The sequence below is a fragment of the Ambystoma mexicanum genome, chromosome 1q (assembly GCF_040938575.1).
Source record: "Ambystoma mexicanum isolate Mex_15411 chromosome 1q, UKY_AmexF1_1, whole genome shotgun sequence".
Classification (NCBI taxonomy): Eukaryota; Metazoa; Chordata; class Amphibia; order Caudata; family Ambystomatidae; genus Ambystoma; species Ambystoma mexicanum.
The window spans coordinates 310,461,874-311,282,889 of NC_090922.1; the positions used below are offsets into that span (position 1 = coordinate 310,461,874).

An 821,016-nucleotide genomic window follows, 5' to 3' on the forward strand; every position below is an offset into this window, starting at 1 on the left:
CGTACGACTCAGTAGCAGGCACGTCTAGGGCAAATATTGAAGATGACTTTGACACCAGAAGCATCGGGGAAACGATTGATAAAATATATGATGAAATGGGGCTAGAACACATATTCCAAGGAGAGGGGGAAGATGAGCGCTTGGAAAGCACTCAGCTGTATGACACTGAGGAGGTCACCCGAAGTAGTGGGAGTAGAAAGCTGTCCCTGGACAGATTACAAACCAGTAGAAATGAGAGGATGACACAAGGAGTTGTGTGAATTGGGAACAATCAATGTCCGACTCCGGAGCAGAGACGGAGCGTGAGGCAAATGAAGGAGGTAGACGGCGTGAAAAGCGGCTCCCATGGGAAAAAGGGGTACAATGGTCAGATGGTAGCAAGTCCACACCGAACACATTAGAGTCTGCCGCACAGTCTGACCGGCATGTAGGAACACCCCATGGTCAGAGGGGGGTGCCGTCACCAGCCTATGTAGACAGATTGAGGACATTGCCAGGCAGATGGCGATGCGGGAATATTACACCTGCGATAGATAGGAGAGCCGTGAGAGAAGAGAAAGAAGGCTGCGCATTCCAATTTCCGCTGCTAGAAAAGGGGGGAGCAAGACCACAATATATTCCATGGCCACACATGGATCGAGAAAACCTGAAAAACAAGCATCCAATGTTAACATTGGGAGCCGGAAAATGGATACATGAGTTAGAAAAAATGACAGGGGGAGTCACGCTTGCTATAGGGGACATTAAAGGTCTCCTGATCGCCATACTTGGTGAGAGGGCAGACGATGTGTGGACACGGGCAGGTTACCGTGGTGTAACCACAATGAATACAGCGCACAACGGAGCGCCATTAACAATTGCAGGGCAGCGGTATGGAAAGTGCTACTAATGCTGTACCGAGACACTTCCGATGTGGGAGCTATAATGACTCGAAAAATGAAGGAGTCAGAATATCCGTTAATTTATATCCAGAATTTCCAAGACACGTCGGTGCTCGAAACGCATGAATCTTGGACGAAATCTATACCTGTATTTTATCACATACTGTGCCAAGGGTTACTAGAGCTGGTACAAAAACAGCTTAAGAAATTGGTAGGAGTTGAGGCTAAACCTTGGGCTGAAATACAATGAACTATCGCACATTACTGTAGACTGTTGCAAGAAAAGAATCGAAAAAAGGAGGCAACTCAAAAGGGTGAGGAGCTGTCATGATTCCTGCCCCTCATGTCCCCAGCCCTCCAGGATGTCAGGCTCGAGCCAGGCCACAATCACCAACATGGCCCTCAAGGGCCTCTCCATCCCTCCAAAGACCCACTTGGAGTCAGACTTGGCGCTTGTGGCACCAGATTCACTCACTCCCATAGGATAACATTGGGGATTGGACTTGTAGTGCATTGATGGGGACAAGATGGATGCCCCCACATATTTCGGTTCCCAGAACTGCATGTGCAGTCTAGTCTTTTGGGTGTGGTTCAGCCCAGAGGCACCTGGGATACCCAGAGACTATTTAAGCCACACCCAGGCTGAGAAACATGCTTTGCGTTTTCTGCACCTGCAGCGTGACACTCACCGTGTTCGGATCAGTCTCCAGTAGGCCTGCATCTTTCTTCTGCGCTCAGCTCCTGCAAGAACAAGAACACTGTTAGGAACAGCCTTATATTGCGGCGCTTCTGCCCATCAGTCATCGCCCCTTCTGTTCTGCGGGCATCTTCGGCGGTGTCATTCCCATCCCGGCACGCCGCTTCCTAATGAAAAGAGAAAAGAACAGAAAAAAGGCATTAGTAAGCATTCTGCAAATCTTTGCTTATTTTTAAATACTGTACGAGCTTCAAACACTTACCTAAATCCCAGCCGCTCTGGGGGAACTCTGTCTTCTGAACTTCTGATCCATCTGCAAGAGGGAAAAGACACTCCAGGTTAGCGTGGAAACATCTAGAGGCGCCGCATACCGCACTTACCCACCGCATTTGTTCTTCATAACCGGCATCCATGCTGAAAACGTCACGGCACCTAAAAGACACAGAAAAAGAACTCAGTTCAATGCAAATACGAAAGGGGTGCATCGCGCATCGCGCTCTCACCCACCTTCAGCGCTACTCATCTCAGCAGCACGTCGCCATCCCCGGACGCCGGCCATCATCTAAGGAAGGAAAGGAACGAAGTTAGAGAACTGTTCAAAAGACTCATTATACTTACCTGTCGGACTCTTGCCAGTGAAGTAACTAGGCAGCAACAAGCCTGCATCAATCAACGCACCCCTGCGCTGAAGGCAGGACGGAGAGCAGACTATCCAAGAAAACAAGGCCCAGTCTCCAGTCGAATAGCCTCCAGGGAAGGGTTTGAGGTCGTAATAGGTCAGAACAGGCTGAGTGACATCCCCGTGGATACCAGGTGAGCGTTACAGGAAGCGAAGTTAGTGCATAAGATATTATCGAAGTACGCTCTCGAAGGAGCCATGCTAACTAACCCAGCTGAACAAAATGTGCAACAGATAACTAATCCACAATCGAGCAACCAGGGTAACGTGGGGTCTTACCCAAGGGGAGGAGGAGTAAGGGGAAGAGGATGGCAGAGCAATCAGGGAGGTTTCCAAAGTAATCAAGAAGGCTTTCAAAATGTGCAAAATGGTAATTCAGATATGTCAAATGGACAAATGATCCAACCACCGCCAGTATGTTGGCTGTGTAGAATGACAGGGCATTTGGCGTGCTTGTTCAGAAACCAAGGTACGTGGCAGAATAGCCAAGGAATGGGAGCAGGCATGGCAAATCCACCTGCAATCTCGCAACAGGGCGTTGCACAGAATCACACAGTGCAACAGCAAGCACAAGGAGCGCAGCATGGGGAGCAAACACAGAATATGGGGAATTTGCCACAAGGAAAATCCCAACAGACGCCATCACAACCATTACAGGTCCTAAACTCCGGAATGGGAAGTAACAATGGGAATGGGGGAAATCCACCGGCACACGGTGGGACGAATTTATACATAAACTAGGACAGCTCACTGGGAACCCTGATGTGTTCTATCCAATCAGTGACATCAGACCCTCATAGGGAACCTAGGGTGAATGTCGTCATAGGGGGTAAAGAATATTCCTTCCTAGTTGACACGGGTGCGACATGCTCGTGCATACGTGAAGGTAGGTTTTCCTTGTCCGGCGAGGCCATAGATACTCAGAGTTTTACAGGAGCTCACAGTCGAGTTCCCTTTACAGACGCACTCCTAGTCTCCATAGGAAAGCGCAAAATGAATGTACCCTTATTATATTCGTCAATCTCATTCACGGAGGGAGGCATAGTATGGTCCACTCCAGGAATGCATTACTGAAACATACGCGAAATGATTAGAGCATACTCAGAACACATAGCCATGAGAGCTATGCCACTGGAACCAGAAGTCTTCGCATATGGCATACGTGTACTTATGGCGGGATTGCCAGGCCCTACAGACAAGGGGCCTCATTCTGAGTTGGTTGTAAAGGGATTACCGGCACCGGTAAGGACACCGGTGCCGGTAAACCCTTTGCACCCTATTCCGAGGACCCTTAGCGGGTCCCTCCTTTAACGCCTGGTCTGACAAGGGACTTCAGAGCTAATAACGGTACCTCAAATTGCGGTACCGTTATTAGCTACTTCCCCATTCCCATTTAGCCCTATGTGGGCTCAAATGGGAATGGGGAATGGATTTTTCAATGGGGACTTACCGGTCCCACAAAGGTCGGACTACACCGGTAAATCCTCATTCTACCAAGTCGGAGTCGGTACCGGTATGGGAGGTAGTCATGGCGCAAATAGCGCCATGACTACCTCCATACTCGGAATGAGGGCCAAGGTCTGGAGAACCCTCAATGAATTTTTATTCAGACCAAGGTTACCTATGCATGAGGAAGAGGGACAAGTATTTCCCTTAACAATACACGCAGCCGCAGTACAAGGGAAAGTAGTATTGGTCGAAGGGTGCGATGATGAAGGCAGACAATGGTGCGCGATCATCGCCATCGAAGAGGGATATCGAGTGACTGACGTCACCGATAACGATCTGTTTGAAGATCAATCAGACACAGAACAGACACAAGTGGAAGTGAGTCTCGTATTTTGGGTAAAAATTATCAGAAGAGAAGTGTCTCAGAGGATGATGTTGGCACTAAAGCGCCCAGAATATTTTGATGAGGATATAGCCAAAGTGCCTGTCTCATTATGGACTACAGCACCCTATGACATAGGCCTCTTGAAGGGGGTGGAAGAAGTGAAAATTAAACTGAAACCAGGAGCAATTTTACTGAGAGCCCGGCAATATGTTCAGAGAGGCGGATGAAGGGATCGCGAAGACGATCTCCGCCATGAGGGACCAGGGCATCTTAGTGACGTCAGATTCACCATGTAATACGGGGGTTGTCAAAAAATCAAAGGGGGGTCATGGCGTTTAATCCAGGATTTAAGAGCAATAAACAATATTGTGGAGGCCGAGTTCCCTTTAGTCCCTTACCTGGCTACAATTCTATGTAACATACCCGTCGAGGCACAATATTTCACAGTGATTGATTTGAAAAATGCCTTTCTCTCAATCCTGTTGCACCATGACTCACAAGACCTGAAGTCATTCACGTTCAGACAAATGTGTCTGAAAAGCACGAGGATGCCACAGGGGTACTGTGAGTGCCCGTCCATTTTTAACAGAGTCCTTCAGATGGACCTAGGCAACATTGCATTAGAAAGTGTCATCTTACAGTATGTGGATGACATCTTAATCTGCAGCACGACAGGAGCAATGCAGGCATGATTCTGTCCAGCTATTGACTATACTGGCTGAGAAAGGATATAAGGTTGACAAGGAAAAGCTACAGTATTGTCAACAGGAAGTGCTGTACATAGGCCAACTAATCTCACATGAGGGCAAGAAAGTGACCCCAGAAAGGGCTAAAGCAATACTGAACACGGCTAAGCCACACACGATGAAGCAAATGCAGAGCTTTCTAGGCCTGTGCAACTATGCTAGAGCATGGGTTTTCGATTACAGCTCGTATACCAAGCCCTTGCTTCAGGCCCTAAAGAAGGCCCAGGTGACAAAGGAAAAGATTGAATGGTCTGAGGTGATGGAAAAATGGGTTTGCAGAAATCAAGAGAGCGATTTGTAGAGCTCCAGTTCTCAGGATTCCTAATTATGCAGTGGAATTCTACCTGTTCTCGCACACAGATGGCAGCATTATGACGGCAGTACTCGCTCAACCAACCTCGTTGGGGTACAATCCCCTGGCATATTACAGTGTGAACCTGTATCCTGTAATGAAAGGTCAAATCCCGTGCAAACAAAGTTTTGCTGCTGCAGCGTTCGCCATAGAGAAGGCAACAACCATTGTGATGGGATGTTCCATGACGCTATACGTCGAGCACTCATTATTTGCCATTTTAGAGAAACCAAAAGGCATGAAGTGATCATATCAAATCCATCGATCAAAATAGTTCGATGTAAAACAGTGAACCAGCCACGTTCATAGCAGAGCCAGTCACTGAAGGAGAGCCAATACATGACTGTGCAAATTATGAGGAATTCTATGACGAAATCCCCTGGGTGAAAGAAAATGCTCTGGCAGGAGGAGAGATTGTCTTTATTGATGGTTCTTCAAGAATTGATCAAGAAGACGGACAAAGATATACAGGCGTTGCTGTGATGAAACACATAGCGAATGGAGAATTTGAGAATTTTGAATATTCGTCAGTGCACAAATACCATCACATTATTCAGCACAGGCTGCAGAATTATTGGCGTTGATACTCGCCATTGAGAATCATGCAGACCAGGAAGTAACGTGTACAGTGACTCCGCCTATATGACGCCCACAGTACACGCAGGCATTGCACGCTGGAAAAGAAGGGGTTACCTCCGAGCAGACGGCACGCCAGTGCAGCACGCAGCCTTATTGGACAGGCTGATTAAGTCACTACAACTCCCAGTGGACATAGCGGTGGTGAAATGTGCCGCCCACACGAAAGGGACAGATTTTGTCTCACACGGAAATCACGCAGCAGACACAGAAGACAATCCTATGGCATCCAAAAGTGAGACGATTATGGAAGTAGAAGTGGCGTGCACCCATGAGAGAATGATGGTGGCACGAACCACACCTGAAGCCTATAGTGATCTGGGGCAAACACAATTGATGGTGCTTCAAGGGGAAGCACTACAGGATGAGAAAAACCTGTGAAAACGTCGAGGGTGTTCCTTAAACCCCGCTGATGGTTTGTGGCGACAAAACAGCTCTGGTAAACCAGTAATGCCTGTAGCCCTACTAAAAATAGCGTTGGAGCAATTGCATTACCCGATGCACCTAACAAAAGAGAATCTAGCAGCAACGCTCACGGAAGACTGGTTTATACCGAATTTAGCTGAGCATGTTGCATTCTTTATGGTGAACTGCATAATCTGCCAGCAATTCACTGCTGGACACACATTAAAAGTAATGAGAGGAGTCATTCCCCGGCCAAATGGGCCTTTTCAGCACTTGCATATCGATTACATTGACATGATTCAAGTGTGTAACGGATACAGATACGTAATTGTATTGGTGTGTCCATTCTCTAGATGGATAGAAGCAGGTCCATGTACACACCCAAACTCTACCTGTGCGGCCAAATTCCTAGTGAGGGAAGTGTTCCCTAGGTGGGGGCTGCGTGAGGTAATGAGATCAGATAATGGGGCTCATTTTGTATCATCCAGAATGTAATGGGATTTGTGAGAGACTCAACGGCTTGTTAAAGGAAAGGATAGCCAAGTTGAAACTCACTCTAAAGCGGGGATGGTTGCACTGCCTTCCACTGGCATTGTATGCTCTTCGGACCCACCCGGCTCCGACCATCATCTTACGCCACACGAGATAGTCACTGGAAGGAGAATGAGAACCCCTCGAGACAGAGCTAGGTGTGATGCCCAGTCAACCCAAGAGGTCTTAGGATCCAAAATGCAAAGATACCTGAACTGCATAACATCCAGCCTTACTGTAATTTCAGACCAACTGCAGCGGCCACGAAAAGGGTGCAGCGCAGCACAGAACACGGCAGGAGACACTGCAACAGACTCAGTTCAAGGTCTACATGTTCCACTCGTTTTCCCTGGAGATGCTGTGCTGGTGAAGAACCACATGAGGAAAAGGTGGGATGAGCCAAGATTCAATTGTCCTTTCATCGTGGAGGACTGCACTCAGTCAGCTGTGAAACTGCAGGGCAGGAGAGCATGGATTTTTCTCAATGACATTAAGCCCTATATCGGAGAAAGCCCTCTAGCTGCACCCCACCCAAAGAAACTACAGACAACAGGGAAGAACCACAGCACGTGCAGACGAGATCCATGACGAGGAAGAAGGGCGCATGAGCAGCGAAACAAGACAAAGAACCTTTTTTTTGCAAGTTCTGGCTTGAATTGGACATTTTTCCCTAAGCAAAAAGGAGGGGGATAAGGACATAAAACGAACACTCTGTGCATCCTACTTGCAGGGTGAAGAAGAAAATTGTAAGTGCAAGCCACAACACTGTCAGTTGATTTTGAACTTTTGTACCAAGTCACACTTGAGCCTTGCTGAGGAAAAGACTATAACAAACGTGATCAAGGACATTTACATTGAGAGCAAATACAGTATCCTGAGTCATCCAGCACCGAGACTTTATTTGGCAGCACTTATGGTGTCCCACGTTAGAGACATCAAAAAGGACGTGCTCAATTACTTCCACCTAGTATTGGTTTCATATCCGTCACTAGTAGGGAGAGTCACCAGTGTCATACACTTTATTCAAGATCCTGCCAACAAGAAAATAATTTGGCAACTGCTTACTGTCATCGCGGAAGCCTTCATTGTACTACCAGAGTACAGTGATAAGGACACAAATGCTTCCACCGCAGGCGATTCTAGATGAACTCATCAATACACCTTTCTTTCGCATAATCGAAGAGTGCCCATCTATTGTCGGAAGAACCACGGACACTCTGACATTCATTCGAGATCCAGCAAACACTGAACATTTGAGCCAGCTGTGGAACAAACTCTGCTATCTAGTCGCACTTGACACGTCCAGACAGTGCAATCATTGTTCACGCCAAGGGAAGAGCTCATAATCCTGAACCCAGCAAGGCAGGGCAAATGTCCCTGTCACCCAAAGACAGCAGACTGGCACATAATGTCCTTTTCCGCCTAGTCACTGACTTTCCAGAAATGGTGGAGAGACCTATCGAGGTTGACGTCCTCACTTTCATCAGAGATCCAGCTAACGTCGCACAGATGGGAATGCTCCTCCACGGTATCATGTTGCAGGTGGAACTTTCTAACTTTCAGAGAGAGTATCTGAGGAGATTCGAGTGAAACTTTCCGCCGAGGGACAGATCGAGGAGACAGAGTCAAGCACTTCATCTTTCCACCGAGGGCCAGATCGAGGGAGCAGAGACAAGAACTTCACCTTTTATTTTTGATTTTTAATTGTTTTCAATTTTTTTCTCATGTCTTCACATTGACCAGATTCCAGCATGTCCTCAGAACTGAAGCAGATTCGGGGGGTGGACTGGGAACTCATCTACTTTGAGCATGCTCAGTAAAAGTGACTTATTGAAAGGAGTATTCTAATCTATTTTTCCCATAGTCTAGCTAAGGAACTGTATCCTGTAACAAGAGACCATCGTCACCCACAAGAGGGGGGGCACTTGTGAAGCACTTGATACTTTATGACACAGAACTGTTTTAAGAACAATATTGAGTGAGGGAGAACTATAACATTGGCTCTCATTACGACCCTGGCGGAGGACCATGGTGCAATTTGCACCATGGTCCATGGCGCAGAGCTGCCAACTCCGCCATGGGGGTTGGCGGACTTACCGCCCCATTCCGACCTTGCCGGGGCGGTAAGTCCCCAATCCCCATTTACCCTTCCCCATTCCCATTTTTGCCCCATAGGGTATAATGGGAGTGGGGAAGGCGTTAATTACGCCACCGTAAATTACGGTGGCGTAATTAACAACAGGTCCCGTAGCGCCATGGATTTTTCCGCCCGGAAAAACCAGGCGAAAAAACCGCCATGGCGCTACGGGAACTCGTAGTAAGGCGGAAAGGTACGCCATGCATTACGCTGGCGTAAAACCCTTTCCGCCAGGGTCGTAATGAGGGCCATTGACAGTTGGTAAATGATCGAGAAGAGGGCCCAGAACAGTAACCTGGTCCTCCCTCAAGCAGACGGGCACCCTTGCTTCTCTGGAAGGAAATGCTGCCGCCTCACATACCGAACTGCGATGTATCTATGTATTATAATTGTCATTATTTTCCTGTCATTAACGATCAGAACTGCATTCTTTATTGCTGCACGAAGCAGTCCAAGTTCAGTGCACCCACCTGATGATGTATGCAGGAAACCCACAAAGGCGCCCAGACCGTATATAGTATTCCAGTCCCTAGAAAATCTGATGATACAGTAAATGAACTTAAAATGAATGTGATTGATAATGATATGCACACACTTGTGGTAATGAATCAACAGGTAAGCCGGAGACAGGGTCGGCACGGAATGAATGAAGACAAAGCACTGACACCTACACGCACACACACATTGGAGGCCCACAAAATAAGCCCAGTACCAATAACCGCAGAACCGCAAACAAAAGCAGCAATGGAGGTGAGACTGCCTACTGAAAATCTAGTTCCAGGAAACATTAAGAAGAACCCGAGAAGAATCAAGAGAAAGGCCAACAAAAGCAATCGTATCAGAGGCCCTAAAAAGAACAGAAGCGGCCTCAGAAGAACTCTCCGCAAAAACACAAATCTTAGTAGACTTATTATTCCCTTACATAGCTACGGCAAGGAAACTGCACGAGGAACTGAAAAATAAAAACACAGAGACTGTATTAACAAGCACACAAGTTCCAACACGAGGGACCAGTACCAGGCCTACGGTACAGCCATACACTGGGCCAGTGACAGGCTGGTGGTTGATAAAGGCACTCATAGATGGCAGGAAAAGGATGCAAGAAGAGAAGGAGAGAATTGCAAAACCTCCATCTACCCCGTTGATGCAGATAAAGAGAACTGCACCGTGGACTGAGATGCCTGAGAGTCCTCCAGCAATAAAAAGCCAAACAGAAGCCTTCAGGGATGTAGTTATAGCAAACTACAGGAAGACGTTAAGAATCAAGGGAAGCATGCGTGAAGATGACAATGAACTAAACGACTACCTGGACAGCACAGCACATCTAGGGAACAACATCTGGTACCAACACATGAAGGAAGTTGGAGTACAGCATGGGGAAATCCAAGATCTTCGTGGCTGTCGAAATAGATGTCCTGACAGCACATTGGGCCTCATTACGACTCAGGCGGTAAGGGTTTTACGGCGGCGTAAACAGCGCCGACCCTTACCGCCTGATTCCGAGGTCCCTTAGCGCCATGGAGGTTTTAACACCTGCTTTTAGCAGGTGTTAAAATCCATGGCGCTAAGGGACCTTGATGTTAATTATGCCACCGTAATTTACGGTGGCGTAATTAACGCCTTCCCCACTCCCATTATGCCCTATGGGGCAAAATGGGAATGGGGAAGGGAAAATGTGAAAATGGGGATTTACCGCCCCGCCAAGGTTGGAATGGGGCGGTAAATCCGCCAACCACCATGGCGTAAACATAGTTTACGCCATGGTGGTAAAGTCACGGCCCAGGCGGTAACTTACCGCCTGGGTCGTAATGAGGCCTATTGTCTGTCACACGTAGCAATGTGCAACACCAGAGGCCAGTTCATGGGAAGGGATGCCTCATTGATATGGGCGACTGAAACAGCTTACCCCGATGAAGATGATTATGTCCAGGACATCAGGACAAGAAACAGAGCTCATACTAGGAATCACGTGATCAGGTATGAGAGACCTGAAGTTAAAGGAGCAGGAATAAGATGGGAAATAAACCCAAGGCTGAATGTCCAAGGAAAAACTCCAGAAGAGGCTCAAATTTGGAAGAACAGAGGCCAAATGCAGATTTGGGGAACGGTGCTTTCACCCAACGGATGGGAAGAAGGAGTAGTGATCTGCCCAGCATGGATGGTCCTTGGAGCCTGCAAAGAAGCAATAGAAAACTCTCAGAGGTTGTGCAAACCTCTATGGCCAAAACGGACAAAGTTTCTGACATGGGTCGAAGACAGAGGAGGACCCCTGCAGATAGTGCCACAGGAAAGTCCAAAATTGTGCTTCAGGAACAATGGCACAAGGAAGATGGGAGAAAACAAGAACTGTGGACGAATTTCCAAAGCTCCAGGAATGACTCACGGAACTGCAGTAATTATGGATCATTATTGGGCATGTGGATCTAAAGCATACATCAGGCTGCCAAAGAATTGGGGAGGCATATGCACGATAGTGAATGTCCACGTTCCAGCGTTAGTAATCCCAAAGAGTGACCTGAACATTGACAGTTTCCCGAAAGCAGATGCTCACCTGAGGAAGAAGAGATCTGTGGAACTGGTATCCCGAGTGAAGAGAGAGAATTACTTCTCTGCCAAATCAGAGGAAGCATTCCATGCAATCCCATATGAACACAGGCTGTTCAGCCTCACCTCATCAGTGTTCACAACAATCCTCATGCCAAAATTCCAGGTTGGAGCAAACACTAAATGGTTGCAGATAACCAGATGGGAGTTACTGCAGACCATCAACACGACCATAAAGGATTCAACAAAATTAAAGAAGAATTAAGAGCAATCCCATTAATAACTCTCCAGAACAGATATGTACTTGACATGATCACAGCTATGGATGGAGGAGTTTGTGCAAAAATCGGAGAATCATGTTGCACATTTATACCTTTGCATGATGAGGAAAATGGAACTTTAACAGAAGCCATTGGTATGCTTACAAATCTACAGAACCAGATGATCAATGAAGCTGACAAAGTCGATGATGACAGCTGGTTTGGATCACTATTTTCATGGGTCCCACAATGGATGGCAGACATATTTAAATTTCTGGGAGCCCTGCTATTGATGATACTACTAGGATTTTGTGGCATCAAGATGATAATCTCACAATGCCAGAAAACCGTGAAGAAAGCCATAGGGATGAAAATCATGATCGATGTCAAGCCAGGATGCAAGCCCAGAGACCTAACTGACAAAGAAATAAGAGACTTTGTAAAGGCCAGCGAATATGTACCAGAAGGAACAAAGTTTCTGTATCCCGGGAAACACAGAAATTATGAAGGAAAGTGGATCTATTGTAGTCCAAATGGACAATGCCAACTAATGACATGGAATAAAGAGGAACATGTGAAAACAGCAGGAAACCTGAAAGGAGTGATAAAAATATGGATGCCAAAAAGACATTCCTTCACACCATCATTTACAAACCCAGAATATGAAGAAGAAATGAATACGGAAGAACCAAATAAGAAGAACCCAAAAGAGGAAGCGGAAATGGTTGATAAACCAACCAGAGGGGGGAGTGTAGAGGAGGGCCCAGATATGGCCTGCACTCCAGTCGCCCATTTTGAAGTACCAGGAACATACACACCGAGATATGTGACGTATGACGAGCAAATAAACCAGTAGAGAGCCGCATTGGGGCTCTGCTCAGTGCCAATCACAAGAACAATACCTATTGAAGTGCCAATAATCAGACAACCATGGGCAGTAAGCTACCCATTGAGACAGCCTTACCAGCAAATGACACGAAACGAAGAATGTTTAAACACAGTCCCAGAAGAAACTCAAAAGGCCTTAATGGAGGACGAATGGTGACGACACAAAGGCCCGGACAGACGCACAGATGAACGAAACGACAACCAAAAGAGGACACACAAAGACGACAACGTTTTGAATAAGGTCATCATGAAAATAGAAGAAGAGACAATGTTGAAACGTACAGAAACTTAAATTGCAAAGCAAGATAGAGATATTCAACCAGTTGATGCCTGTACATATGGTTGTAACACAAGAAGCGAAGAAAACAGTGCGGCTTGCAATGCTTAGTAGAAGAATAGAGCGGCATGCGCAATTATACATTATCTACCTCAACGAAGCACAAAATATATAGTGCGAGGCCACTTTATACAAAAGCAGAATTAACCCAAGTTACTAAGGGTCAAGCAAGCCAGGATTCGTGTTCTAAGCAAAACCAAGAAGGAAGGCCGGAATCGAAACTTAGCAAGAGGCAGCTTGCGCTGGAGAAGTCGAGGTCAAACCAAGAGAGGGAGACGGATGGCAACTTCAGAGAATCAAAACTTAAGGGCAGAAAAGCCTGCCCCGTGAAGGTCGAGATAAGGGGGGCCCATGCAGGTGGCGAGCCCAACAAAGAATTCAATGCACAAATGGAAGGAAAATGAAGCAGATTCACGGTGTACTAACACGTGACCAGCCAAACGCGAAGAGGTACCAACGTCTGATGTCACCCAAAAGCAGAGGATACTATAACCTTTCCTGATAAGAAGCTACAGTTTCAAGGTCGAACACAGCCAACTAATTGACACATAGCCCTAAAGTACTGATTGTTGGAACGGAGGCAGGGTGAATCTTGGGGCATACCGCATCTGGGTGACCATTCTGCATGCTGCTAATTAAAGCAGAGATTTATGCCTAGGGGTGTAACTGACCCAATCACAATGGACCAAATAATTTAGGGTCCTACAGCTAGTAGAACCAATGAGACGTACTTTTAGTGACGTCTAGCACGAGTGATGTAGAGGGATGGGCGTAGACGCCCACCCGATATGAGTTATCTTCACACTCTGTTACCATATACAGATATAGCACCTATACTTAAATTACCTTTTCTAACCAATGGAATTATATGGCAAACCTTTGAGTGTTACACGTCAGTGATGTCGAATTTTTACTATAACTATTGCTGTTTGAATGAAGTTCTTGGGAGTTGCTGCGAGACGGACGATCGCATCACTGTTGATTTCCATGTTTCCATGTTTTTTGTACTTGTCATTAAACGGACCCTTTGCCAAACCATTGAGTTGTCTTTATTGATTGGTGTTGGAGTAAGAGAATCCCGCAACCCATCTACCTCAAGGTGCAACTATCTTGTTTTAAAGTACTCGAGGGCGAGCTCTGATCCTATCGGCCCGTCAGAGGTCACTCGCCCTCTTGGACAGAAGAACAGTAGACACAAAAAAACTAAAATGAAATTCAGCAATCAAAAAATTATAAACAAAAAAGAAAATCTCCAAAATTGCCATCACCTAAAATACGAGTACGTAATGAGACGTTGACAACTGTCATGCCAGACAGACAAGTAGAGCTAGCCCAAACAGAAACAAACAATGAAGACTGGTCATGGATGTCAAGAGCACTATCCAACATCCATCACCACTAGAGCCACACAAAGCCCCATCAATGGGCTCTAAGAATCGGCTCCTGGAACTCCTGTGGCTTCATACACCTATTCAACAACAAAGACTTGGGATTAGAAAAATATGACATCTTGTGTCTACAAGAAACATGGATTAGAAATAACCCACTCTGTGAAGGATACAATTGCGTGCAAAAAGGAACAACTTGCAGACTGTACTCCGGACTGCTCACACTTGTGAAGAGGGGTGTGGGACTATCCATCATAGATACCAATAACCTGAACCTCTTCATCCAAATAGTGATCACTGAACATTACGCCCATGGTGGGCAGGAGAAAATTACAGTGATACTATTTAATTTATACTTCAACCCAGACAAGTGCACTCTTGTCAGTTTCATGACAAGCATAACAGACAAACTGGATGAGAGTCTATTACTCTATAAAGATCCACACATAATACTATGTGGACACCTAAACATGAAGAAGTAAACACTAAGATCAACCTACCAACAGGATCCGACAAATGGATAGAAGAAATGTCAGAACACAATATCCATATGTTAAATGCCCAAACTAAGAGAGACATCCCTGCTAACTGGACCTGGGCGAGAGGCACCACAACAGCAATCCTAGACTACATGTTTGTTTCGATCAACTGTCTACAACTAGTAGACCAATTCAAAGTGGTGCAAATGCCAACAAGTGATCACAACCTGTTGGAAGTAACATGCAACAGAACAATGATGAAACCTAGAAACCACTTGAACCTACCGCTAAAGGTCTCACAGGGACGACACAGACTGAGAATATGTCCCCCTGAAATTACCATAATGACTAATGCACTCGAACAAGCATCAAAGGAATCCGAGAACACTGTAGAGTATGCATGGCTATTGCTCCAATTTCAACAATCTAAGAACACTGGGGTAAAAATGGAAAACAAGCGAAAACATACGTACGACAGGCAAGTAGTTGTCATGCGCCTGCCATCCTGGCGCCTATGGAACTCTTGGAGGCTTTGCCACCATTAGAATGCTACATCACGTTGTTCACGCTGCCCACTTGCATGACTAGTCTTTTTGTCCTCCCTTTCCCTCTCCAGTACTTAGCCCCACCTCTTACTTTCGCTTTTGTGTTGCAACCCGCAAGTTACCTTTGCTTTGGGTCTTAGACGCTAGTTTTCCGATTTCAGCCTTTGGCTGCTTTCCTCCTTCTGTATTTTTCCCTGTGGCTTGCTTTTGTTCTGTTCCTTTCTATTTTTTTCGTTCCCGTTACGGATCACGTTCCGCTCCGGAACAGGATGCGCTGTTGCTGTCTGTGTTCGTCCTGCCTGCTCGTTTCTTTCTCTGTAGCTATCTGCCGTCTTCCCAGGCACATGCTTGCTTTTCCTCACCTTACCCTTTCCTTTTTTTTCAGTTTTTTCTAGCAGGAGTCTGCCGCTCTTTGCTATTACCGGCGCTCTCAGCGCCTACCTTCCACCTTCGTTCAAGGATCTCATTATTACCCTTCTGTGACTTTCCCTTTCCCTTGGACCAGCTTACACTCACCTGGAGCAGTTGCCCTTTGTCCTCGCAGTCGTTACTACCACACGCTTACCTGAATTGCGGTCTCCTCATCTCGCTGCCTTCCTGTTCCCCGAGGGTTACCGGATCCATCGCTTGCTCTTCCTACGGATATCTACACTCACCTGCTCCACCGCTCACCCTTCCTACGGACATCCACGCACGACCAGTGTTACAAGAGGTTTTTTCCGCTGTTGGCTTTTTCCTTTTGCACAGGCATTCTTGGGCGGGGGTAAATTGTCTGCCATATCTAATACGGCGACATTGTGGCTTCCATCCGGGGAAGGCTGTATCTCTTCACAAAGAAGAAGTCGGATCGGAGAAAGAAGGGCAAGAAGCTACAATACTCTTCAGAAGAATCAGGTGAGGAGGAAGGGGATCTAACGGTGTTAGGTGATTCAGAAGCAGATATAACCGACAGTCCTGATAGTAGCAGAAGCAAAAAAAAGCCTGAAAATTGACTTGATAAAGATAAAACGCCTGAAAAACAAAAATACAAAAACGGGCTAATTTCCACCAAAGCCAGTAGATATCAATACAACGCCAAACAAATGCTAAGAGGATACGGTACCCAGAACACGAGAAACCTTTGAGAACTCATCAACAACGGTGGTGCGAACCAACTAGCCTCACAAGTCTCCAAAGTTTTAGAGTAGACAGGGGTGACGCATTTCACCTCGCTATTTGCAAGGAAACCAGAAACAACCACACTGGAGTTGCCACACTAAGCAAAAGAATGGGAAATTCAGTGAGATAGAGAAGACATCAACATGTGCCTTGACAAACTCAGCTCATCGAGGGCCCCTAGCCCAGATGGCCTAACCAATAATATGCTAAAAGAAGGCAATAGAAGTCTCCACAGCTTGACAGACTTGGGTGCCTGAGTGGATGGCGCCCGATATGCTTGTTATTTGGTTAAAGTGGTCTTTGGAATTTGGGTTGGCAAAACCCTCATTGAAGTTAGTTCGCTCAGCTTCTTCTGATTCTTTTTGTTTTGCTTGCTATTTTTGGTTTAATTTGAAGTCACTGGGCTTGTGTTATTTTCCCACTCACCAAAGAATGCCTATAATTGCCACCGCATTGATATGCCTGATGGGGCATTCTTCCCTCGACCTCTCTTGTTGGGCCTATGTAATGCTGAAGCTTGAGCGACTCTGATATGGCAACCCCGAGTATTAAGTGCTTCTCTCTTAATGTACAAGGCCTAAATTCCCCCCTGAAACGTAAAGCTTTGTTCCATAGACTGGGGACCTTAGATGCAGCTTTCTTATTCCTTCAAGAAACCCACTTACTCCCGGCTGATGAATTCCGTCTCAACGACAGGCTATATCCCACAAAGTTTTTGCTTATAGTGGCCTAAAGAAACGAGGGGTTGCCATTCTGGTTTGCAAGGGCATTTCCCTCAGGACCCTGGGGGTGGTTCGGGATGGGGAGGGAAAGTTTTTGCTAGTAACTGCCATGTTAGATGGACGCAAAATTACGCTGGTCTCTATATATGCTCCAAACACTAAGCAAAATTCATTTTTTATAAAACTGTCCAAGGCCTTACTTGACCATGCAGAGGGGGGAAGTGATTCTGGGCGGAGATTTTAATGCTGTAATTAACCCGCTAATGGACAAGACTCTCCCGCCAACAGCGAATGACAGGAATAACTTCAGGGCTCTTACCACGCTGCTGAGAGAGCACTCCCTAATTGAGGTCTGGGAGTACTATCATCAAGATGAGAGGAATTATACTTACTTCTCAGCGGTTCATGGGGGATTTTCAAGGTTGGATATGTTCTTTATCTCAGATTCACTAATCCCACTGGTGCTAGATGTGGATATACTCCCTGAGGTGCTTTCGGACCATGCCCCTGTCCGATTGACAATGGCTCCCCTTCGACCTACCCCGTCCCGGAAACTCCCCTGGAGACTAAACGATTTCCTATTAGATGACCCATTAATCCGTGCTCATATAAAAGAGGCCATGGATCTATACTACAGGGATAATGATACTGCCAATGTAAACTGGGGCACGATTTGGGATGCAAGTAAGGCTGTAATTAGAGGGCACCTGATAGAACAAGCCGCACAGAGGGGGAAAGCCAGGAAATTGCTACAGGAACAACTAGAAAGTGAAGCCCATAGACTAGAGAAAATACACAAGAGGAAAGCCTTGCAGCGCTCATTAAGAGATCTACGGATGGCCAAGAAAGCGCTTGAGGCACACCACATGGGGAAGGCGGCCTATTGCATGATGCTTACCAAGCAATATTTCTATACGAGGGGAAACAAGGCCAATAAACTACTAGCAGCTAAACTGGAAAAACATACAAAACAAAACAGGATAGACTCCCTGCGAAATAGTGAAGGCAAATGCATATCCTCTGAAGAGGGTATGCTCCACATTATGGAGCAGTTCTTTAGGGAGCATGCGGCCCCGCATCGGGGGGACCCACGCCAATGATTTCATAACCAAGGCAAACATCCCACAGCTCCCACAATCCCTGCGGGAACCCTTAGAAGACCCAATATCCAGAGAAGAAGTTGAGATAGCAATCAAATTCCTTCCTCTTGGTAAGGCCCCGGGCCCAGATGGGTTTACAAACAAATTCTATAAAACCTTCTGCACTGAGCTCACACCTCACCTCACTAAGCTGTTTAATTTCCTATGGGAAACAGGCTCTGTCACACAGTCCATGGCAGAATCATCTACAACCCTAATTTTAAAACCGGGGAAGGATCCGACAGAATGTTCATCCTATCGGCCAATAGCTCTGCTTAATACTGATGCGAAACTGTTTAGCAGGGTTATAGCACGTCGGCTGGGGGAGGTCTTGCTAACAATAATAGACAGAGACCAGACTGGTTTTATCCAGGGCCGTTCTGCTCATGACAACATCCGTAGGGCAATAGATCTGATAGCTCTCGCCCCCTCTCACTGCTATCTTTAGACGCCCATAGGGCATTTGACAGCATGTCTTGGAACTATATGCAGCTGGTCTTAAAGGGCTTTGGTTGTGGCCCGAAATTCTCTAGGCTGATCCTGTCAAACTTCCAGATCCCCTCCACCCGAATACGAGTTAACTCTCAATGTACACCCCTGATACCCCTGCCTAAGGGAACTAGACAAGGTTGCCCCCTATCCCCATTAGTTTTTGCGTTGGCGATGGAACCTATAGCCCAACAAGTTTGCCTCCACCCGAAGATTCAGGGGTTTGAAGTGGGAGGCCAGTGCCACAAAGCTGCCCTGTACGCAGACGATGTGCTCTGTTTCCTAAAAGAGGCCCGAACCTCCGTTCCCCCGCTTATGGGCCTGCTTGCCCAGTTCGCGGTGGTCTCGGGATTCACCATGAATATGGCCAAATCGACAGGCTTGAACTTGTCTGAAGCCCCAGACACTCTGAATGCCTTGCAGAATGCTTATTCCCTTAACTGGAAGAATACAAAGATTGTGTACCTCAGAGTGTGCCTGACTCCTACTTTTTCCGGCTTGTTGAAGGCCAACATACCTACTTTACTAAAAGACTCCAAGGAATCCCTACAGATTTGGGCTCTACAAGAAATATCCTGGCTTGGACGCATCAGCGCAATTAAAATGACCCTGCTCCCTAGGCTCTTATACACATTTCAGGCCCTCCCTATATTTTTTTTTTTTTATTTTTTTTTTAAACATTTATTTTATTGAGAGAGCAGGTCAACAACAAGACATCTGTATAAGCATTATGACACAGTATAGGTGTAATTGCATTATTGGTACAAACACATTGTGCATGAGACATCACATATCAGGGCGAGGAGATGGGTGTTACATCCACATCTGGCGTCAAATTAAACAAGTAAAGGCGCAGCAGTGTCCAAATGTCTTTAGGCCGACAGGGTGTCGGGACCGATAGAACAAAGAGTTCCTCATCATCGTTTACCATACATAGGTCTTTTAGGAAATTGGCTCTGGTTGGTGCATTTGCAGATTTCCATGATTTAAGGATACAGCGCTTGGCGACAATGCATGAAATGTTAAATAGATGCCTCGTGGTTTCCCTCACCTTACCGATGTCGCCAAGCAAGTACTTCAGGGGGGGCAGGGTCGCCGGTATCGACGTTATGTCCCCAAGGAGTTCCGCCACCTCCCGCCAAAATTCAACGATCAGAGGACATGACCAGTACATGTGATATGGCCCAGCATTTGGAGCATTGCACTTGGGGCAGGCTCCTGTGCAGTTTTCCACGAATGTGGCTAACTTGGCGGGGGCATAGTGCAGTTGGTTCAAGACTTTGAATTGAATCAATCGGAGCCCTGCGTTCATAGAAACAGATCTGGTGAGCCGACAGTAGTGGGTCCACCTAACATCAACGATCTGTGTGCCCGTATCCCTTTCCCAGGTCTCTTTGATCATATTACGTGACGGGGAGTGGGTCTGTACTTACGAATATACCATCGAGACCCCTTTATTATGGCTGTTCGTGGATACTATCGCTCTAATGCATTCGTGTACCTGGGGCTCTATCGGAAAAGTTGGCCATCTAGCAGCAAAAGCGGTCCTCATGCGATGATACTGAAACCGCTAAGCTGCCCTCCTCCCACCACCTCAATGAAATCTGTGAGTTCACAATATATGCCGTCTGGGAACATGTCCCGCAATGTGAAGAGCTTATTAGGATCCCAGGATTGTTGTAGGGCTTTATCGAAAGTTTGGGAGATACTCGAGAAGTTCCATAAGGGGACCTCCAGGTCATAGGGGGTCTCTAGGCCGATTCTTTTGTATATTTTGGCCGAGGCCTGTGTGGTTGTATACACTGGGTCAAACGGGCAAATATCTCCATAGACAGGGTTGAGGAGGACTGATCGTATGTCATTGGGACGAACAGTGTGTTTTTCAATGGGGATGTGGGGAGCTGTGTCCTCGGGGTCGAACCAATGTTTAGCAAATTGAGCCTGTGCAGCCAGGTAATACAATTCGAAATCTGGTACAGCAATACCACCCTGTGAGAATGGTTCCGCCATCTTTTCCCACCCCAGCCTGGCCGTCTTCCCGTTCCAGATGAAAGAGGAGGCGAGTGACTTGAGTTTCACAAAGAAGGGCTTGCCGGGCCAGATCGGGATGTTGTTGAAATAATATAGGAGTTTGGGGAGGACTACCATTTAGAGTATTGCCACTCGGCCATACAGCGACAGTGGAAGACTCGCCCACATCTGGAACTTGGTTATCAAATTTAGTAACAGCTCCCCATGGTTATGTGTGTACAGCAGTTGTTTATCTCTAGCAACCATGATCCCCAGGTAGCGTACACAGGTGGGAGCGGGCCTGAACCACGCAATCTCAGAGAGGTCCCCCACACCATCTGTCAATGGAAATATTTCGGACTTGGGGACATTGACTCTATATCCCGAATGCTCTGAGAACTCGTGTATGTCTGACATAATGTGTTGCACATTCTCCACTGGGTCCCGTACATACAACAGAGTGTCATCTGCGTACAATGATATAATCTGCGGGGGACCAGTCATTCTAAGACCTCTGTGTGAGTGGTTCTGGCGTATATATTCCGCCATTGGCTCGATGGTAAGGGCAAAAAGTATAGGTGAGAAGGGGCAGCCCTGCCTGGTCCCTCTGTGTAATTGAAACATAGGGGATAAAGTGGTGTAAGTTAAGACTTTAGCAGTTGGGCAAGTGTACAGTAATCGTACGCATCTGATAAAGTATTGGCCGAGGCCGAACCATTCGAGCGCCAGGAAGAGATTTGTCCAGGACACAGAGTCAAAAGACTTTTCGGCATCTAGGGCCACCACGGCCGCCTTCGCTTCTGGATCTATCTGTGCCATTACATTGAATAGGCGCCTCAGGTTGAGCGCCATAGATCTGGTTGGTATAAAGCCAGCCTGATCTGGGTGGACCAGGAACGACATATAAGGCAGGAGTCTTGTGGCCAGTACCTTAGCGAATATCTTCGCATCAGTATTTATCAATGAAAGGGGTCTGTAAGACGCCATATCTTGTGCCGGTCTGCAGGGTTTCAGGAGGACAGTAATGATGGCTTCAATCATTGATTTCGGAAGGACACCACGGTCCATCGCTTCTTCCCAAACCTCCAACAGCACTGGGGCTAGCTCGCTATGGAATTTTTTGTATAATTCTGCACTAAGGCCGTCCGAGCCAGGGGCGCGACTGCCTGACAGGGATTTAATGGCTTCTGTAATTTCCTCAACTGTGACAGGCTGATCCAGTATGTTGCGGTTCGCAGTGGTTAATGTAGGGAGTTCTAGGCTGTCTAGGTATCGGAACGTGTCCTCTTTAGTCTTTATATCATGGTTAGAGTAAAGGGAGGAGTAGAACTAAGCAAAGGTGGAATTGATGTCCTGCTCCCTGTTAACCATTACCCCCGCTGGTGTCAGGATGCTGGGAATCGGGTTATGGTGCCTGTCAGTTCTAAGCATATTGGCAAGGAATTTCCCAGCCTTGTTGCTTTCCCCGTATCTGCGGGCTTTGGCTTGCGAAACCATGTATAGGACTTCCCTGTTGGCCAGCTCATTAAATTCCTTTAGCGTGACATGAATTTTGGATAACGTACCCTTGTCCTGTGTGACACCATATTCAGTTTGCAACAAGTCTAGTTTGGCTTCGGCTATACCCAGCTCCCTACTCACGGCCTTCAACATACCCGTAGATTTGCCCAGGATAGTTCCACGAATCCAGACCTTGAATGCCTCCCACAGGGTAGCGTGGGTGGTCACCGACCCCTCATTTACTTCCATAAATTCTGCGATCTCCGTATGTAAAGCTTTGCAGATATTGGGGTCCCTCAGGATGGCGGGGGGCATTCTCCATCTTCTAGCTGGAGGTGGAGTGTCGCCTAGTGTAATATCTAGTGTTACTGTTGAGTGATCTGAAAGGGTGCAGGGGTGTATTTCGCAGCCGGAGACTGTGCCAGCTAGGGACGAACTAATAAGCCAGTAGTCTATGCGCGAGTGGGAGTCGTGTACCGACGAATAAAAGGTGAATTTCTTCTCATGCGGGTGTAATGTGCGCCATACATCTATCAAGCCCACCTGTTCCATCATCTGCGTCACCACCAATGCAGCTTTGGTCGGGGCCCTAGGGATGGCTGAGGATCGGTCCAGGGACTGATCTAATATTGTATTGAGATCCCCGCCCCAGATTATTTGTGCCTCCCCTGATGTGGTCAACATGTCAAGTATTGTACAGTAGAATTGTGGGTCGTCCAGATTTGGACCATATGTCTTAACGAGAATTGTTTGGTGCCCGCCAGCTCACCCCATACTAGTGCGTATCTGCCTTGCATGTCTATTTTACTGGAGTGGTATTTAAAGAACAGCTTGGGGTGTACGAGAGTCAACACTCCCCTGGATTGCGTTGAGTATTCCGTGTAGTATCTATGGGGGCCCCATTGTGGTAGGAATTTGGCATTAACATTTCCTAGTGCGTGTGTCTCCTATATAAAGAGGATATGAGGGTTGTGGCGTGCGACATATGCTGCGATCTCCCTGGCTTTGACCGGGTTATTAAGCCCGTGGGTGTTCCAGGAAAGCAACTTAATTTTTAAACCCCTATTAGCCTGTGTCACAACTGTATCTTGGAGAAATCGTCTGTCCGTAGCCTTATATAACCGCTCTCTGATTTTAACATTATAACTTCTCCAACCAACAACTCTTCAAACCGACCTGGCATACCGCCAGGTATAGCCCTCATTCGATTTCCCCTCGTCCCTACCCGCATCATCAACCCCAACTCGATGATGTATCCCTTGAAACATAACTTGGGAACACTCCTGGGGGTGTAAGCCCTACTCACATGGCCTCAATCCCAGGGGGCCCTCACGGCCCTACTTTAAACAAGTAGTAATGATCAGGGCTACCTAGCCACCTTTGGTTTTAGGAAGTATAACAGTGTGGCAATAGCTGGAGTGCATCAGTCCCTGGTTTCATCCAGCTCTTCACCGGGCCGGGGTGGAACATTCTGATGTAGTGCCCGATCTCGGGCAGGTAGCGGGATGGAGGCTTCAACAGATAACATGGCTTCCGTAGGATTTTCAAAGAAATGCGCCCGTCCTCTGTGTTGAATCCTCATTTTCGCTGGGAAGACAAGAGAGTAGGGAACTTGACGCAGTCTCAACTGTTTCTTAACCGGTTCATAGGATCTTCTCAGTGTTTGTATATTTGTGCAAAAGTCTGTGTATATGTGTATCCTGTTGTTTTCGAAGAATAGAGTACCTTTTTCTCTGGACTTCCGTAGGATAGCGTCTCTGTCTCTGTAATTGAGGAGACGGGTGATTATCGTACGAGGCGGTGCTCCAGGTTTAGGAGGAGGTGCCGATGTACGATGGCCACGTTCCACAAGGAAATGGTCTGAGAAAGAGTCTGGGCCCAGAAGGTCTTTCAGGAGAGATTCCACCTGGCGTTCCATGGACCCCCTGCCGAAGGTCTCAGCAACCCCAACAAGACGGATGTTGTTCCTCCTGGACCGGGACTCAAGGTCTTCGCATTTATTTAGCGTTTTTTGGAGGTCTCCCTTCAGTTGAGCAATGTCACGGGTGTGCTGGAGTATAGAGTCCTCATTGGTGCCGATCCTATTTTCAGCCTCAGTGATACGTGTGCTCTCCTTATCAACCCTTGCCTTCAAGGAGCTGATTGTTGCCCCGATGTCGTCCAGTTTGCTGTTAACTGCCAGGAAGCCATTTTGGACCATTAGCATTAATCGGTCTACCCTCTCATCCGTCGGGGGTTCCACTTGGCTATCCATTTGTTTTGGCGGTGGTGTGGTGGACCCACCGGGCTGGGAGCTGGCAAAGGAGTCCATAGGGCCTGTCTTCCTGGAGCGCGCCCCTTTCTGCTTGTGGCGGCCCATATGGTGAGCCGAATGGCTTGTGTTCTCCCGCGTCCCTCTGTTCGCTGCAATGGTTTTACCCGTAGTTTTATATAGGGCCTGCACCGACCATGCACCAAGCTGGCAGTCACTCCTGTCGTCCAGAACAAGCTTGCAGGATTCGACTGGGGGGTAGTTAAGGACCCGGGGCCACATCAAAGTACAGGATCGAGGGGGGATCTACTGGTCAAGAGCTAGATGGTCATTAGGGCCTTGCCGCAATTACAGAGGTTTCACGAGACCACTCTTTCCTGTAGCTGCCCCTCTACGGTCTCTCGTCAAGGGTGGAGGTTATGGCGCTGCCCAATCTTGGGGTCAAGGAATAGTACCAGCGCCTGAGCGGCGCGGGCCCCCCAGCACCGCAGATCTCCCGCAGCCTGATATGTGTGTCTCCTGATGTGCAGCAGCCTCAGCAAGGGGTGATCTCAAATCCAAGACCTATGACCACAGGACCTGGATAGTGCTGCTTCGTGCAGATCTCGTATGTGCACCCCAAATTTCAGCCCGGTTACTTCGGGGGGGTGCTGCTGCAGCTCCGGGCTGTGTTCAGGATTCCCCGCTAGCAATGAGGATGTGCCTCCGTTGTAGCGTTCCACCGGCACGTGACCGTGAGTAGTTACCAGCCTGGCCCCCCAACGACCGGGGCCCGCTGGGCCAGAGATCACGTAGGTTCGTTGGATTTATAACTGGAGCTGGGATTCAGCCAACATCACGGGCATTGCCACCACAGTGCAGTCCTGGGGTACTCAGTCACATCAAGGAGTATCAGTGTTCTGTCCCCTCACCCGCGTGTGTATGGTCGGGCGGGGACACACTGCATCGCCCCCGAGCACTTACTTGTTGTTGTTGTGGCTGAAGGATGATATGGATCGGAACGTTGGGTGGAGTGGGGGTCCACTGCCCTCCCTCGGCCGATGCCACCAGGGGTGGGGGCGTCCTCCAGCCTGTCGCGCCTCCGCGGGCAGGCACACAACAGGATCCGCAGCGTTCGGGCGTGTGGGCCGCCGTCACCTCCACGACCCCGACGGGCCGTCTCCTCTCGGTGCCCTCGCTGCGCGGGGAACCACCGTCCACGGCGTGCTAGCGACTCACAGCCGCAGATAGACACCAGACCAGCAGGGCCCCCCTCTGTTCGAGCTGGCTGATCAGGGGATCGCTTCGCAAGTCATCTGCGGCACACAGATGCCAGTATTCGCCTCCGCTGTGCAGCGGGGCGAGAGAGCAGTCCTCAGAGTGCATCACCGCCCCTCCCCCCGCGGTCTCATGGGAGGAGTCCCCTGGTGCCCACGGGTGCTACCAGGGTGCGGAGGATTTCTCGGGACGATGTAACTCCCGAACGGCGAGTCGCAGTGGCTCCAAATTTTCACCGCTTGTACCTCAGGATATGCGCAACTTGCCGGTGTGTTTCTTTCGTCCTGTAGGCAGCCCTGATGCAGGATGATTATGGGTCAGGATTAATACGGGCCGGAGCTCCGGGACTAGACGGCCATCTTGAATGTGCGCAACAGCGCCCCCTGGCCCTCCCTATTTTAATTCCAGAGCGAAACTTATTAGACCTGCAGAAAGAAATGGACAGCTTTGTTTAGCAGGGGAAAACAGCAAGAATTCAGCGTAAGCTTCTCACTCGGGGTAGACAGCTGGGAGGCCTTGGGCTCCCCTCCATCCCAAGATAGTATCGAGCAACCCTGATTGCCGCTATCTTAAGCTGGACTAACCCAATGGAACCCCCCAAATGGCAGGACATTCAGCAGCACTTCTCTCGGGCCCCTCGCTCTCATCTCCCCTTTCTCTCGCGAGAGGTGCGTATCTCCCCGGGACCTCTTCTTCCAGCCACGGGGACCACTCTTTGCTGCTGGGCCTAGAAATAACGGTCGCAGAGGGTCAGCACACCCATAGGATAGCCACTTGCTATCGCCTATTGGAAAATGTCCCAGAAGATGAAAAACTCCCCTACATGTTTTAGGGAATGCGTGCTTAAGATCTGTTTCCGATGGTAGTTCTCCCGCAAAAATTACACGCGATGAACCCAGATTACCCTGATTACCCTGACACATGCTGGCGTGGTTGTGGGGGGATGGGGAACCTGGCCCATTTATGGTGGCACTGTCCTATCATCCAATCCTATTGGCTGGAAATCAGGTCAAAGATCAAAGACATATGCAGAACCTCACTGCCCATGGACCCGCTGATACTGGTACTGGGAGATGCCCCAGACGACGGGTCATATCCGCGGTCGGGGCCCAGAGCTAGCCTGATTACTCAACTACTCATGGCAGCATGCCTCACACGGGCCAATTTTGGAAAGAGGTGGAGGGCCCTCATATAGCTTACTGGTGGGTGAAGCTCTGGGAATTCCTCGGAATGGGTAAACTAACGGCTATGCTGGAAGGCCAGACATCCAAATTTTCCAGCATCTGGGGTCCATTCTTGCGATACGTAGCAGAGAAAGAACATATGTTTTTCCAGCCTAGATTGGTCAGGCATCTCCTTCAACCATGACAAGATATGTGCGCGGATGATGCACCCTATTTACAGAATTCTAGACGTGGGGGAATATGCCCCTCAGAGGGCAATGTTGTATAATGCCGATAGTCTTGGTGAGTGCTTTCTCTTTTCTTTTTTTTTTGTTCTGCTTCTCTTCTTTCTCTCCCCCTTTCCCTTTTTCGATAGCGTTATATAATACAAAGTTGAGCTACTTCTTTCCCAGAACATGTTGAAGAAGTTATGTACAATAGATGAATTATAATGCTGTTAAAATGAAATCTCGATGCGTTGCTCAAAATGATAAGTAATGTTGCAATTTGTAGTGTTATGCGATGGATTTTGTGTCTGATCAACATTTCAATAAAAGATACTGACAAAAAAAAGAAGCCCAGAGTGCATGGACTGAGTTAATCTATATTGTATTCCAACAAATTCTAAAAAACAAACTAAAACCAAACTTGTGGAAATGAGCCATAATAATACCAATATTTAAAAAGGGCAACAGAGAAGACCCACGTAACTACCGACCTATCACCCTCCTGGACATCATGAGTAAAATCTTTGGCTCTATATTGCTTCGGGACCTCAATAAATGGGCCGCGGCGAGCGGATGTATGGACCCTAGACAAACAGGATTCGTCAAAGGTGTCACGCTTACCGGGAGACCGGGGTTCTTTGCTCGCGCTCCTCCTTCCTGGCGCCTCTATTCGCGCTTTCGCGCTTGGGGAGGCGCCGGGGGGAGAGCTCCGGGGACATGGGTTGCGGCTCCTCGGCGCGTGCGTCAGGGACCACGGTCCCGCGCATGCGTCGTGGGGCAGTCACCCAGGATTGGAGCAGCTTGCTGCTCAAGCCTCATTCTGGGTCCGCCGGCGCCTGGCAACCATCAGGCTTGCGCTCCGGGCCTCGCAGGCGCCGGCGGCCCATAAAGGGAGAGACGTGGTCGGGAGCAGATCGCGTCTCAACGCGTTCTGTTCCGGATCGTGTCCTCGCTCTCCCTTGCTCAGCTCAGCTTAGCCTATTCCCCAGTGTCCTGACCTGCTCCCCTTCTCCTTGCCTGTTGCCTTTTGGTCTCCCCTTGGGCAAGTTGTCCCCTGATCTCTCTCCCCTGGTTCCAGTCTGCTTCCCTTCCTTCCTGGTTCCTCTCCCTTGCCAACCCTGGTTTTCCTGCCTGCCTACTCCCTCCTAAACCTCCTGGCCAGGCCATTTCTCTGTGGTTCCCTCCAGTGCTTCTCTTGGGACCTTACCCATTTATTGGACTCTCATCATCTCAGTCCCCAGTACCAGCTACAGAAGTACGGAATCCACACCTTTGGTCTCTCATCTTCACAGCCTCCAGTACCAGCTACGGGAGTACAGTTTCCACACCTTTGGACTCTCATTACCTCAGCCTCCAGTGACTGTTATGGGAGTAGGCTCCCACACCTTTGGACTCTCGTCACCACAACACCCATTGCCAGCTACGGGAGTACGCTCCCACTACTTGGGACTCTCAACTTCTCAAGACAGCCCGTGCTAGTTTCTGGAGAACTACTCTCTCACCGTTGTACTCCGGAGCTTCGCCTCTTCAATGATTATCTCCTTCTACTTCACCTGCCTGTGCTTGCACAGTTCCGTCGCCACTGAATCCAGCTTGTGGCGTTGGAAATCGGTCCATCTTCTACCCAGTATCCATTCAGGGTGGAGGAGGGGCTGGTTGCTTGCGTCACCCAATCTTCTTGTCAGCCTGGCTGCCCCGTCGAGATCGACCAGGAATTCAGGTACGCAACATTCCCGTGATTCTCACTTTAACAGATTGAGACGCCTACCTTCCGATCTGGAAATGGAAGACACACAGGACCTGCGAAACGAGTTGCAAGCCCTCAGAGCAGAAATGACTGCCTTACACCAAGAAAATCAAGTCTTATGTCAGATGATAACTCAGGGGACAGGAGGTGCTCCGCAGGCTGAAAGTTCTTTGGCCCATACTGCCCCAATCAGGTTCGATGGAGACCCACGTCGAGTGGCGGAATTCTGCAACCACTGTCGTATCCACTTCCTTTTCAGGTCTACCTATTTCAATAATGATAAGGCCAAGATCGGATATATCTTGGGAAATTTAACTGGGAATGCCCTAGCCTGGGCTACACCTTTTGTGGCTACTAATAGCCCCATTTTGAATGATTTTGCTGCTTTTGAGAAGGCATTCTTGGAGGTTTTTCAGACACCCAATCTGGCTGCCGCTGCACAGAATCAGCTAATGGACATCAAGCAGGGCGGTTCCGACATAATAACATACATCAGTCGCTTCCGCCTGCTGGCTACAGATTCACAATGGCCAGAAGTCACGCAAAAGACCCTGTTTCGCCGGGGGTTAAGGGAAGAATACAAGGACGAACTACTTCACATCCCCGAACCTGAGAGTCTCCAACTCTTAATTAATCAGGTGCTTCGCATTGACCAGAGACTGGCCGAACGAAAGGCTGAGAGACGTCGGCTGGAGAAATTCGATCCCAGAACAGCCAGTCTTCCCGCTGGGGCTTTTGGTTCAACAGAATCTGGACCAGAACCTATGCAGTTGGGAGCAGTGAGAGGGCCGTTATCGGACGAGGAGATAAGACGAAGAAGAACTTTACGCCTATGTCTGTACTGTGGTGCTGCTGGACACTACTTGGGAATGTGTCCTTTACGGCCACAGAAGAAGAAGTCAGGAAACTAGAGGACCTGTCGTGTGGAGGAAAGGCAACGACAGGTCTCACCCCTTTTTCAGACCTTTCCACCTTTTGCTCGATTCTTCTTCCCATGCAACCTGCTGTTCTACAAACATTGAGGGTTCAGATTCAACTGCCCGGTCGGACGCTTGAAGTTTTTGGGCTGTTGGATAGTGGAGCGTCTGGCAATTACATCGATGAGGATTTTGCTAGCAGCCACAAGATTCCTCTTTTGCCCAGACACACAGCCCTTCCTGTGGAGGTTATTGACGGCACTCCTTTGTCTTCTGGACCGGTTCGTCTGCACACTGTGGGATTAAGTCTTCGGATCGCCGATCACGTGGAGTGGCTTGCTTTGGACGTTATAAGGTCACCTACCTATAAGTTGGTCTTAGGGTTACCTTGGCTCCAGCATCACAATCCGGTTATTGATTGGAGGACGCACACCTTGACCTTCTCCTCCACCTCTTGTACCTCGAAATGCAGCTTGCCAGTCCAGACTCTGGTTTCGTCAACTAATTTGGAACTTCGCGACAAGGGGACCAGCCTTTGTTCCGCATTACTGATTCCTCCTGAGTATGCCGACTTCGAACGAGTCTTTGCTGAACCAAGTAACATACCCCTGCCACCTCATCGGTCGTTCGATTGTGCCATAGAACTGTCTCCTGGGGTTGAGATTCCCCATGGCAAACTGTACGCTTTGTCTCGGGAGGAGAGACGAGTGTTGCAGGATTACTTATCGGACTGTTTGAGTAAGGGGTACATCGTACCATCCAAATCTCCCGCTGGAATTCCTTTGTTTTTTGTAAAGAAAAAGGAAGGCACTTTAAGACCCTGTGTAGATTACCGGCAATTAAACGATATTACCATCAAAGACCGGTACCCACTACCGTTGATCCGTAGTATCCTTGAGACCCTACATCAGGCTCGGATTTTTACTAAGCTTGATCTTCGAGGGGCCTATCATCTGGTCCGCATCAAGAGTGGAGATGAATGCAAGACCACATTTAAGACACCATTTGGGCATTTCGAATACAGGGTGATGCCTTTTGGTCTGTGCAATGCCCCTGCGGTTTTCCAACGGCTCATGGATCACATCTTTGGAGACATAATCGGAATCTCAGTCTGGATTTATCTGGATGACATTTTAATCTTTTCCAGATCAAAGGAGGAACACATAAGTCATGTACGAGAGGTCCTTAATCGGCTTTTCCACAATCATCTGTTTGTCAAGGCGGAGAAGTGTTCCTTTCATCAATCCAGGATAGAATTCCTAGGTTTCGTAATAAGTCAATCTGGTATTGAGATGGATTTCAAGAAAGTCCAAGCAATTCAAGAGTGGCAACAGCCTCATGATGTAAGGTCCTTGCAACGCTTTTTGGGATTCGCCAACTTTTACAGGCAATTCATTCCACGCTTCTCTGAGATCTCTGCACCCCTCACTAGGCTGACGAGCAGCAAGATTGCTTTCCTGTGGGACTCTTCTGCCACACAAGCTTTTGATGCCTTGAAGTCAGCCTTTATGGCCGCTCCGATCCTACGCCACCCACAGGATGACTTGCCCTTCATTGTTGAAGCAGACGCTTCGGACTTTGCTGTTGGGGCAGTACTTCTTCAGAAGGATCCCGCTACATCGGTTGAACATCCCGTGGCTTACTTCTCTCGCAAGTTGAATCCTAGCGAAAGGAATTATGCAGTTATTGAGAAGGAACTGTTGGCTATCAAGATAGCGTTTGAGGAATGGAGACACCACCTATTGGGAGCCCGCTTCTCGGTTGAGGTCCGTACTGATCACCGAAACCTGCAGTATTTGCGCTCCTTGCAATGTCGGACACCCAGGCAAGCTCGGTGGGCTTTCTTCTTTTCTCCGTTTGTGTTCCATATTACTTACATCCCTGGGTCCTCGAATTTAAGAGCAGATGCCTTGTCTCGGTCCTTGGAGATAGAGAAGAAAGAAGACAACTCCAGTCAGATTCAACCACTGATCTCTCCTCATCATTTTCTATCAACCTTATCACCACTCTTGCAGTCAATAACGGACGCCACCCGGTCTGATTCTTGGAGGTCAGTTTTGCTTCGACGGCCCTCAATATCTGAAAATCATGGCCTCTTATTCTTTCGGAAAAGACTGTACGTCCCTGAAGGAGAGATACGTGATGGCATTTTGCACGGTGTTCATGATTCCCCCATTGGAGGTCATCGAGGGATTCGTGCAACACAAGACTTACTATCACGACAATTTTGGTGGCCTGGCTGGGCTGGAGAGGTTCGGAGATATGTACAGGCCTGTCCGATCTGTGCTCAATCCAAAGTTCCCAGACAACGTCCTTTGGGGTTGCTTTCTCCTACTGAATTACCACCATACCCTTGGCACTCAATTGCTACCGACTTTATTGTCGACCTTCCTCCCTCTGCAGGGCACACTTGTATTATGGTCGTTGTGGACTGTTTTACGAAATATGCCCATTTCATCCCTTTCGTGAAGATACCTACCGCGGTCCAAATGGCCACAGCTTTTCTACACGAAATCTATCGTTTACATGGTCTTCCTGAGAAAATCATCTCTGACCGAGGGGCTCAGTTTCTCTCTTCCTTTTGGAGTAAAGTTTGTGGTCATCTTGGTATCCATAGAGCCTTAAGCTCGGGTTATCATCCGCAGTCCAATGGTCTCACGGAGAGAACAAACCAGACACTGGAAACCTACCTCCGTAGTTTTGCAAATGCCACACAATCCAATTGGAGTTCCTATCTAGATTTAGCTGAGGTGTCCTACAATAATTCTTTTCATTCCTCCATTGGGACCAGCCCCTTTCATTGCTCTATGGGACAACATCCCAAGTTGTTTCCTTTCCGCCCTGCACCTACCAGTACGGTTCCTTCCGCTGATGCCTTGGTTTCAACTATCCAACGGCAGCATGAATTGGCACGTAACTCTTTGAAGGCTGCTCGTGACCATATGAAGGTTCAGGCTGACCGTAGGAGGCGGGTGGAACCTGACTTCCAGGTTGGGGATAGGGTTTGGCTGTCCTCTAAGAATCTGCCTCTTCGCAACCTACCTGTTAAATTGGCTCCTCGGTACTTTGGCCCATTTAGGATTGTTAAACGCCTGTCCTCTGTAGCTTTTCGTCTCCAGCTGCCCCGTTCGTGGCATGTACATCCTGTTTTCCATGTTTCCCTCCTGAAGCCCTATGTGGTAGATCCTTATGGTCGTACCAGTGCTTGTCCGGCCCCTGTTCTGGTACAGGGGGTTCCAGAATTCGAGGTTCAGGAGATCTGTGATGCCCGCTATCGCAGGGGGGTGCTCCATTTCCTGGTGGATTGGAAGGGGTACCCGGCCTGTGATCGCACTTGGGAACCCTCTCGGCATGTGCACGCTCCGTGTCTTGTACGAGAGTTCTATCACCGGTTTCCCTGGAAACCTGGGGCTCCGGGCCTTTCTGGGAGGGGGTATAGTGTCACGCTTACCGGGAGACCGGGGTTCTTTGCTCGCGCTCCTCCTTCCTGGCGCCTCTATTCGCGCTTTCGCGCTTGGGGAGGCGCCGAGGGGAGAGCTCCGGGGACATGGGTTGCGGCTCCTCGGCGCGTGCGTCAGGGACCACGGTCACGGTCCCGCGCATGCGTCGTGGGGCAGTCACCCAGGATTGGAGCAGCTTGCTGCTCAAGCCTCATTCTGGGTCCGCCGGCGCCTGGCAACCATCAGGCTTGCGCTCCGGGCCTCGCAGGCGCCGGCGGCCCATAAAGGGAGAGACGCGGTCGGGAGCAGATCGCATCTCAACGCGTTCTGTTCCGGATCGTGTCCTCGCTCTCCCTTGCTCAGCTCAGCTTAGCCTATTCCCCAGTGTCCTGACCTGCTCCCCTTCTCCTTGCCTGTTGCATTTTGGTCTCCCCTTGGGCAAGTTGTCCCCTGATCTCTCTCCCCTGGTTCCAGTCTGCTTCCCTTCCTTCCTGGTTCCTCTCCCTTGCCAACCCTGGTTTTCCTGCCTGCCTACTCCCTCCTAAACCTCCTGGCCAGGCCATTTCTCTGTGGTCCCCTCCAGTGCTTCTCTTGGGACCTTACCCATTTATTGGACTCTCATCATCTCAGTCCCCAGTACCAGCTACAGAAGTACGGAATCCACACCTTTGGTCTCTCATCTTCACAGCCTCCAGTACCAGCTACGGGAGTACAGTTTCCACACCTTTGGACTCTCATTACCTCAGCCTCCAGTGACTGTTATGGGAGTAGGCTCCCACACCTTTGGACTCTCGTCACCACAACACCCATTGCCAGCTACGGGAGTACGCTCCCACTACTTGGGACTCTCAACTTCTCAAGACAGCCCGTGCTAGTTTCTGGAGAACTACTCTCTCACCTTTGTACTCCGGAGGTTCGCCTCTTCAAGGATTATCTCCTTCTACTTCACCTGCCTGTGCGTGCACAGTTCCGTCACCACTGAATCCAGCTTGTGGCGTTGGAAATCGGTCCATCTTCTACCCAGTATCCATTCAGGGTGGAGGAGGGGCTGGTTGCTTGCGTCACCCAATCTTCTTGTCAGCCTGGCTGCCCCGTCGAGATCGACCAGGAATTCAGGTACGCAACATTCCCGTGATTCTCACCTTAACAAAAGGTGTGGGAACCTCTATGAATCTATTCCTCCTAAATCTGCTAAAACTTAGAGCGATTCAATCTAAGGTAACCTACTACGTTGCGTTTATCGATCGTGAACAGGCATTCAATAGCGTCAACAGAGAAAAACTATGGTGGAAGTTACACACTTGGGAATGTCCAACCCCCCTTCTAGAGGCAATTATGGCTCTATACTCAGAAACATCAATAGAAGTCAGGTTGAACAGACAGGGAGATGTTACCCAACAAATCAACACGCACCGGGGCTTAAAACAAGGGTGCCCCCTAGCGTCATCACTATTCAACCTATATCTGTCGGATTTACAAGAATCTCAGAGCCAAATACAAGGTTTACCGCCCAAGATTCAGAATCAACAAGGTGCATGGATCAACTACGCAGATGACTTGGTCATCATTGACCAAACCCAGATCGGTCTCCAACGTAGATTGAACAACTGTTTACACACAACTGACCCAAAAATAAACATCTAAAAGACGTGTATCTTGGAACTTGCATCCTTGAGCGATAGAAAACACAAAACCAAAAGAAAATTTGAATGGAAATTGGGCGGAGAAGCACTTCTACAAGTAGAGTAAATCCTATATTTCGGAGTCCTAGTTAGTTAATTGTAGATGAAAGCAAGTGGTATAAAGTGCTAAGAGAAAAAAACAAGCGATTGGCGAGTAAAGGGCAAGCAATCCTAAATAAATATGGGAAATTCACGATTCTACCACTTATACTTTTCTACAAACAGAAAGCACAACCAATCCCAACCTACGGATCAGACACACTTCTCAAACTCCGCTGACAAACATGGGCAATATTAGAAAGCCTATTTTGGAGACGTGCCCTAAGATTACCATAGGGACTTTCCATCTCATCCATCAGATACGAGCTGGGCCTACAATCCCTAGAATCCATAACATTTTGGAAAACAGGAAATGTATAATGACAGACCAGCTCCCACCGTTTAACATCATAAGATCTTCACACTGTGAAAGCAGAGAGCCCCTAATAAAAAACTGGAACAAGAAATGTGCAACCTGGCTAGCGCAATTAGGAGCCACACCTGAAACTGTGATACGAAACCCAGATATGGTAAAAAAAAAAGGAACGAGATTGGATAAATACACAACAAACAAGATTAAAATATGCCTTAACCATACCACTCACACATGAAAGACGAGCAATCAACTGTATACCAAAGTATCTCATTAAATTCCCCTCCAAACACTACTGCTACTTATTCTTACATTCTACCAACTGGTGAAGTCCTCTACAAGCAAAGACAGCGAGGAAACCTGGACCCATGGTGCAACTTGTGTGGTGGAAAGGAAGTGACTCAATCACTATATCATATGTTATGTTAATTTATTTGTATAGCGCCAAAGCCCTAGGGTGTCCAGGCGCTGGTGGAGTTTACACATCTTAGAGATCTTAGACACAGCCACCTCAAACATCTCACCATCCAGACTCAATCGTTAATAGGACAGCAGGAATGGTGGAACTTGCTTGTAATAGGTGAAAACACAAACTTGACGCTTGCAGCAATGAAATTTGTCGAAATAGTGCTACCCAAACTGCGGAACATGGTGAACAAAATCTAGAAATAGAATAGAAACAAGTGTGTTTGCATGACTTGCAACATGAACATAACAGCAATAATCTAATTTATGTGGATCAATGAATGATGGATTCAAAATGTTTATCCTGTGACATGGACCTTTGCATTTTATAAAGTTTTTAATAAACCGTAAATAAAAAAATGTTTAAATGAAAAAGTATGCTCAATACCAACTGCGGCTTTATATTAAGTAGAGGCCCTTGTCAGCTGAGGCTTTCCATGTAAGAGGAGTTTATTGCAGATTATGGGACTCATTACAAATTTGGTGGTAATTCGGCAGTAAATCTGCAGAATTACCGCCAAACTCACTTAGCGTTACTGTACCTTGTTCCTATGAGTTTACCACAGGATTATGGGCCTGATCACAAGTTGGACGGTAGCCCTTAATGCAGCAGTAACAGTGTTACCGCCGCATTTAAGGGTCCGCCAAAACTCAAGTCCGACGTGTTTACCCCTAAGCTCAGAGCTGAGGGTAAACATGCTGAAAAACTGCCCATTTCGGCATAATTACCACCAGAGGTTTTACTGCACGGTAATTGTGCCAAAAATTCCCCAAAGGGTTCAATGGACGAAATGGGGAGTAACAGTTAGCGGCCAACTTGTGATCCGGAAGTAATACTGCCGGACGGTGGCCGCTAACGCAAATAAAGTTGGGCAGTATCCCAGCCAGGATATCGCCCAACTTGTGACCAGGCCCTATACGTGGTGGCAGGGAGGTGTTAATCACTAATCAAATCTTAGTGAGGACGCAGCTGACATATTTCATTATGCAAGTAGACTTAAAATGCCAATGCATTTCGGAGTGTAAACTCCTTCATCAGGGCAAGTCTGTGTTATTGGGAAACAGTAACATCAACAAAAACATAAGAAAATGTATATAAAACAAGAGATACAAAATGAAATGTAATGGTGACATAATGATCATAAAGCACATAAAAGAATAATGGTTACATACCCCAATAGAAGAATTCAAGTCAAGGTGTAATATGTAAAAAACACTAGAAAAAATGGAAATCAGTACAAAATCATGGTGGCAACCATTCAATTATTGTCATGTGCTCGTGAGGAAAAGAAATTTACCTCGCTTAAAGAATGGAGTCAGGCGCGGTGAAAAAGAAAGAAACAATATCAGACGTATGTTCTCACAAAGAACACGATCGGGTGCTGGAAGGGATCCAGTATACGATCTGTAAAAGCGAAACCAACTTTAGTGGGTGCGGTTAAAGGAGGTAAGTAAACGGAGTAGAATGAGCCACAAGAAGCTTGATTACCTGAGTTCACAGAATGGTGTCGGCGGTGAACGCAGCGAGCTGTTGTGCATCGCTGACTGAAACCGTTGTTAGGGAAACGGTGAATGAAATAGACACGTGACCGCAACACGCTGGGCGAACCCGCGCGATGCGGCATGTAATTCAAGAGGCAGCAAACTGCTGTTAGGGACATCAATGATGAATTCGAATCCAAATTCAGCAGTGGCCAGACATTGGAATGAGAAACGGCATAGTTTGACACAAATCAGGTTCTTGATTTTGGAAGTACTGACCAAGGTTAATCCACATGAGGATTTGAGTCTTCGCCTTAACCAAAGAGAAACATTTTGGATTGATAAACTTGGGAGTTTGTATCCCAATGGTCTTAACGATGAGATTAACTATCATTGCTATATTTAATGTTTCAACTTGCAGTGCATTTGTTACCATTGGTATGCATAGGTTTTTATGTTGATGTGTCTCCTCACTCTCTTAATAAGGTATAACACTGTCTATCATATCAAGTCTGCTTTTCCTGGTCACATGACTGGGTCCCAGGGTGGTACTTCTCCGCACCACCGTTTTCAGTCTTGTTGCATGTTTGCCCACGCTGCCCTGAGTGCTTGTTATATATGTCAATAAGCGTAGACATACATGGTTATGATTAGTGTTCCACCTGCTTGTTTTATTTTGCAAATGAAATATAATATGGTTTACCACAACCAGTCTGCTACTCCTGGTCATCCGACTGGGACCCAAGGTGGGGCCACCCGGCACCACCACTCGCAGATCGGTTCTATACATTTCCTATGCTTTCCTTAATGTTCATCATGTTATTGTATACATCTATCAGTTTAGACATCTTAGGCATTTTCTAGCGTTCGCAAGAACACTTTTTATGAATGCTTTGATATTCCTTTTATCTCAAGGAGTTACAGTTCTGTGCAACACTTTGTTGATATGATGGATTTTGATTACATTTCTCATATATAGGTTATGTTTGTCTTATAATGTGGCCTTTTCTTGTATATGATAATAGTATTTTTTCTATGTCTATGTCATGCACAATTTTTACATTTTTTCTTCTTAGTATTTATGGTTCAGCCCCCACAGCCTCCTTAATTTCTTTTTTTGCATCATTGATGTCCCCAACGGCAGTTTGCTGCCTCTTGAATTACATGCCGCATCGCGCGGGTTCGCCCAGCGTGTTGCGGTCACGTGTCTATTTCATTCACCGTTTCCCTAACAACGGTTTCAGTCAGCGATGCACAACAGCTCGCTGCGTTCACCGCTGACACCATTCTGTGAACTCAGGTAATCAAGCTTCTTGTGGCTCATTCTACTCCGTTTACTTACCTCCTTTAACCGCACCCACTAAAGTTGGTTTCGCTTTTACAGATCGTATACTGGATCCCTTCCAGCACCCGATCGTGTTCTTTGTGAGAACATACGTCTGATATTGTTTCTTTCTTTTTCACCGCGCCTGACTCCATTCTTTAAGCAAGGTAAATTTCTTTTCCTCACGAGCACATGACAATAATTGAATGGTTGCCACCATGATTTTGTACTGATTTCCATTTTTTCTATTGTTTTTTACATATTACAACTTGACTTGAATTCTTCTATTGGGGTATGTAACCATTATTCTTTTATGTGCTTTATGATCATTATGTCACCATTACATTTCATTTTGTATCTCTTGTTTTATATACATTTTCATATGTTTTTGTTGATGTTACTGTTTCCCAATAACACAGACTTGCCCTGATGAAGGAGTTTACACTCCGAAATGCATTGGCATTTTAAGTCTACTTGCATAATGAAATATGTCAGCTGCGTCCTCACTACGATTTGATTAGTGATCATTCTTTTGATTTTTTTTCATAAAGAAATATATACATCACACAAATAAAGTCTTGGAACTTACTTCAATTCCTTGATTAGGATGAATAAAACCAACACTATTTAGAACTGTTTTTTCAAACAAAATTACCCAGACCGGGTACAAACGGAGAGCGGTTGTGTGACTAGGTTTTATATCTAGTCTATTGCCTCACTTGTTTTCGGGTCAGGGTGACTCCAGACCCATCACAGCCTGCTCCTGCAAGTGTTTTGATTCTTTGGACAAAAGACGTCAAATAGCATTTACCTTGTGGTGCCCACTTATTTCTCTTTTTCTTTTTTTTTTTTTTTTTTTTTTTTTAGGGAGGTGTTAATCCCCATTTTCGGAGTCCATAGGCCTCTATGGGGATTTTGGCAGAATTACTGCAAGCAGTAATTCTGCCGAGATTTAACCTTAAAGTTGAGGATTTACCTCCAGCATGATGCTGGAGGAAAATCCTCTGCTTTAAGAGCACACTTGTGCTTGGTCGGAGCGGTAAAAACAGTGGTAATTCCATTGCCGCCATAAAAAGCAGCGGTAACAGAATTATCACCCATTATTTCCTTCACCGCCGAACTTGTAATGAGGCCCTACGTATCCAGTTGTGGCAGTGGCTTAATCAGGTTTTTAATGGACTTTAATGATCATGCTATCATTTGATAATGTCCTTCACTGTACACATGTAATGCAAATACCACATCTCAGCAGACTTTGTAACCCTCAATCATACTTTATAATGAATTACTTAACAACATACATCCTCAAATCCAGTTTCTATTGCATACCTGTGGTGGCCTCAATGAAGACAGGAAACCATGTGTGGTAACTGTGGTATTTATTTGATACCGGAGATGAGGGGATCAACTTGGGTGTATATTGTCCAGGGGCAAGGGGGTACAACTGGTACTCACAGTTTGGCAGTCTTATTAAGGCAGCTGCTTCTGGGCTGCTCATGTGTTCCTGGGAGGTGCACACAGTTCACACCAGAGCCCCCTGGGGGCTGTCCTCAGCCATGGCGTTGCACTCTGGTGTGTGTGTGTGTTGAATTCCCAGGCCTGGAAGCCTGGCAGCTCCCTGATTCAGGAGGAGCGCGGGGGCAGTCCTATTGCTGGGCTGTCCCGCCCACTTCTGGCGAAAAGCGCGTTCCCTTGCGCTTCTCGCACGGCTGTTCTCGCTAGATCACGTCCGCGCGATCTCGCTTCAGGAAGTCCCCACACACCTCCTCTGGTGGAAAAAAGGACATGTGGTCAGTGCATAATATAGTGTGAGAACTTGCTGGGTTTCCTTCTCTCATGCTGGGGTCTGCCTTGTTTGGAGGGTGGATCTGACTGGCGACCTGGGACGTGGGGAGATTCGGGTGGATCAGGTTCTCCTCGTGTCATTTCTCTCTGTGCTCCCTCAGGCGGGGACGACGGGATCATGCTTGCGGGTTCTTCGTGGTGCTATGTTCCCGATGAGTTTTCCCTGGTATGATGCTGGTTGCTGGATGGACTTTGCTGGGCCAGGCCTTCTCCTGCTTCCCCAGATGGGTGGCTGGTAGATTCTCTTCTGCGGTACATGGCCACTATTTCCAAGTTCCATCGCCTACCATCACTGGTGCATATGTGGTTGGGTCCCTTTGCAATGACCTCTATGGGTCTACTGTATTTGGAGCCGGACATTGTGTCTTTATGGGGAAGGCGTATTTTTACCAGGTCACCTTCACTAACTGCTGTGCGTTGGGCGGCCCTGCGTTTGTCCCCTTGGGCCTTCATTGCTTCCTTGTTTCTCTGCATGCGGAATACTATGTCTTGCATGTCCACATCTTCGTCTACCCTTACTTGGTGTAGCCAAGGCGGTACCAGCGTGGACAGCGCCCTTCTCCCTCTCAACAGTTGGAAGGGTAAAACGCCTCTGATGGTGTTTGGTGTGATGCGGTGGGCCGCGAATGCCTCTTTTACTGTCTTTATGGGGTCTAAGCCCGATGCATGCGCCAACTGTAGCACGCCTTTGATGAAGTGGTTTACTCTCTCGACGAGCCCGTTGGCTTGGGGATGTTACAGACTCGCTCTCAACTGTCGAATGTTGTGCTTTTTGAGGAATCTCTTCATTTTTCGGGACACTAGTTGCACCCCATTATCGGTCACTATCTCTTCGGGAAGGCCTTTGCGCTGGAAGACGGTGGTGAGCGCCTCAGTGTGCCGGTGGTGAGCGCCTCAGTGTGCTGGTGGTGATGTCTGGGGCGAATTCAACCTCCACCCACTTGGAGAAGTAGTCCACCATGATGATTCCATACTTGTGCTCTGAGGACATGCCATCCAGTGGGCCGATGAAGTCCAGACATATTTTGTGCCACACTCCTTTGGGGCCCTTAGTGGGCATCATGGGGGCCTGTATCATGGACAGGCATTTGTCGCTGTTGATGCATTCATGGCACCTCTCTATCATCGCCCGTATGTCCTGGTCCATGCCTGGCCACCAGTAGGCATCGCATACTCTACGCCTCGTCATGTTGCTGCCTAGGTGGCCCGAATGAGCTCTGCACAGGATGACTTTCCGGATACCTCTGGGGGGAATCACCCGGTCGCCTCGCAGAATGAGGCCATTCATGGCCGTAGTTTCGTCGCTCACTTTCCAGTAGGGGCGCAGGCCTTCTGGGACTGCTCTTTCATTGGGCCATCCTTCGCAGACCCACTCTGCCACGCGGCAGAGGGCTTCGTCCTGCTCATATTCATCTTGCCAGTGGCACTCACTTAGTTCCATAAACTCGCCGTTCCTGGGATCGCCTATGGAGGCCACTACGCATTCGTCTTCGAGGAATGTGGTTCCTGGGGCATTTTGGTTCGGGAGCCTGCAATGTGGGCTATTTCGTAGGTGTATTCTTGGAGTTTGACGGCGATTCTGACCAGTCTCGGTGTGGCGGTCTTAGTGCCTCCTGGACTTAGCATGTGTATGAGGGGTTTGTGGTCGGTGACCAATCGGAATTTTGTACCCCAGACAAACGACCGAAAGTATTCTACGGCCCATGCACATGCTAGCATTTCCTTCTCCACTGTGGAGTAGTTCTTCTCCGATGTTGACAGGGCCTTTGAGGCGAACGCTACAATGTTCTCAATGTCACCCCTTTTTTGAGTTAGGGTGGCGCCTAGCCCGTAGCCACTGGCATCTGTCATGATGCATGTTTCCCATTCTGGGTTGAAGGGTTTTAAACAGGGTGCATGGAGGATCCTTCTCTTGATTTTCTTAAATGTTTCGTCCTGCTGGTGCCCCCATGCGTAGCTCGCACCTTTCTTCAGGAGTTTCCTCATGGGGGACATGGTTTCCGAGAATCTTGGGATGAATTTTGCGTAGTATTCCGCGAGGCACAGAAAGGAACAGAGTTCGTCTTTGGACATTGGGGCTGCAGCGTCGGTTATGGCTTCCAGGAGGTTCTTCTTGGGGCTCACTCCCTCCTTCGAGATGCGATAGCTGACGTATTCAACTTTCCCTATGTCGAAAACACATTTTTCATTGCGCAGAATACCCCTGCTTCTTGCAGTCTGCTCAGTACTGCAGCGAGTGCCTTGTTGTGGGTCTCTGAGTTCTTTGTGTAGTGTACACGAGTATGTCGTCCTGAAAGTAGGAGACGTTCGCAATTCCTTTCAGCAAGGAGCTCATCATCCTTTGGATGGCGGATGCCGCTGATGACAAGCCCTCGCGCCTACCAACGTACAATCACGAAAACACCTTCCATTAAAAGACATAAAAACAGACATAAAAACATACTCCAAAAAAGACAAAAAACACAAAATAACCAAAAAATATACTCTAAAATATTGCAACATCATCAAACAAACATCCACATCTCTACCATACATTTTGTGAACCTCAAAACTTGCATCCATATATACACCTTTCACCAACAGGGTCATTTTCTAAGTCCCCGGGTGTAAAATGCAGTTGTAAAACCAAGGGTAAACGCAGTTTGTGCTTTGCTTCTATACTGTAAGAGATTTTGAAGACATTTGGAGGCCGATTCCTTAGCAATTGTAAATGCTGCCTCCCAAGGGCACGTGGCATTTACACTTTTTACAAAACAGATTGGAGCTCACTTTCCTGAGGGGCGTAACGTTATTGGAAGGCATAAAAGGCAAGGCTTTTATGCTTTGCATTAATGTTACACTCCATTTTCGTCCATTTGTATGAAGGAGAGGAGAAACGGAATGCAGCTAGCATTTCAACAGCCTCCTTTCCTCTCTGCCCTACAAATGCCCAACATTTGCGCCGGCATGCATGTAAATGCTGTTGCAAATGGTGAGGATCCCTATGGAGCACCAACCTAAAGCACGCAGACTCCACAGGGATCCATTATAAACGCTTATACACCATTATAAACGCTTCCTGCCATGCGCACACGGAAGGGAGCGTTTACAATAGCGTTTATAATATAACGCAGCTTGACGTGCACATATGTGAGGCAGCATTTACTTATTTGCACGGCGCAGTGCAAAAGTGCAGGGCAAAAGGCGGCGAACACGTTTGTATGCCACCTTTTGCCATGCACCTTTGCACTCTGCTGTGCAAATGAGGAACATTCGGCTGCAGGGACCTGTGCACATCAAAGTGCATGCCTATAGGGCCCCGCCGCAAAATTACGTGGAAACTCGAAAATGAGCTCGATTGGAGCTAATTTTGAGCTTGTCGTAAAGGAAATAAAATGCGTAAAAGCGTAAGGTTTTTACACATTTCATTTCCGTTATGGCTAATTTTCTTGATTTGTATGACAGTGGTGGGGCGGATTGAAACGTACTTTTCTGCCAGTCATGCTGGATTTTCATGCTGGTTCAAATGCTGGAAATTCCTATGGAGTCCACAGGCTTTTTAAACCAGCAAAAAGCAGGCAGCCGCCATAGGAATCCATTGTAAACAGCATTTATGCAATTTGCACATCGGAGGGCAAAAGGTTGGCGTACCAGCGTGTACTCCACCATTTTGCCCTCCCCTTTTGCACTCCGCTATGCAAATGAGGAGAATTTGGCGTCAGGGACCGGTGTATGTGAAAGTGTACACGTAACGGGTCCCCGCTGCCGAATTACGGGGAACTCCAAAATGAGCCACACTGCTAAATCAAAGCGTAAAGGCAATTTCACCTGTTTTTACACGTTGGTTTTGCACCATGTGCTGCAAGTGAAGTCAATTGCTTGAAGGAGCCCAGAAGCAAGTAATTGATAACGTTGTTGGTCCTCCATGCAATTAGCACTTCATATAAAATGACCACCTATAGAACCTCAAACATATACCTCCTACAAATGCTTACAGTAAAAGGATGCACTGCACCTGACACCTTCAAAGAATAACCTCAGAGGCCACCAGGGGTGCGCAGGCAATGACAGCCTGAGCGTTGTGCTCCTGCTTCACCGGTCCGTTAGGGGCTCTGAGCTCCCCCTAATAGACCGCCCCGTGAAAGGAGGAGAGAACGGTCGAGTTGGGAAAATCTTTAGAGCGCTTTGGCCAAATACCGAAGTGGGAGGCCCCCGCTAGAGGAGAACGAGGCTCCCGAGAAACGCGGGTGTTGCAGTGTAAACCCCTGGGAGCATGGTAGCTCCCAGGATGTTGTCACGGGCAGTAGCCACGTGACCAACATAATAAATGGAACGGCCGTTTCCGGCTCGTCAGTCAGACCAACTGGACTCCGTGTGTGTGTGTTTGTCAGCACCATGCTGGTGCCTCACCACGTGTGCTGGGCCCAAGGACGGGGCCCAGCTCCAGGACGGTGCCCCTGCTGGGCAACGCCGTCCGGACGGTGCCCCTGCCAGGCAACGCCGTCCATGTATGTCGCCCTGGCCATGTGAGTCGGGCCAAGGTGGCGACCCCGGCCTGCGTGCCCCCAGAGCCGGGGCCGCGGTAAGCCGGTTGCCACCCGGCCCTATGCAGAGCTCCGGTGAGCCGGAGTGGGTGAGGTGACCCCCACCCTTGTGTCTGCAGCGTGAGCGCTGCACCGGTGTGCGTCGTCGGGTGTCCCCCGACCTGAGTATGGGGCTGCCCGGTGCCCCGGAGCAGCCCCCAACAATGGCGACGAGGAACGGGCCTTGCGTGCCCTGAAGACGTTGTGTGGCGGGCCCATCTACTTCTGGGCCCGCGTTGAAGTAATATCGTGGCGGGCCCAACATCAACTGGGCCAGAGTGAGGAAGTCTGCGGTGTCGGCCGCTGTGCCCGTCCCCCATCCTGGGCGCGGACTCTGCCGCATCAGGGGAGGGGAGAGACGGAGGAAGTCCGCGGCGTTGGCCGCGAGAGGAAGAAAGTTTTTTTCCCCACACCGTCACCAGCAGGAGCGGGGATGCAGTGTTTCCCCCATGGGGGAGAGAATGTCTGCGCCGTCGGCCACTCAGAGGGCTGTACAGGGCCGGTGCTGCTGAGGGGCACGGCCCGCCTGGTGCCCGTGGTGTGGACGCGGCGTCGGCCGCTAGAGGGGTGGTCCAGGGTCACCTGGTGCCCCTAAATGATGGAGGCCTCGGCCGCACTCCATGCGGGTGTAGCCGCAGCCCGCTCTGAGGAGCGAGCGGTGGTGAAAACTGTGAATGGGGGCCCCGAACATCGAGCGGCGTTGGCCGCAGCACTGGGGATGTGCTTGGGCTGCCAAATAGCTGAGGCGGCCCCCAGGGAGTGTGGAGATCCGTGCTGGCGGCTGCCCTGCAACGAGGAGCAGCGCCCTCGCCACCGGAGCGGCTGCCAGGCGGCGTTTGCCACGGATGGGGGAGGTGGAAGCCTTTTCCCCCATCCCCAACACAAGGCTGGCCCACCCCCAACTGGGCCCGCAAGAACAGAGGGAGCTCCGGAGGGGAGCGAATGAAAGAATAGGGCGCTGCCTCCCCTGCGAGCGGCAACAATGAGGGAGCGGCCTTCCCCACGGCCAAATATGCGGCATCCGCTGCGTGGAGAGGCGGCGCTGCCCCTCCCCCACCCAGAGGATGGGGTGAGGGGTGCCGTGACGAAAACGAGAAGGAGGTGGCGGGCCCAAATCCAACTGGGCTCGCAAGGAGGAAAGATGAGGCAGGCCCACAGCAAGCTGGGCGCAGAAGCGGAGGACAGCAGAGCCATGCGGCCGGCTCCAATGAGAACAAAGGAAGGGGTTTGGCCTCAGACATTCGGGCCTGGGGTGAGGAGGAAAAAAAAAAGGGTCAGTGAGGCCTGCGACGGGCCACGGGAAGCAACAACACTGGCTGCTTCTTTCCAGCCACATGGGCCACTTCCCCCAGCCCACCAGCATTCATCAGGTGAGCCTGGAGTGTCCCAGCCCCAGGACAAAGAAAGTTGGGTGAGGAACCCCGGAAGACCAGCCAACGGGGCCACACCGAGGAAGGCCTTGGGCTGCCCCCGATCTGCCTGTGCCGGGCAGGCCCACACAGGGTACCAACACCCAGAGCCAGGCGTCAGCGTCTCTCAATGGAGCAACCCACCATCCCGCCACCAGTGTTGTCCTGACACCTGGCCCATCAGGGAGAGGAAGTGGAAGGAGGGGCCGGCCACCAACGCGCCAGCAGCGCATCACCGGCGCTCCCAGACTATGGACATGGCCGATGTGGCCCCTGGGCCTACCCAGGTGCAGCTTTGCCGGTCTCTCTCAGCGTGACGGTGGTGTGGCCGCCGAAGGGAACACTCGGGAGGGATCAACCTGGCATCATGCATCTTCAAGGTGGTGGAAGAAGGACACTGTCACCAATGCCACCAGGAAGACTCTGTGCTCGAGTTGACCCAGCCGGGGGAAATATAAAGTGATGCCAGGAGTGTGTATTAGTGTCTTGTGATAATAGAACCACTCACCCAGGTTAATAAAGGGTGTATTAGTAGAGTGGTCATAGGAGTAATAGTGCGTAGTTAGTGGCATATGTTTTGTTTTGTTGTTTATTAAAAAATGGAGTGGTGTTGCAGTGTAAACCTCTGGGAGCATGATAGCTCCCAGGATGTTGTCACGGGTCACGTGGCAGTAGCCACGTGACCAACATAATAAAGGGAACGGGCCATTTCCGGCTCGTCAGTCAGACCAACTGGACCCCGTGTGTGTGTGTGTTTGTCAGCACCATGCTGGTGCCTCACCACGTGTGCTGGGCCCAAGGACGGGGCCCAGCTCCAGGACGGTGCCCCTGCCGGGCAACGCCGTCCATGTGTGTCGCCCTGGCCATGTGAGTCGGGCCAGGGTGGCGACCCCGGCCTGGGTGCCCCCAGAGCCGGGGCCACGGTAAGCCAGTTGCCACCCAGCCCTGTGCGGAGCTCCGGTGATCCGGAGTGGGTGAGGTGACTCCCACCCTTGTGTCTGCAGCGTGAGCGCTGCACCGGTGTGCGTCGTCGGGTGTCCTCGACCTAAGTATGAGGCTGCCCGGTGCCCCGGAGCAGCCCCCAACGGCGGGGAGGAGAGGAGGGAGGGGTGCTTAGCCGTGCCCCACCGAGGGATCTACTGGAGCCGGGCACCCCCGCACTGGCAACTTGAAGCACTGGGGATGATAAAGGCTCGAAGGGGCTAAGCCTAGTCACCGTATCACGAAAAAGAAAGGCTGCGAGACGTAACATGAAGGCGTACCTCTGAGCATGTAAAAGAGCGGGGCCATCCCTCACTACGCTCACTGCGGTTTCCTCCCTGCCGCGGAATGAAGAGCAGCGGAGCCATTTGGAGAAGCTGACTGGGGCCGGTGTAGTGGTGAGTGCCGGGAACACGCATCTGCAGGAGGCTGCCCAAACCGGCCCCCTGTGGACAGACAGTAGCCCAGAGCGGGAAAGGAGCTGGAGGCTGGAGGACTGTGCCGGAGACATCGCGGGAAGGGATACCTTGCCCGGGGCACCTCCGTTGAGAATAACGCAACGGGGACACAGTGAGGGATACCCTCTCAAGAGGAGCAAGGCCAATGTAAAGCATCTACAACACGCTCAAATGGACCTGGATTACATAGCAACTGCCTCAGACAAATGCCCAGGGCGCATTGGAAGCAAAAGCATGCATGGCTCAGAACGTTGGACTGTCAGGCTAAAGGCATAACCTGATCTCACGTAAGAAAACAAGGAGGAGGTAAGCAGCTCTCTCCCAACGGAAGAGGCCCCCAACGGAAGGGGCCACGGGAAGCAACAACACTGGCTGCTTCTTTCCAGCCACATGGGCCACTTCCCCCAGCCCACCAGCATTCATCAGGTGAGCCTGGAGTGTCCCAGCCCCAGGACAAAGAAAGTTGGGTGAGAAACCCCGGAAGACCAGCCAACGGGGCCACACCGAGGAAGGCCTTGGGCTGCCCCAGATCTGCCTGTGCCGGGCAGGCCCACACAGGGTACCAACACCCAGAGCCAGGCGTCAGCGTCTCTCAACGTAGCAACCCACCATCCCCCCACCGGTGTTGTCCTGACACCTGGCCCATCAGGGAGAGGAAGTGGAAGGAGGGGCCGGCCGCCAGCGCGCCAGCAGCGCATCACTGGCGTTCCCAGACTATGGACATGGCCGATGTGGCCCCTGGGCCTACCCAAGAGCGGCTTTGCCGGTCTCTCTCAGCGTGACGGTGGTGTGGCCGCCGAAGGGAACACTCGGGAGGGATCAACCTGGCATCACGCATCTTCAAGGCGGTGGAAGAAGGACACTGTCACCGATGCCACCAGGAAGACTCTGTGCTCGAATTGACCCCGCCGGGGGAAATATAATGTGATGCCAGGAGTGTGTATTAGTGTCTTGTGATAATAGACCCACTCACCCAGGTTAATAAAGGGTGTATTAGTAGAGTGGTCATAGGAGTAATAGTGCGTAGTTAGTGGCATATGTTTTGTTTTGTTATTAAAAAATGGAGTGGTGTTGCAACGGAGGAGGGCCCAATTGCACAGGGTGAGGGGTCACTTGTGACGGTGAGCGCCCCTGGCCCTCCTCCCAACCATAGGGACGGGGCGGCCCTACTTGGAGTAAGCAAGAGTGCTTCTCCCCCCTCACACCCACGAGGGGGAGAGAGGGAGGCAGGAATGGTCCTCCTGGGGCCAGACAGCACAAGCCAGAGGTAGGCGAGGGCCCCTCTGGAGGACTGAAAGGTTGGGGTCTCCGCTGAAGGTGCCCCACTAGATAGAGTCTACTGAATTGGACTTGGCCTTTCGGGCTACAGGAGGAGGGTGCCCTAAGTCATGGGATCACTTTGCTGCGACCCCCGTTGAGCGTGCCGCGTGGGAGGAAGTGGAGCGCCTAGGTATCAGGGTCAGTATACGCCAAGGAGTTGATGAAAGGGGCTATAGCAAAGGAGGAGTACAGGCTGAAGACTCACAGGATATACTCTCGGCCTGCAACCACATCCGGTGTGAGGTGGGAAAAGCATTGGATATTGAGGCATGTGCCCGCCTCCCAGACCTAAGACCCGGGGGACCTTCTACGGAATTAAGACAGACTGAGGCGTAAGTCAAGAGGGGAACACTGACCATTAACACCCGCAGACCACAAAGGGAGGATACCCCCAGAGGACTCGCCGGGTGGGCAACAGGACGAGGCGCATGGAAGCAAGGCAGAAGTTGGCAGCCTACAAGTACATATCGAGTGATCAGGGTGTTCAAGATATATTGCAATCCAATATGGGCACTGCACCAGAAGAATCCGCAGCCACCAAGAAAGATGTTGCTGCACTCATGAAGGAAATAAGGAATATGAGAGCTGACATTGGGAGCAGGGTGCACAGGATCACCCACCGAATCGACAAAATAGATGAGAGACTTGAGGAAGTAGAGAACAATCAGTCTTCCCTCGATACCCTTGAAACGCACATGGATATGCGGTTTGCCGAAATTGAGAAACGCGAGGAGAAGGGCAGGATAAAGATGGATGACCTGGAAAATCGAGAGAGGTGAAATAACCTCAGACTTTTTGGTATTCTGAACCGAGAGGGGGAGACGGAACTCGACCTGAAGAGGGCGTTACATGAGGTTACAAAGCTGGTCTTTGAGGATGACAGCATCCACGAAGCGAAGGCTGAGAGAATCCACCGAGAGGGGGTGCTCCAGGGGGCACGAGGTCGGTCCTGGTTGAGTTTCATAACTACACTGATAAAGTGAAAATTCTGGAAAAAGCGAGACTGAGGGGCACAGTCACGTAAGGGGCATCCAGAGTTACGATCTTTCAAGACCTGTCCTCCCTGACGCTATCCAAAAAGAAAATGTGCTCTGCCCTGACCAAATAGTTAAATGAGAAGGGGGTGTGATATGGATGGGGGTTCCCGTTCTCCATCGTCTTTGAGCTGGAGGGCCAAAAATACAAAATGACTATGGAGGCAGACATTTGGAGAGTCACTGCAGAATTGCTAGGGGAGGCCGATGCATCAGAGAACCAGACGACAGACAATGGCTTATTAGGGGTCCGAGAAGGAGACGGATCCTGGGATTCAGGAAGTACAGAAAGCTGGAAACATCTCCAAATGCGTACAATTGACCTAGGACGGAATTAATGTGGAGTTGCAAAGGGAACCAGCCTGGCTCTCAACAGAGTCTAATAGAGGGTTGTGGGGCATGCAGGTCAGGGATCCCGCAGTGAATGCTGTAATAGGGAGTGCTGCGGGGGCTGGCTGGTGGGAGACCATGACCTAGAACAGGGGTTTGAGGCGGGGCAGAATGAGGCTTATGCAACCAGGGGGTTGTCACTGGGCTCTAATTGCGGAGGCTAGATCATGCAAGGGGTCAAAGGGACTGGAAAGAGATTGATAGTAGAACAGGTGTGATGTGCACAGGTCTGGAAGGGAGCAGGTTCCAACTGGTGGTCCGATTATCTCAGGTGATGTTAACAAGGGGGATTTGGGCGATGAAGGGAGTTAAGGGGGGAGGGGTCAAAGGTCAAAGTAGGGGGATAAGACAAGGATCTTCTCAAAAAGATGTTTATCAGTTGGCTGGATTGGGAACTATGTTCATGTGCCGAATATAGTGCCGGCCGATAAGTGGAAAAGAAGGTGGAGAGGATGGCAATGGTTCATGGAGATAAGAGAGTGGGTCTCCTGAGGGTGGGGACTTTTAATGTTAACGGGATGAACTCGTCCACAAAACGTTCGCTGGTGGCCAGGGAATTCCAAAAGGGGGGTTTTGATGTACTGTTTCTTCAAGAGACTAAATATGCCAAAGGGGAAGAAAGGAGGATCCGGGGGAGGGCGCTGGGACAGGAATATTGGGGATCAGGCCCTCTTAGAAAAGCGGTAGTGTGTATCGTTATGGTGAAAGCTCTTAAAATGAAGGTCACGAAGATGTGGGCAGATGGGGAAGGTAGGGCTCTCCTAATTTCTGGGTTTATTAACAAGATAGGGTTCAGTTTGCAAAGGTAGCGGGCGCCCCTCTCTCGACAGAACAAGGCCTGATAACCTGTTCAGTGGTTATTAACCACTTGAGAGTTCGCAGCCACTGCTTTTACTCACTGTGCCTTTCACAGATGGGAAATATCCATTTGCATATCAGTCTTTGTCCTGCCCAGGGGCAGTCCAGCACCGAAATGCAATGGCAATTCCAACCTGAACGAGAGTACCACCAGCAACCCCATACACGTGTTTCACCCTTGTTGGGGATCATCAGTGAGGTGAAGCTGATGCCTCTCTAAGCACAGTGAGAGGGAGACCACGTCTGGTTGCCCCCAGGAGACCTAGGGTTACCAATCCCAGGTTCCTTGAAATTTAGTTTGCAAAGGTAGCGGGCGCCCCTCTCTCGACAGAACAAGGCCTGATAACCTGTTCAGTGGTTATTAACCACTTGAGAGTTCGCAGCCACTGCTTTTACTCGCTGTGCCTTTCACAGATGGGAAATATCCATTTGCATATCAGTCTTTGTCCTGCCCAGGGGCAGTCCAGCACCGAAATGCAATGGCAATTCCAACCTGAACGAGAGTACCACCAGCAACCCCATACACGTGTTTCACCCTTGTTGGGGATCATCAGTGAGGTGAAGCTGATGCCTCTCTAAGCACAGTGAGAGGGAGACCACGTCTGGTTGCCCCCAGGAGACCTAGGGTTACCAATCCCAGGTTCCTTGAAATTTAGTTTGCAAAGGTAGCGGGCGCCCCTCTCTCGACAGAACAAGGCCTGATAACCTGTTCAGTGGTTATTAACCACTTGAGAGTTCGCAGCCACTGCTTTTACTCACTGTGCCTTTCACAGATGGGAAATATCCATTTGCATATCAGTCTTTGTCCTGCCCAGGGGCAGTCCAGCACCGAAATGCAATGGCAATTCCAACCTGAACGAGAGTACCACCAGCAACCCCATACACGTGTTTCACCCTTGTTGGGGATCATCAGTGAGGTGAAGCTGATGCCTCTCTAAGCACAGTGAGAGGGAGACCACGTCTGGTTGCCCCCAGGAGACCTAGGGTTACCAATCCCAGGTTCCTTGAAATTTAGTTTGCAAAGGTAGCGGGCGCCCCTCTCTCGACAGAACAAGGCCTGATAACCTGTTCAGTGGTTATTAACCACTTGAGAGTTCGCAGCCACTGCTTTCACTCACTGTGCCTTTCACAGATGGGAAATATCCATTTGCATATCAGTCTTTGTCCTGCCCAGGGGCAGTCCAGCACCGAAATGCAATGGCAATTCCAACCTGAACGAGAGTACCACCAGCAACCCCATACACGTGTTTCACCCTTGTTGGGGATCATCAGTGAGGTGAAGCTGATGCCTCTCTAAGCACAGTGAGAGGGAGACCATGTCTGGTTGCCCCCAGGAGACCTAGGGTTACCAATCCCAGGTTCCTTGAAATTTAGTTTGCAAAGGTAGCGGGCGCCCCTCTCTCGACAGAACAAGGCCTGATAACCTGTTCAGTGGTTATTAACCACTTGAGAGTTCGCAGCCACTGCTTTTACTCACTGTGCCTTTCACAGATGGGAAATATCCATTTGCATATCAGTCTTTGTCCTGCCCAGGGGCAGTCCAGCACCGAAATGCAATGGCAATTCCAACCTGAACGAGAGTACCACCAGCAACCCCATACACGTGTTTCACCCTTGTTGGGGATCATCAGTGAGGTGAAGCTGATGCCTCTCTAAGCACAGTGAGAGGGAGACCACGTCTGGTTGCCCCCAGGAGACCTAGGGTTACCAATCTCAGGTTCCTTGAAATTTAGTTTGCAAAGGTAGCGGGCGCCCCTCTCTCGACAGAACAAGGCCTGATAACCTGTTCAGTGGTTATTAACCACTTGAGAGTTCGCAGCCACTGCTTTTACTCACTGTGCCTTTCACAGATGGGAAATATCCATTTGCATATCAGTCTTTGTCCTGCCCAGGGGCAGTCCAGCACCGAAATGCAATGGCAATTCCAACCTGAACGAGAGTACCACCAGCAACCCCATACACGTGTTTCACCCTTGTTGGGGATTATCAGTGAGGTGAAGCTGATGCCTCTCTAAGCACAGTGAGAGGGAGACCACGATAGGGTTCACGTTCGCTACAATCTACTGCCCCAATCAGGAGCAACAGAGGCATCTGCTGAAAACACTCCCGAAAGTGATGCTCGAAGCAACGGGCAATATAATTTTAGGGGGAGACCTAAACATGTGGGCAGACTATCGGAAGGGTAGACAAACCAGGGAGGGAGATTCAGAGGAAGGGCACCGAAAAGCACAGGTGGAGGTCCTGGGGGTGTTGGAAGTATATGGGCTACGGAACATTTGCCGTCACTTGCACCCACAGGAAAGAGGGTATACTTTCTACTTGGCCCCTCATGGCACATTTACCAGAATCAACTACATCTATATATCCAGGGGGCTATGGGAGGAGGCGAGGTATTCAGTGATTTCCCCGATTTCATGGTTCGACCATGACTTGGTGTTGGTGGACCTAAACTTGCAGGGGCTGGTACCCAGGAGCCCTAAATGGAGATGTAACGATTCCCTTTGGAAAGACCCGATATTCCATGACGAAATGACTAAAGAGATTGAAGAGTATTTCAAGGTAAACGATACGGGGAAGGTTTCTAAGAGAACGGTATGGGAAGCAGGGAAGGCGACATGGAGAGGCATCCTGATCAGGGAGGGGGCCTGGAATTAACGGGAGCGGACCCTAATTGAAAACAAGCTATGGACCAAAATTACCCAGTTGGACAGGAGGGCTGGGGACACGGCAGAGGGGAGAGAAGAAAGGGTTCTGGAGGCGAGAGGGAAGAGGGAGGAAATGTGGGTCCTCGAGGAAGAAGAGGTGATTCGGAAACTGAAATTCCTGAAACAGACGTTTTATGAGAAGGGGACAAGGCGGATGCATTGTTGGCGGCAAGACTTAGGGGGCAGCGGGCTGACAGGTGGGTTGAGGCCATAGAGGGTTTGGGAAAAACAGAGAACCAAGGAGGGGGAGGAATTTGAGAAGCGTTTGCATCATTTAATGAGGACCTGTATAAAACATGGGTCAACCTAGACCCTACGAGGACAACCCGGCATTTAGAGGGAATCCCTGATGCCCAGGTTCTCCCGGGAGGATGCTGAGGCACTAGATGTTCCATAATGGCTGACAAAAAAGAGGGCAGCGTCTCGGTTTCCCATGGGGAAGGCCCCAGGGGAAGATGGTTTTTCTGCAAGCTTTTATAAGTCCTTTCATACCCCCCTCTCCCATTCATGGTAGAACTGTTTATTGACATCCTTGAGAGGGGTGAAGCCCCTGAAACATCCACCCGTGTGATGATCACGGTCATCCCTAAGGAAGGTAGGGACCCCCAAAAATTCAGATCATATCGCCCTCATCTCACTCCTTAATATCAATGCCAAAATCTATACTCGGGTCCTGGCCGCAAGACTAGAAATACACATGCCCTATCTGATATACTCGGATCAATTGGGCTTTATTAAGGGATGCCAGGGGGCGGACACAGTCCGGAAAACTCTGCACTTGATCCATGAGGTGAGGGGCATGGTGGGGGACACATACTCTTATCGGTGGATGCAGAAAAGGCATTTGACAGGGTAGAGTGGGGTTTTCTCAAAGAGGTACTGAGCAAAGTGGGCTTGGGTCCCAAGTTCATGTGAGTCATTATGTCAGTTTATGGATCCCCTCAGGCTTGTGTGGCGGTCAATGGAGGCTTCTCCCGATGGTTCGCCCTGAGTAGAGGTACGAGGCAGGATTGCCCTCTATCGCCAATCATATTTGCGCTCTCATTGGAACCACTAGCACAGAGAATCAGGGGAGACCCGGGGTAAGGTGGATTCGCAGTGGGGGGACAGGAATACAAGGTGGCATTATATGCAGATGATATGTTTCTGCACACACAGAACCCCCTGACCTCCATACCTAGGGCATTTGCGCTGATGAAAGAATACAGAGATTTCTCTGGGTTTAAGATTAATAATCAAAATCTTTACTCTTCCCATTGGGAGGGACAGGGGACATGGACGAAGGGAAGTTCGCGCCTTAGGGACTAATGATCAGCCATTGCACACTACGATTTTTGGGAATAAACCTTACAAGGGTCTCGGAGGATCTGTATAGGGCAAATTTCCCCAGGATTCTGGCGGGATTCAGAAGAGATCTGGAAAGATGGGGTAAATTAACCATCTCGTGGCTCGGACGCCTTAACGCCCTTAAGATGGTGTGCTTACCGAGATTTCTCTATGCGTTTCAAATGCTCCAGATCAATATCCCTGAAACATTCTTCTGTGAGTTAAAGGCCACTATGCTGAAATTTCTCTGGCAGGGAAAAAAGCCCAGTATATCATTTCATGTGCTTACCCTACCAAAGGACAAGAGCGGGGTAGGGCTCCCCAATCTGAAATTGTATTATAAAGCCTCACAGTTGCGGGTGCTGGTCCTGCACCTTATAATGCAGAGAGAATATCAATGGGTGGGCCTGGACAATTTACATTTGTCCCCTGCCTCAGTTGGGTTATGGATTTGGGTTCCAAGAAACAGGCTCCACCGCAGGATCCATGATCACTCACAATATGGGAAGTGTGGAGACGGGGCATGGACATGGAGAGGGTGACAACCTGGCCATCCCCATTGGGCCACTTGTGCTCGCTGGAGATAAGGGATGCTATCCCGGATCCAGGGAGGTTTCAGGCCTGGTACGAGGCAGGTCTAGAGTGAGTGGGTCAACTATGGAGGAACGGTACTTTCATCACTATTAGTGAGCTAGAGGAGACACTGGGCCTGGGCACACTGTCGGTCATTTCATATCTCCAATTGAAGGGAGTGCTCAAGAGTGTAAAATGAAAGGATAAGATACAGAGGGACCTTATTCCCTTCGAGCAGCTCCTAGACCACAGAACAGATATGAAGGGCTTGATTTCGGCTATGTATAAGGAACTGGTTATGGACGGAAATGGGAAGGTGACCTGGGGAGGGAACTGGACCCAGAGGAGTGGTTAAACTTTGTGTAGAGGGGCTTCGCAGATGTCAATCCCCTGCCAGCATGCCATTAAACTCCTACATAGGTGGCAATACAACCCTGTCAGGCTCTCTAAGATGTTTCAGAATGTGAGCCCGGAGTATTGGCATCGGTGCATGGCAAGGGCTGATACTGGAATATGTGGTGGAGATGCCCCCAGGCACAGATGTTTTGGGATGAGGTGTTGGGCTTGATAAAGGAAATTGACAGTGTTCAGTGCAAGAAAACAATGTTTCTGACCCTGTTCGGAATGGAGGAATTGGATGGGGAACTGAACACGATTGGGGGCTGCTGCTCGCGGCGCATGCCTGCCTTGGCACAAAATGGAAATGTACTTGGAGAAGCTGAGAAACAGGCCGTGAAGCAGTGACCTGCAGTGCAAGTGTGTCGGACTTCCCTGTCAGCTGTTCTGGGCAAAATGCGACGCACACACCGCCTGCTGGGGAAACATCTTCTCTCACAACACAAACCGAATTTATTAAAGGAGACAACACCGAATTTACACACATAAGTGTTTTAAGGTACTTTATACTATACAAAAGGGTCTTATAAGACCAATTATTATCTTTTGGTTTTAAACTGTGGGTTTTTCTGCTGCTCAAGTGCTGCAACACTGCTACTTAAACTAATTGCCAAGCCCCTATAAGTAGAAAAAGAAATTAAGCTACCCACTTTTTACCTGCTAAATTCCAAAAAATGCCAACTTCAAAAATAAATATATACTACTTCAACTGACACTATGTCAAAAACAAAAGAAAAGTGACACACCCACTCCAAATGAAGAAAGTATGGATCCAGCCATGCTAGCCATTTTGATGGAAATTACAGCCCTAAAACCAGTTATGGAGGCTACCAATAATAAACTGCAATTTTTAGATGACAAGTGGCCAGCCTTTGATTTGAAGATCACGGAAGTGGAACGCAGGGTAAGCAATTCGGAAGACATCACAAACAAAGTAACTAACCTGGAAAACACGGTTAAAATTCTTCAAAAGCAGTCAGAAAACCTGGAACATAGAAGCAGAAGAAACAACCTTCACATTGTGGGCCTACCTGAAGGGGATGAAGGAGAAGACACCATTATTTTCCTAAATACTATGTTACCCAAGTTACTTGATCTTCCCCCTTCACTGCAACTCATTATACAAAGGGCCCACAGAATTGGTCAGATGCGACCTCAAGTCAGCGCTACAAAAATCTCAAGAACTCTTATATTTGCTCTCCTGGACTTCAAACATGTACAGCTTATAATGAAAAAGGTGAAGATGATAAAACATCTTATTTGGAATGGGAATAATATCTTCTTCTCTCAAGATGTTGCAAACTCCACCGCTATAAGAATAAAAGAACTACCAGCGCTGAGACCATCCTTGAAACAACTTAACGCTAGATATAAATTGGTTCATCCGGCTACCTTAAAAGTAACCTTTAGAGGTCACACAACCTCTTTTGATAACCCTGGAGAATTGAGACAATTCATTCAATCCCAAAGGTCGGATGATATGGACATAGCTGGTGTTACGCTCACCTGGTATCCACAGGGACGCCAACCACCTGGGTTACTCGCTGGTATGCTTCTCAGCTTTGCCCTGATGTGGTCTGCGGGGAAGGTTCTGCCTGAAAATACAGGAGAACTGTGTTCAAGACTGACCGACTGGGGTAAGTATCCTCCTCCACCCCCGTATGATTTCAGTCCCTCTGGCACCCTCTCCTCACCTTGTGGTAGAATTAGGCGTGCTCTCCGTCCTGCCTTCTTTGCAGGGGCGCGTTGTCTTTCTTGGGCGAGTGTGGTCCAGTTACTTCACTGACGCCGGCCCGATGATATTGTTCAGGTATGTCTTATTGCTGTTCTTTAGTTTTGTTGCTATCCTGCATGCCTTTCTTTGTTTAAAAATGTCTCTTTTTTCTCCCTTAGGTATGCAGAGCTTCAGCGCGGCGAACTGGCTTGGTTGACCCCCGCTGGTAAATGATGGTGCATTAAGAGCGCTATGATGCGGTAAGTAAGCGCTATGCACAGCGCTGCGAAGTCTTGCCTTTGCTAACCTGTGTTTTCCTTCCTTGTAGGTCGCGGTGTTCTTCAGCGCGAGTGGAATGTCCGGAGTGGTGCCAGCCGAGAGGCGACCACCCAGGTAAGCCTTTTGAGCAGTTCGTAATTTGTACATTTTTCTACTGCTTTCTTTAATGTTGCCTCTATCTTCCTCTTTCAGGTCGTTCTGTCCGGGAGGCGTGCAGATTCGAGGAAGCTGTTCTCAGTAGCTGCGAGTGGTTAAAGATGAAGACTGCAGGTAAGATGCTGCTGCTAATGATGCTCCATTTGTCTCCTTGCAGGTTCTGCTTCTCCGAGGTTCGAGGGACTAGCTGGACACGGTGAGCGTCAAGTTGCAAGCTGCAAAGTAACGCAAAGCGTGTTGTCTTGCTCGGGTGTGGTTTAAATAGCCCCAACAAAATAGTCCAGGTAAAGTTGTCCCTAGGCTACCACACCCAAAACACTAGACCGCATAGCTTGGTTCATAGGAACCAAGCTATGTGGATGCCTCCATGTTGGCTGACAATACAATAAAGTAGTTCCCAAGCACATCGTCTTTCATGGTGTATGAGCCTGGCGCCGTAGGCGCCAGGACTGGCCCCATGAGGGCTTTTGAAGAGGATGCAGAGGCCCGAGTCCTAACTCCACCTGGCCAATGGGTTTGCCAGAGGGGTTTTGGGCGAGGGTCGTGACAGCACTCACTCTTAAGGCCCCTCCCATGGTGTTCCTTCTGTCTGGCCCAGGTTTGGTTCAAAAGTTCCGATGGAATTTCCTGATTAGACGTGGTGCATGGATATTCTCACTGGGCTCCCAGGATCTATCTTGTGATCCAAATCTTTTCCAATCGATGAGATAATATAGCTTGGTCCTAGAGTATTTTGAGTCCAAGATATCTTTGACTTCGAATTCTGGTTCTCCGTCAACAAGTATGGGCTTAGGTGGTGTCCCAATCCGTGTGCCGGGTTGCATTGGTTTCAGGAGGGACACATGAAATACCGGGTGGATTTGTAGATTAGGTGGTAAATCCAGTTTCACGGCTGCTGGGTTGATAATTGCCTTAATGGTATAGGGTCGTAAGAATCTGGGATGAAAGGTCCGGGTTCCCTTGGTGGGTACGAATTTAGCGGCTAACCAAACTTTGTCTCCTACTTGATAATCAGTGGCCTTTTTCCGGTGTTGGTCGGCAAATCTCTTTTGTTTTTCTTTGGCATGAATAAGGTGTTCCTTTGCCCTTTTGAAAGCCTGAGTAATGGTTGTGTGTAGAGTCTTTACTGCTGGCATTTCCAAGCTGGCTGGAAGGTCTAGTTCTGAGGTACGTGGATGTCTGCCATAAAGGGTATAGAAGGGCGTTTGTCCCGTGCTTGAATGCAAAGAATTGTTATATGCATATTCGGCTATAGGTCTTTCCAATTCCTTTGTTCGTGGTGCAGCATGCACCATAAATATTGCTCGAGTGTCTGATTGGTTCTCTCGGTTTGGCCGTCCGTTTGGGGATGGTGACCGGTAGATAGCCGAACGTCGATCTGTGCCATTGCACAACATTTTTTTCAGAGGTTTGAAACAAACTGGCTGCCTCGATCAGAGACCAGAACCGAAGGGAAGCCATGTAGCTTAACCACACCCTCCAGGAACACTTTTGCTAAAGTGGCTGCATCTGGGAGGCCTTTGAGAGGAATAAAATGGGCCATCTTCGAGAATAAGTCCACAACTACAAGGATGGTGTTGAACCCATAGCTTGGAGGTAGATCAGTGATGAAGTCAAGGGAAAGAGTGTGCCATGGAACTGGAGGAATGTCCAATGGTTGTAGGAGACCAGATGGTATTTGTTTCTGCGATTTATTTTGTGCGCAGACACCGCAGGACTGAATATACTGAATGATGTCCTTACGCCAGGTAGGCCACCAAAAGTTCTCTTTCACCTTAGCTAGGGTTTTGGCGATCCCAGGATGCCCTTCAATCAATGAATTGTGATAGTTTGAAATAATATGCTGTTGTAATTCCTTCTTGGGTACATATGGGCGAACCCTAAAAAAGGGTAGATGGTCCTTGATGGTATATTGTTCTCCTTGAGTTTGCCACGCGAGGTAGGTATCAGGATTCATTGTCCGTTGGCTTTCTTTTCGTCATTCTGCTTGTGTTAAGGCTGTCGTGATACCCAAGAGTTTGTCTTCAGGTATAATAGGTACTGGGTCTGGAGTTGTATATACTATTTCATCTATGCCCATGCGAGATAAGGCATCTGCCTTTCTGTTTCTGACTCCTGGTCGAAATGTGATTACATAATCATATTCGGCGAAGAAAAGGGCCCACCGTAATTGGCGCGAGGACTGGACCTTGGCTGTTTTGAGATATTGCAGGTTTCGGTAGTCTGTGATGACTGTAATGGTGTGTCTGGCCATCAGAAGGTAGTGCCTCCAGGCTTTAAAGGCGGATTTGATAGCCAGGAGTTCCTTGTCCGTGATGGCATAATTAATCTGTGGAGGTGAGAACTTTTTCGACCAGAAGGCCACAGGATGTAGCTGGCCGGTTTCCGGGTCTCTCTGTGAAAGGACAGCCCCCATTGCGAGACTGGACGCATCAGTTTCAACGACATAAGGGAGGTCTGGACGAGGATGTCGCAGGATTGGAGCGGAGGTAAACCTTCGTTTAAGTGCCTGAAAGGCTTCTTCTGCTTCTTCGGTCCAAGCAAACTTTTTATTGTTTTTTCGTAATAGTACTGTGATTGGGTGCACAACCTGAGAGAAGTCTGGGATGAACCAGCGGTAGAAGTTCGCAAAGCCCAGCATGCTTTGTACCCCTTTCAGAGACGTCGGTGAAGGCCATTTCAGAATGGAATCTACCTTGTGCACGTCCATTATGATGCCTCCTGGAGTAAGGATAAAACCAAGAAATTCTACTTCGGTGACATGAAAAAAGCATTTTTCAAGCTTTGCAAACAAGCGATGTTGACGGATCTTGGTGAGGACTGAACGAACGTGCCTGACATGATGTTGTTCCGAGGCTGAGTATACTAAGATGTCGTCTATGTACACTAAGGCGCACACATCAATTAACTCCCTTAAGACGTCATTCATGAAATACTGGAATGCCGCAGGAGCGTTGCATAACCCGAAAGGGTATGACTTGATATTCAAACAAGCCGTACTTAGTACGGAAGGTGGTTTTCCATTAATCTCCTTTTCTGACTCGGACCAGGTGGTACGCTCCTCGAAGGTCCAATTTGGTATAATTCTGGGCATCTTTAACCTGGTCTAGCATCTCAGGGATAAGTGGCAAGGAGTAGCGGTTCTTCACAGTGATCTGGTTCAATGCGCGGTAGTCAATACAGGTTCTCAAGTCTCCTTCCTTTTTCGGTACGAAGAACAAAGGACTGGCTGCGGGGGACTTCGAAGGACGGATAAATCCGTTTGAAAGGTACTGGCCTAAATAGGATTTCAAATGAAGGTTTTCTGGTTCTGTGAGAGCGTAGATCCTGCCGCAAGGGATTTGTGCACCAGGAACAAGGTCGATCTGATAGTCATAGGGCCTGTGCGGCGGCAATGTATTGGTTTTGTCCTTTCAGAAAACATCCTGGAAATCATGGTATTCACTTGGCAAGGTATTAGTTGCTCCCAGGGTTGATACTGTCACTCCGGGAGTCATGGGGATACAGACGTCAGGTTTCTCCTCTTGGTAATAGCAGGCAGGGGAGCAGTCACCGGGGAAGGTTAATTTTCGTGCCGCCAGTCTATCAAAGGGTTGTGAGCAACCAACCATGGCATCCCTAGTATTAGCCTGAACTGAGGTGCCTTGATGAGATCGAATGAAATAGACTCCCGATGTCCATCCTGGCGCAGCAAGGTTACCCTGGCTGTGCACTGGGTTACTGGTCCGGAAGCGATTTCTGTCCCATCCACGGTGGTTACCTTGTCCATAGTTGGCTTAGAACACAAAGGAAGCCCCATCTCTGCTGCCAGTTCTTGATCAATATAATTTCCAACTGCTGCGCTATTGATGTAAGCTTCAACGGCATGCATTCTTGACGACTGTTAGTGGTTAATTAAGATCACTGGTATTGCAAAGTGCGAGGTCAGCAACTCTTTCTTCTCACTCGGCAAACTGACCTCTACATTTGTCGAGCTTGGTATGTTTTCCAATTCCTTAGCTTCATCCTTCTCTGTGGCCCGACTGTTCTTCTTGGGGGTTTTACTGGACAGTCCTTCAAGAAATGTCCTGGTTTCCCACAATACAAACAAAGCTGTTGTTGTCTTCTTTTGTCCCGCTCTTGTTTTGTTAATGGAGGCCGTACCCCTCCAATCTGCATGGGTTCTACAGCATTTTCAGGTACACAGTGTGTGTTTTTCCTTGGTCGAACATACACGGTCCGAGGGTCCATCTTAGACCGGTCTGCCTTTCGGTCCTGCAACCGGTGGTCTAGCTGCACAACCAGATTTATGAATTCTGCACAGTCTCTCGGTGGATCAACCACCTGGGCTAAGACGTCCTTTAATTCGCCTCGTAAGCCTCAATGGAATAACGTGGTTCTTTTGTTTTCTGGCCACCTAGCTTTGGCAACCAGTCTGTTGAAGGTAGCAATGTACGTTAACAAGTCCTGATTCCCCTGTCGGAGGGACAAGAGTTCATTGTCTACTGCTTGTTCCTGGGTATGGCGAGCAAAAAGTTTTTCCATTTCTCTCTGGAACCCCCCAAAGTCAAGTAATAGAGGATCGTCATGGGTTACCAACGGCACCGACCAATCTGCTGCACTACCACTCAGGTATGATAAGACAAAAGATACCGGAGCTTGGTCGTTTGGAAATGCTCCAGGCCTACAAAGAAAATGAAGGTGGCACTGTTTGATGAATGCTGCATACTTCCATTGGTCGCCTGAGAACCTTTCTGGTGGTGCCAGGGGCACTGTTCCAGGTAAAGTGATCTGTACCGGAGTGGGTGGTATGGCGGGGTTTTGTATTGTTGGATTGCGTCCAGGTAGAGGCGTCGGTCCTGCCTATGATTGCAAGTATTGCCTGCTAATCTCTTCAGTGCGTTCTTTGGTCACTATTAGGTCTCTCTGGAGGGCATTAGTCTCTTGTCGGGCCGAATGAACCGCAGCACGAAGCTCTCCTAGTAATTGCGCCAATTGGTCCATTTCTGATGTCTCCATGGCGCCCAGCTGGATTTGTTGTGGTAGGCTTCGCGTTCTGTTACGCTCACCTGGTATCCACAGGGACACCACCCAGCCGGGTTACTCGCTGGTATGCTTCTCAGTTTTGCCCTGATGTGGTGTGCGGGGAAGGTTCTGCCTGAAAATACAGGAGGACTGTGTTCAAGACTGATCGACTGGGGCAAGTATCCTCCCCCCACCCCTGTATTTCAGTCTTTGTGGTGCCCTCTCCTCACCTTGTGGTAGAATTAGGTGTGCTCTCCGTCCTGCCTTCTTTGCAGGGGCGCGTTGTCTTTCTTGGGCGAGTGCGGTCCAGTCACTTCACTGACGCTGGCCCGTTTGATTTGTTCAGGTAGGCCTTATTGCTGTTCTTTAGTTTTGTTGCTATCCTGCATGCCTTTCTTTGTTTAGAAATGTCTCTTTTTTCTCCCTTAGGTATGCAGAGCTTCAGCGCGGCGAACTGGATTGGTTGAGCCCCGCTGGTAAATGATGGCGCATTAAGAGCGCTATGATGTGGTAAGTAAGCGCTATGCGCAGCGCTGCAAAGTCTTGCCTTTGCTAACCTGTGTTTTCCTTCCTTGTAGGTCGCGGTGTTCTTCAGCGCGAGTGGAATGTCCGGAGTGGTGCCAGCCGAGAGGCGACCAGAAGCCTTTTGAGCAGTTCGTAATTTGTAAATTTTTCTACTGCTTTCTTTAATGTTGGCTCTATCTTCCTCTTTCAGGTCCTTCTGTCCGGGAGGCGTGCAGATTCGAGGAAGCTGTTCTCAGTAGCTGCGAGTGGGTAAAGATGAAGACTGCAGGTAAGATGCTGCTGCTAATGATGTTCCTTTTGTCTCCTTGCAGGTTCTGCTTCTCCGAGGTTCGAGGGAATAGCTGGACACGGTGAGCGTCACATTGCAAGCTGCAAAGTAACGCGAAGCGTGTTGTCTTGCTTGGGTGTGGTTTAAATAGCCCCAACAAAATAGTCCAGGTAAAGTAGTCCCTAGGCTACCACACCTAAAACCCTAGAGCGCATAGCTTGGTTCATAGGAACCAAGCTATGTGGATGCCTCCATGTTGAGGGCTTTTGAAGGGGATGCCAGGCTCTAGAGGCCCGAGTTCTGACTCCACCTGGTCAATGGGTTTGCTAGAGGGGATTTTGGGCGAGGGTCGTGACAGCTGGGCCTTCTACTGGTATTTCAAGTAAATTCTCCTAAGAGAAATCCCTTTATGGCTTTCAAATCTCAATAATTGTGGGAGCGGGCCCTCGAGTGGCCTGGTCTCGCTAGGCGCCCTGCCCTACTCACTGCACGCCTGTTAGAACATGGACTGTTTTGGCTGTTTGCAGTTAGCCATTTGGTTCTTTCATATCAAAACTCAAGATTCACGTTTACTCTTTTTCATGTTCCTGTTTGTCATCCCTCTCTCCTTGTGTATCTCTTTTTCCTTATGTTCTCTCCCGATGGGTATCACACTATTTATAACCGCAAGATGTTTCATCAAAATTATTTGGAAACTGTTATACTCATGTTCTCCCATGAATCAATTAACTTTACAGGTTCATAATGTTTCTCTGTAAACTCCAATGTCAATAAGTATATCATCCTGGAATGTGAAAGGTATCTATAATCCCATTAAAAGACAATAAGTATTATCACAGCTCAATAGAAACAAGCCTTCCATTGCTTGTATACAAGAAACGCACCTCTCTGCAGCAGATGCTGCTAAACTTAAGGAGCTCTGGGTAGAAAAAGTCTATGTAAGTGAAGCTCAAGGGAAAGAAAATGGAGTGATTACTCTGGTGAACAAACATTTTGATTGCAAGATTTTTTACTCAGAGTCTGATGACTCAGGTAGATGGGTTCTTTTGAATATTCTTGCTCACTCAACTCACTATATCATCCTAAATGTATATGACCCTAATATATCTGATCCTGGTTTTTGGAAACAACTCAAAGAATGCTTGCTATGCTCAAATGTACAAAATCGTATTGTTTGTGGAGATTGCGATGAAATAGTTGATCCTTTCCATGAAAGAAAATCGAAATCTCTTTTTCAAAATTCCAAATCACACAACCAGTTCTTAAAGGTAATCTCTGAGTTAGGCCTTGTTGATGTCTGGCGTCTACAACACCCATCGGATTTGGAGTATACTTTTCACTCATGCCCGCATGACTCATTTTCTAGAATTGACTGTGGGCCTCATTACGAGCTATTAGCTCCATGGCTGCCTCCCATACCGTGCCCGTGTCCGGTCTCGTTCAGTGGGGACTTACCGGTGTAGTTCGACCCTGGCGGGACCGGTAAGTCCCCATTGAACAGACCATTCCCATTTGAGCCCCAATAGGGCTCAAATGGGAATGGGGAGGGTGCTAATAACGGGCTTGTGACTAGCAAGCCCGTTATTAGCGCCCTGGTCCCTTAGCGGGACCCGTAAGGGACATGTGGTCAGACCCCATGTTCCTTACGGTCCCCGCCAAGGGACCTTGGAATAGGGCAGTAAGGGATTACCGGCACCGGTCTCCTTACCGGTGCCTGGTATCCCTTACCGTCCACCTTGTAATGACCCCCTATATCTTCCTGACCAACTCATTGGCTGCCATCGTAATCGACTCCATGATAGATTGTATTTCCCTCTCTGATCATGCCACTGTTCATATCAAAAATGGCCATTCCGCTCTTAACTCCAAATCAAATAGATGGAGATTTAGTGCAGCCCTACTCAGAGATAAAAAATGTGTCTCTTTTCTGACAAAAGCTCACAACAATTTATTTTTGGTTAATAAAGCTGCAGACATGTCTATACCAAGTAATTGGGACTGTAAGAAAACAGTACTCTGAGGAGAAATAATCTCTTTTGTGGGAAGAAAAAAGAAGGAAACGAAACATGAATCTGAAGAAATGTTAAGAAAATTTTAAAATCTAGAAAAACAATATATATCTAATCCCTCCCAAGTATCCCACTCTAACATATTACAACTAAGAATTAAATACAATAAACTCACTACTGAATATTCATGTGCTCGTATGTTAAATATAAATAGAAAATGTATCAATTTTCCAACAAAATGGGCAAATCCTTAGCCTCCTACTTAAAAATTAAAAAAGGAAAGAAGTAGAATTACAGTGATAAAGGATTGCAATGGCATTATTAAATTTGAAGATAAAGAGATTGTGAATGTATTCAGCAAATTCTATCAACAACTATACTCCCCTGAATCCACACCAAATAATTCAAACATTTCTACTTTCCTTCAGAATATCACTCGCACAAATTATCCAAATACTAATATGGATTCACTTAACTCACCAAAAATTGAAAATTAAATAATCAAAGCAGTACACAAACTTAAATCAGGTTGGCTACGTCAAGGGAGGGCTTTCATCATCCAACATCAGGATCTTGCTAGATGCTTCGAACGTTACTGCCCTCTCAAGTGATCCCTACGCAGCTGTTGCCTTAGATGCTGAAAAAGTATTTGATAGAGTTGAATGGGATTTTTGGTTTGATGCGCTAAGATGGCATGGGTTTCATGAACCCTTTATAACCATGACTCATATACTCTATTCTGAACCCAAAAAACACTATTTTCATAAATGGACACATTTCCGCCTTCTTTCCGCTAGGGAGAGGCACTCAGTAAGGATGCCCTCTCTCAGCTTTGTTATTTGTGTTAGCCCTTGAACCTTTCCTAGAATCCACCAGAATGCACCCACACATTCAGGGAGTAACCTTTAGTGATTTACAAGTTAAATTGGCAGTTTATGCAGATGTCATCCTCCTATTCCTTAAAAATCCCGAAACAAGCTTAGACAACTTACTCCAAACTGTATCACACTTTTCATTAGCATCAGGATACAAACTAAACATGGATAAATCAGAAACCCTTCCCATGAACATTCACTGCACTAAATTCCTCGTCCAGCAGTTTGGCATGAAATGGTGCCATAAGAAAACCAAATATCTAGGGCTGCAAATGTTCCCCTCGATTAAAGATATCATCAAAGAGAAAACCAATAATGCATTAACCAAAATATCTCTCAGATTCTTGGTCTCCCCTATATCTATATTGGTGGGGTCGCCTCCAATCCATCAAGATGATTTCGCTGATTGTATTATACACTTTATTCATGCTTCCCATTCCAATCCTGTGTACATTTTATAAAGATATCGACTCAACCCTTGCCAAATTTCTAGAAAAAACACAGGCTATCCCTTAGTAAACTAAAAAGGAATGTTTGGTGTGGAGGGGTGGGATTTCCGTCTTTTCCTAAATATCACTCAGCCTTAATTCTAAAGCAAGCACACAATTGGTTTTGTCCAGTTAACCATTTTGATACCCCGACATAGGTCTGTGTTGCAAACAGTATGGTAAGGCCCTTCTCTCTATCTGAATTTCATTTATTTACCACTAAAAATAAATGTATTAAATGTAGCAATGTCCAATTCACTGCTAAACGGATTAGAACATATCGCATCTTTACAAGCCCCTCCAAATTCATATCACAATTCATTTGGTTAAACAATCATATCCTAATCAAAGTTAAAGTTATTTGCTGGAAAAACTGGATTAAAGGAAATTAAATATGTACACCAACTTTTCAATCGGGGCATTCCACTAACTTTTAATGAATTTAGAGTGAAATGTACTACTCCGGGGTCTTTCTTCCTTCAATATTCTCTATGAATTAATGCAATTGTTGATACCTTGCAGCTTGTAACGGAATCCTCTGGACAAATGAATACTGCAAGACAAAACCATATGTGCAACAATCAGTTTTCAGCTTCCCTGTTCTACAAAGATCTTACTAATCGCTTCATGGAAGATTCACAATGGAAAACACAGAAAGAATGGCAACAGGACTGTTCGCTAATCCTGGAAGATTATACTTGGCCGTCCTTTTGGAGAAAGAAAACTCTGAGATAACCGTTTCAGCTAACGATCTTCTTTTTCAGGCACAGGATTTATACTCCCCCAGCTATGCTTTTTAAGTCTAAGATTGCTATGGATAATAAATGTTGGAACTGTGATGATGGAGAAGGATCGTTCAAGCATATGTTTATGAAATGTAAATACATAGGTACATTATGGAGTAATGTGTGATGTATCATTAAATATATTTTTAAGCTAAAAGAACTTTTCAATTTTAAAATCCTATGTATGGGAAGTGCCCTCTTTCAATATCACTTTCAAGACCCCCATACCTCTTATTTATTTGATTCGTTCATTTTAACTGCAGTTCAGGTGATTACAACTAATTGGAAAAGATCTGATTCCATTAACCATACAATCTGGTGGAATTCCATATGCAACATACATAGATTGGAGGGATGTATAGCCTTAACTCCAATATTATTTCATAAGTATGAATTGAAATGGAGAATGTTTTCAGATTTCCTCTCCTAAAATGAGTACTCTGTTTCAATATGATATTATTGTTTTAGTTCTGAAGAGTACCCTAGTCCTATCTTTATCCTTCCCCTCTTATCCTCACCATTTCCTTATACTCTTGTCTGTATTATTTGTTATATGTCCCCCCATTCTATATTTTGGAAATATCTTTTAGCACCTAATTACTGCTATGTTTAATCCAATGCATTAATTATTGATACAATATCCTAAGTTACTTACGTTTTGCCAATGTTAAGCACAAGTCTCATCTTCTGATATTTATATTAACTAAGATGTATACGCTTTGGTTTTTTATGCTTTCAATAAAATAAGTTAACACAGAAAAAAATACATGTGACACCAATCAAAACAAGCCAGTGAGTTAGGGTACCACCAGTATTGTTTTAATAATTCTGTTTATGTTTTATATTAGGTTAACTGTGAATGTTCATTTTCATTGTATGGCAAACCTTAAGACTGGCATTTCCAACATATATAAAGTTAACATTTTTGGTCATAGTAAATTTAAATTTTTAAAAAAATAAATGTTCCCTGATATAAATCCCTTTTATGCATAGAATTACAATTACCACTGAGTGGCATTTCTTAATTTGATTGTACCAGAAGAATTGCCTTTTAATCTCAACAGCAGAGGAAAAGGACTCGGCTGCTGTTACAGGCTACGAAAGATTACGTCCGTGAAGGCTTGCGAGCTTCCCGGACGACAGATAAGTGCTGCACTTACATATTATGCAAACGCTGCTGTTTTGTTCATTTCATGTTTGCTCTGAGCGCGTAAAGCAGAACTTTGACTGGCATTTCAGGCAGTCTGTGGTACAGAGGTTATGCGCACATTGAGCAGCACAGGACAATTATCTCCCGCGCTTAGTTTTGGTTTTCAGTAATACAGGCATTTTGATCACAGTAGACGCTCTCGAAGCGCAGTATCTCCAGTGCATTGAACTGGATATGCAGGGGTAGACAAACCATGACAGTCCCAGGGCTGTGTCTGATACATGTCTACCAATGTTTCTGTTCTATGTTTTGTAAATGTGCAAAAGCTTGCCCAATGGGTCATGTGTGATGGTTTTTTCATGTTGGGAAATATTCCCATTTATATGTTTCATCCTGCTTGCTTACATGTAGTCCATGCCATGTGTGTGCCTGTATCAAGGGGTACCATATGAATGTTTGTGCCTGTATCAAGGCGTACTATATGAATGAGTGGTCAAGAACCAATACAGCTAGAGCTGTATAAAGAGGTTTAGGTTGTTATTGGAGTAGTGTTTGGTTATATGGTATGTTATCTAGGTACTAGACAGAGTAGGGTTTTTTCCTGTGACTTCCCTGGTCCTATCCACATTAAGCGTTCCCCTAAACCTCTTTCCGGTAATCCTATATTCCCCTTCCCCATCCACAACCTCTCCCTAACCCTCTTCCCCCCACTGGCTGCCATGTGGTATTCTGTGGTTATAATCAGGTACCTGTGCCAAACACGGGCGGAGGGTCGACTTCATTCGGCTTCTGTGGTTCGAGGGAGAGTGTCGACATCCCTCAACCCCCATTAGTTTCGACACACTGCAAGCTAACTTGCAGACAAAAAGAGACATTCACCCACTCCATGCTGCCCAGTCCCTCAGCGCCTTTTGCAAAATCCTCAACACCGGCCTATTCCCCAACCTAATTGAACCAAACTGCCTCCTCCATTGTCCTTTGTCTATCCTGATCTTACTATCCTACTCTGAAAAATTGTGACTTCCTTCATCTCCTCCCCACAAAATTTATAAAGCGCTCTGAAAGACATTGGATGGGGCCAGTGCTGTATGAAAATGTGTCAGCTATCATTCACACCAGGTAAAATTGCTTTTTATGCCACATAGCCATTTTATATTAAATAAAACATATATGACCAATGTTTAAGTGCCTCTATACGAGAAAACATATGATGTATGCCTTGCAGTTCTACAATAATGGTTCAAGCCGGTGTCCGCTCATTTGGTTGAAAAAAAAAAGATCGAATGACCATTTGGTCGAAACCAAATGGTTGAAAAAAAATGGTCGAATTTTTTAAAAATGTATTTATATATTGTTTTTTGTTTTGTTTGGTTAAAAAAAAATTAATATATAAAAAGGGGGGTTGGGGGTGAACCCCCCCCCCCAAAGAAAATGTAAAAAAACCAAAAAAAATTCGACCATTTGGATTTCGACCATTTGGTGTCGACCAAATGGTCATTCGACCATTTGGTTGTCGACCAAATGACTGGTAGCCGTTCAAGCCCTGAATCTTATTAATGACTAGTAGGTGTACCCGTGCTTCGCATAGTAATTCCTACTTCAGTCCTAGTTTGAGGTTTATTTAATTAACTAAACCAATGCTTTTTTGTAGACAATATTGCTAGTCTTTCCTGTAGGAGCTAGTGTGAACAAAGTGTCTTTCTGTCTAACTCTGGAGCAAGCCACATAAAGGTGACCATGAGAAAAGCATGAATCCTGTAAATTGATTCCAGCTACTTTGAGTTGGAGCGTTGAGATTGCGCAGCAACATCATTGGTGTCCCAATCTACATTTGAGGCAGCAGCGACTTCAACATAAGTGCCGTACATGTAGGGCTGAAGCGTGTAAGCTTGAAGTGCCGTATCCCTATGTGTACAGCTGAAGCATGTAAGCTTCGTACTGTTGAGATGGCATACATTCATCAACTTCCATGGGAAATGAAGTTTCTGTAATTATCATGAGAGATTTGCAACGATGCGACTGACAACATCATTGCGGACACTATTGAAGATATATGCACCATTTTGTGTCACCCGCATGACTTCCAAAGTGAGTGCCGCTAATGTCAGCTAGAATGCTGATAGTATGGAAAGTTTAGGAACAATGTACTGCTGAGGTTTTCATGAACTGTTGAACTTTAGGAACAATGAACATAAAACTACAACAGAACTATGGCGCAAAGACAGGCAGGGGTAAGCATTGCAGACTGCTTGAAAAAAATCTGAAAAAGTTATATCTTATACTTGTTACAATGTCTACACCATGGAACCTACCCACATGCCAAACTTCAGGTTTAGAGCATGTTGGGAAGTATGCTGAACATTTCCAAACAACACACACACATATCCACAAATGTCCCTTTTATATATAGAGAGATAATATAATATAGCTACATTTGACCTTCTGAAGGAGATTGAAGTTTCTTGTTCAGGCTAGGCAGGTCCAGAACCGTATCCCATTCATTCCTCTAAGATTGTTTTTGTTGGATATAAGGTGAAGCTGAATGTAGAAGTTCTTCTCAGCCCGTAGTTCTGCTTTTAAACCTCTTATGTGCCGGCCTGGTACTATTTGGCTTTGCTTGATTTGACAAAATTCATGTAATCTAGTAAATGTGTGAAATCACAAGCTAGCTGCCACTACAGCGTCCAACATTGAGAATGCATTGCCCTGGCCATCGAAGGAGGAAGCACATGCCCTAGTCAAATCCAGCTCATGGTATTTGCATCTAGCCCAGAGGAGGATAAAGGTAGAAGACAAACATCCACCCGAAGACTCAGAACTTTATAGAAATTGCAGCTATGTGCTACACCCTTTTGCCATGCGCCCTGCACAATGTTACAAACAGACTCACAAAAGGATGCACAGGGACCAATGATAATGCGGTGCAAGCCCCAAAGCAGCACCATGCCTCGCCAAACTGGAGGCATGGCCTCATTACAAGTGTGGCGGTCCAGAAGCAAGGGTGCCGGTAAGCTTACCAGCACCCTTGTTTCCAGATCGCCACACTAGTAGACTGCCTGCTGGGGCCGCTGCGCCCGACAGGTCTGACCCTGCGGGGCACAGCGGCCCGGTAGGCAGATGCTTCACGGAAGCACCAACACTGTTAGCATGCATGGGTCCCTAGGGGCCCCTAGGTATAGGGCATTAGCATAGTCTAGGCATGAACGGATGATAGCAACAATCGCAGAGACTCTGTGTGGGCAGGTCAGGTAAGGAAAGAGGCGGCTGAGGGTGCAAATGTTTAGATAACAGCATTTTATCACTGAATTGATTTAATGTGATAAGGTCAGATCCACGTCCATAATGCATCCGAGATGTTTTACTGTGTTGGTGGTGGTGGGAGGTGGACCTATGGAAGGTGCCCAAGGGGTGGGTTAAGGGAAGAAGGCAATCTTCCCACAGAGTATGATCTCGGGTTTTGCCAGGATAGAGTAGGAGGAGGTTGGCCGTCATCCAGTGTTCGATTCCTGAGAGACATGTTGCGAGATTTGGAGAGGTAGAGAAGGTAGAGAAGGGGCTCTTTGGGATTTTGAACATGATTTGGGTGTTATATGCATAATTATACCACCATAGTCCATGGGGTCGAAGGAGTACGGAAGGGGCTTAGGTAGAGGTTGAAGAGGAGTGGGAGAGTGAGGCGATCCTGCGGTACACTATCAGCGACTAGGTGGGGAGCTGAGGAAAATGGATGCATGTATACTAGTTGGAATCTGTTGGAGAGGAAGGAGGATATCCAATTGAGGGCTGAGTCCCTAATGCCGGGTGTGTGAAGGCTGTCAGTAAGGATGGAGTGATCGATGGTGTTGAAAGCTGCTGAGGGATTGAGTAAGATTAGGTAGGAACAGCCTTCTGAGTCTGTGTGTCTTTTAAGATCATCCCAGATGGAGACTAGACAGGATTCAGTTCCTTGTGAGGGTCTGAAGCCAGAATGGGCGGACTGGAGGATATGATTGGATTCTGAGAAGAGGCATAGTTGTGTGAATGCTACTCCGTTGGTTAAGTTAGCTATATATCAGTTGTTTGAGATGGGTCTGTAATTGGTCGGGACAAGAGTGTAGAGGGGAGGTCTTTTTGAGCAGATGCTTGATGTAGAAGCTTTTACATTCTTCTAAGACGGTGCCGGAAATGGGTGATTTGTTGACTATAGATTTTGCCAAGTCACTGGCGCAGGTGGTTGTCAACCTTTCCTTTAGTAAAGCAGGGTGACCAGGGGATCCTAGGCGTAGCTGAGTGATACTAAGTTGAGGAATTCTATGTGGGAGAGTGGAGAGACAGTAGAGAAGAGTGGGAGGATAGATGGTGGTTCTGATGTCATGGGGTAATGGGAAGAGAGAGGTGAGCGAAGCGATTTTAGAGAGGATGGAATTGTATCTCTCTAGGGCTATGTTGTGGAAGTGGTCTGAGAGGGAGTCACAGATGGATTGGATGTGGTTGGGGTGTGGGTGGTGCAGGCATGGGTGTTGAATTTGGCTATAAGCTTGAAGAGCCCCCTGGCAAGGCATTGGTGATTCTGTTGCATTAGTAAGATTTTTTTGGCTTTGCAAATCTCTGCCCAGTAGGCTTTGAGTTGGGCGCTGTAGGCCAGACTGTTGAATGAATTTGGGTTTGCCCGCCATATGCGCTCTGGCATGTGGTTCTGGGATTTCAGTTTTTGAGAGCTAAGGTGAACCATCTGGGGGAGAGGCCTTGTCTGTAGAGAAGGATCTGATGGGGGTGAAGGGACTGAGTGGTTTCGAAAGCCAGTGATCAAAGTTGGGGATGGTGATCTGACCCGAATGGAGGGGAGAGGAGGTCAGGAAGGCAAATTTGCTGTCTGCCAGGCCTGGAGTTACTATGACTTTAATTCAGTGGTGGGAGTGGGGTTGTAGCCGTGGAGCTGCCGGAGGGGTGGGTGGGACAACAGAGGAGTGGTGAAATGGATAGCAGAGTGGTCAGGCAAGACAAGTGGGCATGGTGGCAGTGTGGTGATGAGGTCTGGTGAGCTGAAGACTGCTTATAGGGTGTATCCAGCAGAGTGGGTAGGACCTGAGACTAGCTGTGAAAGGTGAAAGGTTTCCTGGTTATCCAGGCAAGATCTGGACAAAGGGTTATGAGGGATGTCAAACCAGATGTTGAAATCCCCTAAAACTGTGAGTTGGGGGTGGGAAAACCTAATGGCTGCTAAGGAGTCACTTAGGGATACATCAAAGCTTCTATTGTATCCCAGGGGTCGATATATGAGCAGGGAGTTGTAACTGTGCGAAGCGGTGAGCATGAAGTTTACCCAGAGGCATTGCAGTATGTGTTGCAGGCATGTTCATCCGAGTGCGAGACGGATAGGGATGATTTGGCAAGGACTGCAATGCCACCTGCCCTGCTAGCGCTAATTTTACATATGTATCCCAAGGGGAAGGCTTCATGTGCAATTGGGCAGACATCTTGGGAAAACCAGGTTTCGGTGATGAAGTGGATATCAGGGCATTCAGATGATATTAGGTTGTAGATTGTGTGGCAATTGTTTGCGACGGATATGGCATTGATGAAAATGCACTTCAGATGATCATTTAGATGTTTGTTTGAGGTCGGGGGGTTTAGGTTCTGGGTGGCTGCTGGGGGAGAGATGGGAAGATTCATGAAGGATGACGGTGCGTTGATGCAGTGGTGGGAGAGGGTGATGGCGGATGAGGAGGTTGCTGTAGTGGGGAGGGAAGGGCTGGAAGGGAAGGTCAGGCGGGTGGTTTGTTGTGTGGAAGAGGGGGAACGTGGGATTCAGTGCCATGTCTGAGATGTGTCTGTAGGGGAGGTGTCTCTCGCAGGAGGGGGGATGGTTTACAGAGAAGTGTCAGGAGAGTGAGACCTTGTATGGTGTTGGTGGATGTGTGTAGAGGGCTTGGATGGTGGGAGAGGTCTGGCTATCGGATGGTAATGTGGCTGCAAGGGGTGAGAGTGAATGTGGGGGGATGAGGATTAATGTCCCTTGTGAGGCAGTGAGGTAGGATAGTGGAGGGTGATTCTGTGGTGTATGGGGGAGGCAGGGATCTGAAACGTTCCCAGTTGGGTAACCAGTCAGGAGGGTGATGTCTGGTGACAGTCTTCTAACAGTGCGTGGCATGGTGAGTGTGTCTTGAGGGCTATTTAGCAGGTTATGGGGGGTTTTACTGGGTTTGGAGGTGTGGGGGAGGAGGCAAGGGCGTAAGTATGAGAGTTAGTCTTGGATCTGGACTGTAGGTAGAGGAGTTATGCTTGATAGAAATGTCGCTGGAGGTGCAGTGTCTGTTCTTTAGGTATTTTGGGGGAGCTGGGGCCATGTGGGTAAGTGTTGAAGGGACGGCTGAGTTACGGGAGGAGGCCAGGATTGCCCATAAAGTGCTTAGAGATGTGATGCGTGCATCAGTGGTGTGATTGCGGTGTTTGTAGGAGAGGGGTGGTCAAAAGAGGTGTAGGGCTGGAAGGAAGGGGGGAGCTGGGACAGCAACCCGGAAGGAGGTTAGGTCATGGCCCATGATTGCTAGGTTTGGGGTGATGTGGCAGCATGTAAGGGTGGTGTTCAACCGTTTGAGTGGAGGCCCTTCTGGAGCACCATTTGGCGCCACTAATTTTGGAGCTGTTAGCCATGGTGGGAGGGCATATTATAGCAGTGGTGAGATTCAAAGGTGGACAATCCCCACCTGGAACACTGTTCGAAGGTCGAAAAGAAATGCAAGTGTGGCACAATACCATATACAGGATATTTTCACATTGCACCCACCCTATTCCTAAGAAGAGTAGACCTTCTGGGGGGACCATCTGCCTGGCAACACCACTACTGGAGGCAGTTCTTGGTTAGCAACTGGATCTTGCTGGCTCTGAGAAGAATGCAGATCAACCCTGTGTCAAAGCTGGCACTTCCCAGGCATCCGGAAGTGCCTGGGAAGTGTATGGCTGTTGGGCTGGAAAACGCTGCCCGATTATTTATTTAGTCCTTGTATGCTGCGAACAACGAGCCGTCTGCAAGAGGAAGACTACATCACAGCTCTGATGATCAACAGACTTCCTTGGGGGGTATTGGATCCCTCCTGCATGGTAACAAAAGGATGAAACCATCTGCACGCCCGTGTAATCACGGGGCAGCTATAAACCCTGCGGGTATATCATCTGCTGCACAAAATAATTCAGCTGCCAAAGTACCCACTACCCTGCAAACTCACTTATCCGCTTTTTATAAACCAATAGACAATAAAGTTGCACAAGTGGGGAAAGCTACTGGCGAGGAACTCCAAGTTGGGGGTTCTAATCAGTCTGCTATGCCAGCAAATCTGTCTCCCCAATAGGGGCGGGGAACGTAGGTATGCCTCCATTGGCTGTGCATCCTGAATCCACCTATAATCTCATCACAGAGGGAATGATGAAAATGGCCGGGTCTCCAAATGAGCCAGGCCATCTTCTACCTTGCCCTCCAAGTTCTTCAATGGATGGCTCTATAGCAATCGACAAGCCTCCAGAGAACTCTTCGACTATCATCGAATGGGTGGATGATCCAGCTATAAATGGTTCTAAACGACTCAACCGCTCTGCCCTCTTACAGGCATTTAATACAATTCCTGTGCTGAGAACCTTGAACACTGCTGACATAGAATGGATTACCCTTCCAGCCATAAACAATCATCGAATGGTGTGCAAAGTTCAATCGGTTATTATTACCGATCTGGTGTGCGAGTACAAAAGAGAACTGCAATTGATTGGTTTGTCTCCCCACCTCTTTGACTCCATCGATGATGCAATCTGCTTTAATGAAACACCTCTTCCAATCACTGATCCTCCCTCCCCAAAGATGAATTGCCTGGATGCTCGGGGAGAGATGAAATCTGCAGTAATTGCACAGCTTGTTGCCTTGTCGAATATCAGCAAAGACTGGTCTTGGCTGTCATCGCTAGCCATCACTTTTAATCCCGCCATGGACAACATCCCAAAGTAGAAAGGCTTATTCCTTGACGATCTTGTCCTGGAATTCTTGCGGGTTCACAAATTTGTATACGTGGACACAAAATTACTCTTCTACATTAAATGTTGACATTTTATTGTGTCAAGAGACTATGGGCCTCATTACACGGACGGCGGTGGACCAAAGTGCTATTAGCCCCTTGGTCCATGCCGGTAAAATACCAGCACCGCCTTGGTGGAAAGGGGAATTACCGCCCTATTCCAAGGTTGGTGGGGCGGTAATTCCCCCTTCCCCCATTGCCCTTTCCCATTCCCATTTTTGCCCCATAGGGCATAATGGGAATGGGGAAGGTGCTAATTACGGCACCGCAAATTGCGGTACCGTAATTAGCTCCTTGGTCCCTTTGCGGGTTGGTTTTTAACGCCTGCAAAAAGCAGACGTTAAATTCTCCAACCCGCAAAGGGACCTCGTATTAAGGCAGTAAAGGTTAACGGTCACCGGTACCATTAACGGTGACCGTTAACCCTTACCGCCGTTTATGTGTGAGCAAAAGCTCCTGCTGCCGGGATTTATTGTCCACCAAGTGATAGCCAAGCGTGGGCCGAGGGGGAGGCCGTATGGTGGATTGGCTATATGTGTGAATACCAATCTAAACTCAGTATACAAGCAGTTTATAAATCCACAGCATTACTGGCTTTGTTGGTCTTCTTCAATGAAGCATTTTCTGATCCTTACCTCATCATTGCCCTTTACCATAACCCGGCACTATTGAAGATAGCAATTGTGTTTCATGAGCTTGATGATTTGTTCGATGAAGTCATGTCCCAGCATCGGCATGTCGAATAGTGATAGGAGGTGACTTTAATGCCCTTTGCTCTAACTCGCATGATTCATTTCTAGCTGAAGCAAGATCCTCACCGGTCATACACAGAGGCCAACTATGGAGAGAGCATCTAGCATTTTGGTATATCTCATTCATTCCCTTCGACTCTATGGCTCCTCTCCATACATGGAGGAGGGGCTCTAAATCCTCGTGTATTGATCACTATGCTATTTCAGCAAACCTGCAGGACAAGTGCAGTAGAATTTCGCTACTTGAGCCCGGCCTGGGCGATCACTTGATAATTCAATTGCATTTAGATGTGACTGTTGGGAGACTAAAAAATGATCCAAATCAGACATTCTTGGAAGGGGATCGCTCGGGCATTTCTATACATTGGAGCACTGAGCTTTGTGATAAGATTAATGCCATGGTTGATGCTCATCTTCCCTTTGATGAAGGCAATTCCAATCCTTATTTATCCACCCAAATGGAAGCTAGTTGGTACTCGACTGTTATAGAAAGAGCGATTGCCAAACTGCGCAGTGTGAATAAGGATTCTAGGAATTGTAAATTCAACTCAGGTTGTAAGACAATACAAGTGGCTAAATGTCTTAAAATATGCTGCCATCCGAAAACCTAAGAGTGCTTTTCTCTCTATTGAGGAGTTTCATAAGGGAAAAAGGCCTTTTGTAACACCTATGGCAATAAGTGCTTGAATCATAAACGTTATATACATAAGATGCTTGCAACTTTATGTCGTAACGACAGACGCTCCACGTGGGCTCTGCTTAGGGCGGACTCTAATACCCTTAGCACTGACCAGGCCTCTATGATATCTGCCGTCGGGTTCAGAGACTAGCCGCACTAACCGTCTCTGAACTAGTCTCCAAACCCAACGGCAGGAGATTCTCAGCAATCCTAAGGGGGATTCATCCCGTGATTTTTTGATTCAACGTATTGGAACCCTAGATTTGGAACATAGCTTTGATATTAGCCCTGATTTGAAAAGGACACTGGTGTGTCGAAACACGTGTTATCCTAGAAGGGAAAGTCAATAAACACAAACCAGTTCATTAATACCAAGTGTGGCGCAGTTCCTCAAGTGTGTGGCAATACTCTCAACTGTGTCTTCAAGGGGACGGGGTCTGGTTCCCCTTTCTTTGCCCTACACAAACTGCGACGTAATTCCATTTTGGAATAATAACCAGGTTCATGGGATTGTTTTAAGTTGGTACAAAAAAAAAACTATCCCTATTGGGGTTGGGGTGAATCAGGGATGCAATTTGGGGGCAACGTTATTTAACTTATACCTTTGTGGAATCAATGAAATCTGGGCAACTCAAATTAGTTACCCTGCAATGTTAGCTCATTTGAAGATACATTGGCTCGCCTTCGCTGACGACATCGTGATTTTCGATCATACTCCGTCCGGCCTGCAATCCAAATTGTCCCTGTTCGCTTTTTACTGCAGCGCCCATAACTTACACTTCAATGCGGAAAAGTCCCATATTTTTATATTCAGGAACCTAAAGAGGAACCCTTTCACTTGGAAATGGACCATTGATAACATTCCAATCGCACAAGCTACCAACATTAGGTATCTAGGGTACTCAATCACTGACATCAATTCACTTAAAATGTGGAAGGAAGAACTGAACAAAAAGACAACATTTCTTGCAAAGCAAATGAGTATGGTTAACATCAAATATTGAAAATTCTCTTTAGTTCCACTAATGGAATTCTACACACTAAAAGTTGAATCAATAATATTGTATGCTCTGGATATGTGTCTTGCAGACATTGATACATTTCTTGATCAGCTTCAAGGGGGGGTCTATGGAAGGGTGTTTTCCATCTAGCTAAGTCCATTCCTAATGCTGTATTGAGACAGGAGCCGGGCCTTACTTCCTTGTCAGCACGTTATAGTTGGCGGCTGCTGTCAAATCTAGCAAAAATGCTATTCCCCCCATAAAACTCACTTTATGAGGATTTGGGGCAGATGATAGTTGCTTCCAATCCGCCATCAATTTCCAAATACTACGCCAAAATGGTGCCCTTACTAGCTGAGATGGCTCGTACTCCTTCGGACTTGGAATTTCGACTAGCACACGTAAAGCACCATCTCTTTGACCACGATTGGTGTAAAACCTTGAATACAATTGAGGCCTTGAAATCCTACAAAGAAGCTCCAAAATGTTGTACCGCGAGATTGCCACATAAGCTTTATCTGGTACAATTTCCATGCACCAAAGCACGGGACATTTACTTAAGGTTTAAATTAAATCAAATGTTAACGTTGTAAAGAACTAAGAGATGGTTGCCGCATATGCCCTTAAACATCATCAATGATTGTAGATTTTACAATGATGTCATTCAGATAGAGTCCACCAAACATCTGGTGGTATATTGTGCATACTTTGAAAAAGATTCTATGTCAAGACTCGGAGGCTCAGATTATGCTCAAACTTCTCTTTACTCACTCGAGCAGCAATAAAGAAAAAACAACAATCATGAAAAACAATAATAAAACTACAAATCCCAATAAAACCCAACATATTTGTAGTTCATTTTTCATATGTAGTTCGTTTTATGTTTGCTTCCCCCTTTCTTCCTGTGTGCCTTGCCTTGCGACAAGGCAACCAGGCCCTGTAAAATGCCCCTCTCTCCACAGGGCCTCTCGGCACTGTCCATTCTCTGGAGCGCCTCACTCATACGCAGGCTGCTGACGTGAGGCCCGTCAGATTCTTCTGAGTAATCACTCATATTAGTAGTGCCTTAAAAGATTTATTAGCAGTTTACTTGGGCTGCCCCCGTCATAATATATATTTTTATAGCGTAGCTTGGCGAGTCTCAGAATCAGTTGGCAGTTTTTACTGGGACTGAGCCCGTCAATGAGATCTATCACAATCTCTTAATGCCTCCTCCCCAGCAGGCAGAATAATGAGAGGTCTACACAAAATCAACTAGCTGAGCCAGTCTATAGGCATGCAATTAATTGTTGCCTGCGGTACCTGTCTTCGCCATTAGATGGCGCCAGCGGCTCACTGACCAGAGCTGCTCCTCTTGTCACAGACTACAGCAAAAAATGCTGTCCAACGCTGGATTCTTTTGAAGAAAGAGGCTGAACTTCAATCAATCAACCTGCGCGCAAACAGAGAAGCTGCTTTCACAAAATACTCTGAACGCAATGGCGCCGGAACCCTGAGGGTCCCATCGTGACGTTGCGCACTTCCGTGACTACAGTGCCTCCTAACGAGGTACATCTGACACCGGAACGAAAAGTCCCGTCGCGTCCTCCCCTGCGGATATGCTCCGCCAGCTACGAATACGCTGCGTGTTTCTTACACGCTTCCCTACGCTTGTGTCCAGCTAATAATCATATATATGTGATACAGTACATTCTCATTAGTCAATGTCAATACATAAAATACATATGCATCACTTATCTGGGCTGCTCGAGCAGCAAAGAAAGAGGAAGGACTTTGGAATTACGGCATGTTATAGAGGAGAAGTGGTCGTGATTGGAGAATGAAATCACGTGTTCATAACAACCTATGAAAAATGAACTACAAATATGTTGGGTTTTATTGGGATTTGTAGTTTTATTATTGTTTTTCATGATTGTTGTTTTTTCTTTATTACTGCTCGAGTGGGTAAAGAGAAGTTTGAGCATAATCTTTCGCCTCCAAGTCTTTAATAGAATCATGACTTTCTGTAACGAATGTATGGAAAATCTGTATTGTATTGATGCAACTGGAATTGATAGAGTGGGCGGCATGGTACCTGCAAGGAAATGCTTTTGGCTATCCTGCATGTGGGGTAATTGTACAAAAACTATTTTGTTGCTGACCAGGCTTCTCACAATTATAAATCTGGAATTGGAGAACAAGATCTCTGCAGAGAGTTGAATGTTTAACATCCTGATATGGCCAATGTATATTGGTTTCTATGCTAGTGACTTGGAGAGAAATAGTGCATTCTGTAGCCTTTATCCTGTTAAGCAACACTCATTAAATGTACTGTGTTTTTTGCTTAAATATGATGCAGCACAACAGGTTCGACCTAACATTTAGGTAAACTGTGGTCTGGTTTATTTCCCCTGCCCTACCTTGTTTTATATGATGTAACTTTTCTAATAACTGGAATGCTGTTCTGTATATGTTGTTTATTGATGGAATTGTGATATTTATAATGTTGATTCTTCTTTTCTTACTTTTTGCAAATGTATTTTTAATTTAAGAATGATGGATGTAAATGTTGTAAAGGTTTGTTGATCAAACTAAAAACAACGGTTTGAAATAAAAATAAAAGAAATTTTAAAGCTGTGAAAACAGGAAACTGGGGGAAAGCAGAGAACTGTCAAGCTTGGTGTCTCGGCTATGTTGCGTACCTGATCTCAGTACCGGGCTGCTGTTCTTCCAGTGGTGTTCATCTTCTTGTGTCCAGGTTGCGAATGTGGGTATTGTACTACACAGAAAGTAGCCTCAAAGGATCACGCAGGAACACCCAGAGACTGACAACCTGCACCAGATGGTAGCTACCCCAGATTTTCATAATGCAAGAAAAGTGTAGTGTGCTGGGCTTGAGAGTCCGGATGAAAAAAAAGTAGAGCTTGTCCAAGAACTTGAGTGAAAGGAGGCAGGGCCTAGTGAGAGGTTTTCAGCTGGCAGATATGAGCGCACCAGGAGAGACTGGGCAGGCAAGGTGGCAGGCAGGCACCAGGAGAAGACTCCAGGAAGACAAGAAAGAGGGAAGGCAAGCACAGGGGAACAAGGAAAGGACTTAATAGGAGGTAAGCACGCCCTGGAGGTAGGAGGGCGAGAGAGCTGGCCAGGAGGAAAGGGTAACAGGAGAGTGCCTATGGTATAAGGCTGGGAGAAGGGAGTCAAGGATTCAGTCAGGGTATGAAGCAAGGAACACAAACCAACAGAACGTGTTAAGACACATTGGGTTAATTTTGCAGAGGGTTTAAATCTCCTGATGCCGTCAATGGAGAGAGTGAACCACTCATTCGCATGGGCAGGACGATGGAAGGCTCTGTCCACAGGGTGCATGCTCGAAAGCATGACACTGGTCCTCTGCGCCTGTGTACTGGTTGTTCAATGGCGGTTCCCACTGAACGGGAACGTACCATATCCCCCCTGTCCTGCTGTGCCCCCCGCACTCTATGTGGTCTGAAAGGTGTTTCCACCTGGATGTAGCAGTGTGTACAGAGAGAAACGCCATCTCAGATGCTGCTTGCAGGTGAGTCGTGGTCCCAGACGGTGAATAGACCCTCAGGGGGCTGCATGTGGGGACGTGTCACCTGTCAGAGCCAAGCTCCTTGTCAGAGCCAAGCGCCTTGTAATCACGAAGGAGCTTTTGAACTCGTAGTGCAATAAACAAGTTCTTCCCACCAATGTAATACTCAGGTGTGCTTAAGAACAGACTGAGCGTTCAATTGGTTGAAAGATGGTTGGACGATGAATAGGACACACTGGAACCCCGATGGCTGCAAAGAAAACACTGGGTTAACATCTATTGTAATTGACGGTACAAGTATCATAAATGACAAATGGTAACCCACCTGTCTGTGAACAAAGGTGCGCATAACGCATCAGGCATGGAGTAGACAGCAATGGGAACAGAAACAAGTCTAAGGAAACAATATGAGACCAAGGTAAGACAAGGACTATTAGGGGATTAAGTAGAAATGATAATTCTAGCAGTCTTTTCTTAGCCGTGTGTCTTTGAGCAGAGTCTCTTGTTGTAAAGAGCAGAACAGGAAGGACGTAGCCTTGATGACATAAACAAGTCCAAGAAAATCCAAGAAATACAAGAACACCACCTACACCGCCGAAACGAGGACGCCTAATGTCCCACACGTGCTGCAGGCAGTCTCAAGTCCAGCACAGAATATCACTATTCCCACTGACACGAGTACGCCTAGGATTGATCTTCTCCTGTAAGGCCTTGTAAAAAGAAATCCAAAACAATGTCCGTGAAGCAAGCAAGTCCATAGGCAATCCGGGTCATAAATCTGAAGTAAACCAATGCGGTGAAAATAGAAGACGTAAGCAGAGCCAATTAGACAATCCGGGTTGTAGCAATACAGCAAAGGCAAGGGTTGAATGGGCAAAGCAAAGGCAAATCCGTATAGCAGGCAAGGGTCAATAAAACGTAGAACCAGAATTCCAAGAAACGCTACTGTTCCACGGCAACCCCCAATGCCTCCGAAACAGTCTTTTGTTCAAAAGGATGCCCGCAGGTTTGTTCATACGTTTAATTCCTAATGTGTTTCTTGAGAAGCTGCCAGGCAAGCAAGGGCGCATAGTCGGTGGTCGTAAGCTAACAGTATCCTCCCCGGAAGGCACCCCTAGTCCCCGGGAGGCAAGGAAACGGGACAACAAGGCGGGAGCATGGATGTTGGACTCAGGCTCCCAAGTGCGGTCTTCAGGACCGTAACCCTTCGAATCCACCAAAAACAAACACCTCGAGAGAGTTTGGTGTCCAAGATCGCGTTGACCTCGTATTCCTCCACTCCTTGGACCAGTAAGGGGGGGGGAGGACGGGCACACAGTCTGGTCTGCTCAGAACATGGCTTGATCAATGAAATATGAAAAACAGGATCTATCTTCCATGAATGAGGCAAATCCAATTTGACCACAAGAGGACTAAGAACCTCTTTAATGAAATAGGGGCCCACAAAGCGAGGCAACAAGCTTTTGCGTCCTGGGATATGGAGATGCTTGGCAGAAAGCCAGACCCGCATACCAGAAGTGTAAAGCGGGGCTGGTCGGCGATGGGGATCAGCCTATTTCTTAGCCTGCCCCTGCGCATGTGTCAAATGTTCCATGACACAATTGCGTAACAAGGATAGATCCCTGAGACAGGCCTGAACAGCAGGACAATCCGAGGATGAGTTAATGTCCAACAGTAAGGAGCAAGGATGCTGTCCATACATTGCATAGAAAGGAGAGACCCAGGTGGAGGAGTGAGCAGAGTTGTTGTAGACGAACTCTGCCATGGACAACACTGAGAGCCAGGTCTCCTGATGTTGTAAAATAAGACACCTCAAGTACTGTTCCATGGTGGCATTGAGCCGCTCTGTTTGACCATCTGTCTGGGGATGGTATGCAGTAGAATACCTCTCATCGATGCCCATAGATTGTGTGAGATGCCACCAAAAACGAGAGGTAAACTGTGCACCCCTATCTGATACTATGATATCAGGAAGACCAAAAAAACGGAAAACATTCAGCAGAAACAAGTCAGCCAGAACAGGAGCGGACTGAAGACCCCGCCATGGCACAAAGAGCACCAATTTTGTGAAACTGTCCACCACTACCCAAATGGTGTCAAAACCGCCAACCATAGGGAGTTCCACTACAAAGTCCATGGAGATCATAACCCAGGGTTGTGCGGGTATGGGTAGGGGTTGCAATAGGCCCATTGGTTTGGCTGGGGTGGTCTTACATTGGGCACACCAAGCGCAAGTCGCGATGTACTGAATGATATCTTTAGACATGGAGGGCCACCAGCACCAGCGTTTAAGTAATTCCAGGGTTTTTCTAGGGCCAGGGTGAGCCGCCAACATGTCACGAGGATATGGAAGTTCTACGAGTATGAGAATCCAGCATGTATATTTTACCCTGAACGTATGGCAAAGACAACCACATCCATGTTAAGGTCGTCCAGTTCTGGAGGACCCCCTAGGACCCACTGCTGGATGGCAGTTTTCAATGAGGGTTGCAATGTACAGCCACATACAACCTGGTTGGGCAAGAGGAGGTGACCTTCCTGTAACCGGGGTTCCGGTTCTCCATGTAGCCGAGATAGGGCATCTGCTTTGGAGTGCAACACCCCTGGACGGTAAAACAAGACAAAGTACTACATAGAGAAAAACTCATGCCAACGCGCATGACGCGCTGTGGTGCATTTCAATGATTGAAGAGCTAGAAGGTTCCTATGGTCGGTGTATACTTGAATCGGTGTCTCAGCTCTCAAAAGATGATGCCTCCAGACTGTAAATGCTTCTCGAACAGCCAATAGTTCACGCTCTGTAAAAGTGTAATTTATCTCGTATGGAGTGAGCTTATGTGAGTGGAAGGCAACTGGGTGGAGGACCCCGGGATCTGGACAAGGTTGAGACAGAACCGCCTCCACTGCTACATCCGAGGCATCTGCCTCCACAACAAACAGCTGTTTGATAGTTGGGTGCTGTAGCACCGGAGCTGAAGTAAAAGCTACCTTAAGGATATCAAAGGATCTTTGTGCTTCTGGATTCCATAGGAACGGATGCTTATTGCTTGTTAATGCAGTGAGCGGGGCTACAATGTTAGAGAAGTGCCTGATAAAGCGACGAGAAAAGTTTGCAAATCCTAGGAAGGACTGCAAGGCTTTCAATGTGTCCGGTACCGGCCAGTCCAGTAATGCCTTGATCTTTGCTCGACTCATCTGAACACCCTGATTAGTGATGTCATAGCCCAAGTCCACTGCGGAAGCATGGAATATGCACTTCTCCAATTTTGCGAATAACTTATTATCACGCAAACATTGTAGTACTTCAGTAACATGTTGTACGTGCAGTTTGCGAGAAGGGGAATAGATCAATATATCGTCTAGATAGATGATCAGAAATGATCGATCATGTCCTGGAAGATGTCATTGATAAAATGCTGGAACGTGGCAGGCGCATTACACAGCCCGAATGCCATGACCAAATATTCAAATAGGCCATACCTGGTTTTGAAAGCCGTCTTCCATTCATCCCCCTCTCGTATGCTCATAAGGTTGTAAGCACCCCTAAGGTCCAGTTTAGTGTAGATCACTGAGGACCCCAACTGATCCAAAAGAACAGAAATCAGAGGTATGGGATACTGATTCATATCATCACTGCGTTAAGGTCCCAATAATCTATACATGGTCTTAGGTCCCCCTCCTTTTTTGGGACGAAGAACAAGGGAGAGGCAGCAGGAGAACGGGAGAGGCGAATGAAGCCAGAAGCCAAGGCCTTGTCTAGGTATTCCTTCAATACCGCATCCTCCTTCATGGTAAGGGAGTAAATCCTCCCTGAGGGAATCTTAGCTCCCTCCTTCCTTAAGGTCTATTGGGCAATCATATGGGCGCTGGGGCGGAAGCTTCTCTGCTTCGCCCTTGTCGAAAACATCTGTAAATGCCACATATTCTGGAGATATGGTGGTATTGAGGATGCCACCAACCACCGAAGCTGATTCCAATAGAGCTTAACATGGGTTGACCTGCATATAGCTTGACGGACCACAATGATCTAGGCAATGCAGTGAGGTAAAGGAGACAGACCCGGTAACCCAATTAACAAGGGGGTTTTGGACTCTAAGCCAAGGTAATCCTAAAATGAGTCGAAATTGGGGTGCAGAAATAACATCAAACGAAATAACTTTGCTATGGGAACTGTCTATAAGGGAGGTCAGAGGCACAGTGGATTCAGTTACCAGACCTCAAAGAAGCATCGTACCATCAACCGCATTGACCGCTTCAGGTTGTTCCTTAGATGCAAGTGGTATGTCCCAGTCCCTGACATACTGGATATCTATATCATTTCCAGTTGCTCCGGAATCTAAAACAGCTTCGGAGGACCAGAGCTGTCCTTCACGACATGCAAGGGTGACACTAATCACGAAGGGGACAGAAAAGCTGGAGCCCTGAAAAAAAGTGCTCGGCATAGGGGCTCCCTCTATTGCCGGGTCTTGGTGTTTCCCGATTTCACTGGTTTCTTGGGACATGAGCGTAAAAAGTGACCAGATGAACCGCAGTAAAAACATAAACTGTTCTTCTTTCGGTTTTCTCTTTCTTCCCTAGACAATGGTCCTCTTACCGCCCCTATTTGCATGGGTTCCCCATTGCCCGAGACAGAATTTGTAAGGTTGAGTGGGACAGGAGGAAGAGTCCTCTTCTCCCCTTCCTTTCTGCCTTTTGAGCATCGATCTGGAGAACTAGATCCAAAAAATTGGGAAAAGAGGCAGGTACCACAGGTACCGTAGCGATGGTTTCTTTGAGTGAGTCTGATAGACCCTTGAAGAAAAAAGTCGCCTTCTTCTCATCCGGCCAATTGGTTTCAGCTACTAGCTGGTTGAATCTAGCGAGGTATGTCAAAAGGGAGGTATCACCTTGCTGTAGGTTAAGTAGCTCGAGATCGGTGGCTTGAGATTTGTATCGGGTGTCAAAGACTTTTTTGAGGGACTCTATAAGGGCGTCGCAATCAAATAACAAATGGCTTCCCTGTTCCAAAAGAGGATTGGCCCAGACTGCAGCCGTACCACCCAAATTAGACAAGACAAACGCAGCTTTGGTAGTCCAGTCGGGGAATGATGTCAGTCTACATAAAATTTGCAGTCTGCATTGATTTATAAACGTTCTGAAGGCTTTGGGATCGCCTAAGAAGCGTTCAGGAGAGGCCAATGGAAACTGTGCTGCCTTATTACAGGCACCGTCTCTGGCTTGGCCTGGGCACCGGCTGTGCCAGAGCCGGATGCCGCGGCTATCGATGGAGGCTGAGTAACACCGACCCTCAATCCCGCCTGAATGTCATCAATGCGTCGATGAGTGGCGTCATGCGCTGTATGCATGTCAGCACGTAAATCAGCCACTATTGAACCAGAGTAGCCAGGGGATCACCAGCTGTGTCCATTTTAAGGCTTCTGATTCTGTCAGAGCCAAGCACCTTGTCAGAGCCAAGCGCCTTGTAAGCACGAAGGAGCTTTTGAACTAGTAGTGCAGTAAACAAGTTCTTCCCACCAATGTAATACTCAGGTGTGCTTAAGAACAGACTAAGCGTTCAATTGGTTGAAAGATGGTTGGACGATGAATAGGACACACTGGAACCCAGATGGCTGCAAAGAAAACACTGGGTTAACATCTATTGTAATTGACGGTACAAGTATCATAAATGACAAATGGTAACCCACCTGTCTGTGAACAAAGGTGCGCATAACACATCATGCATGGAGTAGACAGCAATGGGAATGGAAACAAGTCTAAGGAAACAATATGAGACCAAGGTAAGACAAGGACTATTAGGGGATTAAGTAGAAATGATCATTCTAGCAGTCTTTTCTTAACCGTGTGTCCTTGAGCAGCGTCTCTTGTTGTAAACAGGAAGGACCTAGCCTTAATGACATAAACAAGTCCAATAAAATCCAAGATATACAAGAACACCACCTACACCGCCGAAACAAGGACGCCTAATGTCACACACGTGCTGCAGGTAGTCTCTCAAGTCCAGCACAGAATATCCCTATTCTCGCTGGCACGAGTACGCCTTGGATTGATCTTCTTCTCCTGTAAGGCCTTGTAAAAAGAAATCCAAAACAATGTCCGTGAAGCAAGCAAGTCCGTAGGCAATCCGGGTCATAAATCCGAAGTAAACCAATGCGGTGAAAACAGAAGACGTATGCAGAGCCAATTAGACAATCCGGGTCGTAGCAATACAGCAAAGGCAAGGGTTGAATGAGCAAAGCAAAGGCAAATCTGTATACCAGGCAAGGGTAAATAAAACGTAGAACGAGAATTCCAAGAAACGCTACTTTTGCAGTCCGAAGAAACAATCAGAAGCGCCGGAAAGCGAAAAGGGGCGGCCCTAAATTGGTGTGGTAGCAACGCGGGAGTCACGTGGGCGGAAGGCAAAACGGACATGTGACTGAAGCCGCGTCAGGTGCCAACTTCTCCACGGCAACCCCCAATGCCTCCGAAACAGTCTTTTGTTCAAACGGATGCCCGCAGGTTTGTTCATACGTTTACTTCCTAATGTGTTTCTTGAGAAGCTGCCAGGCAAGCAAGGGCGCAAGGTCGTTGGTCATAATCTAACATCACCCTGCCCAATTCCTGAGGGGCTCGAAGCACCAGGTTTCCAAGGGAACTGTGAGAAAAAGCAACAAATCAAACGAGGAGCGTGGAAATGCTCCAAGGATCGGTTGCAAGCACCATAGCCTGTCTAGTCAATCAGAAAGTACAGTCTCCCTCTCCTGATGCGGGAATCAAAGACAGCTTGCACTTCATATTCAGGTAATCCGGCCACAAGCACAGGGGGAGGTGCAGATGGTCTACGGCCATAGGGCTCTTCCTAAAAGGGGTTCAGCAGGGAAATATGAAACACCAGATGGATACACCCCCGGCAGCTGAAGTTGAAATGCTACTCGGGATATAAGGTGAGTTATGCAGAGGGGGGCCAGGAATCGAGGAGCCAATTTTGAAGGGAGATTGCATAGAAGCAGGTTCTTAGCAGAAAGCCAGAATGCATCCTCCACCTGATACAAAGGTTCCTGGTCGTGTTTGAGGTCAGCAGAGGCTTTGTGGTGAAGGGCATCCTGCTGCAGTAAGAGCAGTACTTTGAGGTAAATGTTCTGTATCTGTTGCCCCATTGCATTGGCAGATGGTATTGCACGCCGTGGAGTGGAGGTCAAAGGCATTTTCTTGGGATGAGGTCTATACGTGCAATGGAACAGGCTTATATTGATGAAGACATGGAGCGAGGTATTGAAGGCCACTTCAGAGGAATCAGATACTCGCACCAGTTGGTTTAGAGAGCATTTGACAAACAACCTAAGTACTGCTCCCAGGTCTGGTTGGTTCTTTCCATTTGCACGTTTCTCTGAGGGTGAAATCCCGAACTCAGTGCACAGTGTACCAATGTGCTGGCATAAAACAGTCCAGAAACATGGGAGGTACTTAGGTCCTCTGTCAGATACTATCCGTTCGGGAAGACCATGCAATCTATAAACTTCATGAAAAAAGGCGCAAACCATTTGAGCTGCAGTGAGTATACCAGGGAGTGGAATGAAATGTGCCAACTTGGAAAAACAGTCCACAACCACCATAACACAAGTATTGCCTTGAGAAAAGGGAAGGTCCATTATGAAGTTGGTGGCAATCGAGTGCCATGGGTATGGAGCCCTTTCCAGAGGTTGAAGTAGTCCTATCGGGTGACTAATGCTGGTCTTGCTTTGAGCACACACTTTACACAACTTTATGTATTGTTGCACGTGGTGCAGCAATTCAGGCCACCAGAATTGACGCAAGATGAGTTCACCCAGGGCTCTGACACCCTGATAGTCTGCCATTCAAGAGTCGTAAAAACTGGACAAAACAGCTTGATGGATAGAAGGGTCTAGCAGGTATAAGCAGCCACGATGGAACAGAAGATCGTTCTGGGTCTGTACTTCTGCAAGAGTACAAAGAGCGGGTATTGCAGGGTCTTGTGAAGTATAGTCTTTGACCCATTGGAGGTAGGGCTTTATGGCATACAAGAAAGGTGCTGCCCAGGCCAGGGTCTTCCCTGTCAAGTTGCTAAGGATAAAGCCTATCTTAGCTTTATGCTGGAATCGTACCTTGCAATGGTTCCAAAACTCCATGAGCTTTTGGGGATCCCCGGCATACTTCAGGACGATGAGTGGGCAACAGTAGTTTCAGTGGTGGTAATGGCAATCTCCCTGCTCATGGTCCCCACAATGCAGTATTTTCTTGCTAGAGTATACTACTTCAAAGTGGAGAGCTTGTAGTCCCTGAGTTCTTGCAAGGCCTCCATGTCCGTATCAGAAGGTAGGCATCTTAACTTGTCAACCCTGGCATCTCGCCTGTGTTGTGTACCTGATCTCAGTAGAGTACTGGGCGGCTGTTCTTTCAGTGGTGTTCATTGTCTTGTGTTCAGGTTGCAAATGTGTGTATTGTAGTACACAGAAAACAGCCTCCTCAAAGGGTTTCCCATGAGGGAACATGTGTAAACCCCCAGAGACTGACTTTTGCACACACTGTAGCTATCCCAGATATTCGTGATGCAAGAACAGCCCAGCGTGCTGGACTAGGAAGCCTGGAGGGGAAACAGTAGAGCTTGTCCAAGAACTTCAGCGAGAGGAGACAGAGCCTGGTAAGATGTTTTCAGTTGGCAGGTATGAGCACACCTGCAGGCACCAGGAGAGACCCGAGTAAGGCAAGCATGAGTGCAGGCAGGCACCACGAGAAGACTCCAGGAAGACCAGCAAAAGGGCAGGGAGGTTCAGGAGAATAAGGCGAGGATAGAACAGGAGGCCAAAGCGCCCCAGAGGTAGGAGGGTGCGAAAGCTGGCTAGGAGAGGAGGAAAGGGTTGCAGGAGAACACATAAAAAGCAAGGCTTGGAGAAGGAAGTCAAGGATTCAGGTAGGGCACAGAGCGAGGAACACAAACCAACGGAACACATTAAGATACGTCATACATACAATTTGTCATGAAGCTCCTTCTAATGAGGTTGCTTTTCCTGAGCAACTCCCTTCTACAAATGATACTGTGAAAGCGGGCTCCATTGCCTCACAGTCTGTTACTGCTTCAACTCCATTCAACTGAAAATGTGTCTGACAAAATTACAGACAACCACAGTTCTACTGCTCCTGTTGCAAAGTGCTTTCAAAATGTATTACACAACTTTATCCAAGACTCTTCGACCTCAACAGGTTGGCAAGGCACTCTTCTTTCTATATTATAAGACACGGCAGCCTCTTTGCCTTTCCTTTCAGTCTTGCAGCTACCACAAAAATCTGTCTGAGCTGCTGGACTGCTTCTCTTTCTCTGCTTCACCAGTCTCAGCTTTACTGATTCATGATCAACAAGCACCCATCTCCCTTCCCCAGCTTTTGGTACACATTTCTGTTTCCAGTAGTTACCACAAAGCGGTATTGCCGCTCTTTCAGTCTTGGATGATCTTGCCATCCTTATATCAGGGGACTCTGGGTTTACAACAGTTTCAACCACTTCCAAACAACAGTGTTTAGTTCTTAATTGGGCTGGTTTAACCTTAAGGAGGCTCTGTCTACTGGCTTGGGTAATGCTTGTTCTTTCAGTGACTTCAACAACTTCTGAAATTATTAAAAAGTTTGTTCTGAGTGTTACAAGAGTCAGGTTTCCATTCCAAAACAGATTTAGGTACACGCAATCTCCCTTTGATGATGAACTTCAACTTATAAACTTGCATTCCCTTTTAATCAGACAGCGTTCTGCTTTAATGTGTACGGAAACACAGTGGGCCTAATTCACAGAAGTGTTTTGTAATGGCAAAGCCCCATTGGAAAACGCTCTGTGAATTAGGCCCAGTGTCTTATACGTGACCGTTCTTTGTTGTGAAATGTTCCTGTAACACTTTGGGAAAGTCGACTACTGCTTCTTAAAGCATTACTGATAATGTTCTCCAACTTAATAGGAGACACGCGACATCTCCGGTAATGATGGTTATGCAATAATGGGAAAAGGAAAGATTATTTCTTGCACAAGCACTTTGCTTAATGCTGAATTTTGCTGGTTACAGTTACTGGCAAGGTATTTCAAGTGATTTTGAGTACAGAGCTTCACTCAGCGGCTCAGATCTCACAACGGTTGTGGGCTGCTTCCACTTCTTGACTTTCTGACTTCTGCTACTGCTGCTACAGGCTCTCTCGGGACCCACACCCCTCCACAGTACGGGTGTCTCCAATCCGGCCTCGATGATGGAGAGTCTTCTCTCCTCCAGCTTCCCTTAGCTTGCTTCATCGCGCAGGCCTCAAGTAAACGCACAGCATCAGCTCTGCATTCACAGCAATTAGGCACACCTGGAAAGACTGCCAGTTTCTCCCAGTCTCTTCCAATGCAGCCACAGCCAAACAGGGTTTGTGAGCAGAGGACCAACTAAGAGCCTGCAGATTAAATCTGCTCTTCCTTCACTCCGGCGTCCCTTCTGTGGTCTCACTTCCTAGTGAACTGCCAGCCTCGTGCTCTGCTTCTTCTTCTGCTGCCGACCTTCCAGCTCCTGCTCCAGTTTCTTTCTTCTGCTCCCTCCTGCTGCAGCCTTTTATGCCCCTCAGGTGGGTTAATTGGCCTCAGGTGTAGGCATTTAATATTAATTTCCTGACCCTGGTAAAGGCTATTAGGCCTGCTTGCCTGTCCTTTACCTTTGCATGACTCTTTAACCCTCTTCTTTGTCACAGTCCCTGAAGGATTCTGGGACATGTAGACTTTTTGCAAGGAAATTGAATGTTCTCCTTACTACTTTTGATAGTACTTTCACTTCCCCTGATATAGTTGGAAGAGGAATTATAGAGTGTGAGACAGGCATGGTACTGAGAGAGACACAGGGCTTCATTGCGAGTGTGCCGGTCCGGTAACAACAGTGCCGGTAAGCCTACTGGCCACGTTGTTACCGGACTGCCACACTACGGGTCTGCTTGCTGGAGTTGCTGTGCCCGGCAGGTCGGACCCTGCTGGGCACAGCGGCCACAGTAAGCAGACCTTCACGGAAGCACCGCACCGTTATAAACGGTGCCGGTGCTTCCGTGTTCCCCATTCCCATTGAGTCCTATGGGACTTAAATGGGACTGGAGATTAACATTTACCGGCGCCTGACTTCCCGGAACACCAGGGTCGTAATCCCCCGGTTATTCCGGCAAGCCAGGTGCCGGTAAATATTGCAAGTCCGGCGTCAACCCGCCGGTAGCACTGGCAGGGTTATCGCCGGACTTGTAATTAGGCCCACAGACTCAAAAGTAACAGTTTAAAAACCTTTATTTAATACAATTCTGGGGTTGGTGTAATACCTAACTGGCCCTAACCCTAAAAGGATTGTTTCCTCAACTGATGTTTCTAAGGGCCGTCGATGACTGCAAGTCCAAAACAAACATCTGTCTGTGTCTAAACCTATGACTGCCCCCTCTCTTTGACAAAATGTGGTAGGAAGTCTTCTTAAAAGAAAAATAGTGGTTTCAAAAGAAATATAAACCAAGGCTGGTTTCAGGTGGTTTTCCCACCAGGTGTAGTTCTGCCAATGTCATAAGAATTCATAGATTCAAAAAGGGTTGTTCGTGAAACCTTCTCCACAGGGTTCTTGCAGTATTTTCAAACAACTTTCAAGGTAGCTGGTTCCTTGGGATTTCCTTCCCCAAGCTTCAATTCTTCCAAGTTTCAAACAGAATACAACACAGTTCCACATAGGCTTCTCAGAGTTCCCTTCCACAAGATTATGCCTCTCTGTTTCAAAATAAGTATTCAGCTTTATTGACACTACCTTCAGTAGAGGGGGGATGGCGGTGCGTATTTCTATGAGGCTCACTATGTCGTAATGTATCAGGTCCACTATGGTGGTGATGGTGTCACGGTCAAGCCGGTACAGGGTGTGGATCTGCTCTGGTGTTAGGTTGAAGGGGGTGGCTCTGATGCGAGGGATTGGGGGCTGCCGGCGTGGTAACGGTGGCTGCACTGGTGAGGCATGCTGGGCCGGTCTCACACTCCTTCTCCTCCTGTGTGTCCTCTGTGGTGGGGGCTGTGGTTGTTGTTGTTGTTGCTGCCTTGCAAGCAGGGCCTCCAGCTCCAGTAATGCTACTACTGTTGGTATCATCTTGGTGTGGGAGGGGGTGTGGTGTGTGGGTGTGCTCCTTTTGTGCAGTGCCAGACTCCATTGCCTCCACCTGTGCTGATTGTGTGCACCTGTGGCTCTTGGAAACACTGCTCAGGGTTCTTAACACCTTCTTGGAGATCCCGGTATTTACTCCATGCCGGTAAGGTACTTTTCAGGCTTCAGGAGGCCGTTATTTGCATGTCCGCATTACTTGGGATCAGCTCCGGTTTACGTCATGCTGCTAATATCGGCATGGTGTGTCGCGCGTTCGCCCCTTGACCGCTATTTACGACATCGTACTTTACGGTGCCGTAAATAGCGGTCTGGTTGGTCAGAATAGCCCGTAGCGGTAAGCAATGCTGGTAATCCTTTACCAGCATCGTTTTTCCCTTACCTCCAACCTCGGAATGACCCCCACTATGTACCAAAGTTGAGATGGGGAGGGTCACATTTAGAAGACCCAAATTGCAAAGCGCTGTTAGATTCTATGTTAAGACTGGAGACTTGTGTTGTGCTCTATTACTTCTTTACCTCTGGAGCAGCAAAGTACAAAATTCAACAACACAACTAAACAACTAAAACGTGAATAGGAGATACAGTATTCCAACTGAAATGCACCACAAGGCTGTAGCAATCTTGCACCAATCATACCCCTCTGCTCCTCATACCCCACTCTCCTCACCTCTGCACTTCCACTTCCTCTGTCTTTCGCTACTCAACTAGAACATTGGCAACATCATAACCCAATTCCCCATGGTCATATATGTGTTGTCAGTATTGGGGTGCCTACATTAATTTGTTAATCTCCCGAGGGCACGTATTCATTCATAGGAAACCTAGGGATGCAAAATATACATTCATTGGTACTCTGGGTGGTATATGTTAATCCACACATATAGCTGAGGCCCATATGCATTGGCACCCTGGAGCGCCAAAGTGCTTACTTTAATCTTTAATACTCCTTGTGCACATATTCATTCTGTGTCAATCCATTAATACCTCTGAGCAAATAATCATATGTTAATTTGTTATTTATTTGTATTGATTTTTTTGCATTTGTAGAGTGCACACAAACCCGTGGGCATCTTGGCGCTTTTACCAGTTACATGGGCCCAAGTTGGGCATAGGTGCAGAAACAGCATTAAAGGCATTTTGGTCATGGGGAACAGGTATGTGGCCACAGGATTATGGCATTGGCATAAGTATAGAGATAAAGTTACAGGCATGGTAACACAGCTACAGATCGCTAAAGAGCCCATGGACATATGTCCCTTTGTACACTGGTGGGTTATTAATAACCTAGATGAACACATGCATTAATGGGCATCCTGGGGGTACCTTTGATAATCCGTTTGTAACCCTTGGGACCATATTTCTTTGTACCCTGTGGGTTCATATGTTACATTTTTAATATAGCTGGGGCACATCTGACAGGCAACCGGGGGTTAAGATTAATTCTAAACTTTCAGGTCATCACCTCTTTTGTTTTGTCGTGCATACATTAATACCTGTAGTGCACATATTCAATTATGGGCACCATCAGGGTGACAGCGTTGATATACAAATATACCATTGATAGCATCCTGGGGGCACCATATGTAAATTCATTAATTCCCCTATGTCAGAGTTTCTGGCAGGTCCTCGTGATCTGGATGGTTTAACTTCCTAGCCTGGAGCAAGGAGACAAAAGAAATAGAACCCTCCCTCAGACTTGACTCCCTCGATAAGTCTGCACACTAGGGAGCACTACTCAATTGGTGACCCTCCTTTGTGTTCATGGCACACTGAGGGCTGACCTAAAAGTGTTTATAGTCCTGTACGCTCTCCCTGACCTTTCAAAGCTGTGAGCAAATTCACATTGAGAATCACATCTTCCATTTGGTCCAAGCTGAACTGCAAGGTTTTGAGATTCTGGAGGCCCAAGATTCCTCAGTGAAGTACACAGCCTCTCCCAAAAGGCCTGGCCTTCACCGGGAAGACCTGAAATCGATCAGGCTCAACAACCCCTCCAAAACAAGCGGACGTGGAAGCCCCAGCGCTTACTACGCCAACCTTGCTTTTTGCCTCCTAACCTGAGCTACATACTAGTGAATATTGCGAATGTGGGAAAAGCTAACTCTGTCTGCAGCACTTAGGTCTGCATAAAGGTGTCTGTCACCGGTGCTTCTGGATATGGGCTCCAGCTGTACAACTAGTCGACCTGCCTGTTCACCCTGGAGGCAAAGAAGTCCATCTAGCATAGGCCAATCATGTGCATGAGCCTCCAGAAAATCGCTTTATCCAGCTGCCAATTGCTGGAATCTTTCAGATGGATGGCGTTCTAGTCGTTACCTGATTGGATAAGCCATGCAAATATTCTCCCATAACTGCTATTTGCCTTTCCAGGCAGAATGCCAAAACTCTTTGCCCAATTCTGCCAGCATCCTGGACTTCATAGTGCCCAGCAGGTTGATATATTTCACCCTGATACGTTGTCCATATTACAAAAATCCTTTACCTTCTACTGGGTCAAGCACTTAACAGCAAAGGACCCAACAAGCAGCTCCAGCAAAAATTAATGAGAGCTTCAGCTCCCCTCTGGGCCATCTCCCCTCAGTAGTCGTGAGCTTCCACAATGGGCTGCTCAGCCCTTCTAACTGATGATGGATCCAATCACCAGGTCAGGTGATGACCTAAGGATCACTCTCCTGTACCATATTTCCATGTGCTGGAGCCACAAGGACGATTCATTTTTGCCTCCTTTGACAGAGACACTCTGATCGTAGGACAGTCCCTTCTGGAGATGCTGGATTTTCAACCTTTGCAAGGCACGGTAGTGCAGGAGACCGAGAAAGATCATCTGGATCCGAAGAGGCTAGCCATCCCACAATCCTTGCTAGTTCTCTGCAGGATATTTATGCTTTCTACAAGATTGATCTGATCTCCCTTTTGGTGGCATTCACCTGGCAGCATGAATAGAGAACACATCTTATACACACATATAGGATTTTGAAAGCACTTTGCTTCTGCGACACTAACTTGGCTCAACAACATTGGTAAAGCATCTTCTTTAAACAATGCGGCGAGCCATATACGGAGCGTTCTAACGTTGTCATGGCCAGCAGAGTGGGCCTACTACTGGTATGAAAAAGTACAGACTGTGCTGACAAACTCCAACTTGCATATCATGCACGACAAGTGAAAAAAGACAAATGTTACATCCTGCTATTGAACCACCATCTACTGGTAAGCAGGAATCAAGCAAGTACATGTTATGGTCGAGATAATGATGGATGGTGGGCAGGCCTTGGCTGGCAATACTACTTGAGGGGAAACAACTTTGGAGTGGACAGTATCCAAAGAGCCTGAAATGAGATAGCTGAAAAAGATGGCGGCTGCACCTGGAACGAGTAGGAAATGGGCAATGTCGGTGCTCACAAAACTATCTTTGTAGTGAAGGTCTATGGGTGAATGCATTAGTGAGCTTCTTAGTGAATGCTTCCAGGGTGGACCATATAATACTTTGGTTGTCTTGTGAGGCAGGACCCATGTTGGTAAAGATCTTTTGGCCCCTCATTCCGTAACAAATGTCCGTCCACTATCCAGCACAGTTGCGTTGATCTGCATTTTTCCAATGAGTGGAGACCATTTTGATTGTAGTGTGCCGCAAGAAATCAAATAGTTTCTCAGAGTTCTTATCCGTAATGTTAGATATGCAAGTAGAGATGAAAATTATAAAGGAACTAATTAGTTGGCATGAGATACCCAAGAACCGTTGAATACTGGTGCATACTTTTTCGGGGTGGTAGAGCAGCATTCATAGATTACAGATTAGGCGTGAAAGAGTACCTTTCTGAGTGGGGCAGTGCCAACATACCTCTGCGACAAAAGGGAATATTTTGTGCAGCTTTCAAGGTATGAGATGCCAATGGAAAGAAAGAATCTAGTTTGTGTATGCGATGCCAGCGATTTAATTTCCTTTTCCCACTTGTACATTATTTAAACAAGGCGGGAGGAGCGAGAGATGTTGTCCAAGAAGTATATTATGCTTGGGAAGAAAAACCACTAAATGTAGGTGGATTAAACCCATCAAAGATTTGAGATTGACTAACTCAGACATGTTTACGCCATATAGTGTTATGGGGTTTGCGAGATTTAGGGGACTGCCGCCCTCAAAATGCTCAGATACTGGAAGAATATATTTATGTATCCAATCTGCACAGTAGATTGCTTTCCCTTTTAGCACCATTTTGGGGTTATGCCATATGGAGCTGTGGTGGGAGTCAGAAAGTCTTAAATGAAAATTACGATCGAGTTTGCAGCAGAATTTGGTTGGTTATAGTAAAGTATAGTAAAGGGGCCTTTCTTTCTTTTGGACATTGTTGGCAGGGCATCTAAGTGAAAAGGAAAACTGGTTGTTCTTTCCACATGAAGCCATTTTGGTATGTAGTTTTGAGTGCTGCAAGTAAACCAGTGCATACAGTTCCTACATTTAAATGCAAAGTCATAATCCTCAAAGTAGATTAAGAGCCCACAAGTGCTTTGGAGGTTTGAGTTTATTGAGTCTAATTCTTGGCCTTTTTTCCTTCAATGTGGAATGGTTCAATGCATTATCTGAATTTCGGAAAAAAGGTTGAGGGACGCAACGTTTCTGAGCATGTGCGAGCCTCGTTCCGGCTCGCGCATGCGTTCATGAATAAACAAGGTCCCGAGATGGCAGTTGCCGCTGGGACCCCATACCAGCAAGACGTGTCCTGCGTACACTTACCTGGCATGTGTGCTTGTGAGTGTTGGGCGGCCTGGGGCATATCCACCCGGTAACACTGGCGACTAGGCGGTACCGTGTGTGTGTGTGTGAGTGCAACATCTTTTCAGCGACGATCGGAAGTCAGAGAAAGTGTTTCATCATGCTACCCGGCTACAGACCCGACCCAGAGAGCCGGCGGAAATCTTACTTTCAACGATCACTACGGTTGCGGCCCGAAAGGGTGCTCGTGCGCCATCTGTAATTTATTTGAAACAAATTTTTGGACACTCCGTGGCCATTAGAGGTCTAATGGACGTGGCTACAGTTCTTTAAAGGTGCAAGAAGCACCCCAAGCATGCTAGCTGGCACACAAGCTACCTAATCTGGCTAAATCAACACACTGAGCTGCTGGATCCCAGTCATCCCACCCAGAAGAAAGAAGGTCATTGGGGACACATTGTGCTGGAAGAACCCTACTAACTGAAAGGCTGATAACACAACAGAGTCTTCACACAGATCGCTGTGATGGGTGAGCAGGAAGAGGGGGATGGTGCACCTGTGCCAATACCACGCAGGCAACAAGGTACTCTGGCACCTATGCCAGAATTCGATACCTCAGGCCCCCCTCTAAACTTGGACCTAGATGAATGTTGTGGGTGAAAAAACTTGAATTGTTTTTCAGAGCCACTGGAGAGACAGATGACGATGCAAAAGGGGCCACACTGGTGTACTCAGCAGGCATAGAAGTACACCGGATTTTTGACTCTCTAAACCTTCAGGTGACCACTTACGATGCTGTCAAACAGTCCCTCCAAAACCATTTCCTCCCCATGGTGAATGTGGACTTCGACAGATTTGTTATGTGTGCGGACAAGCAACAGGGCGAAGAGTCCCTAGACCAGTTCTGTGCAAGGCTGAGACACCTGGCGAGCACCTGCAGGTGGGCGAATGAAGAAGAGATGGTGCCTAACCAGTTAATACAAGGGTGCAGCTCAGGGAAGCTGCAGAGACAAGTCCTTCGAGAGCCAGGCCTGACGCTCACACAGATCCTGGACACAGGGCGCGCATATGAACTGGCGGAGAACAGGGGCGCTAAGATGGACGCAGCGGTGCGCCCAGGGAGGAGTGAGGATGCTTTTGCTGTTGGCCGGTCTGCACCAGGGAAGTCACATTGGGGCCAGAAACGTGCTGAAGGCCCTCCAACACCCCCAAGCCCACAGTCCTGCCAGTACTGTGGGTATGATCTACTTCACACGGGAGAATGTCCAGCGAGAACGAGGGTTTGTGGCAGGTGCAACACGCCCAGACATTATGCAAGGGTGTGTAGAGCAGCTGTTCTGGTGACCACGTCAAGGGGGCCAGCAAGAGTGAGTGGGGGCAACCCCAGAAGATTTAGGAATGTGTCAGCTGTCAAACAGGGAGTGCAGGAACTGGACATTACTGAGGAAGAAGAAGTCTTTTTCATCTCAAACCTTGCCACAGGCGCCAAAAAGAGAAGGCAACCAACTTGCATGGTGAACATAGGAGATGTGCCGACACCTGTTTTGATCGACACAGGGGCGTCGCTCTGTGTCCTGGCAGCAGAACCCTATGAGGCTCTTCCAGGCCCTCCCAAATTGGAACCATCCAAGGCCAGAATATATACCTTTGGAGGGGATACACCGCTGCCAATCCATGGAGTCTTCGTGGCACCCGTCTCACATGGGCAGAATACAATCAAGGCAAGATTCTTTGTAACCGACGTAAGCCTGCACTCCCTATTAAGCTGCGCTGCCTCCGAGGCCTTAGACATTGTCCATTTCACCATGTCGGTGTACCAAACAGACATTGACCGCCTTCTGAACTGGTTCGAGAGCATATTCCAGGGTGTGGGCAAGCTAAAAGGGGACCTAATTAGACTATACATTGATGGGTCCGTGAGGCCGACGGCCCTAAAGCACAGAAGGATACCGTTCCACCTAAGGGCGCAAGTGGAGAAGGAACTACAGTCACAATCAAGAGGGAAAGACACCTCACGCCCACGCTAGACAACATCGTGGGTGAGCTGCAAGGGGCCAAAGTGTTTTCCAAGTTCGATTTAAGATCAGGATATCACCAGCTGGAACTTCACCCAGAGTCACGTTACATAACAACATTCACCACCCACGAAGGGCTATACCAATTCAAAACACTACGTTTTGGAGTCTCGTCAGCAGCAGAGGTGTTCCAAAACATCATCCGTGGAGCCCTGGCAGGACTAAAAGGAGTCATCAACATGTCCGACGACATATTGGTCTTCGCGCAGTCAGAATCTGAACATTTGAAAAGGCTGGAACGCGCACTGGACAGACTCAAAAGCCTAGGCCTGACGCTACACATGGAAGAAGTGCGAGTTCTTCAAGGACCGCATTGAGTACTTCGGATTCGTCTTCCACGCTGGAGGCCTCTCTCCCGACCCGGAGAAGGTGTGAGACATTCACGAAGCGGCCCCCCCAGAATCACCACATGAGATAAGAAGTTTTCTAGGCATGGTGAATTACTGCGGGAGGTTCATTCGTGATCTGGCATCGCTATCAGAGCCCCTGCGGGCGTTGACGAGAAACGACGTGGCGTGGACATGGACAACCAAAGAACAAAAGGCATTCACAGACATCAAAAACGCACTGTCTGGCCAGGAGACAATGGCATATTTTAGCCCAGACAGAGAATCAGAAATCGTTGTGGATGCCAGCCCAGTGGGACTGGGCGCAGCACTGATGCAAGCGGACACACATGGTCATATGCGCCCCATAGCGTACGCAAGCAAAGCTCTCACGGAGACCGAGAGAAGATACTCTCAAATTGAGCGGGAAGCTCTAGCCATCTTGTGGGGGTGCAAGCATTTCCGATTGTACATTTTCGGCAAGTCCGTGGTAGTTATCACCGATCACAAGCCACTCATACCAATCATGGCGGGGGCATTCTCTAAACCACCACCACGTATCGAACGGTGGATGCTGTCCTTGATTGAGTATGGAGTACGACTGCAATATCGGCTGGGCACACACAAACCAGCAGACTACCTGTCCAGGCACCCGGGGACCGGTCGTGATCAAGACAACGTCGAGGTGATGGACTGCGTAGAAATGGTCCGCAACATTGTGGAGGCTGCTCTACCGGTAGCACTGTCACTGCAGGAAATAGCTGAGGCATCCGACAACAATGAAATATTCCAGGTCATCAGAGCGGTGATGGGCAACGGTGAGTGGAAGGATGTGCTCACCAACAATGCCAGACGGGAGGCCGGTGCACAGAAGGACCTACAAGCGATGTGGACGGGACGCAATGAACTCTCGGTGACTGAGGATGGACTCCTGTTACGAGGTCGACAGATTGTCATCCCGCGAGTTCTGGTGACCAAGGTGTTGGAGCTAGCACACAATGGGCACCAAAGGGCTGTCAAAACAAAGGCACGCCTGAGACTGAAAGTGTGGTTCCCCGACTTGGAGCGGCGGGTGGACGATTTTGTGGGAGCCTGTGTTCCTTGCCAGGCTGCTAGTCCAGTGGAAAGACTGACTATACCTGCCAGCATTGCCCTATCCGCATGCCCTGAGCCAACATACCGACACTAACCGACGGGATTTGCCATATATATCTGCCCCCTGATGTTTGCATCTTAGTCGCTGATGGGAATTCTCAAATCCAGGCATTCGCCGCTGTATGTATTTTAGTCACTGATGGGTATTGTCAAATCTAGGTGTTCATTGTTGTATGCATTTTAGTCACTGATGGGAAATGTCAAAACTAGGTGCTCGCTGCGGTATGCATCTTAGTCATTGATGGGAATTGTCAAAATTAGGTGCTCGCTGTTGTATGCATTTCAATCACTGATGGGAATTGTCAAATCCAGGTACCCACTGATGTATGCATTTTAGTCGCTGATGGAAATTTTCTAACCTAGGTGCTCGCTGTTGTATGCATTTTATGCACTGATGGGAAATGTCTAAACTAGGTGCTCGCTGTTGTATGCATTTTAGTCACTGATGGGAATTGTCAAATCCAGGTGCCCACTACTGTATGCATTTTAGTCGCTGATGGGAATTGTCAAATATAGATGCCCCCTTGCTACCTGTCCCCCATCATGTGCACTACTAAAACCTACCACATATACATACTCTGTACCTTACTCTGGACCTGTCTAACCATTACCATAACAATGGCCCACACCAACTCCACACCTTGCAACCTGCAAGAGAGGAATACCCGACTTAGAGCGAGACTCCCCCGCCTTTATGACCTTAAAAACAAAAGAACTAGACCTTTAGGCTCCATGCTAACCCTTATTGCTCCCAATCCTATCCCGCCTGCCGCAGTGGCAGAAAGGCGCCCTAAAACACAAACGGACCTCCACTATAATCAGAAGAGATCCAACACTTCTAAGTCCAGACTTCCTCAAGAAAAAACTACAACTCCAACCTTATCAGGAGCCCTCATCAATGCGAGGTCCCTCATAGCACACAATATGGAAATTACTGACATACTAGCCATGGATAACCTAGATTTCCTTGCTACCACTGAGACCTGGCTCCATGATGCCGCAGGTCCCGCACTCATGATTGCCATACCAAACAATTATAATTTACTAAGAGTCGATCAGCCCAATTCTAGGGGAGGCGGTCTGGCTATTATCGCTAAAACTAATCTAGCTGTAAGACTTACCCCTCACTTGGAAATAACATCCTGCGAACTGCTCTCTGCCAAAATACCTATCTCCAATAATAGTACACTAGCCGTTTTACTAGTGGATAGACCACCAGGCCCTTTAGGTAACTTCGAGGACGACCTATCCAGCATCCTTACCAATAACATTAAAGATTCCACACAGCTCCTCCTTTTAGGTGACTTTAACTTGGGATTTAATGATTCTGAGGACAAACAAGCCTACTCCATTCAATCCATTTTAGTCAATCATGGCCTTACCCAGAAAGTTCTTGCCCCGACACACATAAAAGGACAGACATTAGATTGGATAGCCAACCGAAACTTTGCTACTACTATTTCTAATATCCTACCACAAACCTGGACTGACCACCACCTCATCTGCTTCTCTGCTACGATAGAGCCTCCTAAACCAAATAATCCAGAAATAGTACCACCCATGCCAACTAGAAGTAAAAAAGAAATCACGCCTGAAAAACTCCTCCCACTTCTCCTACCAGCTCTCACTACTAGCGATAACAACCTTGACCCTAATACGCTAGTTGAGACGTTCAACATCGCCATGACCAAAGCCTTGGATATAATTGCCCCCATCAAACTATGTAAAAGTAAACGAGAATCTCATCTCAACTCATGGTTCACCCCGCACCTTAAAGAATTACAAACTCAAAAACGTAAACTCCAAGCCATCTGGAGGCATACACCTTCCATGGAGAACAAAACCCTACTTGACAACCTTGCTAAAAAATACAAGAAGGCTATAATCCAAACCAAAAAAGACACATTCAATGAGAGAATTAGCAAAGCCAACTCTAATTCTAAAGAACTCTTCTCCATCCTCCGGGAAATGGAAAACCCTATTGCTCCCACAGACAACATCCCCAAGGACAAACAATGGTGTACTAGGATCCAAAATGCCTTAGCTAATAAAATTACAACCCTACAAACTAAAATTGCAAAGAAGAAAGCATCCTTGAGCCCCACAAGAACCCACACAACCCACATGACTGATTCACCTAGAACAGTCACCCAAAGTAATGGTAAACCTTTCAGTTTTACTAACATATCCATTTTGGAAACTGAAAAGGTGATCCTATCATTGAAACCCTCTAACTGTCAAGGTGACAATTGCCCTGCATAAGTCATTAAGGACGCAGCAAGGGATTTAGCACCCTTCATTTCAAAACTAATTAATGCCTCCTTTAGATCTAGTACTGTACCCACTAACCTTAAAGAATCATGGGTACTGCCCCTCCTTAAAAAACAGACCCTTGACCCAGCTATCCCCACAAATTACCGGCCTATCACCACGGTCCCCTTTCTCCTCAAAGTCATTGACATAGTAGCCTACCTCCAGATCCAAAACTATCTGGAGACGAACCAACTACTAGGATCACGCCAATCCGGTTTCAGACCACTTCATGGTACTGAAAAGGCCCTTATTGACCTTAAGATACAAATCGACGAGTTGAAGGATGAAGGTAAAACAGCTATGCTCCTCCTCCTTGATTTATCGGCTGCCTTTGACCTGGTGGACCATGCAGTGTTATGCAACCATCTAGCGTCTGCCGCCTATTTCTCAAGTGAAGCTATAGCCTGGGTACAATCCTTCCTTGCCAACCGTACGATGAGAGTGTTCTCCCCTTTAGCTTCAGCGGACCCAATACAAATCACTTGTGGCGTCCCACAAGGCTCATGTGTCTCCCCTACAATGTACAACATCTTCACTAAGCCACTCTTCGACAAACTTGACAGACTGGGGTAACTTACACCAATTATGTGGATGATACGCAGATCCTCATACCACTATCTGGCAATTTTGTCGAAGACACAGCTCTAGTAAACAAGATTTACCTCCTCATTCAGGCATGGATGGCCACCTACGGCCTCTGCCTGAATGACGACAAAACAGAGATACTGATCCTGGGCTCCGACGCTAACCTTAAAAAACGTAGCCATAATTATCTTGCCTTAAACATAGATGGCAATATAATCAAAGTGGCAACCGAGGCAAAAACATTAGGCTTCTACCTCGACTCTACATTATCTCTCAAAAAACAAGTTAATTCCCTAGCCTCCTCCACAGCTTACACCTGCAAATTAATCAGGGCTTGGAGACCTTACCTTTCCAAAACTAATTGTATTACTCTAGCCAATGCCTTAGTAATGTCCAAATTGGACTATTGTAACTCCCTTTATGCAGGCGCTAGCAAAACTGTCATAAATAAATTGCAAATACTGCAGAACAATGCTCTTAGAGCAGGCCTGGACATACCCTGTAGAGCTCACATCTCAAACATTAGGAAAGACCAGCACTGGTTAAAAATCAGTGATAGAATTCTCCTCAAGACGTTATCCCTCACCCATAAAGGTCTGAACAACACTGCACCCCCTTATATCTCGGCCAGACTGACAAGAAAATCATCTGCTCACCACACCAGAGCTTCTAACCACTTCCTACTTGAAATACCCAGATTTAGACTAACTAAATCGGGTGGAGCAAGTTTCCCTGTCAGAGCTGCCCGTGTCTGGAATACACTCCCCATCACACTGAGAGCCAACCTACACTACACGAGATTTAGAAGCAACGTGAAAAGTTGGCTCTGGACTAACGATGACCCACATTCCGTGCCGTTGTGATAGGCTCAGATCTATTATCTCGTCTAATAACCTTGATACCTCCGAAACTTGACGTGTGACCACATATTCTATATTGTATACTGTATACTGTTTATAGTTTACGTGGACCTGTATATTCTATACTGTATTTACAGCTAGTATATTTTGTATACCTGCACTGCTAATACTTTAATGACACATGTAATGTATCTACTATATCCTTGTATGTATCCTGTAACTGTAACCTAAGCTTAAGTATTCTTGTAACTGCTGCGCCCGGCTACCCCTGGGTTTGGAGCGCATTATCAAATAATAAACTAAACTAAACTAAACTAAACTAAAGAGGCCCAGCGATAAGGTCCATGGAGAGAAGCGAATAACCATGGGGGACTGTGCACGCCGATTTTGGTTCAACAGGAAGAGGAATGTACTTCCTGGCCGTAGTAGACCAATGGTCACAATACCCAGAAGTTGAACTGGTAGAATCAACGTCGAGTGACCACACCATTTTAGCACTAGAAAAGATATTTGCCACCCATGGGTTCCTGATTGAACTGAGCTCCGATAATGGCCCGCCGTTCCAGGGACAGCAATTCGCCAGATATCTGAAAGAAAGGGGCATCAGACACATGAGAGTCACTCCGCTCTGGCCAAGGGAAAACGGAGAAGCCGAACGGTTCATGAGAACTCTAAATAAAGTCTTCAGAATCTCGTTGAATGGGGGAGGTGGGTATCGAACAACCCCACATCAGTCCACCGGGGTCACACCGGCAGAAGCACTGTTCAGCCGCTGCCCCAGAGGACTCCTACCTGAGATGGGAGGGCGAACACCAGGGGTAATCGATGACGAACGTGTCCATCAAGAGCGACGGATCAAGAATGAGAAGGAAAGTGAACAGAGGAATCTCCAGGAAAAGACAATCGGAGTAGGGGACACTGTGTTGGTGAGAAACAGACGTCCTGGGGGCAAACTGTCCCTCACATACGAACCACAACCGCTAGGGGTGACCCATGTAAAAGGGTCCATGGTTACTGCGTCCAATGGGCAAGGGACTATCACGAGGAATGTGTCCTACTTCAAAAAGATAGACACTAACCGCCGGAAGAAAATCAGATGGCTCATGAGGAGGGGCCCCCAGATGCTACCCATCTGACAATGGCACCAGAGGATGAAGGGGCCCCCGCCCCACCAGAAGCACCTGGACCATCCCCAGAAGGCAGCAAAAGGTATCCGAGCAGAGAGGGGCGCCAACGCCCGTCGAGGTTCCAAGACTATCTCATGGACCCTGTGTCCTAGCATACCGAGAACTGCTGGTGCTAACTCACGTTGGGTTACTGTTATGGTTAATGTTTCATTGCTTTTCTTGTTTGGAAAAAAGGAGGGATGTTGCGTAGTACGCAACGTTTCTGAGCCTGCACGAGCCTCGTTCCGGCTCGCACATGTGTGCATGAATAAACGAGGTCCTGAGATGGCAGTTGCTGCTGGGACCCCATACCAGCAAGACATGTCCTGCGTACACTTACCTGGCATGTGTGCGTGTGAGTGTGGGGCAGCCTAGGGCACATCTACCCAGTAACAACTGCTAGGGTGTAGTTAACTCTCTGGTTAATCATCATTTTACCACTTGCCACTCCACTCCACCAAGTTAGGTGCTTGGAGACCAGGTGTATAGTTTGTTTGCAATAAGCTGGAGTAATTTTTCATAGTTGGGGTCTCTTGACTGAGGTGCATCATGAACAACCTATATGCTAAGTACTTTGTACACTTTTTCCATTTTAAATCTCACGGCTCAGTTTCACTCTTGAAGACATAGCTGTTAAGTGCATATTTCCACATTTGTTGATGTTGAGAGAATAGCCTGACAACGAGGCGTATGATGCAATGGCATTTACAAGCTCTGTCAGAGAAGAAGTTGGTTGTGTTAAGAAAATGCGGATGTTGTGAGCTTAAACAGAAATTCTGTTTGATGCTGCTCCATTCTGGATACCTGTGATGTTGTCATATTGGATACATGTGATGTTGTTGTTTAGCTTGATATTATCTGAAGGTCCATGTAGAGAAGGAAACGCATAGGTGAGAGAGAGCAACCCTGGTGGGCACCTCTCTTAAGGCTAAAAGGGATAGTCGTGGCATTGTTTATTCGGATGGGTGCAGTGGGATGATTATATAGACTGGCTACCGTTTTAGAAAACTGTAAGATAAAATCCAATCCAATTAAGTGTTTGGAATAGGAAGAGCCAGGACAAAGGCGAAGTGAGGAAGCAAAGTGTTTGTGCCGTGGATACTTTGCTGGAGAGTTGGAGAATTGGAGCATATTGTCTACTTTGTTTGCTGGCTGGCCCTTTAACATTGCGACTCTACCTATATAACTGCAAGCCTGCACGAAGCACGGGCACAAAGTGAGTAAGCAAAGTGCTTGTGCCGTGGATACTTTGCTGTAGAGTTGGAGAATTGGAGCATTTTGTCTACCTTGTGTTTGCTGGATGGACCGTTAACATTGCAACTCAGTCTATACAACAGCAAGCCTGCGCGAAGCGCAGGCACGAATTGAGGAAGCAAAGTGTTTGTGGGTTGTCGGTTGAAGAGCGGAGAATGAGGGATGTGAAGTTAGGGCTGTGGATTGTTTCAAACCAAGATCCAATCCACTACTGAACCAAGTGCTGGATGCCCTCCTCAAGCACACAAGGGACTACAATCCCTACCACGGACTGCCCAGGAGATATTGGATACAAAGGTTGCCTTCCATGCACTGGCAGGCATGCCAAATTGTGTAGGTGCCCTCGACTGCACCCACGTGGAGTTGGTGGTCCTGCATGCCATGGCGGTGGTGTATCGCAACCGCAAGCAATACCACTCCATCAATGTGCAGATGGTATGCAACGCCAGCAAGATCATCACACATTGCTGTGCCCGATATCCCGGATCAACTCATGACTCTATGGTCCTGCGGAACTCCACGCTACCACGCTTCATGGAGCGACATGCTGGATGACGTGCCTGGCTGCTTGGTGAGTTGCCTGACTGGGCCATGGCAGTGCATCGGGGTTGTGAGGTGGGTGGATGCATACTCCACCTGGGTGGGAATTGGGGGGGGGATGCATACTCCACCTGGGTGGGAATGGGGTGGGGGATGCATACTCCACCTGGGTGGGAATGGGGGGGGGGGTGCATACTCCATCTGGGTGGGAATGGGGGGGTGCATACTCCACCTGGGTGGGAATGGGGGGGATGCATACTCCACCTGGGTGGGAATGGGGGGGGAGCGTACTCCACCTGGGTGGGAATGGGGGGGTGCATACTCCACCTGGGAGGGAATGTTGATGTGACTGCACAATGTGCACATCACAGAGCACTGTGCCCCAAAGCATCTGAAACGGTACATGACACCCAAAGGCCATAGTGATGAAGTAAGGTTGACACCTATCACTACATGACTAACAGGCAACTAGCCCACATCCCACAACACATGCACCACTCATCATCAGCCCTCATCCACCGTAAGGCCATCCTGCACCATGAAGTGCATATGCACTATGTTGCTGTCTCCAGCATATCACCACACAGGACAATCATCCCTGGGAGTGCATTGAACTGAGCAAACTAGGGATTCCACAGTGTGTCACCGGGTCAGCACACCCATAGGAGTGCTGCATGTCACCATGGGAATGATCAGCGCAGAATGCCCAATATTGTACAGACTACTGCCAAGGCTCCCTACTAGTAAATCTCACAGAACACAACACATCACTAATTTGACTCCAACACTGCTCTTTGCATATACGATGCACGTGCAACAAGATGTTAGTGCACACCATGAATCATCTTGAAGATGCAACCCACACCATTAGTCCATGGCACAGGACAGAGGGACATGAAATGGGGTCAATGCATCCAGGGACATGTGCATGTGGGCACCGATTACCTGCAGCCATGGGAGACTAGTACAGTTGTCCAACATGATCTTGCAATCAATTACCTTCATTCCCCCCTCATGCAGGTGACGGTGGCTATCCCTTGAAGTCGTGGCTCCTGACCCATGTCCGAAACCCACAGAACAGGCACGAGGAGGACTACAATCGTTCCCATACCCGTATACGTGTGGTAATTGGGCAGACCTTTGGCCTGTTGAAGGCATGATTTCGCTGCCTCAGCTGGTCGGATGGGGCACTCCTCTACAGACATGAGAAGGTGGCCAAGATCACCATTGAATGTGTAATGCTGCCCAATATGTGCATCCGCCGGAACGTGCCCCTGCCCCTGACATGGAACTGCTACCACCTGATGATGATGAAGGGGATGATGAAGATGTGGCAGGACCTCATCACTTTGGCGATGCACAGGAGGGACTTGCTGTGCGCCAGTCAGTGATCGCACAATATTTCTGACATACATGTCAGCAGAGGGTGACATAATGGTTGGACATAGGGCACTGGGTTTGAGGGTACATGTACACTATGCACTGTGCAAAATTAAATGACACATTCGCAATGATGAATGTCCACTCTGGTTATTTTTGTACACAACCGGTGTATTGAAAGTAACATTAGTAACGTGAATAACTAAACCCTCCACCACTCTTACCCCCTTCCCCCTCCCCCCACAACTCCCCCACCCACCCTCACCCCCCTCCACTTCCCCCCACAACTCCCCCACACACCCTCATCCCCTGCCCCCACAACTCCCCCACACAAGTCCCATAAGGCCCATAGAGCTTACATGAGGCTGCCAGAACAGTCACTCTGCACTCCCAGATCCAGGGGGTGGCATGTCTCGTCGGCGCAGCGCACATTGCGACCGGCGGAGCGGGCTGGTCTGTGTCAAACTACTGGTGGATGGTGTGGCCTCATGCTGAGGCTGTTGGGCAGGAAGACCTGCCTCCAAAGCATCAGTAATGCGCCCTAGCACCTCACAGAGGCCGTTCGAGTTATCCGTGATGGACTGGCCCAGTGCTCTCAACTCCGTGCGCCACTCCTCCCTGGCCTGACGGTTGTCCTGCAAGAATTCTTGGATTAGTGTAGTGAGGTGGTCAGCCCGCTGTGCTCCTGCGGCTGGACCTGTGGCCGTGCTGGAGATCTGGCTGGCATGCCCAGCCTGCTCATCCTCCCCGGGACTGAATACCGGGATGATATGTCCATGGGTGTGGTCTTGCACAGGCTGCTCCGGGATGTTGTTATCAATGATGTCCCTCATGGATACCTGGGGGGAAGCCAATTGTGTTGGGGTGTGGACAACATCCACTGAGGCATCCTCAATGGTGACCCAGATGTCAATGAGGATGTCTTCGACTGTGAGGGGTGGCGTGGCTGTCACCTCCCCAGCCACACTAGACTCCTCTGAACATGGTGTCGAACAGGTGTCCGCAGGCAGTACAGTGGGGGCTGGGGGTGGGGTGGTGTGCCCTCCATGGGCCTTGGTGTTGCAGGTGGTATGTGTCCCTGTGGTGGCTTCCTTGCTGGGACACGGCACCCCCTGGCTTGGCCCCTGGATGTCGACGGACGGTTGCTGTCCTGTGCATGGGTGGTGTCCTGCTCCTCACTGTCATGCTCACTGCCTGTGGGGGTGAAAGAGAGGGACGGCATGAGTGATGTTTGGATAGGCATCATACATACATTGGTACGATTGCACATCCACACAATTGTGGGTAATAGGCATTTGTTTTGGGAATGGCACGTCATTTCATACATGGGTGGTAAATGCAGCCATATGTCGGTGTCACTCATGTTGGCCAGGTACTGTGCTGTCTGACATGCTCACAATTTAGGTAATGCATGCTGTGTGCCTCATGGAATTTCCTACTTTGTGTCGTATGTGTCATGTACGTTACGGCCTTGCACAGGCATCGGCATGTGTCTCACTTGCTTCGGCATACTTTACAGGGAGTGTGTGTGTGGCCGACAATGGTGTCAATCTTTGGGCAGACATTGGCATTGACTTTCATCACATGTGCCTTAGCAGTTTTTACTTTGGACACTCACCTCCATCCGCAGATGTCGTGCCGCCACGCTCCATCTCTCCTACGCCTTTGATTGATTTGGGGCCAATCATGCTCGCACATGTTTCCTCCCATGGGGTGAGCATAATGGGAGAACTTGGTCCTCCTCCGGTTTCCAAGGCCTGGGATCGATTTACAGATAGGATGTTCTGCACCCTCAGCCTCAAATCATCCCACCGTTTCCGGCAATCCTTCACCATGTGGGGTGTGTTGCCCACTGCACTGACCTTCTGGCATACTAGTGCCCAAATCTCCTTTTTGCACAACACGGCCTCCCTCCTCATGTTGCTGCTGAACACAGTCCCTGCATGCTCATGCAAGGTGTCGACGAGCATCTGCAGCTCATCCTGGCTGAATCTCTCCTTTTGGAGGCGGGCAGATCCCTTCTTAAATGCTTTTGGCATTCTTGGGTGGTTGGATGAACTTTTTGGTCGATTTGCAGTGTCCCAGGGGTCCTGTGTGCTGAGGATGGCAATGGATTGTGTTTTTAAAGATGGCCGCTGTGCTCCTTCCCATTCCTGTGCGATGACGCTATTTCCGCTTCCGCTATTTAGCAGTGACTGTAAATAGTGGTGATCGCTAATTACGGTCACCGCTACTTACGGTCACTGGTAATGCCGCTTTGGACTATGGCGGTAGTGTTATCTATGCTGCGCTTGATGCCGGTAAGGGCTTTTTGGGGTCCTTTTGCGGCATGGCGCTAGGTACCTTACCGGCATGGCGCAAAGCTCGTGTCCGTGAAGTCGTAATAGTCCTCTATTAGCAGGCTGCTGCCAGCTCGGACACGCTATTTGCGCCATGCCGGTAAGGGATGATACTTACCTCCAAACTCAGAATGAGGGCCAGAGTCTCTTACTGACATGTCTCTGCCTCGCTTCTCCTGCAGTAGATCCCCTGCAGGACATAACCGTGGAGACGGGAGGATGCTTTTGGCCTCTACCTCAGCTGGTATTGAGGATTGGGCCTCTCAGTCTCTTCTGCTCTGGGGGAGCTTGGGGTTGCTGTGTCCAGTTGGGGAACCCGTTCACTTGCTGTCTGGGGTGAGGAGTCCTCCGCCATTTGTTCCACTGCTGAGCGTTGTGCGGGCTGGCTATCACTTGTCAACTAGTGTTCTGGTTGTTCCTTCCACATTGTTCCCGGCACCTTTCGGAAATGAGACACATTCCTGGTCACCACCTCGGTCCCTCGGGTAGCAGTGATCATGCTGTGTTTAGTGTCTCGAACTGTCCATGGACGGGACTCGAAGTTCAGCGTCATTTTCTTTTGGGGCACCCTGTTCTTTACCAGCACAGTGTCTCCCGGTTGTAGCTCTCTTTGTCGAGCATGGCGTGCTTGCCTCTCTTTCTCGTTCCTCCTGACTCGCCTTTCTTCAATGAGGGGTATGTCGGGGTCTGTGGTTGTCCCGCTCTGGTGCATGGGGAGCTCTGCCTAGATTGGTACCCCAAACATGAGAGCTGCAGGGCTCACGCCTGTTGAAATGTGCGCAGTATGGCGGTGGGTTCGCAGGAAACTGTATACGGCTGCTAACCATGGGTGGTTGTGTTCTTTTGCAATGCGTATGACTTTGATCAGAGACCCCATAAAGCATTCCGCGTCGCCATTGGCCTGTGACCAGCAGGGAGTGATTTTCTTGTGCTTCATGCTCAGGTCTTTGAGGAATTGTTTTAGCCCTTGGTTGGTAAATGGAGGGCCGTTATTGCTCTTCGGTTTGGCGGGTATCCCATGTACTGGGAATATTTTCTCGAGCGCTGTGATTACGGATTCTGCGTTCGTGGACTTTACATGCTCGATTTCCAGGTATTGGCTAAACTCATCTACCAAGACCAGGAGATACCCCTCCCCGGCAATGGTACAGAAGTCCATATTTACCAATTCCCATCCTGTGTTGCTTCGTGGGGCGCTGATTATTGGTTCTGGTGCTGCTAGCCTTCTTGACGATTGACATGCTGCACACGACTCAAGCAGGCTTATCACGCGTTGGTGCATTCGGGGCATCTACATTCTGGATTTTAGGTATGATTGCGTTTTTACTATGCCTTGGTGGCCTGAGCGCCCTTTCTTCTTGCGTACTTGGTTGAATGATCCTGTGTCCCTTTAGCAGGACGCCTTCACTGAACACTGTGAGTTTGTGGTGGTTCCCAAAAAATGCCTGCAGTTTTTCCTGGGCTGTTGGTGTACACTGCGCCACTGCCATCAGGTAGTTCTTCCAGTCTCCTGAGTAGACTGCTTGAATGGTTCGTGTTAGGCAGGCATCCGTTTTTGTTTCGTCCGCTATTTCTTGTAGCGTAAGTCATTGTGGTTGTGCGCATGCGACAACGTGGCACACTTGTTCTTCCATTTCTGTTGCATGTTGCTCTTCCAGCTTCGTGGCCGGCTGCGGATGGTTGGAAAGGTAGTCTGCTGGATTGTCCGCTCCGGCTCTGTATTCCACTTCAATGTTGAAGGGTTGTAGTTGTAACATCCATTTTTCCAGTCTTGCCAGGGGATGTGGTGCAGACCCTATGAAAATGGGGATTAGTGGCTTGTGGTCGGTGAACACTTTCGCCAGTTGTCCCAGCAAGTATACCTTGAAATGGCGGAAGCCCCAGAGAATTGCCAGTGCCTCCTTTTCGATGTGTGCATAATTCTGCTCCATTTTTGTCAGTGCGCGGCTGCCGAATGCTATGGGGTGGATGATGCTGTCTTTGTCCACCTGTGTGAGGACAGCCCCTAGTCCCACGGGGCTGGCGTCTACCAAGAGTTCACTTGCTCACTCTATGTTGAAGAACGCCATTGTTGTGGTGCTGGACAGCAAGTCTTTTATTTGCTGAAATGCTCGTTGATGTTGTGTTGTCCATTCCAACTTTTTGTCCTTCTTTGTTAGTTCTTGCAGGGGGCCTGCGAGGGTGGCACGGTCAGGGATACATCTTGCACAGTAGGTTGCCATGCCCATGAAGCTTCTCACTTCGGTTGCTGAAGTTGGGGCTTAGGCGCTCTTAATGTCACTTACTTTGTCCGGGTCTGGTGACACTCTATTAGAGTTAAAGACGACCCAAAGAAACTGAGCTCTTCTTTGCAGAACTCGCATTTTTTGGCATTTAACGTGAGCCTGGCTTCCTCTAGCCGCTTTAGGACTGCTGCAAGCCGCGTGTGGTGTTCGCTGGAGGTAGCTCCGTATACAATGATATCGTCGCTTATGTTAGTTGTTCCTTCTAGGCCGTTCAGAACTCTCGAGATCTAGTTTTGGAACACTTCAGCTGCTGAGGAAATGCCGAAGTTCAACCGTTTGTACCTCCCTAGGCCTAAATGTGAAGAGAATGTTGTTATGTATCTCGATTCTTTAGCCAAACGTAGCTGATGATAACCTGACCTGAGGTCCAGCTTGCTAAACACCTTGGCTCCCGTCAGGTCGACGATTAGCTCATCAATGGTGGGTGTCACGTGTTGCTCTCTCCCAATAACTATGTTGGGAAGCCTCATGTCTATGCAGCTCCTTACAGCGTTGGGCTGCTTTGGCTTTTGTGCGACCACCATTGGTGACACCCATGGGGTTGGTCCTGATGTTTTTTCAATGATCCCTGACTTTTCAAATTTTTCTAGCTCCTTTTCAACCGCTTCCCTAATATGGAAAGGGACTCGGCGGTGCCATGCTGCTTTTGGCTCTATTGTCGGGTCAATATGCAGCGTGATGGTTCTGCCATGGAGGCATCCAATACTTTGGAACACTTGGTGATGCTTTTTGAGGAGGTATTCAATTTCTGTTGGCTGGACGCTGAACGCTGAATGCAAACTGGATCAGACGTAGCTTTTCCGCTGTACGGCAGCTCACTACCATCTCCAGGCCTGCATCGACCACGTATATTCTCGTTTGACACGAGCTGTTATTATATGACAGGTTGGACCGGAACAACCCCCTCACCGGTAGTGTCTTCTAGCAGCCATATGCAAACAGTTGTACTCTCTTGTCTTGAAGTGTTGGTTTCAGGTTGAGTTTGTTGAAAGTGAGGACTGGCATTACATTGACTGTTTCCCCCGTGTCAATGACTGCCTTTGTGGGGTTTCCATCTGACGTGATGGTACAGGAAGGTTGTTTCTTCTGTTTCTGCGCCTTCCTGTGTTTTGTTGTCCGTGGTTTCACAGCGGATATAATGTGTACACGATGTTCTTTCTTGCTCGACCTTTTCCGTCTGACGTTTCTGCATCTGTCTGGGGATGTCTTTCATCTGATGACTCTTCACTTTCACTGGTGCTGGGCGATTTTTGCGCGCTCTCTACTGCTCTTGCTCTACCCTTTACTCTTGGTTGGCGGGAAAATTTGCATTGCCTAGAGTCTCTCCACTGTTCTTGTTGTTGTTGTCGATGTTGGCGCTCTTCCCTCGGCCAGAGGGGTTAAGGCACACCGCCGAAAGTGGTTAAGGCGTTTACACTTGTGGCATGCCACACCCCATGAAGGGCATGGTTCGCCATGGTGCCATGGGCCACCGCACCATTTGCACGTGTCACTGCGCCGTTGTATGTGCTTGGGTGTTGAGTAGTTGGGGCATTTCTCCTCTTGTGACTGATTGGCTTGCTGCCTCTTGATGGTAGAGATTTCTTCACAATGTTGGGGGCTGTCTAGCGGTAGTCGCTGGATCGCAGCTTCCATTACTGCCTCTTGGTCGTCCGTACGCTCTCGGAACTGGCCCATCTCTAGTATGCGAGTAAGTGAGAAGTTTCTCTCCGATAGAATAGCTCTTCTTAGTTTCTCTGAGGACAACCCATCAGAGAAACTAAGAAGAGATCGGAAATTCTTTGTCTGGGAATTCGCACCCCACGGCTCGTTCAGTCTTGCATGGAAGTTGTCCATGGTTTCTTTTTCACGTTGTCGAGCCATGCAGAAACGGAACCTTTCATAGTCAGGGTTGAGGTCTGGTTTGAATTTTCTGGTTAGTGCTAATTTGGCTGCATTGTAATCATCGGCAGTCCCGCTGTTGGGGAGCGTATTAAATAGACGCAGCGCTGCTGCGCCAATGTTGAGTCGAAGGAGCTTATGCTTTTTCCAGTCCTCTGTGACATCTCTTGCCTCTAAATGCAGCTCAAACTGCTGCAGCCATATGCTCATACTGCTGCAGCCATATGCCCCAGTGAAGCGCAGCTCCTGAGGAGAAGGGGTCACATGGCCCTATGAGCATGGTTTGAGCAGCCTAATGCGCGTCGGGCCTGAACACATTGCTCCTCCTATCAGTGGAACTGCCTTCTGCCCTGGACGGGCTGGAATTGTTGCTCGACATGCTTGGCCTCAGGCTGGTGCTTGTGGCAGGTGCACCATGTGTTATTTCTGCTGTTGTACGTTTATGGAGGCACGTGTGAGCATGCACTTCTCTAGGTACTCCCTTATGCTGTGTGACATAGTCTTTGAAATCCCTGTTCACCCCGTGGGTTTAGGTTTTTTGTGCGCTCCTTTTTTTTCAGTTGTAGCTGGCCTGGTGGTCAAGATTACATTCAGAAAGTCTTTAATTGGGACTGGCTGGCTGTTGTTCCTCTTTGTAACTGGCCTGGGTATCAGGATTTCATGCAGAGAGGTCTTTAATTGAGCCTGGCTTGCTGTTGCATAGCTGCGCGTAATGTTAGATAGGTAGCGGTGGCCTTGGTACGTCACAGTATATGAAATGCTTACCGGAGCATCGAAACAGTCTGATGGAGCGTTTCTGTGCTTCTTTCAACACGCAATGTTCGACCGTTGATTTTCGGATCCTTCTGACAGCGTTTGGAGTGCCCGTCTGGAACGCTGTGTTTTCTAGCACTGCAACAACGTTCCTGATCTCGCGGGGCAAACACGTGTGGACACGTCCACCTCATCGCCAGTGTTCTGTCGTGATTTGCCCGGTATCTGGTAGCCAAGGAGGACGGTGTTGGGGGTTCGTCCCGACCCCCGTGCGATGCTCGTAAGCCCCGCCACTCATCAGGACCACACAACACACGTCCTTATGGTTCGAGCTTCCCGGTCGCTCTGACGCGGCTGGGAATGCCCTGTTTATTTATGCTGCACGCGGCGGCGTGCAACGTCACGCCACCGCGTGTGCATCCCGTCACGGGACAGCGCCACACTTTTTCGGGAGGACAACAACAAATGTTTCAATAATCCACACTGCAAACCAAAACACTAACACAAACATTTAATAACAGTTTCCTCACACGCCCCTTTATTAGCATCCACCGGGGTCCCCTTACTTAACAGTCTCCAGCCCCAGGATGATCATATAAGTGTCCCAGCATGTAATCGCTGAGGTGAGCAGGTTTCCCCTCGCCCAGCCCTCTGGGGGTACCTCCCGCTCAACTCCGGCACGGGTAGTCTGTCCACAGGCATTCCCCGGGCAGAGGACTCAGGTAGGCAAAGGTCTCTCCCCTGTCTTCAGGGGTCTCCATCAGGTCCGGATCAGGGGGAGGGTCAGTTCTCGGATCCCCTAGTTTCTTGAAGAAACTTACATTGCGGGTGACAGCCGATCTTCCATCCGAGGCCGTCACCATGGAACCCTTAACCGCTACAACATCCAATGGCTCCGGCTCGTAGGGAATGGAGAGCTTTACATGGCGGTGTCTGTTTCGGATGAGGACTTCATCACCCAGCTCCAGCCGCTGCGGGCGAAGCCCCCGCCATATGTTTTCCTGCTCGATCGTCATTCGCCTGTCCGCCTCCACCTGTTGGTCGTCGATTACCCCAGGTTCCTTCTCCCCCACCTCGGGCAGCAAACCCCAAGGGCACCACTTGAAGAGAGCCTCGGCCGGGGCCACACCTGTGGATGCATGCAGGGTGGTGCGGTACACCCGCAGGAACTGATAGAGGGCTGTCTGGAGTGACTGGCCCTGCCTTGTGCAATCCTGAAGGTCTTATTCAGTGTTCGCATCAGCCGCTTGGCTTCGCCATTTGCCCTTGGCCACCGAGTGGTGATCTTCCTGTGTTGCACCCGCAGCTCTCCATCAGTTCCGAGAACCGCTCACTCTGGAACGGCGCCCTGTTGTCGGAGCACAAAGTGTGGTGGAAACCATGGGCTGCAAACACCTTCTCCACGGCCACCACCACATGCTCGAAGGCCACCGACTCCACAAACTCCACCTCAGGGTACCTGGAGTACTCATCGACGATCACCAAGAAATGCATGCCCATCGTGGTAGACCCAAAGTCCTCATGGACCACCTCCCAGGGTCGCATTCCTCGAGGCATTGCATCTATGACGGGCTCGCGTTGCAAGGGAGACGCCGCCTGACACCAGACGCAGGCCGCTACGAAGTCGTCCACCTTCCGCTCCAGTTCCGGGAACCATACTTTGTCTTAGTCTGGCCTTAGTCTTTGCAGCGCCCTGGTGTCCATGGTGAGCAAGGGTGATGACGTCCCTTACCTTGGACTGAGGCACGACAATGCGGTCGCCTCTGAGCAGCAGGCCGGACGATGATAATGACAGTTCCTCCCTGACTTTCCATAGCTGTTCCAGCGCAGTTCTGGCTTCCTGAGTGCGCCCTGCCAGGGACTCCAGCACCGATTTCCAGGAGCCCTGCTGCATGGCCTGTCTCAGGATTTGAAAGCATTCATCTCCCGCTGCTGCTGCCTCGAGCTCCCCCAGGGGCATCGCATTCGGCGTGGCCGCCTCCACCACCATGCGGACGTGGTCATTGGCCTCCTCAGCACATGTGTCCTGCTCTACTCCCCCTTGTGCACCCAGGTGTCGAGAGAGATAATCGGCTGCATTGTTTGCCCCGGGTCGGTACACCAGGGTGACCCCGTACTCCAGGAGAGCGAGCATCCACCGCTCTATCCTTGCCGGTGGCTTGGACGATGACCCAGCCAGGATGGGAATCAGAGGCTTGTGGTCCGTCACAACCGTCACCGGGCGACCCAGGACATATAACCTGAAATGTCTACAGCCCCAGGGCACCGCCAGTCCCTCGCGCTCGATCTTCGAATACCTCTGCTCCGTCTCCGACAGCGCCTTGCTGGCGTAGGCCACCGGACGGACACTCCCATCACGACCAGTCTGAGTGAGCACGGCACTCAGGCCGAAGGGGCTGGCATCCACAATAACTTCCGACTGTAACGCAGGGTCATAGAACACCATTGTGTCCTCAGCCGCCAACGCACCCTTGATGTCCTCAAACGCCGCCTGTTCAAGAGGGCCCCAGTGCCAGGGAGAGTCTTTCTTTGTCAGGGCCCTGAGGGGTTCCGATCTGGAGGCAAGGTTTTGAATAAAACGTCCACAGTATGTGACCATGCCAAGGAAACTCCTCACATCAGATACTGACTCAGGTGGCTGTGCCTTTTTAATGTCCTGGACCTTCTTGGGGTGTGGTGACACCGCCCCCTCCTTAAACACAAATCCAAAGAACTCGATGGACGGCCGCAGGAACTCACACTTTTCTTTGTGAAGGGTGAGGCCCAACGAGTGCAGCCTCTCAAAAGTCCTAGCCAGCCTCTGCAGGTGGTCCACCTCTGTCCTGGCAAACACCAGGAAATCATCACTGATGTTCAGGACGCCCTCTAGGTCTGTGAGGGTCTCCCGGATGATATTTTGAAAGACTTCCACCACCGAGGACACGCCAAAGCTCAGTCTTTTATAGCAGTACAGTCCCCGATGGGTTGTGAACGTGGTGATATACCTTGATTCAGGGTGGAGGACCACCGGGGGTAGCCTGCTCAGAGATCCAGCTTGGAGAAGAAACGAGCACCCTGTACTTCGGCAATAATGTCATCAATTGTTGGAGTGAGGTGCCTCTCCCACTTGATTGCCTTGTTTTACAGCCTCATGTCGACACAAATTCGGAAGGCCTCTGGTTGTTTGGGTTTCCTTGCTACGACGATCGGGGACACCCAGGGAGTCGGACCCTCCACCTTCTCAATTATGTCGAGGTTCACAAGATTGTCCAGCTCCTTGTCCACGTGTTCACGAAGGTGAAAAGATACCCTGCGATGTTTTAGGGTGATGGGTTGCATTGACTCATCTATATGCAATCTCACTGGGTCACCAGCCATCCGTCAGATCCCGGTGAATAGGGCTGCATACTTATCAAGCAGGTCATTAATGTCCTCCAGATATACTGAATATGCAAAACTGACGATGCCGAGGGCCTCAGCCGCCGCACAGCTCAGCAGGGTGTTAGTGCTTACTGGCGTCACATAGAAGCGTGCCGTGATCTGCGCGCCATCGTGTTCCACCTTCGCCACGAAGACCCTGTCTAGTGGAATGGGTTCCAGACCCCCGAAAGCAAAAATACGAGCCTTCGGTGTGACCAGCCTGGGAGGTGCGTCCATGGCGTTGTAATGCCTATGGGCCATCACGTTGACTGAGGCTCCCGTGTCGACAAAGACCGGGACTCACAACCTGTTGACCTCCACCACACACCTTGGCTGCCTTCTGTTCTTCCCTTTCAAGGCTCCTACACTGGAGACAAAGAGGATGTTTTCTTCCTCCTCTTCGGCTGCCTCCTCCTCCTGGGCATCCCCTTCTCTCTGGTCCACCTGGGCAACATTCGGAGGGCGACTCTGGCGAAACCCGGACCAGGCCGGGCCCCTCGGGACCATCACGGGTAGGGCTACCTTGCACACCCGGGAGAATTGATCGGGCAACCCACACCTTCCACATGTCCTTCCGGCCGCTGGGCATTACGTTGGGTGGGGAAGGTCGTATCCGCACTTTTGGCAGGACTCACCCGCTCTTCCAGCTCTGTCACGGGGCCCCACACCAGGTCTCCGAATCCTCTGCCACCCCGCCATGCGGCACACACCTCTTCCGTCTTGATGGAGCACGATCCAGCCTCCATCCTCGCTGCCCGAGCCTCGGACACCTCATGGCACTGCCCCAGCTCCAGGATGCGTGGTAACATGAGGCCGGGTTCTCTTAGGACCTGTCTTCTGAGCTTGCCTGAGGAGCACGCCTGGATGAGCATAGTTCTTATCATGTCATCTGCATCACCACATGCACAGGCGAGCGACAGGCGCTTTAGGCGTCCATAGAAGGCGTCCAAAGTCTCATCTTCTTTTTGTTTTGCGGACAGCATGATGAAACGTTCGTAGTCCGAGTTGGCAAGTGGCAAAAAGTGAGCCTGGAGTGCTGCCTTTGCCACCGCATAGGATCCATCCCCTGGTGGAAGCGACTCAAATGTCTCCTGAACCAAAGGTCCCGCCGAGTACAACATGGTTGCCAGCATGCTGTCATCATTAGTCACCTGTGCGGCCCTAAAGTACATATCGAGGCAGTCAACCCACCTCCTCCACCTGGGCCCCAAGCTGGATGGCGGGCCCGAGACGTCAAATTCTGGGATGGGTTGCAGGGCCGCATGAGCACGCGCCTGTGCCATGATGAGATGTCCTGGCTGAGCAACAGGTTGTACCACTGGTGGCGCCTGTGGCACTGGCGCCTGACCTCCTACTTGCACCTGAGGAAGTTGTTGTACGGCTGCTGGTTGTCCACTGGCCTGGAGAGGTTGTTGTTGGGCAGCTGCTAGCCCACCGTCCTGAGGTGGCTGCTGGCGCACTGATGGCAATTCACCATCCTCGTCACTAGTCGCACTCATGGGCATGAGCGCACAGGCACCCCCAGCGTGAGGTTTGGGGGCCGCAACTCAACACCCACCACCACAGCACAGTCCAAACACACACTCCCAGGCAAATGAAAAGTCCAACCTGAAAGCGAGGAAGACGCCAACAGAGTGTCCCCCTCCACAAGCAGCTTCATGCACAGCCACAGGAGCTGGATGCGATGATGAACAGAATGAAGAAGAAGAAACATCCATAGCTGCAGCAGTCCCTCCTGATGATGAAAAGGATGAAGAAGAATGAAGTCCTCACTTTAATGATGAAGAGGATGAAGAAGAAGTTATTCCTCTGCTGCTGCAGCACCTTATAGGCACAGGACTTCCAAAAATTGAGTGAAAAGAGAATTAGGGCTGCACAGGCCCAGCCAATGTACACCTTCTCGTCGCTTACACTCGACATAGTAGGCCCAAGATTCAATAAAAATTCAAAAATTGGGCATGGGCATGCAGGTATAACTGCCTGCTGTTAATGTGTCCAAAAATTAGGCCTGGATGCCACTCACCGCCCAAACCGGAGCTCGGTGAAGTCCACGTCCCAATATGCAAAATGGCCGCCAGCCGCGTGTGTGATGCATGGCCTCCGGCACGAAACGAAATGCTGTCACGATTCCGTTTCAGGGAACAAAAATTGTAGGATTTCGTCACCCAGGCATCATCCCCCACTCGTCGCCACTGTTGGGGGTTCGTCCTGACCCCTGTGCGATGCTCGTAAGCCCCGCCACTCATAAGGACCACACAACACGCGTCCTTATGGTTTGGGCTTCCCGGTCGCTCTGACGCGGCCGGGAACGCCCCGTTTATTTATGCTGCACGCGGTGGCATGCAACGTCACACAGCCGCGTGCGCATCCCGTCACGGGGCAGCGCCACAGACGGGGCTGCTAATGTAAATCTGCTCAGGCCTCAAACATACAGCTCGCTGAAAGCAAGACACAACACGCTTGTCGACTGCATAAACTAGGACTGACGTAGTTCCAGTGATTCCTTAATTTCACTCCCAGCCTTCCTCACGTGACCCCGGTCTCGCGTTGTACATGTGACACCACATTATGGATATCTGAAAATCGCCTGGCAACCCCCTGCTGCTCTCTGTTACTCCTAACTACCCGAGAACTGTGTGTTTTCGACCCTATTTCGACCTCAAGTTTCGACATTTCAATGAAATTAAGTAATTTAAGACTATAATCGATTTTGAAAAGGAATTAAACAGAGCTAATTTTATAACACAGCGAGTTGGGAGCAGTGATCCTATTTAAAAGTCTCTCAGCTGAGTTGAGTCAACTGTAATAGCAATTGGATCGATATCCGCTGACGAGCCGCCAAATTATAGTCATCCTTGCACACATAGGGGCCAAAAGACAGAGGTGTCGGTTGAGCGGTGCCTGTGGGCTTTAATTTTTAATCTGCATACTTTAAGCCTTTGACCCGCTCTGTGTTTCTTGCGACCCTCCAGTACAGCCTGTGTGTGCATATAATTGGTAACGGCTGTTGCCAACCACTGCCACTTCAATTTGTCTTCAATTCTTCACCATGAGCAATTTAAATGTGACCCTCGAGCGAAAGCCAGTGACTGTGGCAGGTTTCCCTTTGAACCGGCTTGTTTCCTCCCTATTTGTCCGTTTGAAGTTTTAGCAGGAGTGCAATAAGGACAATAACAATGCTAAGACAAAGGTAATTGACACTGAAACGTGTAATTACAAGCTAAGTATAGTGCCCTGTCCTGTCTATTCTTGTCATTTTGCTTTGGAAGTGCAGGACTGAGACCGAAAACTATGAGTGAAACGCAACTCTTGATGTTTTAGTGGCGTGTTCATTACATCGTTAATTAATCATAACCGTATATGTACGACCTGAGAAGTAACAACGCCACACACAAAAGAAGTGAACTGTAATCCAAAAAAAGAATTAAACCAAATAAATTAAAGAAGACAACAGCCATGATATACATTTACATCGCAGACCCATGTGGAAGTAGGTGTGAGCACTGATTGTCTTCTAGCGAAAACAGCTCGACGGCCCAAAACAAAGGGCCTCATTACAAATCGCCCGGTATGGAAACAACGGTGGCGGTAAACCCGCTGCCACCATTGTTTCCATGCCGGGCGATCACAACTCTTGCAGGCGGGAGGTGATGTTCCCGCCAGGTCTGACCTGGCGGGTTTAACACCGCCCGCCTGCAGGCGGACGAGGAAACACCGGCAGCATTACGAGATGCTGCCGGTGTTTCCATGATCCCCATTCCCATCGAGTCCCATAGGACTCGATGGGAATGGGGATTAACACCATTCCGCCTCCGTGGTTCCTGGAAAACCGGGGTTGTAATGCCCCGGTAATTCCGGGAATCACAGAGGCGGAATGGTAATACGAGTCTGGTAGTAACCAGGCGGTTTTACCACCTCGGTTACCGCCGGACTCGTAATGAGGCCCAAAATCGGAGTCAAAACAATACAGAGCCAATTATGGGTAACCGGGGAAGCTGCTGCAGTGCCCAATGTGATCGCAATTAGTGACTCGCTAACCTCTAAATCCACTGTAAATTCAAACCTTGACCCACCCATCACAACCTTTATATCTTTGATACGCAAGTCTGCAGGAGCTGTGACCAAGAGGCACAAAGTGAGATACATACACCCAGACAAAGTGTCAACCCCCAAACTGCAGTCACGATGACTCGAGCTAAAGGCGAGGGGAGGAAAATACAGAGCCACATCTTGATTACAGACCAGCTGAAAGAGACATCTGTCTTTGCATCAAATGGGGAGGTGATGGAGAATGCTGGGCCCCCAGGTTCAGCTAGGATTAATCACCAAGAAGCATGACTGACTTTTTTCAAATGGCTGGACAAAGTCTAGATTCCAGACCGTACAAGACGCAAAGGGGAAATCTGGAAGCCCACTTCTTGAGTGACAGCAGTATTCTTGTTCCGGTCACTCACTTAGAGTGTGAGGACGAGGGCGATTTTGTAATAATGGGCCTCATTACGAGTCCGTCGTGCTGGAATGCAGTGATTCCGTGACGACGGTGATTCTGCTTCCGCAAGAACAAGGTTGCGGAAAGAAGGGCCGATTACGGCACGCGGGTCGTGCGCAACACACCGAGGCGGAAACGGAGTCACCGTGTCATGTAAACACCTACGCACACGGATTTAGCGCCACAGAAAACGGCGCTAGACCCGTGTCCGCCCCTGCCGACACGGAAACATCGGAAGCGGAAATACCATGACCGTGGGAAAAAGACCGGAAACAGAGAGGCGGCCATTATATAAAGCACAATCCACTGCCATCCTCAAACACCACAGGTCAGATCACCTCCCTGAGACCGACAACTCATCTAACAGCATCATGGCATCCAGGATACCAGCACGGAGACAGAGAAAGCAGCGCTTCAGTGAAGCTATGCTCACAGTACTGGTGGAGCACATTGTTGAGCATGCTGAAATGCTCTTTAGCGCAGATCAGCGGCGCGCTACCCAGCAACGCCACAAGGAGGTGTGGGCCGAGGCAGCACGCAAGTGCACAGCGGTTGGCGTGACCACACGCTCTGTGAAGGAGTGCCACAAGACGTGGGATGACCTCAGGCTCCGGGTGCGCAACCTCATCACTGCAGACCGCCAACACAGCACTGGCACTGGTGGAGGCCCTGCATCACCTCTCAAGTTGCAATCGTGGGAGGAGCGCTGCAGCAGTGTCATGCACCTCAAAGGCATCCACGGCATAGGAGAGGCAGAGGAAGGAGTGAGCCCACCTGCAGATGCTGGTAAGTGCACAGCCATAAGTGTGAATGGGAGTGACCCAATGGACCCACTCACAATGCCCCCCCCAAACAGGGCAGGAGTGACCCAATGGACCCACTCACATTGTCCCCCCCCCCAAACAGGGCAGGAGTGACCCAATGGACCCACTCACAATGCCCTACCCCAAACAGGGCAGGAGTGACCCAATGGACCCACTGACTGGCCAGATGACGAGTACCACATCCCCAAAGCATGACCCCTCGAAATTCACACAGTGCGTGCATGAATGGAAGCGGAGACACACACCTGTGTGCATCAATAGTCAAAAGTGTGTAATTGCAAGTGGACATGGATTGTGTTTGATGCATGTGTTGGACACATTTCTTAATATCACACAACTAACCGCATGCCCTCTGTATCCCCACAGTCGTGACAAGTGACAGCGACGATGCACAAGAGGCAACGCAGCGGCCACCTGCAGGCCCACAACGCAGCACTCCTGTCCAGGAGGATGATGCAAGCTGCTTCGGCACACAGGCACCGGCAGCATCAGGCACACCGGCAGCATCAGGCACACCGGCAACATCAGGCACAACGGCTGCAGCAGGCACACCAGCAGACGCCACCATCCCCATGCAGGCACCCACCCTGGCCCCGGATGATGATTCACAGCCCATCTGCACAGCTGAGGAGACTGCATCAAGTGATGGGAGTGCCCCGGCCATGCAGGCCGAAGCGGTACAACAGGGTTAGGGGGACAACATCCATCCATGGTCTACAGTTCAGCCCCCAAGAACTGCACAGCCGCATGCGCTCCCCGACTCCATCCATGGCCGAGCTCTGTACACGATTACAGCACATCGAGCAACAACAGGCCACCCTGATGCAGCCAGTGGAAAGACAGCTGCTGGAGGCCAGGCTGCAGCGTGAGGAGGCCATACATCAGCGGGAGGAGGCCAGGCTGCAGCGGGAGAGCAATGCTACGTCGGTGCGTCGGCTCACCAGGTCGATTGGACGATTTGCGGCCACAAATCGCACCCTGGCACGCCATGTCAGGGAAGGGAACAGTGTGCAATCCAGCATTAGCCCGGCAGGCGTTTCAAGGACGCTTGTCCATAGTTACACCGACAGTCACCTCAGCCAGCACTACCCCATCCAGCTCTCCCACTGGCAGCCCACAGAGGCATTCAAGTCGGTTGACTGGACCCGCCAGCAAGGACACGCCCGCGCATAAGCGCCCCCGCAAATAGTGGTATGTGGGGATGCCAGTCAACATGACATTTGGGGACACCGTGGGTGTAGGGGGGTGGGAACATTTGGGTGGTGGGGGTGGTCCATTAGGGGGTTAGTTGTTAGCGGCCTGGTTGGGGGTGGGAACATTTGGGTGGTTTTGGTGGGCACGGGTGTACAGCTTCCCTACCCAATGCACTTTCTTTCCTGGTTAATTGATAATACAACACCTTTGAAAACTACCATAATGAGTGGACATCTGTCATTTCATTAGCAGACAAAAATCATTTATTCACCGGCATCGTCATATCCATGCTTTGCTGTCAATGTACAGTCTCTCAAAGGTAGATGCGAATGAGTGTATCCCGTGCTTGTTGGCCATCTTGCGCACCCCTGGGAGGTTGTGGAGCCTCCCCATCTCCATCCTCATCTTCATCTTCTGCGTCTGGGGGCAGCGGAATGTTCCTGCGCAAGCACAGATTGTGCAGCATGGCACACACAAGCACAATTTTACCTGTCTTCACTGGGTTGTAGAGCAGTGATCCTCCAGATCTGCTCAAGGAGCGGAACCTGGCCTTCAGTAGGCCAAATGTCCTCTCAATCATGCCACGTGTGCGGACGTGTGCCCTGTTGTACGCCTCCTCATGCCTGTTCCTTGGCCGCCGTACAGATGTCATCAGCCATGGCGTGAGTGCGTATCCAGCATCACCTCAATGTGTGGGACATGTCAGTGTTTGTGGTTCATCTCTTGATCTGATGCAGTGCAATATTGTGTCATCATTCATTCATCCATATGGGCCTAGCATTGGTCGGAAGGGCGGGTGGTTGCCATCCATGGGTAATTGTTGTAGATGGTGGCATTTGGACATTGCACTATTACTTGCTGTGCATATGAAGTGGACCTTATACACGATAGTGGTTGGTAAGTATGGCACTGTGCAATGACAAGCACACATGGGGGAGTCAATCCATGGCCTGTGATGATTTGGCTGTTGCAGGATGTCTCATGTGCAACCGTCATGTGCATTGGGGGGGAAGCGGTCCTAAGTGTGGGTGGCTGGATTGAGTGGATCAACTTGTATGGCCTGTTGGTAGCATTGGTTGTATGTCTCCTTAGGCAGGGTGTGTACTGTGGCAACCTGTCATGTGTAGATATGTGATGTGTGGGTTATGCTGACCGTCCATTACATGGGATAGGGGGTGATGCATGTGCAGTTGTAGCAGCCCACTTACACAGGTCATTGGCCTGGGCACTCAACACACTTCCACAGGGCCTATGCATTGGCAGCTGTACTCACCCAATAGCCATGTATTTTGTCCAGCATAGCGTTCCATGTAGCGTGGCAATGTGGAATTCTGTAGGACCATTGAGTCATGTGTTGACCCCAGAAAACGTGCGCAGCAATGTGTAATCACCAGTCCGGCATCACATACCATCTGTACATTCAGTTAGTGGTACTGTTTCCTATTGCGGTACACCATCTCCATTAGACGTGGTACTGTCAGCTCTATGTGGGTGCAGTCTAATGCACCTATGCAATTTGGCATGGCTGCAATGGCATGGAAGGCCAACTTGGTTGCAATGACCTCTGCAAGTGTACGGGGTAGGGTAATGTGTTCCGACACATGGCGCAGCAGAGCGTCCAGTACCTGTCCCAATATTTTTAAAAAACAGGGTTGTGAGAGCCGTGCAGCTCACCAACTGTGTGCTGATAAAATCCGGTGCCTAGGAAATGCAGTACTGACACCACCTTCAGGAGGGGGGGGATTGCGGTCTAGATGGCAATGTGGCTGCTGATGATGTCCTCAATCATGGCGGTGATGTACATAATTGTTGGAGGGTCCAGCCAGTATAATGTGTGGATCTGTCCTGGGGTCAGGTTCCAGGGTGAGGCCTTGATGTGGGGGATTGCAGGCTGCCTGCGGGGTCGTGCCGGCTGCACAATTGGGTTTGGCATGGGTGCAGGGTTTGCTAACTGACGCCTGCGCCTCCTCCGCCTCCACCTCATCCTCCTCTGCACCATTGCTGCCACCATGTGCACTGCTGCCTGTAGGTTCAATAGTCCCAGTCCCAATGCTGCTGCAGCTACTGCCTGCATTGTTGTGTTTGGAGATGGCCTGGGTGTGGCCCTTTTGTAGCCTCCCAGTGACCTGCTGGGTCCGGCTGGGCTCATTTGGGGCACCTGTGGCCTGATTCACCTCACCTGGTACTGTTTAACATCATGTTTGCGGTGGCGCCAATCCCACCTCCGTGGCCATGGTATTTCCACCATTTTTGTGGCGGTGTTTACATCTCTGTGGTACTCGTGATGCCCATGGTGTTTCGTGTTGCCGGTAACTGGGTGGTTTTGCCGCCGTCGCATTCTACGGATCCCTTAACTCCGCGGGGGCGGTTTGTGGTGGTGGTTTTTCCGGGTCCGTGGGTCGTGATTGCACGGTCACGGAAACAACGCCGGTATGGTTTTACCGGTGGCGTTAAGTCTGGGTCGGTGGACTCATAATGAGGCCCATAATCTAAGAATGAAAGATGCAACACAACAAACGGACTGTTTGGAGAACTGCAGGTCACTCTGGCTGCAAAACAATGTGAAGTGATCCAATCCCACTTGCCTATAAAACCAACCTGAATCCCTAATTTAATGCAAAGTAGTTTAGGGGTTTCTCAATCGGACATGATCGATTCCCAAAGAAGATGGGTGCCAATTTTCTACTGTGGGAAACTTTCCCAGGGTGAACCTAGAGGAAACAAATCCACAATGACGGCCCAAATACATACAGATGTTTTCAATGCAGATGGGCATGAGAATTCCATGGTAGGGAAATAGGTTAAACAGAATCAGAAATCCTTGGCTCCTGTGACTGTTCAAACTTTGGGTTCTGCTCTCCAGGATATAACGCCCATATCAGGTAAAGGCTGTGTGAGAAACCAGAAGGTGTCTCACCCGCTAGTGCCCGGGGAGCTGCCACCCAGGGGGCCAGGACACAGCCATCACTTTTGGATCTAGTTCCTGGGGGTGGACCAGCGTGGGAGGATCACCTGGATGAGGGATCTTTGGGGAGTGGGAGACTGGATGGTAAGAAGCGGTATCCCCTTCCCTGTAACACCTTTTCCCCATCCTAACAGGTAGGATACTTAGCAACTCAACCCCCCCCCCTTTCCCGACACAAACACTTTCTCACAGACAGCTCACCGTGAGCGAAAACGGACTAACACCAGAGCCGTATACCTGACATGTGCCAATACAATGCTCAGGCAAGGTCAGGCAGTTACTGATCATGACACACACCTTACTTCTATCACACTTCCCCACACGGATAAAAGGCGGAGCATGAAAGCACATTCTGAGCAAGACAAAGTACACAAGGAAGCAGCAGTTTCAAGATGGTAGTTTAATATGAGGAGAAAGACGGCGAAACCAGAAAGGGTTGCAAGGAGGGAAGTGCCCTTGACCTTTTCAGACTGTTTCTTTCATGAACCTTGGAAAATAAGAAACTTAAGACCTGGGACTAAAGCTGAAAAAACCTGCATTGTGTGTCGGAGGTACCTGGGGCACTCCTGCGTCGATAACCAAGGCGAGGATGAGCATTTGCTGCCATGGCACTGTCCTTGGCTCCTACAACAAAGCAGTGCCAGTAAAGACAGCACAGCCGGTGAGTCGGAGAGACTGATACCATACCAGCCTGTGTTAGAACAAAGGTGTCACAGGTTTCCCCCTTCTCACCTGTTTGTGTTCTTTCTTCGATGGAGTCTTCCTGCGTACGGTACGGGTCTTATATAAGCCTGCGCGAATGTCCTCGGCTTCCAGCATGCGTTCCGCTATCCAAGTCCCGGATCGTTCAGAATGTCCGGGGATTCCTGGAAACGGGGGGAAGACATAGGGCCTCATTACAAGTACTCTGGTCCGGAATTAACACTGCCGGTAAAACCATACCGGCACCGTTTCCATGTCCGCCCAATCATGACCGCGGCCCCGGTAATAGCACCACCCTCAACCGCCACCGCGGAAATAGGGGTCCCGTTAAGTCCGTCTGCACGGAAACACCTCCGTTACCGTCAACACGAAACACCGCGAGCATCACAACTAGTGCGGACACGGAAATACGGGGAAAAAAATGGCGTAAACACCGTGATCACGGTGGCGGAACCGCCGCCACCGCGAACATTGCGTTATACACTTCCTGCTGAACTGAATCAGGGCACAGGTGCACCAAATCAGCCCAGCTGGACCTAGCAGGCCACTGGGAGCCCACAGAAGGGCCACACCCAGCCCAACACAACATAGAACCATGCAGGCAGCAGGTCTAGTAGCACTGGGACTGGGCCTACTCAACCAACAGGCAGCACTGCACATGGTGGCAGTAATGGCGCAGAGGAGGAGGCGTAGGTGGAGGAGGCGCAAGCGGCAACCAGCCAACCCTGCAGCTATGGCAAACCCCATTGCCCAGCCAGCCCGACCCCGCCGCCAGCCACCAATACCACGCATCAGGGCCTCACCCTGGAACCTCACCCCAGGACAGATCCACACACTATACCGGCTGGACCGTGCAACAATCCTGCACATCACTGCCATGATTGAGGACAACATCAGCAGCCAAATTGACACCTCCACCGCCACCCCCCCCTCCTGAAGGTTGTCTCAGAACTGCATTTCCTTGGCACTGGCACCTATCAACACACGGTTGGTGAGCTGCACAGCATATCACAACCCTGTTTCTCAAAAATCCTGGTACAGGTACTGGATGCCCTGTTGCACCATGTGTCGGAACACATAGCCCTACCCCGCAACCTCCCCGAGGTCATTGCCACCAAGTTGGCCTTCCATGCCATAGCAGGCATGCCAAATTGCATAGGCGCAGTTGACTGCACCCACGTTGAGCTGACAGTACCACGTGCAATTGAGGCGGTGTTCCGCAATAAGAAACAGTATCACTCTTTGAATGTCCAGATGGTTTGTGATGCCATGCAACTGATTACACACTGCTGTGCACGTTTCCCCGGATCATCACATGACTCAATGGTACTGTGGAATTCCACGCTGCCACGGTACATGGAACGCTATGCCGGACAAAGCACATGGCTATTGGGTGAGTACAGCTGACGATGCTACAACCCTGTCGAAGTGGTGTGTGTGTGTCCAGGCCAATGAGCATTGTGAGTGTGCCGCTGTGACCGCACATGCATCACCCCCCTTCCTTCTACCAAATACACAGCGGATGCCAAACATCATGAAGGAAGACATGACAGGGCACCACAATGTGCCCGTGCACACGCTGGCACAGCCAATCCCGTCACTGTCCCATGAACCTTGTGCCACTGCAGACACCCACCCTCAATTGAAACACTGCCTCAAAAGGCACGAGAGGCATGTAAATGAGACGACGTGTATTTACTACTTCTGTACAGTGAAGTCACTCTGCCATGTGTGGACAGCACTGCACCGTGACATGCACACAAACAAATGTTACCCGCAGGGCACAGTAAACATGCAAGTTAATGTGTAGGCCCATATCCAGTTAGCGACATACATTGTGATGCCCAAAACATACCTCCATACACTGCATGGTACATATGCATGAATGAATGATGACACAAGAATGCACAGCAGCAGATGAGGACATGATGCCACAAACACCGACATGTTCCCCCATCTACATCCCATGTAGATGATGCGGGATATGCACTCACGCCATGGATGATGACACCTGTACGGAGACCAAGGAACAGGCATGAAGAGGCATACAATAGGGCACATATCCGTACACGTGGAATGACTGAGAGGACATTTGGACTGCTGAAGGCCCGTTTCCGCTGTCTGAGCAGATCTGGCGGATCACTGCTGTACAGCCCAGTGAAGACGGGTAAAATCACGCTCGTCTGTGCCATGCTGCACAATATATGCCTCCGCAGGAACATCCCAATGCCACCAGACGCAGATGAGGAAGATGGGGATGGGGATGGAGATGAGGATGGGGATGGGGATGGGGATGGAGATGGGGATGGGATGGCACCGCCTCCCCCTGGGGGTCCACATGATGGCCAGAGAGCACGGGATGCCCTGATTCGCATTTACTTTTGAGTCACAGCACATTCACAGAAATGCACGAACACGGTGACGACAATGAATTAATAGTTGCACTGCAAAATAAATGATCAATGTCCACACATGTATGTCTTGATTGGAAATGGTGATGTATTGATGTAATAACAACAGGGAAGGAGGTGCATTGGTTAGGGAAGCTGTACACCCGGGGCCACCCACCACCCAAACGTGCCCACCCCCACCCAGGACCCATTGTTCAAGCCCCCAAAACTACCTACCAGACCACCCAAACGTGCCCACCCCTCTCACACCCTTGTAGTCCACATGTGTCCTGCACTGCCCCACACACATGCCATCACTTCCGTGTGCGCTTCTGTGCCTGTGCAACCTTGCCCGAGGGACACGTTAGCCTACTCGAGCGCCTCCTTGGACTGGCAGTAGTGGAGCTGGATGGGGTGGTTGTGTTTGATTGCGCAGAATCTGGGATTGAGGGTATCCGTGCCAGATTTGCCTGTTGGCCAACCAACATGGCCTCTACAAGCCTGGAGGTGTGGTCGTTGCCCTCCCGCACATGGCGTGCAAGGGTTACTATAGTGCTCGCAAAGCGTCCGATGGACCTCGACAGGTGACGCACTGAGGCGCTGTAGCTCTCCCTCTGCAGCCTGGATTCCTCTAGCTGCCTCTCCACCAGCTGGGTGAGGGTAGCCTGCTGGTCCTCCATCCGCTGCATGCGGGCATTCAGTTCGGCCATGGATGGGGTGGGCGACCTCATGGGACTCCCCAGTGATGTGGGGCTGAACCCCAGCTCATGGAAGGAGCCCAGGTCTTCAAATGTGGGCATCTCCCCCTGTGGGCCCGTTTCCGAGTGCTCTTGCGGGGCACTGTTATCACTGCAGGCCGCCCCCTCTGCAGTGCTGCTGCCTTCGGTGTTGTGTTGGGTGGCCATGATAGGTCCCCGTGGCACCTGTCTAGACTCAGGCAGTGTGGAGACGGTGGGGACGTCGGTGGTGGTGGTGGGTGGCACATCTGTAGTGGCTGGTAATGTGGCCAGAGGTGCAGAACTGCCGGCAGCATCCTCCTGTGTGGTGGCGGTGGCTTGTGTACTTGCCAGTGCAGATTGGCTGGCCTGTTGTGCAGTATCACTGTCACTTGAAACTGCTGTGGGGACACAAAGGGCATGCAATTAGTGTTGTTGTGGTGGCAGATGGGTGCATCACATGCGTCATTAAGATTGTACATTCAATAGTGTTAGTCACATGCATCTGATTGCTGGTGTATGCATTCTGTGATATTGGTTGCCATGCGGATCATGATGGGTCCTTTGGCCCACACATGCACTGCCTGGGGGGGGGGGGTTGTCAATGGGTCCTTTGGCCCACACATGCACTGCTTGGGGGAGGGGGGGCTGTCAATGGGTCCTTTGGCCCACACATGCACTGCCTGGGGGGGCGTTGTTAATGGGTCCTTTGGCCCAGTACTCACAACTGCATATTTACATGTGGCATTCATGTTTGGGCACTTACCGGCATCTGCAGGTGGGCTCACTCCTGCCTCAGCCTCCCCGATCCCATGGATTCCCTCTAGGTGGGGGACGCTGCTGCAACGCTCCTCCCATGCTTGCAGCCTCAGTGGGGAAGGGGGTCCTCCGCCTGTCCCACTGCTGCGTTGGCGGTGCGTGGAAATGAGGTTGCGTACCCTCAGCCTCAGGTCGTCCCACCGCTTGTGGCAGTCCTTCACGCTCCTCGCTGCCACGCCCACAGCGGTGCACTTGCGTGCAGCTTCGGCCCACAACTCCTTCCTCCGCTGCTGTGTGGCACGCCGTTGGTCGGCGCTGAACAGCATCTCCGCATTGTCCACAATGTGCTCCACCAAGACGGTTAGCTCCGCCTCGCTGAAGCGCTGTTTGTGCTGCCTCTGAGCAGGAATCCTGGCAGACATGCTGGTGGTCCCTTTTGGCTTCTCAGAGTTAGGATTGTGCTGACTCTGGAAGGCAATGGATTGTGCTTTTATATGATGGCCGCCTCTCTGTTTCCTGTTTTGGCGATCATGGTATTTCCGGTTCCGTGTCCGTGGCGGCGGAGGCGGAAACGGGTTTTGTGCCACTTGTGGCTGCGTTATTTCCATTTCCGTGGGGTTTTCCGTGACGGCGGTAACAACGTTTCCGAGTCCGTGTGGTGCGCGCGACCGACAGCGTGTAATCGGACGGTTTTTCCGCAACCTTGCGGACACGGAAACGTTTTTACCGCCGTCGCGGATTTTGCACGGTCCCGGACTGGCAGGTTGTAATGAGGCCCATAATCACCTTGATAAAGAAGTCATCCACATTGAAAGCAGCTGGGCCGAATGGCCTGATGAACACAATTTTTTTATCTGATATTTACTTATGGGCTACTGTGCTTTTGGCACAGTTTAATAATGTGATTCTCTCCCAATGTTGTCCACCGAGTTGGCAAACAGCTATAATAATTCCAATCTATAAAAAATGGGCGATTGGGTTGATCCAGCCAACTATCATCCGATCGCCCTCCTTGATGCAGACAGTAAGTTGGAGTTTTGCTCACAGAATTGAAAAATTGGGCAGAGAACAAAGGCATCTTGGATAAAGCCCAAATCGGCTTCACAAAGGGAATGTCCACCTCCCTGAACGGCTTGATCATTAATATTCTTTAAAGGAAGGCTTGGACCGACGATAGTCCTCCCGTCTTCAGGGCTTTAATACATTTATCGGAAGCCTTTGACACCGTTAATAGAAGGCGAATCTGGAACAAACTTAGACAATGGGGGCTGTCCTCACAGTTGTCAATAATAATCCATATCCATGACAACTCAAAAATACAAGTCAGATTAGACGGCCAAGGATATTTAACAAACTCAATAGGGACTGAGCGAGGCATGAGTGCATTCTTGCCCTCTGCATCTTTAACCTTTACTTAGTGGATTTAAAGGAGCCTCTGAACGGTCAGGCTCTGATGAGTCCGAAGGTGGGAACTAAAAAAAAAGTACGCTGGATTGCCTACGCGGACCACATTATGCTTTCGCATAATAGACGCAGGGCATCCAATGTTTGCTTTCGGCCTTCGGAAACTACGCCGAAGCAAATAACTTATTTATTAACATGTCAAAATCTAACATAGTTCGATTTAGCAATTCTACAAAAAGGTATTCGATATAAATGGATGCTTCTGTGTCAGGAAGTTGTTTATCTGAGTTTCAAAATCACATTTCAACTCAACATTGCACTTGTAGAAAGTAGACTGGAGGCTAAAATAGATCAGCTTAGTTGTGAGATGAAGAAACTGTTGAGTAATTACTGCAGATTTTCCAGCCTCCTGTTAATTAACTTTTACAGGGGCAAGGTTATTCCAACTATATTGTATGGGATGGAAGTGGAGTTCCAATCATGGAATCTGAATTGGGCAAGACTAGAAGGTAGGCTGTGGAAAAAAGCATTACATCTCCCACAATCTATTCCGATAGCTAGCCTGCGATACGAACTTGGTTTGAGTTCGCTCAAGTCCAGTTGGATTGGAAGCTGGTTTCATTGCATATGGCCATCTATGTTCCCCAGCAAAGAACCAAAACCATGTGTGCCAGTATCAATGTGCTTGTGCAGGCAGTCCAGTGTGTCAACCAATTAAGGTATATGTATAAACTCCTAAATTCACCATTAGTTAAATAGACAAATTAAGTTTTTATTTTTCGCCTCCATAGCAATTTGCCCTTTTGCCAACACGTGTTTCGACCTCTGTGGTCTTCTTCAAGGCAATATTCAAAAATGAGAACAGACTGTCGCTCAATAGACACTGTCAAATGTAACGTACATAAGCCACAATAATTAAGACATTGTGTTATTATCAAACAAAATAATTCCATAGGAATAAATCATATTTTAGAAACAAAACCCAAAAAAACAAATATAGGGGAAAATAAAGGAAGAGAAATGAAGAGAAAAGAGACAATATTGCGTTAGGTGAATTCTTGCGGTAATAAACACGAATTCCAATCAATGTTCATCATCTATAAATCAGCGTGAGGTGATTAGTAGCTTATTGGATTATCTTATCTTAATTCATCAATGAATTGCATGCATCATTAATCAATACATCATTGGAATGATAAACCTTATACTATGGCCTAATAGATGTCCCTAGATATACTAGGCTCAGTATGTACAAGCTGCAGACCTCAAATATTATCTTGACATAGTTCATCAACGTATTAAATGCGTCATTTATCAACACATCATTGGAATGATAAACCCTATGCTGTGCATTGATAAATGTGCATGAGATGGTGTGTTCTTAAATAATACTGGACTCATTATGCAGAGTCTAATGACCTCAGATATCTGAGTGCGGGACACGTGGGTGTAGCTAAATCCAATTTAGAAGTGTGTGCACTATCGTCTAAAGTCAACTAAGTGACCTATATTGAACATATTATTCAATAGCTAATTGCCGGTCACGGACTACGTCAGTGGTGGGGCTATTTCATTCATGCTGGTCATCAAGTTCTCAATATGTAAAGAGGTGGCAAGGTGCAAAGTGCAGTCAAATGTCTGTGCGATCACCAATTTAGAGGGATGGGCTGCAGGTATAAAAAGGTCCGAAATGTGTAACCACATCAGTGAGGGTGGCAGGGGATTTTTTCCCAACCATTTGGTGTCACAAAATAAATTGAGTGACCCAAAAACACTTATTTAGGGCATCAAAGTAACTCACCACTCTTGTTATATCTAGAGTGTTTGTATAATAGATTGTCCTCAAAATTGAAGCTTACCACTAAGTTAAGTCCCCACAGTCCAAATTTCTACAATAGATTAATAGTCCAATTGCTGTTAGCGAAATGGCCCTTGGCGTTATCATTAATAGTAATTGAGAACCACCATGTCTGTGATTGTTCAAAGTGTCCCCAGTGATGTAAATAACTTACTGTTAGAAGTGAATCCCTCGGTCCTGTTGGGTTCTTGACAATGCAGTTCCCGACCTCTGTCTGGCGTCCACGTGCAAATGCTCGAGGGCGCCATCGAGGCTTGTGTTTATGTTGAAGAAGTGACGTCAGGCGCATAATACGTGCGCCGTGATGTGTAGATAATTGTAACACCACTATTGCAAGCGTGGTCCTAGTGTTGAGAAGACCATCTGGGTACATTGTAATTGAAGGTAATAAGGGATGTTGAATGCCATATTGAAAAGAATCATATCTGGCCCCTGTTGAGTGTTTAACGACTCGAGATGGCACTTGTTAAGTATTACAAGTCGAATTGCCTGTAATCTAAGAAAGTGCCTCCCGTGCATGTTGCATGTGCCGTGATGACCACTTCTTTAAAAGGTGGTCCTTGTTGAGAGAGAGGGCATTAGATGCTAAATGTTATTACTTGACATTAGACCGCTGAATTGCGGTTACCAACAAGCCTGTTCCATACTAAACATTCTTCTTAAGTATCATGATCCATGATACCGGTTAGTTGGCGAACCAGTTGTGCACATTGGCATCCACACATTGAGCCAGTCTCCTGTGTTTATTATGATGACTGCCGTAACATGGAGCGCAGGGTACTATGTACTTGTTCAGACTATGCCATCACTGGGCTAATGGTCTGATTATGAAGCTATCCTTAAGAGTATGCATGAATGTATATCCCAAATGTGGGTGTTGACGCTGGTAGTCAATGTGTCCCGCAGTCAGATCAAAGAGCTAGTCTGGTTCAGTGGTCATACCCAGCAGGGTGCTACTGCAAAACGACCCTGTTGTAGCGCCATATTTTTACAATATTGATACATGATATTGATATCATAGATACATGATAGTGAGTGGTTAATAAAACAAAGAGGACCTGCATTCCGCCCACTCACGGACAATTTGCCACAGGAATTGTTAACCTTTGTTGTGAAATCAATTCCAGACCATTGTTAGACTAATGGATTAGTATAGAAGTGTGTAGGGGAGAATCAAGATCAACAGATGTTAAAGCATATCGATGTCAGTGCTCAATATTCAGGATCACTAAAATACATGCATTTCATGCTCTTTGTTCAGACCTTTAGAAGTACATCTAAATCTGCAGATCATCTGTCATACGAGTTGTCTGAGGCGATGCCGTCGTTCACCACCTCTTCTATTAAAGTGCGCTTTTTGGATGCCAATACATTTGATGTCCACCTTGTTTGCCATCTGATGTTCCTTTTGCCTATGCAATGCTGATGGTAGTTTGGGATCTTGGCTTCTCAGACTGGACACATGCGTAGTTCACAAATGGTGCTCCCAATATATGCTTTCTGGCAAATGCAGATAATCTCATACACAATAAACTCAGATATACAATGGATGAAGTCTGTATAATTTGAGTGGTCGTTCCTCCACAACATGTACATTCAGTAGTGTCTGCATGGGCATGTCCGCACGTGAATTTATAAGATTACACAGATACCTTAATTGGTTGACACACTGGACTGCCTGCACAAGTGCATTGATACTGGCACACATGGTTTTGGTTCTTTGTTACTCATCTAGGAAGGGGTTAGCCTGCTTCACTCACTCTCAAGTTACTTAGTACATATTTCCAAACACAAGGGCCCGTATATACCTGACCATACCCCAGGATACCCTATGTTCCCCAGCAGCAGTCTTTATACCAAGACACCACAGAATTACTTCAGGACGGTAATAGCCAATTTTTACCTAATCTAGAAGGAACGATGGTGGAAATCTTAGGTTATTGTTCAAGATCAATGGATGATCTCGTAGGACAAGGCCACGGTTGTCTGCGACACAGGTGTGCAGGAGACGCTGCCCGATGACACATAGCATGCAACTCAACATCCACTCTCCCGAGCCTTTAAGAACCGAGGATCGGACCCTTTGCTTCAAAGCCCTCACAGAACAAGGCTGCGGTGTTGTGCGACGCATGTGCGTAGGAGACGCTGCCCCACAACACGTAGCACGCAACGTAACTTTTATGCTCCCGAGCCTTTAAGAACCGAGGATCAGACTCTCTGCGGCTAAGTCCTCGCAGGACAAGGCTGCATTGTTGTGCGATGCAGGGGTAGCGGCATAGATTACCAGCGCAGACGATATCATCGTCCATCGGCCTCCATGAGGTAAGAAGGTACAGGGAGGGAGAGTAACACTGCTGCACTCCATGCAACTCCCCGACCATGTGCATCCGGCCCCATTCGACCATCTCCATGTGCGCTTTTCCCCCACACTCAGACTCTGCTTCTCCCGGCCTTGCACATCCTTCCCGTCTCTGCCCATCCCCACAAGCATTTTCCCCCTCTCTGCCCATCCCCAAGTGCGCTTTCCCACCCAACGTACGCTCAGCTTCTCCCAGCCTTACGCATCCTTCCCCTCTCTGCCCGTCTCCAGGTGCACTTCCCCCCTCCCGCAATTTAGGCTCTGCTTCTCCCGGCTTTGCGCGTCCTTCCCCTCTCTGCCCGTCTCCATGTGCGCTTCCCCCCACAACTTAGGCTATGCTTCTCCCGACCTTACGCGTCCTTCCCCCTTCTGCCCATCTCCTCGTGCGTTTTTCTGCCTCCAACTTAGGCTCTGCTTCTTCCAGCCTTGCGCATCCTTCCCCTTTCTGCCCGTCTCCTTGTTGACTTTCCCCACACTCCTGGGTTCCTTTCTCCCTTCTCTTCCTTCCCTCTCCAGGTCCCCCCAGCTGTGACTATTTATTGTATATTTGTTTTATTGTTTGCATTTCTCTTCTTACTCCTCTAGGTCCCACAGGGTTACTAGTGTTTTGCGTGTGTTGTACTGTATTTGTATTCCCCTCTCACGCTCTATTGTATTGTGACTATTGTATTGTATATTTGTTGCATTGTTTGCATTTCTCTTCTTACTCCTCTAGGTCCCCCAGGATTACTAATGTTCTGCATGTTTTGTACTGTACTTGCATTCCCCTCTCACTCTCTTGCCCCCCCAGCGTTCTCTATTGTATTATCACACATTATTGCAATGTCTCCTTCTCTTTAGCCCCCCCTAACTGTGATTATTGTTGTTACGGTGCTCTCTGTATCATTTCTCCTCTTGTGCCTTCCCCCTTTGCGTGCCCCTAGTGTGTGACGCCCTTCACCACCACTCCTGCTTGGGCTGCACTCTCCTCTTTTGCTCTTCACCTTGCACCCCTCCATGGTGCTCTCAGTCTCCCCTATCTTTTGTAACTGATATTATATCTCCTTTCATATCCCTCTCACTAGGTCTGGTAGGAAGAAGTTCAAAAGGAACATCCTGGTCTCCAACCCAGGCCAACCTATCGCTGATACATACACCACTGCTTCCTCCAGACAGACCCTCACTGAGATCCTCTTTGTCGTTCCCTCTCCAGGCCTATGGGCCCCCTATATTGTCTCTGTTCGCTCTGCTTTTTCCTCCTCTCCCACTAATGGTGGCATTCGGTGGGTGGTCCTCCTGGCCACCTTTCACTCCTCCAACACCAACATTAATGTCTATCTGAGTGGCATTGTCTTGGTCCAGGGCCGTCAGCCCAATCTCCTCCTTTTCGATAAACGTTTCCCGCATCTTATCAACTTTCTTCCTTCTCCTGCTACTCCTACCTACACATCCCTGGCTCCTCTGCCACCTTCTTTTTCCTCCACCTCTCTGGCATCCTCCTCAGCTTCTCTGGCTGCTCAGCTTCCTCCTTCCTCCGCCACCTCTCTGGCACCCTCTTCTTCCTCTCTAACTACTCTGCCATCTCCTTCTTCCTCCTCTGCCCACTCTCAGGCACATCTAACACCTCTGCAGGGCGTATCTCATGCCTGCACCCCTCCACAGAAGTCTTTCAAATGTGTAAATCTGCTCCATGACGCTACTCTTAACTCCCGCTCTGCTGTCAAACACACATCTGACATCTGCCAACTCCTCAAAGAACTTGATCTGGATGTCCTCTGTCTCACAGAGACATGGTTCACTGCCAGCTCTGTCACGAGTTTTGACACTCTTCTACCTGATGGCTACAAGATCCACTCCAAACCCAGAACCAACTGTGCAGGAGCGGGAGTAGCCCCGATCTTCCCGAAATGTATCCCTGTTTCTGTCATTCCTACGCAGGCCTACTCCTCCTTTGAATGCATGGCCTCTCTCTTACTCTGGCCACCATCTACAGGCCATCTGGTAAGGTTGCCCTCTTGCTCTCAATGTGGGCTGACCTCTCGTCCTCCCTCCTTGCCTATACCTCTCAACCTCTCCTCCTCAGAGACCTCAACATCCACTTGGATGCTTCTAGCCCCTCCTCTGGGCCCTTTTGCAATCTCTGCAACTCGCTCTCTCTATTCTTCCCTCTGGCCCAACACACTATTCCGGGCACACCCTGGATGTTCTTATCTAGTCAGACATCCCCTTCTCCCACCCCAGCACTGCTACCCACCTTCTCGGTCATCCGGCTCATGAAGCATGTGTCATTGGACGCTTTCGCCGCTACTTTCTCTCTTCCTCCTACTGCTAAGGCTGACTCACACTCTTACACAGCCCTCTCCAACCTGCATCTCTCAATCTCCAACACTCTTGATGTCCTTGCCCCTGTCACGAGGATCCGTCTGAAGCACACATCCAAGTGTAGCTCTTGGTATGATTCTGATCTCGCCACCCTTAAACACAAGTGTAGGGTGGCTGAGAGGAAGTGGCGGGTATCAAGCTCATCCTCCGACAAACTGGCCTGCCGCCTGCTGCAAAGGCAATATAGACTCTCTCTCCTGTCCAAGAAGAGAGCTTACATCCAAGCCTGCATCTCTGCCGCTTCTAACAACTGAGCTGAACTTTTCAAAATCTGCAAGGAGTTGGCCAATCCTGCTGCAGTCTCCACCTCTCCTGTTCCCTCCCAGGCCCTGTGCATGGCACTGGCTTCTCCCTTCACCACTAAAACTCAGGACATCCTGTCCACTCTCTCCTCTTCCTCTCCCTCTACCACCCCAGACCCCTCTCCGGCAGGCTCTCCTCCTTTCTTCTCCTTCCCTGTGTTCACTCCCAACGATGTTTTTAGACAAGCGCGATCTGTGAAAGTCTCATCAGAGCAGGTGCTCCCCTGCTCCTCCAAAACCATCAAGGACCACATTGATACCCTCGCTCCAGCCTTGGCCAATTTCTGCAATCACTCTTTCCCACTGGAGCCTTCCCTTCCCCCCTAAAGCACTCCCTTGCGCATTCCCTCCTCAAGAAGCCCTCTGCCGATCCTCCCTCTCCGGCAATCTACCGCCCGGTCTCTATCACTTATTTCCTGGGAAAACTCCTGGAAAAGCTAGCCATCTCCCAGCTTACTCTCCATACTGAATCTGTTGGTTGTCTCCATGACCACCTGTGTGGCTTTGGAGCAGCCAGAAGTACGGAAACTGCTCTCCTGAACACCTGTGAAGACTTGCTTTCTAATCTTGACGCTAACCTTCCTTCTGTCCTAATTCTCCTTGATCTATCCTCTGCTTTCAATACGGTCAACCACACCATCCTGATCAATCGTCTCTGTGACAACATGGGCATCATGTGTCAGGCCATAGCCTATTTGACCTCCTTTCTCTCAGATCGATCCTCCCAGGTCCAACTTAGGTCCTTTCAGTCTACCACCTCTCTCTCTACATGTGGTGTTCCCCATGGTTCTAACCTCTCACCCTGGCTCTTCAACCATTACTTGGCACCTCTGGCCCACCTCATCTCTACCTTCTGTTCTAACTTTCAGTGTTATGCGCATGACACTCAGCTCTCCTTCAGGCTCCACCCAGCCTCCTCTGCTCTCTCACTCACACCTGACTGCCTATCCACGATTCAGGAATGGTACGCCTCCTACGATCTCTGCCTTAATGACAGTAAGACTGAGATCCTTCTCTTTGGGACCCCTGCTCTCTTTGGGACCCCCTGCACCTTCCTGTGAGGCGAAGAACCTTGGGGTCATCTTCGACTCTACCTTCTCCTTCTCTCCTCACATCTGACATCTCTAAGAAGTCACACTACCAGTTGCACCTCCTCAGAAGTATTCTTCCTTTTCTCACTTCCCCCAAAAGCTCACTGTCTCCAGAGCCCTGGTTCTCTCTAGGCTGGACTACTGCAACATCCTCTTTCTAAATCTGCCTGCCTCCATTTTTCGCCCATTGCAACTAATCCAGAACAGGACTCCAAGACTTGTCCTTGGCTTAAGCCCAGGGATCGTATCTCTCCAGACCTGAAATCTCTCCACTGGCTCCCAGTGGCTGCAAGGATCAAGTTCAAGGCCCTATGCATAGTCCACAAGGCTTTCTGGGGCCGCGGACCACACTACATCCAACTCTGTCTTCCTAAGCATCTTCCTTCTTGAGACCTCTGCTCATCCACCTCCAACTCTCTAAGGGTCAGACACTTCACCAGGCAGAGAGTGGCGGGTAGATTTATGTCCTCGGCTGGGGCATCCCTCTGGAAGAGCCTCCCTGCCTCTCTCAAACTTGAGCAGGACCACCTAAGGTTCCGGGAGCAACTACGGAGAAGGCCAGGACAAGGCCCTGTTTGCCCCTGCCGCATATTCAGAAGGACCATCGCCCCCCAAGGGTGAGGAGGGCAGGAGCCCCCACCCACTGCAACCCGAGTTCACCCTGATGATCCCACAGTGCCCGTGTGCACCGCTCCACTCCGGCCAGCCCTGCTGCCCATAATAATACTTATCTACATCCAGATGGTGAGCCTGAGCATTTATTTGCCCTCTCTGTCGAAGTTGATGCCCAAATCCTACTTTTGTGCCTTGTCTGACACCCGCCGTTTCACCTCGCCTGCCCCTAAAATGGCAAGTGCAATGCAGCGCCACAGCGAGGCTGTCTCCTGTTGCTAAGCAACAGTGACGCTTTATCAGCCTACCATCTTCCACCGGCAGGCGGAAACGCCGGCAGCCTACGGAGAAAGCCAGGACAAGGCCCTGTTTGCCCCTGTTTGCCACAGGGGGAAGGCGATTGCCCTATTTCACTTCGTGAGCGACCCTATCTTGCTCCACATCTCGTCGGAACGCAGGTAAAGCGCCTTACCCAAACTGGCCTATCCTTACGGAAATTACATGTTGGAGAAAGCAACTAGTTCAGCCGCTACAAATGGCTTAACCTGCACCTACTGTATCTCGTTGGTGCCCTTTCAACCCACTACCAGCACCCTTTAGACTAGGTTTCCATGCCACTATTGAAGTTTACCTTCTGCGCAGTCACCACTGAACTGACTCCATGCGATTCGAAATTACTCTGCTGCATGTCAACCTCGTGCAACTATTGACATCTTGCACCTGTTGGAATCTGAACAAGTTGCCTCTTCAGTATTCGCCCAGCTGCCAGCTATTGACATTGTATGTAGCTTGTCCGCTTCGCTTGTATATTACACCTTGTGCTAACAGATTTTATTGCAAAGCTGCTCAAGCTGTGTTATGTGCACCACCGGAAAGTGCTCCACATTCTAATGCTTACATTGCATTTTGTTCACAGCAGTTAAATATCGTACTGTTCCTCATATAGCCTCATTATAGCATTATGCTTGCCTGTCCTAGCTTCACAAATTAGTACCTACTGCATACCTTATTTGCTGCAACTCGATCTTTGCCTGCCATAACCATAGTACTGCGAACACATTGAAAGCCTTTCAAGATGTTCCACTGCCTATTTATGACTCTAAATGGTAACTGCATTGTATTTTAATGTTTTCAAAGTTTTTTAGCACCCTACGGTTCCCTCTGCTAATAAGCATGAATATTGCCTAATCCTAGTCGAACAATACTTATGCCACAGTACAGATCCTAGTAACCTACTTATTGTAGGGTCCACAACTTATTGTTAACATACTGTCAAGTATACTGCAACTTTCCATTGCCTTAGTGCTATACCGCACTAATTGCTCAGTGTAGCAATATGTTTCCCACTGACTTCAACAATGTTGCCTTAAGCATTCTACTAGCCCTAGTCACTTTAGCTAGATCCTCGAAAATCTCCACCTTCTGTATACCTGATCTTAGGTCTGTCACCAACCTGACTATGACTATAGACGTTATACCTTCATCATCCCATCCTATCAACCCAACTCATGTACAACTGCTAAGCAACTCGATCCTTGCCCAGAGTCCATTTTATCCCATTAGACCATGCAATATAACTTCCAGGAATGCAAGGCCCCGCTCCAGATTGGCCAAATTATTTGAACCTCGAGCCAGACTTACTACCAACCCAGATCTTGAAAGAAAAAACCCAAACAGCCAAGCTACAATCAGAGACAAGCCTACCCCTAACCACTCACTCCATTTGACTATGTATGACCAACCTAACAAAACATTTAATCAGGCCAAGCTCCTCTGCAACATAGAGCCTATTGGTGTGACCACTAGCCCCCCACCCCGTCTTTACCAGACAACCCTACCTCAGATCTCAAGGGGGCACTAGTAAACGCCAGATCTCTAGTCGCGCATGCTACTGAGATCTCTGACCCGATTCTGGCGGGAAACTATGATTTTCTTGCTATCACTGCATCTTGGTTGCACACTGCAGCAGGACCGGCCCTCATGCTAGCAGTTCCCGACGACTATACCATCCTGAGAGCAGAAAGATGCGAGGCACGAGGAGGAGGCATTTCTCTCATCGCCAAATCTAGCTTGCCCATGAGATTAGCCCCCTCTCCAGACATTCAATCCTGTGAAACCCTCACAGCTAAACTACCCTTTGCCAATTCCCAGACCCTTACCATTCACCTTATATATAGACCGCCAGGCCCTAGTGGGTCTTTCGAGGAAGAAATCAATACTATTCTCTCAGATAATTTAAAAAGCTCCTCACAAGTACTACTGCTAGGGGACCTTAACCTGGGTTTTAAAGATCCACAAGACAAACATGCAAATATCACCGACAACATCTTGTCAGAACTTGGTTTTACCCAGAGAGTTAATACACCTACACACAACAAAGGTAGAATACTTGACTGGGTGGCGGACTATAACTTTAATGCCGTCATTACTTCCGTCATCCCGGCTCCCTTCATACCAAAGCTTATCAATGCCTCCTTCACCTCAGGCACCATCCCAAGCAACCTTAAAGAGTCCTGGGTACTCCCACTCCTTAAAAAGCAGAGTCTACATCCTACCATACCAACTAATTACCGGCCCATTACTACAGTGCAATTTCTTCTCAAAATAATTGATACGGTTGCATACCTACAAATTCAGAAATATTTGGAACTCAACCACCTTCTAGGAGCTCGCCAATCTGGTTTCCACCCACAACATGGAACAGAAACTGCACTAATCGACCTCAAGGCCCAAATCGACGAGCTCAGGGACAAGGGAAAATCAGCCTTACTCCTCCTCCTTGACCTCTTGGCTGCATTTGACCTTGTGGACCACAAGGTCTTATGCACCCACTTGGACTCAGCCGTGCACTTCTCTAAGGACGCCATAATCTGGATTTAATCATTCCTAAACAACAGGACTATGAGAGTCTTCTCACCTTCTGCAGCGGCAGACCTTATCCCCATTACCTGCAGAGTGCCACAGGGATCTTGTGTCTCAGCTACCCTATACAACATATTCACCAAGCCCCTTTTCAATGATCTGGACCACCTTGGTATCACCTACACTAACTATGCAGATACACAGATTTTCCTACCACTTTCTGGGGATTATTGTAAGGATTTGGCCTTGGTGAACAGAGTCTACCTCATCATTCAGGCATGGATGGCAGCACACGGTCTATGCCTGAATGATGACAAAACTGAGCTTATTATTCTGGGCACAACCTCCATCCTCAAAAAAACTAGGCCATGAATACACCTCTTTTACGATCGAAAGCAACTCCATCAAAGTTGCCAAAGAGGTAAAAACATTAGGTTTCTACCTTGACTCCACTCTCACATTTTCCAAAGAAGTAAATTCCATGGCATCTGCCACTGCATATACATGCAAACTCATTAGAGCTGGCAAACCATTTCTATCTAAGAACAGCTGTATTATCCTAGCTAGAGCCCTTATCCTGTCCAAATTGGCCGATTGTGACTCTCTTTACATTGGTTCCAATAAACATATCACTAGAAGAATTCAAAAACTCCAAAATAATGCCCTTAGAGCTGCCCTTGGCATAGCGAAGAGAGAGCACATCTCTGAGATTAGGAGAGAAAACAACTGACTATCTACCGATAACAAAATCCGTCTGAAAAAAGACTTGCTTACCTACAAATGTCTGAACAATGTTGCGCCTTGTTACCCTACTGAGAGATTCCACATAAAAATGTCGACTAGGCCCACTAGGGCAGCTAACACTAATTGCCTCACTGTCCCAAGATTTAAGTTATCTAAGGTTGGGGGTTGCAGTTTTCCTGTTAAAGCTGCTCAACTTTGGAACTCCCTGGCTCCATCCCTACGAGCTGATCAATCATATAGGAGCTTCAGACAGAACTGCATTCATTGGCTTAAAGCCAATGACCAGTAAGACCTGATTACCCACTATATCTCATTGTAAATAGATTTAAGAACTTTTTCTGACATCAAATTGCCATTTAGTGCCCCTTTTTATTTCCCTTTCCTTATGAGTTATCATGTATCTGTATTTCTGTGATCTCTTGATTTGTATATATACTTTGTATAACCTGTTTTGTATATCTGCCATGTGTAACCTAAACTGAGAACCTTCCTGTAACCTCTGCGCCCTGATACCTTTGGGTCTGTCGCGCAATACAAATAAACAAACAAACAAACTCAAGACCTTCCTCTTCGCTTCCGCGTTCTCTCTCTCTCTCTCTCTCTCCCCTGCTGATGCTCCTGTCTGCTGTGCTAACTGGTTACCTGGCCACCCACTGAATGTCACAGGCTCCAAGCTCCTGCATAACCGGTAGCCCCTTGCACTGCTTCCGGGCCTCCCACCCACTTAGGGACTGTGTCTGCAAGCCTACAGTCCTCTGCCTCTCTGCACTTACTTGTGCCACCACCTTGGCAGCACTTACTGCGCTTTTTTTCCACTGCACTCTCCCCCCACCTGGCACTTCTCCTCTTCCCTCCCCCTCACATGATCTGAATGACACAATGGCTAGTAAGATCATTTGTTTTGTCCTCAGTCTGTCTACCCTTCCTTGTCTTGTTGCGCCTAGGAACACTTGTGTACAGGTGCATTATAAATGACTTCATTTCATATCATATCTGGTAGGAAACCCAGTAGGTGTAAAAAGGGCTAGAATGCAAAGAGACGGGGTAACAACAATAGACAGAAACCACAGTTATAAGCTGCACAACTGTTTTTCCATCCTAGATAAACCTAGGGGTGTCCTTCCAACCTATCTAAAGTACTTTCCTAATTCTAAATGGCGAAATTAATGTATGAGATTTCGCCCAAACCTTATACCAACGGGACAAATCATTGCAGCACGGGACAAGGAGCTCAAAACGAAGGGAGACTGCTCGCTATGTGGTGGAAGCGTGGAACAGACTTTGCGAAAAATCTTAGGGGTCGATTCATGGAGCAAACGTGCGCCGAAAATTCCAGCGCAAGCAGGCACAAGGTAGCGCAAGCGTGAGAAACGCAGCGCACGTGTGCGATTCAAGGAAGACGCTGCGCGTGTTTCCCGCTGTCCGTGCGCCCAATCCTGCCATGGCACACGCAGGCACACACGGCGTGCGCTACACGCACAGCAAAAGCGCACATAGCGCGGTGCACACAACCAAAGTGGGCGGAACAGTGGGCGGAACACGCGGAATGGGGAATAACGCGTGAAAAAGAAGGCGTAACTGGGGAAGTACTGCAGGGAACTACACGGAACGCCCACACGCACGCCAACAACCCGTATTCATGGATTCGAATACGGGAAACCCGCGCACGGCAAAAGACGCACACAGGCGTCAACGCGTCCGCCACACGAAGGCAGGCGGAAGCGTCCCCGCGCACAGTATAAAAGTGCGCGCAAACAACAAACACGTATATACAGCTACGATGAATGCCCCATTTGTCGCAGCACTGATCGTGGGACACCGCAGGAGGAGAATAGCCAGGGCATGCATTTTCGCACCACGGACAAGCCTTTTTGGGATGCCTGACGACCAGGTCTACGGCAGGTATAGGTTTCCACCCCATATCATCCTAGACCTGGTCAGGGAGAGGGAAAATGACTTTACATCCCCCACCCTTTGCTCCCAAGCATTGAGCCCCTTGGAGAAGGTGCTCAATGTCCTGCATTTTTTGCCCACTGCGTCATTTCAGCGGACTACTGCCATAGTGGGGGGGGGTCTCACAGGCCACGCAGTCACGCTGCCTACACCAGGTACTGGCAATCATGACAGCGCGCCCCTCAGTCCGCAGGCACATATACATGCCCAGAACACCCGCAGAAAGGCAGGCCGTTGTCCTGGATTTTTTCAGGGTGGCACACTTCCCCAAAGTGCTCGGTGCCATAGATTGCACCCATGTGGCCCTACGTCCACCCAGGGCCACTGAGCACATCTACCGAAACCGCACGCACTGGCATTCCATCAATGTACAGGTGGTATGCGATGCAAAGGGAATCATCACCTCTGTCTATGCAAACTACCCTGGCTCCACCCATGACAGTTTCATATACAGAATGTCCGCCCTGAGCCGGGCCCTGGAAGCTGGGCAGCATGGCGACACCTGGCTCCTAGGTGAGTACAAATGCCCTTGCACATGCATGCATGTCACACACACACACACAAATACACAAACCCCAATAATCACAACCATTTACACCTCCCCAGGGGACAGTGCCTACCCTCTGAGCAACCACATGATGACGCCAATCCGGAACCCCACCACACCACACCAGCTAAGATACAACGCCGCCCATATTGCAACCAGGGCCATAGTGGAGCGCACATTCGGAGTGCTCAAGTCACGTTTCCGCTCCCTTGACCGCTCTGGCGGGCAGCTACTCTATGCACCCCCAGTAGTGTGCAGGATCATTGTGGCAGCATGTGTCCTGCACAATGTTGCAACACGGCAGGGCGTACCCGGTGGACATGGTGGTGCCCCCACATCCCCAACCACAGGCACAGGCGCTGCCCATGGGAGGGGACAGGGCACGTGGCGAGGAAGCCCGGACCCAGCTTGTGGCCACATTTTTCACCTAAACTCCCACCCCTGCGGAGTGCACACAGGCCTGGCACATACCAGGTGACAATCGATGATGACAAAGAGACAGTCAACTGTCACAACCCTACCACCCTGAGATGGTTGCCATGGAAGTGCCATATTGTCTGCATCCCTAGCTACTTAAACACAAGCTATCCTGTGTGACCAAAAGGCACACATATGACATGACATGATATGGCCTATACACAAGTATTTCAAGGTGCGATGAGGCAGGGAGAGGGGAACAAGGGAAGACAGACAAAGATACTACTAGGCCAGGTGTCATTTAGATTGTGCAAGTGCAGGGGTAGGGGGAAGGGAAAAGTGCAAGGGGAAGGGGAGGGGGGGAGTGCAGTACGGGGTAAGTAGACTAAAAAACGAATACATAGGCCAGCTGGTGGCAACTGCAAAGGTAAGTGCAGACAAGTGCTGGGAAGGGGGGGCTGTAGGGATAGAGAGACAGTCCCGCAGTGCAGGGGTTGCCATGGAGGCAGTGCAAGTGGATAGTGGCTGGGCCAGGGACCGAGGTCGGTGAGAGTGGCCCACTTGCAGATCCAGTGCAGTTCCAGTGAAGAACTTTGCAAGGCAGAGGCAGAGAGAAAGCAGAAGCAAAGAGGAAGGTCTTGAGGTGCTTCCCGAACCGGAGATGGTTCTCCTCAAGTTCCAATGAGGCAGGAAGGCTGTTCCAGAGGGAGGCCCCTGCCGCGGAGAGAGATCTGCCCCCAGCTAGTTGCTTTGAGAAGTGGATGACCCTGACATGCAAGGTGTGAATCACACACACCTGCAAAACAGGCCATGGCCATCACTGTTATGTCACTCAAACCCTCCAAAACCACAAAATGACATGGCAAGCAATACCCATACACCATGGGTGCACAACATACGGCCCGCGGGCCAGTTGCGGCCCGCCATGCCCTTTTGACCGGCCCGCGAGGCACAAAGACTTTCCTAATGGAGGGCGGCCCGCGGCCGCCCTCCATTAGGAAAGTCTTTGTTGTCTTCCGGGCCGGTGAAAACACTGGCCCTCATTGGCTAGCACACACACGCATCACGTCGCTCCTACGAGCCACGTAATGCGTGTGTGCTGCACCAATGGAGGGCCAGCAGCACTACGGCTGGCGTGGCCCATAAGGCTTGATGCCGGAAGGCATTTCAGCCTTGGACCACGCCAGCCGTAGTACGATTCCAGCTTACCTGCCTGCCTTCCAGCACGTCTCCGGTAAGTGGTCTGTTTGTGTTTTTTGTGTCGGGTTTGTTTTGCTTTATGTTTGTGTGTATGAATGTTTGTGTTTTAATGTATTTTGAGTGTATGTTGAGATGCGGGGGTGGGGGGGGTGTGTCGGATGTGTTTGAATGTTTGTGTTTTAATGTATTTTGAGTGTATGTTGAGATGCGGGGGTGGGGGGGTGTGTCGGATGTGTTTGAATGTTTGTGTTTTAATGTATTTTGAGTGCATGTTGAGATGCGGGGGTGGGGGGGTGTGTCGGATGTGTTTTAATGTTTGTGTTTTAATGTATTTTGAGTGTATGTTGAGATGCGGGGGTGGGGGGGTGTGTCGGATGTGTTTGAATGTTTGTGTTTTAATGTATTTTGAGTGCATGTTGAGATGCGGGGGTGGGGGGGTGTGTCGGATGTGTTTGAATGTTTGTGTTTTAATGTATTTTGAGTGCATGTTGAGATGCGGGGGTGGGGGGGTGTGTCGGATGTGTTTGAATGTTTGTGTTTTAATGTATTTTGAGTGTATGTTGAGATGCGGGGGTGGGGGGGTGTGTCGGATGTGTTTGAATGTTTGTGTTTTAATGTATTTTGAGTGTATGTTGAGATGCGGGGGTGGGGGGGTGTGTCGGATGTGTTTGAATGTTTGTGTTTTAATGTATTTTGAGTGTATGTTGAGATGCGGGGGTGGGGGGGTGTGTCGGATGTGTTTGAATGTTTGTGTTTTAATGTATTTTGAGTGCATGTTGAGATGCGGGGGTGGGGGGGGTGTCGGATGTTTATGAATGTTTGTGGGGGTTCGGGTCTGTATGGGTGCATGTTTGTGTGTGTGCTGAGTTGGGGGGTGGGGGATTTGGGTCTGTATGGGTGCATGTTTGTGTGTGTGCTGATTTGGGGGGTGGGGGGTTTGGGTCTGTATGGGTGCATGTTTGTGTGTGTGCTGATTTGGGGTGGTGGGGGGTTCGGGTCTGTATGGGTGCATGTTTGTGTGTGTGCTGATTTGGGGGGTGGGGGGTTCAGGTCTGTATGGGTGCATGCTTGAGTGTGTTTGGGGCATAGTGTTTGGTTGGGGGTGAGCGGGCCATGGGGCATAGTGTTTGGTTGGGGTGGGAGCCATGGGGCATAGTGTTTGGTTGGGGGTGAGGGGCCCATGGGGCATAGTGTTTGGTGGGGGCCATGGGGCATAGTGTTTGGTTGGGGTGGGAGCCATGGGGCATAGTGTTTGGTTGGGGGTGAGGGGCCCATGGGGCATAGTGTTTGGTTGGGGGTGAGGGGCCCATGGGGCATAGTGTTTGGTGGGGGCCACGGGGCATAGTGTTTGGTTGGGGTGGGAGCCATGGGGCATAGTGTTTGGTTGGGGGTGAGGGGCCCATGGGGCATAGTGTTTGGTTGGGGGTGAGGGGCCCATGGGGCATAGTGTTTGGTTGGGGGTAGGGGGCCATGGGGCATAGTGTTTGGTTGAGGGTGAGGGGGCCATGGGGCATAGTGTTTGGTTGGGGGTGAGGGGGCCATGGGGCATAGTGTTTGGTTGGGGATGGGAGCCATGGGGCATAGTGTTGCACTCCAAGAGTGAACTCAATAATAAAGCTAAAACAGGCACAGTTAGGAGATGTACATCCTTTGCTTTTTTGAGGAAACCTGACTCAACGAAGGCCATACTCCTCTTGGGTAACCCAAACAGCAAACTATAGCAGTCCAAAATAACGGAATGTCCAATCAAGGGTCAATAAAATATATATAATTTAATTAAACAGACGATATACAATAACAATCGAAATAAATGATAGCAATGGAAAATGTGTAGTACAAAATGTAAGTTTGAAATGCAATAAAAATCGTTACCCCTCAAAAACATATCTTTTTCAATGTGTTTAATACAAATTGGGGGTTAAAAAAGCCTCCTGACATGTCCCGCCTACCGCCCCGCCCACTTTTACTTTTCGGCCCACTATAGCCCTCATGTAAGGTACTTTCGGCCCTCTGTCAAAATCAGTTGTGCACCCCTGCCATACACCAACACAGTAACAATAAGGTACACATTGCCATGTCCAAAATGTACAGTGGCATCAGACAATGATGCCTGACATGGAATCAGATGAAATGACTGACCAACAACCTCCCACCCAAAATAAGTCATTTCCAAATGCATTACAAGAGTTGTAGACGTAACATAACAATGAATACCTGTCTACATGCATATTGTGCATTGCAAAATCAACACTGCAGCTTCTGTGTGCTGTGTCCAACTCCTGCAACACACTGCTCAGCGCACAGCACAGTGAACAGCCATTGTGTGTGATGCACACCCTGAGCATCACATCTAAGCGACAGACCACATCAAAAAGCAAATTAGGCATGTACAGGATCCATAATTGGTCACAGAACATGTGCTGTGGGGACACAGTGGGCACCAGAAGGCAAACAGTGTACACGTGGATATGCAAGGGTGGTTGTACATGTAGTGCATCAGAGTGCAAGTGTGTGGGTCAGTAAGGACATGCACTCAACATATGCATGTGCAATCAAGTGACCATCAGTGTCCTCATGTGAACATTCACCATGTGTACACCCCAGCATGTCAAACCACAACTATCCCCTCGCACCTGAAAGGTAAACACAACACATGAACAGGCATTGATCAGCAGGACACAACATGTACATAGGATACCACCATTACAATGTCAGGGTTCCCATCACACTGTAGGGAAAGGCAACTATCAACAACAACTCCCCCCCCCCTCACAAATGACCATGACCCACTGAACAACTGCACCTGGGTCATGGAGCCTTCATCCCTCAATTCCACCTGGCCACAGGATCACTGGCCCTTCGTCACCATCTCCCACCTTGTGTGTAAAAAGGTGCCTGCACCCTCAGAGTCCACACTCATTTGCAAAATCACAAAATCCAAGCCAGAAAAACGAACCAAAACACCCTCCAGTAGATGACTTGACGTAGCAGTACCTCACAAAGGCCAAGTACTACCACAATGATGTAACAACCAAGGTAGCACGGAAAAACAATATCACTACAGGATGTGAACCATGTGTGGTACATAACATAGAATGATGCACCATGAACGGATGTGTACTGTCACAGGTCCCGTGTACAGGCGCGGGAGTGTCACGAAACAACCACCCCCACCGTGTCCCGGGTGCCTGCAAGGTCAAACTCACACAGGCTTCTGAGACCCTGGTGGGGAAGGAGGGTCAGGGATATGCAGTCGGGACAGGTGTTGGCACACTGGATAACTGGAATGAGTGGCAGGAGAGGGGAGGAGGAATGACACATGAAAGTAGTGAATGCACGAAAATGTACTACCTGCATGAACACATACACAATCCAAACAAACTTGGACATTATTGCCATGGCCTTCTGTAGTCCAGGCTTAGGAGTGGCACGAACCAACCACCCCCTCTAGGGTTTTGGCGCCTGCAAGTTTGGGGCTTACACAGGCATCCACAACCCCAGCGGGGAAAGAGGGTTAGGGAACGTTGCTTGGATAGGTACGGGAAGCAGGAACACCGGGTAGAGGGTACAGGGTTCAAAATTGGATAGGATTCCGGGTGATTAGGGGGAAACAAAACATACCAAATTGAATTACACATTCATCCATGCATTAGTGAACCCCCCAGCAAGCCTATGCAGAGCAGTTTGAAAGAAAAACAAGACACTTAGCTCTGGTTTTGAGTGCTGGCCTCCTGCCTGCGCACTCTCAGGTCCGGTTACAGGAGCACTGCAATGCTGCAAAGAGAGCCACAGTCAACAACCTGTACGTGCCCATTACACAAAAACACACCACCAAACATGCCCCATAGCAACAAACTACTGTACAAACAGACAATCTGGTGTAGATGCTTCGTACCCATATATAACATTACCCCTGTGATGGGTCGTACACAGTCAATGCAGTAAGTCAGCCGCCGGTGGGTGCGTGGCAAATGGAACACCAATGTGTCACAATTCACACAACATGCAATGTTCCCTGGGTAAGCAGACAGATCCATATAGCAAGGCATGACTTCAGAGCAAGTTGTGTACCACCATAACCGAAACAAAGTTGGCAGTGCATTTATCAAAATGTACATGGAAATGAAATGCACTGCACCCGAGTATGTCCCTTGCTGTATGTCCCTGTGAGCTGCCCCTTTCCATGTCTCGGAAGGCTACATGGTTGATACAAGTGCCTCAATGGACCTTGGTGTACCAGAGGGTATGTGCCACTGCCCCTGCAGGTGTCCCAGACAACCTTACAATCAACAGCCACAAGTCCACCAACACATCTGAGCTGCATTGTGTGCTTCAACACCAATATTCGTCCAAGCTCACCCTCAGTGCTGTGACTAAGCCTGCATGTGCAACTCGCCTGGTGCAAGCTTTGCTGTGTGGTGGCCCCCCTGTACTGCTCACCTTGCCTGGAGTTCCTTGGAACACGTCAGCAGTTCTAGGATGTAGGTCTGCAATCCCTGTGCCTCTGCTTGTGCACACATGTGCATGTGGGCACCAACAAACGTGTCCAGAATTCCGACGTCCAATGGGCCATGTCTGCTGGCAAAGGTGCTCTGGAGGCTCATCCCCCTGCAGAAAGGGCATGAAACACATGATTAATGCTTTAAAGTCATCTGTGTGTGTCTCTTCAGGCATCTTATTACTTGACCATGTCAGAGACTTATATCAGAAATAACACCATCAGTCCGTCTTTCACATCCAAAGTGTGGAACACAATATCTACGGCATGAATTGCAACAAGCACGTGTACAGTAAAGATAAGAAACATACTACACAATGCATAGCAATGAATGTACACATTAATCATAAAACACCCCATCTAGCAAAAGCTGAACAGTGGACAATAACACCGAAATCATCCCCACTAGGGGTGTCAACACAAGTCACACAGCACCATACTGGGGGATTTCAACATCTGGTTCGAAGACAGTCATGCCAACTCCCAAAACTCACTGATTGAACAACTCGCCACAATGAAACTACGACAACTAGTAAAAGGGGCAACTCACTCGGCAGGACACACCTTGGACGCAATATTTGCAGAGGAAAAACTTATCACCATGGCACCGCCGATACAAATACTGTGGAGTGACCATCTCATCATCCCATTCGTAATCACTCTGCCTACTCAAGTCTACATCCAACCTCCCAAACTCACAGCTACCACAAAAAGAAACTGGAAAGACGTCAAAAAAGGCAACCTATTCGAACAACTGGAGTTAACCAAGACCTCAACAACAGAACTAGACCTAGCTGACCTAGACGGGAAAGCGGAGATACTACACAAATGGATTGCAGATACAATCGACAAGATGGCCCCAGAAAAACCATTCACACCATCAAAAAAAAGAGCAATGGCAAAATGGTTTACCCCACTACTAAGCACCATGAAAAAAGAAAACAAAAAGATGGAAACGGAATGGAGGAAAGATTACAATCCAGACAAAAAAACAATGTTCCAGAAGCACATTCGCGCATACAAGAAGGAAATTCAAAAGGCAAAGAGAAAGCATTATGATGACAGAATCACAAATGCCACCAACACACAAAAAGAAATGTTCCGTATCATTAAAGAAATGAGAAACCCACCAGGCTGTGACAACACCCCAACCCCCTCGGAGAAACTATGCAACAACCTTGCAGACCACTTCAAAAAGAAAATCAATGACATCCGACAAACCATCCAACAGAGACCAACCAGCAGCGATTTACAACCAAACGAACCTAAATCAGAACAAACTCAATAACTACTCTCAAATATCAGCAGAGGCATTCGCAACGCTGATAAAACACAGCAAGAAAGCAGGCTCACCGATGGATCCCTGCCCCCCGGACATCTACAAATCAATCCTCAGACAAGGAACACCAGCAGAATACTTCAGAAACCTTCTAAATCTATCACTGGCAACAGGAACAGTACCAAGGATCTTCAAATCGGCTTACATCAAACCACTTCTGAAAAACACAAGCTGGGACGTAGATGACCTCTCCAACTACAGACCAATCTCCAACATCCCCTACCCAGCCAAACTCCTTGAAACCTACGTATACAAACTAACCCAAGAATACGTTGAATAACACCACCTGCTAGACCAAGCTCAAGTCGGCTTCAGACCCACAAGAGGTACAGAAACAGCACTACTATCCATCTGGGATGACCTAAAAACAAACGCAGACTCCAACACAACATCTGCCCTTATCCTGCTCGACCTCTCTGCAGCCTTCGACAGAGTTAGCCATGACACCCTAACCAAAAGACTAGAAGACATAGGCATAACAGACACAGCGCTACGCTGGACTAAATCATTCCTAGCAGACAGAACTGAAACCGTCTGGATCAAACCCTTCAAATCCACCCCACGAGTCAACGACTGTGGAGTACCACAAGGATCCTCACTATCTCCACTGTACTTCAACATCTACCAAACCCCAGTAATCAGAATCTTCAAGAAACACAACATCAAATGCTACAACTATGCAGACGACACTCAAATCATCTACAAGATCGAAGACACCCAAGCCGATCATTCAAACTTAACCGACTGTCTAAAAGAAGTCTTTAACTGGATGAATGCCAACAACCTGAAAATCAATCCAGGAAAAACCGAAATCATGATCATATCCAAAGACCAAGAGAAGGAAACCGCCATCCCATGGCCAACGGAAATGGGATCTACACCATCACCATCTAAGGTAGTACAAAATCTGGGAGTCCTGATGGACAACACCCTAACCTTAGAACCGCAAATAAACGCAACAGTCAAGAAATGCTTCTTCCTCCTCCACACGGCAAGAAAAATACTACCTTTCCTCTCCTTCACACACAAAACACTCACCATCGTCGGCCTCATCATGTCAAATATCGACTATGCAAACAGCCTCTACCTCGGTATACCGGAATACCTACTGAAGAAGCTACAACGGATCCAAAACACTGCAGCCAGACTACTCCTCAAACTATCCAGAAGAGACCACATCACCCCGGCCCTAAAAACACTACACTGGCTCCCAGTAAAACAGCGTATCATCTTCAAAACATTGTGCATAACGCACAGGGCAATCAGCGGACAAGGAGCAGAATTCCAACAAAAAAAAATAACAATCTACAAGCCAACGAGACCGCTCAGGTCAACCAACGAAATCCGACTGGAACAAAAACCTTACATCAAGAAGAAACTCGGAGGCACCGCTTTCTACCACTTAGCAGCGAAAACCTGGAACAACATCCCAAAAGTAATAAGGAACACCAAAGACCACCTTAAATTCAGAAAATTACTAAAAACCTGCCTCTTCAACACCGGAGACTAAAACCGAAACAACAATAAGACAAACAACTCATCAAAAAAGGACATTGACAAACCCCTAGAACCGACAGAAGTACCCTGGGCACCAGTAGGGCTGACGCTGGACACAGGGGTCCACCCGCGAGACCCAGAGAAATGGATACAACTACTCCAGCCAACCCTTACCATCCCCCACCGCCCGTACAGCCACAACTAGGTTCCACGAGGCTGTGGAACGAACAAGATACCACCAATCACCACACAACCGGGTGTATGGACACTAGCAGCGGCGCTAGTCATGTGGAGGGGGTGAGGAGCATGCAAGGTTATTAAGGGAGCGGGCGGAGGGGACAGCTAAATCCTCAAACGGCCTCGAATGGAAAAACGGGCACGTACCTCCTGAGGCTCAGGGTGTACAAGCATCCCGTCGGGTAAGATTACACGAGCCCAACCGGTTCAGTCCAGGATAGAGATGACTAACGAATACCATTAACAATTTCCTTCTCTGCATACACCTCTCAAACTCCAAACCAAACACAACCACAAACCTCTAGAGCAGCAAACCGCACAAACTTCACTACACTGCAACAACAAAACAAAAAAACACATAGACTCGCACATCAGCACACGACGACTACTGGCCGCATACACCCCAGGCCCAGCCGACGGAACCACCGGGCTGAGGCTGCCAACAGCACATCACTGCAATCTTGCACTTTTCCAGCCTCCACCCACTAACCCACCCTCCCCCCCTCTTTCAGAGCCGCCAGAGCGCCAGGGGACCACTCCGGTGGTGATAGTGCGCGGTACAAATGACCTTTAACATTAACATTAACATTAACAGATATGACAGTCCAAAGCCCTTGTGTAATAGGTTGTCACACCGAACCATCCTTGCGAGCCCATGGATAAGGGAGGCAGGAGTGGCATATGTGAGTCAAGGACCCCAAGCAGCAAACACATACACAAGACAAGCCTGAAGGGCCCAGCTGGAACAGACAGTGGATGCCTTCAAAAGCCACAAAGCACTGCACCGTCACATGAAAGCACAATAGACTAGCAATTTTAAACTATATTAACAATTACACTAACTATGGAAAACCTACATTACCTAATTAAACTAACTATCAAACAGAAACTTAACTAAACTAAAAGAAAAATCAAAAATGGCCACATAGGACCCAGGGGGGAGGGGAGGCACCCAGGAGGGGGGAGGTACAGGGTGCTGCTCAACATCCACATGCGATGATGCTGAGCCAAAAAAAAACCTCCATGGGCTCAACGCCTGCACAGCCCGACCTATGTGGGAGATAGATGGTCGTCCGAGTCTGGCTCATCCTGGAAAGGAGGACGTGGCACAGTAGCCTGGCCACGCCTAGCCGCAGCTTGCCCCTCGTCGGCAGCAAGTCTGCCGGACGGGTGAGCTTGGTTCTGTGTGGCAATGTGACGTAGGTCTGCATGCAGAACCTCACGTGATACACGTGCTTCCTCTTGCAAGGTAGCACGTGTAACACGGAGTTCTTCCTGCAAGGCCTGGCTGGACAACCGCTGCACCTCCCGGCAAACCTGTAGCTCAGCCGAGATGGTACGCTCAAGCTGTGCAAACCTCTACTCTGCCCGCTGCCTCTGGGACATCATAAGGACACCCAGAGTGGATTTGAGGGAAGCATACTCCTCCCTCAGAGCATCCATGTGCGCCTCTGCGTGAGCAGCAATTGCTTGACGCAGAGACGACATTTCAGCCTGGCGTGCCCTGTCTGAGGCCGCCATGCCCAGCCTAAACGAGCGGGCCGTGGACCGTGCCGCCTGCTGCTGGAGAAGCACCTGCCTAGCAGGGGGGAGCACAGATTGGGCCACACGATCCATGCTCTCAGCGATGTTCTCCATTGCTGCCCCCTGCCGTTCTGAATTGGCAGTCATGTCTTGCTCCCACTCAGTATACTGCGGTTGCACGCGGAGACCGCGTTGCCGGGCTTGACCCCTGCGGGACCCAAGGACCGGGGGTCCTCGCTGTGTTGGCACCGCCCGCGGCTGCACGACTACATGCCCCCGTCGACGTGATGTCCCAGGCACATCAGTGACTGGTGTGGAGGGTGACCATGCGTCCCGATCCACCACGGGCGGAGGAACCAAGACTGTCTGATCCCTCAGTGCAGGTGTCGCAGACAAAGGAGTGTCCACATCAGAATCACTCACCCCTGACACATGGACTTGATGCTCATCCAACTCAACATGGTCGTCAGAGTCGTCATCAAGGCTGGACTCATAGGCAGCCAGAGACAAGATGGACTGTAGCACTTGGGGGTTTTCGTGGCCTACCACCCCACAACCCCCACTAGTGCCGGGTTGATGTAGTGGTAACAACCCTGTGTCTGGCATGACAACACCATCCTCCGCCTCCATTGCGTCATCACCTGAAAAATAGAGAGAACAAAGGTCACTACACATGTTAGAAGCACACAACACACACACACACACCGACAGCAAACGCATCAGGCAGACATGTGACACACAACATATAACCTGGCATGCATTCTGGGTCAACTTTGAATTGCTTCTGTGATCAGACCTGTTGAAAGGTGGCAGTTTCCATGGAAGTGGGTCTATGCAGTGCAGAAAATGTGTACGCCACTCACTACCTACATGTACAAGGACTCCATGGTGTGTGCCAGGAAATGCGAAGGCTGTGCAAGGTCAAATTCAGGCATCACGTGCATTGTGCATTCAATGTGTACCATATCTAGAAGCCAAGCACCCCTCCACCCCAGTACCAAAGCAGGGATGCCTAGCATGGTATCAAAAGGCTGACCATACACCTGTGTATTGACAGGCAGTGTTGACTGGCATCAACAGCTTAATGTGATTCAAGTGACAACACTGCAAATGATGATGGGACAGTAAGCAGGACACATGATGAAAACTCTGGATGCCGCCCATGTGTGAAGAAGACACAACTACAGTTGGACAGAGTCATTGGCCATTGGACAGGCTGAGGCCTGTGAGCCACACAGATTGTCAGACCCTAAACATGTGTGCAACGCAGTACTGAGCCACAGTTGACATGGGAAGGCTGATGAGATGCCATGCAATGTATGTAACCAAGGACTTGTATTACAGTGATCATCCAGTCAAGGACACATAGGGGCATGCGTGCAATGCACATGGAGCATGAATGGGCACTCATGTCCCTGCGGGACATCTGACCTATGCACAGTACAAGTGAGATACCCTGCATCAAGTACTAAGGCTGTACCACACGGCATATTTCTGGCAGATTCTACGCTGGAAGTTAGCATCTACATAGGACGCATGAACAAGAAAGTACACATTGGCAAGATTGAAGCAGACCAGTGCAAAGGTGGAACTGGGGTGCAGAGTGGCGGAGGAGGGGCAAGAGAGCATGCCTACATGGAGTCCCCGCATGCAGGCAGAGGAGACATGCATCACGGAAGCATTGCATTACTTACACATCAGAACCATGTACACGTCACATGTAGTGGCAATCATGCACAACACATCCCACAAGTGAACCACACACGTCCTCAACAAACACGCATCAACACTCACTGGACTGGGCATCAAAGTCCAGCATCTCTCCCACTCCTTCGACCAATTCAGGTGGTATGAACTCCGCAACGAGTGCCTCATGCGGAGTGAGCTCTTCCTCCTCTGGTGCAGGCCCACCGCCAGTCACCAGAGTCAAGTTGTAATTAGAGGCACGCTTAGCCTTAGTGCTGCGATTGATGTCATTCCAACGCTTTTTGCACTCTTGCGCCGTGCACACCTCATGGCCGAATGAACTGACATGTTCCGCAACATGCTTCCAGTGGGTGTCACGTTGGGCAGCCGTAGTCTGACTATTGGCACCCACTAGCATGTCACGGCTGTGGCCCCGCACGTAGTCCACGAGGAATTCCAGTTCCTGCTTGCAGAAAGGCTTCTTCCTCGACGTGCAGGAGGTCATGGCTGTGTGTGGGGTCCCAACCTGTGCTGCAGGTGCAACCTTCCTCCTCTTGGACTGTGGCGCAGACCCTGGATGGCTAATGCCACCCTGACCAGTATGGCCAGTGGGTTCGGTGGATTGAGCCGAGGGAGTGGCAGGTGGAGGGACGACCAAAGGCCTGACTTGTGTCAGTGGCAGCTGGGTGCCCTCTAATGTACCCTGCGCAGCAACATCAGCTGTGGCAGGGTCATTGACCGCAACGGTCCTGGTTGGCAGACTCACAACCGGGGTGTTGTTGGGTGCATCTGCCCCTGCACTTGACAACACCCGGCTGTTCGGGGCAGCAGATGACATAACTGCCCCAGGGACACGTGTCTTGGTCTGAGCAGCCCGGCCTGCCCTATGGTTTCCCTCCTGGCCTGTTGGAGATCTACCAAGGGCTCCTCAAGTGCCAACGCAGCCTGCGCTGGCAGACCCTGAACCTGGGTGGCGGTGTCCACAGCTGCACCTGCAGCTACCACTACCCTTGGGCCCGTGGCAGTCGATGGAACGGACTGCAGGGTCACACGGGCGCCAGTGCCAGATGCAGAAGCTGCATCCCCCGGAACCACAGGGGGTGGTGGCATGACTGCACCGACACATGGCACAACATTGTGCTCAAGTGGCGCACCCCTGCCTCTTCCCCCTCTGTGGCCGCCCTGGACACCCTGGAGTCCCCCTACTCCCTGGTCACCACGGCCACGTCCCCGACCACGCCCGCCATGAGGAGTACGCCCAGCTGAGGCGCCCCTCACCTTTGGTGGCCTCCCAACCATGTCACAGATGTAGTAGTGCCGGCACAGATGGAGTGGTGCCAATGGGAGGTGTACACCACAATTGACCTGGGCAATTGGGGTAAAGGGGGTGGGAAGCAAGATGTTAACAGCCCCCCCTGCACCTGCAAGGCTGTATGTGACCCCGGTGATGAAGTGACGGGTCACGCAATGCTCAGGCACCCCAAAACTGCAGTAAACCCGTGCACGCAACCCTGCACCCTACGTGCGTGGATTCAACCTCCCGCAGTACGTGGTGGCACCCAGTAACACGAATAACGCGTACGCGTGGGACACGCAGGCTACTATGACATCGAAAATGGGTGCGATACACAGGGGCACCCGCAGTGGGAAAAAGAGCGTGTGCGACTCACCGTCTGACTAGCGCGATGCAGAAAAACACACGTAGCCAATACCCCTGCCAAAAGAAGAGATACGTCCTTGATAGCTGTGAAGTTGTGATGGCGCGTGAAACAACTGGAAGCAGCAACACACGTCGGTCTCCACGAAAGGCATGTACAGCGAACTGCTGGCCTCGCTCACCTTTAACCCGTGCTGAGGGAAACGCCCGCTCGCGTCACGTCACTTATGCGCATGGGCCCTTTCCTCGGAATACACGCGGACGTGCAGATTTTCACACGCGCTGAAATGCCCATGCACGCCTGCGCGCGTCACGTCACAGGGGCGCTTGCGCTTGAGGGGCCTTCTTTCCAATGAAATTGCGTATGCGGGCAGACGCGCTTATGCGCTAAGGGCCTTTCCCCGAATTACACGCTGACGTGCAGAATTTTCACGTGCCAAATCACTCCGTATCAAGCTGGCCACGCGTAAGCACACGGAAGACCACTCTCCTGCCCAGAAGGCCGAATTACTGCCCCCCAGAGCCCCGAGCATGCTCCCACCTGCCATCTGCTGCTGCCTGACTGCCTGCTGCCCACGTGCCCTGCCATTTGCTGCCTGCACATCAGCCAGGGGTGCTGTTGCTGTGACCACCCCTGCTGGAACCGAAGACTCCCGACTGGGATTCCATCGCTCCACAGCCCAGCCCCAGGACCCAGTTGCCCACCCACTCCTGCCTCTGGGGTTGTCATGTCTGGCACTGCAACATCTGGCACCACTGACAACCCCCGGCCAGAGAGGCAGAGGGGCACCAGCTTCAGTGCCAGGGAAGTTGGTGTCCTGGTGGAGCAAGTCCTGGGGAAGTATGATGCCCTCTTCGGAAGTTCCCGCGCCGACAAGGAAGGACGGACTCGGATCTGGACGGACATTGTGACTGCCATCAACGCGTAGGGGGTGGCAGTCCGCGACTTCCAACATGTCAAGAAGCGCTGGGAGGACTTCAGGTCCAGGACCCTGAACAAGGCCCGGCACCTCTTGAAGGCAGTGGATGCTAAGGGGCGCCGGGGGCCACTTGTCAGATGAGGGTCCTGGAACGCATATCCCCAGCGCTCCACGTCCAGGTCCTTGAGAGGCAGACCCGTCTGGAGTCGAGCGGTAAGTGTACATGCATCCTGATTGTGAGCTGTGCGTGTGGTGATGTTTCAGTAGTGTGCAGGTTGCACATCTGTTTGTATGGGGTCGAGTATGGGTGGGGGTGTACAGGGCCATGAGGCTAACACATGCGCGGGCTGTAATGTGTGAGACATGGATGGTGCTTGTGTGTGTAGGCTTGCATGCCAAATGCAGTTGTGTGGGCACACATGTTTGGATGAATGTGTATGTAAGTAGACATGTTTGTGATGTCACGCATGTATGTTGTTTTCAGCTGCATGTATCAGCACTGTGTACATGTGCATGTGTGTGTGTATTTGACAAGGGTGCAACAGTGATGCAACATGGATGCATGTGACAGCGGGATGTGGAAGCCTGATTGGCAGATGTGACATGGATGCCCATCTGAACACTGCGACACTTGGCAGAGGTGTACACATGCATGCAAGTGTGCTGGTGCGTGTACATGTGTAGTGCACTCCCTGTGTTGCATGTGATGTCTGGCTCACCATTGCCTGCTCATGCTGTTGTATGTGTATGGATGGTGCTGGCAGTTGCGATATGGCTGTGGTATGGCTCATGTGTGCAAGTTGAAATGACATGTGTGTTGGGGATTGTGATGGCATGTCTGAGGTTTGCCAATGCCACTCATGTACAACTGTCATGTGTGTATGTGTCCATTGTACAGTGCCCTGATGCCTGTGTTTTATTTCTCCCTGTCTGCAGCGTCAACTGATGAAGAGGGCGGAGAAGGTGCTGTGGAGCACAGCGGCGGGGATCCCACCGCCAGCCGGAGACGCAAGGCCCGGCTCCCCTCCCAGGTTGTGATCTCATCGGGGAGGTCCAAGAGGCGGAGGTTGGAGTTGGACTCCTCAGCAGCAGAAGGGGCAGCTGGGACCCCACAGGGCCGATTGGGGGAAGATGGCACGGAGTCATCCAGGTTGGTGGGGGGTTTGGTGGAGGAGGAGGCCGTGCAAGCAACAGAGACGGGGTCTGGAGGTGGGGATTCCACTGGTGCTAGTGGTGCAGTGCAGGACCAGGGACAGGAGGCAGCACAGGCCGCCGCGGAGGTGCCTGTGTGCAATCCTGTCCCTGATCCTGTCCCTGCATCATCTTGCACCAGCAGGGATGCCTACGTCCAGACCCGTTTTCAGGTAGGGGATGAGCTCACGACAACTGGCCTTCCTCTGCCTGCGGACGTGGCTATCCGGTTCCGGGTTGAGCCTGTCCTGACTAGTGTGGCGTTGCGTCAACGGGCCATGCGAGGTGACCTGCAGTCTTTTCATGAGGAGACTGCACGTCATCTCGAATGGCTCGTTGACCGCGTCGGCCTACTGGGACAGGTCACCCAGGCCGGATTCCTCCGTTTGATGGGGCTTGCTACGACCCCCCTCCTCAACTGATCCCCTATGCGCCAGTCGTCCTCCGTGCCATCTTCCCACCCATCAGTCACCTGGGTGCCTGTGGAGCTGCCTCTGACGGTGTGGCCAGGCTGGTGGAGGAGGCATCCCTGCCACAGTCGGGAGTCGGACGTCCAGCAGGGGTGGCCACATCAACGACTGCACCCCAGCCAGCGGAGGATGTGCAGGCAGCAGGAGGCAGTGCACGGGCAGAGGCACAGCAGCAGCAGCAATGTGGTGGGAGCCATGATGGCTCGGGGCCTTCGACATCGGAGGGGCAGGCATCGGCCGGAGGGCAGGAGGACCCAGGACAGAAAGTGTCTTCCGTGTGGCAGCGGTTGGGCCACGCCATAGATGCGGACCAGCAGCGGGCGGAAGAGGCACGGCTCACGATGGTCAGGGCGGAGAACTCCATGCGGAGGGCCCTGAGGCAGGCCTAGTGCCTCGAGGCAATCCGCAGGGGGTTGGAAGTGGACACGTCGACGGCCCTGCGGACCCTCGGGGCCATGGAGGAGGACCGCCTCCGGGACTTGAGCAGGAGTTCGATGATGCCCTGGCCCGGGACATCCAAAAGTGAGCCGTCGGACTAGCCCGCTGCACTTGTAAATAGTTCTGTAGTTAGTGTTAGGTTTCCTTTGGTTTTGCATTTTTTTTGGACCTTTTGGACAATGGGCCACATTTTTGTATATAGTTTTTTTTTTATTAGGTAGTGTTATTAGATAGGTTTCATTTCTTCTGTTGGGATCATGGACCCTGGCTTGTTCATCTGTATATAGTTGACTGTTGGATTTTCTTTTTTTTTTTACAATTTACCCATGGAGCAATGGCTTTCAATTATAATTTTCCATTGGATTTTCTTTTGTGGACTGTGACTTTGGACACCATTCCTTTGGATTATGATTTTTGGTTTTGCATTATTTCACGGACATGCTGCTTTTTATTTTTTTTAAATTCCCATTTCTGTTTGTTTATTTTTGATTCAATTTATGTTTCCTTTAATACATATTTTTTGTTCAAACTTCAATGTGTAGTATCATCTCATTTGTTTCATGCATATCATGATATGGGTTTTGAGATTCACTGACACCCATTGGGAGTATGCGAGGGACATGTGTTCATTTCCAAACTTGCAATTGGGGTTCTATCATGTTATTGCCATTTCTAAGTGGGTGGATGCAATACTTGGGTGGGTGTTTGGCATTTGGAGGCTGACCATAGGGACCAGGGATCTAGATTGTGATGACATGTTGGCTGGGGGACATGAATGGGGGCATGCTGGCAGGTGCCCCACAGTGCTGGGGGGTGGGGGTGCAGAGGGACATGAGTTGGGGGCCTGGTGGGGGGTGCCCCACAGTGCTGGGGGGTGGGGGTGCAGGGGGACATGAGTTGGACATGAGTGGGGGCCTGCTGGCAGGTGCCCCACAGTGCTGGGGGTGGGGGTGCAGGGGAACATGAGTTGGACATGAGTGGGGGCCTGCTGGCAGGTGCCCCACAGTGCTGGGGGGTGGGGGTGCAGGGGAACATGAGTTGGGGGCCTGGTGGAGGGTGCCCCACAGTGCTGGGGGGTGGGGTGCAGGGGGACGTGAGTTGGGGGCCTGCTGGCAGGTGCCCCACAGTGCTGGGGGGTGGGGGTGCAGGGGAACATGAGTTGGGGCCTGGTGGAGGGTGCCCCACAGTGCTGGGGGGTGGGGGTGCAGGGGAACATGAGTTGGACATGAGTGGGGGCCTGCTGGCAGGTGCCCCACAGTGCTGTGGGGTGGGGTGCAGGGGGACATGAGTTGGGGGCCTGGTGGAGGGTGCCCCACAGTGCTGGGGGGTGGGGGTGCAGGGGAACATGAGTTGGACATGAGTGGGGGCCTGCTGGCAGGTGACGCACAGTGCTGGGTGGTGGGGGTGCAGGGGAACATGAGTTGGGGCCTGGTGGAGGGTGCCCCACAGTGCTGGGGGTGGGGGTGCAGGGGAACATGAGTTGGGGGCCTGGTGGAGGGTGCCCCACAGTGCTGGGGGGTGGGGGTGCAGGGGAACATGAGTTGGACATGAGTGGGGGCCTGCTGGCAGGTGCCCCACAGTGCTGGGGGGTGGGGGTGCAGGGGGACATGAGTTGGGGGCCTGGTGGAGGGTGCCCCACAGTGCTGGGGGGTGGGGGTGCAGGGGAACATGAGTTGGACATGAGTGGGGGCCTGCTGGCAGGTGCCCCACAGTGCTGGGGGGTGGGGGTGCAGGGGAACATGCGTTGGGGCCTGGTGGAGGGTGCCCCACAGTGCTGGGGGGTGGGGGTGCAGGGGAAAATGTGTTGGGGGCCTGGTGGAGGGTGCCCCACAGTGCTGGGGGGTGGGGGTGCAGGGTGACATGAGCTGGGGGCCTGCTGGCAGGTGCCCCACAGTGCTGGGGGGTGGGGGTGCAGGGGAACATGAGTTGGGGCCTGGTGGAGGGTGCCGCACAGTGCTGGGGGCTGGGGGTGCAGGGGGACATGAGTTGGGGGCCTGGTGGAGGGTGCCCCACAGTGCTGGGGGGTGGGGGTGCTGGAGGAAATGAGTGGGGTGCAGGCTAGTCCCCCGTGGTGTGGGCTGCCTGCAGGGGCCGTGGAGGTTGTGGAGCGAACACCTGGGAGGACCCACACGGCCAATTCACGTGTAGTACTCCACGGAACCCCTGAAATACATGTACCCTGCTGATATTGCGTGTGAAACTTCCAGCGCACAACAAGATACACGTACCCAGGACATTCGCGTGTGGAACTTCCAGCGCACCCCAGTAATACAGGTACCCTGCTGAATTCACGTGTGTAAGTTTCCGCGCACCCCGAAATACACGTACCCAGGACATTCGCGTGTGGAACTTCCAGCGCACCCCTGAAATACACGTACCCTGCTGATATCGCGTGCGAAATTTCCCGCGCACCCCAAGATACACGTACCCAGGACATTCGCGTGTGGAACTTCCAGCGCACCCCTGAAATACATGTACCCTGCTGATATCGCGTGTGAAACTTCCCGCGCACCCCGAAATACACGTACCCAGGACATTCGCGTATGGAACTTCCAGCGCACCCCTGAAATACACGTACCCTGCTGATATCGTGTGTGAAACTTCCCGCGCTCCCCAAGATACACGTACCCAGGACATTCGCGTGTGGAACTTCCAGCGCACCCCTGAAATACACGTACCCTGCTGATATCGCGTGTGAAACTTCCCGCGCACCCCAAGATACACGTACCCAGGACATTCGCGTGTGGAACTTCCAGCGCACCCCTGAAATACACTGTGAGGAGGTGAGGGTGGACGGGGCGGACGGAGAGCAGGACGCACGGCCGGAGGAGCCCGCTATGCCGCGGGCGTGTGCGACGCTGGGGGCGGCCGCCGGAGAGGCTTCCCTGTTGAAGGGAGAGCCTTGTCGGCGGCCCGCGACAGTGCCGGCGTGGCGGCCGCGGCGCCGCGGGTCCCCACAGCCGCAGCGCCGCGGGTGCCCACGAGGACCTGGTACACTGGCGCTGCGGCTGGGAGACCCACGAACACGGCATGCCTCAGCGGCCTCCGGCGGCGAGCGGCGGCGAGGCGCGGGAATAGGAGAGCCCGGCTTGTGCCGACCGCTCGGCGTCGGAGGTGCGCCAGACAGCTGGGCAGGAGCACGACAAGGGGAACAGAGTAGAGCCCCCCTCCTTACCTCAAGCAGGGCAGACCCCTAACAGCAACCTGGGGCCTCGAGCAGGACGGGCCTCCGGGAGGCATCCCTCAGGGGAGACGCCATGGCGGGGGGCGGGGCCAAAGGAGAGGGCGGGGCTGACAAAGGGGAGGGGGAGCCGGAACCAGGCAGCCAGAGTAAGGGAGGAGGAGGAGAGGAGGAGGCAGCTCTATTCATAGAGGGTGGGTGCCTAGAGTCCCCACCAATCGGAAAGGGGGGGAGGGCAGTTGTCCCTGATTGGCCCTTTTTCCCTCCAAGCACCAGGTATAAAAGGGACTGGCCTAATGGCATTTTGGTTGCTTTTTGCAGGGAGAAGGAGAGGAGAGTGAGAGCAACTGGTGGGCCTATCCGGGTCTGGGAAAGTAGGAGACACTACAAGAGAAGAGGAACTCCTGGTGCCTTTTACTCACAGTGAAGTAACTGTGGGCTCAACCTGGAGTTCAACTACCGTGGTTAAGACATTACATTTAACCAGTGAGTAATAAAGGTCTACAAAACTCCACATCGACTACTGTCCTGATTTCTACAAGTGGCGTAGTCGGCAGGGTCAAGAGAACGCAATGGAGAAAATAATACAGACACTATCCGAGGGGCAACAACAGTTACAGCAGCTCTTCCAACTTCAGGCCCAGCAGGCGGCCGCTGATCGCCAAGCCTTTCAGCAGGCAATACAATTGCAGGGTAACCTGCAGTCCACCTCTCAGGACCAACATCAAGAGACGATAAAACACCTAACGGATGCTGTCACCGGCGCCCGAAACCAGCCCATGGTCCCTTCCGCCGTGTTGCAGAAGTTCAAGGAAGGCGAAGACCCGGCTTTCTTTTTTACCACCTTCGAGAGGATCGCCCGAAACGCTCAGTGGCCGGTGGACCTCTGGGGCCAGTATGTTGCTCCCCTTTTGTCTGGCATCATGCAAGGTGCCTACCAGGCCGTTAACCCAAACGGAACCACGCCTTACGCTGAAATCAAAAAGGCTGTATTGGACCGGTTGGGACTTGATGAAGAGGCCTACAGAATGAGGCTGCGCGACACTAAACTCAGACCAGGGGAGAACCCACGACAACTCTTCTACCGGGTTAAGGACCTCACCGAGAAGTGGTTGCAAGTACCGGGAACAGGCCTCCCAGAAGTATTAGAAAAGGTCACCCTCGAGCAATTCATTGAGGCCCTACCGCCTCCGATGCAAAGATGGGTCCGACAACATCACAGGCCCACCTTATCTGAGGCTGTGGACATCGCGTCGGCCTACCAAAAGGCAGGGGGAGCGGGTAAACCTTTTGGAGTCAGATCTCCCATTCGCAACCCGATACCACCATTGGAACCCCTCACAACCAAGAGCCTGCGAGTAGGGCCTCCCAAATGGAGAGCAATGGAAGGACGCCCTTCTGGATCCGAGGAGAAGAGAAGCGGACCCGACTCACGGTCCACCCCGTTGTCCACGGGGTACCGGCAACCGCAATGTTATGACTGTGGCGAGTGGGGCCATATAGCCCGGTTCTGTCCCCGGAAGAGAGGCACCGAGCCGATGGAGATCGGATTCATGCGGACCGAGCAAGGACCAAGATGCCAAGGTCTCTACGAGATGGACGTCCGGGTAGACGGGAACCAAGCCAGGGCCCTACTCGACAGTGGAAGCAGGCAGACGGCGGTGCTACCAACCGTAAGTGATTCTCCTTACCTCACCAATGTTAGTATCCCAATTCGATGTATACATGGGGATGTGAGAACCTACCCCATGAAATCCATAACAGTAGAGGTGGGCCCTAACATTGCAGAGATGAGAGCTGCCGTCCTCCCCTCCTTACCCGCCCCAGTGGTGATTGGGACCGATCTGCCCCACTTCCACCAGACTATCAAAGCCCTAGACCAGGGATGGTGGGAAGAAGCACCCTTTGCCAGGGAGCCCATCCCCCGAACACCCAGGGACGAGAGAAACCCGCCAGAAAAAGAAGGGAAGCTCGCCTTGCTCAATGCGCATCCATGTATGCCACCCAACCGATAGCCTGGAACCCGGAGGACCATGAGGATTCCATCAGGGGAGAAACCTTGACGGACCCTACCTTAACATTGGCCCGCGAAAGGGCCATCACAGATGGGGACCCCGACCTGACCAAGGGAGCTGGTTTTACATCTAGACAGGGCCTGCTCTATCGGGTCTACCAAGAGGAGGGAGGAGCACGGAGGGAACAACTACTCCTACCCAAAACACATAGGGGCATTGTTCTCCAGTTGGCACATAACCACCCGTGTGGCGGCCACATGGCCTCCCTAAAGACACAGCAAAACATTCTAAAAAGTTTCTACTGGCCAGGGGTCTATGGGGAGGTGGCGAAATTCTGTAAGGAATGCAAGATCTGTCAGTTGACGAGTGGGGAAAAGCCAGCCAAAGCGCCTCTTCAGCAGATGCCCTTGATCACCATACCCTTTCAAAGGATAGGTATAGATCTGGTAGGCCCGCTCGAGCCAGTCAGCCGTGGATATCGATAACTGCTAGTCATTGTGGATTATGCCACCCGGTACCCCGAGGCCTTTCCCCTAAAAGGGACGTCGGCTAACCAAATATGTGACCAACTCATCCCCTACTTCGCACGGGTAGGCCTACCCACCGAAATCCTCACCAATCAGGGTACTAACTTCATGTCGGCGGTTATGCGACAAGTCTGTGAAAGACTACAAATCAGAAGGCTGCGTACCTCAGTCTACCACCCCCAAACGGATGGGTTGGTGGAACGGTACAACCAAACGATAAAGAAAATGATGAAGAGGGTAACAGGCCCGGAGGGGAAGGACTGGGACAGAGTCATACCCCTAATCCTGATGGTATTAAGGGACACCCCCCAGTCCTCGACAGGATTCTCCCCATTCGAGCTGCTGTTTGGAAGACAGCCTAGAACAATCCTAGATCTGGTTAAGGAGGACTGGGAAAACACTAAGGAAACGTCTCTCACCGAGTACGCTGAGGACCTTAAGAGCCATCTGTCTACTTTAAGGAGACTAGCAGAAACCCATCTAAGTATAGCCCAAGACCGGCAGGAGAAGACATACAACAAGGGCTGTCGCCTAAGAAAACTAGAAACCGGGGATAAAGTACTGGTATTACTACCCACCAGTACGAACAAAATGTTGGCTCGGTGGAGAGGACCTTATGTAGTGAAGGATGTGGTGGGGCCAGTGAATTACCGGATACACCAACCTGACAGGAGCCCATCACATAAGGTCTACCACATAAACCTGCTGAAGAAATGGACCGAGCCTGCCCCGGTCGATATTCTAGCCACCCAGGATACGGGGTTGATCCACGCAACCGGCCAATTGGATGCGGTACAATGGGGTGAAACACTCACTGAACACATGAAGAACGAGATCCTGGAGACCCTCAAACCATACCGCAACACCTTTTCCCAATTACCTGGAAGGACCGGCCTAATGGAGCATCGGATCGATACCCTAAACTGACAGATAGTCCGGCTGAGACCCTACAGGATCCCAGAGGCCCGAAGGTTGATCATTAAGAAGGAGATCGAAGAAATGATTAGGTTGGATATTATTGAACCATCAACCAGTGCGTGGTGTTCTCCGATCGTACTCGTACCCAAGCCAGACGGGGCTGTACGATTCTGTATGGACTTTAGGCAACTCAACATGATCTCCCACTACGAAGCCTATCCCATGGCCAGGATGGATGAACTACTGGAAAGGCTGGGTGCTGCCTGGTACCTCAGTACCTTGGACCTCACCAAGGGATACTGGCAGATCCCCCTACGGGAAGCTGACAAAGAAAAAAACGCATTTGCTACACCCCAGGGGCTCTTTCAGTATAAAGTACTACCATTCGGGTTGCATGGGGCTCCGGCCACCTTTCAGAGGCTGATGGACGTCCTCCTACAGCCCCATGACCAGTACGCTGCAGCCTACCTGGACGACATTGTGATATACAGCGCATCATGGAATGACCACCTAACCCATCTACGCGAGGTGGTCGGCACCCTGACCCGGGCCGGACTCCACATCAACCCGGCGAAATCGGTACTAGGGACCCAGGAAACCAAGTACCTCGGACATATAGTCGGTGGCGGCGTGATTCGGCCACAGGTGTCCAAAATCGAGGCTATTCAGGGGATCCCAGTACCAACTAACAGAAAACAAATCAGGGCCTTCTTGGGGTTTATAGGGTACTATAGGCGCTTTATTCCTGGTTTTTCTTCCCTGGCTGCGCCACTGACCGAGGCGTTGAAAATCGGGGGTTCCCCGGACCTGTCAACCAATCACGCAGCCATACTGGCCGTCGAAGGGTTGAAGCGCAGTATATCATCCCACCCGGTGTTGGTATGCCCGGACTTCCGGAAGCACTTCTTCCTGCAGACGGATGCCTCTGGCATGGGGTTGGGGGCAGTCCTGACGCAGGAGGTAGACGGGTTCCTAAGACCGATCTGTTTTGTGAGTCGGAAGCTCCTTCCACATGAGTTAGCATATTCCACTATTGAAAAGGAATGTCTCGCCATTAAATGGGCGGTGGACTCTTTGCGTTACTACCTACTGGGGAGGAAGTTTACATTGTATACCGACCATGCACCACTACAGTGGCTGGCGAGACACAAGGACTCCAACCAACGGGTTCTGCGATGGTTCCTGTCCCTCCAGCCCTTCGACTTCGTTACCTTACATAGACCTGCCAGCTTCCAGCTGGTGGCGGATTACTTATCCAGGAGTTCGATCTGGCCCGACCGGCCTGGATCCGTGGTGGGGGTATGTGAGGAGGTGAGGGTGGACGGGGCGGACGGAGAGCAGGACGCACGGCCGGAGGAGCCCGCTATGCCGCGGGCGTGTGCGCCGCTGGGGGCGGCCGCCGGAGAGGCTTCCCTGTTGAAGGGAGAGCCTTGTCGGCGGCCCGCGACAGTGCCGACGTGGTGGCCGCGGCGCCGCGGGTCCCCACAGCCGCAGCGCCGCGGGTGCCCACGAGGACCTGGTACACTGGCGCTGCGGCTGGGAGACCCGCGAACACGGCATGCCTCAGCGGCCTCCGGCGGCGAGCGGCGGCGAGGCGCGGGAATAGGAGAGCCCGGCTTGTGCCGACCGCTCAGCGTCGGAGGTGCGCCAGACAGCTGGGCAGGAGCACGACAAGGGGAACAGAGTAGAGCCCCCTCCTTACCTCAAGCAGGGCAGACCCCTAACAGCAACCTGGGGCCTCGAGCAGGACGGGCCTCCGGGAGGCATGCCTCAGGGGAGACGCCATGGCGGGGGGGCGGGGCCAAAGGAGAGGGCGGGGCTGACAAAGGGGAGGGGGAGCCGGAACCAGGCAGCCAGAGTAAGGGAGGAGGAGGAGAGGAGGAGGCAGCTCTATTCATAGAGGGTGGGTGCCTAGAGTCCCCACCAATCGGAAAGGGGGGGAGGGCAGTTGTCCCTGATTGGCCCTTTTTCCCTCCAAGCACCAGGTATAAAAGGGACTGGCCTAATGGCATTTTGGTTGCTTTTTGCAGGGAGAAGGAGAGGAGAGTGAGAGCAACTGGTGGGCCTATCCGGGTCCGGGAAAGTAGGAGACACTACAAGAGAAGAGGAACTCCTGGTGCCTTTTACTCACAGTGAAGTAACTGTGGGCTCAACCTGGAGTTCAACTACCGTGGTTAAGACATTACATTTAACCAGTGAGTAATAAAGGTCTACAAAACTCCACATCGACTACTGTCCTGATTTCTACATACACATACCCTGCTCATATCGCGTGTGAAACTTCCTGCGTACCCCAAGATACACGTACCCAGGACATTCGCGTGTGAAACTTCCAGCGCACCCCAGTAATACAGGTACCCTGCTGAATTCACGTGTGTAAGTTTCCGCGCACCCCGAAATACACGTACCCAGGACATTCGCGTGTGGAACTTCCAGCGCACCCCTGATATACACGTACCCTGATGGAATCGCGTGTGAAACTTCCCGCGCACCCCTGAAATACACGTACCACGCCCGCACAGGGCCAATCGCGTGTGAAACTTCCTGCGCACCCCAGTAATACAGGTACCCTGCTGAATTCACGTGTGTAAGTTTCCGCGCACCCCGAAATACACGTACCCAGGACATTCGCGTGTGGAACTTCCAGCACACCCCTGATATACACGTACCCTGCTGAATTCACGTGTGAAACTTCCCGCGCACCCCTGATGTACACGTACCCTGATGGAATTGCGTGTGGAACTTCCCGCGCACCCCTGAAATACACGTACCCAGCTGAAATAACGTGAGGAACTTCCCGCGCACCCCAGTGATACACGTACCCCACTTGCCGTGCTGGTACAGGGTTAGCACAGCCCTTTGCGCTGGATTGGGGATTTTGATGCCTTTTCCCTGCGCAAGGGGCGTTCTTGGGGGCGTAACTGGCGCTGCTGCAGGGTCGCTGCGCCACTGTGCGCCACGGCTGGTTTTGGTGGCTGGAATCCATGAATACGCTGTGCGTGGAAATGTATTTTGGCGCACGCGGCTGGCACAGGGATTCGCACGCGCACACTGTGCGCCAGCCGCGTGCGCCACTTGTGTGCTGAATTCTATGAATTACCCCCTTAATTTCTTGTCCTGCAGTCCAAAGGCTAAGGTTGTTCTACTTAGAACGTTTTGTGGATTGGGCTAGCTGGTTGAACACAGAGGATTTCTGGGGAAGATTATCCTCAGGTCATGAAATATTTTTAACTATTGAATATTGAAGTATTGAAACAGTTTTTTTTTTGTACAATTGTAAAACCGTATTTGTGACCTGATTGGTTAGGAACATGCATATATTTATATTTAAGAAATGTTTTTGTTTATTCTCTTTCTTTTTCTGAATATATACGCTGTTGTATTGAATTTTGTACTTTGCTGTAAAGAAGTAACAGGAAAGAGAGAATACTTTGCCTCCTTGTCGTTAATAAAATCATGGCTTAATACTGTCCATTGTACAGGCTTATTAATTTTGGAACCTGTTTTTCTTTTTGTCTCTCCCTATTCCCTCTCTTTTTCCCCTTTGTTCTTCATGGTAACGTAATGCACTTTGTGGTAATATTTTTTTTATAAGGATGAAATGTCTTATGATACTGTAGTGTCCCTTAGGTGGACCTCTTCACACTCCCAGCCGTTCTCTCACACAAGGAATGGGCTGACACAGGCGCTGGGGTGCAACACCTCTTATCTTTATTGAATCTTGACACTAACTGCCGCTCTGCGCGGTAACCCCTCCCCTTCCTGACACGTGGGACGCAGCCCACTCAGTAAGTGATAACAGAGAGAGAGGACTGTTCCTCTCTTCAGTAATACGGTGACGACACCACACCCTCCCGTCACTAAACATTCAGTTGCGTTCTCAACCCATTTCTTCGATGAGACGGTTAGGTTTTCTTCTTGTTCTCTGTGGTCGGTGGTCCACTCTTGCAGATGGCTCCACCCACTCTTCTGGTGTCATGTCATCTCCAGAGTCTTCCCTGTCTCCCTCATAGGGGGCGTCCCACTGGGAGAAGGTGTCACACATACTTGAATTTCTTGTATGCTGAATGCCAGGCATCTTTCTAAAGTGAGAAGAGTTTTGCGTTATGGACCGGCCGTCTCCTTCTGCGGTGATGAGCGATCCTTCCTTCCTAGTGATGATGAGTGGTTCTTCATTGAACGGAGTTGCGTTTTTGCGCTGTTGATGTTGTCGGACCACGACCATGTCCCCTGGCGCCAAGTCGCTCTCTTTGGCTCTGCGCTTGCGGTCGGCCGCTTCTTTCATGTGTTCCTTCATGAGGGAGTCTCTTGTTCTCATCTCCGCGTCCTCTTCGTACTGTTCCTCATTGTCGGGTGCGTGCGGTAGCTGCGTTCTGATCATTCGTCCGAACATTACCTCTGATGGTGACTTCCCCGTGGTACTGTGTGGGGTGTTCCTATAATCTCGCATAAGTTGGTACAGCATTTTCTCGACAGGTTCTCCCATGAGGCGTGCGATCTGAGTCGTGCGCTTGATGTTGCTCATGAATCTTTCCACAGTGCCATTTGCCTGAGGCCACAACGGTGTTACTTTACGGTGACGAAAACCCATGTATTCTGCGAATCTTTGAAAGTCTTGTCCCGTGAAGGGTGGTCTGTTGTCAGACTTTACTACCTTTGGTATGCCATAGATTGCGAACATCCAATCCAGTGCCGAGATGGTGTGATGTGCAGCGGTGGATGGGATGATCTGTAGGTCTGGATATCTAGAGTATTCGTCTACAGCTACCAAGATGTATTCACCCCCTTCCACCAAAGTGGTCGATGGCTATCTCTTCCCATGTTCCTTCTGGTAGTGCGGTCATTCTTAGTGGTTCAGGGACCGTGTGCGTCTTTACGATGGCACAGGTGGGACAGTTCTGCAATAGTTCTTCCACAGATGCGTCTAGTTGGGGAAACCAAGTTTTTGCCTTAATATCCTCTTGGTGGATACAATTCCCCTGTGTCCTTCATGAGCTAGCTCTAGCACCTTCTGGCGTAGGCTTCGCGGTATTACTAATTTTGTCCCTTTTAGTAGTAGTCCTTCCTCTGACTTCGCAAGTTCTTCCTTTACGGCCAAAAGGCACGTGATGTCTTGTTTGTTATCTTCGTTCATTGTTTCACGGATATGCTTTGCGTGTTTCCACCGCCCTGTTCCTAGGCACCTCAGGATGGTTTGCATTCCTTGGTCTGCGTTGAACTCTCTCGTTATCTGTTCCATGTCAAGTCCTTGTGGTGTGCTGCTGTGAATGACATATCTGATGTATTGATCAGCGATGGATTGTTCTGGTCCGCTCTTTTCCCTGGGGTGCCGGGAGAGGAAATCCGCGGGATTTTGTTCCTTCCCTGGCCAGTGTATGATGGTGAATCGATAGTCCTGTAGCCTAAGTGCCCATCTGGCTATTCTTGGTGGCATTTTAGCTTGTGGGTTGCCGTAGATGAAAGTGAGTGCCTGCTGATCCGTCACGACTATAAAAGGTTTTCCATACAAGAAGAGGTGAAAGTGCTCGCAGGCCCAGACAACCGCCAGTCCTTCCTTTTCTGCTTGAGAATAGGCTTGTTCGGTTTTTGATAGGCTTCGACTGGCGTACGATACTATGTGTTTCCCGCCCCCTTCTTTGTCGTCTAGTTGCGTGAGAATGGCGCCTAACCCAACGGGACTGGCGTCTACGACGAGTTCTGTTGTCTTCTTGGGGTCAAAGTACGCCAGGTTTCGGGCGTCTGAAATGCATTCTTTGATGATCTGGAATGCTTCTTGGCATTTGGGTGACCACACAAATTCGGTGTTGAGTTTGGTGAGAGCTCTCAGGGGTTCACTGATGGATGCAAAGTCATGTATGTACCTCGTGCATTAGCTTGCGAGCCCCAGGAATGATCTGAGGTCTGATGTTGTTGCGGGTGGTTCAGCTTCACGGAGCGCGCTAACCTTTTCGGGGTCAGGCGTCATGCCCTTCTCTGAAAATATGTGTCCGAAGAATCTAGTGTCTTCTTGCAAAATTCACACTTTTCTTTGTTGAGTGTTAGCTGGGCTTCTTCCAAGGCCATGCAGACTCTCATTAGAGTGTCATCATGTTGTTCCTGAGTCTGGCCGAACACCAGAATGTCGTCGCTGTAATTCAAGCAGTTGGGCACATTCTTGATGACATTGTGGATTTCTGCTTGAAAGATTTCGGCCTCTGAGGATACTCCAAAACTAAGTCGCTTGTAGCGGAATAACCCTAGATGGATGGCAAACGTTGTTATGTATCGAGAGTTCTTGCTGAGCTCCAGCTGATGGTAGCCTTTGTTTAGGTCTAACTTCGAGAATATTGTCGCTCCATTTAAGAGGTGCACCATGTCCGTTATTCGGGGGGCTTGATGTCATTCTCTTAGGATGGCTTCATTTGGTCTTCTCATGTCTACACATATTCTAATGTCCGGAGAGTCTCTTTTGGGTACCGGCCCTATAGGGGAGACCCATGGTGTGGGGCCTTCCGCGGGCTCAATGATGTCTGCCTCTAGTAGCTTAATTAGCTCGTTTTCAACTTGCTGTTGAATGTTGATGGGGATGCCCCTGTAGTGCTGGGCTACTGGAGTGATGTGGGGGTCGATGTGAAGTTCAATTTGTTTTCCCTTCAGTTTTCCGAGGCCTTTGAACAGTGCCGGGAATATTTGATCGATGCTTGCCGTTGGATCTAGGAACTTGTGCACCATGAGGCGGTACAATATGTGAATGAGTCCCATCTCTATGGCTGACCGATAGCTTAAAATGCATCCGCTCTCAGTGGCGGCTTCTAACACATGCATGGGGATGCTTTTCTTGTGTTCCTTGTATTGGCATGATGCCATGAAGAACCCTTTGCATGCTAGGGGTGTTTTTGAGCCATAGGGATAGATGAGGGCTCGTGCTGGCTGTAGGCGAGGAGCGTTTGGTATGCTTTGGTATACTTTTTCACTTATTACGTTCACAGTTGCTCCAGTATCTATTAGGAATTCTGCAGCTGTTTGATTTATTCGCATTCTTAGCATTGAGCTGTGTTCTTTGGCCGTGTTGTTTCCAAGGGCGTATAGATATCCCTTTCTCCGCGGTGCTTCTTGTTGCTTTTCCGGTCTGCGGGATCTCTCTTCTGAGGATGCGCTTGACACGCTGTCTGACTGTGACTGTTCTATGAGGCATCTCACATATCTTCTGGGTCGCCTTCTTGCTTTTGACTGGGTGGTTTTGTTCTCCCTCCATTCTCTCCTCTCTTGTCTTCTTTCCGGTTGTTCGTCGTGGTGACGGTGCCGTCTTTGTTCCTGGAAATGGTGTGCCGCCCTGTTGTGGTGGGAGGGTTGGTTCTGTTCTAGTTCCATCGAGGGTTTCCCACTTCTACTGGCTCCCTTCATTTTGCTGCGAAATATCAGGCATACGGACTTGTAGTGGTTGTCGCCACCACATGCGGAGCATGTCTGTCCCATGGCAGGACACGTTCCTTCGTGTGGGTATTCATGGCCACACCTATAGCAGAAAGGATCCGTGTTGGTTCTCGTTGTACCCTCCAGCTTGTTGATGCTTTCCTGCTTTCCGTGTGTGATCTTTATGTCGTCCAGGCCTTCCACTTGTGCTGCGAGGGCAGCGTTGGATCTCGCTAGACTCAGGATTTCCTCTAGACTTCTCGGCTGTTGTAGTAGTCGCTTCCGGAAATCCGCGCTTTCGCACCCCACTATGATTTGCGATCTGAGGGCCTCCTCGTTCGAGTAATTGTTGAAGTCACAGTGCTTCATTTTTGATCTTAGTCTCATGACGAAAGCGTCTATGGATTCTCCTTTGTTTTGCTTGGTAGTGTGGAATATGTGCCGTTCGTAGTCCACGTTTGTGTGAGGTGTGAAATATTCTGTGAGCGATGTCTTTAGCTTGATGTAGTTGTCTATGTTGTCTTCCGGCATTTCCTCAAGGATATCTCGCACGTTGGAACCTACCGCATGGTTTAGAAGGTTTAGTTTTTGTTCATCCTCTAGTGGTCCAGCTGCCTTTAGGCATACTTCAAAGTCTCTCAGCCATCTTCTCCACCTTGACCCCAGGGTGCTTGTCTCTGTGAGGTCAAAATTTGCTGGTAACTGGGCTAGAAGGCTGTCCGTCATTTTTCTGTGCTCTTGTCTGCCCGGGGACACTGGGGCAGAGGGTGCCTCTTCGTGTGCTGATGTCACTGGGACTGTAAGTGACACCCTTCGGGCTGGAGTCGCTATAGCTGTGAATGACTCCTCTCCTGAGCCACTCATGAGCTTGACCTTGGCTTGCTTATTGCTCGAGAGTGCGGTGGCGTCTGGCCGCCACTAGGGGGGCGCTGCGTTGGGAAGTTCGCGCTCCCTATGCTGAGACGGGTGGGGATGGCTGCGTGGGGATCTATGAGGCTTTCGAGATGTGTGTCTCTTGACTCGCTGCTTGCGTTGGGGCGCGTGTGCTTACCCTTTTCATGCAGGCGCGGAGTGGACAAAACGCGTCTTTGTAGCCGTTGCCGTCGGCGGGAGGCCAGTGCTCCTCGACCGCCCGGAGTTCTGCTGGAGTTATTTGCTCCAGCCGTTGCCGTTGGCGGGAGGCCAGTGCTCCTCGACCGCCCATTGGTGTGATGCGGGGAGCCACTGCTCCACCCGCAGTGTTGGAGATCACGCCTTCCGGCGTTGTTGCCGTTGACGGGAAAGAGGTCTTCTCTTTCTCCCGCCCGGAGAGTTGTTGCACGGGGAGCTGCTGCTCCTGCTCCACCCGTGGAGTGAGCGCTTCGGCGCCTCTTCGCGCTTGCGTGGCTCTTCCAGTAGCGGGGAGCCTTCACGCTCTGACCCGCTATCCTCGGGGCATCTGAGGGACGGAAGACTCACGGGCGTCACGGGCATCCCATCCTCGTCGCCAGATGTAGTGTCCCTTAGGTGGACCTCCTCACACTCCCAGCCGTTCTCTCACACAAGGAATGGGCCGACACAGGAGCTGGGGTGCAACACCTCTTATCTTTATTGAATCTTGACACTAACTGCCGCTCTGCGCGGTAACCCCTCCCCTTCCTGACACGTGGGACGCAGCCCACTCGGCAAGTGATAACAGAGAGAGAGGACTGTTCCTCTCTTCAGTAATACGGTGACGACACCACAGATACCAATATAGGTGTTCATTTTTGCTTGGGATAGCAGTTTACTTTATACCCATGTTTGATAAAGAGCTAAAACAGCTGAAACATGTGTCACAAAGCGGCATACTTCCAATAAAGACACTGTTAATGTTAAAGGATATTTATGCCCACACTATCCCCAATGGAGTGGTGCCCTGGTGCTCTGACGGGTCTGAAAGGAAAGAGGGTAGGATGGGTTAGTGGGACTCAGAGGGAAAAGCACAAGAGAGCTGTGATGTGCAGCTGTTCGGTTTACACTGTTTGATGTGCTTGGAGGCGTTTATCGGTTGTTAGTCTCATGTGCTGCTGTGTGAGGATATGTGTGGTTTGTTTTGCTGTACTGTACATTAAATTGCAAGACTTTATTGCTAGCCTGATGGTTCTGACACAACTACTGGGGCTACCAGTCACATGTATCCAGTTTAATGTTTGGGTAAATCATTATTGTACCTAAAGTAGGGACTGTCTCACTATCGGCCTCCTAGCCTTTAGGGGGGCGTAATTGTCCCAAGTACTCACTTTCATAAAATCATGATTTAATACTATCCATTGTACAGCCATTCTATATGATTGATGCACTAGCATTGTAGAGTACATCTTGATTAATACTTCGATTATTGTATGAAACGGGACGTTATTACAAGTCGTTCTTTGTTAATATTTAAAACGCTAAAAAACGTAATGAGATTGAAATATTACCATTTCATACTGTGAAGATGCTTTTTGGAATAAAAATAGAGATAAGCTATTCTAGCTACATAATTCGAAGCACAATTTACACAGAAGCTAAGCATTAGCCTTTCCCCCAAACTGGTACTTACGTGAATTAACCCCTTTCCAAGATGGGCGGTTGTTTTGCTACTAACGAAGAGCAGCGGGTGTGCTTGACTTACTAACCTTTTTTCTATTTCTATTACGTTCGCAAATGTAGTTCTTCTATGCTGCGGCTTTGTCATAGCAGTCTTGTTTCTATTGTGATGATACTAACGTACCCGAAATCCCGAGAAGTGACGTAACTGAGTTTTCATCTTCCAAAAGAATCGAGTTTGACCGGGGTTTCCCGGGTGATCTTCGAATTTGTCCAGTGAGAGTTTCCGGACTTGTCCGAGCACTATTCGGTCATTTTCCCGACTACCTCCGGAGCTGCCCGAGTCCCCCCTAAGTGCTGTTAGGGCCTCCCCCAAACCAACCGTGGGCTACAGAGCGCCGGCCGCGCACGCAAGCTGAGCTGCCAACGCTCGCAGAAGCTTCTTGGTACCGAGAACAGCGAGCTCCGCTTTCTTTATCCCTCGACAGCACCCCGGACAAGGCCTCGCACAAGCCTGCGGCTTCAGAAAGGGTGCCGGCGGGAGGGAGGCCAAGCCCGCGGGACACGCATAGACCCTCAGGGCCCCAGGTCCCCCTCCTAGCCGTCCTTCGGGCCCTCGCCGGCAGGAGGATGATCAAACTATTCTCCCTCAAACAACAGAAGAAGGAAGAGGAATCGGCTGGAGGCACCAAGGGCAGCAGCAAAAAGGCGTCTGCTGCACAGCTTCGTATACAGAAAGGTGAGCCCCCGACCAGAGTCTACACTCCCCAGCAAAGAAGTGCCATACCCTTGCACACCAAGTAACCCTGCCTGCTTGTCAGTACTCCTCCAGAAGTTGGCTCCGTCCCTCCCCAAACTACCACAATTCATTTTGAGCCCTTCACTGTACGAGTCAGCATGACTCCCTCTCAACATGCTTATACTGAACCCTACCTCCCCCGCTACAGATCCTGCCCCCCACCATCGATTCCCACTAGAGCCTTACTCGTCTAGACAGATCATGAACTCAACCGAAAATCCCCCAGTCCTTGGACCCTAGCCCCCTCCCCTCCACACCCAGATGACAGGCATGCCCATTTCACTTAATGCGTCTGCCGTTTACTAATCAGTAACCGGACTACTAAATCATGTTAAAGAGTACGAGTAATATAACAAGCCTGTGGTATGTTAGACTCCCAACACTCTTCTCGATAGGATGTACTCGCACCAATCTAATAGTACTGCATTTATTGATTGGTTATTTAAGACAATCGTGATAACAAACTGCACTGTCGGAAATCGATTGTGTGGTACGTTAAGGATTCGTTTAAGGGGTGGGGTGACTGCGTTGCCTATGTGTTGGGTCTCTTACTATGTTAACGAACTGTTAAAAGGTGGCTTGCCACGGTAAGGCTAGTGTTTGAGTAGTAGTACACCAGATACCATAGTTTCTTGTCAAAAAAAGGTAAACGGTCTATGAAAGCATGGCTCACACCCTGCCGTTTAAACTTTATTGTGCGCAGCCATATCTGATAAAGGGTATGTACTTGAGCTTTTATACAGCTGCAACATTTACATGTTTCTGGCATGTATAGTATGTTCTTCGGGGCTAGGGACCTCAACAGTCTGAATCCCATTGCGTAACAGTAGCTGTTGTAAAACAGTTCACACGCCCGGGGACCGTTATATTGGATTTGCTCGCACGCAGATGGTAGTTTGATGTCTGTTTCTTGTAGGCCTTCTTGCTCGCTGTCTGCAACACCTGTTTCAGTCCAGTGTGCTCTGTCCAATCATGGATGTATAGCTAGGATCAGTATGCGTAGGGAGGAACGTTTCCCATCCATTACCTTTTTTTTTCTTTTTTCTTCTAAATGTAGTGCGTTCCTTTCCCCAACAGTGCACCATTATTTTTCCAGCCTTCTTATGTTTCCTTACGACGTGCAGTAAGAAAGTTCACAGCATAAACAGATGAATAACAAACGTGCAAAGACTGGTCCTTAAACATAACCAAGGCAAACATGATCAAAAACCACCCTTTTATACCCCATATAGTGCAGCCATCCATTGAGTACCTTAAGACCGGGTCAAGCAAATAAAGTGACATATACAAAAAACACGCAGCGTTGTTTACTACCAGTGCTCCAGATAAGATTTTGAAGTGAGTAATTTACTCCCTATTTTTCAAAGCTGGGAGTAAAATGATTTTGGGGGCGTACAAATGCAAGTTCATTTTCCGATGGGAGTATCTTATAAGTGAGTAAACATGTTTTAAATAGAAAACTGGAAATGTTTTAAAATGATTTCTTTGCACTTAGTTATTCATGTCCATTAAAATACATGTTACGGAGAATTTTCAGTTTAGTGCTAAATTCCTCCCACCTTAGAGACCCCCAGCTCTTTTGCTGGACTTTGGGACTTTGTACTTTTAATTCTGTGTTTCTTTTGGTTATGGAGTCTGACAAACTCCATAGGCATCCTCTTTTACTTTGTGACACTTCAGTGCAGTGACACAGGGAAGTCTATCAGATTTCCTGAAGGTTTGAATTCCTTCTCTTGGATAAAGTACTGTTTCCAAGAGCAGTGACGCGAAATTGACTTTACTTACATTTGTAACTTCTAGACCCAGCACACACTATTTTACAATAGGGTGCTGGAGGGGTTACTTAGTATCCCCTTTGTCTAGCTTCTCATGTAACATTTTTATGTTACCCTTTCTATGATTAATGGCTGGCGGCAGTGGTTTACTTTTAACTACCATTGGGAGTTTTTACTGCGAGCTGCGTTCGCAACTGCAGTAAAGCACCCATGGGTGCCCATTCTGTAAAAATGGCCCTGGTCTTCTTTTTTTTGCCATTTCTTGTTCGAAAGGTCCTTCTTGAGATTTATTCTGCGTGCCAAACCGGGTTTGGTCCCTTTGTTTGTTTTGTCTTTGGCGGGAATTGCGAGTGAAGCCCGCCTCTGGCTCCAGTATGTCTGGCAGGGGCAGGAAGTGAGGGAGGTGCCCGAAACTCCCTGTGCTTAATCCCCTTGGCTACAGGAATGCACCCAAAGGTGATTGGCCGGCCGGCTGGCTGTCTGGCAAGGAGAGCCACCCTTCTGTGATTGACAGCTAGGTTGGAATGAATGGGAGAAACCTGCATGAAAGGCGAGGCTTTTTGGCTTGGAAGGCAGTCGGTAATGACAGTGGGAGTCAATGGGCTTCCGCTATGTCTTTGCCCAAACAGTTATAGCACAAAATAGACAGTTGTTTTGTTAAATATTTAAATATTTATTCCTAGGTCTAAGTCCCTAATGTTAGCTTTCTTGCCCTGCGTGTGAATAACTCATGCCCCCATAGTATAGCACACCCGTGCCTGTTTGGCGATGGTGTGCCGCCTACAAAGGGTATGGGAATCCTTGCCCTCAACTCTCTCACTACTTTCCTCAGTCTAGGTGACAGGTGCACATTTCGTGGGGGTCGGTATCTTTATTTATTATTACCGCCTCCAGTCTGTGTCTTATAGTTAAGAAAAACATTTTGACCAAATGGTCAAATGAACAGCTAAAAAGAAACCTATCTATCAATCAATAAGGTGACTTTGTATTGTTTTGATAGGGTTAAAATGATGTATTGTAGTTATTCGAGCCCTCTCCTCAAACTTATGTAGGGTCTCTGAGTTGTGGTCATCAGCCTAGCAACTCTTAAAAATAGTCAACCGGTTTCAGCAGTCCTTGTAACTAGCCGTCTTCTTCAGGACGGAGAACCTTGCATTGTCATTGACAACATGATTTCTTCACATGTCTCCACATCTTGGAGGGTTTTGAGAGGTGCTTCAGGTTACCCACGGGCGTTTTTGCTTGTGTCCCGATCCCTGTTGGGTTACAAAAATGGACAAAAGTGGGGAATGTTCTTGATTGATGTTCAATTGTAGGAACTACCATACAGGTGAGAAGGTATTACCTGTGGTTACACTTTCTGTTCTCTGGTCGTGGCTGATGCACCTATGCTCTTGGTGACTTCCTGCGTGAACAACCTGAGAACAGATAACTTGGTATGTCTTATACTGTACCAACTATTATACAAACTTGTTGTCAGTGCTTGGATATACAGATTTTGGATGCTGGGTCTCGGTGCTGGATATTCAATTTTGTCCAGTCTTCTTCATAAATTGTTTATGGGTACCTCTGTAGAGTGAAGACCAAAATAAGAGCATTTATACTCTTAAATCTTGGATACTGAGAGGTCACAACACGTGCAATAGCGGGCACGAGTAAACATCTTGTGCGTGTTGCACTCCCATAATTTAGTTAACTATACTGGCGCCTGGCTGTTGTGCAAACAGGATCACACTAAATTATGACTAAAAATTCTGCATTTCGTGCGTGTAACGCTCGTTGCAGGATGGATTTTCATGAATGGATACAGCCTAATGCTACTTGACTGTGGCCCAATGATAGTCATTGTAGCTGACATTGTACATTTTTGTGTACCTGTCGCTTGTTATAGGATGGATATTCATAATGGAACTGAGCCTGGTAACGCTTGACTGAAGCCTATTACTGTTCATGTGCTGCACGAGCAGTTCGGGTGGCTTAGCAATAGTTGTGTGCTCTGGCCAAAATGCCCCGATTACTACAAGTGTATCCTGTAGCGGATTGTAGTGTCTTACCTCCAGAATGCGGGATGTTCTCTCTCACGAACGGGCTGCTTGTAAAGGGGCTGCGCTAACGCCCGCCATCTTGGTTCTTGTATGTATGAGCAGTGGCCATTTGTGGTCACATGCGAGCACAGGACTACAAGTTTCCACGAGAACGATGGGAAATGTAGTTGCCTCGCTGGCGTCAGCCAACTTAGTGTTCGTGTGTGTCTTAACCGTATCACTACATGATCATGTGTGGGTTGGGGACTACAAGTTATGCTCAATCATGATGGGGGTTGTAGTTCATAGGAGCAGGCTGTGTGGATAAGCTGCACATAAACCAAAACTGTGATAAAGGTTGTTGCACAATGGCAGACAAAACCCTGTGTCTTTGAATGGGGCTAACTGTGATTGTTCTATGTCTTAGAGTATTTTAGGCCGTCTAAATGCACACATTAGTGCCGCTGTTAAGTGTGGTTACAAAGACTGTGCTTGAATTCGAAGTCTAGCGGGTTGTGTGGGTGTGGCACTTATATACCCAAGATGTAGTAGGAGTTGTGGTGAAACTCCGGTAATGCACTGTGGCGAGCAAAAACCTTGTACATCTAAATAGAGCTAGTGGTGATTATGTTATTGTCTGTGTGGGTGCACCCATAAGTGGTACTGCTGAATGTAGTGCAGCCCAGGATGTGTGGTTGAATTCTCGGTCTGAAATAATTTCAGTGGAAATCACTGGGATTGGTGGCCTACGGGTGTCTCGAAGGTGCGCCAAACTGGTGCTCTCTTTGAATTAGATCGAGAGGGTGACTCTCAGTCTGCGGATAATCTTGGTGCTGGATAGTAGTGATCATTGCATGGCCAAGGTTTGCCAGCAGATTTCTTAATTCAGGCTGATCTTGTGGCTTTGAAGTCTGAAAATCCACATTTGTTCTCTTCGTAATAGCAATGCTGCTATATTGCCTCCTCTTTTTGGTAACATCACTTTCTCTAAAATGGTCCATGCTATTTCGTTTTCTGAATGTCCTTTTGTCATATGCTCCAATAATGGGGCAGTACATCTTTTTGTTCCGATGTTAGATCTGTGTTCACAGATGGGGGTTTTTATAGTTCTTGTTGTCATTCCAATGTACCTCCTATTGCATGGACAGAGAATTTGGTACACCACATTGATTGTATTGCAATTTGTGAACTTCCTCTGTTTCCACGGGTATTTCCACCCTATGTCTACTGTGGTTGTGCGTTTCATGAGTTGGCACACTGAGCAGTTACTACAGGGGGCATGTCCCACCATTCTTGGTGTGTTCCAGAGGGTGTTGGTCTCTGGAGGTTTTATTTCTTGGTATGTATGTATAAGACTGTCCCTAAGGTTTTTCCTTCTTTTAATGGCAAAGAGTGGTGCTGGTAGATTGTTATCATCCACATTTAGTAGGTGCCAGGATTTTTGGATTTCATTTTTGAGAAGATTGACCACAGGTGAGTGGCTAAAAACTGCTGTAATTACATCCGGTCCCCTTTCTTTTTTTCTGTGTTGTGTAAGGGTAACTTCTCTAGGTATATTCCTTGGCCTTTTGCACGCTTGTCTTATATTCTTGGGATAGTTCCTTTCCCTCAGATTGGATGAGTGTTTTTGCTTGTACATCATATTCCTCTTGGGTGGTACAATTCCTCCTAAAACGGAGGAATTGCCCAAAAGGCAGGTTTTCCTCAAGAGTCCTTTAATGAAAACTAGAATACTCTAAAAGGGAATTCCTGTCTGTGGCTTTACGGAACACAGTGGTTTCAAAAGTATGTCCTGTTCTTTTAATACTTAGATCTAGGAACGTGGCTTCGGTTTTGCTTGCCTCATGGGTAAACCTGAGAAATGGATTTAGTCCATTCACCCATGTGATGAAATTAGTGAGCGTTCTGATCTCCTCCAAAGAACATAAGAATGTTGTCAATATAACAACGCCAACTAAGGATGTGTTTAGAGAAAGGGTTGTTTTGAGGATAGATGTATTTTTCCTCGAAAGAGGCGACGTACAGGTTGTTCAAAGTGGGGGCAAATGTCGCTCCCATGGCTGTCTCGGCTATTTGTTCATAATACGTGTACTCCTCGAGGAAGAAATTCTTAGTGAGTGCAATTTCTGATAGTTGTAAGATAAGGCTGATGGGCATGTCTAAATTGCCTGTTTTGTCTGTTAGAACCTTTTCAACCACTCTTAAAGTTTCTTGTTGAGGGATCCTGGAATACAATGATTCTATATCCATGGTTACGATGAAAAGATCAACACCCTCTGGAACACATCAAGAATGGTGGGACATGCACCCTGTGCCAACTCACGAAACGCACAACCACAGTAGACATAGGGTGGAAATACCTGTGGGAACAGAGGAACTTCACAAATTGCAATACAACCAATGTGGTGTACCAAATTCTCTGTCCATGCAATATGAGGTACATCGGAATGACAACAAGAACTATAAACACAGATCTAATATCAGAACAAAAAGATGTGCTGCCCCATTATTGGAGCATTATATGACAAAAGGACATTCAGAAAACGAAATAGCATGGACCATTTTAGAGAAAGTGATGTTACCAAAAAGAGGAGGCAATATAGCAGCATTGCTATTACGAAGAGAACAAATGTGGATTTTCAGACTTCAAAGCCACAAGATCGGCCTGAATGAAGAAATCTGCTGGCAAACCCTGGCCGTGCATTGATCACCACTTCCAGCACCGAGATTATCAGCACACTGAGAGTCACCCTCTCGATATAATTCGAAGAGCACACCACTTTGGCGCACCTTCGAGACACCCGTAGGCCGCCAATCCCAGTCATTTCCACTGAAATTATTTCAGACCGAGAATTCAACCACACATCCTGGGCTGCAGTACATTCAGCAGTACCACTTATGGGTGCACCCACACAGACAATAACATAATCACCACTAGCTCTATTTTAGATATACAAGGTTTTTGCTCGCCACAGTGCATTACCGGAGTTTTACCCCAACACCTACTACATCTTGGGTATATAAGTGCCACACCCACACAGCCCGCTAGACTTAGAATTCAAGCACAGTCTTTGTAACCACACTTAACAGTGCCACTAATGTGTGCATTTAGACAGCCTAAAATACTCTAAGACAGAGAACAATCACAGTTAGCCCCATTCAAAGACACAGGGTTTTGTCCGCCATTGTGCAACAACCTTTATCACATTTTGGGTTTATGTGCGGCTTATCCACACAGCCTGCTCCTATGAACTACAACGCCCATCATGATTGAGCATAACTTGTTAGTCCCCAACCCACACGTGATCATGTAGTGATACGGTTAAGACATACACGAACACGAAGTTGGCTGACGCCAGCGAGGCATCTACATTTCCCATCGTTCTCGTGGAAACTTGTAGTCCTGTGCTCGCACGTGACCACAAATGGCCACTGCTCATAAATACGAGAACCAAGATGGTGGGTGTTGGCGTGGCCACTTTACAAGCAGCCCGTTCGTGAGAGCGAACATCCCGTCTTCTGCGGGTAAGACACTACATTCCGCTACAGGATAGACTTGTAGCAATCGGGGCATATTTGGCCAGAGCACACAACTATTGCTAAGCCACCCGAACTGCTTGTGCACTGCAGCCCATGAACAGTAATGGGCTTCAGTCAAGCGTTACCAGGCTCAGTTCCATTATGAATATCCATCCTATAACGAGCGACACGGACACAAAAATGTACAGCGTCAGCTACAATGACTATCATTGGGCCACAGTCAAGTATCATTAGGCTGTATCCATTCATGAATATCCATCCTGCAACAAGCGTTACACGCACGAAATGCAGAGTTTTTAGTCATATTATAGTGAGATCCTGTTTGCACAACAGCCAGGCGCCAGTATAGTTAACTAAATTATGGGAGTACAACACGCACAAGATGTTTGTAGTCACAATAGATGTTTACTCGTGCCCGCTATTGCACGTGTTGTGACCTCTAAGTATCCAAGATTTAAGAGTAAATGCTCTTATTTTGGTCTTCACTCTACAGAGGTACCCATAAACAAATTATGAAGAAGACTGGACAAAATTGAATATCCAGCGCCCAGACCCAGCATCCAAAATCTGTATATCCAAGCACTGACAACAAGTTTGTGTAATGGTTGGTACAGTATAAGACATACCAAGTTATCTGTTCTCAGGTTGTTCACGCAGGAAGTCACCAAGAGCATAGGTGCATCAGCCACGACCAGAGAACAGAAAGTGTAACCACAGGTAATACCTTCTCACCTGTATGGTAGTTTCTACAATTGAACATCAATCAAGAACATTCCCCACTTTTGTCCATTTTTGTAACCCAACAGGGATCGGGACACAAGCAAAAACGCCCATGGGTAACCCGAAGCACCTCTCAAAACCCTCCAAGATGTGGAGACATGTGAAGAAATCATGTTGTCAATGAGAATGCAAGATTCTCCGTCCTGAAGAAGGCGGCTAGTTACAAGGACTGCTGAAACCGGTTGACTATTTTTAAGAGTTGCTAGGCTGAGGACCACAACTCAGAGACCCTACATAAGTTTGAGGAGAGGGCTCGAATAACTACAATACATCATTTTAACCCTATCAAAACAATATAAAGTCACCTTATTGATTGATAGATGAGTTTCCTTTTAGCTGTTCATTTGACCATTTGGTCAAAATATTTTTCTTAACTATAAGACACATAGAGTGGAGGCGGTAAAAATAAATAGATACCTACGACCCCCACGAAATGTGCACCTATCACCTAGACTGAGGAAAGTAGTGAGAGTGTTGAGGGCAAGGATTTCCATACCCTTTGTAGGCGGCACACCATCGCCAACCAGGCATGGGTGTGCTATACTATGGGGGCATGAGTTATTCACATGCAGGGCAAGAAAGCTAACATTAGGGACTTAGACCTAGGAATAAATATTTTTTAACAAAACAACCTTCTATTTTGGAAGGCAGTCGACCACTGGACGAAGGATTCCAAAGAACTTGGAAGAGACGGCTGCTGCAACTCCTGGACTGTTGGTTTGCCTGTTGAAGTCTTGCTGAAGCTCTGAATTTTCCTCGACTTGAGAAGCCCTGCAAGGGTGACTTCCTTGAGTTGGTGGGATCAATCAACTCCCAAGTGAACTCGTTTGGACATCCTCTCGAAGCTGGCTGTACTTTTGCTGCTGGAACTGAAATGCCAGGGAGAGGAACACCAAATCAAGTGGATCGCTTTTAAGTCCGACCCGAGGGCTAGGGAGATCCTCCAGACTTCCCTAATGCATGACTGACCAACCCTGAGCCACCTCAACAGAGTGCTGGACCCCAGAAGCAAGGACATTTTGAAGTGGTAACCGAGAACCGCAGTGTTGCTGTTTGCTGTCAGACGCTAGGAGCTGAAACGCCGAAGTGCCACTGAATTGAAGTTTGCCCTTTGCTGCCGCCAACCGTCACATTGTGTTGCAGAAGTCCCAAGATGTCCTCCCTCTTGTCCCCACGACTGAGGCCCAGGAACAAAAGGCTCTGCAGAGCCACACATGGACAGAAGCCGGCTGGAACCATTTCTTCAAACCAAAGGTACTGTACAGTCTTAAGCTAACTTTTAAAAAACATTTTTTTTATTGATTGTATTCAAACCAAACAACAATACAAACAAACCCAACACGCAGTGTAATTTACAACAATTCCATTAAACACCATTTGTATTTCCATTTTGCCACTGCTCCCCAAGTCCCACCCTCCATTATGAGCCTATTTGTACTTCGCGTTCAACATCTGCTACATGTGGCCGGGTCTCACTATCTTCGGATTTCGTCGGTCCGATATAGATCCGAACAGTTCCGCTATTAATAATTTCCATGCCATCAAGGTACCCACTTCTTCCTCCCCACTCATGCTGCTCGCCTCCTGCCATACTACCGTTTCAGCCTCAGCCCATTTCTGTAACTCCTTCCACCATGCCTCCACCCGTGGCTTGTGGCACTTCTTCCATCCCACGGCGAGCCTCCGTTTTGCTAACACATATGCCAAGTTTCTCAAAATGTTTAAGTTTCCGTGGTCTGGGGAACCCTCCCAGCAAGCAGGCCCAGGCCGTATCTATGACAAGCGTGACCCCTTTTGGTGCTAATTTTTGTGCCACTTCACCCCAGAAACCTTCGATTATTGGGCATGACCAAAACATGTCATGTCAGCGTTTTCCATGTCGCACTTGCCTGTCGCCCAGCGTTCCGGAACTTGGATATCCTCAGAGGTCATGTATGCTCTATGTGTTATGTACAGCTGTATTTGTTTAAGTATGGCGTTTCTTGACACTTTTTTTGTGATATCCCAGGGCGCCTTCCCACATCCCATCTCCCATTGGGGCCCCCACCACCTTCTCCCAATCAAGTCTCAAATGTGTCAATTCCTTCCCCACCTTGGTCATCACCATCTCATACAATCTAGAAATCTCATGCCCCCCTTCCGATATGTCATATATTACCCCCACAGTAGCATATGGTTCCTCTGCCAACACTGTTTCAGGCAACGTTTTCCGAATTTTCTGAACCATCCTATTAACAAATTGGCCAGTGTGTAATCCCACCTCCTCCCCAAGTTCTTCAAAATCTCTAATGGTCCCCTCTTGCCAGATGTCCCCTAACGTTACCAGCCCCACCGATTCCCAGTAGGTTCTGATAATCGCCCTCAGCTGCTTGTCCCCCCCCCCCCCCCCCCTGCTAATGTGACCAGCGGTACTTGCGGGGAGCACGGGAATGGGTCCTCCACCCGACACGCTCGACGCCACATTTTCCACCCCAACATCATCATCATCATCTTAGGGCGCTCCTTCATATCTGTCTCAGGCAACCATATAATTTCCCTTAAGTAAAATGGGGTACAAACCCGCCCAAACAACCTATGTTCAGGGGTCACTTCGTCGGAGAGCCAATTGGCCACATATTGTAATTGACTTGCTATATAGTAGCCCTCAAAATTGGGCAGCCTGATACCTCCCTTTTCGTAGAAGTTCTGCAACTTCCATAGTGCTACTCTATTCCGGGTACCATGCCATAGGAAGTCCCTGCACAAGAACTTCTTGGGTATCATATGTGGGATATTATTAAAATAATGTAAGAGCCTAGGTAGTACCACCATCTTGAGCATTGCCCCCCGTCCCATCATAGCTAGGGGCAACTTCTCCCAAAACTTCATGCATTTCTGGATTTTCTCAACAGCTACCTCAGTGTTGTGCTTATGTTCCTCTTCTGCGGTGTGATACACATCTATGCCAAGGTAACGGAAAGAACCAATCACCCATGGTATCTGTAACACCGGCAACCTTTCCTCCGGGGTCCCCTTATAGCTACCTAGAGGGAATATACTAGATTTTTGAGGATTTACCGCTATGCCGGACAACCCTCCGTATTTCTCCATCACTTCAAGGATATATTGAAGATTCTCTTCCGGGGTATTTCAAGTACAGTAATAAATCATCCGCATATAAGGATATTAGATGCCACCCCCCCCCCAACCTCAATACCTATCATATCTTATTGTTGCCTGAGGTATATCGCTAGGGGCTCCAGGGCTAGGATGTAAAGCATCGGGGACCAGGGGCACCCCTGCCTGGTACCTCTACTAAGCTGCCATCTCTCGGTTATCACTGATCCCGTTCGAACTCTGGCTAACGGCTCACTGTATAGCATTTTCGCCCACCTTATATAACCCGGCCCTACTCCGTAACCTCCCAGGGCCGCCAGCAGCCATGGCCACTTAACAGAGTCAAAAGCTTTAACTGCGTCTAGGGATACAATCGCCATTTCGCCTTCATTTCTATTCGCCCATTCGATCACACGGTGGAGTCTATGATTATGGGTTATATTCCTGTTTGGGACATAGCCCGTTTGATCCGGGTGGATTAATTTACTAATTACTCTCCGCAATCTGTTTGCCAGGACAGCCGTCAGTATCTTGCTGTCCTGGTTCAGCATCGACAAAGGCCTGTAGGAGCTACAGCTATACCCCGGTTTGTTGGGTTTAGGAAGCGGTATTATGATCGCTTCTCTGAGTGACTCTGGCAACCTTCCCATCTCAAACGCTTTGTTAAGCATGTCTAGCATTGGGGGTAGCACTTCTTCTCTATATACTTTGTAAAATTCGCTAGGGAGCCCGTCTGCTCCTGGGGTCTTACTGGTGGGCAACTGCTTCACAACCTCCCTCAGCTCCTCCAGGGTAATTGGTCCATCAAGCTCTTCTCTCTCCTCATCACTTATCTTAGGTAATCCTATATCCTCTAGTGTTTCGGTTATCTCCTCTTGACTACTCCCCTCCTTGTCCCCGTATAGCACCTTTATAATAGTCCGCAAATTTCTTGTTAACTCCTTCTTGAGTGTCTACTACATCGACATCTTCTCTAGTTATTGTCCTAATCAGGGGTCTCACTCTTGTACAGCCACGCTAAAAGCCTACCCGTTTTATCTCCTCCCGCGTGCTGTCTTTCTACATACTTTTTATAATTGAGGTTACAGAGCCTTTCCCAGTGTTCCGCACATTGCTGTTGTAGTTTAAGTACTAGCTTAGTGTCCACACTGTCACTTTCTAATGTTCTTTCAAGTTCATCTTCAACTTTTTGTAGGTCAGCCAGAACCCCACCTTGCAAGCCCTTTGACTTGGCTATGGCTGCCCCCCGCATCACCACCTTAAAAGCTTCCCATAGTGTACCCGCCGAGTCAACACTACCAGTATTCGTTTCAAAATAGTTAATGATCTCATCTCTTTTGTCCTCACAAAAGACCGGAACCTTGAGTGCCTCCGCTCGGAGGCGCCACGTCGGAATCCGCGCCCTCGGAGGGCAGTATTGCCACCCAAGGATCAGGGGCGCCTTGTATTCTATTTGAGTGCTCTCTGCCATCACATCCGGCGTGGCAAAGACATAGTCCAATCTCGTGTGTAGCTGCTGCGGGGCAGAATAATGCGAATATTGCCTATCATTGGGATGTTTTGTTCTCCATACATCTACCAAGCCGAAATCATCTAGTAACACCTGCAATGCTTTGGCCGCTGGGGTGGGCCTATCCATCCTGTTGTCAGATCTATCCACCTTGGGGTTCATTACACAATTGAAATCCCCGCCCCAAATAACCACGCTTCCCACACACATACTAAGGTTGGTGCACAGAGTCCTGAAGTATGCCGCCTTGTTATGGTTAGGAGCATACGTATTCACGATGCATACCTCTTTATTCTCCAACAGCCCTCTCAATATAACCATCCTCCCGTCAGTTTCCGCCATTTCCTGCAGTAGCTGAAACGGGACATGAGGTGCCACCCAGACAAGCACTCCCCTAGCGTAAGCAGATTACGACGAACCCACCACAATTCCTTTCCATTTTTTCCCAACTAGCTCCAGTTTCTCCCGCGTCAAATGAGTCTCCTGTATCGATGCAACATCTATCTTTTGCCTTTTCAAATACAGCATGACCTTATATGAAGAGGAATAACTGTTAAGTCTCCTGACATTCCACGTCACTATCCTGAGATCTCGCATAGCACTCTAATATCTTCGTCCCTCATTTCCAACTGAACCCTCCCGGTCATGCTATGCAGATACAACCCTTCAGCTCTTCCATGTAGGCTCATATTTAAACTTAAACTCCCCAGAACTATGTACACCCCAAACTTCCCACCTCCCCTCCCTGCCCTCCCCCCACCCAACCCTTCCCCAACAACGCCCCCTCCAACTGTTGCCTAGCTCCATCCCTGGATCTCGGGCACCCCCACATCTAGCCCCGTCTAGCACAAACTCATGCTCAGGGCTCATTAGGGTAAAGTCGCCCTAATGCCCACTTAACTATTAGTATTTTGGGGGTGGGTTGCCTCCATCCTATTGCTCCTATTAACAAATGTATTACGCATTGTGTTAACCCTATGCAGCTTCCAATTACAATTTACCTACTATATTCCAGTCCATGACGGGCACAAGGCCCGAATGCTATACAGTGTTCAACCAGTCTCGCTTCCCGGTATAATCTGGTACCCCCAATGTCCATGGCACCAGTTTTTCAGCCGTCCTGTTCCTGCTGGTCACGGTCCACTTCTTGTTCCGGGCAGCCTTGCAAATCCAGCCACGTTACCACCTCCTCGGGAGTGTCAAAAAAGAGCCCTCTGCTATTACGTAGCACCTTCAGCTTTGCCGGGTACAGGAGCATGTACTTGATGCCTGCTGCTTGCAGCCTCCTCTTGACGGCCACGTAGCTGTATCTGTCTCTGCACCAGCATCGTATAATCCGGGTATGCTGTAATGTTGGCGGATGCTCTCTGTATTGTCCCACCATTACGAAAATATTCCAGGATCTTCTCCCTATCTCTATAGTTCAAGATCCTCGCGATGATAGGTCGCGGCGGAGCCCCAGGTCGCGGTTTCCTCATCAAGGCTCGGTGCGCCTGCTCCACTGTGAATCCCTGCGAAAGCTTATCTGCTCCTATTTCTTGTAGGATCATGTTTTCCACATAGTTTGTAGGGTCTTGACCCTCATCCCCCTCCGGCAAGCCGACCACCCGTATGTTATTTCAACTCGCTGTTCCCTCCGCTTCTTCCACCCGATTTTCGAGGTTAGCAACCTGCTGTTTGAGCACATGAACTTCCTTTGCATTATTTGTGCTGACATCAGTATTGGTCTTTACGGCACTCTCCAGCCCACTTGTTCTCTCCGCCAGCCCCCTGACATCTTGCCGTAATAGGGTAAGTTCAGCCCCGACCGCATCTATTTTGCCCTCCAGGGCTGTCCGTAAGTCCGCCATTGCCGCTCCCCACTTGATGCTCAGTTCCGATATAGCCTCCAGGATTTGGTGCTCATCTCCTTCTGGGGCTTCTTCAGCAGTAGTCGTGGACGCGCTCCGCTCCGATGTTGTGGGGGTCCTCTGCGCTTTCGCGAAGACCTCCATTGTGGGTTGTTTGGTCTTGGTTCCCAGACTTTTCACCGACATGATGCAACCTTGCCCACGTGTCTGGCTCCGGCCCGGTGCCGCTTAGTTGTTTTTCGAGTCGTTGGAGTCTCTGTATATCAACCTACACCAATTGATGCACATGGAGTTGTTATTCAGGTGGATTGTAACTTTCCGCGTCACAATTACCTCTGTGTCTGTGCCCGTTATCAGCAGGATGCTGTCTTCAGCATCTCAGGTGCTGCTTCATGGTCTTTGCACCTATCAAAGGCCGATGGTACATACAAGATGCATATACTCAATTGCTGCATCCCAACTCTTACGAGGCCGCTTCACTTTCCACCAGTGTAATCCGTTGTTCAGGATCAGTCGCCATTTTGTTTTTGGCGTACAGGTCTCGGCGCCACTTATTGTGTCCGTATTTGCTCATCCACTCCTCGGTGCGGCTTCGGGATGTAATCCCTGCATGCTCGACGCTTCCAACCTATTGTGGGAACGCTGTCATTCTTCTTGTCCGTTTCGTGTATACATCGTCCTGGTCTAGTGGGAGCACCAAGGACGTGCCGCCTATCTCATGGCCCAGTGGCCCAACGCAGTGTACATCCTCTCGGGCTATTCGTGGGCTTCTCTCCGGTAGTCGGCCACTCACTGTTCCATCCGCCGCTGCACGCCTGCAGTCCATTTGCTGCCCGCCTGGCACCCGATTTCAAGTGCTGCCGGGGGGCCCTTTGTGTTGGCAAGCCGCCATCTTAGTATCAATTGCGCCGCTCCTGGATCGGGACACAAGTGGCCTAATTCAATCTGCTGTGTCCACTTTCTCTCGCCGAGACGCTAATCTGCTGCCCGAAGTATTCACCCAGATACAGTATCTTTTTTTCCGATGGAATCAGCCGTCAACACATGCGTTTTGCTTCGAATCAATAAGTCGGATCACGGAGCTCCAAGGAATCGCAGCCTACTCCATGGCTGCTTGGCCAGGCCCCCAGTCTTAAGCGAACTTGCCTCTTGTCTTGTAGCCTTACCTGTTCTCTGAGACTTGTCTTGGTTGCTTCTACAGAGTTGCTTGCATCTTCTACAACTCAGCTTGTGGCCCTTCTTGATCCTACTTTTTCTACAATAAAACATTGTGCAATACTTTTACTTACCTGCAAGAAGTGCTTCAGCTCACCTAGACTTTTGCCCAATTGACATTGGCTGGTCTGGCTCCCTGAATGACTCTTCCCTCCTCCTGATTGTGTTTTTACCTTCCTTAAAGGAAAGGGTTAACTTAGTTTGCATTGGGGGGTTTAAAGGTACTTGCCTGCTTCAGAATATTTGTGTTATCTCTCTTCTTATTCTGAAACCTCTTTTCTTTGACACCAACTTTAGTATTGCTCTAAATGTACCAGTGATATATTAATGTCCAGTGTCCTAATTATTTAAGTCACCTGAGTATGTAGAAAGTGTCTGTGTGCCTTCCTAAATGGGTACTTGCTGATTTAGGTAAACTAAGAGTGTGTATTCTGAAGTGTATTTGTGTGTTGCTATTATATTGCCCTTCTGAAGAAGGCTTATTGAAACTGTTAAATTAATAATAGTTTAATCAAGAAACCTTGAGTGTAAGTCTTTGGATACTTTTCACTGTGAATCTCTGTGTAACTCCCCTACTACTCACATTGACCCCTCATGAGAAAAGCCTGGCTGCTCAGACATACTACCAACCTGTGTAGTACAGCCTTATTCCAAAGGGTGGGGTCCTATTGCCAGGAGGTCAAGGTTATTGTAGTGCACCCAAAGGGTACTGCATACAATCTTGCCTAACCATACATGTTCACTTCTTCGAATCACACAGTAAGAATAGTAGTTTCCTCCTCTTATGTATTGCCGGTCCAAACATATCCATGGAGCTGTTTGGGCTAAAGCAGGACCACAAGGTCCTAAATGTCTGTCTCCTATTTTTTGTTAGGGGTATTTTTACTCACAATTTTTATTTTTTGCGATTATTTGCCTATTTTTAGAGAATAAAAGTGACCAATACACACTTATCTTTAGGGCTGTTTACTACCACTGCAATCAGACCATTTAAGGCACAACAGGAATTATTAAATCAGAGAAAGACCCAACCCTAAGGTAGCTTAAATCTTTAGAGTGGCACCAAGCAGTTATATAGTATGGGTTCCAGGCTGTTGTGGCTGGGGCACACAAGACTAGTAGCAACCTCTTCAAGAACCAAATATTGACTTAGAACTTCCTCGCCTTTGTATCAGGAGATTTATCCCAGTATATTAGAACAGTCCTGCTAAAGAGTTGTCGATTCAGGTTAGGGTAGCTTTGTGGAATCTCCTACCTTCTGATGGGTACCTCCTGGCAATAGCATTTCCTTCTCCCCTCCTTCAAAGATTGATTTAGATATGACATTCCCATATGTAGCCTGGCATTCTTTTATTGTTTACCACATGGAGTGTTTATTGATATCACAATGATGTCTAGGAATAACCAAAGTCTCAGTGCTGGCTTTCCGGTCCTGGATGGAACGGATGCGGATATGTTGCAATATATCTTGCACATAGGCATGCATTCAGTGGAAGAATCCAGTGTTTGTATAGTTTGTCTTTAGATAAGCGCTCGGGACAGCCTGCACCTCCCGTGCCCAACATGCACCCCTCGCTACCGGCATTCAAGTTGTTTGGCTTGAGGTCTGTTCTTGCCCGGTTACATTTCTTCATCGAACTTTTTTAATCAAAGAGATGTTCCATCTAACTTTTTCCAACACATTTATTTTCATCTAATGTGGTTTAATACCACTTTTCATCAAACCTGTTTGACAATGAGTTCCCCCCTAAACTCTTGTTCATCGCCCTTTAAAACACCCATTCCCAAACAATTATTTTTTAAATTGGCCTCCCCACCTCCAAGCCCCGTTGTCGGAATGTAACCATTTAGCCCATGCAAATATATTTCCGTACATTTCTGAGGGGAAAAATATTCATTGAAAGATTTTTTTCGATGAAAGGTTTTCAATGTAAAGACTGTAACCCTTCTTGCCCATGTCAGTATCAATCTTTTTTGTTTCTTTAGGCTTATTAAGCCTTTACCTGCACTTCAGTGTCCTGCATGTGTTTAGCGTACACCCATATAATATTAGTCAGCATGCAGTTACTTTTGTCCTTGCTTTGGTTGTGGCTTGGAGGTGCAGAAAAATAAAGGGGCTCTCCAAACCCCCCACAAAAGCAGATGTCCCATGACTCCTACTTCTCAGATAGCTTGCAACTAATTTTTGCTTGATTTATCTGTTGATCCTTCTTGGAATTAGATTGGTTTGATGCATTGCTTTTTACACGTCCCTCCAATGCCAGTAATTCCCAAAGAGATCCCTTCACACAATCCCCATTTATGTTTAAGGCAGTACCTAATCCCTGAGCAGTGATTTGTTTTAACTGTCCTATTCGGTCATAGTCTGTCCTTCCTCCTCCGTCCCTCTTCGGCTTTAGCATCACTAGAGTGAAGGCCATGTTTGTTAACGGAACCCCAGTTGCTGCACATAAGCAGTCATATGTTGGGTAAACGTGATTCTTACGTGGTCCCTTTAATACAATCTTATATTGTTGCATTAGTAACCGCCACGGCTCATAATGTGCCTTTCCCCGCTACTCTCTGAAAGTAGTTCTGTGATCCTTCTGGGCCTACTTCTTCGGTTTGAGTCAGGGGTACTACACACATTCACTCCCATGCCTTTGCTTCAGTCATTTTTATTTCCTGTTAAAGGCCCAGTTTGGCCTCCTTTTGAACATGAAGGTTCTCCTGGGTTGTCTGGTATGACCTGGTCCCTTTTCCTTTGCTGATGTCTTATCATGGATATGCAGGAGTATTTGGGGACCCATGTGAACATGATTGGATAAACGCTATACAAAGAAATCCCATCTTTTTCCAGTTTGTCTATTCTTATTGGCCACGGATATCTTATCTACCATCTTCGGATCGTATTCCTAGCACACACCTTTTTGGTGTTGTCCGTGGTATGTCGTGACATGATCTTATGGTTACACATTCATGTACAAACATAATTCATTACAAGTCACAACTGGTTTGAGGCCTTTTGCACATGATTTGCATGGATACTTTAAATGACGCGAGGAGGAGAACCGATTCCCTTTGAACTGTCGATAACATGTCATCCACCCCAACTCTAGTCTAAATGACTACCATTTCAGCAAGCACAGCACATCCTGCTAAAACAATCAAAACCCTTGGGTATTGGTCACTCTGGCCTCGAGCGTCACTTCACTCCATGTTTATTGCTGGTAAAAACAAATGGCCGGATACCTCTTGCAGGCTCTTACACACTTAAGGGATTACATCTACTGAAATTACCAGGTCATAAACACAGTGGCCGGTTTTGTCAGCTAGCCAGCTGCGTGGTTAATCATTGCCTCCTCTTTGCCCTTCATTCCTGCAAAGCTAGTTGCTCCCAGACGCTCAAAATTCATCCTGCGAACTCCTAGCTGCGGAGCGTTGGTACATTTATAAAGAAAACAGCGCATATAGATTTATGAAGTCCCTATGTATGTATGCTAGTGTGCATGCAAGTTTAATCCTGTATCTTTTCAACAAAGGGTTTTCTGTGGCAGGCCCCACTTCTTCGCATGCTCGTTGTACTCTGTCACCCCAGGTTTTAGGCACTTCATTGCACACCATTTCTGGATCGTGTTTTATATTTCGTTTAATGATCTTAGCATTTTATCTTGCTACGCACGTGCAGCCCTAATATGCATCAAACTGAACACAACGTAACACTAACATAACATCCGAGTCACATTTAGCTACACTAGATGCATATGAAATTACAACATTGTGCTGATTTTGCTACACCGCACTGCAAGTCACAAATATGGCAGTGCAACATTAGCCCCTCTTTATCGTTGGGATCTTTCCTGACCACCCCAGCACCTTTTGGGTCGCTATCACTTCAGTAAGAAGAATATGCAAACTACAAGCTCTGTGCATTGAAGAAACCTTTGTCTTTCCACAAAGATAGTGGTTCTTCGTACACATCTTCCTTCTCCCCAAGATCATTTCATAGTTCCACATGAATCAATCCATAACTTTGTGTTTTAAAAAAAAAAATGTTTCCATACCCTTCTTCAGATGGGGGAACGGGTCTTACACAACCTAGACATGAGATGGGCTCTTTAGTTCTCTCTGGATAGTACAAAGAACTTTAGGATGTCTTCCCATCACTTTGTAACATTCAGGAAAGTGTGACAAATCTGGTAAATTCCTCACTTCTGCAGCGAGGGGAGCCACCCACTGTGCTAGCGAGGCGAGCCTACTCCGCAAGACCCTTCCTAGGTGTCTGGGCAAGTGGGACCTCACTGGTAGTGACTCCCTTCACGGGGACAGGCACACCCAGTCCATTAAAGGTTTTCCCATACCAGAATACAACTCCCTACATGGGACTTGTACAACCTAATTTTATTCCTGTTTTGACTCTACCAACCCATGACAACCCTTATTTCCTGTTGGCCTCGGACAATGCTGGATTCCATCTGCGTGCCAAAGACCCGGAGAAGGAAGGGGGACACCTTTGGGGTTCGTGATGACATACTTAAACAGGAGAGGAACTGTGAATGGAGAGAAGGAAACTCCTACATAGGGGGTTGCGATCCCTGCACAGAGGTGAGCCCCCCAACCCTCAGGAGAAGACATCCCTAAGGGCAGAGCCCACTGTAGTTTGGAGAGTGAGCCCAGCACTAAACAGATGCCAGAAGGCTGGGTTTTTTTCCGACAGTGCAGTCCAGGTCGGGGGATCAGAGGGAGAAGTGCCAGTGTCCTATGGTGGTGAGACCATGGAGGAGCCGTGATGGGCTTGGTGATTAGTAACGGACACAGAAACCAGTCCGCTGGGGAGACCCTGGATCTCTGAGCTCTACACCAGGAGGACATTGGCTTTGAAGACTAGCAGGTGAAAGCTCCCACAGAGAGACTATTACTGAGAGAAACAAACATTTTGAAGCAAGACAAGCAGAGCCAGCAATGTAAACCCAGAGCAGGCAAGTGCCCCTTGGGAATTGGAACGAGAGAGTTACAAATACCTCTAATTTAGGCTGGGAGAACCAGGTAATGGGACCTTAAGAGACCAGAGTGAACAAGCTCCATGTTTGAATTAGAATTGAGAGAAAAACCATTCAGAATGCCATAGGACTTTCGTGAATCCCAGGGGCATATATCTGTTATACAGAGAACTATGGTTAAAGGGACCCTGGAGAGGTCTTGAGAAACACCCTGGTTTTCTAGAGGAAGAGGGAACCATAAGGAGGCGTTTTTATTTCGACTGTCTGCTAGAAGCCAAAGCTGAAGAACGAGGTCATTGCTCTAGGCTTCTTTTTGTTCAGTTTTCCTAAGTGGTAGGGCCAGATTAGCTGTATACGATTTTGGACCAAAGACTGTTTTCTCTGACGAGCACCATTAGTTTTAGTTCTAGGTAGAGAACTTCCCTCAGAGAGGACCAGTTTCGCTTTCCATTTACTTTTAGTAAAGATCCTTAAGAATATGTCAGTAGTGTCCTCCTTCGCCACAGAAGCCAAAAAAGGAGCGCATGCATCCAAGGCTACGTTTTCCCACTGGATAGTTTCTTGGATCACAGAAGCCCACATAGTGCGAGGCATAGCTGCCTATGTGGCGATGAGCCCCACCCAGCGCAAGTAAGTGGACCTAGAGCTGTACACTTGCTGTCCCTGTGTAAAAATATACACTTCTTCTGGATGCTACCAAAATGTGCTCTGGTCCCATCCCAAAGGATGAATATCCCAGAGGTATGGGGAAAACGGGGAATATGGACTAGGAGTATATGTTGGTCACTAGGATGAGTAATGTTTTCTAGTGTGCACGTTTGAAGGGGGTGTGTAAGAGATGGACACATCTTTCTGCCCCTTTTGAGTTTTGGCTGAAAGCTGGCTTCGCCGTGTTCCTGTAAATGGATACACTGCAATTCAGATCTCTTTTTCCCCTTCCTGGTGCATATGAAGTTTTGACCTGCACAATGATTCATTAGCATGACCTTGTGGCCAAAACAATACTTAAGCAATACATCCTGAGCATTGGGTGGAGGGTTATTACTTGTTCAGCTAATGCCACAGGGCAGTGTGAGAGCTTTACTGTGGGCCATTACCTGACCCGATAATGCACCCCAGCAAGGGGGGTATACTGCTTTTAGTGTCCCGGCACGTTGTACCGGGATACTAAGTTATTTTTTCAAGTTGCGTAACAGTGCGTCTGCCGTTTCTCAACTTAAAAAATACTATCTAGCTTTGTCTGCATCATAAAGGCTTGTGTCCTTTGGCTCCCCATTCATCTGATTCTTTATCATAGTCTGGCTTTGAATTTGGGGCAAAAAGTAGTTGGCAACAAGGGGAAAAAAGAAACTGCCAACATCTTAATGACGATCCACTTTGTAAAACCCCACTGAAGCATGATATTCTTAGTTTCAAACACACTGCGTCTTGAGCTTTTTCTATTTGACAATTTCACCATAGTCCATGCCTCCTCTTGAGATGTGAATCTGGTTATAATGGTGTGGAGCTTTTATTTGACATTGCCACCGGAGGGTTCTTTCACTCTCAAGTTGAGACATTTCTTTTACAGCGTTGGCTAGGGGTTCTTTAGGTTAACCATGTTTGAGTTTGGCTTTCTGGAGGCCGAGTTTTGGCAGGATTCAGGCCTGTTATTACAACCAGTGATTTGTGGCGAGTCTGTGTTCGCAGAGGCACTCGAGTCTCGAGTGGATGTCCCTGATCACCTATGCTCTTTGCTATATATATATATATATATATATATATATATATACACACAGAGACTGGCAGGAAAGGGTTTGGGGGGGGGATTGAACCCTTCTCCACAGACACCAAACCTGCATTGTATATAGCTGTATGCTACTCAGTCTTCAGGGGTGACTCCAAATATTTCCTGTGTATTAAAATACTGCACTGAACAAACTCTGCTAAAGGAGTTAATGGCTGGAATGGTATGCCCCATAATGATGTGAGGCATAACCTGCATCTGTTATGTATTTGGGTGCTACCCAGCTGTAATAGGAGTAACACGTGCTCGCCCAGAGGAAGATTGGTAAATATTCTAATTTCGGAGGTAGAATAAACGCATTGTCTAAATGTTGATACTTGTTCTAGGCCCTTAAAATAAATCTAAGCTTGTTTGTGCTGAGATGTACCAATTCCTGCTTGTCCTCACTAGCGTGGAAGAATGTAGGATCCCCGTCGCAGTGGGAGGAGTTTGAACTGGGAGATGGGTGGTCTTTCTCCCTCCCTGAAGTACAGGCTAAACATTGGCTGCAATGGTGAAAATCTCAACACACTCCCTTTTTCTTGGGTCTGCTGTAATCCTGGGCAACCAATATTCTCAAAGGTGGCCGCTCCAGAGCCTTTTAATTTGGTGACCCTGTCTTTGTCAAATGTCTTAGTGTGTAAAATGAGATTTTGCAACATTCCCCAGGTTGATGAGAAGAGCCTGCATTGGTATGCAGTGGGCTAGCATTGGTAGGTGGTTATGTCTCGTCTTTTCTTAGCAGCTTGTCAATCCAATTTACCCTAGGCAGCTCTTCGAATACAGACACTTTTTTGCTAACATATATAAACTGATTGATCTCGATGTGTTTATGGAAATATTTTTACCTAAACTGTTATGGGTACAGGCATAATCTCAGTGCCGGTCTTGTAGAGGTGGTAACATATTTTACATTTATAAAGCGCTCACACAGCCCGCAGGCATCGAGGCGCTGTTACAGGAATTGTTTGTTTTTTCTTAGTTGCGTAATTGTGTTTTTTTTGTTTTAGTTACGTATTTATAACATGCTTTAACACCCAGAGGTTTCTAAGCGCGGACCCGGGGATCGAACCTGTAGTTGCTTCGTGTCGTCTTGCTTCCAAGACGCGCGCGCTGCCGCTGAGCTATCCTCCCGGGACACATAGAAGGACTTGACATTAGCAGGAGTGCAGCCATACAAAGACTAGGCAGACACAGTTGCCTTTCTTATAGCAAGTCTGTGTACAACTCTAAGGATTGTGCTCCCAATCAATCATCACCAGTTGAAGATCTTGTTTTGCTGGTTGTATATGCCAGTAGGACTGAATAAGTGGATAACCACCAGAAAGTATGGTTGTGCGCGTTGTGATGAAAGGCATACCCACTTATTGTACATGGTTTTTATAACATGCAGATATCAAACCTTTCTGAATTAGTTCATGGTTATTGGCCTTAATACGTGAGATTTCACATATACTTGGTTTTGGTATTGGATGGGGGTTCATCGCGACCGACAATTCAATTACTGCAGTGCCTTTTTGTGGGATTAGCAATTTAAACACTTGGAGATTAATGGACCTAAATACTGTTGAATGATGGGCGGGATGTCCTTCAATTTTGGATTAATTTAATATAAACCCATTTCAAGAAACGTAGTCACTGTGCTTGAAATGGGCAGGATACAATATTTCTGTAAGTGCAACAAAGCAGAGGGATGGTTGCCACAAAATGTAAACCTACGGGTATCAAAGATAATTGTTCATGACACTAACCTGAATTCAATATGTAGGAGGATCTGGGTTTTGGCAACTAGATTTTTAAAATAACTTAATGCTGAGAAGTGTATGTGACAAACTCTACAAAGATGGTGCCTCACGGACATTAAAAGAAATATTCAAAATCAAATGTTAATTGAGGCTCGAAGTAAAATGCACCTGTTCAAGCAGATGTGCAAATATTCATTCATTAGTATGTTCTAAAAATACAAATATCATTCCACAAAAATACACGATGAGAAATTTCATAAAATTCATCAACAAATTGTGGAAAAAATGCAGAAATCAGATGTGCAAAGGGCCAGCATAGTGTGCAAATGCGAATAATTGCACAAATAACTTTCTTTGGTACAAAAGCAGCCAGTCTATATATTGAATAAGTTTTGAAAAAGTCAGTATTTCTTATACATTATTGCAAACATCAGTATATGATCCTAAATCTTTAAAGTGCTTAAAACACAGTTCTTAACAGTAGTCTACTAGAAGTTAAGAGGAGAAAAAACTATTGAAAAAGCGCCTCCATACTCGATGTTTACTCCTTTTTTTTTTTTGTTTGTTTTTTTTCTTTCGAGGGGGGGGGGGGGGAGAAACATCTAGATCAATACTCAAACTGATATCGGCCTTCCTCAGGACCGGACTGTCATTAGATGGTTCCTGGTGTATTTCTAATCCTCACAAACCACAGTATCTATAGGTTCTAAAACATATGTCATTAAAATACCTTCCATCACAACTGCCTGTCCATGAACCATTGTACTACATTACTCTACCCCAGTAATGAGCAAAAAGAGCATTTACCATTAACTCTTCCTTGATTACTTGACACAAACGCCTCCATCTTCATTTAAAAGGCAGGAAACCATATCCTGCAAAAACATAACCAGGAATTGGGGTTATCATCTCTATCGTTAATGGTGCTTGAAAATGCAAGCACTCACTAGGCAAGAAACTGATAAATTGGAGAGGTTTGGATAAATAGAGTTTTGGATACAATGTGCTTTTTATTGACATTGATTGAGAGCTTTGTTTGTCTGGATAATGAATAGAGTACACATGAGCAGCCAGAATATAGTGGAGGTACATTTGATTGGTGTGCGATGCAAGCACGTGGGGTATTTGTGGCCCAGTAGATGAGCATTTCCTGGATAGGCTTCCGTGCTCTCCCTCCCAACCCCCCTTCTTTTTTTCGGAGAATTCATACTCCAATGGAGAATGGACAGGATATACTGTTTTATCTTGCATTTGGTCATGTATTGGTATTTGTGCAATAAATCATTGTTGTGCAGTAAATCATTGCATTAAACCACTGCTGTAATGTAGGTATCGAAGGTATAGGCACAAGAATCTTAAATTTCCAGTCTAATATGTCACCCGTGTTTTGACACAACGTGCGACAGTCTTGCATGTATTTTGCGCTTTATGTCCTAAAGTGCAGTAAACTGTTGTATACAAGACGATGCAGCTTAGGTAAAAATATTTATTTTTTAATAAGACTCGAAATAAGAAGAAAGGGGCATATATGCACTGAAGTTAGCCTGCGTGAGGGGAAAAAGGAGATGCATTGTGTATTCTTTTTTGCAGTGGTTTTCCTGTGTTTGGGAAAGGTGAAATAGTGTTCTGCAAAGTTATAGAATTTGTATCGCCATAAAGATTCGCCCAGATGAGACGTTTGGGTATACATTGAAACATGGCACCTGCTGCTGCAGCTAGGAGGTGGGCTATTGAACATTAACGTTAATTGTGATGAGCAAGTTCTTCCTCTACATGCGTAGTTTACTAAGTACTCCGTCCATAGAGGACCTTTGTTTAATATCCCGGCAAAGCGCTGGTGACGTTTTCAGTTATGGAGGCTCAATAATGACGAGGGTAATCAAACCGGCTACAGTGCACATTTAAGAGTGCCTATATGATGAAAATTGGCATATTTAATTTGTCTGACATGATTGATAAACTAAAAATAGTTCTTACTGTGATCTGCCATTGCAGACCCTTAACGCTCATATAGATAAAGTATAGCTTACTGGTATCACAGTTTGAAGTGAGAATAAAGACAATAAAAGTGAATATGGCTATCCTCACTACCAGAAGAATTAAAATGCGGTTGAGGAAGGTGTGCTTTGTTTTTCCTTGCCTAGTCGGTGCATGCATCTTCACCACCATAATCGATAACTAGGAATTTGGGTTGTCATCTCTAATTATGTTGCAGGATACAGTTTCCTGCTATTTAATTGAAGATGGATGCATTTGGTAGTAATTAAGGAAGAGTTCATTGTAAATGCTCATTAATGGGAGCAATAATGCAGTGCAATTGTTCATGGACAGGCAGTTGTGAATAAGGTGTTTATATATTTTTTTTAAACACTCTTTATTGGCATTTGCAATAAACCAACAAATAAACCATCTCAACATTCCCTTGTGAGTAAGGTATTTTTTTTTAAAACTCTTTATTTCTTACTTTCAACAAGATACAACAAACAGTATTAATATCATAGGTCATTGAATCGCAAAATACACAACAGCGGAAGACAAATATAGTAGAATTCCAAACCATAACCCTGTATTCCACCATATTAAACTTAAGACTAACCTAAAACAAAACCAGATGCACCAAACAAATGACAACAGACAAATACTACATAAAACAAACACAATCCCCCTATATTTGTTACTTGAAAATAGACCATTTCACTTCATTCCATAACCCAATCTAGCATCATCCATAAAGATCTGTAAAACTCCCCCACATTTGTTCATAAAGGGTTTCCTTGTTTGTTTACTATACATCGTTTTTTCAAATCTTGATAAAACTCTAACATTCAAAATCCACTCCTCCACTGTCGGATTCTTCCATTTCTTCCAGACCTTCAACACCTGTTTAGCCGCCACCAACAAAACTTTGCTCACCCCACACGATGTCACCCAACTTGCATCCCGCCCACCACTGTACAACAGTAAGATGCCCGCTACGGGATTGCGTGGGTAAACAATGTCCCAGATCTAGTCGATCCTGTCAATAACCTCCATCCAAAAACCCTCCATCCAAAAACTCGCCACCCTATCACAATACCACAACATATGCAGCAGAGTACCCTGTTCTTTTCCACAACCACAACACCGATCATCGCCAACTAATCCCAATTTGCACATACGTACTGTAGTCCAATATATTCTGCCCAATATCCTTTGATGTATGTAGCGTAATTGCAAATCCACTTTGGCAGTCGGCACTCTCCAAATCTTTTCCCATTCTCTTGGTGTAAGTTCCCTGCCCAACTTCTCTGTCCATAATAACCTTAACTTTTCCCATGAATCCAACCATTGCCCATCAGGTTGCATAAACTGCATAAAAGTAGACCCTTTTTGAAATCCAATTTCCAGTGTATTACAATTCTCTGGAGCATCCAACATGTCTCCTTTCTGAGAGTAGAGCTACCAAAATAACATACCACCTTAATTCCCTGTTCCTTAAACCAAATTTTGCAACTAAACTTCCAAATGGTACTACCCCTGCATTACTCCACACATCACCAATAGTTAAAACACCCCTCTGAATCCAACCTTTCCAATTCAGTGCCTTATTAAACTGCAGACCAGGATTATGTCAAAGGGAAGCCTCTTCATAAAGATATAGATCTTGTCCAGTTCCCACTATCCACGACGACGACGCTTCTTTGGTAGCCAATACCGATTTCAAACACCGCACCTTCATAGGAAACTTTCCAAAGGAAAACAAATATTTAATATCGTAAGGCAAAAAACCGCTGCATCTCAATTTGTACCCACCTCGGCACCTGGTTCAGATCTTCACCAGTGTAATCAGACACTTTCTTTAACAAAAAACCACTACCATAATTTTTTAATACCGGGTACCCAAACCCCCCGCCCCCCTCCCACATCTTTAACTTTCTGGACCATAATGTCCCTGGGAATCCTGGCCCTCTTCCCAAGTCCCCACAAAAAATCCTGAAACAATCTATACGTACAAATGCTCCCTTTGTAAAATGCAAAGGCAGAGATTGAACAACATACAGAACCTTTGGCAGCAAAATCATTTTAATAGCATTCATTTTACCCCAAAGAGTTAGATTGACACGTCCCCATCTCATAATATCCCACCTAAAAACCTCAATGATTTTATCCACATTATAACTTCCTAACTTTCTAAAATCTTGAGTAATATAGATACCCAAATATTTCACACTAGAATATTCCCATTTACAATTCCACCACAGCAGAGGTTCACATCCAGGCGAAGCCCTCACCGGAAATACTACCATCTTATCCCAGTTGATCCGATACCCAGGTAGCTTACCCACTTCCTCAAAGACCCCCTACAACCGGATCATTCAAGGTGACCACTACACTCTCCGCATAAGCCAGAGCCTTAACTTCCCCATCTCCCACAGCAAACCCTCTGATGCACCTCATCTGACGTGTATATCCGCTAACAAGGGCTCGAATAACAAATTAAATAACAGCGGCGACAAAGGGCTGCCTTGGCGAGTGCCTCTATACAACGGAAATGACGTAGAAACCCCCTCGTTCACCCACACCTTTGCTGATATACCATTCTGAAGTGCTTGAATAGTCTTAATAAAGAAAGGACCAGAACCTAATTTCGACAGTGTATAATTCAGGAAGCCCCAATTCACCCTATCAAAGACCTTGTCCGCGTCTAAAGAAAATTAACAAAATATCCTTTATCTCGGAGTCTGGCAAACTCAAAATATCTACCAGTGTTCGAATATTATCATATCCATACCTTCGCTCCATGAATCCTGTATGAGATCATCGCTCTATTAACTCACCCATATATTTTTTGAGCCTCACCGTCAGTATTTTGGTAAAGATTTTTAGGTCTACATTAAGTAAGGGGATAGGCCGATAATTACTGCACTTAGTTGCATCCTTTCCAGGTTTCGGGATCACCATGATTGCCTCCTTGATTGAATCGCATAACCTCCCCTCCCTCAAAAAAGAGTTATATAACTCGCATAAAATCGGTGGCAACACTTTGCCATATTTTTGATAAAATTCCACTGTCAAAAAAAATCCATCCCCGGAGATTTACCTTTATTAATTTCCTCAATTACTGACCTTACCTCTAGGAGGGTAATCGGGGCCTCCATAAAACATCTACCTTCTTCAGAAAGTATGAGGAGGGCATTTTTCCCAAAGAATCTATCAAATTCATCCATTTGTGGGGCAATATCTTCTGTATACAATTTAGCATAAAATGAACAAAACATTCACCAATTTTACCTTTCTTAATCTCCATATTTCCATATTCATCAAACTTTTGAACATACACCCTCTCTGAATAACTCTTCAATCTACTTGCCAATAACTTCCCTGCCTTATCCCCTTGCTCACAGTACTTTTGCTTCATGTAATACAATCCCCTCTCAACTAGTGAGTTCACCTCATTTTTCAGTAATTCCTTAACATCCAATATCTTAAGTCTAATATTCTCCCCTCTTGATAAAGCATAATTTCTTTGTAAATCTCCCAGTTCCTTTTCAAGATCTACCAATTGGCTTCTCCCACCCTACGCATCCTTGCAGTCCAGTTCATCAGTTCCCCTCTAACAGAAGCCTTGAAAGCATCCCACACCACCATATTGTCCGACGTGCCATCAAGAAATTCAGTGTAAAATTCATTAATGCGTCAGTGGGATCTTTATTTTTTAGCACTAAAAAGATAGATTTCAACCTCCATCTACTAGATCCCTGCCTCTCAGCGGATAACATCAGCTTACTTAGCCATGAGTGGTCTGAAATGTGTCGTTCCCCCATAGACACCTTTTACATTTTCAATTAGCCTATCCGAAACTAATATGTAATCAAACAAAAATGTACAACACTATGCACACCTAATATTAAAAGATGATATTCATACATTTTAGAAAAAAATATCAAATGATTATAAGAAAATATTTACAACTTTTTGAGGTGCAGGGGAGAAATTCTCAACCTTGGCATCTGGGTTGGTGCAATAACAAAACAAGAGGTGGATGTTCCCAAGTGGGGGAACTCCTGTCCCCTGCGCACTGTCTAGGGTCTGTAAGAACAGATCAATAATTTAGCCATATGGTGTTATATAAATCAACATATGTAGTTAATGATATTCAAATGTAATGTATACTGTTCATGTATAGTAGATGAAAAATAATTTTTTCATAAAAACATTGACAAAGACAATTTTCATAATTAACACAAGAACAGTTTAATCATTTGATGGCCCAACGCGTTTCGAGTATTCACTCTTCATCAGGGGCAAATTTGAAAATTTCAAAGTTTCTACAAAAATAAAACAAATTGTAGATAAAAGTAGTAATGAAAAGTATTACAATTCTTATAAGTTCTACTATGCAACAAAAACTTGTATGTAACAAAACTCAAAAAATATCTTTAACCGAACATGTTGAATTCACAATATGGTTGACTAGTAAGATGTTTTTACTTTGTCGTCATCCTAACGCTGTACATTTTCAAATTAACAACTCGGAGCTGTCTGTGGAATTGAAGGCTCCTTGTTTAAAAATATATCCTGTAGGTTAGTATGCGGATGAAGGAAAAGAAGCAAGTAAAATCTGCTGACCTTGTGTTTAGGATGTACTTTTCCAACAGGGATAAAGGATTCAAGAAGATGTATAACATCTGACTGCGTATGTAGAGGGAAAGGGGTTTCTCCTAAGGGGTACAGGATACTACCTGTGAAGAATGGTGACAGGGGGTCTGTAAAAACTCAATAGATAATTTTACGTGAAATAACTTAAGAAGGGCAAATGCTGACCTTATTTGTAGTACATGCCACGTGATGACACTCCAGACATTAAGGTAGTTTCCAAGAATATATATCGAGCCTGTACATTCATTAGATCAGTGATCTCTACCCCAATCTCAGCAAGCTGAATGGGAGGGAAGAGAGAGTACACAAAAGTACTAAGTATCATGATGTCAAGGTCCAGGTCTGAAGAATTATAAATCGGATAGACTTACTTGTTACGAAAATAGCCGCTACACAGAACTCGCGAGGATTCGCAGGCGCCGCTGCAGGAGGACATGTAGATAGCTAATGATGTCCGCTTAATATAGCGTCATGGAGATGACGTGTGCGTGTCATACGTCACGCGTGTCATAGCGTGATCACCTCAGGGGGTACTGACATGATGCGGATGCATTGTGCTTTTGTAAGATAGAAAACATAATTAGAGTGTAAGACGCGGTCGCGTCCGTGAGATATACGTCACTAGCGCACATGCGCAGGGACCAGGGAAAATCCCGTAGAAGACTGGCGCCAGGTTGATTTTTTTTTTTTAAAAAAAACAATTTTTATTATTTTTAAAAGAACACTCCAAACATTACAACTTTTAGGACGTAAATAATCAATATCAAATAAACACATTATTCGTTTCCTGTCCTCCCCCAACCCCCACCCCCCCTCCCCACAAACTCGAGTCGTTTCATCCGTGTCATCTGCATGAGTATTTTCGGGAAACTCAGTGTTTGTTGACTCATCTGAGTCCTCAGTTTCATGACTGACCTGGTGAGGGGTAGCCATCGAGGTCACCAGTTGCTTCCAGGCTATCGGGGGACCTACCTCCTCTTCTCCCCCCCCGGTGACAGCCTCAAACCAGACCACAGTTTCCGCTTCTGCCCATCTCGCGAGGTCCACCCACCATATCTCGACTCTAGGCCTATGGGCCGCCTTCCAACACATTGCAATCCTGCGCTTGGCCAGGATATATGCTAGGTCCTTTATTTTGCTGATATGCCTTAAATTGCGTGGCCTGGGGAAATGGCCAAGCATGCGTGCCCCAGCAGACCCCACATCTAGCACCACACCCCCATCGGCCATTTTCATCTTTATTTCTTCCCAAAATTTGCGCACCTCTGGGCAAGCCCAGAACATGTGCAGCAACCCTGCCTCCTCTACCCCGCACCGGGGGCATTTCTGTATGGCTGAACCTCCAAACCTGGCTATTCTCCCAGGGGTCAGATAGGCTCTGTGGGTGACATACAGCTGAATCTGCTGGAGTCTCGCGTTCCGGGACACCTTTTTATACCTCTGGGCTCTCTCCCATTGACCATCCGTCATGGATTCTCCCATCTCCTCCTCCCAATCATGCCTCAGCTGGAGTAACTCCCTCTCTGTCTTCGTTCTTAAGAGCTCATATATCCTAGATATTTCATGTCCACCCTCTGAGACATCATACATCATTTCCAGGGTGGTGTTAGGTTCTGCCCCCAGTGCCGACCCAGGCCACCTCCTCCTTACCCATTTCAAGAGTCTAATATATGTAATGTATTGGCCACCATGCACCCCCGTCTCCTCCTGCAACCTCTGAAACTCCAATACCTCCCCGTCCTGCCATATATCTCCAAGGGTGGCTAGACCCACCGGTTCCCAGTATTTGCGAACCGCTTCGAACAATTGGGGGTCATCCCCACATAGAACCACCAGCGGGACCTGCTGAGAGGGTGGGTCCGGGTCGCCCACCATTTTCCACGCTCTGTGCCAGACTTCCCAGCCCAACTCCAATAGCCTCCCCCTTCCCACCATCTTAGTTTTGTGCATCCACAGTGTCTTTTAAAAAGTATGGGGAAGAGTCACCTCGCAGAAGCCTGGCCTCTGCCGAGTCCTCCACAGTCAACCACCTGGCCACATACATCAGCTGCCCCGCCAAGTAATACAGTTCATAGTTTGGCAGGTTTATGCCCGCCTTATCATAAGTGTTTTGTAGTTTCCACAGGGCAACCCTATTCCTGGAGGTGCCCCATATGAAGCCCCTGCACATGCCATGGAGTTTCACAAAGAAGCGTCTTGAGATCAGATATGGGACATTCACAAAAAAGTGCAAAAGTCTAGGCAGAACGACCATTTTGAGCAGAGCCGCTCTTCCCATCATGGCCAGGGGTAGCCTAGCCTAAAACACCATACTATTCCTAATGCCTTCAATCGCTTTCTCTGTATTATGTTTGTGCTCCATCTCTATTTTATGGTAAATATTCACACCCAGATATTTGAATGTAGTGGTCTGCCAGGGTATTTGTAGAACGGGTAGCTTCGCCGATGGGGTGCTTCTATATCTTCCCAAGGGGAACAAGCTAGACTTCCCGGGGTTCACCGATATGCCCGAGAGGGTGGCATAACGGTCCATCACCTCCAGTACATACTGCAGATTTTCTTCCGGGTAGCGCAAGTAAAGAAGCATATCATCTGCATAAAGTGATATCAGGTGTGTGCCCCCTGTCGTGTGAGTCCCCACCTCCACATATTGTTGCCGCAGGCATATTGCTAGCGGCTCTAATGCCAGGATGTATAACATGGGTGACCATGGGGAACCCTGCCTGGTCCCTGTGCTGAGTTGCCATTTGTCTGAGATTGTAGGTCCAGTTTTGACTCTCGCAATTGGGGAGCTGTATAACAATTGGACCCATCTAGTGTATCCTGATCCCATTCCGTATCCTTTTAAGGGTCTTTCAACCACGGCCACCGCACTGAATCAAAGACTTTGACCGCATCCAACGACTCGATAGCCATCTCGCTCAGGTCATCCTTGGTTTGGTCAGATGATATGGTGCAGCTTCCTATGGTTATCTGTGATATTTCAGGCGCCAGGTTATTTAGCCCAAAAAAAAAAGTATGAATATGGTTCGAAAAATGTGTGCAATCCTAGTTGGTTCTAATTTAAAATAATGTGGCAATTTAGGTAATTTGACCCGGGAGATGGTGTCATTACAATTTAAACCACAGCTTAAGAAAAAAGACAATCTACATCCTACAAGAGGTGGTCATAGACATAGAATACAACACAGTATCTTAAATCAATGCTAACATAGAGTGCAAGATGATCATTCTATTGCTGTTCCATCTGAGGATACACAATCTACTGCAGGACATATATATCTGTATAATTATAGTACTCGTATGTGCATAGTAAACAAATCATTTGCAGTAATGTGTTCCAATGAGGTATAAGACCTACATGGCAGCATGTGGATGTAGTTCTGTACTAACATGCCTCCGGGGTGATAAGGACATATTAGATAGTTGATGTTTTGTAAAAGTGACACAAAAAATGGCAATTGTTTTATAAAAATGGCCCCAAATAGTAATCCTCATTTAGTCCTAATGGATTAAGAGAGTCAAGGCGATGGATCCAATACAATTCTCTTTGAGATGGTCTCTTTTGTAGATCCCCCTCCTCTTGGGAGCGGGTGTAGTACCTCAAGTATAATTACTCTCATTTGTGCAACATTGTGATTATGATCTCGAAAATGCCTGTAGACGGGCAACTTAATATTCTTGGTTCTGATATTCGATTTGTGTTCCGTCCATCTTTCTTTGGCCTTCCTCACTGTTTTGCCCACGTAATATTTACCACACGGGCATCGTAACGTGTAAATGGCATTTTTCGAATCGCACGTGGCATATTGTTTGAGTGGAATTTTCTTGCCTGTATTGGCATGTCTGATGTGATCACCCTTAATTACATTCGAACAGTGTTGGCAGTTGACAGGGAAAGGTCCCATTCTTTGGTTTACTTAAGGTGATTTGTGTAGGTTTCTTTGTTTCTCTGCTTTGATTAATCTGTCTCTAAAATGAGTGCCCCTTTTGAACGCTAGCATGGGTGGTTCTGGAAAAAGAGTATTCAATTGAGGGTCTGTTTTGATAAGGTCCCAGTTTTTGTGGATTATCCGCTTTATTTGAAAGCTTTGGCTGGAGTATCTCAGCGTATGTATTAAGAAGTTTTTGATTTTCTTCGGTTTGTGTCCAGAGTTCTTCACGACTTTGTGCTTCTGTTCTCCGTATTGCATTATCCACTAGGTCTTCAGGGAATCCTCTTTCATGAAATCTGGTTTTCAAGATCACAAATTTCATCATGTAGTTTTTCTGTGTCTGAAGTAATCCTTTTGAGTCTGAGGAGTTGACTATAGGGTAAATTGTCTTTAAGATGTTTAGGGTGAAAACTTTGGAAATGGAGAGAACTATTCACATATGTATGTTTTCTGAAAATACGTGTGTTGAGTCCTTGATTCGTGATTTCAGTTGTCATGTCCAGGAAATTAATGGATGGTTTACCAATTTTGATGGTGGATTGAATCCTGTTAAAATTGTTGAGGTATTCCCAGAAGAGCTTCAATACCGATTCCGTGCCCAACCAAATGCCAAACACGTCGTCAATGTATCATAGCCAGGTTTTGATTTTGTCCTTCCAAACAGGATTTTCCAAGACAAATGTCCGTTCGAAGTTATACATAAAAATGTTAGCACATGAAGGGGCTACAGATGAGCCCATGGGCGTCCCTGATTTCTGGAGGTAGTACTGGTTGTTGAAACAAAAGTAATTATTGTATAGAATAAGGTTAATGAGTTCAATTGCGAATGTTTTCTGAATGTTGATGTCCTCATGTTTAAGTGAAACCATTCCAGAGCTTCAATGCCTTGATTGTGTTGGATCGATGTATTTAAGCTACTGACATCCATGGTGAACCGTAGAAAATTAGGTTGATCTGTATTAATCTGTCCAATGATTTGTAAACAATGTGTGGTGTCCTTGATGTAAGTCTCAGTCTTTTGTATAAATGGCTGTAGGGCTGTGTCCAGATATATTGCCATTGGTTGAAAGATACTATCTGTCCCTGTTACTATTGGTCGTAGGGGTGGATCTGTTCTGTTATGGATTTTAGGCAGTCCATAGAAGACCAGTGTCACTGGATGTTCATTAATCAAATAATCACTTGTTCTTTCTGTGATCCAATCTACATCCGTTGCTTTGTCGATTGATTTTTTTGATGGTGTCTTTAATTGAGAGAATAGGATCTCGTCTAGTTTCATGTATCTCCATCGGATATTAATTTGTGACATCCGTTGTATTGAGTAGTGTCCATGATGACTAAGGCACCGCCCTTATCGGCTTGTTTAATAGTCAAACTGTTGTCAGATGCTAACTCTTTGATGTTCAACTGGTGTTTCCTGATGTTTAGTTTATTGGTTGTTGCGTATTTAAGGCATTTGAGTGCTTTTGTGGTTTTGGTTTTAAATAGATTCACCAACGGGTGATTGGTTTGCGGATGAAAATTGCTTTAGCCTTGGATTTCAAAAAATTGTGGAGTCTTCCTTGTGTATCTTCTGTCAAATTGTCAAATATTCTTCCATTTTTCCAACAAGTTTGAATACATTTATTTCCTCCTCGAATAGACTTTTGGTGTTAGTTGGAATGAATGATATTCCTAAATTTAAGGTGTCCATTTGTGATTGTGAAAGTTGTTTTGATGAAATATTGATAACAATGGGATCTTTCAATGTTTGTTTTTTCTGTCTGGGTTTTCTTTTTACCTTGTCTGGCTTTCCGTCTCCTAAAAAAAGGTTCCGGTATTGGTAGAGTTGTTGAACTTGTAGATGCTGGTGGTATGTTGACAGTATTTGGAGCTGGAGTAGGTGTCACACTTGTGGATGGTCCTTCTAGCTCCCCACTGGTAACTTCACTGCTATCTGTATTGATGTTATCAGCTTGTGGTTTGGGCGTCTGGTTGGTCTCGGCCTGCTGTTATTATAATACTCTTGCCAGGAGTATACAATATCCCGAGCGTAATCAAGTGTGTCCCGTCTGAACTTTCTGATCTTCCGTTGTTCAATTTCTTTTTTGTAATTGTCAAGTTTTTGGTTTGTATCTTCTAAAATTGCTTGTAATTCGATAACAGTTTTTAATTTTGACAGTTGTGATGATACTTCCTCTATTTCTTGGTTGATTTCAGACAATTCTTCTATTGTCTATAAAATGAGATCCAGGGAGCATTTGTTGAGTAAGATTTTGTGGATTGTCCGTAATGGTATTGCAACGGTTTTTGAAGGATGTCCATGCTTAAATACTACTTGGATCCTTGTTTTATCTTGCTTCTGGCTAAAGGGCCTAGGTCCGGGAGCCTTCTGTTACAGCTTTAATAGAAAACCACCTTTTCCTTTCCAGTTTCTGCACGTATAAACTCCACAGATAACCATTTAATTTGCCTCAGAGTCAGCTTTTGGAGGAATTTTTGTTTCAAGCCCATTCTTTCAGTTCTGGGCATAAAGAACGTCCTGGGACTAGGGGCCTGAAGACTGTTCAATGCTGTAGAAACAGGCTGTCCAGTACACTTGATAAGTGCTCTTGGTTTCTCCCTACTGCCATCTGGTAACTGGTAAACTAACTAGCCAACTGCAGCTGAGGACATTTTAGAAGGGTGGCTTATATTCAGAATTTTTATTTATTTTTAATTTGGTGTATGTTCATTTAAATCAAACCTTGCATTCAGTTTAAATTTAAAAATTACATTATATTTCATCAGTTAAGACATTAAAACAGAGGCAGGGATCTAAAACAGTTGGAGGGAAATCATCTGCACGACACAATCAACTTTTAATTACATTATAAGTTACATCCTTTAAAGTTTCTTTTAAATGCTCCCCCCGCCCCCCAAATCTAAAACGGTTACAACTAAAGATTTGCATTACCCCAATTCCTAAAATGGTCTGACTGGAGAAAATCGGTACTTAAGCAAGTCTGCTAAATAGTAGCATTCTTGCTTATTATTCAATTTGTGTCACTCCAATAGTAGATGCTTTAGAGTTTCCAGGGTATTATCACTGCACATTTTACAGTCTCTCTGATCTAGGAACTTGATTGCCCCCCTACCCCGAACTTAGTCAATTGAATCACCCCAAACTTAGTCAATTGAATCACAACATACAAATGTGCCTTTTTGTCCGCTCAAGGAACCATGTAACATAAATTTATGGGGTCGTCCAGAGTGAAATAACTTTTAAATATTCTATGGATAAGACACAAGTTTGATTCTCAATCCATGCAAACTGAGGCTTTTCTCTTTTCCTCGTTTACTAATACTGCATTTGGAAGTGTGCCGTCAGGATGCTATCAATTTCTGCCATTTGGAAGTGTGCCGTCAGGATGCTATCGATTTCTGCCATTTAGAAGTGTGCTGTCAGGATGCATATCAATTTCTGCCATAAAGTTCTCATTTTCTTCCAAAAATGCGTTTAGTCCTGCATTATGTCCAATATTCATCACTGCAACAAAATAAGCTAGAACAGAGTGTGGCTCTGCATAATTCGGATTCAGCAACATATTCAATTTCTGTTGTTTGAATGTTTCAATACAGGTTAAACCTAATTCCAATTTTATGGGAATACATTCAGATAGATCCAGCTCTATTTGCCATAATTTCGCTTCGCCTCTAGATTTCCTAGCCAGGCCAGAGGTAGACAAAGGCTGCATTCCAGACCGGGTATAACATTTTGCTAGCAAGCGCTGATTGAAACAAGGGGACCATTTTTGTATTTGATGTCAAAACATTGCAACAGATGCATAGTAATCCATGCTTTTAGCCTGTTACTTTTTATGCAAACACACAAAATGTCTGTTAAGCAGGGCGTAACATGTGCACTCAATACTAGCCATTGGGTAGCGGGGCTCGAAGTGAAGATTGGATAAGCAGAAGCTGAAGCAGCTGCTGGGTCTCCAGCATTAACCAGTGACCAGGGGCTACTACTGGGGATCGAGGGCCTAGTACATGGCGTTCTGCAAATCTAACTTCCACATAAGGAGGAGAAATCTAATTGTGTCCCATTAGTTGACACGTTATGCTTTAAATGTTATATAGATGTGTCAAAATGTTCATTTATATAGTCCCAAACACAGAGTTAAATTCACATAGTTTGTTTGGTATGAGTTGACCTGGGGTGCTAAAATCAGCTTGTGGTAGCCGTTTGTGTCGAGCTTACTAGGCTCTTCTAGGCTACAAGCAGGAGCTACATTGCTGCCAGCTCTCTGTAATTTTGAGCCCTGGGATAGTGATAATTTACTCTTGGTGAGATGAAGTGTGTGTGTGTGTGTGTGTGTGTGTGTGTGTGTGTGTGTGTACGACTGACTAGCAGCTTGAAATTGTGCCCCTCCCTCACCCCCAAATAGAAAAATGTGTCTTAACACCTAGATAAAGTGGGCTCCAAATACCAGTTTATCTAAACAATCATGCATGTTGCATTAATGTGGATAAGTCAAGAGTAACTGAGTAGTCACACTGCTGGGAGACTTAGTTTTCATCCACTAGAGGTGTTGTCAAATCTTACTAGGTTGTCCACTTATGCCATGTACCGAATATGTTGAAAACCTAGTTTAGGGGGACATTTCTGGCTCTGTATTGCGATTGATTCATTGACTGCTGCGCATAAATTAAATGAGTGGGGTGTAGATTATTCAAAGAGGAGCCCAGTCTCCACAACAACCAAGTTGAGCTCCAACGTTTGCTGGACTGGCATGGCGGCAGCTCGAGCAGCCGTTTCGGTGCTGTAACCTGTATACTGAAAACCACCCTAACCTGGAAAAGGCTTCAGTGCCAACCCCCACTTATATACCTAAAGTAGAACTGGCAGATCGGGGAAAAGGGACCCTACAGTGCTGATCTTGGGGCGGCACAGTGATGCTTGCAGTCTGAAGTTTCCTTCCCCACTCCTGCATGCTGAGAGATGGCCTTACCTTGGCATGAAGTGCAATACAGAACACAAAGCTAGTTTACTTGGGTTCTAGGGTCAGACATAACACATTAACTTAATTTTATCCATCCCCCCTTGCTTTTTGTTGCCAACATTCACCTCTCACACGTTTACTCTTGGATTCGGCCAGTTTGAGTTACTTTGGCATTTCCATTATTATTCATGAATTTACTTGCAGTACCATAAATATATACTGCAGGTATTTAATGTCTACTTATCTACTAGAATTGGTAAACACATTTCAGAACCTCGCACACTTCTCAATCTGTCTTATAATACTCCAAAACTGTTTGGAATCCTTGTGCGTATACTAGCTAAACACTCGATGTCCCTATGTAATGGGCGTATACATATATAACATATATAATCATCCATTACTAGTTTTTTAAAACCACTTTATTTAAATCGTTTGCAACATGGAGTACCATTATAGTCATAGAGCTCCAATCAATGAAAGAATATCACAAATAGACAGACCCTTAAGGTTTTCGCTTCACTCACCCCCCCCCCCCCGCCGCCCACCGGTCTCCCCCATAGCCCTATTTTTAAATCCTACCATTAACACAAAGATAAGTGAATTGTCCAGTACTGACAGTTCATATTTTCCCCGAACTGTTTTGGTCTTAAACAGTGCTCTTCAAACTTTCCCAAGACGTCCCCTTAGTAATATATTCGTTCTGCCCCTCCCCCTCCCCCCCCCCCCCCCTCAAGCCATAACATTTCCTATTAAAAACAGTAACTGTTTTCCTGTTTTTAAGTCGGTGCTCTGGATAAGATTTTGAGGTGGGAGTATTTTACTCCCTATTTTTAAACTTTTAGCGTACATGTGATTTTTTTTTTTGATTTTTTTTTTTTTAAGAGTAAAAATGACTTCTCCTTTGCAAGAGTACAATATATGTGACATCCAGCCAACTTTTGCAAAAAACTATATGGCGATCATTACTATGCAGCAGCTTTCTGCATTGTGACAGAATACACCTTTCATTATTTCTCTAAGGTCTGGCCATTTGACTCTACAGTATATATTTAATTGTTGAACACACACACAATCCTAGCCAATTACATAGTGAAACAAAGATTAATTGTGTGTGTTGAGGTTCGATAGCGCTATTGTCTTTTGATGTTTAATGAAAGTCCTCATTTCCTGGAGCTATTACTTCCTAATGGTGGCAAGGTCTCCATGCTAAATTCTAGATCTAATATCGTGTTCAATTATATAGCGCTTTTGGTAAAGTGTTGTACATAGAACATATTTATCACAATTCTCATCAAACCGAAGTAGGTACTCCATCGACCTCGAAAGGATGAAAGGCTGAGTTGGCCTTGCTGGGATTCAAACCTGCAACCTACAGATCAAGCCCAGATCGCAGTAACAAGTGGTCAACAGGCTGAGCTACATTATTGGCTAACATCCTTCAGAGGTGAGGTTTAATCAGTGCCTAGATGTTTGACGAACCATGTATGAAGCGTTACATAAAGTTAAATACCATCTGGATTATCACAGGGGTCATGTTTTGCTGAGTTTCTATTTCTATTACAAATGTGATTTTAATTTGTTTGTTCTTGAACAGCACTTCCTGGAGAGTCCGTTTTTGGATGTTTCTAAATGTAGTCTTGAAGATTTGAGAGGCTAGAACACCTGTGATTGTTGTAATGACAATCACTCACCCATGGGCAAGCACTCTGCTGCCACTGACCATTTATAGTAATGTACCCCATTGACTGCATGGTTGAATGGATGTAAACTAGACCGTGCATAGTCATATTACACAGTTTTTTATAATTGGAGTGTAAATTATAAGTGTACACATGATCTGCTTCTGCATGATTATGCACACAGCACAGGAACTCTGAAAAATAGAATTGCGTAATACTGATTTGCTTTCACTGGGGGGGGGGCGTAATTTGTTAAATATGAATTTCAATTGCAACTTTGTTTTCCATCTCCATTATACAATCCTAAAATGCTAGGATAGTAAATACGCACTGTGCTTCTGTTTGCTCCATTAGGTTTGGTTAACCGTGTCAAAGGCAGAGGAGTGGTCCAGGAGAATGAGGACTGAGGGAGTGTTGGTGTCAAGGTTTGAGAGCAGGCCGACTGATGGTCATGGAAGCACCCAAATTCATTGCGGAGGGTCAGCTGAGAGAGAGCCAACTTCTTCAGGAGGTTGCCCAGGAAAGGGGTGGTAGTTTACAGGAATGGAGGGGTCGCCAGAGGGTTTCTTGAGCAGTGTGTGCACAAGGGAGTTTTTAAGAGCAGTTGGGAAAACTCAAGTGGAAAAGCGGAGATTGCAGAGATCGGCCAAGGCTGGGGCAAGGGAGTCAATGTTCTCAATGGCTTTGGAGGGGCAGGTGTGACGGGTGAGGGAGAAGAGGGTTGAAGTCGAGGGGGGGGGCAAGGGAAGCTCCAGTGTTGGTTTATGCTGTTGTGTGGAAGAGAGGGAGGAAAGGATTTCTTGGGTTTTTGTCATGAAGTGTGCAGCCAGGACCGAGCAAAGGTCCTGGGTGGGTGTGACAGAAGAGGCTGCTGCAGGATTGGCAATTTCCTTACAGACTTTGAAAAGTTTGGCCGTGTTGCTTGATGCCGCGGAGATGCATACTTGAATAAAGACTCTTTTCTTGGAGCGGATGCAGAGTCGACATTGCCTATGAAGGATGCGGCAGGCCAGTTTGTCAGAGGGTTCACCCGACGAATTCCATTTCCTCTCGTCGTACCAAGAGGTGCACTTTTTAGAAGGCTTCAGTCGGACCCTCATGACTGGGGCAAAAGTATCAAGGGTGTTGGCTGTAGAGAGATTGAGGTTAGCGAGGGCTGTGTCAGGGTGGGAGTCAGCCGCAGTAATGGGAGGAGGAGAGTAGGTGGAGGCAAAGATAGCCACTGTCACTTTTTTCATGGGTCTGGTGACTTTGAAGCCGAGTGGCATGCCGGGTTGTGAATTCTAAATTCCACGGCTGAGGTCTCCTCCAATAAACACACTAGTAAGTGGGTTTATTAATCATTTATTTCAATCCATACAAGGGCTTTCGCGAAAGGGCAGACTCTAACACACCACCAGAAGGATGGTGGCCAACTGAGCTGCTTATATTACAGATCCAATACCTTTTATACAAAAACGCTAACATTGAGTCCTATGGCTGACGAGACACCCCCTAGACCTGCAATTTCCTGCCAAAAAATATTTTGGCTGTTTTCCCAGATGTTGCAGGAAGGAACACAAAGGCCGGACAGGGACTGTTTTCGCATACATTTCAGGAAGGCGCACAAAGGCCAGACATTCTGGGTCTGGGTCATAGTTGGTCAAAACATGTTTAGGATGCAGCTGCAAAGTTGGCGTGGGGAACATACAAACTAGCGTGTCATCAGTTTCAGGATCCAGTGGAAACATACTGTGCACAGTGTTTTGTCTTGCTGAGGCAAATAAAATGGCACTCTTACAAAAATTGATTTTATATTAACAAACAACCCTTTTGCATCAACAAGACGATACTTCAATTGGGCCATATCTGCTTTTCCTTATTCTATCTTCACTATCAGAAATATCAATTTCGTGTAATCCTTCTATCACTTCCTCCATGTTTATAACTTCATTGGTCAACATAGCATTGGTAGGTTTAGGAGTTAGTGCTCCCATCCGTTTTTTTTATTACAATTGCCTATAAGAGACACACATAAAGGGAAGCATTGTATACAGCAGCAGCAGGGAGCTATTGCTCCTCCAATAGCCAAAATAGGAACGAGAAGTTTCCATCCCTGATATTTAACCAATTCCCACAACCATGATTCACTGTTTTTGTCCCCAGTGTTATAATGTATTTGAGCTGCGATCTTATGCATTTAATCTATGCCCTTAAAGATAGCGGTACTGTAATCAGTTGTAAGGGTGAAACATGATCTCCCAATTATTTTACAAGCTACTCCAACTTCTGTTAACATTGTATCTAATACCAGGCGGTTTTGTAATGCGACCATCCGGATTGCTTGCATTTCAAAGGTGATATTGGTGAGGATTTTACTGGTGACATTAAGTTCTCTTTTACCAATGTAGCCAGATGCCTAATGTCTCTCATAAAGTCTACAAATTCCTGCCAGGTAGTATCCTCACTATCAATCACACCTTCTCCCCCTCTTGTAATTCCCAATATTCCTTATGAGTCTCCTTGTTTCTTGCTTGGAGATTGCCGCCAAAGGTTTCTAATGTAAACCTAATAATAGATGACTGATGGTACATCTGCCCAAACTAAGAAAGGCTTCCTTTCTGCAAATAAAATTCGCTCCTTTTTCGCTGATAACAGAAGGGACCCTTCAGAACTACGTTGGCTACATTGATCGGAGAGGGAATCTCTTCTCTCCCCCACCCTGTTGCAGTACTTAGAATAGGGGGGGCTGTTGTTTCCCCCACAAGAAGTGGATCTATTCAAATACAGGGTTTCGTTTGTCGAGGTAAAGCTACGCAATAGTTTGCAAGGGCACACACGTATCATTATCCACGGGTATCGCATACCACTCGGGTCCGCTGTCATGGCTTTGGGGAACATAGGTGCATATGTAACAATTGGTCCTATTTAATATCTGGTTTGTATCATTCATCCACTTCAGGAACTGATTTGGGTGTCTTTTCCGATACTCATGATCCACATGGGGAATAGTCACTGGTTCTGGGTTCAGGGGTTGTGTTGTGCTGGGCATAGGTTTATGAGCAGCATAAATATCATTGAGTTCGATACCAAAGGAATACCACAAACCCTACCGCTATCAATACACATAATGCACATATGATTAGGGGTATAACGGTATACTGTGAACAGATTAATTGAACTATAATAACCGTTGCATTGTTTATACCGGTATACTGTTTCAGGGTCTGCAGCTATTAAGTGAGCTGGGATTTGGCGTTTGGAAGACAAGAGCATAGGGAAAGTGACGCCAAATTAGTAAATGCAGCTTTGATGTTGTGACCGCTCTTTCTCAGATCTGTAGAGTCGGGTTAAAGATCAGCCGATTTTGAAGTTTTCCCATCAATTTGAAAGATGGGGGACTACACATCCCAGAATTCAGAGGTAATGAACTGGATGCCCTTCTGATGCATGTCCACAAAAAATGTTTGCTCGGTAGACTGTATGAACACTGGGCCCTTCGGTGCTCTGTGCTACTATATAAACGTCCCCCCCCCCCCCCACTGTCCTCTCTGTAGATTTACACATTGACACTAAAGTTGTTGCTTCGCTTGATCCTTCACCTGCCTTCTGCATATGGCACTGGACTCAAGCAGGCAGGACAGAATCTACATTCAATTTGAAGTATCCAGAGCAATGTGGGTGAGATTTCTCAGGTCTATCCTTGATTTGTGACACCACCCATGAAAGCATTCCTGTTACGCTCATCTAGTATCTACAGGGACGACACCCAGCCGAGTTACTTGCTGGTATGCTTCTCAGCTTTGCCCTGATGTGGTCTGCGGGGAAGGTTCTGCCTGAAAATACAGGAGGACTGTGTTGAAGACTGACCGACTGGGGCAAGAATCCCCCCCCCCCCCACCCCCGTATTTCAGTCCCTGTGGCGCCCTCTCCTCACCTTGTGGTAGAATTGGGCGTGCTCTCCGTCCTGCCTTCTTTGCAAGGGCGCGTTGTCTTTCATGGGCGAGTGCGGTCCAGTTACTTCACTGACGCCGGCCTGTTTGATATTGTTCAGGTAGGTCTTATTGCTGTTCTTTAATTTTGTTGCTATCCTGCATGCCTTTCTTTGTTTAAAATGTATTTTTTTTCTCACTTAGGTATGCGGAGATTCAGCACGGTGAACTGGCTTGGTTGAGCCACGCTGGTAAATGATGGCGCATTAAGAGCGGTAAGTAAACGCTATGCGCAGCGCTGCGAAGTCTGGCCTTTGCTAACATGTGTTTTCCTTCCTTGTAGGTCGCAGTGTTCTTCAGTGCAAGTGGAGTGTCCGGAGTGGTGCCAGCTGAGAGGCGACCAGCCAGGTAAGCCTTTTGAGCAGTTCTTAATTTGTAAATGTCTCTACTGCTTTCTTTAATGTTGCCTCCTATCTCCCTCTTTCAGGTCGTTCTGTCCTGGGAGGTGTGCAGATTCGAGGAAGCTGTTCTCAGTAGCTGTTAAAGTTGAAGACTGCAGGTAAGATGCTGCTGCTAATGATTTTCCTTTTGTCTCCTTGCAGGTTCTGCTTCTCCAAGGTTCGAGGGGAATAGCTGGACACGGTGAGCGTCACGTTGCAAGCTGCATTAACGCGAAGCGTGTTGTCTTGCTCGGGTGTGGTTTAAATAGCCCCAACAAAATAGTCCAGGTAAAGCAGTCCCTAGTCACACCCAAAACACTAGACCGCATAGCTTGGTTCTTGGAGACCAAGCTATGTGGATGCCTCCATGTTGGATGATAATACAATAAAGTAGTTCCCAAGCACATTGTTTTTCATGGTATATGAGCCTGGCGCCAGGACTGGCCCCATGAGGGCTTTTGAAGAGGATGCCAGGCTCTAGAGGCCTGAGTCCTGACTCCACCTGGCCAATGGGTTTGCCAGAGGGGGTTTTGGGCGAGGGTCGTGACTGTTCCTCAGTCTCAACTCACGTGACAAGGGTCGTAATGCGCTCAGAACTGGGGAAAATGGTAATGATGGTGATGTGGTGGTCTAGGCCATATTTGTGCCGATATGTATTTTAACTTTGTCATTTTCAAAATTTTTGTGCCACTATCTTTAAGAAGGTAAATTAACATGTATTGCAAGAGTCAAAGAAATCAACAGCGCCACTGAACCCTGTCCTCTTAGGATTACATTGTCAGTGGTGACTCCAACATCAGACCTTTATAATGGTAAACACGCTATAGTGATTTGATCAATATGCAACCTTTCGGTGAGTGTGTTGGCTATGACATTTTGACAAAAGAAACGCAATGACATGGGCTTTCAGACCTCACACGAGTGACTTTTCTCCCTTTTTAATGGGATAAAGCGTTATAAAAACAAACTCTTATGACTGATAGCAGCGAGGGGTCCTGATGCCCATGCCATGTGGTTCCAAAATAATGCAGGTCGAGGCCGATTTTCAAAGCGGTGACCTGTGACTGAGCAGCAAGCTCATTGTTCACAATGTGCATTTTAACACTCCACTAGTCGCGCTTTCTTTTAAGGCGATCAACGAGTGAGCGCAATGAAAGACCACATCTGCAGCCGCCTTAGATTCCTGGAGGATCAGCTAAAATGTGCAGAGACCAGTTTCAAAATGCTGACAATTTCTGACCTTTAAGAAAATATTTAAGATTAGTTAACTCCACCTGCTATACCGCGATAACCATTATAAACAATCAATTGGCAAGGAGGTTATCATACCACCATAAAACCTACACCGTGACAGCCCTAGATACGATCATTTTCTCCTTTGGAGAAATACCTATACCTATCAACCCGTAGGCCTCTTCGCTCTCATCATTCTCATGTGTTCGTTCAATGTCGTCCATATTTAACCTACTTGGTGCCCTCGCACGGAACTGATCTCGAGTGGCTGAGTTCCGGAACTTGGCTGTCAAAGCAATATAATATGCAATTATTTATACAATAGTCAATGACCCTAATAATTACTGTAATGGTGCCGTCCGTTTATGCGCTTTGTTTCCTGAAATTCCACCTGAACCAATCCATAGAGATTCCTGCTTTTTTCCACCCATCTCACAAATGCTTTTTAACTTTAATTTATTTTGTAATGCGCAGCCATGAACCCTTGAGTGTTAGGGCACAGACAACGACAGAAATGGACATAAAAAAAACAAAAGGAGAATACAAAAAAATACAAAAAATGTAGAGGTATGCTAGTTCTAGGAGATGGATAAGCTGGTTCTGGAACTGTTCAACAGCTTCGTCTTCAGTTGTTTCTTGAAGATTGCTAGGGAAGTCTGTCCATGCAATGCCGGTGACAGCAGGTGCCATAAATCGAGGGCGATGATGAAGAAAGCACCGTTCTGTACCGTCTTCATTCTACATCTGGGCACAAACAAGATTCTGGTTGCTGGATCTGAGGTTCCTGCAGTTCACCTTCTCCGTAATAAGTGCTTGCAAGTTAGTAGGCATGATCCCCAATCTGTATTTAAAAGTGACGACAAGAAGTCTGAACCTGACACTTGGCTCAACTGGGAGCCAATGCAGGGAACGTCAGGCCTCCGAGATGTGGTTGCGGCGTGACAGACCCATGACCACTCTAACAGCTCAGTTTTGTACCACTTGGAGTCTGTTTAAGTCTGCTTTACAGACTGTGGCCAGAAGACTGCAACAGTAATCGATCTTGGCCCCGATTATTGCTCTCGCGATCGCTTCTAGGTTAGCCTAGGAAATATACAGTCTGAGCTGCGCCAGCAGTTTAACATAATAGACGGCTGCTGAAACCATGCTCCCCACGTGAGATTTCATATTCAGCAGCTTGTCCAAAACTACGTCAAGGATTTTGACTTTAGGTTGCAGCGCTGTTGTAGGCCGGATCCAATTTGGCCAATGTCGCTGGTGTGCCCACAATCATGAGCTCGGTTTTCCCTCGATTTAGTGCTAGGTTGTTGCACATCATCCAGTTCTCTACCAGGGTGAAGACTCTATTGAGTTCAGATTCGTCTAGAGAGTGGCAGCCTGTCAAAGGGATGACACACTGGGTGTCATCAGCGTAGTTTGAGAACAAGACCCCTTCCTGTTCCAAGTATGCAAAGAAAGGGGGCATGAAGATGTTGTAGATGCAAGGGGAAGTGCTCGCTCCTTGCGGCAGGGATGGGAATGGGAGAGGCCTACCTTGCTTAGCCTGTTGCGAGGAAGGAGCTAATCCATTGCACTTCCGAAGGGGAAAAGTTGTCCACTTCAGCCATTCTGGCTACCAAGATAGAGTGGTTAACCACATCGAAGATTGACTGGTCAAGAGAAATTAAAAGGGTACTTCCCTTGTCGATGCGTCGCAGTAGCCTAGATTTCAATTCCAATAGGGATGTCTCGGTACCAAATCCTTGTCTAAAACCGAATTGATAGGGGTTCAAGATAGGAAACTGATTCATATGCTGCGAAATCTGTATATAAGCGACACGATCTAAGATTTTTAGGATAAAAGGCGTGTTCAGTATAGGCCTGTAATTTAATGGGTTGTCCAAAGCCAGTCCTGTTTTTTTTTACGATGGTCTGTTTTATGTCATCCGCAACGAGCCTCAGAAATATCATTAAAGTGAGTAACGTATCCCATATAGCTTCCAAAAGAACAGGGGGGCATGACTTGATGATTAAGGAAGAGCAAGGGTCCCTCTTGCCTTTAGTTGCCTTAAGTTTCACCACCACCTTTAACTCCTCCAAAGAGATCGGGGTGAAGTTAAACACAGGGATGGATGTCTTACAAAAGGATATTGCCAGTGTTGTGAAAGGGCTTTTTTTAAGGGTGATGCCCTCTCTCATGTCTATTAGTTTTTGATGCATAGCATTTTTAATTTGCTGACACCAGTTCGAGTCCTTTAAAAGCAATTAAAACTGAGGCTGGGTAGTGGTCTCTTGTTCTTTCAAGATGTTAGAGTTCTTTCACATCAGATTTAGCGTTATGGATTCTGGCATTATGGCTATTTTTTTTGTAGCTTAAACTATCTCTGGAAGCTGTTTCATAAGCCGCCTGGGTTGTAGAGCTCGCTTTAGCTTTCCAGCCGTAGAACAGCTTGAGAGTGGCTGATTTCAATTTTTGGAGCTCAGCGGAAAAACCAGGGTTTGCTCCTTTTTTTTTTTTTCCTCGTCTGTTTTTTTGGCTTCAAGGCAGCCAGAGACACTCACCGACATCCTTTGTCATTCCTTCTCACGACCTATGGATTCCCCGTAGGGCCGCTCTGCGCTCTCCTTACTCTTCCTCACACACAAATGGTGGCACCTGCTGGGAGGCCCTTCTTGCCTCCTCTTCCACATCCAGGGCCATTGTAAATGTAAAAAAGTACCATCTTAGTACAAGGGCCTCCACCCAACCATTTTTGATATGCTCCTTTCTCGCCTGATCAACTTGCCTCTTTCCTCTTCACGGGCCACCTTGCCACCTGCCTCTATGCTCTATGCCCACCTTGGCTTCCTTGCCCCCTTAAAACCTCCCCACCTCCCTCAACCACCCCAGTGTCACTTTCAGCTGTATAGGCTCCCTTTCCTACTTTCACTCCACTGACAACCTTGTCAGCCTCTTCCACCCTGCTGCCCAGGCCACCCACTGCCACCGCATCTAGAGCCTTCTTGCCTCCTGCGGCCCACACTGGCTCCCTTGCCATCTTCCACTGTCCTGGCTCCCTTTCCGGCACCCTCCTCACCGACTCACTTGCTTCCTGACTCCACCATCTCTCGGGCATTTATTGCTTGCAGGGGGGGACCTCTGTCCCCTGCACCCCCCCCACAACCCATATACGTTTTTCAAAGGTGGCATCCTGCTCCATGTTGCCACACTAAACTCTCGCTCTGCTGTCAAGCACTCCTGTAACATCGGCCACCTCATTGAACTCTTGGACCTTGATGTTCTTGCTCTGTTTTGAGACACAGCTCCCTGAAGGCTACAAGATCCTCTCCGTGCCCAGACCCAACAGGCCAGGAGGTGGAGTAGCCTTGATCTTTCCTGAGTGATCCCTGTTTCCATTATTCCCACTCTGGTGTACTCCTCCTTTTGAAAGCCTGGTCTGCAGTCCCTTGTTCCCCTCTCCCCACCTATCAGCCGCCGGGCCAGTCCACCCTCTTCCTCTCGGGAATGGTGTGACCTGGCCTCTTCCCTCATCTCCTCCTTTTCCCAACTCCTCCTGCTGGGGGGATCTTAACATCCATCCCGACTCTCCGGACTCCTTCCTTCTCACTTGAAGCTCTCTTCTCCTTTAGCAATGGCACACACTACACCAACTCTTGCCTTCAAGGTCATCCGGCTCATGAAACGAGTGTCGGTGGCTGCCTTTGCCTCCACCTACTCTCCTCCTTCTACTCCTGCGATGACTACCACCCTGACACAGCCCTCTCCAACTTTCATCGTTCCAACTCCAATACTCTTGACATTCTTGCCTCTGTCATGAGTGTCTGAATGAAGCCTGCTAAAAAGTGCAACTCTTGGTACGACTTGGATCTGGCTTACAGAGCAGTGGAACGGAAATGGGAATCTTCAGGTGCACCCTCAGACAAACTGGCCTGCCACCTTCTTCAAAGCCAATATAGACTCTGCATCTACTCCAAGAACAGAGTCTACATTGAAACCTGCATCTCTGTGGTGTCTAACATGGCCTGAATTCTTCAAAGTCTCCAAGGAACTGGTTCACCCTACTGTAGCCGCATCCTCTACTATACCTACCCAGGCCCTTTGCACACCTCGCCACCAAAATACAGGGCAGTCTGTCCTCTCTTCTGCTGCCCCCCTCCCCACCTCCGCACAAACATCTCTTGGGCCACCCTCGGGTGTCCCCCCACACCCACCCTCTTCTCTCTTCCCTCTCCCCTGTCACACCCAATGAGGTCTCTAGACAAGTCTGGTCTATGAAAGCCTCCTCCAAACAGCTGGACCCCGGCTCCTTGAAAACATTGAGGACAATATTGACACTCTTGCGCCAGCCCTGGCAGACTTCTGCAACCTCTTTTGCACCCTCTGCTAAACAAAAAAACCTCTGTCGACACGTCCATTCCGGCAAACTATTTCCTTATCTGAGTCAGCCCTTTCCTGGGAAAACTGGCTATCACTCAACTTACCTACATACTGAATCTGTTTGCCTCCATGACCATCAGTCTAGCTTTAGAGCATCCAGAAGCATGGAAACTGCTCTTCTGACACCCGTGAAGACCTGCTCTCAAATCTTGACTCCAACTCTCCCTCTGTCCTCATTCTTCTCGACCTCTTCTGCTTTTGATACAGTAAACCACAACATCCTGATATGATGATATGCCATTTATAACTCACCTATACACCAGTGTTTCGAGGCGCGATGGGGCACAGGAGGGGGAGCAGAGGGAAGATCAACAGCGATCTTACTAGGCCAGGTGTCATTCAGATCACTTGTCTGTGATATCCTGGGTATCACAGCTCAGGCCCTGGCGTGGCTCGACTCATTTCTCTCTGACCCTCCCTCACAGGTGGAACTCAGCCCCTATCTCTCCTCTACCACTCTCTCTATTTGTGGTGTCCCCCAGGGATCTAACCTTTCTCCCTGATTCTTCAATATCTACATGCCACCCTTGGCCCACAGGGTCTAGACCTTTACCTCTAACTTACTTATGCGGATGTCACGCAGCTTTATTTCAGGCTACCCTTGGCTGCCTCCTCTTCGCTCATCCCTGACTGTCTATCGGCAATTCAGGCTTGGTGCGCTAACTATCTATGCCCGAATGCCAGTATGACACAGGTCATCCTCATTGGCACCCCTGCTCATGCTTTCCCACTTTCTTACTGGCCTGCCTCCTTTGGCCCTGCGCCCTGACCTACCAATGAGACAAAAAATCTTGGTTTATCTTCGACTCCACTCTCCTTCTCTTCTCAGACATCTCCAAAAAGTCAATTACCAACTGCACCTCCTCAGAGGTATTCTACCTTTTCTCTCTTTCCCCCAGAGACTCGTCACCTTAAGAGCCCTGGTTCCCTTTAGGCTGTACTATTGCAACAGCCTCTTGTCAATCTTCCTACTTCTAAACTGTTCTCTACAACTCATCCAGAACAGAACTGCAAGACATATCCTTGAACTCAAGCCCTGGGACCACATCTCTCTGGCGCTGAAATCCCTCCAATGGCTCCCTGTGGCTGCAAGGATCAAGTTCAAGACGCACTGCATTATCCCTGGCTCTCTACAATGCTCTCTTCCTAAATACTCTACCTCTAGATTCCTCCGCTCGTCCTCCAACTCTCTGCGGGTGAGCTGCTTTCACAAACAGAGATTTGGGGTAGATCTATATCCTCTGCAGATAGTTCCCTCTGGAACAGCCTCTCTGTCTTGAGCCGGAGCACCTTAAATTCTGGAAACGCCTCAAGACCTTCTGTTTCTCTTCCTCCTTCTCTCTTCCTTTCCCCTGCTAACCTACTTTATTTTCTCTCTCCCTCCACCCTCCTTGATATATGATTGTGTATAGGCGCTATATAAATAAACTGTTTCAAAGCACTTCAAGGCAAGGGAGGGAACAAGGGAAAGTACAATGACATTCTTACAGGCCATGAACAGCAGGGATGTGAAATTAACTATCGTACTCGGCCTGAGGACATTTCAATAGAGCAATTTCTTAATCTTCCAAACTGGCCCCCACACCCCAGGGACGATTTCGGCCCAGCACGGGCCGAAAGGCTAAGGGGCCAATCTGACCCTGGTCTTCCGAGGGCAAGAAAAGGAACCTCATACATGAAGCAGCACTCTGGGAAAGGGGAATTTATAGTTGGAAATTCGAAAATTCAAAACCCTATGTGAGAGAGTGCACAAACTTGAATCGAACTAAGATAATTGGAGAAGGAAACTACCAGTACCCTAATGGAGCTACAGAACATAACTACAAAGATAACTAAAGACTATTTGCCTTTGGTCTGCTGAGTTGAACAGAAGAATAATCAAAGCGGAATCCCTGTGAAGAACACAGTAACCAGGAGAAGGGGAGTTATTCTCCTGGTCTTAGTTATATTAGTGGAAGGGTCGGATAGGTTACATTTGGACACTTAACTGACGAGCACCTTAGTAAAATATGTAGGGAAAGTAAAAATGTCTTTACCCCCATCTGCGTCCTATCAGCCACACACCCTAAAGTGTTCAAGAGCAGCATCCAGCCACCCCCAGTATACCGAGTCGAACGCTTTGACTGCGTTCAGGGTTACCACCACACATTCTTTTTCACAACCCAGTTCTATTTTTGACTGAGTTTAGTCGTCGCAAGTTCAGTGAGGTATTCCTGCCTGGGACGAATCCTGTTTGATCTGTAAGTACAAGGGTAGTAATCACCTGTCTCCTCAGCCAACCCACCAGGAGAGCAGAGAGGATATTACAATCCTGATTCACCATGTAGAAAGGCCTGTAAAACTTGCAACTCAGTTGTGGCTTACCAGGTTTGGGTATCAGTATGACCACTGACTCTCAAGGTAGTATACCACACTCATTGTTTGGCACAATGCTGCCAGCCATGCACATAGAAACTTTTTATTTGACATTTACTGCAAAGTAAATGTCAAATAAAAGTTAAACATCCCCTGAAAATGGTACTAGCCCTTCATGAAATCTACTGTACAATGCAAGTGGGTGAAAAGACTTATTGAGCCCCTGGACGAGTCAATAAAATATAAAGGGTTAGCTGCATGAATGGACACGCACGCATACACACACACGCACACATATACATATACATATACACACACAGAGCTCCCTCCCACAGATGCCAATCTATAACGAAATCCTATAGCAAATCGTGCTCTGTAGCCCAACTGCAGCGTATGGTAGTGCAGTAGATCTACAGACTAGATGACCTATAGATCGTTACTTTGTGTAAACATCTAGTTGGCTTTGTGTATTCATTATGTAAGAGGAAGGAGGAAAGAAAGTAAGGGACTAAGCAGAGCGGATGGCATAGCGGGCAGAGAACTGGGTAAACTAGGTGGAATATTGTAGTTTACAGCCATTTCACTTTCAGGATAGCTTGTATAAAGCAGCAGGGTTATGATCTGGAATGTCAAGAGTATGGGATCAGCTCAGGCATTGAGCACGAGTTGCACACATAAATGCAACTAGCAGGTTACTGAACAACTAACTTTACCATAAAAAGCATGTGGCTGTGTGATCATGTACATTTTCAAGTGTTCCATCATCAATATGATCTTCCCCAACAAAATGAAATATTAGTTGCCGCTAACCTAAATGTAACTGTAGAACATGGAACATGCAGTTTTTTACAGTTGCAATAATTTAATTTTTTATAATGTAACAACTTACATTTTTAGGAATGGAATCACATGACTCTTTCAAAAAATTAAATTAAGTTACCACATACATGTCTTTGCCAGACAGGATATAGTTCGCTTAATAAAGGCATCGTCTGATTACTCCTGGTTTGCAATTATTTGAAAAGGAAAAATCTTGCCAAGCACTCCCAAACAGGCCTTTGGCACTCAATAGAAGTTTACTGCTGCACTTAGACCCTTTTGAACTTGCTGAAAAAAAGAGGGCGGAGAGAGCCCTGAAGGAAAGACAGGTATGCATGACTAGCTTTGCTTTCATTGAACAGGGTCACTTTTTACTAGTTATCTTTGCTACACAAATGATTATTTAATAAACAAACCTACTGAATTGGATAGCAAATTGCTATGCGACACTGCTTATTTCATGCCTTGCTGAGGGTCACGTCTTCAACATATTACCTGTAAAACTCTGCCGGGATGCCATCCACCCGGCTGTTTTACCGAATGGTAAAGATGAGATTTCTGCCCAGTTCCTCTTGCGTCAATGGCGCTTCTAATGGGTCCGCCTGTTCTTGCGTCAGTTGAGATAACATAATCTGGGATAGCGTGTGCTTGATCTCGTCAATGGCAACTTTCCTGCCTTCCTCCATATAGAGCCACATAATATTTCTGAACGATTCAGTTAATCTCCCATTGGGACCTCCTACCTCCCCACGCCCCTCTGCAATGAAGATCATCATAGATCACATGGTTTCCCTGCAGCATAACCAAGCTAACATCATGCCCTTCTTGTCCCCCCCTGCTCATGTAGCCTCACTGTGTATACTGCAAAATCATGATTACCCTGTCTCTCCGAGGCCCGAAGGCCTAGGAGTCGTGAGTTTTTTTTTTCTACTTCGTCATCCATGACCAGCGTGTTTTCCAGCCGCTCTAGATTAGCCTTAGTTCTGGAGAAGTCTTAATTTTGTCATTTGTAAAGCGCACCGAAACAAGGGCATCTAGACACTGGTTACAGTAAAACAATGATGCAGACAAATTCCTCTTGCTTAGGCAGATGAGGGTTTACATACATAGAATATCGTGGCCTGGTTTTGAGGCCTTTGCGGAAGGCCCAGAATGATTCTGATCTTGGTGATAGCGGAACAGCGTTCCAGTGTTTAGCAGCCACTACAGGGAAGCTGCAAACCCCTGCTTTTTGTAACTTCAATCTGGGGATAGTAAGAAGGTGTGAGTGGGCGGCTCGAGTGGGTCTGTTAGATTGTGTTCTGGCAAATGTTTTAGAAAAGTATCTGGGGCAGTATTTGACAAGCATTTGTTAATGTTAAATGATGTTTGGTCCCCTAGTGCTCTGGCAGCTCTGAAAAGGGAAGGGGTGTGAGTTAGTGGGAATAAGTGGGAAAAGTGCAAAAGAGCAGTGAAATGCCATTGGCAGCCTCAACCCGGTTAACACCGTTCACTGGGTTTGGGGTGTTTCCGGTCAGTAGCTGTCGTTGTGTGAATCTGTGTGGTTGGTTTTGTTGCGGTCTAGTGAAGTTTGTGCGGTTTGTTTATAGGGTTGTGGTTGTTTGTTTAGAGTTTGAGAGGTGTATGCAAAGGGGTGAAATTGTTAGTGGATTGGTTATTGGCATCGCTGTCTAGAAGCGATGTGCTACATTTCCACGTTCTTTCTAGGTGTGGTGTGTGAACATCTCTGCATTTCTATCTAGGTCCAGCTCTGGCCGATATTCACAATCCCTTCCATATGACGCCCACCAATATTCACAACTGTCCAAATTCTGCACCTGCCCTCCGTTTGAAGCCATGTGTGCATTGGAGATTTTAACACCATGTGTTCGTGAACAGGCAGATAGTGGGCATCCAGTCTAGCAGAAGAAATGTATTTCTTTGGAATGTTCAGAGTGGCTCTTGGAGCATTATCTTGTATGACCTGTCTTTTTTGACGTTACAAAGAGGGCATTGCAGTAATCTATTAGGGAGAATTCTCAAAATATGCTAATTTCCCTCACCCTTTGAGACCCCCAGCAACTTTGCTGGATTTCTAGGATTTCACTTTTTACCTGGGAAGAGTGTGAGCCTTTTTTTCCCCACTCTTCCATGTATTTTGTGTGTGTTTTTACTTTTGTGTTTTTTGGTTATGGAGTTTTAAAACAACTCCCTAGGCATCATCTTTTTCTGTCACACTGCACCTTCAGTGCAGTGGCACAGGGGTGTCTTTCAGACTCCCCAAGGCTTAAATACCTTCTCTTGGATTGACTACCGTCTCCCAGGGTATGTAAAGTTGTAAAGTTAAATTGGCTTTACTAGTCTTTTTAAATTTACTGACCCAGCACACACATCTTCCTATAGATTGCTGGATGGGTTGCTTAGCTTCCCCCTAGTCAAAACACTAATTTAACAGTAAAATGTTACCTTTTCTGACTTTAAATGGGTGGTGGCAGTGGTTTAGATTAACTACCGTGACTTTTCCCGACCGCTAACGGTAGCTAAAAATCGGGTTAGCCATGTTTGTCAATGTGGCGCCCCAGACCTGTCTGTAAAAACACTCTGGTCATCTTTATTTCTTTTAGGAAAAGTCCTTATTGTGTTTGTCTCTGCGTGCCAAACCAGGTTTGGTCCCTTTCTTCGTTGGCCTTTGGCGGGCTTCAGTGCTGAAACCCTCCTCTGGCACCTGAGTGTCTGGGATGGACAGGATGTGAGGGAAGTGCCCTAAACTCCCTGTGCTTAGTCTCCTAGGAGACCTGAATGCACTCTGGTGTGGCTGGCTGGCTGGCTGGCTGGCTGGCTGTCTGGCAAGGACATCCACCCTGCTGTGAGTGACAGCCAGGCTGGAATGAATGGGGGAAAACTGTTTAAAAGCATGTCTCTGGGACTTGGAAAGCAGAGTCGACCACTGTAACGAAAGGACCAAAGACTAGCTGGAGGAAGAGGACTGCTGCAACTCCTGGAATACCGGCGAAGCCCTGCTGCTTGTCCGAATTGCCTGAAACTCCAATCGACGGAGAAGCCCATCAAGGTTAACTTCTTCCCTTGAGTTTGGTGGGAACAACCAACTCGTAAGCCCCCTGGGCACCGCCCCATCTGGTCGAATTTTCATCGTAGTGCTGTTGAAAACCGGATAGCCAGAGGGAAAGAAACCAGCATGCAGACTTTAAGGCACTCGCACCATAAACCAATGTCTTGCTAAGCTTTTGGCCTCATGCCTGGGCAGTGCAGGAACCTTCAGACGTCCTGATTGTCCTCATGACTGAAGCTCAGGAATAGCAAGATATGCTTGAACTGCCAGGAACAACTTCCTCAGCTACATCTTTCTTCATTAACCAGGTACTGTGCAAACACGGCCGAACTATTTTCGGCCATCGAGAGTGCGTGAACCTTTCCTCAACTTGGAAGGCTTATCCTTCCCTAAAAATTTGTCAAACTTTTCGCCTAGTCAAATTCTTCCAAACTTCATGGCAGAGACTTAACCGTTATCTACCAGAACTGTGCTATCCTATACAAAGACTCTGAACCATGACTTTGGCCCAGGCCTATGAGAAGAATTGCTGGTTGTATTTAACTGAAACCCTTTGCCCTGCCTATGAATGTATTTGGGCTGTTTATTCTTATAACCTTGTCTTTTTATCCCTTGAATAAGTATCTGAAGTGCCATTTTGCTCCCACTTCACTTCAACAACTGCTTGCCTGAAAACTTCAGATGCGTCCAAGCAAACAGAAAAACCAAGAGGGGAGGACTGGTGATAATCTACAAGGAACACCAGGCTATCAAATTGGAAGACCCACCTCGATAAATGCGAATCCTTAATCCTACACCTATAAGTAAACCACAAAACAAACCTGAAATTCATTCTGATCTACATCCACCAACTTAAGATGCAACCTTCGTAGACACCTTCACGGAAGCAATAACCACCCTCGCCATCAATCACAGTGTGGACCAGATATGGATCAAATTATTCTCAACAAATTCGCTAGAGTGCGATGACTGGTAGCTAGATTTGAGAGTCCTGTACAGTGGGAGAGAGGCCTGCACCTAACACTGCAAAGTGAGTACAGGACTAAACGCTGCTAGATCCCAGAGTCCTGTATACTGGGAGAGATTACGATCTTGGAAGGCGCAGGCTAACAATCACAGTACTATCTTTAAAAAGGTTCAAGCTAATAATCAGTGTGATCCTAAAATGTGCAGGCTAATCACACTACTATCTTAGAAGGTTCAAGATAATAATCACAGTACTATCCTAAAAGGCTCAGGTTAATAATCGCAGTACTATCCTAAAAGGTGCAAGCTAACAATCACAGTAGTATTTTAGTACTGTGATTGTTAGTCTGCACCTTCTATCTTGTTCACCCACTAATGGGGAACGGGAGCTGGGTTTAGACCGTCGTGAGACAGGTTAGTTTTACCCTACTGATGTGTTGTTGCAATAGTAATCCTGCTCAGTATGAGAGGAACCACAGTTTCAGACATTTGATGTATGTGCTTGGCTGAGAAGGCGAAGGCTAACAATCGCAGTACTATGCTAAAAGATGCAGCCTAACCATCACGGTAATGTTCAATGTATGTAGGTTTGTTATGTGGCAGAGCTTCAAGAGTAGAGTGATGCTCTATTACCCACCCTAGCCACTTCTACCTTGTTTGTCGCTGCTGGTTGACGGCTGGCCACTTATGTAAACTCAGGCTTCAACTTCTGGGTCCCTATGTGCACTCAACGTCAGATTTGCATACTAGTTTCTGGAATAGGCTTATGACATGCTCTCGCATTTCAGCCACTTTGGCTCTCTAAATTAATTTAAAAATATTTGGAAGATTTCCAGGTAGTAATGGAACAAGGTTGCTCACTTATCTTAACCTGTGGTATTCCTGTTTGACATATTTTGACTGGGCATTGGAGTTTTATGTACATGAAGGATGGTTTTTACTTTATTATTTTTTTAGATAAATTACTTACTGTATGTTCCAATATGAAATTTGAATAGTTAATGAAATAGTTTTTCAATTTGTGTAAGTTACTTTGTGTACTAAAAAACACAATTTAAAAAAGTGGGTTTACCAAGACAGTTTAAAAATGATTCATGGCATTGTGCTGTCAAATTAAGCAGTTTCATCTGATTGTTTTACTGATTTTATGTACTAGTAATTTGTTCATTTATAACACGCTTCATTCACACCAGCAAGTGGTTTCTAAGTGAAGGATTGGGATTCAAACGTGTTGTGCCGCATTGTCTTGCCTCTAAGACAAACGTGTTTCCCCTGAACAATCGTTTGTAAAGTATCTTTAGGGAGAACAGTCTGGGGACAATTCATTTAGATGAGGGTGGTGGTGTAACACGAATGAGCAATGTAAAAGCAGACAAAGCTGTAAAAGCGTACAGAGCTTGTTAAGTTGGGGAGGAGCATGGAATTGCACACTAACGAAATCTAAACCTATATGCAGCACCTATTTTTCTTTTATTTATTTTTTGTCAGTTTGCGGTAATTGTTAGAATTCTAATAGTTGTCCCGGATGTCGCAATTTTCAGCCTGACCTTGTGTCCAAACGGGGGTTGCTGTGATATTAGTTATTCATAATTTACAATTTGTTGTAATTTATAATGCTCAAAAGTAAGGACATTATTAAAATCTTTTTTTTTTTAACCTTTTGTAACATTTCCACTTTCTGGTTGAATCCAATGCAAAACATTAAGTCAAATTTTCCTACCAAAATCATTGATAGAAATAAAATATCAATCGCGCTCGTACACAAGTGTTTCAGAGCGTGACAAGGCAAGGGAGGGGAACTGGGGAGAACAAACCGGTGATCTTACTAGGCCCAGTGACATTGAGAACGCGCAAGTGCATGGGAGAGGGGGGAGGGGAAAAGTGCATGGAAGGGGGGAGAGGTGGAAAGTGCAAAGCAGAGGAGAAACAGATAAATAACAATAAAGGCAACAAACAGTGGTACTGCAGCCAGCAATTTGCAAGTGCTAGGTTTAAGGCAGCAGACAGGGTAGGTCTGATAAGTACAGGAAGAAAAGGGGGGGGGCCTCTATGGGTACATATACAGACCCCAGTGCAAGGGGTGGTCCGGAGGCAGTGCGGGATGGTGGCAGGATGAGCAGGTACCTGGGCCCAAAAGACACAGGGTGGCCAGGTGCACGGTGCCAAGAGAGAACAAATCAGCAGGGGTAAGGGGGAGCGAAGGCAGAAGAAAAGAGGAAGGTCTTGAAGGTGCTTCCGGAACCGGAGATGGTTCTCAAGTTTTAGAGTGGCAGGGAGGCTGTTCCAGAGGGAGGCCCCAGCCGAAGACGGAGATCTACCTCCAGCTCGTTTCTTAAAAAAACGACTGACCCTGAGTGAGTTGGAGGTAGAGGAGCGAAGAGCTCGAGAGGGAAGGTATTTGCGGAGGGATAGCTGAAGGTACTTTGGACCCAGGCCCCAGAAAGCCTTGTGGACAATGCAGAGGGTTTTGAATGTAATCCTTGCATCCATTGGGAGCCAGTGGCGAGATATCAGAGCTGGAGAGCTACGATCCCAGGGCTTGAGGCCAAGGACAAGTCTCGCAGTCCTTTTCTGGATTAGTTGCCGAGGGCGGAGAGTAGAGGCAGGTAGATTTAGAAAGAGGCTGTTACAATAGTCCATGCTAGAGAGAACCAGAGCTTGAGATACCATGAGCTTCTGGGGGAAGGAGAGGAAAGGCAGAGTACCTCTGAGGAGGTGCAGTCGGAAATTTGACTCTTTAGAGACCTCGGAGATGTGGGCGGAGAAGGAAAGGGTGGAGTCAAAGATGACCCTGAGGTTCTTAGTCTCGCAGGTGGGGGTAGGAGGAGGGCTAAGGGAGGCCGCCAGAGAGTGAGGGGAAAGGATGGTGAAAGTGTGCCGATGAGGAGGATCTCCGTCTTGCTGGCATTGAGACAGAGATCATTGGCTGCACACCAATCTTGAATGGCAGTTAGGCAATCGGAGATGAGAGGGAGAGGAGGTGGCAAAGGGCAGCCTGAAAATTAGTTGAGTGTCGTCAGCGTAGCACTGGAAATTTGAGCAGAAAATGGCAATGCAGTGGGCGAGAGTTGCCAGGTATTGGTTGAAAAGCCAGGGCGAGAGGTTAGACCCCTGGGGAACACCACAGATAGAGAGGAAGGTAGATGAAAGGAAGGACCCAAATTAGACCCGGGAGGGTCGATCTGAGAGGAAAGAGGTCAGCCAGGCCAGAGCCTGATCAGTGATACCCAGGTTTTCACGGAGACGGTTGAGCAGGATGGTATGGTTGACCGTGTTGCAGGCAGAAGAGAGATTGAGGAGGATGAGGACAGATGGAATGTTAGAGTCAAGGTTGGTGAGCAGATCTTCACGGATGTTTAGGAGAGCAGTGTCCGTGCTTCTGGCAGCTCTGAAGCCAGACTGGTGGTCATGGAGACAGCCAAACGAATTAGAATGAAGGTTAAGCTGAGAGAAGGCCAACTTTTCCAGGAGTTTTCCAAGAAAGGGAGTAATAGGAATTGGGCGATAGCTGGACAAGAAGGATAAGCTGTGAGTTTCTTGAGAAGAGGATGCACAAAAGAGTGCTTCAGAGGGGAGGGGAAGGATCCAGAGGCAAAGGAGTGGTTGCAAAAAATCAGCAAGGGCCGGAGCGAGGGTGTCAATGTGGTCCTTGATGGTTTTAGAGGAACAGGGATGAACCTGTTTTGAAGAGGCTTTCATAGATCGGACCTGTCTAGCAACCTTGTCAGGGGTGAAGAGGAAAGGACGAGAAGGATGGTGGGAGGGTGGCTAAAGGAGGGTCAGCAAGCACAGATGGAGAGGGAAGAGGAGTGTGGGTGGAGAGGGTGGACAGGATGTCCTGGGTTTTTTAAATGAAGTGTGGGGCAAGGGCATTGCAAAGAGCCTGGGAGGCAACAGGAGGGGTAGAGACTGCAGCAGGGTTGGCCAGCTCCTTGCAGATTTTAGAGTTCGGCCGAGTTGTTAGATGCCGCAGAGACACAAGCTTTAATGTGGACTCTCTTCTTGGTGAGGACAGAGAGTCGGTATTGCCTTTGTAGCAGGCGACAGGCCAGTTTGTCAGAGGATGAACAGGAAGTCCTCCATTTCCTCTCGGCTGCCCTACACTTACGTTTAAGTGTAGCTAGGTCAGAGTCATACCAGGGATTGCACTTGGCTTTGGACTTCAAACGGATCCTCATGACCGGGGCAAGAGCATCAAGCGTATCAGAAATTGAGTAGAGCAGAGACAGGGCTGTATCAGGATGAGCGACAGCCAAAGGTGGAGGGGGCGGGGGAGAGAAAGTGGCGCCAAAAGCCTCAACTGACACACGCTTCATGGGCCGGATGTCCGAGAAGGTAGGGTGGCAGTGTTGGGGTAGGCTTGGCTTGGGCGGAAGAGAGGGAGGGAGAGATGAGATGAGAGGAGGGAGTGATCGCTCCAGGAGAGAGGAGTGGTCAGAGGGATGGAGAGGGGGAGGTCAGAGATGATCAAGGCATCGAGTGTGTGCCCTGCAGAGTGAGCCGGGCCAGAGGGGAGGATGGACAGGGAGAGGGAGTCGCAGAGGTCATGGAAGAGTACAGAGGAGGAGCAAGGAGAGTCTAAATGTATATTTAGGTCACCGAGGAGAAGTTGAGTGGTAGAGGCCAGGAGGGAGGAGGAGAGGTCTGCCCACTCAGAGAAATGAAGTGATTTGACCAGGAGGCCGGTAGATGGTAACCACAGTAAGAGAATGGGTAGGCGAGAGAGAAGGCCTACAGAGGCATTCAAAAGAGAAGTAGGTCTGAGTGGGAACGATAGAGGCAGGAATCCATTCAGGAAATATTGGGGCTCCCTCCACCCCCCTCCCCCTTGCCCCTACACCCCCTCCCCCCCCCACCCCACCGGACCGGGAGGATCTGGGTGCTGAGAGGATCTTGTAGCCATCAGGGAGGAGAGTGTCAAAGCTCGTGACTGAGCTGGCCGTTAACCATGTCTCAGTAAGACCAAGGACATCAAGGTCTAGTTCTTCAAGGAGGTGGCAGATGTCAGAGGAGTGTTTGACGGCAGAGCGAGAGTTGAGAGTGGCAATATGAAGGTTACCAGCCTTAAAGACCTTCCGGGGAGGGGTACAGATCAGAGGTACGCCTTGGGAGGGGGAGGGGGAGGAGGAGGGGGAGGGGGAGGAGGGGCTTGGACCATGACAGTGCCATTTAGGTAGACATTAATGATGACTTTAGAGGAGTCGAAGGAAGCCATGAGAACTTCCCAGCGAGTGCCACCGTTAATGGGAGAGGAGGAGATAGGGCAGAGACCATATGAGGAGTCCATAGATCTGGAACGACAGAGGATGTCGGTAAGGGTCTGTCTGGCGGAAGCATTGGAGTAGGTGTTGGCCTCTAATCCTGGTCTTCCTATCGCCAAGATATCCTTTTTGAACTTCTTCCTACCAGACTTGGTGAGAAGGGAAGGATAGTCAATGGAGAAGCAGTTGGAGAAGATAGGAGAAACACAAAGCGCCATTGGGGTGGAAGTAATGAGAGGATGGAGATACTGGGGTGCTAAGGCAGGTAGGTGTGAGACAGAGTGGTGAGGTCACTGGGCTGACAAGTTACAGAGAAGAAACCGTATACAAGCAAAATACAGAATTTCGCAATGGGCAGCAAGATTTGACTTTTTAGCGCAAAGTAAAAACAGCAAGATTTGACTTTTCCGATCTTGGAATCGGATGTTAGCAGGAAGCACTGCGCAGCAGGATGACAACATGGGAGCAACGAGCAGAAAGAACAGTGATAGTCAAAGGCAGTAGAAGTGAGTCCATAAGGAGGGAACTACATTAGATTTGCTACCCCTTTGTTGACATGGTTTTTTTATGCTATGGAAAGTAAGGTTTTCATTTAAAAGCATGAAATTGAATAATGTCCTTGGCACCTCCCTTAAATTGGCCAATATCAATGCTAGATGTTGTACACAATGTGCTTTGAATTTACTTAACATTGCCTGCTTAATGTTTGCTGTGTTCAATTGCAGTGTAATTCCATTTTCTGAAGGCCAATGAGGCTTACGATCTTATTGATTGCAGAGCAATCCAATGTTTGGCAGTTAGCACTGGGAAGCTCCTGCCCCCAGCATTCGGTAATTTGAATCTGGAGATGGAAAGTAAGTGGGAGTAGGATGACCGCGTGGGTCTGTTAGGCACATTTCTTAGATGGGTATTTGGGAGCCGAGTTGGACAGACATTTGTAAGTCCTAGGATTTTGAATAGTATTCACTCTTGGACCCGTAACCAGTGGACGTTGCGTCTAATCATAGAGATGTGTGTTTTTAGGGATGTTCACGGCTGCTTTAACGCGTTTGATCACCTGTAATGTTTTGATGTTGCGGCTATTAATGCCAGCATAGAGGGCATTGCAGTAGTCTAGCCAGTATAAGGGCTCTGGCTAGCGTAATACAGCTGTCTGATGATAGGACGAGTCTACAGACATTGATGAGCTTAGAGTTGTAAGCTGATGCCGCAGCATTGACTTGTCTGGTTAGGGTGAGAGTTGAGTCAAGGTATATACCCAAAGTTATTACTCCCTTGGAGACATTGATGGTGATGCCGTCGATAGTGAAGGACTTAAAGGAGTTGCCTAGTTTGTTGAGACGGTTTTGTGAGCCTATAAGGAGTAGTTCAGTTTTTCATTGTTTAGGCACAGTCCATGTAGGGCCATCCATGCCTGGATGGTTTGGTAGGCTTTGTTTAATGATTTGGTATCTGTGTCATAAGAGCCGGTGATGGGGTATGGAGATTTGGGGTGTTTTGCATAGTTTGTATAGGTGACACCCAGATCACTGAGCTGGTCAAAAAGAGGTTTAGTGAAGATATTGTAGCGTGTAGGGGAGACGCAGGAGCCTTGTGGGACTCTGCATGTGACCGGGGTTGGCAGTGCTGCTTAGGTGGGTGAAACGATCCTTGTGGTTCTATTAGTTAGGACAAATCCAGTGTATGGCTTTGGTTGAGAAGTGGGCCACTGAGGAGAGGTGATTGCATAGTATGTTGTGGTTGACTAAATTAAAGGCTGCTGGAGTAGAAGTGCTAGATTGATGTTACTTTGATATTGACCATTTGTATTTTAAGATCCAAGAGGGCATATCAGTGCTGTGTCCTGGCTGTAAGCCTCATTGGTGTAGGCCCAGGAGGTTGTTGGTTTCCAGGTAATTTTGGATCTGCCGATAAACTGCTCTATCCAGTATTTTGAGGACCGGTACAGTGGTTCTAGGTCTGTAGTTTGTAGGGATGTTGGCGTCGAAGGTAGGTTTTTTTTCAGCAGTGGTAGGACCCAGGCATCTTTGAGATAGTTGGGACTATGCTCTCTTTCGAATGAAGTATGGATTAGGCTTGTGATGAACGGTGGGAGTTCCGTAGCGCAGTCTTTGAGAGGCTGGGCAGATGTCACCTTGGCATGTAGAAGGCTTGAGGCTAGAAATAATTTCTGTGGTTGAGAAGATTTGTCTGGTAAGTCAGAATTCAAGGTCTCGCAAATTGAGACCTGTAAATTACTGAAAAATAAAACTAATGTTCTTACTTCTGTAGACCACCAATCCGTTCGATTTTTACCAACAATGTAGAAAATTAGGATTTCAGAGTATAACCATCGCATGGGCGACTACATGGTCTTGAGCTCAGCACTAATCAGTGGTTAAGCTGATGCTACTTCTAGGGAACCAGAAGCTAGTACATAGCATGCAACGAATATAACTTGTGCGCAACATGCAAACCCTAACATTTTGTCTATTCTATATGATTGAATATGATTTAAATGTTCCCTTATGTGCATCATTTACATTTAAAAGAAAAAATATATATTCCCAAATCTACACACTTAATATCCCATAGCTATGTTTCTGATGCTTGTTAATCTGCTAAGAATCACATGCTGTGCATATAGTCCGACATCCAGTGGTAACCAGAGTATTGCATCTTGTCTTTTGGGGACCGAAAAGGGACGTCGGAATAGGCGTGTCTGTAACACTATCCCTATTGTGACGTGTAGTGTACCCAAAATCCCCCACGCACCGAGGTCCCTCAGATTGTTTCCACCCAGATAACTGGTCACTCTATAGTGGAGCGCCTACAGAAGACATTGTTGATCTTCTACCGACTTGTCGGTTATTCCCTGTTAAGTAAGTGTAGGGTCAGATATCCTTGGAAGGACGAACAGAACATGCAACGCCGGTCCCCCCCTAGAGCACGATGAAAAGTGGTGTGCGGTCTGCAAACTCTTTCGGCCTCAGACCCTCAAGGAGCGCCGTGTAAATCGATGGGCCGCGTACAGTATGTCACGGGTGGAACCTCTTCCCCCACCGCCATACCCGCTGACAGTGACTGGGGCCCCTCTGATGACCAAACATCCGTTGCGGATCTTATAGACCTCGAGGCGGACACTTCTAGTTCCGCCACGCCCGTCCCTGACCCTTTAAGGCTCGACTTTGGTCTCGCTTCAGGGATAACATCCGGCGACAGGGGCGTACAAACGCATCACACTAAAGACAACCTCTACACCGCTTTCAACTTCTTCGTCTAAAAAGGTGAAAGCGCCAACAGAGCCGCAGAAAATTTCGACTGTTTCCTCGGATTGCTCAGATCCAAAGCCTTCCCTGCATCCGCAGCAGCGTCTTGTGACTGGGCAACCCAAATTAAGTAAGGGCTCTACTCCTAAAACTTCACACGTCGAAGCGCAGAAATCCGATGCTGCGGCGGTCCCGAAGGCTGCCGTATGCCCAAAAACTACGACTAGGCCTCTACCTGAGAAACCAACCGCTAGGCCCTCTAGCGCCGCGGAAGGTAATACACCTACCGATAGACCATCGGAGCAACTCTCATGCCGATTCAGCGATTATCGAAGACCGGATCGAAAGAATTATGGCAGCGGTGGGTCTTACACCGGTTACGCCTAAAATCATGGGACAAGCCGCGGAAAAACCTTCAGGTGCGGTTTTGGGTCCCGATTCTTACGATGCGTCCGCCGGGGTCCTCCAAATGGACTAGAGAGAAATTCGAAGGGTGTATGGATCAGCTGGAGAGGATTATCAGTTTTTCTGATCATCCATCCCCGAAAAGGTCTGGGGTAGAGCCCAACCTCCATTTTTCTTCTCATTTTCAGCCTTCTGTCCCCGTCCAGCAGGAAGACATTGTCCACATGGACACATATATGGACTTTTATAATGAAGAGGAAGAAGCTTAATTCTGCAGAACAGCAGGGTACCACAGACAACTGGGAAGAAACCTAGCAGGAAGGAACAGACCCATGGACACATCAAGATCAGGACACTGATGTTTTATGCCTAGATTCTCCTCCGTCCACTCCGGCTTGCCAGGCCTCACCTGTAGATGACCAAATGGCCTTCAACTCCATGTTGAAAAAAGCAGCTGAACACTTTCAAATCTCCACTCAAGAGGCTGTGCCTGAGCAGGATTGTGTAGAGGATAGCCTTAAGGAGAAGCCTCCATCTAGCCAAGCCATCCCCCTCCTTAATTCTATCAAAGGTTGGGCCCCTCATTGGTATCACCAGCTCAAACTCGGGCAGTGAACCCAAGAGTGGAAAAACTTTCGCCTTTCTCCTTCCGACACTCTATACATTAGAGGGCACGCCATCCCAGATTCGTTGGTAGTGACTACCACCCGGAATAGGGCAGGGGTACCCCTTGCCACGGGGAAGCACCTCTGGACAAGGAATCCAAAAGACCATATGCTCTAGGCAAACAGTCACTTCAGCTGCCGCATACACAACGCGGATTGCTAATAATACCATACTATTGCCAAGCCATGCTGACGCTCAGTGGAACCTGCTCCAGGAAGGCCTCCAAGAGATTCTTGAACCCGCCAAATCCAAGCTTCTCTCCATCGTAATCGAGGGAAGACGAGTTAACCAGAATGTGATCACAAACACCCTGTACACGGCTGAAATAGCAGGCGGGTCTCTGGCCCAATGGACCCTACTTGAAAGACACGCTTGGCTGCGTACTTCAGGTTTTAAACCGGAAACACAAGCCTCCCTCATCAATAAGCCCATTGAGGAATCTAACCTCTTCGGGAAAGTGGTGGATGAGGCCTTGGAAACAGCTAAAAAAGAGCGAGACTCTTAAGTCTCTGCAACAGATCACACAGAAACCTTCCCCCCAGAGAGGTAATAACTCCCGGCGGTCCTTTCGAGGGCAAGCCTGTGCTGGTCAAAACAATTATGGCACAGGGAACTTCAACACAGGACAAACTTCGGGAAGCCCCGCATACTAACCTTCAAGGGGTCAGAAACGTGGCAGAGGTAGAGGTCCCAATCTCAGAGGAGCCACAGCCTCTGGTCAGAAATGACCACCAGATCCAGGTCACCTCCCATGTCACTCCAGTCGGGGGGCAATTATCTTTCCTTATGGGAGGGGATAACTTCAGACCAGTGAGTCATAAAGACGGTCGCCCACGGGGACTGCGTGGAATTCGCCTGACCACCACAATTCAGACCGCCACGCTCACTGTGCCATTCACAGACGATCTGGAGATCGTGAATCAAGAGGTGGAAGCACTGCTGGGAAAGGACGCCACAGAAGCCGTCCTTATTCAGGTAAACAAGGGTATTTATTCAGTGTACTTCCTTGTACCCAAAAAGGACCTCACCATGCGCCCTGTTCTAGACCTGCGCCCAGCGAACAAGTTCATAAAACCCCAGAAGTTTTGCATGGTAACACTACAGGAGGTGATCCCATTGCTGAAACAGGGGACTACATGGCAACATTGGACATGAAAGATGCATACATTTATATTTCAATGTTGCCAGCCCACAGAAAATATCTAAGGTTCATGATGGGACAGGCATTACCAATTCAAGGTACTCCCCTTCGGCATTGCCTCGACGCCAAGGGCGTTTACCAAAGTCCTGGCAGTGGCTGCAGCACACCTGCGCAGACTGTACCAGTTTACCCTTACCTCGACGACTCTCATCACGGGGGACTCATTCAACACATGTTTTTCGAACACCCAAAGAACAGTAGATCTTCTCTTCTGTCTGGGTTTCTCCATCAACGAAAAGAAATCCAGTCTAGTCCCCAGTCAAACAAAAAAATTCTGGGACCTCTAATTCGGACGGAAGACGGTCTCGTCTTCCCCTCCAAGAGGGTCCAGAACATTTTCAGATCCCTCGATATGTGGCCAGTCGGGAGGTGACGGTGCACAAAGCCATGCGCTTGCTAGGAATGATGGTGGTGTGCATATACTTGGTCCCCCACGTGCGGCTGCGCATGAGTACCATGCAAGAGTGTCTCAACAGCCAGTGGGGTCAGGCCAGTGGACAATGGGAAGATCTGGTAGTTGTCTTGCCAGCCCTCGTTCTCTCTCTGCAGTGGTGGTCAAGAGAAAACCTCTTGAAGTGGAAGACCTTCACCACCTCTGCAGTGGAAGCCACTCTCACTACAGACTCGTCTCTCATGGGGTGGGGGGAAGGGGGGGGCCCTCACCTGCTTCAGCAGACAGCGCACGCAGTGTGGCCCCCCTCAAGTAGCGTCCAACCATATAAACTTACTGGATCGATTGGCTGTGTTCAAGGCTTTGAAGGCCTTTCAGGTGCAACTACAAGGGCAGACAGTGCTGATTCTAACGGAGAGCACTACAGCCATGTATTACCTGAACAAACGGGGGCACTCGCTCTCCAGGGCTATCCAAGCTGTCCCAAAACATTTGGATATGGGCTCTCAAACATAAGATGTTTCTGTTGTCCATCTTCTGGCAGACGTGCTCAGCAGAGATTTTCCTCTCCCCGAAGAATACGAATGGCGGCTACACGAAGACATTGTGTCCAACATCTTTGCAGAATGGGGTTTCCCAGAGATTGACCTGTTCGCTACTCAGGAGAACGCCCAATGCCAAGACTACGCCTCCATGTACCCCCAGAACCGATCCAAGGGGGAACGGTCTCTGGATAACATGGTCAGGGAAATTTGTCTATGAACCCTCCCGACTCCCCTGCTCAACAGAATAGTGCACAAGATGCACCAGGAACCAGTTACCATGAAACTGGTGGCCCTGCCAACCCTGGTTCGCTCACCTGATGGAAATGTCCCTTTCCCCACCAGTGAAACTACCCTGCCCATACAACATGTTGTCTCAGGACGGGGGGAGACCCTACGCCCATGCCCACAAACTCTGAACTTAGCAGCTTGACTCCTGAGGTCATAGAGTTGGGACACCTACTGCTCCCTCAGAGGTGCATGGACATACTCGGGGAAGCTAGGAAACCGAACACACGTTATTGCAATGCCAGCAAATGGAAACGTTTTGTCATCTGGTGCAATTCCAAGGGCGTCAATCCCCTCGATTGCTCACACACATTGTGCTGTACCTAACCCATCTGTTGGACACTGGGTTAGTCTTCAATTCCCTAAAGGTTCATCTGGCTGCTCTCAGCCTACACCACATCACAACAAAAGTGTTGTGGTGGAAGATACCGGTGATTAAGGCCTTTATGGAAGGGGTTAAGGGGATTTATCCTCCCATTTCTCACCCATCTCCTGGATGGGACTTAAATGTGGTTTTGCCAAGGCTCGTGGGAGCTCCTTTTGAGCCTATGCATAAAGCAAGTCTGAAAGATCCGACTTATAAAACAGCCTTCCTACTAGCTATCACTTGTATCAGAAGAGTCAGCGAACTACAGGCACTTTCTGTTCTAGACCCCTTTGTTACAGTCCACAAAGGTAAGGTAGTTCTGTGCATGCACCCCAGATTTGCACCTAAATTCATATCAAAGTACATGTGAACCAGTCCATTGACTACCTACCTTTTTCCAGAATCCCACTAGCATGGCCGAAAGAACCCTACACACACTGGATGTGCGCAGGGCAGTCATGTTCTACCTGGAAAAAACTAAACCACTGAGGAAAACGAACACATTTTTCGTTTCAGTGGCAGCTGGTAGAGAAGGTGATCCTGTCTCTAAATCGGCTATCTCAAGGTGGATTGTCAAATGCATCACACTGTTTCTCTCTTGCTAAGAGAGAACTGCCCTTAAAGCCTAGAGCACATTCTACTCGAGGCAGTGGGGCATCCATAGCATTCATTGCAAATGTTCCCCTCGAGTCCATTTGCAAAGCGGCAACCTGGAATTCTGTACACACCTTTTGAAAACACTATTGCCTATACACTCATTCTAGGTGTGATTCTCAGGTGGGACAAGCAGTACTAAGACATCTTTTCTCTACTGTTTCTTTTCACAACCCACCTCCAACTCCGGGTACTGCTAGCTAGTCTATGCACAGCATGTGATTCTAAGCAGATTAACAAGCATCAGAAGACATGCATTACTTACCGTAATAGCATTTCTGATGATTTTATCTGCTTAGATTCACGTGTGTCCTCCGAACCTCCCCGCTCTGGGTGGAAGGAACATAGACGTCTTACTACTTTCTCTTTATGTACTCACTCACTATAGCCTTGGGCTCCCTCATGGAAGAAAAAATACAATCGGAGGGACCTCGGCACGTAGGGGATTTTGGGTACACTACACATAGGGATAGTGTTACAGACACGACTATGCTGACGTCCCCTTTCGGTCCCCGAAAGACCAGATGCAATACTCCGCAGTTACCACTGGATATCGGACTATATGCACAGCATGTGAATCTAAGCAAATACAATCATCAGAAATGCTATTACAGTAAGTAATGCATGTCTTTTTTTAGTTTTTTTAAACAATTTTATTTCTGGATACGACAGTTACATGTTTAGGGCAAGTAATTACGGGACAATAACTAGCTTAAAGCAATCCCATCCCTCCCCAGGCCCCCCAGTCTTCAGGCCTTCCAGTGTTCGCTATGGTCGGAGGAAGCGTTTCACCAGCTCTGGTTGGAAGGTCAGTGCTGGGAACTGGTTATGATAAACGGGACCGGCGCCCAACAGTCTGTGAAGTGGTGCAATGTTCCTTCCTTCGCTGCCGTGACTTTCGGCCACCAGGATCTCCCAGACCTTGATCCACCATAGTGGTATTAGGGGGCCCTCCTGTGCCTTCCATTTTCCGACCAGAATTCTTAGCTACCAGGAGCAGCTGAGTGAGTAGTTTGGCAGTGCAACCCGCCTTTGGGTAGCATTCCGGAATTGGCACGCCCTGCAGGATCGCCTCTGGTTCCATAAGCAGTTTACGCTGGGTTATGGTTTCAATGAGTTGTAGGACCTCCTCCCAGAAAGTTTGCGCTTTTGGGCATTCCCACCAGATGTGGAAAAAGTTCCCCGAGTGCCATATTGCCTCCAGCAATGTGGGTCTATGGATTTACGAAAGTGGTGTAGGCGCTCCGGCGGAAAATACCAGGGGTGGAGGAGTTTCAGAGCGCACTCCTTGTTAGTTATGCATCTAGAGGCGGATCTGATCCTAGTCCAAATGTCTACCCATATAGAATAGACCAAAAGTTAGGGGTGCTCTAGGTCTGCTTCCCATCTAGCCATGTACGCTGGGTTAGACGCCAACATGTCGACTTTCAGCAGCTTATATGGCTTGATCAGCCCTCGACGTGGTCCTTCATTGCATGTTCGAGGAAGTGAAGGTCTATTGTGCCCCCCTGCCGAACTGGGCTGCGAGATCCAGTGCCTGATCTAGGTGTAGGTGAACCTTCCTGTTTCTGCCAGATAGAAGCAGCTTTTGCATTCTTCAAAGGAGAGGTGGTGGGCACCGTCCTCGAACAGCTGTGATAGGTTCCGAAGCCCCCCTCTGGACCATCTTCTGAAATGTGCTGTGTGCATTCCTGGGGAGAAATCTGGGTTCCGGAGGATTGGATCTGGAGGGCCCAGGCCCTTGAGAGTTTCTTCCTGCGTAGAGTCCACACCCATATGTCCATAGTAGTTCTGGTGGATGACAGGGTAGTCTGCCAACCCCTGCACGCTGTGCCCAATACGTATAGCAGGGAGTTTAGCTGGAGGGGGCATTTAGCCTGTTCAGTTCGGGTCCATTTTGGGGGGTGTCTGTTCCGCCCAGGCCATAGCGCGTGCTAACTGAGCCGCTATATAGTAGTTTGAGAGATTGGGTAGCCCCATGCCTCCCCACTTGGCCGCTCCGGTCATGATAGCATAACTTACTTGGAGCGTCAAAAGTAGCTCCTTTTTAGTAGTTGGTCTCAAGCTAACCAGGAGCTAAGTGGCTCAGAGCTTCTGGCAATTTCGAATTCTGGCCTGTACTAGCACGACAAACTTTGTTATGTACTTTGAACAGAGTACATGTTTAGTTATGTACTAGTTTTCCTGACTTGCTCTAATCCCCCAAAAAGGTTAAACCTGCCTGTCGTCCACTCTGGATATCTTTCCTGCTTTGTTTCCTTTCTAGAACTTCAACCTTCAGGTTGAGGCAGGGGGGATGGGTGAAATATCATATACAATTGAAGGAGAAACTGGACAATTGGGTAAGCAAAAATGGTTGGTGAAAGCGGGACTCCATGTGTAAGGATACCTGGTTGCCTTGTTGCGATCTCGTCCTCATGGGTGGCAAGGTGGTTTATGGCAACACGATTTACGTTCAAGTCAAACTAATGCCTACTTTGGACACGGGCATTAGACTTGCAGTGAATTTCCGTCAAAATTCAGTAACCCAACATTGTTATATAAAGGTTATGGTACGATCAATCCTTTTATTACGGGTGGATAAGTATGGTCAATATTTTTGGGCAAACAGTTCTACTTTTGTTCATGTTCACAATATCTGTTTTTCCTGATGCCACTCTGGTTCTCCTTGCTTGTGTCAAACACTAATGTCCACATACAAATCTGAATGTATTGATTGTTTTGTAAACATTTGTTCTATTTGAAAAGGTGCTGCATTTCCCATCAACTGGTATGACTAACAATTTAGCGACCTGAGCCCTCTAGCATATATACATAATTGTGGCTTGACCAGCAGATTTAGTTAACTGAACTACTTGTAAGCGCTTTTGATAGTCGTATGCCATCTTTCCAGTACAGTACAGTATTGTATCAATGACATTGGGGTCACAGGTAATTAACAATCGCCCGAAGGTGCAACAGGTCAGTGTTGTATTGTGAAGGGATCTGTCATCACTTGTCTTGCTTTTGGTTACCTCCACCGCCCACCCCCAACAGATACACCTCCCTGTACTGTTTGACGTTTCCCCCTCATTCTATGCTCGGATATCCCCTTTTCCACAGCCATGCCTTTGTTACCCCCTCTGTCTCTGAAGCTTCACCTTTCTGTCCCTTCACAGATATCAATGAATTGAATTTACCGAAAACATGTGAAATAGACTTCTCCGACCACGATGACCTACTCAACTTTAAACTAGTCATCTGCCCTGATGAGGTAAGAGTCAGGGTTGCTGAGAAGTTGGGCTTGGCCACTTTGTTTGAGGTTCTAGAAGTGAGTCTGAGCAATGGAATGACCAATGCATAGTCTTTGGGATTTGTAGTTTACACTTTTCATACTTGTATTTTCATTCCTTTTGGATTTTTTGTTCTACTGCTTATCTGGAGTATATAGCTGAACTGTGGTTCTTTAAAACTATGGCTTAAAGAACTGTTCCAAGTGAGGCAAACAATGGGACTAAAATCTTGGTTTATAATGAATTTTAGCTGAAAAACAACACACGTTTATAAATGTCTGCATCATATAATCAGATAGCTGTGATTATGTATTCCAATGATTTGAACACAATCTAAGGAGGCCTACTCTTTTTAAAGACTAGGTATGTATTGTATCTGGGGTGACTGTTTCAGTGGTTCAAACACCTTTACTCAAGCATTTTTATTTTTACATTTTAATGTGCAATTGCAAATTGCTCTAGGAATCTGTGTGGCCCTGTCAGAATTGTGCTTTCCTCTGGACCCTAGCCTGCTACAAGGAGGCTTGGGTATAGAGCAAACACCCAGGGGCTGCTGCATTCCCTCTCTGACATTGCTTTATGATTCAGTGTTGTACTCGGCTTATGTCGCCCACCCATACCCTCAATTGTTGCAGAGGGCAAAAATCTACCAGTTTCTTACTAGAGTGCACAATATTTGAACTATTTCCCAGGTTCTGGAATTCACATTTCCTCTCATGGTAGCCAGTAATACAATAGATGTTGCTGTTATTACAGCAATTCATAGTGATAGCTTCCATTATATTCCATTTCAATATGGTCACAGTCCATATACATTGCTATTCTGCAACATTAACAAACTATCCCTGATCTACATTACCAGAATACAAAATGGCAAGTTATGCACATTGGGCAATATCCACTGGAGTATCCTGTAAATTGGCAGTCATGTTATACTCTGCCAAGGCTGTTGCCAGTTCTGATTGTGCCCAGATATGAACTCTGACAATGTATGCCAACTCTGAAAATTCTGCATGCATGCTTGGAATGCAAACTGATCTGGACCACAAAGCCCTTACTGGCTCAGGTTTGTGCTACCTCCTATAGTAGCTTGTAATCTGTGATATGCAAATGGAGATATATAATGCTTCAGACTAACTTTACTTCAGATGCAGTGCACTAGGTAGAAGAGATGGCTGCATTCATTAACATCTCCTGGAATCCTCCCTTTGGGGCACATTCCTGTTACAGCTACCATCTGAAGTGTATTGCTCGAAGTCTCATCTCTTCTGGGTCACCTGATCCTAATACACTCTGTTTAGACTGTTACTGCCTTTAGCTTGCCAATGCTCAAAACGTGCCCCACCTTTTTTCCTAAAGTCTTTCCATGGGGCCTTTTTACTAATGCTCTACCCTCCATCGAATGCCAGAAAGAGGACCCACATCTTGCTAAATCCACACTTGCCACCACCAATGCATGCTTAACACTAGCAATCTCCTGTGGCTTTCCATACAGGAACCCAGTAAAGCTAGCCAAACAATCTCGGCCATCGGGAAATGCACCTGCCGACACAATGCTTGCACACACGGAAGCGGACAGTAACATTAAATTTCCAAACGCACGTAACCATCCCAGTTGCTACATAATTTTGACACATTGGGAAAAATGCATGCAAGATTTCCTTTTGTCAGTTCACATCTAATGCCACTGGCACATTATGTTCCCACGCTGCTCAAGGCATACATGCACACTTGTACACAAAAGTATCGTAAGAATTGCAACGCATATCCATGTAATCATCCCTACATTTTCTAAATAACATTGTTCGATAGCCACAGCTAATTACCTACACACCAACATTCTAAGGAACTCATCAAAAAGTTTTATATACCCCACCGACAAGCCCATTTGTGAAGGGGCAACCATTGACCTAAATCTTCAATAAATACTACCCACAAATCCATCTGTAGGAGTGAACATTAAGATTACACTTTAGATATGGTTAAACAAGATAATAATGCCCTCGTCCCCATTTTCATATGGTTAGATGCAACATTTTGGCGCAGTTACAATATATGTTCACCCAATAACCAGAGCGTCTACTAATGTGTAAGGTCAAGGCATGCACTACCACATACTCGACTCGAACACCCTCGCATGCCATCTACCAACCAGCAGAAACTATTTAGAACACAGTCCTCAACAGTACACCCTAAAATTGACCTGCATCTAGGCATGTGTCTGAATGTCATTGATGCTAAGCAATCTTATCTTTAGCAAGAGACTAAATAGGCTGTGATCAAAGACATTTTCTTCAATTACTGCCTTTAATGGATCAGACTTCTTCCCAATAAGATTGTCTGTGGTCACTTCAACCACACAACCCATGTCTTTTTCTGTGCATGTTTTTAAAGGATGTCGCTTCAGTGAACACAATCTCTTCTTAGCCAAATTCTGAGAGTACTTAATTGTAGTTCCTGAGACCCCAAAGAGGCAGTTACTTGGTGGCTGACCATTCCTCCTTCAGTTGAGCCTACAGTGCCTTTCGTTGCAGTGAGTGCCCTTGATGTCCATTGACCATTGCTCTGGAAATCCTTGCTTCATTCCTCTCGGCGTTCCTGTTTGGTAGTCACAGTAGAACGCTCCACTTCCTTGTTTCTAATGGAGAAGAATTGAATTGGTGCACCATGGAACCAAACAGTTTTTTGCACGATTGCGCAACCACTGCACTGCCCAAAGTACTCATTGAGGCTTTCTGCACTCCCAGAATAGCCCCTGCAGTTGCATAGCCCTTTGTAACTCGCAGCGGTCTGAAGAGACACTAGCACCACAATGCTCTTGCACTGTCAAAGCATGCTGTGATCACAGGTACACCAAGCATCATATACCAGTCTGGCTCGCCTAGGCCACATCAGGCCACCATGATCTAATTCTATTCAAGCAATGCTGGCTGCCTGGCTATACTGCTTTAGTTCCTCACTACACCAAGCCACGCTGTGCACCAGTTCTTTTGCTTTGTCCTTGTCCACTTACTGTTAGGAAAGATGTCTTTTTAGCACCTTTCCCTCCATTTGTATGGACCCTCCAAACATTTTTTTAAATGTTTTAATCTGGCCTGAACCTTTTACAGTGCAGTGAAGCCTTCAGCTTCACTACACTGGCTTTTCCCCATTTGCCATGAGGGAACTGACCTCTTCCTCCTGGCCCGTCTGAGGCTATCTCCCCTCCTCCTTTCCCCTCTTCACCCCTGACAATGTTTCTAGACATGTTTGATCTATGACAGTCAAAGCAGGTGCTCCCCTGCTCATCCAGACAATCAAGGACCACATCAACACCCTTGCTCCATCCTTGGCCGATTTCTGCAATCACTCCTTTGCCCCTTGAACTTCCCCTCCCCCTTGAGCATTCTCTTGTACACTCACTTCTAAAGAAGCCCTCAGCCAATCTTTCCTCTCTGGCTAACTATCACCCGATCTCAATCACTCCTTTCTTCCAGCTTAATCTACATACTGAATCTGTTGGTTGCCTCCATGACCACCAGTTTGGCTTCAGATCTGCCATAACCACGGAAACTGCTCTCCTGAACACCTGTGAAGACTTGCTCTCCAACCTTGATTCTTATCTCCCTTCTGTCCTCATTCTCCTCGATCTAGCCTCTGCTTTTGACAGTCAACCATGCCATCCTGCTCAATCGTTTCAGCGACAACCTTGGTATTACTGATCAGACTCTGGCCTTGTTGACGACCTTTCACACCAAACTGGGGTCTTTCCTCACTTCTATCTCTCTAGTTTTGGTGTTCCGCAGGGGTCTAACCTCTCTCTTCAACCACTACCTAGCACCCCTTGTCCGCTACTTTCTGCTCCATTTTTAAATTTTTTGTGGATGGCACTCGGCTCTCTTTTGGGCTCCCCTGAGCCACCTCTACTTCTTTTCTCATACCAGACTGTCTGACCGCAATTCAGGAATGGTGTGCTGCCAATGATCTCTGCCACAATGCCAGTAATAATGAGATCCTTCTCATTGGGGCACCCGCTACCTCCTTCTCTCTCTGGCAGCCCACTCTGGACTCTCTTCATGCTCCTTCCTATGAGGCTAGGAACCTTGGTGTCCTCTTCGACTTCTCTCCTCACATCTCTGACGTCTCTAAGAAGTCAAAACTATCAGCTGCACTGCCTCAGAGGTATTCTTCCTTTTTCTTTCTTTCCCCCAGAAGCTCGCGGTCTCCAAAGCCCTAGTCCTCTCTAGGCTTGACTATTGCAACAGCCTTTCTAAATGTTCCTGCCTCTACTCTTCGACTGTTACAACATGGGCAAAACAGGACTGCGAGAATTGTCCTTGGCCTCAAGCCCAGGGATCATATCTCACCAGCTCTGAAATCTCTTCACTGGCTCCCCGTGGCTGCAAGGGATCAACTTCAAGACCCTCTCTTAATCATCCACAATGCTTTCTGGGGTCTGGGACTGCTTTACCTCCAACTTTCTCTTCCAAAACATCTTGCTCTCAAGCTCTACTCTCATCCACCTCCAACTCTGAGGGTCAGACACTTCTCCAAGCAGAGTTGGGGACAGATCGATCTCCTCGGCTGGGGCCTCTCTCTGTAACAGCCTCCCTGCCTCTCTCAAACGTGAGCAAAACTGCCTCTGCTTCTGGAAGCAACTCAAGGCCTTCCTTTTCCCTTCAGCTTTCTCTTACTCTCCCTTGCTGATGCACCGGACTGCCCATGCACTGGTCGCCTGGTCACCCTCTAAACTTGGGCTCAGGCTCCTGCATGTCCAATCTGGGGCAGGCAAGCTCAGTTTGGGCTACTGTGCTGCAGCCGTCGCTGTTCTGTGTTGAGGCCTGGATCTTTGGGGACCCACACCTTGTGCCACTGGAGTCATCCCAGCCAAATTTCATGATAGCAGCATCCAGGGGATCCAAGATAGGAGGCGAAGTCTGACCGTGACAGTTGTGTCTCCCAGCGTTGCTGTGAATCGGTGGCCATTGTCCAAAACTGCTTTCCTGCATCCAGTCCTGTGCTAATAGTGACCCTGCATTGAGTTATTCTGTATTCTCCATCCTGAAGACCTTGCACAAGCATTTGTTGCTGTTCGAGAAGTGTTCAAACCTGCAACCCCTGGGCATTGAGGACCAGAGCTGGCAGCGGGAAAAGCGAACTTGGACCCTCTTCTGAAGACCTGCCAAGTCCTAAGAATTTGAATATGGGGCGGGGTGTGAGTTGTAACAGTACTTACCTGAACCCCATCTCCCTTTTAAAGGTTTGGTAACTTTTGCAAGCGTTTCTAACAATTTGGCTTTGCTAATGCTTGTGCAAGCTTTCCAAAAGTGGGGGCACTTTTATTCACTGGAGCAACTTGTCCTCTACCACTTGGAACTCTTCATTGACCCCAGTAGCCTTCCCATAACGTTTTCCCGTCTCGCACAACTGTGTGGTACTTTTGTGAACTTTAGAGCACACGGCCACATACATGTTAGGGATTGACTTTTAAAATTAGTGTCATCTCTGTGGACCTGTAGAGCTGCATACTAATACTTTTATTTTGCCCTACTCCAGTGATTGTGTATATGTATCATTTATTTAGTTTGTGTAAGAACTTTACACGCGAATAGTCGTTTTTCATAGTATTCTATGGCCATAAATGCATTATTTTGTATTACTGTTTGTCTAAGTGTGTTCCATGACTTTTCACTGAGTGCTCATTGATGGGCCCCTTACCAGACTCACCCTACCAGAGCCTTAGCCTTGAACTGGTTTGGCTTCAATTCCCAGATAGAGGGCCACAAATGGTACATGCTGGTCACAGAAGAGGCAGAGCTTCGCCGTTGGGTATTGAGAGGTTCAGATAGTGGCCAGTTTCTCTGTAGAGGGGCTGGTCCTTCTCTCTGGAGCTATTGAACAAAATCCTAGTGGTTGACAAAGTACTTGTCTTGTCGGGAGCACCAAGAGTCTTCCTAGCTTTCGTTGACCTTTCCCAGGCGTTCGACCGAGTCGACAGGTCGAAATTGTGGAAGAAATTGAAAGCGTGGAAGTGTCCTGAAGACATCCTGGACCCTATAATCGCCCTTCATTCGAACACCAGGGTGGCCGTTCGCCTGAACAACCAAGGACTCCTATCAGATCAAATTCTCTCTCATCGTGGGGTGAAGCAGGGATGTCCGCTGGCCCCCGCACTTTTTATATCCTTCCTAGGCGACTTTAAAGATTCCCAGGATGCGATCAGGTCATTTCCACCTAAAGTCGGCAACGTAGGGGTCAGCCGGCTTCTATACGCCGACGATCTGATAATTTTGGACCACACGCAGGCCGGACTCCAGCGACAACTCGACAACCTTGCCCAATACATAAAGGATAATAACCTGGAGATAAACAAATCAAAAACTAAAATCCTGATCTTCCAAAAACAGGGGACTAAAAAAAAGAAAATCTCCAGTGGTTCCTTCACCAGACAAAAATTGAAGTTGTTAGAACATTCAAATACTTGGGAGTTGAAATTGACAGTTCTAAGAACGCTAATACAATGCAACAAACTCTATGGACAAAGGCGAAACATCTAACATCTCAGCTTCGGGCAGTTCATAGAAAATATGGCAAATTCAGTCTCCTACCTGCTATCCATTTCTATAAAGCTAAAGTAATCCCGTCTCTAACATACGGTATGGACGCAACACCAACAATCCCGTCGACCCTCTGGACCAAACTAGAAGGCCATATCTGGCGAACAGTACTTGGACTTCCTAAATCTACATCTTCTGCAGCAATAAGACGCGAACTAGGTCTGCTCTCTATAGCTGCAGTGGTGGCACAAAGTAGGATTCAGTTATTCAGAAAAATAAGACATCCAGAGAGTCTTCAAATATACCGTATGATCAATGAAGAAATCAGTAAGGGAAACAACAAGCTACTTAAAAACTGGGTTGAAACTCAGCAACAATTCCTGCAGGCGATAGCCTGCTCAGAAGATGAACTAATCGAGAATCCGCTAAGAATAAAATCAAAAATGGAGTGGTTAGATTGGATAAATACGAATGAAAAAGCAACATCAAACAAGCTGCTAATCCATCTACCACCCATCTTTAACAAACTTAAAGAGCCTATGGAATACTGTAAAAAATATCCCAGTAAGCTGTCAATGAAAACTCTACTGAAAGCTCGTCTTAATTTGCTTCCTACAAAAGAAATTCTAGCTATCCGAGCTGCTTCTAATGAGAAATCATGTCGCCTCTGTAAAAATTCTGAAATTACAGAATCCATAAGACATCTCCTGATGGTTTGCCCTGCGATCGCACAGGAAAGGGACGTTTTTTTTGGTCCCTTGTTTACAAAATCCTTTATTAACGATGAAGATATGTGGTGGAACCGCCTAATTACAGGAGCCCAAACTAGATGGCTAATCCCGACGGCAAAACTACTAAACATCATTATGGAAAAGATTAGCCATCTCTGACATTTCTGACATCTAACGAGAAAATCCATTTAATTCTGATAAATTTTGGATGGTGTAAACACTAACAATGTTCTAAACATCTATTAGTACGTAACTTTCAACACTTCAACATTTCTTATGTCAGGTATACGTAATCACGAGAACTCCTTTTGTAAAAATCTAATATAGATTATATACAAAATAAAAAAAAATAAAAAAAAAAACAAAGTACTAGTTTAGGGTGTTGGCTTTCATCCCTAAACCTGAGGCTTGAGGGAGGGGTAGAGGGGGGGGGGCTACGGGGGGGATGACCCTGTATACACCATTTGAACTTTTGGCAGCCTGTCAGTGCTGTTCCCCGTAAGCAAATGTACATTTATGTGGACAATCTCGAAATCCCAGATGCCCCATCTTCAGGTACACACATGGTGTTGGAAGGACCACTTTTTTATTTATTTATTTATTTTTTTTGCAACTGTCCCTACATAGTTTTTATGGACCCCCTCTCTTTTTGCTCTGTTCTCCAGCATGGGGTCTGGCATGGATTCACATGCTCATGAATATTCCCCGTCGTCAGGCTGGGAATCCTCGGTAAAGAAAAAATCAGTATCAGTTTCGTTTCTGATCTGTCTTTCTCAGTAGTAACCAATCCATGGTCTCTGGGTCATACTGCCCCCAGCCAATGACTGCCCCCTTCCTAAGCCCCGCCTCTGGCAGCCATCTTCAGATTAATACCGCACGCTCAAGTGTTGGGAGTCCTCGTGCTTAGGTCCTCTAGCTTTTGCTGCGTTTTCGCGCTTTTTCAAGGAGAATTTCTCATTTTTCGGTCAAATAGAGCCTCAAGCTCCACCGTCTCTACATCCGATTAACAGGGATCCGTGTCGGATTTTTCTATGCCCCTCAAGGGTGAAGATTTTGTCTAGTTACGCTTCTTGGAGGATTCCAGAAGTTTCTGCGGCCTACCCGAACATGGCCCAGGAGAAAGGAAGGTCGACGCCCGGAAAGCTGTTCAGGGTCTTCCCTTAATGCCAGCTACAGAATGTGTTCAAGGAGGACGAGCATTCGAAATGTCTCTACTGCCTTCATGAGGACAAAACGCACATGGAGAAGGACTGTGCGTTTTGCAGGAACATGTCGGAACGGACCATCAGGGACCAACACCTTCGTCTCTCCAACTGGCTGGAAGGAAGGAGTCCGTCAGGTGAGAAGAAGTCTGAGCGGTCTTTTAAGTTCTGTGAGGGCGCCCCGGTGACAGGGGCCCAACAGAAGGCAAAGCACCGCAAGTCAGCGGGCACCGAGAGCGCCGAGCGGTCGGGCTCTTCGGCTGCCAGGCAGGGCGCGCCTTCCCCGGTACCATCAACCACGAGCCAACACTCTGTTTCGGGGAAGAGGAAATCTGAGAACCCGGGTAAACCTCTGGAGAGGCCCCAGTCGATCTCGAAGGATTCGGCCGAGGGGGAGCGAGGCAGTGACCCTCCCCCCAAGGCGAAGGCCTCAAACACGCCTAAGGCGGTAAAGGCATTGATTCACCCGGCCAAGGCCTCTATCGAGGGAGTCGCGGCAGCCCTGGCGCAGCCTGTGGAGGCTACACCAGTGGAGGCAACCTCGGGGCCCAGAGTCTCCCTGCCTCCGCGGAGGGAAGCCTCTTTTAGACCCATCGAAAAGACCCCCGTGAAGACACCGGCAAGAGGGGGGGGCGGTGGCCATTGTGGACACGGACACAACATCCGAGGAGGAGTTGGCAGAAGTCCTAGAGGGCCTCAAAGAGGGCGTCGAGGAGGCCCGTCCCCACGGGAGGGATCCCGACGAGGGTGACTCTGAAAGTGACGGCGGCACTGGTGAGGGTCCTAGTCAGCCGTCGCTTCCGGAGCCGCAGGATAACTCGGCGGCCGTTTTGTTGGCGATACAATCCTTATGTTCAGAGATGGACGAGATTGCCCTTGCCACCGACCGATGACCCGGTACCAAGTCCGGCGGAGGAACCAGAGCCGGTCCCGGCGGGAAGCCCCCCGAACAAGAGAAGACTGATCCACCCAGCCCCGCCTTCTCAGCCCTCGCAGCCTGCTCGGCCTTTACCCACGCCCCCCGTCCCTGGGGATGACACAGGAACAGACACGGCCATGACGGGTACCGACGACGGCGGTAACGACGGGACGGAGCTCCCATCACCAGTCTGGGCCTCCCCGTCCGATGAGATCGGATATTTCCATGCAATGATCGCCAGGGCATCTGAGCTTTTTCAGCTCTTCCCCGAGGAGAAAGAAGGTTTCCTCTACCAATGGCGCGAGGCCAGGAGGAAGTCAGTCCTCGCCGTGCCTCTGCTGGATGACATCTGGGACGAGGGTTTCTCCCTTCTCAAGAACCCTGCTACGACGCCTGCCAAGAAGGATCGGTACAAGAAGTACCGGGTCCCTGACGCGGCCCCTCAGTACCTTGGGGCACAACCTACCGCGGACTCTCGTCTCAGCGGCGGCCAAGAAGAAAGCGGGGGGGCGTCTGTCTCAACGTCAACTTCCCGCCGGACGGCGAAGGGAAGACGCTGGACACAATGGGACGAGTAATCTCATCGGCGGCAACGATTAAGGCGGCCAACGCCCTCGCGATCGTGGCCCGCTACGACAGGGAGTTATGGTTCAAGATCGCCCCCCCTGTTGGACTTCCTACCGGATGACAAGAGGGCCGAGGCCCTGGCGAACTTGCAAGAAGGCGAAGTGGCGTTGGACCACGCCATTACGGTGGCAACTGACATTGCCGATGCCGGTTTCCGCCAGCTAGGCAACAGCGTTTGCCTTAGACGAGGTTGGCTCAAGGTGACGGATTTCCGCCAGGATGTGCAAGACAAAGTGCTGGACATGCCGTTCGATGGGAACAACCTGTTTGGGAAAACGGTGAATGAGTCCCTCCAAGCCATCAAGGTGACACAGACTGCTAGGGCCCTAGGCGTCCTCCGGCAATGGAGGCCGTCCTTTTGGAGCGCCGGAGGCAAGCAGAGTGTCTCCAAGGGATTCGGCGGTGGCTCCTCTACGTACCGCCAAGCGGCCCACTCCTCGTTGCAGGAAGCCTATAGAGGACTAGGCAAGTCGGGGGGACCCCGCCGTCGTCACCAGGGGGGGGGCCAAGGCGGCAAGGCGTCCGCCAAGCAAGATTGAACCGACAGCGGGGTCGGGCCCCCACCAAAGCACCCCGGTGGGAGGCCGGCTGGCGAAGTTCGTCAGCGTGTTGGAGTCCATCTCCATCGACCATTGGGTGCTGGACGCCCTGGGCCAGGGGCACGCCCTCGAATTTCTAAAAAAGTGCCCCCCGTGGTCAGGAAGGAAAATCACATCCCCCAAATACTCTTGGAGGTGAGGGCGTTGCTCAGAAAAGGTGCCATCGAGCTCGTCCCGAAGAGGCTCCGGGGCTCTGGAGTGTACTCAAGGTACTTCCTAGTAAAAAAGAAGATGGGAGGATGGCGCCCCATCCTGGACCTGCGACGGCTGAACAAATACATCAAGGCACAGAAATTCTGGATGTTCACCCTCCAGCACGTGCTGGGACAGCTGGAGGAGGGCGATTTCCTGTCGTCGTTGGATTTGGAGGATGCGCACACAGCAAAGACCATCCAGCTGCTCTCGGACCTGGGATTCTCCATCAACATTCCCAAATCCCACCTGGTCCCGTCGCACTGTTTCTGGGAGCGAAGCTCGACACAGTGGTGCGCCTGGCCTCACCGTCGGAAGAAAGGACGAAGGCCATCCTGGGCAAGGTTGCTGGCCACGGACGTGGCCAGGGTGAGGTCCATCAAGTCCCTCCTCGGGATGATGTCCTCCTGCATAGATCTCGTGCGCCTGTGCAGGCTTCGGATGCGCCCTCTGCAAGAGTTCCTCGACTCACTCTGGATCCAAGCGACGGGCAGCTTCGAGGACAGGATCCCGCTCAACGAGACCTTCCGACGAGTGATCTGGTGGTGGGGCACCTGCGCTCATCTGACGGCAGGCAGACTTTCAGACCCCATCCCACCAGACAACGGTGACGACAGATGCCTCCCTGGAAGGTTGGGGAGCGCACACCGGAGGACTTCACGCGAGAGGCCTCTGGCTCCCGGAGGAGAAGACGCTCCACATCAACATTTTGGAGCTCCGTGCAGTGTTCTGGGCCCTCAGGTCCTTTCTCCTGTCCCTCAAGGGCAAGGTGGTGAGAATCTTCACCGACAACACCACCACGATGTTCTACATCCGGAAGCAGGGGGGAACCAGATCCCCAGCCCTCTCCAAGGAAGCCCAGGATCTGTAGCATTAGGCTGTCGCCCAAGGGATGTTTCTGGTGCCCTTTCATCTGGCAGGGATAAAAAACACAATTGCTGACTCACTCAGCAGGGAGCTGCGCTCGTGCCACGAGTGGTAACTACGCCAGGATCAAGTGGATCGACTCTACCGACGATGGGGGGAAAACCCCAGATCGACCTCTTCGCGACAGCGACGAACTCCAAGTGCCAGAGGTTCGCCAGCAGGTTCCCCCAGCCGAGGAGCACGGGCGATGCTTTCTCGTTCCCCTGGGAAGGCCTGTTCCTTTATGCTTTCTTGCCGTTGCTGCTCCAACTCGTCAACCAGCTCAAGAGGTCCCGGTGCAGGATGATCCTCGCGCCGGCGTGGCCGAGGCAGGTCTGGTTCCCGGACCTTCTGGACTTGTCAGCGTCCCCACCAGTCAAGCTGCTGGCAGACACGGATATTCCCTCCAGAGAACTCAACGTGGTGCTGACCAGGCTCATGTGGGCGCCATTCGAGGCCCTGCATTTGACGCTGCTGAAATTCCTGTCGTGGAAGACTGCGTTTCTTGTGGCCATCACCTCCGCACGGCGAGTGGGAGAGATCCAGGCCCTATCCTGCAAGCCTCCATACTTGACTTTTCACGACACGAGGGTGGTGCTGAGGACGCACCCCTCGTTTATGCCCAAGGTGCCGTCGGACTTCCACCTCAACGAGCCCTTGGTGCTACCTGTTTTCTTCCCTTCGCCTCCGGCCGAGAGGACTTTGCACTCGCTGGATGTGGCTAGAGCGCTGAAGTTCTACGTGGACCGAACGAAGAGTTTTCGGAAGACATCACAGCTGTTTGTGAACTTTGGACCTGTGAACCAAGGGACGGCTCTCTCGAAGGCTCCATTTCCAGATGGCTCTCCGGCTGCATCATGCATTGTCATCGGTTGGCAAACGACCGTTTCGAAGGGATTGTGTCCTCCGACGTATTCCTTATCTTAGATAGAAATCCTTCAGCTTTGCTGGCCTCGGAAAATTTTTTCGCCAGAGGGCGCTGCGCGTCGATGATCGCCGAGTCGATGACCCTCGACGGCCTCCGTGCCGACGTCGACGTCATCCTGCCTATAAAGGCCGCGCGCAGCGTCCGTTGCTCAGTTCCGTTTTTCCGCGCTTCGTTGTGCCTCGGAACACCGTGCTCAGTTCTCGTCAAGATAACGTATATAATAACTACTATTTACCTCGATATCGATGGCATCCTCCTCCGACCCGACGACCCCTCGGTCCGGTTTCAAAAAGTGCTGAGACTGCGGGAAGAAAATGTCGTTGACGGACCCTCACAGGGTCTGTTTGTGGTGTCTGGGAATCACGCACCAGAGTTCGGAGTGTGAGGAATGCCTTTCCATGACGGCGAAAGCCTTGAAGGAGCGTAGGGGGAAGCTCGAGAGAGGTAGGTCAACTTTAACTTCCTCGAAAGCTTCTTCGGTAGAGTCGAGACGTTCGTCTCCTCACCATAAAAAACACTCTCGATCTAGATCACGAAGTGGCTCCCACCACTCGTCGACATCGAGACACTCGAAGAAGAGACGTAGGAGATCCCCTTCGTCATCTTCGTCGAGTTCTCCTGAGAGAGTTCATTGCCCCACAAAACGCAGCTCGCAAGCTGAGTGGGAGGAATTCAGGAAAAAGATGCTAAGCGTCTTCGAGAAAGCGGCCTCGTCCCCCTCGAAGACAGCTGAGGGTGATACCCCGGGTAAAAAACCCAAAAAATCTAAACGCCGCGAGTCGCAGTACCCGGCGGAAAAGTCAACCCGAAAGCGCCTCGAGCCATCGGGAGATAAAGCATCATCGACGCCATCGTCGAAAACTCCTTCGAAACAGAGGTCGGCGCCATCGACGCCGTTGTCGAAGGATTCATCGGCGCATCAGTCGATCGAGTCGACGCCGACGTCGACGCCGATATCGACGCCGGTGAAGGAAAGAACCACGGCTACTCCACAGCCAACGGTTAGACAAAAGACCTCCGACTCGACGCCGAGAACGTCGACGTCGTTCTCGAGCAGGACTCCGATCCTTTCGAGTTCTTCGAGGCCTAGTACACATTTCTCGACGCTTTTCACGGCGCCTTCGAGTACTTTCACGTCGGTGTCGACGACATCGACGTTTTCAAGGCCTGTGATGATGGCTCCTTCTGCATTGGAAATGGGGTTTATACCATTCCAAAAACCAATGTATCCCCCTTTAACCTCGATTTTTGAGGAAAGGGAGGATTCAGACCAAGATATTGATTTACAGAGGACCACATCACCAGAGCCAGAGACTTTCGCCTCTGAGGAAGGAAGATTAAAAAATCTTCAGGATGCACTTCAGGAAGCTAGTGGCTTGGACACTTCTCCTGAAGCAGAATTTATCAAACCAGACCCAGGAGAACATGCGGAGACTCCATATAGAGCTCTGATGTCTAGAATCATAGAATTTATGGGTTGGTCTGCACCTTCTCCTGCCTTTCAGCAGGATGACCTCACTGACATACTGGACAAGGGCCCACAGGAGGATCCTGTGGTTCCATTTCACTCTGCTCTACAGAGAAGGATTTTGACAAACTGGGAAACGCCAGAAATTATCCCGGCAGTAAATAAAAAACTGTCAACAAAATACAGGGTGGCTAGTTCTGACCCTGAATATTTGTCAAAACACCCTACTCCTGAGAGCTTGGTTGTACAGGCTGCAACCTCATCAGGCAGCACATCTGCATACCCCACTGCTCCGCAGGATAGGGATGACAAAAAGTATGATGCCATGGCTAAGAAGGTTTTTTCTGCCTGTAGCATGGCGTTAAAGTCTATTAACGCGACCTGTACGCTCGCTAGGTTCAGCCACACCCTTTGGGAGTGCGCTTCATCAGCGGCTGACTGCCTCCAAGAAGGAGAGGAAAGGGACGCATTTTTAAACATCATCAGGGATGGTAAAGATGCGATGTGCGAGACCCTACAAACTGGCCTAGATTCTGCTGACAGTATCAGCAGGGCCATGGCGGCAAGTACCACAATCCGCAGGCATGCGTGGTTGAGGAAGTCTGGTTTTGCCTCTGACGTGCAGACCAGGCTTTTGAATATGCCCTTTGACGGTTCTACCCTCTTTGGAAAGAAGGCGGATGACAGTTTGGAGAAACTGCAAACGTCCAAGGCAGCAGCCAAGTCATTGGGAGCTGCTATCCGTCAGAATACCTTTCGTCCTTCGGGATCATCGTGGAGAGGACGGTCCTTTCGTTACTATTCCTCATATGGAAGGGGCAGGGGACGACCGGCTCAAAGAGGCCAAGGAAGATTTACCCGTGGTGGACGGGGTAGGGGAAAGAAAGCCGCACCCGCAGGAGCAGGAGCCACTTTACCTTCGGCAACTGCATCAGCCGCTTCAAAACCACTCTGAGGTCTCCCCTCACAGAACACCAGTAGGGGGCAGGTTAACTCACCATCTGACGGAATGGCAGGCTATTACGTCAGATGCTTGGGCTCTGGAGACAGTGGCCCAAGGTTACTGCCTGCCCTTCCTACATATCCCTCAGAGTCATCCACCGGGGAACAACCCTTTGAAGCTTCCAGATCCGCTCCTCTTGCAGGAGGTTTTAGACCTGCTAGAGAAAGGTGCCATAGAACTGGTACCTGTAGCGGAAAGGAACAAGGGTTGGTACTCCCCCTACTTCATAATACCGAAGAAGGACGGAGGACTGAGACCCATCTTAGACTTACGGGAATTGAACAAATTCCTCCGAAAGGACAAGTTCAAGATGGTGACTCTCTCTCAGATCCTTCAGGCCCTCCAGCTTCAGGACTGGTTGGTATCTCTAGACCTCCAGGACGCTTATTTCCATGTGCCGATCCATCCCAGGCACAGGAGATACCTGAGGTTCGCAATTGGCAGCTCTCATTATCAATTTCGAGTTCTGCCATTTGGGCTAACCTCCGCCCCGAGGGTCTTTACCAAGCTAATGTCGGTTGTGGCTGCAAGTCTAAGGAGGGAAGGGATTCATGTCTACCCTTACCTAGACGATTGGTTGATCAGAGCTGTATCTTCGGAACAGGCTCAGAGACAACTAGATTATGTTTGCCACTTCCTTCACAAGCTGGGCTTCTCCCTCAATTTAAAGAAGTCACAGATGATACCATCACAGAGACTCCAATTCATTGGAGCAGTCCTGGACACTTCCCTGGGAAAAGCCTTGCCACCAGAGGTGAGGGCTCGAGATATTCTGCAGATGGTCATCAGATTTCAGAATGCCCAATATCTCCCAGCCTACGACTTTCTGAGGTTGCTAGGCCTCATGGCATCCTGCATATTCCTCGTGCCGGAGGCTCGCCTGAGAATGAGATCCCTCCAGTGGGCACTGAGAACTCAGTGGTCACAGTTCTCAGGAAGGATGACAGATCTCCTTCGGATCCCGGTCAAAGTAGCCCGAGACCTTCAGTGGTGGGCCTGTCGGGAGAACATCCTGAAAGGAGAAATGTTTTGGCAACCATGGCCGGAGATAACAGTAGTCACGGATGCCTCACTCACGGGGTGGGGAGCTCACGCCAACGACTTGACCATCAGCGGTCGTTGGTCTCCATCGGAGTCCAGACTACATATCAACCTGTTGGAGCTGAGAGCCATCAGACTAGCGCTGAAGGCTTTTCTGCCGTCTGTACGGGGAAGAAACGTCCTAATAATGACGGACAATACAGTGGCCATGCACTACCTCAACAAAAGAGGAGGCGTAGGCTCACTACCACTGTGCAGAGAGGCGATGCAGCTCTGGTTTTGGGCAATTCAGGAAGGAATCTCTCTATCGGCAATTCACCTAGCCGGAGAGAAGAACTTGACAGCGGACGCTCTGAGCAGGCAGAGCACAGTCTCTCACGAGTGGGAGATAGCTCAGGAAGTCCTTCAAGAGATCTTCGCCCTTTGGGGAACCCCTCAAGTGGATCTGTTCGCCACCAGTATCAACAGGAAGTGCGACAGATTTTGCTCAAGGGAATTTCCCCCGAGAGGAGCTCTAGGAGATGCGTTCGTAGTGGACTGGGAGTTCCCACTTCTGTACGCGTTCCCTCCGGTCCCTGTCATTCCTCAAATGATCAGGAGGTTGAGAAGGTTTCGGAAGACCATGATCCTAATTGCCCCGGATTGGGCCAGGAGAACGTGGTACCCGGACCTTCTAGACATGTCCATCTGCCCTCCAATTCGACTGCCATACAGAGAGGATCTTCTCTCGCAGAAGGAAGGTCAGGTTCTCCATCCAGCCATCAAGACCCTCAACCTTCACGCTTGGTGTCTGAAAGGTTGAGGTACAAGGATTGGGACCTTCCGGATGATGTTATGGAGGTGTTGCTTTCGGCCAGAAGGCCGGCAACTAAAACTCTATACCGCTGCCGTTGGAACAAATTTTGCAGCTGGTGCAGAGAAAAGAATATTGAACCCTTTTCTTGTGGTACACCTATGGTGTTGTCATTCTTACTTTACCTGGCTAATTCAGGCCTACAGGTTGGCACAATTAAGGGCTATCTCGCAGCGCTATCAATCTTTAAGCGCACTGCAGAGGAGCCTTCATACTTCAAAATTCCATTGGTAATACAATACCTAAAAGGATTAACTAATGTTTATCCCCCGAAACCTTTTCAAGTTCCCTTATGGGATTTAAACCTAATTTTAAACTTCCTAAAGGGTGCCCCTTTTGAACCACTACACTCTTGTTCATTGAAGCTTCTCACCCTCAAAACTGTTTTGCTAATAGCATTGACATCTGCTAGAAGGGTTAGCGAGTTGCAAGCCTTATCGTGTAAACCTCCACATACAATCTTTTACAAGGACAAAGTTGTTCTTCAGGTGAAGCCTAACTTCCTCCCGAAGGTAGTCTCGGAGTTTCACATCACTCAGAAGATTATATTACCTTCTTTCTACCCTCCTCCTCATCCGGGGAAGGAGGAAGAGAGACTGCACAGGCTGGACCCTAAGCGAGCCTTGAGCTTCTATATCAGCAGATTGGCTAAGATCAGACAAGCAGACCAACTCTTTGTAGGTTATGCAGGACATAAGTTGGGCCTTCCAATAACAAAACAAACCATCTCCAGATGGATTATTTTAGCCATTCTGGAGTGCTACAAATTGGCAGGAAAGGAGCCTCCTCAAAATCTAAGGGCTCATTCTACCAGGGGTATCGCAACATCCTCAGCCCTTCAAAGAGGGGTGCCAATTCGAGATATATGTGCGGCTGCCACATGGTCGTCCGCACATACATTTACCAAATTCTATAGCCTGGATTCCTCCTCTAGTCAAGAAACTAGATTCGGCAAGGCTGTGTTACACTCTGTCCATTCTGGAAGGGTAACATAACTTTTATTACTCCCGCCTCCAGTCACAATACCACTGCTATGGGAGTCTATCTAAGATAAGGAATACGTCGGAGGACACAATCCCTTCGAAGAACTAGTTACTCTTACCTTGTAACGTTCTTTCGATGGGATGTTCCTCCGACGTATTCCTTATCGACCCTCCCATCCATCCCCGCAGTATGACTTCCTGTGGGTTTGCAGCCTATGCTCCTTCAAGGTGATTAGTCTAATCCAAAAACATTACTGGGGACTACAAAACGGAACTGAGCAACGGACGCTGCGCGCGGCCTTTATAGGCAGGATGACGTCGACGTCGGCACGGAGGCCGTCGAGGGTCATCGACTCGGCGATCATCGACGCGCAGCGCCCTCTGGCGAAAAAATTTTCCGAGGCCAGCAAAGCTGAAGGATTTCTATCTAAGATAAGGAATACGTCGGAGGAACATCCCATCGAAAGAACGTTACAAGGTAAGAGTAACTAGTTCTTCCCGGCCGTCCGAGAACCCATTCGACCAGAGCGATCGCTGCTACCACGGCGTTCTTGTCTGGTGTGCCCCTGCTGGACATCTGCAGGGCTGCTACGTGGAGGTCGACGCACACCTTCACGAGATTCTACTGCGTCGACCGGGATTCCAGGGAGGAGTCCAGAGTCGGCCAGGCAGTGCTGCGCAACCTGTTCGCTTAAGGTGAGCCTGGTGGGGAAGTAAGAGATGCTTAATGTTGAGTTTTATGTAATGCTTAATGTTGAGCCTTGCCACCTCCCGTGGTTGTGCATGTGTACTGCTATGTATGCTTATATTCATGAACATGTGAATCCATGCCAGATCCCATGCTGGAGAAGGAACAAGTTACTTAACTGTAACTGTTGTTCTCCAGCATGGGTCTGGCATGGATTCACATGCGAACCCTCCCTCCTGCCCCTCTACGGCTCTTCACTTGGTCATACTGCCACTTTGTGTGCTACCAAATCTGAAGATGGCTGCCAGAGGTGGGGCTTAAGGAGAGGGCAGTCATTGGCTGGGGGCAGTATGACCCAGAGACCAGTGATTGGTTACTACTGAGAAAGACAGATCAGAAACGAAACTGATACTGATTTTTTTTCTTTACCGAGGATTCCCAGCCTGACGACTGGGAATATTCATGAGCATGTGAATCCATGCCAGACCCATGCTGGAGAACAACAGTTACATGTAAGTAACTTGTTCCTTCTTGAACCTGACGTAACTTTTTGAAGGAAAGCTAAGACTTAATCTTCACTGACCTTACGCTCATTTTGAATTCTTGTATTTTTACACTGCACACAGCACATTGCAATGCATTGGGGATACATTTCTATCTCCCTAACGTTTTACATTGGGTATTTTCAGTTACTTTTAGGTGTGCATAAAGGCAAGCTGGTGGCAGCAGTTATATTACAATTTTTGCTTTTATTTTGTATGTTCACATTAGCATGTATTGTAGGCTACTAAACCTGGCTAGTGCCCTAAAATGGCTGTGCCATGAGATGTTTGCGTGTTCTTTGGCCATATTGTAGTTTGGCCTGCTTCCTACCTTCTCGGACTAGGAAACCACATATAAGATCATGCACTTGCCTGGGAAAGCTGCTGCTTTTATGGGCTAGTAGGCCTTTTTGTCTGTTTGAGATGACATCCTTGCGGCCGCAGATGATGGCCATTTGTCTAAGTTGGTTATGCTTGAGAAGTATTTCCCTTGTTCTGGAAAACCAGGTGGCAGGTCTAAAATGGCAGTTAGGCACTCGTGAACCAATTGCACGCCCAGCCATGCACCCTCTATAGGATTTTGAACTGGTGTAGACCATGTCTTTGCCCTGGGACTGCCATTTCACACCCTATTTGGGGGGGAGAGGGAGGGAGGGGGGGTGGAGGTTGGGTGAGTGGCGGTTTTTAGATTGGTTGGCCACCTCACTCATTGTATTCAACACCTGTGTGGTTGGTGGACTGGCTTAAGCCAGATGCTGTGTGTGGGGATATCTAGGGAGACCCTTAACCTACACATTTCTGACTGAATTGTTTTGTAAGGAAGCTAACTTGCTTACCTGCTGGAGAACCTCTGTCATTTTGGAGTACTGGCTACTGAACCTGGCCAGTGCCACAAGTTATTTGCTTGTTCTTAGGCCGTTTACTTTTTTTTTGGCAGCCTTCCTGACTTGCCAAGTCAGAAAATCCCTTAAAAGTTCTTGTACTTGCCCAGGAAAGTTGCTGCTTTCGCGGGCTAGTGATGCTTTTTGTGTGGCCCAGGAAGGGGGTCGGGGACTGACACTCCTCAACCGTGATGCCGGAGTACCTAGGTGTGGAGCAAATGTGAAACCAGTAGTTGTTCGTGATGGGACAACTACTGGCTGTTTGAATATTGCAGATCCTTACCATTGGTGACCTTGGACTTGATTTGTGAGGATAACCTTTAAATCCATTTCTTTAGATCAAAGTTGCAGCCAAGAATCCCTTGAAGCGCATCCTGGTGAAGATCCAAAGATGACTCGTGGAGTTGCTCGGCATTCTTTTCTGTGTCTGGCCCAGTGAAGCCCTGTATTACTATCTGACCCGTGAAGACAATGAGCTGTGCTTCAGCCGTTGGACTGGTGGGACTAGCTAGTCCCAATGCCTTCTCAAGGATCCTGCCCTTCTGAGCCTTTGAAAGTGTCCCTGGACTGTCCAGTGGACTGACCAGCTGTCTCCGTTCTGCATTCAATCCTGGAAATTCAGTGGCCGCCAGCTCATGCCACAAGTCGCCTTCCATCAGAATGTCAGCATCCCAGCATCAAGGGATGCTGTTCTGGAGCAGCTTCTGTGACTGAGTGTAAGGGCGCCTATTGCCTGTGTGCGGAAACAGTAGCTGGAACGCTCCTTTCTACAACCCGTGAACTGTCTGGAGGAGGTCTGCATTGGTGTTTCCTGCATTTCTTCATTGCCAGAGGTTGCATTTTGAGGTTTGCACCCGACCGGAAGAAGCCTTGAACTGGCAACTCCTGGGTGTCACTCACTGGAACCAACGGTGGAAGAGCAAAGCCCCCAGCGACCTCTGGGTTGAGGGGTGGGGGGGGGGGGTGTTATTCATACGGGTAGGTGAAAGCAGTGTAGCCGAACCTCCCTGAGTTCCCTCCTGTCCCCCACTCCCCCTGGATAATATTGGGAACAAGCCCTTTTGTCTCCTGAATTCCATTCCACTCACCGTTTGGTTGTTGAACCTGGGCAGAGTAACCTGAAATATAAGCACACATTTACTTACTTAGTTCAAAGAAGTTATTTGGCAATTTTACTATCGCCAATACAAGTAAATTGCAACTTACATGCAGATACTCAGTTCAGTAGAGAAACACTGGGGCTCTTGTGATTTTTGGGCACACGGCCCCACTCTTCGTAGGGTTTGTACTGCTTCAGTTGGGGAATTGTGACTTGGTTCTATCATACTGCATTCAAACTACTTACATACTTGTTATATACATTACTTTTAATGCTTTTATGAACCTATGGTGAATGTATATATTTGTATCATAAACGTGCCTGATGACATCACTGTTGGTTTCATTTTTCAATGTGTAGAAGGCCTAGAATAAACTATTTTTATAATTGCCTTTATACATTGTATGCCATACTGAGTGGACTCATTGAGAGCCCCTGATCCTGCTCACTCTCCTGAGCATAAGCCTTAAATGTGCATCCAAGTACCTTGATTGGGTTTTGGCTAACCTCTCAGTGGTCTGTAACTAGGGTTGCCTTCTAAAATGTGTCCACCCGGCCAGATTCTAGAAATACATCTTAACACATCGGCACCCACACATAGGGTAACAAAGTAGAATTGCCTGGTTACATGATTTCAAACAAACTGGAGATGCCACTTATAGGGGCTCTTTTGGGGTGCAAGAAATACTGTGTGGTTGCAAGGACCACACTTGACCAAGCCACAAATTAAAGTGCACCGACACCAACAGGAACCCAGGCACGCTGTGACTTAAAGGTTAACCCTCCCCCTTTGTGGTAGCCCCCACTTTGGAAGTCAGAAGGGGTACCCAGGCTGGCACAAAAAAATAGTTGCATCCCAGTGTGCGGGGTGTTGGGAATAGTTATTGACTCTCAAAGAAAAAGGTTAAGGGGCTTCATACAGATGGTTGGAAAGATTTTATATCCAACACTTGGTTCGCAGTTTCCGCAAAATGAATACGGTTTGGTATTTTTGACATGTTCTGCCCCTCTAGGGGCCCCTTTCTTCCCCTCAGTAAAGTGAGGAAGGCCAGAGGGTGCTAATCCTTCTTAAACCAGCTCAGCTTTATATCAAACTGGAGAAGTCTCAGACCAGCCATAGCCACTGGTAGTGAAAGGGCATGGCATGGCATTAAGGCAAACCTGGATGGCTGATTGTGTTCTTGGGCCTAGTGGTAGCCTGATGTTCAGCCATGGCTCCTGGAGGATCCTTGCCAATGGCTAACAGCCCTTCAGGCTGTTTGATGTTTCCTGTGGAATGGCTGACAGCCATGCCTCAAGTCAAGTGGTCACTGGGCTTGGTCCCAGTTAGGTGGCTTGTGAGTGCTGCCGGTGTCAGTCAACACTGGGCATTTCCTTCAGCCATGGTTGGTCGACTTCGGGGATGAATGGGCAGTTGCCTCTTCAGTTGGCTGGGGTGAGGAGACCGGGCCAAAGCCACTGCTCCAGGCCATGCCCAGTGGACCCCCTGAGAAGCTTCATGTTGTGCATGGCTGGTGGGCACGATTGTTGGCCGCAGGGGCAATGATCACTGCTTTTTAGAGCTAATGGGGTGGGGGCGGGGGGGCGACTTGGTGGCTGGCGGGTGTTTGGGGCATGGAATTCTATTTAAGTTGATGCATACGTTCAATCAAGTAAATGCTATGATTAAATGCAAGTAGTCTGCCTTTTAAAAAAACCTTTATTTAAATCTGTTGCAATTATGGAGTGAGACTCCCACAGTGAACATACCAGTACATCTTCGTTTACAGTGCGACATGCTTTGAATACCACCCTTTTTTGTCCACTCAGGACCTCCTACCTCCTAATGTACACTTCGACCGCCACCAAGCCCCAGCGGGGTAACCCTCATGTCCTCAATTCCGCAGAAACCTTTCTGCGAGGTGTGGTTTGTGTTTGCGGCTGGAAAGTTTTGGTCGTACTCATGTCTGAACCGGTGCAGGATTCCCTCCCCGGTGACTTTCTGCAACCAGGATGTCCCAAACCTTCATCCACCAGATCGATGGCTGCGGGCCGTCAGGCGATTTCCAGGTTCGGGTGATTGTGATCTTTCTTGTTAAGAGGCATTGAGTGATCAGTTTGGCTGTTACCCGACCTACGGTATCAAAACCATAAAACATTTCCAGAGGACGTGTTTATAACAATGTATCAAAACTTATTTTAAATGATACAAAAATTGGAAAAATGGTGAATCAATCACATACTATTAAATACTTAATTACAAAATACAGCGGGACAGCAACAATTTAACTAAAAATGGCTAAAAAGAATCAACCACACTTGCCAATCATAGTGCAACATTCAAACAATACTCAATCAGTGGCATTCATACGAAAAATAGTTGCTAAAAGACAAAAAGAAACTTAACATTTGAGGAGAAGAATTCACGAGTTCTACCCACAACTGAACTCATTATTTTAGTATTTATAAAGAACGCAATAGAAATCATTAAACCACAATGTATCGCAAAGGTGGATCACAACATAGAAGTGCAAGTATCACGTCCCTTTGGGATTTTCTCATCCGGTTTCGACGTGGAGTGTTGATTTTTACGTCTCCATCAGGAGGAAGATGTAACCATACTGCAAAACAAGGACAGAACTGTATGATTTTATTTATATATATATATATATATATATATATATATATATATTTTTTTTTATATTTCTGAGGCTTGTGGAATCTGCTTAGATCACATGCTGTGCATAGGCCGACATCTAATGGAAGCTGCAGAGTATTAGTTTGTTTTTCGAAACTCGAAAATGGGCGTCGACACAGGGCGTGACAGTTATACTATCCCTAGTATGACGTCCACTGTACCCATTATCCCTCACGCGTCTAGGACCCTCAGATTGTTTTTTTCCGCCATACTGGTCGGAAGCATCCCGCGGAGTTCCCTGGCCTTAGCCATCATTTTGCAAAATATCTTAATATCTCCCCATTTTCTCCACCCCAATGTCGAGTCACCGAACTTTGACACTCGACGCCGGCCAGGAGAAGAAAAAAACCGTTGAGAGCTGCACGACGGACTTGGGCCTCGGAAGGCCTCTGGCCTCGACCCGGGCCTCTGGCCTCGACCCGGGCCTTGGAAGGCCTCTAGCCTCGGCCCTGCAAGTAGGGAGAGTGGGGGGTGGTACATACTCTAGATATCCAAGTACATTTTCTTATATGTTCCTACACACACTAGCCCGCTGCCACAGGGTGCCTATGGAGGGTACCCCTTTCCAATTTTGCCCCAAGTGCAACCGCAAGTACCCTTGGGTTGACAGATGCGCCACGTGTAACCTCTGCTTGCCGAGGGACCACCCCGAGGCGAACTGCAGAGCGTGTAGTCGGTTTAAACCGAAGACCCTAAAGGACCGTTCGATCAAATGTTGGGCCCACCACGCCAGGCGACAAGAGGCCATGGCAGCGGAGGGCGCCTTCAGTGATGGCAGCAACGCCGTGCTTTCGGACTGCGAGGGCAACGTGGCATCGAGACAGCCAAGCGCAAGTCCCTGACCTCGGATGGTTGGCCGGCAGTGCAGGTATGGGGGGAAAACCCCCGGCGACACGAGCGCTTCCCACATCACTTCCACTAAACACGCAAAGTCCAACCGAGACTCGACGCGCACGTCGAGTTCTCGGAAAGAGGCACACAGAACGGTCCACCGAATCGGTGTCCTCTGGGCGTTCTCGATCAAGATGGCCGAATGACACCAGGCAACCATCCACTGTTGCCAAAAGTGCCTCGCTCACTAAAGTAACAGAGGTTCGATCGTCGGAAGACGAAGCCGACCTCTATCCTCAGGCCGCACTCCACGAGTCGGCGTCAGCAGACCGCGTGACGGCTGCGCCAGTGTCCCGACCTCCACACTTTAGAGATAGGGACACACCCCCGAATCTCGATGCCAGATGTCGAAAAGCTCCGAAGGAGTGAAAACACCAGGGAAACACTCTTCCACCCACGGGGAGGGGGGAAAACAGCAAAGGAAGCAGTCTCAACAGTCTTCTACACCACAGAAACAGACAGACAAGTCAGTCTTCTGTCAATTTATCCAAGACCCCTGCACAAGGCCATAGGTCAGGATAGGACAGGGAAACTCTCCCAGGAGAGGGTAACCCCCAGCTCTAAGGAATGGTCTAGTGAGGATCTAGACAGTGATGTCTAGGATGTCATCCCTGGCAGACTTCTATGCCAATAATCCTGATCGCTTCCTCTCCTATACCCCTGACTGGGCTACTCCCTCAGGATCTAGGGACCCGCAATCCCCAAGTAAGAAATCCCTGGTTGAAGCACCAACACAAAGTCGGTCTTCGGACCCCTTCTATATACAGCCATACTCTCAATATAATGAGGATCCAGATTTGGCCACGTTGGGAGACCAAACTGGGACAGATTACTATGGGGATGACGAGGACCAAGAGGAAGACGAGGATGACCCAGAAACCTACAGAGTAGACTCCCCAGTAGGCAAAGAACCTCCGGTTACCGACTCCCTTGTCGACAACCAACCTTTCTTGAATGAGATTTTGTCTAGAGCGGCAGAACACTTCCGCATGGATACTCGGGGAGCACAGGAAGAGAGGGATTTTGCTGAGGAACTAGTGGGAGAAAGGACACCTGTTGCACATGCCATCCCTATTCTCAAATCTATACAGAGAATAGACCCTTCCCTTCTAAATCCCAACCTCACTAGGGCAGTAAACCCCAGGATCGAAAAACTATTCAGGCCAGCCCAGTCTGACCCGCTGTACATAAGGGGGCAACTGAGACCGGACTCCCTGGAAGTCACAAACACCCGAAAGAGGGCGGGAACGCCCTTATCGTCTGAAGCTCCCTCCGACAAGGAGAGCAAAAAGATCTATGGTTTGGGGTAGAAAGGTAGCCTCCACTTCCGCCTACCAGGCAAGGATTGCCAACTCCACCACCCTACTGGCGAGTTACAATTGCCACCAGTGGGAACAGGTCGCGGCACTCATCGACTCCGCCTCGGAGCCTTTAAAAGGTCAGTTGGCACAGGTTGCGTTGGAGGGAAGAGCCGTGTCCGGTTGCATCCTTAAAGTAACCTTTGATGCCGCGGATAACGCAGGCAGAATTATAGCAGAGAGCACTGTTATCAAAAGACATGCTTGGTTAAGGCAATTTGGGTTCAAACCCGAGACCCAAGCATCTTTAATAGACCAACCGGTGGAGCCTGATCTACTGTTTGGCAAGGCGGTAGAGGGCGTGCTAAAAAATGCCAAGGATGAGTACAAGACTCTCAAATCCCTGGGCCAGTTAATCAACAAACCCCCGAATCAAAGAGGGAATGGCAATTTTCGTCACCCACGCGGCCAAATTTCCCAAAGAGGCTCCAACTATTCCCAGGGGCAGGGTACACCATGGAACAACAACCAGCAGTCTACCCAGGGTTATGGCAGGGCTAACAAGAGGACGTGGTAAGGGTAGAGGCAGCCCCAGTGGAGGCGGCGGCACGCCTCCCCCAAAACAATGACGTTCCGTTCAGGGTCCCTTCTCACTCATTCCCAGTAGGGGGACGCATTTCCAACTTCACCTAAGCTTGGGAAGGGATCACATCAGACAGATGGGTGCTGTCCAGTGTCCGCAGGATACTGCATAGATCTGTTAGAGCGTCCCCGAAACCACCCTCCACGACAAAGAGTACTCATTAGACCACCAGAAGATCTTCCTCGAAGAGATCGCCAATCTTCTAGCAAAGGACGCGATAGAACTCGTCCCGGGACACCAGGTAAACAAGGGTATTTATTCAACTTACTTCCTTGTGCCAAAAAAAGATTTGACAATGCGCCCAGTATTGGATTTACGGCCTGCAAACAAGTATGTCAAGCCCCAAAAACTTTGCATGACTACTCTCCAAGAGGTAATCCCCTCCTAAAAAAAGGGGGATTACATGGCAACATTGGACATGAAAAATGCCTATTTTCATATTTCCATGTTCCCAGCGCACAGAAGATACTTGCGCTTCAAAGTGGACAGTCGGCACTACCAGTTCAGGTACTGCCCTTTGGGATAGCCTCGGCTCAAAGGGTATTCGCCAAGGTACTGGCAGTGGCGGCGGCACACCTACGCAGGTAGGCAATCCCAGTGTACCCTTACCTGGACGACTGGCTCATCACGGGGGAGACCCCTGTAATTTGCAGAACAAACATTCAAAGAACAATCGACCTCCTCTTCGAATTAGGTTTCTCCATAAACGAGAAAAAGACAAGTCTGGTGCCAAGCACCTCCAAACAGTTCCTAGGAGCTGTCCTAAACACACAAGAGGGGTTGGCCTTTCCATCAGAGGAAAGAATTCGGAATATACTGCTGCATATTCCGCAATATCAGGCTGGTTGCCACATAACGGTACGTAAAGCAATGCGTTTGCTGGTCATGATGGCGTCATGTATTTACCTGGTCCCCCACGCGCACCTGCGCATGTGTCCCATGCAAGAATGGTTGACGAAACAGTGGTCTCAGGCAAGTGGTCAGTGGGACGATCTAGTGGTCGTTTCGCCAACACTTGTACAAAGCCTTCACTGGTGGACAAGAGAAAATCTGTCCAGGGGAAACCCTTTTACGATCCCGAGATACAGGCGGTAGTCACAACGGACGCATGCCTGTCAGGGTGGAGAGCACACCATCTCCACCACACAGCTCAGGGTCTCTGGTCTCACTCAGCGGCCAAGAATCATATCAATCTGTTAGAGCTTCTCGCAGTATTCAGAGCGCTTCAAGCGTTCGAGCACTACCTGTTGAACCTGTCAGTGCAGATCCGGACAGACAGCACAACAGCCATGTTTTACCTGAATAAACAAGGAGGGACTCGTTCGCCAAATCTGTCCAAGCTTGCCCAGAAAATGTGGATATGGGCACTTGGACGGAACATCTTCCTGACATCTCAACATGTTCCAGGGGATCTCAATTCTCTGGCAGACGCTTTGAGCAGAGACCCCCTCCCAGATGAACACGAATGGTGTCTACACACAGAAATCGTATAAGATCTCTTCTCTCAGTGGGGTTTCCCCACAAGCGAAAACAGACGGTGCCCAGGATTCGTATCCAGGTTTCCCCAGCCAGACTCCCAGGGGAACTCCCTGTGGATGAACTGGTCAGAGATGTTTGCGTACGCTTTTCCACCAACACCTCATCAGGAAGGTGGTGAACAAGATGAACAGAGAATCAATGACTCTCGTCCTAGTTGCTCCCATGTGGGCGAGACAACAGTGGTTCCCACACTTACGCAGACTAGCGGTGTGCGAACCCATCAAACTCCCGGGCTGGTACAACCTACTGTCCCAGCACCAAGGTCAGAAAGTGCATCCTCAACCCAACTCAATGAAACTGGCAGCATGGCGCCTGAGGTCAGAGTTTGGACATCTCAATTTACCGCAGAGATGTATGGACATCCTAAGAGCATCCAGGAAGCCAAACACGAGGCACTGCTACTTTGACAAATGGAAAAGATTTGTTATCTGGTGCCGGAATAAGCAAATCAACCCAGTTGATTGCACTCCTTCCACAATTGTCACATACATGCTCCACCTGCTGGACGCAGGGTTGGTTTTTAATTCACTGAAGGTACACCTGGCAGCTCTGTCAGCATACACCACCGCCCATAACAAGGTGTCGTGGTGGAAAGTACCAGTAGTTAAAGCCTTCATGGAAGGAGTAAAGAGACTTCACCCTCCAATTTGAAAGCCACCACCACGATCTTATGCTGCCTATTTTTAATTTGTCTATTATTGCACTGTCAAGATATCACTACTCTGCATTATCTAAGGGCCCATCATGTGTTCCTTCCAACTGTAACTCTACCAAATGGTTTATAGTTGAAACGGAAATGTGATTTTATTTTCAGACCATAAGAATAAAGAGATATTTTCAATATCATGGTCTTTGCCTTATGCCCACTTTCACACCTTGGAAAACAAAATTCAAAAGGAGATTGTTACATTCGAGAAATGCTTTCTTAGAGATTTGATATTAGACTATAAACGAACACTCAAAACAATCTCAATGGTGAAAGGTTGACGCTGAAAGCCCTTGAGTCTACCCCCGATCTTACTTAAACCAGCAGATAAAGCGGGAGGCATTGTAGTGTTGCACATTAATCAATTCAAAAACAATTACAGATCTACTCTTGACACAGCTAGCTATGTGAAATTGAGCAAAGACAGCACACACGAGTAATTAGACAATCTAATTCTGAGATTACTTTAGGATATCGGAGACAATGGATTTCCAAACATAGGAACTCCTTTCTTTTCATGCGATCCCTAAAATTTACAAAGATGCACACCACCCTCACGGTAGAGCGATAGTAGCAAGATGTGGTTCCATTTTGGAACCCATTTGCAAATTTGTAGACTGTTTTTAAAACCCCTAAGCAAATTGACTCAGTCACATCTCGGAGACACCAATGCCGGCCATTGAAATTTTTGAAGGCCTGAGATTTGATAACCATACTGAATTGTTGGTTACCATGGCTATCCAGTGACTACACCAGTATTCCTCAGGAGGAGGCCATAGTATATTTCCAAACATCTTACTCCTAACGTTATCCAAGACAGGGTGCCTAAGAGTTTCATCATTACGTTGATGCTCTAAAGATAAATGTCTACCAATTCGATGACCAATTCTTCCTCCATGTTTGGGGAACAGCAAAGGGTGCAGCATTCGCTCCCAGTCTGGACCTTTTATTTATCGCCACGTTTGAAGATCAATTTGCTTTCCACCCAAGCAACCCATTTCACAGTAATGTGAGTATGTAAAGATGGGTCCTGGCCAATGATGACTGACATCCAGGGATGTACTAGTTACTACTTTAATAGGTTCCTTGTACATTACATCAAGTACATCAGGTCAGGTACACATGTTGAGGACAACGTGCACCGCCATCCTCTCTCAGGGGGTATATATCTCCAGCTGACTGACAGAACACATTCATACATCAACCTTCCCTCAGGCTGCATTCTCCGTCACTCACTCCAACATTCCGTGCATTCTACTCGGAGCCCAGGGGAAACTTAGTCACTACAGAGTAATTGCAGACAATACACTGACAATATTAGCTTTGTCTGGCAAGGTTCACAAGAGAGGCTGTGTAAAATTGATCAGTGACTGAATGAGGCATCTCAACTTTTAGTAGCTCCAATCGGATTTAATTTTCTGGCTGTTGCAATCAAAAATAATGGATTGCTGGAGTGCTTCTTGTTCGGAAAGGCCACAGATTGCAACACTATTTTGCATTTTACCGGTTACCACCCATGCAGCCTCAAGGAATTCTATGTGGCCAATTCCTGAGGGTCCACCGTAATTGTACTACACTCAGACTATTGCACACATGCACAAAGCCTTGAAAATATCCAGTCCTGGGGATATCCCCGGAAACTATTGAGACATTCTAAAAACAGGCTTGTTTCACACGTAGGGTAAGAAGAAACTTGCAGTCAAGGATCACGTGTCCAAACCTGAGGAAAATGGTAAAGAAATACTGGCCTTTGGTCCAATTGAGCTTGCCTACCGAACAAGCCCCTAGGATAGCACTCAAGCGTTCCCCAAATCTTTGAACTTTTGGTCCATTCCCAGTTCAGTAAAAAACAAACTCTGGACCATGCTATAGAACCCAGGCCCTCTTAATGGACTTTTTTGATGTGGGCTGTGTACAGTCTGCAAACGTATTAGACAAGTCAACTCCTTTTTGATTGGGGACAAATAATGGCAACATAGGAGTCTAATTGCAAAACCGTCAAGGCTATTTACTGTATAGAATACTCCTGTGGACCATGTTATGCTGGACAAACCAAGAGAGCAGTACATGTCAATCCAGGATCTGGTGTAAGACTACTGCAGCACCTTTGGTGGCACATAACCTGAAATTTCACGATACATCCAATATTTTCTAGTGGGTCCTAGATGTTATCAGAGCCTCCACGAATTTACAGCGCTCACTGATGTACAAGGAAGCCTGGTGGATTTACAAATTGACTGACCAGGTTCTGCAATATATCAGGATTTGTGCTGGAGTACAACTGCAAGCCAGCTTCCTGAGGTCTTTGGCGAACATGTTTTTACTGGCTAACTGGTAGCTAGTTAGTGGATACTAGACATGTATATGCACTGCTCTAATAAGTGACATGGGGTGGATTGCTTCATCTACCTCCCAGCGGGGGCTTTATGACCACCTTCATTTCAGTGTCCACTTTCAACACGTTTGCCCCATGGTGTTAACAGTTGTCCAGCAATTGGTGAAGTGAGGTTAGATTGATGCACCTTTTGTGCTCTAGCAAGGTACTGCATATTTTAAGTACTTAACAGCATATTTACATTTGTAGACCCCATGCTATTCGTTTTCTTGTTTCCTTAATGTGATGCCGCTGCCTTTCCACTCAGCCCTTACTTTACAGCCAACGTTCACTTTGGTGACGGCGACGGTAATAATATTCCCACTCTGTCGGCCTCTGATGTTTGACATCTAGCCAGATACTTTGTGGCTCAACACCATGATGTGCTATGTCGCACATTTCCTCTTCAGATATTTTGGACCAGGAGCTTCGTGTTTCATCCCTTGCCTTGTTTGATGCCATAAAGAGTAACAAATTCCCACTTTAGGTATGTAGCATATTTATGTGGTTTTATTGTCTCGCGTTAATCGCCCCTCTACATAGTTGCCGCTGGAGCTGCCTACCTTTTTACATCATTGTGTTCCAATTTGTAGGACTCGCAGATCTTGTTCATCACTTCTAACTTGTGCTGATGGACACTTATCTACCCTTCAGGTAAGAATAAGCTCCCGGTTGCTTAACAATGTTTCCCTTTTGATCGGGGCGCACGTGGCACCAGAGCTGGCAAGTCCATTTTTGTATGTGTTTACAGAGTACAGTGAGGGATACAATACTAATTCCACAATATTTCGATGGTATTGAGGAATTGTGATTGCAGACCGTTCGGGAGATTTATCAATTTTATGCTAAATCATCTTCCCCTAGTGAGACCTCCAGCACTTTTTGATGGCTTTCTGGACCTTTTTCTTCCTCTCCTAAATGAGCGGAGCCTTTTCCCATTCATTCTCATTTTGCTCTGACTTTTGGGAACTGTTATTTTTGTTTTACCTTACACTATGGAGTCTTGCTTTCCTCCATATCTCTTCACAGCACCCTATGTGCAGTGTTGCTCGGAACCCTTTGGGTTCTACTGTGATCTTTGACGAAACATAAAACTACTGTTCTTTAGGATGGAGGGATACTTTGTATCCTTCCAAAAATGTTAACTTATGAGAGATTAACACACACCACCTTATGTGGATTGCTAGGGTGATGCCTAGTATCCGCCTGCTCTCTGCTCCTGTGACTTTTTGGTCACAGTGACAACCCCTATAGTTATGTCTGGTTACAGTGGATGTGTTCTACCAACCTTTGTGCTATCTTCTACCGCAGACTGTATTCACACCCTCGGTTATGCACAAAAGGGTTGTCTGTTCTAACATGGAGACTCTTTTCTTGCCATTTCTTGTGTGGTTGTCTTTTATTAGCCCTTCTACCATTCTGGGATGGTGAGGTTTCAATGTAAGTTTTGCCTTTGCCGGGAGCCCTTGGGTGTCCCCCCTAGGGTCCAATGTGTCTGAGGACAGGACGCAGGGGAGGAGTTTGACACTCCCCTGTCCTTTTGTCTGCTAGAGTGCCTGAATGGAACCAGTTCCCACTGGGGGCTGCCTGTCTTGATTGGACACTCATCCACCCCTTTCTGTAAACTGCAGGGAGAGTTTGCCGAAGAGTGAAAGGAAAAACAGAATAAAAGGTGAGGTTCTTGAGGTAGAAGGAAAGTCGACCACTGGAACAAAAGATCCGAAGCTAAAGACGACCAGATGCCTGCAGACCCTTTCAGTAACCTTGAAGCAACCATTGCTTACCTGACCCGGTTTTCTTATTGACAGAGGATCTCTGAAGAGGCCAACTCTTTCACTTTGGTGGGACCAGCCAGCCTCAAGAGGAACTGCAGATGGTCATCCTCTAAGGTGCTGTGACCATCCAGGGCTGCAAACTGCAAATGCCTGAGGACCTCCGACCCATTTGCAGTGCAACGTCTTTGCATGGACGAATCCGCCAAAGAACTTTGGTGTGCGCCAGTTGGATCTCCAGAGGCACGATCCCACTCATCCACATCCCCTCACCAGAGTGCAGGACTGCAGAATCGAGGAAGCTCGACCGGGCGGTAACCGTTCAATGTTGTAACTGAAAAAAAGTGCCAAAACAACATACTGACGTGGGAGACCGAAGAAATCCTTTCTAAGGGTCCTTTCTCACAACTCCTGCTATGACATCCTATTCAGAGTCCTTACTTTAGTCATCAGACCAAGGAATCGGGAGACTGGGTCAGTCGCTGCTGCACATGAGATAATCCAGCTGCATTTTCTTCAACCAACCTAAGGTACTGTGGGGATTAAGGTACTTGTCCAAGCCAAATAGTCACTCCAGTGTGAACTGGAGTGAGTTATAAGATGTTTGGGGTTCCACCCATACCTCTTAACAGCTTGTGCTCTCTTGGGGAGTGATTTGCAGGGTCCCTATACATTCATTGCTAAGTATTTTTAGGTTAGTAAAGTATCCTGAGTATCTTTGCCTTTTCTACTCCTGCATAAGACTTTTTCTCCCATTCTACACTGACTTTGATGAACTCTCCAATAGCTACGAATTGGACTGTTAAAGCACAAGAAGCCTTCGAAGTGTTACTAGAAAGCAAATCACTGCTAGTGTTGAATAACCCTCCTTTTCCTTCCTACAGACTTTGTTCGCGTGACTTTAGTAAATTAATGAAACTATCATTTCCAGGGGACTCCGATGTATTCCATATCTGACAGTATTCACCACAGCTGTGCTACTTCGGAAAATCTTTGCCGTCCTGCGTCATCGACGTTGATACGCCGCCCCCGAGGACCTCCTCCGACGGCCGACGTCACTGGATGTTATAAGTAGGACGCACAACGCCCGTAGCCTCAGTTCTGTTTTTTCTGCGAACGTGTTCGCTTCGGGAATCTCGGCGCACCTCGACTCTTTGGAGTTTCTTTTGCTTTCTCGGTTCTTCGAACCTGTTTAACTATTCTTCGTGAAGATGTCTACCTTGTCTTCCACACCGTGTCCGGGCTTTAAGAAGTGCGGGGACTGTGGGTCCAAGATGTCGGTCACGGACTCGCACGACGCCTGCCTCTGGTGCCTCAGGGAGGCCCATGACACGGATGACTGTGTCGACTGCCAGTCGCTCACGTCGAAAGCCTTGCGGGAGTGCAAGAAGTTATCGGTAGGTAAGGTATCCAAGCCCCAGAAGTCGGTCTGCGGTGCTTTCAACGGAGGACTCGAGGGGCGACTCTCGGCGTAGTCAGTCCAGTGGGTCTCGGTCCCAGAGTCGGTCTCGCCACTCCTCTGGCTCTTCGAGGCACTCCCGGAAGCGCCGTCATCGGTCACCTTCCATGCCCTCATCCGAGGACTCCACCTGTCGGCGGGTAGCTTACCCCTCCAAGCATGCAACACTGGAGGAATGGGCTTTCTTTGTGAAGAAAATGTTGGCGATTCTTAAATTGCAGGGCACTGGTCCGTACGTGCCTCCGAGTGGGCTCAGTCGTCATCAGCCGAGAGACGCCGCTCGCACGCCTTCAGGCTCGGGTGGTCGTCACGATTCGCGGGAAAGGTCCCGCTCAGACAAGGGGACTCGTTCTTGGCATGCCCAGTCCAGGGCCCGGTCCTCGACACGCTCGAGACTGCGTGAACCTGTGATGTCTTCGAGGAAGACGTCGCCACCTGTGGCGCCGAGGTCGTCGACGGACTCTCGAGGCCCCGCCTCCGAGGACATTGTCGGCGCCCAGGATGTCGAGGGACACGCTCGGGGCTCCGCCTTCGAGGCCTGTGTCGCCGCTGTCGATGCTGTCAGCGCCACGTCTGTCGTCGACGCCGATTCACTTGATGCCTTTCAGGGCTGTGTCGACGGGGGTACCCTGTGGCTCGGGGGAACCACCTAGAAAGGCTCTGGTCAAGCTTGGCTTTGGTTCCAGTTCTATGCCTTTTTACCGCCACCTGGAATTCATTTGAGGTGGATGAAGGCTCTATTAATGGCATGGTGCCTGACGAGATTCTCTCGGGGCCATAGCCAGTTTGAGGACCTGAGGCAGTCCCTGCATGATGCTAGTGGGCTGGACACCTCCGGAGGTGGAGTTTTGTAGGCCTGAGCCTGGCACTCATGACGATTCTTCGTACCGGTGCCCGAGTCACCGAGTACTTAGGATGGTCTGCTCCCCCAGGGGAGTTTGTTCAGGATGACCTTACGGATATCCTTGACATTGGGCCACCAACTGACCGTTACTGCCGTTTCATATGGCTCTAAAGAGGAGGGTGGCGGCGGCTTGGACTGCTCCGGAGAGTCTCCCGGCAGTGAACAAGTCTTTGCTGCGAAAATAACGCCCAGCCAGTAGTGACGCCTGCTACTTGTCCAAGCACCCTACTCCGGAGAGTTTGGTGGTGCAGGCGGCTACGGCCCCGGCAAAGCAGGCGTCGTACCCTACCATCCCTCCTGATAGGGACGACAAGCGTTTTGACGGCTGGGCGAAGAGTCTTTTCTGCAGGGGGTATGGTGCTTCAGGCGGCCAACTCCATTTGTGCCTTGTCACGTTTCGCGCACACTCTGTGGAACTGTTCCCTTGGCGGCTGAACATATTCCAGAAGGGGATGAACGGGATGGTTTCCTTGCCATGGTTCAGGATGGCAAGGATGCTATGTGAGAGGCCGTTCAGTCGGGTTTGGACATGGCAGATTGCGTCAGCCGGTCCATGGTGGCGGGCACCGTGATACGCAGGTTTGCATAGTTGCGGAAGTCGGGGTTTGCTCCTGATGTGCAGGCCCGGCTCCTCAACATGCCCTTTGACGGGGAACATCTTTTTGGCAGCAAGGCTGACGAGAGCCTTGAGAGGTTGCAGACCTCAAAAGCTGCAGCAAAGTCGTTGGGCGCTGCAGTTCGACCACCTCCGCCTTTTCGTCCTAGGGGACAGCAAAGGAGGGGAGGTTCCTTTCGTTATTACTCATCCTTTGGTAAAGCGAGAGGAGCTGCCAGTCAAAGGGGCCACCGTAGGAGTGCCAGAGGTGGAAAACAAGGTACTCTAGGTGCCAAGCCGCTCAGGCTGTTGCCTCTTTGCCCTCAGGCAACGCCGCTTCAGCTCAGTCATGAGGCCATGTCCCATGGTTCACCGGTTGGGGGAAGGCTGGCGCAGCATCTTGCAGAGTGGCGCGCCATTACTTCAGATGTGTGGGTGCTGGAGATCATAACCCCCGGCTACTGTCTTCCTTTCCGGCAGAGGCCTCAAAACAATCCACCGGGGAATCTCTTTGAAGAGTCTGGATCCGCTCCTTGTGCAGGAAATTCAATCCCTGCTGGAGAAAGGTGCCATAGAACTGGTGCCTGTAGCGGAGAGAAACAAGGGATGGTAATCCTTATTTTTTTATTTCCAAGAAAGACTGGGGATTGAGACCCATCATGGACTTACGCGGTTTGAACAAACTCCTCAGGAAGGACAAGTTCAAGATGGTTCCTCTTTCTCAAGTCCTCCAGGCCCTTCAACTTCAGGACTGGTTGGTGTCTCTCGACCTCAAGGACGCTTATTTTCATGTGCCGATCCATCCGAAGCACAAGTACCTGAGGTTTGCAGTAGGCGACTCGCACTTTCAGTTTCGGGTCCTGCCGTTCGGATTGACCTCCGCCCCCAGGGTCTTCACCAAGTTCATGGTAGTGGTGGCAGTGCACCTCAGGAAAGGGGGATTCACGTCTACCCCTACCTGGACGATTGGTTGATCAGGGCGCGCTCTCCCGAGCAAGTCCTGGATCATCTGTCAGTCACCTGCCACTCCCTCCACAAGCTGGGCTTCTCCCTCAACTTAAAAACGTCCCATTTGACACCTACTCAGAGGCTCCAGTACATCGGAGCGGTGCTCGACAACGTCCCTGGGGCATTTTCTTCCCCAGGTGAGGACTCATCACATTTAGCAGATGGTGCACAAGTTTCAACTTGCCCAGACTCTCCCAGCGTTCGAGTTCTTGAGATTGCTCGGCCTCATGGCATCCTGTATTCTTCTGGTGCCAGAGGCCAGGTTGCGGATGAGATCTTTGCAATGGGCACTCAAGCTCGAGTGGTCTCAGTCCTCCGGCAGGATGTCGGACTCTGTTCAGGTGCAGTCTTCGGTCGCCCAGGACCTTCTGTGGTGGGCCGACGAAGGCAGTCTGATGAGGGGGGGGGGGCTCCATTTTGGCCGACGTGACGATCGTGATGGACGCATCCCTCACGGGATGTGGAGCTCATGACAACGAGTTGAGTCAGCGGTAGTTGGTTTCCATCGGGAGTCCAGACTCCATATCAATCTGTTGGAGCCGAGGGCCGTCGGGCTAGCCCTGAAGGCTTTTCTGCCGACTGTGCGAGGAAAGAATGTCCTGATCCTGACGGACAACACGGTGGCCATGCACTACCTCAACAAAAAGGGGGGGGGGGGCAGGTCACTTCCTCTGTGCAGGGAGGCGATGCAGCTCTGGTTCTCAGCAATCCAGCAGGAAGTTTCGATCTCGGCAGTTCATCTGGCAGGAGACGTAAACGAGACGGCGGACGCTCTGAGCAGGCAGAGCACGATCTCTCACGAATGGGAGTTGGCTCAGGGGATTCTCCTGGAGATCTTCGCCCTTTGGGGGACCCCTCAAGTGGATCTCTTCGCCTCCAGTGTCAACTGGAAGTGCGAGAGGTTCTGCTCGCAGGAATTTCCTCCAAACGGAGCCTTAGGAGATGCGTTTGTGGTGGAGTAGTCATTCCCACTGCTGTACGCGTTTCCTCCAGTCCCCGTCATCCCGCAAGTACTGCGTAGGATACGGAGGTTCGGCTCCCAGAGGATCCTCATTGCTCCGGCATGGGCCTGGAGGACGTGGTACCCGGACCTTCTCGACTTGTCCATCTGCCCTCCACGTCGTCTTCCCTACCGAGACGATCTGCTCTCACAGGAGGTGGGGGGGTCAGGTTCTCCATCCAGAGGTCAGGTCCCTCAACCTTCACGCTTGGTTTCTGAAAGGTTGAGGTATAAGGATTGGGACCTCCCTGAAGACGTGATGGAAGTGTTGCTTTCGGCCAGAAGGCCCGCAACAAAGTCCCTGTACCGTTGCCGTTAGAGGAAGTTCTGCGACTGGTGCAGGGTTAAGAATGTGGATCCTTTTGCATGTGAAATTCCTATGGTTCTGTCTTTTTTGCTTTCTTTGGCCCACAGGGGCCTTTAAGTAGGTACCATTAAAGGTTACCAGGCAGCGCTGTCCATATTTAAGCGCTCGTCTGAAGAGTGTTCCTATTTTAAAATTCCTTTAATATCTCAGTTTCTGAAAGGGCTCACTAATGTGTTCCCTTCATCACCTTTCCAGGTGCCCGGTTGGGATTTGAACCTTGTTCTCAAGTTTCTGATGGGTGCTCCGTTTGAGCCTTTGCATTCATGCCCTTTGAGACTGTTAACTCTGAAAACTGTATTTTTAGTTGCGGTCACTTCCGCTCGCAGAGCGAGTGAGTTACAGGCACTTTCAGTTAAGCCATCCTTCACTGTGTTTCATAAGGACAGGGTTGTCATTAGAGTTCGTCCTTCTTTTCTTCCGAAGGTGGTGTCGGAATTTCATTTAGGCCAGAAGGTTGTTCTTCCGGCATTTTATCCTCCTCCACATCCTGGTAAGGAAGAGGAGAGGCTCCATAGGCTTGATCCTAGGAGAGCGTTATGCTTTTATATTTCACGCATGTCCCGGGTCAGAGTGGACAATCAGCTCTTTATTGGTTACGCTGGAAAGCGTTTGGGACAGTCTGACGAAACGGACTGTCTCGCTGGATTATTTTGGCTATCTCTTGAGTGTTACCGCTTGGCGGGTAACGACCCACCGGTCGGTTTACGGGCCCATTCTACCAGGGGTATGGCTGCCTCTACCGACCTGCAGAGGGGTGTTCTATTCGCAACATCTGTGATGCAGCCACCTGGGCTTCGGTACATACTTTTGTACGTCACTATTCCCTCGATTCCATCCGGGGGCAGGATCTGGCTTTTGGCAAGGCGGTTCTTTACTCCGCAATTTGATTGTGCATGCTAAATTTCTGTTTTCTAAATTCTTTTTCCCACCTCCTTGCATTGGTACTGCTTTGGGAGTCTGTCATAGATATGGAATACTTCGGAGGACCCAATCCCCTCGAAGAACAAGTTACTCTTACCTGGTAACGTTCTTTTGATGGGATGGTCCGACGACCTATCCCATATCGCTCCCTCCCTACCTTCCCCGCTCTAGAATTTCTTATGCGATTGCAGCTCATGTTTCCGCAAGGCTTTGTGTGTCACTGGCAGACTGGTGGCACACGTTCTGGGAAAAAACTACAACTGAGGCTACAGGCGTCGTGCGCCCTACTTATATAACATCCAGTGACGTCGGCCGTTAGAGGAGGTCCTCGAGGGTGGCGTATCGACGTCATCGACGCAGACACCGAAGATTTTCCGAAGCAGCACAGCTGTGGTGATTACTGTCATAGATATGGAATACGTCGTCGGACCATCCCATCAAAAGAACGTTACCAGGTAAGAGAGTAACTTGTTCTCTTTAACAAATGCGGGTGTGCTCCACCACCATTTAAACAGTGGGAACTGCCATTACTGTATTTTCATAACAATTGTAAGCGCAAGCAACTACTATTGAGGCAGTCACCCTTTAAAAAGTATTGTTGATATTTGCATTGTATATTGATTAGTCTAAGAGTATTTACTTAAAACTGCCTTGTGAATAGAAAATAAATGTAGATTTCTTTGGACAATTGTATTGATTGGGTTAATTGTACTTACCAACAGCTCACATTTTCCTCATAAGATGAGCCTGGCTGCTCTGCCATTCTAACAATCCTTTGGATAGTATAGACTATACTACGATTTGGAGACCTTTATACCAAGGGATTGTTTTATAGAGTGTTACCTCCAGGTGGACTTTAGGAAAATTCCACCGAGACCGACACTAGTGGGGCACAGCAGATCTTGTATAACAGTGGGTGGTAAGGATTGTACATCTTCATTAAACCTTGTGTTTTTTTCCTTCAATTTCTTTTTCTTTAGCATGGTGAGGGAGTCCCTTTGGTTGCTGCATGCACATTATGACGGATGTTAGACATTTTTAGAATAGTCAGAGGTCAAATAATCCAGAACTGTTAGTAATGTGTAGTAGCAGCAGAATTAGTAATTGAGTTGCATTTTTTTCTGCCTCATTTGTGAAGTGCTTTTTTACTGCTTCTTTTTCCTATTTGATTTGTTACTTTTCCTTTTAGAACAAGTATTTGAATGATCATCGCTTTTTTGATTTAGCCTGTGCTGTCTTGCCTTCAAAACGAGTCACAATGTCTTGTTATATTAGTCTACTATTATAATCTGTTCCATTTGTCACTGGATCATCAACACCATCTGCAGTTCTAATAATTAAATCCTGTGTAAGCATGTCATTATTACTAGGACTGTTTTCAGGGGGTTTTTGTTTCCGCCCGGAATTTGCAAATTCCGGTAAGGCTCCTAACATGGGCCACTCGCCAATCTAGTGGTGAGTGGCACTTGAGGGCTAATATAACCTTTTGTATGTTACAATCTAATGTCTACACACCATATGTTGACCTAATCTGCAGTGTATGTGTTAGGACAGTTTTTCTGAAGTCCAACAAAGGGCTTAGTAAAACCATTAAACTGAGACGGTACAAGACTCCACTCTTGGTACAAGGCTCTACCACCTGAGTATATGGTAGTGTAGACCCAGCAGCCAGGCTTATTGTAGGAGGGAGAGAGGGCTGTAGGAAAGTACATAGAACCAGTAGTATACCAAGAATTCAATAGAAACACTTACAACCAGAAGTATTATAAAAAATAAAGATTTATTATAAATAAGAGTTGGCCAAGTTAAGTCTTTGGGTAAGAACTGGTCGTAGATTCATAAACACATTATATAAACACAACGCTTGAAGGTACACATACCAAAGCATAAACCACCTCCAGAATACCCAACATTAATTGTATGGAAGTCGGACCTTATCATACACCTTTGTTATAGGCCACACCTATTCATGGGAGTAAAACCATGTTAATTTTTTATTTGGGATTGCACCAGGCAGTCCAAGGTCAGCTACACCTACAGGACACTTTTTAAGAATGGCACACAACTATTCTAGGCAGATAAAACCTAATGTTTGAATATACTATTACAGTTGCTTTTCAGATCAGTGGAACAGACTAAGGGAAGCAATAACTATTTAACTTATTTTAGGATTGCACACAGCTAGCTCAAGGTAAGTAAAACCATATACTTTTTACAGGAGCTACCAGCAACTTAAAGGTAAATATAACCCAAGGCAAACTTATTCTAGACAGGCTAACGGCAAGTCAGGGAAAGCAAGACACAATTGGGGCACTCATACATTTATATCCTAACGGGAACAGTAAAGTGAAGCCAACAGCATTACCTTTAGCGAAGAGGCACAACCAATTCACAGGTGAGTACAAATAACCTTATGTATACTTTCCAGAATGGCACAACATACATACAAGCGAAGTAAGAATTTTTTAACTGTTTACTCTTGAGTGACGGTTACCAACCAACTCTTTCCAAGTAAGTACTTTAACACTTGTTATACTCTTCAAGACATAATCTACTTATCCATTCCTTCCCTAGTCTATTGCGCGAGTTCACTCAGAGGCAGATGAGGGACCCTAGTGGTCTAGGGGCCAGCTGTAGGCAGGGGGAGATAGGGCTCTGTTGCAGGCAAAACTTTGAGTTCCTGAGGAAGACTGTTCAAACAAGTAAACTTTAAAGTTAGTTAGGAACCGGGGACCGCAACACCATAGGAGGATTCCAGCAGTGTGCTTGGGTGAACAGGATGAGTGACCTCCCAATGCCAGACAACAACCCAAAACTACACAGGAATCGTAAAGGCTTAAGGTAAGTAAATATCCCAGCCAACACAGTACCTTGGCACAGAAGAAGTTGCAGCAAGAAGCTACTTCAGGATCTGCAGCCAAACACCTAGTAGCTGAATTGTTACAGTGTTGGTAAGAAAGGGGATACATTGTTTCTCCACCAGCAATGCACATACATTGGGGTGTGCTGGTTTCACCTAACAAAATTTAGAAGGAATAGAAATATCCTTTTTACCCTTGGGAACTGTAGTTCTCACAAGATTAGCCTGAGAAAGTAAAAGGGGAGCCCAACAAGGCAACCCTGTAACAATAAAAAGGTACATGCCAAATGTTGTCAGAGGATAGCATTAAAAGGATACTAAGGAGAGTCTTAAAAATGACACCCATAGGGAATCCAAGATGGCCGCTGGAGAGACGACCCTGTGCTAGGGGCGCTCCCAGAGCCCCCAGCCCAAAAAGTGGGATATTTGGAGCAACTCCCCTCCGTGGGTGCCCCTGCCTGCTGGTATCTGAGGCAGTGGTGCCTAGTGGTGGTGCGGAACGGGCTCAGAGGACGAGGTCTTCAACTGGAGCAGCTGAGCGCGGCCTGTCATAGGGGAGCGCTGGTGGAGTTGGGCTGGTACACACCCCCAGGCGAGAGGGGCTGCATTGGCAGGAGGAGGCAGAGTGACTGGACTGCGCAGCGCTGCCTGTGGAGTGTGCAGGTGGAGCCGGCGCTCGCAGCTTGGCAGGAGCGGAACGTTGTGAGTGGAGGGGCGGGGACCCGAGCGGGACCTGCGGCCGGCCTGGAGCTGCCTTCGGCCCCGAGATCATCCCTGCATCGCAGCTGGTGCAGTGAGGCGGAGAGAGTGGGTGACCCTAGGCCCCAGCGGCGGAAGGAGGAGGGGCCCTCTACAGTGTAGGGAGAAGCGGAGTAGCTCCAGGGGAGGACTCGGAGCACCAACAGCGGCCTGTGGGAGGCTAGTGCAGAGGCGTCCCTGGGGCTGAGTGAATGAGTGGGCGGCCTGAGGCCCCAACGGAGGGGGGAGGAGGAGCCCGCTGCCGTGAAGCATAAAGCGGAGCCGCTCCGGGGGAGGACCCGGGGCTCCAGAAGTAAGGTTTGCCTTAACATTGACAGCATCTGCAGGGAGCTGCGGATGAGCGTGGGGGCCAGGGGGGGGGGTCTTTGAGAGTATTGTGGCACAGAGGGAAGAATAATACAGGGAAAATTAAAAAGGACACTGCTTAGGACCCTGCGCACTGTGCCTGCTCCTTGGCCCCTTCACCCCCCCCCCCCCCCACTTTAACTATTAAATTGGGGCTGGGCCAGCAGTGGTCGGAGAAGTTGGTCCGGGCTACCCCCGGCCTCCCTCATCCCCTTGCCTTAAACTGGGACAGTACCTGTATTGGAGTGTGAAGTGGGGGACGGACAGTTGGCTCCGGGGCGGTGCTGTGCGAGGACCGGCGTGAGGAGCTCGGAGTACCCCTAATGGCAGGAGGCCCAACCCCACTCTAGGGGGAAGGAGCGGAGAAACTTCTGGATCGTTCCCATAGGCCTCAGGCCACTGTAGGGTCGCCCCTGGACATTAAGAGGGCATAACAACCCCAGAAATACTGGGCATACGGCTGGGGGGTGCAAGCGACCCGGTGACCTAGGGGTGGGGGGGGTAAATGACACGAAGACCTAGTGGCAAGCAGAAAGCAAGTCCGCACAAGGAGGTGATGTTGGGCTCAGGCAAAGGGGGCGGAGGTGCCAGGAGGTCCCATCGCTGAGGAGGATGTCTAGGAAGAGAGGAAAGGTTCCAGGGACCCCGGCGAAAGAGAAGAAATCACCGGAGGGCATGCTTCAGAAACTGTGGAGAAAGGAAGAGGGGGAATAGCCCGTGGGAAGGAAGGAGATGGACACGAGCGAGGAGGTGATGGCCCTGGAGGACTAACAAGGGAATGAGAGGGTCACAAAGAAGCTCTTGGAGGAGTGTTTTCAAACCTTTGGAGATAGAATGGTCAATGTCATACAAGTACAACTTGACAAAATGAAGCAGGACCTCACGGGGTTGATCCGGGAGGTGAGCAGCGACTTGACCAATCTGAGCTCAAGGGTGGACACTGATGAAAGGGCTCTCCAAGATTTAGCAGAGGACTCTCATAAAGTGCAGGAATGGGTGGAGAGCCTTGCCAATGCCACCCACAATCTGGAGCTTCAGACCGAAGATCTTGAGAACAGATCAAGGAGGGCCAACATTAGGGTGACATTTTTACCGGAATCAGTCACAGACTCTGGCCTCCAACAGACAATGAAGTTTCTGTTCGCTCCCCTGGCAGATGTCTCAAGTCCGGAAGAGATCAGAATAGACAGGGCTCATACAGTGGGGCCCAGAAGGGATGAGCCCGGTGCCAGACAGTGTGATGTGTTAGTGGCGCAAAAAGAGAAAATCTTACGGGCTGCGAGGGGGATGGACGCCATCAGCTTCAATGGGTCACCTATTCAGCTGTACCAGCATCTGTCAGCTATTGCTCTCAACAAGAGGAGGCAGATGCATCCGATAACGCAGGAGCTTCAGAAGAGGGGCATGAGATACAAGTGGACATTTCCGTTTGGCTTGGTGTTTGAACTGGACAGAAGGCAAAGAAGGGTTACATCAGTGGAGGAGGGTGCGTCCATCCTCTGGATAGAGGTGGACCACTCGGGTGAATCGCTGGACAGGGGGAAAGCCAGCCCCAAACGTAAGGAGTGGTCAACACAGGTGCCAAGAAGGAAAGTGTGGAGGAGGGGACCAGCGGGGGTCCCCCCGGTGGAGAGACTCAGAGCCTGGGGGGGGGGGCACAGGGCGCGTCAATACATTGAATTCTAGGTTATGTTCTGGTTGGTTTTTGGGATACCGGGGGAGGGGTGTCTAGATGAGGCTGGAGCGGCGGCGGGGTCGTGGGGGGGTGGGGTCATGGAGGATTGCCTACAGGTCCGGGTTGACCCCCCCCCCAGTGGGGTCACTGGGGTGGGGAAGTGGCACTGCTCCCAAGGGAGAGGTTCGGGGGGGGGCTAGAGGTTGGCAGTGCGCACTTGGCGAGGGGGGGGGGGGGTCACGGGTCTGGTAGGGGGGAATCGGGGTATGGGTTTTGGTCCTGTCGGAAGGAGATCCATGGTCTCTATGGGCAATGAGTAAAGGTTTGAAAATCTTGTCCCTGAATGTCAGGGGTCCGACTTCGCCGGTGAAGAGTAAAAAAGTGGAGCTCATGCTGGCAAGAGAAAACCCTGACATTATTAGCTTTCAAGAAACTCGTATACAAGAAAAGGACAGACAGAGGGTGAGGCTGAAGGGGTTTAGCCGCCTTCATCAATCGAATGGCCAGGGGAAGAAAGGGGTGTCCTAATAGTCCTAAAACAGTTTAGATGTGGCTGTCGTAGGCTCTTCCCGGGACAATTTGGGCAGGTTTCTGGTGTTGAATCTTCAAAGCGGCAAGGAGGTGTGGTCAGTGGCTACCCTTTATGCGCCAAATACGGGGCAGGACTACTTTATACAAAATATGTTGGGTAAATTGGAAAGGGCTGCTAGGGGTAACTTAATACTCACAGGGGATTTCAATTTAGCTTGGGATCCGGCGAGAGATAGAGTGCGAGACTCTTTCAAGCCCAGACTAAGCCTTCCAGAGAGCTGCACCCCAAATTGGCGAACCTAGCATTTGTAGACGCATGGCGGGAAAAGAGGGGTGACGATAGTGGGTACACTTTCTATTCTCATGTGCACAGATCCGCTTCCAGGATAGATTGTCTGGTTGTCTCTTTCTCTGTAGGTAGGCTCAGGTAGATTGAGGTGGGCGCGATTTCGATTTCAGACCACGCCCCGATTGTGTTGGAGCTTGCACTGCCATCGCAGGAGGTGGGCCTATGGAAGTGGAAGTACCCTTCTCACATTTTTAAGGACGAGGTGTTGCAGGAGGAGCTGCGACAGGAGATGGGTCACTTTTTTTCAGAGGAATGATACAGAGGGTGTGGATTCAGGGATAATATGGGATGCCTTTAAAGCTCCCATCAGGGGGACGATTATTGGGATCAAGCCTAGGAGGGATAGGGAATGTAGGAAGATAGAAGATCTGGAGGCGAATTTGAAAGCGGTCATGCAGGAACTAGCAGTCATACCCTCCGCAGAGACCAGGAGAAGGTATAGAGTGATTAAGGGCCAATTGGACACGATAGTCTCGGCTAAGGCGGAGAGGGCACTGCTACACCTTAAGCAGAAGTACTATGTGAAGGCGAACAGGGCGGATAGGCTATGGGCAAGAAAGCTGAGGAGCGAGGAGAAAGATGGAACAAAACTGAGAATTAAAACGGGGTGGGGGGAGGTGACGGGGACCCAAGAAATCAAAAGGGAGTTTGCGAGGTATTATGGGGAGGTGTATAGATCTGACAGTCCAGCGGAAGGGGATCAGGGGAGGTATCTGGAAGGGTGCCAGCTCTCTGGGGTTGAGGTAGCGGATAGGGAGGAGTTTGAGAAGGGCCCAACTATAGAGGAGGTCCACAAGGCTATTGCGGCTTTCCCCCTTAACAAAGCTCCAGGGCCTGACGGTTTCACGGCAGATTTTTATAAAACGTTTAGGGATGTACTGGCACCAAGATTGGTTGCTTTATATAATGGTTTTGGGGGAGGGAAAGGGATAACCCCATCTGTGGAGGAGGCGAAAGTAGTACTACTCCCTAAACAGGGTAAAGATCTCACATCGTGCAGGGCATATAGACCGATTGCCCTAATTAATTTAGACGCGAAGATCTTTACTAAGATTCTGGCGTCCAGGCTCGAACCCCTCCTTCCATCCCTAGTGGAGCAGAACCAGTCTGGTTTTGTTAAGGGGAGGCAAATGCATGACAACACCAGGAGGATTGCCCATATTATAGAGAAAGTGAACAAATCTAAGATGGAGGCTATTGTAGTGGCCCTCGACGCTGAGAAAGCGTTTGATAGAGTAGAATGGGGCTTTCTCTTCGCCACTATGCGTAGGATGGGCTTCGGGGCAAATTCATGGGCAAGATAGAGGTGAACTACTGTAGTCCCACATTGCGCCTGATTAATGGTGAGGCATCTGACCCGGTGGCGGTCTCTAGAGGTACAAAGCAGGGCTGCCCGCTGTCATCACTACTTTTTGTGATATATCTAGAGCCGCTCCTGAGTAAAATCAGACTTAACCAGGAGATTAAAGGGGTGATGTTTGGGGGAAGGGAGCATAAGGTGGCCAAAGTTGCGGATGATATGTTGCTGACCCTGACAAACCCCCGAGAATCCCTGGAAGCAGTCAAGAGAGTTTTTGGGGAGTTTGGCCAAATTGCAGGGCTACAGATTAATAAAAGTAAGTCAGGGGTGCTGTGTCAAAAGATAGCCCCCGGGGTGGAGAAGGAGTTGAAGGAGAGCTTTGAATTTGCCTGGGCGAAGGGTAAGATAAGGTATTTGGGGACTGTTATCACGGGGACGATAGAGCTAATGTATGAGGCAAACTATCTCCCGCTATTGGGGACAATCTAGGGGTTGCTTTTGGGCTGGGGACCACTGGCTGTGTTTTGGTTAGGCAGGATCAATGCCTTAAAGATGGTTATACTTCCAAAGTTGTATCTATTTATGGCATTACCGGTTAGGGTACCGGCCCCCTTCTTTAGATGGCTAAACAGGCTTACTCAGGCCTACATATGGGGGACGAGGAAACCTAGATTTCCTAGTAGGCTGAAGCAAATGCCCAGAAATAGGAGGCATGGGGGAACCAGACATGGTGAACTACTACCGGGCAGCGCAGTTGAGGGTACTACGAGATTGGTCGAATGATAATAGGGGAAAGGTGTGGAGGGAAATGGATAGAGCAATGGTAGGATACGGGCTCGAGCGAGTTATGTGGCTTCCTTGGGAGGACAGGCCCAGGAGGATGTACTGCAGATCAATTGAGGAGTTGGTGGGTGGGTTATGGGATGAAGCAGTGCGTAGATCAAAAATCAGTACCTTTCCTTCACCCATCTTTGCTAATCCTCAGTTCACCCCTGGGCTGGGAACTGTCTCTGGGTTTGATACGTGGCAGGAGGGAGGCTGTTGGAGCGAACTCTACGATGGAGGGCAGGTGAGGGACTTCTTTACCTGCAAGAGCATTTTCGGGGTGGGGGAAGAGGAGTGGTTCCGATATATGCAGCTAAGACATTGGGCCCTACATCCCGCTATAAAAGGGGAGGCCACAAGGGATCTTAACCAATTCGAGAAATATGTGACTACTAAAGCAGGGGACAGACACCTAGTGGGGATTTGTATAGGTTGCTCAAGGAGGGTGAAGTGGCGGGCAAGAGGGGCTTTATGGCCAATTGGGAAAAAGAAACCGGCAATCAATTACGCTAGAGCAGTGGCAGTCCCTATGGGCGTGGATTCGCAAGTTGACGAATTCTTTACAACTCCAAGAAATTTGGGTGAAGTTGATGTATCAATGGCACCTCCCCCCCCTACAGGTTAGCTAAAATATATCGGTCTGAGACTGCCCTGTGTTAGAGGGCATGTGGGGAGGAGGGTTCCTGGAGACACGTCTGGTGGCACTGCCCGAAGGTTGCCCCGTTCTGGGTCAAGATGTGTGAAGTGGTGCATGACCTGATGGGCATTGCTATCGTGGGGGGAAAGGGGGTATAGAAACTGGGCTGTTTATGTTGGGGCTGGATGGTACCCTGGACGAGATAGGGACAAAGGCCCAAAAGAAGGTTTGTGATCTTGGTGATGGCAGGGGCACTGGTAATAGCACAGAAATGGAAGGCGAAGGAGGTGCCCACGGAACATGAATGGGTAGGAAGGATTTGGAGGCTAGCAGCTCTGGAGAAGGTGACGTATTTGCTAAGAGGAGAACACCAGCAGTTTCTTTTGGATTGGGACTTGGTTTTGCAATTTCTTAAGAGACTCCAGGGCTGCCTGGTGCCCCCGCAGCATAAAGCTTCTGGGATTGGCGTAATATGGGGCTGGGGACCGGGTGTGGGGGGGAGGTTTGGAATGGGAGGACTCTGGGTCCCGAGTGGCTCCATACGGTGGAACTTGGTCTGCTTAGCAGTATGTGTGACAGGGGGCAAAGTAATGACGTTAACAAAGGACAGAACCTAAGAGATGTAGCGATGACCAAGACCCGTGGGGGTGGCAGGGCAGGGGTTGGGAGAGGGTGGGGGGGGTTGAAGGGTTAAGATTACTTTGTTCAGTTGTTATAAATGGCAATAAAAAGTTGTATGAAAAAGACACCCATAGAAAGAGTAAAAAGGATCTGTGAGTGTGGAAAAATGTTCCCACTCAGAGCTATAGGGAAAAATAATTCACCAGTAAAGCAAAAAGTTCTGGGGTTCTCGGCGTCTCGCAAGTGAGGTAGATTTAGCCCTGAAGTTAAAATCTTACATAACGAGTTTTATTTTACAGAGGAAAACCAGGTTATTTTTTAAAGTCCACTTTCAAACCAACTAGCTCTCCTGCTTTAAATTGTGGTTCTTGTGACTGTCTGAGATCCATGGATAGTTCAGTGGGGGTAAAATGGAGAGGGGGGGGGGTGGGGGCAGGTGGTATTGCACAAGATGGCTTTCAGAGTGTGTATGAAAACCTTTCATTTTCTTTCGAGAAAATTAATACCTTTTGTGTTGGGGTCAGGCAAGGAAATGCCATTAATTAAATTACTGTATTCGGCTATGTATACTTATATTCTGTCTTTATTGCAGGGCTTCTACAAAGGAGGAAAGTTTGTCTTCAGTTTTAAGGTGAGTTTTGAAGAATTTGTATATAGTCAAAGCTCTGATTTCCTGATGCAAAGCATTTGAAATTATTGCTCTTTTCTCAACACAATGCTCCATCCTTTAACTTAAGTCCTTAAATTTTGAATAGCGTTCTTACATTTGCGACTGAACAGATTTCCCGAAGAGCTCGCTGATTCCCTGTGATGGTTTGTTTCCCTGATGGATGGTATAAATGTTTTGTATTGACTTTTCCCAACAGCTGCAGGTAAACAATAGGACTCTTTTTATTATTTGTAAGGTGGATCCTTCACACTAAATATTTTGATGTTGAAGATTGGGCAAATCTACAGGCCATTTTAATTGGTCAATTGATCGGAACAGGTTTTCAGAGCCTTCCTGTAGGCAAGTTGATGGGCTACCAAGTATGTGTGCCAAAAAGGAGTCCTAGACATTGTTGTCATGAACTGAGAAGGCACGACAGACTTTCCTTGTGGGACGGACTTTGGGTGGAACCAAATCCTTCACTGATCCCAAAGGTTGGGGTTGTGTGTATGGTTGTGTGTATGGTTGTGTGTATGGTTGTGTGTATGGTTGTGTGTATGCGTGAATATTAGGAAATATTTCTCTTTAGGCAACTTTTGCTCCATATTCTATGAACCCCAATTTTGTTTTTTAACCTATTCTGAATTTTACAGGGAAGTGAAAAACTTCGCACTCCGCTGATGTTTTGCTCATTTTGTCATGGGAAAACTGGTCAGTCCTTCAGACTATCAGTACTGGGAAATGGTTTCTGCTGGGTAAGAATGGTATCTAGACTTTGCATCAAATACCTTTCCATCGAAATTGCATTTGTATCAGGGGGTTTGCAATGACAAAATATGCATTGAATGCATGTTTTTTGGGGGGTAAAGGGTTAATTTTTGTTGTGTGTTTTAAATGGTAAAAAAACTGGATTTGGGTGGGAGGCAAAAAAAAGAGAAAAAAATGCATTTGATGCAAATTTTTCCGTTGCAAAAAGAAAAAATTGGATGGAAAGACCATAAACCGGTAAGAATTGATGTAGTCACACTGTGTGAGACCACTTATCTGCTTGGTATTAGGTAACCCACCTTTTGGTATAGGTCTGTACTGCAGAAGTTGGTAGTGTGACTGAGCAGCCAAGCTAAGAGGGGTAAATGTGAGCTGTACAAATGAAATTTGTGAATACAAGTATCCAACTAACACACTTGAGGTTTCTGTTATAGTTATTTAATTTAACATCAATGTTTAAATAAGTGTTCTTTAAATAGGCAATTTGTGTAACAAGGTAAATATACTTTAAAATTACTTTTCAGAATCGGAACAAATTAGCGGATGATCTTTGGATATGCTTCTTACATAATTTCTACACCCTGAGGTGACTCCAATCACAAGGACAGTAATGGCATTTATATATCACACTAGTTATACTTTGCAGATTCTGAGGTTGCAGAAATGAAACGTTTAAGGCAGGAAAAAGATTAAACAGGTTCTCAGTACATGTGAGGACAACTAATTCTTCTAATGAAGTCTAGACAAGCCTTAGCCAGCAGTAACCGTTCACAACAAGCTACCACCTATGAGGGACACACAATATCTAAGTCAATGGACTGGAGTCTTCAGGGAGCCAGGACAGCCAAAGTAAATTGGAACAGTCTATGGAGCTGAGGCACTGTTTAGATCAGAAAGTCTTGCACAAAGTTAGTTTGTAGAAAATAATTTGTAGGGTCGTAAACTGTTAAGCCTTTGAAAAGAGAGTTGGAAGCAACTCTAAAGGTAAGCCACTGCAATTCCCAACTGAGAAAAGCACAGCTAAATGACAATGAAGTAAGTACCCCAAGCCGAAACCGTACCTCCGGTTTGGATAAGTGATCCAGCTGGATTCTGTCTTGCTATAGCAGTCAGACCCCGTGTTCCTGAACTTCAGTCGTGTGGACAAGAGGGGGGGCGTCTGGAGGGCTCCTGCGGCGGTACTTGGGAGGTCATCGGCAGCTACGGGCTCTTTTCGGTTCAGCTGCACCTCACGGTTTCAGCGCTTAGCAAACCGCGCTGTCGTGGACCTCGGATACTGGTTGGGCTTTCTTCACTGCTTGGGTCCTGCACTCTGGTGAGGGGACTCTAGCTCTGGTCATACTGCTTCTGAAGGGTTCTTAGATTCCTGGAGCTTCTAGACAGATTTTAGACGTTTCACATGACTATGGATTACTTTACCCCAGGCACTCTGTTCCTGCAGCAGCAAAGGATGTACAGCCTGTCTGGGAAGTGGGTCCAGTGGAGTTAGTTGGTCCCACTAACCAAAGGGAAGAAGTCGTCCCTTCCTGAGCTTTTCTTGACAATCAGAAAAAGGAGTTTCAGAACAACAGGGCTTCACTGGGCAATTCAAAGGTCCAGGAGGATACAGCAAGCTTCATGAATGGTTTCGTCGAGTCTTTCTCCTAGTTGCCAGCTCTGCCTTTATTCCCAAAACCTTCTCCTTTTAAGCAGGTTTCTTCCATTCATGCACAGCCTAGGCTGTCGATCACACAGCAGGTTGGCTGTCCTGAAAGCCAGCTGATATGGACTGGTTACATTGAGGCATTCCTAGAGACAAAGGACAGGGAGTTTCGTGACCCTCGCTCACATCCTGTCCTTCCAGACGCACTGGAGCCAGGGCTGTGCTTCAGGGCTGAAACCCGCCAAAGGCAAGACAAAGGGCTCACATCTGTTTCGACGTGCAGAGTAAAACCCAAGAAAATCCCCAGAAACCGGAAAATGGCGAAAAAAGACTGGGGCCATTTTGACGAAATGGTCACCCATGGGTGCTGTACTGTAGCTGAGGATTCAGCCTGCGGTAGAAAAGCACAATGGTAGAAAAAATGAAACCACTGCCACCAGCCACCTCTTGTAATGCACCCAAGCAGTGCCCAGTGCTTTATTTTTTTTTATTTTTAAATATATTGGTTTAGATGTGAACCCTTGTTTGTTGCTGTGGCTCAGTATGGTTAAATGGAAAATAAAGAAAAGGGCGCACGTTTCTAATATATTTAATTTCACAATGCTTGTGGGTATTTTTTGTTCCATTGTCTGTGCAGATATCGAGATTGTCTGGTTTGCCGACTGTAGAACACGCAACATATAATTGTCCATGTGAGAAGCAATCCGTGTCTAGATCTAAACCGCACAATTCCAACGATTGGCCTTGAGCTTTGTTGATGGTGATTGCAAACACAAGTTGGCATGAATTGAGCTGTTACGATTTCTGAGCCGAAAGGCTTCATTCGAAGGGATTGTGTCCTCTGACGTGTTCCTTATCTTAGATATCTCCTTCAAGCTCTGCTGGCCTCAGAAAATGTTTCTCTAGAGGGCGCTGCGCGTCGACGTCCGCCGAGTCGATGTCCCTCGACAGCCGCCGTGTCGACGTCATCCTGCCTATAAAGGCCGCGCGCAGCGTCCGTTGCTCAGTTCTGTTTTTCCGCGCTTACTCAGTGCCTCAGAATACCGTTGCTCAGTTTCGTAGAAAATTTATCCTCTTTACCTCGAGATATTCGATCCGTAATCGATGGCTTCCTCGTCGGAACCGACGACCCCTCGGTCCGGCTTCAAAAAATGCAGAGATTGTGGGAAAAAGATGTCGCTGACTGACCCTCAGTTTGTCTGTGGTGTTTGGGAGCTGAACACCATTGTTCGGAGTGCGAGGACTGTATGTCCATGACAGCTAAGGCCCTGAAGGAGCGTAGGGGGAAGCTGGAGAAAGGTAAGACTTCAAAAGCTTCTTCCTCGACGAAGTCGAGACATTCGTCTCCTCGTCACCATTCGCGCTCCAGATCTCGGAGTGGGTCCCATCACTCCTCGAGATCGAAGCACTCGAAGAGGAGACGTCGAAGATCCCCTTCTCCGTCCTCCTCTTCCTGTTTCTTAGAGAATCCCTTGCCCCACGAAACATAGTTCCCGGGCTGAATGGGAGGAATTCCGCAAAAATATGATGAGCGTCTTCGAGAAAGCGGCCTCGACCCCCTCGAAGACTGCTGAGAGCGATGCTCTGGTCGAAAGACCCGAAGGTCAAAAACGCCGCGAGTCGCAGTACCCGGCGAAGGAAGCTTCTTGAGCGCGTCACGAACCCTTGAGTAAAGCTATGACCTCGAAACCTTCCGTCGACGCCGAGGTCAGTGTCTTCTACGCTGTTGTCGAAGGGACCTTCGACACACGGGTCTGTCGACTCGACACCATCTTCGACGCCAAGGAAAGTCACGGTTACGACGCACCCAGTGACTATCCCCAGGTCCACGATGGCGTCGAGGTTGTCGACTTCCTCGAGCAGAATCCCAATTCTATCGAGGACCTCGAGGCCTCCGCCTTTGTTTCGACGCCACGCCCGAAGCCTTCGGCGTTGACGACATCAACGTTTTCGAGGCCGATTATGACAAGTTTGGCACCCTCTGCCTTAGAGATGGGTTTTACACCCTTTGTGAGTTCAGAACAATTGAGAACTATGTCCTCAATTTTGGAAGAGGGAGAACTTTCTTTTTTTTTTTTTAAACTTTATTTTTGGGTTTTACAACTTCAAACACATACTTCTGCACCAACTGGGGGCAGCCATAACAAGTACAACGTGCCATTTAATCTGCTCATCAAACCCCCCCCAACCCCCCGCCACACAACGTATCTGTACATAGTTCAATACTGGTTCCCCTTGTCACTGTCAGTTGTTTGCGCCTTCCTTGATTGGGTTTCCCCATCTTCGACTGAGTTTGGAGCTAGAGTTTGGGAGTCTGGTGACACGACGTTGTTTAACAAGTATGCCGTGTAGGGGCCCCAAATGTCAGGTGGTCACGCATGCAGCGGTAGTGTCCGTATGAATTCGGTGTCCATATCTTGACAATATAGGATGTCTTTTTTCCATGCCGAAACAGTGGGGGCCGGGCCACGGCCCCATGCCATTGCGACCCTCCTGCGTGCCAGTACCAATAAAAGGGCTGCTAGTTTCCTCACTGCGGGTTGTAGGTTTTTGGTCAGACCAAGAAGCGCTATCAGTGGGGCAGGGGCTAACTCCTCACCCACCACCGCTGCTGTGGTTTGTAGAACAGAAGACCAGAAACGATGTACCCCGGGGCAATCCCATGCTAGATGCATGAAATCTGCGACTGCGGCGCCGCATCTCAAGCATTGTGGTGACAGTTCTGGGTGATGTCTATGGCTTTTTTCTGGGGTGTGGTAGGTCTGGTGTATGAAGTTAAAATGAATTTGTAGCGTGTATTTAATGCGACCTTCTGGGTCTGACGGAGAATATATGTCCAGTCCTCATCAGGAATTGTTGTCTGAATAGCGGTTTCCCACCTTGCCTTTATTCGGGGGTCAGTGCTGACTGTGCCTGTTACTAACGTTTTGTACAATAATGACACTAGCCTCCCTTCGCCTGAATTACGTTATGGAGTAGATCCCACGTTGCAGGTTGTTTGGGGAACGATGGGAACATGCCCTGCAGTATGTATCGTAATCTGAAGTATAGAAACGTGTCCACTGGGGTGGTGCCTCCCCTTTCTTTGGCTTTTTGCGGGGTCAGGAACATGCCCTCGGGGAAGAGATCGCCGAGAGATTGGATGTTTAGTTTGAGGAGCCAATTGAGAAATACTTTTTCCGCTGTCAGGGGAATCCCCGGAATAAAATTGGCTGGTAGCAGGGGGGAGAACCTTATATTCACAGCATACTTCTGTGCGATCTTTTTCCAGATTGCATAGGTTGATAATACGGTGTTCAACGTGTTATGAGGTACTGGGATGTGGCTGATGATGACGGCGCGCAACAAGTTGGGGGATGCGAGGGCGCGTTCCACCTGGACATGTGGACATATAAAGTGTGTAGTATACCAATGACTTAGGAATTGCGCCTGGGCTGCCCAGTAGTATTTCTCCATATCTGGGAGAGCGAGGCCGCCGCTTGATGAGGGTAAGGTTAATGTTTTGTGGGCAACTCGTGCTGGTTTCCCCGCCCATAGAAGTGACAGTATGAGGCTTTTGAGTTTTTGGAAAAATGCCCTTGGGAGAAGTATGGGAATGTTCGTGAATAGGTAAAGGAGTTTGGGAAGTATAACCATTTTGATGAGTGAGGCCCTACCTCAGAGCGTCAGCGGGAGAGACTTCCATCTTTGGACTCTTTCTTGTAGGGAGTTAAGTGTTGCCATATGGTTGTCCCTAAATATATCGTTATAACTAAGGGACATATAAATACCTAGGTAACGAACCTTTGAGCTCTCCCACTTGAAGCCATGATGGTCTGTGAATTTAACGGTATTCGGCGTTAGCGGGAACACCACTGATTTTGAATGGTTAGTTTTGAGGCCAGAGACTTGGCTAAATCTGATTACTTCACGCATTATCGGGTTAAGATTATTTTGTGGGTCACTAACAAACAGCATGACATCATCAGCATAAAGGGAGACCACTAGTTTGTGGGGACCCAGCGTGAGGCCTCGATGTATTTGGTATTCTCTCAATCTGGAAACCAGGGGCTCCATCACCAGGGCAAAGATAAGGGCTGAGAGGGGGCAGCCCTGTCTTGTAGCACGCTCTAGCCTGATACTGGGGGATCTCGTATTTCCAAGACTGATGTAAGATGTTGGGTTGTTATAAAGCAGTGAGACCAGCTTAAGGAAGAAGTTCCCTAGCCCCATTTGTTTGAGCGTTGCAAAAAGGAATGGCCACTCGACAGAGTCGAAGGCCTTCTCGGCGTCCAGAAGCACAGCTATTGCCTGCTGTGTCAGATCCAGTGCCTCAATGACGCCGAAAAGCCTTCTAATGCCATATGTCATATTGCGTCCCGGGATGAATCCGGCTTGGTCTCCCAGCACGAGTGCTGGCATTATCGGAAGCAGCTGGGTTGCTAGGATTTTGGCCAGGATCTTGTTGTCCAGGTTAAGAGGGAGAACTTTCTGAACAGGAAGACACATTTGAGTTGCAGGGACCTGCAACCCCAGTTAGAGAGGAGTTATCCTCAGAAGAACGCAGGTTAAAGGATCTTCATGATTCCTTACATGAGGCAAGTGGGTTAGACACTTCCCCTGAGGTGGAGTTTGCTAGGCCAGACCCGGGGGAGCATGCTGAAACCCCCTATAGAGCCTTAATGGCCATTATCACAGAATGTATGGGGTGGTCAACCCCTTCACAGGCTTTCCAACAAGATGACCTCACGGATATTCTTGACAAAGATCCACAGGAGGATCCTGTAGTTCCCTTTCATAAAGCTCTTCAGAGGAAGATTATGACGAACTGGGAAACCCCAGATGTCGTCCCGGCAGTAAATAAAAAGCTGTCTACAAAATACAGGGTGTCTTCTGCAGACCCGGCGTTTTTGTCAAAACACCCATCCCCAGAAAGTCTGGTGGTACAGGCAGCATCTTCTACTGACGTCAAGACTGCTTACTCTACCGTCCCACAGGACAGGGACGATAAGAAATATGATGCTATGGCAAAGAGTTTTTTTCGGCATGTAGCATGGCATTAAAATCTGTTAATGCTACTTGCAGCCTTGCTAGATTCAGCCATACACTTTGGGAGTGTGCTTCTACAGCGGCTGACTGCATCCCGGAGAAGAAAGGGAGGCGTTCCTAAATATCATACAGGACGGTAAAGATGCTATGTGCGAATCCCTCCTGACGGGCATTGATTCGGCTGACAGGAGTCTGGTTTTGCCCCAGATGTGCAAGCCAGGCTCTTGAACATGCCATTCGATGGCTCTTCTTTGTTTGGGGAAAAAGGCGGATGACAGTTTAGAAAAACTGCAGACATCAAAAGCAGCAGCAAAATCCCTAGGCGCTGCAATCCGTCAGACACCTTTTCGTCCCACAGGAACCTCTGCGAGGGTAAGTCCTTTCACTTCTACTCCGCATTCGGAAGAGGTAGAGGACGACCGGCTCAAAGGGGACAAAGAACTACCCGAGGTGGATGGGGTAGATATTCAAAAGCCGCAGCAACAGCAGGTGCCTCTTTACGATCGGCATCTGCACCAGCCGCCCCAAAACCACTCTGAGGACTTCCCTCACAGGACACCTGTAGGAGGCAGGTTAACTCAACATCTGGCAGAATGGCAGGCTATCACGTCAGATGCTTGGGCATTGGAAACAGTTGTCCAAGGTTACTGCCTGCCTCTCCTACGCATACCTCAGAGTCATCCACCGGAGATCAGCTCTCAGAAAGCTCCTGATCCGCACCTCTTGCAGGAAATTTTAGACCTGCTAGAGAAAGGTGCCATAGAACCGGTACCTGTGGCGGAGAGGAACAAGGGCTGGTACTCCCCTTACATTCTCATTCCAAAGAAAGACGGAGGACTGAGACCCATCTTGGACTTGCGAGAATTGAACAAATTCCTCAGGAAAGATCCTTCAGGCCCTTCAGTTCCAGGACTGGTTGGTATCTCTGGACCTCCAGGACGCTTATTTCCATGTGCCTATCCATCTCAAACACAGGAAATACCTGAGGTTCGCAATTGGCAACTCTCATTATCAATTTCGGGTACTGCCATTTGGGCTGACCTCCGCCCCAAGGGTCTTCACCAAGTTAATGTCGGTAGTGGCGGCAAGTCTAAGGAGGGAAGGGATTCACGTCTACCCCTAGCTGGACGATTGGTTCATCAGGGCTGTATCTTCGGAACAAGCTCAGATCCAGCTAAATCACGTTTGCCACTCCCTTCAGACTGGGCTTCTCCCTCAATTTAAAGAAGTCACAAATGATACCATCACAGAGACTCCAGTTCATCGGAGCGATCCTGGACACTTCCCTGGGAAAAGCCTCGCCACCAGAGGTGAGGGCTCAAGATATTCTACAGATGGTTACCAAGTTCCAAAATGCCCAACGTCTCCCAGCCTTCAACTTTTTGAGGTTGCTAGGCCTCATGGCAACCTGCATTTTCCTAGTGCCAGAGGCTCGCCTGAGAATGAGATCTCTCCAGTGGGCACTGAGGACTCGGTGGTCACAATTCTCAGGAAGAATGACAGATCTTCTTCAGGTTCCCGACAGGGTGGCTCGAGACCTTCAGTGGTGGGCCTATCAGGAGAACATTCTGAAAGGAGAGCAGTTTTGGCAACCTTGGCCCGGAGATAACAGTAGTCACGGATGCCTCACTCACGGGGTGGGGAGCCAACGACTTGACCATCAGCGGTCGTTGGTCTCCATCGGAGTCCAGACTACACATCAACCTGTTAGAGCTGAGAGCCATCAAACTCGGGCTGAAGGCTTTTCAGCCATCTGTACAAGGAAAGAATGTCCTGATAATGACGGACAACACAGTGGCCATGCATTACCTCAACAGAAAAGGAGGAGCAGGATCACTACCTCTGTGCAGAGAGGCGATGCAGCCCTGGTTTTGGGCAATCCAAGAAGGAATCTCTCTATCGGCAGTTCACCTAGCCGGAGAGAAGAACTTGACAGCGGACGCTCTGAGCAGGCAGAGCAGTCTCCCACGAGTGGGAACTAGCTCAGGAAGTCCTTCAAGAGATCTTCGCCCTTTGGGGAACCCCTCAGGTGGATCTGTTCGCCACCAGTGTCAACAGGAAGTGCGACCTGTTCTGCTCAAGGGAATTTCCCCCGAGAGGAGCTCTGGGAGACGCGTTCATAGTGGTCTGGGAGTTTCCACTTCTGTACGCGTTCCCACCGGTCCCTGTCATTCATCAAATGATCAGGAGGTTGAGAAGATTCCGGAAAACCATGATCCTAATTGCCCCGGATTGGGCCAGGAGAACGTGGTACCCGGACCTTCTAGACTTGTCCATCTGCCCTCCAATTCGACTTCCACTCAGAGAGAACCTACTCTCGCAGAAGGGAGGTCAGGTTCTCCATCCAGACATCAAAACCTTCACGCTTGGCTTCTGAAAGGCTGAGGTACAAGGATTGGGACCTCCCTGATGATATGGAGGTGTTGCTTTCGGCAAGGAGGCCAGCAACAAAGTCTTTATACCGCTGCCGTTGGAACAGATTTTGCAGCTGGTGTACAGAAAAGAATATCGACCCTTTTTCATGTGGTACACCAATGGTTTTGTCCTTCCTACTCTATTTGGTGAATTCAGGCCTTCAAGTTGGCACCATTAAGGGCTATCCCGCAGCGCTATCCATCTTTAAGCCCACTGCGGAAGAACCATCCTATTTCAAGTTACCCTTGGTAATACAGTTTCTAAAGGGGTTAACCAACGTTTATCCCCCAAGACCATTCCAGGTTCCCCTATGGGATTTAAACTTAGTCTTAACTTTCCTGATGGGCACACCTTTCGAACCACTCCATTCTTGTTCGTTAAGATTCCTTACCCTTAAAACTGTTTTATTAATAGCACTTACATCTGCTAGAAGGGTGAGCGAGTTACAAGCTCTTTCTTGTAAACCCCCTCATACAATCTTTCACAAAGACAAAGTTGTCCTGCAAGTGAAGCCTAATTTCCTCGCAAAGGTGGTTTCTGAATTCCATATCACTCAGAAGATTACCCTGCCAGCTTTCTATCCTCCTCCTCATCCGGGGAAAGAGGAAGAGAGGTTACACAGGCTGGACCCTAGAAGGGCTTTAAGTTTTTACATCAGTAGACTAGCCAGGATAAAACAAGCAGACCAGTTGTTTGTAGGCTACACAGGTCACAAGCTGGGGTTACCGATAACTAAGCAGACCATTTCCAGATGGATCATTCTAGCCATTTTGGAATGTTATAAACTGGCAGGAAAAGAGCCCCCTCAAAACCTTAGGGCTCATTCGACCAGAGGTATTGCTGCTTCATCGGCCCTCAAAAGAGGAGTGCCGGTTAAAGAAATTTGTGCGGCTGCCACATGGTGTCCGTCCATACACTTACACGATTTTACAACTTGGATTCCTCCTCCAGTCAAGAGACTAGGTTTGGAAGGGCAGTATTGCACTCTATTCATCAATAGAAGGCAGCATGAAGTCAGTACTTTCCATTTAAGATAAGGAATACGTCGGAGGACACAATCCCTTCGAAGAACAAGTTACTTCTTACCTTGTAACGTTCTTTCGATGGGATGTTCCTCCGACGTATTCCTTATCGACCCTCCCATCCATTCCCGCAGTTCTATGTTAGACTTTCCTCTGCACACCGGAACACTGCTAACATCTCCACAACACCTACCTCGGGTTCCCACACTATTCCCTCCAGGGTTCGAGACTATCAACGTGATGTGGTTGCCCCAAAGGACCGAAAGATCTGTACCAGGTACAATGTACGTGCCCGGTTGCAGCCCTTCCTGCATTGTCAGTTGCCATGGAGAGCATACAGCAGAAGGGGCGGCGGAACACCTCCGCACAGATCATTCATTTGCTCACGTGATTCAGAGCGACGTCTCCCACGTGATCATGGTGGACGTCGCATGACTCAGAAGCGCACAGTATATAAGGCTTAATGCACGGAGCAACCATCGCTTCTCAGCTGTCTTCGACTTTGTTTGGCGCTACGTGTGATATACTCTGTTGGTTTACCTTGATCTTGGATATTTCACCTGGACTTCTTTGGATTACCCTTTTGTACCTTTGCTTGGAACTGTTTAACCATTGCTGAACCTCGACCCGTCCCTCACCTGCCTTCGGATCATCCCTTGGTACCTTGTTGGACTTCTACGCCATTTCCCTTTGGGAACTCAAACTACGTCTTCAGCTCTACAGGTGGACTTTCCTGTATCCACACCTCACTCCGTTCCCTATTGTTCAGGGAACCGCCTCTCATCTGAGTCTCGAACCTCCTTCACTAGGTTTCCCGGGCTTTCCAATCACCGGATAGGTAAGATTACTCAGATCCTTTGATTACTGTTATATTGTATTTGCCTGGTACTTAACCTCGTTCTTTCTGCAGCAGCATCGGTGTTCCAGAGGTTCCGTGGATCCGGGAAGTAACATCTCCCACCTGTGGCTCCAAAGGTCGCACAGCGGGTTTCTTTTGGTACCCCTGTGCGTCACTTGGGGACGGAGGTCTCAACGGTCTACACGACACTCGAGTCAGAACATTCTACTTCCCTTGTTACAGCTTACGCTCCTTCAGGGTGATAAGTCTTGTCCAGACAGAAATACTGTGGGCTACAAAACGGAACTGAGCAACGGACGCTGCGCGCGGCCTTTATAGGCAGGATGACGTCGACTCGGCGGACGTCGACGCGCAGCGCCCTCTAGAGAAAAATCCCATCGAAAGAACATTACAAGGTAAGAAGTAACTTGTTCTTTGGAAGCATAAGTTGTATTTCCTGATGTTAGATGGAAAATGGTTTGATTCAGTGGTATATTCGGCAAGCAAAGTTTTTAATGGCTCTGGCGGTTATCCAAGTTGAGGCAGTTAATTTTCCTGGCAGCGCTACACATTCCTTTGCTTTCTCCATTACATTTCAGAGCCTTGCAATAAGGACACACTTCAGTCATGGTGCCGATGAGAACCTGCAAGCTCAAAATATAATCAGCTGGGTTGTACCGGAATGCAAGGCGATTGTAATTGCGTGATAGCTGAGCACGGAGTCTTCTTTGACGCTGATCTGCGGTTTCTCGTTGACGTCTTTCAGCCACTCTCAGCCTGTCTCGTTCATTCTGTTGAGAACGAAGCAGATCTGAAGCTGCAGAACGTGATCGCCATGCTCGCAACCGTGCATCCTGAAGTCTGGCTGCACGTCGCTCTGCTGCTTCCTCGGCACGTATTTGAGCCACGGAAACGTAAAATATTCATTATATCGTGTGTTGCTTTTACGTCCAAAAGATGGTGCTGTTTTAAGAAAAGGCATGTTTTTACTCGTCACAGGTAGGTATATAAAAACACGCGCCTATTCGAATGCAACGTTGTGTCAAAATTTCAAAGCAGTCAGTGAAGAACTTTCGGAGATGTAAGATTTTGAACAAACAAACATTTACATTTTTATTTATATAGATGTGCACCAGACCCGAGGGTATCCGGGCGCAGAAGAACAAGAATACTTTCAGCTTAGGGTTGCAAAACTGTATGATAGATACAAATATATACAGGAGGGACAATATGTACAGTGATACAAAGGTCCGAATAGTGTATACAGGCAATGTAGTCAAAGACGATACGTCATACAATACAATAGCAATGTGCAGTGCATGAGATGGGATGAAACCAGTTGTATAAATGGTAATTTTCTTTAATCCAGTTGATGTTGCGTCTAAAGCTCGGGTGGGTTTGGTCCACCCTTAAGGAAGGGGGTAGGCAGTTCCAGAGCTGTGCGGTTTTGACTGAAAAGCTGCTCCCTCCAACTTTTTTGAGTTTAAACCTTGGTACAATCAGGCAATTTGAAGTGGCCATTCTTGTTGGCCGAACGGAAGATTTTCTTTTGAATCTCTATAAGGTAGCGAGGAGCAGCATTATTTAAGCATTTATATGTTAGAGAGGCAGTTTTAAGCAAGATTTTATAGCTCGTGGTGAGCCAGTTATTCTCTCTCCTTATCTCTGAAATGTGGACTTTTTTTATTTATTTTTTTAGAGATGCCTAAGGCTGCTCTAAGGGCATTATTTTGGAGGATCTGAATGTTGTTAATGATATACTTGTGGGCACCCACGTATAGGGAGTTACAGTAGTCCAGTTTCGATAAAATGAAGGCTCTGGCCAAAGTGGCCTTGAAATGATTTCCTCCCGGGAATGTCCTTGGGTCTGTGATGGTTCTAGCAGACTTGCAGCAGGATGGGCCAGACACCCCAGGATATCAGCCACAACACTGCCACAATGAGGATGAATCCCCTCCCCCGCCAATAATGTTGGGTAAGAACCAGTGCAGTCACGCTGTGAGACTACACAAGACTCATCTACTTGGTATTAGGTAACTCACCTTTTGGTGTAGGTCTATACTACTTAAGCTGGTAGTGTGACTGAGCAAGAGGGGTAAATGTGAACTGTAGAGCTGTACAGATTAAATCAGTCAATACAAGTAACACTTACACTCAAGGATTCTGTTATAAATTTATATTTATTTACACAAGTTTTAGTTAAGCATTATTTAAAAAGGCAATTGTTTGTAAAGTGATTCCAAAGTTTGCATGACTGTTACAAAGATAATAAAGTTGGTGAATACACTTTGGAAATGCGAACACATTTCTCCTACACCCTGAAGTGACATTCAATAGCAAGGATAGTATTGCATATTAAATGCCAATATACTTTTTAGACTCTGGGTTTCAGAAAGGAAGCGTTAAGGATATAGAAAGGTTAGAACATACTTTCTTATAAAAGGAAGACTGTTTTAATCCTCTAATTAAATCTAGGTAAGCCTTTTCCAGCAGTAAAGTGTTCATCAAATTACAAACTATGAAAGGATGAGCAATGCCAAAGTCAATAGATTAAAAGGGTGCCTTTAGGGAGCCAGGACAGCCATAGTCAGTTTGACAGTCGAACATTCTGATGCGCTACTTGGATAAAGGTTTTTCACAAAGTCGGTACAAGAAAATCACTGGAGGAACACAAGCAGATAAGCCTGTGCAAGGGGAGTTGAAATTAAGCAAGTGCACTTCTCAAGTGAGAAAGCACGACTTAAGACAAGAAGGGAAGTACCCCAAGCCCAAAAAGTACCTCTGGTTTGAAGAAAAGTTGTCCAGCTAGATTCTGTCTTGCTACAGCCAAACAGACCCTTGTTCCTGAGCCTCAGTCTTGGGCACAAGAGGGAGGACATCTGTAGGGCTTCTGCAGCAGTACTCTAGAAAGGACTTGGGCAGCTTCAGGCTCTCTACGATTTAGTGGCTCTTCGCGGTTTTAGCACCTTGCAAACAGCACTGATGCAGAACTAATATCTCTGGTTGGACTTACTTTGCTCCCTCGATCCTGGGCCCTTGTTTGAGATTTCCTGCTTCTGGAGTGACTTTAGGAGGCTCCTGGAGCTTTTGGCCGGATTCGTTCTGCAGAAGACGTTGCACTCTGTTATAGACCCTCAACCCCTGGCATTGGGCTTCTGCAAGACTGGAGAGGAACAGCAAGTCTGGGATTTTGGCAAGTTCATTGCAGGGCTAGTTGGTCCCACCAGCCCAAAGGAGAAGTCGTTCTGTCTGGAGTTTCTCTGTCGAAGGAGGTCCGCACAGCAGCAGGGCTTCACTGGGCAATTTCTTCTTCCAGTTGTTGACTCTGCCCATAGTCCCAAGAACCTCTCCTTTTAAGCTTGTTCTCAGTCTCTCACAGCATTAAGATGTCATTCCTACAGCAGGGTGGCTGTCCTTCCCGGACAGACATCCGGCCTATCAGGACTGATTTCAATCAGGCACAACTAGAGACAAAGGACGGGGGATTTGGGAACCTCCCTCACGTCCTGTCCTTCCAGACCCAGTGGAGCTAGGGGCAGGCTTCGGGACTGAAGCCTGCCAAAGGCACAACAAAGGGCTCAAACCTGCCTCAACGCACAGAGTAAAAGCCAAGAAAGACCTCACAAACAGAAAATGGCAAAAAAAGAAGACTGGAGCCATTTTGACAAAATGGTCACCCATGGGTGCTTACTGCAGCCAAGGGTTTAGCCTGCAGTAAAAAAGCACACTGGTAGAAAAAAGTAAACCGTTGCCACCAGCCATTTAAAGTAGTGAGGTTAACAAAATGTACATGAGACAGTAGTATAAGGGGCTACTAGGTAAACCCCCAGCACTCCACATAGGATGGTGTGTGCTGGACCTACAAAGTAAAAAGGTAATTCAGATCAATTTCACCTTACTATTCTTGGGAACAGTAGTTCACCCAAGGAAAGTTATTTAAACTTTAATAGAAATCCAGGGGATCTCTGACACTGCACTGAGGGTGCTGTGTCACGATACAAAAAGTAGGTGCCTATGTAGTCAGACTCCACAAGTACAGTGAAAACATAAGATCCGAATCGGGGAAAATCAGAGTGAGAAAAAGGTCCTACTCACTCCAATTAAAATTAAAAAGTCCTAAGTCCAGCAAAAGAGCTGGGGGAGGTCTGGTCTCTAAGGTGGGAGGAAATTAGCACAGAAATGAACATTCTCACTAACACAGTAAGGGAAGACAGTACAGGGTGAGCAGGCTCAGTTCTTGGAGGCAGCAAAAGAACATGCTCCAAAGCCTGCTCCTCCTTACCCAGCCCGTAATGTTCCTGGACTACAAGTCAAGGACTCGCAAACTCCCCAGCTCAAGCTCTGGGTAGCGACTGTTGCAGCAGATATACCTGGTCAATTGGTGTGCTGTCCACAGGGGACCGGTGGGAGGTTTCCAGGACACTCCCAAAGTCCAACAAGGACAGGATACTGGTGCAGGAAGGATTGATGATACTAGTAAGCGAGGTAGCCACCATGAAGGTTCTTCCCTGGTCAAATGCTGGTTGCCTTAAGTAGCAGCCGTGCAGTTCTTTAGTGCAGTCATGTCCGTGTTCTTGACTCCACTGGGCAACCTCCAGAATGTCTCCAGTGCTCCTGTTAACCAAAATCCAGGCTGGGGGCTGGCCATTGTACCAATAGAAAGGATCTGCACCATTCAAACTGGTAAGGGCAGACCTCTACTAACGCCACATTTACTCAGCAACAGACATCCCCTGGAATAAATGTGGATTGTAACCAGGCGGTCCCAAGACCAGTTTCAACAAGTCAGTCACGCACGGCTGAGCAGGACCCAGTGAAAAATGCATTGGGGAGTTTGACCTGGAAGGGGAAGGGGAATGGATACGTCAATATGGCCTAGAACAGGGCTATAAACACATGGCAAATGCATTTTAAGTATATGCTTCTCATATCCGCATTATGCAGTTGAAAAAGAAGTGAAAACACATTCTCTTCCATCAGTCTGTCTTAAGCACATCACAAAGGCATAGCAATTATTGCCAGATACAAGTGAAAATTGATTTAATGAAAGTACCCCTGTAAGACTCCGCTTATGGTAAACTTCAAAAACACTGGAAACATTGATGGAAAAAAATTCTCCCTGCGCCTCTATTCGGGAGATTTATCATGTTTATGCTTCATCCCCTTTCCTAGAGAGACCCTCAGCACTTTCTGCTGGACTTCTGGACAGTTTTCTCTAAATCCTGAGCCTTTTTCCACTCATTCATTCTTGTGGGTTGTCTTTTGGAACTTATTTTGTATCCTACCTGTATTATGGAGTCTTGTCTGCTCCATTGCTCTTAAAGGCATATGTATATTAATATTGTAGCACACAGCTCCTTATGGTCCGTGTTGCTGGGGACCCTGCGGGTCCTCCTTTCGGAGTCTTTTCCTATATCCTCAAGTAACTACTGTTAAGGATAGAGAGATACTTACTATCTTTCCCAAAACGTTATAGTCTGAGAGATTGGCATACACTACTTTATGTGGAGTGTCAAAGGGATGACTAGTATCCCCCTTCTCTATGCTCTTGTGAGTTTAGTCACATAGACAATCTCCTAGTTATGGCTGGTGGCAGTGGATGCGTTTTACCACATATTGTGTAATTTTGGTACCACAGGCTATGTGCATTGCCTTGGTAGTGCGCAATTGGGGCACCCAAGTACCAACATGGGGCCTGCCGTGCTTTTTCACCATTACTAGCGTAGTTAGTTCTTTGACCGTCTTTCTTCTATCATTCTGGGAGGGGGGAGGAGAGGAGGGGGGGGGAGGGGTGTGGGGGGTGGGGGTGGGGGTGGGGGTGGGGGTGGGTGTGGGTGTGTGTGTTGACTTTGGTGGGAACCCTCTGGTGTCCCCGTCTGGGCAGGCAGGAAGTGGGGGAGGAGTTTTCCACCCCCCCCCCCCCCCCTGTCCTTTGTCTGCCAGAGTGACTGAATAGGACCAGCTCCCACGGGGATGCTGAGAGATTGCAGAGGATTGTGTGCTATCCTTGTATAAAAGGTGAGGCTTCTGGAGTGAAAGGCGAGTCGACCACTGGAAGCTGAAGAAACCGAAGACGACCAGAGACGCCTGCAGACCCTTTGCAGTACTGTGAAGTGTCCACTACTGTCCTGACTCTGTTTTCTGTATGACGGCGGAGCTTCAAAGAAGACTCCTTCCCTTTTGGCTGGTGGTAACAACCAGTCCAAGACTATCTTTGAATTGAGCATCTCCTAGGAGTTTCCAGAGCTGCGGAACCCCAATAATAGGAGACCTGCTGCCCATTTTGAGCGCATCACTGTGGAAAGGCTGAATCTGTCCAAGTCTTTGCTGAGCCCCCAAGGATACGCCAAAGATCCGATCCAACTCATCCAGACCCCCTCATCAGAGCGTGGGATTGCAGGAAGCAAAGATTGACTCTGGTCCTTTGTTGGTGCTGCAGAAAAGGCACCAGAACTACAGGGTGAACCAAGAAGTTGCTGAAAGTTGTGCCCCAGATCCTCAGACTTCTGCTGAGACCCCATCCGTTGCCCTGCCTTCAGTCATCGGACCAAGGAATCCGGAGGTCTGGTTCACAGCTGCAACATCGCAAAGCATCCAGCACAAACATTTTCTTCTAACCTAAGGTACTGGGGGGGGGGGAAGGGTATTGCTTATCTGATTCCAAAAAAGTCGTTCCAGAGCATTTGAGTCCAGGGCAACCCCCTCTTACCTCCGGGTCAAGCCGCTATTTGTGTCACATTGTCCTATTTTAGCGTCTCTATCGTTGGTTATTAACTTGTTGCTTCTAAAAGACTAGATGCCCACAGGTCCCATAAACCTTCTTGACTCTTACATGCACTATACATGGAGCATGTTCTAAATCCAGAACCATTTGGTTGTCTAGACTATTGATATTTGTTTTTACACATATTGCCTTCAAATGTTTTTTGATATTCTCAAGTATCCAACTAAGTTATTCACTGTCTAGATTATTGAAATCTGTCTTATTCATATTGTTTTTCAAATGTATTTCCTTGATGTTCTTTTGCTTTAATACAAACCTTTTATGTTTACAACCTTTAGAAATTTGTCTCATACATATTGTTTCCAAATGTATTTCCTTGATGTTTCTTTGTTTCAATACAAACCTTTTATGTTCACAACTCTAGACTTGTGTGAATTTCCTTATTCGATCTTTTTTCTTTCTGGACAATCCTTTGGGTTACTAACCTAGGAATTCATTCCATTAGTACAATCAAACCAGGCTCCCCGATTTCCATTTTGTTTCATTCATTGACAAAAATTGGGTAGGAGCCTTGATGGTAGCAGTTCTACTTTCTTTTTTGTCTTTGTATCTTTTTGTGCCTGAGTCTGCTACCTGTCACCCTGGGCACACCGAAGTCCTTAGAATGTCTAAAAGACTAGAGACAAATTCACAGGCAATCTTTGTATTCTGCTGCTTGTCAAGACTTTGAGCCCTCCCCGAACTGCCTTTCCCTAGGGTTGCAAGACTGGCTGTGCAAAGAAACCCTCTAGAACCTTGAACCAGACTAGTGTTACTCTAACCATTTTCCTTCCTTTAAGTTACTTTCTTATGTGTTTGCAGAGTAAATGTCTTACCGTAAATCTTCTAAGAACTGCATGGGCGCTTAAGTACCGATAATACGATATCATTGCCTTTTCCCTTTCTAACATTGCAACAAATGTTACCACAGCACAAGTGCAAATGTCCTTTCAAGTATATCCTTAAGTGTTCTAGTGTAAACGTATGAGGTATTTAAAGTGATTCTGGTTTATATATAATAAATACATAATTTTATGTAAATTTTAAGTGTAAGTGCTTCTTGTTAGGACAGTTTTCCTTAAGTCCAACTAAGGGCTTAGTAAAAACCATTCAACTGAGGCAGTACAAGACCCCACTCTTAGTTTAAGTCTGTACCACCTGAGATCAGGGTAGTGTAGACAGAGCAGCCAGGCTTATATTGGGAGGAAGAGAGGGCTGTAGAACTGATGCAACGAAATTGTGATACAAATGGTCCAAAGGAACACAAACAATATTTCTGATGCTTGTTAATCTGCTTAGAATCGCATGCTGTGCATATTGTCCGATATCCAGTGGTAACTGCAGAGTATTGCATCTTGTCTTTCGAGGATCGAAAGGGAACCGTTGGCATAGGCGTGTCTGTAACACTATCCCTAATGTGACATGTAGTGTACCCAAAATCTCTCACGTGCCAAGGTCCCTCAGATCGTTTTTTTCCACCCAGATTACTGGTCGCCCTAATGCAGAGCTCTTAAATAGAGCGAGGGTTATTGTCATTATTCACTTTGTTGTTATTCCCATTAAGTCACTGCGACTGTTGAATCCTGTGAAACCACGCCGAAGACTGCTGTGGATTTTCAGCACCTGTTGATCCCAGTGGCGCTGCCGTCCACGTGGCTGGGCCTTCTGGCCGGCCTACACAGTAGGGAGAGTGGGGTCTGGGTGGACATATCCTTTACAAGTATGCCTTTCCTCTTTCACACTCTCTGCTCCCTGGCTTTCGTCATCGCTCTCATTGTCTTTCACTTTGGAAAAGTCTCCATTTAGGTTTTGTCCCTCGTGCAAGGCCAAATATCCTTGGGAGGAGCACTCTCGGTGCAACAATTGTCTGCCCCTCGACCACAAAGATGCAAGTTGCGCGGCCTCCTGCGCCCTAAAACGCTTAAGGAGCGCTGCTTAAAGCGGTGGACTGCCTACGGCATGTTGCAGGCCGAATGTTCTTCCCCTGCTGTTGCAACCGCCGAAAGTGATGGGGGAACTAGATGACCAGGCCTCCATGTCGGAAGCCATTGACCTAACTGCAGACCACTCTCAGTCCACGACCCTACCAGGCCTGACGTGAGTCACACTATGGGGAAAACACCCGGCGACAGGGCTGCACACGATCATAACACCAAACACACAACCCAAGGTTCTGCTTTGTGACTGTTTCGAAGCGTACTAAAGTGCCAACGGAACGGGTTAAATCTTCGACTGTATCCTCTGATCTGCATGATAAGCAGCCTTCCCGCAACCGCAGTCGCAGCATGCGACTGGGCAATCCAAAGTCAAGGTCGCTAACACTAATAGACACGCAGACGTCTAAGCGCTCCAGGCGGACGTGCAGATGCCGCTTTAGGGCCGGGTGGCAGCAAAATCCACTGCTCAGCCCCCGGTTCGCCGCCTGGTTCATCGGTGGCGTCAATCTTCCGCTCAGCCTCTGGTTGTTCCGGTGGCAGCAAAATCCTCAGCTCAGCCTCCGGTTCAGCAGGTAGACCGCCCGGATTCTCCTACCATTGCTGACAGCATCACTAGGATTACTTTGGCAGTTAGACTGAAGGAGCGGTCAAAGGAGGCGGCGAAATACAAAGAACGGCCGAGAGACGTGTTGAAAGGTACACCACAGCGCCCAGAACCCCGCCAGGCCTAAGTTTAGAGTCCTGTCCCTTTGTCGGGCATATTCGGGGAAAATATCTCGATGCCACAGGGAAGATGGTGAACCCTTGCCTCCCCTGGACACCTTGTCACGCTCACCTGATTCCCACGGAGGCGCAGGTCTGGCTTTGAGTGCTGATGCTTCTTCTATGGTGAAACGCAGGACTCTGAAGATGGGTTCACTGGCTCGTAGGAAAGGGAGTATTACCTACTGACGGATAATGGTCAAGCCTTCCAACCCTCCACGATACCCTTCCTCGATTCCCCGTGAAGTCTCACCTTAGGGACTGGAAGGATGAGTTCTCCATCCTGCTTCTGATGCAGGGGTGCGTTGAAACCCAGTTACTTCACTGGATTGAGGTTTGACGGGAGTTCAAATAAGCTTGACTATTCAAGTAAGGCGCTGTAAGAGTTCTGTAGCAAGTTCCAAAGTTCAAGCTTAATAATAATGTTCATTGTCTTATTGCTGCAAGCGCTAACGCTTATGTCTTTTTCCCCTTAGGGGCCGGGGTTCGGAATGCCGGAGATATGGCGCCGATCCGAAGTGAAACGTGCAGTTCCAGTAAATGACAGGTAAATTCTGGATGAGCGTTCGGGTAATGTCTTTGCATTCGCTCATTCAATGTCTTTGTCTTTTTTTTCCCCATAGGGGCCGGGGTCCGGAATGCCAGGAAGCGGCAGGACCCGAAATGAAATGAAATGGGAATGACCCAACAGGTAAGTCTTAGAAGGAAACTGAGCTTTTCCTATTCCCTTCCTTCTCTCACCTTGTGTTCTTGTCTTTTTCTCTCTAGGCTCTGGGGAGTGGCTGCGGATCCGCATGATCGCTGCTGAAGATGGAGGTGCCCAGGATAGGTGAGTGAAATGCAGCGCTGCAGCGATCGAAGCGAAATGCTTTTAAAATGATGTCTTCCCTTTCAGGATCGTCGGTGTGAAGTCTCCGTGATGCAGCTTTAGCAGGTAAGGTCTTCTTTCTCTCCAATTCTCTCTTAGCAGGTGACCCAGGGTGCTGACAGGCGTGGCTGAAGTCCAGATGCAGGAGCTGACACAGTGAGCGTCCAGCTGCGAGGAACAGAACAACGCGAAGCGTGAGTTGCTGATCGGGCGTGGTTTAAATAGCTTTGGAAGAAGTTCGTTATGTATCCTTCCCCGACCACACCCAGGGGAAAGTAGCTCCACAGGTAAAGTAGTTCCATTCAAGCCTCAAGAGGGCCTGGATGTAGCAGCATGGTCTGCATCAGGTAAGTGCACCTTAAAACACTTGAACACATGTCTAGCTTTATGAGCCTGGGGCCTAAGGCGCCAGGACAGGGGTCCAACATGAGCCATGCGCCTAAGGCGCCAGGACTGCGTCCAAAGGGCCCCAACTTGGGCCCGCTGGCACTTCCCTGTGGGAAATGATGCCTGCCTCTGGGGTTGCTGGGTCGGACCTGGCTCCTTGGAGGTAGGCATCATGACACACACCTGGTTCATCCTCATGGAACAGGGAGAAATTTGAGGGATGTATGGACAGAGAAAAATGTCTCCTATTCTGAGGCCCTTTCTCTCCAGAGACCTCAACGACTTTCCTTCTACCCCTGTATCTAGGTTTCGAAGGACCTTGGAGGAGGATCTACATTAAGAGCTAACGTGTGTCCTCACAGATGAGGATGTTATGGACACTTAAGATCAGGATGAAGATAGCACCTTTCTGGAAAACTGTGGATGATCAGACATGTTTTATGGACAAATGGGAGGACAGCTGTCAGGTCGATGCTCGGCCTTGGACATCCCCTACTCCCACCGAGGACCCCGCTGTCATGTGCTTAGATTCCCCCCCCCCCTCCACTCTGGCTCAGTAAGACTCCCCAGTGGACGATCAGATGGCGTTCAACACCATCTTGAAGAAGGCGGCTGACCATTTTCAGATCGTCACTCAAGAGGCCTTACCAGATTCTGATTTCGTGGAGGATATACTCAAAGAAAAACCTCCGGCCAGCCAGGCCATCCCTTTGTTGAACTCCATCAAGAGGAGGTTGGCACCTTCTTTGTTGACAGACCCAGACCAGGGCGGTAATCTCTTGGGTGGAGAAACTGTTTCGGCCTTCTCCGACAGACCCTGCCTAGATCCAGGGTCATGCCATTCCGGGTTCATTATTGGTTACCACCACTAGAAAACGGGCTGTTGTTCCCCCCCCCCCGTCTACAGGAGAGGCACCACCCGATAAGGAATCCAACAGACTTTATGCACTGGGGAAGAAAGAAATGGCTGCTGCTTTTTCCACCCGTATAGCCAATAACCCCACGCTATTGGCCAGCTAAGCGGACGTCAAGTAGAGTTAAGACACATTCAACTCCCTCAGAGATGTATGGACATACTCAGGGAAGCGAGAAAACCCAACACCCAATACTGCTATTCCAGTAAATGGAAGTACTTTATCTGGTGTAATGCCATGGGCGTCAATCCCATTGACTGCTCTCCTACTCATATTGTATTGTACCTGACACACTTACTGGATTCAGGCCTGGTTTTTAATTCCCTAAAGGTTCACCTAGCTGCTCTCTCAGCCTACACTACGTCACAGCAAAAGGTGTTGTGGTGGAAAATACCAGTTATCAAGGCTTTCATGGAAGGGTTAAGAGGATTCATCCCCCATTTCAAACCCAGTTCCCGGATGGGACTTAAATGTGGTTCTGACTAGACTCATGGGGGTCCCCCTTTGAGCCTATGCACAAGGCAAGGTCTAAAATACCTTACCTATAAGACAGCCTTCCTAGTGGCTATCACTTCTATTGGAAGGGTTGGCGAACTACAGGCCCTTTCAGTACTAGACCCTTTCATTACTGTTCAGAGATAAGGTGGTTCGCGAACTCGCCCTCGATTTGCGTCTACATTTATTTCCAAGTGCCACGTGAACCAATCAATAGAACTGCCCACTTTCTGTCAGAACCCCACTAACATGGCCGAAAGGAGCTACACACGTTAGATGTGCGCAGGGCAGTCCTGTGTTACCTTGAAAGAACAAAACCACTGAGGAAACCAAACCAATTTTTTGCTTCAGTGGCAGCTGGCAGAGCAGCGGATCCTGTCTCCAAGTCCACCATCTCAAGGTGGATAGTCCAATGCATCAAACTTTGTTTCTCTTGATAAGAGAGAACTGCCCTTCAAGCCTGGAGCACATTCTACTCGAGGCACTGGGGCTTCCATAGCATTCATTGCAAATGTTCCCCTGGAGTCCATTTGCAAAGCGGAAACCTGGAGTTTTGTACTCATCTTTACAAAACACCATTGCCTAGACACTCATTCTAGGTCTGATTCTCAGGTGGGACAAGCAGTACTAGGACCTTTTCACTACTGTTCCTTCTCCAAAGCCACCTCCAACTCCGGGTACTGCTCGCTAGTCTATGCACGGCATGTGATTCTAAGCAGATTAACGAGCATCAGACATGCATTACTTGCGGTAGTAGCATTTCTGATGATCTGCTTAGATTTACATGCGCCCACCCTTCCTCCCCGCTCGGGTGGAAGGAACACAGACGTCTTACTACATTCTTTTATGTACTCACTCACGTTAGCCTTGGGCTCCCTCATGGCAGAAAAAATACAATTGAAGGGACCACGGCGCGTGAGGGATTTTGGGCACACTACACATCATGCTAGGGATAGTGTTACAGACACACCTATGCAGACGTCCCCTTTCGATCCTTGAAAGACGAGATGCAATACTCTGCAGTTACCACTGGATGTCGGACCATATGCACAGCATGTGAATCTCAGCAGATACAATTGTCAGTAGCTCCAGGTAAATCTTAGAGGGAAATAAAGTACTATCACAGATCATATAAACACATTATAGAAAAACACACTATACTTCCAAGGCGACCGCTACCAGCCCCATGGGCAGCCACTATACCTCCACCATTCTCCTCCCCCCCCCCCCCAACAATACGCCCCTCCTAAGCCCACACGTACCTCATCTGCACCTGTACGGCCACTTCTTGGTCAGACTCCACAGCATCCGTGCCATCGCTGCACTAACTCCCTTTACTGGGCACAAGACATTATTTTGAAATGTATTGACCACCACTGTACCTGTGTACCCCACCCCTAGTGTACTAGTGATATATAAATGCCATTACTGTCCTTGTGAATGAAGTCCCCTTCGGGTGTAGGAAGTGTGTAAAAAGCATCTCTAAAGAGTATCCACTTAACTTATGCTAATTCTGGAAAAGTATATTTGATTGTTACATATATTGCCCTTTTTAAAGAAAGCTTATTTAAAAATTGATGTTAAATATTTATAACTGAAACCTCGAGTATGAGTGTCACTTGGCTACTTGTATTTGCGAATTTCTTTGCTACAGCTCTATACACTTTTAACCCTCTTCAGATAGGCCTGGCTGCTCAGTCACACTACCAACTTGTGCATTGCAGCCCGATACCAAAAGGTGGGTTACCTAATACAATGTAGACAAGTGTTGTGTAGTCGCACAGTGTTAATTTATCAAATCTTGCCTATTGGGAGCTTAGCACATGTCTACCGCATAGGTGCCGATGCTGCAACAATTAACTCCTGGAAAGGCCATTGGAAACCCCAATTTTTTAAATTATTTTATTAAATGTGTCTCAGCCAAACATTTGACTTTTACAATAATACAAAACAGTTACATATCCAGCATCACAATATTTACAAATACAATTCACCCCTTCCACCCTGGCCTCAGGAATATTCTTTGCACAATTCCAGCATCTTTAACAATTTAATCAGTTCCATTGTCATGTTTCGTGGCCTGAGGACAGCCAATGCCAAAAGTCCATGGTCTGTAACTGGCTTGAGTCACTCACAAAATGCTGCAATGACTATCATTTTCACTCTTGTTCTTTGACATTCTATCAGAACATGGGAGTGTCTGACGCAGCTGTAGATAACCGAGCACACATCTTTGCCCACCCTCTATCTAAACCTACTAGATATTGCATCACCAGTAGGGAGATTTTTTTTTAGCCTGAATCTCAAACTAACATCTCAACTTCTTCCATTCGGAAATCTGGACAAGTAACTAGGCCAGGCCCCCGTAGGTTTCTCCACATACGATCTCCAATGCAGTGATAATGAGCGCATACGATCAACTGTTCTTATCCAGTCGGACTCTTTAACCATTTTCACATTACTTGGCCTCTCAACCAAGTACATGACTGTTCTACTGATGTTTGATAGGATGTTAGTTGCGCTCTTCCTCAAGCCTTTCATGTACATATGAATTGTTTCAGATCTTCGAGAATTCCTCATAAGGTGAGTCTTCTTTGGGTGACTTAATGAGCCGATACAATTGCAGGAGTCTCCATTTCAAACCTGCCCTCAAGGACGATAGACCAGTTCATATCACAGTGCCGCCATAGGGGTGGACATGGGAAGGCACCATGCCTCTTTCCATATCCTACCCACCAGGCGCTGGCAGCCCAAATTACACACCTGGGATTCAACAGCCATCCCATATAATAAAGTAGGTATTACGTTATAACATTTTATTGAAGGGATCAAGGAGAACTGACAGTAGTCTGCTTTATAATTTTTCTTTGGGGCACCTAATTGGTCTATTTGAACTTTTAGCTTTTAGCCCATCTTCCACAAAGCCCATATTTGCATGCGCTTACCTCCAGTATGGATGGGCCTTATCTTCCATGGAACTTTGAACTTCACAGGGGGGGGGTGGCTAAGTGGCCACGTAGTAGGACGTGTTCCTGAGAGCTCCTGTTGATCCAAACTGTTACTTTGCTGAAACAGAGGCTATAATGAGCCTTTGTGTACTTAAATTGACCAGGCACACAACATGGTTGAGCGTGTACACGACCAAGCGGAGGACAGAGGGGTGAAGGCATAACTGAAAACGAGCCGTTCAAAGTTGGTGGCCCGAGAAGAAGGCCACCAGGTGACAAAGGGCAGCACAAAGGCAGAGCGCTGCGGCACAGTGAGGCAGCCGTAGGTCGCTGGTAGGAGGCAGCGACCCACCTGTAATCTGAGAAGGGATCTGCGGTGAAAGTGAATCTGGTCAGACCGTAGAGCGGCACAGCAAAAGGCCCAAGACCTCTGCAGCGAGGGAAGTGACATGAGTGACCCTGCCAGCAAGCACTGGATGAGGTGTGAAGCACTGAACCCCACTTTGGTGGAAGGCACCAGAGGAATCGTGGTGCAGAGACCAAGACGGAGGACCATACTGCATGTGTTGCACAAGCAAGGCGACGCTGTGGGGGCGCTGGTGAGGTCCACATCGGTTAGTGGAATAAGACCGGAGTGGGGAAGACTAACGGCGCCAACTTAAAATTATACCAACCCTGTGCGTTGTAGAGGATGGGGGCCAGCCGGAGGGATGTGCCGGTACAGACTGTTGCCGGCTGAGGTCGGGAAGGAGGTGCGCTGCACACACAGATGGGCGCTGGAGTTGGCTCGCATTGGCGCGAACTGCAGATGATGCGGAGCTAAGAAAGATGACTGGGGAAACCAGTGTTAGAGGCTGTAGAAGGATTCGTAAGAATTGAAGTGTTTTGCGGATGTCCGGAAGGCACGGGAGGGAATATCAATAATCCCTCATGCCAAAGGGTACGCTACAACAATAAAGGTGTTGTGACCTGGAACACACATCGTTTGGGGGAATTCTCAGAAATGTACTATTCTGATGTTTGTTAATCTGCTTAGAATCACATGCTGTGCATAGTCAGACATCCAGTGGTCACTGCGGAGTATTGCATCTTGTTTTTCAAAAGTCGAAAAGGGGACGTCGACATAGGCGTGTCTGTAATACTATCCCTATAGTGACGTGTAGTGTACCCAAAATCCCTCACGCGTCTAGGTCCCTCAGATTGTTTTTTTCCACCCAGAATCTAGTTGCCTTATGCGGAGCTCGTAAGATAAATTGCCATTTCCCATTTATTCGACCCTTGGTCGATTTGTCAGTTATTATTATTAACTTATACCACCTCCAGCCCTCTCAACGGCCATTCAACTTCCCCGCCGAGTCAAGATCTTCGATGGCAGTGGTTTCGACGGAGGTGATCCTATCAGCGCTGCCGAACACGTGGCCCGGCCTCGCCGGCCTACACAGTAGGGAGAGTGGGTTGGTGTGGACATTTCTGCTTCTTTTAGAATGCCTTGCCCTTTCTCCCCCCTTTCTTTCTGGGTCGTTATCACTGGTTACGTCCTCAGCTATGGCGAGGACTCGTTTTAGATTTTGCCCAAGTTGTAACGGCAAATTTCCGTGGAAGGACAAGCATAAGCGGTGCAACCACTGCTTACTCCTCGGCCACAGCAAGGCTGGGTGTGCAGCCTGTAAACTCCTTCTCCCAAAAACTTTGAAGGAACGCAGGGTCAAGAGGTGGGCAGCCTACGGCATATCGAAGACTGATTCCTCACCCGCGGCCGCTGAGTGTGACGAAGGGAATAGTGATAACGCTACCGCCGTAACAGAGGTTGTTGACCTCTCATTGTAGCGCTCTCGCTCCACCACGTCTGTCCTCGGCCCGACAAGCTTGGCTCCGACCCTACTTATGGGGATGTACACCCCGGCAACGCTGGCGCACACGAAAGTCACTAAACACACAATCCACGGCCATTCGTTGAGTAAATCGAAGAAGGCCTCCGCGCCAACGGAGACGCTGAATCAACCGGCGGCCTCCGCCGACCGTAAGGGCCGGCAGCCCTCCCCGCAGCCGCATGCGCATCTAGCGACTGGGCCGTCTTCAATTAAGGGCACTACCATCAAAACATCCATCAGAACGCCTCGTAAGAGGGTGTCCATCGACGGTAAGGTTCCGGCACCACCGAAAACTATTCACGACCAGCCCTCCACAGAGAAGCTAGTTGTCGAAAGCATAGCTAGAATAGTCTCCAAAGACTCGCAGAAACGGGTGGTGAAGGAGTCACCGAAGCCCACTCAGTCAGGGAGATGCCGAAATCTACAGAGGGGCCGGAACTACCCCTCCACCCCCACACTCCCACCCATGTCGAAGGGAAAACCCAGAGATACAGCCCCATCGTCGGGCCCAAGAGAAGGTTTCTCAGAGGGTGACTGGGGTATATCCTCCACGCTATGGGAGAGATCTCGATGCCTAGAGGCGGAGGAACAACCCTTTCCGCCACTAGACCGTTCAGGGTTATCCCAGTGGACTAGTGAATGATTTTAATCATGTATGGACAGGCTAGATAGGTTTGTGTCCACTTCTGAAAACATTTCACCTAAAAGGCCAAGGGAGGTACTCCCTGAAGACCCTAGAGCTAAATTCCCAAGACTTTTTGACCCACTTGAGGAAGAAATGGATACATATGACCTCACTGAAGAGGATCCACATTTTCAGGAAGAGGAAGAATTGCTAAATACTGAAGATTTACAAGACCCTGTAGGGGACTTTGAGGAAGGCCCAGACATTGGTGAACCACAGCGCTGGCAATCTCCAGGGGCGTCAACAGACCCTGATGTTTTAGATCTGCCCTCTCCTCTGACCACACCGGTCAGAGATCCTTCTCCTGTGGACGATCAACCCTCATTTAATGCAATGCTACGCAAGGCGGCAGCATATTTTCAAATTGATACGGGGGAAGACTACCCCAGAAGTGGACTTCGTTGAAAAAATAATCAAGGAAAAGCCACCTGCAAGCCAAGCCATACCCCTCTCCTCCATCAAGAGATGCCTTGTTCCTTCTTTCTACACCTGCATTAGCTACGCCGATACCCAATGGGGACTGTTGCGCGAAGGCCTATAAGAAGTCCATGAGACCTTGTGAACCCGCTTATTAGCCACTGTGGCAGAAGGTACTCTGGTAAACCAGAGCATCATCAAAAACACCTTAGATGCTGCAGAAACGGCTGGCCGTTCCCTAGTCCAGGGCCTACTTCTTAAGCGACATGTCTGGCTCAAACTCCGGTTTCAAGCCAGAAACACAGGCGTCCCTCATCAACAAACCCCTTGAAGACTCAAACTTGTTTGGTAAGGCGGTTGATGACGCACTGGAAACCGCTAAGAAGGAACACAGAACATTAAAAACCCTGGACCAAATCACGAGACCTCCTAATAAGCGAGGTTATGGCAACAGGTGCTTTTTTTGTGGTCAACGACAAAATCAACAATACACCTCAGCCAGCAACTGGTCCTCACCTCAGGGAACCAGTGGACAGTATGCTCAAAGAGGACAACGTGGCAAGGGAAGGTGTCAGGGCCCCATTCCCAGAGGCTCCCCGGCTACAACCACCAAATGACCCGAAAGTTCGGGTCACCTCCCATGCATCTCCGGTCGGGGGCCGTTAAACATCATTTCTGCAAGCATGGGAGGGAATTACCACAGACTGTTGGGTACTATCAACAATAGCCCACGGTTACTGCATCAAATTCAGTCGGTCCCCAACATTCAGACCCCCAAGGGGAAGACATCCATCTCTAGTACACCTCTCCACCCTTCTTCAGGAAGTCGAACTGCAGCTGGAAAATGGAGCTATAGAGGTTGTGCCTCTATCACAGGTAAAGGAGGGTATTTATTCAGTGATCTTCATTGTACCCAAAAAGGATCTAACCATGCGCCCTGTATTAGATCTGCGCCCAGCGAACAAATTTGTAAAACCTAACATTTCATATGGTGACTTTGCAGGAGGTAATCCCCCCTGCTCTCACAAGGGGATGGACATGAAAGATGCATACTTTCATATTTCAATGTTGCCAGCGCACAGGAAATACCTCAGGATCATGATAGAAGGCAAACACTATCAGTTCAAAGTGCTACCCTTCGGCATAGCCTCAGCGCCATGGGTATTCAGGAAGGTAGTGGCAGTGGCAGCGGCAAACCTGCGCAGGTCGTCCATTCCAGTCTATCCTTACCTCGACGACTGGCTGGATTCTTACGAAACATGTTTCTCAAATACCCAAAAGACTGTAGATCTCTTGTTCCACCTGGGCTTCTCCATCAACGAGAAGTCCAGCCTAGACCCCAGCCAAGTCCAGCAATTCCTAGGGGCTCTAATTCGAACAAATGACGGCCTCGTCTTCCCCTCCGAGAGGGTCCAAAACATGCTGTTTCAGATCCCTCAATATGTAGCCAGTCGAGAGGTGAGGGTTCGCAAAGCCATGCGGCTGCTAGGAATGATGGCGTCATGTATTTACTTGGTTCCTCATGCGCGCCTGTGCATGCGCCCTATGCAAGAGTGGCTCAACAGCCAGTGGTGTCAGGCCAGCGGACAATGGGACGATCTAGTGGTTGTTTCGCAAGCCTTGGTTCTCTCGCTGCGGTGGTGGTCGAGGAGAAAAACCTCGTCTTGGGGAAATCCTTCGCCACCCTCGCAGTGGACGCCACTCTAACCATAGACGCATCCCTCACAGGATGGGGGGCTCACCTATCCCATCAAACTGCACACGAAGTGTGGACTCAAAGTGCGGCATCCAAACATATAAACCTGCTGGAATTGTGGCGGTCGTCAAAGCACTGAAGGCTTTCCAGACACACCTACAAGGAAAGACGGTGCTGATCCTCACGGACAGCACCACGGCCATGTACTACCTGTACAAGCAAGGGGACACTCCCTCTCCAGGACTGTCCAAGCTGTCCAAAAACATCTGGAAGTGGGCTCTCAAACCCATGTTACTGTTATCTCAACATGTACCAGAGGAACTCCATCTTCTGGCAGACGGACTCGGCAGAGACTTCCCTCTACCCGCAGAGTACGAATGGCGATTACATGAAGACATCGTCTCCAATGTTATTGCAGAATGAGGCTTCCCAGAGATCGACCTGTTCGCAACTCTGGAGAACACCCAATGCCAAGATTAGGCCTCCAGGTATCCCCAGAACCGCTCCAAGGGGAACGGTCTCAGGATAACATGGTCAGGGAAATTTGTCTACGCTTTTCTCCCCGACTCCCCATCTCAACAAGATGGTGCACAAGAAGCACCAGGAACCAGTTACCATGATATTGGTGGCCCCCATGTGGGCCTGCCAACCCTGGTTCGCTCATCTGATGGAGATGTCACTGTCTCCTCCAGTGAAACTAAACTACCCGTACAACATGTTGTCACAGGACAGGGGCCAAACGTTGCATCCATGCCCACAGACCCTGAACTTGGCAGCCTGGCTCCTGAGGTCATAGAATTTGGACACTTGCAGCTCCCTAAGAGATGCATGGAAACTGAACACTTGTTACTGCTACTCTTGTAAGTGGAAATGGTTTGTCATCTGGTGTAACTCGGAGCATCAACCCTGTTGACTTCTCTCCCAATCACATTGTTCTATACCTGACCCACTTGCTGGACTCCGGGTTAGTCTTTAATTCTATTAAAGTTCACCTTGCTGCACTCTCCGCCTACACTACGTCTCAACATAAGGTGTCATGGTGGAAGGTTCCGGATGGGACCTGAACATTGTTTTAACCAGGCTGATGGGCTCCCCCTTCGAGCCCATGCATAAAGCGACCCTTAAGGATCTCACTCTGAAGACTTCTTTCTTCATAGCGATCACCTCCATTAGGAGAGCGAGTGAACTACAAGCGCTCTCTATCGTAGATCCCTTTGTAACAGTTCACAAAGATAAGGTGGTTCTACGCGCACACACCCTAGGTTTGCACTGAAATTCATTTCAAAGTTTCATGTCAACCAGTCTATAGAACTACCAACGTTTTTTCAAAACCCATCAAACTTGGGATAAAAAAGCCTGCACACACTGGATGGAAGACTTCGTAAAAAACACTATTGTCTAGATGCCCATTCTAGATCTGATTCCCAGGTGGGACAAGCAGTACTAAGGCATCTTTTCTCTACTGTTCCTTCTCGCAACCCACCTCCAACTCCAGGTACTGCTTGCTAGTCTATGCACAGCATGTGATTCTAAGCAGATTAACAAACCTCAGAAGACATGCATTACTTACCGTAAAAGCAATTCTGATGATATCTGCTTAGATTCACATGTGCCCACCCTTCCTCCCCGCTCGGATGGAAGAAACATAGATGTCTTATTACTTTCTCTTTTCTGTACTCACTCACGTCAGTCATAAGGAAAACACAGACAGAGGGACCTTGACGCATGAGGGATTTTGGGTACACTACACGTCACTATAGGGATAATATTACAGACACGCCTATGTCGATGTCCCCTTTCCGACTTTCGAAAAACAAGATGCAATACTCTGCAGTGACCACTGGATGTCAGACTATGCACAGCATGTGAATCTAAGCAGATACAATCATCAGAAATACTTTTACGGTAAGAAATGCATGACATTCCCTTCTACCTTAGAGACCCTCAGCTCTTTTGCTGGACTTAAGGGCTTTACATTTTTATCCTGGAGAGTGTGAGACCTTTTTCCCCACACTGGTATTTTTCTGTGATTTGGACTTTCCTTTGACTTTGGAGTCTGACAAACTCCATGGGCATCATCTTTACATTGACACCCAGCACATTCAGTGCAGTGGTACAGGGAAGTCTCAGATTTTCAAGAGGTTTAAATACTTTCTGTTGGTGAAACTACTGTTTCCAAGAGCAGTGAAGTGAAATTGACTTTACTTACTTTTTCTAACTTTCTAGACCTAGCACACACTATCTTACCATAGAGTGCTGGAGGGGTTACTTGGTATCCCCTTAATCTAGTTTCTCATGCAAAAATGTTTGTTACCCGTTCTACAATGAATGGTTGGTGGCAGTGGTTTACTTTTTACTACCGGGCTGCGATCACAGCTGCAGTAAGGTACCATGGGTGCCCATTTTGTCAAAATGGCTCTGGTCTTGTTTTTTCAACATTTCTTGTTGGAAAGGCCCTTGAGATTTACTCTGCACGCCAAACCAGGTTTGGTCCCTTTGTCCGTTTTTTGTCTTTGGTGGTATTCACGAGTGAAGCCTGCCTCTGGCTCCAGCATGTCTGCCAGGGGCAGGAAGTGAGGGAGGTGGCGAACACGCTGTGCTTAGTCTCCAAGGTTACAGGAATGCACACAAGGGTGATTGGCTGGAGGGCTGTCCTTGGAGGACAGCCAGCCTGCTGTGTGATTGAAAGCTAGGCTGCAAATGAATGGGAGAAACCTGCATAAAAAGCGAGGCTTTTTGGCTTGAAGGGCAGTAGACCACTGGACAAAGGAATCCGAAGAAGAACTTGGAAGAGGTGCCTGCTGCAACTCCTGGGCCGTTGGTTTGCCCGGTGAAGCCCTGCTGCTGTGCTGAAGCTCCGAATTCTCCTCACTAGCGAAGACCTGCAAAGGACGACTTGTCCCCTTGGGTTGGTGGGACCAATCCACTCCAAGACAATTTATCTGGAGATCCTCTCGAAGCTGGCTGTACTTCAATTTCTGCTACAGAAACCGAAGTGCCAGGGAGAGGAACACCAGAATAGTGTCTTCAAGGTTGTATACTAATTGACCTTTTCACAATTGACCTTTTCACAATTGACCTTTTCACAATTGACCTTTTCACAATTGACCTTTTCACAATTGACCTTGGGAGAATTGACCTAATTTAGGTGAATTAGGACATATATGCGGGGGAAATCCAAAAACAACCCAATACATATATAAAATAATTCAAATAATATAAAGGTCAATTGTCCAGAAGGTCAATTAGGACCACTATAATTGGGTCAATTGTGCAAAAGGTCAATTGTAAAAGGTCAATTTGGGTAATACCGTCTTCAAGTCGGACCCGAGCACCAGGAAGATTCTCTGGACTCCCAGGAAGCAGAAGCCACCTCAACAGAGTGCTGGACCCCAGATCCGAGTAAAGTCGAGAGTGGTATCCGAGGGACTGCAGTGGTGCTATTTGCTCTAGACGCGAGGCGCTGAAACCGCGAAGTGCAGCTGAATTGAAGTCTGCCCATTGCTGCTGCTGACCTTCCCTTTGTAATGCAGGAGTCCCCAGAAGTCCTCCCTCTTGCCCCCACGACTGAGGCCCAGGAACAACAGTATTTGCAGACCTACACAGGAACAGAAGCCAGGTGGAACCATTTCTTCTAACCAAAGGTACTGTAAAACTAACGGGATTTGCCTCTTGTTGCGTATTCTTGTTCTCAGTTGAGACTTGTCTTGGTTGCTTTTGCAGAGTTGCTTGCAGCTTTGCCCCTCACAAGCCTCCCAGCTTGTGGTCCTACAGTGATTCTAAAGCATTGTTTAAGACTTTTACTTAAATGCAAGAATTGCTTCAGCTCACCTAGACTTTTGCTCAATCAACATTGGCTGGCCTGGCTCCCTGAAAGACTCATCTGTGTGCCATCCCAAATGGGTACTTGCTGATTTAGAGAAACTAAGTGTGTATTTTTAAGTGTATTTGTGTGTGTTAGGCAAGATTGTATGCAGTATCTTTTGGGTGCACTACAACAACCATGACCTCTTGGCAATGGGGACCCAACCTTTGGTTTAACCCTGAACTACACAGGTTGGTACTGTGGTTGAGAAGCCAGGCTCATCTCTAGAGGGGTCAATGTGAGCAGTAAGGTTGTGACAGTTTCACAATAGTTATTCAAATAAACACTTGCACTCAAGGTTTCTTGATAAAATAATTAATTTATTTCAGTCAGCTATATAAGCCTTCTTCAGAAAAGGAGCAAACATGTAGCACCCAAATATACTTCAAAATACACTTCGTTTCTCTAAATCAGATGATACCCGTTGGGGATGGCACACAGGCACCTCCTACAACCTCAGGTGACTTAAATAGCTAGGATACTGTGGACATTGATTTATCACTGGTACATTTAGAGCAATACTGAGTTTGGTGAGAAAGATAGAATAGAGGAATAAAACAAAGGTTAACAAATACTTTCATAAACAGCTAAGTACTTTCAACACCCTCCAAAGCACAAAGTCCGAGGTAAAGGAGTTTCTCATGGAGCCAGGACAGCCAATGTTAATTGCACAATGTCAAGGGGGACTGAAGATCTTCTTTGCAGGTAGGTAAAGTCTTGCACAATGTTTGTAGAAAATTGGAACACTTGATGGGCCACAAGATGGGAGGCTTGTGAAGGGCAAAGCTTTAGCAACTCTGTAAGGTAACTAAGACAGGTCTCAACTGGGAGCAAGTATGGCTACACAACAAGAGGTTAGTTACCTTAGACTTTACAGTACCTCAGGTTAGAAGAAATGGTTCCAGCTGGCTTCTGTTCCTGGGCAGCTGTGCAGATCCTGTTGTTCCTGAGCGTCAGTTGTGGGGGCAAGAGGGAGGACGTCTGGGGACTCCTGCTCTGCAATCGGACGGTCAGCGGCAGCAATGGGAAAACTTCAATTCAGCGGTCCTTCAGTGCTTCAGCTCCTCGTGTCTGACCGCAAATAGCAACACTGCGTTTCTCAGATACCACTTCAGACTTTCCTTGCTTCTGGGGTCCAGCACTCCTGTTGAGGTGGCTCAGGCTTGGTTAGTCCTGCAACAGGGAAGTCCGGAGGATCTTCCTAGCGCTCGGGTCCAACTTAAAAGCAACGCACACAATCTGGTGTTCCTATACCTGGCTCTTCGGTCCCAGCAGCAACTGCAGTGGAAGTACAACCAGCTTTGAGAGGATGTCCAGACGGGCTTGCTTTGGAGTTGATTGGTTCCACCAACTCAAGGGGAGAAGTGGTCACTGCAGGGCTTCTCTAGTCTGTTCAAAGGTCGGTGGCAGGAATGGGCAAACTTCAGGTCAGCGTCACTTCACGGTTTCAACTACTTGGCAATAGCACCACCGCGGTTCTCGGACACTTGGTGGACTTTCCTTCCTTCTGAGTTCCAGCACTCTGTTGGGGTGGCTCAGGCTTGGTTAGTCCTGCTTCGAGGGAGTCCAGAGGATATTCCTGGAGCTCGGGGGTCTGACTTAAACTATGCACTCAATTCTGGTGTTTCTCTCCCTGGCAATTGGTTCCTGCAACAGCAGTGGAAGTACAGCCAGCTTTGAGAGGATTTCCAGATGAGTTTGTCTTGGGGTTGATTGGTCCCACCAACCCAAGGGGAGAAGTCGTCCTTTGCAGGGCTTCACTAGTTGAGGCGCATTCGGGGCTTCAGCACTGCAGCAGGGCTTCAACAGGCAAACCAACACTCCAGCAGTTGAAGCAAGCGTCTCCAAGTTCTACTTTGGATGCCTTCGTCCAATGGTAGACTCTGCCTTCCAAGCCAAAAAGCCTTGCCTTTTATGTAGGTTTCTCGGATTCATTCCTTCCATGCTGTCAATCGCACAGCAGGGTGGCTGTCTTTGCTGGACAGCCAGCCGGCCAATCAACTTTTTGGGTGTATTCCTGTAACCAAGGGGATTAAGCACAGTGAGTTTCAGGCACCTCCCTCACTTCCTGCCCCTGCCAGACATACTGGAGCCAGAGGTGGGCTTCACTCGCGAATACTGCCAAAGACAAAACAAAGACCAAACCTGGTTTGGCATTTGAGTAAATCTCAAGAAGGACCAACAGAAAATGGCAAACAGAAGACCAGGGCCATTTTGATGAAATGGGTGCCTTACCGTGGCTGCGAAAGAAAGCCTGCGGTAAAAACACAATTGTAGTAAAATGTAAACCACTGCCACCAGCCATTAATTGCAGAAAGGGTAACATAAAAATGTTACATGAGTAACTAGACAAAGGAGATACTAAGTAACGCCTCCAGCACCCGATTGTAGGAAAGTGTGTTCTTGGTCTAGAAAGTTACTAAATGCAAGTAGTCAATTTCACTTCACTGCTCTTGGAAATGGTAGTTTCACCAAGAGAAGGTATTTAAACCATTGAAAAGTCTGAGACTTCCCTCTGCCACTGCACTGAAGGTGCTGTGTGACACAATGTGAAGATGGTGCCTATGGAGTTTGCCAGACTCCAAAGTCAAAAGAAACACAGAGAATAAATCACATGAGATAAAATGTCCTATAGTCCAGCAGAAGAGCTGGGGGGTCTATAAGGTAGAAGGGAATTAACACATTTCTCAGAATTCTCCCCAACAGTGTGTTGCTTATATATTGCTCCCTTCTGAAGGCTTATTCAACTGACTGTTAAATACTTGTTTAATCAAGAAACCTTGAGTGTAAGAGTTTATTTAATACTTATCACTGTGAATCTGTGTAACACCCCTACTGCTCACATTGACCTCTCTTGAGGTCAGCCTGGCTGCTCAGCCACACTACCAACTTGTGTACTACAGACTTATACCAAAGGTTGGGTTACCTATTGCCAGAAGGTCAAGGTTGCTGTAGTCTCCCAAAGGGTACTGCACACAATCTTGCCCAGCACACAGACATTAACAAAGTAAGGGGGTGCATGACCAGTGGATTGCAGCTGAGGACACTGCAGTAGTGCTAATACGGAGGAAAAAAGCGGCAAGCAAGGACTCCCTCCTGACCTGTACACGCAATTAGCGGGTCACCATAGCGGAAGATCTGGGTGTTTGAACTGGAAGCACACTACCCAGCACGTTGTCGGGGAATCACCTAAGCTGACAACGCGGCATAATCCTGTTACTTGAGGAAGAAGCCACTTGCCCTCAAACAAGGCAGGGTCCAGGATGTGATCGGGTGTACCATTGTGAGTGGGACAGCATTGCTACAAAGTGAACAAGGCACCAAGAGTTGGAGGCGGACAACAGTGTGCAGGCATCCCAGAGGTAGGTCAGAAGGGCAGGGGGGTGGCAGCGCTGCACATATATCAACAATGCAGATACCTGGGAAGTTTCCTGAATGGGTGCGGGACCGTATCTATGGGAGCCTGAATTCAGGGTCACAGGCGCATTGGGGAAGGGGGCATCATGAGGAAGCACTAACCACACAATGTAGATGTGAAAAGCTGAGCACGCCAGGACATTTAAGAATGCACTGCTAGGGTGGAAGCCTGAATTCAGGGTCACGGGCGCATTGGGGAAGGGGGCATCATGAGGAAGCACTAACCACACAATGTAGATGTGAAAAGCTGAGCACGCCAGGAGATTTAAGAATGCACTGCTAGGGTGGAAGTGCAATCGCACATCCATGCAGATAAACTGTGGCTTACAGTTGAGGGGTTGCACAGCGAGCAGGATAGTTTAAAGACTGAATACCATTTGGATTTAAGAGGTAGTAAACCTCAATGGTCGCAAGGCAATCGGAGTAGTGGAAGGGTGCCGGGACGATTCGGAGGACATTGGACGCAAGCGAAGTAGCACGTTGGCTTGCACCCAAAACTCGGACAAGTCATTTGGCGAAAGCCTTGGGAATATGAGGCCTGTGGCTGTAGGTGGTAGGGTGGGTTAAGGTGAACCCAAGCCCAAAGGACTCGGGTGGTCCCGATAAGGTGTGCAAGGGCAGGGATGGACAGTCAAGTGTAATCGGTACAATGAATTGGTTGTGGGGGGGGGGGCTTATTGAGGAAGCCGCCACCAGGAGCCCCACCTCGGCCCATAATAGCCTGAATACTAAATTACAAAGACCGGGAAAACATTATTGAACATTTCTGCAAAGGAGGAACGATCCAAGGTGCATCAGCAAACATCACTGCTTACCTGGACTACACTTTTCTGGTGCAAAAACAGAGGCAGAACTTTACATCCATCAAGAGGTAGCTACGGGAATGAAATCTCAAATACATACTGTTATATCTGGCCAGACTAAAAGTGATCTACAAATGCTGCGCTATCTTTTTTTGAGACCCCCAAAGAAAGTAGATGGATAATAGGGATGTAATGGTATAACGTTATACCGTTAAAGATACCGTGAACCACTTAATTGAACAATAATAACCGCCACATTGTTTAGACCGGTATACCGTTTATACCGTTAAGTGTGCTTTTCAATCTGATTTGTAAAGGCTGCAGCAAGCAAGTGCTGCGCAGTCTTGGTCTTGCACTGCTGTCTGCCAAGTAGTTTCAGTTGGAGCAGTTTTTAATGCCATTCCATAAACCACACGTGCCTGACACAAAATCAGTATGTTAGCAATAGGAAGAATAAATACAGTGCCAAGAAGGAAAAGGGTTTATATATTTATAATGGATTTTAGGATACTAGAGGTTACATAACCTCTTGCCGAACTCTGAGTACCCGGACAAGGGTCTGGAGCCGGAGTGACACGCAGGGATGCCTGAGCACAAAGTATTGAGCTAGGCAATTGTTAGGAGGGGGGAGTTGGGGTAGTTAAAAAGGGGTTAGCCTACAGATCCACACTGGGAAGATACAGTACATGCACAATGTGTTAGCAACTCTATCCAAGAAGGGGTAACTTGAAATAGTGTCCTGGAATGTCAGGGTTTTAAACAGCTATATTTAACGGAACAGAGTAATGGCTTACCTGAAGCGTCAGAAAATAGATATTGCTGTCCTGCAGGAGACACACTTGACCATAGAGAAACAAGACACTTTAGCAAAAGGGGTGGGGGAGAGAACAACCTTAGGCTCTGCATATTCTGCATATGCTAGGGGGTTCTAATATGGGTGGCACCGTCTGTTCCATTTAGAGTCCTCAAGACTTTCCTAGATGCAGATGGAAGAATGATCGTAATACAGGGACTGGTGGACCAACGGGAAGTCCATGTTAACACGTACGCACTGAATCAAGATACAGCAGTCTATTTTCGGTCACTATACCCCTAAGATAAGTTCATACAGGGATGGCACGCTGATATGGGGAGATTTTAACTGGACACTTAACCCGGCAAATGACTGATCGGATGACAAATTTGCACACCCAGCCCCACTTGCTAAAGCCTTAAGTACACTGTTATGCGCATTTAAATGGTCAGCTATATTTGGGGCGTTGCACCCGCAAGATAGGGTATATTCACATTATACTGCTCCCCAGGATCTCTACACGAGGTTGGATTTGTGTTTGCAGGAGAAGAGACCCTGGGAGAATTCAGAGCGGCGGAATTTAAAACGCAGGTACTTTCAGACTATGCCCCTTCAATGATTACGCAGCGGTTACTTTGCCCTCGGGCAAGGATCCCGACATGGAGGCTCAGGGGTGAATCACTTAAGGATGCAGTGTTCGGGAACACCTGAGAGCGGGGGTGAAAGAATACTTTGAATATAACACAGGTAGTATAGAATCTGCAGGCATATTATGGGAAGCCTTTAAAGTGGTGGTTAGAGGGAGAGCGATAGCAAAACACTATAGAAAGAGACCTTAGATAATCTGAATCTAAACTGGAAATGATAGGAAGGTCGGTGATGGGTCTAAAGAAGCTCGAGAGGTGTCCCGTCTACAGCAGGAGTGTATGGCACACTGGAACAGGCTAGGCATGCTGAATTACAGGAAATATGTTGAGAGATGGCACTCGGAAGGTGATAAGCCCTGGCGCCTGCTGACATGACTTAGAAAGAGTGAAACTAAGCGAGATATGATGCAAACAATTGTGGATAACGAAGGGGTGATGTGCAAGACGCAAGAGGGGTGAACAAATGTTTTTATGACTATTATAGGGAGCTCTACACGGATAAAGCAGAATGTCCAATATCTGAGGTAGAGGAGGCACTCTCACAGATCGATCTCCCCAAGGTAGACGAAGAGGAGGCCAGCATGTTAGAGGCCCCTATAACTCTAAAAGAATTGGAACGCATCATACAGGAGTTGCCAATGGGTAAAACCCTTGGGGCAGATGGGTTGCCTGGGGAATTTTGCAAAGAATATGACAGATTTGATGCCCCCATTGCTAGCTGTGTTTAACAAGGCGCTCCACAAAAGCATACTGCCCAGGCCATTAAGAGTCAATAAGTATCCCTTTAATGAAGCCCAATAAACCAGACTGACTGCGGGCCATATAGACCCCCTTCACTTCTCAACCAAGATGGGAAAATTCTCAGCCATATTGGCCAGTAGGCTTAAGCCGTTTATCGCCAAGCATATCCACTCGGATCAATCGGGGTACGTCCCACATAGAAACCTCACAAGTAACCTTACAAGGTTACACCATGTAATGGATCATACCCAAGGGAGTACGCAGCAATTGGCTGTCGCCTCCCTCGATGCAGTCAAAGCGCTTGATTCTGTTAGATGGTCATGGCTGATAACTGTGTTGGGTAGATACGGTATAGGACCCACGTATATCATATGGGTGCAGTTGCTATATAGCGAACCGACGACACAGGTCAAAACAGGCACACTTATTTCTGAACAGTGGCGGTTAAGCAAAGGCACAAGACAGGGCTGTCCATGCTCTCAGTTGTTCTTCATACTAGCACTGGAACCATTGGTGGTGTAACTTCGGAAAGAGTATTTAGAGGCTGGTATAGCTACGCCAGGGGTCTGGCACCTGATTTTCCTATACTCGGATGATATGCTCTTATACCTACCTACAACACCCCGAAGCCAATTTACAATATATTCTGGATGTGTTGGAGCGCTATGCGGACTTATCAGGCATGACAATTAATGCACAGAAGTCATGTTTGCTCCCCCTCTGGGAGGATACAGGAGTAAACCCGCAAATGTTACCGACCTTACCAATTGGGTAGGAAACGCATACTTTCAGATACTTAGGAGTAGATATTTATCACAACCCCAGGACTGAACATGCACAAAATTCTCAAAGGGCAGTAGAAAAGATTGAGAACTCTGACTTTCTGGACTAGTTTGCAGATGTCATTAATGGGGCGAGCCGCACTATTGAAGATGGTAGTGCTACTGAGACTTCTACGTTGTTTCGCTAATTTCCCGTACAATATCCCAAAAGCCTTTAGGAGGTTGGAGGGTATATGCCGGAGCTTCCTGTGGCAAAACTCCAGGTGCAGGGTGGTGCTCAAACTCCAGAACCTGTACAAGCAAGGAGGTATAAAAGTACCTAATTTCAAAGTATATTTCGTGGCGAGCCAGCTGCAGTTTGTGGCTAAATGGCTGTCCGATCAACCCAAGAGACAGTTATTAGTCGGCATGTGTCCCATTCTTTGCGCAGACTTGAGGCCTCCTTTTCTGCTGAAGGTAGGCAGGGCAATGTGGCATAGGGCTTGCTGGCTGATGGGGAAGGTAACACCATATCCCCCCTCCCACAGATCCCACTTGGAGAAGAGGATACACAATTGAGAGTAAACGTAAGAAAGTATTGGGAACCAATGGGAGTGGTGACAGTTGGAGATGTGTTAAGCGAAGGGAGACTGATTTTACGAACTTACATCCAATACGGGAGTACAAAAGGGTCAACATATAACTCACACCAGTCCTTTTTTTTTTCTTTCTTTTTTTCAACAAAAATTTTATTGACATTATTAGTGAAAAATGAGAACATCTCAATATAGTAACAGTACATTACACAAATTGAGGTTCACAGATGCTAATGCAGGCCAGCTTGCTTTGCATGGTTGGCTTATGGGGTGAACTGATATCTTGCTGTGGTGGAAAGCCCAGGAGCTCTGTACGGTTCCTACTGATAATGAGTCTTTATTGAAACCAGCGTGTCATGAGTGGGCGTCGTGCGTTTCCTGGGAATTTTTCAGCATAGTCCAGGAAAGGCACACATGTCTTTCGGAAGTTGTTAATGTTTCCCATGCGGATCAACGCACACCAGTCTTACTAGCCTGAGGAAGCAATGGCTGGGTATAAACGAGGCACTACAGTAGGATGAGATAATAGAGACGTTTTATAATATTTCAGATGGTGGACATGAAGTGTTGAATATACAAGCTATTGCGGGAAAGGCCAGGCGATAAACTAGAGCATAGTGTGCGTAGCTGGGAAGCGGATTTACAAGAGCGAATGACAGACAAGGTATGGGGCAGAGCTAAGGCTTATCACAAGAAGTGTCCAGGAATGCAAGGTTACAGTTGATCCAGTTGTATGTAACCCATAGGGCGTATCTAACCCTAAATAAAATAGCCAAGTTCAGTAACGCACTGGAACAATCCTGCACCCGAAATGTGGATTAATAAACGTTCACCTAGTACACATGTTCTGGGCCTGTACAAAGATGAGACAATACTGGGATGACATAGGTCATGCGTTATTAAGGGCGGGCACTACCTTGGATACAGGATCTCCCAGGGCCTGCCTGCTGGGAGGCTTTGCAAGACCGAAGTGGGCGAGGCATGTGAGAGTTAAAAGATCTGGCATATACGGGCGAAACACTGAATAGTGATGGGGTGGAAAGCACACAAGGGTCCAGAGGGGCGTGTATGGTTGGGGGACCTTCAGAAATGGATAAACGCAGAAACTTTAGTATGGCAAGAGGCAGCCTATTGGGACCAGGGAGAGAAGAATGTAGACCTGGACGCTTTGAAACAGATAGTATCTGATATAGTGATCACCGGATACAGTGGGGGGGGGGGGTGGGGGTTGCATGTGGGAAAACAGACCGGAATGGAGACTAACTCAGTTACAGAGTATAGTCCGTTGCACTGTGATAAGGGTTAACACAGGTGAAGTAGTCTGGGTTTTGGGAGGGGGGATTTGTTGGGGAATATAGACTTATTATGATGCCGATTGTATTGTGAACTGATGTGTACGTCTGTAAGTGATTTGTTGGAAAAATTGTTTTTTTTTTAAAAGAAAAAACTTTGACCTTCATTGGAACTCTCTTCCAAAGTGTATTAGGCAAGATTGTATGCAGTACCCTGTGGGAGACTACACCAACCTTGTCGTCCTGCCAATAGGTAACCCAACCTTTGGTGCAAGCATGTACTACACAAGTTGTAGAGTGACTGAGCAGCCAGGCTTATCTCAAGAGGGGTCAATGTGAGCTGTAGTGTTACAACATAGAGGTTCACAGTTACAAGTATCCAAATAAAACGTATACTCAAGGTTTCTTGATTAAACAATTATTTAAGTCAGTTGAATAAGCCTTCTTTAGAAGGGAGCAAATATGTAACACTTAAAATATACTACAAACATACACACACTCTGTTTCAGTAAATCAGTAGGTCACCATTGGGGATGGCAAACGGACACTTCCTACACCCTGAGGTGACTTAAATAACTAGGACACTGTGGACATTGATATATCAATGGTACATTTAAAGCAATACTGAGTTTGGTGTCAAAAGGAAAACTTTAGAGGGAGAAAACATTGGTTAACAAGTTTCTCCAACTGGTAAGTACTTTTGAACCCTCCAATGCAATGCAGATTAACCCTTTCCCAGCTACACAAGTAAAGAATGTGTGCCTTTCTGGAGGGACAGACCAAAATGCAGTCAGAGGTTAGAGTCATCAGGGAGCCAGTACAGCCAATGTCAATTGAGAAAAGTCTAGGGTAGCTGAAGTTCTTCTTGAAGGTAAGTACAAAGTCTTGCGCAAGGTTATAGAGTTTTTGTTGGAAAAATAAATCACTGTTGGGCCACAAGCTGGGAGGCTCATGATGGGCAAAGCTGCAAGCAACTCTGCAAAAGGTAACAAAGGCAAGTCTCAACTGAGAACTAGCAAGTTACACAAGAGGTAGGTACTCCTTAGTTTACAGTACCTTAGGTCTGAAGAAATTGTTTCCATCTGGCTTCTATTCCTGTGGTAATATGGCAGATCTTTGTGTTCCTGGGCCTCAGTTGTGGGGACAAGAGGGAGGACGTCTTGGAACTCCTGCAGTACGGTTCAAAGGTCGGTGGCAGCAATGGGCAAACTTCAGATCCGCGTCACTTCACGGTTTCCGCTACTCGGCAATAGCACCACCGCGGTTCTCGGTCACTTGGTGGACTTTCCTTCCTTCTGGGTTCCAGCACTCTGTTGAGGTGGCTCAGGCTTGGTTAGTCCAGCTTCGAGGGAGTCCGGAGGATCTTCCTGGAGCTCGGGTCCGACTTAATCTATGCACTCAATTCTGGTGTTCCTCTCCCTGGCAATCGGTTCCTGCAGCAGCAGTGGAGGTACAGCCAGCTTTGAGAGGATGTCCACATGAGTTCGTCTTGGGGTTGATTGGTCCCACCAACCCAAGCGGAAGTTTGAAGTTTAGTTTATTTGTAAAGCGCAAACCAGGCCCACAGGCAACCGGGCGCATAATCTTGAACAGGTTACAATTAACAGTATACACATAAATGTACGCAATATACAGAAAATACTAATTTACAAGTTATAATACAAGTACATTATAGAGTATATACATACATTACATATATTACTCGTGGGAAGCAGGGCTAAGGTGAGGAGCTTCATAAGTTGTGGGAGAACAGCCAAGATTTGGCATTGTTCTTGAATGTTAGGAACGAAGGTTCAGTTCTGATGGAGGTCGGCAGAGTGTTCCAGAGTTTGGAGGCTAGGACAGGGAAGCTCACGCCACTCGCTTTTTGGAGTTTGAATCTAGGCAAGGTTAGGCTGTGAGTTTGGGCTGATCTGGTGGGTCAGGAGGAGGTGTGGAGTGTAAGGCGAGAGGAGAGGTAGGGTGGGGCATTGTTCTCCAGCATGGGGTCTGGCATGGATTCACATGCCCCGCCTCTGGCAGCCATCTTCAGATTTTTACCGCACGTTCAAGTGTTGGGAGTCCTCGTGCTTAGCTCTCGAGCTTTTACTGCGTATATTGCGCTTTTTCAGGTGAAATTTTCACATTTTTTCGGTTAATCGAGCCTCAAGCTCCACCGTTTCTACTCCCGTTAACGGCTACCCGTTGCAGGATTTTCCTACGCCCCTCAAGGGTGACGATTTCGTCGAATCAACTTCTTGGAGGATTCCAGAAGATTTGCGGCCTATTTCGAGATGGCCCAGGATGCGAGTTCGTCGCCCGGACCCAAGCTGTTTCGCAGCTGCCCTGGATGCGGGCTGCAGAATGTGTTTAAGGAAGACGAACATTTGCGATGCCTCTACTGTCTTCATGGGGACAAGACGCATGTAGAGGAGGACTGCCAGTTCTTCAAGAACTTGTCGGAGCGGACCATGAGGGACCGTCGATCCCGTCTCGCAAGCTGGTTGGAGAAGGGCTCGACAGGTGAGAAGAAGAAAGGGTCCGAGCGGGCTTCTAAGTCCTGTGCGGGCGCCCCGGCGACGGGGTCGCCAGGCAGGGCGCACCTTCCCCGGCACCGTCAACCACGAGCCAACGCTCCGGTTCGGGGAAGAGAAAGTCCGAGACCCCGGGTAAGCTTCGGGAGAAGCCCCGTCCGATCTCGGCAGAGGGGGAGCGAGGCGTCGCCCCTCCCCGAAGAAGGCCTGGGACGCACCTAAGGTGGTGAAGGCCCCTACCCAGCAGGCGAAGGCCTCTATCGAGGCTATCGCGGCGACTCTTGCCAAGCCGGCAGAGACACCGCCAGCGGAGTCTGCCTCCGGGACTAGAGTTTCCCTGCCGCCAAGGAGGGAATCCTCTTTTCAGCCCATCGTCGTGGCCGCCATGATGGAAGAAGCGAGGGGGGGCACGGTGCCCTCCTCGAGCTCGGAGTCAGCCTCGGAGGAGGAACTGACCGAGGCCGTGAGGAACCTCGAAGTCCAATTCGAGAAGGTTCGATCCTGTCAGGAAGATCCTCGGGAGATAACCGAGGAAGACTACGATGGTGAGGAAGAGCGGCCTTCCCTTCCGGCGCAGCCGGATCATAGGCCTCAGGATGGCTCGGCGGCCATTTTGTCTGCCATCCAGTCCTTATGCTCTGAGATAAGGACGAGATTCCCACGGCCCAGGCCGGAGGACCCGCAACCTGGCCCGTCGGGAAGTCCTCAGAACAAACGACAGAGGACCCAACCCTCTCCTCCGCTCGCCCCCGTAAGGCCTACAGTGTTCCCTCCTCATCCTCCCACGAGTCGGGAGATGACGGTGCGTTGGGCTCGACGACGGGTTCTGAGGGCGACAACGACGGAACGGGTCTCCTGTCTCCCGTCGCACGGGCCTCGCCGCCCGACGTGTTTGGCTCATTCCACGCCATGATCGCCAGGGCGTCCGAATTGTTCCAGCTCTGCCCGGAGGAGCAGAAAAAGGAAGGTTTCCTCTATCAGCGCCGGGAGGCCAAGAGGCAGACGGTCATCGCGGTGCCCCTAATCGATGACCTCTGGGAGGAGGGCCTGTCGGTTCTCAAAAACCCCTCCACGGCACCAGCCAAACGGGACCGGTACGAGAAGAAGTACCGGGTCCCCGAAACTGCTCCCCTGTGCCTCAGGGCCCAGCCAACGCCAGACTCGGTCGTCTCGGCGGCGGCAAAGAAGAAAGCGGCAGGGTCAGTAGCCTCGACGTCGAATTCCCAGCCGGATGGTGAGGCAAAGAAGTTGGACGCCATGGGGCGGCGGGTCATTTCGTCGGCGACGACGATCAAAGCGGCCAACGCCCTGGCGATCGTGGCCCGTTACAACAGGGAGCTCTGGTTTAAGCTGGCCCCCATTTTGGACTTCCTGCCGGACGACGAGGTCCGAGGCCCTGGAAATACTGCAAGAGGGCGAGGTGGCGTCGGACCACGCCATAACGGTGGCAACCGATATTGCCGATACCGGGTTCCGCCAGCTGGGCAACGGTGTTTGCCTACGACGAGAGGGTTGGCTCCGGGTGACCGACTTCCGTCAGGACGTCCAGACCAGGGTGTTGGACATGCCGTTCGACGGCAGCAACTTGTTCGGGAAGGCGGTGGACGAGTCCCTTCAAGCCATAAAAACGGACATGGAGACGGCCCGCGCCCTAGGAGCCCTTCAGCAACGACGGCCCTTTCGGAGCTCCGGAGGCAGACAGGGTGCCTCCAAGGGATCCAGCGGTGGCTCGTCCTACCGCCAGGCGGCACGCTCCTCGTCTCAGGAGGCCTACAGGGGTCGCGGCAAGCAGGGAGCGCCTCGCCGGCAAGGTGGCCAGGACGGCAAGGCCACCACCTCCAAGCAGGACTGAACCGGCCGTGGTCTCTGGCCCCCACCGAAGCACCCCGGTGGAAGGCCGGCTGACGAATTTCGTTGGTGTGTGGAAGTCCATCTCCACCGACTTTTGGGTGCTGGATACCTTGGCAAGAGGACACTCTATCGAATTCCTGAAGAAGTGCCCTCACGTTCCACCTGTGGCCAGGAAGGAAAATCACGTCCCGCAACTGCTGTTGGAAGTACGGGCGATGCTCAGGAAAGGCGCCATCGAGCTTGTCCCGAAGAGGCTCAGGGGTGTACTCAAGGTATTTCCTCGTCAGGAAGAAGACGGGCGGCTGGCCCCCCATCCTGGACCTTCGTCGTTTGAACAAATACATCAGATCACAAAAGTTCAGGATGGTCACCCTCCAGCACGTTCCCATCCTCAAAAGTCACTGAAAGTTCCTCAGGTTCGTCGTCCAGGGACGCCACTATCAATTCAGAGCACTGCCGTTCGGATTGAAGTCGGCCCCCAGGGTCTTTACCAAGTGCCTAGCACCAGTGGCGGCGCGGCTGCGCCTACAGGGGATTCACGTCTACCCCTACCTGGACGACTGGCTCATCCGCTCAAGGACGAGGGAACTCGCCGTCTAACACACTGCGAGGACCGTCCAGCTACTCACAAACCTGGGATTCGCCATAAACTACCCGAAGTCCCACCTGGTGCCGTCGCAGGTGGCCCCGTTTCTGGGAGCGAAGCTCGATACAGTGAGGCGCCTGGCGGCCCCGTCGGAAGTACGGACGAAGACCATTCTAGGCAAAGTGCAGCGCCTGCTAGCCATGGACGTGGCTGGGGATGATGTCCTCTTGCATCTACCTGGTGCGCCTCTGCAGACTACGGATGCGCCCTCTTCAAGAATTTCTCGACGCCCGTTGGATACAGGCGACGGGCACCTTCGAAGACTGGGTCCCCCTCAACGGGGTGTTCCGGCGGGCGATTGTGGTGGGGCGTTCGAGCGCACCACACGGCGGGCAAGGACTTTCAGACGCCGGCGTACCAGGAGATGGTGACGACAGACGCCTCCCTGGAAGGTTGGGGCGCCCACACCGGAGATCTCCACGCAAGAGGCCTCTGGCTCCCGGAGGAGAGGCTCCTGCACATCAACGTCCTTGAACTCCGAGCCGTGTTCTGGGCTCTCAAATCGTTCCTCCCGTCGCTCAAGGGCAAGGTGGTGCGGATCTTCACGGACAACACCACGACATTGTTTTACATACGGAAGCAGGGAGGCACCAGATCCCCAGCCCTATCCAAGGAGGCACAGGATCTGTGGCACTGGGCGGTCGCCCAGGGGATGTTCCTGGTTCCCTTCCACCTGGCAGGAGAAAGCAACACCATCGCCGACTCGCTCAGCAGGGAGCTGCGCGCGTGTCACGAGTGGGAACTGCGCCAGGATCAGGTGGATCAACTCTTCCGACCTGTTCGCAACAGCGACAAACTAAAAGTGCAAGAGGTTCACCAGCAGGTTTCCCCAGCCGAGAAGCATGGGCGATGTGTTCTCGTTCCCCTGGGACGGCCTATACCTGTATGCGTTCCCTCCTTTGCCGTTGCTGCTTCGACTCATCAGCCAGCTCAAGAGGTCCCGGTGCAGGATGATCCTCGTCGCACCGGCGTGGCCGAGGCAGATCTGGTTCCCGGACCTTCTGGACTTGTCAACGTCCCCTCCCATCAAGCTGTTGGTGGACGCGGACCTTCTCTCCAGAGAAGGAGGCGCCATCTTCCACCACGACCCGGCGTCGCTGAACCTGCAGGCTTGGCTCCTGCAGCGCTAGAGTTTGGAGGCTACGATATACCGGCTGATTGCAGAGAGGTTCTTGCAAAGGCCAGGGCGTCCTCGACTCTCAAATGCTACTGTCATAAGTGGAAGAGGTTCTCTATCTGGTGCCGAGCACAGAAGATCAACCCCCTACGGATTACGGCCCCTCAAGTGCTGCCGTACCTGCTATCGCTGGCAAAGGCTGGGCTAACCCATGCCTCCATTAAGATTCATCTGGCGGCGATCTCCAGATATACCAGAACCACAGGACGGAAGTCCCTGTGGTCCCATCGACTGGTAAAAGTTTATGAAAGGACTGTTCCGGTCGTTCCCGCCGGTGAAGGCCCCGGCCCCGGCGTGGGAACTTAACGTGGTGCTGACCAGGCTCATGGGGCCCCCATTCGAGCCGATGCACTCCGCACCTATGAAGTTTGTGTCGTGGAAGACTGCATTCTTGGTGGCCATTACCTCCGCACGAGTGGGAGAGATCCAGGCCCTATCCTGCAAAGCACTGTACTTGACTTTCCATGCCTCGAGGGTGGTGCTTAGGACGCACCCCTCCTTTATGCCCAAGGTGCCGTCGGACTTCCATCTTAACGAGCCCTTGGTGTTACCTGTTTTCTTCCCGTCTCCTTCGTCTCCGGCCGAGAGGACTTTGCACTCGCTGGATGTGGCTAGAGCGCTGAAGTTCTACGTGGACCGCACAAAGAGTTTCCGGAGGCAATCACAGCTGTTCGTGAACTTTGGACCTGTGAATCAAGGGAAGGCTCTCTCGAAGTCTTCTATTTCCAGATGGCTCTCCGGCTGCATCATGCACTGTCACCGGTTGGCTAACCGACCGCTGCCAGGCCGTCCGAGAGCCCATTCGACCAGAGCGATCGCTGCTATTACGGCGTTCTTATCCAGTGTGCCCCTGCTGGACATCTGCAGGGCTGCTACGTGGAGGTCGACGCACACCTTCACGAGATTCTACTGCGTCGATCGGGATTCCAGGGAGGAGTCCAGGGACTGCCAAGCAGTGCTGCGCAACCTGTTCGCTTAAGGTGAGCCTGGTGAAGAGGTAAGAGATGCTTAATGTTGAGTTTTTTGTATTGCTTAATGTTGAGCCTTTTACCACCCCCCGTGGTTGTGCATGTGTGTACTGCTATTTAATCTTATATTCATGAGCATGTGAATCCATGCCAGACCCCATGCTGGAGAAGGAACAAGTTACTTACCTGTAACTGTTGTTCTCCAGCATGGGTCTGGCATGGATTCACATGCGAACCCTCCCACCTACCCCTCTGCGGCTCTTCACTTGGTCATACTGCCACTTCACGTGCTACCAAATCTGAAGATGGCTGCCAGAGGCGGGGCTTAGGTAGAGGGCAGTCATTGGCTGTGGTCAGTATGACGCAGAGATCAGTGATTGGTTACTACTAGGAAAGACAGATCAGAAACTGATACTGATTTTTTCTTTACCAAGGATTCCCAGCCTGACGACGGGGAATATTCATGAGCATGTGAATCCATGCCAGACCCATGCTGGAGAACAGTTACAGGTAAGTAACTTGTTCCTTCAGGCATTTGTGGGTCAAGGCTAGAGTTTCCAAGGCAATTCTTTTGTTTTACCAGGAGCCATCGTAAGTCCGATCTGACGGTGGAGATGTGGGATTGTCTCCGGATATTTAAGGCTGCCCTTATGGCATTGTTTTGGTCAGTTTGCAATTTGAGGTTGGACTGGCTGGTCCTTGGGTAAAGGGCACTGCAGTAGTCAATTTTGGCTATAATGAGTGTTCTAGCGAGGGTGATGCAGTTAAGAGAGTTTAGAAAAGGTCTGCAGGCGGTAATGAGTTTGCAAGTATACGCCGATGCCGACCTTACTGCATTTGTTTGTCTGTTCAAGGAGAGCGTAGAGTCCAAATAAGACGCCTAAGGTTTTAGTGTCATTAGAGACCTTAATATCGTTACCGTCAATGGTGAAGGACTTGTAGGCTTGGTCTAATTTGTTGAGACATTGGATTGATCCTAGTAGTAAGAGCTTAGTCTTTTCGTCGTTAAGGCAAAGTTCATGATGTGCCATCCAAGCCTGAATGACCAGGTAGACCTCATTCAAGGCTTTGGTGTCGGCTGTGTAATCACCAGAGATGGGAATGAGTATCTGGGTGTCATCCGCATAGTTGGTATAGGAGACACCCAGATAATCGAGCACCTCGAAGAGGGGCTTGGTGAATACATTGTACAGTGTAGGGGATACACAGGAGTCTTGAGGGACGCCACAGTGAATGGGGTTAGGATCTGCCGATGCTGTGGGTGAAAAGACTCTCATGGATCTGTTGCTCAGGAAGGAGTGGATCCAGCCATTAGCAGAATCGGAGAAGTGGGCCGCAGATTTAAGATGTTGGCAGAGTATTTGGTGGTTGACCAAATCGAATGCCGCAGAGGTCAAGGAGAAGTAGCGCTAACTTGCCATTGTCCTTTAAAAACTCCATCTGAGTTTTCAGATCAATCAGAGCTGATTCCGTGCCATGTTTGGGATGGAATCCTGATTGTCTTAGCCCTTGGATTCGAGGTAGTCTTGAATCTGCAAGTAGGCTGCACAATCCAGGATCTTGAGCAGGAACGGGACCGTAGTGATCGGTCTAAAGTTAGTTGGAATGTTAGGGTCAAGGGACGGTTTTTTTGAGAAGTGGGATTACCCACGCATCCTTGAGGTTGTCGGGGACTATACCCGTCTTGAAGGAGGCATTTATGAAGGCTGATGAAAGGGGCAAGGTCGTGAGAAACTTCCTTGATGATGGGTGCTGGGCAAGGGTCACCTTGGCAGTTGGACGGTTTGAGGTTGTTTATGATTCCTTCTACTTCAAGGGTGGTGAGAGGGGAGAAAGAGAATGGTTTATGCGAGGGATTGGCTTGGTGGGTACTAGGTATAGGTGTGGTCCATGGTTGGTCAGACTGTAGGGATTTTTGTTTCTCTAATTTTGATTTGGAGGGTGGCCATTTTACCCAGGAGTGCTGTCTAAATATTTGTGCACCAGATACTATCTTTGGTACACGAGTCTGGGGGCTGCAGGTGTCTCGTTCCTTGGAGTTTGAGTGTGCTGACACAATACGATTGTTGTAGGAGTCTTTTTTAGCCTGTAGTAGGGCTTCTTTATAGTTAAAGGTGGCTAACAGAAGACGGTCCTTGTGAGCGTCAGAAGGGTGGCTTTTCCAACGTGACTCTGCATTACGTTTCTCTTTGCGCAACACTGAGCTGGGGTGTGAACCACGAGTTGAGGTGCTCGCGTTGTTTGGGTCTCCTAAGTTTAAGTGGGGCAATATAGTTGATGGCAGCAAGCACTGACTGATTATAGATGTCGGCTAAGATAGTAGGGTCCGAGCAGGTGTCGGGGGCATTAAGGGTGGGAAGGATGGGGGGGGGGGGCGAGTAGTTTTTCAGCGGTTATGTTCTTTTTATTTCTAGTTAGGGTGGCTGGGGCAACCGGAGGCATGGGTAGAGAGGCTGCTTCAATGCTGAAGGTGATGATATGGTGACCAGACGCAAGAAGTGTTCGAGAGTACGCAGATGGTGCAGTTGGTGTCGCTAAGCCAGTCGAGGGACCGCCCTTTAATGTGGGTGGGTTCCTGTACCTGGTGTGAGAATCCTATGTCCGTTAGGGTGTTGGCAAAGTCGAGGGCTGCAGAGTCATTAGGGTCTTGATAGCCTAGATTGAAGTCACCAAGGATGATGGTTTGGGAGTTAGATTTCGCTTTGTCAAGTACTAGAGTAGAGATGTCACCCACAAAGGATGTGGGAGGACCAGGTGGTCTGTATATTGGGTGCATGGCAACCGCTTGGTTGGCTGATAGTTGGAGTTTGACAGAGAGTAACTCTGCAGATTCCACATTGATACTCGGAATGGTTCTGAGTCCTAGTGAATTTCTATAGATAAATGCAATTCCTCCTCCTCTAGAAGTACGGTCACATCTGATGTAGTAATCTGGAGGGATGGCCAGAGAGTGCAGGGCCAGATGCAGCGTGTAGCCAAGTCTCAGAGATGGCGATGAGGAGTAGTTCCTGAGTCTTGAGATCAGCAATGTCCAGTGCGTGAGCAGCTAAGGACCTTGCGTTGATCAGAGCGTCCTTGATTGAACCGACGTTGCTTGTTGGAGCATGGTTGGTCTGGAGGCATTGGGGCATAGGTGTGGTGGACGTTTGGGAGGGCAGGCTGGGCGTCAGGGTTTTCAAATGTGGACTAGAGTACATGGGGTGACCCTTCTTGCCCATAAGTCTAGAACCTAATCTTTTGTTTCTTAGGGCGGTGGAGCAAGGTTGGTTGGGTGTGGGTTTTTGGGCGAAGTGGCCGAGCCATAAGGCAGGAGCATTAAGATAAATGTTAGGGTACTGAAGCACAATGCTTGAATAGGTGTCGGCAGGAATGTAGGTGGAGGCCTTGGATGCGGTGTACAGAATGCTGAATGCAGTTGAGTTAGTTGATGAAAGGTAGAGCACCCAGGTAGATGCCCACACTAAGAGTGGTACTCTTAATAGGGAGAGCAGAGGCCTTTGGGCGGACAGGCGAGGTAACATGATACCAAAGTTGGATAAGTAGTGGGGCACCACGTCTGTGTAATAGTCACTGGCTGAGTTGCAAGTGCTACTAGTCTAAGCGGTGCAAGCTCACAGGTTGAATTCAATTGTTAATGTTGGGCACATCCGGGCAAGGCAAGTTAAGTCTGGGATTAAGATGTGAAGGTGCGACAGGCTAGACAATAGGGGGGGCACATCCGAATCAGCAATACAAAATGCACAGAGGCTAGAATCGATTGTACAGCGCATCGGGCTAGGCCATGCTAAAACACCATGGCTCAAAACAATTATAGGGCATATCGGGCAAAAACAATGCAAAGTGCACCAGGCGCAAAGCAGTAGTAGGGTGCATCAGGCTAGGCAGTAGGGAGAAGTCGTCCTTTGCAGGGCTTCTTTAGTTGAGGTGAATTCGGAGCTTCAGCACTGCAGCAGGGCTTCAACGGGCAAACCAACGCTCCAGCAGTTGCAGCAATCGTCTCCTCCAAGTTCTACTTCGGATTCCTTCGTCCAGTTGTCGAATCTGCCTTCCAAGCAAAAGACCTCGCCTTTTATGCAGGTTTCTCCCATTAATTTGCAGCTTATCAATCACACAGCAGGGTGGCTGTCCTTCAAGGACAGCCTGCCAATCACCCATGGGTGCATTCCTGTAACCAAGGAGGTAAGCATAGGGAGTTTTGGAATCCTCCCTTGCTTCATGCCCTGACAGACAGGCTGGAGCCAGTGAATCCCACCAAAGACAAAAATAACAAATTGACCAAACCTGGTTTGACGTGCAGAGTAAATCTCAAGAAGGACCTTTCCAACAAGAAATGGCGAAAAAAGACGGGGCCATTTTGACAAAATGGGCACCCATGGGTGCCATACTGCAGCTGCGAACACAGCCCGTGGTAAAAACACACCACGGTAGTTAAAAGTTCCCATTGCCACCAGCCATGAATTGTAGAAAGGGTAACATAAAAATGTTACATGAGAAACTAGACAAAGGGGATACTAAGTAACCCCTCCAGCACCCCATTGGAAGATGGTGTGTGCTGGGTCTAGAAAGTTACAAATGTAAGTAGTCCAGTTCACTTCACTGCTATTGGGAAAAAAAGTAGTTATCCAAGAGAAGGTTAAAAGTGCTGGGGGTCTATAAATTAGAAAGGAATTGGCACATTTCTGAGAATTCTCCTTAAAGTGACTCTGGGAAGGTACTTGGCCCATACCGGTTGGTCACTGAGACTGCCACTCAACTAGAGCCACCCCCACAGGAAGTGAGCAGGCTAGTCCAGGCACCCCCACTAGCCTAAACCAGTTAGGACCAGTATTGAGGCAGTCAGTTGGCCTCAAAAAGATCCCACATGGTCAGAACAGCCATTTTGAGGCCATGTCAGGATAACCTAGACAAAGGCCTAGAAGGCAAAATGGCTGAGAGCAGGATTTACAAAATAAATGCTAACCTAATGGCTACCAAAAAGGTGCATTGGGCTACCAATGTGGTAATATGGCTTGGACCATTGGTGAAGCCAACATTAAAGCACAACCAACCTATTCCCAAATTAGTGACACAATCAATCTAGGGAAGAAACTGGGACTGGGTACCTTGGGGGCGACCCAATGCCATATACTTTATAGAAGGTATAAAGGGAAATATTGGCATGGGGGACTCCATGTGAAGTACCTCTGGCCACATAAATATATTAAACAACCAAAAAAGATATTGTAATAAACAGTTGGGGGTGGTTGCAATAAGTGGTCCTAGAATCCCCAAAATGGGAATTCTGGCTGAAAAGCAATGTATTGGTTTGTGTGGGGATGGGGTTGGGAATGGTGAAAGGATGGTGAAAGGGAACCCTGTAGCCCAACACATTTGAGTTTCCAAAGGCCTGTCATTTCCCTCCAGAATGTTAAATGTAGGGACAACTGGTGTATCCTTCTGCTGGAACTGCGTACCCTCATTGGTCAGGCTTTTCAAACTGAGCTGTAGTAGAGCCAAAGAAGCCCTTGCGGCTGTCTGCCAGTCCCTGTTATGGGATGCTGCCCAAAAAATACCTGAAGCCACATGATGTGCGCTTACCCTTCTGTTTGGAAAGCTTGCCGTTGCAGAAAGTTCTGTGATGGTGGAAAGTCTCTTGGCTTTGAGTGTCCCTTTTTCTAAAGTTCCTCATCAGTAGACTGGTAGTAAAGAGTAAATCCATTTTTTGTGTTCTTTAACCATGCTTTCCTCTGCATATTGAGACCTAGGGGCATATTGTGAGCAATAATTGTCGACTGCTCGAAATGACTTATCTTTGCTTAGGTCTTATGCAAAATCTTCCATCTGTCACCAAAATGTGTTATTGCGGATCACCAAGATGGTATTGGAATTGGCTATGCCCAGATGTAAGGTGCAATTACCAAACCTTTCATCCCATGGCCTTGGTGGCCTTTTCCTCTGTAGAGGAGGTATACATCTGCCAGAACACCTGTTTCCACTAGGGGGGCACTTTCTGGTATGGACAACTCTGGGAATTACATGTTGCAAATTCTTTTACTGAAATTTGCATTGATTGTGGCGTTTCATACCCATCCTCCAGATTCCTCGACACACCCAACAGTTAATCATGAGTGGGGTCACTGTTGACTTCTACAGGTGGCATTTGGCTCAAGTTTGTGCTTGGACGATTGGTGATTGCAGAAGACCTCTGGTGATTGCAGAAGACCTGGTGATTGCAGAAGACCTCTGATGCTTAAATCATCCCACTCCCTTTGGTGGAATCCGTTGCATAGGTTTTGGTTTCTGTTCTTGGAAAACTGTCGTCGATGGGGCAGTTTTTCTGAAGTCCAACTAACGGCTTACTAAAACCATTCAACTGAGGAAGTACAAGACTCCACTCTCAGTATAAGGATGTACCACCTGAGTTCATGGTAGCTTAGACAGAGCAGCCAGGCTTATCCTAGGAGCGAGAGAGGGCTGTAGAATCAGTACAAATGAAATTGTAATACAAATGGTCCAAAGAAACACAAACACGATGTATGAAGAAAAAAAAACAAAAAAAATTATTTAAACAGTTAGGCCCAGATAAATCTAGGGGTAAATAAGTACTATCACACATTATGTAATCGCAATTATCAAAACGCAACACTTTACTTGAAGGAACACAGAACAAAGTATAAACCTTATTTGGAACACGTAACAGTAGTTCTAGGGAAGTCAAAACCTTTTCATACACATTCAGTATAGGTCACAACTATTCTTGGGAAGTAAAAACCAATGCTTACTTTCACAATTACATTCAGTAATGCAAGGGCAGTAAACCCTACCAGTTGTACAGTGACTCTCAGTACAAATCACATAATCAGTCAACTGGACAATATACTTTTTGTGAACGGTGGAACACTTATTCCAGGTACAGTAAAAACCTATAACTACTTTTGGGATAAGTTATACTAGATGATTAAAACCCAAGGATGTAATATTCAATTACAGGTGCTTTTGAGATCAGTGAAACACAGATTGAGATAAGCAGTTACTCTTGTAACTTATTTTCGAGGGGATTGGGTCCTCCGCCGTATTCCATATCTATGAAAGTAATCACCACAGCTGTGCTGCTTCGGAAAATCTTTCTGTGTCCTGCGTCGATGACGTCGATACGCCGCCCTCGAGTCCTCCGACAGCCGACGTCACTGGATGTTATAAGAAGGACGCCCGTAGCCTCAGTTCAGTTTTTTTCCGAGAACGTGTTCGCTTCGGAGATCACGGCACGCCTCGACTCTTTGGAGTTTCTGTTTCTCGGTTCTTCGAACCTGTTCGTTTTGTGAAGTTTCTTCTTCGTGAAGGATGTCTACCTCGTCTTCCACCCCGCATCCGGGATTTAAGAAGTGCGGGGACTGTGGGTCCAAGATGTCGGTTACGGACTCGCACAACGCCTGCCTCTGGTGCCTCGGGGAGGCCCATGACACGGATGACTGTGTCGACTGCCAGTCGCTCACGTCTAAAGCCTTGCGGGAGCGCAAGAAGTTATCGGTAGGTAAGGTGTCTAAGCCGCGCAAGTCAAGGTCTGCGGGGCTTTCGACGGACGATTCGAGAGGCGACTTCGTGTTGTCGGAAGTCCAGTGGGTCTCGGTCCCGGAGTAGGTCCTGCCACTCCTCTGACTCTTCGAGGCACTTCTGAAAGCGCCGTCATCGGTTGCCTTCCCTGTCCTCTTCCGAGGACTCCGCCCGTCGCTTACCCTACCAAGCAGGCGACGCCGTAGGAATGGGCTTCCTTCGGGAAGAAAATGCTAGCGATCCTCGAATCGCAGGGCACCGGTCCGTCCGCGCCTCCGAGTGGGGTCGGTCGTGATCGGTCGAGAGACACGGCTCGCACGCCTTCGGGCTCGGTGGTCAGCACTATTCGCGGCAGAGGTCCCGCTCGGACAAGGGGAATCGTTCTTGTCATGCCTGGTCCAGGTCCTCGACGCGCTCGAGACCGTGTGAACCTGTGATGTCTTCGAGGAAGATGTCGACGCCGGTGGCGCCGAGGTCGTTGACGGACTCTTTCGAGGACCCGTCTCCGAAGAAGTTGTCGGCGCCCAGGCTGTCGAAGGACACGCTCGGGGCTCCGGCCTGTGTCAACGCCATAGATGCGACGCCGATTCACTCACAGCCTTTTGAGGCTGTGTCGACCGGGGTACCCTGAGGCTCGGTGGAACCCCCAAGAAAGGCTCTGGCCAAGGTCAAGCATGGCTTTGGTTCACATTCTGTGCCTTCTTACCGCCATCTTGAGTTTATTTCAGAGGTGGATGAGGGCTCTGATGGCATGGTTCCTAATAGGGTGCCAGACGAGATTCTCTCGGGCCATAGCCAATTTGAGGACCTGAGGCAGTACCTGCACGATGCTAGTGGACTGGACACCTCTCCGGAGGTGGAGTTTTCTAGGCTTTAGCCTGGCACTCATGCCGACTCCTCGTACCGGAGCCTTATGTCAAGGGTCACCGAGTACTTGGGGTGGTCGGCTCCTGGGTGTTTCTTCAGGATGACCTTACGGATATCCTCGACCTTGGTCCACCAACTGACCCGGTACTGCTGTTTCATATGGGTATACAGAGGAGGGTGGCAGCGGCTTGGACTGCTCCGGAGAGTCTCCCGGCAGTGGGCAAGTGTTTGCCGCGAAAATACCGCCCAGCCAGTAGCGATCCCTGCTACTTGTCCAAGCACCCCACTCCGGAGAGTTTGGAATTGCAGGCAGCTACGGCCCCGGCAAAGCAGGCGTTGTATCCTACCATCCCTCCTGATAGGGACGACAAGCGTTTTGACAGCTGGGCGAAGAAAGTGTTTTCTTCAGGGGGTATGACGCTTCAGGCGGCCAACTCCGTATGTGCCTTGTCACGTTTCACGCACTCTCTGTGGAACTGTTTCCTTAGCGGCTGAACATATTTCCGAAGGGGACGGGATGAACGGGATGGTTTCCTTGCCATGGTTCAGGATGGCAAGGATGCCATGTGTGAGGCCGTTCAGTCGGGTTTGGACATGGCAGATTGCCGCAGCCGGTCCATGGCGGCGAGCACCGTGATACGCTGGTTTGCGTGGTTGCGGAAGTCGGGGTTTGCTCCTGATGTGCAGGCCCGGCTCCTCAACATGCCCTTTGACGGGGAACATCTTTTTGGCAGCAGGGCTGACGAGATCCTTGAGAGGTTGCAGACCTCAAAAGCTGCAGCGAAGTCGTTGGGCGCTGCAGTTCGACAACCTCCGCCTTTTCATCCTAGGGGACAGCAATGGAGGGGAGGTTCCTTTCGTTTTTACTCATCCTTTGGTAAAGCGAGAGGAGCTGCCAGTCAAAGGGGCCACCGTAGGACTGCCAGAGGTGGAAAACAAGGTACTCGAGGTGCCAAGGCTGCTCGGGCTGTTGCCTCTTTGCCCTCCGGCAACGCCGCAGCCGCTTCAGCTCAGTCATGAGGCCATGTCCTATGGTTCGCCGATTGGGGGAAGGCTGGCGCAGCATCTTGCGCCATTACTTCAGATGCGTGGGTTCTGGAGATCATAACCCACGGCTACGGTCTTCCTTTCCGGCAGAGGTCTCAAGGCAATCCACCGGGGAATCTCTCTTTGAAGAGTCCGGATCCGCTCCTTGCGCAGGAAATTCAATACCTGCTGGAGAAAGGCACCATAGAACTGGTGCCTGTAGCGGAGAGGAACAAGGGATGGTATTCCCCTTATTTTTTGATTTCCAAGAAAGACGGGGGATTGAGACCCATCATGGACATGCGCGGTTTGAACAAACTCCTCAGGAAGGACAAGTTCAAGATGGTTACTCTCAAGTCCTCCAGGCCCTTCAACTTCAGGACTGGTTGGTGTCTCTCGACCTCAAGGACGCTTATTTTCATGTGCCGATACATCCAAAGCACAAGAAGTACCTGAGGTTCGCGGTTGGCGACTCACACTTTCAGTTTCTGGTCCTGCCATTCGGATTGACCTCCGCCCCAAGGGTTTTCACCAAGCTCATGGTAGTGGTGGCAGCGCACCTCAGGAAAGGGGGGGGGTTTCACGTCTACCACTACCTGGACGATTGGTTGATCAGGGCGCGATCTCCCGAGCAAGTCCTGGATCATCTGTCAGTCACCTGCCACTCCCTTCACAAGCTGGGCTTCTCCCTCAACTTGAAGTCCCATTTGACACCAATTCACAGGCTCCAGTACATCGGAGCAGTGCTCGACACGTCCCTGGGGCAGTGTTTTCCTCCCCAGGTGAGGACTCATCACATTCAGCAGATGGTGCACAAGTTTCAGCTTGCCCAGAGTCTCCCAACGTTCGAGTTCTTGAGATTGCTCGGGCTCATGGCATCCTGCATTCTTGTGGTGCCGGAGGCCAGGTTGCGGATGAGATCTTTGCAATGGGCACTCAAGCTTCAGTGGTCTGTCCTCCGGCAGGCTGTTGGACCCTGTTCAGGTGCCGTCCTCGGTCGCCTAGGACCTTCTTTGGTGGGCCGTCGAAGAAGATCTGATGAAGGGGGCTCCATTTTGGCTACCCTGGCCGGAGGTGACGATCATGACACTCATCCCTCACGGGATGGGGAGCTCATGACGACGAGTTGACAGTCAGCGGTCGTTGGTCTCCGGAGTCCAGACTCCATAACAATCTGTTGGAGCTGAGGGCCGTCAGGCTAGTCCTGAAGGCTTTTCTGCCGACTGTGCGAGGGGAAGAATGTCCTGATCCTGACGGACATTGGCCATGCACTGCCTCAACAAAAAGGGGGGGGCAGGGTCACTTCCTCTGTGCAGGGAGGTGATGCAGCTCTGGACTGGGCAATCCAGCAGGAAGTTTCGATCTCTGCAGTTCATCTGGCCAGAGACGTAAACGAGATGGCGGATGCTCTGAGCAGGCAGAGCGCGATCTCTCACGAGTGGAAGTTGGCTCAGGAGATTCTCCTGGAGATCTTCGCCCTTTGGGGGACCCCTCAAGTGGATCTCTTCGCCTCCAGTGTCAACCGGAAGTGCGAGAGGTTCTGCTCGCGGGAATTTCCTCCAAAAGGAGCCTTAGGAGACGTGTTCGTGGTGGAGTGGTCATTCCCACTGCTGTACGTGTTTCCTCCAGTCCCCGTCATCCTGCAAGTGCTGCAGAGGTTACGGAGGTTCGGTTCCCGGATGATCCTCATTTCTCTGGTGTGGGCCCGGAGGACGTGGTACCCGGACCTTCTCGACTTGTCCATCTGTCCTCCACGTCTTTCCTACCGAGACGATCTGCTCTCACGGGAGTGGGGTCAGGTTCTCCATCCAGAGGTCGGATCCCTCAACCTTCACGCTTGGTTTCTGAAAGGTTGAGGTATAAGGATTGGGACCTCCCTGAAGATGTGATGGGTGTTGCTGACGGTCGCAAAAAAGTCCCTGTACCGTTGCCGTAAGTTCTGCGACTGGTGCAGGGTTAAGAATGTGGATCCTTTTGCATGTGACATTCCCATGGTTCTGTCTTTTTCGGTTTCTTTGGCCCACAGGGGCCTTCAAGTGGGTACCATTAAAGGTTACCTGGCGGCGCTGTCCATATTTAAGCGCTCGTCTGAAGAGTGTTCCTATTTTAAAATTCCTTTAATTTCTCAGTTTCTGAAAGGGCTCACTAATGTGTTCCCTCCGTCACCTTTCCAGGTGCCCGGTTGGGATTTGATCCTTGTTATCAAGTTTCTGATGGGTGCTCCGTTTGAGCCTTTGCATTCATGCCCTTTGAGACTGTTAACTCTTAAAACTGTATTTTTGGTTGCGGTCACTTCCGCTCGCAGAGTGCATGAGTTACAGGCACTTTCAGTTAAGCCACCCTTCACTGTTTCATAAGGACAGGGTTGTCCTTGGAGTTCGTCCTTCCTTTCTTCCGAGGGTGGTGTCGGAATTTCATTTAGGCCAGAAGGTTGTTCTTCTGGCGTTTTATCCTCCTCCACATCCTGGTAAGGAAGAGGAGAGGCTCGATAGGCTTGATCCTAGGAGATCGATAAGCTTTTATATTTCACGCATGTCCCGGGTCAGAGAGGACGATCAACTCTTCATTGGTTACGCTGGCAAGCGTTTGGGACCAGCTGTGACGAAACAGACTGTCTCGCTGGATTATTTTGGCTATCTGAATGTTACCGCTTGGCGGGTAAGGACCCACCGGTTGGCTTACGGGCCCATTCTACCAGGGGTATGGCTGCCTCTACTGCCCTACAGAGGGGTGTTCCTATTCGTAACATCTGTGTTGCATCCACCTGGGCTTCGGTACATACTTTTGTACGTCACTACTGCCTCGATTCCATCCGTGGGCAGGATCTGGCCTTTGGCAAGGCAGTCCTTTACTCCGCAATTTGATTGGGCATTCTAAATTTCTGTTTTCTAAATTCTTTTTCCCACCTCCTTGCATTGGTACTGCTTTGTGAGTCTGTCATAGATATGGAATACGTTGGAGGACCCAATCCCCTCGAAGAACAAGTTACTCTCTTACCTGGTAACGTTCTTTTGATGGGATGGTCCGACGACGTGTTCCACATCGCACCCTCCCAGCCTGCCCCTCTACAGAATTTCTTATGCGATTGCAGCTTACGTTTCCGCAAGGCTTTGTGTGGTCAGACTGGCAGAAGACTGGTGCCACACGTTTTGGGAAAAAACTACAACTGAGGCTACGGGCGTCGTGCGTCCTACTTATAACATCCAGTGACGTCGGCCGTCAGAAGGTCCTCGAGGGCGGCGTATCAACATCATTGACGCAGGACGCAGAAAGATTTTCCGAAGCAGCACAGCTATGTCGTCGGACCATCCCATCGAAAGAACTTTACCAGGTAAGAGAGTAACTTGTTGTTTGGATGGCACACAGCTAACTCAAGGTAAGTAAAACCCATATACTTTAAAAAAAAAATATTTTGGGTTTTCGCAATTCAAAAACTGCTTACATTGTGAACACATCAACAAAGAAAAACCCTCTTTCCCCCTCTCCCCCCTGCCCCTGCCCTCCCCACAGTACCTGAATCTTCTCAATATACAGAAACATGAACAAGAAGTCCTTTGGTTGTGACACGTGGGGTAGATATTTAGTCTAAAATTGCCCCCATGGTCCTTAGCCACCTCCTGTGCCTTTCATAATTCTCGGGCCGTATTCCCATTTATCGAGAGCTCCCCTGGGGGACTCCCATCCATCTACTTCCATTGAACATAAAAAATTCTCTTACCCTTTTTTCCAAGCCCCCATTGCTTTAATTATTTAGAGGCTTGGCCATGAAATCCATCCCCCCCCCATATAATCATGAGATGCTGACCTCCCGTTAAGTGCTGCCGTAATCCTTTCTATAGTACATATATTCAGTGCCACATTAACGTATTCCCTCTTACCTGGGCCAATCTTTCCAGATCCCTGTCATTTTCCCCGACCCGAACAGGGTCGGGAATGGTGTTTTAATGCGTTGTACCCCATCAATTTCCTTTATCCAGCCCAGCACTTTGTCCCTAAACATCTCTACCCATGGACATCCCCAACACATATGCTAGTAGTCGGCCCTTGCCCCTCACTGGCGCCAGCAATCTGGGCTTGTATTCTGAAACATCTTAAAAAGCCTATTGCGGTCATATTGCCATCTATGTAGGAGCTTAATGACATGGAGCTTATATTGGCTGGAAATAGATGCCTGAGAGGGCCCCTCTACAGAAGGTCTGCCACAATGCGGGGTATCTCCTTCCCCACATCATTTTCCCCTCTTTCGTCTCAGCCTTTCAGTTAACCCCTTCCTTGCAATCACCAGTTCTCTATACATGACCAAAATCAGGCCCTTCGTGTACATTATCTTGTCTAGGAGTTGCTCGAAAGGAGCAAGATCCCTCTATCTGCTCTCCTCCATTTTCTGCTCATAAGCACCCCTTTTAATGGAAGATGAGAGAAGACAGACTTTACCCATGCCCAGCTCCCCCTCAAGTTTTTCTATGGACATAAATGTGCCATTCTTCCTTATTTGACCACTCTCTCAAGACCTGCCAAACCATGCCTGAAATCTCCCCGGATTCGGGATTTCGTCCTTTTTTTTTTTTTTTAAAATAGTGCTCACAGGTGGTTCAACAGGGAGGGCTAGGTTGTCACCCCCACCACATTTCCATGCCAAGTCTCCAGAGATCCCATATTGTTCCCAGGATTAGGTGGTAACGAATCCTGCGTGGGAGCCTGTTTCTAGTGACACACAGCCATTCCCCAACTGTGGCTCAGGGCAGATGAAGATTGTCCAAACCCACCCATTGGTACTTCTGCTGCATTCTGAGGACTGGGACTAGGACCCGAAGCTGAGAGGCTTTGTAATACAGCTTCATATTGGAAGCCCCGTCCCGTCCCTCCCCTCCCCTGTCCTCCGGTAGGGTAAGGACGTCGAAGGATATTCTCCACTTTTTCCCCTGCCAGAGGAATTTTTATTTCTCAGAAGAATGCATCAGGGGCACAAATAGGAAGCATCTGAAATGTGCAGAGGAATCTCAGTAAACATACCATTTTAAGGGCTGTCAGGCATCCGAGCCATAAAATGGTGAGTTTACCCCATCTCTCGAGATTCGCCCGAAATCCGTCTAATAATGTGGGGAAGTTGGCCTGGAGTAGGTCTTCCAGGACCCTCGTGAGATTAATTCCCAAGTACCTTAATGTGTCCTGGCTAACCACTAACCCTAGGGGAGTGAACCTTCCCATGTTCCCGTCCCATCCAGCAGTATTGATTTCGATCTGTTGATCTTGAGCCCTGAGAGTTCCCCGTATTCATCAATCAGCGATATTACCCTGGGATGGAGGTTATGGGGTTCCCTCAAGTGCAGGAGCATGTAATCTGCTTATTTTGCAAACTTTATTACACCCCCCCCCCCACCTTGAATCGCTCTACCCCTGCTCAAATCAAACCATTGGGAAAAGCCTCCATTGACTGCCACGCAAGCCGAGGGGGACATGTAGACTGCCATAATGCCGCACCTGAACCTTGGACCCAGACCCACTTTACCAAAGACCTCCTCGAGAAAGCCCCACTCATCCCTGTCGAATGCTTTTTCAGCACCCACCGATAGAAGTACTCTATCCCTCCCGCCCTTCCCATGTCCTTTTTCTCCACAAATCAAATGCAGGGTTTTCCGAAATGTCCCTGTATCCGGCCCCCCTCCCCCGAACGTCCACTTATAAAGCCCACTTGGTCCGTGTGAATCAATTGAGGCATGTGTCTCTAGTCTTACTGCCAGAACCAATGTATACATTTTGGCATCAATATTTAGGAGTGATAATGGGCGGTATGACCTGCATTTTTGGGGGTTCCTACCTTCCTTTAATATGACTGTTATTGCTTGAGAGAAGGATTCGGGGGCATCCCCAGTCTCCAGGATATCATTAAACAGCTCAACTATAAACTGGATATGGGAGGCAAGAAAGAATTTATAGAAGCCTGCAGAGAACCATCCTCCCACAGGGCCTTCCCAGTGGGGACGCTTGAAACCGCCCTGATTTCATAAGCCGTTATTGGTGCTTCCAGTAGTTCTGCATCCCCCCCACCCCCGAGAGTCTGGATAGACGTCTGTTTTTATAAAGGTCCTCATAAAATGACGCAAACCCACCTATGGCCTGAACCCAACAGTCGGCTCGCTGTCCCTGGAGTCTCGCTGCTAGTAATGCATCGGCCTTGTCATAGAACTTTTGTTTCCGGAACTGCAGTTCCCTAATTACCTGACCTTCCCCAAGGAGTCTCCATTCTTCCCTATTTTTTCCCGTTTGCCTCCAAGACCCTTTCTTCCCTCCCCGGCATGACTAGCCCACCTGTCTAGATGGGACGATCTCGGCCCGTAGTTTATTTTCAATTAATCTCTGCTCTTTTTTCCCGGGCCCCCTCCCTAATCAGAAAACATCTCCATGTCTCCTTCCCCGCATACCACACAGTTCTCCTAGAAACCTCCCCTGTGTTGTTTCGCTTTGAAATATTCCACAATCTCAGTGGACAGTTCCTCATAGAATACGGGGTCTTTCCCCCCCCCCTAGGTACCATCCCTTGCTAATTCATATCCACCAAGACCAAGTCATGGTCCGACCACGAAATCGGAAATATCTCCAAACTCATTGCTTCGTCTCATAGACCCCTTGATATATAGATGCAATCGATTCTCATAAAAATGGTGCCATGTGGGGCTAAATAAAAGGTATCCCGTCCGTCCTCTGGGTTTAGGTGCCACCAGATGTCCCGCAGCCCATAGACCTCCAGCATTTCCAAGAGCTCCCATGCACAGGCCGAGGCCTGTCTTCAATCCCTCCCTCCCGGGTGTGTCCATCATTCCTAAAATCAGCCCACGTATTTAAATCGCCCCCGCCCAGAATTATATGGACTGTGGCTTCAACCATTATCTTTGGGAGCGTCTTCAGGAGGTATCTGTTGCCCCTCGTTTGGGCACTAGATTGTCGCAAATGTGAACACCTTTTTTTATGGTCCCAAAGATCAGGAGTGCCCTAACTTCCTCATCTGCCCAGACCTTTGTGACCTCCATCCTTAGACCTTTAGCAGTTATGATAACTCCCGCTTTCCTAAGAGGGCCAGACCCCCAATATTCCTGCCCTACCCAGAACCCTCCTTTCTTCCCCTCTGGCGTATTTAGTCTCCTGAAGTAATGGCACATCAAACCCAGCTCTACGAAATTCCCTCGCCACCAGAGACAGCTTTGTGGGCGAATTCATCCCTTTAACATTCAACGTCACCACCCGTAGGAGCCCCTATCCCTTGTCTCCCTGAACTACATCCATCTTCCCTTCCCTCTCATCCTCTCACCTTTAGGTGCTATGTGCAGACCATGCTTATAACTCCAACTCCCAACAACCGGTAAAAACTTATTTGAGAAGATCCTTGTCCTACCTCCTACTGAATTAACCCCCCCTACCCTCTTTATAGCCCTCCTCGGCGCCCGAATCCCCCTGGTTAACTTCACCAGAGAAAAGTCGGACCACCAGTTGGAACCATCTCCCTTCCGGTCCCGTACACATCTAACCTAGTATACTTCGAGCCGCCCCCCGTTTATCTCTTCCAAATCCCATTTCCCCCAGACTTGATCATATATCACCCTATCAAGTCCTGATGTGAGACGTCCTGGTCTCATAGCCTAGTCAGATGCACTCCACGGGTCAGGTGTCGGCCATGGGTGACGTGTTCAGCTTCCTGTATTTCCTGGAGCCCGGCATCCATCTTCGCCTCGGACCCTTTATCCACCACTGCCGGTTGTTTGCCTCGTTGTCTCCCTGATTCTCTGACGCATCCGAGTAGCTCCCCTGTGACTCTCTGGACTTTGTTTTCCGTCGTCAGCCTGTATTTCTGGCCGTCCAGTTCAAAAGAGATGTAGAAGGGGAACCCCCACCTGAATATTTCCCCTTACTCATTCAGCCATTTGGTTAAGGGAGCTCATTCTCTTCCTGTTTAAGGTCCGGGAGGACAGGTCCTGAAAGATCACCACTCTGGGTGTGCCATACGTGACCGGACCTCTCAACCTTGCGTTTTCAAGAATGTTCACTTTGTCTGCATAATTATGGAACTTGGTGAGGATTGACTTGGGAGGGACGGGGGGGGCTTTGGTGCCCCTGCAGTCCCACGCGCATGATGGATCCTCTCAATCTTCGCTTCATCAATGGTATTGTCCTCGAAGACCACAATGCTCTCTTCAGGTGAAGTGCGGTTTCCCCCTCTCGATCTGGAATGCCAAAGAGTCTAAGGTTATTACGGCTCTCCCGGTTCTCCAAGTCATCCATCTTCATTCTGACCTCCCCTTCCTACCTCCATCTCCGTAAACCTCATGTCCATTTCCGTCTCCATGGTATCAAGAGAAGATTGGTTGTGCTCAACTGCCTCGAGTCTCTCATCCATCTTATCGATACGTCGAGTGATCCTGTCGACCCTGCTCCCAATGTCCGCTGGCATATTACGTATTTCCTCCATTAAAGCGGCAACATCCTTCTTCATTGCTGCGGATTCCTCTGGAGCAGTGGCCATTCTGGGCTGTGATGTCTCCCGGACCCCTAGAAGTATATTTATAGGCAGCCAACTGCATCCTTGCTTCCATGCACCTCCACCCACCGTCTCGTACTCATCTGCCGTGGGGGAGTCTCCTCCCTGGCCCACAGGTGCTGGATATCAGTAACACCTCTTGGCTTTCACCTTCCTGTTTCCCTCCCGCCGGGGGGGATGTTTCTGTAGTCCTTGGCCGGAGAGGCGGGCACATGCCCCGAGATCAGGGGTCCACACCTCTCAGAGCCGGCCTGATACCTCAACACACGCTTCTAGCGGGGGGTAGGGGGGGGGTGGAGCATCCCACATCTATTGTCGACAGTCCAGGGCCTCCTACAGTTCTTACTCACCCCGTTCCTCGTGTCCCAGGGAGGTGGACCAGTCTCCATTGTTCCACCGCGTCTGGTGACCTGTCTCCTCAACAGTAGAGCCTTCTGAAACACCTCCTTTGGAGCTCCTCTGGTGTTCCAAGCCCCCTCACCTGCTCAGCCTCCTTACGTTGCTCCACCTGCTCCAGGACCCCGTCTCCCCGGTCCCCTAACCCCCCGCTGGGCACTTCATGCGTAGTGTAGGATCCTCCAATCCCGCAGAGTCCGGGGTGTGAGCTACTCTGGCTACACCTTGCCTCTCCTCTGCTGCATGGAGCCGCTTTCCCTGCAAAGCCCCTGACGGGACGCAGTCTCCCTCTGCTGTCTCTTTGGGGGGACTCAGTTGCTATGCGCTGTCATCACCCCCACCCCCCCCCCCCAGTTGATTGGGGGGTGGGGAGGAAAGGCCCACCACAGCTGCAGGACCCCAAGTGTGGGGTGTAGGGTACCCCTTGAGCCTAATGTTTTGCTGTCCATCTGCCTCCCGGGACCGCTGCGAGGAGGCTCCACCTCGCCACGCCGCTCCTCAGTTGTATCTGGTTCTGCCCTTTGTGTGTTGGGGGGGGGGGGGTCCCAGAGCCAGGGATTGAACCTGTTTGGTCAGCGGGAGTACCTGCACTCGTTCCTGTTATCTTTTCTCCTCTTGTGAGGAGGGTGGGGGGGCGGCGCAGATCACTTTAATGTGGGAGCTCAGAACGCCGGCTACCATCGCCTTTGCGCCCCCTGGTGGCCTCCCCCATATCCTTTTTTTAATCTCATAATGGAGTCCAGGTTAGATCTTTCCCAGCTATCCAAGTGTTATGTATGACTTATTGGAGGACAGTTCGAACCACAGACTCTTCTTGTGTCTATCTAAACAGCACAGGGACAGCAAAACCCAATGTTGCATTTTACTGAATGACTGTTATTCTAGGTAGTCAACAATTTAACAGACTTATTCTGGACAGGCTAGCAGCAAGTCACGGGAAGCAAGACCTAGAATGGGGGACACTCATACAATTATCGTGCAGGAATAATCTTGTGAAAACGCATTACTTTTTGGAAGAGGCACAACCTAATCACTTGTGAGTAATCTACCTTCACATCTACTTTCTATTAGAATGGCAAAACAGTTTCTAAGATGTTAACTATACTTTTGAGAATAGTGCATCACACATTCAAAGTAAGAACGTTTGTAACTGTTCACTCTTAGTTTCAGTTACTTTTAAAAACTTAATTTTCTTTTCTAAGCAAAAGGCCCAATCCCTTAAGTCTTTACCTGGTTCTTGGAGCCTGAGCGTTCTCAGTGGCAGAAAGGGATTGGGGGGGGGGGGGGGGTCACTAGGGACTAGTGACCAACAGACGGTGTCAGAATAGGTTCTTTAGTAGCAAAAGTCAAAGTTCCTTAGGAAGACTGGGCAAACAGGTGAGTACTTGAAGAGGAGGGTGCAGGGGCTTCGCAGAAGACATCCTAACTGGATTCTAGCAATGGGACTGGGTGCACTGGAAGAGAGACCGCGCAATCATAGAAAACACTCCACAGCTATGCAGAAATCCTAAGACTTAGACACCCAAGCCACCACAGTACCTCCAGCATTGAAGATTTTTGCAGCAGGAGGACTTCAGGATCTGCAGCCAAAAACCCAGTTAGTCGACTCCTTGTGACTGAAAACAGGACCTTGGAAGGACTGTGCAGCAAGGATCAATGAAGAAGTCTCTAGGCAAGGTTTTCCTTGCGGCTGAATGCAGTTCTGCGGATTTTGCGCCTTTTCAAGGAGCACAGAAGACAGGAAATCGCGGTTGAATTTTCGTCGTTACAAAGGTCCAGCACTCTGTGGCTTTTCAGACTTGATTTGTGTCTCTGGAAATGCACCAGGATGCCCACGAAGTTTCGGGGAGATTCGGAATTCGAAAGACTGTGCACCACACAATGGCTCGAGGTCCAGGGTATTGGGGTATTGCAGCAACGCAATGTCGCATCAACGCACAGGATGGCTCAAAATGCAGGTTTTCTAGAGTCTAGTGGGTCTCACCAGGCTCTGGGTCAGAGTCGTTTTCGGAGTCCCCAGGTCGGTTAAAAGGAAGGGCTACAGCAAGCTCCGGTTACACAGCAGGCTCTGCAGGCGCTGGAAATCATTTGTCGCTTTTCCTTAATCATCATCTTTGGTTCGACTGGTTGACTTGTCTTCAGCTTCCAGGTACGCAGTGTTTTATCAGGAACAACAGCACAATCTCTGCATTCTCTCCCTGCATTTTACAACCAGGGGCGGTCTTGTTTTCCAATCGGGACAGCCAGCCCCCCGCTGGTATTTGTCCCCATTCAGGCAAGGAGGAAAACAGAGCTGTGGAGTTTTGGACTCCTCACTCGCTTCCTGCCTTCACAGACAGACTGGAGCCTGGGGGCGGGGAGTCCCGGGGACTCCCAAAGATAAATCACACAAAGGAATTTCCCGCCCTGGATGTCGGGGGAAGGAACAAGAAAGGACAAGACATGCTAAAATGGTCAAAAAAGAAGACTGGGTGCCTTTTACTAAAGCTGTGAACAAAGCCTGTGGTGAAGGTGCACCAAATTAATACAAGGTATCACTGCCACCAGCCATTGAAGGTAAGCTTGTCCCTGTAACAGAATTGTTAGTTATAATGTGAAAGGGGATACATTGTAGCTCCCCAGCCCTCCACATAAGGTGGGGTGTGCTTGCTTCACAGAATAAAATGTAAAAGGGATCCAAAGATCCTTTCTACCCATGGGAACTGTTGTACATTCAAGGTTTGCAAATGAAAGTTAAAAGGGGCTCCCTTAGGGCAACCCAGCAACAGGCACTTACTGCCAATAAGTTGTTCAAGAGGATAACTTTAAGAAAACACTATGGAGAGTTTAAAACGTGACACCCATAAAGAGTAAAAGATTCTGAGTGTGTGGAAAAAGGTTCCCACTCGGAGGTATTAAGGAACAATAGCCCACTAGTAAAGTAAAAAAGCTCAGGGGTTTGACCCAGGTCAGGAAGATTTAACATTTTGAATGGATTGTGTCCAACAACGTATTCCACATCTTTGACATGTAATGTCCACAGCTGTGTAGTTCGGAAACTTTTTCAGCAAAGAGCCTCCTGCATTGATGGCGTCGGGCCGATGTCCCTCTTAGGCCTCCCGTGGAGGGCGACGTCATCGGATGTTATAAATAGGACGCACGGCGCCCGTAGCTTCAGTTTCGTTTTTTCTGCAAACGTGTTTGCTTTGGAGACTCTGCACGCCTCGTGTATTCCTTGTGAATGTCGTCTTCGACCCTTCTGACTCCATGGTCCCAGCTTCAAGACTTGCCGGGACTGCAAGTTGAAAATGTCGATTACCTACCCGCATCGCATTTGTGTTTGGTGCTTGGGCGAGAGTCACGACACTGATGACTGCTCCAAATGCCAGTCGCTGACTGCTAAGGCCTTTCGGGAGCGTAAGGGAAAGCTTCAGGTAGGTAGGGGTTCTAAACCCGGTAAGTCCCATAATAAGTCCAAGGGGATGTCCACTGACTACTCGAGGGGTGATTCTCTGCGTCGGGAGGAGTCCCGGGGTTCTTGGTCCCGGAGTAGTTCCCACCGTTCATCCTCCTTGTCTCGGCATTCTAGGAAGTGCCGTCACAGGTCGCCTTCCCCGTTATCGGAGGATGGAGCTGCAAGGAAAGTGGCTTGTCCAACAAAGTCCTCGACTCCGGAGGAATGGGCTGCCTTTAGAGAGCAGATGTTAGTGATTTTTCAATCGCAGGGCACAGTTCCGTCTGCGCCTTCGGATGAAGCCGGGAAGGAATGGTCTCTTACTGTGGCTCGCACGCCTTCCGGCTCGGGTCCTCTACACGACTCTCAATGGCAACCTTCAAGGTCCCATTCAGACAAGTCTCAGGATAGTCTCAAGAGATGTGCTTATAGGTCTCAGTCCTCGTCTCCAGGGAGACCACAGAAACCTGGTAAGGGCTCGAGGTTGGCGCCGACTGTCGGCACTGTGTCCGTCGGATACTGCCGTCAAAGCTTTGCCTTCAGGCTAGCCCTCTGCGCCGTTTTTGACGTCGAAGCCTTTGCGGCTTTTTGGGTGAAATTTGCCAATGGAGATCCCAGATACTGGGGATTCTCCAAGGAAGGCTACTTCTAGGTCTGTGAGGCCTGTGGGGGACTCTAGACCCTCTTCTGTCCCGAGGCAAGGTTTTTTACCTCCCTCTGGATGACTTTTATGAGGAGGAGGAGAGGTCAGACTTCGATCTGGACCCTGTTGAGCTCGATGTGGCTCCTGTCTTTTCTGGGGACAGTCAGTTGGAAGAGTTGAGGCAAACTCTTCATGATGCCAGTGGTTTGGACACTTCTCCGGAAGTGGAATTTGGCAGTCCGGAGCCTTGGGCTCATGCGGAGTCGTCCTACAGGAGGCTCATGGCTAGGGTCACAGAGTTTCTGGGCTGGTCCAGCCCTGAAGATTTTTTACAGGATGATCTCGTGGACATCTTGGATCAAGGTCCCTGTTCATCTGACCTTGCAGAAAATTGTGGCGTCTGCTTGACAGTCACCAGAATCTCTTCTGGCTGTTAACAAATCGTTAGCCAAGAAATGCCACCCTTCCAGTAGCGACCCCAGCTAACTTTCGTCTCACCCCACTCCCGAGAGTTTGGTGGTTCAGGCATCTACGGCCACCTCGAGGCAGGCGGTGCACTCTACCATCCCTCCGGATAGGGACGACAAATGTTTCGACGGTTGAGACACGCAAGGTGTTTTCTGCGGGGTGTTATGGTGCTAAAATCTGCCAACTCCACCTGTGGCTTAGCAAGATTTTCACACACTCTGTGGAATTGTTTCTCTAGCGACTGACCATATTTCCGAGGGGGAAGAAAGGGATGGGTTCCTTGCTCTCGTGCAATTTGGCAAGGATGCCATGTGTGAATCCCTTCAGTTGAGTTTGGACACAGCCGACCGTGTTAGCCGATCCATGGCTGCGAGCACCGTTCTACGCAGATTTGCATGGTTGCTGAAGTCTGGTTTTGCCCCCCATGTGCAAGCCCATCTTTTGAACATGCCCTTTGACGGCACGTATTTGTTTGCCAGCAAGGCTGACAAGAGCCTTGAGTGGTTGCAGACCTCAAAAGCTACAGAGAAATCTTTAAGCGCAGCTCTGCGCCAACCTCCGCCTTTACGTCCTGGGGGACAGCAGTGGAGGAGAGGCGTTACTACTCCTACTTTGGTAGAGCGAGAAGAGCCGCTAGTCAAAGGGGTTCAACGTAAAAGTACCCGTGGTGGTCGGGGGGGAAATGGAGGTTCCAAAGCTGCTGAGGCAGCTGCCTCTTTGCCTTCAGGCGCTGCCACAGCAGCTCCAAAACAGTCATGAGGCCATGTCCCATGGTTCGCTGGTTGGGGGCAGACTGTCTCAGCATCTCGAAGAATGGCGAGCTATTACTTCGGATGCGTGTGTTCTGGATACCACAGCCCATGGCTACTGCCTTCCCTTCCTAAAGTGGCCTCACGACAATCCACCGGGGAATCTCTTTGAAGCTTCCAGATCCGCTCCTTGTGCAGGAAATCTTGACCCTGCTAGAGAAAGGCGCTATAGAACTGGTTCCTGTAGCAGAGTGGAACAAGGTATGGAATTCCCCATATTTTTTGATTCAAAGAAAGACCGGGGATTGAGACCCATCTTGGACTTGCGTTGGTTAAACAAACTTCTCAGGAAGGACAAGTTCAAGATGGTCAATCTTTCTCAAGTCCCCCAGGCCCTTCAACTTCAGGATTGGTTGGTGTCTCTGGACCTAAAGGATGCTTACTTTCTGTGCTTGGGATGAATCGGCACATGAAAGTACCAGAGGTTTGCGGCGGCCGACTCGCACTTTCAGTTTCAGGTCCTGCCATTCGGATTGACCACCGCCCTGAGGGTCTTCACCAAGCTAATGGTGGTGGTGGCAGCGTATCTCAGGCGAGGGGGGTACACGTCTACCCCTACCTGGACAACTGGCTGATCCGTGCGCATTCTCCCAAGCAAGCAGTGGATCACCTCCGTCTCACCTGCCGCTCCCTCCACAGGCTGGGCTTCCCCCTCAATTTCAAGAAGTCGCATCTGACACCTTCCCAGCAGCTCCAGTACATCAGGGCTGTGTTGGATACGTCCTTGGAAGTGATAGCCTCCCAAGGTAAGGGCTCATCACATTGTGCAGATGGTGGACAAGTTTCAACATGCCCAGAGTCTCCCGGCTTTCGAATTCTTAAGGTTGCTCGGTCCCATGGCATCCTGCATTTTTCTGGTGCCAGGTCAGGCTGCGGATGAGATCCCTGTAATGGGTTCTCAAGATGCAGTGGTCGCAGTTCTCGGGCAAGTTGTCGGGTCCTGTTCAGATCCCACTCTCGGTCTCCCAGGATATTTTGTGGTGGGCCAACGAGGGTAACCTAATGAAGGGGGAGTCGTTTTGGCAACCATGGCTAGAAGTGACTGTAGTGATGGACGCTTCCCTTGCAGGATGGGGAGCTCATGCCGGGGACTTGACTGCCATTGGTCGTTGATCTGCATCAGAGTCAAAACTCCACATCAACCTGTTACAGCTGAGGGCCATCGGGCTGGCTGTGAAGGCTTTTCTGCCGTCTGTGCGGAGGAAGACTGTCCTGATCATGACGGACAACACAGTGGCCATGCATTACCTCAACAAATAAGCGGGGGGGGGGTAGGGTCACTCCCGTTGTGCAGAGAGGCAATGCAGCTCTGGTTCTGGGCAATCCAGCAGGGAATTTCACTCTCTGCAGTTCATTTGGCCGGAGAGGACAATGTGGCGGCGGATGCTCTGAGCAGGCAGAGCACGATCTCTCACGAGTGGGAGTTGGCTCAGGAAGTCCTTCTGGAGATCTTCACCCTTTTGGGAACCCCACAAGTGGGTCTCTTCACCACCAGTGCCAACGGGAAGTGCGAGAGATTCTGCTCAAGGGAATTTCCTCCGAGGGGAGCCTTAGGAGACTCATTCGTAGTGGATTGGTCATTCCCACTGCTGTACACGTTTCCTCCAGTCCCTGTCATTCCTCAAGTGTTAAGGAGGTTATGGAGTTTCGGATCCCACATGATCCTCGTTGCTCCAGATTGGGCCAGGCGAGCGAGGTACCCGGACCTTCTAGAAATGCCCCTCAGCCCTCCACGCTGTCTTCCCTACCGAGGGGATCTGTGTGTGTGTGTGTGTTTTCTCCCGCTCGTCGGGTTCTCCATCCAGAGGTCAGGACCTCATCCTTCAGGCCTGGTATCTGAAAGGATGAGTTATGATTGGGATCTCCTGAATGACGTGATGGAGGTGTTGCTTGCGGCCAGCAACAAAATCCCTGTACCATTGGCGTAAGTTTTGCAGCTGCTGCATAGGACAAAATGTTGATCCTTTTCAGTGTTCCCTTCCCATGGTTTTGGGTTTCTTGCTTTCTTTGGCCCACAGGGGCCTTCAAGTGGGCACCATTAAACATTGCCTGGCAGCGCTGTCTATCTTCAAGCGCTCGCCTGAAGAATGTTCTTACTTTAAGATTCCTTTTGATTTCCCAATTTCTGAAAGCCCTCAATGTGTTTCCACCGTCCCCTTTCAAGGTGCCAGTTTGGGATCTGAAATTGGTTTTTAGCCTCATGGGTGCTCTGTTTGAGCCTTTGCACTCTTGTCCTTTGAGTTGGTCTTTCAAGACGGTGTTCTTGGTTGCGGTTACTTCCGCTCGCAGAGTGAGTGAATTGCAGGCACTTTCATCTAAACCGCCCTTTACTGTGTTCCACAAGGATAGGGTTGTACTGAGGGTACGTCCATCCTTTCTACCTAAGGTAGTGTCTGAATTTCATTTGAACCAGAAAGTGGTTCTTCCTTCTTTCTATCCTCCTCCTCATCCTGTTAAGGAAGAGGAGTGACTCCATAGGAGTCGCTCTTGCCCCTCCTTCCCAATGTTGAACCTAGACTGTATTCCCAACATCATTGAGTGTGCGCCAATAGCGTCACTGTGTTAAAGTTCAACCTAGAAGCATCCCCTATTAGTCACTGTATTAGAGTTGAATTAAGATAGTATCACCTACAACATTGAATGTACCCTAATAGCGTCACTGTATTAAAAGTTACATTTAGTAGGTAGATGGTGCCTGATTGCATACATTTCATTGATTACCACAATATCACACTACTACGCTTACTCTCTCCTATACACCACCATTCAACTAGAACACAGCAGTACTATGACACATTCAGTAAAGGTGTTCTCATACTAACATGATCCATCAAACCACCCATCATCCTAATAAAACACAGCTAGCTAGCACACACCAGCTAGCTTAGGCGTCTCCTCAGGCCTATCGCAGCCATAACTGTCAACCCTCCAGACTGAACGCAGTCAACTGTTCTCCTCAGCACCACACCTACCGCTAAAAAGCAGCTATCCTTCAACCACACTGGCTGCACACATACCTGGTGTGCCCACGCACTTTACGACTGTCTCAACTGACTTGAACTGCGGTTCCTTAGGGCGTTCAACTTACCAGCGCCTTGAGATCATACCAATGGTACATAAGGCGCTACACAAATGCAAAATAACATAACATAGGTTGGACCCTAGGAGAGCTCTGCGCTTTTATCTTTCTAGGATGTCCAGGGTCAGAGTGGACGATCAACTCTTTGTGGGGTATGTTGGTCACTGATTGGGCCAGGCTGTTACAAAACAGACCTTGTCCAGGTGGATTATCCTCACCATTACTGAGTGTTACCGTTTGGCGGGCAAGGACCCTCCTGAAGGGTTGCATGCTGATTCCACTAGGGGCATGGCTACTTCCACAGCCCTGCATAGGGGAATTCCTATTTGGAATATCTGTGATGCAGCCACATGGGCTTCTATCCACACCTTTGTTAAACATGACTCCATTGATGCACTACATGGTCAAGAGTTGGCCTTTGGTAAGGCGGTTCTTTATTCTGCCATCTGATTGGGTAATCTCAATTCTTCTCCCTCCTCCATTTTCTGGTACTGCTTTGGGAGTCTGTCAAAGATGTGGAATACGTTGGACACAATCCATTCTAAGAAAGTTACTTACCAACTGATAACGTTCTTTCGATTGGATGTTCCTCCAACGTATTCCACATCGCCCTCCAAGCCTACCCCTCTGGAGAATGTCCTATGCATTTGCAGTTTACGTTTCCGCAAGGCTATTTGCAGTCAAGCGTGTCAAAGATGTGGAATACGTTGGAGGAACATCCAATCGAAAACATTACCAGTTGGTAAGTAACTTGTTCTTCTATGAAAATCTTACCCAACAGTTGTAAAGGAACCGATACTAGGCTCTGTCAAACTATGGAAATCGTGCATAAGAGGCTCCTCCTTGGGGGTCCATTAGCATCATCTGGCCTATTCAGCAGAACAAATGTGAATGTGATTGCCTCTTATGAGACTCGGGGTGCGTTTTGAAGTACATGGGGCTCTGTGGTAGGTGCATGGGTGAGGACCCAGTCTTCACCTTGGGAGAAAGGTGGTTGTTGGGGGTGGGGGAGGTTGGTTTGGGGATTCTAAATACCCTTTGAACTCTCTTGACATTTCTAGCTTTCAGATGGTACTGAGCGACCTTGACTCTGGCCTCGTAGATGGGTGCTTGGTTTATATAACAGTCTTTAGAGGTGCATATTCCCCTCCCATGGATTGCATTGCTTGTAGTTTCATTGGCAGGGCAATCGCCCCACCTGGCCAGGTGGCTGCAAGAGGCCCTGATTGGATTCAGGTATCCGGGTGTCGGCCCCTCCCTCCTGTCCGGTGGCTTAGCAATGCGCCAGTGAAAGGATTGTTGTGGTGGGAGAGTTGCAGTTACGGTTTTCATTCTTTCAGGCCTAGTGGCTTGGTAAGGCACTGCAGTGGGAATTCACACAAGTCCCTTGTCTGGTAGTGTTTGTTGATGGGGATAGGGTCCTCCAACCCCACTGCTCCCCCAATTCACTTGGAGACCCTTTAAGCTATTCCCTGTATGAGATGTCCTATAGAAAATGAGCCACGACTGACGGCTCCTGCACCAATAACCGATTTGTCTACAAGTGAGTGCTGGTAAAGGGGGTGGGGGGTGGAGTCGTGAAGGCGGGCCTGATGAGTGGTGAGAATGTGATTGTGAATCACAAATGGAGGCTGTGGGGGAACCCCTGCCACCCGCTCAGAAATAGTGCGTAGAAGCGGGTTAATGGCAGAGGTGCTTCTATGTGGGCAGTCCTTTGTTAATCCACTCTTGGGAGAGCACTGTTACAACCTAGATCGAAACACTTTTTTGCTTGCCTTGCTTCATGCCTGTTGCATGTTTCCTGTAAAGGTGATGTTCGGAAGGCCATCTCACGCTGCGCTACACTTTGAGACCAGCCTGAGAGCGAGTTACGCCTTTGCAGAGATGTCACGTGAGAGACTCCTAGGCTGACGCAACTTATGCTGTGTGGATAGGGACACACCGATAGGGAGAATAGGCTGAATTAGGCTGAATTTCCTAACCTAGTGAGTCCCCCAGCAGCTTTGCTGGATTTTTGGGGTTTATTTTTTTCTCCTGCCAAGAGTGAGACTCTTTACCCTCACTTTTGGGCATGAGTTGAGTGTGTTTCTTTGAATCTAGATGTGTTTAATGGGCTATGGGGTCTTTTACTCCATAGGGCTTCGTGTTTTTGTGATGTTACACAGCACCCTCAGTGCAGTGACACAGGGGTGTCATAGTGACCCCCCCCCAGTATAGACTCCATACCCTGGGACTGACTACTGTCTCCCAGGGCATGTAAAGTCACCATTGACTTTACTAGTCTTAAATTCTGAACAGAACCAGTACAAACCATCATATTGTGGACGTACTGGCTGGGGCAATTCAATTGCCCTGGGGTCTGTTAGTCGAGGGGGCACGTCTCCGTCCCCCCTGATTGAGTTTTGGCTGGTGGCAGTGGATACTACATTTTATATTCAACCGCGAATATTTTCCTATGGGATTTCCCATTGTTTTAGGCTACTACCTTTATTTAATTATTTACGGTAGCCTCGAACATACCACCGGTTTATTTAATTCTCCGGTTGGTATTTTTTGCCAAAACTTGATTCTAAAATGGCGTTTGTGTTCTCGTCTGTGACTCCAACCCAAGCCGAGCCCTTGGTTCCACTTTTTGGCGGGCTTCTCCACAGAAGCCCTCCAAAGTGGTGCCACTCTGTCTGGGAGGGGTGGAGGGGAATTTAGGCACCCTGGACTGAGTTGCCTAGGCAACTCAAGTCGCACTCCGTCCTGATGGCTCACCACTTAGCATGTTTGAGTGACAGCTAGGCTGAGTGAATGGGGGTTTTCTGCATAAAAGCAGGGCTTTGGGGACTGGAACTTCAGAAGTCGCCACAGGACCTAAGAATCCGACGAGGGAGAAGCTGAGCCGACCTGCCACGACACCACCACCGGTGGAGCCCTGCTGGACCGTCTCACCACTTTTCCCAACGACAGAGGAGATTTCCCGCCGGAGAGTCTTCTTCCTTTGACTGGTGGGGATAACCAGTTTCAGTCTTTTCGCCTTCCCGACGTACCTCGTGGCCGCCTTGCCTGTGCCAAGCACCCCGGCAACCGGGATACCACGTTTTACCACGACCGCAAACAAAGGTACCACCTTTAACCGGAAAACTCTGCGGCTGTCTACTTCCCTGGTAGTGCAACGACCTTCATCTTTCCTCCAAGTCGAGATCTTCTCTTCCCCTGGACGACGACGCGACTTGCACCCACACCCACTGCCAGGAACAACTGGAGGATCCTTCCCACTTAAGGTACTGTGTCCCGCCCGGCTTCCCTTGCTACCGACTGTACGGGGTAGATTTAGCCCCTGGGTTAGCCTGGGACACCCTGGCTAAACTTTCCTAAAGCCTCTCTAAACTCTTTTTGAACCCTCTGCAAGACTTTCAAAGCCTAGTGTAACTGTGTGATCTTGGGCGCATTTGTGCTCTGCTCTCTCTAAGAGTGGGCCCAGCCTTTGGACATTGGCTCACCAGTGACTTTTGCTCTTCTGCCTTGCTAATTGTTCCTGAATCTTAGAATGGTGTACCTTTCCATATTCTGTCTTTTTCCCCTCCCTTTCTCACAAACTTATTGGAGTGCCATCTAGTTAAGCGCTCACCTATGCATGAAAATAAGTGGTGTTTTACTGTGACTTATCTGATAAGGAAAAAGGGGTGTATATATTACAATAGTAACTGCGTTTAGAATATTTTACAATAAGAGTGCTGGAGTGTTTCAAACAGTGTGTTTTTTAAATAAATAATTATATACTTTGATACCAAAGCTCTGGTCAGTGTTTGCTTGTATTGGTGTGTCTGAATGCCTATTGTGTATACTTTGCATACTGCCTAACTCTTCTTGAGAGAAGTCTGACTGCTCAGCCACAGCTACCAGGTAAATCTGGGTGGTACAGACTGCTACCAAGTGGGTTTACTGCCAACACCTGTAGTCTTAAATCTTTTGCAGCGTTCCCTAAGGGAACTGCACAGTTTTCTGCCCAACACACACCCACACAATACTTAAATCTATTGGGCAAAGACATGATAAGATAAAGGCACACCATATTGCATGTGCTGAGCAGTGGTCCGTTATCATCTGTTCATTAAGGGACTGATGTTTGGGTGGGGAATGCGAGGGACTCTAGCAGAGCATTAACGCACTTCTGCGCAAGGATATTTTCAAGAATCAGAAACTCGATTGGCAACAGGCTCCGGCCATGTCACTTTTCCTCTGGACTTCACAGGAGTATGGAGGAAAAGGTACAGGATGTAAGCGCCCCAAAGAGGTTTGTAACCCATATGGTTTGTCAAACTATGTATTTATGTTTGTTTTTTAGCATCATTACAACCTGTCGATAAATACCATTGTGTACTTACATGTATGGGCTCCTTACCAATCATTGTCAATGCTAATTGTACTCTGCACCAAGCCTACCTCTAGAGTCTAAGCCTTACAGCTCTGCCGCTCCACCATTGACTTTAGTGTATACCTTGTTAGGCCAAACCTGAAAAACCCTCTCAACTGGATGTGCTTTTTTCCCTCCTCTAGTTTTACATGGCTGTATAACTGCCAGATTGTCATCCATAAATCCCTTTTTAGAGTCGCCTGACACCCATACATGCACATTTCTGTTTTGCGGTGCCCTCTCTGCCTGTTTCTTTAACACAGTCGCCTGTAAATTATTCAAATTAACATTTTGTATTTTTACTTGCAGGTTGGACAAGGCTATCCTCATGACCCCCCAAAGGTGAAATGTGAAACGATGGTGTATCACCCAAACATAGACCTGGAAGGCAACGTCTGCCTAAATATACTTAGGTACTGAACTCTGTTTTAGGTTCCGGTTTCAAAGCGCACAATATTTTATGTGAAAGTAGTACATTTTCTGTAACTTGTGTTCTTGTTCATTCCTTTTCCTAACTGGGCTCCTCTTTCTCCCAATTCTGATTTTTAGAAAAATGAAACTTGTTTTAGTCTAGGTCTGAGATCTTCAACTACCTGTTCTTGACATGCTTTGGGCTATGTCTCACTTGGTTTATCACCATTGACCATTTTGGCTAGAGGATGATGGGGGTGGGGTAATTTGCCCAAGGTTGCCAACTCCTTGTCTAGATGTTCATTCTCTTTTCAGGTTCTCCATTTATATTTGTTTTGACTTTATCAAATACCCCATACTGGCACAATTAAAATCCATCCAGAGCATGGCTACTGAGTTCTCTCGTGTTCTCAGGGACTGGCAGTGTGTGCATTAGCTCAAGTTGTAATACATGATCTGCAGTAGCAGGGTCTGACACTGTTGCAGCGCTTGTAAAGGCCAGTCTGGGATTGGCAGGTTTTGACTGTGTGGTGTTTGTTACGGCCATTCTCCAGCATTGGATCTTTCATGAATTCACATGCTGTGAATATTCCCCTTTCTCAGGCTGGGAATCCCTGGTTACTTTGACTTAGTCATTTTCCTATGGAAAAACTTGATCCCTTTAGTGTCCCATCAATATCATTGTGGGTGCTTTTGGTCCCACCAATGGGATGTGTAGTGTATAGCTCTGCCCCAGCAGCTTCCTCTCAGATTTCAGCCGTCTTCTGAGCTGTTGGGATTCCTCAGGTTTCTCTCCTCAGAGAAAATTCAATTTCTTAGAAAATTAAATTATCTCCAAATTCTACCATCTGGAGCAACCAAAGTCGGTTTGCGTTCTAACCATGGAAGCTTCAGGACATAAGAATTCCTTACTTAGGCTGTGCGACACTTGCTACCTACAAAATGTGTATGAGGGGGACAGACACAAGGAATGTCTTTACTGCCTCTCCCCGAACCATTCCGCTGATGCCTGTGACATCTGCCAGGGTTTCTCGCAAAGAAACCCTTAAGACCAGGAACCATTGCTTAAACTGCTGGCTCAATGAAGGAGCCTATCCGGCATTCAAGGTTGGCTCGTCACTGATTGGGGGAGCAAACCCTCCCTCTGGCAAGAGGTCACTGTCAAGACAGAGGTCCAGATCTGAAGCGCTTGGAAAAAACAAGACACAGGTGAGTCAAAATCGTCCTCTGGGCACGATAAGGCCAAACACACTTTCCTTGAAAAGAAGCCACCAGCTAGTGGTGAAGGGTCACATACCAGGTCTAAACCCTCTTACAAGGGTCTGTTGACGAAAACACCATCGGAGAAACCGAGGGAGAAAGGATCCCACCCATCTTCAAAATCCATTAACCCGTCCAGGAGATCTCCTGTCGACGGACAAGCACAGAGCCAAATCAGCTATGAAAACCCCCTTGGCGTCGTCATTGAAAGAAACACGACTAGTTGTCGGAATCTCAAAGATCATCCTCGACTGTCGACAGCCAAAACGTTGTCCGTCTACTCCGACGACTGCACCATCCACAATGTCAGGGTCTGCGGCTCATCTCTCGTCGACAACTACTTCGACCACCTCGTTGATTACCAAAAAGAAATAGTCGACAGACAAGCCTACGCGCCAGCCGACCACCACCACTACGACTGAGATTTTGGAATTATTGACAGAAGAATATATTGTCCCCGAAGGGTATTTTGAAAACCACAACTGGAGCCATGATGAAGCACGACCAGGCTCCCCTGGGAATATCTGCCCTAGAGTAATTTTGCAGCATGACATTACATCAGATTTTGAGCCTCCGCCAGAGGAATGTCCAGGTGTCTTTAACTTAAGATCCTCCTAGTCAAGGACCATCTAAAGAGGAAGACTCCTCTAATGTTTCAGACACCTACTCTGCCATCAACACCTTCTGGAAAATGCGGTATGCATCCACAATACCCCCTTATAAGCCCACATTCCCTGCTTTCCCTTTAGGTGATTAAAACACTGTGGTCTCTTTTGGTACAGCTTGATGCCAGGCTTCTGCTCGGACAATTCAGCCTTACGTAGAACATGAAGTTACCCCACAACATCAACAGGATCCAACCCATTCCTGTAGAGACCAGGGCATACTCCCTAGGATTCATACACCTCGTAGACATCCACCCTCCTGTACATTGAGTCCACGTATGAGAGTAAGAAGAGGGGGAATTGATTTATACAGACCTGGACACTAGTCCGAGGGATAAAAGTTCTACCTCCTTGTCTCCACGCAGAGACCACACGTGGGACACAGATCCTGACCAAGATGCGCAGGGTAGCCCGGCTCAACCTTTGCCTGCAGATGACATTGGGGCGTTTCACTCCACGATGACTAAGAGATGCCAGGAGTTTGGTCTGTTTCCAGATGAGAAAAAGAAAGATTGTTTCCTCTTCATCCACCTGGGTAAAAACAGGAAGGCAGTGTTTTCCATACCCATTCTAGAACACGTTTGGCAGGAGGGCCTCTGTACTCTGAAGCATCCTATTAGAGAGCTGGCGGTTAAAGGTAGGCTGGAGAAGAAGTTTAAGGCTCCAGACTCCACACCGAAATGCCTCACCTCCCAACCTGCTCCAAGGTCAGTTTCAGCGGCAGCAAGCTGCAAGGCTGGAACGCAGCAGAAGTGTGCCACTGCTCTTAAAGAGAATTCTCATTTCTGTGTTAATTCCCTCCTACCTTAGAGACACCCAGCTCTTTTGCTGGACTTTTAATTTTAATCCTGGAGTGAGTGGGACTTTTTTCTCACTGTAATGTATTTTTCTTTAATTTGAACACTGTTTCTTTTGGTTTTGGAGTCTGAAAAACTCCATAGGCATCATTTTGTATGGTGACACACAGCACCCTCAGTGCAGTGTCACATAGAAGTCCTTTGGATTTCTGTTAAGGTTTAAATAACTTCTCTTGGATAAACTATTGTTTCCAAGAGTAGTAAAGTGAAATTGACTTTACTTACCTTTTTGTCTTTGTAGACCCAGCACACCCTATCCTCCATGGAGTGCTGGAGGGGGGGGGGCAGAGGGGGGATACGTAGTATCCACTTTTGTCTACTTTCTCATGTAACATTTTTGTTACCCTTACTACAATTAATGGCTGGTGGCAGTGGCTTATTGTTCCTACCATTGTGTTTTTTTTTTTTTTTTACCACAGGCTGAATCCTCAGCTGCAGTATTGCACCCCTGGGTGCCAATTGTGTCAAAATGGCTGGTAGTCTTTTTCGCCATTTCTTGTTTGTAAGGTTCTTCTTGAGATTTTCTCTGCCCACCAAACCAGGTTTGGCCCCTTTGTTAGTTTTGTCTTCGGTGGGATTCACTGCTGAAGCCTGCCTCCGGCTCCAGTGTGTCCGGCAGGGCAGGAAGCAAGGGAGGTTCCCTAAACTCCCTGTGCTTAGTCTTGTTGGTTACAGGAATGCACCCAAAGGTGGCTGGCTGGCTGGCTGGCTGGCTGGCTGCCCTTGGAGGACAGCCACCCTGCAGTGTGAGTGACAGGCTGTGAATTAACGGGAGAGAATTGCATAAAAGGTGGTCTTTTGCAAAGAAGGCCAAGTTGACCACTGGACGAAGGAACCGAAGAAGAAACAAAGAGAAGCTTGCTGCTCCCTCCTCGACCGTTGGTTTGCCCGGCTGCTGCATTGCTGAAACTCTGAATTTCTAATGGACTAGAGAAGCCCGGAAAGGATGACTTCTACCCTTAGGTTGGTGGGACCAACTGACCCCAAAACTAACTGAATGGAACCCCTCTCCCTGCTGGCTGTACTTCTTTGCTGCTGCTGGAACTGAGTGCCATGGGACAGGAACCCCAGAATCGAGTGCATCGTTTGTAAGCCGGACCAGAGCTCCAGGAAGGTCCTCCAGACTCCCTGGAAACAGGCCAACCCCAACCTTGAGCCACCTCAACAGAGTGCTGGACCCAGAAGCAAGGGTAGCACACAAGGTGTCCAAGAACCGTGGTGGTGCTATTTGCCGGTAGTTGAAACCGCAAAGTGCCACTGATCTGGAGTAAGTCCATTTCTGTTGCAGACCTTCAAACCGTAGTGCAGGAGTCCCCAGACGTCCTCGCTCTTGTCCCCACGACTGAGGCCCAGGAACAACCGGATCTCCAAGACTACAACAGGAACAGAAGCCAGCTGGAACCTTTTCTTCAGAATCAAGGTACTGTGTAACCAGGGGTACATACCTTTGGTTGTGTGTAGCTTTCTTTCTCTCACGGGAGACATGCATTTGCTGCCCTTTGCAGAGTTGCCCGCATCTTTGCTTTTCACAAGCCTCCCAGCTTGTGGCGCAACAGTTATTTCTTTTGCAACAAAACTCTCTTTAACATTGTGCAAGACTTTTGCCCTATCTTCAAGAAGTGCCTCAGCTCTCCTAGACTTTGACCAATTCATATTGGCTGTCCTGGTTCCCTGCAGACTCTTCTTACCCTCTGACTTTGTGTTTATCTGTCCCTCTAAAAGTCCTACATAAGTTACTGGTATAGCTGGGAAAGGGTTAACCTACATTTCAGTGGGGGATTGTAAAGTACTTACCTGTTTGGAGAAACTGTTAACCATTGTTTCCTTCCCTAACCTTTTCCTTTTTTCATAATTCCAGTATTGCATTTAAGCGTTACAGTGAAATATCAATGTCTAGTGTCCTAGCAATTTAAGTCACCTGAGGGTGTAGGATGTTTGTGTGTGTGACACATCCCAAAAAGATAACTACTTGAACTGAAGCAGTATATTTTTGAAGTGCATTTTATTGTTGCATATTGCCCCTTCTAAAGAAGGCTTACTTTAAAACTGACTATTAAATTAATTAATAATTATTTTAATAATCAACCTTGAGTGTAAGTGTAATTTGAATACCTGTCACTGTGAATCTGTTACATCCCTACAGCTCACATTGACCCCTCTTGAGATAAGCGTGGCTGCTCAGTCACTATACCAACTTGTGAAGTACAGGCCTATACCAAAGGTTGGGTTACCTATTGCCAAGAGGACCAGGCTGGTGTAGTCTCCCACAGGGTTACTACATAGAATCTTGCCTAACATCCGCCAGGCAATGAAAACTGAAAAATGGATGCCTTTTGGAAAAAAGGTTCTCCCCATTGGGTCAACAATGGTTAAAGCAGCGAATGCCCTGGTAATAGTTGCTCGATATGATCGAGAGATGTGGCACCGTCTGGCTCCTATATTGGAACACTTGCCAGAACAGCAGAGAAAAGAGGCCATAATGCTGGTGCACTAAGGGGAGGAAGCCTCAAATCCCAGCATCCATATCGCTGTAGACCTTGCTGAAACAGGGTTTAAGCAGATTGGCAATGGGGTATTCCTTAGATGCCAAGCATGGCTACGTTGCGCCGATTTTCGTCAGGAAGTACAACAGTAATCGATATGCCTTGTGAAGGGGAAAATCTGTTTGGGGACAAAATTGATGAGGCCCTTAAAGCCATGAAGGCTGACTCGGACATGGCTAGGTCTCCTACAGCCCTTCAGAGGAGGTCATTTTGCTCCTTTCGATGAGCCTCGGGTAATGCAAGCTTCTCAGCCTCTAGAGACAAGAACTATGGTAGACCCGGATACTATTCTCAGGGCTACAAGTGGAATTACCAATCCTCCCAGTGCAGCAGAATACCATCAAGGGTAACGAAAGGGCGGATCTGCCACCTCCCATAGAGGTAGGAAAAATAAGACACAATGACTGCCTAAGGGGCGGAATGTGGCTTTCTACCTCGACGAGTGGCAAAAAATAACGAGCGACAGGTGGGTGCTAGATGCAATCCAGTACGGCCATTTGTTGGAGTCAAATTGTGCACAAATCCTGATACCTCCCATAAAGATTTCGAGGGGATTGGGTCCTCCGACGTATTCCATATCTATGACATGTAATCACCACAGCTGTGCTGCTTCGGAAACTTTTTTTTTCCTGGCGTCTGCGTCCTGGGTCGATGCGCCGTCGTCGAGGACCTCGTCCGACGTCATCCGATGTGATAAGTAGGACGCACGACGCCCGTAGCCTCAGTTCCGTTTTTTCCGCGAACGTGTTGCTTCGTGTTTCTCGGTTAAACGCCTCGACTCTTTGGAGTTCTGTTCTTCTCGGTTCTTCGAACCTGTTCGTTTTGTGAAAATCCTTCGTGTGAAGATGTCTTCCACTTCGTCTTCGACCCCGCGCTTCAAGAAGTGCGGGGAATGTGGGTCCAAGATGTCGGTGACGGACTCGCACGACACCTGCCTCTGGTGCCTCGGGGAGGCCCACGACACGGATGGCTGTATCGACTGCCAGTCGCTCACGTCCAAAGCCTTACGCGAACGTAAGAAGTTGTTGTCGGTAGGTCTGGTGTCCAAGCCCCGGAAGACGAAGTCTGCGGGGCTTTCGACGGATGATTCGAGGGGTGACTCACCGCGTCGTCGGAAGTCTCGTGGGTCTCCTTCTAGGAGTCGGTCTCGCCACTCCTCAGCCTCTTCGAGGCATTCTCGGAAGCGCCGACCCCGGTCGTCTTCCAGGTCCTCTTCGGAGGACTCTGCCCGGCACGTCGCTTACCCCACCAGCCGTGCAACACCGGAGGAATGGGCTTCCTTCGGGAAGAAAATGCTGGCGATTCTTGAGTGGCAGGGTACTAAGCCATCCGCGCCCCCGAGTGGGGTCGGCCGTGAGTGGTCGAGAGACACCGCTCGCAAGAGTGGTCGGCACGAGTCACGGGAGAGGTCCCATTCGGACAAGGAGACTCGTTCTCGACGTACCCGTTCCAGGTCCCGGTCCTCGACGCGTTCGAGACTGTGTGCACCTGTGAGGTCTTCGAGGAAGACATCGACGTCTGAGGCGTCGAGGGCGTCGACAGGCTTTCTCGAGGCTCCGGCTCCGAGGAAGCCGTCGACGCTCAGGTCGTCGAAGGACACGCTCGGGGCTCCAGCTTCGAGGGCTGTGTCGACGCCGCCGATGCCGGAGGCGCTGCATCTGACGTCGACGCCGATTTCCTCGGCGCCGATCCTCTCGGCGCCGATGCCGGTTCTCTCGACGCCGATTCGCTCGACGCCATCAACGCCTTTCGTGTCGGAGGTACCCCGTGGCACGGGAGGACCCCCTAGGAAGGCTCTGGTTAAGAGCAAGCACTCTCGGGTGCCTTCTTTTCGCCACCTGGAGTATATTTCAGAGGCGGATGAGAATTCTGATGGCCTGGTTCCTAGTCAGGTTCCAGATGAAATTGTCTCGGGCCATAGTCAGTTTGACGATTTGAGGCAGTCACTGCATGATGCCAGTGGACTGGACACCTCTCCGTAGGTGGAGTTTGGTAGGCCTGAGCCTGGCTCTCATGCCGATTCCTCGTACCGGCGCCTTATGGCTAGGGTTTCTGAGTACTTGGGATGGCTGCTCCCCCAGGGGAGTTTGTGCAGGATGATCTGACGGCCATCCTTGATGTTGGTCCCCCAACTGACCCGGTACTGCCGTTCCATATGGCATTACAGAGAAGGGTGGCGGCGGCTTGGACTGCTCCGGAGAGTCTCCCGGCGGTGGGCAGAAAATACCGTCCAGCCAGTAGCGACCCCTGCTACTTGACCAGGCACCCCACTCCGGAGAGTTTGGTGGTGCAGGCGGCCACGACCCCGGCAAAGCAGGCGTCATACCCTACCATCCCTCCTGATAGGGACGACAAACGTTTTGATGGCTGGGCGAAGAAAGTGTTTTCTTCTGGTGGTATGGCGCTTCAGGCGGCCAACTCCATTTGTGCCTTGTCTCGTTTCACGCACACTCTGTGGAACTGTGTTGCGTTAGCGGCTGAACATATTCCCGAAGGGGACGAATGGGATGGTTTCCTTGCTATGGTCCAGGATGGTAAGGATGCCATGTGAGTCCGTTCAGTCGGGTTTGGACTTAGCTGAAAGCGTCAGTAGGTCCATGGCGGCGAGCACTGTGATACGCAGGTTTGCGTGGTTGCGGAAGTCGGGGTTTGCTCCTGATGTGCAGTCCCGGCTCAACATGCCCTTTGACGGTGAACACCTTTTTGGCAGCAAGGCTGACGAGAGAGCCTTGAGAGGTTGCAGACCTCAAAAGCTGCAGCGAAGTCGTTGGGCGATGCAGTTCGCCAACCTACGCCTTTTCGTCCTAGGGGACAGCAGTGGAGGGGTGGTTCCTTTCGCTATTACTCGTCCTTCAGTAAAGCGAGAGGAGCTGGCAGTCAAAGGGGCCTACGCAGCGGTACCAGAGGTGGACGACAGGGTACCCGTGGTGCCAAGGCCGCTCGGGCAGTTGCCTCTTTGCACTCAGGTAACGCTGCAGCCGCTCCCACTCAGTCATGAGGCCATGTCCCATGGTACGCCGGTTGGGGGAAGGCTGGCGCAGAATCTTGTAGAGTGGCAAGCCATTATTTCAGATGTATGGGTTCTGGAGATCATAACCCACGGCTACTGTCTTCCTTTTCGGCACAGGCCTCGCGACAATCTACCGGGGAACCTCTCTTTGCAGAGTCCGGATCCGCTCCTTGCGCAGGAAATTCAAGCCCTGCTGGAGAAAGGCGCCATAGAACTGGTGCCTGTAGCGGAGAGGAACAAGGGATGGTATTCCCCTTATTTTTTTATTTCGAAGAAAGACGGGGGATTGAGACCCATCATGGACTTGCACGGTTTGAACAAACTCCTCAGGAAGGACAAGTTCAAGATGGTTACTCTCTCTCATGTCCTCCAGGCCCTTCAGCTTCAGGACTGGTTGGTGTCTCTCGACCTCAAGGATGCTTACTTCCATGTGCCGATCCATCCCAAGCACAAGAAGTACCTGAGGTTCGCGGTTGGCGACTCGCACTTTCAGTTTCGGGTCCTGCCGTTCGGATTGACCTCTGCCCCGAGGGTTTTCACCAAGCTCATGGTGGAGGTGGCAGCGCATCTCAGGCAAGGGGGGATTCACGTCTACCCCTACCTGGACGATTGGTTGGTCAGGGGGAGCTCTCCCGAGCAAGTCCAGGATCATCTGTCCGTCACCTGCCACTCCCTTCACAGGCTGGGCTTCTCCCTCAATTTAAAGAAGTCCCATTTGACGCCAACACAGCGGCTCCAGTACATCGGAGCAGTGCTCAAAACTTCCCTGGGGCAGTGTTTTCCTCCCCAGGTGAGGGCTCTTCACATTCAGCAGATGGTGCACAAGTTTCAGCATGCCCAGACGCTCCCAGCGTTCGAGTTCTTGAGGTTGCTCGGCCTCATGGCATCCTGCATTCTTCTGGTGCCAGAGGCTCGCCTGCGGATGAGATCTTTGCAGTGGGCACTCAAGACGCAATGGTCGCAGTCCTCCGGCAGGATGTCGGACTCCATTCAGGTGCCGCCCTCGGTTGCCAGGGACCTTCTGTGGTGGGCCGTCGAAGACAACTTGATGAAGGGGGCTCCATTTTGGCTTCCCTGGCCGGAGGTGACTATCGTGACGGATGCATCCCTCACGGGATGGGGAGCTCATGCCAACGGGCTGACAGTCAGCGGTCGTTGGTCTCGTCGGAGTCCAGACTCCATATCAATCTGTTGGAGCTGAGGGCCGTCAGGCTAGCCCTGAAGGCTTTTCTGCCGACTGTGCGAGGAAAGAATGTCCTGATCCTGACGGACAACACAGTGGCCATGCACTACCTCAACAAAAAGGGGGGGGCAGGGTCACTTCCTCTGTGCAGGGAGGCGATGCAGCTCGAGTTCTGGACCATCCAGCAGGAAGTTTCGATCTCGGCAGTTCATCTGGCCGGAGACAAAAACGTGACGGCGGACGCTCTGAGCAGGCAGAGCGTGATCTCACGAGTGGGAGTTGGCTCAGGAGATTCTCCTGGAGATCTTCGCCCTTTGGGGGACCCCTCAAGTGGATCTCTTCGCCTCCAGTGTCAACCGGAAGTGCGAAAGGTTTTGCTCGCGGGAATTTCCTCCAAAAGGAGCCTTAGGAGACGCGTTCGTGGTGGAGTGGTCATTCCCGCTGCTGTATGCGTTTCCTCCAGTCCCAGTCATCCCACAAGTGCTGCGGAGGTTACGGAAGTTCGGTTCCCGGATGATCCTCATTGCTCCGGCGTGGGCTCGGAGGATGTGGTACCCGGACCTTCTCGACTTGTCAATCTGCCCTCCACGTTCTCTTTCCTACCGAGACGATCTGCTCTCACGGGAGGGGGCTCAGGTTCTCCATCCAGAGGTCAGATCCCTCGACCTTCACGCTTGGCTTCTGAAAGGTTGAGGTATAAGGATTGGGACCTCCCTGAAGACGTGATGGAGGTGTTGCTTTCGGCCCGAAGGCCAGCAACAAAGTCTCTCTACCGTTGCCGTAAGTTTTGCGACTGGTGCAGGGTGCAGAATGTGGATCCTTTTGCATGTGACATCCCCATGGTTCTGTCCTTTTTACTTTCTTTGGCCCACAGGGGCTTGCAAGTGGGTACCATTAAAGGTTACCTGGCTGCGCTGTCCATCTTTAAGCGCTCGTCTGAAGTGTTCTTACTTTAAAATCCCTTTAATTTCACAGTTTCTGAAAGGGCTCACTAATGTGTTCCCTCCGTCACCTTTCCTGGTGCCCGGTTGGGATTTAAACCTTGTTCTTAGGTTTCTTATGGGTGCTCCGTTTGAGCCTTTACATTCTTGCCCTTTGAGACTGTTAACTCTGAAAACTGTGTTTTTAGTTGCGGTTACTTCCGCTCGCAGAGTGAGTGAGTTACAGGCACTTTCAGTTCAGCCACCCTTCACTGTATTTCACAAGGACAGGGTTGTCCTTAGAGTTCGTCCTTCTTTTCTTCCGAAGGTAGTGACGGAATTTCATTTGGCCCAGAAGGTTGTTCTTCCGGCATTCTATCCTCCTCTGCATCCTGGTAAGGTGGAGGAGAGGCTCCATAGGCTTGATCCTAGGAGAGCTTTAAGCTTTTATGTTTCACGCATGTCCCGGGTCAGAGTGGACGATCAACTATTTATTGGTTACGCTGGAAAGCGGTTGGGGCAAGCTGTGACGAAACAGACTTTGTCTCGCTGGATTATTTTAGCCATCTCGGAGTGTTACCGCTTGGCGGGTAGGGACCCACCGGCTGGCTTGCGGGCCCATTCTACCAGGGGTGTGGCTGCATCTACTGCCCTGCAGAGGGGTGTTCCTATTCGCAACATCTGTGATGCATCCACCTTGGCTTCAGTACATACATTTGTACGTCACTATTCCCTCGATTCCATCCGAGGGCAGGATCTGGCCTTTGGCAAGGCGGTCCTTTGCTCTGCTATTTGATTGGCTATTCTAAATTTTGATTCTAAATTCTTTCCCTCCTCCTTGCTCTGGTACTGCTTTGGGAGTCTGTCATAGATATGGAATACGTCGGAGGACCCAATCCCCTCGAAGAACAAGTTACTTTCTTACCTGGTAACGTTCTTTCGATGGAATGGTCCGACGACGTATTCCATATCGCTCCCGCCCTGCCTTCCCCGCTGCAGAATTTCTTTTGCGATTGCAGCTTACGTTCCGCAAGACTTTGTGTCTGACTGGCAGTTGACTAATGTCACACGTTCTGGGGGAAAAAAACTACAACTGAGGCTACGAGCGTCGTGCGTCCTACTTATCACATCGGATGACGTCGGACGTCGGAGGAGGTCCTCGACGGCGCATCGATGTCATTGACGCAGGACGCAGACGTCGGGGGGGAAAAAAAAAGTTTCCGAAGCAGCACAGCTGTGGTGATTACATGTCATAGATATGGAATACGTCGTCGGACCATCCCATCGAAAGAACGTTACCAGGTAAGAAAGTAACTTGTTCATCTCACCCGCACCATCAGGTTTTACAGCACAAGATGAGTCAAATGCTAAGAAAATCAGCCATTAAAAGAGGAAAGTGAGTATACTCCAGGTACTTCGTCGTCAAAAAACCAGACAGGAACTGGCACCCTATTGTGGATCTACGAAAACTAAACGAGAATATAAAAAATTCAAAATGGTACCGCTCCAGGAGGTCCTAAAAGCTGTTCAGCCCCAGGAATACCTTGCAGCCTTAGATCTCAAGGATGCATACTTCCACATGCCAATACATCAACGCACTGAAAGTACCTCAGGTTCGTGGTCGGCAGAAGCCATTATCGGTTTTGGGTACTACCTTTCGGCCTGAAATTGGCACCCAGAACATTCACGAAGTGCCTGGCACTGGTAGCAGCCTTTGTCTGAAAACGGGCCCACCGGGTCTACCCGTGGTTGGACGATTTGGCTGGTTCGAGGTTCAACGTATCAACAAGCCTTATCTCTCAACCAAACAAACGCTGCTCCAACAATTGGGCTTTACAATAAGTTATGCAAAATCCTGCACAGTTCCCTCAAGGAGTTTGGTTTTCCTGTGCGCTAAATTCCTTACAGGCAAGAGTCTGGTCAGACCCTCTTCAGAAATTATCAAAAAATGTATAACACTAACCAGCTCATTCACGCCAAAGAAGCTAGTCACGGTCTGTGCATACATGGCTCTCCTTGGGACCATGTCCTCTCGCATTCCTCTTATTTCCCACTGCTGCCTGCGCATGCAGCCAGTGCAAACGTTTCTGGTTACCAGATGGACCCAAAACCGGGGTTCCTGGTCAGACAAAGTAACCATCTCTCGAGCTCTGTCAAACACACTGAAATGGTGGACATACCCCTGCAATATCGCAAAAGAAATGCCCCTGATGGAGCCAAAATACCATCTTCCCATTGTGACCGATGCCTCCCAGGTGGGATGGGGCGCTAATTTGGACAAGCATCAAGTCAAAGGCCTCTGGACCCCCCAACTAAGCCGTCCTCCATGTCAATGTGCTGGAACTATGGGCAGTGCATTGTGCTCTACAATCCTTTCTCCCTCTAATCAAGAATTCAGTGGTTCATGTCCTCAAGGACAACAGGACCACAATGTTTTATCTACAGAAGCAAGGCGGAACGTGATCAAACACCCTGTCCCAGGAAGCACAAACTATATGGCTTTGGGCAATCTGGCACAATAGCCTACTTCAGATGTTCCACTTGGGATGCAGAGCAAGCAAACATACACCCTCATCAGGGATTCATCGCAGACACATGAGTGGCAACTGCACAACATCCAGATAGCCAATATTTTCTCAAGGTGGGGTCATCCCCCCTCTAGACTTGTTCGCCAGTCCAGTCAACAAGCAGTACCAGAAATTTGACAGCTGGATTCCGCACCCTGACTCTCAGGGGGCGCATTTTAATTCCCTTGCAACGTGTCATGGCCACTGCCCCGAAAACACAGACCCCGCACCATCAGGGGACGAGGGCAAGGGGTTGCACAACTTTTAATTGTCCCTTTGGGACAATAAAGCATAGAGGGCCCAGCTGGACTTAGTCCTGGCGCCAGGCTCATGAACAAATGTAAGCTGACGTACTTTATTTCACCTGCAGGAACTGCCATGTGCATTTATTTGGGCCTGGCTGCTGGGGAAAACTGGATTGCACGTGCAGCATCCTTTAGGAGTGGCAGGGTGTGGCCGGTAAGCGAAGGCTAATGGGCGTGGCCAGAGCTAGACTATAAAATTCCGCCCAGCCTCATGCAAGCACAGCGCATTATTCTGCACTGATGGCAGCGTAACGCTCACTGCTGCCAGAGCACATCTTAACTTTGATTCCAGCTACCAACCTCAGCCCTTAACTTGGGACCTGTTCTCGTCGGCACACATCACCGCTGACTCTGGCATTCATCATCCATCTCCAGACCTCCGGAAAGCAGCACTTCAACCCCGACATCGCGGAACGGCGAGCATTTCATCCGAAGACGGCACCTGTAAGAGGAAAAATACATTGTTAGCAATTACAAAGACATTAAGTTTAAGGTCACGCGTTTGACAAATCTTCACGCTCAACCTTAAACCAACACTCTCCTGATGTCGGAGCATCGTGGGTGTCATGCATGCTGAACGTGGTTCTACCTCTTACGCTCATAGAACAGCTAGACCGTTCTATTCCAAATGGCGGTTGTTCGATACGTTGCCGGGAAAACGACGTCTGCACTTTTCACGTCGCTAACTTCACGTGTATTCTGCTTCGTCACGTGAACTACGGCATTACGTATATAAGCAGCGTGGAAACTTCACTCGCTGCTTCTGATCGAATCATTTGGCGTTGTGTAGCTGAACCTCCGATCTGCGTCCTTGCAGTTTTCCTCACCTGCTTCTTGGGCCTTCTGTAGCGTGTTTTCCCTCACAAGCTGATTCCTGGAGCTGTTTGTTCGCGTGTACTTCCACACGCGCACGTTATCTTCAAGCGCGGCTGGCCTGGACTGCGTGAATCCTGTTCGCGTGCAAATCCACAAGCGCACGCTATCTTCAAGCGCGGCTGGCCTGGACTGCGTGAATCCTGTTCGCGTGTAAATCCACACGCGCACGTTGTCTTCAAACGCGGCTGGCCTGGGCTGCGTGAATCCTGTTTGCGTGCAAATCCACAAGCGCACGCCATCTTCAAGCGCGGCTGGCCTGGACTGCGTGAATCCTGTTCGCGTGTAAATCCACACGCGCACGTTGTCTTCAAACGCGGCTGGCCTGGGCTGCGTGAATCCTGTTCGCGTGCAAATCCGCAAGCGCACGCTATCTTCAAGCGCTGCTGGCCTGGGCTGCGTGAATCCTGTTCGCATGTAAATCCACAAGCGCACGCTATCTTCAAGCGCGGCTGGCCTGGACTGCGTGAATCCTGTTCGCGTGTAAATCCACACGCACACGGCTGCTGGCCTGGGCTGCGTGAATCCTGTTCGCGTGCAAATCCACAAGCGCACGCTATCTTCAAGCGCGGCTGGCCTGGACTGCGTGAATCCTGTTCGCGTGTAAATCCACACGCGCACGTTGTCTTCAAACGCGGCTGGCCTGGGCTGCGTGAATCCTGTTTGCGTGCAAATCCACAAGCGCACGCCATCTTCAAGCGCGGCTGGCCTGGACTGCGTGAATCCTGTTCGCGTGTAAATCCACACGCGCACGTTGTCTTCAAACGCGGCTGGCCTGGGCTGCGTGAATCCTGTTCGCGTGCAAATCCGCAAGCGCACGCTATCTTCAAGCGCTGCTGGCCTGGGCTGCGTGAATCCTGTTCGCATGTAAATCCACAAGCGCACGCTATCTTCAAGCGCGGCTGGCCTGGACTGCGTGAATCCTGTTCGCGTGTAAATCCACACGCACACGGCTGCTGGCCTGGGCTGCGTGAATCCTGTTCGCGTGCAAATCCACAAGCGCACGCTATCTTCAAGCGCGGCTGGCCTGGACTGCGTGAATCCTGTTCGCGTGTAATTCCACACGCACACGTTGTCTTCAAGCGCGGTTCCAAGACTGCGTGAATCCTATTCGCGTGTAATTCCACACGCGCACACTATTTTCTTCGCGGCTGTTCAGAACCGCGTGTACTTTGTTTATACCATAAAAGGGCGCTATTTCCAACTCCTGCACCTGTGATATTAACAGGGGGATTTATTCATTTCTATACTTTTCTCTACGTGGGAAGGAAGCTTTCAAGGACTGTTGGAAGGTAACAGTGAACAGTACTTTGAACGCTATCCTGTGGTGCATCAACCCGGTATCTAGCGTGAGCCTTGTTCCGTTCGGGATAAGTCTCCCTTACTTATCTTCCCTTCCTTGTCGTTTGTTCTACTTCTGGATTTTCCTCAAGAGACTTCTGCTGGATTCTTCTGCCCTAGACATAAGGTCAGTGTGTGCATTAATGTCAAATACTGTTCTATCATAGAGAGTCAATTTGGGGCAGTTTCTTATGATACTTTATTTTGTTCTAGGCTGACTTCCTATACCTTACCCACGCCCTTTCCAGTGATCCATCTCTCTGCCTGTTTTATCAGTCAGAGAGTTGTATCATTTGGAAGGTCTAAACTTGACTTCACAACTATCAAATCGTGTGAACAGGGATCCAGAAGACCCTACCATCTGTATCCTTTTTGAGTACCGTATCCTTTTCAGTCAATACTTTGGTACTTTATGACAGTGGGCTCCGTTCTCTTCCATTTTGGCCTCACTTCATGCACTGCAACTACCGCAGGGCCGCAATTTCACCTGTTGGGAGAAAGCAGAAGTGAGAAATCATTAAAAGACACGGACAATAATCAGGAACTAACATCACAATATTTTAAAGCCATAAGACACTTACCATCAGGAGTGGCTAAGCCACAGCTGGTCTGGGCTGCCACGTACAATGGGCCAGTGAAGGAACTCGGTCCATCAAGAAGCGCTGCTGCAGTGAGAAGCAGGACGGCGAGCTTATCATTAATCAACAGGTAAGCCTATATTGTTCGGCGCATGCTCACCACAATTTGGGAAGAAGCGTTGGAGAGGGACCAGTCACATAGCAGCATTCTCGGGATCTCTCATATCTACGCATGAGCAGCGTCACCAATTGTCGCAGCCTACAGCATATTTGCAGGGGAAGAAGCCTGACAACTTCCAGGGAGGGCTGCAACCGTGCCCAAACGTCCCCGCAGAGACCAGGTGTGCATAACAGAACGGCGTGTTCACTTCTGCATTTCCTCTCCTCAGGAAAACAATAGATGATATGCAAAGGTTGTTGCAGAATAATCTTGGTAGCTCTGTACTGGCCCAGGCAGACCTGGTTCTTGGACCTCCTACAACTGACAGCAGACAATCCAATCCATCAAAGATCTCATGCCAGTCTTCTTTCCCAGAACAAAGGGATGATCTTTCATCGCGACCCAGGCGCTCTCGTTAACAGCGTGGCTCCTAAACACTCCGTATTCGGTCATTTGAATATCCCTGAAGACTGTTGGTGCATTTTAGCAGCAGCCAGAGCTCCTTCTAACAACATTTCCTATAGCTAAAAATGGAATAGATTCTATGCATGGTGTGCACAGCAGCCTAACATGCAGTCGGTTGCTATAACACCTCATCAGATCCTTGATTATCTGCTAAAGTTTGCAACAGAATGTCTAGCGATCTCTTCCATCAAAGTGCACAATCGGCAATCTCTGGGTTTACACAGAAAAGATCTTCCCCTCTCTACAGTGACAGGCTAATCAAACACTTCTTAAAAGGGCTTTTTCATACCCTTCCACCAAAGAAAAGGATTTCACGTGTATGGAGCCTGAACATGGTCCTGGTAGGGCTTATGAAGCCTCCATTGGAAACTTTGTCGACAAAATGCATCAAATTTCTAACCTGGAAAGTTGCATTTTTCGTGACCATTACGTCCTGTAAACGTGTTTCGGCGCTGCGAGCTTTGGATGTAGACCCTCCGTATCTACAGTTCATGAGACAAGGTGGTACTTTCCACTAATCCTCATTTCATCCCTAAAGTACCTTCAGAGTTTCATAAAAATTCAACCATAACTCTGCCCACGTTCTTTCAAAATGCACTTCACCAGGGACAAGGCCCTGCACTCTGGACATCAAAAGGGCATTGAAATATTTGCATCACTCAATCTTTCAGATCGACTAAGCAGCTGTTTTTCACCTTTGGTCCAGCCAACAAGGGAAAATCCATATCAAAACAGGGCATTTGAAGATGGGTTTCATCTTCAATCTCCTGCCACTCTAAGGCCAATATGCTGTTACAAAAGGTACCCAGAGCGCAATCCACTAGAGCCACGGTTGCCTCAGCAGCTCTCTGATCTGGAGTACCATCAGACATTTGCCAAGCGGCAACATGGGCAGTGCCCCACATATTTACCAGGCACTACTGCTTACATCAGCAACATGCTGAGGACGTAGATGGGACGAGCAGTCCTCCAACGGCTGTTCCCGTAAGGTAAGCCCCACAGCTTTCGAGGTTGTTTCCATTCTCTACCTGTGTATGTATTGTTCGAATGGATTGTGTCCTCCCACGTATTCCTCATCTTAGATATTGGTATCGTCTGCTTTGCTTTGGAGAAAAGAAAATTCCACACCAGTGGTGCTGTGCTCAAAGTCTTTGTGTGTACGAAAACTGCGCTTCAGTCTTTCGAGATGTCTTCCTCATCAAATACTTCTACCCCTAAAACTGGCTTTAGAAAGTGCCAGAAATGTGGGAAGAAAATGTCTATTACTGACCCCCATCGAGTTTGCCTCTGGTACTTGGATCCGGACCATCGCGTCGATGAATGCGTTTCCTTTCAACCTATGACCAACCAAGCTCTCAAAAGGTGGGGGGAGTAATCTCCGAAGAAAAATAAACTCTGCTGAGTCTAGGGGAAAATCCTGATGTAAATCGAAGAAATCTAGATGAGTCGGTCAAGAAAATCTTCATCTTCTAAGACGGCGAGGAAGAGGTGTCACCGATATCCCTCATCTTCGTCTTACGATACAGGGGTTATCACCTGTCCTTCAAAATGATTCCCCTAGAAAATGGGAGGCTTTTAGGGCCTCGATGATGCAAATCTTCGAAAACGCGGCCCAGACCCCCTTCTAAGAAATCGTGTGAAGACTATGCCCCAGCTCATTCTAAACATGATGGGGGAAGGTCAGAGACTAGACTCTCTCAATCCGCCGAAAAAATCATTGAGGTTGTCGTTGAGAAACCTCTCCGACACCTCATAAGAAGAGCATGACTGGCCTATCTGTGCATAAACCGAAGGCTACGCCAGACAAAATGGCGTCTGGTGACAAACCATCTTCGAAGTCTGTCGAAGGTCTCCTCGACGCATCTGTCGAAGACTTCTCCAGCATGGGGTCTGGCATGCACTCACATGCTCATGAATATTCTCCGTCGTCAGGCTGGGAATCCTCGGTAAAGAAAAAACCAGTATCAGTTTCGTTTCTGATCTGTCTTTCGTAGTAGTAACCAATCACTGATCTCTGCGTCATACTGACCACAGCCAATGACTGCCCTCTACCTAAGCCCCGCCTCTGGCAGCCATCTTCAGATTTTTACCGCACGTTCAAGTGTTGGGATCCTCGTGCTATTGCTCTCGAACGTTAGTGCTACTTTTCACGTTTTTTTCTCAAAAACTTAGATTTTTCGGTCAAAAAGAGCCTCAAGCTCCACCGTTTCTTCATCCGATCAATGGGGACCCGTGTCGGATTAGTCTACGCCCCTCAAGGGTGAAGATTTCGTCGAGCCACGCTTTTGGAGGACTCCAGAAGTTTCTCAGGCCCATCTCGGACATGGCCCAGGAGAAGGGAAGCTCGACGGCCGGAAAGCTGTTCAGGGTCTGCCCTGGATGCCAGCTTCAGAATGTCTTTAAGGAGGACGAACACTCCTTTTGTCTTTACTGCATAAATGAGGACAAGACGCACGTTGAGAAGGACTGTGCGTTTTGCGACTATGTCGGAGCGGACCATGAAGGACCGCCATGAACGTCTCGCCAACTGGCTGGAAGGGAAGAGCCCGTCAGGCGAGAAGAAGAAATCCGAGCGGTCTTCTAAGACCTTTGAGGACGCCCCGGCGACGGGGGTCCAACACAAGGCCAAGCACCGCGAGTCCGCTGGCACCGGGAGCGCCGAACGGTCGGGCTCTACGGGCGCCAGGCAGGGCGCATCCTCCCCGGCACCATCAACCACGAGCCAACGCTCTGGTTCGGGTAAGAGGAAGGCAGAGCACCCGGCGAAGCTCCTGGAGAGGCCCCGGTCGAGCTCAAAGGCCCCATCGGAGGGAGAGCGAGGCAGTGTCCCTCCCCCCAAGGAGAAGGCGGTGAGCGCACCTAAGGTAGTGAAAGCCTTAATCCATCCGGCCAAGGCCTCTATCGAGACAGTCGCGGCGGCCCTGGCTCAGCCTGTGGAGGCTACGCCAGTGGTGGCGACCTCGGGGCTCAGAGTCTCCATGCCACCGCGGAGGGAGTACTCTTTTATGCCCATCGACAGGACCCCCGTGAAACCTCCGACGGAGAAGAAAAAGGGGGGGGCAGGAGGTCGTCGTGGATTCGGCCTCAACCTCTGAGGAAGAGCTGATCGAAGTCTTAAGCCACGGCGTTGGCGTGGAAGAAGACCAGCTCGTCGGGAGGGATCCCGACGTAGGAGACGACGATAACGTCGAGGGTGCCGACGGGGCCCCTGACTGCCCGTCGGACTCCCCTCATCCAGCGCCGCAAGACAACTCTGCGGCCATTTTGTTGGCTATACAGTCCTTATTCTCGGAGACGCAGCCTCTACGTCGACTCCGTCGACTTCCCCGCCGGACGGCGAGGGAAAGAAATTGGATACGATGGGACGCAGGGTCATCTCGTCTGCAGCGACTACGATTAAGGCGGCCAACGCCTTGGCTATCGTAGCCCGCTACGACAGGGAGTTGTGGTACAATCTGGCCCCCCTGCTGGACTTCCTACCAGACGACAAGAGGGCGGATGCCCTAGCGATCTTGCAGGAAGGAGAGGTGGCGTCTGATCACGCCATTAGGGGATTGCGACGGACATCGCTGACACTGGATTTCGCCAGTTGGGCAACGGCGTGTGCCTTAGGCGGCGTGGATGGCTCAAGGCTACTGACTTCCGTCAGGACGTGCAGACCAGAGTCTTGGACATGCCGTTTGATGGAAACAACCTGTTTGGGAAAACAGTGGACGATTCCCTTCAAGCCATCAAGGCAGACACGGAGACGGCCCGGGCTCTTGGGGTTCTCCAGCAACGGCGGCCGCCCTTTCGGAGCGGCGGAGGCAAACAGGGTGCCTCCAAAGGTTCCGGCGGTGGATTTTCCGCCTACCGTCAAGCGGCCCGTTTGTCGTCGCAGGAAGCTTACAGGGGACGAGGCAAGTCGGGTGGACCCCGCCATCGTCGCCAAGGAGGTCAAGGCGGCAAAGCCTCGTCGAAGCAGGACTGAACCGGCCGCGGGGTCGGGCCCCCACCGAAGCGCCCCGGTGGGAGGCCGGCTGGCGAGCTTAGTCAGCGTGTGGGAGTCCATCTCCACCGACCGTTGGGTGCTGGACGCCCTAGCCCAGGGTCACGCGCTCGAGTTTCTAAAGAGGTGCCCGCGCGTCCCCCCTGTGGCCAGGAAAGAACATCACGTCCCTCAACTTCTCTCGGAGGTAAAGGCGATGCTCAAAAAGGGCACATCGAGCTCGTCCCAAAGAGGCTTCGGGGCTCCGGAGTTTACTCAAGATACTTCCTCGTGAAGAAGACGACGGGAGGATGGCGTCCCATCCTGGACCTACGACGACTGAACAAATTAATCAAGGCAGAAGTTCAGGATGGTCACCCTCCAACACGTCCTGGGTCAGCTGGGGGAGGGCAATTTCCTGTCGTCGTCGGATTTGGAGGATGCCTACTTCCATAGTCCCATCCTAAAGGGACACCAAAAGTTTCTCAGGTTCGTGGTCCAAGGGCATCACTATCAGTTCAGAGCCCTTCCCTTCGGAATGAGGTCGGCACCCAGGGTGTTCACCAAGTGCCTCGCACCGGTGGCGGCGCAGCTGCGCTGAGAGGGGATCCACGTCTACCCCTAACTGGACGACTGGCTCATGCGAGCCAAGACGAAGGAGCTCGCCGTGGAGCACATGGCAAGGACCGTCCAACTTCTCACAGACCTGGGATTCTCCATAAACTACGCCAAGTCCCACCTGGTGCCCGCGCAAGACGCACTGTTTCTGGGAGCGAAGCTCGACGGTGTCGCTTCTGGCCTCCCCGTCGGAGGAAAGGACGAGGGCCATTTTGGGCAAGGTGCAGCGGATGCTGGTTGCGGACGCGGCCAGAGTGAGGTCCATCAAGTCCCTCCTCAGAATGATGTCTTCTTGCATTTACCTCATCCCCCTGTGCAGGCTCCGGATGCGCCCGTTGCAGGAGTTCCTGGACGCGCGCTGATCCAGACGGGCAGCTTCGAGGAGAGGATCACACTCGACGAGAGTTTCCGACGAGCGATCCGGTGGTGGGGCACCCGCGCACATCTGACGGCGGGCATGGACTTCCAGACCCCCGGCCACCAGGAGACAGTGACCACGGATGCCTCCCTGGAAGGGTGGGGAGCGCACACCAAAAATCTGCACGCGAGAGGCCTTTGGCTCCTGACGGAGAAGTCCCTCCATATCAACGTCCTGGAGCTCCGTGCAGTGTTTTGGGCCCTCGGGTCCTTCCTTCCATCCCTCAAGGGCAAGGTGGTGAGGATCTTCACCGACAACACCACCACCATGTTCTACATCAGGAAACAGGGCGGAACCAGGTCCCCAGCCCTGTCCAGGGAGGCGCAGGATCTGTGGCATTGGGCCGTCGCCCAAAGGATGTTTCTGGTGCCGTTTCATCTGGCAGGGATAAAAAACACCATCGCCGACTCACTCAGCAGGGAGCTGCGCTCGTGCCACAAGTGGGAACTAGGACAGGATCTAGTGGACCGCCTCTTCCGACGGTGGGGCACACCCCAGATCGATCTATTTGCGACGGCGACGAACTCCCAAGTGCCGGAGGTTCGCCAGCAGGTTTCCCCAGCCAAGGAGCATGGGCGATGCTTTCTCGTTCCTCTGGGAGGGCCTATTTCTATACGCGTTCCCTCCATTGCCGATCCGGCTCATCAACCAGCTCAAGAGGTCATGGTGCAGGATGATCCTCGTCGCACCTGCGTGGCCGAGGCAGATATGGTTCCCGGACCTTCTGGACTTGTCAGCGTCCCTGTCAATCAAGCTGCCAGTGGACGCGGATCTTCTCTCCAGGGAAGGAGGCGCCATCCTCCATCACGACCCAAAGTCGCTGAACTTGCAGGCCTGGCTCCTGCAGCATTAGAGTTTGGAGGATACGACATACCGGCCGACTGCAGAGAGGTTCTTGCAAAGGCCAGGGCGTCCTCGACTCTTAAATGCTACGGACACAAATGGAAGAGGTTCTCTGGTGCCACGCACAGAAGATTAACCCTCTGCGGATTACGGCTCCCCAAGTACTGCCGTACCTACTGACGCTGGCCAAAGCTGGACTGGCGCACGCGTCCATCAAGATTCATCTTGCTGCGATCTCCCGATACACCAGAACCACGGGGCGGACATCTTTGTGGTCTCATCGTCTGGTGAAAGAATTCATGAAGGGACTGTTCAGATCGTTCCCGCCGGTGAAGGCTCCGGCCCCGGCATGGGAGCTCAACGTGGCGCTGACCAAGCTCATGGGACCTCCGTTCGAGCCTCTGCACTCGGCTCTGTTGAAGTTCTTGTCGAAAACAGCGTTTCTTGTGGCCATCACCTCCGCACGACGGGTGGGAGAGATCCAGGCCCTTTCCTGCAAGGCCCCGTACTTGACTTTTCACGACACAAGGGTAGTGCTCAGGACGCACCCCTCCTTCATGCCCAAGGTGCCGTCGGACTTCCACCTCAACGAACCCTTGGTGTTGCCTGTTTTCTTCCCGTCGCCTTCGTCGCCGGCTGAAAGGACTTTGCACTCGCTGGATGGGGCTAGAGCGCTGAAGTTCTACGTGGACCGCACGAAGGGTTTTCGGAAGACGTCACAACTTTTTGTGAACTTTGGACCTGTCAATCAGGGGAAGGCTCTCTCGAAGGCTTCCATTTCCAGATGGCTCCCCGGCTGTATCATGTACTGTCATCGGTTGGCAAACCGACCGCTGCCTGGCCGTCCGAGAGCCCATTCCACCAGAGCGATCGCAGCTACCACTGCGTTCCTATCTGGTGTGCCCTTGCTGGACATCTGCAGGGCTACTACGTGGAGGTCGACGCACACCTTCACGAAATTCTACTGCGTCGATCGGGATTCCAGGGAGGAGTCCAGGGTCGGCCAAGCAGTGCTGCGCAACCTGTTCGCCTAAGGTGAGTCTGGTGAGGAGGTAAGATTTGCTTGATGTTGAGTTTGATGTAATGCTTAATGTTGAGCCTTTGCCACCTCCCGTGGTTGTGCATGTGTGTACTGCTATGTATTCTTTATTCATGAGCATGTGAATCCATGCCATACCCCATGCTGGAGAAGGAACAAGTTACTTACCTGTAACTGTTGTTCTCCAGCATGGGTCTGGCATGGATTCACATGCGAACCCTCCCGCCTACCCCTCTGCGGCTCTTCACTTGGTCATACTGCCACTTCAAGTGCTACCAAATCTGAAGAGGGCTGCCAGAGGCGGGGCTTAGGTAGAGGGCAGTCATTGGCTGTGGTCAGTATGACGAAGAGATCAGTGATTGGTTACTACTACGAAAGACAGATCAGAAACGAAACGGATTCCCAGCCTGACGACGGGGAATATTCATGAGCATGTGAATCCATGCCAGACCCATGCTGGAGAACAACAGTTACAAGTAAGTAACTTGTTCCTTACTCGACACCGGTGTCGAAGGTATTATCGACATCTCCCTCGACTGCGCTTACATCGAAGGCTCCTTCGACTAAGCCAGATTTGACAATATTGACGCCTTTGTCGAGGCCAACATTAGTTCCTGCGCCAACATCAATGCCTTTGGCGAAACCTAGGTCAATGCCTTCACAGTCCACGGGTAAAACGTTTCACCCTGTGCCAAGAAAAGACTTTCAAGTCTATGGCGTCTATTTACGAGTAACAATGCTTTGAGATTTCCCCTTTTGGGGTAAAATATGGTACAAAGGATGTTGCTGAAGAACTAATTGACCCTCAGTCCAAGATGTCTGACCTCTATGAATGCCTACAAACAGCTAGTGGTTTGGACAAGTCTCCTGAATTAGAATTCGACAAGCCTGACCCTGCTGATCATGCCGACTCGGAATATAGAAATCTTATGAATCATGGGGTGGAACAGAAATTCACCCATTTACGAACAGAATGACATGACGGAAATTCTGACTCCAGGTCCTCAAAGGAATCCTGCTCTTCCTTTTCGCACAGCACTTCAGAGGAAGGTTATGGCCGCATGGGGAAACCCCAGAATCTGGACCAGCGGTGAACAAAAAATGTTGCTAGGAAATACAGACCACCTTCTTCTGACCTCGACTACTTAACTAAGCATCATACACCTGAGCGCTTATAAGTGCAGGCAGCCACACCCACTAGACAATCGCCATACCCTTCTATTCCCCCATTTAGGGATGATCAGAACATTGATGTCTGGTCTCGCAAGATTTTTTCTCCGAGCATCATGGCTTTAAAGTCAACTAATATGACTTGCACCCTTGCAAGATTCACATAAACCCTGTGGGATTGGATTACTGCAGAGGTGTAACACATTCCTGAGGGCGAGTAGCAAGATGGCTTCCTTGCGGTTTTGAAAGATGGAAAGGAGGCTATGGGGGAATGCCTTCAATCAGGACTGGACACTGCTGACCGCATCAGTAGGTCCATGGCGTCTAGCACAGTGCTACGCAGGTTTGCGTGGCTGAGAAAGTCTGGCTTTACACCAGATGTGCAAGCCAGACTTCACCGATGACTGTTGTGGCAGCGAGTCTCAGGAGAGGGGGGGGGATTCATGTCTACCCTTACTACATTCACCCGAGCAGGCCCAGGAACATCTGAGCATGATCTGCCACTTCTTACAGACTAGGCTTCTCCCTCAATTACAAAACGTGAAATATGTTACCATTCCAAAGACCCCAATTCATCGGAGCAGTCCTGGATACTTCCTCAGGCAAAGCCTCGCCTCCCGAATGCCCAGCATCTGCCGGCCTTCGCTTTTTCTGAGGTTGCTCAGCCTCATGGCATCCTGCATTTTCCTGGTACCAGAGGCCAGATTGAGAATGAGATCCCTTCAATGGGTCCTCAGGACTCGATGGTCCAAATTTTCGGGGATATGCCGGATCCTTTGCAAGTTCTGGCCAGAGTTGTTCAAGATCTGCTATGGTGGGCTTGCAAGGACAATATTCTCAAGGGAGAATCTTTTTGGCAACCATGGCCGGAGATGACAGAAGTGACGGATGCCTCACTCAGGGTGGGGAGCTCACAACAACGACCTGTCAATCAGCGGTCGTTGGTCTACAATGGAGTCTAAATTGCACATAACCATTTGGAGCTGAGGGCAATCAGACTAGCGCTGAAGGCCTTTCTGCCCTCTGTATGGGGAAAGAATGTCCTGATAATGACAGACAACACAGTGGTGATGTACTATCTCAAGAAGAGAGGAGGTGTAGGGTCACTACCAGTGTGTAGGGAGGCAATGCAGCTCTGGTTCTGGCCAATACAAGAAGGAATCTCTCTCGGCAGTTCACCTAGCTGGATAGCAGAACACAGCGTCGGACGCTCTGGGCAGGCAGAGCAGTGTCCCACGAGTGGCAACTAGCTCAGGAAGTCCTTAAAGAGATCTTCGCCCTTTGGGAAACCCCACAAGTGGATCTCTTCACGACCAGTGTCAACATGAAGTGCAAACTGTACTGTTCAAGGGAATTTCCCCCAAGAGGAGCTCTAGAGGACGTGTTTGTAGTGGACAGGGATTTCCAACTCCTATACGAGTTTCCTCCAGTCCTCGTGATTCCTCGCGTAATCAGGAGGTTGAGAAAGTTCAGGAAAACCATGATCCTAATTGCCCCGGATTGGGCCAGGAGGACATGGTACCCGGACCTTCTGGAAATGTCCATCTGCCCTCCAATACGTCTTCCACTAAGATGATCTTCTCTCGCAAGAGGAAGGTCGGGCTCTGCATCCAGAGGTCAAGACACTCGGCCTTCAGGCATGGTTTCTGAGAGGCTGAGATATAAGGATTGGGACCTCCCGGATGACGTAATGCAGATTTTGCTTTCGGCCAGCAACAAAATCTTTGTACCGGTATCGTTGGAACAAGTTCAGTAACTGGTGCAAGGATAAGAATGTGGATCAATTTCTATGTGGTACACCTATGGTACTTTCTTTCCTGCTGCATTTGGACAATCAAGGTCTTCAGATTGGTACAATAAAAGGATACTTGGCTGCGCTTTCTATTTTTAAGCGCTCCTCAGAAGAGGTATCGTACTTCAAAATGCCACTTGTTGTTCAATTCTTAAAGGGTCTCACTAATGTGTACCCTCCAGTCCCTTTTCAAGTCCCTGTTTGGGATCTAAATTTAGTACTAAAATTTCTTGCGTGCATTCCTTTCAAGCCTTTGCATTCTTGTCCTCTAAGGCTTCTCACTTTGAAGACAATCCTACTAGTGGCTATTCATCAGCCCGCAAGGTGAGTGAGTTACAGGCCCTCTCTTGTAAGCCTCCTCACACCATTTTTCATGAAGACAAAGTTATACTTAAAGTCAAACCTTCATTCCTACCAAAAATAGTCTGATTTTCACTTGTCTCAGAAGATCTCTTTGCCATCTTTCTATCCTCCCCCTCATGCAAGTAAGGAGTAAGAAAGACTTCACAGGCTGGACTTAAAAAGGGCTCTCAATTTTTACATTTCTAGATTGGCAACATTTCGGCAAAGTGAACAACTTTTCATTGGATAAACTGGCCACAAATTGGCCCTGGCAGTAACGATAGACCTTATGCAGATGGATAATTCTAGCAATTGGAGAGTTGTATAGAATGGCGGGTAAAGAACCTCAAGAGGGTCTAAGAGCTCCTTCTACTAGGGGCAAGGCGACTTCAACAGCTCTTCAGAAGGGTGTCCCGGTGCAAGATATTTGTGCAGCGGCCACCTGTGGCCAGCTGCTTAGTCTATCTGAAAGATTTTGAGTGATGCAAATAATAGGAATACGTGGGAGGAACATCTAATCGCACTATTAGTTGTTAAGTAACTTGTTCTTCTCGCATTAACGCAGATAATTTTTAAGTATCTAAATTGTTTGCCTGGTTTATCATCTCCTAACTAGGGGTGTCACTATAGATTTTTTTTGACGGTATGATCTACATGTTAAAGGGCGGTATACGTGGTTATTGTGATATAGCATGCGCGCAAAGTACAGTAGGCCACATAACCACTAATGGTACCCTACTCATCACTGCTACACTACACTTGCTGTGGTTTGCCACTGCTCTATTCAATAATTGCTTGAAGTTAGTGTTTTGCTGTGGTGCTTCCAACAAAGATTTAAGTTATATAAAGTAAATGATTTCTTTTCTCACAATACTGTGAGTCGCCACTGCTGTGTGCATGTGTGCAGTGCTCTTAATGGGATTGTCAAGACCAGTCTTGTCCAGTCATTTTGAACGATCAGACAGTGACAACTCGCCTTCTTTAAAGGGCAGCCCTGATTTTGATATGTTCTATGTACTAGTAGCTCTTTTCGTACTGGATTCTCCACTCCTGAATCCCTGTTTTGACCAAATCCAGCAAAAGCATTTTATGAAGGTACAAAAATAGTCTATCCCACAGACCTCTTTTACAAAAGCTGCTGAACCTATTAAAACACAAGCTTTATTTAATTGTGAATATGCACTGCCTAAGTACGCAAATCATAAGGGTAATGAAGACCAACCCAATAAACCTGGTATATCCATCCTGCACCCTGTTATAATAAAAGTAAGTACTGTAAGTGAGGACTGCAACCTTAGGTTTTGGCTTCAACAGCAATTGTGGGTGGTAAATAGGCTTGGGCATATTGGGCACTGGTAAAACTGATCTGAATTGGATCCTTCCTCCTACCAATTATCTCTGATCACCATAAGGGGACAGTAAATTCACAGCAGCTGCGTAATCAAAAGAATCTAGGGAGGCTGGCCTCTACCCAGACTAACAGTGTATTTTAGAGCACATTTTTTCAGATTGAATTGCTGGGAGGGGGAAATGTCCTAGAATCTACAGGCAGCATGACTTTCATCTTAGCAGCAGTTACCTAACCTGATGTGCTACCTTGCAGCTTTACACTTATCACACATCAACAGCAAACATTTAAAAACAACTTGGGAGGGGAAGCGGGTGTGTTGAGAAACAAGACCATGCTGCTTCCCTAGCTCCCAGTCCATGTGCTCATTACTGCTCAGGAGAGCTCCCCAGCGCTGTCACATGGACACACAGGCACACTATTGCATTTCATTAAGTGTTCGAGGCATGAGCTTGAATAGGTCATTTGGTCTCTTTTACACGCCTTTTATTTTTCTTCGAGGGTCTGATTTGGCAATCCCACTTCACTATTCAAATCAATTCAGTTTGATTGTGTAGCCATTGCAATACAGTACAACAATAGTCCAAACAGTTCAATCTAGAGCGAAATCCAACGTTATGCACACATATATACAGCCCATTTTAAAAAATCTGCTATTATTTACAAGATAAAGATATCATAAACTAGCAAAGCACAACATGAGTTTGCCTGCTATGTCCCTCCCTCCATATGCAGGTGCCACTGCAAACACAATAACTGGATCTGACGTTTGCCCTATAACTCAGGGCACACTGGACAACCCTAACATGGGGGGCCTTTAATAACAGCCCAATCCACCACCTCTGGAAAACATAGATCGGGCAAATGAACACAACATCATTATAATTATAGGTTATGTATAACACGCTTAATATCCAGAGGTTTCTAAGCGTGGCCCTGGGGATTGAACCGCTGTTGCTCTGCAAATCTCTCTTGCTCTGTTGCGTCTTGTTTCGAAGGTGAGGGCGTTGCTCCTGAGCTATCCGCCTGAGACAAAATTGATGACAGCCTTGTTGCTGACTCTGTGCAGCTGCAAAGGCACTCTGTCCTATGCAAACCCCAGCAGCCTGTCACTGCAGTTCTCAACGGGAAGGAATCAAGAAAGAACCTCTGCTCGGATATGCACATTTGAGGAGGAGGAATCCCATGCAAGTCCGCTTTGAACTCCAAAACCTGATTATTATACAACTATTGAGACAGGGCACTTCGATAAGTTCCCAATCTAGCATTCCTGCCCAGATGATGTCTGAGGATGTTACAGTGGTGGGTTTGTCCCAAGGGGCCCATTGCCTCACCGTGCAAGAACACTGCTTATATACTAGCACCATGGCACACATGATGCACAAGTTCCATTCTGGACTGATGTAAGCCAGAGCAGGGGTGGACTGGGAACCAAAAGAGCCCCTGGAAATGTTTAAAGTGGCCCCATAATAGGCATTCACAGCAAGACCCACCAATTTCCTATGAGAACATTTGGAAATAAAATAGGTTACCACCCAAAAGAGGTCAAGGGTACAGAGGCCTACCGGGAAATCTCCAGTTCCCTATAGGCCAGTCTGTTGCTGAAGCCAGAGCAGGGTCGGTGTCAAGACACTTGATGATCATTGCTTCCAATGCTAAGGTCCAACCTAACCTTTAAGGGATTCTGCCTGGGGGGGAAGGGTAATAAGTATTTTAGAAACCCAGTGTATCCTACTTCCATGGGGAAAACCTTGTTAAAGGCCTTTCAATTCACACCCATAAGGCACTGCTGCGATAGGCAGCAAGTGGAATATTAACCAAGGTTTTGCCAAACATTAGGTTGAAACAGTTCACCCCACCTGCAGTCTGCTTCAGAGACGGTGCTTTTAGCAATTTGGGGTGCCAAGATCCTGACGAGGAAAACGGACCCCTGTTTAACAATACGTATACCATATATGTAAGAGTTTTGACCCCCCTACCCCCCATCATTGTAAACCTAGTGTTTGAAGCGTTTATCTGCAATGATTTACCAGCACACTATGCTTCAAAGGTTCAGCAGTCCCTGTTCTGTGCATGCCACGTGCATGCACCATGTACACAAACAAGTACATTCTCCTGTGCTGCATCCATTATTGGGGTGTCTGCATTTGCTCTGATGAGCCAATTTCTCAAATCATCAAAACAAGACCAAGAAGAAGGGTTCAATGGCAACCTCTATTAGAAACAGGACATTATCGTCTCTAGAGGTATTCAACCTAACTCTTCTTCGGTGCCACCGTCCTGTTTTAATGGCCAATCCACCACTTAACACTCTAATTAGACCCGCAGGAGGTGTCTATGGAACACTGCCACATTCCCATAGGCAGATGTACCCTTCTGCCCCCGACGCACGAGCGCGCACACCTGCTACACTTACAAAATAAATGAAACAATACATTATGAACACACAAATTTGTGTTTCGAGGGGATTGTGTCCTCCGACGTATTCCACATCTGACAGTAATCACCACAGCTGTGCTGCTTCGGAAAATATTTCTACGTCGATACGCTGTCCCTTGAGGGCCTCCGTCGTGCCGACGTCACCGGATGTTATAAGTAGGACGCACGACGCCTCCAGCCTCAGCTCTGTTTTTTCCGCGAACGTGTTTGCTTCGGAATCTCGGCGGGCCTCGGTTTTTCTCCTGTTGAATCGGTTCTTCGTTCTTGTTTTCTTGTAAGAATCATATCTTCGTCTTCTACCCCGAGGTCGGGCTTCAAGAAGTGCCGCAACTGCAGTTCCAAGATGTCGCTTACGGACCAGCATGACATCTGCCTGTGTTGCCTCGGCGAGGACCACGCCACCAATGACTGCGATGAATGCCAGTCTTTGACGTCGAAGGCCTTGCGGGAGCGGAAGAAGCCATCTGTAGGTAGGGTTTCCAAACCCCGTAAGTGGAAATCCGCTGGGCTTTAGACCGACGATTCGAAGGGTAACTCTCCGCATTGGCACAAGTCCAGGGGGGGTCTCGGTCCCGGAGTGGTTCCCGCCATTCCTCTGCCTCTTCTAGGCACTCTCGGAAGCACCGTCACTGGTCGCCTTCCTCGTCCGAGGACTCCGCCAGACGGTGGGTAGCTTGTCCCAACAAGCATTTATCTCCGGCGGAATGGGAGGCATTTCGCAAGGAGATGCCGATTTTTGAATCGCAGGGCTCTGTTCCGTCCATGCCTTTGAGAGAAGCCGGCAGGGAACGTGCTAGGGCCACCGCTCGCATGCCTTCGGGCTCTTGCGGTCCTCGCGATCATCGGGAGCTGTCTAGGTCCCGATCTGACAAGGTAGATCGCTCTAGCCATGCCTGCTCCAGGTCCCGGTCCTCGACACCCCCGAGACCGTTGGAGCCTGTGAAGCCTCTGGATAGGGACGACAAGCGCTTTGACGGTTGGGCGAAGAAAGTGTTTTCATCCGTTTGTGCCTTGATAAGATCCACTCACACTCTGTGGAATTGTTTCTTTGGCAGCTGAACGTATTCACGAAGGGGAGGAACAGGATGGTTTTCTTGCCCTCGTCCAGGATGGCAAGGATGTGATGTGTGAATCCGTTCAGGCGGGTCTGGACGTGGCAGACTGTGTCAGCCGGTCCATGGCGGCGAGCACCGTGATGCGCAGTTTTGCGTGGTTGCAGAAGTCAGGGTTTGCTCCTGATGTACAGTCCCGGCTTCTCAACACGCCCTTTGATGGGGACCATCTTTTTGTCAGCAAGGCTGACGAGAGCCTTGAGAGGTTGCAGACCTCCAAAGCTGCAGCAAAGTCGTTGAGCGCTGCAGTACGTCAACCTCCGCCTTTTCGTCCTAGGGGACAGCAATGGAGGGGAGGTTCCTTTCGATACTGAAAAAAGACGGGGGGATCGAGACCCATCATGGACTTGCGTGGTTTGAACAAGCTCCTCAGGAAGGACAAGTTTAAGATGGTTACTCTCTCTCTCAAGTCTTCCAGGCCCTTCAACTTCAGGACTGGTTGGTGTCTCTCGACCTCAAGGATGCTTACTTTCATGTGCCGATTCATCCCAAGCACAGGAAGTACCTGAGGTACGCGGTTGGCGACTCGCATTTTCAGTTTTGGGTCCTGCCATTTGGATTGACCTCCGCCCCGAAGGTTTTCACCAAGCTAATGGTGGTGGTGGCAGCGTATCTCAGGAAAAGGGGATTCACGTCTACCCCTACCTGGACGATTGGTTAATCAGGGCGCGCTCTCCCGAGCACGTCCTGGATCATTTGTCAGTCACCTGCCACTCCTTTCACAGGCTGGGCTTCTCCCTCAACGTAAAGAAGTCCCACTTGACACCTAGCCAGCGGCTCCAGTACATCGGAGCAGTGCTCGACACATCGATGGGGCAGTGTTCACCTCCCCAAGTGAGGGCTCATCACATTCTGCAGATGGACAAGTTTCATTGTGCCTCGAGTCTCCCGGGGTTCGAGTTCTTGAGGTTGCTCGGCATCCTGCATTCTACTGGTGCTAGAGGCCAGGTTGCGGATGAGATCTCTGCAATGGGCTCTCAAGATGCAGTGGTCGCAGTTCTCCGGCAGGATGTCAGATCCGGTTCAGGTGCCGCCCTCGGTCGCCCGGGACCTTCTGTGGTGGGCCGTCAAAGGCAACTTGATGAAGGGGGCTCCATTTTGGCTTCCCTGGCCGGAGGTGACTATCGTGACGGATGCATCCCTCACGGGATGGGGAGCTCATGCCAACGGGCTGACAGTTCGCGGTCGTTGGTCTCCGTCGGAGTCCAGACTCCATATAAGTCTGTTGGAGCTGAGGGCCGTCAGGCTAGCCCTGAAGGCTTTTCTGCCGACTGTGCGAGGAAAGAGTGTCCTGATCCTGACGGACAACACAGTGGCCATGCACTACCTCAACAAAAAGGGGGGGGGGGCAGGGTCACTTCCTCTGTGCAGGGAGGCGATGCAGCTCGAGTTCTGGGCCATCCAGCAGGAAGTTTCAATCTCGGCAGTTCATCTGGCCGGAGACGAAAACGTGACGGCGGATGCTCTGAGCAGGCAGAGCGCGATCTCTCACGAGTGGGAGTTGGCTCAGGAGATTCTCCTGGAGATCTTCGCCCTTTGGGGGACCCCTCAACTGGATCTCTTTGCCTCCAGTGTCAACCGGAAGTGCGAAAGGTTTTGCTCGCGGGAATTTCCTCCAAAAGGAGCCTTAGGAGACGCGTTCGTGGTGGAGTGGTCATTCCCGCTGCTGTACGCGTTTCCTCCAGTCCCCGTCATCCTACAAGTGCTGCGGAGGTTACGGAAGTTGGGTTCCCGGATGATCCTCATTGCTCCGGCGTGGGCTCGGAGGACGTGGTACCCGGACCTTCTCGACTTGTCCATCTGTCCTCCACGTCGTCTTCCCTACCGAGACGATCTGCTCTCACGGGAGGGGGGTCAGGTTCTCCATCCAGAGGTCAGATCCCTCAACCTTCACGCTTGGCTTCTGAAAGGTTGAGGTATAAGGATTGGGACCTCCCTGAAGACGTGATGGAGGTGTTGCTTTCGGCCCGAAGGCCAGCAACAAAGTCTCTGTACCGTTGCCGTTGGCGTAAGTTCTGCGACTGGTGCAGAGTTCAGAGTGTGGATCCTTTTGCATGTGACATCCCCATGGTTCTGTCCTTTTTACTTTCTTTGGCCCAAAGGGGCTTGCAAGTGGGTACCATTAAAGGTTACCTGGCGGCGCTGTCCATCTTTAAGCGCTCGTCTGAAGAGTGTTCTTACTTTAAAATCCCTTTAATTTCACAGTTTCTGAAAGGGCTCACTAATGTGTTCCCTCAGTCACCTTTCCTGGTGCCCAGTTGGGATTTCATCCTTGTTCTTAAGTTTCTTATGGGTGCTCCGTTTGAGCCTTTACATTCTTGCCCTTTGAGGATGTTAACTCTGAAAACTGTGTTTTTAGTTGCGGTTACTTCCGCTCGCAGAGTGAGTGAGTTACAGGCACTTTCAGTTAAGCCACCCTTCACTGTATTTCACAAGGACAGGGTTGTCCTTAGAGTTAGTCCTTCTTTTCTTCCGAAGGTAGTGACGGAATTTCATTTGGGCCAGAAGGTTGTTCCGGCATTCTATCCTCCTCTGCATCCTGGTAAGGAAGAGGAGAGGCTCCATAGGCTTGATCCTAGGAGAGCTTTAAGCTTTTATGTTTCACGCATGTCCCGGGTCAGAGTGGACGATCAACTCTTTATTGGTTACGCTGGAAAGCGTTTGGGGCAAGCTGTGACGAAACAGACTTTGTCTCGCTGGATTATTTTGGCCATCTCGGAGCGTTATTGCTTGGCGGTTAAGGATCCACCGGCTGGCTTGCGGGCCCATTCTACCAGGGGTATGGCTGCATCTACTGCCCTGCAGAGGGGTGATACTATTCGCAACATCTGTGATGCAGCCACCTGGGCTTCAGTACATACATTTGTACGTCACTATTCCCTCGATTCCATCCGAGCACAGGATCTGGCCTTTGGCAAGGCGGTCCTTTGCTCTGCTATTTGATTGGCTATTCTAAATTTTGATTCTAAATTCTTTCCCTCCTCCTTGCTCTGGTACTGCTTTGGGAGTCTGTCATAGATATGGAATACGTCGGAGGACCCAATCCCCTCGAAGAACAAGTTACTTTCTTACCTGGTAACGTTCTTTCGATGGGATGGTCTGACGACGTATTCCATATCGCTCCCGCCCTGCCTTCCCCGCTGCAGAATTTCTTTTGCGATTGCAGCTTACGTTCCGCAAGGCTTTGTGTCTGACTGGGAGTTGACTAATGTCACACGTTCTGGGGGAAAAAACTACAACTGAGGCTACGGGCGTCGTGCGTCCTACTTATCACATCGGATGACGTCGGACGTCGGAGGAGGTCCTCAACGACGGTGCATCGACGTCATCGACGCAGGACGCAGACGCCGAAAAAAGTTTCCGAAGCAGCACAGCTGTGGTGATTACATGTCATAGATATGGAATACGTCGTCGGACCATCCCATCGAAAGAACGTTACCAGGTAAGAAAGTAACTTGTTCTTTTGGTTGCGGTTACTTCCGCTCGCAGAGTGAGCGAGTTGCAGGCACTCTCCGCCAAGCCACCTTTCACAGTGTTTTATAAGGACAGGGTTGTCTTTGGGGGTTCGTCCTTCTTTTCTTCCGAAGGTTGTCGGATTTTCATGGGAGCCAGAAGGTAATCCTTCCAGCGTTCTATCCTCCTCCGCATCCTGGTCAGGAAGAGGAGAGGCTCCATAGGCTGGATCCTAGGAGAGCTTTGAGCTTCTATCTTTCACAGATGTCCCGGGTCAGAGTGGACGATCAGCTATTTGTGGGATACGATGGAAGGCGTTTAGGTCAAGCTGTTTCTAAGCAGTCCTTGTCCCGATGGATCATCTTGACAATCTCTGAATGCTACAGTCTGGCTGGTAAGGACTCTCCGGTAGGCTTACGGGCCCATTCTACTAGGGGTGTGGCTGCCTCCACTGCTCTGCAGAGGGGTGTTCCTATTCATAATATTTGTGAAGCAGCCACATGGGCCTCTGTCCATACCTTTGTGAAACACTACTCCATGGATTCTATCCATGGGCAAGATTTGGCCTTTGGCAAGGCGGTCATCTATTCTGCAATTTGGGCATTCTAAAATTCTTTTCCCTCCTCCATACGTTGGTTTGGGAGTCCCTCAGAGATGTGGAATACGTTGGAGGACACAATCCCCTCGAAGAACAAGTTACTTTCTTACCTGGTAACGTTCTTTCGATGGGATGTTCCTCAGACGTATTCCACATCGCACCCTCCCAGCCTGCCCCTCTACAGAATTTCTTATGCAATTGCAGCTTAAGTTTCTGCAAGGCTTTCTGTAGTCATACTGGCAGAAGATTGGTGCCACACGTTCTGGGGGAAAAAACTACAACTACAACTACAACTGAGGCTGGAGGCGTCGTGCGTCCTACTTAGAACATACAGTGACGTCGGCTCGACGGAAGCCCTCTAGGGACAGCGTATCAACGTCATCGCGCAGACGCCGAAAAATATTCCGAAGCAGCACAGCTGTGGCGATTACTGTCATAGATGTGGAATACGTCGGAGGAACATCCCATCGAAAGAACGTTACCAGGTAAGAAAGTAACTTGTTCTTTAACATCCGCTAATGCCCTGTGATGATTCAGACCATTCTCAGAACACTAGAGGGTGTTGAAATTCTACCAATTCTTATGGGAACGATGCCGGTGTACTTTCCTTATCTGTGTGGCGCCTGTTGAGAAACTTGGCACTGGACAAACAATAAATCAAATGGGCTACACATCTTTTATACATGCCGAGTATCAATCACACTATAATCGAGCATGCTGGGTCACTGTGCAGGCAGCATGGCACTGCCATCAGCAGGAAGCCTCGCTTTTTAGGGAGGCATGATTTTAGGCTTTGCATAAATGTTGTACACGTTAAACTTCAGCTGTGAGTTAAGTGGAATTACTAGTTGCCTATACACCACATAGAAAAAATAACACTAACCCCAACCCACACACAGTGACGGCGCTAGATTTCAACAAAGGGGCGGGTGGGAGTGGACAGAATGCACAGAGGCAAAGAAGGCCATGAGAAGGTCATGAGACAGACAGGGAGGGAAGAAGAAAGAGGATAGCAGGGCTGCTCACTCGCCTTATATTTAAAATCCTAGGCACAGCACGCAAGTGACAGGCAGCAGGATTTTACATGGAGCCCGAACGGAGCGCTGCTCTCTTGTCTCTAGGTGAAACGTGCGTCTGGATTATGGAATGTTCCAGCCTGGGCCTGGGCAAACTCCACCTCCTCTCCAGTCCCAGGCTCGCTGAAGGCAGCCCAGCACATCCTGGGCCCGGGCAAACTCCACCTCCTCCAGTCCCTGATAGGCTCGCTGAAGCCAGCCCAGCAAAGCCTGGGCCCGGGCAAACTCCACCTCCTCTCCAGTCCCAGGCTCGCTGAAGCCAGCCCAGCCCAGCCTGGGCCCGGGCAAACTCCACCTCGTCCAGTCCCAGCCAGGCTCCCTGAAGCAGCCCAGCCCAGCCTGGGCAAACTCACTCCTCCACTCACAGGCACCAGGCGCTCTAGAAGCCAGCCCAGCCTGCAATTTCCAATTGTATTGAAGTGCACTGCACAGTGCACACACAGTACACGTTGAAAAAAAAAATGATTTTAATAATTTTAACGTTATGACCAAAGTAACGGTTATTTAAGCAAAATGAAATTGACCACAGTGTTTATACCGGTGTACTGTTACAACCCTAATCCTAACATGTATACTGCTACAAAATCTATTCACAGCATGTGAATCCATGAAAGATCCACTGCTGGAGAACGGAGTAGTTTCTTACATGCAGCTCCATTTCTCTGGTGTTGGTATCTGGATATCCTCCAGCTGGAGTGGTTAAAATCTCAGGGGAAGCTGCTGGGGAAGAGCTATACACTCGACATCCCAATGGTGGGGACCAAAAGCGCCCACAATGACGTTGGTCGGACACTCTGTGGGAGGTTTTTCTGTAACAAAATTACTAAGTCAAAGTAACCAGGGATTCCTGCCTCACGGGGAATATTCACAGCATGTGAATCCATGAAAGATACTAATGCTGGAGAAATGGAGTTACAGGTAAGAAACCACTCCATTCTAGTAGAAGTATGATTTGGTAGTCTGGATGCTTAGGCTGCAGGGCAGCTGCCTGGCATTAGTAACACATCCACCCATGCTGCTCTGATCCCTATTTTGCTCATACTTAATGGGATGCCCGCCTCCTGACCTCAGTCTGGAGAACATCTTAGCTGAGCAGCTGCAATTGAATGGGGGACCCTGTGCATATTAGGAAAGAGTGCAACGGGACGGTCGGTGACAGCATAGGGCAAACTTCAATTCAGTGGCACTTTGGCATTTCAACTCCTCGTGTCTGACTGTAAACAGCAACACCGCAGTTCTCGGATCCCACTCTAGATCCAACGCATCTGGTGGCCAGCACTCTGTTGAGGTGGCTCAGGCCAGTCCTTCAGGGAAGTCCGGAGGATCTTTCTGGCGCTCGGGTCCCGACTTAAAAGCAACACACACAATCTGGTGTTCCTCTCCCTGGCACTTCGGTTCCAGCAGCAGTGGAAGTACAGCCTGCTCTGAGAGGAGGTCCAGACAGGCTTACTTTGGAGTTGATTGGTCCCACCAACTCAAGGGGAAAAGTCGTCCTTGCAGGGCTTCTTTAGTCTAGGCGAATTCAGAGCTTAAGCACAGCAGCAGGGCTTCACCAGGCAAACCAACGGTCCAAGATTTGCAGTAGGCGTCCCTTTAAAGTTCTTCTGATTCCTACGTCCAGTGGTCGACTCTGCCTTCCAAGTCAAAAAGCCCTGCCTTTTATGCAGGTTTCTCCCATTAATTCCAGCCTACCTGTCAACCGCACAGCAGGGTGGCTGTCCTTGCCGGACAGCCAGCCGGCCAATCACCTTTTTGGGTGCATTCCTGTTTCGTGCACCTCGCTTACTTCCTGCCCCTGCCAGAGGCGGGTTTCCCTCGCGAATCCCGCCAAAGACAAAATTAACAGAGTCTAAACCTTGTTTGGCACGCAGAGTAAATCTCAATAAGGACCTTTCGAACAAGAAATGTAGAAAAAAGACGGCCAGGGCCATTTTGACAAAATCTGCACCCATGGGTGCTTTACTGCAGCTGCAAGCACAGGCCACGGTAAAAACACACAATGGTAGTAAAAAGTAAACCACTGCCACCAGCCATTAATTGTAGCAAGGGTAACATAAAGATGTTACATGAGAAACTAGACAAATGGGATATTAAGTAACACCTCCAGCATCCTATGGTAAGATAGTGGGTGCTGGTTCTAGAAAGATAAAATCGTTAAGTAAAGTCAATTTCACTTCACTGCTCTTGGAAACAGTAATTTCACCAAGAAAGGTATTTAAACCTTTGGGAAATCTAAGTCTTTCCTGTGCCACTACACTGAAGGTGCTGTGTTTCGCAATGTAAAAGATGCCTATGGAGTTTGTCAGACTCCATAACCAAAAAAACAGTGTTTAAATCACAGAAAAATACATGAGTGGCAAAAAGGTCTTGCTCTCTCCATGTTAAAAACTAAAGTCTTAGTGTCAAGCAAAAGTGCTGGGGGTCTCTAAGGTAGAGAGGAATTGACACATTTCTGAGAATTCTCCCTAACAATGGGCATTCCTGCCACACCATCCCTAACCTCTATATGCAGGTACCCATGATGATCCATGCAGCTACTTTTTCACTTTTTATTTTAAATATTTTTTGCCATCGGTTGCTTGAATGAGTGAAAGTAAAGTAGAGACTGAAACTTTTTGACGAATATCCCAGATGCCGCGATGGGTCCGAAATGCGATGTAATTTTGTAACAGATTCTGGACATATTGTCGCCTGGTGTACAGTGGGGACAGTTTGAGGGTTGGCCCCTTTTTTTCACTTTTTTTGTCTTCCACAGGGTTGAGTATGCATACATTTTCACTTTTACATTGGCTGCTGTGGTTGCTGTCTCTAGATGGACAATACATTTCAGTTTTGCCCAAGTTGTAACTCAGTGCAGCCATACAGTGTGTAACCATTGGCTTCGAAGGGATGACTACAAAGCCACAGGCTCAGCCTGTACAAGGTTTACGGTGAAAATGACCATAAAATTGAACATTGGGCAGCATTCGGAACAGAGGTTGAGGCCTCCAATTATTAGGCAGGGGTTAACATTTCAAATTGTAATCTACTAGCTTATCATAAAAAACTCACTTGCCACCTCAATTCTAAATATGCACACCATTTATTACTCATTGTGAGGAAAGATATTTTCTTTTTGTAACGTTCCCTCAGTTTCCTATAGAACCCCAATCTTTTTGCTTGTTCCTGACCTGACTTTTTTAAGGGAAGTAAAGCCTTCAGCTTCACTTCCCATTTGTTATGAGGAAACTGACTAGTCCTTCAGGTTGTCAGTACTGAGAAATGTGTTTCCCTTTTTGAATTAATGCATTTTTACATTGCTTGCAGCACCTTGCAGTGGAAAAGGGATACTTTTGTATCTCCCAAACGTTTTAAATTTGGGATATTAGATAACTTTTATATGTGCCTAAATACAAGTTAGTGGTGGCAGCAGCCGTTACATTTTTATAATTTTTGATTTATGTGCACATTCTCATTTACAGCGTATGCTACTAAACGTGGCTAGTGCCATGAGATTTTTGCTTATTTGGCCATATTGTAGTTCGCCTTCTGACCTTCTCGCACTTGCCTGGGAAAGATGCTGCTTTTGCAGGCTAGTGAGCCTTTGTGTGGCAGTTTGAGATGACAACCTTGCGGCTGCAGATGATGGCCATTTGTCTTTGTTGGTTATTTTTTCATTTTTTTTATTTTATTGTAAAACTTCAGTTCAGTATAAAATATCAAACTTTTGTTACATTAATTCACCATCCTTAGTCTATAATGAGATCCAAAACAACTTAATCATCTCCAAAAAAAAGAAACTCAAGGAAAACAAATGAAAAAAAGAACGTTTCCTAAGATTTCATTCTTCCGTGGAAATAAATCAAATTTCTTCATGTGGCGGTCCATAGCCAAGAACTCGCCAGGGTCATGAATATAATAAGTCGGCTCGGGTTGGGACAGCCTTCAAAATCATGTCAAAAAAGTTGATTAAGCTGCATGAAAGATTGATATTTCTGCCGGCAACGACGAGATCCCACCAGTCATCAGCATCATAAAAAGACGGCTTGAATTTGCATAGATGGAGTTCTCGTTGAGAAATCAGCATAGGACACTCGGTTACAAGATCCTTTAGGGATTCAACCTCCTGTGTCACAGAACCGACATTTGTTGTCACTGAATTCCCTATTATGCCGTATCCATTGCATTTCTTTGGTATGTAGGGCATTCAGACGGAATCTTAGGAACTGGCTCCTATGGTGGCGTGAGGGACAGTTCATGAGATAGTTTGGCTGATGATGCAATTTCACTATGCTTCGAGAAAGGGGCAAGGTTGATTTGAGATATGACCGACCATTATAAGTGGCGATCCAGTCCCATGTCTCTAGCTTTTTTTTGGCATGTTGCGGATGAGTCAAGAGATCAGATTCACTGATGTTTGCATCGATCATTATCGCTTTTAATTTGTTCACCCAAGATGTTAAAAGTGATGGATGTGGGCATTCATTTTCGATGGTGAACATTTTGTACGCAGGAATTTCGGATCCAAGAGATTTTTTCGCAGGGTGGAGGGTGATTTCCAAACAATCGTCATATATAATGAATTTAATACTAGGTCATATCGCAGAGCGATAATTGAGATGTAATTAGGGAGACCAATACACGTCGCCAGAACTTGTCCATGCCAGAGGGTGCGGTCTAAATTCCAGCCTGCCTCTCCACCGAAAGTAAGTTTAGGTATTACCTTCTGTAGATAGAACATCATTACAGGAGCAATTGAGAATTTTCCATATTCTTTATTGGTTTTGGCTCCTTGTAAGCCTAGGCTGTTGGTTCTATCTATCAGGTCGCAGGACCAACCGGTTTCACAGATGGAATCGTTTATTAAAACTCCCAGATAATGAATTGTCTTTACAGTATTTAAACACTTTTTTTCAATGACCCATCTGAATTGTTTGTCCTTTCTTGAGATGGTATGCCCAATACACATGATCTTGGTTTTTTCAGTGTTTAAAGACAGGTCATTTACAATCAGATATTAATTTAGCCTCTGCACAAGACGTTGTAGCCCAATCTGTGTTTGGTCAATTAACACAATGTTGTCAGCGTATACAAGACATTTTAATTGTGTTCCGTTGATTTTTGGTAGAAAGCAGTGGACTGCATCCAACCACTCTGGCAGGTCAGCAAGGAATAATTTGAAAAGGTCCGCTGCAAGTGGCCAACCCTGTTTTACCCCTTTATAAGTCTTTATCGGTGGAGTAAGATCGCCTTGAGAATTCAATCTTATTTGAATTGTCGTGTTGGAGTGTAGGGTGATAATTGGGTCTAACAGCTGTTCTGGACAGTTCCATGATTGTAATTTGGCCCATAATTTCTGACGATTAATTGCAACAAATGCTTGTCGCAGATCAACGAAAGCAAAGAAAACTTTTTTTTTGGACTCCAAGGCTGTTCATTTCAGGATTGTTAGTAGGATAAGATTTACATCCACGCCTACTTGTGTCGAAAAGCCAGTTTGAGGACAGTCAAATTTTCCGGCCTTGAATGCCCAATGGACCAGTCTTTGACGCAAAAGGGAACCAAATATTTTCCCTATTGTATCGAGAAGGGCAATAGGCCGATAGTTTGCAGGATCTGTTCTACTGCCCTTCTTGTAAATTGGAACCACTATCGCTTTAGACCATGAGGTAGGTGTGTTCCTGCTAATCAAGATCTTCAGGAATAAGCCTTGAATAAATTTGGCCCAAAGGACTTTTTTTAGCATTAGGTTCGAAATTTGGTCCGGACCGGCAGCTCTCGAATTCTTGAGCTTTCCAATGAAGAGTTAGTTCGAGCTCTTGGGACAAAGGTGTGATATCCCAAGCAATTACTGAAGTAACTGGGGTCACATTTAGAGTAACCTTAGGCTTTCCGTGGATCGAGGTGAAATATTCACTCCATGTAACACAACAGATTTCATTTGAAATAGGACGTACAGATTTTGTGTTGCCCCGATTTAGGATAGCCCAGAGTTCACGTGCGTTTAGTTATTAATAATTTTAGCATTGTTTATGCACGATTTTGATCAATTAGTCAGGTGGGATCTCAACCAATTATGGTAAAGCTGTCGCCGTTCTTTAATTTTCATTAATTTAACATCTTGGTCGGTCTGTCGTTTCTTAATCATGCGTAAATCTTTCCTTAGTTTCTTTTTTGCCGTAGCTAATTCATGACAGTATGAGTGTTTTGGAATGTGCCCTACTGTTCGCGAATTAGTAACTTTCAGGATGAAATCTGCCAGCAATGGTGTATGCTCTACATTCTGTGATTCGGAGAATCTATGCGTTAGGGTTGTAATTAAAGGGCCAGTTGTTGAAAGCCTTTTGCCATTTATTGACAGGTTTCGGAGCATATTTTTCAGGCGAAACGCATCCTTCTTGAGTCCAAACAAGCCGTAACATGTCATGGTCACTATAATTCATCTGAACCACATTAAGGGAAACCAAATTTGCAAAAAAGTTGTCGGAAGCCCAGATGTAATCAAGAGTATTATGCCTTTGCATGCCATGCCATGTTTGTCTGGAGGGTTGATCACCTTTTATGGATCTGTTGACCATCTGACAGCCTCGGTGAGAAAGGGCACAAGACCAGGCTTGGCCTTTTGGGGCAACTACATTGTCTAATTACCGTTTGTCTTCATATGTAGATCATATTTGAACCAACTGCAGTTGAAGTCGCCACATACCAAAACAGATAGATTGTTGTAGTTGAGAAAAGTATCATTGATTAAAGTTGCTACAGTATCTATGAACAACATTGGAGAAATCATTACAGGATTCCAATATCCATTGATTATAAGTAAGAAAGACTTGTTTTTTGCCGATGTTATTTGTATCAAAGTACTTTGGACAAACGGATTTGGATTAGTGGAAGTCAAAAGTGTCTAAGAATTTAGGATTTTTAATAGCGTTATTAGGCCTGCAAAAGGACGTCCCTTGGTATTTTTCCTGGCTGGATTTATGAGAGTAAAAAACCCATCACGGGTCGGTGGATCACGGAGCCATGTTTCCTGAAGACAGATTACGAATACATCCTCAAGAGGCTCAGTAAAGTCATTGAACAAATGAGTGAATCCTCGAGTGTTCCATGAGAGCAGAGTTAGCTCACAGTGTGGGATATTCACTCATTGTTATTTTCGGGAACCATTTGCTAGTTTGCTCACGTGACTACTTCGTCCATTGCCGGCCTGATGTTTTGAGGTCTGGTTGTTTGCCTGCGGAAGAGATAGATTTTCGCAAGGCAGATCGCCGGTCGACACTTCGGAGATCATCGCTGTTTGAGATTTTCGATGAATTTGTAGCATGAGACTGTGTCAGGTTCCACAGTGAGATCAAATCCATACAACAGGAGATCTTCCGTTGCTTGTGAAGTAAGAGCTTTTTAACTGCAGCAGATGGTATGTGAAGTAATACTTGATCAGAGGTCAGTTCAGTAGTGTACTCCACGATCTTGATGTCGTCTGATGATATTGATCGGAGTTGTGGGATGCAGGCAAATAGTTTTAAGACATTTCCTCGGTTTAAATTGACCTCATTCTCATCTGAGTGGATGTTTTGTAGCCGAAGTTTCCACGGACAACTATTTTTTTTTTGAGGATTTGGAGTCCCATGTACTCTGGTTGAATGAACACTCGGTTTCCTCTGATTCAGTGTTTGTTTTGGATTTAGCCTGGAGGTTAGGGACGAGAATTTGTCCTTCCTGGGATTTGCGCCTTTTGACTTTTCCACACTCCCAGATCGGCTATTTCTTTCCTTAGCAGGCGAACATCTCACTTCAGAAGAGTGAGATGAGTCGACTCCTTAAGCCGCAGGTGACCCATCTACAGAGTCATCAGTCTTGATTGAATATGTTGACAGATTGCATAAATCGACGGAAGTAGAACTGGATACACTGTTAGAACCAGAATCAACGCGTCGACGTTTGGCAGCTTTCTTGGGTAACTGCGGTGCAAGTTCTGCGTCTCTCATTGGAATTGGAGCAACAGAGTGAGAGGGGTTGGACTTCCGTTCAAAAAGACTTTTAGGAGTTATGTTTCTTATACATTTTTTCACATTCTGTCTGACATTTTTTGTGACTTGTTTTGTAGATTTTGGTCTTTTGAATTTTTTTCATCCGCTCGTGGCGCTTTTTTACGAGCACTTGTAATGGTTTTAGCAGAACCATTAAAGATGTTAAAAGTATTTGCCGATGAGCTAACTTGGTCGTGTGCTTGCTCAGGCACGGAAGACGATTGCGGTAAAAAAGGGCACTCATGTGTCAAGAGAGCATCATTGCTCAATCGACTTCGAACACCTTCGGCGCATTCTACTACATTCAAAAGTGAGTTGAGCCGGAGCGTTGACTTGGGCTGGACCGACAAGAGGGGCCAAAGTATTTGAAGAGAGATCACCATTTGTATGAGTGACTTTGGTAGGTGCATGTGTTTGAGCATCAGTGGCGTTCTTTTGCATCCATTTTACCGCTTCTAAGAGAACTTGAATTAATGAATCATTTCGACAGTGGTGCCGAGCCACCAGGTCACTTAGCCTCTCTTGCCACCTCATTGATTTTTAAGCATCCTTCTCCATCTGATCTTGTAAGAAGCCGGTGAAGCGATCTAGTTTGTCTAAATTCATTGCCATGTTTGACAGCGCCGCTCCTTGATTAGATCTTGTCCCATTTAATGATTCAAGCAATTTTGTAAAGGGCGCAAGAGCAACCGCAGAAGCAGCTAAAACGTTGTTATGACTCTGACAAAGAGCTTCAACAGAAATGCTCAGAGGAAACAAACCTGGCTCGGGGCCCATCGACGAAGAATGTGAGCTTTCCAAATTGAAATCGGAGTTTACAAAAGATGTATTCCTCATATGGGGAGAAGCAATAGCATCATCCTGTGGGTGGATAGGCTTTGCATGGCGTGTGCTTGCATTCGGGATTGTTTTATCATTCGCCGTTGTCGGCAATCTAGCTTTAGATTTAAGCTCAACTATGCGTTGAAGTCGACGGGCCCGTGCAATGGAACTTGAGTCCAGAATATTGTGGGTGGAGTGTGGACTGAGAAGGCTACCAGAGGCACCCATGACACTTGCAGTCAATTGTGGACAGATTGCAGTGGGGATAGAAGAAGCACATTCATGTTCCCACAATAAGTTTTGCTTATCAACCATGACAGTATATTTCAGAGAAACTTTATACACTGAAGGTGAAGTTCTCGAGAGCACCTGAGGACATTGCTGGTGGTCTGAAGTTGATTCTTCGCGCGTCATTGGCATGGCTGTCTAACATTGCAAACCGTTAACAGAGGATAAACATTTTGAAGCAATATTTGGAATCGGGCTCATCTTTTTAGCTGAGGGATCGAAGAACGTAGAATGATGAAGTGTCAAGTGGGTCCCATCGACATTCGAGATCTTCAGTAGCTCCTCATCGCTGACTAAAAATAATGGTCTCTTTTTCAAGGAGAGCCTCGATGGGTTGTGTGGAAGTATTTTGCTTTGCAATACAAGATAATGAAGGGAGTACTGGGACATTTTCAGAGGAACAGTTTATTTGAATGGAGGCCGGAATAGAAACCGGGGTAATTTTGTCGACTGGTCTGCCTTGGAAAGAACCTGTGGTCGACTCAAGGAGAGCATAGGATACATCAGGTAAGTGCAAAGCAATGTCACTAATAGCCGGAAACCCCTCGTGAACCGATGAGGCTTCAGCAGAGGTTTTGTGCGCGTTATCGTAGTCGCGCTTTTCATGGCGAGGATTATGAATTTGGTTTATCAGCTGACTCACAGCTAAGACAATTTGTTCCTCAGATTGCGGTTCAGTCGAGAGGCTTTGGATGGTGGAGCCGCCGACTGAGGGCGCAGATGAGGACAACATCGATGATGACAAAGCAGTTGGTAAAGCTGCGGGTAGTATTAAGGGGGTGTGGAGCGCTTGCCCAGTAGATTTGCTTACCTTTTCGCCTTTTGCTGCTTTCAAAGTCCTCCACGGGTTCAGCATGCGTCGATGCTGGAGGGTTTTCCTTTGCGGACCCTTGGTGGAAAGAGTCATTTAACCGACTCGAACGCGGGCTCGTCGGTGTGCTGGAGGCGGACTGGGGCAGCCTGGAACTCTGCACCTGAACTCCGCTCCGCGCGTAAACAGGGTTTAAGAGTATTCAATGGAAACAAAAACAGGACTGAACACGTTGTGCAGCTCCTCTCCCAAGAAACGCAGAGCAGGGACTGTTGGTTATGCTTGAGAAGTATTAGGTTGGGTACCAGAATATGGCGCTGGTCTCTCTGAATCAATGTATAAGTAGTCTTTGAGCACTTAACAAAGAGGCATAAGGAATAAGTGTGAAAATAATTGCCTTTATTCTAGAGTGTGCCCTTTTGTTGACACGTGTTTCGACCAACCCTAGTCTTTTTCAAAACCGCAATTATTCTGGTAAGTTACAAGCATCCAGAATGCAACAAAATAAACAATCAGCACATATACAAAGAAATAGTGAGCAACATCAATATGCCAACAATGACAGTGAATGAGATAATTAAATGTGGACAAAAATAGAAGAAAACATTTTTATATAATAAAACAAGGATTGAAGGGAAGGGAAGGGTTATAAGGCAAAGAAAACGGACAAAAGAAATCTCCCCGAGTATATGCAATTACAAAAGTTAGGAAAAAGGTATTTAAAAAATATATATATTGTTGCTATGGGGCTTTCTATCAATTACTCCAGCTTTGCTAAGCAATTAGCATGCTCTTTTTACCCAGGGTATCGGTGCTGTCAATTGTGCATTAAATAAATGATATCTAACATACGTGCAGCGTTATTTTCTGGCAACATGCCTTAAATGTGTGTTCACTTTATAAAGTCGGGTCACTCAGGAGGGGTGGGAGTTCACTATGCATAAATAAATGAGATAAATTCCCTAAATCGTGTAAGGAAAATGCATGTTTGGCATATTTTCATGCACAAGCAAACCGCATATCATGTAAGCAATGAGTTCAATTAAAATAAAATATAAAAATGCGTGATAGTTAACCCGTATTTAAATTCACTCCATGCACCATAAATGCAGATGAAATTGCTTTGATAAGTCATTCTAGAAGTTATTAGGGCATCCCTTTGTGTCAAAGGTGCCGTTATGTACCAGCATGCTAGTACAGTGTCTAATGATTAGATAGTAATGGTCATTGAGGCTCGCCCATATGACAGTTAAGATATTAGTTTCTTAGCATAATGCTAACGGCAGTGAGACACGCTCCTTAGATAATGCATGTAACTGTCGGAAAGGGTGCAATTTGTTTAGAGCTGACGGCGCCTCCAGCAGCGCTGTGGCAATTAAACAGTTTCACACCTTCTCCTACGACGCTCTAGCAACCGTGGTCTTATTGCAGTAATGTTTTGCAGGCTGAATGAGTCTACAGCAAAAATGGCATATTTTATAATATTAAATGCACAAAGGTATGATAGTTGGGAAGTGCACGCTTGCCTGTAATGAGGATCTCTGTGTTAGGGCGGGATCTGACCCTGATGGCATGTCGTGTTTTGAATTAGGACACGGCTGCCATTAGTGTAGCCCTGTATGTGTTGGAATAATTCGGTAATGTCATACATTGTGAAAATCCTACCATGGAGGAGGCAATGCGGGCTGCATTGTGCTATGCCAGTATTCGTGTAATTACACCAATATAACATGAGTTGAACAAATGCTTGTGTTAAACAAAGCTTAAGGTCGAAGTAATAATCTAATTAGCAGCTAGTCTATTGTAATCACGGATACAATTACTGCATGATTGGGGAACCCCTGTCTTGTTAGGTTGAATAACCTTTATATCATGAGTATACTCGCATAATTTTGCTGAAAATTGTGTTTACCAGTCTCTTATTGCAGAAAATAACTTGGTGTCATAAAAGTGACTTAGACCAGTAATGCAGTTCCTTGCGCTCTGTGGTAAACACTAACCTCATATGTCATCTCCCTAGATTGGTGATACCAGTGTCGGATTAGTAATATTTTGCATAGAAAAGGAATAAGTATTGCTATAAATGCTCACAATATGTTACCAATCTAGACTGGCTCATGTCACACTGGTTCAACCTCAAGGGCTTGAATGCTTATGCAGATATTCTTACTCGTCACTGTGCACTTCCCAACTATCGTACCTTTGTGTATTTATTATAATACAGTATTTCAATTGGATTGTGTCCTCCAACGTATTCCTCATCTTGGAGATGTAATGTCCACATCTCGGCTGCTTCGGAAATTTTTCGGCAGAGGGCGTCCTGCGTTGATGATGTCGGGTCGATGTCCCTCGAAGGCCTCCGTCAAGGGCAACCTCATCGGATGTTAGAAGTAGCACGCACGGCGCCCGTAGCCTCAGTTCTGTTTTTTACGCAAACTCGTTTGCTTCATTGAAAACTCGGCACGCCTCGTGATTTTTGTAAAATCTGATTAGGCCGTCTTCTACCCCGCCTACCCCGAAGACGGTATTTAAGTGTCAGGACTGCAGCTCCAAAATGTCGATCACGGATATGCATCGCATTTGTTTGTGGTGTCTCGGCAAGAACCACGATACGGATGACTGCTCGAAGTGTCAGTCATTGACTGCCAAGGCCATGCAGGAACGTAAGGGGAAACTGAAGGTAGGGAAAGTAACCAAGCCGCGTAAAGCCTGGCCTGCTGGACTTTCGACCGACTAGTCGAGAGGTGACTCTCCTCGTCGGAAGAAGTCCAAGTCTTGATCTAGAAGTGTTTGCCGCCACTAGTTGTCCTCTTCAAGGTGGGCAGGAAATGGCACCATCGGTCGCCGTCCTCGTCCTTTTCGGACACCTCCCCAAGAAGGATGGTATGCCCGTCCAAGTAATCGACCCCGGCAGAGTGGGATGCTTTCCGGTTGGTGACGAAAGTGTTTGAGAAACATGGCACCGTTCCGTCCGCGCCTTCTGACGAAGCCGGCAAGGAACATTCTCGGCCGGATACTCGCGCGCCTTTGTCATGCCGTCCACCCTGGATCAAACACCGGGAGCCTTCACAGCCCGCTCGGACAAGGCATCGAAGGGTCACCCGAGTCGTGCCAAGTCAAGGTCTTCGTCGCCGGTAAAACCGGGGAAGTCTTCGTCACCATCGGCACTATGCCCATCAGGTGTGCCTGTTGGGTCTTCAACCCCGGTCGGGTCCTCAATGCTGTTGACTCCATCTGTGCCAATTTTGCTGGTGAATGTCCCTGTGCTTGTGGACCCTCCAAGGAAGGCCACTGCTAAGTCTTTAAGGCCTGCACCTGATAAGAGATTTACTCCTCTCCCGAGGAAGGATTTTTTTTTTTAGGTGCCTCACTGACATTTGAGGAGGAGCAGTCCGATGAGGATGTTGTCCCGTTTGGCCTCCAGTATGGGACCCCTAATGCTCCCGAATTCCTCATTTCAGACGAGAGTCCGATGGAGGATCTTTGTCAAACCTTGCACAATGCCAGTGGTATTGACACTTCCCCTGAGCTGGAGTTCGGAAAGCCGGACCCAGGGGAGCATGCCGATTCCTCATATCGCAGGCTCCTGTCTACGGTTGTGGAGTATCTGTCTGGTCCAGTCCTCCTGTGCACTTTGAGCAAGATGACCTTATGGATATCTTGATTCAGGGTCAGTCTACTGACCCGTGTTGCAGTTTCATATGGCGCTGCAGAAAAGGGTGGCTGCAAATTGGTGCACCCCAGAAGCTACTCCGGCAGTGAACAAGTCTGACGAAAAAATACCGCCCATCCAGTAGCAACCCCCGGCTTCTTGTACACTCGCCCCACTCCGGAGAGTTTGGTGGTCCAGGCAGCTATGGCTACCTCGAAGCAGGAGGCGTACCCTTCAATCCCTCCTGATACGGACGATGAGGGTATGGATTGATAGTCAAGCAAGGTATTTTCGGCTGGGAGTATGACCCTTAAATCAGCCAATTGCTCCTGTGCCTTGGCCAAATTATCGCGCACTCTGGAATTCTCTGGCGGCTGAACATATTCCCGAAGGGGAAGAAAGGAATGGGTTCTTTGCTATTGTGCAGGATGGCATGTGTGAATCCCTTCAGTCTGGGTTGGACACATCCGATGGTGTCAGCCGGTCCATGGCTGCGAGCACCGTGATACGCAGGTTTGTGTGGTTGCAGAAGTCTGGGTTTGCAGCAGATGTGCAGGCCTGTCTTCTCACTATGCCCTTTGACAGCTCATTTGTTTGGCAGCAAGGCTGACTATCGCCTTGAGAGGTTGCAGACCTCCAAAGCTGCTGCAAAATCTTTGGGTGCAGCTGTGCGTCAACCTCCGCCTTTTCATCATAGGGGACAGCAGTGGAGGGGTTCCTTTCATTACTACTACTCTTTTGGTAGAGCGAGGGGAGAGGCCAGTCAAAGGGGCTACTGAAAAACTACCCGGGGTGGGTGGGGAAGAGGTGCCAAAGCTGCTCAGGCAGCTGCCTCTTTGCCTTCAGGCGCTGCCGCAGCCGCTCCAAAACAGCTATGAGGCCAGGTCCCTTGTTCGCCGGTTGGGGACAGACTGTCGCAGCATCTCGAAGAGTGACAAGCCATTACTTCTGATGCGTGGGTTCTGGAAACAATAGCCCACGGCTAATGCCTACCCTTCCTAAATCGGCCTCGCGACAATCCACTGGGAAAACTCTTTCCAGATCTGCTCCTTGCGCAGGAAATCTTGACCCTGCTGGAGAAGGGCGCTATAGAACTAGTGCTTGTGGCGGAGAGAACAAGGGCTGGTATTCCCCATATTTTTTTTATTCCCAAGAAAGACGGAGGACTGAGACCCAGCTTGGACTTGCAGCGCTTGAACAAGTTCCTCAGGAAGGACAAGTTCAAGATGGTCACTCTTTCACAGGTCCTTCAGGCCCTTCGATTCCAGGATTGGTTGGTGTCATTGGACCCACAGGATGCTTATTTTCATGTGCCGATCCATCCAAAGCACAGATTCCTGAGGTTCGCTGTTGGCAGCTTGCACTTTCAGTTCCTGCCATTCGGGTTGACCTCCACCCGAGGGTCTTCACCAAGCTCATGGTGGTGGTGGCAGCGTATCTCAGGAGAGGGGGAGGGGGGGTTTCACGTATACCTCTACCTGGACGACTGGCTGATCAGAGCGCGTTCTCCCAAACAAGCCTTGGATCATATCGGTCTCACCTGCCACTCCCTTCACAAGCTGGGTTTCGTCCTCAATTTCAAGAAGTCGCATATGACACCTTCCCAACAGCTCCAGTACATCGGGGCTGTGTTGGACACATCCTTGGAGAAGTGATCATTGTCCAGATGGTCGACAAATTTCAACATGGCCAGAGTCTCCCAGCTTTCGAATTCCTAAGGTTGCTCATGGCCTGCATTTTTCTGGTGCCGGAGGCCAGACTGCGGATGAGATCCCTTCAATGGGCCCTCAGGACGCAGTGGTCCCAATTCTCAGCCAAGATGTCGGATCTCCTTCAGATTCCGCTCAAGGTCTCACGGGATCTTCTGTGGTGGGCCAGCAAAGGGAATCTGATGAAGGGAGAGCTGTTTTGACAACCAGGGCCGGGTGTGAGGGTAGTGACAAATGCTTCTCTCACAGGATGGGGGGGCTCACGCCAACGAGCTGACCGCCAGCGCTCGTTGTTGTCCGTCGGAGTCCAGACTTCACATAAATCTTTTTGAGCTGAGAGCCATCAGGCTTGCCTTGAAGGCTTTTCTGCCGTCTGTACGCGGGACGAGTGTCCTGATCATGACAGACAACACAGTGGCCCTGCATTACCTCAAGAAAAAGGGGGTGGGTGTAGGGTTGCTCCCGCTGTGCAGGGAGGTGACGCTTCTCCCGTTCTGGGCAATACAGCAGGAAATCTCTCTCGGCAGTTCATCTGGAGGGAATGGAGAATGCGGACACTCTGAGCAGGCAGAGCGCGGTCTTCCATGAGTGGCAGTTGGCTCAGGAAGTCCTTCCGGAGATCTTTGCCCTTTGGGGAACCCCTCAAGTGGATCTGTTCGGGACCGGTGCCAACCGGAAGTACAAAATATATTGCTTATGGTAATTTCCTCCGAGAGGAGCTTTAGGGGACGCGTTTGTCGTGGATTGGTCATTCCCACTTCTTTGCGCGTTTCCTCCGGTCCCCGTCATTCCTCAAGTTCTAAGGAGGTTGCGGAGGTTCAGGTCCTACATGATCCTAATTGCTCCCGATTGAGCCAGGAGAGTGTTACCCGGACCTTCTAGAAATGTCCATCTGTTCTTCACGCAGTCTTACCTACAGAGAGGATCTTCTCTCACGCAAGGGGGGGGGTTGGGTTCTCCATTCAGAGTCAAGACTCTCAACCTTCACACTTGGTTTCTGAAAGGTTGAGATGTAAGGATTGGGACCTCCCAGATTACGCGATGGAGGTGTTGATTTGGGTCAGGCGTCCGGCAACCAAATCCCTGTACTGTTGGCGTAAGTTTTGCAACTGGTGCAGAGGACACAATGTCGCTCCTTTTCAGTGTTCCATTCTTTCTTGCTTTCTTTGGCCCACAAGGGTCTTCAAGTGGGTACCATTAAAGGTTACCTGGCAGCACTGTCTATTTTCAAGCGCTCGTCTGAAGAATGGTCTTATTTTAAGATTCCTTTGATTGCCCAGTTTCTAAAGGGGCTCAGGAATGTGTTCCCGCCGTCCCCTTTTTTCAGGTGTCTGTTTGGGATCTGAATCTAGTCTTTAAATTCTTGATGGGTGCTCGGTTTGAACCTTTGCACTCTTGACCTTTGAGACTGTTGACCTTGAAGGCAGTTTTTTTGATTGCAGTTACATATGCTTGCAGAGTGAGAGATTTGCAGGCACTTTCGTCTAAGCCACCCTTTGCTGTGTTCCACAGGGATAGGCTTGTACTGAGGGTACGTCCTTCCTTTCCAGCTAAGGTAGTGTCTGTGTTTCATTTGAGCGAGAAGGTGGCACCTCCTGCTTTCTATCCTCCTCCTCATCCTGGTAAGGAAGAGGATAGACTCCATAGGTTGGACCCTAGGAGAGCTTTGAGCCTTTATATTTTTAGGATGTCCAGGGTCAGAGTGGACGACCAACTGTTTGTGGGTTACACTGGACACCGATTAGGCCAGGCTGTTACCAAACAGACCTTGTCGAGGTGGATTATTCTCATCATTGCTGAATGTTACAAATTGGCTAGCAAAGACCCCCATGAGGGTTTGCGAGCTCACTCCACCAGGGGTGTGGCTACATCCACAGCCCTACAACAGGGAGTTCCTGTTAAGAATATTTGTGATGCTGCAATGTGATCTTCATCTACACCTTAGTGAAGCATTACTCGATGGATACTTTCCATGGTCAAGATATGGCCTTTGGTAAAGCAGTGCTCTATTCTACCGTCTGATTGGGTATATCCAAATTCTTCTCCCTCCGCGGATACTGCTTTGGGAGTATGTCAAAGATGTGGAATACGTTGAAGGACACAATCCATTTGAAGAACAAGTTACTTACCAACTGGTTCTTTCGACTGGATGTTTCGCCAATGTATTCCACATCGTCCTCCCAGCCTGCCTCTCTGAAGAATTTCCCATGCTATTGCAGCTTAAGTTCCCACAAGGCTATGTGCAGTCATGGATATTACATGGGTTTGTCCTGCTCCCCCGAGACTAGTGCTCATCCTGCTCCCTCACACCGTCTTGGCCATTCCAGGCACTCAGTACTCGGACACAAATAATACACAAAGCCAGAAGTTTGGCTGTAAACGTGCTGTAATGCTAACACACACCAAGCTCTGGGGGGCTGCATTCGACTCTACCCCCTCCCAGGCCTGGCTCATTCTTATGTACAAATGCAAGAACAGACAGAGAAAACCTATTTTGTAACTTCAGATTGGCTTTGCAAGGCAGGCTCTTATCGTCCTTGGGACTTCAGCCAGCAGCTTCAGAACTGTGTACGTTCTCGAAGACGGAGGGCAATGGATACGCATCTGAGGCCTGGATGGCATTCCACAGCTCGACTGGTTGTGCTCTTGTGGTTCTCTGCGACATCTGCTTTCATGACTGTTAGAGGTTTAGGCCAGTCCTTATGCCAAATCATTAGACCAGTCTTTCTGCTTCAGATGTGATGTATCTCAAACCAAAAGAAAGTGCAGAATCAGAAATGTACCAGGTAACATGTGCCCACTTTTTTCATCTCATTTTATCTATGAATCGCTAACCAAAACCCTTGCACTACTTCCACATAAGCACATTGCAATAAAACTATTCTTACTCAATAAGGAAGAAAATAAAAATGACCTAAAACAGCTTATTTATGCATTTACTCATTTAAAGCCCTTTACTGTATTGCATAAACACCCCCGCCTATTAACATCAGCCATAATCTAGGGTGCATCTAAAATACAGAAAACAGACATCACTACATGTCCCGCCCTTTCTAGCTCTGTGCATCCCTGTCACTCACATTCAGCAACACCCCATTCATGTGTCTGTCATGTTAGTTTGCACTGTCAAAGTCAATCTCTTCCTTACTTTCCAGTATATAGTAACCCTCCAGTACCTCCCAGTCTATGGGTGCACCCGCAGTCTATGTCGGCAGCAACTTGTCAGTGCTTGTCATATTTTTCCCCAAGTAGCATCTTGCATGGTGAATACCTGGTCACTGAAAACTCTCTCAGCATTCCATGGAGAACAAATGACAGCCATTTTTCCCTGTGTCTTTCACATCCATCTGTTTGAACTGCTGCTTCTTTGGCACCTCTTTCTGTTTTTCTTCCAATGAGCCACACAAATTTCCATGTGCTCCTGCCAGCCTTCTTTTGCCGTGGGCCACCAGGCCATCTGTCGGGCACTGAAATGCATTGTCTTGCCCTTTCTCTGCATTGAGATGCTGAATCATTAGTTCATCCTCTGCTTTCCAAATGGCCAGGAGGCACTCACATTTCCTTTGATCCTGCTTCTTGCTCGTCTGTAGGATAATTTCCACCACTTCAAGCTGTGGGTCATTGTCAGATGCCACTGGATGCTCTCGCTGAGATGCAGTGATCTTCTTTCTTCATAGAGCCAACACCATTGTAATTCACTGTACTGTGCTCTCCCCCACAACACTATTAAGTCACGCTGACTCTGACCACCAACTTCATATGTGGGCCTGTCCATATCCTTCTCTGGTGCACATGCCCTGAAAGCTTCCTGTTGTGATTTGACATTCTCCGACATGTATTTGCTTGACACTACACCTTTCACTAGCATCTTGTTCACTTCCTCGTCTAAGGTGCACACTGCAGTCACCTGTCCTTCTGAAATCAAGTTTATTTATTGCCACTTTGTCCGGACATGCCTCCCCCATTTTGTCAGGACCCCATTTGCCAAATCAGTCATTGCATCTTTTTTCCAAAATGTCCTCCCTCCCCTGTTGCCTCCTCCGGTACCTAGCCAGCCTGTGTCTTCCCCCACTTCCTCTTCCTCCCCTTTCTCGGAAATACATAGAGCCACCCCCACAGCGTTGAGTCATCCACCCCAACCACCACAGGCACTGGTGCTGGCACATCACATTCCTGCCCCTCTGTGTGTCCTATCTCTCCTCCCCCTCCTTCAGTGACACTGCTTCCTTCATTCTCAGCCATATGTCGTCAGCTGCTTTCAGAATGTCTGCCCACCCCTGGGTGGATTTTAACCTTTCCTCCACATTCCCTTTTACCACCCTCCTTATCTCGTCTTGCAGCAGCCGCCATATTGTGCCCCTCATGAAAATGTGTGTAAGCATTACTGCAAAATCTGAGGGTCTCTGATCACGCTCTACCTCCATCTTAGTGATTAGATTTGTGCTTTGCTTGTGATTCACCACTATCTCCCTTGTCTCTTCCCTGCAGTACCCTTTGAGACTGCTGTTCCTGGGCAACCCCCACCCCTTTATACCGACTGGGGGACCACATCCCAATTGTCAACCACTCTCTTCAGCCTCTCCAGCACAGCCCTTGCCCCCCATTTATGACAGATCTCCCCCAGCCTCTTGCCTTATCAGTGGACCGGCATCTGCCATATTGCCACTGAAACTATTCTGTAATCTGTTTTATTCCACTTTTACTCAAGCTTCAGACCTCACACTCCCACTCTGTGCCCTTTACAGCATCAACCCTACACCCACCCTCCGCGACAGGTGCTCTGACTGTATTACAGGTGCCTAAGAATGCTCTGCCCTATCTTTGTATTATTCCTAGAGTCCCTGAAGACTCTCTATTCCACAAAGTCCACCATTGAAACATGCAACAGATGCAGCGAAAAAATGTGTTTTTCACTTACCTGTTGTATTACTGTAATCTCCATTCCATGCACTTGATGAAGAGAAGAGGAGCTCCAGAGTTCCCGGTACCAAATATTGCACAGTTTTGTCCTGCTCCCCCAGAGACTAGTGCTCATCCTGCTCCCTCACACCGTCTTAGGCATTTCAGGCACTCGGCACTCATACACAAGTAATGCACAAAGCCAGAAGTTTGGGTGTACACGCGCTGTAATGCTCACACACCAGGCTCTGGAGGGCTGCATTCGACTCTGCCCCCTCCCAGGCCTGGCTCATCCTTATGTACAAATCGCAAGAACAGAGGGAGAGAACATATTTTGTAACTTCAGATTGTCTTTGCAAGGCAGGCTCTTATCGACCATGGGACTTCAGAACTGTGTACGTTCTCGAAGAGGGAGGGCAATGGATACCCATCTGTGAGGCCTGAACGGCATTCCAAAGCTCGGCTGTTTGTGCTCTGGTGGTTCTCTGCAACATCTGCTTTCATGGCTGTTAGATGTTTAGGCCAGTCCTTATGCCAAATCATTAGGCCAGTCTTCCTGCTTCAGATGTGATGTATCTCAAAACAAAAGTGCAGAATCATAAATGTACCAGGTAACAATGGAGGCCTGGTGTGTGGTTACGGCACACGTTGTGGAGGGAAAAAACATGAACTGAGGCTACGGGCACTGTGCGTCCTACTTATAACATCCGATGGCGGCCTTCGCGGGATATTCACCAGACGCCATCGACGCAGGACGCCTTCTGCCGAAAACTTTCCGAATCAGCACAGCTGTGGACATTACATTACATGTCAAAGATGTGTAATACGTTGGAAAATCCAGTCAAATTTTTTACCAGTTGGTCAGTAACTTGATCTTCTGCCGTAGAGTCATTCAGCCCGCATAACATTGCAACAATAAAACAGCGGTTGCTACTGCCCCATAGGCAACAGTGTCCTACTGTTTGTTAATTGCCACATTGCTGTTGGATATGCTGTCAGCATTAATCACATTGCACCCTTTCTGACAGAGTAACACGCATATCTAAGGAGTGCGTCTCACTTTAGTTAGCATTATGCTGCTAAGAAACAAATACCTCAACTGTCTCATATGGGCGAGCCACAATGCCCATTACTATCTAACCATTAACCATAGCTATTCATGGTGAAGGGGAAGAATTCCTACCAAAGATAACCATCTACCTACTGACAAGAATCCTCAGAGCAAGCAAAAACATCCGCCTTGGAACCAAGACCATACACAAGACAAAAAACGTGTTCGTTCTTCCACCCTGTAGCCAAAACATGGAACACCCTTCCGAAAGAAATACGTAATACAAAGTGTTAGGCAAGAAATGATGTAGTAACCCTGTGGGAGACTACACAACACTTGTTCTCTTGGTATTATGTAACCCAGCTATTGGTATTGGTCTGTACTACACAAGTAGGTAACAGCCAGGCCCATCTCAAGAGGGGTAAATATTAGCTGTAGAGCTGTAGCAATTAAATCCATCATTCTCCAGCATGGGGTCTGGCATGGATTCACATGCTCATGAATATTCCCCGTCGTCAGGCTGGGAATCCTCGGTAAAGAAAAAACCAGTATCAGTTTCGTTTCTGATCTGTCTTTCGTAGTAATAACCAATCACTGGTCTCTGCGTCATACTGACCACAGCCAATGACTGCCCTCTACCTAGGCACCGCCTCTGGCAGCCATCTTCAGATTTTTACCGCACGTTCATGTGTTGGGATCCTCGTGCTATTGCTCTCGAGCGTTAGTGCTATTTTTTTCACGTTTTTTCTCAAAAACTTCGTTTTTTCGGTCAAAAGAGCCTCAAGCTCCACCGACTCTCTATCCGATCAACGGGGACCCGTGTCGGATTCGTCTGCGCCCCCTCAAGGGTGAAGATTCGTCGAGCTACGCTTTTGGAGGACTCCAGAAGTTTCTCAGGCCCGGTCATGGCCCAGGAGAAGGGAAGCTCGACGCCCGGAAAGCTGTTCAGGGTCTGCCCTGGATGCCAGCTGCAGAACGTCTTCAAGGAGGACGAACACTCCTTTTGTCTCTACTGCCTACATGAGGGCAAGACGCACGTGGAGAAGGACTGTGCTTTTTGCGGCAACATGTCGGAGCGGACCATAAAGGACCGCCATCAACGTCTCGCCAACTGGCTAGAAGGGAAGAGCCCGTCCGGCGAGAAGAAGAAATCTGAGCGGTCTTCTAAGACCTTTGAGGACGCCCCGGCGACGGGGGTCCAACATAAGGCCAAGCACCGCGAGTCCGCTGGCACCGGGAGCGCCGAACGGTCGGGCTCTACGGGCGCCAGGCAGGGCGCACCCTCCCCGGCACCATCAACCACGAGCCAACACTCTGGGTCGGGTAAGAGGAAGGCTGAGCACCCGGCGAAGCTCCTGGAGAGGCCCCGGTCGAGCTCGAAGGCCCCATCGGAGGGGGAGCGAGGCGGTGTCAACCCCCCCCCCCCCCCCCCCCCCCCCCAGGATAAGGCGGTGAGCGCACCTAAGGTGGTGAAGGCCTTAATCCATCCAGCCAAGCCCTCTATCGAAACTGTCGCAGCGGCACTGGCTCAGCCTGCGCAGGCTACACCAGTGGTGGCGACCTCGGGGCTCAGAGTCTCCCTGCCACCTCGGAGGGAGTCATCTTTTGTGCCCATCGATAGGACCCCCCGTGAAATCCCCCGTGGGGAAGAAAAAGGGGGGGGGCAGGGCGTCGTAGATTCGGCCTCAACCTCGGAGGAGGAGCTGGTCGAAGTCTTAAGCCACGACCTCGGCGTGGAAGAAGACCGACCCGTCGGGATGGATCCCGACGCAGGTGACGACGACATCGTCGAGGGTACCGACGGGGCCCCTGATCGCCCGTCGGATTCCCCTCTGCCAGCGCCGCGAGACAACTCGGCGGCCATTTTGTTGGCTATACAGTCCTTATGCTCAGAGATAAGGACGAGACTACCGTTGCCGACGGAACCTCTCCCGTCGGGGGACCCAGAACCGGGACCTTCTGGTGTTCCCCCTACCAAGAAAAGAAGGATCCACCCTCCGCCTCCTTTTCAGCCGTCGCGCCCCTTCCAGCCCTCCTCCCCGTCCACCCGAGGGGATGATACGGGGACTGACACGGCAGCGACGGGCACGGACGACGAGGTATACGACGAGGATGTACCGTCGTCGCCTCCCACCAGGGCTTCTCCGCCCGACGAGATTGGATCGTTCCACTCCATGATCTCCAGGGCATCCGAGCTTTTTCAACTCTGCCCTGAGGAGAAGAAGGAAGGCTTCCTTTATCAGCGGCGCGAGGCCAAGAGGAGGACGGTCCTCTCAGTGCCTCTATTGGACGACATTTGGGATGAGGGCCTCACCCTCCTCAAGAACCCTTCCACGACGCCAGCTAGAAGAGACCGGTACGAGAAGAAGTACCGGGTCCCGGACACGGCCCCCCTGTGCCTCCGGGCGCAGCCTACCCCGGACTCCGTCGTCTCCGCGGCGGCCAGGAAGAAAGCGGGGGGGGGGGTGCGGCCTCCACATCGACTTCCCCACCGGACGGTGAGGGAAAGAAATTGGACGCTATGGGACGCAGAGTCATCTCGTCGGCAGCGACGACGATTAAAGCGGCCAACGCCTTGGCTATCGTGGCCCGCTACGACAGGGAGCTCTGGTACAAACTGGCTCCCCTGCTGGACTTCCTGCCGGACGACAAGAGGACAGAGGCCCTGGAGATCCTGCAGGAAGGTGAGGTGGCTTCGGACCACGCCATTACCGTTGCGACGGACATCGCCGACACTGGGTTCCGCCAGTTGGTCAACGGCGTTTGCCTTAGGCGGCGTGGATGGCTCAAGGCTACGGACTTCCGTCAAGACGTTCAGACCAGAGTCTTGGACATGCCCTTCGATGGGAACAACCTGTTTGGCAAAACAGTGGACGATTCCCTTCAGACCATTAAAGCGGACACTGAGACGGCCCGGGCCCTGGGAGTTCTGCAACAACGACGGACGCCCTTTCGGAGCAGCGGAGGCAAGGGTGCCTCCAAAGGTTCCGGCGGCGGTTTCTCCACCTACCGTCAAGCGGCCCGCTCGTCGTCTCAGGAGGCCTACAGAGGACGAGGCAAGTCTGGCGGACCCCGCCGTCGTCGCCAAGGAGGTCAAGGCGGCAAAGCCTCGTCCAAGCAGGATTGAACCGGCCGTGGGGTCGGGCCCCCACCGAAGCACCCCGGTGGGAGGTCGGCTGGCGAGCTTCGTCAGCGTGTGGGAGTCCATCTCCACCGACCGTTGGGTGCTGGACGCCTTGGCCCGGGGCCACGCGCTCGAGTTTCAAAGGTGTCCGCGCGTCCCCCCCGTGGCCAGGAAAGAACTTCACGTCCCTCAACTTCTCCTGGAGGTAAAGGCGATGCTCAGGAAGGGCGCCATCGAACTCGTACCAAAGAGGCTTCGGGGCTCCGGAGTGTACTCGAGATACTTCCTCGTGAGGAAGAAGACGGGGGGATGGCGCCCATCCTGGACCTGCGACGTCTGAACAAGTTCATCAAGGCGCAAAAGTTCCGGATGGTCACCCTCCAGCACGTCCTGGGTCAGCTGGAGGAAGGAGACTTCCTGTCGTCGTTGGATTTGGAAGATGCCTACTTCCATATTCCCATCCTAAAGGGGCACCGAAAATTCCTCAGGTTTGTGGTCCAAGGGCGTCATTACCAGTTGAAAGCCCTCCCCTTCGGTCTACGGTCGGCACCCAGGGTGTTCACCAAGTGCCTCGCACCGGTGGCGGCGCAGCTGCGCCGCGAGGGGATCCACGTCTACCCCTACCTGGACGACTGGCTCATCCGAGCCAAGACGAGGGAGCGCGCCGTGGTTCACACGGCAAGGACCGTCCGACTTCTCACGGACCTGGGATTCTCCGTGAACTACGCCAAATCCCACCTGCTACCCGCGCAAGACGCTCTGTTTCTGGGAGCGAGGCTCAACACAGTGTCCCTTCTGGCCTCCCCGTCGGAGGAGAGGACCAGGACCATCCTGGGCAAGGTGCAGCGGATGTTGGTGGCCGACGCGGCCAAGGTGAGGTCCATCAAGTCCCTCCTCGGAATGATGTCTTCCTGCATCTACCTCATTCCCATGTGCAGGCTCCGGATGCGCCCGTTGCAGGAGTTCCTGGACGCGCGCTGGATCCAAACGACGGGCAGCTTCGAGGAAAGGATCACACTCGACGAGAGTTTCCGACGAGCGATCCGGTGGTGGGGCACCCGCGCGCATCTGACGGCGGGCATGGACTTCCAGACCCCAGCCCACCAGGAGACAGTGACCACGGATGCCTCCCTGGAAGGGTGGGGAGCGCACACCGAAAATCTGCACGCAAGGGGCCTTTGGCTCCTGACGGAGAAATCCTTACATATCAACGTCCTGGAGCTCCGTGCAGTGTTTTGGGCCCTCAGGTCCTTCCTTCCGTCCCTCAAGGGCAAGGTGGTGAGGATCTTCACCGACAACACCACCACCATGTTCTACATCAGAAAACAGGGCGGAACTAGGTCCCCAGCGCTGTCCAAGGAGGCGCAGGACCTGTGGCATTGGGCAGTCGCCCAAGGGATGTTTCTGGTGCCGTTTCATCTGGCAGGGATAAAAAACACCATCGCCGACTCACTCATCAGGGAGCTGCGCTCGTGCCACGAGTGGGAACTACGGCAGGATCTAGTGGATCGCCTCTTCCGACGGTGGGGCTCACCCCAGATCGACCTGTTCGCGACGGCGACGAACTCCAAGTGCCGGAGGTTCGCCAGCAGGTTTCCCCAGGCGAGGAGCATGGGCGATGCTTTCTCGTTTCCCTGGGAGGGCCTGTTCCTCTACGCGTTCCCTCCTTTGCCACTGCTAATCCGGCTCGTCAACCAGCTCAAGAGGTCACGGTGCAGGATGATCCTCGTCGCACCTGCGTGGCCGAGGCAGATATGGTTCCCGGACCTTCTGGACTTGTCAGCGTCCCCGCCAATCAAGCTGCCGGTGGACGCGGATCTGCTCTCCAGGGAAGGAGGCGCCATCCTCCACCACGACCCGAAATCGCTGAACTTGCAGGCCTGGCTCCTGCAGCGCTAGAGTTTGGAGGATACGACATACCGGCCGACTGCAGAGAGGTTCTTGCAAAGGCCAGGGCGTCCTCGACTCTTAAATGCTACGGACACAAATGGAAGAGGTTCTCTGTCTGGTGCCACGCACAGAAGATTAACCCTCTACGGATTACGGCTCCCCAAGTTCTGCCGTACCTGCTGACGCTGGCCAAAGCTGGACTGGCACACGCGTCCATCAAGATTCATCTTGCTGCGATCTCCCGATACACCAGAACCACGGGACGGACGTCCTTGTGGTCTCATCGTCTGGTGAAAGAGTTCATGAAGGGACTGTTCAGATCGTTCCCGCCGGTGAAGGCTCCGGCCCCGGCGTGGGAGCTCAACGTGGTGCTGACCAAGCTCATGGGACCTCCGTTCGAGCCTCTGCACTCGGCCCCGTTGAAGTTTCTGTCGTGGAAGACAGCGTTTCTTGTGGCCATCACCTCCGCACGACGGGTGGGAGAGATCCAGGCCCTTTCCTGCAAGGCCCCGTACTTGACTTTTCACGACACGAGGGTAGTGCTCAGGACGCACCCCTCCTTCATGCCCAAGGTACCGTCGGACTTCCATCTCAACGAACCCTTGGTGTTGCCTGTATTCTTCCCGTCGCCTTCGTCGCCGGCTGAGAGGACTTTGCACTCGCTGGATGTGGCTAGAGCGCTGAAGTTCTACGTGGACCGCACGAAGTGTTTTCGGAAGACGTCACAACTCTTTGTGAACTTTGGACCTGTCAATCAGGGGAAGGCTCTCTCGAAGGCTTCCATTTCTAGATGGCTCTCCGGCTGTATCATGTACTGTCATCGGTTGGCAAACCGACCGCTGCCCGGCCGTCCGAGAGCCCATTCCACCAGAGCGATCGCAGCTACCACGGCGTTCCTTTCTGGTGTGCCCCTGCTGGACATATGCAGGGCTGCTACGTGGAGGTCGACGCACACCTTCACGAAGTTCTACTGCGTCGATCGGGATTCCAGGGAGGAGTCCAGGGTCGGCCAAGCAGTGCTGCGCAACCTGTTCGCCTGTGGTGAGCCTGGTGAGGAGGTAAGATGCTTAATGTTGAGTTTGATGCAATGCTTAATGTTGAGCCTTTGCCACCTCCCGTGGTTGTGCATGTGTGTACTGCTATGTATTCTTTATTCATGAGCATGTGAATCCATGCCAGACCCCATGCTGGAGAAGGAACAAGTTACTTACCTGTAACTGTTGTTCTCCAGCATGGGTCTGGCATGGATTCACATGCGAACCCACCCGCCTACCCCTCTGCGGCTCTTCACTTGGTCATACTGCCACTTCACGTGCTTCCAAATCTGAAGATGGCTGCCAGAGGCGGTGCCTAGGTAGAGGGCAGTCATTGGCTGTGGTCAGTATGACGCAGAGACCAGTGATTGGTTATTACTACGAAAGACAGATCGGAAACGAAACTGATACTGGTTTTTTCTTTACCGAGGATTCCCAGCCTGACGACGGGGAATATTCATGAGCATGTGAATCCATGCCAGACCCATGCTGGAGAACAACAGTTACAGGTAAGTAACTTGTTCCATACAAGTAGCCGAGTAACCCTTCTACTCAAGGTTTGTAGTTAAGATAATTATTAAACAATAGTTTTTAAATAACTATTCTTTAAAAAGGGCAATATATGCAGCAGTCAAATACACTTAAAAATACTTGTTCAAAATTCAGTTAGTGGATATTCTTTAGAGCTGCTTCTTACACATTTCCTACACCCTGAGGTGACTTACCAACTAGGACAGTAATGGCATTTATATCATTAGTACACTTTGTAAATTCTGAGATTGGTGGAAAGGTTAAAGGAAGGAAATTAGTTTTTTTTTTTTAAAAAAAACAATGCATCACCTATGAGGGACAGTATGCATCAAATGGAATAGAAGAGTCTGCTGGGAGCAAGGACAGCCAAAGTCAATTTGAGCAAAATCTATGGAGCTGAGGCACTGTCATGATCTCTGCTTCCAAAAGGTCAGGGTTTTCCCAACTCCCTTGGAAGCAGATTCATAACCCAGGTTCCGAGTGACAACCAGTCCCAATTGGGACCTTTTGGACCCAGTCCTGGCGCCAGTGGCACCAGGCTCATAAATATGCCCAGTCCCAGCGCTGGAAGCGCCGGGCTCATAATGCTTGGGTGGACTTACCTGCAGCAGACCATGCTGCTTACTTGCCTGCCAGTTGAGCCTCTGATCCTCTTCTGTTTGGAACTACTTTTCCTGTTGGGTGTGGCAGGAGCCACTCCCTAGATTCAGAACACTGGAACTCTTCTGGAAAGCAGGAACTCTTTTCTTACCTAGGCGTGGCTGTGGAAGGAGACACCTAAGCACTACATGAGGCTATTTAAACCACACCCGATGGATGAATCTTGCTTTGCGTTATTCTGCATCCTCGGCAGCAGAACGCTCATCGTGTCTTCTGCATCTGATCCTGGGCCTAAGGAAAAAGGCTTACCATTCTGAATCCAGTCTTCAGCAACACCTATAAAGACAAGAAAGAACAGGTTAGCATTACGGTCTTCAGTGACAGCTCTTCACTTACCTGGTCCATCGGCTGTCACCAACGCCTCGCGCTGCATTCCGGCATCTGAAAGACAAAGGCTTACCTACTCTTCGTGCGCTCCGGAGGTCTTCACACTGCATTCCGGCATCTGAAAGACAAAAGCTTACCAACTCTTCGCACTCTCCGGAGGCCTTCGGCGCTGCATCCCGCATCTGAAAGACAAAACAAGGTGCGTTTAAAGACATTCGGGAACTTTAATACTCACGTGCCATTACTCCTTTCCACATCTAACCCAGTGGGTATTCCGGCACCCTGCAGCCGCCCCGAACTTGTACCTGCAAAAAAAAGACAGTTAGAGCGCATCGTGAAGCAGGCAACAAGCGCTTACTTACGTGCTTCCAGGCGCTTCTATTCATCACACGGGCTCCATCTTCAACTCACTTCAGCCCGCCATCCGCCATCGCCGGAACCCTGCAAAACAAGAGACATCATTACTAAAGACTTTAAAGACATTAGAATTACTCAATTTACCGTTCGTGCAGTAAACGACGGACAGCAGTTCTCTGAAGTCAAGAGGCCTGCTCCCCTTATCCAGTGAAGAAACTGGTTACAGCACCCTGCCTCGAGGCAGATGGAGAGCACGGCGTTCACTTACCTAAGACATCTTACCCTTCGAGCCAGACATACAGTGCACAGAGGTCCAGCCCAAAGAGCCAGCCGTGTGTTACACATCACCTTTGAAGATACGGTATACGCCCAGTCAAGACCGGCGCCTCTACGGGAATCAGGTGAGCGTTACAGGCACTTCTTAGATAGGCAAAGTCTTGTACAAAGTTAGTTTTCTGAAGAAAAATCACTATAGGGTCACAAGCTGTTGGAGTTAGAGCTGAGATCAACTCTAGAAGAGCAAGCTACAGACACTGAAGTACCCCAAGACAGAACAGTACCTTTTGGTTAGAAGAGGGTCCAGCTGTCTCATGTCTGGTTGCAGCGATGCAGATCCTGTGTTCCTGAGCCTCAGTTGTGGGGACAGGAGGGGAGACATCTGGGGACTCATGTGACAGCAGTTAGATTGTCGGCGGCAGCTACAGGCGCTCTTCAGATCAGCAGCACTTTGCAGTTTCAGCGCTCGGTAAATAGCAACACTGCGGTTCTTGGCCAGCTTCGACGTTGCACTAGACTAAGAGTTTCTTGACCCCTGGCACTCTGTTCCTGCATCAGCAAAGAAGTGCAGCCAGTCGGGGAAGGTCTTCCAGCAGAGTTCGTCTTGGGGTAAGTTGGTCCCACTAACCCGAGGGGAAGTCCTCCCTTCAGGAGCTTCTCTTGTCAATCAGAAAAACGAGTTTCAGCACAGCAGCAGGGCTTCACCGGGCAGTTCAGCGGTCCAGGAGGATGCAGCAAGCCTCATTCGCAGTTTTTGTTGCATGGTTCTTCCCAGTGGTCGACTCTGCCTCTAGTCGCAAAACCCTTGGCTTTTAAGCAGGGTTTCTCCCATTCATAAACAGCCTAGCTATCACTCCAACAGCCGAGTGGCTGTCCTTGGAGGCCAGCCAGTCAGCCGATCGGGATTGGGTGCATTCAGGTTACCCTAGAGACGAAGGACCGGGGAGTTTGGGCACTTCCCTCACTTCCTGCCCTTTTAGACACTCTGGAGCCAGAGGCGGGTTTCAGTACTGAAGCCTGTCAAAGACCAAACGAACAAAGGGCTCATACCTGGTTTGGCGTGCAGAGTAAACCCCAAGAAAGACCTCACAAACAGAAAATGGCGAAAAACGAAGACCGTGCCATTTTGACAAAATGGACACCCATGGGTGCTGTGTACTGCAACGGAGGATTAAGCCTCTGGTAGAACAGCACAATGGTAGGAAAATTAAACTACTGCCACCAGCCATTTAAAGTAGTGAGGGTGACATAAAAAATGTTACTTAAGTAGGAAAAGGGGCTACTAAGTAAACCCTGCCCGCACCCACCCCCCAGCACTCCACATAAGATGGTGTGTGCTGGACCTACAAGGAAAAAAGGTAAGTAAAGTCAATTTCGCTTTACTATTCTTGGGAACTGTAGTTCACCCAAGAAAAGGTATTTAAACATTCACTCGTGAATCCTGCCAAAGACAAAACTAACAAAGGGACCAAACCTGGTTTGGCGGGCAGAGTAAATCTCGAAGGACCTTTCCACAAAAAAAATGGCGAAAAAGGAAGACCGGGGCCATTTTGACAAATGGCACCTTTGGGTGCTTTACTGTAGCTACGAACGCAGCCTGTGGTAAAAGCACAACACGGTACTTACCACTGCCACCAGCCAGTCATTGAGGAATGGGTAACATAAAAATGTTACATGAGAAGCTAGAGAAAAGGGATACGAAGTAACCCCTCCAGCACCCTATGGTAAGATGGTGTGTGCTGGGTCTAGAATGTTACAACTGTCAATTTCACTTCACTGCTCTTGGAAACAGTAGTTTATCCAAGAGAAGGTATTTAAACCTTTGGGAAATCTGAAAGACTTCCCTGTGCCACTGCACTGAAGGTGCTGTGTGACACAATGTAAAGATGCCTATGAAGTTTGTCAGACTCCATACTTAACAAAGACACGCAGAAAACACATATAATCAAAAGTACAAAGTCCCAAAAGTTCAGCTAAAGAGCTGGGGTTCTCTAAGGTGGGAGGAATTTAGCACAAAACTGAAAATTCTACCTAACACATATCCACGAAAGGGCACACTCTAGAATAAAGGCAATTTATTTCACACTTCATCCTTATGCCGATTTCTTAAGTACTCAGATTAGTTATATGTTGAAGAGACTCCTGGACACTTGCACCAAGTTTTTTAATTTTCCTTTAACAAACTGCCCTCACAGATGACACATGTTTTTGTCTTATCTGAGCCTTTCTCAAATCTGGGCATAGTAACGGAATATCCATAATTGGATGCAACTGTATATTCTTGTGTTCCTATGAAGGGTTCAATCCCCGCACGGCGTATTAACAGGAGTAAATCCCTTCCGACATGCTATTCTTGGCTTGGCTCTGTATGGGGATTGAACCCTTCATAGGAACACAAGAATATACAGTTGCATCCAATTATGGATATTCTGTTACTATGCCCATATTTGAGAGAGGCTCAGATGAGCAGAAACACGTGTCATCTGTGAGGGCAGTTGTTAAAGCACAATTTACTTGGCGCAAGTCTCCAGGAGTCTTACTTCATGTTGTGTACTTATGTGGCTCATCCTTTCCCGTCACGCACTCCAGGAAGACGCGACAAGAGCTCTGAATATTAGTTGCTAACATTGACAACAACCCAGCAGTAACAGTCAAGTGTTTGTGTCGCCAGCGGAAGACCAGCTCTAGGGAAAGCAAAAATGTTTTTCTTAGTTATACGTTGATTCACTATTCATGTGTCACGATGCCCGCTCCCGGGGAGCCGGCTCAGGCCCTGCGTCCCCGAAAGCGGACATCAAGTTCCCGGGGAAGGTCCCAGCAACCCCTTATAGGGGCCCTTTGGACAGCGTCCTGGCGCCTATGGCGCCAGGCTCATAGAAAACGTCAGTCCTGGCACCATAGGCGCCAGGCTCATTATGAAAGTGTTTGGGTGCACTTACCTGATGCAGACCATGCTGCAGAACCCCGGCCTCATTGAGGCCTGAAAGGAACTACTTTACCTGTGGGGACTCATTTACCACCCGGGCGTGGTCGGGGAAGGATACATACCTGATTGGAGGAAGGACACATTCTAGGAACTTCTTCCAAGGCTATTTAAACCACACCCGATCAGCCACATGTGCTTCGCGTTGTTCTGCATCTAGCAGCTGGACGCTGACCGTGTCTGCTCCTGCATCTTGACTTCTGCCACACCTGCCAGCATCCTGAATGACCTGCAAAGGAAGGGAACGAGAACAGAAGAAGGAAAAGGCCTCACCTGCTAAATCTGCATCCCAGAGACATTTCGCCGACAATCCTGAAAAGGAAGACATTTATTTTTAAAAGCACATCGCATCAATCGCTGCAGCGCCGCATTCTACTCACCTTTACAGGGCGCCTCCATGTTCTGCAGCGACCATCCGGATTCGCAGTCGCGCCCCCGCGCCTAGGGAGAAAGACAAGAACAAAGGTGAGAGAAAGAAGGGAAAAGGGAAGCTAAAACTCCATGTCAAGACTTACCTGTTGGGTCATTCCCTTTTCATTTCGGGTCCGCGCCGCATCCAGGCATTTTCGGACCCCGGCCCCTAAGGGGAAAAAGACATCAGCGTTAATGAGTGAATGAAAAGACATTACCAAAACACTCATTAAAGACTTACCTGATTTCCACAAGGATTTCACCGCTCACCTCGGGTCGGTGCATGTTCCCCGGCATTCCGTACCCCGGCCCCTATGGGGAAAAAGACACTAGCATTAGAACATTAATGCATGGACACAAGGGGAACCACTTATAGAAAACTTACCTGGAAGCCAAGCACGTTTGGTTCTCACCCATCCGAAAATCCAGTGACGTAACTGGATACCAACGCGCCCCTGCATCAGAAGCAGGGTGGAGAGCTCGTCCTTCCAGACCCTAAGGTGCGACGCTACGGGGAAGCACAGAAGGGTTTTGAGGAGGGTGAGAGGGGTAAGTGGGAGGCCGATTGTATTACCCCGCAGACAGTTAACCCCATATTCTCACCTACAGAAGGATACTTCTGCGAGTCAGACAAGCCAGATCTGGGGCCCGGTCCAGTCCATCTTCCGAACCCTGCGCATCACCTTAGACGAGGACACAGCAGCGCGAACCAGGCCAGCGCCCCCGTGGGAGTCAGGTGAGCGTTACATCATGTCCCCCGGATAAAATGCTCCTGCATAGGTGGGCGCACCTCCTCTGTTATGGCAGCGAAAGCATGGAACTCTCTCCCACATGATCTTCGGGCGACGGATAATTTATCTTTTCGTCGTGCCTTGAAGACTCACTCTTCTGTTCTAAACTGTGGTTTATTCCCTGTCCGTTATCTATAGTTTTTTTAGCACCATGATGCCTTCGGGTTGCTGCTATGCTTTATACACTTTCTGGTGCATTATGGTAATAGAGACCAGCGCCATACTCTGGTACCCAACCTAATACTTGGAATTCAAATTAAGGTTCTCCAGCATGGGGTCTGGCATGGATTCACATGCTCATGAATATTCCCCGTCGTCAGGCTGGGAATCCTCGGTAAAGAAAAAAACCAGTATCAGTTTCGTTTCTGATCTGTCTTTCGTAGTAATAACCAATCACTGGTCTCTGCGTCATACTGACCACAGCCAATGACTGCCCTCTACCTAAGCACCGCCTCTGGCAGCCATCTTCAGATTTTTACCGCACGTTCATGTGTTGGGATCCTCGTGCTATTGCTCTCGAGCGTTAGTGCTATTTTTTCACGTTTTTTCTCAAAAACTTCGTTTTTTCGGTCAAAAGAGCCTCAAGCTCCACCGACTCTCCATCCGATCATCGGGGACCCGTGTCGGATTCGTCTGCGCCCCCTCAAGGGTGAAGATTTCGTCGAGCTACGCTTTTGGAGGACTCCAGAAGCTTCTCAGGCCCGGACATGGCCCAGGAGAAGGTAAGCTCGACGCCCGGAAAGCTGTTCAGGGTCTGCCCTGGATGCCAGCTGCAGAACGTCTTTAAGGAGGACGAACACTCCTTTTGTCTCTACTGCTTACATGAGGACAAGACGCACGTGGAGAAGGACTGTGCGTTTTGCGGCAATATGTCGGAGCGGACCATGAAGGACTGCCATCAACGTCTCGCCAACTGGCTGGAAGGGAAGAGCCCGTCGGGCGAGAAGAAGAGGAAGAAATCCGAGCGGTCTTCTAAGACCTTTGAGGACGTCCCGGCGACGGGGGTCCAACACAAGGTTAAAGCACCGCGAGTCCACTGGCACCGGGAGCGCCGAACGGTCGGGCTCTACGGGCGCCAGGCAGGGCGCACCCTCCCCGGCACCTTCAGCCACGAGCCAACGCTCTGGGTCGGGTAAGAGGAAGGGCGAGCACCCGGCGAAGCTCCTGGAGAGGCCCCAGTCGAGCTCGAAGGCCCCATCAGAGGGGGAGCGAGGCAGTGTCCCCCCCCCCCTCAAGGATAAGGCGGTGAGCGCACCTAAGGTGGTGAAGGCCTTAATCCATCCGGCCAAGCCCTCTATCGAAACTGTCACGGCGGCCCTGGCTCAGCCTGTGGAGGCTACACCAGTGGTGGCGACCTCGGGGCTCAGAGTCTCCCTGCCACCTCGGAGGGAGTCCTCTTTTGTACCCATCGATAGGACCCCCGTGAAATCCCCGGCGGGGAAGAAAAAGGGGGGGCAGGGCGTCGTCGTAGATTCGGCTTCAACCTCGGAGGAAGAGCTGATCGAGGTCTTAAGCCAGGGCCTTGGCGTGGAAGAAGACCGGCCCGTCGGGATGGATCCCGACGCAGGTGACGACGACATCGTCGAGGGTGCCGACGGGGCCCCTGATCGCCTGTCGGATTCCCCTCTGCCAGCGCCGCAAGACAACTCGGCGGCCATTTTGTTGGCTATACAGTCCTTATGCTCAGAGATAAGGACGAGACTACTGTTGCCGACGGAGGAACCTCTCCCGTCGGGGGATCCTGTACCGGGACCTTCTGGTGTTCCCCCGCCCAAGAAAAGGAGGATTCACCCTCCACCTCCTTTTCAGCCGTCGCGCCCCGTCCAGCCCTCCTCCCCGTCCACCCGAGGGGATGATACGGGGACTGACACGGCAGCGACGGGCACGGACGACGAGGTATACGACGAGGATCTACCGTTGTCACCTCCCACCAGGGCTTCTCCGCCCGACGAGATTGGATCGTTCCACTCCATGATAGTCAGGGCATCCAAGCTTTTCCAACTCTGCCCTGAGGAGAAGAAAAAGGAAGGATTCCTTGATCAACGGCGCGAGGCCAAGAGGAAGACGGTCCTCGCGGTGCCTCTACTGGACGACATTTGGGATGAGGGCCTCGCCCTCCTCAAGAACCCTTCCACGACGCCAGCTAGAAGAGACCGGTACGAGAAGAAGTACCGGGTCCCGGACGCGGCCCCCCTGTGCCTCCGGGCGCAGCCTACCCCGGACTCCGTCGTCTCCGCGGCGGCCAGGAAGAAAGCGGGGGGGTGCGGCCTCCACATCGACTTCCCCACCGGACGGCGAGGGAAAGAAATCGGACGCTATGGGACGCAGGGTCATCTCGTCTGCAGCGACGACGATTAAAGCGGCCAACGCCTTGGCTATCGTGGCCCGCTACGACAGGGAGCTATGGTACAAACTGGCTCCCCTGCTGGACTTCCTACCGGACGACAAGAGGGCGGATGCCCTGGAGATCCTACAGGAAGGTGAGGTGGCGTCGGACCACGCCATCACTATTGCGACGGACATCGCCGACACTGGGTTTCGCCAGTTGGGCAACGGCGTGTGCCTTAGGCGGCGTGGATGGTTCAAGGCTACGGACTTCCGTCAAGACGTACAGACCAGAGTCCTGGACATGCCGTTGGATGGGAACAACCTGTTTGGGAAAACAGTGGACGATTCCCTTCAGGCCATTAAAGCGGACACTGAGACGGCCCGGGCCCTTGGGGTTCTGCAGCAACGACGGACGCCCTTTCGGAGCAGCAGAGGCAAGGGCGCCTCCAAAGGTTCCGGCGGCGGTTTCTCCACCTACCGTCAAGCGGCCCGCTCGTCGTCTCAGGAGGCCTACAGAGGACGAGGCAAGTCTGGCGGACCCCGCCGTCGTCGCCAAGGAGGTCAAGGCGGCAAAGCCTCGTCGAAACAGGATTGAACCGGCCGTGGGGTCGGGCCCCCACCGAAGCACCCCGGTGGGAGGCCGGCTGGCGAGCTTCGTCAGCATGTGGGAGTCCATCTCCACCGACCGTTGGGTGCTGGACGCCTTAGCCCGGGGCCACGCGCTCGAGTTTCAAAGAAGGTGCCCGTGCGTCCCCCCCGTGGCCAGGAAAGAGCTTCACGTCCCTCAGCTTCTCCTGGAGGTAAGGGCGATGCTCAGGAAGGGCGCCATCGAACTCGTCCCAAAGAGGCTTCGGGGCTCCGGAGTTTACTCGAGATACTTCCTCGTGAAGAAGAAGACGGGAGGATGGCGCCCCATCCTAGACCTGCGACGTCTGAACAAGTTCATCAAGGCGCAGAAGTTCCAGATGGTCACCCTCCAGCACGTCCTGGGTCAGCTGGAGGAAGGAGACTTCCTGTCGTCGTTGGATTTGGAGGATGCCTACTTCCATATTCCCATCCTAAAGGGGCACCGGAAATTCCTCAAGTTTGTGGTCCAAGGGCGTCACTACCAGTTCAAAGCCCTCCCCTTCGGACTACGGTCGGCACCCAGGGTATTCACCAAGTGCCTTGCACCGGTGGCGGCGCAGCTGCGCCGCGAGGGGATCCACGTCTACCCCTACCTGGACGACTGGCTCATCCGAGCCAAGACGAGGGAGCTCGCCGTGGAGCACATGGCAAGGACCGTCCAACTTCTCACGGACCTGGGATTCTCCGTGAACTACACCAAGTCCCACCTGGTACCCGCGCAAAACGCACTGTTTCTGGGAGCGAAGCTCGACACAGTGTCCCTTCTGGCCTCCCCGTCGGAGGAAAGGACCAGGTCCATCCTGGGCAAGGTACAGCGGATGTTGGTTTCCGACGCGGCCAAGGTGAGGTCCATCAAGTCCCTCCTCGGAATGATGTCTTCTTGCATCTACCTCATTCCCATGTACTGCTCCGGATGCGCCCGTTGCAGGAGTTCCTGGACGCGCGCTGGATCCAAACCACGGGCGGCTTCGAGGAGAGGATCACACTCGAGAGTTTCCGCCGAGCGGTCCGGTGGTGGGGCACCCGCGCGCATCTGACGACGGGCATGGACTTCCAGACCACCAGGAGACAGTGACCACGGATGCCTCCCTGGAAGGGTGGGGAGCGCACACCGAAAATCTGCACGCGAGAGGCCTTTGGCTCCCGACGGAGAAGTCCCTCCATATCAACATCCTGGAGCTCCGTGCAGTGTTCTGGGCCCTCAGGTCCTTCCTTCCGTCCCTCAAGGGCAAGGTGGTGAGGATCTTCACCGACAACACCACCACCATGTTTTACATCAGGAAACCGGGCGGAACCAGGTCCCCAGCACTGTCCAAGGAGGCGCAGGACCTGTGGCATTGGGCCGTCGCCCAAAGGATGTTTCTGGTGCCGTTTCATCTGGCAGGGATAAAAAACACCATCGCCGACTCACTCAGCAGGGAGCTGCGCTCGTGCCACAAGTGGGAACTACGGCAGGATCTAGTGGATCGCCTCTTCCGACGGTGGGGCACACCGCAGATCGACCTGTTCGCGACGGCGACGAACTCCAAGTGCCGGAGGTTCGCCAGCAGGTTTCCCCAGGCGAGGAGCATGGGCGATGCTTTCTCGTTCCCCTGGGAGGGCCTGTTCCTCTACGCGTTCCGTCCTTTGCCACTGCTGATCCGGCTCGTCAACCAGCTCAAGAGGTCACGGTGCAGGATGATCCTCGTCGCACCTGCATGGCCGAGGCAGATATGGTTCCCGGACCTTCTGGACTTGTCAGCGTCCCCGCCAATCAAACAAGCTGCCGGTGGACGCGGATCTACTCTCCAGGGAAGGAGGCGCCATCCTCCACCACGACCCGAAATCGCTGAACTTGCAGGCCTGGCTCCTGCAGCGCTAGAGTTTGGGGGATACGACATACCGGCCGACTGCAGAGAGGTTCTTGCAAAGGCCAGGGCGTCCTCGACTCTTAAATGCTACGGACACAAATGGAAGAGGTTCTCTGTCTGGTGCCACACACAGAAGATTAACCCTCTACGGATTACGGCTCCCCAGGTACTGCCGTACCTGCTGACGCTGGCCAAAGCTGGTCTGGCACACGCGTCCATCAAGACACCAGAACCACGGGGCGGACGTCCTTGTGGTCTCATCGTCTGGTGAAAGAGTTCATGAAGGGACTGTTCAGATCGTTCCCGCCGGTGAAGGCTCCGGCCCCGGCGTGGGAGCTCAACGTGGTGCTGACCAAGCTCATGGGACCTCCGTTCGAGCCTCTGCACTCGGCCCTGTTGAAGTTTCTGTCGTGGAAAACAGCGTTTCTTGTGGCCATCACCTCCGCACGACGGGTGGGAGAGATCAGGCCCTTTCCTGCAAGGCCCCGTACTTGACTTTTCACGACACGAGGGTAGTGCTCAGGACGCACCCCTCCTTCATGCCCAAGGTGCCGTCGGACTTCCATCTCAACGAACCCTTGGTGTTGCCTGTGTTCTTCCCGTCGCCTTCGTCGCCGGCTGAGAGGACTTTGCACTCGCTGGATGTGGCTAGAGCGCTGAAGTTCTACGTGGACCGCACGAAGTGTTTTCGGAAGACGTCACAACTCTTTGTGAACTTTGGACCTGTCAATCAGGGGAAGGCTCTCTCGAAGGCTTCCATTTCCAGATGGCTCTCCGGCTGTATCATGTACTGTCATCGGTTGGCAAACCGACCGCTGCCTGACCGTCCGAGAGCCCATTCCACCAGAGCGATCGCAGCTACCACGGCGTTCCTTTCTGGTGTGCCCCTGCTGGACATATGTAGGGCTGCTACGTGGAGGTCGACGCACACCTTCACGAAATTCTACTGCATCGATCGGGATTCCAGGGAGGAGTCCAGGGTCGGCCAAGCAGTGCTGCGCAACCTGTTCGCCTGAGGTGAGCCTGGTGAGGAGGAGGTAAGATGCTTAATGTTGAGTTTGATGTAATGCTTAATGTTGAGCCTTTGCCACCTCCCGTGGTTGTGCATGTGTGTACTGCTATGTATTCTTCATGAGCATGTGAATCCATGCCAGACCCCATGCTGGAGAAGGAACAAGTTACTTACCTGTAACTGTTGTTCTCCAGCATGGGTCTGGCATGGATTCACATGCGAACCCTCCCGCCTACCCCTCTGCGGCTCTTCACTTGGTCATACTGCCACTTCATGTGCTTCCAAATCTGAAGATGGCTGCCAGAGGCGGTGCTTAGGTAGAGGGCAGTCATTGGCTGTGGTCAGTATGACGCAGAGACCAGTGATTGGTTATTACTACGAAAGACAGATCAGAAACGAAACTGATACTGGTTTTTTTCTTTACCGAGGATTCCCAGCCTGACGACGGGGAATATTCATGAGCATGTGAATCCATGCCAGACCCATGCTGGAGAACAACAGTTACAGGTAAGTAACTTGTTCCTTCCGGTGTACCTTATGGTACCTGGGGGCAGCAAAGTCCACAATGCACAACATTTTGATGATTAGCGCAGATTGAGCAAAATTACCCCCAATCGCTATTTCATGCTTGAGAAGTCGTTTCCTTGTTCTGGAAAACCAAGACACTGGCCTAAAATGACAGTTGGGCTCCCTGTGAGCTCTTTGAGCCCAGCCATGCACCCTCTATAGTAGTTTGAACTGATGTAGACCATGTCTTTGCCCTGGGTCTGCCATTTCACACCATGTGGGGATGGTTTTTGATGAGTGGCAGTTTTAGATGGGCGACCAAATTGGCTGGCCACCTCAGTCTTGATAATTCAACACCTGTGTGGTTGGTGGACTGGCGAAAAACAGCCACTGAGTGTGGGTATAAATATTTCTTATGCTTGTTAATCTGCTTAGTCACATGCTGTGCATATAGTCTGACATACAGTGGGAACCATGGAGTATTGCATCTTGTCTTTCGAAAATCGAAAGGGGACGTTGACATGGGCGTGCCTGTAACACTATCCCTAACGTGACATGTACTGTCCCCAAAATCCCTCACGCGTCGAGGTCCCTCGGATGTACTGGTCGCCTTATGCAGAGCTCTTCCAGAGACATTGCTATTGTAATACTTCTCAAACTTTGATCGTGGGTGGATATTATCTAGCCGCCCCTTACTCTAGATGGCTGTTTCCTGACCTGCGCCCAAGCCTCCTCCCTGGACCTTCGACGGAAAGTGATCCAGTTGGCGCTGCTAACCACGTGGCCGGGCCTTCTGGCCAGCCTACACAGTAGGGAGAGTGGGCTCTGTGTGGACATTTCCTTTTTAAGAATGCCTTTTCCTGTCCTCTTTGTTCCCTTGGTCTTGTCGTTCATGTATTATTCCTCCGCCATGGAGAGGACTCCATTTAGGTTTTGTCTTTCATGCAAGGCCAAATTCCTGTGGAAAGACTAACACTTAAGTGTAATGGGTGTCTTCCCCTAAACCAAAAGAAAGCGGCCTGCTCGGCTTGTAAGCTCCTGCGTCCGAAGACACTAAAGGAGCGCCGTGTTTCAACAGTGGGCGGCCTACGGAATGTCGCAGCCGCCTAGTGTGACAAAGGGGGCTTAGTGACAACCAGGGCTCCGAATCAGAGGCCATAGACCTTATGGCGGAGCGCTCACGCTCAGTCGTCGGTCCCTGGCCCCAGCAGGCACATCGTGAGTCCTGCTATGGGGACTGTACATCCCGGCAACAAGGAGGCACCAGATAGTTCGGCAGTGTCCGCTGATCGTCAGCCATACCCGCAGGCGCGGTAAACGACCGGGCCATCTAAATCAATGGGCGGATCCATCAATATTCAAGTGTCTGTCGAAGCGACATCAGAAGAAGGCGTCGGCGGAACAGAAGGTATCGGCGGAACAGAAGGTCCCGGTTACGCCAAAAACCACGCAACCGCAGGCCCATCGGAACCTACAGAGAGGCCTAGAGATGCGTCCGAGGACACACACAACCGTCAGAACCTCGAAAGGACTTTTCAGAGGGCCCTGGGTCTCTTTCTTTGACGTTAAAAGAAAAATTGTCATTCTGCAACAGAAGACCAACTAAAAGCCTTTCCCACCCCTAGACCACTCTTGTTCCTCCAGTTTGGACCAGAGAGAAGTTTGAGGGGTGCATGAATAGGTTGGAGAGGTTTGTGGAACTCTTGAGGTCCACACCCAAAAGACCTTGAAGAGAATTCTTTTCCCCTTGTTGAGTTTCAAAAGACTTCTGATCCTTTTCAGGATGAAGACTTATGACTTCACTGAGGATGAGATCCCTGTAGATCAATTTAATCAGGATGACTATCCATTTGGGGACCCTGTGGATGAGCACATTGATCCTACAGAAGGTTGGGAGGACAATCACGACCGGGTCGCTCCTCAGCTATGGGCATCACCTATGGTACTCAGGAAGCTGTACCAGAGGCTGATTTGTCAAATACATACGGAAGGAAAAACCACCGGCTAGCCAGGCTATTCTGTTGTTGAATTCAGTCAAATGGTTGGCTCCATCTTTGTTGACACCCGTCCTAACCAGGGCAGTCAATCCTAGAGTAGAAAAGCTGTTTCACCCTTCCCCTTGTAATCCCCTTTACATCAGGGGTCATGCTACTCCAGATTCCCTGGTTGTAACTACAACCAGGAAGAGGACGGGGGTCCCCCTGTCCACAGGGGAAGCACTACCTGATGAGGAGTGCACAAAGTTATACGCACTAGGGAAAAGGGTCACAACTGCTGCAGCTTTTTCCACTCGCATAGCTAATAACACAACTTTGTTGGCTAGCTATTCAGATGCACAATGAACATGCTACAAGAGGGCATTCAAAAAGTCCCTAAACCGCTGCAAGCTTGCCTGCTTCCATTGTAGCTGAGGGCAAGCAGGTTAATCTGAGTATTCTCAAAAGTACTTTAGATGCGGCAAAAACAGCTTGCAGGACCTTGGCACAAGGTATCCTCCTATAGAGGCACGCATAGTTACGATACTCTGGTTTCAAACGCAGGGCAGTCCTGTTTTACCTGGAAAGAACTCTACCACTAAGAAAGACAAACCAGTTTTTTGTTTCAGTGGCAGCTGGTAGAGAGGGAGACCCTGTCTCCAAATCTACTATCTCATGGTGGATTGTCAAATGCATCACACTCTGCTACACTCTTGCTAAGAGAGAACTGCCCTTCAAGCCTAGAGCACACTACTTGAGGCACGGGGGCTTCCATAGCATTCATTGCAAATGTTCCCCTTGAGTCCATTTGCAAAGCGGCAACCTGGAGTCCTGTACACACCTTTACAAAACACTTTTGCCTAGACACTCACTCTAGATCTGATTCTCAAGTGGGACAGGCAGTATTAAGACATCTTTTCACTACTGTTCCTTCTCACAACCCACCTCCAACTCCGGGTACTGCTCGCTAGTCTATGCACAGCATGTGAATCTAAGCAGATGACCATCAGAAGTTCTTTTACTGTAAGTAATGCATGTCTTCATGGTCTAGTATAAGGTCCTGAGTCTCGATGGCATGAGCTCCAAGTGAGCGGACATTATGAAGTGCACCTTTTTAAATCTTTGAGTAGGTTCCGTGATGGACTTGGGTGGAGTAGTGGGCTGAGGCTGTGTGGTCAAGATTCGGGTGTGTGGCACTGTATTGAGTTGTCCTGATGGTTTGCTAGGGAATGGAGGTGTTGGGTTTTGTTTTTTGGTAGGACAAGGAGTAGAATGCATTTGGGTGTATCTGGAAGCTTTTAAGGTGAAACTAGTGGAATCTTGGTGGTAGGTGACCGCTCGTAATCTACTTGGGTGCCTTTACTGCAGCTGTGAACCCAGTCCCCGGTGAAGGTGCACCGAATTAGTAAAAGGTATCACTGCCACCAGTCATTGAAGGTAAGCTTGTCCCTGTAACAGAATTGTTAGTTTTAGTGTGACAGGGGATACAGTGTATCTCCCCAGCACCCCACAGAAGGTGGGGTGTGCTGGTTTCACCAAATAAAATGTAAAAGGGATCCAAAGATCCTTTCTACCCTTGGGAACAGTGGTTCTCTCAAGTTTAGGCAGAGTAAGTTAAAAGGGGAGCCCCTAGGGCAACCCAGCAACAGGCACTTATTGCCAAAAAGTTGAGGATAACTTTAAAAATACACTATGCAGAATCAAAAAAATGACACCCATAAAAAGAGTAAAATATTCTGTGATTGACCATTTCTATGAAAATCTTACCTAAAACCGGGGCCCATGAGTTACAAGTGAAGGTACTATGGACAAGGAAAGAATTATAGTTGTGACTTTACTTTTACAATATATGCTGTAAAGATATTTGCATTACAAAGTTGTGTATGTACTGCATGGCCCATGAACTGGGCTGTGAGGAAGAGTACACCACATGTCACTTGGCACTAGGAACAGTTGGCTGTGGTACATTCCTTCATGGTATTCATATGTGTTCTTAGCACCCGTTGCATTATAGGTATAACATACTGTCGAAATAACTTTCTGCTTGTTCTTTTGATCCACAGAGAGGACTGGAAGCCTGTACTAACAATAAATTCAATTATTTATGGACTGCAATATCTGTTCTTGGTGAGTGTTGGCACAATCGGCTGCTTTTTGATGTATGGGGCTGGCGAGCAAGTTTTTTTTAGCTTAACAGATTTGTAGTGCACCCCTCCTTAATCGTGCTTCCATATTTCAAAAATACATTATTTTGGAGTTTTCTAATGCACTGCATGTGGACAGCATTTCGAAAACCAAGTGCCATGATAGTTGGGGACAGATGTACTGGGTTAATTTTTGAAGCATGACTTCAGTTTGGATCCATAAGCAAGCACAATCCTATTTGCTTTAGTTTTGAAACTTATTGTATCAACAGTTTGGTAGCTTGGTTCTAATGCCTGTTTGTTCAATATATTATCCTGTACCAACTTCTAGACGTGTATGTTGATGCTCCCTTTTGTAAGTAGAACAGCACCTTTTGGCACATCATTGAGGCCTTGAAAGACCTTCCCCAATCAGGTGCATGTTCTATAGAGAAGTGGTACGTCTAGTTTCGTACAGGTGCCTTTTTTTTTTAAAAAAGATTGTTTGTTTTCAGTATATATTTTTAGTTTGGTAGAGCCTGCTTTGAAAATGTAAACTGTATTTTATTCATTCTATGAAATAGAAATTTAAATATTTTTTGTTTGTTCTGTATTCGGGTATTGCCAATGTTCTCCTTCTGCGCTTTCTCTTCAAACTGGGGATGATTTTTCAAGAATAACGAATGTAGTGAAAGTCACAGTAATTGAGACCTGCTTGGGAGTGTGGGTTCTCCTGCACCTATGGCAATTGATTCTTAAACTATGCACACAAATTGCAATTCCATGCTCTAAGATCATCATTAATGTTTACCTAAATGGCACTGTCTTGGTCCAAGGCCCTCGTGGCAACCTCCTCCTCTTTGATAGAAGCTTCCTGTGCCTCATCAAATTCCTTTCCTCTCCCGCTGTCCCTTCTTTCCCTTCTCCAGCTTCCTTGCCTCGTTCCTCTGACAACTCTCTGGCGTCTTTCTCCTCGGCTACCTTGCCCTCTCCTCTTCCCTCCTGCCTACCCTCTGGCTCGTTCTACACTTCTGCAGGGAGTACCTCTGACCTGTACCCATCCCCGGAAGTCTTTCAAAGGGGGCTACCTTCTCCACATTGCCACTCTAAACTCTCGATCAGCTGTCAAACACTCCTCTGACATCGGCAGTCTCCTGGAAGAACTCGACCTTGATGTCCTCGGTGTTATCGAGACATGGTTCCTGGCCAGATCTGTCACTAGTTTTGACACTCTCCTCCCTGATGGCTACAAGATCCCCTCATTGCCCAGATTCACCCACCCCGGTTGGATTCCTGCCTCCATCATTCCTATGCAGCCCTCCTCCTTTGAATGCCTGGTGTGTAGGCTCGCTCACGCTCTCTCCTGGCCTCTCTCTCTCCCGGCCGCTCTTTCTCTCCCGCTCTCCTGGCCGCTCTTTCTCTCCCGCTCTCCTGGCCGCTCTCTTTCTCTCCCGCTCTCCTGGCCGCTCTCTTTCTCTCCCGCTCTCCTGGCCGCTCTCTTTCTCTCCCGCTCTCCTGGCCGCTCTCTTTCTCTCCCGCTCTCCTGGCCGCTCTCTTTCTCTCCCGCTCTCCTGGCCGCTCTCTTTCTCTCCCGCTCTCCTGGCCGCTCTCTTTCTCTCCCGCTCTCTCTCTCCCGCTCTCCTGGCCGCTCTTTCTCTCCCGCTCTCCTGGCCGCTCTTTCTCTCCCGCTCTCCTGGCCGCTCTTTCTCTCCCGCTCTCCTGGCCGCTCTTTCTCTCCCGCTCTCCTGGCCGCTCTCTTTCTCTCCCGCTCTCCTGGCCGCTCTCTTTCTCTCCCGCTCTCCTGGCCGCTCTCTTTCTCTCCCGCTCTCCTGGCCGCTCTTTCTCTCCCGCTCTCCTGGCCGCTCGCTCGCTCTCCCGGCCGCTCGCTCTCCCGCTCGCTCTCCCGGCCGCTCGCTCGCGCCCTCTCCCGCTCGCCCTCTCCCGCTCGCCCTCTCCCGCTCGCCCTCTCCCGCTCGCCCTCTCCCGCGCGCCCTCTCCCGCGCGCCCTCTCCCTCGCGCCCTCTCCCTCGCGCCCTCTCCCTCGCGCCCTCTCCCTCGCGCCCTCTCCCTCGCGCCCTCTCCCTCGCGCCCGCGCCCTCTCTCGCGCGCCCTCTCTCGCGCGCCCTCTCCCTCTCCCTCCCTCTCCCTCCCTCTCTCGCGCGCACACTAACCCCCCCCCCCTAACAACTCGGCCAAACTCTTTAAAATCTGGCTCTACCTCTCCTACATTCTCCTCTGGCCTTCCTGTAGCCACCTTTCCTTGGTTCACCCCTGACAAGGTATCTGGACAAGTCTGATCTATGAAGGTCTCGTCAAAACCGGTTGTCCCCTCTTCTTTCAAAACCATCAAGGACAACATTGACACCCTTGCTCCAGCGTTGGCGGACTTCTGGAACCTTGCCTCGTCCCCCCACCCCCCGGAGCACTATTGTGCACCCTCTTCTCAAGAACCCTCAGCCAACCTCTCCTGTCCGGCTAACTATCACCCAATCTCCATTACTCCTTTCCTGGGCAAACTCTTGGACAAGCTGGCCATTTCCCAGCTTAATCTTCACACTGAATCTGTTGGTTGTCTCCATGACCATTCGTTTGGCTTCAGAATGGCCTGAAGCATGGAAACTGCTCTCCTGAACATCTGTGAAGACCTGCTGTCTAGCCTTGATGCAAAATACCCATATGGTCAACCATGCCATCCTGCTCAACCGGCTCCGTGATAACCTGGTGTCCCCAATCAGGTCTTGGCCTGGCTGACCTCTTTCCTCTCTGACCCTCCCATGTCCAACATGGATCCTTCCTCTCCCTCAATCTCTACCTATTGTGTACCCCAGGAGTCTAATCTTTCTCCATAGCTGTTCAACCAATACCTGGCACCTCTCGGCCACCACATAGCTGCACTTGGCTCCAACATTCAGTGCTATGCAGATGAGACTGCTCGCTTTCAGGCTCCCCTCAGCTGCCTCCTTGCCCTCTCATCCTGTATTGTCTGCCTACAATCCAGGAGTGGTGTACTGCCAATGATTGCTGCCTTAATGCCAGTAAGACGGAGATCCTCCTCAACTCACCTGTGCCTTCCTTTCCCGTCACTCTCTTGCCGCCCACCCGGGGCCCTCTTCCTGGTCCTACCTGTGAGGCTAAGAACCTCAGGGTCATCTTCCTTATCACATCTGACGTCTCAGTCCAACTACCAGCTGCACCTCGTTAGAGGTATTCTTCCTTTCCTCACTTTCCCCCAGAAGCTCCGTCTTCAGAGCTCTGGTTCTCTCTAGGATGGGCTACTGCTGCCTCTACTCTCCATCCTCTACAACTCCTCCAGAACAGGACTGCAAGACTTGTCCTTGGCCTCAAGCCCAGGGATCATATCTTTCCAGCCCTGAAATCTCTCCACTGGCAGCAAGTTTCACGTTCAAGACCCTCTGCATTGTCCACAACGCCTACTGGGGCCTGGGACCACAATACCTCCAACTCTCTTTGGGAATATCTTCCTACTCAAGCTCCTCCTACTCCTTGAGGTTCAGTCACTTCTCCAACCAACAAGTTGGGGGCAGATGTCCTTCATCGGCTGGCCCCTCCCTCTGGAACAGCCTCCCTGCCTCCAAAATTTGAACAGAACATCTCTGGTTCTGGAAGCATCTCAACCTCTTCGTTTTCTCTTTGCGTTGCCTTCTCTCTTCCTCTACCCTGCTGATCCCCTGTCTGATACTGAACTGGTCACCTGGCTACCCTCTGAACTTGGGCCCAGGACCCTGCCCATCGAGATGCACACCAGCGCTGCCTCATGGCACCCCCTACACTGTGGTCTGGATCTGTAACCCTACAGTGCCTTTCCTGCACTTGATACCTGTGTCTGCACATGCCACCTGTTGGCTGCACTAGTTGTATTGATTCCATGACCTGCATTTGTCCATCCTTCCTTCCTCCCCCCCTTCTCCTCTCCCCGCTCCCCTGCACTACTGTGATTTCAATGTCACTACGCTGAGCAAGATAGTTGTTTTTCTCCTCCCTCGTTTCCCCCGCCCTTGCCTTATCACTCCGTCGCTCCTTGAAACTTTTGTGTATAGGCACGTTATAAATGATATATATATATAGTTAATCTGCTTAGAATCACATGCTGTGCATAGGTCCGACATCCAGTGGTCACTGCGGAGTATTGCATTTTGTTTTTCGTAGTCGAAAAGGGGACGTCGACAAGGCGTGTCTGTAACACTATCCCTATAGTGACGTGCGTTGTACCCATAATCCCTCACGCGTCGAGGTCCCTCAGATTTTTTTTTTTCCGCCCAGCTTCTGGTCGCCTTACGCGGAGCTCCTAGAGAGACATTGCTAATACTTACTACGGACCTCGGTCCTTAATTATACTGATTATATTGTTAAAGATCCCTCCCCTCGACGTTAGCTGTGAAGCTGTTTCTCCGCCAAGCAAGTTTTCGACGGAGGGGAAGAGACGGAGGAGATCCTTCGGCGCTGCCGAACACGTGGCCTGGCCTCGCCGGCCAACATACAGTAGGGAGAGTGGGGGTTCGAACTTTATCTTCTCTTTGAGAATGTCTTTCTTTCTCCCCTATCTTTCCCTTGGGGTTGTTATCACCAGTTATTATTGCCTCAGCTATGGAGAGGACACCTTTTAAGTTTTGCCCACGCTGTAGGGGCAAATACACTTGGAAGGACAAACACAAGCTCTGTAATCGTTGCTTGCCCCTCGATCATAAGGAGGACAGCTGCGCGGCCTGTAAGCTCTTGAAACCAAGAACTCTTAAAGAACGCAAAGTTAAGAGGTGGGCGGACTACGCTTTGTCGAAGTCAGTTTCCTCACCCGCCGCTGCTGTTACAGAAAGTGACGAGGAGGGTGATAACTCGACGTCCGTTACGGAAGTCATTAACCCCCAGAAGGAGCGCTCGCGCTCCTCGACGTCCGGCCCCGACGGGCTCGGCTCACGCCCTGCTTATGGGGATGAACACCCCGGCGACAAGGACGCACACAGACCCCATAGGCCTAAGCACACAACCCACGGCTCTTCGTCGAAGACGAAGGATCCATCCGCGCCGAAGGGGACGCAGGGCACTCCGGCGTCTACCTCGGACTGTAAGGGTCTCAAGCCCCACCCGAAAACGCAGCCGCGACCAGCGATTGGGCTTTCATCAAACACGGGCGCTACCCCAAAATCATCCGAGGTGACGCTCCATAGAGCGGCCGTCGAACAATGCGTAACGCAGGCAACATCGACACCAGAGTCCTCTACTGACAAACTTGTCGAGAGCCTGGCGAGAATTGTTTCCAAAGACAAACGTAAGCGGACGACGAAACAAAAGTCGAATACCGCACAAAAAGCTATGGAAACGCCGAAAAAGCACAAGAGTAGCCAGGAACTGCCCCCTTCATCTAAGGGCACTTCTGAACTACCGGAGGGCTTTTCAGAGGGCGACCAAAACCTTTTTTCGACGTTGTGGGAGCGTTCTAAGCATTTTGAAGGTGAAAACACTGATTTCCCCCCTCTAGACTTTTCAGGGGTCCCCCATGAGACCCTTGAAAGACTCCATTCTTGTATGGAGAAAATGGAAAGGTTTTTGGGAAACCAAAACCCACCCACACCCAAAAGACCAAGAGAATGGCCCCAGGATGACCCTAGGGTCAAGATTCCTAGGCTGTTTCCCCCTTCTACAGATGTATATGACCTCACTGAAGAAGAGCAATGCCTCCAGGAAGATGAGGAATGTTTGGGTGGAGAGGAAGAACATGAGGAAGAGGGGTTTGAAGAAGATCCTTACACTAGTGCAGGAGCTTTCGAAGAAGATACAGCTACCTCGCAGCCCTGGCAATCCCCATCAGTGCAGCCTTGGCAATCCCCATAAGTGCACTCAGACCCTGATGCCTTTCACCCTTCTCCTCCCAAGGATTCACCTATTGGAAACACCTCTCCCATAGATGACCAACCTTCACCTAATGCACTATTGCGCAAGGCAGCAGCGCATTTTGAAATAGACACAGGGGAGAGACTTCCTGACAGACTTTGTAGAGAAAGTTATTAAAGAAAAAGCCCCTGTTAGTCAGTCTATTCCGCTCCTGGCTTCTATAAAGAGAAGAATAACTCCTTCCCTTTCCAATCCTGCCTTAGTCAGAGGGGTCAACCCGCGGATAGAAAAGCTCTTCAGCCCTTCGTCCTTTGACCCTTTGTACATCAGAGGCCATTCTATTCCGGACTCCCTCGTGGTTACTAATACAAGAAAAAGAGCAGGGGTACCACTATCCTCTAGTGAGGTACCACCTGAGAGAGGGCAAAAAGCTCTATGCTCTGGGGAAGAGAATCACGACGTCCGCCGCCTTTTCAACTAGGAATGCAAATAACAATTCCCTACTAGCTAGCTACGCAGATGCACAGTGGAGCAAGCTGCTCAGTGAAGCAGAGGACGCACCAGAACCCCTGCGTTCACGCCTGTTGGCTACAATCTCAGAGGGAACTCTTGTAAACCAGGGCATCGTAAAGAACTCCTTAGATGCCGCAGAGACGGCTGGCCGTTCCCTGGTTCAGGGAATACTTCTCAAACGCCATGTCTGGCTGCGCAATTCGGGATTTAAGCCGGAAACACAGGCTTCCCTAATAAATAAGCCCATAGAACAAACACATCTGTTTCGGAAAGCAGTTGATGAGGCCCTAGAACATGCAAAGAAAGAGTTTGATACCATCAAGACTCTTGACCAAATTTCTAGGCCCCCTAACAGACGCGGCTATGGCAATAGACGCTCCTTTCGTGGCCAACGCCAGCAGCAAAACCAACAGCAATTTTACTCTGCTACCAACTGGCCCTCTAACCAGGTTAACAACACCCAGTTCAGTCAAAGAGGCCAACGCCGTGGCAGAGGAAGAGGTCGCGGCTCCAGCCCCAAAGGTTCCACGCCCAATAACAAATGACCCGAAGATTCAGGTCCCCTCCCATGCATCACCGGTCGGGGGCCGGCTAACCTCGTTCCTTTCAGCATGGGAGGGAATATCGTCAGACCGCTGGGTATTATCCACCGTAGCCCACGGATACTGCATCGAATTCAACAGTTCCCCGAAGTACAGACCCCCACGGAACCGACGCATGACACTGGAACACCTCACCATTCTTCTTCAAGAAGTGGACGAGCTACTGAAAAAAGAAGCTATAGAGGCTGTCCCCCTATCTCAGGTAACAGAAGGTATTTATTCAGTGTACTTCCTTGTACCCAAAAAGGACTTAACCATGCGCCCTGTATTAGATCTGCGCCCAGAGCGAACAAGTTTGTCAAACCCCAAAAGTTTAGTATGGTGACCTTGCAGGAAGTAATCCCACTGTTATCACAAGGGGATTACATGACAACACTAGACATGAAAGATGCATACTTTCATATTTTAATGTTGCCAGCGCACAGAAAATACCTCAGGTTCAAGATAGAGAACAAACACTACCAGTTCAGAGTACTACCCTTCGGGATAGCATCTGCACCAAGGGTATTCACGAAAGTACTGGCAGTGGCAGCGGCCCACCTGCGCAGGTTATCCATCCCGGTATACCCTTACCTCGACGACTGGCTCATAACAGGGGATTCTTACGAAACCTGCTTCTCCAATACCCAAAAGACTGTAGACCTTTTGTTCCAACTGGGCTTCTCCATCAACGAAAAGAAGTCCAGCTTAGACCCCAGCCAAATTAAACAATTCCTAGGGGCTCTAATTCGAACAAAGGACGGCCTCGTCTTCCCCTCCAACGAGAGGGTCCAAAACATGCTGTTTCAGATCCCCCATTATGTGGCAGGTCGAGAGGTGACGTACGCAAAGCAATGCGCTTGCTAGGGATGATGGCGTCATGTATTTATTTGGTACCTCACGCGCGCCTGCGCATGCGCCCAATGCAAGAGTGGCTCAACAGCCAGTGGTGTCAGGCCAGCGGACAATGGGACGATCTAGTGGTGGTCTCGCAGGCCTTGGTTCTCTCGCTACGGTGGTGGACAAAAGAAAACCTGTTATTAGGGAAGACTTTTGCCACACCCGCAGTGGAAGCCACTCTAACCACAGACGCATCCCTTACAGGATGGGGGCTCACCTATCCCATCAGACTGCTCACGGAGAGTGGACTCCGAGCTTAGCATCCAAGCATATAAACCTGCTGGAACTACTAGCGGTGTTCAAAGCACTGAAAGCCTTTCAGGAACACCTACAAGGAAAGACAGTGATGGTCCTCACAGACAGCACCACAGCCATGTACTACCTCAACAAGCAAGGGGGCACTCGCTCTCCAGGACTGTCCAAGCTGTCCCAGAACATCTGGAAGTGGGCTCTCAAACACATGTTCCTACTATCACAACATGTACCAGGGGAACTCAATCTGCTAGCAGACAAACTCAGCAGAGACTTCCCCCTGCCCGTAGAGTACGAATGGCGGTTACAAGAAGACATCGTCTTCGATGTCTTCACACAGTGGGGTTTCCCAGAAATAGACTTGTTTGCAACTATGGAAAACTCTCAATGCCAAGATTACGCCTCCAGGTACCCCCAGAACCAGTCCAAGGGGAACGGTCTATCGATTCCATGGTCAGGGAAATTTGTTTACGCTTTTCCCCCCGACTCCCCTTCTCAACAAGATAGTGCACAAGATGCACCAGGAACAGGTTACCATACTACTAGTGGCCCCAATGTGGGCCCGGCAGCCATGGTTCGCTCACTTGATGGAGATGTCCCTATCTCCCCCAGTGAGACTTCCCTGCCCGTTCAACATGCTGTCACAGGACAAGGGCAGGACACTGCATCCATGCCCTCAGACCATGAATTTAGCAGCCTGGCTCCTGAGATCATAGAATTTGGACATCTACAACTCCCGCAGAGATGTATGGACATCCTCGGGGAAGCCAGAAAACCTAATACTCGCCACTGCTATTCTAGCAAGTGGAAAAGATTTGTCATCTGGTGTAGAGGTAAGCGCATCAACCCGGTGGATTGCTCTCCCACGAACATTGTTCTGTACTTGACCCATTTACTGGATTCAGGTCTAGTGTTCAATTCCATTAAAGTCCACCTAGCGGCACTTTCTGCATACACCACTTCCCAATTTAGTGTTGTGGTGGAAGATACCAGTTATCAAAGCCTTCATGGAGGGGGTAAAGAGAATACACCCTCCGATAGCTAACCCAGCTCCCCGATGGGATTTAAATGTGGTAATTTCTAGACTCATGGGCCCTCCCTTTGAACCCATGCACAAGGCAACTCCTCACTCTTAAGACTGCTTTCCTAATAGCTATCACCTCCATTAGGAGAGTAAGTGAACTACAGGCTCTTTCTGTTTTAGACCCCTTCGTAACAGTTGACAAGGATAAGGTGTTTCTACGCACACACCCAAGGTTTGCCCCAAAATTCATCTCTAAATTTCATGTAAACCAGTCAATAGAACTACCAACGTTCTTTCAAAACCCTTCCAGCTTGGGAGAAAAAAGTCTGCATACACTAGATGTACGCAGAGCTGTCATGTTCTACATAGAAAGAACCAGACCACTGAGAAAGACTAACCAGTTCTTTGTCTCGGTGGCAGCAGGAAGAGAAGGAGATGCATTCTCAAAGTCCACTATATCTAGATGGATTGTTCAATGCATCACTCTGTTACACTCTTGCTAAGAGAGAACTACCCTTCAAGCCAAGAGCACACTCTACTCGAGGCACTGGGGCATCCATAGCATTCATTGCAAATGTTCCCCTTGAGTCCATCTGCAAAGCGGCAACCTGGAGTTCTGTACACACCTTTACAAAACACCACTGTCTAGATGTCCACTCTAGATCTGATTCCCAGGTGGGACAAGCAGTATTAAGACATCTTTTCTCTACTGTTCCTTCTCACAACCCACCTCCAACTCCGGGTACTGCTCGCTAGTCTATGCACAGCATGTGATTCTAAGCAGATTAACAAACATCAGAAGACAATGCATTACTTACCGTAAAAGCATTTCTGATGGTTGTATCTGCTTAGATTCACATGCGCCCACCCTTCCTCCCCGCTCGGATGGATGGGACATAGACATCCTTTTCTATATCTCTCTTTTCTGTACTCACTCACGTCTAGAAGGCTCCCTCAGGGCAGAAAAATACAAACAGAGGGACCTCGACGCGTGAGGGATTATGGGTACAACGCACCTCACTATAGGAATAGTGTTAGACACGCCTTGTCGATGTCCCCTTTTCGACTACGAAAAACAAAATGCAATACTCCGCAGTGACCACTGGATGTCGGACCTATGCACAGCATGTGAATCTAAGCAGATACAACCATCAGAAATGCTTTTACGGTAAGTAATGCATTGTCATATTTCTGAGGCTTGTGGAATCTGCTTAGATCACATGCTGTGCATAGGCCGACATCTAGTGGAAGCTGCGGAGTATTAGTTTGTTTTTCGATACTCGAAAATGGGCGTCCACACAGGGCGTGCCAGTAATACTATCCCTAGTGTGACCTCCACTGTACCCAAGATCCCTCACGCGTCTAGGATCCTCAGATTGTTTTTTTCCGCCATACTGATCGGAAGCATCTTGCGGAGTCCCCTGGCCTTAGCCATACTTTTGCTAAAATTATAAAATTATAATAATCTATTGACATCCTTCCCCACTCCAACGTCGAACTTCGACACTCGACGCCGGCTGGAGAAGAAATCGACCGTCGGCTGCTGCACGACGGATTTGGGCCTCGGAAGGCCGCTGGCCTCGGCCCGGGCCTGGTAGGCCGCTGGCCTCGGCCCGGGCCTGGTAGGCCGCTGGCCTCGGCCCTGCAAGTAGGGAGAGTGGGGGGTGGTACATACTCTACACTCTTGGTATATAGGTACACCTTATATATTTCCTACACTTATCAGCCCGCTGCCTCAAGGTGTGTATGGAGGGTACCCCTTTTCAATTCTGCCCCAAGTGCAACCGCAAATACCCTTGCGTCGACAGGCACGCCACGTGCAATCTCTGCTTGCTGAGGGACCACCCCGAAGCGAACTGCAGAGCGTGTAGTAGGTTTAAACCTAAGACACTTAAGGACCGTTCGAAGCGTTGGGCCCACCACGCCAGGCAGGCGGCCATGGCAGCGGAGGGCGCTTTCACCGATGGCAGTGACGCCGTACTTTCGGACGGCGAGGGCATTACGGCGTCGAAAGACAGCCGAGCGCAGGTCCCTGACCTCGGAAGGTCGTCCGGCAGGGCGGCTATGGGGAAGACCCCCGGCGACGCAAGCGCTTCACATACTACACACACTAAACACACGAAGTCCAACCGAGACTCGACGACGTCGAGCTCTCGGAAAGAGGCACAGACAGAACGGTCCGACTCGGTGTCCTCTGGGCGCTCTCGATCGAGATCGCCGCATGACGCCAGGCAATCATCCACTCTTGCCAAGAGTGCCTCGCTCCCTAGGCTAACAGAAGTTCGATCGTCGGAAGACGAAGACGACTTCCACCCCCAGGCCGCGCTCCAGGAGGCGGAGCCCGCAATTAAAACCAGCGAGGCCCCACGCTCGAAGGACAGGGACACCTCTCCCGATCCTCGACGCCAGGCGTCGAAAAACTCCGGAGCCACTAAGGGACAGGGAAAACATTTTTCTATGCACGGGGAGGGGGGAAAACAGCAGAAGAAACTACCTGCACATTCTTCCACACCTGTGAGACAATCCAACCCCCCTAAACAGACAGACAAGTCCAGGTCTGCTGATAGGTCCACAACCAGCAAGGCTACTCAGGATAAATCCCACAGACTGGCTGAGAAAGTCATTCCCAGTTCCAAAAAATGGTCCAGTGAAGACATAGATAGGGTCATGTCAAGAATGTCTTCCCTGGCTGATTTTTATGATAAAAATCCTGAACATTTCCTCTCGTATGATCCACAAGGGGCCACACCCTCAGGCTCTACTGATCCTATCCCCCGAGTAAGAAGGCCCGGTTTGAAACCCCGATGAGGTCTGAACCCTTCGAGGGACAACCTTACGCAACACCATACTCTTGGTATCAAGGAGAGGCTTCCTTTGGTGGAGACCAAGAGTTTGAGATGATAGAAGAGCAAACCGGGACGGGATACTATGGGGATGATGAGGACCAGGATGAAGAAGAGGATGACCCGGAAACATACAGAGTAGATTCCCCGGTAGAGAACGAAGCCCCGGTTACCGACTCCCCGGTCGATAACCAACCCCTCCTAAATGAGGTTCTCGCTCGCGCAGCAGAACATTTTCACATTGACACCCACGGTGTACAGGAGGAAAGGGACTTCGCAGAAGAGTTAGTGGGAGAAAGGAGGCCGGTTGCCCAGACCATCCCTATCCTTAAATCCATTCAGCGGAGAATAGATCCGTCCCTGGTGAACCCAAACCTCACCAGAGCAGTCAATCCCAGGGTTGAAAAACTTTTCAGGGCAGCTCAGTCTGACCCTCTATATAAGAGGACATCTGAAGCCAGACTCCCTAGTTACCAACACTCGTAAGAGGGCTGGAACACCCTTGTCTTTGTCAGAAGCTCCTCCCGACAAGAAGAGCAAAAAACTATACGGTTTCTGCAGGAAGGTAGCCTCAACGTCCGCCTAACAAGCAAGGATTGCTAACTCCACCACCCTGTTGGCCAGCTACAACTGCCATCAGTGGGAAGAAGTCGCGTCTCTCATAGCCTCTGCTCCTGAACCGTTAAAGGGCCAATTAGCTCGGATTTCCGCAGAGGGTAGAGCCGTGTCTGGTTGCATTTTGAAAGCAACCTTCGACGCCGCGGACCACGCAGGCAGATTGATAGCAGAAGGTACTGTTATCAAGAGACATGCGTGGTTACGGCAGTCTGGTTTTAAGACAGAAACTCAGGCATCATTGTTGGACAAACCGGTGGAAGCCGATCTGTTTGGGAAGGCGGTCGAAGACGCACTGAAAAATGCCAAGGACGAATACGAGACTCTCCAATCCCTTGGCCAGTTAACCAATAAACCCCCCAACCAGAGAGGGAATAGTAATTTTCGTCGCCCACGCGGCCAAAATTCCCAGAGAGGATCTAACTATTCCCAGGGGCAGGGTACACAGTGGAACAACAACCAACAGTCTACCCAGGGTTACGGCAGAGGTAATAGGAGAGGTCGTAGTAAAGGCAGAGGCAGCCCCAACAAGGGAGGCGGCATGCCTCCACCAAAGCAGTGACGCTCAGTTCAGGGTCCCTTCTCACGCAACCCCAGTAGGGGGACGCATTTCAAACTTCACCCAGGCTTGGGAAGGGATCACATCAGACAGATGGGTGCTGTCAACAGTATCCACAGGGTGCTGTATAGAACTACTACAGCATCCCCGGAACCATGCTCCACGACAAAAAGTACACTCCCTAGAGCATCAGAAGATTCTCCTCGAGGAGATCGCCATTCTGCTAGAAAAGGACGCGATGGAACTCGTCCCGGGACACCAGGTAAACAAGGGTATTTATTCAACTTACTTCCTTGTGCCAAAGAAAGACTTGACAATGCGCCCAGTATTGGACTTACGGCCTGCCAACAAGTATGTCAAGCCCCAAAAATTTCGTGACCACGCTACAAGAGGTAATCCCCCTCCTAAAAAAGGGGATTACATGGCAACCTTGGATATGAAAGATGCTTATTTTCATATTTCCATGCTCCCAGCGCACAAAGTACTTGCGCTTCAAGGTCGACAGTCGCCACTACCAATTCAAGGTACTGCCCTTCGGGATAGCTTCAGCACCAAGGGTATTCACCAGGGTACTGGCGGTGGCGGCTGCACACCTACGCAGGGAGGCAATCCCAGTGTACCCTTATCTGGACGACTGGCTCATAACGGGGGAAACCCCAGGAATTTGCAGGACAAACATTCAGAGGACTATCGACCTCCTCCACGAATTGGGCTTCTCAATCAACGAGAAGAAGTCAAGCCTGGTGCCAAGCACCTCAAAACAATTCCTAGGAGCAATCTTGGATACACAGGAGGGGTTGACCTTTCCTTCAGAAGAAAGAATTGGGAATATACTACTACAAATTCCGCATCATCAGTCCGGTCAACAAATAACGGTACGCAAAGCAATGCGGTTACTGGGCATGATGGCGTCATGCATTTACCTGGTCCCCCACGCGCACCTGCGTCCCATGCAGGAATGGTTGGCGAAACAGTGGTCTCAGGCAAGTGGTCAGTGGGACGATCTAGTGGTCGTTTCGCCAACACTGGTACAAAGCCTACACTGGTGGACAAGAAAGAATCTCGCAAAGGGGAAACCCCTTTTACGATCCCGAAGTACAGGCAGTAGTCACTACAGATGCATGTCTGATGGGGTGGGGAGCTCACCATCTCCACCACACAGCTCAGGGTCTATGGTCTCACTCAGTGGCCAAGAACCACATCAACCTGCTAGAGCTTCTGGCAGTATTCAGAGCGCTTCAGGCGTTCGAGCCCCATCTACTAAACCTGTCAGTGCAAATCCGGACGGACAGCACTACAGCCATGTTCTACCTGAACAAGCAAGGAGGGACTCGCTCGCAAAATCTGTCCAAGCTTGCCCAAAAAATCTGGATATGGGCACTCAGACGGAACATCTTCCTGTCATCGCAACATGTTCCAGGGGAGCTCAATTCCCTAGCGGATGCTCTGAGCAGAGACTCCCTCCCAGAGGAACACAAATGGGTTCTTCACAGAGAGGTCGTAGAAGATCTCTTCTCTCAGTGGGGTTTCCCCACTATAGACTTATTCGCCACAAGCGAAAACAAACAATGCCCAGGATTTGCATCCAGGTTCCCCCAACCAGACTCCCAGGGGAACGCCCTGTGGATGAACTGGTCAGGGATGTTTGCGTACGCTTTTCCACCAACTCCTCTCATCGGGAAAGTGGTGAACAAGATGAACAAGGAATCCATGACGCTCGTCCTAGTTGCTCCCATGTGGGCAAGACAACCGTGGTTCCCACACCTACGCAGGATGGCGGTGTGCGAGCCCATCAAACTTCCAGCCGGGTACAACCTACTGTCCCAGCACCAAGTTCAAACAGTGCACCAGCAACCCAACTCAATGAACCTGGCAGCATGGCTCCTGAGGTCATAGAGTTTGGACATCTCAATTTGCCACAGAGGTGTATGGACATCCTAAAGGAATCTAGGAAACCAAACACAAGGCACTGTTACTTTGACAAGTGGAAGAGGTTCGTTATCTGGTGCCAGAGTAGACAAATCAACCCGGTTGATTGCACTCCTTCCAACATTGTTACATACATGCTCCACCTGCTAGATGCAGGATTGGTTTTTAACTCACTGAAAGTACACCTGGCAGCCCTCTCGGCTTACACCACTTCCCATAGCAAGGTGTCGTGGTGGAAAGTACCAGTAGTTAAAGCCTTCATGGAAGGAGTAAAGAGACTTCACCCTCCTATTTCAAACCCACCGCCAGGGTGGGACCTTAATGTGGTGCTAGCCAAGCTCATGGGCCCCCCTTTCGAACCCATGCATAAAAGCAGTCTCAAACACATGACTTATAAAACGGCCTTCTTAGTAGCTATTACTTCTATAAGAAGGGTCAGTGAAATTTAGGCTCCGTCAGTGCAGGATCCCTTCTTTACTGTCCATAAAGACAAACTGGTTTTACGTACACACCCCAGGTTCTCACCTAAATTTATATCAAAATTCCATGTAAACCAGTCCATAGAGCTTCCGGCTTTCTTCCAGAACCCGCAAAGCTCTGCTGAGGTGAAACTACACACCCTAGATGTGCGTAGGGCGGTCCTCTACTATGTAAATAAAACAAGACCGCTAAGGAAAACAGATCAACTGTTTGTCTCCGTAGCTACAGGCAGAGAGGGGGATCGCGTCTCTAAAGGTGCCATCTCGAAGTGGATTATTAACTGTATCCAGCTGTGTTACTCACTCTCTGAAAAGACTCTGCCTTTCACGCCAAGAGCCCACTCTACTAGAGGCATTGGGGCCACTCTGGCTTTCATTGCAAATGTTCCCCTTGACACCATTTGCAAAGCAGCTACTTGGAGCTCTATTCACACTTTTACTCAGCATTACTGCATTGACACTCATTCCAAGGCAGATACACAAGTGGGACAAGCGGTTCTAAGACACTTGTTTGCTCATGACCCTTTTCACATCCCACCTCCTTCTTCTGGTACTGCTCGCTAATCTATGCACAGCATGTGATCTAAGCAGATTCCACAAGCCTCAGAAGGGATACATTACTCACCATAATCGTATTTCTGATGCTTGTATCTGCTTAGATTCACATGCGACCCACCCTTCCTCCCTTCCGAGAGAAGGCGCATGATTGCTTGTAGTCTTACCTTTCTGTCTATCTGCTTGGATTATCTGTACTCACGCTACTCCTCATCATGCTTCCTCATGTCAGAGAAAATACAATCTGAGGATCCTAGACGCGTGAGGGATCTTTGGTATAGTGGACGTCACACTAGGGATAGTATTACTGGCACGCCCTGTGTCGACGCCCATTTTCGAGTTTCGAAAAACAAACTGTAATACTCCGCAGCTTCCACTAGATGTCGGCCTATGCACAGCATGTGAATCTAAGCGGATACAAGCATCAGAAATACGATTACGGTGAGTAATGTTTCATATATATATATATATTTTAGTTTGTTAATCTGCTTAGAATCACATGATGTGCATAGTCCGACATCCAGTGGTCACTGCGGAGTATTGCATTTTGTTTTTCGTAGTCGAAAAGGGGACGTCGACAAGGCGTGTCTAACACTATCCCTATAGTGACGTGCAGTGTACCCACAATCCCTCATGTGTCGAGGTCCCTCAGTTTTTTTCCGCCCAGGTATTGGTCGCCTATACGCGGAGCTCCTCGAGAGACATTGCAAAAACTTTACTTGACCTTTGGTCGCCCTTAATTATTCATTTCTTCACCCCTCCGTCGTCATAGCTGCAAAGCTGTTCACCGCCGATCAAGATCTCCGACTGCGGTGCCTTTGACGGAAGAGGTTGTTTGGCGAACACGTGGCCTGGCCTCGACGGCCAAATACAGTAGGGAGAGTGGGGTCGTGGGACATTGGTTCTCTTTGAGAATGCCTTTCCCTTTCCCCTGCTTTTCCCTCGGGGTTGTTGTCACAGGCGATTCTGTTCCTCAGCTATGGAAAGGACACCCTTTAGGTTTTGCACGCGTTGTAAGGGCAAGTTTATCTGGAAAGACGAGCATAAACGGTGTAACCGTTGCTTGCCTCTCGATCACAAAGAAGACAGCTGTGCGGCCTGTCAGCTACTTAAGCCGAAGACTTTAAAAGATCGTAGGGTCAAAAGGTGGGTGGCCTACGCCGTGTCTAGGTCTGACTCATCACCCACCGCCGCCGAAAGTGACGAGGAATGTGACAATACGACGTCCATTTTGGAAGTCGTAGACCTCTCTAAGGAGTGTTCACGCTCCTCGTCCGTCCCTGGCCCCGACTAGCTCGGCTCACGCCCTGCTTATGGGGATGAACACCCCGGCGACAAGGACGCACACAGAAAACACTCCCATAAACACATAACCCATGGCTCTTCCTCATCGAAGACGAAGAGGGCGTTAGCGCCAAAGGAGACGCAGGTCCTACCAGCGGCCTCCTCAGACCGTAAGAGTCTGAAGCCCCCCTCACAATCGCATATGCGACCAGCGACTGGGCTAACCCCTGATAAGGGCGCTACCACTAAACCGCCAGAGAGCGCCCGCCGGTGTAGAGCAAACAACGCCTGTAATGGCAATGCCGGAGGTACCCTCGGCAGACAGCTTAGTTGTCGAGAGCCTGGCAAGGATCATTTCCACCGATAACCTAAGACGGACGGCGAAAGATACGTCTGTAACCGCTCATAAGGCCGGGAGATGCCGAAAAGACCAGAAGGAAGGCAGGAACCTCCCGCTCCGTTCTGTACGACGTTATGGGATAGGTCGAAGCGTTTCCTAACGGAAGGCCCTCCCTGTCCACTCCCTGACCGTTCCGGAGTACCTCATGAAACCCTAGAGAGACTTCAGTTCTGTATGGACAGGATGGAGAGGTTTATGGAGACTCAGAACCTTCCAACACCTAAGAGATCAAGAGAGGGACCTCAGGAGGATCCCAGGGCCAAGTACCCCAGGCTGTTTGATCCACCCCAAGAAAATGCAGATTTATATGACCTCACTGAAGAGGACACCCACTTTCAGGAGGATGATGAATTCCTAGGCATTGAGGGGGAAGAAAACCTACAGGAGGAAGGTTTTGAAGACAACCCTGATATGGGTGATAGGGGCTTCGGAGAAGACCCAGAAGAAGGGGCTTCACAGCCTTGGCAGTCCCCGTCGGTGTTCAGACCCTGAAGCCATACATCTGTCCCCTCCAAAAGACTTGCCTATTAGGAATACATCGCCTATAGATGATCAACCAACCTTAAATGCACTTCTACGTAAGCCAGTAGTGCATTTTGAGATCGAAACCGGGGAAACTTCTCCTGACATCGACTTTGTCAAAAAAATCATTAAGGAGAACCCCCGGTCAGCCAAACCATTCCCCTCCCCGCCTCAGTAAGGAGGAGAAATATTCCTTCATTATCCACTCCTGCGTTGATCAGAGGGGTCAACCCTAGGATAGAAAAATTGTTTAGTCCTTCTCCATCGGACCCTTTATACATCAGGGGCCACTCTGTACCAGACTCCTCAGTGGTGACAAATACCAGGAAGAGAGCAGGGGTGCCGCAGTCAACTAGCGAGGCACCACCAGATAAAGAGGGTAAAAAATTATATGCCCGAAGAAAGAGGATTACAGCCTCAGCTGCCTTTTCCGCAAGAATTGCCAACAATAACTCCTTGCTGGCAAGTTACACAGATGCACAATGGAGCAAACTACGTAAGGACATTGAGGTACCGGAACCCATACGTACTCGCTTTCTAGCCATGGTGACTGAAGGGACTTTAGTCCACCAAAGCATCATCAAGAATACCCTGGATGCTGCAGAAATGGCCGGGCGTTCCCTGGTACAAGGAATCCTACTGAAACGCAATGTATGGCTACGTAATTCAGGCTTTAAACCTGAGACGCAAGCATCTCTTATTAACAAACCTATAGAAGATGCAAACCTCTGGTAAAGCGGTGGATGAGGTTTTAGAAACAGCAAAGAAAGAATTTGACACTATCAAGACACTAGATCAAATTTCAATGCCTCCCAACAAACATGGTTATGGCAATAAGCGTTTCTTTCGAGGCCAACGCCAGCAGCAACAGCAGCAGCAATATTCTGCAGGTAACTGGTCCTCTAACCAAGGCACCAGTGGACAATATAACCAAAGAGGACAAGGTTGTGGCACCACCCCTAGAGGTTCCCAAGCCGCCAACACCAAATCACTCAAAGATTCGGGTCCCTTCCCATACTACGCCGGTCGGGGGCCGGTTAACATCCTTTCTTCCAGCATGGGAGGGTATAACATCAGACCGCTGGGAACTATCAACCATAGCCCGCGGCTATTGTATAGAGTTCAACAGATCCCCTACGTACAGACCCCCGAGGGGACGACGCTTGTCACCGGAACACCTTGCCATCCTTCTTCAAGAAGTGGACCAACTACTAGAAAAAGGAGCCATAGAGGTTGTGCCTCTATACCAGATAACGGAAGGTATTCATTCAGTGTACTTCCTTGTACCCAAAAAGGACTTAACCATGCGCCCTGTACTAGATTTGCGCCCAGCAAACAAATTTGTCAAACCTCAAAAGTTTTGTATGGTGACTCTACAGGAGGTAATCCCCCTGCTTTCTCAGGGAGATTACATGACAACACTGGACATGAAAGATGCATACTTTCATATTTTAATGTTGCCAGCGAACAGGAAATACCTCAGGTTCATGATGGAGGGCAAACACTACCAGTTCAGAGTGCTACCCTTCGGCATAGCATCAGCGTCAAGAGTATTCACAAAAGTACTGGCAGTGGCAGCGGCCCATCTGCGCAGGTTGTCCACCCCAGTATACCCTTACCTCGACGATTGGCTCATAACAGGGGATTCTTACGAAACATGCTTTGCAAATACCCAAAAGACAGACCTTTTGTTTCAACTGGGCTTCTCCAACGAGAAGAAGTCCATCTTAGACCCCAGCCAGATCAAACAATTCCTAGGGGCTCTAATTCGAACAAAGGACGGCCTCGTCTTCCCCTCCGAGAGGGTCCAAAACATGCTGTTTCAGATCCCTCAATATGTGGCCGGCCGAGAGGTGACGGTACGCAAAGCAATGCGCTTACTAGGAATGATGGCGTCATGTATTTATTTGGTACCTCACGCGCGCATGCGCCCACGCCCAATGCAAGAGTGGCTCAACAGCCAGTGGGCAATGGGACGATCTAGTGGTGGTCTCGCAGGCCTTGGTTCTCTTGCTCCGGTGGTGGTCGAAGGAAAACCTAGTAATAGGAAAATTGTTCTGTAGCTGACTCACCTACTAGACTCGGGCTTGGTGTTTAACTCTATTAAAGTCCATTTAGCTGCACTTTCCGCATACACCACTTCCCAACTTAGTGTCATGGTGGAAAGTCCCAGTTATTAAAGCCTTCATGGAAGGACTGAAGAGGATCCACCCTCCCATAGCTAACCCCGCTCCCGGATGGGACCTAAATGTGGTACTAACCAGGCTCATGGGGTCTCCCTTTGAACCCATGCACAAAGCATCACTTAAAGACCTCACTCTTATGACTGCTTTTCTAATAGCTATCACCTCCATTAGGAGAGTAAGTGAACTACAAGCGCTCTCTGTACTAGACCCCTTTGTTAAAGTTCACAAGGATAAGGTGGTTCTACGCACACATCCTAGGTTTGCACCAAAATGTATCTCTAAATTCCATGTCAACCAGTCAATAGAACTACCAACTTTCTTTCAAAATCCTTCAAACCTAGGTGAGAAGAGCCTGCATGCACTGGATGTTTGCAGAGCAGTGATGTTTTATATGGAAAGAACTAGACCATTGAGAAAGACTAATCAGTTCTTTGTCTCGGTGGCAGCAAGAAGAGAAGGAGATGCAGTTTCGGAATTCACTATTTCTAGATGGATTGTACAATGCATCACTCTGTTTCTCTCTTGCTTAGAGAGAACTACCCTTCAAGCCAAGAGCACACTCCACTCGTGGCACCGGGGCTTCCATAGCTTTCATTGCAAATGTCCCTCTTGAGTCCATTTGCAAAGCGGCAACCTGGAGTTCTGTTCACACCTTTACAAAACACTACTGTCTAGATGCCCACTCTAGATCTGATTCCCAGGTGGGACAAGCAGTATTAAGACATCTTTTCTCTACTGTTCCTTCTCACAACCCACCTCCAACTCTGGGCACTGCTCGCTAGTCTATGCACATCATGTGATTCTAAGCAGATTAACAAACATCAGAAGACAATGCATTACTTACCGTAAAAGCATTTTGAGGGGATTGGGTCCTCCGATGTATTCCATATCTATGACCGGTAATGTCCACAGCTGTGCTGCTTCGGAGAATCTTTGGCGCCTGCGTCGATGCGCCGTCCCCGAGGACCTTGGCCGACGTCACCCGATGTGATAACTAGGACGCACAACGCCCATAGCCTCAGTTCCGTTTTTTTCTGCGAACGTGTTCGCTTTGTGAATCTCTGTACGCCTCGACTCGTTTTGCTGTTTTCAATTCTCGGTTCGTTGAACCTGTTCGGTTTGTTGTGAAGACCTGTTCGTGGCGATGTCGTTCTCATCTTCAACCCCGCGTCCGGGCTTCAAGAACTGCGGGGACTGTGGGTCCAAGATGTCGGTCATGGACTCGCACAATGCCTGCCTCTGGTGCCTCGGGATGGCCCATGATACGGACGACTGTCGACTGCCAGTCGCTGACGGCAAAGGCCTTGCGGGAACGCAAGAAGCGGCGGTCGGTAGGCCGGGTGTCTAAGCCCTGGAAGCCGAGGTCTGCGGGGCTTTCGACGGATGACTCGAGGGGCGACTCTCCGCGTCATCGTCGGAAGTCCAGTGGGTCTCCTTCCAGGAGTCGGTCTCGCCACTCCTCCGCCTCTTCGAGGCATTCCCGGAAGCGTCGGCATAGGTCGCCTTCCCCGTCCTCTTCCGAGGACTCCGTCCGTCGGCGGGTCGCTTATCCCTCCATGCAAGCGACACCGGAGGAATGGGCTTCCTTCGGGAAGCAGATGCTAGCGATTCTTGAATCGCAGGGCACCGGTCCGTCCGCGCCTCCAAGTGGGGTCAGTCGGCAACGGTCGAGAGACACCGCCCGTACGCCTTCGGGTGGTCGGCACAGCTCGCGGGAGAGGTCCCGCTCGGACAAGGGTAGCTGTTCTCGCCATGCCCGTTCCAGGTCCCGGTCCTCGACTCGAGACCTCGTGATCCTGTGCCGTCTTCGAAGAAGACGTCGACGCCTGTGGCGCTGAGGTCGTGGACTATTTCTCTTGAGGCTCCGCCTCGGAGGGGGTCGTCAACGCCGTCCGCGCCTAGGTCGTCGAGAGACACGCTCGGAGCTCCGGCTTCGAGGCCTGTGTCAATGCCGCCGATGCAGCTGACATAGACGCCGATTCGCTCTACGTCGACTCGTTCGGCGCCCTCGACGCCTTTCGAGGCGGTGGTGTCAGAGGGGCCCCGTGCCACGGGGTTTGCCCCTAGAAAGGCTATGGCTAAGGTCCGGCACTGCTTTGGTCCAGAGGTCTTCCTCTCCCCGCCTGGAGTACATTTCAGAGGGTGATGAAGGCTGTGATGGCGGCCTGGTTCCGGTTATGGTTCCAGATGAGCTTATCTCGGGCCATAGCCAGTTTGATGACCTGAGGCAGTCGTTGCATGATGCCAGTGGACTGGACACCTCTCCGGAGGTGGAGTTTTGTCGGCCGGAGCCTGGCACTCATTCCGATTCTTCATATTGGCGCCTTATATCTCGGGTTACCAAGTACTTGGGTTGGTCAGCTCCCCCAGGGGAGTTCGTTCAGGATGATCTCACGGACATCCTTGATCTCGGTCCACCCACTGACCCGGTTTTGCCTTTTCATATGGCTCTGCAGAGAAGGGTGGCGGCGGCTTGGACTGCTCCGAGTCTCCCGGCAGTGGGCAAGTCTTTGTCGCGAGAATACCGTCCAGCCAGTAGCGACCCCTGCTACTTGTCTAGGCACCCCACCCCGGAGAGTTTGGTGGTGCAGGCGGCTACGGCCCCGGCAAAGCAGGCGTCGTATCCTACCATCCATCCGGATAGGGACGACAAACGTTTTGATGGCTGGGCGAAGAAAGTGTTTTCTTCGGGGGGGTATGGAGCTTCAGGCGGCCAACTCCATATGTGCCTTGTCTCGTTTCACACACACTCTGTGGAACTGTGTTGCATTAGTGGCTGATCATATTCCCGAAGGGGACGAACGGGATGGTTTCCTTGCTATGGTTCAGGATGGCAAGGATGCCATGTGTGAGGCCGTTCAGTCGGGTTTGGACTTGGCGGATTGTGTCAGCCGGTCCATGGCGGCGAGCACCGTAATGCGCAGGTTTGCGTGTTTGCGGAAGTCTGGGTTCGCTCCTGATGTGCAGTCCCGGCTCCTCAACATGCCTTTTGACAGTTAACACCTTTTTGGCAGCAAGGCTGACTAGAGCCTTGAGAGGTTGCAGACCTCCAAAGCTGCAGCAAAGTCGTTGGGCACTGCAGTTCGCCAACCTCCGCCTTTTCGTCCTAGGGGACAACAATGGAGGGGAGGTTCCTTTCGCTAGTACTCGTCCTTCAGTAAAGCGAGGGGAGCTAGCAGTCAGAGGCCATTGTAAGAGTGCCAGAGGTGGAAGCAAAGGTAACCGAGGTGCCAAGGCCGCTCGGGCAGTTGCCTCTTTGCCCTCCGGCAACGCCGCAGCCGCTACCACTCAGTCATGAGGCCAGGTCCCATGGTTCACCGGTTGGGGGAAGGCTGGCGCAGCATCTTGTAGAGTGGCAAGCCATTACTTCGGATGTGTGGGTTCTGGAGATCATAACCCAGGGCTACTGTCTTCCTTTTCGGCAGAGGCCTCACGACAATCCACCAGGGAACCTCTCTTTGAAGTGTCCGGATCCGCTCCTTGCGCAGGAAATTCAAGCCCTGCTGGAGAAATGCGCCATAGAACTGGTGCCTGTAGCGGAGAGGAACAAGGGATGTTATTCCCCTTATTTTTTGATTTTGAAGAAAGACGGGGGATTGAGACCCATCATGGACTTGCGCGGTTTGAACAAACTCCTCAGGAAGGACAAGTTCAAGATGGTGACTCTTTCTCAAGTCCTCCAGGCCCTTCAACTTCAGGGCTGGTTGGTGTCTCTTGACCTCAAGGATGCTTACTTCCATGTGCCGATCCATCCCAAGCACAAGAAGTAGCTGAGGTTCGCGGTTGGCGACTCGCACTTTCAGTTTCGGGTCCTGCCGTTCGGATTGACCTCCGCCCCGAGGGTTTTCACCAAGCTCATGGTGGTGGTGGCAGCGCATCTCAGGAAAGGGGGATTCACGTCTACCCCTACCTGGACGATTGGTTGATCAGGGGGAGCTCTCCCGAGCAAGTCCTGGATCATCTGTCCGTCACCTGCCACTCCCTTCACAGGCTGGGCTTCTCCCTCAATTTAAAGAAGTCCCATTTGACACCAACGCAGCGGCTCCAGTACATCGGAGCAGTGCTCGACACGTCCCTGGGGCAGTGTTTTCCTCCTCAGATGAGGGCTCTTCACATTCAGCAGATGGTGCACAAGTTTCAATTTGCCCAGAATCTCCCAGTATCCGAGTACTTGAGACTGCTCGGCCTCATGGCATCCTGCATTCTTCTGGTGCCAGAGGCTCGTCTGCGGATGAGATCTTTGCAGTGGGCACTCAAGCTCCAGTGGTTCCAGTCCTCCGGCAGGCTGTCGGACCCTGTTGAGGTGCCGTCCTCGGTAGCCCGGGACCTTCTGTGGTGTGCCGTCGAGGGCAATCTGATGAAGGGGGCCCCATTTTGGTTGCCCTGGCCGGAGGTGACGATTGTGACGGACGCATCCCTCACGGGATGGGGAGCTCATGCCAACGAGTTGACAGTCAGCGGTTGTTGGTCTCCGTCGGAGTCCAGACTCCATATCAATCTGTTGGAGCCGAGTGCCGTCAGGCTAGCCCTGAAGGCTTTTCTAGCGACTGTGCGCGGAAAGAGTGGCCTGATTCTAACGGACAACACCACGGTGGCCATGCACTACCTCAACAAAAAGGGGGGGGCAGGGTCACTTCCGCTGTGCAGGGAGGCGATGCAGCTCGAGTTCTGGGCCATCTAGCAGGAAGTTTCGATCTCGGCGGTTCATCTGGCCGGAGACGACAACGAGACGGACGCTCTGTGCAGGCAGAGCACGATCTCTCACGAGTGGGAACTGGCTCAGGCGATTCTCCTGGAGATCTTCGCCCTTTGGGGGACCCCTCAAGTGGATCTCTTCGCCTCCAATGTCAACCGGAAGTGCGAAAGGTTTTGCTCGTGGGAATTTCCTCCAAAAGGAGCCTTGGGAGACGCGGGTTTCTTGGTGGAGTGGTCATTCCCACTGCTGTACGCGTTTCCTCCCGTCCCCGTCATCCCGCAAGTGCTGCAGAGGTTACGGAGGTTCGGTTCCCGGATGATCTTCATTGCTCCGGCGTGGGCCCGGAGGACGTGGTACCCAGACCTTCTAGACTTGGCCATCTGCCCTCCACGTCGTCTTCCCTACCTAGACGATCTGCTCTCACGGGAGGAGGGTCAGGTTCTCCATCCCGAGGTCAGATCCCTCGATCTTCACGCCAGGCTTCTGAAAGGTTGAGGTATAAAGATTGGGACCTCCCTGAAGACGTGATGGAGGTGTTGCTCTCGGCCAGGCGGCCGGCAACAAAGTCTCTGTACCGTTGCCGTTGGAGAAAGTTCTGCGACTGGTGCAGAGTTCAGAATATGGATCCTTTTGAATGTGACATTCCCATGGTTCTGTCTTTTTTGCTTTCTTTGGCCCACAGGGGCTTGCAAGTGGGGACCATTAAAGGTTACCTGGCGGCGCTGTCCATATTTAAGCGCTCGTCTGAAGAGTGTTCCTATTTTTAAATTCCTTTAATTTCGCACTTTTTGAAAGGGCTCACTGTGTTCCCTCGTCACCTTTTTTGGTGCCAGGTTGGAATTTGAACCTTGTTCTTAAGTTTCTTATGGGTGCTCCATTTGAGCCTTTACATTCTTGCCCTTTAAGGCTGTTAACTCAGAAAGCTGTGTTTTTGGTTGCGGTTACTTCCGCTCGCAGAGTGAGTGAGTTACAGGCACTTTCAGTTAAGCTACCCTTCACTGTGTTTCATAAGGACAGGGTTGTCCTTAGAGTTTGTCCTCCTTTTCTTCCGAAGGTGGTTTCGGAATTTCATTTGAGCAAGAAGGTTGTTCTTCCGGCGTTCTATCCTCCTCCACATAAGGAAGAGGAGAGGCTCCATAGGCTTGATCCTAGGAGAGCGTTGAGCTTTTCTCCAGCATGGGGTCTGGCATGGATTCACATGCTCATGAATATTCCCTGTCGTCAGGCTGGGAATCCTCGGTAAAGAAAAAAACCAGTATCAGTTTTGTTTCTGATCTGTCTTTCGTAGTAGTAACCAATCACTGATCCCTGCGTCATACTGACCACAGCCAATGACTGCCCTCTACCTAAGCCCCGTCTCTGGCAGCCATCTTCAGATTTTTACCGCACGTTCAAGTGTTGGGATCCTCGTGCTATTGCTCTCGAGCGTTAGTGCTATTTTTTCACGTTTTTTTCTCAAAAACTTCGATTTTTCGGTCAAAAGAGCCTCAAGCTCCACCGTTTCTTCATCCGATCAACGGGGACCCGTGTCGGATTCGTCTACGCCCCTCAAGGGTGAAGATTTCGTCGAGCCACGCTTTTGGAGGACTCCAGAAGTTTCTCAGGCCCATCTCGGACATGGCCCAGGAGAAGGGAAGCTCGACGCCGGAAAGCTGTTCAGGGTCTGCCCTGGATGCCAGCTTCAGAATGTCTTTAAGGAGGACGAACACTCCTTTTGTCTGTACTGCCTACATGAGGACAAGACGCACGTGGAGAAGGACTGCGTTTTGCGGCAATATGTCAGAGCGGACCATGAAGTACCGCCATCAACGTCTCGCCAACTGGCTGGAAGGGAAGAGCCCGTCAGGCGAGAAGAAGAAGAAATCCGAGTGGTCTTCTAAGTCCTTTGAGGACGCCCCGGCGACGGGGGTCCAACACAAGGCCAAGCACCGCGAGTCCGCTGGCACCGGGAGCGCCGAACGGACGGGCTCTACGGGCGCCAGGCAGGGCGCATCCTCCCCGGCACCATCAACCACGAGCCAACGCTCTGGTTCGGGTAAGAGGAAGGCCGAGCACCCGGCGAAGCTCCTGGAGAGGCCCCCCCCAAGGAGAAGGTGGTGAGCGCACCTAAGGTGGTGAAAGCCTTAATCCATCTGGCCAAGGCCTCTATCGAGACAGTCGCGGCGGCCCTGGCTCAGCCTGTGGAGGCTACACCAGTGGTGGCGACCTCGGGGCTCAGTCTCCCTGCCACCGCGGAGGGAGTCCTCTTTTATGCCCATCGACAGGACCCCTGTGAAACCTCCGACGGAGAAGAAAAAGGGGGGGCAGGGGGTCGTCGTGGATTCGGCCTCAACCTCTGAGGAAGAGCTGATCGAAGTCTTAAGCCACGGCGTTGGCGTGGAAGAAGACCAGCCCGTCGGGAGGGACCCCGACGTGGGAGACGATAACGTTGAGGGTGCTGACGGGGCCCCTTACCGCCCGTCGGAATACCCTCAACCAGTGCCGCAAGACAACTCGGCGGCCATTTTGTTGGCTATACAGTCCTTATGCTCGGAGATAAGGACGAGACTGCGGTTACCACTAGCGAGGAACCGCTCCTGACGGGGGACCCGGAGCCAGGCCCTTCTGGGAGCCCTCCCCCCTAAGAGAAGGATTCATCCTCCACCTCCTTTTCAGCCATCGCGCCCTGTTCAGCCCTCCTCCCCGTCCACGACTCGTGGGGATGATACGGGGACTGACACGGCCGCGACGGGTACGGACGACAAGGTTTACGACGAGGATCTGCCGTCGTCACCTCCCACCCGGGCTTCCCCGCCCGACGAGATTGGATCGTTTCACTCCATGATCGCCAGGGCATCCAAGCTTTTCCAGCTCTGCCCGGAAGAGAAGAAGGAAGGTTTCCTTTATCAACGGCGCAAGGCCAAGAGGAAGACGGTCCTCTCCGTACCTCTACTGGATGATATTTGGGATGAGGTCCTCGCCCTCCTCAAGAACCCATCCACGACACTGGCTAGAAGGGATCGGTACGAGAAGAAGTACCGGGTCCCGGACGCGGCCCCCTTGTGCCTTCGGGTACAGCCGACCCCGGACTCGGTCGTCTCCGCGGCGGCCAGGAAGAAAGCGGGGGTGGGGGGAGCGCGGCCTCTACGTCGACCTCCCCGCCGGACGTCGAGGGAAAGAAATTGGATACGATGGGACGCAGGGTCATCTCGTCTGCAGCGACGACTATTAAGGCGGCCAATGCCTTGGCTATCGTAGCCCGCTACGACAGGGAGTTGTGGTACAAACTGGCCCCCCTGCTGGACTTCCTACCGGACGACACGAGGGCGCATGCCCTAGAGATCTTGCAGGAAGGAGAGGTGGCGTCGGACCACGCCATTACGATTGCGACGGACATCGCTGACACTGGATTTCGCCAGTTGGGCAACGGCGGTGCCTTAGGCGGCGTGGATGGCTCAAGGCTACTGACTTCCGTCAGGACGTGCAGACTAGAGTCTTGGACATGCAGTTCGACGGAAACAACCTGTTTGGGAAAACAGTGGACGATTCCCTTCAAGCAATCAAGGCAGACACGGAGACGGCCCGGGCTCTTGGGGTTCTCCAGCAACGGCGGCCGCCCTTTCGGAGCGGCGGAGGCAAACAGGGTGCCTCCAAAGGTTCCGGCGGCGGATTTTCCACCTACCATCAAGCGGCCCGTTTGTCGTCGCAGGAAGCTTACAGGGGACGAGGCAAGTCAGGCGGACCCCGCGTCGTCGCCAAGGAGGTCAAGGCGGCATAGCCTCGTCAAAGCAGGACTGAACCGGCCGTGGGGTCGGGCCCCCACCGAAGCACCCCGGTGGGAGGCCGGCTGGCGAGCTTAGTCAGCGTGTGGGAGTCCATCTCCACCGACCGTTGGGTGCTGGATGCCCTAGCCCAGGGTCACGCGCTCGAGTTTCTAAAGAGGTGCCCGCGCGTCCCCCCTGTGGCCAGGAAAGAACATCACGTCCCTCAACTTCTCTCGGAGGTTAAGGCGATGCTCAGGAAGGGCGCCATCGAGCTCGTCCCAAAGAGGCTTCGGGGCTCCGGAGTTTACTCAAGATACTTCCTCGTGAAGAAGAAGACGGGAGGATGGCGTCCCATCCTGGACCTACGACGACTGAACAAATTCATCAAGGCACAGAAGTTCCGGATGGTCACCCTCCAACACGTCCTGGGTCAGCTGGAGGAGGGTGATTTCCTGTCGTCGTTGGATTTGGAGGATGCCTACTTCCAATTTCCCATCCTAAAGGGACACCGAAAGTTTCTCAGGTTCGTGGTCCAAGGGCGTCACTATCAGTTCAGAGCCCTTCCCTTCGGACTGAGGTCGGCACCCAGGGTGTTCACCAAGTGACTCGCACCGGTGGTGGCGCAGCTGCGCCGAGAGGGGATCCACGTTTACCCCTACCTGGATGACTGGCTCGTCCGAGCGAAGACGAAGGAGCTCGCCGTGGAGCACACGGCAAGGACCGTCCAACTTCTCACGGACCTGGGATTCTCCATAAACTACGCCAAGTCCCACCTGGTGCCCGCGCAAGACGCACTGTTTCTGGGAGCGAAGCTCAACACTGTGTCGCTTCTGGCCTATCCGTCGGAGGAAAGGACGAGGGCCATCTTGGGCAAGGTGCAGCGGATGCTGGTTGCGGACGCGGCCAGAGTGAGGTCCATCAAGTCCCTCCTTGGAATGATGTCTTCTTGCATTTACCTCATCCCCCTGTGCAGGCTCCGGATGCGCCCTTTGCAGGAGTTCATGGACGCGCGCTGGATCCAGACGACGGGCAGCTTCGAGGAGAGGATCACACTCGATGAGAGTTTCCGACGAGCGATCCGGTGGTGGGGCACCCGCGCGCATCTGATGGCGGGCATGGACTTCCAGACCCCCGGCCACCAGGAGACAGTGACCACGGATGCCTCCCTGGAAGGGTGGGGAGCGCACACCGAAAATCTGCACGCGAGAGGCCTTTGGCTCCCGACAGAGAAGTCCCTCCATATCCACGTCCTGGAGCTCCGTGCAGTGTTTTGGGCCCTCAGGTCCTTCCTTCTTCCCTCAAGGGCAAGGTGGTGAGGATCTTCACCGACAACACCACCACCATGTTCTACATCAGGAAACCGGGCGGAACCAGGTCCCCAGCCCTGTCCAGGGAGGCGCAGGATCTGTGGCATTGGGCCGTCGCCCAAAGGATGTTTCTGGTGCCGTTTCATCTGGCAGGGATAAAAAACACCATCGCTGACTAACTCAGCAGGGAGCTGCGCTCGTGCCACGAGTGGGAACTAAGACAGGATCTAGTGGACTGCCTCTTCCGACGGTGGGGAAAACCCCAGATAGATCTGTTCGCGACGGCGACGAACTCCAAGTGCCGGAGGTTCGCCAGCAGGTTTCCCCAGCTGAGGAGCATGGGCGATGCTTTCTCGTTCCCCTGGGAGGCCCTGTTTCTATACGCGTTCCCTCCATTGCCATTGCTGATCCGGTTCATCAACCAGCTCAAGAGGTCATGGTGCAGGATGATCCTCGTCGCACCTGCGTGGCCGAGGCAGATATGGTTCCCGGACCTTCTGGACTTGTCAGCGTCCCCGTCAATCAAGCTGCCAGTGGACGCGGATCTTCTCTCAAGAGAAGGAGGCGCCATCTTCCACCACGACCCGAAGTCGCTGAACTTGCAGGCTTGGCTCCTGCAGCGTTAGAGTTTGGAGGATACGACATACCGGCCGACTGCAGAGAGGTTCTTGCAAAGGCCAGGGCGTCCTCAACTCTTAAATGCTACGGACACAAATGGAAGAGGTTCTCTGTCTGTCTGGTGCCACGCACAGAAGAATGACCCTCTACGGATTACGGCTCCCCAAGTACTGCCGTACCTACTGACGCTGGCCAATGCTGGACTGGCGCACGCGTCCATCAAGATTAATCTTGCTGCGATCTCCCGATACACCAGAACCACGGGGCGGACGTCTTTGTGGTCTCATCGTCTGGTGAAAGAATTCATGAAGGGACTGTTCAGATCGTTCCCGCCGGTGAAGGCTCCGGCCCCGGCGTGGGAGCTCAACGTGGTGCTGACCAAGCTCATGGGACCTCCGTTCGAGCCTCTGCACTCGGCCCCGTTGAAGTTTCTGTCGTGGAAAACAGCATTTCTTGTGGCCATCACCTCCGCACGACTGGTGGGAGAGATCCAGGCCCTTTCCTGCAAGGCCCCGTACTTTACTTTTCACGACACAAGGGTAGTGCTCAGGACGCACCCCTCCTTCATGCCCAAGGTGCCGTCGGACTTCCACCTCAACGAACCCTTGGTGTTGCCTGTTTTCTTCCCGTCGCCTTCGTCGCCGGCTGAAAGGACTTTGCACTCGCTGGATGTGGCTAGAGCGCTGAAGTTCTACGTGGACCGCACGAAGGGTTTTCGGAAGACGTCACAACTCTTTGTGAACTTTGGACCTGTCAATCAGGGGAAGGCTCTCTCGAAGGCTTCCATTTCCAGATGGCTCTCCGGCTGTATCATGTACTGTCATCGGTTGGCAAACCGACCGCTGCCTGGCCGTCCGAGAGCCCATTCCACCAGAGCGATCGCAGCTACCACGGCGTTCCTATCTGGTGTGCCCTTGCTGGACATCTGCAGGGCTGCTACGTGGAGGTCGACGCACACCTTCACGAAATTCTACTGCGTCGATCGGGATTCCAGGGAGGAGTCCAGGGTCGGCCAAGCAGTGCTGCGCAACCTGTTCGCCTAAGGTCAGCCTGGTGAGGAGGTAAGATTTGCTTAATGTTGAGTTTGATGTAATGCTTAATGTTGAGCCTTTGCCACCTCCCGTGGTTGTGCATGTGTGTACTGCTATGTATTCTTTATTCATGAGCATGTGAATCCATGCCAGACCCCATGCTGGAGAAGGAACAAGTTACTTACCTGTAACTGTTGTTCTCCAGCATGGGTCTGGCATGGATTCACATGCGAACCCTCCCGCCTACCCCTCTGCGGCTCTTCACTTGGTCATACTGCCACTTCACGTGCTACCAAATCTGAAGATGGCTGCCAGAGGCGGGGCTTAGGTAGAGGGCAGTCATTGGCTGTGGTCAGTATGACGCAGGGATCAGTGATTGGTTACTACTACGAAAGACAGATCAGAAACGAAACTGATACTGGTTTTTTCTTTACTGAGGATTCCCAGCCTGACGACGGGGAATATTCATGAGCATGTGAATCCATGCCAGACCCATGCTGGAGAACAAAAGTTACAGGTAAGTAACTTGTTCCTTATATTTCGCGCATGTCCCGGGTCAGAGTGGACGATCAACTTTTCATTGGTTACGCTGGAAAGCGTTTGGGACAAGCTGTGACGAAACTGACTGTCTCGTTGGATTATTTTAGCTATCTCCGAGTGTTACCGCTTGGCAGGTAAGGACCCTCCGGCTGGCTTGCGGGCCCATTCTACCAGGGGAGTGGCTGCGTCTACTGCCCTGCAGAGGGGAGTTCCTATTTGTCACATCTGTGATGCAGCCACCTGGGCTTCAGTACATACTTTTGTACGTCACTACTCCCTCGATTCCATCAGAGGGCAAGATCTGGCCTTTGGCAAGGCAGTTCTCTATTCCGCAATTTGATTGGGCATGCTAAATTTGTATTCTAAAATTCTTTCCCACCTCCTTGCTTGGTACTGCTTTGGGAGTCTGTCATAGATATGGAATACGTCGGAGGACCCAATCCCCTCGAAGAACAAGTTACTTTCTTACCTGGTAATGTTCTTTCGATTGGATGGTCCGACGACATATTCCATGTCGCTCCCTCCCTGCCTTCCCCGCTGCAGAATTTCTTTTGCGATTGCAGCTTGCGTTCCGCAAGGCCTTGTGTGTCTGACTGGCAGAAAACTGGTGGCACACGTTTTGGGAAAAAACTATAACTGAGGCTATGGGCGTCGTGCGTCCTACTTATCACATCGGGTGACGTCGGCCGTCGGAGGAGGTCATCGGGGACGGCGCATCGACGTCATCGACGCAGGACGCAGACGCCAAAGATTTTCCGAAGCAGCACATCTGTGGACATTACATGTCATAGATATGGAATACGTCGTCGGACCATCCCATCGAAAGAATGTTACCAGGTAAGAAAGTAACTTGTTCTTCATATGGTTGTATCTGCTTAGATTCACATGCGCCCACCCTTCCTCTCCTCTCGAATGGAAGGAACATAGACTTTCTTCTATATCTCTCTTTTCTGTACTCACGTCTAATAGGCTCCCTCAGGGAAGAAAAAATACAAACAGAGGGACCTCGACGCATGAGGGATTGTGGGTACACTGCACGTCACTATAGGGATATTGTTACAGACCCGCCTTGTCAACGTCCCCTTTTCGACTACGAAAAACAAAATGCAATACTCTGCAGTGACCACTGGATGTTGGACTATGCACAGCATGTGAATCTAAGCAGAGGTTGTATCTGCTTAGATTGGTTCACACTTTTATCAAGGTTCTTGGCACCAGCAAGCGAGAAAAGGACCTCGGATATGTGAACCAATTATATAAGAAATGTACAAAACAAAATGGGGAGTGGATGACAATGGTCTTCTTTACACCTTAACTCGAGCAATACTCAAGCAATACTAAAATAATGGAGATTAAGAATTCCCTTTAATGTCATCAAGAATGAATTCCTCTTCATAGAACAAATGAACTGTGTATAATATATATATTTCTGATGTTTGTTAATCTGCTTAGAATCACATGCTGTGCATAGGTCCGACATCCAGTGGTCACTGCGGAGTATTGCATTTTGTTTTTCGTACCCATAATCCCTCACGCGTCGAGGTCCCTCAGATTGTTTTTTTCCGCCCAGCTTCTGGTCGCCTTACGCGGAGCTCCTAGAGAGACATTGCAAATACTTGATCCCTCCCCTCGACGTTAGCTGTGAAGTTGTTTCTCCGCCGAGCAAGTTTTCGACGGAGGGGAAGAGACGGAGGAGATCCTTCGGTGCTGCCGAACACGTGGCCTGGCCTCGCTTTCGGCGCTGCCGAACACGTGGCCTGGCCTCGCCGGCCAACATACAGTAGGGAGAGTGGGGGTTCGAACTTTTATCCTCTCTTTGAGAATGTCTTTCTTTCTCCCCTATCTTTCCCTTGGGGTTGTTATCACCAGTTATTATTGCATCAGCTATGGAGAGGACACCTTTTAAGTTTTGCCCACGCTGTAGGGGCAAATACACTTGGAAGGGCAAACACAAGCTCTGTAATCGTTGCTTGCCCCTCGATCATAAGGAGGACAGCTGCGCGGCCTGTACGCTCTTGAAACCAAGAACTCTTAAAGAACGAAAAGTTAAGAGGTGGGCGGACTACGCTATGTCAAAGTCAGTTTCCTCACCCGCCGCCGCTGTTACAGAAAGTGACGAGGAGGGTGATAGCTCGACGTCCGTTACGGAAGTCATTAACCCCCAGAAGGAGCGCTCGCGCTCCTCGACATCCGTCCCGGCCCCGACGGGCTCGGCTCACGCCCTGCTTATGGGGATGAACACCCCGGCGACAAGGACGCACATAGACCCCATAGGCCTAAGCACACAACCCACGGCTCTTCTTCGTCAAAGACGAAGGATCCATCAGCGCCGAAGGGGACGCAGGGCACTCCGGCGTCTACCTCAGACCGTAAGGTTCTCGAGCCCCACCCGCAAACGCAGCCGCGACCAGCGATTGGGCTTTCATCAAACACGGGCGCTACCTCAAAATCATCCGACGTAACGCTCCACAGAGCGGCCGTCGAGGAACAACGCGTAACACAGGCAACGTCGACGCCAGAGCCCTCTACTGACAAACTCGTTGTCGAGAGCCTGGCGAGAATTGTTTCCGAAGACAAACGTCGAATACCGCACAAAAAGCTATAGAAACGCTGAAAAAGCACAAGAGTAGGCAGGAACTGCCCCCTTCATCTAAGGGCACTTCTGAACTACCGGGGGGCTTTTCAGAGGGCGACGGAAACCTTTCTTCGACGTTGTGGGAGCATTCTAAGCGTTTTGAAGGTGAAAACACTGATTTCCCCCCTCTAGACTTTTCAGGGGTCCCCCATGAGACCCTTGAAAGACTCCATTCTTGTATGGAGAAAATGGAAAGGTTTTTGGGAAGCCAAAACCCACCCACACACAAGACCAAGAGAATGGCCCCAGGATGACCCTAGGGTCAAGACTCCTAGGCTGTTTCCCCCTTCTACAGACGTATATGACCTCACTGAAGAGGAGCAATACCTCCAGGAAGATGAGTGTTTGGGTGGAGAGGAAGAACATGAAGAGGGGTTTGAAGAAGATCCTTACACTAGTGCAGGAGCTTTTGAAGAAGATACAGCTACCTCGCAGCCCTGGCAATCCCCATCAGTGCAGCCTTGGCAATCCCCATCAGTGCACTCAGACCCTGATGTCTTTCACCCTTCTCCTCCCAAGGATTCACCTATTGGAAACACCTCTCCCATAGATGACCAACCTTCACTTAATGCACTATTGCGCAAGGCTGCAGCGCATTTTGAAATAGACACAGGGGAAACTCTTCCTGACATAGACTTTGTAGAGAAAGTTATTAGAGAAAAAGCCCCTGTTAGTCAGTCTATTCCGCTCCTGGCTTCTATAAAGAGAAGAATAACTCCTTCCCTTTCCAATCCTGCCTTAGTCAGAGGGGTCAACCCTCGGATAGAAAAGCTCTTCAGCCCTTCGTCCTCTGACCCTTTGTACATCAGAGGACATTCTATTCCGGACTCCCTCGTAGTTACTAATACAAGAAAAAGAGCGGGGGTACCACTATCCACTAGTGAGGCACCACCTGACAAAGAGGGCAAGAAGCTCTATGCACTTGGGAAGAGAATCACGACCTCCGCCGCCTTCTCAGCTAGGATTGCAAATAACAATTCCCTACTAGCTAGCTACGCAGATGCACAGTGGAGCAAGCTGCGCAGCGAAGCAGAGGACGCACCAGAACCCCTGCGTTCACGCCTGTTAGCTATAATCTCAGAGGGAACTCTTGTAAACCAGGGCATCGTAAAGAACTCCTTAGATGCCGCAGAGACGGCTGGCCGTTCCCTGGTTCAGGGAATACATCTCAAACGCCATGTCTGGCTGCGCAATTCGGGATGTATATAGTTTTACAGTGGTATATGGTAGCATATGTGTGCGGGTAGGTGGCCGTGCCTGTGGCTAGAATCCAGTATGTAGTGTGATTATGTACCCTTCAGCCCCAGCTGGTTCATTGTACTCGTCAATGTGGTGCAGGGTTAAGTACTGGTGTCTGCTGGGTTTTATTTTCTACCTTTCTCTGGAGGGATCCTATGGTGAAACAATGCTGCAACGCCCTAATTGACCTGTAGGTAGATCCTGAGGGTTTCGGATGGCAAGGCGGTACTCTAATTGCCGGATGCCAAGTGGAATGGAGTTCAAGAATGTGGGAGCTTGGATGGAGAAAGAGGATCCCCTATTCTAGTGGATTTGAAAAGAGGCATCACAAAGAGGGATTTATATTCTATATATATATATTTCTGAGGCTTGTGGAATCTGCTTAGATCACATGCTGTGCATAGGCCGACATCTAGTGGAAGCTGCGGAGTATTACAGTTTGTTTTTCGAAAGTCGAAAATGGGCGTCGACACAGGCGTGCCAGTAATACTATCCCTAGTGTGACGTCCACTGTACCCAAGATCCCTCACGCGTGTAGGATCCTCAGATTGTTTTTTTCCGCCATACTGGTCGGAAGCATCTTGCGGAGTTCCCTGGCCTTAGCCATACTTTTGCTGTTATTAATTATAATTCTTATTCATTCCCTTCCCCACCCCAACGTCGACCCTCAACCTCGACGACGGCTGGAGAAGTCATCGACCGTCGACTGCTGCACGACGGATCTGGGCCTCGGAAGGCCGCTGGCCTCGGCCCGGGCCTAGTAGGCCGCTGGCCTCGGCCCTTACAAGTAGGGAGAGTGGGGGGTGGTACATACTCTTCACTCTTGATATATAGTTACATTTATATATTCCTACACTTAGCAGCCCGCTGCCTTAAGGTGCGTATGGAGGGTACCCCTTTTCAATTCTGCCCCAAGTGCAATCGCAAATACCCTTGGGTCGACAGGCACGCCACGTGCAATCTCTGCTTGCCGAGGGATCACCCCGAAGCGAACTGCAGAGCGTGTAGTAGGTTTAAACCTAAAACACTTAAGGACCGTTCGACAAAGCGTTGGGCCCACCACGCCAGGCAGGAGGCCATGGCAGCGGAGGGCGCCTTCAGCGATGGCAGCGACGCCGTACTTTCGGACGGCGAGGGCATTACGGCGTCGAAAGACAGCCGACGAGCGCAGGTCCCCGACCTCGGAAGGTCGTCCGGCAGGGCGGCTATGGGGAAGACCCCCGGCGACGCAAGCGCTACACACCTAACACACACTAAACACACTAAGACCAACCGGACCTCGACGACGTCGACTTCCCGGAAAGAGGCACAAAAAGAACGGTCCGACTCGGTGTCCTCTGGGCGCTCTCGATCGAGATCGCCTCACGACGCAAGGCAATCATCCACTCTTGCCAAGAGTGCCTCGCTACACACATTAACGGAAGTTCGATCGTCGGGAGACGAAGACGACTTCCACCCCCAGGCCGCGCTCCAAGATACCGAGACCGCGGGTAACACCAGTGAGGCCCCACGCCCGAAGCACACAGATACCTCTCCAGACCCTCGGCGCCAGGCGTCGAAAGTCTCTGGGGCCTCCAAGGGACAGGGAAAACATTTTTCCACGCACGGGGAGGGGGGGAAACAGCGGAAAGCACAGCCTTCCACCCCTGTAAAGCCATCCTCTCACCCTAGGCAGACAAGCAAACACAAGTCTACCCTTGAAAAGTCCCATAAATCACCTGCTAAAGTAATACCCTGTTCCAAGGAATGGTCCAGTGAAGACATAGACAGGGTTATGTCTAGGATGTCTTCCTTAGCTGATTTTTATGATAAGAACCCAGAACACTTTCTTTCATATAACCCTCAAGGGGCCACACCCTCAGGCTCCTCCGATCCTATCCCGCTAAGTAAAAAGCCCCGGTTCGAAAGACCTGAACCCTCCGAGGTTCAGCCTTACTCCACTCCATATTCTACTCCACTCCCCAGTTACCAGGGACAAGTTTTCCCTGAAGAGGACCAGGAGTTTGACATTATGGAAGAGCAAACCGGGACAGATTACTATGCGGAGGATGAGAACCTGGAGGAGGGAGAAGATGAGCAGGAAATTTACAGAGTAGATTCCCCAGTACAAAGCGAAGCCCCAGTTACTGACTCTCCAGTTGATAACCAGCCCCTCCTTAACGAGGTTCTCGCTCGAGCAGCGGAACACTTCCACATCGACACCCACGGTGTACAGGAGGAAAGGGACTTCGCGGAGGAGTTTGTAGGAGAGAGAAGACCGGTCGCTCAGACCATCCCTATCCTCAAATCCATCCAACGAAGAATAGATCCTTCCCTGGTGAATCCGAACCTCACCAGAGCTGTCAACCCCAGAATTGAAAAGATTTTCCGGGCAGCCCAGTCTGACCCTCTGTATATAAGGGGACATCTTAAACCAGATTCCCTAGTGGTTACCAACACTAGAAAAAGGGCTGGCACGCCCTTATCTTCATCAGAAGCTCCTCCCGACAAGGAGAGCAAAAAACTTTACGGGCTTGGCAGGAAGGTAGCCTCAACGTCCGCCTACCAAGCAAGGATTGCGAATTCCACCACCCTGTTGGCTAGTTACAATTGCCATCAATGGGAAGAAGTCGCGGCGCTCATTGCCTCTGCTCCAGAACCGTTAAAGGGCCAGCTGGCTCGGATCTCGGCAGAGGGGAGAGCCGTGTCTGGTTGCATTTTAAAAGCAACCTTCGACGCCGCTGACAACGCAGGGAGATTGATAGCAGAAGGTACTGTTATCAAGAGACATGCGTGGTTACGGCAGTCGGGATTCAAGACAGAAACCCAGGCTTCTTTAATAGACAAGCCAGTGGAACCCGACCTATTGTTTGGGAAAGCGGTCGAAGACGCACTTAAAAATGCCAAAGATGAATATGAGACTCTCAAATCCCTTGGCCAGCTTACCAACAAACCCCCTAACCAGAGGGGGAACAGTAATTTTCGTCGCCCACGCGGCCAAAATTCACAAAGAGGCAACTATGCCCAGGGACAGGGTACACAATGGAATAACAACCAGCAGTCTACCCAGAGTTACGGCAGGGGTAACAAGAGAGGTCGTGGAAGAGGCAGAGGCAGCCCCAACAAGGGAGGTGGCACGCCTCCACCAAAACAGTGACGCTCAGTTCAGGGTCCCTTGCCACGCAACCCCAGTAGGGGGACGCATTTCCACCTTCACCCAGGCTTGGGAAGGGATCACCTCAGACAGATGGGTGCTGTCAACAGTATCCGCAGGATATTGTATAGAACTACTGCAGCGTCCCCGGAACCATCCTCCACGACAAAGAGTGCACTCCCTAGAGCATCAAAGGATCCTTCTCGAGGAGATCGCCATTCTGCTAGAAAAGGACGCGATAGAACTCGTCCCAGGACTCCAGGTAAACAAGGGTATCTATTCAACTTACTTCCTTGTGCCAAAGAAAGATTTGACAATGCGCCCAGTATTGGACTTACGGCCTGCCAACAAGTATGTCAAGCCCCAAAAATTCCGTATGACCACGCTACAAGAGGTAATCCCCCTCCTAAAAAAGGGGGATTACATGGCAACCTTGGATATGAAAGATGCTTATTTTCATATTTCCATGCTCCCAGCGCACAGAAAGTACTTGCGCTTCAAGGTGGACAGTCGCCACTACCAATTCAAGGTACTGCCCTTCGGGATAGCTTCAGCACCAAGGGTATTCACCAAGGTACTGGCGGTGGCGGCTGCACACCTACACAGGGAGGCAATCCCGGTGTACCCTTATCTGGACGACTGGCTCATAACGGGGGAAACCCCAGGAATTTGCAGGTCAAACATTCAGAGGACTATCGACCTCCTCCACGAATTAGGCTTCTCTATCAACGAGAAAAAGTCAAGTCTGGTGCCAAGCACCTCAAAACAGTTTCTAGGAGCTATCCTAGATACTCAGAAAGGATTGACCTTCCCTTCAGAAGAGAGAATTCGGAATATACTTCTGCAGATTCCGCATTATCAGTCAGGTCAACAGATAACAGTACGCAAAGCTATGCGGTTACTGGGCATGATGGCGTCATGCATTTACCTGGTCCCCCACGCGCGTCTGCGCATGCGTCCCATGCAGGAATGGTTGGCGAAACAGTGGTCTCAGGCAAGTGGTCATTGGGACGATCTAGTGGTCGTTTCGCCAACACTCGTACAAAGCCTACACTGGTGGACAAGAGAGAATCTCGCAAAGGGGAAACCCTTTTACGATCCCGAAGTACAAGCCGTGGTGACTACAGATGCATGCCTGACTGGGTGGGGAGCTCACCATCTCCACCACACAGCTCAGGGTCTCTGGTCTCACTCAGTAGCCAAGAACCACATCAATCTGCTAGAGCTTCTGGCAGTATTCCGAGCGCTAAAGGCGTTCGAGCCCCATCTACTGAACTTGTCGGTGCAGATCAGGACGGACAGCACGACAGCCATGTTCTATCTGAACAAGCAAGGGGGGACTCGTTGGCCAAATCTGTCCAAGCTTGCCCAGAAAATATGGATATGGGCACTCAGACGGAACATCTTCCTGTCATCGCAACATGTTCCAGGGGAGCTCAATTCCCTAGCGGATGCTCTAAGCAGAGACTCCCTCCCAGAAGAACACGAATGGGTCCTTCACAAAGACGTGGTAGAAGATCTCTTCTCTCAGTGGGGGTTCCCCACTATAGACCTATTCGCCACAAGCGAAAACAAACAATGCCCAGGATTTGCATCCAGGTTCCCCCAGCCGGACTCCCAAGGGAATGCCCTGTGGATGAACTGGTCAGGGATGTTTGCGTACGCTTTTCCACCAACTCCTCTCATCAGGAAGGTGGTGTACAAGATGAACAAGGAATCGATGACGCTCATCCTAGTTGCTCCCATGTGGGCGAGACAACCATGGTTTCCACACCTACGCAGGATGGCGGTGTGCGAGCCCATCAGACTCCCAGCCTGGTACAACCTACTGTCCCAGCAACAGGGTCAAACAGTGCATCAGGAACCCAACTCTATAAACCTAGCAGCATGGCTCCTGAAGTCATAGAGTTTGGACATCTCAAATTACCACAGAGGTGTATGGACATTCTAAAGGAGTCCAGGAAACCAAATACAAGGCACTGTTACTTTGATAAGTGGAAAAGATTTGTTATCTGGTGCCAGAATAAACAAATCAACCCGGTTGATTGCACTCCTTCCAACGTTGTGACATACATGCTCCACCTGCTGGATGCAGGGTTGGTTTTTAACTCGCTGAAAGTACACCTGGCAGCCCTCTCGGCTTACACCACATCCCATAACAAGGTCTCGTGGTGGAAAGTACCAGTGGTTAAAGCCTTCATGGAAGGAGTAAAGAGACTTCACCCTCCTATTTCGAACCCACCGCCAGGATGGGACCTCAACGTGGTGCTAGCTAAGCTCATGGGACCCCCATTCGAACCCATGCATAAAAGTAGTCTCAAACACCTGACTTATAAAACGGCCTTCTTAGTAGCCATTACCTCCATAAGAAGGGTCAGTGAAATTCAGGCTCTGTCAGTGCAAGATCCTTTCTTTACTATCCACAAGGACAAACTGGTTTTACGCACACACCCTAGGTTCTCACCTAAATTCATATCCAAGTTCCATGTAAACCAGTCCATCGAGCTTCCGGCTTTCTTCCAAAACCCGCAAAGCTCGGCTGAGGTGAAACTACACACCCTAGATGTGCGTAGGGCGGTCCTATACTATGTAAATAAAACCAGACCGCTAAGGAAAACAGATCAACTGTTTGTCTCCATAGCTACAGGCAGAGAGGGGGATCGCGTCTCTAAGGGCGCTATCTCGAAGTGGATTATCAACTGTATACAGCTGTGTTACACTATTTCTGAAAAGACTCTGCCTTTTACGCCAAGGGCCCACTCTACTAGAGGCATTGGTGCCACTCTGGCTTTCATTGCAAATGTTCCCCTCGACACCATTTGCAAAGCGGCTACTTGGAGCTCTATTCACACTTTTACTCAGCATTACTGCATTGACACTCATTCCAAGACAGATACACAAGTGGGACAAGCGGTTCTAAGACACCTGTTTGCTCATGACCCTTCTCACATCCCACCTCCTTCTTCTGGTACTGCTCGCTAATCTATGCACAGCATGTGATCTAAGCAGATTCCACAAGCCTCAGAAGGGATACATTACTCACCGTAATCGTATTTCTGATGCTTGTATCTGCTTAGATTCACATGCGACCCACCCTTCCTCCCCTCCGAGAGAAGGCGCATGATTGCTTGTAGTCTTACCTTTCTGTCTATCTGCTTGGATTATCTGTACTCACGCTACTCCTCATGCTTCCTCATGTCAGAAAAAATACAATCTGAGGATCCTACACGCGTGAGGGATCTTGGGTACAGTGGACGTCACACTAGGGATAGTATTACTGGCACGCCTGTGTCGACGCCCATTTTCGACTTTCGAAAAACAAACTGTAATACTCCGCAGCTTCCACTAGATGTCGGCCTATGCACAGCATGTGAATCTAAGCAGATACAAGCATCAGAAATACGATTACGGTGAGTAATGTATCCCATATATATTCAGTTCATTTGTTCTATGAAGAGGAATTCATTCTTGATGACATTAAAGGGAATTCTTAATCTCCATTATTTTAGTATTGCTTGAGTTAAGTTGTAAAGAGGCACTGTCATCCACTTCCCATTTTGTTTTGTACATTTCTCATATAATTGGTTCACATATCCGAGGCCCTTTTCTCGCTTGCTGGTGCCAAGAACCTTGATAAAAGTGTGAACCATTTTAGTTAACACCAACCCTTGCTACTCTCTGCCTAACATTTCTTTTTGAAGTGTTATGAAGTTCAACAGAACTGAGCGGTATGCATGGTTGCAGTGCTACAACAGTGCTAGGTCTTCTTGATGGCCTCAATGGGCTTCTGACCACCCCTGAGAAAAGAGCATTGCAGTTGGTGTGCTTGGGGGAAGGGGCAGTGGAACCAAGGAAGCACTGGCTGATCTGGCAGTGACCTGCACAGATGTGCATTTGTGGTTTTCATCTGAGGGATGGTTGTTAGAATTCCAGATAGGAGCTCCTCTTGCAATGACCGATTGGTGCTCGAGTGAGGCTCATCTCGATGGAGTATTCACAAAGATGAGTCAATGGCTTATGGGGTGGTGTAGGAACTTCACCCTGGCTGCCACTTTTATGCTGCTCACAGAGGTGAGATATGCCATGCAGTGGGGGAGCGACCATAGACCTGTGGATGGTATGCAGAGTTATTTGTTCAGGAGCAGGTTGGTCAAGAAACATGGCTGGCAATCCTCCCCCTTGTTCATCTGAGATTTAAAATCCCATGCCAACACTCAGGAAAGTACTGGGAATGAGGACTCATCCCTGAAAAGAGCAATAATGGGGCATTAGGGAATTGTTTGCTTTGATGGAGGTTTTGCATACAAGCGAGCTCAGATTGGAGAACCTGACCATCGCTCTTCAAGGCAGACCTTTGGAAGGTAGGAGAGCAAGTGAAGATGAATGTGGAGATGCGGGTCCTCCTGTGTTTTGGGTATGATGCTAAGACTACTTATATAGATTTCGTCTGTGTACAAATAGCTTTTCTCCCTCTACTTTAGCTCAGGAAGCTGTGAATATTTTGCTAGCGGGAAATGATCCTGTTAGCTTCACAGGCAGGCATCGTCTTGCCAACTCTTTACTCTTATTATGGTGGTGTGCTTAGCCCATGTATATTTTCTAGTAGTCATTTGAACTTTGTTGCTTGTTCGGTGTGGCGATAGACTTCGAGGATTTTCATGGTAAAGCAAAATGGGCCTTTTTGATCTGTGAAAACGCCAGGAGAGCCTCCAAAAATCATCATGGTTTTGGACAAGTAAGCTTCCTTTGGCTCCTGTCTGTGCTACCATGCAAACTGGCTCTTGATTGCCACCACCGGATCGTGGTAGGCACTACCAGTAGAAGGCTTATATTGTCCCTACCAAAGCTCAACGTTTCCTCTTCATTGAGATTGGGCACTAATGCCGATGCTGAAAAAATGTTTGACGGTCTGATCTTGTATGCAGACTTAAAGATATACCAGGAAAGCACTAGGTGTTTCCTGATTTCAGCTGAGCCAAGTAAAGAGTATGTTTGACAGCAGTAAATCCCTGATATCTCTGGGGCGACAACCTCGGTTTGATATCCTGACACTTTATGGTTTTGGGGTGAAGTTCTTGTGTTTCTTTAGATGCAGCTGTGTGGTTTGTGAGTAGGGTTAGTGGGTAGTTGGATATAAAGAACTGTGGGGCTGACTGGATTGTGATGAGCTTGCTTATGTTGTCCCCTTTAGGTTTCTGGTGGGAAGCTTGCTTGCCCTATATGCATCGCAGTGGTCGGAAGAAATCATTTTTTTTCTTTTTACATAATCCATTTCTTTGAAAGGCTCTTACTAAGGATAGTGACCCTGCCATGAAACACGTCTTGGTCCATCACCCACCTGTGTGGCGATCCAATTTATAGAAGGACATACTGTTCAGTGACACATTTTGTTCTAGTTATTAAAAGACATTAAGTACTACTAAGAGAATTGTTTTTGTTTTGCAAAGGACATTGCCCAAGGAACATCCTAGATAAGGTCTCTCCTAAGGAGCCTGTGCTGCCCTTTCATGCAACCCTAGGGAATCCACTCCTGGATCTCTGGGAAAAAACAGATACCACTCTTATAGAAAATAAGGAGTTGGTTAAAAAAAATACAAACTTTCAGCGGACAATGATCCTTTATTTATTTTCAATCTAGGCACTCTAAACTGGAAATCTTAGTGGTACAGCCTACTTCCACATCCAATGCTGCAGCTTATCCAACCACCCCTCCAGATAGGGCTGGTGAGCGATATGACGCCCTTGCAAAATGTTTTTCTTCTGCAGGAAGTATGGCCTTAATAGACATCAACGCGCTGTGTGCATTAGCTAAGTACAGCTGCACTTTGTGTAATGACTACACAAGCAGCTGACCATATTCCAGAAGGGGAGATGAGAGGGATTTAACAATTTTATTAATGACGGCAAAGCGGCTTCATGCCAATCCCTGCAATCTGGATTCGAGGCAACGGGCTCTGTAGGCACATGCATGATATCTAGCTATTAACGGGCACTTTGCATGGCTTGGCTACGCAAATCTTGTATTGCCCATGATGTCCAGTCAAAACTCTTAAATAGCCCCTTTGATGGGTCCAATTTATTTCATCCCAAGGTGGATGACAGCATGGAAGAACTGCAGGCTTCCAGGACTGCAGCAAAGTGTTTAGAGGCTGCTATCCGCCAACCAAAGCAACATCCGCCAACACAGAACTGGAGAGGGCAGTCCTTTTGGTACTACTCTTCCTTCAATTAATGAGGCGGCAGTCAGTCTGTACAAAGACTGTGGCAAAGAAGTTTGCACTCTAAGAGTTCTTAGAGGAAAGACTGCCCAGGCACCAACCCCCTCCTTGTCCACAGCCACAGAACCTCTGAGCAATTTGCTTACAAGACCCCAGTGGGAGGCAGATTGGCCCAGTATCTTCAAGATTTTTGTACCATTACTTCAGATGCATGGGCATTACAAACAGTTGCCCATGGATACAGTCTCCCATTCTTAGAGTGCCTCCAGATTGTCTCCCGAGCGAAAACCCTCTTCGGGATCCATATCCGCTCCTCTTAAAGGAGATTTCCCTGTTGGATAAATGTGCCCTGAAAAAGATACCTGTAGCGGAACTGAATCGGGGTTGGTACTTCACCTACATGTTGGTCCTCAAAAAAGACGGACTGTTGCCCCATCCTGGACCTGTGGCACTTGAAAAAGTTACTCATGAAGGACAAATTCAAGGTAACTTTTTCGCAGATCCTCCAGGTCCTACAGCTCCAGGACTGGATCTTCAGGATGTTTAGTTTCATGTGCCTATACCTCCCAGACACAAAGTACCTGAGGTTCGCCCTTGTCCGTTCCCACTGTCAGTTTTTCGGACTTACGTCTGCCCCAAGGGTCTTCACCAAGTTAATGGCAGTGGTGGCAGTGATTCTAAGAAGGGGAGGGATTCATATATTTCCCTACCTGGACTAGCTGATCAGAGCTCGTTATCCCGAACAGGTGCTGGAACATCTCAGCAGCACCTGCCACTCTGTCCACAAACTGGGCTTCTCCCTCAACTTCCAGAAAGGCTTCGCCTCCTGAATTGAGGGCTCAAGATAACTTGCGTATCGTAATAACATTTCAAAATGCCCAATACCTAACGGCATTTGATTTTCTGAGGTTGCTGTTCTCATAGTATCCTAAGTGCTCCTGTTGCTTGAGGATGAGGTCCCTTCAGCGTGCCCTCAGATCCCAATGGTCACTTTTCAGGAAGGATGACGGACCTTTTTCAAAGATAATGTGTCAACAGGCAACCCTGACCGGAGATGTCACGGATGCTACCCTCATGGGATGGGGAACACACAAGTGATCTGGCGATGAGCAGGCTTCTTTTCCCTTGCAGTATTAAGACTACACATAAATCTTCTAGAGCTGAGAGTAATCAGACTGGCGCTGAAGGCCTTTTTGCCTTCCATACAGGGAATGAATGTCCTGATAATGATGGACCACACGGTGGCCATGCATTGCCTCTGCAAGAGGTGTAGGGTCACTACCACTGTGCAAGGAGGCAATGCAGCTCTGGTTTTGGGCTCTACAAAACAGAATTGGTCAGCTGTCCACTTAGCCGGGAAAGAGAATACAGCGGTGGCCGTTCTGAGCAGGCAGAGCACGATCACCTATAAGTGGGAGTTGGCTCAGGGAGTAGTTATAGATTTCCCTTTGGGAAACCCCTCAAGTGGGTCTTTTTCGCATCCAGTATGTCATTTGTATAGCACCTTTATCCCATTGGTATGGCCTCAAAGTGCTGTGGTTGAACCCCCACCGGGGACCATATTCCAGGGTATGGAAAATATCGGAGAAGCTTAGAATGTGTGTGCATTGTTTTACAGTGGTGTATGATAGCATATGTGTGCGGGTAGGTGGCCGTGCCTGCGGCTAGAATCCAGTATGTAGTGTGATTATGTACCCTTCAGCCCCAGCTGGTTCATTGTACTCGTCAATGTGGTGCAGGGTTAAGGCTGGTGTCTGCTGGGTTTTATTTTCTACCTTTCTCTGGAGGGATCCTATGGTGAAACCATGCTGCAACGCCCTAATTGACCTGTAGGTAGATCCTGAGTGAGACAGGGTTTCGGATGGCAAGGCGGTACTCTAATTGGCGGATGCCAAGTGGAATGGAGTTCAAGAATGTGGGAGCTTGGACGGAGAAAGAGGATCTCAAATTCTAGTGGATTTGAAAAGAGGCATCACAAGGAGGGATTTCTATTCGGTTGGTAGCGGGTACGTTTGTGTTGAAGATATTCAGGGCCTGTCTTGTGGAGGGCATGGTAAGTGATGCACATGGCTCTGAAAGTGGCCAGTCGACCTATGGGTAGCGAGTGGCGCACCCGGAGGGCAGGTGTGTTCTCTTTGGGTGAGGGCAAGGAGAAGCCTGGCTGCAGAGTTTTGGACTAGTTGGAGCTTTGAGTTGACAGGGGCTCCCAGGTAAAGGGAGTTGGCATAATCTAGGCGGGAGAGGATGATATCCATGATTGCTGTGAGTGTAGGAGTGGAAGGGGGAAGATGCGTCTGAGAATGAGGAGGTGTATATGGCACTATCTAGATAGTGTTTATGTGGTGAGTTAGATCGTCGTCCATGTTGCATCCCAGTTTCTTGAGAGCTGTATGGTGTAAGGGTTGGGGGGACCTAGGGAGGGCAGCCAGGGGGTGTGTTGGTGGGGGGACGGGGGGAGAGAAGAGCGCTGTCTTGCCGCAGATCATGATTTCTGCTTTACCTGGGTTAAGGAGGAGGTGGTTGGCCATCATTCAGTGATTATTCCGAGCGGAACGTAGTGAGGTGAGGACAAGAGAAAGATGAGGACTTTGGGTGAGGGGTGGTCTTGAAGATGATCTGGGTGTCATCGGCGTAGTTGTAGCAGGCTAGTCATGTGAGCGAATGAGAGCAGGGAGGGTGCTCAGATGGAGGTTGAAGAGTAGGTGGATAGGGAGGCACCCTGTTGGTGACCGGGTGGCGGGAGGGATGGAGGAGGAGGATTTGTGATCGATAACGAGGCAAGAAGAGATTCATCTTATTGCAGAGTTCCTAATGCTGAGGGAGTCGAGTCTGCTCTTGAGGATGCTGTGGTCAATCGTGTCAAAGGCTACTGACTGGTCAAGAAGGATAATTGCGACGCAGCAGTCTGAGTCTGTGGTTCTTTTCAGGTCATCCAAATGGAGACTAGGGATGATTCAGTTCCTCCAATGGGTCGGAAGCTAGACCTGGCAGGGTCAAGCAGGAAGTTGGATTCAGTGAAGAGGCAGAGCTGGGAGTATGCCTTGTGGTCGGTGTTTGGCTATGAAGCAGTTGTTGTAGATTGGTCGTAGGGAGGGAAGGGTCAAGGAAGGGCTTTTTGAGTAGGGGGAAAGGCTTTTTGCTGCTGGGAAAGTGCCTGTGGTCAGGGAGGAGTTCATTATAGCTCTGCCGATGCTGCCTGCATAGGTTTTGGTGAGTGTATTCTAACAGAGGGAGGCCAGGCATTGGATCTCCTGGGGAACCAGAAGGGCGGCTGCTAGAGAGTTGCTTCAGGAATTCTAGATGAAGGGGGGGGGGGATTATGAAGCAAGGATAGAGGGGCCTTGTTGGGGGGGGGGGGAGGCGTGTCAGGCTGGGGAGGCAGCCAGGCTGGGTAGCAGCCAGGCTGGGTGGGAACACTGATCGTTTGGTGCTGATGGTTTGAATTCTTTCTAGAACTATCGTGTAAAAGTGGTCTGAGAGGGCATCGCAGAGTGCTTTGGAGATGGGGGTGGGGGAGGAGTAGAGCAGAGAGGTGTCTTGAATTCTGCAATGTTGCAGTGTTCATTACTGGAGTTGCAGGCATTGGCAATTCTGTTCCAGTAGTAGGATTTTTTGGCTTTCCTGATTTCTGCCCGGTCGGCCTTGATCTGCCTAGCATGGGTGGCTCTGTTCTGAGCCAAAGGGTTGGCCTGCTATTTGCACTTCAGGCAGTGGTTAAGTGTTTTGAAGGCTTTGTGGGAAGGGGTGATCCATCTGGGGGAGAGGCTTGTCGGTGGGAAGATCTGGAGGGGATGAGTGGTTTGAAGGCATTGGAGAGCCATAGGTTGAAATGGTCAGTTGAGGGCAGACCTACCTGGAGATGGAGACTGAGAAGCGAGGGGAGCAAGAAGTCAGCCAGGTCGGGGGTTACTATGGGCTTGTTCCAAAGTGAAACACTGGAGGACGGTCTGGTGCTGGTAAGGCTGGGGAGAGGAGGGGGCCCGTGGTGAAAAGTGAGAAGAGGATGGCTGTGGTCGGTCCAGATTCATGGTTGCGGGTAAGGGGTGTGGAGACAGATTGGAGGAGCTGAAAACTACTTTGAATGGATTGTGTCCTCCCACGCATTCCTTATCTTTGATATTGCCAATATCTAGCTTGCTGCTTAGAAAAAATGACCCCCCCCCCAGTAGAGGGCCCTGCACGTTGGCGCCTGTCGAGTTGATGTCCCTCGAAGGCCTCCGTCACGTCGTCATGGGTAGAAGTAGAGCGCGTCCGTTGCTCAGTTCCGTTTTTTCGAGTTTCAGGAATGCAGCGCTCGGTTCTGTAAGAAATCAAAATTCCATTCTGTATTATTGACACTCTGCCTTGGTTTAAAATAAACAGATTAAAAAAAAAAAATCGAAATTTCTTGAATTTTCCTGTGAAAACGTTTTAAACTTCAATACGAGATGGCCTCTTCATCAGCTCCATCTACGCCCCGGTTTCAAAAAGTGCTGTGACTGCGGGGCTAAGATGTCCATGACAGATCAACAAAGGGGGCAGAGCATCCTTGTTCAGAATGTGACAAGTGTATGTCCATGACGGCGAAGGCCTTGAGGGAGCGCAGAGAGAAGCTGGAGAGTAGTAAGCCCCAAAAGTCCATTACCCCTTCCAAACGCACTTCCGATGATTCGAGACTGTCGTCTCGTTGTCACAAGAAACACTGCCGGTCATGTTCTCAAAACGGATCACACCATTCATCCGCTTCAAAACATAGTAAGAAAAGGGGCCATAGATCGCCATCCACCTCATCCTCCAGCTCACTGGAGTCATATATCCTACCAAACACAGTTCCTCGGCACAGTGGGAAGAATTCCGCAAATGCATACTAAAGGTGTTCGAGAACGCGGCCTTGCCCCCTCAGTCAGGGGGGCTATACCCCAGGAGAAATGCCTTGCAAACTCAAAAGCAGTGAGTCTTCAACCTCTGCGAGAGATACTCCTCGAGAGCGTGAAAAAAGCCTCTGATGCACAAGACATCGTCACTATCGACTCATTTGTTAGTCGTTGAAGCCAAAAACCGCGTAAACGCCATCGGCAACTGCGTTGAAGGAAAGGTCATCGCAGCGAGCGTCAATGCCAAACCCCCCGCCCCTCCTCAACGCTGTTCAGAACATTACCCTCGACGACGTCATCAGTGTATTTCGACTATCTCGAAACCTATAGTTTTGAGGCCACTGACGTCTACGTCGACCATTTCCACTATTTCAGCACCAATAGTGACGTCAATAGCTCCTACTTCATTTTAAAAAACATATGTTCCTCTATCTCGTTCACATTTCTTCGAAACTCTATCCTCTGAGGAGGGTGAAACATCTGATGAAGGAAGACCTTTTGTTGTGGAGTGTGGAAGACCTTCTATCCCAGAAGAACAGGACTCCCTGCTTGAAGCAAGTGGGATTGATACTTCCCCATAGTTTGACTTCGGTAAGCCTGATCCAGGGGATCATGCAGAAGGCAATTACAGAATGCTCATGAATAGAGTGATGGAATATATGGGGTGCTCTAGGCCCACACCTGTGTACAAGCAAGATGACCTAACTTGACAAGGGACCTGAGGAGGACCCTATTGTCCCCTTTTACAAGGCTTTGCATAAAAAAGGCGTCTCCCAACTGGGAAACTTTGGATGTGATCCCTGCAGTCAGTAAAAGATTGACAGCTAAATATAGAGCATCAACTGCAGATCCTCGATCTGTCAAAACACCCAGCTCCAGAAAGTCTGGTTGTACAAGCTTCAACTTCTGGAAAGCAGAATGCATATCCCACAATCCTGCAGGATCATGATAAAAAGTTTGATTCCATGGGCAAGTAAGTTTTCTCGGCATGCAGCATGTCCTTAAAGTCTGCTAATGCCACATGCACGCTGGCGAGGTTTAGCCACACCCTTTGGGATTGTGTTTCAATGGCGGCTGACCATATCCCCAACGGGGAGGAAAGGGACGGTTTCTTGAACCTTATCAAGGATGGAAATGACGCTATGTGCAAATCCCTCCAGACCGGTCTCGACTCTGTTGACCGCATCAGCAGAGCCATGGCGGCTAGTAGAACAATCTGTAGATTTGCGTGGTTGCAGAAGTCGGGATTTGCCCCAGATGTGCAGTCCAGGCTTGTGAATATGCCCTTTGATGGCACTCTATTTGGTAAGAAAGCTGATGACAGTTTTGAGAAGTTGCAAACTTCCAAGGTGGTGGTTAGACCCCTTGGAGCTGCGATAAGACAAACTCCAAACCGCCCCACAGGAGCGCCCTGGAGGGGCCGGTCCTTTCGCTATTCTGCATTCAGAAAAGGCAGAGGACAGCCAGCTGAAAGAGGCCAGAGACTATTTCCCTGTGGTGGATGGGGCAGAGGTAATAAGTCCGCAGCAGCAGGGGCTACCTTACCCTCAGCCTCTGCGTCGGCCGCTTTAAAACCTCTCTGGGGTCTTATATTACAAGACCGCAGTAGGAGGCAGGTTAACTCCACATCTGACAGAATGGCAGGTTATTCCTTCAGATGCTTGCGCATTGGAGACAGTTGCCCAGGGTTACTGCCTGCCTTTTCTACGCACACCTCAGTCATCCACCGGGGAACAACTCTTTGAAGTTTCCAGACCCGCTCCTTATGCAGGAGATTCTAGACCTGCTAGAGAGAGGTGCTATAGAACCGGTACCTGTAGCGGAGCGGAACAAGGGTTGGTACTCCCCTTATTTTCTAATTCCGAAAAAGGACTGAGGAATGAGACCCATCTTGGACTTGCGATAATTGAACAAATTCCTCATGAAGGACAAGTTCAAGATGGTTACCCTTTCTTAGATCCCTGAAGCCCGCCAGCTTCAGGATTGGTTGGCATCTCTGAACCTTCAGGATGCTTATTTTAATGTGCCAATCCATCAAATTCCCAGAAAGTATCTGAGGTTCGCCGTTGGCAAATCATTAGTTTCCAGTTCTGCCATTTGGGCTAACCTCCGCCCGAGGATTTTCACCAAGCTAATGGCGGTTGTGGCAGCGAGTCCCAGGAAAGGGGGGTGGGTTCACGTCTACCCCTACCTGGACAATTGGTTGACCACAGCCAGTTCCCCAGAACAAGCCCTGGATTATCTAAACCATACCAGTCACTCTCTCCACAGGCTGGGCTTCTCCCTCAACTTCAAGAAGTCCATGATACCATCACAAAGACTCCAGTTTATCAGAGCAGTCCTGGATGCATCCCTGGGAAAAGCCTCGCCCCAGAGGTGAGGGCTCAAGACATTCTACAGATGGTGACAAAAATCCAAAATGCCCAACATCTCCCGGACTTCGACTTTGAGGTTGCTCGGCCTGATTGCATCCTGCATCTTTCTGGTGTCACAGGCTCGCCTGAGAATGAGATCTCATCAATGGGCTTTCAAGACCCAGTGGTCAAGGTTCTCAGGAAGGATGTCAGATCCCGTACAAATCCCAAACAGTCTCACTGGACCATCGGTGGTGGGCATTTCAGGAAAACATCTTGAACCTTTTTGGGAACCATGGCCGGAGATAACAGTAGTGACGGATGCCTCACTCACGGGTGGGGAGCCCATACCACCGATTTGACAATCGGCGGTCGTTGGTCTCCATCGGAGTCCAAACTACATATCCACCTTTTAGAGCTGAAGGCAATTGGACTAGCGCTGAAGGCCTTTCTGCCCTCTGTATGGGGAAAGAATGTCCTGATAATGACGGATAACAGTGGCCATGTACTACCTCAACAAGAAATGTGTGTCTAGGGTCACTATCGCTGCAGAGAGGCAATGCAGCTCTGGGCAATACAAGAAGGAATCTTTCGAATGGATTGTCCTCCAACGTATTCCACATCTTTGACATGTAATGTCCACAGCTGTGTACTTCGGAAACTTTTTCGGCAGAGGGCGTCCTGCGTCGATGGCGTCGGGTCGATGTCTCTCGAAGGCCTCCATCGAGGGCGACGTCACCGGATGTTATAAATGGGACGCACAGCGCCCCAAGTCTCAGTTCTGTTTTTCCCGCAAACGTGTTTGCTTCGGAGACTCGGCGCGCCTTGTGTATTCCTTGTGAATGTCTTCTTCGACCCCTCCTACTCCGCGGTCTGGCTTCAAGACTTGCTGGGACTGCAAGTCTAAAATGTCGATTACCAACCCGCATCACATTTGTTTGTGGTGCTTGGGCGAGAGTCATGACACAGACGACTGTTCCCAATGCCAGTCGCTGACTGCTAAGGCCTTGCAGGAGCATACAGGGAAGCTTCAGGTAGGTAGGGGTTCTAAACCCAATAAGTCCCATAAATCTTCTAAGAATACACGGATGTCCACCGACGATTCAAGGGGCAACTCTATGCGTCGGAAGGAGTCCCGGGGATCTCTGTCCCGGAGTGGCTCCCACCATTTGTCATCCTCGTCTCGGCATTCCACGAAGCGCTGTCACCGGTCGTCCTCGAAGGATAGCACCGCAAGGAACGTGGCTTGTCCAACTAAGTCCTCGACGCCGGAAGAATGGGCTGCCTTCAGGGAGCAGATGCTAGCGATTTTTCCAATCCCAGGGCACAGTTCCGTCCGCGCCTTCTGATGAAGCTGGCAAGGAACGTTCTTGATCCGTGGCTCGTAAGCCTTCGGGCTCGGGTCCTCTGCGCAATCCTCACTGGGAACCTTTGAGGTCCCGTTCGGACAAGACTCAGGATGGTCGCAAGGGAAGTGCTTCCAGGTCTCGGTTCTCGTCCCCAGCGAGACCGCAGAAACCTGGTAAGGGCTCGAGGTCAGCATCTACTCAGTTGGCGCCGTGTCCGTCGGATATGGATGTCCAAGCCTTGCATTCGTACCAGCCTTTGGCGTTGACGACGAAGCCGTCGGTGCTCTCGACACCAAAGCTATCCTTTGGGGCCTTTTGGCTGGAATTTACAGACGGAGATCCCTGGTACTGTAGATCCTCCAAGGAAGGCTTCTTACAAGTCTGTGAGGCCTGTAAAGGGCTCCAGACCCTCTGTCCAGAGACAGGACTTTTACCTCCCTCTGGATGACATCTATGAGGAGGAGGAGAGGTCAGATTTAGTTTTTGACACTGAGCCTGATGTGGCTCCTGGCTTTTCAGGGGATAGTCAGAAGAGTTAGGGCAATTAGTTCATGCCGCCAGTGGCTTGGACACTTCTCCTGAGGTGAGGTTTGGCCGGCCTAAGACTGGGACTCATGCTAAGTCGTCCTACAGGAGGCTGTTGGCCAGGGTCACTGAATATCTTGGTTGGTTCAGTCCTCCGGAAGCTTTTATTCGGGATGACTTGAGGAATATTTTGGATCACGGTCCATCTTCTGACCCGGTGTTACCTTTTCATTTGATGTTGCAGAAAAAGGTGGTGGCTGCTTGGCAGTCACCAGAATGTCTTCCGGCTGTTAACAAATCGTTAACTAAAAAATACCACCCTTCGAGTAGCGACCCCAGCTACCTTTCATCTCACCCCACCCCCGAGTGTTTGGTAGTTCAGGCGGCTACGGCTACCTCGAGGCAAGTGGCGTACCCTGCCATCCCTCTTGATGTGGACGACAAAAGCTTCAATGGTTGGGCATGCAAGGTGTGTTCTGCGGGGAGTACGGCGCTGAAATCAGCCAACTCCACTTGTGCCTTGCCAAGATTTTCACACTATGTGGAATTGTTTATCTTGCGGCTGAGCATATTCCCGAAGGGGAAGAAAGGGATGGGTTCCTTGCTCTAGTGGAAGATGGCAAGGATGCCATGTGTGAATCCCTTCAGTCAGGTTTGGACACGGCCGACAGTGTTAGTCGGTCCATGGCTGCAAGCACCGTTATACGCAGATTTGCGTGGCTGCGGAAGTCTGGTTTTGCTCCGGATGTGCAAGCCCATCTTTTGAACATGCCCCTTCAGACGCTTCCCTCACAGGATGGGGAGCTCATGCTGACAATCTGATCGCCAGCGGTCGCTGGTCTCTGCCGGAGACTCCACATCAACCTGTTAGAGCTGAGGGCCATCAGGCTGGCCCTGAAGGCTTTTCTGCTGTCTGTGCGGGGGAAGTGTCCTGATCATGACGGAAAATACAGTGGCCATGCATTACCTCAACAAAAAGGGGGTGGGGGGGGGGGTTAGGGTCACTCCCGTTGTGCAGAGAAGCGATGCAGCTCAGGTTCTGGGCAATCCAGCAGGGAATATCACTCTCGGCAGTTCATCTGGCCGGAGAGGAGAATGCGGCGGCGGATGCTCTGAGCAGGCAGAGCACAGTCTCTAACGAGTGGAGTTGGCTCAGGAAGTCCTGGAGATCTTCGCCCTTTGGGGAACCCCACAAGTGGATCTCTTCGCGACCAGTGCTAACCGGAAGTGCGAGAGATTCTGCTCAAGGAAATTTCCTCAGAGAGGAGACTTGTTCTTGGTGGATTGGTCATTCCCACTGCTGTACGCGTTTCCTCTGGTCCCTGTCATTCCACAAGTGTTAAGGAGGTTGCGGAGGTCCGGATCCCACATGATCCTCATTGCTCTGGATTGGGCCAGGAGCGGAGAGCGTGGTACCCGGACCTTCTAGAAATGTCCATCTGCCTCCTCCCTACTGAGAGGATCTGCTCACAAATGCGGGGGGGGGTGGGGGCGGTCTGCAGGGAGGCTGGGGGCTATCGGGTTCTCCATCCAGAGGTCAGGACTCTCCACCTTCACGCTTGGTACCTGAAAGGTTGAGGTACAAGGATTGGGACGTGATGGAGGTGTTGCTTTGGGCCAAGCGGCCAGCAACAAATCCCTGTACTGTTGGCTTAAGTTTTGCGACTAGTGCAGAGGACAACATTTTGATCCTTTTCAGTGTTGCATTCCCATGGTTCTTTCTTTGGCCCACAGGGGCCTTCAAGTAGGTACCATTAAGGGTTACCTGGCGGCACTGTATCTTCAATCGCTTGTCTGAAGAATGTTCTTATTATAAGATTCCTTTGATTTCCCAATTTCTTAAAGGCCTTACTAATGTGTTCCCGCCGTCCCTATTACAGGTGCTAGTATAGGATCTGAATTTGGTCTTGAAATTACTGATGGGTGCTCTGTTTGAACCTTTGCACTCTTGTCCTTTGAGACTGTTGTCTTTCAAGACGGTTTTCTTGGTTGCGGTTACATCCGCTCGCAGAGTGAGTGAATTGCAGGCACTTTCATCGAAGCCACCTTTTACTGTGTTCCACAAGGATAGGGTTGTACTGCGGGTACGTACATCCTTTCTACCTAAGGTAGTGTCTGAGTTTCATTTAAGCCAGAAAGTGGTACTTCCTGCTTTCTATTCTCCTCATCCTGTTAAGTAAGAGGAGCGACTCCATAGGTTGGACCCTAGGAGAGCTCTAAGCTTTTATATTTCTAGGATGTCCAGGGTCAGAGTTGACGATCAACTCTTTGTGGGGTACGCTGGACACAGATTGGGCCAGGCTGTTACCAAACGGACCTTGTCCAGGTGGATTATCCTCACCATTACTGAATGTTACAGATTGGCGGGCGAGGACCCTCCTGAGGGGTTGTGAGCTCAGTCCACTAAGGGCGTGGCTACTTCCACAGCCCTGTAGAGGGGATTTCCTATTAGGAATATTTGTGACGCAGCTACATGGGCTTCTATCCACACCTTTGTCAAACATTACTCCCTGGATACGCTCCATGGTCAAGATATGGCCTTTGGTAAAGCGGTTCTTTATTCTGCCATCTGATTGGATATTCTAAATTCTTTCCCTCCTCCATTTTCTCCAAGGGAGTCTGTCAAAGATGTGGAATACATTGGAGGACACAATCCATTCGAAGAACAAGTTACTTACCAACTGGTAACATTCTTTTGACTGGATGTTCCTCTAACATATTCCACATCACCCTCCCGGCCTGGAAGAATTTCCTATGCTATTGCAGCTTGCGTTCCCACAAGGCTATGTGCAGTCAAACAGGCATTGTGTACGAGCAGGTCGCACGTTATGGAGGAAAAAACATAAATTGAGGCTAAGGGCACCGTGCGTCCTATTTATAACATCCAGTGACGTCGCCCTCTACGGAGACCTTCGAGGGACATAGACCCGAAGTCATCGACGCAGGACGCCCTCTGCGGAAAAGAAATTCCAAGTAGTACAGCTGTGGACATTACATCTCAAAGATGTGGAATACGTTGGAGGAACATCCAGTTGAAAGAACGTTACTAGTTTGTAAATAACTTGTTCTTCCCAGCCATTTTTAGGTGGATTTTCAGAAGCAGGTTTACTTACTTGTTGGAGGATTTCCCAAGGTTTCTGCCATTCTAAGTCCTCGTTTTGCGATACGGATTTAAAATCTGCAATCTGGTCAGCTGAATTGTGCCTACTTTTTATTCAACCGCCCCCCCCCCCACCCCCGCCGCCCCTACAACTGCCTTTTCAATCCTCCCCTACCCTCACCTTCAAGCTCCCATATACGTTCCTGGGGCTTATGAATCTGCTTGGATTGACATGCGTTGCATATTTGCCATCTAGTGGTTGGCTCAGAGTATTACATGTTTTTTCATATATTTGAAAAACAGTGCCTCGCCTTGACAGTCTGTTCACCATTCCCCTATCACCATTCGCCTATCCTACGTGTGCAGGGGCCCATGATCCTTCACCCATCTGTTTTTTTTTCTTCTGCCAAACGGTTGGCAGCAGCTTTGCAAAGGAGTAGAGGGAGCCATTTTCAGTGACGAGTGCTCAACGATTGGATCTACGTGATCCGACCGCGGCTGATTTTCCCGCGGCCGGAAAGTTTGCATGAGAAATGTGCGAACCACCAAAGGTTCGCACATTTCCCATGCGAACACATGTACACAACCCCTACATACCCATACCCCACACCCACAACACCCCCTACATACCCATACCCCACACCCACAACACCCTCCCACCCCCACCACCCCCCCACCCACACCCTCAAACAACCCTCAACACAAACATACCCTACTTATCTTTATCTTCACGCTGAGTCCCTGCGGCGCCAGTTCCCTTTTACTTCTGTGATCGGGAACCAGCACCGCAGGGCCCTTCATTTTTTTTCAAATATTTTTTTTTCGGGTGTGCTGCAAGGGTGTCCCCCGCAACACCCCGCTCACTGTTCCACACAGTATAGTGAGCAGGCTGTTGCGGGGCGACACCGGCGCAACCCCCACAGTCTTATTTTTTATACTTGCCTTCAATGCTACCACCAAAGGTTTGAACCTTTGGTGGTAGCATTTTTCTTAGCATTTCAAATCTTTTTGTACATGCAAACTTTTAGGTACGATAAAAACGTACAAAACCCAACGATGGACATTGATAAAGCAGCTACCACTTCCCCAACTATACATACAGCAGGGAGAGTGGTGGGCACTCTTTACACACTTCCCAGGCTTATAGAATGCCTATTTATCCTACCCTTTTCTACAAGAAGGCTGCTTCTAATCCCTGAGGCCCAAATCGGTAAAACAAATAGAATGCAATGGCATGGACCTGGAGTAGAACGCTGAGGCTCGCTGTCGGGCATGCTGAAACTGTAAACCCAAAACTCCCAGGGAGCATCGTCTGAAGGGCTGGGCGGTATACACCATACAGGCAGAATCTGCAAAGGCCAAGCCTAATGCAAAAACTCTGGTACTCTAAGTCGTGGTTTTAGACGTTGAGGTCAAAGCTGACCCCATCAGTCTTGCAAGGAACCAGCAGGCAAGGCTACGCAGTAGATTCCTAGCTCCAATGGCTCATCGACAAATCGAGTTATGGAGAAGTACCATTGCCGATTGTGTGGCTGTAAAATCACAAAAACACTACCATGACCGAAGTGGAAACAAAGGTGCAGAGGGGTAAGGATAGACCCATAAGTTCAAGGACACGATTTTGCAGCTGTCAAGTGTGGTAGGCCTAGTCACAGAGACAAACAAACCAGACAGTCAACACAGAAGTATAGACCTGCTGAGAAGGGGGTTTTTCAAACACTTCATTTGCATCTCCACCCCGCATTCTAAACTGGTTAAGGAGCACCTCAGAGGGAAGTAAAATGCACACTGTGGCACTGCAGCAGAAGGACGTAGTGGATATCAGACTACCAAAATGAGACGGAAAATTAAAGTAAAACTGGGTTTGAGATTCTCAAATCAGACCCCCCTAATTGACACATTGACTGACTATACACATCAGAAACGGCAGTGAGCCAGGAGCAACTGTCGCCAAGACACGTTTAACCAAAGGGGACAGGATTAAAGTCTGAGATGCAAACTACCTTGCTTGATAAGCCATTTGAAGAGTTTAAACTCTTTAGCAAGGCACTAGACTTGGAAAAAAGGACAGACATTGGGGCAAATATCAGGACAATACCAATCAAGATGTTCCCAGTGAGGGGGTGCTGTTGCGCACAGCGCGGCATGCAAGCCTCTGTGTGCACTGTCGGTGATCTGGGGAGTGTGGTGTAATATCTGCATACAATAGATCCGGTTCGCCACCAAAATACGTGGAGAGCGTCATGAACCTAACTAGCACATTCTGACCGAAGATCAAGAACGCTGCTCCTCCAGCACCGGAGAAACATGACTGGGTACAGGCATGGCTCTCAAAGTGGGCGGGCCTGGTCACGAGGAGGCGGCCTTGGCTTAGATCCGGAGGCCATAACAGCCTGAGGCATGAAGGTGGTTGCCCTGTCCCGCTGACACACCTTTGCGGGTCCCGGGTGAGCCCCCATCCCTCGTGCCCTGCATCTGGGGGGGGAGTGAGGCGGATCCCCCATCCCGAGGACACTGGGAAGCCAGCATGGATCTGGTGAGCTGCCCGATACGCAGTGCCCATCTAGAGGTCCCATCCACCTCTGCAAGCCACGCGGGGAACGAAGAGTCATCCGCCTGTTCGTAGTGCACTGAAGCACAGACTTGAGACAAACAACTAGATTCACCCACACATCGTTTCCGAATGTATGGATGCGCATGGCGTCAAGCAACGGATTCTTGCGGTAAGGTGACGGCCGGGAGGGATAGCAAAACCGCTGTTCACCAAGGATCTTGTTGACGGCGTGCCCATCCCCCCCCCGCCCCCCCTTTGCTGGCTGCCAGGTGCAGAGACAGCTCTTCTCACCGCCCAGGAACGAAGGTGGCGGCCTGCCATTCACCCGTGGATCAAGAACTCGGGTGCTTCCAGCCCGTAGCGTCCCGTGCCCCCTCCCCAGTTGCCAAACTGGTAAATTTGCCCCTTACCCTCAGACTACTGGCGAGTTGGGGATGCCTCCCCCTCTGAAGGAATCATAGACACAGCAAACGGGGGGGGCACACAATATTACTCACCTGCTTAAAACACTACCCACGCTAGGGGCCAGCACAAGAACACCAGCCGGAATATGCCCGCTGTCCCTTCCTGGCGGCTGGAGGTGCTCGCCAGCTATTGGGGGGGGAGGGGGGGGGAACAAGCAGAGACATATACCACCCCACTGCCCTCTACAATCCTCCAGGGTACCCTCTCGGATAATTCCAGCAGGTTGACTGGAACGGAGACTCACTGGCCCATGGACCCAACAATTAACATATCTCCATGAGGGGCACACGGAAGGACAGCAAACTGCACATCATCGGGGTACAGGCATGGCTCCTGCAACACCTGTTTGTACCCGCTGGTGTGCCCTCCAACTACAGAACCGGCTTGCGCTCAGTGAGCTGTCCCTATATGGTATGATAATGCCTAAAGGCGCACACCCTCTAAAAAGGGTGGAACAATAGACAAATTCACAAAACCCACTTCTAAACAAACTAACGGCAGTGACGCTGGTAGACCAGAAATGGCGACGACTGCACCTCCCACTGATCTGCAAGGAGTCATAACTATCATGCAACAGGGATTCGCAGCAATGAATGATAAGTTAGATGGCATTAATATTAACACAATGCGGGCACAAATGGAAAAAGCAGCACAAAGTATTACTGAAGCCGAAACGTGGATTAGTCCAGTAGAAGACACTGTGGAAACCCTTCACAGCACTAACAGCCATGGCAAAAGACTTGGGCACTGTCCAGCTGAAATGTGAAGATTTGGAAGCGAGATCGAGGAGGAATAACATACGCATCGTGGGAATTCCTTAAGGCGCCTTGAAAGGCCCCATGGAACAAGCACTGGAAGAATTTTTGAGACACTGGGAGACCCAGGATGGTCTCCGATGTTTGTAGTAGAGCGTGCACATAGATCCCCCGCATCGAGGCCTAAACCAGGTGCGTACCCTCGACCTATCATAGCTTGCTTGATGAACTACAGGGACTTGGGGAGACCTGGTACTAAGAGCTGCCAGGGAGAAGCGGGAGCTCTAGTTGGGATCCAACGTAATATGAATTTTCCCTGACTACATACTGGCGGTCCAACTAGAGAGACTAACATTTATATGGTTAAAGAAATTGCTGAGAGAATGCCAGATGCCTTAGCTATGTTATACCCAGCGAGACTACGTATGCATGCCAAGAACAAGACTTATTGTTTCACATTTCCGGAAGAGTTAGCCTCATTTGTGGAGGTCAATATCCCCCTGCCAGCAACTCGGCCTTCTGAGGAGATGTAGTGAAGGCGCGACAAAGGCAGATGCCAACTGTGGGCACCGCCCTACAGGTCCGGACAGAGTATACTGTAGCAGTGAGTAACCCTTGCGGATGATATACTAGCAACTGAGCAGCAGCCTGCGACCAGACCATTAAGTGTGTAAGGGGGGTTACAGAAGGTTGTTTCTGATGCTTGTTAATCTGCTTAGAATCACATGCTGTGCATATGGTCCGACATCCAGTGGTAACCGCAGAGTATTGCATCTAGTCTTTTGGGGACCGAAAGGGGACGTCGGCATAGGCGTGTCTAACACTATCATGACGTGTGTAGTACCCAAAATCCCTCACGCGCCGAGGTCCCTCAGATTGTTTTTTTCCGCCCAGATAACTGGTCGCCCTATAGCGGAGCTCTTACTAGACATTGTTTATCTTTACCGAATTGTCGGTTTATTCCCTGTTAAGTCACTTTGCCAATAACTACATCTTCGACGAGGACTACGGGGGAATCTACAGCTGTGGATTTCGGCGCCTAAGATCCGGCGGCTGGATTGTCCACGTGGTCGGGCCCTCTGGCCGACCTACACAGTAGGGAGAGTGGGGTCGGGGTGGCCATATTGTTTAGTATGTCTTTACTCATTTCCCCTCTTTTCCCTTGCGGTCTGGTCATCCTTACCTTTTGCCATGGAAAGGACTCCTTTTAGATTGTGCCCTAAGTGTAGGGTCAGATATCATTGGAAGTACGAACACAGGACGTGTAACGGCCGTCTCCCCCTAGAGCAAGACGAGGAGCGGTGTGCAAACTCCTTCGGCCCTAGACCCTTAAGGAGTGCCGTGTAAAGCGGCGGGCCACGTACGGTATGTCACGCGTGGAGCCCCCCCACCACCACACCAGCCGATAGTGACGGGGGTACTTCGGATGACCAAACGTCCAACGCGGATGTTATAGACCTTGAGGCGGACACTTCTAGATCCACCACGCCCCTCCCGACCCTTCCAGGCTCAACTCTGGTTTTGCTACACGGACCACACCCGGCAACAGGGGCGTACAAGTGCATTGCACTAAATACACAAACTCTACGCCAATTTCGACGCCTTTATCAAAAAAGGCGAAAGCGCCAACTGGGCCGCCGAAGTCCATCAAAACAAACCAAGGGCGCTACTCCAAAACCTACACGCGTCGAAAGTCGGGAGTCCGACGAGTTCCAAGGCCTCAGTAGGCCTGAAAACTACAGCTGGGCCTCTACCTGGAAAACCGACCGCTAAGCCTCCTGGTGGCGCGGACGATATTTCTGCTGCCGACAAATCATCAGAGCCTTTGTCTCACGACAATTCGGCGACTATCCAAAGGAGCATCGGAAGAATCACAGCAGCGGTGGGCCTTATTCCAGTTCCACCGAAGGTTATGGGTCAATTGGCGGATTGGATTCCCGATTCCGATATCTACATAGTCAAGAGACTCTCTCCGACACCCTTAGAGGTTCCTGTCGGCGCCAAAGTGCAGAGAAGGTCACTTCTCCTCCCGCCGGCCCGTTTGGGTCCTCTAAATGGACTACAAATTTGAGGGTTGTATGGATCGGCTGGAGCGGATTATCAGTTCTTCTAATCATCCGCCCCCGAAAAGGGCTCGGGTAGACCCTAACCCCCAAATTCAAGTAGATCAGTCTCAAGTTTTCCAACAAGACGTGATCCATATGGATATTTATAGAGACATCTATAATGAAGAAGAGGAAGCTTCCTTTCTCAAACTATGAGGAGGATCAACAGGATACGACGGACAACTGGGAGGAAATCCAGCAGGAAAGTGAAAACGCTTGGACACAACAAGATCAGGACTCTGATATTTTGTGCCTAGATTCTCCTCCGTCCACCCCGGCTGGCCAGGCCTCCCCTGTGGATGACCAAATGGCTTTCAACTCCATGTTGAAAAAAGCGGCAGAATTCTTCAAAATAGCCACTCGAGGCGGTACCGTATCAGGATTTCATGGAGGATATTATTAAAGAAAAACCTCCGGCGAGTCAATCCACCCCCCCTTCTTAACTCTGTTAAGAGACGGGTAGCTCCCTCTTTGGTCACACCTGCTCAGACACGGGCAGTGAACCCGAGAGTCGAAACATTATTTCGGCCTTCTCCTACCGACCCTCTGTATATCAAAGGGCACGCCATCCCGGACTCACTGGTAGTGACTACCACTCGAAAGAGGACCGGGGTACCCCTGTCCACGGGAGAATCACCACCGGACAAGGAGTCTAAAAGGTTGTATGCCCTGGGCAACCGTGTCACATCAGCAGCTGCATACACCATTCGGGTTGCTAATAATACAACGTTATTAGCAAGCAATGCTGATGCCCAATGGAACTTACTCCGAGAAGGCCTCCAGGAGGTTCCTGAACCCGCCAGAACAAAGCTTCTCCCCATTGTTTCGGAGGGAAAACTGGTTAACCAGAATGTGGTGAACATCCTGGACACTGCAGAAACAGCAGGCAGGTCTCATGCACAGGTACTCTTCTGAAAAGACACGCATGGCTGCGTACATCGTGCTTCAGACCTGAGACTCAGGCCTACCTCATTAATAAACCCATTGAGGAGACTAACCTCTTCGGGAAAGCAGTTGATGAAGCCAAGAAGGAGCACAAGACTATTAGGTCTTTGCACTAGGTTACACAAAAACCCTCCTCCCCAGAGGGGTACCAATTCTCAGTGGTCCTTTCGAGGACAAGCCCGTGCCGGTCCGAACAACTACGGCATGGGTAACTTCAACACGAATCAAGCATCCGGAAGCCCTACTTACTACCCCTCAAGGGGTCAGAAACGCAGCAAAGGTAGAGGCAGAGGCCCCAATCCCAGAGGAGCCACAGCCTCTCGTCAGAAATTACCACCAAGTCCAGGTCCCCTCCCATGTCTCCCCGGTCGGGGGGCGATTAACATCTTTCCTCAAGGCATGGGAGGGGATAACTTCGGACCAGTGGGTCTTAAAGACGGTCGCCCACGGTTATTGCGTGGAATTCGCCCGACCTCCACAGTTCAGACCACCGCGATCAGAGCGCCTTTCACCGGACCATCTGGAGATCCTGATCCAAGAGGTGGAAGCACTGCTGGGAAAGGACACCATAGAAGCCGTCCCTATTCAGGTAAACAAGGGTATTTATTCAGTGTACTTCCTTGTACCCAAAAAGTACCTCACCATGCGTCCTGTTCTGGATCTGCGCACAGCAAACAAATTTATAAAACCCCAGAAGTTTTGCATGCTAACACTGCAGGAGGTGATCCCATTGCTGAAACAGGGGGACTTCATGGCAACATTGGATATGAAAGATGAATACTTTAATATTTCAATGTTGCCAGCGCACAGAAAATACCTAAGGTTCATGATCCAGGACAAACACTACCAGTTCAAAGTACTCCCCTTCGGGATCGCCTCGGCACCAAGGGTGTTTACCAAAGTCCTGGCAGTGGCAGCTGCACACCTGCGCAGACTCGGTCCCAGTTTACCCTTACCTCGACGACTGGCTCATTATGGGGGACTCATTCGACGCTTGTTTTTTTTTTTCGAACACCCAAAAAACAGTAGATCTCCTCTTCAGCCTGGGTTTTTCAATCAACGAGAAGAAATCCAGCTTAGTCCCCAGCCAAGTAAAACCATTTCTGGGAGCGCTAATTTGGACGAAAGATGGCCTTGTCTTCCCCTCCAGCGAGAGGGTTCAGAACATGCTCTCTCAGACTCCTCAATATGTGGCTAGTCGGGAGGTGACAGTACGCAAAGCAATGCGTTTGCTAGGGATGATGGCATCATGTATATACTTGGTTCCCCACGCCCTGCTGCGCATGCGTCCCATGCAAGAGTTGCTCAACAGCCAGTGGTGTTAGGCTAGCGGACAATGGGAAGATCTGTTGTCTCGCCAGCCCTTGTTCTCTCTCTGCAGTGGTGGTCAAGAGAAAACCTCTTGAAGGGGAAGACCTTCACCACCCCTGCAGTGGAAGCCACTCTCGCGACTGACGCATCTCTCACGGGGTGGGGGGGGCTCACCTGCTTCAGCAGACAGCACACGGAGTGTGGTCCCCTCAAGTAGCGCCCAACCATATAAACTTACTGGAACTACTAGCGGTGTTCAAAGCATTGAAAGCCTTTCAGGTGCATCTGCAAGGGAAGACAGTACTGATCCTAACTGACAGCACTACAGCAATGTATTACCTGACCAAACCGGGGGCACTCACTCTCCAGGTCTATCCAAGCTGTCCCAAAACATTTGGATATGGGCTCTCAAACACAAGATGTTTTTGTTGTCCTAACATGTTCCAGGGGAACTTAATCTTCTGGCAGACTTACTCGGCAGAGATTTTCCTCCTGGACCCAATTTTCAGAACCAACACAGTGCAGCATATCTCAGACTTCTTTGAAATCAATGAAGGCTCAGTGACTGAGCAAGCTACCCTGTGGCAAGTATGCAAAGTATATATGCCGGGAATAGCAATGTCCACTGAATTCGGGGTGCACATCAGGCGGGAGCTCAAGAGACGAGAGGAATTCTTAGCCCAGTTACAAGCAGAATACTTGACCAATCCAGCCCCAGAGATTACTACAGAAATTAAAACGCAACTAGACCATTGTCGTAGCTGCAGATAGAAAACTGCGCTACTTCGATGGACCAATGGCAGCTGGTAGATAAAGGGGAACAGGAAAGGCCAGACAAACTTCTGGCACGTCTGGTTTGTACGGAAAGGACTAGCACAACCATCCCATGTATCATTAGGCAGGATGGGGTCCCGGTTACGAAAGCGAGTGTGGTCCGTGGCCTGTTCTAAGACTTCTACAGTGGCTTCCCGACTCAACCTGGTGATGCCTTACTGGTGCATGAGGACCAAGGAGGATTTGTGCCGGTGAGGTCGACTGCATCCAATATCTGCAGATTCTATGTCTTCGCGGGAATTCCCAAAGATTATAAGGGGGTCGTCATATCACTGGACATGCGGAAGGCCTTTGACACTGTGTACTGGCTGTTCCTGTTCAGGGTACTGCATAATTATGGATTTGGCCCTAATTTTATCAAGTGGGTACGACTTCTGTATGCACGACCATATGCTAGGGTGTTGTGAAAAGGACTTTATCCGCAGTGTTGGAGTTGGTGGGGGGGGGACCAGGCAGGGGTGCCTGCTCTCCCCGTTGTTGTTCGCACTTGTAATTGAACCCTTAGCCGATTTCATGAGGAGGCGACATGCGAGAGCGGGTATCCCCATTGCTGGGTGAATAGAATTGATCATGCTATATGCGGACGATACAATGTTGTTCCTGAGAAATATCTTTAGAGTATTTATTCGATGCGGTCCAGGAGTTCGGAAGGCTTTCCGGTCTCTGACTAAATATAAATAAGTCTGAAATGTTCCCACTGACTGACGACATGGTGCCACCAGGCGACCTATGCGCGCTGCGCTGGGCTCATCAACATGTAAGATATTTGGGGGTGGAGATGGCGCGCTCCGCCAGTTTGGTCCACGCCCTTAACTATGATCCACTAGCTGTAGCTGTGTGCGCTAAACTCGACCGCCTGAACCACCTACCTATTTCAGTTATGGGCCGGCTAGCACTAGTAAAGATGATATTGCCCAAACTGTTTTACCTCTTTAGTACAATACCACTCTGGCCTGGCAGACCCTTCTTTGAGAAAATAACTGGCGCCTATTCCACCTTTGTATTGAAGGGCGATGTGAGGGCTAGCTGGCCACACCTCACAGCCTTATGAGTGGGTGGGGGCTGGGGGGGGACTGACGGCACCAGATTATGAGGTGTATTAACTGTCAGCCCAAGCATGCTATGAACTGGCTAACAGGCGCACTGCGGACCTCTTATGTTGATTCAGCAACGCAAGGAAAGTCGAGGGCCACATTACTGCACGGGATAGCCGCTGGAAAGAGGGGAAATTGCAACCACTTGGACCCAAAATTGGCCACGCAACAAGCATGGGCGAGACTGACACCACAACCCCAAAATACCATGTTGTATAGCCCCCACATACCAGTCTTGGATGTGCCCTATCTGGCCCCGTCGACAGACACCATTACCCACACGCTGGCGGGAGGTGGGTATCATACAGTTTGGAGACGTGTACCATAATGTTCTGTTTAGGCCCTGGGAGACTATTAGTAGGTCTGATAGCACAGCGAGTAGAGCGCTTGCTTTGACATCTGTGCAGAGCCTGCTGACGCAGGTTCGAATCCTGGCAGGGCTAAACTCGGCCTTTCATCCTTCTGAGGTTGATGAATGAGCACCACACACCGTGGTGCTCAGATACCTGAGGGTTCGTAGCGCTATATAAACGCTAAATTATCATTATTAAACCCCAAATTGTTGCTACCCCACCACAGATGCTACAATACCTTAGACTCAGATCGGCAATAGCAGCAACATGGGACGGCTTCCCTGTCTTACTGACATAACCTCTTCCGGGACAATCAAGGAAACTGCCTCAGCACTGTATAGAATGGCACTGGAAACTAGGTCGACGCATGTGCCTGATGTTGGGGAGGGGTGGGGGATGGGGAAAAGGACCTTGAGGTCACGCTCACAGACTCTTAACTGGTCACAGCTGTGCAGCCTTACGAAACAGGTGTCACTTAATTCCAGGTTCGAGGGGATTGGGTCCTCCGATGTATTCCATATCTGACAGGTAATCACCACAGCTGTGCTGCTTGGAAAATCTTTCTGCGTCCTGCGTCGATGACGATACTGTCCTCAAGGGCCTCCGTCGAGCGGACGTCACCGGATGTTATAAGTAGGACGCACGACTCCCGTAGCCTCAGTTCCTTTTTTTCCGCGAACGTGTTCGCTTCGGAGATCTCAGCGTGCCTCGGTTCTGAGTTCTGTTCTTTCGGTTCTTGAACCTGTTCGTTGTGAAGATTTCCATGTCGTCTTCGGCTTCTTCCACACCGTGGCCGGGTTTTAAGCAGTGTCGGGGGGCGTGGCCTGGAGCGCCACGGATGAGGCTGCTCCGCTGATGGCCTCCGTAGGGACCCGCGGCCTCAACTAAGATTGAGCCGGCTCCAGCAACGCTGCTGCCGTCCCTCTGACGGGAGAAGCTGGCGGAACCTCTCCCGCACCCTCCGCTCCAAGTTTGAAGAGAATCGTACCAGGAGCGCCGAGAACGAGGTCGCGGAACCTGGCGCGGATCTTTCACGACAACGGGCCAAGATGGCGGCCGCGACCCGGATCCCTCATCATCGTCCCCAGCATCCAGCGATGAGACGCCTATAACACCTCCGGCTCTCTCCCGCCGCCCCGATCCTGAGCCCCGTGGTCGGGGACTGCTGAGGAGTCGACTGCTCCATTCTACCCCCCCGGCCTGGGGTTGGGGCTCGACTCCGGGCCCCCCCTCGGCCCGCCCCTCCCCCACCGGAGCTCGCTGAAGCGGAGGCCAGGGTCGCTCCCAGCTTGCTCTTTTCTTCCGAGGGCCGCCGTCTTGAGCTCCCGGCTCCCTGGAGAGACTACCGAGCCCCCGGCGCCCTCCAACTCCTAGACCTCCCCCCCCCCCCCCCCCCCCCCCCACCTCCATCACTGGCAACTATCAGCTGGGGGAATCGGCGAGACGACGACCGGAGGCTTCCACCGGCCTCCCAACACTCCACCTTGGGCCCTGGGAGTGGAGGTCCCCCGCTCCGGATACAGACCCCCTTCCGGCTTCCTGGGGCGCCCCTGCCCACCAAAGACCTAGCCGGCGGAGGAAGGGGGCCACGCAGCTACCTTGGAGCCTAACCATCCCCCCCGAAGCGCCCTTCCAAGGGCTCTCAGCTTGAGCAAAATGTCGAGACTCACCAGACCAGCCAAAACTGCAGACATCTCCACCATGCTCATGACAACAGACAAGACACGGAAACCGGACTCCACGCCTAAACTCACCCCGCAAAAGCCCCCAGAAGAACAGGGTAATCTCGCTACCAGAGATGACTTGATGGCCTTCATGCGGGACATTAAAACCGAGATCCGGTCCTGCATGACGGAGCTCACCACTCGACTAGAGCAGACAGATCAACGACTCACAGAAGCGGAACAGAGAATAGGTGAGGTTGAAGATTTAACCCAGAACCATGATGCAACAATAATAGGAATGCAACGCGAGATCCGAGCTCTTCAATCCAGCAATGAGATCCTCACATATAAGCAAGAGGACTTAGAAAACAGAGCCCGACGGAATAACCTGCGCATCCGTGGAGTCCCGACAACGGTCCAAGATAAAGAGCTCCCGGAATATATAGGCAACTTTTTCCAAGCTCTCCTCCCGCTCATGGACAAACCCCAACTCGTCCTGGACCGAACTCATAGATTACGCCCGAGACGGGGAGCAGACTCAGACGGCCCCCCGGACGTCATTACTAGAGTACACGTCTACGCTACCAAGGAGGCCATCTCGGCGATAAGCCGCACCAAAGATGAACTGTCATTCATGGGCACCCCCCTGCAAATATTCCAAGATCTCTCCCCGATCACCATACAGAAAAGGAGAGCTCTCAAGCCTTTGACCCAGTTCCTCCAGAGTCAGCAGATCCGCTACCGTTGGCTCTTCCCAGCCACACTGCAATTCTCGTACCAAGGTACTCTACGTAAAATTAGCCACCCGGAGGACGCGAAGTCAATCGTACCCCCGAGCTCCCCGGGGACCTCACCCACCCCCAGTCCACACCTCCCGCCAGGGGAACCGGATCAATCACCCAAGAGACAGCAGCAACCCTGGTCGACGGCACAGAGACGCCGTAAGGCAAAATGATTCCCATAGCGCAGGGACCGACCCTGGAGCCAAAATGAAGCAAGGCAGCGCCGTGGGCCCCGAACGGCCCAGTCCCCTCTCCAAGGAGTATGTCACCTCCCCACCCTTGGAGCCGAACCGATCTCGATGGTTCGACCCCCGCCCCGTTGGCGAGGAAAACTGTTTGGGCCCTGTTGGCCGTGGTGGAGGCTGCGCTGAAAACTTCGGCCCCCCACACAGTTGGGAGTTCTCCCACCCGTTTAAATTCGCCTGCCCGTTGGTTGGCCCACTCAGATAAAAAGCTACCCTCCCGTTGGAGGATGCAAAAAATTTGGCTGCAGGAGGACCTGGCTAACCCGGAATCACAAAATGAAGACTGAATACCCCCAGCCCTCCCACGAGGATCAGTACCCCACCCCAGAAGACACCCAGGAGGCCCCCCTACCGATCCAGAAACTAAAGTTCCTAACGTTGAATGTAAGAGGCCTAAACGCCCCACAGAAACGGAAAGCGATCCTACAACGCCTCCAGAATGACAAGGCCTCCGTTGTCTTCGTACAGGAGACACACCTGATCCCAGCGGACTTCACAAGACTCAGAGATCGGCAATTCCCAACACAGTTCCTAGCATCGAATGGAACGAAGAAGGGTGGCACGGCTATCTTAATCGCCAAAGGTTTGAGGCCGCAAATTCTAGACTCTAAGCAGGACCCCGATGGCCGCTTCGTGGCGGTGAAATGCCGGATTCTCGGCCAACTATATACGCTGATCTCAATATATGCTCCGAATCAAGAACAGGCATCATTCTACTCAGCTCTGGAAAGCTCCCTCCTACCATTTGCTGAGGGTCAGACCATCATCGGGGGAGACTTCAACGGAGTCCCCAACCCACTAGTAGACAGATCACACCCCCCCCGCACGCGGAGACTTCGGCTTGGCGATCGCTCTGCTGAGATTGTTCCGAACCTTCGAAGTGGTGGACACCTGGAGGATCCTCCACCCAGAAGAGCGAGACTACTCATGCTTCTCTTACGTGCATAGAACTTATTCACGCATTGACCTCCTGCTAGCATCCCCACAGATCCTATCATACACAGACGACGTCCTCATAGGCCCCAGATTCCACTCAGACCATGCACCCGTAACGCTAACGCTAAGAGCCTACAACCCGGACCCACCCCCAAGACGCAGATGGTCCCTTTACGACCCGATCCTAAATGACATGGCCACGAGAGACGTGATAGCCAAAACAATTAAACAGTTCTTCGAGGACAACAAAAACGAAGACACCTCCCCAGCGACCACATGGGACGCAATGAAGGCCGTGGTGCGAGGAGTTCTGATATCCCGGGGAGCAGCCTACCATAAGCAAAAACAACAGGCCCGACGCACGCTAGAGGACAAGGTCCTGGAGGCAGAGACGGCGTGCAAGGCTAGAAATTGGTCCCCGAGAACCTACCGAGCCTTACAGATGGCCAGGAAGAAGCTAGAGGCCCACTACGCAGAGGATACAGCCCAGCTGCTAACCAAAACGAAGCAGGGCTACTACGCCAGAGGAAACAAAGCAAATAAATTCCTGGTGGAAAAACTGGCAAGAACCAAGAGAAGGAACACTGTATTAAGCCTCCGGGACCCTCAGGGTATAGTCCAATTTGCTGACCAGGAGAAGCTGAGAATCGCAGAAGCCCACATAACAGAAACTATGTCAGCTACCCAAAGACCCCGCGAAGAACAGCAATCCTACCTACGGGAAGCCGCCTTACCGAAGCTCTCGGACACGAGTAGAGAAGAGTTGGAGGCCTCGATCACCAGTGAAGAGATCGATGAGGCCATTAAAAGCTTACGAACTAGAGCCCCGGGCCCAGATGGTTTCTCATCCCGATTCTACAAACTCTTCCGCCCCAGCTACTAGCTCCGATGATGACACTCTTCAACTCCTTCGCCGCATCTGGATCAACAACTCCATCAATGAAAGAGTCAATAACGGTATTAGCGTTGAAACCAGGAAAAGACCCCAGCGACATTGCAGCTTACCGACCCATCTCCTTATTAAACCTGGATACGAATATCTACTCGAAGGTCTTGGCGAACCGATTAGCGAAGTTGCTTCCAGACATCATAGACCCAGACCAGACTGGATTTATCCTAAACAGAGCCACCACAGATAATACACGCAGAGTCCTCAACTTAATCGAGATAGCCAAACAGAGCTCGAAGAAACTCACCCTCCTAGCCTTGGACGCGACCAAGGCTTTCGACAAAGTGGATTGGTCGTTCCTCCGCTTCACCCTGGAAGCGTTTGGTTTTGGGCCCACCTTCTTAAAGCTCACCTTAGCGAATTACCAATCCCCGACCACCCTCCTCCGAATGAACGGCCTCCTGTCTAACCCGATCTCCCTAACCTGCGGCACCAGACAGGGGTGCCCCCTCTCTCCCTTGCTATTCGCTATGGTTATGGAATCATTGGCCCAGCGGATCCGCCTCAACTCCAGAATCAAAGGCCCCCAAGTAGGCACCACCCAGCACAAGATCGCGCTCTACGCTGATGACGTGATGCTATCCATCACAGACACCTCACATTCCTTAAGAGCCGCCCTAGCGGAAATCCATCGATTCGGAAGGGTGTCCGGATTCGCCATTAACCTGATGAAATCGGCAGCAATGGGGATAGGCTTAGACCAAAGAGACCAGGCATCCTTCAGCGCCCAATGCGCAATCCCACTAAATGACACCTCCATCCCCTACCTCGGGGTGCAGATCCCCGCTGACCCGGGAGACATCTACCGGACAAACTTCCCGCCTCTGATGAAAACGTTGGAAAAAGACCTAGACACCTGGCACAAGCAGGAAATATCCCTAATAGGCCGTATCACGGCCTGTAAGATGAATCTGTTGCCACGATTCCTATACGCATGCTCAGCCCTCCCCGTCATTGTCCCCCGCCCACAACTACAGAGACTGCAGAGAAAGATACTTGAATTCATATGGAGGAGAAAAAAGGCCCGCATTCCACGGAGGACCATGCTCTGCGCTCCGGGCCAGGGGGGCCTAGGGGTCCCGGACCTTCAAAAATATCAAATGGCGGCGCAGATAGCCCACTCCCGGGCGTGGACTATGACGTCGGGACGCCCCAAATGGATGGACATAGAGCAATCCCGACTACCCCTCCCACTGCGCTTCCTGTTACACCTCCCATCTGCGCTGCGCCGGACATGGCCAGCCATCCTATCCTCAACCAGGCACACGCTGAAGGCATGGGATTGGGCCCGCAAACTCAGAGGTATTCCGAGAACCCTGGGCCCCTCAGCCCCAGTCTTCCACAATCCAGCGTTCTCGCCGGGAGCTCACCCCTCGAACTTTAAAAATTGGATCGCGGGAGGCCTCAGCTCCCTAAGCCAACTATTTGAGGGAACACAGCCGCTGACATTCGCCCAATGCAAAAGAGCGTTTAATCTAGCGGAGTCGGACAGGTTCTCATACTGCCAAATCAGACACTGGTGCACACAACCCCAAACACGGGAGGCGGCCACTCGGGCCCAGGACGCCTTGGAATTGACGGTGACGGACCCTCCAGCCCGAGGGAGGATCTCGACACTATATCGATTATTCCAGGAGGACCTCCTGACAAATAGAGCGACTTACATGGCTCGGTGGGAAAAGGACCTGGGGCATCCAATCCAGGATCAAGACTGGACTGATATCTGGTCCCGCACGCACTCATCCTCCTTCTGCATCACCAACCGAGAATGCGCACATAAACTGCTCATGAGATGGTACTACCCGCCCCTGCAACTACACCACTTCAATCAGTCGCTAGACCCACAGTGTTGGCGTCGATGTGGCCTGCCAGGCTCCTATCTACATATGTGGTGGTCATGCCCGGTGGTGAAGGCCTTTTGGATCCAATGTATAGCGGCCATCACAGACATAACCCAGATCCCGCTACCACTGGAACCAGAATCGCTGCTGCTGGGGACCCCGATACCGGACACCTACCCGAGATCGGGTACATCTGCAGCTCTCATCACTCAATTACTCCTAGCCGCTAAAATCACAATAGCCCGGGCATGGAAGGCTCCAGAGGGTCCCCTAACAGTGTTGTGGTGGCTAAAAATTTGGGACATCTTCATTGCTGAGAAAGTCATGGCGGCAAACAGAGGCCACCTCCATCGCTTCACGAACATCTGGTCGCCGGTGATAGACTATGACCTTCGCTTCCCGGCGCTTACATACAAGCCGCGCCTAGTGCAACAGGCCCAACGAGCTGCGGATAGAGACCAGTCGCAGACGAGCGAGGAGCAGGCCCCGGAGGATAGCCAGTTACAGGACTTGGAGACGTAAGCCCGGAGAAGAGTGGGGATGTCGAACCGAGGTAGGAGGAGACAGGAGCGTATGAGCCCTGAATCGGACCTGAGGGGGGGGGGGGGAAAGGGACAATCCACTGTGAACTGTTGGGACTAGGAAGTGGGTTTGGGTGCCGGGGGATAGACGATGTTATATTTATGCTGTGATAAAGTGTTGATTAGACATGTTAAACTGTTCTCCTGTATGCCAACCGAAAATAAACAAGTTAAAAAAAAAGAAGTGTCGGGAATGCAGGTCCAAGATGTTGACGGACTCGCACGCCGCCTGCCTTTGGTGCATCGGTGAGGGCCACGACATGGATGATTGTGTTGACTGCCAGTCGCTTACGTCGAAGGCCTTGCGGGAGCGTAAGAAGAAGCTTTGTCGGTAAGGTGGCCAAGCCTCGGAAGTAGAGATCCATGGGGCTTTCGACTGACTTAGAGGGGCGACGCTCCACATTGACAGTCCGGGGGGGGGGGGGTGGTCTCGGTCCCAGAGTGGGTCCCGCCATTCCTCTGCCTCTGAGGCACTCACGGAAGCGCCATCACCGGTCGCCTTCCTCGTCCGAGGGCTCTGCCCGTCGGCGTGTTGCTTGTCCCAACAAGCATTCCGCTCCTGCGGAATGGGATTCATTTCGGCAGGAGATGGCGATTTTTCAGTCGCAGGGCCCCGTTCTGTCCGCGCCGTCAAAAGACGCTGGCTGTGACCGTGCTAGAGCCGCTACTCTCACGCCTTTGGGCTTGGGTGGTCGGCACGATCATCGAGCACCTTCGAGGTCTCGATCAGACAAGGTGGATCGCTCTAGACCTGCCCGCTCCAGGTCCCGGTCCTCGACTCCCTCGAGACCGTCTGAGCCTGTGAGGTCTTCAAAGAAGACATCGACCGACGCCTTTGGCGCCGAGGTCGTCAAGGGACTCTCTCGAGGCTTCGCCTCCAAGGAAGCCGTCGACTCACTCTGCGCCCAGGCGATTGAAGGACACGCTCGGGGCTCTGCCCTCGAGGACTGTGACGAAGCCGTCAACTCCGATTCCATCTACGGCTTTCGAGGCTGCTTTGTCTGAGGTACCCCTTGGCACGGTGGAACCCCATAGAAAGGCTCTGGCCAAGTCTAAGAATGTCTTTCTCCCTTTTTCTGTGCCCCCATTTCAGCCTCTGGATTATATCTGAGGTGGAAGAAGGGTCTGAGGAAGGTTTGGTTCCTGTGGAGGTACCTGATGAGATTTTGTCTGGTCATAGCCAGCTTGAAGACCTGCGTCAGTCGTTGCATGACGCCAGTGGTTTGGACACCTCTCCAGAGGTGGAGTTGGGTAGGCCTGATCCTGGCACCCATGCCGAGTCCTCGTACCGGCGCCTTATGTCGAGGGTAACTGAATACTGGGGGTGGTCTGCGCCACCAGTGGATTCTCTGCAGGATGACCTGACTAATATCCTTGACCAAGGTCCACCAACTGACCCGGTACTGGCTTTCCATATGGCCTTACAGAGAAGGGTGGCAGCGGTTTGGACTGCTCTGGATAGTCTCCCGGCAGTGAGCAGGTCTTTGCCGAAGAAATATCGTCCAGCCAGTAGCGACCCTGGCTACTTGACTATGCACCCCACTAAGGAGAGTTTAGTGATGCAGGCGGCTATGGCAAAACAGGCGTCGTACACTACCATCCCTCCTGATGGGGACGACAAACGTTTTGATGGATGGGCGAAGAAAGTGTTTTCTTCAGGGGGGTATGACTTTGCAGGCAGCCAACTCTGTGTGCCTTAGCACGTTTCACTCATACTCTGTGGAATTCCCTTGTTGGCGGCTGAACACATTCCCGAAGGGGAGGAACGGGATGGCTTTCTTGCTCTTGTTCAGGATGGCAAGGATGCCATGTGTGAATCCGTTCGGTCGGGTCTGGACATGGCAGATTGCGTCAGCCGGTCCATGGCGGCGAGCACCGTAAAGCGCAGATTTGCGTGGCTGCGGAAGTCAGGGTTTGCTCCTGATGTACAAGCCCGGCTCCTCAACATGCCCTTTGATGGTGAACATCTTTTTGGCAGCAAGGCTGACGAGAGCCTTGAGAGGTTGCAGACCTACAAAGCTGTAGCTATGCCGTTGAGTGCTGCAGTTCGCCACCCTCTGCCTTTTCGTCCTAGGGGACAACAATGAAGGGGATGTTCCTTTCGATATTACTCATCTTTTAGTAGATCGAGGGGAGCTGCAAGTCAAAGGGGCAACCGTCTGAGTACCAGAGGTGGAAGACAAAGTACTCGAGGTGCCAAGGCCGCTCGGGCAGTTGCCTCTTTACCCTCGGGTAATGCCGCAGCAGCTCAGTCATGAGGCCATGTCCCATGGTTCGCTGGTTGGGGAAGGCTAGCACAGCACCTTGTAGAATGGCGTGCCATTACTTCAGATGTGTGGGTTCTGGAGATCATAGCCCACGGCTACTGTCTTCCTTTCCAGCAGAGGCCTCACGACAATCCAGCAGGGAATCTCTCTTTGAAGAGTCCGGATCCGCTCCTTGTGCCGGAAATGCAATCCCTGCTGGAGAAAGGCACCGTTGAACTGGTGCCTGTAGCAGAGAGGAACAAGGGATGGTATTTCCCCTTATTTTTTGATTTCCAAAAAGGACGGGGGATTGAGACCCATCATGGACTTGTGCGGTTTGAACAAGCTCCTCAGGGTGGACAAGTTCAAGATTGTTACTTTCTCAAGTCTTTCAGGCCCTTCAACTGCAGGACTGGTTGGTGTCTCTCGACCTCAAGGACGCTTACTTCCATGTGCCGATCCATCTCAAGCACAAAGTACCTGTGGTTCGTGGTTGGCGACTCGCACTTTCAGTTTCGGGTCTTGCCGTTCGGATTGACCTCCGCCCCGAGGGCCTTCACCAAGCACATGGTGGTGGTGGCAGCGCATCTCAGGAAAGGGGGATTCACGTCTACCCCTATCTGGACGATTGGTTGATCAGGGGGAGCTCTCCCGAGCAGGTCCTGGATCATCTGTCCGTCACCTGCCACTCCCTCCCTACACAAGCTGGGCTTCTCCGTCAACTTTAAGAAGTCCCACTTAACGCCAACCCAGCGGCTCCAGTACATTGGAGCAGTGCTCGACACGTCCCTGGGGCAGCGTTTACCTCCCCAGGTGAGGGCTCCTCACATTCAGCAGATGGTGCATAAGTTTCAACATGCCCAGAGTCTCCCGGCGTTCGAGTTCTTGAGGTTGCTCGGCCTCATGGCATCCTGCATTCTTCTGGTGCCAGAAGCCGGTTGCGGATGAGATCTCTGCAATGGGCTCTCAAGATGCAGTGGCAACAGTCTTCCGGCAGGATGTCGGACCCCGTTCAGGTGCAGCCCTTGGTCGCCCAGGACCTTCTGTGGTGGGCCGTTGAAGGCAATCTGATGAGGGGGGGGGCTCCATTTTGGCTACCCTGGCCGGAGGTGACGATCGTGACGGACGCATCCCTCACGGGATGGGGAGCTCATGCCAACGAGCTGACGGTCAGCGGTCGTTAGTCTCCGTCGGAGTCCAGACTCCATATCAATCTGTTGGAGCTGAGGGCCGTCAGGCTTGCCCTGAAGGCTTTTCTGCCGACTGTGCGAGGGAAGAATGTCCTGATTCTGATGGACAACAGTGGCCATGCACTACCTCAACAAAAAGGGGGGGGGGCAGGGTCACTTCCTCTGTGCAGGGAGGCGATGCAGATCTGGTTCTGGGCCATCCAGCAGGAAATTTCGATCTCGGCAGTTCATCTGGCCGGAGACTCAAACGAGACGGCGGATGCTCTGAGCAGGCAGAGCGCGATCTCTCACGAGTGGGAGCTGGCTCAGGAGATTCTCCTGGAGATCTTCGCCCTTTGGGGACCCCAAAAGTGGATCTTTGCCTCCAGTGTCAACCGGAAGTGGGAAAGATTCTGCTCGCGGGAATTTCCTCCAAGAGGAGCCTTAGACACGTTTGTGGTGGAGTGGTCCTTCCCACTGCTGTACGTGTTTCCTCCAGTCCCCGTCATCCCGCAAGTGCTGTGGAGGTTACGGAGGTTCGCTTCCCGGATGATCCTCATTGCTCCGGCATGGCCCCGGAGAACGTGGTACCCGGACCGTCTCAACTTGTCCATCTGCCCTCCACGCCGTCTTCCCTACCGAGACGATCTGCTCTCACGGGGGGGGGGGGGGGGTGGGGGTGGGGGGGGGGTATCGGTCAGGTTCTCCATCCAGAGGTCAGATCCCTCAACCTTCACGCTTGGCTTCTGAAAGGTTGAAGTATAATTGGGACCTCCCTTAAGACGTGATGGAGGTGTTTCTTTCGGCCAGACGGCCGGCAACAAAGTCCCTGTACCATTGCCTTTGGAGAAAGTTCTGCGACTGTGCAGGGTTAAGAATGTGGATCCTTTTTCATGTGACATCCCTGTGGTTTTGTCTTTTTTGCTTTCTTTAGCCCACAAGGGCCTCCAAGTGGGTGCCATTAAAGCTTACCTGACGGTGCAGTCCATATTTAAGCGCTGGTCTTCAAAATTCCTTTGATTTCTCAGTTTCTGAAAGGGCTCACTAATGTGTTCCCACGGTCACCTTTCCGGGTGCCCGGTTAGGATTTGAACCTGGCTCTAAAATTCCTTATGGGTGCTCCATTTGAGCCTTTACATTCTTGTCCTTTGAGACTGTTAACCCTTAAAACTGTGTTTTTTAGTTGCGATCACTTCCGCTCGCAGAGTGAGTGAGTTGCACGCACTTTGTTAAGCCACCCTTCAGTGTTTCATAAGGACAGGGTTGTCCTTAGAGTTCGTCCTTCCTTTCTTCTGAAAGTTGTTTCAGAATTTCATTTAAGCCAGGTCATTCTTCCGGCATTTTATCCTCCTCCGCATCCTAGTAAGGAAGAGGAGAGGCTCCATAGGTTGGATCCTAGGAGAGCTTTAAGTTTCTACATTTCACGCATGTCCCGGGTCAGAGTGGACGATCAGCTCTTTATAGGTTACGCTGGAAGGCGTTTGGGACAAGATGTTACTAAGCAGACTTTGTCTAGATGGATTATCTTGGCAATTTCTGAATGTTACCGCTTGCCGGGTAAGGACCCTCCGGTAGGCCTACGGGCCCATTCTACTAGGGGTATGGCTGACTCTACTGCCCTGCAGAGGGGTGTTCCTATTCGTAACATCTGTGAAGCAGCCACTTGGGCTTCGGTCCATACTTTTGTAATAATAATAATTATATAATAATAATTTGGCATTAATATAGCGCTACGAACCCTCGGGTATCTGAGCGCTGCTTATTATTACCCACGGTGTGTGGTGCTCATTTATCGACCTCGGAAGGATGAAAGGCTGAGTTTGGCCCCGCCGGGATTCGAACCTGGGTTAGCAAGCTCTGCACGGATGTCAAAGCGAGCGCTCTACTATACAACACTACTCTCTAGACTCTATCCATGGGCAGGATCTGGCCTTTGGCAAGACGGTCCTTTACTCTGCATTTTGATTGAGCATTCTAAATTTCTATATTCTAAATTCTTTTCCCTCCTCCATACGTTGGTACTGCTTTGGGAGTCTGTCATAGATATGGAATACGTCGGAGGACCCAATCCCCTCAAAGAACAAGTTACTCTCTTACCTGGTCACGCTCTTTCGATGGGATGGTCCAACGTATTCCATATCGCTCCTTCCTTACCTGCCCCGCTACAGAATTTCTTCTTTCATTGCAGCTTACTTTTCAGCAAGGCTTTCTGTAGTCATTCTGGCAAAAGATTGGTGTCACATGTTCTGGGGAAAAAACTGCAACTGAGGCTACGTGCGTCGTGCGTCCTACTTATAACATCCGGTGACGTCGGCTCGACGGAGGCCCTCGAGGACAGCGTATCGACGTCATCGACGCAGAAAGATTTTCCGAAGCAGCACAGCAGTGGAGATTACCTGTCATAGATATGAAATATGTCGTCGGACCATCCCATCGAAAGAACCTTACCAGGTAAGAGTAACTTGTTCTTCCGGCTGATCAACTTTAAAATACTAAGTGGAGTGCACCACACCCCAGCTTGTTTGAAGAGAATGTATGCAACAGGGGAATGCCCTAGGTGCGGGAGAGGGAAGCCGACCTGATACAGATGTTGTGGTTATGTGGGAATCTCTGAATACTGGAGTGGGGTCTGAGGCACTTGAGGCTATGGTGGAGCAACTGGTAGACTGGGAACAATCTGTGTATATTGTGCTACGTACTTAAAATGAATGCTGCGAAATGCAAGCTTATTAATATTGTGCTGCTACTGGCTAAGCGTGCCCTATTAATGAGGTGGAAAAAAGGGGCACCCCCAACAACAGAGGAATGGGTGAAAGACATAGCATGGGCAAGTGATCAGGAGGAAGTATACTCTAGCTTACTTCCCCGCACCAACAGGCTGTGCAACTTAAAGATAAAAGAAAGTTCCCAAGCAAAGTAGTGGTCCTTTCGAGCTGCACAATATAAACAACGGTCTACGCGACATACCAATACAGGGTCAAGTTGGTTCTCAGGTTTGCAACCATTTGTGTCGGGTATACTCCTCGAAGCCAGAGAGAGAGTCGTCAACGATTGCAAAGAAACAATGTCCAAAATGGCCTCCTTCATGAACCACAGAACTAATCAGAAACGTAGCAAGATCAGTGGCCCAGCTGGTCTTAGTCTGACCCCCTATTCAGATCAGGAATACCATGATGATATGGGGACACCGACTCGCATCAGGGAAAACAGGACTGCGTAGACCCAGGTGATGGTCATGGTGTCACTCCGATGAGGAAGGTTCTGTTACATGTCTTTGTAATGACACATTTTATGTAGAATGCACATATACCGAAAATGTTAACTTTTTTCTGGGTTGGTGGGGTGGGGGGGGGGTACCCCCAAACCCCTGTTTCCCACCCCTAAAAACCCACCCCAACCGTTTCCCCACTAGATTAACCCTTTACGCCACATACATTTTCGTTATACAAAAGTTTAGTTATGTGCATGTCTACATAACCTTTTTGTTATAAAGACTGTATACCGAAGATTCCCCACTTCCATCCTCCCACACTGATGTTGATTTCTATTATACAGATCTGCAAGGCAGAGCTGCGAAATGTTTTGGTATACTCACACAGGAACCAGAGGATGTCAATTTTATTGAGGTCATCTTGGAGGAGAAGAAACCGATTTCACATTCTATCCCACCGTTGGCCACAATAAAGAGGATCACTCACCCCTTCATTAATTAAACCAGTCATAGCCAAAGCTATAAAATGAGGGAAAAGAGGAAAATGTAAAACGTCCCCATTCGATCCAATATACATTACTATACAGTTAGCACCTGAGACTATAGTAGTAACCACTACTCGAAAAAAACATATTTACACATGAAAGTTAAGGAATATCCCCCAGGCAGGGTAAGCAAACCATCTAACTTTTGGTAGGAAAGCGCCACCTCTGATGCTAAACACTCAAGAATGGCCATTGCTAGGTTCTGATGCGTAGATGAAACGAGTCCCAGTGAGATGACATGGAGGAATTTGGTAAATCAATACCAACAGAAGCACCGTGAAGCACCAGAAAGCACTGTTTACTGGAAGGAAGGAACGCATGCAAGGAGTGTTGTTCGTTTTGGTTTGTTTGTATGCAGCTGCTACTGTTTTCACCAGGAGGACGTCTTTGGCTGTGACACCACGCTGCCTGGAGGTGAATAGAATGAGTTTAGTTTATATCTAAACTCCGTTGGACTTGTTCTGTACGGACTCTGTATTGGACTCTGTTGATTGCACTTCTTTACAAAGCACTAGGCAAACTTAGTACCTTACCTCTTTTCTTTTTCTTTTCCTCTCACAGCGAACGTCATTGGCTCCGCCCTCTACCTTCCCTAAGTGCTTTTTTCTGTTTACAAATACCCATGGTGCATCGCACCTGCGCGCGCACCGTGAAGCACCAGAAAGCACTGTTTACTGTTCACTGTGAACAGTGTGAGGTGCGTCGTAGCACTAATATTTGCTACTTACTACGTCTTGTTGAGCTTACATGCCTTGTGGTCCTTTAATGGGTGAGAAAAAGCTGTAACACTTATAATTCTGTTATACCCGTGTGTTACCTTGACAGATCTAACTGATTCCTTACTAGTGTACTCTAAGGGTCATTTTTTTTGTCTAAGTGTGTTATAAAGCGTAATCGAAGATGGGGAGAAAGAAAACTGGCCTTCCAATGAAAGACATCAGAGCTGATTTTTTTCAATGCTGTCAGCACTCGTGCAAGTTTGGCACAGGCTGCTGCTCTTTATTAGTGACGAAGAAGAAGCTTTGCTCCAATGTGCGCAGGATTGTTCCCCTAATTGTAAAACAATAGAAGATGCTATCGATCCCTTGCAACCACTCTTTGTAGAAGAGGATTTACCTGAGTTTATTGCGGGGATAGATAACATCACTGAGGGTGAGGTCGTTATGGAGGATCCTAATGGGCTAAAGGAAAGCAGTTTCTGCTATGATAATTTTGCCGACTTACCTTTTAGTCCATCAATGGAGTTAGGGCAGGTGTCTGCTCCTGATGCGATACCCAAAAACCTGGTTTCCGACAGGGGAGTTGATTCTGACTTTATTGAAACACTAAGCATATTCAACAGACTACTCCTATCGGAAATGAGAAAACAGACAGAGGTGCTGACCAATCTAACTAAAGAGTTCTCAAAATGCCTCATTACATAACTAAGTCTTTTGCTGAGGTACTAAATAGTGAAACCCCCAGTATTATGGCTCAGGTTTTAAAACTAATAAAGGACAACACTAACACTGTCCTGGACAAACCTGTTTTGTCGGAAGAGATAATTATTATTCCATCTACACAAACAATTGGGGGTGGTATGCTCTCTGAAAACCCAACTAATGAGACACACCCCGAGGCTGATTTTGGCAAAGAAAAAAATGATTCCTCACAGACCTCTAACAACGATGTCTACGAGGTAAAAATTTCCAAACGACAAAGTAAGAAATTGGCCAAGCAAAATAAGAAAAAAAATAACGTGGCTAGAAACAAAATGTCGCAAAAATTTATGAGAAAAGTGGATCCTCAACAGCTAGTTAACGAAGAGGGTCTACCGCTTTTGAATCCTACTTTGACACAATCTAACCCTGGGGCTAACGCTCTGTTAACCGCCAATGTGACGGGACAAACATCTAATGGGGAATGTACTCAAAGGGGTACATACATAGAAGGGGAAAATACCTTGAGTGAAGAATTAAAAAGGAATTCTGATGTCATGTATCAAATCTTTAAGGGCCCTCATTCACTTGACTTCAGTAAAGGAAACCCAAACCTTAAGGGTGTCTGGGGAACCAAACATCTAGACGGCAATACTACTATTAGTGTTCCCAAGGTTGCACAACTGTCACACCCCACTGTAATGAATTGTATTGGCCACACCAGTGAATTGAACTATGAAAGGCACCCTATGGTTCCCTCGGGTCTTAACAAATCTGAAATCACAGTGAATACTGGTCTGGGCAGTGTGGACTGGAGTGGAGACAAGGGAGTTGGCAGAACTGAATGCAATACAAACGCTATTTATGATGTGAATGTTAATGTTACCCACGAGACTAATGAAGGGTCTTTGGGTACCTCTGAAGAGGAAAAAGAGTGTGAACTAAGGCGTATTATCTTGAAGGTTTTGGGGGAGAACCATGCTCCTACGAATAATTGCACCTCGGGAACCAACCTACCAAGCATACCTATAGACGTGGCGTCCGTTTCATCACAGGGGTATATACGGAATGGGTCGGTAAGAGCTCACCAGGGGAAAGGAAGAAGTGATAATGTGGTTAAACTCTGTGAACAAGAATTTGACAATGGGGTCTCCGCCTTTGAGAATATGGGTACTGATCTAAAACAACCTGTTTTTCCTGAGATCCCGGGTCTGATATTGACAGTATTATTTCAAGATCAAGCTCACATATCACTAAATAGATCATACATCTTCTCCAGCATGGGGTCTGGCATGGATTCACATGCTCATGAATATTCCCCGTCGTCAGGCTGGGAATCCTCGGTAAAGAAAAAACCAGTATCAGTTTCGTTTCTGATCTGTCTTTCGTAGTAATAACCAATCACTGGTCTCTGCGTCATACTGACCACAGCCAATGACTGCCCTCTACCTAAGCACCGCCTCTGGCAGCCATCTTCAGATTTTTACCGCACGTTCATGTGTTGGGATCCTCGTGCTATTGCTCTCGAGCGTTAGTGCTATTTTTTCGCGCTTTTTCACAAAAACTTCGATTCTTTCGGTCAAAAGAGCCTCAAGCTCCACCGATCCTACATCCGATCAACGGGGACCCGTGTCGGATTCATCTGTGCCCCTCAAGGGTGAAGATTTCGTCGAGCTACACTTCGGAGGACTCCAGAAGCTTCTCAGGCCCGGTCTCGGAGATGGCCCAGGAGAAGGGAAGCTCGACGCCCGGAAAGCTGTTCAGGGCCTGCCCTGGATGCCAGCTGCAGAACGTCTTCAAGGAGGACGAACACTCTTTCTGCCTTTACTGCCTTCATGGGGACAAGACGCACGTGGAGAAGGACTGTGCGTTTTGCGGCAACATGTCGGAACGGACCATGAAGGACCGCCATCAACGTCTCGCCAGCTGGCTGGAGGGTAAGAGCCCGTCTGGCGAGAAGAAGAAGAAATCTGAGCGGTCTTCTAAGACCTTTGAGGGCGCCCCGGCGACGGGGGCCCAACATAAGGCCAAGCACCGCGAGTCCGCTGGCACCGGGAGCGCCGAACGGTCGGGCTCTACGGGCGCCAGGCAGGGCGCACCCTCCCCGGCACCATCAACCACGAGCCAACGCTCTGGGTCGGGTAAGAGGAAGGCCGAGCACCCGGCGAAGCTCCTGGAGAGACCCCGGTCGAGCTCTAAGGCAGAGGAGGAGCGTGGCAGTGCCCCCTCCCTCAAGGATAAGGCGGTGAGCGCACCTAAGGTGGTGAAGGCCTTGATCCATTCGACCAAGCCCTCTATCGAAACGGTCGCGGCGGCCCTGGCCCAGCCTGTGGAGGCTGCACCAGTGGTGGCGGCCTCGGGGCCCAGAATCTCCCTGCCTCCTCGGAGGGAGTCTTCTTTCGTGCCCATCGATAGGACCCCCGTGAAACCCTCCGTGGGGAAGAAGGGGGGGCAGGGCGTCGTCGTAGATTCGGCCTCAACCTCAGAAGAGGAACTGATCGAGGTCTTAAGCCACGGCCTAGGCGTGGAACAAGACCAGCCCGTCGGAATGGGCCCCGACGCAGGTGACGACGACGACATCGTCGAGGATACCGACGGGGCCCCTGCTCGCCCGTCGGATTCCCCTCTGCCAGCGCCGCAAGACAACTCAGCGGCCATTTTGTTGGCTATACAGTCCTTATGCTCCGAGATAAGGACGAGACTACCGTTACCGACGGAGGAACCTCTCCCGTCGGGGGATCCAGAACCGGGACCTTCTGGTGTTCCCCCTACCAAGAAAAGAAGGATCCATCCACCGCCTCCTTTTCAACCGTCGCGCCCCGTCCAGCCCTCCTCCCCGTCCACCCGAGGGGATGATACGGGGACTGACACGGCAGCGACGGGTACGGACGACGAGGCATACGACGAGGACTTTCCGTCGTCGCCTCCCACCAGGGCTTCTCCGCCCGACGAGATTGGATCGTTCCACTCAATGATCGCCAGGGCATCCGAGCTTTTCCAACTCTGCCCTGAGGAGAAGAAAAAGGAAGGCTTCCTTTACCAACGGCGCGAGACCAAGAGGAAGACGGTCCTCGCAGTGCCTCTGTTGGACGACATTTGGGATGAGGGCCTTTCCCTCCTCAAGAACCCTTCCACGACGCCAGCGAAGAGAGACCGGTACGAGAAAAAGTACCGGGTCCCGGACTCGGCCCCCCTATGCCTCCGGGCGCAGCCTACCCCGGACTCCGTCGTCTCCGCGGCAGCCAGGAAGAAAGCGGGGGGGGGTGCGGCCTCCACGTCGACTTCCCCGCCGGACGGCGAGGGAAAGAAATTGGATGCCATGGGACGCAGAGTCATCTCGTCGGCGGCGACGACGATTAAAGCGGCCAACGCCTTGGCTATCGTGGCCCGCTACGACAGGGAACTCTGGTACAAGATAGCTCCCCTGCTGGATTTTCTGCCGGACGACAAGAGGGCGGAGGCCCTTGAGATCCTGCAGGAAGGTGAGGTGGCCTCGGACCACGCCATCACCGTGGCGACGGACATCGCCGACACTGGGTTCCGCCAGATGGGCAACGGCGTTTGCCTTCGACGTCGCGGATGGCTCAAGGCTACGGACTTTCGGCAGGACGTCCAGACCAGGGTCCTGGACATGCCCTTCGACGGGAACAACCTGTTTGGGAAGACAGTGGACGATTCCCTTCAGGCCATCAAGGCGGATACTGAGACGGCCCGGGCCCTTGGAGTACTGCAGCAACGGCGGACGCCCTTTCGGAGCGGCGGAGGCAAGGGCGCCTCCAAAGGTTCCGGCGGCGGTTTCGCTTCCTACCGTCAAGCGGCCCGCTCGTCGTCGCAAGAGGCCTACAGAGGACGAGGCAAGTCTGGCGGCCCCCGCCGTCGTCGCCAAGGAGGCCAAGGCGGCAAGGCCGCGTCCAAGCAGGATTGAACCGGCCGTGGGGTCGGGCCCCCACCGAAGCACCCCGGTGGGAGGCCGGCTGGCGGGCTTCGTCAGCGTGTGGGAGTCCATCTCCACCGACCGTTGGGTGCTGGACGCCCTGGCCCGGGGCCACGCGCTCGAGTTTCAAAGAAGGTGCCCGCGCGTCCCCCCCGTGGCCAGGAAAGAACTTCACGTCCCTCAACTTCTCCTGGAGGTAAAGGCGATGCTCAGAAAGGGCGCCATCGAACTCGTCCCAAAGAGGCTTCGGGGCTCCGGAGTCTACTCGCGTTACTTCCTCGTGAAGAAGAAGACGGGAGGATGGCGCCCCATCCTGGACCTGCGACGCCTGAACAAGTTCATCAAGGCGCAGAAGTTCCGGATGGTCACCCTCCAGCACGTCCTGGGTCAGCTGGAGGAAGGAGACTTCCTATCGTCGTTGGATTTGGAGGATGCCTACTTCCACATTCCCATCCTAAAGGGGCACCGAAAATTCCTCAGATTCGTGGTCCAAGGGCGTCATTACCAGTTCAAAGCCCTTCCCTTCGGACTGCGGTCGGCACCCAGGGTTTTCACCAAGTGCCTCGCACCGGTGGCGGCGCAGCTGCGCCGCGAGGGGATTCACGTCTACCCCTACCTGGACGACTGGCTCATCCGCGCCAAGACGAGGGAGCTCGCCGTGGTCCACACGGCAAGGACCGTCCAACTCCTCACGGACCTGGGATTCTCCGTGAACTACGCCAAATCCCACCTGGTGCCCGCGCAAGTCGCACTGTTTCTGGGAGCGAGGCTCGACACAGTGTCCCTTCTGGCCTCCCCGTCGGAGGAGAGGACCAGGACCATCTTGGGCAAGGTGCAACGGATGTTGGTGGCCGACGCGGCCAAGGTGAGGTCCATCAAGTCCCTCCTCGGGATGATGTCTTCCTGCATCTACCTCATTCCCATGTGCAGGCTCCGGATGCGCCCGTTGCAAGAGTTCCTGGATGCGCGCTGGATCCAGACGACGGGCAGCTTCGAGGAAAGGATCAAGCTCGACGAGAGTTTCCGACGAGCCGGTGGTGGGGCACCCGCGCGCATCTGACGGCGGGCATGGACTTCCAGACCCCAGCCCACCAGGTGACTGTGACCACGGATGCCTCCCTAGAAGGGTGGGGAGCGCACACCGAAAATCTGCACGCAAGAGGACTCTGGCTCCCGACGGAGAAGTCCCTGCATATCAACGTCCTGGAGCTCCGTGCAGTGTTTTGGGCCCTCAGGTCCTTCCTTCCGTCCCTCAAGGGCAAGGTGGTGAGGATCTTCACCGACAACACCACCACCATGTTTTACATCAGGAAACAGGGCGGAACCAGGTCCCCAGCGCTGTCCAAGGAGGCGCAGGACCTGTGGCATTGGGCCGTCGCCCAAGGGATTCTTCTGGTGCCGTTTCATCTGGCAGGGATAAAAAACACCATCGCCGACTCACTCAGCAGGGAGCTGCGCTCGTGCCACGAGTGGGAACTACGGCAGGATCTGGTGGATCGCCTCTTCCGACGGTGGGGCACACCCCAGATCGACCTGTTCGCGACGGCGACGAACACCAAGTGCCGGAGGTTCGCCAGCAGGTTTCCCCAGACGAGGAGCATGGGCGATGCTTTCTCGTTCCCCTGGGAGGGCCTGTTCCTCTACGCGTTCCCTCCCTTGCCTCTGCTAATCCGGCTCGTCAACCAGCTCAAGAGGTCACGGTGCAGGATGATCCTCGTCGCACCTGCGTGGCCGAGGCAGATATGGTTCCCGGACCTTCTGGACTTGTCGGCGTCCCCGCCAATCAAGCTGCCGGCGGACGCGGATCTACTCTCCAGGGAAGGAGGCGCCATCCTCCACCACGACCCGAAGTCGCTGAACTTGCAGGCCTGGCTCCTGCAGCGCTAGAGTTTGGAGGATACGACATACCGGCCGATTGCAGAGAGGTTCTTGCAAAGGCCAGGGCGTCCTCGACTCTTAAATGCTACGGACACAAATGGAAGAGGTTCTCTGTCTGGTGCTACGCACAGAAGATTAACCCTCTACGGATTACGGCTCCCCAAGTGCTGCCGTACCTGCTGACGCTGGCCAAAGCTGGTCTGGCACACGCGTCCATCAAGATTCATCTTGCTGCGATCTCCCGATACACCAGAACCACGGGCCGGACGTCCTTGTGGTCTCATCGTCTGGTGAAAGAGTTCATGAAGGGACTGTTCAGATCGTTCCCGCCGGTGAAGGCTCCGGCCCCGGCGTGGGAGCTCAACGTGGTGCTGACCAAACTCATGGGACCTCCGTTCGAGCCTCTGCACTCGGCCCCGTTGAAGTTTCTATCGTGGAAAACAGCTTTTCTCGTGGCCATCACCTCCGCACGACGAGTGGGAGAGATCCAGGCCCTTTCCTGCAAGGCCCCGTACTTGACTTTCCACGACACGAGGGTAGTGCTCAGGACGCACCCCTCCTTCATGCCCAAGGTACCGTCGGACTTTCATCTCAACGAACCCTTGGTGTTACCTGTGTTCTTCCCGTCGCCTTCGTCGCCGGCTGAGAGGACTTTGCACTCGCTGGATGTAGCTAGAGCGCTGAAGTTCTACGTGGACCGCACGAAAGGTTTTCGGAAGACGTCACAACTCTTTGTGAACTTTGGACCTGTCAATCAGGGGAAGGCTCTCTCGAAGGCTTCCATCTCCAGATGGCTCTCCGGCTGTATCATGTACTGTCACCGGTTGGCAAACCGACCGCTGCCTGGCCGTCCGAGAGCCCATTCCACCAGAGCGATCGCAGCTACCACGGCGTTCCTATCTGGTGTGCCCCTGCTGGACATATGCAGGGCTGCTACGTGGAGGTCGACGCACACCTTCACGAAATTCTACTGCGTCGACCGGGATTCCAGGGAGGAGTCCAGGGTCGGCCAAGCAGTGCTGCGCAACCTGTTCGCCTGAGGTGAGCCTGGTGAGGAGGTAAGATGCTTAATGTTGAGTTGATGTGATGCTTAATGTTGAGCCTTTGCCACCTCCCGTGGTTGTGCATGTGTGTACTGCTATGTATTCTTTATTCATGAGCATGTGAATCCATGCCAGACCCCATGCTGGAGAAGGAACAAGTTACTTACCTGTAACTGTTGTTCTCCAGCATGGGTCTGGCATGGATTCACATGCGAACCCTCCCGCCTACCCCTCTGCGGCTCTTCACTTGGTCATACTGCCACTTCACGTGCTTCCAAATCTGAAGATGGCTGCCAGAGGCGGTGCTTAGGTAGAGGGCAGTCATTGGCTGTGGTCAGTATGACGCAGAGACCAGTGATTGGTTATTACTACGAAAGACAGATCAGAAACGAAACTGATACTGGTTTTTTGTTTACCGAGGATTCCCAGCCTGACGACGGGGAATATTCATGAGCATGTGAATCCATGCCAGACCCATGCTGGAGAACAACAGTTACAGGTAAGTAACTTGTTCCTTATCTTTATTAGCTACTATACCTGAACTCAGTTTGATCACTTCTGCAGATATCACACTGGTTGACTTCATTCATAGGTTCAGATACGATTATGTTAGACTTGTAATTCCTTCTGCTCTGATAAGGTCTGTGTTGTTGAAGGGATCCAAATTATTTCAAAAACTGGGTTTCGACATCTACGAATATGAATCTCAAGTGGCTGTACAACAGAAACCCAGGGCGCACGAGGCTGAGCTAGTACAATCTAGTCAAATTACTAAGTCTTGTGATGAAGAATCGAATCTGAACAAGCAGGAATGGAGGTGGTTGGCCTTGACTCTGAGGGAATCTATCGATTCACTCAGGAAACTTGGTAAACCGCTCTAGCTCCTGCTCGATCCTTAAACTGGTGAGTTGGAACTCACGGGGCTGTGTGAACCTTTTGAACAATGAAAAATGTATGAGCTTTTTGTCACAATTTGATTTTGTTCTTCACGAAACGTGGTCAAGGGAGCAGTTGTGTTGGGAAGGTTTTACTGTAGTTAACACCTGTGCGCAGGGCTCCTACAAGGGGCGGACTACTAATAGCCGTCAAACAAACAAATTCGCTCTCCAAAACGGGGGAATGGTGTTTAGATCATCACTTTTTCTTGCTGCTGCATTCAAACTACAAATAAACAAAGAGTCTCCGTTCTTTTTATTAACTTTTACTGGAATCCCAGTGAATTGACCGACCTACAACTCGGTAATGAACTTACCAAACTGGGAGCAATAATCGAATCCTGGCGTGAGGCAAATCAGGGAGGACAAATTGTTTTGGCTGGTGATATGAATGCGAACTGTCTGTGAACGGTTAGTGGGTGATGAAATGATGGCTAGCGCAGATCAAATTGTGCGGGTTGGCGGCTCTGGCATTCTACGTGGAAGATTGTGGATGCATTTTGCTGAATCATTGGTGCTAGATCTTCTCAGAGGGAGCCACCATATTTGGAAAGCCAGAGGCCTTGAATCTACTTTAGACAACATTTTTGTCTCTTCTGGTATTTTTAGGGGTGTGTATGACTTTGAGGTTGTTGACTCCAGTACGAGTGATCACTGTTTTCTCACCTGTAAAATGGCCTTTAATTTACTTACTCCAACTAATGAAATGTATACTCATGGGGTGTCGATAAATCAGCAAGGTAATAGAATAAAGTGGTCTCACAAAAAAAATGTGAAGTTTACGTCGACAATGATTAACGACTATTTTTCTATGACTGAGCTTCATCGTGATGACTGCTATTCATTCTTAAATTTTTCCAACTATATTAAAGATACCATTTCTAATCTGGCCCCTCGGTCCACTATGGTTACTAAAGTTAAGATAAAAAATAGACACCCCATGGACCTAGTTGTCCATGCACGTAAAACTTTATACAGAAGAGAACTTAGAAAATTAAACAAGGAAAGTCTACGACCTATTGAATACAATACGAGAAAAAATAAAATCAAGCAATCCTATAAAAACTGGCATAGCCAATACAGAGCGTCATATATGCAGCATGATGGTGAGCTTATGCTAAAAGCTCTTCATGGGCATGGCTGTACTAACTTTTGGCATCTGATAAATGAAATTGAAAAACCTCAACAGGATATGGCGGTGAATGTGATTAATGCGGATGTATGGCAGGGACGTTTTTCGAAGTTATATACTGCTAATAAGGTGAAACATAAATTGATAATTGCTGAAAGCCAGTCTTGGTCTTTGAATTTCTCTACCTATGACGTGACAGAAATGATCAAGAAATCTAAAAATTCGGGAGCAACGGGACCGAACAATTTATCTAATAAATTGTTAAAAATGGACCCGGTAATTTTGGGGAAAAATCCTGACCAAGCTGTATATCAATATTCTAGAGACCAAGGTTATACCCCTTTCTTGGAAGGTCTCCATAGTTATTCCGGTTTTCATATGTGCCCTACCAGCTACAGGCCAATAGCGATTGCAGATCCTGAGTCTAAAATATTCTGCTCTTTGGTCTTAAAAGAACTGCAAGAATGGATTACAGAAAAATCCATTCTTGATGTAAAACAAATTGGTTTTAAAAAACATATTGGAACAGACTGTGGAGGTCTAGTGCTGAAAACTTTAATAGCTAACTCCATGAAAAAGGGGATGAGACCCCTGTTTGTCGCATCGATGGACCTTAGTTCAGCCTTTGATCTCGTTGATAGGCAACTCCTTTGGCTCAAGCTACAAGAACTTGAAATACCTGTCCATTTACTGCAGATTATCATCGCTTTATATACCGACACTAGTTTGAAGGTTCGCTTGACATCTGAGGGCTTACTCTCGAAGGTCATCAGTATTCCGAACAGCTTAAGGCAGGGTTGTATGCTGGCCCCTACGGTCTTTAATCTGTATGTAAGCGGTGCCCAAAAAGTTCTGGGTAGTAAAGGTCTGGTAAGTCCTAAATTGAATAACATGTGTATTGACTGGATGGCTTATGCTGATGATTTTCTTCTTCTGTACAAAACCAAAATTGGTCTGCAAAGGCTACTACAAGCATTTGAAATATTTATAGATGATCTCAAGCTGAAAATAAACCCTGCAAAAACAGTTATTATTCGGTTTGGTAAAAATAACAAAAGGGAGAATGCTTACACATGGTCTTGTGAAGGTAAGAGGATTAAGGCACAACCCTCATTTAAGTACTTGGGTTTTTACTTTTCTGGTCAGGACTCCTCCAGCCTAATAAAAAGTCAGCTAAGTCTGAAAGCAGACATAGCCATAAAACGGCTGAGGGCTATTGACAACAAATTTGGAAAATTTACGATGGTCCCGCTGAGGGAATTTTATACCAAAAAGGTCATACCACGCTTAACCTATGGGATTGAACTATTTACTAATGAACTGCATGCATATCTGACTGCTATTGAAGGAAAAATCTGGAGAGCTGTGTTATGGTTTCTGCCTAAATGCGTACCACTAGCTTTAATAAGATATGAACTAGGTCTGCACTCACTAGCTTCTTATGCGGTTTGGAAGAGACTTTGCCTTTGGAAAAAATGCAAAACTAGCAAGGATGAAACATTGTACAAACATGCTTATTGTGAATCTTTGAATCCTTTTATGAATGCACTAAAAGTTGAAAGTGATGACCAAAAGAGCTGGGTCTATCCATGATCTCACTGTGCAACAAACCAGGCAAAGTAAAGTTCAGCTTAATGGGCTTTGATTGGCAAACAACGAAAGCTACAATTCTAGACTCAAAATTGTACAAATCTGCCTGTTCTACTTGGAAATGGCAAGCTGATATGGAAGGTTATCTGATTAATATACCGAGCAAGAGGCTGTGCAGTGACTTCATGCGCTTTCGCTTTAACGTCTTATCTACTAAACAAATACAATGTATTAGAAATCGTACAATTGAAGGTGATCCATGGTGCAGGTACTGCAAGACTGTTGATGTTGTTGAAACTCTCCAGCATATTCTATTGGTTTGCCCTTGTTTAAAGACTCGGAGGATAAAGTACTTCTCAAAATTTGTAGCCTCTATATATGAAGTGCATAGAGACTTCACATGGTATAGAATGCTGCATGATAATTGCATAAGTTTAAAAATATCTGTGACAACCTTTTTGAAAAATGTTTGTGACTTGAGTTAACCTGGGTAAAGATTTTACTTGTTTTTGACTTACGTGAATCAGGATCTGAGGATAATTCTCTCATTTATGTTTTTTTCTTACTTTGTGAATGTAATGTAAGTTTAATTTGATATGGAAATTTTGATGCAAAAGGATTAACCTGTACTCTGTTTGGTACTTTTATGCATTTCTTTTAAACTTTTTGTATAATCATTGTTTGATAAATTTCGTGATACTGTTCACTGTATTTTGTGATATTGTAAAGGTTTGTAAATCAAAGCAATAAAAAAGAAAAAAACATCTTGAGGGAGCCTTCGGAAAATAATTCGGGAAGGAAAACCGCTAATGCCATCATTAATAATGCACTATACACTGCAGAAACAGCAGGGAGCCTGGAGCAACTGTCTCCAAGACACATTTAGCTAGAGGGGTGGAGGGGGCAGGATCCAAGTCTGAGATGCAAACTACCTTGCTTGATAAGCCATTTGAAGAGTTTAAACTCTTTAGCAAAGCAGTGGACAAGGCGCTAGATTTGGCAAAAAGGGCTGATACATTGCGGCAGATATCAGGCAGACACTACCAATCAAGACGTTTCCAGGCAAACCGGTGGTCCTTTCGAGCTGCACAATATAAACAACCGTCTACCCGACATACCAGTACAGGGTGAAGTTGGTTCTCGGGTTTGCAACCACAGCAATACTCCTACTATGCACCTTCCTCTTACACAAAGAGGAAAACCAAGAGGAAAGAGCATACCTCATAAGGAGCGTCCTGAACAATGCCTCAAAACAATGCCTCAAGTGTAATTGTCCCATGCCATGTCAATGAGTATGTATAACCGCACTAACCCATGCACGGGGGGGGGGGCAGAAAATAGAAGATCATTGGGTATTAGACCCATTAGTCCAATGTTACTGCATAGAAATAATACCAAAAAGTGCAATCGACCTCTGTGCAAATGAAAAATCCCATGAGCTACTAGAGAAGGAAGTAAAGGCTCTGCTTCGGAAGAACACAATCGAGGCAATTCAGGATATCTGTTAAACCAGGGCATTTATTCACTTCACTTCAATTTACTGTCTAGTTCCCAAGAAAGACAAATCCAAAAGACTAGTCTTGGACCTCAGCCCAGCAACAATCCCAGGACCCGCCCCTTGTTCATTTGCATATTTAAGTAACTTTGGGTCTCACCCTAAGTTACTAGGGGAATCCAGATGTGGACCCCTTGCTCACTATTCTTAGAGGCACAGCTCCACCCTACTGATGAGGTCCAACCAGACCGAAATACGTGTCTGGGTTTGGTGTTGGTACTCTTGTTCAGAGGAGAATTGCCTAGCATTTCGGTGCTGGACTGCCCCAGGGCAGGACAAAGACTGATATGTTTGGGGTATTTCTTCTATGTGAAAGATGGTGAGCTAAAGTCTCTGGGTAAGTCTCTCATAACCAGGATTAATGTCTGGCAGAGGGACTCCCAGGACCTCCCCCCCCCCCCCCCCCTTGTTCATTTGAGAGGGACTATACATGACCAGGCTAGACATACTTGACTGTTCCCAGGCCACAGAAGGTTTCTAAAGTTTAAATAGCAACATAGCACTTTCAATTGAGGGTACTACTCTTTGGAATAGCATTGACACCTGTCTGTTCATCAAAGTGAACTCTCCTTCACCCCCAAAACATTCCCATCTATCCCTATCTGCACGACTAGCTCATAACAGGAAAAATATTAGAGATTTGCTTGTACAATACACAAAACAGATGCTTTGACCAAACTGGGTTTCATATTAAACCAGGCAAATTCCAGCTTCTTACCACGCAAACAATGTTCTAGAGACAGCACGAGCAATAGCATACCCATCTCAAGAGGTGTAAGCATTCCGATCACAATTTCCCTATTTGTCCAGGGAGGATAGCTCAGCAACAACGAAACCAGATGACACAAAGCAACACTGGTTCGATCCTCGGGTCTGCGCTTGGAAATCTCTGGGTATTAAGCGTGTTATAAATGCGCAACTAATACCTATTCCTGTAACGGCGCCTTGATGCCCCCGGGCTGTGTGAGCGCTTTAAAAGAAATGCTGATATTACCTGGTTGGAGCCCAGATAATAGTGAGAAGGGCATGACTGTACCCCACACACGTCTAAACATGTGCACCATTCAACACTGGCTCACGACCATGGTCACAAGTGTCTGGCAGATGGGACGATTAGTGGTAGTGGCAAAAGAGGCATTAAATGCTCTGCTTTGGTGTACAAGAACAAATATCTTAAAGGGAAGGCCATTCAGACACCCATCCGTACAAGCAACAGTAGCAGATGCTTCGTTACTATGCTGGGAAGTACATTGTAAAGAACTCACTACAAAAGGAGACAAACTAGTACTTAAATGTTAAAACGCCTAACTAAATAATTGCCCGATTAGCTTTTTAAACCAGATAATACAGCAACAGTATATTTAGTCATTACAGACACCATGGCAATGTTGTAGATAAACAAGCATGCATTACTCTCTTCTAGCTCAGGGCAAATGTCTCTTGTGTGTCAAAAAGGGCATTTACATTCAACCCAACGTGTCTCGGGAGATCACAACGAACTGGTAGACCATCTAAGTGCTATTATAAATGACCTCTATAACAACATAGAAACATGGATGGATCTAAATTGGATGTTCTTAAACAATAACAAGACCGAGCTGATGGTATTTGGTTCCAACCAGGCTCGGGTTAAACTTGCATCAGAATACCAATCCTTTAAGATCAAAATCTCATATTGAGGTATCGAGCAAGGTCAAAACGTTGGGCTTGACATTAGAAGCATCCTTGAACTCAGATGCTCAAGCTATGTACGTAAGCAAAAATTGCTCGTACTACATTAGACTGATGAGAGCAATTAAACCTTTTCTTAATGAAAAATTGTACTATAGTCGCCAGAGCAACCATTTTATCACGCCTGGACTACAAAGTGTACTGAAATATCAACTGATCCAAAACAACACAGTCAGAATAATCAAACAAAAAACAAGATAGGACCATATTAGCGAAACCAGGCGTGAATTACATTGTCTGAAGAGTGAAGATCGTGTACTTTTCAAGTCACTGACACACAAATGCCTTTACGGTGAAGCACTGGTGTACTTAAAATCTAAAACTGCTAGCTATAACCTAACTCGAGCTCTAAGATGAGAAGCCCAGGGTCTTATAGCAGTAATGACGCACAAGAAAGCAAACGGTTTGGGAAGAGCTTTCCCAAACTGCGCAGCTGCAAGCTGGAACAAACTATCTCCGAGCTTCAGACTGGAATCCAACCATCTCCCATTCAGAACAAAATTAAAAACCGTACTATTTAAATAAAATCAGAATGTGAAGTTGAGTTCTCTCGTCAGGTTGACTGTTCATTTCTATGTACTGATACCACTAAGTCTACTGTCTTCATGTCTGTACCTGTCTTTGTTGCGCCCCGATGCATGCGGGCTTCCGGCGCAGTACAAATAAACTGACCCAACACTTTCACAAACTACTAACACTATTCTTGTGCCAATGTGAGCAGGAGAAAAATGGTATCCCCACCTCACTAGGATGGCGTTTCGACCACCTGTAAAACCTCAGATAGTATACAACTTAAAACACATCAACACAGACAATTAACATACCCAACCTCACAAACATTCAACTTGGCAGCATAGATCGTGAAGTCATTGTTTGGACATTTGTAACTTACTAACCACATGCATGGAAATACACAGGGTGACCAGAAAATCCAATACTCAACACTTTTTTTAACAAGTAGAAACGCTTTCTTATGATGCACCCGAAGAGTATCAACCCTTTTGACTGTTTACCTGCAGATATTCTTATGCTTCTTAGACTCTGCATTGGTTTTTAAATCCCTTTAAATACATCTGGAAACGCTAGCAGCATACACTACATCACAACAGAAAATATCCTTGTGCAAAGTTTCTGTAGTCAAGGCTATCATGGGAGCCTTAAACCAAATCAACCATCCCAATTGCGCATCCACCTCCCGATTGGGACCTCAACACAGATCTGGAAGGGCTCATCTGGCCCCCTTTTGAGCAAATGCATAAGGCAATATTAAGAGGCCACACACACTGCAGGCTTTCTGTTTGGCTTTTGTCTCCAAGCACAAGGTGGTTCTAAGAACCTTCCCTCGATTGTCGCCTAAATGCATGTCAAAATTCCATGTCAATCCATCAAACTTACTTCTTTCCAAGCCTACACAAAGTAGGGGAGAATGAGCTCTACACGCACACAAAACATACGTAAGGCTGTAATGTTTTACCTTGCAAAAAAATTGAGAAACAAGCCAATTCTGTGTCTTTTTCAGTATGCATAGAAAAGGGCGGCTGTAACCAAAGCCGCTGTTGGTTGATTGATCTTCAAAGGCTTTCAACTTTTTTGTTCACCAACACATAAAACATTTACCCTTCACGGCAGTAGTAAACAATAGCTACAGTCTCCGTTGCATCCAGGACATAGACGTCATGTTGGAAATAATAAACAATCTGCATATGTCGACGCATGAAGAATCGTGTGTCCCCATGCATGTGGGAATTTGATATTGATGGGAACACCCCTGTCGATGCAATTTGTTTTCTGAGCCAATCACTAGATGTCAGTGTATGCAAAGCATGTGATTCTAGACGCCTACAAGCCAGAGAGATGATTACTGGGTAAGTAATTTGTGTCAGATCGCATTAGGTTGAATTGACCAAAGGTTTTTACAAATTGCAGAATTTCAAAATGGTCTATGTAACAGTGGCATAACTGATTGGGAGTACCCCTAGTTTTGTTTTTCTGCTGCTGGGCTCCTGCATCAACCTTCTGAATCCACTTGCATGCTGGGTCAGGACCTTTGTGCTGGGACCATCTCAGGCGATTTTACTGACTCTTCCTGCAGTTTACCAACAGGTACAAATGACTTTGGCTGTCCCGGATTTTCACTGTTGTCCGCCCACACCCCCTGGGTCTGTCAGACGTTGCTGTGCCACCCTCCTTTGTCCACTGTGCTATGGGAATCCTCTGCTGAGTTCCCCTGTCTTCCTGTAGAAGTATTCTCTGCTGGCTTGTGTGTCACCATCATGGAAAGGACGTTTATTATTCTTTTAGATCGTTGGTGTCTGTGCTGGCTTAGGGTTCAAGTCCCTGGACGACGGGACCTTGTAATCCACACCCAGGAAAAAGCCCTGTACTTAGGTGGTTTTTTGGTACTGCTAAGGCAGTTTTTCTTGAAACCATGAGTACTTTGCTCTGGGTCCTGCAGTGGGCACTCATGGGTCCCTCTGGTTCAGGATAAAGACTTTTTGGAAGGCAGTCTTTACTGTATTTCCTATTTGATAAGATTGAGGGTATTGGTGCTTTGCTGCATCTGCTCCTAGTGCTTAAATGGATACCTGGATCTCTTCATTGGGGTGTCCTCTGGTCCTCCCTGGTGATGTTTGCTGCCGATCTGCACCTGCAGGGAAAAAGGGGACTTGCCTTACTTTTCTATATAGATGCTGCTGGCCTACTGACTTTGTCCCATTTAACTGTGTGGACCTTTCTCCTCACCTTTTACAAATACTATACAGAATCTAGTGGGCCAGAATTAGAGTGGATTATTGGTGTTTGCTGCCTTGGTGTACTTAGTCTGACTATTTTTCCTGTATGGTAAAATGTTGTTCCCTTTTCTTCCCTCCCCCTGTATTTGTTATGTTGTGTGCCTACTATGAGGTAGTGAACTTGCAATATATAATGGGAGTGAGTTGTGTATTGTTTGTCAGTGTACTCTGTTGTGCAGGCACTACAGATTTTAAGTTTGTTATAGTGTCTACTTCCCTTCCTGCAACCCCTCCCCCGTTACTAAGTGTTTTGTGGCTAATTTAGGAAGTGGATCCCCATTAAAGCATAGAGGTGTGATGAAAGTCCTCTGACATTTCCTGTTTTTATAATATACTGTGAATTTATATACAAGCATGTGTTCATGTACCTATTTGAACTGATAGTGTTGTATGCGTAACATAATGTATATGTTGTGTATTGTCTCTTAATAAGTGTGTGGATGAATTGTATATTTGTGTCAGCCTTATAGCCCTTCCAAAGTGTTGGGCCTGATCACTGACGCACTACCTGCCTTTAAGAGGCGTTGTTTTCTTTTGGGTTGGGTGCTTTTCTCCCACCCTAAGGCTAGTGGCTGTACATCCTTCAACAGGGGTTTGAATAGAAATTGTATTAAAACAATTAAATGCCATCACACAAATTGCACCAGTAAAAGGACATTTTATTGTTTGGATTTGTCTGTTGGCTGCGAGGAGACCTTATCTCAGTTTACTCGGGCACATGGATTTTACCCAGTTACTAACCACTGTACAAGAATATATTTCACAAACCCCATGACACTCTTTGTTCGTAAATTGGCCTTACCCTTGCCCAACCCCACTCCATCTCACTCTCCATCCCTCACAAATTGGTTTTGTGTATGCAACATGAATTTGTTTTGCATTTAATTTGGTTCTGATACACAGTGAATGTCCGGTTTTGAAAAAGGCCAAGGGCCGAAGCGTGTGTCAACCAACAGACAAATCCAATCAATAAAACGTCCTTTAACTGATGCAATTTGTGTGGTTGGATTTAATTGATTTATTTCACGCAAGAGAGCAGTGGGTGCACTCCAAGCCTGCACACAATGCGGCAGAGCTACTGTTTCTGAATACAGCCACACCAACTAAATCATTGATTTTTTTCGCAGCAGGATCCACCCCCACCCAAAACCACAACAATTAGAACTTCAGAAATTGTATTACCACATGTTGTCCCCATGGGTATGCTAGTCCTTATGACCAAACCCACTTTGTACCTTGGCGAACTCCTATCCCGTGGCATGTCAGAAACAAGCTGAAACATAACCCTTAAAAAGTAGAAATTGTGATGATATGTGCAAAAAACTGAATGGCCTACCTGGCCTCCAGGTAAAATTGACATAGATTTTGACTTTCAAGGTTGAGTTTAAAACGGCAATTCCCCATTCCCAGTAGTGTGTTTTTAAGAGGGGAAATATATATATATATAATTTCTGATGTTTGTTAATCTGCTTAGAATCACATGCTGTGCATAGGTCCGACATCCAGTGGTCACTGCAGAGTATTGCATTTTGTTTTTCGTAGTCGAAAAGGGGACGTCGACAAGGCGTGTCTGTAACACTATCCCTATAGTGACGTGCGTTGTACCCATAATACCTCACGCGTCGAGGTCCCTCAGATTGTTTTTTTCCGCCCAGCTTCTGGTCGCCTTACGCGGAGCTCCTAGAGAGACATTGCAAATACTTACTACGGACCTCGGTCCTTAATTATACTTATTATATTGTTAAAGATCCCTCCCCTCGACGTTAGCTGTGAAGCTGTTTCTCCGTCGAGCAAGTTTTCGACGGAGGGGAAGAGACGGAGGAGATCCTTCGGCGCTGCCGAACACGTGGCCTGGCCTCGCCGGCCAACATACAGTAGGGAGAGTGGGGGTTCGAACTTTTATCTTCTATTTGAGAATGTCTTTCTTTCTCCCCTATCTTTCCCTTGGGGTTGTTATCACCAGTTATTATTGCCTCAGCTATGGAGAGGACACCTTTTAAGTTTTGCCCACGCTGTAGGGGCAAATACACTTGGAAGGACAAACACAAGCTCTGTAATCGTTGCTTGCCCCTCGATCATAAGGAGGACAGCTGCGTGGCCTGTAAGCTCTTGAAACCAAGAACTCTTAAAGAACGCAAAGTTAAGAGGTGGGCGGACTATGCTATGTCGAAGTCAATTTCCTCACCCGCCGCTGCTGTTACAGAAAGTGACGAGGAGGGTGATAATTCGACATCCGTTACGGAAGTCATTAACCCCCAGAAGGAGCGCTCGCGCTCCTCGACGTCCGTCCCCGACGGGCTCGGCTCACGCCCTACTTATGGGGATGAACACCCCGGCGACAAGGACGCACACAGACCCCATTAGGCCTAAGCACACAACCCACGGCTCTTCTTCGTCGAAGACGAAGGATCCATCAGCGCCGAAGGGGACGCAGGGCACTCCGGCGTCTACCTCAGACCGTAAGGGTCTCAAGCCCAACCCGCAAACGCAGCCGTGACCAGCGATTGGGCTTTCATCAAACACGGGCGCTACCCCAAAATCATCCGACGTAACGCTCCATAGAGCGGCCGTCGAGGAACAACGCGTAACGCAGGCAACGTGGACACCAGAGTCCTCTACTGACAAACTCGTTGTCGAGAGCTTGGCGAGAATTGTTTCCGAAGACAAACGTAAGCGGACGACGAAACAAACGTCGAATACCGCACAAAAAGCTATGGAAACGCCGAAAAAGCACAAGAGTAGCCAGGAACTGCCCCCTTCATCTAAGGGCACTTCTGAACTACCGGAGGGCTTTTCAGAGGGCGACGGAAACCTTTCTTCGACGTTGTGGGAGCGTTCTAAGCGTTTTGAAGGTGAAAACACTGATTTCCCCCCTCTAGACTATTCAGGGGTCCCCCATGAGACCCTTGAAAGACTCCATTCTTGTATGGAGAAAATGGAAAGGTTTTTGGGAAACCAAAACCCACCCACACCCAAAAGACCAAGAGAATGGCCCCAGGATGACCCTAGGGTCAAGATTCCTAGGCTGTTCCCCCTTCTACAGACGTATATGACCTCACTGAAGAGGAGCAATACCTCCAGGAAGATGAGGAGTGTTTGGGTGGAGAGGAAGAACATGAGGAAGAGGGGTTTGAAGAAGATCCTTACACTAGTGCAGGAGCTTTCGAAGAAGATACAGCTACTTTGCAGCCCTGGCAATCCCCATCAGTGCAGCCTTGGCAATCCCCATCAGTGCACTCAGACCCTGATGTCTTTCACCCTTCTCCTCCCAAGGATTCACCTATTGGAAACACCTCTCCCATAGATGACCAACCTTCACTTAATGCACTATTGCGCAAGGCAGCAGCGCATTTTGAAATAGACACAGGGGAGACTCTTCTTGACATAGACTTTGTAGAGAAAGTTATTAAAGAAAAAGCCCCTGTTAGTCAGTCTATTCCGCTCCTGGCTTCTATAAAGAGAAGAATAACTCCTTCCCTTTCCAATCCTGCCTTAGTCAGAGGGGTCAACCCTCGGATAGAAAAGCTCTTCAGCCCTTCGTCCTCTGACCCTTTGTATATCAGAGGCCATTCTATTCCGGACTCCCTCGTAGTTACTAATGCAAGGAAAAGAGCAGGGGTGCCACTATCCACTAGTGAGGCACCACCTGACAAAGAGGGCAAGAAGCTCTATGCACTTGGGAAGAGAATCACGAAGTCCGCCGCCTTTTCAACTAGGATTGCAAATAACAATTCCCTACTAGCTAGCTACGCAGATGCACAGTGGAGCAAGCTGCGCAGCGAAACAGAGGACGCACCAGAACCCCTGCGTTCACGTGTGTTAGCTACAATCTCAGAGGGAACTCTTGTAAACCAGGGCATCGTAAAGAACTCCTTAGATGCCGCAGAGACGGCTGGCCGTTCCCTGGTTCAGGGAATACTTCTCAAACGTCATGTCTGGCTGCGCAATTCGGGATTCAAGCCGGGAACCCAGGCTTCCCTGATAAATAAGCCCATAGAACAAACATCTGTTTGGATAAGCAGTTGGAGGCCCTAGAACATGCAAAGAAAGAGTTTGATACCATCAAGACTCTTGACCAAATTTCTAGGCCCCCTAACAGACGCGGCTATGGCAATAGACGCTCCTTTCGTGGCCAACGCCAGCAGCAAAACCAACAGCAATTTTACTCTGCTACCAACTGGCCCTCTAACCAGGGTAACAACACCCAGTTCAGTCAAAGAGGCCAACGCCGTGGCAGAGGAAGAGGTCGCGGCTCCAGCCCCAAAGGTTCCACGCCCAATACCAACAAATGACCCGAAGATTCGGGTCCCCTCCCATGCATCACCGGTCGGGGGCCGGCTAACATCGTTCCTTTCAGCATGGGAGGGAATATCGTCAGACCGCTGGGTATTATCCACCATAGCCCACGGATACTGCATCGAATTCAACGGTTCCCCGAAGTACAGACCCCCACGGAACCGACGCATGACACCGGAACACCTCACTATTCTTCTTCAAGAAGTAGAAGAGCTACTGAAAAAAAGCTATAGAGGCTGTTCCCCTATCTCAGGTAACAGAAGGTATTTATTCAGTGTACTTCCTTGTACCCAAAAAGGACTTAACCATGCGCCCTGTATTAGATTGCGCCCAGCGAACAAGTTTGTCAAACCCCAAAAGTTTTGTATGGTGACCTTGCAGGAAGTAATCCCACTGTTCTCCTGCATGGGGTCTGGCATGGATTCACATGCTCATGAATATTCCCCGTCGTCAGGCTGGGAATCCTCGGTAAAGAAAAAAACCAGTATCAGTTTCGTTTCTGATCTGTCTTTCGTAGTAATAACCAATCACTGGTCTCTGCGTCATACTGACCACAGCCAATGACTGCCCTCTACCTAAGCACCGCCTCTGGCAGCCATCTTCAGATTTTTACCGCACGTTCATGTGTTGGGATCCTCGTGCTATTGCTCTCGAGCGTTAGTGCTATTTTTTTCACGTTTTTTCTCAAAAACTTCGTTTTTTCGGTCAAAAGAGCCTAAAGCTCCACCGACTCTCCATCCGATCAACGGGGACCTGTGTCGGATTCGTCTGCGCCCCTCAAGGGTGAAGATTTCGTCGAGCTACGCTTTTGGAGGACTCCAGAAGCTTCTCAGGCCCGGACATGGCCCAGGAGAAGGGAAGCTCGATGCCCGGAAAGCTGTTCAGGGTCTGCCCTGGATGCCAGCTGCAGAAGTCTTTAAGGAGGACGAAAACTCCTTTTGTCTCTACTGCTTACATGAGGGCAAGACGCACGTGGAGAAGGTCTGTGCGTTTTGCGGCAATATGTCGGAGCGGACCATGAAGGACCGCCATCAACGTCTCGCCAACTGGCTGGAAGGGAAGAGCCCGTCGGGCGAGAAGAGGAAGAAATCCGAGCGGTCTTCTAAGACCTTTGAGGACGCCCCGGCGACAGGGGTCCAACACAAGGCAAAGCACCACGAGTCCGCTGGCACCGGGAGCGCCGAACGGTCGGGCTCTACGGGCGCCAGGCAGGGCGCACCCTCCCCGGCACCTTCAGCCACGAGCCAACGCTCTGGGTCGGGTAAGAGGAAGGGCGAGCACCCGGCGAAGCTCCTGGAGAGGCCCTGGTCGAGCTCGAAGGCCCCATCGGAGGGGGAGCGAGGCAGTGTCCCCTCCCCCCCCTCAAGGATAAGGCGGTGAGCGCACCTAAGGTGGTGAAGGCCTTAATCCATCCGGCCAAGCCCTCTATCGAAACTGTCACGGCGGCCCTGGCTCAGCCTGTGGAGGCTACACCAGTGGTGGCGACCTCGGGGCTCAGAGTCTCCCTGCCACCTCGGAGGGAGTCCTCTTTTGTACCCATCGATAGGACCCCCGTGAAATCCCCGGCGGAAGAAAAAGGGGGGGCAGGGTGTCGTCGTAGATTGGGCTTCAACCTCGGAGGAAGAGCTGATCGAGGTCTTAAGCCAGGGCCTTGGCGTGGAAGAAGACCGGCCCGTCGGGATGGATCCCGACGCAGGTGACGACGACCTCGTCGAGGGTGCCGACGGGGCCCCTGATCGCCCGTCGGATTCCCCTCTGCCAGCGCCGCAAGACAACTCGGCGGCCATTTTGTTGGCTATACAGTCCTTATGCTCAGAGATAAGGACGAGACTACCGTTGCCGACGGAGGAACCTCTCCCGTCGGGGGATCCTGAACCGGGACCTTCTGGTGTTCCCCCGCCCAAGAAAAGGATTCACCCTCCACCTCCTTTTCAGCCGTCGCGCCCCGTCCAGCCCTCCTCCCCGTCCACCCGAGGGGATGATACGGGGACTGACACGGCAGCGACGGGCACGGACGACGAGGTATACGACGAGGATCTACCGTCGTCACCTCCCACCAGGGCTTCTCCGCCCGACGAGATTGGATCGTTCCACTCCATGATCGCCAGGGCATCCGAGCTTTTCCAACTCTGCCCTGAGGAGAAGAAAAAGGAAGGATTCCTTTATCAACGGCGCGAGGCCAAGAGGAAGACTGTCCTCGCGGTGCCTCTACTGGACGACATTTGGGATGAGGGCCTCGCCCTCCTCAAGAACCCTTCCACGACGCCAGCTAGAAGAGACCGGTACGAGAAGAAGTACCGGGTCCCGGACGCGGCCCCCCCTGTGCCTCCGGGCGCAGCCTCCCCGGACTCCGTCGTCTCCGCGGCGGCCAGGAAGAAAGCGGGGGGGGGGGGGGTGCGGCCTCCACATCGACTTCCCCACCGGACGGCGAGGGAAAGAAATTGGACGCTATGGGACGCAGGGTCATCTCGTCTGCAGCGACGACTATTAAAGCGGCCAACGCCTTGGCTATCGTGGCCCGCTACGACAGGGAGCTATGGTACAAACTGGCTCCCCGGCTGGACTTCCTACCGGACGACAAGAGGGCGGATGCCCTGGAGATCCTACAGGAAGGTGAGGTGGCGTCGGACCACGCCATCACTATTGCGACGGACATCGCAGACACTGGGTTTCGCCAGTTGGGCAACAGCGTGTGCCTTAGGCGGCGTGGATGGCTCAAGGCTACGGACTTCCGTCAAGACATAAAGACCAGAGTCCTGGACATGCCGTTCGATGGGAACAACCTGTTTGGGAAAACAGTGGACGATTCCCTACAGGCCATTAAAGCGGACACTGAGACGGCCCTGGCCCTTGGGGTTCTGCAGCAACGACGGACGCCCTTTCGGAGCAGCAGAGGCAAGGGCGCCTCCAAAGGTTCCGGCGGCGGTTTCTCCACCTACCGTCAAGTGGCCCGCTCGTCGTCTCAGGAGGCCTACAGAGGACGAGGCAAGTCTGGTGGACCCTGCCGTCGTCGCCAAGGAGGTCAAGGCGGCAAAGCCTCGTCGAAACAGGATTGAAACAGCCGTGGGGTCGGGCCCCCACCGAAGCACCCCGGTGGGAGGCCGGCTGGCGAGCTTCGTCAGCGTGTGGGAGTCCATCTCCACCAACCGTTGGGTGCTGGACGCCTTAGCCCGGGGCCACGCGCTCGAGTTTCAAAGAAGGTGCCCGCGCGTCCCCCCCGTGGCCAGGAAAGAGCTTCACGTCCCTCAGCTTCTCCTGGAGGTAAGGGCGATGCTCAGGAAGGGCGCCATCGAACTCGTCCCAAAGAGGCTTCGGGGCTCCAGAGTTTACTCGAGATACTTCCTCGTGAAGAAGAAGACGGGAGGATGGCGCCCCATCCTAGACCTGCGACGTCTGAACAAGTTTATCAAGGCGCAGAAGTTCCGGATGGTCACCCTCCAGCACGTCCTGGGTCAGCTGGAGGAAGGAGACTTCCTGTCGTCGTTGGATTTGGAGGATGCCTACTTCCATATTCCCATCCTAAAGGGGCACTGAAAATTCCTCAGGTTTGTGGTCCAAGGGCGTCACTACCAGTTCAAAGCCCTCCCCTTCGGACTACGGTCGGCACCCAGGGTATTCACCAAGTGCCTTGCACCGGTGGCGGCGCAGCTGCGCCGCGAGGGGATCCACGTCTACCCCTACCTGGACGACTGGCTCATCCGAGCCAAGACGAGGGAGCTCGCCGTGGAGCACACGGCAAGGACCGTCCAACTTCTCACGGACCTGGGATTCTCCGTGAACTACACCAAGTCCCACCTGGTACCCGCGCAAAACGCACTGTTTCTGGGAGCGAAGCTCGACACAGTGTCCCTTCTGGCCTCCCCGTCGGAGGAAAGGACCAGGTCCATCCTGGGCAAGGTACAGCGGATGTTGGTTTCCGACGCGGCCAAGGTGAGGTCCATCAAGTCCCTCCTCGGAATGATGTCTTCTTGCATCTACCTCATTCCCATGTGCAGGCTCCGGATGCGCCCGTTGCAGGAGTTCCTGGACGCGCGCTGGATCCAAACGACGGGCGGCTTCGAGGAGAGGATCACACTCGAGAGTTTCCGCCGAGCGGTCTGGTGGTGGGGCACCCGCGCGCATGGACTTCCAGACCACCAGGAGACAGTGACCACGGATGCCTCCCTGGAAGGGTGGGGAGCGCACACCGAAAATCTGCACGCGAGAGGCCTTTGGCTCCCGACGGAGAAGTCCCTCCATATCAACGTCCTGGAGCTCCGTGCAGTGTTCTGGGCCCTCGGGTCCTTCCTTCTGTCCCTCAAGGGCAAGGTGGTGAGGATCTTCACCAACAACACCACCACCATGTTTTACATAAGGAAACAGGGCGGAACCAGGCCCCCAGCACTGTCCAAGGAGGCGCAGGACCTGTGGCATTGGGCCGTCGCCCAAAGGATGTTTCTGGTGCCGTTTCATCTGGCAGGGATAAAAAACACCATCGCCGACTCATTCAGCAGGGAGCTGCGCTCGTGCCACGAGTGGGAACTACGGCAGGATCTAGTGGATCGCCTCTTCCGACGGTGGGGCACACCCCAGATCGACCTGTTCGCGACGGCGACGAACTCCAAGTGCCGGAGGTTCGCCAGCAGGTTTCCCCAGGCGAGGAGCATGGGCGATGCTTTCTCGTTCCCCTGGGAGGGCCTGTTCCTCTACGCGTTCCCTCCTTTGCCACTGCTAATCCGGCTCGTCAACCAGCTCAAGAGGTCACGGTGCAGGATGATCCTCGTCGCACCTGCGTGGCCGAGGCAGATATGGTTCCCTGACCTTCTGGACTTGTCAGCGTCCCCGCCAATCAAGCTGCCGGTGGACGCGGATCTACTCTCCAGGGAAGGAGGCACCATCCTCCACCACGACCCGAAATCGCTGAACTTGCAGGCCTGGCTCCTGCAGCGCTAGAGTTTGGGGGATACGACATACCGGCCGACTGCAGAGAGGTTCTTGCAAAGGCCAGGGCGTCCTCGACTCTTAAATGCTACGGACACAAATGGAAGAGGTTCTCTGTCTGGTGCCACGCACAGAAGATTAACCCTCTACGGATTACGGCTCCCCAGGTACTGCCGTACCTGCTGACGCTGGCCAAAGCTGGTCTGGCACACGCGTCCATCAAGATTCATCTTGCTGCGATCTCCCGATACACCAGAACCACGGGGCGGACGTCCTTGTGGTCTCATCGTCTGGTGAAAGAGTTCATGAAGGGACTGTTCAGATCGTTTCCGCCGGTGAAGGCTCCGGCCCCGGCGTGGGAGCTCAACGTGGTGCTGACCAAGCTCATGGGACCTCCGTTCGAGCCTCTGCACTCGGCCCCGTTGAAGTTTCTGTCGTGGAAGACAGCGTTTCTTGTGGCCATCACCTCCGCACGACGGGTGGGAGAGATCCAGGCCCTTTCCTGCAAGGCCCCGTACTTGACTTTTCACAACACGAGGGTAGTGCTCAGGACGCACCCCTCCTTCATGCCCAAGGTACCGTCGGACTTCCATCACAACGAACCCTTGGTGTTGCCTGTGTTCTTCCCGTCGCCTTCGTCGCCGGCTGAGAGGACTTTGCACTCGCTGGATGTGGCTAGAGCGCTGAAGTTCTATGTGGACCGCACAAAGTGTTTTCGGAAGACGTCACAACTCTTTGTGAACTTTGGACCTGTCAATCAGGGGAAGGCTCTCTCGAAGGCTTCCATTTCCAGATGGCTCTCCGGCTGTATCATGTACTGTCATCGGTTGGCAAACCGACCGCTGCCTGGCCGTCCGAGAGCCCATTCCACCAGAGCGATCGCAGCTACCACGGCGTTCCTTTCTGGTGTGCCCCTGCTGGACATATGTAGGGCTGCTACGTGGAGGTCGACGCACACCTTCACGAAATTCTACTGCGTCGATCGGGATTCCAGGGAGGAGTCCAGGGTCGGCCAAGCAGTGCTGCGCAACCTGTTCACCTGAGGTGAGCCTGGTGAGGAGGTAAGATGCTTAATGTTGAGTTTGATGTATTGCTTGATGTTGAGCCTTTGCCACCTCCCGTGGTTGTGCATGTGTGTACTGCTATGTATTCTTTATTCATGAGCATGTGAATCCATGCCAGACCCCATGCTGGAGAAGGAACAAGTTACTTACCTGTAACTGTTGTTCTCCAGCATGGGTCTGGCATGGATTCACATGCGAACCCTCCCGCCTACCCCTCTGCGGCTCTTCACTTGGTCATACTGCCACTTCACGTGCTTCCAAATCTGAAGATGGCTGCCAGAGGCGGGGCTTAGGTAGAGGGCAGTCATTGGCTGTGGTCAGTATGACGCAGAGACCAGTGATTGGTTATTACTACGAAAGACAGATCAGAAACGAAACTGATACTGGTTTTTTCTTTACCGAGGATTCCCAGCCTGACGACGGGGAATATTCATGAGCATGTGAATCCATGCCAGACCCATGCTGGAGAACAACAGTTACAGGTAAGTAACTTGTTCCTTATCACAAGGGGATTACATGACAACACTACACATGAAAGATGCATACTTTCATATTTTAATGTTGCCAGCGCACAGAAAATACCTCAGGTTCAAGATAGAGAACAAACACTACTAGTTCAGAGTACTACCCTTCGGGATAGCATCTGCACCAAGGGTATTCACGAAAGTACTGGCAGTGGCAGCGGCCCACCTGCGCAGGTTATCCATCCCGGTATACCCTTACCTCGACGACTGGCTCATAACAGGGGATTCTTACAAAACATGCTTCTCCAATACCCAAAAGACTGTAGACCTTTTGTTCCAACTGGGCTTCTCCATCAACGAAAAGATGTCCAGCTTAGACCCCAGCCAAATTAAACAATTCCTAGGGGCTCTAATTCGAACAAAGGACGGCCTCGTCTTCCCCTCCAACGAGAGGGTCCAAAACATGCTGTTTCAGATCCCCCATTATGTGGCAGGTCGAGAGGTGACGGTACCCAAAGCAATGCGCTTGCTAGGGATGATGGCGTCATGTATTTATTTGGTACCTCACGCGCGCCTGCGCATGCGCCCAATGCAAGAGTGGCTCAACAGCCAGTGGTGTCAGGCCAGTGGACAATGGGACGATCTAGTGGTGGTCTCGCAGGCCTTGGTTCTCTCGCTACGGTGGTGGACAAAAGAAAACCTGTTATTAGGGAAGACTTTTGCCACACCCGCAGTGGAAGCCACTCTAACCACAGACGCATCCCTTACAGGATGGGGGGGGCTCACCTATCCCATCAGACTGCTCACGGAGCGTGGACTCCGAGCTTAGCATCCAAGCATATAAACCTGCTGGAACTACTAGCGGTGTTCAAAGCACTGAAAGCCTTTCAGGAACACCTACAAGGAAAGACAGTGATGGTCCTCACAGACGGCACCACAGCCATGTACTACTAACAAGCAAGGGGGCACTCACTCTCCAGGACTGTCCAAGCTGTCCCAGAACATCTGGAAGTGGGCTCTCAAACACAACATGTTCCTACTATCACAACATGTACCAGGGGAACTCAATCTGCTAGCAGACAAACTCAGCAGAGACTTCCCCCTGCCCGTAGAGTACGAATGGCGGTTACAAGAAGACATCGTCTTCGACGTCTTCACACAGTGGGGTTTCCCAGAAATAGACCTGTTCGCAACTCTGGAAAACTCTCAATGCCAAGATTACGCCTCCAGGTACCCCCAGAACCAGTCCAAGGGGAACGGTCTATCGATTCCATGGTCAGGGAAATTTGTTTACGCTTTTCCCCCCGACTCCCCTTCTCAACAAGATAGTGCACAAGATGCACCAGGAACAAGTGACCATGATACTGGTGCCCCCTATGTGGGCCCGACAGCCATGGTTCGCTCACTTGTTGAAGATGTCTCTATCTCCTCCAGTGAGAATGCCCTGCCCGTACAACATGCTGTCACAAGACAGGGGCAGGACACTGCACCCATGCCCTCAGACCTTGAACTTAGCAGCCTGGCTCCTGAGGTCATAGAATTTGGACATTTACAACTTCCACAGAGGTGCATGGACATCCTCAGAGAGGCCAGAAAGCCTAACACTCGTCACTGCTATTCTAGCAAATGGAAAAGATTTGTCATCTGGTGTAGAGGGAAGAGTATCAACCCCGTTGACTGCTCTCCCACACAAATTATTCTGTACCTGACCCATTTACTGGACTCTGGCCTAGTATTCAATTCTATTAAAGTACACCTGGCAGCGCTTTCGGCTTACACCACTTCACAACTCAAAGTATCGTGGTGGAAGATCACAGTAATCAAAGCCTTCATGGAAGGGGTAAAGAGAATACACCCTCCAATAGCTAACCCAGCTCCTGGCTGGGATCTAAATGTGGTACTCACCAGGCTCATGGGGTCACCCTTTGAACCCATGCACAAGGCAACTCTTAAAGATCTCACTCTTAAGACTGCTTTCCTAATCGCTATTACCTCCATTAGGAGAGTAAGTGAACTACAGGCCCTTTCGGTTTTAGACCCCTTTGTAACAGTTCACAAGGATAAAGTGGTTCTACGCACACACCCAAGGTCCGCACCGAAATTCATCTCCAAATTTCATGTCAACCAGTCTATAGAACTACCAACGTTCTTTCAAAATCCTTCAAATCTAGGAGAAAAAAGCCTGCATACACTTGATGTGCGCAGAGCTGTCATGTTTTACATGGAAAGAACTAGTCCACTGAGAAAGACTAATCAGTTCTTTGTCTCGGTGGCAGCAGGAAGAGAAGGAGATGCAGTTTCAAAATCCACTATATCTAGATGGATTGTACAATGCATAACTCTCTGTTGCACTCTTGCTAAGAGAACTACCCTTCAAGCCAAGAGCACACTCTACTCGAGCGAGGCACTGGGGCATCCTTAGCATTCATTGTAAATGTTCCCCTTGAGTCCATCTGCAAAGCGGCAACCTGGAGTTCTGTACACACCTTTACAAAACACTACTGTCTAGATGCCCACTCTAGAGCTGATTCCCAGGTGGGACAAGCAGTATTAAGACATCTTTTCTCTACTGTTCCTTCTCACAACCCACCTCCAACTCCGGGTACTGCTCGCTAGTCTATGCACAGCATGTGATTCTAAGCAGATTAACAAACATCAGAAGACAATGCATTACTTACCGTAAAAGCATTTCTGATGGTTGTATCTGCTTAGATTCACATGCGCCCACCCTTCCTCCCTGCTCGGATGGATGGAACATAGACATCCTTTTCCATATCTCTCTCTTTTCTGTACTCACTCGCGTCTAGAAGGCTCCCTCAGGGCAGAAAAATACAAACAGAGGGACCTCGACGCGTGAGGGATTATGGGTACAACGCACCTCACTATAGGGATAGTGTTAGACATGCCTTGTCGACGTCCCCTTTTCGACTACGAAAAACAAATTGCAATACTCCGCAGTGACCACTGGATGTCGGACCTATGCACAGCATGTGAATCTAAGCAGATACAACCATCAGAAATGCTTTTACGGTAAGTAATGCATTGTCATATATATTTTAATTCTGAAACAAATATCTTTTTGTAAACCATACTTCATTTAATCTATTAATTCATGCAACAGAAAGTTGTATATTAAAGTTCCTTTTCTAATGAAATGAGACCTTAAGAGGTCCTTCTTCAAATGAGCCATCCACTGTGTTCTACTTTACAAGGCACATGCCAAATATTTACAATTGCTTGGTGGAGGGAAAAGTATGTTATTTGCATTTACTATCAATTGTTGGTATCTCACATTGATGTATAAGGTTCTTTCATATTTTGATCTTGATTTTCTTTCCAATTCTAAAGTAATCAAAATCTGACAAAGATGGGTCCGTACCTTGCTGACTACAGCATTGTGGTATGCAAATAGAAAGGTGGGATGCCCTTATTCCATACCGGTTGGAGAAATGTTTTTATGAAGGGAATATCTATAATTGTGGATTTGTTCCCTTCCAGGAGCCGAATCCAGAGGACCCATTGAACAAAGAGGCTGCAGAGGTCCTTCAGAACAACAGACGTCTGTTTGAGCAGAATGTTCAGCGTTCCATGCGTGGGGGCTACATTGGATCCACTTACTTTGAACGCTGTCTGAAATAGAACTGGCCCCCTCCCCATGAGTGCTGAGCCCACCCACCGTCCTGCCCCACCCTAACCCTTGCCCCTTCAACCAGACTGACCCTACCCGATCCCAGTGTGACATTCAGGGACGAGTGCCTGGAACTGACACCACAGAGTGTCTGTCTCCTTGCAGGATGCCATTCACCAGCCTGCACTGGGTGGGGAAGGAGGCGCCTCCCAGCCATGGAGCTCAACTGCATGCCAGGATTTCCCCCACTCGGGGGGGGCCTCTTCTCAATTGGTCACCTTTATTATAAGCGGGCACAAGCTCCTTCTGCTATTTAAACTGCTGGATTCTTTTTTATTTTGTGGGGTTAGGGTGGGGTAATTTTTCTCTGCCTTCCCCAATTTTTCTTTTTTTTGTGTTTTTTTTTTTTTTTTTTTTTTTTTTTTTGTTTTTGTTTTGGTATGCAAATTCTTGTAACATTCAGCTTTGCCAAAGGCAGGAATGGAAACCTAAGCCAATCCGTGGCTGGATCAGACTAGAAAACTGGGCTAACATCAAACCTGGCCATCTTACAGATCACTTTCAGAGCCATCTCTCAACCTCACCCCCAGCCAAAGCCTTAGGAAAAGGGAAAAGAGATGGTGCTGCCCATGTACAAATAGCAAGCTTTTGAGCAAATTCAATTCTCAGCTATTTGTACCCCGGTCTGAGAGTGAATGGTGGAGTGTGGTTTTGCATCTCAGAATCTTTGCTCTCAAAGAAGCCCCTGACTTTTGCACAGGAGAAAAGGCTTTGCAGCTTTGGAGCCGGTCAAATAGATTGAGCTGCCAATCACTTTGATGCCTTTTAATGTAAAATATTAGGCAAAGTTGCTCTTATAAGTGCTCTGGGCATAATATCAATTTGCTTTACTTTTGCGTAGTAACACAGGATGTTTGTGGCTTCTGCTCCTTCTGTTGGTAAAAATGGTCCAGTAGTAACACCCAGTGTTCATTCATGTGTAGCGTCTCGACCCTTACAACCTTGTTTTACCTAGCTGCAATGCTCCCAGATGTGGATATAAAAAAAATGTTTTATAGAGTAAACTGGGCTTAGTCAGATCCTGGCTTACCTGCCCTCTTTGGCTAAATCGGCAGGGATCTTCTTGGCCAGATTGAATATTCCTAGAGAAGTGAAGTGCCAAGGAATTGACACGTTCCCTCAAAAAATCTCCTTTAGTTTCTGGTCAGTTTAGCAAAAATGAACTGGCACAGTTGAGTGGGGGGTTCATGTCTTTACAACCTTTTAAATATTTGAGCTATACCTTGAGTTTTGATGATTTGTGGCTCAAAGTCTTACTAGTTTTGTCAAGCACTTGATCTTTAGTTGCTTTTCTGTCCCGGCCATATTCATCTCACACATCCTGACTGTTCCAGTGCCTCTGCATCAGTCCACAATTTTGGGTATTATCCTTTCTTTTAAAGGAAACATGTACCACCCATGTTGCTCTATAAATAGATTAGGAGTCTGGAAGTGCAGAGAATTAAATAAGAGCATCTAGTTTTGTGATCCCTAACCAGTGGTTCTGACGTATTGCTATAAGTATTGCTATATATATATTCATTGCAATGAGTTTGCATTCCTGTATTTTTGCCCTGGGCAGACAATAATTTCCGCTTGCTGTGGGATCGGGACTTCTTAAAATCTTCATTCCTGGATGGCTTCATACAGACTTGGGTCATGTGCTTGTAAAGAACACTGTAAGATGACTCTGTTGAACCATTCCCCCAACCTTTCTTTGCTTCAATAGCAGCTACTGAGTCAATGGCCTTTTTTAAAAAAAAATCCCCACAGAGAATTTTAGGGGCAGCCCAGCACCCTATTCTGACTCCCATTTTGCACCTGTCCCCAGATAGCTATCCTGGAAACCTCCCGTGCTGATGAAGGTTCCATACCCTCCCTTCCAGTTTTAGATTCCATTTATGTCTGGTTTTAAAACAAACACAAAAGAACAAAAAATAAAATGGAAGTAAACTGAAAACCTGAGACCTTGTAATGCATTACTGATTCCCTTCTTCCGGTTTTAAGTTATGGGCACAAAAGTGAAAATGCTGAGCAGGACCCGAGCTAGGGGCCAGTTTCCTTTTTATTTTTTCTCAAAAAGCTACTCTGAATAAATTACTGTATTGCTGTTTGATATTGGGTTATTAAAGGGGACTGCCGATTTAACTGCTCTTCCTATCGTGTTCTTTTTTGTGATTTTATGTTCACTTTTTTTGCTATCCCTAAAACCTATCGTATACAATTTCCATTATCCACATAACTAGCTCTTCTATTTTATTGCATTCCCTCTGCGACTCTATTCTGGTATTCCAGCCTGCAGATTCAACACATAAAACATGTATTTTCTCCTTGCTAAATTAAGCTCAACACAGGGAACTAATCATGGTTACCTTTTTCTTTTGAAAGCAGGGAGTTTTTGTAGTATGAATTGTGTTTGCTTCACATTTCTTTGCAACATATTACAAACTAGCTTTTGGTTCAGAAGCTGCCCTGTTAAGCATTTCCTAATTGTAAATTTGTGGCTACTCAAGGGTGTGACTGTAATCTGACTTTCTGATGATGCTGCCTGTAACCACTCTTACATTTGGTTCAGGAATTGGCATTTCTGTGGCCACAAATACCTATCAGTTGGCACTCAGGCAACTTATCAACCCACTGAAACATTTGTTTTCCGGAGTATATTGCATTTGGAATCCACGTGGACTTGAATCCCGATTGTCTATTGGGAGCTGACCCTTTTTTGCCACAGGATTGGGTTGGATAGACTATTATTGGTCAAGCACTGACTGATAAGCGGGCATGCCAAAGTTGCGAATACAGAGTAGCTTTGGGCTTCCCGTAGGCAAAGTTGCTTAAAACCTACAAGACAACCGCTTTCAATGCTGTAACTGTGAAGTTAAATGTACAATAAAGATATGACACAGGTGCCATAGAGACACATAAGGGACCTCTGTAATATGGAAGAGTCAATCACTGTGGTTCCCTCTAAACTATGATGGCTATATGCCCTATGACTAGCTTCAGTCTGAGCGAATGGGGTGCCACAGGGCAATGTATAGATTGATTACATCTTCAACAGAAGAACAAGTTACTTTCCTTTGGTAACGTTAATTCGATGGGATGTTCCTCCTACGTATTCCTCATTTTATGATATACTTAAGCTGCTTTGGAAAATATTTTTGGCAGAGGGGCCCTGTGTTGATGCGATCGAATGGATGTCCCTCGAATTCCTCCATATTGCGGTCAACGCCATTTTCAGTATATATGGCACGTGCATTGCCCGTTGGCTTCAGTTCGATTTTCACACCTTCTTCATGCAAAACTACTAACATCAGTCAATCCAGGACAGTACTAGACTTTGAAAGAGCATAAAGTGTAATGCCCGGAAATTCTACAGCAGGATGGGTGGGGTGATGAATACGTTGGAGGAACATCCAATCGAAAGAAAATTACCAGGGGTACGTTTCTTGTTCTTCAATTGGATTGTGTCCTCCCATGTATTCCTCATTTTATGATAGTCACAAAGCAGTGTTAGGTTTTCAGTTTCAAGATTTGTCATGGATGGAGTATAAGACCGCTTTCACAAATCCTTCCTGGCTAGAGAATGAGCAGAGACAGTAATGATTTGTGAAAGTGTGGATGGCAGACCAAGTGGCTGCCACATGTCTTTCTATAGGCATCCCTCTTTGGAGAGCGAAAGATGTTGCCATGCCACTTGTGGTGTGGGCTCTTAAGCCTTCTGGGGCATCTTTCCTGACCCAGCTTTAGCATTCAGAAATGTCAAGTATTAACCATCTGCATGAAGTTTTAGTAACTGGAAGTCCCACTCTAGCCAATGAAATGTTGGTCATGCTGACATACCTTTGCTCCTCATTGCTAGGATGAGATGGCTGATAGAAAGTTGGAAGCACAATTTTCTGGGCCAAATGGAAATTTGACACAAATTTTGGTAATAGAAAAGTTTAACCCTATGGACAATCTTATCCTTGTTAAAAAAAAAAAAAACAAACAAAAAAAAAAAGGTAGATGGGGCCTGCAATTCACTCACCCTGCGGGCTGATGTTAACTCACCTAACAGAATGGTTTTTAATGTAAGCGGTCTTAACGGACATGACTGAAGTGGCTCAAAAGGAGCATCACAAATTTTAATACCAGATTAAGTTCCCAAATTGGGACTTGAAAAGTTATAGGAGGGAACACATTAGTGAGCCCCTTAAACTATGATCAATGGCATTTTAAAATAAGCGGCCTATTCTGAGGAGCGCTTGGTAGAAAACACTGCCAAGTATCGCTTAATGGTTCCGATCTGGAGCCTCAGATTAGCCAAATGTAACAAAAAAGACCACATCATAGATGTATTGCATTAAAAAGGGTCCACATCCTTTTCCCTACACCAGCTGCTGAATTTGTTCCAACGGCAGCGGTATAAGGATTTTCGTGCTGGCCTTGCGGCCGAAAGCAAAATCTCCATTACGTCTTCCAGTGTTGTCCGGCATTATCGGGACATTTTTTACCCCGTTACAAGGGCAGAACGCCCTCTGCTTCAAAAGATTGTTGTTTGGACTCCGATGGAGACCAACGACCGTTGATTGTCAGATCATTGGTGTGGGCTCCCCACCATGTGAGTGAGGCGTTGTCACTATTATTTGAGCGCTTTGAAACACTTGCCTGTGTATAGGCACTATATAAATAAACAATATTATCTCCGGCCATTGGTTGCCAAAAAGGTTCTCCTTTCAGAATATTGTCCTTGCAGGCCCACCACAGGAGATCTTGTGCTACCCTGTTTGGAACTTGAAGTAGGTCTGACATCTTGCCAGAGAATTGAGACCACTGTCTCCTGAGTGCCCATTGAAGGGATTGCATTCTCAGACGAGCTTCTGGCATCAGGAAAATGCAGGATGCCATGGGGCCAAGCAACCTCAAAAGTCGTATGCCGGAAGACGCTGGGCACTCTGGAATTTGACCATCTGGAGAATGTGTTGAGCCCTCCCCTTGGGTGGCGAGGCTTTTCCAAAGGATACACCCAAGACCGCTCTGATGAATTAGTCTTTGAGATGGTATCATCTGGGACCTTTTAAAGGGAGAAGCCCAGTCTGTGGAGAGTGGCAGGTAATACAGAGATGTACCTGGGCTTGTTTGGGAGAATGTGCCCTGATCAGCCAATCATCCAGGTAGGGGTAGATGTGAATACCCCCTCTCCTGAGACTCCCTACCACTACCATCATCCACTTGGTGATGACCCTCGGGCGCATGTCGGCCTGAATGGCAGAACTTGAAACTGATAATGAGAACCACCAACGGCGAACCTTTTATTTTTTTTGTGCTTGTGATGGGTCAGCACATGGAAGTAAACATTCTGAAGGTCTAATGACACCATCCAATCCTGGAGCTGGAGAGCCTGAAGGATCAGAGAAAGTGACCATCTTGAACTTAAGGGACTTGTTCAAGATCTCAATCATCTGTCCTTCTTGGGGATTAAAAAATGAGTACCACCCTTTGTTCCTTTACGTCACAGGTACTTGTTCTATAGCACCTTTCTTTAGCAGCCTCAAAAGTTCCTGCACAAGGAACGGATCTGGAACCTTGAAAGAGTGTATCCCCGGTGGATGGTCCTGGAGCCTTTTTAGAAAGGTGGAGGTGGTAACCCTGGGCTACTGTTCACAATGCCCATGCATCTGAAGTAATGCCGTGCCATTCTTGCAGATGCAGTGAGTCTGCCTCCCACCAGCGTCTTGTGGGCTAAGGCCTCAGGTTTTGAGGCAGCTGAAGCAGCGGCTGATAGTAAAGTAGCCATTGCTTTGGCGTGCTTTGCACCTCTCCCACGTCCACCACAAGGGAATCTTCTCTGGCCCATTTAACCAGCCAGTCCTCTCGCTCTTCCAACTGAGTAGAAGCAAAAGGACTTAAACCTCCAAGATGCTTCACTGGGATGAGAGGGTTAAGGCTGTCTTATAGTGGCTCCACAGGACTTAACTGCTGTCTTTGAGGTCTGCAGCTTATCCAGGCTTTTGTCAGCATTGCTGCCAAACAGTTGGGTGCCATCAAAGGGCATGTTGAGGAGCCTGGACTGCACGTCGGGTGCGAAACCAGACTTCCTCATCCACGCAAATCTGCGTATTCGTGCTTGCTGCCATGGCTCTGCTGATGCTATCAGCTGAGCCGAATCCTGATTGCATAGACTTGCATTTCCTCCTTGCCGTCTCTATTCCTCTTTTGGAATATGGTCAGCCGCCATAGTTAGTCTCACATGGTGAATGTGAATTTTGCTAACGCACAAATGGAATTTGCAGACTTGAGTGGCATGCTTCCTGCAGAAAATACTTTTCTTGCCCAAGCGTCGAAACGCTTATCCCTAACTGATGGGATGGTAGGGTATGCAGTCTGTTTCGAGGTTGCCATTGCTGCCTGAACAACTAGGCTTTCAGGTGTAGGATGTCTCGACGGGTCGCTACTGGATGGGTCTATATATTCTCCAGCATGGGGTCTGGCATGGATTCACATGCTCATGAATATTCCCCGTCGTCAGGCTGGGAATCCTCTGTAAAGAAAAAACCAGTATCAGTTTCGTTTCTGATCTGTCTTTCGTAGTAATAACCAATCACTGGTCTCTGCGTCATACTGACCACAGCCAATGACTGCCCTCTACCTAAGCACCGCCTCTGGCAGCCATCTTCAGATTTTTACCGCACGTTCATGTGTTGGGATCCTCGTGCTATTGCTCTCGAGCGTTAGTGCTATTTTTTTCACGTTTTTTCTCAAAAACTTCGTTTTTTCGGTCAAAAGAGCCTCAAGCTCCACCGACTCTCTATCCGATCAACGGGGACCCGTGTCGGATTCGTCTGCGCCCCTCAAGGGTGAAGATTCGTCGAGCTACGCTTTTGGAGGACTCCAGAAGTTTCTCAGGCCCGGTCATGGCCCAGGAGAAGGGAAGCTCGACGCCCGGAAAGCTGTTCAGGGTCTGCCCTGGATGCCAGCTGCAGAACTTCTTCAAGGAGGACGAACACTCCTTTTGTCTCTACTGCCTACATGAGGACAAGACGCACGTGGAGAAGGAATGTGCTTTTTGCGGCAACATGTCAGAGCGGACCATGAAGGACCGCCATCAACGTCTCGCCAACTGGCTAGAAGGGAAGAGCCCGTCCGGCGAGAAGAAGAAGAAGAAATCTGAGCGGTCTTCTAAGACCTTTGAGGACGCCCCGGCGACGGGGGTCCAACATAAGGCCAAGCACCGCGAGTCCGCTGGCACCGGGAGCGCCGAACGGTCGGGCTCTACGGGCGCCAGGCAGGGCGCACCCTCCCCGGCACCATCAACCACGAGCCAACGCTCTGGGTCGGGTAAGAGGAAGGCCGAGCACCCGGCGAAGCTCCTGGAGAGGACCCGGTCGAGCTCGAAGGCCCCATCGGAAGGGGAGCGAGGCGGTGTCCCCCCCCTCAAGGATATAAGGCGGTGAGCGCACCTAAGGTGGTGAAGGCCTTAATCCATCCAGCCAAGCCCTCTATCGAAACTGTCGCGGCGGCACTGGCCCAGCCTGCGCAGGCTACACCAGTGGTGGCGACCTCGGGGCTCAGAGTCTCCCTGCCACCTCGGAGGGAGTCATCTTTTGTGCCCATCGATAGGACCCCCGTGAAATCCCCCGTGGGGAAGAAAAAGGGGGGGCAGGGCGTCGTCGTAGATTCGGCCTCAACCTCGGAGGAGGAGCTGGTCGAAGTCTTAAGCCACGACCTCGGCGTGGAAGAAGACCGACCCGTCGGGATGGATCCCGACGCAGGTGACGACGACATCGTTGAGGGTACCGACGGGGCCCCTGATCGCCCGTCGGATTCCCCTCTGCCAGTGCCGCGAGACAACTCGGCGGCCATTTTGTTGGCTATACAGTCCTTATGCTCAGAGATAAGCACGAGACTACCGTTGCCGACGGAACCTCTCCCGTCGGGGGACCCAGAACCGGGACCTTCTGGTGTTCCCCCTACCAAGAAAAGAAGGATCCACCCTCCGCCTCCTTTTCAGCCGTCGCGCCCCTTCCAGCCCTCCTCCCCGTCCACCCGAGGGGATGATACGGGGACTGACACGTCAGCGACGGGCACGGACGACGAGGTATACGACGAGGATGTACCGTCGTCGCCTCCCATCAGGGCTTCTCCGCCCGACGAGATTGGATCGTTCCACTCCATGAGCTTTTTCAACTCTGCCCTGAGGAGAAGAAGGAAGGCTTCCTTTATCAGCGGCGCGAGGCCAAGAGGAGGACGGTCCTCTCAGTGCCTCTATTGGACGACATTTGGGATGAGGGCCTCACCCTCCTCAAGAACCCTTCCACGACGCCAGCTAGAAGAGACCGGTACGAGAAGAAGTACCGGGTCCCGGACACGGCCCCCCTGTGCCTCCGGGCGCAGCCTACCCCGGACTCCGTCGTCTCCGCGGCGGCCAGGAAGAAAGCGGGGGGGGGTGCGGCCTCCACATCGACTTCCCCACCGGACGGTGAGGGAAAGAAATTGGACGCTATGGGACGCAGAGTCATCTCGTCGGCAGCGACGACGATTAAAGCGGCCAACGCCTTGGCTATCGTGGCCCGCTACGACAGGGAGCTCTGGTACAAACTGGCTCCCCTGCTGGACTTCCTGCCGGACGACAAGAGGACAGAGGCCCTGGAGATCCTGCAGGAAGGTGAGGTGGTTTCGGACCACGCCATTACCGTTGCGACGGACATCGCCGACACTGGGTTCCGCCAGTTGGGCAACGGCGTTTGCCTTAGGCAGCGTGGATGGCTCAAGGCTACGGACTTCCGTCAAGACGTTCAGACCAGAGTCTTGGACATGCCCTTCGATGGGAACAACCTGTTTGGCAAAACAGTGGACGATTCCCTTCAGGCCATTAAAGCGGACACTGAGACGGCCCGGGCCCTGGGAGTTCTGCAACAACGACGGACGCCCTTTCGGAGCAGCGGAGGCAAGGGCGCCTCCAAAGGTTCCGGCGGCGGTTTCTCCACCTACCGTCAAGCGGCCCGCTCGTCGTCTCAGGAGGCCTACAGAGGACGAGGCAAGTCTGGCGGACCCCGCCGTCGTCGCCAAGGAGGTCAAGGCGGCAAAGCCTCGTCCAAGCAGGATTGAACCGGCCGTGGGGTCGGGCCCCCACCGAAGCACCCCGGTGGGAGGCCGGCTGGCGAGCTTCGTCAGCGTGTGGGAGTCCATCTCCACCGACCGTTGGGTGCTGGACGCCTTGGCCCGGGGCCACGCGCCCGAGTTTCAAAGAAGGTGTCCGCGCGTCCCCCCCGTGGCCAGGAAAGAACTTCACGTCCCTCAATTTCTCCTGGAGGTAAAGGCGATGCTCAGGAAGGGCGCCATCGAACTCGTACCAAAGAGGCTTCGGGGCTCCGGAGTGTACTCGAGATACTTCCTCGTGAGGAAGAAGACGGGGGGATGGCGCCCCATCCTGGACCTGCGACGTCTGAACAAGTTCATCAAGGCGCAAAAGTTCCGGATGGTCACCCTCCAGCACGTCCTGGGTCAGCTGGAGGAAGGAGACTTCCTGTCGTCGTTGGATTTGGAGGATGCCTACTTCCATATTCCCATCCTAAAGGGGCACCGAAAATTCCTCAGGTTTGTGGTCCAAGGGCGTCATTACCAGTTCAAAGCCCTCCCCTTCGGTCGGCACCCAGGGTGTTCACCAAGTGCCTCGCACCGGTGGCGGCGCAGCTGCGCCGCGAGGGGATCCACGTCTACCCCTACCTGGACGACTGGCTCATCCGAGCCAAGACGAGGGAGCTCGCCGTGGTTCACACGGCAAGGACCGTCCGACTTCTCACAGACCTGGGATTCTCCGTGAACTACGCCAAATCCCACCTGCTACCCGTGCAAGACGCTCTGTTTCTGGGAGCGAGGCTCAACACAGTGTCCCTTCTGGCCTCCCCGTCGGAGGAGAGGACCAGGACCATCCTGGGCAAGGTGCAGCGGATGTTGGTGGCCGACACGGCCAAGGTGAGGTCCATCAAGTCCCTCCTCGGAATGATGTCTTCCTGCATCTACCTCATTCCCATGTGCAGGCTCCGGATGCGCCCGTTGCAGGAGTTCCTGGACGCGCGCTGGATCCAAACGACGGGCAGCTTCGAGGAAAGGATCACACTCGACGAGAGTTTCCGACGAGCGATTCGGTGGTGGGGCACCCGCGCGCATCTGACGGCGGGCATGGACTTCCAGACCCCAGCCCACCAGGAGACAGTGACCACGGATGCCTCCCTGGAAGGGTGGGGAGCGCACACCGAAAATCTGCACGCAAGGGGCCTTTGGCTCCCGACGGAGAAATCCTTACATATCAACGTCCTGGAGCTCCGTGCAGTGTTTTGGGCCCTCAGGTCCTTCCTTCCGTCCCTCAAGGGCAAGGTGGTGAGGATCTTCACCGACAACACCACCACCATGTTCTACATCAGAAAACAGGGCGGAACCAGGTCCCCAGCGCTGTCCAAGGAGGCGCAGGACCTGTGGCATTGGGCAGTCGCCCAAGGGATGTTTCTGGTGCCGTTTCATCTGGCAGGGATAAAAAACACCATCGCCGACTCACTCAGCAGGGAGCTGCGCTCGTGCCACAAGTGGGAACTACGGCAGGATCTAGTGGATCGCCTCTTCCGACGGTGGGGCTCACCCCAGATCGACCTGTTCGCGACGGCGACTAACTCCAAGTGCCGGAGGTTCGCCAGCAGGTTTCCCCAGGCGAGGAGCATGGGCGATGCTTTCTCGTTTCCCTGGGAGGGCCTGTTCCTCTACGCGTTCCCTCCTTTGCCACTGCTAATCCGGCTCGTCAACCAGCTCAAGAGGTCACGGTGCAGGATGATCCTCGTCGCACCTGCGTGGCCGAGGCAGATATGGTTCCCGGACCTTCTGGACTTGTCAGCGTCCCCGCCAATCAAGCTGCCGGTGGACGCGGATCTGCTCTCCAGGGAAGGAGGCGCCACCCTCCACCACGAGCCGAAATCGCTGAACTTGCAGGCCTGGCTCCTGCAGCGCTAGAGTTTGGAGGATACGACATACCGGCCGACTGCAGAGAGGTTCTTGCAAAGGCCAGGGCGTCCTCGACTTAAATGCTACGGACACAAATGGAAGAGGTTCTCTGTCTGGTGCCACGCACAGAAGATTAACCCTCTACGGATTACGGCTCCCCAAGTTCTGCCGTACCTGCTGACGCTGGCCAAAGCTGGACTGGCACACGCGTCCATCAAGATTCATCTTGCTGCGATCTCCCGATACACCAGAACCACGGGACGGACGTCCTTGTGGTCTCATCGTCTGGTGAAAGAGTTCATGAAGGGACTGTTCAGATCGTTCCCGCCGGTGAAGGCTCCGGCCCCGGCGTGGGAGCTCAACGTGGTGCTGACCAAGCTCATGGGACCTCCGTTCGAGCCTCTGCACTCGGCCCCGTTGAAGTTTCTGTCGTGGAAGACAGCGTTTCTTGTGGCCATCACCTCCGCACGACAGGTGGGAGAGATCCAGGCCCTTTCCTGCAAGGCCCCGTACTTGACTTTTCACGACACGAGGGTAGTGCTCAGGACGCACCCCTCCTTCATGCCCAAGGTACCGTCGGACTTCCATCTCAATGAACCCTTGGTGTTGCCTGTATTCTTCCTGTCGCCTTCGTCGCCGGCTGAGAGGACTTTGCACTCGCTGGATGTGGCTAGAGCGCTGAAGTTCTACGTGGACCGCACGAAGTGTTTTCGGAAGACGTCACAACTCTTTGTGAACTTTGGACCTGTCAATCAGGGGAAGGCTCTCTCGAAGGCTTCCATTTCTAGATGGCTCTCCGGCTGTATCATGTACTGTCATCGGTTGGCAAACCGACCGCTGCCCGGCCGTCCGAGAGCCCATTCCACCAGAGCGATCGCAGCTACCACGGCGTTCCTTTCTGGTGTGCCCCTGCTGGACATATGCAGGGCTGCTACGTGGAGGTCGACGCACACCTTCACGAAGTTCTACTGCGTCGATCGGGATTCCAGGGAGGAGTCCAGGGTCGGCCAAGCAGTGCTGCGCAACCTGTTCGCCTGAGGTGAGCCTGGTGAGGAGGTAAGATGCTTAATGTTGAGTTTGATGCAATGCTTAATGTTGAGCCTTTGCCACCTCCCGTGGTTGTGCATGTGTGTACTGCTATGTATTCTTTATTCATGAGCATGTGAATCCATGCCAGACCCCATGCTGGAGAAGGAACAAGTTACTTACCTGTAACTGTTGTTCTCCAGCATGGGTCTGGCATGGATTCACATGCGAACCCTCCCGCCTACCCCTCTGCGGCTCTTCACTTGGTCATACTGCCACTTCACGTGCTTCCAAATCTGAAGATGGCTGCCAGAGGCGGTGCTTAGGTAGAGGGCAGTCATTGGCTGTGGTCAGTATGACGCAGAGACCAGTGATTGGTTATTACTACGAAAGACAGATCAGAAACGAAACTGATACTGGTTTTTTCTTTACCGAGGATTCCCAGCCTGACGACGGGGAATATTCATGAGCATGTGAATCCATGCCAGACCCATGCTGGAGAACAACAGTTACAGGTAAGTAACTTGTTCCTTCTGGTGAGATTCTTGTTCATTGCAGGGTTGATCTCTGGGACCTCCCAATTTGCCATGACCCTTTTCTGGAGAGCTACATGAAAAGGAAGTTTGGGATCCTTTTTGTGGATCTTTATCCAGAATATCTGTTAGGTTGTCTTTCTCAAACGGTGGAGCAGGCCTGCTCCATCCCATAAAGACAATTACTCTAGTCATCAGACGCCTATAAGAAGCATATAGCATATTGTCTGCTGGGTTGGGCTAGCCAAACTCCATCTCAGGTGAAGTGTTGACCCCACTAGCACTGCAAATTCTCATATAAATCCTTTAGCATTGATTACTGTGAAACTAGGCTTTCTGGGATGTTTGGTGTGCTTAAATCCAATCCAGATGGTGGTGTATCTGGATCTGAGGGCTTGTATTCCTCATAAATTCGGGAAAAAGACTTGAAGAAATATTTCTTTGGTAGTCTTTTGGTTTGGTGGGTAAAGGCGTTGATGGCTAAAGCCAATGACCGACACTAAGTGTCTACGACTTTGACTTTTTTGCTGATTTATTTTCCTTCGACAGAGCTCTCGAGGGGCTTGACCCTCGAGTCCTCGGCCATTAATGTGTTGAGATCTCGAGGGGTCTCTAACGTACGTTCCCGGCTCGAGGGCGCACAGAATGTAGTTTTTGATCTTTCCTTGTCTGCCTTATGTGGCTTGATAAGAGCATGGCATACCTTTTCCTTCGAGGGGGTTGGGGAATCTCTCAAAGGTTTTCATCATTTTCTGTCTGAAACTTTCCCACTCAGCCAAAGTAGATGATTTAGTATGACAGGCTATACTTCTCTCTGGAGAACAATCACACTAACTTGAAGAGGGCGACCTGCAATGCCTTTTCTTTGATTTCCTCGAAGATGACGGAGTGGTGTGACTCGCTCCTGGAGCATGATTGTTTTTGATCACTTCCTAAGAGGAGAGTCATCTCTCGACTTGGTGGTTTTTTCTTCTCCTTGATGGTCATTGAAGGGGATTTAGTAGGGATCCTACCCGCTGCTGGATTCCTTTGTGCTCTTTCAGAGCCTTACTGGTCATCGACTGACGGTCTGCCGTTTCATGTTCGGCGCCAAGGCACCAGAGACTCACCCGATGGGGGTCAGTGAGGGGCATCTTGGTGCCACAGTTGTCGCAATTCTTGAACCTGGTCTTCAGGGTTGAAGGAGCTGAAGACTAAGCCATTGCTTGAACAAAGTTTTCTCACTTCGTAATTCTCGAAGTGAAATGCTGTTGCAGAAAGACTGAACTGAAGCCAACGGGTGCAGCGTGTGCCATATGTACGGATTATGACATCGAGATGAAGGCCCTTGAGGGACATTGAGTCAACTGCATCGACGCACAGCGCCCTCTGTTGAAACATTTTTCCAAAGCAGCGGAAGGAGATTGTATCATAAGATGAGGAATGCGTGGGAGGACACAATCCATTCGAAAGGGTTTACTCGTACTCCACATTTACCAAGTGAAACTCGAAATGGCATACAAATTACATGGTGCTGCTGTCAGGGACATGTTACCTTTTTTCAAACAAACCATTGACTAAAGTGGGTCTACGTACCAACGGACCGTGCACTCAATCATGCTTGGAGGCATCAATAAATCAGTGGTAGACCAGAAGAAAAACACCAATAGTCCAAGTAAGGTAAACAAAAGTGTGTTCGATTTGGACATCATTAATAATGGAAGTCCATGACCTATATTTCAATAATAAAAATGCTTAAGTAAAGCCTTACTAGAGTACTTTGAAGTTAGTCGAGCCTTGTTTGCATTTTGCAAGAGCACATAAATGTACATAAAATACAAATTTCATATAGTGTTGTACCAAAAGAGAATCAAACCATTATTAAAATATAGATTCTAAACCAAATCAATTGGAAATGTATATTCCATAAACACATCCTGAGTGCAAAAAGTAAAGTAATGACCTGGTGATGCATGGAAGAAGAATTGTAGCAAGATAGCTACAATGCTGTGTGCTCAACGAATGCCTCCATGTGGCTGCAGTACAGGCACATTATAGCATGTTCCTATAGGTATTGAAAGCAAATTTGATACAACTTTCAACAGAATATCCTGTGCATTTTGGATCATCAAAATCCTTCAGTTGATTGTTATGCCCTGAAGAAGGATTTTGCAGGATCCAAAATGCATTGACTTTTTATTCGTTTTCCTCTGCCTTTTAATTAATTAGTGGTTTTATGATTAAAACACAGGATATTCTGTTCAAAGTTGTATCAAATTTACTTTCAATATGCATAGGAACATGATATGATTTGCCTATACTTCAGCTACATGCGGACATTCTGCGAGCATGCAGCATTGTAGCTACCTTGCTAAAAATCATTCTTCATGCATGTTCTTCACTGAGTACGCCATTGGGTTATTTGCAGTGCTCTTGTTACTAGATTTACACATTCTAACTACAACTCAGTTCAACTTTTTTGAATCAGTGATGTAGTGATGGCCATTTTGAAATTAATACAGTTATCTATCGTCAATTAATATATATTCTTGTGTTTAAACTAAAAAATTGTGATTGTATCCACGCACGCATAGTAATGTTCAACAAAAAACGAATTGTATACTCGTTTTATAAACCATTTTTCTCACTGAACAACCATGCCCTCTGTGGCATGTCAATACGTTTGTTCCCTTTGGTTCATTGCTTGCCTATATAAAAGGGGCCACTACAAAATGACATCCTGCTGAAGCATTCACTCGCAAGGTTTTTCTGCTGTGTGGATCTAATCCACTGATTAAACAGACAAGGACTCAAATTATTTTCCTGGTCTGTCAATACACAGAGCAGATAACAGAGAGTTAAATTGTCCATGTGATTTGGATAAAAAGGGGCACGTGATTGGAGCCAGGTTGCGCTACACTTCTCAAAATGCCCAAAGGTAGAATACCTGCTGTTGGCTTGAACAATAAGGAGCGCACATATGGTTCCTTTAGAATAGTCAAGTAATTTTCAAAATGGCATTCTTTGATTTAAAAATAAAATTCAAGCTCAGTAGGCTATTGATATATTCAGTACCAGGGTTTGTGTTATCCACTCACCAGCAGCGTTGTTCAGTATTTCTTTTGAGGATTTGTCCAGCGAATTATGGGTGGTCTAATAATGTCCCACTCCCAATATGCAGGACATCTGTTTCATCGGAGGCCTGGCGATTTGGCTGAAAGTAGTTTTTTTTTTTTTAATTGCTGACCTCTGGACTGTGATTCCAATGATGTTCAAATTCTAAACATTAGCATCGGATTGAATGAGTCGATACTACTAATACATTTTTACAATTGTTCTGGTGGCCCAACTGGACTCTCTACAGCAAATACCATAGTAAAAACTGGGGAGCATGCAAAAGAGGTTTAAAATGAGTGTTAAAATTGTCACAGGCGACTTTAATTTGAACTAATAGACATAATCACGGGTACAATGGAGGAAAACGCGTAGGTGGGATATATACCCCCCCCCTTTAGCCTTTGATAAACTGAGAGGAGAACACAAACTGGCCTTACTGACAGATTTTCACGAGATTAGGCCTTAAGAGTATGCAGCAGCATAGCCGCAGGAGATAATCCTGCAAAGGATACATTTTAGAGGGGTACCTATAGAGTACACATTAAATCTGAAAAGAAGGGAGACGAGTAAAGCGCTTTGAGGTCACTGCTAGAGATTAAAGCAACTGACCTGTTTCTATTAACCCTAGATCTGAGTTGCCCTACTCAAGTCCATTTCCTGCAGTTCTGGGAACACATTTGAATTCACTTCATCCAGTATCGCTACTCTAAAAACACATTAAAAGTACTTGGGATGTAGGTAAGTAAGGTAATCTACAATAAAAGTGAAGGGGTGACCAAAGGCAGAGGTCAAGAGCAAGGAGCTGTGCCCAAATGGTTACAAAATGATTCATCCAAATGTCTTGTTCCTTGGACTGCCCAAATCTACAACAGTGCTTAATCGCATAAAGTGAACACACTGTTGCAGCTGACCCAGTGTAAAAGAATACATGCCCAGTTAGGGCCAAGAGCAACGCTGTCACTCAATGCTTTACCGGTATCGCCCAAGAGCTAAGCTATAAAGGACTTGGGCTGCTGGCTGGATAAGGAGGCATTGCAAGTCAGAGGGTACCTGTAAATCTCATGTCACAGTTGTAAGCCGCACCTGGTAGGCAGCCACATCCCAATGTGCAGGAATACAGAAATACTAGGCCCAGATTCAAGCTCCAGACCACAGTCCGCAATTCACAGACCAAGCATTGAAACACATGTGGGTCAGGGGTACCCTGATTCCAGATTACAGGGTCAAGTCCAGCTCTAGTTCCAATACATTGAGAAATGTGCAGCCACTGAGAACGTACTCCACTTAAATGGAGTTTTTGAGTGCATCCAGCTAGACGGCCCCTCTGCCTCCTCCTGCCCTACAGCTGGTTTTGAAGCGGGAAACAGCTTGCCCTGGGTCAGAACAAAGCACTGTGGAGATAACTAACGAAGCTTGATGTCCAAATCACTGTCTTCACTGCTCGGTTGCTCATACCAACTTGCAGCTCTCCATAATGGAGAGAGAGCACCTGGGTGGCCGACGGACTCCTGAAATGAGGACACTGGAACAGCAAAGGCAGCCACTCTGCCTCCTGTTTCACTCCACTCTATGCCTCTTGGCAGCTGTGGAAAAAGGAGCAGCGACAAGGTTCCTTGTGTCTGTAATAGAGAAAAGTGAAGCCAATAATGGGAATCGGTCAGCCAGCCAGGAGTCTGCTCTGCCTCCTGCTCCAGTCCACTGAAGTCTGCATGATAATGTTGGGTGGTATAGATTGTATATAAACCCAAGAATGAATCTTGATCTTGTTAAAGGTCTGTTACCAGAAGGGTTCTGGGGTATGCTCCTTGGAAACTAACATGGTTCCCAATCTGGAGTAGCACAGGCACTGAATAATAGAGCACAAGAGACAGGACGTGTGCACCTGAGGATGGTGGATCCCATCTGTGGCAGTCAACAAACTCTCTTCACCACCTTACTCAGGATGCACATGCACCAACTGTTGCCTGCCCCCCCCAACCCCCAAATGCTCTTGGCACTGATAATGGGGTTTTTAGATGACCTCGGTCACACTTTGCTTGTTCCATCAAGGCCTGCCAGTAACCGTCTTACCACCTAGTTTACCCAATCTCCACCCAAGTAGAGACAGACGCATGTTAGCCCAGAAACTCTGGCTGGGTGGAGGCTGAACACTGATTTGCACTTTTTAAGGGATGTTCTCATCGCGAAAAGAAAGCACATCGAAGGGCCATATTGGATAGTTTAGGAATTGTGGAGAATGCTAAGTATCAGAGAAACTTTTACTGACTCTAAAATCTGCAATATCTTCTGGTCTAATCGAGAGATGTTCTTGGATATGGGAATTGAGATTTATTTGGACAGTGGGGCTCTACAGTGCCATCTTCATGAGCACTGGTATATCCTAAAAGCTGCCTAGCAGTTGAAGATTGGCCACTTGCCTGAACCTAATTGCAAGTTATAATCTACCGATCTATCAGGTTCTTTTACCTCTCCAAATATTATGGGCTTAAATCTAAGCATTTTGGAAAGGCTTTTATGGAAGTGCACCCAGATGCAGCTTTCAGCTCCGGCCAAAGACCGTTTGCAAGTGTGTGGTTCAGTTTTAAAAGCCAGTCCTTTGATCACTACTGCATCAGTGTTTAGTCTTTTAATTCTATCCTGGAATATTGCCCGCTTGGAAACAAAACTGCATGGCCCAGACCTTTTTGTGTTCTTAGCCAGGTTGATATTATATGTTGATATTATACTGTTATAAGAAATCTGGATATCCTCCCTGTTGGCTCTAAATGGTTTAGCAACTTCTCTCTGGCAAAAATGAAAAATTGGAAGGGAAGAACCTGGAGGTTTGGTGATTATGATTGCAGATAATCTCATGTTTCTGCTCCCTGCTATATTCAAGTTCTGCCCTTTTGACTGTCAGCCTGAACCTTTATATTATTGGTGTGTTCTGTACATTTAATTTATAATGCATTTCATGGTAATCCTCTTGGGAATGACGTACTGGAATTAGTAAATGTGATTGGGAAATATTATACAATACTTGGCGACCTAACCACAAGCAATTCGCATCATTTGGGGGATTTTAACTTGAGACTGGGTGACTGCGCCGGACAAGGCTCTGCTTGTGAGTAAGTTCTAGCATACAATATAGTGCAACTAATAGTTAAGGACCCTGGTGTGAGCAGAGCTGGTAAGCTTTTGCTACCTCTTTTATCTAAATTAGGCTTTGGGATGTGAACGGGAGGTTTCCCTCTGATAGCCCAGGGCCCTTTTTTTTATTTTTTATTTTTTTTATAACAGTTACTTTTTGACAATCAAATATTGTATGCTTCCTGTGCAGGATTGGCATCTTAAATCTGATTTGTTGACCAGAGAGTGACTATGATCCTCTAATTCTATCACTGAATGTTCAGCTGGGAGACTAGAGAATTTCAGCAGGCATCCAGGTACTTCATACATTCCCACAATACAGCTAATCAAATTGAATGCTACTAGGTTTGGGCCTGTGTCTGATAGTTTGATTTCTCATGCTCTACCTATAATTGAACAACAAAAACCTGAGGTCATCCAGGAGAATACATTTGAGGCATAGGTATCTGTGGATTCCGAAACCTATATACAAAAACAGCCTATGCCATAGCTTTAGGAAGAACCATGTAGAAAAATTCACTTGAGACACATTTCGTTACATATTATTTCATTTTAATTTGTGGGTTCAATTAATCAGTGTTGAAAAGAACAAACAATGGGATCCAAAAAAGTGAACGATCAACAGATTTGTGATGATCAAGGAAACACATATGTAAAACAGTATGGTTGAAGTTAAACCTCTTGCATTCATGCGCCACAATTTCATAAAAATAATGCCTCCACTCAGTAGGATTGTGATTATAAAGTGCTTATATTTATGTAAACGGTGCCCTTTTAGGATGACACGTGTTTCAACTGACCCAGCTGTCTTTTTCAAATCAGGGCTAAATATTAATCCATCGTCAATGGCAAATGACAGTCAAACAAAATTCGATCACCAATTGGATCACCATTCTGGTAAATAAATTGCATATGAACCGAGAAAGCAAGGAGGGGGATAGGGAAGGATTGGTTCGGATAAAAACAAATCATACCACATGTTGAGAAGTACAAATGAGAAGATGGGAGAGAAATGAAGAGAAACAAACAAAAAGACAGTACAATGATTATAATGTTCTATTAACTCATGTTATATATATTAAAGTATTTATAACAAAACGTTCTTACCCAATGGTAGTGTTTTGTAAACTTGGAACGACCGCCTTTCAGCAACTTTAAGTACGTCATGGGATCAATCCCAGCCTGTCAAATAGACTTGTGATAATTAGATTACATACATCATTATCTGCTGCCTAGTAATTTAGTCATTCTAAACTGGGTTACGTTCTATTATTGTGCATTTAATTGAATTAGCCAAAAATTAAATTACTGTTATTAATGGAATGCCGTGACTTATGTATCTTTTTCAAAAGCACATATGATGCACGTTACAGATTTAGGTTAAATGCCCTCCGCTATGTATTCTATGGCAAGTCTTGAAATTTCGTTAGCAAATATTGTTGCAGTGTACCTGTGAGCTCTGCTTAGTTAATGAGTCTACAGATCGGACACCGGGCTAATGCGAGCGAAGCTTATAATAGACACAGATGTGCTTTCACATCGCGTTCTTCAGAATGACGTGCCACCTACAGTGTAATGGCTAAGAGTGCCGTGTTTTTTCGCATATCTTACCTCTGTTAAGCATTTTGTCTGCACCATATGAATCTGTCCGCGTTCGTGTGTGGATCCAAAATGGAGGCCTATATTGTTGTGGTTACGGTTATCTGGACGACCGCGTTGGTCCCTTCTTGATTTCCATTATGGACGCCATCTTTTGGGCAAAAACCGCTTAATACTGATTAACACCATTAATTCAACCCCATATATTGAGTTGTACCTGCCGAAATTCGATCTAATTAGTGTACTAAAATACATTACATTCATGTTCACAGTTCAGTACAAATTGTGGTGCATATTAAGAGGACAAAATGTAAGTAAAATCAATATTTTCAGAATTGTGTGAACGTTGTTCTCCTAATTTTCTGTTCCTGATTTTCGAACTTATTGCTGAAATAAAAAACCTCGAAATACATACTAATGGTACATTTTTGAATTATAGTGCAAATACTGTGAAAAAAACCTGAAGTGTCAAAACCAATTTGAACTCAATCTTTTGGATTCCTAGCCATTTTTTCAAACCGTTATAATCCAGGTAAACTCTGTAATTATACTTCTAAATTCATGAAAGAGGTAGATACGTTCTATAATGTGCTACAAGATGGTTACAAATATATAATTAGCATTATTGTCAGTGTTCCCCATGGCTCCTTTATGGGCATTGTAACATGTTCTAATTTCATAAGAAAGAGGACATTTCCTTGTCCGAGTTGAGGCCTCTTTCTACTGTCCGAAAACGACAAATTAGTTTTGATTCCTCTCGTCTCAATTTCAATTCTTGGTCCCCTCCTCTGGATCCAAAAGTCACTTTATTTTAGGCCCAAGAATCTAATGTCTTGTTTACTGCTTAGTTGGTGATTTTGTTGCCAGTGGGATGCCAGTGGTAGGTTGGCATTTTGACTTCCAATGCTTGATGTATGTTCCCTGATTCTTATACGCATCTCTCGAATAGTACTTCCAATGTACATCTTTTTGCACTGGCAGATTATTGCATACATTACAAATTTAGTTTTGCAGTTAATGAAGTCCCTAAGTGGTATGTTTAGTGCCAATTGAGTCTTCAAACACTTCTGTATTGTCCCTTGCATATTGACACAGGGAATATGAACTGCATTTCTTGAATCCTTTACATATGTAAAACAGATTAGATAACAACTGAATGTCAACAGTTCTGTGAATAGTAATACAACACAGTTCTGGATGAAACAAATGCACTTAATGTGGTCTACAAACTAACATCTTTACTGGATATATGTACATTTACTCACACACATACATTCACCTGACACACATTCACCAAATACAAAAAACATACTTCAATATTTGACATGTACTTAACCTCTCTATTGTGCCAACATTTGCAATAAAATGTGCATAAAGGCAATTTTGGCAAATATTTTCCGTAGTGGGCTCTGCTGAACCTCAGCCCTGGGCCTGTATTTACCATAGAGTGCCCTATTGTGCAGCTAGTCTCACTATATCATTTTTCATAGCTGTGGCTAATCTACTTTTTAAAGGTTTAATATCTATAATTTGGTTGGGCTGCCAACTCTAGTTTCAGCACTATGGTTGATTGCACACCATCGACCCAGCCTTCTTCAGGCCGAAGCACATTTGACAATAACATGTGATGATGGGACCTTAAAGAAAAAGTAGAAAAAACACGCAATAAAACCTCGTTGAATTTGATATGGGCTGTGGTATCTTTGTCACATCTATCCAACATGGAACTAAGTTTTGCACAGATATTCTCTGGTTGTGGCGTGAGTACGTCTTTAACATTCCAACTGAGGCCACTGCACGAGCAAGTGAGGTAAAGCTCAAACCCTTGGCCTGTGTCTGAGCAAAGGAGACACATGTTTATGCTTGTAATCCCTAATCTTGGAGCACTCTTCTGCGCACTGTCAATGCAGTGCTACTGGCATTGTCTGTTCCCCATCTGTGGTGCTAAGGAGGGGCCCCCTCATCACTCACCTCTGTGCGAGGTGTGGAGAACCACTACTTGCTAGTGTATAGTGAAGGAATGCCTTTGCAAGCTTTTCAGTCGCGACCTTGGTTATCTGCTGGAAACTTTGTGGGGGTGTTGTATTCAGACGTGCGCCAGCACTTGAAGCTATTGGGGAATAGTGGTATCCAAAGTTGGTGTTATGGATTCTTTCTAACCACAGTATCATCCTAGTAGTGCACGGTGATGTCTCTCAGAACGCACACCCTCATGTATCATTCCTTGCACATATGTCATTGCAAAGGAAAACTCACCAGTGTGGTTACTCTGGATATGCGCTAGTTGTTTCCCAGAATCCGGGTTGTTTGTAGCAGCGCAGGAAAACCTAGTAAGCACAAGAACAAAGGGGGGAGTGAGAGAAAAGGGAAATATAACCCAATGTATTTTTTAAGGGTTCTCTCTTCCTGCTGCATCGTCGTGTTCGTGTGCTGATGCGCGAGCGTCTGTATTTCATGCAGAGGACACTAATGTGTGTGATTTCTGCAACACACCAAGCATTCCTGTGTGCTCATACAATCATCTTCGTGTCTTGCATGTGGCCCCTGCATTTGTCAGTACAAGGCTCAACTGCATTGTATTTTATTTCTATAGGCATCTGTGCACATATCTTACAAGGTTACATAGGCAAACACATTTGTACATTAGCAAGAATACAGGTACAATGAAATTAAATTACACGCTGCATGGGCAATAAACTGTATACAGTTGTGTACAGTATTTACATGATGTATGTGTTAAGTTCTATCGATAGGCTTCATTAGTGATGAGTCATGCTTTAACGTTATTGCTGAATTTGTAGTAGGATGGTTCTACTCTGAGGCAGGGAGGGAGTGCATTCCAAATGTTGGCTGCAAGCACTGGGAAGCTTCTACCACCTGCCTTTTGGAGCTTAAACCTTGTAATAACAAGGGAGTTGGATTGTGCTAATCTAGTTAGTCGGTCAGTAGTGTAGCGCTTGAATTTGTCGCAGAGATACATTGGATCTTGATTGTTCAGGCATTTGTGCATAAGCACAAGGGTTTTTAATTTGATTCTTTGGTTGATGGAGAGCCTCCCTAACACTGCCTCAGCTCTGCGATGTCGTGTGTTCTCGGGAAGTTGGTTGCTGCTCTGAGTGCATTGTTTTGATAGATTTGCCATTTTTTTAGGTTATGTTGGTTAGTGCCTAGGTATTGGGCATTGCAGTAATCGAACTTAGTTACTACTAAGGCTCTGGATAGGGTAATAGTTATCTGGTGTCAGAAAGGGCCTGTGTAAGCAGTGGTGGAGGCAGTGTTCATTTGTCTGGATAGGGTGTGGGTTGCGTCAATGTAGATACCTAGTGTTTTAACATCCTTTGAGACCTTAATGTTATTTCCATCAATGTTAAAGGAGTTAAATTGAGTGTTAAGTCTGGCTTGAGTTATTACGAGTAGTATCTGTCTTGTCGTCATTCAGGCATAGTTGATGTTTCGTAGTAGTTTTTCTTTGGTAGAAAGAAAGGTTGGGAACCCTTAGTTTGCACCCTTTGCAATGACTTTTTTTGGTGTTTCGCCATCCAGACTTGGATGATTGAGTAAATGTCATTAAGTCGTTTGGAGTCAGTTGTGCAGTTGCCTGAACTGGGGATGAGAATTTGGGTATCGTCAGCGTAGTTGGTATACAAGACACCCAAGTGATCAAGGTCATCCAATAGTGGCTTTGTAAATATATTATAAAGCATAGGGGAAACACAGGAGCCTTGTGGCACCCCGCAAGTGACAGTGGCAGGTGAGGCAGATGCTGTCAGGGCAAACACTCTAGTAGTTCTATTGTTGAGGAAAGATTGGATCCAGGTGATGGCGTTGTTCGAAAAGTGGGCAGCAGAGTCGAGATGGCTACAGAGTTTTGTGGTCTACCAGGTTGAAGGCAGCCGATAGATCTAGTAATAGAAGGATGGCAGTGTTGCTATTGTATTTTATGTTTTCTATTTGAGTTACTAGATCTATCGGGGCTGTTTCGGTACTGTGCCTAGGCGAGAAACCGGATTGGCGTAGCCCAAGTAGAATCTTCCTTTCTAAATGGTGCTGAATCTGTAGATAAGCCGCTCTGTCAATCTTAAAGAGGAAGGGCACTGTGGTAATTGGTCTATAGTTAGTTGGGCTATTGGGGTCTAGGGTAGGTTTCTTGAGTAGAGGCAGGACCTATGCGTCCTTCAGGTTAGTGGGTACTGTATTAGTTATGAATAAGGCGTTCATAAGTGAGGTAGTAAACAGTGCAAGTTCCTTGGCCGTTTCTTTAATAATAGAACCTGGACAGACATCACCTAAGCATCTGAAGGGTTTTAGGCTTAAAATTATCTCCAACTTCCTTGACGATCAGAGTGGAAAATTTAAATAGGTCTGTTTGCTCCGGTAGGGGATCTTGGGTAGAACGTTGGGGTGCGTTTCTGCCTAGGCTCACTTTTTTTAGTCTGAATTTTCTTTGGCAGAAGCTCAATCTTGTCAGAGGGCGCTGTTTGAATGTTGTGGCACCGTGTGGCGTCTTTAGAACAGGCAGTCAGAGGTGCTGTGTGACTCAAGCGCTCAAAGTATGTTAAATAATTCTTTTATGTTAGATTTGGCTTATGGATCTGGTCATTGTAAGACTCTCATTCAGCTAGGAATATTGCGGTCATATAAGTGGAGGAGACTGATGTAAAGGCTTCTTTGTTATGAAAAGAGGGGAGGTTTTTCCCATATGGTTTCCGCTGCTCTTTTGTTTTTTCTCAACTATCTTAGGTGGGGGGTGAACCATGTGGTCTCTAGGTTTTAGCTTTGTGCAGTTTTAGGGGTGCTATCTTGTCGATAGTCTAATATGGTTGCATTGTAGATGTCTACAAGGTAGATAGGATCGTCATTAGATTCATTGAAGATCTGGGAGTTAGTAAGGGGGTTATAGGAGTAGCTTGTGCGCTGTTAAATTCCGCATATTTCTTGCTAGTCTGGGGGGGTGCCAATGATTTGTCGAGGTTAGAGTTTTTGTGTACGTTAAAGATGATAGCATGATGATCATCTGGCGGCTATCTCCCGCTACACCAGATCTCTGGGACGGTTGTCTTTATGGTCACACCGTGTGGTTAAGGAGTTTATTAAAGGACTATTCCGTTCATTCCTGCCAGTGAAGGTTCCAGCCCCGGCGTGGGAACTCTATGTGGTGCTGACTAGGCTCATGGGCCCTCAATTCGAACCTATGCAGACAGTTCCACTGAAGTTCTTGTTGTGGAAGACAGCGTTCCTCGTGGCCATCACATTTGCACGAGTGGGTGAGATCCAGGCCCTGTCCTGTAAGCCAGCTTATTTGACTTTTCATGACACAAGGGTGGTGCTGCGGACACACCCCTCCTTCAAGCCCAAGGTGCCGTCGGACTTTCATCTAAACGAGCCTTTGGTGTTGCTTGTGTTTTTTCCAACAACTTTCTCGCCGGCCGAGAGGACTTTGCACTTGCTGGATGTTGTTAGAGTGCTGAAGTTCTACGTGGACCGCACAAAGAGTTTCCGGAAGACATCACAACTTTTTGTGAACTTTGGCCCTGTGAACCATGGGAAGGCCATCTCCAAGGCTTCCATTTCCAGGTGGCTCTCTGGCTGCATCACCCTTTTGTAGCCGGTTGGCAAACCGACCGTTGACTGGCCGTCTGAGAGCCCATTCGATGAGAGCGATCGCTGCAACTACGGCGTTCCTGTCTGGTGTGCCCCTGCTGGACATCTGCAGGGCTGCTACGTGGCGGTCAACACACACCTTCACAGGATTCTACTGCACCGACCGAGATTCCAGGGAGGAGTCGAGAGTTTGCCAAGCAGTGTTGCGCAACCTGTTCACTGGAAGGTGAGCCTGATGAGGCGGTAAGAGATGCTTATGTTGAGCCTTTGCCATCTCCCGTGGTTGTGCACGTGTGTACTGCTATGTATTCTTCATTCATGAGCATGTGAATCCATGCCAGACCCCATGCTGGAGAAGGAACAAGTTATGTTCTCCAGCATGGCTCTGGCATGGATTTACATGCAAACCCTACCGCCTAACCCTCTGCCGCTCTGCTCTTGATCCTAGTGCCACTTTACGTGCTACCAAATCTGAAGATGGCTGCCAGAGGAGAGGCTTAGGTAGAGGGTAGTAATTGGTTGGGGGCAGTATGACCTAGAGCTCAGTGATTGGTTGTTAGGAGAAAAGACAGTTCAGAAATGAAACAGGTTTTTTCTTTACTGAGGATTCACGGCCTGGCGATGGGGAATATTCATGAGCATGTTAATTCATGCCAGCACCATGCTGCAGAACAGTTCCAGGTAAGTAACTTGTTCCTTTTACATCAAACTGGTAGGAGCCAATTCCTTTCCTCTGTGCCATCTAGCGTAGTAGATATGGGGGATGGGGCCCTCTTCCGCTACCTTTTCCTGATAAAATTCCATCTGATAGGGAAGGAAAATGTAGAGGCAGATTCTTTAAGTCGACTTTTTCATGTCACATGAATGGGAACTCATACAATCCATGGCATATGATACTGCATTTATAAATGTGCCTGTATACAAGTGTTTCTAGGCGCCACAAGACAAGGGAGGGAAGACCAGACGAACAAGCTTACTAGGCCTTGTGACATTCAGCTTGTGCAAGTGCAACACCGAGAGGTCCATGGGGCCGGGAGTGAGGGAAGTGCAAGGCAGAGAGGGAAGGGGGATGTGCGGTCAGGGCCATAAGGCTCTGGGTAAGTGCGACCATGGCAGTGTGTCTCTGGGTAAGTGCAAGACGGCATGGGGGCTGCAGAGGTTACAGATTACAGTCCCTAAGGGCACAGTGGGTCAGGTGGCATTGCAAGGACTGCAGTAGAGCCTGGTACCCAATGAGACTCTGAGGGTACCCAGCAACCAGTTGGTGTGTTTGACAGGAAGGATAGCGGTGGAGCGAGAGAGAAGGAAGAGGAGAAAAGGAGGGCCTTAAGATGCTTCTGGAACTTCAGGTGGTCCGGCGCAAGTCTGAGAGTGGCAGGCAAGCTGTTCCAGAGGGAGGCACCTGTGGAGGAGCAAGATTGACCACCACTCCTCCCCCTCTCTGTCTGGAGAAGTTGGAGTTAGCTGAGCGAAGGGCTCGAGAAAGAAGGTACTAATACGAGAGAGTTGGATTTAGTGTGGGTCCTGGTCCCAGAAAGCCTTGTGGATGATGCAGAAGGTCTTGAACTTGATCCTTGCAGACACTGGGAGCCAGTGGAGAGATTGCAGGGATGGAGGGATATGGTCCCTGGTCTTGAGGCCAAGGATAAGTCTTGCACTCATGTTATGGATTAGTTGCACAAGGCGCAGAGTAGAGGCAGGCAGATTGAGAAAGAGGCTGTAGTCCAGCCTGGAGACAGTGAGTTTCTGGGGGAAAGTGAGAAAATGTAGAATACCTCTGAGGAGGTGCAGCTGGAAATGGGCCTTCTTGGCAAGGTCTGTGATGTGAGGAGAGCAGGATAGAGTGGAGTTGAAGATGACACCAAGATTTTGTGCCTCACAAGGAGAAGGCGAGGGTAGAGGGCGGCCTGAGTGAGAATGAAAGCAGGAGCAGGGGGTCCCCAAGGAGAGGGATCTCCATCTTACTGGCATTAAGGCAGAGATCATTGGAGGAGTACCAATGCTGAATCTAGGAGACCAAGGAATGAGTGAGGAAGGAGAGGCGGCTGAGGGAAGCCTGAAGGAGAGCGGAGTGTCATCCGCATAACACTGAAAGTTGGAGGAGAAGGTGGAGATGAGGTGGCCAAGGGGGCAGATAGACATTGAAGAGCCAGGGTGAGAGAATAGAGGCCTAGGGAACACCACACCACACCACATAGAGAGAGATTGGTAGTGAATAGGAAGGACCCAAGTTGGACGAGAACAGAAGGAGAGCTAGAGTCAAGATTAGAGAGCAGATCTTTACAGTTTTTCAGTACAGCCGTTTTCATGACTCTGGCTTTTAAGAAGCCAGACTGATGGTCATGGAGGCAACCAACAGATTCATTGTGGAGAGTAAGCTTGGAGATGGCCAACTTTTCCAGGAGTTTGCCCAGGCAAGGAGTGGTAGAATTCGGCGATAGTTTGCCAGACAGGTTCGGCAGAAGGCTTTGTTTTAGGTGGGGGTGTACAAGGTAGTACTTGTGGCGAGAGGGAAAGATCCAGTGGTGAAAGAGTGATTGCAGAAATCTGCCAAGGCTGGAGCGAGGGTAACAAATTAGTCCTTGATGGTTCCGGAAGAGCAGGGAAGCACCTGTTTAGATGAAATGTTCATAGATTGGACTTGTCTCAAAGCTTTGTTGGATGTCGAGAGAGAGAGAGAGAAGGAAGAAAGTGGAGAGAGAGAGAGAGAGATGCAGCAAAGGGGGGCCTGGGAGGAGGAGGAGGAGGAGGAGGAGGAAATTGAGGACAGGATTTCCTGAGTTTTAGTGGTGAAATGAGAAGCCAGCACTGTGCAGAGGGTCTGGGAGGGGACAGGAGAGGTGGAGACTGCAGTAGGATTGGTCAGTTCCTTGCAAATATTTAAGAGTTCGGCTGTGTTGTTAGAGGACGTATTGATGCGGGATTTGATGAGGACTCTCTTCTTGGAGAAGACGCTCTGTATTGCTTATTGAGCAGGCGGCAGGCCAGTTTGTCGGAGGATGTGCCCAAAGCCCTCCACTTCCTCTCAGCCACCCTGCACTCACGTTTCAGGGCGACGGGGTGGAAGTCATACCCAGAGTTGTGCTTGGATGTAGGCTTCAGGTGGATTCTCATGGCAGGGGCAAGGATGTCTAGTGTGTTGGAGAAAGAGAGATGCAGGTTAGAGAGGGCTGTGTCAGAGTGCGAGTCAGGTACAGGTGTTGAAGGAGCAGAAAAAGTAGAGGAACAGGTGTCCATTGACACTCGTTTCATCGGCCAAATGATCGGGAAGGAAGTTGGCTGTCCTGGGGTAGGCTTTGCATGTGGGACAGGCAGTGTTGGGTGGGATGAGAGCAGAAAGTGGTCAGTCCATGAGAGAGGAGTTGTGAGGTTTAGAGCGGGGGGGGGGATGTCTGAGGAGATGAGGGCATTCAATGTGTGGCCGGCAGAGTGTGTTGGACCAGTAGGAAGAATGCAAAGAGAGTCTCAAAGGTTGCATTAAGAGCCCAGAGGAGGGATTAGAAGCATCCAGGTGGATGTTGAGGTCTCTGAGGAGGAGAAGCTGAGAGGTAGAGGCAAGGAGAGAAGAGAGGAGAGGATGCCCCATCTAGAGAGGAAAAGGGTGGCTTGTAGATGTTGGCCACAGTCAAAGAGGCCAGGAGAGATGGAGAGCCTGCACACCAGGCATTCAAAGGAGGAGCAGCCCTGTGTAGGAATGACAGCAGCAGGGACCCACTCCGGAAAGATCAGGGCCACTCCACCTCTGGGCTGGTAGGTTCTGGGCCCATAGAGGATCTTGTAGCCCTCCATGAGGAGGGTGTCAAAACCCGTGACACAGCTGGCCGTGAACCATGTCTCTGTGAGAGCAAGGACATCCAGGTCTTCAAGGCGGTGGCAAATGTCAGAGGAATGTTTGACAGCAGAGGGACGGTTGAAAGTAGCGATGTGGAGTAGTATGCCACATTTGAAAGACTTCTGGAGTGGGGTACAGGTGGACGGTACACCCAGTGGAGATAGACAAGGGAGCCTAGGGTAAGCAGCGGCAGTAGACGGAGGTGGGACGGGGATCAGGGAGGAGGATGTAGCTGCCAGAGAGGCGAAGGAGGAAAGGGTGGCAAAGGAGCCAGAGAGGTGTTAGGAGTAGCAGGAGAATATAGGAAGTTGATAAGATGGGGGAAGCGCCTATCGAAAAGGAGATTGGGCTGAGGGCCCTGGACCAAGAAGTCCTATTCAGATAGACATTAATGGTGATTTTGAAGGACTGCAAGGAGGCCAGGAGGGCCTCCACTGGGTGCCACTGTTAATGGGAGAGGAGGAGATAGTGGAGAGAGAACAGAGACCATATGAGTGGTCCATAGGTCAGGAGAGGATGCTGGTGAGAGTCTGTCTGGAGGAAGCACTGATGTAGAGATCAGCGAGGGGGAGACCTGGATTGGAGACCAGGATATGCCTCTTTAGCTTTTTCCTTCCAGACTTGGTGAGGGGGATAGGATAGTCGATAGAGTAATAGAGAAGATGGAGGGGGGGAATGTAGACACCATAGAGGGTGCGAGGAGGAGGGTAGGGGGAGTCCCACCGGGGAGCGCAACAATAGGGCAACACAACAAGAAGCAAGGCAGGGCACACAACAAGGGGGAGTGAGGCGCAGTAACCACAGTGGGATGGGTGACCTAGAGAGAGGAAGAGCCTAGTGGAACAGCAGAGGCACAGTAACAGCAGAGGGGTAGGAACCTAGAGTGGGAGAGAGCCTAGTGGATACAGTAGCAACAATGTTGGAGGAGTAGGAACCTTGGGGGGTGTGGGGTGAGAGGGGGCGGCAGACCTAGAACACAACAGTTGGCAACAGCAGACTAAGGACACAGCAAAGAGTCAGAAAAACACAATGTACGGCTAACCGCAAGGGAGGCGAAGCCTAAATGTTGTGCAGAGATAGACCATGCTAAGTTAGGCGTATGGGTGGAAATAAGTAAAAACACAAGGCAGTTCAGCAGAAAGCAGTAGTAGCTGCTCTCACTGTCAATACTTTACTTACATTACGATTGCTGCTGGCTGATGACTGTGCAGCGTACTCGCACTTGGCACCTCTACCTCTTCCGGTTGCTGTTGGTAGACGGCTGCACAACAGTCTCACTGTGCCACTACCTCTTTCGTTGCTTGCGTTTCCCTCTGACATTTCCGCAACTCAGAGCAATTATCTGTACAAGTTATGCCTTGAGGTTTGGGCGGGGTTCCCTATCACTGGATAATGCTCCAATTCTTGATTGGTGGTTCAAGAATCTTCATCCCTTTCCACCTTTTTCTCGGATTCAGAGATCATGCTCCGTTCAAGAGGACCCATCCATGGATGATTATGATGTGTCCAATATGGCCCTGTACGGTCTGGTTCAAAGACCCCCTCCTTTGATTGGGCTGCCCCTTCATTTATTAGTTCAGAGGACCCACTGCCAATCCTAAAGATCCAGCCAGAGTGCAGTACAACAGCATGGCACATTGAAACCAATACACCACATGAGGTACTCCTATAACTCAATCAACATATGTGCGCGTGTGAACTCACAGTAACCACAGCCACTGTGAGACGCACTGCCCTGGTTGCCTAGGAACCAGACGGCGTGCAATAGGGGTGTCACAGTATTAGTTTTATGACGGTACGATAACCTTCTTGCCAAATGACGGTATATCATGGTTATCGTGGTATAGCAGGTGGAGTTAACTAATCTTAACAAAAGTTTTCTAAAAGGTCATAAATTGTCGGATTTATCAACGCAAACAAAACCAGGCACCCCGGGCCAGAATTGGGCTTTTCAACATACTTTCCACTGAAATGCCACCCCTTGCTTCCACCAAACACAAACACGTGTGGAGAGGAGGAGGGGAGTGGGGAGGAGCCCTCCTGCGACTGGCAAAGCAAACTTAATGGCTTTTCTTAAGTGGTCATTTGAGCTTTTAGCTCCCCCCACTACTGGTGAAGATGAACATGTCAAAAAATCTAAAGAGCGAAGACGGCACCACTTGTAAATTTAGTCTTTAAGTGCTTGCATAAAATGATGAAAAAATACAGAAGTGTATTTTAAAATATTTTCGCCTGGAGCTGCCAGTCCATAAACGGTCCTGTAGCACTAGGACCTATTTAAACACATAATCTCCAAGAAACAAAGTGACTCCAATTTGTTAGGAAAGGCGCTTCACAGTTAGCCCCAATTAGGTTGCTAATACTTAGTCTACTACAGAATATATCGGAATGTTAATCAAAAGAAATTCAGAAAGTCGTAAGTTTCATAGCAGGAAATGTTTAAGGCACATTCGTGAAGTGTCTACTAGTAAAGTTTGTCTTCGTAAATCACACAATGAGTGTTCATCTAAGATTGTCCATAATACTCTGGTGCTAATGCATTTCGGATAAAACCTTCATCAGGGTGGTATTATAGCAAAAAATGATATCACATGACTGTTATTGTAACAACGTTCACAGAATGCATCACAATACACACATTACAGTCATTATCAAAAATATTTACAAAAGCACATACCGATCCGTGAACCACATCCGTTTTGATAGATTGTGGAGAGAATGAAACAAAAAAGCATTCCAATTAGTTAACTGTAGTGATTGTGCATGCCCTGTCAATGTATCAGCCATAAAGGCAAGTCATACCTTAGTCATGCCAAAAAACGCTTGGATCGTAAAGTTGTCTGGTTGCACAACGGGTAGATCTACAAGAAAATAATTAAATGTAACTATGAGTCGCCCTCGCGAACTTTTGAGGGTTGAGCATATATGCCGCTGGATGTATCAGTGCTTACCGAGCAGCTTGCAGGACGTGTTTGCCGGGAGAGCTGCTTCTAACGCGCTCGCGGTGGAATTACTTTCGTTTTAAATGTTACCATGGAGACGGTGCGAGGCGTCGTGGTCCATCTGGAGCACGTATGCCTTGCACCCCACCCCCGGGCGCAATCCCTGGGGCGGGGATGTCTCCATGGTGACTGACACTTGGAGGATGCCTACGTGTAAATTGACTCTCATGCCTGCGGGGACTTAAAGGAACCAATCCTAGTTCCAAATGAATCGCGTATGGAAATAGTTCTGTATGCATGTTCTGAATGGTGCACTGTGGTATCTATTCTGTATACCTAACAACTATCGCGTTATTATTTATACTGGGTCCGGTGGGAACCAATGGATGAGAGTTCCTGGGGTTTACACGGATGTGTATATGCTTAACTCAAATTGAGAAACGTGTAGCTATCATATTGTGTACATTAGGTCTCTAACAGACCAACAACTTATACTAAGTGTGCCACTTTAAAGCCTGTTCATTTAAGTACAAATTGCATCTGAAAAAGCAAAGTAGAAATTACAAAAATGCACAAAAGAAACATAGGTCCAAACTGGGCCAAATAATTGATCAAAATCTGTGGAAATAAGAGCATGATGAATACAATGTGCTCCACCACTCTAACGGAGGCAACAAGGCTAAATCAAAAAGGTTAAAAATTGAACACAATTTAAGTGAATACACAAAAAGGCATGTGAAAGGGAGCCATAGAGACAAGGAGCAGAGGGTCCACATCTTTATGAAAAAATCAAAATATAGCCAAAACTATTAGTTCAATTACTCCAAATGATATTACAGGAAGCACATGTAGTTTATTTCTTCATTAAGCCCCTTTGGAGTGAGGGAGCTTAGACGGTCAATCCAAAAGGTTTCTCTTTGGTCCATCTTCCTTTGGAAATTCGTGTCTCTTCTGAAAACCACTTTTAAAATTACAAAACGGATCTGGGCTAGGTTGTGTTTCCTCTCATCCCAATGTCTTGCTATCGCTGAGTTAGGATTGTGGTTCCTTATGCATGATCTGTGTTCATTCCATCTAGTCTTAGCTACTCCGAGTGTCTGACCCACATAGTACAGTCCACATGGACATTTTATTGCATAAATTACGTTGAGAGAGTCACATGTAGCAAAGTTCTTGAGTCTAATTGTCTCCCCTGTGTGGCTGTGTGGGGATGCTTAATTGTTTCTCCTTTTATTACATAGCCACAATTGCTACAATTCAAACAAGGGAATGTCCTGATCTTTTCTGTGAGTTTCTTCTTCAGTGCTGGTTTAGTTTGAACTAATCTGTCCTTTAAGTTTTGACTCCGCTGGTAAGCGAATGTGGGAGCTTCTTTAAACAAGTGTTCCACTCGATGATCACATAGTAGTGCGTTCCAATGTTTTTTGATGATGCACTTAATGCGATTACTTTGACGTGAATATTTGGACACAAAGACAAGTGGAGGAGCTTGATCCTGCTTAGTCTTAACCTTAAGTAAGTCTTCTCTGCTCTGAGTGGCTACACGAGATTGAGCTGTGCTTATCTCTTCTTCTGAATATTCTCTGTCTAAGAACTTTTTGCCCATTTCTTGGATAGCCATCTGGTAATCTTCTGGGTCACTTAGCAATCTTTTCACCCTCAACATTTGGCTGTATGGAAGGTTTTTTATGAGGCTTGGTTGATGGAAGCTGAGGCGTTGTAGTAGATTGTTCCGATCTGTTGGTTTCCGAAAGATGGTGGTTTGATATCCCATGGTGGTAATCTTAATGTCTACATCCAAGAAATGGATATTGGTGAGAGAATATTCCTGAGTAAATTGAATGCGGGCATCTATGCTGTTGAGATATGTAAAGAAACTAAGCAGTTCTTCTGTGTCTTCCCATACTCCAAATATATCATCAATAAACCTAATCCAAAGGCCCAATTTGGAATGCCAATGTTCATTCTGTAGTATATTTTCAGATTCGAATTTGTGCATGAAAGAATTAGCATAGGAGGGAGCCATGGTGGCTCCCATAGCTGTCCCAGCTACTTGGAGATAGTATTCATCTTTATATCTGAAGTAAGAGTTGTTACTAATGAACTCAAGAAGTGCCATTATGAACTCCTTTTGGGCTGGTATCTCTTCAGCATTGAGTAACATCCACTCCACCGCCTCACCCCCTAAGTCGTGGGGGATCGATGTGTAAAGACTCTTGACGTCGATTGTAAAACGGATATTATTGCAATTTAATGTAGTTGAATTCAATAGTTGTAAGAAATGGGTGGAGTCCTTGATGTATGTATTGGTTTTTTGAATAAGCGGTTGCAAAAAATAATCCACGCATTTGCTTAAAGGTTCTAGTATACTGTTCATCCCTGCTACAATGGGTCTCCCAGGGGGTTTAACCGGATCTTTATGCACCTTAGGGAGCATGTAGAAGTGTGGTATTCTGTGGTGTGGATTAGTCAAAAATTTCTTGGTATGGTGATTGATCCACTCCAACTCCTCCGCCTTATCTAACAAAGACTTCAAGTTTTCTTTTATCTCAGGTGTTGGGTCATGTGCCAATTTGGCATATGTATTAACATCACTCAGTTGTCTTTCACATTCTTGTTCGTATTCTCTTGTGTTAAGCAGTACTAGACCTCCTCCTTTGTCCGCAGCCCTTATTGTGATCAATGGATCTCCATATAAATCACGTATCAACTTCAGTTAATGGGGTTTCATATTGCGTGGTGAATGTCCTTTAAACGAAGTTTTTCAAAGTCTCTTGTAACATGTTTTTGGAAGATTTCTATGGACGGTATACTTATTGGAGGAATAAAGGTGCTTTTACTTCTGAATTCTTTTAGTTATGCTGCTTCCTTGGCTTGTTGATCTTCCAGCTCATTAAAGAATACCTTAAGTTTCATTTTTCTGATGAGTTTGTAAAGCTCTATTTTGGACTCAAATAATGTGCTGTCGTGCGTTGGAACAAAGCTTAGACCTTTCTGTAGTGTTTCTGTTTCTTTGCTGGTCAATATTCTGGTAGATAGGTTCATTACTATGTTCTCTTTTGTTGAAGTCTCGTGTTGGGTTTCCCTTTTGGTCTTTCTCCTCCCCCGTCTCGTTCTCTTCTTCCTTTGTCTAAAAAGAAGCTTCTGTACTCCTAGATGGTGTCTCTTCTGTTACTCTCGAGGAACCTGAAGTGTTTGCCGTGCTTGCTTCTTCTCGAGTTTGGGGTTCCCTTTCTGTATGTGTCCCCGAACTAGAAGTTTCACTTGAATTTGTGGGTTTGGGTTTCCTTAGTGGAGGACCATATTTGTCCATCCAATTATAAACTTAATCTTTGAGATAGTCGTAAGTGTCCCTTTTGAACTTGCGAATTTTCTTGGACTCCAATTCTGTTTTATAATCTGCCAATTTCTCGTTAATTTCTTGAAGGATGGAGTCAACTTCTTCTCTGTTCAATGTTGTTACAAAAGCCTCGTCAATCTCTTGGATTTCTTTGTTAAAATCAGTTATATCTTTTGCCAACTCCTGTATGGTCAGCAATATGAGGTCTAACAAGCACTTGTTAAGTATAGCTTCCCATTTCTTCACGAAAGTCTTACTCTCCTTACACAATGTCGGACGCAACTGGATGTGTAGCCCTCTTGGGATCCGTTGACTTTTATGGTATCTCCCTAAAGTTATTGCATGCAGTTTGCGGTTTATTTCCTTTCGGATTAGATACTCTAATTGTTTGATCTGTTGTTTAGGCTCTTGTTGTTTACTACTGCCAGTTCCAAAACCACTGTCTTTTATAAGACCTAATATGGCATCCGCTTCTTCAGATGAAAAGCCCAATGTGTCTGCCCTGTTTGTGGTCAGGGCTTCGATGTCGGTGTATGACATTCTATTTCAGTTCCAGCAATCCTTTTGTGTTCTCTATTAAAGAATTCTTCAGGGTTGTGTGCTCCACCTCTTTGTGCCAAGTGAAAAAATGAAAAGAGAGAGGAGAGCACCACTTGTAAATTTAGTCTTTAAGTGCTTGCATAAAATGATGAAAAAATACAGAAGTGTATTTTAAAATATTTTCGCCTGGAGCTGCCAGTCCATAAACGGTCCTGTAGCACTAGGACCTATTCAAACACAATCTCCAAGAAACAAAGTGACTCCACTTTGTTAGGAAAGGCACTTCACAGTTAGCCCCAATTAGGTTGCTAATACTTAGTCTACTACAGAATATATCAGAATGTTAATCAAACGACGTCAAGAGTCTTTACACATCGATCCCCCCACGACTTAGGGGGTGAGGCGGTGGAGTGGATGTTACTCAATGCTGAAGAGATACCAGCCCACAAGGAGTTCATAATGGCACTTCTTGAGTTCATTAGTAACAACTCTTACTTTAGATATAAAGATGACTAGTATCTCCAAGTAGCTGGGACAGCTACAGGAGCCACCATGGCTCCCTCCTATGCTAATTCTTTCATGCACAAATTCGAATCTAAAAATATACTACAGAATGAACATTGGTATTCCAAATTGGGCCTTTGGATTAGGTATATTGATGATATATTTGGAGTATGGAAAGACACAGAAGAAGAAGAACTGCTTAGTTTCTTTACATATCTCAACAGCATAGATGCCCGCATTCAATTTACTCAGGAATATTCTCTCACCAATATCCATTTCTTGGATGTAGACATTAAGATTACCACCATGGGATATCAAACCACCATCTTTCGGAAACCAACAGATCGGAACAATCTACTACAACGCCTCAGCTTCCATCAACCGAGCCTCATAAAAAACCTTCCATACAGCCAAATGTTGAGGGTGAAAAGATTGGTGAGTGACCCAGCAGATTACCAGATGGCTATCCAAGAAATGGGCAAAAAGTTCTTAGACAGAGGATATTCAGAAGAAGAGATCAGCACAGCTCAATCTCGTGTAGCCACTCAGAGCAGAGAAAACTTACTTAAGGTTAAGACTAAGCAGGATCAAGCTCCTCCACTTGTCTTTGTGTCCAAATATTCACTTCAAAGTAATCGCATTAAGTGCATCATCAAAAAACATTGCAACACACTACTATGTGATCATCGAGTGGAACACTTGATGGAACAATGTGGGAGCTTAAAGAAGCTCCCACATTGGCTTACCAGCGGAGTCAAAACTTAAAGGACAGATTAGTTCAAACTAAACCAGCACTGAAGAAGAAACTCTCAGAAAAGATCGGGACATTCCCTTGTTTGAAGTGTAGCAATTGTGGCTGTGTAATAAAAGGAGAAACAATTAAGCATCCCCACACAGAGGAGACAATTAGACTCAAGAACTTTGCTATATGTGACTCTCACAACGTAATTTATGCCATAAAATGTCCATGTGGACTGTACTATGTGGGTCAGACACTAGGAGTAGCTAAGACTAGATGGAATGAACACAGATCATGCATAAGGAACCACAATCCTAACTCAGCGATATCAAGACATTGGGATGAGAGGAAACACAACCTAGCCCAGATCCGTTTTGTAATTTTAGAAGTAGTTTTCAGAAGACACGAATTTCCAAAGGAAGATGGACCAAAGAGAAACCTTTTGGATTGACCGTCTAAGCTCCCTCACTCCAAAGGGGCTTAATGAAGAAATAAACTACATGTGCTTCCTGTAATATCATTCGGAGTAATTGAACTAATAGTTTTGGCTATATTTTGATTTTTTCATGAAGATGTGGACCCTCTGCTCCTTGTCTCTATGGCTCCCTTTCACATGCCTTTTTGTGTATTCACTTAAATTGTGTTGCAATTTTTAACCTTTTTGATTTAGCCTTGTTGCCTCCGTTAGAGTGGTGGAGCACATAGTATTCATCATGCTCTTATTTCCACAGATTTTGATCAATTTGTTGGCACAGTTTGGACCTATGTTTAACAAATGACTTTTGTGCATTTTTGTAATTTCTACTTTGCTTTTTCAGATGCAATTTGTATTTAAATGAACAGGCTTTAAAGTGGCACACTTAGTATAAGTTGTTGGTCTGTTAGGGACCTAATGTACACAATATGATAGCTACACATTTCTCAATTTGAGTTAAGCATATACACATCCGTGTAAACCCCAGGAACTCTCATCCATTGGTTCCCACCGGACCCAGCATAAATAACGCGATAGTTGTTAGGTATACAGAATAGATACCACAGTGCACAATTCAGAACGTTTCCCATACGCGATTCTTTCGGAACATGCATACAGAACTATTTCTATACGCGATTCATTTGGAACTAGCATTGGTTCCTTTAAGTCCCCGCAGGCATGAGAGTCAATTTACGCGTAGGCATCCTCCAAGTGTCAGTCACCATGGAGACATCCCCGCCCCAGGGATTGCGCCCGGGGGTGGGGCGCAAGGCGTACGTGCTCCAGACGGACCACGACGCCTCGCACCGTTTCCATGGTAACATTTAAAACGAAAGTAATTCCACCGCGAGCGCGTTAGAAGCAGCTCTCCCGGCAAACACGTCCTGCAAGCTGCTCGGTAAGCACTGATACATCCAGCGGCATATATGCTAAACCCTCGAAAGTTCGCGAGGGTGACTCAGTTACATTTAATTCTTTTCTTGTAGATCTACCCGTTGTGCAACCACACAACTTTACGATCCAAGCGTTTTTTGGCATGACTAAGGTATGACATACCTTTATGGCTGATACATTGACAGGGCATGCACAATCACTACAGTTAACTAATTGGAATGCTTTTTTGTTTCATTCTCTCCACAATCTATCAAAACGGATGTGGTTCACGGATCGGTATGTGCTTTTGTAAATATTTTTGATAATGACTGCTATGTGTGTATTGTGATGCATTCTGTGAACGTTGTTACAATAACAGTCATGTGATATCATTTTTTGCTATAATACCGCCCTGATGAAGGTTTTATCCAAAATGCATTGGCACCAGAGTATTATGGGCAATCTTAGATGAACACACATTGTGTGATTTACGAACACAAACTTTACTAGTAGACACTCCAGGAATGTGCATTAAACATTTCCTGCTATGAAACTTACGACTTTCTGAATTTCTTTTGATTAACATTCTGATATATTCTGTAGTAGACTAAGTATTAGCAACCTAATTGGGGCTAACTGTGAAGCGCCTTTCCTAACAAAGTGGAGTCACTTTGTTTCTTGGAGATTATGAAGATGAACATGTTGCCATCTTGATAACCTGCATGCCACAGATCAATGGAGGCTTATGGTAGTATACGCTTGTGCGCATATTCTCTCTCTAGTTTACTTGCGGGCCTAAAGGTGTTCAGTAATAATGGACATGTTACCCTTTGGTATGGCAGCAGGGAATACCCACAGAGATTAGTGAATTTCGCAGTGTGATTTATATGTAAATTCAATGATAGAGCCAGGGAAATCCCCCATTGTCATATGTTTAGCAAACATTAACCATTATAAATATATAAACCCCAAAGCCGCCAAACCAAAGTAAACCTTTTTCCTTCTTGGCACTGTATTTATTCTTCCTATTGCTAACATTGATTTTGTGTCAGGCACGTGTGGTTTATGGAATGGCATTAAAAACTGCTCCAACTGAAACTACTTTGCAAACGGCACATCCAACAGTGCAAGACCAAGACTGTGCAGCACTTGCTTACTGCAGCCTTTACAAATCAGATTGAAAAGCACACTTAATGGTATAAATGGTGTACCGGTATAAACAATGCGACGGTTATTATTGTTCAATTAAGTGGTTCACGGTATCTTCGACGGTATACTGTTATACCGTAACATCCCTAGCGTGCAATAGCGGCAGCTTATAATAGTGGCTCAATACATGACAAGCCCTCTGCTTTATAACGCATGCGCAAACTTTTTTCAGACGGACGAAGGACAACTGACTAGCGGTCTTCGCATAATCATCAAGTAAGTCCAGTGTTTTCCTTTCTATGAATATATACATAGATTCCCTATTGATCCAGCCCGGATCTCTTGTTGGGCCACTAAGACCTTTTCTTAGTCTGTAGTCTCACACAAACAGACACAGCGTGCCCCACGGGCCACATTGCCTAACAACATCAGTTGAAGAAACCACAGTACGTCATTGACCATTTGTTTTCACCCTGAATTACTGCAAAACTCACAGGACAGACGTAGCAGTCATGCACACACTGCAATTAATCCTGTCCAACACAGTTTGCCTGTGCGTTAACAGAAACACACAGATAAGAATCCTAGCTGATAAATGGCTCTAATCTAAAACTCTAGTAGCCCACAGATTATCTGTAGGCGGCCAGTAAGCCCAGCAGGCGGCTATACCATTAACAACGGCACATAATGAATTGTAATGCACGAGATAGTTTTTATTTTTAAGGATTAAGCACCCATATATGCAGTGGCTATCACAATTTACAAAGTGACCCAGAGTACGCCAATGCCACTAGACGTGCCAGAGGTTTTGCGCAAAAGTAGTATTTTCAGCAGTTATCATGCCGCGCCCCCAAATTACTGAGTGGCTCCCTTTTTTCCATCTGACGGGAGCATCCATGACACAAGCAGACACTGAATATGTACCCGTGGATAGACCTACGACAAATAAAGGTAGGCAAAGGTCTGCAATGCACCCCACATTAGTGGTGACAATGACTTTAGAAAGAGGAGACATTTTCACTTCCTTTTCCCCCTCCTACACAGCATTGAGAGACCTGTGAACAACTGTCAACACTGTACCCAAGACAGACTTCATCAAGAAACAGCCCAAGACACCAATAGCTACCAGGCGCACCCCAGATATAAGGTCCTATCGTCAGGACTTAGTCGGGTATATGATATCTCATCATCATTCTCATTTTTATTTAATTTCTGGGTTTTAGAAACAGTACCAGTGTGGTCCCAGATTTATACTCAAAGCCGGACCCAGAACATGCACTTATTTTTAACCAGTCCTGAGGAAAGCATGAGGGGATATAACATATACATTTCTGAAATTGCCTTGCAGACATCCCCTATGCTGGAAATACCAATTGTGTAGAAATAATACAACACACTAAGTCACTTTATACTAACCTCACGCAACTGATGTTTTGATCAACCAAAAGTGTTTTATACAAGTTGAATACATCGAAATTGTTGGTAGACCTGACTCTACTTGTTTTTATCTGGACTATATGATGAATAAACATGCGTTTTACCCGTTTTTGAGACCATTCCCTGCTATAGGAAGACAGACTAACACGTCCGTACTTCTGTGGTTCACCACATATACAGTGTCAGGGGGAGGGCTAGCCTGTATCTCGCTTACCTTTTTGTTCTGCCCCTTCAACTGCCTCAAGTACTGAATTGTTTAACCCTGCCTACCTTTGAACTTGTAGAGAAGGAGCCAAGTACCCCCACGGCCAACCCATATTGCCTACATGTTGGGAGCCAGAGTGTGAGACACGTGCAGTACCAGTAAAAATACTGATACCAAGGAGAATCCTGGAGGCAAGGTTCCCATTGAGAAAGCCATACCTGCATACGAGAAAGTATGATGGCCATTTCAATGAAATCCCAGAAGAAGCAGGATCAATGAATGAAAGAGTAGATTCGTGACGTCACATGAAGCCAGACTGACGTACATGGAAGAGATGCAGAGACAAGAGAAGTGAATATAGTCTAAAAGGCATCAAGACAGTCTCAAAGATGAGCGACATCTCAGGCTCGAGATGAGGAAACATGCTACAGAAACAATGAAGATATCAAGTAATTTTACACGTGTACCGATGCAAAGAAACCCAAGCAAAGTATTCTTGCGGCTAGCTATGTAGTGAATAGATTGTGGCATGCGCCAACATACACATGCAGGAATGAAGTCAAGAATGGATGTTTCCACAACGTGTTATAGCAGAGCTGGACCAAAGAAGGAAGGGCTTTTGCCAGTGTGTTGCAGTTGAAAAACAATGAAATTACAGAAGCGAATCTCAGAAAGGCAAGGCAGGATGAGCCCCAAGAAGCCAAGGTCTTATCAGACTGGGATGAGCAGACATTAGTTCTATCCGTGTGAAAGAATGAAACTTCTGTTCAGAAGGCATGGATGAAAACAAGGAAGACGTCAGAGGTCTTTTAAAAATATTTTTTTTAATGCACTAGAGCTCAAATTTGTGGTCTTCAGTCATGTGAAGGGATGAAGTTGGACAAACATGACAAACCACACCTACGCAGAGGGGCAGAGCGTGCTTCTCCCCTGTATTCCCAAGGGCAAGGGACATTTCCAAGTCCAAAGCCTTAATTGACATGCAGACCACTTAGGTGATGATAGATGATATGCTAATTGGTGGGAAGCTGTGGTTATGACCAGCTCACCAGCACCTGGAAGTCCAGCCAGAGTGCTGCTAACATGGGTGGAAAAGTACTGTTGGATGTAAGAGTGGCAACTAATTGTAGGGGGGCCGCATGATTTAGAGTCGTTTTGATGTTTGAGTAACTTCTGCACCCCCATTCATCTCAAAGTATTGCTACCTCGTCTTAAAGGGCTGCATTGGTTGTCCCAGTTCACGTGGTAGCAGACGATGGTTTCGTTCCATCGATCTAAGTAAGCTTTGGGTTCCCGGCAATAGCGCATGTCCTCTGCCATTCGGCTGAAAGGACGTAAAGCTCCCTGTAGATAGCAGAAATAGTTTTTAAAATTAAGCCTTGCAAGCGTAGGTGAGACGAGTCCCTCGGTTTGTACGAAATCCCTTCCTGACTTTTACAGGAAGCTGAACAGACGGTACGGGTGAAGCTGCTGATATAGAGGCATCGATCCTGAGAGTCGGAAGTTGAAAAAGCAAATGGTGAGTAAAACTGAGTTAGGAGGCAAAATTGTGAATGAGCAGTGAGTGGAGAAAGTGATAAGGGGAAACAAGTAACGGAGGGAAGTTTGGGTAAAGACCACTCGAGACGATGAGCGTCGAGCTATTAAGTAATTGACTTGAGGAGAGGAGCCAAGCAATTAAGAAATTGAGACGAGGATCGTCACAGTAGAGTAAGCCCAGTGCCCTGCGTCATAGCACATAGCAAAAGGAGTCGTATCTAGAGTCCCATTAGCGGATGATGTAGGCTACGGACTTGTTTAAAGACTAGTCTAAAGAGAACGACTCGCATTTGCATGCCAATCCGGGTATTTTTTAGGGGCGAGGTTAAGTCTCGAGGATCACAGACTGAGATGTATGTGGCCGGTTGAGTATGTTAGTTTGTTTGTTTTATGTGTTGTATAGATATATATGTGGTGAAGAAATATTGGACAAATTAAGAGATGTAAAAAGGAAAACCCGAGATGTAAGAGTAAATTATTTGTTGAAATTAACTTGATGGTGTTTAGTAATTAAGTAGATTGGAGTAAAACGTGATTATAAAGGGTTTTGATCTGCAACGATTGGTGCATGCTCATGTTGTATTTTCTGAAAAACGTATTTTTGCAAGAGTGTAAAGGTAAGCATTGACAGTTGTGAGGATTCAAAATTGAGGATATTACTCCGCTTACACATCTATGCAAGCAGTAGCCAATAAATGCACCTAAGTTTAAACAATACAGTGTGGAATGGGTTAAGGGCACAGCAGACAAGAGGTTCATGCCATGGCCACAAGGGGGATCACTTTCAAAGGCTGTTTTGCAACACATGATGACATATTTGCATGCAGCATACACGGGAAAGAAATGAGATAAAAGGCTAGCGAGCTTAAAGCTATGTAAAATGTACCAGGAGGAAAGAGAAGAGTCGCCTCCTGAAGACTGGATACTTAACATATGCAAAGAGGGGAGTGAGGAGCCTTCTGTTACCCCGCCACACCTGAAGTAAAAGACTATAGTATAACCGATAAGCAATCCAGCATATGAGTCGCCTGCGCATAGCAGCGATGAGGGTACCAAGAAGATTACTGAAATCCAGGGACAAAGAGAGAAAGGACAAGGAGACAAGTAACCGACCAAGTACATCCTTAGATATAGGAAGAGAAATAAAGAGATTGAAGGGAGAAAAGGATAAGGCTGGTGAGGTAGCACTCGTATAGAACAAATGGATGGGTGGTCAGAATTTGCTCAAACTAGATGGTAAGAGCATTGAGGAAGTAAGGCAAAGAGAAGATCGAGATGAACAAGACAAAAGATAGGGATAGAGAAGAACGAATGAAATAAGATGGGGCAAAAAGGAAGGATAGACCAAGACGAGAACAGTTGTATCATGATGAATAACTAAAAAAAGCCAGAAAGGGCAGAGGAAATATGACAACAGACCGAGGGCAATTGAAGAATGAGAGGCTAGAAAGAGAGGAACAGGGAGAACGAAAATTAAGAGATAAAAGGATGCAAAGACATAGAGATGAAGAAATAAGAAGGGCAAATGAGAGAAGAGATGAAAAGAATGGAGGAAAAAAGAGAGTAGAAGCAAGGAAGTGAAGAGAGTTTGATGATGAAATAGAACAAAAGAGAAGACAGCGAGCAAGCGATATTGAAGCTGTAGAAAAAGAATGAATGGATCCTAAACCAGAAGTAGCATGGGAACACATAGAAGAATTCTTCCCGACACATGAACCCATGCCAGGTCCATCTAGAGCAAATCTAGAGGATGAGTTTGACTCTAGAAGCATCTGAGGCGCAATAGCCAAAGTCTATCATGACATGAGTTGAGGACTAAGAAGGAACGGAAGGGAAAGGGTCAAAATGATCGACGTGAAGGTACGCAGTTGTACGACGGAGAGGGAGGCTTGTGTAGTTTTGAGCCTAACAAGTTGTCTTTAGACAGACTAACTCTGAATAGAGACGAAGAGGAGGGAAGCTATACAAGTTGGGGACAGGACATGTCGGACGAAGGGCGAGAAACCTTCCGTCCGGAGGAGGGAGAGAACGCATGTGGTCCAGAGGGATGTTCAGTGGACAAGGAAGTGAGATTGTCAGATCTAGATCTACCCAAATCGAGGGCGCCAAAATCTCTGGCGCGACTAGATCAACCTAGAGGGAGATCAAATAGTGAGAGGGGAGAGTCATCACCTTATGTGAGCAGATTAAGATTGCTGCCAGGAAGAAAGCGGTGCAGAACCATTGTCCCTGCTATGGACGGACAGACGATGGGGGATGAATGTGAATTTGTGATATTGCAGTTTCCTTTGTTAGAGAAAGGAGGAGCAAGACCACATTTAAAACTGCTGAGTTTAACTTCTGGTGCTGGGAAATGGATACATGAGTTAGAAAAAATGATAGGAAACAAGTTAGCTATAGGAGACATTAAAGGTCTTCTAGCTGCTATTCTTGGGGGAGAGAGCAGACTGTTTTGTGGAGAGCAGGATACTCGAGTGTTACTATGCAGAACATGGCTCACGGTGGAGCACCATTTAATAATTGTAGAGCGGCAGTCAGGAAAGCGCTCAGAGTGCTGTATCCGGACACGTCAGATATGGGAGCTATAATGACGAAAAAGATGCAGGAAGGGGATGATCCTCTTGTTTACATTCAGAATTTTCAGGAGCAATGGTCTTTGGAAACTCGCGAGCCTTGGGGGAAATTTATACTTGTATTTTATCATATACTATGCCAAGGGCTGCCAGAGCCAGTACAAAAGCAGCTCAAGAAGTTAGTGGTCATGGAAGCGAAGCCATGTCAGAAATTCAGCTGACCATTGCGCATTACTGTAGACTGTTGCAGAAGAAGAATCGAAAGAAAGATGACGCTAGGAAAGGCGAAGAAGCTAAATTAGTGTGGAAAGAATTGTCAAAATACACCATAGAAGGGGCGATGTTGACTAGTGGAGGAGGGGCGAGTTCACAGCACACAGCAGGTATGCCACATGTGAATAACCAAAGGCAGTACGATCAAAGTAATAATGGATTCGTACCACGAGGTGGGGAGGTTTCTGAGGCAGAGGCTTCCAGAATGATTAGGGACATTTTCAGAATAACCAGGGTGGGTTTCAAAACACGCAGAATGATGGTCAAGGCATGCAGGAAGGAAGGGAAAATTTGGAGACCTCCTGTGTGTTGGACACGTGGTATGTCAGGACACCTTGCACGCAGGTGTACACGTTAAGGGTTCATGCAAAACGGACAATTCTTAAGAGGGGGAACCACATACCTGCCTGCATACCCTCAACAGAATGGAGAGAGGTTTGCCCAAAATCAGGCGGTGCAGCAGACGCAAGCGCCAAGAAAGCAACCATGTTTGCAAACACAACAGACAATAATGAATCCACTGCAAGGGCAGTCACAGCATTCGCCCATGCAGATACAACAGGGCACAATTACAGGACAGTTAATGACTCCTAGGATAGGGGGGTGTCACTGTCGAAGGAGTTAATCCTTTCACAGGTACGGGAATAAGCATATACCCACAATAGGACAGCTCACTGGGAGACTTGATGTGTTCAATACTATCAGTGACGCCCAATCCTCAAGAGGAACCGAGGATTTATGTCAATATAGGAGGCAAATCTTTTTCTTTTTTAGTAGAAACGGGGGCAAGACAACACGCTCATGTATACGGGAGGGGACATGTACGTTATCTGGGAATGCCATGAATGCTACAAGTAGAGTGCCTTGTACTGAAAAATTGCCAGTCTCTATAGGAGAATGTGACATGTCTGTACCATTATTATATTCAAGACAGAAGCCTGTTAATATATTAGGTTGAGATCTAATGACAAAATTGAACATTATGATTTAATTTACAGATGAAGGCATAGTATGTTCAACGCCAGGAATGCATTATTTAAATGTGAGTGAATTTATTATGGCATTCACGGGACAAATAGCCATACGAGGAGCACCATTAGAGCCAGAGTTTTTTTCATTATGGGGTACGCATTTTGTTAACATGGCTGCCAGGTTTAGTGGGTAAAACTGTGAGAATACCCGAGTTTTTATTCAGGAAATGGATACCTATGGATGAAGAGGGAGGACAAGTCTTTCCCTTAGAATTACAAGCAGCCATAATCCGGAGAGAAATGGCTTTGCTTGATGGAACTGATTATGAAGGAAGACGATGGTGCACAGTGATTGCCATTGGGTACGGTTATTGATTGACTGACAAGGATATGTTTAGAGACCATCTGTCAGATGATGAAGTAGTATTTGAAATGGAGTATTACTTATTGGCTGAGAGTGCTGAAACGTGAGGTTCCTCAGAAAATGTTAGCATTGAAACATCCTGAGTTTTTTTTTAATGAAGATATGGCAAAGGTGCCAGCTTCATTATGGACTACAGGACTCTATGACGTAGGCCTATTGAAAGGGGCTGGAGAAGTTAAGATTAAATTGAAACTAGGAGCAATTTTACCTCAAGCACAACAGTATCCTTTGTCTTGAGAGGCAGACAGAGGTATTTTCAAGACTATTTCCGCCATGATGGAACAAGGTATTTTAGTGACATCAGAGTCACCATGTAAAGTAAAGGGGGGTTGTGGCGTCTAGTGCAAGACCTTCGCCAGATTAACCAGATTGTAGAGGCAGAGTTCCCTCTAGTTCCTAATCCTGCGACAATCTTATGCAGTATCCCTTTTTAGGCATGATATTTCACAGTGATTGACTTGAAAAATGCATTTTTTCTCAATCCCATTGCATAAGGATTCTCAAGATCTGACGTCATTTAAGTTTCGCCAGACTAAGTTAAAAAGCACGATATTGCCTCAGGGGTACTGCGAGTCTCCATCGATTTTCAATAGAGTGCTGCAGATGGACTTAATCAATATTGATTTAGAAAGTGTTGTGTTACAATACGTTGATGACATATTGGTTTGTAGTACCTCAGAGTGCAGACGTGACTCAGTTCAGCTGATGATTATCCTTGCAGAGAAAGGATATAAAGTGGATAAGGAGAAATTGCAGTATTTCCAAGAGTAAGTGCTATACATAGGTCAGTTAATTTTGCATGAAGGAAAGAAAGTTACTCCTGAGAGAGCTGAGGCTATTTTGAAAACCGCAAAGCCACACACGATAAAGCACATGTAAAGATTTTTAGGACTATAGAATTATGTGAAAGTATGGTTCTTTGATTACAGTTCATATATAAGGCCCTTGTTGCAAGCTCTGAAAAAAGCACAGGCAACCTAGGAAAAAAATTGTCTGGACTGAGGAAATGGAGGAACGGGTTGATTAGTTGAAAAGGCAATTTGAACAGCTCCAGTTTTAGGGATTCCCAATTATGCTGAGATTCTTTTTATTTTTGCATAGAATGGCACAGTTATGACAGCAGTACTCGCACAGACAACCACGTTGGGGGTACAAGCCTCTAGCATATTATAGTGCGATTCTAGATCCAGTAATGAGGGGTCACTTTCCCTGCAAACAATCTTTGGCAGCCGCCGCGTTTGCCAGTGAGAAGGCTCCTAGTATAGTAATGGGATGTTCCATGACGTTATTTGTTGAACATGTTTTTTTTGCCATTTTGGAAAAACTGAAAGGTACGTTGACTTCTCAAAGGGTTTCTGCGTATGAGGTAGACATATCAAATCCAGCAATTAAAATAGTTAGATGCAGAATAGTGAATCCTGCCATGTTTATAGCAGAACTATTGGCATAAGACGAGCATGCATGAGATCCCGAGGGTAAAGGAAAATGCTTTGGCAGATGGAGAGATTCTCTAGTGACTATTCTTCTAGAATCGATCAAGATAATGGACATTGATATACAGCCGTCTCACTTTTCGGCACAGGCTGCAGAATGAGTGGCCCTGATTGTCGCACTCAAAAATCATGCAGACCACGAAGTAACTGTGTACAGTGAATCCGCCTACATGACATTGACTGTACACGCAGGGTTAGCACATTGAAAAAGGAGGGACTACCTCTGAGCGCACGGCACTCCAGTGCAGCATGCCGCCTTATTGGACTGACTCATTAAAGCACTACAACTCCCAGTAGCCATCGCAGTCGTTAAATGCACAGCTCACACTAAAAGGGCCGACTATCTCACGTGGAACTCAAGCTGTAGACGAGAAAGTGAAGCGTATTGCATGTTCAGACAGTATCATGAAGTTTGATATGCCTGATGTGAATGAAAGTATGGTGGTGCTGATGAGTGTGCCTGATTGTTATAACAATTTGTCCAAAACTCAGTTAATAGAAATTCAAGGGGAAACGCTGCAGGATGAGAAAGACCTGTGGACACGTGGGGTGGGGGGGGTGTTTTTAACTCCTTCCGAATCACTGTGGCATCAGGAGAGCACTGGTAAACCGGTGATGCCTGTAGCCTTATTAAGGGTGGCGTTGGAACAGCTACACTACCCTGTACATGTCACTAGAGAGACCCTTGCTGCATCATATGTCAAAGGTTTACTGCTGGGAACATGCTGCTTACAGTTAGAGGAGTTAACCTGAGACCTAATGGTCCATTTCAGCATTTGCATATCAACTATGTTGACATGTTGCAAATCTGTAATGGATACAGATATATGATTGTAGTTGTATGTCCCTTTTCGAGGTGGATTAAAGCTGGTTCATGTACACATCCAGATTCCACCTGTGCTATGAAACATTTAGTACAAGAAGTATAGATGGGGAATATGTAAAAATTTAAGATTAGATAATGGCCCTCATTTTGTCAATGAAGTCTTTGAACAGATAAGCTTGTTGCTCAGTATAAAGCACAGGTTTTGATCGGCTTATCACCTGCAAGTGAATGGTGTCTGTGAGAGACTCAACGGCTTGCTTAAAGAAAGAATAGCCAAATGTAAGCTTACCTTGAAGAAAGGATGGTTGCATAGCCTACCACTGGCATTGTATGCATTGAGAAATCAACTAGGTTCGGACCACCATCTTATGCCCCATGAAATAGTGCCAGAGTATGTGGCCCATCATTCCTAGTGAGTTGCATTCCTGCCAGCATTTGTTGGATTGTGTGATTCCTATCTGGTGGAGTGTCACAGGTGTAAGATATAGTCCTTGTATGATTTTGAATTGGATTGCCCTATTTTTGATATTTGTGGATATCTGGGGGATGGCTGTGTAGTATTCTAGGATGTCCTTGGCCTCTATTCGGATCCCAAGGTCCTCTGACCAGGCGTGTGCAAGCATACGGTTTTGCCCTTGGTTGTCTGGAATTGCCATTTGGTAGAAGATGCGTAGGCGTGGTGGTGTGACCATATGTTTTCCCATCTTTGCTTTGCATGGTGCCAGAGGTAGTGATTGCGGGCTTTGTACCGTATGGCGCTGGATAGTAGTGTGGCGCCATACTACTGTATGGTGCTTGATAGTAGTGTGCTGCCATACGGTACATGAGGAATTCCTTAAATGAGGAATTACCGGGCCCTCCAAGGTCGGAATGGCCCGGTAATTCCTCATTCATGGAACCAGGTACCCGGTAAGGGGGTAGCCATGCCGCTAATAGCGGCATGGTTACCTCCTACCTTGTAATGACCCCCTATATGTTACACCTGTGACACTCCACCAGATGGGAATTGCACAATCCAACAAATGCTGGCAGGAATGCGACTCACTAGGGACGATGGGCCACATACTCTGGCACTGCCCTAAGATAGCTCAATACTGGAAAGCCGTACAGAATCAGGTCAGAGACATAGAGGACACCAAAGGCATACTCACCCCCGAGATGCTACTGATGGGTGCCAACATCTGTGAACTACATGCAGACCCTCTAACCCGCAAACTAATAGGCATACTACTATTCGCAGCACGAAAACTGCTGGTCATGCATTGGAAAGCAAGAGCCCCTCCCCCGAATAAAGACCGGTCTGCACTTCTGGCAAAAATATGCAGACACAAATTGGCGGAAATAGGTAGAAGGCAAGCACGAGGCCCTGCCAAAGCGCAAAATTCTGCAAACTAATAGACAAACACATACACTAAGACAAAATTGCAGGAGATAACAAAGCACAAGGTCAAAGCTGAGAAGGCAACAGAGACCCAAGGGCCGACAACAATCGAAGAGAGCCCAAGAGGAAGATAGTGTGTGCTAGAACATCTCACTTTAAAGAACTGCGTCTTTCTTTTAAATGACATTGTGGTTTTTCTTTTTCTACTTGCCTTTCACTGACACATGTTTAGGAAATGCTAATGAAAAGATGTTTAAAAAAAGAAACTTTACTTGTTGGTGGCACGAGCCACGTTTTAACAGCCCACTCATTGTGGAGGACGTAACGTTGTCAGCAGTGAAATTGCAAGGCAGACGTGCGTGGATATTTCTTGGAGACAAAGATCTATGCTGGAGAACTTCCTTCACTCCCACCCCTATCAGAAGTAAGCATCAGGGAAGAACCTCAGCCCGTGCAGACAATATCCATGACGAGGAAGAAGGACGCAGACACTGTCATATAAACAGATTCACAATACTTTGGACTGTGGCTTGTTTCGGGACACTGTTTTAAGCTGCTAAAAAAGGAGTGAAAGAAGGCTATTTGCTCTTGAGCCACAGGAGCCTGCTAAATATTGGACTGAGACATGCTTAAGTCTTGATTGGGAAGGAAAGAATGCTAGTTTTGGATTTCCTTTTTGAAGACTGGAAGAGGGAACAGTCCCTCGATTCCTTTCTCACCGAGTTTCTCTTTGGAGGTGCCCATCGTGGTGCCCAATGACAACGTGTATCGGATCATCCTTGCTATTTTTCTCTACATTCTTCATTCTTGCCCTTCATTGGTGGGGAGAACTACTGACGTTCGTAATTTCCTGCAAGATCCTAAGAATGGCCCAATCGTAACGAGATTTCTCACAGCCATAATAGAGCAAGTTCTCTAGCTTCCTGAGTACAGTGGAGAAAACACCAATGCCCCTTTCTGATGGAAATGCTCATAGACTAGTAGGATTGGTTTTCCACTACCTGATGGAAGAATGCCCACATCTTGTTGGAAGACAAACTGGCGTTCGCACTTTCTTGAATTGCTACGCGACATAATCGAACAGGTTAACCTATATTCTGAGAGAACACTGAGAACAGAATGAAACTTTTGGAGGAAGAGATCCAGAGCCTACTAGCTGTAGTCTTCTACTTCTTGCTGGAAGGACGCACACATTTATGCATGTATTTTGTGTATAGTGATACTTCTCTCGCTTACAGTGCACACTGCTTACTGTCTGGATCAAAATAAAGCAAAGATTCCTGTGCATCTTCCTATGCAGAAGGATGGTACAGATGTGGCAACTACAAGGCAGCCCAAGACCTTCATTGTCCCTACTCTAGAGGTACATTCAAAAGCACCTAGTTCTGTGATAGATTAATCTAGGCTTCCCTTTTGGGGAAGGTCACATATGGAGATTATACGAGACACCTTTTTTCTTCCATATTATGTTAATAGGATGAGGCTTTTGGAACTTTTTCCTACACAAGTAGCACATGTAAATACACCAAGTCCACTGACAAATGTTTCTGTAATCGGTCCAGTAAGAAGGAATTATACTGAATACTTCATGAGATGATTATAGAAACTCATAAGAAAATAATGAGACCTAGAGGAAGTGCTAGGGAGGATGATCATGAGTTAAATTATTACCTGGATAGTACAGCACACTTGGGGAATAAAATATGGTATCAGCATATGAAAGAAGTGGGAAGGAGGACCTCTAAGGAGGAATGCTTTGTATGTGCACTCCTGCTTTATAGCATTGGGAAGTCTAAGATCTTCATAGCTATCGAAATAGATGTCCAGACAGCACATTTTCTATCACACATAGCACTCTGGCGTACAAGGGGTCCGTTCGTGGGCTGAACAGCCTATCTTAAATAGGCAACTGAGTGGACAGATCCAGAAGAAATTATGTCCAGGATACAAAGACATGGTTAAGAGCTTACACCAGGAATCACGTGATCAGATACGAAAAGCCTGGAGTACCTGAAAAGCCCCCCCACCCCGCCTTGAGTGTCTGTGCCCCTGCCCCGCCGTGAGTGTCTGTGTGCCCCCCTGCCCCGCCGTGTCTGTGTGCCCCCCTGCCCCTCCGTGAGTGTCTGTGCGCCCCCCTGCCCCTCCGTGAGTGGCGGTGCGCCCCCTGCCCCGCCGTGAGTGTCTGTGCGCCCCCTTCCCCGCCGTGTCTGTGCGCCCCCCCGCCCCTCCTTGAGTGTCTGTGTGCCCCCCCGCCCCGCCTTGAGTGTCTGTGAGCCCCCCCGCCCCTCCGTGTGTGTCTGTGCCCCCTGCCGTAGTGTCTGTGTGCCCCCCTGCCCCTCCGTGAGTGTCTTTGTGCCCCCCGCCCCTCCGTGTGTGTCTGTGTGCCCCCCCGCCCCACCGTGAGTGTATGTGCGCCCCCCTGCCCCGCCGTGAGTGTCTGTGTGCCCCCCCTGCCCCGCCGTGAGTGTCTGTGCGCCGCCCCGCCTTGAGTGTCTGTGTACCCCCCTGCCGTAGTGTCTGTGCGCCCCCCCTACCCCTCAGTGTGTCTGTGTGCCCCCCTGCCCTGCCGTAGTGTCTGTTGCGCCCCCCTGCCCCTCTGTGAGTGTCTGTGTGCCCCCCTGCCCCTCCGTGTGTGTCTGTGTGCCCCCCCTTGAGTGTCTGTGTGCCCCCCGCCCCTCCTCGAGTGTCTGTGTGCCCCCCCGCCCCTCCTTGAGGGTCTGTGTGCCCCCCGCCCCGCCATGAGTGCCTGTGTGCCCCCCGCCCCACCGTAGTATCTGTGCGCCCCCGTCCCGCCATGAGTGTCTGTGTGCCCTCACCCTGCTTGCTCCCCCCTCTTTTGCTCTGCATTTCACCCCCCTTCCTGCCCCCTTCCCTTCCCCCTCCTCACTTCCATCCTCTTCCACTTCCTTCTTACTCCCCCCTTCTATTTTTTCCCTCCTCTGTCTTCCCCCTCTTAGCACTTACTCCTATCATCTGTTCCGTGACTCTTGATAGCAGCTTGTCTGTCCCCCTCCTCCCCCCCTTGTTCTCTCCCTCCCCCCCGCTTTTCAAATTTGTCACCGACATTTTTGCTCAGTAGCGTGCCTTGTTCTCCCTCCCCCCTTACCCCCCCCTCCCACCCCGCCTCTTGTTACCACCTGCACTGCGTAAATTGTCGTCAGACATAGTAATGTGACTGCTTGCTTTGTTCTCCTTCTTTTCCACTACCTCTTGCCTTACTTGTTTCTATGCACTTGCACTATCAGAAATGTTGACAGGCCTATTATGATAGTTATTTTCACATTCTGTATTGTTTCAAGGACTTTTGCGGAATGTAACTGTATTTTTCCTTTGTCCCCTCCCTCCTTGAAGCGCTTTGAAACACATTGTGTATAGGCGCTATATAAATAAACTATCATATATCATATCATAAAGGAGCTGGAATCAAATGGGAAGTAAACAGAAGACTGGAGTGTCCAGGAAAATCTGCAGAAGAAATTTGAAGATGGAAGAACAGAGGACAGATGCAGATCTGGGGATCAGTGCTTTCACCAGATGGCTGGGAAGGAGTGGTCGTCTTTAGAGCCTGGGTGGTCATTGGTTTCTATCAGCCAAGCATTGACATAGTGCAGAATGGATGTAAATGTCATGATCTCTGCTTCCAAAAGATCAGGACTTGCCCGACTCCCTTGGAAGCAGGCCCATAACCCCGGTTCCGAGTGCCAGCCAGTCCCAATTAGGACCTTTTGGACCCTGTCCTGGCGCCAGTGGCACCAGGCTCATAAAGATGCCCAGTCCCAGCGCTGGAAGCGCCGGGCTCATAATGCTTGGGTGGACTTACCTGCAGCAGACCATGCTGCTTACTTACCTGCCAGTTGAACCCCTGATCCTCTTCTGTTTGGGACTACTTTTCCTGTTGGGTGGGGCAGGAGCCACTCCCTAGGTTCAGAACACTGGAACTCTTCTGGAAAGCAGGAACTCTTTTCTTACCTAGGCGTGGCTGTGGAAGGAGACACCTAAGCACTACAGGAGGCTATTTAAACCACACCCGATGGATGAATCTTGCTTTGCGTTATTCTGCATTCTCTGCAGCAGAACGCTCATCGTGTCTTCTGCTTCTGATCCTGGGCCTAAGGGAACAAAGGCTTACCATCCTGGAATCCAGTCTTCAGCAGCACCTGTAAAGACAAAGAAAGAACAGGTTAGCACTACGGTCTATAGTGGCAGCGCATCTCTTACCTGGTCCATCGGCTGTCACCAACGCCTCGCGCTGCATTCCGGCATCTGAAAGACAAAGGCTTACCTACTCTTCGCATGCTCCGGAGGTCTTCGCACTGCATTCCGGAATCTGAAAGACAAAAGCTTACCAGCTCTTCGCACGCTCCGGAGGCCTTCGGCGCTGCATCCTGCATCTGAAAGACAAAAGAAGGTGCGTTTAAAGACATTGGGCAACTTTATTACTCGCGTGCCATTACTCCTTCCCACGCCGAATCCAGTGGGTATTCCAGCACCCTTCAGCTTCTCTAAAGCTCCGAACTTGTACCTGCAAGATAAAAGGGACAGTTGGTGCGCATCGTGAAGCAGGCTACAAGCGCTTACTTACGTGCTTCCAGGCGCTTCTATTCCTCACGCGGGTTCGATCCTCAACTCTCATCAGCCCGCCATCGCCGGAACCCTGCAAAACAAGAGATATCATTACAAAAGACTTTTAAGACATTTGAAGTGCCCAGAATTTACCGTTCGTGCAGTTAACGACGGACAGCAGTCCTCTGAGGTCAAGAGGCCTGCACCCTTATCCAGTGAAGAAACGGGTTACGGCACCCTGCCCCGAGGCAGATGGAGAGCTCGGCGTTCACTTACCTAAGGTGAGGGTGTTAACCTTTGGGGTTCTACAGGAGAAGAGAAAGGGAAGAGGAGAGAGGCACCCAATAACCCCAGTTCATTAATCCCATATTTTCTATCTGCAGACATCTTACTCTTCGAGTCAGACATACAGTGCACAGAGGTCCAGCCCAAAGAGCCAACCGTGTGTTACACATCACCTTTGAAGATACGGCATTCACCCAGTCAAGACCGGTGCCTCTGCGGGAATCAGGTGAGCGTTACAGAACGCAAAGCCTATCGCAAAACTCCCACCCAGGCGCTATGGAAAACTTGGATACCGACCAGCTAGCCCAGTTACTTGGGGAACTAAGAGCAGAAGTGCATGCGGCCCGTCAGGAAACGAATGCTCTAAGAAGGGAACTGATTATTTCCAAGGAGCGAACAGACGATCTCGCTAGACAATTGCTACAGTCACAAGCCGGACAAACTCCGTTACCCGCATCAGGGGCATATCTTCCTTCAACATCCTCTACGAACCCAGTGCAGATCAACCTACCTGGGAATGTACCTCTGGCTCCACCCGAACGATTTTCTGGTGACCCAAAGGGGTTTGCCGTATTTATTAATCAGTGCCGGTTGCACTTCTTATGCCGGCCAGCAGCCTTTCCAACTGATCAAGCTAAGGCAGCTTTCGTGCTTTCGTACCTTAGTGGCAATGCGGCAGACTGGTCGATCCCTCTAGTTAATCAAGATGATCCGGTTCTCCATGATTTTCAAGCTTTTCAGCTCAGTATGGAAAAACTGTTTGCAAGACATTCACAGGGGCAGGCCTTGGGCAATGAGCTCCTTTCATTGCGCCAGGGTAATCAAGACCTTTTGGCTTATATTGCGTCTTTCAACAGACTGATAGTGGAAACTCGATGGCCTGAGGACAAAAGGATTACGCTGTTTTATAGAGGTCTACGTGGAGAGCTCAAAGATGTGTTAGCCCAAGTAGTGAATCCCCCGCAAGACTGTTCGGACTATATTGACTTAGTCGTTCAAATTGACCACAGACTGCAGAACAGGAAGGCCGATCGTTCCAAGTTTGATGCTCGAGTATTTTCCAAACCACCAACTCCTACCAAAGGAGTAGACTCCGGGGAACCCATGCAAATAGGGGGCCTGAAAGGACCACTAACACAAAAGGAGCGGGAAAGGAGAAAACAGCTGCAATTATGCCTCTATTGCGGAAACTCGGGGCACTTTCTTCGAGACTGTCCTGTGAAACCAGCCAAGAAGGCAGTAGGAGCTGCAGTTACCAGGGTCACAAACTCTGAGCAGGGAAACGACCTCGCCCGACAAGAATAGAGGTCCTCTTGCCGAGCGTTAAAACCAGTTCCGTGACCTCGCATTTCGTGATACCTATGGTCCTCGAGAGATTGCGTCAACACAAACTTTTCGCTAAGTTGGAAAAATGTGTTTTCAACGTGACTGAAGTTGAATTCTTGGGATTCATATTATCACCTAGCGGAGTGCGTATGGATTCAAAGAAGGTCGATGCAATTCTCAAATGGCCATCGCCATCCTCCGTAAAAGGTGTTCAAAGCATGTTAGGCTTCGCTAACTTTTACCGCAGGTTTATCCCCGAATTCTCTCGAATAGTCCAGCCCATCACCGCCTTGTTAAAGAAAAACAAACGTTTTGAATGGTCTACCGAGGCGGAACAAGCTTTCCAGAATTTGAAGACTAGATTTATCTCTGCACCGGTCTTAAAACATCCTCGCCCAGAACTCCCCTACATCGTTCAAACTGATGCTTCGAGCCTTGCCATGGGGGCAGTTCTATCACAAAAGGACCCAGTAACCAATCAGTTGCATCCCGTGGCATTTTGGTCCCGCAAATTCTCGCCTCCTGAAATCAATTACACTATTACTGATAAGGAACTTCTAGCTATCAAGTCCACCTTTAAGGCTTGGCAGCATTATCTTCTGGGGGCCCGACACACTGTTACTGTGATTACAGATCACTGAAACCTGCAATATTTGAAAACCACAAAAGCTCAATCCTCTAGGCAACTCCATTGGGCACTATTCTTTGCCGAGTTTGACTTCATAATTACCTATCGACCTGGTACAAAAAACGGTAAAGCTGATGCCCTTTCTCGGATGGGAGTGGAAGAACATTTGATCAATCCTAAACTTGTACCTATCATTCCCGAACAAAGAATTCTAGGTGCAATCGCCACACAATCCATAGAGGAAATTAAGGATAAAGCCAGGCTACTGGTAACTCCAGCAGACATACAGAATTGGCATCTGCAGGGAAAGGACTTTACGGTGAAGGACAACCTATTATATTTCCAAGAACGGTTATACCTGCCCAGCACAGATTTACAGAAAAAGGTAATCTCTTGTTATCACGATTCTTTAATGGAAGGACATCCCGGTATGAACAAGACCTCGGAAAAGATCAAGCGCTACTTCTGGTGGCCGTCTTGGAAAAAAGATATCAGAGACTTTATAATGTCCTGTGGAGTATGCGCCCAAAACAAGAGTCAAAAGGAAAAACCAGCCCGCCTCTTACGCCCTATTGACATCCCGCCTCGCCCTTGGCATACGCTTTCTATGGACTTCATCACCGATCTACCTCCATGCTCCGGATACAATACGATCCTAGTAATCGTGGACCTATTCTCCAAGATGGCGCATTTCATTCCACTCAAAGGCTTACCAACAGCAGCAACTCTGGCCCGGGAATTTCTCGAAAACATCGTCCGACTGCACGGTTTTCCTTCAGTTCTAATTTCGGATCGAGGTAGTCAATTTATTTCTCATTTTTGGCGAAGTTGCTGTCGGTCGGCTCAAATTGATGTGAGACTTTCGACCAGCCACCACCCTCAAACCGACGGACAAACCGAGAGGACCAATCAAACTCTGGAACAGTATTTACGCTGCATGCTACAACAAACTGAAAAAACTTGGAAAGATATCCTTTGGATAGCCGAATATGCCTACAATAAATCTGTCCACTCGGGAACTGGGAAGACCCCGTTTTTTCTTTTATACGGTAGTCATCCTCGAACCTCGGAGTTGGATCCACTCCAAGATCTTGGAACACCAGCAGTAGACCACCTGCATTCTACAATCACCCAAGCCTTTAAGGAAGCCATTTCTCACCTTCAAAGGGCTAAAGAACAATACAAGAAAGGAGCAGACCAACATCGGAAGGAAGCCCCCCAATATCAAGTAGGAGATCAAGTCTGGTTATCCACCAAATATCTACCTCTAAAAGGACCACGCACATTCAACCCAAGATACCTTGGTCCCTATTCCATCACTACCATAGTAAATCCAGTAGCGGTCAAGTTGGACTTGCCCCCTCACATGAAGATACATCCGGTCTTCCACGTCTCTCTATTAAAACCCGTGTAACCTCAAACCCGCCTAACTACATCTCCAAAACCTATTCTAGTTGATGGAGAACTCAAGTTTGAAGTCAAAAGCATCCTGGATTCCAAGATCTCCAAATCTAAACTATTTTACCTGATTGACTGGAAAGGATACGGTCCCCAAGAAAGATCCTGGGAACCTGCAGAATATGTCCACGCGCCTTGTCTAATGAAAAGATTTCATCGAACATTTCCTAACAAGGCCAAACCCCCGGAGAAGCCCGGTTTGGGAGGGGCCTTGAGGTGGGGGTGCTGTCATGATCTCTGCTTCCAAAAGATCAGGACTTGCCCGACTCCCTTGGAAGCAGACCCATAACCCCGGTTCCGAGTGCCAGCCAGTCCCAATTGGGACCTTTTGGACCCTGTCCTGGTGCCAGTGGCACCAGGCTCATAAAGATGCCCAGTCCCAGCGCTGGAAGCGCCGGGCTCATAATGCTTGGGTGGACTTACCTGCAGCAGACCATGCTGCTTACTTACCTGCCAGTTGAACCCCTGATCCTCTTCTGTTTGGGACTACTTTTCCTGTTGGGTGGGGCAGGAGCCACTCCCTAGGTTCAGAACACTGGAACTCTTCTGGAAAGCAGGAACTCTTTTCTTACCTAGGCGTGGCTGTGGAAGGAGACACCTAAGCACTACAGGAGACTATTTAAACCACACCCGATGGATGAATCTTGCTTTGCGTTATTCTGCATTCTCTGCAGCAGAATGCTCATCGTGTCTTCTGCTTCTGATCCTGGGCCTAAGGGAACAAAGGCTTACCATCCTGGAATCCAGTCTTCAGCAGCACCTGTAAAGACAAAGAAAGAACAGGTTAGCACTACTGTCTTCAGTGGCAGCGCATCTCTTACCTGGTCCATCGGCTGTCACCAACGCCTCGCGCTGCATTCCGGCATCTGAAAGACAAAGGCTTACCTACTCTTCGCATGCTCCGGAGGTCTTCGCACTGCATTCCGGCATCTGAAAGACAAAAGCTTACCAGCTCTTCGCACGCTCCGGAGGCCTTCGGCGCTGCATCCCGCATCTGAAAGACAAAAGAAGGTGCGTTTAAAGACATTGGGCAACTTTATTACTCACGTGCCATTACTCCTTCCCACGCCGAATCCAGTGGGTATTCCAGCACCCTTCAGCTTCTCTAAAGCTCCGAACTTGTACCTGCAAGATAAAAGGGACAGTTAGTGCGCATCGTGAAGCAGGCTACAAGCGCTTACTTACGTGCTTCCAGGCGCTTCTATTCCTCACGCGGGTTCGATCCTCAACTCTCATCAGCCCGCCATCCGCCATCGCCGGAACCCTGCAAAACAAGAGATATCATTACAAAAGACTTTTAAGACATTTGAAGTGCCCAGAACTTACCGTTCGTGCAGTTAACGACGGACAGCAGTCCTCTGAGGTCAAGAGGCCTGCACCCTTATCCAGTGAAGAAACTGGTTACGGCACCCTGCCCCGAGGCAGATGGAGAGCTCGGCGTTCACTTACCTAAGGTGAGGGTGTTAACCTTTGGGGTTCTACAGGAGAAGAGAAAGAGGAGAGAGGCACCCAATAACCCCAGTTCATTAATCCCATATTTTCTATCTGCAGACATCTTACTCTTCGAGTCAGACATACAGTGCACAGAGGTCCAGCCCAAAGAGCCAACCGTGTGTTACACATCACCTTTGAAGATACGGCATTCACCCAGTCAAGACCGGCGCCTCTGCGGGAATCAGGTGAGCGTTACAGTAAACCTCTATGGCCGAGGCTTGCCAAATTGCTGACATGGGTGGAAGATAAAAGGACCCTTGCAGGTAGTGCCTTTGGAAAGTGCAAAACTGTGCTTCAGAAATAATGGCACAAGAAAAGTTGAAGAGAACCAGAACTGTGGTTGACTCTTTGATGTAACAGGAATGAGCATTAGAACAGCAGTGATAAAGGATCACTACTGGGCTTGTGGATCCAGAGCTTATATGGAGCTGCCCAAGAACTGGGGAGGACAATGTTCCATAGTAAATGTTCATGTTCCAGCATTGGTGATTCCTAAAAGTGACTTAAACATTGGTGACTTTCCAAAATCAGATGCTCATCTGAGGAAGAAGAGATCTGTGGAGCGGATGAGTAGAATGAAGAAAGAGAACCATTTCTCAGCAAAGTCAATAGAAGCCTTTGATGCCATTCTATATGAACACAGACTGTTCAATCAGACTTCGATATTAACCTTGATCTTTATGCTGAGTATCCAGGTTGGAGCCAATGCTAAATGGTTGCAAATTACCAGATTGCAACTGTTGCAGACCATCAACACTACCATAAAGGGATTCAATGGTATCAGGGAAGAGCGGAGAACCATACGACTGATGACTCTTCAGAATAGATACGTCTTGGATATGATTACAGCTACAGACGGAGGTGATTGTGCAATAATTGGAGAATCATGCTGCACATTTATACCTTCTCATGATGACGAGAATGGCACCCTGACAGAGGCCATAGAGATGCTGATGAAGCTGCATGTCCAAATGCTGGATGAAGTGGAAGACATTGCTGATGATAGCTGGTTTGGAGCGCTCTTTTCTTGGGTTCTACAATGGATGGCAGAGGTTTCTTGGAGCCCTGATAGTAATGGTATTGCTTGGATTCTGTGTGATTGGAATAATAATCTCACAATGCAAGAAGACAGCAAAGAAAGCCATAGGGCTGAAGACCATGATTGATTTTGAATCAGGGTGGATGACCAAAGAGTTAAAAGAAAAATTCAGAGATGTCATGAAGGCCAGTATCCATGCACCTGAGGGAATGAAATTACTGTATCCAAAGAATCATAAGAAGTATGTGGGAATATGCATCTATTGTAGTCCAAGTGGCCAGTGCAGGCTCATGACTTGGAACAAGAAGGAGCATGTGAAATCAGCACGATGCCTGAAAGGAGTAATCAACATATGGGTCCCAAAGAAGCATTTCTTAAGAAAAGGAGGTCTAGATGTAAAGGATGATGGGAGAGTGGTTGATAAATCGCCCAGAGGGGGGAGTGTAGAGAAGGAGCCAAGTACCCCCCTCAACCATCTCACCCATATTGCCTATATGTTGTGAGAGTGTGAGACACATGCAGTACCAGTGAAAATATCAATACCAACAAGAATCCTGGAGGCAAGGTTCCCGTTGAGAAAGCCATACCTGCATACGAGACAGTATGATGGCCATTTGAATGAAATCCCAGAAGAAGCGGGACCAATGAATGAAAGAGCAGATTGGTGACGTCACATGAAGCCAGACTGACGTACATGGAAGAGATGCAGAGACAAGAGAAGTGAATATATTCTATAAGGCATCAAGACAGTATCAACGATAAATGACTTCTCGGGCTTGAGATGAGGAAACTTATGGTCAGAAACAATGAAGATATCAAGTCATTTTACACGTGTACAGATGCAAAGAAACACAAGCAGACTAAGTATTCTTGAGGCTAGCTATGTAGTGACTAGATTGCAGTATGCACCAACGTACCGTACACATTATGTAGGAATGAAGAAAAGAATGGATGTTTCCACAACGTGTTATAGCAGAGCTGGTCCAAAGAAGGAAGGCCTTTTTCCAGTATGGCACAGTTGAAAAACAATGAAATTGCAGAAGCGAATCTCAGAAAGGCAAGGCTGGATGAGCCCCAACAAGCCATGGGGCCTCATTACGACCCAGGCGGTAAGTTACCGCCTGGGCCGTGACTTTACCACCATGGCGTAAACTACGTTTACGCCATGGTGGTTGGCGGACTTACCGCCCCATTCCGACCTTGGCGGGGCGGTAAGTCCCCAATCCCCATTTACCCTTACCCATTCCCATTTTTGCCCCATAGGGCATAATGGGAGTGGGGAAGGCGTTAATTACGCCACCGTAAATTACGGTGGCGTAATTAACTCCATGGTCCCTTAGCGCCATGGATTTTAACACCTGCTAAAAGCAGGTGTTAAAAGCGCCATGGCGCTAAGGGACCTCGTAATTGGCGGTAAGGGGTCGGCGCAGCTAACGCTGGCGTAAACCCCTTACCGCCAGGGTCGTAATGAGGCCCATGGTCTTATCAGACTGGGATGAGCAGACATTAGTTACCATCGTGTGACGGAATGAAACTTCTGTTCAGAAGGCACAGATGAAAACAAGGAAGACGTCTATTAAAAATAGTTTTTTAAATGCACTAGAGCTCAAATTTCTGGTCTTCAGTCATGTGAAGGGATGAAGTTGGACAAATCTGACGAACCACACCTACGCAGAGAGGCAGAACGTGCCTCTACACCCCTGTATTTTCCAGGGCAAGGAACATTTCCAAGGCCAAGTTCAAAGCCTTAACTGACGTGCAGACCAGAGGTGATGATATGCTAATTTGTGGGAAGCTATGGTATGACCAGCTCACCAGCACCTGGAAGTCCAGCCTGCGTGCTGCTAACATGGGTGGAAAAGTACTGACGGATACAAGAGTGGCAACTAATTTTAGGGGGCCACATGATTAAGAGCCCTATAGTTTGTGTAACCAATAGGACGTTGTGTATTTATTGACGTTCATAGTGACTTGTTTAAGGGGAGGGCTTAGTTGCCCCACCTGATGTTAAAGAAGCCTATCACTTTCTTAGACTAGTATGGAACGTACACTTAGATGTTCCCTCTAAGCCCATCACATTTGCCTCTAGGTTTTTGTAGTTTGCCACGTAGGATGACGTTAGTGAATGCGTAGGTTAACTTCATCAATGACGAGGTTTTACTATAAGTCTATCTTTTCTGAAGCAAATTTTAGAGAGAAGCCATGCAATGAGACATTCATTGGTGTCTGTTGTACTCCCCGTTTTAGATAATTGATATTAAAACAGTTAATTTTTGCTAACATCCTGAGTTGTATTGATTATTGATGTTTGATTAACTTATTCATCTCAAAGTATTGCTACCTCGTTTTAAAGGGCTGGGACGGCTGTCCCGGTTCAAACTTGAACGCATTGTACCAGAAAAGCTAGTTTATGGACATCTTAATATTGCTGACTGCAGCTAGAAAAGAATCCTCTAAGAAGCAGTCCAAAAATGTATGGCTGAGATCCTGTTATTGGGGGAAATGCTGGAACCCTAACAAGGTATCTAGCAATGTCATTCATATCTTACCTCGTTTCCACGGGTGTGTTGATACACATGGAAAAACGATTGGATGTTGGGGGTATACTTAAATTTTAAAAAAATGGTTGTTCCTTCTTTCTCAAATGATGCTAATAAGTGTCATTTTGAAGGGTTGTTGACACCCTCCATCAGACAGCCTACTTCTAGCTGGGATCTGAATTAGTTGGTCCCTGCAGCTGCCATGAACAAGCCATTTGTGCCTATTGCATCCTGTGATTTGTATCTTTGTACATGGAAAATAGCATTTCCGTGGCTATAGCCCTTGCTAGGCTCATTGGTAAGCTTCAAGCTCTGTCTTGTATTGTACCTTACATGACCTTTCATAAAGACAAGGTAGTCTTACAAACTTCTATCCTTCAAAAATAGTTGTTTCCATCTTAACCAAGAGATTAATCTTCTGGCCTTTTTTCAAAACCCTCAATCTGATACCTTGTGTAATCTTGATGTCAAGGCCTCAAGTTCTACATGGCGTGGACACAATCTTCCAAACGCTCAAATCATCTCTTATAACTTGTGAGTAGCCCCCTAAGACTTCTCTTGTGCTGCAATTGTCAAGTTTTTTTTTTTACTTGGGCAACAGCTCTTTACTAAACATTATTCAGTGAATACTTCCTCTAGCATCTACATGTCTCTTTAGTCCAGGGATTATTTCACAACTTTTTTGCTTGAAGACCGGATATGTGCTGCTTATCAGCATCCACTTTTATGCATTTCGTCCTACATGGTATGATCCCAGCCAGTTATGAAGGGGGGCGACCAGGATAAAAGGGAAATTAAATATTACCTTAACGACGGAGGTCGAGTGTGTGGTGGTCACACGTGCAAGCCCACATATTGTATTTTTTTTCTGCTATTTCATGGTTGCAGACATTAAAAGAGAAAGTCCAACAGTTTGTATCGGAAGAGACGGAACACTTTTCACCCGGCAGCAGCATCAAGATGTTTTCACAACACGGCGCCAGCTACCAGACATCCTTCACAGTGGGAATCCGGCCTCCTCTCCAAAAACGCTGCACACTGTGCTAGGGTCATGTCATTTCACCAAAAGAATGATTGACTTAATTATTGCATTCAGGCCCAAATCCATGGACCTAAATGCCTCGCCTGGACAGACGTTTTACCCACAGTGCAAGCAAATTTTCCACCGTCTTGTTACACATAATATTGGAGATGTAGGTGTGACAATAGACCAGAGCTTGAGGTGGAATCGGTGGGGACAGTCACTCTTATGAAATAGTTAACTCCATCATCTTAAAAAAAATAAATAAAAAACAGGTTTGAGTTCAGTCACGTCCCATTTTCGTAGAGCTTGCTGGAAAGTGTGGTCAGGGGGCTTTACATGGTGTCCAATTGGCTGAGGAGATTACTAAAGCTATGGTGATGGAACCAAAGGGCCCACGCATTCAGTTAGTATCCAAGGAATTGTTGAGTGAGTACCAGGGTAAAGTCTCACACTGCTTAATTTAAAAACAAAAAATATCTACACGTTCACCTAAATCCACCCATGGTACTGAAAAAGATGGTACCGCTAAACAAACCTCCAATTCTGGGGTTGCTGTTGGTACTCTTGTTCAGAAGAGAATTGCCAGGCATTTCGGTGCTGGACTGCCCTTGTAGACGAAATTTCTCTTCTGTGAAAGGATGGTGAGCTGGTTGAGACTCTAACCCGGGATATAGGCCGGTATTAGAGAAACTCCCAGAACCCCCCTTGTTTTTGCATATTAAGTAGCTTTGGGTTTTCACCCTAAATTACTAGGGCAATCCAGACGTGGAACCCTTGCTCACTGTTCTTAGAGAGGCACAGCTCCACCTCACTGACGAGGCCTAGCCAGGCTGAAACACGCGTCTGGGGTTGCTGTTGGTACTCTTGTTCAGAAGAGAATTGCCAGGCATTTTGGTGCTGTACTGCCCTTGGGTAGGACAAAGACTGATACGTAGTGGACATTTCTCTTCTGTGAAAGGATGGTGAGCTAAAGACTCTGGTTGAGACTCTAACCCGGGATATAGGCCGTGTAGTAGAGAAACTCCCAGAACCCACCCCCCCACCCCCCCGTTTTTACTGCTAAACCTCCAAACATTAATGAGGTACCCCATGCTGAAAAGTTGACTTCTGAACCAAGCCCAGGAAAGGATGGTCCAGAAATACATACTCCTAAATAGGGCTCCAAAGGGAGGGGGGGGGGGCCTTCTAGAACTTGGACAACAGAGCCAGGCACTGAAGTCTGTCTGGCACTGAGAGGCAAACGCAGCTATTGTTCTCTGAAATAACATCTACTGAGGCTTATTTTTGGAATTGGTAATTTAGGGTTTAAACTAGGGCAGAAACGACCACAAAGGAAGGCAGACCTTTAAGAACACCTTTGGTCTCAACAGTAAAAACAATAGTATATATGCAGCTGCCGACACAATCACCCCCCCTAGAAAGGGAACGGTCAACAGTGGGAACAGGAGTAATGATGTGGATGTCGAGGAGGAGCTTGAAGAATGCGGCACTGAGGGGATATGTTATATAGATAACACACCACTATGGCAAAAACACGCTCTCACAAACCTTGGTTAATGTTAGCCTGCTGGTGCAAGACAGGCCTAAAAGGTTAAACCTCATGTAATCCATGACACACTGCCTAGGAAAACATTGAGTATACACTACACTTCATGGAAAACAGCTGGTTAATGTTTTCTGATAAACACACAATACTTTGCAATGGCTAACGCCTGACCACGTTCCCCCCAAGAATACTCATTGTAGTTCCCTGACGACATGGAACCCCCAGCACCCCGTTCCCCTAAAGCAGAATAAACAACTTAACAGGTTTTTTTAAACGTGCTGCAGATGACTGAAGAAAATAATTTTATTGAAGACTTTTAGAGGAACCAAATCCAGTATACACCTAAACTACAGTCCACAAAGAAGCAACTTAACTTTGTTGGTTACCTGCGAATATTAAGGTGGCAAACACCCAAATAGAAAAGTACAAACTAAAGGCTTATTGGACCATATTCGTACCAAGTAAAAACCATCAGCAAAGACGTTCAGTTGGCTGCTAATGTTCGATTGTAGAGTAGTTGTGATGCAGCTCAAATAGCAGGCTAGCAAGCAGCCAATACTACCGTTTTTACACTTGGTTGAGGAGCACAGCCAATAAACCTCTGGACAGGGAACATTTTTATTTTAAAGAGGTCCGTTGACAAAAGACCTAAGAAATAATGATACAGTCGAGTTGCTAAGGCAAAGCTCCAGGTATGGCTACTTTCTTAGAGGTACAATCGTTAAGAGGAGTTTTAAATCGGATGCCATCTTTCTAACCACCCAATCAAGCTAGCAAATCTGCACACAGTATATGGCTACAAAAGAAATCCACCTACTAATCCTCCCACTGGCAGTGCAGGCAACATGTCACAGGAAGTGGCTGTGGATGTGGTTCCCACTCCAATTGTGTAGGCACAAATAAATGGTGGCTATTCCTACTGCCTTCCCATGCTATAATGGGCCCCATAAAGACCATCAAGAACATAATGTATTAGAAGAAGAGGTGCAAACACTTCTACAAAAAGGGGACATTGTAGGATTCCCTGTTTGTTATAGGACCTCTGGAATAGAGTTATTCTACTTCCAAGTCACCAGAAAGGACAACAAACTCATGAGACCATGCCTCAACCTGTGGTCAGCAAAGATGTTTAGAAAACCTCAATGTTTCAAAATGACAACCCTACAGGAAATCATTCCTCTACTATAGGACCTACTATATGGCAACTCTGAATAATTTCATATTTCAATGTCCTAAGCCATCGGAAGTTCCTATGACTGAAGGTAGGCTGTGAACAGTATCAGTTCAAATGTTGCCTTTTGACTGAACATTGGAACCTTGAATGTTCGCAAAAGGTGTTGGTAGTGGTTGCTACACATCTATGAAGACAGGGCATCAGTATTTCTGAACCTTGTGAATCTGCTTAGATTCACTTGCTTTGCATATTCTGCCATCCTAGTGGTTGGCTCTGCGTAGAAAAGGGGTGCCGACAGGGATGTTCCCGTCACACTATCCCTATCCTACGTTTACAGGTTTCCATAATCTCTCACATGACTCCTTGGATTAGTCTGCAGCAAGATTTGTAGGGCAGAGAAAAACAGCAATGCCATTCCACGCGGATTGCCAAAATCGACAGTCGAACAAGGGATTCCTTTGAGCCAACACAACGCGACACGACCAGGCATATAGTAGGGTAGAGTGCGGGTGTATATGTAGTTAGAGATCTATACTTTGATGTGTGTGAAGGCCTAGAGAATGTCTTTGCTGCCTTACTACACACAATACAGGCTAGTGTTTCCCTGAGGTTTTTATGGAGAGCACACGCCGTCATGGCCACTGGACAGGAAACCCCAGTTTACATCCCCTAAAGGGTCCAGTTGGACCTAGTCCTGGCGCCTTTGGCGCCAGGTTCATAAGAAAGTGTGCTCTGCAGACTTTTTCCCTTGGGCACGTGCCATTCCATCTCATATCAGTCAACCACATGTATCTGGGCCGGGCGTGGCCATAGGAAATCAAAGCTGCGTGTGCAGCATTATTTGGGAGTGGCAGGGTGGAACCATCTAGCGGAGCAAGGGGGCATGGCCAGGACCAGGCTATTTAAGCCTGCCCCGCCCGCAGGCCTAGGCTTTGCATATTCTGCCTAAGCAGCGTAACGCTCACCGCTGCCTGAGAAGCATCTTACCTGTTTTTTCCAGTGCAACCATCTCGGAGAAGCCTCTTACCTGTCTCCCAGCAAACCCTCTCGGAGAAGCATCTTACCTCTTCTACAGCTAAACCATCTCGGAGAAGCTTCTTACCTGTCGTACAGTGAAACCATTGCAGAGAAGCATCTTACCTGCATAGCCAGCCAAACCATTGCGGAGGCGCAACTTACCCGTTTTCTCCATCAGAACCAGCTGAAGCATCTCTTACCTGCTCGCAGTGACTCCATCCGCGATCGACCAGAGCGCACTGTGATGCTGGAAATGCATCGGAGGGACAGGGCCTCTGTATCCTTGTCCTTTACTGCCTTTTGTCATGTGTTTTCTGGGCAGGAGTTCATGTGGGACTCCTGGCGGTGTAGCTCTCTTTTGATTTTGGTGAACGGACCCATGGGATACCCTTATGGCACCCATGGGTGGGGTTACAACCCTGTGTCCCTAGTGTATGTTTTTGGGCACCTGTGTGTGGCCCACAGAGCAGGGTATGGGCTGGTGGTAGTTCCGTGCTGAAATGACTGGTGCCCTGAGCGTCCTCCATTTTGGGATGCCCAGGCCCTGTCATTGGAATCGGTAGATTCCTGATGGAGACAAAATGGCCCCCATGGCCTCTTGCCTTCCATCACCTGTTACCTTGATCTTCCCGAAGTCCCGGGAAGCCCTGACTCTGTCCCTTCCCCCTGACTGGCTGTTGGGTGGAAGTTCCATATATGGTAGTGTGGGGGAAGTGCTGACCAGACTGGCTGGAGCCTTCCCAACGACCGTATGTTGTGGTTACACTTGTGGGTGGGACCTGGGTGAATGGAGTGTGTGACGAATATGCACTTCTTGTTGTGGATGTCTGGTATTTAGTGGTTGACACAATGACTGAGACAGCCCTGCCCGAAACTGGTATTAATGCAGTGTGTAGTGTTGAATGGCGTGGTACTTGTCCGAATACACATTCTGTGTTATGAGTGTCTGGATGGAGAAGAATGGCCTGATGCACCGTGTGCCTGATTGGCTGACAGACTGCTGAATGCCCTTCGTAGTGATTGGATGCTAGAGTGTGACCCAGCGGAATGAATGGGAGATCAACAGTACATCTGGTGACCTCTCACTGCTAGGAATCGCGTTCAGAAGTGTTCAGAGCTGAAGTCCAAACTAGGAAGAGTAACTGGAGTGAAAATGACGCTTGACCTTGAAGCCCGGCTGAAAGAGAAGAATTGCTGTTTCTCTCCTTCACAATCTGAAAGCTGCTGTGTCTCCAAGGACTGACCCAGAGAGGACCTAGTAAGACGCCCTCTTCCCGAGCAACGAGGGACCATCGTGCACCAGCTGATCTTTGCCAAAGCTCCCTGGTAGACAGACCGTCGACAGGCTGCTGATCCGAGACGGGGACTGACACGGAATCGCAGGGAGAAGCGCCCAGACTGTTGTCCGCCACTGTCGATGACTGCTGTCGCCGACCGGAGCCGCCGTGCTCCCGTTTACCCAAGAACTCTTGATTCAAGGACGCTCTCGTCTGCATCCTCGCCGCTTTATCCCGCTGGAGAAGACCAGACCGTCGATGCACCGAGGAGCATACGCCAGTGGGTTTCCCGCGACCCAAAGACCACAGAGACGCCGACGACTCGACGCTCTGGCTGGGCCACAGTTCTACAAACTCTTTGCGGTCCAGAACTATCGACATCGAGGTGCCCCGCATGCCACTTCCTGGCAGGACGTTTACGCTTCTCCATCAACGAGCACCGCTAGGAACGAAGCTACCACTTCACCATCGTAGCTCACCCTGTTCTCCATCGGAAGTTCGCCGAACCGTGACTCCTGCCTTAAAAGGGAGGACTCTCAAGAAGGGCTGTCGATTCCCCGACGAGGAACGCTACAACACCAGGTCCTTTGCGGTTGCAGAACTATTGGAATGTTTGTGTGAACAATATATGGACTGGGCTTGTGATATCTCTTTATTCTACAGGTTGCCCAGGTGGGGGTGGGAGGGGATCTCCACACAGAACTGTGTCTCGTAGGGGCCAGTATTCTGCCAATTGTTTTAGCCAGCCGCTTTCCCCTTCCCTCTATTGTTGGTTTCCTTTACGACTTGATTTGTGTGCCATTTAACCGTACAGTTGATGCACTTCAAAGAAATCTAATAGTAACAGTGGTACCATGTAGAACTGTATATTTGCCATTATAGATAACCGAGTACAAAGTGCGTTATCGTGATATTGTATATAACCTTGAATATTAATTATATAAAGTCTGTGTTTTAACCGACACAATGTGCGGACATTCCTTTGTGGGTGCTTGGGGACTACACTGTACTTAAGAACCAGATTGCATCACCTCCTGAGAAGCTAGGCCTTGATTGCTCCACCACGTACCAATAATAGAGAATCTTGGCAGGGGGCCTCTGTGCCTCCCCTCTACCATACCATATAGAGAGCCGAAGTACAGACCCCCCTCCGGCGTCTTCACACGCACTTCCCTGGCTCATGGAATAGAACCACCGACTGCACGCCTTACCTGGCCTTCAGCTTGGACACCAACTCAGAAGTTCTACGCGGCCAGCTTCGTCGCGGTCGCAGGCATCCTTCACCCGCCGCCAGGTCCACGCACCGCAACTCTTCTCCAAGCGCCGCCAGACTATACCTGCAGGAGGAAAGAACAAATAAGGTTAGAAACCTAATAGAGACATTTGCTAATGTCACGCGTCATTTGGATTCCAACTGGCCATCTTCTTGGGAACACTTCGAAGTCCTCCACCAGCGCAACGGCTCCGTTGGGCCGCCATCACCTATATGGGAGAAAGAGATATTATTAAGAGTACGAACTTAAATCATGTGACAAGACATTAATACTTATATGAACAATAATCATCACAAAAACTCCTACCTTCAAAGTGGTTCGGTCACAGCCGGCCTGGGCCACCACATCTATGGACCAGTGAAGCAACTGGGCCATCTTGAAGCGCCGCCTGCTGATGAGAAGCAGGACGGAGAGCTTGCCCTAACTATTTATCAGGTGAGCCTATATGGGTAAACGCTTACTTACCTCATTCTGGCACTAAATGTCTGATGGGAGTCACAATACCTCCACACCATTCTCATTGCCTATCGTGTTCCCGCAGGGGCAGTACCAGCATCCAGAACAGTGTACTTGGCAGCAGCTGGGGGTGAGAACCGATCCCGGGGAGCCGAATCCAGGGAGGGCTCCAACCGTGCCTCAACGTCCCCGCAGAGACCAGCTGAGCGCAACAACCATTTAAATTATGCCCAAGGTGCAACTCCAAATTCCCCTGGAGAGAGACACAAAGGGTGTGTAATAACTGTCTCCTGAGGTATCCCGCCGAAGGCTGCGGCCGGGTGGGCCACCAATTTAAACCGAAAACTCTTTGGGAGTGTTGTTCGAAGCGCTGGGCTCTTTACACCATGCACACAGGTTTGGAAATGCCAGAGTTCTGCACTCGCACTTCCAAACTCGAGATCAGGGTTTTGGAAGCAGGGATTGAGGCAGGTTGACATCGGGCGAGTTATTGGGAAATCCCCTGGCGAGCTAGAGCCTGCAAAGATGCACAAGAATAAAAGGACACAAGCTTAATAAAAGCGTTGAATCCTCGACACCAACTCATGAAACTAAAGATACTACGCACACTGTTAGGGATAACACTAAAGCTTTCAAAACAGACTATCCACAAAAGAGCCTAAACAGATGACGCCAACTGTTGCACACATAGGGGGTCATTATGAGGTTGGAGGTAATGGAAAAACAATGCCGGTAAGGGATTACTGGCACCGTATACCACTCTGGGCTATTCCGACCCAACAACCCGGTATTAGCGCCACCGCTGATAGTGTGCTCCCCCGTACCGGCATGCGCGCGGGCACGCAAGCCTTGGGCCCGGCAATAGCGGCATCCCGCTAACAGAAGGACATCACAAGTCAGGCGGACATGCAAATACCGAAATCATGAAGGCGGTAATGAGGGATACCGGGATGCCGGCAATACCTGCATCGTGAACCACCCGCAAACAGCAATGTGCAGTGTTCCCAACTGCCACAGGTGCACAAAATCAGCACAGGTGGAGGCAATGGAGTCTGGTCCAGCACAAAAGGAGCACACCCACACACCACACCAAAATGCTTGTAGTAGCAATACTGGGGCTGGAGGGCATGCTTGCATTGCCACACTAGCAACAACAACAGGCACCACAGAGGAGACGCAGGAGGAGAAGGAAGGTGAGACAGGCCCAGCAAGCCCCACCAGTGCAGCCAGTGCTACCACACAGGCAGCCCCCAATCCCTCGCATCAGAGCCAGTCCATTCAATCTAACCCCTGAGTAGATCCACACCCTGTACCGACTAGACCGGGACACCATCACCACCATTGTGGACATGATACACGACGACAGGGTCAGCCTGATTGAAATACGCACCGCAATCCCCCCTCTACTGAAGGTAGTGTCTGTGCCCCACTTCCTGGCCACAGGCACCTACCAGAACACAGTGGGGCACATGCATGGCATATCACAACCCTTATTTTATTGCATGCTGAACCAAGTGCTGGATGCCCTCCTGAAGCACTCAAGGAACTACATATCCCTACCACGGGCTGCCCAGGAGAGCTTCGACACTAATGCAGTGGCAGGCATGCCAAATTGTATTGGTGCACTTGACTGCACCCATGTGGAATTGGTGGTCCTACATGCAACAGAGATGCTGTACCGCAATCGTAAGCTATATCACTCAATCAATGTACAGATGGTATGTGACTCCAGCAAGATCATCACACATTGTTGTGCCCGATTTCCCGGATCAACTCATGACTCAATGGTCCTGCGCAACTCCACGCGACATGGAGGACGATGTGCCTGGCTGCTTGGTAAGATGCATGACAGGCACATGGCAGTGAAATGGGGGGTGAGATGCACACACCACCATGGGGTCATTGTTGTGGTGACAGCACAATGTTCACATCCCAAAACATTGTGCCCCAAAGCATTCCAAACTGAACATGACAACCAATTCCCATAGCAATGAAGTAAGCTGCACACCTATCGCAACATGCCAAACCTAAAACCACCCCACATCCCACAACATGTGCACCACCCATCATCGGACATCACCCTCCGTAACACAATCCAGCAACATGCTGTGAGTATTCACAATGTAAATGTCTGCAGCAAATCATTACACAGGACAAGCATCCAGGAGAGTGCGCAAAACAAAACCACCAAGGGAATCCACTGCTTGTCACCGGGCCACCACCACAGTAGTGCAGCATGTCACCATGGGAACAATCAGAGCTGAATGCCAAATAATGCAGAGTCTACTGCCATCGCTGCCAGTTAGAAAATCATGCAGAACACTACACATCACATATATATCACAAGCACAGTGGTAAGCGTCCACAATGCATGAGCAACATCAAGGCAGTGTACACCATGGCAGAGCACACACTGAGGGAAGGAAAAATGTGTGCATACAACCAGGGACATGTGACCAACAAATATCCGCAGGCATGTGTGATAAGTACAGCTGTCCACCATGAATTGACTAACACATACCTTATTTTGCTCCCATGCAGGTGATAGTGGCTATCCCTTGAAGCCGTGGTTCCTCACCCCTGTCCAAAACCCGCAGAACAGGCACGAGGAGGACTCAATTGTTCCCATACCCGTACCAGTGTGGTCATCTAGCAGACCTTTGGCCTGCTGAAGGCACATTTTCGCTGCCTTAGCCTGTCGGGTGGGGCACTCCTCTACAGGCATGAGAAGGTGGCCAAGATCCTCATGGCATGTGTCATGCGGTGCACAACATGTGTATCCGACGAAACATGCCCCTGCCCCCTGACATTGAACTGCAACCACCAGGTGATGATGAAGGGAATGAAGAAGATGTGGGCGCACATCATCGCGGTGCCGATGCACAGGAGGGACGTGCTGTGCGCCAGTCTGTGATTGGACAATATTTCTAAGACATGTGTGCAGAGGGTGACATGAAAGTGGGACAGAGGGCACTGGGTGTGAGAGTACATGTACACTATGCACTGTTTAGCAATAAATGACAGATATGCAATAAGGAATGTCCAATCAAGAATTTTTTTCTGCTACACAACGGGTTTATTAAACTTTAAATTGTACAAAGTGCTCAAACCCTCCACCTCACACACCACCTCCCCCCTCCTGCTCCCCAACCCCCCCACACACCCTCTCCCCCTCCCCCAAAACTCCCCCACACCCCCTCTCGCCCCTCCCACCACAACTCCCCACACATGGTGTCCAAGCAAATGCTGCAGGTTTCTGCATCTACAGCCTTAATCAGGCTGCCCCATCTACATTTGTCCTCTTCCCGCACCTGGTGGCGGCATGTCCGATCGCCGCAAGGTGTGCGCAGACCCGAGAAGGGGGCTAGTTTGAGTGGAGCTGGAAGATAATGCGGTGCCCGCTTGCTCCAGTCTGGGGGACGGACGCTCTGCCTCCAAGGAATCCGCTGTGCGGGTAAGGACCTGCCTCAGAGCAGACACCTCTTCGCATATATGCGTCGTGCTGGCCTATATGGCCTGTCACAGGGAGGCAGTGTTGTCCCGCCCCTCCTGCCTTGCCTGGGCACTGTCTGAAACAAAGTGCATGTGTAGGGCTGTCAGCTCCTCCTGGCGCTGCATGGTATGTTCCATGTGCTGCACCCCATCCCGGCCACAAGTGGAGGTGGATGGTACATGTGTCAAATTCCCAGATTGTTGTGGCTCCTCTGTGGGGCTCATGCTCCCTTGACCTGGCTCCCCTCCAGACTGCTCCAGTGTGGTGTCAATGTTGGAGTACAATAGGGTGATCTGGGGTGATGGTGTGTGACTGGGTGTAGCAGGTAAGTCCGAAGAGTCATCCTCCACAGGGACACACACCTGGCCCTGGCTCTGCGCATCCTCGTCCATCTGGGGTGCCGTGGCTGCCGCCTCCCCAACAGAGCTGTTTGCAGCTGAATGTGCCCCATCGGCCACTGTCTCCTGTGAAGGGAACACAGTTGGTGTGGGGACTGTAGCAGTGGCCCTTAGCGACACCAGTGCTGTGGTGTCCTGTAATGTCTGCCCCTTCTGTGCCTGTCATGGCTTGGCTGGCCCTTTCGATGGTGAAGGCCTGTTGCCTTCTTCCCTGCCCCTGGGCCTCTTCCGGGGAGTTGTTGCCTGTGCGGCTGAGTCCCGTGCCTTGCTGTCTGGATCAGAGCCTGTAGGGGACCGAGTGAGGGACGGCATCAGTGATGGTTCTGCAAGCATCATGCATACATTGGTATTATTGCTGTTCTACACAGTAGAGAGGATTAGGTATTGGAGTTTTGACAATCACATTGCTTGCTATATGGGTGGAGCATGCAGGCATCCGTCAGGGTCACACATGTTGGAGTTGGTGTATGCTGTGTGACATGCATTACTGTTGTGGACTGCGTGCAGTGTGACTAATGCCGTTTTCATATTTGTGTGGTGTGTCTCAGGTATGGCATTGCCATGCTGCATGCATGTGGATGTGTCGGTGCTGAGGACGGCATATAGGCAGGGATGTGTCCATGTGTATGTAATGGGCCATGCATTGCCTCTTGGGACGGACAAATTGGTGGACTATCATCATACGTTGCATTACAGTGTTTTCTTAAAACACTCACCTCCATCCACCAATGAGGTGGCGCCATGTTTCATCTCGCCCACACCTTCTATTGCCTCAATGCCAATAGTGCTGGTGCAAATTTCCTCCTACCGGCTTAGCTCGATAGGGGAGCTAGGACCACCGTCAGTAGCCTGGCCCTGGCTCCGGTTGGCCGATATTATGTTTCTGACTCTCAACCGCAGGTCGTCCCATCATTTGCGCACGTCCTTGACTGTGCGGGGGGTGTTCCCTATTGCACTGACTTTTTGGGCAACAAGTTGCCAGATCTCCTTTTTCTTCATCTGTGCCTCTCTTGAGGTTGTTGGCAAACACAACCTCGGCATTATCTGCCAGTGTCTCAGGGAGCATTGTCAGCTCGTCCTCCGTGAAGCGCTCTTTGCGCTGCCGGGATGCGCCTTTCTTGACAGCCTTAGGCATGATGCTCTTGGTGATGGTTTTTTTCTGCAGTTCAAAATAGGCTCCAGGTCCTGTGTAGTGAGGATGGCAATGGATTGTGTTTTTCAAGATGGTCGCCGTGCTCTTTCCTGTTCTGCCGCGATGATGCTACTTCCGGTTATTAATGGTGCCTGCTAATAGCAGTCCCTGCTAATGCCATATCCATTGATATCGGTCACGTTATTTAGGGGAGGACGGTGGCGGTAGTGCTGTCTGCGCTTTCCATGATGCTGCTAAGGGGCATTTTGGAACTTTAGCGGCATGCCGGTACTGTCGATACCGGCATGTCGATACGCTCGTGAACTCGTAATTGCCCACTGTTAGCGGGCACTTTCCTACACGGACACAGTATTTGCTCCATGCTGGTAAAAACTGTTTTTTTACCTCCAACCTCGTAATGGCCCCCATAAAGTTAATCGCTAGTAGATGTCTCCGATTCTGAGGAGTAGTGGGAGGAAGAAGAGTAAAATATGACGGACGTCCATTTTAGGATGAGGGGGGGGAGGGCACTAACCTCTCAAAGATCTAAGTCATAGAAGACAGTCAATCTGAACACTTCATAGAACAAGAAGAATTTGAAGATACTAACTCATCAGGAATTTCAGGATTTGAATCCTGAGGAATATTTAATGCCTTCCCCGGACAAGGTCAATTTCCTTTATTTAGACTTCTTAAAAAGAGCTGCTGAACAGTTTGGTATTTTTTTGAGGAGCCTAATGAAGATGAGGAGAAAAAGAGCGTGTCCCATTGCAGTCCACTATTGGCTGTTAAAAAGAGGGTGAACCCATCATTTGTTAAACTGGTCTCCATAAAACTCATTAACCCAAGGGCGGAGAAAAATGCAAATCTTCAAATTCAGACCCAATGTACATTAAAGGTCAACTGACACCCAACTCCCTTGTGTTCACTGCAACTAGAAAGAACTAACATGTTCATGACCAATATAGAATATCCCTCAGACAAGCAAGGTGGATATTGTGGTTCCATGATTCCCACAAGAGACTCACCTAGGACTGCCTGGCGGCAGTTGCGGTGCTGCCCTCGGGAGTGGGATGGCGACAGCAGTGGCACAGCTCACAGCACGTGGAGGAGCAATGGGGCATCCACCCCTTCGCATCCCTGTGGTGGAGCACTGGGAGCCGGGACGGCAGCGTGCTCCACTGTGAGGGATGGAACTGGATGATAGAGGTTGGCGCTGCAGAACCTCAGAGGAAAGGCCCTAGCCCTTCCTTCGGCACTGCTAGCATAAGTACAGGATGTCTGCAACACCATTTAACAAGTGGCAGGATCACAGTTTGAATCCCCATAGAGGAATTTATAGGAAAGTAAGGGTGCACCTTAATTAATCAAATAAATATCTGAGCACCCAGGATCGGATAAATCTTATTTAAAAGGCCCAGGATTAAAAAAAATAAATAAGGGAAATAAAGAAAGTGAAATTATGATTAAAAAAAAGAAGTCCAACTGGCCAATAGGGAGAGAGAGCCTAACATAAGAAGACCAGAGTGGAAATAAACTGCCCACCAATCCTGTAAGCAGGGGTTTCGTCCGATGAGCAGGCATAAGGATGAGGAGGAGTCTGGCTATAAAAGAAGATCCAGTTCACTCTGAACTTGTATGTCAGAGATGGGTTCCCTGCACTTCTCTCTAGACGCTGGTAAAGGGTTGAGGAGCTCTATCCTGAAGGAGTTGCTGCCTGGGTGAAGGAGCCCGGACTACCCTTCTGCACTGCCTGCCTAGGAAGTTCCTGTATATCTTGGAGGAAACAGATTGACCCGGGGGCGGGGGGAGAAAGAGAAAAGTCTAAATGGTGGAAGAGCTGACCTGGGAAGAGGTTCAAGCATCCCTTCAATAAGACCCTAGTAAAGGGACCAGGACAGAATCAAGGCCCCGGGATTGCTATACTGGACACATGTAAATTCCCCAAATCCATTTGAGCCACCCTGTTGAAGATACTCTAACATTCACAGGACCCCTGAGGCAATCTCGTGTGCTCGAATCTCTGACCACAATACAGAAATGCAGTAAGGTCCTGAGAATAAGGATGTAAGGGAACCGAAAATAATGCCTTCTTTAAATCAATCACAGTAAAGTGGGTTGGCCCAGTAGGGATGTTGGAGAATGATAGCAGGATTTGGCACCACTGGAAACTCTGCCTCAACAATATTATTCAAAGGGTGCAAATCCTGAACCATCCTCCAACTGGACCCCTTTGCTTTTTTCACAGGATAGATGGCCGTGTTGCATGGGGACATGAAAGGTTGTATTTTGCCTTGCTTCCACAACGCCATAATGGTCTCAAATTCCTGTGTTGGCCTCTCTAGACATGGGCTATCGTGTCACACGTGGCAATATTGCACCAGGTCTCCATTTTATATGTACTGCTCCAATACTCTTTAATAACCCCATATCATGAGGATTGCTGGTCAACCAGTGACCCTTCACCTTCTCCAAATCTTCCCTCCAATATGGCGATGTAGTTCTAAAGACAAATATAGTCTGAGGTATCTCCCTGTGCTCTATCGTTACACATCACGGCACCCCAATCTCATATATCCTCTCGCCTGTGTCTTTGGTATCCTTGAACAATTATTCATCAGACATCCCCCTTAGTAATAGGGTTGGATCAATGCACAAAACTGTGCGCCACTCTCTGCCTTCCTCATCAGTGTCTGAGAGAACCAGCCGGTCCTTTTTAATGACCACTGCTTCCAAAAGAATTGCAACAATAGTGCTTTGCACTATCTCCTGTGGAACAGCGGGCTGGAATAAAAATTCAATTGGTATATGCCATGTCCGGTCTCTGATCCCAGGGACCTGTGAAGACTCCTACAGATCCCTCACTGAACCCCTGCCTAAAATCTTCTCCCTCAAAGCAGGCCAGGGAAAGGCAGACACTGCCTGATCCGGACCTTGGAGGTGGTGTACTGCTGGCCCTGTGTGGCGAGAAGATCCTGTGGGATGAGGCATGGTATGTGTCATCTTTCTAAATTGCCAAAGCAGGTAATGGCTTATTGCCATTATAAAATATCTGAACCACACAACAACTGTGGCTCTGGGCACAAGTCCTATAAAACCTGAACAAACCTTGCCCACAGATAGACCCTTCCAAGTATTTCAAGATAAACACCCTCTTTACCCAACTGTTTGCCTAAAAATGTTTAGCTTGCAACTTAAAAATGTTTAGGCAAGCAGTTGGGTAAACTTGGGATCTATTTAATGTACTGCAATAGTGGCAACCTGTTGAGGTGTGTATGTATATGTCTGATCAGGACGGTTACATTATTTCAGTTTCTTGCATGTTATTTGGGGGAAGATTTTATAATTCTAATTTGGTGCAGCTTCATTTAAACTGCAGCGTTTTTAATCTTGATTTGAATGTACACACTTTCTTTGAAGTCCTCAGCACATGTTAGCTCATTTCATGTTCCATACCGCTTTTGTGTGCTGTGGAGGTTAGCAGATGTTAAACTATGGATTCATTTTAATTTGTGACTACCATCACTCGACGTACTAGAACTTCTGTGTTGGTGTGATAGCGTTCATCTCAGGTATACGTTTCGCAAACCCATTTATGAGCTATTGGGGGCGTAAGAGGATGGGCAAATTTGACTCCATGGCCATACACACACGTAAACAAAACTCAATAAAGGAGCGAACTTGTATATTGGTGCAATTATGGCGACTGGAGTCAATGACTGTACTGTGCATTGAATTGTTAAACAATGTTATCCGAGAAGTACTATATAGGTCAATATATAGTACTATATAGGTATGTATGTATACACAGTGAAATTAAAAATGTGCCCATATTTGTAGTAAAAATCTGTGGTTTGATGGAAGTGCTGTGGCTTGGAGATGGTATTGTCTTCGGTGCAGAAACAGTACAGCTACAATTTCAAAAATGATATGGCAGTAGATCCAGTTTAGCAGAGTGGATTTGTCCATCTCCTGTAGTATGTAAAACCTCAATACCACAGTTGATGCAAGGTGGCTTAATCAACCCACTAATTGATGCACCTTGTAATAGGTAACACTCCACTTTCTACTCGTGTTTAGGAACTCTCATTGGAATGCTAGCTTTTGTTTTCAAAACGCAGCTTGTGTAGATTCTCATGCTGTTAAGCTTGCAGGTTCAGTGCGGTAGGATCTCCAGTATATCTGTTAAGGAAGTCAATTTGGGTGAACATGTTGAGGGCGTTTGCCAGGGTTAAATGCGGAGTACCGGCACTTGCCTCGTTTGGCAATTTGTATTCACAACAGGAAATCTTATTCACAACTTGTGCAGCTAGGTAATATAACAAAGTAACCATCTCCAAATTGTTGTACTAGTTATCCAGTTAAAGGAATAAACCAGAAAATGGTGGGCTATCGCGTTGGTCTATTGCGCTTCAATGATGAACAAAAACTTTGCTGGACTGCAGCAATGAGTACTTCGGCCCTTTCCCCTTTGTATTCCTGTATGTAGCCAACATGGTGTGTGCACCAATATTCAGGCTCGTGCCAGACCACCACATACATACATACTTTTGCCTTAATCACGGAAACGTGTGAATTGGTGCATCTGTCATGCAGTCATTAGTGCCACATTTAGCCACAGCCACACTACCAGGGGCGCATGGCTGGAAGAAAAGGCTAGCCAGCCGTCATCCAGCAGCGACTGACAAGATAAGTGTGGTCTGGATGGGAAGTACAGCAATCACTGTACTCCAAAAAGCCCTGCCTCTCTTATTACCTATACATCATAAGCATACCAAAATCAGCCACCTAGTAAATAATACCCCTTCACTCCTGTGTAACAAACACTTAGTGGTGTTATTGTTGTGTCCCATACTTGGGTGTTCTCTATCTATTCAGATACCTCAAATCTAGGTGTTTGCACTTCTACTGTGCCTCCAGTTTAGGCATTCACATTCTGTCCTGGTGAAGATTAGCATTGCATCACATCTAGACAGAATTCTGAATATTACCATTGCATCACTACTAGAACACTGTAATACTAGCTTAAGTCACACCTAGACAGAATTGTGAAGATTCGCATTGTCACATCTAGACAGAATTGTGTAGATTAGCATTGCGTCACATTGGCATGCAGTAATAAAATTGCAGCAAAAATGTTGCCTTTACAAAAAATCACGGCAAAATGCTGTGGTTTGACCCTGTAAAGGTGTACCCCATTATACCATTTAAGGGGAGCAGGGGAGTCCCCCGCTCCTCTTAAATGGTATAATGGGTCTGGGGTTTGCAGGGGTGTTTTCCGCATCCTTAACATATATGGCAAAACCACAGCCTTTTTGACGCAATTTTTTGTGTAAACAGCCATTTTTGCCACGATTCTAACACATGGAACCGTCACATCTAGACAACTGTAATGCTGGCTTGCATCACATCTAGACAGAATTGTGAAGATTAGCATTGCGTCACATCTAGACAACTGAAATAACAGCTTGTCACATCTAGACAGAATTGTGAAGATTAGCATTGTGTCACATCCAGACAACTGTAATACTAACTTGCATCGCATCTCGACAGAATTGTGAAGATTAGCATTGTGTCACATCTAGACAACTGTAATACTAGCTTGTGTCACATCTAGACAGAATTGTGGTTTGACCCTGTAAAGGTGTGCCCCATTATACCATTTAAGGGAAGCGGTGGTTGTGGGGGTCTCCCCCGCTCCCCTTAAATGGTATTATGGGTCTGGAGGTTGCGGGGGTGTCCCCTGCATCCTTTACCTATATTGCAGTGGCAAAACCAGAGCCTTTTTGCCACGATTTATTTGTGTAAACGGCCATTTTTGCTGCGATTTTAACACATGGAAGCATCACATCTGAACAACTGTAATGCTGGCTTGCATCACATCTAGACAGAATTGTGAAGATTAGCATTGCGTCACATTTAGACAACTGAAATAATAGCTTGTCACATCTAGACAGAATTGTGAAAACTAGCATTGCGTCACATCTAGACAGAATTGTGAAAACTAGCATTGTGTCACATCTAGACAGAATTGTATAGACAAGCATTGTGTCACATCTTGACAGCTGTAACACTAGTTTGCGTCACATCTAGAAAGAATTGTGACGATTAGGTCTGAACATAGTGACGAGCAATCACTGTCCACCATTAGGCTGTCTGATCCTATCATATCTCCTGTCTCCAATAGCATTTTGCCTGACTGTGCCAGATAGCCATACCTTGTATTTAGCTTAATTGTGCCAAATAGCCATACCTCGTATTCAGCCTGATTGTGCCAGATAGCCATACCTCGTATTAAGCCTAATTTTTGTAAAATTGTGCCAGATTGAAAGATCCATTTAGGTGTTTTTCTCCCATTATCCAGGTGTCCCAAACCTAGGTGACAGACACCATGCCACACACTGGACAGAGCAGCGCGCTGGCGCACTGCTAGGCGTGATGAGACCCACCACAGCTGAACTCGACCACCACCACCACCAACACACAGACCATCAGCCCAACCCTACACCCCATCAACCTGAAATTACAACTCACCTATTCCCCCCTCCTTGCCAGGACAACCCCCCTTACACTGACCTGCTATGCCCCACACATAGATCCTGCTCTGCTCAATTAAGAGCAGCAAGATAGAGGGAGCAGAGAACGTTGTCCCCGGAACATACTGGACCGGGCGGAAACCCATGTAAAACACACCACTCCGCCACCAAACACTCACACGCACCAGCTGCTCACACCTTTTCTGAACATAGCACCTCCAACTCGCGCTTCCCCAGTCTCAGCGCAGCAAGAGCAGCTCTGGCCAAAACCCCAAGCTCCACAGCCTCTACCACTCTCACCCACACCCCTTGGGCTGTCTAAAAGCCAAGGAAAGGCCTGCGCCAAGGCCACCTTATGCCCCTCCTAGCATCGCCCATTCTCCCGCCCAGATCTCAAACACTGCCACCACACTATACGACCCAAAACTCCCCACCCACACCCAACCCGGTCCTACCCCTATTCCCTTCATCTCCCATTCCTGCTGTTCCACTTTCTCTGCACTACACCTACCTCGTTACCCTGTTCTACCCACCTCTTTGCCCCCTCAAACCAGCCCCCCTACCACTCACAACCCTACCCACCAAGCACCTACAAGGACACCCCACCAACTATCCTGCGTACTGATCAACGCCAAGTCAGTCTCCAAAAATAAAGTCCACATCTCTGACCTCATCACAGAAGAAAACCCAGACTCAGAGCTGGTTTGCTAATGATTACGAGCTCATCGCACACAAGCCCTTCCCATTCGGCTACAAACTTACTGTCCAGAACAGATCGCAAAGGGGTGGAGGACTTGCGATAGTGCACAAATACCAATTCCCACTAATAATTAAGGACACCACAACCAACACCACAGACTACGAATCCTTCATGGTAAAACTGCAACTCTCACCCTCCACCTCGCTCAGCTTACTATTCATTTACAGACCCCCCCTGGCTACAACAAAACCTTCGCAGACACACTTTGCGAAACGCTGGCCACCAACCTCAACCTACATCCAACACTTACCAACTTAGGGGATTTCAACATCTGGATCGATTCACCCTCAAACCCTATGACCCAATCACTCACAGACAATCTAGAATCACTCAACCTGACGCAATACATCTCCACACCCACCCACACGGGAGGTCACACCCTCGATGCGATCTTCAGCCCTACAAACATATCTACCCATCACCCTGCCCCCTATCATGGACTGATCGCTCAGCAATTTACTTCTCCATATCACTGAGCACAGCGGCCGGCATCCAAGGCCATGCACGACCCCCACCACAAACCACATCTCCTCTCATTCTACTATGGAATAAAGTCATAATCACCCCCAGATCTAGAAAACTCCCTCCTCAACTCTCCCCCTACACTTTCCCTCCAGGAAGGACCTCCAGCGATCAAAATATTTGACCGCTGGCTTTCAAACGCCCTTACACCCCTCACTCCAACAAAATTGACCTCTGAGATCAGGGCCCACACCCAGGTGGTTCACCATCAAACTCAAACACTGAAAACCCTCAAGCACCATCTGGAACGGACCTGGAGAACCAACCCTACGGCCCCAAACAAAACCGCCCTAGCAAGAACATCCAGCGCATACAGACTGGAAATCAGAAGAACCAAGAAAACATTCTATGGGAACAGAATCCTAAATTCTCGAAACCCGAGCACGGAACTGCATAGAATCATATCCGAATGAAAGTCCCCGGCCTGCTCGAGTCACCCCCTCACCCCGTCTCCCAAGCCCTATGTGACGCCTTATCATTACACTTCCACAATGTCGACTATTGACAAATACTGGGGCACCATCTCTAAATTGGAACACATGCCCCCGCCCACAGGCTAACCTTCATTTAAACACCCCCCCCACCCCTCCATACAAACCTTCAAATTCTCTTCCATTTCACACCAGGAGTTTCACTCGCTCATAGCGGAAAGATGCCCTTCAGGCTTCCCTGAGGACCCCTACCCACCCACACTCCTCAAAAACTACCTAGCCTCAACCTGTGCAGGTAGCATTGCATGCTCAGTTCTCAGTCATTCACTTGCATCAGGATCCTTCCTGGAAGCCCTAAAACCTCCTACATTAAACCCATCCTCAAGAAAAATGACACTCCACCCGCTCCTCCTCCAAAATTACTGGCCAATCTCCAACACACTCTTCATGGCCAAACTAATGGACCGCACAACATACAAGCAGCTTGGTCTATTCATTGAAGCCAACAACCTCCTAGACCCTGTGCAATCGGGCTTCAGGCTGCTCAGAGGAATAGAATCCTCTCTAGTCTCCATCTGGGATGACCTAAAAAGAACAGCTGACACAGAAGGCTACGTGGTACTCATCCTCCTTGACCTCTCTGCAGCCTTTGATACCATCAATCACAGTCTCCTACTAGACAGGCTACAAACACTAGGAATCAAAAACACAGCCCTCTCATGGATCTCATCTTTCATCTCAAATAGCTCACAAATCATGCACCTCCACCGGTTCACCTCCACCTCACGACCAGTATGAAAAGGGGTCCCACAAGCAGCATCCCTATCTCCCGTCATCTTCAACCTCTACCTACAACCCCTGCCCGCAATCATCTGCTCCCACAATCTTACTTTCTACAACAATGCAGATGACACCCAGATCATCCTTAAAATCCCAAAATCTCCAGGCTCTCGGATAGTGACCACTGGATGACGACCAACCACCTCATCCTCAACCCTGGGAAAACTGAAATCCTAGTCTGTGGGAAAACGGCACTCCTCCCTCAACCGATTCAGTGGCCTCAATCCCTAGGACCTGCACCGGCAACTACAAACCTGGTAAAAAACCTTGGATGCACATTGGACACATACCTATCCCTCGCCCAACACAGCACCTCTGTATCTAAAACCTGTTTCTTCCATCTACGGATTCTCAGGCATATTTTCCCTTACCTCTCCTCTCCTCAACGCTTCTCAGCCATCAACTCCATAATCATGTCCCGCTTAGACTACACAAACTGCCTCTGTCTAGGCGCACCAGCGTTTCAACTAAGGAAACTGCTAAGAATCCAAAACACTGCAGAACGCCTGCTCATTAATCTACCTCCCAGAGAACACAGCCCTACACTAAAAGTCCTCCATTGGCCCCGATTAGTTGACACACTACCGTTTAAAGACATGTGCATTACCCACCGGGCCATCCACAACACTGGTCTGGAATTATTTCAGGAGAAAATCCTGCGCTACCAGCCCCGAAGGAGTCTCAGATCTCGCACAGCACATTGCCTAGTGGTCTCACTTCACAACCCCTACAGGCTGTGCGGATCCTCGTTTTCCGGCCAAGCACCGATCATCTGGAACTCCCTACCTCTACACATTCGCAATATTGAAAATCACCTGAAATTCAGAAAGGCCCTCAAAACCTGGCTTTTCCCAACGTCCCCTTACACCCATCCCCCTCTCAAAACTGTATCGCTGAACCCAACCACAGCAACATTCCTATCCAGCAATTACAGCACGGATGCCGGCTGTGTTCGCAGCAACTCACAATGACAAAATATCACCCCCCACATAGTACAGCAACACTCCTACCCATCAATACCACAGGGAAGCTGGCAGCATTCGCTGAGGCACATCGCAATAAACCTTACTCCTCCGAAGAAAAACAATACTTCTACCCACTAAATATCCCACGAATGCCATCAGCTTTCGCAAAGGCACTCAACAAACGTTCACCCTCAGTTGCACTCTCCCCCTATCGTCATGCTCATCCCCATTGCCTCCCCCCTCCGGGACTCGCTCCGCTACTCAGACTTTTGCTCCAGAGAGCCCACAAATAATGAGACAATGCTGTCCGCATTGGACAAAGAAAAGAATGCTGCAGCTAAACTACATCAAAGCATACAGTTCTTATATCACGTCTGTGGATACAGGCCACAGGCATGGCCATCCATCCATGCCCCATAGAATGCAGCTATAGTTATGCCCTTCTGCTCTAACACCGCACATAGTCGTCCACACTGAAACCCCTGACGACCGCAACACCTCTGCCACTACCATACATCAACTACCAACAAAAATAAAATTTGGTATAGCTGGGCAATCGTCGAATCTTCAGCAATAGCGCTCCATCCTTCACCACCAACAGTGCCCCCCATGTGCCTGACCTCTGGGCTGCTTACTAGAGCCTAGCCAGCCGCCCAAGTCCTAAGCCAGCGAAAATGCACACACGCATCTTTTTTTTTTGATAACATATTTTATTGATTTTATAAACATACAAATTAACGACAATTAATACGATCACATCAATCGGGCATACAAGCATTCTCTAAGCACGGTTCTCCATACACATTTCAAATAACAAAGGTCCTTCATATAATAAGTTTCGGGGCTTCCAATTTATACATGATGCAGGTGGGTCTCTGAGGGACTCCAAACGTCTATCGAGTCTATTCATGAGTTCTCAACATTTTATGTGTCCTCCCATTTTTGCCAGATCTTGCGTGCTTTCCCCTGGCATCCTCTGGTAGTGTATATTCTCGTTTCCATTTGCACACAGATATCTACGTCCGTTATCCATTGTTCGTATTGTGGGGATGAGGGAGAGCCCCATAGCTGGGCCAGGTTCCTCTTTACGAGCCCTGTGGTTGTTGCCAGCATGAGTTTCTCAAATCAGGATATATCTAAGTCTTCATCCATCCCGAGTAATAGCAATTTGGGGTCCATAGGTATTCGTTGGCTCATGACCGCTGATAATCTGTCACAACATTTCTGCCAAAAGATCTGGATTCGTGGGCACTCCCATAAAATGTGAAAAAAGGTCCCTCTCGCCTGTTGGCATCTTAGACAGTTGGGATCCGTTGCTCTCCCCCATTGATGTAAGGCCTCTCTTGGGTAGTATACCCTATGTAGGATTTTAAGTTGGATCAGTCTGATTCTAGCCGATATGGCGACTTCCCTTGGATACATGAGTGCTTTGGTCCATTCTTCCGGTTGTATTGGTCCCACATCTCTGTCCCATTTTGCTTTCAAGTCTGTAAGTTCTGTTGTGGCGAAAGAGGCTATTGCATTACTATCGATACGTTCCACCACAATGTTCCTCTCAATTGGTGTGCAGTCTGGAATGTTCGTTGGGTCTATCGCACATGTGGTAAGTGCATGACGCATCTGTCTGTAATGGAAGTGTTCTGTGGGAGATAGCTTGAATTTGTCTCTCAGGGTCTGGAATGGTATTATCACTCCATTTTTTATTATATCTGCTAGCCTTGTTATCCCAGCTACTACCCAGGTTGCCCATTTCGGAAGTTTACCAAGCTCCGGTAGGTGCCTATTCCGCCATAGGGGCTGTGCCAGTGTGAGCTTCCCATCCCAACCTAGATGCTTGTGTGCGTCTAACCATATTTGCGTTCTATGTGCTGTAGTTGTGTTGGGGATCGTGCATGTCCTGCTTTGGTAGAGGGTCTCTAGTGGGGTGAGCCCTGTTCTCATCTGGCTATCCGCTTTAATGTGTGGTAATTCAGGGTTGTTGTGAAGGATGTAATTTATTATCGGCATCTGGGCTGCCCAGTAGTATGTTTGTAGGTGGGGAAGCACACCCGCATCTTTTAATCTAAACTCTTAGAACCTCCTACACATTGACTGCGGTCACTGAGGGCGTTCCAACCACAAAGCTCATTGATGCCATACAAATGGGGAAAGAGCGCTATATAAATAACAAATACAAAAAGTATAATGGAATGGAATCTAGAAGCATTGCCTTAAATATACTGACTTCCTCTGTAACTACACAGTCTAATGATTCGTCCTTTAATAGCTTTAAGGGGACTAAATCTACCCTTAAGAATCAAAGGTTATTTAAAAGAACTAACTTAGTTGTTGGGCACTACATGCCCCCATAATCCCATGAGTACTGGGATGAGGAAAAGGGTTTAAGAGGTATGTTGTAGCAGTAGTCAGGCAAATAAACTTAACAGCCCACACCTGAAGGAACCTGTGAGGCATAAAAGGCCCCTTGGGTACATGCAATCAGAAGGAACTGGAACTATGACACAGAGCTGGCAACCCAAGCAGAAGTGGAAGAACCAGAGGGATGCCGGAATGTGGATGCAGCAGGTTTCACCTGCTTGTTGTGAGAGGGTCCTGTTCCCTCAAACTCTGAAGTAAAGAGCTGTGCAGCGGAAGATGTGCAGGAAGGCTGTGAGCCGAATTTCTGTTGCCGTGCAGAGAACGTGTCAGAGACTGAGGCAAAGAGCTGTTGTGAACCTGTATGTGTCAGGAGAGAGAGGGGCTCCTTAAATGAGTGGCCAGACCAGAGACAGCTTCAGCAAAGAAGGATGTGTGTCCCTGAGAAGCCAGAAGCAGTCGAAGTTGTGGAAGTTGTACAATGCGCAGAACAAGGTTCACAGAAGCTGACAAGTGAAGCCTGGCGTTCTCATTCCTTGCACGAGTACTGCCGGCAACAGTATCCAGTTTCCTATTCACTTGCGTATATTCAGAAGCGAGCGGAGGTTGTTCGTTGAAGCTTTAATGAGGGAGCAATGGAAATTTAGCACTTGTGTGTATTAGGTCATTCCCATTTACTCATGTGAAGAGCAAACGCTGCAAAAGATCATTATTATCCCTTAAAAGACTGTAATCTTTATGAAGAAGTGGCAGTGTGTCTCTCATTATGAAGAGTAAATGTTGCAAAGGCCCTTGCTGCACAGTTAACGTTACTAAGACCATTGTTGAACCTTTTCCACTTTCAAAATTACATTAAGTGGTCTTGTGTGCCTTATTGTGCTTTCTTATAAAAGAAGTTAAGCAGTTGAACACTGTATCTACAATTGAAGAAAAGAGCAAGCACTGCCCAAGCCAAGAGTCTCCACATACTAAGTTTTAAAGTAGCCTTTCTCAGAGCCAAAGAGCAATCTAACTATTACTGAGAACCTACTAACAGTTCAAACTTGCCTAAGATACAAGTGTGCAAGCATTATCTGAAGCCAAGGGAGTGGCACCAAGGCTTCTGAGTAATTACTTAGACTAACAGTTGGCACAGAGATTAAGGCAAAGTTTGGGAATGGAAACTTGCTGTTGATGAATATATTTTGAAGTTGTTATGGCAGACAGACAAGAGAAGAAAAGAGACTGCTCCTTATGAAGAGAGATATTCAGAGGAATAATACCTTGCCTAATTGAAGGGTTTTAAGTACTTTAAAGTCAATCTTATCAAAACCTGTCTTGAATCACAAATTGTTAGACGATGCTCTGCACACCAGAACACTGCTAACATCTCCACAACACCTTCCTCGGGTTCCCACATGACTCCCTCCAGGGTTCGAGACTCATGTGATTTGGTTTACCCAAAGGACCGAAAGTTCCGTACCAGGTACAATTTACGGGCTCGGTTGCAGCCCTTCCTGCATTGGCAGTTGCCATGGAGAACATACAGCAGAAGGGGTGGCGGAACACCTCCGTGTCGATCGTTCATTTGCTCACGTGATTCAGAGCGGCGTTTCCCACGTGACCTTGGTGGACGTCACATGATCCCGAAGCGCACAGTATATAAAGCCTGATGCACGGAGCACTCGTCGCTTCTCAGCTGTCTTCAGACCCTGTTTGGCGCTACGTTTGATAACGCTATTGGTTTACCTTGATCTTGGAACTCTCACTTGGACTCCCTCGGATTATCCTTTTGTACCTTTGCTTGGAACTGCTTACCTATTGCTGAATCTCGACACGACCCCCACCTGCCTTCGGATCATCCCTTGGTACTTTGTTGGACTTCTACGCCATTGCCCTTTTGGGAATTCAAGTTACGCCTTCAGCTCTACAGGTGGCTTATCCTGTATCCACGCTTGTCTGCGTTCCCTCTTGTTCTGGGGACCGCCTCTCATCCGAGTCTCGAACCTCCTTCCTAGGTTTCCCGGGTTTTCCAAACATCGGATAGGTAAGACTATTCAGATCCTTTGGTTCTTGTGATATATTGTATTTGCCTGGTACTTAACCTCGTTCTTTTTGCAGCAGCATCGGTGTTCCAGAGGTTCCGTGGATCCGGGAAGTAACATCTCCAACCTGTGGCTGTGGCCCCAAAGGTCGCACAGCGGGTTTCTTTTGGTTCCCCTGTGCGTCACTTGGGGACGGAGGTCTCAACGGTCTACACGACACTCAAGTCAGAACACAAATTACTGAAACTGTCGTAGTGGCCCAAACTACTGAAACTGTGGTGGTATATCTGGTTGTCAGTAGATGCAACATTTCAGTAGCCTGAACAAAGTGGAGTACTATGAGACAAAGGAGACTGGTCTCATGGTTAACTTGCGTAGAAGTGTAATTGTTGAAGTAGAAGCAGCAGCACTGTGAAGTCATCCTGACAAATATACCTCGTGTGAATCCTAATCCTGTGACTAATGACATACTAACTGTTAACCAAAAACTGTGTTTCACTGACCGTAGTAGAAGTAGCACTTATTTTGAACTTTGGCAAGTCTTCTTGGATTGCTGGAAGTGGTGGCAAAGCAGTGTGGCTGGGAATACCATTGGTGCTGTTCTGAGGAAGTGGAAAGTCCATATTTCACCAAGGAGAAAATATTTGCTATTGTTCGAACATTAGTTTACAAACCTTTATAGTAATAATGAAACATCAAGAACTGATGTGAGACTATCTTACATACAGGGATTTCCTTATTTGAACATTGGAGCAGAATTCACTTTGAATCCTGGGGACGGGAAACCACCCAGGTTATTGAGAGGTTATCAAGAAACTGTGAATATTGTTGATGTTTTTTGAATTGCCATATATTTTCTTTGTGTATTTATTGTTTAGTGTGAGGGCCAGACATCATGTGTTAGTGTTTCCCTTTACCTTTGGTTAGGCTAGGAAATCCTCAGCAGAGTAGGGACAGTGAAGCTTTTTTTCTTCATTTATTCTTTAATAAAGTGGCATGTGTTAACCAATTGTCAAACAGTTGTCCACCTCGTATTTGTCAAACACAATAATGGTACCTGATATATGACAATAGGATACCACGTGGCAGCCAATGGGGGGGGGGGAAGAGGGTTAGGGAGATGTTGTGGATGGGAAGGGGCATATAGAAACACCGGAAAGAGGTTTAGGGCAATACCTAATGTGGATAGGAACGGGGAAAGAACAGGAAAACCCCCACACTGTCTAATACCTTGACAACTAGCATAGATCATAAACACACCCAGCACACCCACAACCCCCTTAATACAGGCCTTAATGTACTGTTTCTTGACTACTTGTGCTCCTAGTACCCCTTGATACAGGTACAGATGAACATACAGCTGACTATATTACATGTAAGCAAGCAGGATGAAAACACACATAGGAGAGGTGTTCTCCACATGAAAAAAAATAACATGGCCCACTGGGCAAGCATAGGCAACACTTACAGAACATACAACATAAACGTTTTAGACATGGCACAGAACAGCCCTTGGATTGTAATTATTGTCTCCCTCTGCATGTTCCCGATTCCCTTTGACTGTGACTAAAGTTGGCAATGCGCACTGAAAACGCTGCATGTGCAAAAACACATGTCCCTCTTTGCACGAGACAATGAAAGCACACAATGACCATAGCATCAGCGTTTTGCCCATAGAATATGAAAGTTCCCAACACTTATCTTTCGTCCAGGAAGCTTGCAAGCCTTCCGGACGCAATCTTTAGTGCCCGTAGCAGCAGCGCGTGTCCTCCTTCCGCCGCTGCACAAGACAAGTGTTCGCTCAGGAGATGAAAAAAACACCCGACATGGAAAACTCCCGTAGCATGCGTCCGTCGTCTCCAGATTCGTGTTCAAGGAAAGAAGGTTGCAGGCACTCGCGGTCTCGTCACGGCTCCATGGCTTTGCCCCAAGAACAAAATAAGCCACACCTGCCATACGCCATTGGCCCTTAATAAACTGCTGTTCATTAATAACAGCTGGCCACATGCGTGTACGGCAAAACTACCAAACGACCCACAGCCTGCTGGGAAAGGTAGTTTTTCTGTCATATTTTCAGCTGTCTAGGCTTTTCGAAGTCCAGGACACCCTTTTCGCCTCTTCCAACCCCTACTCCTGACAGTATTTCTGACCCCTCACAGACCTAACCATCACTCCATAAAAGAACAAACCCGAATGTAAATTCCCCTGATCACTCTGTCATTATAACATGTACGCAAAATCGCTGTTGTCCTTACCGGATACAAACCTGGAGTTTAACATAATATACTTTTCTCCTTGAATGCAATCGTCATGTTCACTTTACTTAGGAGGTTTCTGCCGAAGAGATTCACAAGGGTATCTGTGCAATACAACAAAGGAGCAGATACATTTTGTGTACCTACCTTAAAACGTAGATCGTCCATTTAAGGAACCAACACAATAGCCCTAGAGAATCCCTGTGTGTCCATCATTTTGCCTGATAAAGGGAACTTGCCTTCCTTGATGCAAGATTGTGTGGCCCCGGTCTCAATCATACATGATAAGGTTTGATCACCTGTTACACCTACCTGGGGTTCCTCTTCCAGATTGGCAGTAACATACAGGACTGGACATATTAGAGATCTCTGTGTGCTGTCCTAATCCGGATAGACGTTAGTACCTGTGAGTGGGAAATGATTCTCTCCTAAAACACTTGCACCAGTATAAGTAACCTGTCCTTGGGGTAAAGGATTCTTTTCCCATATCTGTACCAGTACCTGCACTGGCACGTTTGGCTGAAGCAGGTAGGTCTGTGCAGCCTCAGATGCCGGGTTCTGTCCAACCCGTACCTGCTGCGATTGCACCGAGCCTGGGGCATATGGCATGGTCGGGGTTTCATTTGCTGGGAAGGACTATACGGGAACCTACCTACCGGTCCACTTGGGTTAAAATACTGTGGTCTACTCTGACAATCTCTCGCCACAGGTCCCATCCTCCCACATGACCAACACTCGACCTGTACAGTCACCCATAGTTACCTCCCATTGGCCCGCTGAACCGGGGCCCACATCCTTGCAAACCCGCTAAATTACACACCTCTCGGAAATCCTCCTTTTCCCCCCTCGGAAATCCTCCCATTTGCAGTTGATCGGGAACATACTTATCCATCCCACCCTGTGCCATACTTTGTTAAATACGTCCCAGTTGTTCGAAATGTCCCTGCTGTCCCTCCATGGAGCTATTAATGTCCCTGCTGTCCCTCCATGGAGCTAGTAATTGCTGCTCCCTCTAGACTGATTTAGGCTCATTTATTCTGAACAAGCTTTGCTTCCGCCTATTGTGCCTGTTCAGTACTCTACTTTTCCTGTCTTCTTTTGCAAAAAATCCACAATGTGCGCTGGAATTTCCAGCCAACCCTTGGCCTCCATTCCAACCACTTTGTCCAAATCATGTTGAACTTTTTTGGGGAAGTCCCTTTTTTAACATTTGGTAGAAAATAGCTACATTTCTATCCCATGCTTCTGCTGTTTCTGCTCTCTACATTTCCTGAATCAGCTGAATGTGTGGCAGGATCATTATCTAGCTTCATCCTTTTAGCCAGAATCGGATTTGTTGGGTGTATCAGGATACACACTTGAAAATATTGACTTAGTGTCACCTGTGTTCTTGCGCCTCAGATTCTCATTGTTGGGTTTCTGTTACAAAAAATGATGTCTTAGTACACCCTTATTTTTGCATTTGTTATTTGTGTTCTTTAATGACAAAATCACAATGTTGCTTCCCATCAAAATATGTTACTCCTTCTCACTGTTATGGTTCCCTCAACACGTGTTTCACCAAAGTACAATCAAATGGTTTATCAGGAGGGTATTACTAACATGAATCTAGATGTGTTAAACAGAAAAATGAATAATGAAAATTTTAATTTAGAAAACATAACTAGACATCACTTAATTGTTCACTCTTTTTACACAATAAAATTGTAGTTCTAGAATCGGTAGAGGCTGACGATAATGAAGATAAATACTGCATGTCTACATTGTATTAAATTGTGCAGTTAGGCAATGTATACATTTAATAAAGTTTTAGTATTTTCTTTAGGCAGTCAGAACTTACAGTTTTTAAGTATATAGTAAGGTTACTCACTTAATTGGAGATACGTCCTTGCAACTTTGTTTCAAAGGAATTTTCCTTAAATTTTGTTTCCTTTGTTTATAAATGAATTATTTGCTCAATGTCTGCTGAAGCCAAAGTAAGGGTGATTCCCAGCAGGGTTTTAAATGGCTTAATTGTCACAAAGTGGTTGAGCCTGTGAATGTTACAGAAATGTGGGGTTTTAAACAAAGGATATCCTGTGGTAAACTGCACTGTTGCTTTTTTGACATTTTGGTTACCTGGAATGGTTCAGAAAAAAGTCTGCAAGAATATCATGCATATCTCAACAATAATGAATACAACTTGAAACTTACTATGCAAGAATCGACAAACAGAATTCAATTTCTGGACCTGGAGCTTTACATTGAAGACCAAACTTTACAAGCAACTCTTAATGTGAAACCCACGGCTGGAAATAGCACATTCCACGCACCCAGTAATCACCCGCAACACATAAAAGGCCAACATCCCATATGGAGAATTCCTGAGTATAAAAAGGAACTGTACTCAAATTAAGGAGCTGGAAAAGCATACAGCAAAAGCAAAACAAAAATTTCAAGCCAGAGGATATGTCATTTAAAACCTAGACAAAGACCGTCCTAGTCAGGTTTCACAGCTACGCTACAGTGAGAAGGCCAGGATTCTAGAAAAAGCAAAAGGTACTGGTCCTGTTTGCCTTGATGCAGCGAGAGTGACAATCTTCCATGACCTGTCTTCTTTAACTCTCGCTCGGAGACGGATGTGTATGCCCCTCACAAAGTGGTTGAAAGAACGAGGAGTCTGCTACAGATGGGGCTACCCATTCGCGCTTACATTCGAATTTGAAGGACGAAAGGAAAGGTTGAGAACAGAGAGGGACATAAAAGCCTGTACAGCTGAACTTCTCAGCGCTCAGGACGACGAATATAACCTGGGCGAAAGGAGAGACGACGACGGACAGTGGCGCATTCAGGGACCGAGACGGAGGCGCATACATGGCTCTGGAAAATATAGAAGGATGAATGCCTCCCCGGGGGCCGATGCTTGAAAAGATTTTGCAACATAAGTGCACCTTCATAGAGAAATGGTCCACCTCTTAAGCTAGAAATGGATGATGCAGTGTCGCAGGGCAGTACAGTGCGGCTCATCGCAAGGTGGGCCCATCCTGAGAGTACCACGGATCTGTGAGAAGTTGGCGGGACACTGAAACACTGGACCCAGGGACATGTTATTACACCCAGGTTTCGGCGTCTTACTCTCTGGCATCGTTGGCGGTTACAGCCGCGAATGCGATTTCATACCACCATCAGGAAGCCTCCGGCTCAGAGGAGCGGTCTAGTGGTTCGTGAGAAGGACGAGAGCGAGACTCCTCCTTCCACTCTGGAAGTACGATATGAACGAGAGTTGCCAGGAGTACTACGCGTTGCTACGATTCATCACAGCTCCGCTCCGTGAGTTACTGAAACTGCGATACACGCCTTTCATTGAGTTAGATTTAGGAAAGCCTTTCTTTACTTTACTCTGCTTACATTTCCTACAGGACTTTCCTCCATATACCCCTATCCAGTCCGACCCAGCCGCTCCACCCGACTCAGTTTTACGGACGAAATACTCAGTGGCCTTCTTACCCTTTGGTCGATCCCGTCTCGACACCACCCTCGAACCCCCAAGCCTCAACACACGACCTCTGCATCCTTGCCTACCCAACAGGTAGGGATCTAAACATTCAGGCTTTGTCACCCTTCACTTCTCTTCCCACAAAATCTTAAGTAAACACTTCCCTTCTGTTTTTCTTTAACCAATAGTACATCGGACCACATCACCAGCCATCAGAGACTCTCCATAACATTCCTTGGGATTCTCCCACAGGTACATCTCACTCATTCAACCTTGAGTAACCATAAGGCGAAGGGTGTTATAGATACTTAATACTATCTATCCTATTCCCACAGAAGAGCCTCACCTAAGCCGATTCATCGCGACTCCATCTGGTTAAACTTCCTACTCCTGCCGTGAGGGAGCTACGCGAACCACCAACAGGACTACATCCATACCGGGTTTTTGTCCCTCTAAGAGGGTTTCCCGGAGAACACCTTTTTTTGGTACCTGTGTTGGAAGGTATGGGAAGGGGTCTCCGGTAAACTTTTCACTCCTTCAGGAGAAACCGAAGACAAGGTAGGACTTTTCCATTGTTGCTTGCAAAGTGCTTCTGAATTGTATCGGCAGTTATTACAGATAGCAACGCCCAAAAAAGGGTACGTGTTCAAATTTATTTGAACAAGCATTTCAGCTGGCAACAATGGAACAACAAATACAGCAATTAGTCGCAGCGATGCAGAACATGTCTGCGGAGGTGCAATTACTAAAACAGTAGCACGCCACTCTTAAACAACAGGTAGGGCGTTCCGCTCAAAGTTCGGAGGTACCCCCGGGGCCTTTACCAGGAGGGCGCTTTGACGGAAATCCACATGCCGTGAAGGAGTTCCTGGAATCTTGTACGGTCCAATTTACATTTAAACCAGCCTTTTTTCCCACTGATAGAGATAAGGTAGGGCACATGATTGCCCAGATGACCGGAGCCGCTCTGGCCTGGGCCACCCCATTAGTCACCACGAACAATCCAATCCTTGATTCATACCCGGCTTTTTGTAATAGTATCCGAAGCATGTTCAGCCGACAGGAAGTAGTAGTTGCCTCCCAAGAGAAACTGTTGGATTTGAAACAGGGTAATCAAGATGTACTCACTTATATAACGGCGTTCAAAAGAATGGCTGCAGATACTTCTTGGGCCGATGACGCCCTAATGACACTATTTAGACGTGGTCTGTCAGAAGATTTAAAGGACAAAGTGTCCCGAGTTTCCAGACCAATAAATCTCGCAGAATATATTGCCTTGGTTATGCAAATTGATTACCGTCTTCAGGAGAGGAACAGAGAAAGACGTAAGGGAAAAGGGTCTCGAGCTCATCTAGAGGTGTTTACCTCCCCTAAGTCCGGTCCCTCAGACGAACCCATGCAATTAGGCACAGCCAGAGGTCCATTAACCCCAGAAGAGCGAGCCCGAAGAAGAACACTAGGCTTATGCATGTATTGCGGGTCTAATAGCCATACTATTAGGGAATGTACTCTGATCCCTCCTCGGAAACCGGGGCAGGGAAACGCCAGTACCCGACCGTAAAAGGGACGGCGGCATCGGGTCCTTTCATCACACCTAGTCCCTCTTCTCACATATCCGGTGGGTTTTCCGCCCATTCATCAGAGAGCATCATGATCAGTTTGAAAATCTCTTTGTCCTGGAACAACACTTCTTTGCTTAATGTTCCTGCCCTCATTGATAGTGGTGCCGCAGGAAATTTCATAGATGATACCTGGGCACACTCTCATAACGTTCCTCGTATCGCAAAACAAATGGCCATACCTGTGGAAAGCATGGACGGGAGTCCGCTTACATCAGGACCCATTAAGGATCAAACCTTGCCCTTGTTGATGGTGGTTGCTTCACATCAAGAGAATATAGAGTTTGACATAATCAAAACAGCCCATTACCCAATCATCTTAGGGCTGCCCTGGCTAAGACACCATAATCCCTATATTAACTGGGCAGCAGGCACACTTTTTTTGGGGTCTGAACGATGTGTACAACATCAACAATTGGTACACTCCCCCATGATAGAGCTAATTCCAGATCCCGGGGTCTCGACTACAGTAGTCAACGAAGTCTCTTCCTTGCCTCCAGAATACGAACGTTTTCGTCCCGTATTTTCTCACCCAGAGTTTTCAGAACTCCCACCTCACAGAAGGGATGATTGTGCCATAGACTTGGTCCCAGACACCCCCCTTCCTTTTGGCAGGATGTATATTCTGTCGGCAAGAGAGAAAGAAGTCTTAAAGGAGTACTTACACACCCATCACAAGAACGAATTGATTACAGAATCCACCTCCCCGGCAGCCGCTTCGCTCTTTTTCATTCCGAAAAAAGACACATCGGAACTTCGCCCTTGCATAGACTTCAGAGGGTTGAACAAAATAACCATCTCGGACAAATATCCAATGCCCCTTATTCCAGACATACTAGAAGCGGTGCAAGGGGCCAAATTCTACACCAAATTAGACCCAAGGGGAGCGTATAATTTGATTCGCATCAAAGCTGGCGACGAGTGGAAAACGGCGTTCAGAACACCCTTCGGTCATTTCCAGTATCAAGTTATGCCCTTTGGACTTATGAACGCTCCAGCAGTTTGCCAAAGATTTATGGACCACATTTTTTCAGATATCAGTCTTCATTACGTTATAGTTTACTTAGATGATATTTTAGTTTTTTCTTCCACTTCGGAAGAACATCAGTCCCAAGTGAAGGAGGTCTTACACCGATTGCAGGAAAATCATTTGCATTGCAAATTAGAAAAATGTGCGTTTCATAAGACCACCATAGCATTTCTGGGTTATATTCTCTCCCAAGAAGGGATTGCTATGGATCCTGCAAAAGTTTCCGCTATCACGGAATGGCCTCCTCCTCGTTCAATCAAGGAGATACAAAGATTTCTAGGTTTTGCCAATTTTTATAGACATTTCATTCCACACTTCTCTTCTTATACTAAACCCATCACTCAATTGCTAAAAAAAGACATCCCATATCTTTGGAACTCCGAGACACAGGAAGCATTTGACCACCTGAAGACCCTCTTTACCCAGGTTCCGATACTTAAAGTCCCAGATCAACAGCGTCCTTTTATTGTGGAATCGGATGCTTCGAAACATGCCCTGGGAGCGGTTCTACTTCAAGCGGACAGTCATAACGTCGAAAGACCTGTACCCTTCTTATCCAAGACCCTCTCACCGGCAGAAATAAATTACACAGTCTTAGAAAAAGAACTTCTTGCCATCAAGCGGGCTTTTGAAGAATGGCGACATCTCCTTTTGGAAGCACGATACCCTATCGAAGTAAGAACTGATCACCACAACCTCCGTTCTCTTCAGTATGTACAAACCTGCAACAGCCCACATGCACGATGGGCACATTTTTTTTCACCCTATCAAATCAAATTTTCCTTCATCCCGGGAAATACCAATCTCCGGGCCGACGCTTTATCCCGCAAAGATCCAGTGGGGAAGATCCCCTTCCGAGCAGAACCCATGTTTCCAAAGGCAGTTTTTGTTCCTGTAGTCCATCACTTCTTGCAGACACTGGAGGACAAGACTAAGGAACTGTTGACAGCAGAACCAGAAAATGATCTTGTTAGGGAATTGACAAGCAGCAGAGGACTCCTATTCAAAGGGAAACAAGTGTACGTTCCGGATATAACTCTCCAAAAAGAAGTATTGAGACTTTGTCACGATTCACTTGCAGCTGGTCACCGAGGAATCCTCAACACTCTCGAATTGGTTCAGAGGCATTTTTGGTGGCCCTCAGTCCGTACTGATGTCCCCGGAGACCACCTATGAGAAAACTGGTCACGACCCCTATTCCGGAGAGACCATGGCAAATAATTACAACAGATTTCATTGTGGATTTACCGAGATCAGAAGATTGTACCGCTATCATGGTAACCATAGATACATTGACCAAAATGGCTCATTTTATATCTTTGCCTGCAGTTCCTTCAGCAGCCCAGATGGCTCACATATTTTTGGAACGCATTTTCTCTCTACATGGCCTTCCGGATACCATCATTTCGGACAGGGGTCCACAGTACACTTCCAGATATTGGAAACAACTATGCTCCCTTCTAGGGATATCCCGAGCATGGAGTTCTGGGTTCCACCCGCAGACCAATGGTCAGACGGAGCGCCTCAACCAGACGCTGGAAGGGTATCTTCGGTGTTATGTCTCCTCTGCGCAGGACAATTGGAAACGTCAACTACCGTTGGCAGAATTTGCTTATAATAATGCGGCACATTCAGCTATCAAAGCAAGTCCTTTTTTCTGCACCTATGGATTTCATCCTACGGTCTTCCCAGTTGCCACATCACCGGACGCACAATTCCCGGCTCTTGAGACACTGGTAGACGCCATCCAACAAGGACATCGGACTGCTCGCCTGGCTCTTCAGGAAGCCCAGACTCGCAGTAAAATTCAAGCAGATAAGCATCGTTCTCCAACTCCACAATTCCAGATTGGTGGACAGGTCTGGTTGGCGAGCGAATTCCTACCGAGAAGGCTTGTCCCGTCCAAACTGTCTCCCAAATATTTTGGACCATTTTCCATAGTGGCTAAACGGGGTCCTGTGGCCTATACTTTGCAGCTACCCAGATCTTGGAGCCGTATTCATCCGACTTTTCACGTCTCCCAATTGAAGCCAGACGTACGGAACCGCTTTCATCGTACAGCGGTATCCGCCCCTCCGCCGGTGATGACCGACACGGGTCCCGAATACGAGGTCTCGGGTATCTGTGACTCTCGGTATCATCGTGGTGTCCTTCAATACCTGGTGAACTGGAAGGGTTATTCTCCTTCTGAAAGGTCGTGGGAGCCGGCTTCGGCCGTCAATGCTTCCCGATTGATTCGCTCCTTTCATCTTTTTCATCCTGGCAAGCCTGGTTTCGCTTCTTTGGGGAGGGGGTATACTGTTACACCCAGGTTTCGGCGTCTTACTCTCTGGCATCGTTGGCGGTTACAGCCGCGAATGCGATTTCATACCACCAACAGGAAGCCTCCGGCTCAGAGGAGCGGTCTAGTGGTTCGTGAGAAGGACGAGAGCGAGACTCCTCCTTCCACTCCGGAAGTACGATATGAACAAGAGTTGCCAGGAGTACTACGCGTTGCTACGATTCATCACAGCTCCGCTCCGTGAGTTACTGAAACTGCGATACACGCCTTTCATTGAGTTAGATTTAGGAAAGCCTTTCTTTACTTTACTCTGCTTACATTTCCTACAGGACTTTCCTCCATATACCCCTATCCAGTCCGACCCAGCCGCTCCACCCGACTCAGTCTTACGGACGAAATACTCAGTGGCCTTCTTACCCTTTGGTCGATCCCGTCTCGACACCACCCTCGAACCCCCAAGACTCAACACACAACCTCTGCATCCTTGCCTACCCAACAGGTAGGGATCTAAACATTCAGGCTTTGTCACCCTTCTCCATTGTTGCTTGCAAAGCGCTTCTGAATTGTATCAGCAGTTATTACACGTGACCATGATGAACATGTGTCTCTGGGGATAGGCACCTCGTTTATTCTGGGCTATGATTAGGTGCAGCCGCACCGTTCCTAGAGAGACCAAGTACTTTGGAGTGCAGCCCGGCAGACGTTCAGTGACACTGCAATCCGGGTGATGAATCTATTCATGGGGCAGGTTAGTTGTAAGATCTGTTGGGAATGTTTGGAAGTTGTGTGATGTTACAAGTGGTGACGTCTGGGCTGAATCACGAAACTGGCCGCCTGGGCTTAGTATAAGGCCGACAAGCGCACAGAAGATGAAATGGCAATACATCTAGGCCGTCAAAAGGGTAGTCTCCTCAGGGTTGGGACGTTAAATGTTAAGGGTCTGAACTCGCCAACGAAAAGGTCCCTAGTGTCCAGGGAGTTTAGGAGAATGCAACTTGATGTGTCGTTTCTACAGGAAACCAAATATGCGCGAGTGGAAGAACGCAAGATCCTGAGTCCGAAAATGGGGGTGGAATACTGGGGCTCAGGCCCATTGAGGAAGGCTGGGGTGGGCATCCTCATTAAAAGAGGCACAAACCTTGAGGTAACCAAGGTATGGACAGATATGGAGGGGAGGGCTCTTTTGATTTTTGGCACTGCTCAGAAAATGTCCTTCACGCTGGCAACAGTGTACTCCACTAATACAAGGATACCATGACACCACCTATGACATAAGTAGTCTATCCTGATAAAAGTACTGTGAGGTGCCGAGTAGAAAGGGTACCCAGTGTCGTTGGGGTGGAGACCCCGCCATGTGTCGTGGAGCTGGTAAACCTCTAGCATTTCCATAACCCAGCCCAACCACTGTCTAAAGGATCACGTGTGTCCGGGTTCCAAGTGTGGCGTCTGCACAGAAATTAAGATCCTCTCCCAAGATCACATGTCCGGAGGCCTCCAATATTATTTTGGGGGGCGTTTTCTGCAAGAATCGAGATTTACCTGTATTAGCGGAGTGAGTGCCAGTGTGAAGGATATTTTCTGAGCAGTGCCAAAAATCAAAAGACCCTCCCCTCCACATCTGCCCATACCTTGGTTACCTCGAGGTTTGTGCCTCTTTTAATGAGGATGCCCACCTCACCCTTCCTCAATGGGCCTGAGCCCCAGTATTCCACCCCCATTTTCAGACTCAGGATCTTGCGTTCTTCCACTCGCGCATATTTGGTTTCCTGTTGAAACAACACATCAAGTTGAATTCTCCTAAACTCCCTGGACACTAGGGACCTTTTCGTTGGCGAGTTCAGACCCTTAACATTTAACATCCCAACCCTGAAGAGACTACCGTTTTGACGGCCTAGATGTATCGCCATTTCATCTTCTGTGCGCTTGTCGGCCTTATATTAAGCCAGCCAGTAGGAGTGGCAGCACCACTCCTACTGGCTGCACAAGTTTGCCTCGTGATGCGGTGGAAAGGGGCTAAGGTGCCGAGAAAGATTGGGTAAATGTGGCCACCAGCATCTGTACAATGGAAAACAATCACTGCAGCCCTCCATGGGAAATCAGCTCTGTATAAGGTGTTATGGAGAGAATTTCTGAATACATATATGTCTAATTCCTGAGAAGCTGTATTGAACATAGATCAAGGACTCTGACCTGGGAGGTGTATTGCTCATATGAGAGCGGATTAATGTGCATTACAGCGACCTTTCACCCGAGGAGACCCACAGTGCAAATCTAAAAGGAGATGCAAGCAGGCGACCAATGCTCACAAACGAGAAAACTGTCCACATGCCACAATAACGAGAACTACAACACAATGTTTAATGCTGGAGGAAACATTTTTCTATGGGGGGAGGGAAGGGAGAGGAGTGCCGTGAAAAGAGCAAAAATTGGATTGTTTGGGGGCAGGATATGATTGGAAAATTGATAGTCATAATACGTTGTAAACAATGTTTCTGTAATTCATAAGATGTTCTTGAATACCTTAATAAAAAAAAATGTAAACAAGAAAAAAAGAAAATAGACTAAGCACATTACAAAACCATGCGCAGAACAAGATCAGAACTATTGCAAAACAAGCCGACCTGTAACCTCAAAGAAAAATTCTAGCTCACCATTGGCCAATACTTAAAAGCTGATGAAGATCTTCCGAAATATCTGGATGAAACTCCAAGCTTTGCATACGGTAAGGCCAAAATTCGAAAAATGTATTATGTCCATCCATTTTTCAACCAAAGAAAGCACAAGGAGAGATACCACAACTATGGAATGTTGAAAACCTCAAAGTTGGAACTTGTACAATGTGTCCTTTCTCTGCAAATGGGAAAACATTTACTTTACCCAATGGAAAAAAAAAAAGAGTACAAAATTATAGAATTTATAAATAGTAATTGCTTAAACATCCTTTATGTAATCCAATGCATCTGTGAAAGAATATGGGCCTCATCATGAGTTGGGCTGTAATACTACCAGGGCCATTAGCGTTACTGCCAAACCCACCGGCGCGATTCGCGCAGGATCACGGGTTTGGCAGAACAGTAAATCCCCATTCCCCATTGGGCCCATTTGGGAATTCCCCATTGGGCCCAATGGGGAATTTTCAGTGCTACTACCGCTGACGGTATTAGAGTGCGATAATAGTGCCGAAAAACGGCAAAATCGTGGCGGATTTGCCCCCAACTCAGAGCTGGGGTAAATCCAGCCAAACCCATGATTTGGCCGACCCTTAAATGTGGCGGTAATAGTGTTAGCGCCGCATTTAAGGGTTACCGCCAAACTCGTGATGAGGCAGTATATATAGGGAGTATGATACGCCTACTGAAAATAAGGATCTCGGAACATTGAAGAAGCCTCAAAAACAAAGATACCAATTACCCTTTGGCACACCATTTGTACCAAGAAATTGAACACATAAAATTCTTTTGTATAGAAAAAGTCAGTATGCCACCAAAAGGCTGCAATTTCGAAAAATTACTCAGACAATGTGAGGGAAGGTAGATCTGCATCACAGACTGTTTTACTGGCCTAAACCAGGACACTGAAATGAATCCTTATCTGTGACTAATTTTGCAAATCTATGTTTTCTGTATGCTAATTCTATACTTCTCCATGTCCAGGTAAAACATATGCTTTCAATTAGTATTCCTTGCTTCCTTAATGGAGTAAAACAATCGGGAATGGAATATTATATATACTTTTTTACATAATGCAAACAGTCGATAAATTAATAACAAGTCATTAGGCAATCTGAACATATGGCAACTGCAGAATAATAAAATGTGACTAATAAGAAATAATGCAACAAAAATGATTAAAAGGTGTCCATCTAAAGATGGCGGTCAGCGCGGACGTGTGGCGCCGTTCTATATAACATACCAGCAAAATATTTGTAACATATTAATTTGTCTTGTCTCTATGTTTGCCAATTGAATTATACTCAAATTTGATTATCAACAAGTAGCGCAATAGTAACAAACCGTATTGGGATAATTTTGCACATTTCAAGATGGCGGTCGGCGCGATGACGTGGCAATGTTACACAAAACATGCTGCGTCATCGCGCCAACATAAATAGACGGCCATCTTGGATTTGCAGTGCAAAAACGCTACAATAACATACCGGTCACTTTGAAATAACTTGGAAGGAAACTTTCACCACAACAAGGTAAGATTACACTTTAACTTTCAACTAGAATAACTGTCAAAAAAGAAATAGTGCAGTTCACCACAGGATATCCTTTGTTTAAAACCCCACATTTCTGTAACATTCACAGGCTCAACCACTTCGTGAAAGTTAGCCATTTAAAACCCTGCTGGGAATCATCCTTACTTTGGCTTCAGTAGACATTGAGCAAATAATTCATTTACTTAGAAACTATAAGTTCTGACTGCCTAAAGAAAATACTAAAACTGTATTAAATGTATAAATTGCCTAACTGCACAATTCAATACAATGTAGACATACAGTATTCATCTTCATTATAGTCAGCCTCTACCAATTCTAGTACTACAATTGTATTATTGTCTAAAAGAGTGAACAATTAAGTGATGTCTAGTTATGTTTTCTAAATTAAAATTTTGTATTATTCATTTTTCTTTTCAACACATCTAGATTCATGTTAGTGATACCCTCCTGATGAACCATTTGATTGTACTTTGGTGAAACACGTGTTGAGGGTACCATAACCGTGAGAAGGAGTAACATACTTCGATGTGAAGCAACATCATGATTTTGTCATTAAAGAATAAAAATATCAAACGCAAAAATAAGGGTGTATTAAGACATCATTTTTTGTAACAGAAACCCAACAATGAGAGTCTGAGGCGCAAGAACACAGGTGAATCTAAGTCAATATTTTCAAGTTTGTAATAACATTGGGCAGCCTCAATGTAAGAGCACCACACCTATGCAGCCCGGCCAGCAATACACAAAATTACAAATCCATAGCTTCCAAGAGAGTTTACCATAGGTTGCCGATATGCTGCAAACAGTACATTTGTATCAGGATACATAACCCACAGGGCTCCCCATACCTCTGCCCTATAATTATTAAAGGGTGCCCCATCGTGGGTGTTTGTATCTAACTGGACTCCCAGCTACCCTGCTCGCCTCCAAACCTCCAAAGTTCATCTGATTGTTACTCCATTAAAGTTGTGAATAAACTTCTCATGTCGAAATGGCCATAACAACACTTGCAGTCTATTTTTTCTAATGCATAAATCCACTTCCCTGCAGTGAGCGAGGGGAGTGTTTTCATCTAATTATTCCGGTCCATGTGTGACCATGGGACATAATGCGCTTTGCCTTGTCCCTTCTGGAGCAATGAAATTTGAGTCACTGGTTTTTACTATGACTTTCCCCGTCTTTCCCTTACTTCTTACTACAGCCATACAGGCCACATGGTGTGTCCTAAGACACAATGGTATTTTTATGTAACAGCTGCTGCTGCTCGACCGGGAGATGGGCTACTCCACCTTGTTCTCCCTGCTTGGTATCCGATTCCCATTCCTCGTTCTGTTCCTTGTTATAACATCCTTCGGTCTTTCTATAGGCACAGAATCCTAACTGACGCTACCGTGGAGTGTTGGTTCCTGTTCCCCATTTTCAAGTCCTGTACCTAAAGCAACACTTTCTTCTTAATGTTCCACATGGACACCTTTGATAACTGATTTATCAAGCCTAAGGAGGAGGCGTGGCTAGAGACCATGCCGTGAAGACGTGCCTGTTGTGAGCTTCCGGACCAATCCTTATGTGATCCGTCTAACTTCAGTGCATGGCATCCTGAACTGATTAAATATCTGCTTGGAAGGGCAGCAGCGGCATGTGCCACACACTTTGAGGCATTTTCAGGAGCGGGTGCTCTCTTTAGCGGCACTGCCTTGCTGCAGGTGAGTTCATGCGGCCGAGGAGAGGACTGCCAAAATGGCCAACGGTGTCCAAGGAGCACCAAGACCTGAGTTGTGGTTAGAAGTGGTGACCCGGTGTGCGAGATTGGTAATGTGGGAGCCCAAGGAAGACTGCAGGCTAAGGCTTGAATGGCTGCCTGGGCTAGTATGACTGGGGGCGCAGGACTTGAGACGGGTGCTTCGCACACTTCGCTTGGTTGCAGCCTGATTCTGTGCACCTGCAGGGACTGTGCACGCACAGTGGACAAACATGATTATACAGCGGGTCCCCCCCACCCTGGAGCAGATGTGATAGAGATGGGGCGTGCTACGCTGTGAGCAATGGTACATGGAGGACAGGGGCTGGTTGGGGGAATAAATTGTAATTTTTTTCTTAGCTTTTTTATGGGGTATAACATCTACACAGCCCTTGATTATGATTATAGTGAAGAGAGCTGGAAGCTGCGGCGTGGGCCTGCCACTAGTCCCACTGCAGCTTGGCACACTGCGAGAAGGACGCTACAGTAGACCTGCGGCCATGGTGCAAGAAGGCACACCATACTGACTTGTGTCTGTGCCTCTGTGGGGTAGCACAGAGGGAGCTGCTACGTTGGTTGTGCTAAATTATCCCTGGGTCCCCACCATCATCCTACATTTGTGGACACACCCTGCTGATCCCACGACTGCTGTGATTCCCATTTTATTTTTTTGCCTCTGTTCCTGATTTGAGGACCCTATTGCAATAGCCCATGGAACCTGCGGTGACCCAAAGGGAGAAACTAGCTGCTACACCCCTTGGCCATAAAATACTTGATATGCTGGCCACTAAGAAGAAGGGTGGGCCGAAAGGCACCATCATGGACTCCTTTACCCCCAAAGGTGTGCCAAAAGACATGGGTAAGAACATGAAGACGGAGTCCTGGGAGCGATCGTAGCACTACATAGCTCAATAGAGGCTAAAGTGGATGAAGTTGAGATCGATGTTGGCCTACTATGACAGAACCTCCGCTCCCTGTCTGCATGTTTGACTAACAAAGAAGCGGTGCTTGCTGAATATACCTCCACCACTACTGACGCTGTGGTAAAAGACCTGGTGAAACGGAATGCCGTACTGGGGCTATGTGCAGAGGAGACAGAGGGCCGGTCCCGACATAACATCTGCATACTGGGCCTGCCAGAGGGTGAAGAAGGGTATGATACCACCACGTACATTGAGAATGTGATACTTCAGGAAGTTGGCCCGGGCAAATTGTCCCAGTGGAGTGGGCACATTGATCGATGCAGCACATACCACCACTTGGGGCCAATCCCAGATCTATCGTTGCCCGGATCCTTAATTTCTGCTACAGAGAGGTGATCCTACAACACTGCAGAGAGGGAAGGACAATAAGCCGTGGCATGCCAAACTAGCTTTCATTCCTGACTACATGCTCCTAGTGCAGAAAAAAGGAACATTTTCGTGCCAACAAAATTGGGCATTGGGACTTAAATATATGCTCCTCTGCCCTGCCAAACTTTATCTACGAAGGGAAAGCCACTTTTATAAGGATCCTGCTATTGTAAATGCCTGGATGGACCATGCTGGATTGGTGGGGAAAATGGCTGGAGGCGAGGGAGATAACGCCTGGCAGAACCCTTGAGTATCTGTGAACACTAATGATGCCCTGCTGCAAATTTATATAACGATACATTGGAGCCATAATTATTCTATTGTACACTGAAGTTCCATGATGAGACGTTATTTGCATTGTGTGGGAGTCATGCTGACCCTCATAGCAGGACACCATCTAGCAACCCCATGAATCTGACCAATGAAAAGGGCACCACACACTGCGGCTGCCTCTGTCTGTCGTCCTAATGGTGACATTCCACTACATTCCACTATACAGAGGCGGGTCTGCTTGAATGGCGCGTTGCTGTTGAGCACACTTGGAGTTCAGTTGTCCTGTGTTCAAAGACTTGGTTTTGATTTGTAAGATGCTGGGGAGGCCCTGGCTTGCGCGTTCAGTCCCGGTTGGACTGTTTAAGCTTGGTTCTTATGTTACTGAGCATTGTATGGGAAATTGAGGAAAGGAAAGGGCAACATCTGGGGTTTCATGCCTATCGACCACAACAGGGAAGGAATATTGGAACACGATACATGGGGTGGGTGCCTGTGGGGGGTGGAATGTGGTGGAACACAGCTGCAATGACCTTGATTAAAGTGATGATGTGGAACATCAGGGGGATGAATACGTGTATGAGACGGAACAGAATATGATTGTATCTGCGTAGGAAGTTTCCATAGCACTGCTACAGGAGAGACACCTGTTGCCCAATGAGCAGGAGAGGGTGGTGTCCAGATGGGGGGATGTGGGGGGTACGATTCCACCTATTCTAGGTATGCGAGGTGTCCTCGCTTGGATTAGCGGTGCAACCCCCTTCCAGTTAATTGATGTCGAGAAAGATGAAGAGGGTAGGCTTGTTGTAGTTCATGTGTACGTCGAGCACAGGGTGGTGCATATTGTTAATTCCTATTCACCTAATCATGGGACGGTCAAATTTCTACGTACACTGGGTGGAAGATTGGCATGCCTAAAGGACTTGTTTATATGGGTTGGGGATTTAAATTACGTACTAGACCCTACCAAGGACCGAACTAGCCCCACACATTTGAGACTGCTGCAGCTTGTATAGCTCTCAATGGGTTGGTGGAGGACTTGTCACTGGAGGAACCTCAATGGCAATAATAGAAGCTACTCCTACCACTCTGCACCACATAAGCTCTACACTAGGATTGACTATTCTTGTCGGGAGAGAGCATGCTGATTAGTTTGCAGAAGCCCTTCCAGCCACCTACCAGAGTGTGTCCAGTAGCTCCTGATATACTCTGCTGCCGACCTCTACGGGCTCTTACCCACCAGCCCTCACCGCCCTTCCCATCCACACCCTGGGCCCAAGCACAAGGGAGACACAATCCTGAGGCCCAGAAGAAGGCACCACAACTGGGAGCCGAAAAGTCCATGGACCCGGCACCTCTACAGCCCATCCATACTTAACTCTGGGAATCCAATTCCCGACGTAGACCTACGATTGGTGACCACTCAACTGCAGCTAGACCCATACCCAGTGGGGTTTTTCATCTTTAAGGACACTTTCTTGTCTTGTTTTTTTCTTTCCCCCCGTCCCTAACTTCTCTGCATTATCTCTCCTTGAATTATATTTACACCTGTACCACTATGCCTATTGTATATGTGTTTATGCTTATATTGGCACTCAATCATGTGATGCACCTGCCTCCACTCACACTGTGTTGAAATCCAATGCGGAGCTTGTAATTATTGTTTGCTTAAGAATGCTTGGTTCACCCTAAATCCGAGACTCATGCTCTGATTCACTTGTTGCTCTACAGCAAACTGGTATGCATCACCTTTATTGTTTTACAACCAGATTGATGATTAACATTAAGTAAATCCCATGTTTAAGCCACACAAATAAGCCTAACAGCAATTGTTTAATTTGTTTACGAACTGTCGCTTTGCCATTGCACCTTCCTCTTTGACCATAAGTATGGGTCATCAGTGACTTTTTGAACACCATCTATATCCTTGATAAATAATAAATCATACACAGCAAACCGTATTATACAACTTAGTCCGGCCGTTACCCCCTCTGTGTCACACTGTGCTATGAAGCGAATACCAATAAACAGATTTTCAAATAGCAAGTCATTGGGGCTTAGCTAAGACACCAGATGAAAAAAAAGGTTAAGCCTAAAGAGGACATGTCCATACCTCCAACTCTCTCTTCCTGCATCTTCTACCTGCCTAGTCCCTTCTTCCTGCTCTTCGCCTCTTTCCTGCCGCTACAGTGCTACCTCATCCTCCGCTAGTCTCAGTGCTTCTTCCAAATTTCCCCACGCTTGATTTTCCACTACCATTTGCAATTAATCCTCTATTCTCACGGTAGGAGGAACAATCCTTTCTTTTTCACCCCTACTCAATCCTTTAACTAAACCTTCCTGTTAATGGCGTTTTCTCTCCTCCATTCTTAGTCTCTCTGCTAACCTAGCGGTTGGAGGAGTTATTCTTTGATCCCCATTCTCAATCTCTCTGTTGTACTAACCATCGAAGGAGTTACCCTTTCAGCTTCCTCAGTATCCCATCTTTCATAGACCATTGCTGAAGGAGACATTACCGGTCTCCGGTCTCACAACCACTAGAGTGGCTGATGGGCATAATGGGGGTTTGAACTCTGGGTTAGTGTACCCCTCTGAAGGTGACAAAGGATAGCACCCATACAGTGGCGGGCGGAAGAAATCTCTGAACCCTCCTTTCTCTGTCCTTTTTCCTCAATTTTAGGGCCGTGGGCCTTCCTGTACTCCTAATACATCCTCCATAGTTCCAAACTTTTTTGAAGTTCATTCATTTTGGTGCCTTTATACCTAGTAACTAAAAAAGTATAAATGTTATCCAACATACCCTTATCATATTGCCCCTCTTCAGGCCACGATTTAAAAATTGTATCCTTGGTTTCTCATACCCATTCCTAGTGGTACTGCAAAATATTTACCTTATGCCCTGGAAGCACCCAACACAATTGATCCAGTGGAGTCTCCATACTCCAAACCAGCCTAACTCTAGCAAACTTATTCCGAAAATCAATAATTCAGACAAAGTCAAACCCGCAGCACAACATTTCAAACAAAAAAGCCACTTTTTTCCTCCCCAATTTCTTAAAACCTCCCCACAGTCACTCAACGTGCATGAAACACTGTTCCCTGCAGAAAAGCCCTACAGCTGTTTTGTGCAGACAGGAAACTCACAGCATCTCAGAAAGCCTGGTGATCATCTCGGGCCATCACCAAATGTATGGACGGACCTCAGATCTCTACCCAAAATAAGCCCACCTCTCAAGAAGCGAGTGCACGTTTATAAAAGGCCAGGAGGGGCTAGATCACTCCTTAGAGATAGAACTAACCCGATTCTCCTCGAACCACACAAAAGCTACAGTTTATATACTTTGTTGGAGAGTGTGCGTTATCACCAAACATACTGCGCTGAGCCCACCATTGTTATTAGAATTTAATATTAGGGGGGCGCTGTTGCACTCGATTAAGATTGCCACCTTCTAGAGGAGCTCCGCAGCCCGGCATTGCAATGCAGTGAATATTCTGTGCTGCACTACACACGTGTGCCCAGAGCTGGGGAGTGTGTATACAGCGAGACCGCCGGGTCTGAACCTCCTTGCTTCTCTCGCCGCACTGTGGTGCCCCTGAACTCCTTGGGATGGTTGGCCCAACAGAGCAAGGCCAGGCGCCCCACCCTTCCATCGGGGCTGTTACCGCCAGATTGAGGGACGAGCTGCACCGGCCCCCACAGGGTAAACTGATCTGCCCTACTGCCACGGCAGACTGAGCCGTGACCCAGCACCACACCAGCAACCCACTTGGGGGCAAGCACACCAGATCAACCCCTGCGGCACTACGCCTCATCGCCCCAGATCCCCCGTGGTGCCCATCGCTGCAGCCCAGACCCTCCTTGGAACTTGTTGGGGTGGGCGACCCTCCCTGGAGTCGACGGTGAGTGGGGCCTGTGCTGGGAGAGGGGACAGTCCTGAGCTGCTTTGCCTGCAGTTGGCAGAGAGGTGGCGAGGGATGCCGTGACCCTTGGGGGTGGCGAACTGTGCCTTGCAGCCCCAGCTGACTCTCTCTGTCCTGGCTCCACCCCCCCAGCACCTGCTGGAGCCATCACCCTGGGCTCCTGCACTACCAACTGCACGCGGCAGCTGGGGACCCTGGGAACTAGTCCCAATACACTGATAAGCCCCCCCCACCATTCTGATTGGGCTGTAATAACTGTGCCTGCGTGCCCAGCCCTGGGCCTCCACACACCAGCTACCCCACATTGTGGCCAGTGCAGGGTTCTTCACTCACACAACTCCATCAACACATAATTGAATTGGAATGAAACGGAGCTTAAGTAGCAGGCCACAAGCCCAACACCTTAGAAACAATATACACTCAAGAAGCATTAAACTGGTGGCAACAACACCCGCTTCCACTGAGGGCACCACATCATCCAATCAATGAGCCAGCACCACTTTGGGTTAAACGCATATCGGTGTCTGCACAGGCTGAGATCACTGTGCCAGCGAGGGGGTCTCCACACACAAATTGCCCCGTATCGTGCCCACCGCAGTGTGCAAGGGACTCTGCCAGGGTGTTGACAGGGGAAATTCTGCTACTTCGCTCCCACAACTCTGTCAACACTTAACTGGATTGGAGTAAAGCAAGGCCAAAATTGCAGGCCATAAACCCAATATCTTAGTAACAACAAATAGTCGAGAGGCATTAAACTGGTGGCAACAATACCCTCCTCCACTAAGGGCACCACACCATTCAATCAGCGAGCCAACACCACTTTGGGTTAACTGCATATCGGCACGCGCCATCTGCACAGGCTGAGGTTAATGTGATCAGAGAAGATATCAATTTCGGCACCACAGGTGTCCTACTGCGAACCTCCCAGGGAAATTACTGTTAATAATACCTTTACCACAGGCCAATAGGCACACTATGACCAAGGGGGCAGCCAAGAAGCAGAGCTCAATAAATATGTTCGCTAGGCCTGCGGCCGCGACCAGGGGGGGCGGAGCTGGCGATGCTGGCGCAGCCTCGTGTGGTGCGGCTGAGCAACAGGAACCCAGTGAGCTACACTGCATGATGGAATAAATGAAAGAAGGGTTTACTGCCATACATACCAAGCTCAATGGCATGAGCGGCACGATCAGCTCAATAAAATATCGAATGGACAAAACCGATGCTCGCATTGCAGAGGTAGAAACTAGAGTGGGTACCAGCGAAGATGAGATCATCACTCTGAGAGCAGATGTTGCCTCACTCACGAAACAAGTGCTAACCATTTGCAAGAAAAATGACTATCTTGAATCCAGATTGCAACGCAATAACCTACAAATAAGAGGGATATCGGAAGACAACATTGCAGGGCCCATGGAGGAATATGTTGAGAACACCCTATTATCACTCCTTGACACCTCCAAACTGTCTCTGCACTTAGCGATAGAATGGGCCCACCGCACACTGGCTCCCAAGTCCAAACCTGCAACCCCTCCTCACCTTATAATTGCACGAGTACTGAGCTACCCAGACAGAGACGCACTTCTACAGACTGCAAGGGCCAAGGGCGGACTACAACTGGGCTCTAATGGGATTCATCTATATCCGGATTTCTCGACATCAGTACAACAAGAGCATAAATCCTTTATGGCCACTAAAAAGAGGTTCAGTGACCACAATGTGAAATATGCCATGCTCTACCCTGCCAAATTGAGAGTAGAACACAACAGGGTGTATTTCTTCACCATACCCGAGGAGGCCATGAGATTCATAGACAAGCACTTCCCCAGGTGATCTCACCTGATACTCTGCGGCCCCGGTCCCCGTGAGCCCCCCCTTATTTTTGAAGATCCTAAATAAGGTACCAATGGCGAGGACAGCTGCCGGCTAGTCGGTGCCTGCCTCTCCTGTGGTGTCTGACACTGTCTACCGACCTGGTACCATATACCTGGAAAACATGCACCTGTAACCAGCTTTGAAAAATTGTAAAGTCAGCTGTACCAATCCCGGGTTGTAATCGGCAACGTCCCCCATGCAAAGTTGCAAATGCTGTTGGGATGTTCGGGATGGGCTGTTCATTCCTCTGATTGGGAGAGGGATGGGGCTGGAGGAGAGTTGTTGGACAGTTATGGAAACTGTGATTGACATGTGTGTTTCTAATGATCGCAAGCAATGTTACTGGGCACCAACACTGATGACAATCCCAATACCCAACACGATGGAATTCAGAAACCATGATATAAATCGACCTAATGGGAGCTGAACTGATACATTATATGAGTTGGAATGTAAGGGGGCTGAGAAATCGGACGGAAATGCGCCAGTTTCAACTATACACTGAGCAGCACAAAGCATGTATCCTGTTACTGCAGGAAACCTATGCATTAGCAATGGGCAATGAGAGGTTTGCGAGGAATTGGGACTCACAATGCAACTACACTTCATATTCGACCCAATGCAGAGGTGTAATGATCCTCATACATAAATCCATACAATACACACACATAAAACGCACTCAGACCCACTGGGGCACTACGTGGTGTACTCATGGGCCAGGAAATAATTCTGTTAAATGTGTACAGGCCCAATATTGATGCCAAATTTTATACAGACATAATTAACCTCCTGGCACTCTACCCTTTAATACCTGTCCTTTGGGGAGGGGATTTCAAAACTATAATTAACTTGGACCTTGAAAGGTCAGGATCCAAAACCCAGAAACTGACTAAAACCGCCCTCGTGATACGAAGACGCTTGTCCGAGATGCGCATGGTGGACGCCTGGCGGCTGCACAACCCTGCAGCACGTCAGTACACCTACTACTCTACAGTACATGATTCCCATTCCCGAATAGACATGCGGTGGATGTCTCACACACTTGTGAGATGTCGGAATGAAACCAACATACTGTGGGATATTAAGCCACCCAAGCTTTATGGTGTCCGCTTGACCCTTAACAGAGATGCTTAAGGCGCTGCAGGATATTCAGGCAGAATTTATCCAGTCAGGACAATATATTCCCCCCACACTACGAGAAGAGGTGATCCCTGTATTTCTTAAACCCGATAAGCCTCATGAGCAATGCGGCTCCTACCGCCCCCTTTCACTCAAATTCTGATGTCAAAATATTTTCTAAAGTACTGCCACTATGGTTAACTCCCTACATGGAGCATATCATTCACCCAGACCAATCTGGATTTGTCCCTGGCCGATCCATGGCACTCAATTTGAGACACCTTTTTGTCTTGGTACAGATAGACCCAAAAGCGCAAGCTGTAGCCGCAGCCCTGGGCATACAAAAAGTATTTGACTCAGTGTCCTGGCAGTTCATGTGGGCTGTTCTGAGGAAATGCAATTTTGAGCATGGATTTATATAATCTGGGTTCCGTACTTGGACCCTTTCTCTTCTCTCTCTATACCTCCCTTCTCGCCCCTGTCATCTCTTCCTTCGGGATCTCTCACCACTTCTACGCCGATGACACCCAACTCTTCCTCTCCTTCTCTTCCTTCACTACTGACCTCCACCACACTCTTTCTTCCTGCCTCACGGCCATATAAAAACTGGATGTCTTCCCACTTTCTTTCCCTCAACACTGACAAGACGGAAGTACTTTTCTTCCCTCCTAACACTTCCTCCCCATCCCCCCCTTTCATCTACTTTCCCCCTTCCAATCTCCCCATCTCGTCCCACGCCCGCAATCTTGGCCTCCACCTGGACTCCTCTCTTTCCTTTTCTAACCATATCTCCCTAACCAATCGCGTCTGTCGGCACCACCTGTTCAACATCCGCAAGATCCGCTCTTCTCTCACCTTCCACGCTTCTAAACTCCTAATTTCCTCCCTTATTTTCTCCCGCCTCTTCTACTGCTCCTCTCTTCTTTTTGGTCTCCCCGCCTCTCACCTGACTCCCCTAAAATCCATCTACCACTCCTCCATCCGTACACTATGTCTTCTCGGTCCTTGTGACTCTATCTCTGCCTCTCTCTCTCTCAACTCGGCTGGCTTCCCTTCCTCTCAACTGAAATTTCAATTCCTCGGTCTTGTCTACAAATCTGTCCATGACCTCGCCCTCCCCTATCTCTCTTCCCTCCTCTCATTTTAACATCCCTCCCGTTCTCTCCAGTCCGCTGATCTCTACCTTCTCACAGTACCCCCTGCCCCTTGCCCCGCGCTTCCGCTCCTTCCAACTCCTGGCCCCCCTCCACTGGAATTCTCTACCTCTCTCCATCCGCTCCTCCTCCACCTACTCATCCTTCCGCTCCTCCCTGAAATCCCTTCTTCTCCACTCCCCTCCCTGACCCTCTCCTTACCCCCCTCTCCTCTCCCCAAACCCCTACCCCCCCCTCCACTCACCTCACTGGACACTGCCACCTAGAGGACAAGAGGCCACCTGGGACTCCCCCCCCCCCTCCCCTGCTCCCCCCGTCCCCCACCCTGCTAGCATCGATCCTGATTCTCAAACCCTCTACCTTCCCCCTCCCCCTCCTCCCTCTCCTCCCTCCTCCTCCTCCTCCCCTCCCCTCGAGTAAATTGTTCCATATACTGTACTTCTGGTTTGTTTCACCTTTGTAATAAGCTTCTCAAAATGTTGTATCTTGTTGTTTATCTGTAAAGCGCTTTGGCGTAAAGCACTATATAAATTCAATAAACAAACATATTGTGGGTACAACTACTATACACACTGCCCACAGCTAGAGTGAATGTAAATGGAACTCTCTTGAACCCTATCGAAATACATAGCGGAACTCAACAGGGCTGCCTGCTCTCGCCCCTGCTTTTCGCCATAGTTATGGAACCTCTACCGGACGCAATCCACTATAAGCATGTGCAGAAAGGGGTCCGATTAACAGGCACACCTGAAATTATCTCACTGTATGAAGATGATGCGTTATTATTTGAACGGAACCCAGAAAGACACCTGGCACCGATAACGCAGGATGTCCTTTCCTTCAGGGTCCTAATGGGGCTGTGCGTCAACTGTGCCAAATCCAAACTATTCCCACCCACTGATGCGACGGTCGCCCCACTTGATCTCATGGGCTTCACCTGGTCCCCACTGCAAATTAAATACTTAGGGGTCATTGTGACGTGACATAGATCCCCCAACCCCCACACCTGCAACTATGAAGTATATCTACCCCAACTAACTGCCAAGCTGCAAACCTGGGCGAAAGTACCACTCATGATTGCGGGCCATGTGTCACTCCTCAAAATGATTATCCTTCCCAAACTATTATATTATTTTCTTAATATACCACTGTGGCCAGGAACAAGATTCTTCGATGCACTACTTCATGTGGCACACTGGCGCTGTTCGGTTTAAATGGCATACCCTGACAAAACCCTATATACATGGCGGTCTAGGTGCCCCAGACTTTAAAAAAAATACTGAGCCACTGCACATGCATATTATGCAGCCTATTGGTTTGATGAAGGCTAAAGACACCCACATTTGACACGTGGCTGGCGACTGCAAAATTCACTTATTGATACTTCCACCACAGTGGAGGGACCCTGAAGTTAACGACCCAGTGGCCACGACAGCATTGGCCTGGACCAAGATATGGAAGATAGTAGTCAACCCTCGTGTGTATCACAGGAACATGACTCTGTAGAACTTCTTCTCGTCATTCCCTAAAGTCAGCCAAACAGTGGCACGACAATGGGCCACAGACAGATACATGACTATAGGCGACATGCATAATATGGAATCCTTTATTATGTTTCAGGATCTGCCAGGCCCTTCACGTAGAAGATCGCTGCACTGGCTGCAATATGCTGGACTCCGCCGAGCAACTAAAAAACCTTGGGCTGAATTTCCAGTGCAACCGACTGACAAGCCACTGGTGGGCTTCATTATGAAAGGGACCTTGATACGGGGCGGAGTAGCCAGACTGTACCGTCTATTGCAGGAATACAGCAACAAACCTTTGACAAGACTTAGAGAGGCCTGGGCAAAATATCTAGACAAAAATATTACTGATGACATCTGGGAATCAATGTGATTTCAATTAATACAATTTAAGGTATTGCACATATTTAACTACACCCCAGCTAGACTGCACCTCTTCTCACACACCGGCTCTGCCCTGTGCCCCAGATGTCATGCTGAGGGGCAGGCTACCTCCACATGCTATGGAGCTGCACAAAACAGAGAATACTGAAGCGGGGTGTGTGACGCCATGTCTGAAATGTTTGGTTGTATGATTGAACCGACTCCGCTTAGTTGCCTATTCCATCAGTTCCAGCAACAACAACGCAGCTTTCACAAATTAGCAAGCCTCTGTATGTTATCATCTATCCGATGTGTACTGCTGTTGTGGCTATGCCCCACTTGCCCAACCATGGCGCAGTGTCTGCGGGCAGTCATGTGGGCATCAGATATGGAAGAACGCTGGTCTACACTACAGCCCATGAACTACAAGCCCTTTAACATATGGTCCCCCTTCCGCAACTACCTGTTCTCGATCCAAATGTATGAAAGTGATAGCGAGAACGCAGCTGTTAGAAATAGGGGTTTGTGGGCTCCAGGGGGCCGAGAACTTAATTTCCGAGCTAAAGTGGTATGAGGACTTAATTTCCCATGAGACCATGGGTTTTTGTGTCCGACGCGTGCGCAGACTATTTTAAACCCTCCCCGACCGGAGGGGAGCTGGTGACGGAGGTGTTTGGACCTGGGTTGCAGCGGTGAGTATGTTCGGAGGCGGCAGAGCAGATGCTAGGAGGGAGCTTCGTCCCTCACGGAAGACGGAACAGACGGATGGTGGAGTGACCACTCAACGTGACGTTCTGCATTGCCTGGGGTGGTGCCGTCAGGCCCCCCCAGGCTTCCGTTAAGTGCTCAGGAGGAGGAGGGGAATGTTTGCCCAGAAGGAACACTCTCTAACATCTGGGGGCATATGAATCAAGTGTTTGTCAGGCACACGTGCTAATTCCCTGCACACTGGAACCCAGTGTGTGTATTGCAGCCATGTGTGTTTTTGTTGCAAGGTTTCTGCACAAACCTATCCCAGCACACCATGTAAAGCAGTCTTTTTCAGGCTGTCTTGAGTGTTCTTTGTGTTTTGAACTGAAAGTGAGGGACGCTACGTGTTGTTTGTGGCCGCTTGCTCTTGTCAAAATCTCTTAATAAGGAGGAATATGTGTGTTGCTGGTCGCTGGTTCAGGATGCATCCACATGAAAACACCTCTGCCAAGTGGTAGGTGAGAGGCATCAGAACATTTAGGGGTGCCATTACCACATGTAAATGTAAGTTATTTTCATGGTGTGTGCCAAGGCTGTTATCAGGAGATATCCTGTTAACACATCATGTGCTTCTGTTAGTTGCTGACTGAGGTGTGTGATACAAGGTTATGTGATACAAGGGTATCCAGGGGCAATATCCTAATCAAGAAGGGTGTTGACTGATATCAGGAGTAGGAGCAAGAGGTGGTTTCCAAGTACAGGATTGTGTTTATACTATGTATGATTTTCCCTGTTCTCCCCTATACCTATCCAATTCAAGAACCCTAAACCTTTTTCAGGTTACACTAAACACCCCCTACCTATCCACAACTTCTCCCTAACCCTCTTCCCCCCCCATTGGCTGCCTCGAGGTTACCTGTATATTGAACCTTCAGGAGCCTGTGCCATCCAAGGTGGGAGGGATCAACTTTATTTGGCTTCCATTGCTAGGAAGGAGTTGTGAGATACTTCAGGGGTGTGACATAATCACCAACACCTCATTGTGAGATATTAAGCCACCCAAACCTTATGGCGTCCGCTCCACCCTTAACAGAGGAACTTAAGGCGCTGCAGGATATTCAGGCAGAATTTATCTAGTCACGACAATCTATCCCCATATGTTAGTCTACAATTTCACTTCTAACATATGACTACATTTCTATCAAGTATTTCTAACCCGAGAAAAATAAGGATATTAAAGATACTAATTATTCATCAGTTGGTGAACATACAGGTTCTGATAACAAACCATTGATTGCACCCCACCGGCCTGAGGCTAATACCCTTTACCGAAAGTACAACACATTGGGCCTCATTACGGGTTGGGCGGTCCTGAAATAACAGTGGCGGTAAACCCGCTGCCAGTATTATTTCCAGACCGCCTGATCTCGAGTCCTGCAGGCGGGAGGTGGCGTTCCCGGCAGGTCTGACCTGGCGGGTTTAACACCGCCCGCCTGCAGGCGGACGTGGAAACACCGGCACCATCACGAGATGGTGCTGGTGTTTCCACTTCCCAATTCCCATTGAGTCCTACGGGACTCAATGGGAATGGGGATTTACCGAATTCCGCCTCCGGAATTCCCGGGACACCAGAGCCGTAATGCCCTGGTAATTCCGGGAGTCATGAGGCGGAATGGTAATACGAGTCCGGCGGTAACCCAGCCGGAAAAACCGTCTGGTTGCCGCCAGACTCGTAAAGGCCCATTGTCTTGAAAGACAGCGTAAGGTCGAAACATGTGTTGGCTTAGTTGGGACTCTGTATGGTGTTGCTAACATAGAAACACTGTATTCATGTTTTAATATTAACCTCTTAAGTGCCAAGGATGTGGTATCTCGTCCTTGGCATTCCATCCACATTGCCAAGGACGAGATAGCTTGTCTTTTTTGGCACTCTGTTTTGTGTGATCCAACCCCCTGGCTATGTGAGGGGAGGTCCAACCTCACTGCTCGGGGGTTGGATTACCTTCAGTTTCATGTCGGTGTGTGTAATGCACGCCAACATGAAAGTGAAAGTATTTTCACTGCGGCAGCCATTTTCGGCTACCGCGGTGAAGAGAGAAGGTAAGCGCCCTTCTCCCACTCCCTCGATCTCCGGCTGTATTTCAAGCCGGAGATCGAGGGAGGTGTCGTTTGAAAGGAGAGAGTCTCCCCTTTCCAACAAAACATTTTGTGAAAGCATTGCTGGTCGTGGATCGGGCGCAGAGTGCAGGGGAGGGGTGGCTGCTTACTAGGTAAGCGGACCCCACCCCCCCGAGGCCCCAAAGCATGGGGCCATAGCTATGCAGATCCCTGGGGGAAGATGGGTGATCATCTGCCCCCAGGGAAGAGGGATAAAAAAAAAAAAGAATAAACGCACGCAACAATGGAGATGGGGGGGCCACCAGGTCAAATTTTTTTTTTTTTTTTTACATAAAGGGGGGTGGCCCTCTTCCCCCGCCACCCCAAGTGGAAAAGGGGGCAACCCTTGTAGCCCTCCCTGGGGGCAGATTTCTGCCACCAGGAGGAGTAAATGAGGTGTTCCCCATCCATTTGGGGGTGGGGGGGTGGGAAAGAGGCCCACCAGGAAAGTTTGGGCAGGCCCCTCAAAGGATGGGGCCTGCATGTTAGGCCCTCCTGGGGCAGATGGGTGCCCATCTGCCACCATCTGCCCCTAGGGATGGGAACAAAATAAGTACCTGGTCTGTTTTTGGGGGAGTGCCCCCAGACCACCAGGGAATTTTTATATGGAAAGGGGGTGTCCACCCCCCAATATGGACTAGGGGCCATGTCATGCAGCCCTCTCTGTGGGCAGTTATCTGCTCCTAGGGAGGGGCATCTGACCCCTGGGAGGGTTGCATGAGATGCCCCCCCTATCTGCCCCCAGGGAGGGCTGCATGAGATGCCCCCCCCCACCATTTGGGGTGCGATGGAGAGGTGCACCCTCCTTTACATTACAAAATTCCCTGGCAGTTTAGGGTGCCCCTCAGCCCCCCCCCCTAAAGTGCGGTCTACCATTTTCCATTTTTTCTTTCTTGGTTTACCCAACTTCCCTTGGCGCATATGGGCACATTAGTGTGCCAATCTGCCCCCAGGGTGCCCAAACCCTACTGCCAAACCCACTGTGGGGGCCTGTCAGACATTTTGTGGTCCCCCCCCAGCCTGAATGGAGGGGGGGCACCTCGTGCAGCCCTTCCTAGGAGCCCCAGGGAGAGCTGCACGAGGTGCCCCCCTATCCATTTGAGATGCGGGGGGGGGCACCACAAAACATCGGACAGGCTCCCCAATGGGTGGGGCAGTAGGTTTTGGGCACCCTGGGGGCATATTGGCACACTAATTACCCAAGGGGAGTTGGGTAAGCAAAGTAAATAATTGAAAATGGTAGACAGCATTTTGGGGGGGGGGGCTGTGGAGCACCCTAAACCACCAGGGAATTTTGTAATAGGAAGGGGTGGTTCCCTGTTTTCCTTGGTGGCTTCGACACCGTAGGCCCAATTGTCTGAGAAGAACAAGTTACTTTCTTACCTGGTAACGTTCTTTCGATGGGATGGTCCGAAAACGTATTCCATATCTATGACATGTAATCACCACAGCTGTGCTGCTTCGGAAACTTTTTTCCTGGCGTATGCGTCCTGCGTCGATGACGTCGATGCGCCGTCGTCGAGGACCTCCTCCGACGTCATCCGATGTGATAAGTAGGACGCACGACGCCCGTAGCCTCAGTTGTAGTTTTTTCCCCCAGAACGTGTGACATTAGTCAACTCCCAGTCAGACACAAAGCCTTGCGGAACGTAAGCTGCAATCGCAAAAGAAATTCTCAGCGGGGAAGGCAGGGCAGGAGCGATATGGAATACGTCGTCGGACCATCCCATCGAAAGAACGTTACCAGGTAAGAAAGTAACTTGTTCTTCGAGGGGATTGGGTCCTGCGACGTATTCCATATCTATGACAGACTCCCAAAGCAGTACCAGAGCAAGGAGGAGGGAAAGAATTTAGAATCAAAATTTAGAATAGCCAATCAAATAGCAGAGCAAAGGACCGCCTTGCCAAAGGCCAGAACCTGCCCTCGGATGGAATCGAGGGAATAGTGACGTACAAATGTATGTACTGAAGCCCAGGTGGCTGCATCACAGATGTTGCGAATAGGAACACCCCTCTGCAGGGCAGTAGATGCAGCCACACCCCTGGTAGAATGGGCCCGCAAGCCAGCCGGTGGGTCCCTACCCGCCAAGCGGTAACACTCCGAGATGGCTAAAATAATCCAGCGAGACAAAGTCTGTTTCGTCACAGCTTGCCCCAAACGCTTTCCAGCGTAACCAATAAAGAATTGATCGTCCACTCTGACCCGGGACATGCGTGAAACATAAAAGCTTAAAGCTCTCCTAGGATCAAGCCTATGGAGCCTCTCCTCTTCCTTACCAGGATGCGGAGGAGGATAGAATGCCGGAAGAACAACCTTCTGGGCCAAATGAAATTCCGTCACTACCTTCGGAAGAAAAGAAGGACGAACTCTAAGGACAACCCTGTCCTTGTGAAATACAGTGAAGGGTGGCTGAACTGAAAGTGCCTGTAACTCACTCACTCTGCGAGCGGAAGTAACCGCAACTAAAAACACAGTTTTCAGAGTTAACAGCCTCAAAGGGCAAGAATGTAAAGGCTCAAACGGAGCACCCATAAGAAACTTAAGAACAAGGTTTAAATCCCAACCGGGCACCAGGAAAGGTGACGGAGGGAACACATTAGTGAGCCCTTTCAGAAACTGTGAAATTAAAGGGATTTTAAAGTAAGAACACTCTTCAGACGAGCGCTTAAAGATGGACAGCGCCGCCAGGTAACCTTTAATGGTACCCACTTGCAAGCCCCTGTGGGCCAAAGAAAGTAAAAAGGACAGAACCATGGGGATGTCACATGCAAAAAGATCCACATTCTGAACCCTGCACCAGTCGCAAAACTTACGCCAACGGCAACGGTACAGAGACTTTGTTGCTGGCCTTCGGGCCGAAAGCAACACCTCCATCACGTCTTCAGGGAGGTCCCAATCCTTATACCTCAACCTTTCAGAAGCCAAGCGTGAAGGTTGAGGGATCTGACCTCTGGATGGAGAACCTGACCCCCCTCCCGTGAGAGCAGATCGTCTCGGTAGGGAAGACGACGTGGAGGGCAGATGGACAAGTCGAGAAGGTCCGGGTACCACGTCCTCCGAGCCCACGCCGGAGCAATGAGGATCATCCGGGAACCGAACTTCCGTAACCTCTGCAGCACTTGCGGGATGACGGGGACTGGAGGAAACGCGTACAGCAGCGGGAATGACCACTCCACCACAAACACGTCTCCTAAGGCTCCTTTTGGAGGAAATTCCCGCGAGCAAAACCTTTCGCACTTCCGGTATGACACTGGAGGCGAAGAGATCCACTTGAGGGGTCCCCCAAAGGGCGAAGATCTCCAGGAGAATCTCCTGAGCCAACTCCCACTCGTGAGAGATCGCGCTCTGCCTGCTCAGAGCATCCGCCGTCACGTTTTCGTCTCCAGCCAGATGAACTGCTGAGATCGAAACTTCCTGCTGGATGGCCCAGAACTCGAGCTGCATCGCCTCCCTGCACAGAGGAAGTGACCCTGCCCCTCCCCCCCCTATTTGTTGAGGTAGTGCATGGCCACTGTGTTGTCCGTCAGGATCAGGACATTCTTTCCTCGCGTACGCCCCTTTGACTGCCAGCTCCTCTCGCTTTACTGAAGGACGAGTAATAGCGAAAGGAACCACCCCTCCACTGCTGTCCCCTAGGACGAAAAGGCGGAGTTTGGCGAACTGCAGCGCCCAACGACTTCGCTGCAGCTTTTGAGGTCTGCAACCTCTCAAGGCTCTCGTCAGCCTTGCTGCCAAAAAGGTGTTCACCGTCAAAGGGCATGTTGAGGAGCCGGGACTGCACATCAGGAGCTAATCCCGACTTCCGCAACCACGCAAACCTGCGTATCACGGTGCTCGCCGCCATGGACCTACTGACGCATTCAGCTAAGTCCAAACCCGACTGAACGGACTCACACATGGCATCCTTACCATCCTCGACCATAGCAAGGAAACCATCCCGTTCGTCCCCTTCGGGAATATGTTCAGCCGCTAACGCAACACAGTTCCACAGAGTGTGCGTGAAACGAGACAAGGCACAAATGGAATTGGCCGCCTGAAGCGCCATACCACCAGAAGAAAACACTTTCTTCGCCCAGCCATCAAAACGTTTGTCGTCCCTATCAGGAGGGATGGTAGGGTACGACGCCTGCTTTGCCGGGGCCGTGGCCGCCTGCACCACCAAACTCTCCGGAGTGGGGTGCCTGGTCAAGTAGCAGGGGTCGCTACCGGCTGGACGGTATTTTCGCGTCAAGGATCTGCCCACCGCCGGGAGACTCTCCGGAGCAGTCCAAGCCGCCGCCACCCTTCTCTGTAAAGCCATATGGAACGGCAGTACCAGGTCAGTTGGGGGACCAACATCAAGGATGTCGGTCAGATCATCCTGCACAACCTCCCCTGGGGGAGCAGACCATCCCAAGTACTCAGAAACCCTAGCTATAAGGCGCCGGTATGAGGAATCGGCATGAGAGCCAGGCTCAGGCCTACAAAACTCCACCTCCGGAGAGGTGTCCAGTCCACTGGCATCATGCAGCGACTGCCTTAAATCGTCAAACTGACTATGGCCCAAGACAATTTCATCTGGAACCTGACTAGGAGCCAGGCCATCAGAATCCTCATCCGCCTCTGAAATATACTCCAGGTGGCGAAAAGAAGGCACCCGAGAGTGCTTGCTCTTAACCAGAGCCTTCCTAGGGGGTCCTCCCGTGCCACGGGGTACCTCCGACACGAAAGGCGTCGAGCGAATCGGCGCTGGCGTCGAGAGAACCGGCATCGGCACCGAGAGGATCGACGTCGAGGAAATCGGCGTCGACGTCAGATGCAGCGCCTCCAGCATCGGCGGCGTCGACACAGCCCTCGAAGCCGGAGCCCCGAGCGTGTCCTTCGACGACCTGAGCGTCGACGGCTTCGACGACTTCCTCGGAGCCGGAGCCTCGAGAAAGCCTGTCGACGCCCTCGACGCCTCAGACGTCGATGTCTTCCTCGAAGACCTCACAGGTGCACACAGTCTCGAACGCGTGGAGGACCGGGACCTGGAACGGGTACGTCGAGAATGAGTCTCCTTGTCCGAACGGGACCTCTCCCGTGACTCGTGCCGACCACTCTTGCGAGCGGTGTCTCTCGACCTCTCACGGCCGACCCCACTCGGGGGCGCCGACTCCTAGAAGGAGACCCACGAGACTTCCGACGATGACGCGGAGAGTCACCCCTCGAATCATCCGTCGAAAGCCCCGCAGACTTCGACTTCCGGGGCTTGGACACCCGACCTACCGACAACTTCTTCTTACGTTCGCGTAAGGCTTTGGACGTGAGCGACTGGCAGTCGATACAGTCATCCGTGTCGTGGGCCTCCCCGAGGCACCAGAGGCAGGCGTCGTGCGAGTCCGTCACCGACATCTTGGACCCACACTCCCCGCACTTCTTGAAGCCCGGACGCGGGGTCGAAGACGAAGTAGAAGACATCTTCGCACGAAGGATTTTCACAAAACGAACAGGTTCGAAGAACCGAGAAGAACAGAACTCCAAAGAGTCAAGGCGTTTAACCGAGAAACACGAAGCAACACGTTCGCGGAAAAAACGGAACTGAGGATACGGGCGTCGTGCGTCCTACTTATCACATCGGATGACGTTGGACGTCGGAGGAGGTCCTCGACGATGGCGCATCGACGTCATCGACGCAGACGCCAGGAAAAAAGTTTCCGAAGCAGCACAGCTGTGGTGATTACATGTCATAGATATGGAATACGTCGGAGGACCCAATCCCCTCGAATTGTGTTTATTTCCAGCAAATTTCAGAGACATTTCCCTCTGCCCACCCACCGAAACACGTTGCCAACAACAGATGTCGTACCTTCCCGCGTTCCCACAGGTGTCCCAAGGAAATGGCACCTACCTGGGCGCAAAGGTAAAAGGCTAGCCCACTGATAACCCCAAGCCTTTCGGCACAGCACATTTTGTTCATGTGGGCAACCTACAGATTTGGGCCTAGGGTGTCGAAGCCAGCAAGGCAAACCGGGAACCCCATGCATTTCCCAAAAGAGGACACCGTAGGAATCCACACAGGTCTGACTTGCGCAAATCGCCCCATAATGTATTACCCAGAACCCCTGGCAAAGTCCAAAATTGGAAGGGGGGGGGACACAATTTCTGCACATTTCACTCTGGGCACGCAGCGAAACACGCTGGGTGACCAGCGAAACGTTAACTCACATGTGTGGGTGCACCTATCTGGACGCAAAGGGGAAAGCCTAAAACACGGTTAACCCCAAGTCTTTTCGCACAGAAGCATTTCAGGAACGTTGCTCAAGCGCACACCATACATATTTGGGCCTAGGTTGTCCAAGCCACCAAGGAAAACTGGGAACCCCATGCAATTCTGAAATTCTGCTGTGTGAAAATACTTGGGGTTAGCCGTGTTTTAGGCTTTCCCCTTTACGCCCAGGTAGGTGCACTCACACGTGACGTACCGCTTTCATCGGGACACCTGTGGGAACGCGGGACAGTAGGCCATGTGTTGTTGGTGGCGTGTTTCGGTGGGTTACCAGAGTGAAAGGTGTGGAAAATATGTTTTCCCCCCCAAATTTGGACTTTGCCGGTGGTTCTGGGTAATAAATTCTTGGCCAATTTGCGCAAGTCGGACATCTGTGGATTCCCACAAATTATGCTGTACCGAAAGACTTGGGGTTACCCGTGTTTTCGGCTTTCCCCTTTCTGCCCAGGTAGGTGCACCCACACACGTGAGGTACCGTTTTTGTCGGGACACCTGTGGTAACGCAGGAAGGTACGACATTTGTTGTATTTGCGTGATTTTCATAACGTTTCGACCCATTTGCTGCTGCTCTTTGTCACACAACCCTTTCATTTCCCAAATGTGACCTACATTTAGTTGCTACTTTAGGCACTATACACTTTTTTAACCTGCACAAGTCACCTACCCTTGAAAAGGTCTGCCTGTGCTCTTTCAAAAAATGTATACTTGCCCTGCCTCACCACATGCGTTTTCCTGATTTACACATGCTAAGTACATCTGTTCAGGCCATAAGCATAAAACTCCTGTGTACCATGGCTCAGTTTTTGGCTTGTGGTATTGCTTGTTTTGTGAAACATTACAAAAAATGTGTGATTTCCTAACTGCAAGAGTCAGGGAAATGTAGGGGAGCATTGTTTTTCTCAAAATTCATAGAAGCCATTGCCGTACCATTTACACCACATACCTTTTTTTCAGTCATTTTCCTGCTTTTTCCCCAAACTAGGGAATTTCTCCCTACATAGTTGTTGCCTGAACTGCACAAATCACCCCTTCCTAAACTTGGAATTTTGTCTACTTTTCAATAATGTATGCCTTTATGTCCTCCCATTCAGGTTTCCTACCCTTTTCTTCCATTCCGTCCACGCATGTCCTATTGGGAAAAAAATGCCAAAAGTCGCCTACCTCTCACAAAACGGTTGATAGCCATATCAACAAAACATCTTTTCATTTCCACTCAACCTGTCCTTGAAAGCCAGGAGAATTGGGAATTCAGCACAGCAAACCATTTGTTCCTAGCTCTTAGACGTAAAAAACCACAGACTTCTTTGTACATCATTTTATTGGCATTTTATGAAAAAAAACAAAATGTTCTCAATTTTTTGTTATTTTCTCTCACCCCCCCCCCCCCCCCACCTCCTACAGCAAACTAGGATTCCTGGGTGGTGTTACGACCACCTACATGTCACTCAGATATCTCATGTAACAGAAAAGTTACAAGCCATTGAATGGCAAAATACCGAAATCACCAGAAAAGGCCTTGGCACGGGGGGGGGACCCATGGCAGTTAAGGGGTTAAATTCTAATAATTTTGGGCTCAGCGCAGTATGTTTGGTGTTCACTTAAACTCTCCAATATATTTATAAGAGGTTAGGGCATTCCCTCTTTAGTACGCATTGGCCTGCCTTACTATCACATTTTAAAAAAAAACAAGAATAGAACAACCTCACCTTAGCGCGCCAGACACTTGGCTTGGCCTAGAAAATTGTTTAGTGCTTATATACAATGTTGCAACATTTCATCAATATGTGAAGGGAGAGAAATAAACAAGTTTCCTTTGAAGCAGCAATAAAGATCTTATCTTCTCAGACTTGCTGGCATCCTTGGTATTTCTCATTTAACACTAATTTGTTGCGACTGCCATTTCAGCCCACATGGCTTCTGGCCCACATCCAGTCATCTTTCTGAGAACCAAATTGAAACCCATAAATCATTGGCCCCCTTTGCCATTAAGCACCTCTTGCAAATGGTTTATTAACTGGCCCCAAGTCAACCCTGCCATATGGACGGACTTCCCTGGTCACTGAATAACACGCTCCCATGTTCTCAGGATCATTATATCCCTTATCCACAACAGCACCAAGTCATAAATCTATGCCCCACTAGCACTTCATTTTGTCCTGGCCTCAATTGACCATTTGATACTATCAAAACTGGTCAAATGCAGTTAGCTGCCTTCCTCCTTCATTTGACCCCGGTCAACCAACTTTCCAGGTCACGCAAAGTTCATCACACAAACGCAGGCTTCTAAAGCCTACACAAACACCAGCTATGAGAGACCTGCAGTATATGACCTTCCCCCCCCATGTATTCACCATGCACCTGCGGTCCCCCAAATGGCCCCAACACATCTCCCTTGAAAATGTGTGTATGTGTATATATATATTTATATACACACACACACACACACACATATATACACATATATTCAGTAGTAAAATAACTTTGCCAAAGGGACGTTATGGTTCAAAGTAAAACCGAAATCCCCCTGAAATTCGCTAGTTATGGTAAGCTAAGCAACCATAACTTGCACCACCAATGTGCATTGTTAAGACTAACACCCAGGACATAAAGATGACATGACAAATGTCATTGATGACATCACTGATGACATCACGTGTGCATGTACTTTTCATGAAAAGTCTGTACAAGGTATTCTTATTATAATGTTGACAAAAAAGTGTTAAGGATCATTGGAATAGATGTCATGAGCTATGTAGTGCATTAAGCAATGCATTGATATAAATAGCATTCTATTATGAAGTTCTTTACAGTATAATAATGTACCCATGTATAAACATAAGCATTGTGTGCAGCATACATGCAGGAGGTGCAATATTCATAATCTTCCCATGTTAAATAGTGAAATGCTAAATGCTTTCTTATTAGAGTTTTGTGTACAGTGCAACATGTTATAAGTAGCTAATGAAAACAAACTTCCTTTATAATTTCATTACATTCAAAACACAACACATACAAATATGAGTATATACAGTGAAAGTGAACGCAAAAAAGCAGCAGTAGAACCAGAAACTGTCCATAATCTACCTGATGATCTTTATGCACAGAAATTATTGTTCTGCTTCCAACCTACTACTTCCCTATGTATACCCATCACATGATGTGACTGCACCCTAAAGAGAGTAATGCGAATACAAATATGAGCATATCCAGAGAAAGTACAGTAATAAAAAAAACAGCAAAATAAGAAAGTGTTGATAACCTTACTGATTGTCTTCATTCACAGAAAACATTGGTATCTTTCAAGTGTGTATTCTCCTTATGTATATGTTTCATATGCTGTGAGTGAACCAAATTAATTACTGTAAGAACATATTTGAAGTATAAATCTACAAATATAGTACTTTTTGATTTCTTTGTTCCTAAGTATTACTGGCTTAGATATGCCAATAAAGGAAAAAAGAGGGTGCCAGACATGTGATCTGATAAGTGATGTCATCAATGACATTTTTGATGTCATCTTTGATGTCCTGGGTGTTAGTCTTAACAATGCACGTTGGTGGCGCAGGTTATGGTTGCTTAGCTTACCATAACTCGCGAATTTCAGGGGTTTTTCGGGTTTACTTTGAACCATAACGTCCCTTTAACAAAGTTTTTTTACTGAATTTCATAGGTTTTTAGTAGCGCAACTTAACCATAACCTCCCTTTATCAAAGTTTTTTTTTTACTGACTACACATATGCATAGTGTGAATTTGATAGATGTGTACTAGGATTCCCTTACTTTATATACATGTAACATTCAACATACCGAAACCCTTGCTAGTGATTTTGATGTCCGCGGACTGTGCGTATGTTTGCGGGCGGACGCGGACAACGGCAACACTATCCAAAAACTTAGGGGTTATCTTAGATTGTTCTATCATGCTATATAAACACTGAACAAGTTTAAAAAGCAGCACATAAACATATTATATGTAATAATAAATAAGAAGTGAAACCTATATATGTAACACATCAACCATCCAGTTAAATACCACAAGTACTAAAATGGAATATACCAAAACAAAAAAGATATGCTTCCAACATAATTACCTCACAGAAACTGCACAGCTAGGAGCAACAGCAGACCTACACAACAGTAAGAACACAATTTACCAGAAACTAGTAAGTAAACTTAATGTTTCTTATATAATTCTAAACTTTCTTTATTAGGTACACAAAAGGTACTTTTTTTTTTTACACAGAAATATGCAGTACTTTGGAATGGCTTGAGGAAAATTTCCCACGTGAGGAAATGTCGGAAGACAGTGATACTAATGGTAGACACTTCTCTTTATAAACAAATTAATAATCATTACTTTATGTGCACTTAACATATATATTTTTTTTTAACAGACCATACAAACATTGACAATAATACACCAAAAGAGACATTAGAAAATACTCTGCAGCGCATGGAACAAAAAATTGACATTCTTACGGAAAATCTTAATCTTTTGAAACATTTTGTGGAGGACCACATAAAAGAAAAAAATAAATATCATTGTCCCACATGCACCTGTTCTCCCTCTCCATGTCCCAGTCAACTATCCCCAAACCCTCAACACCAAGAAAAACATTTTGATGAGACTTCTATCCCTTCATCTCCTCCCATCCATCCTCTCCAAACCCCTAATTCCCCTGTATTTGTGTCAGTTTCTGCTTCCCCCCTCTCTTTCATAAATTTAGTATCTTATATAATTTTAAAAAAATGTGTTTTTTAATTCAATCCTTTGTGTCTTATTTATTTTTTAAAAAGAAGTTAAGGTGTCTGCGGACAGCGCGGGTGTCCTGGATGTCCGTAATTAGATAAATGGGGGTGTCCTAAGGACACTATACCTTTCTGTAACATTCGCAAGCAAGATGGAACTGTTCTTAGAACACATTCGGTGTCCGGGATGTCCGTAAGTGAACAAAATGGAGATGTCCTAATGACACTATACCTGTCTGTACAGTCTGTAGAATATCTACGCACATGCGCACCACACCCATAAGTCCTGTGAACATCCCGCCTGTCCGTAACTGTCCATCTCACTTGTGTCGCACTTTTAATTTGTTTGAGGACCCGAACACTGTCCGTAGAACACCCGCGCACACCCGTTCCTGTGCATTTGGTGTCCTACAGACACCCGTTCCCTTCGCGAACGTGTTCCCGACATAATCATGTGACCGCACCCACGCCGAGTGTGTGTCCTGATTTGCGGACACTCTCCGGGTCCCCGGACATTTTAAATGTACTTTTTCAGACAATCCAAAGTATTTTACAGTAAAAATTCACCATTGCACATGTCCCAGACAATGACCCTGGCTTTCCACATACTTTTTGGAACTTTTTGAACCTTTTTGGGGTGTTCGATCTGTCCGCCAAGCGCACCCCTCCAACCCCTATAAAAGGCCACATCCCAGAGCTGATCTTCATTGTGCTTCTGGCTATTGCAGACTGACTTTTGCTGCCTTTGCTGCTCTTGCTGAGATTATCTCATCAACCCTGATGGCATCCATGGCTGCTGCTGCTCCAGCTAGTGCTACCTCTGCCTCAGCACCACCCCCAACCCCTCCACCACCACCACCACCACCTCCACAAGGGCCTGCTGAGGGGAACAGGCGTGAGGATGTAGAGGAGGAGGATGAAGTAGATGAGGTAGTGGAAGTCCCTACTACCAGCACTCGCCGGTATTCTTGGGTGTGGTGTTGTTTACCATTCATGGTGACGTACCAAAAGCACATGCGAACAAGGTCACCTGCAACAAGTGCAAAATGGTGCTGAGCTGTGGGAGGCGTGGTTCGTACAGCTTTGGTACGACATACATGAAGCGACACCTAACGTCGTTCCACGGTGGGGCCATTCGCAAGGTTGTACCTTGTGATGAACGTAGTAGGATTAATTTCTCTACCACATCCTCCGCTTCGCTCCTCTCACCACAAGAGACACTCCTGTGGGAGAGCGCATCCCTCCAGCTGCCTCACAGGCCATTCACAATGCTGTTGACCCTTACCTTTCGAGAGTCACAATATTGTGCATGTACTGCGACACAGTATTCTGCAGGGGGGAAGAGTCTTCGGAGTGCTTTTGAGACTGCGGTCACGCAGAATGACAAGGTCTGCTACATACCTAAATAAGGCTCACCCTACATCTTCCTCTCTCCACCTGCCCTTGCTTATCCCCGTGGTTTGTGTCCCCTCCTTACCCTCCTTTCCCCTCCTCTCCTAGTGTGTCCTGTGTAAAAAACCAAAATAAAAATATAAAAGAACAAACATCAAAAAAGAAAAAGGCTCTTTTCAGTGCCGCCTTTCGCAGTTTAAAAATAGAAGTGGCAAATAAATAGTGCAGGGCCCTGTGCAATTTTTAGAAGTCTGCGGACAGATCGAGGACATATAAAGTTTTGGGGTGTTGCCGTAGCAAGACCAATGCACTTTTCTCTGGGAGGAAATGGTGGCTCTGAAAAGAGCCTTTTGGTGGTGTTTTTGTGTGTTTGAAAAACTTGAAATCGTCAACATCTACTGCAAAATAGTTGACTGTAATTCCAAAAAAGGTTGCAATGCATTTTGTAAATTTCTCAGAAAAATCTGATTGCCAGCATAAGTAAGATGGACTACGAAACATGATATTTTTATTGTGAAAAGAGGACATGCCAACATCTCTTAGAAAGGCACAAACAGCCTTATTGACATTGCGCCTCGCTTTCTCCATTTGTGGACCAAATGAAGAAGAATGCAGCCAGATTTGTCTTTGCACAATACGAGAAACAAATACTTGGGAATTTGGAAACATGTCCATGACCTTCCCAAGTCCTTCTCTCATTGCAAATTGCAATGAAATTCCAGACACATGTCCTAAACTGTTCCCTCCACAATGAATTATAATTATGTCTGGATGATGCGCTGTCTCTAAAGTAGCACAGAGAGGTACCAGGTCCAGCCACTTCATTCCACACACTCCATGCCAGTGCACTTCCACATGAGGGAATCCAAGATCTACAGCTACTCCACACCGTTCTGCATGCACCTCCAACCAATGTATCCATGAGTCTCCCAAAATCCAGATAATCTGTTTTCTGAAACACACAGCCATAGCTATCTGTTCTTCTCTCGGGAAAAAGACTTTCTGACAAACTCTCTCCTTACACAACACACCCATTAAACTTTACTGACAATCCCTTGCTCTGCTCATTCTCATTTGCATGCCTCTCCACCCCAAAACCCCTGTATATAATACGCGCTGTCCGCGGACTACCGCCATGTCCGCGGACATATCGAAAATCTGAGCGTGGTGAATGTAAATTTAAATAGTGTGCCCCATTTCCCCTTTGAGGTTGGCTCTGAAAAAGACATTTTTGGGGGTTTTTTTTGCAGATGCTCGACAGACACCTGTTATTTTGTATTTTATGGGTTTTTTTTCTTCTTACTTTACTACTAAAATCTACACATAACCTTCTCCAAAGCAACCCTTGCATTTCCCAAAAAAGATAAGGAAAAGCCATCTTCTTTCAAATAAACAGCATAACTGGAATCAATATTCTCATTATTACAGAAAAACATACCAGCTCTAAGCATGAAAGTAGACATGCCTTGGTTGATTGCACACCTACCAATGTTTTGCTCAGGACAATAAACAGAACTTTTGTCCCATATTGCCCTAGGTAGTAATCCAGAAAAAAAATATACTTTGGCATTGGAAGGATGTTCATTACTACTTGAACCAAGTGTTCCAAATCTGCCAACAAAGTAGGGGCACTGACGTAGCCCAAATGGAAAGCACCATAATGCAAAACTACCACATGGGGACCGTTCATCCTGCCCATATCTTCATGAACTTGTACAATTCCCCGTACATTGCAATCAGGCACAGTGCTCCACACCACCTCCACTCCTTTAATATCAAAATTGTTTGCCACATGCCTGCATTGAGCATACTGCTGTAAACCACGCACAAACATATCTCCAAGCACCAACACCCTGACTTTCTCCACCTCTGCCATCTTCACTACACACAGCCTCTTTCAACACAAATCCACAACCTCAACATCTGATTGGCTGATCCCTACAGTCCCCTTTCCATGCTGGATTTGCTGGAAAACCCTGGATGTGGCACGCCCTGTCCGTGGACAGCCGCGGTGTCCGCGGACTGCGTAACTCTTAGACAGCCCTTCTACACTTTCCACTCTGTGCATTCCCTCATTGGATACAGCTAAGCAGTCACACAACCATCCACCAATCACATCCAAGACCTCTACATCTAACTCCATCATCAGAGTTCAGCACTTCAAATGTACTGTTCATCAATCTGAGTATTTTATTCACAGTACATGTACAACTCTTATTATTGCATATAAACAGAGTAATGCCACTAAACCTGTATAACCTATAAAATTAACTTATTGCAATGTTTCCCATCTGCTATAATCAACTGTACTTCCAAACCTGTCGGCTATCTACAACACAGCTTTAAAAAACCAAGTGAATTTCATACACTTAATATTCTACTCATAGAAGTAGCATATTGTTAATAAAATATAAAGGCTGCACATAGCAGACAGAATGGCACACACAATGGCTGCAAATATAAAGGCTGAAATGCATGCATACACTATGTTCAGATACCAAACAAGAATACTACTACAAAAACATAAAAATCAACTTCTAAATTAACATCAGTGCTATAAACAAAATTACTAACTTCTTCCTTTTACAATTGCAGTGAAGAACACTCTCCTGAAAAGCAGCAGCAGCTGAACTACAAACATCTCCGAAGAAACCTGCTCATTCCCCAAAAAAGAGTAAGTACAATACTACCTTAATATTCTTACTGTTACTCAAACACACTGTGTGGTTCATTCATATTATATGTGCACCAAAAAAAATGGAAATTTCTTAACCATTCTGCCCACAAATCCCCATTTATTAAACAGGGTTTAGCAGACAGAATGGCACACAAATCCCTGGTTTTTTGGAACACATAACATAACTCAACCCCTAGAATATTAGTATTACAAAACAAAGAACCGTTTGAATTTTATACCATTAGATTTAATATTAGTGCTTCTCCTCACCACTAGCTCACTTTCTACTGTCATCTGAACCGCATAATAGTAACACACAAATAGAAGAATAGCCTCCCCAACTAATTGTAGCTGCTCAATGCACAATCACACACCACCACATACATCTTTACCATCATACTCAGACACTCATGCACACAGCACACATACATTGCAGAGGGCCAACCCATACCTTCTTTATTTTTTCAACAGTCCCCAAAGAATGCCTACCAAAAAGAAAGTTGGTAGAAAGCAACGCAGAAATAGAGCAAATGAAAATAAGTGTTAAAAATAAGCATCCATCTCTAGCAGAGTTTGTACAAAAAGTTCAAACAAAACAGCTAATACAGTCATTTAGCAAAACAAAACAAGCTTCCAGTACAGAAACTTTGCCTCCTCTATCAAAACGTAAAACGAAACAGAAAATGATTAACAAGAATTCAGCTACCACTACTGCTAAAACTGCTCCTATAAATCTTGAGCAAGTAACCATACCAAAAAAGTATTTTAGCAAAAATGTTCCACCACAGAGTCCTTCAGAATCTTATAAAAACAGGAGACAAATCATGCACAACCCTTAAAACCTACCGTAGAAAATGAATCTTTAAAGCTTTGATAGTGCAATCCTTCTCAAAAGAATCACAAAATAAGAATGACTACGTAATTATTGCGCCAAAATTTTGGGCTAATTCCCGGTTGTGTTGGTCCTACACAATGATTTCGGAGCCAATGCGGGAGACTAGGATCTGTTCAAGGAAGAAAGTTTGGGATATAACCCAATAGAGAATTCATAACAACCGCATTGAGCGAATATATATACTTCGTATACAACCGGGAATTAGCCCAGATTTGAAAAAGGCTTTTTTAAGCTGAAACACGTGTCTCACTGGGGCTTGCAATATAATTACAACAAACCAAGTTGGATCAAACTGAAAAACATTGATATTTGTTCCATAATAAAACCAAATCAACTGTGAAATATTTTGGCGCAATAATTACAGAGTCATTCTATGTCTAACGGTTTAGGGCTTTTTTACTGTTGAACCCGTTGAATTGCAACAATTCTTATGGTAATCAAAGTAAGCAAAACTTGATTTTGTAGTTGCTCAATGTAAGAGGACAATTAAGGAGTCGCCCATAACACTAGTTGGACTACAAAAAGCCATACCTTTAAGCTTAACCTTCTCAAAAGAAAGTTATGTATTTTAGTGTTAAACAGAATGAAACCACCAACAAAACTAACTACTAAATTACAAAAAAGACTTCTCAATAAACGGAATGTCAACAAAAATAACTTCTTAAGTATCTTTGGAGGTGAATGGAGTCAATCGAGCACAGAACCATATTTTAATGAAGAAGCATACAAACAAAACCAAACAAAAACAATTGCCGTGCACAGCAGTGGGCGAGGTTATGAAAAACGTAATAATACCATAATGCAACAAGAAATACTGCTTAAAAAAATACCCCCAGAAAACTCAGTATTACCTCTCCATTCGACTGAACCAGAACGTCCAGTATACAAATGGCCATGCACGTCAATGTGTAACATTGGCAAAAAAATCGTTCAAATCTTTACGCCAGTTCCTCAATCAGTATGTGAAAGGCAAAGACAAAATCAAAATTAAACTGCTGCAAAATATGGATACCTGTCCAGTGCGCAAATACACAGGATTACAAGGACATTCATTAGCCTGCATTTCAGGACCTATTTGCAAAAGCACCTTCCATCATATCAAAATGGTATCAACACATCATTCAACTATAAGAAATCTAGTCTATAAACTGTGCTATGCTAAAAGTCCTGCTTTAGCACTAGCCAATTTAAATAACAATCTTCTACATGGTACAGCCAAAGACCTACTCGAACAAATCAACCATATCCAGAAAAAATATTTTGGAAGTGAAAGCCACTTACAAAATGCAATAACATTACAACAGACTAGCAACAATTGTACAGATGGCAACCTTCTACTACACACATACAAAAAAGAAATACTAAAATTAAAAAGTACATCCGCTGAAGTACCAAACCATGTGTGTGTGTGTTGCCGCAGAACTTTTTATAAAAGTAACACAAAAACTATAGATTTAACATACAAAATAGAAGACAATGAAGATTCCAAATGGTTTGAATTAGCTCTCTAACTTACAGCAGAAAACAAATACGAAATAACTGACCCCTTAATAATTTGCAGTTACTGCACTACAAAACTTGACAACAACCAGACTCCTTCACGCGCTATCACAAATAACTTGGAATTATTCCCGCTACCAAAACCCCTGCAACAACTCAATTTACATGAGATCACCATAATTCAAACAAACAGTGCACCCATTTCAAGCAATAATACGCCTTTACCCAAAACTGCAAAATTACCTCCCTCTGAATTGGTGAAAGCCATTCATGGCAAAGTAGTTTATTTACCATTAGATCTAAAAGAAAATGTGCACACTGTGAGTGCAACGTCCAATAGAGCAATCTTTAAGTATCTTAGTAAATGGTGTACCTACAAAAGACAAAACAATTTGGCAACAACTCGTAGACTTACATAAAGTTAGACAAGCCTTGCAATATCTAAAAGACAATAATGAATACTACAAAGAAATAAATATTGAAGGGAAACAACTGAAATAATTCAAGAGTCACCAGAAACTGGTCAATTTGAACTTCTAGATCCTGCTACAGTATCCAATATTTTAGACCATTATACAATTCATCCATTTCACTCTAATGACACCATAGATGATGCACTAGAAACGTACCAAATGCGACAAACCAAAGGATCACCAATCAGCATATGGGGAAAAAGTATGGAAACACATGCTTTTCCTCTACTCTTTCCTACTGGCAAAGGAGGAAGGTACGATGATAGACCTATTCAGATAACAGCATCAGAATACTGCTCATTACGAATGTATTCTGAAGATCCACATTTTGTCTAAATCTGGGAATACATATTCCACCTACTCTTTGAAAGTGAACTACCAACTCTATGTTACGGAGTTGCACACACATTGAAATCAGGAACCCACTTTCAAAATATGTCAGCTACGCAATTAATACAAAAAGTGCAAGAAAAAGATGAGGTTTTACAATCAAGCATTACAAATCTGTTAGCAAACATGCGTGGTACTAAAGAGTCCTGGTTCCAACGTCACAGAGATGTACGTTCTATGATAAGAAACCTTGGCCCACTCACTTGGTTTGTTACATTAAGTTGTGCAGAATATGCATGGGAAGATTTACATGATTTCCTATGCATATTAAACAAAAACAAAACAAACAGATATACTAACACCTGGAGAACTTTGCTCTCTAGATCCTGTTAATGTTTCAAGATATTTCCATCATCGTTTCATTGGTATGCTACACTTTATTTGTAATAAAACTGTTCCTCTCCTCGGAGAAGTGCAACACTTCTTTTGGAGAACAGAATACAAAGCCAGAGGAGTACCACATATCCACATGCTTTTATGGATTAAGGATGCTCCTAAATTTGGTCAAGACAGTGATGCCACTGTTTTACAGTTTATCAAAAAATATGTCACTTGTGAAATTCCATCAGAAGCAACAAATAGTGATCTTCATGCACAAAATGTACAATTTCAAAGACACAAATGTGGCAAATATTGTCATCGCAAATACAAAACCAAAGGGAAATACTACACCAAGTGCTGCTTTGGTTTCCCTAGACCAGTTACAGAAACAAGTGAAGTGAACAACTTCATGTCTTCAGTTAGACATAGTGTTAAAGGTAAATCACCTAAGAACACATATTACATAAAAAAGAACAGAAGAAGCAAAATATATCAATGATTTCAATGGAATCATTGCCCTCTTATGGAATGCAATCATAGATGTGCAGTACATTGCAGACATTTCCACTGCAGTTGCACGATATGTTACAGCCTACTTAACAAAAGCAGAAAAAACAGAGCTTCAAGACTTCTGGAATGACCTATCATCGGACAAAAGAGTATCTCAAAAATTGTACAGCTTAGGCATAAAATGCTCTCTCATAGAGAATGTGGCTGCTATGGAGCTGCAGATCATTCAACCGGTACTGCTTTGTATGGAAAATCTGAAAATATAGTATGGCTAAGTCTTCGTCCTGCTAAATATAGAAAAAGAGTTCTCAAATCATATGAGGACATAGAAACAATAGCCAAAAATGATTCCAACAGCCAAGACATTTTGAAAAACAATTTACTAGACACATACTACCCAAACAGGAGTACCACTTAGGAAACCATGTGTCTATACCACATAGCCCAAAATTTCACATACAAAAATAATATAAAACCCAATGAAAAAAAAGGTACATATAGAATGACAAATTGTGAAGGCAGCTTAGTGAAACTTACCAAACCAAACTTAATTAATCATATCAAATTGTCATTAAAACCTCCTCAACATAAAGAACTATATTACATGTCCGTGCTACAACTTTTTAAACCATGGAGAAAAGAAGAAGAGATACTAGAAAACTATGACTCCTATGAAGACGCTTTCAAAACAAATGAAAGCACTATAACCAATGTAAACTTTACACAGTACAAAACAATGTTGCACAATGAAAAGCAACACGAAGAAGAATTCCAGGCCCAACTAGATAAGGACACTCCCGACAGTAGTCAACCTTCTGTAACAGGAAGCCAAGAACTACTGAGACAGCCACTAATAGCAAATAAGGCAGAATTAGCTATGACAGAAGTAGAAAACACCATGTGTCACTATGAAGAAGATACAGAAGACTTAACTGTACTACAATCAAAATTGAATAAAGAGCAGCGTACCATTTTTCAAGAAGTAACAAAAATAATTGCACATGGTGTACAACATGAAAATAAAGAATGTTCCTGCCAAAATTACAAACCTATACTACTATACGTCAGTGGTCAGGCTGGTTCAGGCAAAACATTCTTAATCAAAATCATCAGCAAGTTCCTTCAACCATTGACAAACAACAAACTGTCAGCTGTTGTAACTGCCCCCACAGGCTTAGCTACCTACAACATAGGCGGTGTCACTATACACCGATTACTACTCCTTCCAGTAGAACACCAAAACAAATTAGAATATTACAAACTTTCTACAGAAGCTGCAATGGAACTACGCAGAGTGATAAAACAAATGAAAATGCTACTAATAGATGAAGTGAGCATGGTCTCCAACCTAATGTTGGCTTTGATTCACCTCAGATTACAAGAAGTACTGAAAACAAACTACGAAGACCCCTTAGCTCTTTGGAGGAAAACACATTATTGTTTTTGGAGATCTTCTTCAATTGACACCAGTGAAAGGATAACCTATTTTTAAAACCTTAGGACACATACTCTGCCGTAAAACTGTTGGCAGCATAGGAAATGTCAACCTTTGGCAACATTTCCTATACAGAGAATTAACAGAAAACATGCGCCAATCTGCAGACCTCACTTACGCCAACATTTTAAAAAGTATTAGAGTTGGTGTACTATCTCAAGAAGCACAAGCAATATTAAAAACCTGGCACATCCATGCACTTTATGGCCATAACTCCTGTGCTACTGATGTCATGGAACAATTAGCACACATAAATGTCAATTGTATGTCCTTAATGCCAACTCTTGCAAGCTGTTCCAAATTCAATAAAACAATGTTGAAAAAAGAAATGCAACCAATAATTGAAATTTGCTCCACAGACAAACTGGACGTACATGGTATGACACTACCCATGTGTCAACAAGCCACAACAAGACTAAATACCTTAGAAAATTCTATCTCCAACACAGCTGGTTTGGAGAAAATATTAAAATTATCCTTAAACTGTAGAGTAATGCTTAAACGTAACCTTGACGGGGAACAAGGACTAGTTAATGGAGCACTGGGTACAGTTGTTGGCTTTCAAACATACCCACGTGACAACAACATTCAGTTTGTCAATATTCTCTTTGACAAACTTTCGGAAGTAAAAAGGATAGGGCGCTCAACAGCTCGATTCCTTCAAAGACATGTATGTACGCAGAGAACAATTATCTCTAACTCTAGCATGCACAGTCACCATTCACAAATCACAAGGTTTTACCCTAGATAAAACATTGATAGATATTGGGAACACAGTCTTTAAAGAAGGTATGAGCTACGTAGCACTATCACGCTTACGTACACTTGACGGTCTATTTCTAATCAACTTTGATGCAAGTAAAGTAAACGCTGATATTCCTTGCATTTTAGAATACAATAGACTACGTTCACTATACACCCCATCTAAAACATATCCTGTTCCACAAAAACGTTATAAAAGAAAACTACTTCAAACAGAAATGCAACAGGATCTCACTGCAAATCCTCCAAAGAGAGTAAAAGAAGCTAATACTTCATCAATTACCACTACCAAAGAAGAATCTATTACTCAAAGTAAATTGCTATGCAAATGTAGCAATCAATATTCTATTTGAATTGCCACCAATTGTTGACCATATTTACTTACACAGTACAGACCAATTGTGTTTGCAAATGTTAGTCCTTCATAGAAATGGAACCAACAATCCTGACAACACACATAGGGCCTCATTATGAGTTTGGAGGTAGCCATGGTGCTATTAGGACCATGGCTGCCTCCAAACCGGGCTCCATTAGCTGGTTCCTGCAATGGGGATTTACCGGGTCATTTCGACATAGGAGGACCCGGTAATTCCTCCTTGCAGGAACCATTCCCCATTCCCATTTGATCCCCCATAGGGCTCAATGGGAATGGGGAGGAAGGTAATAACGGGCACATCACAAGTGGCCTGTTATTACCTCCCTCTTCCCCTCGCGGGACCCAGAAAGGACATCTGGTTTTACCAGACATCTGGTCCGGGTCCCGCAAAGAAAATCTCGTAATCGGTGCTCCCGTACCGGCACCCTTCATTACGGGAGCACCACCCTTGTAATGAGGCCCATAATGTTCATGGAATAAGACAAGAATTGGACTACTGTGCTACAATGTTGAGATTCACTATAAACTCACAAGAAGATCCACAAGAATTTGTAATGTACTTACTACAAGTACTGGAAAACAAAAACATAACTATAAATGAAATCTTGCAGATTTCATACATGTGGAAACATACATGCACTCTCTGCAACAATGTAGCACAGGAACAAATCCCTAATGAGCACTTCGTGTATGTAGCCATACCTAATTGTGAATCCGTTCCATTTCAGCAACTTGTACAAAATGCAAACCATGGCAGATTATGTACTTCCTGCAATTCAGATAATCGCTCCACCTTACTAATACAAACACATTGCAAATACGTAATACTAATTCTTCTACGTTACAATGCAGCTGGTACCAAAAACAACTGCAAGCTGACTGGATTCACACATGGTCAAGTATCACTTGGTAAGAAAACCTTCACAATAATAGGTATAATCTACCACGCAGGAGCCGCAACCAATGCAGGTCACTACACTGCATATATAAAAAAAAATGTGGATGTTCGAATGTAATGATAGTACCATTACTCTAAAGCAGCGATTACCAGCAAATCTTACAAAAGCTTATTTAATCTTCTTAAAACCAAAATTTAATAACTAATCTGTACTTAAACATTAACAAAACTTCAATTAGAAAACTATGAACAGTTAGAATACGCCAACAGGTAGCTAACTGCTCCAAGATTTTTCAACAACCAAACAAATAAATCAATACCACTAAATTCTAATCTGTGCATAAACATTAATAAAACTTCAATTAAAAAACTATAAACAGTTAGAATACGCCAACAGGTATCTAACTGCCCCAAGATTCTATAACAACCAAACAGATAATAACAACCAAACAGATAAATCAATACCACTAAATTATAAGAAGAAATAAACAGTTAGAATACGCCAACATGTATCTAACTGCTTCAAAAATCTGCAACAACCTAACAGATAGATCAGCAACTTGAGAATATAAATAAAAAACTATAACCAGTTAAAATTCAACAACTGTATCTAACAATCTGCAACAAGCCAACAGATAGCGCATTAGCCAGAAACAACAAGCGAACACTGAAAACAAACAAATATACTGTAGCATAACAAAAAAAGTTTTTTTTTTTAATCCAACATGGATTTTTTTTTCCCACAGACCCAATGATTTAAAAAACAAACACAGAAACTGAGCAAATTGCACAGTACACTGGTTTGTAAACTACAAAATATGAGGGTCGAAAAAAAGCTGAAATGTCTATTATGCAATGTAATAAGTCTTTATAAAATACCTACACTAACATGATCTTTTCTTTAATCACAGAAATTGAAAAAGAATATCTGCTCCAGTTACCCAACTCATGAAAAAAATATATCCAGTCACAAAAAATCAAACAGTAAGTATATTCTAATAGAACGCATAAATACTGCTGCATAACAGAACCATTGAAGCAAACATCTAACCATACACCACAATACAAAATGTTTACTTCCATGGATATGTTATACTGCAGTGCTTGTTACCAAACTCTACAATCTTAATGACATGACATAGCCAAAACTTCACATACAAACTATACAAATCAAACAGTACATAAACTGTAGATTTGCAAATATTTGATAGATATTCGATTCTATGGGTGTGATATGCTGCGGTGGTTGTGGCCAGGGCCTACAGTTTTGGGTGCATGGCCTACGGCCTTTGGCCATGCACCCAAGACTCTAGGCCCTGGCCACAACTACCGCAGCATATCACACCCATAGAATCAAACATTTTAACTATGCCATATAGGCATTTTTTATGTCCGCGGACACCACGCATGTTCTAAGAACAGTTTTATTTTGCTTGCGTACAGCACAGACAGGTATAGTGTCCTTAGGACACCTCCATTTTGTTTAATTACGGACATCCCGGACACCGCGTGTTCTTAGAACAGTTTCAATTTCCCTACAGACAGTACGGACAGGAATAGTGTCCTTAGGACACCCCCATTTTGACTGATTACGGACATCACGGACAGCGTGGGTGTCCGCCAACAAGACAAACACAATGGGGGTGACTGCCACCTAAATAAATACAGCATTTGACCCATCTCTTACTCCCCCACCTTCCCCAAACACTCTTACATACCAACACACTTGCTAAAGTTGTATTTCTCCCCCATTTGTCAATGCGCTGTCTGCGGATCCAAGATGGAGGCCGCATCGGAACAATCTGACGCACTTCACACTCTTCCCCAACCAATCAGCGAATACGTCACATGTCCGCGGACATGACGCAAACTGATCAGCCAATCGGTTTCCTGTCCGCGGAGTGAACAGGGAAGTGTGTCCGCGGAGCGTACATAGATATCACTAATTTTTTGAGACCTACTTTTTGATCATTTAAAAAAAAAACTACTGGATGGATTTTCACCAAATTTACAAAGGCACGCTTTCGGGACCAAGCCGCTGCTCCTGCTGCAAATTTGGTGAAAATTCGTCCAGCGGTTTGGGCTGTAGGCGTGCGCAAAGTTTTTTTCCCCATTCAGCCTATGGGAAAAAAAAAAAAAATTGGGACCCCCCCCTATAACTTTGCCCCCCCTGGACCATAGCTCACCACACTTTGCAAAAAGAATCACAATGGGCATATACTTCTTTTTGCACAGTTTGGTGAGGATTCGTCCAGGGAGAACGAAGTTATAAGCCGCCCAAAAAGTGCTCTTCCTATGGGATTAGCAACTTAACCATAACTACACAGCCACTACTGTGGCTGTGTAATATTATATATGTGTGTACATATATATATATATGTGTGTGTGTATATATATATATATATATATATATATATATATATATATATATATATATTTGTGTATGTGTGTTCAGGACTACTGAATCCATTCAATGTGTCTTCCCATCCGTGGATTTCTCCTCTCGTGTGTGCAAATAAAGCTCCCTGCTGCCCATCTTTAAGTGCTACGTTGCACATCATACAACGTCATTGTATTCACACTGTACCTGCATAATTGTCATTATGTTGCTATGTCTATGCAAATTTAAAATGTATCAAACTACACACAAAATAACACCAATAGTAACAATTATCCCATTCCAACTAACTATACTAGATACATACCAGATTTCAAAATTGAGACAACATCGCGTCTAGCCCAGTCATCAATATGGCGTGTGCAATGTAAACCTTATTTCTACATTGAGACCAATATGAACCATCCCAACACCTGTCTCTAACCACTACATCTCCAGAACCTTCTGTATGTAAAGGGTGGGGTCTTCATCTGCTGTCTTTCGACGCCATGATAGAATTCATGTCAGCCCTATCGGGGTGCATATCTCTCAATATTTTCCAATACATGCGCTCGACAGTTATTAAACAGGGTGTCATCATGGACGGTGATGCTTAATGTTACTCCCCCGTGCCCTGCCTTTCTCCATATTTCATCTGCCTGCTCCCCTTGCAGGGACGCTGTAAGGGAGGGCAAGGCATGCGTTAAAAGAATAGTGTGCTCTAAAATATTATTGGCTAAAAAGATGGGCAATAATCAAAAATATATCTAAACATATTTTTTTGTTTAAAGTCCAAATGAAGCTCAAACCTAAAAATATGAAGCACTAGGAGGCATCCATTTTGTGAAATGGATACCTCCTGTGCTTGCCCTTGTGGCACTAATGAAGCAAAAGCCAGCCAGCTGTAATAAACAAAAGCTACCACTGGGTGGCTTTTGCTTCATTGGTGCCGGAGGACGGAGACCAGAGACTGCAGGCAGGAAAGCTGCATCTGGGTAAGTGCTTATTGCTTTTTTTTTAAATAAGCACTAGCTTACAAAACTTACAGAAAAAAAAACAGCTTTTAAAACATTGTATTTATGTTTGCGCTAGCTTCAGCTTGGAGCTTGCTCACTCAAAAGACTCTGGCTGATTTCCCCCCATTGTAGCAACTACTGGTACCAGAAGGCCTTAGGAGAGCCGCAAGGAAAAGTCAAAGTGTTCCTACGAGGGTCGAGTAAAATGCTTCGTACAGTCGAAAGTCTTTGACACATGCTGAACCTACGAATTAGGTTGACCGATAACACCACGAGAACAACGTGTGATGTGAAGCCTGAGTGGGGGCTGAAACCGGAACTTGGGTAAGAAAGGAACCTAAGTGGTCTGAAGAGACTGTATGGTTAACAGTGGCAAGTGTGAACCCGACAGAGGGATGCCAAGAGAAAGCTAGGGGAAGGGAACCCCGCTTTCTGATGAAATCCCACACTCTTTTTGTATTTAGTTGTAAGGATTGGCAATCGTTTTCTTTTTAAATATAGGCCATTTTATTTGACAAGACGCCACTAGGACTGCCTTATTATTATTTGATGGTTGTCTCTGGCTCCGATCTTAGATTTAGGGTTAGATTAGGCGTTTTCCAACCTACCTGTACAGTTTAATAAACACTCTTGAACTGTGATCACTTGTGTCTGTCTTTAATGTTGTCACCATGAGTTCCTTACATGACAAACAAATTGTTGGTCCTTTTGTTATAACTGCTTTTCTCAACCACAAGGCCACTTCACACAAAATCAGGGCACAAGGTGGTTTCGGGAAACCAACAGCAGCCCTCCACCTCTAAACAACATAGTGGTACACCTAGGGAAAAAGGACTAGCCTCGAGGTGAATCCTCCACCTCAAGAAAATGACTAGCATCAACGCACCCTTTCACACAACCTCTGTGGTAGGTCACATAATGTTATTCACCCGCACACGGGAGGGAATTACAGTCAATTAGTAGGTGTTGGACACAATACAGAAGGTATATTGCATCAAACTAATAGGATCTCCAGTAAACCTACCACGATGCAACAGAAAGCTGCCGCAGGAACATCAGGAGCTTCCAGAAAAAGAAGTCAAGGCTCTTCTCCAGAAAGACGCCATCGAGAGATTAAGATGAGATCTGATAAACAAGGGCATTTATTCCCTAATTGTCATGAATGGTAAGTACACTAACCTGCATCAGGTGACAGCAGCTGATCTACAGAAAATCCCCCTGAAGTCCCTGCCCCCCTCTGCCTATTTAAGAAATAACAGAGGTTATGTTGCAAAAGAAAAGATTCTACAGATGGCGAGAAAAGCAGACCACATATCATATAATGGCTCCGAGATAGCCCTTTATCAAGACCTATCGAAAACTACCCTGAACAAAAGAAGAAGGATGGGCCCGGTCCTGAAACATCTGCGAGAGAAACACTTCAAGTATAGGTGGAGCCATCTATTCGGAATAACCTTCCCCTGGCAGGGATGGCAGCATAGGATTGAGACATGCGACCAGGGCCTGGATTTGTTGGGAATCGAGGAGCGCCAGCCAACTTACCCCGCGGGTCATTCTCCCAGACATGACAGGCTTAAACCATGGGAGTGGTCTACGGCTAAACCAAAGCAGCCCAGGAAGGACATTTTGCGGAAAACAGACCGCAACCCTCAGGGAAGAAGCCGGTTGAACAGTCAAAATGAGTCATCGGAAAACTCACCCGATGCAGGTTCCCAGAGGTCATAGCGGAGCTGGTGCGGTGGGGCCGGGGAGGGCTCCTGCTAGCCGAGGCTAAGATTACGAGGCAGGGGAAGAGAGGTTTGTGCAAATACTTGTTGCAGAGAAGGGAGGGGTTTTTCTTTTCTTCTTCTCCATCCCATCTCAAGAGAAAAAAGAAAGAAATCCCACGTTCACTAGTCCTGGGCAGTTTAAAGGGTGCAGCTCTCAATCACAAGGGACAAGGGGGGCAGGGTGCCAGCCGAGCTCACCCAGGGGGAAACAGGGAAAGTTGAAAGGGGGGGGGGGGGGTTGCGGAGGGTCACAGGGGACGGGGCAATTTCCAGGGAAAAGGGAGGTGGGGGAAACCCCCAGAGGTGCACAGTTCAGCCCAGCCGCCACCATGGGATCCCCATGCAAATAGAACATCAAGCAGCCCAGACTACACCTTACCTATTACACCATTAGCAAATGTCGGCCCAGTTTAAGTTACTGTCCCTAAATGTAAACGGCCTAAATTCGCCGGTCAAAAAGAAAAAGGTGGAGCTGTACATCCAAAAAGAAAAACCACACAGTCGACTTTACAAGAGACCCACATACACACTCGAGATAGGCATAGGGTTAAGATTTGGGGCTACGCCATGCTCCTCCAGGCCACACAGCCAGCTAAAAAGAGGGCAGTGGTCGTAGCACTAAGGGATGGGCTCGACATGGAAATTAAGACATCGCAAATGGACGACCAGGGTAGGTATCTGGCGGTAGTGTTAGAGGGCAGAGGAGAATTCTATACGATAGCGACAATTTATGCGCCCAACATAGGCCAGGACGCCTTCATTCAGAAGGTCCTAGCACGACTAAGCAAATTTGCCAAGGGACGCTTTCTCCCATCAGGGGATTTTAATCTTGCTTGGGATCCTTCCAAGGTTAGAAGTAGAGCAATGTGGGGACCGCAGGGTGGACCCTCCGGGGACCTGAAGAAGAAACTCCAGGACCTGACCTTAGTGGACGCCTGGAGGGAGACCCAGGGGAGCGAGACAGGATACACATTTTACTCTCATGCGTAAGTCCCACTCATGTATTGATTATATTTGGGTGTCCTCCTCCCTGTTGGGGAACACAGTTGAGATCACGCTGGGAACCATTGCAATCTCGGACCATGCCCCCGTCGTCTTGACAATAACCAGACCACGGGTACGCCTGGCCTGTGGAAATGGCGATACCCATCCCCACTTTTCAAAGACCCTATTTTAATCAAGGAAATTGAGCAGGAATTTGAGGACTATGCAGAGAATAATCCTGAGGGTGATACAACGCCACAAATATGGTAGGATACTCTAAAGGCCACGATAAGAGGGAAAATTATTGCATTAAAGGCAAGAAAGGAAAGGGAATTAAGGCTGCAGGAAGAACATCTGAGCAAAAAACTTAAAGAGGCGATGGTGCAAATGGCTGCGAAAAATACACCGGCAACTGCAAGAGTGGTCCAAACGGTGAGAGGCCAGCTGACTCTTATACAGACCAGGGAGGCAGAACGGAACCTTCTCCGCTTACGCCAAAAATATTATGTCAAAGCGAACAAGTCTGATCGCCTCCTGGCTAGGTTGCTGAGAAAGGAGGAGGGGGACAAAACTATTTTAAAAATCAAGGGGGAGAGTGGTATAACACAGACAAGTAATCCAGGGATAGTAAGGGAATAGTAAGGGAATTTCACCGATATTACACCACTTTGTACTCATCAAACAACCCAGACCCGAATGCACAAAAATTATATTTAGATAAGCTGGCCCTTCAGACCTTGTCTCACGGGGAGCGAGAACAATTAGAAGGAGACATAACTACGGACGAAGTGAGGAAGGCAATCTCTTCCCTCTCTCCGAATAAAGCTCCCGGCCCGGACGGTTACGTGGCTGAATTTTATAAGCGCCATAAAGAATTTCTGATCCCCCGCCTCACTAAACTATTTAATCACATTGGTATCTTGCCAGGGTCTATGGACGAGGCAAAGGTCATCCTCATACACAAGAAGGGCAAGGATCCGGAAGAGTGTGGCTCCTCCCGTCCAATAGCGCTCATAAACGTGGACACTAAGATCCATACAAAGATTCTGGCGACCAGATTAGACACCATCATGCCCAGACAAATATTTTCTGACCAAGCGGGTTTCATCAAAGGCCGGCAGATGGCGGATAATGTCAGGAGAGTGACCCTTCTACTTGGTGGAATGGGGGTTCCTCTTTGCTACAATGGCTAAGATGGGGTTAGGCCCAAAGTACCTTGCTTGGGTCGGTGCTAGCTATCGCTCCCCGACTCTCCGACTGGCTATTAACGGTCAAATTTCAACACCGGTTACAGTGGAGAGGGGCACAAACAGGGGTGCCCGCTGTCCCCACTGTTATATGCACTTCACTTGGAGCCGTTCCTAGAGGCTATAAGAAGCGCTGGGAACATAAGAGGTATTCCATTTGGAGGACGAGTACATAAGGTGGCTGCATTTGCTGACGACATGCTGCTCACACTGACCCACCCCGACATATCCTTACCAGCGGCTTGTGAAGAATTAGTTTCGGCCATGTAGCGGGCCTGAAAGTAAATGCTAACAAATCAGAGATCCTTAGTCTTAATCTGAAAGCGCCCTCTGAAAACTATATCAAAGGGTCATATGCCTTCAGATGGGCAAACACGAGTATAAAGTATTTCGGGGTCCGCCTCACCAAAACCATAGGAGAACTATTCCAGGCAAATTATCCACCCCTTCTTAAAAAGCTTAAATCGAAACTAATTGACTGGGGTCCTCTATATATCTATCTCATGGCTGGTGCGGATCAACGTCCTTAAAATGACGGTCTTGCCGCAACTCCTGTACCACTTTGCAGCCCTCCCGGTAGAGGTCCCAACCCCCCTTTTTCAAAGCCCTACAAAAAGCCACAACCCGCTTCATCTGGAACCTTAAGTGCCCCAGAGTGGCGGCAGCCCTTATGAGAACACCTACCTCACAGGGCGGTATGGAAGAACCTGACTTCCGGGCCTACTATTTAGCTGCTCAATTAAGAGTTCTCAGGGACTGGCAGAGGGATGATCAGGATAAACCATGGAGGTCTATGGATAGAGCGGTAGTAGCGGAGCAACTGGAGGGAGTGCTGTGGAAACCAAGGTCAGATAGATCTCCCCAAATGTATGTAAGTAAAATCACCTCGACTATAGGGGAAGCATGGGATATGGCAGCCTCAAGGGCGCAACTTACATCCTTACCTTCCCCTTTCACCCCCTTATTCGAAAACCCACAATTTACCCCAGGCTGCAGAACATCAACATTTGATGATTGGTTCTTAGGGGGTTGTCGGATGGTTCGAGATATGTATACTGAGGGCAAGGTAAAAGAGTTTGAGCAATGCAAGAGGGAATTCGGCCTGGAGGAGAGGCATAGATACGGCTACATTCAGCTATCCCACCCAACCATGAAGCAGGCAGGCTCGCGCCCCCTAACCCCATTTGAAAAATATCTAGATGCACATGCAGTGGATAAGGGCCTGGTAGCCGACATATATAAATACATTAAGGAGGGGTAAACGCCACTGAATAGGACGTACATTGAGAAGTGGGAAACAGACATAGGTACCGTTATCAAGGAAAAGGAGTGGCAATACTTATGGGCCCAGATACCGAAATTAACTAGGTCCCTCCAGGTCCGAGAGACCTGGTTAAAGCTAGTATTTCAGTCGCACCTCACCCTGGTCAAGTTGAAAAAGATGTTTCCCCAGACCACCCAAGATTGCTGGAGGGAATGCGGGGGCATGGGTACTTGGGCTCACATATGGTGGGAATATCCGAAACTGAATACGTTCTGGGGTCACGTCCAACAGGCCACAGAGCGAGTCCTCGGATCTGGGGGGGGTGGGAGGGGTGGGAATAGGGGGCTCAATATGATAGCCCTGAACCGATCCCTGCTTGACATTCCCTCAAAGGCGGGCCGCAAGCTGTATGTCATAATGATGATGTCTGCGGCAATGTTAATGGCGTGGCGATGGCGAAAGAAGGACCCCCCACAAGAACATGAGTGGGTTGCAAACATCTGGTCAATGGTCGCCATGGATGGAATGGCTTTCATACTCGATACAGGGCCAACGTATGCAATTTATGACCGATTGGGCGTCCCTCCTGACTTATCTAAAGGAGGGCACGCGCAGAGCATGGTGCCCAAAGGCGATGACACTATTGGGAATTGAGCCCCAGGATCTCTCTGCATTATGAAAAGGTGGACAAGCAGTGGCAATGGAGAGAAAGCATATCCAAGCTCTTATAAATCGCAGCCTCGTGGGGCTCTGTGGACGTCCATCAATGAGGGGTAGAGTCAGCAGTGAAACCCTGGAATCTGGGGGGTAGGAGGGGTTATGTTGTTATTTTCCTTGGGGTTATTTTCTTCCTGATTATCTGTTCAACTGCAAAATGTTAATAAAAAGTAGTTGGAAAAAAAGAAAGAACAGAAGAAGGTAGAAGCCCCAGGGAAACCCTCTGGGGTAGAAAATCCTGATGGCTTGAGTGGGGAGCGTGGAGTCCACGGGTTCTCAAGACACAGGAAGGTCCAGTGGAAACCATTCAAGGATGTGCGGCTTTGAAGTACCTGAGGGGCGGGAAAAGGAAAGAGTTAGATTCTGGAAAGGTGTTAGAGCTGTAGGTAGTTAGAAAGAGCTATACCTTTCAGCAGGCTGGGAGATACCATGACGGGATGATGGTCTGAGTATTCGTATGGACTTCTGTAGGGTGGAATAGTGGAGTTAGCCTGATGATCTGGTAAATGGGAGAATGTTAGAGAAACTGAAGGTGAAAGTGTACCTGTCCTTGACAGAAAAGGGCTTGAATGTATGAGCGGATCTGATTGGGATGTCTCTCCGTGACCGCAAGGTGGCAGGCTGAAATGTCAGGATAAGTAAGTATCCGCACATGGAGTAAAGAGAGGTTGCGGAGATAACAATGTTCCTTGCCTTCCGTGAACATAGTGAGGAGAGATCAGAAGGAGCCTTGTGGTTCGGGTGACTCGAGAGAGGAACTGCTGGCAACGTAATGTCAGGAAACCTACTTAGGTTGTATTGGGAGATGCGAGAAGTTGTGGGCTTCGGTATGACTCGGGGTAGTCTGGCAGCGAGATAGCATGGGCGGACCTAGGTGTAGATAGAGAAAAGAATTAAAGCAACAATAGGAAAAGGATAGCATCAGTAAATCTCTGGGTAGCGGACTTACGAAGCACCAAAGGGGAGTAGCGACACGCCAAGCTGACTCCCCAGTCTGTTGATATTCCGGTCCGAGTGCTGTGGGCGGAGTCAGGCTGTTAGCTGGAATGCAGGCACAAGAGTGGGAGCAGTGGAGAGTGAGAGGATGGAGGGAAAAATGGATGCCGCCAGACAGGAGTAACCCTGACGCAACCAAGACCAGCGCTGGTACGGGGTGAAGACACTAATACCAAAGAAAGAAAAAACAATGAGACCAGCATTAAACCTAATGTCAGCAAAGAAATACGTAAAGCCTCAAAAGAACTGTAAAGCCTCAAAAGAACTGTACATTAAGTCAACCCGCTACTAAAAATGCGAAGATGCATACTTTCATGTTTCCATGTTCCCCGCACACTGAAAATTCCTAAGATTCAAGCTAGGAAAATTGCACTACCAGTTCAAGGTACTTCCTTTTAGAATGGCATCAGCAACTCATATATTCACAAAAGTGCTTAAGTGGTAGCAGCTCACCTACAGAGGGGAAACATTCCTGTCTACCCTTCCCTGGATGACTGGCTGATAACCGGAGAATCGCAGACAGAATGCTTAAAACACTCTGAAAACAGACTTGCTTTTCTAATTAGGAATCTGTTATGCTCACCAGATTTAGACATGAAGGTTGTGAAGATCGATCAGAAATGTAGGAGAGAAACCGGTATGCCAGAGGTCTGGGGATGGCTAGGAGCTTATCCGTCCGGCTCTCAAGGGCCCAACAACCCTTTCCCCAGAATAAATGGAGGATTCCGCCAAGGGCAAGTTAGAACTGTCGTTTATTACAAAAACCGACAGGGACCATACAGTCTGTTCTCAGCCCTCTGTGCACCTTTCAAGGTGATGTGAAATGACAGCGTCCCAAATGTATCTGGTAGTAACACCACCTTTGCCCATGAGAGTGCGCTCCACGTTGCAACATTCGTTTCACTTTTCATCTGGTTTGCTGAGAACCGTTCATATTCCCACCATGGGTGAATACCCATTGTCTAGTTTGGCCGCATTACGTGGTTGTGGACCACACAATCCAGGTCTTTGGGTCTGCATATATGAGGATTTATTTTTGCTTTACTGCAGCTGACCCCTTGTCGTTTGAAGCTTGGAATGTGCTTGTTTATCTCTGACCTTGGCTGTGAGCTCGGTCTTCCCGCTTCATGCAGCCCGAGTCTGCCTCCCTCGTTTGGTGTCCTGCAACTTAAAGCCTTCTGTGATTTTCATTAGACTTATAGTATTATTTCTACACACTTACATTCTGCTATGTTTCCTATAGGTTAGTCGTACGTGGTCCTACCAGGCTCCATATATGCTCCTCTAGATCAATAGGGTTAATTGCTGTAAGCATCTGCAAGCTTGACAAGCTTTGACAGTATGTATACATCTGTCCTCTATCTTCAGGACTTTGTAGGCATGTTCTTCGTATATGCGAGTGAGTGTTTGTGTAAGCTGTGCACGGTTACGAGTGTTCTTCATGGCTAAACGCAGCTATGTCGTGGTGTCACCAATGATATCAGCACAGTCGCTTCTTGGCATTTAATCAATGCAGTCCATTTTGGTGTTTGGATCCATGATTACCGTCAAGTCACCTGTATCCATGAGGACATGCACTGGATAAGGTTGGACTGGTTGTCTGAAGTATTACCTCTCTGCATCTGTGTCAGTCAGTGGTGCACTTGGGGTTTGTCCAAACAATTAGTGACTTTGGGCGTTCTTGACTCTTCGGGCCACCGCGTTCATGGGAGTGAGGAGGGCATTCCTGGGACCCTCTCTTCAGTCTCGCCTCTGGTCGACTTGCTTTTGGCATCAATATCTTTGTCACTCCTCCAAGGTGTCCATTGAAGTGTGCTTGAACGTTGAAAGTCCAGGTGATATAGGTACATTCTCCTTCTGGGTTACACCACACCCACTTCCCCCAGTATCTGTTATTGTCGTATGGGTTGTCGAACTTTATGAACTCAGTCGGAAACATCGGACATTCTTTTATCCTGGTCCTTAGGCTATTTCGTACTTCCACTATCTTGTCTCTTTCGTCTTCAGTGTTGACATTCATCATCACTATTGATTTCTCAGTAGTTGTGTGGCATTGTGTAATGCAGATCTTCACCACACACAGTCCCACTAGTACTAATATTGGTACCCCTAGGAATACCTTCAGTCCGTCCGCCAGCCATGATGGAATCAAGGACCATAAGCACGCCACCCAGCTCTGGTCTTTTCCAGTCCCTTTGGCTTCTTCCTCCATCTTGGCATACATCTTCGATAATCATGTCACTATCAGGTGAGGACAAAGGCAATGCATATGGCAAGGGAAATGTGCACAAGATCACACAGTGAATAGCTTTGAGTCAAACAACATGCACACAGGAACCAAGACACATGTATACTAAAACCCAGGAGTGCAAACAGAGTGTGACAACAATACAAATATATAAAAAGGGATGTGGGCTAAGCACTTAGAAGCTCCTTATGATTACAAGGAAAGTCTGCAAGCTCCTTACCCACAATTGCTGTTACAGGTAATGACAGCGCTAAGCCCACGTACAGGGCAAGCAACGACAGGATCTGTGAGCTAACACTCTTGATGGTATTGAATAAGGTAACTTAACAACAGTACTCATGAGGATGAGAAATACCACTTGAATGTCAGCAAAGCCCACGAACCTTGTTGATCAAACAGGCACCCAGAAAGGCTATAACAGCAATGGGAGGATAACTAAATATATACGACTCAAGACAAGTGGCAAATAGGAATAGGGATGACAGAATAGTGAGGAAAACATAGGCATTCACATAGGAGCTAGCTACAACAGCACACCACACCTAATAATCAATGGGAAATAAATGCAGAAGTGCAAGGGAAAACCTGGAATGGATTCCAAGAAAAAGTAAAGGAACAGGAGCAGAGAAAACGAAATTACAAAGGCAAACCTCCCCCACCCATCCAAGGAAAAAAGGCAGGAAGCTAAATCTATAAAGAGGAAAGACTAAAGCATCAAGGTTTACAGCAGCAAAGGGCAAAGTCAAAGAAATATAGAACACAGGCAAACTGGGCTGCACCAAAAAGGAAAGCACCGACAAATGCTGCCTGCAAACAGAGGAAGACAGAAAGGGAATCTAGGAAGCAGAGATCACAATTAAGCACATTAAAATCGAAATCCAGGGATAAGGAACAAGAAATAGAAACTAGGAACTAGGCACAAAGCTAAGAACCAGGAACTAGGCACAAAGCCAAGAACCAGGAACACTGCATGAATGACCAGCGCTGGACTGAAGCAAACTGAGGCTTTTAAAGCTGTTTAAGGAGCACACGCCTCAGGTGTGCTGCTTGCTGCACCTGCAGCTACAGGTGTTGCCTATCCTCCACCCAACCTTGTCCTGCAAGCAGTGGGCCATGCATTCTGGGAAGTATAGTCATTTGATTAAAGCAGCATGCTGGCTGCCAAAAACCTGGAATAGATCTGGAATAGAAGTAGCTTGGAAATGAAAGATTTAGCGCACCCAATTCATCACAGGAATTCCCGATCTTGGCGTAAACTTCTCCTTCCATTGCCGTGAGGAGGTCTAGAACATATCTATTCTGGAGTGCCATCAACCTTACTGCTCGGAGCGCTTCCTTTATCGCATTGAAGACATTTACTGCAGAAGTTATTGTCTGCATCAGCTCCCGTCTGGTTATCTGCAATCATTTTGCATTTGTATACGTCTGAACGGCTGGAATCACTGACGCAAAAAAACATTTGTGTCCTGCTGAATAAAACATGTTCAGGAGGTACATCGTCTAGTGATGCTTCTGACTCCGATGAGAAATAGTTGTCTCTCTTTACTCTACTCACTTCCACAGACCGTTTCTTTCTTCCCTTTTCTTTTACTCCCACAAACCTTTTCTTTCTCATGTTGTTATCCATCTTAAGAAAGTCATCTATCTTCACGTCTTTCTGTGGCACTACCACTGCTGGCATAAAATGATATGCACCAACGAGCAGATCCCTCCCCAGTTGGGTGGCAGCTTCTCATATGCCTTCGAGCCACACGCCCAATAGTAGTCCATTAACACTGCTGTGCCGACCTTCATTGCGGGATGTTTTTCTGTACTGCACCTTCATTCTTGCAGCACAATGCTGGTTTCTTCAGTGGTATTATGGGCATTGGTCCAGCTTCATTGTCTACCCAGGTAAGTAGCTTAGTGCTTGCATCCCATTCCTTCAGGCATTTGTCATTTTCCCCTCGCACTTTGTTCACTGGTGATTGTACTAAGGTGTGTGCTTTGCTTCCTACTACTCTGTCTGTCCAGCCTTCCTCTGTGTATACTTGGCCATACACGAGCATCTGTGGTCTTTTCCAACCACCTGGCTCTCCTCCCATCTCTTGGACCCCCCTCTTCGGGCACTATAGTTTCTTTAGTGTTATTGTTTTCATCTCACCTTTCATCAGGCCATCAGTTATGTATTAGATAGCTTGGTCTAACTGCCAGTAATTGTTCATCATGTCAAGAGTCTTTATGTAGCGGTCTTCATAGGGGAATGTTGTTTGAGACATCCATCTCAATGTTGCTGTATTCCCTTGGAAACTTCCTCGGGTTGTAAACATGGATAGGTACATGAGGCATTGTGCTCTTGCTGCTGGCATTTCAGTTGCTATGAACGCTCTTGAGGCACTCATGACATAAGGAATTAGTGAGCAGACACAGCAGCTCTCCCCATTGGTTTCCTTACCTACTTTGGTCATGTGTTTATACCACATGTTGTTAGACACTTGAGCAGTGTATTTATTTATTTTTATTTATTGCATTTGTTATACACCAAAACCCAAGGGTGTCACTGCATAGACAGACATCTTTACATAAATGGATACAGTTACGAACAATACATTAGCAAATGGAAAATACATACATAGATGCAGATACATTCAAATTAGCAGTGTTCACTATAAGTTACATTCAGATATTGGCAGCAGTTGGTTGGCTGGAACTGTTTAATGGGTGGGAAAAGCCAGGAGTCAGCAATCTAGAATGTATTAAAGGATAGGTCCGGGACTTTTTTTTTATTGTCCCTACGGTTCGGCCATGTGTTTTTAAGCATAAATCGGTAAATCGTAGAAAACTTTCCTATGGACCTTACCCGACTTTTCGTCCATTAACGCACTCGAAATCAGCTGCCATTTTGTGATAATCCTATCACTTTCCGCATCGCCCTGGCTGACCTGCTTTTGCGGCACTAAATCAAACCCCCCGCCCCTGAAACAGACTTTATCAAAACATTCATATTCCCCGCCTCTATCCGTGACGTGACTGCGCTGTGTAGGCAAACGCGCCCAGGCGTCTTCTATGCGACTCCACACAAAACCCGGAAACCAACACAGATCAGCTCACAACACAGCGCGCCACAATTCGGAATATGAAACTGTACTTTCAAATCAAACCGCAAGATTGTAAATTTGGTGAAGTACATTTATTTGACATCAAATGTTTAGAGAATAATCAGCGATTTGCATTTTTATTTGCTCACGTTACAAAAAGTTTGTTTTGAGGCACGCGATGTTCCTTTGCTGTACACAGGGTCTTTGATCATCTCACAATACAGCGGCACAATTCGAAATATAAAACTGTGGTTTAAAAGCAAACGGCAAGATTGTACATTTGGCAAAGTACATTTATTGGACATCAAATGTTTATAGAATATTCAGAGATTTGCATTTTTATTTGCTCTCGATCCAAAATAGTTTGTCTTGAGGCAAGCGATGTTCGTGTGCAGTACACAGGGTGTTGGTTTACGATAAAATAAGCTCTTCGGTCGCACTGATCATCGCATGGCTGTTCCAACAACGAGGCACTAGGCCACCACAATGGTATGTATGTTGCATCTAGCCGTTAGTACCGCGTAAGGGCATACTTGTACTTGGCGATCGTCCCATAAAATGGTCAGGGTGGTAACGTTGTTCACGCGGAGAAGCAACTGGCGGCTATAAAATCCATCCGCCGGTGTCTGGTACTCGTGACACGGACAGTAATGCAGAATGTACCTGTTTTAAAAACATAAAAAACGAAATTAGTCTCACCATCAGATCTTTATTAAAATTATTCAGATCGCGCAAGTGCAGGGGTAGGGGGGAAGGTAAAAGTGCAAGGGGAAGGGGAGGGGGGAAGTGGAGTACAAGGTAAGTAGCATAAAATAATAAATACATAGGGCCAGCTGGTGGCGAGTGCAAGGTAAGTGAAGAACAAGTGCTGGGAAGGGGGGGCTGTAGGATACTGACAGTCCCCCAGTGCAGGGGTTGACAGGGAGGCAGTGCAGGTGGAGAGTGGAAGGGCCCAGGACCGAGGTCGCAGACAGTGGACCAGTTGTAGCAGGGGAGAGGGAGAGCAGAAACAAAGAGGAAGGTTTTGAGGTGCTTCCGTAAAAGGAGATGGTTCTCCTCAAGATAGTGCGCGGTACAAAACAATATGCCACATAGAACGAACAAGTACACCTTAACCCGTCTTTAAAGCTAAAGTATAATAATTAAATTGCGGTATAAACTCATCTAAAGAGTTACTTACATTATATTTGCAATTTCCATTGTATCTGTGTGTCGGGCAGCCACGAAATACCACTCCTTCTATGCCGACGTGATTTCTTCTAATGAACGAACATCAAATGGCTTTCGTTTCGGAAATTATATTCATTATCTTTCACGTTACTGCACCACACCCCCAAAAAGAAGTCTTTCGGGATGGTCCCGGCCTGTCAAGGTCAAATAACAATAGAACCTTATACTGAGTCGTGGGCCATTCCGGCACCCGAGCAAAAAAATCAAAGCAGCTGACCTTCACTTTGAACGAGCACACATTCCTAGTTATTTAAACCGCGATGTGTATTTCTCAATGAGCTCTGCTTTAGGTGGACATGGAACAGAGGCAATGTTGGGTGGCAATGCAGTTGTCCCCTGCACAGGTTCGTTCACAACTCCATGTATGTGCCTATCTATGACATCGACAATAAGTCTCTCAATAAACTCATATTGCATATCCTCAAACACTGGTTTGATCACCCATTGTTTACTTCTTTTAGTGAAAGCCTTATTGTAGCGAAGCGTCCCTAAAGTTCCGGTCGTCCTACTTTGTTGACGGCCAACATTATGGTTATGTGCCAAGACCGCTAGAAGAGTCCGATTTATCATGCCCTCCATGCCAAAATGCAATCGTTTTGGCCTGTGCTTTAGGCACATATTGTGGAACACCTCCAAATCTCCTGTGTGGCAGAATTCCGTGAGTCCCCTCAAATCTTTTGTTATAGTTTTATCAAATACAAACTTTTCAATGGCTTTGTGAGTGGATGATGAAGGAATCAACCACTTCTTCTTCCGTGCCTCCTCTGTGGACAAATGGCCATGTTCACAATTGTGGAAATGTTGGTTCGTGTTCCAATGGTGAACGTTGGTACAGTGTAGCATTACTGACCGCCATTTTTCCAGTAGAATTTCCAACGACCCTCCACATGTTTTTGAGCTCCACCAAAGATGGTTGCTGATTGACTTGGACCACTGTGTAATACCTTGCATATCTTTTTTTTTACCTGCAGCCGACATTTTTTTATTGATTGATTTTGCAAGATGCCATACGTCAAATTGGTGATTTATATTTTTGTACTCTTCTCTCATTGTCTTGGCAATTGAAACGTGTCTGTCCGTGGCTATCAGGTCGATCACCATTCCCCACGATTGTAGTTCTTGCAATGATGCTACAAAGCCAACTTTCTCCATGGCCACTGAGGATGTACTTTGTGACACCTGCACGACCACCGAACTCACAATTTTCTTACTTTCCATGTCCTGAAAGTGGTAGGTGCAGTACTTGGCTGAAAATCCTGGGCTGTCGCACTGTCCATCACCGGCTAGCCTGAACCGTTTGCCCGCGAATGTACTTTCAATAGACATTTTTTCCATTCTCCAAGCTTCGCTAATGGCTGGAAATAGATAAATCGGTTTGGTATTTGTAGAACTGAGTTTTCGCAATGAAATGGATTCCCACAAACTGAAAGAAAGACTCTAACTTTTTAAAACTTGAACCACTAAAAAGTGCAGCCGCTGCACAAAGTAGATTGCCTGCTGGCAGTTGCCCCAGCATGGGTTGTGCAGACCATGAGAACGGATGATATTGTGTACAGGTGGCATGTATTTTAAGGTTAGTGCCTCGAATTGCACGAGTCACATTAATCAATGGCTCCCCACATACTTCCCCACCAACCAAATGCCCACATTTCAGCATAATAATAATATCAATCAAACAACTATCGAATACAATGAATTTGGCCTCTTTCCTTATATTGTCACTCTGCATCCCAGCTGGTTCGGCCTGTAACGTTGAGGACATGTCACTCACATGAAAGGTAGAATCTCTGATATCATCTTCCGCTATGTTCAGTGATATTGATGGTGTTTCATTGTCGTCCATTACATTCTCTTCCATTGAAACATCTGTTCCTTCACCGGCGATGGGAGAAAAAAACAATTTCTTCAACTTTCTCGCGGTCTTAGTTTTTGCGGGTGTGGATTCTGTGTATTGATCTCCGACTGCATCCGAACTACCAGGAGGACATTCACTATCAATGGCTGGATGTGGTATAGCTCCGTTGTCAATCACTTCATATTCTTCCCATTGGCACGATGCATCTCCAGTCTCAAGTCCCTGCCAAAAGGTTTGACAAGCAACATCTCTCGTTCGCTTCACTGTCTGTGTAGATCTAGTTCGTACACCCACTCGCAACTAGAGGACAGATTGGAAAAGGGATGTTCAGTTTAAACACAACTTACAGTATTGAACTATTAACAGTGAAAAACAACATAATATAGTGACCGGGACACTAACCTTCTTTTGCTTTCTTTTCTTTGAAACTTTCTTGCCTCGAACTTCAACATCTGGATGCTGTTGCTCCGACTCGTGTATGCATGTCTCCACTTCCTCTTGCGATGCAACGACAATATTTTCACGATAAGCACATCCATCACTCACTGACGCTCCATCGACTCCCTGAAACATAGAACTTTCATTAGTATGTATAATAATATTGAAAACACAAAATGTACTTGGGGACCAATACCCACGTATATCTCAATAGCAATACACGAATCAACGCATTGTGTAGAACATTCTAACGAAGATTATTCAGGCATTGTTGATCTAGTTAGATGGAACTGTCGAGATCCATACCTCGGGCTCCGCATAGACTTCCATTGATGATATTATTGAAGATGACGTTTCAGCAACTCCCTGAAACACAGTAATTGCATTAGTATGGAAAGAACATAAACTTTGTGCAGGCGTCAACGGCTCATCTGAATAGACATGCACAAATGATCAGTTGTCAAAAATAAATAATGGACATTTAAATATGATTCGATTTGCTCGATCGTTGGAAGTGTCACCACCCAGAGATCTCCATCGAGTACTAGGGGTGATGTTCTTGTCATCTCCCTGAAACATAGTACTTGCGTTAATAAAGAAGGAAGTATAGCGGATGTAATCACGTCATATGATCTCGCTTGATCGAACTGTCAGTATCCATACCTCGAAATGCATAAGAACATCAAGGGACGATGTAACTGCGGTGCACACTTCTGCTAGCTGTTGCGCCGACCCGTAACTGCATGCTCCCCCTTCTTCTTGGAATAATGCTCCATCGACTCCCTGAAACATTGGACTTTCATTAGTAATGAACACAATATTGAAAAAGAAGACACATAGGAGGGCGACGACAGAAGGACATATCAATGGCTAAAAACGAAAGAAACATTGTGTGTAACAATCACGCTACAAGAATGCAAGATCTGATGATCTCCATCGATGGAACTGTCCGGAATCGTACCTCGAGCATCTGAGTGACATCAACGGTTGTCGTCAATGCGTTGGACTCCTCAGCATCTCCCTGAAAGACAGTACTTGAATTATTTTGGATAACAATAATTATAACTGAAAACAAAGACTAGAGGACGAGTACTAGGGTGTACCATTAGGTAAAATAATTACACGATAAATTAAAACTATTGATTTACATGCCGAAAACAAGTCAGTGGCAGAATAGCTAAGTAAGATTACCCGATAGGCGCTTGAAGTGGCTGATGACTGCAATAACGACACGGATGGAGAATCTTCTGCCTTCATATTGAGTGGATACATAAATGGGGAAATTATTGTTAGCTAATGCTACACACTACCGCAAGGCGAGAGCTAGATCCGTAAACTTGACTCACCAGTGGAGGGATGTGGACGAAAAGAGTGGGAATAGCGGTTGGGAGCAATTTTCGCCTCGCTCGTGGTGTGTTCTTTATTAGCAATGATGTGGAGTACATGTCTGAGCTAAAGTGCCTGCTGCAGATGCGGTATCGATCACCCCTCTTGTCCGCAAAGACTTCTAGGACTCTACTTTCAAGCTCAGACGGTGGATACCCGCAATATCTAACCCATTCTCTTATCTGATCTATTGTCTTAGGGAAAACATGCATTATAGTACCTTCAGATTTATTATGGGTCTTAGAAGGGCAACCGCCAATGGAACAGGCAGGCATTGTGGAAAGTTCTGAAAAGTAAAGATCAACAATTCTCAATGAATACCAATGTGTTAAAAAATTAAATGGCACATAAAAGGTCCAATGCAAGGTTCGTTTAGGTTCTTGGAACTATACACGTTATTCACATGCGGATAAGTATATGAATAACTTTAAAAAATTAGAAAAATAATTTGACTAAACTCAGAACATGTGACTAGTTCCTTGCATGTACTGTCTTGAACGAAAAGAAAACATGGATGCAATTTGATGACTACTAGCAAATAGATATAAATTTAAAAATTGGACGCCAAATGATTATGGTACATGGCCTTACCTTGACGAACAAACAGTTAGATGCAGGGATCAGAGTAGTTTCTTGTCGTAGAACAGGGAGCAGTTCACAGGTTGCAAACTGACGAGTTTGCTCGAAGTGGTCACGAAAGTTCACAAAGACGATGAGCAGATAACCAGCATCTTCACGGGTTGACTAGCAAAGCGCAAAGAAGTTCTCATTTGAAATCTGAAGTGGGTTATAAAGAATTCGAAACAGGGGTGTGTTTGTGAATGAATGATGTGTATATGTCGTGGCATTATGTGGATTGCAGGGGGGCGTCCAGCGTGAGGGGGGATGCTTGGCAGGAGACACGGGGTCTGGAGGTAGACATGGGAACAACAACCCATGCTCTATAGACCACTTTGAAGTGTACATGGTCTTTGGCACCTCTTGGCCTTTACCGCTCCCCGACAGCTCCACTTGCCAGCGCGAGTACCCCGGTGCGAACTGCCTTTGATAGGGCGGGGGGTGGATTGGGGCGCTGGTCGTGCAGACAAGACACAGGAAGACTTGTGAATGGAGACACACTTATGTGGATTGCAGGGGGGCGTCCAGCGTGAGGGGGGATGCTTGGCAGGAGACACGGGGTCTGGAGGTAGACATGGGAACAACAACCCATGCTCTATAGACCACTTTGAAGTGTACATGGTCTTTGGCACCTCTTGGCCTTTACCGCTCCCCGACAGCTCCACTTGCCAGCGCAAGTACCCCGGTGCGAACTGCCTTTGATAGGGCGGGGGGGTGGATTGGGGCACCGGTCGTGCAGACAAGACTCGTTTGCAGCAGGGCCTCACCAAGGATAGGCCATCTAACTGCATGTAAGAGGCAGGCTGCAGGATCTAGTACATGGAAGGCAGGGGGGTGAGTTTATAAATACCTCACCCTCCCAGGAGAATATATGGCTGCAGTTCACCCTGGAGACCCTGGATGCCTAGGCAGTTAGTCAGCAGCAGGCTGGCCTGTGGTGGCAAGGCGGCACGGGCCAGAGGGGGTCATCTCTGTACCCGGTGCCCAAAAGGATGATTTATTATGATCAACCATATGGATTATCTACCTATAACCATGTTTTGTATCAATAAAATCCAACGGCCTTCCTTTTATTGCCAACGCTTGAACAAAGTGGTGTGGTAAGTATTTTTGGGGGAGGAGGCAAGGCCGGGAGGCTTGATGCCAACCCGCAAAATAACATATGTATGTCTGCTACATATGGGTTCAACGGTTATGTGGATTGAAGGTGGGCGGCCAGCGTGAGGGAGGATGCTGGCCGGAGACATGTGGTGTGACAAGACAAGGCACAGGAAGACTATTCAATGGAGACACACTAGATTCATTTAAAAAATCAAAACAACCATTTTTAAAATATATGTTGGGTTTTATTTTAGATCTTAATTTCAATTGAACATAAATAATAAACATTACACATTGTAAAGTTCCGGTTGCAGCACATCCAGGGAAAATCCGCGGTATTGTCCACTGTCGCTGGGGAAATGTTGTCTAATGGCAAGTACCGCACAGGCAGGTATTACTCTCCGAACGCGGTGTCCGAGCCTCCCGTGAAGCCACCAAGTGAAGCAACGATAGGCCACGAGCCTGTACCACCTGTGAAAATGAAAGATGCAAACTGTATTAAAATGACAAAACTTTCTCATCACTGTCGATTCAGTGATTTTCTAGAATTCTATCTAGAAAATGCACAATATGGAACCAATTTACATGCATTCGAATGATATGTAGATGTAATTTTATATGTGGGAGACGACCATGACATAGTAGTGGCATCACTGACATCACAACCAGAGTATACTTACTCGTTACTCGGATTACGCGGACGAACAGTGCCGCGAAGTTCGTGCATAAGCACCATCATCATCCTCAACACGGTCCGTGAGAGGCAGGCTTCCCTGAACTCTGGCAGCTCGGTGATGCATTGCGGACTTGGCTCGCCTTCCGAAATGTAGGCCAAGCACCCGGAATTTTCACGGCAGCAGCAGTTCTCCTCCTCAGTTGGCATTAGCTCGCACCGATTGCACGTGCACCAGGTGGAGACGCCGTCCATGCGACATGGTCCAGGCTCTTCATCCGTTGACTGGTCCTCCCAACTGCCGTCCGAATCCCCATCGTTTTCGCGTGCTTGCCTTTCCAGTAGTTCCTCCTCGGTGTACTCGGGCTCGTACATATACGGCATTATTGTAGCCATTGTGTGGTAAAGAAAGTAAAATAATTTACAGAGATGGTACAGGTGTTCACAAGGCCTAGAAGCAGCGAAGGTAGCTGACCAGAGCACAGAAACGAGTCACAGAATACTCAAAGTAACAGAGAGAGGAATGGAATCGAAAATCTGCTGCTGCCTGTTGTGAAACGGTGTGTTTATACTTATTGAGGAAAGAGGCGTCCTGCCATTTCCATGGCGACACTCCATTAGCTGAGGCGCAGCGATTGTTGACACAAGATGTGCTTTGGCGTTGGGAAATGGGCGGTGCGCGTCTGCTGATGTCAGGCTCAGGGGCGGGGGATTTGATTTAGTGCCGCAAAAGCAGGTCAGCCAGGGCGATGCGGAAAGTGATAGGATTATCACAAAATGGCAGCTGATTTCGAGTGCGTTAATGGACGAAAAGTCGGGTAAGGTCCATAGGAAAGTTTTCTACGATCTACCGATTTATGCTTAAAAACACATGGCCGAACCGTAGGGACAATAAAAAAAAAGTCCCGGAACTATCCTTTAAATAACTAGGTTTTTAGGGTGTTCTTGAAACACTGGTGAGAGGGCTCACTTGTAGTGTGTAGTGGGAGTGTGTTCCAGGTTTTTGGAGCCATTACTGGGAAACTGCTACCTCCTGCTGTGGAGCATTTGTAACGTGGGATGGCAAGATGGGCATATTTATGAGATATGAGTGCTCTCGAGGTCTTGTTCAAAGTGATGATGTTATTTAGGTAAATGGGTGCCTTTTTGGCGAGACATTTATGCGTGACACAGTGTCTTGAATAAGATTCTGGCTTTTATGGGTTGTCAGTTGGCTTCCCTTCTGGTGGCGGAGATATGGTCTGATTTTTGTAGACCAAGGGCTGCTCGCAGAGCTTTGTTTTGCAGCAATTGCAATTTGGCCAAGTTGGCGTTTAAAGTACCTAGCAATAGGACATTGCAATAATCAAGCTTTGACAGAATGAGAGCCCAGGCTAGGGTGGTACAGTTGTGCAGCGTAAGAAATTGTCGACTAAGTGCGATCAATTTAGCTGTGTAGGAGGTGGCTGAGGATAGTCCATTCATATGTTTGGACCTTGTCAAATTTGCATCTAAGTTTACACCTAGAGTTTTAACTTGCTTTCGGACTGGGATGGGCGTTCCATCGATGTTGATGTGTAGTTTGAGTGGAGTGCATTGATTTTGGCTGGGTAGCCCCCAATGAGTAACTCAGTTTTCTCATCATTGAGGCAGAGACTGTTGATAGCCATCCAATTTTGAATTGTGGCGTACATTTTGTTGATCATGATTGTGTCATGGTCATAGTTGCCAGTGATGGGGATGAGGATCTGGGTATTTCAGCAAAATTTGTGTTGATGACACCCATGGCATCCAGGGCAGCAAATAGAAGCTTTGTGTATGCATTGTAAAGCGTGGGCGACAGACAAGATCCTTGCAGGACTCCTAGAGGTACTGGGATTGGGTCTGCGGCTTCCTTACCAATGGAGACTCGGGAGGTTTGATCAGCAAGAATGATTTGACCCAGGAGGTAGCTTCTTGCGAGAACTGAAAATCCTGAGCTAGTGTGGTGCAAAGTTTGTCATGGTCGACTAGGTTGAATGCAGCAGACAAATCTAATAGCAAAAGAATGCAAAGTTTATCAGCGTCTCTTATGAAGTCCATCTGAATTTTAAGATCCAGTAGTGCCGTTTCGGTACTGTGGTTAGGTTGAAAGCCGGATTGTCTGGCTCTGAAGAGACTGTTTTGTTCGAGGTGAGATTGAATTTGAGAGTAGGCTATTATATTGATTATTTTCAGCAAGAACGGGACAGTAGTTATGGGGCGATAGTTCGTGGGTACTGTAGCGTCCAAAGATGGGTTTTTTAGGAGTGGGGTCACCCAGGCTTCCTTGATTCTGGTAGGGACGGAGTTTGACCTGAAAGAGGCATTGACACATTTGGTAATGATGGGAGTGAGCGTTGGGGCGCACAGTTTGACTAGGTGTGCTGGCAAGCTATCTCCTTTACACTTAGAAGGTTTAAGGTTATCAATAGTGTCTAACACTTGGTCATGGCTTACTGGGGAAAATTTGAATTGGGTATTGGCGTTGTCATTAGTTGTGTCAATGGTTGGTGGGGGTGAGTTTTTATTAGCCAATAGCTTTCTTTTGGTGGCGATTTTGGTTTGAAGTACTTGAATTTTGAGGTTAGGGCATTCTGTATAGTCATGCACCAAGCTTTGCTGGAGTTAACCTGCATGGAGGATGGGATGGGATTCTCCAGTTCTCTAAGTATTGTAAAGAGCACTTTGGAATTTGAGGCAGCTTTGCTGATGCGAGTGTTCACAGCATTGGTTTTGTAGGCTATGATAGCTGCTTTGAAAGTTTGGTTTGCTTTTAGTACGTCCGAGTAATACTAGCTCATCATTAAACCAAAAATGTGAGCGTTTATCGACGAGTTTTAGCTGAGAGTGGGGCCAAGGAGTCAATAGTGGTTGTTCGGCACTTGTGATAGATGTCAGTAATACAGCTATGGTTGTCATTCGAGAGGGAATTATAGGAGAGGGTTTCCTCCAGAATAGGGGGTGATGCCGTCTAATGTCAGGTTCCGAATATTTCTTGTCTCAATCGTATCCAATGTGGTCGGTATAGGGTGATGTTTTTTCACTGCTGGCTAGTGTAAAATTAGTTTCATTGAGATATAGGATCACCACCCCCATGTCTGTGTCAGCACTGCACTTACCTCTCCTTACCATGCTTACAGTGCTCCCCTGTTCATCTGACATAGTCGTTCCACCTACTGGAGTTGGGGTATTGTTAGTAGAGGATACAGCTGTTTCAGTAAACACAAGAGATATTTGCCAAAAGACAAATGCAAAAACACCACTTGGAAATAAGAGGCAAGACAAGCTGAACATGTTTTTAATGACCCCTTCCATTTACCTATGCTGCTTGGATCCTTTTGCAGCCTGAAGATATCAGTTGCCTGCCTTAAATGCACAAAAACTGTGCATTATTGGATAAGTGTCATATTAGTTCAAGCCCCATGGATCATATGGTCTGTCACAGCGAAAATGAACAGCTGTTCCCACACAGTTCTAATTCTGGGGTCTTTGAGTACTGCAAGGACAGATGGGTATTCCTTGTTCAAGTTGTGGGAAAGCTTGGGCCAAATATGCTATGCAAACGTGGGAATACACACTAGGGACAAGTGCTCGGAATCTGTTGGACCTTCTGATGAAGTGGCCAAATTGGCTCTGGAAAATTTCAGGGTGTGAATCAGTGGGCAGCATGAAAAATATGCAATAAAACAGTCGAACTTTCACGACGAATGTGTGTAGAGAGAAAAATAACAGACAGTGTACCCTCACTCTGGATGTGTAGGAAGTCCTTGCCCTAACTCTGCTGCCCTAACTCTGCTGCCCATGAGCAAGTAACCATTGGGTGTCCTCTAGTCAGCAGTGCTAGCTTCAAAGTGTCTCCATGCTCTTCCTGCTGAGGATTGTTGGCCCTGTCGATCTCGTTGCCAGGTGAGGCCACGGCTTTGTAGGGCTTGATGTCGGTGATAAGCTTTTCCACATATGCTGACCCGTGTACCTTGGTGCGTCCCAAAGTCGGGGGAAGTTCCATAGAAGAACTGGGTCTCCTGGGTATACAAGTGGTGGTTTAAGTAAGTCCTCTGGGTTACTGACGCTGTTGCTTTCTCTGCCGACTTCAGGCAGTAGCAATCAAGGAAGTCACATAATCATACATTTCCTGACCCAATACATCTGCAGCGTTCTGTGCATCTTTCACTGCTCTAGTCGGAGGAGCCAGGGGAAGTTGCATGCACCGTCCCGTTACCACCTCGTGTGGGGTTAAATGGTGGTCAGACCTGGGCTTGTTGCGCAATGCGAACAGGGCTAGGGGCAGACAGTGTAGCCAATTCTTGTTGAGGCTCTTTTTAGTCTTGGCTATGGCCTCCTTAAGCAGGTGAGTGATAAGCACAGGAGAATTTGTGTTGGATGCCCAGCAATGTTTTCATGTGTCACACAAGTGTCTCCCCCGCACTTAATAAATTGCATTTATTCTTACTTAACTTCAAGGCAAGGTTTTTGGCAACCAGTTGTTGGAAAAAACACAATAAAATTACAATTCTTTCAACTTTCCTCGAGCCTCTTTGGTCTCAAAGCAACCTGTCAGGCATGCTCTGCGTACCGCCCTTCCACAATGATCTGCCTCCTCAGGCACACCCACCAATTTTGCACATGCGCTTTCCGTGCACTGCCACTGGGCAACCTCCTCTGTCAATCTAAAGTTTCTGAACACTGCTTCCACAACTCCTTTTGCCTTCCAAGTCCTATGCACAAACCTAACGGGTGACTTCACCAACTCACTGAACAAGGTAGTGCTAAAAATCACTTACAGAGCGCACAATGCTAAGGTCTCATTTACACAAACATTTACAAAGAAAACCCCACATGAATCCACAGCTGTCTTCCTGCCTCCTAACAGGGCATACCAATATTATTTGTGTCCAATCTGTATCTGCAGCGTCGCCTTGAAAATTAAATGACTCCTCGAGACTTAACCAGACGAACACATTCCGCAATCTAGGCTAGCTCCCTTTGCTAAACCTTATGGGGATACTGCCCTCTATGATCTGACCCAAAATGCCCAACCCACAGGGAATCCAATATTCAGACAACTTCTGTCATCTGTACCCCTAAGTCAATAGTCTAGGTTATTCACCAGAGCCATTTCCCTTAAGACCGATTGTGCCCTAACCACAAAAATGACATCTACATCCGCTTCTTTCCCTACTAAGCTTGACAATACTTGACACTACTAGCAAATACACCAGCGATAATCAACATTACTCGACACTCCCCTGCACACCCCCGTTAAATTCCCTCTTCCTTCTTCCCTCTTGCCATATGGCTGGGTCAATACTTACACTCTGATCTGTTGACTCAGTTCAGCTGCCGGGTCTCTCAAACCTTTCTGGCCTGCTGGACTTCTCAAAGCCTGCAAGGTGTCCCGCAGCCCTCCAGGCACTGCCGCGGGAGAGGCAGCTTTGTCCTGAAGAAATTAGAGAAATTCTTTTGTCCTATTGTCCATGTAGGCTTTTCATAGGATATCTTCATAAGGCAGGAGAGGATAGTAAAGGGCCAAGATTTTCTTTTTGGGGCGAGATGTGCACTCCTTCAATTTCATCAACATCTTCTTGGCACGCTTGGGACAGGGCATCCGCTCTTGTGTTAAGGGACCCTGGTTTAAATGTAACCACAAAATCAAATCGCAAGAAAAAATGTATCCAACAAATTTGTCGCTGGTCTACTGATTTAGCAGTTTTCAAGAACCCTAGATTTTTATATCTGTCATGACAGTAATGGGATGTCAGTACCTTCTTGTAGATGCCTCCATGTCACGAAGACTTCTTTGATCGCTAATAAAAGTTGTGCGGACACTGAGTCTTCCTTTCGGCTTGTTTATATTTGCAGGTAACGCAACGTCATGCGCGAGTACGCTGCACATTGACGTGAGCGTTCCAGGAAGCGTTGCTGGTTGCTATGAGCAACTCAATGCTCTGCATGTTGTGGGTAGCTTTGCTGTGACTGCATACCTACGTTGAGGGAACTTGTTTTTTAAGTATCGGGATTTTAGGATATCAATTTAGGGTGCCCTGCCCCTGTGGGGGTGTCACATGCTTGTGAAGTACAGATAATACCCCTTGCTCCGTTGTAATTGTATCAGTAAAAAGGAAAGAAATTCCTTCTTCACTTGTTGTGCTGCGCCACAGTAAATCATGCAAGCAGTTTATCGCAGTAAATCCTAATATTTATTAGGTAATGCATCATGGTCCATAATAGTATATTCGGATTGCCCTTCGTGAGACATGTGTTTCGGCAAATTCTATACCTTTTTCAATCAGGGCTAATCATCATTTGTTAGATCAAAACAGTAACATTAAAAGAAAACAAAACAATTGCCCATTTTGGCAAAATCAGAGATATTCAAAACAAATCATAATTTGTATCAACAGTCACAGTCATCATTTATGGGTCCACTGGATAAAATAAAAATTAAATCATACATAATGGCAGTTTGTGTCACAGAGAAATCGGGAGGGGAGAGTGGGGGTGGAGGGTTTAGGAATTGAGAGAAAGCACATCCAAATTTGCACAGAGAACAAAATGACAAAAGTCAGTGTTAGTGTGGTTCCGTATTGGTTTTGTAATTATTTAGATATTCCGTTTTTCAGAAACCTTGGGGTAGTCTTACTCAGTCACGATTTTCATTTCCAATAATTGTGGTAATGGTAACATTCTTGAACAAATTACGGGTTGAATCCCACCTATAAGAAAACAGTGTCTATTGTAACTGCCTTAGGTCATTTAAAAGCCTGGAAGCGGCAACTTCCTAGCGCTCCTATTCTCTGTCCAGTTAGTGTACATTATTGTAAAATACTGAGTCACTAGTTATTATTGTACTTTCACAGAGTACTTGGTCAAACGTAATATAGTACATCTTCAAGAAGTTGACCTCGCTTTTAAATAAGCGCACTGCTTGCTTTGCAGTTCACACTTGTAGCCACGTTATTCTGCTGCTAGCGTTTTATTGCGTTGAGTGAACCCCCGTCTCCTGGGGATTCATTTATGTGCATCCACATAATAGTGTGGAAATCCCGTACGTGGGATTCTAACAGAATCAACATAAATGAAACAAGGTCAAGTCTGGTAGAATGCCATAAAATACAATTCCTGGGAGCAATCACATATTGAAGGCAAGACGTTGCTTAACCCTCCTCAAAAAGGGTACACAAATGTGTTCTTTTAATCCCTTGTTCAAGAAAGAAGCTTGGGTAACAATGAGAAGTCATGAAAGTGCTTTTTATGATGACTTCATGCGTATACATGGTACCAAATGCACGACAAAACATGTGAAAGATACAACAAAGGCTATCAAGACAATGGTCCTGGGTTTCAGGCAAATGGGATGATCTAGTGGTGGTTTTCAAAGTGTTAGTAGATGCTCTGCAGTGGTGGACGAAAGAGAACCTCTTAAAAGGAAAGCCCTTCAAAATACCAACAATTCAGTCAACAATAACAGACGCCTCAATGGTAGGCTGGGGAGCCCATTGTCGGGAACTCATGACACAAGGCTCATGGACACAGACAAACCACACAGCACATAAACATCCTAGAGCTCCTAGCGATAAAGATGGCACTGCTATCTTTCCAGACAAGACTATTCAACAAGAGCGTGTTGATCAACAGACAACACCACAGCTATGGCATACATAAACTGGGAGGAACACATTCTCTAACACTGTCAACTCTAGCACGGGAGATAAGGCAGTTGTGCATCAGAAAGGGAATTCGTATATAAGCAAAGCATGTCCTAGGGGAGGAAAACCACCTGGCGGACAGTCTTAGATGGGTTTTCCAGCAAAACCACGAGTAGGAAGTGTGGGGACAGCCAACAGTAGATTTATTCACAACCTCTCAAAACGAAAAATGCCAAAACTTTGCATCCAGCTACCTGCAGGAGGGACCCCTCGGGAAAGATTATGGATTAATTGGTCTGGAATAATTGCTTACGCCTTTGCCCTGACCCCATTATTCACAATTTATTATATGAGAGTGTATTAGTAATACTGTAATGAAGTGACCTCTTAATACTTAGGACAGACAAATACTGGCACTCATCACCCAGGAAGGGGCTTCCTAACTGCTTGGGCTTGGAACCTTAACCAACATTCTCTCATTCACAACCAAACACTCCAGATGACATCACAGCTTTTCATCATGCAAAGGCAAGCACTATACAACACATCTCCTTCCCTTACCAACCACACACGAGTACACCTGACAAGCACTTCACCACACATCTCCTTCCCTTAAAAACACCACACCACATATACACCTGACCCATCACACTCTTCCATCATGCAATGACAAGCACTTCACCACACATCACCTTCCCTTACAACACAAGACACACATACACATACAGGTGGGACACGTTTCCCATCCCACCATTCAGCATATACACGCACCCTGTTTAAAGAGTGGACAACTCTGAAAATATGGAGAGGCGTCCCAACTCCGCTTTTTCATCAGGTTGCCTAACCCGGAAGGCATCCCTCCCTCTCTAACCGCTTTTACTGACATGGCGCTTCTCACACACCATTCAGACTAACCAAAACATTTAACTTCGCGTGACTACACACCATACATGCTGGGCATGACCCACATACCATCAGACTGACCCAGCTTATTACCTGGCGTGACACATACACACCATACATACTTACCTGGCACGACTCACTTACCATCAGACAGACCAAATTTATTACCTGGCGTGACACATACACACCATACATAGTAACCGGGCATGACTCACATACCATCAGACGGGCCAAACGTTTAACCTGCCGTGACTACACACCATAAATGCTGACCTGGCATGACACACATACCCTTCATACTGTCAAATAGGTGTAACTCACACACCAAACTTTCTGACCTGGCTTGACCCATACACCATTAGACATAATTTTAAAGTTGCCAGATACACACACACCATACATACTGACCCGTCTCTTCACCATACTCATTTTGTACAACATACCTTAAAATATGTTGTAAACAATAGAGACAATATTGGATTCTAGAACGAAATTCCATGTCACATAAACCGAATTGAAACTTTAAACATCGGTTTTACCAACTAAATCTAAAGGTCCATAGCCTGTCAGAGGCTCTGATCTGTAATTGCAGTTTCTAAACCTAAGAGTCCATGTTGCCTTGTAGCAACCCAACTGCTGCAAATCCTCAAAAGGTTATAACTAGTCTTGACACGTAACTCACATATCCCCAACACACCCATCCGGATTCATGATTGCAGCTCATCCCTTCTTAAAAACCCACATCCTGTGTGACACCGATTCTCTTCAATATAATAACATTAACCTAAACGCATTTAGACAATACTACCCCCTTAACTGAATTGCCAATATGTAACCTAAAAGACCACGGTACACCACTCCCTACTAAAATAGCACCTATTAACACAACAGCATCAACCTCTCCCATCCCCATACTTATACCGCAGGTCACAAGATATCCACACGTATACCTCTTGGTACGAGAGACCTGTTTTCCATATCTCCTTCCCAACCCATGCTTCTTGATTTATATCCCGAACCACAACAATACCACTATACCCCACCGAACTTCGGTGAGGTGCATCCCCAAACTCTGTGTCTGCGTCACAGCTTTGCTGGGCAGACTGTTGTATTCACCACACCGCTAGGCCGGCCGCAACATCCACGGCCCTCAGGCATACCAAGAGTACCTAAATGTAGCAATCCATACTTTCCAGTGTTGGCGATTCTCCTCCTTGAATGCTCCTTTACCACCACCGAAGTCGCACAATCTTCGGTATGTGATTTTCATACCCGACGCTCCCACGACGTTAACGCAGCATCCCTCCTCACTGCCGGAAAGGAAGCCGCTTCCTGATTACGGAGGTGACGGCGTCGGGTTCCTTACTCGAAAGTATCCACTTTTCTTCATAATAACATGCAAAGCCTGGAGTGTTCGAACCTTCCAAGCAACGGTTCAACAACTTCCAGGCGTTCTGCCCGTTCGCCAACTCCATTCATACCTGTGATGACATCACCAATTGTGTACAATCCGCTGGGCTGCGAAGAGCTCTGCGTTCCAACCGTCAACAAGTGCTTAGCAGATTCTCGTTTCTGTGGTGCACACCAACTACTCCAGACACTGTTCTATATACAGGTGACATTTGATTTCTGCTTCACTGGAGTACTATACGACTCTGAACAAGGTTGTTAAGCATGCAAACGCCATATCTTCTCAGTTAACATGAGTGCTCAATTACCATCTGCAAGCACCCTAATCCGCACGCATATAGCTGTCCAGCCTCTACCTCTCTACTGAATGCTTGATACGTTTCACAACCTCTCTCTCTCTCTCTCTCTCTCTTCAGGATTTTATATAATGTAATTCCATCTCCTGCCTCATCTTTCCTCTTCCTTCTTTACTGCTAAGGCTGCCAAATCTTCAGCCAGCTTACATTTGGGCAGGTTAATCCTGAAGTCCCCCCCCCCTCCTGTGCCCTGGGTGATGGGTCTTACTTGGTTTGGGGGCAGTGTGTCCTCTTCCTCTTTACTTCTGCACCCCCGCAGCAGATTCACCAGCTTTCATCTCCTTTTTACACATAGGTTCCTCTTCTTGTGACCAGCTCGTCGCCAATCTAATGAAGTGACCTCTTAGGTACCTTCTGGTTGCTTCAAGGTTTATTAACAAGTTCTTAAGTTACATTTACAAGTAAGTTACATAGGATACAAGTACGAAACTTAGGATAGACAAACAATGGGACCCATCACCCAGGCAGGAGCTTCCTAACTGCCTGGGCTTGGAACCTTAACCAACATTCTCTCATTCACAACCAAACACTCCAGATTACATCACAGCCTTCCGTCATGCAAAGGCAAACATTATACAACAAATACTAATCGCGCCAATGTTGTCCAGACAAACCTGGTACCTGCAGGATGGTGAGGCAGCCACCATTCAAGCTAAATCGGGTACACAACCTTCTCACCAAACAGAGCAAGTGGACCCACCCTTGGCCACAAACATTGAACTTAGAAGCATGGCTTCTGATATCATAGTTCAGTCATTTATAATTACCTCAGAGGTGCATGGAAATACTAAAGGAGGCACAAAAACCATAAACAAGACACTGTTATTACAGCATGTGGAAACATTTTGTTATATGGTACAAGGTGTGATGCTGGAAATACATCGGAGGGACAGGGCCCCTGTGGCCTCTTGCTTTCTATCGCCTGTTACCTTACTTTTCCCGAAGTCCTGGGAAGCCCTGACTCTGTCCCTTCTCCCTGACGGGCTGTTGGGTGGAAGTTCCATATATGGTGTTGTGGTGAAGTCCAGGCCAGACTGGCTGGAGCCTTCCCAATGACTATGTTGTGGGTACACCCGTAGGGTGGGACCTGGGTGAATGGAGCGTGTGACGAATATGCATTCTGTGTTATGGGTGTCTAGTATCTGGTGTTTGACACAATGACTGAGACAGCCCTGAACGAAACTGGTATGAATGCAGTGTGTAGTGCTGAATGGCAGAGTACTTGTTCGAATCCAAATTCTGGGCCTGATTCATGGAAGTGTTTTATAATGGTGCAATCACATAGGAAAACATTCCATGAATCAGACCCTCTGTGTTGTGAGTGTCTGGATGGAGAACAATGCCCTGAATGCACAGTGCACCTGATTGGCTGCCTGAATGCCCTTCTGAGTGATTAGTTGCCTGAGTGTGACCCAGCAGAATGAATGGGAGATCAACAGTATATCTGGGGGCCTCTCACTGCTAGAAATTGTTCAGAGGCTAAAGTTGATACTTGCTCTCGAAGCCGAACCAGGAGAAGAAGGTGAACCGCTGTTCCCTTTGTTACAATCTGAAAGCTGCTGTGACTTCAAGAACTGATCCAAGAAAGGACCTGCCTAGGAGACCTCTCTGCGAGCTACGAGGGACCATCATGCACCAGCTGATCTTTGCCAAAGCTCCCTGGTAGACAGACCTACGAAAGGCTGCTGACCGGAGAAGGGGACCGACGAGGAGAACGAAGAGAAGCCCCGGACAGCCGTCCACCGGCAACGACCGCCGTCGCCAACTAGAGCCGCATTGCTCTCATTGCCTAAGAACATTTGATCCAATGACTTCCTTGTTCATCATCGTCGACAGCTTTCCGCTTGCCGGAGAAAGTCAAGGCCGTCGACGACCGAGGAGAATCCGCCAGTGGGTTCCCGCCACCCGACGCCAGCCGCCGACGACGACCCAACGCCCTTGCGGGGCCAAAATTCTTCATTGACGCTTTCCGGCAATGAACTATCGTCGTCGAGGTGCACCGCAGGCCTCCCATGTTGCAGGACATTTTTGACCGATCGTCAACGAGCACCACAAGGACCGAAGCTGCTGCCTCAACAACAACATTCACCTTTTCTTCATCTCGGAAGCTCGACGACTCATGGCTCCTGCCTGAAAGGGAGTGCACTCAAGAAGGGCCCGTCGATTCCCAGACAAAGAACTCTACAACACAAGGTACATTTGAGTTGCAGAACTATAGAAGAAGATAAGACTCTAATAGACAATATATGGACTGGGCTTGTGCTGTATCTTCATTTACAGGTTGCCCAGGCTGGGTGGAGGGGGGGGGATCCTCATTCAGAATTGTGCCTAGTGGTCGGGGCTCAGTATTCTGCCAATTGTCTAACCAACCTGTCTTCCTCCTAAGTCTATGTTTGATATCATTTTGCTGTGTTGATTCGTATGCTATTTGAACTGAGTACAGTTGATGCATTTTAATGGAATCAGAGTAATCGTGGTACCACCTAGAATTGGACACATTTACCATTTTAGAATTGTCGGAGCACAAAGTGTATCATTGTGATTGTGTATATAACCTTGAACCTTATTTATATAAAGACTGTTTTAACTAATACAGTGTGGACATTCCTTTGTGGGTGCTTGGGGACTACACTGTAGTTAAGAACCAGCCCACATCACCTCCTGAGAAGCTAGGCCTTGATTGCTTGACTACGTTACCAATAATAGAGAATCTTGGCTGGGGTCCTCTGTGCCTCTACTGTATAGCGAGCAGGAGTACAGACACCCCCCCCTCCGGTCTTTACACAAGGGGAACAATATTAACCTGATTGAAAGCACACCTTGTAACATACCTACTTTACCAGCTAGATTTGGGTCTAGCGTATGATTAACTAAAAGTACACCTAGCAGCATATACCACTTCGCAACAGAAGATATCCTGGTGGAAAGTGCCAGTGGTTAAGGCCTTTATGCAGGATGTAAAAATCCCCTAGTGGTTCATCCACTGCCAGGGTGGGACCTAAACATCGTGCTTCAGAGACTCATGCACCCTTTCAGCCTATGCATAAAGACATGCTAAGGGACCTTTCTTACAAGGTGGCTTTGCTCATTGCAGTTAAATATATAAAAAATGTTAGTGAATTTCAGGCACAGAGCCTTTCATTACTATTCATTAAAAAAAAGTTGTGCCATGCACGCATCCACGTTTTTCACCTAAATGTATCTTAAAATGTCATGTTATCGAACTTTCATCTTTTTTCCAAAACCCTCAAGTAGAGGTGGAAAAAGTACATGTTAGACGTAAGAAGAGCCGTTATGGTCTACTGACAAAGAACAAAAGAAATATGCAAAGCAAGTCAATTCTTTGTGTCTTTTGCTAATGGTTACAAAGTCCACCATCACCAGATAAATTGTCAAATGTATACAACTCTGTATACTAGCAGGAAAAAAAAAGTAGTTTTAATCTAAGGCACATTCTACAAGCAGCACAAGGGCTACTCTGGCTTTTATAGCCCACTAACAAAAATGATCCGTTCTTCAAACAGGTTCTATAGACGGACATGACAACACTATCATCAATTGCTGAAAATCAATGATCCTGCACGTCCCTGTTCCGATTTGCTTATTGCTTGATGTGCTTTGCACTCTGAAGTAAACTGCACTCGGAATGGGTGCATGTGGCTGGCTGACATAGCCCAGAGCAGACGTTGGGGGGAAGCGAGAGTTAGTGTGCTGCTGCATACTGGGACCTTCTGTGCTCTCTCCCCACCTGTCGCCTCACTCAGGCCTGGTGCAGTTTGTTGCGGTGCAAATATCTTGGAAACAGTGCATCCTAGGGCCTTAAGGCGTGTTCCTCGTGTCGAGACCGGTCCTTCTGCGACCACATTGATGTTTCGCAAATTTTAGGCAACCGTCTCGTGTGTGAAGGTGCTGAAATCTGGGGAAAGGGGGTGGGTTGTCCAAATTCCATGTAGCCAGTAATGTCTGGAGGGTCCTAGCAAGTAACTATGCAAAATGTGGTGCAGATTGGTGAAACAGCGTGGAATTGTATAAAGAACAATGCTTCACCAAGCCACAAACACATTTAGGGCCTCGTTACGACCCTGGCGGTAGCCATGCCCTTATTAAGGGCATGGCTGCCACCGGTAATGATTTTTTTCCAGGTCCAAGAAAAGGGCAATAACCGGGTTATGCCGACCTTGGTGGACCCAGTAATTGCCCTTTTCTTGGAACCGGTAAAAATCAATCCCCATTCCAATTTGATCCCCATAGGGCTCAATGGGGAGGATGCTAACAACAGTCCCGTTAATGACAGGCCAGTTGTTAGCATCCTGACCTGCTAGCGGGTCCCGCTTTTCACGTCTGGTCAGACCAGACGTGAAAAGCGGGACCCACTAGCAGGTCTCGTAATAGGGCATCCCGTAATGAACGGTGCCGGTCCCGTACCGGAACCGTTCATTACGGGACCACCAGGGTCCTAATGAGGCCCTTAGACTTTTATAAATATAGATAGATGTGCCACTGACGGAAATGTACAAAGTGGAACTCAGTTCACACTTTCACACAACACAACTGTGTGAACATGCCGGCGAGATCAAACTCGCAGGTGGAACAGGCAGTATTTAAGCCTCTTTTTTCAACTGTCCCAAATCACCCACCTCCTGTTTCAAGATTTTTGCTGCTATCGTCCTAAAGGCTCTAAACAAATGGGCGTGGGCTGCTGGTCGATTGGATCCAACTCGAGCAAGATTTGGAAGTGATTTAGGTACACAACTGAATGGGTTCCTCTGTGATTGGCAATCAGAATTATGAGATCTCACAGGAGAAATCTCTGTCCTTTGTGTATTTAAAATCTGCATTTGACAGAGCGAGCAGAGAGACCTGTGAAGAAGCTAAGGGCTTCCTTACTTCTTTCCCTAATATAATCTCCTCCCAGGGGGCCAGGGAACGGCCATTGCTTTTGGATCTTGACCCTGGGGGTGGATATGTGAGGGAGGATCACCTACGTCGAGGATACTTGGGGAATGGGGATGAGGTACCCTTGGATGAGACACTTTAGCCCCCATTTCCCTTCCACAAAGAATCAGATGTTCCCAAGGCCTTTATAGGGTATTATCAATCATGTCCCTATATTTCCAAAAAACACACTTCCAACACACATCAGTCAGGTACTGAGACGAGGAGGAGGCAACACAGAGTTATACATACTTCCTTAATTAACTCAGCCAAACACCACTCTGGTAATGAGACGAAGAAGAGGGCTACGGAGGAATACAGGTGGAGTAACCAGGCAAGTCCACCTAATGAGTTTTTACATAGGCAATAAGAGTTAATGACCTACACCTGATAACACTTAACACTCCTAATGGCTATAAAAGACTTTGCCACACAGACCGAAGGGGAACAAGCTGGAAAGAGGGAAGGTGGCGACACAGGATCAGGGAGTCTTGTCACCCAGGAGAGAGGGACTGCGAAACCAAGGCCGGTCACAAGAGGGTATGGAAGTCCTGCTACCTTCCTTGTCAGGTACACACAGCAGGAGCTGCGGTATTCCCAAGAATCCCAGCCGCCGCTGGACACCAGGAGAGCAAGCTGTACTTTGTGACTGCTGCGAGGGAAAGGCAAAGTTAGTGGAAGCTGGGAAGCACAGCGAGGAACTTTGAGAGTCCTGTTGTGAAGGGCAGCAAGCAGAAGGGAGCTGCCCTGTGCAACTGGTGACTGGAAACCACTCATGCGGGGGCGCACCGAGAACTCGTAACAGAGTTACATTTTGAATACTGAACTTTGTATCAAAAGAGAAAGACTTTTTGCAAATGAATAGCAGATATTGAAAAGCATTGCCCACAGTCAAGGGGCTGTCTGTAAAGTTGTAAAGTGACAGCAGGTTACTGTGAATATCGGCTGCTTGGAAACTGTGTGAAACAAGCATTGGCAGGAGCCATTGGAAACTGTGTGAAACAAGCATTGGCAAGAGCAACGGGAAACTTTGTGTTTTGAGAAACCAAAGATTGGCAAGAGCCATAGAAAGGTGTGACATGGCAAAAAGTAAGAAATGAACAAACGAGCAGTGGCAAAGCAATAAGGAATTGTGAAATTAAAAACATTCCTTTACCTGGCAGGCGAGTTAACCAGCCACCACGGAAGAAATGAAGCTGTGGCATCATGAAACTGATAGGATGACACAAGTAAGGTGTATTGGTTGCATGACATGTAATGGGCGGACTATGTGGTCTGACAACTGCACCAGGACTGATGACACCTACTGAAAAGCTACCTAAGAGACTTGTTGAGAAACCTATGATTGAATATACAGAAAGTTTGATGTGAAACAGAAAGTAAGGAACTGTATTGGTGAAACTTGTAAATAATAACTAAAAGCAGAGGAGCTGGAAATTGTGTTGTGAAGAGAAACCAGAAAGCTAGGGGAAGGGAACCCCTTTGCATTGAGAATGGTTTTGAAACTCTAAATCAGGCACTTATTCTTTTGACTTTGAGAATCACACACAGTGTATACAAATAGATTAGAGGGCAAGTGTAGGCTTTGGACACAGAAAATTATTTTCTTTAGACTTCCTGACGCAGACGTTCCTTAGTTTCATTTAGGCATGGACATTTAGGCATGGACATCCCACCTGAGAATAGGGCAAGTTAGGCCTTTTTCCAACCCCTATTTTGAGTTAAATAAAATCCTGTTACAAACTTTGTTCTGTTATCTGTGTCTAACTTTGTGATGCCTTCACAGACCTTATGGGCAAAGTTAACCCAGTGGGAAGCGCCTTCCAGCCTACTGGAAATCATAATTGCCCTTAATGCAAACACTACTATGAAGGTGCGCGTGAACCTTAGGGGTGATTTGACCAGACCAGCGTTAACTGCCAGGAGGATGCGCCAGAGCTGTGTCCTGGACCGTGCTTTGTTCAATCTTTATCTCAGTGATATAGTAGTTTGGCTGTGTCAGGGTACAGGTTTACCCCCAAAGCTGGGTCCCCTGCATTTGCAGTATTTAGCAGACGACCTGGTGATTTTTGACCTGATCCCCATCAGCCTATAATGCACTTTAGTCATCCCGAAAGATTTAATGGTTGCACACGATCTGGCGATACATGCGCAGGAAACAAAAATCATAGTTTGTAGCACAAACAAGATTTCCTCTTTCTCAAGGACAACCCCATAGATGTAGTAAACCAACATACATATCTTGGGTTTAATGTTTATAATTGGAAGGCAAAGAAAGCACACATGGACCATTTAAAGAAAACATGTGGCATGTTCTGTGACCAACTAAGCCGGCTCAGATTAAGATTTGGAAAATATTGCTTGCTCCCATTGATTACATATTATAAAACAAATATAATTCCAGCCTTATTATATGATGTTGATCTATTTTATTATGGGGAAGATATGAATTGACAAATCCTACAAGGCCTGATATGGAGAGGCGCACTGGGTCTACCGAAGTGCGTTCCAGTTAGTGTAATTCGACAAGAACTTTGTCTTATTTCAATCAGTGTTCAGTTTGAATTAAAAGTACTTTCCTTGCATCGTAAAATCAGGCTCCCAATTCAGATCACTCTAAGGATCTTAAAGCCATGATACTGAACAAAACATCTAAATGCTTTATTACGGTGGATCCAGTCATGTAATTATTTTCTGTGCGATCTGTCAAGATTGGGTGATGTTCTAGACACATTTCCCCATAAAGTCAAAACAGCACTATGGGATTAAGCCTGGAATAGAACAATAGAAAGAAATGTGAACTATGTTCTGTTCATGGAAAAGGCTGAGTTGTTAAATGCTGTTGCTTTGCCTGAACCATATATAAAATAAATTCCTTGTTCTTTATGGAGAACCTCCTTCCTATGGCAGAAATGAAAGGAGCTAGTAATTGAATAAATAGAGTTGATTGGTTATGTAGTCTTTGTGGGCAACCCGGCACCTTTGAGACGCTAAAATATCTTTTATTGAATTGTTCAAATACTTACTTGAACAGATACAAATATTTTAATCTGTTTTATACAGGTCCTAGGTTTGTCTGTGGACACATTTTTGACTGAAATTTCAAAAAGTTAACATATTTCATTAACTTTCGCCACAATGAGATGTTTGGAAGAAATTTTAAGTCACTTTTAGAATACTGTGTAATAACGTCATTTTCTTTTTTGTTGTGTAATTATTTATTGTGCAAGGTTTTGTTTGAAACCAAGAACACAAATAAAAAATACAACAGCACAAGAGGGTATTTCTCTCTTCTCCTGGTTTGTCTCCAGCTCCTCACAGTGCCAAAGGACTGACTCCCTTCTCCTGGTTCTTTATACAATGTTCAACACCACCAGTGGGTATACCTCTCTTCCCATGGTTTCTTTCCATCTCTTCAGTGCCAAGAGAATGTCCCAATTTTCTTGGCTCTTTAAACTATGCTCAACAACACCAGAGGGTATCGCTCTCTTACCCTGGTTTCTTTCAGATTTTCACCATGCCAATTGAATGACTACCTTTCTCTTTTTTTTTATTTTTACAATGTCCAACAACACTAAAGGATATTTCTCCCTTCCTCTTCTTTTAATCTTTTCTCAGTGCCGAGAGAATGACTCCCTTCTCTCAGCTCTTCATACAATGTTCAACACCAGAGGGTATTTCTCTCTTCCCCCAACTCTCTCTACAGTGTACAACACGCTCACAGCCCACCTGCTTCACCTTTGTGCCAGGTACTGTGACTGTAGGGATGATCTCAGAGGCAGTTTATTATGTGAGGGTCCCAGATCATTCTTGTCTCTTAGGACTTATTGTTGGTTCACTATCCTGCCAGGTATTCCCTTTGTTGGGTCCCAGACCCTCTTGCCGTTGGTTCCTTTTTCTCTCTTTTAGTCTAGGCAGCTCTGGTTTCCCAATCTACCAGAGTCTGCTTCTCTCTGTTGGGTTCCAGACCTCTTTGTACAGATTTATTTCTCTTGGGTCCCAGACACTTGTGTGGCTTTCTTTCAATTGGGTCCCTGAGCCCTTCATATCGACTTCCTTCTTTATCCTGTAGTCTAGGTTTCCCAGTCTGCCAGGAACTGCCACAAAGATGACTCTGGATGTCACTTCTTACTAGATACAGTTCCCAGACCCGTGTCTCACTGTGGTAAGGTCCTTCTGGGTTCCCAGCAAGGCTCCTGGTTTCCCAACCCTTCTCTGGCTTCTCACCTGTCTTCATTTGTGGCTTCTGGGTCTCTCGCTTCGGCACTTCCTTCTCTCCATCTGCTCTGCAGCGGTTCTGCAGTGTTTTCCTGCTTTTGGCCGGTGGGCTCCGCGTGTATGATATGCTCCAGTTCCTTCGTCCAGCTGGTTGCCTGAGCTCTAGCTTCCTTATTTTACTCGACTGCAGTAGATCTGTCAGGGGTGCCTCTGCCAGCGGGCACGCGTCCCGTTTGTTGCACTTTCGGCATCCCAGTCCCTCCATCAGCTCATGAAGCTTCAGGTCCCTTGAGGGAGGATCTCTTGCACGGTTCGGATTTCCCTCTTCTATTTCAGCTAGGTTTTAACCAATAGAATGTCTGTGTAGACTAGACCACTCACAATAGTTTCTGAAGGTGATCTTCATTCTTCAGCACTTCTTCCTTGTCCCAGTACTGATCTGGTGAACTCCCAGTGGGTCTCGCCCTAGTCTCAGTAGATAGGGGTTACAAGTCCCTATTGGAGTCTACACTCTTCTTCGTCCCAGTACTTTCTACATTACTGATATGGCAAAGGGTTTGAAGGTGTGTTAGGGTTAGGTGGGCTAAGGGGATACAGTGTTCTCCCCAGGTCATCACTAATCGCATAGGGCATGAGATCCACCCGCTGAGTACCACCCGCAAGGCGACATCGGTTAGCGGCCTCAACTCCCTGGCCTCATGGGAAGGGGCTGCTCCTAAGGGAGAAGTGATGACATCTGGGGATTCGTCACAGCTTCCAAACACAAATTCAAAACACAAATCTCATAAAGACAGATGCCACAACAAATGTGGGACGCATTCCCTGATGCTAGCTAAAGTAGTGCAACAAATCTAGCTGGTCCCTCCGCAGGAACATATGGCTACAAGCACATCATGCTTATGGAGTAGAAACTTTTTTTTGCAGATAGCCTGAGAAGGAATGTCCAACAAGAACATAAATGGGAGCTGAACACGAGCACTCAATGTGTTTGTCAAATAGGTCAATTCAGACGTAGATCTATTTGCAACAAGTATATCTGTCAAACTCTAAACCTTTGGTTCCAGGAAGCCAAAAGATTGGTCCCTATGCAATGCTCTATGGATGACATGGTCTGGTATATTCTCCTACACTTTTCTTCAGACATCTGTAATCCACAAAATAGTCCACAAATTACACCATGAGAACATGACACTAATGATCGTGCCAACCTGGGTGTGACGTGTAGTTTCTCCACCATCTGTGTATGGCAGTGAAACCACTAATCCAACTGTCCCCAGTGCAGGTTTTGTTGACACAACAGCAATTAAGCTACCTGAATCTTCACCAACAGACCTAGGCATCCTTGCTCATGATCTCAGAGTGTCCAGTTAAATCTCCCAAGATCCAGGGACACTCTCCAAGGAAGTGCACAAACCTAACACACATTAACAACTGGTGCAAGTTTAATTGGTGCAGAAGACATTAAATCAGTCCTGTGGATTACATACCTGAAGACCTCGTCATGTCCCTGCTGCACATTTTAGACTTCAGTTTAGTGTTTACCCGTCTTATGTACATCTTGTAGCTTTTGTGGCATACACTACATCCCAACATAAGATTTCTTGGTGAAAGGCAGCAGTCGTTAAAACATTCATGGAAGGAGTTAAATGTGCATTTACTCGCTTTTCGAACAGACTTCCACAAGCAGGGATTTAAGCAGTCTTTTTACACGCTAATGTGTCTTCCTTTTGAACCTATCCAAACGTTACCTAAAACAGCTCACATACATAGTAGCTTTCTAAGTGGCAATAATGTTCATAGGAAGAGTGTGAGAATCACAGGCTTGGTCAGTGGGTGAGCAGTTCATGGCAATCCACAAATGACAAGGTGGTTTTTAGAAATCACCCAGGATTTTCAATTAAGTTCATATCCAAATTTCATGTGAACTAGCCAATTGAACTACCTGCTTTCCTTCAAAAGCTAGAGCCCCTGGCAGATCTTTTTGCGCATTTGCTGTGTCTAGATAAGTGATGTTCTACATGAACAGGACAGAACTAATATTTTAGACTAGTGAGTACTTAGTTTAATTTGTCACATGCCAATATGGTAGCCCAGTAACTAAGCACTGTTAGGTGGCTCGTACGTTGTATTCTGGAGTGTTACAGACTGGCATAAAAGACTTATGGCAATCCCAACATCTAACTCCACCACGAAAACAGGAGCCATGCTTGCTTTCCTGGGACATGTTCCACTGGACATAATTTGCAAATAGGCAATATTTTGTTCAGTGCACCCCTTTACACAACACTATTGCAAAGATAGACCCAGTAAAGCAGATTCGCAGTTGGGTCAAGTGGTGCTTTGTACATTTTCTGCTATGCTTTTAGCTTGCCTACTGCCACACACATTGCTAACTAGTCTATGAAAATGATATACGTTCAAACAGATTCATAAGCCCCAGACAGAAGAGACACTCCTTATCAAGTTATAGTCCTTACAGTGCTTTTCTCTTTAGTCTCATGTGCGCACCCACCCCCATGTGTAGACCCAATACAAAACACTTTTCACCATCACAATATGCTTTCAATCCAACACCTTGATAGAAAATAAAACAATTCGAGGGCATAGGTACTAAGGACATTGTGGGAGCTTGTACACATAAGAGAGGGATAAAGTGACAGGAACAACACTGTTGATGCCTACTTTCACTTTGCAAATAAGGAACATTGTTTTTGTCAATGTATGTTTATTGATTTATAGTTGAATACAGATCACAGATAATATGAATACAAAACTAAAGAAGATAAAGTCAAGCAAAGGAAAATACCAAAACAGTCCGAGTTATCTGGTTGGTCTCAGCTGAGGTAATCCCCAAACATAAGAATAATAAGCACCATTTGCCTTTTGGCTTACATTCAGTAGCAGCTGGAAACCAACAACTTAAATGTAAACTAGGTTTTATAATACAGGAGATACAAGGGTTTTACCCTGGGGGTGAGCGTGTTCGCAAGCCATTTCCATTCTGTCACCAAATATCATTTAAATGGGTCCAGAGTTATTGGCTTTTACTTTTCACAGGTGCTCCTCTCTACCCATGGATGAGTGTGAGGTATATTGAATTCTATGTCCCTTCGATGTGTGTATATGGAGCCTCCCACAATAGAGACCCTTGAGGTGGTGATTTCTCCCCCCCACACATGGCCGCAAGTCCTCTATAAACGTTAAGATATTGAGCACGATTTACGTTAGCTTTTCCATTGTGTAAACTTCCCATACTTTTTGCAACCAGTTTAAATGATCTGGTGTGTAGGGTGTCTACCACATCTTGTGAAATCTGTTTTGCAGTCTTTGGAGGGTATGCCCAGGAGAAATGTGATGGGGTCTACATCCCTGCAATATCTTTTCTCCAGCTCAGCAGCTCTGTTCAAATAAATCTGGATCTGGGGCATGTCCACCCCACTGAATGGGGGTCCCAACTTTCCCACCCCCTCTAGTACATAGGTAAGGAGCCAAGAAACATCTTGGACATTTTAAGAGGGTCCCTATGCCGACTGTGAAGGACTTTAAAGATAAGTTCAATAGTGTGAGGGGAGAGGTTACCATGAAATGTAACTTGGTATATTTTTACCAATCAGCTGTCCCAGTATGTGGTCACCTAACACACCATCTCAGTTGGCTTTACATTTTTGTCTCTGCTTAAGTGAGTTCAAAATCAGCAATCTGTAAGGTTTGGAATTTATCTCTTTTCTTGTTTGATCAGAGTCTAGGACCTTCTCAAATGGTGAGAGTTCCCAAACCATGGTTGCCTTCTACTTTCTCCTTTCCCCAAAATCTTCTGCTCCTCCTCAAATCCTTGACTTTTTTCATTGGAAAGGAGCTGTCCCAGTATCTCAAGTGCTAGGTCTGACCAGGTCTATGTCCGTCTAGACCCCAGTTGGCCTAATTCTAACTGTGGAACCCACAAGGAATCAAGGGCGGATGGGTGCAAGACCAGGAGGACAAATCCTTGTTTGCGCTATTATCTTTCCAAAGGTCCCAACGCACTTCCAGGGTAAAGTGTCTGGATCCCTTCAGGGGGAGGAGGGATTGAGGGGTTCCAGGAATGGTTTTAACAGATGCCCACAATAGTTTAGTCCAGGTAGGTCCAGTAGGGTCTCTGGAAACAGAGAAGAAACGGTGTCCACGGGCTGTGGAACCCGTGCGTCCCCTGCACACTCAGGGTTTCTATCCTGAGACAGACAATAGATGAAGCCTTATCACTGTGATAATTCACAATGGGATCAGTTAAATAGTTATAAACTGTTAAGTCTAAATAAGTAGGTAGAAATTTCACCCATAGGTCAAAGATAAGTATATTGTTTACATATATTTAAATGATCACAAGTCAACAATTTGCAAACAATTATAATTTGGAAATAATTCATGATTTTATTCATAGATGCTACTATCCTTGTAACTTTGTTTCTTTCAACATCACAACCTAGTGTCAGGGTTGTGCCTTCTCCTCTGCACCTCGTTATTTTACTAAAATCCACAAGAAGTCTAATGACACACATATTGAGGTGTGCAGTTGTGTTTAGTCCTATTTTTCCCAGTAGAGTCTCTGGTCATTACACATGTGCTCCAGCATAACCCTGATTTGGCCAGTATTGAAAGAAGTCCGGAAATACAAAAGCCCCCTCCTCTTTAGGGAGTATTAGGGGTCCTATGACCCACTCAAGCCCTTTTAGATCGCCAGATATAGCATAACAGTCTATTTCTTGAAACAATGTGTCCTGGAGTGGTGCAGGAAGCAGTGTGAATAGGAAAGGCAAACAAGAGAGACATTCATTTTAACTTCAGTCATTCTGCCTAATTAGCAGAGAGTAAGGTGGGACCATCTTTTCAAGTCTTGTTTTAGTGTATACACTATAGGATCATAATTAAGTCTTTTACAAGTCATCCAAGTGCGTTGGTACCTTAATACCCAAATATTATAGCATTGTCTACTATTGATCCCATACAGGTCCAGCCTAGATTTAAACGTTGTCCTGTTGCCTATTGGGAGGATACAAGACTTGGTGTGATTTATCTTAAGACCTGCTAGGGTTCCATAGACATTTATGGTTGTCATCCCCTGTAGGGATTCCCATGTGACTGCTAGATAACCCAAAATATCTCCCGTAAAGCTTAAATTCCACCCCATCACAGTCAATACCCTTTATTCAGGGGTTTGCTCCGATTGCTGCTGGTAGGGGCTCAATTACCAGGTCAAAAAGAAGGGGGTGGTCACCCTTGTCTTCTGCCCCTCTGAAAGGGAAAATCCCCAGACATAACCCCATTGTCTGTCACTTTAGTCGTGCAATCATTATAGTCAGATGCCACCCACGTTCGAAACATCTTTCCAAAGCCACATTTCTCCAAAAGTATGGTCATAAAAACTCATTCCACCTGATTAAATGCTTTCTCCGAGTCTAGTAAGACGAGGTAAGCATTCTCCCTTTACTTCTGGGTGTGGTATATAAGGTTGAGTTTTCCTGATATTGTCAGAACCTTGTCTCCCTCTAATAAATTCCACCTGATTCCCCTGTATGAGTGTCGGGAGGATCTATCGAGTCTGCTTCCAAAAATCTTGGCTAGGATCTTAACATCCGTGTTCAGAAGGGAAATAGTCCTGTATCCCATGCACTTTGTGGGATCCTTCTCTTCCTATGGGATTACGGTAATAATCAGACCCACCAGTGATTTAGTTAGGGGGTCTCTCCTCAGAACGTTATTCAATCATTTGGTTAATGTGGGAGCCACCAGAGAATTAAACATTTTATAAAACCTGGCCATGATTCTGTACTCCCCTGGGGATTTGCCACTTGCCATACCCTTTGTATGCTATTTATAGCCTCTTCCATTGTAATGGGTGAATCCAAGAAAATGGTATTCTCTGGAGCCACTTTAGGGATATCCAACCTGTCAAACGTTTGAATCTCCCCAATTTTGCCTGTCCGCTCAGAGGTGTATAAAAGAGCGTAATATTTTCTGAATTCTTTGGTAATGTCCTGGCTATCCCTCCTTATAGAACCCTCCTCTGACCGTATAACATTTACCATCCTAGATTTTAGCTGCTCCCTTAACCTCCAAGACAATAGTTTATCTGCAATCTCTCCTTTTTCATTTCTGTTCAAGGATTTGCAGTGTCGAATCCATTTAATGGGCCAAAGGAGATTTAAGTTCAGCCTTGTACGCTTTGAGATCGTTTAACTTAGTACGTCTTATATTGGAAAGTCCACCCCCATCCCTGGTATGCAGTAATAAAATAGCAAAATAAAAAATAAATAAATTGGCTTTACAGAAAATTGCGGCACAAATGCAGTGGTTTGACCCGGTAAAGGTGCACCCCATTATACCATTTAAGGGCATGGGTGGTATGCGGCGGTGTCACCCGCTCCCCTTAAATGGTATGAGTCTGGAGGTTGCGGGGTGTCCCCTGCATCCTTTACATGGATTGCGGCGGCAACACCACTGCCTTTTTGCTGTGATTTCTTTGTGTAAACAGCAATTTTTGCCGCGATTTTAACACCTGGAACCCTCTCCTTGGGTTGTCAAGCATTACTTTTGGTTGTAGAATTGCCTCCTTCTAGAGTTCATGTTTCTTTTGTGAGATTATTCTTATTCTCCCCATATAGTAGTCTTAAATCCATCCCATAAAGTGTCCATCATGACTTCCCTGTGTCATTCAATTTAAAATCTTAATTTTTGTTAGCAGCTCTTCCCCCACTTTTCTCCTTCAGTAAGTAATAATTACAAATCCACCGCCCTCGTCTTATCCTCACGACCCCATTCACCAAACACGGCCAATACTTGGTTGTGGTCTGACAAGGGAACAGAATTAGTTTTAACGTTGTGGATCAATTTGAGAGTGCATGAGACGATGAGTACCAAGTCTATTTGGGAAAGAGCTGGGCACTGTGTATTTATGTGTACATTGTCTGTCAGGCATAGTACTAGTCTTGCAAGCATTCACTAATCCCAGAGTCTCCTTAATTTCCCTGAATCTATTCACCTCTCTAACTCCTTTCTCTTCTGTCTGAGCCTCTTTTGTTCTCACCCTATCTTTCAGCGGGTCCAGCACAATGTTGAAATCCCCACCCACCAACAGGACTTCCTCTGGGAACTTCTTCAGGTGTTGTCCCACCTCCCCTCAAAAGGCAACCTGACCATTGTTGAGGCAGTAGATTGTAGTTATCGTACGCTAGCACCCTGTTAGGAACGTTTCTTTTTTTAGCAACTTTCCGTTAATATTGTATGGACCCCCAAACGTTTTGCTTTTGTTTTACACCATGCCCTGAGTTTTTACAGAGAAGTGAACCCTTCAGATTCATGCCACTGGCCTGTTGCTTACTTGTTATGGGGAAACTGGCCAGTCCCTCGGACTGTCAGTACTGGGAAACTATGTTTCCCCTAGTCTTTTGATTTTGTTATCTGTTTGGGTAACTTTTTCATGTTGCAATGCAGTGCAAATGTGTATAATTTTGTATCACTCTAGGCTACACTCAAAGGATGTTTTGATCACTTTGACATTCTGGTGGCAGCAGGTGCATTTTTACAATTTTTACTGTATTTTTTTCATAAGCCTTCTCACGTTTACCACATTTGACCGCTGATTGTGGGTAGTGTCCTATCATGGCCGTGCCATGACGTTTTTCATTTGCTCTGTGGCCATTTTGTCTTTTAGCCTTCTTCCTGCCTTGCCAGGTCAGGAAATTCCTTTTATGGTCAAGTATTCACCCGAAAAGCAGTGCTTTTCAAGGGCTAGTGCAGGCGCTGTGTGTTGCAAGTCAGAAGTGAGTTAGTACTGGCTGATCCCAATCCACGAACTGGTTTCAGTATGTCGGGAGTGTATGCATGAGTTTTTCCACCACTGGTCCCTCATTATACTACTGCTGGGGGGGGGTGTGTGTGTGGGGCAGATCTTCTATTCGTTGGGCTGAGTTTCGGTGCTCACCTCAATTAAGGTTAGGAAGAGGTGTCCTGACGCCATTTCTACAGATCTGAAGAAGAGCCAAGTATCCAGAGTAGCCATGCAGAAGAAGGAAGATCCGTGGAAGCATCCTTAAGTGGCCTGGCGACCAATTCCTGTTGCAGTCCCAGTGGATCTCGGCCTGGCTAGTGATCTCAGAGGACCCTCGTTCTCTGGACCAGTGGGAACAACCAGCCTCAATGTCTTCTCATGGCCCTGCAAATAAGAGTCTTTGGAAATTTCCCTGGGCCATACAGTGGGCTGACCAACTCCAGTTTGGGCTACCGTGGTAGAAGCATAGCCGTTCTGCATTTTGACTTTAAACTTCAGGGGACTTCAGCTTCTCCTGTAAGTAGCCTTCCTGCAGGAATTTTGTGTCCTAGCATCAACGGATCCTGAGATAAAAGGGTGTCTTTAATCGCAAGAACTTTGACATCTGCTGTCATCTTGCATCTTTGGCGATTGCCGAAACCGGCTTTCCTGCATCTTGTTGAGGATTTTTAAGAGTCCTCCTTTGGTGCCTGATGCATTATTCCATGAGAATAGGTTTCACACAGCTCCTTTACCCGACCAGAACTCTTCTTGCACTCACAACTCCTGGGCTTCTTCGACTAGAACTAACAGTGGGAAAACTGATCTCTGGTGACCCTCCTTCAACCTGCCAAATCTCAGGAAAAATCAGAGTATGGGTGGTGAGTAGTAACACTACTTACAGGTGCCCCTATCGCCAACATGTACATGTTTGTGAATAACTTTTATAACATATTGGCTTTGGTTACACTTGTCCCAAAAGCCCTCCAAAAGCTAGAAAAGCATTTTACTTACACAAACTCCTTGAACCACCTTCACATCCTCGAGAACCATCCCCTCTCTTCCCCCCAAAACTCTGAAAACTCTTTGGACACTTTGTGAACCTTTGGTCACAAGGCCCCAATCGACTTCGAGTTGGTGCTTATAAGGTAGGGTTGTAATTCCTGTGGACTGTCAGTTCTATAACTAATCACTTCACTTCCCTTTCAGGTATTGTGGGTGTGTATTGATTATTCTGCGCTGACTAACTGTGATTGTACATACATATATAAAATATACACACATAAAAACACAACACAGTAATAGCCTATAATACATATATTTTATAACGTATTGTCTAAGTATAATCTTTGATTGCTTCACTGTGTGCACTCATGACCCCACCCACCTCTCATGAGATTTAGACTTGGCCACTCTTCATGCTACCTTGATTGGTTTGGCTAAACTCCCAGAAGTTTCTCCCTGTTCACTTTAACTAGGGTGGCCTCCTAAACTCAGGCCAGAGTTTGGAAATCCATTCCAGCACACCATAATCCATACCTTTCAAGAAAATAAATCTCCCCTCTTGGTCACATTCCACTTTATGTACGTCAAGTTTTCGTGAGTTCTGCAAGATAATTGCCGTACCCTCTTCTTCCTTGACCAAGAACAAAAATAAACATGATCCCATCTCCTATAAAAAGTGGTTAGGAATCCCTCACAAATTGTTTCCTGTACACAAAGGTTCAATGTCTTAAATTCCCTTTTCACTAATGATCTCTTAATATCGGACTTCAAGCCCCTCACAAACAGTGTGCCCATCTTAAGGCAAAACTCTAGGTCAGTCATTTCCAAAAGGAAATCATTTGCTCATCGGACTCCCCCAAATATAGAGGTCCCCTTGTCTTTGAGCCACTCATACCTTTTAGGATTCTAGCCTTCCAGGGTACACGATTAAGAACAAATGGGAAAGGGATGAGACACACGACTGAGAACATCAGATCACTTCCTCTGAAATGTCCACCTCCCTCCTTTTTATGAACACCCTCCGCCCACCTCCTGGTTCCTAAGGAAATCTAGAAGGAAAAGCTCAAGAAAGATCTCCTGGTCTCCAATCCAGTCCTGCCCATCGCTGACACCTACGTCAAGGCTTTTTCCAGGCAGAATGTCACGGACATCCTCTTTGTCGTTCCCTCTCCGGACCTTTGGATTCCCCATATGGTTTCAGTCCTCTCCCCTTTCTCTTCTTCGCACAGTAATGGCGGAACCCAATGGGAAGTACTCTTGGCACACTGCCCATCCTCTAGAGCAGTGGTCTTCAAACTTTTTTGCCTGGGCCCCCCTGATCAAAATGTGGGCAGGCCACCCCCCCCCCAAAAGTGCCAGATGGACAGTATGTAGAAATGGCTATGAACGTTTGCACGCTGTCACCGCACCCTACTCCCAGTACCGACCCTGGGCTCTCCCCACGCTGCTCCCACCACTATCCCAGTGCTCCTGCCCATCCTGCTCCCACCACAGCCCCATAACACAAGCATACACGCATCCATACACATATTTAAATAAAAATTAAATCACCATAAACGTACCGTCTTTGGGCGCGGTTACTAAAATGCCCTGCTCCAGGCTGCACTGCCCGTATGTGCGAGGAGGTGCAGGAACTCCCCCTCGCACATACATACATGCATGCATGCAGTGCTCCAGCCAGCATTTCCAATGAGTTATGCAAGTCTGGCGGGCGAAGCAAAACACCCCTCCCCCCCCGCGTTGCATGGCTCAGAGAGCATGTGCGGGTGGGCAACTGAACTGTCAAAGGGAAGCAATGTTTCCCATTGGAAGTTCAGCCAGCCCAGGAGCACTCCTTCAGCTGGAAAAAGCAGCGGAGGGAGTGCTCAGTGTTTCACTGGACTGGCTCCTCCATAATGGGTGAGGGGGCCAGTGGGTGGACTCCCCCTCACCCATTATGGATGAGCCGCCAGGCTTGGACTGGCCTATAGGGCAATGGGGCAATGACCGTACCAAAAATGCAAAATGCTAGTGTAGGCCAGTCAAAATGGGCCACTTTTTTGGCCAATGTGGGCCTGTTTGAGGAGTTACTTCACTATGCAGCTAGTAGTTTTGACCATTGTTGCTGAATAAATATTCTTTAAATATCACAATTTGTTTACATTTGAACAAAACAACCCCTTGGGTACTATTCAAACAGTCTGTGACTAAAGGACTGAATATCCATTTCCAAATGCTGGCCACTTTTTCATTGGTGCCTTAGGCCGTGTTATGGTCCCGTCTGACCATGTTAGCTGCCCCTGCCCATTTCCTGCAATCTAAAAGAAAGAAAATCGTTTTTTTTTTTACATTTCATGCAGGCTCATATGCCCCCCCCTGGGATGCGGCCGCGCCCCCCTGGGGGAGCGCACCCCACAGTTTGAAGACCTCTGCTCTAGAGGCATCATTCAGGTCTACCAGAATGACAGTCATGGCCCAGGGCTCTAAGCCTAACCTCCTCCTTGTTGATAGGCGTCTTCTCTATCTCATCAACTCCACCCTTCTCCTGCCACTCCTCCTTCTGCCACCCCTCCGTCCCCTTCATCACCACTGACAATCGTACCACATTCCTGTACCCCTCCTCAGAAGACCTTCAAAAGGTGGCAACTAGCTCCACTTAGCTACCCTCAACTCTTGCTCTGCCATTAAACACTCCCCTGACATCGGCCACCTCCTTGAAGACTTTGACCTGGATGTCCTCGCTCTCACCGAGACATGGTTCACTGCCAGTTCTGTCCCTATTTCTGACACACTCCTCCCAGAGGGCTACACGATCCTAAGCCCAGGCCTAACCAGCTTGGGGTGGAGTGGCCCTGATCTTCCCTAAATGGGTACCTGCTACTATCATACCCACCCACACCTACTCTTCCTTCGAATGCCTTGTCTGCAGGCTTGGTGTCTCTCCAATCCTTTCGCTGACTCTTGCAACCATCTACAGGATGCCTGGTCCGGTCAAACTCTTCCTTTCAGAGTTGTCTGTCCTCACCTCTTCTCTCCTGGCCTCCATCTCCAAGCTTCTCTTCCTCAGACACTTCAATATTCACCTTGACTCTCTTGATGTGGACTCTTCTGCAGCTTCTGTGACTCTCTTTCCCTCACCATTCTTCCCTCCAGTCTGACGCACTCAGCCGGACACATCTCTCATCTCAGCGACATCCCCATTTTCAACCCTCTCACTACACCCCTCTCCTGGTATGACCATGCCCTTCCGTCCTCTTACCTGGATCTCTTGGGTCCCCTGGCTAAGCCTGTATCTGCACAGCCAGTCTCCTTCTCTGTCATTCGACCAATGAAGCGAGTGTCAATTGCTTATTTTGCTGCCAATTTCATTCCCCCTCCCACTCTGGCCACTGACTCTCACACTGACACAAGCCTTGCTAACCTTCACCTTTCCATCTCCAACACTCTGGGCATCCTTGCCCCTTTCATGAGGATCCACATGAAGCCCGTCTCCAAGCGCAACACCTAGCCTCTCTGAAACGCAAGTGCAGAGTTGCTGAGTGGAAGTGGCAGGCCTCAAGCACATCCTCTGACAGACTGGCCTGCTGCCTGCTCCAAAGGCAACACAGACGCACCATCCGCTCCAAGAAAAAGGCCTATATCTAAGCCTGCATCTCTGGGGCCACTAACAACATGGCTGGACTGTTCGAATTCTGCAAGGAACTCGCCAATCCTTCTGTGGTCTCCACCTCCCCTTGCCTCAGCCTCTCACCAGTGTGCCTTCATTGCTTTTTGGTTCTGGTAGGTTTCACATCCGTCATTTTCACTGTAACAAGCAGAAGGAGGGACTGGGCTGGGCTAGAAGGCAGCCATCTTGCCTGTGCTCCCTAGTGGCCCTCAAGTACAGAATATTTAATACTCGGGCCGGCCTCTAGATGGTGAGATATGCAAAGCATGTGACTCTAAACAATTGCAAGCACCAAGAAGACTGGTACTGGGTAAGTAAAGTTTGTCATGGCCTTATATTCCTTGCCCTCCCCAATACCCCCCACCCGCGCCCCGCCACTACCTCTCTGCCACATCTGCCCCGCCACTACCTCTTTGCCACATCCCTGGGTCTCTTCCTACAATCTAATGTCAGACCCCCTCTCCTTTTTGGGTTGTAGGAACTAATGGTGGAACTGCACAATTGTGTAAAGGGAGGACAATTTGGGAGACTGCCTATGCTCCTGGTCTGCATTTTTCTTTGAAGAAAGGACTGCCATTTATTTCTGTGCTCTTTGTAATATGAATGGTGTGAGCTGGGTGCAGAGAATAAATGGACGGTGGCGAGTGACATGGTGCCACAGAAAACCGACAGGCCGATATTCTGAAGTTAGTTAGGGATTCCCCCCCACTGCCCCCGACTACAAAGTTTGGTAAAAATATAAACGTATTAAGAATACTAAATATATTTAAAAATCAAAGTGCCGGCCTACTTGCCATTCATTTTCCCATGGACAAACAAGGTACATTTCTGCTGGACTGCACAGTCCAAATCGTTGGATGGATTTGTACCAGGTCCGAAACAACTTGGGCACAAAGCGTTTACAGGATCCCCCTTATGTGGTTTGGGGTTATTAGGTCCAGTCATTTTTAAAATATTTGATGGAGAAGGTGGTACCCACTTCTCCAAAATAGATAGCTATATCTTGGGTAAATTGCCAAAACTGGGGTTTTGTTTTTAGAAATGAAACAGCCACCATCTTGTTTTTCTCTCGATGCCAGAGATAGCCAAGGATATAGGAAAAAGAAAGGCAAGACAAAAAGCCATCTGCAGGTCAAAAAACATGCAAATGCCATCAGTCTAGAGGTTGGGGGGGTGGTTAGAGGACCAAAGTGAAATGTGTGAGTTGGAGGGGGTCTTGGGACTGAGTCTGCAATACAAAACATTTCTGTAACTTTGGCTATATCCGCAAATAGTCGACATCCCCACATCTCAAAGCAAACTGTGTCACAGAAACAGTGTGTGTTGTGGGGGAATGGGAGAGGACAGGGGAGGTGAGGAGGCCCTCTGGGGAGTGGGGGGACCTGGCACAGATGAGGGGGCACTTGGTGTGGGCATGTGGGGCAGGAAATCCATTCTTAAGAAGTTTTTGTGTTATTCGCGGCTATAAAAACTACAGAAAACCGTGGCTATCTATAGTCCATACATAAAATAACTACAGATAGCCGAGGGTATCTGTAGTTCTGTACCCGTGGCTATAGAAATAAAAATGGTTTTCAAAACATTTACAGCTACAGTGACATGTGGGGTGAAAAATCACTGGTCATGGCCAGTGACACCTCCTATCCATGGAGTAACCAGGACCAACTCTGCTTATCTTCAGAGTAAGGTAGCTTCCGACACCCTCAGGCCATGTTGCCTAATAAGGGATCCTAAGTTACAAGACCACTTAGAGCAACAATGCCTGAGGGGGTCGGCCCATTCCTCGCTTTGAAGCTACGCAGGGTCAGTCCCGGTTACTGCATGGATGGGAGACCGTCCACAGTCCCGGATGCTGTGCGAGTAGTACTATAATATACCTTTCATTAACTGACAGGCCGTAACCACGCCCTAACCGGATGTCCCGCCCCTTTGGGTGTCCATGGTAACGCAGGTCCCTCCTTACCGGATGTCCCTGTGCTGTAGTGATGTCATGTGTTGTGTTTAGGGGCGTGTTGGTGTAGGAAAGGGCGTTTCCCGGTGGTGATGTCGTGTATGAGGTAGTATTTTGGGTTAGGCGTGGTCCAGCAGGGCTGGTGACATCACGGGCGTGTCCCTGAAGTTTCCCTAAGGCCTAACCTAATAGTGACGTCATGCGTTGTGTTTAGGCGTGTTGGTGTAGATAAGGGCATTTCCTGGTGGTGATGTCGTGTATGAGGTAATATTTTGGGTTAGGCGTGGTCCAGCAGGGCTGGTGACATCACAGGCGTGTCCCTGAAGTTTCCCTAAGGCCTAACCTAATAGTGATGTCATGTTTTGTGTTTAGGGGTGTGTAGGTGTAGATAAGGGCGTTTCCCGGTGGTGATGGAGTGTATGAGGTAATATTATGGGTTAGGCGTGGTCCAGCAGGGCTGGTGACATCCCGCCGGTGGCAAGGTCCAGGGCTCTGGTGAGATGATATAGGTATGAAGTTGTGATGTCAGGGGGCAGGCCGGGGGGCGTTGTAGGGGTGATGTAGTTATGGGTCCTCCCATAGGGGCGGAGTATGGTGTATATATACAGAATGAGCTCTGGAAAGAGGTAGACGGCGCTCTTGGAGTCTACGCTAGTATGCATGGTCTGACCATATGTTTGGGTAGGCTATGGAGCTTTTTTAATTGATAAATATATTTTCAAAACGTGTGTGTGTGCGTGTGCGTGTGCGTGTGCGTCTGTTCAGAAAATAAGAAAGGTTTAACAGTTATAAATGTTGAGTTGTGTTGTGGTAAAATGTGTGGCAAAAAGCTTTTGTTCTTTATGGAAGAATCAGTCCGGCTTCGTAGAGTTAACCTGAGTATTTATAGAAGCTTTGTGACGTTGTGGGAACGATCAATATTTCGGTCGCACTCTGAGGTGTAGCATTTGGCTCATGTTTGTAAAACAAGCATTACTTTTGTTTTGAAAGGAGCATGGAATTTTGCGCAGTGTCATTGTATACATTTGTAAAGTGCACATGTACCATTTGGAAAAGGCCACGTTGTCAGAAGTAAGAGGCTAGGGGCATGTCTCTGACGATATACGTTTTTATGTAAATTGATATAATGTGGGGTGACTGGCTAAACATTAAACAGGCTAGTCTATAAATATAACGGTAACAGGGAAGCAGTCTTTTCTTTTTACACTTCTACACCTGAAATAAAGGGTCATGGAATTTGGAAACGAAGTAAGTGCATATTTTTTTTTTTAATGTTTAAAAATGCTTCAAGGTGTATAATTATTGATTCCTTTTATTTAGAGATACGAAGCACCGTCCTTTTACAATGAATTTGACTTCCAAAAAATATTAGATAAGGGTATGTGTATTTTGTTTTATAAGTGTTGAATTAATGTTACAATTGGAAAATGGTTAAGTTGTTTAAAAAAGGCAATGTAAATATGCGAGGGTCTCTAAAACCAAAAGAATTGTATTTAGGTCTTGTGTAGGAGTTATGGTCGATTAATAAAGCTACACTGTATGTTTTATTTATAATAGATACCGCTAAATATCAGGACATCTGCGCTTTAGAAGGTAATTTCACTGTTTAAAACGTGTTTGTTGCTTTGGCGCTCGGTAAAAGATATATGTGTAGGTAATCTCTAATATTGATTAGTTAGACACGCGGTGGAGAGCAAAGGACTTTGAGCTTTTTTTTAAAGGCTTCAGGCAGTAAATGTTTTAGACTCGTGAATTTGAGAGTTTTGAATCCAGGGTGGACAGAAGATTATTTGAGCCTATTAAAATAAAATATATTTTTATTCTAGAAATGAATGAACAGTAAACAGCAGCCATACGATGTTTTAGATAAAATAAGGTTGTTTAACATGGGTATGGGGACTTGCGCTATGTATATATAAAATAAAAATAAAACATTTAAAAAAAGAAGAAGAGGTATTTGACTAGCCAATCTAAAATATTGATTTCTTTCTTTGACCAGGACACCATGGATAAATATTGAACAGCATTGTATAAATGGACACGGGCTGCAAAACTTTTTAAGTTGAATCAGTTGGGTTACAAGCTAATGGGCTTTTATGAAATATCTCTCTTTAATTTCGAAACGGAGCAGAAATACGATTTTTAAATGGTAGTAGAACCATGAATGTTTAACATGGTTTTGTTTTAAAGGGGCTGGTGCAACCTTTAAAGGGAATTTTGAGTTTGTATTTGGCTGTGGTGCGAATGTTACACTGTGTAAAGACACGAGACGGCTTATGTATTCAGACACGGGTGTTTTGTAAATTATATTTTAGAGTGTTTTTTCTTTGAACACCTGGAGCATTAGGACATTAGGGTTTAAGGTGTAGTCACATAGGAATTAAAATGTATGCTTTTGTATTAACATTACAGTAGACCATGCCTATGGCAAAAAGGCTTCCAAGAAGAGTAAGCATGTGAATGCTGCAATTTCTAAACTTGTGAAAGACAAAGTGGCGTGTGCGAAAGGTAATCCATTTTAATTTTATAGTGTTCAGTGTATGTGTGTTTGTGTGTTTGGCCTGCAGTATGTAAGTAAGGATTAATGTTATAATGTTTTTATATAGATTTACAATTGTTGGGCCGAGCAGAACATGTTGAGGGTCAGCTGAAAAGGAAGCGCTTAGAGGTCGATACGCATGGTACGTTGTTTATGTTTGCTTACCAAAGAGTTGTGCAGCTTTAAGGCTTATAAAAGGTATGTATGTTGTATTTTATTGTAGGTTTTATGGGTTTTGGATGCTTTAGAACGAAACATGTATTAGGGGATTATGAGTTTGTATGTTTATAAGGAATCAGACTCACGCTTATAGTTTTGTAAATATGTATTTAATTATGTTATGGTCATTTTTTAGGGCCTAGTGTTGTGCACAAGTCTAAAGGAATAGCACATGCTACCTCTGGATGCCAGGCAGCGGATCGTGTGAAAAAAACAGGCCGGACCTTAGAGCGTGTTAAGGGAATTTTGAAAAGGACCTATTCAGGGGGGACAGTATGCACGGTATGTTATTTATGTTTGCTAACTTTGCAGCTTTAAGGTTTATAAAAGGTATCTAGAGTTTATTTTATTATAGGTCTTTATGGGCTTTCGATGTTTTAAAAGGAAGCATGTATTAGGCTTTAGGATGCTGTATGTTTATAAGGAATAGGCTTTTGCTTCTAGTTTGTAATGTTCTTTTAATTATGTTTCTTTTTAGGGTCTAGTGTTGCGCTTATGCCCTTTGCGGTCCCACCAAGGACTCGTGTGAAGAAAACAGGTCAGCCCTACACAGAACACTTTGACACAACAATCGATGGGGGTTATGAGGAGTGTGTTGGGCTCCAAAATATTTTAAAGAAAAAAAATAAGTCTAAATTAAGTTGCACGGTTTACAGGGGTTCAACATGTTTTAAATGTTACTAACTCTGAAACTGTGGAAGATCAAAGTATTCAGGTCACTCCGGCGGATGCCCCTCAGGCCCAGTCTGTTAGCTGTGAAAAATATACGGTCCCGTGTAAAGGTTATAAAACCTATAGACCTATCAGCTAATAGATTGCAGCTGGAGAGTATAGGTTGTGGCGAGATTACCCCTCCTCATTTGCTTTCATCGTTAAAGCCGTAACCCCTTTAGACCCAATACCGGCCGTTGCTAGGGCACGGTCTCCGGATTATGGATACTGTACACCGCCCCAGACCTATTCACCCACAATCCCCAACAGTGAGAGGTATGTTAATATTCCCCAAAATTTAGAACAGGCCTTGGTGGTACCAGGTGTACCAATAGCCCCTGATTCTGAAAATGTTATAATAATTATAGACTCCCCTATAAAAAGAACCTCTTGGAGATTTTCCTGCATTAGACCCAATACAGGATACCACTAGGCAACAGTCTCTGGATTGTGGAGATTATCCAACACCCAATAAGTGTTTACCTACAAGCCCCAACAGTGAGCGGTATGCTGATATTTTCCAGAATTTAAAACAGGGCCCTTGGTACCAGATATACCAACAGCCCCTGCTTCTGAAACTGTTATAATAACTATAGACTCCCCTGTAAAAGAGCCTATTGTAAATCCCCCTATAAAAGAGCCTATTATAGTTAACTCAGACTCCCACATAAAATTAGCTTGTGAAGAATTTGTATATGCCTCTGTTATTTGTAGGTTAAATGATCCCCCTAAACCGCTAGATCTTTCAAGCACAGGGCCAAATGGTGTAAACAAACGGGTGTGTGCAGTGAACAATTTTCACAAGAATGATAATAAACCATTGTCTGCCCTACATACCTTTAAACATGTTAACACACTAGCCGCCAGGGTGACGGTTCCCTCTTATAAAAGGGGTGGCACTGCTAAGCGGTTATTTGAGGTAGATGTATTAAATAGTAAAAAAGGAAAACATATACCAGGTTTACATAAGAAAGTAAACCTAGGCCGCCAGAGGTATAGATTAAAGCAAAAGTGTACTAAAAAAGCTTTAATTGATACACGTAGATGTGTTTGTAAGGCCAAACACATTTTGTTCAACATGAAATCTAAAACCAATTTATTGGCTCAAGACTATAAAAAGCATTCTTTAAAAAATAAAGCTAGGGCTGCTCCAAAACAGTTGACAACCCCCATAACCGCATTAAGGGCTGGGCTAGGTCTTGGGAAGTCCACAAACGGTGTAGACGTAATGACACCCCCTAGCACCATAGGGCATGGTTTGGGAGATGCGCATACATACATGGACATACCACATTTACCTGTAAAAGGTACAGAGGCCTTGCGTTTAAAATGGCTTCGCTCTAGGAGACAGAGGAAAATGTTTTTGAAATGCTTAAAAAAAGCAAAAGCTATCATTAGCCGCCGCGCAAAGAAGGATTTAGAGCTTCACTCTCCAAATACCCCTGACACGTCTGATACAGAAACTGTTTCGGAACATACCATCATGATATACCAAAATATAAAAGTGTTGAATGCTATGAAGTTTTTCGTTTTATGAATCTAGATCGGATAACCTCAACAGGTCACGCACTATTACTGATAACAGAATCGGTTGAGAGGCTTGTTTCCCACATTTTGGAATCAGCTGGTCCTAATGACTTTGTCCAGATCCGTTTAGACAGTTATACTTTAAGCAGACCTCTTTTTACCAGACGATCCCACCGACAGGTGTTTGATGTTTTAGAGTTTTTAGAAAACATTGGCCATTTGCTACAAAGTAAGGCTGAGCTTCTTGTAACGGAACCCTTAAGAATTGTAACTGTAATTGTTAGATCTAGAGAGGGCGGCGTGGACAGGCCTTAAAAGAAAACACTCTACAGTACGATTGTGGCTAAGAAGAAGCGTTGGCTTTTGGATTTTAACTATGGGGACTTGAATATATGTATGGCTGCCAGTATCATAGGTCTGCTGGAGCCTAGAACTGTTACTGACAGTTACATACAAAGAAAGGCTTTAGAGGTCCACCAGACTCTGGGTATACCCCCTGAAGTCATGGTTGGTTTTAATGAGGCTGGTATTGGGTCTAAAGGGGTTACGGCCTTTAAAGATGAAAGCACATGAGGAGGGGTAATCTCGCCACAACCTATACTCTGCAGCCGCGATCTATTAGCTGATGGGTCTATAGGTGTTATAACCTTTACACAGGACCGTATATTTTTATCACAGCTAACAGACTGTGCCTGAGGGGCATCCGCCGGAGTGACCTGAATACTTTGATCTTCCACAGCTTCAGAGTTAGTAACATTTAAAACATGTTGAACCCCTGTAAACCGTACATCTTTTTTCAAACTTAATTTAGACTTATTTTTTTTCTTTAAAATATTTTGGAGCCCCACACACTCGTCATAACCCCCATCTATTGTTGTGTCAAAGTGTTCTGTGTAGGGCTGACCTGTTTTCTTCACACGAGTCCTTGGTGGGACCGCAAAGGGCGTAAGCGCAACACTAGACCCTAAAAAGAAACAATTAAAAGAAAATTACAAACTAGAAGCAAAAGCCTATTCCTTATAAACATACACCATCCTAAAGCCTAATACATGCTTCCTTTTAAGACATCCAAAACCCATAAAGACCTATAATAAAATAAACCCTAGATACCCTTATAAACCTTAAAGCTGCAAAGCTGGCAAACATAAATAACATACCGTGCGTACCATCCCCTGAATAGGTCCTTTTCAAAATTCCATTAAAATGCTCTAAGGTCGGGCCTGTTTTTCACACGATCCGCAGCCTGGCATCCAGAGGTAGCATGTGCTATTCCTTTAGACTTGTGCACAATACTAGGCCCTAAAAAATGACCATAACATAATTAAATACATATTTACAAAACTATAAGCATGAGTCCGATTCCTTATAAACATACAAACTCAAACACCTGATACATGTTTCCTTCTAAATCATCCAAAGTCCATTAAAAAAAAAAAGAAAAACCTATAATAAGCCTTAAAGCTGCAAAGTTAGCAAACATAAAAAAACATACCATGCGTATATGTCTCCAAACGGTTCCTTTTCAGGGTCCCCTCAACACGCTCTAAGGTCTGGCCTGTTTTTTTCACACGATCCGCGGCCTGGCACCCAAAGGTAGCAAGCGCTAAGCCTTTAGACTCGTGCACAATACTAGGCCCTAAAAAATGACCCTAACATAATTAAATACATATTTACAAAACTATAAGCATGAGTCCGATTCCTTATAAACATACAAACTCATAATCCGCTGATACGTGTTTCCTTCTAGAGCATCCAAAGCCCATAATACAATACAACCTACATACCTTTTATAAGCCTTAAAGCTGCACAACTCTTTGGTAAGCAAACAAACAACGTACCATGCGTATCGACCTCTAAGCGCTTCCTTTTCAGCTGACCCTCAACATGTTGTGCTCGGCCCAACAATTGTAAATCTATACAAAACCATTATAACATTAATCCTTACTGATCGAGATCTCTCTCTCTCTCTCTCTCTCTCTCTCTCTCTCTCTCTCTCTCTCTCTCTCTCTCTCTCTCTCTCTTCTCTCTCTCTCTCCTCTCTCTCTCTCTCTCTCTCTCTCTCTCTCTCTCTCTCTCTCTCTCTCTCTCTCTCTCTCTTCTCTCTCTCTCTCTCTCTCTCTCTCTCTCCTCTCTCTCTCTCTCTCTCTCTCTCTCTCTCTCTCTCTCTCTCTCTCTCTCTCTCTCTCTCTCTCTCTCTCTCTCTCTCTCTCTCTCTCTCTCTCTCTCTCTCTCTCTCTCTCTCTCTCTCTCTCTCTCTCTCTCTCTCTCTCTCTCTCTCTCTCTCTCTCTCTCTCTCTCTCTCTCTCTCTCTCTCTCTCTCTCTCTCTCAAGAAAAAACACTCTAAAATATCATTTACAAAACACCCGTGTCTAAATACATAAGCCGCCTCGTGTCTTTAGACAGTGTAACATTCGCACCACAGCCAAATACAAACTCAAAATACCCTTTAAAAGGTTGCACCAGCCCCTTTAAAACAAACCCATGTTAAACATTCATGGTTCTACTACCATTTAAAAATCGTATTTCTGCTCCGTTTCAAAATTAAAGAGACATTTTTTTTCATAAAAGCCCATTAGCTTGTAAACCAACTGATTCAACTTACAAAGGTTTCGCAGCCCGTGTCCATTTATATAATGCTGTTCAATATTTATCCACTGTGTCCTGGTCAAAGAAAGAAATATTATAGATTGGCTAAACAAATACCTCGTTTTTTTTTTTTTTTTTTTTTAACATAGCGCGAGTCCCCATACCCATGTTAAACAACCTTATTTTATCGAAAACATTGTATGGCTGCTGTTTTCTGTTCATTCATTTCTAGAATAAAAATATATTTTATTTTAATAGGCTCAAATAATCTTCTGTCCACCCTGGATTCAAAACTCTCAAATTCACGAGTCTAAAACATTTACTGCCTGAAGCCTTTAAAAAAAAAAAAAGCTCAAAGTCCTTTGCGCTCCACCGCGTGTCTAACTAATCAATATTAGAGATTACCTGCACATATATCTTTTACCGAGCGCCAAAGCAACAAACACGTTTTAAACAGTGAAATTACCTTCTAAAGCGCAGATGTCCTGATATTTAGCGGTATCTATTATAAATAAAACACACAGTGTAGCTTTATTAAATCGACCATAACTCCTACACAAGCCCTAAATACAATTCTTTTGGTTTTAGAGACCCTCGTATATTTACATTACATTTTTTAAACAACTTAACCATTTTCCAATTGTAACATTAATTCAACACTTATAAAACAAAATACACATACCCTTATCTAATATTTTGTGGAAGTCAAATTCATCGTAAAAGGACAGTGCTTCGTATCTCTAAATAAAAGGAATCAATAAATTATACACCTTGAAGCATTTTTAAACATGTAAAAAAAAAAAATGCACTTACTTCGTTTCCAAATTCCTTGACCCTTTATTTCAGGCGCAGAAGTGTAAAAAGAAAAGACCGCTTCCCTGTTACCGCTATAGTTATAGACTAGCCTGTTTAATGTTTAGCCAGTCACCCCACATTATATCAATTTAGATAAAAAACGTATATCGTCAGAGACATGCCCCTAGCCTCTTACATCCGACGAAGTGGCCTTTTCGAAATGGTACACGTACACTCTACAAATGTATACAATGACACTGCTTAAAATTCCAAGCTCCTTTCAAAACGAAAGTAATGCTCGTTTTACAACATGAGCCAAATGCTACACCTCAGAGTGTGACCGAAATATTGATCGTTCCCACGTCACAAAGCTTCTATAAATACTCAGGTTAACTCTACAAAGCCGCGCTGATTCTTCCATAAAGAACCAAATCTTTTTGCCACACATTTTACCACAACACAACTCAACATTTATAACTGTTAAACCTTTCTTATTTTCTGAACAGACACACACACACACACACACACACACACACACCCCCAATACTTACAAGTTTTGAAAATAGATTTATCAATTAAAAAAGCTCCATAGCCCACCCAAACATATGGTCAGACCATGCATACTAGCGTAGACTCCAAGAGCGCTGTCTACCTCTCTCCAGAGCTCCTTCTGTATATATACACCATTCTCCGCCCCTGTCGGAGGACCCATAACTACATCACCCCCACAACGCCCCCCGGCCTCCTGACATCACAACTTCATACCTACATCATCTCACCAGAGCCCTGGACCTTGACACCGGCGGGATGTCACCAGCCCTGCTGGACCACGCCTAACCCAAAATATTACCTCATACACGACATCACCACAGGGAAACGCCCTTATCTACGCCTACACACCCCTAAACACAAAACAGGACATCACTATTAGGTTAGGCCTTAGGGAAACTTCAGGGACATGCCCGTGATGTCACCATTCCTGCTGAACCATGCTTAACCCAAAATATTACCTCATGCACGACATCACCACCGGGAAACGCCCTTATCTACGCCTACACACCCCTAAACACAACACATGACATCACTAAAGCACAGGGACATCCGTTAAGGAGGGGCCTGTGTTACCATGGACACCCAAAGGGGCGGGACATCCGGTTAGGGCGTGGTCACGGCCTGTCAGTTGATGAAAGGTATATTATACTACTACTTGTGTGCTTTCTTCGTTTTAAATATCTCATAACACACTAAGTAAACACACGACATCCACATTTTTTTAAAAAAAACCCTGCTACTGTCAGTCCTTGAAAGTATTGCACTCAGAGACCATTTTATTTTTGCCTTTTCGCTCAATTGCATTCTGGTATTTGTAGTCTACCAGTGAAGATGTGGAGAATGCCACAATTGCACATTTTTTTCCTAACGTAGCAAGGCATAAAATATGCGGTATCGCATCGCATTTTGCGATACAATACTCCTGATTTGCTTTTTATTTAAATAATCATGTTGCACAAACTGCGACATGATTTCTAGAATGAGGCTTCATGTTTAGTTATCATGGCCTGTGCTTGTGGTGCAGAGCGCACAGGCGAGGCAGAGGGGGGGGGGGGGGGGGGGAAAGAGGCTCCCGGGCTGAAAAACATGCACAGAGGAGCCCATGTGCAGAGGCCAGGGAACGGAAGGGACAGATCGGCTGCCCAGCCATCGTGGATGCCGTGGGTAAGTAATGAAGATCCCTGGGCTGTAGGCTGTGTGATTAGTGCAGGGGGCTGGTCTTCCTAATGTTCTTTGAAGCGTGGCCTGCAGTGATTTGTTGCCGTCCCGCGCTTCAAATAACATTTCAGAACGTCTTATCAGAATGTTTTATCAATGCGGGGCTCCCACGGACCCTGCACTGATAAAACAACGTGCAGGCATATTGCCTTCTCAATGTTCTTTGAAGCACGGTACTACAGTTATTTGCTGCCGTCCTGTGTTTCAAAAAACATTTAGAAAGCCTTGGGCTGTGTTATTAGTGAGTGGCTCACACTGCCACAGCACTGATAACACTGCCTGTCGGAAGGGGAATATTCAGCATTGCAAGAGAGGGCGGGGCGAGTAATGAAAAAAGTCCTGCTACTTTTCCCGCAAATGTAGTGCGCGCAATTCCATAGGGTTTCATTCGGGGCTACAAACCGCTGCTAGTGGTAGATGGCATTTTAACACATACAAAAATAAATAAAACTGCAGAATCATTAAAGATGCAGGAAACACATCTATTAGAGCTCTGTTCAAACGCTCTCTTGCAAAATACATGCAAACCTCTGAATTTGCATGTGGATTGCACCAGCAGAAATTACTTTCCAGAAATGGACATCGCAAGGAGCATCAGTCTTTGATACTTGGAGGCACCAAGGAAGCGACTTTAGAATAAGTTGCCATAAGTAAGCCAGGTGGAAAATAACTTTGTGGTGCAAAATACCTAAATTGCACTATTGTAATTTATGGAGCAACTCTATATCAGGTTATTTTCTTTTTAAATAAGAGCATATAAAGATTTATTAAGGTTTCCCTTTGCATTTCATGTGCTTAAATAATACTTTATTTAAAGCAATGCCTTGAAAGCAAAGCACATTAGATAATAATGAACTTCCCTTTCATAATTAACTTTACACTATATACATCATTATAGAAATATATTGAGCAATAAGAGGATGGCGTTTGTTGTATTCTCCCCATCCTTCATGCAAAGTCATGATAACATCATGTAGATTCATGTTAGCCTAACAGATCCCCCCTGGGTAAAGCCATAGTCATTATTTCATAAAGCCTGCAGTATGATGTACTCTTCTCAATGCGGATCACTCCCTCCCATGCACATTTCTAAAGGGACAAATGTCCCTGCTGCTAATAGCCCCCCTCCCATCAGTGCCTAATGGCTCACATTAGCTCATGGATAGGGATATTGTCCTGCTGGCAGCGGGACACCTCTCCCGTTGGGAAAGCGTCAGGTGACCTGCTGCCAGGACAATTACCATGCTGAGCAGGAATTGCTCAGCACACATTGCCCTCCCAGCGGGACACCTTTCCCGTTGGGCACCCTCATTGTGGTGCAGTGCCGAATGGGAGAGGTGTCCCAGTCAGTGACAAAAATCCTGGTCATGCCGTCAAAAGAGCCTGTGGGGGCGGCTTGGCCCCCCCCTGCCCCTGCGCACGGTGTGCCACTGCCTGTAGGTATGGGTGCCAAGTTTTGATTTTCGTTACAGGGGCAGAACCAAATTTCGCGATGGTGGCCAGAAATTCCCATACTGCGAAGCGAGGGGGCTGGATCCATCCACCTTTTTAAAAACCCATTTACCAGCAGGAATTGTGGGAAAAAAGCCACAGCATTTATAGGCAGGTCTAAACCTATTACAGTCGACTAAACTGCTGGGCTCTCTTTGCAGTATTCTGCTTTTGTAATTCCTACTTCCCTGACAGCTCGGCCACAAACAGTTTGACCTGTCCACCACCTACTCCCAATCAAGGCTTACCACAATAAGGCAGTCCCCCAGACCCCTTTGACTTGAGAAGCACTTGCACATTTTTCAAGATGCATGTTAACACTTCACTAAGCCAGAACCAACAGGAGAGGAGGCCAGCCGGAGTGATTCAAAATAGCATGTCAATCAATCCGGATTCCTTTTGGTTGCAAAATGACACTCCTGCCCCGTTGTTCAACGAGAACGGAGGGGGGGGGGGGCACAAGTGCCCCTCTGCCTGAAGGCATTTCCTTCTTAATGTTCTTTGAAACGTAGGAATACAGTGATTTGTCTGCATATCGTGCTTCAAACAACATTTACAAGGTCATATGCCTGCAGGCAGACCTGCCTACATTTGAAAATCAAACACCCTGTGATTTCTGCAGCCCAGCTTCTATAATGACTGTAAACTCGGTGTTGCGTTTCCCTATATTGAAATAGGAGACAACTACTTTAAGACACAGAATTGGGCGAGGTTAGGCGGGTCTGCCTGCATGTTGTATTATCAAGAGGTTGTGTGTTATCAAGTGTCTGGAAATAATATTTTTCCTGCCCGATGATTGGTAGAGATATACTCTTCCCAGCCATTTTCTAATTGTCATCCCGGCACTGAAAACACAACCTACAGTCATGAGGCCTGCTAAATGTCTTTGAAGCGTCATACTGCAGCAGGGCCAGCTGAAGATTTGTCATGGCTCATGCAGGCCCATTTCAATCTGATGTTTGGGGGCCCCTTAGCCTGGAGTGGAGAAAAGGTCTGCAAACATTCATTTTTTTAAAAAAGTGTTTTACAGTTTACAAGTAACTTTTACACTTAATTAAATTAGAACAAATAAATACAAATTAAATAATACAACCAAATACACATTCTAATGAAGACAAAGAAATACAGCCAGGGAATGATGGGGGTGGCGGGTGTTAATACCACAGATTATCACAAGACTGCCAAACAGCAGGCAACTGAAACACTAAACGTCCACTGAAAAGCTATTGATCCTTCTTTAGCAGCAACGGTCTATTCTAAAGCCACCCGGCTTAAAAGGCAACACAGTGATAACCCTTCTAGAAACTGATGAGGCCCAAGGAAGGTGATGGCCTGAAGGGCTCCAGTAAACGCAGCTTATGTGTGTAATGTGTGCACTGCAAAGTACGCATTTAAAGTAAGAATGGAATATAAGAAGTATGTTGCAAGGTCATAAGATTCCCGACTACCAACATGGGGACAGCTTCTGGTGGACCCTCCCAGGCTTGGAAAAGTTTGAAAGGCCCCAACCCCACCACTGGACTGCAGTGATTTGCTGCGTCCCACATTTCAAAGAGCATTTAGAAGGCATATGCCTGCAGGCTGTGTTCTCAGTGTAGGGCTTTGTGCTATGATATTTCTCCTGCCCGATGATTGGCTGGAGATACATTATTGCCAGCCTTTTACTAGAAGTTGTCCCACACGGATAACAACCTGCATGCATGAGGCCTTCTAAACATTGTTTGAATATCCATGTGATAAATGAATTGCGCCTGCGCTGCACAGTTAAAAAGGGCCATAGATTACCTCTGTAAAAAAGTTTATTGTTAGTTGAAACTGCGCCTTATTTAGGCAATTGCCATGTTGCAATTAACTGCTCGTCCCTTTAAAAATAAAGATATCAAAATTTCTAATCATTTAGGTTGGATTGCTAATCAATTGTTTTTTTACTTAGCATTTTTGGCTAATCAGTTTTGCAAAACTAATTTATGCCTTGCATAGTTCTATAAGGATTCATATATTTGAATGACACTATGGTATGTGTACTTTTCAAGTTATCTTTATAAAGCAGAGTATTATTGAAAGCCAGACATGGGTGTGAGGGGAAAGGATGGGTGGGCAAGTCATGAGTATTTGCCCACGATTTGGCAAGAGATTTTGCTATCGTGGACAATGGTGCAGTTATTCTCCCCAGATTGTGGCTGCTTTTCAGGGCACAAGTAAAGGACACATGTGGGTGAACAGTAACATTTTCAGAGGGTGGCCACAACCCCTTTGGTTTTTATTGAGGTTGGCAAGCTTGCTCAAGTATTTGGCTACCAGAATTTTACTCGGGTTGTCGTGTTCCCAGTGCAGAAGCTTACTCACAAGACCACACGCACTGTTTTCGTACTGAGATTTAATTTTCTAGAGAATATTTCACAACAGATTGCTGTATTTAAAACGTGAGCACCTTTTGTAATTTGCCAGCATATTTATTGGAACATTTTCCTTTCAGGTTATTTTTCGGGTGCTCATTGCTTTTTTTTAAAAAGTCCAATGCTATTTTGTCTTGCGTACTTTCTTCTAAGGGGAAAGTCAATTGAACTACATTTGCATATTTCACTTTAAGATATATGTTCACTTACTGTGCGTATATTCATGGGTGCCAGCTTTTGATTATTGCTATGGTGGCAAAAGTACTTGGCCTATGTTATTCGTGCAGCCGGTCATTTATTTCCCTTTTCAGTGCTGCTTTAAAACTGTTAGTTGAGGTTGTGCGATGTATCACAACAATCACGAAGAGACCGGCCATAAAACAAGGGGCTTGTAGCAATCTGCTTAACCAAAGTGTGTGATCCATGGCAAATGATGTAATCTCTCTGCGCATTGCCTAAAAACATTTTGAGTTCTCAACGCCTGCAATCTTTTATACATACCACTACCAAATCAGGTAAAAATCAGTTTGTGATTGATGAACGTCTTTGAGCAATGAATTGCATGTGTTTTAAAATACAGAGTGGCTGTGCCCACTGGCCATGGCCTAAGCCATGGCTAGTGGTTTGGTAGTGTTCTAAAATGGACAGTGTGCACAGGCGAAGGCATCAACAATGTCATCATTGTGGTCATAGGCTGTCCAACAGGGGGCACAAAGTTAAGGTGGCTTTAGCTGAATTTCAGGGGTTTTGTTGTGTTAAGTTCTCACCTTGACGTCCCTGCAACTTGTGTGCAATGCCAAACTCATACATACAGAAATCTAGGGCAGAATTTGTACTTTATCTGGATAAATGTCTATGTGGGCCAAGGTAGAGCCACCGCCCATCTTCAAAGTCTAGCGATTTGCATATACTCATGCACTGCATTGAAAATAAACAGAGTTCTTATGGAGGACAATAAACAGAAATTCCTTGCCTCAGTATTGAGCTGCAGTCTAGTGAAAGGCCAAAATCTAAACTGCACGTGGAAAGGTACAGATGTCTCCTTCCATAAGCTTGTGGCCGACGATCAGATCAGAGCCTAGCCCTCCCCCCTCAGAGCAAGCCTACTCCCACCACAGGATGCCTGTCTTTGCACACTCATAATACCAGCTAAATACCCCCCCAGCCACATCCCTAAATCAGAACTTATGCCTTTTTTTTTCCATATTAATTGCCTCATCCAATGTGTTATAGAGTCCTCACATGTCATCCTTTTGCCAGACGCATTCTTTAATCCTTTTTTTTTTTAATGTACGCTCGTTTTCTCTTTCATGTTATTATGCTATCCTTACCCTCGGCTACACCGATTATATTTTTATATTATCCACCTCATCATTCCATTTATGCTTACACCGAAAAGGAACCTTCCCACTGCATTAGTTATAACTGCTCAATGTTCACCCCTTTCCTCCTCACGGCTTCTCTGTCCATTTTGCCATGAAGTGGAACTGGTTGCATTTTTACAGAAAACCACCTTATCCATTCTGCTCTCTCGCCCACCATATTTTATGATGGCTGCATTCCTAAGCTCTTACTGCTCTTACCAGCAACATGAGACGGGACCTAGGCTCTTATCGGATTGTCACTCTGCACTCCTATGCTTATGGCAGGAGACATCTGTACCATTCCACCTGCCGTTTAGGTATTGGCATTTCACTTGACTGCAGCTCAATACTCGGGTAAGACATTTCTGTTTACTGTCCTCCATAATAGCTCTGTATATTTTGAATGGGTGCATGCAGCGCGTGAGTATATGAGAATGGCTGGACTGTGGAGATGGGTGGAGCCTTAATGGTGGCCTCCAGCGACCTTTATCGGGTTAAAGTACCAATTTTGCCCTAGATTTTTGTATGATTTTTTTTCTTGTGAGTCTGCTTTGATTCAAGTGCTTTGCATAGTCTGCCATCTAGTCGTTGCCTCAGGGTATTCTATCTTTTTATTTAAATTCAAAAAATAGGGTATCGCCAGGGGGTGGTCATTCCACCCTATGCCTACCACACGTGTACAGGGACGGTTGATACTAGTTCCCATCTGAGAAACTGACCTTTGGTTGTTAGGGCCATTTCTCAGATGGGAAATCGCTGCTTAATTGTGAGTGGGCTAGTTCCCATTAGAGAAAGGGCCCTTTTTGCTCCCCTAGTGGTCAGGTCCTGTATAATATTGGGTTTTAGATGCTTCTGACTGAGAAGGCTAGTTACCATTAAACAAGAGGACCTTTGCGTCTCCTTGGGTTAGCGGTCTGTTTCTCTGGTTCCATGTCATTTCATCGTGGGTTGTTTTTTCGCAGGGTATTTTACCATGCTTTTTTAATGTTTTTATTTTGTTTTCTTTTTTCGAAAAACCCCATTTAATTTGTTTTTTATGGGGGGGGGGCGTTCACCCCTCAACACCCCAAATTTTGAAGAAAAAAGAATAAAACGTTTTTTTTCAAAAAATAAATTTGCGGTAAATAAGCCACGTAAAAACATCCCGCGACGAAAGGACGCTGTAACGTTTCTCTAATGGGAAGTAGATGCTTTATTGTGAATAGGCTAGTTCCCATTAGACGAGAGGACCCTTGCGTCTCCTTGGGTTAGGGGTCCATTTCTCTAATCAGAAATAGATGCTTCATTGTGAATAGGCTGGTTCCCATTAGACGAGAGGACCTTGGAGTCTCCTTCGGTTAGGAGTCAGTTTCTCTAATGGGAAATAGATGCTTCAGTGCAAGTAGGCTAGTTCCCGTTAGACAAGAGGACCTTTCTGCCTCTCAAGGGTGGAGGGCCGTTTCTCTAATGGGAAATAGATGCTTCATCGCGAGTAGGCTAGTTCCCATTAGACGGGAGGACCTTTCTGCCTCTCCAGGTTGGAGAGCCGGGTCTCTAGTGGGAAATAGATGCTTCATCGCGAGTAGGCTAGTTCCCATTAGACAGGAGGACCTTTCTGCCTTTCCAGGTTGGAGGGCCGGGTCTCGAGTGGACCTTTCTGCTTCTCCAGGTTGGAGGGCTGTTTCTCTAATGAGAAATAGAGGCTTCATTGTGAATAGGCTAGTTCCCATTCGACGTGGGGACCTCTTGGTCTCCGGTTGATCATCAACTTGTCCCAAATGGACTCTTTCTGATAATGTTCAAAACAACATTTTATAGTCAATTCTCTCAGTGCTGTAACAAACTCCACAATGGTTTCACAATATTTCTTTTGTCTGAAGCTAAATTGTTATTCCTCTTCACCTAGTAATGCTTGTCCATCTTGGCTATGCATATATCAAACTGAGTCGGCTGCCCATCTCGATGCATTGAGGTAGTTTTAAGAAATTGTTGTCCAGCCCCAGCTCAACAATTAAACAGTGCCTCTTTCTTTTTACTCAAATGATTAGGACCATATACTGCCAACATATACTTCTGGAATCTTTCTTTCCATTTAATAACCTAGGAATAACCCAGTTCCTTGGTTTGTTTGCCATAATCTTCAAATTAGTTTCTGTTGCTTCCCTATTTTCATGCCCTTGGTATTCATCACCTTGTTCAGAGGGACACATGTCTATAATCTCCCTTTTTAAGGTCCAATGAAAACAATCCTCTCAGAGTAACAGCCAATAGTGCTACGGCATGCTTCCCTCTTTATGTGTGCAAGTGTTTCTTTCAGTCGCTACACAGCATGTGGGAAGGGCACAGCACAGAGCGCAGTGCCCGCAATCTAGGCCTTCAGCTTTTACATAGCTAAGCAATAGACATGTGAACTCCTTACCATGTCTCAAATTGCCAGGTAATAAACTGGCAACACTGTACCATGTGTCCTTGGATCACGTGTTCTGTCGCATGCGTGCACAGCTACGCTGCTAGGGGGCTTCCTGTGTCCTCCCATTCGACTGCACAACTAACCCTGTACCTGCTCAGCCAGGGCAACCACAATCAATGGCAAGTGCAGGCTTTTAGTCATTGCCGCAACCCATCACCAGTTAAGGAAGTGAACCAGGACACAGCTAGTATGTGCGACTTCATTTTTTGCTCATCTTTAAGCATTAGCAACTCTCTCAGGCCTCACCCTCACACTAACCACTGTACTACGTGCCTTGAATTCCCTTCTAGTGTTCTCTGTTCGCATGCCACACCCATAACATTACCTCTGCTGACATTCCTAGCGCCAAGAAGCCCCCTTTCTTCTAAAGGGCTTCATTCATATGTCCGCTTTCTGTATTCTAATATTACTCAACTAGAGTTGTATTGCAGAGTGTGAATGGTTCAGTTAGTCCTCCTCTAGTGCTCTATATAAGCATGGGTTGCCCCTCCTAGGATTGACGACGCATTGGCCCTAATAGGCATGAAGATTTGTCTGTCCTGGGCTTGAAGGCAAAGAGAGGCCCTTTTAGGGAACAGAAACTGCTGATGTGATGCATCGGCAGGGCCAGAAACTGAAGAGAGGCACCACTCACCTTGGTGTTGAGAGTTAAACCATGGTCAAGTTGGTTTACCCAGGGTACTGCGCTCCTCCTCACCTTTCCACTACCCCGCTCTACTTTGGCTAGGCTAGTTATTAGGTTAAAATGTACAACCAGGTGGCATACTTCTTAATGGACGCAGGCCTTCTTCCACAGTATTTACCTTATTTTCAGGGTCCACCTTCTGCACTTCTTCCTTCCTCCACCTCTCCCTTCTTCCTCGGTACCTCTCCCAAAATGTTCCTCCATCGGTGGCCCTCATCTTCCTACACTGATTTTGTCTGTACCTTTCAAACTGTTCTACAAGTAACGTCCTCCTTTCTCTTGTGTCTCACCTTCCATCTCTCTCCTTTTCCCCCTTGTTAGTTTTTCCTCTCTTCAGGCTGCTCTCCCCATTTCCCTTCTTTTCACCCATCTTCACCTTCCTCTACCATCCACCTCTCATCTTACTCTCCTTCCTTCTTCCTCTTTTACTCCACCCTTTACTGCAACGCTTGTTTCCAAACTCCCATACTAGGCCTTCGACCCAAGCCTCCCTTTATAGTACTGCCCCTTTTTGAAATTGAAAAGGGTGTTAATGAATGCACCAAAGTCCTTGTGTGTACGTGACAAAGGGAGTGGCTCTTCTGAGTAACTCATCTTCAGATCTAGTGGTTTTTATCAGTTATAAATTGTCAGCTGCTGTCACGTCCCGGTTAAATTGGAGACTGCCATGGCGTTTGTCTGAGCGCTATCTGGCATGCAGAGCCCTTTGAGACTACAATCCCCATAACTCTCGCTATTGTAGTCATGTGACACACGTACTACGTTGCTGTGTTTCCTTCTTTGTGGACCGTATTTAAATACGGTCTATTCGGAGATCGGGTGCTCCTAAACTGTTGTTAGTTGCGAGCATCTGTTTCCGGACTTCTGTTTAAATACCAAATACTCGGCGCTCGAATCAAGACTTTGCCTCTGCCTTACCCTTGTTTGTCTCCCGACGCCTGCCTCCCTCGACTGCCTCCCTTGGAAAATACGAACCCGGCTTCCTCATCTTCACCTCCCATTTCTGCGTCCTTCGGTTTTGACGCCCTGATAACCCGAACATTTCTTCAAGGGAACTAGCGTGAGGTGAATGCTAGTTTCCCTGGTCATTTCTGTCTTTTACTATTGCTTAAACACATGTATTTTTTTTTTTGCTTTGGACACTTTTTGGGACGTTTTGCTGCTTCAACATTGGTGTTCCTGGAATACTGGCACACTCCTTCACCATACACCCTCCTTGTCTCTGCATACCATACTAGTAGGTTACTGGTATATTGTCTCTACGGAGCAGGTAAGAGTGGGTACTTGTGGGCAGTGTTGGCTGTTTTTTCTGGCACTACATGGCTGCATTTCCTGAACAACTGTTTTGTTCTTTGTCCCTCTAGCTCTGCTGATTTTGCTCCTGCCTTTTCACTCAAGCCCCCGGCCTAACAGGTGTATTGATCTCTGTAGGCTGAGCTCTTGGGGGAGGGTGGGGTGGGAGAGTCTTTGGCACATCACAACAAAGATTTCATATTCACGGAGTGAAGGTAGCTTACCCAAAAGAGTGGGGAGGTGTTATCTGCAACGACTGGGATACAATCTCCGAGTTGTGACAGCTGCCAAGTCAAGCAGCGCTCTCATGGTAGCTGCCTGACCCGACCATGGTGCCTCCTGCAGGTAGTTGCACAATAACTCTGCCAATTGAACATCCTCATCTTCCAACTTCATTGCATACCCACAAGCTCAAGTATGTCTTTTACACAGTCCATCCTGCAGACTGTGTTTTCAAATGTACTTTTAGTTGGATCAAAGACGATACCCACATACCTTTTGGCCTTCTAATGCAGAGTTGTTCATTCTTCCACTCTACCAGGTCTTGAATTACAGACTCGTGCCTGGCAAAGGAGAAAGTGGATAGGGTAGACACCTTGGGAATACCTTATATACTGGTTATTATCTTTCTGAATGTACAGCCCCCCGCCACCAGGGTCGTGTAGCTCCGTTCACATGTGTCCACCTAGAAACATTGTCACAGTTATCTTTTTTATGCTTTCACTCACTTCACTGTTGTACTCAATATGTTATTAGTTTCATTGACGGTTTCATATTTTCAGTCATTTATATTCCATGAAACTATCTATATTGTTAAAATAGGCTTTATTATATTACTCGAGTTATCAATGCATGGTTCTTACTTATTTACCATATTCAAGATTTATAATAACCATTTAATTATACCAAAGTGTAAGATATCTTATCCATTGGCATAATTGATCCATGTATTCTAATTGAACCTGAACTAGTTGCATCTTTCCTAATATTCTTAATAAAAATCTACACAACGAAAAATGAATAACAAACATTATCTTAAAGAAATACACTTGGGTAAAGGAAGTGTTTTATTATGACAAGTGCTTACACTGTAAAGCAACAAATAGTACATATACATGTTTAGACAGGATACATACTATATATATATATATATATATATATATATACATACACATACACACACACATTACACAGTATATTTGACAATTGCATTTTTACAACCAAAAATCTGTAATAGTGAAACATTTGTGGAATACCGGTTCTCATAACTGAACATGAAAAGCTGCAAGAATTTCACGGAAAAAGTTAACTTTATTATTGCAAATTTTTCCAATCTTTCTCACAATATTTCCTGTAAGGGATCATCAGATATCACGACTTCAGCAGGGGCACGTTAATACACAGTGGCAGAGGTTTGTGAAGCAATTATCGATCTATACATTATTTGCTTTGAATAATGGTGCTGTAGTGTGAACAAGTACAGGTAAATTATAGACAACTAAAGATCGCAGGAAGAACATTTCCAAGTACATAATGTCACTCGAAATATGGATTTATATCACAGTGAGTTAAAATAACATGAAAAGCAACTCACACTATCTAAAATTAAAAATGTGATTAGAGTGGAAGGAACCCAGAAACACTTGAATCCGTTATACTCTTTGCACTTAAGTCAGGCATTTGCAATATTTACGATTTGCCTTGGTGAAGTAATATGGTTCTGCATTGACTTTATGGGGCATTTTGCACTCATGGATGTATAATGGATTTGTATGTACAAGGCAGTTTTTTCAGTATTTAACATGCATTTATGTGTTTTGATATGTATTCTTGTTTTTTGGATGAGCCCTGTTAGGTATACGGTTAGCCCTGTTAGGTATGCAGTTAGTGTTTTGCAATACGTCATTATGAGCAATGAGTGGTACATATTTCTACATTAACGTGCACCTGCATATATGTTGCTGCAATTACATGTATTATATGCATTAAGCTTTTATTTTTGGATCACAAACAGTTCACTTATTTATGCTCCACGCTGTGTCTGACGTATTGAGGAAAGTTACTTAGTATATCAATGTATTGTTTAGCAACATTTATTGCCGATTTCAATAAAGCTAGTAATGTTTATTTAGTCAATTAGTGAGTTTATACCCATGAAGTTCTTTGTGTACTGAGGTTTATTGCTGCACAGCAGTGAGATTTTGCAGAAATTGGTAGTGCCATTTCTTCTTTGATGTGGAAGGCGAAATCCACCTTTGGTCGTAAATTGGGGTGCGTTCTGAGAACCACCCTTTCACTGTAGAGCACTTGAAGCTCACTTAACCGGCAGGCCTGAGTGACAGCAACCAAAAAGTCCACCTTTAACGACAACCATTGACAATTGGCGGTCCAAACAGTTTTTACATGAGCGCCAACAGAACCACATTGAGGTCCCGCTGGTTGTGCAGTATTCCCCTTGGCAAGTAATCCATGTAGACCGTTAACATGGCTCCAAATTATTTGATTTTCAAATGACAGCATCCACAGTCAGCTGTTATAATATGCCTCTATAGCTGCCAAACAGGTAATATAAGAGACTACAGACACCACTTTCCACAATTGTGTGATGAATGAGATATCCAGTCTTGCCAGCAGTGTGTTTTTGTCACTCCCAACACCAGTGGCAACACCACCTAGGCAGCCTTAGTTTGCGCTAAATTACATTTTTAAATAATAACACCTCCATTTACTTGCGTACTGTGACCTGGTGGAATCCTTCCTAGTGGTCTTAATGCTCCCCATGTTCTTTTGAGAGGGTCCTCTTTCTTGGAGTTTAGGGAGGTGAGGCCACTAACCGATAGTGTCCCGATAGGTGGTAACATGAGGGAGGACTTCATAAGGAGGAACTCCCTGCCTGGGGATAAGGATGAGAGTTGGGATAAGGATGAAAGTTTGGAATACGGTCCCTTTAACTTCAATCACAAGGTGTAATAACACCCAACTCTTCCTTACACATGATAAAATCAGAGACAATGCTTTACTGTAATGTGTCACTCCCTGTGATAAGGACTGGGATGAAGAAACCAAGAACACTACAGTCAAGCATGAAGTATTCAACTAGCTACTCTGAATCGGACAAGGAAGGACACTGACAAAAAGCTGACGTTCTGAGGCTGTAGCGAGACAGCTGTCTGAAGTTCTGGAGTTGACGCAAGGGAACCATCTCATCCATCAGTGGAGAGCCAGCAAACCTGAAGTCGAAAGTCAGTGCAGTAATGGCGTTACCTGTAGCGGGTGGATCATACGATCCAAGAATGACACCCTGACCATTAGAACTAGCCTACGGAAAGCCACGTGGGAAGTACGAGAAACTGTGGTGGTTGCGAGACCTGTAATGGGTGGACTGATTGTCCGAAAACTTGCACCCCGATCACCAGTCATAACGGACCACAAAGTCAAGTGGGCCGAAGAAGAGTAATACAAGAGAGTGACAGACCACAAAGTCGAGCAGACAGAGGAAAAGAGTGACAGGCTACAAAGATTAGCCAGCTGAAGGAGAGTGGAAGAAGAAAGTAGACAATCAAACCCACGACCACTGGCAAAACCAGTGAAGAATTCCCTGAGAGAAGGTAAACGGAACAATGATAAATCCAGGAGGGGGGCGGGGGGCAACTTATGAACTGGAAATAGAGACAAAAGAAGTAAACCATTTTGTGAAGCAATTCCCTGGTCAGTTCCATAGACTGTGGTATTGAGTAGTTGAGAAAGACTCAAGGAGCATCTCCCTCATCCAAGTGGGGCCAAGTTGAAAGACAGTGTTCAAGTAAAGAGAACACCAAAGTATTGGAAGGAATTAAACACGCAGATGAAGAATTTAATGCTGAAGTATACTTAAGAGGAATCTGTGTAAGCTGAACATTAGATAGAAGGGAGCCATACCCCAAGTTTTGTTACAAGTGTGGAACTTTGTGAACACAGAACATTATGAGAATTGTACTCTACTGGGTTCTGATAATAACTCTTTGATTAGCTTAGTTGTGCGTTTTGTAGTGACAGAGATAATTTAGGAGTTTGACTAGGATCAAATACTTTCTTTTTGAAGATTTTCAGGAGCAAATTTTAGTTTTGTTGAAGTAGGGAACCATCTCTAGTTAGGGGCAAGATACTTTTATAATGTTTATAACCAAAACCATGCCTGCTTTTGGTCAGACTGCTCATTCCAGGTCACCACAGTCCTCTGGGCCTAGGCCATCAAGGAAAGATTTGTGTTTGGGTACAAGACCCGCCCTGCCAACCCTTTACTGTTTGGGAAAATCCAACCTCAAGACTAAGCTCCAAGTGGCTTGCGAACTCAGCACTTTCTGGTTGGAATACCACAACCTCTTGAGACAGTTTGGTGAAATCAGGATTAGATGGTAGTTGCTTATGTGCTTCAATTTGTGGAGGGTACCACAGGGACTGGTGGAACGAGTCCGGCCCTCTCAAGTGAGGGGAAAGGCATCCCTATGAGATTTCACACCCTCCCCCTTCCAAGATGCATACAGAGTACACTTTTTTCTTCTGAGCCAGCATACCCCAAGCTCAGAAGGATTGCCTGTAATGTTTTCACATGATGTTCCCATTCATGGGGGACGTATGACTTTCAACTCGGAACATCCACCCATACATTCTCCTCTTTCGTCACGTGGGACGCTATTGGGAAAACATTGCAGGCACCAGCCCCACAATTGGAGTGCATAAATGCAGAGGGTTGCTGACACAAAACTGATTTGTATTGTCAGTGTAGATCAACACACGTGGTGACCTGCCAGATGGTGCACCTTCAATCTCAGATTGTTCGGAGTGCTAGTCAATTTACATGGCGTGCCTGTTCCTCCGAGCTATAAAGGTCATGGACCTCCCATTGCCTCATTAGGCTCCTCAACCTGAAAGCTTGGAGTCTGTCACAAGAGTCTTGCTCTGTTATGGATAAAAGGCATTCGCAAAGTCTGGTTGCTTCCCTCTATTCAACCCTGCAATTCCCGACAACCTATTCCCTCTGCCTGAGCCTGTGAACAGGGGCTCACAAGGTTTAATTGTATATCTTTCACATGTTAGGTTATGTTACCAATATTAACTGAGGCGTACACCCAAAGGCATTTTAGCGCTAGCTAGCGGAATGAGGATGGAAAGAGCTAGAAAAGATACGTTTAGTATCAGAGATGGTTCTCATTGGGACGTAAAGCACAGGGGAATAGAATTCCAAAGGTGAGCCGCAGCGACCGGAAAGGATCGGTCCCCAATACAAGTGGCCTTGAACCGGGGGACAGAAACAAGACAGGCATTTGCCAAGCAGAGTGTCCGAGCAGGAATGTACAGACAGAATTTGGCCTGTAGTTATTCTGCCCCAGTTCCATAAAAGGCACGATGAACTAGACATTAGGCCTTGACCTGAATGTGCTTGGCCATGGGTTGCCAATGAAGATGGTGCACAACTGGGGTAATCTGAGCACAACTAGGTGTAGAAGTGGCTACTCTGGCTGCAGAGTTCTGCAGGACTCCGAAGGTGCCATAAGAGGTAGATGGGTTGTGCCAGAAATAGGAAGTGGTCCATGGAGGACATAACAAGTGAGGATACCACAGGGGCGCGTAACCGAGAAAGGAGAAAACAAAGAACGTTACCAAGGGTTTTCAGTTAAGACAGCCCCTTTGACAAACTGCACTTATCTGAGATTCCGTAGACAGAAAGGCTAATATCTTTACCCCTAAAATCTTCACTAGCGAAACAGAAGGAAAAAAGGGCCCAAGGAAGATGGCCAAAAAGAGGGGGTCCAAAAGGCAGTAGAGGAAGGAGGGCCCACTACCAACACCTCCATTGTTACCCTATTCAATTTGAGCCAGCTTTTACACATCCATGCACCCACAGCTTCGAGGAAGGCCCTAAATCTGGTTGCTGTCTGGACAAGAGATCTAAACAGACCAGAATCTGTCTCATCTGTCAAGAGTAACATTGGAAGCTGCGAGAGCAGATAAGCTTGGTAAGAGGTTGGTTGCATGTACATGTCAAACAAAACCTTGAAGATGGAGGAACCCTGAGGAACTCCACGGGTCAAAACAGTGGGCACAGAGTGAAAAGGGGGAGGGAAATTGACTGTTAGGTCAGAGAGAAATTAAGAAAACCAGGAAAGAACGGCACCAGAAAGGCTAGCAGATAAGTCAAGTAACAATAAAGCTCTCACGCCCCCCTCCTCTGTGCCACGCTCTGGACGAAAAACTGGATTACGAAGCGTGGAAGAAGAAAGATTACACAAGAAAGGAACTCGGAAGAAGGCAGACTAAGGCTTCAAAAAGCTTCATAAGAAATTAAAGAAGCAAAATGGGACAAAAATTAGCTAGGACAAGAGGGTCTAAAGAAGGCTTTTTTTATAAAAAGTGGAACCAATGTGTGTTTAAGAGAAGCTGGGATCTGACCTGCGAGAAAGCATTAACAGCAGTACGACCAGAGAACCAATCAGTGTGGACAGTCCTTCAAGATAGAGTGCCCCCAGCAGTCTTTGCTGGGCAGCGAGAACCAAGTGGAGCGGAGACATGTCCCTCACACCCAGTCTATAGTAATCTGGAGGAAGGCGACTAAGCTTTCTTGTAATCTGTGTACCAAGAGTGACAGAGGGGGACCTGTTGGCAAAAGCATGCAGGCTCCTTATAGACCCAACTGGAGAAAAATGTCTAATTGATGCCCATCCAGATTTCCAGAGCAGTCCAGCCACCTGGTCCTTGCATTCATTCCTATGGCCAACTACCAGATGGCAGGGCTTGCAGATAGGGTGGTCAACTGACACGCATTCTGAGGGACAGTCCCTTATTGGAGGACTCTGTCCAGTCCCACCTCCTTTCAGTTAGGGAAATGCTTTGTTTGTGGGAGCCTGTCTCCCATGTGTGTCCACCGTCCAAGCCTCGCTGAGGTCATGGGGAGCCCCGGCAGGCTCCCTGTCCCTCCCCGGAGGGAAAAGCTCTAAGGCAGAGGGGAAAGCTCCAAGTCGGCCCGGCCAGAGCTCCCAGACGTGCTGCCCTCGGCCACCTGCCTGGCATGTGGGTCATCCGTCCCCAAGCCCAGCGGTGGCCCTGGGGAGCCTCCGAAGGGTCCCTGTCCTTGCCCGGAGGGAAAAGGTCTAAAGGCAGGGCTCCCCGCGACCGCCCCTGGGCTTGGGGACTTGGCCACACACTGGTG

General features: G+C 48.1%; 1 protein-coding gene across 2 annotated transcripts; it reads left to right on the top strand.

The window, feature by feature from the left end:
- The first annotated feature begins 90,261 nt into the window (after window positions 1-90,261).
- On the top strand, window positions 90,262-593,545 carry UBE2M (ubiquitin conjugating enzyme E2 M). Of its 2 annotated transcripts, none has more exons than XM_069639034.1 (6): window positions 90,262-90,335; window positions 262,437-262,531; window positions 312,397-312,435; window positions 395,472-395,575; window positions 476,504-476,567; window positions 591,229-593,545. In XM_069639034.1, exons 1-6 carry the CDS (start codon window positions 90,326-90,328, stop codon window positions 591,367-591,369), a joined length of 453 nt encoding a protein of 150 aa, XP_069495135.1. In that variant the 5' UTR covers window positions 90,262-90,325; the 3' UTR covers window positions 591,370-593,545. The 2 variants fall into 2 exon arrangements, with proteins under 2 accessions (XP_069495135.1, XP_069495127.1); XM_069639026.1 differs by lacking the exon at window positions 90,262-90,335 and adding an exon at window positions 186,915-187,506.
- The last annotated feature ends 227,471 nt before the right edge of the window (window positions 593,546-821,016 follow it).

What these genes read in the sequence shown, in the direction of transcription:
- UBE2M (XM_069639026.1), top strand. Translation starts at nt 187,398, where the DNA reads ATGATCAAACTATTCTCCCTCAAACAACAGAAGAAGGAAGAGGAATCG. An exon ending in ACAGCTTCGTATACAGAAAG is followed by an intron (nt 187,507 to 262,436) that starts GTGAGCCCCCGA and finishes GTCCCTTCACAG; the next exon opens with ATATCAATGAATTGAATTTA. An exon ending in GACTGCAATATCTGTTCTTG is followed by an intron (nt 476,568 to 591,228) that starts GTGAGTGTTGGC and finishes GTTCCCTTCCAG; the next exon opens with GAGCCGAATCCAGAGGACCC.